General features: G+C 43.6%; 6 protein-coding genes, 1 long non-coding RNA gene and 1 pseudogene across 25 annotated transcripts; 2 read left to right on the top strand and 6 right to left on the bottom strand.

Moving 5' to 3' along the window:
• Window positions 1–2,435: 2,435 nt before the first annotated feature.
• Window positions 2,436–22,712, bottom strand: SLC46A3 (solute carrier family 46 member 3). 2 transcript variants are annotated; one of them, XM_033104585.1, is made up of 6 exons: window positions 22,351–22,712; window positions 21,654–21,867; window positions 13,170–14,040; window positions 11,635–11,718; window positions 5,772–5,928; window positions 2,436–3,671 (listed from the first exon to the last, which is right to left on the bottom strand). In XM_033104585.1, exons 2-6 carry the CDS (start codon window positions 21,840–21,842, stop codon window positions 3,587–3,589), a joined length of 1,386 nt encoding a protein of 461 aa, XP_032960476.1. In that variant the 5' UTR covers window positions 21,843–21,867; window positions 22,351–22,712; the 3' UTR covers window positions 2,436–3,586. The 2 variants fall into 2 exon arrangements, with proteins under 2 accessions (XP_032960476.1, XP_032960477.1); XM_033104586.1 differs by lacking the exon at window positions 22,351–22,712 and adding an exon at window positions 22,017–22,153.
• A 53,903-nt stretch (window positions 22,713–76,615) lies between these two features.
• On the top strand, window positions 76,616–585,275 carry MTUS2 (microtubule associated scaffold protein 2). 2 transcript variants are annotated; one of them, XM_033104383.1, is made up of 16 exons: window positions 76,616–76,922; window positions 95,672–95,744; window positions 248,124–250,559; window positions 257,667–257,907; window positions 301,466–301,663; window positions 436,031–436,192; window positions 459,757–459,855; window positions 476,208–476,419; window positions 530,579–530,645; window positions 565,435–565,649; window positions 572,940–573,045; window positions 576,579–576,652; window positions 579,363–579,461; window positions 580,929–581,048; window positions 583,338–583,435; window positions 584,531–585,275. In XM_033104383.1, exons 3-16 carry the CDS (start codon window positions 248,364–248,366, stop codon window positions 584,742–584,744), a joined length of 4,101 nt encoding a protein of 1,366 aa, XP_032960274.1. In that variant the 5' UTR covers window positions 76,616–76,922; window positions 95,672–95,744; window positions 248,124–248,363; the 3' UTR covers window positions 584,745–585,275. The 2 variants fall into 2 exon arrangements, with proteins under 2 accessions (XP_032960274.1, XP_032960275.1); XM_033104384.1 differs by lacking the exons at window positions 76,616–76,922; window positions 95,672–95,744; window positions 248,124–250,559; ... (3 more) ...; window positions 459,757–459,855; window positions 476,208–476,419 and adding an exon at window positions 519,591–519,985.
• LOC117021347 (high mobility group protein B2-like) lies at window positions 88,183–88,842 on the top strand (annotated as a pseudogene).
• LOC117021346 (high mobility group protein B1) lies at window positions 357,616–358,841 on the bottom strand. The gene has a single exon (XM_033104385.1). The coding sequence runs from the start codon at window positions 358,714–358,716 to the stop codon at window positions 358,069–358,071; it is 648 nt and encodes a 215-aa protein (XP_032960276.1). The 5' UTR covers window positions 358,717–358,841; the 3' UTR covers window positions 357,616–358,068.
• Window positions 585,276–591,086: 5,811 nt separating the features above from the next.
• Window positions 591,087–656,164, bottom strand: SLC7A1 (solute carrier family 7 member 1). 4 transcript variants are annotated; one of them, XM_033104420.1, is made up of 14 exons: window positions 655,945–656,071; window positions 642,682–642,804; window positions 625,780–625,878; window positions 615,595–615,978; window positions 613,134–613,292; window positions 611,325–611,499; window positions 604,891–605,012; window positions 604,050–604,272; window positions 603,156–603,295; window positions 600,726–600,828; window positions 598,782–598,999; window positions 598,329–598,495; window positions 597,594–597,702; window positions 595,732–595,835 (listed from the first exon to the last, which is right to left on the bottom strand). In XM_033104420.1, the coding sequence occupies exons 4-14, from the start codon at window positions 615,962–615,964 to the stop codon at window positions 595,732–595,734; spliced, it is 1,890 nt and encodes a 629-aa protein (XP_032960311.1). In that variant the 5' UTR covers window positions 615,965–615,978; window positions 625,780–625,878; window positions 642,682–642,804; window positions 655,945–656,071. The 4 variants fall into 4 exon arrangements, with proteins under 4 accessions (XP_032960309.1, XP_032960311.1, XP_032960310.1 ...); XM_033104419.1 differs by lacking the exon at window positions 642,682–642,804 and having other exon boundaries at window positions 655,945–656,067; XM_033104421.1 differs by lacking the exons at window positions 642,682–642,804; window positions 655,945–656,071 and adding an exon at window positions 646,583–646,619.
• Window positions 656,165–733,144: 76,980 nt separating this feature from the next.
• On the bottom strand, window positions 733,145–794,931 carry UBL3 (ubiquitin like 3). 2 transcript variants are annotated; one of them, XM_033104382.1, is made up of 5 exons: window positions 794,765–794,931; window positions 742,351–742,459; window positions 739,400–739,486; window positions 735,792–735,869; window positions 733,145–735,505 (listed from the first exon to the last, which is right to left on the bottom strand). In XM_033104382.1, exons 1-5 carry the CDS (start codon window positions 794,789–794,791, stop codon window positions 735,453–735,455), a joined length of 354 nt encoding a protein of 117 aa, XP_032960273.1. In that variant the 5' UTR covers window positions 794,792–794,931; the 3' UTR covers window positions 733,145–735,452. The 2 variants fall into 2 exon arrangements, with proteins under 2 accessions (XP_032960273.1, XP_032960272.1); XM_033104381.1 differs by lacking the exon at window positions 794,765–794,931 and adding an exon at window positions 794,262–794,396.
• Window positions 794,932–971,883: 176,952 nt separating this feature from the next.
• On the bottom strand, window positions 971,884–973,222 carry LOC117021034 (uncharacterized). The gene is made up of 3 exons (XR_004422794.1): window positions 973,090–973,222; window positions 972,368–972,539; window positions 971,884–972,257 (listed from the first exon to the last, which is right to left on the bottom strand). It is a non-coding gene; the product is annotated as an uncharacterized LOC117021034 (long non-coding RNA).
• Window positions 973,223–1,063,565: 90,343 nt separating this feature from the next.
• KATNAL1 (katanin catalytic subunit A1 like 1) lies at window positions 1,063,566–1,143,460 on the bottom strand. 13 transcript variants are annotated; one of them, XM_033104626.1, is made up of 14 exons: window positions 1,142,963–1,143,134; window positions 1,136,542–1,136,625; window positions 1,132,820–1,132,904; window positions 1,129,366–1,129,456; window positions 1,121,694–1,121,869; window positions 1,119,647–1,119,807; window positions 1,101,365–1,101,533; window positions 1,089,955–1,090,082; window positions 1,089,468–1,089,573; window positions 1,085,571–1,085,729; window positions 1,084,757–1,084,883; window positions 1,081,847–1,081,981; window positions 1,069,885–1,070,011; window positions 1,063,566–1,068,681 (listed from the first exon to the last, which is right to left on the bottom strand). In XM_033104626.1, exons 5-14 carry the CDS (start codon window positions 1,121,853–1,121,855, stop codon window positions 1,068,483–1,068,485), a joined length of 1,473 nt encoding a protein of 490 aa, XP_032960517.1. In that variant the 5' UTR covers window positions 1,121,856–1,121,869; window positions 1,129,366–1,129,456; window positions 1,132,820–1,132,904; window positions 1,136,542–1,136,625; window positions 1,142,963–1,143,134; the 3' UTR covers window positions 1,063,566–1,068,482. The 13 variants fall into 13 exon arrangements, with proteins under 13 accessions (XP_032960517.1, XP_032960516.1, XP_032960515.1 ...); XM_033104625.1 differs by lacking the exons at window positions 1,132,820–1,132,904; window positions 1,136,542–1,136,625; window positions 1,142,963–1,143,134 and adding an exon at window positions 1,143,332–1,143,443; XM_033104624.1 differs by lacking the exons at window positions 1,132,820–1,132,904; window positions 1,136,542–1,136,625.
• Window positions 1,143,461–1,153,433: the final 9,973 nt, after the last annotated feature.

A 1,153,433-nucleotide genomic window follows, 5' to 3' on the forward strand; every position in this document is an offset into this window, starting at 1 on the left:
TTTGTTCCTTAAATGTTTGGCAGTAAAACCATTTGGGCTAGGTCCCATCTTGACTGTATTCTAGCTACATATTATCCCCAAGAAAGCTGTCCCTAAAGAATGATTGGAGGCCATGTCGGTCCAGAAACTTCTGTCAGTGCAGTGAGAATCTGTCTGTCTCAAGGGACTGTCTCGAGCTAATCAAATGAGACTGATTTTTTAAGCCCACACTGAGCCAGGCAGTGAACCAAGAGTTTTATATTGAACTGTTTTATGTGTTCTGTAATCTAGAACGCCCATATTTACACTGAGGGGCATACCTGTCTGGTAAGCAGAATAGTCTGTTCTCTGTGTGGAGCCAGGGTTGGGTGGACCACTGCCCACGGGCCACATTCAGCTTGCTGCCTTGTTTATCAGAGCACAGCCACGTGCCTTCCTTTTCGTGTGGTCTGTGGTTGCTTTGTGCTACGATGGCAGTTAAGTAGTTTTGACAGACTGTGTAGCCACAAAGCTTAAAACGTTCACTCTCTGGCGCTTTACAGAAAGGGTTTGCCAACACTCATCTAGTGATTCTCAGCTCTGGCCACACACTGGAATCACCAGAGAATATCTGAAAAAGCACTGATATCTGCCTTCCCCTCCCAGGAATCTTGCTTAGTTGGCCTGGCCTGGGAGCTGGGCACGGGCAGCCAAGACAGAACCACTGGCCTCCAATAAGGCTTGGCACTTGTGTTTGTGTTACTGCCCACCCCGCCTGCCTATTCCGTTTGCATTTAGGGCTGAGAAGCACCCATCTAGGGCAGTAGTTTCCATGTCTGGATATGTATGTCACCTGGGGAGGTTTTTAAAATAAACCCAAAACTCCACTCCAGACTGACAGCGTTAGAATCTGCAGGAACTTGAAGTTCCTTGGTGGTTTGGATATGCAGGCATTCCTTTAAAAGAGGACTGAAGCTAGGGCACCCTATTCTTGTTAACAAGAGTTTTGGATAGTGAGTGAGTAGCCAGAGGATCATTTAGTGAGCGTAGGAGTGGAGAAAAGGGAATTCTTGAGGCTGTGTGAAGCAGGCTGTGGACGATCCTATTAAAGAGTCCAGTCTCACAGAAATAGAAGTACACCCTCTCTACTGATGAAAATAGTCATTTCTACTAGATATGGCATATCTAACCCCCCTTGTACAGTGCTGCATAAAAAGGAACATGTTTTCCGTTTTTTGTTTCTCTTCTTATGGACGCCATAAAAACAAGTCATCCATTAGTATTCTTTCTTCAGATAATCAGATACACGGGTCACATTATGAGACATGAGATGATAGCTTTTTCTTTTTTTTCTAGTTCTGTCTTGACTGTATACCCCTATCAGCTGGTGTGTTTCTCTAGTTTCTTCAGCATCACATTTACGAATCATCTTTTAGGATAGTCACTCGGAGGTGACTCAGGCGACAGTGTTACCCTGGGCCGCCTGCATCCAGTCCCTGACACACTGAGCTGCATCTCAGCTAGTCTTTGCTCCACTGAGGAGTCATCTGTCAGTCCTTCAGTGTGTTAGACAACATCATCTGTGCTCTCTGCAGTTTGGAGAAAATGTGCAAAGTCATGGAAGGCCGAGCTGGAAGGGACACCATCACAGACCATATTCTCTAAGCTCAAAACAGGCAATATTTCTCTAAGCTCAAAACAGGCCGTGTAGTTGGGTACAGACAGTGCTGGTGTGTTTGGGGCGCGCCTCATACTCTGCCGGACACAATCGTCGGTGTTGGCTTTAAAACCTGTCACAGGTCTGCCTAGCTATGAAGGAGCTCAGCAGTGCCATGGCCATCCCCGTAGAAAGCTGCCGCTTAGTGGTCAAGTCACGTCTCTCGGGGACTCACCCTCCTTGTCTGTAAAAGGAGGAAAATGAAGCTCTACTCTGCAGGGTTATTAAGTGGATAAAATTAGTTGATACAGAAAGCACTTTGTAAACAGGAAAGTACTTGTTCTTTTGGTTTGGGAAGAGCGTTGCACAGGAAGGAAAACAAAAATAAATAATTCTGAGCATCACGCAGCTCTTCCTGGGTTCCTGGCTCAGAAGACATTAGCCAAACCTAAACGGAATGGTGCTGGAAACAAGAATTCCTAGTATTTTAAATGTCAAGCAATCATTGATTTCCTTACAGAAAAAACCATAAGCAGTGCCATCAAACAGAAGACTATATGAGAGATTACAAAGACATCAGTCACCTAGTTGTAGTTCAAGGCATTTGTGTCATTACATACGGTAACTTAGAAAATGGGAGATCTTGGAGGACCTGGGAAAATACTATAAACCAATCTAAAAAGTACATGGCCTAGCATAGCTTTCAATTTATTTGCAAGGCTGGCTTAACAACGATAGCATATCAGTGTTACCCTCCTGGTGCATTAACTATATAACTTTACATTATTTTTACAAATAAAAACAAAACTTTGTATTTGGTGCAACAAACGTTTATTGAGGATATAATGAGGAATCGAAGACTGTCCCTGACCTCAAGGTGCTCCCTGTCAAGTAGGGAAAACAGACACTACAAGGCCATGGAAAATGCTAGGATGGCAGGAGACACCAGAGCTGTGGGGTACTGCAAGGACAGTGGGGAGAGGCAGGAGCGGGGAAGAAACAGCAAGAGGGCTCCACAGAGGAAGCAGTGTTTGCCTAGGACTTGGAAGTTTCAGGGTCACGAGGGAGGAAGGACAAATGGAACGATGTATCAAAAGACAGGAGGCAGGAAAGAATGTTTTCAGGGACCAGGGTGGATCATGGATGAGTATAAGGCAGTAAGAAATGGACACCCTTTGACAGAAATAAAGAACAAATATTGGTGCTATTAATATAATATGGCTTTGCTTCATGATTGGCTATTTGCTCAGTTACATTTCTTTAGAAACAATTTTATTTATAACCTTATTTTTTTCCCCAATCACCTCTTTGTTACCTATAAAAATATTATCATGCCTGTCACTGATGAAACATATTAGGAAAAGTGAAAATATGTATTCTTTAAAGTGCTTCCATTTTAAGGATTTTGCATCTACTAAAAACTTTCACTGTCAATAGCACCTCGATGGGCTCTATAAAACAAAGCATTACCCAAACAGAGGTAAAATTACAAATATTTGAAACGTCTATTATTTTCCTATCAGTGAATGATTCACCATGATTTTCAATAGGTATGCCTTCCAAATCCTTGAGAGCGGTCAGAAACCCATTTTGCAGGTGCAGAAACTGAGGTAAAGAGTTCTCCTTGGTCTCAGTGTGAGAGACTGGAGTATGTCAAGGAGATTATTGCTTTTGATCATATCCAGTTTCTTAATCCCTCTCAATACTGTTAAGTTTCAGTTTCTTTTGTAAATCCAAAAGGGGGAGCATTTTGAGATTTGTTCTTCTCTGTATTGGAAATACATCACAAAATATTCATAAAGTGCTCAAAGTGCATGGTACTGCAGGGAGGGAGCCAGGAGCTCTTCTAGGTCCTTCCTAGAAGAGAGAGCCCATAACATCGATTGTTCGTGAAGTATTAAGAGCTAGTTTGTATGTCTCAGAAGTCAGAGTATATGATATGAGCATTTGTTTTTTTGATATCACAATTAATTATCTGTCTGAAGTATCGTCACTGGATTCTTCTTGGATAAGAAGTACTTCTCTTCTCTTTCTCCAGCTGGTGTACTTGATAACACTGCAAAAGCAAACAAGACATCTTAAAATTAAGGCAATACATACATAAATAATCTGTATTTCACCTTTTCTCTGGTTACACGGCTTCTAATAAATTAGGCAGATTATGCATAGAAGGAGCATACTGGTATTTTGACTCCAACAGACTCATGCATAGCATTCTGAAAAGTATGAAAAATGTACAAAAGTTCTTTCTCTTCCACTTCCCTAAAATGTCTACCTGTCCCACTGTCTACTCTATAGTCCACAAAAAATAGTTCTAACTAAAGTTATTACTGAAGTTCATGTTCAATGGCTATAATTCAGCACAGCTGCCATCTGGAAATAATTACAATAGCGTGTCATTTTAATTTTAAAAATATTGAACAGTACAGGGTCAAAAAAAGTCTCAGAAGACCATCTACATTTACATTATTAGAAGTATTATTAAAAGGATAGCTTCCTTTTATCCAGCTGCACTGATTTTTTTAGTTATAAAAGTAAAATGTGTTCATAACAGAATATTTATAAATATTTGAAGACTGAAATTAAAAGTACGTATTATTGTACACCCCATGTAGGCAATTCTTATTAAAGTCATTTTGCACGATACAGATGCACCATCTTTATTAAACTATTGCTGGACATTTTCTTTTTGCCATAATGAACTCTTCATATATAAATTTTGACATTACTCATCATTTCCTTAGATAGGTTTCTAATAGGAATCACTGGGTGATACTATGAACTTTTGAAAAAAGCTGTTGATACGTGTTTCTGAATGGCTTTCCGAAAGTGACGGTGCCCAGGACACTACCACCAGCAACGCACAAGGATGAGTGTCTCGTCATCTCATCGCGCGCTCACTAGCACAGCAGAAACTTTTAACTTTGCCAGTTCCATAGCTGAATAGTCTCTTTCTCGGAAAGATACCTAGTAAAACTCACCTTTCATCAAAATCACAGAGGAACTGTAACTACTACCGTGGACCGGCCTTCCACAGATGTAGCTATTGGAACTGAACTGAGACAATCAATATGTGCTGAGGTCGCAGTAGGAGTAAGACGCAGGCCAGCCCTTGGGGACCTCACAGCCCTGGCACAACATACAGCCCGTGAGCAAAGGTACAGCCCCCCTCAGCCACAGCCACCCCACTCCCCACCGTGCTGAGGAGAAGCCCGCCTTGTCCCCCCTTCTCCTGATGCCCATCGCTGTTGTGCTGTCACCACGTGGAACTGGCCAAAAAGAATTTTGTACTTTGCATTCATTTGGATTTTGACATTTAAAAGGGGAGTCATTAAACAAGCCAACTCTCTGGAAAGAATTCCTAAACTTAGTACCTTCTATCTGCTCTTATCATTTATCTAAGAATCCATATTAAAGTATGTCTGACCATTGGGGAATACTACACTCTAGGCAGTCATAGTTTGAATATCTATATATTTATTCTTGATGCTAATTTAATCAATTGTTCACATTTAAAGAGACAGAGGGCAACTTCTCAGAGTCTCTATCAAACCCAATCCTTCTTTCTCCTACCTTGTTTCCCCCAAAATAAGACCTAGCCAGACAATCAGTTCTAATGTGTCTTTAGGAGCAAAAATTAACATAAAACCTAGTCTTATTTTACTATAAGACCGGATATAATATAATGTAATGTAATATAATATAATACCAGGTCTTATATTATAATTATAATTATAATATAGTATAGTATATAGTATAAGTATAAATATAGTATAAGACCCAGTCTTACTTTACTATAATGTAAGACTTGGTCTTAATATAATATAATAGTATAGTATAGTATAATATAATATAATATAACATAATACCTGGTATAATATAATGTAATATAATACCGGTCTCATATTAATTTTCGCTCCACAAGACGCCTGAGAGCTGATGGTCCGGCTGGGTCTTATTTTCGGGGAAACACGGTAGCTCTTGTCAGCCATGTCACTGCCTCTTCCTTCTTAAGTCTCTATATTGACAGATGTCTTCACATCTAAAGTTCTTGAGGAAAGTACATGCCGGAGCCAACTTCAGCAGATCTCTGTAAGGTGAGGAACTCATTTAACGCAGCCACCCTTCAATGGAGTGGTTCTGAGTCAGTACATACCACAGACTGATCACCGGAATCAGTAACAGCCCCGCAGACAGCAGGAAGGTGAAGCCCGGGAACCATGCGACAGTGGCGGAGTAAATTCCATTAAAAGTAGACACTGCAGTGACTCCGCTGAGTGTTTCTAAGAAAGCAATGCAAGCAAACAGGGTACCTGTTTGGGGTCCGGGTACAGAGGGGAAAAAAGAAAAGGCAAAGTTACACAACAACAAACAACCGCTAATGGAGAAAGTTGTTATTCATTGAAAAGAGCAAACATGGGGCCCTGCTTGGTGAATGAAGGCCATTCCCTCCGAATCCCTGAGAAGCCAGTGACCCACTTTGTGGGAGAAGCAGCTGAGGACAGGGGTTCTTCTTGGACTTGACGTGAGAGATATTGAAAACAATACAGGTGACTCTTGAACAATATGAAGATTAGGGGCACTGATCCCTTGTGCAGTTGAAAATCTACGTATAACTTAACTTTTGACTCCCCCAAAATATAACTACGGTCTTCCCTCAGTGTCGTGGAGCATTGGGTCTAGGACGCCTGGTGGATACCAAAATCTGCAGATGCTCAAGTTTCTTATGTAAAATGGCATACGTAGAACAATGCATAGTAGTTCCCATGTAAATAGGATAAACCTAACAGGCAAGGAAACTGACGCATTTGAAATCTGCACTGTCTCCCCTCCCTGCCACAGCCTCAGGCATAGCCACAACCACCCCTGATGTTCAAGAGGATGTATCCCACTCTGTCCCCAGGCTAATCTGTGACACACAGCAGCAAAATCCTCCCTATCCCCAGAAGCTTCTGAAAGGGAAGGTAATCCTCCAGTCGGGCGAGTGGCAGGTGCCGAGATGATCTTCTTATTACACGTTCTACAATTTGAATTTGATCCCTTCCTCCAAAGTGACAAAAAAATTCAGTCACCACAAGATTCATCTTGACCACAAGATTCATGTTTGACTCATCAAGTAACTCTGTGCTCTACTGAAGGTTATGCTACAGTTTGACATTAAGTTATTCTTCATAACATACGTTTTTCCCTCTAACCTGCTTAAAATTGCCTCGGTCCAGAGGTGGCTCACCACATGAAGAAGAGTGGGGACTCGGCCACCCGTCACACTTGCCACACACGAGGTTTGGTAAAGGGAAGGCCATGGAGCATTGTTCAAGAAGCAGAAAATGGCTGCAGCGTCAGTCCACGTGCATAATCGGAGAGAAATGGCCATTATTCTACCAATTTTTCATTTTGTCTGGAATCCAAGACCGTATTGATGGAAGAGTTAAACTTCTGGAAGTCAGGCTGGTCATCTTGGTGCACCTTTTTCCTCTTTGTCAAATTGTGCATCAGCACATAAAAAAAACCTGTGACCATTTTCAGCTCTCCATGATTTCCTCGGTGTTAAGTTCCCATGTCGTGTCTGCAGACCCTGTCATGAAGCCATCGTGCTGTCCCCTACTCTGTTTGTCAAGTTTACTTTTCCAAGATAAAGTGTAACGCATTTTTCTTACAAACAGTGCACAATCATGTAAACAAATTGTGTTTGATTGGATGGATAGGAAAAGGCAAGTTTGAGGCTCACCTTTCATAACCGGGTTATAGTTTATGTGTCTATTTCTAATCCCTCCCAGGTCTTGATCGTTTAGACTGTGCACTGATTTTTATCTACTTAAACTCTTTACCCTAATATACATTTTCTCACACATTCCTTCAAATTCTTCATTGAATGGTGAGACACACATTCACAAAACAAATATATCTCTGCAGAATATTGTGTTTTTGTGTACGCCTTCTTTTGTCAGTGTCAAATGCAAAGCGACTCTGTTTACTGTGTCCCCAGGGCCCAGCTGTCCTGCACACGGTACACATTTAATATGTATTTGTCAAATGAATGAGTAAAAGCCTAACTCAAGGGCCCAGGTATCAATCACCAAGTAGCACAGAGACTTGCTTCCTTCATGACTGGGGAATATGTTAGGTCAGCTTAATTAGGAAGAAGTCGTCCTACTTGTCTAACTACTTTATGATTTTCTCACAGTTCTGGTCTCTTGCTACAGTTAAGCATAGTGCCACAGAGGACTGCATAATCCTGGTCCAATTATGCAAATAGCTCGAATCCATTGTTGACGGAAAATTGGTGAGGCGGTGCCATGTCTGTCCTGACACCGACAACCATGTTATTGTGAAGTAGCGTTAGCTTGTTGCGGGACTGCCCTGAGCAATTCCGTGTTTAATAGTAGGCAGAGGTACACTGGATTAAATAAGAAGTGCAATTTAGTGTACTTGCTAAGCTTCTCTTTAGTCCAAAGGACCTCAAACGTCAAATCTGTTTTTACTGTGTTCCAATGACGATTGCATGAAATACACAGGTGATGGTGCAGACAGTACAGGTGGCTTTAGATATGAGTCTCACAGCTGTGTGGAGCACAGAGATTTCAAAAGAATTACCCCAATCCAGTTTTCTTCCCTTTCTTATTTAAGATAATAGCGATAGTGAGAGGCATGTGAGAACCTCTGCAGGTTTCCCTTCTCTGATTGTTTTAAAGTGCATAATATTTTCACAAAAATATCCCATTTTAAACAAATAACAAAGGATGGAAATATATGCACTTATGGAAATGTCAACACCATAAAAGGATTTCTTAGTTTGCAGTTAAGAACAAAGTAATTATACTCTCCTAGAACAATGGAATCACAATTCATAAAGTTATCACAATTCAGAATAGGAAATGCCAAAATGTAAACGAAACATTTTAAAATGTCACTACATTTAACAGCATGAAACAACTTTTTAAAAGCCTTTATACATAAATGAAACCAAATGTAAACAAAAATAAACAATACCTTCTGACACATCTATTTTAACTCGTAAGTCAAAGCAGATACATTTTTCTTCCCCAAACAGCTTGAGATATAATTCACATACCATAAAACTCTTCTAAATTGTACAACCCAGTGGCTCTTAGTATGTTCAGGTTGGGCAACAGTCACCACTAATTTTAGAACATTTTCATCACCCCAAAAAGAAACTCTGTGCCCAATAGCAATCAGTTCCTTTCTCCCCAGCCCCTGGAAAGCACTAGTCTAACGTCTGTCTCTATGGATTTGCCTTTTCTGAACATTTCATATAAATGGAATCATTTTATAATATGTGGCCCCTTGTGACTGACTTCTTCCATTTCGCATAATGATGTCAAGGTTCATCCATGTTGTAGCATCTATCGGTACCTTCTTTCTTTTTATTGCCAAATAATATTCCACAGACCACATTTTGTTTATCCATTCATCAGTTCACGGATTGTTTCTATTTTTTGGCTATTATAAATAATGCTGCTATGATCATTGTGTACAAGATTTGTGTGGACATGTGTTTTCATTACTCTTGGGTACACACCTAGGAATGGAATTGCTAAGTCATAAGGTAACTCTATTTAACTTTCTGAGGAACTGCCAAACCGTTTTTGTAAAATGGCTGCATCATTTTAGATTCCCACCAGCAGTGTATGAGGGTTCCAATTTCTTCACATCCTCACCAACACCACCTTTTTCATTTTAGCCATTCTAGTGGGTCTCATTGTGGTTTTGATTTGCATTTCCCTGATGCCTAAGATGTTGACCATCTTTTCCTGTGCTTATTGGCCATTTGTACACCTTCTTTGGAGAAATGTCTATACAAATCGTCTGCCATTTTTTAATTAGGTTGTCTTTTTGCTGTTGAGTTTTATGAGTTCTCATAAGTTCTGGATACAAGTTCCTTATCAGATGTATGATTTACAAATATATTCTCCCATTCTGTGGGTTGTCTTTTCAACCCTTGATGGTGTCCTTTGAAGCACAAAAGTTTTCAATTTGGATAAAGTCTAACTTACCTATTTTTTCTTTTGTTGTTGTGCTTTTGGTGGCACTGCATAATCCAAGGAAGCAAGTACATTTTTACATACTGTACTTAAACAGTTTTATATTCCTAAGTGGTTTTCCAGTTAATCATCACCACATAATCTATAAACAGTTGTGTGAATATACAGCTACATCTTATGAGTGGAAAAGAATCAAGAAATATATTTTTTAATTTACTGAATTATGCAGTCGGCTCCAGTGTTGACTACACTGCCATAAATAGAACAGAATAACTATGAATTATTCATAAACAACATGAACATTTGCACCAGGCTCAGATATGAAACAAAGAAAGCTCCAAAGTCTAATGATACTCCTGTGCTACAAAGGGGAAGGCAGACGACCCCATGTGCCTGATATCTAACTAGTAACTAGGTCTAATTAGAAAGCCAATTTTTGTTTTCAAACTTTTAAAAATTTATTTAAGTGTTTTTCCAGGACCCATTAGCTCCAAGTCAAGTAGTTGTTTCAGTCTAGTTGTGGAAGGTGCATCTCACAGTGACCCATGTGGGGATCGAACCGGCGACCTCTTGTTAAGAGCACCACGCTCTAACCAACTGAGCTAACTGGCTGCCCCTAGAAAGCTAATTTCTGTTTACCTTTTGTACTGGTGACTTGCTGTCTTCCCCTTCAGCTGTTTGTTTCTCTCGGCCTGCTCTGTGTTTGGAAGGCTCTGAGCCTACCAATTCTATGACTTGGTCTTCCTTGATGGTCTGACTTCCCGTCGCACTTGGCCAATGGGATGAAAGAGGAGAGAAAGGTTGTGGTGTTTCTTCTCTGCTCTCTCCCTATTTGTGCAATCCTCTCTGGGTGCCTCCACACTCCCCACTCCTCTCTACTCTGCTGCATTAATGGCTCTTTATTGAACCAGCTGAGTGGGGCCTGTTTTTGCTAGGACTGACTCAGACCCAGCATGAGAATATGATTAGAGGCTACATATCATATTCTAAGTATTTAAGAGTTATAATTCTGACTAACTAGTAGCTGAGATATGTTCTGTCTCCCTACTCTGAGAAATATACCTTTGCTGTGGTTTGGAAGGTCATACACAAACTTAGACTTCTCAGACCTTTCCAAATTCCATATTGGAATCTGGCAGCACTGGGAGAGCTGACCCGGGCCTCAGTCCCAGCTGCAGGCTGCAGGCTGCCGGTATTGTGTTCTACGTCTTCTCCATCCTGCTCAGAAAGGTCCTTTACACATGGCTGTACACACTCCGCTCTGCAATTCCAAGGTCGGGCCAGACCCCCTACAGCGTCCCTGCTCAGCTACCCCTTTAGTCTAGAGGTGCGCCCCCTGGGGTCCCAGTCCTCCCTTAGGAGAAAGGGTCTGGGGAAGAGGATCATGCAGGCATCAGTGGACACGAGCCCAGAGCTGCTTGTCTGGGAATTATGGGGACCCAGGAACCCAGAGTGTAGTCTAGAAGGGGGGAGGTGTTGTGGGCGCCCAGAGGGCGCATCTGCCTGGCCCTGAGGTCTCCTCTCCTCTTGGGGCAGGATCTGGCCAGAGCAAGCCTTTTAAAACATGCGGCCTCTTTCTAATGTACAACTTACCGTGTTTCTCCACAAATAAGACCTAGCTGGACCATCAGCTCTAATGCGTCTTTTGGCCCAAAAATTAATATAAGACCCAGTCTTATTTTACTATAATATAAGACCGGGTATAATATAATACCAGGTATACTATAATAAATATAATATAATATAATGTAATATAATATAATACTGGGTCTTATATAATATAACATAATATAATATAAGACTAGGTCTTGTATTAATTTTTGCTCTAAAAGACACATTAGAGCTGATTGTCCGGCTAGGTCTTATTTTCAGGAAACATGGTACCACTCAGCTCAAAAGGAATGTGTGCAGAAAAGGGGCTGTAGAATATTCTGAAGAATCAAACACTGATTGTACATAGATTTGAGTTGGTACAGATTATAGATTCATTATATTCCTTAAGCATATTAAACTCACCTTGTTCAGTAGAAAGAACCACTTTTGACATCATGGACCGGAGAACAGAGAGCGGCACAATAGTGAAAAGGAAGGGCAGCCTGACTGTGAGAGAAATGGTTGGAAATCAGAAAAGTAACGGTCAGTTTTAAGTGTGAAACACCTTCTCTCCAAGTAGTTCATTTTCTATAAGCATCCTAACTCATTGCAGCTAAAGAGTGAATTAATTGTAGAAGTCTATTTAATGAATTAAGATGGACTAGAGACAAGTCAGTTTAAGGTTAGTTTACTTGCAAATTCTTATTCCAGCCCCAAGAACAAGAGTTCATGGAAGTCCTAGGTCCAATCTATGTAATCTGCCAACTGAGACTGATCTGCCGTTTCCCTCAGTATTGTAGTAACCTCTTGTGTAGCAAGTTGTGACTTAATTAGTTTTTTCTGTTTGTTTTTGATTTATCAGACTTGGCATGTTGGGTGTTAGCATTCTTTTATTATATTGAATCATTTATTGATAAATTGGTTCTTTCTTTATCTTCTTGCTCATTCATCTTTGTGGCTGAAGAACTTCATGGACACAAATTGCCTCTGGCCTTACATCACGACCCTTTTAATCCGTAGTATTTTTAGGTATGTGATAACATAGTAATATATCACATTTGCAGATCACTTTAAAGTTTTCAATGTGCTTCCACATAGATTAACTTAGTGGCCGTGGCAACTCTAAGGAAGAACTAGCGTTTGTTGAATACCAGGCATTGTGCTCACTGCTTTACAGTCATCTCTCCTCAGAGTCATTATAACCTTCTGAAGCAGGTAGTACTAGGCCCATTTTACAGATGAAAAAATGAGGACTCAGAGTACTTAACCTTCCCAGATCACCGAGTGCTAGAGATGGAAATTAAGCCCAATGCTGTTCGGTCACCCCGCTTCCCTGTAAGGTAGCAAGAGGTTAACACCACCTTTGTAGCAAAGACTAAACTGGGCCTTTCCCACGGTCCCAATTTACAGATCTTGTAGCACTTTCAAATGCAGTATCTCCCTCAAGCCCTACAAAAACCACTATGAGGTAGGTAGTTAAGGAAGCAGTCCAACTTGCCAAACAGTAATTTCTGAAATGAACAATTTGCTGAAAGATCAATTGGCAAAACCTTATTTTAACAAATATTCTTCTTGAATACATTCAATGAATATGAATTTTTCTAATAAATTTGTTGAGTATACTTTATAAAATTGTCATTAAAATTCTATGGAAAGTAGCCTTCTTAGCAGCATTTTAAGAAATACTCAATTTGGTGAAAGCTATATTGAAGAACTGAGTCATAAGAACAATGTTCCTCAAAACATTTTTTTTTTTTTTTTTGGCAAATTTGGAAAGTTGTGGTTTATTCAGTGAATTTCTTTTAAAGCAAATTGGTGCTCGGCTTCTGGTAAACCAGCTTTTAACAAAGTACCTTTCATTGAACTAGACTGCATTAAGTACAGAATTTTATATTGAAGTTTTTCACCCAACAGACTCATTCATTTTAGTTAGTTCTAAAGTGACATTTGTAACTTACCTAAAAGCATCACCAGTGTTGTTCTTGCAAAAGCAGTCATAGCCATTCCTGCCATGGTGGTAACGATTCCAATTAAGGCCATGTAAATATCTTCCATACAGTAAGAAAAAAGCCATATTCCCAGGAAACTACTCAGAAAGGAGACACTACCCAAAGCTGATCCATAACCTATAAGAACTTCATTCCAGCAGAGCGGTGAGTCCAATTCATAGAGGATAAAAATGGGGGAAATGCCAACTATCACGAAAAAATAAGTGATCATTGTGAAAAGTAACAAACAGAGCAAAGACCGTCGCTCACGAGAAGCATTTTTAAAAAGCATGTAAGTTCGGTAAAACAGGTTTTTAAAGCTTTCACTACATGATATGGAAACATTCTGAGATGAAGTCTCTTTCATTGAATCACCAAGAAAAAATAAAATATAAATCAAGTTCACAGTAAGAGCCATACTAATAATTAAAAAGGACCACACAAAGCCAAGTTCTCTAATAAAATAGCCAGAAGACAGTCCTGTTAATCCAGTAACAACTCCAAGGATGAAGTCAATGATAGCTATTCGAATCGTTCTTTGTTTCTCTTCTTTACACTGATCAACTATGTAGGCAAAACTGGCTCCCAAAAATGTGGTAGAATTACCACAAAGTGCCCCAATGAAGGTAGATGCAATCAAAAGCTGGAATGGGAAGGCAAAATAGGAAAGCAGACAGAGCCAGACGCTGGTCGCGAGAGCACCGGCGGAAGACAAAATCAAAGGGAATTTTCGTCCGTGATGATCACTATGGGACAGAAGTATGAACGTGGACACGAGACCGGGAATTAACCCACTTATGTCCATCTGCAGATTGAAAAGAGACACCTTTTTCTGAACTTCCTGCAGAGAAATAAAAAGAAGACAATGGATTACAGAGGTTTATACAATGCACAGTGAACAGCAGGGTGCATGCTTTTCTTCACATCGCCAGTAAGTCTGGGATGGGGACTCTGGTGGTGGGTTTGGTACAGCTCAAATCTTCATCCAGTTCCCAAAGCAAACATCAGGCATCAGGAAGTGACATCATCATCATTGCTCAGTCATAACAGTCAGGTACCACAGTGAGGACTTTACCCCTTAGAAATAAAAATGTGTGTTGGTGTGTGTCTGTCTCACATAGAGAATCAATCCATCACCCCAAAGCCTTGGGGACTGGCCAGATAATGACTTTTCTTTCTTATATGAACAGCCAGCACTAAGAGATCAGATGGTTGTCCTAACACCAAAGAATTACTCTATCCCATGATACGTCTGTGTTCTCTAACGGGGAACGGATATCAGGTGTAAATGTCATATTTGATAGACACTTATTTAGCAAGAGCTAGGTTGTCCTTTTCACATGTGTCTTCACGAATAGGTCAGTGAGAAACTTATTCCTTTATTTACTAAAAATTAAGAAAAACTCCAAGAGGAGCTTTGCATTGACTAGAGATAGTAGCAGGCAGTGAGCCAAGGACTGAGATAAAGTCAGCTCCCTTGAGGACAAAAACAACCATGAACTCACACAGATTAGCAGCTGCAACAACTGTTACACTAGTTATTTGATGGGAAGAATTTGGGGTGATTTAGAAGCATTTTCTGCTCGCCACATCTCTGTGTTTTCCAAATTTTATATAGAGTATGTGCCATTTTTATAATGGGAATTACTAAGCTCATTTAAAAAACATCTATTCATGTAATATTTAGAAAGCACCCCAAACAATCAAAATATCAAATACTGAATCAATGTCTTTTTTAAAATAGTGAGCCTATTTTTCATTTTTACATATTCTTGTAATTCAAGCAATTCCGTGTTGCCTGGAAATGTTCCTGTCACTCGGACTCAAAACAGCCATCTTAGTTCTGGCCTTTCTTTCACCCACGCCCCACCAGCACCGTCTAGCAGCCCACCCGTGCTTCTCAGGCTCCTGTCCTTTGCAGTCCCACAGCTGCCACTGGAATAACTCTCATTGGTTTTGACCAGGACCACTCTGGCGTCTGACGGGTCTTTATTCAATTCACTAAGTGCCAGTCTTCTGCCTGCAGAGCACAGACACGACCGAATGTCTTTCACCTGCCTAGGAGCTTCAGTGTCTGTGCACTGCCTGCTGGAGCAAGTTCACCGTCCTTAGGCTGGTACTAAGGCCGCCCAGAGGTGGTCCAACCTCACTTTCAGCATTATCCCCACTCACTCCCCAAAGACTCTCTGTATTCCAGACACAGTCTTACATTACAGCTGTCCCAAAACAGATGTAATCTCTCCTCCTCTGAACCTTCTCACAGGACAATTATCATTCCCCAGTTATACTTTTTTGCATAATTAAAAGCTTGAGCTCTGATGTCAGATGCATCTGGATTCAAATCCAGCCAGTTCTTTACACAGGAATTGGAATGACCTTTAAAAATACATATCAGCTGCTGTCACTCCTCTGCTCAAAATCCCCCGATGGCTGTCCTTACACCAGAATAAATCCAAGTCCTAGCAGTGGCGTGGGTGGCCCCAAATCATGACTTCTCTGATTTAGCTCCACTTCCTCCCTCCTTTCAGCTAACATGCCACTCCCCAGACACCCCGTGCTCATTCGCTTTTGTACTTGCTCTTCCCTCCACCTGATCGTCACCCAGCTCACTTCCTCAATTCAACTGTCACCTCCTCAGAGGGCCGCCTCCTGTGACTGACTGGTCACTTGATCCAAAGCAATTCCACTAACCCCACCCAACGCTCTCTCCCCTTATCCTGCCATCTTTTTCTTGAGAGACGTACCACTCCTTGACAGGACATGATACAGTAATTGCTCCAGTCATCATGTGCCGTCTCCACTATGCCCTGCGTTCCAGGACGGCTGCAACCTGGCCTTCCTCCCCACAGCAGCCAGCTTCCAGAACAGTGCTCGGCACAGGGCAGGTACTCCGTGCCAGGTACTCCGTACTGAGTGAGTGAATAATCGGGGAAAACCTGCCTCTGGAACTTGCTAGCTGTGTGTGATCCTGACCAAATTATTTCTCTCTACAGCTTCTTCATCTGACAAGAGAGGATAACAAGCGCCCAACCTTGCAGGCCGTTGTGAGAATTAAATGTAAAGTAACTATAACATGTTGGGCATAAGGCCTGGATACATGATCAGTGCTTACTTAGTTTTAGATGTTTCTTTTTTATTAGATCAGACTTCCTGAGCACATCTTTTTATCTCCTACAAATACAAAGCCATCAAGTAAATACTTATTGAATAAGTAAGTAAATGAAACAGTTACCTTTTAATCAACTTCTCAACAAGATGTCCTGTTTTGGGGTTCCTCTTCCCGCTTCTCCCTGCCACCCCCAGTCCTGTCTTCTCCTTCCTATCTGCTCTCATTCCCAACCCAATCTTTCCCACAGGCTGCTCTCCTGGTCTCTGGTCTATGCTTCAAAATACTGGTTTTAACAAAGACAAACTCCAAGCATATTTCAAACATAAGTCAAAGCTGAGACATTCTTGCGTGTGTACCTTTTAAACTCTGCAGAATTATGTAACATATCAGGGTAAATGGGAGGCCGTAGAATAAAGGAAGTGCTATTTGCTACCCGAGCTTCAACAGAATGACAATGTACTGTACTGAGACAGGTAAATTAAGGAAATCATATCCACTTTAAAGCAATCACAATTTCATAAGCCAAAATGTAGATATTAATTCCAACTGAATACAAAATATTCCTTATGCGCTGGTAACAAGTGATTGTGTCAGCTATAGAAAGGTTTATATACGAATTCTTCAGCAAGGACAACTTCACGATTTGTTGGGTAACCCTAAGCTGTCCCCTCCACTAGCGAAATCCCTGTCTTGAAAGTTGTCTGAAGAGAATAGACCCATTCACTTAATTTTGCTTTTACTTCCCTTTCTTTTGAGGTTAAATTAATAAAATCCTCTCTAAGACCAAAGTCCGTAAGTTTGGTACCTATGTTTTCTTCTATGCATTTTATTGTTTCAGGTCTTATAGTTAGGTCTTTGATCCATTTTGATTTAATTTTTGTGTATGGTGACAGACAGCAATCTAGTTTTATTCTTTTGCATGTGGCTTTCCAATTTCCCCAACACCATTTATTGAAGAGGCTGTCTTTTCTCCATTGTATGTTTTTGGCTCCTTTGTCAAAAATTATTTACCCACATATATGTGGGTTTATTTCTGAGCTGTCAATTCTGTTCCATTGGTCTGTGTGTCTGTTTTCCTGTTTTGACTATTGTCACTTTGTAATATAATTTGAAGTCAGGGAGTATGATACCTCTGGCTGTGTTCTTTTTTCTCTGGATTGCTTTGGCTATTCGTGGTCTTTTGTAGTGCCATATAAACCTGATGATTTTTTTGTTGTATTTCTTTGCAAAATGCCATTGAGATTTTTATGGGGATTATATTAAATCTGTACATTGCTTTGGGTAATATAGCCATTTTAACTATGTTGATTCTTCCAATCCATGAACACAAACTATCTCTCCATTTCTTTGTGTCTTCAATACAGAGGTCTTTAACATTCTTTGGTAAGTTTATTCCTAGGTATTTTGTTCTTTTTTTTTGCAATTGCAAAGGGAATTGTTTTTCTCATTTTTTTATCTGAAATTTCATTGTTTGCATATAGGAATGCAGTGGATTTTTCTACATTGATTTTGTATCCTGTAACTTTACTGTATTTGTTTATTGTTTCTAATAGTTTTTTGGTGAAATCTTTAGGGTTTTATATACAAAGAATCATGTCGTCTGCAAAAAGTCACAATTTTACTTCTTCATTCCCAGTTTGGGTGCCTTTTATTTCTTTCTCTTGCCTGACTGCTCTGGCCAGGACTTCCAATACTACGTTGAATAACAGCGGTGAGAATGGGCATCCTGATCTTAGAGGAAAAGCTTTCAGTTTTTCAACATTAAGTATATTAGCTGAGGGTTTGTCACATATGGCCTTTATTATGTTGAGATACTTTCCTTTTCTACCCATTTTATTGAGGGTTTTCATCATAAGTGGATGTTGTATCTTGTCAAATGCTTTTTCTGCATCTATTGATATGATCATATGATTTTCATCCTTTATCTTGTTAATGTGGTGTATCACATTGATTGATTTACATATGTTGAACCATCCTTGTGCCCCTGGAATGCACCCCACTTGATTGTGATGTGCAATCACAAAGATAATATAATCTTTTTAATGTATTGTTGTATTCTATTTGCTAGTATTTTGTTTAGGATTTTTGCATCTATATTCATCAGAGATATTGGTCTGTAATTTTCTATTGTGTTATCCACGCCAGGTTTTTGTATCAGGGTAATGTTGGCCTCATAAAATGAGTTAGGAAGTTTTGCTTCTTCAAATTTTTGAAAGAGTTTGAGAAGGACAGGTATTAAATCATCTTTGAATGTTTGGTAGAATTCACTAGTGAAGCCATCTGGTCCTGGACTTCTACTTTTCGATGACTTTTTCAATTTCCTTATTATTTATCGGTCTATTTAGATTTTCTAGGTCTTTGTAATTTAGTCTAGGAAGATTATATATTCCTAAGAACCTGTCCATTTCTTCTAGGTTATTATTGAGTTTGGTGGCTTATAGTCTTTCGTAGTATTCTTGTATGGTCCTTTGTATTTCTGTGATGTCCATCATAACTTCTCTTTCATTTCTGACTTTACCTATTTGAGTTTTTTCTCTTTTTTCCGTAGTGAGTCTAGCCAGAGGTTTGTCAATTTTATTAATCTTTTCAAAGAAGCGCTCTTTGTTGCATTAGTTTTTTTATATTGTCTATTGGCTTTTTGTTTTCTATTTTGTTTAATTCTGCTCTAATTTTTATTAGTTCCTTTTTTCTACTGACTTTAGGCTTTGTTTGTTCTTTTTCTAATTCCTTAAGGTGAAATGTTACATCATTTATTTGGGATTTTTCTTGTTTCTTGAGATAGGCTTGTAATGATATAAACTTCTGTCCTATTATCACTTTTGCTGTATTCCAAAAGTTTTGATGTGTTGTATTGTCATTCTCATTTGTCTCTATGTATCTTTTGATCTCTTTTTTTATTTCTTCTTGGACCCAGTCGTTGTTTAGTAGCATGTTGTTTAATCTTGCCATATTTGTGGTTTTTCTCACTTTCTTTTTGCAGTTAACCTCCAATTTCAAGACATTGTGGTCACAGAATAGGCTTGATATGGTTTTAGTCTTCTTAAATTTGTTAAGTGTCCCGACATATGGTCTATCCTTGAGAATGTTCCATGTGCAGAATGTATAATCTGGTGTTCTAGGATTTAAGACTCTGTAAATATTGATTATGTCCATTTGGTCTAATGTGTAATTTAAGGCTGATATTTCCTTCTTGATTTTCTGTTTGAGTGATCTATCCATAGTGGTCAATGGTGTATTTAGGTCCCCTACTATAACTGTGTTTTTGTCAGTTTCTCCTTTTAGTTCTGTTAGTAGTTGCTTTATATATTTGGTGCTCTCAGATTTGGTGTATAAATATTGATAAGTGTTATGTCTTCTTTACATAGTGTACCCTTTATCATTATAAAATGTTCATCTTTGTCTCTTGTTACCTTTTTATCCTGAAATCTATTTTGTCAGATATAAGTACGAATACACCTGATTTTCTTTGGATACCATTTGCTTGGAATATCATTTTCTATCCTTTAACTTTGAGTTTATATCTGTCCTTATAGCTGAGATTTGTCTCCTGAAGGCAGCATATGGTTGGGTTTTTTGTGTTTTTTTTCAATCGAACCCACTATTCTGTGTCTTTTTTCTTGGTGAGTTCAGTCCACTTACATTTAGGGTGATTATTGATGTATGAAGATTTCCTATAGCCACTTTATCTTTTGTTTTCTGGTAGCTCTCTGTCTCCATTGTTTCTTTTCCCTTGTGCTTCTGTGTGTTATTTTAGTTTTGTGGTACTATCTGATTTTTCTTCTGTTTCCTCTTTTTTATGTTATGTGTCTCAGTTCTTGATATTTTTATTTTTGTTGTTATCATTAGGTTTATGTAAAAGAAAGTTTCATATATATATAGTAATCCTTTTTCTTCTAATTGCATCTTATCCATTCTCCTGTGCAAATTCAGACCTTTATCCCCTCCCCTTTTATATTTTTGTTGACATCTCTTATTTTTAGGGTTACAAGAACAGTCCACAAACCCCTACACTTCTTTTAGTGAACAAGTGGCCAGAACCCACCCAGCAGAGCTGGATATTGAGACAGAAGCTCAGGGAACATTTGTTCTTGGATTTAAAGGGAAGAGAATATTCTCTGAGAAGCTGAGCAGGGACAGTATCCAGAAAAGGGACTGAAGATGATGGTGGTGCCTCCTGGAAACCAAATATGTTCCTCTGTCCTAAGGAGCAAACAGTGAGAAGGCCGCCATGCCCTGTCCCAGTTGTGGGTGGGAGTAGGGGTGTTTTCTAGTTCCCTAACCTGAGAAAAAAACCTTTGCTCTAGAGCACCAACTTTAAGGGAAGGGATCCAGGGCAATATGTTCTCTTGAATATTTATTCAATTAAAAACCAATAAACGAAAGAATAATTAATTTAAAAATGAGACTACTGCTGTGAGCCGGGTGGGGGTGAGGGGGGGCTCTCAGCAGCTGGATTAGGCCAGAGGTGGGGCCAATACTAATCACCTGCATAGTCACAGAGGCCACCAAGGTGGCTCCCCTCACCCAAAGGGGGCAAGGGCAGCTGACTTTTCCAATGTTTAAGTCCTCTCCTCCTCCATCCCTCCCACTGCTGCCAGGGGTCTGGCGAGGCTATTGAACCTTCAGAGAGAAAGGAGACTGCCACAGAGGAGATGGGAGTGCTCTGAAACGTTCTGAGAGAAAGAAGAGCCAATGTCACAGAGGAAGGGGGTTTTCAGTGGCCAAGGCAGATTAAAGGTGTCAGGAAACTTCAAACAAGAAAGAGAACTGAAGAAAGGCTCAGAGAAAGATAAGTACCATATGATCTCACTTATATGCGGAATCTAAAGAAAAGAATAAGTGAATGAACTAAATAGAAACAGTTTTGGAGACAAAGAGGAAAAACTGAGGGTTGCTAGATGGGCGGTGGGGGGGTAGGGGTAAGGGGGAAGGTGAGAGGATTAGAAAACAATCAGTAACCACAAGATGGCCACGGGGTTTTGAAAATTAATCTGGGGAACGTAATTTAGTGGTTACCAGAGGGTAAGGGGGTTGGGGGGTGGGAGTGAGGATAAAGGGGATCAAATATATATGGTGATGGAAGGAGAACTGACTCTGGGTGGTGAACACACAATGTAATTTATAGATGATGTAGTACAGAATTGTACACCTGAAATCTATGTAATTTTACTAACAATTGTCACCCCAATAAATTAAAAAAAAATAAGAAAAAGAAAGGCTCTTGGTTTAGGAGTTACAAGTTTTACTGGTTCCCTTCTGAGATTGTAAGTGCCATGTCCTCTCTCATTTAAAACCTCATTAGACATTCCTTTTTATCACGTCTTAAGGATATTTTAATTTCTTACCTCCTGGAATGCAAAAATCGGGCTGCTCTTGTTTTTTTCACACTCAGAAATATTGCTCTCAGCTTCCATGCTGTAGTTGCCCGTTTCTTCCCATATTCTCCGGTACACGTATTGTGTTGTCAGGGGAGCAGTCAAAGTCATTGCAAATGCACTGAGGCAGATGGCAGGTTCTACAAAGAAGAGCTTCATATTGCTTGGGGTAGGTAGCTGAATTCTATAAAAACGAAAAAGGAGAGAGTTAATCAGTGGCGTTCCTATCGGAGAGGCTAGATTTTCACTGACGGGAAAGAGGAATTTCGTGGAGTAAACAAGTAAACTAAGGAACAGAAAGCAGTAAGCACTTCCTAAGAGAATAACTTTTACCTGGAATAGGGTGCTGGATAAACCTGAGACTGTCATACTTTCCGTTTTCTAAGAGGAGGACCTGTTAGGGCTCAAACCGCCTTGAAGACGATTCTTTAAAATCCTAAGTTGTCGCCTCCTTTGGTGATTCAGTGATCACACTGCTATGGCTGTTCCCACATGGTACACTGCCAAGGGGTTTTCATAAGGGGGACGGGGTTCCTCCCTGATGCGACAGTTGCGCCACTGTTTGTTATTGTCATCTGGCTGCTTGTTAACCGCGGACAGGAAGGAGTCTTTTAAAAAGCAGCTCGCAACCGTGAAGAAACTTTCTTTTTTCTTTTCTTAAACTCACCCTGCGGTTACAGTCTTCGTGCCAGGCCCAGGGCCCGCACTCCGGGGGCTGTCGCCTCTCGGAGGATGCCCTCCGCTCCGCTGCGCCTCGGGAGCAGCGGGTGTCCCCGGAGGCGGGGCCGCGCCAGGATGCGGAGGTCAATTTCCGTGGATTCGACCAAATGCACCTGCCAGGGAGACTGCAGCCCGTGTCTGAAAGCAAACCTAGGAAAGCGTACTTCCGCGTCCAGAGTGACCGCGGGCCCTGGCTCGGCTCCTCCGCCACCCCGCGGACTTGGCCCGGCGAGCGCGGGGGCGCGGGGGCGCGGACAGCGGCTCCTGCCCAGGAGGCTGGCGGCCGGCGGGTCCCAGGCCAGGCTGTGCGGCGCGGTGACTCAGCCCCCGCCCGCTGGAGAGGCGGGGCGGCCGGAGTGCGGGTCGGGCCGCGGGGCTGTCATTGTTCCTGGATTGGTCCGCTCCGACGTCGCTCTCGGGCGCCCGCCCTCGGAGACCTTGGGCGGAGCCCGCGCCGCCCGCGCGGCAGCTGCTGTCACTCCTCCTATCTGTGGTTGCCGAGCTTGTCTGGGTCCGATACTGTTTTTCATAGAAGCAGACAGGGGATCTGTTGCAAAAGTAACATGTTTGGCCTGCACCACCCGGTAGCATCACGGCTAGCCGGGCAAGGGCCCTAAGAAGAAACGCAGAGGCGGGGTGCTGGGTAGGGGGCACCCGGGGAGGGTGCAAGAGAGACTGTGCTACTGGCAGCCTTAGCCTTCTTCTGGAATGCGCTCGCTGGCTCTTACTACAGTTGTGACCTTGGGCAAATTGTTTCATCTCTGTGGACCTCCATTTTTCTATCTGTCGAGTGGGGCTAACCGTCTTCCAGGATCATTGTAAGAAACCCTCCACGTGTACATACAGCACAGTCCTGGGACTGCGAATGCCAGGAGCACACCTGCCTTTGACTGAGCTGGGTTTATTACCATCTTGTAGGCAAGAAGAATCATACACGGGCAACTCTGGTGTATCTCTGTAGAAGGTGTTAGAATTTATTATGGGACTTGGGCTTCTGTTCTGTGATTTGGGGAAGGGTTCAAGAAAGCAAAGCCCGCGCTGGATCGGATGCTATTAGGAAGGGTGGCGGGGGTGGTAACTCTGTGACTATATGGTGAATGTGATTCAGAAGGAGTGAAGACTAGACGGAGGCTGAAGCCGTAATTGGTAAGAAGCAGCAGCCACTCCTATGAGCCATTTTTGGTCATTTTTGTGGTTTAGATCATGTGTTCGGACAAGATTATGGAGTGGTCTTGTTTTCGTTTTGATCATGGTTACAGAACGGCCTTGTCTGAGGTTGGTGTTCTGTGAAGTGGTTTATAGTCCACAGAACACCGTGGTCCCAAAGAGCTCATAGCAGCGCCCAGGCCAGCACCTGGATGCCACAGCTGCTTTCTCTTCCTCAGCGCTCAGTAAATGACAGTTAAGTCACAGAACGAGTCAGAAGTCTTAGATCTGAATACTAATTACTACTTAGTAGCTTGTAACCTTGGAATTGCCACTTAACTTCTTAGGTTCTTCAAAGGAGCATTTATAAAGCACTTAATCATGAGTCTGAAACAGTGGAGCATGGATGTTGGAAAGAAGATATGCAAATGTGAACCAGGCACAGTTTCCTAGGAAGACAGATATTTTTAAATTTCAGTACATATCCAAAGTGGGATGGGTCAATGAGAGCAGCTGACTCTGACCAGGAAGAGTTGGTCTGGAAGGGTCTGACTACCCCACAAGAGCACAAAGAAGAATAAATGAAATGGTCTGTGCAAAAATGCTTTTGAAAATTACAAAGCATTCTATAATCTTTAATTATTGTCACTATAGTAACACCAGGTGTTGTGCTAGCTGAATCCACTTTTTGAATGTTTTGGCTGGCTTAGACCCTCTTGTTAACTCTCTTAACTGTCAGAAGTCCACTGACCACTTCAGGAGCTTAACCCCTGTAAAATCAAGAAGGCCAAGGTCATGCCCCAAATCTCAGTATCTTAAAATGGTAAAGATTTATTTATCCCCTGAGCTACCTGTTCATTTAGGGTCACTGGGGCTTCACTCCTGGACACAGATTAATGGAGTCACCATCTGAATATTATTGCTGGCTTTGGGGCAGAGAAAGGAGAACATGGTGAATCTGACACCAGCTTTTAAAGGTTTTCCCCTAGAAATGATATATGCCACTTCTGCTTACAGTTTGATTGGCCAAAGCAAGTCACAGGACCATGTAGAGAAGCGCAATCCTATTGCTCAGAAGTAGAAGGATATGTTGGTAAATAGCTTTAATGACCTCCTTGTCCCCAGGCCATGACTTCTGCGACAATCTATAGAAAGGAAAAGGCATGTAGAAGATGTTCTTTCTTATGGCCACTAAGAATTAGCATCTGCTATACTTACAGGCTTTGCTATCTCTACTCTTCCACAAGGAAAAGAGAGCCAGGTCTCTGTAATTTATTCTGATCCATATCTCCATGGTTATAACAATCGTTATGGAAGAGTTTTCCTTTTTCCCCAAATAATATTAACTGCTTGAGTATGTATTAAATTTAAAAAGCCTCAACCAACTGTCAACTGGACTCTGCCACTGTACTGGGCACTGTGGATGAAGCAAAAGTTAACACAGCACCGTGAATTGTCAAAGAAGTTTCCATTTATTTGGTAAGAAAAGATGGGATATGTGAAAGGAATAAAAGTGATTCTAAAACCAAGTTTATGGAAATCGTCACAGACCAGTAACTGCCACTCACCTACTGCTGTTGCTGCTTCTCACAGGCGAATTACCGCTCAAGCCTGCCTCTCTCTGGAAGACTGAAGTCGGATATAAAATCGAGGGGTGCAAGGAGGAGTGGCCGTTCACTGGGCACGATCTCCCTTACAGTGTGTCTGAAACATGGGTCAGCCAGCAAAGTGTTCTCCAGGGCAAGGTCTCCGGAAGGATTGTGACATTTTATGTTTTCAGTTCAATGACCTAGAAGTTTTAGTAAGCATATTCAGAATTATCTCATAAGCAAGTACTGACACTTGATTTCAGTGCCTGTATTTGTATTTTTGCTTATGGTCACATTGGCTCCAACTGGTACTGTTAGGTTGGTGCAAAAGTAATTGCGGTTTAAAAGGTTAAAAATAATTGCAAAACCACAATTACTTTTGCACCAACCTAATACTTTAATAGTGTCAGAAAAGAGACAAGAAGTGGACTACATATATAAATGATATGCCCAAGCTAAGTGAAGACCAAATGATGTCATATCATAGTGTTCAAAATAAGTTTTCCTGGTATTCCAGTAAAAAGAGTGGGAGAACTGAGTCATCGGCTGACTCACGAATAGACATACTGAACTCAGAAGAGCGCATGCTGTGTGGGCAATACCATAGTCCAGTGGCAAAGTCAGAACAAAATATAGTAACTACAAAATTTTGTTTGTGTCAAAAAAAAAAAGTGGCTTTTTTGCTTCTGATGAAATCAGCAAAGTGAGATGTGATGAAAAGACCTCAGTTATACCAATTATTGCTTTAGTAGGTGACTGTCGAAACTGTGCTGATAGGAATCTAATGATATAACTCCAAGCACAAATTGTTGAAAGGAAATGTAATCCGCTCATACGACCTTGGTCAAAACTATGCCAAAACAGATCTGAATTAAGTCTTATCTATCTGAGAAATTCATAACCTGACTTGAACCCTTGCGTTTTTTGACCTCTGTTACCTTGGAGGCTGTTGAACAAATTCCTCCTTCTGAAATGTTCTCTCCCTTTGGGTTCCATGACACGACTGTCTTCCTATTACCCCCGAGAACTCCTTTTCAGTTTCCTCCTTTTCAGTGGGCTTGCTTCTCAAGTGGTCCTGTTGCTCAGGTTGGATCTCATCTCTCTTCTCCCCAGTCAATCACATCACACTTGTGACTCAACTACCACAAATAGACCTATTATTCCCAAATCTCAAGCTTACCCACTTCTCTCACACTTGACACCCAGAGCTTCCACCTGAGTATTAAAACAACAACAACAAAAAAAAACTGTATGCTTTCAAATGTCCAAAACAGATGTCATCTTCCTTGTAAATCCGATTCCCTCCAGAAATCCCTGGTCCAGTCAATGATACCACCTGTCCAGGTGGCAAAGCCAGAGACCTGGGAATCATACCTGGTTTTCTGGCCACCAAATGCTATAGCTTTTACGTCATAAATATAACTCTATTACCTATACCTCTTTCAGGTGTGTGGCTTTAAGGCAGGTGGGGCCCTAAATCCAGAGCAGCTGGGCTGAATGGTGCCTTTTCTGCTTGGCTCAGGTAGGGAGCTGTCTCGCCATCAGCCCACTGGTGAGTGGAATTTGAAGGCTGCTGGAGAGGAGGTGGGCAACTGTGCAAAGGGACCGCGGATTTCCCTGGCAAATTGGGAATCCCACTCTTTCCATTTGGGGTTTCAAGTTATTATAACTCTTCTGATGTGCTGGGATGGTCGTTAAGTAATCTGAGTGGTCGGAAGTGTACAATAATGGCCCTCAACAAACTCACCAGGATGGCGATGGTGGTGATGGAGTAAAAGCGCTGGTGAGTCAGGCCAAGACCAGAGCCGATCTTATCTTAGGGGAAGGTCAGTTAGGAACAGAGCCGTGATGTTGCACTCTGACCTTGGACCTTGATAGATTGTAACCTGTAGTGTGGTGTGACCAGTGCTGAGCAGTCACCAGCCTCCCTCCCGTCTGTGCAGCTCTGTCTACAGTGGGCAGGCCTTCAACCCTTCGACCTGAGAGCTGGGCTTCCTCTGTTCTGCACCATCCTCTCCAGAGCAGACTGGAAACGTAGGCAGTCAGATTAAGACTTCTCCATCTTTTCTCTGCACAGCAGAAGTAAACAGGACTGACATTTTGGTGAAGTAAGCACCTTGAGGGGAGTCTTCTTTTCAAGGATGGGAGACTTCAGAGTGTGATGAATGCACTGCTCACAGTCAGGATGAAAGCTCAAATTTGATTTATTTGTGTAATAAGTTAAATATGGCTTTATTTTCTACCACATCAGGTGAAACAGGATATATGTGAAAGCTCCTAGAACAGGGTCTGACACTTGATGGGTATTCAGTAATGTTGGGATTCAGATCTAAGTCTCGCTTGATCAGACACACATACTACTGTGTTGGAGAAGTTATAGAGAAGAACCTGGTCACTGCTTCAGATTGGCATTTCCTTTTGTGACCCTACTGAGCAACTCACACTTTCCTCTCTTAAAAGGAGTCAGTCTCATTTTTAATGAGATCAGGTGTGGGAGCAGGGAGGGGTCAAAGTCAGCAGAGTGAGTTAGTCATGTGCACGTGACCCCACGACATGGACCATCGTGGACCATCTACAGTAACCAGGCCACCATCACCTCTCGTCTGCATTACTGCTAGTTTCTTACCTGGGCAACAAAGCACGATCATCTTTGCATACGTATAGGATCACATCATTCTCTTGCCTGAAACCCTTCGGTGGCTTCCCCATTGAATTCTGAGTAAAACGCAACCTCCTGGCCGTGGCCTGAAAGGCCCCCATGATCTGGCCACTGTCCATTTCTGCACCCCTGAACTCCCTCCCTCCTAAAGGAGAAGGGTCACACTTCTCCTATAGGTGTTAGCTTCCTTTAGGTGTTAACTTGAATGTCACCTTAGAGATGTCTTCTCTGAGCTTCCTACCCAGACTAGGAGAGTGGGCTCTCTTCTGCTACTCTCCAGCTCAATAGCTTCTTATTTGATTTTGGTTAGCACTTCACATTCTATATGATTTTACTTATTTGTATGTTTACCTTTTTTGCTCATCTATCCTCTGCACTAGAATTGTAAGTTCCGTGCACACAGCTGACTCATTTGAGACTTTGTCCACATCTACAGCAGTGGCTGGAACACACTCAATCTTTGTCAAAGGAATGACGTGAGGTGGTTTTGTTCAGTGCTCCTAAATTGAGGAATTGTACACTAAATCTGCCCTCCGGAACCACATAATTATCCGACATATGTATTTTTCTAAGAGACTGAGTTTATGACTACATGCTTTGTCTTGCTGAATCACTTAAAAGAAAGATGTACCAGAATATCCAGCAAACTATGGTTGCAAACAGTATTCAAATACGATATGTAATAATGACAGAAATGAAAAGATGTCCTTCCTAAAGTCCGTCTAAAATGTGTAACACACAAACTAATTGTAATTCTATCTGAAATTTTTATTCTATACAAGAAATTTTATTCTATACAAGGAAAAACTGTTCAATCTCACTAGTAATCAAGTAAACTCACAGTAGGACAATGATTGGTATATCTGCCATGTTCAGAATGGGCAAAGATTTTGTTTCTAAGATGAAATCCATTTGGCCGGCCTGCGGTAAAATGAACAAAGTGTTACTGCTAGTAAAAAGTCAGTCAGCAAAACTTTTTTTTCTCAGAGTAATAATTTAACAACATATACTAAAGTCATAAACGCTTTGGATACATATTGTCTATCCAAAAAGTTCCACTGATGAAATAATAATGAATTGACACAGAAATTTAGCTATTTGGATTTTTATAAAGTTGTTTATTATTCGAAAGGACCTAAATATATAACAGTATGTAACTATATAATTATAGGTATAAAATAATAGAGGAATAGTGCATATTACATGGCGGTGTGTTTAGAAAGGCCATCATATTATATTTTCACAAAATATATTTAATTACATGGAAAATTTTTCATTTCTATGGAAATAGAAAGTATGTAGTATGTCCCAATTTTGTTAAAAAATAAGTATACGTATGAATGCACAGAAATGATAATAACAATTATCTCTGAGTGGTGGGATTACTAATAATTTTTATTCGTGTATTAAATACCATTGTATAATTTTCTGTTTTCTCCACATTTTCAACAATGAACATGTGTTCATTTACAATCAGGAGAAAAACTGATATAGAAAGACATGAGAAGGAAATGATAGGAACAATTACATGCAAAATCATTCATACGTGTTGCAAAGCATTAGGGGAAAGGCACTCCGAACTCTCAAGGGTTGATGTTTCCCTCGTGGTTTATAAGCCTTAAAGTCGAATCAGCAACCACATGGCAAACTGATGTTTTTGAGCCGTCCCAGGTGGCCCCAGATAAGACAGATGGAAGCCACTGCTGATAGGCTCTCAAGCATCCTTTATCTAGGAGAGTTACTTCAGAATGGAGAAATGCTGTTCTGAAGCGAAGGGAGAAACCAGGGTGAACTCTGGGCTGCCTGAACCAACCTGTTTAAAGCAGGCTCACAAAACAGTGGAGACTCACAGGCCATAGAGATCTTCTCGTCCAACCCCAGGACTTTACCCACTGAAACTGTGCTAGTCTTCACAGGCCATGTTTGCCAAGCTGTAGTCCTGTGGTTACCGAGAGGCGGAAAGGACCTCCTGGAAACCAGGCCCTGCTGCCGCCCAGCTTTACTCCTTCATTTTCCTAACAGAAAATGAACAGAGCTTTTAAGGAGGACTTGAAGAAGGCAGTTAAGAAACTTAAGGTATTTTAAAGAGGAGAAGCTCCGATCTGTGTACGTGACTCAGGAAGGTACGATGTACCCTCTTGTCTTTCCACTCCTACAGCTGTTCCCACCATTACTATTTTTAGTGCTGTGTCCTCTAGGCCACTGTACTCCCCAAGGTGACGAGAACAGGGCAGTCACACCACCTCAGCTCTGACACATGGGGAGCTGTGCCCTTGGGTATCTTGAAATGAAAGGACATGTAACTTGTCTTGTCAGTGTTCACACCAATCCTGACCAATTGCATTATGGTTTACTTTATTTCTACCCCCTGTCACTCTGATAATAGATTTGTAATATGCAGAAAACCTGCAGGTAATCTGAACGTAGTCTGCAAGTATTCAGAACATTATTAAGCGGAACTCTCTATTAATGGGATTAAAAAGAATTTTCCTTCCCTAAATATCTGCTCTCCCACTGTGCTCCCTACCTGGTGTTCCACTTCTTACCAGCCAGACCTGACTCATCTGTGACTCCTCCCTCTGGTGTATTCTTTCCACAAGTGTACGTTAAGACCAGTGCCTTGTGCTTCATTAATTCAACAGAAATGTACTGAGGGACTTCTGGTTTCAGTTCCAACAAGGAAAGAGCTTGGAAGTCATAACTCCCATCCTTAGAGCCATAAAAAGTCTGACCGAGCTGAAAATTAGTGACTTATCGGACCCATCAGAGACGGAGGTCACAGGGCACAGCTACACTCCGCGATCTGGAGACAGGCAGATCCAGACAGTCACCTGCACAGAAAGTGCTAGAGCCACATGCTGGCAGGAGCACTGATATGGCACTTTGCGTGTGGACTGACCTGAGAGTGAGAGACTCCCCTGTCTGCCACCTGTGGGGGAGGAAAGGAGGAGAGTTTATCTTCAGGAACCTCACTAGGTTGCAGCTATGCCCTTTGACCTTAGTCTCTGATGGTTTCAAGATACCTTCTCACGAGAAAGAGCCAAGAATACTCCTCTTATGGCCTCAGGCAGAGGTAGGGGAATGTTTACAGTTTTGAAATTTGCCTACAGCCTTCTCCAAACAAAGGCCTACTTTCTAAGGGAAGAGACTGGTCTGACCTGCCTACCAAGGTCTAGCCTTCCTGTCTCACCTGATGGAGAGAGGGGGAAAAAAAACGTAGTAAATACTTGTGAAGTCACAGCCCAGAGACACAGGTCTACTAAAAGAGTGATATTTAATTATCAGATTGTGTAAGAATGCTGCCCTTCCCCCACAGCTGAGCTATAACTGTGGATGACACCTGGAAGAGCTGAGGCACAGGCTCCATATACTTTGAAGACTCTGGTACCTGCAGCTACAACAAAGATTAAATACAGCCTAAAGTCTTAACACATTCACAGAAAGGCTCACACTATAAGCCTATTTACCTTAGCTCCGATTACCTGATAGGTCATGTTCAGTTTTCAACAAAAAATTTCCAAACACATTAAAAGGCAAGCAAAAATATAATTTTAAGAGCGTCAGAACATGACGCAGATGTGGCAGAGATTTTGGAATTATTGGGCATGCAATTTAAAATAGCAAGGATTAATACTTTAAGAGCCCTTTTGGAAAAAGTAGACAACTTGCAAGAACAGATGGTAGTATAAGCAACGGGATGGAAATGCTAAGGAAGCACCCAAAGAAAAGGCTAGAAATCAAAACCACTGTCACAAATGAAGAATGCCTGCCATAGGCTCCACAGGTGATTGGAAGCTTTGCACTTGAAGACAGACCAAAATGCATCGAGTGCCTCTGAGTGCCAGATGCCTGCTGGACACGAGTGACGGACGAGACAGGCTGGTGTGTGTCCTCCCAGAGCCTCCTCACTTAGCGCCAAGCGCAGGAGTCAGAATCCATCGTTCAGCCGTCTGTCTCTGTCCTGCGCTGTCCACCACCAGCCCAGCCCTGGCCTTGGCCTTCGCGAAATCTCCCAGATTACTCTAACATTTTCACATCGGGTCTCCTTACTTCTCAATCCTGCCCCATTCCAAGGAATTCTTTGCACGGTTGCCAGAAACATCAATCTCAAATATAAATCTGGCTGCTTTCGCTCTGCTTTAATGGGTCCACATTGCCATTGGGATAAATTCCAAATTCCTAAGGAAGACACGCAGCACTGACCTCCATCTACTTCTATAGCTGTGGCTTTAACCACTCCCTACCTGGACTGTGATGTACAGACCCTGAGCCCTGGCTTGGTAACATAACGTCCTGGTCTAAGTTCCCTCCTCTGGATGGAATGTCCCTCCTGTTCCCTTTGCTGCCTGGCCTAGCCATCTACTTCATCCTTCCAGACACAATTCAGGGATCAGTGGCCACAGGCAGCCTTCCCTCCACTTCCAACAAATCCCTTACACCTTCTCTGTCTGTCACAGCAATTACCACTCTGTATCACAGTCATCTCTTTTCTGGACTATTCTGCCCCGGACTGTGGCTTCTCTAAAGGTAGGGGCCACGTCGTCATACACCAAGTATTCCTAATACTTTGTCTGGCATACAGAGGCAACCAATAAATGTTGGATGAATAAACAGATGACAGAATGCAGAGGGCTTACGGGAGGGGAAAAATGGGTATTTACAAGAAACCAAACTACAGCAGGCATTCGTGTCACAAACCAATTTCCAGTGCATGAGGAGAGCTAGTGGAGGACAGACCAGCCGCTGAGGATGGGGGAGGGGGAAAGAAGGATTTGTTACGCGATGCAGTAAAGAATCAAAGTTCAGCAAGCTGATTAATATGCAAGCAGGGTTTCTTAGTGATAGGTTCTCAGCGTAGAGAATGGGCCTAGCCAAGGTGGTAGAGCAAGTGAGCAGGTGCGAGGGAGGCAGAGAGAGAGAGAGAGAGAGAGAGAGAGAGAGAGAGAGAGAGAGAGAGAGAGAGAGAGAAAGGGGGAGAGGGAAAGGGGAGAGAGCAATGGCCAGAGAGAGCTCCAGGGCCAGAGAGAGAGAGAGCCCTTGTCCTGAGGACTTACAGTTTGCTGGGTGGGGTGAGTTACATATGGATTTGGCGGAAAAGTGGTGCGTGCTCTTGCACAGGACGGCGTGACCTCCTAGGATGGGTGGAGGTCTGTTGACTCCGATCCTTATCCTGCTCCAGACCACCTCTCATCATCTGTTGTTGTGAAAACAGATACGTGGTTGTCAGCAGTTAATCAAAGCTTAGTTATGAGCTTTTTCTGTAGGCACTTTGGACCCCCTCCCACACCTCTTCCTTCTACATTTTCTAACTTCTACTGAACAGATTCAGGTTCCTGAATGGATCATTGAGATGCTGGACTGTGTGAGGGCAGAGAGAGCTTTCTTCTCAAGGTTTTGCTTATTTCTTGAAATACAGCAGCATAGTTGGTATACAATTTGGATCTGATAACTTTTTTAAAGTTTGTGTAGACCTATTTCTGCTGTTTCTTGTTTCCACTGGCTTTTTCTCATGGAGCTTTGTTTTCTGATTTGCCATTTATCTTTGTGTAGAGGCCACTGCCCTAGAAAAATGACATGTGAGACTTCCCAGAGCCCTGGAATAGAAGTGCTTCCTCCATAGAGGGTTTGCGTTTGCTTCTGTCAGGTGCCTGGGGGCTCTCCCCCCCACTCCCCGTCAGGGCCACCTTATACCTCACACCTGGCTTGAGATCCCAGAAGGGAATCTGGCCTGAGAATCTGTTCAAAGCAACGAGGGTGGGCTGTAGTCAAGACCCCCCCCCCCCCACCACCCTCACCCCAGGACAGTTTTTTTCTTCCTCCTTTTTTCTTCCAGCTGTAGTCAGCAGCTAGCAACCTTCCGCAAGGTCCCCTAGGATCATGGGGACAGGGAAGGTTTGTTTCTGGTTCACCCTTACCTGGCATGGGGGCCCTCTGGAGAATCACCCTGCAGGAGGGACTCCAATAAGCTCCCCCTGAGCTCTGACTTCTCCCTCTTCCTCTGGGAGCCTGGTGGCCGAAGCCCGAGGAATGTCTGTCAGGATGCCTGAAATTTGGCCAACATCTCTAAGATTAGGATTTGGAATGCACTGATTTACTCAGGATTTCTTGGTTATTCTGGGCAAATATTTATGAAAGGAAAGAAAACAATATGTGTTTATGCCGGAGATGTTGTGCAAATATTACAGTAAAAAAATATTAACTTTTACTGAGGGCCAGTAGCTATTTGGCACTTTAGCTTTATTATCTCTGGACTAAAACTCTGATCCCTTCGACTAAACATTGAGCTCTGTTACATAAGATGTCCAGATAATGTGCTGGAATAGAGAGCGAGAGGAAAAGGAAAGGAGGAAATCAGGAAAGGGAGAGAGGCAGAGGCAGGTCTGCTCTAGTATGTTCCCACCCCGCATGAGTTCGCACAGAGAGGTTCACTCCATGTTTTCTGCTGTTTTGGTTCAGCTGGAGCACATTGCACAACCAACACTGAGGTCTTGTGGATTTTCCTCATGGGGGCAGAGTCACAGGTTGCGAACAACTGCCAAGTTTACTGACAGTGCAATTTACATCTGGCTTGTTTTCAAGCTGGGACAGACCTTTAATTAAAAACTGTATTTAGAGCCACTGTAGTTGTGGTGACTACAGAATCAGTTTTAGCTAGACAGGTGTCTTGGAGAGAGCAGTGGCAAGCCAGGCGCCTGGCTCTAGCTTGGGTTTCGAGATGCCTCTAGATCTTGGGAGAACCTTAACTTCTCTGAGCCTCTTTACCTCCAGCTTTGAAATCAAAGGTTTGAAGAGATGATCTTTAAGATTCCTTCGGATTCTGAAGTGCCGCGATATGAACGCTCATTTATTCAAGATTTTGAAGGCTCACTTGATGGCAAATGATTGAGATGTTCCCTGTGATGTGTCCTCGTCCCTGCAACATTTTCCACATAACCTTCCCAGTCTTCCCCCCCCCCCCCCACGGCCCGACTCATCGCACTGTCAGGGGGCCCTGCTGTAGGGGACACCATGATGTACAGCCCAGAGCCCGCAGGACCCACCCTGGCTGCTGAGCTGCCAGCTCAGACTCTGCCGGGAAAACCAATGCTTCAGGTGAAGGGAGCTGCCTCACCCAACAGGATACCCCTTCCCCGGTGACAACTCACATTCAAGCGCTGGCCAAGGGGGTGTGTATTATTCTGCTATTATAACAAAGCACTATAGGCTGGGGGGCTGAAACAACAAGTCATTTACTTTATCACAGGTTGGAGGCTGTAAGTCTAAGAGCAAAGTGCCAGCAGGGTTGGTTTCTTCTGAGACTTACCTCCTTGGCTTGTGATGGATGCCCTCTCTCTGTGTCCTCAGAAGGCCTTGTCTCTAATGGCCCATCCCTGGTGTCTCTTCCTTTCTTATAAGGACACCAATCGTATTGGATTAGAGCTCATCCATAAGACCTTATTTAACCTTATTACTTCTTTAGAGGTCCTATCTCCAAATACAGTCATATTCTAAGGCTCTGGTGGTTAGGGCTTCAACACAGGAATTCGGGGGAACACAATTCAGTCCATAATAGGATGTAACGGCCAAGAACTCCTGCCTCAAGTCAGAACAACTCTAAAGGGCCATCTGGGCTCCTGAGCTCCCTGGAGACCAACCAAGGCCTTGGTTGCTACGGCTGGTCCCCTGCCCAGTCCTGTGGCCCCGTCCTCTCCCCCTCAGGTGTCCAGCCCAGAGTTCTCCTCAAGAAACTTCCTGTGTCCAAAGCTCCACCACAGAATCTACTGCCTGGGGAGCCAAACTAAGACAAATGCCCTCCATCTTTCCTTTATTTCTCTTCTGGAAAGACCACTTTGGCAGCGTATCTAGAAGGCAATCCTTGTAAGCACAGCTTCCTCAAAATGTACAACCTCCAATGACAAAGAGTGACCACGACTGGAAGGGGTTGTGGAGGTAAATGGTCTGGCAGGTGGTCTCCAGGGCCCCTTTTATAGGACTTGCCGGTTCTAGCTCATTGTCCCCTGATGGCTGTTCCTTAAATAGGTAAAGGGCATGGAGGCCCAAATACAAGTGAAACATATCCTATGCCTGATTCTTCTGTTCTTAGGCCAAACTTAGCTCCCTACCCAAGCTCCCAGCAGCTCAAAACAGTTTCACTTTTGCTTGCACAAACTAAGATAGAATTGCAGGTCATCAAAATTGCAGAAATGAAAATTACAAGGGAGTGGATTTAGTTGAGATTTACTCTTTATTGAGCATCTATCCTATGCAGGACTCTCTACCACGGGGAAGAGCAGAAAAGTAGAGGAAAAACCCTTGCTTTAAAGTCATCACAAAGCAGATGGAGAGGCAAGTTACAGACTGAAACGTGCAATGGGAGAGGTGCCCAGACCCGAGGCCACGGGCCACTTGTTGGAGGACCACTTGTTGAATGATGGAGGCCTTGCTTCTGGGAATCAAAGTGAAATTTAGGGCCTGTGACCCAGCCATATGGAGCTCTTTATATGGTTAAGGATCTATGATAATTTGTCCTGATTTTGCAAGATATGACCTTGGGGGAAGATGTAGGAGAAGACTGGGTCTCCAGCTCTCTGGGACCAAAGTTCCCCACACCAATCTTGGTGCAGCCAGAGGGTTGGGACCTCTTACAAATTATCTGAAAAGCCTTTGAGCTCTTTAGAAATAGATATGGAGTGAACTTCTTAAAGATTATGTTTGTAAGATTAATGCAAAACCGGTAACACATTTCTTGTTCTGTTCATCCTCGCAACTGCTATTATTCACAGAACCTGTAGCCTCAACAAGAAGTTAGTATATTTATGTCTGTACTGTTTCCTCTAGGAGTCCTATATAGTTCCCTAAGGAAAAAGAAATCACATCGAGCCAAATACATAACCTACGTAATGAGCACAGGAAACTCCCAGGAATGTAGAGGAAAACCTCAGAATCAGACGGGGGAGAGCGGTAGGATTTACCTATGGAATCCATCCCAGGCCTCTGTCGCCTCTCAGTGGAGCCACAGCACATCTGTCCCCACTCTTCTCCAGAGTGCCATCTGCAGTAAAATGTCACGGGAGAATTCAGCATCCTGCAGACCTTGGTACAGTAAGTCTAATGAAAGACCACAGGGAGCCTTGGCCTGAACTCGGGGACAGCTCTGAAGCCCACACTATGGAGCTCTCACTGGGCAGGACCGGGCTGCGTGGACCCACGATCATTTCCTCTGGTTTTGGGGCCTGGGGAGGTTCTAGAAGTTCGCTGGGGCTTCATATGGGCGCCAGGGAGATTTGGACTGAGTTGGCCTCTATGCTCTGAAGACAATTTAAAACTTAGACAGGTTTCACAGAGACTATAAATTACCCTCTCTCCAGGATTTCCTAAAACAACTCGAATCCTGGCCTGGGGTTCTGACTTAGATTTGTCCTGCAAACCCAAGACTGGCTGATTGGCCAAGTCTGAGCAGGTTCAGACCGTCCCTGGGCATGTGGAACTGATCTACTCTAGAACATTCCCTAGGTGGTCACTAGGTAGTGTGTGGATCATTGCTTAGAATGTACTTACCCCAGACCTTGGACTGTTTAATGCTCAGTTGAAGATAATGTCAAAATACATTCAGTTCTTTCTCATGACTTAATTTTTCTTACATGCATGTCCTCTGTTATTAGGAGTTATTTTCTTTTAATTATTTGTATGTGTGTGTGTGGGGGGGGGTGGGTGTAGAGAGTGGAGGGGAGAATGGAATTGGGCCCCTTTTAACCTCTAAGGGAAAGTGGACTCTTTCGTGCATTTTTCCCCAAGTTCTATGAGGAGGGCTGAGTGCAATCCATTCACCTAATGACACATGGTGAAAACACACTGCAGTCATGTCACAACTTTCTTCCAAAGATCGCTCTCCACCGTCGTCTGTTTGGTTTCACAGACATAGATAGACATGTATATAGGTACACATATGGAATCAGATTAATATGCATATATAAAGATGTAAATTAAATATGTGTGTTTATATATGAAATATTAATAGTGTGTATTGCATATATGTGTGCATTGGTGGTTAAGGATAAAGGTGTGTGTGTGTGTGTGTGTGTGTGTGTGTGTGTTATGTGTAATTGATTTAAAACAATCAACTTCCTGTTCCTGAATTGCTATTTTAAGCTACATTTGAAGAAATGGACCACTATTGTGTGAGTTCCCTGGGATCAATGCTTCTCTGAGATCCACTTCTCCCCCTAAACCTTATTTTTATCCATCCCAGGTCTCCAGCGTGTTTGAGAGGAGAGAAGCTAGTCTGCACTTCCCTGAGCCTATATGCTCTTCTCTTGAGATAAAAGGGGAGAGGTGATAGAGACAATCCTGACATGCTGGGGGAGGTGCCTGCGAGCCCGACAGCTGCACCGCCTGCCTCCTTGCTGGGATCTCAGCAGTGAGTTGAGGCGCAGAGGGGAAGGGGTGGGGCCGCGATGGCCGCCCCTGTCTTTCACTTCTGCATCGCACGGGGTGGGTTGTAGTAGGTGTGTGGGTTGGAGGGCTTTCCCATCTATCTTGGGCAGTGCAGTCCTGGACTTAGAGTATTTGACACCGGAAGAGTGTCCTTTACGAGACAAAATTATTTCTACTACCCATCGCTAATCAGTAGTAACCATTAGTCTCTCTTTAAAAAAGAATGCATTTTAATTTTAAAGATATTCTTCAGGTTTAGTAAGCTATTTCAGTGTGAACTAGTATTTTTGCATTTAGCAGACAAAAATATTGCACTTCTCTGTTGGCACTGTTTCACTCTCTTACATTTTAAACATGAAGAAAAATTCCAAGTGGTCATATAAAATAACAAAACTGAAGTAACACAAGTTTTGTTTCTTCATCTTGATCATCACTGTGCTATTGTGATTTATTTCAAATCACCTATTGAAACACAGTAACATGCCGTGCAAGAAATGGGCCCAGCAACAGCTGTGAGCCGAGCCCCATGAGGTGTTTCAGGGAGGTGCATTTTGTTTAGAATTGACAGTACACGCTGATATAAAAAGCCGATTGACTTTTAGTTGGTTTTATTTATTAACTTTTTGTCCTACCAGTGACGCAGCCCTTCTTGCCTGAACCTGGTTGTCGCTCCCCGCCCCTTCATAATGGAAAGAAAAAGGAATTTGAATTTAGGAAGTTTGGACTTAAGTGCGGGTACGTGACCTTGAGAAATGGACCGATATTGTTGATGCTCACTTTGCTTATCTATAAAAGGAAAATAACTGCACTTCTCTACCGACTTCTAATCGTTGTTGTGAATATTGCAGCCCGTGATGTCTACACAAATATTGATTTGTATAACTAGACCCTGAAGCTGTGGTTTGTCATGGAAAAGCCTGCCATGAGGCTCCGCCTTGGGCGGCCCGACACCCACCCTCCTCTCGCCCCGCCCCGTCACTGGCCCCGCCCCGCCCCGTCACTGGCCCCGCCCCCTGGCGTGCTTCCTAAGCACAGGGCAGGCGTTTTCCCAGGTTCTGGCTTTGACTCTTGGCTTCCCTGTCTGCCCATTTCTGCCTTTTTGTGTCTCCCCTCCCCCACCTCTGCTGAGTCCATTTACTTTCTGATTCCATTTTACTAATGAGCCCAACAACTGTATCTAAATCCACCCACTCTCGATGTCAGGTCAACCCTTCCAACAGCCTGCTGTCTTCTGTTTGCTCTGAAGTAACTAATTCTAAAGTGAACCCTTTGTATTTCCCCTTCTCCTTCCCAATAATATCCACCGCTCAAGTTCCCACTTTTGCAACCTCTGCTCCATCTTTCAGTAACCTGAACATGAAGCCTCAGAGGCATCTTGATTCTCTTCTAATTGTCCCTCACACCCAACAGAAATGAGCCAGAGGGGGCAAAGAAGGTGGGCCTGGGTGTCAGGGACGGCCGACTCAGGATTTGATCTTGGCTCTAGCACACTAGTTTCCTGACCTTGAGCAAGTTTCTTGACCATCTGTGACTCCTGGATTCCTTCTGACTCACGTTCTTCCATCTCCTACCTGATACACAAACTCACAGAACCAATAATTTATTATTTGCATAATGTCTTTTCCCTTTCAGGAGTATTGAATATTTTACATTATAGTTTTTAATTGTGGTAACATACATAACATAAAGTTTACAATCTTAACCATCTTTAAGTGGACAATTCGGTGATCATAAGCATATTCACATTATTATGCAACCAGCACCGCCACCCATCTCCAGAACTTTTTCATCTTGCAAAACTAAATACCCATTAAACAGTAACAGGCCCTATTGCGCCCCCCCCCCAGTCCTTGGCTACGATCACTCTACTGTCTGCATCTGTGAATTTGACGACTCTAAGTCAAATTCATGTAAATGGAATCTTATAATATTTGTCCTTTTGTGACTGGCTTATTTCACTGGGCATAATGTCCTCAAGTTTCATCCATGTTGTAGCATGTGTCAGAATTCCCTTCCTTTTGAAAGCTGAATGATACTCCATTGCATGCATAGAACACATTTGTTTATCCACTCATTTGTAGATGGATACCGCTCAAGTTGCTTCTGGTGATTGTGAACAAGGCTGCTATGAATATGGTACGTAAACGTCTCCTTGAGACCCTGCTTTCAGTTTTTTGAGGCTGTCCCTAGAAGTGGAATGGTGGATCATGTGGTAATTTTATGTTTAATTTTTTGAGAAACCACCAAACTGTACTCCAAAGCAGCTGCACCATTTTGCATTGCCACCAACAGTGCACAAAGGTTTCAATTGTCCACATCCTCACCAACACTTGTTATTTTCAGCTTTTTGATATGAGTTTTTTAAAAGATGAGGGATTAACTAGTTTTAATCAGTGTTTCTCTAAGCTTATAGTGAAGATCACCTTCTCAGAATTATCTGGGGGTGCTTGTAAAATTGTAGGCTCCTAACTCCACCTCAGACCAAGGGGGACCTCTGAGTGTGAACATTTAGGTAAGCCTCTGTCTGCACTGCCACCTTCACTCTCAGAAATGCCTCCTACTGATGGGATTATAGGCCTGCTACAAGCCAGGGAGAGAGATTTGAGGAGACAACACCTTCCAGGCCCCCCCTAAAAGCCACAATATGTAGAACTCAAACCATACCCATCAGGATAATCTCATCGTGTGGATGAACGTAAAGAACTATAGTCATTCCTATTGGTTTCTTCAAGTTTTCAGTCTTTCATTCGCAACCTAATAAAAAAATCAAATCAGGGTCTGGAAATACGATATTTTTAGCTGAGGAAATGCTCTTGATCAAAACCCAGCTATTTACTGGTGACTCTCGAGAATGAAACGCCCTATTATCAGCTCCCTGCAGGGCTCCTCCAGCCCTTCTCAGGCAAGGGAAGCAATCTGCACAAGAACCGCTTCCCTGGCTGTAAGGCCGACTGTGAGATGAGTCATGCCTTTTGTTTTGTGCCTGGAATTTGGGGATGTTTACAAAAAGTTGTTGTAAATACTAGTCATAATTCTTCTTTCCAGAAGGCTCTTGATTTCAGAAAAAATGAGTATCTCATCACGTACAAACGTCATATCATTTCCAGCTCCATTGTCACCTGGAAATATTCCCTCTACCGTCTTACTAGAGATTATTTAAAGGACTTTGAGAGCAATGTGTCATAGAAACCATCCACATGACAGTTTCTGGGTTGTCACCAATAGTGTTAAAATACACATTTGCCTCAACTGTACCAGCTGATCTTTCGAGGGCAGAAAGAGGAGTCTTGTGTTAAGAAGTAAATGCTAATGAAAAGCAAAATATAATTTTCTTTTTTTTAAATTAAAATTTATTGGGGTGACAATGGTTAGTAAAGTTACATAGGTTTCAGGTGTACAGTTCTGTAATACATCCTCTATAGATCACATTGTGTGTTCACCACCCAGAGTCAGTTCTCCTTCCATCACTGTATATTTGATCCCCCTTACCCTCATCTCCCACCCCCTTCCCCCTTACTCTCTGGTAACCACTAATCTATTGCCTGTGTATCAGTCAAAATATCATTTTCATTGCAGGCTCCTTGAATTTGAGCTCAACCTGTTTACTTGCTTCATTTAAATTCCCAAAGCAGGAGATGTAATTAATACATACATCCTGATGGCATTTTCCTTAGCCCAATAAAACCTCATTTTCAAATGAAACTGTTCTGATATGGAGCACTGATATTTCAAGATAAAGTGTGACGGTTCATAACTTTTTAAAAACATAAAGGCCCCTCGAGCTTTCTCCCCAGTGGCATCTCTTAGCATTCTGCTTAAGCCCTCAGACACAGATGTTAGACTAGTCGAGATGAATGTATAGAAAGCAGGACACAGTCCAGACTGCCCAGCTAGTCTCAAGCAAAACAAACAAAGCGAAATAAAAAGGAGAACATTCCATTGATTCCTGTAACTAGAAATGCATGCTATGTAAACTGTCACTTACCCTGTCTGTACTTGGCAAATGTTGATAGGGGGTGAGAAGAAAGTTAGAATTAAAACGCTCAGATGTGTGTGCCTAAACACTAGTCTGGGAGAAATAAGTATGCTGTTTATCGAAGCAAGTATTTTAAACGGATTTTTTAAAGAAAAAACAAATTATTCTTTTAGTTTCTACAGGGGCGTACTGAAGTGGAATTGTGCGTAGTAAAGTGCAGTTCCATTCATGCAAACACTGGCTATTTTTAAAGGCTCCGAGGCAGGTGAATTGTGATGAATGGGCATTTGGTGTTAATTTGATGGTTTGACAACAAGATGGGAAAGAAGGCAAGGCGGGAGAAGTTGGCCCCCCTTCTTGCTCCTGCTCAATAGAGAACAGTGGCGAAGGCGTCTTTCACCGGTGGGCTAAGAGCAGAGCTTCTCAGAATTTCATGTGCACACATGTCACCTGCGGACGAGGTTGAGGTGTAGGTTGTGATTCAGTGGCTCGGGGGCGGGGCCTGAGAGTCTGAGACCGGGCCCTTTGCTGTGCTCTCTCAGCGATGGTGGAGCAGGTTGGATTAGCACCCGGTTAACACGGCAGCCGGGAGAAGCAAGCAGGTGCTCTGCATTCTCACAGCAGCAGCAGCAGCGCAGAGGCCCCCAACACGAACCCCCTCCTTGGCTGTATTATCAGTCAAAGTGAGTCCTTGTTTTGAGATTTAAAAGTGTGCTTTAGACTTCCTAGCGGGGTTATAGAGCTCAAAGGAGACTGCTGTGGATGGTGAATGATTCAACAGCTTCACCAGAGAGAAGAGTATCCCCATTCTACCGACATCCAGGCCCTTTCGGGAGAAGTCCTGGGGGCTGAGGGATGGATGGTACCATAAATATTTCCCTTTCGTGATGAGCTCTCATTTTTCTTCCTATATTCCAGGTTCTGCCTGTAGGTTTATTTCACGCAAGGCGTTCGTTACATTTAATTAGAAATGAAAGGCCATTTTGCCCCAGTGTTCTGGCAGATTGACCACCAGGGATTTTGAAAATTCAGTGCGTCAAATATCAAGGCCAAAGTCACAAATTCCCATGTGGAGAGGTTGCGGCCAAATCTTGAAGTCAGCCAGGGCTGCTGTTCTCTTTTACAGAACTGCTTAGACGAAGAATCATGTTGCATTAAGGGTCACAGAATTGTGGGCAAAATAGTTTCAGGTTTCTCCTCTTCCTAACACCTGCACGGCTACTCGCTGAGCCCTCAGGGTCCGTGTGCACATGGCAACCTCAGGATTCAGTTACTAGTTCTTCAACTGATAACTGAGCACTAGGTTTTTGTTGTCCCTGTCTCTGTATTCACGGGCTGCCATCAGCTCCATCCAGCCCATTCCCTGTGCACAGAGCCACCTTCTGAAACTTTACCTATCATCACTCTTGAATAACAATTCATGACGGTCGTTAGCTTGAGATCCACAGTTAAAGGGGAACTTATTGTTTACCACAAGTTCCTGATTCTGACATCAAATTTCCTTTTCTCAATGCTGTAGTCATTAGGGCAGTACGTAAATAAACATTCAAATTCCCCTCCTTCCTGGGTACATGCTAAGTTTGTATTTTATTATCTCTTTTAAAGTTAGGCATATCATGTGACTTGCACTGGCCAATGACATGTGAGTGGAAATTACATGTTACTTCCAGCATGCACCATTAAGAGCCGTGCACAATCTGTTCCCATTCTTCCAAGTATCATGGAAATAATTCCCTAGAGGGATCTCCAGCAGCCTGGCAGCCTGGCCCCTGGATGCTTACAGTGAGAAGAGCCCCTATCACCACATCCGGCAGTCCGCAGTGCACGTGGAGTATGAGTTACAAATAAACCTTTATTGTGCTAAGCTGTTAAGGGGTGTGTGTGTGTGTGTGTGTGTGTGTGTGTGTGTGTGTGTGTGTGTTGAAGGGGGTGCTTGTTACAGCAGCCTACCCTATTCTATCCTGACTGACCCACCGGCTGAATGAAGTGTAATTCTTCATTTATTAAGTGTATTCTTCAGAACTGCTAGGAACTTTTGCTCTAGTCTTCATTTTCTGTTGTAGGACGGGGAGTGGGAAGGAGTGGCGAGCTCTTTCAAGTTTAGGGAAATAGTTATCACCACCACCACGAGGAATCACTTCCTCATCTTCTCAAACAGCTTGCTGAAAGTTCAGCCAAGAGCTGAAATTCGTTCTTGTACATTGTAAGAACTCCATATATGTATTTGTTTGTTGATCGATGAAACGTTCAATGTCTACAGTGTGTTCCTGTTCATTCTTCTAACATCCCATCTCAAGGGCACATGTATATTGGATATAGGCATAGCCGATCTTCAATGAAAGCTGGTAAAAGATGCACACACGTAATAAACCACAGAGTCAGACAACACTCTTCTCTGGAAGGAGGATGAACGCAAATACATTTTCTGGTGGGAGGAACTAGTAGCTACTACAATACTTGGTTATTTTCTTGTTTCTGTTTCACTCAGTAATGAATTAAGCTTGGAGGCTTGGCCTGCACCAAAGCTCAGGTCCTGCTTTGCTTCTTTCTTGTGATGTCCTGACACTTCTTTGACTTCATGACCAAAGACCCTCCCAAAATCTTTCACTCACCATCTCTCACTTTTGCTGACATTACCAATACTTGATAATGAAAAATCGAGTCATCTTGTGGGCTTCCCCACTATGTCTTTCTTCAGTTCTGCCTGGGTTTGAAATTAATGGGACTAGAGAAAATACTCATTCTCCCCATTAGTTTAAATTATTGACTTATTTGTCTAGGGGGGAATTCAGATTGATTTGTTTTCCCCCCACATAAGATGTATATTGTGCAATCATTAAGGTTTTGACTTCTTAGCTCAGACTGCCTGGGTCTGAATTCCACTGTGGCACTTCCTAGCTAAGTGGTCTTGGAGAGCTTACTCAGCCTCTCTGGGCCCTAGTTTCTTTATCTGTAAAATGGGGTTATAATAGTGTATAGTAAATAGTATACACTATTTACTCATTATTTAGTAAAATTTACTCATTATAGTAAATAGTATACACTATTTACTCATTAAATAGTAAAACATTTAATGAGTAAGCACCTGTAAAGGACTTGGAAGATGCTTAGGAAACAGCAAGTACTTAGAAGGCATTAGCACCCTCAGCAGCCGAGAAAGGAGGCAGGTAGCCCAGCTGAGAGAGCAGGCCATGGTCACTAGCTGCCTCTGTGGTCTTAGGTAAGTTAATGACCTCTCTATGCTTCAGTGTCCTTGACTGTCAAATGGAGAAAATAGTACCTACCTCATAGGCGTTCTGTGTGACTAAAATGAAATAATATGAGATATTCAAAATGCTCAATAAAAACCTTTCATTTTACTTCTACTAGTATTCTTATTTAAAAACTTTTTTTTAATTCCTAGCATTTAAATAATCTGCCACCTCCTTTCCAAACATCCAATGCTTTCCTCTTCTTTTGGCGACATGTCCCTAAGGGTTTGAGAGGGAATTCCTGGTGTTGTCTTGTTTTCCTTTGATGGGGTGGTATCTTTGATCCAGGGGGCTGTGGTGTTTGTGTTGGCTGTCAACAGGGCAACACCCAGAATTATTTTTCAAAATGACCTAATGTAGTTTCCCAGAAATTCTCTAAAAGCAAAATGAAACAAAACAAAAAAACAAGTGTTTTTTTAGGGGCAAAATAAAACCGAGGCTTCACTAGTCGTGTGACACCTTATAACCCATCTCTGAGATGCTAGCATTTTCCTGCATACCCTGATCCTGGGCTAGAAGATGCATGGCTCTGACATCTGAGAGATGAGAATTGTTTGGTTAATTCAATACATTCTGTTTGGTCTGGGGTATATTTTATACGGAAATTTAAAAGAACTGCCTTGTATCTTATATTTAGACCACAGGGACTTGTTTTTCTATCCTATATATTCATTCAGGTCTGTTTCCTGCTTGATTTTACAATTATCCAAAGAGCAGTACAAAGCTTCTTTTGTGAAATCTCCAAATATTTCGGAATTAGGCAGGCATTATTACCTGTTGCTTCACAGTTTTGAGAAACTCCCCATCTGTCTCAGCTTCCCTATGGAAAAGGCCTCAAAATATGTGTAGGCATGGAAATAAATCCTTTAGGAAAACAGCAGCTCTTTTGATCTCTTAACTGTTACAAATATATAATCAAACGTCTTGGTTCAGGGCAAGTACTAATTGTGCTTCTGTCAAAATACTGGCACTAAGCCTTGTCAGGAAGAACGCTGACCTGAGCACATTCAGGAGAAAACCGTCCTGCGAGGGAACTGCTTTGCCCGGTTCTTCTCGGCAGGAACCGTTGCAGGTCTGCACACACACACCTGCGCTACAGCCTCGTGTTGGAGGAGGACACACGTGGCGGCCCCCTCCAGCCAGAACCTCACTGTGGCCGCGCAACGTCTCTTTGGCTCCAAGAGGCTTTTGAAGCTTTTGACAAATATCAGAATCCCTGAGAGCTTGGCGGGTTCCCCACACCGCATGGCCTCTGGTCGGCCTGGCCCGCCCCATCAGACAAAGAAGTACGGGGATGCTGGGTCCCTTTGGATCAGAACAGAAGAGGCGTGCTGGGCTTCCCGGGGAAAGATGAAGCTGGGGAAGGGCTCTCTGACTAAGGAACGTTCGGGGAAAATACGAAAAAAGAAGGACATCTGCATGATCTGCTTCCAGGCGAGTGGGAAGCAGGCTCCACGTGACAGGAAGTCCGCTTTAGCTGAGTATGGCAGGGGGAGTCATCTTAAAAAGGAAGCATAGTGCTTCTACATCTGCAGCTGGCATTGTTAACTAAACAATCTGACATTTGGGGAGGTGGAGAAATTGTATGTGTAAAGAAAGCCACAACGCCTTGCCACCGCATTCCAGCTGTCCTCCTGCTGTGCCCAGCCCCACAGCCATCAGGTGGTTTAAGGGCACCTCCACCAGGGGACACTGTGGTCCTCACAAAATTGGACCATTCTGGCCAAGCTGCGACCAGTGGAGCTGTGACCCAAATGGAATTATGGGAGAGGGGCTTAACGTCAAGGTCTCAGTTCCATGCGCTCAGTGTCCTAACGGGTTGTCCTCTCCCAGGTCCACATCTTCTCAAGGTGCACAGTGTCCATTTGGGTCCTTCCCAGGACAACAGAGCTGGCCTCGTAGGCACACACTCAGGAGTCAATACCCTCGGCCACCAGCCCCGTTTCCCTTATCTCTGCCCGCCGCTTCGGCGGCCAGCTGGCATCTCCAAACGGCTCCCCGCGCACCGGCCTCCTCCTCACGCCCCTCTCCTCTCCCTAAGCCGGGTCTTCAAAGCCGCTCCTCTATTGCCTTTGTGCAAAGTCGCTCCCCATGGAGGGGCAAGCTCAGTTTTTGCAGATTCTACTGACAAACTGACCCTCCATATGGTGACAGGGAAAGGTTATTTATTTTTTCTTAGGGCACGTCAACATCTATGTGGGAAAGGACTGGTTTCCTGGAAGAAGGCTTCTAGAAAGACAACCCCCCTAGGAAATGAAACAAACTTTTTATCTAGGTACTTCCTGTTTCCTCAGTTTAAAGTAACCCCCTCCCCTGGCCACAGCCTTGTAAAAGAACTTCAAAGGCCCCCGGCATCCCAAGTTCAGGCTCATAGGCTTTCTTCTTTTAAGTCTTTATGAGTTTACTCTAATTGGGCATTTAGTTATCTACGGAATGTTCCACGGCTATTTAAGGAACATGATTATTAAATTCTATTCAACCGATTTCTGCTAATACTCTTGTGTGCATCCAATTGGAACATATATATTATATTATTCCTGTGGTTTGAGGCATCAGAAAAGGACGCGTACCTTGTTCAGATGTCACTGTGAGGTGAAAGGCACACAAGTGGATGATAGTCATTTCTCAGTGTAAATATTTAGCCTCATTTACTAAAACTTGCAAAAATGTATACACATTACATCTTCAGTTGCAAAATTATAATTTATATTTCTCCATGGCCCAGCTTCCATTCTACATGTAGTTTTTCTCCTGGAGAGGCACAAACAATAATGATGGAAGAGTCTCAAGGTTAGGGAATCCTTTCTTAGATACAAGTGTTGCTTTTCTAAAAAGTCCCTTTTATAAAGCTAATAGTTCTTGGAAGGAACATGTAAAGAAGCTAGCCATCTTCTAAAGCCTCTTATAAATTAGTCTGTTAGAGATTGAAAAGAGCTTAAGGAAAAGAGACACAAGAAAGGTAAACTACACGAATTTGAGCAACTCACCACCTCTCAGAGCCTCATTTTTCTTGTGCAAAGTGGGAATGAAGAACTATTTCCCAAAGTAGTTTGAAGATCAAAATCCAAAGGAGATGATAAACGAGTAAGTGCTTCATGAAACTCAAATGTGTAGAACAAAGGTTGAGTATTATTAAGGTTTTGATGGAGGCGGAGGAAAGGAGGCTGCAGGAGAGAATGACGGACAGAGGGACGCACTGAGCACTTGGAGGGTTGAGCAGCCATGGTGGAAGGTGGACAAAGAAGTGAGGAGCCCCAGACAGGCTCTCTTGCTTCACAACTTGTGCCGCGTGGTTGTGAGGGACTCAGTTGATCAGAGGTGGTGAAAGGTGGTGCTTCCTGGTGAAAACAGCATGGAATTTTAATGTCAGAAGAGCTGGCCTGCCAGTTGAAAATCCTGAAGACTTTGGGGGAAGTTTCTTAAGCTCTCTATCCTTCAGTTTCTGGCCTGTCAATGGCAGATGATGGCAAATGTTATTGTCAGCATTAAAGGGAGTAATAGAATTGACTTTGTAAACTATAACAGGCTATGGTCACACCACGTACAACAGCAATATTAATACTGATTAACCAGCTCATTCTCTGACTGTACTGGTGGCCACTGTGTTCCTTACTGCCGCGTACGCCCAGTACAAAAAATGCCCGTGTCACTTAAGGATGTCCTTGATGAAGCAGCAAAAGTTAAGTTTATTAGATGTCAGCCCTTGAGTACCTTGTATTTTTAATATTCTTTGTGATGAAATGGAAATACATTTAAAGCACTAAGGAAAAGCACCTGCTCAATTGTTTGAGACATGAATTCAACTAGTTTATTTATTTTTTAATGAAACACCAGATTTACTTAAAGAATAATTAACAACCAAATTATTGTAATTCAGACCTGGTATTTAAGTGCCAGAATATTTCATGTTCTTGGAAAGGAATGCAGAGAGCCTGCCATTTCAAAGCAAACAACTGACCGTATTTATTACTATGATAAAACAAGAGCTTCCAAGAGGAATTTAGAATTTTGTTTGCCACCATGAGCTTGACAGCATCGCAATAGTTAAAATTTTTCTGATGAGATCAATAATATTAACCAATGTGATTTGTATTTGTTATTCAAGAAAAAAATCTTTCAGTTAGAATTTTGGACTCTACCTAAGGCGCGGATTAATCCCAAGTCGTGCCATTTGGAGGGTGCAGTTTCAACTTTTCTGGGTGAAAAGTAGGACAAACCCACAAGCAGGTGCCAGATACAATCCCCAGCCCAGTTTGGTGCAATTCCTCTGAGGGCATCGATGGTTATTTCTGGTGTGTTAGTTCGATGCACTAAAGACAGTAGTCGTGCCCCTCCAGGCAACACTGGTCAGACACCTGGAGTCCAGGTACCACAGGGAAGGTGAGGGCTGGATGAGGAGGACATTGGATTGAATGAATCACTAGCACTCTTCGGATATCCTTAGCATCCGGGGACGTCCCTACAGGGCAGCGCCAGCTGCTTGGGCCTCTTAGCAGGTGATATTGTAAATAACACAAGTCTAGGAGGAGCTGTGATAACAGTCGTCTGGTCTGGTCTGGTCTGGTCTGCCCAGGGCCAGGGCTGTCAAGGGCAAACTGAGAAGTCAGAGAGCTGATCCCAGGGCAGCACTCACAGACTCTCTCTGCTGGCCCCAGATGCCCACGCCCTCTATGGGGCAATATCTTAGGTGCTGGAACCTGAAGAGTTGCAGCCTGGGGACCAAAGCTTCTGCTTACAGAGTTGGAGGGGTCTGTGTGTGTCAAGCGTGGTGCTTGCTCCCAGGCACAAGGAATCCGGTGAGGAGACCAGGATTGGCTGGGACAGCTCTAGAGCGGGCACAGCATGACCACCCTGCCTGGGCTGGGCAGTTCCTGGACTGGCCCTGGGACAGTGGAGAAGGGAGAGGGTGGCTTTCTACTCAAGGTCATTCAAATAAAGCAGGTTTCTGAGTGATTTACTGCATGCATCACTCCGTGTCTTCTGAAGGTGTGACAGCAGTTCCTCAAAGGGCTGTTCCCAGGTATGACTATCAGAAGCCCTGGAGAGCCTTTAAAAATGTAGATTTGGATTTGGTGGGGGTGAGTGGGGCTCAGGCAAGTGCATCTTAAAAAAAGACTCCAAATGCTTCTTATTGCCTGAAGAACTCCTCCCACCCTCTGCAGATGGATGTCTTATATGTCAAGACAGGCAGGGCAGGCAAATATTTTTGGACTGCCAGCTTTTTAGTGTGCCTCAAATCATACTAGACTCGTTGTTGTTTACTCCGTCAAACCTTGAGAAAAAAATGTGACTGGGGTAGTAGAGGGTTGCGTAATATTTCTCACTCTCCTTTTTCTTCTCAGCCTCAGTGTAATTCCTGAATTTCCAGGAAGCATTTCTGGCTTGGAGTCCTATGGATGTCATCTACCCGCTTCTCTCCTACCAGGAGGTAGAAACCTCATCATCAGGAATGTATTTGTTTTCTATGATGCATAACCAATTGGCACAAATTTAGCAGCTTAAAGCAACACTCAGTGGTGATTCATTACTTCACCATTTGTGTGGGTCGGGGGTCTGGGCATGACTTAGCAGGGTCTTCTGCTCCACAAGGCTGTAATCAAGGAAATCAGTTGTGTTCTTGCCTGGAGCTCAAAGGTCTCTTCCAAGCGTTCATGGTGGTTGGTAGAATTCACTTCCTTGCTGTGTAAACTGGGGGTCCTGGCTTCTTTCTTGCTGTGGGCCGGAGGCCACCTTCAGTCCCAGAGGTACTGGCGGTGCCTCCAGTAGCCGTCTCAGGCAGTCCACAGCAGGGCGGTTCGTTATCCAGTTGAAATCTTGCTAGCTGCATAGCCTTGAGCAAGAGACTTAACCTCTCTCAATCTCACTGTCCTAATCTGTCAAATGGGAGATTACGGTAGTATCTGTCACAGAAGACTGTGACATCACATAAGAAAATGCATGCAAATCACTTAGCACAGTTAGTGTCTGTGTCATTCATATGACCTTAGCCACGATTCACGAGCATCTTTGGTGAGGCCTCCATGAGGTGTGAGAGCCGATGGATTTCTCTAAGATAGGGCTTTCCCTCTATATCCTCTCTATGGTTTTTAAAAGGCCTCCAAAGCACGAGGCATTCAAGTTTTGTTTGTATCATATCTGGGGATGGGAAGTCTGTGGGCATCTTATTGTGCCTTTGTCTTCAGTGTTCATCTAATTATTTTGTCAGCAAACACTGGCCACAATAATCCCATCGGCATAACTCTCTCCTTTCTTACTGTCTCTCCTCATTCTTTTTAAAACACGACGAGTTTTAGGCCCACATTAAATTCATCATGGGCTGCACAGCAAGCCAAGAAATGCAAAGTCATTTCCCGTGGACCGTCTCCACTCAGCTGGTTCTCTCCCTGCTTGTTGGGCTGCGATGGGACAGGCGTGCCTGTGGCCACAGCAGCTGCAGTCCCTCCCCAGGACTCAGTTCCTCTGAGGCAGAATGACTTGAACCATCCATTCTGTCACAGAGTCCTCTCTCCTCTTTGCCCAGTTGCTCAATTCTGAGTCTAATTTGGCAGAAAACAGCACTTGGAATTAGTTGGTGAGGATCTGGTCTTAAATACTCTCTTATAGACTTTTCCCCCTTTCTTTTATGAGTTCATGCTTACAAAGGAATAGACTAATTAAAAACTACCATTTGCTCAGTGTATCATCCAGAGGTACTCGGATTTGACAACCGGATTTTGGTGGGAATTGTGTATCATTCATTCATCCAACATATACTGGGGATGCCAAAAGAATGTATACAAGTGGACACTTTGGTCAACGTGGCTCAAGCAGTAGTTCGCCGTCATCAGAAGTGTCTGGACACGGATGGTAACTACTTTGAGCACCTCCTGTAATTGCAGACGTTAAACGTGACTTGTATTCATCTTTTGTTATTGGTATGTATTGAGTATTACAATTTTACTAGATTTTTCCTTTCTTAAAATGTGTGTACATTTTTTTGGCACCCTCTGTATTTCTTCAGAGCCTCCCATGTCACAGACACAGTTCTGGAGATCCAGCAGTGAATGAGGTAGGCAAGGTCCCTTCTCTGATAGAAGTGGAGGAGGGGAGGAAACACACAAGGAAACAAAAACCCAGAAACTAGTCCAGAGGCCAGGTATGGCAGGTAGAGATTCTGGTTAAGAGCAACAGAAACTGACTGTGTTTTAACCAACGGCAAAAGGATTTGCTGGGAAGATATAGGGTACTCATTGACTCGAAGGAAATGTGGAGGCTCCAAAACCAGAATAACTGAACATCTAAGGAACTAGAAGTGACTGAGACAGTGTCTTCTCAGGGTCCTCACTTGAATCAATCAGCTCCTGCTGGTATCTCCTGTTGGGTTAAGATGCCAGAGACGGGGCAGCTGTTTGGTCTAGCTTGAGTCACGTGCCCATTTCTTGGCCAGGGAGGGCAGGCCATCTGGACTGACAATCCCGCCAAGATTCTCTCCAATGGGTAAAGCCTGAAAGCCTGAAAGCAGGGTGCTGTGGCAGAAATAGGAGAAATGATACTGAGCAGACTAAAAGAACAGATGTCCCTGGTTTTAAAGCAGTTTACATTACACAGGAGACGCCTAGGAGTTTTAGCTCATGCAGGTGTTCCAAAAATGGATGTGTTCTTGAATTGCATTAGTTAGATCCATCTGGGTTTCTAGGAGGTGACAACCCCACAGTTCCCTGTAGTGGTGAGAGTAGGATTGAGGGTTTAAGTTTAGTCATTTTGAGAAGGACATTGATAATTTAAAATTTATCAAGGGTAGTCAGGATGGTGAAGGATCTGGAAAGCCTGATCTATGAAGAATAGTCAAAGAAGATGATGTAAAAGAGATATGACTTGTCTTACCATTGTGATGTATTCTCAGTGAGCTAAGTAGTAAATTTCATTCCCTCTTTAAACATAATTTATTATATAATCTTAGTCTATCACAGGATGACTTTAGAAGAGGCATCTCGAACTCTGATAATGTGTTCTTTCTACATTTCTGTTTATACCTCTGTAAAATGAATTTGAGCCAGGTCACCTTTGGGGTTTCTTTCAGTTTTAAAATCGTGTTCTGCAAATACCTTCATCTTTACCAACCTGTTACGAGATAGCTATGTTGTATTTAAAAGAAACAAAATGGAGTCACTTGTGCTGAGCCCCACCAAGACTTGAAACCTAACCTAAGTGCAGTTCAAGCATCTCACAGGAGTGGAGTGTTAAACCAATCAGTCCAGAATTTCCTGTCAGCACTAGTGAGGTCATCTGCCTGACAAAACCCCTTGTCTTTCCCTAAGGGAAGGTGACCTTGCACGAATTCACAATTTTACCTTTCTTATACCACCCATAAAAGCCTTCCATTTTGTACAGCTCCTCAGAGCTCCTTTCTATTTATCAGGTAGGATGCTGCCTGATTCATGAATTGTTCAATTAGATCTTTAAATTTATTTGGTTGAATTTTTGTTGCTTAACATTTGTAAATAATATTATTCACACGGGACCTTTGCCAAAATCTATTCTATAATTTTCTTCCACAAGAATGTTCATCTTCTTAATCCTCCTTTAAGTAGAGAAGATGAAATTTCTTCCATCTTGAAGATTAGAAAATGAGAAACATAGTGTTTCGTAGAGAAGGGGACACTACATTTCATTTCATCTAGTTGCCGGAAGTACATTGCTCTTGTCCCTTTGGTGTTAAGCACGCATCAGACACTATTAAACAACAATGAGAGGATTACTGTCGAACAGGAAATTTTATAGTTATCCAAACGTTATTTATGGTGTAAGGTCTATTGGGTTACTCAGTTGTGCCAAGTTTTTAAAAATAGTTAAGAAAAACTGTAAGCATAGGAACTCAATGATGAAATCTAAGATCTTCCTTTCCAAAATAAGAAGCAATTACTCTTTGCAATTTAATTAGGAAAACACAATGAAAGGAATCAAGGCTGTCTATTCTCTTGCTGAATATTAAAGTTCACCACAGAGGAAACCCTCATGGGAAACGTAGTTGTGGCTAATTAGCTACAGTCTGTGGGCTGGACCAGCACTTCCTTGGGACCAGGGACCAATGAGCATTCAGGAAGCAAACGCTTAGGATCACGTAACCTAGAACGTGCCTGTCTACTGCATTAGGTGTTGTGAAACTCCCCTGTATTTTCTCTTGACATTCAATATGCAATTGCTTAGGAACATCATACAGTCGGGCTTATTAATAAAGAATTATTGATATGTGGACCCTGAGCCGAATCCAGGGCAAAGCTGGCTGGTCTCTGTGAACAAGCGGAGTAAACTCCCAAGGAGCCGAGCCACTGAGTAGAGTTGTTAGGGGCAGTCGGTCGAAGCCCCGACCCTGGGATCAAGTGAAAAGCTCAGGCTGCAGACTGCTTGTCAGAACAGCATGATCACGGAAAGGGCAAAAGTCAAGAGTCCTGGCTGCTGGCCTCGTAGCTCTGGCTCTACCACTACGAGGTGTGTGACTTTAAGTACGTTTTTTTACTTATCTGGGCCTTACTTATTTCTCCTGTAAAGGAATGAGGCGGTCACTCTCCATGAGTGTTGTGGGAAGTATTAGGCGATGGGAAAATACGTAGGGGCTGCGCAAAGCCGGCATCTTCTCTTCAAGCAAATCTGCATCCAGATAAAGAAATCTTCTTTCCCACGCCATCTGCTGATGTGACAGGTGTGCCCTGCAGCCCCTGGCTTGGTTGTCCCTCTGTCGTCACTGTTGTCTCACCAGTGGGCACTGCCACCCGCAGACAGTGGGTTGTCAAGACATCTACGCTCATCGCAACGTTCCAGTGTTCACTCCTGCTGGGCGCTGTTCTAGGCGCTGGAGATACAGTCATGGGCCAGAAACCCCACAGAAATCCTGCTCCCGTGGACTTTCTAGTCAGTGCAGAGCCACCCAAAGCAGACAAATCAATACATTATACATGAGGTGATGAGTGCTTTGAGGAAACACAAAGCTGGTGAAAGGATCAGGCCCCATCTAGGGGGAGTTGCCATTTTAGCCGTGGAAGGCCTCAGTGATCAGGTGACACCGGAACAGACTTCTGAATGAAGGGAGGCTGGGATCCCCACAGTCTCTGGGCAAAAGCAGAGTTAGGGAGTGGTCAGTTAAGGGCAAAGTGTCCGAGGGAACAGTAAGCTTGGGGTGTTTAAGAAAGGAGACTGCTGGAGTGAGGACAGAAAGATGAGACTGGGTGGTGCTGGTGTTTTTTGTTCTGATGGTGGAAGGGTCACGGGGAGTCATTACCCTGTTCTTGCAGAGCCTGGAAAGCAGGCAGGGGACACACAGTCTGAATTTAGGGGTACCTAGGTGGTTAGTGTTGGCTGGACTTGGAGAATAAACAGTGCTGTGGACAGGTGTGTGACCAGAGCAGAACCTCGGGGCCCCAGTCTCAGGTGGGCTATAAGCCACTGTGGAGCTACCTTGAAATTCTGGATAATTTTATCTTTGCATCTCTGGGATGTAAGTGCACTCTGATGGGGCGGTGGAACCTGTGACATGGGCTTGGGAGCCTGGGTTACAGGTCACCAGCTCCTGCTCTTGCCCAGGACGGCTGCTGCACTCACCCCCGGCCTGGGGGTGTGGGGCTGGACACGGTGGCAGAAGGGCCAGTGGGGGCTGGGCTATGCTTTCTGCGGGCCCAGTCACAGGGTGGGTCCCTGAAGCCTGCACCCACCCTGCCAGTATCCTTGTGCCCCAGGGAGCTGACAAACATCAAATAAAACACAGATGACAGGTCAAGGGAGACTGCAGAAAAAAGGAAAGCGTTTTTCTTGCTGTTTGAACAAGGAACTCGCATTTGCATTTTGCACTGGCTCCTGCTGCTCTTTGTGGCCGGGAATGGAGTGTCAACCCCCATGGGCCACCCCTTCCAGCGGCCACTCCTGTGGAGCCTTATTTTAAACCGGGTGAATGCCCTCGTTGCTTTCCCGTGGACACTGCTGGCCTCTGCTGGCCAAACTAGGCTGTAGCTCTACCTCAAAATGTGCAGAAAATACTTCCAATCAAGAATTTCAAAACCCAACGTGAGAATACTTTGTTCGTTGATATTCTCTCTCTGGGCTTCTGAAGGCTGTTGCAGGTTGAGTAGCCATTTCCAAAGTGAATTGCCTTGTAGGCAGGTGAGGAAAGAAGCAATCACAAAACCTTCCTATTTAGATCGAAGGTGTAAAGTACAGCAGAAACACACCATTCCAACAATGATTGTGCCATCATGTAATATTGCTTACTGTGTACGAAATATTTTTATAATTAAAAAATTGTTGGAATTCATGTTACCTTTGTCCAAGATTTAAAGAACCTAATCATTGCAATCTTCGAGGTTCTATATATCTGGTGATTTTTCCCCTTTCATTGGACATAGGGAGAATTATGTAGGGAACGTTTCTTTAATGATTGTAAGACATCAAGCATTTAACTATTTAATCATTAAATCACTGCCTCTAAGATATTCTCTCTTTTTGGCAATGATGGTACCAAACCCATAGGAAAACACACCATTAAAATTGGTGGACTTCTGTTGTTTTTACCTATTGCACTGTGTGTGTGTGTGTGTGTGTGTGTGTGTGTGTGTGATGTATGTAAGATAAGTTTCCTCTGTGTGTAAGGACTGGGGTGTGATTAACACCACGGAAGTCCCTGTCCAGACTCTATTGTGTGTCAAGGATGGTGGCAAGAGCTTCATCTAACTGATCACATTAACATTTCACAGCAACTTTGAAGAGGGGAATGATGCTTCCCACAGAACTGAGCACTTCCAAAGTTAAATACCTTGCCCAAGGCTGTTAACCTAGCAACTTGTGGATCCAGTGCCAGATTTGCCTAACCCCCAAGGCCACGGGTCCTTCCACTGTGCAGCACAGCTGCCTCACGACTCTCACCCCGACGAGTTTTGTGGAGAACTCAGGTTGTAAGGACTTAACAGACTGTGCAATGCAGTGACACGCTACAGTTTACAGATGGCAGAATTGTAGCCCCGAGCAAAGCAGTGACCTGCTCTAAGCTGGGTATTAAGAGGAAGAGCTGGATTTAGACCCCCTCCTTACACCTAGGTCAGGGCTCTTTCCAATATGTCACCTTGCTAGAATAACTTAGTTTTCGACACTGGGGATGATCTTTTTTATTCCCACTTTCCTATCTCCTGTGTGGTGTTCGGGCCCTCCGTTAACTACGGGAGTGAGAGACAGAAAAGGATTACCTGGTATAAGAGTTTAAATGCACTGTATATTGACCATGGTCTAACTGAGAAAGGAAGGTGACCGACAGGCTGGCCACCGCCACTTTAGTATCACCTGGTGCAAACTTCCAGTCAGTTGATCAATGAACCACCCAACATTTACTTAGCATCTTCTATGAGCCAAGTACCAAGGTAGGTGCTAGACAACCAGAAATAAGTAACTGCCGTTGTGGGCTCACAGTCAAGTGCAGTGAACAAACATGGAAGCAAAAGCACATTGCAACGCAAGTCCTAGAAACCCACGGTGTGGGTCTGGCGAAAGAAGAGCCACAAATTCCACCTGGGAGAAGCAGGGCGGGCCCCACTGAGGGACACATGTCCGCCCCCACCAGGCTGCCTTCGATACGGCAATGCTACTCACACATTGTTCCAGCCCTTGTAACGGTGACATATGCAGCCAACTTGTCCAGACAAGAGGATCATAACATAATCCAGAAACGGGAAATAGTAAAATGTTTTGGAAGCAATTAAATCGTTTTGGATAATAAGGAACAGGGATGCGAATTACTACTAGAAGATTGTGGTGAATTTAAATTCTCTAGAGGAATTGGGCAGTAAATGAAAGCTTAATTTTAGCTTGGTTAAACACAAAGTAATTGCAATAGTGAAATTGGTATGCTAATTTAATTAAAAATTTAAAGTGAAAACAAACATGTTAACTTAAAGAGTGACTATTATATGATGTTAAAGAGCTTTCAATTTAAACATTTTACCAATTAGAAATAGGATTAATTTTTGGGTTCCCAGATATATTATATTGAACTCAGGGAAAAAATTAAGAAGATCTAGGAATGATTAATATTCCTCTGTTATTCCAGGTAGATAACAGCATTACATATTTTTTAAGTTTTAGAAAAACAGAAAATGGAATATATTATTTACTACATCTCAGAATTGGGGAAGGCTGTTTAGGTTCAAAAGTAGTATAAGATTAATTGAGAAAAAAATATACAAATTTATCTAAAAATGAATTTCCTTACGTAAAATTAAGAAACATCAAAATACAAGCACACTCTAGGGCCACCCTGGTGGCTCAGGTGGTTGCAGTGCCGTTCTCCTAACGCCTAGGTCGCCGGTTCGATTCCCACATGGGCCAGTGAGCTGCGCCCTCTACAGCTAAGATTGTGAACAACAGCTCTCCCTGGAGCTGGGCTGCTGTGAGCAGCCAGAGGTGGGCGTGGGCTACCATGTGCTGCCGTGAAAGGCCGGCATGAGCTGCCGTGAGCTGCTATGAGCAGCCGACCAACAACTGGTGACGGCCTCAGCCGGGGGAGCGCAAGGCTCTCATAATACCAGCATGAGCCAGGGAGCTGTGTCCTACACAACGAGACTGAGAAACAATGGCTTGAACTGGAGTGGGGCGGGGGAGGCAGAAGAAAGGGAAAAAAAAAAGACACTCTAGCATGGAGTGGGGAGAAGTAATTACAGCAATAAGCTAATAATTATATAAAATTAATTATAATATTAATTATAATTACATATAAAAATTATATAAGTTAATAATTAGAAAAATTGGTAAGAAATTCCCTAATGCCCTGATAGATAAATGGATGTGTTAGTCAACTACTACTGTAATAATACTGCATAACAAATGCCTTTAAAACTCAGTGGCTTACAACAGCATTTATTTTCACACAAGGTGCTGGTCAACTCTGATTTGACTGATAGGTTGGACTGAGCTGGTGATTCTGCTTTAGGCTGCAAGTTCACTGGGTGTGACTCCAGGATATGGTTTGGATACAGGTCTATCCAAAGTGTCTCGTGGCTCTAAGATCAGTGATCATGCAGGGCTGGTTCTCACGGTGACGGCAAACGTGTAAGAGATAAGCCAACCTGAACAAATCCAGGGCCTTTTGCTTATGTCATGTCTGCTGACATTCAGTTGGGCCAAGCAAGTCACAGGGCCAAGCCGACATCATCAGCGTAAGGAATGGTATTCCACCTACCGTTCCCAGTGGCTGGGGGGGTAGGGGCAAGTGGAATTAATCTAAATGATGACAACGGGGAAAAGGAAATTAACTGGCAACTCACAAAATAGGAAACCCACAAAATAGGAAACCCACAATTAAGACACAGGGAAAGATGATCAACCCCCTTAGTAATATAAAACATGGAAGTTAAAACTGCATTGAGAGCACTTGTTATTAACGAAAAAAATGTCAAAGAAAGCAACTTACTCAATAGTAAAAATTTCTCCCAATAAGAGCAACATGATATTCAGATAGCTTAACCGATGAGTTCAACTACATTTTCTAGAAACAGATTGTGCCATCTTATGTAAATTGTTCCAGAGGACTGAAAATGTAGAAACATTCTTAGTGCATTTTATGGCATCAAAACAAGAGAAAAGGAAAATTACCATTCAATCTCACTCTTAAGCATAGCTGTAAAAATCCTAAGTGGAATATTTCTAAACAGAGTCTAACTATGTATACGAAAGATTGCATGGCGTAACAAATACCCCCCAATAGCATGGCTTTAATAAAAGCTTGGCTTGTCTAGGATAGCTCTTCTTCAACAGGTCATCTAGAGACCTAGGTTCCTTTCATTTTGTCGCTAGGTCATTCCCTAGACCACTGTATTCCTCTGAATGATCAAAGCTGGGCCACTCCCGCGTCCATGTTGTGGTCAACACAACGTGAGGAAATGCTGAGTCCAAGGAACGCAGTGTTTAAGGAGGAGCTATCAGGAGGCTGCACCATCACCCCTGGGGTGCATAGAGCCTCTCTGGGTGTCTGTCTGGGAGGTAATCGCAACCTTCCACACTAGGAGTAACTCTAACAAAAGATGTGCAAGACCTATCGTATATACAGAATATTATAAGACCTTAATGGAGGACATTAAAGAACACTCAAGAAAATGGAATGCTGTTCATGTTTTTGAAGAGGAAGAGGAATACTCAATGTCATAAAGTTGTTTATTCTCTCCAAATTCCACATAAAAACTGAGGGGGCTTTTCATACTTTTAGAACAAAATATAAGAGAATATCTTTCTAACCTAGGAATTTCTTAAACAAGGCACAGAAACTCACAAAAGGAAGAACTGATAAATTTTACTGCTATAGAATTAAGACTTCTTCAAAAAATACCATAAAGCAAATGAAAATCAAGTCTGGGAAAACCTATTTGTAACATGTATAATCAACAAAGGATTAGTATCCAGAGTATACAATGTACTTCCACAAATGTATAAAACAGAGGACTAAATACAATTGAAAAATGGGCAAAAGATGTGAACTGGTATTTCACAGAAGAGAAAATATGTATGGCACATAACCATAAGAAAAGATGCTCCATTTCATCAATAATCAGGGAAATACTAAGTTAGATATCATTTTATACCCACTAGCTTGCCAACAATAAAGAATCTGACCATATCAAGTGTTGGGGAGAATGAGGATAAATGGGATATCTTATAACATTGCTGGTGGAAATAGACATTGGTATAATGTTTCCATTGGTACGTTGGAAAAATATTTGGCTTTATCTTGAATGCTTTTTGATACATGAGGTGATTTTTATGAGATGTCCACATGGATTCCTAATAACAAAAGCTGAAAACAACCCAACAGGAAAACAATGGAATATTATACAGCAGTAAAAATGAATGAACTTCAATTATGTGCCATAACAGAGATGAATCTTAGAAACATAATGTTGAGCAAATAGCAAGTTCAAGAACTGCATTGCATATTGATACCATTTTTATAAAGGTAAGAGCCAGTCACTAATACATGATTGTTACATATGTGATAACATTGTTTTAAAAGAAAGACAAGATAATAATGGACATAAAATAAGGACACAGGTTACTTTGGGAGTGGAGTGAGGATGAGGGACGGGGAACGTGACAGACGAGCTTCTTGTTGATGGATGCAAGTTATTGGCTGAGTTACGGGTTCATGTGTGTTATTTTGTTTAATAACATACATACATGTTACATATACTCTTTTGTATTTTTCACTGTTATATTAAAAATATGATAAAAAAAGGAAAGAAATTGGGTACTATTTATATCAAATTTGCAAACATTTTAAGTAAGATTACATGAAAGGTGAAATAGCTTTCCTTATATTGATCATAAGGTATAAGTTGGTGCAGCCTTCTTAGTTGGATTTCTTTCTTTCTATGATATATCTGTATCTACATGTAGATATAGATACATATCTCACACATATATATGTTATATATGTGATCTATAAACCTATGCATATAACATATATGCATATAATACATACATACACACATGTACATATGTACACACGTATGTAATCTATTATATGTGTATGTAGTCATAAACTTGTCAATATTCTCTAACCCAATAATTAAGTTTGGTGGAAAATAAAGGCTTAAAAAAACCCTGAAATTAAAAAACATTAATTAACCCCTTGAAGTTAACCCCTGAAATTAGGAAAAAAAGGTATGAATACACAGATACAGTTAGCAAGCTCTTTTCCATCTGGGGCCTTCCCTTCCCTCTGGGAGCTGCTCCTTGAGGCACGGCCAGGCATACAAAGAGCCAGGGGTGGGGGCACTCACATCCAAAGGAGACACATACCCGTTCCGAGTTTCCATCGTGTCGTCCTATCTGTTTCTTCCCTGTCCTTGTACAGTCTGTCAGCACCTGGAAAGCAAAGTCCTTGAGAGGAGGAACCATGTCAGTGTCGTCTCACACTGAGCACACAGGTAAGTGCCCAGTGGCACTTCCACGCATTTCTGTGTAGAAATGAGTGCTCAGTGAAAGAAGTAAAGGCCTTTCTAGGATCAAACTGGTCAAGATATGGGAGACCTGAAGGAATACAAGTAATTTGTGTATCAACGTTGTGCACATTTTGTAATCATGCTTGAATTTTTGGGTCAATAGTCACATTCACAGCTCTCCAGAGAAATGCCTTTCTGAGATCCTAGGGGATTCTCTTTCTCCTAAAAAAGCCTCTTGCAAGATCTTCTGTGATTAGGTTTTTAGACACTATCGCATAAAATAGCAGGGAATCTAGAATGTTAGGAAAGCTGGTTTGAATATATCAGATTTCCTGAGGATTCTTTGTATGCCATAGATTGTGTTAAAATCAATACATACATTTTTTCGATAGGCTTTGCCATAATAACTGAAGTTTATTTCACCACAAGTACATAAAACAAGCGAAGGGAAGAAAAGGACATGTCTTTTGATAGACTCGTACAATATTTTAGTTCTAGCTCCAAATTAACATCGCATTCTCAAGAGACTCACAAAGCTCTAGAAATTCCAATAGCATGGATGGCATCCATTTTCAGTCTACCGATGTATCAACCATGCCAGATATAATTGCCTGGGGGAAGTTATTGTAGGTCTAGGGACAGCAATTATGGTATTTGTACCATTTGTATCAATTAAGCAGTCTCAAATTGGAGTAAAAACTGACCGTCAGGGCAAACACACAAAAAGAGTGTGTATAGCTGAGGCAAAACCCAGTCAATCCAGTTTGTGCCAGAGTCTTTTAGGATATTAACTACATAGTCTACACAGTAATCAAATTTCCTAAGAATAGAAGGTCTTTCAATTCTTGGGCATTAGAGCCAAATGTAACTCTGAGGCAGGTTTCAAGAACAGTGACCAACTGTGTATTCCACATGGGAGGGACGGGGTGTTGACAGTACCTAATAACTGCTGGCAATGTTCAGTGACCCAAGCAACCCGAACGAAAGACGGACAATTAAGGCCAGCTCCAGGTGACACTGTCTCAAGACTGAGAAGGCTGCTGTCAGGCCTCTACTCTTTCAGCTCTGTGCTCTCTGCTCTGGTGAAAGGTTTTCCATCGTCCGTGGAGGCAGGTTGGTGGTCACAGGGCAATGGCAGAGGGAGGCCCAGAGCCTCTAGAGGGGGGACCAGGACTTCTGGGAAACATGTCCTTAGGTTTTGTGTGGTCCACTGGCTTAGGAGCTGGGCAGTGTGGTCAGAATGGGGAGATGTGGCTTCTGTCACTGGATGGTGGAGTGTCTGCATTGGGTGGTGACCCAAGCCTACGCAGGACCAGACCAAAAACTTAGCAAGTCTAGGTCACCCAGCCTGGGAAGGATGCAGGGATGACCTCACTCAGCCTCGAGTCAATCGGTGTTCTTGTTATGAAAACAATTTCTTTGCTTCCTATATTATTTTGATCATTGGTTACATTTTTTAAAAGTTGTAAGATATACGTTGCATAAAATTTACCATCTTAACCATTTTAAACTGCATAGTTCTGTGGCATTAAGTGTACAGTTGATCTTTGAACAATGCTGGAGTTAGGGGCACCGACTCAAGCACAGCTGAAAATGCACGTGTAACTTTTGACTCCCCAAAAACTTAACTGCTAATAGCCTTACCGAAAACGTGAATAGTTGATTAACACATATTTTGTATTTTGTATGTATTATATACTTTATTCTTACAATAAAGTAAGCTAGAGAAAAGAAAATGGTTTTGAGAAAATTATGAGGAAGAGAAAAATATGTTTACAGTATTTATTGAAAAAAATCTGCGTATATCTATGACCCACATAGTTCAAACCCATGTTGTTCAAGGGTCAGCTGTATTCACATTGTTGTACAACCATCACCACCATCCATCTCCAAAACTCGTTTCATCTTGCAAAACTGAAACTGTCCCCATTAAACACTAACTCTGCATTCCCCTCCCCCAGCCCGTGGCACCCACCATTCTACTTTCTGTCTCTATGAATTTGACTACTCTGAGTACTCATAAAAGCAGAATCATGCAGTATTTGTCTTTTGGTGACTGGCTTATTTCACTTATAATGTCGTCAGGGTTCATCCATGTTTAGCATGTGTCAGAATTTCCTTCCTTCTTACGCCCCGAATAATATTCCATTGTATACATACACTAATTCTGTCTATCCATTCACTTGTTAATGGACACGTGGGCTGTTTCCACCTTTTTGCTCCTGTGAATACCATTGCTGTGAACAAATATCTCTCTGAGTCTCAGTGTTCAGTTCTTTGGGTAAATACGTAGGACTAGAATTGCTATATCATGGTAATTCTCTTTTATATTCTGAGGAGCTGCCATATGTTCCTGTAGCAGCTGCCCCATTTCCATTTCCACCAACAGTGCATAGGGTTCCAATTTTCCCCATCCTTGCCCTGGTTACATTTTATATGACTATGGTAAGTATACCCCTGAAACACTTGCTTCATTTTAAAGAATACCATCACAGCTAATTTATTCTTTTTTCCCTCCTTTTCTTAAGCATTTATCTCATGTTGGTTTTTTTCTGATCAAAATCTCAGGACTTGGCATAGTTTTGGTTTTGGGGATCAGGTGCAGAGAGCAGCTGGGACACCAAGCATAAGCCTTAATGTTTACAGTTATCATAAATTATACTATTATGACATATTGTAGCTTATAAACTCGTTTTATATTCATTATCTCGTTGACTACTGTCCTATACAGCAGGTAATGCACTTGTTATTATTCTCCTCCCCTAGATGAAGAAATGGACTCACAGAAGCTAAGTTACCTGCTTAGGTGATACAGCAAGTGTGACACTGGAAACACGTCTGACTCCTGACACACGTAGAACCTTTCCTTTCACATTGGGAGACTTCTTCGGTCCACTCCGTAGGCACATACACAGAGACCACTGCAGTTTTTCTTCTTCATATATGGGGGCCCTGAGTATTCTAGGAAAAAAATAACTCCTGGTTAAAATGCTTAAAATTCTGTAAAATATACAATTAATATCTGTGCCAGATACTGCTGGTGGACTAGTCATTCCTCCTAGGCTCTCCTTTTGCTCCAGCTGCTACTGCGGTAACCAATTTCGAGAGGCGCAGACCAGCTTCCTTTCAGGATAAGCAGACAGCACCTCACCTGCATGCTGCCCTGGGTTCCTTGTTTTCCTCCCCGAGGAAACATCTGACACCACGGCACACAGTTCTGGTAGGAACTTCTCCTCTCTCACATATGCACACTGGAGGACTGGGTGAGGTGACACTCATGGACCACCTGTGACCAACAGGAAGGGGAAACCAGATTCTCCCTTTCATGTCCCAGGACGACATTTCTGAGCTGTATTCCGCAGATGGTCTAACAGCATGCACCCCTAACAGCACCAATTTAGTGATGCACCCATTATCAGTTTTCCCTCTTATATCCTATAACTCCCCTCCATATAACTGCTTCTTGGGATCTCTCGCCTAATAAACTACCTGAACATAAGCTTTTTTTCCCACCTCCCTGGCTCTGCTTTCAGGGGACTCCACACTAAGACAGTTAGTTCTAGAAGTGAGCAGATCCTGGGGATGAGATGTTGACCAGACCACTTTTCAGTCAGACAGCCGTATAGACTCCGTTGCTGTGGAAATGGAGAGTGATAATCCTGGCATGCAGTAGTATCAGAATCACTGGGATTCTCACATACAGTGGATAAGCATTTGGAACAGGGAGTAAGTTTAGCACTTAATAGTTAAATTTAGCACTTAAACATAATTATAAGGATTGTGGAAGAGCTGCAGAGGAGACTGAAGGCAGAACCTCAACTGGTTTCCCATTCAAAGTCAGGGTCCTGATATGAAACAAAGGGCATCCTGAGACCTGGGATAGAGATGGTTGGGTTGATGCAGTTAAGCATTTTGAACCCCAAGACTTGCTTGAACCATTGAGACACAGTCCTCTCCCTTTTGCTAGAAGACAGATACTCTGCTTGCTTGATCGCCTATAAAAACCTCACCTCAGGCAAATGCCACACAAAATTATGCTGTACTTCTCAAGCTCTGCCCACAGTACCCCTCCATTGCCAGCAAGCAGTCTGGTGTCCAAGGTCAGCTCTTAGCTCAGCCTGAGAAGAGAAATGGTTGGCATGGGCACGTGTGTGCATGTGCATACATATACACGCACCCCTATTTGGTGGTTTTGCACAGTGCTATGTGTACTGAACTATTGGTGTATAGGTCGTGCTGTGTGGTCAATAGCCAGAGTATACTGGTCAAGGAACCATGTGGTAGAATGCGGACCCACTCATCATTTGTGTTTCCTGGGAACACTTGAACTTTGCTGACTTCTGTGGCAGCAGGAGAAACCTGATGAGAAAGTAATTGTTAACATAGAATTAACAATTTACGAGTAAAGATGGTTAACTATCGAGTAAAGATGGAAATGAAATAAAGATACGGTTAGGAAACCAAACTGGAGAGCATGTTTACCACCAACAGGCATTTAAAATGGAATTTTTTTTTCTGTGTTTCTGTTTTGTTTGTTTGTTCATTTTGTTCTTTAGATCCCACAAATAAGTGAAATCACAATGCATTTGTCTTTCTTTGTCTGGCATACCTCACTCAGCCCAATATCCTCCAGGTCCATCCATGCTGCTGCAGATAGCAAGAACCCATTCCCTTCCTTGGCCGATCAATATTCCATTGTGCTCGTAAATATACGTACCACCTCCTCTTTATCCATTCATCCATCGATGTACATCCAGGCTGCCTCCACACTGGCCATTGTAAATAATGCTGCAATAAACATATGGATGCACATGTCCCCTCAAAGTAGCATTTTTGGTTTCTTCAGATAAATACCCAGAAGTGGTATTACTGGGTCCTTCTTCGTCTCTTATTATAGCCTTTGTTTTAAAGTCTATTTGGTCTGGTATAAGTATTGCTACTCCAGCTTTTTTTTTTTTCTTATTTCGATTTTCATGAAATATCTTTCTCCGTCCCTTTACTTTCAGTCTGTGTGTGTCTTTCAAACTGAAGTGAGTCTCCTGTAGGCAGCATATGTAAGGGTCTTGTTTTCTTATCCATTCAGCCATGCCATGTTTTTGGTTGAGCATTTAATCCATTTACATTTAAAGTAATTGTTGATAGATGTGTAACTATTGCCATTTTATTCATATTTTTAATTTTTTACCTTCTTAAAGAAGTCCCTCTAACATTTCTTGTAATATTGATTTGGTGGTGATGAACTCCTTTAGCTTTTTCTTGTCTGGGGAGCTCTTTATCTTCTTTGGATTCTAAATGATAGCCTTGCTGTGTAGAGTAATCTTGGTTGTAGGGCCTTGCTTTTCATCATATTGAATATTTTGTGTTAATCCCTTCTGGTCTGCAAAGTTTCTGTTGAGAAATCAGCTGACAATCTTATGGGAGCTCCCTTATACATTACTAATTGCCTTTCTCTTGCTGCTTTTAGGATCCTCTCTTTGTTTTTAATCTTCGCCATTTTAATTATAATGTCTTAGTGTGGGCCTGTTGGATTCATCTTGTTTGGGACTCTCTGTGCTTCCTGGGCTTGTAGGTCTATTTCCTTTCCCAGTTAGGAAAGTTTTCTGTCTTTACTTCTTCAAATAGGTTCTTAATCCCTTACTTTCTCTCTTCTCCTTCTGGTACCCCTATGATGCGAATGTTGTTATGCTTGATATTATTCCAGAGATCTCTTATTTTTTTAAGTTCTTTTTTCCTTTTGCTGTTCCAATTGGGTGTTTTTTGCTACCTTATCTTCCAAATTGTTGTTCAATCCTCTGCTTCATCTAGTCTGCTTGTGGTTCCTGCTAGTGCATTCTTTATTTCAGTTATTGTATTCTTTACTTCTGACTGGCTCCTTTTTATGCTTTTTTTTTATACTTGCTATCTCTTTTTGAAGTTCTCACTAAGTTCCTTGAGCCCCCTTATAACCAGTGTTTTGAACTCTCTCTCTGGTAGGTTGCTTGCCTCCATTTCATTTAGTTCTTTTTCTGGAGTTTTCTCCTGTTCTATGTATTTGTTTATTTCCTCATTTTGGTTGCCTCTCTGTTTGTTTCTATGTATTAGGTAGATCTGCTAAGTCCCTTGCTGGATGGCCTTATGTAGTGGGTGTTCTGTGGGGCCCTGGCACTGTCTCCCTGGTCACCTGCTCCAGGTGCTCCAGGAGTGTCCCTTGTGTGTGCCCTCCTGTTTGAGCCTTGATTGCTACTGACATGTCAGTGTGTGGGAGTGACCCTCAGGTTGATTGGCTGTGGGATTTGACCATGTCCACAGCTTAGGGGCTACTGTGCTAGGGGGCTTACCACACAGAGTGGGATTTGCCCCAGTGGGCTCTGCTGCCTGTTGAGACCACCCTTTGGTTGTGCCACTTGTGGCACTAAGTGTGTGGTGTCCTGCTGTGGTCTGAAGCCAACCTCTAAGTATGTTCATTCTTTGGCCTCTTGGGAGGAGCTCCAGTGCTGACCCAGGTCAGCCACTACCTGTGACCAGTCGGGGCTACATGGTAGGAGCTACAGAGCAATCCACAGTTGGTCGCTGTCATGTGGGGTGTCAGTTCCCGCTCCCCACACAAGAACACAGGATATGGTGAGGCCAAAAAGGAACACCCACGGAGCCATAGATAGGGGAGTCATACCACTATATTTTCTCTGGCGGCTGGGTTGGAGACACAGGAAGAAGGAGCCACACAATGTGCAATCCACCGTCCACTTCTCTGCCAACCAGCCTCACTTGCTAACTGCAGTCCGTACTTGCTGGCTTAGCCACAGCAGTTATATCAGTGGCTAATGGCTAACCGGTAACAGCTGATGGCCAACTAGTCACAGTTGATGGCCATCTATTACTCGAGCCAGCACCTTTCCATGTGAGGCCAAGAGCCTGGAAACTGCTCTCCTGGCTCTGTCCCCACAGTTACCGCCTGTACTGGACCTGGAGGTACATGGGAGAGGCCATGCTGCAAACTGAGGAAAGCTGCCACCAGTACTAGGCCTAGAGTAGCGCCAAAAAAATCCAGGACACACCCAGGCCTGCTGCTGCCTCCTGCTGCTGCTGGTTGCTGGCTCTGGTAAGATTCAGCTGCCAATAAAGCCTCCTGTGGTACAGAGTTAGGTGTGATGGGGTCTCAGTGAGTCAGCAGGGCAGAGCTGCAGAGCTCACCAGGCCAATCAGATTCAGATTTGGCGTAAGCGTAGGGGGCGGGCTCAACACAGGAAAGATGGTGCCTGCCTGCTGGCCACAGGGGAGAAGGATCCCACACAGGGAAAAGTGGTGATTATGCTGCAGGCCACCCCCCTGAGGCCACACACCTCACTCTGCCCCCCATATGTCTCCAATGTCCCTGAGTCACTGTCCCTCCGCCGGAGCACAAGGTGAATACTTGCGAGCAAGTGAAGCTGTGCACATGCCCTTTAAGAGTAGGCTGGGTTTCCTACTGCTTTCTAACCTACCCAGGTAGTTGGAATCCTACTGTTTTTTCACAGCCAGATGTTATGGGGGCTTCTCTTCCCAGCTCTAGAACTCCTGGTTGGGGAGCCTGGAGTGAGGCTGGGGTTTCTTACTCCTCTGTGGGGAACCTCCATGGCTGAGATATCCCATCCCAATTTTCATCCACCACATGGAGGTTTGAGGCCAGCCTGTTTCTCGTCTCCACCTCTCCTACCAGTCTCAACGCAGATTCTTCTTTATGTCCTTAATTATAAAACTTCTGTTCCGCTAGACTTCAGATGGTTCTCCAGGTTGATTGTTCTATAATTTAGCTGTAATTTTGAGGTGTTCATGGGATGAGGCAGGCACAGCGTTTATCTACTCCACCATCTTGGATCATTTTCCACAAAGGAAGTTTTGGTGATGTACTCCAGGAAGAAGGAAAATGATTCCAGAAAGAAGATCTGGGGTTCCAGAAGGAATGGTGAGCAAACATGGACTATAAAATAATAACAACACTAATTTGCAGAGTGAAAAAACCCACTGATATATTGTATGATGCCATGTGAGATGGGCTGGGAATAATTAGATTTCAAGTGCTTAAAAGTCCTTTATTGTTAAGGAGAAGCACAACAACATCAAAAAAATGAGAATTCTCAGTTTACTGTGCATGTTACAAGTTTAAGGAAGAACTGGAAGAACAAAATAGAGTGTATAACTTCTATAATAGGAAATATAAAACAATGGAAAATTTCCCTCAGTCAAAGGGAGACAGAAAAGAAGATACAAAAACAACAACAAAAAGGACCAATGGAAAAAAAAACATAGTTATGTAGTAGAAGTAGGTTCAATTATGTAATCAATATAATTACATAATTATTATATAAGTAATCAAATGAGGTATATTTATACATGAAAAAAATAGATGTTGTCAGATTGAATAAAAATAATCAGATATTGCAAATTTATAGAGAACACATCCAAGACAACACAGAAAGGTTAAAAGATAGAAAATTATATATGGCTCTTATTAACCAAAAGGAAGTTTATGTAGCAATATTTATATCAGAAGAAACTATATTTTAAAGTAAAAAGTATTAGTGAGAAAGAAAGTCAGTATGTAATGAAGAAATATATGTTACCAAAAATATGTAACTTTTCAAAACTTGTTTACCCCTAATAACATAGCTTTAGGAAATATAAAGCAGCAACTGACAGGATTGCAAAGAGAAAAGGACAAATTCAGCATTACAGTGGGGGATTTAAATACTCCTCACTCAGGAATTGATAGCTCACGCAGACAATTATTTGAAAATATATAGAATATTTGGACCATAAAATTAAAAAGCTTGACCTAATGAGCACACATAGAACCACACACCAAAAATTTAGAAGATACACATTCTTCTCAAGAACGTGGAGTATTTATGAATAGGCCACAAAGCAAGTCTCTATCAATTTTAAAATGTCTGTATCACACTGCAAGTAAATTAGAAATGAATAGCGAAAGGGTATCTCAAAAAGCCTCATGCATTTAGAAATTAAAAAGATATTTCCAAATAACCCACGGGTCAAAAAGTAATTGTAATGGAAATTTACAATTAAATGATATTAAAAGCACCACATTAAAAAAATGTGTGGGAAATTTATTTGAAAAAAGAAAGACTGAAAATTAATGAGCTCAGCTTTCAACTTGAGAAGTTTGAAAAATATCAACAGAGTAACTCCAAAGAACACAGAAGAGAGGAAATGATAATAAAGCAGAAATTAGTAAAACTGTAAGTAGATAAGCTCAACAAAGTCAAAAAATGTTCTTTAAAAAAACAAAATAGAGACAAACCCCAGGCAGAATGAATTAAAGAAAAAAGATTAATTAAGAAAAAAAGGCACATCTAAACAGTATTAGAAACAAACATGGACACAACTACAGAAGTAGCAAGTATTTAGGATTAATAAGAAAATACCATAACTGACTATTCCAGCTGTGGAGGATACAGATGTGTGGCCTGGCCTCCCCTTCAGGGAGGGGCTTGTGGCCTCCCCTGGTGGGAGTGCTTTGAGCAGGTGGCCTGGGCCTGGCTCCTTTAGCACCTGCCTCACCTGCCAAGAGCCACTCACCCAAGAGCAAACCTTCCCCAAAGAGTCCACATCCAGTAACTGATGTGGGCGGGGCCACAAAGATCTGGCCATTTAGCCCACCCCAGGACAACTCTAAGTGTGTCTTATATGCAGTGGTGTGCTCACATATTTAACACCTGGCTCCTTGTGGGGAAAAACCCTGGTTTGTAGTGTTTGATGATTTCTGTGGTGTAAATACACCCCCATGGATGACTTCAAGACCCCAAAGTGACATCACTGAACCCGGAGTTGGAAGGAGATGCACAATGGTCCGTGGCCATATAGTATTGCCACCACACAGATGTGCCACTTGTAAATAATCTCAAGAACATATACATGAGGTCAGACAATTAAATTCGCAAACTCATTCTAGAAAAAGTGCTGCACACCTCATTGCTGAATATCACTATGGTCACCTTCAAAGCACTCCTCTTGGGAAGTTATGTACCTACACCAGCGCCTAGTCCACCCTTCAAAGCAATTTTGGAACTCTTTTTCTGGAATGGCCATCAGAGCTGTCATCATATTTATTACCCTTGATGTCCTGAATGTCATCCAAATGTCTTCCTTTCAATATTTCCTTTATCTTTGGGTAAAGAAAGAAGTCACTGGGGGCCAGATCAGGTGAGTAGGAAGCATGTTCCAATACAGTTATTTGTTTACTGGCTAAAAACTCCCTCACAGACAGTGCCATGTGAGCTGGTGCATTGTCGTGATGCAAGAGCCATGAATTTGTTGGTGAAAAATTCAGGTAGTTTTCGTCTAACATTTTCATGCAGCCTTTTCAGCACTTTTCACTAATAGTAAACTTGGTTAACTGTCCAGTGGGTACAAATTCCTAATGAATAACCCCTCTGATATCAAAAAAGTTAGCAACATCGTTGCAACAAGTCCTCGAACTTAATTGTCAGACCTTATACACATAGCAGAATAATGAGTGATGAAGAGTTAACTTTGTTTTTAATATAATATACATAAAATTATAAGTTTATATAATTTAATCTTCGATGATGGCTGTGTTTAACTACTGGCTGACAAAATTCCAAGACATTGAATAATTGGTGCCTGCAAGCTGCTGTGAACAGCCTCGGGCACACCAGTCTGTATGTGCTCCAGAGCTCCCCTGGTCTGGCTGAGGCTTTGTCGGACTTGAATTACAGTCTAGTTACTCCCTCTGTCTGATCCTGGCCTCCTTCTTCCCACAGTTTCTGACCCCTAGTAACATCCTGAGGTGTGGTAAACCCGTTGCTATCATCTGAATGTTTGTGCCCCCCCAGAATGTGTTGAAACCTACCCCCCAATGTGACAGTATTAGGAGGCGGGGCCTTTGGGAGGTGAGTAGGTCATGAGGGTAGAACCCCCATGTATGGATTAGTGCCCTTATGAAAGAGACCCCAGAGAACTCCCTTACGCTGTCCATCCTGAGGTTACAGTGAAAGGACGGCTGTCTAGAAAGCTGGCTCTTACCAGACACCAAATCTGTCAGCATCTTGACCTTAGACTTCCAGCCTCCAGAACTGTGAGAAATAAATGTCTGTTGTTTATAAGCCACCCAGTCTGTGGTATTTTCGTTACAGCAGCCCGAATGAACTAAGACACCAGTCCCCTGCCAAGTGTCATCATGACTTGCAAACACTGCCCTACCCTTTCTTCCTCTGTCTTTTTCCACGGACATTTCAGCAACTTGGAATTACACAGGGCAGATGCCTTTGACTACCTGTGTGCCCCTCAGTCTGGGAAGTCAGTGGGAATCTGTGATACCTGCTGTAGCAGACACTTTTGATGTCCTGTACCACATCTCCTTGGCTGCTCTTGGACCTCCTGCGAGCTGCAACTCAAGCTGATGATGCCCCTGAATCTCTCCCCCCCCCAATAAAAGGATGCTGCAGGGTCTTTTCTAAAACTCTGGGTGACTGGAATTTTGTGGGAGTTAAAGCCCCAAAGGCAGCTCCAATACACAGAGAATAGGAGCCAGATGGTCACTGCTCAGCCCCTGTCTTTGAAACGACAATTCTGGGAAGACTTTCTAAGCTTCTCAGAGATCCTGCTGTACTGAGCACCTGTTGTGAATAGCAGTGACCTTGATAACACATCTTTGTAGTGACTTTTCGTGCTTCCCTGTCTCAATCTTTCAATTTCATCACTACTGCTTCCTGGGCTCACCTACAATAAGAACCTCTCTGCATCCAACTCCTATTCAGCTTCCGCTTGGGTGGGTGGGCGGCTATACTGATCGTTTTTTCATTGTCCCCACAAAAGAACATTCTACTCTTATTTTCACAGTTTCTAAATACAAGCATAACCAAGTGTTAAAATGGGACTTGTCTTAGAATACCTGCTGGGAACATTAGATGACTGTGCCAGTTGGAGACCTTTGAGAGGCAGATGCCAAGAAGGGTTAGATGTGCAGAAGAAATGTTGAGAAAACACCTGTATGGGGTAGTGGAGGAGGGAGAAGGAGGTTGGCGTGTGGGTGAGGATTGCTTTCCAACTATGATACGGAGCTGACATCTGTGAAAGGATGGGAGGGAGGCTGGATAGACAGAGCTCCAGACTGCAGGGCTCGGGTGATGGGGAGTTCTGGAACAAACACCGCCCAGTAGAGGGGTCCTGCGCCAGGCAGAAACAGCCCAGCTCCAGCTCTCCCATCAGACTTAGCCATGGGCTGGGAACAGATGGCAGGATGTGTGACCTTGGTGTGAGCGCCATGCTGGATCCAAAGGTGTGCCAGCTGGAGGCTGTCACTTATACTCTTGAGATTTGAGTGGCATGCCTCCGTGGCTGCCACAGAAAGAGGTGTCTCCACATTTCAAATAGCGGCATTGGCCCACCTTTGTATGATATGCTGAGTAAGGGTTCTGCCGCCGTCAGCCCAAATTGAAGGAAAGGGGAGAGAGGTCAGGGAGAAGGCGGGCAGTGAGAATTATAGGGTGCTGTGAGGGAGAGCAGAGTATAACAGCTACTTCATGCAAAAGAACGTGTACTGCTTGGCATGTATCACCTGGGTTTGGGGACATGCATGAGTCCAGAGATGGCTGCCTGACTCCTACACGAGAAGCTTCAAGGAGAGAGGCTGGTCAGAGCTGCCTGTGACCAGGGAATGAGGACGGTATTCTGCTGTCACAGTGACCTGTACAGACATGGTGGAACATAGTGGGATCTGCCACAATGGTGACCTTGCAGAGGGTCTGTGTGAAGGGACTACTGGAGGAGAAAGCGGACTTGGAAGCGAGGACCAGGGCCTGGTGCAGGGGACAAGTCTCACCCTGCCACCCTGGAAGCATCAGTCTTCACAGGGCTAGCTGGGAGGATGTAGAACAAGAAAGGAAAAAGTGACGTTTCTCTTCCCCAGGCAGGCTCTGAGCTTGGGTCAGGATGGGAGCTGGTGGGTGTGGGAGCTGTCTGGGGAAGGCTTAAGTGGAATGGGACTGACGCTTTGATTTGAATTGGACTGGACTTTTTAATACCGGAGAATCAGACTGCTGATTAACACCTGAAAGTGACAGGAAAAGCTATGAAATCTGCCCTAGATTCTGCTAGAGGAGAAGGGAGATCTGATAGAATAATTTAAAAAGACAGTGGTGTGGAAAAAAAAGGTGCTGCTTCATGATTTCACCAAATAGTCCAGCTTGTTAATAAAATTAACTGGTATAAAATATTGCTTAACATGGTAGTTTGGAAAAATGACCCCACCTTAAAAAAACACCTAAATAGTGCAAAGACCAGCCCCAGCATTTCCTTTTCATAATGGTAGATGTCTATTCCCCTGCTGTGGGAACCAGAGGAAGCTGAAGCTCTCTGACCTCGCCTGCCTTTCCAAACCTTCTAGGAGCACTGCTTAGGGCAGCGGGGAGCATTTCACGCAGGACTGGAAGGGTCCTCGGGAAGTCATTAATATATTTATTCATCAGAGGTGTCAAGGTTCTCTAGAACCTCTCGAACAGAGTTAGGCACAGTTGGTGCTTGTTAAACACAGACATAAACCTGGTTCTAGAAAGAAACGCCTGCCTTTTCCGGAGACATTTCCAGAGATCAACTCTGGGCTCCTTGAGCACCGGGAATCCTCCCGCCCTCCAAGTTCTTCCCACTGCTGAATCCTAACTCATCCTGCTGCTCCTAATTCGAAGATGCTCCCTCTTCCTTCCCAAGAGGGTAACAGCAGATCCCACTGTGCGCAGCTCCCTGCCCTGTAGCCCCCGCCTCCTGTCTTACCCCTTGCTTCCCCTGAAGTCGCGGGTTCGCTCGGGGACCGCGATGTCGCTGGGCGCCCACGAGCCCGCGGGGAGATGGAGCAGATGGCGCGCGTACGGCGGCCGCGTGGCCGGCAGAGGGCGCTACGGCTCCCGGCGGCGGGGCTGCGGACCGCGGGGCCGGGAGGAGGCGTCCGGGGCCCCGCCGTGTGCGTCTCCCGGCGGCCGCGAGGGTGCGCGCCGCTGCCGTCCCCGCCGCCCTCCCGCGGGGGCCCGCTCGCCGCCCGGCGGCTGTCACCGCGGCCCGCACCTCACGAGCTGCGCGGGCTGCGCGGTGCGCTCCGGAGCCCGGGCTTCGCCGCCGCCGCTCCGCGGCTTCCCTTTGTCCGTCGGAGGCGGCCGCAGGGACAGCGCTGCAGCGGCCGGGAGGGCAGCGCCCCGGCGCCCCGTCGACGGCCCCCGTGCGCGTCCCCCGCTGCCCCGGCGCTCGGAGCGGGCGGCGGCCTGGGCGGGGCCTGCGCGACCGTGGGGACAGCGTTGACGAGCCGGCCCCAGGTGCGGGGGCGTCCCTTGCTCTCCACCTGCGCCACGTCTGCCGGCTTCTCTTGGCAAGTTTGTCGCCCCCCTTTGAGGACATCCTTTGCCGGTCAGTGGAGTCCCGACCTGTCGTTAAATAGAAAACTCGAGCTGGAGGAGGAAGAAGAGGAGGGAGCGTGTCGGAACCGGTCCGGGATGAGAGTCCATTAAAGCAGTGGTGGCTTCTTGGACACCTTTCTTGGCTCTTTCCCACCCAGGTGAGCGCATCCTTCAGCACTCAGGGCTGGGCTCTGGTCCTGCCTTCTGGAACCCGCGGGAAGACAGGTGCCGGCGTTGGGGAGTGATCGCAGCCGGGGCGGGCAGCGCAGCGTTTATTTGGCTTTTCTGTCATCGTGGCACTTATTCTGGCCTGCCACATTCCCTGCTGGGGCGGAGGTGTTGCAGCTCGTTTGGCACCTTCGCGTGCTGCCAGGTTAAACATCCTCGGTCTTGGAGGGGATGGTAGGTTAGTTAAACCGAGCCCCCTTCCCTGCCCCCAGCTTTGGGTAATTCTGTGTCTTCGTCTTAATTTAGTCTGTATTCTTTCCTTTGAGCTTTATAATGGTAAAGCAGCGAAGCGGTTTGCTACATCCATTTTCTCATTCGGAGCCTGTGCACAGAAGGAATTTCAGGCACACAAGCGATGTTACTACCATTCTATTTTAAATACAAACACGGCAAGAAGTACTCTTGGCAGGATACCAAAGGCGCCTGTACTCTCTGTTATGTAAGGGCTTGAAAAACATATTTGCTAATTGGTAAAGTTATAAATGGGATTATCAGAGCATCTAAGAAGGGAGGGTGAAGATAGGTGAGAACCATCATTTCTACTTTAAACCAAAACTTTACTTGAAGATAAGCATGATCTTAGCTTGAGACACCCTTTAAGATAGTATAGGGCCCTGTCTTTGAACTCATTAGGTAGAATTGTTAAACATTAAAAAATAAGGTAGGTTTTGTAAAGGCCATTAAGAAACTTGGTGAAAAATTTTTGACTACTTATCAATAGTAATAAAAAAGGATCCCACAGATATCCTTTATAGCTTTTAATCTATAGCACGAGTTTACTTTTATAGCTGATGGAAACTTAGTAATTATGAGCTGCCAGTTACTAAAGATCTCCTACCCCCAAACCTGCTATCATATTTATGGTTATTTTCAGGTAAGAAGACAAAAGTAGAAAGCATCAGATATACGGATGTCAGGCACCCCCTTTTGCGCCCTACCCCAGTATTTCATTCTAATTGGTTTTGGGTGATGCTGTGGCATTTGTAATGTTAAAAGCTCTGTTGGTTGTTGTCATGTGTAGCCAGGGGTGAGACCCATTGGCTAGCATTGTGTTTTAAAATTTGTCACTTTGTAGCCCCAGGTGTGGCTACAGTGGTTTAAAGTAAGTAAAACAAAAAAATAAATAAATAAGTGGTTAAAAATATGGGGAAGAGAAAAATGGTATTGGAAAGGACATGTGTTGAAGAATTATAGCATGTACACTTTTGTATTTTTGTCTAAGTATCTTTCTTGATTTTTTTTTTTTTTTTTAAACTGGCAAAGAGTAGTTGATGTTTATCAGAGACCCGTAATTTCGTGTTGAATATGTAGGGGCATCCTAAGTGGGACATTTCTTTGTGCACAGGTGACAGGGAAGTTGAGTAGCAGTGTCAGGCTGTCCCTTTATGTTTATATGAAAAGATGGCAAGTCTTATTAAAGATTGTTTTCTCCATCAAATTAAAAACGTATGTTAATAGAGACTAGTAAATTAAATGCAAAAAGCTTTGATTGTTTTTAAGGTCAGAAATAAACCTGGCTGCTGAATCAGTGTTTTCCATCTACCTTATGTAATTCCAGAGACTCCAGTCTGGGAGCAGATCTTATGGATGGTGTATGAAGGCTTATGTAAGAACTCCGACTTTGCTTTTCGTACTCCATTAAACTGGCTGTTTTGGCTATTGCATAATTGGCACAGTACTGGATTGTTAAAGCCCAGCCCAGCCCACGCACTTTTATAATGAATTGCTGCCATCAAATTAGAGGGAGCAGCGGGTGGAGGTTTGTGAAAGAGAGATAAGAATAGTATCTAGAGGACTGATGTAACATAAGACTGTTATGCTTAGCAGGTTTCTACAGATTTGAGTGCTGCGGTATAAACCTCTCTAGTCTTTTATATCTCCCAGCAGAGGTGGATTGGCTGGGAAGCTAATGAATCGTAAGCCACAGGCCCCCCCCTTAGGCTTCTTCCGAGCCCCTGGGAGGGCCACTAGCAATATGCTCACATGGTCATACCATGTGTATATTGATAATTTTGGATTCTTATTAAATGAGGACACTTTTCCCCACTCCACTCCCACCTCCCATTATCTAAATGTAAGGCCCCGTGCACCCTAAATCTGCCCTGTCTCCAAATTATGTTCAAATGTTAACTTACAAAAATGCTTTTCCTTATTTTAATGCCTGTAGTTTTAGGAAAAGACAAAATAAGAAATCTGGCCAGTACCGTAGTTGACCTGCTGAGAAAATGCAAATTGCTATAACCTAAGGCTGTGTAGAGCTCCTGAGATCAGGTGGTTACCTGGAGAAGCAGCTGTGCCTGGGATCTCACACAAATAGGGACTCTCTTGATCTGAGTGTGAGCTGGAGGCAGAACAGGGAAGGGAGGAAAGTGGGTTAAACCCCTTCCACATCTCAGAGGTGGACTGCCAGGGGAAGGGGGAGAAAATTACCCAAACATGCTTCATTAATACAAAGTTAACAGGAACAGATAGCATCAGCTCTATGGGAGATCTTTTTGTAACCTCCTTAGCATCTGTTTCTAATAGGAATTTTAAACAGTGAGCAAACTCAGGCCTGGAAAATATCTTGCAAGAAACAGATGCGGGTTGGGAAGGACTAGGATGAACAATCAACTTGTTCTTAATAGCAGTTTGTATGAGTAAATGGGAGCCGTATTATAGCCACCACAGGAATGTATCAGAGGGAGATGTTGAAAGGAGAGGAGGATTTTCCCTTTTTCACTGAAAAGATTTCTACTTCACATCTAAATTTGGATGTCTTCAGATCTTATCATCTTGACCCCTTTCCTACCAACCCTTATACTCTATCCATCCATCCATCCATCCATCCATCCATCATCCATTCATCCATCCATCTGTCCATCCACCCATTGTTCATCTCGTCCATCCATCCATCCATCCATCCATCCATCCATCCATCCATCCAATTTTCATCCCATCCATCCATTCATCCATCCATCCATCCATCCATCCATTGTTCATCCCATCCATCCATCCATCCATCCATTCATTGTTCATCCCATCCATCCATCCATTTGTCATCCATTCATCTGTCCATCTGTCCATCCATCCATTGTTCATCTTGTCCATCCATCCATCCATCCATCCATTGTTCATCCCATCCACTCATCTGTCCATCCGTCCATTGTTCATCTCGTCCATGCATCCATCCATTGTTCCCTCCCTCCCTCTCACCTCCCTCCTTCCCTCCCTCCCTTTTCCCCTCTCTGCCTCCCTTCCTCCCTCTATCCACTCACAGAGACTCTCTCCTTGACCAAACTTCAGTCAGGTTCTTCTGAGCCCTCTTCTTGACTAGACCTCAACTTTGGCCTATAAGAACTGCAACTTTCAGCACAGTGTTGTCCACCCCTACCCCCCACTAAGAGACTTGAAAAAACTCTGACATGGTTTCTAACACGACCCATCCCCTCCTTGAATTCCTGTTTGGAAAAGCTGAAGTCTGCCAAAAGAATTTCCCCTTTGTTCTAGCCAACACCTGATGATAAGACCGCAACTCCCCTTTTATTAGGCATTTATTAAAAAAACTTACAATTATAATGCTTTCTCTGCCCCCTTTGAGATGCACCCGTGTCTCCTGTAGCCCAGGAGTGTCTTTCTCCAGGGCCTGAGAGCCGTGTCTTTGAAATGCAGTCATCAGGAAGGGGAGGGCCCCTGTGTCCCAGTCTCTGTGGGAGCGTAGGAGCCTAACTGTGACAATGCCAGTTAGCAGACACACAAATGGCCTGATGGCAATGCCATCGTCCAGCCACCCTCCCTGCTTTTATAATTTCCACTTTTTTGACTCTGCTTGAGCCCACTTGCCCCCTCCTTATTCCCTCATTCTTCCTTTAAGATGCCTAGTCACCTCTACATGGATTGACGTTGAGCTCAGTTTTATGCTGAAGTCTCATTCCCCTGTGGCAGTAAATACCGAACACAGTGTGTCTTTACCGCCTTCACCTAATGTCCAGCTTTGTTTTTAACAACATCCAGCAAATACTTCTGAGTGTGTGTGTGCCAGGTACTGTTCTCGGCATTAGGTATTACAGAGCAGTGAACAACACAGACAGAACTGTCCCTCGGAGGAGCTTACAGGGTAATGGATAAACTGAAGTAAAATATTTAATATATCAGATAGGGATAGTGCTATGGGGGGAAATAAATCAGAAAAGGGGGTGAAGGAGTGCAGGGCAAGAAATTGCTGTGTCAAGGAGGACGGTCAGGGAAGGCCTCTCCGACGGGGTACTGAGCAGAGCCCCAAAGGAGACGGCAGAGGGAGCCATATGGAGATCCGGGGGAGAGCCTTCACTCACTGGGGAGCGGCCAGTGCAGGGCCCTCAGATCAGAGCTCACTGGCCGGCTCTTAGGAGGCGAGCAGGGGTGCCTGGGCCAGCTGGCCCTCGTGGGATTTCGCACGCTAACGGCCAGCGCCTCCCCACGGCAGCCCACTCCACGAGTCTGTTGAGGTGCTTTCCTGGGCCTGCCCTCAGACTCTGCTCTCCTGTGACCTGAAACTGTGCCAATGAGTGGTGGTGTTGCTTTTGGGGCCTTAGGTGGTTGGGACCAGGTTTAATTGAGGCCCTCTCAGGGTGCCTGGGATCCAGTACAAAACTGGTGTCTGGACCAGTACAAAACTGTGAGTAGGGAGGCAGGTTTTGTGTCTTCACCGAAGGTTCCCCATGGCTTGTAGGAAAGGGGCCACCAGGAGAGTGCCATGTCAGTCTGGGTTCCCTGCAGTCCCCTAGGGACAACTAGACTGTGATGAATAACGGGTGTGCCGTAGGACCCACATTACTCTTTCTTGGGGAATGTCAGGGTGTCAAGAACTAGAGCAACTTCTGAGGTGAAACCGAGCCAGAGAACCCTATGGCCTAAAAGGTGTCTGGGGTTGGTTAGGGTTTGAGGAGGAGAAATGGCTCATTGGCTCCTGTGTGTCCAGATGGCTGCCCAGCATCCAACAACCAGGAAACACATGTGTGGAGCTGGCAGCAGGCTGGCATGGATCTCTCAGTAGAAAAGGTGAGATGCAGTGGAGGGCAGCAGCCAGGACAGCCTGCTGGTAGAAAGGCCCAGCCTTCCGGGGTGCACGGGGGCAGGAGTGGGGGCAGGCTGCATAGCTGGCTCCTTTTTTGAGCCATTAGCTTATAACCATGTTTATTCCTCATACAGTCTAAGAGGGACTCTTCCGTATAGATGGAGCTTCTTTGGAGTGTTTGCTTGGCAGGTAGGAGCACACCAGCAGCTGCATGAGTACACGGACAGGTGGCATTAGGAAGGTGGCATATGTGCAGATTGGTGTTCTTGCTTCCTTTGGGCCTGTCATTGCTCTGTGTGGTCTCTCACTTTGTAGGCTTCTCTCACATGTCCCACCATGTGTGGAAAATGAGGGACTTAAGGCTATTCCTGGGTAGTTTATACTCTGTAGCTTTTGTGAATGGGCCTTCTTCTACTTGGTTACTGTTTTATATATATGTATATAAATTATACATATTGGTCATGCAATATAATGTCTTAGTCCTTGGTTATTGTTACATAATCAATTGGTTATATGTATTATATGTATTGGTTATGTTATGTCTTAGTCTGTCAGGCTGCTATAACAAAATATGACAGACTAGGTGGCTTATAAACAACAGGAATTTATTCTCACAGTTTTGGGTCCAGGGAGTCCAGGATCATGGTGGCAGCAGATTCGACGTTTGGTGAGGGACTTCTTTCTGGTTTATGATGGCCTCTTACTTGCTCTGACCCCTCAGGACTTTTCCTTGTTAGTCTCGCCAGCCTTTGTGCTCCAGCAGACACATTGAACTAATATGCTCAGTTCCCTTAGAAAAACAAAACGGTGTGTACGCCGTCATTACAGGTAAGTCTGCAGTGTGTGTGATTAGGGCTAAGCTAGTATAACGACAGGTTTATATTGACTTTGGAACTTTGACTCACCTGCAGAAATGAAAAGCCTACGTAGTGCTTTAGTTTCTATAGAGACTGTGATAGGGCAAATAATTTGTCCAGAAACTGGCTAACAATGATATAGTGATTTTAAACGCTTTCAAAAGTATAGTGGAAAGAAGCATGGAATATAGAGCCATGGATGACAAAAAATGGCAATAAAGCAGCAGAAGCAACTAATGAACACTTAATAGGGAAGTTAAATTTCCACACTTCACCAGACTGTTATTGCAAAGTACTAATCTAAAAATTTAATGTGAACACTATCTCTGTTAAATGACAGTATAGGGGAAGTAATCTCAAATCATTCAGTATTAATTGTCTTTGTACTAGGCTATTTGAAATTACTCAAAAAAGCTTTTCAAGATAGGCATTCTTTCTATACACACAGATAATTGTCCTCTCAGGTTGGAAAATTTGCTACATATTACGCCAAACATATTTTTGTCCCTAATTCTTTGATTTCTATCAGTTTATTTTCAGGGGAAGCCAATTTGAGAACTGAAATCGTGCAACAGAACAATTTTGGTCTAAACTGTTATTTCTAAGCTTGATGCATTTTCTATTAGTGTTGCGTAATATCTTAGGAAGTTCATTATGGCATACATGCCAAACATTACATTTAATTTCCTAAAGACTGTTGCTTATATTTCATAATCCTACCACACATTATATTAGTTTAACAGGCAGCCAGTATTGAGTTTTATATTGAATGAGCTAATTTGCCTCCACTAGCAGTTTTGAGAGGTTTAATATAACAACTTAGTCCTCTACTCCCAACCTTCACACTGAAATTTTTCTGCTAGATTTTAGGATTATCATTTTGACAACAGCCCAAAATATTGCAGTGGAATATGAATGTGAGTTAGAACTAATATATCAGTTTGGAGAGTTAAAAAAAAAAAAAAGCAGAGATGTGGGCTGAAATCACCCTTCTCCAGGGTTGGGACTAGAGAGAGGCTTGTCAGACACTTGCCTCAGGCACAAAATTTAAGGGGAGGAGGTACCAAAAAATTGAGCAATAAAAATAAATAATATTTTAATGCAGTTTAAATTAGTACAAAAATCCATGGTGAACAAAATATCAAAAAACTTTAAAAAGACAGAACTAGTATTTGATTTTGTGTGTGTGTGTGTGTGTGTGTGTGTGTGTGTATGTATGTATGTATCAGGCTCCAATATGGCATGGTATGATCCATACTGATCATGTCTTAATTTAAAATTTTGTTCATCATGGACTTTTTGCATTAATTTTTATTTTTTAAAAATACTATTTATCTTGGAACCACATCTGGAATGCTGGGATGAGGGCATTCTGTAAATCCTCTTCAGTAAGAACAAAATTTCTTACTGAATGAGGTAAAAATCATCAAAATAAACTATTTTAGAATTTTATCAGTAAGAACAAAATTTCACTGAATGAGGTAAAAATCATCAAAATAAACTATTTTAGAATTTTAGAAAATAACTACTTAGAATAACCCAAGGAGTGTTTATTTAAGAGAAAAGACTAAATCTTAGTAAGAATAGTGAATTTGTGGCATTTAAACTTGTTTCCATTATCCTGTCTCAGCACCACAATAGCTTTGAAAACTAAAAGCTACTGGAAGGGACAGAACACGTTTGGAGCTCTTCAAATACCCTAGTCTCAGAAAATTGTTACTGTATGACTTGTCTGGAAGCTCTCTGAAAACCTCCATTCTCGGAGCTTGTTTTATTTCACCTAACTCAACTCATTCTGTGTAAATAGCCTTAGGGCATTTGTTAAAAACAATCAGCAGCAATTGTTTCACATCACAGTTGCCTGAGGTAGCTACACTAGTTGGGGCAAACAAGTGGTTGACCACAAAACTTAAAAGGAATAGGTGAGAAAGTATATATCCATAAGGGACTTTGAAAAGCTTTGACATATCCCATAGAATCCAGAAGGCCCATGTGCATGAGCAAGTCTGTGTATATGCCCAGGAAAGACTTGAGAAGGCCCTAACCTGTTGTCTATGGCTGACATTGAGACTGCATGAGCAAGAAGAAAAGGCAAAGGTAGAGTTATAAACTGCCTATCAGAGCATAGAAAGCCTGTGTCAATACACACACAGAGCCCCTCAGCAAAGGCTATGAGACATACTGGTTCAAAACATTTAAGGAAATCTCCATCCCATCATTAGCTGACTACTAAAGGAAAACAACAGAGACTTAGGTAGTTGCACATAATAAATAAATAAGTAGACTTTACAGAATTAGTTCAGGAAGTGGACAAACAGCATTACAAACAAGAAGAAACAAGAATAACAATAAACCTTTGGTGAAGGGTGGTGGAATCTGATTACTGGAATTGCAATACTATTTAAAATCCTGTTTTCAATATACAATTACAACACACAAAAAGAAACAAGAAAGTATCACCCCTTAACAGGGAGAAAAAACACTACAAAGTGTTCCTGAGAAAGTGCAGATTTTGGACTTATTAGACAAATGTTTTAAGTCAGTAATAATGAATGTATTCAGACTGAAAGAAAATTGTGTCTAAAGGATTAAAGGAAAGTATGAGAATGATGTCTCACCAAATAAAGAATATCAATAAAGAGATAGAAATATTAAAAAAAGAACAAAATAGAAATTCTGGAGTTGAAAAGTACTATAACTTATATGAAACAAATCACTAGTGGGGCTCAACAGAAGATTTGAATTGGCAAAAGAATCAGTGAACTTTAAGTTAGATCAATTGAAATCATACAATTTGAGGAACAGAAAGCCAAAAGAATGAAGAAAAATAAACAGAACCTCAGACTATTCATCATGAGCACGAAAATATACATAATGGAATTACCAAAAGGAGAAGAGAAATAAAGGGACAGAAAGAATACTCTAAACAATGGTCAAAAATTTGCCAAATTTTATTTAAAACATTAATCTACACATCCAAGAAGCTCAGTGCATTCCAAGTAGGATAAACACAGAGACCTACACCTAGATAGACATACAAGAGTCAAGTTGTTGAAAGCCAAAACAAAGAAAGTAATAAGGGAGAAGTGAATCATTGTGTACAAGAGCTCTTCAATAAGATTAACATCTGACTTCTCATCAGAGATCAAGGAAGCCAGAAGGTAACAGGATGATCATCCAATCAAGAGTTCTATATCCAGTAAGACTGTCCTTTGAAATAGGGGGAAAAATGAAGACATCTCCGATGTCTTAAGTAACAACAACAAAAAATGAATTTGTTAATAATTCTTGAAAAACAAAAACGGAATTTGTCACCAGCAGACCTGCTCTACAAGAAATATTAAAGGGAATCTTTTAGGTTGTAATGAAAGAACACTAGACAATAACTCAAATCCACAGAAGAAAGAGTACCAGTAAAGGCAACTACATAGGTAAATATAAAAGACAGTATAAGCTATTAAGAAAATAACTAAAAAATATATAATAAACAAGAGAATAGTATACAAAAATCTATTTACCACAGAAGAAGGCAGTAGTGGAAGAATAGAGAAACAAAAAGACACAAGACATATAAAACATAATAATAAAATGGCAGATGTAAATCCTACCAGTAATTACATTAAATGTCCATGAACAAAATACTCCACTAAAACAGCAGAGAGTTGCAGAATAAATTAAATAAACATGATCGGACTATATGGTCTCTACTACAGTCTCACTTTATATTCAAACCCAAATAGGATAGAATATTATGCAAACAATAACCAAAAGAGAGCTGGGAATAGCTAGACTAATATTTGACAAGATAGATTTTATGTGAACAATTATTACAAGAGAGATTTTATGTAAACAATTATTACAAAAGATAAATAACATCATTATATATTGTTAAAAGGGTCAATCTATCAGGAAGACATAACAATTACAAACATATGTGCATCTAACAACAGATGCCTAAAATACATGAAGGAAAAACTGATAGATTTGAAGGGAGAAATAGAAAATTCAACAATAATAATCAGAGATTTCAATATCCTCCTTTTAATAATGGGTTGAAACAAGGCAGAATTTCAACTAAGTCAACAAGGAAATAGAATACATGAGCAACACTATAAACCAACTAGGACTAATGGATATTACTCCACCCAAAGACAGCAGCAGAATAGACATTGTTTTCAGATGAACACAGAAAATTATTCAGAATAAAATGTATCAGACCATTGAACATACATATTAGGCCATAGAACAAATTTCAGTGACTTTAAAAGCATTGAAATAAAACAACAATAGTGTGATATTGGAAATTAATAGCAGAAGGAAATTTAAGAAATACACAAAATGTGGAAATTAAACAACACACTCTTAATAACCAGTTGGTCAAAGAAGAAATTGATTTCCAAGGGAAATTAGAAAATACTTTGAGGTGAATGAAAACAAAAACCACTAAAATGTGTGGGATGCCAGTAAATTAATGCTTAGAGAGAAATCTGTAAGTCTGAATGCCTGTATTAAGAAAAGAAGACGATCACAAATCAGTAACCTAAACTTTCACCTTAAGAAAGTAGAAAAAGAAGAGCAAACTAAACCCAAAGCAATTAGAAGAAAGGAAATAATAAAGTCTAAGGCAGAATTAAATGACATAGGGAATAGAAAAACAATAGAGAAAATAAATGAAACCAAAAATTGATCCTTTGAAAAGATCAACAAAATTGACAAACCTTTAACTAACCAATAGAAAAAGAGAGAAGGCTCAATTACTAAAATCATGAATGAAAGAGAACATCTTAGATAAATATTATGAATAATTTTATGTCAACAAATTAGATAACATAGATGAAATGGACAGATTTCTATGAGGGCACAGACTACCCAAATGACTGAAGAAATACAGAAAAGTACAGACCAATATTCCTTATGAATATAGATGCAAAAACCTTCAACAAAGTACTAGCAAAGCAAAACCAGCAACAGATAGAAAGGTTTATACAACATGACCAAGTAGGATTTATTGGAGGAATGCAAGGCTGGCTTAATATATGAAAATCAATGTAATACACCAGATTAATAGAACAAAGTATGAAGACCACATATTCATCTCAATAGACATGCAAAATGCACTTGAGAGATTTCAATGGAACTTTATGATAAAACACTCAAAAAACTAGAACTAGAAGGAAACTTCCTGGATAAACCAGTTCACACCGGAGCCCAGCGAAGTCAGCGCCTGTGGAGTGCTGCCGTTCTGCGGAACACCGAGGAAAACCGTCTCGGTTGCCGTCATGGTTGCCGTCTGTCACCATGGGTAAAGGAGACCCCAACAAGCCGAGGGCCAAGATGTCCTCATATGCCTTCTTCATGCAAACCTGCTGGGAAGAGCACAAGAGGAAACACCCAGATTCTTCCGTCAATTTTGCCGAATTCTCCAAGAAATGTTCGGAGAAATGGAAGACCATGTCTGCAAAGGAAAAGTCAAAGTCTGAAGATATGGCAAAAAGTGACAAAGCTCGCTGTGACAGGGAGATGAAAAATTATGTTCCTCCCAAAGGTGATAAGAAAGGAAAGAAAAAAGATCCCAATGCTCCTAAAAGGCCTCCATCTGCCTTCTTCCTGTTTTGCTCTGAACATCGCCCAAAGATCAAAAGTGAATACCCTGGCTTATCCATTGGGGATACTGCAAAAAAATTGGGTGAAATGTCTTCTGAACAGTCAGCCAAAGATAAGCAACCATATGAACAGAAAGCAGCTAAGCTAAAGGAGAAATATGAAAAGGATATTGCTGCGTACCGCGCCAAGGGCAAAAGTGAAGTGGGAAAGAAGGGCCCTGGCAGGCCAAAGGCTCAAAGAAGAAGAATGAACCAGATGAGGAGGAGGAAGAGGACGAAGATGATGATGAGGAGGAAGAGGAGGAAGATGAAGAATAAATGGCTGTCCTGTAATGATGTGTAGAGTGTGTGTGTGCGCGCTCAGGCAATTGTTTTGCTAAAAATGTGAATTCAAGTGCAGCTCAATATTAGCTTCAGTATAAAAACTGTGCAGATTTTTGTATAGCTGATAAGATTCTTTGTAGAGAAAATACTTTTTTAAAAATGCAGGTTGTAGCTTTTTGAGGGGCTACTACATACAGTTAGATTTTAAGGCTTCTGATGTTAAATGTTTCTAAATATTTAATGGCTTCTTAATTTCTTGTGTATGTTAGCACGGCAAACTTATAGAAATTAGCATCAATAGTAAATTTTGGGTTTTTTAGAATGTTGCATTTTGTTTTTTAAAAAGATTTTGTAATAAAATTATGTATATTAAAAAAAAAAAAAAGAAGGAAACTTCCTTAACCCGATGGATGATATCTACTAAAACTCCACAACTAACATCATACTTAATGGTGAAAGACCGAATGCTTTCCCTCTAAGATAAGAAACAAGACATAGATGTCTAATTTTGTCACATTTTTTCAACAATTGTATTTGAGATGTTAGCCAAGGCAATTAGACAATAAAAAGAAATAAAAGGCAGAAAAGGTAAAACTATCTCTATTTGCAGATGACATGATCTCATAGAAAATCCTAAGGACTACCTACCTACCTACATGTACACACACACACACACACACACACACACACACAAAACCGTTAAACAAGTTCAGCAAGGTTGCAGTATATGAGCTCAATAAACAAAAATCAATTTTATACACCTGCAGTGAACAATTTGAAAAATGAAATGAAATAAAATTCCATTCACCATAGCATCAAAAAGAAAAAAATACTTAGGAATAAATTTAACAAAAGACATACAAGATGGGGCAACCATAGAGCTCGGTTAGAGTGCGAGCTCTGAACAACAGGGTTGCCGGTTTGATTCCCACATGGGCCAGTGAGCTGCGCCCCCCACAACTAGATTGAAGACAACGAGCTGCTGCTGAGCTGCCAGAGGGGTGGCCGGATGGCTCTGTTGGTTAGAGTGTGAGCAATTCACATGTGGGATGGTGGGCTGCGCCCCCTGCAACTAAGATTGAAAACGGTGACTGGATTTGGAGCTGAGCTGAGCCCTCCACAATTAGATTGAAGGACAACGACTTGTCGCTGATGGGCCCCGGAGAAACACTCTGTTCCCCGATTAAAAAAAAAAAAAAAGACATGCAAGGCTTGTATACTAGAAACTACAAAACATCATTGAAAGAAATTAAAGATAACTTAAATAAATGGAAAGACATTCCCTTTTCATGGATTGGAAGACTTACTGTTATTAAGATGGCACTGCTCCCCAAAGTGTCTGCAGACTCAATGCAATCCCGATCAAACTTCCAGCTGTTTTTTTTTTTTTTTTGCAGAAATTAATAAAATGATCCTAAAATTCATATGGAAATGTAAGGGACCCAGAATAGTCAAAGCCATCCTGAAAACGCAGAGCAGAGTTGAAGTTTTGCACTTCCTGATTCTAAACTACAAAGCAATAGTGATAAAACGTGGTGCTGGCATAAGTATAGCCTTATAGATCAGTCACATAAAATTGACAGTCTAGAAATTAACCCTTACATTTATGATCATTGATTTTCAGCAGGAATCACGAGACAATTCAATGGAGAAGGAATAATATTTTAAGGAAATGGTTCTGGAATAAATGGATATCCATATGTAAAAGAATAAAGGTGGACCCTACCTTATAGTATATACAAAAATTAATTCAAAATAGATCATTGACTTAAATGTAAGAGCTAAAACAAAAAGACTCTTAGAAGAAAACAGAAGTAAATGTCATCTTGGGTTAAGTAATGGTTTCTTAGATATGATACCAAAACACAGTGACAAAAGAAAACATAAACTGGATAAAAATGTAAAACTTCTGTGCTTTAGAAAATATCAAGAAAAAGACAATCCTAGAAGGGGAGCAAATTTTTGCAAATCATATATCTAATAAGGGAATTGTATGCAAAATATATTAAGAATGGTTGCAACTCAATAATATAAAGACAAATAACAGTTAAAAATTGAGCAAAGGATTCAAGTTCACATTTCTCCAAAGAAGATATACTAATGACTAATAAGCATAAGAAAAGATGGTCAACATCATTAGTTGTTAGGGAGATACAAATCATCAAAAGCATAAGGAGAAATTTAAATAGCAATATAAATACAGACAATAACAAGTATTGGTGAAGATGTGGAGACATTGGAACCCTGACACTTTGCTGGTGGGACTGAGAAATGCTGCAGCCACTTTGCAAAAACAGTTGCTATTTATTCAAATTACAGAGTTACAATGTGACCCAGCAATTCCCTCCTTAAGTAGATACCCAAGAGAGTTAAAAACATATCCACAGAAAACATATGTACAAGAAAAACTTGTACACATAATAACCCAAAATTGGAAACAATTCGAATATCCATCAATGTGGCAGATTCATGCAATAGAATGTTATTCATTTATAAGAAGAAATGAAGAACTGATACATACTACAACATGGGTGAACTTTGAAAACATTTTGTGAAAGAAGTGAGACACAAAAGGCCACATACCGTGTGATTCCATTTCTATCAAATATCCAGGATGGGCACATTCAGAGAGGCAGAATAGATTAGTGCTTGCCAGGGGCTGGGTATTAGGAGGACAATGGAGTATCTGCGAATGGGGATGGGGTTTCCTTGGGGGTAAGAACACGTTCTAGAGTTTGATAGTGGCGATGGTTGTATAACCTTGTGAATATATTAAAACTACTGATTGTCCGCTTTAAAATGGTGAATCTTAAGGTATTCACCTTGATTTCTGAGTTTATTGGCTCCTCTTAAATTTTGTGCCTGGAGTAAGTGCTTTCCCTCTCCCTAGTCTGGCCCTGCCTCTCCCAACAGGCCTGTTGCCTCAGAATTCAGTGAGATATCTAGATGGAAAGACTGGAAACCTTCGGAAGGTTGGCACTTACGTGTGAAGTACCAGCAGCTGATGGTAGAGAAGAGCTCCAGTGAGTTGGAAGAACTCGGAAGGCCCTGTTCTGTGAGCGCTTCATGTAGGAGCAAACTCTGTATGTGCGGCAGGGCCATGCTGTATAACAGTGCGTGCAGTGTGTGATGTCCATAGCTCTGTAATCGTTAGGAAAAGTTAACATCATCTTTGCAGATTTATTAATAAGGAAGAGTGTAGCACCGTCCAATTGAAATGTCATGTGAGCCACAAGGTAATTTTAAGTTTTCTCGTAGCCACATTAAAAAGGCAACAAGAAATAGGCGGCATTAATTTTAATATATCTTATTTAACCTAATACTATATCCAAAATGTATCACTCAACATGTTGAAATATCTTCCATTCTGTTTCCAAACCGAATCAGGCATGTATTGTACACTTTGCACATTTCGGCTCGGAGCAGTCACACCAAGTATTGTGGCTAAGTGGCTACTGCGCTGACAGTCCTGCAGTTATTTTTATAAAATCAGATTCAAGGCTTCTAGAGACACAGCGTGGTATACTGGCTTTGACTGGAATCCAGTTTCAGATTCTGGCTTTGCCCCTGGCACTATATTCTTAAAATGTTTATGGGCAGTGAGTCTCAAAAATTATGTCGTCTATTTCTATGATCAGACATGTAATACTGGACAGAAGGAAAGTGTTGTTTTATTGTTCTAATAACCGTGGGACTCATTGAAGGAGGCGGTCAGCTCTACCTGGACTGGGGTCAGTGGTGGTCAGTGGCTGTGTGAAGAGGTGGGGGTTGTGCTCCATCCTGGCACATGTGGTGGATGGGAGGTGAAGAGAAAGTCGTGGAGACTTGAAATAATACCGCCCAGGAAATTGCTTAGTGGTTTGGTCCAGCCTGGCATGGCTGTGGGCGGCTGAAGGAGTAGTATTGCGGAGTTAGAGCTGGGAACGGTGGTTTGGAGGGTACCTGCAGAGGAGTTTAGACTTTATTTGATATTAGTCAGTGGACACCCACCAAATAGCTTTAAGAAGGAAGTCACATGCGGTGAGATTTGTTTGTTTTTACTTTAAGATCTTGGACAAGTCACTAGACTTTTCAGACATGCCCCTCAGTGTCCTCGTCTGCAAAACTGGGATATTGGAATCTGCTCAGAGAGTTGCCATGACGATGACGTGAGCCAGTATATGTAACATGCCTGATGACCCAGCCCAGATGCCTGGTGCATTGGGAGACGGCTTCTCTGGTAGCGTCCATGTATATTGCCCTAGCCCTGGTTCTTTGACGTGGCTGTGCTCCGGAAGTGCCCAGGGAAAGCTTTCGAAAACATAAATTCTTAAGATTCAACAATAAGTTTCAGGGTGGTACCCTGAAATCTCTCTGTTTGACAAGTCCCCTCGGTGACTGTTGTGCAGCCAGCTGTTTCAGGTTTGCACACTAATGTGCAGAGTTCACTTCCTCAGCCCTTTTATCACAGGACTCGGGGGCATTAGGTGACAAGCACCCCTCCTGCCTCTTGTGTCAGCGTCCATTTCCTTTGCCTAGTTGATGTTCTGTAGACCCTGCTCTGGTGGCAGTGATAGTTACCAGTGGCCTACAGCTTCTCCATATGAGGTTGACCGGTTGGTTCTCGGGCAGCCTCTGGCTCTGGCCCTTCACAGAGTGGCCTCATTTAGCTGGTGCCTGGCAGCTTCCATACATTTCTATATTGTCTTCAGAACCTTTGCCAGCACTCCTTAGCTTTATTTATACTCTTATTCAATTGCTTTACCAACATAAAGCCACCTTCTCACTCTCTTTCACAATGAGCAGAGCAATTCCGACTGGTCTCTGGGTTATTTTTGCAGTTGCTCTTTATCTGTGGTGGTACTTACTATAATAACAATGATTTCTGTTTCCTGTTACTATTAGTGCTGTCATTCAGCTGTTGCCATCGTTGGTGCATGTACCTTCAGTTTTATAGTGGTCCACAGTAGACCATACTACCTCTGTTTTAAGGGGAAAGTCACTACTGGAACAAATGCCTCTGAAGGTTGGATTTTCTCTTCTTGCATTTCCTCTCATGGTCTCATGTTTTGTTAAGATTCTGGTTGGATATGAACAAAACAATAGGTTTTCCCTAGCATATCAACTTGACTTGGGCACCAAGCCGCATGGTCAGAGTGCTGATTTTGATCCTATGTCTTATCTTCAGATAGTTCACTTTAAAAAAATAGGGAATGAGAAATAGATGCATGGTACTAAAAAGAGATCAAAAAGTTTACTTTGCAGCTGGCTGCTTGTTCACGCAAAAAACACAGCAAAACACTTTATGGTAGGCTGCTCATTTAAAGGGGTCTTCTGGGGGCAGGGAAAATGAAGCCCTTCCTACCGCATCTGAGAAGCAAACACATTTTGTAAACATGTGCATATTTATCCCTAGGGCACTCACGTGGCCTCTGTCCGGTTAGTTTTCAGTTTCAATGGTGTCGCACGCACCCCTCGTCACATGGGTGGTGGTGGGATGGGTGGGAGTGGTGGCGGTGGTAGGTCTGACAGTAGATGGGTTACTAAATATATTATTAGAAGTAAATGTTCACTTCATTCCATCTGGGCTGGGACCTGTTTAATTTTCTCACCGTGGTGTGTTGCTCCCCACCATGTAGTGCTGGCAGCCCTTCTGTTTTCTTTCCCTTGCATCTTTTTCCTTCATCTGTCTACCCACCACCCCCACCTCCCGTCGTGCTCCTCACTCACTCTGGCGCGCTTTCCCCTAGCCTCCCTTCTTAAAGATCTGCATTCTCGCTCTCACCTTTTTGCCTCCCAGCCCTCAGCTTTTCTCTCTGCCACATGTAAGCTCTTGGAAAAGGCTTTTAATGTTTCAAGGAGGAAGCTGAGAGGGAGTTGGCAATAAATGGAGACGGGGTGGGAAGAAAGACTTGAAAGGAGACTCTCAGGCCTTCCAAATGCTGGAGGCAATTCGTTTATTACCTTTCAGGATCCATGAAGGTCTGTTGGGTGGGGATGGAAACAGTTAATACCCAGATAACTTCTGCTGCTCTGAAAAAGGATGTGTGCTGAGCAATAGGTAGTTTTGAAGGTTTGTTTCACAATCATGGAGCTTCCAAATCCTGTCTATTCTCTTATTTGGAAAAATGATGAAATTGTCATTTTTGTAGCTAAAAAATGGTTGGTTATCAGCAATTTTATATGACTCAATCTAATAATAGCAGGCTTTCCATGGTATCTCTTGCAGCAGCATTTGGGAGGAATTCTACCACCTAACAACTACTCTTCTTGCTGGACAATTTAGAGAAGAAAGTAATTTTTGCTGGTTTTATTTTGAAATATAATTTTATTAAGGATTTATTTAGTATTAATGTTGTTAATATTGTAGGATTCATGATTCCTCTGGCTTTTAATTTCTTCTGAATTAGAAGAAAATAAGAAGCATAGCGTATAAATTTGGTGCAATTTAGGAAAATTAAGATCTACGAAATGGACATGATTATTCATGTATCAGAGGTATTCTTCCCCCGACAAAAGCCAAGTCTTAAGTCCTTAAGGTTCTTCATTTATATGGTGTATTTAAGAATCAGTTTTCAGATCATTAATGACTTGAGGGATTAAGATAGAAAATTGAAGTCATGTAATCCATTGAGGTTTAATCTGAAAATAAGATTAAGTATCTCTAAAACCCTAGACAGAGCCAATGGAAAAATGGTGAGTTTATGAAGAAACTCCAATTATGAAGAGTTTATTTGTGGTACAATTACCACTTAGGTTGAAAAATTTCTGAACTAACTTTAATTTTCAGTGAAAAGCAGTATCATAAAGAAATTATTGTTTATTCTTTCCTGAATCTTCCTTCTTTCATCTAAATTTTTCTATATCTTTTTCGTTTTAAGGTTTCCACACCTGGATTGTCAACTAGAGCAAATTGTCACCAATGGCAGTTAAACTTGTTTTTTTGGGATCCAGGTGAGCGTATGTGGGCTTCTGTCTGATTTGCTATTCCGTTTGACTTGGGTCCATAATTGACTCTTAAATGTTATGCAACACTTCCTGGTCCTCCAGGTAAACAGCTGATGGTTAAATTCTTGTACAGATTAGTCATGGAACAAGAGAAGTAAAATGAATTCTCACAGGAAAGCCTCATTTTATTTTGCCTTTTTTTTTTTTTTTAATGTGAGGAATATATTCAGACATTGACGGAAACTCAAGTTCAAACTATAAGTTTTGTTAAGGATTTTAAATTGGTGGAGTATGTCTATAATGGACATCTCTTTCGGAGTGGTAATTAATCTTCTACTGCGACAAAAGGTTATTGTGTTCCTGTTAACATATGTTTAGTAAAATCCATTGACAGAAATAGGACAAGCGGATGCAGTAGCATCAGGGGCTTGATAACTGAAGTTACCGAGAGAAGAGACTAGATTTTTTAGCGGGGGAGTTAGTGCCGTGTAATCAGTTTAATAAACTAAGAGTAGAAGCTTTCATGAACAGCCAAGAAAACATGTGCGAGAAGCTTTTCGGAGGGCTGTTGCTAGCCCACAGGGCATTTGGTGCAAGTTCGACAGTCACGCCTTCTGCAGATATTCGATGCCCATCTGATAGGAAATTGTCGGACTGGACTGAGTTTTAAAGCAAGACCCTTTATTGCCATGTGCTGGGAACTTGCAATTTAAATAAATTACCCATGTTAAATCATCAAGATTTAAAATACAATTTTTAGAGCAGTGGAGATCCTCTGATGTGATTGGTGTCCCTTGGACGTGGGGGCCCTGCCCAGGTCATGAACACCTGCCAGGCTGGCTTTGCTTCTCTGGAATCAGCACAGGGCGGACTCGAAGGAAGGGAGGCTTTCTGTTATGTCGTGGTCATGGGGCCAGAGGATAAAAACAATAGTTTGGGGTCTGGCTTTCATTGGACCCTTGGGGTCCATGAAAGAAAGGTAACAGAGAGACAGTGTGTCTGCAGGTTCGGAGGCCAGAAAGGATAGCCTGAGCTTTCTAGGAGTAAAAGTAGGAAAGGAAACATACCTAAGCTGTGTTTTAAGCCCAATCTGTGCCTGAGTTCCTGCAAGGTAGTGCTCCAGAGTGTGTACTTCCAGATTCCCAACGCTACTCAAGTGGCTTCATTCTGTAGCTCACCTCTGCGACGTCTGTGTTCTCGAAGACTAGCTAACCTTAAGTTATTTTTCTCCAGCAAAAGGGAGTTGCTTTCAAAATGTTAGTGTGTTCGTAATGGATGGCTCTTCCCTACCATCCAAAGGTGAATTTTTGTAATTACTCTTCTGATGAGACAATGTTATGTTATCGTTAATGGCTAGATACTGATTGACAAAGACAGAGGAAGAGATATGTAGCGAAATTTTGGGGCCAGAGATTGGGCTGCGGGTGGAGAATATGACATGACTGACATGTTATTGAGAAACAGAGATGGGGAAAAAACCATGCAGGGAGGATGGGGGTGGTGGTTGTAGGGGTGGTAAGCATGGTGGTGGCAGCTGGGGTCGCTCACCACGGTGGGGTGGAGGGTGGCAGCAGCTGCTGTGGCACTGATGACTCATTTGAAGGGAGAAAATGGGATGGAAAAGCTGCCTGGCCACAGACACAAAATACATGGCCTGGGAAAAAACATTTGCTTCCTTGAGTGCTGACGACAGAATTGATTAGAGGGAAATTTAGGGGGGGCCCCTTGTAGAACCCTCAGCTGGTTTTCTTATTGTACCATTTATCCATCCTTTCATCCCATCCCCTAACCTTAGGAGTAGCAGTAATGAGACCTCAGAGAGGAGTTATAATTCCAGTGAACGCTGATGTTTATTTCCCACATCCCCGCTCGCAGCCCACATTTCGTGTGCGCGCGTGTGTGTGTGTGGTGGTGGGAGGGCGTTGATCCTCTGAACACAGAAGTAGAGGAACACATGATAATTGAGAGAACCGTTTATGTGATTTAGGGGAAAAGGCCCAGCTGTTATTTACACGTAAACCCCCCGCCCCATTATACATAATCTATGTGTTAAAGAAAGAAATGATTTTTTTAAAAATGAGTTAAGGGCCAGAGGAAAAGGGGAAAGGGATTACGGGGGCCTGTGTGAGTCAGTTTCCCCTCTGGATAATTGCCTAGTTGTCTGTTTCACTTTGTTTGTATATTATGTCTGATTTTTCTTTTCTTTACCTTTGGAATATTAGGGAAAGAATGAGAATATAAAGATGTCTTGGGTGTAATGTGTGGCACCTGTGATATTGAACTAATGATTCTGTGTTCCATTTTTTCTTACTTCTCAGGAGGGAGAATGACATTTGCTACTAGGAAATATTTGTGAAAACACTACCTTAATCATGTTAAAATGAAACAGAATGACATTTAGCAACAACCTAGCGTTCTCACTGTCAGTAATCGTGATAATTTTTGAATTGAAATATTTTCTCACTGTATAATCCAAATAATTGTTTTGATAATTTTTAATAAGAGAGATCCTTTGTGCTGATTATGGAAAGATACACATATTCTGCAGCAAGAGAGATTTAGACATAAAGAGTAGCTTTTTACAAAGGGAGGTGAGTGGATTCTCACCTGGTGGGTGTTGTTAGACAGGTGTGTAGCGAATGCGTGCCTGATGGCGTGGCCGGGGCCTGCCAGTGTGTCCATGCTAATAGCATCTGCCATACAGGGAGCCTTCACGCCCGTCCGGGCTGTGCTCAGCCGATCGTGTTCATCACCCGCTTGCTCCCGAAACACCCTGCGAGCTGGGTGCTGCCATCACCCTCCTTTTCCGGCTTGTCATTGAAGGGTGGAGCTGGGGCTTGCAGCCAGCCATGCCCTTAACCACTAGGCTTTACTGCCCCCTTGGACACGACTGGATCCTCCCTCCCCCTTAAAAATCTTTATCATTTCTCGAATTCTGTGTGTGTCAGACTAGCTGATCGCATCCCCCGTAATGTGAAGCCTGGTGGCTTCACAGACAGAACTGCTTTAAAATTGAGCAGATAATTCTGTCATTAGAGGGCACCAGCTGAACAAAGCCGGAGGAACCCGAGAAATAAATTTACACCACAGGATAAGATGCGCAGGCATTGTCGCTTACAATTTGTTTCCCAGAGACCTTAGAGATTTTTAAGAGACTATATATATATTTTTTTCCCACCAATGAAAGTCCCGTGATTCTGAAATATTGAAATGTCAAATAGGACCAAAATATCCTCAGATTCTGAGTATGCGAAGAAATTCAGCAGTGCGTGCGTCTTACTTTCCGCTTTAAAATTATCCTCGGGAGTAGATGAGAAGAAGCACCAGAGTCTCAGAGTCCATTGTCTGAGGGAGAGTGAGGTTACTATTTCCCCCAAACCTTCTTTTCCTTGGGCAGAAAACAGAAGAGATAAAGAGGCCAAACACATTGTAGTATTTAAATCCACAGATCCAGAGCCCAGAATTTTAGGAAATCGGTTGCTGGGGGCGGAGGCAGGGTTGGTGAGGCAGAGACAATAAATGTCACATGGACGGTTCTGGCAAGACAGTAGAAACCACACAGGCTTCTTTGTTGTCTGCTTTTAAATGGAGCCTAAGATGACACAGTTTTCCACGCGTTGCTCTGTCTCATCCTGTTGGCTGGTTACCTTCCCTCTGTAGCTAGGAATTAGACCTGAGTTCTGTTTGATGCGAGGCCAGATTTTATTAAACTAGGTCATCGGGGCACACACACAGGGACTGTCATCTTTGGTGATTAAATGGGTAAGCGCACCAGGAGGCAAATGAAACGGCTTCACGCCTGCAATTCCAGGCAGGTAGTGGGAAGCTGTGAAATATTTGAACCTGCTTCCCGCGAGTGATGAATTACGGCGGGACGCCTGGAAAAGTTCCTGTGATCCTCTTATTATGTCAGATGAGTTCATCTTATTTAAAATCGTCACAGAAATTACAGAAGAATTAAAAATGAATGGGATATTCAAATGCTTTATGAGTTATTGCTTCAACTTGCACATTTTTAGTACAATGTGGATTTTCCTCCTTTTAGAAACACTGAGGACCTGAGCTGACATCAGCCGTTTGGCAATGGTTTCCCATGGCAGAGGCTTGGGACTTTGTGTAGAGAGGTCAGCAGGAGATTCATTTCTAATGCTTCTTTGGAAGGTTTCATTTCGTTTCGCTCCGTCCCACAATAGGAGAATGTGTTAAATGGCTTTCTAAAAAATGGCTTTTTAATATTTGCTTTGGCCTGAAAAGGGTTTTGTGTTTAATTTTTCATCGTATTTTTATAGTTATCGTACTTAGCATCCTGAGTTTTTAAAATGCTGCGTGCGTGTTTACTGTTCAGCTGCTATGATGGGGATTCTGCCCTGAGATGCTGGGACAGGCAGAGTTGGCCTCTGCAGCAATCGTGTGGACCGTGGGAGTTGGGGAGCAGCCTGGCGTGTGGGGCAGGGAAGCATGGGTCTGCAGCATTTCTAGTCTTGCTCCTGTAGGTCCAGATGGTGGCCCCTGTGTAGGCTCCCTGCGGGCTGCGATCTGTCTGTTTACTCACTGCTGTTTTCCTGGCACCTCAACCCCTGCATGCCCCACACATGTTGGACACTCAGTGAATGTTTCTAGAACAAACAAGGCAAGTTGCACATCACCTTCTTTCCACAGCAGACGCACTGAGAGATCAAGGCAAGAGTGACTTCAGTGAAGAAAATGGAAAGATAAAATCCCTTTATTCATGGCAGACAACTTGCTCCGTGGAAGCACTGGTTTACAGTAGTGTCCTGGGTAAATTGGGTGTCCCTGTGTGCTTTCTTACGTGGATAACTTGTTATCATCACTCAGGACGAGACAGGTCATCGGCAAGCCATGAAGGACAGTGTGGAATTTGGTGACGCTATGGGTCACATCTCGGCTCTGGCTTTTTGCGCCGTGTGACCTGACTTGCATTACAGTTTCCTTACCTTAAAATGGGGAAGCACCTGCCCTGTCGTCTGTAAGCATCCATAAGATGACAGGGAGAACACTCGATAACATTACAGCACCCGGCACTGAGGAAGCGCCACTTCTCCTTTCCAGTAGGGCTACCTGGAAAGTCTCCTTTAAGAGGCTGACGTTTCTAGACTTGTTAACTTATTATTTTTTGTAACATATATACATCATTATTATTTTTGTAAAAACTCCTCCCTCAGAATAGGGCGTACTCAGGAGAGGCCTGTGTGGATCAGGGCGGCTGGAGTTATGGCCCACACCGCGGAGGATGTCTGCGTGTTTGCCTCACTGCCCCAGTCTGAATTAGTTGTGAACGACCCACATCCTTAAATACGGAAGCCACGTGAGAGGTGGCCAGGGGAAATCTCCTGTTTTTGAAGCCACCAAGCCAGGGCCGCTTTGTCTTCAGGGTTTAATTTAAAGGAGTAGTAGTTCTCTGTAATACCTGAAATGCATGAAAGAATTAGATGGAAAACACTTGGCTAATGGTAAACGCTAAGATGCGTTTCAGTTCACTTGAGCATTTTAGCATCAGCCAAAATGTAGAGATACGCTTCTGAGACCAGCAAAGAGAAAGCTGCGTGTGTCCTTTAAATATTTCAGCGCTGTTTTCTTTTTTCTCTTTAGAAGAAATTAAATTATCTGGGCAGGTTAATCTCCACAGACGATTGTAAATATGCAAATAATATGCCACTTAGGGTGGATTTTTAATAGACCACTTGTCAGAAGAACTCCGGTTTTCTTCCACTTCATGCAGACTCAGTTCTTGTTATGCATTCAGAAAACAAAGCGTCTTTCATTTATTAAGAAAATGCACATTTAACGGAACCAATGAATTTTAATAGGAGAAGAGTATGAGGACTCACTGTCTTCCTTAAAGGCAGACGTAACAAGAGGGATGGTCGGTGAGCTCCTAGCTCCCACTGCTTTAGCAGCACCTGGTGTTTGATACCTTTTTTACCTCATACTGTGGCTTTTCTGAACATATGTCATCTCCCTACTTACTAGACACGGTCCTAGGTACTGTGATCTGTGTCTCATTCACTCCCAGTGTTATTTGACGAAGTGCTTTACATGGAATGGAGCTCGATAACTATTTGGTGAATGAGAACACTGAGAACGCACGGAGGGCTGGATTCCTTGTTTGAGGGTCTCCGTTTAAGACGGGAATGGTGAGGGGTTCATGTCCTCCTTAGGTCCCAGTTCAGCCATTGCACTGTCCTGTGTCTAGGATGCCAGGAAGCCTGCCAGGAACTCACCTAAGGTAACTTTGCTAAGTGGGAATATGTTGAAACAGATATGGCCAATTCGGAGTTTCTAGGAATAAAGTCAGTGTCACTTGAATTTTTCGGTGGCACTTTGGTTCATTCTCCTTGTCACTTGTCAGATCTAGGGCAAAGGAGAAGGTAGGGATGAGGGTTTTGCCTCTCAGAGGGAAGGTCAAGGGGGTACAGGGACTCTGAGAGGGAGGAAGGGCAGTGAGTGGCCCCAAAGAGAAGGTGCGAGGACCCATGGCCACGAAGGAGTCAAGTTAGTGGGATATCAGGCCTAGATTAGATTCTGCTGGACATTAAAGATAACTTTTGAGACTTTTGAGACTTTTGTCTCTCTTCCGTGTTGATTGTCTGCACTGTGTCTTGTGTCTTTGCTCTGGCAAATGATAAGGAGTTGCTAAGGAGTCTGCAGGGTGGTTTTGCAGGGTGGGCCTCATTTCCTTCCTTCCGTGGTCTGATTCCCCCTTCGCACTGTCCGATGAGACCAGGCTGCAGCCCTGAAGGGGTTATGTTTTCTGATGCCGGCTGGGCATCGTGTAGCTTCAGCCTCTGGGCACCTATCATCTGTAAAGCTCGGCCTCAGAAGGGGAGTCGGAGGACGAAGCCTGGCAGGCCTGTGCAGGTGTCAGCGCCTGGCATTTACCTGGGCCTTCTGTCTCTGCCAGGCTTGGTCCTCCTGCGATCTGACCACTCTATACTTGGGGTAACGCCCCGATTCCTTAGCAGAAATACAGGGCCCTTCACACATGCCACATACTTCTTTTTTAGTTCAGGTGTATAAGTATTTATACAAATGCCTGCTTTGTGATATTTACTATGCTAGGTGTTGAGAACATTAAAGTAATAAAATTTGGTTTTTCTTCTGGAAGAATTTACAATCTGATGGGATAGCCCAGTGTGTAAACGGTGGTTTAAAGGAAAGTTGCAGGGGAAGCATGGAAGTGGGGCTCACAGCACCCCCTCCATCCTTCCCAAGGCCCTCACAGTCACTATGTTTGGGGGTCAGTCGGTATTGGTTTGATGGTGGTGTTTATATCTGTAGTGCTGTATGGCAGCAATTGCTGTGCTGGAAAGTAATGTTAGCTACTGTAAGAACTGTAATAGTCAAAAGAATTAAATTATATTTGGTTAATGGAATCTAGTCTGGCAGGACACGAGACTCATATTTTGGAAATGTCTTCCATAAAAGGGGGGTGTGATTGTTGAGTTTAAAACAAAATTGGATTAGAAGAGTCGTTCCGTAAGCTTTCCTATTAATTACCATTTTACAATATTCTAGCCATTCCTTTCCCATCGATCTCTCTGATATTGATGACAGAATATTTTTGGCCTGAATGGTCTAGATCTCAGTGGGGGCGGTTTTTCCTTCTGTCCCGGTGGGTATCTGGGAAAGTCTGCAGACGTTTCTGGTCGTCACACTGGGGAGGTGCTCTTGGCACCTAACGGGTGGGGCCAGGAATACTGCTCATCCTTCTGTAATGCGCAGGCAGCCCCCACAAAGAACGGTCTGCCCCCAAATGTCAGGCCTGCCAAGGTTGGGAAACCCTGGTCTGGATGAAAAGCCTACATCGCTCATATTTACTAGAAAGTTTTACGAGAGCCAAAATCAAGTGTGACCATAAAGATATTAAAAAAGATGATTTTGAACAAAAGGTGGTTGGAAGGCTAGCGGGGAGGTGGGATGATTAGTAATGATTTTTCACTGGTGACCTCTTTTATTTTATTTTGGCTATTGCTGCATACCTTTGAAAAATAAGCTTGTTTTAATGAATTAATTTTAATTTAATTAATTAATCTATAAGTTCTTTTTCTTTCTTTTTCTTTTTTTTTTTTTTTGAAAGAGAAGTAAGTCTTTATTGCCTTGTTTCACAAATAAAGCTGGCTGTGCTGGTTGCTTTTTGGGGACTAGTCAAAGAGACCAAATCCCCTAAGATGGGTTCTTTTATTTGATTATTACTTAGCATGTTTTAGAGAACATTACTAATGCATGTCTAGTGTGTCACATAGACCCTGCAACATAGTACACAGTTAATGTCCATTTGCTGATGAATGCATGAATGCATAAATGCATATATTCCTGGAGATGGTAGTATTTTATTTGTTTTCCAAATATTCCTTTTGTACTATCATGGTTAGCTAAATGGAAAATGTGCTGCTAGAGTTTATGAAAGTCATTTCAAAGAGCAAAGAGAGTGTTGGGTCAGTAAAAATACGACACCTGGCTCTCCAAAAGGGAGAAGCTAGAAAGTTGTGGACTCATAACGTCAGCTTGTTTGGAAAGCTGAACAGGCAAAAATATGGTGGAAGTTCACAAAAGCCCACTTGGTCTAGAGCCACAGAGGAATATGGTACCAGCAAACAGCTGTACCAAAAAGCAAAGTCAACACAAACCTAGAATAGGAAAACAAGCTGGTGTTAACAGAGTCCTTCGAAGAGAGAGAGGTGCCATCTAACGGGGGCAGGGTGCAGACTAATGGAATGAGAGCAAGCTCAGACAGCCCTGCCTTGCCTCCTGGACACCATCTGTGCTGCTTCTGTGGGGACAAGCTCTTCCCAGTTTCCCTCTGACTGCTTTCCGTTGTGAACCCTTTGCTCCAGCCAGATTTCCTGCTTATTCTCCCAACGTGCCTCATGCTGCCTCTGCCTGTTTGCTCCCCTGTTCTTCTGCTTGGAAGGACATTTTCATTCTCCTCTCTACCTTTGAATTTTCTTTTACAAGATTCTGCTCATGTTCTACACCCTTTGTGAAACCTTTCCTCCGTTTTTCTGCATCAGAAATCTTTAACCCTCTGAGTCCCTCTACCCTGCCTTCCTCCAAATTCAGGAAACAACTTGCAGTCATGGTTTATCACCTTCCTGGGCTTCAAGGGGGCAGCTGTCAGCACAGTGCATCTGGAATGTGAGTCCCAGAGTGAGGGGTTGGGAGAGGCAAGGAGATCACCAGGGGGACTCCGCTTTGTAGAAACCTCAGGAGTTTAAAAAAAAATTCACTGGGGCAGAAGTCCTCTTGCTATAGTCTGTGGTCGTTGAAGCAGGCACTAAGGATAGGAGAGCGTCCCTCTTGTGTCCAGCAGGCGCCCTTTGGATGAATGCCCGCCAGGCAAGGGGTTTTTGGAGAGTCTGCACATAGCATCCAGCCTACTGGCTTGAGATCTACTGGCCGAAGATCTGAGTAATAGTCCCTACCTGTACAAAGAAGGGATGGGTGTAAAGGAGTGCTTATAACTTGTCTGCAAGCTCCAGACCTAGAGGGAGGCCAAAATGTAAAGGCTCTCCTACCATTAGAGCTTTTCCACCCGAGGTAAGTTCCCCTCCCTACAGGACCCCAGTCCAGTTTATGGATGCAGCCAGTCCATGTTTTCTCAGGGGCCAGGTACAACATGGAAGGTGTGTAGGTCTCTTGCTGTGCTCTTGGCGAGAGGAGACAGGACAGACTTTGCTAATTGGCCAGAGCCAGCCCTACTGGGCTAAGCATTCCTGCCAGTTTAAGCAGGGACCCTCTCCCAGGTTCACCTTGGAACTGTGCAATATTGTCTGGTATTATCAACAACAGAGGGTTTTGATCAGCTCTATTTAGAAGAGCAATATTAAAAACATAAACTGCCCAGAGGGTATCCTTACCATTAAAGTGCTAAGCAGTCGGAGGGAGAAGAGACTTGTGGAAATGAAGTTTAATTTTGCTGTAGAGAACTTTCCTTCTTTGTGTGACATTTCTTAAGCACGTCTCTAAACCATCAGAAGGTCACAGTTGATTTACGCAGTTGATTCATTTGACAGCAAACACTCAGACAGATGCATTAAAATTAAAACCTCATGCTGGGTATTAAGATTTTACTATCATAACTATCTTTATTACAAGAACTTGTTTTCTATTCAGGTGAGACCATTGGGCAGAGAAAATTTACCTTGATTTTTGTATTCGGATTATTCAGTTGCCTGTTTGCCATGCTTTCATTTCTTCCTGAATGAAAATTTCCCTTTCTCGTGTGCCTCTGAGAGTATCTCACTCCATTGCCGCAGAGTGGAGGGATATCGCTATTAAGTGGGAATGATCACTTATTTGCAAGTTCAAATATATTCTGAAAAGGATGAAAGCATATTTTTGCCTGAAGCTTGTTGGTTCTGTGAGAGCTCTGTGGGGTCTCCGAGGGTTGTTTCTATGCTGTGTTTTTTCCTGGGTCGTAACAGGGTAAAGGTATATTCTGGTTCCAGCCAAACTGATGTCGGTATAGGAAGTAGAGAAGGTGAGGAAATGTATTTGGCATGGACCTACGAGAAATAAGGAACCCGTGCATTTACATTTACACAATGTAAATAAATGCAGGGCTGGTGATTCCAAAAGATTCTAAACTGCATTTTTGAACACTGCCATGTAAGCACTTGCATTTGGACCTGACAGTGATGGAATTCATCCTAAATGAACAAGTGTAGTACCAGAGGCCTTGGGGTTGCAGCAGGGCCACAGAGACAGGAAATCAGAGTACTTGTTTCAGAAACAGATGATTTACATATATATAATAATTCAGGAAATGTTTACTGGGAGACTGTTACATGTTGGGACTATGCATATGTCGTGGATACAAAGGAGGATATTGCATATCCTTGCCCTCTGGGGACTGAGAGCCTAGAAGGAGATGGAGACAAGTGAGCGAGCAATCATGGTGCAGGTGGAAAGGGCTCTGACCAGGGTCCCGAAGCGTGTACCGTTCTGCAGGCCCTTCTTAAAAAATGTGCACAATTACAAAAAGAATTAGGTAGAGAGTGAATGTCTGGAAGGAGCTTGTGTAGGTGAGGAGCCCTGACGCGTCGGCTCCCAGGCCTCGCCAGTGTGAAGTATCCGGAGGGGGTGGGAGCACCTGAGAAGGAACAGCTGCCCATTTTGGGCCTTGGGAACCCCTTCCTGGAGGAGGCAGCACTCTGGGTGTTTGCCACTGCCACTCTCGCTCCCCTGAGTGCATTCCCCACGCAGCAGCCAGTGTGAGCCTTTGAAACTGGCTTCAGATAACATCATGCCCCTCTCCCAGTTCTCTGCCGCCTTCCGTCACCCTCAGAAGGAAACCTCACACCCTTTTCCCTTCACCCTCTTCCTCCTGATGGACCAACCATGGGTCTCAATGTTCTTTGAGAGCGTCAGTCGTCTTCCAGTCTCGGGTGCACGTGCTGTCCCTCTGCTTTGAGGACTCCTTCCCCACAAATAAGACGGCACGTGGCTTCTCCTTGCTGCCTTCCTGTGTTTGGAATGGCCTCAGGAGGGCCATGCCCGACCATGCCAACCGTAGCACCCTGCCTTCTCTGCCCTTTCTTCTGACATCTTTTGTTCAGAGCATCACCACTATGTCACATACTCATTTGTTTGTCTCCCCAACTGACATGTCAGTTCTGGGAGGACGTTTTGTTCTCTGCACCCAGGAGACCCTCATTTAATGTCTGTTAGATGAAAAAGTGAATGGGGGGTAATGGAGAAACGTGGTTTGGGGACAGTAGTGGCGAGGTTTGTCCTCAGTGGCTTACAAAAAGGAAAGTGAATGGTTCAGGGCTCTAAATACTCTGAAAGGCTAAAAATATATCCGTTTCTGAGCAGCATAGATCTACAGAATTTCTACATTCTCTGGGAAAAGTTTCCCTGCCACATACCTGTGTACAGACAGCATCAGATAACCTGATACTGTATTGTCATCATATTCTCATATTGTAGGTCTGATATCCTATTGTCATTAACACTCACATTGAGTGTTTTGTTATTTCAAACACTTCATTTGGATTTGGTTAGAAGAGATTTGAAGTTTGAGAAGGGAAAAAAGGAGGAAAAAGTTCAAAGTGTGTGGTGAGGGGAGTGTAGTTTTAAAAGGGTTAAAAATCTCATAAAATTTTTCTTCCATTTGTTATGCATTTATTAAACTATTTGAAAATGCATTTGACCATGAAAGCGGCAGCATGTGCACTGCGAAAGCGACCTCTTACAGGGTACACAATCCCTCCTCTCAGATGCATCTGCCAAAGTGGGTGCCGTGGGGAGGCTCATAAATCCCCTTGTGGGTGGAGGATGAGGCAGAAACTAAGCTTTGTTATATTTTACTGTGAGGACAGACACAGACAACTTCATCGGGTCCCCTGTAACCTTCGGAGATGGGGTGTCGTTGGAGCAGTGGGAGGTGACATCTGCACACCTCTCTCCCTTTTGCAGTATTTGTATTCAGGGTTCAGTAGATTTACAAATTATGCGATCTAGTTTTCACTAAGTTAAATTCCACAAAATAGATAAATGGTTTTAAAAACCATAGAAATTGACCATCATACTAACAAGCGAAAGTGCAAATGAATATCATGAAAATGGCAGAATTGATATAGTTTCTACTACTCCTTGTGTGAGAATTTCCTTAGTCAAGTAAAAAGCAATGTTAACTGAATCCTGTGTGACAAGAAGTTGGCCAAAAATTTAAAATCACCAAGATTATTTGAAAAGATGATTTATAGCTGTTACTGCAACAATGTGTCTTGTCCTAACTGGATAGTATGTCTTATATTCATTGTATGTATATTCAGTTTACAATTTATATACAATTTATAAATAAATAAGTATACACGTGTTGGGGGACGCATGCTCAAAGTGTCTTACTGCTAAGGGGTGTCCACTCAAGAAAGTTTAGTGCTTCAGGCTCGAGGGTCTTGCTGTTCAAAGTGTGGTCCCTGAACGTGGGAACTTCTTAGAAATGCAGAATCTCAAGCCCCCACATCAGACCTCCAGAGTCAGAATTTGCATCTCCACAAGATTCCCAGGTGATTTGAAGGCACATTGCAGTTTGGGAAATGCTCCTTCTGTGCTTTTGAAACATAATGATTTAATATCTGTGTCTATTATGAAATGATCACCACAGGAAGTCTAGTTAACATCTGTCATCGTACAGTTACAGATTAATTTTTCTTGTGATGAGAACGTTTAAGATCTACGAGCACTCTCTTAGCAACTTTCAACTATATAATAGAGCATTATTAGCTACAGTCACCATGTTCTACATGACATCCCCAGGACTTATTTATGTTATGCCTGGAAGTTTGACCCTTTTGACCCCTTTACCCATTTTGTCCAGTCCCCACCTCCACCTCGGGCAACCACCAATCTGTTCTTTGTATCAGTGAGCTTGGTATTTTGTTATTGTTCCACATAAAAGTGAAACCGTAGGGTAATTGTCTCTGTCTGACTTATCTCACTTAGCATAATGCTTTCAGGGTTCATCCATGTTGTTGCAGATGGCAAGATTTCCTTCTTTTTTATGGCTCAATAATATTCCATTGTGTGTATATGTACTACTTCTTTATCCATTCATCTGTTAGATTGTTTCCATATCTTTTTTTTTTTGTAGTTTATGAGCACAGTTCGAAAGATTTTAACATAGCAAAAGAAATCACAAAGCTTTTAAACAGAAACTTTATTTATTTTTTAAACACTTTTAAAATTAGTTTCAGGTGCACAAAACAATGTAATAGTTAGACAATTACCATTTATATCCCTCACAAAGTGACAACCCCCCTTCCCCCATCCCCTACCCCTCTGACATCGCACACAGCCATTACATTTCCACTGTCTCTATTCCTAATGCTGTACTCTGCTTCTTGTAATTAAATAAATATCTATATATCTATATATCTATATATGCATATACATATGTGCATAGATATGCAAATTGTGGTTGACATTCATTATTGTTCAGCTTCAGCTTCAGGTGTACAGTGCAGTGATCAGGCATCTACATCATCCCTGAGGTGGTCTCCCTAATGGGACAAGTGTCCATCAGATACCCTACAAAATCTTTACAACATTATTGATCACATTCCCCAAATTGACTTTCGTATCCCCGTGGCAATCTTGTGGTTACTGACGGTGCTTTCTAATCCCCTGACCTTCCCCCTTATCTCCACCCCACCAGCTAGCAACCCTCAGTTTTTTCTCTATGTCTCTGAGACTTTAAACAGAAACTTTTAGATGAAACACACACACACACACACACACACACGCACACAGTGTATGTGTGTGGATCTAGATGCAATAAGATTTAAAAAGTCAACCATTGAATACAACTATAACATGGAAATATTCTAATTTAATGTGTGTGTGATGCTGTTAAAAACCTGTAAACAGTCCTGGGCCTTTCTGATTTTCCGGAAACGCTCTTGGCCAAACAGTTTCTTCCTTTAGCTTTGTAATTGAAATACAAATTCAGACAATTTGTTTCCATATCTTGGGTATTATAAATAATGCTTCAATGAACATGGTGCAGATACAGTTATCCCCCTCATTTGTGGTTTCACGTTGCATAGTTGTAGTTACCCACAGTCAGTCACGGTCCAAAAATATTAAGTGGAAAATTCCAAAAACAAACAATTCCTAACTTTAAAATTGCGCGCCACTCTGAGCAGCGTGATGAAACCTTGCTCTGTCCCGCCCAGGACGTGGACCCTCCCTGTGCCCAGCGTTTCCACTGCACACGCTCCCCGCCCCTCAGTCACTTAGTAGCCGCCTCGGTTATCAGCTCGACTGTCACAGCTCACACTGCTTGTGTGCAAGGGACCCTTATTTTACTTAGGAAGGGCCCCAGAGCACAGGAATAGTGATGCTGGCAATTCGGATACTCCAACGAGAAGCCATGAAGTGAAAAGGTGAGAACGTGTAGGAAAAAACCATACACAGAGGGCTTGGTCCTATCAGCAGTTTTAGGCGTCCACTAGGGGTCTTGGAACATGTTCCCTGCAGATAAGGGGGACAACTATGTCTTTTCAAGAGAAGGATTTTGTTAACGTCGGAATAAATGCCCGCAAGTGGAATTGCTGGATCATATGGTAGTTCTACTTTTAATTTTTTTAGGAACCTTGATTGTTTTTTATGGTGGCCGCAGCAGTTTACATTCCCACCCGCAGTGCACGAGGGTTCCCTTCTCTCCACATCCTCGCCAACACTTAACTGGTTGTTGATTTATTGCTGAGGGCCATTCTGACAGGGGTGAGGTAGAATCTCATTGTGGTTTTTATTTGCATTTCCTTGATAAATGATGTGAGCCGCAGAAGTCTGGTTTTGAATCTCATTCTGTCACTTACCAACTTGACCTTAGGCAGCTCTCTGAACCTCTGTGATCCTGTTTCCAGGTCGGTGAAATACAGATGACAACCCCTGCCCCCCAGGTGTTTGTAGGCATCCGCGATGTACCCAAAGCAGGAAGAGGCGAACTCAGTGATGGCTGCTTCAGCCCCTACTCCCTCCCCTCTGCCTTGGTCTGACCTGTGGACCAAGGGACAGCTTATCTATATTTCCCAGCACAGAGGTCTTTAAACATTTTGCTCGTGGAACTCTTAAAAGAATTTTGAAAACTATATACCCTCATGTTTTTTAAAAGTTAATGTTAAAAAATTTCATCATATTTAGTTTAAAAAGTTGCAAAGTAATCCCTAAGTTATTGTAAATATTGATATTTTAAGTACAATGGCTACCTTACTCTAGCCAATGGAATAAAAATCCCAGGTGATTTAATAGCCTTTGGGGGTTCAGGGAGAGGAAGGGGTCAGAGTTCATACCCCTCCTCTCGGACTTTGGTACCTTCTGCATCGGCAGCTGGGTCCCCTGATGGTTCCAGCTGTCACTGGATAAGCTCATGGTGGTTCTGGCTTCCTTCTGGGGATGCTGGTCCTGGGGCTGTGATCACACCACCCCTCAGTTTGTCCCTTCAGATCAGGGCTGGTGGTGGCTTCCAGTAGTTGCTCTGCTCTGTCCTGCTTCGTGGTTCCCAGTGGGTCTCTCAGCCCTTCTTTCGTGTGCGATGAGTTCCCCACGTTAATTCCTTCTGTGGCAAATACTTAAAGTGGGTTCTCTTTTCCCGGTGAAATTCTGACTAAGACTCCAGTCTTTCCTGATACGCCAATATTTGTAATTGTCCCATTGTCACTGGAAGATTTTAAAGCCTGCATCTGTGCACCATAGAAAGATTCAGGATGTGTGAGGGGCGTGCTTTTCTTTAAAAAAAAATGGAAGAAGGGCAGATGTGAGGCAGAAAGATGTTCCCAGGCAGAACAATTTGGGGAAAAAGTACAAATCAGAAATAAGGATATATAAGCTGATTCCTTTGAAATGAATCCCTTACACAGAAGTTTTGGTGTGCCCCAGTTTGAAGATTGCTGCCTTGCATTGTCAGGCACGTTGCGTGCAGCTGGCATGCAGAATGTTGCTGGAGTAAAGGGATGCCTGTCTGTGTGCCCAAGTGCCTGGTGTCCAGGAAATCTGTAGCAGCCAGAAGGGGCTCAGACTCAGGCCAGCTAAGGGAGTGCGTGCTGAGTCTGACACATGCTGAGGCTGCAGCTTGTTGCCCGCCTGACGGGGCTTCTGCAGGGGCTGGCACTGGGCTGAGCAGATAGAGCCCCGGGAAGGGCCAGCAGCATGGCCATTGGGGGAAGCGCGGCTGAGTTCTCGCTCTGCCGGTGCCACAGCAGCGGTGCTGACGTCTGCCCTTGTGTGCACCTGCTGCCTGACTCTGGGACTCTGCCACTCACCTGGGGAAATCTCACTGGCAGATTTGTGTACAGAATATCAACTTCTGCATTTATTTATTGGCGAGCCACCTAATTTGAAACTAGTCCAAGGAGGATATATAAAAGGATGACTGGCCCTTCCCCCAAAAGAGTATTATCTAGCATCTTCGTTTGCTTTTTGCTGCGATCTTGTGAACTTGCAAATATGTCTTGAACTTCAATTCATATTAAAGTGGAATGAGAGTGGAGCTTAAAATACTAAAATAAAAAAAAAAAAGCAAAAATCCCCAAAGCCAAAACAGGTGCTTATACAGAGAAAGACTCCTGTCATTTATAGAGTGGCAGCTGGGCAGGGTTGGGTATTTGCCCAGTGTTCATATTCTCCAACATACTTAATTTTCACCACGAACTTATCAGGTGGCTATTGCTATTGAGTCCATCTTATTGGTGGGGAAACTGAGACTCACGTAAAGTTGCTTGCCTGGAGCCACACAACTAAGAAGCCTGGCTGGAATTGAACCAGGCATTCTGGCTCCAGAACACAACGTCTGAGCCACTAAATCAAAACATCTGAGCAGCCTGCCGAGTACATTAGCCACAGACTCTCCACGGAGGTGTTGATGTTTCCCGAGGGGCCTGGCTTACCTGGGAGGGGAGGGCCTTGTGCTGAGTGTTTTGAGACAAGGTCAAATTGAATTGATAGCAATTAATACTGTTTCAGAGAGCCACCCTGGGCATAGAAGTGGTGGTTTCTACAGGTAGTGTTGTACCCAAACTGGGAATACTTGGGAAGATAACAGCTCTGAAAGATAAAAGCAGGACTTCTTAAACTTAGAAATGTGAACTTCCAACCATGATTCATTTTTAAAAATCCAAAAGTTTAAAGTCATATAGTCCCGGAGGTTTCTGGAGGGATTCAAGATCAGAGGTCAGCTTTTAGGAAGATGTCACATAGGAAATGGAGTAGCCACTCAGACAAGAACAGAGTTGGCTCCTGAAAGAATAGGTAAAGATATCAAACATGTGGAATGAGGGAACCAGGAAGCAAACGGGCTTCGATCCCGGGGACAGCAAGGACCAGGGGACAGGCTGCCTTTTGGGGAAAGGGCGAAATAGACAGTCGTTTGGAAAGTCAAACTACAGAGCTGACCCTTTCACATTTTTTGATAAATAAAGAAGGAATAAAAATACATTAGATGTGCCATATCTTTTTATCCAATTGTCTATGATGGACGTTTAGGTTGCTTCCATATCTGGGCTATTGTATATAGGGTATTATGCTAAGTGAAATAAGGCAGACAGAGAAAGACAAATACCATATGATTTCACTAACATATGGGATCTAAAAATCAAAATAGACAAACAAACAAAACAGAAACAAACTCATAGATACAGAGAACAATTTGATGGTTGCCACATGGGAGGGGGTTGGGGGCAGGGTGAAAAAGGGGAAGGGATTAAGAAGTACAAATAGGCAGTTACAAAATAGTCATGGGATGTAAAGTAAAGCATAGGGAATATAATCAATAATATGGTCATAACTGTGTATGGTGTCGGGGGTATTAGACTTATTGGGGGATCGCTTCGTAAGTTATCTAAATATCTAACCATTATGCTGTACACCTGAAACTAATATAAAATAGTATTGAATGTCAACTGTGATTAAAAAATAAAAAATAACTTAAAGAAAATACATTAGATGTAGTCATCTGGAAGCAACGAGCGAAGGACTTGTTAATGGAACTCTGATGACCAGCGTGTGAGAAAGTATTGAGGGAATTAGAGAACATGAACAACTCAAGGTCAGGGGAGATGCCTACTTTGGTTCAAGTTTGCTCTGGAGTTATGCACAGTCTGACCTTACAGTTTCACGTTGGTATTTACAGTGTAGTAGTCATCCTCTATCCATCCATCCTTTCCACAAATACCTCGGAGGACAGGTGGGTGGGGGCAACCTCAGACCAGGGGGCACTTTGCTGGACGAGGAGATGGGAATGCTAGAGTTGAAGCCAGCTCTCCTGATTCTGTCTCCAGGGCTCATTCCTGAACTGAGCTCTGTTCAGGTGGGGGAGGCGGTGAGAGAAGATGGGAGGTGGTGGGAGAAGGGAGGAGGCAGTCCTGGGAAAGGGGGGAAGGTGGGGGAAAATGGGAGGTGGTGGGAGGTGGTGCAGGAAGGTGGGGGACGGTGGACGCAGGTGGGGGAGGTAGGAGAAAGTGGGATAGGATGAGAGAAGGTGGGAGGAGCTGGGATAAGATGGGAGAAGGTGAAGATAGCTACACATGGAGGGGAGTTATCAGGAAGCAAATCTAAATTGCTATCAAGAGGCAGCAAGTACCAGGGACCGGGCTGCCTTTCAGGGAAGAGGGAAAGCAGACAATTGTGTGTGATTTTTAAAGGTGTCGTTTCTGGAGACTTGTCAGGCCCAGGTGTGGAGCTAAACCCTGTGCAGGCATCACATTTGCCCTTTACACCAACGCTCTGACGTAGGCATCACTGCCTCCAGTTTGCAGAAGGAGAAGCTGAGGCCCAGGGGGGTTGGCACTGAGCTTGGACTTAACCCTGCATTGTCCTGGTTCGATTGTCAGTGCTGCAAGGGTTGGGTGTGTCCTGTGAGGACTGTGAGCTGCTGGCGCTGTCGCCCAGGGTTAGATGTCTGCAGACAGTCCCCACGGTGGTCTGGCCTGGATGCATTCTCCAGAGTCCTATCAGCAGAGGACTGGAGGGAACTTCCATGGGACCTCATCCCTCCAATGTAGTCATTTCTACGTTTACAGGCTCAGTTGTAAGCTGGACCCAGATGGCTTTGCCGTCTGGGATCCGGGACTCATTAGGCATAGGCTGGCTTCCTGAGGCCCTGTGTATGGGGACAATTGCCACGACAAATGACAGGAATGAAGGCTTTTACGAGGTAGCGGCACTCAATGTAATGTGGAGTACAAGTAGCTACTATTAAACGTTAACTACTGAGGTAAAGCTTCATTTTCATAAAAGATAATGAATTTATAAAGGCATGGGCTAAATCATACCTGATGTGAGAAAGACTGTTTAAGGAGCTTCACAGCAAAACACCCTACGCAGAGAGAAGACGGGAAATGTATATGTGGTTCAAGAAAAGGGTTTCTGCGGGGTGGTCAGCATCCATGGAAAACAGCCGGCTGGTCCGATGGGGGCGGGGCGCAAGCCCCTCTGGTACCTTGTTCCCCCTGGAGCTCGAGCAGAGACACGCTGTTGGGTTTTATTTCAGAATTAGGCTTGCTCAGCAGTAAACTTCATCCTGTCTACTTTTGTTGCCAAACTGTGAGTCTGGAGGAGGCGGAGTTGGGGGCAGGGACTGAAACTGCATTTAGTTGTGATCAGTCAGACTAGGTAGTAGAGATCTTTGGCAAGATGACTTAGAGTTTGCTTAAATGCTCTTAGCTGTGATGTTCCGCCATCTGTAAGGAAAGCTTCTGCTGGGACATACACCTGACCCTTGAACAACGCGGGTATGAACTGCACGGGTCCACTTACACGCAGATTTTGTTCTACAAATACTGCAAATATATTTTCTCTTCCTTATACTTTTCTTAATAACATTTTCTTTTCTCTAGCTTACTTTATTGTAAGAATACAGTGTATAATACATATAACATACAGATATGTGTTAATTGACTGTGTTATCGGTAAGGCTTCTGGTCAACAGTAGGCTGTTAGTACTTAAGTTTTGGGGGAGTCAGAAGTTATAAGTGGATTTTCAACTGTGTGTATGGGGGGTTGGTGGCCCTAACCCCTGCATTATTCAGGGTCAACTGCACAATCAAAATCAAATTTCTAAATTTTGTTAAGGGTCCTTGTGATCGGATGGCCATCAGCTGTGGCTAGTTGGCCGTCAGCTGTAACCATTGAGCCACTGGACACTCATATAACTGCCGTGGCTACGCTAGCAGCAAATGGGGGCTAGCAAGAAGATGGTGGCTGAGCCTGCAAGCGCGGATTGCAGCTAGCAAGTGGGGTTGGTTGGTTGGCAGACAAGCTGACGGCAGGTTGCAGATCATGTGGCTCCTGCTTCCTGTGTCTCCAACCCAGCCGCCAGCGAGACCATAGTGGTATGACTCCCCTACCTATGGCTCCGTGGGTGTTCCTTTTTGGCCTCACCATGTCCTGCATTCTTATGTGGGGAGTGGGACCAGAGACCCCGCAGGCCGCCCTGCATAGCAGTCTTCCTCCCTTAAATACTGTGGTTCTTCTTTCCAGATAACTTTTCATTTTCTGTGAAAACAAGCGAACAACTGGTTTGTTAGAGGAGAAATGAGTCAGCATTCCTCGTACTCACTCGTTTGCTGGCTTTTTGTAGGAATCAGGGAATTTGATTTTCTTTCTTCTGTAAGGATTGTGTCTGAAAAGACTCGAGCAGAGAACCCCTGGGGATTCATGTACCATCACGTGTGCTGAGAGACTAGAGAGAGGGAGTTGGAATACAGACCTACGTCTTGACATTTTCAGACACCCCACGTGAAACCAGTGGAGGAACGCAGTGTAGTTATGAGTGTGGGAAATCTGGTGGGGGTGGGCTGTCTAGCCCGGGTCCGAAGGAGGAAGCTAGCGTGGCAAAACATGACCACGTGCTGCCTGCCCATTCGGCTTGAAACGCGTGCTAGGCTTGTCCCTTCAGCTCTGCGTTGATGTTTGGCGTCTGACTGCGCCCTCCTGTCTTGCTCTCCTTAGTGTTTCTCTGTGTTCTGGATGCTGGAGGAATGAGGAGAAGCCATTCTCATACTGCTTTAAGAGAATTATTAAACATACGTGTGAGATCTCAGCCTGTGCTCGCTCAGCCTTTGCAAGCATTGTCGTCACCCAGGGGAGGGTGTGACAGTGCTGCACTGTGTGGGTCTCACGTTTTGTGTTGGGCCGCGTGTGGCTAGCCTGGACAGCTGTCGCCTGGCCTGGTAATAGGAATCTTCCCCACCAGTGACAGGCAGATGGTCCCTTGCTAGTTCCATCAGTAACAAATGTTCTTATCAGGGAATGAGTCCATTAGGGAATCTTATCAGTCTCAGAGCCAGCGGACAGGGATGGTTGAGCCTTTGTCACTCAGGGTCAGGGCCAGTCAGGGGCGGTGCTCCTTGCTGAGTGTCTCTGTCGGCCCTTCTGGGCGGGTTTTCCCAGCACTGTGGCAGAAATAGAGAAAGTTGTCGTTTGGTGTTAGGGTGGGGTGTACAATGGGAAGTAATATATGGTGGGGCGGAGTGCATTTGTGGTTTTCAAATGTGAATGGAAGATTACCTAAACGAGTTGCCCATTTAATAAGTGATTGACAGAACTGTGTTAAGAATTAATTGTGGGTAGCCTGGACCTCCACATAAACCTCTACAAAATCGTTGTTCTCCGTGTAGCTGGGAGGCTGTGAAACCAGAGCCCTGACGTGAATATGGTCTGTTGGTTATTAGCTTTGCACAGGCATCTAGCTTTTCTGAGCCTCGGTTTCTGTTAGTGTCAAATGGTGACAACAGCCAGCCGAAGGGTTGCTTTCAGATTAAATGAGATGAGTGTGTGTGTATGTGTGTGTGTGTGTGTGTGTGTGTGTGTGTATTTAAAAATGCCTGGCACTTAGTAGGCAATCAGTAGACAATAGCGGCTATTCTGTTAAGGCCAAAATATGATCTTTGGCCATACTCTTCACAAATCAGGAGTCTAGGCTCTTCCTGCTCATTGTTCTTGCTGGGCCTGGAGCAGTGCCCGGCATGTCGTGGGCACTCTGTCCGTTAGGGGACAGTTAGGAGGCCAGTATTTTCCATGTTCAGTGACCCGAGCAATGTATGTGTGAGAGGGACTGCCTTTAGAAGTTCGAATGGAGGTGTGACCAGTGGGAACATTTGAATGGGAAAAGGCAGCCTGTGTCTGGTTTTTCCTGGTCCTATTCCCGGAGATTTCCAGAGAACTCCCTACAGGTTCTCCCGTTTGGGTTTTGCCGCCCCTTCATCCCCATGCACACCCAGCACACAAAAGTATGTGGCAAAGAAAACCCCTTGGATTTTCATCCTTGACCTAGGGGAGAGAGGCTAACATTTTACAAAAGAACTTCATCAGAAATAGAGTGGTCACAGAGCTGGGAACAGACAGAAGTAACATTTGAACGCAGGACAGTTGGCAGGCAGGCGACACCTTCTCTCCTCCGTCTTTCCTTACCAGGAGGTGCTTGTGCCAGCCTGAGGGTGACGCCCACCGACAGACGAGGCTGAAGAAAACAGAGTGGAGAAGTTTAGAATGTTCACCCTTACAAAAATTAGCATGTCGGAAAATCCTTCCTTGCCTGTGATAACTCTGGTCTCCCGGGAAACAAGGTCATAATGCAGTGTCAGAGGCAGCAGACAAAACCTGCACGCAGGTGGATTGCTCAACTTAATATGATAATAACGGAAAAAGAGGAATAAGAATTTTAATACACAAAGTGACTTCAGCTCAACATGTATGAATAACGAAGAAATGTGTAATAACAGATATTTCCCATTAGAGTGATGGTGCAAATATTTTATTTGTTTCATAATTTCAAGCTATATATATTTAAGTAATTATCATTACTTAGGGTGATCAAAAGGAAGAAAGTAGAGAAAATGCAAACATATACAAGTCATTCATGTGTGATCTCATCTTCTATTCTCAAACTTTCCAGAACCACGTAGGCAAGAGCTTTGATAATAAAGCCTCATCTTCTTCCACGATAATTAAGGCAGAGCCCTAGGCTCGTGGAATTCCTCACCTTTTCTGTTCTCTCTCCCCCTTCCAGCTCTCCTGTTACCCCCCAAGCCCCAGGCTGCCTTAGCTCTCAGGAGCCGGTCTACGGGCTGGCTGTGTTGTCCCACAGACACATAGATTCCTTAAAGTTCACTCCCTTTTCTGACTCACAAGTTCCAGGTCAGCTACAACCTCCCACTCGGTTACAGCCTGCTGGTCTGAGGGACACACCTCACCCACTGGAAAACTGGGGAGATAGACCCAAATGGTGGTCCCGCCCAGCGGTTCCTCCCTGAGCCATTGTGCAGAAGCACACTGTGTCATTGAGGTGGTTGCATGCCAAGCCTGGCAAGCAGCTATCATGGCCTGAGGCTCAGGCACCTTGACCTTGGGCAGGAGAGGTTACTACTAACAGGCGGCCACTTCCACTCCTGGCTGTAGGTGCATCCTAAGCTTTCTGCACCTGTCTCCGTGCTTGCTTAGAGTTGGCCTTCAGTGAGGAGAAGAGAACTCATTTCAGTAGGAGAAAAACGTTCCACAGGTGCCACAAGCAGGTTTAGCTTCTGCTAAAACAGCTGTGTTTTAACAGAAAGTTGATTTCCAGCCTCTGGCCCCCACCCAGTTCCTTCTCTGGAGTTCAGAAGGCATGGGTTAGGAATCACTAATTGCATCCCCACGGCTCTGGTTGTCATCTTCTGCCACTTGGCCCACTTCTGAGAACCTATGAAGGTGAATCTGTTTAGGTGAATTTTTAACCTCCGCACCTGCCCCCACTTCATATTCACAAATGCAGGAAGCTGTCTTGTAAACAGATGCCAAGTACCGGTTCCCAGCTCTCACCTGTGTAGTAACCATACGAGGATATGAGAAGGACCCACGCAGAGGGAAGGGGAACTGGGATTGTTCTCGGCACTGCTTTCAGGGAGAGCAAGGTTAACCTGACTGCAGGTTGCCAGATCAACCCACATAGATCAAAATTGGAGCCATGATTACGTCTAGACAGGAGAGTGCTGTGCCTTAGGAATGTGTCACCACAAGTGGGACTCCCAGCATTCCTGGCTCGTTCAGGTCGGTGAGGCGAGGAGCATCTGCTTTAACTGACCAGGTCCCTTCTGCTGCCCTTGTCATTGCTGACTGGGTCCTGCTCAGCTCCTGGTGGTTTGGTGGACCAGAGAGACCTTGGAGGTACTCAGGTGTCTGAGACTCTGCCTTCCATCATTTACTCAGTCTGTTTGAGTTCCTGTTATTTGTCATTGCTGACTTTGTGTTTCTTTCCCAGCGTCTCAGACATAGCTATCGGCAGGCCAACCTAGTCAGAGAAGGAGATGGATTAATGAGCTTTTGGAACTGTAGTCAGTCCTCCTGTGGGCCATGGGAAAGGCGGTCCCCTGGCCCCCAGGAGGTTGTCTTGCCAGGGAACACTGGTGGTCACCCAGAGGCCCACGTGAGAGTGCGGTGGCTTGTTCCGTTAATCACTATCTCCAGAAAATACATTTGAAGTTTCTGTTGCCTTTTCATTTTTTGTCTGGAAAGCATAGCCATGCGATTTGGTGTTCCACTTCAGAATAATATGATGGAATAAGGGCTAAATGTTCTGTTGGGTTCACTTCTGTGAGAATTTGTCCTCTGAGTGACTAAAAGCCAAACTGCTGGATGGAGTGTTCATGAAAACATTGAAAGGAAGAAGCAAACCTTTGTTGTGTCCACAGAACTAAGCAGAATGACCCGAGAGGGCCAACCATCAACCCAGCAGAGGTCTTCAGTACAGAAAGGGACACGGGGGAAGGTGTTCATTTCTTTTTAAAATAGCTTCTAAAAATAAAACCCTGTTTCCTGCAGTGCTGTGTGTAGGAGGACAGGAATTGGAGGGTACAGAGTATTCCAGGGGTTCAGGGAAGTATTCTGTGCCAAAATGAACCTGAGAGCTCTGGGCATTATTTTTGCCTATTGCCTGTTTCCGGTGACAGTATTGACCTGTGTGAGCTGCCTCAGTCCCCCTCTTGGAATAAGATAGATAACAATGAAGAAACCTCGAAAGGAACACTTCCAGGTTGTAAACGTGGCAAAGGGAGCACACCGTGTTCTTGTAGATTCCTTGGAGGAGTTTGGGGTGATGGGAGGGAGGAGAGAAAGTTTTGTGGGGGGCTCAGCTGATGTTTTAGGATCTACAACATGGACTCCTGAGTCCAATTTCTTAGAGTAAAGCTTAGACTGTTCTGTCATTTACAATTCCACTTTTGGGTTACCTACAAAGAGTTAGGGAGTCTTATGAGAAAAACATAATAACAAGCTGTGAACCAAAAACAAAAAAACAAAACACCACGAAACAACAACAACAACAACAACAACAAATTTAAAAAGATTTTTTCTGGTATTTTTTCCCCCATAATTTAATAAGTTCCAAACAAATCATATTTGGTAAACCATGAGTTAATATTCATTAAATTAATAGCTAAAGACCATGAATTAAAAAACCCTACAGTGGTACCTTGGCCATGATCAAACTAAATCAAAAGAAGATTTAAAAAGTGTGGGCATGAAGTTGTGCTTGGTCAAGCAGTTGTAGGGTTTTAAACTCACTAAACAGAATACCCTACTCAGGTTCTTCACACCGAAGGTGCCAACCTCTTACTTTAGTGCTATGGGGTATTTTCACTTCAGTCCTCTCCTGGGGAAAACTTGGGTGATTCCCAGAGAGGGAGAAGTGTGAGTTGGTGGCAGGCAAATATGAACCATGGTTATAAGTCTGTGATCAAGTTTATTTTAATTGTATCGTGCTTTGATTTTTAAAAATTTGTTTGTGCCCCCATGTACCTAGTTGATAGCTGCTAGTAATTGAATTTTTTTTGATTAATATAGACATAGCAACTCTTGAAGAATATAAAACTATGTATGTGCTCTTGGCTTAAAATTTGAAATAAAATATAAAATTCTTTCAAATGAATACAACTGCAAAGGTGCATGTGCGTGTGTGTGCAAGTGTGTGTTTGCACATGCGCGTGTGTGTGTGTGGGGGGGTGGTGGGCCGTGGCTGTTCAGCAGCTCCACCTGTCTGTGAAGCTGTTGGTAGCTCAACGGATATATTTTCAAGCACATGAGAATTATAGGTACAGAGTCCAGGGTCCGTCCCTGAGGCTCTTGTTGGGTAGCTCTGTGTTGGGGTTCAGGAATCTGTATTTCTAATAAGTGCTATTAAAGATTGGGCTGCCGGTGACACAAAGGACTACGAGTTAAAAAAACAACATTGCTTTAGAAGTGTGAATGGAGCTAATGGAATCCCTTTCGTTTTCACTCCAGTTCTAGCACTTTCCCTAGTCCCCTAGGTCAGAGCGTCACTCATGTGTCAGAGTCAAATGAAAGCGACAACACACACAAAATATGAAATCTTCATATTCGGTTGGCAAACTGCCATGCTGTTCTCAGCCATTTGTGCTTCCAGGTGATTTCATGATTCCTCTGTAAGTGCTTGATAATGAGAGGCCACGCTGAGTTATGCAAATTGTTTTAGCACCAAGTATCCATCGCGAACTGCACATTTCATGGGGACCGAATAGAACTCGTGCTACGTAGCATGCAGGGTTTTGGCTGCTGGCAGAATCTGCTGTACTGTGGGATGGATTACGGTATTTCTTGGGTATTCCACTTAAAATTAGCCCATTGATTGGGCTGGTGCAGAAAAAGTTGTGTCATCGGGAACTGGGTCTCAGTTTTCCCCACGGTAACATTCAGAGGAGGTCAGGGTGCAGTGAAGTGAGTCTCCTGGATGCTCAGCTGCTGCCCCATTTTGCAGTGGCTTTCTCTTGTGATTTCCATGATGAATGAATCAAACTGTTTTCTTGAAAACAAAACTGGAAACCAACCGACCAAGGCTGTCAGAGAACTGTGCTTGGAGTATGCATGCCTGCTTGTCTTAATTTGAAAAGCTAATGTAGTGTTTTTGGGGTGTCTTACTTGTCTTTCAAAGGCCAAGTGTAAACATGGGAGGAGGGGCGCCCACGGATGGGGTACTTAATTTTTCATGAGGAGTGCCTTTTAGTGCTTCCCCAGCTAGTAGGTGGTTCTGAGCCTAATTACCAGGAAGATGTTTGCTATCTGCGCGGAGCACATGTGTGCACTGCATTGTACGCCTGCACCCCAGACGTGGCTGCTACTGGTGCTGTTTACTGCACTCTCTCCTTGTTTTGACCCGGTTTGAGCTTAAGCGTTCATTTATCCAGAGCTCAACTTAAGCGGTGTGACTTCTTTTTCTTCTGATGACATTCTGACGACTGGAGCATCATTCTCCCGACCCTCATAGTGGGTGAGCACAGATGATTGCAGACGTGTGCAGGTACGGGCGTGATGGGAACAAAGAGCCATGTGTTGTCTCCTGCTTTTGGGCACGTGGCATTTTATGGGCTTTATTCTTGATCCTGTGGCATCTGTGCTTCTTGACTGCTTGACAGTTATGGGTTAGAAATCGCCTCTATTAAAACACTAAAATGACTGCTTTTCAGTTAGGTTCCAACATTCATTTGTAAATGGTTCTAAGTAAATCCTTAGATTTGTTATAAACTCTTTCACATAATTATCTTATATTAACGATGGTTTTACATAAGATTCAGAGAGTGGTTGCAAAGAATGGTTTTTAGTGAAAGCATATACAGTTTTCATTTTAACTTGTAGTTCTAATTTAGCTTTTTTGTCTGGTTGAGAAGTAGACAGATTTCTCTGCCTTGCGTTATTTGATACAAGGATTGAGAGAAGGATTATTGGATATCCTGCTGCATATGACTTCCATGCCTGCGTCTTAATGTTGTTACATCCTCCTTTAAAAATATATTTAATAATTAAGGATTTATTGAAACTGTGAAATGAATTTTAAAGCAGGTAAAGTTTTTAAGGACAATAGTAAGGTCATGAATGAATCAAACTGCAACATCTTACACCTGCTACCTGAACAAATATTTAAGTTGCATACATAATCCCTAAATCTCTGCAAACCCATGAAAACATAGGTGCAAGTCTTAAATCACACCTACTGTGTTTCAGTAGCTTTAGCTTTTGTGTTTTCGATAACAGAGGGAGGAGGGCAAAATGATGGTGAAAGATGGGAGTCGGTCTATTCTTGTGCAACCCAGTTGTCAAGAAGGGCAAAAGTTTTAGCTTCCAGGAGACCCCTAATCTTTACATTAAGCAAATAACCTTATCTTTGTTACTACCAACTAAAGCTAGCTTATGGCTCTAATCCCTTAGGGTACCTAACTACTTTTCCCTCATATTTGATTTAATATAGATTTTAAAATTTAAGAAAAAAAGTATGAGAAAAAATTGGGGTGCTGTATTGATCAACAATGCAAAGTGAAAGATCTAGACATTTCTAGGTCTAGAAGCACATGCTAGGTGCTTCTGGAAAAGGAGAAATGTGATCCAAAGCTTCACCCCTGATTTTCTTATCTTTTCTGCCAAACATCACTTTGTATGGCTTACAAAGTATCCAGTGGGAGGAAAAGTTGCAGCTCTTCATATCAGAAGACTTGCATTGTACTTAAATTCTGGTGTAACTCTTAATCAGTGTGTATGGGTTTCCTGCAATAACAAGATGAAGAATATTGGAAGTTCCTGTATCAGCCAGAGTGTGGGGTTTTCTTGTGAGCCGACCGTGATCCCGTTATTCGAATCAGGGGCTTTTTCTGCACAGCTGTACCGCCTAGATGCGTATTGTCTCTGGTTTCAAACCCACGGACAGTTACGATCCTTTGAAGGAAATCCACAAAGAACCAACGCAAATAATAAGACAACTGTGTAATTTTTGTACCAACTTCTAAGAAATTCAAAGCACTTTCTATTCATTTTACTCACCTTTATCTATCTAAACAGGGATAACGGGATCACAGGGTTGCATTAAGGAAAAAATAGCAGGAAATGGATGTGACAAAAAGAGCATTTTTCTCCCACATTAACAACCTGGAGAGTTTTGGGTGTGTACTCCAGCCTACTCAGGTTCACACTGCAGTATACTCATGTGTAGTTTATTACCTTATAATAGTGTCGTCCTGTCTGACAAATTCATCTGTGTTTCTCGTCTTAGAACCTATATGTCTGTGGTGGTAACTCTCACCCAGAGTCATCGGAAGGTCCAGCACAGGTGGTTTTCTGTTTATGCCCGAGTTCTAGTGAGCTCTTCTGTCGTCGTCTTTCGGGTTGGACCTGTAGGGGGAGTAAAGGGTGACTCTTCCACGGTGTTAGGCTGCTGGTCCTGGGTCTGCCCGGGTCTTCCTTTGGCTGTGGCTCACATGTGACTTCCATCCATTAGCAGGACTCAGGTCTAATAAAGGAAACAATTGTAATAGGTTGGTACATTCTTAGCTTTTTTGATCTCAGGGACTGGATAGTCCTGGAAAAAATATTCCAAGTTTTAATTTTGTCAACAAGGAAATTAAAAAGAAATCCTCTGTAATTGCCTGTCACCATCACTGGCATTCTCTGCTTGCTTTTACTGCCTATAGAGTGTTCATCAAAGAAGGACATTTTTAACTCCAGAAAAGCAGGAAAACTGTAATGTCAGACTGTCAGTCCTTTAGAGATGGAATAAGATCAGCTTTATAAAACTTCACTATTGTCATTAAAAAAAGTCACCATAGGCTGGTTGATAAAAACTTTATTTCAGGCCAGAGTTTGGGGAGCGTGGGCTGGGTGATCTTGAGGACTCATCCCAGTGTCCCCATCCCTGGACTTGCAGGTGTGCAGGATGCTGTTGGCTCCCCATTAGCTCTTGGGTGCTAGTGGGAAGGAGAAGGTTGGTGGACAAAAGTAGTATCCAGGACAGTTGCCAAAAAGCCATCCAGCTGTAATGTTTACACAGGGTTGATTTTATTGTCTGCAAATCAGCTGCAAATCTGTCTCAAAGGGAAGCGACATATAGAGCTATTGAAGAGCTCTTTAGAATTTTGACTCTGATTGGACCTAACGCTCTCAACTTGCTCTGAGTTTCTAAGTCCTCAAAGCCAGATAATTAAAGCCAACTCTCCCAGCTTCCAGCGGGTTTAACTGGATAGATCATTGTTCAGATGACGTCACATTGGCTTTGATCATAGGGCCCTTTCAATGCTGCTAAATTCCAGTTCATATTGACTGGTCCTTACAGCAATTCTACAGTGGCTGGACTTTCATTGGTTCATTTGCAAATCAGTTTTCATTGTGAAGAGTCTTTCTCCTTTTGGTAATATTCATAGGATTTTGTTAAAAAGAAGTAGTAAAACAAACAAACAAAAGCTAAGGGAGCAGGTCCCTGTGTCTGTTTTCTGTGCAATGCAGAAACTGTTTTGGTTATCATCAAATATTTGAATTACTTTAAAACGTTCACTCTTGGGCTGATGCAGACTCTGATTTATTTATATTCATTAGTAAAAAGGTATGTGGAATATAATTAGATTGAAATTTTTACTTTAAAAAAAACTTAGATTTTAAGGAGGAATCTAAATGAAATATCTCTCGTTGTTGGAGTAGTAAAATAAAAATAGTCTTGATAATATTTCCGTTATCCAAATGGTTGGATAAATGACCTCACCTGGAGAGGCAGACAGATGACAGAATGTGGGAGGAGGAAGGAGGGCCCACTGGAGTGGAACCCTACATCACAGCCTCCCTCATCTCTTCTTCAGTGAAGTTCTCTGCTGGGCCATTCACCATCTCCTCACATTGATTGCCATGGTTATCGGTGTCCATGCCTCTGGTAATGATTAGACTTGTTGATTAGTTGGGATTTATCAAATTTGGTTATATTTGCAATTGGTCAAAGATGGTAGCTAGAAAGACAGGAGTTTGTAGGAGCAGTTCATGAGAAAGATGGAAGGGTGATACGACATTGGAGATTTTCAGGAAGGGAAGGAAGCATGTGACCTGATTCATGCTTTAAAAAGATGACTGTCACGTGGAGATTAGACTGCAGAGAGTCCAGTCAGGAGATTCCTGCACAAGAAGTCTATGTAAGAGATGAGTGGTGCAGACTCTGGTGATGGTGGGCAGATTAGTAGAGTGGGTATGGGTGAGTTTAGAATACATTTCGAAAGATGTGTTGATGGATTTGAGGCGGGTGTGAAGGGAAGAGATGAACTGAAGAACACTCTTAGGTTTTTGTACTGAGCAATTGGGTAGATGTGATGCTTTCTACTTAGTTGGGGAGACTTGGAGATTACTAGGTTTTGGGGAGATAACCAAAAGTTTTGTTTTAGATATGGTAAGTTTGAGATCCATATTAGGCATCCAAGGGGAGACCTGAGGGGCAGAAGGAGAACAGCTGCAAATTTTCCAAATCTGATGAAAGGCATTATAGATCCAAAAATCTTCACAAACCCCAAATATACTATTACTTTAACAGAGTAATAATAAAACTGACAGCTCACTTTTTGATAAAACCAACAAATGCTAGAACACGAAATGATATGTTACAAAAGCTAAAGGATAACAACTGCCAACCTAAAATTCTATACCTAGTGAAAATATCCTTCAAAGACAAAGGCAAAATAAAGACATTTTTGGACAAATGAAAACTGAAAAAATGTATCACCAGTAGACCAAAATGGAAGTATGGAGCTATAGGAAGGAATAATGTATTTCAATGCCACATCTTTGAGATTCTTGAACATGCTATGAGGGAACATTTGCTTGCTCCAAAGAATCTTTAAGGCACATTCTGTTTCCTCTGCCCAATGTTATTCTTATCTCTCTTAGTTAAGTTAACCCACTCTGGTCATCCAGATCAAAGCACAAATGTCACTTCTTTGGAAGCCTTCTCTGGTAGCCTATCTAGTTTGGAACTAGGTCAAGTCCTCCTGTAAAGACTGTCATAAGTACCCAAATATTAATTATTAGAGTGTCCTACAATGCTGAATAATGAATTTATTGTCATTGTAACATGAAAATATTTGCTAAATGATGACATGTAAAATTAGTTCTCATCCAAAAAAACATCTTACCTTAACACTAACATCTACCTCCATTCATCCTTTCAGTACCTTGTATTAATCTCTAGTTGATAGTGTTTACAACAACGTAGTGCAAATTAGTTCTAAAGTAAAGCTACACACATAGCCAGCTATGCAGTATTTCATAAATTTGATGATAATGAACTACTAGAACCACCTACAATGGTAATGACTAGTAAAGATCCAGCAGAGTTGTACGAGTTTATAGTTGCACAAAACATAATGGACAATGAATGACCTTCAATAGGCAATAATTTGGAAATAAGAAAATTGATTATTTTTACAGAAATTACCTTCTTTATTATTTTTTTGTAAAAATTCACAGTGAAAATAAGGGTTTTGTTTATGTTATTTTGGGGGTATTGGTATCCATCTCTGTAATCAACATTTGATTCACACTTTTGTTTTAAGAATGATTTTTTCAAATGTCCTTAAATATTAGGTGAAACAAATTTTTTAAAATAATTCTTTTTTCAAGATAAGGCATTCAATTTATTTTGTGTAAGAAGTCACACAAAATTTAATGGCTTAAAACAAGGGAATCATTTATTTTCTCTTGTAATGTCTGTTAGGAATTCAGGAAGGGCTTGGCTAGCTAGTTCTTTCTTGGGATTTCTCAGCCAGTTGGAGTTATATGTTAGCTGGGGCAGCAGTCATGTCGAGGTGTGACTGGCCTGGAATGGCTCATTCACATGGCTGGCTGTTGGCCTGGGGTCTCATTTGCTCTTCATGCGCGTCTTCCCATGAGGGTGCTTGAGTGTCCTCATGGCATGGTGGCTAGCTTCCTTAAGAGCAAGCGATCCTAGTAGGTGAAGCAGTAGCTTCAATGCCTGTGATGACTTCTCATCAGAAGTCACATACTGTCACTTTTACCACCTCTTAGTCACACAGGGCCAACTCTGGTTCACTGGGGGAGTAGAACTATACAAGGGCAAGAATACCAGGAGTCATGGATCATTGTAGGCAATCTTGGGGGTTGGGTGCCACATAAATTATCATTTCTCTGTCACAATTTGTTGTGGAAATTTTGTTTTGTTGTAAGTGGATTCATTCTAAGGGGCCTTGATTTGGTATCAATTATCCTGAGATAAGTAGAACCTCACGAACCATTGTTTTGTAGAAGTTCTTATCATGAGGTTATTTGTTGTCTCTGCCTCAAGACAATGTTTTATGAAGAAAGTGTCCAATGTACCCCCACCAACTAGCACAGTACCTGGCACATAATAAGTGTTCAGTAAAAAATGTATTAAATAAATGAATCCAGTATAGGTTATTTGCTCTTGGTTAGTGAAACTCCAGCATAGAATAAATAGATTCACTTTTTTGTTTCCCTTTTATTTTCCTGGATATACCCTTACATTGTTGCTGTAGTAATTCTATGTGTTGAGTGTTCTGTATTCATGTCAATGTTAAATTTTTAGGATTAACTTAGTCTCCGCTATTGTGGAAGAAAAAAAATAACCCATAAGTAAAAATAGCCATCTCTCATTATCCTCTGGGAATTGGTTCCAACACCTCCCAATGATCGCAAAACCTGCAGATGCTCAAATCTCTCATATAAAAACGGTGTAGTATTTGTGTATAACCCACGTACATTCTCCCTATACTCTGAGTCACCGCTACATTACTTATAATACCTAATACAACATAAATGCTATATAAATAGTTGTTTAGTGAATAATGACAAGAACAAAGCCTGTACATGCTCAGTACAGACACAACCATCATGAGACAACTACACAGTACACGTCAGTGACAACGTAATTTTCTTTGAATATTTTTGATCTGTGGTTGGTTGAATCCATGAATGTGGAAACTGCTGATATGGAGGGCTGACTGTATATGCTATTGGATTGATATAGATTTAGCTTCTTCCCAGGGAGAAAATTACTCAGCTAAATTCTATAATTGATCACTTGGGGTCACTCAAGAATATTGATGACCATTTGAACAACGGAGTTAGGAAGAAAGATAAAACTGTGTTTTTCAATGAAAAAAAAATTGATTTCTCTTCACGGATGTTAAGAATGTATTAGTAAGTAAGAATTTTTCTTATTAAAGGATTTACAGCAATTATTTCAGTGATCATTTTCGTTTGCTAGTTTGTAAAGTTCTAGAATTTGTTTTGTTCATCTTTTGTTTGGCCTACTAAAACCTGATTAAAATGTTTTTTTTTTTTAATTAAAAAATTGATAAGACTTAGATGGGTGGCAGAATGCCAGAAAGGACCAAATTCCTACAGCTACCTGGACACTTTTGTTCTGAGATGCTGTTATTTATAATGGTTTAGCTAACAGCTGAAACATAACGTTCTGACGAGGGTTTTAGTGCTTCTAATCTTCTGTCCCATCTCTGTCATCCTTTAAAAGTAAGGAGACTAATTTTCAATAATGGGTCATTGTCTGCGTCCTTGCCTCCCAGATTATAAATTCTGAAGTTGGGAGACTATGCTTGTCCTGGAAGAGTTGCCTTTGATTCTTGCACAGAACATCCAGTTAAAATTGGTTAAGTACTGAGATTTACTAGCACACATAAATATGGAAGCTGGGAGGTGAGGTAGGATTCATGTGACATCATTGAGAGATTCCCACTCCATTCCATGTGAGCAGCTTGGCTCTGTTCTCCCCCTTATCCTCAAGCCATTTTAAAGATGACGGCAGCAGTTCCCAGCCTCTAATCTCAACACACTGTCTAGAGAAGAGAGCTACTTCCCTTAGGTTCCATAGATTGAGGAAGACCCTTCCCAAAAGTCCCCAGGAAAGCACTCTTTGTGTGTCTTTGGCCCACTCTTGAACCTGCCTCTGGTGATACGAATGAGATTACCCTTGGATCAGTCAGGCCCACCATGGAGCTAGGGGTAGGGCCAGCTTCTCCGAGGGGAATGCACTGGAGGAGAGGTGGACACCTACATAAAAATCTGGGTTTTAGTATGAAGGAGGGAATACATGCTGGGTGGATAACACTCCCTGTTGTGTTCCCAGTACCTAGAACAATGCCTGGCATATAATAGGTTGTCAATAAATATATATTAAAATAATTTGCTCTTGTATTTCTGGTTTCATTTCTCAAATTCTATGATTGTTTTTGTTTCCTGGGAGGTAAATGTTTATACATTGCTTATTATTGTTTTACTTTTAAATGCTATTTAAGAAACACTTATTTAAATCTCCTGTTGCTATTTCGTGATTAATAGAATTATTAAAAATAATTTATTGTTAAACTACTTGGTAGATATATGCTTAAACAACTTTGCTAGCACTTCCCAATCTGAGGGCTCATTTTTAGTAAAACTAAGAAAGCAAATCTGATCCATTATTTATAACTTGTAAGCCTATGGAAGTGTAATATAGAATGTCATATTATAATAATGGCATATGGTAGGAACCATAAAAATCTCACATAACTTGTTGATACTTGCTCAGTTAAAAGAAGTGAATTCAGTGTGAGATTACTATAAATCCTGTAACTAACATAGTGATGGCAGTGCTTTGGTAAATGAATCTGTAAGAAGATAATTCAGTAGTTTAATGGGTTTATGTATATTTTCTCTCTTGATGTTATAAACTATAATTAAATCCTTGTATTGCAGGGGCCATTGTTGGTTTGCTTAAAATAAATTCAGCGCTCAGGTAATGGCTTCCTGCACAGACTGTCTGCCCTGGTGCTTGTCGTCCTACAGGCTACACAGATCTCAGAGGTGCTGGCTTCTCTGTTTCAGTGCATCTCCACGTGTGTCCCTTTTCACTTGGACATAAAGCTACTTACCTCCTGAATGGATATCATGGCCTGTGTGTTTTCTCTAGTTATGGTGCAAAGTTTGCCCTTGCTCATTTGAGTAAAGCCTTGTGGGTGGGTTAGGACGCATGTTTTGTGGTTCTGATAAATTTTAGTTGATGTATGTGGGGACCAAACCTACTTTCTGGTGACCTTTATGCTAAATGGCCCAGAATACTTGCAAACATTGAGCTTTGTGGCTTAAAAAAAAAAAAAAGTTTCTAGAACCAGTGGGAAATCAAGTTTAATGATTATTTAAGACCTCCTTTTCTTCCCCCCACTTTGGTGTTCCTCTATGTTGTTCATCTCAACTAAGAAGTTCAAATTTGAGAGCCTGAACATCGGGTCATGGTGTTGAGGGTAGAGCAAGGTCTGTGAGATACCATTTTACCCCTTAGAATATATGTTTCATTGGTTGCCATGAGAATTCTTATTTTATGTACTGGTGATACGAAATGCTGATGTCAAAAACTTGACCTGGGCCTCCCCTTGTTTGAATGCATTATTGAAACACCATTGCTGCAAATTGGAGAGAGTGACTATTTCCTGGACAGGGTATGTTGCTCTGTGTGCTTAAGAGAGAGTGTGAAGTGATCTCCATCGAACAATAAAGTCCCTTGATGATCTAGCAGAGGTTGAAAGTTGATGGGAGAGAGAACTCCCATCAGTGGGTGAGGTGAAAGAATTTCCTTTTAGTGTTGAATGTCCAATTGACATTCCAGTTGACATTGGTTCTGTGGTTTCAGGGTCAGTGCTCAACAACCCAGGGAGCAGAACAGAGCTGGTAGAGGTAGAGGAATTGATTCAGGTCAGGAGACAAGGGAGCAGGAAGTTGAAGGCGTTTGTACTTTTAATAATCATATGTGAAGTACTAAGTCATGGGGTTGAGGCAAAGAAACGAAGGATTCAATATATTGAAAGAAGACAGAGATTCAGCTACTGAAAGACTCCATTCACCATTTCATTAAACATTTAGGTAACTTTTGCTGAGTTATTCACCAATGTTTAGACTTACTTTTCCGTTTAACATTTTTTGTTAACAAGAGTGAAGGAAGAAATCTGTATTCTTTGTGCTCAACTCGCACCAGCTCTGAAAAATATGAAAGAAGCATTTTACCATTGGTGAAATTAAAATCTCATTTTCTTCCTGTCTGCTCGTTATTGTTTCCTATATGCACATTACCCTGGGCTAATGAGAAAGAATAAAATGTATTTTATTAAGATCAGAATAAATCTAGCAAGGTTGACTCCTGAATATTTATGAAACATAGCAGTAAATGAATAAAGTAAAGCATTTGTTGTTCTAGCTTGGATTTTGTGAAATGGAAAAGCAAAGTCCAGCAGTCATGGTAAACACTCTGACGTATCCATACTGACAGTTTAGATGATAACACTGTACTTATCCACCAAAGAAGCAAAGGTTAGAAGAAAAGGAAAATTAAATGTTGAAAATCTATGTATTTTATAATATGAAGATAAATTTTAATGTAACATATGCATATTTTGGAAAATAAAAGGAAAAGAAAAACTAGTTACCATTAGTCATACTACTCAACAATAAAGACACATAACAATTTTAGTATTTTATTCCAGATTTTATTTTTTTGTGTATAGAGTTTTAATTATGGTTGAAGTTATTTTAGTAAGTTTCAGCAATTTATGTTACTTGAAAAGTTTAGGCAGATAGTTGAAGGAGAGAAGGATGACATGACAGTTTCAGCCATGGTTAACAGTACATTATGGTCTTTTGTTGAGAGAAATCTTATAAAAGGGGGATTTCTAGAATATACTATAGTTTCATACTTATTTTTATAATTAAACATTTTTGATAGATGCACATTAAAATCATAATGAGATATCACTACACACTTATCAGAATGGCTAAAATAAAAATAGTGACAATACCAAATGCTGCTGAAAATGCAGAAAAACTGGATCACTGACATATTACTGGCGGGAATGCAAAATGGTACAGCCCCTCTAAAATTCGCTTTGGCAATTTCCCTATGAAACTAAACATATTTACCACATGATCCAGTAATTGAACTATAGAATATTTATCTCAGGGAAATGAAAACATGTTCACACATAAACCTGTACACAAATATTCATAGCAGCTTTATTCAGAATAGCAAAAATGTGACAACTTTTTTGGGGAATGATTACACAGCTGTGGCATAGCTATCCTGTGGAACACTATGCACCAACAAAAAGGAACAAGCAATGAATGCAACAGCTTAGATGGATCTCCAGGAAGTTGTGTTGAGTGAAAAGAGCCAGTATCAAAATGTTGAACATTCTATTAATAGAACATTCTCAATAGACGGGAAATAGCTTAGTGGTTGCTGGGGCTTCTGACGGGCGGAGGGGGGTGGAGGTGGCCACAGAGGAGCCCTTGGTGGTCGAGCAGTTTCGTACCTTGAGTGTGGCAATGGTTACATGACTCTAACCTGTTATAAAACTGCATTGCATTGATGCTCACCATCACTAATCATTGGGGAAAGCAAATCAAAACCACCCATTACGATGGCTATTATTCAAAACAAGACAAAACAAAAACCCCTAGGAAATAGCAAGTGTTGGCCAGCATATGGAGGAATTGGAACCCTTCTACATTGCTGGTGGGAATACAGATTGGTGCAGCCGCGATAGGAAATGGCATAGAGATTTCTCAAAAAAATTAAAGCTACAACTACCATAGGGTTCAGCAATCTCACTTCTGGGTGTCTGTCTAAAAGAATTGACAGCAGAGACGCAGATATTTGTACACCCATGTTCATAGCAGCATTATTCACAGTAAGCAAAAGGTGGAAACGAACCAGATTTCCACTGATGGGTGGATGGGTGGATGGATAAACAAAATGTGCTGTCCTTAAAAATATTATTCAGCTTTAGAGGCAGGACATTCTGACATGTGCCAGCCACAACATGAAGGAACCTTGAGGATGTGATGCTAAGTGAAATATGCCAGACACAAAAGAACAAATATTGTATGATTCTACTTATATGAGGTACCTAGAGTAGTCAGATTCATAGAGAACGGTGGTTGGTAGGCCGTGGGTGGGTGGGGGGTGGGAGTTATTGTTTCATGGGTACAGAGTTTCAGTTTTGCAAGGTGAGAAGAGCTCTGTGGCTAGATGCTGGTTGGTGATGGCTGCACAGCCGTGTGAAGGGTGTACTTAATGCCATGGAACGTACACTTGAAAATGGGTAAGATAGTCAAATTTATGTTATATGTATTTTACCACAATAAAACTGCATAGAGCACACACACATACACACACATACACGCATACAGAAATGAATACATTTAAAACTGGTTAAATCTGAATAAAATCTATAGATTTTACCAATGTCAGTTTTCTGGTTTGATATTTTACTGTAGTTTAAACAAGATATTCCATTGGGGGAAGCTGGGTGAAGAATACATGAGACCACCCCTGTATGTTTTTCTGCTTACTGTGAATCTATAATTGTGTCAAAATAAAAAGTGTTTTTAATATGTTAAAGACAAGCCACAAATTTTCGTGGTGTACACGAAGTAGACAAAATTAACTGTAATTATTGAAAGAGTTTACCGTTTTGTTAGATTTTCACCCATCTATAGGAATTAAAATTCTAAGGTCTAGTAGCATTTTCAATTTGTACATTCTGGGTAAACGCCCATTCCAAATGACTATACTGAAATGTGTGATCAATGATTGCATTTGACTCAGGACATTATATTTTCCAAAGGAATGAATGAATGAAAAACAAATGAATGAATGAATTTCTGTAGAGTAGGCTTTTTCTTAACAGATTTGGTTTGGGTGTCTTAAGAAAAGCATCATTCATAGATTGCTTTTTTATCTTGCTGTGCAGTGATTCGTGTTTTTTTTTTTTTAAATACATCGTCTGGTAAACATTAGTGAGGAAATTTGGCAAGAATACAGACTTTTATGTTCAACTAGATTGGAAAATGTTCTTGGCAACTGAGTCGTGCCAGGAGGCGGACAAGGAGGCGAATGTGTTGACTCTGGATAAAAGGGGAGAAAGGAATCTGACATCCATCGTCAGCACTTATTGGAGCCTGTGCTCCAGCTACTGTGCTAGGTACTTTCACACTGATTTTTATTGCCCTGTTTTATGCCCTATGCAGGGGGTTACGTGTTTTCCAGAAGAGGAAACACGAAGCATCTTTTTCAAGGTTAGAGGGCCGATGAGTGCCTGAACCGGGATCCAGATGTGTTCGGGAGAGGCTGCAAAGCGTGCGACGAGGGGCAGGCTTTGGGTCAAATTTAGGAGTCTGCCATGATTTGGGGTCGAAATCACCTTTACTCATCATTGGCTCTGGATGGCCCTGGTCTATAAGCAGGAAGTGTTTATAGCACACACACACGGATCAATCTTAAGGATGAAGATTAAATACTGTATTTCAGAGAGTAACTATCTGTTGATTCAATATATATTCCTTAAGTGGTCCCAGGCAATATTTTGGGCACTGGGGATAGAGCAGTGGACAAACGAGACCAAAATCCAAGAAAACAAGTACAATATACGTATGTTAGATAGTGGCGAGGATCAGGACGGAAGCGTGATAGGACATGTTGGGACGGGCTGGTATTTTGAATAAGGGCATTAGCAAGAGCCTCACCTGAAGGCGGCGAGCCATGAGGCTGCAGATCTGTGGGAAAGTGCATTCCAGACAGAGGGAAGGGCAGGCCAGCAGCCCCGAGATGGGACTGGAGCCCAGAGGCCCGGTGTCTGGAGCACAGTGGCTGAGTGGAGTGTGGGGTGGTCAGAATGAGGTCAGAGGAATATCAGGGCCACATTGAAAGGGCCTTGTAGGCTGTTAGGATGTTGTCTTTACCGTGTGAGATGGGAGGAGGTTGGAGGGTTTTGAGCAAGAGACTGTTATCATCTGACTTAATGTTGAAAGGATCACTTCCGGGGTTTTGTGGACAAGAGGCTGCGGGAAACCCAGGGAGGAAGCCGGGAGACCCATTGGAAGGCTGGTGCAATCATGCAGGCAGGAGATTACAGAGGCTCAGTTCGGGGGGTCGTGGGGGAGGTGGTGAGACTCTGGTTGTAGTTTTCAGGTTGAGACCACAGGACTTGCTGGTCGACTAGATACGAAGCACGAGAGGACGAGAGGCTGCAGGAAAGACTCCAGGTTCTTTGGCCTAAGCAGGAAAGGGTGGAGTTGTGGTGCCCCTGGCTGAGACGGGCAGAGTGGAGGGGGGCAGATGAGGAGCTCCGTTTGGATGGAGCACGAGAGCTCCACAGGGAGATGAGTGTTGCCTGAGCGCAAATCATCCCGTGGCACCTTGGAGCAGACGGAAGTAAGCACAAGACGTGGCTCTTGCTCTCCGGGAACTTGTCGATAAATTAAGGGAGACAAAGTGCACACAAACTTAAAAAGTACAGGAAGTTTCTGAGTGCTGTGCACCAAAGCTGCTTGAGAACTTCAGACGCCTGGTCAGCACGGCCGGAGCGGTCGGGGGTGAGGTTGACGGTGGTGAGGAACTGGCACTGTCCCTTGGCTTTGAAGTGTTGAGGGCGTTTGGCAGGTTAGAGGGCTGGCAAGGTGCAGAAGGCAGAATGCCCAGCGTCAGGAGTCAGTCAGATTGGCGAACACGAGATGAGCTGGAGATCAGCGGGGCTAAGGGCAAGGCTGAGGACAGCCCTGGGTGCCAGCTGGGCAGTGAGGCCTTCATTTTGCAGATGGTGAGCCGCGATCAACAGGGTTCGGTTTATGTAGCTGACCTGATTGAATTACTGCCTTAGGAGCTTTAATTGTCCCATCAGGATTCTTCGGTGTTTTCACTGTGCGTCTTCTCTCGGGTGCTTCCTCATTACTGCCTTACTTGCTTCCTGATACACTTGCCCTTTTGACCCCGTAGGTGCTATAATTCTGATTCACGTCCTGTCTCTCTGCCAGCACCTCCTTCCTCATCTACTCAGGAAATATTTATCGAGTCTGCTCTGCGGCCGACAGGCTGGACGTGGAGTACAGAGCAGGTGGTCTAGTGGGGAACAGGCGTTGCATAAATGACTGTCCACTGCATCATTTCAGTTGTCTTAGGCGCTCTGAAGGACACGTAAGGTCACTGAGGAAGAGGGTGCAGGAGGGGGATCCTGAGGAAGAGGCTTTTAAGCCGAGGCCTGAGGCCTGAGTACTGTTGGATTAAAAAAAGGGGGGAAGAGCATCTGAGGCCAAGCTACATGTGACAGGCCCTGTGTTGGGGACGAGCTTCCCGTACTCAGAAAACAGAGGTGGGTGTGACGGCACAGGAAGGGGCTTCTGAGGTCTATCCTTGCACCTCTTCTGTCACCAGGTTTCTCCACCTGCCTGTCCTAAAGGCATGATAAACTTAGCACGTCCTGAAGGCTATGAAGTATCCTCCCACTTTGCCATTTCTCAAGTAAATACCGTGTATTTACTTGGCCTCTGCCTTTCTTCATGCCTCTCTCCCTGTCCCCAACACCGTTTCTACTCTCTCTTTCCTATCAGAACAGCTCAAATGTTACTGTTTTGCACAACCTTTTCTACTCATTTCTGCCCCACCCCATCTTCCATGGCAGAACGAATCCTGTGACCCCATAAAACATTGTCCCTTCCTCTATTAGCATTATTGATTTGTATTATTGACCACTGTATATTTGTGTTCTTAATGGATTGAGTCCTTCCAGACCTTTTCCCCCTGGCGCCTTGCATGACATTTGGGACTTAGAGTTTTCCTAAATAAAAAAAAATCTGTTTTATGAGCAGATTAAAAATTCATATCCAAACATTGATGAAAATGCTTTAGGTAGGACAACAAAAGTAGAGAGAAAGGAAAGAGTCGTGTCTAATACAGAATGAGAATATATCAAGTGAAGAAAACCCGTCTATCTGATTTTCCTCTTGGCATCATAATTGAGGATGTTGTCACTTACTGTTCTGGTTGGAGGCCACGCATAGATCTTGTGAAATCTGAAAAGCAAGAGATATTTCGAGAGAGAATTGGTCCCTTGAGATATTACAATCAACCATAGGGTCTCATTCTTTACATTTAAGATTGCATTGTCAATGTCTAGTGCGAAGGGTAAGGGACCAACCACATTATTTGGAAAGATTAGTTAAAGAAAAATAAAATTGTTTGCTAACTCCCTCCCTGCCCCGCCCCCAAGAAAAATGTAATTGATAGTGAAGTCTGATAACCAAGAATCTACTTGGAAGTAATTAGCGTTTACCAAGGGTGCTTCATATAATCCATTTATTTTAATTCCTTTTTAATTCTTTGTGATGATGGTGGTGACAAGCTCATCGTTGCCTTGTTCTGCACTCGCCCCAGGAGGGGTATCTCTTCCCACGCTCCCTGTTCTGTGTGGCAGGCTTCAGGAAAAAAGAAAGGATCTCATGTTGGTGGCATTCCATTCAAAGGGGAAAAGTCAGAGGCATTTGGGGGTTCACTTGAATTAAGACATGCATTGCCTCGCCCAGAGTTCTTCCGCTCTCTGGCACAGTGGCATTTTCTCTTCTGTGCCGGCATCAGGCTTGCAGGTACACACTCATTATTTCTGACTTTCTAATTATAGCAAAGTCGTCACAGATTTGGGTGAGCTGCCTAGTTATTAGGTAATTCCTCTGTTGTAGGGCATCTGAAGTTGTGATGAAGCTGACATGCGCACTGAGCGTGGGTGTCGCTTGTGTTTGAGGCGTCCATGTTTTCCCTCAGTCTGTGTACAGTATTTATTACAAACAATCGTGAAACATAGAATAGTGCTGTATGCTGCATGCTGGGATTTGCATTTCAAAAGAAAAGGTGATAGATTTTTTTTCTCTTGGAGAGAGGGTAGCTGTTGCTGGGGAGACATGAGAAAAACATTGTACTCTAAAGATGCTCTAATTTGTGATTCTAAATGTTTCCAAATAACCTGTAGCAATAAGGATAACAGCCCCAAAGAGTAGCAAATAGAAACCTGGCATGACCTCACCACCCCACCTTTTAGAATATGTATATGTTTTCTGCTCTTGAGTGGAGTTTGAGTGTGAGAAAGTGTATATATCACACTGTGTTGGGGGTGGGGAAGGTTCGGGGGGGCTGGGGACGAGGCAGGTTGCTGGAAATGCTCCAGTGATACTAATGAGTGTCTTGGCTGTTTGTCCACACCTGCATTCCAGGGCTTGTTCTCGAGGACTTAGCCGGAAAGTGCAACATAGCAACTTTTTATTAGACTATAAAGCATAACATTGTCCCTGGAACATGCTTTATTTTGTCCAGGCAGATTCATTTCTAATGATGAACACTCTGGAACCACAGAATGGCCTAAGTTATAGTTCTCGGTTATATCATAACCCTAGACTATGGGTTAGAAGAGACCTTGTAAAAACATCTACACCAGTATATTTCGAACATAAGTGATTTGAGGGCTATATTCATGATTTTTGCCGTATCTGGGAACTACCTACACTATTCGTGACATAATACTTTTGCTGTAGATTGTATCCTGTGTCCTGTAGATTGTATCCTTAGCTTCAACCTAAACATAATTAAATAATGGATTAAATAATGTTGCAGCTTGGACTCTGGAGTCAGATCCTAGGTTCAAATCCTGGCTCCACCTCTTACAGGTATAGTAACCGGGAGCAAATCGCTCCGTCTCTCTGTGTCTGTTTCCCCAAATGCAAAATAGGGATAATCATAGTATCCATCGCATAGGGTTTTTGTCAGGATTAAATGAAAAAAAAAAACAAACATAAAGCAGTTATAATACTACTTGCACATGTGAATGCTCACAAAATACTAGCTATTGTTAATTATATATTTTTGTAATAAATATGAACATACTTAACCGTTTAAAAATTCCCTTCTATGCCAGCTAAAAATAGATGACATTCAACTTGTGGCATGTGTATCTTCTTTGAGAAGCATTGATCTTCTCACCTAGTTTTGTCCATTTTTTGTGCTTGGTTCTTCCCTGTCACTACGGGCTGAGGCCACCAGGGATCCACTCCATCTTCGGCAGCTGTGACTGTTAGACAGCCCACCTTCCTGGGGCCCCCAGGCTTTCTCCCATCGGGTGGTTCCGGTTTCCCGTTTGACATCTCAGGGACCAACTCTGAGCTCTCTTCTCCATTACAGTCCTTTACATAATTGAAGAAAGCTGCCGTGCCTCCTGGTGGCTTCTTTCTTTCCTTTCTACAAAGTGTCAGCTTTGCCTCTGAGCCATTCCCAGCTTGCCTTACTTGTCTAATGTCAGCCCTTGACGTGGAAAGAAGCTGCGGGAGGAGAGATTTGTCTTAGGGCACCCGGGATGCACTTTACTAGTCCTAATTAGTGTTCATAAACTGTGAACACCTGGAGCCTGGAAGCATCCAGCGCCTTTTCAGATGCAAAAGTTGCAGATGGAAAGTAGATACAGCCAATATTTTCATTAAGAGCCAGAAATGTTAATTTAAAGAAGCCCTGGAAAACTGGTACCTGTGGCCACCTCTGTGACAGGTAACTGGGAGGCAGGTGGACTTGCTTTTCACTGTATACTCTTTTCTTTTTCAAATTTTATATCGCAATGTGTTACCTGTTAAAAAGACTTCACATGCACTTACAAGAAAAACGGAATCAGACTATTGGAACTGGGACGTAGCTTTAAAAAATAATATGAAGGAGTTTTGTCAGTGGTCAGTTGCTGACTAAGGGAACAAAAAGATAAAATAGGCGCAGTGCTCTGAAAGGAGAATATAAAATAAACAAAAATGACAACAAAACCTCGCCGTTAGCCTGTATCCTCCCTTTCCCTACCTGTGCATCCCATTTGGTTTGGCTAATTCCTGCTTCTCCTTTTGAGACCAACTCAGGTGTTACTTCCACCTGGGAGACCTTCCTTAACACCGTCGTCCTCCCACCAGGCTTGGCCAGGGTCTCCCTTCCTGTTTCCGGAGTATCCTGTGTGGATACTGTGTAGGTACTGCCCACCCTAAAAAAAAAAACCAGACTTGAATGATTCTCCTTACTGTAGCCTATTTTTTCAATTGAGATACAGTTGACATATAATATTATGTTCGTTTTTGGTATACAACATAATGATTTGATATTTGTATATATCATGAAATGATTACCGCAATAAGACTGTTCACCATACATAGTTACAAATTTGTGTGTGTGTGATGAGGAATTTTAAAATCTATTCTATCAACAACTTTCAAATATACAGTACAGTATTAACTGTAGTCACCATGCTATTCATTACATTCCAGGACTTATTTGTTTCATAACTGGAAGTTTGTGCGTTTTGACCCCTTTACCCATTTCACCCACGCCAACGCCCACTTCTGGTAACTGACAATTTGTTCTCTGATTCTGTGAACTCCTTTCTGCTATTGTTGATTTAGATTCCACATATAGGTGATATCATGTGACATTTGTCTTTCTCTGACTTATTCATTTAGCATAATGCCGTCAGGGTACATCCATGTTGTCACAAAGGGCAAGATTTCCTTCATTTTTATGGCTGAATAATAATGCATTGTATAATTCCATTGTGTGTATACACCGTAATGTTTTTATCTGACAGACATTGCCATATACCAGAAGCGATGTGTGACATGGAGCATTGTCATGATGGAGGATGATTTACGGCACACTTTAAAACACACCTTCTCTCAACCGTAGCTCACACCCAACTGACTGCACCGAACAAGTTGAAACTTGTCACACACTGTTACTAAAGTTTGACGTGCCACATCCCATACTAAAGATCTTTGCCTTTCCATTGGATGGCACTCAGCAGCAGCATTCACTGTATTTTGTGATCACAACGGAAAGGCTCCATGTCACACGTCGCTTCTGGTACAGGAATTTCTGTCAAATAAAAACATTACAGTGTGTCCTCATCCACCTTATTCACCAATGTGACTGTGTAACTTCTGGCTCTTCCCCAAAGTCAAAATGACCATGAAAGGTAAACGTTTTGAATCGATTCAGGACATCGAGGCAGCCACAACAGCGCAACTAAAGACATGAAAGAGGACTTCCAGAACTGCTTCACAAAGTGGCAGGATAGATGGGATAAGTGTGTTCGAAGTGAGGGGGAGTAGTTTGAGGGGGATTAATGGGAATGTGTCTTTTACTGTAATAATTTTTGTTTTATATAAACATTTACCATATTGTTTGATCATACCTTGTATGTTCATCAGGGATATCGGCCTGTGATTTTTCTTTTCTTCTGACATCTTTGTCTGCTTTTAGTATCAGGGTAATGCTGACTGCATAAAATGAATTTGAAAGTGTTCACTCCTCTTCTTTTTTGGAAGAGTATGAGAATTGGCATTAATTTTCTTTAAAAGTTTGGTAAAATTCACCTGTAAAGCCAGCTGGTCCTGGATTTTCTTTGTTGGGAGGTTTTTGATTACTGATTCAATCTCCTTTCTAGTAATCGATCTGCTCAGATATTTTATTTCTTCATAAGTAAGTCTTGGTAAGTTGTATGTTTCTACGTATTTATCCATGTCTTCTAGGTTGTCCAGTTTGTTGACATAGTCTCTTATGATTCTTTGTATTTCTGTGGTATCAGTTGTAACAACTCTTTCATGTCTGATTTTATATATTTTAGTTCTCTTTTTTCTTGGTGAGTGTAGCTAAAGTTTTGTCAATTTTGTTTATCTTTTCAAAAAACCAACTCATAGTTTCATTGATCTTTTGTATTATTTTATAGTCTCTTATTTATTTATACTCTGATATTTGTTATTTCCTTCCTTCTACTAACTTTGGGCTTCATTTGTTCTTCCTTTTCTAATTCCTTGAAAGTTAGGTTGTTTATTTGAGCTATTTCTTCTTTTTTTTTTTTTTTTTTTTTAAAGATTTTATAGGGGAAGGGGAACAGGATTTTATTGGGGGAACAGTGTGTACTTCCAGGACTTTTTCCAAGTCAAGTTGTTGTCCTTTCAATCTCAGTTGTGGAGGGCACAGCTCAGCTCCAGGTCCAGCTGCCGTTGTTAGTTGCAGGGAACGCAGCCCACCATCTCCTGCAGGAGTAGAACCAGCAACCTGTGGTAGACAGGACGGGCTCCAATCAACTGAGCTATCCAGGAGCTCAGCGGCAGCTCAGCTCAAGGTGCCATGTTCAATCCTAGTTGCAGGGGCTGAAGCCCACCATCCCTTGCTGAAGTCGAGGAATCGAACTGGCAACCTTGTGGTTGAGAGCCCACTGGCCCATGTGAGAATCGAACCGGCAGCCTTTGGAGTTAGGAGTACGGAGCTCCAACCACCTGAGAAACTGGGCTGGCCCCCGAACTATTTCTTGTTTTTGATGTATGCATATTGCTATGAACTTCTCTCTTAGAACTGCCTTTGTTGTACCCCATAAGTTTTGATATGTTGTGTTTCCATCTTCATTTGTCTCAAGGTATTTTTTTTAGTTCTTTTTTGATTTGTTCTTTGACCCATTGGTTGTTCTGTAGCATGTTGTCTAATCTCCACATATTTGTGCCTTTTTCCAGTTTTCTTCTTGTAATTGATTTCTAGTTTCATAGTATTGTGATTGAAAATGACGCTTGATATGATTTCAGTTTTCTTAAATTTCTAAACTTGTTTTTTGGCCTATCATGTGATCTGTCCTGGAGAATGTCCCAGGTGCACTTGAGAATGTGTATCCTGTTGCTTTGGGATGGAATGTTTTCTATATGTTAGGCCCATCTGGTCTAATGTGTCATTTAAGTCCAGTGTTTCCTTCTTTATTTTCTGTCTGGATGATTTATCCATTGATGAAATGGGGTATTAAAGTCCCCTACTATTATTGTATTGTTGTCATTTTTTCCTTTATGTCTGTTAATATTTGCTTTATATATTTAGGTGTTCCTATGCTGGGTGCATAAATATTTATAAATGTTATGTCCTCTTGTTGGATTGACCTTTCTAATATTATGTAATGTCCTTTGTCTCTTATTACAGTATTCATCTTAAAGTCTATTTTGTCTGATATAAGTATAGTGATCCAAGCTTTCTTTTGGTTTTCATTTGTATGTCATAGCCTACTATAGTTATTTACCTCTCAAGCTCCATACTCCCAAACTCCTTGATGGAGGAACTGTTTCATTAATAATTATATTTCCAGTATCTTGACTTGACAATGCCTGATGTAGGGAATGCACGGGACATTTACTACATAAGCAAACTCCTCAGGGTGGAGTTTGGGGCTCCACCCTTTGAGACATTGTGAAGGCTTCATGGAGCAGCTTGTGCTTGAGCCATCCTGATGTCTCACTAAGCATTTGCCAAGCTGAGAGGAAGAGGAGGATTCTCCAGGCAAAGGGAACAGAAAGTTCAAGTTCACAGAAGCATGCCTGAAGTTATACTTAGAACAACTACCCACCCTAAAAAAAACCAAAACAAAATATTTTAATTCAAAACACATCTAACATTTTAGAACAAATCATGTCTAATATTTATTAAAATTAGTAAAAAGCTTTGTGCTTTTTAATCTTTATTTCAGAATGAAGATTACTCTGAGTTCATTCATTAGTTAATTTACTTGAGATTATATTTCGAATCATCTGATATGTTTAGATGAGAGATTCATGGGGTTGGGTATTTTCTCCTTCCTGACTCACCTCTTTCCTTCCCTCTTGTCTTTTTTTCCTTCTTTTCCTTCTCTACTTATTTCTGGAAGAATCTACTATGTAAAAGATGTTATCCAGACATTTGAGGGACCTTAGTGAGAAGCTTAAGGTCTTGAGTGAACCTTACATGCAAGACTGTAATACAAGGTAGAAAATGATAAAAGCCACAGGAGAACACTTGCTGGGTTCTAGAAGAGTTCATAGGAAGAACTTCTATCTAGAGAATATTACAGAAGGCTTCATGGCAGGGATCAAGTTTATTTACCACGTGGAATTTAGGTGTGTGGAGACTTGGTTGGTAGATGTGAAGTGGGTGGGTGAGGATGGGGTATTTTCAGGGGAGAAAACAGCAAAAGCAAATGTCTGAAGGTCGGAGAGCTTGGCGTGTGCTCAGGAAACAATGACATTCCCATACGGCTGGAGAGGAGAATGAGTAGCAGGAAATAACCTTGGGGGCTTAATTAGTAGGCGATTATGGAGGTTCTTAGATGCCAGGTGAGGGCTTTAGACTGTCTTCTTTAGGCAGTGGGGGCCACTGAAAATTTAAAAAATGCAGTTGATGTGTCAGAGCTGTAATTAGAGTCAAGTGTCCTAACTAGACAAAAAGCTACAAATGGACCTTGACTTACGATAGGGTTACGTCTTGATAAACCCATTGTACGTTGAAATTATTGTAAGGCAGAAATGAATGTAATACACCCAACCTACCAAATCTACCTCAAGTGTGCTCAGAACACTCACATTACCAGAATATAACCCTGTCATAAGTCGAGGAGCATCTGTAATTACCTTCCTATTCTTCTTCCCACCGGAAGCAGGAAACATGGATGTGTGTTTTGTAGACATGATGGGATGCGAAAACAGAAAACACAATATCCAAAAAAGGCCGGTAACACAGTACACTGTAGGGTATTGGTTGTTGACCCTCGTGATTGTAGGGCTGACCGGATGCTGAGGTTTGACACCACTGCCCAGCCTCACAAGAGAGTATTGTGATCAAATATGGCTGGCCCAGGATAAGATAAAAATTCAAAATTTGAATTAGAATACCTACTGAATGTGTATCATTTTTGCACCATTGTAAAGTCGAAATATCATAAGTTGAACCATTGTAAGTCAGGGACCATCTATAGTTTGGAAAGTTACTTATTAAGTCAGCCTGGCAAGAGTATTTGTGTAGGGAGAGAGAACCAACAGGAGCAGGAAGTAAATCACTCCTGGCCACTTGGTGTTTTGAAGAGATCTTTCAGGATTCTTTCTGTGCCCAATTTAATACAGAAAGTGGCACAGGGCAGATATAGGCAGAAATGGCCCAGGAGACAGTAAGAATTGTGATCCCTTCCAGAGAGCCAAAGGAAAGCCATTGGTCAGCTAATCTGATTTGTGGTTAGAAGGATCTTGTTGCTGCTCGGTCGGGGTGGGCTGTATTATGAGATCATCACATACATTTCTGGCAGCTTTGGTAGGCTGGTACATTTTTTAAGGTTTTGATCATGAGTAATTCTGAAACTCTTTCTGAAACATAGGACTAGGGCTTCCCAAGATGTGCTTTGCTGGTTCCATGGAGGGGCTCAGATTTCAGAAACATCAGAGAGACTGAGTATTGAGGTGCCCTGTAAAGGGTTTTTAAAGCTACAGCTGGCTAAATGAGAAGACAGACTTTCCATATGAATAGAACATGATGATAATTATTTAAGTCCTTGAGTCATGAGGCTTAGTTTCTGCCATGTGCAAATTGGCAAATTTTTATGACTCAAAGGAATCTATTGTAAAGTAGGGACCCAGAGAGACGTCATTTGCTTTTGCTGAAGGTTTGGGATTTTGCACATGCAGCAAGTAATTCTCACTTTGTTTTTCAGCGACAGGCAAAGGCACGTAGAATATGATGTTGTTGAGAGCTTTTAGGGTTGGATTATTTGGCTCCGTAGGGCCTGCCAGACCACCGCGCCCTGTTTAACTTCTCTCTTCATCACTGTCCCTCCTCTGGGCTGACGTGTGTCCCCTGAAAATTCATATGCTGAAGTCCCCACCCCCAGTGTGATAGTATTTGGAGGTGGGACCTTTGGGAGGTGATGAGGTTTAGACGAGGCCGTGTGGGTGGGGCTCGCATGGTGGGATTGCTGCCCTTATAAGAAGGGGCACCTGAGAGCTTGGTCTTGCTCTCTCTCTGCCATATGAGGACACAGTGAGAGGGCAGCTGCCTGCAAGCCAGGATGAGAGTCCTCACCAGAAACCCAGGTGGGTGGCACCTTGATTGTGGACTTCCCAGCCTCCAGACCTGTACAAGAATACGTTTCTGGGGTTTAAGAACCCCCAGCCTGTGGTATTTTGTTATGGCAGCTGAGCTGACTAATATAGTCCCACCAGAAGCAAAACTCGTAAAAGTACAGCTAAGGGTTCAAGACCATGTTTACTATACTATAGTAAACTATAGTATAGGTGTTTACTATAGAGAAGTGCCACACCATTGCTTTTCCAGGCTGTGTTATGTAATACATTTTTGACATATAAATGTTTGGTAGGAACAAGTTGAAACAAGAACTGGCATCCATTTGTGAGACGAATTCTAATAAAGGGGAGAGCATACTTTGTTTAAGGATCAATAAAATCCTTGGAGTCTGGGACATTGTATGCTCTAAGGGGGGAACGTTGGACCCATTTGGGTATTTAAGCAGCTTAATGTTTAAATACAAAAGTTCTTGGGTGTGCAGAAAGGTGAATAAATTGGTTAATTTATGATTAATATCAATTTTGGTTGCCACAGTCCTATAGCAATAAAAGAAATACCTAAGACAAAATGGTTTTAAAAGAGAGAAAGTCAAGAGAAGTATGAAAGCATTTCAAAGAGCTCAAAATCTGTCAGTTTCAGCTCCTAAGAATCATTCATTCACGATGGCTTAAGGCCAGCCTGTGTGCGTCTTTATGTTTAGAAAAACGGGAAAGGAGAAGCTCAAGTCCATACGTGGGCCATCCCGGCCGTATCATGTACCTCCCAGAGCTGAAGTACAGTGGGATTCCACCCCTCCGCAGCTTCATGGGTCTGCGGCCTTGTCAGAAAACAACGTATCACATCAGCCTTTCACTGCACTAGGCTGACACAGTACTAGTCAACATTTCAGGGGTTTTATTTGACTTTTTTTTTTCTAATTTGTGAAATGAACTGGGCTTCTGTTGGAGGTTTAGGACATAGGAAGATAGTTCGAGGAATTCTGTAATTAAAAGAAAAATCATAGCTAGGCATCTCAAATTTAGAACCACATAACTCCTAGTATTAACTCAAGTAGTTGGAGAGTTATATTCATTCTTTGAGGTTAGCTAATATGAATAGTGTTTATCTACCAGGAATCACTTTAAGCAGTAGGGAGATTTAGTATATACAGGTAACCCCCATACAACACGGCACTTTTACAACACGGTTTTGCTCTAACACGGTTTGAGAATTAGAGAAATCCCCGAACAACATGGAACATAATAAAAGCTTTTAAGAGCAAAAGATATCTCATTTGAAATTTTTTATTCAAGCGTGGATGTTGTATTAGATTTGACTGCAGAATTTTAAAATTTATTAGAATTTTAAATCCATTTTGTTCATGTAGTATTAAGTTCAGAGGATGAAAATATCTTGTCAAAAAGAAAACGCCCTCGATTAATGGTGCTCAGTAGTGATGATGAAGAAAACATTGTTTAATACATATTAATACGTTATACTTTTGGTGTAAGTTGCTTTAATAAAGACATTTCTCTTAATTATAAAACTATAATAGTGTGTTTTTTTAATTTTTGGAACCTAACCCCCTGTTTTGTACTAGTTCTTTGTTTGTGTAACATGGATTAGCATAACACGGCATTTTTTAGGAACCTAACAACCGTGTTATGCGGAGGGTTACCTGTAACTTAATTAAAAACTTGTGCCCTTAAAAAATTTGCTTGACAAGATTGCCACGGGGATACGAAAGTCAATTTGGGGAATGTAATCAATAATGTTGTAAAGATTTTCTAGGGTATCTGATGGACACTTGTCCCATTAGGGAGACCACCTCAGGGATGATGTAGATGCCTGATCACTGCACTGTACACCTGAAGCTGAAGCTGAACAATAATGAATGTCAACTACAGTTTTATATATAGGTATATATATAGTTACAAGAAGTGGAATACAACATTAGGAATAGAGACAGTGGAAATGTAATGGCTGTGTGTGATGTCAGAGGGGTAGTGGATAGGGAGGTGGGGGGTTGTCACTGTGTGAGGGATATAAATGATAAATGTCTAATTATTACATTGTTTTGTGCACCTGAAACTAATAAAAAAAATGTCAAAAAAAATTTGGTTGACCTCTATGTCCATGAAGGTGAGTGTTAAGTTCTTGAGAAATCAGATCAATACAGCTTTGTACACATCTGTCAGCAGGCCATGGGAGCATCAGACCTGTGCTGTCCGTGACACAACCACTAGCACGTGTGGAAATGTAAATTTAAATTAATTAAAGTAAAATGCAATAAAACATTCCGTTCCTTAGTGGCACCAGACACATTTCCAGTGCTCATTAGGCACACTGGCTGTGGCTGCGCTCTGAGACAGAACAAATATAGGATGTTTCCACCCATCGCGGAAAGTTCTATCAGACAATCCTGTGTGAAGCCATTTCCTCTGCCCTCACTGAATTTTAATCCATTTGAGATCCAGGACAAAAAGATGTGGGAAAGGAGATGACAAAAGAAAAACGTAATTAACATTTTATCAGCAGTCTCAGGATAGCATGTGATTGATTATTGGCGTAATTTTAGAGGTAATAAATGGTACAAGCTGTTAGACTGAGGTGGTCAGAAGAGTTGTGATTTTAATTGGATGTTAAAGTAGCTGCCAGGATGCGGACAGGCAGTAATGAAGTGGGAGCCATTCAGTAAGAACAGACTGAAAGTTTTGTTGGGGGGGAGTGAGGGGACCGTGGAAGGCATGTTTGAGGCAGGCACGGCTGTATGACTTGCAGGCCCCGGGGCAAACGGAAAATGTGGGGTCTCTTGTTAAAACGTTATGAATTTCCAGACCCTGCGATCAGAGGATGAAACCAAGCATGGAGCCCTTGCATAGGCTGCATGCCCATGAGGTTGTCCCTGCTTTGAGGGCTGGAGAATAAGTCACATTGATGGAGTTCCAATGAGTCTAAAGATGAGAAGTATGAGACATGACCAGAACCACTGTCAAAACTTAAAAGCTTTTGTTTGTCCCAGCTTTGTCATCCCAAGGCCTGGTATAGTTATCGGGGTTGTTGTTTGGGGCCAGGGCCCTACTCTTCACCCACTTCCCTACCCATGAAGACCATGACGCTGAAGCTAGAGTTATTTTTCTGGACACGATGAAAATCACCGTACGTGGCCAACCTCTTCACACCTACTCATTGCAAACGTTATCTCTTCGAGGAAAAGGAATGATGCCATTTAGAAAGTACCAGCTGAGTGCCACGTGAGCTGGGGTTTGACTGTCATCGGCATGTTAGTTGACAATTGTACTCAAACTCCCCCTTTCAGTTTAAATGTTGCAAAGGGGTGTATTATACCAAATAAAAAAGCAAAACAGAAATCACCATGGAGACATTGTAGTTTTATTTTAGACATACTAAAAAAGTCCTATATGACAGACTACAAATTCTGGCCGCTTGAGCTCTGACTTCACAAGAGGTCCGGTGTGGGGTCGTCTTTGGTGAAATGTTCCTTATTCGGTGCATAGCCTTTCGTTCTGTGGAGTGATGATAGTTAGAACATTCGCTTACTATGTGGGTGGCTCGGGAGAATCATGGTGACCTAATGCAGACTTGATGAAGATGCACACCTTTGTTTAGCAAAGAGTTGCAATTCCTTTTATTCCTACCTTTCCTTCAGTCCCCACCACAGTCACCCTAGCCAAGCAAGGGCGATGTCTCGGTTTTACTTCTCCAGACAATACGTCTCCCCTTGGCATTATTTAGCTTTTTATTTTGAGATCATTCACATTCAGTGGTAAGCAGCCATAGACTTCTTGTGTGCGCTTTTCCTCAATAATAACGTCTTGCAAAACTATGTACAATGTCACAGCCAGGTTACTGGCATTGGCACAACCCCCCAATCTCATTCAGCCCCCCCACTTTCACCTGTATGTCTTTGTTTACTTCTGTGACGTTTTATCAGATGTCTAAGTTCATGTATCACCACCACAGTCAAGCTTCCAAAGTTCCCTTTTATTACCACACCAACTGCCCACCCCATCAACCCTTGGCAACTGTAATTTTGTTACTTTAAGACAAAATAAATGTAATCATACAACCCTTTAGATTGGCTTTTTTCATTTAGCATAACTCCTTGATTATAAATTAAAATTGTTGGGTGGATATATATATATATATATATATATATATTTTTTTTTTTTTTTTTCCCCCTGATGAATGGTATTCCATGATTGAGGTACCACAGTTTGTTTAACAGCTATCTGGGAAGGTCCCGTTTTTGGACTATTATGAATAAAGCTGCTATGAATATTCATTGTATTAATTGGCTAAGCGGCCAAAAGAAAGCACCACAGACTGGGTGGCTTAAACAACAGAAATTTATTTTTTCGCACAATTCTGGAGGCCAGAAGTCTGAGATCAGGTGTTGCCAGAGCTGATTTCTTCTGAGGCCTCTCACGTGGCTTGTCCATGGCCTCTCCCTGTATCATCAAATGGCCTTTCCTTTGTGTGTTATCTGTGTCCAAAGTTCTCTTACGAGGGCATCAGTCATGTTGGATTAGGGCTCACTCAAGTGACCTTAATTACCTCTTTAAAGACGTTCTCTCCAAATACAGTCAAATACTGAAATATTGGGGTTTAGGACTTCAACATATGAATTTGGAGGGAGGGGGAACTCAGTTTAGCCCATAACATTTGTGTACAGGTTTTTTTTGTTGTTGTTTTTGTTTTTGGTTGGTGAATATCCGTTTTCATTTCACTGAGATAAATGCCCAAAATTATAATTGCTGGGTTGTATAGTTTAGGTTTTTTGTTTTAAACTGCCACGCTTTGTTACAGAGTGGCTGTACCAGCGTACATTCTACCACAATGTCTGAGAGATCCAGTTATCTCTGAATTCTTAGCTGCATTTGATGTTCCTATTTTTTCATTTCAGCCATCCTGATAAGTGTGTAGTATTCTTGTTGTGGTTTTAATTTGCATTTTCCTGATGGTGACTGATGTTGGACATCTTTTCATGTGCTTATTTGCTATTTGTATACCCTCTCTGGAGAAAAGTCTGTTCATATCTTCTGCCCATTTTAAAATTGGAGTTTGTTTTCCTACTACTGTTGACTTCTGAGAGTTTTTTACATATTCTAAATACTAATTCATTTTCAAATATGTGGTTTGCAAGTCACAGAGGTATAGCTTGTCTTTTCATCTTAACAGTCTTTAACAAAACAAATGGTTTTAATTTTGATGAAGTCTAATTTATTGTTTTTTTCTTCTATGTGATTGCACATTTGATGTCAAGTCTAAGAACTCTTTGCCCAGCCTTAGATCCCAAAGATTTTCTCCTGTATTTTTTTAAAAATAAAACTATTATAGTTTTATATTTTACATTTAAATATATGATCCATTTGAGTTAATTTTTGGTATAAGATATGAAATTTAGATTGAGGCTCATTTTTCTGTGTGTGGATGTCCAATTGTTCTAGCACCATTTGTTGAAAGGGCTGTCTTTCCTCCATCGAACTGTTTTTACACCTTTGTCAAACACCTGTTGGGCATATTTTTGTGAGTCTTTTTCTTGGTCCTCTGTTTCATTGATCAGTATGTCTATTCCTCTGCCAATGTCATACTTTCTTGATTACAATAACAATATATTAGGTTGGTGAACAAGTAATTGCGGTTTAAAAAGTTAAAAATAATTGCCAGAACCACAAATACTTTTGCACCAACTTAATAGTAAGTTTTAATAAGGTCTAGAGTGATTCCTCCTATTATATTGTTTTTTTCCCAAGATTGTTTTAGCTATGGTAGAGCCTGTGCCTTTTCATTTGCATTTTAGAATAAGATTTTTTTTTTTAATGTCTACAAGAAAAATCTTCACTGGGGTTTTGATGGTAATTGCTTTAGATAAATTTCGGGAGATTGACATTTTTCCTACGCGTATGTTGAGTCTTCCAATCCTTGAAAATGATATGTCTCTCTGTTTACTTTGATCTTCTTTGATTTTTCCATCAGCATTTTGTAATTTTTAGCATAAAGATCCCACATATGTTTTGCTAAGTGTATACCTAAGTACTTCATTTGCTATGGAGAGATTATAAATGGTATTATATTTTTAAATGTGGTTACTGTGTGTTCTTTGTTAGCATATAAAAATGCAGTTGATACTTGCGTGTTGATCTTGTGTTTGCAGTTTTGTTGAATTCATTCATTATTTCTAAGACATTTCTTTTTGCAGTTTCCTTGTGAATTTCTACATAGTAAATCATGTTGTATGCAAATCAGGATTGTTTTATTTTTTCCCTTTCTAATGTAAATTTATTTCCTTTTCTTGCTGGCTAGAACTCTCAGTACTATGTTGAATAAAAGTAGTGAGAGCAGACCTCCTTGACTTGTTTCTGATCTTAGGGGGAAAGCGTCCAGACTTGAACCATTAAGTATGATGTTTGCTATGGATATATTTGTAGGTATAGCTTATTAAGTTGAGGAAGTTCCTCTTTACTCCTAACTTGCTGACAGTTTGTCATGAGTGGGTATTGGGTTTTGTCAAATGCTTTCTTTGCATCAGCTGATATGGTTTTCCTTCTTTAGCCTGTATACATATTGGATTACATGGATCGATTATTTAAATGTTGAACCAGCTTTATATACTTGGACTAAATCCTATTTGGTTATGGTCTGTAATTATTTTTATACACTGTTTAATTTTCAAGTCTGCTTGGTGTATTTGGTGCCCCTGGGGCTCCCATTTGTGCCTGAGAAAGTGGAAGTGACTTACCCTGGCCAAGCCACCTTGCACCTCTGGATGGGGGCAGAGCATCTCTGGCCCATGGGGACAGGGAGGCTGCCTGTGACTGGCTGACTGTGTTGAGATTCTCCCTTCCTGGTGCTGCCCAGATGCTCGGTGCCTCTTGAGGGGGAAGGGAGTCTCCAGCTCAGGGGAACAGAGCAGCTTCGCCTGCCCCCTGCCAGCTTTTCCCAGGCTTGGTATTGTGTGTGTGTGTGTGAGTGTGTGTGTGGTGTGTGTGGTTTGTGTGTGGTGTGTGTGTGAGGTGTGTGTATGGTATGTGTGTGAGGTGTGTGTGGTATGTGTGTGGTGTGTGGTGTGTGTGTGGTGTGTGTGTGGTGTGTGGTGTATGTGTGGTGTGTGTGTGTGTGAGGTGTGTGTGGTGTGTGTGGTGTGTGTATAAGTGGTGTGTGGTGTGTGTGTGGTGTATGTGTGTGTGTGGTGTGTGTGGGTGTGTAGGGTGGCAGTCCTTCTTGCCAGCCCCCTGTTACCTCTAGGGAAAGAGGGGAATCTTCAGCCCCTGGGGACAAAGAGGCTTGTCAGCCACTTTCTGTGGTTGAATTCGCCTTGTTGGAGCTACTAGTGCTTTCCCCATGTTTCTTAGTGCAGGTGAATATCCTCACCTGATGGGGAGAAGAATGCCTCCTCTGGCCCCTTATTATCAGCAGGACTCCCCATCCCTCTCCCTTGATGGCTTACCTGGTGTGGTCAGCAGGACATCCTTTTGATTCAGTGTAAGAATGAACATACCTGGGCTGCCTTCTGTTGTGAGGTTGAGAAGCAGGAAATGCCAGCCTGGATTGCTGTCTGCTGGGGGTGGGGGATCCTAAGGCACCCTGATGCTCTGCCGTTCCTTCTGTCCTAGGACCCCTCACCATTCAGCCTTCCTCTGTGCACCTCTCAGGATTCTGCTTTGGTTGACTCTTGCTTTATTTCCAAGGTGTATACTAGGACGTAGCGGGGATGGGCAGGGAGATGAGTCTACACCATCTTGTTCAGACTCACATATTTTTGGTTCGACTTTCGTGTCCTTTCTGGATTTGTTTTTCCCTCGTTTGGCTTGAAAGGCTTTGAGAGGTCCTAAGAGTGAGTGGTACCCTCTCACTCTTAAGCACAGGTGTGTGGGGCTCTGCTGTATCTGACCCAGGGGAAAACTTCCGTGGGCTGAATTGATTATGCTGGTGAGGAGTCATGTCATTCTATTAATCTAGAGACAAAAGTTTCAGTCCGTGCGTAGGGAAAAAGGTCAGGAAGCCATGGCTTCCTCCTGTGGGGGTTATGGGCTGAGCTGGCACTGCCCTGTTTTGTCTGGCACTGGGCTTGTCCTGACTGAAGGGGAGGTTGTGGCCATCTGGTCTCCAGTTTCAATCATTTGAAGGAGTGCCCAGTGGCCCTCAGTCAGGGGACGTCTTTGCATTATCTCGAGGTAATTCTTGTGCTTCAGGCACTGAGAAGGAATGGAAAAAATGTAGAAATCCCTTTAAAATTAGTGGGAATTAGTAGAGAAGCGGATGAGAGCTCTACCTGATGGCTGTGTTTTTCCTGTAAAAAAGGGGCACATACATTGACTTCTGCTTGGAAAGATAAAACACTGTCAGATTTATCTTGTCAGGTAAAATGTGTTCCATTAGTAAGGCTGATTTCATTATATACCGATTTGCAAAGGAGATACTATTCCTGCTTCTTATCTTCGATCTTTGTCCCTAATGAGAAGAAGATAGTGAGATGAGAGGTGCTGTGATTGCCTTTGGGCCGTAGGTGGTCTGAGGCGAGCAAGGTGATTTGGGATCAGTTTTGCATTTTGTCCAGCACTGAAATGTTGTGCTTCATTTTTCTGACACAAGAGGCTGTGGACCTTCTCAAGGTTTCTGGAAGTCAATGAGATTGAAGGTTCCTTAAGAAAAATTTGAAATATATTGATTCTGGGTCTCCTCATTTAATGATTAAACAAAGAATAAATTCCTGGTAAAGTTCTTACAGTTTCTATTTTATGTAAGACTAATATTTTTATTGAATAAATGAAAATGAGTTTGATACCAACTCATGCATATAATTAATTTAAATATTCTAAAAAGTAACATCTGCTTGTCTTTCATCCGGAAATACTTTTAGCTACTTAAATATTTACTAAATATTTAGTACTGTGGTTTCAAAATCCTAACTGCCATCTGAGTGACTCCCTGGGACTCACATTCTCTGTTGGGTGGGTCTTGTTCTCTGCACACTGAGGACCCCTCGTGGTGGGGAGGACTCAGGGCTTTGGATCCTGGTTCCACGCTTTACACCCTTCGGACTCTGAGCACGTGACCTCATCTCAGTTTTCTCATGTATCCACCAGGGAAATATAGTACTCCTGTATAGAGGTTTGCAAGTACTAAATGGAAAATCTATGCAGAGCACTTAGAATACTACCTTCGTTATAGCAAACATATAATAGGTGTTAGCTTTTCTGATGGTGAGAGGTTATTGTTCTGATGAAACCAAAAGAGAGTAGGTATGACTGTGGGAATTAAATACTTACAGATAAAACCACGTTGGCCTTGTTTTTCATCACAAGTCATTCATCAAGATACTCTGGACAAGTATAAAAATGCTTCGTGCTAATATTTAGCTTGAGGCCACATGACTGTCTGAGTTGAGAGCACCCTGCTTTGGTGGCTGCTTTCCACCACGTGTATGTCCCCTTCCCTCCCGAGAGTGGGAATTCTCATCACCTTCTCATTATTATGTTTCCTCACCTTCTCATTATGATGTTCTTCATAACCGTCAAATTGGAGACGAGCTCTCCAACACACAAATCCCCATCTAATCTGTTTCTAAAAGGTGTAGCTTTACAAAGAGTGGGCATTTATGACAGCTAATTTTGTTGTACTTTGTTATTAAGAGAAGATGATGTTAATACCAAATGAGTAATAAAAATCAATTAAATTCCTTTAGGGAAATTAAAGTGCTGATGAGTTCATAATGGCTTTTCTGGTTGTTAGAGGAGATTGACATGGATTAACAATTGGTGGTGGACAGAAATTTGCCGAATTTACTGAAGTATATTTCCATTAAAATGGCAGCTGTGTCTAAGAGCCGTCACCAGGGCATTTAGTTACAGGGCCCATGAGTGTGAAGGAGAGAGCTAATCAAATAAGGTAACTTGTACTTAATTTTAATTAGGTAAATTCCCCTTCACGTTTTAATCACATAAACTTAGTCATGGATGGTGTAAAAGCAAATGGCAAGCCTTCTTATTGTCTCACTCTGGTTTCTTTTTCTAAGTTATTTTTTAAAAAGTGAACTTAGTTGTAGACTTGCTTTTGTATTCGATTAGGCATTCTGACTTAACCTCTTTAGTGAAAATAGTTTGTCAGCCATCTTTTTAGCATTTGAAATTTTGTCTAATAGATCCGCACACTTCTTCTTTACCACAATATTCTGAAAACTCATATAGTACAATTTGCAATGCAGAAGGGAATCTGCTGTAAGGGACTTGTATCAGTGATGCGGTTTAGTTGCTGAAATAAAAATAGTGAGTTCTAGAATATGATTTCTAAAGACCATTACAGCCTTTTCAGTTTTGTGTGTGCTGGTTGTTGGTTTGTTTTTGCAATGTGGGTTTAAATGGGATTCTGATCTTTGTTAGTTTATTAGATTCTTGTTTTACTAGGATATTGGGGGCAGAAAGGTAGCAGATAATCAAAATTTTATTATGCTTGTGGGATATAACTAGGTGTTATTGTGTTTGTAGTCATGAAATTTTCTTCTACTTAAACATACAGCCATGTATAGCATAAAATTATCCATTGGTTGATGTAAATAGAAGTATAATTTATGACTTTTGCAGCATATTTGATTTAATAAACATTTCTTATCTATTGCTGTCTGCAAATTATTGTGCATGCTAAGCATAAGGAAGATAGATACAAAGATGTATTTTATTTTTAAAAAGGCCCTTCTCTATAATGGAAGCGACAGACAGATAAACAATAGATAGTACAAAGCCTTAGGAAATTAGCTCTAGACAGACATGAAATGATTTCAGTGGAAAAATCTGAGAAGTCCTGAAACTTGACACTTGAGCTTGGCCTGAAATAAGGATTTCGATGTGTAGAAAACGGGTGGAATGTCCTTCCCGGCTGAGAGTCCAGGTGAGCAGAGGTGTGGGGGAGAGTCCATGCTGCGTTCAGGGAGCGGCCAGAGCAGCGTGGTACAGGAGAGGGTGAGGGAGGGAGACCATGTGTAGGAAGAAACGCGTCACAGTCAGGGCTAGTCACTCCATTACAGCACTTCTCAGCACCTACTGGGAGAAAGGTGTGTGCTGGCTGCTTGGGCCACTGCGGTGGTCAGGTGGCTGGGCCCGGCTCCTGTGGGAGGTGAGGTGACAGGCTGTGGAGCGTGTCAGAGTTAAGAAACTGTCATGTGTTTCTGAGCACGCGAGTTCCATGAGCCGATCGGGTTTTGTGAAGAGAAGTCTGGTGAGCTGTGGAGGGGCAGTTTGGATGGAGGAGGTAGGAGCAGAGGTGTGAGGGTGGAGAGAGAAACCTGAGCGCATGTGCCTTCTCACCATTTAGCAAATGAGGAAATGGAGGTTTAAGGACATAAGCCTTTTAATGACAGCCACACATTTGTCCGATCCGGGGACCTTACTCATTCTGTTCCCTGGGCTGCCCCTCCAGAGGGACATTTCCCAGGTGAGGGTGACCACCACTCTGTGAGATGCAGCTGCTATCAGATTCTCTGGCAGAAACTGACTCAGGATTCCTTGACGTCTATGCCTGGATGGCTGTTAGACAATTGGACTTATGACATGGGAATTTACTGATATAAATTTTAACGCAGCAAATGCTGTAAGCTTTTATGTGTACACATTTTATTCGATGACGTGTCCCAGGAGTGGAGTTAAGAGAATTAGACCTTAATCTTCTACCAAATACCATAATTAAGTTAAGGTTCTTGCCAGAAAATGAAATAAATCTATCACACGTGCCTGTAAACAATAGATTCATTGTGCACTGTGACACAAATGTCAGCCTAATGCTGTACATAATGGAGATATCGATTGCTGAAGTTTATTTCATGTGTTCCTACCACTGCATCCTGTTTTCATGTGTTCTCCCCCTCTTGTGTACTAGTCAGGTTTTAAACATTAGTGCTTTTGTGCTGTTTCCACTTTATGCTTCTAGAGCACGGGAGCGTTTTTGAGTCACGCACCATTATGCGATGTAAAAGGATACAGGCAATGTTCAGTGCTGAAGAGAGCAGGCCACCGTCCTGGGGAACATGTTTTGTGTTTTGCTCCTTTTCAGGTTTACCTTTGTACTGAGTGATACATGACACAATAAAGGCACGGACCTTAAATGTATGGCCCGATGACTTTTTACATACATATAAATCTGTGTAGCCACCATCCACTTCAAGATACAGAATATTTCCAGCACTCCAGCCAGTGCCCTGCCCTTCCTTTCGCACTCCAAGGTGACCACTGTTCTGTCACCATTGTCTCACCTGGACTTGAACTTCCTAAGGATGGAATCGCAGAGTAGGTCCTTGTGTGTGTCTGGCTTCTTTTGCTGCACATATGTCTACACTACGTGGTGTTTGTAGTCTTGTCTTCATTGCTGTGACGTGTTCTATTGTATGAATAGTCCACACTTTATGTATCTGTTCTGTTGTGGAGGGACATTTAGCTTGTTTCCAGCGTTTTGGCTATCACACAATACTATTATAAACGTTTTTGTATCGTATTTTTTGGTGAACATAAGAATGAATTCTCTTCATATATCCTCGGGAGTGAAATTGCTAGTCCTAAGGTGTGCATAGGTTTAGTTTTAGGAGCTACTGCCAAGCAGGTCTTGGGAGTGGTTGTACCCAGTGATGGTTCTGTCAGCAGTTGTGGCTGCCCTCTCCACGTCCTGACTAACCCTTGTTTTCATTTGGCTTTAAATTCTTGTAGACAGGTTCTCTAGAAGACATTTATGGAGCTGTATAAGTGACCCTACTGACAACCATAATTATCACATGCTGTACCCTTATGATTACGTCCTTGAATTCTCTGTTGTTCTTGGCATGTCCTTTCCTTAAATTTCCATGGATTATTCTCTGTTGACCTTTCCTTGGAATGTTCCAAATGTTTGGATGCTGAGGCTGAGTTGATGAGCTTATAATTGCATTTGCTGCCCTTCTGGGCAGAGCCTCAAGACCAGACACGATTTCTGAGGCCAGAGTTTGTATTAAGGAAAGAAAGAGAACTACTCTGTTTGATAGGACTTCTCACTGTGCTCTTTGCAGCGCCCGAGGGAGACTCCGTTGGGTGCTGTGACAGCCGCACGATTCCGTGATGTTAGCAGGAAAGCGGGTGGGGTTCCCTGGCATGCGGGCACCTGTGTGGCCTCCAGCCCCTGTAACAAGCCTGGAACTCACCTTGGTTTGCAACTCTTCCCTTCACAATTGTAACATGTGTTTCCCTTGGCTACGTGTTTTACTGAAAGATAAAAATGATTGCTCTGACTTTTGTCCTGACCTAGTTTCTGCTTCCAGGTGTACTTGCTCTCTCCAGGGTCCTTTAGGGACGCCTGTGGTCCACGGCCCAGAACCTGCTGGTGTGGCCTCCCCTTCCTCACGCGCCCTCCAGGCTTTGGTGGGGCCTCGGGGCCAGCGTGGCCTGTGGGGAGCGTGCACAGTGCTGCTCAGCCTGGCCCCCCCTGTCCGGCCGTGCTGGTGGAAGGCTGCGTGGGGGGGGGCACGCTAGCCTTTCCCCACCAGATGTTCTCCTGTGTCTCCCGAGGCTCTGGAAACCCAAAGGCCGAGAACCGCCGTGGCTGTGTGTGCCTTCTTCTGAGACAGTGATGCTGAGGACATGGTGTAGAATGCCTGGCCCTGAGTGGGGCCCCTGTGCCACACGGACGTGTGGAGGGGGCAGCGTGCAGCCCGTCCATGAACATTTCCGACTGTTATGTGACTGCACCTTCTTGGTAGTTCTGGCTTGTTCCTCGGTGCTGTACAAATAGAATGTGGCTTTCTCTATACGCCATACGTTTTTCCCCTGAAGGGCAGCTCTTCTGGTAGTGGAGGGAATGGGGGTGAAGTTTGAGTTGATGGAGAATCGAGCGGAGTGGATTCCTGTGGCTTTGGAAGAAGAAAACAAAGTCGGTGCCTAGGAGGAGGGCAGTTGAAGCCACTGGGTGGGCTCCCTGCTCTCCCTGCTGACACCATGGTGGCACCGAGCCAGACTTCCCAGCCATCTGGGGGCAGTGCAGGGGGACTGCTCTGTGTTGTGGGAGCACCGCCTGCAGTGAGCCTGGGAGGCAGTTGCCTTCTCTGTGGCTGCAGGCCTGTGGTTTCTGACGGGGGCAGTGGCCCGTGGCGCCTGTGGCCCGTGGCCCCGTGGCCTGTGGCGCCAGTCCGTGAGTCAGCTGACCCCTAGGACTGAAGGCAGGGACTTGGAGAAGAAGATACCATGTTGGGGTGGGCCTGGGGCCTTAGCCACCTTACTCCTGTATTCTTATTTTTTTTAATCTTATTTATTTTTTAATATTTGTTTCATAGACTGTGTAGATGCCTGACCACTGTGCTGTGCACCTGAAGCTGAAGTAGATGAGTATTGAATGTCAACGATAATTAAACATATGTGTGTATGTATATGTATGTATAGATACAGATAGATAGATAGTTAGATAGAGAGATAGATAGATACCATAGAGAGAGGACGTAAAGTGAATATAGGAATAGAGTCAATGGTATTGTAACAGCTACAGACGATGTCACAGGGGTAGTAGACTCGGGGCGGGGATCACTTGGTGAGGGTTGTAAATGCCTAATCTTTATGTTGGTTTGTAAGCTACCTTACTCCTTTAAAAGAAGGGCAACTTTTGTAGATTCTTAACCACTGACTGACCCCCCGCCTGTTTATCCAGCAGTCCTGTACGCCCAGGAACAAGGGCGGCTCCCAAATCCAACCCCTGTGCATGCAGGCCACTGAGGATATGGAAATTAAAGTTTGATTTGTTGTCAAACGTGACTGACTTCATTAAAAATATAGTTACTTTTTCTTACAGGATTTAGTAAAAGAGGGATATCTCTACCCTTCTGATTATTGTGATGTTAGTCAGAATGGTAAGAATGTTTTCTTGTCCTTTAAAATCAGTGTTTGGCATATCACAAAGTAGGCTAGAATCCGTAAGGCATATTGTCTGGAGGAAACCCCAAAATTAAATTGTATATTAAAAATAATTTTACCTCATTTCCCTTTCTTCCTTGCATATGTGCTATACAACTATGAGGTTCTCCCAAACATCCTATATGGGGGTCTTCATTTCCAGAAAGAAAAAGAAATTTATTATTGGAGAAATCGAGGCACAGAGAGCCACAAAAAGGCCAAGCATTTTGCTTACCTATACCAGTCTCCTTTCTCACTAGATACGAAATAAACTAGTGTGTTAAGTGCTTTGGGCTTTCAATATGAGACATTGAAAGGCATCTGAGATAATTTTATTTACTTTAAAATGGGAATCCATAAAAGTGAGCATAGTTTAATACTGTTTTTTAAATTAACTCTGCCCTTATTTCAACAGTGCAGATATATAGTAATAAGAGATAAACTGCAAAATCAGTTTCTGCCCTTGTAATTTTTTCATTCTATTTCACATTTCTAGACTTTTGAGGAACTAAGCCAAGTAATCTGGTACAACCCAGTACCCATCTCTCTCTTCCTTGTTGGGCAGGTATTTGTATTGTGTTTCCATTTCATTTTCCTGTTAAACTCTGTAATGTCTCACACTTTACACTTAGCTTTGATCAGTCTTAAGCTCAGTCATCTTGGTTGGGTTGAGTCTGGGTTGCTTGTACCCAGTTGCTGTTCCTTGTACTAAAATGTTATTTTTTTTCTGTCAGATGTTAATTTTTGAAAGTCAGCGTCCTGGTAGCCCTGCAGTACTTTTCTAGTGTAGGTGCAACAGATAGCTGGAAATGAGGTATTTTAAACTTGAGAAATAAAAGGAGAATTACTCAAGAATATCTGTTTTTATTTTCTGTGGAAAAAGTGAATTTTCATATTCTAATTTGTGTATCAGATGCTTCTGGAGCTGAGTTGGTTTTTAAACTACTAATTGTTTTCATATTTAGGCACAAGGAGAGTTTAGTCTTAAAAAAGCATCACCAACGCAGTTTCTAAATGTTTATCTGGATCTAAAAAATTAAGTAACTGAAATTAAGAATGCAATAATAGACTTAAGTACAGATTAGATACAACTGAAGAGAGAAATAAGAATTAGAAAATAGATTAAAATAATGTTTGCTGAAGCATGGGGATGAAAAGGAATTAAGGCGAAAAATGCAAAACAGGGAGGAGCATAAGAGACATATGGGACATGGTAAAAAACCTAGTGTACATGTATTTAGAGTCCCAGAAAATGAGAGGAGAGAGAAAGAGAGGGAGAGGGTGTGCAGTATTTGAATAATGGTTGAAACCATTGAAACCATGAAACCATGACATCCTTAACCAAAAGAAAGCTTCTGTAACTGTATTACTGTCATCTAAGTAGACTTGGAGACAAGATCATTACTAGAGGTAAAGGATGAATAATAGCGATGCTAAACATATAGGTAAGTAATAGATAGCTATAAAGATAAAAAGATAGAACTAAAAGAAGAAATCCACAAATCCATAATCATAGTTGAAGATTTTAATGCTGCTCTCTGAGTAATTTTTCTTTTTAATTTTCTTTTTTTAATTAAAATTATTGGGGTGACAATGGCTAGTAAAATTACATAGGTTTCAGGTGTACAATTCTGTATTACATCCTCTATAAATCCCATTGTGTGTTCACCACCCAGAGTCAGTTCTCTTTCCATCACCATATATTTGATCCCCCTTACCCTCATCTATTTAAACCCCCTCCCTCCTTACCCTCTGGTAACCACTAAACTATTATCTGTGTTTATGAGTTTTTGTTTCTTTATTTGTTTGTCTTGTTCCTTTGTTGCTTTCAGTTTTATATACCACATACCAGTGAAATCATATGGTTCTTGACTTTTTTCTCTGACTTATTTCACTTAGCATAATAATCTCAAGATCCATCCATGTTGTCGCAAACGGCACTATTTCATCTTTTCTTATGGCAGAATAGTATTCCATTGCGTATAAATACAACATCTTCTTTTTCCATTCATCTATCGAAGGACACTTTGGTTGTTTCAGTGTCTTGGCCACCGTAAATAAAGCTTCAGTGAACACCAGAGCACATATATCTACGGATAAATGTTTTTAGATTTTTTTGGGTATATACCTAAGAGAGGGACTGCTGGGTCATATGGTAATTCTGTTCTTAATTTTTTGAGGACCCTCCACACTGCCTTCCATAGCTCTCTCAGTAATTGGCAGAACAATTATACTAGCAAGTCTCCATCTTTTTAGTCTTGAGTCCCCTTTACAGTTTTAAAAATTACTGAGGACTCCAAAGAGGTTTTGTTTACGTGGATTATGTTTTTAAATACTTACTGCATTGTACAGTGTTGTATTGTATTTGGATATGTATTATAGAAATTGAAACAGAAATTAAGAAAATATGAATATATAATATACAAGTATATATTTAAAACAACAGTAATAAATCCAATAGATGGTCATATAATTAACACATTTTTATGTAAAGTAACTATATTTTCCAAAGCAAAAATTTAATGAGAAGAATATCATTACTTGAGGTTTTTGCAAATTTTAATGTCTGGCTTAATAGAAGACATAGGAGAATAGAAGACATAGAAACAGAAGACAACATATCTGTTTTGATTATGTTGTTTTGGTTGAAGTGTATGAAGGAAAATCAGGCCTCACAATGATGTATAGATGGAAAAGGGAGGACTATTTAATTTTTTCCCCCATAATTGTGAATATTCTTTGATACACCAAATTTGACAAGGCGTAATTTCTTAAAGCTTAATTGCAAAGTGGAATCTGAAACTATATCAATGAACTTTTTATAATATATCACACTAAAATTCATTGGCCTATTTTGTACTTTGAATGATCTTTTCTTCATACATGATTTTGTAACACCTTGCATTGTTCATTTGGAAAATATTTATTCACTGAGTTATGCAGATCTTTCAAATGTTGACACTTTTCATTGTGGTTCTTGGAACGTAACCCCCATGGATAAGGGGGGATTACTGTACCCACAGTCATCCTTTTGGTATATGGCTTAGAATCCCTTCCCAAACATTTACTAGCTGTGTGATTTGGGGCAAGTTGCTTGTCTTAGTCAGCTCAGGCTGCTACAACAAACCATAGCCTGTGTAGTTTATAAACAACAAACATTTATTCTCACAGCTCTGGGGGCTGGGGAGTCCACGATCAAGGGGTCAGCCATTTCTGTTCCCTGGTGAGAGCTCTCTGCTCAGCTTGCACGTGCCACCTTCTGGCTGTGTCCTCACGTAGCAGAGAGGGAGAGATTGATGGAGCTCTCGCGTCTCCCTCTTCTTTAAGGACACTAACCACATCATGGGGACCTCACCCTCATGACCTCATCAAACCTAATCACCTCCCAATACTCCACCTCCAATACCATCCCACTGGGGAGTAGGGCTTCAACAGTTGAACTTGGGGGAGCCACATTTAGTCCCCACATTGCTTAGTCCTCTGAGTTCCTTTATTTTTTCATCAATAAAATAGGAATTGTACAGGCGCCTATTTCTGTTGTTGACTTTAGTGTCAGGTAATACACTTAATGTACCAGAGTGTTTCGTTCATAATTAGCACCTTAACTTGATCTTTTGACAAACATCTGCAAAGGTTCTGCTCATGTACCTGGCAGTAGGCTGGTGATGGGGATATGGGAATAAATAAGACAAAGTTCATGAACCCCTGAAGGCCTTCATCTAGGTGACTGTGCTGTCTGATATGTGGACCGCTACCCACATGTGGCAGTTTAAACTACAATTAAGTAAAGTTAAAAGTTCAATTTCTCAGTTGCACTTGCTACATTCCAGGTGCTCCGTAGCCACCTGTGGCTGGTAGCTGGCAAACTAGACAGCACAGGTACGGAACATTTCCATCATCACAGAAAGGTCTTCAGACCATGTTAGACAGGGCAGGTCAGCCTTGGTGATGGACGTGGGCAATGGCAGGTGTCCCGGTATATGGAGTGGTCTTGAAAGGTGAGTTTCCAGGTGGGAGAATGGGGAGATGGCCATTCCAGACAGTGAAAGCACAAAGACAAGGGCTGTGAGAGCTTTGACTCAGCTGGAGATCCTAGCACTTCAGTGTGTGCGGCAGGAACACAGGCTGCAAGGGGGTGAGGCTGGAGGTACGAGTGGCAGGGAAGGCGGGGCCTGCGTTCTGAAGGGCAGGGATGTCCAATTAAGGAGCTTTTTATAGGACACCCAAGAGTGCTTTTTATCTGTTACCTGCTTACCTCCTGAGGGTTAATGCTTCTATTATCAATTTACCTAACCACAATAAAACTATATGTCACATTTAGTAAAACATTTTTCCTAGTCTTTTGTTTGCTTTAAAAAAAGAACATAGTGATGGTAAATTTTTATGTAGACAAGTCTGTCCTTTTCCTTTGTAGTTTCTAAGCACAGAAAGTGTCACCTGTAGAGGCTGAGATATTTTCAATTGTGTTTTATTTTTGTTTTCCTATGGTTTTATATTTTTAAAGTGTAAAATGGTTGGTGTCAAATTAATTTTTGTATGTTTGGAATGGGGTGCCTAAATTTATTAAAATGTATATTTATATATACAAATTGCTAGCTAGTACTACCCAAACTGTTTATTAAATAATGTTTCCCTTCCTGGTGATGGATTCTTTGTCATGTGTTACATTTTTATATATGATGAGGTTTATTTCTGAGTCATTACTTCTATTGCTCTTTCTTTTCTTATGTCCGTGTAACATTGTTTATTTATGTTACAAAGTTTATTAAGTATCTTTCTGTGTTTGTAAGTTAAAACTCATAATTACTTAGTTTCTCTTTCTAAGTTTGTTTGAAAATTGAAACTCGTGATTTCATAGGCCCAGCAAGCGGTTTGAGCAGGCTAAATCAATCAGCTTGCCACTGAAGTCCAGGCTAGCATGGTATTTACTATAAACACCATTCACTTATGATGTGTATGTCTTTAAAAATGTATGCGCTGGTCTTTTAGTACTTTGAAAACCAGCTGTATGTCATGGATTCATTCAGTAGTATACTGGTAAGTAGTAGAAAGGATCTTGTGTAGTGCTTTTATTCTCCTTTACAATTCATGTTTATATAGTTTAATTTTGCCATGTTAATGCACAAGTATCAGATATAGGAAAATGTTCTGTTATTGATATTTTATTGATTGAAAGACCCAGAAAGCTAAAAAGAACTAATAGCCCTAGGATCCTATAAATTAACCAGCAGAATTGTCAGTGGAGCTTTTACTTTTCCTGGGTGTGTGTGTGTGTGTGTGTGTGTGTGTGTGTGTGTGTATGTATGAGCACAAACATGCATTAAGGAGTAGGGTTGAGGGGTGAAAGAAAGTAGGACTTTTATAAGTGGTTAATTCATAAATGTAATTCCTCAGTAGATCATAAGGAAATCACAGCTTGGGTGTTTGGGGACAAGCTTGTCAGCATTTTAAATGTCCCTCAAGTACGACCAACCGCAGCACCTGTTGTGTGTCATGTTCCTGTGGTTTGCCTTTAGGTAGATCATTTTTACAACCAGGAAATGTTTCAGTGTTCGACAGGTTTCCGTAAAGAATAATTAGTCCTTTTCTCAACCTCCTTGAAATTCCTGTATTATCACTTAGTTTAAGTGGAATAGCATTTACAGGAATTAGTGTAGTGTTTACAATTGTTGCCCTTCATTCGTTTGGTGTGAACTCGTGCTGTGTGGACATGACTCATGTGTAGTGAGCTGCAGCATGGCCCAGTGCGCCTTTCTCGTCTTTCACCGCATTGGCTGCAGTGTACCTGTGAGGTAGGTATTAATATTAACTACATTTTACAAATGGGGAAACTCAGGTGTATAGAGAGTAAGAAGCATCCCCAGGGAAGAAGATGTCCCTTTCTGATCTGCCATGTGCCTCAGATTTCTCAAGACTTCCCCCAGACCTAGTTCTCAGGGTTTTTCTGTTTTTTGTTTTTTTAATGAAAATAAGCAGAATCACTGTAATTGTAATGGCAATCCATCTGTCCATGATTATTCATGTTCATAAAGGTTGGTAATAGAACTATGTTTAAAATTACCCCACTGAGGAACATACTTATTTATTTAAATTAATTATTAGTTTTTAAATGCATTACAGACGTACAGCTGTAATGAAGACTGCTTGGGCCATTTTATTCATATACATAACCTTTTTCCCTTAGGTCCCATCCTGAGGCCGGTCTATGCGTTTCTATTTATTTTTTCTACTGCTATCTGCCCATGAGTTAGGTGGTTTATTACAGGAGGCAACAGACAATGAATTCCATGCCCATTTGAACCAGCTCCATTAAAGGGAACTCGTGATTCAACAGAGCAGGCTGTTCACTTTCCGTCTCTTGCTTAGAAAATTTCAGTCTGCTGTATATATATTACCACCTCTTAGGAATTTCTCCTTCTCAGTCGGCTGCATTGTCACGTGCTTCATGTGACATCTTGCTCTTCATTGTGCCTGAATATTCACTTTGATAGTCTTTTTAGTATTATTGTTGTTGTTATTATTTTTGAAATTTGTTTCTGGTGTACAAAGCAACATAATAGACATTTACCCTCCCCCCCAGAAGGAGATATTAAGAAAACAATCTCATTTACAATTGCTTCAAAAACAGTAAAATAGTTAGGAATCAATTTAACCAAAGAAGCAAAAGAGAGATATTAAAGAAATACAAATAAATGGAAATATATACCATGCTCATGGATAAGAAGAATTAATATAGTTAAAATGTGCATATTGCCTAAGTCAGGGGTGTCCAAACTGTGGCCCGCGGGCCAACTGCAGCCCGCAATCCATTTTTTATTGGCCCACAACAAATTCCAAAAATATATTTAGTTTACTTAAATAAACCAGGTGAGGCAATACGTACTTCAGCTCGAGTGAGTGGCCCGGCTGTTTGTGTATTTTACCAAATATGGCCCTTGGTGAAAAACGTTGAAAAAAGTTTGGACACCCCTGGTCTAAGGCAATATATAGATTCAACGCAATCCCATGCAAATGACCAATGACATTTTTCACAGAACTAGAACAAATAATCCTAAAATTTATATGGAATCACTTTGACAGTCTTGTGCTGAGTAATTATGAAATTTGTTTATGGACATGGTGAAGTGGGTCTCGAGGTGTATTAACCTATCCCAAAGCCCATGAATATGGACCTGCTTCTTTCACATCTTTTGTAAATATTGACCTTCATGGCTTAGATAATGCTTCAACTTAACACAACTGAAAACACACACTCACACACCAACAGTGTTGAAGGAAAATACATGACAAATGAGAAGAAAATAAAAACATGGTAAAAATCTCTGTTAGAAGGAAATCCTCATTTACGAGCATCTTCTGGTCTCTATGAGGTGGTGTAGTCTCAATGTGACAAATGATAAAACAGACATAATGAATGTGCAGACAAAACGGGTGTGCGGGTGACTGTGAGAGTCAGCTGTACCCAGTTATGACATTCCTTTGGTGAAAATCTTACTGATATTCAAGCCTATTATTTTACTCTTAGCCTTAAACTTTTTTTTTCAAGGACAAGGAAACACTTCTGCCCTATCAAATAATGGCTCCTCAGTTAGCAACAGCTGGAATAAATCATCCAGCTGCTGTGATCTCTGTGTCTCTACTTTTTTGCTTTTTGTGTCTTACTGCCATTTCGTTCCTTCACTGCATTCTGAGATAATGGAAAGTCTTCCTAAAGCCCATGCTCATTTGGACCATCTCCCTGATGGAAGGAGCTGGGTGTGCGTGCCCCTCACGCACTGCGCCCCAGTGTTGGGTTGAGTTGGGATGATAGATAAGCATTCGGTTAACTCAAGTGTTCCGGAAGTCTCTGTGGAACAAGATAATCTCTAAAAGACACTGCCTCAAATAATTATCTATTTGCATTTTCACTTCAAGGCTCTGGCAAGATCTTACCAAAGTTCAGTATCCTTTCCTGAGTCAAGAGAAACCCATGAGTGGGGTGTGGGCCGTGCAAATTGACATTCCCCTCAAGTTTCCATCTGATGCTGACCGGGCTCACCTGGGGACCACACCTTGATGACCTCTGAACTGGACAACCTACTTAAGCTCTCAGACTCCCAGTGTCACTCTGTCAAATAGGCACAAGAGTTCTTCCAGAAAGGAAGTTTTGTTATAAAGTTGGTAGTATCTTAAAGTGTAAGGCACTCGAGAGGCAGTAATGGTAGCTGCTGCTGCTATTGTTTCTGTAATAATTTTTATGTTATTTTCATGAAGTATAAATCATTTCAGAAAATACGTAAGTAACTGCTGTGTCCCTCTGCTAGGGGACTAAAGTGTTCAATGAAATATATATGAGTAAGATATTCCTACCCTCAAGGAGCTTATAATTCAGTGAAGGATATAGAAAGCATCTACAAGTAGAGCAGAGACTGTGGAAATCGGGATAATGGAAACACAAGGAAAGAGCCTGATTCGACAGGTCGGGGCTGGAGCCGGACTCTGCCCTTCTAACAGGCGAAAGCCATGTATCCAGGGACCGAATCTGATAGCCCTGGGCACATATGGCTCACTTGGTCCTTTTTGCCTGAGATGCTGGTACAGCCAAAGGACTAGACTTCTTTAGAGATGGAGAATAATTTACATGCGTGGGTTGTGAGCAATTATTTGGGGAAAGAAAACAATTTGAAGGCTATAGGATGGTAAGCAAACAAATATGAGCTGGGGCTCTTTACAGTTAATTTTCAGTTTATGGATATTTAACTGCCTTTGCCACTTAATATACATCTCTGAATAGCAGTAATTAAAATCTTTTTACCTAACTAAATGCGTTTCTTTATTGTGATTAAGTTCACTCTCATTACCGTGGCTTATAGAAGGTTTTATGTTACTTTATATGAGCATCCTCATTTGAGCCTTGAATTTGTTAATTAAAATTTCACTGGCATTTCACGTTTTGGATATGAAGGAATGCGGCTGAATGGCGAGTCTGCTTCTCCAAAAGCAAGGGGGTGCTTTCAAAGGCTTGGCTGTCAGTGGGGGTTTAGTGATGGTTATGTCATCTGGAGCTTGATGGAAGATCTGGGCTGGACTATTGCTTTGGAATGCACAAGACAGTGTTGGTTTACAGAAGGGTACTGCTTGACGGAAAAAAATGTAAATGTAATTTTATAATTTTATTTTGAGGAAGTACCAAAAAGTTAACTTTATCCAACATATTTGTGAATTATTCATTTAGAAAACAACCTTTAAAGTATTTACCAAAGCTGCATGAGGTCTTTTGTTTTTTTGCAAAAAAAAAAAAAAGTTTGTGACTGTTAATGGAAAGAAATCATGAGTGAGCTCTTACTGTGGACCCAAAGTGGCCTCCTGCTTAAAATCACTTTTTAGTGCATGTTTCATGCGTGAAGAATCCAGTGCCATACCACTGGTGTCACCAGCTCCTCTCAGGTTTTGCCAGTTAACTGACAGTTAACATTTTATATTTAAGGAAAAGATGATTTTTTGTTTAATTTTACTTTTCATATCCTTCATCAGAAAAAAGGAAAATAATAAATCATTGTATATATGCTACTCTTTCTTCCAGAAAGAAGTTGAGGGCACTTTTAGAAGTAGAACCCATTAACTTTCTTTTTTGTTTTTTTTTTAAATGGCGTGTACTGGCCACGTGGTAAATTTTTACCCAGGATTTAAAGATAACTTTATAATATTAATTTGTTGAGGCTAATGGGAGAAAGGAACAACTTATTATTCTTGGCAATTGGAAATTTCAGTGGGTTGAGACTATAATTACTTTTTTAAGTATATTGTTTATGCCTTGAGGGAAATTTTCTTCAGAAATTCAAACAGAATTCATAGGCCATCTAGTTCTTGCTCAAAGATGACAGTTCATTTTCACAGTTCATTTTCACATACTCATATGCTTATGAGTATTTCTGCAGTCAAAATTATTGAGCACAATGTTAACTACTTTTCACTAGCAAAATAATTTTACTGTTTGTTACTCTGACCTCTAGAATCTAAGCTGCTTGAGCTCGTGGACTTTGTGCCCAAGTGCTCACTAAAAGACTATTTACTGACTTGTGTGATGTGCATACACTGGGGGTGCCAAAAAAATATACCCATGTGACTTGTATTCATCTTTGTTATCGGTATATATTGAGTATTATGATTTTAATACAGTTTTTTCCCTTCTTAAAATATGTATACTTTTTTTTGGCACCCTCTGTATATACCTCCAAGCTAATAATGTGTTACCTCATGGTAGATAGGAGTGCTTTCAAATGATCCTACAGTCCCTAAATAATTTCCAATAGTCTCTCTATTTTAAGAAGATAAAGTTCAGGCCAAGAATAGAAGTTCCAGGCAGGCAACTTTTGGTTCTGTATAAGAAAGAACTTTATAACTCTTTAGAGCTGTTCAAAATAGAAAGGGCTGTCTTGTTAGGTGGTGACATTCCTTACAGTTAGTTAGATGTGTTCGCAATTAGAAGTGTTCACGCAGATGGCAGGCACCTACCTGCCAGAGACTGTGTGGGTGGGATTCCTCTGTTAGGTAGGAAATTAGTCTGTTGGCTTCTGAGATTTCCCCCTCATTTCTGTATTGCTTATTTCTATAATCTCCTAAAAGTGCTGCTTCCAATCTGTGTAAATGTCAGAGGAGGCTTTCTAACTTCGTTGGTGATATTTTTTAGAGCACCATGGTGGACATGTAGCAACATAGCTTTCATATGATAATGTCAACCATTGCTCATTTCACAGGTGTGGGGAAGGAAAGGGACCTACTTTTCCTGAGCCCAAATGGCTCTGTCTTATAGCGCATGTCCACTGTCCTAGCTGGACCTTTTGTATTGCAGGCTCAGTGCTGAATCCCAAGTACAGCCTGGGGTCTCGTCCCCACTGCCCCGTTGGGCTACTGCCTTGTAAATCTTGGACGTTGCTTCATATCTCTGAGCTTTATTTTTCTTTCACCTTATAAAGTATGTGTATATTGTGTAGGCTCTAAAAGAGAACAGGTATAGGTAGTAGGATGTATATGTTCAAACTTTTTTTAATTAAGAAAACTCTGTTTTTTCTTTATTACAATTTATTAGGATGACAATGGCTACTAAACTTAGACAGGTTTCAAGTATACAATTCGGTAATACATCCTCTATATGTCACATTGTGTGTTCACCACCCAGAATCAGTTCTTCCATCACCATATAGTTGATCCCGTTTACCCTCATCTATCACTCCCTCCCCCCTTACCTTCCTGTAAACACTAAACTATTGTCTGTGTCTATAAGTCTTTGTTTCTTTGTTTGTCTTGTTCCTTTGTTGCCTTCAGTTTAATTTCCCACATATCAGTGAAATCATATGGTTCTCGACTTTTTCTGTCTTATTTCACTTAGCATAGTAATTTGAAGATCCATCCATGTTGTCGCAAATGGCACTATTTCATCTTTTCTTGTGGCGGAATAGTATTCCACTGTGTATATATACCACAACTTCTTTATCCAATCATCTAGTATCAAAGGACACTTGGTTGTTTCCATGTCTTGGCCACTGTGAATAAAGCTGCAGTGAACATGAAAACTCCATGTTTTTCGATCTTTGCTGCATAGGAAAAGACTATTTTACCCATCTTATGGAAAGCTGGCCTTCCATTCCCGGGATGAAACATAATAGCTTTTCTGCCATCCGTTGAGTGTGGCCAGGCTTTGACTTTGAGCAGCTGGAAGCAGGTTTGCTGTTTATGATTTGGGCACCGGTCTAATGGGCAATGGGGTCATTCTAGATGGGAACTACTTTCCTGCCTTGGGGCCCTGGATTTTAATATGGTTTTGGGTTTTCTTACTTTTCTCAGTTTCCAGTTTCCAACTTACCACTACCTCACTCCCCTTGTTACCTTTTAATTACAATATTTTGGTTCTCTTGGTGTTTTTAAAAATTGTACCTGTGGTAAAATACACATAACATAAGATTTACCATCTTAAGCATTTTAAAATGTATAGTTCAGTGTTAAGTAGGAGTACATTCACGTTGTTGTGCAACCAATCTCTGGTACTCTTTTCATCTTGCAAAACTGAAACTCTGTCCCCATTAAACACCAACTGTCCATTCACACCTCCCCCTAAATGTTGGCAGCCACCATTTTCCTTCCCGACTCTATGAATTTGACTACTCTGGATATCTCATGTGAGTGGAATCATACAGTATTCATCTTTCAGCGACTGGCTTATTTCACCTAGTATAATGTCCTCAGGTTCATCCATGTTGCAGCGTGTACCAAAATGTTCTTCCTTTTTTGAGGTGGAACGATATTCCATTACATGTATAGACTGCATTTTGTTTATCCGTTCATCCCTTGATTGACACTTGGGTTGTTTCCACCTTTTGGATATTGAGAGTAATATTGCCAAAAATGGATGTGCAGACATCTCTTTGAGATCTTGCTTCCAGTTCTTTTAGACACACACACAGAAGTGGAATTGCTGGATCGTGTGGTAATTCTAGTGTTAATTTCTTGAAGAACTACTGTACTATTTTCTAAACAGCTGCACCATTTTACATCCCCACCAAAAGTGCACAAAGGTTCCAACTTCTCCACATCCTTGCCAACACTTATTTTCTGTTTTTATAGTAGCCACCCTAATGGGTGTGTGGTAATACCTCATTGTGGTTTGACTCCCATTTCCCTAGTGATTAGTGACATGGAGCATCTTTTCATGTGCTTGTTAGCCATTTGTATATCTTCTTTGGAGAAATGTCTGTTCAAGTCCTTTGTCCATTTTCAGTTGGATTATTTGTTTTCCTGTTGTTGAGTTGTAGGAGTTCTGTATATATTCTGGATAGTAATCCTTTAACATATATCATTTGCAAATATTTCCTCCCATTTCATAGGTTACCTTTTCATTGTGTTAATTGCATTCTTCGATGCACAGAAATTTTTAGTTTTAATGTAACCCAATTTATCTATTTTACTTTTGTTGCCTTGCTTTTGGTGTCATATCCATGAAATCCTTGCTAAGTCCAATGTCACGAAGCTTTCTCCTATAATTTTCTCTAACAGTTTTATAGTTTTAGGGTTTATGTTTTTTACTTTGATCTATCTTGGATTCATTTTTGTATATAGTTTAAGATAAAGGTCCAAATTCATTCTTTTGCATGTTGAATCCACTTTTCCCAACATTATTTGTTGAAGAGACGATCCTTTCCCCCACTGAATGGTCTTGGTACCCTTGTTGAAAATCATGTAACCATGTATGTGTGGGCTCTCTAATTCTGTTCCATTAGTCCACATGGGCTTTATGTGAGTGCCATACTGTTTTGATTACTGTAGCTTCGCAACATGTTTTGAAATCAGGAGATGTGAGGCCTCCAGCTTTGTTCTTCTTTTTGAAGATTGTTTTAGTGGTGTGGCATCCCTTCAGATTCCATGTGAATTTTAGTTTTTTTTGTTTCTGCAAAAAATGCCATTGGAATTTTGATAAAGATTGATTAAATCTGTAGAGTGCTTTGGGTAGTATTGGCTTCTTAACAATATTAAGTTTTTGCAATCCATGGCCATGGGTTGTCTTTCTGTTTGTGTCTTCTTTAATTTCTTTAAGCAACATTTTGAAGTTTTTACTGTATAAGTCTTTCACCTCCTTGGTTAATTCTTAAATATTTTATTCTTTTTGATGCTATTGTGAATGAATTTTTTTAAAATTTCTTTTTCTGCTTGTTCATTGTTAGTATACAGAAATGCAACTCATTTTTGTGTGTTGATTTTGTATCCTGCAACTTTGCTGAATTTGTTCATTCTAACAGTTGTGTGTGTGTGTGTGTGAGATCTTTGGTATTTTCTACATGTAAGATCACATCATCTGAAAACAAAGATAATTTTACTTCTTCCTTGCTGATTTGGGTTCTCTTTATTTCTTTTCCTTGATTAATTGTTTTATCCAGGACTTCTAGTACTACATTAAATAGAATTGGTGAAAATAAGCGTCCTGTTTCTGATCTTAGAGGAAAGCTTTCAGTTTTTCACCACTGAGTGTGATGTTTCATAGATTCCTGGTTTGTTGAGTGCATTCTCTTAATTTAAAAAAAAAATTAAAACCTTTGCATTTTACTAAGTACCATGATTAAGAAACCAAGATGAGCGCTCTCACTGGAGATAATACCTACAAGCCAGTGATGACAGTTGATAGACCCTCGGCTCCTGGCCAGGGTGGAGTGGTGTTCACCGAAGGCCAGGTCTAGTGATGGGGTGTATGTGTGCCTGCATCTTCCATGTGGGAGCGTTCCAGTGCTGAGTGCTAGGAGGAAAATTTGAAAAAAAAATGCCACAAAGCATTTCTTACTCCCTGTCACTGTAATGCTTGTTTTTCCTTTTCTCGAAAAGAAAATTGCTGTATTTGATATTTTTAGTTATAGAAGTAATACGTATTTGCTTTAATAACTGAAGCAACTGTATAAAGATCATATTTGGCAAAGTTATTGATCTACCTCTTTCTCAACTACTCCATCCTCCCTGAGATAATTAGTATTGATGGCCTGTTGATAGCTTTCCGAATGGTTCTCCTTTTCCAAAAAATATTTAGGTTTATTTAGAAATATAGTGATATTTTGTCTTTATCTAAACAAAATCATTTTTTACACATTATGCAATTTAATTTTTCAATTTAACAAGAGTTGATGAACAGACCTAACTCTGTTTGTTTTTTTCTAATTTCTTTATATATATATGGGATCATATAACATTGGGCATTCTTCGGGTTCTTTCTTTTTTCTGTTTTCACTTACTTTCACTCCATCACCCTAGGTAACTGTTAATTACCAGTGTGTATCCTCCTCTACTTTCCTCTCTGCCCAGATAACTATATGTGAACATATAAACACATAAATATATAAGGACTTGGGGATAATTTTTGCTTTATTAACTGGTATTATAGTAAACACATGTTTCTGTACCTTAGTTTATTTATTTTTTAAAAGATTTTATTGGGGAAGGGGAACAGGACATCATTGGGGAACAGTGTGTACTTCCAGGAATTTTTCCACGTCAAGTTGTTCTTTCAGTCTTAGTTGTGGAGGGTGCCGTTCAGCTTCAAGTTGTTGTCCTTTCAGTCTTAGTTGTGGAGGGTGCCGTTCAGCTTCAAGTTGTTGTCCTTTCAGTCTTAGTTGTGGAGGGTGCAGCTCAGCTCCAGGTCCCGTTGCTAGTTGCAGGGGGCGCAGCCCACCATCCCTTGGGACCTTGTGGTTGAGAGGATGCGCTCCAACCAACTGAGCCATTGGGGAGCTCAGCGGCAGCTCAGCTCAAGGTGCCGTGTTCAATCTTAGTTGCAGAGAGCGGAACCCACCATCCCCTGCGGGACTTGAGGAGTTGAACCGGCAACCTTGTGGTTGAGAGCCCACTGGCCCATGTGGGAATCGAACCAGCAGCCTTCAGAGTTAGGAGCACGGAGCTCCAACCACCTGAGCCACTGGGCCGGCCCACCTTAATTTTTTTATTTAGCAAAACCTCATAGAAGTGCCTCCAAATTCAATTAGTATAGCTCTAATGCATTCTTTTATGGCTGTATAATATTCCATAGTATGGACCCATCATTATACTCAACTGTTATCCTATTAATAAGCACTCATTTAGTTTCCCTTTTTTGCCATTAGGTGCAATAAACATATTTGTACATCTATTATTTGCACTTTTTTATTTTTAAGAAAATGTTACAGTCATTGGAATCTTATTAAAGTGTATTTTTGCAATAGATGTTACCAGATTGCTTCCAAAGTTTCTGTAACAATTTACACTGCCATCAGCAATTTATGAGAGTGTTCTTTCTCTGCGATTTCTGTTGGCAATAAGTATTAATCTTTGTTATAATTTTTGCTAGTCTGGATGGAAAGAGTGAGTTTGAGTAGTTTTCTGTATATTTGGTCTCTTAGAGCTTGGCTTTCTGCAAATTAATATCTTTTTGCACATTTTCCTACTGGATTATTTTTCATTCTTGTATCAATTTGTATGGGGCTCTATATATTGATTATTAGCATTTTATTTTAAAATTTCTATTGCAAGTATTGTTTCCAAATCTATTGTTTGTATCTGAAGCTTGCTTATGATAGCTTTTGCTCTACAAAAGTTTTAAATTTTCATATAACAGAATCTATCTTTAGTTTCATGTCCCTTTGTTTTCTTGGCTAAGGCCTCCATGCATATTTAGGTTATACACATAGTCCCCTAGATTTCCTCTTAAAACTTTCTTAGTTATTTCTGGGATCTAGCCTTTACTTTATCTGTAATTTATTTTTACACCTGGTATAAAAAAATTCGTTTTGTTCCAAATAGACAACTGAAAGTGCCTGTACGATTTATTAAAGTCCAAAAAACAATATCGATGTGAGGAGTTGAGGCTTTCCCTATCCGACACTAGCACATACTATAAAAGCTACTATAATAAAATCAATATGATGGAGAAATATGTCAGTGGGGCAGAATGGAGACTCCAGAAATATGCCACCGTAAGTAAAATTTTAATATATGAGAAAGTGGTATTTAAAGTCTGTTGGTTGATAGTGGTATATTTAAGTTTTACTTCTTTTCTTAAAATTTCAGGGGAAAAAATGTTAGAATTGCAGTAGTGCATGCATTTTTACTAACAATGCAGATGCATTTTTGTGTCATTTGCCAGTAAGTTCCACAGAAAAATATAGAATCCTTACTTAAGAAATTCTCAGTGGCTTGTCTTAAGTGTATTCAGTGAATGTTACAGAGAAAGTCAACTCTCCCTGGCTTCATACCACCTGGCTGTCAAGTCTGAGGCAAGATCCTGCTGTGTCACTTCTTAATTTCAATGCGTGGCAGATGCTATAGACTTTCAAGTTTTCTGTCCTAAAAACAAAACGGAATCGCTGCTTTCCATTAGTTTCTCCATCTGTTATCCTGTGCACCCAGAGCCTTGGGCAGCACATTCTAAATGACACAACTGGACTGAATTAGGAGAGAAGATGTAATTTATTCATTAACGTTGTCATAGTGACCAATGTGGGATGTGGCCAGAGCTGAGAGGTTCTGGGTGGGAAGGCATCGTGTTGGGTACCTCCTTGAAGACGGTAGGGCTCATCTGAGAGGGGCCCTGAAGCATAGGTATGACTTGGAGCAGGTAGATTTTGGGGCACGTCCCAAAGACATGAGCTGGGTAAGCAGGTGTGGATGTGTGCTCATTTGGTGCAGCAGATGTGTGAGGAGAGGGCGGGAGTGATGAGGTTGGGAGGAAGTGATCACAGTTGGGGTCCTAGCATGGCCACTTAAACAGGAGGCTGATTTGTTTCTGAAAGTTCACCTTGAGAGCGGGTGGAGTGGAGTATATCCAGAAGTCTCTTCATAACCCCCACTTCATTTGTCATGTGCTCTGTGCACTGTCCCTAAAACAGCGACTATGTACTGTGCAATGCCAGGTGCCAAAGTTCATTAGGCACTTTATACACAGAGTACTGCGGAGTCAGTCAACAGGTCTGGTTCTACAGGGAAGAAAACTCAGTCTCGAGAGACGGACTTTCCCAGTGTAACGTTCCTTTCCGAAGCCGTGATTCTTTCTCTGGTCCGCTCAGGTCCAAAGGCTGTGCCCTCTGTCCTGCCATACATGTCCTAGCCACATGCTGGCCACTGGCTGGCACTGAACAATTTTTGTGAGGTTTCCCGTAATGGAGGTCACATCATGGATAATGCACCCCATGAATAATTAAATTGACTTTACAAAGGAAAAGATAAATACAAACTAAAGGCAGATTTATAAGTATCTAAAGGAAACTAATAATAATAAAACAAACCCTGAGGTTAAAAAAAAGAGGCTTTTGTGTCTCCTGGCATTTAAGGAAAGCTCTTATCTTATTAGCATTACACACCCCAGCCAGAGCCAGCCTGTTAGGAATGTGGCTGCCCACTTCGCTATCTTTAATTGCTCACTATAAATAGCTTGACGATGCTGCCATAAAAAGACTCCGGTATAACTGAAGAGCTCAGTGTGACCCACATGAATGATGTTTTTCTAGGTGACCATGTCCAGGAAAACTGACCCTCCTGTACCAGATGGTTTTCACTGCTTAAACAAAGGCTTAATTTCCAAGCCAGTCATTTCTTACCCCCACCCCCCTTCAGATCCCATTGTCTCCTTCGTTCTGTTCTTTCCCTCCTCGGTGGGGAGTCATAGCGGACACTCTGTCACTCTCATATCCCAGCCACAGTGCCACCACCACCCACCCTGCCACTGAGAGAAGGGCCCACCAGAGCCCAGCCTTATGCCTTACGAAGACCTGTGCAGCCCTTGGTGGCTTGCTGCCTTTCTGCTCAGTTGTCGTGGGAACCTAGATGTTTTGCTTTGCTCTGGACATCAAGAAATTTTCTTGATTCAGTCATTAGATCTTCTCTGCCACCGTTCTCAGCAGCCTTGGCCAACTCTCACCCCTGGCCCTGGAAGTACTTTCCCGTGGGTTCTCTCCCGCCACAGGCTGCCCGTCCCTCTCCCTCCGCTCAGTGTGGCCGCAGCAGCCCAGCGCTGCTCCGTTTTTCTGTCTGCCCCACCCTGCTGTGTGCTGGTTCCCCACCGGTGTGGAGCATCCCACCGAAGTCTCTCTTCGCAAAGGAAGGGGAATCCAGTTGAATTGGAGATTTGAAAGGTCGGGAGGATTGCACTGGAAGGGGTGGAATTGGTGGGACGAAAACATATAGAACAAAGACCCAAACTCCAGGGGAGTGTGCATGGCTAGGGAAAAAATAAAAGAGAGAAAACACCAACAAACTAGACACCGTGACTTGGAAGATAGGACGGCGTGAGGGGGAGTGTGGGAGGCAGCCATGGGGACACCGGGGAGATGAGCGGGTGGGGGGACGCGTGTTGGGGGCCGAGGGGAAGAAGGCCACCCCCTAGGAGATGCGATGGTTTCACGACGGGGCTGGCGCCTGCCCTTCCGTCTGTCCTAAGAGACGTACCACACAGAGCTCTGCATTCGGAGAACCGAGCGGATTGTAAGCAGACCAGAAGTGAACTCAGGACGGTGGGCCACAGAGTGGGGGTAGTACCTGGTACCTTTTTGCTTCACAGAGAGGCAGACTATCCCTTGTACATAAAAACTAGTGACAGTAATGATAGTCACTATTCATCGAATTATCCGTATTTCTTTTGTACTTTATTTTCTCTCTACAGTTCATGAAAACTCAGTGAAGCAGGGGTATTTTCCTTTTATTCAATGAGGAAAAATTCAGGTCCTGTGCAGAGCCCCACAGGTGCATTCAGAACCCTCTGACTTTAATCTCACGCTCTTCCTTAGGGCCCAAGTATTCTCTCTCAGGAGCAGAGACGGGCCTGAGGCCTGCGTCCGAGGTCGGGAGCTGGTTCCCAATGGCACAGGATCCAGGAACATCGTGTTCTGTATTCTGTGCCCCGCAGGTGGTAGAAGGCGATGAGGCTACGTCCCAACATCTGCCTTTGACTGATTATTAGCTTAGGCACCTTGAAAAAATATGCCTCTGGGACATGTTTTCTGAGCTCAGCACATTTCCTGAAACTAACAGGTACCACAGCCCGCTGCGCGAGAATTGTCAGTTTTGGTTAGGCTCTATTAGTAATGAAGTAAGAAACAATTTCCAAGTGCTTATTCGGTATCCGCATTTAACTCGTTCGTCCTACTTAATCAGTGTCCAGCTTGTCTGTAACCTCAGGCCTCCCCCTGTGCAGTGGGTTTGTAGAAACACCAGGGGGACAGTCCCCGGCCGGCCCTCCCCTCTGTGCTGGGCATGGGTCTCCTGTTTGCCCAAAGGCCACTGCTCGCTGGATCCGGGCTCGGCTATGGGGAATGAACCCCTAAATGCACTTCGTGTTATTTGAAATCACTTGTCCAACTTCAGCTAACTGGACTGTGATGAGGAGAGCGTAAGTAAGCCGAAAGGACCTTGGCGTAGCCCAAATAGATGGTGGGAAATTTGTGGATAATGTGGAGAGTCTTAGTCTGTTGACTGTTGCTTAAAAATATCTCTAAGATATTTGACTGTCTGGTGTCTCAGCCTGCTCTCTGTTAGAAGTAGCAGATTAAAAGGTGTGGGATTCTCTGGAGACAGTCACGTTGACAAGCGCGAGAAATAAAAAAAGGAACAGGTGGTCACGGGAACTTGCAAAATTGGGTCAGCAGTTTCCATGTAATGTGACGGAAGGGTGCTTATTGCACAGTAAACTCAAACCTTGTGGAAGAAATAAATGTAGGGCTGTGGATGTTTGTATTGCTGAGCTTTGTAAAAACGGTAAATTAATTTTAGTGGCCTATGTTTCAGAAGGGTAAGGAAAAGCATAGTTCACTTTAAATCTGTTTCTATGTTTACGATTGAACCCCCCAATTTATTTTCTAAATTTATGTTTAAAAAGACAAGTTGGAAGTTTAAAAAGACTTCTGTCTCTGGAAAGATGGCATAGACATACTTTCCCCTATTCTTCCCCAAGTACAACTAAAAGCTCTCTCCTTTTTATATAAAACACACATGAGAAGGGACTCAGAGGGTGGAGAGAAGAAGGCAGCCCAGCTAGGCACCTCTTGGTGAATTCCCTGGGTTTTCTTCTGGTCTGATCTATCCCAGACTTGGAGAAGAAAAGCCAGGGATCCACAACAGCCGATGGACAAATTAAAAAGCCCCAACAAAAGCAGCTCTCTCTAGCCAAAGGGCCAGGAAGGGAGCAGATGAGCAAGACAGAAAACTTCTAGACCATAACCACTTCACTGTAGTCACACACCATAGAAAAAACTTTAGCCCCTCGCCCCATGCCAGCAAAGACCAGCGGGGGCCTAGATCTCACCCCTGTGAGGCTGTAATAAGGTGCCCCAACACCTCTGCCAGGTGGTGACAGAGAAGACTGAATAAGGAGCCTGGACTTCCACCCCCACATGGCAGTAACAAGTCCCTGGCCCCCTTCCCACTGTGATGGTTAGAGGTGGCCTAGTGGAGGGTCAGGACTTTCATTACCCCCGGTGGTAATGAGGCCACGCGTCCCCTCCATGGTTCATTGGAGGCCACGTGGGGAACCTGGATTTGTAGCCCAACCCGTCAGTAAAGTAAAAAGGCCATGTCCCCACGCCCACCCTCTGCCAGAGCAATGTTAGAAGGTTTAAATAAGCGTCAGGTTCTTAACATCATACCATAATAACCAAAATGTCCAGGTTTCAATTAAAAGGCATTGGTCATACCAAGAACCAGGAAGATCTTGAACTGAAAGAAAAAAAGACAATCAGTAGAGGCTGGTACGGGGATGACAGAGATGTGTGAATGATCTGAAACAGATTTCAAAGCAGGCATCGTAAATCTTCTTGAGCAACACCTGAAAAATGGTTCAGCATCATTCGGGAAACACAAGTCAAACCCACATGAGATCCCGCTTCACACCCACTAGGATGACTGGAATAAAAAAGACAGACCATAGGAACTGTTGGCAAGGATATGTTGACACTGCTGGTAGGTTGTAAAATGATGCAGTCACTTTGCAAAATGGTTTGACAGTTCCTCAAAAAGTTCAATATAGAGTTCCCGTATGACCCGGTGATCCCACTCCTAGGTGTGTACCCAAGAGAACTGAGAATGTATGTTCACACAAAAAAATTGAACATGGATGTTCATAGCAGTATTTTTCCTAATAGCCAAAAGGTGGCAACAATATAAGTGATAAACAAAATGTCATCTGTCCATATGGTAGAACATTATTCAGCCAAAAAAAGGAATGAAGTACTGATTCAAACTACAACATAAACTTTGAAAATACGTTTAGTGAAAGAAACCAGTCACAAAAGGTCACGTGTTATTTGATTCAATTTATATGAAATGAATATAATAGGCAAACCTATAGAGATAGCGGGTAAATGAATAGTTTCCAGAGACTAGGGAGAAATGAAAATGAGGAATGATTGATAGTGGATATGGAGTTTCATTTCGGAGTGATGTAAATGTTCTGTGATATAAATTAGGGGGTAGTGATGTTTGCAAAACTTGGTGAATGTACTAAAACTGCCGATTTGCACAGTTTAAAAGGTTGGATTTTATGGTATGTGAATTACATCTCAATAAACACACACAATATTTCAAAGAACAATTAACAATTAACAATTAAGTGTGTTTTAAGAACACACTTAAAACAAATGAAAAAAAATAGAAAGTCTCAACAAAGAAGTAGAAGATATGAAGAAGAACCAAGTAGAGATTTAAAACTGAAAAATAGAACTGAAGGAAAAAACTCAATGATGGGCTCAACAGAAGAAAGGAAGAGACAGAGGGGGAGAAAGAATGAGTGAACTGAATCAGTGAATGGAATTATTAAAATAGAATAATAAAAATCAATTTAACCAGCAGAGAGAAAACAGACAAATTAGTGGATTGTCCGTTTCCATGGTGATGAGTAATACTGAGCATCTTTTCATGTACTTGTTGCCCTTTCATATGCCTCCTTTGGAGAACTGTTTCTTGAACCTGCCAGTTTTATACTGGTCGCACTGCTGTGGCCACAACACCTAAGTAGTACGTGGCATCCAGGAAATACCCACATAGATTTTTGAGTAAATTCTACAGCTGCCCACGAACTACAGGTGTATCTACAGAATTGCAGTTGCTGTTGGAGAGAAACAGATCTGTTGCCGCTTTCTGTGCACTGCTCTCTGCAGGCCTCGGGTGAATAGTCAGTGTTCTAGTCTGTCTGAGCCTTAGGCACGTACACAAGCTTTTCTGTTTTTAGGACCTGGTTTTGGGTTAAGAACCCAAACACCCAAGGTCCCAGAGCTCATAATAATGGCTGGCCTTTGCTGCATGTGCATCTTTGAACAGCATCCCTACTTCCCGAGCTGAGACCCACTTCATGTTGCCGGGGTCCCACGCTGTGCATGCATATCTGATAGTCCCATATGTTCTCATAGTTTGGCTTTGAGTCCCATTTTAGAAACATGTGGCTTGTGTGCAGTCGCTCCTTTCAGCTGATGTGCAGCCCAGTAATTGCCGTCACCCTATGGCATATGTGTGTCACTTTCCATTTTCGTAACAAAGTGGGAAGAGTCTCTTGTTGTAACCATGTGGTCGTAATGAGGTGTCCCAGGTGGTAGTGATTTATTATCTGCCCTCCTGCAGCCCTTGCTGTCAGTGCCACACTTCCTTATAGTTTACAGTGTCTCTCAGTAAACCGGACCTGCTTTAGAACCTCCAGAGGTAGCAGGAGCCCCAGTCAGTCCACAGGGCAAAGGCAGTGTGGCGTGGCAGTCCAACCATTGGCTCAGGACCCATCGTTTGTACTCAGAGGGCTTTCTGGCACATTTTCCACTTACGCCCACCTGTCTTAGGTGTGCAGCAATTCCTGGCTGAGGTATGTAAGGGGCCATAGCATTGGTTATGAGAGAGGACTCTTGGAAGCCTCTTTGCATTGAATGTTTATGAGTCAGAACTGCACTATTGGCTGTATTAGTCAGGGTCTCCAGAGAAACAGAACCAATAGGGTGTGTGTGTGTGTGTAGAGAGAGAGAGAGAGTGCAAATGGGAGAGAGATTTCAAGGAAATGGCTCACGGGACTGTGGGGGCAGACAAATCTGAAATCTGCAGGGCAGACTGACAGGCTGGAGATCCAGGAAAGAGCTGATGTTGGGCGTGAGGCTGAAGGCTGCCTGGAGGCAGAATTCATCTTCCCGGGGGAGCCTTCGTCTCTTCTCGTACGTCCTTCAACTGATTGGACGAGGCCCACCTACGTGGTGAAGGGTCATCTGCTTTACTCAGAGTTGCTGATTTAAATGTTAATCTCATCTGAAAACAATACCCTCATAGCAGCATCTGGACTGGTGTTTGACCCCAAACTGGGCACCACAGCCAAGCCAAGTTGACACATAAAATTAACCATTATGTTGGCTAACTGAACAGTGTTTGAAATTGGCATCTTTACAAAGAGAATTCTAATTCGTTTGGTAAAAACAAAATGTTTATAAACCCTTGCATTATTAACCAAGTAATACTAATAAAGAACTAAATTAAAAGCAAGAGTCTCATGTTCTACCGACTGAGCTAGCTGGGTACCCGTATTGGGGAGAGGGGGTGGTAGATAAGGGTAAACAGGGTCAAATATATGGTGATGGAAGGAGAACTGACTCTGGGTGGTGAACACACAATGTGAGACATATATGTACAGAATTGGACACTTGAAATCTATGTAAATTTACTTACCATTGTCACCCCAATCAACTTTAATAATAAAAATTAAAAGCAAGAGCATTTAATGATATAATTATTTGAATGATGCCCTACAAATAGTACTTAGTAAGTTGAAGAAATGACTGTACCCTTTTTCTGTCAGCACCAAAATAACAACAAAAAAATATTAATTCCTAGAAAACTTTATAGCGGCTTGGAAGAGTGGATTCTGTTGGTCACAAACTTTTATTTTAGAGACTTGCTTAAAGATGTTCAGTTTATGAGCACCTCTTTGCTTTGGAAATTATTATATATATATATATATTAAAAACTTCTTAGATAATTTCATTTTGGTGTTTTAATTAACTATTTTTTAATACCTAATATTTAATTTCAAAACTTTGGAAGTTTTTGTTTTTGCACATTTAAACATTAATTACTTGCAAATTTGTTTAAATTCTTTTACTATAATTGCAGTTATAAGGTTTTAAAATTGAATTAAAAATAACAAGTGTTTGTGAAGATGTGGAGAATAAAGGAACCCTTGTGCACTGTTAGTGGGAATACAAATTGGCATAGACATTATGGAAAATAGTATGGAGGGCCCTCAAAAAATTAAAAATAGAACTATCATACAGTCCAGAAATTTGACTTCTGAGTATTTATCTGAAGAAAACGAAAAGCTAAATCAATGAGGTATATGTACCCTCTATGTTCAATGTAGCATTATTTACAATAGCCAAGATACGGAAGCACTGTAAGTATCCATTGATAGATGAATAGATAAAGAAGATATGGCATGCATGTATATGTATATGTGTGTATATATATATATATATATATATATATATATATATATATGTATGTGTGTATGAGGTGTGATCAAAAGATACAGTGAATCTTTAAATAAAAAAATTTATTATGCTAAAAGACACATTGCCATTAATCCCCCTCAAAATACTTCCTCTCACTTCAAACACACTTATCGTTCCTGCCACTTTCTGAAGCAGTTCTGGAAGGCCTCTTTAGTGAGGGTCTTTCCTTTATCCTCCATCATGACAACGTTCCGTGTCACACATCACTTCTGGTACAGCAATTTCTGTCAAATAAAAACATTACAGTGTGTCCTCATCCACCTTATTCACTGGATCAGGCACCGTGTGACTTCTGGCTCTTCCCCAAAATCAAAATGACCATGAAAGGAAAACGTTTTGAATCAATTCAGGACATTGAGGCAGGCACAACAGCACAACTAAAGACATTCAGGACAGAGGACTTCCAGAACTGCTTCAGAAAGTGGCAAGAACGATGGGATAAGTGTGTTCAAAGTGAGAGGGAATATTTTGAGGGGGATTAATGGCAATGTGTCTTTTACTGTAATAAATTTTTTTAATTTAAACATTCACCGTATTGTTTGATCACACCTCATGTGTATATATATACTGGGGGTGCCAAAAAAATGTATGCAAGTGGTCACTTTGGTCAACATTGCTCAAGCTGTAGTTCGCCGTAACCAGAAGTGTCTGGATGCTGAGCACCTCTTGTAATTGAAGAAGTCAAACGTGACTTGTATTCATCTTTTGTTATCGGTATGTATTGAGTATTACAATTTTAATACAGTTTTCCTTTCTTAAAATGTTTATACATGTTTTTGGCTCCCCTCTGTGTGTGTGTGTGTGTGTGTGTGTGTGTGTGTGTGTGTGTGTATGGATGTATACATACACCCACAAATAAACACACACACACACACACACACACACACAAATATTACTAAACCATAAAAAGGAATTAAATCTTGCCATTTGTGACAAACATGGATGGACCTAGAGAGTATCATGTTAAGTGAAATAAGTCAGACAGAAAAGACAAATACCATATGATTTCACTTATATGTGGAATCTCAAAACCAAAATGAACAAAACAGAAACAAACTCAAAGATAGAAAAAACACTCTAATGATTACCAGAGTGGGGAGGAGTTGGGGGGCAGGCAAAATAGGTGAAGGCGATGAAGAGGAGCAAACTTCCAGTTATAAAATAAATAAGTCATGGGGATGTAATGTACAGCTTAGGGAATATAGTCAATAATACTGTAATTAACTCTTAATTCAAGAGTTCATTATCCTCTTTTGAACATTTCTCAAAGTCGGACGTTGTTTAATGCTTTGCATCACAAACTTGGGCCTATTCCCTATGGAAATAATGTTCATTCAGAAATATTTAGGAAGTTCACAAATTGTACAGTGTTTCTTGATTTGGGGGCTAATCTTAGAGGAAATTCACATAGGCTGGCTATATTGAGAAGCACAGCAAAATCCCCTTGATTAGATATGAAACGTGGGTAAATCATGAACACTGTTACCATGGTCTGCCAATAATAGTATTTTAATAGCAATTCCACATACTACACATCATAAGTGATGTCATGAAACTCCCTGTAAGACATACCAGGCAGGCCCTCTACTTACAATGTGTGGCTAATGGAGTTCAAATCCTTAATTCCATCATGGGCAGGAGACTAGCACCGTGGGTCACGAAGATGAGTGCTATACAAACTAAATTTATCTTCTTTTACTGTCAATGTGTAGCACACCCTGACCTGACTAATGTATGAGTATTACGTGTCCAACATGCTCCTGTTTACAATGGAGAGGGAGGCATTTGCTGAAATGGTGTATTTATCAATCAGGAACCTTCCAGGGAGGTTTAAAGTTACAAAATGTAATTATGGTTTATTGAATAAACCACAGTGTGTGTCCTACTTCATTTTTATACCTGGAGTCTTGTCTGTATGAAGAAAAAGGAAAGCTCTGGTCTATTAAGAAGCTCTTCACTTACCCAGTGAAGACCTGCTGGGGGGTGAGAGTATCACTGTCTGTGTCATCACCACCATCATCATTGGGAAAAAGCCTCTGTTGTATTTTGGTTGACATTCTGGATGTTCTTCACCAAAAGCGCTGCCATGTCTGCTTGGCTCACGGCATTAGAAGTTGGTGCGAGTAGAGGCAGGATCTTGAGTTGGATACCTGTGGCCAGCGTCATGCCCCTTTTCCAAGCCTCCCACTTCCCTCACATTTGCCCTTGCTACCAGATGACATGATGTGGGCAAAACTTTCATCACCACTGGAAAAAGTAGCCCAGCCTATGTTCCAGGAATCATGAGTCTGTACACATGGAGAGAGCAGTTTGTTCCAAAGGGAGCATAGTTCCTGTATGTTATAAACATCATATAAAAAACATGTATGAACGTGAAAATGTTGGACACATGGAAAGAATTATACTTCACTCTGTTATTTTAATAATGTTTGTTGCTTTTTATTATCTAAATAAAAATATTATCTAAATATTCCATTACACAAATAGAAAACGTAGTAAATAAAAATGATCCATAATGCCATTCAGCACGCTCCTGCTACATTGTAATACCCTTAAGTCTCTTCAAGTCTCTTTTTGCTGCATTGTTATATATTAATATAAAGTATCTACAGTAGTGATTCTTTTTTCTTTTAGTTAACTTTGCGTCTCAGATATGTTTCACCACAAATGGTATTCAAAATTAATTTTTAATGTTTGTGTACTTTTCATTATTTGAATGAACCAAAGTATATTTTATACCTTGAGGCTGGGGCAAAGTACAAATGGAAGCCTCATATCGTATGCTTATGTATTTAAAAGCTATAAATTGAAGTAACAACCTGTTAAATAAAATATGTTCTATTTTCCTACCTTGACAAATATATTGTTGTGATGAAACAATAAAAATGTGTAATGTTATGATTTTTGTATGTGTCAGAAAAATATCAAGTTTGATTGAATTTATGTATGATTTGTATCATTATTGTTATATGCAGAATAATGGGCCAATGATAAAATTAAATCTTGATTTACTAAACAATATAAAGTTCCTGGAATTTCATCTTACTAATTTTGAACTTGGACTTAATGTGGATACTTTTCTGGCTCATTTTTAGTGCTTTGATCAGTAATTGAATCTTCATTAAATAAAGAATTTGTAATGTTCTGTTCATGAATTATATGTGGGTCGTGTTCTCCAGAAGCCTGCTCAATTTCAGTTTTAACATTTAAATAATTAAAGCAGGTTGCTTCTTTGAAGATTCTTAATTTTTTAACTATTTTCTGAGTTCTACTTTAGTAATTTCTATTTCTAAAACAATCTCCAATTGTACTATTCCAAATCATTTAAAGAATTAAAAAATAAAATGTACTTGTATCCAAAGAATGCAGAAGGTAAATACATTTTTATGAAATACAAATAAAAGTAATCGTAAAAAATTATGAATTAATTAAAAAAATTCTTTTTCTCCTAATATATTCAAAATATGCATTAAAATAAAAAAGCCTAAGCAACAGAAGCAAAAATAAACAAGTGGGACTACATCAAACTAAAAGGCTTCTGCACAGTGAAGGAAACCTCCAACAAAATGAGAAGGCAACCTACTGAATGGGAGAAAATATTTGCAAACCATGCATCTGATAAGAGGTTAATATCTAAAATATATAAGGAACTCATACAATTCAGTAACTCTGTCTATATTCCAATTAAAAGTGGACAGAGGACCTAAACAGATATTTTTCCAAAGACATACAAGTGGCCGACAGGTACATGAAACAATGCTCAACATCACTAATCATCAGGGAAATGCAAATAAAAGCACAATGAGATACCACCTCACCCCTGTCAGAATGACCATCATCAATAAATCAACAAACAGCAAGTGTTGGCGAGGATGTGAAGAAAAGGGAACCCTTGTGTACTCATTTGTGGGACTGCAAATTGGTGCAGCCACTAAGGAAAACAGTGTGGAGGTGCCTCAAAAATTAAAACAAGAACTACCATATGATCCAGTTCCACATTGGTGTGTATCTGAAGGACATGAAATCACTATCTCAAAGAGATGTCTGCACCCCCATGTTCGATGCAGCATTGTTCACTATAGCCAAGACATGGAAGCAGCCTAAGATATTATCAGTGGATAAATGGATAAAGGAAGTATGGGGTGTCTATTGCTCTGTCTCTAGTAATAATAGTATTCACCCACGACAAGGAAGGAAATCCTGCCATTTGCGACAACATGGATAGATCTCGATGGCATTGGGCTAGGTGAGATGAGTCAGACCGAGAAAGGCAAATACTGTATGAACTCACTTATATGTGGAATGTGAAAAAGCCAAACTCATAGAAACAGAGAGTAGAGTGGTTGTTACCGGGATTGGGGAAATGAGGAGACGTCGGTCAAAGGGTACAAACTTTCAGTTATAAATTGAATAAATTCTGGGCATCTAATATACAGCCTGTGATTATGGTTAATACTGAATTATATACTTGGAAGGTGCTAAGAGAGTAGACCTTAAATGTCCTCATCTCACACACACGTATCACTGTGAGTGCTGGGAAACTTTCCTGGGGCCAAGAGACCGAAGAAAGAGGCACACAACTCCAGAAGTACATCAAGAGTTTGTTAAGAGAACTTCTGGTCTTGGGCGGCAGTAAGATGGTACGTGTCTGCACTAAAAGGGATGGGTCTTCTTATACATAGCCAATTGGCATGGGCTAACACAGGTGGTTGGTAGCCACGTGGCACGTGCTTGTTAACAGCTGTATAATCCAAAGCAGTGAACCACTTAAAGGGCCCACTTATCTATGCAAGAATGTTCTCTTCAGGTGATACAGGCCTACCCCTCCCAGGTTGAACTGGTGGTCAGCTTGCTTTGTTCGATGACGTTGGTCACGTTAGGTACCAGGAATCATTTTGCCTAACAGTGAGGTGCTAACTAACCTTATTGTGGTTATCATTTCACATTACATACATATATCAAATCATCAGGTAGTAATCTTAAACTTATATAACATTAAGTGCCAATTATATCTCAGTACATCTTGGGGGAAAAAGAGAAAAGCATGGGGGAATGCCAAACAAAACAAAGCAAAAAGGCAAAATACAAATTTCACAATATCAAATTTTTAGATAGAATTATTTTTTAATTGAACATCAGAGTAGCCCTGAGAGAGACTCTGTGGCCTGCAAAGGCTGTCAGGCCCTTCACAGGGAAAGCTTGCCTGCCTCTGCTTTAGCACCATGACCTAGAACATGAAGGGAAGCAAGAACATGGAGGCTCGACCCTACCAGGGAACCTATAATTCGAGGAATAATTACATCTGTCTCATCTGAGAGGTAGAACTAAAAACTTAGGCTTTCCTCTCACTCAGTGCCCCTGCCTCCGAAGCACTTCAGCCCCCTGGTACAGCACCTGGGCTGGCAACCACAAGACCCGCAAACCTGCCTGGTGTTCTGGTGCTTTTATTTCAGGGACCCCGGGTGAGAGTGGTGCAAACGCATCTCCCTGGGGCCTGAATGGTGTCAGTGACCAGAGGAGATGCTTAGGGTTCTGTGTGTCACTGTGCCTGAGCTGAGGGAAGGATCCAGAGTGACAGAAGCAGCCATGTGGATTTGTGTGGATGTGTGACCGGCAAGGGCAGGTAATGCAAGTGGGTGTAAGAGCAGGTCTCAATATTTACTTTGTGAGATCACCTGTGTTCTAATCCAGACTTTGCTCATAAATCAGTATCAGACACTTCCCACTGACACACAGACATGCACACGCACACACATAAACATACACACACACACACACACACACACACACACACAGAAAAATAATGCCAGAAAGTAGAGATTGGTGTTCGATTTGGAACTTTTTAAATGCTATGGGAAAACTTCATCATTCAACCATCTGAAAATAAATTAAAGGTATTTGGATTTAGATATATTTTTTTAAAATGAGAGCACTACATTATTGACTCATTATTGGCAGTGCTCTTTCTTTGGTGAATTGAAGGAAAACGTGGTTCAGAGCCACTGAAACATGCCAAAATGAGCTGATTCTTGAGGATTTTGGCCTGGGGCTCCAAGGACTTAGGGAACATCCAAAGGAGTCCCCAGGTTTTCATTTTAAGAAATATAAATGTCTAATCACTATGTTATATACCTGAAGCTAATATTATATGTCAACTGGAATTGAAAAAAAAAATTAGAAAAAGAGAAATAAACTGAGTGTCCTCTCAAGCTGAAAAAGAAATTGTAATAAAAAGTTCAAATTTATAGTTGCGAGAAGTGTTAAACCCTTAGGACTTTAGCCAAAAGAGCTATAGAAAAGCTGACTGGGCCACCATGTACAGATGTGGAAGTAGTGATCTCAGGTGTTTATTTGCATATACCGGGGGTGCCAAAAAAATGTATACAAATGGACACTTTGGTCAACATGGCTCAAGCAGTAGTTCACCGTAATCAGAAGTGTCTGGACGCTGATGGTAACCACTTTGAGCAGCTCTTGTAATTGCAGAAGTCAAACGTGACTTGTATTCATCTTTTGTTATCGGTATATATTGAGTATCACAATTTTAATAGCTTTTTCCTTTCTTCAAACATGTATACATTTTTTGGCACCCTCTGTATAACGGGGTACATTACATTTATTACTGTCACCGCTAAGAACAGCCTTCCCTTATGTTTTCGTAATGCTAGCTATTTTACACAGAACTTCCCACTTACTTGGACTTATTTAGTTCTCATTTAAACATGTGAGAAAAGTGGACAAAAAACACTGGGGTCCTAGACAGTGAAGGGACGTGGCCAAGGTCAGAGCGCTTCCGTGTGGCCCAAACAGGATGCACATTTAGGTGTTCTTGTCCCATTCGTAATGTTCTTCCTTCTGTCCCAAAACTTCCTTTGCAAATAGTAATGGATGAGATTTCTGTGGTGCACACAAATAGCTGTGCTAGACAATTCATGATAACACTGGATGCCAAGTGTTAATTGCCAAGGGTGACTCACGTTCAACTCAGGAATTGTGATGTTAAAACTAATGAGAACTTCCAAATTTCACAAGATATATAGATAGCATTGAGGCTGGGGTGTTCAAACTAGACCTAACGACTGACTATTGAGGAGAAAAAAATATTTGTTGAAATCAAACTCTCTTTGAATGATCCCCAGCGTCCTAGATCTGTACAGACAGAGCCGTCTCTGGAGGGTGTGACAGTGTTGTCTGCAGATGAGTGTGTGCGGGGATGATGCCAGCCCTTGGGATCATAGCAATCCCAGGTACAATAATGAATGGCTTCTCTGATCCAGTGAGCCTCCTATTCTTCCAGGACCTTCCACCACAGAAAATAGTCAGCATTATTATCCATGAACTAATTGGTCCCGCCAAGTCCTTCCACATTCTTTTAGCAGGTGGCCTTGCGAGGAGTCAGCTAAAATCATGCCTATTCAGCAGCAGGCAGCGTTTCAACCACCGAAGCCTCAGAATAAGCAGTATGCATTTGGGAGTGGAACATTTTAATGTTCAAAAATCCCAAATGAGCTTAGTTTTTTCAAAGGGTCCGTTGTAAATACTTCACAAAGCATAACCACTTAAATTGGTTTTGCCTTCCGGTCCACGGAGGAGTAAGACCTAAATCTTCAAGTCCAAGCCTCCTATTGAGGCCCCTCGCCCTGAGAGCTGCGGGCATTAGACAGCAATGGCCTTTGCATGCTTTGAGGTTTGCTTCCTGTCTTACGGGAAAAGCATGTACTTGGAGAGGTAATTCTTTAAAAAATATTAAAAATTTAATTTTGTGGATTTTTCAAACATAAAAATACAGAAAAATAATCCATCTTGTATGCATATCCACATTTAAGAGATGCTGATTTTTTTTTGCATTTGCTGAAGGTTTTTTTTTTTTTAAGATAGTGCTTCAGATGTAGCTATAGCCTCAAACCCCTATCTTAATCCCTTCCTGTGCTCTTCTCCCCAAGAAAACTGCTATTCAAAAGTAGGTGTGAATCCTTTCCTTGCGTGGTTTTATCCTTTTACTTTGTATGTATGCATCCACAGCAATGTATAGTTTTGTTTTTTGTATTTAAAGTTTACATACATTCTGCAAATGTAACTTGGCTTTTTTTAAAGAAAAGCTAACATTAATTTTAAGCTTTTTCAAATCCATGGATTTGGTTTATTCATTTTTACTGTTGTACGATATGAACATGATACGAATGTGAGATTTTATTTGTCCTGTCTGCTTTAAGGGACATTGAGATTATTTTTAATTTTTCTCTTTTAGCAAAACTAATGCAACGAGATGGCTGTCGATGGGTTAAATCCATGGCCAGACGGAGAGGTATCCTCTAGGCCAGTGTTTTTCAAGCTGACATACATTAATGGGTCATGAGGTCAATTTAATGGATTGTAACCCACATTAAAAATAATAATAAAGATTAATCATAAGTTATGTATGATATGAATAATATCAAAATTAATTGCGCATTATAAGGGTAAGCTTTGTTAAACTCTTCTTTGAGTTAGACGAGTAGTATGCAGACACATTGGATTATAATGTCAGATGTACTTCTTACTGAGGGTCATAATAACAAAAGGTCGAATGCCACCACTCGAGGGCATGTACTGTTTATCCCACTGCTGGGTCACGGACTATGCGCATCTTCAACTTTACTGATTGTAACCCAATTACTCTTGAAAGTGACTATCTTATTTGCAATGTTCCTTCCTGTTTCACCACATTCTAGCCCTAGGTTTTTGTGACAAGGCTTTCTAATTGTGATCTTAGTTTGCTTTTCCTGATTACTACTAGTGAGACTAAGAACAAGTCATTCCTAAGTGGTGGAACTGAGTGGGGAGAAGGTTTATCTTGTTTTATTTTAGCACAGTGTTGGATAATCATGAGAAAAATAACCATGGTGAGTGACAAGTAGAGACTGGGGTCTTTACTGGTTTGATAGGGAAGAAGGAAGGTGAAGAATATCTAATATCTTGATATCTGATGGTAAGGACGTTAGCCTGAGAAAAGGAATAGAATTACGGCGCTCTCCGCTGTCTAGCACGTGATGGGAATGGTATTGGTAAGTGTAACCAGTGATTACACTCGGGCAGAGGGTGAAAATAGACGCTGTCAGCAGCCTGAACTTTTATATAACTGAGTACAGTGTGCTGGGCGTACTGTGTTTATTTGCACCTTTAACATGTAGGATAGTTCTTCGCTGATTCAAACAATTTTTCTCCCTCCCAGTGTTCTTGAGTCAGACTGTCCTCAGGCCTTTAATTTTCCTCCTTGGATACCTGTGTGGATGCAGAGAACTGTTGGGAATAGTGATGGGTGGCTGACAGTGGGCTTCCAGGTTGAGAGGTGATGGGCAGTGGTGACTCCTGGAGAAGCTGTCGCTGATCGGAAGGGACAGCTGTGACACGGCTGTATTTTGTGGGAATATGAATCCAAAGTTGACAGGTATTTTCATGTGTTTTCTAAAAGAAAGTGGAAATATTTTTTAAAATTACTTTTAATTTTGTGAAATCTTTCAATTTTGTTTTTAAAATGCAGACCCATGTTTTTTTGTTTTGTTTTTAAACCCACAGTTTTGGCCAAACAAACTACATCGTAATTTAGTCTGTGGGACACTTACTTGTAATTTCTGCATGAGGAAACAAAATTGTGAAATGGCTTAAATTTCAAAAAATCATGAAACCTTAGTTGATTCCTTGTAACCAAATTTGTCATTTTATTTGATCCCTCCTAGGTGTATAAATGTGTGTTGAAAGAGCTGTGAAATACTGAATTCCATTCATTTGTCTTTGTTCCTTAGCAGCTAACAAAGTGCTTATTACATAGTAGGCTCATAATAAATGTTTGTCGAGTGAATGAATACGTGACTAATGAGAATATACAGCTCCTATATTCCTTTAGAATTGACAGTCTGAAAGTTAAAAACTGTAGTTACTGTTTGTTCAGTTTTGTGTTATTTCTTAGGACTAATACTAGAAGGAAAATTCCACTTCACAAGATTCTCCACATGTCATATCTTGACAGTTTTACTATTCACTAAAATGCCACATAGCTAATTCATGATTTATAAAGACAGCTCAGCACATTAATAGATTAGTCAGTAGAATGAATAATAATGAATAATAAATGGCAAAGCTATGTATACAAGGAAAATATGCATAGCTCTTGGAAAATCATATAACAGTCGGCCCATCTGGAACCTTTGCTTCTCTGGGGAAATGAGAGGACTGAGTGATAATACTTCAGTCATAAAAGAAGAAAATGAAGTTCCATATGGGGCATTTGCACAAACCCAGGAAATTGCAGTGCTGAGGAAATTCTAGAGCAATTAACACTCTTCTGCACTTAACTCAGTAGGCAGCCCGATTGGATTGGCAGCCCTGGTTGCTTTCAAAATTTCTGGTGATGAATGGGTTGGAATTTTATTTATTTTTTTATTTTAATATTTTTTTTATTAAAATACAGCTAACATACAATATCATATTAGTTTCAGGTGTACATCATAGTTATCCAACAGTAACCACCTGGCACTATACATAGTTATTACCACATTATTGATTTTATTCCCTATGCTAAAGAAGTGATCACTATGCTAAGTCTAGCAACCATCTGACACTGTACCACGCTATCACAATATTATCAATCTTTCCTCCCCTTTTTAAAGTTTTTAATTAGAGTTGACATTCAATATTGTTTTATATTAGTTTCAAGTGTAGCATAGAGGATATTTATATAATTTAGGAAGTGATCCCTCTGACTCGTACCCACGTGACAATATACAAAGTTGCTACCATATTATTGTTTATAGTCCCTATACTTTACATCCTGTGACTATTTTGTAACTACCAATTTGTATTTCTGAATCCCTTCACCTTTTTCACCCTGCCCCCAACCCCATTCTCATCTATTATCCTGATGGATCTAATACTTATCTGACACCATACATAGTTATTACAATATTATTGACTGTATTCCTTAGGCTATACCGTATATCCCCATGACTACTGTGTAACAACCAATTTGTACTTTTTAATCCCTTCCCTTTTTCACCGATTCCTACCTCCCCCCTCCCATCTTAAAGAAGTCCCTCTAAGATTCCTAGTAATACTGGTTTGGTGGCGATGAATTCCTTTAGCTTTTTCTTGTCTTGGAATCTCTTTCTAAATGATAGCTTGCTGGGTAATCTTGGTTGCAGGTCCTTACTTTTCATCACTTTGAATATTTCCTGCCACTCCCTTCTCATCTACAAAGTTTCTGTTGAGAAATCAGCTGACAGTCTTATGGGAGTTCTCTTCTAGGGAACTAACTACTTTTCTCTTGCTGCTTTTAAGATTCTCTCTTTGTATTTAACCTTTCGCATTTTAATTATGATATGTCTTGGTGTGGGCTTCTTTGGATTCATCTTGTTTGGGACTCTCTGTACTTCCTGGGCCTGTATGTCTATTTCCATTGCCACATTAGGGAAGTTCTCCATCATTATTTCTTTAAATAGGTTTTTAATTTTTTGCTCTCTCTCTTCTCCTTCTGGCACTCCAATAATAGGAATGTTGGTGTCCCAACGGCCCCTTAAGCTATCCTCTTTTTATTTTTGATGCTTTTTTCTTTTTGCTGTTCTGGTTGGGTGTCCTCTGTTACCTTATCTTCTACATTGCTGGTTTGATCCTCTGCTTCATCTAATCTGCTGTCGATTCCCTGTAACGTATTCTTAATTTCCATTATTGTATTCTTTATTTCTGACTGGTTCTTTTTCATGTTTTCTATCTCCATTTTTATGTTTCCTATCTCTTTGTTGAAGTTCTCCCTGAGATCAGTGAGCATCCTTATAACTAGTGTTTGGAACTCCGTGTCTGATAGATTGCTTGTCTCCAACAAAGCTCTTTTTCTGGAGCTTCGTTCTGTTGTTTTGTTTGAGATATGTTTCTTTGTCTCCCCATTTTGGCTGCCTCCCTGTGTTTGTGTCTATGTATTAGATAGAACTGCTATGTCTTCCGGTCTTAGTAGAGTGGCCTTATGTAGTAGGTGTGCTCTGGGGTTTAGTGGCACATTCTTTCTGGTCACGTGAGCCACGCACTCCAGATATGTCCCTTGTGTGGGTTGTGTGTGCCCTCATCCTGTAGTTAAGCCTTGGTTGATAATTGCACATCAATGGGAGGGACTGACCCTTGGGCTCACTGGTTGTGAGAACTGGCCTTGACTACAGTGGATGAGTTGTTGTGCAGGGGCTGATTCTATGGAGCAGGATCTGCCTCAGCAGGACTCTGGTGTCTGCCCAATCCACCGTTTGGGTATGTTGTTCTTGGAGGCAGCTGGGTGATGCTCCAGCTCATTTTGAAGCTGTCCATTGGGGCCCAGGACCACTTTGGAGAGGATCCGTTGTAGATCAAGTTCAGCCACAGTCCATGCCCCACCTGGGGCCACCTAGCAGGAGCCTGAAAGAAATCCGCAGATGTCTGCTGACAGTGCTATGCTTGGATGCACCTTGAGAGGCTAATCTGCAAACCACGGCCGGCTGCCACTAGTGCCACACTTAGAGCTGCTCTGCCAGAGGTACAGGACATGCTCAAGCCAGATGCTGCTTGTCTGGGTTCTGTGAACCTTTGAGAGACACTAGGAAAGGCTGTAGCATGAGCAAAGGCAGGCAGTTTGAACGAAAAAGCCACTGGAAGTGGCTTTGGTGTGCCCCAAAATTGGGCTGGGCTGGGTCTTGAATTGCCAGGGCATGGTGAACGAATGGTAGAGACTCAGATATGATGGCCACCTGCGTCTGCACGCTGGGAAGGGGGAGGGCTCAACAACGAAACAATGGCCTCTGCCAGTTCCTCCACCTGGGAGAAAGCCACCTCTCCAGCCCCCGTCCCAAGGCACACAACTCAGTTCCCCACCATTTGTCCCTGCTGCCTTTTCAGCTGCTAACCCAGTGCTGGAGCTCAGAGCAAGTGATTCCGTTGGTCGGTAAGTCCACACGCAGTCCCTTTAAGGGGAGCACCTGTGAGTGCAGCCTCACTGTCTCACTCGGTCACAATCTCTGTTGGTTTTCACAACCAGAAATTATGGGGACTTCTCTCCTTGGTACTGGAACGCTGGGCTGGGGTGGATAGGGTATGGGAGGGACCTCCACAGCTGAAATATCCCTCCTGATCTTTAATAGTCACACGTGGGTGTGGAACCAGCCCATTCTTCATCTCTGCCCCTCCTACCAGTCTGGAGGTGGCTTCTTCTGCAAGTCCTTAGTTGTAGGGCTTCGGTTCAGCAAGGTTTTAGGTGATTCTCAATGATGGTTATAGTTTAGTTGTAATTTTGATGTGGTCATGAGAGAAGGTAAGCACAGTGTTTACCTACTTGTTCCGTCTTGGTATCTCTTGAGTGGGTTGGAATTTTAGCCACAGCTCTTTCGAACCCTACTGGTTAGAGCCATCAAGGAAGGAACACTTATTTGCAGTGTCTTGATTCTAAGAAGTAATTTAAAGCTGTCTTAGTTCTCCTTTCTCCCCAATCCCCAGGTACCCACCTCCTACGCATTCTCTGACCATACTTTCTGTTGAATCGCTTCCCTCCTGGCTTGGCTACAGAGGCTCATGCGTAGCCAGCGGGACCCTTGCTGTTGCCCAGCAGTCCTTTGTGTTTTCTCCTGGTTCCTTCTCTGACACTCCACAGTGGCCTGTTCAGGCAGTTTTCCCAGTAGGGCTTCTGGTCCCATGCCCAGCACCAGGGCCATCTGTCCCCTCCAGCCTTGCCTTTACACTGTAGGAAAACTCTTCAGAAGACCATGGTGACAACTTGGCCAACCAACCCAAACACCTTCCCCCAATCCTTATTTTTCTTCTGGACACTGTAACAGATAACATCTCTTAGGTGCTTTCCACATGCTGGGTACTGTTCCAAGTATTTGATACATATTATCTCATTTAATCTTTACAACAATCGTATGGGGAAAATACTATTCTCCCCAGTTTTTGTGATGAGAAAACTAAGGTACAGTAACATCTCGATCACCTTCTTCATTTTGAATCTTAGCTTCTCTTTTGTTTCTTCTTGAGGAGAAGGAAAAGAAAATCTTGATGACCAGAACTCAAGTGGTTATTATAATCAGCCATTAAGGAGTTAAATTGGCCCTGGAAACTTAAACACCATTATATTTTTAAATTAAAATTGTAAATTAAACACTGTTATAATTAAACACTGTTTTAATTTAAAATTTATGTTAAACACTTATATTTTTATAGGAGGATGTTTTCTTAGTTCCTAGTAACTTATGCCTAAACTTTTAGAATACAACCTATTTTAAGAGGGGAACTATTTTTACTTGTTCTCTATAAGCAGTTACGTGACAGAACAGAATTTTTTGAGTAATGGACACTTATAGACTGTTAGTAGCTTCACATTCGTCACCATAATGTTATTTTGCTATAATATCAGGTGGAGATGACAGCCTTTATTATATCAAAATGATAAATAAATGTTTATTTCCCTTCAGTGGGATGCAGGCAGAGAAAAAGATAATCAAAGCAAACAGTACTGTGCTAATTCAGTTTTTGAGCTGGTGGAGTTCAGGGTTTAATTACTTTATTAATGGGAAATTCAAACATTACACATGCAGAAAATTATCATCTCTGCCTGTGTACTAAAATACTAATTTTCAAACTTCACCTCTCTCAGATCACAAACTTTAAATGCCAGTTATAACACATCTGCTCTTCCTTTCCAGACCACCACATCCCCCTGAAAGAGATTCATAGCCAAGAAATGGTCATGAAAATAGAAAAATGACTTCTCCTGCACGACGTTGCATAAAGTGTGGTGACATTGTTCCATGAGATAGAATTTCTCTGCCAAATTCAAGAGCTCTATTTTCTCCCCTCCACTTCTCTTGTCACGTGTGGTCATTCTTTCCTTCAGCATTCTTATTGTACTTGACATTCATTAGAGTATGTTAAGAACATAGAAAGTTTAGTGAAATACTCAAATGTCTTAGCTACCTACTGGGGAAAACTTTCCCCATAGTTTAAAGATCTTGCAGCAGAAGGACTTTTCCTGGTTCCATCAGACAGTTCAGACAAGGATGAACCCAACTGAGCCCTGACCCTTCACTTTGTAGACACAATTTTGATTAATAACAATAGAATGTCTGAGAAAGTAAATCAGGAATACAAATTTCGGCTATTGGACTAAGCGACATAAAACGAAGAGTTTAAATAACATCATTTGCAGGGAGAAGAATGGGAAAGGGGACATAAATTTATACCTTTGTTTTCTTCTTCAAATGTAGAAATCATATACGTGAGCTTGTGTGAATTCTTATGGTATTTGTGTCCACTTAGTGGGCATGTCTTTCTGATATTGGAACTCTATTGAGAGTTATCCTCTCGTCTATTGGACTGACAGTGATATGAAGGTTGTGATTATTCGGCAGTTATTTTTGTTTTTGTTTTTTAGATTAAAGAGTATATTTATAAAAATTTGATTCTTTTTTATCTTTATTAAATTTATTAGGGTGACATTGGTTAGTAAATTATATAGATTTCAAGTATACCTTTTTATAATACATCATCTATATATTGTATTGTGTGTTATAGTCATCTATACATTGCATTGTGATTATAGTCTATTTTAAAATAGAGACTCAGGTTGTATGACAGGAACATATGTCCTGAGGAGTGTAATTACTAAATGATAATATACTTCTGTAGTAAGACAGCAGCACATCTTTTGACCCCAGTGACCAAATGGGCTCCATTGCTGGCTCTCCAGCCTGCTACTCCCCCTCTCCTGACTGGCCACGTGGACTCCACACCATCTGCCCAGATCTTTGCTAGGGACACTAGCAAAGGCTGTTAGGTTCTGACAACTGAGATCACTGGAGGACAGACAGCCAGCGTGGCACCATTTCTGGGGTCTACCACTTCATTGCACTCTACTTAATATGACCTTTCCAAAAATGACCACCTGTCCTTTGGGCTGTGGAAAGCAACCCCCTCACCAGTCCATGAGTCACTCAGAAGATGGCAAATCCCTCTTTCCCCGATGCCCCAAAGCTTCTGTAGACTCTTCACTCAGACACTGCCAGGAGCGCCAGTGGGCACTCAGGAAGACTCCAGATCCCAGGAAGACTCCAGATCCCAGGAAGACTCCAGATCCCAGGAACTGAAGGTTAGAAGGAAGCTCGAGAGAGACGTTTCTGAGGTGGATAGCATGACCAACCATAGCTGAGGACTTAAAACCGTTTGTTAAATAACTACTATGAATTGAGAGGTGCGACTTCCGTGGTGCAGTTGGCACTTGCGTACACACCCCATCCCGCCACACACACATAACATATGATAGGTATGTGTCATATATATGATATATTTACTTATTATATATATATATATATATTTATATTTATAAATTCAACCAGACTTCTGCCATATTAGAGCTGCCCTATCCTTTTTCAAATACCATTGTTGTAAACAAGAATTATCATAAAAAATTAACAGTGTCTTTTCATTCTGAAAACTTGACATTATCTGGCTTTTTCTATTTTAAAGAATAAATTTTGAAGCTGAAAGAATACACTGGATTTCTTTTCTAAGCTGGAAACAATCCTTTCTATTAAAGAGATTTAGTTCCCTTATCTTGAGAACAAGATTTAGAAACAAAAAGTTGGAAGGTAATAGAAGAGTTTAATGGTAAAATGTGTAGTCACCATCAATTTAGTTTTTTTTTTTTTTTTTTTTTTTTTTTTTTTTGTGTGTGTGTGTGTGTGTGTGTGTGTGTAGCTACCTTGGGGTCCATCCTATTAAGTCCAAAGTGGTTCCAGGATTCAAAATGGAAAAGAAATCCAGAATTCCTCAAGCTATCCTATAATTAAGAGTATAGACCTTAAATTAGGGAGATTATCCAGGTGGGCCAATCTAAGCATATAAATCCTTAAATGCAGAGTACTTTCTTTGGGTGGAATGAGAGATGCAGCAGATGGAGAAGTCGAAGAGATTTAAAGCATGAGAGGGACTGCCCTGCCACATGGAAAGAATGAGAAGGAATATGGCAGCCTCCACGAGCAAAGACCAGCCCTCTGCTGACAGCTAGCAAGGAAACGGGACCTCAGTCCTACAATTGCAAGGAATTGAATTTGGCCAAAAGTCAAGCCAGTGACCTTGGAAGCTGATTGTTCTCCAGGGTTTCCAGCAAGGAACTCAGCCCTTAATTCAGTCCACGGGTGAGTCTAGGCAGAGGACCCAAGTGGGCTATGCTGCATCTAACTTCAGCCAGTACACACACAGTCCTATAGAACTGTGAAATTGTGTGTGTGTGTGTGTGTGTGTGTTCTTAAGTTGCTGAGTTTGTGGATGTTTTGTAACAGTAGTTATAGAAAATTAGTACACTCATCTTTTGCATCCAGACATACTTGAAGATTTGTTTAAGTCTTATCAATATCAAGAAATCTGTTGTGTTCATCACTTCATAGAACATTCATACGATGTTTCCCCGAAAATAAGACCTAGCCGGACAATCAGCTCTAATGCGTCTTTTGGAGCAAAAATTAATATAAGACCGGGTCTTATTTTACTATAATACAAGACCATGTCTTATATAATATAATATAATGTAATATAATACAATATAATATAATATAATACTAGGTCTTATATTAATTTTTGCTCCAAAAGACGCATTAGAGCTGATTGTCCGGCTAGGTCTTATTTTTGGGGAAACACGGTAATACTAGAAATTGGTTTCATGCTAACAATTATTGCACAGATGGAAACGAATTAAGGAAATGTTTTTAAATTTGGAGCAACCCTTTTTATTTTGTTTGTTTTAAAATGAGTCCATTTACCAAGAAACATTTTTTCCTCACAAAATTGAACATGGCATGTAGAAGAGAACTAGGGAGGGAGGCACACTTCTTTCGTGATGACATATTTAAATTTAAAGAACATTGTCAGAAGGAACCTTTTCGCGCTGAGCCAAAGTATATGGTGAATTTTCAAAAGAAAGATACTTTCTAGATGTCTGAGGGCTTTTGGATCTATTCAGTGTTTAAAAGGTAAATTGATTGATTTTCTGAATATTGGAAATAAGTTGATTATAATAAGGAATCTACGCCGTTAAACTTAGCCGTTCTTTTCCCAAGAAGCATCTCTCCCTATTTCTTTCTTTTTAAAATTTAATTATGTTTAAGATTTTTATTAAAATATGGCTAACTCACAATGTTATATTAGTTTCAGGGGTACACCATAGTTAATCAACATTTACGTACCTGAAGAAGTGATCGCCATGATGAGCCCAGCAACCACCTGACACCGTACCACGCTGTCACACACAGTGTCATCGAGTATGTTCCCTACGGTGAACATTACATCTCCGTGGCTTATTTGTGTTATACCTGGACACTTGAACCTCGTATTCCCCTTTACCTCCCTCCTCCTTTTAATTTTTCAGTTACAGTTAATATTCAGTATTATTTTATATTTGATTCAGGTGTACAGCATAGTGGTTAGACATTTATATAATTTGAGAAGTGATCCCCCTGACTAGTCTAGTACTCACCTGGCACCACACATAGTTATTACCATATTATTGACTGTATTTCCTACACTTTACTTTACATTTCCATGACTGTTTTGAAAGTACCAGTTTGTGCTTCTTAATCCCGTCATCTTTCTTACCATGCCTCCCAGCCCCATCCCATCTATCACCCCGATAAATCTAGTACCCATCTGACACCACACATAGTTATTACGATATTATTGACTATATTTCTTATGTTATACCTTGCATTCCCATGACTACTGTGTAACAACCAATCCCTTCTTAATTCTTCCCCTTTTTCACCTACCCCCCAACCCCTCTCCCATCTGGCAACCATCAAAATGTTTTCTGTATCTATGAGTTTGTTTCTGTTTTGCTTTTTGTTTATTTTGTTTTTTAAATCCCACATATAACAGCATGTTGCATCCTTTTTTTTTTTTTTTAAAGATTTTATTGGGGAAGGGGAACAGGACTTTATTGGGGAACAGTGTGTACTTCCAGGACTTTTCCAAGTCAAGTTGTTATCCTTTCAATGTTAGTTGTGAAGGGCGCAGCTCAGCTCCAGGTCCAGTTGCTGTTGTTAGTTGCAGGGGGCACAGCCCACCATCCCTTGCGGGAGTCAAACCGGCAACCTTGTGGTTGAGAGCCTGCGCTCCAACCAACTGAGCCATCTGGCCACCCGGGAGCTGAGCTGCAGCTCGTTGACTTCATATTTGCGGAGTTCACTGGCCCATGTGGGAATCGAACAGGCAACCTCGGCGTTAGGCGCATGGTGCTCCAACCACCTGAGCCACCAGGCTGACCCTGCATCTTTTTATCTCTGTCTGACATACTCTACTCAGCACAATACCCTCCAGGTCTATCCATGCTGCCACAGATGGCAAGAAACCATTTCCTTCCGTGGCCAAGCAATATTCCATTGTATATATGTACCACCTCCTTTTTATCCATTCTTCCATCAATGGACACTCAGACTGCCACCACATCTTGGCCATTGTAAACAATGCCGTAGTAAACATATGGATGCACATGTCCCCTCGAAGTAGCATTTTGGATTCTTTAGATAAATACTCAGAAGTGGGATTACTGGGTCCTTCTTTGTTTCTTGTTATTACTTTGTTTTAAAGTCTATTTTGTCTGGTATAAGTATGTTGTACAACAGCTTTTAAATTTTTTTCATACCCATTTTCATGAAGTATCTTTTTCCCATCACTTTACTTTCAGTCTGTGTGTGTCTTTCAATCTAAAGTGATTCTCTTGTAGACAGCAAAGGTAAGGTTCTTGTTTTCTTATCCATTCAGCTGCCCTCTCTTTTGATTGGAGCATTTAATCCATTTACATTGAAAGCAATTATTGATAGATATGTAGTTACTGACATCTTATTATTCATATTTTTTTATCTTTTCTTCTTCTTTTTAAATAAGGCCCCTTAACATTTCTGATAATACTGAGCTCCTTTAGCTTTTTCTTTTGGGAAGCTCTTTATGTCTCCTTCAATTTTAAATGATAGCTTTGCTGGGTAGAGTAATCTTGGTTGTAGGTCCTTGCTTTTCGTCATTTTGAATATTTCCTGCCACTCCCTTCTTGCCTGCAAAGTTTCTGTTGAGAAATGAGCTGACAATCTTATGGGAGCTCCCTTGTAGGTAACTAACTGCTTTTCTCTTGCTGCTTTTAAGATTCTCTCTTTGTATTTAACCTTTGCCATTTTAATTATGATGTGACTTGGTGTTGGCCTCTTTGGGTTCATCTTATTTGGAACTCTCTGCACTTCCTCCTGGGCTTGTACATCTATTTCCTTTGCCAGGTTAGGGAAACTTTCTGTCATTATATCTTCAAATAAATTCTCAATCCCTTGCTCTCTCTCCTCTTACTGGTACCTCTGTGATGCAAATGTTGTTATGCTTGATGTTGTCCAGAGGCCCCTTAAACTGGCCTCATCTTTTTGGGTACTTTTTCCTTTTTCTGTTCTGATTGGGTGTTTTCTGCTGCCTGATTTTCTAAATAGCTGTTTCGCTCCTTCATCTAATCTATGGTTGATTCCCTGTAATGTAGTCTTCCTTTCAGTTTTTGTATTGTTATATTTCCTTCTGACTGGTTCTTTTTTATGTTTTCAATCTCTATTTTTCCGTTTCCTATCTCTTTGTTGAAATTCTCCTCTAAATAATTGAGCATCCTTATAACCAGTGCTTTGAATTCTGCATTTGGTACATTGCTTGTCTCCAGTTTTTTTTTCTTTTTCCCCTGGAACTTTGTTCTGATCCTTTATTTGGGACATGTTTCGTTGTCTTCCCATTTTGGCTGCCTCCCTGTGTTTGTTTTATGTATTAGGTGGGGCTGCTATGTCTCCCACTCTTATTAGAGTGGACTTATGTAGTAGGTGTCCTGTGGGACCCAGTGGTGCAGTCTCCCTGGTCACTAAAGCTGGGTGCTCCAGGTGCATCCCTTGTGTGGGTTGTGTGTACTCTTCTGTTGTAGTTGAGCTTTGGTTGCTGTTTACATATCAGTGGGAGGGATTGACTCTCAGGCTGATTGGTTGTGAGGACTGGACATGACTACAATGGAGGAGGTGTTGACCATATAGAGCAGGATTCACTTTAGCAGGGCTCTGGTGTCTGTTAATCTGCCCTTTGAGTCTGTCATCCTTGGAGGCGGCCAGGTGACGCTTCATATCAGTCTGTTGTTGGCCACTGGGCATGTCAATCCCAAGGCCTCCTGGGAGGACTTCTGGTGCAGGCCAAGTCCAGCTGCAGTCTGTGTCCTGCCCAGGGCCACCTGGCATGAGCCACAAAGTCATCCAAAGATGGCAGCCATCAGTTCTGGGTTTGGAGGTGCCTTCAGAGGCTAAGATGTGAACCGAGGCTGGCTGCTGCTAGTGCTGGGTTTGGAGCTTCTCTACCAGAGGTACGGGGCACACCAAAGCATATGCTGGTTGTTTGGAGTTTGTGAGCCTTTGAATGGTTTTAGGAAAGTTTATAGCATGAGCCAACACAGGCCATTTAATGGGAAAACCACTGGAAGTGGCTTGGGTGGGCCTGCAGGTTGGGTGTGTCAGGGTCGCAGGGAATCACCACGGTGGAGCCAAAGGTGTTAGCCAGGTTGAAGGAGACTCAGATACGGTGGCTACCTGTGTCTGGATGCTGGGATGGGGGTGTGGTGGGGGGTATCAATAAAGGGATGATGGCTTCTGCCATCTCCTCCATCAGGGAGGAAGCTGCCCTTCAGTCCTTGCTCTGAATCCAGATAATTCAGTTCCTCCCCATATGTCCCTGGCACCTTTCATGCTGCTGCCCCAGCACTGGAGCTCAGATAAGTGAGTCTGTCAGTAAGTCCTTGCAAGGGCCCTTTTAGAGGAGCACCTGGTACTCCAGCTGCCGTCCATCTTACTCAACCACAATCTCCGCTGGTTCTCACAGCCAGAAGTTGTAGGGACTTTTCTTCCCAGCACTGGAACCCTGGCCTGGGGAGCTGGTGTGGGGTTGGGACCCCTCCCTCCTCCAGGGGGCCTCCACAGCTGATATGTCCCTCTTGATTTTTAACTGCCACATGAGGGTGTGGGACCAGCCCGTTCTTCGTCTCTGCCTCTCCTACCAGTCTTGAGGTGGCTTCTTCTGTATGTAAGGCTTTGGCTCAGCTCTAAATTTAATTATTTTTTTAACAGGCAATACATTTACACTGTTCAAAAAATTTAAAAAGACATTAGAAGCCTTACTGCGTCCCTCCCATTCTCGCCCTACCCCTCCACTCCCTAAGCAGACATGTGAGCTTCCATGTATCCCCATAGCTTCTTTATGCATATGCAAATAAATGCAAATTTGTACTGTCTCCCCACCTCTCTTTTCTTACACAAAAGGCAGCACACCATACGTGCAGTTCATTTTTGGTTTCCTCATTTAAGTGGTATATATTAGAGCACTTTCCACATTAGAACACAGAGAGCCTCTGCATTCTTTTTACAGCTGCACAGTGATCCTTTTAAAGGGAGTAGATACACCATAGTTTATGTAAGCAGCTTTCTATGAATGGCTACTTAGATTGTTGCTGATATTTTTCTTTTACAAGCATTGCTGTAATAATGTACATGTATGTGTAGGTATGATAAAAATCTCAGAAATAAGGTTATTGCGTTGAAGGTCAATGTATTTGTAATTGTGAGAGACGCTTGTAATTTGATAGGCTATAAGATTGTCATTTATTTTTTTTTTAGTTTGGTCTCCCACCAGGAATGTCTGAGAGGAACTACTTCCCCATGGGAAGTACAGCCAAGTAGTTTATAGTCCAAAGCAGGATACTTTGGAGAGTGAAAAATGACTCAATTACTAATCATACCGGGCAACAGGCATGGGTCAGGACTTTGCTGGCAATCTGGGACATATTTTGACTTAGTCGTAGTCTTGCCGACAGAATGTGCTGTCAAACTTTCACATTCTCCTCAAGGGACCTTGAATGGAATTAAAATTCAAAACTAATCATTTAATGAGGCCAGTGTTTAAAAGTGAAGTCACCAATGATAGTTGCACAACAATGTGAATGTTCTTTTTTTTTTTTAAGATTTTATTGGGGAAGATGAACAGGACTTTTATTGGGGAACACTGTGTATTTCCAGGACTTTTTATTGGGGAACAGTAGTGTGTTTTTCCCAGGACTCATCAGCTCCATCAAAGTCAAGTTGTTGTCCTTTCAATCTTAGTTGTGGAGGGTGCAGCTCAGCTCCAGGTCCAGGCGCCATTGTTAGTTGCAGGGGGCACAGCCCACCATTCCTCACGGGGGTAGAACTGGCAACCTTGTGGTTGAGAGCCTGCGCTCCAACCAACTGAGCCATCTGGCCACCTGGGAGCTGAGCAGCAGCTCAATGACTTCATTCTAGTTGCAGAGGGTGCAGCTCGCTGGCCCATGCGGGAATCAAACCTGCAGCCCTCTTGCCCAGAGGTCGTGCTCTAACCAACTGAGCCACCCGTCCGCCCCAATGTGAATGTTCTTAATGCCACTGACCTATTCACATAAACGTGGTTAAAATGTTAAATTAATGTTACGTGTATTGTACCACAATCTCAAAAAGAAAAAAGAAGGAAGAAACTATTGATACATGGAACCAGATGGATGAATCTCAAATTATGCAAAGTGAAAGGAGAGAGTCCACATACTTTATGATTTTATTCATAAGATATTCTGAAAAGGGTAAAACTTTAGAAACAGAATCCAGATGAGTGGTTTCCGGGAGCTGGGGGTGTAGGAGAGCTGACTAGAAAGGAGCAGGGGGATTCTTGTATGATGTATGAGTTTGTCAAAACTTGCAGAACTGTACACTTAGAAGTGCACTTTCCTATATGCAAATTAACCTTCATTTTAAAAAGATACTTTAAAAAAGTAAATCCACTCAGTATCATTTCCCTTTGTGTTGGGAAAGACGGCATGCCCAATCTGGCACTCCTTCCTGGGCGAATGGTACTTGCCAATGTGTTACTTGCATTTTTTTAGGCTGCCTCAAGAAATTCTAGCATGGTGAGGATTTGTCTGGCCTGCCTTAGGATCTTGCAGATGTCAATATTAGGGGTTCAAGGCTAGTCTGGCTCACTGGTGTGTCGCCATAAGGCTCAGCTGTACTAATAGCTCCGGTTCTCTGTCCTACCTGGAGGGATGAGAAGCCAGAGAACTGCTTCCCAATGCTTGGCCCTTCTTTGCATGCCCTGAGGATTCTATCTTGTTTCTTCTTGGGGTAGGGAAAGGATTCTTATGCACTGAATGAATCTCAGCTGTGACAGAAGCTGCCAGCTGATGGCCAAGGTGAAGATCTGCTGCATCTGGACCCAGTCATTAGAACATCTAGGGGAGTAAGAACAAAAGGTCCCACTGGGAGGTAGAGTGCAGGGTCAGGAAGAGAGTGAAGACAGATGGGGAGAGGCAGGTCCCATGGGCCCAGGCTAGGAAGCAGATGCTAAAGTCAGAAGCAGTCAGGAGTAAAAATCAGGAATGCTCAACATCACTAACCATTAGGGAAATGCAGATCAAACCACAATGAGATACCACTTCACACCCACTCGGATGGTTGTTGTAAAGCAAGCAAGCAAACAAATAGAAAATAACAGGCGTTGGCAAGGATGTGGAGAAGTTGGAACCCTTGTGCACTGTTGGTGGGAATGTGAAATGGAGCAACGTCTATGGAAAACATTATGGTCATTCCTTAAAACATTAAACACAGTTACCATATGGTCCCGCAATTCCATTTCTGGGTACATACCCCAAAGAATTGAAAGCAGGGGCTCAGACAGATGTTTGTGCACCCATGTTCATAGCATCATTATTCACAATAGCCAAAGGTGTAAGCAACCCAAGTGCCCATGGACAAATGAATGGATAAGCAAAATGGGGTCAATCCATATGATGGAATATTATTCAGCCTTGAAAAGGAAGTTCTGACACACGCTACAATGTGGGTGAGCCCTGAAGGCACTGTGCTAAGTGAAATAAGCCCGTCACAAAAGGACAGGTCCTGGATGAGTCCATGTACACGAGGTACCCAGAGCAGCATATCCACAGGGACAGGAAGCAGAAGGGTGATTGATGGGCTGGGGGAGGGGAAAGGGGAGTTCGGGTTTAATGGGGACGAGTTCCAGTTTGGGAAGATGAGGTTCTGGAGCTGGATGTGGTGATGGTTGCACAACAGTGTGTGTATACTTGATGCCACTGAACGGTACGCTTAAACATGGTTAAAATGATAAGTTTTACCATGTTTCCCCGAAAATAAGACCTAACTGGAAAATAAGCCCTAGCATGATTTTTCAAGATGACATCCCCTGAACATAAGCCCTAATGCATTCTTTTGGAGCAAAAATTAATATAAGACCCGGTCTTATTTTCGGGGGACCATGTTATGTTATGTCCGTGTTTTCGTATAAAAGCAATCTTAAAAAAAGACCCCAGGGCAGTGAGCTACAGCAAGCGGGCGTCAGCAGCAAAGCTCGGGAGGTCCCCCTCAGCCTGTGAGGAGGCCACCACGGCCGCGCGAGGACAGGGCCCAGGCTGTGCACATAGGCTTTCCCTGCTTGTTCAGACAGCCATAGTCACCAAAGGCAGATGGCTGTAGCTCTGTGCGCTTTCCTGGGAGTAAAAGTCCTGCTCATTGGTGACAAGGCTGAGTGTGGAGAGACCCGGAATCTGAGAATGGACCCAACAGTTGGTATCTGCTGGTGGACCCGTTCTTTTCCATTTCTCTAGAGAGCCACAAGTAGTCACTCGGTCCTATGCAAACCCTCTCAATCCCTGCTTCCCTCCCAGGGAGTCTCATGAATTGCAGATGGTTCTGGGGCTTTCCTGCTCCTGCTCGGATCCTGGTCTTGCTGCCAAGGATCTTGGCTGAGGCTAGATCTGCAGGTGAGAAGCCAGTGTCCACCCTGCAGACATCCAATGCAGGGTGTCCCCCTTGATTTTCTCTGCACTGGTACCTGGGGGAGGAGGTGGTGAGCAGGTTGGGCCACTCTTGGCTACACAGATGACCTAGTGGGCCTCCTTAAGCTGGTGATGCTTGATGCAGTATTTAAGAAAGCCCCCGTTTTAGAGTTCACTTGTTCTGAGGCATAATAATCCTGTTCCTAGAGGCCGTGGGCTGCACTAGACAACGCTGTGAGTTGCAGACTTCACGAGGCCCAGGGGCTCCCCTCCTGTCTCAAACTGACTGGAATGTGAGGGCCCCCACTCTCGCGTGTTAGGATGTGTTTGCCCAAGTGGTCCTGTGACATCTCACACAGAGGTCCCTGGCAGGTCCCTGGCAGGTCCAGCTTTCCAGCCCTCCACAGAGGCCTAAGTTCTCGACTATCACTTGGGCTCAAGCGAATCCCCTTGCTACATACATTGTGATTCTCATACAGTGGCCATTTCTATACTGTCCAGTACAGTAGCCAGAAGTCACCCGTGGCCATTTGGTACTTTACGGGTCGCTTGACAAAATTGAGATTTGCTGTAAATGTAAAAAGCATAACAGGTTTTGGAGACTTAGAACTAAAAAAAGCATGTAAAATACCTCATTAGGTATTTTTACATTGGTATGTTGAACTAACATATTGGATACATGGCGTGAAATAAAGACATAAAAATCACTATTAAAATTAATTTCGCTTGTTGAATTTTACCTTTTGAAAAGGTGGCTACCAGCAAATCTAACATTGCATGTGCAACTGGCATTGTAATTCTGTTGGTCAGCATTTTTCTTTTTTTTTTAAATTTTTTTTTAATTTATTGGGGTGACAATTGTTAGTAAAATTACATAGATTTCAGGTGTACAATTCTGTATTACATCATCTATAAATCCCATTGTGTGTTCACCACCCAGAGTCAGTTCTCCTTCCATCACCATATATTTGATCCCTCTTACCCTCATCTCCCACCCCCCACCCCTCTTACCCTCTGGTAACCACTAAACTATTTTCTGTGTCTATGAGTTTTTGTTTCTCATTTGTTTGTCTTGTTCTTTTGTTGTTTTTGGTTTATATACCACATATCAGTGAAATCATATGGTTCTCTGCTTTTTCTGTCTGACTTATTTCGCTTAGCATTATACTCTCAAGATCCATCCATGTTGTCACAAATGTTCCTATATCATCTTATCGCCGAATAGTATTCCATTGTGTATATATACCACAACTTCTTTATCCATTCATCTATCGAAGGACATTTTGGTTGTTTCCATGTCTTGGCCGCCGTAAACAAAGCTGCAATGAACATTGGAGCACACGTGTCTTTATGTATAAATGTTTTCAGATTTTTTGGGTAGATACCCAGGAGAGGGATTACTGGGTCATACGGTAATTCTATTCGTAATTTTTTGAGGAACCTCCACACTGCCTTCCATAGCGGCTGCACCAGTCTGCATTCTCACCAACAGTGTATGAGGGTTCCTTTTTCTCCACAGCCTCTCCAACACTTGTTACTATTTGTCTTGTTGATGATAGCCATTCTGACTGGGGTGAGGTGATATCTCATTGTGGGTTTTATTTGCATTTCTCTGATGATTAGTGATGTTGAGCATTTTTTCATATGTCTATTTGCCATTTGTATGTCCTCTTTGGAGAAATGTCTCTTCAGGTCCTCTGCCCATTTTTCAATTGGGTTGTTTGTTTTTTTGTTGTTGAGTTTCATGACTTCCTTGTATATTTTGGATATTAGCCCCTTATCGGAGGCACTGTTTGCAAAAATCTTCTCCCATTCAGTTGGTTGCCTCTTTATTTTGTTGATGGTTTCTTTTGCTGTGCAGAAGCTTTTAAGTTTCATATAGTCCCATTCATTTATTTTAGGTCAGCATTTTTCTAGAGCAGCAGCACCACCTGGAAGCTGGTGACCAGTACAGACTCCAGCCCCACCCAGGGAATCAGAAACTGGGGCACGGGGTGGTCCTCTGTTTTAGCAAGCCTGCGGGTGAGTCTGGTGCCTGCCCAAGTGTGAGATGGAGGGCTCTGTAGCCGCAGTTCCTGCCACTAGTTATTTTATTGGCAGCATTTACAATGCGAGGAACTGAATAAGAAGGGAAGAATCCCCTGGAACCAGTGAATGATGCTGGGGTAGTAGTGTCACAGTGGCTGCGACTGAAAGACTGCTCCATCAGTGCCACTACACACATTGTCCCTGAATCACAGCTCATTGCCTGCCAGGCCTCTGACCCACTTTGTGGCTTCTCCCACCTCCCGCCCCATGTTCAGTGGACCTGATGACAGGGTGGGGCTCTCCCTTTCGCTGCTCCCTGGGACAAAGCTTGCAACCCTCCCGGGCACTTCCTGCTCCGGGATGCACTTGACTTAATGATGATGGCTGTGAATGATCGCTGCATTCTGGATGGCGTCTTCTGGCTGGATGGACAGGACGGAGAGACCTTCAGAAGAATAAGTCAGGGGAAGTATGCTGGATTGGCACTGGTTTTTGAAATCTCATGTGTTGAGAAGCTCTTGGGGGTAAAATGAGTCTCCAAAAGCATCCCTCCCTCCCTCTCTTTATTTCTTTTGGGGGAAATTGTGGTTTCTTCCTACCGTCAATGAAAGAGGCCTTTATGAGAGTTCTCATCTGGTTTTGATGAGACCACATGTATTTGAGCAAATCATTTGCCTTCTCGGGGCTTCTAATTCTTGTTCCACAAAACAGATGCAGTGGTTTCCGGTACTGCGTGAAGGTTTGCAGCTCACTTCCTGTAGTTGCACGTGAAAGTGCTTCACAGACAGGGTATGGTGGTTAGGAACTCCTGTCCTGGCTTTGACCTCTAATGAAGCTTTATGAGGGTTCTTTTTGAACCTTGGCAACTTCATTTGTAAAATGGGGACAATAGAAGTCTTTGATACTTTCTGTGAAATCCGTGGAGCCAAATATGTGCAGGAATTTGCACTTTTCAGATTTCTGGATTGTGCCTGTACCATATATCCTTAGTAGGCTGTGGGGCAGCATGCTATAATCAAAGACATTCATATTTCTGAAACATCATAACACGTGCACATTCTCGCTAAGTTGGGTTTTAAAGAAAGACTATATATAGCTTCCTATCAGTTGAGGTAACGTTTTGCTGCCAAATGAATTATAAAAACAACCTTTCAGCTTTCAGACCTTTCGGTATTCAGGCCTGTGGATAAGGGGTTGTGGACTTTGGTGGTGATTGTGTTGTCTGAAATCATGGAAGAAACTCAGACTAGCAAATGTGCAGCTTTGGTTTATTTTGGAATGGCTGAGGAATGGTCTGGATGGGAGAAGATTCCAATGAGCTGATGTCTGCGTCGCCACCAGTCTCAGAGGACTGTGCTTCAGTGTCCAGGACGATGTACAGACATTCCTAGGTATCGGTGCCTAATGTGGTTGTTTTGATTTTTAGACAGGAAAAAAAAAATCCTGATTCAAATGCATCCTTGAGTCTGGCTATATGTGCATGCTGCGCAGTTTTATTTCTTTGTAATAATAACTCAAAGTAGTTGAAAAAATATGCAACAGTGTCATAGGTGTGCTGTGCTAAGTGAATGTGATACTGTATACAAAGCATAGAGCGTGAGCCTTATAACTGAGTGAATGTTAACTACCCACTACAGTGTATTAATCACAGATGCTAATAATAGACAGCATTGCCTATCCGTATGCTGCATAAAAGGCTTTTATCAAAATTTGCTCCTCATGTTTTAAAATACTTTTGGCAACGGAAGAAATTATAGTGTTGTATTTTTAAAGCTTATCTTAGATATTCTCCTCAGTTTACCTCAGTGACCTTGCGAAAGTCACTTACCCTCTGTGATGGTTAACTTTTTTGTGTCCACTTGAGTGGACCATGGTTCCCAAATACTTGGTCAAATATTATTGTGGGTGTTTCTGTGAGGGTGTTTTTGGATGAGATGAACATTTATTGGTGGACTTTTTGAGTGAAGCAGATTGCCCTCCCTTCTGTGGGTGGGCCTCATCCAATCAGTTGAAGGCCCGGATAGAACAAAAGATCCCCCCTCATTTATTGAATTAACATTAAGTAAAATTAAAAATTTAATTCTTTAGCCATGTTTCAAGTGCTCAGCAGCCACATGAAGCTGGTGGCTTCCATATTGGACAGCACAGATATAGAATATTCCATCAGCACAGAATGTTCTGGACAGTGATGCTCTAGAGCTTTGAACACATTCTCTCATGTATAATAGTGTTTCAGAGTGGGAATTCTTATCCCGATTTTTTAGATGAAGGTGGCTTAGGCTGAATAACTGGTCCCAAATCCCAGCTCATAAAGTGACAGAACTGGGAACTCAAAACCAGTGTCTCGGACCCTCCTGGAGCCCCTGAGTAACCCTGTGTGTTTGGACTTGTCAGCCTCTGGGTGGTAGTGACAAGACACCCAGGGAGTCTCCCCTGGCTGTGGGCCAAGGATGGAACCCTAGGTGACAAGGAAGAGCAGAGGGTGGAGAGTGAGGGGGGACACAGGGAGTTCCAGAAGGACGAGTGACTGATACTGTCCGGTGCAGCCTGGGGGGGATAGGGCCGATTGCACAGTGTTCCTGGGATTTGGTGGCCTGAGGTCATCGATCTTCGGTGGAGTGGGCTCAGTGTAGTAGAAGGGAAAACAGCTCGAAGTCAGGGCTTTGAGGAGTAAATGGGAGATGAGAGAGAGAAGGGAAGGAGAGGGGGTAGGTGGAAAGTGATGAGATCAGAAGACACTCGGCATTTTTAGGGTTATGGGGGCTTGACCCTGTTGGCAGACTGAGGGAAAGCCGGTGTGTGAGAATCAGGCTGGGAGTGATTTGGGGGGAGCAGCGGGGACACTGGCAGCTGTAAGCCATGTGCCCAAAGGGGCAGCCATCATGGTGCCCCAGAGACCTTTGCTGGGAGGCCTCGTGAGCTTTCTGTTGCCAGATTTCAGACCTCTGGGTTTTTATGTGGAATGTCACTAATTATAAACACTTTTAAAATAGTGCAAATACTCCTTCCATGACAAGCATATAACCCATTGCAGAAAAATGATGCGATATGGCTGTACATTTAAAAATGGTGAAAACGGTGGATTTTATGTGCTGTGTATTGTACCCCCTCCCCACCCCCAACACACACACACACACACACACACACACACACACACACACACACATCCCTGGGCCTTTGGGTACACAGGCTGTGCGTTTGTGACCCATGGGCAGAGGGGATAGATCCTGTATTGTTGGAGAAGTTAACGAGAGACAGAGGTGGCTCTCTGACTTGGCTGAACAGAAGAGTCCTGAGGACCAGGCCACGCCCCAGAACGTGATGTCAAATCGTCCAGGGCGGGATCCACGCGTCAGGTGAGCTCAGTGTACAACCAACGTGGAGAGCTTCTGGGGTAGAAGATGAAGTAATTGGAGGGTGAAGACCCTGCAGGGACAGGAAAAAATAGCACAAGAACCCAGGTATAGGTGCCCTCTGCTTCTGCGGGGGCAAAAGTGAGGATGTGTGCAGATTATGTTTAAGATCGGGGCCACAAGGTGACCGCGGCCACAGGGATGGGGGAGGGGCTTTTCTGACATCCAGCCCCTGAGCCCAGCTCTTTGTTCACTCCTCCAGTGTGAAGGGGGGTGATTTGTGCACTGACCCAGCCGCTTGTGCTTCCGTGTTTGTCAAGCAAAGGTGTGGTAGTTGTTAGTGACCACCTTTTAGGAATCACTTTACCTTTCAGTGTCAATCTCCAGTCCTCCCTCCTTCCCCCAAGAAGTTATAAATTCATTTTGGAGAAAACAGAAAATTAGATACGAATTTGTGAGTAAATCAATCAGGAAAAAGATTATAGTCTAAATACATAGATCCACCAACAACGCTTTTAATGAACAAGTCCAAAGTATTTACTGAATACAAACAATTATTTAACAATGTACGTATAATTATCACTTTTAGTACAAGAATGTTAGAAGTCCACTAATTATCAAATGTCCAAAGGGGAGCATTAGGAGGACAAAGACCTGAAGCATTAGGCAGAGGGAGCATTTTTATTAAAGGGGAGTGTATGTATGTGTACTAAAAATTAGAGGAGGCTTCGAATAATTCAGGGGACATACGAAGTTGCATTTCCCTGCTGAATTGAATGTAGTTTGAGGTGATGTGAGTTCCGGCCTAAAATATTAGTTTAATATGAGAACAAGCCCTTTCCCAGCATGAAGACGTACCTCATGCAGATTTCCTCGTAATTGTTTGGGGAACGCCTCTGCGTACTTTGACTCAGGTGGTTTGGGACCAGATTCTAATCAAGAGATGCAAATGTTTTCTTGTCAACAGTCTCCTGGGCTGAGCTGCGTCTGCTGAGGGAGATGTGTACGGATTCTCTGTGATTTAAGATGCTGTGTTGGACACACGTTATCAAGTTCTGGAGGCTGGGGGAGTGACGGGAGCTGTGATTTGCACGCTGGGTCAGCTGTTGTTCTGAGTAGCACCCTGGGAGAGCAGGCAGCCAGGGGAAAAGTATCACTTGGTAATCGGGATCTCTGGGGATAAATTGTCATCTTTCCTAGGACCTAGCCAGAGAACGAAGCTTATGACAGGGAGACCAAAATCGTGACACTTTTTTTGTGTCACTAGAACAGGGATAAGCATATGAGGAAATTTGAGGGAAGCACACAGAGTTCAGACACACAGCTAAGATATTTTTTAAACATTGGCTTCATGAACAGAGTCCATCACCAGCTTCCGGCACCCGGTTGGACATCCCCCAGCAAATTCTAATTGTGGCAGGGAAGGGAGGTTACCGGTGTGGAAGAGGCTTAGATTCGGCTTGTTGGTAATGGACCTGGGGGAGGCAGTGGATGGGGTCACCATGTGGTGGGGGTTGGATCTTCTGCTCCAGAGGCCTCTACTTGGGTGGCTGGGCCGGGTGTCCAAATGGGGGGGCTGTCTGGGAGGACGGAGATGCACCTTCTGTTGGAGTGACAGTGTGAGGGGGGAGGGTGGGGTGAACTGGGGAGCACGTACTCCTTCTCTAAAGGGCTGCTGTGTGGAACGCTGGGCCATCGATGCCAGGCTGCCTCGTTTTCCAACTGAAGTCAGGAGTCGGGAGGATTGAGGCAGAATGTCCTGATTTATGCTGCTTGCTAATGAGTTTAAATCATTACATTGCGAGGGTCAAATAAAATGCTTCAGTAGGACAGAACTGGCCAGTGCAACTCCCTTTGTGCCCTGTGCCCCCGCCCTTCTCTCTTAATGAGGGGCTGGCATGGAGGCAGGACACTGCAGCCTTCTGCCTGTGGGGCGTGGGGAACTCACTGGGAGGGGTCTGTTGGTGTGGGGCGTCACCCAGTGGTTCACTCCTTTCTCATTGCTCTGTGTCAGGCACAAGGTGGGCTGGGGGCCTGGGGAACTCCAGGCGGGAAGATGTTCAAGGCCTGGGACTTTAAAAGGAGCTGTATGTTCATGGAATGTGATAGAGAAGGTCCATGTGGGAGAAGGCGGCGGGAGCGGGAGGGCGGCGTGATATGGGCAAGCGAAGCTGTGGCTGGAGAGTGAAGGGCTATGGTTTCTCGGGAGTTTGGGTTGTGCTGGGAGAGCAAAGGGAAGTGACGTGATCATATTTGCATATTTAAAAGATGGTCTGGCCGCTGCTGGGCAGAGGAACAAGATAAAATGGGAGGGCGTGGCTACCTGTTAGCAGGTGTGCTGGTGGGTGTTTAATTTAAGGGCTAGACTTTGAAAAATTAGCTTTTGGCGCATTTCAGAGTGCAAGTAAGTGAAGCTGTGCAGCTAGGTGGTGCGCTGCTGTCGGTCCCGTAGGAGAGGATGTGTGTGAGTGCTGGGGAGCCGGGCGTGGGGGTTAGACTGGCCTCTGCTGTCCAGCACAGTGGCACGTGGCGCCTCTGTTTTATTTCTGTCCCGGTGACGTAGCAGTTACAGAACTCAGGTGCCTCTTCTTTTTCTCTAACATAATTTAGCTGTGACTCTGAGCCTTTTTGCTGCCAGGAAATTCAGTCTTAGCTGCTTTCACAGCTCTTCCCTCCATCCCCTTTATGCAAAGGTCCAGCACCCTCAGGTCTCAGGTCCACAGCAGGTACCTCCAGTGCCTCCGAGTCTCTGCAGGTTAGTCTTCTGCTCTGTCTTTGGCATCAGGATCCCCGCCCAGGCCCGGGCCCCAGGCTCTGCAGGCTTCGGCCTGGCCACGTCAGAGCCTGACTGCCTGCCTCTAGGAACTACAGCCCTCTCTCCTTTGCAGGCCTGGGAAGTTTACTTTGGGGAAAGCTTTCAATCTCCTCCCCTTCTCTGTAGTTTTCCCAGGGCTTTCTCCTCTTTTCCTCCATGGGCTTAAGGATTTGGAAACAAACACAGGAAGGAAATGTTTGCTCCCCTTCGAGGCACAAACCTCCTTCGACAGGTTTTCTTCTATTGCTTTGTCCCTCGCTCATTCCACAGCCCACTGCTGTCTGACTTGGACGCTACTGAAACCGTCCGTCAGGGTCTGTAACAACTTACTGGACACTGAACCTGGTGGAACATTTTCAGGCCTTTTTTACATTTCTCGTCAGCAGCACCTGAGGTGGCGACGTTCCTCTTACAAACGCTGGATTCTTTCACATTCTGTCCACAATACCAGTCTCTATTATTATTTTTTTCTAACCAGCAGCTATTCTTTCTCATTCTCCTTTGTGGATTTCTCTTCCCCTGCAAGGGTTCTGGGCTGAACCTTCTCCTCTTTTTCTTCTATATGCTCATCCGGTTTTTTATTTCCTTCTATTTCCATGGTTTAAATAACTATTTGCAAACTGTAGATTTCCAAACACGCATTTCCAGTCAGTGTCTCTTATCGCCAGATGCCATGTGGCCAATCACCGTCCAGCATTTTTGGTTGAACATCTCCTACGTATGGTCCCGCGTGTCCCACCCAGTCATTGTTCCTGCTGAGCTTCCCGTCTGGCTGATGAGCACCGCCACCTTGGATATGCATTCGCTCAAGTCAGGACCCGGGGGTCATCCTTGACCTTGAATCTGACCCATCACCAGGTTGTGCCACTTGACCTAAATGGCCACAAATGCCCACCCCCCCTTTCTCTGCTGCCACTGTCCTCTCTCTGCTGTGCCCCTCCCACAGCCCCCCTTCTTTCTACCCTGCTCTGTTCTATCCCATCTTAGGCTGCAGCCAGAGCCGCCTTCCCACGGTGCAGACCGGTGTGGCTCTGCTGAATGCTCACCAGCAGCTCCCCGTGGCCCTCAGGACAGGGTCAGGCCACTTCCCATGGGCGCCAGACCCTTGCCCTCATTCCCTCTCACAGTCTTTGCTCAGGGCACACGGAACGGCTTTCAAGCCTGGAAGATGGACTCTCTCAGCCCTGAGCCTTTTTCCATGCTTATCTTTCTTTCTGGGATACTTGTCATAAGGACTTTTGCTTTTTCTCTGAGTGAAATGGAGAGCCACTGGAGGGGTTTTGAAGAAAGGGACGGCATGCGCTAATGGGCATTTGAAGCCTCCCTCTGGCTGCAGTGGGTTGGATCTAAGGGACCATGTAGGAGGCTTCCAGGTTTCCAGTGAGAGAGACGGTGGATTGGACTGGGGGTGACTGTGGAGGTGGGGACAAGTAGTCAGATGCTGGACCTGGTTGTGAAGGAATACCTGACAGAACTTGTTCACAGGTGACAGCAAGTTATATTCCCTGAGCGATGGAAGGATGGATTTGCCGTCAGCTGAAATGCAGGTGGACTGTGGGAGGGACAGGTGTGGACAGAGGTGGTGGGGTTGGGTGGGATGATCAGTTTTGTGTGTGTTAATTTGAGGTCTGTTCCACCTCTGTGTGTGTGGCGGGCAGAATAATGGCCCCCAAAGATGTCAACGTCCTAATCCCCAGAACCTGTGACTACGTTACTTCACATGGCAAAAAGCACTTTGCACATGTGATGAAGTTAAGCATCTGGAAATGGGAGCTTATCCTGCATTATCCTGGCTCAGGGCACAGTGTCACCACAAGCGTCCTGGTAAGAGGGAGGCAGGCACGTCACAGTCAGAGGACAATGTGACGACTGAAGCGGAGGTCAGCATGACGCACTTTGGAGACGAAGGACCAGACCACCAGCCAAGCAGTGGAGGTGGCCTCTGTACATTTTCTGACATCCATTTCTTCCAGCTTCTGGCTGGAAAAGGCAAGTTAATAGATTCTTCTTTAGAGCCTCCAGAAGGAACACCGCCCTGCCGACACCGTGGTTTTAGCCCATTACACCCATTTCGGACTTCTGAGCTTCATAATAAATGTGCCTTGTTTTAAGCCTTTAAGTTGTGGAACTTTGTTACAGAAGCAAAACAAAACTAATTCAGTGGAGGTATGAGTTTGGCAGCCTGACTTACCAGTCTGGGGCTCAGGGGTCACACACCTCCTTTCATGTCACAAATCAGTAGACAAACTGACAGCCCTCTTTTGGCATCTGCAGCGGTCCTTAACAGTAGAAATCTGGGGACAGTTTTCAGAGAGTGGGCTACGTAGCTTCCACAAAGTGCGCAGCAGAAATTTCCTGCCCTTTGTTGGAGTCTCAGCCCCACACCCATAGGCTGTGTGCCCATTTCCTGCATACTTTTTGCGTCATTTTTAATACATGTCGCAATGTGGTTTCAGCTTATAACAAAACTGGAAAAGTTATATTTTGAAGCAGAAATAGTGATAGCTGCAAAGATGTAACACGTAATAGCTGGGAAAGACGCTAGGAAATTAAAGTAAAAAGGAGATGTCAGGACTCGAGGATAGTCGTATTTGAGATACCGTGTGTCCCCGAAAGTAAGACCTAACCAGACAATCAGCTCTAATGCATCTTTTGGAGCAAAAGTTAATATAAAACCCTGTCTTATTTTACTACAATGTAAGACTAGGTATAATATAATATAATATACTATAATACTGGGTCTTCTATTCATTTTTGCTCCAAAAGACACATTAGAGCTGATTGTCTGGCTAGGTCTTATTTTCGGGGAAACATGGTAACCTGACATCATTCTTCTTGTTTAAAATTACACGAGGATTTCCTATTTCCGGCGGAGCAGAGGCCAAACTCCTTAGCATGACATTCAAGATCCTTGGTTTTGAGTAAGAGAAACCCACTCTGACAACTTTGAGCAGTAAAGGAAGACTGTGGGCGATGCCTGGGTGATGCCCGGGCGATGGCCAGAGCTGGAAGGGTGGGCAGCCGGAGCCCGGAGGCAGGATGTTCCTGCGGGCCCCTCCCGCTGCTGTAGGCACAGCCTCTGCTGCTGCCCACAGCTGCTGCAGTGCTGCCCACGGGGCCACCACACGTCTAATCCCCCCACCGTCTCGGTCCTTGTGTCAGTGCTGGAGATTCAGAGTCCCAAGGGAGAGCACCCATGTGACCAAGCTCAGCTCATGTCCCTTTTGCTTCTTTACTGGGATGGAGCTTGCCTGCATTCTCAAGACAGCAGTGAGAATTACCCCCAAAAGAGGAAGTTGGTTTGGTTCCCAGCAGCCAAAAACAATGACAGATATCCCTACTATAGTGGTGCCCGAACATTTTTGTTTGCAACCTGCAGAGAATATACATGGTCCTTCCCTCCCTCCTTTCTTCCCTCCCTCTCCTCCTCTGTCTCTTAACTAGAAAAGACTTGAAGAAATAATACCCATGGAAATGTGATAAACCGATCTTTTCTGTTATATTTTCATTTAAGAAAATGCGGATCCTGACTTACTGTATCGATTCCGGTTTGAAAGTCTTGCTCTGCAGCAATCTCTGGGTAGTGTATTCAGCATACTCCCAATGAGTCGGTTTCTATACTTATTTATGTACTAGACAAACCTTTTTCCAATTCCGGTCTTTAAATGAATGTTTGCAAAGTAAATCCTTGAAGAATGGCACTTATTTTCCTGACAACAAAGCAGGCAGAAAAGAAAACAGAAATCGGTTGTATAATGAGAAGCAACTTTGTAATTTCCAAACAGACTACCTAGCTGTATCATCAGAAAATACCTAATGTAGTAGTTCAGCATGGTTGTTTATCTAGCTTTCTAGGAAAATTTGTATCAGTGATGTTACTAGAACGTGATGTGGCTTTGCTTTTTGGTGCCTACGAGTATTACTCAGGCACGTTTCTTTCAACAAATCTGAGCTGAGAACCTGCCTGGGGCAAGGCCTTTGCTCGGTGTTGTGAAGGATACAGAGGAGAGCTGGGCTGGGTCCTGGTCTGAGGAGATGAAAGTCCAGTAGAGAAGAGAAGACAAGGGTGTAGAAACTAGTCGTACCAGGTACAAGTTGACAGGGACCCCGAGACAGGAGACGGAATAGGCGTAGGAATTCACAGGGACGCGGTGCCCAGTTCCTGCTGAGCAGGTACTTTGGAACCCAGGAGGACTTCAGTGGGTGCGAGTGGGACTTCCCTGTCACCTGGCGCCCACCCTGGTGCAGCCGGCGAGGGTGGGCCAGACGGTCATTGCTGCAGTGAGAATCCCCGTCTTAGTGCCTCTGTTCCCAGCACTGTGGCAGTTTCGACACAAAGCAGATGCTCGGTGCGTCTGTGATGAATGAATTAACCCAGCTTTGGCAACGGCTCCTGTGGGCAGTGGTGAGGGCTCAGCCAAGAGGGACCCTCACAGCCCTCCGTGGGGCTGACAGGGCTGTGGGAGCTTGGGGGAGGGGATGGTGCCAAGCCCAGTATCCAGAGTGGGGCTAGAATCCACAGACAGGGCTTTGTGACAGTGCTTGCCCAGCCCCCAATAGCAATTGTAAATTTTATTTGTGATTCAGCAAGGTGTCACTGAGTGCCTGTTATGCCAAAGGTCGTAAAGGCATCTACAGATGCTATACAGCAAGGAGCTGCCCTAAAGAGCAGCCCGGCTCTGTGAACAGAGCAGGGAGGGGAGGGCTGGGCTGACATATGCAGAAATAACTCTGGCCAGTAGGACAGGAGGGGTAAGTGCATAAGTGAGGCACAGGCAGAGAAAGGGTAGGCCAGTGGCCTCTGACCACAGCCAAGTAGTGAACTGGACTTTGGCAGGTGTGAGCGAGGCATGTTACGGTTGGGTCTACGTTTTACATTTCTCTAGCAATGATACCAGTGTTTTGTAACCCTGCTTCTTCCTAACCGAAATTTACCTTGTACTGTTAACTCGGTACCTCGTACTGATCAAAGTACTTCTGTGTACTATGGAGACTCTGCAAAGCACAGAATCTGCTCTCTAGGAATATGCGTATGCACCGTGGAAATACTGTTGAAAAGGAATAGGAATGTGTCATCTGTTCTTCCAAAGTGAAACTATTTCTGTGTCCTGGCAGATGGCCCATGGTAACTATTCTTATCTGAGCATAGCCAATTTTTTTACAGATGAAATTCTGCCTAAAGGACACTTTCACCGGTCCCTTACTCTATAGGGACTCAGTCTCTGGGACAGAGGCTAAATATTTACACTGTGTCGATGGGTGGCGCAAACTCCAGAAGCGGAGGGTAGGCTGCTCCAGGGCTGGGGTTGACAGTGGGCAGGGTGAGGAACCAGGCCAAAGGGGTCCGGCCCCTGAAGGCTTCTGCAGAAGTTCGGCGCTAACACAGGCCTCTGTCCCGGGTGCTGAGGGGAGCGAGCCGCCGCCACCCACAGAGGCCTCCCGACATTTGTGGGCGCTGCCCCTCCTGTGCTTCGTAGCCCCGGGTGGCGATGAGCCTTTTTTAATGCAGTACACTGCTACCACGTATTTCACACCCACACAGGGTGTGATCGGTGTGGGACACACACTACTTCTAGCCCTACAAGCTGCTGTTTCCAGCTGCATTAAAATGCAGGTGAGCCAATGAGTGCCAGTACAGCGAGCGGGTGACAACACCGGGAGGCAGAGCAGAGGCGCTACACGCCCGTCCCTTATTCCACGGGACCTGCTCTCTGGTTATGGAGGTCACAGGGCACTCTGAGAGCCCTGACAGTAGCTGGGTACTTATTATCGCTCCATGTGGTGACACGGGGACTGTCTTCTAGGCCGCATGCTTCTGATGGAACACGCCGGATAATTCAGAACCATTCTGAGGCAGCTGGAAAACCTCAAACTTTGCTTCAGATGTGTCAAAATCAATGATTCTCTTTGGAAATGGTGGTTTCATGTTCGTTAAACAAACTCAGCATTCCTTCAAAATCCTCCTTCTGTTGAGCTCAGGGACAGGTGTGTCGTCCGGAGTCACCTGCTCAGGCCACTGGGGAATCTAGTTCTGCTCTTCTCTGTAGGCACTAGAGACACTAGTCATGTCTGTCCCTTTGCCACTTGCCTCAGTAAGTCCTGACTATGCCAGGCTGTTCCCCACCCAAGCCCGTTCCCCTGCCTTGCGAGGGGTCGCCCGCAGGGGCTGCTTCCAGGGAAGGGTTCTTTGTTCTTAGAGAGACAAACAGGGAAAGAACTGTGTGCATCATGCTGAGAATTTTCTTATTTTGTTTCTTTGGCCGCTTTCTCCTCTTGTTTTCTCTGCTTTTTTTCCCCCTGCATTTTTATTAGAATTTAGAGTTGTTGCATTTATACACTAATTATCCTGTCTTTGTTACTTTCTCCTTTTTTGCGTTCTAGTTTTTGGTATCGATGAGACATTTCCTATATTTTATCCTCAAAAGCTCTTACTGATTTTTGTATTTTGTCATATTTTTAATTTCTGTGAACTCTTATTTATTCTCTGTCCCTTTCTATAACTCCACATTCTTGTTTTATGGACACTCTTCTATCTTGAGGGAATTAATTCAACTTTTTAAATGTTTTCTTCTGTCCTTCAACTAATGAATGGATAAACAGCCACACGATGGAATATGACTCAGCAATAAAAAGGAATGACAATGGATACATGTAACAATATGGAGGAATCTAGGATGCAATATGCATTTTATATTAAAATGAACAATAATTAAAAATTAATTATATTACTAAAATAATATAACAATGTTATTATCTAGTTTCATCTATATTACAAGTGAAAGAAGCCAGATTTAAAAGGCTATATGTGTCCATCAAATGCCCTACAAAATCTTTACTAGTACATTGTTTTGTACACCTGAAACTAATAATAATAAAAGTATATATGTGTACAATTGTTTTTATATAACATTTTGGAAAAGACCAAATTATAGGGGTAGACAATAGATCAGCATTTGCTAGTGGTTAGTAGGGAGGAGGGGCCGATTACAAAGGGGTGACATGAGAGACATTTTGGGGGGGTTATGCAACTGCTGTATCTGTATAAAGGCAAACATAAATTAAAAGAAGTTTTCTTCCATTTTCTGTACTTTTTTAATGCTTTTTTTTTTTTTAAATTTGAAGTCTTTCTTCTGTATTTGGTAATTCTTAGCTGTTTATTCGCATTTAAGAGTGAGATGGAAATCTGGACCACGTGGTGTGTGTTGTATGCCTCGTTCTAGCTGAGGGGTTGACAGTGTGGGGATGAAAAACTATGAAATGTTTACACACACACGCCCGCACACACACACACTCACACACATTTGTGCACTCACACACTCATGCACACACACACACACACTTATGCATACACGCATACTCACACGTGGAATTCCAAGTACAGAAGTGGTAAATCGTCGCTGATCATTTTCCCATTTCCTGTATCCATTGTCGTTTTCTACTTTAACGCCCCCTGGGTTTTCCTTTCTGTTTCTGTTCTCTTTTCTCCTCCAGCCTCCTAGTTTTTGGTATGGAGTGAGAATTTGCAGCAGTTTCCTGGTATTGCTTTATTCTTTTCACATTAATGAGAGGACCTGTCATAGGTGCCGTGGGTACCTCCTCCCCCTTCGCCTTGCCTGGCAGGGCTCAGGCTGTAGGGCCTGGGTCTCTTCGGGTTAGTCCCACTGCCCCCCTCTCAGGACGCTGCACCCAGCCTGTCTGCGTGGGGAAGCTCTGCCCACTGCTGGGGAGAGGTGTGCCCGTGATTTACTCCTGTTGACAGCAGAGAGTGCTCCCTGGAGAACTGTCACACAGGTTCCTTGTTGGCTCCTCCCCTTGGGGCTGTCCTCACACTTTAGTTAGGAAGCACCCCAACAGTAAACCTGGAAGACATTTCTCTGGTCAGGAGGAGAGTAGTCCGGGTGTAAACACGCTGGCTCCAGAAATTGGATGGAGGACTGTTTGGGCTGTAGACTTGGGAGCAACCCTAGGGACGTGGGGTGAGGACCCTTCCTGGAGGTTGTCAGGACCATACACTAGGGTGGTGAAATTCACATCATTGCTCCCATTTCCATGCCTAAACATATGCACACATAGCACGTAGGAGAGGATGTGATTGTGAATCACTAAATGAGATTGATTACTTAGCTTTTTGACTATTTTATTTAAAAAATAAGAAGCATGAGATAGCATTTCTTTGAGAGTCTTTGATTAAAATGGATGTTTGAGTATCTCATGTTATTTAGCAGTGAATTTCTAACTGTGATTTTAAAGATTTAAAACATGCTCATTAAATTTCATGCATATTCAGGTTTATGCTTTCTGGGAATGTTTGATTTTTTTGCTTACAGAAGTTGTGTATTTTGCTAATCAGGGTGTAGGAATCCTATGGCCTGTCCCAGAAATGCTAGCAAGTCAGTTTTCCTCTCTGGGATTAGAGATGGGGTGTCACTCAAACACACGACAACATGTTGCTCTTTAAGAAAGCATTCCTGAATTTTGTGAGGAGTTTAAGTATTTTTTACTGTTTTTTTCAAGTTTTGGTTAAATGTCAGAGGATTTCTACAACTTAACTAAAGCAATATTATTCATTTATCTCGGGGGTATTGAAAAACTAATCATTTTCCCCAGCGTATGTCATTTATTTTTATTGCATGTTTCCAAGCCAAATAGGTTCCTAAATAAATAATATATTTTTTCCTTTCCTATTTATCTTGATTTCTTTATCTCTTAGATAAAGTCATTCCAAGCATGGTGATCCAAAATGCCTTGTTTATTGCGTAGTATTCCAACTAATGAAAATGCAGAGACTCTTAACAAAAGTCCCCGGATCATGAAAGTATATGACTTTCCACTTAGTTGAAAGTTTTTGCAGTCAACCACGCACTTGATGTACTTGCTTCATGGTTTTCACAGACTTTTTTGCTTGGGCTGCAGCATGGTATTAAATGTTTAGCTTCATCCCTCTAAGTATCTAGTTCATTTGACAGAAGATAGGTTCTGTGCTTCTGATGGAAGATAAAACAAATTCACCTTCCAGGAGAAAAACGATTTCAAAGAGCCCCATTTAGAGCGACCTGTGCAGGCTTTTGAGCAGGACGTGATTTTCACTTGATCCCTGGTGATATTAGAAAGATTTCTTTTTTCCTTTCAGGTAGTAGACAGTCCCTGATGTTTATAGCCTGCAGTCCTGCAGATAAACGGGGGTCATGTGTCACCCCCCTTCATGCACGCTGAAGTCCACACCAAGGGTCTAATGCACACACACGAGGGTCAGGGATGTACTCTAGGTCAGGGGTGCCCACTGCTGTGAAGCAAACTCACTCAGAAAAGCACGGTTGAGCAGGGCCTTAACAGAGGAGTTTGCAAAAGTGTCTGTTTTGCCCTCTCAGCTTGTGTTAAACCAGCCCCCGTACCCCCCTCTCCTCCAAGAATCAGCCTCCCTCCTCACGTGCTCAGGTAGATTTGCAGGTTCTCTCCACTGTCCACATTACAGAAGCTGACTGGGCAATAGGACCAGTGGGTTTGTTGGGAATATCCACATAAGGCACTTGGGGTTAGAAATGAGGAAGGGAATAGATTAATGAAATCTTACAGTATCCTGTTAACATTTGGCAGGTGAGGAAGTAAGAGCAGAGGCTCTAACTCTAAGAGTGAGTCCTCAGTTGCCTTCAGGTGCCAGTCAGGTGGCATGGCCTGTGAGGCAAGCAGGCATGAGTTAAGAGGCCAGGAAGCCACTGAAAGGAGAAAGTACATGGCGTACAAACAAACATGTGCGTTCAGATTTTTAAAGAGTGCTGCCTGCTCTTCCAACAGGACTATAGAAAACCTTGTCTGTTCAGCCCTTGGGATGCTGTACAGAGTGTTTGCCTGTGTCTAGGTCTGAAGTCCCTCTCTCTTCAGTCTCCTGTTAACAAACACCCGCTTATTGTAATGGTTTTGGAAAAGTGTGTTGTTTAGCAGTGAATTTCTAACTGGAGCATTTCTAACTGGAGAGTGGATCTTATCTAGTGTTCCATAGGTAGGATATTAGTCTTCACTATATCAGCTTTTCTCACCTGTCTTATGAAGTAATGGCAGAGAACGTACCACCAACCCTTGAGGGTCAAATCCAGCTGTTCATACTGCCTTTGAAACTGCTAATCTTTTAAACTGCATGCCGACATTTTCTTCCTTCGCCAAGGCAGGTAACTCTCAGTCTTTCTGGGAAGCAGATAGGGCTTGCGAAGAGAAACGAAATCGATAGATAATCCTACGCCTCATTTTGCCATTGTTTTGCCCTTCTTCCTCAGGAAATCTTTCTTAGAGCAAGCAGTGTTTGAGATTTGAGTTCCATAGCGGCTTTTCCTTAGCACTTCCCCACTGGGGGATAGCAGGTAAAGAGATTGTGAGGAAGTGGGTAGTGGGGGACAAAAGGAAGACACGTGACGCCAGCATCACCTACAAATCCAGTACCCGGGCCTTGAATGTCGCAGTACATTGGGTGTACATGCGAGTTGGGGAGCCCGCTGGAGGCGATGTAAAACCACACACACACACACACACACACACACACACACACACACACACACACTCATAAATTGCAGGAAGCGGCAAAGGTCTCACCTTCCCCAGCCCCTCACCTGGAGTTTCTGCCTCCGTCTTGTCACTGTGTGTGCTTAGTACTTCTGCTTGACAGCATATTTTATTATTCCCCGCTTGGCTTTTATCACCAGTTATTAGCTTTATGTACATTAGATCGCTTTTCCCTGGGGAGATGCTAATTTCTCTGAGGATTAGGACCTTTCCTTTCGTCATCTTTTATTTCCTATTCCCTGTACTGTGTGTGTTATTTTTTATCAGTTGATGCTCAGTATATTGGATCCATCTCAGAACTTTTTTGAGTCCTGTCATCACGTCACCTTGTTTCTCTTACCTTCCTTACTCATGAGGCTTGTCCCACGAAGGCTGCAGTCTACGAGGGGGATGAGCACTAGACACTGGGGGCGGGGGGGCATGAAGAACCCGGCCCTGCCCTGCTGTGAAGGTCTTGGCCCTCGTGTGACAGGTCTTAGCTGTGGGACTTTGAGGATGTCACACAGCCTCTCTAGGCTTCAGTTTTCTCATAGAAAACAGGAGGCTGCAACTAATTGATGTCTTACGTCCTTTCCACCTCTATCACTTGGTGGTTCTCTGATTAATAAATGCCCAGCCAGACATTGCTGAGAGAGCTAGATGTATCAAGAAAGATTCAATTATGCCACCATATTAATTAATTTAGCTAATGCTTATTGGGTGCCTCCCATGTATTGTTCACTTCTGGTCACTGGGGATCCATGGTGAGCAGGGTTTCTATGATGCTATCCTCCCAGACCTTACGTTCTAGTGGGAGAGGAAGACCACAACCACAGAAACAAATGCGCAGAATGGCTGGGAAAGGCTGGGAAAGAAACGGGCTGTGCCTGGAGAGAGAGGACGAGCTGCCTGGGAGCGCACTGAGAAGCTGAAGCCTGAAACGTAAGCAGGGTCCGGCCATGTGGAGAGCCGGGCGTGGAACGTGCAGAGCAGGGACAACAGCAGTGCATAGTCTATGGCAGGTCAGAAGGGAGCCCTGTGGTGTGAGCAGAGAGGGAAAGAGGGGGCAGTGGGAGCGGAGCGAGACTTTGGGCCACACAGGTCAGAGGAGGGAGCCCTGGCGATGGTTCGTGGCAGGGAAGTGACCTGATCTGATGGCTGTATTAAGGTGATACTCCGGCTGTCGTGTGAAGGCAGAAGGGCTCTTTGGAGAAGCGAGAGTGGAAGCCAGGAGATCTGCTAGGAGATTTGTAAGTGGCTTACATGGGAGATGGGGTAGCAATAGAGGTGGAGAAATGTTGGGAATGAACTCCAGAAGTCCATCTGATCGCCCCTGATGGATTGGGTGTGAGTTAAAGGAAGCGCCAAGGAAGCTTTCCAGATTTCGGGCTTTGGTGATGAGATCGACAATGGCACCAGACCAGGTAGGAGAGACTTGGGAAGGCTGAGGTGTGGTGGTGTGGGGTGGGCGCTAGGCTAGGGGTCTTTTCTCCAGCCCTAACTCCCTGGAACAAGTCCTTAAAATTCCCACATCTCATTTTCACTTGATAAAGCCTGAGTTCTGGAAATAGCTTGTCTCCAATGTTCGCCATTAGAAATAATAGTTAAAAATAATTTCACTTCAGAGATACGCAGTATGAAAGAAGAAATACTAATAGCCAGACATCACATGGAATGATATGTAACCTAACTAGAGGCAAAGTAAAAACAAAATACTGTAAGACTTTTTAACCTATCAACTTAGAAATTGATGATTCAGTGGAGGCTTGGTGGGGTGGCTCATGAGCATGGACTGTGGGTTCAAATTGCAGGTCTTCACAAGTTATTTAACTTCTCTCTGTCTTAGTTTCCTCATCTGTAAAATGGGATAATAATATCATCTAGCCATAGGACTGTTAGATGGATTAAATTCAATGAAGCCCTGGAAACAGAGCCTGGGAATGGTAAGTGCTATTCAAGTGTTCATGAAAATAAATTCCTAGTGTTGCTTGAACTTTGCCCAATTAAAAATTGTTTTGAGTCCCTACTGTGTGCCAGCTACTGTGCTAAGCTTGAGAATAGAGTGGTGATCAGAGGAGGAGGTGCCTGCTCTCCTGGAACTTGTCTAGGATGAGAGGAGGCAGATAATAAACAGGTCAATAAGCACAAGATAACCTTGGGTGGTGAGAAGTGTGTCCTAAACAGGGAGACTACATGTCTCCCTGGTGTGCTGGCGTTCTGTCTGGTTTAGCATTTTTGAACTCTCGAAAGTGTTCCAGTTTCATACAAAAACTTGTACATGAATGATTATAGTAGGTTTATTTATAACTGCCAAAATCTGGAAAGAACCCAGATGCCCCTGCCCCAGGGACTGGATCGAGGAACTGTGGTACGTAGCGTGGAGTCCTGTGTAGCCACAGACAAGACCTACTACTGTGCTTCCCCGAAAACAATACCTGGCCGGACCATCAGTTCTAATGCGTCTTTTGGAGCAAAAATTAATATAAGACCCAGTATCATATATCATATCATATCATATCATATCATATCATATCATATCATAATTTTATATAAGACCGGGTCTTATAGTAACATAAGACCGGATCTTGTATTAATTTTTGCTCCAGAAGGTCTTATAAGTCCGGCTAGGTCTTATTTTTGGGGAAGCACGGTCCTGGCAGATGGACCTCAGATGCACGGTGCTGGGTGACAGGAGCTGGACACCAGGCTGCACCCTGACACTTACACTTAAATGATGCCTGGAACAGGCAAGCTTGCAGGAACAGAAATCAGGAGATTGGTTGCCAGGGACTGGAGGTTGGGGAAGGGTCGTCTATAGATGGACTTGGGGAATTCCTAGAGCTCATGGAGCTGTTGTGTATCTTCATTGTGGTGGCGGTGATGACAGGACTCTGTGTGTTTGCCCAAACTTGCAGAATTACACAGTACCATACAGAGTGTGGATGTTACTGTACACAAATTATCATACCTTAATAAAAAATGGGAAAAAATTCCTATGCAAGAAAAAAATTGTCCCTATTTGAATGTAAGTGACTTGGTCATTCAAGTTAGGAAGGATTTTGAGAGGGAGGAGATGGAGCAGGAAATAGGGAAACAGAGGGATAGAATGAAGAGTGACAGTTTTTTTCCTGAAGGTGGTATGTGTTTATTCCACAAATGGTTGTGGGGCCCCCATGATGTGCCAGGCTCTGGGCACGGGAGGTGCACCTGTAAACAGAACAAATCCCCTCATGGAGCTTAGTATTCTGTATAAAAATGAAAATGTGCACACCTGCTTCCACCTTTCGGAACATATCTTAAGGAAATAAGGAGTGCAATGAAGATAGGCATTCAGAAGTGTTCTGTGACAGCAGGAGGATTGGGGGGGAATTATGGTTAACGTGATCATAATTAAAAGTGATAAAGTGTTTATTACATATACTTATGTGGGGAGGTGTCCATGACATGCAAATTGAAAAATCAGGCATATAGAACCCATTCTCTGAGTGTAAAAAAAATCTGGGATACTACACATCAATTCTTGGGGTGGGAGTAGAGGACTTTGGTATTTTTACTTTTTTCATATAATGAGGATCCATTTCTTTTATATTGGCAATGTAAGTTTTTCCATTTTGAAAAAATATCATTCAAGACAGAAACAAAACAAAATAAATATTAAGCACAATAAGCAAGGAATGAATACCCCCTATTTTCTGCATGAAATTCCATCCTGGAAGGAAGGGAAATGTGAAGGCCAACATTTTGTTGGCAAATGTGAATGAGACTTCTTTTGGAGAAACATGCAACATTCTTTTTTTATTGGAGAGACTATATATTAATGTAATATTTGAGTTAAATATCAGATGGTCTAAGCTATGAAAAATCAAGTTACCTCTTTTCCTGGCCCTCTATAAAGGGGAAATAGCAGCATTTCATATGTCTGTGTTCTTCACTCTTTACTCAAGGTAAAATAAAATAGCCTCTGCTACCAAAAAAAAAAAAAAAAAAGGTGTTCTTTCTGAACACAGCCCTGTTTTTATATTAGAATAAAGTGTACCATACTACTCATGTTCTGTGCATAAATAAGGTGAGTAAATCAGGCTCCGGAAAGCTGTTTCATTATTTGGCCTGCGATCACAGGATTCAGCACCACAGACAGCTACAACTAGCAATTCCCCCAACTAGCAGTTCAACGTTTTACCATATTGTGGTGAAACTGAACTTGTGAAACTCATTTAGTCTGCTGTGCACCACGTTTCAGATTTCCTGTAATCGTGCCTATTGAGAATCAACCTACAAAACGTTATGAAATAAGGCCAATAAGCTGGCTATTCACAACTAATTACAATTGGCAGGAAACAGAGGAATGGTTACTATGACACTTTCTAAAACAGATGAATACATTGACTTGTGTGTAAATCTTTGCAAGTAACTTAATATAAAATTATCCTATTAAATGTGGCACATTATAGATCCCAAATATAATGTCAGCAAAAATGTCAACTAAAATTTGAAAGTTGAGATTTTGACTTTTTTGCATTATTATACTTGCCATTAAATTTGGGGTTCATATCCTATACATTTTTCTGTATCTAACGTTATTTTGAAGGATAATTTATTGCATGGTAGGAATTTCAATTGGAGCTTCTTTGGCAAATACGTTTTTGTTAAGTCACATGGACTTGTATTTACATTCAAAGGCACAGCACTAAAATAGTTACATGAAAATTCACAACTGATAAAGCTTTACATGGCAGGCCTGGCAGTTGAGGAAGGCTGTACAACAGTATTTTTTAATTTTTTAAAACCCATACTCCCTTTTAATAACATAAAGATCCCCCAAACTTCCTTTAATTTATTTTCTAAATTAATTATTATGGCAAATATAAATCAAACATTGATGATCAGAATGGACTTTTCTATATAACCTCCTCTGGATATTCTGGTACAGCCCTCCTGCAGTGACTGGGAGAAGGTGCCTCACCAGTTACCCAGTTAGGAAAAGGTGACTTTATAATCTCCATCTTAAAAGACTGAAAAAAATCTAGGACTTGTGCTGTATTGAAAGTGGTGTATATGTTCGCCATTTTGAGCTCCAAATGGGAGGGGATTGTTTCATCCCAAGCACCCACTATGTGCAAACTGTGTCCCAGACTCCATGTGGGAAACAGAAGTATCTGATCAGTTTCCCTCCAGCCTAGTGAGTGTATAGTTTAATAAACGAAACAAGACACATGTAACTATAATAAAAATAAGACACATGTGACTGTAATAAACAGAAATACTTAACTATAATAAAATAAGATGCATGTAACTATGATTAAAAAAACATAGTCTGACAGTGCTGAAAGGAAAGAACTGGGGATTCAGGACACGGAGAGACAATATCCAGCTCTGCTCTACCGTTTTTGGGGCACTAGGGGAGGAGGAAATTTAGGAAGGTCTTCATGGAGGAAGTGGTATTTCAGTTCAGAAGGTGGAGCTATTTGGTAGGGAGGATGATTTTACTGAGCAGGCATATTTTAAATAGAAGAGTAAAGGAGAGTAAGTCTGGAAATATATATGGGTCAGTGTTCATCAGACTTTGAATGTCAAGCTGAGAAGTTTGGCTTTCGTCTGTTATTCAGCCAGGTTAACTCGTGGTCACGTGAGTAGATGGCATGGAAATGGTAGAGCTGCTGAGTCCCTCTTTATCTGAGAATGCTTTTCATGTTGTACTCAACAAAACAAACATGGGAAGAGGAAACTTAAGTGCAACATGGATGAAGAGATTGGATCTGAGCATCAGTCCACTTTTTATCAGTCCACTTAATGATTCCGAAACGTATGTGTGTTCAACTGGAAAAGTTCTAGTTGAGATGGTCAAACCATTATCAGAGATTGTGAGCCGGGAAGAGCAGATGTGCCTGACTGTTAAAGATGGGAAAAGACAATTTTGTTTGTTAGCAAGGAGAGGGTGCAGTACTCATGCACCCTCTGATGTGGAGCCCACGTTGGGGTTTAAAAAGCATTGATAATTGAATTGGTGAGTTATGAGTACTGAGAAAAATAAAATGTGGTCCTTGGGGAATGGTGGGTGGTGTGTAGAACAGATCATGGTAGACTAGCTTTGTTTTCTTTTCTTTCTTTACTTTCATTTTCTTTCTCTTTTGGATGAGAGGTGATATAATTATTTCAGCAACATGTTTGACTAAATTTCTTTTATTTTTTTCAATTTTTAATTTTAATTTTTAAAATTTTTATTCCCATCCCCAACACCCTCCTCTTTAGCAACAATCGGCTTGTTCTCTGTATCTATGGGCCTGTGTCTGCTTTGTTTTGTTTATTCATTTATTTTGTTTTTTGGGTTTTGTTTTAGATTCCACATATGACTTAGATCATATGGTATTTGTCGTTCTCTGTCTTTTTTCACTGAGCATAGTACCCTCTAGGTCCATCCATGTTGTCACAAATGGCAAGATTTCGTTCTTTTTTATGCTGAATAATATTCCATTGTGTACATGTACCCCCTCTTTTTCCACTCATCGACTGATGGACATCTAGGTTGCTTCCATATCCTGGCTATTTCTCAAAGTTCCCTTTCTTATGATGTTCTTACAGACAAGATGGGACAAGGGTAGTGGCTGCAGGGCCTGGGGGGTGGCAGCGTGCCTGTGTGAACTTGCGCAGAGGATGCTCGTGAGCACAGGATGCGTGTCATGGAGTTACTTCTCCCTGGCACCAGATGCAGCTGCTTCTTTCCTGTCCTGCTGACATTGGGATCAGTGAAATGAGTGATAAAATGGAAAGCGCGCTTACCTCTTCAAAGATGGCATGAAAACAGAATGGACTGTAGATATTTTGGATGAAAAATGAAGGGTCAGCCCAGAAAAGTTGTGAATAGTATAGAACAATGGACCTAGACAAGCAAGATGAAGTTCAAGAAGGATATTTTTATGATTCTACCAATGGGTGCTAAAAGCCAGTTACAGATTCAATCAGTGTAGTTTAGGAGTCTCACATAGCACTTGACATTTTAATGGATGATGTGGAATTAACAGGGTGATTTATATGCCCATGAAGAGGCCACTCTCTTAGATGATGTGGGTAGAAGTATAACCAAGAGATTGGCAGTCTTGCTTCCACATGCCCTTGACGCACCGAGGACGGGGGTACTGTGTGCACCTCTGAGCACCCTGGTCAGAAGGGACTTCAGGCTCCCTGGTAGTGTGCTCGGATGGTGGGAGTTTTCAAAAGCTGCTCCAATAGTTGGGAGAATCTGAGTTCTTCAATAAGGAGAACACGTTTGGGGAGGAAGAGAGCATAGCAGCTCTTTACAGATACCTGAAGTGTTGTCTAGGGGACAAAGGATGGCATTGTTCGGTTCTAGGGAGATGGATCTCAGCTCCTGGCAGGCCAGGTGGTGGTCCTGCTCAGAGGTGTGATGGGCTGCCTAGAGAGCTGGTGGATTTCCCGGCAGGGTTTTCACCCTATCAGTAGGGGGAGCTCCTTGGAAGACTATTAATTACCACATAGGCCATGAGCCTAGAAAAATCTTTAAAAACTTTTTTGGACCTAGGGCTTAGTTAATGGATATTTTTTTCCTCAAGATACATTACCACTTACCTCTAAGGTGATTGTTTGTGACTTTTTATAGTCATGGATGTGAAGCACATGAAAGTCACATACTCCTCAAGTGCAAGGTTACCACAGTTGGTTGACATATTTGCATTTTTTGTTCAATCACACCTGTATTATGAGTCTGAATTTTTATGATCATGTTTATATTAGGGGAAAATGTTTATCTTAGTAGAGTACCTGGATTGAAATCTGGGTTCAGAATAGAACTCTTGCTCATATTGGCTCTGTGAGTATCTCCTGACGAGACGATGGAGCTGTAGGGTGATGTGTGTAGCTGGGTGAGAGGGAAGGGAGGGAAACATTACTTCCTGTACATAATTCTGCCTTCTGTCATTGAAGAAGGTTTTAAATTTGCTTTTCCTGTCTCGTGTGAACTTTCTCTCCCTTTTTGCTTTTGCTTTTCTATTCTTTTTTTTGTTTTGTTTTTTTATTCTGTCTTTTTTTTTTGCTTTTTTTTATTATTAGTTTCAGGTGTACAAAACAATGTAATCGTTAGACATTTACAGCCCTCACAAAGTGATGACCCCCCGCCCCCAATCCCCAATCTACTACCCCTCTGACATCATATATAGCTGTTACAATTCCATTGACTCTATTCCCTATGCTGTACTCCACATCCCATGACTATATCTATTAATATGTATTAAATTATAGTTAAAATTTAGTATTATTCAGCTTCAGCTTCAGGTGTACACTGCAGTGGTCAGGCATCTACACCGTCCATGAAGTGGTCTCCCTAGTAAGACAAGTGCTCATCTATGCCCTACAAAATCTTTACAACATTATTGATTATATTCCCCAAACTGTCTTTCATATACCTGTGGCAATATTGTGGTTACCAATTTGTACTTTCTAATGGAGTCTTACATGGCCATAAAGAAGAATGAAATCTTACCATTTGCAATGAGATGGATGGACCTAGAGAACTTTATGCTAAGTGAAATAAGTCAGATGGGGAAAGACAAATACCATATGACCTCACTTGTATGTGGAATCTAAAGAACAGAATAAATGCTTTTCTATTCTTGTTCTTGTGATAGTGACTTTTGCTTTTATTCTTCCTGTGTGCTCTGTACAATTTCACCAACAGGCAGCTTTTCTTTTCACAGCTTCCGCTTTCTGTACGGGTTTTACTTTCCTGTCCCTGTCTCTGCTCTTAGCCGTATGACCTTGGGAATGTTACCTTCTGTGTTTCATTTCCTTACCTGGAGATACCTAAATAAATAAATAAATAAATAAATAAATAAATAAACAAATAAATAAATAAAGGCAAGGGATGTTAAGCTCTATCTCTGGACTCCATTGCAAATATTAAATAGCTTAAATTAAGATTAATGTTTAAATACAATTAATTAGAATTTAAAAATTAAATTTTGTAAATATGTATTAGTGCTGAGAATAATTCTTGGCCCCTAGGAGGTCCTAGCTTTCCATGTCCTCACCAATGAGTAACATTTATTGTTTACTGACAAAGACAAAGAAAATCTGTTATGTAATTCTTTAACAATCAAAATACAACTCTTTCTAGCAAGACACCGATCTTACACCTGTTTGTCACTGTTTAGCCATCATGTTGTGGATTGTGGTGTATGGTGCTCTGTTTTGCTCATCACTACTGAGAAGAATTCATTTCTTTCTTTCTCCCAGCCTCGACAATTCAAACCAAAGAGGGCTTATAATTTTGCCCACAGAGAATTAGAGACACTCCTTTTCTGTGGATGACCTACGTCTGTGGAATTTCTAATTCTCCCTGACTTCCTGGGACACCTGTTTCCCCACCCAGAGAGCACAATATTTTTTTGTTTTGTTTTGTTTTGTTTTGTTTTTAACTGCTGTCTTATTGATTTACCTGCATTCTTTTTGTATTTGTGCCCAGAAGACATGTGTATCTTCAAGGAGAACACTTTTAAGGAGAGAAATGAATACGCAAAGGGGGTTCTTGAGAATCCTCTCTGTGTCAAGGAACCAAGGCTGGGATCAGAATATCAGCACCTTGGTTAGGCTTGGTATTGGGGTCTGGCTAGGTCTGGGGTACCACTGATTTGCTGAAGACAGGCATGGAAGGAGATAGAGCAGGAGAAAAAGAATATGGGAGACAGTAATGAAGGGAGTGGGGAAGATGACCATAAGTGAAACATGGGAACAACAGAAGTACAGTATGGCAGGGAAATGAAAGTATACTCGTGTGTACAGGTGTGTGTATTTGGATAGGATTGTGTGAATGTGGGAATGACCTAAACCAGGATGTTCATGTGTCTTGGGGCAAGGGAGAGAAGGGTCAAATAGGAAAAAATGTGAGAAGCAACCAGCTTATAGAAAATGATCTCCATAAATATAAAAAGCACATATTTATGTATAGATGCAAAAGAAATGAAAGGAAAAGGGAGCTCTGTCAACTGCATTTTTCAGGATGCCCATGGTAGGTTTTCAAGTGAAAAATTAAGTTGGGGAGGTAGGGGTTGGGTTGGAGAAGAACGTGGAGGTAGCTGCAAGTTATTGGTGATTTTTTTAGTCTTTTGTTCTTTTAGTTTATTATATTGTTTTATAACACATACATTATAAAATAAATATATACTTGTATGTATGTATATATATGTATACACATATATAGTATATATACAAAGATATATATGTGTAGATACATATCCACACATAGTCTTTTGAATATATGAAATAACATATAAACAATGCTGAAGGGAAGCTAAGTGGGTTGCCATGTAACCTATTTTAGTAGAAATATCACAGTAGCCTCCCATGTAATTTGTGTGTGTGTGTGTGTGCATGTATGTGTGTGTGTGTTTGCATATGTGTGGCCATATATGTTTGTATGAATGAAGGGAAAGGTGTGAAAGGCTGTTCACTTTGAATCCCCTTTGGGGGAATTGGGGACGAGGCAGGACATTGTACTTTTAACTCTCCCATCTAGTGCCTAATAAAATGTATTGATCATAGCAGGTTAAACAATGTTAGCCTTGAGTTGAGTGGTTTACTGATCATCTGTGAGTTCCTTTTGATAGAATTTTAAGTACTATGTTAGATTTTAAGTTCCATGAGGGCAGAAATAACATTGATCTTCATCATTCATTCAATCATTTGCTTATCCATGCTACAAGTACATATTAAGTGCCTAATACATATGCCAAGTAATCAAAATATTTTTTTCTAGCACACTGAAGTTTTTTTTTTTAAGTGAAAAGACAGGCTTCCTGGTCAGGATGGCAGAGTAGGTAACCACTGTGCTTGCCTCCTTTTATGACCATATCAAAATTACAGCTAAATTAAGAACAGCCATCATTAAGAACTGCCTGAAGTCTAGCTGAACAGAAGTCCTACAACTAAGGACATACAAAAGAAGCCACCTCGAGACTGGTAGGAGGGGCAGAGATGCGGAAAGGGCTGGTCCCACACCTGCCTGGCACAGTTAAAAATTGGAAGGGGTATCTTGTCTGCAGATGTCCCCCCTAAGGGGATATCTCCCCACACCAGGCTCCCCAACCCAGGGTTTCAGTGCCCAGGAGAGAAGCCCCCACAACTTCTAGCTGAAAACCAGTGGAGATTGTGGCTGGGTGAGGTGGAGGGTGCCTGGAGTCCCAAGTGTTCCTCTGAAATGTCCCACACATGGATGTACTCGCTGATGGACTCACTCGCTCTGAGCTCCAGCGTTGGGGCAGTAGCTTGAAAGGTGCCAGGAACATACAGAGAGGAACTGAATTGTCTGGCTTCAGGACAAGGGCTAAAAGGGCAGCTTTCTCATGGACAGAAGTGCTGGCAGAGTCCATTATTTCTTAATTGATCCCTACCCCTCCCAATATCCAGACACAGCTGGCTGCCATATCTGAGTCTCCATCAACCTGGCTAACAGCATTTGTCTGCCCTAGTGATTCCCTGAGACCCCACCCCACTGAACTTGTGGACCCACCCAAGCCAGACAAGTGGCTATTCCATACAAACAACTTGTCTTGGCTCATGTTGCGTACTTTCCTAAAATCTCTCAAATGTTCACAAAACCCAAACAAGCAGGATCTGGCTTTGCCATGTCCCATGCCTCTTGCTGAGCAGCTCTAAGCCCAGCATTGGTGTCTTGGCCTCTCAAGGCACCTCCAAACCCAGTGCAGGTGGTTGCCATCTGCAGATTTATTTGTGGCTCATACCAGGGGACCCCAGGCAGGGCAAAGACTGTGGCTGACCTTGGCCTGTGGTGAAGCCCCTCTTAGGAGGCCCTGAGGCCAGCATGCCTGGTGGCCTGCTTTGACTCACACCAAAATACCACCCAGCTGCCTCTGCAGATGACATACCCAAAGGGCAGACTGGGCAGGCACCAGAGCACTGCTAAAGTGAATCCTGCTCCATAGGGATGAATCCTGCTCCATAGTGAATCCAGCCCCTCCACAACAGCTCCTCCACTGTAGTCATGGCAATAAGCCTGAGGGTCAATCCCTTCCTTTAATGTGCAAACAGCTACCAAGACTCAACTACAATAAGAGGGCACACACAACCCACAAAGAAATGCACCAAGTTCTGGTGACTAGGGAGACTGTGCCACTGGGCCCCTCAGGACACCTACTACAAGGACCTACTACATAAGTCCACTTTACTAAGCCTGGGAGACACAACAACTCTACCAATACATAGAAACAAACACAGAGAGGCAGCCAAAATGGAGAGACAAAGAAACATGTCCCAAATAAAACAACAGAACAAAGCTGCAGAAAAGGAACTAAGCAAAATGGAGACAAGCAGTCTACGAGATGCAGAGTTCCAAACACTGGTTATAAGGATGCTCAATGGTTTCAGGGAAAACTTCAACAAAGAGATAGGAAACATAAAAAAGAACCAGTCATAAATAAAGAATACAATAACTGAAATGAAAAATGCATTGGAGGGAATTAACAGTAGATCAGATGAAGCAGAAGATCAAATCAGCAATTTAGAAGATAAGGTACTAGAAAACACCCAATCAGAACTGCAAAAAGGAAAAAAAAATTCCAAAAAAAAAAGGGGCCTCTGGGATAATATCAAGCATACCAAGATTCGTATCATAGGGGTACCAGGAGAAGAAGAGAGAGAGCAAAGAATGAAAACCTATTTGAAGAAATAATGATGGAAAACTTCCCTAATCTAGTGAAGGAGATAGACCTACAAGCCCAGGAAGCACTCAGAGTCCCAAACAAGATGAACCCCAAGAGGCCCACACCAAGACACATCATAATTAAAATGCCAAAGATTAAAGACAAGACAGAATCTTAAGAGCAGCAAGAAAAGAGCAGTTAGTTACCTACAAGGGAGCCCCCATAAGACTGTCATCTCATTTCTCAACAGAAACTTTGCAGGTCAGAAGGGATTGGCAGGAAATATTCAAAGTGATTCAAAGCAAGGACTTACAACCAAGATTAATCAGCAAAGCTATCATTTAGAATCAAAGGACAGATAAAGAGCCTCCCAGACCACAGAAAGCTAAAGGTGTCCATCACCACCAAACCAGTACTACAAGAAATGTTAAGGGGGCTTACTTAAGAAGAAGAAAAAAAGATAAAAATGTGATTAATAAAATTGCAATAACTACATCTGTATCAACAATTACTCTAAATGCAAGTAGATTAAATGCTCCAGTCAAAAGACAGGGTGGCTGAATGGATAAGGAAATAAGAACCTTACAAACACTGCCTACAAGAGACCCACTTCAGATCAAAAGATACACACAGACTGAGAGTAAAGGGATGGGAGAAAGATATTTTATGAAAATGAAGAAAAAAAAAAGCTGAAATAGCAATACTTATACCAGACAAAATAGACTTTGAAACAAAGAGACAAAGAAGGACCCAGTAATCTCACTTCTGGGTATTTATCTGAAGAAACCCAAAACACTACTTTGAGGGGGCATGTGCATCCATCTGTTCCTTGCAGTATTGTTTACAATGGCCATAATGTGGAGGCAGCCTGGGTGTCCATCGATGAATAAATGATAAAGAGGAGGTGGTACATATGAGTACATGCAATGGAATATTGCTCGGCCATGGAAGGGAATGGGTTCTTGCCATCTGCGACAGCATTGATGGACCTGGAGGGTATTGTCTGAGTGGAGTATGTCAGACAGAGAAAGACAGATGCAATGTGATTTCACTTATATGTGGAATCTAAAGAACAAAACAAACAAACAAAACAAAACAGAAACAAACTCATAGATACAGATAACATTTTGATGGTTACCAGATGGGAGGGGGTAAGGGGATGGGTGAAAATGGTGAGGGGATTAAGAAGTACAAATCAGCAGTTATAAAATAGTCATGGTGATATAAAGTAGAGTAGAGGGAATATAGTCAATGACATTATAAAAACTATGTATGCTGTCAGATGGGTACTATATCTATGGGAGTGGTCACTTCATAAATTATATAAATGTCTAATCACTGTGTTGTACACCTGAAACTAATATAATGTCAACTGTAATTGAAAAAGAAAAAAATTAAAAATGAAATTAAGGTAAAACTGCGGGCTATTATGAAAGTTCATCAGAGAAGGACCTACTCTTTTCTAGTGGACCAGTGGGCTTCCTAGAGGAAGTGGTTTTATGCTACAAACTGAAGAATACAAAGGAGTTGCTTGAATGAGATTCGGGGAAGATTCCATATTCCATTTCAATGAAAGAGCATGTGCAAAGGCCCTGAAGCAGAACATGTTAGTATAATGAATGAGGACAGTGTGGCCTCAGCCTGGAGAGTAAGAGGGTGAGGAGGCCAGGAAGGTGTCTGGATCATGCAGGCCTTGCAAACTGGAATAAAATTTCCTCCAACTTTTTGTTTCAAAAAATTTCAAGGCTATATAAAAGTTGCAAGTGTAGTAGAGTGGATCACCTACATTTTCAAATTGATAACATTTTGCTATAGTTGCACACTCTCACACACACACGTGTGCATGCACATGCACAAACACATGTTTTTCCATTCGCTGAACCACTTGAGAGTAAGTTACAGACAACATGTCATGTTAAAAAGCATATCACATTTAAAACCACGTATCTTCCCAAATCAAAGATTATCTCTGATATAATCACAATACTATTGTACACCCAAGAAACTTAACACTGATAAAATACTTTTACTTAACATACTGTCCATGTTTAAATCTTGAATTGTCTCAACGATGTACTTTGCTAACTTTTAAAAAAGAAATCCAAGGACCAGTCAAGGACCATACATTTTGTTTAGATATCTAGTGGCATTTTGGAGGCAAGTGTAGGCTAGTTACAGTGGTACCTTGGTTTTCAAACGTCTCCATTGATGAACATTTTGGTTTACGAACGCTGTAAATTTTATGGATCTATGGTATCATTAGATAGTAAAATTCATGCTAAATTGCTGTTTGAGGGGTTGATTGTAAAGGTCTGGAACGGATTAATCCATTTTGCATTACTGTCTATGGGGAAACAGCACTTCGGTTTTCGAATGTTTCAGAACTCGAACCGTCTTCTGGAACCGATTACGTTCGAAAACCGATGTACCCCTGTATTTTGTAAAACGTCCATCAGTTTAAATTTGCCTGATTATTTCTTCAGGGTGAAATTCAGGTTGAACTTTTATAGCAAGGATACCACGTGGTGATATGAGGCACTGACAACTACCTAACCTCGGGAGTACTGATGTCAGTTTCTGTTACTGATGATGTTAAATTTGATCAATCAATGAAGGAGCTGTCCACCGGTTTTTTCCATAAAGATAAACATTTTCTTTTGTAAGAAAGAAAGTAATCTGGAGGATGGTACCTTGAGATTCTGTAAATATTCTGTTCCCCAACAATCTTTCACCCAATGGTTTTAGCAAGCAGTGGTGTTCCTTGCCCAAGATAATTATTGCTCTGGTGATTGCAACATGGTGATTTTTCTAATTGTATAATTTTTCCTGTAGTAGTTGGTAGTCTTCTGTGAAGAGGAGCCTTCCTTCTCCTCCACCCTTTTAAAACAGTATTAGTATGGACTTGTGAATTTTTAAAATAGGAATTTAAGATCTAATATATGTTTATCATCCATTTCTAACATTAATTATTTTAATATTTCCCATATTTGGCCAGCTGGAGCCCTTTAATATTTCCCATATTTGGCCAGCTGGAGCCCTTATCTGAAAGATTTTTGAGAAATAATATGGATTGGGTGAACGAAACAATAATATGAAAGTGATGAATAAATGTGTGTTTGCCATGCCTTCTTCTCCTGAAAATGTCTATTGGTCAATGTAACATGATTTTATTTCTGTTTGTCTCTAGGTCTTACGGACTAATTGGCTCTCACTCAGCAGGCACCTAACAGATAAGTCATTTGTATATCAAGACAATGCTTGGTTTGAAAACCTCTCTGACAATAATTAAAAGCAGTATCTCAATGTGACGTTGTTGGGGGGCAACAAGCACCTTCAGAATTTCCTATGAATCAAACAGCAGCTTGAAGGAAACCCCTTTCCCTCAAGTAGGACTGCATGGCAAGCAGCCCTCACTGAAGGGTGGAAAATGAGTGTCCCATTGGCTCCCAAGAAATCGTGTTACGCTCAGTTGCAGGACAACAGAAAGGGAACAAAAAACAATAATGAGAGTCTCCTAAGTCTGGGAGACACAAACGCCAATCGGATCATGGTGGAGGTCAATCCCCCTCGCGATGAGTCTGAGCCATGTGACCTGACGGATGAAGTTGGCAACGCAAATGCACGTGAGCCAGGAAACAGTACCCACTTCCATGAGGAATTTCACCAACTTCAGAGCGTTGGGAAAGGATCGCAGGCTGGCCCCACCAGCCTGAGAGATTTAAAATTTTCTTCGACGGTTGGAGGGGAACTAAACGAGGAGCACACGACGCAGAGAGGCCCCGCTCTCCTGCAGACCCCGCGGAGTGTCCAGGGGTCAGGCCTGGCCAGTTGGAGGAATGTTGTGGGTGAAGCCAGTGCAGACGCGTTGACTAAAAGGGGTGCTGAAATCCCTCGACATGCTCCCAAGAATAAATTGGCAAAGACCCTTGACAACGAGGAGCTGAGAAGGCATGCTTTGGAAACGGCCGGCGGCTCTGCGGCCGCAGTGCACACGGTCGCGAAGGGGCGTGCGGGGAGCCTGACCAGGCAGCTCCCGCCACCTGCCCCGGGTCGCGTGATTGGGGGTGGGGCGGGGCTCCAGAAGACTGTGACAGCCCCCTCCCCAGGGACAGCTTTTCCTCCAGCTGACAGGACTTCAGAGGGAAAGAGTGTGCGTCATCCCGAACCATCTACCTCAGAAACCGAGGACACCGCCTGCTTAGAGACCCAGATGGAGGGCGCACATGTGCGGGAAGTCACCGACGCCAGCACACCGCGTTCTGTCAGTCCGCAGCGTGCTCTGGCTTCAACGGCAGCTTGGAAGGAAGCCCCGAGTGAGCCGGAAGCACAACTAAGTCAGGGAAAGGGAGAGCCCAAGTCAGAGCTGACATGTGTCCAGCCAAGGGCCGTGCAGGACTTAATGTCACCCCAGGCTGAGTGTCTGGGGTGTCCCAAGGACGACAGTGTGTTACCCCTCGACACAAAGGGGCCGGGTGGGGAAGCACAGCAAGAAGCCGCCACGCAGGCACTCAGCAGCCCTCCCCGCGGCAACCCCCACCCGTTTGGCGTGGGAAGAGGCGGGAGTGAGCAGGACAAGGGCCCCGTCCACCTCGGCGAGCAGGGTCCTCTTCAGACCACCCCCAAACAGGGCCCTGCTTCCCTGGGAGCTGCTGATAACCAGGCCCCTGGCAAAATTTCACCAAGCGCAGCTACAAAACTGGGTGACTCGTCACCCAGCAGCATGTCACCAGGGGATGGTCACGTGGCTGTTATTCCTGACCACCTGCCAGACAGGACGCCCTCAGATGTTGGTCAGGAGAAAGAGAACAGGGATCATGTTACCATTTTTACTTCAGATCCTTCTGTAGGAGAGAGCAAAACTCGGGTCCCTGAACCCCTTGACCTTCAAAGCAGCAGCTCAGAAGCAGGGGAAAGCAAAGAGGTCACTACATCTGCTGCTGAAAATAGAAACCATCTAGAGAGTGTGGTTAAGCCTGAAAGTCCTCCAGCAAGAACAGATTCCTTTCTTGGTGTCCCAGCCCCTCTCCTCCCAGAGAGAACTGTGAGTGCGACCCACCAGCCTGCGCCACCCAGTATCAGTTTTCAGGACTCCAGTATGTTGATTGCGAACGCGGGGTCACCCTCAGCTGCCCCACCTCCCACCGACAGCGTGTGGTTGTTGAACGCGTCCCCGAAAGTGCCTGACAAGAACCCCTGCCCCAGTGGGATCCCCAAGCCTGTCTCCACACATTGCGAGGACACCCCTTCCTCACAGGAGGGCCTGGGAAACCACCAGGCTGACAGAACAGAAGAAAGGCCAGAACCCAAGCCCGGCGTTTTGCCCAAGCCCAAGCACGTGAGGCCCAAGATTATCACCTACATCCGGAGGAGTCCCCAGGCCCTCAGCCAGGTGGACACCTCGCTGGTCCCAGTGGGACTTCCGTATGCCCCACCCGCATGTGACACGCCTCTTCCCAGAGAGGAGAAGGTGGCAGGCAGTGATGTGAAGCCGGCTGTCAGCCTGTACGAGAAGTTCAAGCCAGACTTGCAGAAGCCAAGGGTCTTCAGCCCTGGACTGATGGTGTCTGGGATCCGGCCCCCAGGCCACCATTTCAGCCAGATGAGTGACAAGTTTTTGCAGGAGGTAAGAGAATGTCATTGTGATACGATCTGTTAGGTGAACACCCTAAAGTCCGTTCCGTATTTTCAATGCATCGTGAAAACAGTATATTCTCTCTTCAGAAGTTGCAGATTTTGGTGGATACCCTTGTACAGAAATAGATGTTTTTAATAGAGGGGATTGTAGACAAAGGGACATTTTTGACTGGAAAAGTTTGATGATCATGACATGGATCTAACATTGAAGGAGACTCATTTAAATTCCACTTGATAAAATACACATGAAGTTAGATAAGTATGCATTTAAATTGGCTTCCATGTTTAAATAAGTAAACATTGTCTTTTAAAAGCCAGCCAGATCAATGGAAAAAGAAATCCAAAATAAATATGTTGTTCAAATTGGTCAGACTTAATCCTCTGGGGGAGGGTATTTCCCTTGTGGGACAATCTCATATTCACACATGTGAGGAACACAGTGAGTAGAAAATAACATATTAGGCATGGACTTGTTATTTTAAGTCAAAATAGTAATTATAGCTAATAATTTAGTTGAGCGCCTACTATGTCTTGGGCCCATGTAACATATTTAATCTTTGTCAGTCTTCAACAGTCCTTACTGTAATTCTCTGGAGGTTGGGGTTGCTGTTTTTATCATTGTATAGATGAGGAAACAGACTTGGAGAAGTCTGAGTACCTCACCTGAAGCCACAGAACAAGGGCGGGGCGCAGGCGCTCCCCTACGCCCTTCCCATCTCCTCACGGTGCTGCCCTTTCAGTACAGGGTGCTGTGGCGAGTCATCCTTTCAGAGCTCAGAGAGAGGGTTGGTCTCCTGAAGCAATCTCCTCATGGCAGGCAGAGGGACCAGTTGAAAGGGAAGCTGGCTCAGCTCCCTCCTGTCCCTAACATCCTCAGGTCTGCCCAGGACACTCAGAACACAGGCTGGAGCCCAGAGGTGGCTTAGCCTTTAGGGTGTACTCAGTGTGGCTCCATGCCCTCCTGGCCACTTTTCCTTCCTCCACTCTCCCTCTGCTGCCCCTGGCCCTTTGCACTTCCCTCTGCTTGGAAAGTTCTCCCAGATATCTGAATACGTTCTCCTTCGCTTTCTTTTGCCTTTGAAGAAATTGCCTTCCCTTCCTTCTTTCCTTTCTTCCTCCCTCCCTCCCTCCCTCCCTTCTTTCCTCCTTTCCTTCTTTTCCTCATTCATTCATTCATTTATATTTCTAAATTTTACATTATTTTTTAAAATTTATTTTTCAATTACAGTTGACATTTAATACTATATTAGTTTCGGGTGTTCAGCATAGTGGTTAGACATTTATGTACCCTACAAAACGATCCCCCTGGTAAGTCTAGTACCCATCTGGCACCATACACAGCTATTACAACATTATTGGCTATATTCCCTATGCTGTGCTTTACATCCCCGTGACTATTTTGTAACTACCAATTTGTACTTCTTAATCCCTTCCCCTTTGTCACCCAGCCCTTCAACCCCCCTCCCATCTGGTAGCCATCAAAATGTTCTCTGTATCTATGAGTTTGTTTCTGTTTTGTTTGTTCATTTATTTTGTTGTTTAGATTACACATATAGGTGAAATCCTTCACTTTCTTTAGGTCTCTTTTCAAATCTCACTTCATTGGAGAGGCTGCCTTCCCTTTGAAACCCCTTTCTCTAGTTTCTTTCTTTTTAGCACTATATCCCCTTGATATACATACGTTTTTGTTTTTGCTGCATTAACTACAATGTGAAGTCCATGAGAGCAGGGCCTTTTTCTGTTTTTAGTTCCCCGCTGTGACCCCAAGGTTTAAAACCGTACTGGCATAAATACATGCTCAAAAACTGTGGAATGAAAGCTGAATTGTGAACTCGCATATGCTGGATCCCATTGAAAGTGAACCACAGCTCCCTAGAGATAGGAGGCCTGAGGTCAAAGTTGGACCGTAGCTCGATTGACTGTATCGACATTTTTACAGACTGCACTGATCACAGCAGACGGTGTCAGCTCTGGCACTGAGCGAGCGGTGAATCCACTGTCAGCCCCAGGGCTTGGCCAAGGCTAGCACTGACCAGGTCCCCAGCTAGCTGACCCTCTGGCCTGCCTGGGGGCGGGCCATTAGCATTGAGCCACGTGGCTGGTGCCCTGTCTTCCGACTGTAGGCTTGCTGGAGAGGCTTCCCCACTCGCATCTCTAGAGAGAGGATGCTGGCGGGAGAGTTCAGGGCCTGGTCTCATTGGCAGGGGCTCCTCTCGCTGACAGGCTGCAGGTTGTCCTGTTTTAAGTGCACTGAGAGTATGTTCCAGGCAGAGGGGCTGAAAGGGGCCGTAGGCAGTGGCATCTCATTCACAATGAACAAATCGCCAGTCGGGTTTTATGCGTTAGTCTCTGAGCTTGATTAATGTGATTCTTTCTCAAATTTCCAAAAATGCATCTCCCTGGGCCTCCGAGGCTCAGGGTCTGGGCTCTTTGCAGAGGCAGGGCCGCCCCTCGTGAAGCCCCTGGCGGGCCGCCGTCTGACCTGCCCCCTGACCCACCCCGGGGCTTTGGGAACCAGAGCTGGTAAATAACTGAATGCACCTTTTCTTCTCAAAGTATCACCGCAGAAGTAACCAACTTGTGCATGATAGGGCCCCCGAATCTGGCATGGCGGAGTATCTCTTTGACAGGCACACACTGGAGACAGTGATGAGTGCTAAGCCTTAGGCTGGCTTCCTGTGGCCACCTGGTGACTTGTCTGGTCCCCAAGGCAGTACGTGCATATTGGGGTTACCCTTCCCTTTTCTATAAGTTGTACCAAAACATCCATTTAAGTTCTTTCATTTGTACCATTTCTCCAAATAAAATACTTTGATACCTCTTGCCCCCACCCCTCCAAAAAAAGATCCCCTACAGTTTTTTCTACGAAAACACATTCGTGAGAGAATATTTGGAGATGCCGACAAAACTCCTCTCATTGTCTGCAGTTCTTTCTCTGTGATACTTCTAAGTTTTCTTTTGTGTATTGATTTTCTGTATTGCTTCTACTCCCTTCATAAAGTATAGAATAATGTATATATTATATGCACATTCCCCCCGAAATATTTTCTATTCTTAGTCCTCTAGAAGCCACCTGAATGTTAAGGAAATGGAGTATGGGTGTCTGTGTGGCTTAGTAGTTCTGAGGGGGTTCAGAGACCCCGTTGGTGTGGGGACAGCAGCACTGCTATGCACCAGCCACTCTATCTGGGGACCGTTTTCGGCCATGAGCAGAGCACCTGAGGCTCAGGCCTTTTTCTCAGGCTGCAGGATGGAGCAGAGATGCCCCGGGTGTTGAGCTGGACTAATTTTTGTGATAACCTTCTTTACTCAAAGGTGGGGAATAAGCTGGCCCCTGGCTTTGCTTCTATGTCTGCAACTTGCCGTGTGCAGGCTTGGTGTGGGGGTGGGAGGGTCTGAGGACCGCCTCCCCTGCCACTGGGCCCCAGCTCCCACAGGATGCCTTCACCCAGTCTCCAGGAAAAGAACATATGTCTGACCAGTTGCAACAGAAGTATTTTTCAATTGTAGAAGTCATATATCTTTTTAATAAAATGGGAAAGTCTTAACAATAAAAACCCAGACCAGCCTCAGACTCTGCCTTCATTATGGCCAGACCCCTGCTGGTTAGACAGCATGAGTAGAGACGGAGGGGTCACGAGTGAGTGCTCCTGTGAGAGAGGGCGTCTCCACTTGGCTGGCAGGGACAGCACAGACACGAGAGCTTCCAGAAGCAGCTTTGACGATAACGTCAGATCCAGTCATGCCAGGATGGTAAAATCTGCTTATCCTTTAAACTATTTTCTGCTTTCAGCTATCCTGAGGTCTCAGGGACACTTCCTCCTACTGACCCTTGTGGGAACCCTTTTACTGTTTGTCGTAGGGCGGTGGGAAGAAGGGAGAGGGGTGAGAAGACAGAGGTTAGGTCCTGTGCTCGTGATAGACAGATGTGTGACTCAGGCTGCTCTCCCTTCCTGCTCCTTGGCACCACCTCGTCTCTGGAGGACACCGTGCTTTCCAGGGTTCTCCAGAGAAGCCCAACATACATAGGCATGCATGTGTGTATGTATGCACCTGTCTGTCTGTCTGTCGACCAAGGCTGTAAGGGATTGGCTCATGCATTGCAGAGACTGGCAAGTCCAGAATCTGCAGGCTGGAAACCTAGGGAAGAGTTAGTTGATGCTGCAGTTGAAGTCCAAAGGCAGTGTGCTGGCAGAGTCCCCTCTTCATTCAGGGAGCTCAGTCTTTTCTCCTTAAGGCCTTCAACTGATTAGATGAGGCCCACCCACATTATGAAGGGTGATTTGCTTCCTTCACGATCTATTGATTTAAATGTTAATCTCATCTGAAAACTACCTCCACAGAAACATCTTGAATGATCCTTGACCAAATAGCTGGGTACTGTGGCCTAGACAAGTTGACAAAATTAGCCATCATAAGCCCTCTCCCTACAACCTTCCCAATGGCTTCTCAGTGAAGATGCCACATTTACCCCATGTCTCTCCAGCTCACGATCCCACAGAGAACAGGACAGGGCAAATACGAAGAGTCAGTCCAGTAAGAACTGATTTGTTTGTGTGCCATGATTGATGTTAGGAGTTTGTTTGAAATCACAAGCATCCTTTAGTTTGTTTTCAAAATTATTTCTCAAAAAATGCTCTTAGAGAAGGAGGAAAAAAAACATTTGGGGTTGATCTCTATGTGTTTATGGCTGTGCAGTGACACCTTCTGTGTTCTGTCAATAAAGATGAAAGAAAAGAGTGCGAAGCTCTTTGTAGATGCCCTTGTTTTATTAAAAATGCACAGATTAGGCATCAGAGGCATACTTTTCAACTTTTAAAGAATTTGTTATCGTACCAGACAAGTTACTGAACAAAATGAAAAACATCGAAGTTACTGAAATTGTGAAGATTATTTTTCAGTGACAGCGTGGTGGGTTTTGACCCCTGAAAACTATCCACTTTCAAAGAACTGAGTAAATACTGCGATCAGCATATTGCAATCCTAAAAATCTGACAGATGTAGGTTAGAAATGATAATAATTTTTCATGTGAGCACCTGCTAAAAGCTGTGAGCAATGGCCCCAACTTTAGAAATGAAAATAAAAAAATAGAGGAAATGTGAGTATAATATAAAAGCGAAAGATTGATAGAGATTAAGTAGAGAATGGTAAAAATTTTATCAGACAGCAGATGTAGAATGTTCTTTCACAGGAATATAATTTGCTGCCGCCTGGCTTTAGTTCCTACTGTCGGAATCATGCATATTTTATAATGTGATTATAATAAAACTTTAAAGGCTAATCTTTTGTTTCAATAATGTCAATTTAAGGAGAACTTTTTATCTATTTCAACATTAAAAGAGTATCAAAGTAAGGGTTTATCTCTTCAAGAGCTTGGATCAAAGCTTTGTCGCCCCTATTAAAGAATGTTGTTAAATGCTTGTGATTTCTGAATATGCTTGACACATAAAATGTATTGTGATTTAGAGCAGAATTAATTAACAGATGTATCTTTCCAAGCATAGCCTCTGGTACTATTTTTCTTAATTGAGAGGAAATAGATTATTTAGTTGCCTTAGTTTTTCATTTTTAATATGAAGAAACACTGATAGTATGAACAGACTTGGTGAGTCCACAATTGCATGCACAGAGGGTGCCCAAAACATGTATACACATTTTTAAAAAGGGAAAAACTGTATTAAAATTGTAATACTCAATATATACCGATAACAAAAGATGAATACAAGTCACATTTGACTTGTGCAATTACAAGAGGTGCTCAAAGTGGTTACCGTCAGCGTCCAGACACTTCTGATTACAGCGAACATTGTTTGGTAGACTTGTGTGGCAAGCGTGTAAACTGCTCCAACAACCACAGCAGAAGCAGCAGGACTTGTTGCTGTGCGCGGCCTCCTGGATCTTCCCTTGTGCATGTCACACACAGCACCACGTGTCTCAAACTTATCACGACTGCATGCAGTTGTTAGGCGTGTTGGAGGTTCTGTTGCACACTCACTCCTCCATTGTTGTACTTCCACAACGTTCTCGAATTTCAAATACCACTCAAAATGGTCTTGCATTCCTCAAACGATGACCATGATTCTGCCATTTTCTTTGTCCTGCCTGTCGCATGGTGACGCTGGCATTCATTTGATTAACACCATCTTTTGAGTGAACGTCATTGCTACCTGTAACTTTGAGAAGTAATACTTAGATAACATCTCTTAACTTGTGTAGACATTTTTTTGGCCTTCCCGGTATAAAAGGTAGTCATTCATCAGTTGTATTCCAGTCCAAACTGTTAACTGTTGGAAAAAGTAACAGGAATATTATGTTACGAAATTGAGGAAAGAATGGAAACATGATCCCTTTAGTTACTAAATATGTGTTGACTTCAGCTCTGTGTGTAGACACTGCTGGGTGCTGTGAATTCAGCAAGACTCTGCCTAGAACTTCCCTCTGGTGAAACTGACTCAGGCATTCCTGGCAGCACCACCTTAGTAGGGAAGACAGTCAGATGAGGTAATTCACAGTCTCTCATTTTTAATTACGTAAATAGATTGTAAGACACTTGAAAACACATTTTTCCTTTCTCTTCCCTGTTCTCCCAAGTCGCCTTTTCTCCCTCAGTAACAGTACATATTTTCTAAGTAGCCTAGAAATGACTTAACATAAATTGATGAAGTTCGTCTCTTTACTGTAAGACTATGTAAGAATTGGGCCTTGTCTCCTTAGGCATAATGAATCTTCACAATCCGATGAACATTTGCTCAATTCTTTTCTGGCTTCGTTGACATTATTTATTTATAGATTGGCTATTTGCTCAAATTCCAATGATTTCGTAGCAATCGAATTTAAAAATCTTCCAGAGTGAGTTCTTTTTTTCCTCCCAGTGAAATGTAGATCTGGAAAATGTTAGAACTGCAAGCGACCTGAGAGGTCATCCAGGTGTGTTGTCAACTTAGGGACGAAGACACGGGGGCGCCTAGAAGGTAAGTACCAGGAATGGAGCAGCTCGAGGCTGCCCGCGGTCCCTGGCGGCCTTGGTCTCCTGCTCGCGTTCAGTGCTCCTGTAAGGTGAGGCTCTCTGACTGAGCTTCTGGTCGTTTATCATAGGTTACAGAACGCCCCGGGAAAGAAGAGTTTTGCTCTCCTCCCTACGCGCACTACGAAGTTCCTCCCACCTTCTACCGATCGGCCATGCTCCTTAAGCCCCAGTTGGGACTGGGTGCGATGTCCCGTTTACCATCTGCAAAAAGCAGGATCCTGATCGCGACTCAGAGGTCTTCAGTGAGCGCCATCCACCCGCCAGGACCCATAGCATCAGCGGCCAGTCTCTACAGTTCCGACCCCGCAGGTAACCAAACCAATAATCACTACCTTTTGCTGCACTTTAAATAGTAATTATATAAAATGTGGTAACCGTCTAAGATATCAGTGCCTCTCACCCTGTAAGAGGAGCCTTTTTCTGTTCTTCTGTCTGATTGTAGATACAGACATTTGTCAAGGCTCATCTCTCTGCAACTGTCACCCTCTGTCACTTTTGAAATGATGACCCTTGTAACCACCTCCTTATAGTTTCTTCATTTTCTAATACAGCCTGTAGAGCAGGGTTCAAAAACCTTCATCAGTAAGGGGCAGAGAGTAAATATTTTAAGCTTTCTGGGCCATAATGCTCTGTGTTGTATCCACTTAGCATGGAAGCCGCCACAGACAACTCATGAATGGTTGCGTATGGCTGTGTGCGCATACGACTTAATTTACAGCAGACAGTGGGCTGGGTGTGGCCTGCGGGCTGTGATTTGTCAGAGACGTCTTCCTACAGGACAGTACTGACCATGTCACCCTTTTCCATCTGATCACAAATCTTCAACACAGGATGTCCTGGCCACCTCTCCCTGCCCTGTTGTCCTGCTCTGCAGTGGCTGGTACGTGTCCCCTCCGTCCGTTTTTGTTTTTCTCTCTCCATTCTTTTGCTTGTGTGGTTTCCTCTAGGTTTGATATATTATTCTGTTACAGAAATAATACATACCCATTGTGAAAATGTTTGAATATAGAGAAATAGGAAAAAGAAAGTAATAATACTTATATTTTAGCACCCAGCAAGAGTTAGTATTATGGATTTTTTTCTTTCAATGTTTTTTCTATGCATTTTTCAATAGCTGAAATAACTTTGAATGTGAACTATTTTTTCCCCTCCTAATATCATATTGTAGGCATTCCTGTGCCATCGATGTTTCAGAAATATTTAATGGCAGCATAATATTCATTTCTTCATTTACTCAACAAATTTTGGATGCTTATGTTGTGTCAGAAGTTGTACGTTGAGGAGTGCAGCCGTGAACAAAACAGAGCTCCTGCCTTCACGTGGCTTACAGTCTAATAGATGAAATTGAGGATAAAAGACAAGCACAAAAATAAACGCGTAATTTGAAACTGTGATAACTGTCACCAAAGCAAGGAATATAGTGTTTTGAGAAACTGCAACCTGACAGGTTAGGTATATGCATGGGACACAGATGCTTTGGGGGCAGCATTTCTGAGGAGGTGGGCAACTGTGGGCAATGAAAGCAGAATCGATGTGACCATTGTCCAGTTACAGGCCACTGGGTTCTGCTTACTCGACACTATTTTCAATTTGAATGTTTGTGTATACTTGTCTTCTTTCATATTGTTATCTTAGGATAGATTATTTCAAGTGGAATTATTGGACAAAAGCATATCTAAACTCTCTTAAGGCCGACTAATTTTCTAGAAAACTTGTACAACAATTATTTTCATACTAGTGTTTCTTTAAAGTGCTTTTTCTTGCCATACTCTTGCCAGCACTGTCACCATTTATTATTATTATTATTATTATTATTGCATTTCTTTTATTATTAGTGGAAGGGAACTTTTTTCATCTGTTAGCTGTTATATTACTTTGCAAATTGTCATTTACTGAGGTAATTATTGATCGTCTTAATGGTTCATTTTTTTCTGACAAGCACTTCTATAAAAAATCAAATTATTCTTTGATGGTTTGAGGTATTTATTTTTGTTATCATTCAGTTAAAACAATTTTCTAATTTGTCTCATGACTTCTTTGTCCTATAGGTTATTCAGTTTGTGTTCTAATTCCCTCCAATTTGGGAATTTTTCAGATACCAGTGCGTTGGTTTTGGTGTAATTCCATTGTGGTCAGGGAACATCCTTTGTTTGACATCTTTTGAGTCCTTATAAACTCATTGAGGCTTATTTGATAACCAAAATATGCTTATGTTTAGTGTATTGTTCTACAAATGTTAATTAGGTCTAATTGGTTGAAGTTGTCAAGTCCTCTATATTTTTACTGCATTTTGATTTGTTCTATCAGTTACTTAGAAAGGAATGGTGAAGTCAGTAAATGTAATCATGAGTTATAAAAATTCTCTTTCAGTTAATCCAATTTTTGCTTCCTATTTTAAAGGTTTTATGTGTATAAACTCATTTAGGATTTTAATGTCTTTTTATTGAATTCACTCTTTGTCTTTATGAAATATACATCTTTATTCCTGATGACATTCCTTGTTCTGAAGTCTGTTTGTTCAATATTAGTTCAATATTAGTGTAGCTACTCTAGCTTTCTTTCAATTAATATTTACCTGGTAAATCTTTTCCCGTTATTTTACTTTTAATATATTTATAATTTAATATTTACAATGGGCTTTTAAAAACCCAATCTGCTTTTCTCAACTTACATTCACTTTTGTTATGAATTCTGCTTATTTAAATACATTTTTAGAGTTCCTCCTTGCTGCTCCGTGGCATGGAAAGTGCCCGTAGGCGGTGAGATTGGGCAGTGAGAGCGCTCACCTCATTTCTTTTCCTGCTCTAAGCGATCACATTCCTGTGTTGCTTGTACAGTTTCTGAAAACATTAGTTTCCTATGTTTTGTTTTGTTTTCTAATTGTTTATGGCAGTTTCCATAAACAATTAAATCTTCACGGGTGGAATTTCTTTTACATATTCACCAAAGACTGTTAACATCAGATGGTGTTTGTTGCATCTAATAAAACCTTTCTTTCTTTTTTGTGTTTACTCTTTTAGTTCCAGGCTATTTATGTAGTGATTGTTTTTGTTGTTGTTGTTATTATTTTCAGAATACTTTAAAAATGTGTGTCTATGGTAGCATTTTGCGTTTAATTGGTATCACATACTTAAGGTCAGGATTCTCTGTAGCTCTTATTGTGGTTATTCTCATGTCTTTATTTTATGTGGTCACATAAGGCTCCGAGCACCGTCACACTGGCACGTGGGGATTGGAAATAGGAACAGCCCTTAGTGCTGCTCCCTGTTCTTCAGCATATACACATTTCCGACCTCAAGTAGTTTCCCTTATTCTAAATTCTGAGACCTGTTTTGACATGTGAATCGCATATAATGCATTTTTTTTGAGTTCTCTAGTAGGAAAACTCTTAAGTCTCTAACAGGCAAGTAAGCCCATGGCTTAGACTTTGGGAAGTAAGTATGCCTGATGTTTCCAGTCCTGGCTTGGCTCTGTGGGTACCATTAAGTGCATCATAGCTTTAAAGTGACCTAAAAGAACTGGACTGCAATAAATATATGCTCCCCCACAAATAAGCTTCTCCTAGAGTTTCTATGTCATAAATTAATGCTATTTCCTAAGACCCTTAAGGGTTACAAATTTTGATGTGACCATGTCTGCTAGAGGATAAACGAACCTAAGCACTCCCTTACCTCTTACATTATTTCTGTGTTTTTCTATACAGTATTTTCTGACTCCACCATCATGCATAGAACTGTGGAGTTTTACTGTCATCGGGCCTGGGTATGACACCCGGGAGCTGTTTAAGTGCTCAAAGCACATCAGGACTGTTACCCCCCTTTATGTGGACATAAAATCGGTATTAGTGAAGTCTAAGATCATGTATAAAAACAATTTGTTGTTCGATTCCCTCACTTTTGAGAAGTAAAAAAGGCAGTACCTTCCTGTAATGCCTTTTTAGTAGCTCTCTATATTTTTTATGTTATTGCTTCAGAAAAACATCTCTCGTGGCCCAAAACATTATGTAAAAAATGCTAACCTATACAGTGTTCAACATGTCAGAATGTAATTTATACTCAGGGAAGTAAATATACCCAGTGCTGCTGAAGGCGTGACGTTTTTGTGTCAACCAATGCAATCTGAAAGAACTATAATATTTTTTGATAGGAGTAGCTAGTGTCAGAATAGAAATTTTTAAACAACTAGATAAGAACACTCCATTACATAAATAACCAGAGACATTCAATCAGATTAAGAGAAGTTGGCACAATTTTCTTAACTTACATTCAGTTTTGTTATGAATTCTGCTTATTAAGGTAAATTTCATTTTAGAATTCAACATACTGTCTTTTTGATGAGTTTTTTTTTTTTTTAAGAGAAGGTGAATCCTACCAAATTTGAAAATGTAGTCAATCAAGTTAATGAAATATATCTCGAAGAGCAAGTAAACATGATTGGAACCATTTGAAACACAGGTACAGTTAATATTTGTTGAAAAGTCTGACTGGTCATGATAATGTCAGAAATTTAGCAAAATATCAGCCTATGCTCAATATTTCTAAAGTAAGAATTCTAAGGTGGCAGCATTACTTTTCCCTTATAGTTTTTGCCTTTTCGGTGCCAAAGGATATAATGATTCTGAATCTCCTGATTTGTATTAGAAGACTAGTTTTAGTTTTTCATGAATTTAGTGTCAATGAAGGATATTAGTATGAAATTTTTGGATACCTTCAGATGGCAGTAAGACCTTTACCTCTTCCCATTTTAGCGGAGCTCAGTGGTAGAAAGAATGAGGCCTGGTGAAGGATTAACTCATTCAGGGAACACGTTCCAGCACTGGCTCCATGAAATGGTGATGTGTTGGTGGAAGGTGTCATTAGAAGGGAAAGAATGTGGGGGGCAGCTTATCCCGTATTGACTGACAAGTGGAGGGGTGATTTGGGAGCTGGGCCTGGAAGAATTCATGGGATGGACAGAGTGACACAGTGAGGTCCATGCAGGAAGAACATGGCAGAGACATGGAAGTGTGTGGCTTCTTTAGGAAAGAGGGATCAATTCTACGGGCACCATTGGACACAAAGCCAGATGAGTAGGTTTGGGCCAGACTGTGAAGGGCTTTCTGTGCCAGGTTGCTTGGAGGGGTTTCATTTTATTTGGTAGAGATCGGAAACCTTTAGATTTGTAAATAGAGAATTGACCTAATTATGTACTTTGAAGAGGCAGTTACGAGCAGCAGTATGGATAAGGAATGTGAAAAGGCCTGAGAGGCTAGTGAGGAAACCACTACTGTAGTATAAGCACAAGATGATTGTGGTTTTTGTACTTTGTCATCTTTTCCAGATTTTTAGAATGGCACATAATTGATTTTGTGATCACGATAATTTTCAAGTCGAGTGTCTACGTTGTAGAATTCAGCTGGAGCAGGGGGGAGACTGTGTAGTCTTCTGGGCAGCCCTTGTGCTCTGAGTCAGACAGACCAGGCTCCCCGATTCTTGATTTATGAGTTACTCAATCCACACCTCTCTGAGCCTCAGTTTCTTCTTCTCTAAGATGAGAGTAATAACAGCACCTAAAGCACTAGGTTGTTGACAGGGTGAATAGAAGCTCTTAGAATAGCACCTGGCATTCAGAATGCAATCAGCCAATCAGATCACCTCCCCTGGCCTCCAAGGGCTGCAAGGCCAGGTCTCCTCCTGCCACCTCCCTTGAACTTGTTTGTGTCCCTTCCTTTCTTCTCACCCACCCGTCACCCACAGTGGCTTCCATTCAGTTCCTCAGGTGTGCCAACCTCATTCTGACCTACGGGCTTCTGTACTCACCGCGCCTTCTAGAACACACTGTCTCCAGCACTCTCCAAGACTGGCTGTGTCTCCTCCTCTAGGTGTCAACATAAATGGCAGTGCCCCAGAAAGAAAGGCTATCCTGACTCCACCCCTTGCAGTCACCCCTTCCTATCTAGATACTTTCTAACTCATTATCCTGTTGGTTTCCTTCACTGTCTTTATCAGGGCCTGTAATTATCTTATTTTGCTTTCATATATTTATTATCCCTCACCCCACTGCAATGTATATAGTCTATGAGAACAGAAGGTTTTATAACATCAATATCTATTGAATAAATGTTAAAAATAATAGCAGAGGAAGTCATAGTAGTTGTTTTTTTCATCATTATGGAAAGCTGATAAAGTCCTGAGATGTTTTGGAGCAGGGGTGGGCAAATTAATGGCCAGATAGTAAACATTTTAAACTTTGTGGGCCAAACAGTCTGTCACAACTACTCAGCTCTGCAGCTGTAATGCAGAGGAAGCCACAGACTATATGTAAGTGACTGGAATGGCTGTATTCCAGTCAAACTCTTTTTAGGAAAACAAATGGCTAGCCTTTGGGCTATAGTCTGCCGACCTACCAAGTCCTGTTTTAGAGAATCACCGATCTCTGAGATGACCAGATCCAGTTCTTCATTTATTTTTCAAAAGATTTTTATTAAAATACAGCTAACATACAACATTATATCAGTTTCACGTATATAAACAACTATAGTTGTTCATCATTTATATACCTAAAGAAGTGATCACCATGATAAGTCCAGCATCTGACACTGTACCACGCTATCATAATATTATTGACTATATTCCCTATGCTGTACATTACATCCCCAAGACTTCTTTGTTTTATACCTGGAAGTTTAGGCTTCTAATTCCCCTTCACCTTTTCCCCCTTTTTAAAATTTCAATTACAATTGACATTCAATATTTATATCAATTTCAAGTATACAGAATAATGGTTAGACATTTGTATAATTTAAGAAGTAATATCCTGACTAGTCTAGTATCCGTCGGGCACTATACATAGTTATTACCATATTACTGACTATATTTGCTGTGCTTTACTTTACACCCCCATGGCATTTTGTAACTATTTTGTGCTTCTTAATCCCTTCATGTTTTTCACTCTACCCCACTAACACCCTCACATCTATCATCCCAGTAAATCTGGTACCCATCTGACATGATACGTAGTTATTACATTATTGACTATATTCCTTAGCTATACCCTACATCCCCATGACTACTTTGTAACAATCAATTTGTACTTCTTAAACCCTTCACCTTTTTCACCCACCTCCAACCCCCTTCCCATCGGGCAATTATCAAGTTCTCTGTATCTATGAGTTTGTTTCTTCTTTGTTTGTTTTGTTCTTTAGATTCCACATATAAGCAAAATCATATTGCATCTGTCTTTGTCTGATGTACTCCACTCAGCACAGTACCCTCCAGGTCTATCAATGCCACCAAAGATGTCAAGAACCCATTCCCTTTCATGGCCGAACAATATTCCATTGTATGTGTGTAGCACCTCCTCTTTATCCATTCAGCCATCAATGGACACCCAGGCTGCCTCCACATCTTGGCCATTGTAAATAATGCTGCAATGAATGAATGGATGGACACATCCCTTGAAAGTATTGTTTTGGGTTTTTTCACATAAATACCCAGAAGTGGGATTACTGGGACCTTTTAAAGTTTATTTTGTCTGGAATAAGTATTTCTACACAGTTTTCTTTTTAATTTCCATTTTCATGAGATATCTTTTCCATCCCTTTCCTTTAGTCTATGTGTGTCTTTCAATCTGAAGTAAGTCTCTTGTAGGCAGCATGTGTAAGGGTCTTATTTCCTTATCTATTCAGCCCTATGTCTTTTGATTGGAGCATTTAATCCATTTACATTGAAAGTAATTGTTGACAGGTATGTAGTTATTGCCATTTTATTATTCATATTTTTATCTTTCTCCTTTTCCTCCTCCTCCTTTCTTCCTCCCCCTCCTCCTCCTCTTCCATCTTAAAGAAGTCCCTCTAGCTTTCCTTGTAATACTGGTTTAATGGTGATGAACTCCCTTAGGTTTTTCTTGTCTAGGAAGCTCCTTATCTGTCTTTCAATTCTAAATGATAGCTTTGCTGGGTAGGGTAATCTTGGTTGTCACTTTGACTATTTCCTGCCAATCCCTTCTGGCCTGCAAAGTTTCTGTTGAGAAATGAGATGACAATCTTATGGGAGCTCCCTTGTAGGGAAGTAACTGCTTTTCTCTTGTTGCTTTTATGATTCTCTCTTTGTCTTTAACCTTTGGCATTTTAGTTATGATGTGTCTTGGTGTGGGCTTCTTCGGATTCATCTTGTTTGGGACTCTCTGCACTTCCTAGGCTTGTATGTCTATTTCCTTCACCAGGTTAGGAGAGTTTTCCGTCATTATTTCTTCAAATAGGTTTTCAATTCCTTGCTCTCTCTCTTCTTCTTTTGGTATCCCCATAATGTGAATGTTGGTACATTTGATGTTGTCCCAGAGGCCCCTTAAACTGTTCTCATTGTTTTAAAAATCTTTTTTCTTTTTGCTGTTCTGGTTGTGTATTTTCTGCTACCTTATCTTCTAAATTGCTAATTCAATCTCCTGCTTCATCTAATGTACTGCTGATTCCCTCCAATATATTCTTCATTTCAATTATTGTATTCTTTATGTCTTTCTGACTGGTTCTTTTTTATGTTTTCTATCTCCATTTTATATTTCCTACTTCTTTGTTGAAGTTCTCCCTGAGATCATGGAGCATCCTTATAACCAGCGTTTGGAACTCTGCATTTGGTGGATTGTTTGTCTCCATTTTGTTTAGTTCTTTTTTCTGGAGCTTTGTTCTGTTCTTTTATTTGGAACATGTTTCTTTATCTCCCTATTTTGGCGGCCTCACTGTGTTTGTTTCTGTGTATTAGGTAGTGCTACTATGTCTCCCAGTTAGTAGAGTGGTCTTATGTAGTAGGTGTCCTGTGGGGACAAGTGGAGCAGTCTCCGTGGTCACCAGAACTGGGTTCTGAATGTATGTCCAGTGTGTGGGTTGTGTGTGACCTCTTGTAGTAGTTGAGCCTTGGTCACTGTTTGCATGTCTGTGGGAGGTACTGACCCTCAGGCTGATTGGTTGTGAGGACTGGCAATGACTATAGTAGAGGACTATTGTGCAGGAGCTGACCCTATGGAGCAAAATTCACATTAGCAGAGCTCTGGTGCCTGCCTAGTCCTCTCTTTAGGTGTCTCATTTGTAGAGGCAGTTGGGTGGTGCTCTGGTGTGTGGTCTGAAGCTGGCCATCAGGTGGGTTGGTTCTGGGGCCTCTTTGAAGGGCATCTGGTGCAGGCCAAGGCCAGCCACTGCCTGTGCTCTCCCTTGGGCCACTTGATATGAGCCTCAAAGTGATCTTCAGATGGCAGCCACTAGTGCTGGGCTTAGAGATGCCTGGGAGAGGCTAGGCTGTGAACCGAGGGCAACAGCTGCCAACGCCACACTTGAGGATGCTCAGCAAGAGGTACAGGGCACAAGAGACCAGGTGCTTCTTGTTTGGAGTCTGTGAACCTTTGAGAGATTTTAGAAAAGTCTGGAGCATGAGCCAAGACAAGCTGTTGGTATGGAACCCAGAATTTGGGTTGGGTGGCATTTCAGGGAATCAGCAGAACAGGGCTAACAGTGTTAGCCAGGTTGATGGAGACTCAGATATGGCAGCCACCTATGTCTGCATGTGGGGAATGGGGACAACTCAGCAAATGAGCAGTGCCTTCTGCCAGCACTTCTGTCTGGGAGAAAGCTGCCTCTCCAGCCCTCATCATGAGGCCAGACAATTCAGTTCCTCCCTGTATGTTCATGGCACCCTTTGAGCTGCTATTCCAGCCCTGGAGCTCAGAATAAGTGAGTCCATCAGTGAGTAAGTCTGTGCATGAGCCCTTTAAGAGGGACACCTGGGACTGTAGCCACCATCTTCTCACTTAGCCACCATCTTTGATGGTTTTCACAGCCAGAAGTTGTGGGGACTCCTCTTCCCAGCACTGGAAGCCTAGCCTGGGGAGCCTGGTGTGGGGTTGGGACCCTTTGCTCCTTGGGGTGGGGGGTCGTCCACAGCTAAGCTATCCATCCTGCTTTTTAAAGGTCACATGCAAGTATGGAACCAGCTTGTTCTGCATCTCTGCCCCTGTTACCAGCATGGAGGTGGCTTCTTCTGCATGTCTTTAGTTATAGGACTTCTATTCAGCTAGACTTCAGGCAGTTCTCAGTGATGGTCGTTCTGAAATGTAGGTATAATTTTGATGTGGTCCTGAGAGGAGGTGAGCCCAGCATTTACCTTCTCTGTCATCTTGACCAGAAATCTTGGGGGTCCCATTCCTTTATTTCTTTATGGAACATATTATTTATTCAGCTATTCAACAAAGATTTTCTGAGGACCCATTGTGGGACAGATGCCTGTCAATGTGTTCAGGATACACAGATGAAATGTATAGTCCATGACTTTGTGGGGATATGGAGAGATAAATTAGTAATTATGACAGGAAGGGAGAAGTATGTCATAAACTTATGAGGAGGGGTACCCAACTCAGTCAGGCACATAGGGGCCCTAGCAAGATTTTAGGAATGAGGTGAGTTAGGCTGAATTTTGAAGGATAAATAGGAGTTGCCAGGTGGAGAATGGATGAAGTCATATGCCTGTTAGAGAGAGAGGCCATCAATTTGGGTGATTTGGATCCCTTGTAGTAGACTCAGTAGGGGGGAACAAGAGGATGCTTTTTTAGGATGGATGCTGGCGGTGGACAGTTACTTATGTGACACATGCAAAGTGAGTTTTCTAGGGGACATTAGGTAGATTTTCCAAAGGGCAGACATTGGCGCTGCAAAGAGGTCTGAGCCAAAGATAAAAGGACATTACACCCTGGATGGGAGATGAAGTCGTGAGAATGGATGAGCAGATTCAGGGAGAGAGAGGGGGGTGGAGGAAGGAAAATGTCAAGAAGGGAACTTTATACCCACATTTCAGGAATAATTGAGGAAAGAAGCCTGCGAGAGACAGAACACTGTAGGGTGGGTGGGCAGGGGGCCCAGGAAAATGTAGTATTTTGAGTATAAGGGAGAGGGAGTTTCCAAAGTAGAAAATGGTCAAAACTGTCTCGCAGAAGAAAGGACAAGTGAAAATGCAAAGAGGCTGTTGGGATTGGAAATTAGGAAACAGTTGGTGACCTAGTTTTGAATGAGCAATTTTAGTAAAACGTGGGGGTGGAACTCACATATTAGAAGGTTGAGAAGTGAATGAAAAGTGTGGAAGTGGAAGCAATGAGAATAGACTGCAGTTTCTAAAAATGTACCGATGGAGAAAAGAGCCATGGGTGCCAGCTGGAGGGGAAGCAGGGTTGAGTTTTGTTTTGTTTTTGAGAGAGTGGTGGGAGAGATTGGAACTTGTTTGAAATTAGAGGGAGAGAGATTGGCCTGTGGAGAGAAGTTGAGGGGTAACTGTTAGAACAAAGCCCCCCGGAGGGTGGTAAATAATGAGATGGAGATGACATGCAGAAGCCTGAACCTTGGAATAGAAAGTGAACATTGATTCTTCTAAGACCAAGGAGAACAGGAATAGATGGAAAGCAGAGTGGGTGAAGTGTTGATTGCTGTGTTAAGAATGAGAACAGTTTATTGACATCACCTAATGTCCACTTCACTATTTTTATCATTGTCTTACTTAATTTCATGAGAACTGTAGCATCTACCAAGGAAGACTTAACTCATATGGGAACACATCCCCAGAAGACAGACAGGTGAATTACTGAGATGGTAAAAGAGAACACAGCCTAATTACAGTTCCTTTGGTGTCTTAATGACCCTGGATGACCGTGGGACCTATTTTGGAGTTCACTTTGTTCTAACACTGTTGAAATCGACATTGGCAATACCTGTCTTTTCACTGTGCATTCAGCAAACAAAGCTGTTTTATCTTTTACTTACTGTCATTGCAACTGAGCATGCATAAAAATGCCCTGGAGAAATTTATTTAAAAATGCAAGGTTTCGCGGCCCAGACCCAGAAAATCAGCTTCAGTGGCTCTGGGGTGAGCACAGGTGTAATAACTAGTGTTCTATTTATTTGGACAAAGATTGTTTGTATATTAATAAATATTCATTGAGCACCTACTATGTGTCAAGGTGTTTTAGGCACTGAGGATATAACCACGAACGTGATAGAAGAGATCCCACAGGCAGTTATGAAACAGTGTGATTGAATGCTGTGACGGCAAAGTCTTCTGAGCTCAGGAGAATGTAGGAGGGGAACTAACCCCAAGCTGGGGTCCAGGAAAGTTTCTCAGATATAGCATGCAGGGCAAAGGATTTGAGGCGTGGGGATGAGGGATGAGGAAATGGCGGGAGTGGAAAAAAGGGTATTCCAGGCAGACGCAATGGGTACAGGTGAAGGTTGGTGTGACTTGAATGTAGTGTCGGGAAAGGATGAGAAAAAAGCCAGAAGATTGTACTTGACATCTCAAGCTGTGTGAAAGAATTTGCCTTTTACCTGCAGAGCAAGACGGGGCTGTTCAGAGGCATTGAGCAGGCTGACATCATAAAAATGGCAGCGTGAAGAGGCATCAAGCAAGGGGCTGATATGGTCATATTTCCTTTTTTAAAATACAGCTGTACTAAAGTTTGGAGAACGAAGTGAGGGACAGGCATGGGGTGGTGTGGGGTGGAAGGATTGGAGACAGACACCCTTGAGGAGGCAGTTTGCAGTACACCAGAAACGACCGCTCACCCATCCGAGGTAGCAGCGGGGAGCGGGGTGGAGAGAAGTAGATGGGTTTTAGAAGGTGGATTTGACTAACCCCCTAAACCTGTGAGTCACATTCACATCAAAGGAGATTAGAAGGGAAAATAGAGAATAAAAAGCAAGGAAGAGTAATGTCAGCCCTTGCTCAACTCTCCATGCCAAAGTTCACTACGAATTCTAATGAGACTCAGCTGAAGGGTGTGGCCCTTGTGATTAGCGGATCCATCTGTTTGCTTTTTAAAATGAGAGTAAAGATGAGGATGAATATCTAGACTTCTTTGTCTTGTTATCGTTGACCTTGGTGGTTGTGGAATCTGAAGACATCTGTCTGATTTATCATTGTGTATGAGTACCCAGCACAAAGCTCCTCTCCCTGGATTGACATAGTACGGAAAGGGCTGTAACCTTATCTTTGTACGTTGTTCTCCTTCCTTAATCCAAAACCATATAACAACATGACTTCAAAGCATAGGTTCAGAAGTTGGAGACTATTGAGAGGTTTGGGTAGGTGGAGTCTCAACGAGTAAGGGAAGGAATCGTGCAGTAACTGTTTCCCGTTTGCTCCCGTGTCCTTGGCTTTCTGTTTGGGGATGTCCTTTCGTCTCTCCCTCTCAGATGTTTGATCCTGCAGCTCCTGTTGGCCTTCTCAACTTCATGTTGTTCTTCTGGAACTTCTGGGTCCATGTGTTCTACCTCTTTGGTTTCCTTGTTTGTTTTGCTGGACTACATCCTCAGTCATTTCCTAAGAAAGAGTTCGAGGAAAGCAAACTAGCGGAGTTTTTGTATTTCCGAAACTGTCTTTTGTTTGCATTCACTAGATTAAATATCCTTTCTAGATTGAAAATTATTTTCTTTCAAAACATAAAGACTTCCAGTGTTGCTCAAAAGAAACCTGATGCTACTTTGACAAATATTCTTTTGTAGGATACCTGAAATTATTTTCTCTCTGAAAGCTTTAGAAGCTTCTCTTGGTGTTTTAAAAATTTCCTCTATGTGTGTGTGTGTGTGTGTGTGTGTGTGTGTGTGTGTGCGTGTGTGTGTATGCATATGTGCACCAGGGAGAGAGGAGAGGAAGAGAGACAGAGAAAGAGGGTGGGAAACAGGCACTGAGAGAGAGGGGGAGGAATTGATTGATCTTGCTAGGCATTTGTTAAATCCTCAGCTTGAAGACTCGTGTCCACCTTCAGCTCTGGGCAATCATCTTGTGTTCTTGTTAATTTCTACTTCTCTGTTTTCTCTTCCTGGAATTTGTGCTGTTTGGTGTTTGAAACTCCCAAAGTGATTAGTTGTGTCTATTTTTTCTTACATGTTTTTTCTTACCTCATGCTTTCCTTCATTTTAGACAATCTTACAGGACTTATTTTCTAACTCATCTGTTGAATTGCTGTTTTGCTATTTTTAATGTCAAGAATGCTTTCCAGGTTTCTGATTGCTTCTTTCACAATGTATTGTTCTTTATTTTATTGTAGTATTATCACCCCAAATTTCTCTGACGATACTAATTAGATGTTTGTAAAGATATATTTTGTTGCTCGAATTCCCTGTATATCCTGAGGGGCAGTTTTCTTCTTTGTTTCTTTTTTTTTATTACTAGTTTCAGGTGTACGAAACAATGTAATAGTTAGACATTTACACGCCTCACGAAGTGATAACCCCCTCCCTCAATCGACTACCCCTTTGACATCATATAGCTGTTAGAGTTCCACTGACTCTATTCCTTATGCTGCACTCCACGTCCTGTGACTATACACACACACACACACACACACAATTATAGTTGACATTCATTATGATTCGGCTTCAGCTTCAGGTGTACAGTGCACTGGTCAGGCACCTATACCGCACATGAAGTGGTCTCCCTAATAAGACAAGTGTCCATCGGGTACCCTATAAAAATCTTTACAACATTACTGATTATATTCCCCAAACTGTCTTTCGTATCCCCGTGCCAATCTTGTGGTTACCGATTGTGCTTGCTAATCCCCTCACCTTCTTCCTCATCCCCATTCCCATCTAGCAATCCTCGGTTTTTCCTCTGTATCTCTGAGAGTGTTTCTGATTAGTTTGTTCATTTATTCTTTTCTTTAGATCCCACATATAAGTGAGATAATATGGTATTTGTCTTTGTCCGATTTATTTCACTTAGCATAATATTCTCTAGGTCCATCCATATCATTGCAAATGGTAAGATTTCATTCTTCTTTATAGCCGAGTAATATTCCATTGTATAAATGTACCACAGTTTCTTTATCCAATCGTTTATTGATGGACATTTCGGTTGTTTCCATGTCCTGACTATTGTGAATAGTGCTGCAGTAAACATAAAGGTGCATAAATTTTTTCGAATCAGTGTTTTGGATTTCTCTTGATAGATACCTAGGAGTGGAATTGCTGGATCATAAGGTAGTTCCATTTTCAGATTTTTGAGATACCTCCATACTGTTTTCCATAGTGGCCGCACCAATCTGCAATCCCACCAGCAGTGCACGAGGGTTCCCTTTTCTTCACATCCTCGCTGGCACTTGTTGTTTGTTGATTTATTGATGATAGCCATTTTGATTGGGGTGAGGTGGTATCTCATTGTAGTTTTCATTTGCATTTCTCTAATGATTAGTGAGGTTGAACTTTTTTTCATGTCTGTTTGCCATCTGTATGTCCTTTTTAGAAGACTGTCTCTTCATGTCCTCTGACCATTCTTTTATTGGTTTGCTTTTTTGGTGTTGAGTTGAATGAGTTTTTAAATAAATTTTGGATATTAACCTCTGTGGGGTCAGAGTCCCAGAGAGCAGTTTCTAGGCTCTCAGCCTCATGTGGGGTGGGTGTTGGTTCAGGTGGTGGTTGGTTGTTGGCTGTAGTTGATTGGCCAATTGGCTGCTGATGTAACTGCCGTGACTGCGTTGGGTGGTTGGCTGGATGGCAGGCAGAAAAGTGGACGGCGGATTGTGGATTATGTGGACACTACTTCGTGTGTCTCGCCTGGCCGCCAGTGAGAATATAGTGGTCTGACTCCCCTATCTATGGCTCTGTGGGTGTTCCTTTTTGGCTTCACCAATCCTGCGTTCTTATGTGGAGAGCGGGAGCTGAGACCCTGCGTGAAACCCTGCATGACACCCTTTATCAGATGTATATTGATAAATATCTTCTCCCATTCAGTAGGATGCCTTTTTGTTTTATTGATGGTTTCCTTTGCTGTGAAAAAACTTTTTGTTTTTATGTAATCCCATATGTTTATTTTTTTCTCTTACTTCCCTTGCCTGAGGGGAAATATCAGTAAAAATATTACTAAGGGTAATGTCTGCAAATCCTCTTTGTTTCTTAAAATTTTTTTGTTGTTTGTTTTATGCTGGAAGATGTTCTCAAATTCTTTGTGATCGTTCACTCTTATTATTGAGTTGGATGAACTTGGAGTTCATTTGCTCAAATTTATCAGAAGTCTATTTCCTCTCCCCCTAGGACTTGGCAGGAGGTGGGGATGTGGAGGCAAGTACCTGGGTACTGACCACTCCATGCCTGGATGAAGGGGCTGGTGGGGTGGGGTGACACCTCTCCCCCATTTTTCAGCCCAGTCTCACTACTCTTTCCCTGGGATCAGTGCCCCTGAGCCTCTGGCTGTCCAGGCTGGGAGGTCAGTGGGCTGCTTCTTCTCCACTGCTCTCATGTCCGCTGTGGGCTGCGCTTCTCCTCTGGCCGTCAGTCAGGGGCCACCATCTGTGCTCGGTGTTCCAGAAACTGCTGCAACAGCTGGCTCAGTAAGTGTGTCTCTTTTCTCTCTGTTGTTCTAGGTTCAAATATAAAAGGGCTTAATAAAAATAACTCAAAAAATGTTAGCTGTTATTATTATTATTAACTGTATCTCTTAAAAATTGAATTACTGTCATTTTGTGACATCTTTTCTCAGAGGCTAAAAATACCTGTGTTCTGTCTCCCACCTTGAACTGCAGTCTTGTCTTCTACTTAAATCTAGTCAGTGTTGATGACTAGCACCTCTTAGGGTGCTGCCCAGTACTGTAAAATGAATCTGTTTCATTGTAAAAAGTACTGTGTTTTAAAAGCATGGAAATCTGTATTGTAAAAGCACGGAAAAGTCATGTTATGTCACCACATGATAATTTTCTGAGTTTTTTCCTTAGCAAATAGGGCAAGTGCTTTACTTTTTCTTTGATTTTGAAATGCTAAAGTCATTCATCAGAAAACAGATGATTCAACTGCATTTGCTCATGAAAAGATTGTTCCTTTTGATTAGCTTTGAGCCTCTGATGATTTCCCTGAAAACCCCAAATGTAAATAGGACCCAGGGGATTTATCCCCCCACATTAATAACACAGCAGTTGAGCAGCATCAGTAGGTATATAATCAGTTAAAAATAATTGACCAACTCATGAAATTCTGTCAGATGTGCTAGTACAAGGTCACCTGTACTTGACATATCTTTTTAAATGGCTCCTGTTTATAAGTAGATCTGTCCAGCAGCAAAAGTATGACATTGGCGGTGTTTACATTATTGTACCTTCTGCTCATTTCCTTCTGCTTGTGGCATTCTTTTCACACCCTTCCTAATTCTACCCCGCTCATTCCCTTCCCATACACACCGGCTTTGAGTCAGTTATACACTGACTGAATATGTGTAGATAGGTCAACTCTCTCTCGTGGTGGTTGTAGTCTAATATAGTGGAAAGTAAGTCACTGGATCTCTGTGATGGGTTAAATGCAATCACTGTAGGTGATATAACAAGATCTAAACAGACATGCAAAAGCAGATCCTCAGATGCTGGTTATTCTACTAATCCAGTTTTAATCTCAGCTTTTTAGATTCTTACAAGAAAGTAAAACTCAAGGTTTGGGCCTCAATTAAAGAGACACTGCCTAAATAGATCATTTGGTTTTGCAGATTATTTATTGCTCATTTAGCACAGGGTTCTGTTTTTAATCTTAGACCACTCTCTTCACAACTCCAAAAACATTAACACACCAAACAGGTTTTACTACTGTGTTTCCCCAAAAATAAGACCGGGTCTTAAATTAATTTTTGCTCCAAAAGACGCATTAGCGCTTATGTTCAGGGGATGTCATCCTGAAAAATCATGCTAGAGCTTATTTTCCAGTTAGGTCTTTTTTTTGTGCAAACACAGTAGCTCCCCTTTCTGGCCTGGATAGTAAATAATGCCAGCGAGCCACCATGCTCAGTTTTTCTTCTGCTCATCATTCCTAGATTATGGACACATCTGTAAGGAGGTTAGCAAGAGCTTTTCTTGAGTGCTTTTGCCCTTTACCTTTGGCTAGACTGAGTTTTTATCAAAAGCATAGGATTTAAGCCTCCCCTCCATCCAATTGTGCCCTGGCCTGTCAGGCATCGCGTCCACCCTTCTCTTCTTCACTGAGTGCCCTTCTGGGGTCTGTTTTGCTGATGGTGGGAGTGACCCACAGGCTGCCCAGTCACTCTGTGGGAGAGCCTTCCAGGGGCTCTCCTGACCAAAGCTTGCTATGTTCTTTTTGAAGTGACAAGGATTTTCCTAAGGTTCCTACAAATTGTTGTATTTTCAGGTGTGCATGATGTCAGTGGGGCATGGCTTGCCTACAGTAGTTCCCTTGGAGATTTTTCAGGTATGTAGGTCTTTTCTTGTCTCTATAACAGCAGATTAACCCTTTCTCCCCCGCCCCCTCCACTAATCAATCACCGAGACCTGCTGATTTTGTAACTTGGATACGTTGGCTCTACTGCATCCCGCTCTCAGACATCAGACTTCTCCCCGTACCTGCTGGCTCCCAGCGGCCCTCCCTGCCACCAGTCTTATCCCTCTCAGACCCATCGTCCATCCAGCACGTCAGTCCCTGTTCTTCTGCCTGCAGCATTCTGTAGAGGCTCTACATGGCTGTCAGGAGAGAGAACCAAGGACCTCTGTGTCAGTCGAGTTCTTCTAGCCTATCTGTCCACTCCCAGACCTCATCCCTTCTCTGCTCCTAATTTCACTCCTTTATGACCCAGCTCAAGTTTACCCCTTCAAGAGCCCATTCCTTGACCAGCCTAGTCTGGGTTTAGGGCTCCCCGACTTTGTGCTCCCCCAGCTCTGGTTCTTGCCCGTGTCACATCACTGAGCACACTTTACTGTGATTTTCTACGTGTGTGTCTGTTGCTTGTATCAGCAGGGACTAGGTGCCATTTCTTTATTTTGCAAGATCTAGCATGAGTCCAGTGTATGTTCCGTTGGTGTTTCCTGAACTCAGCTGAACTGACTGAAGCCAGTGGATGTGCAGTGCTATTTTCCTTCTCTTCTTTCTCCTACTTCTGCATTTTTACTCTTATGGGGCAATTTTCATTCTCTGACCCCCAAGCTAGTATCAAATGGCTCTGCTACTTGCTGACACTACAGATGCCTCTGTTTTAGTCACCTGTCTTTTGGGCTGAGAGGGGCTGATCTCCCACCTAATTTTCTTTATCTTCTATTTTGTCTGTTTGCTTTTCTTCCTGGGAACTAGTTAACGAGCTAGCTAGCTCTAGTACTCTCTGTCTCTCTGTTAAATAATAGCTTTGCTGGGATATAATTCATATACTGTACAATTTACTAAATTAAAGTGTAAATTCCGTGGTTTTAAGTGTGTTCAAAGAGTTGAACAACCATCACTACAGTCAATGTTAGAACATGTTCATGACTTTAAAAGGAAGAAACCCTGTACCCATTATCAGGTACTCCTCATTTCTCCCCAAGCCCCTGCCCCTGGCAGCCGGTAATCTACTTTCTGTCTCTATAGATTTGCCTATTCTGGACATTTCACATAACAGAGTCATATAACATGTGGCTTTTTGTGTCTAGCTCTTTTCACTTGCCATAATGTTTTTAAAGTTCATCCAATTCATAGCACCTATCAGTACTTCAGTCCTGTATTAGTCTGCTCCAGCTGTGGTAACAGAACTCCACAGACTGAGGGGCTAAAACTACAGCAATTTATTTTCTCCCAGTTCTTCAGGCTGGAAGTTCATGATCAAGGTACCAGTAGGATGGGTATCTGCTGAGATCTCTCTCCTTGGTTTGCAGATGGCCACCTTCTCACTATACCCTCACGTGGTCTTTCTTTGTGCATGTGTAGAGAGAGAGAGAGAGAGAGGGATCTCTGGTGTCTTCTTATAGGGACGCTAGTCCTATCAGATTAGGGTCCATTATGACCTCATTAAATCTTTATTTCCTTAAAGGTTGGTCTCCAAATACAGTCATATTGGGGGATTAGGGCTTCAACATACACATTTTGGGGAACACAATTCAATCCATAACAATTCCTTTTTATTGCTGAACAATATTCCGTTGTATGGATATGTCACAATTTATTGACAAAATTTCCAGTTAGTGGACATTTGGGTTGTTTAGCCACTTTTTGCCTATTATAAATGTTAGCGTGAACAGTTGTGTACATGAACAGTTGTGTAGATATTTTTTCTTTTGGGTATATCCCTAAGAGTGGGATTGCTGGGTTACATGGTAGATAATTCTGTGTTTAACCGTTTAAAGAACTGTCAGACTCTTTCCAAAGTAGTCATACCAAAAATATTCCCACCATCTTTGGTTGAGGATTCTAATTTTTCCAGAAGCTCTCCAACTCTGTTATTATCTGCCTTTTTATTCTGTTGTCATAATGTGAAGTGGTAGCTCATTGTGGTTTTTGATTTGTAATTCCATAATGACTAATGATGTTGAGCATGTGATCACGTACTTATTGGAAAATTCATGTACTTCTTGGACATTTTTATGTCTTCTTTGCAGAAATGTCTATTCAGATCCTTTGCCCATGTTTTAACTGAGTTGTCTTTTTATTGTTGAGTTTCAAAAGTTTCTTGTATATTTTCAACACAAGTCCCTTATCACATATATGATTTACGATATATGTGTATATAGATATATATATATATTTTTACCATTCCGTGGGTGTCTTTTCAGTTTCTTAATTGAGTCCTTTGAAATAAAAGAGTTTTTAATTTTGATAATGTCCAATTTATCAATTTTTTTTATTTTGTTGCTTATGCCTTTGCTACCATATTTAAGAGACTTACCCTAACTCAAGTTCGTGAAGATTTATGTCTGTATTTCCTTAAGAGTTTTATAGCTTTATCTCTTAAATTTGGATCTATCATCCACTTTGAGTAGGTATTACATATGGTGTGACATAGGGGTCCAACTACATTTCTTTGTATGTGGCTATTTCATTGTCCCAGTGCTGGAGCTTCTCTTTTTAATGATTTGGTTTTGCTGAGGTGTTGAAATCATCACCAGTTGTTAGAGAATTTACCTTACCCTCTGACTGGCAGCTCATTCCACATTGCTACTTTAGGCAGGCTTCTCTCATTTTCATCACTCTTCACACTGAGGGACTTTTCCACCGATATGCAGATTCACAGCTATTCTGTAAGTGTTGAAGTTTCTAGTTAAGCCTGGGAGCTATATACTAATCAGCCATCCTGGTTAGTCTGGTTTCCCAAGACTGAGGGGTTTCCCAAGATCTGGGACTTTTAGAGCTTAAACTAGGACAGTCCCTCTGTGAATCTGAGACATCACGGTTCTGGTTGGAGAGATTGCTCCATTGAACTGGGCCTTGTGCTCAGATCCAGAGAGTCAGATATTAGCTGAGCTGCAATCTCATGCAATCATATGAAAGCTAGAGGCTAGAGGACCCATTCCCAAGGTGGCTCACTCACATAGCTAACAAATGGTACTGGCTGTTGGCAGAAGGCCTCATTTCCCTCCACGTGGGTCTCTCTCTACACAAAGCTGCTGGAGTGTTACAACACGGTAGTTGGCTTCCCCAAAGTGAGCAATCCAAGAAACCAAGGAGGAAGCTGCAATGGTTTTTACAATGTAATGTAAGAAGTTTCACACCCTCAGGATTCTACTAGTCACACCAGTCACCTTGGCTCACAGTGGGAGGGAATTACACATGGGTGTGAATACTAGGAGGTGAAGACCATTGCAGGGGCCTGGCATCTGGGAGGCTGGCTGCCACTGTCTGCTCTCTGGCTTCCAGTGATTTATGCCCTTCCCACGTGCAGAAAACGCTCACCTTTGTTGATGGATCCAAAAGTTACATCCTTTACAACATCAGCTCAACATCCAGAATGTTATCATCTGAATCCGGTCCAGGAGTGAATGAAAATACTTAAGTATAGTTAAGTACAGCTCCTTGAATACAGTTCTTGAACTAAAAACCTGTGATATAAAGAGATAAAGTTTCCCCTCCACCAATAGGCAGTGGTGGGATAGGCATAGGATAATTTCAGTAGACTCTGCCGATTAAAAAGGGGGCATAGTGTGAGGCACATACCGTGTTTCCCCGAAAATAAAACCTAGCCAGACAATCATCTCTAATGCGTCTTTTGGAGCAAAAATTAATATAAGACCCAGTATTTATATTATATTATTATTATATTATATTATATTATATTATATTATATTATATTATATTATATTATATTATATTATATTATATAGACCCAGTCTTATACATAGTAAAATACAACCAGGTCTTATATTAATGTTTGCTCCAAAGGACACATTAGAGCTGATCGTCTGTCCAGGTCTTACTTCCGGGGAAACACAGTAGCGATAGGAGTCACTGGCCAATAGCAATTCTAAAGTACAGCAGGACACATGTGGGTGGTTCCTTGATTAGGACTAAGTTGTACTACTATCTGGAAGTGACTTTTTGTGGCTCTTGGTTCTGCTCTCTTATTCTTCCTGTTCAATAAAAGGTTTGCATTTTAGGGTTTTTCTCAACCTCTTTCATGTAGAAGTTTGGATGTCTAAAAGACCTCTTTTCATTTAGTATTGTCTCTTGACTGTTTCAGTCTAAGCTGGCAGTATTTCTGATGATATAATTCTCTTAAAATTTTTGTGAGTCTCTTATGAATATTATTGGATTCACTCCATTTGACAAAAGCCACACCCAAGACTCACTTGAAAATCAGACTTTCTCTATCTTGGGCTTCTTCTCCCACTATTAAGGGATAGTAACCTTAACCTTCTTTGAAGCCTTATGATTTAACAATTACTTAAGGCACTGCCCTAGATCTTTCTGAAGTCTTCTTGTCTAAGTATTTTACAAGCACATCTTTGGCTTCATCATTAGACCATGTTTTCCTGACAGTGGCCCAGATGTGAGATTTGCTCAGCAGTCATTTCTTAATTTTGGTGTTGTTTACCACCTGGAGAGGCTGGAATTTTCCACAAGTCCCAGCTCCTTTATGTTCAACAGCTCTTTTATGTTAACATCGTTAGCTTATCCCTCTATTCTTGCGTCTTACCAGAAGAGTAAGAAGTTGGGTAGCACCTTCAGTACTCTACCTGGAAATCTCAGTAGCTGGATCACTAAATTCATTGGATACAACTTCTGTATTCCATATTACAGTGGGTAAGTTGCTAAACTTTCTGCAACGATTAACAAGGATTCACTTCCCATCAGTTTCCTCACTTTCCTTTAAGTCCTCGCTGACAGGTTCTTCAAGGGCCTAGGCTTATGCTAAAAGTTTCTTTGAAACTCTTTATGCTTTCACTAAGGATCTCTTGAAGGTCCTTGCAGCTTCTACCCTCTGCCTGGTTCCAAAGCCACTCCCACAGAATTATATTCTTATTATGGTGGCACCCCTCTTCCAGGTACCAATGTCTATATTAGTTGTATGTTGTTGAATAATAAATCACCCCAAAGCTTAGTGGCTTAACACTACAATCATCGTTTATCAAAGAATGATTTCTGTGGGTCAGGAATTTGGGAACAGCCTGGCTGGGTGCTCCTGGCTTGGAGCCTCTTGTGAGGTTGCAGTAAGATTTGGATACACCTACAGTCCTCTGAAGGGAAGGCTTGGCTGAGGAGGGAGGACCTACTTCCGAGATAAAGTCATTACTCACATGGCTGATACATTGGTGCTGGTTGTCAGCATGTGGCCTCAGTTTCTCTCCCGTGCACAGGGCTGCTGAAATATCCTGATGGCATGTCTGGCTTCTTTCTGAGTGAGCAATCTAGGGGCCCAAGGAGGAGACTGTAATAGATCTTTTTTGACCTAGACTTGGAAGTCAGTCTGTCATTTCCACCATACTTTGTTGGTCACACAGATCAGCTCTGATTCACTGGTGAGGGTCGTGGGCGAGCCATCTGGAAGTTGGCTGGCGTGAGCCTTGACCTCGATGCCTTTTTTCCCCTTTGGTGGGGACAAGCTTGTTGCAGTTGCAGCAACAGTGGCATTAATTGTCAGCAGCAATAGCAGTGCCTGCCATTTATCAGGTGTTTACTAGGTGCCAGTCATATGAGGTCAGACAATTAAGTTGGCGAACTTGTTGCAACGATGTTGCAAACCTTTTTTTTTGGTATCAGAGGGATTATTCATTGTGAATTTGTACCAGCTGGACAAACAATTAACCAAGGTTACTATTTGGAAGTGCTGAAAAGACTGCGTGAAAAAGTTAGACACCCTGAACTTCTCGCCAACAATTCATGGCTCTTGCAGCACGACAATGCACCAACTCACACAGCACTGTCTGTGAGGGAGTTTTTAGCCAGTAAACAAATAACTGTATTGGAACACCCTCCCTACTCACCTGATCTGGCCCCCAGTGACTTCTTTCTTTACCCGAAGATAAAGGAAATATTGAAAGGAAGACATTTTGATGACACTCTGATGGCCATTCCAGAAAAAGAGTTCCAAAATTGCTTTGAAGGGTGGACTAGGTGCTGGCATCAGTGCATAGCTTCCCAAGGGGAGTACTTCAGAGGTGACCATAGTGATATTCAGCAGTGAGGTATTAGCACTTTTTTTAGGATGACTTCACTAATTGTCCAACCTTGTGTGACATGCACTTTAGATGCAATTTCTCTTCTGTCACTCTAACGGGTATATGATTTTATCCTCATGTTTCATGTGAGGAAAGTGAGATTTAGAGAGTTTGAGTCTGGCCTGAGATTACACACTTGGTGGTAATTGTATCAAACCCAGATCTTTAGTACAATCCTGAAAGGTGCCCCTTCCCTTGCTTTGTCTGATTGTCTCCTTATTTCCTTCTGTGAGAGATTTGTAGCCTTAATACTAAAGGATTTTGTTCAGTTTCCCAACGTGAAGGAAACTTGGTAAAAACAGCTACTGTTCATTCACATTCCTGAGCAAGATGAGGGAGAAATTGTTCTCTCAGCCATTTGAACAAACCACATTACCTCTCTACAAAATTCTTGTGAAAGAAGAAACTGTTTAAAAGCAACTAGGAAGAACTACAGTAAAATTTAAAAAAAAAAATTGTCCAAACAATGTATTGCCTTGTATGCATAAATATACCAGAAAAAAAATTCAAATATAAAATTGTTAGGGGAAAAAAATGGGCTTGAATAAAAACTCTGAATGAGTTGACTTGATTTGGGATCATTTCAGTTCTTTTCTTCCCTTAGCACTAGGTCTCCCCTGTATTCTGGCCCTGCCTCTCCCCGTTCTCTTTAGCTGTGTGTGCCTCCACTCCAGCAGGTTGGAAGCCCATGTTGGGGACCCCTCCTTCCTGTTTCTGGGTTTCCCACAGCACGTTTGGAGGACCTTGCCAACGGCAGGTGTGTGTGGATGCATACTGAATTGGATTAATACACACTTGCTTTCTTAAAGCCTTTATTGTACAGCTTGGGATGTCAAGAATGTTAGACAATGATGGATGGATCTTTTATCAATATAATATTGAACCTTAAAAGCGCTAGAATCTAATTTTAGTTGTTCTAGCAACAGAGTTATATTTAAAGGGCAATCAATACAAAAAAGAAAAACAAGAACAAATACAATTCTTCAAGTTTAATTGGCATGTGAAGATCTGCATTCTTTAAAGGATTTATTTTTCAAAAGAAAAGTAGTGTTAGTTTGAAAGAGCAACACATCTTTTAAACATTCAATAGCAGTAAAATCTCTTTTGTTGTTCAAACTGGAATTTTTATCTTTTTTTTTTTTTTTTTTTTTTTGGCAAAATCTCGCAGAATATAAAGCCCTGATAAAATAAAAGAAGTCAGTTCACTTCAGCTTCTTTGTGTGGGATTTGAATATTTGATCAGAGAGTTTTTTGTTTATTATAGTAATTTTTGAAGTTACTTTTAATTAATTTCTCCATGGTGGTTATATATGTTTGTCAGGGTCTTTAATCTGCTGTATAAAACGTTTCTTTCACCTTCTTGTTAGAAGGGATTTTTGTGGAGAACTCACAATGACAGACCAATTCTCTATCTGACACAGGCCCCTTGAAAGTGAGGACACTGATAGAGACCGGGAAAATAGCCATTGTTCTAATCTTAATGTAAGCATGTATTAACTAAAGACAAGAATTATCTATTCTTCTTTTAAACTTTTGTTTTAATGTAACAGCTTTATTGAGATATAATTTATATACAGTATACAATTTACCCTTTTAAAGGATACAGTTCAGTGGTTTTTAGTATAGTCACAGAATTGTGCAATTGTTACCACAATCAGTTTCAAAACATTTTCATGACCCTATAAAGACGGGAATCCTGTACCCGTTATCAGGCACTCTTCATTTCCCACCAAGCCTCAGCCCCTGGCAACCACTGATTTACCTTATGTCTGTATAGATTTGCCTATTCTGGACATTGCGTATAATGGAATCATACACTGTGTAGCCTTTTCTGTCTGGCTTCTTTCACTTGCCTTAATGTTCTCAAGGTTCATCCATATTGTAGCATGTATCTATACTTCATTCCTTTTTCTGGCTGAACAACAGTGCAGGATGTTGGCATTCCACATTGTGTTTATTCATCAATTGATGTGTATTTACATTGTTTCCACATTTTGTCTATTATGAATAATGCCACCAGAAGTAGGATGTGTTTTCATTTCATACCTAAATGTAGACTTGTTCTGTCATATCGTATCTCTATATTTAATCTTCTGAGGAACTGGTAGACTGTCTTCCAAAGTGGCCACACCATTCTACACCCCCACCATCAGTGTCTGAGGGTTCCAGTCTCCACACCCTCACTTGGTAATGTCTGTCCTTTTGATTATAGCTACTCTAGTGGGTGTGATTTTGATTTGCATTTTCCCTATGGCTGAAGATGTTATGCATCTTGTCATATGCTTATTGCAATCTGTATATTTCTTTAGCGAAATGTCTGTTCAAATCCTTTGCCCATTTGAAAATTCAGTTATTTTTCTTTCCATTGCTGAGTTATACAGTTATTTATACATTTGGAATACTAAAAAGTCATCAGATATATAATTTGCAAATATTTTCTCCCATTTTTAGGTGTGTTTTTTTCCACTTTCTTGTTAGTGTTCTTTGAAGCATAAAAGCTTTCAATTTTGATGAAATTCAGTTTATTTTTTCTTTTGTGGTTATGCTTTTAGTGTTATATATAAGAAATCGTTGCCTAATCTGAGGTCATGGAGATTTATTTACACCTACGTTTTCTTCTAAGTGTTTTATGGTTTTAGCACCTGCCCTGAGATCTTTAATCCACTTAGAGTTGTTTTTAATATGGTTTGAGATAGTAGTCTAACATCCTTTTTGCACACATGTGTGTATCCAGTTGTCCCAGCACCATTTGATGAAAAGACTATTGTTTCCCTCATTGAATGGTCTTGGCAGCTTTGCTGAAATTCAATTGACCGTAAATGTTGGGTTTCTTTCTGGAATCTCAATTCTATTCTATTTAGCCACACCTCTAGCGTTGTGCTATAATCCTACCACATCGTCTTGATTACTGTAGCTTTGTACTAAGTTTGGAAATGGGGACGTGTGAACCCTCTAACTTTGTTCTTGCTTTTCAAGATTATTTTGATTGTTCTGTGTCCTTTGAATTTTCATATGAATTTAAGATCAGCTTCTCAGTTTCTACAACGAAGCCAGCTAGATTTTGATAGCAACTGCACCCATCTATAGATCAATTTGGGGAGTATTAACATCTTAACAATAGTAAGTATTCTAGTTCATGAACATGGAATGTCTTTCCTTTATTTCTGTATTCTCTAATTTTTATTGATAATGTTTTGTAGTTTTCAGAAATAAGTTTTACACTTATTTTGGTTAAATTTATCCCTGATGTAGCCACATGGAAGATGCAGATGGACCCATCCCCGAATTTATTTGGATTCCCATTTAGTATTAGGAAAATATTCTGTAATTTGGATGTATAATAAATCAAAATGAAATATGACAGAGCAGCGTTTTTCTGAAGTAGCTTTGTGGTCTAGAAGCAGTGCATGTAATATACCTTGTAGGGTTTCCGGGCGGGAATTCCCACCGTTCTTAGGAATTTTTTTTGCTTTCCCGTTCCTGAATCCCGAGATATAAACTGTTTTCTGTTCCCCATGATGAATCGTTTCCACTAAGTGACAGCCGATACTACCAACCACCTGGGTTCAAGGAGCCGATTTTCCCGATTGCCTGACCAACTTTTCCCAGGATATGGGAATGGGAAAGCAAAAAAAATTCATGAGAACGGGTGGGAATTCCCGCCTGGAAACCCTACGTTTCAGGCACTTTGGTATAAGTAAAATTAATACAATAAAAAACCCCAAACCCCTCTACTTTGGTTCTCACATAATTAGAACTGTATCAATGAGGTGATCACATAGCTACCTTAGACAACAAAACGGGAAACCCTCGTTTGCCAAACCTCAATTATGTAGGTAAGAAGCAACTGGGGATTGACGAGGCCACACAGGCACCTCCAGAGAGTAGGAAAAGCTTTATCACCTACATACTGGTCTCTGGGAGAGCAGCGCAGGCCTCCTAAGCAGGTGCACGATGGACAGGCAGTGGACTTGGAGTGTTACTGCAGTTAGGGTGTGGGGCAGGGCTACTGGTGCAGGCTCAGGTAGGTTTGCCTGCTTTGACTTTCCTGTACCTGCCAAAGAGGGAGCACCGGCTTTCTTGTGAGCTTCCCCCGTTATGGCGACAGGGAGAGCCCTGATATTTGATGACTAAAATGTACTATATTTCATTTAACTGAATTTGAACTTGTTTAGTAAGCCATTACGGTGCTCCATGAGGTCTACAGCCTGAGGCTGCAAGGAAGGTGAAAGTTCCACCTAACGCCTCGTCCGGGAGCCCAGCATTGTGCGTGTATCTGAGAAGCAGCATGATTGCCTTGTTCGCTGTCAGCAGAGTTTGGAAGTCCGAAAGCGGAGAAGGGCTGTCTGAGAGGCCTTGTATTGTGGCTGTAGTAGGTGTGGAAACATGCGTGACCGCGATTTATATTTTGGACATCTGTGACACAAAAGATTCCTAGAGTTTTGGTTTGTTTGTTTGTTTGTTTGTTTGTTTGTTTTACCTCAACCTTGAACAGGGAAAGGACCAGACATTCTAGCCAATGGCAATGGCCCAAGAGAGCACAAATGTGCAGATGGGACCATCTTTTGACCAGAGTGTTAGATGACTTTCTGAAGTGTGCGTAACGGTGCTGACCTTTGGGTGCCATCTTTTGTCAGGGACATGTTGGTTAGGGGATGAAAAGCAGCAGCTCCCCGATTGGGATGGTTCTGTCTGGAAAGTGAGCAGACTCACACTGCTGTTCGTCAGTTGATCCCACAGGGCTCCCCAGGTAGCACTGTGACATCAGGCAGGGGACTGAGGACAGGGAGGCCACCCCATCCTGTGGGTGGGATCTGCCAGAGGGCCCAGGTTTGGCTCCACCTTGGGCAAGGAGGCCTCGCCGACTGTGCTGGAAGGTCACAGGTTCAGGGCAGATGAGAGCTTCTCTCTTTAGGAGAGACCAGTATGTGGCCCACGATTGCCACTGTGATGTTGGAGAGGGCAGGCCAAGGAGGGCAGTTCTTGCATCCAAAGCCCATGGGCAACTGGTAGCCATTATGGGTGGTCTAGAAAGTCCAGGAGGCCTGAGCGGATGTTGCTCAGGCCTCTCCAGTGAGGGAGTCTCTGTGGGCTCCAAAAGAAGTGCGTGTTGATTGCAACGTGGGCAGATCCTAGAGCCTTTTGTTGGAGGGGCCTCCAGTGAAGGTGGACTGATTTAAAAGTCCCAGCATAAATGGACTTCAGGGAAATTTGCAAATGGAGACTATTTGGCCTCCTGAGCTCAAAAGAGCCTGAAAGATCCTGGGCACTCCTTTTGTATTATGGATGTTGATAAGATGATGAGCTGTGTCTTGACATTTTCAGGGCTGGAGTATCCCACACTTGACCAAGTAATTTTTAGGAATTTCACTGAGCTGGCAGGACCTTGCATTCTGTGCAGGGCAATGGCCCATCCCTTTTTGTGTGGGCTTCTCTGTGTTTGTATTTGTATGTCCTGAATGCCTGTGTCAAATGCATGTCCCCAGAGGCTGTTGTCATCGATGTAATGGTTGCCCTGTGCTCCTGGGGAAAGTTGGAGCCAGTTAAGATCTAGCCTGCAAAGGTTGTGAGTGGTGGCAGGGCTGTGAGGTACCTCACGGTAGCCACCATGTAAAGCTTGTGAAGTATTGTGTAAAGTATTGTGTCCCTTTGGGACTAAAGTGAACTGTGACTGAAAGGCTGTTGAAATAGGAACTGAACAGAACATGTTCTCCCGATCTATAGCAGCAAACTATTTTCCAGTTTTTCATTGATGGAGTCAGTCATTTCAATAATACTGTGCCTGGAGCCCTTAATGAGTAGACCTTAGCATGGAGGTTGCAAAATCCACTGTGAGGTGTTATTCATTTCAAGTTTAAGAACAGGTCAAACTGGGTTGTTCAGTGGAGACGTAGCGGTCTTGTATAATGGGTTTCCATCGTTGCAGGCCCTGCTTTAATTTACATTGAGTCATATTAAGTACTGTAACTGGAGGTATGGTCCACAGGGTCCCGTTTTGTCAAGCCAATTGGTATGTGTCACAAAGTTAATGTTACTTAAATGTATTAATCATTGAGTGTCCTTGTCCACAGTGGGATATTTTAGGCCGTTGTTGCTGTGGCTGGAGCATTTAGGCAAGACGGTGATTCCTGTGGTAAGGTGAAGCGTGTGTCCTCTAGGTGTTCAGTAACTCCCTCAAGATTATAGACTGTTATAGGGGATACTTGTGTAAACCTAATGAGATCCCCGGGTACAACTGCAGTTGGAGCCCCAGTACTGATTAAGGCCATGAAGGTTTGCCAATTGGGACATTGAAGCAGATGTTAAAGTTAATTCAGAAGCCGTGTTGTAGAGATACAACAGTCTGTCTTTGTTGTGTAAATTCTTTTAGTAAATTCTGGATTTCCAGCCCCAACATTGGGGCCAACTGTGGACATCTGTTTCAGATTTTTGTTTACTCTGCTGTATTCAGGTTTCTTTCTCTCTCTCTTTCCCTCCTCCCCATCCCCCCTTTCTTTTTTCTCTTTGCTGTTCTTACTGGGGGTCCTCTCTACTCTGAATGTGTGTATGTGTAGATTTCTCCAGCGAGCTTCACGTCAGTATCCATCCGGGTTGGAGGTCCCCCCGTGGCAGTGGTTGCCTTATAGGCGTTCAGGCTCCTGGGCTTCAGTAGGATTTGCTTTATCCCCTTCACTGTGCCGCACAGATGCCGTGGGTGTTTTTCTCCCTAACCCTGAGGACCAGCATTTTTGTTCCAGCAGCAACAGAGGATTTAAATCCTGCTGAGCCACCTGCTCTTACCAACGCAGGCCTCAGCACTTCCCATAATTTTTTTTATCCTTTTTCTTTCATTTCCCCCAATGACCGCTTTTTCATGAGTGACCAGCCCGTGGACCTGTACGTAGCGCAGGTAGTCTTTGCTCTGAGCTCAGCATTTTAAGACATCGACATGGGTCCAAGCTATAGGATACGTGACCCAAGCTGCTCAAAGAGGGGCCCCACCCCAATCCCATATTCCTGTTCTTAAAACCCAATTAACTACTGACACTTCCACCTCAGGTCGGGTAAAGCCCTACCAGAAGCTCTGTAGGACTCACTAGTGCAGCACGGAGCGTGAGCTCCCAGCAAGCAGCAGCGCAGGGGCCGCAGGGGCCGTGCTCGCTGTGAGGCAGCAGGTAACAAGCAAAGCAGGGAGCAGCACTCCCAGGATGGTGGGCGCTGTCGCAGTGTCCTGATCACAGCACCTCCTGTTGTGGCCACGCTGCAGACTAGGCTGGACCCCAGCGCACATTCAGTTTGATTGTCAAGACTGACGACGCCATACACAAAGCAAGAGGGTATGAGGACATTTATTTGTGACATAATTGAGGTCTCTCCAACATGTCTGAAGTGGCTTGAGAGAGAGCAAGGAGAGGACACTAGCTCAGCTTTTTTTAATTGTCATTAGGGGTGGGCGGGCGTGGGCTCCCATGGAAGTGGGCAGGGGCTCATGTAGTTTGAATCTCCTGAAGGTGCCGAAGGAGGGAGTACTGGAGTTTCTTATCAGCTTTCCCAGATGTGGAGTATTGCAGGGCAGGTGGAGGTCGGGGGTTGGGGGTTAGGGAGTGGGGGTGGGTAGGTAGTATAGTATGGGGGTTGGGACCGGTTAGCTGTTAGCAATCAAACATTTAAAAAAAAAAGGAGTCTGACCCTTCACTGCAGTTTCCGGGTATCTTACTCTTTTTGATGCTATTACATCAATTCAATGCATTGTTCATTGAAAGTGAGTCCAGATGCAATTGATTTTTGTATGTTGAACTTTATTGTGTAATCTTGCTGAATTCACTTATTAGTTCTCATAGTTTTTTATATTTCATAGGATTTTCTATATACAAGTAATGTTATCTACAAATAGAGAAATTTTGCTTTGTTTCCAATATGCGTGCCTTTTATTTTCTTGCCCAATTGCCCAGGCTAGAACCTTCCATAAAATGTTGACTAGAAGTGGTCAGAGCAGACACCCTTGTCTTGTTCCCAATCTTTGGGGAAGCAGTCAGTGTTTTTCCATTGAGTATGATGTTAGCTAGGGGTTTTTCCGAGATGTTCTGATCAGGCTGATGGCATTTTCTATCATTCCTAATTTGTTAAGTGTTTATCATGAAGTGCTGTTGGAATCTATCACGTGATTTTTCTGCATCTGTTGAGATGATCATGTGGTTTTCCTTTATTCTATTAATATGGTGAAGTGCATGGACTGATTCCCTGTTAAATAATCTTTATTCCTGGGATAAATCTCACTTGGTCATGGTGGATAACCCTTTTTTATTTGTGACTGGTTTCAGTTTGGTATAGTTTGGTGAGAATTTTGCACAAGAGATATTGGTCTGCAATTTTCTTTTCTCATAGTTTTGTCTGGTTTTGGTATCAAGCTAACAGTGGCCTCATGGGATGATTTTTGGAAACATTCTTTGTTTTTTGGGAATGACTTGTGAAGAATTGGTATACGTTCTTTAAATGCTTGAAAAAATTCACTAGTGACATTTGGGACTGGGCTTTTCTTTGCGGGAAGTTATTGGATTACTAATTCAATATCTGTTATACGTATATTCAGATTTTCTATTTCTTCTTGAGTCAATTTTCATAGTTTGTGTCTTTCTAGAATTTGCGCATTTCACTAGGTTATCTAATATGTTGAGATACAGCTGTTCATAATATTCCATTATAATTCTTTTTACTTCTGCAAGATCAGTAGTGATAACCCCTCTTTCATTCCTTGCTTAACAATTTGAATTTTCTCTTGGTTTACTTTAGCTAAAGTTTTATCAACTTCGTTGATCCTTCTAAGAACCAACTTTTGATTTCACTGATTTTCTTTATGTTTTTTCCATTCTGTTTCATTTATTTCTACTCTGATCTTTATTATTTCCTTTCTTCTGCTTGGTTTAAGTTTAGTTTGCTTTTCTTCTGTGTCTTTATATGGAAGATTACTTTATTGACTTGACATCTTTCTTCTTTTTTAATGTAAGAATTTACGGATATAACTTTCCTTCTAAGTATAGCTTTAGTTGCTTCCCATAGTTTTGTATGGCGTGTACTTATTTTATTCATCTTAAAGTATTTTTTAATTGCTCTGTGATTTCTTCTTTGACCCATTGGTTGTTTAGTAGTGTTTCTTAATTTACATTTATTTGTGAACTCACTGAATTTCTTCCTGTTACTGGTTTTTAATTTCATTCCTTTATAATGGCAGAACGTACTTGTATCATTTCAATCCTTTTAAATTTACTAATGCTTATTTTATAACCTAATAGCTTATCCTGGAGAATGTACTATGTGCACCCTAGGAGCATATATATTCTGCTGCTGTTGGATGGAGTGTGTTACAGATGTCTGTTAGGTCTAGGTGGTTTATAGTATTCAAATCTTCTATTTCCTTGTTGATTTTCTTCTAGTTGTTCCATTATTTAAAGTGGGATTATTGAAGTCTCCAACTATTATTTTGAATTGTTTATTCCTCATGTCAATGCTATAAGTTTTTGCTTTATGTATTTTGGGGCTCTATTGTTAGGTGTATATATATATACATTTATAATTGCTATATTGGCCTGATGGATTGACTTTTTTTATCATGATAAAAACACCCTCTTTACCTCTTTCTTGTTTTAAAATGTATGTTGTCTGGTGTAAGTATAGCCACTCCAGCTCTCTGATGGTTGTTCTTTTCATGATGCCTTACCCCACCCTTTTACTTTTAAATGAATTGTATATTTGAATCTAAAATGTTCTGCAGACAATATATATTTTGATCTTGTGTTTCATTCTGATAATCTCTGCCATGTGATTGGATTGCTTAATACATTTACATTTAATGTTATTATTGATAGAGTTGGATTTACATGCACCATTTTACTTTTTTCTTTTTGGCCTCATGTCTCTTCTGTTTCTCTACTCCTCATTTTGCACTGAGTGAATATTTTCTAGTGTAGAATTTTAATTCCTTTAGTGATATTTAGAAATAATTTTATTAGTTTTCAATTACAGTTAACATGCAATATTATATTAGTTCCAGGTGTACAACACAATGATTAGACATTTATATAACTTATGAAGTGATTACCCCAATAGATCTAGTACCCATCTGACACTATACATAGCCCTTGCAATAATATTGACTGTGTTCCTTATGCTATACTTTACATCCCCATGACTATTTTGTAACTACCAATTTGTACTTTTTAGTCCCTTCTCTGTTTTCACCCACCCATCCTCAACCCCACTCCCAGCTGGCAACAGTCAAAATGTTCTCTGTATCTATGAGTTTGTTTCTGTTTTGTTTGTTTGTTTAGTTTGTTGTTTAGATTCCACATATAAGTGAAATCGGATGGCATTTGCCCTTCTCTGTCTGACTTACTCCAGTCAGCATAATACCCTGTAGGTCCATCCATGTTGTTGCAGATAGAAATATTTCATTTTTTTTATTGCTGAGTAATATTCCATTGTATATATGTATCGCCTCTTCTTTCTCTGTTCATCCACTGGTGGACACCCAGGCTGCTTCCATGTCTTGGCCATTGTAAATAATGCTGCAATGAACATATGGATTCACATCACCCCTCAAAGTAGCATTTGGTTTGTTTGGATAAATACCCAGAAGTGGGATTACTGGGTCTTTCTTTGTCTCTTGTTATAGCCTTTGTTTTATTTTATTTTATTTTTTAAAATTTATTGGGGTGACAATTGTTAGTAAAATTACACGGATTTCAGGTGTACAATTCTGCACCACCTCATCTATAAATCCCATTGTGGGCTCACCACCCGGAGTCAGCTCTCCCTCCATCACCACATACTTGATCCCCCTTACCCTCATCTCCCGCCTTTGTTTTAAACTTCATTTTGTCTTGTGTAAGTATTGCTACTCAGCTTTTTGTTTGCTTGTTTCCATTTTCATAAAGCATCTTTCCCCATCCCTTTACTTAGAGTCTGTGTGTGTCTTTCAATCTATAGTGAGCCTCTTGTAGGCAGAATATGTAAGGGTCTTGTTTCCTTATCTATTCAGTGACCCTATCATTTGACTGGAGCATTTAAACCTATTACACTTAAAGTGATTGTTGATAGATATGTAGTTATTGCCATTTTATTATTCATTTTTTTGATCCTCCTCCCCCTCGTCCTCCTCCTTCTGCTCCTCCTTCTCCATCTTAAAGAAGTCCCTCTAGCATTCCTTGTAATACTGGCTTAGTGGTGATGAACTCCTTTAGTTTTTTCTCCTCTGGGAAGCTCTTTATCTGTCGTTCTATTCTAAATGACAACTTTGCTGGGTAGAGTAATCTTGGTTGTAGATACTCACTCTTCATCACTTTGACTGTTTCCTGCCAGTCCTTTCCGGCCTGCATAGTTTCTGTTGTGAAATCATCTGACAGTCTTATGGGAGCTCCCTTGTAAGGAAGTAACTGCTTTTCTCTTGATGCTTTTAGGATTCTCTTTTTGTCTTTAAACTTTGGCATTTTAATTCTGATGTGTCTTGGTGTGGGCTTCTTTGGATTCATCTTGTTTGGGCCTCTCTGCACTTCCTAGGCTTGTATGTCTATTTCCTTCACCAGGTTAGGAGAGGTTTCCATCATTATTTCTTCAAATAGGTTTTCAATTTCTTGCTCTCTTCTTCTTCTGGTACCCCATAATGCGAATGTTGGTACATTTGATGTCCCACAGGCCCCTTAAACTAGCCTCATTTTGGGGGGATTCTTTTTTCTTTTTGCTGTTCTTATTGGGTGTATTCTGCTACCTTAATTCCTAAGTTGCTGATTTGATCTTCTGCTTCATTTAATCTGTTGATTTCTTCCAATGTATTCTTCATTTCTGACTGGTTCTTTTTTAAGTTTTCTATCTCCATTTTTAGGTTTCCTATCTCTTTGTTGAATTTCTCCCTGAGATCACTGAGCATCCTTATAACCAGTATTTTTAACTCTGCTTCTGGTAGATTGTTTGTCCCCATGTTGTCTCCGTTTTGCTTAATTCTTTTTCTGGATCTTTGTTCTGTTCTTTTATTTGGGACATGTTTCTTTGTCTTCCCATTTTAGCTGCCTCCCCATGTTTGTTTCTAAGTATTAGGTAGGGCTGCTTTGCCGCCTGGTTTTATTAGAGTGGCCTTATATAGTAGGTGTCCTGTGGGGCCCAGTGGCACAATCTCCCTGGTCACCAGAGTCAGGGGTGCTCCAGGTGTGTCCCTTGTGTGGGTTTTAGTTGAACCTTGTTGAACTCCTGTTGTAGTTGAACCTTGGTTGCTGTTTGCACATCAATGGGAGGGACTGACTCTTGTGCTGACTGGTTGTGAGGACTGGCTGTGACAGTGGAGGAGCTATTGTGCAAAGTCTGACCCTATGGAGCAGGATTTACATTAGCAGGGCTCTGATTCCTGCCCAGTGTGCCCTTTCAGTGTGTCATCTATGGAGGCGCTAGGTGGTGCTCTGCCTTGTTCAAACCAAAGCTGGCCACCAGGCATGCTGCTCCAGGCCTCCTGGGAAAGGCCCCACCACAGGCCAAGTTTAGCTGCAGCCTATGCCCTGCCTGGGGCTACCTGGCATGAGCCACAAAGCAATCCACAGATAGTAACCACCGGTGCCTGGCTGGGAGGTGCCTCAAGAGGCTCAGCTGTGAACTGAGGCTGGCTGTCTCTAGTATCTCCTTGGGGCTGCTTAGCCAGAGGAATGGGGCATGCTGAGGCCAGATGCTGCTTGTTTGGGATTTGTGTACCTTTGAGAGATTTTAGGAAAGTCCACAGCATGGGCCAAGACTAGCCATTTGTCTGGAAAAGCCAGTGGAAGCAGTTTGGGTGGGCCCACAAGTTGGGTAGGGTGGTGTCTCAGGGAATCACCAGGGCGGGTGAACAATATAGCCATGTTGGTGAAGACTCAGATACGGTGGCCACCTGTGTGCACGCTGGGTGAGGGGAGGGTTCAACAAAGAAACAATGGCCTCTGCCAACACTTCTCTCTGGGAGAAAGCTGCCCCATCCAGGCCTCCTCCTGAAGACAGACAACTCAGTTCTCTCCCTAGATCCCTGGCACCTTTCAAGCTGCTGCCCCAGCACTAGAGCTCAGAGCAGTTGTATCCATCAGCAAGTAAGTCCGTGCATGGTACCTTTAAGGGGGGCGCCTAGGACTGCAGCCACTCTCTGGCTCACTCAGCCACAATCTCCACTGGTTTTCAGCCAGAAGTTGTGGTGACTTTTCTTGGCATTGGAGCCCTGGGCTGGTGAGACTGGAGTGGGGCTGGGGCCCCTCACTCCTTAAGATGGACCTGTGCAGCTGAGGTATCCCAATTTTTAACCTCCACAGGTGGGCATAGGACCAGCCTGTTTTGTATCTCCGCCCCTTGTACCAGTGTGGAGGTAGATTATTCTGTATGCCTTAGTTGTAGGGCTCCTGTTCAGCTAGATTTTAGGTGATTTTCAATGATGAGTTGTTCTGTAGCTTAGTGATTTTGATGTGGTCATGAGAGGAGGCAAGCACAGCATTTGCCTACTCCACAGTCTGTACCAGAAACTACTTTAGTGATTTTTTAAGCTACATATTTTTCAGTTTTTTTCTTTTTGATTGCTCTAGGACTCACCAATGCATCTTAACTTATCACAAACTACTTAATATTTATACCACTTTCAGTGCGCTATAGAAATGTTACTCCTATGTAGCTTTATTCCCTCTTTCTTCTTTCTTATATTCATATATAAGAATAATATATGTCAGATACAAATGCAGTAATACATAATTTTAGTTATTACTTCATATAATTATGTCTTTTAAAGAAGCAGAGAATAAAGGAGAGCAAGTATATATTTTTATGGTTTGTTATATTAACCTTCTTATTTACCATTTTTGGTTTTGTTCATTTCTTCCTATGTGATCAAGTTATCATATGGTGTAATTTCCTTACTCCCATACAGCTTTGCTCCCACTCACCTCCTTTGTGCTAAATATATTATATTTCTATATTTTATAGGCCCAACAATACAATTATATACCTGTTGTTTTATACATTTGCATTTTTAATCAGTTATGAGAAGAGAAGAAATATATATTTACACTGTCTTTTATAATTACATAATTACGTTTACCACTGTTCTTTGGTTTTTGTTTTTTTTTTTTTTTTTTTTTGTGTGTGTGTGTGTGTGTATTCAAATTATCATCTGAGATTACTTGCTTTCAGTCTGAAGGACTTTCTTTAATATTTGTAATAAGTTGAGTCTGTGAGCAATAAATTTCTCTCTCTCTCTTTTTGTTTTATTTGGGGGATGTCTTTATTTTGGCTAGATTTTTAAAAGCTGGTTTCGCTCCATATAAGATTCTGGGTTAACAGTTTTACTTTTAGCCCTTTGGCCTCTGATAAGAAGTTAGCGGTTCATCTATTGGTATTCACTTGTTCATAGTCATTTTTTTCTTTCTGCTTTCAAGATTTTCTCTGTCTTTGGCTATCAAGATTTTTACCATGATCTGTTCGGATGTGGGTCTCTTTGCATATATCTTATTTTGATTTCATTGAGCATCTTGGACATGTAGATTAATGTTTTTAATAAATTTTGGAAATTTTCAGCTATTATTTTTTCAAATATTTTTGTGCTCCTTTCATTCTCTTCTCTCCATTTGATATGCTCATTGTTTGTATGTCATTGCACTTAATGGTGCATTTCTTATTTCTCTGAGGCTCTATTAATTGTTAAGTTTTCTTTATTCTTTTTGTGTTGTTATTCATTGGATTGCATACTATTTATTGATCTATCTTTAAGTTCACAGATTCTTTCTTCTGCCAGTTTAAATGTTGTAGGACCCCACCAGTTAATTTTTCATTTTAGTTATTTTACTTTTCAACACCAGAATTTCTATTGAGTTTTTTTCTTTTTAAATACTTTCTATTTCTTTATTGTTATTTTCCATTTAATGAGACATTGTCATCACATTGCTTTAGTCATCAGTTCCTTTAGTTCTTTGAATATATTCATGACAGCTATTTTGAAGTATTTGTTTGCTAAGACATACCTTTGAGCCCTCTTGCAGGCAGTTTCTGTTTCCGGCTTTTCCCCCACTATGTATGAGTCATACTTTTCTGTTTTTTGGCATATCTTAAAATGTTTTGTTGTACACAGGACATTTTAGATAATATATTGTCACGTCTCTGCATACTGATTACCTAACTTCCTGTCTGGGGCTTGTTGTTTGCTTATTTATTTGTTTAGTGACATGGTTGATCTATTTTAGTGAAGTCTATTTCCCCCACAGTGTGAAGCCGCTGATGTCACTCCACAGAGGGCACAGCCTTGCGAATGTGATAATCACTCTGATAATATTGTGGCAGAGCTTTCTTTGTCTCTTTCCCTGATCTCTCTGTTAGGCTGTCTTCCCCGCTTTGATAACACATCCAGCTATCAGGCTCCACTGATTACTGCCTGATAGCGTTATTGTTTGTTACAATGCCCTGTGGCATAAATTGCTCCACTCTCTGATCCAATTAAATTCAGGCTCCTTTTCAGGGGTAGTGTTTGAAGCCACTCTTTGAGATTAGTTCTGAGACCTGGAAGGCTTTTCTTAGCTATTTTCCTGGCTCTTTCGAGAAAGTAGCTTACCTACAGTTTATCTGGTTGCTCTATTGAACCTACCAACTTCCTCCTCAGTGCTTACCGTACAAGTCTACATTGTTTTTCAAGAGTGTCTTTAGACTTGAATTTCTTCATCACTCTATTCCAAATAAAGCCAATTTCTTTGCCATAAAGATAACAGTGCTTCAGCCATTTTTGTTCTTATGGCCGGTCTCTACCCTTGGGCAAAATCTTAGTCATAATTCTGCTAAGGGGTACGGATAGTGACTGTTTCTCTTGGATGGGTATGGGAAATGTTGGTACCCTGCCTCTCCCCATGAGATATCATAGCTCTTGACTAACTGAGAGAGGAAGCTGTCATCTTGGCCACACCCACCTAGAGTAGAGCTTTCATCATGCTGAGATGGAGGGTGCAGAAGAGGAAGGGAGTGGCTCATGGCTCAGGTATCATCTGCTCTCATCGTTCTTAGTGAGATTTGATAGATTTTTTTTACACAAATGTTTCTTCATTTGCAATATGCCCATAGAACACTTTCCAGAGACTTTACATGATTGCAATTTTTTTAAAAACAATTTTCACCAATTATGGTTGTTTCTCTAGAGAAAATGTCCATGGAGCTCTTCATGCCACTCATGTGGAAGTTATCTCTCTTTACGTGCTCCTTGGTTTTATTATGATATAAACTGTATCATTTGTTTATTGAGGGCTTACTATACACCTGATATGTTATTTCTGTGAAAGTCTATATTCTTGAATAGTCCAAGGACACAAAGTGCTTGGAAAAATACATTCTTCTGATATGCTGGACTTGTTTAAAAAATAGGAAGGCCTACATATTTTTATAATTAAGCCCCTTTTATGAGAAACTAAGGTTAAATTAAGGCATATTCAATTAGGCACTGGTGGTATAAAAATATTAAGACCTTCTTCTCCAAACCCTGAAGGAATGCATACTATTTGTGAGATTTATCTGCTAGCAGAAAAGACCATTGTATAGAAATTTGACGTATAGTGGAGGTAACATTAAATTTAGGAAAATTATATACACAAAGAGTTGGGACAAGACACGCTTCCCCAAGTAGCCCCAACCCCTACACACACACACACACACACACACACACACACACACAATATTTGCCTTCATTAAAAGGAAGAGCTGGGAAAAACAGAACGTAATCTTACCATTTGCAACAACATGGATGGACCTAGAGAACATTACACTAAGTGAAATAAGTCAGACAGAGAAAGACAAATACCGTATGATCTCACTTATATGTGGAATCCAAAGAAGAGAATAAATGAGCAAACAAAACAGAAATAGACTCAGAGATATAGAGAAAAAACTGATGATTGCTAGATGGGATTAGAGCTGAGGATGGGGGAGGTAAAGGGATTAGAAAGTACAAATTAGTCAACAGGATATAAAATGCAGTATGGTAAATATAATTAATAATGTTGTAAAGATTATGTAGGGTGCCGGATGGATACTGGACTTATCAGGGGATCGATTCATAGATTGTGTAGATGCCTGACCACCGTGTATGCACTTGATGTAGAATAATATTGAATGTCAACTATAATTAAATATATAGTATATAGTCACGGATGTAAAGTACAACATAGAGAATATAGTCAATGGTATTGTAACATCTATGTACGATGTCAGAGGGGTAGTAGACTGAGGGAAGGGAGTTATCACTTTGCAGATGTCTAATCATTATGTTGTTTTGTACACCTGAAACTAATAAAAAAAAATAAAATTAAGAAGAAAAGGAAGAGCTGGACGAAGGGAATGTGAAAGCTAGAAAGTAATTTAGAGACCTACTTCTTGTGTACTTGGAGTCCTGTGTTGTCAAATCCTCCTGTTCTCTCCCTGTGTGGCACTGCTACCTTTCTACTAATGGAATGAACAATACTTGAATATAGATAAGGATTGAATAGGATTTTTCCATAAACATGTTCAATGGCTTAATTGACTTATGTAGTGATTTAATAAACTTAATTTTCGTTCTTAAATAAATAACAAATGAATGTTTACCACATGCCAAGGTGCCTCTGTTAGGAATTCTGAGTCTGCCTTCATTCCAAAATATGGGCTTGTTTGTTTTTTTAAACTTTTTCATATTCTACTCATTTGATTTTGTGTAATCTAAAGTCAGTTATTGACTAACTTGGTTAGGAAGGAGGTTCTGTATAACTGAAAATAGTATCAAAATGTAATAGGTTTAGTATATACTTATTGTTGAAATTACATTTGATTTTTAGCAACTCTTTTACTGTTTTACTGGCAGCATCCCAAATTGATTGGGTGTACACTTATTGTGAAAATGATATCTGATATATCATGGGGACACTTTCATTGTTCTGGGGATATCATGTAACATTATACGGAATGACATGAGAACAATTTAAAAGCATTGGAAATGACATTTAATTGCTAATGCAAAAGGGCCATTGCTACTTATTAAACACTGATCATTTCTTCTTTGTCATATTGGAACATTTTTCTAAGCATTAGGACAGACCTGAGTTGCAATACCTGCAGCCCCCGTTCCCTGTTCCCTCTTCCCTCTGCACGCACCTGATTCTTTCCCTCCTAGTCCTGACCCAGGAGTCAGGAAGCCACGGGTGTGAAGGTTCCACTTCCATGTGCACATGCAGCCATCTGTGACCTCACCGTTAGGGGGCGCTGCTGGCAGAGGAAGAGGCGCCATTGATGCAGCCTGACACCTATTGGTTCTCTCGATATTTCCACCCCATAGGCACTTTCTAATATGGAGATTCTTCATTGATTTTTAGACATTGAATTTTTACAAATGGACGGTTTTCAAAAAGTACGTTTAATCTGCAACCTGATTACTCTTTCACTAAAAACACTGCTGAGGGATTTATATATAAGCACTTGGTGTCAGGTGAAAGTTGTTAGGTGGGTTGACAAGGGCAATTCTATAGAATACTAGAAAGCTTGGCCCTTTTTCCTTTGAAATTTCATATCAAAGAGCATGTATGTGTGTTGATGACATTCTGGTTCTATCTGGCACTGAGAGGCTTCTTGTAGTGTTGTGGTGATTATGGCAGTGGCGAAGAGTGGAGCCCAGCTCAGAAACAGTGGAGCAAGATGATGGATCTGTACCGTGATGTTGTATTATTTCAAGAGCTGGATTTGTACATATCTGGGAACTAATTTTAAAGTTTGCACTAATATAAAAACAGGTCATAGAAAGAAAAAGAAGAGGAAAAGAAACCTAACATTAATTTGAGTACCTATCGGTTTCTGTGTCACAAGCAGTGTTACTTATACTAACCCTGCAAGGTCAGTTTTACCATCTGCAGTTCCTTCTGGAGGAGAATACCGAGGTTCTAAGTGTCAGTCAAGTACCCGAGGTCACACAGCTAGTGATTGGTAGGGCCTAGATTTCTAGCTGGCCAGCACCAACAGTCTGTGCTCTTTCTGTCTCATTCCTGCAACCCACAAAAGGTTAGTAAAGGATTCTTTGTACCTGTTTCCATCACTTACTGCATACTGCTTATGATTGCTAATGAATAGCTGCCACAAAGGTTTCTTGCCCCTTGTATGTCAGATTTTAAGGTGTATCTCAATTTCACAATTCTAGGGTAACTTGCAACCATAAGTGTTCTCATGCCTTTCAGCTTCCTACCCACTTAGTACCGTTCTTTACAAGTCTAGAGAGGGTCACTTGTCTGTTTTCCTCTCATCTATCTGCTGCCTGTCCTCCTCTTGGAGTTCTCTAAAGCCCCAGCCCCCATCGAGGGGCTTTCTCATAGAGAAGTGTTTGTGAACGTGCTGAATCGGGCCCTGCAAGATTCCTTGTGGTCTGTTCATGACAGCGCGGATTCATACTCACCCTCGGTGTATTCTCTATCTTGCTGTCAACTGAGATTTTTTGTTGGTTTGTTTGGGTTTATTTTTGCAGATTTAAAGAAAGTCTCCAGTTCGAATGCTGCAAAATCCAGTCTGCCGAAATCGGGCCTTCGCCCTCCTGGATACGCGCGTCTCCCGGCAGCCAAGCTGGCGGCGTTCGGCTTCGTGCGGAGCTCCAGCGTGTCTTCTTCGGTCTCCAGCACCCAGGCCGTGGACAGCGCGCCGCCCGAGGCCAGCCGCCTGGCCCCCCGTAAGTGGGCGTTCTCCTGCGGGCAGGCGCCTCTGCGCACGTGGGGGGCGGGGGCGGCGGGACAGGCTTCCTTTTCTTTTTGTGGTAAGCTAACAATTTGGGTCCACTACCTTAAGCCGCCATTATTGGGGTTTTAAGAATACTCTACTGAAGAAAAGTAGCCCATTGGGCACTACCATTGTCTCAGTTATGGGGAATTAATGTGCTGGAAAAAAGACTTTTAAACTACTCATGAATCTGAAAAATGATTTATCCAGGGACTGATCTCAGGAGCCCTTTGTTTCAAGGATAATAAGTAAGAAGTCAAAGATCCAAAAACAGGGGTTACCACGTTGTGCTATGACGAAACATATTAGATATGAAATATTAGTGGAAAAATCATTATAGTCACCTGTGATTACCTGTAGTGCCTTCATACTGGCGCATCACGTGACCGGGTTTCGAAAAGTTGATGCTGTTCTTCGTGGGAAAGCACAGCTGAGGTTCTTCAAGTCTGTGCCCTGGAAGGGCCCGCGTTAACTGAGATGGGGGCCGTGCAGGCCTGGTTCCTGAGATGGATGTCGGAAGCTGTATTTTAAAGTATGAATGAATAGCCTCATAGCAACCAGTGTCCCTAAAGATAACCCAGAGGCTGCCCCATTCGGCTGAACTTTGACAACCAACCGCATCTCAGCCTTGTCAACTTCAGAGTCATTGTTACTGAATCTGAAGCCATGACTTCTCAGATGCTGGTTGGCAAGAATCTGCCTGAGGGCCAGGAAGGTCTGACAGGTTGCCATGTGGAGCGCTGTTCTGAAGGGATTATAGAAGTTGAATCAATTTGGAAAGTTGGGGGGTGTGTGTGTGTGGGAGGGAGAGAGAGAGAGAGAGAGAGAGAGAGAGAGAGAGAGAGAGAGAGAGAGAGAGAGAGAGAGAGAGAGAAGGGGCAGAGGGAGAGAATGGTTGAGAATGAGATTGGTTATATTGTTATTTTCAGTTTCCTTTCTCCAAGCTTGTTCTTTCTAATCCTTTCTTGGGTTTACAGAGATGGTGTGTGGAACGTTTGTATATTTACAGTTTTAAATTTTGGTTTTCCTAGTTATTCCTAGAAGTAATGCATTACATTTTCCTTTATCTTGATGTGTTTGTAAGCAGTTTCTAAGAGGTTCTTTGCTGGCTTGGTTTCCTGAAGGTGCTGTGGTCAGGTCTACCTCCGACCAGATCCATTTTAGGAATACCCGTGTACTTAGGGCTGACATGACGGCACAGTAGGTGTCTCAAAATCTGAAATGTGACTATAATAAAGAACTATTTGCAAATGTGTAACTCGTATTTTTAGATTTGCATGTGCGTATTACCAGTCTGGAAATCTTTAAATATAGGAGCAATTACTTGTCACCCTTTTTAGTAGTAAAATTCCCAGTAGCATATTTCTCTTTTAGAAGGAGCACAAAGGAAAAAATATCTCATATGGTATATATCTTTCCAAGGAAAAAGTTACGGTTTTGAGCCCTTAAAAAAAATTAACCTCAAGCTGGCTAAAATCTCGTGCCCTCGGCAGCAGCTTTTGCTAAAGGAAGGCTGACAGTTGTGGACAGAATAATTCCAGGTGTGCTTAGGGCATTTCTAATCACCCCTGCTTCAAAGGATATTAGATAGGGAACCCCTGAGCCCCCAGGGCTTAAGTGCCAGAGAAAATATCTCTTAGTTTAAAGACTTCGTATTGAAAGCAATATCTGCTCTATTCAGAATTTTCTGTTTTTAAAAACAGTATGTTAGAATTGATTTTTATTTGTCATGTCACAAGTTTGTACTTCATCAGTGAACCCCAGAACGTCACACCCATTTGAATTGCTGTCTTAGTACCATTCACCATTATGCTTATACTTGTTATGAGTGGTAACGTCAAGAACAATGTGTGCATGTCCCTTACTGGAGCGGCGATGCTTTGATGAGAAGGATGAAGGAAAATGTGAGGCTCCTGAAAGAGCAGCCAGTCCTTCGATGGTCCCTTAGGAGCAGAACCTTGCTGTGTTAGCTCATAGAAACGGCTCACACGATATCAGAGTTGCTTCCTGTTTTGTTCTTTGCAATGTTGGTCTTTCTCCAGACATGACTTTCCCACCGGATTCATTTTAGGAAAACCATTACATCGTGGCACAGTAGATGTCTCAAAATCTAAAATGAGACTATACTGAGGAACTCTTTGCAAAAATGCAGGTCATATATTTAGATACTCGCATGCCTATAAACAGTCTGAACAGGTCCCACAGTGACTGTGGCATGATAACTTTGGGACACTTCTAAGTGATTCTAAGTCCTCAATGTTTCCTGGGCCACCTTGGCTTAGCTGCAACTCTTTTTTTTTTTTGGTCTGTCTACTTATTTTGGTCTACCTAATTTCCTGGGTTCTGAGGGACAAGTGAGGATGAGTGTGGAGAGGGGGCGCCGTGAGTCCCCTGGATGTGGTCTCAGCTGTTCTCTGCTCATCAGCCCTCCACACAGGGCTCGGGCTCTGTGCCGTCAGTGCCACCCCAGTGGGCAGTGGCTTCCTATGTCACAAGGTTTGACAAACAGAGCAGACCTGGGAAAGTGGATTATGTCTGTAGGGCCTTTGAACCTGACAGCATCTGAGCATCCAGTCCACTCCCCCATTGTATAGCTGAGCAAACTGAGATCAGCATGGCTCACTTGGGGGGTCCTGGGCCAGTGTTCTCCTTCCTCTAGTTAGTTCTTAAAGCTGCCGTAGAGGGGAAAGACACACCCATGATTGGAAGGCTTTTCTTCCAATAAAGCAAATTTTAGAGTCCGAGTTGCCTAGAGAAGCCCCTCAGGCCAAACCCACCTGTCCTCAGCCCTTCCAGTGTGGTCAGCAGGGAGCTTTAAGGGTTTGAACACCGTCAGTGGCCGGAGCATTCCATTTTGTGCAGAAGACGGCTCTCCTTGTCGGGACGTGCTTTAGGTGGGCTCAGGCTGCCCCCTGCCCTTCCCGACTAGCAGCCCCGTTTCTCTGGATTAATACAGACCCTGTGTGATCACTGCTCTGCAGGAGACAGTTCTTAGCACCTCCCTTCCTTCGCAGGTTCGCCCACCGCGTGAAGATTAGGAGGTTGGCCCATGTAGAAGCTCAAATAGAACTTGAACTCACACTACTTAGTGACCCACAGCTTTAAGATTGAATTGAACAGGAAAAAAGTAATTCTCTAACTTGAAACACATTTAAACTTAAAATCATAGCAGGTCTGACCCAGTATGTAGCTCATCATTTTTTTATAGTTTTCAGAGAAGGAGCAGAAATCTCCAATATATGCCTTAGGCAATAGAAACTTAGGGAAAAACAATTACTCTAGAATTTAGTGTTGGTTAACGTACTGTAGACTAAAGTATATCTAGTTGTCAAGTTTATCAGCAGTTAGCTGTAGACTTGATTTTCTCAGTGGGTAAGTAAGTGTAATTTAAAGTTAAAACTTTGTGTGTGTGTGTGTGTGTGTGTGTGTGTGTGTGTGTGTGTGTGAAATAGGAAGACTTAGGGTTTCATGAATTAATCATGAATGAACATAGATCATATCACCCAAGGGTAGAATAATTTATGTGGAGGATCCTATGTCATTGTGTATTCTGAAGAGCATCTAACCCATTGGGGGCTCAAGAAGCAGAAAACATCAGAAAAGAATATAAAGAAAGTGACTTTTGCAGCTGTCCTGCTCAATTTCTCCTCCGCCTCCTCTCTTTTTAAATACCGTCATGTTTTCTCTATGGGGTGAGCTAAGACCAGAAATCATAGACAGAGAATTTGAAAAGAGAAGTCCAAAAGAAAAATGAAGGTTTTTCTGTCCCTGTATTTTCTCGGTGCAGGAAGTAGGAGAATGTTTGGGGAAGTAGGGACATACGTGAGGAAGTGGACAGAGGCTGACATTTGTATAAATGACCATGAAACTAGGATGGGTGTGCCCTCAGCCTTAAAAATGATAGCAAGTTGGATAGACGTTGTGAGTTGGGGCGGAGGGATGATTTCTGATTGCGGGGATCAGGGAGTTTCTCACAGGGCTTGTAAGCATTTGGGGAGGTGGAGGTGCGCTTTAGGAGATACTTCTAGCGGAGCTGTGGGTGGGTCCAGAAAACCTCCTGAACCTAAGGGATTGCCATTTCCGGTGTAGCCTGCCCATTCATTACGTTGTCTGTCTCCTGCATACTGAGGGCTGTGTGTTTGAGCTTCTCAGGTTTGTTCTTACAACAAACCTGGGCATCTACTTCAGGTGAAGCATCTACTTCAATTCTTTCGTCTTCCCTTGGCCATCTTATCCACAGCTTCAGCTCTTAGCAGTTGGGACATGATACTGAATCTGTATTTCCAGCCCCATCCTCTCTGTAGAGTGACTCACCTACATTTCAAAGGACCTTCCAAATGTCTTCAACTGGGAAGCTCAAGTCACCTCAAACTGAACATTTCCCTAGAAATGAATCTTCCATTATTTTTTACAAACCCATACCTCCTCTCAAAGTTGCTCTATCTTCTAATGATATCTATCATCTCCTGCCTACTGAGGCTGGGAATTTTAGAACCAGCATTATCTCTCCCCTTCTTTCTGCTTTCCTTTGTCTTCAGTGATCAAATCTGACCAATTCTTACTCTCTCACATTTACTCCACTCACAGTCTTCTCACCTCATCATCTTAGTTTTAATCATCTTAGTTTTAAAAAAAGTTCTCACCTAAACTATTCCCCATACATCTTCCCTCTCTAATCCATCAGGCTCTTGATCCTAGATCATTTTCCCTTCGAGCGTGTTGTGATTCGTGTCCCTGTTCCAGGTCCTGGATGTTCCAGGTCCTCCATGGCCTGCCCAGCTCCTTCTCACCTTCCCCACACACCATCTCCCTGACACACACCCTCAACGAGCCAACCAGAATTATGCACGTTTTTCTCTGAGCGCTTTGCGCATTCCTGCCTTTGGGTCTTGTGTGAACCATTCATCTCTGCAATGCTCTCCCCTCCCCCAAATCTCTCTGTAGATTATGTCATTTTCAGGTGCAATTCAAATATCATTTCCTCTAAAAAAAAAAAAAAGTCACCTTCCTTCAACTGGGAACCCAAAATGAGCTTTTCTCCTGGGAACTGCTCCAGCCCCTCGCTTGTATCATTTTACTGTGGATTATCACATCCCGTTTTATTGCAATTATTTGTTTCTATGTCCTGTCTCCTCTATGGAGTGTAAGCTTTTGAGGATAATGGCTATGGCCCCATAATTTTAGTGTCCCTCATGCTACCTAGCATGGCCTTTACAGTAAATAGTAGAATTCCAAGAGACATTCTCTCCCAGTAGAAACATTTTCTCTTAGGTAAGAGTATGGAACATGAGAGATCTTGGAGAGTAACTTGGACAGCTTTCTGAAGTATTTTGCTATTGGGAACACATTTTCGCTTTATCGGAACTTTTGGAGGTCTTGAGAGTTGGTGAAGTTCATCATTGTGGTTTTCACAATTTTCTAGAATCTCTAAAATGTTGCTTCCGTTGACTCTGGTGTACCCATAGATAATTTATACAACTCAAAGAATAGAAAAGATAATAGGTCGTTTAAAGTGTAATTCTATTCAGAGATAAATTATCATGTAGACAGATCTAATAATCTCACAAATGTCTGATAATCTGTGTATCTCCTTGAATATAATTAGCCATTTAAAAAGAATTGGGCTAAAACCCTATTGTTGGGGTTTTTCATGAGAGAATTTCAAAGTTTACAAAATTAAATATCTCCACTTGAAGACATTAGATATTCTCATTAAATTCTAGAGTTTTATTTCTTGTTTTAATACTTAAATAAGTGCATGTTCTTTATTGAATAGGATTTGGGTTCTGGGGATAATCGGAACTGGAAAATCACTAGCCTTTTTGGAAGATTAATCAATGAAAATGAAGGTTGATATGAAAGCCTTTTGCAATGCTAACTTCAGTGTTTGTGCTCATGAATACCATAAAATACATTTATATACATAACATGTTTTATTTTTTTTATATCTGGCATGCATTTTAAATAAGACCAGAGTTGACAAGAAATGTTATTAATAACTCATGGTGAAATAGCCGTTAGCCTATCTCATGTGCCATTGGCAGAGAGGGAGTCATTTTTTATTCATGGAAAAAGGAGCTGGAAGGGACCTGTGAGGTCAGATTTCAGAGAAGCTATTGCCTATTTGAGATTAAGCCTTATTGACATTGTACATTCTCTTTCACAACACTCAGACAATGACCAGGTCCACCCAGACATGAGATTAGAATGTAAATGTATTTTGTTTTGTGTTTAAGAAAGTTGGCCATTTATGGTTGTAAGGTAAACTGAAATTTGGGGATACTATTTTTATTTATAGTAAAAATCACGTCTAGTTGAACTGCCCATTTTTTCTTGGCTGTCTCGCTTTGTTAAGATCAGATTGGCCATTTAGCCTTCCCCTATCTGTACTCTTTCAACATCTGTTATTGGGTGAGAATGGAGTTCAGTGCTACAGCTGCTGTGACACAGACACCGTTACTCTTGCCCTTGTGAAGTTAGAACCAGTGGGGAGATAGGAGAGTGCCTACGCGTCCAAGCAGGGAGCGGTTAGTGTGGCTGTGGTGGGAGGGCACAGCGTTTGGTGGGCAGGTCGGGCAGGGCATACACGAAGGAGGAAGCATCTCATCCTCCTGAGTGGGGGTGGAAAAAGACCACACCACCCTCGGGCCCTCTCCTGGCTGTTCTGCATTGTATCTTTGGATCCAATTATTCCACACTGGTTTTAGGTAATGACGATGTTGTGGATTTGCTGTAAAACAATCCAGCAAAGGAACAAAACAAAGCAAAACACAAAACCAATGGCAAAACAACAGTAAAAGAATGTGACAAGAGTGTAGAACAAGGAAAACTTTGGAGAGTAATTTGGACAGCTTTTGATGGGCAAGTTTTTGATAATCCCTGAGGCTGGATGGTGGAACTGAGAGAGTTCTTTATGTTATTTACTTCACCTTTTTTGTATGTTTGAAAATTTCTATAAAAGAAGTTAAAATCCCATCTTCTCTGTATGTGGACTTTCACCGCTTAGCAGACGTCATAGCGTAGTGGCGAAGGCCACGGTCCCTGGAGGTGGACTTCCTGGGTTTGCACCCTGCCTCTGCCATTGACTAGCTCTGTGACTCAGGACAAGTTACTTATTAATCGCTCTGTGCCTCGGTTTCCTCATCGTAAAATAATAATCATGTCAATAATAATAAATGCAGTAAGTACAAAAACCACCATAGGATTGACGAGAACACTAAATGGGGTTAGTAAGTGGGAAGTGCTTAGAACACGGCCTTACACAATAATAATAACGTTCTTTTGGCCAATCCCATCCACTGGCCCTGTTCATGAAGCTCTGTATTGAGAAGGATTTAAAAGCTCCGTCGGGAAATGGTCATGATGGATTAACTGTGTCTGGCATGGGGTCAGGAAGGGGCAGTGATAACATCTAAGCCAGGGAGATGACATCCATTCATTCCTAATGTTTTATAGTCAACGCTCTCATGTGTGGTAAATAACTTTCCGAGCATTACATTTAAACATACATCATTTGTGAAACATTAAGGCAGGCAGTTCTGGAAGTTGATCAGATGATTTTCATGGGAGTCTCTTACCTTTGAGATATAAGTTTGTGGTTGTTTGGATTTTATAAAATATAGGCAAGGAAAATCGAGTTTTGAGTTCTTTATCTAAAAGGGATGTGCCACGTCCTTAGCATGTGATCATTTAAGAAAATACATTCAGTTGGGTTCCCTTTAAGTGAAACATATTTATGCAAGGTGACTAATACATACCACATTAATCTAAGCTGATGGCATTTCAAACCTCTGCTCAAAATAGAAACTGAGAGTTGGATCTGATTTTATTTCTGTGCCTTTCTAATGTCGGTAGGGAAAAAAATGGGAACATTTGATTTTGCAGTGTATGAAGGACTTCACACAGCTTCTTATTTTGCTAGAATCTAATTTCCATTGTACAAGGGTTTTACTTTGTCAAACATCTCAATCCTATTTGGACGGGTGGGGAAAAAAAGAAGAGTGAGTACAAAAACCCATATAAGCCTTCTCATTTTCTCTGGAAATGAGGAAGTCAAACACATGCCCCTGATGAATTTAAATATCTAGTTCCCTGGAATCTGTAATTATGTAATTTAAATTATTCTTTATAAGGAAAAAAATGGAATCATTTTCACTGAATGTTATGAATTTTCTCAATTAGTTCCACACATTCTTTCTTTTTCTCCTCTCTTTGCTTCCTGCCCACATTTATAAAAGAGAACATGGTCCTTCTGAGTGCTATTCATTGCCTATAAGTGAAAATATTTTCTTTATTGCTTCAGTAACACCTAGTTTGTCTGCTTTTACTCAGATATGGGGGCAAAACTGTTAAAAATCACATTGTCCCTCAAAAGGTTAAGTGCCACATTCTAGCACGTTCTAGCTCATTCAAGATATTTAATGAAGAAAGGCTACTTTGAACTATGGGAAAATAGTTAAGATAAAAAACATGCCACACTTGCATGCATAATATCAACATTTAGGTAATAGAATAATTTTTGAGAAAGTCAGTTAATCTCACTGGATTCAGATTTTTATTATAAAATTGGGAGGGTTTGAAGTAAGTGAATTGACCACTTTTGGTTCTCAAGAACTGGGATTACATAAATTTATTCTATAAATAATATGGAACCATTTATGGTTCATAAGTGATGAATAATCAGAAGTGTATGTGAGAAAAATTAGTATGATAATGGTGAGCAAAATCATTTGGGGAACAGAGACTGTGTGTGAGAGATCTTAATTCTGCCAAAATTAGGGATACTTCCCTACTGGCCAGACATTACTTTTGTTATTTTTTCCTGTCATAGGAGATGGAAGTGTCAGACTACTGACAGACAGAGAGCAGCTCACAGGTTTCACTGCCCTGCTTTTTTCTATAAAATGCAGAGCTATGGGATTCTTGGAGGTCACCCTCTTGCCCCTGCACTCTGCCTGGCGCTGGGCATCTGGTTTATTGGTCCAAGACCACAACAGACATGGGAGGTGTGAGGAGGCGAAAGGAGGAGGGGAGAATGTTTTCATACCTTCTATTGCTTCTGGCTTAGCAGAAATGATGGACATTCTGTCACAACTCTCATGTCAGTTGGGACAATGGCAGGGAAGAAATAGTAAAAAACAAGCAAGCGTAACTTCTAGACTCATATTGACTTCTTACAGGGACCGTGACAACAGTACATGCTTTTTTGTGTCTGTAACATGCACAGGCTGTCTTCTGGGAAGGTTCCTAAAGATCCTTGCAGTAACCCCCTTACTGCAGTAAACAGGGGTCACATACTGATAATCTCTTTTGAGAAAGAAAATATGTTTCATGGTGATGTCCAACGGTTCTTTGGCTGCCATAACAGGTAGCACTTGGGGGAGAAGGTTAGTGGGAGCCTGAAATAGGGCTCAGCAGTGGGAATGGCAGGAGAGGGCCAAATGTGAAAGAGTTAGAATTGACAGATCAAGCACACCTGAGAGGGTGGGGTATCTGGAAGGATGAGGGACCCACTCACAAAACTGTGGGTTCAGGAGCAGGAGTGGGTTTGAGGGGGCTCTGGTCATGTTGAGTTTGCAAGAACAGCCTTCATATAAAAATATCCAGCAGATTGACAGAAATACTGGACTGAAATTAAGGAGAGCAGCCATTGGAAAATAAATGATATTCAGAACCACACATGACAACTGGGGAAGTGCAAATAGGGTAAGATAGGAAGAGGGATATCCACAGATCCTGCAGGGTGTATCTGTCTAGGTCGGGAGTGGGGAGGACACAACCGGAAAAGGTATGGTCAGCGAGAAGGGAGCAGCATCAGGAAAGCCCAGGGAGGAGAGAGATTCCTGGAAGGGAGGTGGTCATTCAGTGTTCTCTATGCTGTGGAGGCTGAGATGGTTCAATCCTGAGAAAAACGGATCTGCACACTTAATAACAAGGAGGTCACTAGTAGCTTTGAAGGTAGCCTGAACAAAGTGTCTCAGGGCAGAAATCAGGGCACAAAGGGGTAAGGAAGGTATTGGTGGACAGGATAGATTAATGTTCAGAATTTTGGTGGAGGAAAGAGAAAAGGACCACAGCTCAGTAGAGGAGCAGGAAAGGTTGTTTTGTGTTTGTTTGTTGTTGTGGGTTTTTTTGGTTAAAGAAGCTTCTAGGGTGAAGTTATGGATATCACCTGCTTTTTTTATTGGGGAAGGGAAACAGGACTTTATTCGGGAACAGTGTGTACTTCCAGGACTTTTTTCCAAGTCAAGTTGTTGTCCTTTCAATCTTAGTTGTGGAGGGTGCCATTCAGCTTCAAGTTGTTGTCATTTCGGTCTTAGTTGTGGAGGGCGCAGCTCAGCTGCAGGTCCAGTTGCCTTTACTAGTTGCAGGGGGCGCTACCCACCATCCCTTGCGGGACTTGAGGAATTGAACTGGCAACCTTGTGGTTTAGAGCCCACTGGCCCAAGTGGGAATCCAACCGGCAACCTTTGGAGTTAGGAGCACAGAGCTCTAACCGCCTGAGCCACTGGGCCGGCCCTTGTGTTTGGTTTTGCTCCTTTAAAAAACAAATTTTTTTTAGCACATGTAAGAATGCTTATGATCTGAGAGAAAGGATCCAGTAGTAAAGACGAGATTGAAAATAAGATGAAAGTGAGGATAATAAATAGAGCCATTTCTGGAGCAAATAGGTGGGAATGATATGAAATACACAAGTGTGGAGAGTAAGTGTGAAGATAGTAAGAAAGGAATAAAGGATGAGTATCGAGAAATGTTGAACAGAAGGAAAAGAGCTTGATGGAGATCACATTAGTTAACTTCATTTGTCCCAGGTAATTATAAAGTAGGGTTTTTGCGAAGCGCCAACATGATGGAGTTGGAATTTTGTAAAGTAAAAGGCGTGTACTGCTTACCTCAAGCGATACAATATGAGTCAGTAGGAGGTGAAGGGGGATTGGAGAGTGGCATAAAGTCCAACTGGAGTTTGGAGAAAATGACTTTATCCTGGACAGAAACAATCTACCAGACTTTACGACTGTTCCCAAAGATTGTGGTGGATCTCCTTCTCTCTATTATTGTCCCTATTGTACTGTAAATTGGGGCAATTCAAATTCCAGAGTGAATATATTATGTTTCCCATGAACTTTTAGTCTACTGATATTTAAATACAACTCCATGAAGTATGGACCACAGGTGCTGGTTGAACAGGGATGTGGGGAGCCCCGAGCCCTTGCTGCCTTTTCCCTTCCCTGTCCTGCCCTGCTGTTCAGTCCCTAAGGAATCCATGGGGCATGATTGGAAATCACTGGTTTGATGGCAAGTATGTCTAGTTGACTCAAGAATTGGAGATGGAATTCACTACTATGGTCAAAAGAGTAAAGTTCTCTTCTAAAATTTAAATTCCTAATGATCGTTGCCAAAAAGAAGCATTTTCCTACTTGCTGGTTTATAATAGGGCCCTTGTGTGTCTCTTGCATTACTGTCCAATAGAACTTCCTGTAGTGATGAAATGCACCATATTTGTGCCATATGGGGCTATTAAGCCACTTAAATGTGGGTAGTGTAACTGAGGAACTGAATTCTAACTTTGGTTCATTTTAGTGACTTTATATCTAAATAGCCACATGTAGCTAGTGGCTACCCCATCAGATAACACAATTCTAGATTGATTGTATAATCAGTTTAGATTTTCTAAAATATATAATAATGCTTCTGATCATCACATCTTTAAGATTCTTAATGGCAGGCATTTCTTCATTCATGCAGAGGCACTAAGTATGACTTCCTGAAGGCTGGAGCGTTGGGCTCTTGGGTTGGAGACACAGAAATAACGAACATTTATTTGATCCCTTTAAAATTTTGTATAGGGGTTAGGGCTGGGGAATTTTCTAAAACCATAGATGATGCCTCTATCCCTGACTGGTTGTTTAGTAAGTTCATACCATTGATTATAAGACCAGATCATAGAAGGTGGAATAAATCCTTCATAGAGATAGTTATCCTCATATATAAGAACAGCAGAGTGTGTGTCATTTAACATTTTGTTTAAGATACCTTCATGGAGTATGTCTATCTAGAGAGTCGGACAGTATTGAAACTAGAAGGAAAAAGGGGGACATATTAAATCCAAGGAAAGATGGAGGGGGAGGGTCAGGAAGGACAGTGAGGGGAGTGAGGTACAGGTGGTAACATGTCCGTGGTAGGAAATAACCAGGAAGGGGATAATGAGACATCAGTGCCCCATTGGCCTCTTTCTGGTTCAGCAGCATTCCTGACCTGGCCCCCTCCTCCCCTCCGCCAGGTGGGGGCACAGTGAGAGCTAAAGTGAAAGCCCAATGTCAGGGCCATTCTTTGGCTCTTTCAAGTTGCAAAAATTTGTATGTTCAAGTAAGGGAAATTCTAGACTATTGATGAAATACTGTTCCGCTGGTCCGATAGAATTCTTACCTGGGTGCTTATCGGTAAAAAGAAAACTTCATTTCTATGCAGTGCAAATCTTACCCTGTGAATTTGCAGTGCAGACAACGGAGCTATTGAATCACGTTAGGCACTTTGCATTGTACATTCTTGAACAAGAGTAGCCTGCCTTGAAAACAAGGCAATATGGGAGAGAAACATACAGTTTAAATGAAGTGAAATGTAGATTTTTATCTGCTAGTAAGTCCCACCAGATGAAATAAAATATTGTAGACCTTGTGATTGAGAATGTCTAGATCACATCAATGCTGTAACTGCTATTAATACGTGTCTATTCAATCAGTAAACCTAAAACATTCTATCTGGCGAGCGTGGTAATTTTTGGACACTAAACTGACATTTTGTTGAATGTTCTTATGCAGATGAAAGTGTGCAGGTTGTATATGAGACAGTTTGGGTTGCTTTGGCGATTTCAGTAAAATAAATTCACCAACTGAGGTTTGAATACCATTGAGGAGCAGTGTGGGCACTTGTGAACTTGGCATTGGCATCTGGAAGTTCCTTTCCGGCTGTGTTATGTAAGGATGATTTTGACCAGGCTACCTGTCAACCAGCCACATACTTCAGGGTCACCAATAACCAGAGTCACTAAAAACTAGACGGTCTTTGTTTTCCTTTTAATTTACTTGGTCTTGTCAAAAATTACAAATTTAAATGTTGGAAAAAGTGTTTGTATATACTGATGATAGTGTGTCTTTCGTATCTTTGTATCAGATATAGTTTTCATAGTTGTATATGAAAATTCATTTTATTGGTTCCCTTTAAATTAGCAAGGTGAAATATAAGGAGAGCTGGACTGGTAGTCAGGAATATGGGTCTCTAACCTCAGCTCTCTTCCTAACTAGCTGTGTGGCCTTAGGCAATCCTTTTTACTTGTTAGAGCCTCAGGTTCTTCATCCGTAAAATGAGGCATTTGGATTCGGTGATATTGAACACTGCCTGCAAATGATTCTAAAAAAAAAAAAAAAGGCTCATAATTTCAAGCTGAACGACAGAATATGTGTTTATTCTATTTAATGGTTGTGGGACCATAACAAAGATGATATCAACTGGATCAAATAGGCAATATAGGGTTGTTATTGAGTCTATGTTGTCTTAATGTATAGATATCTGTGAATAATGTCCTCTTCTAACGTGGAGCGCACCCAGACATAAACAAAACCGTACGTCTGCCTTCACACCTGACTGGCTGACCCCCAGCTTCTCTGCTGTGTTGGGGCCGTGTGGGGTTCAGTTCAGATAGCTTCTTGTCAAGCAATTCAGAACTTTGGGAAGACAACAGGGATATGTTGAGAATTAGTAAACCCATAAACAGAATTAGATGCACTGATTGTGTATTGTTTTTACTCTAAATATATATAATCAATTTATATTAGATATGGTAGGTTTTGATATAAATGTCTAATTCTTCTTCTCTAAGGAACTGAAGAAGCGTCTCTCAATGTAGCTACGACATTGTTATTTCGATTCCTTATATCAGGGCCCTTAGTCTATGGTTCTATTTAGTTAATTCAGAATTGACTCTAAGTAAAATGTTTTGTCAGTGTTATTGCTAAGGAGCATTACTTCTTCCAGTAAATTCTGAAAAATATCCTTCCGTTTCTTTTGCACATGAGAGCATTTCTTTACTGTCCATGATGCTTTCTCTAATTTGAGTGCTTCCTTCTCTTTCTGTGTGCTGGGATTTCTGTGGGCAGAGACTGAGATACTTTACAATCTTTTTCTCATGTAACTTCTTACTAAGGGTCAGAAGTAAACATGGATGGATTTCTTTGGCAGAAACATGGATACCATGGCCACAGCAGTTTTCCTTTCCCTGCCTGCTGCCACGCAGGGGGACTTTGAGTTAAGCACACTCTGCCCTCGAGCAGACACGAGACTGTGTCACCTTTAGCGTGTGGCGATGGAGGGCCACCAGCCACTCCAACAGCCCGTGGGAAGGGGTTGCCCTGCTGTCCTCCACATCTGTAGGTAACAGTCCTGGGAGTGAGCTGAGGAGACAGGTTGGAAAATATTGGAAGATGCTGGTGCCCCACCCCCATTCATTTTCCCTGGTTTTATGTTTGGCTATTAAAAATGTGACAGCATTGTGCAGGAATCCTCCTCACGTTTCTGTAGGAGTGTGTGTGTGTGTGTGTGTGTGTGCGTGTGTTTGTGTTTCTGTATAGACATAGGTGTGTATGTATACACCCTTACCACAGGTCTGCCAGAAGCCATATTGAAGTCTCCACACCCCCACCCCTTGCCCTTGCCACAAAAACGTGTGACAGGAAAGCAGTCACCCGAGACTCACGCACCACAGCCACTGTGACAGAAATCTGAGGCTCAAATCTTTTTCCTCACACTCTTCATTAGAAACTCTGGGTGGCAGGGAGTTGACACAACAGACAGCCTCAGCTGTCAACTGTCAACACCCATTTACTCTGACCCCTTTGATTAGAAAATGAAAAATGCTGGCACATCTCGGACGCTGTCAGCCCAGAGATGTGCCTTGAAGTTGATGCCACCAGTAAGATTTGTTAATGGAGGCAAATGAGCTTGGACCAACCCTGTCAAAATGGTTTCATTGAATAAATATACTAGTGAAGCCAGAGGTCAAGGAGCAGGTGTTGTTTCAAGCAGGTGCTGTTAGTTTGTGTTCAGCAGTAGCTCTGAAAGTATGTGAGAAACAGCCCATGTCTTCCTCGATTTTTTTACAATTGAGGAAAAGGTGTGCACACTGCCCGGGGTCAGGTTGCTTGCCCAGGACATGTAGGTTCCCTTTGGGTGGCTCTTTATATTCCTTGGGCACCTTCGTGCACCACACTAGCTCCCTTCTTCACATGTCCTGAGCTGCCTGTTCCTTCCAGGAGCCCTTGTTTACCATCACAGAAGCCTAGGGCATCCACGCTGGCACGTTGGATGTTATCCAGGTGATCGTGGTCACCCCACAGAGGAGAGGGGTGTCAGGAGAGGGGACATGACTTTTATCACTGTCCCAGGGTGAGTTAGTGATGAGCGGGGGCTGGAATATCGGTCTGACGTCCTCGTCCCATGATGTCCACTGCAGTGAAAGGCACTGAAGGTCGCTCTGGGGTGTATGGGAGAAAGGTATACCTGTTCCACGTGTACCTGGAGTCTCAGGATGAGGAGGCTCCATCGTCGAGGTCCTACAACATGGCAGCCACTAGAATCCGGCAGGTCCCCAGATGTTGCTTTGGCTGAGTATCTGTGGGAAGCTGAGTTCAGCTGCCCCCAATACATGGGAGCCCGTTAGCAGTGCGCAGAGACTGGTGGGGGTTCCGCACGAGCCGTCATCACAGATGAGTGAGGGTGGGGGTGTGCGTGTTGTGTGTGGGAAAGTGGTGTTCCCCTGTGCTCCTCAAAGACTGCAGGAGAGGCAGTGAGGTGGGGTGAAGGGCGACTGGGAGTCTGGGAGGACACACATTCACATACTGACCTGGGTCATCCCCGTGGGCAGATCACATAATCCCCGAGAGCGCCCAGCGTCCTCCCTGCAAAGTGGTTTCTGAAATGCCATCTGTAGATATTGTGTCTCTGGTCCCAAGGCTCCGGAGCAGAAGGTTCTCAGAAGGCTCTGGGGCCCCTTGAACACGAGTTTTCATTCAGAAACTGTAAGGAAAGACCCCTTATATTTCCCATGTATTTTTCCTGTGTCATAATTGGAGGGCATACCAGTTATGCTGTCTAGATATAGTAGTGTTGATAAAAATTAAAAATTACAGAGCTGTATATCTAGAACATAATGAATGTTGCATTTTCCCATTTAAGAAAATATAAGCTCTTTTAGTAAGATTGCTAAAAGGATAAAATCCAGGATCTCAGTAAGTGAATGTACATCAGACCAGTTTAATTGAGGAAAATATTGCTCAAAAACTATTTTTTTGTATGATAATTGTACTTTTTATTTTTATTTTTTATTTTTTATTAGTTTCAGGTGTACAAAGCAACGTAATAGTTAGACATTTACACCCCTCACAAAGTGATGACCTCTCTCCCCCAAGCTACTACCCCTCTGACATCTTATATAGCTGTTAGAATTCCACTGACTGTCTTCCTTACGCTATACTCTACCTCCTGTACCTATATATACATGTGTACATATATATATATATATATATATATATGCATATTTAATTATGGTTCACATACAATATTATTCTACTTCAGCTTCAGGTGTACAGCGCAGCATCCTAATCTATTGGGAGAAGATATTTGCCAATGGTACATGAAAAACTAATTTTAAAAAATCTAAATAATGATAAGGTTTTCTTTGGTGCTGCACCTCATATGTACTTCATTAAAAAAGAGTGATTAATGGCTTAGTATATACTGGAAAGTAATTGGAGAGCTAGTGTTATGCATTTTGAATTTCAGAAGCACGTAGGACAAAAAGTATTCATATATTTTTTACATGATATTTTGAAAAATACCTCTTTTATGATATGTAGTAACTTTTTAAAATTAAATTTGTTGGGTTGACAATGGTTAGTAAACTTACATAGGTTTCAAGTGTACAATTCTGTAATACATCATCTATATATCACATTGTGTGTTCACCACCCAGAGTCAGTTCTTTCGTCAGCATATATTTGACCCCGTTTACCCTCTTTTACCACCTCCTTCCCCCCAACCCTCTGGTAACCACTACACTGTTGTCTGTGTCTGTGAGTTTTTGTTTCATTTATTGTCTGGTTCCTTCATTGCCTTCAACTTTATATCCCACATATGAGCGAAGTCATATGGTTCTTGACTTTTTCTGTCAAACTTATTTCACTTGGCATAGCAATCTTAAGATCCATCCCTGTTGTTGCAAATGGCACTACTTCATCTTTTCTTATGGCAGAGTCGTGTTCCATTGTATATATATACCACATCTTCATCCAATCATCTGTCTAAGGACACTTGGTTGTTTTCATGTTTTGGCCACTGTAAATAAAGCTGCAATGAACATTGGAGTACATATATCTTTATGGATAAATGTAGTAACTTTAAAACTTTTATAATCTTTGTAACTTATAGGTTCAATATGTAGAAATCATATGATGATGTTATTAAAATAAAAATTAACTAAAATCTGTAGGAAAATAAAAAACAGAAATTTCCTTATATCTTATTCAGCGTTCTGTCCCCTAAAACACTGACTTGCCTCTGACTGACGACAGACCAGTGTCTGACACCACCGGGTGCCCTAAGCTGGCCTCTGTGGTGTCTTGTATAGTTCTTAAGCATATGGCTGTGTTAAATTTTATTCAGAAATTTGTCTATAGTTAGAGCCACAGCAGAGGAAACACATGTATAAAAACATGCAATTAGCGAATGTCAGAAGATGGCCAGCTCATTGCTGTGAAGGTTGGGAATGAGGCAAGGAAAGCCATCATTGCCATGTTCATTTCTGTTGTCTTTAAAATGCTTGCCAAATCCAGATCATCAAGGAAAAGGCACAGGCTGTAAATGCTGAAAGGAGGACACAAAATTTTGATGATAGGATGCTGTTTGTGGAAAATTAAGAACAATGAAAAATTTTCAGAACCAATTAGTAAGAAGGCCAGTGTAATACACAGGGTAAAAAAGTGAGTGTTCCTCTCTAACTGCCCAAAGTATAAGGTGGGAACAAAGAACCACAAATTACAGCAACAGAGACAAAAATCCAACAATTAAACTACGCAATGTGTAGAATATATGAGGGAAACTGCAGAACTTTGCCAAGGAATAGAAAAGAAGATTTGAATAAATGAAGATTCTTGTCTTGTTCATGGATGGGAAGACTCAATATAGTAATACAGTAAAGGGTTCCCCCGCAATCTAAAGAATGCCAGTCAGAGCCCCAGTGGGACTTATCAAAAGATGCTAATATTCACCGGTAAGAATAAATGGACAAAAATTACTACCAGAAAATATTTGAAAAGTCATAAAGAGGTACTTGCCATTCCAGTTTAAAATGTTTTGAAAGATTTGAAATTATTAAAATATCAAGTCACCTCAGTGGAATGGAAGATGCAGAAATAAGCCCAAGTCGATCAATCAGTTAGTAAATCTGGTTATTTATATATAATACATATTCTTCATGTATAACACATATTTTATCTACACATATAAACATATAATATATAACATATGTAATACACATATTTAATATGGAAAGATAGGTTTTAAAATAAGTAGAATTGGGGGGAAAAGAAGTTAGATTTCTATACCCTACGTATAATTCATAACTTCAAGATGAATTGTAAGTGTAAATAAAACCATAAAACATTGGAAGAAAATATAGATGAATGTTTATGTCACTATAGGTTGGAGAAAGTTCTTTCTAATCATAACACCAAAAGCAGAAGCCATAAAGGAAAAGACTGAAAGAGCATTTCAGTCACTCCGATCTGTAGGGAAAGATGGAGTTCTTTGCAATTTTTTTAGTTCAAATAAAATTTAAATCTTCTATAGGTGATAAAAAATTTTAAGGCAAACAATAAAGTGGAAAACGCTTGTAACCATCATAAACAATGATTATTATCCCTAATATGTAAAGAACCCTTATAAATTAGTAAAAAATAAAATAAATCATGCTCAGTAGCAAAAAATGGGCAGAGGACATAAATGGACATTCATAAGAAAAGTGAAGCCAGTATCCAACAAACTTATGGTAATTTTTTTAATTAAACACAGTATCATTTTCCCCTGTTATTAGACTGACAAAGATTGAAAAGAATGATAATACATCGACTTATTGTGGTAATCATTTTGTAATATATATATGTCAAATCATTATGTTATACACCTAAAAGTAATACAATTTTATATGTCAATTATACTAATATATAAATAAAAAACAAAGATTAATGCCTATATTTCTTTCTACTTTAATGTTACTAGTTAGGATTATTGGAAACTTTTAAAAACATTTGTTTACTTACATTTTCTAAACATGGGAGGGGCGAAGTAAGAAGAAAAAAGACAGGAGAAGGAAAAAGAAGATGGAAATATATCACATCTTTAAAAGTAGAGAAGAATAAAAAGAAACAGAAAAAATGGTTAATTGCCCCACCATTACCAGGCACCTGAGGAGTTTAAATTTCAGTATGAAGCGAGAGGGTAGTTTGCCACCTAAGGATGCTGGCCTGCTTTTTCTGGGGTCTGGTGTGATTACAATTCCCTCTACTACTGAATTCAGTTACTTCTGGCAGCAGAGTTCAAAGTGGGGCAGAAATCATTTCTATATAACATTCTCACAAAAATTAAAAGATGAAAGAAGGCTGTAAAAAATAATTAGGATAGCAAGAAAAGGTAGATTCGGCTTGTATTCCGAAAAGACTTTGATAAAAGCCTCTGTTAAAAGGGATGTCGTGTTACGAAACAAACAATACATGAAACAAAATGGCAGATCACTTTCCTAACGAAGTGTAAGAGCATTTGAAATGTTCCCATCTCTCTGTTTCTCAAGGGCGTATTAGCTCAGTGATCATAAAGTGCCCCATCATTCCTTATTACTTTTCAAGAGGTAACAATATAGATGTTTTATGAGACAGCTGTAAGAAATAACTCTCACTTATCCTGAAGAAAGCTGTCTCAGTACAAGTTCAACAGATGTTGTCAGGCATAGATCCCTGAAAATGTCTTTGATCACCCTCAGATTCAAGGAAACTCCTGAAACAGTGACGAAGGGCGCATCGCTTTCATCCTTTGCTGGGTGCTTGAGTAACCAGGCAGAAATACATGTGGATGATGAGGATCTGGACGTCAAAGAGCTTTCATTTATATTGGTTTTTTTACAAAGACTATAAAATTAGTTTTATAAAAGGAATCACATATATCCATGTGTACAGGTAAATATGGGGACTTTGATAAAGAGCTAGCATAAGAAGGTTAAGTTCTATCCAAGGTGTATTTCAGGCTCACGCAGGGGCGTGGCAGAGCGCAGAACTTCCCCTAGGAAGACCACAGTTCAAGGCCCCAGTCTGCAGCTTTCTCACCCACTGTTTCACTTCTCCACACCTTGCTCCCCATGGCACTGTGAGAATGAGAGTTTGTAATTGAGGCTAAAGGACATAAAATGTGTAAATAGGAATACTGATTATATAACTGCATCCTGAACAGAATATTGCACTCTCTTGCTGCCAAAAACAGCAGGGGGATTGAGCCCCTCCCCCAGTGTGGGACAGTCACCCCAGGTCAGGAAGCTTTCTGGAAGGAGGAGAAGGGGCGGAGGTGCCCTGGGCTTCGGGTTGATGGAAGAGACTGGAAACACTCCCACTGGGAATGAGTCGTTGCTGAGGAGGGCTGTCTAGATCAGTCCTTGCCCTTGTGGGTTCTGTCGCTCCCTAAGGCTGTGTTTCCTTTCCACCAGCCACCTTGACTTTACTGATCACAAAACTGAGACTCTGTTTTCCTGCTATTGAAGGCAAGACCCATTTTTCCCAGCCATGTTCGCAGCTGCTTTGGGACAATGTAGGTTGCTTTTACTTTCCTCCTCAGTGGTATCTGCTAATAGAGACAACATGTTTTTGCAGTGTTGTCCAGAATCTGCTTTACATATCTCCATCCCTTAACCTCTCTGTCTAGCTAAGGAAGGGTGATGGGTAGGTTAGTAAAGAATCAGGCCGAAAAAGAGAGCTATTGGATCGCATCTTACAGGAGTTGAAAGTTCCACCTGCCTAAACCTCAGAATCAGAGAAGAGAAACTAAAGGATATGAGTTCATCTAAACAAATTCACATCCCCGCTCGTATCACTGTTTCTGTCCTTTTGACTTTAATCCTTTTAAACTCTGTCAGATTTATCATATGGAAAAGGAATGAAAAATGAAGTTTTTGTGGCCAGTATCTGATTGTCTTCCAGCTAGGCTGTCAGCTGTTCAATCTCTGGGTCTGCCAGTAAATGTTTAAAAATTGGAAGTAATTTTAAAAACTATGGTAAAGATCAAAATTATAATTTTTAACTGATTTCCTTTTCTTTATCCTTTCTCTTTGCATGGTTCAGCTTTTAAAAAACCTCTTGTTTTATGTTGATATTCTTTTATTAATACTTGAAATATTTTATTAAATTTTACAATCAGTATTCATTGCTTTAGTCTCTCTAACAAGTATTTCTTTAGGTTCCTTTCACTGTACTTATATTTAACGATTATTATTTCTTGTTTATATCATTTGCTGATTTCATGTTTTCACTCTTCATGGATAGTTGGTGATATATTGTTATTTTTGATTTCTATTTCCATTTTTTCTCACTTTGAGGTTTTATTGTCATTCATTAACTTAACACAGTTATATTTCTACTTTTAATCTTCAAAACATAAAAATGTGAAAAGTACATTTTCTTGAACGATGAATTAAAACTTTGTGTGTTAAGCTGGGAGTTTCCCTAGAGAATGAAACCATAGTGTTCTCCGAGCACAGCCTCAGTCCTCCCCTGGGTCCTTCTGCTTCCTTCCCGTGGCTGCCACCCTCATCCAGACAAGCACCCACGTGTGTCTGCATGGCCAGGTGATTGGACTGCTTGATGCCAGGTGCCCCGGTCACCAAACGGTATGATTATAGCATCCTCTTGCAGAAACAAAAATAGTTGTTCTCCCTTGTTGACAGGGTCAGCATTTTAGCCTGGCATTCAAGATCTCCCTCCATCTACTGTGAACTTATTACTCAAAGCCGTGTTACACATTGGTGTGAGGAGGAGGCAGATACTCAGGAAACGTATACTCAGGACTGGCCATGTTACCGGCTTTCGCATTTGAGTGAGGGGTATTTAGGGTGAAGAAGACTTGGCTCCGTCCCTGGGGGAGGTCATGGATTAGTGGAGGTGCAGACAGATATGCTGATTAATATAAATTATTATGATACAGTGTAATACCTGTAGTAGTAGAGGTATGACAAAATAAGCACATATAAAATCAGTGGTCATTTTACACCCATTAGGATGGCTACTATGACAAAACACAGAAAATAAGTGCAGATGAGGCTGTGGAGACATTGGAACCCTCTACATTGCTGGAGGGAATGTAAGATGGTGCAACCACTGTGGAAAACATTATGGCCATTGCACAAAAAATTAAAAATAGAATGAGCATATGATCCAGTAATTCTGCTTCTGGGTATATATATCCCAAAGAATTGAAAGCATGGTCTTGAAGAGATATTTTTACACCCATATTTATAGCACCATTATTCACAATAGCCAAAAGGTAGAAGCAACCTAAGTGTCCGTTGATAGAGGAATGGATAAACGAATGAGGTATATGCCTCTGTATAGCGGACTGTTATTCAGCCTTTAGAAGGAGGGAAATTCTGCAATATTCTCTAATGTGGATGAACCTTGAGAACATTATACCAAATGAAATGAAACAGACAAAAAAAGATGAATGATGTGAGAGTCTGTATATTTGAGATACCTAGAGTAACCAAATTCATGGAGACAGACAATAGGTTTCCAGATCCTGGGGTAGAGGGCAAATGGGGAGTTGTTTAGTGGATACAGAGTTTCAGTTTTACAAGATGAGAAGAGTTCTGTGAATGGATGGTAAATGTACTTAATACCACTGAACTATACACTTAAAAATGGTTAAGATGGTAAATTTTATGTGTATTTTACCACAATTAAAAAAATAAAAAAGATTCTGGTGAGAGACAGTGATATCATAGCTACTAAGGACATAACAAACTAGATCAAGTGGGCCAGGGTGTCATTTTGATGACTTCAGGACAGCTTCCAGGGCCAAGGGGGCATCCAGTGTTGCAGCCACTTGTAGGAGCATCTTACATGAAATCATCCTGTATATGTATATCTATGTATATGAGCTCAGGGTGTGTGATAGGCATCGCATTCAGCTTCTTGAGCAGCTTCATTGGTTTAAAAGTGATACAGCGTGGTGCAGAGTCAGATGGTTGCTAGGCTTATCATGGTGATCACTTCTTTAGCATAGGGAATATCTTCAATAACGTGGTAATAACTCTGTATTGTGCTAGGTGGGTACTGTTGAATAACTATGATGTACACCTGAAACTAATATAATATTGTATGTTAGCTGTATTTTAATAAAAAATCTTTTTAAAAAAATGAGTAGCTCCCGTAGTCAAGAGAAACACTTGGCGTTGCCAAGCAATGTATGACTGCTGTCAGCAGGAGCAAGTCTAATATTAATTTTATATCTCCTAAAGTGACAGAACTGTTGAATCTAAGTGTTTGCATTTCTCCTTACTCTATTGACAACTATAAACATGTGAATTGTCAAGCGCTGTGCTGTTCCTACCAGAGCAGTGTTGCACGCGGCAGCTCTCTCCCACGGTTTGTTTTCTTTGCTGAAGCACACTCGGTCCTCCAGGAGACCAGAGGCAGCTTGTTGATGTGTGCTACCGGATTTCCACTGCGAGGGCTAATAGCTTTGTAGGAGACCTTCTAAGGTCAGTCAGCAAAATAAAGCCACTAAAGGGCAGACGTTTTTTCTTTAATGATGATTTTTTTTTAAATCCAGAAGATGTCATTTTGGTTCAGCTTAGAAAAACAAGACAAGAGTTGTATTACTCATTGCACTTCGGCATGGAGCGACAGGACAGACTTTGTGTTTGGGATATTCCCTTATTCATGCTGGTGATCCACAGACCTGGAGCCAGTGGGGAATGGACAAAATCGCGGTGGTTCAACTGGATTAGCCAAAGGATACCTACAGAAGAAAGGGGACTCCTTTTCCTTCTAAAACGAGAGCTATATGTTCTACTCTGACTACAGCCATTATTGTATTTGACTATATCTGGAGCAGACCAGTGAGAACTATAGTTAAGTATGTGAATTATTTTGATACTTGCTTTCTTTCTCCAAATGCCCAAATTAAGGTTGGTAGGAAGTCCGAGGACCTGGACTTCTTTTTCACCTTAACTCTGCCCTTTCCTGGGAGCCCATGTGACTGACCCATCCAGCACTCGGCCTTCTTATTTCCTTGCCTCTGTGATTCCAGTGAAGTTCACTTCCACGCCAACAGCTCCCATCTATGGTCACACCAAGAAGGAGTCAGTCTATGCTAATCTGTGCCCATACTTCCCCTCCTTTCCTCTCTCACCCCCGTTTCCACAGTACTGACTCCAAACCCCCACCATTCTCCTGAATTGCTGTTTAACTGCTATCTACCCCTCTCTGTACTCTTGTTAGCTCTTTCTTTCCTGTTTCTGCCCAAAGCTACAGTAACTTCTCTATCTGTGCCCTTGACTCTAGCTCCTCCCACACCTCTACTTAGAAGGCCCAGGTTAACGTTCCACCTGTACACTTAGCGCTGAGACCTGGGGAAGTTAGCTGGCCTCTCTTTATGCCAGCTTCTCATGAGCAAATTGTGGTTAGTGATACCTACATCACAGTAAACGTGAGGATTATAGGAGGTAATGCAGGTAAAGCACCTGGCATGTAGTGCGTCCTTCGTTAGCATTCAATGCCGGGATCCCAGAATCACCATCTTCCCTTCTGCCTCTGATGCTGGCCATGGACCCCTCCGCTGGGTTCCTGCGATCCCATTCATGTAGCATTTTGCTTCCTGCTCACCCTGCCCACGACCCCAGGTCTCCTCCTTTCTCCCTCAGCTCCCTGGCCTTCCCCTCTGTGTCAGGCAGTTTTAGGTGTCAGCGTGGCTAGGCTGTAACACCCAGTCATTCACTTGGACAGGAATCCAGGGGTCCCAGTGGAGGCTTTGGTAGATGTGGTTAATGTCTGTAGTCAGTTGCTTTAAGTAAAGGAGGTTACCCCCTATAATCTGGGTGGGCCTCTTTTCATGATTTCAAAGGTAAGAACAAAACCTAGGCTTCCCAGAGGAAGAAGAAATTCTGCCCAAAGACTACAATCAGCTCCTGCCTGAGAGTTTCCACCCTGCAGGCTCGCACTGTGGGCTTTGGATTTGCCCACCCCCATGATTGCATAAGTCAGTTCCTTAAAATAAACCTGTGTGTCTGTGTATGAATACACGTACACGACTACACACATATGTATAAGTGTGTTCATATTCTACTGGTTCTGTTTACCTGGAGAAGCCCACTGATATAGCACATGCTGCCTTGTACCCTGTTTGCTCTCTCAGTCTCCTCTGTCTTGACAGTTCCACGTAGGCAGGAGCCACATTTTTCCACGTGCCTGTCTCACAACTCAATTTATAGGGAATGAATGAATACAGGGGAAAGTCAGTCAGAATGTGTAACACTACATCCTTGAACATAATAAAAATGATTCTCTAAAGAAGAATTCTCCTAATTGGGGGGTGATTCCTCATCCCCCCAATAGATGGAGTCCACACAGGTGGTGTCCCTTTTACTCCTGCGTCCTTGTTTAGGCCATTAAGGGTGGCTGCTATTACTGTCACCTTCCAGTTCTCCCACTGGCCTCAGAGATAGCGTCAATCATTGATATGAGGTGATGATTAATTCTTTTCACTTCTGTACAGCCCATTTTGGGTCTTAGCTCTTTAATTTTCTACACATGCATCATTTGGATGAGAACAATTTATAAACAGCTGTTCAGAGCTGAGTGGCTTTTTCTTCCTATTTCATCCTTCATTAGAATTTTTCTCTTTCTATAATAGGATTCTTTGAAAGTTCTGGCAAGATGTTTGTTCTGAAACCCAGGCTGAGGCCAGATATGCTCATGAAGATGCTGGTAGAGATTTGTGATGTGCATGTACTCTAAAATCCAGTTTTCTCTTTATGTTATTGTATGACATTTATATTTCCAGTTTGGCAGTTGCACTGATAATTGTTTCTATCTTAATTGATTTATCTGATCCAGCACAAACCCAAACCCCACTTTTCTTCCTGGTACTTATTGCTGAAGGGGCCACCAGTACTCAGAAGTCATCTCTAGACACTGCCAGCACTGATAAAGATCCTATTTCTGAGCTGGAATTGTGGGTTTGCAAGACAATTAGGACTGGTTGGAACTCTTCCCATATGACATAATGTATTTTGTCAAAGTTGGAACACGTTGAAACTATGAACTCGGGCAGTTCCTTGAATTGTTTGGATTCAGAGACACTTGAAGAAACCAAAAATAGCTTCTTAGGGAGAGAAATGTATTGGGCATTTCTCCTTTTGGAAGGAGCTGTATTCATTCTGTCTCATGACTCTTGGAAACAGTGTCTGGTTCTAGTCCCAGGGGAGCCACAATGTGATCAGACAGTGAAGGTCAGTGTCTTGTGTCCTCTGAAGATCGTGTCCGGTCTTTGTGCCTACCTGTCCCTAAGAGATAAGGCCTCAGTGCCAAAAGTGAGTGTAGAGGGCTGAACCACAGGGGATCCATAGAGCTTTAGAGGGATATCAATCCAGGACTGAGCAAGCAGGAGGTGGTGGGCTTGTAGCAACAAGGATGAGGGCAAAGAGGCTCAGGATGAGGAGGTGGTTTGGGTTTTGAACTTAAGTCATTGACTAGAACATTAAGCAATGTTATGCCCACTAGAGTGTGAACTTTGTGCACTAGTCACCCTATGGAATTTGACAAAGGATAGATATTGTGAGCCATTGTTTCAGTTACCAATCGTTAGAATAACGTACTCAAAAGCGACACAAAATCTGCAAGAGAGCCAGGATATTAAACTGAGTTGCTCCATCATGTTGGCAGCTTAGGCTGGCTTTGGTCTCATAGAAAGAATGTGGACTTAGAGTTAGATAATGAAGATTGGAATACCAATTGTGTCATGCACGCGTTGTGGAATCACCTTCTGCTTTATTTTCCCTGTGTGTGCAATGTGAATAATGATTCCGTCCTTCCTGCTATGCAGTGTGGTTTTAAAGATGGGCACTGCAAAAAAACAAAATACAGGCCAATATTCCTGATGAACATAGGTGCAAAAATCCTCAACAAAATACTAGCAAACTGAATTCAAGAGCACATTAAGAGGATCATACACTATGATCAAGTGGGATTCATCTCTGGAATGCAAGGATGGTTCAACATATTCAAATCATTGTGAGATATCACATTCCATAAAACTGTGCCTGCCACAGAGCAGAATCACATTAGCAGAATGAAGGATAAAAATCATACGATCATTTTAATCGATGCAGTAAAGGCATTTGATGAAACTTAACATCCTCTCATAATGAAAAACTCTCAACAAATTAGGTAGAGAAGGAATGTACCTCAACATAGTAAAGGCCATATATGATAAGCCCACAGCTAACATCATGCTCATTAGCAAAAACTTAAAAACCTTTCCTTTAAGATCGAGAACAAGACAAGGATTCCCACTTTTGTCATTTCTGTGTAACATAATACTGGAAGACCTAGCAGTAGTAATTAGGCAAGAAAAAGAAATAAAAGCCATCCAAATCGAAAAGGAAGAAGTAAAATAATCTGTTTGCAGGTGACATGGTCTCATATATAGGAAACCATAAAGACACCATCAAAAAATTAATAAATGAATTCAGTTAAGTTGCAGGCTACAAAATCAACATACAAAAGTCAGTTGCCTTTCTATATACTAACAGTGAACTATCTGAAAGAGAAAGTAAGAAAGCAGTTCCATTTATAGTACCATCAAAACTAGTAAAATACTTAGGAATAAATTTAAGAAGGTGAAAGACCTGTACACTAAAAACTATAAGACATTGATAAAAGAAATTGAAGAAGACAAATAAATATAAAGCTATTTCATGTTAATGGATTGGAAGAATTAATATTGTAAAATTGTCCATAAAACTCAAAGTGATCTACAGATTCATTGCAATCCCTATCAAAATCCAATCGCATTTTTCTCAGAAATAGAAGAACCTATCATAAAATTTGTAGGAAATGACAAAAGACCCCAAATAGCAAAAGCAATTTTGAGAAGAACAAAGCTATAAGCACACTTCCTGATTTCAAGCTATATTACAAAGCAAAGCAGTACGGTACTGGCATAAAAATAGACACCCATGAATATATGGTCAATTAAGGGTGGCATTTGGGGCAATTTTAGTTTTTTCTTCTTATTCTCTTACCTTTATTTAAAATTTTTGATGGCAGCCATGTAATACGTGTGCAGTTAGTACATATGCAAAAGAATGCCAGGTTACTTTCATCTGTGTTCATCAGCAAGAACCCCCTTACAGCTTTGAGTCTTTCTATGCTTTGATGTTTTACTCATATATAAAAATGAACAAGTACTAAATGTATTCAGTGGTTAAATGGGAAATAAGAGCAAGAGGAAATCCTTCATCTTTGATGCCTTTCTATTCGAAATCAAAAGATGACTGCAGTTTGAAAGGAAATTGTAAACAATAAAGCTTTGTTCAAACCACTGCCCTACCATGAGGCCTGGTAGAGCATTTCTTTAGACTATTCTAAGTGTTGTGGCAGGCACAGTTTTATGGAATGATGGGTACTCTGCACACTTTCTCTGGTTTATAAATATTTAGTACCATGATTTCTCATAAAGCCAGGGATTGCTGTGGCAATCTGTTATTTCATCTGGAATGACGTTAAGATTCAGAAAAGACTGACTGTCATTTTGCTCTGTTATTGGGGAGAACTGTATTTCTATTTTCCTGTCATGGGCCAGGGCCCAGATTTTGTGGAACAATATTCTGATATACTTTTCAAATTGGAGTTATAAAACAGAAAATTTTTGTCTGTGATACCAATCTTTTCTGAAGGCCAATTCTGTTCAATAGGTAACAGACTCAAGGTGATCTTTCTGTTTAGACATTTCCCTTATCCTCCCCCATTGTTTAAACAAAGCGGTTCTGCCTGTTTGGGAAATGCTGCTCTTTCAATAGCTGGTAGAATGTGATTGTGAGGTAAAGAGGACGAAATGAGCCATGGCTCGTCAGGGAAGGTCTGTTGTGCTTAGAATGCTGGTTCTGGAAGCCCTTTTGCTTTCGTGTGGGGTAAAGTGCTGACTTTGTGGAGCAGAATATACCGTCTTCAGAATACACGGGGTCATAAATGGTCAATTAAGTTACAACAAAGGAGCTAAGACTGTACAGTGGGAAAGGTCAGTCTCTTCAATAACTGGACAGCCACATACAAAAGAATGAAACAGGGCCCCCATCTAACACCATACAAAAAAATCAACTCAAAATGGATTAAAGACTTCAATGTAAAGACTTGAAGTCCATAAAACTCATAGAAGAGAACATAAGGGGTGAGCTTCTCAGCCTTGGTGTTGACAAGGCTTTTTTGGATTTTACACCAAAAGCAAAGGAAATGAGCAAAAATAAACAAGTGGGCTTATGTCAAACTGAAAATCTGCACAGCAAAGGAAACCATCAACGAAATGAAAAGGCTTATGAAATGGGAGGAAATATTTGCAAATCATATATCTGACAAGGGTTAATTTCCAAAATATATAAAGAACTCATACAATTGAGTAGAAAAATAACAAACAATCTGATTGAAAAACGGGCAGAGGAACTGAATAGACATTTTCCAAAGAAGATATAGAGATGGCCAATAGGTACATCAAAAGATGTTCAACATCACTAATTATCAGGGAAATGCAAATCAAAACCACAATAAAATGTCACTTCACACCTGTCAGAATGGACAGACAAGAAGAGATAAGAAGAGATCAAAAAGACAAGACGAGATTACCTCACCAAGTGTTGGTGAGGATGTGGAGAAAAGGGAACCCTTGTGACCCGTTGAGGGAATTTAAAATGCTGCAGCCGCCATGGAAAACAGTGTGGAGGTTCCTCAAAGAGTTAAAATAGAACTACCTTATGATCCAGCAATTCTATTTCTGGGTATATATCTGAAAAGGAAAGAAAATCACTACTTCAAAGAGATGTCTGTACTCCCCTTTTCATTTCAGTATTATTTTCAATAACCAGGATATTGAAACAACCTAAGTGTCAATTGATGGGTGAATGGATAAAGAAAATGTGGGATGGAGATATATATATAAAATAGAGTATTATTCAGCCATGAAAAAGAAGGAAATTCTGCCATTTGTGACAACATCAGTAAATCTGGAAGACCTTCTGCTAAGTGAATTTAGTCAGACAGAGAAAAACAAACACTGTATGATATATGTTGAATCTATAAAATATGCACTCCAAAACAGAGAACATATTGGTGGTTGTCAGAGGTGGGGGACATGGGATAAGGGACATGAATGAAGGCAATCAAAATGTACAAATTTCCAGTTTAAGATAAATAAGTTCTGGAAAATGTAACTTAAAAAAAGAAATAGAAGAAAATGGGGGCTGGGGGTAGGGAGAATCATGGTCCATTATGGTAAGAACAAGGAGGGTTGGCTTTATTTTTACACTTAGACGAAGCCCCAGGACCCTTCTCTACATGGATGGCCCTGTCAGCAGGCTGGTTAATCATTGCTGTCATGGAACCATTGCCCTTTGTGCTTTCAGAGTATTTGTGACCGTGAGCTTTGCTTAGGCATCGGTTGGAGGATCAGGGTAGGGTCTCGCCCCCATCTCAAGGAGGGCAAAACGGAGTTCAAAAAGAGAGAAGACTTGGTCGTTTCCTGGGAGCCCCTGTGAAGGGGACAGGCACATCATTAGATTTTGAGTATGTAGTTATTTCCTCCAGGACCTGTCATCGCAAAATCGCTGTGATTGGCAGACAGATTATAGACCACTGCTGGGCAAGGCGTTGCAGTTTTGTTTTTCCATAGAAAGGCAGATAGACAGCTCTTGGATGAGGAGCACAGCAGCCAGAGTGATCGATTTAACACATTGAAGTCAGATCGAGTTCTCCTCCACTCCAAAATCTCCCCGCAAGTAAAGCCAAAGTCTTTATTAAAATGGCCACCGTGGCGCCATGTTACCTGGTCCTCATTCTTCTCTGATTCTCTCCTGCTGTCTCACCCTCGTCGCTCTGCTCTAGCTCCGGCCTCCTCCTGGCTGTTCAATTCTGTCCATACACCAGGCTTGCTCCTACTTGAAGCCTTGACTGTTCACTCCCCAGACCGTCGATTCCTTTTCACAGCCTTTGCTCGAATCTTCTCTTCCCAGGGAGGCCTGCTCTGATCACCCCACATTAATGACAGCCAGCATTGCCACCTCTTTCCTATGCTTGGCTCCAGCATTTGCATCTAGCACACTCATCGTTATATGTATTTCATTTATACATACGATTTACTTATTTTTACATGTGTTTATTATTATCCATCTCCTTCTGTTTAAAGAAGGGTTGTATCCTTGTCATTTTTATTCACTGATGTATCCTAAGTGCCTAAACAGCACCGGGCACATAGTAGGCCCTCAAACAGGTGTCCATGGAATTGATTAGACTTAGTCCATCAGTTATTCCATCTGCCTAAAATAGTGTTCCTGTGTGTGTCGTGGGGATGCCATGGCCAGAAAAGCATGAGGATGTTTCAGAGTCCTCTACAATTCTGTAGATCAACTAATGGTAACAATACCAGCACAAGTAATAGTAATATTGGCTTCTTACTACATGCCAGGCATTGAGCTAATCACTTCCCAGTAGTGGAGATAGCTGTTGTTATCCGTATTTATAGTTAAGGGAATTTGAGGCCTGTAGGGTTTGCAAAGCAACAGAGCACGGTTTTGAACCCAAGTCCTACTCACTCAAAAGCCCATCATCTCCTTGCTCACTAGGACATACGCCTCCTGGACTGGGGTGATGGCACACCTGAGACACTGGAAAATGCTGCTGGCAGAGCTCAAGCAGCAGGTGTGGGGCACAGATGCTTTCGTCAGGATGACCTGAGGTGGTCGGGCCAGCTGCCTCCGTGGCTGTGGCAGTGACAGGAGAGAGGCATCTTCATCTTTCAAAGGGACACAAGCCAGCCTCAGTCCTCTATAGCACAGCATTCAGGGCCAGGACCGATGTCGCTGGGGACTCCTGGGGTAACCGCTCGGGAGTCGCTGGGCTGTGCTCTTCAGCTAAAGAAGCCCGGCCTCCCTGCTCTCTTCCCACTTGTTTGACCATCCCTTGAGGTGGCTTGAAACAGTGTATCTTTTCCTTATTTCATCACAAAACCAATACATGTTTACTGTAGCGAATTTAGGACATACCAGGGCATACGCAGTACAAAATGAAAGTCACCCATAATTCCGCCATCCAGTGATGACGATGATGACAAAGTGCTTACAGCTAATATTTAGTGAGCACTTAGTGTATTCTGGGTGCTGCACCAAGTACTTAACATCAGTTTTCTCGTTTAAGAAATCCTCGCCACCGGCCTGTGAGGTGGGCATCATTTTCTCCATTGTACTGATGAGGCAACGAGGCCCAGAGCACTTCGTGACTCCCACGACTGCATCCCTGCTGCGTGCACCCAGGTTTCAACCCAGGTATTGAAAAGACTCCAGAACATGCCTTTTATATGAACGTGTACGTGCTTTGAAATATACATCTATAAATACAAACCTTGTAGCTCAAGCCCAAGACTAGAAGGACAGTACCCAAAATTCATTGCTGTGTGACTGCAGATGATGACTAATGAGTCTGACGTTTCTTTTAGGGGTGATGAAAATGTCTAAAATTAAGCTATGGTAGCACAACTCTGTGAGTATACTGAAAACCATTGAATTGTATCTTTACATGGGTAAAGTTCATGGTATATAAATTATACCTCAATAAAGCTGTTTTAAAAACTCAGCCAAAGTCAACACAAATCTCTTTAAAAAGCAAATACATAAGCTATTTTGCTGGAAATGCGTTAAAAATACATGAGCAATATTTTGAAATAAGTGGAATTAAAAATGCTCACAGTTCTTTAAAAAGAAAAATCAGTTCTTTAAAAATAAAAATAAAGGTGGTATTATAATAAGGTTCAGAGTCATTTTCACTTTTTTTAAAAAAATGAAAACAGGTCACCTAACTGCTGGAAACTGTGATAAGGACTAAACACCTGGCCATATTAATGAATATACATCTATCACACAATTTTTAATGGATGCATATGATTTATCAAGTAGATGGAGACACATTACACTTGTAGACATTTAGGCCGTGTCTGATTTCTTTGTCTGTTCCTTTTTTGCTAGTATTTGAACTCTAACTATGTACCCAGTCTCATGCTAGGTGCCTTGCATGTGCTGTCTCATGTAAGCTGCATACGTGCATGTGCTCACACACAGGTAGCCGACTGGGAGAGGTTCTTCTGTTCTACCCTGTCTTACAGGTGAGACGCTCAAGCACAAAGAGGTTAACTCAGCCCCTAACCACACAGTAATATTTTTTCCTCCTTGGGTTTTGTGTTGGAGTGGTGCTCAGAAAGCTCTTCTCTACATCATGCTTTTTGTTTTCTTCTAGCATGTCACATTCTTCGTATCTTTAAGCTATCCGGTATTAATTTGGGAGCACAATTAGGCAAGACTCTAATTTTATTTTATAGTAAATGATTGGCAAGTGGTAATCAAAACAGTATGGAAAACAATCCATTCCCCCCTACTGATTTGAGATTTTTCCTATCATACTAAATTCTTATGTAAATTCACATATATATTTACTGACTCTATTCTTTCTATTTAGTCCTATTTGAGACGAGGAGTTTTGTACCGCTTTATCTTCTCTTTATTTTCACTCCACTTCTTGGACTTTGTGGTTTCAGCTTTAGGTAATCATTACATTTTCTTATATCATAATAGGAGAAACTGCCCCGTTTTGCAAATATGTACAACAATTATTTAGACTCGTATCTATTTCTGTTGGTTTCAACACTTAGCTCTAGTCCCTTTGTGTCGTGGCGCTTCTTGTGCTCTTAAACTTCAGGCTATTGCCGGTTGTGGGTCGAAGGGACAGTGAGTGGGTGGGGGAGGGGAGAGGAAGACTGGCATCCCCTTCCTCGGCCTTCAGTCCACCAGCCGCATTTCCCGGGTTGGATTTCCTCTGTCAAGCATCACCTGTCCTCTAACCAGCAACTGTTTCCCCACACATTCGGTGGAAATGTTAGGTTGTCTGCACTCACGATTGTGGGTATAGAGGGTTTTCTTCCAATGAGTTTTCACGGATGAGAAACTGCACTGGGGGCTGCTAACCAGATGCCGTTTTAATACTCCTTTTTCACTTTTCCCCATCAAAACAGAGAAATTTAATTTATTTATGAATGTATGCATGAAATCTTTCCTGATTTCATCAAAAGAAGCAGTTTCTTAAAGGAGGAGCATATCCTCACTCAAGGATAAATAAGGGAAAGTGTTAAATTTAGAATCTGAGGCTTTCAGGAACAAGCCAGGAAGAGATTGATGCCCCTACAGAATGGGAAGGCAAGCTTCTCACAGGGATGACAGCTCCTAACGAATGTCTGGGCTGTTCTAGGCTCCCCTGTTTGTTCTGGCACTGCCTGCAAACATATGGCCAATGCACACATGACCTTGCCGTGACATTGGCCTCTGCAGGGCTATGTCCCGTCAGGCAGCTTGCCCGAGGTACTGAAGGAAAGGCTGTAGTCCATTCGGGAATGGCTTCCTTTTGTATGAAACCACGTTGCTCGCACTTGGTGCTGTTCGGAACAAATCTTTCTGTGTTCTAAGTAATGGAATGAGGGCTGGCTGGCCTGGAAGGTGATCATCCAATGGTATTTGTTTGTTTGTTTTTTCACTTGTGCCTGCCCCAAAAGCCTATTAGTTGACTGGGCGGCACCAATCACTAGAGAACGACCTTTCCCCTGCTGGGGGTGATGAGCCATCATCTGCCCACCTTGCTTGGAGCCCACGTGCTGCACAGTTAAGGAGGCTTCCCTCAGGAGAAGCAGCCGTATGCAGACTTCCCGTGGTAGCTGCAGGCTGGACCTGAGAATACAGCAAAGTCAGTTTTCATGCTTATCTCACGTCCAGCATTGTGCTTCTGGAGTGCTGGTATACCTGCTGAAGAAATGGGACAAATTAGCGTCAGTGCGCACTAGATATCAGGAGGGGGACAGGAACAGCCTCAGGTGTCCCCGACCCCTGCACGGACCAGCAGAGATGAGTTTCATTCTAATTCTGAACTAAACTTGTTGTTAGCATAAACTATATTTGTGTTTGGTTGTTGAGGAAATTAAGGCCTAAAACTTAATTACACCTGATAGCAAATCTTACCCAATTATTTTTTCCCCAGTGAACAAATGTTGAGCACCAGTTATATGCTGAGCACTGGGACAAACTGTGAGACCTGTCAGCAGGGTGCTTACCAGGCGGTGCAGTGGGGCAGACGCACAGCTGAGAATGCTTTCATTACACAGTGTGGGGAGTGCCAGGATCGCGGTACATAGAGGGAACCCCAGGAGCACAAGGCAGGGGGTCTCACCATATACAATGAGGACCGGGGGAGCTTCCTGAAATTGGGCTTGGAGTATACAGAGGAGCTGTCCAGGCAGGCAAGGAACAGAGAAGGACATTCCAGGTAGAAGTTACCACCTAGAGATGCGGTCGGGGAGGTGCGAATTGCTGCTTAAGACGGGCAACTTGGGAAGGAGATACAGTCATAGAAGCACATAGCAGTGTCATGGTGAAGAGCTTTGTGTGAAGAACTAATTTTGGTCTTCCCAGCATTAATGAGAGCTACAAATATATACTTAATAAGAATACCGTTTCATTTATTTTCTTTCCTTTGTACCCTTTTGGTCAAAGGTGCTTAAACATTAATGAACCAAGATGGGATAAAGAGACAAGTGGTATCTAGCCAAACATACAGTGAGTATACACTTGGGTGCAAAAAGCTGTTCTGGGTGCTGTGGGTGTTAAATTTTGTCATATGCTTCCTGCCATCTGAAACCGCTTACAATCTAAGTGGGGATCTGACTAATTTTTTTCAATGATATACTATTTAGAAAACTGTATGTGTGTGTATATATATATGTACTTTTACATATGTACATGCACATATCATATTTATACATGCATATATCACCCGTGGTTCTCAAACTTTAGAGTACATCAGAATCAAGTAGAGGACTTGTTAAAACAATTTAACTGGGGCCCACCCTGAGTGTGTCTGAGTCAGTATATTTGAGGCGAAGCCCAAGAATTTGTGTTTGTAATAAGTCCCTAGGTGACGCTGATGCTGCTTGTCCAGGAGCCACTGATACACATGCTGGTCTTTGCTGATACAAGTGTGAGCAAATTAAAGGAGTCCAGGTGTTTGAGAGGCAAAGAGTTAAGGCCTCATCAGAGTAGGAGAAGGTGAATCACAAGGTGAAGATTGTACCTGCTTTTAAGGAGGAAAGAAAAGTCAGGTTGTCACACATGAGTTAGGAGGGCACATTGGCTTGAAGGGCTGGCATATGAAAAAAGCAAGTAGAAAAAAATTTTCGCTTAAAGGGGCAATAAGCCCGATATCTTGGCTGGTATAGAGAATTCCAGGTTATTAAATAATGAAAACATTAACAGAGAGTATTAGATTGGGAAGGAAGGGTGAGTGAAGTGTCTGAAAGGGTCTTTAATGAAGCCAAGATGTTTGTGTCTTCAATAATCGGCAAAAGCAAGTCACTGTAGGGTCCTCGAAAGCAATCCCATGGAGCTTAGCGAGCCAGTGTCTACGTCCTGAGTTGGACCACGACAACAAAAGCTGTGTAGGTTTAAGATGATGAAGGCTTATGCCCAGCGTTGGTGTGTGGAAATATTAGGAGAAAAAATAAAATTGGAAAATCACAGATAAAACTGTGGAGAACTTATAATTTAAAAGTTAGACAAGACGGATGGCTGCCTTCATACCTTTCACTTTTTCCAAATGCAGTGCTCCATATATTCTCAATGCTTAATAAATTGCTCACTGAACAACCAAATCACTTACAGGTTTACTCCAGAAAACATTTTTCTGCCTCTGTTTGCTTATCCAAAAATGGGGGTTTTACATAGCAAGGCTACCCCTGGGTAATGCATGGATAAACAAAATAATTCATACAAAGTACTTTCATCATCCAAACGTCTGGACATGATTATTATTGCTATCCACAGAATGGGAAATCAAGTTCTCGTGTGGGTTTAAATTGGTTCAGAGAAAGGAAATTTGTGCTAATTCCTTTCATAGAAAGAAGTTAATGGAACGCCTCAGGAGTTGGTGCCTCGCTTTTGAAATAATTAGTTGGAGAAAAGGAGCTAGCTCATTGAAGTAGCTGATGACACAAAATCATGTAGGCTAGTAAGAACCACAGAGAATTCTACAAAATATTCCAGAAGGATCTAATCAAACAGTATGACCAGAAAAATAGGACAGCAGCTCCATTTTCACGAAGATAAATGACTTTCTTAGAAAGAAAATGGTTTCAGTTTCCTTAGCATGTTGATTAATTGAGATCTTACAGGGGAAAGCAATGTGTCATGGTAGTTAATACATACCCTGGAATGCTAACGTGCCAATTTGTCATTCATTCATTCATTTATTTGTTTGTTCATTCACTGGATTATTTGTTCAGCACATACTTTACTGACCTTCTGTGTGTCAGACAAGGCTGCTAAACACCAGGGGGAGTAAGGAAAAGTCAGTCAAGGCACAGTTCCCATCTTTAAATTTGATCACTGTCTAGTGAGAGGGACAGAAAGGTAAAACAGATGTGGTGACAAAACCACCAAAGAAGTAAAATGTATCAGTTGTTTTTTGTTTTGTTTTTTGCTGTGTAACAAATTACACAAACTTAGTGCTTACGATAACACACTTTGTCAGTTTCCATGGGTCAGGAGTCGGTCACAGTTTAGCTGGTCCTCTGCTCAGAATCTCAGGTTGTAATTAAGGTGTCGGTGGGCTGCATCCTCATCGGAGGCTCGATTGGGGAAGAACCCACTGCCAGCCTCACGTCGGTTGTTGGCAGCATTTACTCCCTTGTGGCAGTCTGACTGAGGGTCCTGGTTTCTTGTTTGCTGTTGTCTGGAGGTTACCTTTAGCTCCTAGAGATCCTGAGTTCTAGAGGCCATCTGTAGTTCCTAGCGGTCACCTGAAATTCCTGGAGGTCACCTGTAGTTCCTAGAGGTCACCTGTAGTTCCTTGCCATGTGTGCTTTCTCAACATGGCCACTTCCTCAAACTAGCAAGGAAAGTCTCTTGCTTGAGTCTTAAGATGGAGGTTTGCGTAACATGACCTAACTCCGAGTGAGATACCATCGTCTTTGCCTTATTCTATTGGTTATAGGCCAGTCACAAGTCCCAGATACACTCACAGTGACAAAGTTACCCAAGGCATAAACAATCACAGGTGGAAATTATGGGGGCGAGGTCTGTCTGTAATATACTAGAGGCTTCTTGGCAAAGATCACCTCCAAGACAAATTCGGAGAGTTATCAGACATGTTATCTTCCACGTCTGTTGGTCCTTTTGGTCCATCCTTGGAGCATTTAAAGTTACTGGATGACTTTATTATTGGACCTGGTGGGAGTGTCTTCATTAAGTTGCACTTTTTTTTATGCTATTAATTTTTATCAAAGTTCACATATAATAGCTTTACGAGTAATACTGTTGTGATTATTGGCCAAGAAAGGGCACAATTTATGTATTTTTATAGTTGTTGGTCAAAAAACTATTGGGCAAAAAGGGACATCTACACATATCTTCAATACTTTATTTTCATCTGAAATTCATAAATGTGAGCACATTCACCTTCTAAGACCAAGGCCATTTACAAGTCCCACTTTAGCTTTCTTTTCAGCTGAGCAGTCACTTAAAGACATGACGGAGAAGAAGTAGACATCAATTAAAGAAGTAGACGGAGTGAAGAATAGTTCTAGAGTGTTCTACCTCCCACTGTCCCCACCCCTGCCAGAACATTTTTTTATGCAACTTGCTTCTATCATTTTTGTTGAAGTCTCCAACCTCTTCTTCGTAGAAATATCTCTTTGCGCACTTATGTTTCAGCTTATGGTAGATTTTAGTTAAGTTACATCATACAATAGCAAGTATGATTAGCTTAAATAGTTTTAGAAGCAAGAATAGCCAATTCATGGCCGAACAAAGAATGTGAGTTGAAATGGCTCAGACACCTGGCCCGAGTTACTATGTTCCTAAGCAGCAGCTTGGATCCTCATGGCCAGACGGGGTGGTGCTCTTACCCACTGAGCCTCCCACTGTTATATGACATGTGGCTGCTGCATTTGTCGTAAAACTTTGTCATCGTTATTGGTTCTTTATATCCCTCAATGTATTATATAAAGCTTTCTATAAGAGTTTCTGTCAAATAAAGGGTCAAATACACCCTCCCCAAAGAATACGAACCCCTGGATAATAAAAGAAGCACCCTAACTTCTGAGAATCTCTCCTCTGCCTTGACTGAAGTGTGCAGCCACAACACGAGATGCAAATATTCTGGACATGTCAGAACTTTAGAAATTGGGGGATCAGGTATTTTATTTTTAATACTGCATGGCCTTTTCTATGCATGGCCTGCCTGTTCAATTTAAAACAAGATAATTTTAAGAACAAAATTTGGCAATTAAATGTTTGAGGAGCAGTTACTATAATGTAAAACAAACTTACATTCCCATTTCTTAATTTAAAGATTTCATCTCTTTACACAGATGTTTGAAAGCAAAACTGACCAAACAGTTCATATTATTGATCATCACGCATCCAACATTAGCAGGTGTCATCACTGTTTTAGAGTCACACAGTGTTTGCCATTTCTGAACCTCAAATCAGACCTCCTTACTAATGTTTCGTAAACATGCCAAGTGAAAACTATTTACTTGGCAGGTGGGATAAATTAATTATCTAACGAGAAAGGCTACTTAACTACCTATATAAATATGGCTAAAGGCCAGTAGGATGTTTGGCTCGCAATGTTCCCATTTCTTGGTGAAGCAGACTGAGAACACTGATACTCCACAGACCTGAGTTCACAGGTCTCCTGTCTGTCACCTGAGAAGCACAAAAATATCCACGTTGCAGATTATTCGAAGGATGAAAGATAATGTATGCAGCGTTCCTAGCATAGTATAGGATATAAATGTGCAATACCTGTTGTTGAATGAATGAATGAATGAAGGAATGGACTGATGAATAATTATGGTGTGTCAGTTTTCAGTCAGGATGTAAAAACCAGTGAGATCTCAAACCAAGGACTAGCAGGTAACAACAGTGGTTGCAAATTCTCTTATGAACCTCAGCAAGGTGGTTCTCACACCTGTTGTATGTAAAAGAGATTCAGATCAGGCTTATATGTGATGGAGTCAAGGCTGAATGTATTACTCAGTTGGTTCCAAGCCACACTGATTATCGATGAAGTACATTTGGGAGGAAGTAATGTTCATCCAACAAGTCTGTGATATAATTTAGGTTGAATTCATGGTTGGCACCTTATAATATCCACACATCAACTCCTGTCCTTGGGAAACTCCTGTTTCCATAGGTCACAAATACTCTGAAAGCACAAAGGGCAATGGTTCCATGACAGCAATGATTAACCAGCCTGCTGACAGGGCCATCCATGTAGAGAAGGGTCCTGGGGCTTCGTCTAAGTGTAAAAATAAAGCCAACCCTCCTTGTTCTTACCATAATGGACCATGACTCCCCCTACCCCCAGTCCCCATTTTCTTCTATTTCTTTTTTTAAGTTACATTTTCCAGAACTTATTTATCTTAAACTGGAAATTTGTACATTTTGATTGCCTTCATTCATTTCCATAGGCCACCAGCTAACTGATTGTGTATCCGAGCCACCATCTGGAATCAGACACCTCCTGTATTCCTGATAGTAGAGTATGTGAAAGGAGACTTTTATATGTACAGTGCTATTATCCACTGGGCCCCAATTAATTGTTTCCAGTGAATTTTCCTTAAAGAATAGTATAAATGATCACCGTACTAAATATCTTCTGATGCAGTAGGACGGAGAGTAGTTTCCAAAAAGTGTGGTCAACATGCTTTCATTTTTCTTATCTGGGAGGCTTCATGTGTGAAGGGAAAGGACTGATGGACTTAAAAGATACGGATCATTGTGAGACCTCGGGAGAAAGCCCCAAGCCTGTGGGTTTCAAGTTTACACACACAAAATGTGAGTTGTACCACATGAAGTCCATAATGGCTTCCACTTGAATCGTCCAAAAGTCTTCGTCAGTTGGCTGATTTGGACAGATGGGTCTGGTGGCTCCGGACCCTTTCCTGCTCTGAAGTGGTGCTGTCCAAACTAAAGCTAAGCGGTCTGCTGAGACAGCACAGGCAATTGCCCTGTCGTCATTGACGACCGATGAACGGCCTAAGACATCTCAGTGGATACACCACTCACATTTTCAGTTCTGCGTGATGGACTTTAACTGATAAAATTTAACTACCAGCCCTCAGATGCACCATGATTTATTTCCTTTGGAAACAAATTAGCTAGTTCTACTCTCACCGCGGGCACAACTCCCCCTCTGCCACCGTATCTTACCCTTCCTACCTGAGCCCCTTCTCACATGAACAACGTTACAACAGCAAATGCTTTAAAAGGGACCCAGGAGGCCCCCAGTCCAGAACCCTCTCTCGCTCTGCGCTTCCACCTCCTGGAGGGGACGGTGGCTGCTGGCACTTGCTTCGCTCCTTCACAAGACTGCCTCCAGCTCTATGACAAGCCCACTTTGCTGCTGGCCCTCGTACCATGGGCCGGACCCCACTCCGCCCATTCTCTGGCTTTCCCTCAGCTCTTGCTGAGTGAGCATGCTACCCCCTTACCCTTTCTCCCAATTCTCTTCCTCTTCCTCACCACTTCTTCCTCCAGCTCCTCCTCTTCTTCCCTCTTGGTTTTATTTAACAGTGTTTCACTTGGATTGAAAAAGGATCAGGTGATACTGCATTTTTCAGCATTTTAAAGTCTCTGAGTTTTACATGGTGAAAAGGATACAGCTGTAATATCCGCCTGTACTCTCTGTTGCTCAGTCAGGAGGTTTTGAGAGTCAAAAGGGCATGGAGGTGGCTGGAGGTGAAACCAGCACGGATGCCTCAGAGCGTCTGTTCTGCTCACCAGGAGTTGCAGGGTAGCAAATGGAGCATGATTGGATGATGCAAGGTTGTTCCAAAGCTGGCTTTGCTACCGCACTGCTCACTGGTGCTGACAACCAGAATTCAAGGGGGAAATACAGTTCTGTGATTCGTAGACCAACTTGATAGCAAATAAATTCTTAGTTCAGAACATTTAAGATTTATGGGAAAACTAAATTTGAAACTGTGCCTTTCCATCATGAACTACACTAGTGTTAAATACCTGAGTTCATTTGTTTGGTGACTCGTCAGGTTGCAAAGGCTTTTCCACTGTTTAAAAACAACACAAGCTAATTCATACAATCATTTTATACATCTTTCCTATAATATTGCATATGTTTATAGTCTTATCTGAAATATAAACGAATTAAAAGGCCGTCACCTCATGCATTATTCAACATAGCAAATCCTACCACTGGTTAAATCAGTTCATCATTAACCTTCTCACAACACAATGTGTCAGGAATCAATTTCATAAATAATATACTTTTGCAATGATAGTGCAAAATGGGAATTCCGCACAGCTCACACCAGAATACCAGATCAAAAGCCGAGTGTTAGCTGCAGGAAAAGCAATGCATGAAAAGAATGCAAATTACCTATGATGCTGTATGCCACAACTCTTGCTTACAGAATATAGTTAATTATCTGACACGTTTATTCCCACTTGAAATTATATAATATGGCAGAGCTGAAATGGATTTTACGTGTTAACTATTACCTATAGTGAAATATTCAGTTGTTTTGGTGTTTCTGCTTCTCAATTTATAACCTCATTGCTTTCCCTTATATTTTGAGTCTATAATTTTTGAAGAAACTGATCATTTCAAAAAGAGAAGATGTACAAAGATGTGAGTCATATTAAAATAGCCCCTTTCAACAGGGTAACTGGAAATGAAGGCAAGTTTAACTGGTAGCCAGTTCCTGTTCTTGGAATAAAATGCCAGGACTGAGCGTCCTGAACACACATGCATCTGTAACAGGAAACCCAACCTGCTTTGTTTTTTTTATTAGTTTCAAGTATACAAAGCAACATAATAGAGATTTACACCCCTCACAAAGTGATAATCCCCCGTCTACTACCCCTCAGACATCGTATGTAGCTGTTACAATACCATTGACTATATTCCACATCCTATGACCACACACACACACACACACACACACACACACAACCACACATGTACGTGAGGCCTGACAATTAAGTTCGAGAACTTGTTGCAACAATGTTGCTCACCTTTTTTGATATCAGAGGGATTATTCATTATGATTTTGTACCAACTGGACAGTTAAGCAGGTTTACTATTTGGAAGTGCTGAAAAGGCTGCAAGAAAAAGTTAGATAAAAATGACCTGAACTTTTCTCCAACCATTCATGGCTTTTGCATCACGACAATGCACCAGCTCACACGGCACTGTCTGTGTGAGAGTTTTTAGCCAGTGAACAAATAACTGTATTGGAACACGCTCCCTACTCACCTGATCTGGCCCCCAATGACTTCTCTCTTTACCCAAAAATAAAAGAAATACTGAAAGGAAGACATTTTGATGACATTCAGGACATCAAAGGTAATATGATGACAGCTCTGATGGCCATTCCAGAAAAAGAGTTCCAAAATTGCTTTGAAGGGTGGACTAGGCACTGGCGTCAGTGCATATCTTCCCAAGAGGAGTATTTTGAAGGTGACCATAGTGATATTCAGCAATGAGGGATGTAGCGCTTTTTCTAGGATGAGTTCATCGACTTAATTGTCAGACCTGTGTGTGTGTGTGTGTGTGTGTGTGTGTGTGTGTTTAATTATAGTTGGCATTCAATGTTATTCTACTTCAGTTTCAGGTGTATAGCACAGTGGTCAGACATCTGCACAGTCTATGAATTGATTCCTCTGATAAATCCAGTGCCCACAGGACACCCTACATAATCTTTATAACATTATTGATTATATTCCCCAGACTGTATTTCACATCCCCATGACTGTTTTGTGGTTACCAATTTGTACTTTCTAATCCCTTCACCTTCTCCCCCATCCCCAGCAATGATCCGTTTTTTTCCTCCTATATCTCTGAGTCTATTTCTGTTTTGTTTGCCTGTTGATTCTGTTCTTTAGATTCCACATATAAGTGAGATCATGTGGTATTTGTCTTTCTCAGTCTGACTTATTTCACTCAGCATAATATCCTCTAGGTCCATCCATGTTGTTGCAAATGGAAAGATTTCATTCTTTAAAGTTCCAATTTCATTCCTCTGAGTTGTAAGAATGAATTCTCATGGTTAGAAAGGTTGATAAAGATAAAGTATAATAGTTTCACAAGGGCTTATAAGATTTGAAAGGTTTCCCTATATTTGATGAAACTGTGCTTTCTCTGATATCACTAAGTGTGTGTTTCCAGCCTTGAAGACGTATGGGTTCCTGTAACATCCCAAGAAGGAGAATAAGACTTGAGTGAACTAAGGGGGTTTAAGAGGATCAGAATTTTATTAAAAGGAGCTGGCAGCATTTGGTCTTTTCATATCTCTCTATAATTTGTAGTACCCTTAGCCAAATAGAAACACATAAAACAGTCCAGTGCATTTGATCTTATCTCTGTCAACAAAGTCTGTCCTCTTTCAGCAAAGCATTACACTTCACTGCCTCCCCACTGAATTGTGCCCTCGTGGGAAGAGCAGAACGGAGTGAAAGTATAGGGTAGGCTCATACAGTGGCAGACTCGGGATGGATGCACTCTAAGATTCCAATATTGAACCCTCAAATTACAAAATCGCAATACAATTATGGGAATTTTGTGATCTAGACGGAAAACCACAAGTAATTCTAGCACCCTAATTACACGTGTGTGTGTGCATGTATTTTATATGTGTACATGTCTCTGTTGTAATATGATTGTAATCATAGTGCAATACAATTTGCCTTCTGCTTGTTTCCCACTTAATGTTGCATCAGAAGCAGGATGATGGTAAAGATACTAACACCTGATACAGCACAGACATTGATTGACACGAGAGGTGCGGGGAGTAGCTGATCAGAATGGACACTTGCCGTCAGTAGCTATTCACCCAGACCCGTGCACACTAGCCAAATACTACAGAATACTATTGCTACCGAGTCTCTGCTACAGAAGCTTCACGACTAAAACATTAATGACTGAACTGACCACTATTACCTGGCCTTCACCCTACGGTTAATAATTTAGGGTGCTACCATTTTTTAGCGTAATAAGTTACCATGCACTGAAAACATTATATTACCGTATTTGTAAGACTTGGATTATAAATGGTTATCAACTTGATTTTCAGTTCTAAAAACTGGAAGGTTGACAGTGGCTAAAAAGAATAAATGAATGAAGAGTTCCTGGGTGGCATATAGGTTCCAACACTGCTTTGCTATGTGATCGCGAATGTATCGCTTGAATATATCAGTATATCATAAAGTAGCTGTCTATATTGGTTTTTCAACCTGCCAAGTGAAAATTATACCCATCATTGATAAATCGTTCTCAGACTGATGCAATAAAAGGCACAGAAGTCGAGAAAAATATTGAGAAAAATGTTGATGATGGGGAGAAAGAACAGCAGCTTGGAACCAGGGTGTGAATCCTGGCTTTTCTCCTTACTGGCGGTGCGATCTCGAGTGAGGCATTAGCCTCTCTGACCTTCTGTTGCTTTAAACGGAGGCAGCATTTCTCCTGCCTGTGGTTACTCTGAGGACCCAGACGGAGTGTCTCAAACGCGAAAGGACTTTGGAGTGGAAAGGACTATTACTTACTTAATGCACATCGTCTGTAGTGATATCTTTTAAAAATTATTCTAAAGATAGAAAATTGGAGAATAACAAAACAAAAATCTCTGTAATCAGCACTCAAAATGGGTAAAAATAAATTTTTGCCAAATTTGTTTCAGCTCTTTTGAAATAAATAAAGCCGTCCAGACAAGAGGGAGCCCCTGGTATCAACCTACCCCACTCCCAGAGGTGTCCTCAAGTCTGACACGTGCTTCCTGCGCATGCTGTAAACCTTTCACCGTGGCACTAATGTGTGTCCACAAATAACACAGAGTATTGTTTTAAGTGTCTTTAAATACTAGAGAACGATAACAAAACTCTCCGTGTGCTGTAACTCGTTCGCCATCTGCGAGGATCGTTCGTGTTCATACACACCGCTCTGATTCACTCATTTTCATTGCTCCCTGACCTGCGCTGCGTGTTCTCCATCCCGCTGCCCACAGCATTTGGGTCGGTTCCCAGCGTGGAGCTATTACAGTCTGTCCTGTGATGCACACAGCTCCTTGTGCATGGCTGTGAACATTTCTCTAGGTCCGGAAACGGGATTGTTGGATCATGTCCATATCTGCACATCTCCACCCCTCCCTGATAGAGCAAAAGGCCCTCAAAGTACTTTGAACAACTTGCACTAGACCCTCCATCAGTTTGTGTGAGTTCCTGTTTCTCCCCATACTCACCAGCACTTGGTGTTTTTGACTTTTTCATTTTAAGAATATCTTTTAGGTGAAATATGGGCCCACAAATAAGCAGTAGAATTTGATTGGTTATAGAACATGGTCATAATATTTTTGTTTCAACATTGAACTATGTTAGCCAAACTAAACACCTGCCATGAAGAAATGGGAAGTACCCATGACCTTGAACGCTAAGGCTGATTGAAGCCTCAGCTCGGCCACGCTTCACACCTCTCTTTCTGTGTGGGAGAGATGGACTTCCCCAAACCAGGGGAGTACGTGAACTACTGTGTGTGGCCTCTGGTCAGAAGCACAAAGCTAGAGCCGGCAATTTGCATTTCTGACACACTCCCAGGGAGAATCATCACACTCAGCTTAGCACAGATAAATCCTGGCTCCTCAAATGACGCCGAAAAGACCGATGATGGAGGTAACGTCAATCAACATTAATTCGAAAAGTTTGTTAAAGGGGTGGAAGAGACAAATCAAAAACAGAGAAAGAAGTCTAATCCCTATGTTGTACCCCTGAAACTAATACATTGTATGTCAGCTGTAATTGAAAAATAAATTTTAGAAAATAAACAAATGAGCCAAGTATGGAAGCAGCCTAGGTGTGCATGGATAGATGACTGGATGAAGAAGAGGTGGTACATTTATACAATGGAATATTACTCAGCAATAAAAAAGAATGAAATCTTGCCATTTGCAACAACATGGATGGACCTAGAGGGTAATTTGCTAAGTAAAGTAAGTCAGACAGAGAAAGAAAAACACTGTATGAACTCACTTATATGTGGAACCTAATAAAACAAAATAAATAAATAAACAAACGAAAACAGTAACAGGCTCAGAGATGTAGAAAACAAACTAATGGTTGCCAAAGTGGGGGGGTGTGGGAGGACTGGGATTAAAAGGAATAAAAAAATAAAATAACAGGAAAGGAAGGAAGGAAGGAAGAGAAAGAAAAGCTTGGTGGTGGGTTCATGAAAATTTTGATATTATCTGTATACTTCCTATATACTTGAAATATTTTATTAAAAGTAGAAATAAGAAAAAGGGTACAAACTTTCAGTTATAAGATAAATAAGTACAAATAAGTACATTGACCTTTGGCGTGAGTGCCTCCTCGTGGTAGATTTTAATATCACAGCCTTACCAACTGTAGCCAATACGGTCACACAGACAGGATCAAAATGCTTCCTTCAAGGGGCCTAGTCCTCCCGGCCTCGCCCTCCCTCACATGTCTCTGCTTCTGGGACGTTGAACACTTGATCCCTAGGAAGAATCCCCTCCAGAATGGAGCAAAAGATCGATTCTGGAAGAACTACTAACGGCCAAGCACTGGGTACTTTCCACATGTTTTGTTACTTCCGCTGCAAGGTGATCCCGCCAGGTAGGTGATCATGCCATTTTTGCCCATTGAAAAGGAGGAAGGCAGAGCCCGGGGCTGCCCAAGTCAGTCTGAGAAGCTTGAGTTCCCTGCTGGCTCTCCCGACCCCGGCAGCACCAGGACCACAGAGGGGGCTGGGCTAGGAAAGAAAAGTCTAGCAACTCAGGAGAGCTGTTCTCTGTCAAGCAAAAAAGGCACAGAAGGAAAAACATCTCCTTGGCTTCTGTCAGACTCAAGGAGTCTGAAAGGAAAAAGGGGCACACACACTTCTGTCTCTTCTCCCTCTGTCCACTGGTTCATCCATATGCTGTGCTCACCTCTCAAGAAGAGACGATGCGTAGGAGAAGAGAAAAACAGGTCACTGCGACTGGCTGCCCCTCAAAATCTGCCCCGACATCCTCACCCACAACCTTCCTCATCCCCCCACTCCCCGGTTCTTTACCAAAGGAGTTTTGCATTCTTGAAATATCAAGAAGTTCAGGGAGCCCAGTGTGCAAGGGTGGCAGTCATGACAAGGAAGGATGGGAGACCAGGGTGTGTTCTTCAATGTATCCAGCCTGTCCTCCAAGCTGCCACCTCCAGAGATGACACACCAGCCAGAGGACATTGGCAGAAATCAGCAGAACCCAGAAAGTGTGGAGGGCTCAGTGTGATGGAGCAGCAATGCAGAAACCACCTGCATGACTGACGGTAGAAGGTCCGCTAAAGGGCCTGGAGCGGTTGTGTGATGGAAGACGTGGAGATTTAACAGTGGTGTTACAGCGAGCTACCATGGACAGTGTTCATGATGGTCACTGAAAATTCAGATGACGCAAGCCTAATTGTTTTGAAAGTTTTCAGATCCGTGTGTTATATGCGTGTGTGTGTGTGTGTGTAAACTTTTAAAATACACATCTATAAATGTGAACTTTAGAACACAACTACAAGACTGGGAGGACGTATACCAAACATTGATGGGTAGCTTTAAAATAATTTTGGAGCCATTTTACTGTTCTATATATACATAAGTACACACAAGTATATATATGTGTGTATACATATATAAACATACATACTCCAGACTTAAATGTAAAATGTAAAAGTTTTAGAAAGTAGGAAAAAGTCTTTAGGACCTAGGACTAAGCAAAGAATTCTTAGATTGGACATCAAAAGGATGGTCTGTAAAAGGAAAAGTTGATAAATTGGAATCAAAATGAAAAACATTTGCTTTGCAAAAGATCTTGTTAAGAGGATGAAAAGACAAGCTAAAGACGAGTAGAAGATATGTGCAAACCACATAGCCAACAAAGAACTAGTATATAAGAAGAACTCTTAAAACTCAACAGTAAAAAAACCCAAACCATTAGAACATAGGCAAAAGACACGGACAGCCAACTCACTGAAGACGCACATGACATGTAACACGAAAAGACAGTCAACATCATTAGCCATTAGGAAAGTGCAAATTAAAACAATACTGTGCTGTCACTTTATACACCTCTCTGAATGACTGAAACAAAAAATGATAACTCCACCAAATAACACATACAGAGAAACTGGGTAACTCATGTATCGCTGGAGGCAATGGAAAATGATGCAGCCATTCTGGAAAACAGCTTGGCAGCGTCATATAAAACGAGATAGTCAATTAACAGGCAACCCAGCAGTTGGACTCCCGGACATCGGTCCCACAGCGGAGAAGATTTATGTTCACACAGAAACCCTGTACACGAATGTTCACGGCAGCTGGATTTATAATAACCCAAAACGGGAAACAACCCAGAAGTCCTTTGATAAGTAATGGATGATAAGTAACTGGCATAGTCATTCCATGGAGTACTATTCAGCAGTTGAAAAAGAATGTGTGACTGATACACACGTGAAGCTGGAAGGGGCTTCAGAGATTATGTGAGAAAAGCCAGTTCCACACGGTTCCACACTGTCCGACTCCATTTATATAACCTTCTTGAAATGACAAAATTATAGAAATGGAGCGTAGACTGGTAAGCAGGTCAAGGGGTCACAGGTAGGGGTGGGGTGGGGGGCGGGAGGCGGGTGTGGTTATAAAAGGCCCACAAGAGGGATCCTTGTGGTGATGGAGTTCTGTGTTGATTGTGGAGGTGATAAAATTGCTTGGACACACACACACGCACACACACACGCACACACACACACGCACAAATGAGTATATAAAACTAAGGAAATCTGAACAAGCTCAGTGGCTTGTGTCAATGTCCACCTCCTGGCTGTGATATTGTGCTGTAGTTTCCAAAACAATACAGTTGAGGGAAACCGAGTATAGGATACACAGGATCTCTTACGACTGCACGTAGTCTACTAATACCTCAAAAAAGTCTGGTTTTAAGAGTTATGGAATTTTATATTTACATGTTACGTAGCATATATTTATTTAACTACGTAACATGTATTACTTACACAGAATGTAATATTATAGCAGTCCGCCCTTATCCACTTTTCCCTTTCTGTGGTTTCAGTTACCTGCAGTCAACCACAGTCTAAAAATATTAAAGGGAACATTCTAGAAATAAACAATTCATAAATTTTAAATTGTGCACCATTCTGAGTAGCGTGATGAAATCTTGTGCCGTCCGCCCCGTTCCGCCCAGGGCGTGAATCATCCTTGCCCAGCGTCTCCACGCTGCAGACGCTCTCCACTCTCTTAGCAGCCGACTCGGTGGTCAGATCCCCTGTTGTGGTATCACAGTGCTTGGTTTCAAGCCACCCTTGTTTTACTTAGTAACGGCCCCAAAGCACTTGAGTAGTGATGCTGGCAATTCGAATGTGCCAAAGAGAAGCCGTAAAGTGCTTTCTTCAAGTGAAAAGGTAACTGTGTACAGCAGGTCCTCGGATAATGTCATTTCTTTCAACATTGTTTCATTTTATCATTTGAGGGGAAAAAAATCAATTTGGGGCCAAGGGCTGTGTGTGGAGTTTGCCCTTGTCCCCATGTTTGCGTGGGTTTTCTCCAGAGACTCTGGTTCCCCGCCCCCCACATCCCAAAGATGTGCGTGTGAGGGGAACTGGCGTGTCCCCACTGTCCCTGTCTGAGTGGGTGTGGGTGGCCCTGTGAGGGGAGGGTCCCCTGTCTGGGTGGGCACCCTGAGCTGCCAGAATGGGCTCTGCCACCGCGACCTTGAACTGGAATAGCGGGCTGGAAAATCATGATCTCACTTGTGTTCATTAGTTTTTCTTAAACGGGTGTAGTGCTCATGTTGATTTCAGTGTTTAATATGAGAAGGGTTTTGGACCTTTATTTAGAAGTCTGGTGATGTTTTTGTGACCAGAAATATGCCATGGGGACTTAACTCTTGTTTCTATCAATCAGCCTACGGTAAAACTGGTTTCCATATACATGTTCCATGGTTCCCAAGAACCTATGGATGACGTTAAGTGAGGACTTACTATCTAGGAAAAAGCAGTATATATAGAGTTCAGGGCTGTCTGTGGTTTCAGGCATCCACTGGGGGTCTCAGAACGTATCCCCCAGGGATAACGGAGACTACTGTATATATATTATATTATAGCTTGGTATTTATAAGGAATAGATTAATTGCTAATACAATCACTGAAGAACTTGACCAGTTTAAAATATTCAAGTATTTTGTTGCTAGATAAAATTTTTTTTCAGCAAGACTATGCAAGTGTTATCTATACTCATTGTACCCAATTCTTCTCCCATTTTCTCTCAAATCTACTTCTATTAGGGTCTCACCTACACAATTTTACCAAAAGATACCGAAACCACCGCCGAGCTACCCAGCGTGAACTGCAGGCCACTTCCCGGTCCCCCCCTCTTGACCCAGCAGCAGCATTTGTCATGCTGGATGACGTCGTCCTTCTTGGCATGCTTTCTGTGCAGCTTCCCCTTTCCTACTTCTCCCTCATCTCTTAGAGCAGAATGCGCCAGATCATGTCTGCTCTTCTCCTCTTCTGTCTCCAGGCTCTTGATGATCTCACATAGTTTTTGGCTTTAAATTCCATTCACGTCCCCATGACTCAATTTCCTGTTTCTAGCTCACTCCTTTCTCTTGGACAGCAGACTCCTGTCTCTTGGACAGCAGACTCCAGCTGCTCACCTGACATCTCCACCTGGGTATCTACCAGACATCTTAAAGTTTAGCAGGCCCAAAACCAAACCCCTGACTTCCAACAGCCCCTCCCCAGAAAACCCTTCTCCACCCACAGCCCCCACCCTCAGTTGGTGGCATCTTCATAGTTACAGCTGCTCAGGTCAAAAGCCTTGACGTCGTGCGATGTCTCATCTCTGATGCCTCTCTTCCTCTCACACCCCAACATCCAGTCTGTTGGCAAATCCGGGTGTGTCTACTATGAACTATGCTCAGGATTAAAGTACTTCTTCCCACTCACCTCACACCTGGTGGTCCCGGCCATCGTTGTGTCTGTTTGGGTTTCTGCAGCCGCCTCCGCCTCTGCCCCTAAGTCAGCATGGCTGCCAGAGCGATCCTGTGGAGCCCACGTCCGATGGTAATCAGTCCTCTGCTCGAAACCTTCCAGTTGGCCACGGCAGGACGCAGTCAGCTGGCCTCCTGCCCTGGCCTGCTGGCCGGCCAGCTCTACACCACTGGCTCTGTCCTCATGCTCACACACTGCGGCCACGCCAGCCTCCGTGCTGTCCCACAGGCAGGCCGGGCTCACTCCCAGTTCTGCCTGGAAGGCCCGTCGCCCTGCTACACACCTTAATATCTCTCCCAAGTCCAGCACATCTTTGCCCAACTCTTCACCTTCCCAGTGAAGCCCACCTTGCTGGCGTATTGAACAGCGAAAAGCCTCTCCCTTTTAGCACTCCCAACCCCTTACCCTGGTAGTTACCACCTTTTAGAGAATTGCATGTCTCCCAGGACTGCTGTGACACGTACCACCCACTGAGGTGGCTTACACACAGAACTGTGTTCTCTCACGGTTCTGGAGACTAGAAGTCCAAGGTCAAGGTGTCAGCGGAGTCACGCTCCCTCTGAAGGCTCTAGGGAAGAATCCTTCCTGAACCTTCTGCTTCGGGGGGTGGCCAGCAGTCCCCGGCATTCCCTGGCGGTGGCAGCGTCCCTCCATTCCCTGCCTCTGCCTCCACCTGGGCGTCCTCTCTGTGTGTGTCTCTCTCTGTACAGACTCCCCTCTTCTTCTAAGGACAGCAGTCCTGTTGCGTTAGGGCCCACCCTAATCCTCTGTGACCTCAGCTTAACCTGATGACATCTGCCCAATATGTCCTATATCCAAATAAGGTCACAGTCACAGGTTCCCCCTAGACATAAGTTTTTGGAAGACACTATTTGACCAGTACAAATACCATACAATTATGTAACTGATTTATTTTGTTATTGTGTGGCCCCCAGTTCTAGAATATAGTTTTTTTAGAGGCAGGAATTTTTGTCTGTTTGGCCCTGAATCTATCCCAAGTTCCTTGTACACTGCCCCTCAAAGATTAGAATCTCAATAAATTAAACAGTACACTTCCATATGAGACAATGAATATTTGCAGGGTTTATTGACACCCTTCAGGGGTATACTATAGGCGGGCAAACTATCTTGGGCAATGTTTATTGAACAAGTAGACAAATACAGACTACCCAGTGATCGAGTCAAAACAGAGACGTGATTTGGCCGTTTAAAATAAATCTTATATTTTCTAAGTCACATTATTCTGGCTCTTTGTCAGTGGGAATTTCCCTGTTACTTGGTAAGATTCCTGGAGGTAAGGGACTATCGCGCTCTCATTCAGACCACACTTGATGTCACCTTAACTATGTGTTTTACGGGATAGCGGCTGTGTTTCTTGCTTTCTGATGGACTGTGGAGTTACTGGAGCCAATCAAACCCCTGAGGACCTAACACTCAGTGTGCCTGAGGCTTGCTGCTGTTCCCCGATGCCACTGGGGTTTGATTCTCGTCTGCGGGGGGTGTGGGGTGGCTACGAATGAGCGTAGAGAGAACCGTGGATTCTGGGGCTCATGAGAAAAGCACTTCGTGTCTTGTCGCTCTCAGTCCCTAAGAGCTGGTCTTGTCCAGTCCAACGTTTGTGCATATGGGATGTGTGTGTGTGTGTGTGTGTGTGTGTGTGTGTGTGTGTGTGTGTGGTAGGTATGTGCACATGTGTGGTGTGTGTATGACGTGTATGTCACAGGGCTGGAGTAAAGCCTTCACCTTGGGCACCAGAAACCTCAGTCATCAAGTAAATAATATTTTAATGCAGTGTTTTTAAAAATCAAAAATAATGTAAAAAAAATCCACAACAAACAAAATACCTGGTTTTTAAATTAAAACAGGCTGTTGTTAGTTGTTTTATGACCCTGTGTTGTACACGGGGAGAATCAGCTGTCCCCTGGTCCATGTGGCCTGTCGTACTGGCCCCTTTTGGGTGGGTTCATGAGCGCTGACAACTGCGTGGAACAGATTGAGCAAAGTGGGGAATCGTGTGTAGTCATTTTTCATTGTAGAGTTTTTATTAACTTTCCCACTTGGTTCAAAATAATGGGAGGTGTCTTGATAAGAGTCTGTTGGAGCACACATGTTTCCTTTCACCTCACACTCCAGTGTGGGTCAGCACGCCAATGTGCATGTGTGTACATGCGTGTGTGTGTATGTGTTTGTATGTCGCTTCCCATGCGAGATTTGGCCCTGGAACATGTACAGATGGTTATGTGGTGGTTGGTCAGATTCAGTTAAGAGGCTCCTCCAGGGCTTGACTTCATTTCAGCACTGCCAAAAGGGCAGGTCCCTCCTGGCTGGACCCAAGGAGGCCCTGGGTGTGCCTGAGCGGGCCCATGTGGGGACGTGCAGCCCAGTCTCTCTAGCCTGTCATAAGCGATGTCACCGTCCATATGTGGGGCACTTTGGGACTTCACAACGAATGCAGCCATGCCTATTAGGGAAAGTGCCTCAAAATAACCACAAGGATCGTTTCCTCCACACCAGGCGTTATGAGTCCTGAATACTTAAAGGGATGAGACACCTTTGCCTTGACCTGTGTGCCCACAGCTCAAACACCCTTTAACCAAATGATGCTGGAAACCCAGTTCCTACCCTTTCTTTACTGCCCTGAAAGTGGCTCAGAGAAGCCTGAGCAAATCCGCAGGGCCAGTCCCCAGTGTCCCCGAGGCAATAGAGGACCCAGAGAAAAGAATTGTTATGCAGCATGCTCCTTTCCTGACCGACTCCATTAAAGCTCCCCTATCTGCTTATGGCTGGTTAGGCTACATGACGAGACAACTCGTGGAGAGCAGGTTCTGACAGCACGCAGACACACTGCTCTGTAAATCCCACCAGACCCCGTGCCTGCCTGCGATGAAATGCAGGGCCCTCTGCTGTTGCCTTCCGGGCTCCATTCCGCACTGTTTTACCTGGTGGCATTTTTCTGTCTGCTCATTTTGTCTGCATCATTATTTCTGTCCTAAATTTAGCAGCACTGTGCACTGAGCTTACATTTTTGACAGCGATTTTGGCTAACGTGCACTGTGGTAGGAAGACAAGTGCCTTACATAAATCTTAGTGATTCCAACGATTATCAACGACCATGGCACTCAAGGGTGATCTCTTTAAAATTGGTTATTGACAGCGTTCTTGAGAAAAGCCTTTCTATTGTCAGTCGGTCATGTTTGAGGTATTCCCATCCTTTGTCTAGGGGTAACATACATGTGAATTTAATTCACAACATTTTTGCACTGGAGTGAGAACCCACAAAGAGAAAGTGACTAAAGATGAGATCCATTCACAAAATGTTTAAAATAAAGAATACTTTCATGAAAAAAAAATTGGGGGAAATCCTGATACTACAAATAATTATGTATTTGTTTTTTTTTTTTTTTTTTTTTTAATAAAAAAAATTGTATTTACTTAGAAGCATTCAGAATGTCAACAAAACAGCTGCAATTTTTTTTGCAATTACAGAGTGGTATTCAGTTAACAGAACAACAATTATTTTGTATAAGCTGCATCAGAGACAACTGAAGATGAAAAAACTACCATCCCCATATATAACTAATTTGTGCTGTGCACCAACAAGGACCGGCTTTAAATTTCCATGCCAATTTACAACCCCCATACTGTACCAGGCAAGGTTAGTGGCTATTGAAAATACCACCAGGACAGGGCTATCTAAAGACACATTCGGTAGTGTGTTAACTATACAAAAAAAGACACTGTACAGTTTAAAAACAAATCTTACACAGCCTTACATTTCAATTTTTTTCTTTAAAAGGAGTGAGTTGTGTACAGGGGGGTTAAATGCTTTATAGACAAGAAAAAAAAACTGCGCTAGAACCAACTTATTCATCATCATCATCTTCTTCTTCATCTTCATCTTCTTCATCTTCCTCCTCTTCCTCATCCTCTTCATCTTCCTCGTCCTCCTCCTCTTCCTTCTTTTTCTTGCTCTTTTCAGCCTTGACAACTCCCTTTTTTGCTGCATCAGGCTTTCCTTTAGCTCGGTATGCAGCAATATCCTTTTCGTATTTTTCCTTCAGCTTAGCTGCCTTCTTCTCATAAGGCTGCTTGTCGTCTGCAGCCGTGTTATTCCACATCTCCCCCAGCTTCTTTGCAACATCACCAATGGATAGGCCGGGATGCTCTCCTTTGATTTTTGGGCGATACTCAGAACAAAACAAGAAAAAGGCCGAAGGAGGCCTCTTGGGTGCATTGGGATCCTTGAACTTCTTTTTTGTTTCCCCTTTAGGAGGGATATAAGTTTTCATTTCTCTTTCATAACGGGCCTTGTCAGCCTTTGCCATGTCTTCAAATTTTCCCTTTTCTTTAGCAGACATGGTCTTCCACCTCTCTGAACACTTCTTAGAAAACTCTGAGAAGTTGACTGAAGCATCTGGGTGCTTCTTCTTGTGCTCCTCCCGGCAAGTTTGCACAAAGAATGCATATGATGACATTTTGCCTCTCGGCTTCTTAGGATCTCCTTTGCCCATGTTTAATTATTTTTCCTCAGCGAGCACAGAGTCGCCCAGTACCCGTCCGACTCGCACTTGCCCCGGCGCTGTCTCTATGGAGCTCAATGTACTGCAATGGCTGTGAGAGCGGGAGCCAGACGCAGCCTCCTGTATTTGTTTTTTTTTCGAAGTGATTCCAAGTAGGAAATAATTTTTGTTCACTTTAAGTAAAAATAATTTAAAATCAAGTACTCTACTGTTTATAAGTGAAAAAAATAAAATAATTATGTGGATTTTTTTCTACATAAGCCTTGAAATTATGGAAAAGGAATTTCATTTAAGGTAGAAATGTATCATTATAAAATATTGAAAAACTTTCTTAAAGATTTAACTTTAAGAAGAGGGATGAATATTTTTCTGTCATCAGGAAAATATTAGAAAGCTTGAACCTAGATCACTCGCTATGGTTCTTAGAATAAAAACTACACTGGTTGGCAGGAGCTATGAGGTGCCATGAAGTCTATTTCCTCTCTGCTCTCTGGTGTCATTACACACCAGGCTGCCCTCACCCTCTCCATCCTTCAGGTGCTCGCATGCTTCCTCCTGCCCCAGGACCTTTGCACATTCTGCTCCCACCCCAGGCCTATTGTTCCTTCATTCTTCACATTAGTTAACCAGTCTCAACTAAAGCATGTCATCTTCAGGGAAGCCTGTCCTGACCTTCTCGACTAGATTAACCCTCACGCTTCCCACCACCAACCTCACCAACCACACACACAATACCCCCTTCACATTCGTCTTCTTCATAGTTCTTAGCAGTGCTGTACTTTTATAGTTACATTTAATATGGTTTAATAATTATTTCACCCTCTATATAGCCCCTGAGTTGCTTAAGAACTGGAATGTAAGCCTGGTTTTGCTTATCATGATATCCCTTTTGTCTATCCAGATGCCGCAATAAAAATTTTGGAAGGAAGTAAAGACAATCAATGGGAGACCAGTCCTTTTTAATGGCTAACTTATTTGATATAAAGAAATTTCTTTTAAAACCCTTGCTGTATTTCAGATAGAGGTTTTGTGTCTTGATGAATAGACAATGTTGCAGAGAAAACTTTTGAGATACAATTGACATAACATGGTATATGTTTCATAACATAGTGTGTTCATTTGTTACAGCTAACAACTCTATCACATCACATAATTAGAATTCCCTTTTTTGTGGTGAGAAGATTTAAGATCTAGTCCCTTAGCAATTTGAAGTAGATAATACAGTATTGTTGACTATAATTGCTATGTTATGCATTAGAACTCCAGAACATATTCACCTTCTAATTGCCAATTCTTTACTTCTCTATTTGGCTGTCACTACATTTCTGCTATCAATGCAACACTAACATGTCCACCGCGTCTGGGTGGAAGCAGATTGTTTGAGATGCAATTTCTGCTGAAGCTTCTCCCCCCACACACCCCCAAGGACAGTGGGGAATAGTTAAACACCATGAGAAATTGAATTTCCACAAAATTGATGCAGTGAGCAAGCATGTCTTTTATCCAAGTACTCTTGTCAGGATACGGCTATTGGAGAAAACAGAACTGTGCTCTTACTGTTAAAAGAATGGCCTGGCCACTTCTGATTAGAATGAGGACACAGAATTTTTAAGTTTCATGCAATACTTATTTTTCTAGGACTAGGATTTTATGTGTGTGTTTCAATCCTCCTGGATTGCAAACACAGATTATAGGAGTCTTGAAACACAGTTTTATTGATCCATAGAGTTGAGGAGGAAAAATAGGCCAACATGGATGGCCAACAGAAGGTTGGAGTCGAGTTCCATATAAGAATCTTCCAACAAATGAACACTTCAACACACCTTCCAAGATTTCACTGATTATTGAATATAACGTGGGCTGCCTTGATCGTACAGTTCTAGACACGGAACGACCCCCGAGTCTTGTTGCTACCGCTGGTGGGTGTCCTCCAACCCCATCAGTCACCTCTATCTTTGTGAAGCTTGCTTTATCCTCCAGTAATTCTTCGCAATATGTGTCAGGGTTTAAATGTTACAGTTGATAGATTCTGTGTGTATAACGTACCTAAATAGAGAGGTTTGTATTTAAGAAGTCAGACTAGTAGCTGTTTGCAGTGGTGGTTTTTGTATGTTTTTACATATAGATTTCCAAAACAAATAGGTTTTATAGACATCTTCTTAGATGTTAGCTCCTGTAAAACGTGTTTGCGGATTTGACATTTGAACACTTACCAGGGCAGTAGCCTACCATTACTAACCATAACATTTAATTTAGTTTTAAAATAATCTAGCTCAATTGATGATTAAAAAAAAAAAGTCAATAAATTTCAGTTGCCTTTCATTATGCTTCTATGTAGTTAATTCAGTTCTTCTGAGAATGTAACTTGTGTGGCTTTCTGAAAGAACAGGAACATCTATCAAGCCATGTATTTAACATTTAATATCACAGATGGGTTCGTATGTGCTTAAGATTTAATTCTCAAGTATTCTCCAGAACCAATTATTAAGCTTTTTAAAAATAAAGTAATTCTGGGGCGGCCAGATGGCTCAGTTGGTTAGAGCGCGGTGCTCTTAACAAGGTTGCTGGTTCGATCCCCACATGGGCCACTGTGAGCTGCGCCCTCCACAACTAGATTGAAACAACTACTTGACCTGGAGCTGATGGGTTCCGGAAAAACACACTTAAATAAATAAAAGTTAAAAAAAATAAAGTACTTCTAGTAACATAATCACTTTTTTTAAACAAACTTCTTTCTAAATCAAACTAGCTTCATGCTAGAATACATTGTAATGTATTCTCTCCCAATATTGATAATAAGAACATCTGTATGGCTTCCAAATTTGACCATTCAAAAATAACTAGATTTTTAAAAATTGTCTTATTTAACCAGAGAAGTTAAAATCAAGATATATATTTAGGAATACACCACAATAAAAGACCGAATCAAGTAATATTATAGTTATCCTCTCAAGTTCATGTATGTGTAATACTGAAAGAAATAGAAGGGGTGCGTGAACAGAGAGATAAAAGTGGGAACAAAACCAGTGCTTTTGTGTTCCTTTTACGAAAGTACAAAGGGGACACAGTGATATGCATACTTTTGTTGAACTAACGTCATTTGAAATTGTATCAGCTGACATTTACATATCTCTTATGACAAATTTATTTAATGTTTACATAAATGAACAAACATTGAAACAAGCCAAAACCACTGAAAAATATCCCAGAAAATGTAGAGGAGGGGATATTCTGAATGTTACCCGAATGGTTTTTATGTTATCCAAATGACTCCCCTTGACTTTAGGTCATTAAACGTGAAACAGTTGCCTGTGCAAAGCCACCTTAGCTCTTGAGGATGATTTCCGCTTATTATGGTCGCCGATGGTGTTTCAGCTTTCAGCTGAGCTCCACGTGTGTGCATACGTAGAAAAGTACCTTGTTCCTCAGTAAATAATATTAGATGAAGCTCTGTGCCTGTAAAAAGCTTTGGATTTGACAGTGTAGCAGTCGATGTTCTTTTGTGAGTTCTCTCTCTCAGCACACTTGCAAGGCAGGTAATTGCTCTTCATTTCATCTTATAGTTGAACAGATTAAATAACTTACCAATACACAGACAGTGCCAGAGCAGGGTCAGAATTCGTGATTCAAAAATCTATGCCGTGCTTTTGCTTACTTAATTTACCAACATTTACCCACTAATTTCCAGAACAAACAAAGAAACCTCGTGTTCAGGCAGGAAGATGGGCTAGACATTCAAATGTGACACTGCTGACAGCCAAATATTTTATTTCCAGCCTTCCGAACAAATTGCCCCTTCTTTTATTCCTCCCTAAATCTTCATTACCATTATTTCAGGATCACTATATTACAGTTCAAAGCAGGAGGGAAAATTCAAACTGGGAAATCCTGATTCTGCAATTTAAGCCTTCCCTCTGGGGGAGAACGCTAAGGTTTTGTGTACACCATCACACACTTGACTCCTTTCACTCTATTAACCTGTGTGTGCACGTGAAAAGAATATGTTGTGTCGTCAGGATCATTTCTAGGTCATGCACATGTCACTCTTGCCCTGATACAGCTGGATCAGATATGTGGAGTACTGGCCAGTGAGGTGACTTTCCCTGTAGGTGTCACCTGCCCCAAGCTTTCCACAGGACAACTGCCGCAGTTCTGATCTCTGGGCCCCAGGCTTGTCGGGGTCAAAACGCAAATGAAATCCAAATCGGAGCTCACTAATTCTCATGAAACTGCATAGCTGCTGAGGATAAACGATAATGCTTAGCTTTGCCAGAAGTGGGATTTACAGTGAAGCGGAAGTTAGCTAGCCCAAGGGCGGGGTGCACTGTGGGTCCTTTGGTGAAATGACCTTCTCTTTTACAGTAAGGCACATAGATAGTGTATGTCAGGTAACCCAGTTGCTTAGCATTTAAAAGTAAAATAAAAATACTTGTTTGGAAAATAAATGGTTTTGAGTGCGGAATTCATCCTTTTGTACCAGAATATAATAGGTGGCACTTGAATCAGCAAGCTTTTAGTACAATGAGGCCGGCTTTTAATTTCTGTGTGTGTCAGAAGCATTAATCTGATATCTGCATTGTATACAGGGGACCGTGCTGGGACGGGGGCAAAATGTCAGCTGGATTGGTGGGCAGGTACATAGATAATTATATGAGGTGTGATTGAAAAATATGGTGAATGTTTAAATTATTAATAAAAAAATTTATTGCAGTAAAAGACATATTGCCATTAATCCCCCTCAAAATACTCCCCCTCACTTCGAACACACTTATCCCATTGTTCTTGCCACTTTCTGAAGCAGTTCTGGAAGTCCTCTTTCATGAGTGTCTTTACTTCATCCTCCATCATGACAACGCTTTGTGTCACACATCGCTTCTGGTACGGCAGTTTCTGTCAAACGAAAGCATTACGGTGTGTCCTCATCCACCTTATTCACTGGATCTGGCACCGTGCGACTTCTGGCTCTTCCCCAAAGTCAAAATGATTCAGGACATCAAGGCAGTTCCGACAATGCAACTAAAGACACTCAGGACAGAGGACTTCCAGAACTGCTTCAGAAAGTGGCAAGAATGATGAGATAAGTGTGTTCCAAGCAGGGGGGAGTATTCTGAGGTGATTAGTGGCAACGTGTAATAACTTTTTTTTTTAATTTAAACATTCTCCATATTTGTTGATCACACCTCATATATATGTATCGATTTTATACCTATAAATAGAATTACATATTCCTTTCTCAGTTTTGAAACATCCTCATTTTATCTACCTCTGCTCTACAAGTATTTAATTTTCTCTTATCCTACTGGATTTGGGCAAGCACTTGAGGGCATTTCCAGCCCGTTCTCGTGTTTGCTTACGAGGACTGTGTGCAGCCAAATCTACAGAAAATCAAGGTGATGCCACGAAAGTTGCAGACATGCCTAGAACAAAGATTTGACATTTGGCATCTGCCTTTCATATTGCCTCACCTGTCGCTAAGTCTTCCAACCCTGTCAACGCGGAGTGTCCTCCTGTCCAGAGACCCCCTAGACCCACCTGTGAGTGCCATGTTGATGTATCAGAAAAGGTTCAAAGAAAAGCCACAGCACTGACTGGTAAGAGCATGGAGAAGCAAGTAAAGGCTCCATGAGACTTGCCTGTGGAAATGAGAACTGTGAAATAGGCACACAGGTAACCTGGGGAAGGAAGACGCTCAAACGTGGGGGGACCAACTGATTTAAGAAAGGGAAAGGAAAGTGTACAAGAATGCCATGAATCTGAGAAGAGGAAAAGCACAGGCTAAGCGCAGGAAGAGTTTTCTTAATGAGAACTCCTAAAATGCAAGGAAGCTTGCTGATTTCCCTGTTGCTGTTAAGGCTATTGCTGTATTACCATTAACTCTACTGACAACCTGAAACAAAATTGAGCACTGATGAATTAGAGCTGAATTTCCACTCGAGGCCCACCAACTCCATGCTCCTGGTAACCGTGCCGCCTTTTATCAGTATCTGCTTCTGAGAGACCTATGGAGCCAAGAAAACTCTGGGGCCAATTTTTTTTAAGTCAAATCGCATATGTATATAAAAATGCCTTGTTCACTGTACAATGGAACATAAATGTTAGTAATTGTAAGTCCATTTCTGATGGAGCCTGCCTGTCTGGTTTCCTTACTGCCCCTGCACCCTGAGGTGTCCCAGCTGGGGCAGGGCATTGGCACCCAGGTCCCGCTGTGCCTGCGCGCAGTTACACGTTGTGCTCAGGCTGACGGGCAGCTGGGAGAAACGCTAGGGACCCCAGGTTTTCTTCTAGCCCCAAACAGTGATGTATGTTCTCCCTCCCTTTAAGTGTGTGTCTCTTGTTGTTTTCATTCTGTAATATAGTTCTTTGAAACAGCTTTCTATCTTTAGAGACCACTGATTAAAAAAAAAAACTTTCTAAAATGTGGCAGCTGTCCCGGGCTTGCACTGAGTGGAAGCAAGGCTCACTATCTCACCAGGCTTTGCATCAGGAAATGAGATGTTCACTGACTGCTGCTTTCTCTTTTAGAAATCCGCTGCACCTTTTCCAATGGTCTCCTCTCTATCTGTAAATTGTGGGTTATGCACATTCTCACAAGGAACTTTGGAAACACAGGGTCTTCATTTATCTGGAAGGCTTGGTAACGGGGAGGGAGGGTCCTCACCATTAAATGTTCTGGTTACTGTAGAGCTAACAAGAACCCTTTTTTGTTCAAGTTCTAGTCAAAAGCCTTTCTCCAATGTTTCACTGTACTCCTTTGCTTTGTAAACATAGGACATGGAGGACAATTAAATCCTGATTTAGTGAATAAGAACCTCGCAGGAACTGAGGGGGCTCGTCCCGAACATCGTGGACTGTGGATGCTGTTGGCATAGAAAGCACACGTGGGGGGGCTGAAGTGCAATCTATATGACAGCTTCCTCGCCTACGTGAGCAGTGAGAAGACTGGTGGGGGGGACACATACAGAGTTGTCCTGAGTCCCGAGGACGGTAGTGGACCTGAGATCTACAAGTAGTCAAATGGAGAAAAAGATGGGGAGTGGTGCGGGTTATATCCATCAGGATTAGGTTTGTGTGGGACAGAAAACCCAAAGTAATTATGGCTTGAACAAGGTAGAGTTTTCTGTCATGTAAAAGGAAGCTGAAGAAACATGGAGGGCTTGTATGACCTCATATTAGGTACTCCAGCTCCTTCTGTTATATTTCTCTGCCAACTTAAGTTCAGTTCTTCTGCCTCCTCGTCCAAGATGGCTTCCTGAAATCCCGTCATTATGCCAGCCTTCCAGTCAGTAGGAAGGAAGAGGAATCAAACATGGGCTAGTCCATTTCTTTTCAAAGCAATTTCCAAAAGATGCACATTGCAGTTCTGCTCACTTTTCAGGGATCAGAACTTAGCCACTCTGTCCTACCCAGCTGCAAAGGAGGTTGGGACATGTCTTCTTTCTTCCAGGTCGTCACATGCTCCACTAAAATCATGGGATGACAGTACTAAGATGGAAGGAAAGAATGCACATGGGGAAACAGCCAGCAGTCTCTGCCATGAGATTTGGAGACCAAGGACGATTAATGTGTCCTAGAAATAATACCTATGTCTGGAATCTCATGACTGCTTTGCTGTTGACTCACTGTGTGACATTGTCAGGTCACTTCACTTTACTGAGCCTCAGTCCTGTCATTTTTAAAGGATAGGCACAGAACCTGGTCATCTCTAAGATCACTTCCCCCTCAAACATGCTATGTCTTCTATCCTCCTCAAAGTGTTTGCTCAAAGCAAGACCACAGTGATTCATGATTTTAGTTATTTAGCATTTAATACCTCAAGGATTTACTGTCATCTGTGTAAATGCCCTTTGGCCTGTGGAGGGAAAAGTCACCCAGCAAATTGAAGCATTTAATAAACTGAATAAAATGGCGTAATGAATTAAAGGATTAGTCAGACCTGATATTTCACGGGGAATTAAACGTTGGCAATGTCCAGTTCAGTGTCTTCCTCAATTTAGCATTCTTGGCTCTGACTGAAATTAGCATGATAATTTATTATAATAAGATTCAATTGCATAGTCAAGCTTGAAATCGTTCAAGGAGATAAAATTACAAAAAGAAACTAGGTAGGGGGATTCTTTATCTCAACAAAGATTTGAGTATCTGCCAATTGCCAGGCACTGTATTAGGGCCAAAGAGACATTTCCAGGCTCGTGTGGGTCGCAGACAGGTACACAGAATCACGGTAAGATGTGATCCGTGCAGTGACCGAAGTGTGTCTAAGGTAGAGAAGGAAAATGGAAGAGAGAGCAAAATCCACTTGACCCTTAAACAACACAGACTTGAACAGCACAGGTCCACATACATGCAGATTTTTTCAGTAAATACCTGTACTGTTTTGATCTGTGGTTGGTCGTCCAGGGATGTAGAGGACCGACCGTATGCATTGATCCAAACCATTTTATATAGGGGACTTGAGCACCCATGGATTTGGGTGTTGGGGGGGGGGGGTCCTGGAACCAATCCCCCACAGGTGCCAAAGGACAACTGTAGCTAAGTTTTTGGGAAGCCAAAGTGATATGAATGAGTATAAATATAAACGGCATGGAAAGGGTCCATCGGATTTAGAAGTGGAAGTGTATGAAGCTGTGGAGGTGGGGGTAGACCCCAGATTGGGGTCTGTGAGACATGGCGAGTGTGGGCATAGAGACATGGTAGTATTGTGGGATGAGAAACGAAGGCAAGAGATTTAAGGACCCAACCGAGAAGAGCACATTAGGAAATGAGGCACTCGTGTGTGTTTAGAGCCCAGGGGAAAAGGAAGAGGAAAGAGCTGTGTGTGACCTCAGCACCATGGTGATCTGAAAGCATCTGGGAACCCCACGAGTCAGCTCAGAACGCTCTGGGTACAAGCAAGGTGGGCGTAGAGGGCGGAGGACCCACGCAGCACACAGAGACCTCACGCTTGGTTTATTGTTCTGTTGTCACCATTCAGGAACGTTTCCTAATTTTTAAACAAGGGACCTTGCATTTTCATTTTGCACCAGGCCTGCAAATTATGTCACAGACCTGAGTATAAATCGCTGAATTACTTTTTTTTTTTTTGGTAGGTTTTCATCCTCATTCTTTCATTCATTTTTCCATCCATCCTGTGTCTAATGTGCGCCTAGTATGTGCCAGGCACCCTTATCTGGGACTTGTTTGTATTGATGGCAAAATAATTGCACCTTTTTATTTTTATTGTAATTTTTTTTCCAATAACTTATTTTTCTTTTTTGATACTTGGTTTAGTGTGTTAAAATCAATACCTCCGTATCTTCAATCTTTACTTCTTAGAGTCAGCCATTCAACTCTTAAGGATTTCTCTGTTTACAAATAGAAATTGGGGAAGGGTACCATTACGTGGCAATTTCAAGCCCCAGGACGTGTGAGTAACTAAACCAAAGTGCTTGTTGGCTTGCATTCTCCAGTCATTTGCGTAACTGTAAAGTTTATTTTGTTTTCTTTAGGCCTAAATGTTAATGGTCTTAAGGAAATAAACTAAAATTCAGAAGTCTGTGTGACACTACATATTTAAATATTGGCTTATACTCACATTGTCATTTATGTATTTGATTATGAATCTCAGGGTTTTGGTCTCTTGTCCGACTCTCTATAATTTTCATACGTGAGTAGAAGTGTTTAGTATTCTGAGATATCAGGACCTTGGGTGCTGTGGTAAACATCTTTTATTTCTGTAGGGGAAAAAATGATGGTTCAGAGTGAATGATTAGGATAGAAATAGCATATTGATTCTCTCACAGAAAAGGTCAAGATGATAAATTATTTGAACGATTTGGAGAATATTATGACTGGGTTGGTATTACATTCAAAGAAATTATATTGCACTTCTCATTTTTATTTTGTGGGCCAAATGAACTTATATTTTAAAAACACTCCCCTTTGTCTATTTCTTGAAATTAAAATTGCAACAACATATCTTTTGTATGTATTACCTTAGGATAGCCTGTTCGGCCTAAACTCAGATTTTAATTGTTTTTCTCTCTTCCCTATGTGAATACTTAGATGTTATGTTCCTGTTCTGTTCAGGGAATACAGACTTTTACACCCCTTTCCCTTTAAGGCATACTGTAACCTGTGACATTGTACTTGCAAAGGCCGTCTGGTTTCATTTGATTTTATATTCATTTGTAATAACATGCCGACAACCTAACAATTGTTTCACTCTCTTTTCCCCCTTAACTCAGCTTTTCGTTACTTATTGGAAAATGTGTATCATTGATTCCAGATGTTTCATGCTACCTGGACATACAGTGATATGCCCACACCATTTATTTTGCATAATGTGGCATATTGCATGTTTGGGTACACTCCTAATGTATTCTGTTTACCTCTGAGATAATCAGGAAACCAATTTCCTGACAACAAAAGAAGGAAGGTCCCACGGTAGTTTGCACATTTCTATTTACTGCTTTACCCTTGAGAAATCCTTCATACTGTTTAAGCCTCCATGTTTAAAAAAAACAGCCATCAGAACCGGAACAGTAGTTTCCATGCCCTATTCAGCAGCGTTTGTCACGGTTGTCCATCCAGAATTATGGAATTTGAAAGTGTTTTATTTCATGGAAGCAGGGTTGGGTTTGGACTGTAAAAATAGTGATAAACAAATAAAAGATTAGCCAAACTTCATTCTGTGTTGCATTCTAAAATTACCCTTAATTTGCCTAATATATTGCCCTCCATTGATTAGATACTTGCATTTAATTTGGTTTACAACAAATTAGTCTAACACCCACTTGGTCATGTGGAGTTATTTCCTTTCTTCATAGTATTGCAAAACTTGGGGGGAATAATTGAAGGGCTTGTTCCTTTGTCCCAGTGGGGCAAATTGTGATTATTTATGGTCAGTATCTCATGAAAATTAAATTCCGGGAGATTTATGTTTGTAAGGATTAACTACTTGCAGAGTAAATGTAAAATGCTGAACTGAGCCTTGCTAGCTTCTTTCCAGCCCTTAAATTGAAGCAGCTCACTATTTCTTTTGCTAAGAATCATTCACCTTCTTTCTCTCTCAATTATATTTTCAGCCAATAACATGTTCATAAATCAAATGGATAATTTGAGTCTGAGTGGAATGTTTATGTCTTATATACATCCAGGACCTGAGAATCTTGTTTTTGAGGCTCTTAACATATCATCGTTTCATTCTGCTTTTAGAAATTTACATTCTTTTATTAAATGCTGAAAATAATTTAAAACAGAAAATTTGATGCTGGTGTCCAGTATTATTTCTACATTGTAAACACAAAGTCTGAATTCCTTCTTTGAATAATGAAAAACGTATTAGAAGAATATGCCTCTTATTTTTGAACTGCAAAGACTAATGGACAGTAAAGCATAAATATTTATGGATGATTGTAAAGGAAAGTGCTTTGATTCCACTTACCCTTAGGGAGGTGGATTTGCTGCCCCTCCCTTTAATTAAGGTCATTTCCATTTGAAACGTCCATAGGTGCTAATGCAGGAGAAAATGACAACTCTCCATTGCAATAGCCATTAGACAGTGTGTTCTCCACTTGATATGTGTGCTGGAAAAAGAATTGTTTTGGGGATGGCAACAAAGAAAGCAGCCCGCGTGGATAGCTGTGCTTACTGTTTTGTGCAGGCTGTCTGTGACTTTGGGAAGCGTGGTAGCATTAGAGGGCTACAGTATTTCTTACGTTTTGTTAGATTGTTAGATATATTGGACTCACTAACGATTACCTTTGAGCAAGACAATAGGGTATTACTAACAGAAATAGACCTCTGGCTTTCTATGCGGGAGGCCAGCAAGCACAGGCTGTACCGAGCTCAGTATGTAGCTCTCAACAATGTGGTTTGTTTTTCTTTTCTTGAAACTTGCGGAGCATTTATTTAAATATCACACATTTTAATTTATAATGCATGTAAACATTAAAGTACAACTGTAACAGAGACAGTTTGGCTTTTCCGCCCATCAGCCACGTGCATTTATATGTTCTTTTTATATATTTATATGAAATATAAATATATTATACTATATTTCAAATATATATTATATATAATATAAATATATTATATTTATATAAATGTATATGTAAATACATATTTATATTTATATACAAAATAAATATTTTTTATAAATATACATATTTTATAAGTATACAAATATATTTATATAAATATATATTTGTATATTTATATAAATATATATTAAATATGCATTTATATATTTATATAAATATATATTAAATATATATTTATATAAATATATAAAAGGTTTGAAATTTCCAGTCCCAACTTGGCCATAAAGAGAGTCATATTTTTCTTCATTTTCCTTAATTTAGTCATGAGCCACCATTTCTGCTGATAACAAACAGAAACTGATAGCTCAGTTTCTACTGGATTGAAAATGTTGTCTTTGGATAATCCTCACTTAGTTCGTTTTTTTCTCTTGATTGTGTTGCAGTTCAGATTTAAAACTCTTGAACTATACTGTTCTTTCCTCTAAAGATGTTCCTCCAGCTGCACTTGGCATCTGGTTACAGTCAGTGGGTACCCTGGTGGAGGGCAGGAGTGTCTGGTTAACCTTCTGTCCTCAAGACTGTACCACACTGGGCCATCTTGTCCTGCCTAGTGTTCGGTATCAGCGTGTATTGTCATAGCATCCCCGCAGGGGCATCCATCGTCTGCTCCCTTGGTGCAGGAGGTACACGGTGCTGTTCCCAGAGCTTGACTGGACCATCTCCAAATCTTGGCTTTCCTTTGGCACTGCTGTTCTGAGGTGCACCTGTCTTCTTTCTGAGCTTCATGGCTGTCAGAAGGCATGGTGGCTCTTTCCCTCTCGGCTGTCTTCTGTTCACCTTAGAGGGACTGTGGAAAGGTTTTTAGATCTCCTCCATGCCCAAGTTCTTGGGCAGGGAGCCACGGGTCATCTCACCCCATGGTTTGCCTAGATATCAGCCTCGCTCTCCTTATGGCCACCACGTTGAAGCTGGGAATGGGTTCGAGGGGGAAATCAGAAGTTCACTTTTTAAAATCACATTTGGGATGCCTAACAGACTTACAAGTAAAGTGGGTGCTTGAATAGAGAAGTCTAGAGTTTAGGGCAGAGGTCTGGGTTGGAGATAAGAATTTGGAAGTCATTAACCTTTAGGTCATACTTAAAGCCATGGATGAGGCAGGATATGATCACAAAGAGACTAAATGTAGATAGAAGAGTGAAGAGAGAAAATGGATTTATTTAAAGGAGGAAAAAGACAGAAAAGGAGCTACTGTAAATAGTAATCATAATTTACACAAAATCATTATGGACTCTAAGGTTGGGTGGTGTATTAAATTTTTTATTTGTAGAAGTTGTGGGGAATAGATTATCCACCATTTCTCTTACCCCAATCCTCCAGTAATTCATCTCTTTTCCGCAGGGCCTGGAATGGTTCACTACAATGCTTTCTTAGTAGATTGAAACTGGCACATATAATGAAACTTACTTGCCAACTCTGAAATAGACTTTAGAGTAGGAGGAGCAGCAATTGTTTCAAATAAAACTAAATAAATTTCCTTCCTGGAAATTTCTGGTTGTAAAACAGTTTGAAATAGCCAACTGGGACCCACAGGCTGGGATGGGTTTCTGATAGTCAGACTAGATCAATATAACTGCTGTCATAAGAATCCCCAACATATGCTCTGAAGAGGACCCTTTGATACATCTTCTATGGAAGAATCTAGAGGTAAGGAAATCTTCAACCATTTTCTCCCAGAATCTCTTGAATCCCCTTATACACTGCTTTCTTTCCTTCTGGGAATAAAAATGACCCAACTCCTTGAATATGATGACAGTGGATCCTCTAGGATCCAAGAGTCTTAGCAGCACATAAAAGGTCATAATCCTAGAGCTGTATTCTCATCCAGAGAACCCAGATGCTGGGCTGTGGTCTTTCGTGAGAGCTCATTCAACCACTTGGGTTTTTTTTGCATTTATAGAACTTACAGTGAACTATTGGACATTTAGCTTATAGGTCAAATCACATTGAATGCTGAGCAACAAAAATCCTTTAAATTGTTAAATTGTTGAATTTGGCTAAAACATGAAACTTAATCTGTTAAATTTTGTTGCCTTGACAACTTTTATTTGGTTACCGTTCCTGACAAATGACCATATTGCTTACATTTTTCCAGAATTGAAATAAATTGCAATTAATTTTGTGAAAGAATTAACAATTTTTTTGAACTCCCAAGACATACTCTAAGACTTGCAAAACTAGAATTAAGGGTTAGTGTGTAAGGCAAGGTTTCTGAACCTTGGTACTATTGACATTTGTTGTAGGGCACCCCTGGCCTGTACCCTCTAGATGCCAGGAGCACCTTTACCCTGCATGTAACAATAAAAAACAATTTCTCCAGACATTGCCCTGTGGGGCAGAATTATTCCTGGTTGAAAACTACTGGTCTAATGCATTGAAAGGGCTTCTTATTGCTACAGGAGATGTATTTAAGACTTTCTAATGTATACATGTAGACTCCCAATCTTATGCTCTCTTCCCCGCTGTGTGGGAAGCACCACAGACTGCAGGGTTTAGTGGACCAAATCACATTTGATGCGATGATATAGGGAAACCTGGTGGCCTCTTAGGACTATGTAACAGTGGGTGTTCCTTTAGGAGTAAGATTTAATCAGGTTAGGTAATTCAGAGAGGAGCATCAGAATTTAAAGAAACTGGGTCTCAGCCACAAAAGTGGATTCTGAGATGGATGTAATACATCCAGCAAATATGTGAACTCTCCAAGTGGAAGTTACCTGGGCCTTCCCACATCACTGTTTGATTATAGAAATCCATACTGTTGATTGAGAATCTTTAACCAAACATTCTGAAATTTCTGTAGTGCACTTTATTTCTGTTCAGTAGTTTAATTTAACATAGACCAAAGCTGAAAATATATAAAAGCAGATGGGTATTGATGACTCATTCAGGAAGAGGTAGTCAAGTCAGTTTCACCGCACCCAGAGGAAAAGAAAAGACCCAAGAAGTTAAGAAGAACCTATGCCTTTGATTACAGTCCAAAAGTCATCTCCATATTAACCACATGCAAGGAATTACTTAACGTGGGTTAGTGGAGTAAGGCACAAAGTAATTGTATGGAACTGGAAAGAAATGAACAAACTTAAATGTAAAGGGAGTTAAGATTTTATTAGATCAATTATGGGCCTACATTTTGTCTAAAGATGTTGTTTGGGGCCATTTAGCAGCAGCTGCCGTAATAACCACAGAGAGGTTCTTCCCTAGAGGAAAGAAAGGGAAGTGTCCATCTGGATGACTGAGGAGGAGTTTTCCGGTTGAGTCTTCTAAAATTGTCATACTTCTCTCAGCACAGTAAATATCATATGAGGATGCTATGTGTCCTCAGCATAGGAAGTAGATATTTTTCTTAAACAATTAAAAATAAACTTTGAAAAGTTGGTGATTTTTTAAAATTCTTATTTGGCAAATCTGCAAATAAATTTGATTTACACTATGATTCCAGTAGATAAGCTTTTGCTTAAAATTGTACTTATGATTTTTGACCAGGTCATTTAAGTTTCCAGATTTTCTGTTTGTCTAAAAATGGTATATAAAAACAGCTAGGCCTTACATTTTAAAATATCTATAGGAAATTTTTCCTTATACTGAGGAGAAATTTTGTGGATGGGTTATAAATAAACTCTTTAAAAACTAGCAACGGTTGCTGTGTTCTTAGGCATCAATACCATGTAGCTATTTGAGATAAACAAACTTTATCTAAAAAATGAGAACGTAAAATGTGTTAAGTGATGAGATAGCTTTTTCGGTCCTAAATTTGGTGGATTATCTATTTTGTTTTTGGTTGGTTTCTAAATGAAGATGTTCTTCAAAAGAGAAAAGTGATTTGTAATGACTTTGAAAACTTCTCTGGAAAGCCCTCTTCTGAGACGGTTGAATAATTTATGTGTCTTTAATATTGGAGAGGGCAGTTATTCCTCGAAGGCCAGCTTTTCCTAGGCACTTGGCCATGGCTGGCTGATCTCTCCACTCACAACGATGTGCGTCCATGAAATACTTGCCCCAGTGGGTTACTTAACCCTGTGCCTCTAAGCCCGTAAGACGTGGGTCACATGAGAACAGACATACTCACAGTCGTGATTTTAATGACAGACGCAAGTATTAGAAAGAAAGAAACAGCCCTGAGGGGAAGAAAGAAAAGTGGGGTGTGAGGCAAAGACAGAAGTTGTGTTTCACTAAAAGCGAATTCAGCTGCAACCCTACATGATCAAGCCTTAAGGTGTTAAGGTTGCTCATTTTGGAAGAGAAGTCCCTAAACTTTTTCCTGAGAGACTGGACTTTCATGGGCATCCACGGACAAATGTCTATCTTCAGATAAATCTGCAGCATTTGACACAGCGGCCTGTTATCTGTTTACTTCAGCTTCCGATTATCCCCACTCATCGTTTTGCTCGAAGTCACAAGTCACTGGGCAGCCTATGGAAGGGCTTCCCTTGAGTCCAATGTCCACCCTGGTCCAGCTTGTTGCAGACAGGGAGGAGGGGTGGTCACATGGTATCAGATCTGGCCACTGTTGGTGGGACACCACCCTGTGAGAGAGGATGTCCCATTTAGGCCTTCTGACCTCGTTAGTGCACTCATGCCTGTCTTCTGATGAAGGTACAATTTCCCAGGAGTCATGTTCTCCTCAATAGATACATATTCCTAACAGGACTTAAGAGTCTAATTGAAAAGCAACTTTATTTATATGCACCTGATTGTAAGTCTACCCACTTTAGCATCTCCTCGAAAAAGTCTCACCTGTCCTGACTGAACTAATGCCTCTCTTTTATCGGCCAGACCTGGAAGGTGTTAAAATCTTCCAGACAAAATAGTAAGGCAATTCTGCCCCTTTTCACCATTTCAAAAACCTTGGAGACTAAGTATGAGAGAGAGAGAGAGAGAGAGAGAGAGAGAGAGAGAGAGAGAGAGAGAGAGAGCCATGTGTGACACGCCCACGGCCATACTCCCCTGACCAGCCCAGGGGTCAGAGGTAACAGTATCACGTTTCCTCAGTATTAACTGCGCACCCTGTCAGCACAGGGTGTCCTACTGATGTGTCCATTATCTCACAGGTGACAAGAGTCAGAGCTTTTCCTTGGGGACCCAGTAAACAGGCAACCTGGCCAGAATGGTGTGAGGGGAGGAGAGACCAGCTGCCACACCTGGGTCCTGGGGACCCTTGAGCCTGCCCACTACCACACAGGACCCCAGCCTGAGTGGGGGGGGCTATCACTGCAGAAAGCTGGGTTCTTCACACTAACGCTCTGATGCCCTTCTAAGCAAAGTTGCTGGTTTTCATCCCCAGACAATGACTCTTGGGTCAGAGGTTCTCTTGCCTCGGGGGTTAGAACTTAGTGGATTTGAGGAGCTTTGTTTAATATGCATGATTAACGGATCAAAATAGTATTATTATTCAGTTGCCAGGGACATTTAAAATCCATATGAATAATTTTAATAGATTTTCTAATAAAGGACTTTAAAAGGTTATTCTGAAATTTCTGTAATATATGGAACTTTTTCTGAAATCATTATAACTTGTGCACTAATATGTGTGTGTGTACATATGTGTATATATATGTATGTGTGTGTATTGAACTTTTTCATGAACTTTTTTTGCTGCTAATAGAAAATAATTATAATGGGCATTCTTGGTTTATGGTTCAATACTCCCAAGAAAGTGCTCTCACGTTGTACCCATTTTTATTGTAATAAATACAGTAAGTACATGTTAGTTGGTGATAAGTATGAAGGAAAAACATGGAGCATAAGGGATCAGGAATTCCAGAATGAGTTAGAATTTTAGATCAGGTGAGGAGGTTGAATTAAGCAGAGATTTGGAAGAGGAGAAGGAGTTAGTCAAGCCGATCTCTGGGAACAACCATTGCAAAGATCGTAAGGCAGGCGCAAGTCTGTGAGTTCCAGGAGCAACAAGACGGCCGGTCTGGCTGCAGGAGAGTGAGTAAGGAGACGGACTGGAAGATGACGGAGAGGGTCAGTCTAGGACCCGGGTGCCTCAGAAGGCACTTGGCCCTTCCTCTGAGTAAGACAGGAAGCCAGAGCAATGTTTTGAGCAGAGAAATGACATCAACAGAATTATGTGTTAATGGGATCTGTCCGGTCACTTTTGCTGAAAATAGACTCAGCAGGAAATTGCAATAATCCAAGCAAGACATGTTCATGAATTGGACCAGGGTGGGTGCGGTGGAAGTGGTAACAAATAGCCAAATTATGGCTATATTTTGGTCAGTGCCAACGGGATGTCTGAATGGATTGGAGTTGAAGTGTAAAACAGAGAGAGAGAGTCAGGGATAATAGCCAGGGGTTTCGCCTGAACACCTGGAAGGAGGGAGTTGCCATCAACTGAGATGAGGAAAACTGAAGGCAAAGCACGTTAGGAGATATGTTTAGGGGTGACGAGCTCCATCCTGGACTTGTGAATTTGGAATTACAAACTTCCAAACAGGGATAATCAAGTAAGGAATCTGGAGTTCAGAGGAGAAAGTTGGGGCTCAAAATATTAAGTTAGGGGTTATGAACAAATAGATGGTATTTAACACCATGAAACTGGAAGACACCAGCAAGAGAATGAGTATAGGAAAAGAGGATTTTCAAGAGCCAAACCGTAGGGAGCTGTAATGTTAAGAGGTTGGGGAGAAGAGGAAGAACCAGCAAAGGACACCAAGAAGAGTCAGTCAATGAAATTGAAGAAAAAAAGGAGAATCTGATATCTTAGAAGCTAATGAAAGAAGCTGTTCAGAAAGTGATCGTTTGGGTCAAATGAGGTTGATAGATTGACCTTACAAATAATGTTATTAACCTAAGTAACATTATTTTCTTCTACATTATTTTACTTCTAATTTTACTACAAATGCAATTTCCAAGATCTGTTTCTTTTATATAATTTCAAGGAGGAGAAGGGGAAATGTTTACACAACTATGTTTGTACGGGAAGATGGTATCATTCACTGCTCTCCTTTTCCCCTTATATTTTATTATAAAAATGTTCAAACATTAAAAAGTTAAAGCACTTGTACAGTTTTTACCTATTCATCTACCATCTAGATTCAACAATGAACATTTTGCTACATTTGTTTCATCACATATCACTCCATCTATCCACTAATGGTTTTGCTGTGGTTTTGTTGTGTTTTTTTTTGTTGTTTTTTTTTTTGCACACTTCAAAGTAAGTTGCAATCATCAGTACACTTGACCTCTAAACCTTTCAGCATGCATATCATTATGTAGAATTCAACATTTGTTTACAGGTTTTTTTCTTTAGGTAAAATTTACTTGTGGTGAAATGAAGAGATCTCAAGTGTGCCATTCAGTTAGTTTTGACATATGCACGCATCATGCAATGAAAATCCCATTAAGATATAATAATAAACAATACCATCACCCTAGAGAGCTCCCTTGGGCCCCTCCCAGTAAATCTCCAACTGTCCCATCCTGCAGAGACTGTCATTGTTCCGAAAATTTTCACTGGTTATTAGTGTAGCTTGTTCTTGAACTTCACGTAAATGGGATCATACAGTATATACCTTTTGTGTCTGACTTGTTTTATGCAGCATGATTTTAAGATTCACCTATGTTGTTGTATGAAACAGTAATTTGTTCTTTTAATTATTGAGTACTATTTCATTGCACCAATAAACCATGGTTTACTTTTCCATTCTCCCATTGATGGACATCAGTATTGCTTCCAGTTTGGGGCTACTAAGAATAAAGCTGGTGTGGACATTCCTGTACAGGCCTTTTGGTAGACATTTGCTTTTATTTCTTTTGAATAAATCCATAGGAGTGGAATTGCTGGGTCACAGAATAGGTGCATATTTAGTTTTAGAAGATACTTCCAGACTTTTTGCAAAGTGGTTGCATCATTTTACACTCATAATGACAAAGTATGAGAGTTCTAGTATCTCCGGACCCTTATCAACATTAGTTGTTGTCAATGTTTTTAGTGTTGATCATTTGGTGATTTATAGTATTATCTGGTGGCTTTAATTTGCATTTTCATGGTGGCTAATGTTGCTCAGCACTTTTTCCTATGCATATTAACCTATCATGCATCTTCATTGGTGAAATATCTGTTCGAAACATTTTCCTATTGTTATTTGGTTTGTCTGTATTATTGAGTTGTAAGAGTTCTTTATACATTCTGGATACAAATTATTGTCAGATAAATGTTTTATAGATATTTTCTCCTATTCTGTGGCGTACCTCTTCACTTTCTCACCAATGTCTTTTGATGACAAAATTTTAAAATTTTGATGAAATATATTTTTATTATATTGTTTTCTTCATCTAGCCTAAGAAACCTTTGTTATCTCCAGTTGCAAAGATATTGTCTGATGTTTTCTTTTTTACATTCTCTATTTTAAGCTATTCATTAATTAATTTTTGTTTATGGTAAATATTAGGGATTAAAGTTCATTCTTTGCATAGGAATATCCAGTTGACTTAGCATTATTTTTAGAAACACTTTCTTTTTCCCACTGGATAGCTTTGGTACTTTTGTGTACAATTGACTGGGCAATTGCAGCAAAAATGGTGGAGGAAAGATCACTGAAAATACTCCCCTCCATAAAAATTAATGAGAACATTGGCAAAAATGATCAGAATCAACATTTTCAGAATTCTGTAAATTTACCAAAGGTTTACAAAAAACTGGGGAGTGTTTATTCAAGAAAAAGAGCTGAATCTCAGAACAGTGAGTCTTGTGACATTTTTACTGGCCCTATATTCATCTCCTTTCCAGCTGTTTGGTAGACTTGAAACCAACAGTATGCAGTCTTGGTAAAACCCAGCAACCTGGAAGCCATTGGAGGGAGCAAAACAGGGAGCAAAAAACTCGTTGAAAGCCAATTCTCAGAGAATTGTCATTATTTAACCTATCTGGTTGTTCTCTGGAAGGCCCCACTTACAAAGCTGTCTTTATTAGACCTGACTCAGAACTTGCCCAATGCACAGAGGACGAGGCAGAAATAGTTTAAAACTATACACTAGTTTAAACTATAAACTAGTTTCTATAGTTTAATAAAAACTATCCCTAAGGAAGCCTATGCATTGAATGTACTAGACAAAGACTTTAAAGCAGATGTTTAAATATGTTCAAAGAATGAAAATAAACCATGTCTAAATAAATAAAGTAGGAGAAAGTGCCTCAATCAAATATAAAATATCAAAAAAGAGATAGCAACTAAAAGATAAAGTAGAAATTCTGCAGTTCAAAAATATAATAATTGCAATGAAAAATTCACTAAAGGGGCTCAACAGCATAACTGAGCAAGCAGAAGTATTATCTAACTTGAAAATAGATCAAAAGAGACTGTCCAGGTGGAGGAACACAAAGAAAAAAAGAATGAAGAAAAATGAATAGTCTCAAAGACTTGTGGGACATTATGAATCATAACAACATATGCAAAATGGGAGTCCCAGAAAGAGAGGAGAAAAGGGGGCAGAAAGAATACCTGATGAAATAATGGCTGAAAACTTCCAAGGTTTGAGTAAAATCAGTAAGCTACACACCAAAGAAACCCAACAAACTCCAAGTAGGATAAACTCAAAAGGAAATATCCTAGACAATCATAATTCAACTATAAAAATCCAAAGAGGGAGTATCTTGAAGAGAGAAGCAATTCATCATGAGTTCAAGGGAAAATTATTAACAGCTTATTTTTTTTAACCTCAGAAATATTATTTAACCTCAGAAATATTAACAGCTTATTTTTTTATCAAAAACTATGGAGGCCAGCAGGCAGTGGATGACATAGTCAAAGTGCCCACCCCCCCAAAAAAAATCTATAAACCAAAAGTTTTATATCCAGCAAAACTATTCTTCAATAATAAAGGAGAAATTAAACATTCCCACGTTAATAAAAACTGAGAGAATTAGTCACTATCACTTATCACTATCAAACTGTCCCTATAAGAAATACTAAAAAGAGTCTTTTAGTAAAAGAAATAGCAAGGGAATTAACATGGTAAATAGAAAATATCTATTTAACACAAAATAAAGCAGTCAAAAATGGAGGAAGAGAGGAATAAAAAGGACATGAGAAATACAGAAAACATAGAAAAATAGCACATAAATCCTGCCCTGTTGATAATATATTAAATATAAATGAAGAACGCCAGTTAAAAGACAGAGAATGGAACACCAGATTAAAATAAAACATAATAAAAATCGTGATCCAATTATATGCTATATACCGTGTTTCCCCGAAAATAAGACCTAGCTGGACAATCAGCTCTAACGTGTCTTTTGGAGCAAAAATTAATATAAGACCAGGTATTGCATTACATTATATTACATTATATCTGATCTTATAGTAAAATGAGACTAGGTATTATCTTATATAATATAATATTATATACATTACATATATAATAATATATATTATTATATATTATATAATATATAATATCTTATATATTATATTATATAAGATATTATATATTACATAATATCTTACTATTATATATTAAGATATTTTACTTATCTTACTCTAAGTAAAATAAGACCAGGTCTTATATTAATTTTTACTCCAAAAGACTCATTAGACCTGATTGTCCAGCTAAGTCTTATTTTTGGGGAAACATGGTATAAGAGACACACTTTTGATTTAATTTAGACCCAAATAGGGGAAAATGAAAGGATGAAAAAAGGTGTACTATACCAAATGGTACCAAAAGAGAATTGGAGCATCTATATTAATATCAGACAAAATCATCTTTGAGATAAAAATTGTTACTAGAGACAAAGAAGAACAAAATGATTTTTAAAAAGGTCAATGTATTGAGAATATATAACAATTATAAACATATATACACAAACAACTGAGCCCCAAAATACATGAAGCAACAACTGACAGAATTGAACAGAGACATAGCAAATTCAACAATAATAGTTGAAAACTTCAGTACTCCACTTTCTTTTTTTTTCTTTTCCCCTTCGCCCTTCCCCCCCCACCCCCTAAGTCGAAGTCAAGCCCTTGTTCTCAGTCTAGTTGTAGAGGGCGCAGCGCACTGGCCCATGTGGCACCTTGGTGTTATAAGCACAGTGCTCCAACCACCTGAGCCACCAGGCTGCCCTAGTACTCCACTTTCGATAATAGAACACCTAGAAAGAAGAATAACAAGGAAATGGAAACTTTAACAATTAAATCATCTAGACCTAATGGATTTCTATAAGACACCTTACTAAGTAGCAGAACACACATTTTTCTCAAGTGCACATGGATCATTCTCCAGGACAGATCATACATTAGGCCATAAAACAAGCCTCAATGAATTTAAAAGGATTGAAATTATATAAAGTATGTTATTCAATTGCAGTGAAATAAAATTAGAATAAATAAGTGAAAGAAATTTGCAAAAAAAAACACAAAAACCACACTCCTAAATTATCAATGAGTCAATGAAGAATCACAAGGGAAAAAATAGAAAATACTTTGAGATAAATGAAAATGAAAGCACAACATGCCAAATCTTTTGTGATATAGCTTAATGCACTGTTCAGAGGGAAAGTTATAGTTGTCGATGCCTATATAAAAAATATAAGAGAGATCTCAAGTCAATAACCTTCCATGCTTAGAGGTTGGAAAAAGAACAGCAGAGAAAACCCAACACTTACGTAAGGAGGGAAACAATTAAGATGAGAGAGGAAATGAAATAGAGAACAAAAACAGTAGAGAAAATCAGTAAAACCAGAAGTTGGTTCTTAGCGAAGACCAACAAAATTGACAAAGGAGAAAAAGGGAAAGAAGACAAATTATTAAAATCAGATATGAAAGAAGGTAATACTTTGACCAACTATATACCAAGAAATTAGATAATGTAGATGAAATGGACAAATTCCTAAAAAGAATACGGCTTCGAGCATTAAAGGACATATTTATGAAGCTATTATTATAGGTACTGGCCCATAGTTATAACTAACTAAATGTTAGCTACTATTATACTTAGATGTATTCATTCGTGGCTTTCCTCATGTCACAAATTCAGAAACATGTTTCCATAAAGATACTTCAGTTTCCATTGCAGATTATTTTACCTGTCACCAAAATTAGTTTAATTCTGGACCTGCTTATATAAAGGTTAAAAAACTAATATGTTGAAGCTCTTTTGCCCTAAAATGTTCAATGATAGGCTTACTAATAACCAGAAGAAACTAAACTCTGTCTCCTTCTACTCCATTCCAGTGCTGCATTTGACATGGTTCCCACTTCTGAATGCATTGACACCCCTCCAAGGTTTTATTGTGTTTTTTTTCTTTTTTATGTGTTTCTGACATGTTTATCTTTTTTTCCTATTATTTCTTTCCTTTAATAACCATTATTGAATCATAGAAGGAATAATCTCACTGCTATCCCTCAAATAAAGGCTTTTAAAACCCTGACTTATTTCACTTGGCATAATAATCTCACAATCCATCCATGTTGTTGCAAATGGCAGTATTTCATCTTTTCTTATGGTAAAGTAATATTCTATTGTATATATGTACCACATCTTTTTTATCCAATCATTTATTGAAGGACACTTTGTTTCTATGTCTTGGCCACTGTGAATAATGCTGCAGTGAACATAGCAGTGCATATATCTTTATGGATAAATAGTTTCATATTTTTTTGGTAGATACCCAAAAGAGGAATTTCTGGGTCATATGGTAATTTTATTCTTAATTTTTTGAGGAACCTCCATACTGTTTTCCATAATGGCTACACTCATTTATATTTCCACCAGCAGTGTATGAGGGTTCCTTTTCCCCCAGGACCTCTTCAACACTTACCACTTGTCTTGTTGATAATAAAGTCTAATGGATGTGAGGTGGTATCTCATTGTGGTTTTGATTTGCATTCCCCTAATAGCTAGTGAAGTTCAGTATTTTTTTATGTATCTGTTGGCCATTTATATGTCTTCTTGGGAGAAGTGTCTGTTCATGTCCTTTGCCCATTTTTTAATTGGATTGTTTGTTTTCTTGTTGTTGAGTTATATGAGTTCTTCATATTTTTTGGATATTAGCCCCTTATCAGAGGTGTTTGTATATGTCTTCTGCCATTCGGTTGGTTGCCTCTCTGTTTTGTTGGTGGTTTCTTTTGCTGTGCAGAAGCCTTTTAGTTTGATATAGTCCCATTCATTTAGCTTTGCTTTTACTTCCCTTGTCTTTGAGATCAAATTTGTAAAATCTTCTCTGAACCAAAGGCCTATGAGTTTAGTACCTATGCTTTCTTCTATGTAATTTATTGTTTCACGTCTTATGTTTAGGTCTTTGATCCATCTGAAGTTGATTTTGATCATGCTAAGTGAAATAAGTCAGACAGAAAAAGTTGAGAATCATATGATTTCACTCATATGTGGGATACAAAACTGAAAGCAACAAACAGATAAAAATTCATAGACACAGACAACAACTTAGTGGTTATCAGAGGGTAAGAAGGTAGGGAGGAGGTAGAAGAGGATAAAGGAGGTCAAATATATGGTGATAGAAGGAGAACTGACTCTGGGTGGTGAATACACAATGCAAAATATAGATGATGTATTATAGAATTGTACACTTGGAACCTATATAAATTTACTGACCCATATCACCCCAATAAATTTCATAAAAACTATAAAAAATAAATAAAACCCTGATATGCATACATAGATTCATTTCCAAATTGGTTCATTTCTATCTCCTAGTTTGGATTACTTTTCTTTTCATAGTATGTAGAGTCATTGTACCTAAAAGAGTTAATACAACTCTTGAATGTGCTGTTTCATTCCAGTGAAAATAGCACTGAATTTGGAGGAAGAAGAAATGAATTAATATCTGTAATTTCTTACTTCCTCACTATTATGTGGCTGCTGACAAGTTACTTAGCCATCTGAGACTCTGTGTCATCAACTAGAAATTAACAATTTCGCCTGTCTCAAAGCTGTTGAAATTGAATATGATTAAATCAAATAATTTTATGAACGTGCTTAAGCCATATTCTCATAAAGAGTTTGCACAAGTGTTCATTTCCTTTTTTTCCTTGGGCAAGTTGATGAATGCTTCATCAATAAAATTAGATTATAACTCTCACAGGATTTGAAAAGGTGAAATATTAAAAATAATTAAAAATAACTGATGTGATCTGCCAATGTAAGATATTATTATATTCCCTTAATTGCTGTTTAAATGTCTTATTTGTCGATACCTTGACACATATTATAGTTTATTCGGAGAGATTTAGATAAGCATTATACTTAGGTATCTTTAATAATTCAGTTTCTATCCCCCTGGATGAAAGGCAGCCGGTAGAAAACCATCTAAAGAAAAGAACTTCAGGACATCGATCCTACAGGTATTATAATGCTTCTGTTTAAACCTACAATTTAGCATTTGACTAGAAGTCTTAGTACAGTGTACTAAGTGAAGTGCTTTGTCTTTTGTAGTGATATCTTCAGCTAAACAAAGCAATGAAAGGTGAGAAAGCTCATTGTGCTACCCCAAGGAAGTGAGAGAACTTTTCATTCTCTCAGTGTGATTTTTAAAAAAATTTTTGCAGCGAGGAAGAAAACCCAAAATAATGAAAGAGTCAAACACACGGTAATTGTTAAGATGTAAAGTGATGAGTTTTACAGAGCTTTTGAGAGGAAGTTATGGTAAAGGAAAAACACCTTCCAGTTAGTTGGCTGCTGATAGCTGTTAAAAGATAAACATTCTCACTTGCATTTAGCAAATAGTAGTAATGGACTTTTTTAAGTTATGTAAAATATGTTTTGAATGCTGTTCATATAGGAAGAGTGTAATTATAATATCTACTGGGAAGATCGGAGGCTTATGCACTAAGGGTTCCTTATCCATTTCCTGAATTATTCCAAATGCATTGCTCAATCAGTAATGATGTGAATGGGACGAGTGAAGCACCAGTGCCTAACATTTCTTAAATATTCCAGAGCCCAAATTGCTACTGCAAATTCTTATTATCGCTTTCCATTCGTACCGTATATAAGATGGTTCAGTAGAAATTTTTTATATATTCACGAATGGCACAGAATCAAGAGGAAGAAATCCTGGGACAGCATTTTCTAGTAGAAATGTATGTGTCATACGTATGATTTTTAATTTTACAGTAGTCACATTAAAAAAGTAAAAAGGATCAGGTGGAATTAATATAATAATACATTTGATTTCACTCAATAGGTATACCATATTATCATTTCAACATGCAATCAACATAAAAATTATTAATACAAGATTTCACGTTCTTTTTTTATACTATGTTCTTTCCCCTTACAGCACATCTCAACTTGGAGTTGACACATTTCAAGAACTGAACAGTAGGCGCACCGGCCTTTATTACTGAGTGTACTTCTAATATCTCAGATATCATCTGTATTCCAATTATACACATAATACATTGGTTACATAGGAGCTTTCTCTGTTTTTCTTTCGAATCCACGATATCTTAAAACGCTCTATATATTTCACAGTAAAATAATTTATTCTCGTAATAGTGAGGTTGCAGCATGTCTTTTTTTTCATTTCTGTACACCAATGGGTCACAGATGGGTCTGGGCTTTGCATCAGAATGACACTTGGTGGACGTTACTGTCCAATCTTCTAACGTTTCCTTTTCCTGCCACACTTGTTCAGTATTGTCTTTTCTGATTGTCAGAGACTCTCCGTGGTCTGACTCCAGCCCAGCTTCCTCATCCAACCTGAATTCCACATGCCGCTCAACACTCACCTTTGATAGCGCCCGCGGCACTCTCCTCATTGCCCCACGCACGCTGTGCTGACCTCTCCTCATTCATGATTTTCCGTTGTCTGTGCCTCTCTCTTCTGTTCCCAAAGTGCATTTGTCTTGCTCCATGAAACAACTAGGAAATTTCTTGAGGGCAGAGATGATATCTTGCATTTCCCTGTGGAAGTTTCTAGAATCTTGGTTCACAGCCTGGCTGCCCATCACCTGGACCGCTTTTAAAAAATTACAGATTACTGATTTTCACCGCCCAGGAATACAGGTTTGGTAGGGCAGTTGGGGTCCAGGAATCTGTATTTTTATCAAGCATCTCAGGTGCTTGTCATGCATCTTCTCTAGGACTCAGTTCAATGTCAAGACATCAAAGAGAAGCAGAGTAATAAATATACTAGTAGGTGGGCGACTTTTCAGACGTGGGAACGAGGTTCAGGGAGACGAAGTGATTAAGTAGCAAAAGAATCAGAAATTACCAGTAGGTCCCCAGGTTAAATGATTTAGCCATTTAGCATAAATTATACTTGTCAGGAAGATGTATGTCGTGGATTTCATTTGGCTTGACAGGCATGTTTTGTGAAGGAGCCCCTAGTGGCCTCTGTATATTGGCCCCAGGTTGTTTATTTCTTCACAACAGTCTGAGACTTAGGAAATTAAATGCCCAGGAGCACTAAATTCAAATGCTCACGCGTCCAAATAACCTAGCCCAAATAAGCAGACTTTAGCCATTTAGAGACGGACTGCTTTGCATATCACGTAAAACTGTGCCGTAGCCTCTGGACCACCTTATGCCGTGAGGGACTTACCCTACGGGGAAACGTGTCAAAGTACCATCCAATAACTTTTGTGTGAGCGACTGCCACCTTGTGCTCCTATTTTTCCCTCGTTCATCCCTAACATTTCTCGAACCCCCTACACAGCTACCATGGGGGTAAATGGACACCGTGTAGACTCTGGAACTCAGGAAACATGAGAATAAGAAGCACCAGCAGCCAGACAAGATGCAGTCACCTCAGGGTCCCGCTTAGAATTAGGGGAGTGCTGAGGACGTAGGACCCGCAGGGGTCCTCACACACGCCGGGCCGATCCCCTGTATTTGTCAATTATATGTTTATCTCATCTCTAGAAGGTTGTGCCCCACAGGATGACGGGAAAGAGTGTTCAGGATTTTCACAAACATTAGGCTCAAGAATTCATTGTTGAGAACGTCTTAGAAATTTCTTCAGAGGGTGGAAAACCAAAAGTAATTTGTTTTGTGGTGGAGATCTTTTTTGTTCCTAAGGAAGAGACAATTATAATTTTTAATATTTATCTCACACCGTGGAGAGACATACTCCCGTGTGTTAAACTCTCATAACAGTTCTTCATATTATCCTCACAATATTAAGGCTATAAAGCTACCTTTGTTTTAGTTATGCCATTAAAACTATGAAAATCATTTTGTCTGGCCCAGCAAGGGGACAGTTAAAAAAAAAAATTCACTGGAGGAAAAAAGAGGAGATTTTTTTCACCTTTAACTATTTCACTTGCCAATTAACTCGATGCATCTTTTGCTCTTTCTTCTATGTAGCTCAACCACATGCCTTTTGTTTGCTTTACTTTATTTCACTTGAAATATAATTCATTGCCCATTGAATTAAGCTGGCAAGCTCCATGTCACAGCCGAGGTGGGCCCTAAACCACCATTCTTCTGCAGGATCCACCTATTTTTCTTCTCCTGTGTGCCCTAGGAAGAAGAAAAATCACATAGTGACACCTGACACTTACATGACACTTATAACACCAACTCAACCCTTATACTACCCAGGGGGTAAATACTATCTTAACCCCATTATTCAGATGGGAAAACTGAGGCAAAGAAAGCTGAAGCAAGCTGCCCAGGTTTATGGGGCTAGCAAGTGATGGAGCTGAGACGCAAACCCAGGTCACCTAGCTCTACATTCCACTGTCCACAGACTCTGCCACCTCTGCCAGGCTCCATGCTGTGGAGGGGTTGGCCAACTGGCCTGTCTTGGAATTGGTTTGGCCAGGACTCCAAGAGGAACTGAGGGGCCTGTGAGTGGTAGGCATGGGTGAGCAGATTGCTATGCGCGTTAGCTTGTGTGCATGACTGGACGCAGCAGTGCCGTGCTGCTGGGTAGAGAAGATGACATGTACTCGCTTGGCAGTTCTTCCCAATGGCCACGCTGCCATCCTCAAGCTGGAGCATTGCATGTCTTTAACATTGTTTGTCGTCATTCTAGCACTTCAGAGGTTATCAGGGTGGCAGTGTGGTGGCACTCTGCCAGCAAAGGGCTGCCTGCCAGGCATTTCTGGACTGTGGACCTGGACCACCACTTGGCCTGGGGGCAGTTACTTTGACCTCCGTCATCACTATAATGGACTTTGGTCACTACACGTTTTTCCCTTTGAATCCAAACAACCAAATTCAAGGGACATGCCCGAGAAGATAGCATACTCTCGGCTTGGGCACGCTCACTGAGGAAGAGCTCTCTGGAGACTGTGCAGAGAAGTGGGCAGTGCCATCTGACAGCTGCCACGCGTCTGACATGGGGAAGCCAGGAGGTTTGGTCACAGGCATTCTCGGCTGTACCTTCCGGAACATTCCGGCAGGATCTCACAGTGCTTATGTTCACCCTAGTTGTGCTCATTATTGCTCATGCTGTTGTTGGGGTTTCAGAAATCCAGGCTGAGTTTCAGGGTGCATCTTTAGACAACTCTAAGCAGTAGAAAATGGGGCAGTGACAGAAGGAATCTCATTCTCTTGGTGACTTCAACATTCCATAGCTGGCACTAGAATTTCCAACATATAAATATGGTTTTGTTTGTTTGTTTTTGTCTTCTTTACGTAATTGGCTCACAGGGAATCTGATTTAGGAGGAGGATTACAGGCATGGAAACAGTAATGAGAAGCAGTTGTTAGGTAGAAAGGTGACAGTTAAAGCTTGTCTCCCTGCGTAGCAGCACAACTGAGATTTTGACATCCTGGCAGCTAGTCTGTGTCCTCGATGCTTCTGGAAGCTCTTTCACAGTGTGTGTGGAGGAGGGCCTCTGCAGGTGATGGGCTGGGACTATGGGGTGACTGGGCTGCTGTGCCCATCAGACCACAGCGGGGCGAGGCCACCACCGAACCTCCAGACGACGGCTCACTCGATGAGGATCCCGGGAAATCCTGTGGGTGGAGCCAATTGTCAAGCCGACCATTCCAAGCTCACAAGAGCCTTCATAGGAAGAAAGATTACCAGCCCAGCGTACATTTTCCCTGAGCGTCTGTCTGGTCTTCCTGAGTGGGTGTGGTTGCGGGGTAGCTGGTAATGACTGTGAAATGACATAATCAGCAGTTTCTATACCTTCCCTTTTACCGTCGCGAAGTCTGCAGTGCCGCACCGAATAGGAATTTGTATGGCGTCTGCAAAATATATTTGTCAGTGAGGTGGTGGGGATCATGCAGTGAGTTATTGCCCAAGGGGTAAGTAAAGCTGGTAAGAGATGTTAACAGCATAGGCATCCAGTAGGGTGTCATAAATCTCAAAATTTACTTTGTACTAAAGTATTTTATTACAGTATTGATGATACTTGGGCAAGATTTGTTGACTAGTAAATCAGTCAGATTAAGTAATTGCAGTTTGTATGTATGCTCATAAGCTTCATCTAGCTCTTAGATATTTTGGTCAAATTTTCTGAGGTGTTTCAGATGTAGTGAGGACATGTTTTAGAAAAGGTCTAGGTCAGTAAGGATACAGAAGATAGATGTGTGATTCCATCCAGGGCATGAAAGCCACTTGTTGAAAATGCTAACCATGTCACATTTCCTGTGCTCCACTTGAAATTTCAATCATTTATTTTTAAACCCAAACTTGTGCATTACCTCTAAGGCCATAGTCCAGAGGCCTACAGTATATCTAGGAACATCATTCTAGGGGGATTAAATATATTTCGGCTCAGAGTAAGAGAAAAGCAAAGATGGTAAATTAAAATGTAAGGGAATGACAGTAGGACACTCTGGGTAGCAGGGGGAGAGGTGGGGAGAAGGGAACCATGGGGAAGTACTGGAAGAGAGAATATAATAAACAAACGCTTTCTGTATTTTTATCCAGGATTAACTCTTGGGGGAGACTGAGTCAATAGTGCAAGTTTACATTTGGGGCCAAGAAGCAGAACGTTGAGAAGGAATTGGTTTCAGCCTGCTCACTGCAGAAATTCTATTCACATAAACTTTGACGATCTCTCTAAGGTCGCTAAACAATGCAGGAGCTGATAGGTGAGTGACCACCCTATTCCTTGAGTTTATTTCTTGTGTTCTTATATCATGAGATGGAATACCGAGTCAGAGAGAACTAGAAAGGGGGGAAATAGTAGGAAATATAGAACCCACCACTCAATTCAGTTAAGTGTTTCTAGGCCTGGCATTGTATTAAGTCTTAAAGGCGACAATTGTCAATAAGTGACAGTCCTTCACAGTGGTGTTGAAAGATACACAGAGTATAAGTTCCAAAAGACAGGAAAGCCACAGGCCCTATGCAGGCTGGAGGAGGGTACCCAACCTCTGTCAATCACGGAGGTCATCCAGGTGGAGGCAAGGCCTGAGCACGGTTTCATGAAGGACAGAACCTCAGCAAAAAGAAGCAAAACACAGTGTGATGTGTACAAACGAGCTAAAAAAACTGGTATTTTGGAAGCATGAAATGATGGCAGGGGAAGCTGAGAGATAAGCCTGGAAACGGATTTCTGGGCTGTAAGAAAGATGGCCTGTGTGCTGGCTGCGCAGCCTGAAGGTGGGGCCACGGAAGGGTGACCGATGTGGTCAGGTTTATGCTTTTAAGAGACCCCTCTGGCAGCAGGGAAGGGAGAAGATGAGTTTGAGAGGAACAAGCCCTGACTCACAGAGGCTGTCAAGGTAATCCAAGTGAGATGACCCAGGCCTCGACCACTGAAGGTGTTACTTGTCCAGAAAGATCTGAAGACATACGTTTGTGGATTTCTTTCGTCTATTTTTTTTTAGTTAAAGTTTATTGGGGTGACAATTGTCAGCAAAGTTACATAGATTTCAGGTGTACAATTTTGTAACACATCATCTATATCTCACATTGTGTGTTCACCATCCAGTCAGTTCTCCTTCCATCACCTTATATTTGACCCCATTTACCCTCTTCTAGAAACCCCCCTCCCTCCTTTACCCTCTGGTAACTCCTAAACTATTGTCTATGTCTATGAGTTTTTGTTTCTTCATTTGTTTGTCTTGTTCTTTTGTTCTTTTCAGTTTTATATACCACATATCAGTGAAATCATATGGTTCTCTGCTTTTTCTGTCTGACTTTTTTTGCTTAGCATTATACTCTCAAGACCCATCCATGTTGTCACAAATGGTCCTATTTCATCTTTTCTTATGGCTAAATAGTATTCCATTGTGTGTATGTATATACCACATCTTCTTTATCTGATCATGTATCGAAGGACACTTTGGTTGTTTCCCTGTCTTGGTCCCCATAAATAAAGCTGCAATGAACATTGGAGCACACTTGTCTTTATGGATAAATGTTTTCAGATGTTTTGGGTAGATATCCAGGAGAGGGATTGCTGTCATATGGTAGGTAATTCTACCCTTAATTTTTTGAGGAACCTCCACCCTGCCTTCCATAGCAGCTGCACCAGTCTGCATTCCCACCGACAGTGTCTGAGGGTTTCTTTTTCCCCACAGCCTCTCCATTTGTCTTGTTGGTGATAGCCGTTCTAACTGGTGTGAGGTGATATCTCATTGTAGTTTTTATTTGCATTTCTCTGATGATTAGTGATGTTGAGAATTTTTTTATATGTCTATTGGCCATTTGTATGTCCTCTTTGGAGAAATGTCTATTCAGGGCCTCTGTCCATTTTTTAATTGGATTGTTTGGTTTTTGTTGTTGAGTTGTATGAGTTCCTTATATATTTTGAATATTAGTCCCTTATCGCAGATGTTGTTTGCAAAAATCTTCTCCCATTCCATTGGTTGCCTCTGTCGATGGTTTCTTTTGCTGTGCAGAAGCTTTTAAGTTTGATATAGTCCCATTGATTTATTTTAGCTTTTACTTCCCTTGACTTTGAGGTCAAATTCATAAAATGCTCTTTGAACCCAAGGTCCATAAGTTTAATACAGGTACCTATGTTTTCTTCTATGTACTTTATTGTTTCAGGTCTTTGATCCATTTTGAGTTAATTTTGGTACAAGGTGACAGATAGAAGTCCAGTTTCATTCCTTTGCACATGACTTTCCAATTCTCCCAGCATCATTTATTGAAGAGGCTGTCTTTTCTCCATTGTATGTTTTTGGCTTCTTTGTCAAAAATTATCTGTCCATATTTATGTCAGTTTATTTCTGTGTTCTCAATTCTATTCCATTGGTCTATGTGTCTGTTTTTCTGCTAGTACCATACTTTTTTGATTATTGTTGCCCTGTAGTACACGCTGAAGTCAGGGAGTGTAATACCTCCAGCATTGTTCTTTTCTCTTAGGATTGCTTTGGTTATTCGGGGTCTTTTGTGGTTCCATACAAGTCTGATGATTTTTTGTTCTATTTCTTTAAAAAATGCCATTGGGATTTTGATGGGGATTGCATTAAATCTGTTTATTGCTTTGGGTAATATGACCATTTCAACTATGTTGATTCTTCCAATCCATGAACATGGGATGTCTTTCCATTTCTTTGTGTCTTCTTCAGTTTCTCTTAAAAATGTCTTATAGTTTTCAGTATATAGGTCTTTCACATCCTTGGTTAAGTTTATTCCTAGGTATTTTATTTTATGTTTTTGTTGCAATTGCAAAAGGAATTTTTTTATTTATTTAATTTTCTGAGATTTTATTGTTAGTATATAGGAATGCAATGGACTTTTGTATGTTGATTTTGTAGCCAGCAACTTGACTGTGTTTGTTTGTTGTTTCTAATAGCTCTTTAGTGGATTCTTTAGGGTTTTCTACATATAGCATCATGTCATCTGCAAAGAGTGACAATTTAACTTCTTCATTCCCAATTTGGATGCCTTTTATTTCTTTCTCTTGCTTGATTGCTCTGGCTAAGACTTCCAAGTCTATTTTTTAAAGTAAGAGTTATTTTAAACCGATAAAAAGGTATAGGAAATAATGCAAACACCCATGTACCACCACAAGGGTTTAACAGATATTAATATATGAAGTCAGACAATTAAGTTCACGAACTCCTCCTAGAAAAAGTGCTACCTATGACCCTTGGGAAGCTATGCACCGATGCCAGTGCCTAGTCTACTCTTTAAAGCAATTTTGGAACTTTTGTTCTGGAATGGCCATCAGAGCTATAGTCATATTACCCTGGATGTCCTGAATGTCATCAAAATGTCTTCCTTTCAATATTTCCTTTACCTTCTGGTAAAGAAAGAAGTCACTGGGGGCCAGATCAGGTGAGTAGGGAGGGTGTTCCAATACAGTTATTTGTTTACTGGCTAAAAACTCCCTCACAGACAGTGCCGGGTGAGCTGGTGCGTTGTCGTGATGCAAGAGCCATGAATTGTTGGCAAAAAGTTCAGGTCGTCTAACTTTTTCACACAGCCTTTTCAGCACTTCCAAATAGTAAACTTGGTTAACCATTTGTCCATTTGGTGCAAATTCATAATGAGTAATCCCTCTGATATCAAAAAAAGTCAGCAACATCCTTCCAACAAGTACATCAAAAAAGGTTAGCAACATCAGTGCAACACGTTCGCAAACTTAATTGTCAGACGGCGTATTCTATAATTTGATATTTAAGGAGATAAAACGTTAGTCAAATTGTGTTTTCTTGTGAAACTCTCCTCAAAACTAATCTCCTCTCCCAGTATAAACTTGCTGCTCATACTTCCCTTACATGTGCTTTATATTTTTGCTACACATATTTGTACCTATACCTAAAATATAGTATTGTTTTCTTACATATCTTAAACTTTTACGCCAATGGTATCAGACTGTGTGTAATATTCTGCAACTTTTTTCATTCTCCATTATTTTTGTGACATATCCGTATTGCTCTATCACATAGCTGGAGTTTTTCCTGATGACTACTGTACGGCGTTCCAGTATATATCACAATATGTGTATTCATTTTTCTGTTGACGGACACAGTTTATCTCACTTTACACTCTTTTCAGCAACGGGGCTGTGAACATCCCTCACAGCCTTCCTCACCCAGCATCCCCTGGAGAATGAAGCCCTAATGCCCTCTGTTACCGGCTGTTTGTATGAAGTAGCTTCTCACCTGTACATCTAGAACAGTGCTGGTTATGCACCATCCTTGGGATATTTGAGAAAGTCATCCTGTACATCATTTCCTGTTTTATGGTTCTGATGAGAACCACTTGTAGAGAAAGTCTCTGAGTAGAATTCCTGGGTTACAGGGTTCATGCAAAGTTCTTCCTTCAACCGGATCTGGCCAAATGCCATTCAAGGTGACGTTCTAATTCAGGTTCAGTAGCACTGTACAAATAAGCAGTTTCTCCCCATCCTTGCGGGAAGCTATTATTGTCAGGTTTTTCGGGTTCTGCCAACTGAGGGGTGTCAATAGTATCTTATTATTTTAATTTTACTTTCCCAATTATTAGTCTATGTGAGCACATTTTGAGATTACGATTTTTCTATAAATTCCCAATTTATTTTCTTATTTTTTTAATTTGGGCTTTGTCTTTTTCTTACTTCTTTTAGGCTTCTTTATATATCCTGGTTACTCATCCTTTGTTGGTTATATGAAGAGCAAATATATTTTAAATTTCTCTATGTTGTCTTTTTTTGGATGGAGGTTTTTCATTTCAATTTAATTTTAATCGTGTTTATCAATCTTTTCCTTTATGGCTGTGCTCTTTGTGTTTCTTTAGAAATTCTTCCGTACCTATGTTTTACCCCCAATATATTTTTTCTATGAGGTTTCAAGTTTCACTTTTCATATACAGTTTTTAGTCTCCTGCAATCGATCGATTGATTTTTATGCCCAGCATGGGGTAGAGGTCTCATTTCACTGTTTTCTGTAGAAATAACTATTTGTTAAGTAGTCTGTCCACATGTGCCATGGTTCATCACCACCTCATTGTTTTCAACCTGTGTGGGTTGTTTTTGAGCTCTCTGCTCTGTTACATGCTATCTGTCTTCCCTAAGCCAATACCGCCCTGTCTTAATTACCATAACTTTATACCAACTGAGACCTGGCAGAGAAATTTCTCTCATTTTTTTCTTTACTATTATCTTGCCTCTTCCTGGACCTTTGTTCTTACATACGATTTTAGGATCAACTTGTTCAGCTAAACAGTAAAAGTGTTAAGACCATTGTGACGGTAATAAGTGTTATTACCATTATTCTTGGAGTTCTAATATTTATGATGTCAAGTTTCCTTTTCCATGAATATACTACATCTTTGCATTTATTCAAGTGTTCTTTTGTGTTTCTCGGTAACATTTTGTAATTTACTTCCAAAAAGTTCTTCACGTCTTTTGTATGATTTAGTCCTGGGTGCCTTTTTCTAGCTGTTATCTCTTCAGATATTTCTTCTACCCTTTGTCTATCTTCCAGGTTGCTTTTTACCTCTGTCTTTCTGTGCTGCATTGTGGTAAATTTCTCAGAACTCTTCTAATTCACTAAGTCTCACTCCCATTGTCCAGTTTAGAGTTAATCCCATCTGGGCTGTTTTTAATAGGTGCCAAATTTTCCATTTCCCAAGTTCTTTTATTCCAATTAGCTTTCTTCATTTCTGCCTGTTCTCATTCCATAATGTCTTGGGTTATGTTTGTTTTTTAAATGGGTATGCTTTATTTCTCTGAGTATCCTGAACGTACTTATTTTACAGTGTTAGTCAGACTATAATGTTAGTCATGTCCATAAAGTTAGTCAGTGTTAGTCCATAAAATGAATTCGTTCACAGTACATTCGTGTGGATTTTGTCTTCCTTAGCATTAGACATTTTGCAGCTTTTGTGTGTAGGCTCATTTTGTGGTTACAGTTGTCTCTGGTTTTGCCTCCCTGTTCGCTTTCCCTGTTTAGTGGTTGTGTCTGCCGAGCTCTGGGCCCTCCAACCCAGAGCGAGGTCTTCGCTGGTGATTTGAGTTCCTGTGCTAGGACGCTGTTAACTCTGACCTTGTCACCGCACTGGGATGTAGTGGGAGGTGACTGGCTGCTGGTCACCAGGCTGTGTCTGCGTCCCCCAACCCCGCGAGGTCTGCAGTGAGCTGCAGTGTGCTTCACAAGCCTGATCCTTCTCTAGGGACCACACTGGACAGTGAGCAGTGTGTCCCTGTCCCCGTCAAAGCCTGCTCCCAGACTACGGGCTTTGTGGGCCCTTTCCATGGCTTCGTGTTCTGTTCTAATTGTGACTTACAACTCTGTCTTCGTTTAGAAGATGACCATGGTTACTTCTCTGTATATTTTAAATCTGTCACCGGCATATGTTTGGAGCAGAGGACATATATCAAAGTGTGATCCTATTTTGCCATCTCCACCAGTCCCCAACCGTGATTTAAAAAAATAATAATTTTCAAAATTGTGTGGTGTTATCCTAACATTTGCCTATCACAGCCGTGTAATTCTGTTCCTTTTCAACCCCTGCTCCCATCTGTCTTTATGATTATAGAATTAGGGGCGGTATTCTTTCAGTGAATCATATCATGACCCACAGCTGAAAAATTAATTCAGGAAACATGATTAGAAAGAGACATCTGAATAGTTTATCTGAGCCATAAGGCATGAACATCAGTGACAGGATTTAAATAACTGAAATGAATTCTCTTTCGTTTTCTTGTCTTACCAAATTAGCATCAAAATGTTTTTATTGGGTTTGGTTAGGTGATGTGAGAAAGTCTAACTGCTTTTCTGGTTATAAACTATCACTGTGTTTGTGTGCTGACTGAAGGAATACTTTCTGTTACTAAAATACCTAGTTTGCCTTCTGGAACAAGAATCGTAACGTGGTCTGAATTTAGAATAATTAATATCTGGGATGTACCATATTCTGTGTCATTTTTTCCCAACAATTTGCCAACAGTCTAAGTAAGTAAGAAATTGTGCCTTCTCTTTAATAAACTCTATATTCCTTATTTTGTCTTCTAGTGCGAGAATGGAATCAACCTGGAATTGGTTTTAAGTTAGGGCTGTGTCTCCCCAAATGCATATTAAATTCACATTAGTGCTGGCTACACTTTTCCAGTGTTCTGCTCAGTTAATATTAACCTGTGTCTCATCACCCTCATGCTATCCGTTCTTAGAACATGCTGATAAAACAGCCTCTCTCAGATTGGAAAGATAACATTACAGAATCTTCACAGACTATTCAGATTTGTGTTCATTCTTAGGTTAAATAAAAAAGATGTGCGTTTAAAAGATAAAAATGGTATAAAGTGCTGGGGGATGGTTCATTTTTGATTCCACCCAATAATATTTGACTTTATGGCTTAAGTGGGTTTTCATGTTTTTATTAATACAATTGATGTAGGAATATTTTTCTGTGCTTCCCCAAATGATTTAGGGGACTTTGGAATGAGTGAGTGAGTGCCGGCATCGTGTCTCGTGAGACCAAAGAAGAATGGAAACACGGACCCAGGAGAGGCAAAGAGTTTTAAAAAGAGGACAGTTTATTGAAAGCAAAGGGTCAGAGCTCCCGAACGGGAGGGGGTCCCTAATGGGGGTGCCCCCTGACTGAGGCAAAAGCTCTTACTTTTATACCTTCCCTTGCCTGTTTGGGGAAGGGGGCTGGGGCCTTCTAATGGAATTCGGCTATCAGGTTTGTCCTGTTTGCCCATCCTGAAGGGATTAACGAACCAACCCATTCCTATCTATCAGGTCTGCTCCTTTGTCCAGCCAGAAGGGATTTATGAGATAGTTTATTAATCTCAAGGCGCGTTCTCATATCTTTGTCCTGGAGTGAAGGAGACATTCCAGAACCTGGAGTTTCAGGATATGGCTGCCTTTTGTTTATTCCACTAGGGACCTCCCTGTCTACCTAAGGACATGCTAACTAACCTGTCTCACTATCAAGAGAAGAAGGTGACAGCATCAGATTTTAAATATTAAAATATCAGAGCTTTTCATATGAAGAATTCAGAGAGCTAGACACACTGTCTGAGGCCACTATCACTTGATACTTCAAGAGAACTCCATTTGAATTACCAAAACAGGACCTAGATTCATTTTTTTATGTTTTAAAATTTTAAACATGCAGTAAACATGAATTTTTTTTCCCCTCCAAAGCTTTCAAGACTGTAGAATTCAATAGGGATCATCAGAATTCATAGAAGGTAGAAATAAATTCTTAAAAACTTGAATTGCTTTTATGTACACTTGGAGCCTCTTTCATATTAAAATCTCTGCTGAGGAAAAGGGATCTCTCCATGCCTTTGAATAGCCAAGGAAAGTAATTTGAATAAATAGAGATAATGAACAACCACGCGGAGAAGCTTTGTGACTCTTAAAACTCTACTTAAATGCCCAAATTCCGCCATTGTGAAGATGATGTTTCATCTTCGACTTCTTTCCAGAAGAGCAGTTACAGGTTTTAGAATGATGGCAGGATTTCTGAGTCTTTCGGTTTCTTCTCCAGTGTGCCTGGAACCCTCATCTGGAGGTTTAGAGGGGGTTCCATCCCAAACAGAAAACTCTCTGTTACGCGTCATGAAAGACTGAGAGAGCTGCCACTGGCTGGGAGTGTCTGCCATCCAGGGAAGGTCTCCTGGCCTGGATAGTGTCTCTGTAACCGGAGGGCATATAACCCGAGGCCCCTACTTCCGGGAGCTGCAGAAGCGACCAGGGAGTTTTGGCTTCTCTTCCAGCCAGGGAGGAGCCAAGAATTCCATCAAGTCAGCCTCTTGGAGTTGGCCCTCCAGAGCTTTCACTCCATCCTGCTCCTGAGGAGAATCTGTGGACTGTCTGGTGACTTGGGCAGGGATTCTGTGAAAAACAGAGGAGGATAAAATTATAGTCAGGCTCATGTCACTGAACTTCGGGCAGGGAAATTCCCTTTTCCTTGGGGTGGACTGTGGACATGTTTTGCTGTTGTGAACAAGTTCCCCAGTAAACAAGTTCCATATTATTCCTACAGGTTACCTACTGTGTCTTCATGGAATCTATGACTTCTCTAACTTGGCAGAGAAGAGAAAACCCACTGCCTACAAGATATTAGGATGTGGATGGGGGAAAGTCCCATGTCTCACTGAAGGCTTATATGCTTTCCAAAAAAATCATGCACATTTTGCATTTTATTCCAAAATATATCCAGTTTTACATCAATAGAATTCTAGTGTTACATTCGTGAATTATTACAGCATTTTTGGAAAACGATTTGGCAGTATCTGTTAACATTAAAAATATATGTCTCCTTTTACACAGCCAGCTTACTCCGGGGAATTTGTCTAATAGAAACAAAACCATCAGAATATAACGATATCTGTGTATTGATATTTATGACCACATGTCGTGGCAAAAATTGGACTAAAATGAATGGCATTCAACAGAGAAATGGTTGAATACATTATAAGTTGTGGAGCCACCACATCGTGGAATCGCGCAGCCATTGAAGACAATGCATTGGAACTCGGCCAGATGACGACTTGGAGGACTTTTCTATGAGGAAAGCCAAGTGCATCTAGGTGCCTTTTTATAAGACCAACAGACAATGATAGAATAACGCTATATTTCTATATGTCTTGTGAATAATGGTATTAGTATGAGGTCCCAGGTTATCTGCGGGAGAAGGGATGTAGGAAGAATAGAAGCAGAAGGAAGTGAAAAAGAGAGAGAGACAGAGACAGAGAGAAATACATTGCATTTATATAATCATATCAAATTAGATATGTATGAGGTCGGACAATTAAGTTCGAGAACGCATCCTAGAAAAAGCGCTACATCCCTCATTGCTGAATATCACTATGGTCACCTTCGAAGTACTCCCCTTGGGAAGCTCTGCACTGATGCCAGCGCCTAGTCCACCCTTCAAAGCAATTTTGGAACTCTTTCTGGAATGGCCATCAGAGCTGTCTTGGTATTACCTCTGATGTCCTGAATGTCATCAAAATGTCTTCCTTTCAGTATTTCCTTTATGTTTGGGTAAAGAGAGAAGTCACTGGGGGCTGGATCAGGTGAGTAGGGAGGGTGTTCCAATACAGTTATTTGTTCACTGGCTAAAAACTCCCTCACAGACAGTGCTGTGTGAGCTGGTGCATTGTCGTGATGCAAGAGCCATGTGTTGTTGGCGAAAAGTTCAGGTCGTCTAACTTTGTCCAGTTGGTACAAATTCATAATGAATAATCCCTCTAATATCAAAAAAGGTTAACAACATCGGTGCAACAAGTTCACAAACTTAGTTGTCAGATCTCGTATATGTGATCTATGTTATACAAATATTAAATAAACAAATTGCCTCCCTTCTTGTAAATGTGGAAAGTGCCCAGGCTTGTGCTAAGTGGCCTTGCATTCTTCCCGTGACAGCATAGCCCTGGGAGCAGCTGCACATTGGCTTAGAAACATGGACGTGATGACAGCTTTACTGTGACGATCTGAAGTGGATTAGCCAGCACACTGCCACCAGTTGCTAGAGTGCCTGCACGCTGGCATGTTTTGTTGGTTCTGCCATGATGTGAACACAAAGGGGCTTTTGACTGAGGCAGGATGTGCTCATTTCTAAAACTCCCTAGACTTTGGTACCATGATTCTGAGGCTTGGTTTCTGCTGGCTGTCCTGCCTTTGGCGCATGACCTGATTTGACCTCTAGCTTTCGGCAGTGATTTCTGGTTCTCTCTGAGGTTCCTCTTTGGTTATTGGCTTTAACCTTGTCTTGACCTCTAGCTTTCCTGCAGTCTCTACATCCAAACCCTTTTGGTGGTAAATCCTTTATTCCAAACTATTTTCTTCATTCTCTTCTTGGCTTTTACTTAGAACAGTCTGTCTTTTTTATCCGTTTTTCCAGGATCAAGGATACTTTTAAAATGGACTCTATTAAATGTAGTTTCCTTTCCCACTGACTTGTCATGGAACTTCTGAAATAGCTATTGATTATTGATAACAGAGATTCAGATGGATCTGTAATCTGCTTCATGTTTATTTAGAAGCATAAATCCTATATTGGATGAACTTCCACAGAGAGCTTGGCCAAGTTTCTGAACATTTTCCTGTCACTATGGGAAACTCACTATTTCCAGAGGTGACTAATTTTCATCTGTGTACATTTTTTTCTTATTGATATTAGTTGAAATTTGACCAATGAAATGCTTGTACTCTTACTGGCAGACAGGTAGAAATTAGATTCTTTCTTGATGGAGATAACACATCAAGACCTTCTAACGTGTGCAATACACAACAAGTAGTATTAGATTAAGAAATTACCAGGCATTCCAGAAGAGAGGACCAAGTAACTGAAAACTAGGAAGAAAGAACCGTGATACTGTCCCCTTGTGAGATGGCCAGAAGCTTAGGTTGCTGCTTTCTATTCTGCCTCAGTGCCCTATGCTCCAAATCAGCAAAAACTTCCAGTGAAGAAAGGAGCCAGGAAGGTCTGGCTCACACCTCAATACCTTTTGCTTCATGCTGGTATGTTATCTGCTCAAATCCTGGCTGCTTTGGTTGCTCTCCGATCCTTCATATAGCTAACTTTTGTATTTTTGTGTGTGTAGTTGCTATTTTCAGTGGGAAAGGTGGTCTGATGCAAGCTACTTCTTCCTAATCGGAAGCAGACTGAACACACATGATAATGAGAAATGTCAGTAAAACATCGGCAATTTATTTTCATAAACTTTGAAGTCAGATGACATTTTGGAAGAATTAGGATTTCAGAATTCAGAGGAATTGAGGCTTTATAATTTGGGGACTAGAGTTCAGGCCCTCATTTTCATTCCTGGAGACTGACTTTAGTATAGGAAAGTGAGCTGAAATATTAGTGCCAGATGACTTTACCAACCAGTTCCTGTATTTGGGTACCACTTGTAAGTATCTACACAGAAGAGGAAGTATCTACATCAAAGTGTTGGATGGATTGCAGCACCATGCAAGAATGCCAAGTCGTTGATGTACTTTTCACCATCAGGATTTTGCTTGCATGATGAAAACAAATTTATTTCTTTCAGCCCTTAAAAAAAATATATCTCCAGCACCACCACCCAACATTATATAGTATAGCTGAAACCACATTGTACTTCTGGTTCATCCAGCCAAGTATTGAATTGCTGTGGTTTGAGCCATAGGAATCTGTCTAATTCATAATTTTATGTTCTGTTTTTAAATTTTTTAGTGAAAAGCTTTTCTTGGTGAATGGTTCGATGAAGTGTAACTTAAATTATCCTTATAAGTGTTATTGAATATTATATAACAGAACATGACATATTATGTTTCTATAATATATGTGAAATTACCACCAGAGGAGAACTACATCTACATATGCTTGCTACACTAAATTTCTAAACAACAACAGCAAAAACTTGGAAAATGTTTCCCAGTCAACCAAAGTAAATAATTTCCTGCTGCTGTCTATTTAGTGGGCATTGTATCCAACAATTTTTCAGTCACATCAAAGTTCTCTTCACCCCACAAATAAATATAGCTTACAATGCTCTCATCAGCTATAATAGAATATGGCACAAACAACTTATCTTTTTCATGCAACTTATCCTGTAAGTTTTCCACTAATTCTGCAATACCCTGAACAACAGTGTTTCAGATTACACTTACATTTACAAAAGGCTATTTCTGTCTGTTCAGGGTACATAATTATAGCTATGTTCAATAAACAGTTTTATAAACTCACCATCCCTAAAAGGTTGAATGCTGAGCAATTTTTTTCACTTAACTCATTATTCACAGTTACAGCAGATATTTCATTCACATTCAGAAACAAATCTGATAGTTTCTAATAGGAACAAAATAGTTTTTTTCCTCATTTTATTAGGTTTTCATCACCATTCTTCTCTTACGCCAGCATTTATTGTGGTTTATTTCAAAATGGCATCTTATGTTGTATTCTTTCAGTGCAGACATGCTTATGTGCATATTAAATACTTAGCGTATTTGCATGTGGAAGTGAAGAATATTACTTTCTCACATTTTTTATGACACCTTTAGCTTTTTGGATCTATCATTTTTTTTTCTTTTTATATGGATACAAGACATATTTACTTTTATTCAAGTGTGAGAGAAGTAGTGACAAATCTAGATGACTAATGACAGCTGACATTTGACCTTACAGTTGTGTAGACATTAGAAAACAGTGGAGACTGTGGCAAAATGAAGTGTCAGTTCCCCATCTAAAGAGGGTATCATTTTGTATTTCCAGATCTTCTGATTATTTAAAGAAAGAAAAGCCAGAAATTCAGATTTTTTTGTGAAATGCTTCAATTTTGAATATTGTTAATTAATTCCATGATTTCTGAAAGCAATATGTGGGCCAAACAGAATATGTCTGATGCGCAGGCTTGCAGCTGTCTGTTTGGAACCTCAGTTTTCTGTGATCATAGACTCCAAGAGTGTTCGAGCTGGAAGGGACCTTAGGACTTATCAAAAATAAACAGCTGTGGAGGGGAAGAATTGAGAACACAACCCAGACTCCTGACTCCCACTTCAGGGCCCTACAGGTTTCTAATCTCTTCAGTAGAAAATGGTTTTGAACTGTGCTGTTAATGCTAACCCCAAGTATTACCAGATAGTCAAAGCAGGAAGAAAATCAAGGGATGATGGTTGGTCGGGTATCATTGAACTGTTTTTTGCCTGAATTAACTGAGCAGTTCTAGCCACATTTTTCTTATTTCTGTCTCAATAGATATGGTCGTGGGGGGCGAGAGGGTGTTAGCACTGTCTGAGTTCCCCTACATTACCTGTGATTCAGAATTACTTACTGTTTGCTTTTTGTTTCCTTTCAACGAGGTAGAAAATTCTTTTTTCACAACTTGGGGCAAGGAAAAATGTCCATATTAAGTATTCGGGAGTGAAAGCATTCCTAACAAGAGTTAAAGTATTTGAATTTAGAATTGCTTTTTTAAAAAACTGAATTAGAAGGCATTAGACAGTGAATGTCCCTAAAAGTTCAGCGTCTCCTGGTCAAAGTGGACATGAAGGCTTTGCCCCGAGACATGGAGAAAAAGGACATAAAAACGGACACTGACTCTGAACTTGTTTCACAGCAGACCTGACAAATGTCACGTGAATGTGCTCAGTCAGGCCGGCCTTGCTTGTACCTTTTCAGACATCAGGTTAACAAGTGTTAACCTTTCTTTCTACTGTTTCTTCCAATTGTGATATAGTTCAATTATTGCCTATGGCCATTTGTTGAGGGTTTTGGTTTTTGCGTTTTTTTTTAAATGGAACCACACTGAGCTTGGCATGGTGGCGAGTAGATGACTAAGTGTGGACTCAGCTCAGGCACCTGAGAGAAGCACAGACAAGCGAGGCCACGAATGGGGACAGTGAGGCTGACCCCACTGGCTTCTTGGAACTGAGTCCGTGAGTGTACCCAACGTAAATTTACCCAGACATAAAATAGGCAAACTTGTAGTCAACTTTGATCCCATTTTACATTTCTTTTTATATAAATTTGATAATCTGAAACACAAAGCTGAATGATTTTATTACCACTCATGGTTAATAGCCACCTGCTGGAGCGGCCGAAAGGAACTATAACTCAGAGTATGCGTTGGGGGAAATGGACTCTGTATGTTCACTTGCCTACAGACATGTTGTATTAGTGGTGATCCAATCTCAGCTTTTTAATTCTGTCTAAGAAGTTACTATTTCTAAGGAAACGTTTCCACCATAATCCAGAAGAGGAGAGCTAAATCTACCATGTGGCCTGGAGGGTGACAGGAAAAGAGGGAAACAACTGCTTTGAATGCTTCTGGGAGAGAAAAAAAAAGAAGCCATTTTAGCCATTCCCATTTCAGAAGGTTATTCTCATCTGAAAAAAGACATTTGGGAGGTTGAAATGGAATATTGCCACCGCTGTTCCTCACATGGTGAAGAGAGGTAATAGGCAATTATTTTTGTAGGTGCATCTCAAAAGCAAAGCTCTGTAGGATTGGGTCCCATTCATCAGATGAAATGGGGGGTTGAACTATTACTCAGTGAATTTCAAACAGTATCAAAGAGCCAGTCATGATTTTTGCCCTGAAGTATGTAGTTTGATTTTTCTAGAGTGAAAAATAGCTTCCAGTCTGAGTCTCATTATAAAGATAATATGTTTTCATGTTAAAAAATAAGAAGTCAAACAGTATAGAAAACTACACAAAATAATTGATTTCCATTTTCCACTTCAGAAGTGTCTGTTGTGTAGTGCAGATTGGTGCTGGTACTCTTGGGCACGGTTCTTGCCCTCTCTCGTCACTGCCTGCATGTTCCACCACAGGTTCTTCCAGACATTGCACTATATAAATGCACACAGACTGATGGATACTTCTGTATGAGATCGCCTCATCTCACAGGAGCAGTTCTGCCCTATATGACCTCAGTAAGCGTTCTTCCCTGGATATAACCAGACATCGCTCTTGAATGACTGCATGGTCTTCAATTGTTTGAGTCCACCGTTATTTAGGTAAAACATCCCCATTGGAAAACATTTAGATTGTTTCCAGAGTTATTTCATTACTATTTTATTTACTTTGTTTTGCTAGTGTTTTTTTAAAAAAGTAATAGACTTTTTGTTTTGAACAGATTTAGGTTTATAGAAAAATGAGCCAAAAGTAGAGAGAGTTCCCATATACCCCTTTACCCTTGCCCCATTAATGAGACAGTAAAACGTGGCATTAGTGTGGTGTATTTGTTACAATTGATAAGTTAATATTGACAGATAATTATTAACTAAATTCAGTAGTTCAATCTTTGTGTTCACATCAGGGTTCACTCTTTGTGTTGTACATTTTATGGATATGACAGATATTTAATGACACATATCCACCAATACAGTTTCATACAGAATGGTTTCACTGCCTTAAAAAACCCAGGGCTCCACCTCTTCATCCCTTTCTTTTCCCTACACCCAAAACAGTGGCAGCCACTGAACTTTTTACTGTCTTCATAGCTTTGCCTTTCCCAGAATACCATTTACTTGGAATCATACAATACATAGCCTTTTCAGATTGGTTTCTTTAACTTAGTCACATGCAATTAAGGTTCCTCCATGTGTTGTGGCTTCATAGCTCATTTCTTTTTATTGCTCAATCACATTCCACTGTCTGGATGGACCGCAGTTTATTTTTCCATTCACCCGTTGAAGGACATCTTGCTAACGGATGGATAATTCTGTACGAGATCACCTCGTACAGAAGTTGGCTGCTTCCACCATTTGGCAGCTATGAATAAGGTTCCTGTAAACATCCATGTGGGCTTTTTAAGGGAGACATAGTTTTCAGCTCATTTGGGTAAATGTGAAGGAGCACAAGTGCTGGATCGTATGTTAAGAGCATGTTTAATTTTGTAAGACACTGTCAAACTGTCTTCCAAAGTGGCCGCATCATTTTGCATTCTCACCAGCAATAAATGGGAGTTCCTGTTGCTCCACATCCTCACCAGCATTTGGTGTTGTCAGTGTTTTGAGTTTTTTGCCATTCCAATAGATGTGTAATGGTATCTCGTTGTTTTAACTTGCAGTTCCCTAATGACATACAGTGTTGAACATATTTTCATACACTTATTTGCTTTCTATATATCTTCTTTATTGAGGTGTTTGTTCAGATTTTTTTCTCATTTTAAATTGGGTGTTTTTTTCTCTTACTGTAGAGTTTTAAGCTTTCTTAGTATATTTTAGATACTAATACTTCATGAAATAGGTGTTTTCAAATGTTTTCTCCCAGACTGGGGCTTGTTGTTTCATTCTATAAATACTGTCTTTTACAGAGAGGAAATTTTTAATTTTGATGAAAGCCAAATTATCAATTTTTAATATATATGAGTATTTTGATTTTGGTGTTATATCTAAAATATCATTGCCAAATCCAAGATCTCCTAGATGTCATCTTTATTCTATGTTATCTTGTAGGAGTTTTATAGTTTTGCACTTTGCATTCAGGTTTATGATCCATTTGAGTTAATTTTTGTAAAAGATGGAAGGTCTGTATCTGGATGCATTTTTTTTTCATGTGGATGTCCAGTTGTTCCAGCACCATTTGCTGGAAGACCATCCTTTCACTGATGAATTGTCCTTGCTCTTCTGTCAAAGATCAGTTGGCTGGATCTACATGGGTCTATTTCTGGGCTCTCTATTCTGTTTCATTGATCTATTTATGTATTCTTTCACCGATATCCCACAGCCTTGACTACCAGAGCTTTGTAGTAAGTCTTAAAGTGGGGTAATGTCAGTCCTCTGTTTTTCTCCTTTAATATTGTGTTGACTGTTCTGGATCTTTCACTACTTCACCTCCATCTGTGAACGTATGAAACCAGAAAATAAGTTGTGTGCTTCCAAAATACAGTCGTAGGACAGACATATAATAGATATTTCCATTCCAAAAGGGAAAAAATCAAAAAGATAAAGGGGGTCACTGGTCCCAAGTAAGTCTGAAACCCAGCAGGGTCAATTCCAATAGATTTTAAGTCTCAAGAAATAATCCTCTTTGGCTCCACACTCTGTCCTCTGGGGCCACTGGGGGAGCAGCCTCATCTTCTGTGCCAACTTGGGTGGCAGCCCCGCTCCCTCACACCATAGAGTTGGCTCTCCCCTCTGGAATCAAGGAGGAGCCAGCCCCTGCACTGCCTTTGGAGTCATTCTTCCCTTTTTTTAAAGGATAGCACATGCAGAATCCTACCTGCCGAACCCCCGAAATCCAGCAGCCCTCCTTCATTTCATCCCTTCTCTGTCCTCTTCAGTCCAAGCTGGCAGTATTTCTGCTGAGATGGTTAATTGGATCTACAAGTTGCATGCCTGATCTCTCTAGCCACCCCCTTGGTGTTCTCTCCAGCTCATGCTTTCTCGTTTTTTGCAACATGGACAGGCTGAGAATTTTCCAAATCTTCAAGTTCTGGTTCCCTTAGGCTTAACACTTCTTCCTTCTATTTATCTCTTTCCTGTTGCATTTTACTGTAAGCCACAGAGAGAAACCAGGCCTCACCTTCAATACTTTGCTTAGAGATCTCAGCTAAATATCCGAGTTCATCGCTTACAAGGTCTACCTTCCAGAAGACAGCAGAACACAATTAAGCCAAGTTCTCTGCCAGTTTATAACAAGCATCACTTCTCCAGCTTCCAATAGCATGTCCCACGTTTCCATCTGAGACCTCCCGGGGGCACCTTCAATGTTTATGTTTCAATTAGGTTTGTGCAAAAGTAATTGTGGTTTAAAAGGTGAAAAATAATTGCAAAAACCGCAATTACTCTTGCACCAGTGTAATAGCAACAGTTGATTAGTTGCTGGTGAAATACTTTCTTTTGAGGGTGTGCCTTATTAAGAAGAACAGAATGTTCTGGGCTTATTTCAAAATGCCTACTTTTCCTCTCCCTCTGCTAGAAGCACAAGGGGCTTTTCCTCTGATCTTCACTGTGAAAACCTGGTAGGGCTCCTGGAGGTAAAATTCACAACAGTGTGGGGTCTCCCTAGACTGGGTCCCCCTTGGAGTTTTTAACTCTCAAATGTGTCCCCACTGAGCGTCCAGCAGCTCCTCAATTACAGCTTAGGGTTTCCTCCCCCAGTACTGGTTCCTCCAGGGATTTCTGCTCCAGTACGCCGTGATTCTCTGTTATCTGCCTGGCTGGCTCTCCCGTTTGGGGGGCAGTGGTTTGCCCTGTGGTCTCGGTTTTCTGATGGATCGAAGAAGAGTTGCTGACTTTGTTTGTTCAGCTTTTTCTTGTTGCGTGGGTGGATGGGAGCGATGACTTCCAAGTCCCTTACATTCTGGACTGCAAACTGAAGTCTGTTTAATTTTTGTTTTTTGATTTTGTGTGTGTGGGGGTGGGGGGGTCCACTATTATTAGCAATACCGTTGCCTTGCATGTATGACCAGTTACCTTCTGCAGATTAATTCCTCAAAGTGGATCAAAGGTTACACAAAATGCTAAGTGATATATTTGCCTCTTTCTACACACCCTCACCAACACTGACTACTATCAGGCTTTTGTATCTTTGCCAGTTGGACAAGCAGGAAGTGATATCTTATCATTTTACCTGAATTTCTTTGATCAACCATCAGTCTCTCTTTTCACATGTATTGGTCCCTTGTATTTCTTCTTTTATTAATTACCTATGTATATTTTGCCTATTTCTTTATATGGATGTTCATCTCTTTCCTATGAATTCATTCATAAAAAGTTTATCTTAGGGTAGTAAACTCTTGTGTATCTTATATTTTGTAATTGTTCCTCCCACATGCATGTTATTGTTGTTTTTTTTTTACTTTATTTACAGTCGAATTTTCATGAAGTGTTTTACCTTTTGTAATAAAATGTGTATACCTTTATCATTAATTGTTTTGTTTTTAAAATATTGCTAACAAAGATTTTCCCCATTCCTGGCATATTCAGTTGTTTATTTTGATGATGGTCTTGGTTTTTGCTCAGGCATATTTTCCTCTAGTTTTTAAAATGTAAATCTTTGGTTCTCCTGGAATTTATGGTGGAAAGCCTGAGAATGGGGGTAAGCTTGGTTCGCAGCGGGGCAACTAGCCAACTGTACAAGCACTTAGGAAACAGCTCCTTACTTCACTGACATGTAATACCATTTTTATTGCCTGCTGGGCTCTCCTCCTGGGCTCTCCACTTTATGGATTTGTTTATTTCACACTGTTTAATACCATAGCATTTACTGCTGGTACTTGTATAGCATTTAACTCTGGTGGTGATAGATACATCCACTGTATCTATCCTTCTGTTTCTCACATCCTCAGATAGTCTTACAAAGTTATTTTCAAGATGGCCTTTTGAAATCATTTTTTCAAGGTCACCTCCTCACAAAAAAGGACTTAGTAGTTCTTTTTATTATTAGATTCACACATTTTCAGTTAAATTTGTATTTTTAAAAATTTCTTTGTAAATAATTAGAATGGGATTTTTCATGTTCTTTCTTAAACTAATAAAGCTTATTTTTATTTTTCACTGGTCATTTCGGTGTATGATTATTGATTATAATATTTTCAGTTGATATTTTTTAGACTTACTAGCTATGTTAGTAACGATATACTAACAAGTAATGCAAATAATGATAATTATTTTTTTGTTTTTAATGTTAATATTTAAAATTTTGCTTTCATTCTCTTGTTTTAGCTGTTGTTTTTAAATATTAAATAATAATAGTGAATACTTTTATCTCATTTTTGGCTTTGTTGGGAACGCTTTTAGTTACAGTTAATCTCAGTAGTTTAGCTGATGTTGTGAAATACTTTCTTAAAGGAATCATCCCGCGTCCATTTTTATTCAGTCTTTTTTTCCAATCAGGAAGAAAGATTGGATTTTGTCAAATGTTTGTTTAAACCAATAATCGATAGACTCCTGATTTTTCTCCTTGATTTCCTGATACAGTAATTTAAATATATTTTCTAATATTGACTTATTTTTCTCTGTACTCTAGAACTAATTAATAGTGTACTAATTCTTTCCAATTCACTCATGAAAACATCTTAGTCTGGAGTTTATTACAAATCAGTCATTGGAAACTTTCTCAATGATATCTTTGTTTTTGGTCTATTTAGGCATTCAGTTAATTTGTATAACATTTTTTTCCCTACAAAATTATCTACTTCTCCCAATTTTCTAATCGATTAGCATACAGTTCTTCAAGTTTCATCTGTTTCTCTGTCTTCACTTCTTATATCTAATACTACACATTTGTATTTTTTCTTGATTCCCTAGAGGTTTGCATGGTATACTGAGGTTGTTTTCTCAAAAAAAAGAAAAAGAAAGAAAGAAAGTCTCTAATTTATTAATCTACCGTTTTTTCTTTTTGCTCATTTTTTTACTTTCTAAATATCTCTCAATCAGTCTTTTTGCTTTCCATGCCCATATTTCTTTGCACTTTTTATAACCTCTTCTCTTGGTTGTTTGCTTCATTTATTTTATCTCTTGACACAGAAGGTACATAATATTTTACTCTGAATTTATCTTTGTAATCTGTACATTATTAAATAATTAGGGTGAGATTGGTGTATTTGATCATATTATTTTCTGGGACTACAAGGACACAGGGTCCTGACCTCAATCACCTTTCCCACAAGGTCCCCAGGGGCTCAAGCCCTGGTGTACAGAACCAAGAATGCTGGGATTTCCTAGCCAGAATAGACTTAAATAGCTTCTGATAAGCGGCACTCATGAGATGAGGCCTGTTCTGTTTTATCCCTTTCAACGTGCAAACCCAAATCCAATACGCTGTTAGAAAGATGTAGTATTTGACCAGCAGCACGATGAGGAATGGAAACATATAAAGGTACTGTTGAGAAAGACGTGTAGTGCTGGGCTGGACTGGGCCTTCCCGGCGTCTACAATGAAGGAAGAAAGGAAAGAAAGAACTACATGTTCCTGTGTTCTTCCAGGCAGGACCGGGTACTGCAATTATCCCCCAGCTTACTGAAAGGGAGCACACACTGTCAGACCTGTGGATCTGTTTCTAACATGGCCGGTAGCAGATGTGTCCCAATCAGAGTCCTGGAATGTGACCGATTATTGATTTACAGTTTTTGTGGGCAGGAGACAGGTAGAAAGATGAACACACAAAAACTAAGCTTATTCCTAGAGGCTAGCTGTTTTCATTTGTGTCCTTTCAATTTTTGTTATTTTCTTTGGTTGTGGTTTTGATAGTTTGAGCCAAGGGTTGTTTAGAAAACCATTTTTCAAATTTCCAGTGGATCTGGTTTGCTTCAATTTTAGGTATTCATATCTAGTGATATAGAACTGTGAGCACTGGGGGGGATTTCCCATGTTTTTCCCATTTGGGGATGGGCTGACTGAGCTCAGGACTGTGCCGTGGATTTCGGGACAGCCCAGTGCACTCGGGGTCAGAGAAGCATCCTGGTCGTGAAGCATCCTGGTCGTGAAGCATCCTGGTCTCTAACGGGGCCCCCGGGGCTGTCACCAGCTCTGAATCCATTTCATGATCATTTCTCAGTCTGGGTTTCCTGTGCCCCAATATCTATCCCATCGCAGCCCAAGGGGACCCCTGCAGGTGGCAAGCTTCTGTGCTGCTTCTCCAGGCCAGGGGTGGAATTCCCTGACCCTCCCATGTCCTGATTTTAGGGGAATAGCTCAGTCTCCAGCTCCCTGCGGCCCCTGGTCTGGACTCAGCCCCCACAGGGCTGGCAGGACCCCAGACATCAAGGTCATGTCCTGTGAGTTGTTTGGCTTCCACTCCTACTCACTTCTGGGACTTGGATTCCTTCTTGACTTTCTATAGCTGGAGATTTCCTTTCCTTGGTTTCTGCACAACTATGTAATTGACAATCATTTTGCTGTATTTTATGCAGAATTTGTGAGAAACAAAGGGGTAGGAGAGGATCCCTGCATGCTGGTCTATCCACGCTATTGTCTGGGGGTCTGGGCTGACGATTATGCTTGTTCTATGGTCAAGTGTTTAGTTCAGGGCCTCAATGTGTATATAGTTATGTGGCCTGTACATAACATCGCTCCTTCTTCTCTTAATTTACTTCAGATTCAGCAAGTGCTTACTGAGAATCGAATGCAGGGCAGTAACTGTGTTGGGTGCTAGATGAGAAATGGTGCTGACGGCCAGTGGGAGGCCATCATGATCTAGGAGGAGGGACAACCAGCCAGAGCACAGGGTGGATGGGGCATGATTTCCTGTGTAGTGCTTGGGGTAGCTCAGGGGTCAGGCCACTTGCTGCATTCCAGGGGAGCAGAACTAACCAGAATAGTGATGTAGGTGCAGTCCAAACGGTTCTCAAATTCGAGGGGGTTCCTAGATACCTTTGAAAATCTGGAAGAAAAGAATCTTATGGACCTCATTCTCAGAAAAGTACTCATTTTGCACATGGTTTCTGAATTCCGGAAGCCTTCTTATAGACCTCCCAGGGTTACAAGCTACCCAAGTCCACATAAGGTAAACCTGTTAAGGTTTCCATTGCCAGTCTTTCTGGCAACAGAAGTAACTTTGTTGCAACCATATAATCAATAAGCAGACACCATAGGTGCATGGCAATTGCAGTTAACATGGCCAGTGTTTCATCAGGATAGATGTCATTATCCCTAGCGCTGTCTGAATATGGTCCCCAGCACAATTACTAAGAAACCACAGAGGTGTTTGTAAATTCAGTTCCCCCACCTCCAGGGGAGAGGACACTGACAGCTCTGGCCTAATGAGTGATCTTTCTCAACTGTAAGAAGTCTAGCGTATAAAGCCCCAGATGCCTGATGTGGCACTGCGGAAGCCTTTTGCAAATTTAATGCTGTTAGAATGATGATGGAAAGACTCTTAGCATGATACTGAAGGTCTGAACTTTGTCTACAAAGTCAAGGACACTTGCTCCCACTTTTGCTATTTTTCAGTTGCCTTTGCTCTGCGTGAACCATCATTGCAATGCTAAAAAAAATAAACTCTTGTCAGTGTAAGGTAAAAACAAAGAAAATATTAATTTTTAATGGATTTCTCAATGCAATATAAAAATTTCAGTGCATTATCATCAGTAGGTGATTTGGTTCTAAGTGATCTCATGTGATTAAAATTGTAAGTTGTGAGGTTCTGACTGTGGGATGAGTGTTCTTAGGAAACAAATGCAATTTTTCCCTTGTTTTAGGATTTTTCCTTAATGAAGAGTATTTTTCATGAACTGTTTTTGTTTTTATCTTACATCTATCCTTTTACTTTTGATTTGCTTTCTTTTTCATTGAGTCAATTGGTATTGCAATTTTATGAAATGTTTACACATAAATCCAACATTATAGAAAAGAAAAATTATATTTTCAATGACAACCGATGCCACATTCCTCCTTTCTCTGTCCTTACCAGCTTCTTTAAAGACATTGTGTATTTGTGTTTATATTGTAATTATTAACAAAAGAGAGAAGAACAAGTGAAAATATAGTTTAAATTATCAGCTGCAGAGAGAGAATGGTTTTCATGATCCAGGGATGGGATTTTCCCAAGGAGGGACTCAGTGAGGGGAGGGTGTTGGCTGTGGAAGACCCTCCCAGTGGATCCTTCAGGTTTACAAACGTGGGCTTCAGGCCAAGGAGGGAAGCAAGTGGAAGCAGGAGGAGGCTAAGTAGGAGAAAATGCAGGATGAGGAGACTGAATGGGCCCTTGCGATCCACGTGAAGTGGTGGTGAGTGCAGAAGAATGAGAAAACTGGGAGGCAGGGGACTTAAGCTTGGCGTACGATGGAATGCAGTGTCTACTACAGCTCAGCTCCCACGCGCGGTGCTTGACTGTGGTTATGGTTGAATGAGGTAAATTAAAAGTAAAGGTCAATTGAATTGAAGATGTAAAGAAACCACTAAGCCAGGGTATTGGATGTATCATTCATTCATTTGAATACTGAAAAAATTCTGTTGAGGGCTTCTGAGGATGAGAAAAGATGAGCCAGTTGCCAATGTTTTTGATGAATAAGAAGGAACAATCATGGAAGTGGGATGGAATTCCTGGGACAAGGAGAGGTAGAGCCTTAGTCATGAGCTTCAAGTGATGGAAGAATGTCACAGGAAGGCTGTGGCTAATTAATGATTTGGGTTGAAAAGAGGAAAGCAGAGATGTCAAAGCTTCCTTCCAGCTGAACTCCATGGTCCTTAGGCCATGGAAGAGTAGCATTTGGGCAGGAGGATGCTGCAGGGGAAAAGAATCCTGGGAACAGATCATTTCTGGGTGAGCGAGAAAGTCCAAAATGTGTTCCCAGCAGAGGTCGGTGTGGAAGGGAAGTGTTTCTTGAAGCTGGGCACTGAGTAAATGGCAACTGCATTAGGTCACAGGGACTCTCAGCATGAGAATTCGAGTCCTGCTTTAGTTTTTATTTCATCCTGATCAGGAATCCAGGAGAGAGTTTTTATTTCTGCTGCCATTCTTTAAAGACCCCTCTGACACTTGTTAGTCTTTCTTTTCAGCAGAGAGAGTGGCCCCAGGGGTAGAGTTAGATTTTAATATGGTCTTGTTAGCATTTCATTTCATAGTTACCCTGTATTTATGGAAGATGATACTGGCGTGTTTCCATTGTGATATAAAATCCATTATAAAAGTGTATTTATTTTTTAAATACTGAGTAACCAATGGCAGAGAGGAGAGCAGATGTGACAGCAAATAGGAAAGGTGGTATGGGACTGACTGAGGTTTTGAAAGGACAGTTTCTGGAGCACAAGATGCAGGGAAAGATTTGGAAGGGAGAGGGGTGGTGGCAGTCAGGGGACTGAGAGTGAAACTGACAGAGCCCTACATCACTCAGATCCTCCAGAGTTCCCCAAAAGAGAGTTTCCAGAACCAGAGAGAGGCCCCCAAGCTCCTCCAGCGTGGATCTCACACATCTGCATGACACGTAACTCAGAGACAAGCAGAGGGCTGGCTAACCCAGGACATCCTTCTCCAGGCTTGTTCAGTCATGGAGGTCCTTCTTAAAGACAGAGAGAGCCACAGGCATGTCCCAGCTGAATCCAAATGGCACCTGACTATGGCTTCCTTCCCTCCCAACCCTCATTTCATCAGGAACAAGTTTTGGAGTCCATGTAGCTGAAGGGCCCTTGGGTTTCTAAGCAATGAAACCTAGCAGAGGAATATTGAGAGGTTTGTATAGAAAAGGGTAGGGAAAAACAGGTGGCAAATAGTAGTCCAAACAGCGAGAAAGGAAGAAGAAATGTTTCAGTCGAAATGTTTGGATTATGCCGTGGTGACCTTGGCTTGTTTCACTCTTCTCTGACCAGGGCACGTTTTGCTCTATCACCCAAATCCCAAAGTTGGGTTGTATGACTCTGAACAGGAAAATGAATGAGCGTCAGTGTCAGCACACCTTTCTGATGGCCTCAGAACAGTGCTACTGGTCACAGCTGCTCAGAGCAGTATGCTTCTCATTTACTTGAAAAACGAAGAATTGCCTCATTGTCTTCATCCGCCTTTGGAAATGACGTGATCGTTGCATTTCTCTAGGTCTCTGAGCACCTCACATGAGCTCCACTCCCCAGGGAAGCACGGGACACAGAGAGAAGGAAGACCTTCGTGTCCCTGCACCATGAAGGCAGTGCCCTTTCTCTCCTCTCCCTCGTTTGCAGAGGGGAGGGAGTGCCGTTGATTTCAGGCTTGCAAACATATTAGTTGAAATGTGTCTTCTCAATTTGAAAAAAAAAACATTGATCAGTGTTGTCATCTCTAGTCTTTTCTTCAGAGAAACTACAAGCTTAATATACATTGGAAAGTTTCTTAGTGCAGTACCAAGAATTTCTAAGTTTTTTTAGAAAAAAATTGCCTGTAAATTCCAGTTTAACACCTACCTGTGGGGAAAGAAATCATGTTCAGTGCTCAGAGATGTGCGATTCCCAGAGATCTGAGCAAAGTGTTTATACTGGACGGAGCTTGAAACCAGGGCACCCTGGAGGGGGCCATCGTGTCACCCCAGCTGTGTCTGCAGCACACATTCAGACACCAGTGCTCTTGACTTCCATGAAAGGTTCCCTCTTTTCCTTTTCAATTCAAAGTGCAGAAAGAGGAAAGTGACAAAATGGCGATTTGTCACTTAAAGTTGTGAGTTAGGCTATGATGGAAATTGTAAAGGGAATACAAGCTCTTCTGGCCAGGCTAGTGGGAACAGCATCATTTAGCATAAAATTAAGACCCAAGCTCTACACTTACTCAGGCAAAACTTTCGATAACCACTCAGCCTTGGCTTTCTCAGCTGGGAAATTGGGATCGTAATGATGATGCCCACCATCTGGGGTGTTAGGAGGTTTTGTGGTTGGTTTGCTGGCTTGCCTGTTTTTTATTGTGGTAAAATATATGTAACATAAACCTGATCACGTTAGCCATCGTTAAGTACACAGTTCAGCAATATAAAGTACATTCCCATGGACGGACAGCCACCACCATCCATGTGTCTCCAAAATGTTTTCATCTTCCCAAACTGAAGCTCTGTCCCTATTAAATACAAACTCCCCTTTTCCTCTCCCCCCAGCCCCTGGCAGCCACCGTTCTACTTCTGTCTCTGATTTTGATTGCTCTAGGGACCTCATGTAAGTGGAATCATGCAGTGTTTGTCTTTTTGTGACTGGTTTATTTCACTTAGCATAGTGTCTTCAAGGTTCATCCACGTTGTAGCATTTGCCAGAATTTCATTCTGTTCTATGACTGTATAAGAGTCCGTTGTATGAGAGACCACATTTTGTGTATCCACTCATCCACCCATGGACACTTGCGTTGTTCCCAGCCTTTGGCTACTGTGAATGATGCTGCTATGACATGTGCGCAAATATCTGTTTAAGTCCCCGCTTTTCATCCTTTGGGACACATACACCAAAGTGAATGGCTGGCTCACATGGTCATTCTTTGTTTAATTTTTTGAGGAACCACCATACTTTTTTGACGTTTTAATGAGAAATTAGAATAAAGCTGTTGGAATCCTTCTGAATTTAACACTCCAAGCGTGGCAGTGAAATAAAACTGATTTGCCCTCCAGAAAGTAGGGTCTCGCCTGCTGTCCAAAATCATTTCCCAGCACAGCAACCCTCTTTGGTGGATTTCAAATTGGCGGAACGGTCCTTCTGAGTCATGGGTCTGATTAGAGCATGAAATACTTGTTCCCGTGCATCTATGTATCTTCTGACTGGGCTCTTAAACTGGATCGAGTTAACACATACGGTAACCAGACAAGAATAATAATAAAAATAAGCACAAGCCTTGGGGACTCGTCCGGATATTAGCCTTTCCCAGCAGCAGAGCTGTGCCTGTCCCAGCCACCCTGAGTGAGGGACACTGTGGGATTACGTGTGGAGAAAAGGTGAGTGGCCAGAAAGGACACCTCCAGAAGTGGAAGTAAGAGTTTAGCCATTACAAGAAAATTTCTTGATGACCAAAAGCAGGGAGCGCGTTCTGCCAGAAGGGAAACCTGGAGAGAGAATTGCATATTTTTATGAATTGTACCTCTTTGGAACTTTCCTTTCATTAACACCTCATTTTACATTTTGGAGTCTTTTGTTTTGTTTTTCACTTTTTTCGTGAGGGTTTCGTCTTGGGTCCTTTTCTCTTCTCTCTCCAACAAGCCCATCTACCCCGCGGCTACACTCCCTGTACTCTCTGCCCACTCCCTGTTCTGTGACCAGCCCACTGTCTCTTCTAAGCTCCTTTATTTATTCAACAAATTTGATTGAGTTTGGTACTATCCGCAGTTTCAGGCACCCACTGGGGGTCTTGGAACGTATCCCCCGTGGATAATGGGGGACCCCGTATGCCTAATTGTGAATGATTTAAGTGTTAATATATGTCTCATGTCTTCCTGGCTAAGTGACTGGTCCCACTGGGGCTTCCATAGACACAGAGGAGGGTCTGTCGAACGAGATGGATGTATGAGTGAGTACGTGCATGAGTGAATGAACAAACACGCCACATGAAGACAGGGCCAGAATGGCCTGGGCCTGCACCCAGGCTCTGGACAGACTGGAAGGACGGGTGCAGGCGGGGTTTCCTGCAGGCACCGGCAGCAGCGCTTGGCAGTCGGGCTGATTTGATGCCCCGCGGTCCAATGCAGCAGTGTTGTCATTTACTTAGTTGTGATTCCTTTATTTCCCAATTACAGTCGGCCTATGATGTTACATTAGTTTCAGGTGTACAACACAGTGATTGGACATCGACACCTGTTAATGGCACTGAGGTTTCCTATCGGGAAGGTTGGTGCCACGTGACCACGGGCTGCTGCTGTGAGGAAGCTGGATGTTCGAAAGCGCTCAGCCCTGTCCGTGCTGCCTTTGCACAGGCAGTGGAATTTCCATTCTGAGAAACACACCATGAGGTGACTCAAGGAGGAATTTTACAGTCCCACCCCGGTTTGAAAGGAAGTGCCTCTTCGAGCTCCTAAACCTCCCGTCCATTTAGCTTTCTCTGCTTGCACCAGAGACTCCTTCCTTGTGACAAGAAAATAGAGTGGCACTTAACAGAAATATGAAAACACTGCCAGCTTAGATTACCTCCACCTCAGCTCATTCTGCATGCTTTCCACTTTTTGTACTGTTGATCCAGAAATAGTGAAGGTGAGAAAAAAAGGATATACATTTTAAGAAAAGAAAAAACTGTATTAAAATTATGCTGATGGCAACCACTTTGAGCACCTCTTGTAACTGGCAGAAGTCAAACATGACTTGTATTCATCTTTTGTTATCAGCTATGTTGAGTATTACAATTTTAATACAGTTTTTTCCTTTCTTAAAATGTATATTCTTTGGCACTCTCTGTATATAACCACCATGGAGCTAGTAATCAAACTGGACCACTTGCTTCCTTTCTCTCTCTCTCTCTCTCTCTCTCTCTCTCTCTCTCTCTCTCTCTCTCTCTCTCTCTCTGTCTCTCCTGTTTAGTAGTTTTAAAGTTATAATACCCATGCAACCACTATAAATTTTTTTTTCACAAAACTGCTTACTTGAACAAAACGTGCCCTGATTTTTGTCCCTGAAAGATGCCAAGTTCTGAGTGTCCCCTAGCTTACAAGCAAAATGGTTTTTGCCCCCAGTGCCCACTTGTGTCAGCATTAAGTAGTTCCCAGGTGAACAGTTTCCAAATGCAGCCCAGTAATTGCACCCCACATAGCTGGAGGCAGATATAAGCAGACTTGGCTAAGGCAGCCACGTGTCTAGTGTTCTGACAGCGATGGAAAGGTCTAGATGGGGATGGGCAAGGAAGGGGGGTCAGCTTTGGCCTTTGTGTTTGAAACTAATCTGAGGCTTTTCCATTTCAGATGAGATTAAGGGAGGATTTCCTCCTCTGTTTGATGGTCTCTGTTAGGACGCTGGCAGCCCCCTCTGGTCCATCTGTCAAACTTCCATTCCATCCCAGAATGGAAGTTCTGACTGTTTATGCACAAAGGTAAAGGAACGCCCCCATATTCAGTATGGGTTCTAAACGTCTTCTGGGTCATTTGGTAGCATTGTTCTGTGATGTTTTTCCATTTGTCTAGAAAGACGAAGTAACACTGTAAGAAATATACCAGATTAAAGGCATCTCTAAGGGCCAAACTTTGTAAATAAACCCCAGGACTTGCCCTTTGGGGGTTGAAGAAGACAGGAGAGCACATTCTGTGGTTTGTGGACTTGGAACTCCTCTCTGGGAAGCAGAGCTGTCTATTGCTGCCAGCCAGAACCTGGGTGGGGGTGAGGGGTGGTGAGGGGTGGAAGGTCGTGGGAATGTCCAGTGGGGGAGAGTGATACCTAGAAGGTAAGTCCACAGTGATGGGCAGCCACCTGACCTCTGCGTTCAGGAGCAGCCTTCAGTTTCCGGGCAGGCTGTGTTGAATCATCTGAATGCTGACCGTACGTTCACTGCCTTTATCATCTGGCCTCCTTCGAGTTACTCAGCCTTAGTTTTTGCTTTTGCAAAGAGAGAAGATAGCACAGATGACACGAGTTCCTCCATGTACGTGCGTGAGGGCCATTACCCCTCGGTTAATGTTAGTTCCTGTTTCTTCCAGACGCCGGGCAGCAGGGCAGTGACAGGGGCCTGCTCCTGGAAGGGGACCGACATATTACCATCAGATCAAGCAATAAATCTGAAACAGAAGATACTTGTTAGGTATTCCAGCTGTGAAGCTGTGATCCTGAATTTATCAAAATGGCAGTCAGGGCAGTGAACCCAGGGGAAGCCCAGTGACTGGCAGGGCTGTGTCTCCGTGTCTGCCAGCAACTTGGGGGGCAGGAATCTGGTGGCTAACTTGTCCTAGGCCAGTGCTGACTGCTCAAGGCAGCGGGCCTGGACAGGCGGGTGGGGAGGGCACAGCCCCAGCAAGGGAAGAGGGCGGTGCGTTTCATTGGCATCGTGACATGCTCAGGTCCTAGGTCTCGTTCGGATCTGTCCATGTATATGGCTCGGAGAATAATTGTGAACAGAACAGGCTGGTATTTCATTGGCTAAAAATAGAGAAGGAGAGAAATAGAAGATTTTTTTTTATTAGTTTCAGGTGTACAAAGCAACATAATACTGTGTTTCCCCCAAAATAAGACCAGGTCTTATATTAATTTTTGCTCCATTAGGACTTATTTTCAGGGGATGTCTTATTGTTTTCATGTACAGCAATCTACATTTATTCAAATACAGTCACGTCATCTTCTTCTGGAACATTGTCGTAACGTACTAAATGCGTCCGTCTGGCTGAGATCTTAACTGGGGCTTATTTTCGGGATAGGTTTTATTTTTGGGGAAACACGATAGTTAGACATTTACACTCCTCACAAAGTGATAACTCCCTTCCCCCAAGCTACTACCCCTCTGACATCTTATGTACCTGTTACAATACCATTGACTATCTTCCCTATGTTGTCCTCCACATCCTGTGACTATATATACCTATATATTTAGTTATAGTTGATATTTAGTATTATTCTACTTCAGCTTCAGGTGTATGGCACATTGGTCAGGCATCTACACAGTCTATGAAGTGATCCCCCTGATAAGCCCAGCGCCCATCTGGCACCTTACATAATCTTGACAACATTGATGATTATATTCCTCCTACTGTATTTCATATCCCCATGACTGTATTGTGTCTACTAATTTGTTCTTTCTAATCCCTTCACCTTCTTGCCCATCCTCTTCCCTTCCCATCTAACAACCAACAGTTTTTTTTTCCTATATCTATGAGTCTATTACTGTTTTGTTTCCTCATTTATTCTGTTCTTTAGATTCCACATGTAAGTGAGATGATATGGTATTTGTCTTTCTCCATCTGACTTACTTCACTTGGCATAATAATCTCAAGACCCATCCATGTTGTTGCAAATGGTAAAATTTCATTCTTTTTTATAGCCGAGTAATACGCCATTGTGTAAATGTACCACAGTTTCTTTATCCAATAATCTATTGATGGACATTTCAGTTGTTTCCCTATCTTGGCTATTGTGAATAGTGCTGGAATAAACATAGGGGTGCATTTTTTTTTTTTTTTTTTTATTAATGTTTTAGCTTTCTTTGGATAGATACCCAGGAGTGGAATTGCTGGGTCATAAGGTAGTTCTATTTTCCATTTTTTGAGGTACTTCCATACTGTTTTCCATAGTGGCTGCTGCACCAGTCTGCAATCCCACCTACAGGGCACGAGGGTTCCTTTTTGTCCATATCCTCGCCAACACTTATTATTTGTTAATTTATCGATGACAGCCATTCTGACAGGAGTGAGGTGGTATCTCATAGTGATATTTATTTGCAAAGAAATAGAAGATTTAATTGTGGTGTTTCAAAATGTTTGACATTTTGCAAAAAAAACCCAACCAGCATCTCTGCTACTGAGGGCAGTTAAATCATTTGTCATCGCCATGCATTGCACCACTTGTAACTGATCCAGCTTTATCTGTTGAAATGAACTCTCCTCACACCTCACTCAGGATCCTACCACGACTTGGACTCGGGCCAAACCCGGGCTCACGACGTCCAGCCCCATTGAAGACTTAGCAGCAGGTGTTCTCAGACCAGTAACGGCTCCTCCACAGGCCTGGGTTGTTTCTTTAAATCTGTACCAGAAGCCATGGTACAGATGAGGGAACTTAGATTCAGGAGAATGAGACATTTCTCCGAGACTGTCTAACGTATGTGGGGGACCCATGTGCTTCCCACTAGGGGAGCCAGGCTCAGGGGTGCGTGCAGCCTCGGTGAGGCTGGGAGCACTGTGTTGGGGTGTTCTCCGTCTGTCCTGGCCTCTGCTGCATCCTCCCTTTCCCTGAGACCTACCTGCCCTCGGTGCTATGCTGCACCAGCTCTGCTCACATCCCCCGCTGAAGCGCTGTTAGTCTGTAGGAGTTTTCTGTTATCACCTAACAGGTCACTGCCAACTTAGTGATTTACAACAACACCTGCTCATTAGCTCACACACAGCAGAGCTGAATTCTCTGCTCAGGGTCTCAGAGGCTGAACCTAAGGTGTCGGCTGGGTTGAATTCCATCTGCAGGCCCTGGGGAAGACTCTACTTCCCAGCTGGCAGAATTCACTTCCTTGCGGTTGTAGGACTAGGGTTCCCCTTGCCAGCTGTCAGTGGGGAACTGCCATCAGCAACCAGAGGCTGCCCGCTTGCCTTGCTGCAGGTCCCTTCTACCTGACGATGGTGTGTTAATCCTTCCAGTGCTTTGATCTCTGACTTTCACTGTGCTTTTACAGAGATCATGGGATTAGGTCAGGCCCACCCAGATAGTCTCCCTTTCCTCATTAATCACAGAAGTCACGACCATCACATTCACCCTTCTGGGAACTGCAGGGGGTATACACCTGGGAGACGTCTGAGAATCCTGCTTCCCACGCACACCTTCATTATATTTATGTACAGAATTTGCCATTACTTAAAATTTTTCCTCCTTGGAGTAGCCCAGGGTTTTGTTCCTATCTGCTGCCAAACACTTCACCAGAAGTCTCCTTTGGGAAGAAGACCTTAGCAGATACTGCATTTCATAAATATTTTAGGAAACACTTTATTCCACTTCTGCTTAAGCCCCAAGGCGGCAGCCTGGCCCATTCTTTCCTTTTGGTGCACACAGCCTTTGGTGTCTTACCATTCAGGGTGGAGAACAAAGAAGGTTTCAGTCATCATTGGTCCAAAGTTACTACTGCCCCTAGTTATGGTGAAACTTTCTCAGAATTTTGTGCCCTTCCACCACAGGTTCTGACTAACGAAGCATCCAGATTTTGTTGTTTGATTCAAATCCTTGTGCTTATAAACCTTAATTTATGAATTTTAAGCTCTACGAATAATTGGAATTTATAATTACTGTCTATTTACAAACATTCTTCAACTTTATGAATGTTTTTTAAAACAACAACAAAGTGAAAAAGAAGTCATTAAGCTGGCCCTTGCTCCGGCTGAGGGCCAAGAGTGGAGAGAAGGCATGCATGTGTGCTGCAGGTGTGGCTGGTGGGGTCGGTGGGGCTGGTGGGGCACCCTGCCCTGGGCGATTCACAGAGACCTGGGCATTTGTCTGTGCCTGCTTTGTGCCCTCCCCACCATCCAGCATAAGAGGTTGCCTTAGTTGGAGAGCCTCAGGAGGAAAGAACCTGGAGAGGGACATGAGCATGCAAAAAAAAACATGAAGTTCATGAGGCCTCGAGCTCCCTATCAGCGATTCATAAAAATTTAGAAGGCAAGACACAGGTGTAGTTTCACTGCTTTGGGCTAGTGTGGAGGCTGCTGGCACCTTCCCGGAGGAGTTTCTCTAAGGGAGTGGTCATCTTAAGCCTTTGCTTCTATCTCACAAAATTTGAAGGCTTTAAAGAGGTTGTAAAGTTCATTATTAGGTTGTTTATGATAATATGCAAAACAGAGTTTCAATGGCAAACACCATTGAAACTCTGTTTTGCATTTTTAACTAGTTGCGATTTTATGTTGTATAGATGATGGTTGTCACAGCAGGTACCAGTCATAGTGTTACCCGTAAACATAAATGGAAATAGGGCTTTCAACTTTTGAAATTTTGTATTAGGAGACACTTGGAAAAAATGAATTACATTCATGAACTAAGGAATAAGCAAATGGTTTTGAAAGGCCAGGAGAGGGGAGCCTACCATTTTCTTAGTGCTTACTACGTATCAGACACTATGTATGTGATTTTTTAGTCCCAGTGGTGCTTGCTCTTCTGATGTTACAGAGGAGCACACAGGTGAAGAAAAGGTAATGAGTGCCATGTTGTCAGCATTGTAGCAGCTCCTACCTAAGGGCTCAGCGACCACGGCCACCCCCCCAACACACGCTCCGTCCCCGTTCATGGGAGCCAACAACCAGTAAGGCACAGAAAGCCAAAGCAAAGCAAAGGAGAACTCACTGGATTGGTTTTGACTTATGAGTCCAGTAATTTTAGTGCTTTCAAAACTGTTTACTTCTCTACATAACCCTAGGATTCTTGCAACAAATGACATATCCTCCACTAACCATGATAATTTAAACTGCTTGACGGATATCACCATCTGTTTTCTATTGGGGTTTCTTCCCCCATATAATTTCTATTGAAATCAGTTGCTATTTATGATATTAAGATATTTTTATTTGGGCGTTAGTGGAGCTTCTGGAGGTTCAAAGTTTTGGACCAAAGCTGTCCAAATCAGGAGTATTTTAGTCCAAGTTCCCAGTTTCTAAGACTGATCAGGGTAATAAATAGGCAAAGCAGGGGAGGCTCCCTAACTGAATAGTCATTAAAACATTGTTCAATATTGCGCAAAGAGTGTTCATACAGTCTCAGTTTATGGAAAGTATTAACCAAAACTCAGCTCTCAAGAATTGTTAAAGAATTAGCTATCAAGCTAAACCAGGAGGATGCTGGATGTTTACCAGTCTCATTTTTCACTAAAACAAGTCAGTACTTACTTAGTTCACAAGACCAGAAAGTACTGTATTGTGATTGAGTCTTTGTCTTTCATTCAGCTAGAGCAGTGGTTCTCAACTAGAGGTGCTTTTTACCAGTAGGGGACATTTAGTAAAGTCTGGTGACATTTTTTGATTGTCACAACTTGGGGGTGGGCTGGGTAGAGGCCGGGGTGCTGCAACGCGCCCTACAATGCCCAGGGCAGCCCTCTCCATCCAAGGCTTATCTGGTCCACGGTGTGGATGATGCCCTGTTGAAAAAGTCTGGGCTGAAGGAAAAGAGTCCTGAAGTTGCTCTTTAAAAACAAAACCAGGATGTTGAAAAGACACACAGGAAGATGACTATCCTCTTGGACTGTGAAGAAAGACAGGGCATTTCCCAGCTCCCAGGAGGGAAGAGAAAATTCCCAAAGTCCAAGTAATGGGTATTATTTTGATTTACAAGTTGACACACCTCCTTCCAGGCAATATGCTCTTCATTTCCTAAAAGGCTGTTCGACTGCTTCTCCCTTAAAGATTTCATATTCCCCAGACGCTACTGAGTAAAAAGGGTTCTTTTTAAGGGTGCAAGAAATCCTAACTGGATGGTACAATCTGACTCCTTCTAGCAGCCCCTATAATTATACAGGAAAGAAATTTGGGGCTCAGTTGCAATGATCCACTTTCCAACATTTAACTTGCGTTGGTGGCTACAAAGTGGCTCATTAAAGCAGTGTTTGACACAGAATAATCCATGAGTCCCTTGGATGCCTCAAAACAACTCATTAAAGGGATCTGTGACACAAAAAGGAGATTACATTAGAGCACAAAATCCAAGCTATAGAACTGGAACACCTAAACTTTCTTATTGCTCTATTAATAAAAGCTGACATGTAAGCCCTTGATTCATTTCTCTAATTTCTTATACCATATTAATAACTTCAGCACAATTTAAATCAAGTTCAAATCAGATCCTCTTATCTTTTAACAACTCCCATATTAAGCATCTAATTAAAATGCTCCAGTTTAAATATTTCCCCCAAGGTATTAACTACTGAAAGAGTCACATGTCGATAAACCAGAGCATTCTGGATGATGGCTCAAGCCTCTAAGTACTTCAGATAGGGAGAAGGGATTTATTGCATCTGGTCTCATTGATGTAAAAGAGGAACGGTAAGAAGTTGCTTTTAATTACTCAAACATCTCTTGATATATCATATTAGCTCTTGGTCTTTTAAGTAACTAACCTCCGTCAGTATTTGACTATGTTCTCTCCTTCGGGAATGTGAAGTTGGTAAATATCAAAGAGAATTTCTCAAATCAAAGGCAGCGTATGCGGTGGGGTTCAAAAGTCTTGGACTGGATGACGCTGGCTTTCATCTTTCGTGGTTGCGTCTGTGACTTGGAGAGGGAATTCCACCCCGGCCTTCGCTTTCTGTGTGAACCAGCTGTGTTTCTTAAACTAGTGCTGTTACCCAGAGCGGGGACTGAGCGAAGATGTTACAGAGAAGGTGGTATTTGACGGGGCTGTGAAGGACAGGGAGGCTTGCGCGTGGCCCAGAATGGCACGGCGCTGTCCGATGGGCGAGGGCACCGTTCGTACAGGGCTAATTTCCCTGTTCCATTCGTGTCCCTGGGCTGTGGCTCACCTACACCCATGTCCCCCGTGTTTTCTGAGCAGAAATAAGAAAGAGGACCCTCTTTGCTGTGTATCAGAATGGGCTCGGGGAGGCGAGTGCCTGGGAGGGGGCAAGACAGACAGTGGGGGACAAAGGTTTTTTTTCTTGTCCTCTCTGATGACTTAGTTGTGATCATTGTCAAAAGAAGGAACTTTGGGGAAGGGTGCCGGCCCTGGGGCCCTGGGAAGCTGCCTCTCGAAGGCAGCAGGACCGTGTGGAAGCAGAGCTGACTGCCACTTCTGTGCCACCTACTTGCAGGCATCATGTGCCTCCATCATGGATGTGGTGGCCTCGGGGATGTCGTGAGGTGTTTCCACAGGGCTTGCGGGAACAGGATCTCATAAAGTAGGTGCTACTCAGGCTCGTGTGGGACAGAGGTGCCGAGATGACAGCTGATGAAAGAGAGCTGCCTCTGCAGGTGCTGGTGCCTGTACTGGGAATGACAGCTATCACTTATACCATATACCAAAGTACCCAGGGCACTTTGCAAAGCACTTTGTGTGCTTTTTCTCCTTTAATTCTCAGATTAACCTAATGACAGACGGTAAATACGTAAATAACAAGCCATTTCATCAGAGGTTTAATTAACTTCTCGAAAGAGAGTATTACTTATACATTTCAAACCCGGTATTGAATTTGGGCAGAACCCCCGGTGTCCTGACTCTCCCAGATGGTGCTCGGATTATCGTTATTGCTGTGAGGACCTTGCTGTCTTGCCCAGTGGGAAGGGCTCAGGAGCTGAGCCCAGCCACAGGAATCCATTAGTTCCCATGGTCCTAAAGGAATCGTCTACCTCTAGAAATGTGTGCTGTCACCTGATGAGGATGCTGAGTGTAGAGGGACATGTCGCCGGGTCTGGGGCTGGAATCCTTTCCTGGACTCCGGGAATACCGAGTTGAGAAGGACTCTGAGGCCTCCCCTGCCTTGTGGGAAGTGACCATTTGCTCTAGGTGAAGAGGGAGTAGTGAGATGCATGCCACACGTTTCTCCTCCTTTCATTAGGACCGAGGCTACTGGGGAAAGATGCATAAAGAACCCCAGTTCTCTTGAGTTGCCCCTTTTTGAAGTCCGTGATGGAAATGGAGGCGCACGGACTTGCACTGGTTGACACCAGGCAAAGAGAGATGCAGGACGATACTGACGCTTTAATTCTAAGTGTCTGGAACAATGATGATGTCATTAATAATAAAGGCTAAAGGAGGTTGGGGCCACTGTGCAGCTGAGAGGAATGTTTATTTCCATGTTACCCCCTTTATTTCCATGTTTCCCCAGCCTCTCTACCTAGTAGGCTTCCCCTACTCCATTGAGTGTCTCTTCTAGCTCTGCCTCTTGTGGTTGTTCATAGCTCTTCACAGTTTGTGATCATTCTATCTGGCTCTGTGTCTGTTTGTGGTCTGTGTTATCCCCCACAGCCCGGAATGGAAGTTGTGTGACAACAGGCGATGCCTGTCCTGTACCCACTGCTCAGTGTAGAGCCAGGCAGACAGAGGGCATAGTCTGTTTCATTGTGACAAAGAAATAGCTTTGCCCAAATGGTAAGACAGCAGCTTTACTTCAGCTCTTTGAGGGAAGAAATAAAATAGACACCTGGGTTAAAATATGCAGGAAGTGAGAAATAAATAATTCAGGTGATACTTTAATAATTAAACTAAATTTTGCCACCAAGCGATGCATGCAGCTAAATCAATGAAATATGCGTCAATGAGGCAATCATGCAGCTAGAATGTTATACGGCCTGATTGCCTGAGATGGTTTTTAAAAATCAGTGGAGTAGTTTCATCATTGTAACATGGATAAATATTCAAAATCAGTGTAACCTGTTTCTTGAAATGTGGCTGTAATGCCATCCTACAGTTCACTGCCTTGCTGCTCTTCTTGCGCCGTCCCCATGAGAACCTCACTGGTTTTCTTAGTGTTTGTCCTCGCCGCCGTTCTTTCTTCCTTTTTAAAATTCCGGCTCAGCTATTGACAGTCCCAATAAATGAAGTAGTGAAAAGAGCATTGGAATATGGATCAGAAACCCAAACTTCTCATCACGACTTCAGTTATAGTCAGAATTGTCCTTTTGAGAAGGTTGAGTAGGCACCACTTCCTATTTCATAGGGGGGATCAAGTAGCCTATAAATCCTATAAATCAAACCTTCCTCTGCCCCATGCCTACCTTTAGCACAGCCTTTTCTGGCCTGAATTTGCTTGTCTTCCTCTCTCTGTAATGTAGGATCAGAACAGCTTCAACTCACACCTAATTTGGTGGGAATAGATGAAAAGGGGGAGAGGGTTTCGAGATGAATACATTTTGTTTATCCATTTAGCAACTGATGGAATATGGGTTGTTCCCACTTTTTGGTGATTGTCAATTATGCTGTTACAACCATCCATGTACAAGTTTCTGTACGGACACACATTTTCAGTTCTCTTGGCCACTCACCTAAGAGTAGAACTGCTGGGTCATATGATAACTATGTTTTGCATGGTGAGAAATTTCCAAACTATTTCCACAGCAGCTGCACCATATCACAATCCCACCAGAAATGTATGGAGGCTCCAATACCTGTTATTGTCTGCATTTTTATTATAGCCGTCCTAGTGCGTATAAAGTAGTGCTTCACACTTTTGATTTGTATTTCCTTCATGACTAATGTTGGGCATCTTTTCTTGTGCTTATTGGCTATTACATATCTTCTTTGGAGAAATATCTATTCAAATCCTATGCTCATTTCCAATTGGGTTATTTGTCTTTTTATTGTTGAGTTATAAAATCTCTTTATATATTCTGTATACTAGACTCTTATCAGATATGTGATTTGCAAATATTTTCTTCAGTTCTATGCATTCTCATTTCACTTTATTAATAGAGTCCTCTGAAGCACAAACATTTCTATTTTGATGAAGCCTAATTTGCATATTTTCCTTTGATTACTGTGTTTTAGGTGTCATATCTAAGTAACGATTGCCTAATCCTAAAACCATCAAGATTTACACCTATGTTTTCCTCTAAGGGTTTTATAATTTTGACCCTTGCATGTAGGTCTTTGATCCATTTTAAATTAGTTTTGCATATGGTGTAAGGTAGTGGTCCCACTCCATGAGATTTTGACAGACAGCATTAATTACTTAGGGTATTTAAGCATATGGGGAATGAACTCTAGGGGGAAGAATAAGAAGATTGCTTTCTCCTAGAATTTGGGGCTGAACAAGCCACGTGGTCCTGGTGGTTTAAAGAGAAAAGTGTAGAGTAACTAGGTTTTATGTTTCTGGCTTCCAGACCATGCAAAATAATATACCTTGCAAATCCTCCCACTCTAATAAAGGAGATCTTACCTTCCAAATAGTAAGTTGAGGATATGACAATTTGGATATCTATGAAAGATGGGCCACTGTCATGCAGGGGAGCAGGAAGCTGTGGTGCTTTAGTCACAGCTATGAGTAGAGGAACACCTTCCAGCTTCGGTGGTGATACTGTGACAAGCCAGGAAGTACCACCAGCATGGAAAAGGGAAGCGAGTTAAGGAGATGGGCTGGCATCTCACAGAGTTAGCAATAGTATAGGGAGATGCCCTTTATCACACATGATTGTTTATCAAAAAAGGTTCTTTTCTCCCTATTTCATACCCCTCAGCTAACATTTATTAACCCCTTTTTTTCATGTTTTCTGATATTGCTGAGTGGCTTCTGAACAGATGTACTGACAACCCCATCCACTAAATACCAGTATCCCTTGAGCCCAAATACGCACAAATTTTGATCCCCTACAGAGTAGTGCCGCTCCTTTTTGGAACCACCTGTTTTGAAGTTTAGTTTTTCATGGGATTCAGACTTCTCTGTATTTCTGTCATCTAACATGGCTCCTAGAGTATATCAGTGGTCAGCATATATTTGCTGATCTTAGTGAAATCTGTGATTGCTCTTCATTCAATTAGGGTGTAGTTGAGAAAAAGACTTAATTTTGTCCATTGAAAATTCTGAACACTTTTCAAGGAAGTTGACAAATATATTCTAGAATTTATATATGAGGGAAAGGGCCAAGGCTACCCAAGACAATTTGTAAAGTAAAAGAACAAGGTTGATGGTACTTGTCTTTTTCTAGTGCAGTATACCATTCCTGGTTGTAAACTGGAGTAACTAAATACAGTATGGTATTGGCCAGTGATAGACAAAGAGATCAATGAAGCAGAATACATTGCTCAGGAATAGAGCCTCATGTGGATAGGTGCTCATAAAACCGTTTCCTTTCTTCTGGACATAAACTAAACTACATCGCCCAGTCTATTATGTGGCTGAGTTCCCATCTAGCCAGTGGGATGAAGGCAGAAGTGACACACAACACTTCCAGCCTGGCCCATAAAACCCTCCCATGAACAATTCGTTGTTTCCCCATGTATCAGCTGAAGATTAAGGTCTCTTGGGAAACCCTAGAGAATGGCAAAACACAGGGAGCCTGGATCCCTGAGTTCCTGCCTGGAGTAGAAAACCCCAGGACAGCAGACCATTCAGAGTCCCTGTGTTAGATGATTCATGGTCAATAAATAAACCTTTGTTTTGTTAAGTTATTGAAATTTGGGGGTTGTTAGCTTACCCTAATAATCATGCCTATATGGAAAATTGACGTAGGACAGCTGGCAATGTGGCAGAGAAGATGACTGTAACACGCAGGGCCAGAAGAGTTGGCTGTCTATAAAGAAAACAACGAAAAATCCGATGCCATGCAACGAAAAATCCCCCATGCCCCATGCCAGGTGAATTAATGACCTAAATGTGAAAAACAAAACTTTAAAACTCTTGGAAGGATACATAGGAGAACATCGTTATGACATCAGATAGGGAATGAAAAGCCAGGATACGTAAAGTACAATCAGGTGAGAAAAGAGTAAGAAAAATCAACTGCATTAAAATGAAAGACTTCTGGGGTGGCTGGTGAGCTCAGTTGGTTAGAGCATGGAGCTAATAACACTAAGGTTGCCAGTTCGATCCCCACATGGCCCACTATGAGCTGCGCCCTCCTTTAAAAAAAAGAAAAGAAAAGAAAAAAGACTTCTGAACAAAGACACCGTAAGTATGAAGACTACAAACCAAAGACTGGGAGAACATTTGAATATATACCAATTAAGGCTCAGTAGCCAAAATATTCAAAGAACTCTTGTATATCGACTAGAAAGGCAGAACATTTCAGTGAGAAAATGGACAAAAATTTATGAATGGGTATCTTATGGAAGAAATAGCACACACCTATGCGAAAAAAATGTTCAACCTCACTACCTGTTAGAAACATAGAAATCAAAACCAAATTAATTACTAATTAATTAAAGTCTGACAGCCACGAGCTGTGGTTAGTGTGAATGGCAACTAGCAATTTGGAAAGCCATGTGAATCTCTAGGGAAGTGGAACACGCTCGTGCCCTCTGTCCCAGCAATTTCACGGGTATGTAATCGGCTGTGTTTTGTATTTCTGAAGCTTGGTGGTCCATTATGTTCTCATTCTCATCTTTTCCTTTGTCTGAAATAGTTCATCATATTTTGTAAAGACAGTCACACTGTCATTCTTCCCTTTAGCCTTTCATCCTGCAGTTACTACCAGATTTACTTCAGCCCTTTCCTCTCTTCTCACTGAGAGCAGCCCATTGACATAAATTTATGAACACTTTCCAAGTTCCTATGAAAAACTGATTTACTATAATGACTAGCTGGTAGACTTAAAAGGAATTTGTAAGTGTCAATGACTAATACATCACAGCATTCCATGCACCAGACAGTACTCTAAGTGTTTTTCTTTCATACTTACTCTTGCATCGACTTTTGAAAAATTCACTTGCATTAGCTTTTGAAAATTCCCAGAACAACTCTTTGAGGTCCATTATCATCATCCCCACTAAATGTGCAGAGAAAAAGGTGCAGAGAGCTGGGAGGCAGAGGAGGTGGTTTCCTCACCCTGGTCGTCTCAGTCCCAAGCCTACACCATTTACCATCTGGCTCATTCATGCCAGAGTAGTTTCAGGTTGGTTGGGGATGAGATGACTGAATTAGACACATGAACCACTTCCACTGGCTGAATCCTTCAGAAAAAAACATTTTTCTGGTTCACACAAGCACAATTTGTTTGTTTCCAGTTGTGTCCTTCCTCTTATGAAGCAGTGCTTTCCTATTATGTGCACTGTTCTGAAGTACCAAGAGCACTTGCAGAATTCAGTACCGCTTCCAAATTTAGAGTACTTTAAAATTTTTTATTTTTCAATTACAGTTAACATTCAACATTCAGACTCAACGTGGCTTCTTTATATCCTTAGTTGTAGGAGTTCTCTTCAGCTAGTCTTCAGGGGGTTCTCAAGTGTGGTTGTTCTATAATTTAGCTGTAATTTTGATGTGATCATGGGATGAAGTGAGCACAGCGTTTACCTACTCTGCCATCTTGACAGAAAGTCTCCAGAGTACTTTTCATTTGTCAAGTAATGTGTCTTTCATTATTGGCCCATTTAAGCTGTTTTTCAAAGTGTAGTACTGTTTACCGCCAGCTGTATCCCACAACAATGGACAGTAATAGAGTTGTACTTTATTTCATTCTATTACTTTATTTTATTTTTTGGTAATGCAGAAACCTCTCTCAGAGGGGTGTTCATAGCTTCCTTGACACCTCATATTTCAAACAGCCAGATTACTTCCCAGCCTGGAAAGTGGCCAAATCTTTAAATTGACATATTCATTGAATAACAAATTTCATGTAAGAGAATGAGACCAGGCACAAGAAGATTTGAGAAAAGGACATTTGAACTCCACAAATGACGTGAGATATTTCCCTTCTCAAGAAACTGTAATAAATTATTAAATAAAAGACTCAGTGTGAAAGGTTTTGCACTCGATTCAGCTTCTACTACTCATTTTGGTGAGTAAATTATTCTGGAAATATGTCAATAGCAGGCTAAGCATGAGCTAATGCCATGTGACATACTTTTAGGGGCTCAGTCCCACATGCTCATCTGAAATGTCCTACACGTTTCCAGAGATTCACTGAGTTCCAGGATTAGACTGGGGACCTGCTCTATGATTCAGAAGATAAGGTTCACTATTCTGCAGGTACATGGATCAAACACGTGCTTGCTTTTTTTCCTGATATCCAGCACACAGTGCAGAGGCTTTGGGTAGAGTTTCAGTACTTTTGTTCTGTTTGCATAGATGAAATGCATTCTTCTGGCTCTAATTTTGATCAGATCAAAATTAGAATCCCAGCGTCTTAAAAGATGTATAGGGCATAGGTTCTATGTTAGGAAATAGCACGTTTTTTATTTTTCATTTTTAAATACACTTTTCGTTAGAAACTAAACAGATCTCACTGATTTTAAACAGACTTGCAGGTCTTCAGAGGGAAGAAAGCAATAATCTCTTACTCTTAAGTGGTTGTCAATGTTTTGAACACTAAAACCATTTTAATAATGTTATCATTTTCATGCAGGCTCCATCTGAATAGAATGTTATGACTATCCGTTTAAAATGATGAAAACAAAAAATTTAATCTTTCACTAAAATTTTGTATGCTTCTTCCAGCTGTCATTGCTTGTTTTCCACGGTAAATGGTCACGTTCCTACGACTGGATGGTTTTATCCCAAACAAGCAGTAATCTCATTACTTTCAGGCTCTCTATTTATTTACTTTAGTAAATTAGGCCTCGAAGCTGTACACAGAGGTATATTTAGAAGATTTATCCCTTAACAGGGAATAGATGGTGGGGTCGTTGTCTGTAGGTTTGGAAAGATCTAGAAGAAAAGTTTGGACCACAACCATTTTGCACATTTAAATCTCACACATATGCCAGTTTGCCATGCCTCCCTAGCGTCAGGGCAGTTGATGATAAACAAACCATCTCATAGACAAGGAGTCTGTTTTTATGTTGAATAGTGAACTGAAATTATGAATAAATGTCTTCTGCCTTTGAAATAAACTAGGATCTAATTCAGAGTCCTCTCAGTTAGGTGAGGCCTTGGCTTTTTGAACAAGAAACCTCATGAGTTTCAAAGGGATTCTCTGTCTCCATGCTTCCTACCCATCTTCGTTCATCCCAAGCTTCTTATTCTGCAGGTAGGATTAGCTGGGTTTCAGGGAGCTTCTGAAATCAAGCACCTGGACTAACGGTGCATGTGTGTATTCTTATTCTCACCTCTCCTGGGTCACTCACCCTGTTACTCAAAAGAGTTGCCCATCTTCTGTGAGTTATCAAGTATATGCTTATCATATACATATACAGTTGCACACCCACCTGTGTGTGTGTGTGCGTGTAAAATCATGTGAGGAGTGAGGCTGCTCATGGATTTTGTGGAGCCCCTTGCACGGATCTGAATGAACGACTTTTATGTGCTGACTGAACGGTGCTCTTTTCCACACTCGGTGCCAGAAAAATGCTTTTCAAGGCCACTTGCTGAGAGTCAGGTCAAGTTCTAAAACAGGATTTGTTGGCAACTGCAAATGGCAAGCAGTGCATCCATTTTTCATGAAGATGTAATTAACATGCTGACCGCCTCCCACAGGTTCAGCCTTTGGGAACGAAGACCAGCCAGCTCTGAAGGCAGCTGTGCCCTCCAAAGATGCACCCAAGGGAGCCAGCCGGGTGGCCCCCCCAGCGCCCTCCAGTGTGACAGTGCCCCGAAGGAGTTTGCTTCCGGCACCAAAATCCACGTCCACACCTGCTGGTAAGACTTTCTGCCTTGAAGTTAGTGCCCTTTCTGCATTAAAATGTCTTTTCAAAGTTTCTGTGTATATCAGTTATTTAAGTGGGATAACAGATGAGTTTCAAATTTAAAGTTAATAATAATAAATAATGCCATTGTTTTAAGGCATGTTCATTTTTCATATGTTTAAATGATCACAACTGCCTCTCACTCTTCCCCTGACTGGTAACCTGTTAAATCACACAGTTTGGCTGACAAAAACACAAGAATCAAGCTATTTTAGGCAGAATGGCATTTGGCTCAGGGAAGCGGGTGCTGACGAAAGCGTTACAAGGAGTGGAGGAGCAGGCTCCAGGCTGCACTTCCAGAAACGACTCCCATAATCCCAGGGGGACCTGCTGCCTGGACTGGGACCCGGGAGTGCCGTTCCCCTGGCTGTCTCCAGGCTCGTGCCACCGCAGCTGGGATCCAGGAATCAACAGCTACCGCAGAAGGGCTGACCCAGAGCCACGCTGTGCCTGCTGATCCAAACCAGCAAAACAATGCCCGTGCCCTGCCCCTCCACACCTGATGCAAAGGTGTGACAGGCGAAGGGGCTTGTCAGCAGAAGCAACCCAAGTGCGGGCCCCTGCCCACTTGCTCCAACCGTGTCTCACACTTAGGCATCTGTCTGCAGCGCTGTGCCAGCATGTGGTTTCCGGCTTGCCATCTAATGCACTACAGGAAGTCACTCTACGGCCAGGGAGAATGGATGGTGAGCCCTAATCCCCTGCAGGACAATAATAACGAGAGCGGCCACCATTCATTTTGTCCCCCTGCCTAGAGGAAGGGGACCACTGTCAGTGCACAGAAACCCAGAGAAAGTGGAATTGAGACATCGGGGAAGGTGTGCAATAGAAAACGAAGCAGAAAGCTCCTTGTAAAGATTTTAGGATTTTCTCTCCCAGGTTCCCTCTAACTCCATCACCTAAGGCTTCCTTGTGCTTCAAAACTACTGTGGTTAAAAGATAAATTTTATTCACTGAATGTTAGCTTTGCATTTACTCCATTGGTTAGAATTTCTAACTTAAATCTAGTTTCTACAGCAAAGTCAGCTTTCACGTTGCCTCATTCGTCATCAAGCTAATGAAAAAGTAGGTGGGCAATTAGATCCCGAATGATAGATCCCGAATGATTGGACTTACAGGGACTGTGGGGTGTTGGGTTATTTTAACTACCTCGGTTGTGCCAACCTTTGTTTTAACTCATACTGTTGGAAACATGCTCTAAACTGTGATGCTTTGCTTCCTCCCCGTGGTGATCCCAGCCTAACGATGGCGAGCTCTTGTGTTTTCGGTCACCTGCTCATTACTGTCATCCACGATTATAGATACAACACGTACCCACAATAAGACATCCCTTGGGAGGACTGGGGCTGCTTCCTGAAACTAGATTTCTGTTGTGAGCTTTTTTGTGAGTGACTTTTCTCTGGTTCATTTATTCAGCAAACACCTCAGTGCTTACTTTAAGCCACAGGTGACTTGGATTCGAGGATAATTAGAACCCTCCTTACCCGGGAGGGGCTCACAATAAGGTCGACAGATCTGTAACCGAATAATTAGAGTGAGAGCAAGATAGATATCTGTCCGCTTACCTACTGGATTGCAGTTCAATCCAGCAGACCGAGAATTCATAGTAAGATGGATTACAAATGAATGACCTGAAAAAGTTTAAATTAAATATAAAGAGGATTTGTTTATTATTTATTTATTTAATCCCTTTCTATTTTTGTTTAATTATTTTCTAATTTATTTATTATTTAGCCACTTTCTAATTTCAGAAAAGATCCCAGGTAGCATGCAGTAAAGGATCCAGAAAAACACAGTTACAAGGATAAAAATCCAAGTAACAGAAAAGAGAAAATCTTGACAAAGCTAGACTTGAAGCTACCTGGCTATAATGACAAAATCAGAAACACAGTCGGCGGAAAAGAACATGTCACTTCCTCAGAAGAGAGAAACATTTTTTGTAGCACAAATTTTTAAGATTGTAATTCTGTGACTTCTAAAAACTTACGTTGAACAGCATAATAGACAATAACTTTAATTGCATGTTTTTAAAACTTACCTTTTCTAATAATAAACTAATTGGACATTAGTTCATTAGATAGGGAAAGCCTTTCTAAAAACGACGTGAAATCTGGAAACATTTTTTTAAATGGTAGATTTAACTACACAAAAATTCGAAAGAACTTTATGAAAGACATAAAATAAAAGACGTCATGAGGTAAGAAGAATGGTACTCTGATAGAAAATGCTGCAACAAAGTGTGAATGTTTCAATGCAATCATGCATTGAAAGAACTCCTGAAATTCAATAGGAAAAATACAATTTAGTTTGAAAAACGGCTAACAGATATGAATAAGTAAGTCACACAGTAGAAGTGCAAAGCGCTCAGTGGCTGTAAACACGAAAGGACTCTGTGTTCCATGCAGTATGCTTAGGGGTTGGTGCACACTGCCGTATTTAATTCTAGAGCAAACTGGGCTTGGAGAAATCAAGTAAACGCTCCCATGCAGGGTCATGCAGATTTTATGGAGCAGAGCAGGCCTCAGCCTTGGTCTGTGTGACTGAAAACCTAGACACCTAACCTCTGTTAGCACTATGCTGCTTAGATATTCTTCCCCAGATGAAGGCCAGTGAACTACATTTTACTGAAATAACTATCATTGAAAAATAGTACGTCTTAAAGCTTGAGTTCTTCTTTCTAGGACAATGCTGGTGACCTCGCAGATAGTTCCCCAGATCCCCTGCAGTAATTCCATCGTCTGCCCATGCCCCTCCTTCCCCAGGTTTTCAGACACAGGATGAGAGCTGTGTTTAAACATGGCTGGAGGAGTACGATATGATCCACTCCTATAACAGTGTCTTCCTGTAAGTGAATAATGACTCTCGCCCCGTTGGCATCAATGTAATGACAATGGAAAACGTATTGGGTTTAGTGCTAACGTTAACACACACGCACACACACACGTATGCCAGAGGTGCCCAAAAAATGTATACACATGTTAAGAGATGTTATCTATATATTAGTTTTCGAAGTTGAATTGAATTACGTAGCAATGTGTAGTATGATGTTCACTCAAAAGATGGTGTTGATCAAATGAATGCTAGCGTCATTTGTAGTATTCTAATTTTAATGCAGTTTCTTTCCTTTCTTAAAACGTGTACATATTTTTGGCACCTCTGTGTGTGTGTGCACACACACACACTCACACACACACACACACACATCATCCTATTCATGGCTATTCTAACCTTTGGGGGAAGGTTCCCAAGAATTTTAGAAACTTAGCCTTGGTCTTTCAAAGGTTATTTTCCTCAGAATTTTCCTGAAAGTTCTTTCTGTTGTTCACACGTCAAACACGCACTCCCAGTCCATCGATCCATATAATTTTACATGAATAGTCGGGCTTTACTTCAAACTGGTTTGCTGTTGTTGTGGCAAATAGGAAAAATATTTTCAATTGAAAATATTGATCTGAAGATAGATTACTTCTTGGTCACTATGCCCTCTGATTCCGTCCCGTTGACGTGATGTGTTATAGAAAATAAAGTTCCTTTATTCAGCCTAAGATATAGAAGGATTTCCTATGGTTATAGAGCAAATGAACAGCTGGTGTCTTATTGTTTGGGTTCCTCTCTACCTAGGGAAAATAATTCTGGGAGCAGAGAGGCCGCTCCCCTACAGACTACAGAAACTCCACCTCACATCATGAAGATTAATTTTACTACTTTAAAGGCAGATTTTTATTTCTTCGTTAAACTCCACAGATTTAGATATTCCTAGGCAGACTGTAATTTACAAGCGGCTGTCCATGACACCAACATGTGTTCACTGAGCACTTTGATGCGTACGTGGACCGGAAGTTCTCCCTGCCTCCTTCTGGTCTGGCCAGGCCTCATCTGTCTCCCCTTACTGGGCACATCTTAAATGAAGGAAGTGAGGAGAGCTTGTGGAACTAAAATACTCTGCTTTAGGAAAAGACAGGGCACATAAAAGGATTGCTTTATCTGCCGCTGGGTCAAGGGTTAAGGGTCAAGGGTCTTGGGTCAAGATGATTTGGGCATGTTTCTGACCGTAGCTTGTGATGCATGCTCCTTTAATACAAATAGCGGTAAGGGCACGTTGTCTTCCTGATACTGAAAGAGGCGCAGACCTCACAGTGTGGAAGCCCACGCTGACTCAGGACGGTCAGAACCTCCCAGGAGTGGGGCCTGCAGGAGGCAGGTTCAAAGCAATCAGGCTGCTCTGCGCTCTTCAGGGCAGACGGGTCATTGCTCGGTGTGGACAGTCCTCTCTCCCTGAGCCCGAGTCTCAATTGCAGTCACAGCTTCAACTTATTTGTCACGGTGAAGCCAACAGGGAAACAGCAGTAGGCTGAGACAGAGGAAGTTATAGGAGAGTAGAGTGTTGGAAAGAAACTTTATGGGAGAACAACTAGAGCAAACAGTTTGAGACTCATTCCTTTGCTAAAGTCACAGAGACAGGAAAATATGGTGGGTTTAGTGTCTGGTCAGAGGAGCTGTCTGTCCGTTTCAGTCGCGTTCCTGGGTGTCCTAACAGGCCTGTTTGCTGTTCCTGCCGGGACGCGCTCCCAGCCGCCCACGGCAGGCCAGGAAGCAGTGTGAATCACGACCCGTGATGCCAAAGTCAACTCAGTCATTCCAGGGAGTGAGGACCGGTGGGGTATGGACGGGCATCCATTCCTTCAGTACATGTTTACCGAGCCCCTTCTCTGAGCTGAGCACTGTGCTGGAGACCTGGGGAATCTGGATGACTCTGACAGTCTTTGTCCCTGGGGAGCCGATGGTGACACAGGAGAGAGGAACGTAAAAGTCGTACTTACATATTCAATTATTTCATTACAGTTATGCTAAGAGCTGTGGGTGGGAAACGTGAGTGCGTTAAAGGCATGTTGTGTCACGTAGTGTGCAGGAAACACACAAGTAGAGACCAAGGGGTCAAGAGCAGTTGCCAGATAACAGTGGTGGGCACAGCATTTCGTGTATGTGAAGAGCAGGCGTCTGTCTTGGGAAACAGTAGAGCTTCCCAAGGCTCCCTCCCCTTACAATCTTGGACTGAGACTGCTAACAATTAGATAACTTGCTGATTTGAAAATGTTTGCCCCCCACCCCCTTCCAACCCTTTATGGAGGAACTTGCAAGCCATGAAATGGTCAAAAGACAGAGAGCATGAAAACAAAAACAAACAAAAAATACCACACAGAGTCATTAATTTTACCTGAGGGTCCACCCGGGGTTTAATCATGACACAAAGCCTGCCTCTTAAGCAGTTCATTGAGACAGTTTGATGTTTTGTTTTTTCGGGCACTTGAGTTTAAAACTGATAACCCCCTCTTCCGTTGCCAGTTTAGTGGCCTACGGTACTATTTAGCAATTAGAACTGAAACGCCACAGAATGTCCAAGTAAAGGGGGAAGACACTGCTCTGCTGCCTTTCAAATTCTTTCACTGAAACAACAGCAAGAGTCATATTTTAGGTAATTTGGGAAGCACTATAGGACACACCATAGTACCAGAGGAGAATTCATAAAACACTGGGACCCGCCTTACCAGGGAGTGTTCCTGCAGGCCTATATGAAACCTTTCATTTTATGGCAGCTCCTCAGAAGTAAGCACGAACACCTAACTCTCTTGAGAGTACACACGCATATTGAAAGGTTACACACCTGCTGTTGTACCCACTCTGCCTGTCAGCAGAGCGGTAGGAGCGAGTCCAGGGGTAATGAATGTGAACTGTCCTGCAGAGCTGAGTTGTGTGCTGCGATTTCTGACGTGTAGGTGATTCAGAAGTCTGCCGACTGCTCTCCGTGCATTGTTAGGCAGACTGATACCATGGTGGGGCGCCGTGTCTTAACACGATGAGCCTGGAACGTGTAATTCCATGTCCCTGTTCAGAACGTCTCATTTCTTTCCAGACGTAGATCTTCTAGCTACTTCACATTGATGAAATAGCGAATCCTAAGTACTGTCTTCGCAGGAGTGTAGAAAAAAATGCCAACATAATAGAAAGAGACAAATGCCAGTCATCCATTTTCTGGAAGGTAACTGGACAAGACGAACATGTTTCTTGGCCATTGCAAAGTCATTTCTTTCATCTTGAATCCATCAATTAGCATATTTGCATTGAGAACCACTGTGGGCCCCACACTTTGCTGATCAGTGATCACCCAACCAGCCTACCTGACATGAATCTAAACCCACGCAGCCCACCCTGCCCCAGTGCTGGCAGGGGCCTTTCACCTTCTAAATGCAAATCTGGCCCTTCACTCCCCTTTTAGGGGCTCTCCGTCGCCCTCGGGCACAGATCCAGACTCCCTGCCTGGCACATAAGACCCTTCCTGAGCTGTGCCTCTGTACCACCTCAGCCTTCTCTCTTGCCCTGCCACCACCTTGCACCCCCCAGTGGTGCAAGTGAATAAGCCAAGGCACTTTATGTCCCTGTGTCTTTCCTCGCTCACTGTTCCCTGTGTCTGTTATGCCTTTCTCCTTCCCTGACACCTCCAACCACTTACCAAACACCTGGTTCTCATTCCGGAGGGCTATTGATTGACTGCGTGGCTGCGACGAGTCCTTTACTAGCCTAGGCTCTTGACCATCGTGAAGGCCACCGTCACCACGAGCGTGATCGCTACAATTAATTGCCTAGCGTCATGTGCCAGACTCTGCCCTCCATGCTTTAAACTCACAGAGCAACACTGTGAAGTAGCTCTTCTCCCCTTTACAAACAGGAGCAAACTGTGACTGTCCCAGCATCACAGTGACTATGTCACCAATTCACGATTTGAGCTGAGGTCTGTCTTTCTCCAAAGCCTCTTCTTTTTCTAATATCCTACATTCATTTACCTCATGGAATATTGGCTGATTAAATATGACATTGATTATGACTTAAGACTGCTGAATATGACAGTGACTTAAGACTCCAGGATGTGTGAGATCATGAGAAAACGAGGTAGAATTCCTCTTATAAGGGAAGCCATATTTGTTGTGTAAGTGCTTGGGGGAGAAGATGAGACCCTAGAGAAGCCTGAATGTGACTAGAACTGTTCTTGTGTCAGATAAACACACACACACAGTTTGCCTGCAACCATGTGCTATCTCGTTTCTTTATGGCTTCACCTTGGTCACCTGGACCCTATATTGAACATCAGAAGCCAGCATATGGCTGCCAGAGACAGGACCCTGAAGTGCAGAGTCCTCTGGCCTAGAAGTAGCTCTGACATTGAGCGGTCCACCTGGCAGAGTAGAGATGGGCGATGAATAAGAATAGAATGCCTGGTTATTTAGTATGTGCTCTTTAAAGTAATGTGACAACATCATGCTGTGTATCTGAGCTGGGACAGTGGCATAAATATTAAACAGGCCAAACTGAGGTGGTGGTTCATTGAGGAGCAACGGTAACAATAATAATAATAGCCGCCAGCATTTATTGAGTGTTTACTGTATGATTAGCCATCCCCACCATCTCATTTCAACCTCACTTACAAACCTATGACACACAAGCACTGTTCTTAACCCTGTTTTATAGATTAGGAACCGTGGGTTAGAGAGATCAAGTAACTTGCCCAAGGTCACAAAAGCAGGAGATTTCAGGGTTGGGCATTCCAGCTGGGCATCTGACTGCCAGACTCACACTTAACCCCAGTACCCTTTTTGTAGCCCTCAAGCCAGGTGATTCTGACCGTGGTGAGCCTCTTCACATGGCCGCTGTGACCAATGTCACTCAGCAGAGGACCAGCCTACCTGGCTGCCAGCATGCAGTGCTTTTGTGCCCACAATTGGGGAAAAAACGACAAGTTATAGGACCCTCTTATTTTAAATCGGCTACCTCTTCTTAGGTTTTAAAAAAAAAAGACACCTTGGACATATTTCTAAAGATGTGATTTTTGTTCCACTGAGTAGAACAACTTTATTAGTAAGCAACAGGGAATTGTTAGTTTCGATCACACAGAATTTGGATGGCAGAGGAAACAGAGAATGGGTTTCAAAGTTAGATCCAAATTCCGGTCATGGTCGCTCCACTAATAACCGCGTGACCTTGATTCAATTACTTAACCTCTTTGACCTCAGATCCCTTATTGGAGAAAGGAGAATAACAGCCCCCTTCCAGTAATGGTTGAATATAATCGCACGGTGCTTATAACCCGTAAGTTCTAAACAAAGATTTGTAATAACTAAGTTCATATTGTTAACGAGGAGCGTTTTTTGCATGCTTAAGAAATGCCTGGCTTTGTGCTAAGCACTTTTATTTAACACATGGCACCATTTTACCTGTCACCCCCTGAGGGGCTTTGTTATCACCCATGTTACACAGGAGGAAACAGAGGCTCAGAGAGTTTAACCTGCGTGAGGTCACACAGGTAAGGACACAGTAGAGCTGGGTTTCCCGGGGCCCTTAACAGATGCGCAAATATACACCACATAACCTCCCTATTATGTCTTTTACCTACTTCCACCTCCAACTTAGAAGTAATTAATATTTATAACCACAGCTTCTATTTTTATGATGGCTACCGTCTCAATTGTGAGTTATCTAAACTACCAAGTTAGTAATGAGTTTATACTTGAAAAAATGTTGTCGATATATATCATCATGAAAGATGATCATAATATATTAAATTTTTTAAAAGCTTACAAACCTATATTGTAATTTTTACAGCTCAGTACAAAATAAAAAAGGAACAAAACATCCTGGCCAATACCACACAAAAGAAAAAAAAGCAAACGTTCAGTACACATTTGAAAATGGTGCTAAATTTCATGAGTAACCTGAAGAATGCAATTCAAATCCCAGCAAGGCATATGCCCATCAGAATGTCAACATCTGAAAGTCTGACCTTCCTGGTCGTCCACAAAGATGGATTGTGTGAGGAAACTGTCCCACAGTCCTGGCGGGAAAGAGGGAAATGGGCGCAGCCACTTCAGAAAACAGTGTGCTGTTATCTTGTAAAGTTCACGTGTGCTTTAACTTGATAATTCTGCTCGTAGGTGAGAAATGTACACACACACATTCAGTGACATGCACAAGTGTGTCCAAAGCACCATTACTTATAATTGGTAAAAACTGGAAGGGGAAGCAACCCGAACTTCCCCCAATGGTAGAATAAACGAACACTTGTGATATATGCACACAGTGAATGGCTGTTTGGCAATGATAGTGAGCTAGGGCTATATATGCTGCCGTAATACAGATGAATATTATGAATGCAATATTTAGTAAAAATTGTTAAGACAAAAAAATACACACAGTATGATTTCACTGATATAAAGTTTACAGACAGACGTTAGGATAGTGTTGAAGGATGCCCGTGGAGTAGCAAAACTATGAAGAAAAGCAAGAAATGACCAAACTTGTCAAGGCAGTGGTTTCCTCGAATGGGAATGAAGATGCTGCGACATGACAGCTTCTGTGGTGCCAGTACTGTCCTAATTCTTGATTAATTCTAATGTGCTGGTTCTTGACTTGGGTAGTGTTTTCAGGAGTGTTTGCTTTATCATTATTTGTTAAACTATACAACTAAGTTGGAAGTATTATATTTCACAATAAAAAGAGTTTAAAACTGTATTATAATATCCTATTAAGAAAAAACATAAATACACGTACTATGGTCTGAAATAACGCATCTCGATAGGTTCATAGTGATTATTGCTGGGTGAGGATATCGTGAAATGAAAAAAAGGTATTTTCTCATTTTTCTACAATGAATACATGTCCTTTTATAAAAAAGGAAATAACTTATTTAAATATTTCTTTCCATTCGGTGACTGAGTCTTGATCTGTCATCTTAGCCAGATACCTTAGTTTGAACTATAAGCAATAGCGGCCCAAAACAGCTTAACTTCCTGTTTTTTTCATTAATCATCATTTCCATTCATTGGCAACCTCAATTGTAGTTTCCCATTTATAAAAAAGAAAGCAAAAAACTGTGTGTACACACACACACACACACACACACAGTACAATAAGTATTTAATGGAACGGCAGTCTTATTTAGAAGTAAATTGGATTTCCCAGGGAATTCAGATATATTAGAGGGACACTGGGTAATGACATGTGCCTTGATCTGGTGGCATTGGAGATCATACAGGACTAGAGGCAAAGTGGCAGGACTCAGGTAGTAAACCCTCCAGCCTCATACCCCGCTGTTGTTCCAGAATGTTCTGTCCCTTCACACCTGTATCTTTGTGCATGATCCCCTCCCTCTCCTGCCCTTTCCTGCTTAATGAGTCCTCTGCATACTTCACATCTGAGCTCAAACATAACCTTCTTCACTGAAGCCCTACCTGGCTTCTCTGAGTTCCCAGAGAAAAATCTTTATCCAAAATTTGGGCTGACACTTGCTACATTATCTTGTCATTAGTTATTTACATGTCCCACTAATTGATGAATTTCTGCAGACAAGGATTTTGTCTTTTCACCTTGGACTCTCTAACAGCTAATGAATGACACCATATCAAGAACAATGGAGCTACCCAATAAATACATGATGAATGAATGAATAAAAGCACACTTAGGAGCTTTCAAAGAATGAATAGCTCAGAAAATGAGAGGGGTGATACAGCCTTTGGAGTAAAACTATAGGATATTAACACGAGGGCCCTTATTTGATACTAAATAGACTACGTTAGGGATTTTCTATTTATATGGGGACAGTGTTAGCTCTGAAAAGCATGATTTTATTGTGTTCTTGAATTAATGTAAAAGTAAATAATTGGGCAGAATGAGACAAATAATCCAGACCATTTCTTTCATTTTGGCTTACCTAACTAACACTGCCACAATGAATAAAAATTTGTGCAGTTTCAAATATACCAAGTATTTTTCCCACTTATTCTCATTTTCTCAGTATGTAATAGATCACTCAGTGTCTTTATTCCTATAGAGAACCGGATTATTTTCTTTCCACAAATCCATAACGTTCAGGACTTTACTCATTTTGTTTCTAACAGTGTGTAACGTGACTTCTCATTACTTGCTTAAGACATGCCTGTTTATTATGTGGGGGGAGAGAGGGACTGGAGAAGAAACGAGAACGCAAATATAAGAAGAGGTTGCAAAGTGTCAGGAATTCACCTAATTTCATGGTTGATTTCATTTTCCAAGAAGGAAGAACATGATTCGTTAGTGATAATAACCAACTCATTATTGACTAGCATTTACTGAGGGGACCATTCTCGTGTAACGTGTTGTCTAATGCGGAGTGTGGACAGGCGAAAGGCATCAGCCTGGAGGGTCATAAAGCTGTAGCCGCAGACCATCATAGCAGCATCCAGAGACATCTCTGTTGAGGTCTCAAGGATGAGATGGCACCAAGTTAACGAGAAAAGAAGCAGGAGTAGGAGGCTGCTGCAAAGTTCTACAAGAGAAGTGACACTGGTCTGCATTCAGAAGTTGCAATGACTATGCAAAAAGAAGTGGACTGAGTTTAAGAGAGATATAAAATGCGCATTTCACAGCACTTGGCATTTTATTGCAGGTAAAGAAGCAAGAAAGAGGGAGGAGATGAAGATGGGATCCACATCACTGGCTTGGGCAAAAGACATACTGAGGTAGGGAAGATAGAACTGAGAAGAAGGTTTGTTAGGTGACAAGGAGTTCAGCCTTGAGCATATTGGTTGTCCTTGCATGGGAGATATCAAAAAGGACACATTGATATATAGGTCTTATATATAGATTGAAGAGATAGATCATAGATGACAGATAGATGATAGATAGATAGATAGATAGATAGATAGATAGATAGATAGATAGATATCACAAATAACAGGAGTTCCATAAAAAGAAAACAGAAATCACAGGGGAGGACATTATCAAAGCAACTTTCCAAGGAAATTTCCAGAACTGTAGGATGAGGTTTGTAGACTAAACGAGCCTACCAAGTGCCCAGTGTAGTGGATGAAAAAAGACCCACACCAAGGCAAATGAGCATAAAGTTTTACAACAGTGGGGAAAAGAAGAGGTAACAAGAGTTTCCCAAGAGAGCAAACAGATCACGTACCAATGGCTGAAGTTTAAAATGACATTGAACTTCTTGATAGCAACCCTGGAAACTAAGAGAAACTACATGCCTTCACAGTTCTGGGGGAAGTGGTTGCCACATTAAATTCTGTGTGAGGAAACTGTCCCACAGTCCTGGCGGGAAATCATTGCCAAACATTGATTGTTTGGATTAAGCCAAACAATCAGTTTTATGAAGAAATTTTCAGCGTGGAAGATATCAGATAATTTACCGCCTGACCACCTCTCTCTGTAAACTCAAAAAAAAAAAAAAGCGTTTTACAGAAATAAGAAAATAGACCAAGAAAGAGGAAGATATGATGGGTCCAGCAAAAAGGGACCCAACATAAGAGAGAGGCAAAGGAATTTCCTAGAATAATGAAGGGAGATTCCCGGATGACCGCCCTGAACAGCCCTGGAAGTTACCAGTCCAGAATAAAATGGAGAATTGAGGGCTCGAGGAAAACACAATGAAACCTTTTACATCATAGTGAAAAGAGAGCTGTGCTCTGATAGAGAGTTTGGGGTAGAATTAGCAAATATATATACATAGAAATCTAAGCAAGCAAAAACTAAAGCAGCCATTAAGTTCAGGGAAAACAAAAAGTCGTACAAGTAAAGAAATTGCTCAGTTGTGAATATTTATGTAGCTGTAATAAAATGAAAAATGAATTTTGAATTAGCCAAAAATTAGAGAGGTAATCTAGAAGGGAGCCTATAGAAAGTAAACTTATCATTTTCCATAGTAGGAAGCTATTAGCTCTAAAATGTAAATATCAAGAAATAGCAGTATAAACATGTTATTCAGATATAATATATAGAGATAAATACTAGGAAAAATCACTTAAAAAGTTGAAAGTGATGAGTATGAATTAGGCATATGGAGACGGGGGGACAAGATACTGTTTTTGTTTAAAGCCTTTTACAGAATAATCTTTCAGAAGGTACAGATGTAGAATTCGGTTTGGGGTTTTTTGTTTGTTTGGGGTTTTTTTGTTTGTTTGTTTGTTTTAGAAAAAATTTAAAAAAAGAATGCAAAAGATGACGAGAAAATAGTGGAATGGCTGGACTGTGTTGTGGATGCAGTTACAGCTGGTAAATTTGGTGGCCCCATCTGTGCCATGTACTCAGTCAGACTCAAGATGACAGCTGGGTTAGGCGAGGGTTGGGTTTGGCAGCCAGCTGTGACTGCGGCGTTTTCTGCTGCCTCTGTGATATCAGAGCAAGAATGTGGACAAGAGGACAGCAGGAGTGAAGGATATTGGGATTGACTGTAGGTTAGATAAGAAAGGTGGTGAGGACAGAAGGAACCCTGTAGTTTTTGGGGAAAAGGATGCATAGTCCAGATTAGGAAGATGAATTGATGGAGTGGCAGTAACATAGCGAGACAGCTGGAGGATAGAAGGTTGTGTGTGGAAAGTGGGGCATGTGAATTTTGGAGGTGAAGTTTCAGGTGATGACACAGTCCAGGGTGATGCCCAGGGGGCCTGGTTAAAGGTGCCTGTCGGGAGTCGCAGATGTCAAAGGACTGAAAGACTGGGATGCAGACGAATAATGCATGATGTCATTGACATTTCCCAGGATGATGGCAGGACCTGGGGTAAAGAGGAAGACTGCACCTGGGCGTAAGTACATCAGCTGTAACTTTGGAAACTCAATGGAAAAGCACTTTTACACGCTCATGGGGGCCTCAGGTCCTGGTGGGATGTTAGATATATTAGATAGTTTGAGATAAGTTGGACGAGGAGGATAAGGACAAGTGGAGACCCTTGGAGAAGTTTGCTCTGAGAGAGGTTGATGACGCAAGTGGGAAAGGGAGGTTGTTTACCAAAGGAGCACAGAGTTCTGTGCAGTGTGGACTAAGAGTTGGAGCCAGGAAGGTCGGCGCCAGGGTTGAGAGAGAGAGAGAGAGAGAGAGAGAGAGAGAGACTCACTGGCCTCCAGCTTTAGAACACAAATGGTTCGTGCCATTCCTTGGTCTTTTGGTTGTGCTCCAAAATAGCAGCATGTCTGTCCTTCTACCCTGGCCCCTGACTCTGTTCTGAGTGTCCTCACCCCCGCCCCCGCCCACTTCCGTCCTATGGGGTCAGATTCACCTGGATTCACAGAGCTTCCGATGCCACTGGGCAGGCAAGTCACTGGAGTCCTTACTTCTCAGGACTCACCGAGGACGTTTGGGTCCAATGAGGTGCAGGCTGAAATGAGGGCCGGAGTCACAGGGGCAGATCTTGGCTCAGCCACATACTGGTAAACGTGGCGATGTTACAACCTGAGCCCCTTTGGTTTCTTCATTTGCAAAGTAATAATACCAGCAATCATACCAACAGAGTTTGGAGTGGGTAAAGTGAGACAATATACAAAGAAGCAACTGCAGGCTGGTACCCGGCATTTATAAATGTTTGTGATAAATACACTCCATGAACATATAACCTTTATGACATCTTGCACCTCTTTCTTTCACTGGAACACTTCCTGATGCATACTTGGTGCTTAAAAATGAATAAGAATACATTTGGGGCAGTTGTAAAGCTTTTGCACATATATAATATTTGTCAAAAAAAAAAAACACACAAGAACAATAACATTTCTTCATTCTTCTGTCCTTACCTTTTCATTACAATCTTCAGAATTAAATTATTCCTTAGGCTTATCCCAGAGAATAATTAGGTCTGTAGTATAAGTCCAATTTTTGTAGGCCTCCGTTTTAAAATGGAGACCTCCTTTATTCTGCTTTATATCCTCAGCTATGTCTGTCACCCTCCTGCATGCAATAAATGGTTATTAAAATGGGATGAACCTTAAATAGGTTAAAATCCAGTCTCTTCTCAAGTATATATAGTTAGATCTCTCTCTCTCTCTCTCTCTCTCTCTCTCTCTCTCTCTCTCTCTCTCGTCCATGTTCCCCTTTTATTTGAAATATTCCTTTTAGATAACACTTCCTTTCTTCATTCTCTTCAATCCCTATTAATCTTCCCTTGGAATGTCCCCCATGCTATTTGTCTTATAAGTGACATCAGAATCCCTATTTGTGATTCTATCATTTGTTTTCTCCTATTCACCTCCTTTCAGTAACATCGGCCTGATAGTAATTACTTGCATTGTTGCCACGTTCACATTTCACTGTTCTTCTTGCTCCTCTCAGGCTTCTTTCTGTGGCTTTTCACATTCCCGTCGTCTGGGAGCTTGTCTGTAGGGCGGGGGAAGATTCAGCCCCATTTCCTGTGCTTTCACAGATGTGTGGAGTGAGAAAGTGAGACGTGAGACGTGAGATGAGTAGGGGATAAAGCCTATTGCTGTGTATATTTCTTTATCCTTTTTTGTTTCTTATCTTTCCTTGCTTATGCTAGATTTACTTGCAGGAATTTGTGGCCTATTGTGTGTGGGGTTAAGAGCCTGTAAAAATTCTCTTTGATCTTTTCTGAGGTGCTTATCTCTTTTTATGAAATAAGTATACAGCATTCTTCTAACCATTATCTTGAATCTCCCATTTCTCCCATTTCGATGTGCTCAGCGAGGATCCAGAGTTAGCCATTGTCATTTGTCATTATATTTTTTTCTTAGATGACAGCCTCACCCTCAGAGCCATCATTCCTGGTTGGGCGGCTTTGGTCATTCTCATGGCCCCCGTGCAAGTGGTCTTTGCTTTACGCGTCCATGATGAGCGGGTCACGAGTCACTTTTATTATGTCTAGTTCAGGAGTAAAATACACGATGGCACTTCTCTCAGCAGTTGTCAAAGTCACTGAAATCACTGCAGAAGGCCCCCGGCCACAGGAGAAACTGAGCTGGCACATTATTCTTTTCTTTTCTGAGGGACTGTGTGTGGGTTGCCAGGCAGCATCTTTCAACTTTAGGCCTTTGGGATGCTTCTTCCTGCTCTGTTTATAATGAAACATTTTAGGGTCATTTGGATTTGTAGTAGGTGTCTAGAATTGGGTGAATATTATCAGTGACAGTGTTTCAATTAAACTCTATGGACTTCTCCTCTGAGACCGGAGTGAGGCTGGCATTTCTTCCTCCTCCACTGCCTTCTTCCTCCCACCCCAAAAGCTCTAGCCATGGGCTCTCAATTTTGTATGTATGCATTCTTTTATATAGCTCTGAATCTCCATGCACATAAGGTATGCTGAGTGCACAGGGAGTCGTGTTGACCAATTACAACCCTGTGAGAAGTGTGTGTATGTGTGTGTGTGTGTGTGTGTGTGTGTGTGTAGATCTGTATCTATATCTATGAGCTATTTTCTCTGGCTGGCATTGTGTAATTCAGGTCTTGTTTGTTTTAAGTTACAGAAATTGAATTCAAACTGCCTTAGGCAAAAAAAGAAAGGAAGGAAGGAAGGAGGGAGGGAGGGAGTGAGGGAGGGAAGGAAAGAAGGAAGGAAGGAGGGAAGGTGGGAAGGTGGGAAGGAAGTAAGGAAGGAAGGAAGGAAGGAAGGAAGGAAGGAAGGAAGGAAGGAAGGAAGGAAGGGAAGGAAGGAAGGCGGGAAGGAAGAGAGATCAGAGGGATTTGGGCTCACATATGAAAAGCTCAGGGGATGATGCCAGCGTGAGGTACAGTTGAAACCAGGTGGTATGGAAACAGCATCATCATGAATGTTTTTCCATCTCCGGGCCCTTCTTTTCCTTCTCCTGGTTTCTTCTTCAGAAAGGCTCTCCCTAAGTGGAGACAAAGATGATCAACAACAATTCAAACTTACACTCTATCAGGTTAGTCATCTATCACAAAAACAATTATCTTCCAGTAATTCCAGCAAAATTCTCAAGGTAGGGCTGTCCTTATCCCAGCTGGGATCTTGTTCTCATTCTCAAACCAGGAACATGGTGGAGCTCTGATTGAGTGGGTCTGGGTCACAATGCCCACCCCCAGCAGAGCTCTGATTGGAGGGGCCTGGGTCAAAATGCCCCCCTAGTAGAGCTCTGATTGGAGGGGCCTGGGTCACAATGCCCCCGCCCAGCAGAGCTCTGATTGGTGGGCCTGGATCATAATGCCCACCTCCAGATCCAGATGGATCAGCCCCATCCAATCACTTGGACCAAGTGGAGGAAAGGGTTGGTTCACCAAAGACCAGCACAGGTGCTATTAAAAGAAGCTGGTCAGGCCAAACAAGAGACACCCACTAGAGGCATACAGTCTGCACTGTGGGAAGAAATCAGGGTAACTCAGCGGGGTCCAAGGAGAGAGTGCTGTTTGAGAGGAGTTGGGAAATTTAGGAAAAGTTGCTTAAATAAGTGACAGGGACTCGGGACTAATATAGGCCAAGCAATTAGTGCCTGTTTGGTGAGTAAAAAGGTTTTCCTCATTCAGTCATTTAGAGATGGTGTGATAGGTTGAATAATAGCCCTCTCTCTCTCCGCCCCGCCCCCTGCATCCATTCCCTAATTCCTGGAACCTATGAATGTTATCTTACATGGCCAAAGGGACTTTGCAGATGTGATTAAATTATATGTCTTGAGATGGGGAGATTAGCCTAAATTGTCTGGGTGGACCCAGTATAATTACAAGGGTCCTTATAAGAGGAAGGTGAGAAGAGTTTAAGGAGAAGGACGTGGGAGAACAGAAGCAGAAACCGGAATGATGTGCTTTGAAGATGGAAGAAGGGGCCGCAAGCCAAGGAATACTGGAAGCTGAAAAAGCTAGGAAACAACTTCTCCTCTGGAACCTCCGGAAGGAAGCAGACCTGCCCACACATTCACTTCACCCAGTGAGGCTGATATCATGCTTCTGACCCCCAGAACTGTAAGAGAATACATTTGTGTTGTTTGAAACCACTAAGTTCATGGTAATTTGTTCCAGTGGCAACAGGAAACTAATCCAGAAACTTCAGAGAAGAGAAATGAGCTGCAGTGGAGGATGGTCAGGAGTGGGCCACGCAGACAAGGCAGTGATTGAGCACTGCAGCCTAAGGGATCAGCTGTGAACTGATCAGCTGCGTCACAGCGGCAGCAAGTGGCCGAGGAAGTGAGATCCCATGCCACAGAGCAGGGACTTCCTACTGAAGACTCTGGAAAGCTGTGGAAAGGCTTTTCAAAGGAAAATCATGTGATCTGGTTAAGGATTGCGTGGTACGGAGGATGAGTTAAGTGAGTTAGGTAAATACGAGGAAGGTCCGACACAAGACAAAGAAATCACTTGGGAGATGTTTCTAGTTGTCCCAGCAAGAAATGATGGGACTGAGCTAAGATAAAAAGTGAGGATGGATAAAGGGCCGATTCAGGGGCTACTCAAGAGGCAGAATCAGGAAGACTCAGTGACTGACTCAATGTAGGAGGAGAAGGAAAAGGACCCTCTGGCTTCTGGTTTCAGTGACTAGGGGAATGAGTGACCAGGAAAGAACATATAGGAAGAGGAGTGGATTTCAGAGGAAGATAATTAGTTCCATTTGGGACACGATGACCTGGTCGTCTAGTACGTAAGTGGTAATGTCTCCTTGGCAGCTACAAACAGGTGTGGATCTCAGGACAGATGTCTGCGCCCATCTGGGTTGGAGATAACAGATTTTATAGTCAGTGTATGCAACTCAGTGTGCAAGCGTGCTGAGTAGACAAACGCATCCAGAAGAGTGGATGGGAGAAAGCCAAGGCAGCATCCTGGGACCACTTTACCCAGATGTAGGGTAAGGAGAGTGGCCAGAGGGCAGGAGGAAAACCATGAAGCCAAAACCACACTGGCCCTTCTGGCTACTCAGAGGCCCTAGCGTTAAGTGGAAGCTGATGGTACCCTTAAAAAACATTTGGGCTGAGTCTAGGTCACAAGAAAGCTGCAAAAAGAACTGAAAAGCATGGCTAATTGCCATAATCGCCTGTGCCGTCAAGAATTCCCAGCACCACACAGGAACCTTCCAGGCAGTGCTATGCTCCTGGGCATGGGGGATCATGAACTTTTCATCAAAGTAATTTTTGCAGAATTGGTTGCACTAGGCTGGCTTCTCTCCTTGCCTTTTCATGGATTAGACAAATTATTTTCATTTTGGTTTCTCTCCTTTTATTGTTTATTTCTTACTATAAAAAGAATGTACGATCATCCTAAAACATGGAAAAATTGCAGAAGCATATTAAAATAAAAAGTAAAATCCTTCAACCCTACTGCTGAAGTAACCAGTATGAAAAACGTGGCACCTATCCTTCAGATGCTTTTGCATATTTACACGCATAGCACAGATACCATTTTGTGTCATGAAAATGGGAGAATACCGTGCATGCTGTTCAACACCTTGCTTGTTACTTAGTGTGGACATCTCTCCACGCTGGTACAATACAGAGGTACCTCATTCTTTTTAAGAGGTGCCTAGTGCTCTGGAGTGTGGCTATATCATGACTTATTTCACCGTTCCCCAATGTGCATTCTGGTTTACACTTCTTTCTTATTGTGAATAATGTGTGAAGCATCTTTGGACATACATCTATTCACACTTGTGCAATTGTTCCAAAGAGAGAACACCTTTAGAGGTGGAATTGCCAGTTCAAGTCTATCAATATTTCAGGTTTTGCTAGAACTTGCCAAATTGCACTCCATGAAGGCTAGATGGAAAATTTTGAAGCTCTGCATAAATATTTAGTTTTCCTTTAAAGTATTGTGTTAAGTGCAGACTTTTGGCCTTTCCCGTTTTCCCCAGCTCCCAGGAGTGTCAGTGCCTCGCCATGTTTGTTGATACCTACAAATCAAAGCAGAGAGAAGGAATGAAAGAGCGAGATTAGCCATAGCCCAGACTCTGAAGGGTGGGTGTGCTTCAGTGGGATGGAGTGCTGGCTGGGCTTCCAGAAGCCCAAGTCCCAGCCTTTGGTAAGCCCTAAATGCCTGGATAGGACCTGTCGTGAAAGGAGCCCAGTGTGTGTGGGGGTGGGGCGGACAGGAGGGGCATCAACTAAATGACCACCTTGTGCAGGGAGAGGTGTGGCCCATCGGTTGAAGTGTTCTAGTGGGAAGGTAGAGAATACACAGAAGGGTAAGCATATAATGTATTGGGGGAGGGGTGCTAAATGCTGTGAGGAAGAATGAAAGGGCAGTGGCAGGTGACAGGAGGGCTACTTCAGCCAGAAACTCAGGCACGGTTACTCTGAAGATTCATCATTTGTGCAGAAACCTGAAGGAATGGATGAGTGAGCCACACTCAAGGTCCAGGGGAAACATATTCTGTGCAGAAGGAACTCAAGCTAAAGGGCCCAGCATGGGAGGAAGCGTGGCATGTCTAAATGCCAGTAAGGCTGGCAGTGTGGCTGGGAGGGTGTGAGCAGCTGGCAGAGTGATGTCAGTGTGTGTGAGTCAGGATTCTTCAGAGGAACAGAATGGAGAGGTTGTACCGGGGGGGGCCAAAAAATCGCATACACACGGACACTTTGGTCCACGTTGCTCAAGCAGTAGTTCGCCATAATCAGAAGTGTCTGGACGCTGATGGTAACCACTTTGAGCACCTCTTGTAATTGCAGAAGTCAAACGTGACTTGTATTCATCTTTTGTTATCAGTATATATTGAGTATTGCAATTTTAAAACAGTTTTCCTTTCTTAAAATGTGTATACTTTTTTTTGGCACCCTCTGTATGTAGTGTAGTATATGTATGTTATACACATGTATAATTATGGAGGCTGAGATATCCCAAGGTCTGCAGCCAGCCAGCTGGAGACCCAGGGCAGCCAATGGTGTATGTTTTAGCCCGAGGGCAGCAGAAGACTGATGTCCCAGCCCCACTGATCAAGCCGTGAAGGTCCTTCTTACTGGAGCCTTGGACAGTACGGGGCCCCCCACCCCCCACCCCCGCATTAGGGAGGGCCCTGTGCTTTACTCAGTCCTTAATTCAAATGTTAATCTCACCCAGAAACACCCAGAACACAGGTACATCCAGAATAACGTTTGACCAGTTGTCTGGCCGGTCCAGAGCCAGGTCAAGTTGACACATAAGATTAACCATCACAGTGTGTCCGGGAAATTGCCAGGGGACCAGGTCATCTGAGCTGTGCTGCACACAGCGGTGGCCACCGGCCCATGAGCAGCTACTGAGCTCTTGAAAGGTGGCCAGTGTCAGTTTTGAAAGGTGGCCAGTGATATTGAATGTTAGGGTTAAATAAAGTATACTATTACATTTAATTTCACTGTACTTTGTACTTTTTAACTGTTGCTACTAGGTAATTTAAAATGACCTAGGTGGCTCATAGTATGTTTCTGTCGGAGAGTGCTGGTCTCTAGGGCCTTATTGTGAGGTAAGGAGTTGTCCTTTCACTCTGAGCATCTTGGGAGGTGATGAGAGGGTCCTGAGATTGGGGACGACTTGCTCTGACTTAGATTTTATGTCGTTCAGCTGCTGGTATGGGAGGGTGAGCTGTAGAGGGGCAGGAGCGGGGCAGCGAACCAGGTCGGAAGCCTTGGGAGGTGGAAGGGGTGCTGGGGACGGGCTCTGCAGAGGCAGTGGACGTGCGGGAAATGGTCACACCTGGGGGACCATCTCAGAGGAGCACCAACAAGCTTTGCTGACGGGCGGAATGGGGGCAGGGGCAAAGAAACAAGTCAAGATAACTCCGGAGCACAGCGAGTGATGGTGGTTGGTGCCATTTATGGAGACATGAAACACTTGGGGTACATTAACTGAATCCCAGGAGCATAATGACAGTAGGAGGAAAAAATGGGGTAGGGGGTGGAGATGAAAGGACGAAACAGAAAATTCAGGCCCTAGAAGATTTAAATCAACCAGACTAAGACAGTTTGTCCACAGGCAGAAAAACAGCAACATGAAGACAGAAACATGAAGACAGGTCTGTGATGGAAGAGCAGAAGGCAGGTGGAGAGGTTGGGAGGGGATGAGGAAGGTGTGATGGCCTGAGGGAAGAGGCAGCCCAATCAGGACGAGAAGAACAACAGAGAAGGAGGTGGGATTCAAACACCCACCTCTTTCCCAAACTCTGGAAGTAGGAATTCCCTCCCCCAGTTGTGTAGACACGCACACACATACTCTTACATGCACACAGACATCCTGCAATAGTGCTTTTAAAGCTGCAAGTGGAAAATTAACATATGGGAACACATTAAAACTGCATAAAAAATGAAATGAAACAATGAAAGATACTATTAATAAGTTTTAAAAGTGAAAGACTGGAAAGTATAATTTGTGTAGCAGGCAAAGGATTAATACCCAGAATAAATGAAAAGTTCTTACACATCAATAAGGAAAATGGGCAGAGGATTTAATTAGGCAATTTTCAAACGAAGAAATGCACATGACCAATATGAAAAGTCTCAAAAGTGTCTGGCAAAAATAAAAATGGTGGAGTCTCCGATGTCAGTGGGACGTGAGGGGTGTGGAAGGAGTTGCTCTCACACACCTTTTGTTCAGAGTGCAAATCAGTAGCTCTTTTGGAAGGACAGTTGAGCTACTGTAGCTCGTAATATTGCAAATGAGCAGACTCTTAATTCAGCAAAAGCTCTTCTACGCATTTGTCCTATAAACATACTCATACATGTGTGCAAAGAAATAAGTAGAAGAATGTTTACGGTAGATCTATAAGTACATTGATATAAAAAAAAAGAGCTTTTTAAAAAGTATGGGTAGGTAAAAATAAATTGCAGTATGTAATCTATTCTGTTAATTAATAGCTGTATTTGTATATATGTAGATATATTTATAACCTAGGGAAAAAGTCTGGAAACATCAATGCCAAATTGCTAGCAGCGGTTCCCTCTGGAAGAGGGGTGAGACTGCAAGGTTTTGGGGGCTTCGCATTCTGAATCTAAGGAACCATCACCCAAGTTTGTTTCTGAAATGACATAATAAATGGCTGAAGTGGAGGCAGGGCTAGATTCAGCCAAGTCTGCGTTATTTCTCCAATCTTCCACCCATTGTTCTATGACTTTTTGACACAGGTGATGTGAAAATGAGTGTCCGTGCCCAACACACAAGGGAGAAATGCCACTGTGTCCCACAGGCCCCTGGACAGAGTTTGAGGAGCATCCACCTGCTGTCCTCCACTGTTTATCCCTTTGTGCTGGGGCCAGCTCTGGTTCCATGAAGGCTCAGCTGCAGCCCAGAAAACTGAAGGGCTCAGGCTTCGTAGGTCACCTCGGGACCAGCTGCCTGCAGATTAAGTAGAGGCAGACCACATCCCCAGCTTGGCTCTCCGTGATGCTGACGTCAGTAGTCGTTATATTCCACGGCAGCTTCCATCTCTGTCTTCTGAAAATTAGTTTGTTCAGCGAGAGGCAGGCAGATGGAAGGAGTTGGTGGCAAAGGACAGGACAATTTTAATCCACAGATAGTTCATCGGGGTCATTGGGAGGGAGTGACCTCCAGAGACAGGGGTGTTTTCCCTCAAACCAGAGACAGCAGTGTGCTTGTTCCCCTGACCTGCGACAACTAAATTCCTTTTACTATAAACACGTGTCACTCCTGAAGCACGGGGTAGTGACCATAGCAACAAATCATCCAAATATTTTGCTCTGTTTGCCTTTTGTTAAACCTCCCTTTCTACAAACACCTTGTGTTACTGTTTCGATTGTAACTAGCTTTCTTTCTTTCTTTTTCTCTTCTGAAACTATATATAGGAACAAAGAAAGAAGTACAAAAAGATCAAGATGCTAACAAGCCTGCTGTTTCGTCTCCTAAGAGAACCGCAGCCTCAACCACCAAGCTTCATTCACCAGGTATTGAAGAAATGTGATCTGTGTTATTAGGGGAGAAAACTTGAACTTGGAATTCATTTATTCAAATGTCATTAATGGAGCAGTGCCAGCCCATGTGACACGTTTTATTGTTACAGGGCCTGATGTACATATACTGGTGTTTCTGACTCCAGACGAAATGAACTAGCTGTTGGCATCATTTTATCTTAAAAAACAAAATATTATCTTGCTACGTTGAAGTGCTAGAATCTTCTCTGTGTAGGAGTATCTGCTATTCCAACAGCATGTAGCAATAATTTGTAATTGAAAAATAGACTTGGAAAATCTAACCTCAAGAGGTAATATTTTCTAAAAGGAAAGAAAACAGAGCAATAGATATGAAATACTTGTTATTTTGTCAATGAAGAAACCATTTTTTTACATTCAGATATGAATATACTATATAACATCACTTGAAAGTTGAAAATTGTTTATTATGAATATCATATCATAAGGCATTAACCCCTTTGTAGACTAGAATGCACTATTACCTCAGAACATTTCCTTTAGGCATAAAAATAGTAGCAATAATGGGGGTGGCCGTTTAGCTCAGTTGGTCAGAGTGTGGTGCTGATAACACCAAGGTTGCTGGTTAAATCCCCATATGGGCCACTGTGAGCTGCACCCTCCTTAATCAAAAAAAAAAAAAAAAAATCGTAACAATAATAACAGCTCCTATTTGATTTCCTACTGTGTGCCAGACCCTGTCTTAAGCTCCATAACTGTATTAATTCATTGAATGCCCTCAATAAGCTGCGAGCCAGGTGCTATCACTGCCCCTCCCTTTACATGTGAGGAAATCAGGTACCAGATTGTCATTAATTTGCCAAAACCTACAGGAAATAAGTGGTAGAGTCTTTGTTTAAACCCCAAACACTCTGAATCCCAAAATTGCAGTCTTAGTCACTCCACTGTTAACCAGAAAGCTTGGAGGATAGAAAACATTAATATTTCTGGTTAATTAAAAAGTATAGGAAATAAGCCAAAGCCAAAACCACACACGAGAGGGTCAGGAGACAAAGGTGGGTGCCTAAACAGGGTGGCAAATCAGATCTGAGGACCCTGCATAAATCTGAACCTTGTGGAGGGAAACACCCTCCTGGATGAACTGGGAAGAAAAAGAAAGCTCACGCGGCAGGAGGGGCCTGGCCTGTTGCAGCTTTGGCTCCCAGAGAACATGGGGAGGGGAACAAGCCCCCCTGAGGAATTCTGCACCTCACATCTGACCTGCTGCAATTTGCGAGCTGGATTCCATGCTACTCCTGTGGTCTGAAAATTCCTTTTAACGTGCTATACTAGGACTTGTGTCCGCTTTGGAGAGTAAAAGTGAAGTTATTCCACACACAAGGAAATAAGCCACCATGAGTAAGGTCCTTATATTCTAGAGGAAGAGAGGAAAGGTCTTGTGTGATTTTAGACTTTAAAATATATATGTTAAAAATTGCTAGGATAGCCAATAAAATAGAATATGGTTCTGAAAGAGCTGAGGGGGGGAAAGTTGGAATGAGGGGTAAAAAAATTCAATCAGTGTAAATGAAGGCAGAAAGGCGAGAGAGAAAAAAGAAAAAAGGAAAAGGAGAGAGGTAAACAGAGGAAAGAAGGGAGGGAGGGCAGGGACGGATGGAAGAAATTGAAAGAATAAGATATTAGAAATGAATTCCAAAATCCCAACATGAATGAAACTCTCTAGACTAAATCAAAGATTTAGGTGACCAGACTGGATTTATTTACTGAACAGCCAACAAGTGTTTATTAAGGGCATATCATATGTTGTAAAATCTAGCTTTAGACTGCTTACAAAGTATATCCCTACAGCATAAGAATACTAAAAGATTGAAAGGAAAAAGACTGAAATTTATACCAAGAAAAGCAAAACACAGGAAGGTTTGCGGTGCTGTAGTTTTGAAATGTCTTTATTGTGGTATGGTAACAAATGTCTAAGCTCTGCGTATTGAAAGCATACAGTTTGATAAGTTTTGACATAGTGTACACCTGTGAAACCATCATCACCATTGAGATAGCACATATACTCCTCATCCCCAAAGTGTCCTCGTGCCCTTTGTAACCCTACCCGCCTGAGCCCCTGCACCCCACCCCAACCCTACGTGTCACTGTAGGTTAGTTTGCATAATCTTAAGTTTTATAAAAAAGGAATCCCACACTATGTACTCTACTTTTATCTGGCTTCTTTTATTACTCAGCATGATTATTTTGAGGTCCATTACCTTTTGGTGCACTTTGGGGGTGGGGTGGGGGGTTATCTGGAGGATTTGGCTGTTATAAATAAAGCTGCTGTGCACATTTGTACATGTCCTGATAAGGCCATCTGGTTTCGTGTCTCTTGGTAAACATCTAGGAGTGCAATGCTGTGTTTAACTTCTTTATAATGTTAAAACGTTTCCCAAACTGTTTCCAAAGTGGCTGTACCATTCTGTAGTTTCAACAGCCCAGAGGTTGGGCTCCTGAGCTCCTTGCTGGCACCTGATATGGTCCGTCTTTTTAATTGTAGACATTGTGATAAGTACACAGTGACACTGTGGTAGTTCTTTGTGGTTTCCATTCGCATTTCCCCAATAACTAATGATGTTATGATGGTGAGCATCTTTTATGTTTATGTGACATCTGTGTATATATTCTCTGATAAAATATCTATTCAAATCTTTTGCCATTTTAGTTTTTTTTATCTTATTATTGAATTTTAGGAGTTTTTATATGTTCTGGGTATGTATTCTTTTTCAGCTACGTGATTTGCAATTCCCCCCCCACACACTATCTGTGGCTTGTTTTGCTTTCTAGTAATGTCTTTTGAAGACTAGATATTCTTAATCTCCATGAATTCCCATTCATAACTTTTTATCTTTTATGGGCCATGGTTTTTGTGTTATCTAAAAACATCTTTGCATAACCCAAGGTCACAAAGGTTTTCTTCTATGTTTTCTTCTAAAAGATTTAGTTATAGGTTTTAGAATTATAGGATCACATATTAAAGTCTGTGATCCACTTGAGTTAACTTTTATATATAGTGTGAGGTATGGCTTGAGGTTTTTTTCTTGCTTGCTTGTTTTCTCTCTTTCTTTATAGAAGGATATGCAAGTGATCATTATTATTTCTTTTCTTCTGCTTACACTGGGTTTAATTAGCTGATGTCATTAGTTTGAAGTCTTTCTTCTTTTCTAATCTATGTGTTTAATACAGTAAATTTCCCTCTGTATATTGCTTTAACTATAATCCACAAGTTTTGATATAGTGGATTTTCATCTTCATTGAGTTCAAAATATTTTCAAATTTCCCTTTTTGATTTCTTCTTTTATTGAAGATTATTTAGAAGTGTGTTGTTTAGTTTGCAAATATTTGAGAATTTCCAGAGATTTGCCTGCTTTTATTTCTAAATCCATTGTTATTGGAGAACATACTTTGAACGACTTAAGTCCTCTTAAATTTATTGAGACCCACCACAAGGTCTGAAGTCTCGCTAAACGTTTCATACGTACTTAAAAAGGCTGTCTATTCTTCTGTTCCTATGTGGAGGATTCTATGAATGTCATAGGTCAAGTTAGTTGATAGCATTGCTCAAGTATCCTGTATGCTGCCTGGTTTTCTGTCCGCATTTTCTATCAGCAGCTAAGCGAAGCTGTTGAAATCTCAGAGTATAATTGTGGGCTTGTCTGTTTCGCCTTTCAGTTTTATCATTATTTGTTTCATGTATGTGGAAGCTCTGCTATTAGGTACATCAATGTTTAGGATTGTTTATCATTTTGATGAATTGTCCACTTTATCATTATGAAATGACTCTCGTTATCCCTGCTAATATTCTTTCCCTGAAATCTACTTTATTCAATATTAACAGTGTCCCTCCAGCTTTCTACTAGTTTCAACATGATGTAACTCTTTCCATACTTCTCCTTTTCATCTGTTTGTCTCTTTACGTTTAAGAAGGTTTCTTACAGGCAGCATAAAACTGGCTCTCGCATTTTCATGCAATCTAAAATCTCTGCCTTCGATGGACATTTAATGTTATTGATTCAATTGGGGTTAAATCTAACATCTTGCTATTATTTCCCATTCATCCCACATGTTCATTTTTCTTTTCTCCCTATTTTACGCCTTAAGTGAATATTGTTTATGATTCCATTCGTCTCCTCTGTTGATGTTTTAGCTATCGACATCTTGTTATAATTTTACTGTTTGCTTTAAGGTTCACAGTCTACATTGTTAACTGTTCACATTCTAGCTTCCAGTGATATTATTTCACTTCACATAGAGTACAGGAATCTTACAACTGTATGTTTACATTCCTCTCCTCCTGGCATTTGTGCTATGTCAGCAAACATTTTCTGTGTATATTATATGATATATATATATATATATAATATATTATTGTATTATATTATATATATTATAAATCCACACTATATTGTTGTGTTGATTATCTATCAACACTTTTCTATTAAACAGATTTAAATAAGAAGAAAAAAGTCTTTTACAGAGAAAGACAAATACGACATGATTTCACTTGTATGTGGAGTCTAGAAAATACAACAAAGAAACAGAACAAAACACAACCCAGACTCATAGATACAGAGGGGAGAAGTTTGGGGGTGAGAGAAAGGGGTGAAGGAGATCAAGAGGTACAAACTTCCAGTTATAAAATGAATAAATCGTAGGGAAGAAATGTACAGCATGGGTAATGCCATGAACAATATTATATTAACTCTGTACAGTGACAGATGGTAACTAGACTTATTGCAGTGACCATTTTGCAATGTATACAAGTGTCTAATCACTGCTGTACACATAAAACTAATATAATACTGCATGTCAATTATATTTCAATAAAAAAATAAAGCAGTCTTTCAGATATACTTAATTAGTTCTCAGTTCTTGTGCTTTTTATTTCTTTATCTAGATTCAGATTTCCATCTGATATCATTTTGCTTCTGGCTAAAGGATTTCCTTTAACATTCCTTGTAGTGGAGGTTTTCTGATGATGAAATCTTTCAGTTTTTATTTACCTTCACTTTTGATATATCCGTTTACTTTGTTTAGAATCCAAGTGTGCTTTTTTTTTTCTTTAAGCATGTAAAGATGTTGTTTCACTGTCTCCAGTGAAAAAACAACTATTATCCTTATCTTTGTTTCTCAGTACATACTCTGTCTTTTTCTTCTCTGGCTGCTTTAAAGATGTTTTCTCTATCACTCGTTTTGAGCAATGTGATTACACTTTACCTTGGTGTCATTTCCTTCATGAATTTTGTGCTTGAGGTTTGTTGAGATTCTTGGATCTCAACAAATTTGAAAAATGTTTGCCCACTATTCCTTCAAAAAACTTTAGTGCTAACCCCTCCTTTTCAGAAACTCCAGTTGTACATATATTAGGCCACTTGAAGTTGTCCCACAGCTCCTGTCTAAACTGACACTCCGTTCATTTCTTTGAGTCTTTTCTCTCTGGTGTTTCATTTTGGATAGTTCACTAATCTTTTCCTTTCCCTTTTCTTTTCTCAGAAAAATATCCATTTATTAGTTCAATAGGTCACGATTCCATATGTGCAGGTGTGGCTTAATTGGATTGATTCTCTGTTCAGAGAATCTCAAGGCTGAAATCATGGTGTCAGCCGGGACGAGTTTTTGAATGGGGGCTCTGGAGAGAAAACTCCACTTCCAAGTGCAGCCAGGTTGTTGGTAGAACTAGCTCATTGTAATAGTAGAACCGAGGTCTGTTTCCTTGCTGGCTGTCACTCTGTGATCACTTTCAGCTCTTAGGGCCACCCACATTTCTTACCAGGTGTCCCCCTGTATCTTCAAAGCAGTAATAAAGTGTTGAATCCTTCTCAAGCCTTGAATCTCTGACTTCCCAAACTGTGACAAGCTGGAAAAAACTCTGCTGTTAGCAGGCTCACCTGATCAGGTCAGGCTCACCAAGGATGAACGCCATCTTGCTGTGCAGTCAAGCACCACATAGCGATGTTTCGGGTTACTACGGACCACATACGATAGGGGTCCCATAAGATTATAATAGAGCTGAAAACTTCCTATCACCTAGTGACTTTGCTGCCATTGGGACATCGTGGCACAATGCATCGTGCATGGTGATGCTGGTCGTGTAACCGTGTTATATACTGTGTTTTTACTGCACCTTTTCTCTGTTTAGATATGTTTTGATAACAAATACCATTGTGTTACAATTCCCCACAGTATTCAGTATGGTGACATGCAGTACAGGCTTGTAGCCTGGGAGCAATAGGCTGGACCTGACAGCATAGGTATGTAGGCTAATAGGCTCTGCCATCTAGGTTTACGTAGGTGCGCTCTGAGATGTCCCCATGGTGACAGCATTGCCCAATGAAACTCGCATTTTCAGACCATTCCCATTGTTAAGCGATACATGACTGTATGATATAACAATCACGAGAGTAGTAGCTCCTCATGACACACAAGGGCATTAGGTGTCTCCGTCAGCTCAGGCTGCTGTAACAAATATCATACTTGGTCAAGCAACAGAAATACGTTTCTCACGGTTCTGAAGTCTGGGAAATCCAAGATCAAGATGGCAGCTGATTTGATTCCTGGTGAGAGCCATCTTCCTGGGTTGCAGATGGAAGCTTTTTGCTGTATCCTCCTATAGGGAAGAGAGACGATCTCTCTCATGTCTCTTCTTATTATAAGGTCACTAATCCCATTCATGAGGGCTCCACCCTCATGACCTAATTACTTCCCAAAGGCCCCACCTCAAAATACCGTCACACTGGGGATTAGGGCTTTCGCATATGAATTGGGGTGGGGGACACAAATGTCTCGTCACAGCAGCAGGGTATGTACATGAGAGGGCAGAAGTATTGGCGTCCAGGTTGCCACAGGTGAATTCAAGCTAGCCCTGGCAAATGGAAACCTGGAAATGCCGCATAACCATGGTGGAGAGATCTGGGGGGGAGCGAGGAGGCACAGTTATCCTGGGCACAGACCCTCCTCCTTGCTTTCTCCATCCGTTTCTGAGGATCACTCTCCTAGCTTCAGATTACAGAATATCAAAGAGCTACTGACACTGTGGTGCCTGTATCAGTCCTCTGAACTCTCCAGTGTCACCTGGCCTAGGAGTGGCTTTCTGGCTGGTGAATTTGAGTGCTTCCCTCCCTCCCCTGCTGACCTGTAAATTCGTTGAGGACAAGGGCTGTGTGTTCTGTCATCAATCTCATCCTAAAACAAAATAAGCCAGAACAACAAACTTCCCCAATGCACGTTTTCTGACACATCTCTCTCCTCATCTTTGTAACCAGGCTTGGAAAGGGGAGTCCCTAATTCTGTCTCTTTGCTTACAAGTGAGCTTTCCACTCACTGCCACCCCACTATTCCACTGACCTTGCTCCTGCAAAGGCCACGAGTGACCTCGTGGTGATTCAGTCTAATGCACATGTCATGTTCCTTATCTTATCTCTGTGCTGTTTGACATTATTGATCATTCCTTTCTTCCTGAAACTCTCCCTCCTTCGAGTCTGTGACACCACCCTCTGCCGGTTCTCTTGTGGCATCGGCCAGTGCTTGTACTTAGTGCCTTCACCGGAAACCCTCCTCTGCACTTTCTAAATGCTGCCAGGTTGTTTGGCCCAAAACAATAGACTGAGTTGGTTCAAATCCTGGCTCAGTGGCTCACAATGTATGGCCTTGGGCAAATACCATACCTTCTCTGAGCCTCAGTTTCCTCTTGTGTAAAATGGGAGTTGCGTCCTTGCCTGGGGTTATGGTGGAGAATGGTGATAACACATGTAAGGCACCCACACGTCATCGCCATTACTCTTCCATGACTCTAAGTGTCCTGACAGCAGAAACTATATTTTCAAGGGACACATGGCGTTCTGAGGGAGCTGTTTTGACACTGGCGTTTTGACAAAATAGTAAAAAGTGTCCCCATGTCCAAATGGGCCTATCAAAACATCTTCATTGAATCTTTTTATTAGTTAGACTATAGTTCACATAGCATAAAATTCAGCCTTTTAAAATAGTACAATTCCGTGGTTTTTGGTATCTCCACAAGATTGTGCAACGATCACCACTAATTCCACAACATTTCCATCACCCCCAAAAGAAACCCGTACCGTTAGCAGTCGCTCCCCACTTCCTACATCCCTGACAACCACTATTTTACTTTCTGTTGTATGGATTTGCCTTTTTGGGACGTTTCCTATAAATGGTATCACATAATATGCAGCCTTTTGTGTTGGTGTCTTTCACTTAGCATGAGGTTTTAGAGGTTCATCCATATCAGAGCCTGAATCAGAACTTCATTCTAGTTTTTGGCCGAGTAATATTCTATGACGTGGATATATGACCTTGTGTTGACCCACTCGTCAGTTGATGGACATTTGGGTTGTTTCTACTTTTCAGCTACGTGAGTAAAGCTGCTATGGATATTCATGTCATTAATCTTTTCTCTTTATTATTTTTATTTCTCAATTACCAGTGGCATTCAATATTATGTTGGTTTTCAGGTGACATTAATATTTTCTTATGTGGTATCTAATCTACTTGATCCCATCCAGTGTATTTTTCATTTCAGACTTGGGAGTTTTTCATCTCTAGAACTTTTATTTAGGTCTTTGTTTGATCTCCTTTGTTTCTACTTGACATATTCCATCATTCCTCTAACTTCTTAAACATGCAGTATGTAGTTATAATGACTTTTAATTATCTGTGTCATTTCTTGGGCATATCATGGGCTTCAACTGATGGCACCTTCTCCTCATTGTGCATGAGGTTTGTTTTAGATGCCAAATAGGGTGAATTTTTCCTTGTTGGATACTGGATTTTTTTTTTATTCCTATAAACATTCTTGAGTTTTATTCTTGGATAAAACTATGTTACTTGGAAAGAGCTTGATCTTTTTGGATCTCACTAGTCAGCTCCATTAGGCAGGTCCCAAGTAGCAATTAGTCTGGGGTTCATCTCACTAACTCCTGGGGAAAACCCTTCCGAGTATTCTGCCCAATGCCCGTGGACTGTGAGTCACCCAATCCTGGCTGATGGGACCAGGGATGGTTTCTGGCCTTGTGAGAACTCTGGGGATCATCCCGCTGATGGTGTATGGAATTCTTTCCCTGGCCTTGGAGGCTTCCCTCACAGGCATGTACTCATCACAATTTGGCTGAAAACTCAAGGAGCCCTCGCAGAGGCTGCAAGAGCTGTCGCTGGAATTCTGTCCTTTCTGCTCTTCTGCCTGGTTTCCTCTGACCCCTAGACTCCCTGAGCCCCCAGCTCTATTTCCTCAACTGGGGAGAATACCAGGCCCCACCTGCTGGGCTACTACCTGGAAATTCACTCCGGGCAGCAGGCTGAGGCAATTCTAGGGGTCACTTCATTTGTTTGCCAACTCCTGGGGATCCCTGTGCTTCATTGCCTAATGTTAATGTCTAGAAAACCATTGTCTTATATATTTTGCCCAAGTTTTTTGGGGTTATTTCAGATGAGAAAGTAAGTCAGATCCTTACTCCATCTTGGCCAGAGGTAGCTATATTTTTTTTCATATAAAAATTTAGCAATTGCTAACACACAGTTAAACTACTATTTTTCACCCTTGAAGAAAGGAGAAGTTCAGTTTTACCTTAATAAATTGCACCTGTAGTTCTTGTAAATAATAAGAAACTTCCTCAAGATGAAAATGTTTTATGTCAATGTTTATTTTGTTTGGACAGTGAACTATGCTAGCAAATTTTCATAGTTGGCTTTGGAAAAACTCACGTTGTAACTTCCTGGTTTTTCTTGTTTTCTATATGTCAAAGGAGAAAAGAATCTGCTCTTCCGTGGAACAGGAAATGTAAACCTCTCCTTTCTAGGCTGTAGCTGGCCACCGACCTATTTTACAGCCGGGTGCTGTCCAGTTTAGCCATTCCTGTCCCCACCCAGGCTCAGGACTGGCTGGAGGGATATTCCTCACTCCTATGTCATCTCTTCACCTTCCCCACCACCAGCCAACCCCAGGCAAACAAATGCCTGTACTAAGTAGGAAAATAGTGTGCTACCACAAAAAATGTTCTGAAACAAATTGAGATTGGTTTAAGAAAAGTAAAGTCTGTCCTGGAGCACAGAGGACTCGGCACGTGAACTCCCTGGGCGGTCTGCTGGTACTTCCCTGCAAGAAACAGGCTTTTTCTGTAATGATGTTGACCAAGCTTATGAAGCACCTTTCCTTAAGCTGGAAGGCCATCAAAGTCGTGTCCTAGGATTTTTTCCTTTCTTGTTTACAAGTGTTAAGGTCATGGGCCTTCTCTGGTGTAAATACACAGGTTCTGAGGCTGCATTTTGTTTTGTACCCTGTCCGTTAAATTTCCAGCTTTAAGATTATACCGAGCTTTGACATCCATTAGAATCCTCTGGATAGTGAAAGGTGGCTGCAGATGAATATTTAATATCCTCTTTCCATTTCCAGGGCTGTTCTTCTCCCCATGCTCAGCCTTTGCACGCAAAAAGCTTGCATTCACTCTTGTGAGAACATCGGGTTACTGGCTTTTTTCTCCAAGTTGTCAGTTGTCAGTGGGGTCATCATAGATTCTATCTGCCCCTAACCAGAATTATGGGGCCCATGGTGTGGCTAAAAAGAAATTGTGATTGGGGCCAGATTAGACAATGGGAGAGTATTCTAGATTTAGCGTGTGCTCGCAAACCCCTAAAGGATCAGTGTGGGCTTAAGTGGGAAGAGCCCCAGGAGTAGAGTAGTTGCTCAGTAAAAGTTGTCAAATATCTTGGTCCCCCCAAAATACATAACATGCAGCATATGTATGAAGTCAGCTCTGTCTGTGGATCATGGCAAGACCCAGGTCTAGGCATTTCAGCTAACATATATCATATGGAAGAGTTGCACGGGGGATAAGCCTCAGCTGGGAAGTTGACAGGGGCAGGCAGTGAAACACTGGTACTTCTGCTCTTTTTCACTTCATACAAAGACTCAAACACCACTGACAAGCCTATTTTGAAGAACTTTATTCATTAATGTCTGTTTCCTAGTTCAACTGGGTGGAAGTCAAAGCTTTGACTTGTTGGGAAATAGACTAAACACACGTTAAGCAGAGTAAGTAGGCTCTGCCTAACTGCAGAGAGGGTCGGTGGCACACCTGCCTGCTCTGAACCTTCCACACACACCCCCCAAGCGTATAAATACCATAAGGGACATGGAAGGGGATGCTAACAAACCTTTCCAGCACCTGGAAGTGTCCTCAGGCACACCCAATATGGAAGAGCATGGTGACTCTTCCAGAGAAATATGGGTATCAGAGGTCAGAAGTGAGTCAGATCTCCACGTCTCACCCAGTGGCAACCACGTGCTCCACGAGCTTCCTGTGGTCACTGCCATCAGTGTTTTCCATCCTGTGGTCCCATTAGCACCTTACTTCCTAAGCAGATTAGTATTTTAGCTTCATTATGTGCTGGCTTTTAAGAGGAAGCAAACAATTTGTATATACCAATAATAAAATATAAGAAGGAGAAATTAAGAAAACAGTTCCATTTACAATTGCTTCAAACACTATAAAATACCTAGGAATAAATTTAACCAAAGAAGTAAAACATCTGTACTCAGAAAATTATAAGACACTGAAGAGAGAAATTAAAGAAGATACAAATAGATGGAAACACATACCATGCTCATGGATAGGACAAATTAATATCGTTAAAATGTCCATACTGCCTAAAGCAACAGATTCAACGCAATTCCTATCAAACTATCAAGGACATTTTTCACAGAAATAGAACATATAATCCTAAAATTTATATGGGACCATAAAAGACCCCGGATAGCCTCGGCAATCTTGAGAAATAAGAACAAAATGGAGGTATCACAATACCTGGCATTAAATTATATTACAAGTCTACAGTAATCAAAACAGCAGGGTATACTGGCATAAAAACAGACACATAGATCAATGGAACAGAATAGAGAGCCCAGAAATAAATCCATGCCTATATGGTCATTTAATCTACAACAATGGAAATAAGAATTTATGGTGGGGTAAAGATAGTCTATTCAATAAATGGTGCTGGGAAACTTGGACAGACACATGCAAAAATGAAGCTGGACCACCTTCTTACACCATATACAAGCATAAATTCAAAATGGATTAAAGACTTAAGTGTAAGACCTGAAACCATAAAACTCCTAGAAGAAAATATAGGAAGAAAGTTTACAGACATTACCCTGGGTAAGATTTTTACTGATATATCCCCTCGAGCAAAGGAAGTAAGAGAAAAAATAAACATGGGGATTATGTCAAACTAAAAAGTTTTTTCACAGCAAAGGAAACCATCAATAAAACAAAAAGGGATCCTACTGAATGGGAGAAGATATTTGTCAACGATATAACAGATAAGGCGGTAATATCCAAAATTTATAAAAAAACCCACTCAACTCAACTCCAAAAAAACAAACAACCCAATTAAAATATGGGACATGAAGAGACATTTTTCTAAAGAGGACATACAGATGGCAAACAGACACATGAAAAAATGCTCAACCTCATTAATCATTAGAGAAATGCAAATAAAAACCACAATGAGATACCACCTCACCCCAGTCAAAATGGCTATCATCAATAAATCAACAAACAGGATTCTGGCAAGGATGTGGAGAAAAGGGAACCCTTGTACACTGTTGGTGGGATTGCAGATTGGTGCAGCCACTATGGAAATCAGTATGGAGATATCTCAAAAAGCTAAAAATGGAACTACATTATGACCCAGCAATTCCACTCCTAGGTATCTATCCAGAGAAATCCAAAACTCTAATTCGAAAAAATTTATGCACGCCTATGTTTATTGCAGCACTATACACAATAGCCACGACATGGAAACAACCAAAATGCCCATCGGTAGACGACTGGATTAAGAAACTGTGGTACATTTACACAATGGAGTATTACGCAGCCATAAAGAAGAAAGAAATCTTACCATTTGCAACAACATGGATGGACCTAGAGAACATTATGTTAAGTGAAATAAGTCAGACAGAGAAAGACAAATACCATATGATCTCACTTATATGTGGAATCTAAAAAGAATAAATGAACGAACTAATGAGAAACAGCCTCAGAGATTCAGAGGAAAAACTGGGGGTTGCGAGATGAGAGGGGGGGTGGGGATAAGGGGGAAGGTGAGGGGATTAGAAAACAGTCAGTAACCACAAGGTGGCCACGGGGTTTTGAAATTTAATTTGGGGAATGTAATCAATAATGTTGTAAAGATTTTGTAGGGTATCTGATGGACACTTGTCCCATTAGGGAGACCACCTCAGGGATGATGTAGATGCCTGACCACTGCACTGTACACCTGAAGCTGAAGCTGAACAATAATGAATGTCAACCACAATTTTATATATATGTGTGTGTGTGTGTATATATATACACATACATACACACACACACACACACACACACACTATATATATGTATATATTATACACACATACATATAGTCACAAGAAGCGGAGTACAGCATTAGGAACACAGACAGTGGAAATGTAATGGCTGTATGCGATGTCAGAGGGGTAGTAGATGGGGGAGGGGGATTATCATTGTGTGCGGGATATAAATGATAAATGTCTAGCTATTACATTGTTTTGTGCACCTGAAACTAATAAAAAAAAATCAACATTCTGGAAAAAAAAAAGAAAAGAGGAAGCAAACAAAATCCTCCTTAAATTCTAACGAAACAGGTGAAGCGGTGTGTTGGCATAAGGTGGTAGGTGACCTGTGCGGCTGCCCTCAGGGCCCATCCTGGGGATGGTCTGACATAGGCGTGGATGGGAAAGTAAGTGACACAACGTACTTCAGAGACTTAACTAAAGAGGTACTTAAAAAACATTGATCGTGCATGAAAGAATCCCATTTTGAGTGAGGACCAAAAGTGCTGCTGACTGTTAAGTGATTATTAGTCCCAGGCAAAGTTATATTTGATCTATTTAGACAGTGGCAGGACCCTTTTCATCTAACAGCAATAGAGAACTGTCCAGCCAGCCTTGTTTCTCCGCAGTTCCTTCCTGAGCCTTGGTCTGTGCTGTGACAGAGGCTGGGTGCCATGTGTGCAGACAACCAGAGTCTCAAACAAGGGGTAGGTTCATAAAGCAGTTTGGTGGCACAAAGCAGCTAAACACTCGCTTGGTGTGTCGATACCAGAAGCTGGTGTTCTCGGGGCCGCCTGTGTCTTGGCTCAGACGTCAGTTTGGTGGCCCCACGACAAGAAATGTGGCCTGAGTGAGCTGGTGTTCAGTAGCCACCGAGATTTTGAGTGTGTGGATAAAAGCAATATAATAATACCACCAATATCGAAGTAAGTATCAGGAATAGGATGTCACCAAATCCTTTTCTGTTGTGCATTTACCATGAAATAGAACTGCTAAGCTAGTAAAAAGGATACTGGTAACAATAATGCTAGTGGTAACGGGATAAATAAGACAGCCACTCATACATAACAATGTGAGTGCTCACCAATACCCACTCGTTCCGAGGCTACTCTGTGTGCCCTAGGTTGCAATCAGCTGTAGTTCACTGAGCTGGAAGTGTGTTTTATTATTTCCTTTAGATTTCTAAAAGCAGTGTCTTCTAGCGTAACGTTGTCAGGCACCTGATACCTCAACACACTAATTAAAACACTGGAGTGTTTTATAAAATCACCAGCCGCAGCAATAAAATGGCAAACAGGAATCATGGAAAACAAAACAAAACAAAACTACCTTTGGTCTTAGGCTGTGTCTCAGAGCTTAACGCGGGCAGTAAAATCTCTCACATTTTCTTGGTAGGTAGTTTTCTTTGGTTTGCAGTGGTGAACGTGTTGGGATTAAGTACATGTTAAGATTGATTTGCCCACAATGTACAAGTGAATTTTCTGGCATATTATGTACTTCATGGCCATAAAGACAGTTTTACAGGAGCAGTAAGTTCACATGTACTTTTCTATTAAGCCACAGCAGTTGAAGCTGTGTCACATGTGAGGTCACATTGCAATCTCTGATGATTTCTTAAGAGGAGGAAGATTTAATTAAAACTAGCATGGTTACTGTTAAATTAACAATCGAAAATATTGAGCTCAAGTCACCGTCTTTTCCCTTTAAAAGATGAGGCCACTTGTGTGGCCACAAGCCCGTGGCTCAGCTGCAGCTCCGTGTCAGGCACTGAGAGGGTCCCACTTTCCAAATTGTTTTGCATGACATTCTGGAGGTGGGGGGACAAAAGAATCTTTGAAATGTTGACGTTTATTCATGATTGTGTGGCCAGTGCCCCTGGCGTGTCCTCTAGGACATGATGTCCTTGAACAGAGGAAGGAAGGTCACTCTGGCATGGAAGTCCCTCGTATACCGCAGAGCTCTCTGGGTGTCAGGTCTGCCTGAGCCCCCACGAGAAGGACAGCATTTCTGAGGAAGACCCACCGACATTGTCTCTTTATCCTTTCCTGGGGCCTTAGCTTTACTCCTTCAAGCTTCAGCATAATAGTCACCTCTTTTTAAAGCCTTTCCCACCCTGTCCCCAACCCCAGGCAGAGTTTCAGGTTCCTCTGCCTGTGGCCCCCACCACACCTAACATTTGCCTGGCGGGAGCCCGGTGTCAGGGGCTTTATGGGCCCTGGTAAGGTATGCGGACTGTCTTGTCACCGCAATGAAGGAAGGGTGCAAACAGATCATGGCTGTTTTATATTTATAAGGAGTGATCTGGCTGCCGTGCAGTGAACGATGGTGAGAAGCAGGCCTTCCCGGGAGGAGGCAAGAGGTCATGGACGCTCGGACTGGGCCTTGAATGGTGGAGGTGGTGTGCATGGTTACATGAAGGGGACATTTTGGAGGACATTGATGCTGTAGAAATTTAAAGGCAGAAATCCCTGGAGCGGAGGTTATCAGAGGTGTGCCCTGAACGGGACAGCGAAGAAAGGGTCACCAGAGCCACCACAGAAAGGGAGTGAAGGGCATGTGTGCAGTACTCCCTGATGCTCCATTAAAAGGTTGCTAGGTTACACCTCCGACTTTGACCTGGACTGACTGATTTATTTCCCATTAGATATTTTCAAAGAGTAATCCCCTTGCAGAAAAACACATCTGCTCCAATCTCTCGAAACAGGCCTGGGAGAAATGTAGGAAACGGGAAGCAATTTGACAGTTTGGCCTGTCATTCTTCTTCTAAACATGAAGTGCTGCGCTTAGAACCATGTAAACTGAGCAAATACTTCAAGTCCTTCTCTGTTTTTCCTTTCTAATTACCATGGGCAACTCCTTTTAAGTCCCTTGCTCTTGATGAAATCCTCTGTAATCAGGAGCTGTTGTCACATTTGGGCCGAATGTTTTTTCAAGTGACTGGTTTGTTTTCTTTTTACAGGATACCCCAAGCAGAGGAGCACAGTTCCCCGAAATGGGTTTGCCCCCAAGCCGGACCTGCAGGCCCGGGAGGCCGAGCGGCAGTTGGTTCAGAGACTGAAGGACAGGAACGAGCAGCAGGCCAGGCAGCTGGGCCTCGTCCAGGGGGAGCTCAGAAGGGCCATCTGCGGCTTCCAGGCACTGGCCGTGGCCACTCAGCACTTCTTTAGAAAGGTGAGGCCACGCTCGGAGAACTCGAAGGGCTTCTGGTTTGGGGAGAGGGTGGTGATGCTGATGGGTGTGTGTGTGTGTGTGTGTGTGTGTGTGTGTGTGTGTGTTTTCGTTTGGGTTTGGGGTTTGATCTCCAGAAGGTCATACAAAATCCCGGGCAGCATCATGTCATGTTTGGGAAGCCAAGTTTATACTTAGATGTGCAAGAAATTCGTTTGGGAAGAATGATATAGCAGCCTGATCCCAAAAGGCGAAATTGTGTCAAAAATAAAGAACAGGATGTAAATGAAAATTTTGAAGGTGAGGTCTTTGAAGAAAATGGAGCATGTGCTTGTTTGCCCTGCATGGATAAGATGGCCGGCCAGATTTTGATATTTCTGCCCATTTCAGGCCACAGGGAGACAGGGTGGTGGTGCTGTCCCACGTCCGCTGTTGGTGGAATGTGTCAGGCCTGGGGCATCTCAGAGCCCTGCTCATAGGGTCCTTAGAGCAAAATGTGGGTGGGGGGAGGCATCCCTGCGCCCTGGGTTGTTTCTGAAAATGCAGACAGGGCTGGTTTCTTCTCAGCAATTAAATGTCCAGAGGCTTCTGAGGCCTCTGTACTGGAGTTAACCTGGCCCCACTCTGACGTGGACCGGAGGCTGGTGGGAGCTGGGGTCTGACTGAGAGCATTTCTCTTGAGTGTTTGGGGGAAGGAAATGAGCATTTACCTGAGAGGTTTAAACATTATGAATTAGCATATTAAAAAACCCACAGGGTATTTTGAGCTTCACAAATGGACATCCTGGTATCTATAAATGGGAAAAAGTTAAAATGCTATAGAAATGCCCTCTGAATAAGGAAATGAACGAACTAAATTTCTAGCTAATTTAAAGAAGCTTTTCGGAAGAATGTTAAGTAGCTCCATGTCCGCTGGCTTTATTTACGGTATCATCTGGACTTGTACGTGTGAAGGCCTCTTGCGACTTTTGTGATATCCTTCCGCCCTCCCAGCGCCCCCAGTGTAAAGCCTGAGCTGCCCTTTTCTGCTGCTGGGTTCTTCTATGCTTCAAGCCTTTAGCTGAAAGAGGCTATTACCAATGTATTGTAATGAAAAACAGGATGAGCAGATGTCAGTTTACCCATCCTTTCAGCCTCTTCCCTAACCCAACTGTTACCAGCAGCAGTAAATGGCTAATTTGAATTTCGTATCTTCCTTCTAGTCTAGTTCGGATGGTTTCACACCTTGAACAATTGAACAAGTGGCTGTATACCCACCCCTGTAAGGATTAAAATTACAAAACATTTTTGAGGTGCGAAAAAGGCCTGTCCTGCCGTGGTAAATACTGAGCGCTTTTCCTAGAGAAGAGTGGCATGTTTTTTTGTTCTGCAGCTCGGTGTGTATTTTCCACTGACTGACAAGTCTTTAAGAGAGATGAAAACGGGGTCGTTCATAGACAAGCAGTGGTGACAGTTACACTGTGACTCTTCCATGCGGCCTCCACCGATAGAACAGACCCTTGATCGAGGTTTCATATGCGTAGACATTGTTATAACATTGGTAACATGAGCTGTGATTTCAAGTCAGAATTTTTGGACCCCATTTTGGCATCATGGCAGAAAAGAAAGTTCCCGTGCCAAAGTTAAGTGTCAGTTCCTTGTAGTTGAGCGTTTCTGTTCCCCAGGAAAATTCCTTGTTGGCCCATGGACTGTGAGTTTCATTTCTCGGTGGCATACACATGGCTCTAAATCAGAGACCAATGGGCTGGCAGGAGACTTGCAGACACCTGCGTCAGACCCCCCCTACTACCAGAGCTGCCCTTGGAGTGACATTTCAGCAAGATGGATGGCAGACATGAATTTCATTTTCTTTTCAGTAAATCACCACCAGCAACTCTAGACAGACCTCCCAATGACCATGGCATTTCACCTCCCACACAGCGTGTTCTTTTAAATTCTTCTCTCCAGATAAGCCCAGAAGAAAAACTAGACGTGTTTAAAAAAAATAAGTCTGTAATTGAGCATAAGTGGCTTCCACACAGGCTGTCATATGTTTCTACGTGGTTTAAGATGATTGATCTGAGAGTTTGCCAGTAGTACCAATAGACCAGGAGGTAGGACGTGGGGTGGGGCAGCTGGGAAAATAGAGGCGGAACCACCTGGAAACCTCCAATGATGGAGCCTCTGTTACAAGGGCCATTGATCCTGAGACGCTCAGTGTCACTCTTGTGGGAGCTGATGCGTTGTTATTATGTGTGACACACAGCCGTAGCCGAGCATGCCCGCTGTGAAGATCATGGCCTCTATAGCCAACCCGAAAAGGCAGAGTCTTTTTCCTCTTCCGCTTAGAAGACCCTGCTGGAACTCTACGCATGCGTCTTTTCTACACTGTAGCATGTTGGTCTGTAAAGCACGGTTTCGGTTTCGTGGAGAGTGCCCTGTGCCCGAGAGGGGCCAGTCCCACCTCTGCCTCCATCTAGCGGTGGGTGAGGTCCTGAGAAAGTTACTGACCTTCTCTGAGTCTCGGCATCATCACCACAAGGGATGAGATCCTTGCCTGTTGGGCTCCGGCTGTGTCACAGCTGGGACTCCTGCTAACTCCCTTACCTCTGAGTCTTCCCTGATCAGTTTCCTTGATTTCAAATGGGACTCATAACTCTTCACAAGGGTATTGTGACGGTGTTGTGAATGCATGGACGAAGGTGCTGTGAACAAATATTCCATAAAACATTCTTTTTGAGTACAAGGAAATCTGACAAAGCCCTACCCTCAAATCTTTTACTGTCAAGTAGGATGAATAAGACATCGGTGAGATATATAAAGTTAAAACACAACACCAACCACTCTTATTTCCTGCTATATATACATAAAGGGTTTGGTGGAGTGTACTTTAAGAATAGAAATAATTTTCTAGTCCAGCTATTTAGCTGCTGCTATATATTTTTTCCAGAATGTGCTGACGCCACTAAGTATATACTGGAAGTCAGTCTTGGTTATGGGAAGTCATAGAAAAAAGGACTAGAAGCCCAGATAAGAATCTCCCATTTCTACCCCATGCTTCACAGGAGAGTGGCTGTGAGAGCTGTCAGCTGTGACACAGCTGGAGCCCAACATCCAGAAATTCTAAGATGCCACTTTTAGGTACCAATACCAGCCTTGTGCTGGTTCCAGGTAGCTCTGCCACTGTGGCAAGGCATGGCCCTCACCACAGGCCAAACGGATCTGCCAAAATCCGGGTCCCAGCCTTCCGGGTGCTGTAGTAATGAGCGTGACTCTCAGGGACGAGAGCTTCAGAGGGGCAAGTCAAAAGATTTGTGTCTTTCCCTTGCTGCCTGGTTCCTGAGAACACTACTCTTTGGCAGCCCCTCGTGGCTCATCCAGGAAACAATCTGTGAGGGCCTGTCTAGTAAAGGGGTGCCTGCCTCTGCGGCATCCGGTCTCATATAAGTTCCATCTGCAGGTGTATTTATTTTTATTTTATTTTTAATAAGATTTATCATATTTATTAAATACTTTTCACGTTAACCTGTGTCATTTTTATCAGTAGCGCTATAAATGGGATGATAGATGACAGTTTTTAATTGTGGTTTTTTAATTTATTATTAAATAGTTTAAGCATAAAAGGCATGCAAATTAATGTCAAGCGTTGTGTACTTTCTAAGCTTAATAAAAATTGATAATCAATGAATCAACCCCCTTCTCCCCAAAATGTGTGTGTGTGTGTGTGTGTATACACACACTTTTATTTGATTTTTTATCACAATTTTTAAAAATTGTGATAAAGAGTAGAAAGAGTAACACCCAAATACCTATCATCTATATTTAATCCTTGTGAACGTTTTGCCATATTCACCTTATGTTTTGGTTGTTAGTTAGGGGTATGTATTTTTAAATATAGTTTATATACTTCACTTATGTTAGTAGACGTGTTTTAGCAGCCCCGCCTCTACCACATGAAAGGTTCTGTGGAGGATTCAAAAGAGTAGCAGGCAGAGCTCCTTAATAAAGATATCTCTCCGTCCTAGCCATTTAACACCTGTTATTTTAACCCTCCCAACAACCCTACCTGTGTAGATATTATTCTCATGTGACAGCTGAGGAAACTGAGGCTCAGGGAGATTGCATAGGCTTCCAAAGAGCATAATCGGAAAGTGATGGCGCCACATACAAACGCAGATCAGTCCACACCCAACACGCATGTTGTTCCACAATATCATGATGCTGCTTCTCCCTGTCCCCCAGCCGTCAGGGTCTTTTTGATATGTTCTTTAAGGGGAAGAAGCTTAATTGGAAAAAACAAAAAGTGAAGCAATGTCCAAAAATTAAGCACATACGACGTCAGACAATTAATTTTGTGAACTCATCCTAGAAAAAGTGCTACATTCCTCATTGCTGAATATCACTATGGTCACCTTTGAAGTACTCCCCTTGGGAAGCTCTGCACCGATGCCAGCGCCTAGTTCACCCTTCAAAGCAATTTTGGAACTCTTTTTCTGGAATGGCCATCAGAGCGGTCGTCGTATTACCCTTGATGTCCTGAATGTCATCAAAATGTCTTCCTTTTAATATTTCCTTTATCTTCAGGTAAAGAAAGAAGTCACTGGGGGCAAGATCAGGTGAGTAGGGAGGGTGTTCCAATACAGTTATTTGTTTACTGGCTAAAAACTCCCTCACAGACAGTGCCGTGTGAGCTGGTACATCGTCGTGATGCAAGAGCCATGACTTGTTGGCGAAAAGTTCAGGTTGTCTTTTCACGCAGCCTTTTCAGCACTTCCAAATAGTAAGTGTGGTTAACTGTTTATCCAGTTGGTATAAATTCATAATGAATAATCCCTCTAATATCAAAAAAGGTTAGCAACATCGTTGGAATGAGTTCGCGAAGTTAATTGCCAGACCTCGTATACAGGATGAGCAGAAAATGACCTCAGGTGAAATTAGCGTGCTGCCTATAAAACGTGGTAGTGCTCAGGAGAAAGTACAGTGAGTGTGAGTGGGGAGGGAGCGGTCTGGAAAGGAGACTTGGAAGAGCTGAGATGGAGAATGGGGCAGGATTTGGGCTGAGTCATGGGGGAAGAAGAGCATGTGTGGAAGAGGGGGGCCAGAGCCTGTTGCCCCCCACGTGGTGCCCCAGCCCGATCTTGAAGCATTTGGCAAAGGAGTTAATTCATGATGAATAGAGATCTAGAGATGCAGGAACTGTTTCTAAAAGGGCAGAGATTGCTCTAGAACAGATCTCCAGCTCCTCGAGTAGACGGCCCAGCTTCATAGTCCCTGTTCCATAGCTCTGGGAGATCAGAGCTATGATCTGGCCAGAGGGAGGTGTGTGTTAAAGGAGAGAAGAGAAGAGACAGCATCCTGTTGTAAAATAAACACTTGCTTGCTTCAGCTATTTAGATTTTAATCTCATCAGTGTGAATATCGGCCCTGTGGCACCCAAAGCAGCAGAAAGGCCATTATGTCCACCATCCGAAGGACTGAGCACGTCTGGGACTTTCCCACTGAGTGCAGCTCTCAGAGCAGTAATTACACCTCATCCAAATGGAAAACAGTCAGCTCTTCGTTGCTCCCTAAATCCTAATGATGGCCATTTAAATATATACAACGTGTTTGTATAGACAGTGCCCTGTAATTATGTTCTCTTCCCTTAATATTACCTCGAATGGCGGAAGGCTTAGAGAAAATGTGAGTGCATAGGTTGGCATTTCTAACGGTCTTCAGTGTATAACCTGGTGGGACATGTTAGTGAAGTCGTAAATTGGTCCAATGAGCGTTGTTCTGAAAGAATGTTACATGTCACAGAAAGGAATGTCGCCACACTTCCTGTCTGGGAGAGCCATCAGTGTTTGCTTTTACTCTAAGGACTCTAGCTTGAGGAAGTCCTTAAGACAACCCCAAATACCACAATATTCCCAATAGCAAAGGATAGAAACCCCCCAGCTATGCTAAGCAAGGCTTGGAAGTAATAAGAACACTTGGCCTGGGTGTCAAAAATGGAAAACATTATAGTAGGTAGAAAATAAAACTCAAAATAGCTGTCTTCTCAACTTTTATGGAAGATCTCCAGTCCTGGGGTCTGATCCAACTTCCTTGATGATAATATAAATTTCATAATAAGGTGTTATAAGATAAGCGTAGATACTTGACTAAGGTAGAAACAAGTTGCCCCTTTCAGTTCATCTCTTAGATGTGTTAATTTTTTTTAATTAAATGACACCCCTTTTGAATACATTAATGCACCGCACGCATAATGACATTTCAGTCAAACTGTGGTAATTCCATAAGATTATAATGGAGCTGAAAAATTTCTGTCGCCTAGTGACCTCGGAGCTGTTGGAAGGTCATAGGCCAATGCAGACTGCTTTGTGCCGTCTCAGTCTCTCCCTAGTAATGCTGTGGGCTGCCAGTGCCTGGGGGTCTCACCCGGACCCCAGTGAGCTGCTCAAGGGCATCTCCCCTTTCTAAAGTAATGTGACAGCTGGACCCACCCTGTGCTTCTCATCACAATTGCAAGAGGTCCTTCCGTGACAACCGTTAGGAAACTTTGAACAAAAAAAGTTTATTGCTTACAGGTCCTGGATGTACAAGGCACATTGTGTGTGGCGGGGGTGGGGGAGGGGGCACACAGCGAGGTCCCTGGGAGAGAAGGAGGGGGAGAGAGAGAGAGAGAGATGTCTGGAGAGCACACAGATGGGGGGTTCTGCTTATACTGGCGTGGAGCATGGGTCCTAGTGTTTCGCTGACTCACTCTTTATTGGTGAATTTAAAACATAAGAGCAAGAATTGAAAGCACAGAAAGAGAAAAAGACAAGTAGTCCAAATGGTCAATTATTGAAATCAACCAAGATCGAAAACAAAGGAGCCTCAGTGGGGGGAGGTGGCTGGGCTCTTTATCTAGTCGTGTGGCTGGCAGTGTGTTTATTCCAGAGCTTTCCTTGGAGTCAATGCCTCCTTGAAGTGGATACCTCAGAAATCACAGCTTAAGTATAAAAATACAGCACATACAGTTACAGTGGTGGGCTCTACCATCCACGTTTGTGTAAGTGCACTCTGTGATGTTCCCACAATGACAGAATCACCTGATGACACATTTCTCAGAACGTGTCCCATCGTTAAGTGGTACAGGCCTGTACAAATGGACACCATGGGAGAAGAAAGACGAGTTCCATCTGCTCCTTTCTAAGGGAGGCCTGCAGGCTTCCCCCAGACCCCCGTGAGCAGTTGGTTTAAAGTGTCTGTAGTAAAATGCATGCCTTCAAAATATCCTAAGATGCAGAATCCAGTGTAGGTTTCCTACAGACCAGGGAGGCCGCGAGTGGTGGGAGTGGCACGTCCCGAGGCCATGCCATTCAACCTATCTAGACCCATGCCCTCTGATAAATACCAAAGTTGCTACTTAAATGTCATGGGAAATTTATTTTAAATTAAATTACGTGCTGTAAACTCCCCTCCAAGTAAAAACAAGCTGAAGGAATAATCGTTTTCAAAAATAATTACTGCCTGAGGAGATAGGAAATGCATTTCCTCAGCTCCTCTGTGAGAGATGAGTTTAACTTTCCTAGACCTCAGTTTTTCTGTTGTCAAACGAACTCAAGACGAGTCTGGAGACGTTGCTAGAAATAAATGATAGAGATTTACTGAAAGGTCTTAGAGTTTGCAAACTGGAAACACAGGCAGGCAAAAACCCAGAAGTTTTCCAAAAAAGAAAGAAAAATGAAGAGTTCTAATAGATTTTATAGCTTTATTCTCAAGATAATTCTTGAGAAATATCAGTCCTGCATTCTTAGTCCTAGGATTGGTCCAGGACGGTTATCATCACATGTCAGGTGGTCAGGAAGATGGGTGCCAGGAGGTCTGGTCAGGTCCTGGTGGTCTGGATAATGGATGTCAGGCGGATGTCACAAGAGTCCTTCAGGGGGTCATTAGAGGGTGACCTGCTGGTCCAGACATAGATCCGGGCATTGCCAAGTACTGGAAAGTTCAAGCAGTTTAAGTTCCAAAGCTAGTTAAAATAAGAATGGAGTCTTTCCTCAGTCCTCAACCTTCATAATCTTAATAATTTTAGCAGCTTGGTTAAAATGACCCCATTTTACATATTCCCTGTCTTCACTCTTTCTTCACCATAAAATGGGGTGACTGAAGGTCCAACTTCAGCAACGAGACCAGAGTGAGGGAGTTGTCGTGCCCTGGAGTCTGTGATTGAATTCGGTCCCTCTAATTCGGTACAGCAGTGCTGTCACTTAACTACCAGGAAAGGCCCATCTTCTTCCCAGGTGATGGAGGACGCCTGTTAATCGGTGTAGTCCACTTTCCGTGTACCTGCTATGTCATGACCACAGTTTAGAAAATACAAGTTAAATTGTCCTTTGTGGGAAGATCATTGTTAAGTAGGCCACTTCTGTGGTGCATTTAAAACACGAGTGAATGTCTGAGGATACCATCATCTTCTGCAGCTTCTCAGGGACACTGCCAGCACAGAGAGAACGAGAGCGAGAGCGAGAGCGAGAGAGAACGGGCTGTGGAGCCGCTGCCCGATGGGGCTGGGCCCTCTGCTTGCTCCCTTTGGCCATCTGCTTTCTGGAAGGTGCACGTGGTGTGGTGGATTGTGTGTGCCCTCCCCTCGGGGCTAGAATTGGGACCGGGGTTCCCTGTGCATAAGGCACCTGGTTGCCTGTAGTGAGTTGTGCTGAGAGCCGCCCTCTGTCTGCCCACTCCGCCTCTCTCTCAAGACGCATACACGAAACTATCTCAGACCCACAGACACGTCACTTCCACCCCAGACATCCTGTTCAGCTGAACACCCATTTGTTAAATGGAAGATCTGAAAACTAGGTTTCAGACCCTGACTTCTAATTCTGGAGGAGAGACACCTGTCCAAACCACTGCAAGGAGTGATTCCTCCAGACGGGACCCCAGGGTCCCTGGGGCCCCTTCAGGGAGGACAGGTGCTTGTGAACTGGCATAAGAATAAATAAGGTGTCAGTCGGCACAGGTGGAAGGACCCGGCACTGCAGGCCGCAAGCCCGGGGAAAGGGCACGACGGTTCTGGGAAGAGCCTACTTTGCCTAAAGCTTGGAGTGTGGAAATGAGGCAGAAAGGTTTGGGGGCTTGGATTGTAAAGAGAGGGAACTCTGTTTGAGGCAGTTCAGGGGAGTTTGGGACAGAGCACGAAAGCGTTTGAAGCTGCATGTGCGGGAAATGAATATGGTAGCAGAGGACGGGATGGTGGCAGGAAGAAAACCCCAGGCACCGAAAACCATTGGGAGGTTCTGCTAGAATTACTAATAATCCAGGAAAGATGTGAGAAGGGCCGGAAGGAGGATCAGGGATCTTGACAGAAAGGACAGGGCAGACACCGGCCCGAGGGCACAGGTTGTGAGATGAATGGGGTCTCCATGGGGCTTTAACGGCTACAAGATGCCCCAGATGTTAAGTGACAAACCCTCGCCACCCCAGCCCCAACAACTGCTGAGCAAAATCACAAAACTGTGGAATAGGACTACGTGGGTGTATAGCTCAGAAATATTGAAATGGGTCATGGATTCTCTTGTTAAATATCTTCTCAGTAACTGTACACTTTGTGCATCAGTGAACTCACAAGGGCCAGGTCCAGTTACCTGTAGGGAGGGGCATTTCCCCAAAATATACTTTTCACTGAAATACCACCTGTCCCTTTGAAATTCAGAAGAAATTGTGTAGAATCCCTTCCCAAATTTCTGGGGTACCCTGGGTCTCTCCCATTGTCCCAGTAATTTCAGGGGGAAGGTGCTTCTATTTTTTACAGTTACCCACGGCTCTGCATTTCTGCCTCTCTTAATTTAATTCAGTTTACGGGCTCCTACCATCCTCCTTGTGCTCCTGCGTTCTGTGCAGCAACCCCCCACCTAGTGTCACCCTGGCATTGATTTCCAAGATTCTTCCTGCATTATGATGCTGGGGTCTCTGCTAGAGTTCAACATGGAGTTAGATGTCAGGAGAGGAAAAGGAAGCTCTAGAAAAGTGAACTTGGGAGCCATTTACATAGGAATGATGTAAACGAGGATGAGACTGACAGGAGAGGAGCAAAAAAGACACAGGACACGCTCCTGTAGGGGCCAGAAGAGGAAGAGAGCAAAAGAAATAGGAACTGGTGAGAAAGGGTGTTTTTGAAACAGAAAGAGTCCTACCTCGAAGAAGCCATTGAGGGAGGAATTTCTAAAAGACGAGAACGATTTGTAATACCAGGCACCAGACAGTGGTTGAAAATGAGGCAGAACGAGGAAATACCCTGGGGTCTGGCCATTTCAGAGGACTGTCTGTGAACAGGTCAATACAAGCAGATTTTCCTGCTTGTTTAGCAATCAAATGCTTTAGCAAAGCCTGGCCTCCCTTCAGCCCACTATGAAGCCAGTACTCAATCCTGTGAGAAGTGGCAATGGTGACATCTACAGGGCATTGTCTGGAAATGAAACTCCGCGCCCAGACAAGAGCTCAAGACAAATATTACCTTCAGTTCCAGGGAATTTTACAAAACACAAGTGCTGCTCCCCTACCGCCTTCACTGAAGTGGGAGCTACAGACCTACCTGTTCGACCAACTTAATTGAAACTAGGTTTGAAATTAAAAACACACAGCTACTTTCATTTTTCATTTTATTCCTGACAATCAAATTACTAAGACAGCAGGAATAAGATTTATGTCATACACTGCAAGCAGTTTGCCTGTGAGATAATTCACGAAAGCAATTATGTGTTGCACAAACCTAAGAGTCAAACCATCTATATCTGTAATTCAGCCCCTGAAAAAAGAGAAAGCCCATCCCTTCTGCTCCAACAGAGACAGAAACAGAAACATTTAAAATTCAAAAGTACTCAGACTCTTACATGACAGTGTTCTCTTGAAAACAAAGACTTATCCTGGGTTCTCTGCTGACAAAATAGATAGGAGGCGGTATCATTTCTCACATTTGTCTTCAGTAGTGTTTCCCCAATTTTTGTTTCTGTTTGAGAGAAGTGCAGAGCCAGAATTCTGTGTGTATTTTACAAGCATATATGAGGCAGAAAAAGAGAGGGGGAAAAAAGAAACAAAGAAGAAATGCAGCGAATACAGTAGTTACAAAGATAGTAGATATTAATCCAATTATATCAATATCACATTAAATGTTAGTGGTCTATAGACACCAATTAAAAGACAGGGATAGTCAGAAATGATTATTTTTATAAACCCAACTATATGTTGTCCACGAGAAACCCAATTTAGAAATAAAGACTCATATTAAAAGTAAAGGGATACACCATGCTAGCAGTTATCAAAAGAAATTTGGACTAGCTATATTAATTTTAGACAAGCAGACTTCCAAACAAGGAGGATTATCAGGGATGAAGAGGGGCACTGCACAATGATGACATGAAAATGTCTGCAAAAGACATGAAAGGCTCACGTGAAGGTCGTTGATATTTTAGGCAGATTCTGTTTGGATCCAGTGACTTTTACGTTCACGTACTATTCAGGTGTTGCAGTTCTGAGAACTCTGTTGCTTTAATCTCAAAAATGTGCTGAAAAGCCTCCAGGATTTAGGTGGAAAAAATAATTGTAAATCCCTGATGTGTCCCGGGCACTGCTCTGCCCTTTCTATTTTTTAGGTACATTATCTCATGTAATTCTCACATTACCCTTTTGATGTAGGTGTTTGGGTGCCCATTTTATAGGGGACTCAGGTTGTTTTGATCAAATAACATTTAATTGATTATTTCATTATCAAATATTTAACAAGCACCTGCTAAGTCTCAGAATAGTAAAGTGGATATGAGGCAGGGTCTTCCTTCAAGAAAATCCCAGTCAAATATTCCACCTAATAGTTGCAAAGCACATCGTTTGTTCCTCTCAGTATTGCCAAAGACAGACAGGAGAACTCTTTGTAGCCCCATTTTCCAGATAAAGAAACAGAGTAGAAGGGGTTTTTCCTGGCGTAAAATGTCATGGGCTAGCAAGCAGTAGAATCAAGACGCCATGCTCCTCCCACTTTTCTGACCATGGTATTTCATTGAGAAAGACGTGAAATTGATTTATCTGCTCAGAGTGGGTTTTGTCTATCAACATTGTAGCTGGATGAAGCCACGTGCGACATTTATTGCAGCCCCTGCCTGTGACCATGGTTGCATGAAAGTGACAGTTCTCCACAATACCACTGGGGTATTAAACATGACCTTTCCCCAGGCTGTGGGGAGACTATTTCTGCTTTGATTTTCCTTATGAGTCTGGCAACACTGGCAGACCAAAATCTCAATGCAAAATAGCATCTTGACCTCAGGTTGAGATGTCACTCTTCTGACATTCAATACAGAACACTATTTGGTGGCTGCAGGGAAAAGCCATGCTCCATTCAACAATTTGGCACCATGAGCGAAGGAGCACTTATGGGTTTCTAATTGCCCTAAACTGTCAAATCTTAAGTAACAATTGTAGCTCTGTTGAGATTAACTGTAAGGTTGGCCAAAAGCTCACTATTTTGCCCTATGCCTAGGGACAAATACTCATCCATAAAGACCTCCACCATGCCCAGGGTCATGAAACAGATTCAGGTGGCTGCTGAGTAAGAGCCACAAGATGCTGTGTTTTCCCCCAAAAGTCAAGGCCTGAGCAAGCTTTCAGACCTGAGAAGGTCAGAATGTTTTTCATCTTCAGATTTTATAAATGTGTAGTATCCCCAATGAGTCGCTCCTCAACACGCCCTTTCTCACGTGAAGACCCAACACGCGAACCGAGCAGGTAATCCCAAAGGGCCCAGCTGAGTCCCGGCGCTGGGTGAGATGGAGGGAGCACCCTGCACCCTGTCTGCCCCCTGAAGGCAGCTATGCACCTGGCAGACCCCATGGAGCAGCGACCTGAGGACTCTGAAAGGGACCAGGAAGACCAGAATTTGGAGGATCACAGAACTGATGGTGAACTTCCAAATTTTTCCGTCCAGTGTTCTCTTGCCTGAGCTCAGTGCAGCTTGAAACCTGGAAGTGGATACCTGGGCATGGCAGAGGGAGGTCCACCAGGAGCCCTCCATGTACGGCTGCACAAGTGAGACAGAGCATTCTAGCACTCAGAGAGAGCCAAGTAAATCCCCGGTTTTTTCTCTTCATTTTCTCACACCCGCAAACTGCAAGTGGCCTTGTGGTTGTGCCAGCGGCAGTGGTGGCAGCAGGAGCTGCCCACACCAAACCCCGAGGGGGGGCGACCTCCTCTCTGCTTGTTGGAGCTGCCCCCCACGAGGGTGGGGCAACCTCCCAGCTTGCCTTCGCTCTCTGTTCTCCTGCTGGTCAGCCACAGATGTGTGCTCAGTTGTGAGAAGTGCACAGCAGGGGGCGTGCTGGGTTCCAGCCTTCTGACTGGAGGACTAAAAAGGGGGCGCCAGGAAAGTGGGAAGGACTGCAGACATTGGAGAGGGAGAGGAACTTGGGAACGCGAACCTTTAAAATAGTTTATGAACCCCTGGGCTTACCCCTGAGCTGCACGTGTGTGGATCTCACCCTAACAGCATACACAGACTGTGAAAACTGAACTATAGGACAGGCCCCTCTCAATGCCCGGCTGGCCATTGTTTGGTGTGCACGGGGGGTGGGGGGGCTGTCCTAATTTTAAAAGCACTTCAAAGGCTTTTAAAACTGAACTGACGCCACAAGCACAGCAGGCTGGATGGAACTAGTAACCTGAATTTTACCTGATCTATTGCCCGCTATCGACTCTCCATAGGAATTAAACAAGACCCAGACTCTTGTTCAATTACCGTATACGGTAATACGAGTATCCAAAACACCCAGAACACAATCTAAAATGCTCTGCAAAGAACCAGGAAAATCTCAACTTGTACAGGAAAAGCCAGCCTACAGACAATAAAGTCAGGAAGACACAGGTGTTGGATTTGACAAAGATATTAAATGCATTTGACAGCATCAAATGTCTTTAAAATGCTCCAAGAAGTAAGGCCAAGTACTCTTAAAATGAATGGAACGATGGAAAGTCTTATCAAAGAAATAGAACATATAAAGAAGAATCAAATGGAAATTTTAGAACTGAAAAATATAACTAAACTAAGAAACACTGCGTGGAGATGACAAAGAGTCAGTAAAATTGAAGCTCAATCAACAGAAGTTAGAAATCGTCCAATCTGAACAACCAGAAGAAAAGAGATTTTGAAAGATGAAGAACAACAACAACAGAGGTAGCTCAGAGAGACAATATAAAAAGGAAGAAAGGAGAGTATGTGCTGGAAAAGTGTTTGAAGAAATAATGGCCCCAAACTTCCCAAATTTGGTGAAAGGTATAAACACACAGATTCAAGAAGCTTGGTGAACCTCAAACAGGATGAGGCCAAAGAAATCCATGCCCAGACTACCAAAATCAAACTGCTGAAAACCAAAAACAAAGAAACAGAATGTTGACAGCAATCAGAGAAAAATGACACATTATTTATGAGGGAACAACAATTCAAATGATTGCAATTTTTATTATTATTATTATTATTATTATTATTATTATTATTATTATTATTATTATTATTATAAACCATGGAGGCCAGAATCCAGTAGAACACTTTCAGAATGCTGGAAGAAAGAACCACCCACCTAGAATTCTATGTCTTGTGAAAATAGTCTTTAGAAATGAAGGTGAAATAACGACATTCTTAGATAAAAGGAAAACTAAAAGAATATTAAAAGATTATAAAATTAAGGTCTACAGACCTGATCTAAAAGAACTGTTAAAGGCAGTTTCCCAGAGGAAATGATACCAGAAGGAAACTTGGAACAACAGCAATGAAGAGCGACAGAAGTAGTAAATATCTGGGTAGATAATAGACTGTCATTTTCCTATTGAGTCTTTAGAATATATTTAAAAGCCAAGAGCCAACATTATAACATTGTCTGATGGGGTTTTCAGTGCACATAGATAGTATTCAAGATTATTATACAACAGAGAGTGTGCAAAGGGGATCCCATGGCAGTAAGGTTGCTGCATTTCACTTGGGGTGGTAAAATATTGATTTTAACTAGCCTGTGAAAAGTTAAATTTGTACATTGTAATTCCCAAACCAACTAAAAAATTATACAAAAAGATACAGTCCAAATGCAATAAACAAATTAAAATGGAATACCGAAACACTTCAAATAACCCCCAAATGGGCAGGAAGGGGGAAACAGAGGAACAACACAGGGAATAAAGAGAAAACAATAAAATGGTAGGTCTAAGTTCAAACATATCAACAGTTCCATTACGCATCCTGTAATGATTTTAGCAAACCATGACCCACAGGCCAAATCCACTTTGTAAGTCAGGTCTTATTGGAACGCAGCCATACTCACTCCTGTATGTACTGCCTCTGGCTGCTTTCTCACTATGGTAGAGTTCAGTGAAACAGACTATATAGGCTACAAAGTCCAAAATATGTATTGTTAAAAAGAAAAGTCCGACGACCTCTGGTCTAAACACACCAATTAAAAGACCAAGATTGTCAGAGTATGTATGGAAACACGGATTTAAAAAAAAAAAAAAAAAAAAAAAAAAAACCATGACCCAACTCTATACTGTGAACAAGAAACTTGCTTAAAATAGAATGATATATGTAGGTTGAAAGTAAAAGGTTAGTAAAAGATACAACATGGAAACACAACTCGAAAGGAAGCTGGAGTGGCTGTATTAATATCTGACAAGTAGACTTCAAAGCAGAGAAAATTATCAGGGGTAAGAGGATATTATATAATGATAAAAGAGTGAATTCACCAAGAAAACAATTCTACGTGTGTTTGCATCTAACAATAGACCTTTAAAATACATCAAACAAAAACTGAGAGCTGAAAGAAGAAAAAGACAAATTCGAAATTATACTTGGAGATTTCAACCCCCTCCTCTCTCAGCGACAAACAGAAGCAGCAGACAAAAAATCAGCAAGGAGACAGAAGCACTGAGTAACACCACCAGCCAGCAGGATCTTACTGGTGTTTATAAAATGGTCCATCCAATGACAGCAGAACACACATTCTTTCAAGTGCCCATGGGACATTTGCCAAGATAAACCATGTCCTGGGTCATAAAACGAACAAACTTAGAATAATTGGAATCAACAAAGTATATCATCTGACCTTGATGAAATCAGACGAAAATCAGTAAGAGAAAGATAACAGGAAACTCTTTAAACATTTGGAAACTAAATAACACACTTCTAAATGACGCATGGGTCAAAAAGAAGACTCAAGGGAAATTAGAAAATATTTTAAACTGAATGAAAATTAAAATACAACATTTAGAAATCTGTGGAATTTGGCTAACATAGTGCCTAGAATGATGTTTATAGCATTAAATGCTCAGAAAAGAAGAAGAAAGATCTCAAATCAATAATCTGAGCTTCCACCTCAAGACACTAGAAAAAGAATACAGTCAGCCTTCCATATCCATGGATTCTACATCTGGGCATTCAACCAACTGCAGACTGAAAGTATTCTTTAAAACAGTTACATTGTTGCTGGTGTGTACTGTATAGTGGATGCTGTTTGTACCAAACACCGTACAGACTCTTTTTTCTTGTCATTATTCCCTAAACAACACAGTGTAACAACTATTTACATAGGATTTACATTGTATTAAGTATTATATGTAATCTAGAGATGATTGAAAGTATAAGGGAAGATGTGCGTGTGTTATATGCAAATACTACACCATTTTATATGAGATTTGAGCATCCACGGATTTTAGTATCCACGGGGCTGGGGGGAGGGTCCTGGAACCAATTCCCACAGATACGCAGCGACGACAGTATATTCTTACGGCACATAGCACAGTTACAATATAGCACACAAATAATGCCATAGCAAGCAAAGGAAAGGAAATAATAAAGATAGAAGAAGAAATCAATGACACTGAAAACAGAAAAATAATAGAATCAGTGAAACCAAAAGCTGTTTCTTTGAAATGGTCAATAAAATTGATAAACCTATGGTAAGGATAACAACAAAAGAAAAAAACAAACTTTCAGCATCAGGAATGATGCTGACCCCATGGATATTTAAAAGGAATGGCACAAAAAGTCAAGAACCATATGACTTCATTTATATGTGGGATATAAAACTGAAAGCGACAAACAAGCAAAAACTCATAGACACAAACAGTTTAGTGGTTACCAGAGGGTAAGGCAGGAGGGAGAAGGTAGAAGAGGATAAAGAGGGTCGAATACATGGTGATGGAAGGAGAACTGACCCTGGGTGGTGAACACACAATGCGATATACAGATGATGTAATACAGAATTGTACACTTGAAATTATATATTTTTAATATATCATCAATGTTACCCCAATAAATTTAATAAATATTTTTAAAAAAAGGAATGAACTATTGACACATGGAACAACTTGGGTGTTCTCAAAGGCGTTGGGCTGAGTGAAAGAAGTTAGGCTCAAAAGCTTATGCACTCTTTGATTCCGTTCATGTGAGATTTTTCCAAAAGACAAAATAGTAATGGAGGACAAATTCGTTGCTGTCTGGGATCAAGGATGGGTGGCGGAGGTGCAGAGGTGTTTTTTGGAGAGATGCACCTGTGCTTTATTCTAGCGGTGGTTACATAAATCTATGTTTTAAAATTTATAAAACTCTACACAAAAAAGCCACACACACACACAGCACAGTGTTACTGTATATTCATTTTTAAGATAAATTTTGATACAAGATCACAGTTCATGGGGTCATTTTCTCATTGTCCATTGAGTCATCTGAAAGGCAAGTATATTTAGGGTTTGGTGGGGTGGGTTCTCACTTCTTTATGAAATAGGTTGCCTCTGTTTGCAGGGTGATGTATGTGTGATTAAAAATTAATATAAGACCTGGTATTTGATTATATTATATTATACCCGGTATTGTATTATATTGTATTATATTACCCGGTCTTATATTATAGTAAAATAAAACCGCGTCTGATAATTTTTGCTCCAAAAGACCCATTAGAGCTGATGGTCCAGCTAGGTCTTATTTTCGGGGAAACACGGAATTTCTCGGTTTAGGTTTACATAAATCAGCCACTTTCACGGTTGAAAACGCTCTCCTGGGTTTAATTCTCTCCGACTCCTCTCTGGGTGGATTCCAAGTCCCAGGAGTGTCACTGGTCACAGGGGGCAGGGATTTGTCGGCTTCTGGCTCTCCTTCCACCCTGCTCCCTGACTGGCAGCCCGTGTGCTATAGGTCATCTGGAAGGGTCTTGGGGATGTCACCATCACATCAGTCCTGCTGCTGTGTACAAGCACGCCTTCAGAGCTGCGCAGGGTCCCTGACTCTGTCCTCACAGCACCCTACGTCCCCCGGGGACTGTGGCCTCTGGTTGTCAGGTCCACGAAGACCCCTGCTCCATCTGGTATGGGTGTTGCTCTCTGTCCTCTAAAGCCTTCAGGAGACTCGCCGTGCCCTCAGACTGCAGCAACCTCTGCTCTGCTGCAGTCCACTGCAGCTCCAGAGAGGTCAGTGGGATGAGCCAAGCAAGGGGCCCCACCACTCTGGGATCCCCCAAATGATGGGGGTTCCACAGGGTTTGAGTCCCTCGTCTGATACAGCCCGTGTTCCTCACTGCATTCTGCTGCCCCTAGTGGTTTATATCTGGAAGGATACCTAGTCCAGTAAGGTGAGAAAACACAGGGTGGAGAACGCATCGGATTGAGGTTCAGAAAACCTGACTCAACTCTGATCCTTATCAGCATGGTGACCTAGAAAATTCACAGAATCTGTGTTTACCTTTCCTTGGCTGTAAAATGAGACTGTTATGAGGGCGAACTGAGATAATACGCGTAAAAGAGGTTTGAATCCTCTTCCACTTCATGATAATGACTATTTATTTGAAAAAGAATTGTCAAGTGCCTGCTCAGAACCACAAGCTGTGCTCAGTGCAGGGAGAGCACTAGAGAGCAGAGCAGACGTCGTCTGCATGCCCCTGGAGCTCAGACTCCGGTGAGGGATAAGTCAAGTCACCACAAAAATGAAGAGAAGAAGCAATGTCGGAGGCTGCTTCCTGGTCTGGGAGATCAGGCATGAGTGTGCTCTCTGAGATGGAAGAAAGAGGTCAGGAAACAATATTGTCATCGGCCTTGGTGGCAGGGGGCTGCATGTGGAAATCATTGTGGAGGGGAGGGGACGTGTATGTCCATGGAGCTACAGGAGGCTGGGGAGGCCAGCAGAACCCTAGGCTGGGGAAGGGGTTGACAGGCCAGACCTTGCAGAGCCCCCCAAGCAGTGATGGGAGGCTGGTCCTTACCCAGGAGCAGAAGGAAGACTGCGCGGAGGGTGATCTGTGCCGACTGAAACGTTTCCAAGGGCAGGGAGATGAAATAGGAGGCTATGGCCATAGTCCAGATGGGAGCGGATGCCGTGGCTTGGACCATATGGGGGACGTGGAGATGGAGAGAAGCCGATGGATGGTCAGAGGGATGTGCAGGATGTCATTTCAACGGGAGTGGTGATGTGCTGGAGTAAGGGGTAAAGGAAAGGTCGCTGTCAAGGACGAGGTCCAGGTCTCTGGCTGAGGCACCCATGACCAGGGCTGTCACTCGCTGAGATTGACATGGCAGGATGTGGGCTCCAGGGAGCTTCCAGAATCAGGATCTCAGACATGTAGAGCTTAAAGTTAAGGTGTCTTTGAGACATCAAGTGAAGAGGTCAAGTAGGCTAAACAGACCTGGCACTCTTAAAACCATCCGCTAGTACTTTCTGCCTGACATTTCAGAGGAAATGACAGAACACTTGCTGTGGGTGCAAAGAGATGCTTCTTCCGTATCTGACACAGCGCCTTCCCTCACAGAGCCGGCCTCATTTGGGAGAGTAGATGAACACATGGCACCGTGCAAAACACCAGCCAGCGTGTGATTGACGATCAGATTGGGGTATGCCGGAAATGAGTGGGAAAGTTTCCTGGGCCAAGGGAGGCTCACCTGGGGGCACATGGCGAGCTGAGGAACAGGGAGACAGCTGCACAGCCACGACCTGGAGGAGGGTGAGTAGATGCAGGCTGCGTTGGAGGCAGTGCATGGCATTGGGTCACAGAGTCCAGCCACGTCACGCAGGGCTGTATTTGAAGATAAAACAGGTATTCTTGGAACTGTTGGCTTTCTACTTCATTGCCTTCCGGTCTTGTTAAAGGACAGATTAATCATGGTAAATGGCAAACATTAGTTCAAATGACATGTAAATTGAGTGTGTGTGTGTGTGTGTGTGTGTGGGCACGAGGTGTGACAATTATGTTCGCAAACTTGTTGCAACGATGTTGCTAACCTTTTTTGATATCAGAGGAATTATTCATTATGAATTTGTAACAACTGGACCGTTAACCAAGTTTACTACTTGGAAGTGCTGAAAAGGCTGCATGAAAAAGTTAGACGACCTGAACTTTTCTCCAACAATTCATGGCTCTTGCATCACGACAATGCACCAGCTCACACGGCACTGTCTCGGAGGGAGTTTTTAGCCAGTAAACAAATACCTGGATTGGAACACCCTCCCTACTCACCTGATCTGGCCCCCAATGACTTCTTTCTTTACCCAAAGGTAAAGGAAATATTGAAAGAAAGACATTTTGATGACATTCAGGACATCAAGGGTAATACGACGACAGCTCTGATGGCCATTCCAGAAAAAGAGTTCCAAAATTGCTTTGAAGGGTGGACTAGACACTAGTGTCGGTGCATAGCTTTCCAAGGGGAGTACTTTGAAGGTGACTGTAGTGATATTCAGCAATGAGTATGTAGCACTTTTTCTATGATGAGTTCACGAACTTAATTGTCCAACCTAGTATTTTTGTCCCTCAGGCAAGACTTTAGGCATTGCAGTGCCTAACAGCCATCTTAATAAAATTATCCTAAAATAGATGCAAGGGCCTAGAGGATTTGATGTCTCTTACTACTCCCTCATCGCCTCAGCTATTGGGGGCAGCTGGGGTGACCCCGTAATAAAACCTGGAGGCTGTGCCATGGGAGGGAGTAGACAGCTCAGCAAAGCTAAGGTAGGGACGTGTTTCTAAAGGAAGATCGCATGAATGATTCTTCTCAAATTTTTGTTCATGTGGGAAAATGTCTTCAGATTTGAATCAAAAGCATGTCTGTGTAGGGAAGAGGTCTCATCCTGGGGCTTTCCACTCTGCATTCCCACCACTGCAGGCCTGCCGTCTTCCCCCACTAGTTTCAGAGGGAGGACCAGCCCCTCTCCTTGTAGAACCCACTGTGAGGTGTGCACAGGGGGCGTAGGGAGAGGGCCGCGGGCCTGGGCTGCGCTGGAAAAGGAGACACGGCCAGAGAACCAGCACCTTCCAGCCCCATCTGCTTCTTACATCCTGGAAAACCATCCACAGGCGATGTGCACAGAAAGGAAACATTTATCTTCAACTTCTAACCGTCCACTTTTTCTCAGTAATAAGCAAACTTACTCTTGCAAAACCTACAAAGTAGTTCACGAACAGCTATTTTGGGGCTGCTTTGAAATAAGTTGACCTATATTGTATATAATTATACCTGGAGTGGGGTTGCGTTTTGAAAAATGCTTTTAGGCTAACGAATACATTTTCAGTAGAGCACAGCAAAATCCCCAAAGAAAAGGAGAAAAGAAAATCTGTGTGTATTTATAAAATATCCTCTGTGTGTGAAAATCTTTTGTGAGAGGTAGACAGCAAGGGAAACTATTACAGCCAGAAGAATAATCTTTTCTACCGGAAGAGACTTCTGCGCAACAAAACAAGCTAACGACAGGTTCCATTTACTTACCCTTGCCCGGGGGATATCCTGTGTTCATCAGACTCCTGAAATGATCTGACTTTTCTGATATAATCATGACTTGTGCCCCCACTCAATAAAAATACCAGCTTTTCGTAACCCAGGATCTGACCTATTCCATTGTGTCCAGAGGAAGCTAGCTTTGGATGCGGTTTGAGCGGTGGAGAGTCGGTGACACGAGCTAAATCCAAACTGAATTCTGAATTCCTTTGCCCATTTTCAGTCTGGGTGCCCTGAGCGCTACCGGGTAAAATAAAGGTCTTTGCTACTTGGGATCCCCAAGGACTGCGTTCTGTGTGGTTTGTTTCTCTTGTCTTCAGTCCTGACGGCAGCTTGGGCACCTGGGACCTGTCCAGCCACAGCTGCTGACATCACTCCAGGGACACGCACCACAGGAGGCCAGGGCCTCCACCAGACACAGCCTTGTCTGCTTAGCCTGGAAATCATCCACACATGGCAGCCCAAGCCTCAGACCCCGCCGGCAACGCCCCAGCCCTGTTCCTGGGCAGGGGATCAGGTGTCAAGGCCAGGGGATGAGGAGTTTGATCAGATACCGAGGGTTGGGGGGGATTCTCACTAAACTGACTTGGCAGGATCCCTGCTGGCTGGAGGATGCTTGGTGTGCCAAAGACAGGGCCCAAGGACGAGGCCTGGAGGTAGACAGGGCGCAGAGGAGCCCAAATAAGGTTTGGTCAGGAGAGTCTTTGTCACGTTTTATTGGTCAGCAAATTTTAATGCGGGGTGAATTTTTTCTGTATTTATTAATGTGGAGTATTTGTGCGCCCCCCTTGAGCAATGAGTCCAGCTGTTCTATTGCTCCCCTGAAACGGAGTAACTCCAACAAGCCTGCATTCTAAACAGCAGAGATGTGGGGCGTGGAGAAGGCATGGCAGCTGTATCCCTCTTGGTTAGCCAAGCTCCGAGCTCTGTGGAGAGCAGACTCACAGTCCCCGATAGGGCTGCTCCCTCCACACACTGGAGGGGTGGGGGGTCACGGAGTGGGGGGTGGGAGTGGGGGGTGGGGAAACGACTCCTTTTGCTGATATGTCTTGCCATCGTGTCTTGGTAGATTTTCCACTCTGAGGGCTTAGGGCTCAAAGCCCTAGAGTCTTGCAGTTTCCATGTATTCATTCCACAGATATTTGTTGACATCCTGCTGTGTGTGACGCAGGATGGAGTTGGCAGGGAGGGGGCAACAGCTGACATGTAAAGCCATTGAGCCGACAGGTATGTGTACAATCAGAGCTGTACTGGGCGGGCCGCCGAGAGACTCCTGTGCCCACCGTGAGGGCACACGGAGGCAGAGCTGAGCTCTCACAGGAGCAGAGGGGTAAGTCCTTCTAAGGAGGTAACCACTGAACTGAACTGAGAACTGAAGCATCTCTGCAGTCAACCAGGAGGAAAAGGAAGAGCAACCGAAGCAGTGCAGCTTCGGCGGGTGGCTGGGAGACAGCAGGCGGGAGCACCTGGTGGGACTGTCAGCATGACGGAGGGAGAGGACACCACGGGGGTCTGGAGTCAGGAGCTCATGGGGACTTAACAGGTAGAGTGTTAGTGAGTGCTGCTTTTATCCTAACAGTGACAGAGAGCAGGTTAAGCTGTGGGGGGAGGGGTGTCACAATCAGTCTCGTGTGCCCAGGAGGGTCACTCTTGCACATAATGACCAGAGGATGGAGAGGGGCTGGAGTGAGTTCAAGGAGACCAGGGAGGGGCCGTTAGAGTAATGAGATGAGAGATGATGGCATCCTGGGCACCTGTGAAGTGGGGCGGAGCAGGTAAAGTACTTGGCGGGAGGAAACAGTAGGACTGGGTGACGGCTTGGCTATGGGAGTGCTTAGGAAAGGGGTCTGGGGAGAGCTTGGCTTCACGTTGCTCAGCTGGGCGGATGGTGACGCCATTTACCCAGACGGCTGTGGGGCACTTCACAGTCTGAGGGGCGACAGTTCTATCAGTGGCAGTCAACACTGGAAAATCCTACTAGTGATATTTGCATCTAGTCATATAAAAACTAGTAACTGTTAGCCTGTCACAACTAGAAATACAGCACATATATGTGCTGGTGTCACAGCTTTGCTCTGAACGTGTGTTTACTGGAGCACAGAACTTTGTCATGTCGCCCTGTAAAATTGCAGCCATGAGGCTCTGAAGACCCCGCACAGCCCCTACCCCCAAAGCCCAAAATGGATTGTCCCTCGATGTCACCAACCTGTGTGGAATTAACCCAGGGGTCGGGGAGACCGCCAGGCTGGCGAAGTTGTAACTCATTTCAGATCTGTTCTCAACCTCAGTGGATTTCCCTGAGTTGCCATTCAGTTTAGCGCCGTGACAGGCTACTGTGAAGTTGCTAATATCACCAGCGGGAAAATTAAGATGGTCTGAGGAAGGTTGGTTTTGTTCTGTTCTCAGAGAAGGCGGAGGTGGGTGGGCTTCTCTGGGCTAATCAGGGAAGGCTGGTCTGAAGAGGTGACTTGAGTGACGGGAAGGAAGCAGCTTTCCGAAAATACGGAGGGAAGAAGGTTCCAGCCAAAGGGAACTTGCAATGCACAGGTCCTGAGACAGCAGTGGGTTTGATGCATTTGAGAAATGGCAAGGAGGTGTGGCTGGAATGCCAGGAATAAGAAGGAAAATAGAAGCAAATAAAGACCAAGAGTGGGCAGGACTGAGATCACCTGCAGGTGGCTTATTTGCTGTGGTAAGCGCCACTGAAAGGTTTTAACGTAGATGGTCCACGGCCTGGTTGCATGTTTAAAAGACTGCCCTGGCTGCTCTGTGGAAAGTGGATTGTGGGAGGCAAGAGTGAGTATAGGAGGGCAGTTCTGAGGCTCGTACATAACCCAGGTAAGAGGTCTGGTGGTTTGGACCAGGGTGATGGGAGAGGAGGGGGTGAAAGCTGGAGTTGGGATACTCGTGTATGTGGAAGGTGGAGCAAGTATGTTGATGGATCAGATTGGGAGGAGGTAGTGAAGGGAAAGAGACGAATCAGAGATGCTTCCTTGGTTCTTGGTCTGGACAGTGAGTGAATTGTCGTGCTATTAACAGAGATGAAGAAAACTGGGGGAGGTGCCAGTTGAAAAGGTGTGCTCTCCTCACTCTAAGGATACATACAGAGTCACAGCTGAGTTTTACTTTATTAAGAAAATCCAGCCAAAGCAATCTTGAGAAAGAAGTACAAAGTTGGAGGCATCACTGTATTTCAAACTATATTACAAAGCTATAGTAATCAAAACAGTATGGCATTGGCATACAAACAGACACTGTGCAGCAAAGGAAACAATCAACAAAGGAAAAGGTACCTACTGAGTGGGAGAAAGTTTTTGCAAATCATATATCTGATAAGGGGTTAATATTCAAAATTTATAAAGAATTCATACAACTCAATAGCAAAAACAAAAAAACAACAATCTGGTTAGAAAATGGGCAGAAGCTCTGAATAGACATTTTCCAACAAAGACATGCAGATGGCCAACACATACACGAAAAGATATTCAACATCACTAATCATCAGGGAAATGCAAATCTAAACCACAATAAGATCTTACCTCATACCTGTCAGAATGGCTATTATTAAAAAGACTAGAAATAACAAGTGTTGGTGAGGATGTGGAGAAAAGGGAACCCTCATGCACTGTTGGTGGGAATATTAATTGGTGCAGCCTCTACGGAAAACAAAAAATTGATAATAGAACTACCATATGATCCAACAGTTACAATTCTGAGTATTTATCCAAGAAAATAAAAACACTAACTCAAAAAGATATATGCATGCCTATGTTCATTGCAGTGTTATTTACAATAACTAAAATATGGAAGCAACCTAAGTGTCTATTAATAGATGAATGGATAAAGAAAATGTGAGATTTTATATATAGTATATGTAATAGAATATTATTCAGCTATAAAAAGAATGAAATCCTGACCTTTGCGACAACGTAAATGAACCTTGTGTGCATTATGCTAAGTGAAATAAGTCAGACGGAGAAATACAGTATGATCTCATTTATATGTGGAATCAAAACAAAAAACCAAAACAAAACAAAAACAAGCTCATAAAGACAGAGAACAGACTGGTAGTTGCCAGACAGTGGTGGGAAATGGAGAAGGGCGGGGTGAACTGGGTAAAGGGGAGGTCAAAAGGTACAAACTTCCAGTTATAAAGTAAATAAGTCCTGGGCATGTAATGTATGGCATGGTGACTAAGGTTAATAACACTGTATTGCATATTTAAAAGTTGCTAAGAGAGTAGATCTTAAAAATCCTCATGACAAGGAAAAAATATTTTAACTATAAATGATGACAGACGTTACCTAGACTTATCGTGGCGATCATTTCACAGTATATACAGATAGCAAATCATTATGTTGTGCACTTGAAACTAATAAAATGAACATATCAATTACACCTCAATTTTTAAAAAATAAAGAAAAGGAGAAAAAAGAAAATGCATAGCATTTGTGCGGGCAGGGTCAGGATTACTATTCAGGGTAGAAATCCATACTTACCCTGGGTCCCCTAAGCTATGCTGCCATGCAGCTTAACCCTTCTGGGAGGCTGCTTCTTTTGCTTTAATGGCTGTTTTAAGAAGACAAGAGCATAAATAATTCTTGTTGTCAGGATTCATTAATACATTTATCATGTAGGGGAAACATTGTCACGCTTTCAAAATATGATGTCTATCAGATCTTTTAAAATTGGTGCCCTGCAAAGTTTATCAGCAGCACACGGAGAAAAGGAGAAAAAAAAGTCCTGTCTATGTCTCATGCCCTCAAGTTCGAAACAAAATAACACCCAGCTAGGACTCCTACACTGAGACAGTTTTGGGGTCTGGCTTTACAAGCTTCATGAACCTGACCACAGTTGTTTTTGGACTAAGAAACTTGTATGTTTGTATACCTGTGCTCAGCTGTGGTTAGGATGTCAGTCAGTCACCCGCTGGGGACAGAACAGGCCAGACCTGATAAAAAGACTTTTCAAAAGAAGAGTCACATGGTTTGCATTATCTAGAAGCTCATAATACAAAGAAGGGAAGAGTACCACCTTCTGAGACACTCAAAGACACACAGGGGACACATACTCCACATGGGCCAACTCCTGGGCTGTAGAGTTTGTTCTCTGGCATTTAACTCTGCGTGGGTAAATGCTGTGTTGAAAAAAATCCCACAGTCACTAGGTTAGCCTGGAATAGTGCCCGTATCTAGTAGGCATTCAACAGTTTTTGTTGAATGACTGGATGGCATGAAAAGAATTATTACAAACGTCATACATGTTGTAACAGACATCTAAAATGGCATTAGGAATTAAGATGGTGACTATCAAGTGCTTGATCTACTTTTTAATGAAATGAAATTCAGGAAGGATTTGTTGTGTAGCTCACCACGGTGACTGCATGGAATCCAAGGCAGAACTCCAGTCAGAATAGTCGTGGTATATAGTGTGGTTTGGCTTGCAGCACTTGTGGTCACAAACATTTTCTCCAGATATGTGTACCGCGTGTCTGCAATTCCCCAAGTCAAACACTTTGGGGATGGGGGTCAGGGGTGAGCCAGTGACCAGGCAATGGAACAGGGTTTTCGTCCTTGGTCGACTCCCTGGGAGGCAGCCTTCACCCAGGCCCATGGGGCAGCCTCTCTCTAGGACCTACATTGCGTTAGGATACGTGAGGCCGTTCCCATGTACCCACGCTTTGGTCTCATCCCTGGAATCCCTGGGATGAGATCAGTCACCATCAAACACAAGCCAGCCCTCCTCCACCCATGGCGACCTCATCCCTCCTGTGAACTTGTCCTTGGTTGAGTCCCTTAGAAACAGAGTCCAACACAGGGATCCGAGTACATGAATTACTGGGGAATTGTGTTCCGCGAAGACGCATAAGGGAGTAAGGGAAGCCGGATAGAGAGACGGCAGGGCTGCTGGGGCCACAGCCATACTCCCCAGTGAGAATCTGCTGCTTCAAAGTGCAAAGCAGCCTGCCGTGGGCTATCTGTGCCTCCTTTCTAGAGTTAGGAAGCGTAAGTACAGCGATTTGTCCTTTACTTCGGAGAAGACATTCTGCCTTGCCACGGACTCCTGGACCCCTGAAAACTTGATCGATGTGTCAGGCACTTATCTTTGAAGCATTTATCACTCACCTTCTGGAGCACATGTGTCTTACCAAGGACTTCAGTGCACTCGCCAACTTTTCCTCATCCCATGGGTGCAACGTGATTTCCTCATGGAGTGGTCCAGTGTGATACTCTGCAAATGTCCCTTCACACTTGACTATGACGGAGAGCAGAAGAGTGAACGTGGCCCTGGTAACGGCAGTGAGTAATGCTCATCCCAGGAGGGTTAACTGTTTTTGAGCCTCCATGTTGTCTGGTGCAGAGAAGAATCTGTCTGCCAACGTAGTAGCCACATAGCACACACCCGAGCCGTGTCCAGCTGCTGTAGTAAATATTATACGTCAGGTGCGTTTTCCAGCTGTTCGGTCAGGCTTGTGCTGGGTGGGGAGTGTTTCACCATGACCCATCTGTTCCTCCGGGACCAGACTGGTGAATTTTGGGGCTAGGATGAGGACCGCCAGCCTGAGAGTGGTGCGAACCTCTGCATTCCTTCTAGGATACAATAGTGTTTATCGTTTACTATCTTACCTCGGGTACAGAGGACAGTTTCAAGGACAGCTGCCTGACTTTCCCACTATAGTTCTTACTCCACAGGCAAAGGGACCAGTGTGAGGGTTCTGCCCGTTGCCAAGTGCATCTCTTCTGATCACACTTTCATGAATTAAGGGAATAATCACTGAGGTCCATGGACTCTGTGGACCGCTTTGCTTTGAACCTGGGCCAGGACTTCATTTGTTGCCTAAGTCCCCCCATGCTCCTGCTCTAAGGTGTGTGTGTGTGTGTGTGTGACGGTGCTTAGTACCAGCATACTGGGTACCAGTGTCTGCTACTGCCCTGGACCCTATACCCCTTAGAACGGATGTTCCTACTTTGCTCTGATGAATGTTTGATTGCCCTGATCTGTCATTTTCTCTTCAAAGCACCAATGCCGCTCTGCAACATAGGACGGTTACCCCACAGGGTTGTCCAGTCTAGAGGTGAAGAGATTTAGTACCCCACGCCAGTCAGTGGCTGGCCCTGGTAGCGGTGGGGAGTGGCAGTCTCATGCCTCATCAGCCTTTCGGAACCACCTCTAGAGTTTAAACCTAGATTTTGAACAGAATGAGGGAGGGATAAAGGTTGGGTAGAGAAAAGAATAGCTTTATCTCCTTCCCCTAGGCCATGTGCTCGTGACAAAATAGAACAGGCAAGGCAAACAGCTGATCAATCGCCAAAAAGAAGACACATTCAAAGCAGCATTGTAAGCTAAACATCTAATAAACGGGAAAGCCGAGTCTCCTTCTGCCCGCCTCAGAACCCCTTCTCTTGGAGTCAGTCCTTGGTTAACTCCAAAGGAGAGGTCACTACAGACATGCTCAGTAATGAGTTCCTTTTTTAAACAAATGTAGGTACAGTTATTAAGCCTGAAGAAGCTTTTCTTATTGTTCATCATTCCTATATTCATTGTGGAACTACAGAGTTCCTGATCATTCTTTAGACGCCGACCAATAAATCTTTGGTTGGCTTCCATATTTCCAGGAAGAGAAAATAATCCAGCATACATTCAATGAAAGAGTCAAATCACCTGTTTTTCAGCCACTGGGGAGTAACTGAGTGTTCTTGGGGAATTTGTGAATAATTAATTTCATTTAAACGATCAGTACTTGTAATCATGTTAAGTAGCTATAGCTTATGCATTTTGATTTGCTTCTTAATGAAATAATTTTAGCAGAACCTATGCAAAATTTTTCAACTTTACATCATATTGACCACCTGTTCTTAGAACATTGATAAGCATCACAATTTTTAAAATAAGAATGTCAAGTTCAATACTGTTTTTTGTTTATTATAACAGAAACCCAAATTACATAGCACAGCCCTCCCAAAAAAGTTAGCTTCTGAAGTTCTAGGTATATTTTAATCCTCGGAGTGTAAGTGACTTATAAGAGCTTTCAGAAACGACTGTGTATACTTCAGTAGTGAGAGCAGAACCGTCACCGGCTGCAGGTTTTCCCTGTCAGTGGGCCACTGTTCTTCTGCATGTGACATACCCTAGACATACCGGAAACTGGAAGAAATTATATCATGACAACCATGCGCTAGGTAGCTAAGTTTAATAAACCTTACCATCTTGCCACATTTGCCTTAGATGTTTTATTTCAAAAATAAAATCTTGCAGAGAAAGATGAAGCCCCTTGCCTTTGTCTCCATGATCGAAGGTCATGCCTCCCAAGAAGAAACCCATGCGGCGTTAGTCATCTATTATTGAGTAACAGATAACCACTAAACATAGCAGCTGAAAACTGCAGACCTTTATTACCTCTCACAGTTTCTGAGGGTCAGGTAGCCAGTAGAGACTTAGCTGGTAGAAGCTGGTGTTTCCGGTTCTGTCATGACATCTCAAGGTCACGGTCATCTCAAAGTCAGACTGGGGCTAAGAATCCTCCTCCAACCTCACTCACGTTGGCAGAGCTCAGCCCCTCGCTGGCTGCAGGCTTCGGTCCTCACGTTGGGGCCCTTTGCCTAGAGCTGCTCACAAGGCGGCAACTGGCTTTCCCCACAGCAACAGATCAGAGACTCAGAATGGGATGCTAAAGAGGGAAGCCATAGTCTTTGATAACCTAATTTGGAAGTGACATAGCGTCATTTCTGCCAGACTATACTGTTGATGACACACACCAACCCTAATACACACCAGGAGTGCACAATGGTGTGGGTGCCAGAAGGTGGTCCTCACGGGCACCATCTTGAAGACTCGAGACTTGAAGACTTGAAGAATTCTTTTATATTTTGACCACATAAATAAATATTTATAACAAACTACACAGCATTGCTTTTTGCAAGTTTTTTGACCTATGTAAGTATCATCCTGCATACAGACTTCTGTTTGTGAGATGTTTCAGTGTTGGTTCACGTAGGTCTCACTCATCCATTTTTCTCTGCCGCATGGAATCCCTCTATATCACTATGTCATAATTTAGATGTCTAGCATTTAATGAAGACAGATTGTTTTCATATTTCACTATTAAAAATGAGCTGAACCTTCTTAAACATGTTGACTTGTGTACATGTACACACATTTTCCTCTAAGGTACATACTTAGACGTGGAATTCCTGAGTCCGAATGTGTATGTATCTTCAACTTTGTTAAAGTGCCGTGTTGTTCTCCAAAGTGGTTGTCCTAATTTGTACATCTAGCTGCTATGTGATTGTGTCCTTTACTCCATATCCTGACCAATGGAGATATTATCAGACTCTAATTCTTGCCAATCTGTTGGTGTGAATCAGTATCTCATTGTGGCTTTTCACTATTATTTAAGAATTGAGTATATTTTTGTATGTTTATGGATTATTTGAGTTTCCTCTTCTAAGAATTACTTCTTCATATCCCTTGTTCTTTTGTCTATTGTGTTATTTGTGTTTTTCATACCAATAAGAAATAATTTTTACATATTTTAGATACTAACCATTCATGACTTAAATGTATTACAATCAGTTTCTCCCAGTTTGTGACGTGTTTTCACTTTATTTCAGTATCTTTTGATGAACCAAATTTCTAATTTTAATGGGAGTCAAATTTATCATTGTTTTTTTCTTGATTACACATTATTTGTGTGTGTGTGTGTCTTGATAAAAAGAAAAATACTTTCTCCCTATAAAGGCATAATAATATGTTGTTATAATCTTTTCTAATGTTTTAATTTCCTATTTAAGTTGTTCATACAATTGGAATTTATTTGTGTTAGGCCACCACTTTTATTTGTTTTCATGTGGGTAATCATGTGTCCCAGCCCCTTGTATTAAATAGCCCTCCTTTTCTCACTGTGTAAAATGACATCTTTGTCATTTATCAAGTTTCTACATGTGTGTAGCTGGCTACTTGTGTAGACATTGAAGACCTGAGATGAGCTGGGCCTCCGATCCCACACCGTAGTGTTTACTCTCTCCTGCCCGTTAGCTTATGTCACTCCTTTTTCCAACAGTGAGAAACATGAGTCTCGTATGTTTCTATTGCTCTTTCCTACAATAAACACAGAGTAGTATCAATTGTCTCCCCGTGGTGTACAATTCTTTTTGTCTTTAGCCTTATAATACAGACGGCGCCAAAAAAATGTATACACATTTTAAGAAAGGAAAAAACTATTGAAATTGTGATACTCAATATATACCGATAACAAAAGATGAATACAAGTCACATTTGACGTCTGCAATTACAAGAGGTGCTCAAAGTGGTTCCCATGAGTGTCCAGACACTTCTGATTACGGAGAACTACTGCTTGAGCAACGTTGACCACAGTGTCCACTTGTATACATTTTTTTTTGGCACCCCCGGTATATAGTCAAGATACTATTTTCCAAAGTTACTTACTTTTTCTTCCCCATCAGTGTATGTTATTCATTTATAAAGCAAACAAACAAACAAAACAGGTTGATTGTATTCCATTTTGGGGTCTCCACACATCCTGGTTGATTTTAATTATTTCTTATTTTAATGACTATGTGATACATTGGCATGGCTTTAACACAAAATACACAAAAAGGAAAACTCGGAGAAGTGTCACTCTCTCCTCATCCCTTGTATTGCATTCCTGTTCCTCTTCTTTCTGCTTCATTCCCACCAACCCTCTTGTGGTGAGATTCGTTCTGGTCTACAAATACATGTTTATTTCCTTATTGTCTTCCTTGCCTAGAAGATAGGATACTATAGTATAGATATTATTTTGCACCTTGTTTGTTTGTTTTTCACCTAACAGGATATTCTGGAATTCATTCCAAATAAGTTCATATACATTTTCATTCCTTTAAAAAAAAACACACACAAAAAAAAAAACCACTGCATACTACTCCATTGTATTTATTGAACCACTCTCCTATGTATGGGCATTTAGGTTGCTTTTTAAATATTTTTCAACTACAAACAATGGTATAATGAACAACCTGTGCATTGTTAGAGATGTATCTTCAAGGCAAAATCCTAGATGTACAATTTCTAGGTCAAAAAGTAAGAACACATATAGTTTTATTGGATTTTGCCAAATTTCCCTACAAAGGGTTGGCACCAGTTTGCATTGCCAGCGGCACTATGAGTGTCCCCAAAGCCTTGCCAGTCAAATAAGTTGTCATGCTTTTTCATGTTAGCCGACCCAACAGGTGAGGAACAGTTTGTCAATGTGGTTTGCATTTCTCTAATTAGAAGAAACTCTGAACAATTTTTGTATGTGAAAGGGCTATTTTTATATTTTTTGTAGATCGTTGGTTTCCCATTTTTCTTTTGGTTTTTTGGTCCTTCGTTCTGCAATTTTGGAGAGTTCTTTATATCTTAGGGATGTTAGCCCTTTATCGATAACACATGCTGCAAATATTTTCTCCTACTCTGTCAGTTATCTTTTGACCATGTCTATGGTAGTTTTTATCATGAAAACTTATAAAAATTTTTATATAGTCAAACGTATTGGGTTTTTTTTATTATTATTGCCTCTATTTTTAGTGTGAGGAAGTATTTCGCACAGTAATGTTAAAGAGAAATCACTCTTCTTTTTCTTTCTCCGGTACTTGTATGGTTTTACTTTTAAATTTGGGTCCCTGATCCCTTTGGAATTTATTCTTGGGTGTGGTGTGAGTTGTAGATCAAATTTTATCTTTACCCAAATGGCTACCCAGCACCAGGTACTCAAAGGCTATCTTTGTCCCGGTGATTTGAGATGCCAGCTTTATCATATACCAAATTTCCATATGTCCATAGGTCTATTTCAGGGTTTTCTTTTCTATTCCACTGGTCTATGGTCTGTTTGTAGGCCAGTGCCACACCATTTTAATTATAGAGGCTTTGTATTATGTTTTAATGTCTGATAGGTCTAGCCCCTCTACATTAATTTTCTTTTTTAGTATTTTCCTGGATAGTCTTTCACAATTGTTTTGCTAAATAAAATTTAATATCAATGTACCTAACTCCATAAAACAAAGGCTTGTTGGTTTTTTAATGGGATTACATTAAATTTATCAATTAACTGAGAACTCACATCTTTATGATGCTAACTCATACTTTCAATAACATAAGATGCTTTCAATTTGTTTAAGTCTGCTTTTTTGTTTTTCCAGAGTAATTTTATATACATAAAATTTTGCATATTTTTGATAAGTTTAGTCCTATGTATTTAATCTTCTTTGTTGCTATTATAAATTGGGGTTTCTCTTCCATTATTTCTCTAGTTATCATTTGTGTGTGTGAAGACTATTGACTTGCCTGTTGACTTTATATCTTGCTACTTTACTGAATTCTTGTACTGTTTGAATCAGTTTCATCATTGATCATTGATTTTCTAGAGATTTCCAGTTATACTATTATATCATGTAAAGATAGATTTTTACTTTTTTTTTTACCCAAAGTTTTTTCTCTAATTAATTTCTAATTACACTGGCTAATACCACTAGTACAGTACTGAATAGTAGTAGATATGGTAGATATCCTTGTCTTCCTGCTTTGAATGGAAATTCCTCTACTGTTTCTACATTAAGTAAAATGATGGCTTTAGGACTAATTTTTTTTTCTTTTTCTTTTTTACCGTGTTAAGGTGTTTTATCATGTTATGGAAGTGTCCTTCAGTTTTCTATTTTCTTGTGTGCTGTTAACAGGAATAGGTATTGAATTTTTACTGAAGTCTTTGGGAGCTTCTGTGGAGATAATCATGTATCTCCCTTTGACCTGTCAGTATTGATTTTCTGATATTGAAACAACCTTAAATTACTGAGATAAATCCTAATTGGTCATGGTGTATTATTTTTTTTAAGTGGTATTGGATTCTATTTGCTAATATTTTATGTAGTCTTTTTACTTCAGTATTCATGAGTGACAACAGTCTGCAGTTTTTTTCCCCTACTTTTTGGGGGGAGTCTTCATCAGGTTTAGGTATCAAAATTAGGTTATACATGCTCAAGTTATTAAAAGATAAAGAAGTTCTTTATTTTTGTATTAGTATTTTGTACTAGTATTCTATTTGTTTCTGTAACAAATCACTACAAGCTTAGCAGCTTAAAACAAGCAAAACAGGTTGATTTAAGCCCATTTTGGGTTTAAATTTTCTCTTATTTGTATAGTGGTCTGTAATTTAGCCTCTTATGATTTTTAATTCTTTTATCTTTTTCTCCTTTGTCATTTCTTATTTTATTTGTACTTTCTCTCTTTTTTCTTGTTCAAGTTAGCTCGTGGTTTGCTATTTTTTTGTTAAGTTTTTCAATTAAGAAATGTTTGGAGATATGGAGATAGGTAGATTCTGTTGTCTCCCTTCATTCTCTTTCTAATCTCTGCTGTATATGGAGACTAGCTCCTTCTTTAAGACATTTGTGGGCCTTCATTCATTTATTCATTAACCCACTAACTAGTTATCCAGACTACTCTGTGCCAGGCACTGTGCAAAGTAGAGAACGCAGCAGGGAGGGAACATTCAAAATCCCAACCTGACAGAACATTCTAGTAGATAGAGATAAACAGCAAACAAATAAATAAGTTACGCTGAATATCCTGGGGAAGAAAACAATCAAGACAAGGGGTATCGGGACTATGGGGGTAGGTGAGGATGTTTTGTAAATTTACAGAGTCATTATGGAATGCTTCCTGGTTAGGTGACAGTCATGAGGGAACAAGGTATGGCACCTGGAAGAAAGGGTATTCAAGCACAAGGATCAGTGAGAACAAACTGCCTGTGGTGGGAAAACACTTCCCTTGTTGGCAGCACAGCAAGGAGGCCAGCATGGCGGGGGCGGGTAAGGGATGGGGCGAGTACTAGATAATGAGATCAGAGAGGAACACACGAGACCAACTCAAGGCCGTGGAAAGGACTTTGGATTTCATTCTGAATAAAAAGAGAAGTTAGCGGAGGATAGAGGATTGAGGAGAGACATACTCTGACTTCTATTTATAAAATTTCTCCCAGCCTAGCTTATGGAGAATAGGCTGGAGGGAGGGGCAAGGTAGAATAGGAATAATAACGGCGGCTATTGCCGCAATCCAAGTGAAATGTGATGGCAGCTCAGACCAGGACACTTATGGCAGAGCTGTAAGAGGTGGTTAGATTCTTGATCTGTTTTTAAGGTAGAGCTGACAGGACTTGCTGCTGGATTGTATGTAGGATTATAGTTCATTATATTATTTTCAAAGAACTATGGTCACCGTCACTGTAGGTGTCGACTTTTTGCACACATCACATGTCATCACTAGTTGTGGGCACCCACTGTTTCCTTCCCTGAAGTGGGAGCATATGTGGGGATCGGGGGTGTGGAGCCGCAGGAACACTGTGTGGGGTCCTTGGGTGAAGGCTGTGTGGCAATCCAGAGCGAGCGTCGCTAACAACTCATGGGCCCACACAGGTAAGTGGCCAGGCTCTTACCCTCCGTGGAAAGAAGAGAACGAGAGAGAGGAAATGGTAAGGTGGCTGTGAGCATCAGCTTTCTTCCATTCTTATAAAAGGTAATGGTGGAAAGTGGTCCCCTTCAAATCGTGTGCTTTTTCAGAGCTCCCAATCTAAAGAAAAGTCCAGGTGGGTATGGGAGCAGTGTCTCCATCTTCGCTTAACAATGTCTGTGCAGTCAGACACATGGATTTCTGTCCCTCGGGGCTGTGAACACCCTCCAGATGTTACAGCCACCGCTATGTTGCTGCACATTAGCAGAGTCTCGATGTCCTGAAGTTCTTCAACTTTAACCAGGGTCAGTCCACCCGATCTTTAACGTGTTTATTCAACATGTACTGGTACTTACTGTGTACCTAGTACTGTGCTAAGTGATAAGGCTATAGGCAGATGGTCATTGCTCTCGTGGAGCTGGTAACCTAGTAGGAAGACGGATATTAGACAAACAGATCAGATAACTATTAATTGCCATGGTGAGAAATGCTACAAAAGAGGTGAAGTGTCTGGGAGAACCTCAGTCTGGTTAAGGGGTTGGGGACTAGTCTTACCCAAGGTAAGAAGTCACATGCTGAGATCAGTGATATGTTACTCCCTTTTCAGCAGTGGCCCCAGGCTGTTACTGGGGAGACTGCTGTTTTGTCACAGGATAGCAAAGATTATCAGAGCCCTGGAACAGACACCTCGGTTGGTTATAGACACCATTTCAGGGTCCAGGTTCTTTCTTCCCTCCTTTGTAATGGCAGTCATCTTATAGTCCTGTGGTCGTCCTTCTCATCTGATTTGTGTCAAAGAGACAGATGCACCTTGGAGCTTTGCCAAGTGCTCCCTGTCTCTGTATCTGAGCTTCCTGTCAGTTATCCAGTTGTGTCCAGTTATTTATCCACAGGTAGTAGAGATCATTGTGAATTTCACTTCTCTTCCGAGAGTAGTCAACTCTTCTGAACAGTATGCAGAAACTTAAGGAGGATACCTCTCCTGCAATCATCCTAGTCACTGACTTAAAAGGAAAAAATAAAAGTACTGTCAAAGATCAACAGACAGAAAAAAGGTTGCCACATAAGTAGCAACCTTCCTTCTTGGGTATTACAGAAAAGTGATATTTTTAACGGTTCTCTTTTGACAACTATGTAAGAACAGAATAGTACATAGGTCCTTTTTTTTAGTTCCTTAATATTCTAAATCCTGGTGAGCCCATCAAAGGTGGTTTAGAATATCTATTGTCTGTGTGCAGATGATGGCTACCACCCATCACCTCCAGTTTAAAGATTTCTGCTTTGCATTTTCCCTTTCCAGCCTGTTTTCATCTCACTAAAACCTCTAGGTGAATGGTGTTTGGTGAAAGCTACACATATTTTCCTGGCGGTCCCCTTTGCTAAAAACTCCAGTGCAAGAGCTCCAGCTCATATTTTAGACACATGGAAAAATGAGGAACCAAAATAAACACATGGTTGCCTTGACAATCTGTAAGAGGCTCTCTCATGATCATTTTTCCTGGGTTTCTTTGGAAATAAATAGTGAGACACAGATACAATTTCTATCATGTGGACCTTATGCAAGTGGTGCCCTGGCTCGCAAGTGACACAAAATACCAAATGTCCCCTGGCCAGAAGCCACCTTTACTCCGTGGACTCCTCCAGGTCCCACCCCGTATCAGCTCAGGGCATGGTCACTGAGACCTGTTCTCAAGGCAGATCTGGTGTTGTGGGTGTGAGAGTGAGCGAGGCACAGCAAGGGGGCTGTGATATTTGGGGCATGTAAGCAAATAGTATTACATGAAGCAGAATGTCGCTAACAAGAGCAAGTATACAGAATGGCAGGAAATCACAGGAAAGGAGGAAATTCACTCCAAACGAGAGGACCAGGCAAAGGAGGTGGAGTGGTGCTCACCGGACTGGGGAGCAGAGTTTGCGCAGGAGGAGACTTGAGTCTGACAGGGGTGATTGGGGTGGGGGATGGGTAAGGAAGTCCAAGCTGAAGACAGAGAAACAGAAATAATAAAATTGAACACTTTAACACTGACTTGTACACTTGGCTTCTCCTATGTCAGTTCAAGATATTTGCTTATTGGTCTGTAAATGTACATTTAAAAAGAAAAATGCAGTAAGCTTCTTGTTCCAAGGTCAGAAAATGTGGGACATTGTCATAAATGTGTTTGAATTTCCTTTTACATTTTCATATGCTCAGAGTCCTCATCCAGATTATCAACTTACAAACTTGCCATTATGCAGGCCTTCCAGACAAAAAAGCTCAACCATTGCCATGTAATTGGTGAGCATAGTGGCCAACGACAAAAGCTTCCCAGTCAGGTCTGAGTTCAAGACCCCACTCGATCATTTCCTAGCTTTGTGTATACCTGACACGTTGTGCAACCTCTGCGCCTCAGTTTCCTCATCTGCAAAATGGGGTGATGATAAGGCTTATTTCACATTGTTTTGTGAGAGTCACATGAGATACTGCATGCCCTCTCTAAGCACGACGCCTGGCATCTATTAATGCCCAGTTAACATTCATTATTCGTGATTGCTCCAAGACATAGTGTTTGTAGGTTTTCTCTGAAGATATACCAATAGACCTCCATATAACTTTTCTAAATGTTCATTCTCCTCCAATGCAAGAAAATAAACCTGGAATAAAAACCATCACCAACTTTAAAAAATATTAAGAACAAAAAAGTTCCCAGATTTCATCAGCCTGTGAGGTCACAGGTTCCTTTTGTGCCAAATCACAATAGTCTAAACCCCCAGCTATGTGCCTTCAATGAGTTCAGTCTTTTCTCAGATATCCAAGCAGTTTTGGGACTGCTTAGAAAATGTTTATGTCAGAAGGGGCCTCCCCCTGAAGCCTTGGCTTGCCACCATGTTATAGAGTCCAGTTTATCTCCCTTAAAGTGAGTTTCGTTGAGCATTTTCCTCTTCTAAACACCCCATGAAAAGGAGCTGTTGCTTTCTCACCCCAGCCTAAGACCCCATCCTGCATTCTTCAATGGCTCTTTCAAGGACTTTTGTTTGTGGGAAGGATCACTTCCTTCAAGCGTCCTGTCACTCCTACCAGGGGGCTCTCAAAAGACAGCCCACAGCCTCGGATCAGATTGTGGTATCTAATTTCCATTCCCAGCTAGGAGGAACCAGGGCTGCTGGAGGGAATGGCTGCTCCCAGGTCTGTAGCAGAAATACTCAAGATGAGCCTAGAGTACCGTGTTGTGTCAGAAAGCAAGGAAGGTAGACGAATGAGTTGTGTCAAACAGACACGGGGACCAACAAGAAGGTGCTCCCATTGGCGAAAGATGAGATAAGAATACTAAAGGCAACTCATTAGAATACATTGTGTATTAACATAAAAACATGAGTTCATAATGGTGTTTTGAAAAAGTGAGAGAAAGCAAACCTCATCGGGTACCATGGCAACAGCAAGTTTCATTCAGAGAATAGGTGCTTAGAAGGAAAGGACTAAGCATTTATCCTCTTTCCTGTATAAACTGTATTGACATCACCCTAGTTGATGATGAAAAATTATTTTCTCATACAAAAATTCCAGCTAATACATGCCAAAGGGTGATAGAATCAGATCCTGTAACTTCCAATGAAATAATTGATTCGGGTAATGATCATTCACAGATGAAATCACTAAATGAAAGGTTGATGGGAAGTTGATAATGGAGGAGAGGAGGCCGTCACATCTGAGCCAGGAGAGCTGCCCTCAAAGTGCAACACCCAGTTGTGGTGTGCTTCCTGCTGGGCGGCAGCTGGATGCCCACAATGTCACATCTGAGGTATTGCTGCCCAAATAAATTGGGCCTGAATCTCATCCAGCCCCAAGAATAAATGTCACTTACAGGGACGTAGGGGGAGTAAAAGGACATTACAAGAAAGCAAAGAGGCATCTCCAGAATATGGGACATTCTGCAACAAGTCAGTGACATAGGGGAAGGGGAGGGCAGGGGCAGACCCCCCTGTTGATTAAAGAGGCTAAGAGACTCAATACCTAATATTATATGTGGACGTAGTTTGAGTCCTAATTCAAGAAAACCAACTGTAGACTAATTTTCTTTCAGAAACCAGGGAAATTTTGTTTTGGATTAGGTATTAGATGCCAAGAAAATGTCAATTTTGTTTGATGTTTTAATGGCATTGTTGTTATGTAAAAATGTTCCTAATTTTCAACGGTGCATACTAAAGTATGTAGGGCTTTGCTTTAAAATACTTTAATAAATTTAAAAAGAAAAGGCACAGGCGAAAATAAAGAGACGAAATTTTGATAATTGTTGGAACTGGGTGATTGGATATATGAAAAAAACGTTTTAAAAGTTCAGATGAAAGAAATGTGCCAAAATCTTGACGACTGTTGAAAGTGGAAATGGGTTTATAAAGGCCCTTTGTATTTATCACTCTATTTTTTAGTATGTTTAACGTTTTTTCAACATATAAAGAAAACAAATACTGCAGAATTCTAAGACGTTGGTACATTTCTCAAAATCTGGGTTATTTGCTCTGAGATCTTAGCCTCCTGTGTGAGATTTCAGCATGGCCTTCTCAGATGGACTGAGCCAGCCCCAGTCCCGCCCTCTGTGGCGCCCTCTGTGGACAAGAAGAGAAACTGACTGTCTTCCTTCTCTGGGCAGCCTCCCCCAGAGGCTGTGTGACCAAGCTCTCTCCTACATTGTCCAAAAACGAGCAGTAGTTTGCTAGTAAGGTGCAATCTACATCCTAATTTAGAAAGAAACAGCTTCCTAAGGTGTGGAAAGGCAACTATGCTCCAAGGAAGCGTTCTTCACATTACTGGGGGGAATTGAGCTTCTTGGAGCCTCCCTTCCCACTGGCTCCTTCCGCAGTAGGACCTGTGCTTTATCTTGATCTACTGGGCAGTGACTTTCTGCCTCCAGTTGAATGCAAGCCACCACATTTTGTATTTTTAATTGTGATCAACTACACATGGAATTTTTTTTTTACCATTTTAACCATGTACGTGTATACAGTTCAATAGCATTCAGTACAGTCACATTATTCTGCAACCCAATCTCTAGAATTCTTTTCATCTTGCAAAACTGTGATTCTGTCCCCAATAAACACTAAGTCCCCATCTCCACCTCCTCGCAGCCCCTGGCAGCCACCGTTCTACTTCTGTCTCTATGGATTTGACTGCTCTAGGTCCCTCCTATCAGTGGAATCACACAGTATTTGTCTTTTATGACTGGCCCGTTTCATTAGCATCATGTCCTCAACGTTCATCCATGTTGTAGCACGTGACAGGATTTCCTTCCTTTTCAGAGGCTGAATAACATTCCGTGGTATGGATAGAACACATCTCGTCTATCTGTTCTCCATTGATGGATACTTGGGTTGCTTCCACCTTTTGCCTGCAGGGACTAATGCTGCAAACATGGGTGCCCCAGGGCACCGCTTCTTGCAATATAAAGTTTTTCTCACAAGGTTTCAAAAATCCCGGAAACAGCCCTCAGCCCAGGTTCAAGTTCAAGGTCCTGTGAGCTTCTCTCCCTCAAAGCTCATTGCTGAGAAGGGCAAGCCTGTCTGAAAGGGAGGCACTCTGTACTCCTGACATCACAGAGCCCAGGCAGTGGTAGCTGCCTTCTTCCTACGCTTTGTTTTAAAACAAGAAAAACAATAAATGCTGGCAAGAGGGTAAAACATGGAAATTTACTCCCTTGCCCCTATTTCCCATTCCCTAAGGGTGGGCTGCTATTATATGAAAAGTGGGTCTCTTTCCAAAAAGCTTTATTCTAGACAGATGTATGTATGAGTCTAGTTTTGCTTTGTGTTTTAAAAAGTTTGTTTTCCCCTCGACAGTATATCACCTTTCCATGCTGTGGGAAGGGGTTGGGCATTTCTATGCGGTTTCCATTTCTAGGCGCTTACGGACAATGCTAGACTGAATCCCCTGGGGCATACATACACCCTTGCATGTTTAGGTACTGTGGTGGGGTAGAGTGGCAATGACAGCTCAAAGGGTATGTGCATTTCATATGTTGGGAGGGACAGCTATATTGCCCATCCAATGGACTGGGCTAATTTACTTGTTAGCTTACAAGGAAGATTTGAGTTTATTCTTTCAAGTTTAGGGCAAACATTCCAGTCTGTTCTTACTTGGTCACCAAATATCCTTGCTGTCTATACAAGCAAATCTAAACAGCCTGTGCTACTCAATTAAAATTTGCTTGGAAAAATCTCAAGTTAGTAAAATTATCTAATTTGAACGACTATTGTCTGCTTATAGCCTTAGGCAAATTTAATGGTCAAAAATCTAATTGTATGTTTCCGCAGGCGATACATTTCCGGATTTCTCCTTTGAGGTGTCAGGAAAGACAAAGTTAATCTTGTAAATATCCCCATCTTTACATACAGGATTGCATAAATATATTTTTAAGTGCCACATCTCTTTTGGAAAAAACTTTTGCTCCCTACCGCCTTCCCTTTTTGATTTTTAACTATTTGAAAAATTACAAATGGCCCAGAAAGATCAAGTTCTCTACGGCTTTTATGTTGACACGCAGGGAGAAATGTCTGCCTCAAACCCCAATTTTAATTACTCAGGCCACTTAAATGGTTTGTGAATGTCTGCCTAGGCAAGCAATTTCACAATTATATTTCAAATATAAAGATTTCATCAAACAAGGCAAAAATTGCTCCCGGCACACAAATTTGAAAATGAGTAATTGGTCCCAGAGGCAACCGATACCGGGCGAGGCGGAGGTACCGGAGGAAAGGCCGTGCACACCACGTTTATAAATATGTTTACTCTTCAGGAGAACAGCAAGCCCGCATTTGAGCAGAGCCAGGCCTGCGTCAGCGCTCCCCATCGTCCTCAGCCCAGGGAAGCCGTGGAAGCCCAGGCTCTTTTGTGCTCGGCGTCCTCTCCAGGCGTGTCTGCAGCGCGCAGGGGCGCCTACGCTCCCGGGGGGCGCGGGGAGCGGCTCCAGTAGGAGCAGGCTGGCTGTCCTCTGGGGGAGATGGCATCGGTACACTCTCGATTGTTATGCGACTATTGATTTGCCTCATCCTGAGGATTCCAGTGGCTAAGTGACCCTCCCTCCGCCTGTCCCCTCCCTCTCGGGCTCCCGCCCTCCCTCTCCCGCAGCAGGATCTAACCGCTGCCGCTGGGCGCCCCTCCTCTGGCTCTTCTGGCTCTTGGATTCCTGAAGTTATTAGGAGAAATAAGGTAGCCGATGGGGACCACATGGAAGTTGTGACAGCTCCCAGGCGCGCCCCTTTCGTTTGAGCCATTACCTCGCCTTAGGAATTACCGCTGACACGTTGAATGAAGGAGGTCCCAGTGCCAGCCAGCCTGCCGGGATGGGCCACTGCTGCTGCAAGCCTTATATCTGCCTTCAGTGCCTGGACAAGACGGTACTTTGCCTTCCCTCTCTCTCTTCTCCCCCTCCCCCTTTGAAAGGGCACGGAGACTGCCTGCGCTGCCACCTGGGTCCCTCTCCCCTTTGTTGGTGAGCAGGAGGCTGTCCTTCCTGGTTCCAGCGTGCTGGTCTCCTTCACTCTGCAGTGCCTTACATAACTCTGGGCTCCTGCAGCCTCAGATGTAACTGTTGCATTTCCCAGAAACAGTAGTCGGGCTCTGCTCAAACATCTTGAAACCCCAACTGCCAAGAAATCCTTGGAATATTCTTAGTGCATTTAATGCACCTGTGAGACCCGAGATACTCTAGGGGGGAGTTCATTTAGCTAGGCGTGTTTCTCTCTGCCAGCTGCTAACTTTGAAAGTTTACCGCTCTTTCTCACAAACAGCGTCCATCCGTGTAATTTATCTTCTAAAGGGCAGAGAAGAAAGCACCAGTGCAGTGATTCTCTCTGTGTTTCTTTGCATCACACGAGGTGAATAACACAGAGGTGAAAACTCACCAGCCAGCGTCTGTGGGTGTGTTCAGGTCCTCAGTGCAAGGAAACTCACAGCCAGGGTACTGGACATAGAATGCAAGCGAGAATTGTCTGGCAATTCCTGCACCGAGCCTTTCTTTGCTTTTGACATTTGCCTGTGAGCTTGCAGACGGATTAGGACATGCTTTTCATTTACTATTGGAAATGTGTTGGCAAGAAATCTTGTCTCTGTGATATATTTCATCCTCATGTTCATTTGGATTTCTCAAAGATGCATGAAATGGGATTTATTTAACAAGGGGTTGAAATTGCCTCTACCCATGTGAAAATCAGCTGTATAGACAGCTCAAGGTATAGTATGTAACCAAGTGAAGGGAAAAATATGGCCTAATATCAAACTCATTACAAGGAGGTCACTTGGGAACATCTTAGCGTCCAGTTCTGTTTATGAGCTCTGACCTAGGAGTACCACTGAGCAAAATTAAACGGGTATCTTTAGTCACCTAGTACTTTTGTTCCAAAAGAAATAACTGTTTCAATGGGTTTGCCTTTTGCTAGGTTTATGTACACATTTGTGTGCTTTTAACAAATAGAAATACAAAACATTTTCATGCCATGGTTTGCAAATCTAACACTGAAGTGATAAAGCCCTTTTTTTTTCCAAGAGAAGTAGCCACAAAAAGGTGTTGAAGGAAAATTTATAATTATAGTTATAATAAAAGGGAAGCATTTGCTACATGTAAAATATTATAATATTACTAGACCTTTCTACAAAATTTGTAGAAATAGAAGCTGTAATATGCAGACCTTTTTTGAGGAAAAAGTTTTAAAGTGAAACTGTCCTTTTTTGTTTCAAATCAAGTTCTTGAAAATCATGATCTCTGTGTCATTCTTTTTCATTCGGGGATTTTGGAAGATAATTAAATGTTATTTCATCTCTTTAACAGTGGGATGTTTAAGTAACTTTCAAACGTTTTAGTTTTGAAACTTCCAACTCAGTACAATTATTTTTTTACTGATGAAAGCTTAAAAGCTTATACTGCCTCTACCAATTTTCTCACTATGTTTACACCCACACTTGACTTTTCTTTGCTATGTTTTTGAATGGTATTCCTGATGGAGAAGTTGTACATATGTATTCATGGGTGCTCATTTTAGGAACTAAGGGCTTTCTTTTTTGAAATTAGAAGAAAACCATTGTTTTATTTAGTTGCCCACTTTTCCGGAGATCTTCACAGGCAATGTGCCAAAATCATTTGTTTATTCAGTAGTTACCTGCATTGCCTGCGAGGGGTGTTGTGGGATCCCTTTAAATCTCACAATAAACTTCTATAGTCCGTTAATCAGCTCTAAGAATTGCAGCAGCGTCATTGAAAGAGGCCTGATAAAGTTGTTTGTAAAGTTGTTTCTGGATAATTTAGCACAGCTTAATAACCCTTAAAAAAATAAAGAAACATTTCCTGAGAACTTTACATGGATACAAAATTAAAAACTTAATTTTGAGAAATAAAAAATAACGTTTTTAACAGTTTGATCAGGGTGCAGCTCAAGATATTCTGAAAAAAATGATACGACAATTAAAGATACTTTTAAGTACTCAGTTTCAGAGATGGGGATAAGAAATACAAATCTGAAGAGGTTTCTTTAGCATTAATTTATTGGGAGAAACTATAGCATCTTGCCTAGAGTATAAAGAATAAAAATGTGTTAAATGAACAAATGGTTTTTAAGAGCTGATTGTGCTTATGTGTTTACAACTTTTGTAAAACCTGTTCATTGACAATATTTATTACTGCTTGGCTCTGTGAGTAGGTATTATAGGGACTATCAAAGATTTCTTAAAAGGCACATTTTGCCCAACGGAGTTTACCAGTTATTTGTTTAGTTGTACTGCTACCTTTTTTGGAGAAATTATGACAAGTAGGCAACAATAACACATAAAGAGCAATTCAAACATTAGTACAAGAGTGGAGTATAATTAAGTGAAGTTATGTGGTTCTGACCGTACCTGTTTCTGGAACTTAGTGAAAGGAGAAATCAGTGCTGGGATCATACGCGAGGTTTTTTGGAACAAGTAGAACATGAATTGGGCTTTGAGGAGTGGGGAGGTGTGTTGAACTGGTGAGAAGAAGGCAGGCATGAGGTGTTTTGGCCGAGTTTGATGGAAGAAGAGGATAAACACTGTGGGGAGCTGAGCATAGAAGAAGTGAGGGGAGATATCTTCCAGGCTGAAAGCCAGGCGCAGGTTTTCCAACTTGTGTTAACAAGAAGTAGGGGTCCATCTTGGCCTTTTGAGCTGTCAATGTAAGAAATGTCCAAACCTGTAAAAAATTTGTATAAGAGTTTATTTGAGCCAAACTAATGACATGCTGGGAAGCAGGATCTCAAATGCTCCTGAGAACGACAGTTTTGCAGTTTCTTTTTATACATTTGGACTTAAAGGAGGAAGCATAAGGAAGACAACACGAAGGTGGGAGAAAGCAAGATACAGGATAGTCAACAGGAGGATGTGCTCTCTTAAGGGTGGTTACGCCTCTGTGGGGTCTGAAAAAGAGGATGAGTTTGGCATTTCAAAGGTGTGGTAGCCTAGATATGCAGGAACAGTGGACAAGGCTGGCGTAGGACAAAGATAAACCTTATCACAGGCGTAGGGCGTAACTACCCACTGTGACCTGGCCAGTTAGGGATTTATGATCCCATCACCCTGTGAGGTTACTTTCTTTCACATTTATTAGAGCTGCTTTTTCGTTCACAGAGCAGAATGGCAATCTTTAGAAAGACTTATTCTACAGGTATTTTGAAAGGAAAAGTATGCCCCAGTGAGGACTTTGGGACACCCAGATGGATCCCAAAGAGTTCATTCCTGGATCAAGCCAGCAGCTCGGCGTGTTCGGAAGCTCCTTACCCTTAACCTGCCAGAGCAGACCGTTCTTAGGTGCGTTGAGTTATGAAGAGAAATAAACTAGATGTGTAAACTAGAATGCCAACTTTTTTTTAACAGTAAGAGATAGAACTGACAAGCAAATGAGTGATAACCAGCCCAAGAAACTTGTTATTTCTTTTCAGTGTCAACATTTAGCATTATCAGACGCTTTGATGAGAATGTAATCTGAGCCACAATATTTAGGCATTCAGTCACCTAGTACTTTTGTTCCAAAAGAAATAACTGTTTCAATGGGTTTGCCTTTCGCTATGTTTATGTACACATTTGTGTGCTTGTAACAAATAGAAATACAGAACATTTTCATGCCATGGTTTGCAAATCTAACACTGAAGTGATGAAGCCCTTATTTTTCAAGAAACGTAGTCACAAAAAGATGTTGAAGGAAAATTTATAATTATAGTTATAATAAAAGGGAAGTATTTGCTACATGTAAAATATTATAATATTACTAAACCTAAAGAGTTCATTCCTGGATCAAGCCAGCAGCTCTGCGTGTTCGGAAGCTCCTTACCCGTAACCTGCCAGAGCAGACGGTCACAGAGCCTGGGGTGTCCATGAGCCACCAACCCTGGAGCCTGACCTTCATGCAGCTGAGAAGGCTGTGTGATTGTTATGGCTTCTTCTAAGCTCCCTTCGCATTGCTCACCTTAACTTGCTGGTTTCGTTTCTGCCTTGTCCCTTTAGGGGTTAATTTGCACATCTCGACCCTACCCTTTTCTGTAATGATCATAATCTCAGAGACTATCTTATTTCCCTTTTCTCTAAATTCTTGGTAGGGGCGGGAGTTGGGAGAGGGCCTCTCACTGTTCTCTCAGGTATGTGTGGGTGATCTGACAGTAATAGGTTTGGGAAGGTGATCAGAGGAAGATAGAATCCAGAAAGGTCAAGAAACTCCGCAAGGGATTCATAAATGGATGAAAAATCATGGTACTAGCTAATTTTCCTTCCTTTTGCTCACTCTGAGATCCAGGATTTCCCAGCATTACATTTGGAGTCCCATTCCTTCTCTTTGGGCCCCATGTTCTCTGTCCCCTCGAATTGTTCTTTAGTAACCCAGGTAGGGCATGACGTTCGTTCCCTGGTTAACCGCAGCCTTTTGGGTAGGCTAGTTGTTTTTGTAACCACTGACTCTCCCTAGCTTGCACAAGGGCAAAGGCTGGAATTAAGCACTAAGTTTAATCATTCTGATTTTTAAAACAAGATACAGGTTTGCTCATTTTTCACACAAGTAGACACTGACATGCATTTAAGAATATTAAATGTGAATGAAACTTTCCCTTTGACCAGTCTATATTAAATTTCATGTCAGCATAAAAAAGCAGATACAAAAATACAGTGGTCTGTATTAATTATATGTGAAAAAAATAATACTCATTGATTAAGTCAAAGCATGGCATCAGTTGCTGCCTTAAAGCCATAATAATTGAAATGAAAAACAAAAGGTCAGTCCACCTCCCAGAGGAATTTTCCACAGTTACATTATGAATCTGGCCAATCTTCACAAAATTGATATTGAAAATGAATGCGGCATTCTCAAAAGGTGGTGTGAAAACAATGCTTAAGACTTAGAAGTTCTGTTGATGTCTCCTTATGGCTGGTTCATTTGGAAGTACGAAAGAAAAATGTTTCCCTATAAGACCAAGTTCTACCAGGTAGAATTAAATCCTAACCTGAACTTGTGGAGCCTGAAGTGAAAAGTAATATTGTTTCTGGGAAGAATGAAAAATTAATTTAACCTCTTTGTAATTTCATGTGTATGTATGTTACTTTGAATTTCAAAAATGCACAATAAAAAGTATATGGGTGATTCCTCAAATACCAGAATTCTATAGGTCTCTTATTCAGCTCCCTGTTGTGGTTCTTTTGCTTAGCCTGGGAAAAAGTGGCCCAGCTTATGTGGTTGAATTTTTCCGATCTGCACTGGTTTCAGGGAAGGCTAAAAAGATAGGAAAGATTAATTGGGAGTCTTTGGGCTTACACATATAAATTTTTTAAATTTACATATGCAAAGTCGGACAAGTAAGTTCACGAACTTTCCACTGTGTATTTACATGGTGGAAAGGTCACGAACTTAATTGTCTGATCTTCATCTATGCCCCACCTTTTTAAAAAATACCAGGTGAGGAAGCGGGAGCTGAGAAAAACACCCAAAACTGCAGTGAATTTTATGAAATTACCATCAGTACCCCTTGTAGCCAATCAGGAATTTTTGCCGGGAGAATCAGAGCAGAGGCCTAGACTTGGCGAGGAAAAGAAAAGGGCCCATCTAATGTGGGTGAGAGGCTCCCAGAAAGAACCCCAGGTACTGTTTTTGTGCCGCCAGTTCTCCTGGTCTTGGACTGGGGAGCTCCCTTCATGTCCTCCTGTTTGTTCATCCTTTGGTCTCAGGAAATCGCCAAGCCAGCCCTGCTCCAGTGAGTTATATCGCATATTGTTTTATAATTGCTTATTCATTTACTGACTCTGGGAGACTCTAATGCTCCTTAAAGCAGAAATATTCTGCCTGGCACATATAAGGCAGTCAGTAAAAATGTGTTGTTTGGTATAAATTTCCTATTTATGGGTTAGTTGGGGTGAAAGCACCTCAGTGTCACCCTACAATCAGTTTTAATAATAAACAGGCTGTTCCATTGGTTTCTAATTTGAGGAGGGGCTTCTTAGATGGTGCTGCCCACCAAGGACCACATGGGTGATGCTAACAGGACAGGCGTTTTCTCTTCCTGCCACCACCACGTTCACATGGGCAGCCTCACCACTGAGCAGGTAAGTCCCACTGACCAGGCACGCACAGTAACAGAGTGTGGCGGGCTTGCTTGGGGCCCAGCCACACATCAGTTGCTTGCTGTCAGTGGGACGATTAGCAGGTCGTGCGCTTTGCGGGTTTCTGCAGCTAGAGAAGACTGAAGGCAGCCTGAGTGTTTTTATCAGCGCCCTCTTCCTCACTTGACTATTTTTTTTAAAGGTGGCGCATTCTATGTAAATTTTAAAATACATATATGTAAACCCAAAGCCTCCCAACTAATCTTTCCTATCTTTTTAGCCTGCCCTGAAAGAGTCTGTGAGCAGCCCTTAGCATGGGAACTGGTAGCAGACTTGCAGGGGTCTGTCGAGGGCTAGTGGAGGGGATGGAGGGGAGAGCTGGAGGTTTCGGGGGGACAGCTCTCGGACTCCATCCATGAATGCAGTGTACCCCTCTGCAGAGAACAGAGAACTGGGAGTGCAAAGCAGAGGTACGTGAGTAAATAAAAGAGGTAGTTATGGAGACACAGCTGCTGGCCTGGGGCTTAGATGGATGTTCTCCAAATGTCCATTTCCAGCTAAGCCTGTCTCAGAGTAAACAGTCATTTTAGAGGGATGGTCTTCTTAGACTTTGCGATTTCTGGACTGTATCACTAGGATAGTTTGGATGCTTAATACTGAGGTCTATTTTTAGCCCGTTGGGGTGAAAGTAGGAGCTCATGTACTTGGCACCAGTTAGGAATTTTCCACTCATTCCCCACGTAGGGAAGCACTGATCTAACACTGGGCCGTCAGACGAGGCCTCGCTCAGGGTTTAGTCGTCACACCGTGCCATCGCCCTGGACCTGGCTTAGGTGGGGGAGCAAAGGGGATTGGTGGCAGGAGATGCTTTCAGGGGGAGTCCTTGGGCCAGCCTTACTCCTGGGTGTTCAATAGGACCGAAGGACCTTGCAAGACAGCTGTTGGAATCTGTTGACCACCATGGATGAAGTATAACTTTGTGAGGCAAGGAGTCCCGAGTGACGGTCCCTTTAAGTTCACTTCTTGCCTGAAGGACAGTGGTCCTGCAGGTCCTACATGTTGACTCATTCCGTTGCAGGGCAGTACTAGCCATTCTGGTTTGGCCGCCAGAAAACAAAAGGTAACGTCATGGATGCAGAGAATGCACAAATTAGAGAAGTTGATATTTCAAAACAAGCACTTAAGGAAGAAGGGCTGTTGCCAACCTGCACAGGCTGGCCTTAGCAAGCAGCGCTGTGTGCCAGCACCTTAAGCAGCAATACATTCATTCAGAAGCCGTCAGAAGGGGGCAGGGGGTCGGGAAAGCTGAAAGGGAAAGCCAAATAGCTGCCTCTCAGAAGTTACAGCCCCATGTGCCCTACCCTGACTCACAACAGACACACCAACACCCAGGGCAAATACAGGGCGTTCAGGTGGTAGGTGGGGTGTGAATGCACTCGGGGGGTTTCCATGGAAACGGAGTGGTCAGGAGCTAATGCTGCCTCTCTCCCGTTAGACATGAAAATCTTCACGGTAATAAGCACTCAGATTCAATCTGGGGGTCGGTGCGATTTGGATTGTGACGTTGTGGAGAGAATCCCGGTGTGTTAGTGTCTGATGAACAGTGTGGACTTTGTGTTAGAACTCCTGCGTTTGCCATTTCCCAGCTGGTTACTTAGCCATATAGCTGCAGTGTCATCTTCCAGAAAGGGGGTTAAAACCAGGACCCACTAGACGGTTTTTGGAGGAGTAATGAGGCTTACCTCGCTCTGCGCCTGACATGTAGGAATTGTGTGGGAAATGTTTGTGTTAATACTGACATTTCAGCCATCGGGTCTGTCGCTCGCCCTGGACAGCGGACCCTTCCCTAGTAAGCCATCTGACTAGTTTGAAACTGGTTGGTTTTACAGCCTGCGCTTTCAAAAGGGTGGGGACAACGGTGGGTTGGGGTCATGTTCCTTCAGTCTTCTCCATCTCTCAACGGCCTCTGCTTCCCCAAATGGAGAGGGCACAGGGTCTCCAATCCCACCTGTTTCGTTCCTGTTTCCCCTTCCATCTCTTCTCTCTTCCCATCCCCTCCCTTTTTTTTTTCTTTCTTCTTTTCTTCTCTCACTTTGTTTCTCCTACAGCAAAGACGGAGGGGCAGGCCTGGCCACAGAGAGCAGAATTAGCTTTTCACCAAAACGATTCAAGTCCCCAAGTCTTCATCAGCTATCTCTGCTGTCCTCGGCACTGTCTGCAGCTGACACCTGACACCCGCCCTCCTCCGTGCTGAGGACCTTCGGGCCACCCCTCCCCAAAATGTCCTGTTCTCCTGTGGCTGGAAAGCGTGGAGTGGTTTGTTATGACACGAGAGACCCCTCAGGCTGTTAACATCCCCTTTTCCAAAGGAAAAGCTGAGGGAAACGTTGCCTTTAGGTTAGAAACTCAAGTTAGCTTGTTGTTTTTGTTAAGTTCTGGCTGTCCCTGCCTCACCCTGTCTAGCTCTGCACCGCTCTACACTCAGAGTGAATGCTTTGGTGATGCTGTTTGTGGATGGATAAGAACAGTATCTCAATCCTCTGGCTGTGCTTGGGAACTGAGGAGACGAGTGTCCGCAATTACTCTCGATGGTAGAAACGAGTTAGCTTTTTCTACTAATTTAAGATGATTGCAGGGCAAAGACTGAAATTTACCCTCTCCAGAATACTAAATTTCCTTAACTTGTAGTAACAGGCTGAGTGTTGGCTGGCCGTACAGTGCTGCTGTTAGAACGAGCGTATAATCCCCGCCATCTGTCTGATTAGAACACATTCCCAGTTCTGGTGTCCCCAGTCTTTGAACTTGGAGTAGAATCAGGGCAGAGCCAAGAAGGTGCCAAAGAAAAAAGGGGCATAAGACTGGTATAACAATTTTAAACACATTTTGATACATAATATGAAAACCACCTATTAGCTGTAGGATGTTACCCGGACGCAAATAAAATAGAAGGAAGCAACGGAATTCTAATAACAACAGTTGAATAGAGCTTGCCAAGTGCCAGGCACCATTGAACTACTTCACGTATATTAATTTATTCAACCCTCATGACTTCCTGCAGCATCACTTAGTAATTAGGACAATGTACACTCTAGCCTTCAAACGCAGGCAGGGCAAGGATGCTACGGGCTGGGTTGGAAGGTAAGAGCTTCAAGAATAAGAAAGGGTCCCCTTCTCCTCAAAGGATGTGTTATTGCTACGTTGGTCCTAAGATGACCATAAACTAATGATTGTTGGTGCCTGGGACTAAAATAGCTCTGTTTTTTCTGCAGACAGAGTTTTATTTTGGCATTATGAAATGAAGACATTGCCTAGCAAATGCCCTTTGGATAACCTGAGACCCCTCAACCCAAAGTGACATGCGTGTTACCCGGGTCTCAGCGCAGCACACACAGAAACGAGATTGTGACAGCTGTCTATTCACATTTGGCACAGTTTCTTCAAAGGTGCTGAAATCAAAGTCAAAGGGGGTTAATAAAGAAAGAACTTTCATAAGGGCCTGATGCTCTTCATGCTAGATAGTTGGTACACATTTTAGCCAAAATTCCTCCTTTTAGAAAGGTTTGCTTAGGGAGTACACTCCGCAGAATGACAGACTCTGTATTTTTGGGATCCCTAACTTGAAGAGAATTTATACAGCCCATCTTTCCTAGTTATTATAGTAGTAATAAAATCCTAAGCAGTATAAATGCTTATGGTGACTCAACAACCCAGATTACAAATTCAGCATCGCTTCAACTATTTCTCTCATTTCCGTCATAGAACGTATTTGATCTAAAAACAGCTGAGCTGTCATTTGATGACAAATGGCGCTCTTTGCACTAAATAATACTTCAAGGGTGAGTTTTCCTTTCATTCCTTCTATTGATGCAGAAGACAAAACAAAAACCTAGGAAACCTTACGTTTTGGTGCTGGTCTTATTACAAAGGGACATGTTTCATGTTCCATTTTGTGCCCATTATTCATTAGGGAGCTGACCATGCTTGTGTGGGAAAAGGGGCAGTTGCAGAGGCCGGTAGGAAAATAAGCATTTACCCCTCAGAGCACCATGGCATGGACATTTTTCATGGTCAAAAATCTCAAAATAATGATAATAGTTAACAACGTTTAATAATATTTAACAGTAGGTTAATGTTGAGTACAGAGAAATATTGTAGGATGTTTTGTATAAGAGCGTGGTATAGATATTATTAATATTATATTGCAAGCTTTGCGCTTTCAGGGTGATACAAACGAATGAGTCAGACTTGGCTTTGCACATTTTTTATATGCTTATATAATGAGAAAATTATTTCCTTAAGGGCTAGACTTATAAATATTTGCTTAATATGATTCATTAATTAAACATGTGAAACTGCTTATCGAGCATAAAACTAGGGGACTCTCGGTGTCCGTTTTGTTTTTTCAGAATGAAAGTGCCCTTGTGAAAGAAAAAGAGCTGTCAATCGAACTTGCAAACATCAGGGATGAAGTTGGTAAGTAGGGCATTGAAAACAACACACGGAGAGAATGTCTGTTCCTGATACCTGTAAATGAATGTGTAACAAAAGCAATTATGTCTCCCGCGGTAAACCGGAGCAATCCTGCCCAGACAAATGAAGTCTCTTACCCAGCACAGCAGTGGCTGCTGCAGCCTTGCAGGGAGCCGTAATTTTTATGTTTCTGTGGTTATAAAGACAGCTTCCTAACAGTTCACAGTGGAACTAATCAGGCCTCGACTCTGCACTTCGCAGATGGCAGCTCATCCATCCATCTGTGTTGTGCGCTGTGACAAGCTCCCCCCATTTAGGCATCCCCTGGGCAAGCAGAGCTCCAAGAGAAGCAGCCTGGCTTTGGTGGACTACACGAGGCGCTCTCCATAAGACGCAGTTGTCCCACGGATGCCTGCCACTTATACCCTGCCTTGAAATGCTCTGGGATACGGAACAAGGTCAACAACACACATTTGGGTGGGTTACAATGCTGGGGCTCGTGCTGAAACTCCTAGTCTTCAGCTGACAGGACGGTAGCATTCAGTCTGAATCTTAAGAGACCTCCCAAATGACAGGACGATCCCCCAAACGTCACGGGGGATGGGTTTTCACGAGGCCAACGATCAGACCAAAGGAAGATGCCATTCCCTTTCCTGACCCCATTTCTCTGTTGAGGATGTGTTATTCCGTTTCCCCAGGAAGCAGGCAGCAAAGGTGAAATAAGCACGTCCAATCCCTTGGCCTGCTACGCTTCTCTATTCCTCCCCATCCAGTGCTGTCCTGGGCACAGCCCACTCTGCGTGGGTGTGGCTTCCTCCAGCAGCGAAGGGACTGGAACCGTCCCAGCTGTCCCCGGTGGGTGGCACAGCACCTTTTCCTCCAGGCCAGCCATGCAGGTAGGCATCGAGCCTTACTTCTCCAGGGAACCTGGCCCCACGGATGTGCAGTGAACAGGGTAGTGATGTCCAAACATAGCTTCTCCACCCCCCCACCCCACCCTCACTTTTTTTTTAACCTTAAAACAATTGTTTTTCCTTCACTGTGAATTTTGTGACTTCAAGAGAGGTCAGCCATGGCCTCCTCTCCCCTCTAGGAAGAGCAGGGCCCCTGTTGGAAAGCAGTAAATAACAGTTCTCCTTTCCAGCCTCAGTGGCAGAGGCACCTCCACCTGGCCTGCCCCGCTGAGGGCATGAACCCGGATGCAGGTTTTCTGAGAGGCCTGCCAGGAATGGCAATGGCAGTGTGTCAGGGAAGCTCCTGGAAAGCCAAGGTCCACAGGGACCTCTGTGTCTCCTTGTGTCTTTATGTGTCTCCACAGAGTGGATGAGTTCTTAGGGGGTTCGGAGCCTTATGGTCGCAAACATGGGCTTTGCAGGCAAATGGCCCAAGTTCAAGTAGAACGAGTTGGCTAACTCTCTGTCCCTTGTTCCCCCTCATAAAAAGGAAAGTCGATTAAAGAAGACGCTGGTGATAAAGCATTCTGTAAAGGTGACTCATAACTATAAGGTGTGTAGTTCCTTGCATCTGGAAACAGAGGACGAAATCTTCCACTCTAGGGTGTATTCCTCCGGAGAGGACCTCTGCACCCCCCGTGGCCGAGCTTCAGGTCTAGGGGTACAGGTATGACCCCACTGGGTCAGGTGTGCCAAACCCAGAGCCACTTCCCTCTCAGTCCTTTCCGGAAGCTTCTGGATGCAGCAGGCACCACACAGGATTACATTGAGTTTTTGTATTGAAGTCTCATTTTGTTTCTGCATTAGTGCTAAGAACAGAAGCAGAAATTGTCTGCCAAATGAAACAGCCATGGGGTGTGGGGGAGGCTGGCCTCGGTAGCACCTCAGCCGGGGCCTCTCAGCACAGCAATGGGGGGGCGGGGTAACTGTAAAGGCCATAAACTCTAGCGTCTGGACCTGCAAGGTGTTCCCTTGAAGGGAAAGAGAATTAAGCTTACAAACCCGCCTTACAAATGATCACATAGGAAGGTAATGGTCAGTCCTACCTCCTGACCAACAGCCCTACCTTTATTTACGTCTCTTGTCTCTTGTCACCTGCGTCGGACGTTGGGGAGGCAATGACGGGCCCTGAGGGAAGGTGGGGGACGTGGAATTTCTCCAGGTTGTGACTTCAGACCTGGAAGAAGCAAAGAAGCTGCAAAAAGTCAGAGTAGTTTAGGGGCACGTATAGCGACCCCAGAACAGGCCTGGCCTGTCCCCCCGGATCTCAAAATTACCGCTTAAACTTTTCATACCCGTTCACACACCACCCTGAATTCTACCATCATCTGTTTGTAAGGACCCATCAGTTGTCCACACCCACACCCAGAAATTCAAAGCCTCTTAGCATTTGGCCCGAACACGCTTTCCTGTGGTTCTCAGCCCTGGTGCATGTTAGAATCACCGGGACTGCTTTTTAAATACTGATTTCCAGGACCTACCTAGGGCAACAGAGTCACGATATTTGAGGGTGAGATCCAGGCATCTTTTTAAATTCCCATGGTGCTTAGTGAGTACAATGACATTTGAGAATCATTGAATTACATTGAAGGAAGAGGGATTTTGATTTGGGTCAGGGACAAGGGAGGGCGCAGTAAGTAATTTGGGACAGGCTTGGAAGGGGGCGTCCCGTACGGAGGGCTCTGGGCAGGAAGGGGTCCTAGGGGGAGAGTCCCAGGTGGGGGGGGAAGGGTGTAGACAGGGCAGATGCAAAAGAAATTCCACCGACTTTGAAATTACACACAGGATTGGCCTGGCTCCAGAGAAAAGCGGAGGAAAATCCTCTTCCTTCTCTTCCTTCTCCTTCCTTCACCTTTACCTGTCAGGCTTGAGTCAGGTCCCATCTGGGTTAACGGTGCTTTTGGGAACCAACCACAGAAAGGAATCTCCTGGTGTGTTTGCTGACGTACTGCACACTTAGTACATTCTCATTTGTGACTTCCCCGGTGAAGCTACTATAGAATCTTCCAGACAGTATGTAGTTTGAATGGTTCCCCTAACCAGAGATATTGATACGCGATATCCCACACTGATTGAGAATCCCTGATTGTAATTGTTTTTGAGTAGGAATTTGCTGGCAATTGGTTTATAAGTAAACTCTGAGACATCCCTAACAAGTGATGTGTTCTGACACCATTTCTGACATCAGCTGTCAGGAGATTTTTCCACACCAGCCACCAGTCCTCTGATACCAGCTGGGTGTCTAACAATTCAATTCTGACACTAATGATCCAGAGACAGCACAGACCCCACAGGTTCAGGGCCAGTCCCACAAGATGCCCCCCCAGGGCCACCTGTGTCCCAGGAGCCAACTGTGCTTCTGACCAACTGGCTACCAATTCATGGTTCCCACAACTGCCCCCTCAGGCTTAATCATTCACTAGAATGACTCACAGAGCTCAGGAAAAGACTTTACTTATCTTTACCAGTTTATTATAAAGGACACAACTCAGGAACAGCCAAGTGGAAGAGATGCCTGGGGCCAGGGATTGAAGGGGCTGGGTGCATGGAGCTTCCCTGCCCTCTCTGGACACGTCACTCTGCCGGCACCTAGAAGTGCTCACCAACCTGGAAGCTCTCGAGAGCCTTTGCTCGAGAGTTCCTATAACCCAATCTCCAGCTTCCCCTCTCTCTGGAGGTGGGTGATTCGGGCTGAGAGCTCCCACCCTCTAATCACTTGGTTTTTCTGGTGACTGGCCCCATCCTGAGGCTGTCCTAGGGTCCCCACCGTAAGTCACCTCATTAGCATAAACTCTGGTGTGATTGAAAGGAGCTCGTCATGAATAAATAATAAGACACTGCTATCACTCAGGAAACTCAAAGGGCTTTAGGAGTTCTATGCCAGGAACAAGGGACAAAGACCAATGCGTTATTACAGCACAGCTCGCGAAGGCACTGCCCACATGTGGGGCCATTCATTTAACAAGGGTCTGAGCACTTTGGATGTAACCGCTACAGATTTTAATAACTGTAGCCTGTCCGCCTCGTTTTAAAGGTCGGAAAGCTGAGATTTGGTCAAAGATCTTGGCTAAAGCTGGGACATCTGTAAGAAGCACCAACAAAAAGAACTTAGTTCTCCTTAACCTCAGTCCACTCATTCATGCAACAGATATTTATTGAGCATCCAGCACATGGGAGACACAGACAAGGCAGGGTCCATGGACGGTGGAGTAGACTATATCCTGCACCAGGGCACCCCTCTGAGTGGGGGCTGAAATGCATGCCCGTTGCAGCCACTCACAAGCCCTGTGCCCTGGCCTGCACAGGGCGGCCGCCTCCCACAGGAAGAAGTGCTTTTTCCTAATTTGCACAAAGGCACCATATGGGCCAGCGGCCACCTAGTGTTATGTTCAGTTAATGAGGAACAAGACTCAACTCATGCCCTCAAGCTCACAATCAAAGGCTCTGTGGAGGAACAGCTATCTGAGATGGGCCTTGTACCCTGTTTTCCCAAAAGTAAGCCCTAGCCGGACAATCAGCTCTAATGCGTCTTTTGGAGCAAAAATTAATATAAATTAATTTAATATAATATAAATAAATTAATATAATATAAATTAATGTTTGCTCCAAAAGATGCATTAGAGCTGATTTGTGGCTGGGTCTTATTTTCAGGGAAACCCGGTAGGATGACGAGGATTTCGGTAGATGCTCGTAAGAATGGAAAGAGCACAATTACTGAGCACATACAGAAGCCACTTGTCCCCCTGACTGTGCCAGGGACCAATGGATGCTGTGATCATTGTCAGGCCTCCCATTCCGTCCACTTACAGAAGTAAAAACTCTCTGTTTCCCCATTCCTCTTTCTGTGTATCAAAAAAAAGAAAAAAAACTTTCACACTTGGCATTTAACATTCTATCATACTGATAAATTAGAAAAAGCTACCCTTCCCCTCTGAGTATTTTGGTTTTACCTTTTTTTTTTTTTTTTTTTTTTGCTATTATGCAACAGTGAGTATACTATTTGCAAATGATTTTTTTTCCTTTTGCATTACTTTCTTGGAATATATTCTCAAAGTTATGGACCAATAATTTTTATAGGATTTTATATTTGTTTTAAACTCACCTGTTTAAACTCACATGTGATATGGCCTTGATATTTACTCTGTACATCTAGATAAAAGATTATAGGATTTAATCTCAGTGTAGCTAGGTTTGTCTTATAAAGAGGAAATTAAATCTCTCTCTTTCTCTCAAACACACATACACACGCACGCACACACACACATGAGAGGAGACATGTACTATCCAATTAATTATATGCCAGGATAGAGTTTGGGATGGAGTTTTTGTGGAACACAGGTAGACTCCCTGTGGAGTGGTCCCAATTGTCGTCAGTTGTGTTACATTGTGTCCCCTGTGGAGACAGGGATCTCTGGTCATCCTCTCGAAAGCTTCTCGTCCCCAAGTCACCCTCCAGGGATGATGGCCTGTCTGTGGAGTTGGCCTTCATGGGGCCAACAGAAACGCCAACGTCCTCAGAAACGTCAACCCCAAACTATGGTGGCTGAGGGATGAAAAGGCAAGTGGGTCTCCAGGAAACCAGAATCCGGCACCATATCCAGGGAAGGACGAGCACAAATGCTAGAAACAGGTTTAATGTTTGATTTTTTTTAAATCACATTTAAAAATTTCCCAGAGAATGTAGCTTTGATTTTTGGTTAGAGTGGCATTCTCCAAATGTGGAATAACTGAAGACTCCCTGTTCCGTGTGTAAACGCGGAGAGAGGTGTATAAGGTGCTCCTCCTAGAAGCAGATTATTTCCTTTTGAGACCTTATGCTACAAGTTGTTAACTGCTGTGAGGTGAATGTTTATGGTCCCCTCTCCAGCAAAGCTGCCTTATTAGAAAACCTTAAAAACATACATGTTGGATAAACTCCACCAGACAGAAAACCATACACAGTGCTTAGCGAGGTTCAGATGGGGTCCTCTGGCTTACACTCCTGCGTAGCTGTGCTCCCAGCCAGACCAGAAGTCCTGCTGAGACACATATGCAGACTTGAGTTGGACCCACACTAACCTCATTTACACATCTCTTGCCAGATCCCTTTTCCCAGGCTGCTCAAAGCTGTGACTATCTACATCTGGTGTAAAATTGCCTCTCATCTTTGAGGTCCTCAATCACCCCGCTGTCCTGTCAGCAGTACTCACCTGCCACTGCCCCCAGGCCCCAGTGCTGACAGACGAGGAAGCTGCCTCTGCTTCCCTGCCGGCTTCCATCACCTTCTCTTAGCCCCTTCCTCTCCTGAGTTTACAACAACCTCTGCTCTGGCTATTCCCACCCCAGAACAGGCCCATGGATTTTTGTCTTTCTGCCAGCTTCAGACTTAAGGTGAACTTTGCTTTTTTACCTTCTACTGCACACTTTAAAAACATTTAGTTTGAAATAGAGTTTTAAAACAGAAAGCAGTGTTTAACAAAGCAATCATTCTGGTAAAATTTCTCAGGTATTATATACAGAAAGCTAAATGGTTAAATCCACATTTTGATTAAAGTCAGCCTATTGAAACAAAGCAAAAAAAAAAAAAAAAGAACTGGATGTTTTCTATAATATACAATAAAGAGATATTAAAGAATTACGAAAGCTTTGACATAAAGGTGTGATTGAAATCTAAGTTTGTAGCAGTATGCAGTGAATTATTATTTATTACATTTTTAAGTTATTAACTAAAATGGATTTTTCCATTTATTCTCATATATAACTAGCAACACACATATACATACACATACCACTGTATTGGTGAGATGATTTTACCTTTCAGGGTTATACATAAAATTTTGTCTTCCAATTTTATGATCATAACCACTTATATTTACACAGTGCTTAGCACTTCCCAAGCTCTGTCACATAATATATCTTATGTATTCATTCAAACACCTCAGTGAAGTCGCTGTTGGTATCTTTATTTTATAGGAAATTGAGCCTCTGACACATTGATTCCCTAAGAGCATATAGCTGGTGTGGGACTAACCCCAAGGTCTAGATTCTTCTACATACAGTATGTAAGTTTACCATGACACCGCCAGCCCTTCGAATTTTGGGTGTGATTTTTTAATTTAGTAAATTGAAAAATCAGATAAACAAAATACACTAACTTCTCCCCTAATTCTATATGACTTCCACACAAAACCATAAAAGATGCTGGTGAGTCTCTGTCCGGAAATGGAGGAGATGTGATTCTATAACACAGAGTGATGTCAGTGGATCAGGGTTGGGTTCAGGGACAAATAACAAATAACAAACCCCCCAGTGGTGGTAGTTTAATCATGGTAGATTTTTCTTTCTCTCCTCTAAGTCAGTAGGAAGCACCCAGAGGCAGGAATGGTTCTGTTCACAAAGACCACAGGGGTCCCAGGCTTCTTACAGCTCACAGTTCTACCCCCATTACACCCCCCCACATACACACACACCAAGATGGTGGCCCTTCTCCCCACGGTCCTCTGTGGTAATGGTGCCACAGTCATCATGTCTGTATTCCAGGTAGTAGGGTGGAGGAAGGAATGGACACAGAAGCAGACAGTGAGTCAGCTCTATTGTGGGGAAGTTTCCAGGAACTACACTTCAGCTTATTTCTCATTGGCTGGGCAAACTAAGTCCCGGGCAAACCTCATCACGAGGGAGACTGGGAAATGTGCTCCTTTTTCTTGATGGCCTTGCCCAGATATTATTTTATTATGATGGAGGAAGGGGAGAATGAACACGGCGGTGGGGGGGTGGGGGGGGCAGGGGTACTAGCAGTATGTGTTATGGGGCGTGAATTGCCTCCGTTAGTAAGTTGGGGAGAATCGTCCTGTCACACTAGGTGAGTGAGAGCAAAGGGTCTAGCAGAGTATTTGGCAGAATAGTGGGGGCTCAGTATGTGCTAATTCCCTTAAACTTCAGATTAGATTCTGCCGTTTTCTTTCACAGCTTTAAAAAAGGCTGAGTCAAAATGCAAAGACTAAGAAGATACCTCAGAAAAAATAACGAATCTTTGGATCAGAAAACATAATGCATATTTTCTGATTTATAAAAATACCTCTTTTAAGCACACCAATTAAAAGACTGTCAGACTGGATAAAAAAGCAAGATGTGGTTATGTGCTATCTGAAAGAAACCCACTTCAAAACTCAAGGTAGATAATGTAAAAGTGAAAAGCTAGAAGGAAGATGTACTATGCTAACAGCAATCAAATCACACAATGACTATGACACAAAGTAATCTTCAGATCAATGATAATACCAGGAATGGAGATGGCCATTACATAATGATAAAGGAGAGTCAGTTCACTAAAAAGACATAACAATGCTAAATATCTATGTACCTAACAATAGAGCTTCAAATCGCGTAAAGCAACAACGGATAGACCTAAAAGAAAAATAGACAAGCCCACAATTATGGTTGGAGATGTCAGCACTCCTCTCTCAGTACTGATAGAACAAGTAGGCAGAAAGTCTGTAGGGATAGAAAAGACCTGAACAATAGTCTCAACCAACTTGACCTAATTGACATTAAAAGCACTCCGTCCAATAACAGCAGAATACACGTCCTCTTCAAATGCACATGGAACATTGAACAACATAGACTATACTTTGAACCATAAAACAAACCTCAGATAATATAAAAGAGTTGAAATCATACAAAATGTTTTGGACTATGACAGAATTAGACTATTAATCAACAACATGAAAATACCTGGAAAACTCCAAACATTTGGAAATTAAAAAATATACTTCTTAAAAACATATGGGTCAAAGAGGAAACCCCAAGGCAAATTAGGAAATATGTTGACTTGAGTGAAAATAAAAACACAGCATTTCAAAATATGGGGAATGCAAAATTCTCTCTGATCAGTAGAGTTGAATCTTCTCATTCAATTTGCTCAGCAATATTGAGGGAGACTCAATATGTATTCTAACAATCCAGCACTCTGTGGCAGGGAGGTGGAGAGTGTTATTTTAAAGAAGGTTTGGTCTAGTAGGTTTAGCCCGCTGTCAGAAATTTGAGCATGACAATATAAATTCAAACATACTGCTTTCTTTGCAAGATGGACCACTCAGCATGACTAGGTCTGGGAATTACCTGCTCTCCCATAGGGAAACAATATTCGTTCTGAGCTGGGAAAAATTCAAACCAGTGATGTCAACTGCCATGATTAGATTTTATTCCAGTCAATGTAATTTTCTGAAGTCAGTTTCTATCCCAGACAGGTGCTTACCCAGGCAGTCATATCAAAACTGCCAACCCCCTTAAATGGTCTGGTTGCCATGGAAAATATGTTATCAGCTACAATCCCACAAAACTGCTGCTTTCTTTGAGACCATGATTTATTCAAAGTGACAGCAGCACATTTTTTTGATATTTATAAAATTCTTTGACATCTATACATATAGCACATTTTAGTTATTTTATGTTTTGTGATCCTCTAAAATATGTACTCCTTTATGAATCAAGATAATTCTGCTTTCTGATATATGTTAATGTTAGTATTTTTAAATCTGTGGGTTTAATCCTTCAGTAACCAGAATTGACTGACTAGAATAACTCAGGATACCAAGGGCTACCCTTAACCTACCTTGCAGACAAGCAGCTTCTTGAAACTTGGAGTCAGCTGCCTCTGTAAAACAGTGACTTCATAAATCCAATATTTATAGTGGTGTACAATTTACAAAGCCCTTCCACACACTATTTCATCTGATCCTGACAACAACCCTGAGAGAAAGGTAAGATAGATAATACCACTACTATCATTTTAACGATTAATAAATCGTGGCTATAGAGAATAAACGCAAACCCCACGTCATATAACTGTGAGGAATAACAGAGCCGGGTCCGTATCTTGTTCCACCATGACCCTGGAGTGCTGCCTTCATGTTGTAAGATCTCAATTGATGTCTGGGGAAGATAGTAAAAAGTAAGAGGAAGACATGATATGCTACATATATCTAACCTGAAAATCGCTGAAAAGCATCTTGCAAAATATATATTTTAATTGACAAAGAATAACATCCAAAGTATGCAAATACAGTCACCTCCTCTTGTGAGTTTCTGAGGTACACAGATTCCCTCTTATTTTTCTTTTTCTTATTTTGATCATAGTAATCGTTTACTTTTGTTTTAATTTTTTATATATATAAGTTTCAGATGTACAAAGCAACATAATAGTTAGACAGTTAAACCCCTCATAAAGTGATAACCCACCCCCAAGCTACTACCCCTCTGATATCTTACATAGCTGTTACAATACCATCGACTGTCTTCCCTATGTTGTACTCCACATCCCGTGACTATATATACCTATATATTTAGTTATAGTTGACATTCAATATTATTTTAATTCAGCTTCAGTTGTATAGTGCATTGGTCAGACATCTACAGAGTTTATGACGTGATCCCTCTGATAAGTCCAGTGCCCATCGACACCTTACATGATCTTTACAACATTGTTAATTATATTCCTTGTACTGTATTAACTATCAATTTGTATTTCTTAGTGCCTTCACCCTTTTCACCCTGACCCCAACCCTATTCCCATCTATCACCTTGATAGACCGAGTACTTATCTGGCACCATCTAGTTATTACAATATAATTGACTATATTCCTTATGCTATACCCTACATCCCCATGACTGCTGTGTAACAACCAATTTGTACTTCTTAATCCGTTCCCCTTTCATCCATCCTTAACCCCCCTCCCATCTTAAAGAAGTCCCTCTAAGAGTCCTTGTAATATTGGTTTGGTGGTGATGAACTCCTTCAGCTTTTTCTTGTCTGGGAAGCTCCTTATCTTCAATTCCAAATGACAGCGTTGCTGGGTAGAGCAATCTTGGTTGTATGTCATTGCTTTTCATCACTTGGAATATTTCCTGCCACGCCTTTCTGGCCTGCAAAGTTTCTGTTGAGAAATGAGCTGACAGTCTTCTGGGAGCTCCCTTGTAGGTAACTAACTGCTTTTCTCTTGCTGCTTTTAAGATTCTCTCTTTATATTTAACCTTTGGCATTCTAATTATGATGTTGTCTTGGTGTGGGCTTCTTTGGGTTTTATCTTGTTTGGGACTCTCTGTGCTTCCTGGGCTTGTATATCCATTCCCTTCACCAGGTTAGGCAAGTTTTCTATCGTTATTTCTTCAAATAGGTTTTCAATCCCTTGCTCTCTCTCTTCTCCTTCTGGTACCCCTATAATGTGAATGTTCATATGCTTGATATTGTCCCCGAGGCCCCTTAAACTCTCCTCAACTTGTTGGATTCTTTTGTTTTTGCTGTTCTGGTTGGGTGTTTTCTGCTACCTTATCTTCTATGTCACTGGTTGGATCCTCTGTTTCATCTAATCTACTGTTGATTCCCTGTAATATATTCTTTGTTTCCATTATTGTATCCTTTATTTCTGACTGGTTCTTTTTTATGGTTTCCATCTCCATTTTTATGCTTCCTATCTCTCTGTTGAAGTTCTCCCTGAGATCATTGAGCATCTTTATAACTAATGTTTGGAACTCTGTATCTGATAAATTACTTTTCTTCATTTTGCTTAGTTCTTTTTCTGAAGCTTTGTTCTGTTCTTTTATCTGGGACATGTTTCTTTGTCTCCCCATTTTGGCTGCCTCCCTGTGTTTGTTTCTATGTGTTAGGTAGGGCTGCTATGTCTCCTGGTCTTAGTAGAGTGGCCTTATGTAGTAGGTGTGCTGTGGGGTTCAGTGGTGCAGTCTTCTTACACACCTGAGCCATGCACTCCAGGTGTGTCATGCTGTGTGTCATGCAGGGTCTCTGGTCCTGCTCCCCACATAAGAATGCAGGACATGGTGAGGCCAAAAAGGAACACCCACAGAGCCATAGGTAGGGGAGTTGTACCACTATATTCTCGCTGGCAGCTGGGTTGGAGACACAGGAAGCAGGACCCACACAATCCGCAATCTGCCGTCCACTTGTCTCTGCCAATCAGTCTCACTTGGTAGCTGCAATCCGCCATGCTAACTTCAATCCGCAATCCACACTCTGCCACAGTATGCCATGCCATACCACACCTTGCTAGCATAGCCACGGCAGTTATATTAGTGGCCAGTGGCTCACTGGTTACAGCTGACGGCCAACTAGCCACAGCTGATGGCCATCCAGTCACAGTTGATGACCATTTACTACCTGAGCCAGCATCTTTCCACGTGAGGTCAAGAGCCTGGAAACTGCATTTCTGGCTCTGTTCCCACAAGGTGTGTCCCATGTGTGGGTTGTGTGTGCCCTCCTCCTGTAGTTGAGCCTTGGTTGATAATTGCACATCAGTGGGAGGGACTGCCCCTTGGGCTTACTGGTTGTGAGGACTGGCCCTGACTACAGTGGAAGAGTTGTTGTGCAGGGGCTGAGCCTATGGAGCAGGATCTGCTTCAGCAGGACTCTGGTGCCTGTCCAATCTGCCCCTTGCGTGTATCATACTTGGAGATGGCTGGGTGATGCTTCAGCTTATTTTGAAGCTGACCACTGGTGGCACCAGCCCTAGGAACACCCTCTTATTTTTCTTTGTATTTTGAGTCCTGGGTCAGGGCTGAACACATTGAATGTGGAGCATTCACTGCTTCATTTTATGAACTTGATTGATGAAGATATATTAATACCTGTTAGTGTGCCAGGAGTAAAAGAGGGATGTGATACAGTCTCTGACCTCAGGAAGCACCTGTGTTGGAGAGACAGACACCTAAGCAGATAATTTAGATCCAGTGTACTACGGTGCTAGAGGTCTGGGAGCCCAGAGGAGTGTTTGTAACCCAGTCAATGGTGCAGGAAAGTCTTTTAGGGGTAAAACAGCTCAGCTGGAGTCAATGAAGAAGTGATTCTTCCATACACTTGATCAATTACAGAAACAACACTAATGACATCATTGACTTAATCTCTCCACTGGGAAATGGGAAAAATAGTGAAGAAAAATGGGTTTTCCATGTGGCTATCCCTTAACAAGAGGAAGAAGGCAAATGAGTTTGTGTTTTTAAAACTCTTTAAATTACATGCATAAAAAGCAGGGGCAGTGTTTGGGATATAAGACTCAAATGATTCTCTCTTTGTAGATTTTTTTATATTTGATTTTTCTTGTCTAATGCCACTCTGAATTATTCTCATTCATTTGAATAACCACAGATACTTACAAGAGCCATATTCAGGTACTCACGAGTACCACCAATCTATTTGCTTAATTTGGCAGTTTATTTGAACAAAATAATATATAGATTACAGTACATGCTTATGTAATATTCAGGTCACTCTTTTTGACCAAAATTGCTGTTTTTCAGCCAAATGTCAGGTCTTCGGGGAGTTCATTCTGGTGAAGAAGATAACTCAACCAATTCCACATTGCAAGTAACCATGTAAAGACTCACTAGGTTTCGGTAACAAAGAATCTGATCAGGATCTCAGGGCTCCTTAGCACAACAGTTTTCTAAAAAACAAAACAGTTGGTAATGAAGGATGTAGTCAGAGTTTGGCTAATCAGAAGAATGAGTCCAGGTGGAGAGACCCGGCTGGCAGTGAAGTGTGCGCACTTACTTTGGTGGATTATACTAGAATCCAGCTTTTTTTGTTTTCTTTGTTAAGAATGGCTCTGACTGTCAAGGAAATACCTTTAATTAAGTTTACGAGAGCCTGATGTAGAAAATAAAATTACCAACCTATTAATTTATAATGAGAAATATATCTCTTTATAGGCAGATCTACCTAAAAGCTAATATTGTCATCAGAAGACTGCTTAGTGGCCCAAAATCAATCCTGTGCTATAAATAATAATGGCATCTCACTGAGATAGCCTTGGGCAGCTATTTGCATGACTCTTTCTTTTCTAGGACCTTAATTCTTACCAGGATCCCCAGGGGACGAGATGGAAACCTATTAGAATCACCTGCGAGCTTTTTACCAACTACCCATGCCCAGACTTCTGCTTCCAGCCATAATAGAGTAACTAATATTGGACTTGACATCCCATTATACACAGCTATAAAATAGACCAAATGTATGAGGCAGCTTTTGCAAGCATTGGGCAATGAACACCACAGGCCAGCCATTCTTGAAAAGAGGGAAACACACCGAGATCCATGTTAGCCCCAGCTTTCTGCCTGGGGCCATTCACCAGACCATAGCACAGAGAGGTACTCCAGATGGTGACCACCATTTGGCTGAACTAAAGAAGTAGATAACACAGTTCAAGGTGATTGGAGGAGCTAGAAATTGTGGGCCCGAGCACTGCAGAGGAGTAAGTTGAGCAGAGCAGGACCCCGGGGAGGTGGGGTGGGGTGGGGTGTTCCCATGTGCTCTTAGATGAAGGCTGGGCTGTGCACAGGGGTTCCCGGCAGAGGGCGCTGCTGCAGGACTGAGAGCTGAATAGAGGTACAGAGGGTGTGCAGTGCTCGGAGACATCCGCACTCCAGCCCAGCTGGGCTGGGGAGATCTCCCCGAGCACCTTGAGTCAAGACCTGAGAAAGGCCAGGAGTTAGAAGTAAAGATCATGACCTAGAGTAAGGGTCTCTCCAGGAAGAAAGACAAACTGAGGTTGTACCACCCTAACAAAGAGTAAGACCAAGCCTGACAGAATCAAAGGAATCTAGTAATTTAGCCTGCCAACAAACTCAGCACCTGTTCAAGAAAGACAATGTAATACAAGCTCCCTACAATATATCATCCACAATGACGAACATATACTCTTTTTACAATTAGACATACAGAGAAGCAGGACCCATAATTAAGGGGGAAAGGAGTCAATAGAAACGGGTATTGCAATAACCAGATGTTGGAACTAGCAGGTGAGAAATTTTAAAGACTATTATAAACATGTTCAAGCACTTGGAGAAAATGGAGAAACATAATGAGTAAATAGGTAGGGAACAGCAAGAGAGAAATTAAAACTATAAAAAAGAACCAAATGGAAATGTTAGCACCCAAAAGTAGAATCTCTAAAATGAAAAATCTCTGGGTGGGCCTTACAGCAAATAGGAGACTGCAGAAAAAAGTGTTGTGAGTTAAAGACAATCAACAGATATCTAATCAAAAGAACGGGGCGGGAGGGGAGAAGACTTCTAAAAAAAATGAAGTATCAGTAACCTGTGTGACTATATCAAGCATTCTAACAAATGCATAACTGGACTGTCAGAGAAGACAGAGAGATTGAGGATAAAAATAATATATTTAAGAAAATGATGGGCAAAACATCCCAAATCTGGTTTTAAAAGAGCAACCTGAAGACCCAAGAAACTCCGTGAGCCCCAAACAGGATAAATACGAACAGCCAAATTGCACCTAAGCACGTCATAGTCAAGCTGCTAAAAAGCAAAGATAAACATGAAACTGTAAAAGTAACTAGATAAAGACAAACGTTACATCCAAGGAAGCAGGGATATGAATGACAGTTAACCCCATCTGAAACGGAGACCGGAGGCAGTGGAATGACGTTTTTAAAGGGCTAAAAGAAGGGGGATGAGCAGACTCTTAACCCAGAGCCCTATTTTCAGAGAAAATATCCTTTAAAAATGAGAGAAACTTAGATCTACAAGAAAGAATTAAGATTATCAAAATGGCAAATATGTGGATACGTACAAAAAAAAGTATTCATTTGGTTGTTTTTTAAAAAAGTTTATTTTTAAATGTTCAGTTCGATGATCTTTGAGTGCGAATATATCCATGTAATCACCACCCAAACAAGACCTAGGGCATTTACGTCGCTCCCGAAATTTCCCTCATGCCTCTTTCCAGTCAATCCCACCTCCTCCCTGCTTCTAAAGCAACCACTTTCTTCTTTCCAGCACCCATACTTTTGTTTCGGCTGTTCTTGGATCTCACATAAATGGGATTAGACAATATACAGTCTTCTGCATTTGGGTGCTTTTGCCCTAGGTGAGAGATTCATCCATGTTGCTGAATATATCAGTAGTCGGTTCCTTTTTTTTTTTTTTAAACTTTTGAGTAGTCTTCCATTTGCATGAATATACCAAAATTAATTTATCCGTTTTTCTACTGATGGACATTTGGGCTGTTCCACTTTTTTGCTGTTATAAATGAAGCAGTTATGAATATCCTTGCAAGTCTTTTTGTGGACAGAGTTGATTTCATTTCTCTCAGGTAAATTCCTACACAGGAAATTACTGGGTTGTGTGACAGATGTGAGTTTAACTTGAGACGCTGCCAAACAGTTCTCCAAATGGTGGTACCATCTTGCACCATACCCAACTATGTCTGAGAGTTCCAGTTCCTCCACAGCCTTGCCAACATTCAGTGTCGTCAGTAATTTTGGTGGTGGTGTTTTAGCCATTCTTGTGGGTGTGAAAAGTATCTCATTATGGTTTTAATTTGCATTTCCCTGATCACTGGTGAACTTGAGCAGTTTTTATGTGCTAACTGGCTATTTGGATATCTTCTTTTGCAAAGTGTCCTTTGCTCATTTTTAATTGAGTTGCTTTTCTTTTGACTGAATGGCAGCTGTCCCCTTCACCTGGGCACATGGGCGCTCTCAAGGTGGCCACAGGCCCATGTGACTCACTACTCGTCTGTGTTTGTGATCATTCTTCTAAATCCCAGCACTTAAGACTGACTTGGGATGGCCTAAGTCTACAGTCAGGGATAGGAAAATTGAAAGCACACCTAATGGCTAAGATATAAAGCATTTCAAGAGTGCTGTTCGTAAGATAATTTTGAATGCCTGTTCTTCATAAATAAAGTATTCTAGGTGTTTTATTCAGATATAAGAAAGCTATAATCCATAACCCAAAGAGTTTATAATCAGTTGGGAAAACGGGCACATTAGCAAATGATTGTAACCTAACAATGAAGTACCTGGCTCTCTCCTTCAAATGTCTGTCCTAGATGCTTGTCCAGGCCCTCTTTTCATCTCATTTTCCATGATCTCTCTGGTGATCTCATCTACTGCCTGGCTTTAGCTCTCACCTGAGCCGCTTGCTCCCAAATCCATGTCCTCAGCCCTGGCGTCTCTTGAGGTCCCCTCTTGGTGAGCCAGAGGCAGTACAACTCTTCTTGACCAAACGGTTTTATCTCCACCACCCCACACTCCCCACCTCAAGCAAAAGGAAATCTCTCCTTCTCCTCCTCTATCCTAAATTAGTTCAAGTACAAGCTAAGCTGCTCTAACAAAGAGGCCCCCACATATAATGGGATAAATAAGAGAGAGGGATGTTTCTCTCCAGTGAGGCCCAGGAACAGCCATGTTTCTGTCTTTACCCCACTGTCCCAAAGCCCTTGTCCCTGCCCGTGTGGTTGAGGCGAATGTATTTCAGCTTCCAGGAAAGGGAAGGAGAGAAAGTAGAGGGCAAGCAGCTTCCTCACAGGATATGATCTAGATGTTGCCATACCACTTCTTCACGTCCCTTTGGCCCAACCAGAATCACGTGGCCACAGAGAGCTTCCAGGGACGCGGGAAGATGGAGTCTCCAGCAGGGCAGCCATTTGAGTTAAAACTTGGAGACTCCTATCACTAAAAGAAGGAAAATGGGGTGGGAGGCAGTTAACAGGCTCAGCCACAATTTTTAGCTCAGTTATTAACTCCACAAATCACAGAGTAAACTGACCCAGAAAGCTGGGGTCGTCATCGGCCCCACCTGTCCCTCTCCTTCGTGCTGGATGTCCAGTGAGTCACCAGGTCCTGTTCATTAGAATTTGGAAGACTGTCCTAAATCTGTTCTGTCCTCCTCCTCCTGTAATGACTTAGTCTCTCCTTTTGCAAAAACCTCCTCACTGGTCCCCTTACCACCCTGCTTGCCTGTAGGTCTACCCACTTCCGTGGTTAAAATCCATCAGTAACCAGAAGCGCGTTTGCCTGTGACAAGAACAGTGGTTGCCCCAAGCTACAGGGTCTAGTGTGGGAGGGAATGAGTTCACCACCTTCCTTTCCATGTTGCCTGAATTTTTTTTTTCACATGCACAACAGTAAAAATCAAAACACTGTGATAAAAAAAAAAAAAAGAGATTCTTCAGGGGCTTTATATCATTCGTGGGTTAAGTAGAGTTCAAGCTCTTGAGTGCAGCATAGCAGGGCGGCTGCGTGCCCTCCCAGATGCAGCCCTGCTGCTCCCCTCAACACACCCTCCACACAAGTCCTGCCAACTTCATCGCCTCTTCTCGAACGGGCCTCTCCCTCTCCTCACCCCACCGACCTCCCCAAGCGTCCTGGAAAACTCAACTCTGCCATCACCTCCATGTCTCCCTAGCTGGGCCATTTCTCTTTAGAAGAAGGTCTGCTCCAGAGCACTTCTCCGCTTCTCTGCCTCCGTGGCACAAGGTATGGCACTTGTCACATTGCTGTCATTGTTCATTTATCTATCTGATTCTGCCTTCCTGCCACTAGACCAGGGCCCCTCACGGCTGGGGCTGTGCTTAGGAATCAGGGTTAATTTCCTGAATACCTCGTGCAAGAGATTGCATGCCAGGGACTTAAGGCCACAGAGGGGAAATTACTTGGGGAGACAGAGCTCACAAAGACAACTCTTAAAAGTACATTAATACTCACTAAAATAAAATAATACGGCAGACTAAATAACAACAATGTTGATGCACCATTTTGCACATTTAAATTCATTTCTATCCCCTACTCACCAGTGGCACTCCAGGCTCTCCTTCCCTGGGATTTTCACCAGGTATTTGAGGACTACGCATATGTCATTCATAATCAAACCTGCCATCTGTCGAGTGCCTCTGAGATGTCCGGGAGTGTGAACACAGGGTTTCTAATTCTCACAGTAACCCTATGAGTTAGGCCATATTGTGCCCATTTTACAGGAGGGAACGTGGAGGCTCAGAGAAACAGATATTGACTGGCCCAGGGTTATAGGCTGTCCAGCAGGGGTTTGCACTGAGCAGTCAGGCTCCAGGACCCTGCCTGTTTTTCCCATATGCGTTCTGCCTCTCATGCCTATTCCGAGACAGTGTTTTTGTTTTGTTCTGTTTTAATGCCTGCCTCTCCCTCCCGAGGTTGTAATGGCTCCCAAGGTTATCACTGGACCTGTTGGTCGCCCCTTCCAGGACAGCCCTAAGGCCCCTGGTTCTAGCCACTCAGCTCCCTGCCCCCAGCAGGCTCAGCCTTAAGCATGTCGGTCCGCGTGTACTTTCCTTCAGTTTATTCTTCCATCAAAACTCAGTACAAACGCATCTGTTTCTGCTCAGCCATCCACTTTGTCTCCCTTCTCTATCCCCAAACCGTGTTTCTTCTTCTTCCGTTATTCCCACCGGGTGGGGGCGCAGTCCATGACGAGCTTCGTGTGTCACAAGGATATGAGGCAGGAGAGGATGGCTGTGAGCAGATGCCAGTCTCCTCACTGCCTGGGGAGCGTGACGGCGGTGGGGGACGACAGGGTGTCACTATGTCTATGTGACTCCAGCTAAAAGGCGAGGGGGATGGGAAGTTCCTGCGGATGCAGGAACCTTGAAGAGAATTCAGGGTCCTGAATCCCCAACGCGCCAAGAGGGCACAGCCTCAGAGCTAAGTCTGCACATACAGGCTCAGGGATCACACTGGGAGCTCCAGCCAGCTGAGGGAGAACAGCTAGGCCAGCAGATGGCCCGGAGTGGCAGCCACGGGTGGGTCCTGTACTCACTGACAGACGCTGTCTGCCCTCTGCTCTGTCTTCGAGCTGGTCCTCAGCACACCAGGGCGGGTGGGCTCTGGGGCCTAAGCACTGAGCACGGGACCTTGTTACTCAAACGGTGGTCCCTGGACCAGCGGGGGGCTTGTTTGAAATGCACGTTCTCAGGCTGTACCCCAACCTCTGCATCACTGTCTGCATTTTAACAGGATCATCAGGTAGTTTGTATTGAAGTTCAGGCTTTGCCTACAGGAGTGATTCTCAGTGTATGTCCCCGGGACCAGCAGCAGCAGTGTCACCTGGGAACTTGTTAGAAACACAGATTCTCAGGCTCCGCCCCAGACCCACGAATCAGACAGTCTGGGGTGGACCCAGCACTCTGCGTGTTAGCAGCCCCAAACGTGATTCTGATGCCCGCTTCTGTCTGAGGACCACTGGTGTAGGACAGGACCACGTGACAGTCATGAGCAAGACCTTGAGAAAGCCACAGACCTGGACTGACTTGGTGCTGCTGCTCAGGCTCCTTTATGACAAAATGGGAACATTACTGATAAGTAGGAATCGCGCCCACTTCTCAGAGTTTTTGTGACATTCAATAACCCTTGCTGTTCAGGGCACCCAGTACTGTAGCCTCAGGGGATGCCATCAGCGGGGGATGGCTCAGACCTCCGAGCGGTGTAGCCGCTGCTCTTCCTCTGTGCCTGAGACCTTTTTCTAGAAAACTGTGGAAGAGAAAGAAGTGTTGCATCTTCTGGTACCTAGCGTGATGCGAAGGCCCCTCTTGCTTCTCTGTGATTTTATTTTTAAAAACAGGCATGCTTTAACCAGCCAGTAAACAAAATGGACTGTGAACTTGTCTTCTTAGGGATTCTGACGAAGACCATTGTCACACTGGCCTTTGCCAGCTCGGAGCGCTTGCGGCCACCCTTGTGTCCATTATGTTAGGTGGACATGGTTACTTCAGGCTTTGGAGTTGACACAAGCAGCCACCCCCAGCCTCAGATGAGACCAAGGACAATGGCCAGGGGTCCTTGTCCGATAACTGTTTCCTCAAACGACACGTGCTCAGATGTGTAGCAGATGAAGCATAAGGAAGTACCTGACAATGTTTAGTGAGGGCAGCACGTACTCAGTACCCGAGCCTGAACTTCAGTAGTCAAATCGGGCCCATTCCATCTAGATATGAGTGTGAGATTCTTATGCTGTGTCCCACTCTAGCATTCAGGAAAGGTAGAAAATAGTCCCAGTTTTTATGTCCCAGTGGTTCTGTGTCCCCCTCCCCCCAAACAATCCACAGCTAATATTTTCGGAATGATTCATCGAGGCCAGGCATGATGCTAAGCGCTGACTCTGAAGTATCCCATTGAGACCTCACACCCGCCCTAGGAGGTAAGTCCAGGTGCAATTCCCATTTTATAGGTGAGGGAACTGTGGCTCCCTGAACAGGAGTGTCAGCTAATACGCTCATGCCCACGTCTTCTGGACAGGATAGCCCGTGCTCTTGCCTCAGCACTTGGAGGTCTATTTCAGCACCATGTAAAGACAACAGGAGAAACTGAACCTCTTTTCCCAAATAACTGAGGAGTGTCCCTAACTGCATGATATGCTGTCACTTGTCTTAAGAGCTACAAGTAGAACTCTGATGTGATTTTCCAGATGTGTCCTACTGCAGACACCCATGGGCCAGGCTGGATCGCCCTCCAGCATAGCGGGGATCCTGCTGAGCCCGTGCTAAGTCCCACGCTGACACCCCTCTACCAGTGTGCACGTGGACTCCCTTTTCCCTACAGACTGAGCAGCACTCCCTGGGTTTGAGTTTGCTCAGAGTCCCTTTAAAAACCACTGCCATCTAGCAGATGCCTCCCTCTGAGGCCTGTCCCTGTCACCAGGGAGCCTTCTGTCTCTTACTGAAGGGACTGTGCCCCTAAAGGGTACATGGGTTCTGCACAATCTCTGAGCGGCAGGGAGAGGCAGGGCAAGGAGCCAAAACAAGTCTATCCTTTCACATCACACTGTCCAGCAGCCTGATTGTCTTGGTATTTTCTACATGATACTAAGAAATGCTACAGGTGGAAGTGTCTCTGCTACAGGTGTAAGTGTCTCCTTCACACCTGGTAATCAGGGAGCCCACCCTTAAAATTATCATCTTTTTACACTATTGTTTTGGCTGTGTGTGGGATTGCATGGCCAGCTCCTGTTTCCTGCCCTGAATGAAAAGGACTCAGCAGGACTCCTCAGCTGGAGTTTATTTTCTCTAGCTTGCCGTTCTTTCTGTCTGCACATTCTCAAACTCATCAGCCACCCCTCCTTTCTCGTAAAGCCAGGCCCACCCCACCCCTCCATGCTGCCCCGAGCCCCCTCAGCCTTCTACCTGGGTGCAGGTGTGTTGGTGTGCAGCATAGGTCTTCACTGACTGCTCAGTGGGGACGGGACGAAGGACATCCTCACAGGTTGTCAGGACCACAAATTTCTACTGTATTAATAATCTTGAAGCCAGTGCCTCACCCACCTAGAGGTGCCGCGTAGAGAGAGAAGTGACAGTACGGGATGGAGTCTGACCTACCTGTGCCATTAGCGTGCTCTGTGTTCCTCAGATCAGTGCTTCTCCTACGACCTCCAACGGGGTCTTGTAATATGCAGGTTCTGACTCGGGGGGCCCAGGGTGGGCCTCAGATTCTGCATTTCTCGCAAGCTCCCAAGTATGGCTGGTGCTGCTGCTCTGTGGGCCACACTTGCGGTAGGAAGGTGTCGGCACACCGCCCGGTGAGAGTCACCTTGGAGTCAGCCAGAGGCCTGAGCATGTTCAGTCCTGGCTGCACTCTTATGTACAGTTGTCTTCATTTCTCAGTCGAAGGTCACATCTCTAACTGTTCGCTCGGCTTTAATGACTGTAAATTGGAACAGTCAGCTTGCTGGCAGAAAGCTGGGGCTCCACACAGAAACTCCTACTGCAGAGGCAATGATTCCGTGGAAGCGGTGAGGTGGCTTTTCTATACTAGATACATCCCCGGAGGAGCCAGCTTTCAATTATATGGGCTTTGCCCCACGGTGGGGACCAACCCATCAGGAGGAGCAAGCCAAGTGTCTGCAGGTGAGATGCCACAGGTCCCCTGCAGGGAACACACTCCCCGTGCTGTGGTCTCAGTGTCCCCCGCCGGTCTCCTCACAGGCTGAGGACTCTGGCTCTGTAACCAATGATGACCTGGCTTTGTCCCAGCCAATGTGTCTTTATGGAAACTTACCTGGCCTCGTGCTAAGTGATAAGATTCCACAGGTGAAGGCAGCAAGAGGCCAGCCAGGGTACGAGACAAATATTTCTGCTGATCACACATACGTGGGCTACTGCATGTAAATTTTGCTGCTTCTGTGTCTGTGCCTAAAAATTAGTGGATACAGACCGTTCAGGGTGGTCCATTTCTCTCCTTGGAATCGATTTGATGTCCTTGGAAGTTATGGAAAGAGGCTGGAATGAGTTCATGGGGAAATGCACGCCTTTTTTTTTTTTTTTTAAAGGATTTTTATAGACTGACCACATTACTCCCTCATTCCTGTGCAAATCTGAAAGCAGTAAGCTCTTGGACAAAAAATTAAAGACAATCAGAGGCCTGGGAAGACCTCAGAGAGGTATCGCCCACAGGTGGAGAGCATAGAACACCCAGGCCACGCCCTTGACATCTTGAAAGAAGGAATGACAGCATTTAAGCCTGCGTCCCTCAAGTGCCTTAAAATTGACCAGGCAGCAGCCCCTTGGTCTCCATATCCAAAGAGCAAACTATGGAACGGAGGATTAGCAGTTAGCAGCGTGCTGTGGAATGGGGCCACCCAGCTGGGAAGCTTGTTAAATGGCAGGGCCTTGGGAGTTCAGTTTCTAGAACTCTCTAGTGTCAATTCTACACAGGAAAGAGGGCTCCACTTATGCTTACGCTTCTGTGTAAACATGTTTCGGGAAGTTATTCAGAGCTCCTTCTAGAAGGGACGTTCAGTGTGGGGATGATGTTACTTGTGTGTCATGTAACAAATACTAATTTCAGACAAAATTAAAGGGTCATCTTTTTGATGCCAATTTTTCACAGGAGAAAAAAAAATTAAAGACAAAAGCCCAGGCCTTCAGGGTGCCCCCTGGTAGTATGTTAGGTGCGCCTGTGCCATGGAGATGCTTTTAAAACTCTGTAAGCCGAAATTAACCTGGAGGAAAGGAAGAAGGAAGCTTATGCAAACCATTTCCCCATACAGCCATTTCCTACTTATGGGCAGTTATTAGCGCTCACGTAGACAACATCTCTTTTCTTTTCAAAACTTATAATTATAACCACCCTCTTATAAATCCATTTCCTCTTTCCTCCTTTGTCTCCATAAATCACCCATATATTTTTCTCCTCTCAGACCAAGAAGTGAGTTACTGAGAAACATTGCAATTATCTGCACATATGGGATCAGTCATTATCCATTTGTTGAAATGCCCATGCTTTGTCCTAAAGAACACTAAAAGTGGCACAAAGTGTTTATCATGAAAAAGGAACCATAAACCAATTGGGATTTTTGTATTTGTTTTTCCTTGTATTTCTTTGTTTTCCTCCTTCCAAACCATAAGGTAGAAAAGAAAAGCAGTCATTATTTAAAAGAGCTCTACGGAGATTCAGAACACCTGGATTGAGTCCTGGCTCTGACTTTCTAGCTGTGTCACCTCAGACAAGTTACCTAACCCCTCCGAGCTCCTGTTCCCTCCTCTATAAAATCAGAGCAGAAATGCCCCCTTTACTCAGCTTTGAAATCTGCTGTAAAGAGTACACGAGGTAATATTGTGTGTTAAAGAACTTTGTGAACACAGATATACAAATGCCCAGCACTGATATCAGTTACTCTTTTCTCATGTCACTGGGGAGTGACACTGTAAAAGCGCATTTTCTCTGTAGGTGAAGCTTATCTCTTTAGGGGTCCATTTTGGGAGGAAATCGTAATTTAAAAAATGGTCTTCAAGAGAAGACAGTGGGCATAGCAGAAACTCTTCTGGATGACCTGGGTCACCACGACAACAGGCATAGACTTCTAGAATGTAGCACAGAGAGGCGGCTTGCACACAGGGTGCCTGTATTGGTCGCCAGGGCTGGAGGCTTAAACAACAGAAACTTCTTCCTCACAGTCGCAAAGGCCAGAAGTCCTGATTAGGGTGCCGGCGGGCTGCTTTCTGCTGAGGCCTCCTTGGCTCCCAGACCTCCTCCCTGTGTCCTCAGGTGGCCCCTGAGTACACACGTCCCTTGTGTCTTCTTCGTCCGATAAGGACCCCGGTCAGATTGGAGTAGGGCCTCACCGTAATGGCCTCATTGTAACTTAATCACTTCTTCAAAGACCCCATTTACATTCTGAGGTGCTGGGGGGTAGGCACAGAACGTGTGAATTTAGAGGGAACACATTTCAGCCCACAGCACTGCCCAACCTCTCCTCTCATAGGTGAGAACACGCCCGCAGCCTGTGAATGAGCCTGGAACAGAGGTGGGGCCTGGAGACGCCTGCTCCTCCTGCCTCCTTCTTGCTGGTTCTGCTTTGTCTCCCCTCTTTTCCAGGTGGCTGTCACCTGGCCACATCCTTTCCTGGGCTTTCAGTCCTCCTCCCCCTTCATCCCTTCTAATCTCTGTTATCCAGAAACTCTGATATCCAGGATTCAGGGTACAGAAAGTTATTTCATATCACCCTTATGAGAAAGGTTCAGTGTCAGGGCTTGGGCCTTCAGTGCCACATACGACATGTAGTTGGGGGACCTCGTGACCTCCTATATGTAGTCATCCAGTTCAGGGGCTGTGTTCCCGAAGTTTGTGCAACAGATAAGTTATGTTAGTTAATGTTATAGATAAGTTAATGTTAGTGCCTTTTAAAACACTACCGTGGTAAGAAACCTTTCTCTTTCGTTACATAGCATTCGAAATTCCTAGCAGCTAGAAAAGGCTGTGTATCTTACTGCAGCCAAATCTCACGTAATCTCCACAAACAGTTTATACACTGGCAGGGAGAAAAACACCTCTGTCAATCTTCCCCTGCTTCACCAGGGAGATTTAATAACTAGAGTCTGTCCCGAGGTCTCATGCTTTTAAGACTTCAACACTTTTATTAAATAGACCACAGCATATGAACCAGGGGAAATGGGATATTGTCATTCATCATTAAACTGTCACACGGCTTGTCAAAATCCAGCAGTCTTGAATTTCCTATTTTTCATACTAATTGACAATGTCCAGAAAAGCCTTCCCTGGGTACCATACACCAGGGGAGAATTCCACCATCATATTTGTGAATTACGGACCCCTAGATGTACATGAATTCCTCTATTAATTCAGTAGAGATTCATTCGCTGCCTAATGTGTGGATTTCTCCCTAGTTGGACTCTTTTGTCGATGTTCCACCTCCTGAGATGGCATCACCGTCCCCAGTTGCTCAGACCACTAACCCGAGTCATCCTTGATTCCTGTTTATCCCTCACCTCCCCCATCCACTCCAGGAGTGAGTCAAGGTGGCTTTGCCTCTCAGATATATCACATGTCAATCGCCCCTCAGCAGGCTGCAGCAGCAGTCCCAGCCACCCTTAAACCTGCCTGGATTCCAGAAGCACCCTCAGCGCTGCTCGCCTGCCTCCTTCCTTATCTCCCATGCAGCCCGTAGAGGGGTCCTGCGCAAGCCCAGTTAGCTCTGTTAGCCCGTTGAAAACTGCCCAGGGGAAGGCTTCCCACGGCCACCAGAGTATAACCCTAACTCCTTTCCGGGGACCACAGGCCCTACGCCATCTGACCCTGCCTGTCCCTTGAACTTCACCTCCCTCCACTCTCTCCGTCATGGACACTCCGGTGCTGGTCTTCCTGTTCCTTAGTGCGCCCAAATTGTTCCCGTCTCAGGGCTCTGCGCTGGCGGTGCCTTCCACCCGGAAGTCCCGCCCTCCTCTTCACACACGCCACTTTCTGTCATTCAGGCCTATGCGGATGGGTGGTCTCAGAGCCGCCTTCCTCGTCATCCCAGCTAAACTAATCGCCCCTTTGCCCGGGCCTTCCCCAGCTTTGCCCTTATGTGACTTTCTTCACTGCAGTTAACTAACACGTTGCTAGCTACAATTTTGCTATTTAAAAAGCGTGCGCTTCTGTTTGCCCTGCAGGACAGTGTGGCCTGTTCAGCACTGTGCTCAGGGCCGGGAGTGGCACGTAGCCGGTGCTCAATGATATATCCCGTTGCTGTCTATTGACTGTCAGCCTGCCTATCTGACCACAAGTACAAACATGAGTATGACGCTGTCCCTGCCCACTGGTAAGGGAAAAAAAGAGGTAAAGAGATGCAATTCCAAACAGCGAGTGCCTGAAGGAGGACGCGCCAACGGCTTGCCTCTGAGCTAGGTAAACCTGGTGCCTTGTGATGGGTGTCACTTCAGGGGTGGAGGACCGGGGAGAGGTCCTCAGTAGGGCCTGGCACACTCCTCGGTGGCCTTGGATCAGTTAGTTACCCTTTCTCAGCCCCTGCCTGCTCTTTGCCAATGAAGATCAGGCTACCCACTGGACACCTAGTAGGGCGACAGTGAGTAACAGTACCTGTCCAGGTGGGGCAAGGTGTGCCAGGTACTTGGCACCCAGGAAGCACTGTAAATGCTGTAGTTTTTATGGTGCGAGCTCCCATTTAGTCACTGAGCCCTGCAGGTGCTGCATGGACCTGCAAGGATGACAAGACACCCAGGACTCACTCTCTAGCTCTGTCACTCTCATGTCTCTGATCCTTTCGTACTCCATTTTCAGCCCCTCCTTCTTGACATTTTCATCAAAAAGAAGGTCTTAAAGAAAGAGAGAGAGTAGGCTGTAGAGGGCAATGTGGTCAGGATCCCAGGTGGCGTGTTTACTGAGACACAGTGCCTGCCTCCTGCGTGTCACTGTGATCTGACAAGTTTGGACAAAGGCATTTGCCACCAGAGGGCGTTTTCCAGGCGTTATAGCTCCCCCTGGTGGGCACTCATTTGTTATAGACTAGGCCATCAAAAAAAAAAAAAAACTTGATAGCATAAAATGCTCATAATCTAAATGTCCAACAGTAAGGGCATATAAATTATAAAGAGTACAAGGCAGCCACCAAAATGTTAGATAGGGAGACATGAGAAGTTCCTAGCAGAGTATTAAGAATTCATACCAGTGCAACAGCTATGAAGGGATTATATTATACAATTGAAAATCCCATTTTCTTTCTTCAGCAAGATTATGGGTAATTTTTAAGTATACTTTTTCCTTGAAAGTTACTTTGTCCTTTCATTTATTCTCATCTCCCAAAGAAACAACTTAGTCTTTTATCTAACTGTGGGATCACCTGCCACCAATATGTGCAACAGGGACTGGCTTAGTTTACCAGAGCTGCCATAACAAAGGACCGCAGGCTGGGGGCTGAAACAACAGAAACATATTTTCTCACAATCCTCGAGGCCAGAAGTCTGATATCAAGGTGTCAGCAGTGTTGGGTTCTTCTGAGGCCTCCCTCCTTGGCTGATAGACGGCCACCTCCTCCCTGTGTCCTCACCATGGTCTTCCCCCTCTAGCTGTCTGTGCCCTAATCCTTATTAGTATGCTGCTTATATTGGATTAGGATCTAATGACCTCATTTTAACTTAATTCCCTCTGTAAAAATCCAGTCTCCAAAAGCTGTCACGTTCTGAGGTCCTGGGGGTTCAACCTAGGAATTCCAGGCGGAGGGGACACCATTTAGCTCATAACCGTGAGTATTATAATAGTACCACGGGGTGACACACAGCACAATTTCATCACTTTTAGATGACTTATTTTATAATCGTTATATCTATCTGAAGCACACTCCAGTACATAAAAGACAACACAGTATCATTCCTTATGCTTTTCTCATGAGCTGTAGGGCCAGATCCTTCTCTCCAGTTTAAGTCTAGTGCTATAACCACCAATCTTTGCTACCTCACTCGTAAGCCAATAAAAAGTTATAATTATTTACAAGACATTTGGGGTAACTATTTAAAGAAAATTGATCTTACTTACTGAGTTTTTTTTTCCCCCTCTCACTTGATTCATGAACCGTGGTCGAAATTAAGCTTGTTTTACAAACAGTTCCATAGTGATTTTCCTCCACCATTGTCCCAAGGTTCACACTGCATTCTCGTGTTTTCCACTCACAGGTTGCTAGATTGGTACCTCTGTATTATATATGCCTGAGGGTGTCCTATGTGCAGCTGTAATAGTATCTTAGGTATTTTGAAATCATGCACACACACTATAGTCATATACACTTACATATAGATGCTCAATTATTTAAACTGTACAGCAGATTCTAACCTTGCTTTTGCTTTCCAAACTCACATTCATACATTAGAAGTGTTATACTCTGAGCTTATCGCAATCCTGTCACTTTAGAAATTCCCTTCTCAGCATCTTAGGTTCTAGGGATTTATTATTGTGGTGTTGGCCTCTCACTAAAGTCCCAAGTGTTTTCACATGAACAGAAATAAAGAAATGATGAAAGTAAGACTCCTGATGTTGTCTAATGTTATTAAATCAGCCTCCATTATTCTGTGTCTGCAAAATGCCTGAATAGACACATTTTTGAAGATTTACCAGAGGCAAGAGGATATTTATTTCCTTAGAGACTCTGTTACTGGAGCTCTTTCCCTTGGTGCTCCAGCTGCTCTTCTTATCCAATATCTTCTGCAGGCCTGAGGCTTACAACACAGGGTCACTGGACGAATATATAAGCATCACGCTCTTGTACATAATGGCAATTGGGAATTTGGGGATTGGAACTGTATGTGAAAAAAGAGAGTACTTTGCCACTTTGTAGGCAGCAAAACTGAGGCCCACACAACTCCTGATTTATTTAAGGCAACAGTGCATTCAAGGGACAGCTTGAGGATAAAAACCAACAGTCTCTGAGCCCCCAGATCGAGTGCCAGGCCCATGAATTATCCTGTACAAGCATAAATAAAGCCAAAGGTAAAATAGAAGAGTTGTAGCCTTCTGATCACCGGCTACCGTAACCGTTTCAAACCCAGTTTTCTCCTTAATCATGATAGTAATTTAAAAAATGTTTTTACTCATAAAGCATGCAAACAATAGGATTTTATTAAATACATATTGTTGCCGGTGTTAGTTGGGCAGTGAGTCCTGTAACTTCACCACACAAGCTCCTGAGAGAAGAGGGACAGAAATATGATACATTTCCATTACAAAGAGAATTATGCGAGTGTACTATTTCTGCATCTTGCTTTTTTTCTTTAAAAATGTATTACAGATATCATTCCATGATAGCACAGAAAGATTTACCTTATTTATTTTTTTTTACTGATTGCCTATATCCCATTGTATTTAAGATTTGTCCTACATGTGTATTGGATTATCACTTATTTAACTAGCCCCCCAATATTTCCCCGGGGCAAATCACACTGGAGTAATCATCTTTGACCACAGTTTTTTGTGCACTTGTGAAATTGTTGGGTTAAAAGCTATGTGTTGTTTAAATTTTTTCTTCAACGTAACTGATTTGTTTTTATTCATCTCTTTACCTTTTCATCTATTTTATTTCAACTACATAATCTGTATAGTCAACTTATTGCCTTGATTTTCTAGAGTTACAGATACTAACATTAGCATATGATAAATAAACGTTTTCCCCATACAAAATAGTACTTTTCAGAGACAAAATAAATGATTTACATTTTTAAAAATTATTTTCATCTGAGTTTTATGTGCTCAATATATCTCTCATTAAGAAACAGGAAGAATAGTTCTTAAGTTCCATTAAGTTCTGTGTGTGTGTGTGTGTGTGTGTGTGTGTGTGTGTATGTGTAAAACCCCATAGTGGTGGGGCTTTTTATGTTTCATTTTGCCTCCATATATCTTTGCCACTGTTATACAGCGTTTGAAAATCATAATATGAGCTTTCCTTCTATAAGAATGTCTAAATTTACCCTCTGAGACATTTTTCCTCTCAGGACATTTTTTTGTTTTATTTTTTTTTTTCTTTTTTGTAAAAACCGTAAGACATTATTCACATGCTGTAGAATTCACCCACTTAAAGGGTACAATTCAGTGGACTGAGTGTGTTCACAAAGTTGTGCAATGTCAGTACAAACTATTTTAGAACATTTTCATCACCCCCAAAAAGAACCCCGTAACCTACCATCCCTATCATTTTGAAGATATTTGTGCCCGCCAAAGCAGCGTATCAGTTTGCCCCCACCAATGGCCCACTGAGTGCCAGTTCCTCCTCCCTTCCTGTATTATCAGAATATTTCATTTGTATCAGTCTTATAGATGAAACATTATAACTTTCTTCAGTTTGCGTGTATTTTATCATGAATGGCACTGACCATCTGTTCTTGTGTTTCTTGGCCATTTGTGTCTCTTCTCTGGAAACTGCTTTGCAGACCTGGTTTAAATGCAAGCAGACATATTGTCATTGCTTTATTTTGATCCCAGCCATGGGTGCATGAAGATCACTATGAAATTAGTTCACCCAAATTATGGAAACAAGAGCACCCTCCAAAGAGGCCCTGTGCCCAGAAACCTGCCCTGGGGTGCATTACCTGGGGTTCCCCAGTCATTACCTCGTGGCCCCCATGCTCTGTTCTTGTCTGGAGGGCAACCCTCTGCCTTTCCCCACTTACGTGAAATTACTGCTCGTCTATTTGCCTTAGTTTGACTTTGTCTCAGTCCATCAACCACTATTTTTTAAAGGACATTCCATGGTCCTTGTTCTATCCTATAAAATCCAGTTGTCCCAGGACCTGTCTTCACATAAACACCTCTTCCCTAGTCGGTGGATCCTGGCAGCCTTTTTCACTAACATCCCTGGTGAAATCATTAGTGACTTTCCCTAGGTGGAGGGTCTTTGGGAAAAGCTAGAGCTTGTTAAAGCTCGTGGGTCAGAACTCCTGGGAACAGAAGTCCCACACCACTGCCACCAGGCCTGAGCCACTTTAGCCATTAGTTACTGTTGGGTTCTTTCGCAGGGATTGTAGTGCCAGTGACCAGAGGTAGGAGAGGAGACTCTACCTCCTCCCCCACGACCTCACGATCAGGTGTCAGAAAGCCTCAGACCGCATCTGCTAGCCCACTCGTGTTTACTAGCAAGCCAGTCAAATGCTGTCCTGTTCCCTGTAGTGGGAAGCCCAGCGCAGCCCCAATAATCTGCCCCTTAGGTGTACCTCGCCTAAAAGGCTTGCTCGCAGCAGATGTGACAATAATCCTACATTCAGGGGTATACCTAACACAGTTGCCACCCAGCCGGACCATTTGTAACATTCCCTCCTCTTTACCGCAAAACGATTTTCAGCATAATCTTGCAATAATCGGTAATAATCCTGACTTTCTTGACTCACTACATAAACAGTTAAAAAGAAAAAAAATCTCCTTGTTAAAGATGATTCAAGTTTATGAATACTCTAGTGAGAAGAAGACAGCGTTGCTTCTGTGATCTTTCTGCCAAACATGCACGACCTGAATCTAATAATGAGGAAACATCAGACACACTGAAGTGAGAGACGTTCTATAACATAAGTGGCCTGTCAGCTTTCGAAGTGTCTAGGAGCCGAAGGTCAAGGAAAGGCTGAGGAAATGTCCTTGACAAAAGGAGAGTGAAGAGACAGAACAGCTAAATACTGCTCGTGATTCAGAACTGGGTCCTTTTTCTCGAAAGGACATTTTGGGACCACCAGTGGGGCTTAAAAGGGTGTGAGCACTGGAGGGCACTATTGGGTTGAGGCTGGCTCCCTGGCTTTGATGACTGGGTTATACTGGGTAGTGCAGGAGAGGGACCTTGTGGGTAGGCAATATGTGAGGTCTGACAGTTAAGTTCGCCGACTTGCTGCAATGATATTGCTAACCTTTTTTGATATCGCAGGGATTATTCATTATGAATTTATAACAACTGGACAAACAGTTAACCAAGTTTACTATTGGGAAGTGCTGAAAAGGTTGCGTGAAAAAGTTAGACGACCTGAACTGTTCACCAACAATGCATGGCTCTTGCATCACGACAATGCACCAGTTCACATGGCACCATCTATGAGGGTGTTTTTAGCCAGTAAACAAATAACTGCATTGGAACACCCTCCTTACTCACCTGATCTGGAACCCAAAGACTTCTTTCTTTATCTGAAGAGAAAGGAAATATTGAAAGGATGACATTTTGATGAAATTCAGGACATCAAGGGTAATATGACGACAGCTCTGATGGCCATTCCAGAAAAAGAGTTCCAAAATTGCTTTGAAGGGTGGACTAGGCACTGGCGTCGGTGCATAGCTTCCCAAGGGGAGTACTTCTAAGGCGACCGTAGTGATATTCAGCAATGAAGAATGTGGCACTTTTTCTAGGATGAGTTCGTGAACTTAATTGGCAGACCTCGTATACTAGGGAACTTGGGGTTGACAGGAGAGCAGGTCGGCATCTCATTCTGCAATGGCTCAAGGAGGAAAAAGTCATTTGTACAACAATGCCTTTGTACTGTACTTCCAACTTTCCTGGTTGGTGATTTTTTAATGCAAAAATTGTTTTCAAAAACCTCAATAGTAACTGTACCAATTTTTTAGAACTTAGACCAATGAAAGAATGTTTGAGACATTCTTGAATTGCTGGCACAAGGTGGCAGTAAAAAGCAGAGGGCTCTCGGAGTCGGTGTGGTGATGGCTTTGCAATTCTCTGCAGACAGCGTCCTCTTATTGCCTACACCTGGGGGCACAGTGCCCACCATACCGCCCTCGGCACCCCCTGATTACATTGGCAGATCGTGCTACAACTTCGCCAGACTGTGCATCAGAGTGCCCTGTGAAAGCGTGGGACATGGGACACTGGGACAATTGAAGCCCTAGACCAAGAAGGTTTTTGGGGACAGTAACCGGCTGCTCGGCTGGCCAGATCTTTCTGCACTGCTCACACAGGACGAGGTGTGAGCAGTACAATACCCAGCCAAGCCACCACTCATTTCACCAGGGAAAAAATGCTTTGAAATGTCCGTCAGGCTAATTAACAAACCCTTTTAGAGCCGAATGTGGCAAAGAAGCCCTTGAATTAGCTGCCTCTTTAGGGCGAGACTTCAGATCAGGGCATTTCAAATGCTGTCTAACCACCTTGGATGTATATATTTTTTTAAATTTTGGTATAGGGTTTTTCAGTATTTTTATTATTTTTCATTAAATTTATTGGGATGACATTGGTGAATAAAATTATATAGGTTTCAAGTGTCCAATCATCTCTAATGCAGCGTCTGTATATTGCATTGGATGTTCACCACCCAGAGTCAGTTCTGTCCACAAATATTTGACCGCCATCACCCTTTTCTACCTCCCCACCTTGGATATATTTCTGAGTAGCATCAAGCACCCCTAGGGTGTAGATTATGGCGGAGCAGCCCATATACCTGCTTGTTCAATTTTGAAGGGCCTGATGCGTCCCCAGCGTGTGCACCGAGCAGGGAGCGTGGCAGCACCCGTCCATGTGGAATGTAAATGATGTGTGACTGCACCTGGACGCCTGTGCCACGTGCGTGTGTCTAATCAGCCATTTGACATAAACATAGTAGGTTGTCAAAATGCTTTCCTCCTCCCTGGGAGCACTTTGCAGTTGAGAAAGAGACCTTTCAAAGGAAAGCAGTCCATTCTTGTCCGCAGCCCCAGAGAGCCACGAACAGGGTGGTGGAACAGCTGTTGTCACGGGTTCATCCCCGGCTGGTGGCCTGGGAAGCAAACCAGGACTGGGAAAGGGTGGCATGCCTACGCGCACGGGTACTGCGCGGTTGTCATGCAGCCCGGAGACTGTCCCGACCCCCCTTTCAGCCTTCAGTCAGGCTCCTGCCCTGTCCGGTCTCAGGTCCCAGAAGCGCGGGACTCAGGCCTTCATGGGCGGAGAGGTCAGGGTGGACCTTGTGAAACGTTGGCGTCCTGGGCTGCTGCCCGGCGGCTGTGAGCCACCAGGGTGTGCCTGGGAGCGCGCCTTTTGAACAAACGCCCACCGGTTTTGATGCCTGTGGCCCCTGGGCCCTCAGGACCCCGGCTCTAGCGGCAGCACCCTGGCACTGGCGGTCAGAAAGCCCAAATTTGCCTGGGCAGCTCTTGGCGCACCTGGTGACCTTGGGCTTCCCATCACCGTCCAGGGGCTGTTGTGAGGGTCCGGTGCGGTGGGAGGCAAAGCCCCGGTTGTGACGTTCACCTTGACGCTCTGCGCGTGGGTGTTAATGACACTCAGGATGAGTCCTCTCAGGGCTTCCTCACCAGTTTTTACAGAGATGCTGTTCTCGCCGCCAGCCTTTAACACAGCAAGGTGTGAGAAACTACAGAAGGAGAAAGAGGAGCTGGAGAGGCGCTTTGAGGACGAGGTGAGGAAGCTGGGCTGGCAGCAGCAGGCGGAGCTCCAGGACCTGCAGGAGCGGCTGCAGCTGCAGTTCCAGGCGGAGGTGACGCGGCTGCAGGAAGAGCACGGCGCCCAGCTGCTGCGCATCCGCCATCAGCACCAGGAGCAGGTCGGTCAACGCGCTGGGCTCGGTGTCTGCTCTTGGGAGAAGCGCGTGGACGGAAGGGGCGGGGAGCTAGTGCTGCTTTAGCCAGAAGCCCTGCTCCTTAGGCGAGCTTCTTGAAAAGGTCACTCTCCGTCGGACCTCATTTCTTCCTTCTGCCGCCTCCCTTCCTCCACTCCAGCCCCTCCGGCCTCCCTCCCTTGTCCCCCCAGGCACACTCCCACTTCTTGCCTGGAATGTTCTCCCTCTAGACACTCCATGCCTCCCTCGCACCCTCCCTTCCAGACTTTTCTCAAAATCCCATTCTCAGCCAGGCCTTTCCTCATCTCCAGATACAGTCCACCCCTCACCACATGCATACTCTTCCTGTCTCCCTCCCCGCTTTAGTTTCTGCTTAGCACTTAACCACTGTCTAATATATTCTACATTTAACTTTGGTAGCCTGTTTACCCTCTGTGTGTTCCGTGAGGGGAGCGATGATCAGAAGCAAACGTATATCTAACACTTGCCCCTTTACACATGCTGACTCATTTAATCCTCACGCTAACCCTACAGGGTAGGTATCATTATCATCCCCATTTTACAGGTGACAAAACTGAGACCCAGACGTAAAATAACTTGCCAGAATTCACAGAGCTGGTCACAGAAAAGCCAGGGTTCAATGCAGTCTGGCTGCCGAGGCCATGCTTTCAAGCACAAAGTTAGAATTGTCTGCCAAGTTCACTGCTAGAATTTTGGTATACCAAAACGTGTCTGTATGTAGGCCCTTGGTATTTGTGTAATGAAAATGTGAATGCCTCTCGTTAACCCCAGCCCAGGGGTCCTCCCAGGGAGGGCAATGCATCTGGAATAACTAGACAATAGTTCCCAGGAGCCTGTCAGGATGACAGCAGGCAGGAGCCCAGGTTGCCATGTCCATCACTAGCGTGGATGCTGACAGGAGACAGTGAGCCAGCTCTGCCTCCACGAGAACTAGCTCTGCTCCTTTCTTTTCTCTTCTTCCAAAGTTCCCGAGGCTCTGATGCCTTACTGCCCCCTGCTGTTGGTGTGTTGCGTCTTGTGGTGTGCTTATGGCATTCCTAAGGTAAACTGGCATTTGCAAAGAGCATTAACTGTCAGGCTAGAGCTGGTGGCCCTTCACTCTCACGAACATTTGGGCTGCTTCCTCGGACCACTTCCAAGTACATACCTGGGACAGGGACAGTCCCCAGAGGCTTGCGACTCATGGGCACAAGAGCAGCTGCAGAGCATTGGAAATACTGTTGCTGTAGTTCAAAATCACCTTTTTGAGGGGGTGGCCGGTTAGCTCAGTTGGTTAGAGCGCGGTGCTCTTAACAACAAGGTTGCCGATTCCATCCCCATATGGGCCGCTGTGAGCTGCGCCCTCCACAACTAGATTGAAACAACTATTTGACTTGGAGCTGATGGGTCCTGGAAAAACACATTTAAATAAATGAAAGTTTAAAAGAAAAAAGTCACCTATTCAATCCACTTCATTCTATTGAGCATCTTGGGTTAGTTGTTCTCCTTTTCTAGAGCCAGTAGAAACCAGACATAGCTGCCTGCTGTAGGTGGTTTAGACTTTGAGACCAGGAAACAGAATAGGTTACAGCTGAAGTTACCTGCGGTGCTTATATTAGAAACTGAACCTCCAGCATCTTGCCTCCTAAGCTGGCGGAGCCTAACTCCTGTAAGTAGAGGTTCACACCTGCTGCGGTCTACAATCTTACCTAACTACCTGGTGGCCCCTTGATACGTCTCAAACCTGGTGCAGACATCGACCTGTTCTGTGCCTCTGTCTCCCTGGGCCATTCATTCCCAGTTTTACACAGAGAACATGTTTATACCCACAGTCACTAAAAGACTTCTGGTCGGAAGTTCTGGGTTGGTTGAGAAGGTGTCAAGAGGTGGAGAGGGAGGGCAGCAGGTGGGGCTGGGCAGCAGGACCAGCCGTCTGAGCAAAGGCCCACATGGGGTGCTGGGTTGGAAACCATGGAGCTGAGGCCCCCGCTGGGTGGAGCCCACCCACAGGTGGAGCATGCTCCAGGGCAGAACGCCCCCTTCAGGTTCATGGGTGCCGGGAGGTGAGCTCCCACCCCGCCTTTCAGGGATTTCACCCTGGGCGGACTGGGAGGAAAGCACGGCCTGAGGTTGAGAATGAGTTCCCTGAGTGACCGACGCGTATTGAGAAAGGGCTGTGACTTACGAGAGCAGTACTGCTCTCCTCCATCCTTTGTGGCAGCGAACACGATGCATTTACTTATTCATTCATCCATGCCAAGAATATTTAGAGAATGCCCACCGCACACATGGCATCATGTCAGCGTACTGCCGGAGAGACCGAGGTTCATAAACCCTGGGCTTGCTTGCCCTGTGGTCTCAGGTGACAACCAGGGGACGTTCTGAGGAAGTGCCCAAGAAACTGTAATCCTGGGTGAGAAGCACAGATGCTGTGTTTAGAAATTGACAGTTTGCTTTCAGCTGCGAGGAGAAAGTAAGGCTTTATGGTGGGTACCTGTGAGTAAACCTTGCCTATAGAAACCCTTTGTTTTGGGGGTGGATGATTTAAATCTAGGAATTACTTAGGCCCCTGGTTCTGCCCCTGCTGCTGAAAGTTGGCTGTTACCCCACTGTCAGCAGTGAGGGAAAAGAGGCAGGACACGGCAGCCCCGTGTTCTACTTTCCAGGGAGAATAAATGCTCCTTTGTTTAGTGCAGGAGGAGACTCAGTGCATGGCTGCAGTGCAGTGGTAGTTGCATGGTCGGTGGTGTCAGCTTTCCAGGCCCGACTCCATACCTGGCTTTCCTTATCAGGCACAATGACACTTGGCAATGCTGACTCCATGGCTAGTGACGTCTGTCCTCCTGCAGCCTTAAAAATCAAGGTAACCAACCTGACCTCATCGCCAGGCCCCACACCAGAACAAGGGGGCTGCTTCAGTTCTGACACGCAGGGTTTTCTGTGGCTTCACTCAAACTGGGAACGCACATGCTGCCCTCTGACTTGGCTGCAGGGTCACCCTCATGACAAATCCAGCCATCTGCGCCTCTGGAGGGGCAAAGGCTGTGTCTCTGCCCACACAGGGACACTTGTGGAAAAACGCCCCTTCTTATCCTCCCTCCACACTCATTGAATCAGGCATCAGGTCATTTGTCAACACTCCCCAGAGCCCAGAACTGCAGGGCCCTGCCCTTCCGTCCTGGGGCTCTGGGGCGGCCTGGAGGCGGTGTGGCCTGGCCTTGTGGCTCCCTTGGTGCCTTTAAAGATAGAGTCTGACTTCTAGTTCAAAAGTATGACTAAAAAGTCTTTAATGAACACCAGTGCTGATGCCTTAGCTGGCTACATGTTAACATAGTAAAAGCCAAATTGCTGGAGATGCCTCATCTCAAAACACACAGAAGAGATTTTCGCTGTCAACGCACAGGCTATTCCCTTTGTACCCCAAACACAGTTCCTCCTTTCTGATCTGCCTTTGCATCCAGCGATCCGACTTGTGACTTTGACCCCATTCCTCCAAGACCCCTTGGTAGACTGTCTGCCTCCCTGACCTGCCCTGAAGTCACTTGCTTCTGGGACCACTGGTCCTTGGGTGCATTGTGGGTTCTGCTCAATAAAGTTGGAGCAGAGGTACCACCCCCTTCTTCTCATTGGGCATTTATGTTTGCTTTGTCTTATACCCGGGCCACGCTTTCTGCCCTTTCCAAAGGAAATCACCCTTTCAGATCAAACAGGAGGCTGGGTGTCCCCATGCTTCATCATAACGTACAAAGGCCATTTTGCCCATCATCTTGCTTTATGTCTCTTTCGTCTTCCTTCCAGAAGCACACAGCTGCTACCAGCAAAAACCAGTCTCTCTCATCAAATGGAATGATGAGAGAGGGCCCGGGTCCCCTCAGTCTTCCAGCGCCAGAGCCCCCACCCAGCACAGCCCAGAGCCTCCGTATGCTGGGAGGTGGTGGTGTGTGTGTGTGGGGGGGCTCTGTGAACACCTGTCCCCATGGTGGGCCAAAGAGGGGACAGAAGGCACCCCTGGAATGGGATGAAGTGGGGCTGGGCGTTGTGGGGTGGCTGGCTGCCCCTTCTGAGTACACGCCCAGGACATGGTAAGCAGTGACAGAAGGGAAGTCAGTCAGAGCGCCCTGGAGAGAGCACACACAGGCGGCACCCTCTGTGCCATCAGATGGGAACACGTATCTGGGCTGGGGGTAAATGGGACTTTCATCTGGTTTGGGTTTAACGAGTAAAGCCGAGACACTCATTAAAGCACGTGCGTATTCATTCTCAACGTAAGTCTTCTCTATGTGAATTGCCAAACGCCTCAGATAATTGCGTTCTGCAAATGGCTGAATGAAGTCAGCGCACAGCGGCATCTTACTCATCTGAGAGGGTGGTTTTCCAGCCCTTTGCTCTCCTGTGGGTCAGCCCAGCTGAACCGCACGCCACTGCTGGAACAGCTGCCGCTCCACACAACCAGACTGTAGGACGGCACCATGACGGACTCCTCAGAACTGTGTCTTCCTGGCGGCCGAGGAGGGTGGTCCAGCAGTGGTTTAAAGGTGCTGCACCCAGCCTAAGTTTGCTGTGGTCTGATAGTGGGTTAGCGCCTCTTGCCTTTGATTTGGCAATCGGCAGTACATCTAACAGGCTGGTATTTCCTTTGGGTCCACTTGTCTGCAAGTGGGTCCTTTGGGTCACATGCCTGCAGAAGTTTTTGGGGTGTCCTTAGGCTGAGAGTCGTCGCTGGCTGCTTGGGCGTGGGAGCCCGTGGTCTGGCAAAAAGCCAGGGAGCCCTGGGAGGGGCGGCCATGGGGACGAGTACTGTGACAAGAAAGAGGACGGCCAGTCATGGGCAGCACCTTCCCCCAGAAGGGACGTTCCTTACAGACCATACAGATGCGCAGAAACCTCAGTTCCTGAAGAATCAGGATTCTCGTGCCCAATCTTGGCTCATCCGCTTGTGTTGGTTTCCTCTCGTTGCATATGGCCCTTCAGAGTTAGGGGATCAGTATTTCATTCATAAAAGCACCTCTGAGAGCTGTAACAGATTGTACGTTTAGATCATGCTTAATATATTGGGCATGGTATGAGTCACCACTAAATCAAAGACCTGCCTTCCAACAAGCCAGAAGGGCGTACATTCAGCCACGGGCATAAGGTAGTACGGCCAATCAGTGCTCTTCACCGGCAGGGACACACAGACTCTTCTGGAACATGGTGGTTTGTGCAAGAGCCCAATAAATTACAATCACACCGAGGACTGATGGAGATTTTTCTCTGAACAGGGTAACACACCTGCAAATAACGTGTGGGTATCTGTCTACAGACGGGATACTGTCGGCTCAACTGGTGTCGGTAATGAAGCAGAAAGGACATTTATTTCCCTTTTTTTAACCAGTGATTTATTTCTGCAAGAGACTGAAAGGCTTCAAACAAAGATTCTGTAAAAACCTCATATAAACAGGAATTGGACAATACTGTGCTAAATCAGCCTTTCTTCCGAGTAGGTTCATAGCTCTGCACCTTAAGTAATGTATTGTTTAATCAAGAATGGCCAGTAAATAAAAGTGAATCATCACATATCTTGTCCGTTTTCAAATTGTGGTGCAGCTTTTTTCACACTGTGGAGTTCCTTGTTGGTTTTGCCAGTGTTATTTCTGTTTTCATAGATGAAGGTCTCGTTTACCTTGTGAGAGGAAAAAGCAGGCACATTTTCCCATGCAATTATAGTATCCAGAATGAAAACCTACTCCATTTTAAAATAAAAATACTTCCATGCACCCACTTCACGAGTGGGCTTCCTTTCTTGTAGAGAACACTTCCTCCTTTCCGATCGAAGGCTGGCCTGTGAATTATCCCCCGAGAAATGAGGGGCCCTGAGCTGTGGCTGAATGTTACCAGCTAGAAGCAATACGTTACTGGCCCACCAAAGACCTTCACTGTTTTGTACACCTGAAACTGAAAAAAAGAAAAAAAGACCTTCGAGACCTGGGCACAGTGTTTTTCAAATGCCAGGTTTTGACACGTTAGTAGGTCCACAAGCATTTTGAAATAAACATAGTAAAATGGAAAAAAAAAATTTAAAACCAGATTATTGCAAGTAGGGAGGGAAAGTATTGCCTCGTGAAACTTGGGCTTGTGTGTGTGTGTGTGCTCTGTTACAATATACAACAGCATTTTTCACCAGGGTCACTGACAAAGAATTTGGAAAACATTGTTCTGGTGTGCTCCTGTAGGGAGAGGTCGTTGGATACACTTAACTTCTGAAGATCAGATGTTTGAAGTTAAAACAACAGCCCAATACCAAAAACAACAAGATAACAAAAATAGTACACATGGAGGGGCTGAGGGGGGAGATCGGGAAAGATGAAAATAAAAGCCTCTGAACTGGTTGTGTCCTGCTTGTGGTTAAACTCCTGGAAATGTACCTTCAGCCAGAGAAACAGCAGCCCCTCCCAGGAAAAGCCCCACGTTCCCAGGCGGGAGGCCCAGATTGTCATCTAAAGGCCCCACTGATGGCTAGGGTGCAGGGGCACACACGGCTCTGCAGGCAGCCTTGGCGTTGGTGAGAGGCCCCTATGGCAGCAGTTGCTGGACTCGCTGAGGAGGCAGCAGGGGTGAGCTTGAGGGAGCTTCACCTTTGGAGTCAGACAGACCTGGGCCCACTGCTGGCCCTGCCACTTCCTAGCCCTTGGGCAAAACGTTTCACACCTTTCTGCGCCTCAGTTTCCTTATCTGTAAAATGGGCATACATATTTACTTTATAGTGTTGCTGAGAGGGTTAAGTGGAGCAGCAGATAGCAGGTTGCTCAGTAAATGTTAGTTCTCTCCACTTATCTTGAGCACTGCAGCTCCCACCTGCCACTGGGAAACAGAGAACAGACCATCTAGAAGGAGGGGGGACCCTCTTCTTCTCCTTATTCATCATTACCTTGTGGGACGATTGGTGTGAGGTAAAGCAATGGGAGTGGGAAGAGGATGGTCCAAAGCCAGGCCCAAGACAATAAAGAGGGGCTTAGGCAGCCACCCCCCACTGGGAGCTGCCGACCTCCTGTGGACAGCTGGGCTGTGGCAGTAACTGTCCCCTGACTCCAGGGTCCATATCACCACCAGATCCTGTCTCTTCTGCCTTGGCACACAGTTGAGGGTGGCTGTCATCTCAGCTGAATGACTTGTCCTTGACATTTTGGACCCCTGACCTTTTTACTCATTGAATTCCACCTCTGTTAAAGCAGTGAGTACATCACGGCCGCCCATCCCCCAGCTCTTTGTGTAACCATAGCTGTGACTCTCGCGCAGGTAGAGGACATCACCGCCAGCCATGAGGCTGCTCTCCTAGAGATGGAAAATAACCATACGGTGGCCATCGCGATCCTGCAGGATGACCACGACCACAAAGTCCAAGGTAGCTACTGGGCTTGACATGTGGGGCTGGCAGGGGTAGGCCGGACGGACCTTCCTGCTGCAGACGCAAGGAGCCCCCCTCCCCTCTTGCTCCTCTTTCCTTCTTCCTTCCTTTCCTTCCTGGTGTGTCCTTTGTGTTGCTTCCTGTGGAAGAAAGAGATGGGAGGCCAGGACCCAGGTACCACTTCTTTGCTCTGAGGCAGTTACACTCAGCCTTGCCTGGATGTTGGAATCCCTGGCGAATTATAATAAGAGGCTGATGCCAGCCTAGGTTCCACCCCAGCACTCCCATGGAGTCGGTCTGGGGTGCAGCTTGGGCATTCAGAGTTTTTAAAGCTCCTGAGGTGAGTCTGATGGTCACACACCTGAGAACCACTATTCTAAACTAGGCATGGAAATCCTGGGCTGCGTCTTGTTTTGGGACCTTATAAAGTTCAATAAATGGCAGTCCCAGAGGGGGTGCGTGTATCCTGCACTTGGTGTGTTCTCAGGGCCACGGCTGCATGGGGTCAGATCTTGTACTTAGAGACCACGTTCACCAGGGGCTTAAGTGGAGTCTTTGGACCCTTCCTTCTGTTTACATTTTTTTTTTTTTTTGTAATTTTGAGCTATGTGTGGATACTTAGGGTTGCTGTTGTTATGACCCACGTCGTGACAACAGCCATAGCATTTACTAACTACTAAGATTTTCACTTTGTGGAAGGAGCTTTTTACACTTTTGATATGCATTTACACTTCTCCATGCAACTTATTTTTGAGTTTCCCCTCCTGTTTCCCCAGTCAGATGGCTGTTAAAGTATGTTACAAACAATGAAATTTAACAAGACATTGATACATTTTAAAAGTTTGAGATTAACATCAGGTTTTCATTATTTTTTAAAAGTTCCTTGTAAAAACAACAAAGCCTGCTGTGCAGTCACCCAAACTCATGTCAGTGCCTCCCTCAACACCAGCCCCGCCACTCTGGGAACTGTCAGTACATGGGAAAGCCCACCCTGGGCACAGGGAGGGTCGTTCCCTGAGAAGTACTTAAATGTACCACATATGTCCTGACTCTGTCTCATATGGAGAGCACTCATACATAGAGTGTAGCACCAGGCTACACTCTAGGTATTTTCGCATAGCATCTTTTCCATAGACATCTTTGCCACAAGCATTCTTGCCACACACATTTTCACCACATAACTAAGTGACTGGAAGGCAGTTTTGCCGTAAAAATATAAAAATAAAATCACAACAAATAAAAGACATAGTGAAATATGAAAAGTATGAATAACAAAATTAAGAAGACTTTTATGTAAAAGGTGTATAGAATCATGGCAATGCTGCTCAAGTAATTGATTTTATTTTGTGGCTGGTACCTAAGCAGTTGTCTTCCTTCTATGGGAGACGTGGGTTCAACTTTGCACCCTCAAAGAGAGTCCTCAGCCTCCTTTTCTCCTCCCAATGTATGAGGAAAACAAACAACTCTTGTGACAAATTGTCGACATTTGGAAGAAATTATATTTTAAAACCACCACCACTACCTCGTCTACTTGTCGCTCTATAGACCTTTGTGAGGGCTGGCTAACATTTATGTATGATCTAAAAATGAGAGTAACCACGATAATCGTCAACGGAGAAATGAAACTAAACAACAACCAAAAACAACCCCAAACTGTCAGCCAGTTATTTTACTAGTTATTTTATCTTGTTTACGGGAAAATTGCCTTACAGCTGATTAGTTATTCAGCAGAAATGTTCACAGCTAAGATGTCTACAGCAAGAACAGCGCACATGCCAGCTCCCATCCTTGGGTGCACATTAGAACCACCTGGGGAGCTTTTGGGGTTTTGTTTTTTTAAAATACTGATATGTGAATCCCAGAAATTCCAATTTAATCGCTCTGGGGTGCAGCCCAGGCATCAGGATGTTCTAAAGCTCCCAGGTGATTGTAAAGCACAGCACAATTTGAGAACCATTGTCTTAGAGCACCGTATTGGCTATGGGGCCGAGTGTCGTGACCTTAAAATAATTAAATACGTGTGGGTATGTAGATATCAACCATGCTTTAGACCACCTCCAGGATAGACACTGACTTCCTTTTTTCGGGGTATCGGGGTCATCTGAAAGTGCCCTAAAGCCCATGACTGCACTGTAGAAAAATGGTCTCTGAAAGGGAATAAGAATGGAAATGAGGCAATGAGCCACTGTTGCCTTTGGTTTCTGGATTCTCATATAAATAGACCTGGTAGTTTTTTTCTGACTGACGATGTCTCGCTTAGACGCCACATCCACGGCCTCCAACTCATATCCAACGTCAAGACAATTTAAGTGTATGTAATAGTAGCTAAAAAATTCATTATTATGGTCAGGATGCTGCTGTCAGTGGCTATTAAAAGGAACCATTTAGACAAAGGCAGGTAGAAGGAAGGCCACATGGTTTTATGGCAGTGAGCTCAGCACAAACCTTTTGTTTTTAAATGTAAATTTCAGCTATAACAACTGGGTTTCTTAGAGAACTTCCCCATCGTTAGTTAAAAGACTTGGGTCAATGGAAACCACAGAGTTTTTCCTAATTGCAGCTCTTGCCGGCTAGAACGATAATTATTGGTCTCCAGTACTCTCCTGTTGTAAGCATGTGATCCACACTGATTAATGAGACCTTTCCTCCCTCCAGTTACAACATGCAAACAAATTGCTGTGTAGCCAAAATGAGATGGGCTTTACCCAGCTAATAAGACTGTTCCCATCTGGAGGAAAACAGAATCCATTTGCTTAATAAATCTTACGTGACATCTCTTTCTGCCTCACTTGAAAATTGTTACTGGAATGACACTTTTCGTAGAATAGAAGGGTTTCAAACTCTCCAAGAGGAAACAGTCCAATTAGTCCTTTCTTTTGTCTGGGTGTCTTAACCTCCACTCTTTGCTCAAGCAAATCCTGGAGACCTGTGGTTTTCAGCGTGTGGCCCAGAGGCCTCGCAGACACAGCACCACCCTGTTCACCGTCTTGTCCAGTGACCCCAGGCAGCAAGAGGGGCTCGCAGCCCCACTCTCCCTGAAGCCCCCCTCCTACAGCCCCCGATGGCTGCTTCGCGGTAGAAAGGAAGAGTGACCCTGGGAGGGGAAGAGAATAGAGAATTAGCATGGGTCACCCAGGTGTTTTACCACTAGGGACACTTGGAGAATCTATGAGGACTGTGGATGGAGAATCTGATTTGGCCAAAATGGTGGTAGAGCAGGGTATAGAAATGAGAGAGACAGACAGACAGAATGCTTGTGCTCCACTTGCTTCTCTGCCTTTCTTTCCTCCTTCCCTCTTTTCCTCTCCCTTTCTCCTGTCCCCTTCCTCATTCTTTCTTTCTCTTGTAACATTGTGTAAGTAACAAGTGTAAGTAACACTTTCAAAGTAATGGAGATGTCTCTTTAGGCTTGAGTCAGCTGTATAAGTGTCCCTTATCCACTGAAGTCCCTCGTCTTAGGCTGCAAAAGAGTCTTCTTTGATCCTTCTGAGAAGAAAGACCAACTTAACAATTTGATGTCTTCTCTCCAGAATTGATGTCTACCCACGAGCTTGAAAAGAAAGAATTGGAAGAAAATTTTGAAAAGCTGCGGCTGTCATTACAGGTTAATATCTCCTAAGCTCTGATGTCAAGAGAATGGCAGAATCGTTAGTCCTGTCCACAAACATTCATCCGGCACCTGCTATGTCCCAGATCCTGTGCTAAGCAGTGGAGCGTAGAGGGAGACGAGACATTCCCCCTAACTTTAAAGAATCTACTGCCTCCTGTCAGAGATCTGTGACACAAACAGTGATAGCCAGCCACAAAAGGTAACACGTACTTGCACCAAATAAGTAACACCATTAGCGAACGTCACAGGAGTTCTGAGAGATGACTGCACACTTGCTGTGGTTAGAGGAGTAACGGAGCTCTGTTTGAGGGGAGGGGGTCTTGGGAGAAGAGCATTCCAGGCAGGGGGAACGGTGGAAGGGGTGGAAGGAGAGCTGTGGAGGGCGGAAGTCGTAGGACATGTCTGGGGGATCTAAAAGGGAGTTGAATCACCTAGAGGTGGGTGGGATGAACAGACCCTCCTTGGCCTCCGACTGCTAACCTACAGGAAGTGTGGGTCTCAGATGCCAGGGGCTGCCTGGGAGGCAGGCTGAGGCTGGTAGCCCTGCTTCTGCTCCCAGCTGTGGACACCCCAAGATAGCAAGATTCTTTTCTAAATAGTAGGGACCCTCCCATCTGGACGTGTGATGATAACGATGATTGTCCATTGACTACCATGACTGTAACACGAAGGCTGGCATTTTAGTTCGCTTTCCCTTGGCCATGTTCATTGCACAGAGCCGGCCCAGCCTAGAAAAGAATGCTGGATTGTGCCGACAGCCGGTGTCACAGCTGCTGAGTGGACTATTCAAACATTTTTAGTGGGAGACAGCCTGCAATCAGCCTCCTATCCATGGATGGACCTGCAGTATGCCGTCCTCATGGACTTGTCTTCATCAAATTAACCCCAAACTCCTTCCTCGTGGGCCTGCCTTTCATCCCATCAGATATGCTCCCTTAGGGAACGCAGATCAGAAAAGTGACAGCCAGACAGTGATGAAACCCCGTCCCATCCCAAACCACAAAGGAGTGAGACTTTTGTTTCATTGTGAGTGAGTCTTCTTCCTGCCCCTGACATCTCAGTCATGCATCACACATGTGGTCGTCATAACGCTCCAGGAGCGAATCCTCTGGGCTGGAGGTTGTTTGGTGCAAGGAACGTGGAGTTGCTTCAGCTGACTCCCTTGGGAGACTGGCAGCTAGAGAAACAGGTTTGGTGGTTACAAATTTGAGTTCATTAGAGTTCCCCCTGCACCCCCTGTAACTAGCTTTGAAATCTTGGATAATACAGGAGCTCTGGAAACCTTAGTTTACTCATCTGTGAAATGGGGGTGATGATGGTAACTTCCTCGAGGTGTGAGCAGGTTAAAGGAAATAATGTGTGTAAAGTGTGTAGCACTCAGTTGGCTCCTGGTAAATTCTAATAAGTAGCAGCTATTGCTAGTCTCATAGTTTCAAGCATTGTTACATTTACCATCATCATCATCATCGATAATATTTCTATTATTATCATGCCATGCAAAACTCCTGAGTTGCCCGTGCTGGGCCAGGTCACCAACTAGGTAGGTCTTTATGCCTCTTGGCTTGGCATTAAGGAGCCACCCAAGCTGGAAAATAGTCTGTCCTGTCTGATTTCTGTACACAGTGTGTGCCTGTTGGGCGGTTGTGAGTCATGGTGAACAGGGCCAAAAAAACCTCAGTTTGATGTTTGGTTCCATCCTCGGTAGTATGTGCCTGACACGTTTTTCACTGTTTTGTTTTTTAACGGAGGAGGAGAGGCTTGAAAGAAACGCTTCATCTGTAGTGCTGACGAGGTCGGCGCAGGGCCATGTGGTGGGTGACACAGGCGTTGTGATAGCCACGGCCCGGAAGCCCACGGCCCCAGTGCCACGGGGGACTTACGTTGGACAGGTCCTGTGTGCGCAAACTCCCACTGACAGCTACATTGCCTGAATGCACCAGCCTTTGCATTTATGGCACTGGAGAGGCATTTATTTCTTAAAAATGAAATTGAAGTTACTGAAAAATAAAAAAAAATAAAAAAGGAAAAGAAACCTGCCAAGGATGGTCCGCAATACAGGGTCCGCTGCCACGATGAAGAAAGCGGTCGAGCCAGCACTTCATACATTACAGTTATTATGTAGATAGAATTACATGTCTACAATACCAGCTCCTAGTAGTTGGTAGGATGAGGCCATTTCTCTTGCCAGAAGAGTTCATGGGAGACCCCTAGTCCCTAGGTTTTAATGTTACAGAAATGGTGTCGTTGGACAGAGAAGTTCGGGGATCAGTCATTGCTGGGGTTGCCAGGGAGGGGTCAGTGGAGTTGCATCTGCCCTGGCAGCGTGGGAAGGGGTGCATGCCCCCCCAAACATGCCTTCATTCGTTCAGCCTGCACACAGGGCCAGGAGCAGCTGTCCCTTGGGGGAAGGGTCTAAACGGGGTGGGGGGTGGGCTCAGCTCACATGGTAGCTCACCTCAGGCGAGTGGAGGTCAGAAGCAAGCTGAGAATGACAGGAACCTGGAATGTGAGATGGGGGCGGGGCAGAGAGAACTGAGGCTGGGAGACAAGACACGCGGATGGGGAAAAGGTCACACAGTGGCAGAGTGTGCCCTTGTCTCGATGCCCCAGGGGTTTTTCGCACAGGGGCTGTCTCATCACAGCTCCCCAGGCTGCAGTGTCCGTCGTGACCGAGCTGGACTTCCCTTGTCATTATTACTTGCAGGACCAGGTGGACATTCTGACCTTCCAGAGCCAGTCTCTGCGGGACCGAGCGAGACGCTTCGAGGAGGCTTTGAGGAAAAATACTGAAGAGCAGCTGGAGGTAGTCAAACCTTCCAGGCTTTCCAGCACCTGGGGGCCCTCCCCAGGAGTCCCTGTTGAACCCCACCCCAGGAAGCCCCATGGCTGTGGCTTCCTCAGCAGTCTCCCCGCAAAGACAGGACCCCTGTGTGGATCTGCTACTGCAGTGACAGCTGGTCAGGACCTCCCTGGGCTTTTAAACATGTTCCTGTCAGCACGTCACTTCTGAGACAGGACAGCTGTGGGCTTCTCGGTCTAAATGTTATTCTTGCCACATCGCACACCATCCGCCACCGCTGCCCCTGAGCCCCTGTAAGAAGCATGGCCTGGGAACTCTGCGCCCCTCCATCCCTCCTCTCCAGCTTCCTTAGTTAGGCTGGCGAGCGCGAGGGGGCACGCCTGAAGCCTGCGTTAGTCGGTCGGAGGGAACTTTTTCTCCAGAAAAGTTGGCAAGATTCCTCCCCTCTGATGTAGGATTGCCAGATAAAACACATTACACCCAGTTAAACGTGAATTACAGAGAAATGAATTTGTTAGTATAAGTATGTCCCTTTGGATACTTATACTAAAAAAAACATTGTTTATCTGAAATTCAAACTTAACACGATTTTATATTATGTATGTATCTCTCTCTCTCTCTCTCTCTCTCTCTCTATATATATATATATATATATATATATTTATATATATATATATATATAAAATATTCACAGGGTGGGTACCAAACAAATGTATAAACATTTTAGGAAAGGAAAAAGCTGTATTAAAATCACACGGATGGTAACCACTTTGAGCACCTCTTGTAACTGCAGAAGTCAAATGTGACTTGTATTCATCTTTTGTTATCAGTATATATTGAGTATTACAATTTTAGTACAGTTTTTCCTTCCTTAAAATGTGTATACATTTTTTTGGCACTGTGTGTGTGTGTGTGTGTGTGTGTGTGTGTAAAATTGTTGTTGTTACATCTGGCAACCTCACTCTGGCATTTCTTTTTCTGACATGGCTTTTCTGCTTTTTAAACCATTTTGCTCATTTTCTGTGCTGAGGTGCAGATGCTCCATGGGCACAGGCGGTACCTGGAATCCCCACCTGTCTGCTGAATCAAGTAGTTGGGTGAATGTCAAAAGCCAATGTTGGGTTTATTCCTTTTAACCCCATGAGTTCCCTTTCGGGGATGGGCTGGTGGTATTCAGCCATTCCAGCTTCCGGGCTCTTCAGAGATGGTGGCTTGATCTGTCTATTCCCCAAGGTGCTGGACTTTTCGTAGCATTCCCAGTGGGAAACAAGTGGGTATCTTTACCATACCAGAAAGGCTATGAGCAAGCTCTGTCTCTCTTTCTCTGTCTCTGTCTCTCTCCACCCCCTACCCCCCCACCCCCCCACTGGGCAGCTTGTTAGAGAAAGCTACAGTTAGCGGAATTCAGGACCTTGGTGACACTTGGCCCTTGGCGGCCCGTGAGTAGCTCCGTGCTCTCTGTCCCTGTAGGTCGCACGGGCTCCCTATCAGCACTTGGAAGAAGACATGGAGAGTCTGAAGCAGGTATTGGAGATGAAGAATCAGCAAATACACCAGCAGGAAAAGAAGATTCTTGAGCTGGAAAAGCTGGTGAGTCAGTCTGTTTCCGGGGTGGAGCCCAGTAACTTTCCTGTCCCCATAGATGTCATCATCACAGCCTGCGGGATATGAGCCTGCTGCTTGCACCTGAGCAGAGAATTCTGTCACTGAGTCAGGAGTTCTGATGAGGAACCAGAGGTGGCCTCATTTTGGGCAGCTCTGGAGCCCTCCTGATTGTCTGCCTCCATCCCACCCAAAGCTCTGAGTGCTGTCCCGCCCTCCTCCCTGGGGGCGTGTAGCCAGCCAGCACACGGCACTGCACAAAGCTCTAACACAATGCCAGGGACTAGGTGTTGCCAGGAGCCTCCTTTCACAGGGGTGCAGATGACAGCCTGGGGATAGCGTTCATCTCACCGGGTGGGGGCCCCGGCCCAGCGCCCGCCCCACACTGTCTGCCTCACCTTTCAGCCTGGCTCCCACAGAATCAGCAAAGGGTACCCCTTTGGGGTAACAGAGCCCCCCAGAGTTCATGCTCCTTCCCATGAGGACCATGCAAAGGCTAGAATGTGATGTAGAAGTTGGCCTTAGGGTCTCAGATAGATTCTTGTGCTTTTTCCTTTTTTTATTGTTAAATTTAAAATAAACTTTTGATACTATAAGAGGAAAACACACTTGTGCATTATAGCAAATGATAAGATAAACAAAAATAAGAAAATGAAAATATCCTATTTCTACCACTGTTGACACTTTCCAGAGTTTTTTCTCTCTACACATGTACACACCCCAGACACCCCCACACATGTACACGCGTTTCATATCCTGTTTTCTTTCACTTGGCAAATCTTAACTCACCATTTCAGTAATCGATCTTGTCTAACTTTGACAGTTCTCCTTTTGTCTCTGAAATGTCCTTGAAGCCGGTTTATCCAAACCACGAGCTGTCGCATTCATTGTCACGCCCTGTCCCGTTCTGCAGATGCCTCTTTCTGCACTGGTTCTTAGCAGTCAGGCTGGGAGCCACCTTGGAGGTGACGGACTCTTGCCAGCATCCTCAGTAACGTTGGCCAGCGGGCACCATCCAACAGCCCAGAGCTTCCCAGCAAGGCCAGAGCTAAGGCCAGTGGGAGGCTCAGGGACAGAGCCCTGCCCTCCTGGCCCTGCCATGTGGCCTGGCCAACTTCGGGACCCGTCAGGGCCATCCATGTCCAGTTGTCCAGTCACCACAAGCCTGGGGGCTGATGTGACTGTTTTTAGCCATGCTCCAGGCATTCTGTAAACATGCATGACTTCTCGTTACAGAAACCCTTCCCAGCAAAAAACTAAAAGGGACTTCGTCCTTCCTGGGAGCTACGATGAGGGCTGGGGTAAAGTGCCTTGCGGAAGAGCAGGGACAGAGGCCAGTCCGTTGGCTCTGATTCCTAACCCTTATTCTCGGAGAGATGACAGTTTTCTTTAAAGATTAACTACACTGACAGTAAATTTGTCATATTCTTTCCAAAAAATAATTTATTTCTAAATTCATCTTGGAATGGGACTGTACTTCAGCTGGGTTTCAGGCTCTCGGGGACACACTGACAGAGAGAATGGCCTAAATTGCTGGGGAATAACAGCTGTGGATGACGTTACTTTCTGATAATGTGCCAACCTGGTCTTGGGCTTTGTGCTCCTGGCTGCCCATAGCCTCAGAAGGAAAAATGTGTCTACATTCTTTGTATTTCCATCCCTCCATTAATTCAGAATGTCACAGGGTGTGGCATGGTGTCCCTTTGGGAAGGACCAGGGAACCCATTAGCCAAGGATCCTGGTGCTGATCACGGCTTATCTCTAACAATGGCAAGGACCTGGGGACACTCACTGTAAAAGGCATATTCTATACAGTCAATAATGTTGCAATAATTATATATAGTGCCAGGTGGGTGGGTACTAGACTAGTCAGGGGATCACTTCTTAAATTATGTAAGTGTCTAACCACTATGCTATGCACCTGAAATTAATATAAAATATATTGAATGTCAACTGTAACTGAAAAAAAAAGTAACAAGAAATATGTTCTACACAGGAATCTAGTATAAACATACTTACACGTGCATAATATAAGTAAAATAAAATTGTATGCATAACAATACTTAGACGACACACACAACACATTCTGGTATTTTCTCTTCTGTTTTATTTTGTTTAAAAAAGAAATGCTGGTCACCTCCCTCTAACCTGATTTTACAACCCACCAATGCACCCGGCAGTTTGCAAAACACTGTTCTTGACGACCCTCCAAGAGCACTGGTCTCCTGCCTACCCAATGACCTTGCTGAGGACCTCTTAACACCGTCCCCTTTACAGGTGGAAAAGAACATTATCCTGGAGGAGAAGATCCAAGTTCTCCAGCAGCGGAACGAAGACCTCAAAGCAAGGATCGACCAGAACACGGTTGTCACGAGGTAGGTGGGCCTGGATGTCTGAACTTACAAAGCATGTGTCACCCACAAAGTGGCTTTGCTCAAACAGAGCTTGAGGGCTCTGTTTTTGTTCCAAAGTCCAATGTATTCACTCCTGAGCTGTGAGACTTCCCATACAGAGTCCAAAAGCATGTGGCAGGGGGCCCAGACACAGCTGGTTGCTGACGGGCTTTATTTCTGGAGGAGATTTTGGACAGCGGTGTCAGCTGGGTGTTTCCAGGCAAAAGGGAACCATAGTGGGAGCTATGCTCCCCTGTAGGGCCCTCAGCTGTTGTCCTGGGCCAGCCTGGCCATGGCAGGGATCAGCTGACCTTGGCCGGAGGACAGCAGGGGTGGAATGTGCCAGAGAGAAGCTGTGTGGCCAACGGCAGCTGCTCCTGAGTGATGCCATTTCCATCTCGGTCCCCTGTTCTGAGGTCCCCAAACTTCTATGGAAGGATGTGGAGACACTCGCTTCTGCTGTCAGCATGGAATAAAACAGGGTTCCAGGCTTCTTCAGCCAGCCGGAGGAGGTTATGTCGTCCTTGAGGGCGAAGCCACCTCCATGGGAACCTGTGCAGGCACCAGGCTGAATGCTGAGAGGCAAAGAAGCCATCTGTGGCCCGTGTGCGTTAAGGCTCACAGTCCAGCAGGCAGTGGATGGACCGACCAGCATTTACGGCGGGGGCAGGCGCTGCTGTCGTGGAGGCCCAGTCGAGGGGCAGGGAGGACAGCAGCACTGTGTGCTATGGCGACTGTCACCCGCAGCCACCTCTGAGCCTCTGGGGCCCTCTCGCACCAGCTCCCGACTCCCCTTCTTCCCTCTTCAGCCTCTGTTTTTTGCTTTGTCCACTGGACAGCCAGCACCTCCGTGTGAGGAGCAGAGGGACGCGAGCAGATCCGGTGTTGGCAGGAATGCTCTGGGAACGGATGTATTGGTGGGACAAGTGGCAGCCATGGTTCAACCAAGGCTGTGTGTGATGGCAGCCCGGCTGGTCCCTGCTGCCCCCGCGGCGTCGCCCTCCGCCCTCGGCCCAGCAATGTCAGGCTCGGCCCTCTGGCATGACTGCCGCTTGATGTTGTCTTCTCCCCATGCAGACAGCTGTCGGAGGAAAACGCCAATCTCCAGGAATACGTTGAGAAAGAGACCCAGGAGAAGAAGAGGCTGAGCAGGACCAACGAAGAGCTGCTTTGGAAGCTCCAAACTGGGGACCCGACCAGCCCGATTAAACTCTCCCCCACGTCCCCGGTTTACCGCGGCTCCTCTTCCGGGCCCTCCTCGCCGGCCAAAGTCAGCTCGACGCCCAGATGACGCCACCACGCCGCCCTCAGAGCTGAGCTCCTGGTCCCCCCGAGGGAGTCCAGCCCCGGGCCGGCCCGTGGGCCCTGCGCGCATGCTCAGTAGCTGCACAGCGCATCCTCGCGGAGCCGTCTCCAGACCCCCGTGTGAGACTGTCCCAGTACTGGCACTTAGGAAAGTATTCACGGTAGTGTCTCATGTGCAAACGTTTGACCATAATTAGAGCCAAAAGAAAGAAACTCCAGTTGTTTTTGAGCAAAGAACTTTCCACTGCAGAATTTCAGGTTAGGACAAAGAGCTCAGTTTTGAATTTACACTGATTAATCATTCTGTACTGCACCGACGTGTGTGTATATTTAGATTTACGTATATGCACACGGGGCTATTCCGAATTGCATTTTTTATAACACGAAGTGCTGACATATTTTGGTGAAGGTCAGCAGTTTTCTAACTTGTGCCTAAGAATAATTGGGAAATGAAAATGCATTTCTATCTAGCTTCCCAGGAATATTTCTACCCAAAATAGAAAAAGGAAAAAAAAAAGATACAGAGAAGAAGCGCCTTTCAACCCGCCACCAAGTGGTCCTCTATCTAACACAAACACCAGCGAAACGTGAACGGTAACTGCCTTTGTAACGATCAGCTTCTTAGTCAACATGATGTGCGGTCACTATTATTCCATTTGCAGGTTTTAATTCCTATTCCTGTCGTGAGTGGAGAAGGGAGAGCAGTGGGAAAGCCTGCAGAGCTTAGCACCTTTATGGAGGTTACTCATGACAGTGACTCACCGATAGTCTCGTAAACACAATTTTTGCTTTTTTCCTAAATGGCATCTTGGAACCCACCATTCAGCTGTTGCCCCCTGAGGACAATGCGGAAAAGCATGACCTTCTGGAGTGAGGATGAGGATGACCTTGGAGCTGACCAAGACCGTTCGCCCTCCATCCTCAAGGGGAACGAACTGCCGATAGAGTCTGTTGACTAAGCACAGAGTAGGAACGCTCTGGCGTTCCGTGGGGTTTGCTCTGGCCTGATGCTGCTACGGTCCCCTCACCCATACGACCCTCAGGCCCCCATTTCGTAGCAACCTGCCCTCAGTTTGATTCAATAACTCAGCCCCATCACTGTACATTGAGATGGCTCAGGGGTTCTAGCAGAGGCTTCCAGAAAACCAGTTCTTCCATCCTGGGGGACCATGTCCACGCTGTGCTAAAGCATCACATGACCTCCCGGGAACCCAGGTATATTTTCTGCAGGACCGCCGAACACAGGTCCCATTTTAGGCTTAGGAGGTTCTTCCACACAGAGGAGCCCGTTGAAACAGCCAGCCAGTGGTCACTGGATGCTGGACTGGCACTTGTCTCTGAAATGGTAGAAGTAGAATGTGAACGTTATACCTATTAGCGCTGTGGAAGGTTAGGAGCATGACACCCAAAAAAGAGGAAGTAGTTTTCACAGTTGATAGGTGGTGATAAGGATGCCTTTGTTTGCTGTTTATGACAGAAACCCTGCACTTTCCTCCCTAAGGTCCCTTGAAATTCTCTGGAGCACAGGGCTGTTTTTGAGCATGACCAAGGAAAGCGGACCCATGCAGGGACATCTGTGGTGGGGAAGAGACGACCCTGGATGGAAGGGGTCGGCTTGCCCGGGGCCCAGCCTGCTCGGCACCTGTGTGGCTGGCACGAAGACAGACCTGGTCTGTGTTCCCTGAATGAGTCAAGGTCGGGCTTCCTGGCCTTCCAGGTCCATCTCCTTTCTAGCAAACCTCCAAGGGTCTCTGCCCATCCTGGGGACACACACAGTAGATACCCACTGAACAAACATTTCTCTTTTCCTTTCGTGGCTCTGCATGACGCTGTGATATTGAGTTGGGCATTCCATTATGGTAGATCATGCCACGTTGACCAAGTACACAGTTATCTCTTCTTTTAGCAGGCACCCCGGCAAACACCAGTTTGGTGGGAGCTCAGCAATCCGAATTAGGAACTGCGTCCAGAACTGCATGTGCTAAATGCAGTTACACAGCAATACAGATTTCAGTGTTCTGTTAGGATGTGCTACAGTGTGTCAGCCTACTGCAGTCAAAGGTGTAGTGATGTTAGCACCAAGTAATTCCTCTCCAGGTGACTGGACCTCTGCCCCGACCAGCCCTGACCTTGGGCACTTGGGCTCATTCCCACATTGCCCTGGCTTCCTTTCTTCGTCATGGACACCCATCACGTCTGGCTCCTATCCTGGAACACGAGGGGCGGCAGCAGCTGTTCCCCCCTTTCGCCACGTCACCCCCACGCCATTGGGGCATGGACCTCTCCCAATATGGAAGTGCTGTCCTCCACCTCCCAGGCCGGAGCTCTTTCCACAGACAGATGCTGCAGCCACTCCGCCTGCCTCAGACAGACCCACCAAACCTCACCAACCTCGTCCTGGCATTTGGGAGCCATGTCAGTGTCCTTCCCCACCCCAGGCTCACCCCACACTGGGATGGGTTCACGCTGGTGTCAGGGCGGGGAAGGGGGGGGCTGGCACACTGGGTGATTGTTTGAATGGGGCTCACACGTTCCTTACCTGGCCCCTGCAGTTTCTGTGTTGCATATTTGTGTTTGAAGCATATTAAAATTAACTCAAAGGAACTTCTGTGGCTTCTACTTGATGTAAGTCTTGGCCTGGCCCTCACAGGCTTCAGGAAATTCAGGCTGGGATCTGAAGCAGGGAGGTCAGGCAGGTGTTGGCAGGCTGGGTTCCTTTTCTGTGTGTGCTGGGGTCAGCTGATTGTCCCTGAGTCTGGAGACCCCCTTGCTCTGACTCCCCGCACCCACCTTTGCCGCCCTGGAGCTTCAGCAGCCTGGCTCTGATGTGGGGAGCTCCGTGGGGAGCTCCGTGGCTCTGCTCCGCTGGGCTGTCTTCAGCAGGCTGGGTACGCTGGGGTCCGTGGGAAAAGGACACAAAAGAGTGAGGACAATCACCTCACCGTCGATTTCAAATTCAGACCTAGACGGGCGTCCGTTTCTACTCCAGTGAGGGCTTGGTCTGTCCCAAATCCTGTCAGTTCATACCTGATGGCCACAGTGCTGTCTCACGAGCAGCAGGGGACGAGCCCTCCTGGTGGGGTGGCCACAGTCACAGCAGTTCCTCATCATGAGCTTTCTCACCCCAACAGGGGGACCCTGGACAGCTCCATGGCTCTCCCTGTAACACCTGTACGCAGCCAGCACACTTGTTTCACCCTAAAAGCACTTGTCCCTCCCCACCCGGCCTCAGGTTGGGCTGTAGCCCCCCGCTTGGGGACCCCTAGGTGGTCAGTTCCGGGAGTGGCAGCAACTTTAGGGAGACTGCAGCAAGTCTGCCCTCCTGAACAATAGAACTTTCGCCGATGATAAATCACATGGAGTCACTCCGGATCTGTGGGGACCACAGGATCCCCTCTGGATCATCCATGCTTCCCGATTATTGACGGGGACTACCTATGTATTAATGATTCACTTGTCAACCTGTCCCAGCCTGTTAGTCTTCTGGGATGTCCTGTGCCCTCCATTTTTATAATAACCGCCTTCCATTGTCCTCCCCACAAGTGAGGTCTCAACTCCACTGAATAAAGGAGCAGGCTTGCCCACGGCACGTGTAGGAAACAAGGTTAGAGGTGCGTCCTCCTGTCTGCGGAGGTCTGTGTCCCCCTCCCATGGCCAATTTGCAGCCAGCAGAGGAGACCTCTGAAGTCAACCACTCAGTCACCTCCTCCGGGCCAAGGACCCTTGCACACATGGCTCTCCTTGCCTGGGGGACTTGGGTCATCGCAGTGGGAAGGACTGATGGAAGAGCGACGCTCAGGCAGAAACCTAGAAGTGGGTACAGGCAGGACTCGGAGGTATTGCAGTTTGGTTCCAGACCACCGCAAACAAGTGACTATTGCAGGAAAGCCAGTTGTAATCTTTCTGCTGGTGGAGGGTCTTGCCTTCTATTTGTAAAAAACACAACATCCATGAGGCACAATAAAAGCGAAGCACAATAAAACGAGGTATGCCTGGATGTAGGTCCCCTGCTGTTGGTCCAGACTGTGGCACGGCTGGTGCTGATCAGCACACGGGCATCGAGCAAGGTCTCTGGGCCTGCACCCTGTCGTCCAGAATCAGGGTCCTGCCCACTGGACAGCTAGGGTAAAATGCTAAAAAGAAAAACCACCACCAAAGGCTGGTAAGCCGTCCTGGTTGTTAAGGCAAGGGGAATTAATTCACTTTAAGTTTGCTAAATATCTTCTCTTTAATCAGTCTGTCTCTCTCAAACCTTTTCAATAAAACAAAGCAGAACAAAAATAACAGGCCCCCTGGGGTTTCTGCCCACGCAGCTCTGCTTCCCCCTCAGCATGAAGGGGAGCCCTGCTCAGGAGATGGGGCTAGTTCGCCTAGCTCACTGGGTCTGCGATGCTTCCCTAGCACCAGCGCACATGGGACGGGATGCTGTGCAGTTGGAAGCTGAGGCCACCCTCTTGCACAGGACATAGGGTCCTGCCTGGGGGCAGCCTGCTGGGGCACCCAGGGCACAGACAAACTAGCAGGCCACCAGGCACCGCTGCTACTCTGTGTGACGCAGTCTCCGGTGCTCCTTGCTCCCAGAGGGATAGAGCAGTGGATGTGTTGCACCCCCTTGGCCGCATCTGCAGAGTTGGCATCTCAGTAGCCACTCAGGAAGGAACTTCATTGTTTTAGGGAGTAAAAATGTAAAACATCCATGGGGAAGTACAAGACGCATAGCTTCTCCCTTCCACGATTTAGCCAATTCCACTGGGATGAGGTGCTGACCACACTGAAAAGCAGGCCAAAGGGCTCCCCTCATTAGCAAAGCCACCGCCTGTTTCCAGCTTCTGAGCCTTTCTCACAGTGCATTTTTGAAATGCCTGTATTGATGGGTTGGTGAACAGGCTTGATTTTGCGCGCAGGAAACCGATCCCTTTGAAGAGCATCTCCCAGTTGGTGTTCCAGCCCCGCCCGGATCTGTTAGGCGGCTGGGCCAGGCTGGGTTGGAATGGCAGGAGTGGAAAGTGGCTGCAGAGCCGGGATGTCACCTGCTGAGGAGCCCCCATGGGATTCCTCCTTACTGCAAAGGACAAGCTGTCCAGGGAGCAGCTCTGGACTCACCAGAGGGTTTCATGACCAAACCGTGCAGGGAGAAGGTGCTCCAGGTGACTACCCCTCGGGCCTGCAAGCTGGATTGCTTCTGGGGTTCAGGGTTTCCTAAGAAAAAGCTGGAATCCGCGGAAGGATTCCGCAGGCTGCCTGCGGGTGCGGCGCCGACCACCAGGTGGCAGTGTGGCGCCGCGAGAACCGGCCCCGCCAGCCACTTGACCCAGAGGAGTGCTTAGTGGACTCGCGCACCACGTCAAGGACAAGCCTGCCCCGTGTCCCCGCGGTCCTGTCCCAGTTCTGGGCTCTCTGGGAAGCTTTGTGAAGCTGGCCTGTCTTGTGAGCCAAGGGCTGGGCTCGCTGGCACCTGCCAGTTGTCAGCCTGGGGAGCCGGCTGGGGGGCACTAAGGGGAACCCTGCCTGCGCGAGTCCCCAGACACTGCACACCCTGGGAGCAGGGTGGGGACACTTCCACACCGTCCAGGCTCTGTGCTTTAGTTCACCATGTGATGGACAACCATGCGATGTGCCTGGAGCACTCACTTCTATGCCGACAAGGGGCCAGCGCCAGGCCCAGCAGCAGCTCCCTGCCCTTCTCTCTGTGGGCTGGATGTCCCCTCCAGCGCTGTCATCAGCTAAGAGCACGCAGAGATTAGGCTTTATCTTCCAGGCCACAGATCTTCCCACGTGGTCACTGAATCACTGCATGTCAGTAACTGAGAGCTAAGGCCCACTTGAATGAAATTTGCCTCTGGTAAGAAAATGTTCCTTTCTCAAGGGGGGCTAGGGAGCGAGAGATCAGACCAGCTACAATCCGTACCCACCTCCCTGCCCTGCACACACCACACCCATCCTCCCTAAGGTATGGTGGTTGTGGAGGGAAGTTCTGAGTGAGGGGTGTTGCTGCACCCACAGTCAAGTTCTTCAGCCAGTGAGCAGCTTTATGGCAGGAAGACCTTCAGGGCCCCAAACCCAAGCAAGTCTGGACAGAGTGGGAGGTGTCGAGACAGATCAGAGGACCCTATACAAGGGTCCCCTGGTTGTTTGTGAGTGCTCCAGCTCATCGCTGGAATTATTTCCACCAAACGGCTTAAGAGAACAGAGGCCATACAACATCTGGGTGTGGGCAGGCAGGGAGGCACTAAAGAAGCAAAGTGCAGGGTCTGGAACTCTCCGTGGGGCACTGCCACACTTGGGGAACCGGCCGAGAGCTGCGAAAACGGAGATCACAGTGCCCACAGAAGCCATAGACAGAATTTATTAGACTTTGCAGAAGCATGAGATAGTGTACCACAAAACAGTCTGATTTTTCAACATAAAGTATGGTAGGACACTGTCGACATAGAGTTGTCAGCAAAAATGGGATACAGAGCAGTTTCACATTTTTTAAAGGCGATGGATAACACATATGCTTGCCTTAATGTAAAATAAAAACAGGAGGAGTCCAGCAGACACCAACGTGATTTGCAGTTAGCGTCAAATCTAAAATCTAGTACCACAATCATAAGCAACTATAAGAAAACTATTAGAAAAATAGAGCATCCATCAAGCAAAAAATATTTTACAATTTACATAATAAAAACACAATCCATTTAATAATGGCTCCATGTTCAGTAGAAAAACAAAGTTTGCTGGAGAAACCACAGCTATGCAGGTTTGATAATAAACCAAGCCTGACTGGGCCATCACCCTTTGTGCTCCTTACACCCATAAATGCTGAAAGGCACAACTTAAGCAGGAAACTTATTTTAAATATATATTATAACTTCTCAAATGAAAAATAAGTGCCAAAATTTAAAAAGTTTGTCATCAAGAAACACACACTCATATTGTTAATAAATTAACAAAGTCCAAGTGCATCTTCCCGGCCCTGCTTCCTTCCTGACCCTGCTGGCCGCGCTCACACCCTGAGAAAGCCAATGTGGACTTCCCAGCCAAGGTCTTCCGTCGCATGGGTCTCCCTGCCAGCACTGCACTCCCCAGGGCGATCCAGGACGGCTCCTTGACTGTGCCCTGAGACCCGTGGCCAGTCCACGCCCCCCATGAAAGAGAGCTGCCACTCAATGAAGCAACGGACACAAAAAGACTCTGGATTATGGTGATGAAGATGAAAGTCACTCGACATTTTTTTTTCTTCCTTAAAAACCCTTCAGGCATCATAACTATGATGATGAAATAGAATGTAGCTTCTTGCACCACTGAATCAATAAAGCATTTCATTACCAAAAAAGTCCAAAAGACTCTGGCAAAATGTACACGCCCCACAGGGAGCCTTACACACAATACTCTTATTATGATGGCAAACCTATTTTAAATTACACATAACAATTATACATGACATATATAGTTCCATCGGAAGTGAACTCAACGATTCGCACACACGCGTCATATACCTACGCGTCACACACCAGAGTGTGGACATGTTCACAAACACGCCTCTCCATCCATCCTGGAACACACTGATCATGGGGTCTGTCTTCATGGAGATGGCTCTTGTTCTATGCATAACAGCAGGACTTTCAAACCAAAAGACTGGTCCTGGCAGAGCCAGGCTAGGCCCCCAAAATACCCGTGAGCTCACCTACCTCCTGGGTGGGACAGTGGTGAGGCGTGTCCACTCACCCAGGAACCCAGCCTCCCACCCTGTCCTCAGTTCTGCCTCCAACGTTAGACTACAGGCCATCCTATTCGGGACAGCAAAACCCAGTCAATTCAGAATGCCCACTTAGTGGCAGGGGTGGAGGGGAGACCTGGTAAAATCAGTGTGCCTGCCCGTCTCCCCCTCCCCCCCATGCATGAAGCACAGCAAACGCAGTGGCCAAGGGCCTGGCTGGGCCAGGCACTGCCTCCAGGTGAGCACAAGCCGTGCCACAGGTGCACAAAGCAGTGTCAGGGTCTCGGGGCGCCACATGGCAGGGGGGAGGCCTGTGGTGTCCTGTCCAAACCACACGTCAGCACATGGCACCAGAGGCTGATCGCCAGATACACTCAGTGGCACAAACCAAAGGTGGGGAGGTATGCGGGCTCCTGACAATAGCAGACCTTTAGCAGTCCTTCCCAAAAGCCTGGGAAAGAAAGATGGCTCTGTCACTCTCACTCGGCTTGTTAAAACCAATGCGGCCCAAAGTTGGCTGACAGGGTGTGAGCAGGTGGGGTGGGGGCTGTGCAGAGGCTGAGGGCCCCCCTCTTGGAAGCGGCTTTTGTCTCGCGGGCCCCCAGAGGCCTGGCTGCTTCCCTGCAGATCCCCTTCAGAAGAGGTCCTAGGGCTCTGCTTTGTCTGGGGCGGGACAACGGAGGCAGGAAGGGGCGCTCCTTATCACAAATGGGTCTTTCCAATGTGAGCAGATAAGCGCAGACATAGTATTTCCAAAGGGTGTGTCTCTGGAGGCCTGGAATTTCTGACTTGTAGAAAAATACTGGCTGAGCCATGAAACAGAATCCTATTCTTGTTGGTGGGGGCGGGGGGATGTGAAACTGTCTGACACTTTAGGTGAGTTTTCCTTTTGCCTGTGTGTGTGTTTCTGGGGCAGGAATGGGGGGTGTGATAAGAAAAGTCAACTCACATTGAGGCTTAGCCCAACACCGTCCTTACATGACTGCCCTCAGACAGAAAAGAGCCAACTGCTCTTAACAGGATCACAGGGGCCGCGGGAACTGTCCCTGTCACCCTCAGGGGCTCTCCCCACATGGGGGGCTCCTGCTGTGACGGGAGGGGGCCCCGCTCTTCCTTAGCAGAGCCCCTCCTGTTCTGGGCTGAGGAAGGAGATGCCCCTGTCGGGAGGTTCTCATTCGTGACACAGTGTAGGCGAAACAGCTCCTCCGTTTGTAGAAGGATGGATTTTGCTAGCTGAAATGTCAGTTGTAACCAGTCTGTTGGGTGCTGTCTTGCACAGAAATTTCAGCCAGAAAGAGAAACTGAAGTTAAAAAAAAAAAAAATTCTCTCTCCCCTCCAACTTTCTTAGACACACTCGTCCTCAAAATTCTTTTTGCTTATGTGGGAAAATATCAGATAGATCAAGCAAATAACTAACAGGCCTCAAGAAGACAGCAGACAACCCAAACCCAAAACCAAACAAAATAAGTTAATATTTATCAAAATATTTTACAGCACCAAATCTACACAGCAAACGCAAAAGAAATACCTTTCTTTGGAAATACAAGTGGTGGGCTCTAAGGAGCCTCCATCTGGGGCCTGAGGGATGGCCCAGCCCCGGGCTGCCCGCCCACTGGCCAACCCAGCCATTTGGCTGTTTCACTAATTCTTGCATTTTTCTCCAAAAACCTTCTGGGGCAGAGGGAGAAAAGACAAGTGCTGTTAATTTATCAGGCTTCTTTCTACCAGATTTGTGCCAAAGGCCGGGGGGAGGGGGAAAAAGGGAGGGGGGAGGAATGGGAAACTAAGCTTTGAGAGCAGAATGTCCGTTTTCTGTGGAATCCAAAATGCCTGCCCCCTCAGCTCCTGTCACCAGAGGCCCTTCTGCCTCCTGAAGTACAGTGTAACTGGAGGAAGGCCCGGCCAGCGTTCTCGTGCCCTCTCGCTCCCACCTGCCCGGACGTGTGAGCGCCACAGGCAGCACGCGGGCTGTGTGTGCAGACCTAGAGGCAGGGGCCGGGGCAGGGTTACAAACCCACGGCGTTCAAACAGATACACCAGAGGGACAGCAAGACGACCCCGAGTCATCTCACGTGTGGATACCGCACTCTGGACAACAGGCCGACGGCACACAGTAACTATCTGGCCATTTTCCAAGTTAAAACTAAGTGCCAACTTAATGTGGTGGAGTAAATCACAGCAACTCCTAGGACTCAATTTGCTTACACCTAAGAGAGGGGCCAGAGAGATTGTGTCAGGGGCCACAAAAGGCTGGGAGGACCGGTCGCCATCACCTGAGAATGAGTGCACACCTGTCCTGGGAACCTTACAAGACCCCAGACACTGCCTGGCAGGACTTGGTGACTGGCAGACAGCCAATGAGAACGGTGTTCTGAGCTCTGCCCAACTGAGGCCGGTCCTCCTTAAATACAGTGTCATGTGCCAGTTACTCCGCACACAGCCAGTGGGGAGACACGCCAGAAGCAGCAGGAACTGGCCAGGCTTAGAGAGAATGAGGCTGAAGGACGGGAGGTGCCCTGTGCACATACATCTGGAGTGGAGCCAGCCGTCCCGGGACCCCTCACTCCCACAGTGGAGCTCCCTCCCCCATCTGCCCTCAGTCCTGCAGCGGAGTGCACTGGGTCTGTCACGCGGCAGAGCAGAGCGCCTGCCTGGGGAGCAAGTGGAGAAGGGGGTCCCAGTTCTACGACCCCTTCTGGAAGTAACTCAGAGGGCGGAGGCAGGAGAAGGAAACCAGCCTTGCTTTCCTCTGGAGTAGACCGCTGTCCTTTGGCTCTGCAGGGAAACTGTGGGGACATACTATTTTGTGGTACTCATCTTGCATCTATGGCCGGCTGTTTGGGGCTGAGCAGGGAGATGGCTACTAAGTTTATAGAGTTTGTGCATTTTCAATACCGGGACAGCGCCTGGGGACGAGGCCTGGCTTCCCACATAATGAGAGGAGGTGACCTTCATGCGGCTGGGGGCCGCAGAGGCAGGCAAGGAGAGGAGCTGCTTTCTTTCGTTCAGAGGGAGTTCAGGAGACAGTGGTCAGCTGCAGCCAGGGAGCCATCGGGGTGACGGGGCCCGGCAAGCCTGCCGCAGAGCAGGATGGGGCAGGCCCCACACGCAGCCGCTGAGGACGCAGCTTGAGCACTGAGCCTTCTGCCACATAGGGGCCTTGTGGGTGCAGGTGGGTCCGGTGGCATTGCTGGGGACAGCCAGGTGCTTCCGGGTCGTCCGTGGGTGTCCCTCAGGGCTGCTGTCACCTCCGGGGGACAGACCTGTGTGTCACTTGCAGTGGTCCAAATTGCCATCAGGAGTCCTCGCTTGGCCAGCAGCCAGGGACGCCTCCTCACTGTGCCACAGACCATAGCCAAAGTAGATGACGAAGCCTGTGGACCGAGAGCAGAGAGCAGTGAATAGAGTGAGAGGAGTTCGAGAAAGCAGAGGAGAGCCTCCCACGCTGCCTGTACGGCCTACCCTTCTACACGGGCAGAAACAACACGGCTTCAAACAGGGTCAGCAGAGAGGCCTGCCCGCCTCCGCAGGGGTCCTTCTGGAGAGCCTCACCCTCACAGGGGGCTCCTGAGCAGCGGAGCAGCTCCGCTGGGAGCTCAGGGAGGGGCGTCAGCCCCACAGCTGCATCCACGGACCACCAGGTCTGGCCGGGAGCCCTGCGGTGCTGGCGGGAGACCACGGCACGGACCCTGCGGGGGCCCCGCTGTCCTCACGGGGGGATTCTAGCTGTCTGCACAGGCCTGAATGCCCCCGCTTTCTCTGCACAAGTGACTGTCACACTGCAGCAGGCATTAGGTATCACAAGAATTCAGTCCGGTCCAGCTGGGCACTCCGAAGGTCTGTGGTGGGGCCCAGAGATCTGTGCTTCTAACTACCCACCCGGGACGGGGCCACCCTTGTGATGCTGACATATGGAGAACAGGCCTTAAAGGAGGGACTCAGCCACCAAAAGTCCAGGAAATAGTTAATGCCCAGAAGCTCAGAAGGGGGCATCCTCCACCCCTGGCAGGGAGTGAGTGCCTCACCCACAGGGCAGAGGAAGGCCACAGGGGGCCTGGGCCACAGGGGGCCTGGGCCACAGGGGGCCGAGAGCACGGACGGGGCCAGCTCACTCCAGAGAGGTTCTCTGGGAAACATCTGTGCAGCCAGGCCTGGGCTCTGCTCCGTGGTGAGTGAGGGGCCTACAGAGGAAGGGGCAGCAAAGCACCCCCTGGAGATCACACAGCGGTGGAGCAGCCACCTGCCCTGGGCCTGAGAAGTTTGGCAGAAGCCTGACTTTGGTGCTGAGCTCACTGCTTTTCTCAGAGACGCTGAGGGCTGACGGTCAAGACCAGCCCCCTGCATCAGCACTGGGCCTCAGACGCCAAGGAAGGACCCCGAGGCCATGTCCTACAGCCCTGGTGGCAGAAGCTCAGAGCGGGGCAGGCCACGGCCAGTGCCAGAGAGGCCAGCAGCACACGGCCTCGCACAGCTCGCCAGATGCGGCCAGAGCCCGCGGCCCACACGCACAAGTGCAGTGCAGACGTTCCCACCACGGGTGACTGAACCCGTGTTTTATAGACGGCAGACTCACAGCCATGTTCTCATTGACGTCAAGCTCTTGCCCAGTCACATAACTAGTTCAGGCAAGAGGCTATCAAAAGATAAAGTGCCTGAAAAGGACTTTCAGGTGCAACCTACCAGGAGCTCCGTATTGTTTGAGAGAAAACTGTGGGCTACATGCGTTTCCACTGTGTTTTAATACCTGAACCGAGGGAAGCTTGAGAGTCAGCCGGCCAAGTACCGTGTTTCCCCGAAAATAAGACCTAGCAGGAAAATCCACTCTAATGCGTCTTTTGGAGCAAACATTAATATAAGACCCGGTCTTCTTTTACTGTACTGTAAGACCGGGTCTTATATAATACAATAATAACATAATATAGTATAATATAATATAATAATATAATACCAGGTCTTACATTAATTTTTGCTCCAAAAGATGCACTAGCGCTGATGGGTCTTATTTTTGGGGAAACGTGGTAGCAGGGAGACACGTCGGCAGCAGGGCAGCAGCTCTAGGGCCCGGAGCTCGGGGGAAATGCTGGGCTACGTACGGGGCGCGCGAGCGGAGCGGGGCCCGCCACCTGGCGTACCTACGACCATCCACACGGCGAAGCGGATCCACGTGCCTTGATCCAGCTGCATCATGAGATAGACGTTCACGAAGATGCTGAGAACGGGCAGCACCGGCAGGAAGGGCACCTGCAAAGACAGGACGTGGCGGCAGCTGGGCGGGCGTCTGACTCATCTACCACAACTGCGGGGAAACAGCGTGTGCCTGAGACTTACATGGGGCGCCAATCCCACGCCTGCACCCCAACCCACACCCCCAAACCCTTACCACACACACACAAATCCACCCGCACACGGGCAAAGCCTGATTAGGCAGGAGTTTGGTGCTAAGGTACTAATTGCCAAAGAAGCTCTAGACTTATTTTCCCCTCTTGCTATTTTCCTGCTAAAGGTGGGGCCAGAAGGATTCCCCTTTATCTCTAAAATTAAACTATTTTATTATTTGTATAATCTAAAATACAGAAGCCTTGGTCACCCTCAAGGCTTGGTAAGGACATGCGATCCTCCTGGATGACACTGATGAGAGGCCCCTGTGGATGAGGTCTGCCCGGCCACCTCGGGGCCGGGGGGAGGGAGGCCTGCCTTGTCAGTGGCAGGTCCTCGGCAGCACTGCATGTGCCCGTGGGTCCTGCCTGATATCCTCGAGGCTGGCCGGCAAGCACTGCCTTGCAGACACCCAGGCCCGCCTCCCAGCAGAGGTGCCAGCGTCTGTCCTACCACGAGGTCCCCAGCAGGTTCGTCGGGAACCTGCTCACCTTAAATGACAGCTTGGTCTTGCTCTCAGGCTGTCTCCAGATGATGACCGTGACCACCGAGCAGAGAACGGAGGTGCCAATGAGAACAAAGACCACCCACAGCTCCTCTCGTATCAGGGCCTCCTTCCCATGCACAGCCACGATGCAGAAGACGAGGATAAAAAGTGCTGCGAGAGAGAGAGAGAGAGAGACAGAGAGAGAGAGAGACAGAGAGAGAGAGATGCATCACTATCGTTTCTCAACCTCCACGAATACCCCCAGGTCCCCTCAGAACCTATGGAGAGGGAGGCTCCGTTTCAGTAGGCATCGCCCACAATGGGGACAAAACAATGGACAGTACAGCTCAGCAGCAAAACAAGTGCTACCCTTCTGGAACCTCCCCCACCCCAGTGACAAGCAAGCACGCAACCAACAAGGAACCCAGACACTTTCACAGGAAGTGCAGGCTCTTACCTATGAGGCCGGTTGAAATGTTCACAACTAGCCCAGAGAATTTGGAGGGTTCCGTGTTTTTGGGTGAGAGTAGGGTTTTCAAAGAAAACTTCTCTGCTTCTGATAAAAAGCCTGTGTGGGAATCACTGGCGCTCACCAGTTCATTCTGGTCTACTTGGTCCAGCTCGTCGGCAGTTCTGGCCATCTGGTACACCATGTTAGGCTGCTCGGGCTGATACCTGTGCAGAGAAACATACTGCATGACCGCATGATTTGCTTTCATCAGAAGAAGCTGATCTATCTCAAGTTCTATCTCAAGATCTATTGCACTTTATCTCAAGTTCTTAGTAAGCCTTCAAAGGTAAGTTGCCCAGGACATAGGGCATAAAATGGGAAGATGATCAGAGTAACACCTTCTCTGGGAAAATGGCAACGGAAGGAGAGCTGGATCCTCAATGTCTGCTCCTGCTTCTGACAACACCCTCTGCAGTGTCTTTGCTTTGAGACACCATGAACCAACCCAGAGGAAAGTCCTCAGACGGTTCTCTGGCTCTGAGAAGTAGCACTGGCCCTGGGATGCTTAAGGTATTAGGCCACTTCTAACAAAACTATGCTGTAGGGAGCTAAAAGCACAGCCAGAAATAGAAAGCAATAACATTAAGATCCTATTTGGTGCAGAGAGCCAGAGAAATGTGTCTGCAGGCTGATGCCTCTGAGATATTCTGTGTGCAAGACTTAATTGGATCAATTTATTTTAAAACTCCAAGTATAAATAAATCTACAGAGCTGGGTGAGAGACCCAGCCTGTGGTATGATTTCTAAGACACGAGCAACCTGCAAGTGCAGCAGTCATTTTAAATGAGGCTTCTTATCTTCCCACCCAAAATGAACAGAGCTCAAATCTTTTCCACCAGCTTTGAAAAACAGAGTGCCTTATTAATTTTTTTGCATATGTTCTCAGAGGAAGCAGAAAGATATTCACCCTATTTTCACTGATTCACTTATGCAACACCATTCGGTCATTAAGAAAGTGGGGAGACACTGGAGAAAATTCTAGCACTGAGCCTTTGGGGAAACCAGTTTTGATAGCAAACTAGTTTTAGTTGATTCTACACAACCACGGCCAAGGCTCAACCCAGGTTTTACGTACATTAACTTCTGGGCACACTGGAAATGAAACCCATGGCCTTACAAGTATAAATACCTGAAAAGAAATAGGGAGGCTCTTGCCAAATGACCAATACTGAGTCTCCATGAGTACATATTCTCATCATGAATGCCACCTCGGGCCATTCCTGGGAGTGAAAACACAGAGACTTGTCCTTTCAGAGTAAAGGAAAAATGGCCCCCAGGGATATGTTTTGTGGGGGAGGGAATCCTAGGGGAGCTGAAAACACCGGGACACCAAGCTTAGGCCACCCTGGGGGCTGGCCTGGTACACACAAGGCTAAAACAGCCAGGACCAGGAAAGTCTTCGTAAACGTCAGCCTTGGCCACCCCACGTATATAACGGGACTCCTTCCTCCAGCAGCAGTGCCACGAAGCATCCCAGTAACCTGAGTGTCATAGCTCATCACACTGACATAAGTTTCACTGGCTTTGCCCAATTCCTACCAGGGCCAGTGCCCTATCCCCTCTGGACCACACTGAAATCACTGCCCTAAGCCTTCAAAACTTCTGACCCCAGAATCCAGTCCCACCAGTCGGGGTAGTCTTTCAACACCTAGCCAGAAAAATGAGGGCATATGACAGAGGGGAGTGGGGCCTCTACCCTGCATCTTTTCAGGGGTGTTCAATGTAACTAGGCTCTCAACCACCACGTCCCACCCTCTCCTGGGCAGCATCCAAAGGACCTACCAACGGCCTGAAATTTACACTGTGTAAACCATAAGTTTCAGCTGTGAAGAGGCTAGCGGGAGGGTACATGTGCACTTCTGTCATGGGACCCAGAAAAGCCATACATACCGTAAGACCAACACACAGGCAGCCACCAAAGAGTAAGCCAGGAGAGTGCCAATGGACATGAGGTCCACCAAGTCCTTCAGGTCAAACAGGAAGGCCATCACAGCTGGGGAGGGGACAAACATCAGCATACATGGACACCCTCTGCCATACTAACATCCAGAACCACCGCCCACCTGGGATCCAGGGCACACAGAGGTACCGCTGCTCCTTCCCCCTTCGCCTCCGGCCCTTTCCATGGAAAGACATTGTTTAAAGTAACACAAGCTCGGGATTAAATGGCATACATAATCCTCAACAGACGGTACTAATGAACATTTCTATACAGAGTACTTTCATCAACATGACTTTTTTTTATCTTCATTGCAACTTTAAAAGCTATCCTTACACTAGAGATGGAAAAACTGAAGTTCAGACATATTGGGAGAGAAACCTAAGGTCACACAGCTGGTAGATGGAAAGTCAGAATCTGAACTAGGTTCTTGTAACTCTGAGTCCAGTGTTTCTTCCTCTATACCAAGATGACTCACAGACAATCGTACATCTATCAATCCACCCATACATTCATCTACCCATCCATCCATCCATCCGTCATCATCTATCATCCATCCATCAATCATCCATCCATCCATCCGTCCATTCATCATTCATCCATCTATCCATCCATCATCCATCCATCCATTCATCTATCCAGCCATCCATCCATTTGTCCATCCTCCATCCACCATATATCCATCCATTATCCATCCATCATCACCATCCATCCATCGATCCATCGATCCATCCATCCATCCATCATCATCCATCCATCAATCATCCATCCATCCATCCATCCACACATCCGGCACTCACTGAGCATGGTACACACCACTGAGGAGGTAAAACAGACAGTCCCTGGCCTCCCCGAGCATATCATTCAAGTTATACACATCAGTCAGCAACAGTGATGAGGAGGTGGATGAAGGAAGGGTTGCTCCCAAACAATTTCAGTCCTTTCACCATGACCACACTTTAGAAAAAATAATACATGCATGCTTATTTGAAAAGCTTTGTACTTTGTGTGAGTGTGTATGTGTATTTGCGTGGATACGTAGGTCAAGTTTCCCATTTAAACAATAACTTGGCTGGCTCTACTCTCGGCTATTTTCAAATCATACATTATCAAGACAAGTTAAAGCATAAACACAAAACCATTACTTTTCCACAAATATTTCTCGAGCCCCTAGAGATCGCTGCAACTAAAAGAAATTTAAACTGCAAATAAATAATAAGATTAAAGAGCAGTGACAGCCTCCTGGATAATTAGAACAGTGTCCAACTCTGTATGCCACAAACGCCTGCTTCCTAGTCACAGAGAAACTCGAGACAAATTTCTTCCATGTGAGGTGACTAAGGTACTTCCACCAAACAAAAAGAAAGAGTAAATCCTTGGTTTGGTGAATGCATGTACTTTATAACCACGTTAAGGATTACAGTTTCGTCTCCCTTAATCAGCACAAGAGAGAAATTTAGGCCAGTCTTACCATGGCCATTTGATAAGTCCCTGTGGTACAAACTAACTGGTGTCACTTGCCCTAATTTACCAAAAGCCCTACTTTTCTACTAACATCCAGATGGAGCCGGCCTCTTTAACATAAAACCAAACCACATCCTATCTTCATCTCTGTGCCCCCACTTGCACATCTGTACGATGGGATCCCACTGCCTTTCGGGCTACGAAATGCAATCATTAAAGGAGGAAAACACACCCAACATGCACATAAGTATCAGGACCCTCCCTTTCCTTAATCAGGGCTCCCTGGAACATCCCCTAGGCTCAAAGCATTCTTCAGCCCACTGATTCCACCTGTCAAAACTGACCTCTTGGGGAGGAACCTCCTATATGGTACGATAAACCTCCTCTGGGTCTGCCATGGTTTCTACACTGAGGGCAAGTGGCTTCACCAGCAACACCCTCAGTAACGTGGCACATTTTATACATGCCGATCCTAAGGACCCCTTGATTTCCAGAGAATTCATGAACTAAGATACAAGGACACTGAATTTCCAGTGCTAATACAAAGTCTCACTTGACTTGAAAATGCAAGATGTCATCTCACCAAAGTCTACTCAGGGACATTTAGGAAAGGGGGAGACTAATGGCTTTGAAGGGGTCATGTATGTCTTAAGCTCTGGCCAATGAGAGGATAATAATAATAGAAGAAGACACACTTTCGGAGAATTCCATCACATCCTCTGTAACACTGGCCTCTGTCTTTTGTCAAAAGGGCAGCCACACTGCCACATAAACCAGGTTCCAAGGGTAAAAGACGAATGTCAAAAGACCAGTAAAAAGTTTTCACAGACCACAGCACACTTCAGGATATTTCCCCAGGGAATAATAATCACCCGACTGTTAAAATATTGGCTTGTGAAGTTAGCTACAGTTCTTACCAGCGATGGCACCCGAGGTTAGTGTGGCGATGATGGGTGTTTTCGTCCTGTTGTTGATTCTGGCCAAAAACTTAAATAGCAGCCCGTCTTCGGCCATGGCATAGATAACACGAGGCATGGGGAACATGGAGCCCAGAAGGCTGGATAGGTAGAGAAGGCACAATGTGTCACCCACAAGACAAGCTCACCAGGAATGAGGGCACCGCGACGCAACCAGGCACTTAGCTCTGAGCAGCGGGAGCCCTGACTCCTCACCGAGAACTGCCACCCGCCCAACCGTGGGAAGCCCACGGCTAAGGAGTCCCCTACACCTGCCCCGGGACAAGCAGCGACTCTGAGGACACATTCCATGCAGGAATGGCCAAGGCCTAACATAAGCTAGCATGGGCTCTAGTCTTTATTCCTGCCATTATTTCCAGCTGATCAAACAGAAAATAAAAGCATCATGGCATTCGTGAGGATGTCTCTGTGGCAATCAGTATTTACCAAATATTTCTTATTTACACCGGCTGGTAGGAAATTCCAGGGGCAAAACGCCTCTTGCTCAAAGGCACTCACTCCCTTTTTTAAGAGCGCTGAGGCTTTACAGCCAAACAGAGGCCAACACGCGGTATTCAAAGAGGTGGCCTGGTCCAGTGGCCGAAGTCAGGGACGGAGCCAGCCCCTTGCTGAGCAGGTGACATTAAAAAGTGGGCTTCAGCCTCTTCAACATGAAAGGTCAATGCCTGCGGATGCTCGGTGATTACAGCAACAGGAAAGGGAGAAACGACAGAAGTGGGGTTGGGGCACTGGCTCCCTTTCCAGGGAGAAGGGCAACTTGAACAGCAAAGCGGCGTGTCCGGCTGCCCCTGGCCCACCGTGCCCACGTCGTCCCGCGAGTCTCAGGCTCCTCACCTGGTGGAAAGCGCGCAGAGGGAGCCCACGGCCACCGCGTACTTGGCACCTTCCCAGCCCACGTGCTTGAAGGCGTCTGGCAGGGGACTGTCCTTGTCCAGGCAGAAGTACGGCATCATGAGCGTGAGGGCGGCGGACACCCCAAAGTAGGCGACGAAGCAAATCAGGAGGGAGGCGACGATGCCCACGGGGATCGCTTTCTGGGGATTCTTGACTTCCTCACCTAGAAGCAGCCGGGAGTCAGCCCAGAAGGGCGCCGCGGTGAGGGGCACCCCAAACACACCAGGCACCCAAGGCGTTGCAGTTCCCAGGGAGACCATGCCACCCATGAATGACCCTGTGGGAACCAGGGTCTCCCAGGCTCTGGAAATGGGGGGTGGCCCTTAGCAACACAGACTGAAGACCCACAGCCCTTTGCGTCATACTTCAGCCAAGGAAAAGGCTTGTTTCCTTTGGCTGGGAAATTTGGGGGGGTCGCGATACAGCCAGGATGACAGTATTTTTAATGGCCTCGTTTCTCCCGGACACACAGATAAGGAATCAGGCTGCAGCCACAGCTGTCATTATTCCATTCTAGCAGCAGACCAGACAGTCATGTTCACAATGCAGTTTCCTGCCAGGCACTGCGACGTGGGGAAGTGATAACAGCAGGGCGCGGGAGGATTAGCAGGAAGCGACACATCTACAGGTTACTGTGTGAAAGCGCGGCAATGGCACCTGCCCACAGGAAGGAGCACAGTGACTCGTGGGTAAGACGAGCTCAGCCTACGGGGGGGCGGGGGCAGGAGGATCCGGGCCCGGGCTCTGGACGGCGGGCGACGGCGGGCGACGGCGGGCGTACCTGTGGTGGCGATGCAGTCAAAGCCCACGAAGGCATAGAAGCAGGTGGCCGCTCCCGACAGGACACCGGAGAACCCGAAGGGCATGAACCCACCAAAACCGGGGTCCCCTTTGTTTGTGCCACTAGAAAAAAGAGCCAGAGTAAGATCACAGCGCCAGCTTCACGGTGCTGAAGAGAAACGGTTCCAAACAGTCACCACCTGACTAATGAGCACTGTCGGCTCCAGACCCTCCGTACGCGATCCTCGACAGCTGTCACCAGCCACTGCGCTCCGACTCTACGGACAACGGGACTCTCGCTTTGCGTGGCCCGGAGCCACAATGTGCACACTGAGCCCTTTCCAGAAGCATCTTCTAAATATTGACTTGGGGGTGTCGCGGAATGGAGGGACTGTGAGACACGGCGTCCAGCAGGAAGGAGGGACAAACCAACAACTGTGGCCTCTCCCCCTGGACCCTTCAAGAAGGAAATCGTGCCCACCAGTGCAGGGGCCCAGCCTCAGAAATCAAATGCAAAAAGTCTCACACACCGTGCTTCCCTCAAAATAAGACCTATCCAGACAATCAGCTCTAATGCATCTTTTGGAGCAAAAATTAATACAAGACCCGGTCTTATATTGTATTATGTTAGATAAGACCCAGTCTTATATTGTAGTAAAATAAGATTGGGTCTTCTATTAATTTTTGCTCCAAAAGACGCATTAGAGCTGATTGTCCAGCTAGGTCTTATTTTCGGGGAAACATGGTGTTTACTAGTAATTCAGGTTCAAAACAAGCGTTTCTAGAGACACGGAGGTGTGAAAAAATGAACTGTTTTAGTCAACCAAAGCGATTCCCAAGCACCCATGTGCACAGGTCAACAGTGGGGTGCTTGCGTGGCTGGGACCAGCACCCAGCGTGGGCTCACGGGCTCCCAGTGTTTGCTGAAGAATGCAAAGTCAAGCACATTTTGTGAACCGCAAAGTCCTTAAAGATCCAGAAAAGAGTCCCCATGGATGGAAACCTGTGACTAGACGGTGTCCAGGCCTCAGCTGCGGGTGCGTCAGCCCCTCCCAGGCCCCAGTGGGGTGGCCGTCTCTGGGGTCAGTCCACCCCTGGCCTGCCCACCACGAGGTGATCGGAAGGCAGCCTCACACAGCCTGGCCCTCTGCGGCCACAAGAAGAGCAGCCCAGCCCCTTCCGGGCCAAGAAGGACGGCTTCAGCCCCTCCCCTGCTGGCCACACCTGTTGCTGGGCACAGGGCTGCAGGTGTTCTGTCACTCAACCCAGAGCCCAGAGGGTGGTCACACTTCCCCTTCCCCTTGCCCCGTTCCCACCTGACTGGCTGACCACGGCCCCAGACCACTTCCTCCTGAGGGGAGAAGAGGCATGAGAGAATATTCCAGCCCTATACACACTGATGCACAGAGGCTGGGCGAGCGACTCATTTCGGCAAATTTTCTTCCAATGGGATTTATCGACTGGCTAATAAAACAGACCATTTGGACTCAATTATTTTGTAATGAGGATTAAGTCTTTCACTGATTCCTAGGGGACTGTCACATTTCTCAGTTCCAGGAGCTGCCACGGAGCCACTGGAAGTGAAGTGGGAAGACGTTCCTAACTGTGGGACATACTATGGTTTGGTAGCAATGTGAGGGAAACCCCAAGAGACATGTGACAGATGTGGGGAAAACTGCTGGAAGCCTGTCATCTTAAAGTCTGACTAACATAAACCGCCAACCCAGCTACAAAAATGGCATCCCAGGGCCGCCCAGCCAGCAAGGCGAGCTCCACAGTCCACAGCGCCTCCCAGGTGCCCAGCTGGCAGCTGCTCCCACAGGATCCATGACTCATGAAGAGCAGGGATCACCCCTGGGGAGCTGACCTCTATGAGGAAGACATCGAAGCTTAAAACAAAACAGTTGATGGCCAAATAGCTCAGAAGATGGGGGATGAGATGACCAAAGGAGAGGGGGACCCAAGGTCAGGATGTTTTCTGGGGGGGGCTGCCTCCTGGCAGATCCTGCGACTCCTGAACACAACTGGAAGAACGAGAACGTCTGTGCCAAGTCCCTGAGGTCGGCCTGGGGCCCCTGTCACTGTCGGGACAGACGGACGGGAGCAGGAAGGCCTCCAGATGACCACCTGCCTCTGCGTGCCCTCAGCGCTGAGGGTCCTGGGATGGCCACGAAGACTAACGAATGCCATGACCGGCAGGTGTTTTCTGAAGCAGCCCCGAGGCAGCGGCACCTGAAAAGGTTTTCAGCGTTTCCCTTTAAGGGAAGGGCAAGTGCAGGGAGGGACTTGCAGGTGAGGGCTAAGGCTGGAACGTGCCTGGGTCACACAGACAGGTGAAGCGGAAATACATAAGCATGGAGAGAAGGTGCAGGGAGCTGTGGGCAACCAGCCGAGCGGTACGGGAGCAAAACAAAGGCACCTTCCGTAGCTCCTCAGGATTGTGGGGGCGGGGGGTGTCGTCAGAGAACCCTCAGAGCCGAAGGAATGTGAGCGACACGTCAAAGGACGTCTGCACGTGAACTCGGGAAGCTCCCTCCCGCTGACTGTGGTACCACTGGGTCTGCGCCCCGTCCCTGCACACTGCCGTTAGTGAGGCTCAGGTGCTGGCAGATCAATTAGACAAAAGAACAAGGTCCTGATGTGAAATACCTAACATGCTGGTAAGTGGAAAATGCGGGTGCAGACAAGTGGCTATAGAACACTAGTTCTTGTGGAAACCCAGGGGGAGAAATATATGTGTACATATAACATATAACATGCATAATACATGTAAATATGGATAACAATATGCACGATAAATATAAATGTATATAACATGTAATATGCATAATTAATGTTTGCCATTGCTTGTATTTATATAAATAAAAGCTGGAAGCTTATACACACAAAAATAATAAACATGATGATCTATGGTGGTGGGAGAATGCGGCAGACGAAGACTAGGGTGGGAAGAAGACTTCTCCATGTAAACCTCGTTTACGTTAGAACCTATGAGCCATGTGGATATATTGCCTACTGAAAAAATTAAATTCAACTTTTAAGACACTTTGGCTGTTACTGATCTCATTGGCAGAGTATCCATATAAAACCACCACAGAACCCGCTCTGTATAGCTTCAAACCAAAACACTTAGAACTATTTTTTAAAAGGTTCTTCACATACAATCAAAAATTAACCTGTTATCTGCATGTGGTGGTTGTGCCCACTTGTCATCTGGCAACTTACACAATGGGGGTGCAGGCTCACAGGGGCTGCCTGGCCACCATGTGGCAAACGTCACCTCGAGACACAGCAACTTAAAGCCAGAGCTTAGCTCAGTGCCCTTCCCCTGCAACCTGGGTGACCAGACTGCCAGCCGCTCAACCGGTTACTCGGAAGTCAGCACGGAGAACCACCGGGAAAGGGAGTGGGGAAAAGTTGTCCGTGCTCAAGAACACCCCTCCGCCCGGGGTGGGGACCTGACAGGGAGCCACCGAGGTGGCAGGGGCGGCGTCTCCCGGGGGGGGGCTTTTACCACTGAATTAGCAGTAACCATCCTTCACGAGGACTCGGATCCCGTGACTTCCACTTACCACCCTGACATAAACTTCTAATTGTCCCCAAAAGCCACACTTCAATTATTTTAGCTAGGCACAGAACCACTGGAATAAAGAGACTCTGCTTCTCAGATTCCCCACCTGAGGTACAGCCCCTTGAGTTAAGCAGACATAGTTAGTGTATCATCTCCTGAAACATGTCAGAGGAATGAGGTGGGGGTGGGGGGTGCTTGCTACTTCTCTCCTTTCCTTCCTGCTGGAGTGCCAGCAGCATTGGGACCTGCCGTGACCTTGGCAACGTGGCCCACGGGCAAAACCACAGACGGAAGAACTGGAGTCCTAGCCCACCGAAGCTATATGCTGAACAAGCTGACTTAAGACAGGGGTGTCCAAACTGCGGCCCGCGGGGCAACTGCGGCCCGCAATCCATTTTTAATTGGCCCGCAGCAAATTCCAAAAATATATTCAGTTTACTTAAATAAACCAGGTGAGGCAATACGTACTTCACCTCGAGTGAGTGGCCCGGCTGTTTGCGTATTTTACCACATGTGGCCCGTGGTGAAAACCGTTGAAAAAAGTTTGGACAGCCCTGACTTAAGAGAACTAAACTTTTATCTTGTGGAAGCCAATGTCATTTTTCAGTCCCCATCCTAACTGACAGACACCATCCAACAAAACGCTCCCCATAGATTTCCGTGGTGCTGACGCTTCCCTCTGATTATGTCACCTGTCTCCAGGACACTGGATAAGGAAGCCAGAGGGATCGCAAGTTGAAGACAGCGGAACCAGCTAGACTGCAGGATACCACTTCTACCCCAGACAGGGACAGACCGACTCACAAGCTCCCAGAGGCCTTTGCAGCCAGCCAGCCATGAAGCAAGCACCGTACGATCACAACTGACTCCCAACCCACACAGCCTGAAGCCCCTCCGTGCTGTGGTTTGACTGGGAAATACTCTACCACCTCAGAGAGACAATTCCACGCAAGACTGTGTGTGGCCATTGTCAGAACACAAAGCTACAGCAGGTTAAAAAAAAAAGGAGGAATCTTACAGGTTTTGATAAAATGAAAGAGCAAGCCACCCCCTGTACCGGTGCACTCTACCTCTTAAAGGGGCTGACCCACCGCCCTCACTGGCTGTGCCCCAGGGCTGGGGGCAGATGTAACGGAAGGGGCCCCACCCAGGACAAAGAGGCCGGGCAAACACACGCCTCTTTGTCTGGGAGGCCAGGACACGCAGTGTGAAGATGACCAATGACAGTTAACACCACGGGCTGGGACAGACAATCTCTTCATAACTATACAATTAAATCTTGACTGACAAGCAGGAAACAAGAAGTGTCCTGCATATTTCATTCCTGACCTATAAATGGCAACCAGTAAAACAGGCGCCCAAAGTTTTCAAAGTCTACTGCTTCTTCAAAGCATATTTTGAGTTGGTTTTACTCCACCCTGCATGAATGGGCAGCAGTAAATTTGGCATAAATGTGACTCAGAAATGCTTGGGAAGGATATGTTTAAGGTACTCATTTCTCTGGAACAGAGTTTAGTCCCCAAAAAGAAGGCTCTTTTTATTTGAACTATTAACCATGTAATAATATAGTCAAGTTTCATGCATTTAATTCAAGTTTCCTGTTTGCCTTCTGGTTGTGAACTAGTCCCACATCACCGTCTTCCCACTGATCAGACCCCTGGGCACTTGGCCCGTATCCAGCAACCAAGGTGGTGTGCGAGCACTCAGCTCCCCAGTGTGAGCCCCCATTTCCCAGCCCCCCGCAGCTAGACATGGCCGTCCACTGGGCTCTGGCCAGGGAACCGGAGCAGAAGGGACGTGTCTTCCAGATCTGTCCTCTAAAGCACTGGGCACTCTTCCACACTCTCACTCCCTTTCTGGGGCAGCTGGATCTGCCTGTGCCCACAGCCCAGGTCTGACCAGGCAGACGAGGACAACATATTGTGGATGACGGAACACCCGGTGGATGAGCCCGTGTACGGCCGTGCTGGCCAGCCAACCAGACTGCTCGTTTCGGGACCTGAGACAGCATTTTAAAGCCGCATTTGAAAAGAGTCTCTTTATCAGAGCAGTTTAGCTTTTAGCTGTAATTAAAATACAATCGTAGGCAAAACTAAGCTCCCCTTTCTCCATCCCAGAACCCTAAGATCCACCTGAAAATCTGACAAAAAAGATCAAAAGGATACATTATAATTGTTTGGCTTTTGTGTCCTAGATAATACGAGTGAGGGTTGTCAGTGAGGGTTCACTGAGAGGCCTGAGGCAGAGCGTGGAGCGCTGGCCTGTCACCTGCCTCTACTCCTGGGTGACCTGAGCTAGACACATCTGGGGGCTGAGGCCACTGTCTTTCAGGGTTGACGCAACCCAAGTCAAGTGTGGGAGAAAGAGATTATTATAACCACATTTTGATACTTTAGTAATTCTGAAAACCTTTGATAAAAGTTCCACAGATTTCTTCTCTCTTCTGAGTTATTAAATAGGAAGGCATTTCAAAATAAAGTGCTATCACCAGGGTATTGCAGAGAAAATCTTTTCTGAACACAAAACTCAGAGGATGGTCATGAAACAGATTATGAGAAAACAAGGGATGACTTAGCGAGTGTGACAATGATCCTCATTTCGGAATTATGATGATATGATTTCGGAATTAGAATGAAGATTCCGTTTTCCCCAATAGCTTCCTTTGTCATACAATGTTCTAAGTGCAGGAAAATAAAACTTAACAAAAATTTCAAACTAATAAAACATCCTCGGCTACTTCCCTTCCATAAAAAAATATGAACAAAATATTCAAATCACATTTTATAAAAAAGCTCTTATGGTTCCAGCCAGCTGCATCCCCCAAATACACGAACGGTCACATGTGGGACAGACGGGAGACTCACTTGTTCAAGCAGAGGCTCCCGGACGTGTTCCGGATGTCCTCCTCGGTGAGCTGCCAGTTTTTAATGGACCCTTTCACAAATCCGGACACCATGATGAAGCCGAGGACCAGGACGTTGACACAAGTGAATATTTTGTTGACCATGGCTGACTCTTTCACACCAAGAGTTAAAAGTCCTGCGAATGTGCATAAACAGGACACTGAGTATTAACCTCAGACCAGGATAGTCCTTCCTGGGACGACACAGGGACGAGACGGTGACTTCAAAAGAATTCAGGTGGCATCAAACCTCTGAAGACTTCTGTAAGCCTCTACGGATAGGCTGAGTTCATGATTTTCTAGAGGCAAGGATCAAAACTAGTGACGTCCTGAGGTGTTAAATACTATTGAGGACACCGGTGGGGGCACCAGGTGACGCAGACGGTAACCCCACAGCCCACCGCCCCCTGGAGAGGGGGTGAAGTGAGCGCCTGAACCCTCCCCCTACCCCTCACTAAAGTAGGTGACTGAGAGCCACCCTGGGGTGCAGGATTTTATTTTCTTCAAGGAGGAGACACTTTGCTCGGTTTCTGGGTAGAAAGAGTTTTTCGGATGAGGAAATTATCCGGATTGACTTGGGGTGCAGCCCAGTCAGCCGTGACACGTGTATGTGGCTGTGGAACCCACCACACACAGTCCCTGCCTTGGACTCAGTGCATAAGAAATGCTACGCTGGACTCGTTCTAGCTCGGAAACTCGCGTTTAAAAAAACACCAAGTGATAAAAACACACAGGAGCCACATGACAACACAGGACCACCATGGGGTGAACATGCATCTGGGGACTTCTATGGTTAACTCTCGGCTGGGCAACGAGGCAGGAAAAAGGGCCTGGGGGACAGACGACCACCATTTATACCTTGAGATCCCTGCTTTGCTATGCAGGTCTTTTCTACACTTCACAATAAAGACTGCTCCACGTAACAGACTGAATTCTGAGAAGAAAACTAGGCAGCTGATCACAGGAACACGACCTCACACTCACTGTTTTCTTCCACGTCCCTCCCACTTGTGTTTAGGAAAATCTGAGCAGTGCAAACTTAATTTCTGATACATGTTCCTGCCAACTGGACCAGAAATACTGCTGAGCCTGGCCTGTGCAAAATGATTTCGATTACTCCATGGGCAAAACAAGATACGTTGTCTTTAAAACCTAAGCAAGATTTTCTAACCTCAAAGGAGAATTTGTCTGCTCAGCTTAATGTTTATGTTAACAAAACTCCCACCCTAGTGGCTGAGACTTGGATAAGTGTCAGTAAGAAGAAGCTGCCATCAGCTGCATGCAAGCCATGTCTGGAATTTTTATATTCTGCACCTTCGAGGGTGTGTGGAGGGCGGTTAGGTGAGAGCACCCGAGGTCGCTGCTGCCCAAGGCGCCCGCCAGTCCCAGGCAGGGCTCCTTCCTCCATCGCCTGGCTGATCAACGCCAACTTTCCTTTCTAAATGGTCATCCACCATTTGGGGTCAAAAGAGCTTGTATTCCTGGGTCACTTGTAAAAAAGCCTGCAGTACTAAGATCTTACTCTACAGTCACATAAAACCCTGAGAGTCTCTTTTAATTAAATGACACACAACTCAAGCAGCTATTAAATAACCCAACCCTATGTGAATCTATCAGAAGCCATTAAGACAAAAAAAAGTGTCTGTATTAATTACAAAAAGGAAAAAGAAAGTTGGTGGGGGGAGGAAAAGGAAGAAACCAGCTCAATGGGAGCCTGTCCTGTACCTCAGACCCCACCTCCAACCTGCTATCTCTCACTGTGTGGCATTACCTGTCAGGATGAGAATTATAACCACAGCAAAGATGTCTGGGTTTTCGGCCAGCACTCCGGGGGCGTTCAGAGCCATGTGTTTTCGAGAGAACTCCCCAATGGGTTTGCCAATCAGCTCGTCAAACGTTGCACTCCATGCTCTTGCCACACTTGAAGTACCTGTCACAAACATACACACCAGAGGAAAGTGAAGGAAAACGACTGACGGCATGTGTCAGCAAGCTGGACGTTTATGGTATCCGTGCAGGATCACAGAGGGTGCAGTGGATTCTGCAGCAGCAGACAGACCCCAGCAAGTGCAAACTCAGGAAAGGGTCAGTTAGTGTTCACAGTGCAGTGAAAAGTACCAGAAGGCTTCTAGGGCCTGGACAGAGCTGTATTTTCCACCACTACCCATATCTACATGTATACTTCTGTTTCAAATATGTAACTGAAGTATAAATGTTTTACAAAACAATGTTACCACCTGAGAAGCACTCGCATGGTTTTGATTCAATTCTACCTATTTTATTTCCTTACAAAAAGAAATCCTGGTGGCCAGCCATGAGATGGATTTCTCCATGCACTTATGGGCTGCAGTGAGCAGTGGAACACTTGGCTCAGAGGCTCCTTTTCCAAGACCCTCCTAGCATTGCAGCTGACAGGACCTGCCTCCTGCAAGAGGGGACCAGGGACACCTGCAGTGGCTGACCGTCGCCTCAGCAACAGGCACCTGCATACCCCGAGCAGGCCAACCACCTCTGTCACCTTGTGCCTGACCCTGGACTCACACCCATAGGTCCCCAAGCACCTGACCACAGACAAAGCCTGGCTCTCTTCATTCTCCCCTTACCCACACTCCACCATGAGGAATGCAAATGCAGGCCACAGCATTTGACTGTTCTCTCTCTCTCTGAATAAAGTCGCTGCTTTTGCATGCTATTTTTTAGGAAATGCCACTAAAATTCCAGGATTCACAGACAACATTTTCCTTTCCTTTCACAGGGGGCCTTGCCAGTGACTGTGGTCTGGATTGCCCCCGGGAACCGGCCAGAGTGAGCTGCAGAGACTCCATCTTGCTATTTGGTCTCATGATAAGTCAAAAATCTATCCGCGTTTCTTCACCCTGAGCAGCCCGCCAATTAGGAATTCTGTCCATCAAGGCCTCCACCCAGTGAAGAAACATGGTATCCCCATCTCCCCCAGAGGCCGGTCAGTGCTGACGGGCCCCCAATACCCCCCTGCTGGCTGAGTCAGGGCTTTACAACCCCTGGCTGGAAGCACCGCCCTCCCCAGTAGCTAAGGCTGAGTAGCACGTGCAGTGACACACAGTGACTCCACAGGTAAGCAACTCTCCAGGAAAACCCTCTGGAAGCATAACAGTGCATTTAACACAGCTGCTTTCCCACCGAGGGACCCGGGCCGTGTGAGCGTGTGTGGCTATGTGCTGACAAAACACCCCAAAAAATTCGTTATGAATTTTATTTTCGAACAGACACCGCAGGGCAATAAAGGAAAGGGAAGGTGCCGGCCTGGCCGTGTGCTGGTGGGCGCCCCACACAGGGGCCCAGGGCCGCCGTCCCAGGAGGCAGCACCACGCACGACGTTCCCGGGACCCACGGCTCAACTCACCACATCCCACTGTCTTTTGATAACATGACAAAAAGCCGATAAAATATAAATAGAATGCTTAATGGCTATTTGTATTTCTACTTCTGTGAACTGGCCATTCAACTCCTTTGGTTATTCTTTTATTCAGGTGTTTGTTTCTATAGAATGGATGCAACCATTAGGAATGTAAGTACTACGGAAAAACAGTTAAAATGTGACAACTGTTTACTATACGTTGTTTTCTAAATAAAGAGCCTACTGTATCAGAATTATGCATTTCAGTGCACAAAAATGTGAACAATGGTGAAATCCCTAGACAGTCAGCTCTTCCGAACTCAGACTGCCTTTGCCGCCGTTGTGTCCCTAGTATGCAGCAAAATGCCTGGCACACGGCAAATGCGCAACAAATATTTGTTGAGAGAATAAATGAATGAATGAGAGAATTAATTTCTCCAGGTTCTCAGATTGGGTAATTTCTACTTTCTTCTTTATACTCTTCTGTATTTCACCCATTTCTCTGTGTCTGTGATGAATTTACTCTAGTAGTCAAAAGTGAACACTAACTAAAGGAGACAATCCTTTGAAACTAACTAGAAATGTCCCATCGATTCTACATCTCTTGCGTTAACAGGAATGACCTTGTGGCTTGGCTTGTCCCCATTAAGGCCTGACACCCTTGACCATTAGTCCAGGGCCCAGGCCAGAGGGGGCAGTGGTGCCCGCAAGGCTTTCGTAAAGGGACACGGGAAGACGGACAGCAGGGAGGCGAGAAGGGAGCCCCTGGGGAGGAGCTGGACTCGATCTATTTGGGGAGCAAAATGGGGCCCCCGTCACGCTTGGGAGGCGGGAATCACAGAAGAGGGGGACTCACCGATGATGTAGGACAGGATGAGGTTCCACCCAGTGATGAAGGCCCAGAGCTCCCCCACGGTGACGTAGCTGTACAGGTAGGCCGAGCCGGTCTTGGGGACACGAGCACCAAATTCACCATAGCAAAGGCCGGCCAGCACCGAGGCCAGCGCGGCGATCAGGAAGGAGATGACGATGGCCGGACCCGCGTTCTCACGGGCCACGGCTCCAGCTAGCACGTACACGCCAGCACCCAGCGTGCTGCCCACGCCCAGCGCCACCAGGTCGAAGGTGTTCAGGCAGCGGGACAGCCGGCTGTCCTCCCGGCTGCAGTCCACCACCTTTCGCCTGAGCATCTGCTGGCCGACGTGGAGCAGCGCCTGGCAGCCCATTCTGCCAATCGAGTCTGCCGGACAGAAGGAACAGGGAGTCACACCACCAGCACCGCTTTCACCCTCGAACCCCTCATCGCCACGCAGACAGTGACGAGGTCCCTTATTGTCCCTTGCCACTAAAATGGTTGAAATCTCAGAATTCCACCACCAGAACTTCCACCCAGGCCCGCTGAGTTAGCTGAGGCTAAGCCCCCAGGCACAGCCCCGGGGCCGGGGCAGCAGCTGCCTTCCCCTGGCGTCTCAGCACCCGCGTTTCTGTCGGTGCTTACCTGAAGCCTTGTATGAAACAGAAACTACGTGGTACAGGAAACACGTATTAATGGCACTGTTCCCGCCCTCAATAATAATGCAATTTATCAGGAAAACGAGATGTTGTTCCAAGTGTACTGTTAGGGACAGCAAACCAAACCACACTGGAATTTAATTATTAAAACCCAGAGGCCTCGAACAGCAATGACAATGCTTTTTAGAACCTTCTGGGATCCCTGAGGCAAGGACCGAGCTGTTTCCACTTTTAAGTTAACACAGAATTAGTTCCAGAGCAGAAAAATGTTGAATTATTACAAGTTGGGGCCTTTTGTAACTATTACTCCTCCTGGACCAAAATGTTGGCCCGATGTGTATACGACACACTCCTGAGTACACGTTCACGTACGGCTCACGTCATCCATCCTTCACATGAGGCATGGGCCCAGGAAGCCGCCCGTCACAAACAGCACCCCAGGCCAGCGTTTAAGGGGCTCTCCTGTGGCACACAGGCCAACCTTCCTGCGAGGCTCGTTCCGAGGGGAGACTGCCGGAAGCCCGTGGCCAGGATGTGCCGGCGCCCACCCTCAAGGACGTGGGACTAAGCTGCCACCCTGAAGTGCGGGCTGCCCACAGTGACTTCCCCCCAAAGAGAAAAGAGTCACTGTACAGTGAGAAACTAACGGCCAACCTCACAGTGAGGTCACGCTGGCTGCATGTTGGGATGAGGGGCACCTCACCTGTGGGGCCAACTCCCCAAACCCGCTGCCCCAGCCTAATCAGGAGAAAAACTGCCGACGAATCACAGAGGAGGGACACATGTGGCTACAATGAAGTCACTGGAAAACGCAAGTCTGCACGGAGCTCGCAGATCTAGCACAGTCCATACCTAACCACCTACAACACTCAGCTGCTGCCATGTCCTGGCAGCCCCGGCCACCGGGGCGCAGGGCAGGCGGGCCCCCTCCTGGCCCCAGGGCAGGGCCCCTCTGCATGGGTCACGTACTGGCCAGCTCCAGCTCACGGAGGCAGGGGTCGGTTCTTTCTGCACTTTACCTGACAGGCCACAAGAGGAGAATCACCCCATGTGGTCCCCTTTCACAAAGAGGAGGAAAAAGAACTCCAAGAATCGCGTGTCAGACAAGGTCACGGAGCCCTGAGGTTCTGGCTTTACAGGTGGGAAGGAAATGACCTCATGATGTCGGGGGGGGGGGGGGGTGGAAGGCGGGAGGAAGTGAGGAAAGACCATTCCTTTGTGTAGCAGGGAAATCGGACACCAGCTCTGACACGGGCGGAAGAAGGCAGGTAACAGAACAAGGGAAGCACCAGCACAGGGACAGTGGCTTCCCAGTGGCCATCAGCACCACACACTGGCCTGTTCCTGAGAGCTCTCAGATCAGGAGCACATTCTGGGGGAAGTGGGTGTCCCAGGCAAGCGAGGGTTCCGAGTGGCTTGAGGGGGGCAGGTGTGAGGACCTGCCTGGGCCACGGGGCCTGGGGAGGCCGCAGGGCTGTCCCCGTGAGCCCAGCCGGTCACTCCTCCCGGAATTGGCTTTCCTTTTCTTCCTTCCGGACTCAACTGGATTTTCTCCAGGCAAGTTGTAAATCCCAACAAATTTATCAGCAAAACAATTGCTTGGGTAGCAAGTTCAAAGGGAAGATGTGACATTTCAGTACAACCCTTGGCCGAGAAGGCTATGGCTGGGGACATGCTGGGGTTTGGCGGGGAGCTTACAGGGAGGTGAGTGTGAAAGCTCCCCATTACCTGTGTTGTTTTCACCTTGCTCGGCAGGCGTGACTAACATCCAGCAATAGCCTGCCTGCTCCCATCCTCTCCGCGGTGCAGTTTTTGGTTAATAAGCGATTCTCTCCCCAAAACAATAAAAGCCAAGTGCAAGGCAAAGACAGTTCGATGGGATTTCCTGGCCAGGCCTCAGAGCGGGTGAGCCAAGGGCCCAGGTGGCCGGGGCCAGCCATCCGCCTTCCTTGGAAAGGGGGCATGCAGCAAGTTGCCAGAAGGCTCTGAAAGCATCAGCTGGGAGTCAGGTTACCATTTCTGACAGGGAGGAAGTTGTGCAGGGGTCAACACCTACTTCTTAGAGGTTTTGACAGAAATCTCGCAACAACGATCCATCTTACTCCCTACACATTTATTATTAGAGCACTTACGTCAGATGGTCTCCTAGAAAAACTAAGAAAATCTGTCCCTTTCCCACAGCAGTTCTAAGTCCAAGTTTTTTCCTAGATCCCTATAGAACAATAGGCGTAAAATGATTTCAGAGCTAAAGAAAGGCTTTTCTATGCTCTGCTTGAAGGTTTCTGATGAAGGTTGGCGGGCGCGGGGGGTGGGGGGAATGACAATTTTTTTCACTGCAGTGTAATGCTAGCTCTATCACTGAAACAGTCCAGTTTAATGGCTTCAGGGGGAGCGGGAAGGGTCTGACATAGGCTGTTACATATACTAGGCTCACAAATACCATCCTTTGAACAAAATCTTAATACTGACATTTTACTACGTGAAAACTTTGGCTTTTCCTTTACGTGAGTGACAGTCTTTACAATGGCCCAGGCCCCTGGTGGGAGCCATCAGAGCACAATCTGTCATTGCAACAGGATGTACACTGTGCTGTCCATCTCCCCGGGCTAAAGAAAGCAGGTCTCAGCTGGGGTGCTAGCCTTATGAGACCCCACTGATAGCCAGTAGTCACGAGCAGTTGGCCAAGCACACAGCAGCTGTGGGGGTGGCTGTCCCCGGCACCTGGAGGGCTCTAGAGCACATGCGAATTTAACATGCGAAGGAAGCAGAATGCTCCTGGCTGAGTGAGTGGCAACCAGGTGGTAGAAGGGGTCCAAGGAAAGAGCTTCCAGGACACCAGCCATTGAGGGGAGAAGGAGACTCGGGGCAAGGAAGAAAACCTGTGCTGAAGGGACTGTTCTCAAAGCCGGATCTCCACTTCCCCCCAGATGTTAGCAGGCCCAGGTGCAAAGACTAAAAAAAAAAAAAAGACCGAAACACCAGAGTGCAGAGAGGCCTGGTAGGCACTAAAGATGGGCCCCAAGAAGTAGCCATGGAATTGTGAAAGGAGATAAGAAGGTGACAGCTGAACCACAAGTATAGGAGTGGGAGGAGGGGTCAAAAATACAAAACAAGGGGCAGGGGCAGGCTCACACCCACAGGTCCCCACTGGGCAGCAAGCAGGAGTCCGTCTGTCTCCACTGAAATGGTGACTTGGGAACCGGGACTCTTTTAAAGCCCCCCAGAGTCTTATTTGTCTGACCCCAAGCAGCAAGGGACATGCTGAGGACAAAACTAAATTCCACCAAAATTCACTCATCTCACACCTGCACTCGACATAGCCCGGGTTTCAGGAAATGCCTAAGCCCCCAATCTGACCCCAAGGAAGCAGAGTGTCAGGGTGGGGAGGCCGACAGGGTGACAGAGCTCCATGGGGCAAGTGTGAGACCGGAGAAGATGAACTGTCCATCTCAGAAACTACTACTTTCACGGGGAGAAAAGGTTCATCTCAGCAAGTGAGCACACAGGCAGGAAGCCCGGAAATCCACCAGGCACGTCTTTGCATCTAGCCAGAACCCTCAGTTATAAAGACACTTAGCCTTTTCTGAATCCACAGCCTACGGCTAACGTGGCTTTTCCCTGGCACATGTTCCAACGCGGTGGCGGAACCTCACTGCGCCCATCATTTGTATTCAGCTTCACAAACCAGTCAGTGTTCAGCTAACGTTGCCCGCAGTCACCTAACTTGTAAGTAGCGGAGCCAGGATTCGAAGCTGGGTCATCTGATTCCAGAAGCACTACTCCACCCCAGATGCCTAACTGACTCAACTTCGACCAAGCTTATACTCCCTGCAGCCTCCCAATTCTTACTTTGTCTGTCACCCTGTCTGTAATCCTACAAATAAAAAGGTTGATGTGGGTTACTGAATGCCGACGCCCCTGTAAAACATTAAGTCAAGTATTATTCACAAGGTGCACTTAACCAACACATGGCACTCACGTCCCTCCAGCGCTGGCTAAGACCCACTGGCTTTGACGCCATAGGACCTTTACTTGGGACTGAGGAGAACTAGGTCCCGTCATCCCTCGGTACCCAAGGAGGTTGGTTCCAGGCCCCTCTTGGATAACAAAACCCGCGGACGCTCAAGTCTCTCATATGAAATAGGGTAGTATTTGCATGTGACCTCCACATCCTCCGTCACCTCTACATGACTTATAACACCTAATACAACACAAATACTATATAAATACTTGTTACACTCTATTGTTAGGAGACTGATGACAAAGAAAAAGCCTGCACATGTTCAGTACAGACACAGCCATCATGAGACTAACTACATAGTACACATCAGCGCCAACATAACTTTTGTTTTCAAGTATTTTCCATCCGCAGTTGGTTGAGTCTGCAGGTACGAACCTGTGGATATGGAGGGTCGACTATAATTTGGGCGGCAGGGCCCAACCAGGGCTTCAGTAGAGAGGTCTAGAAAGCACACAAAGAGGAGAGAGACTTAGAAAAGGTACATGGAGGAGAGAGCTGGCCAGAGCAGATGAAGTAAATATTATGCTGGAGATATGTCTCTGATACAAACAGGGGAAGCGTCAAAGCAGCATGTACAGTGTCCCTTAAAAATAATAACATATGAATATAAGTATATGCGAAGAATGATCTGGAAGGAAAATTGAGGGTGTTGTCTCTGAGTGGGAGATTATGAGCATTTTTTATTTTCAGCATTTTAACAATTTTTCTATGAGTGTGTACTGCTTCTAAATTAAAAGGAAGGAAATCTCTTTTAATGAAACAAACAAACAAGTGAAAACAAGAAGGGAAGAGGGTCCGCCCACAGACAAGTTAACCCACGTCAAGCATCTATCTCGGAGACATGGGTAACTGGGTACGTGGCTTCATGTCGCTTTCTCTCTACCTTTGTACATGCTGGGACATTTCCAAATGTAAGTGTAAAAGAAAGGAATTCATGGAGGGCTGACCCAGAAAACAATGAGGAAACTCGACCAGCCCTGGCTGCAGAGTAAAGTCTTTTATGTAGGATTAGGTGGAACCACATGAATTGTAGATATCCAGTCATTTTTACCTAGAAAAACAGCCCCGAGCACAGGATTTGTAGTGGGCAGTTGTCTCACCTCTCACAGGCTGTGTCCCTAGATATTTCTCTGAGCCTAAACCTGTATTATTTGGGGCACGAGCCTGAAATCAGAAAAGATCCTGTGAGCGGCACTGACCTCTCACCTTGCAGCACGTTGCACCCTAAGGAGGTGGGGGGCGTACATAAAGCACAGGTGACACCGTCAGACAGTGCCAGGTGAGGCCCACTGCAGGTGTGTGGAGCGGGCAGAAGGGCCTCACATGGCTGGCTGAGGGACTTATACTTTACTCAGATGTAAAAGTTTACGCAAAGCAAGGGCATCAACAAAACAGTCCTGAGAGGACTGCTCCGGGCGCGCTGTGAAGGACAGACGGGAGGAGGGAAGGGCCTGGGCCTGCCAGGTGCTCGTGGCTCAGCCCTCTTTTTGGGGCAGCAAATTAATACGCTGGCCTTTGAACGTGGTCTTTCAATCCAACTACAAAGCACCATTTTGCACAAGCAAATGCTACCCTTTCGTACTTACCTACCATTTGCTCCCAGTCCATTTTTTCCTCAAAGAGCCCTGAGAACACACCCGTGGTTACCATGGGGATTATCTCCGTGGCCCATGTCATGCACAGACAACCCCTAAGCAGGAAATGCCACATTTTATGATAGGTCTTGCTGTCCCATTTGCACGGACAAATGTACTTCACGGGTGGCCAAAATTCCAGACACTCACCCCCAAAGAAAAGCATTTGAAATTTGAAAGCAACGTCACAGCCTCCTGGCATCGTTCGCCACCTGGCCTGTCTTTAGTGCAGCAACTGCCCGCTGTGTTTTTCCACTGGGACACTTTCTTTTTATGCAGTAAACTTGGAGGAAATGTCCTACTCGGCGGTCACAGAACGCTCTCTGTTAAAATGGGACTCGATCTGTCTGAAGTCACTTGGAGGCATCAAAAGCAAATGGCTGACAAGGGCCTGTGAGCACCGGGATGGTCAATGCCCAGGAGAGAACTGACCGGATGGCGGGGCTGAAACCAGGGACGCGTGAAGCAGCCCAGTGGTGGACAAATGCAGTTACTGCCACAAGGCGAGAGCTGGGTGGTGGCAGTAAGGCAGCATGTCACATGGGCCATGTGTGCAGCGTACGCCACAGGCAGTGCCACCTGCTCTGCTTTCATGGAAGACTCCAGAGCAACACCTAACCACAGACTGTCACTCCAGAATGCTCCCTAAACTTGACCCCAGAGCTCTCAATACACCAACATTCAGTCACCCAGACTGAATTTTGTGTCTGGGTCTGAGTTATGTGACATTTCCCCCCTTCCGGTTACTGCTTTACAACAGTAAGGCTCTACCTTCAGAGAATGAAGGGAGACAGCACAGACTTCTGCTATTTTTAAGGAGCAAAAGGCTGAGAACAGACTTTGCAACCCCCCCCATGCCCTCTAGATGCCCCACTGCCACAGAGAAGCCCCTCTCTCCTCCTAGAAGTTCACCGACGAGGCAGTCACTTGACACTCGGGCCACATTTTCTGACACAAACAATGCAAAGTCACATTTGGGCTCTAAGGCAGCTCACGAAATGCAGGTTAACCCACACTGTTGTGGAGCTGGGCACAAGCACGTCCACATTAGTGGGAAGGATAGTAGGCCCCTGCAGACTTATGATCCCTCAAAAGATTTAAAATCATGAGTCACTTTGGGAAAAGGAAAGGAGCAGGACAATTTTTCAGAAAATGGACAGCAGATGGGAACCATTGCTCCATCCCTCCAGTCAAGGAGCCTTCAGGAACGGTGGCCTGTGGTGGCCACTCTAAGGTGGCCTCCTGGTGTGAGTGTGGGTGGAGCTGGGACTTGCTGGGACAGAGGGAATGACATCTCTCCCGTGACCACGTTAGGTCACATAAGGCCCCACCCTGCTGGCCGGCTGTCCTTGCTGGCTTGATGAGCTCAGTGGCCATGCTGGGAAGACCCACGTGGCGACGAACTGCAGGTGGCCTCCAGCTCAGCCAGCAAGAGGCCGGGGCCCTAAGTGCGACAATCACAGGAACTAGATTTGGCCTAGGACCCAGGGGAGCGCGGAAATAGATTCCACCCCAGCCGAGCCTCCAGATGAGAACCCAGCCCCAGTCAGCACCTGAGGGCAGCCTTGGGGGACTCAGCACAGTACCAGCTATGCCGCACTACGACTCCTGACCAGAGAAACTTGGAGAAAACAGCTGTGTGTTGGAGCTGTTACATGTGGGGTGATCTATTATGACTAAGCCATGGTCCCAGCAGTCAGGAGGTAGTGAGTTTGCATTCACTCTCTGAGCAAAGCATCAGGACCTCAGCATTTCTTTCATCTTCTTGGCTTCGATGGTTGACTTATTAATCTTTACTTCACCCGAAACTTATTTTTTCTTCGTTAAGGCTGACTGGGAAGCAGTTTCCTCCTTCTGGAAGAATGGCATATACCAAACGGCTATGTTTTCAGTTTTTAAAAATTGTGTATCTACACTGTGCCGCTCTTCTAGTCTCTACTCTCAGGGTGGTCACAGGCTGGACAGGAAGACACAAGCAACCACCCATCCGGTCAACAAATACGTATCTCACAGCCCCTGTGTGCCGCCCCCTCCTAGGTGCTCAGGGAACGAGGGAGCGAACAGAGCCCCCACCCTCCTGGCTGGAGGAGACTGATCACCCAAGGAGCACACACAGGCTCGGCGAGAGACCGAAAGGCCTCCAGGAGACACACCACTTCTGTCATCTGGTTTGTATCTCTTCACCCAAGAAGGGGTGACATCCCAGTGGTGTCCAGTAGGTCGTGGAGTCCCAATTTAGACAGAGTTCAGGACCTGTGGCCAAGGACCTAAGCGCCATCGAGGGCTTCCCCATGCATGTGGTCCTAGCACTGTCCACCGCAAGACGGAACAGTCTGAGGTAGGCTTTTCACTCAGACGAACACTCACCCCCTGCCAGGCCCGGTGTTAGGTAACAGAGGGAGAGGTTCCAAAACGTCTGCTGCTACCAGCCAAGGGGCATCTGACTGTTGCAGCAGGAGGAGGAAGAATGCAGATGAACGCACTCTAAGCCCTTTTACTAAATAACTGCCGGAAGAAGGAAAGAAAAGAATATCGGACGCTTACAGTGGCTCCTGGCACTCCGGGGAGCCCCGTCCCGCTTCCCTTCTGGCAAGGACCTAATCTTCCTGACTATCTTTGGGAAAGTACACCTGGTACCTCCCCACCTGTGCCCCTGACATTTACAAGGCTGCAGCGGCCTCCAGCACTACCTAGAGCCGTAACCACTCCCCAGCCACCCCCGGAACTGGGGCTCCGGGAGGCCCTCCTCCTTCCTTCTAGTTCAGAGAAGCAACTCAGAGCCGCCGGCAAAGGCCACTGGCTACATCCCCCCCAAAGTCCTGCTGAGGAAAGACTCCGCATGGGTCGCTGGGCCCCACTGTGTGTGCACCCCTAATAGGGCTGTACGCTCGGCACTCGGAGCATGGGCGGCCTGTAGGCACCGTAAGAAGGGGAGAGAAGGCTGTCAGGTGGAGTTCTTTAGACAAACACACCCACACCCTGAAAAACAACCTCCATTTTGTGTGTGTGTGATAAATAAAACAGTGATAATGATGAAGTCTCTCTCTACATGGTCAACTTTTTTTTTTAATTGAAAAATAACTGGAAAAGCCTTCAAGTATTTTAACAGCAAAACCCTTTCCTCCCAAACTACATCCTATGTCAAACCCAAATGAGAATCAGATGAAACTGGAGCTGCTCTTTATTTAAAGAGAGATGGGGTGCCAAGGCCCCCCGGCTACCCTGCACCTCACCCCACCGTCCGCCCCGGCTCCTGTGCCCCCTCAGGACTCTGGGAGCCCAAGGACCTGCCTGAAACATACTGATCTACAGCACCTGAACCCAAGAACAAGCTACAGGAGAATTCTTAAGTAAAAGAGTACAAGATAGAAGAGGGAAAGGAACAGGAGCAAGACGAACAGTTTGGGAGCAAGGGAGAAATTGGAGCCAGACTTTGACCTTGAGAAATGCAAAGCCTCCCAGAGCCAAAGGCAGAAACGTGGCTGGAGGCATCGCGGGTACACTGCACACCACCACCGCATGAAGCGCAGGGCGCCCGGGCCGTGCGCCCATCCTCTCCACAGCGCGGCCTGCAGCCAGGCGTCCGTGCAGACGGCCTTACCCTCTGCAGGATGCTACGAGTTCCAGTGGAAGGAAATGGAGGAATTTAAGAAACCCACCATGGTGAAAAGGCAAACCTGTTTTCTGATGAGAAGCAAGTGCTAGATGAGTCTGAAAAAGCACAGCAGTTACACATTTTAAAAGGGCGACAACTGAGGGTTTTTGTTGTCAGTTCACTTAAAACATCAACAGTCCTCTAAAGGTCTAACTGAACAACATATTCCAGCACGAAAGTGACAACCATCCCGCGGGGGTGCTGAAGCGCTGACTGTACCTGTAGTGCGATGCAAGGCCTTGTCACCTGGTCACCTGACGATCGCCTGGGCTTGGAGCAAAGACGTCTCAGGAGGGATGAGACGAGGGCTTCAGGCTCCTGAGGGGCAAAGAAGAGACGTCAGATGCCAGAACCTCCGAGCCTGGGGCTGCTCCAGGAGAACTGCTTCTGGAAGTTCTGCTCAGCACGCGCAAGGACACCCCAGCTGCCCCACCAACTGAAGGTGGGACGAAGGGCTGGGGAGGCGAGGGGCACGTCACGAGACCTGAGCTTCATGGGGCAGGGGTGTCACGGAGGGACTTCAGGAGACAGGAGACCGGACGAGCTGACCTCCAGCTCAGAGATTCTACCACATCACCTCAACAAACGGACCAGAATTCAAATAACAAGGCTGTCGAAGCATCTCCCACACAGGCAATTTCCACCAATCTAGGGCGTGGCAGGTGGTATGTGAGAGCTCTGAGGCCACGAAGCGGAGTGAACGCTCTCCTGACACTGGCCTTGAGAACTGAGGTCAGTGGGGACAGAAACCTTTAGCTGGTTCCTTCAGGAAACAGTGGACCCCACGCTGTACAGTCCGCCATTTCACGATGGAGCTCTCCTACCAGCTGACACACGGCACCAGGCATGCACCTGCCCTGATCACTTGCAGACGGGCCACAGATCCTTCTACAAGTAGGATGTGCACCATTGCCGTGCCCGGTGGCGTGGCCTGCAGTCCCAGAAGGAGGGACTGGAGTCCCCACGGCCTGAATGCTGACGTCACTCTGCCCAGAGGGCATGCTAAGACGAGCCTTCTAGGTGAGGCTTAGGAAGTCCTTTTTCTCAGTCTTGTGTCCTTTGCACATTCTCACACACTCACCCAGTAGCTGGAGGTTTCATTAAGCTTCCTGAATGTGATTTGCACCTGACGTGAGCCCAGAGAAGATTATTATGCCAAACAGGCCACGGAGATGTAATCAATAGCCAGAGTTTTCTAACTTCAACAGCAGCAAACGAGCTTTCCAACAATGGGAATCCTGTTCCATCCTAACTGATACCGTTCGGACATTCCTTCCACAGCAATATTTCATTCTTTTCCACTTTCTATTTTGAAAACACCCAAACTTACAGAAGAACTAAATGAACATTTACATACTTTTCATCTGCATTTGCCAATATTTAACATTTTGCCATATTTGCTTTATCTTTATAGAAATAGACACTTCTCTCATGAACCCGATGGGAGCGAGCTACAAGAGCGACCATGACACACTTGACCTCTAAGTATTTCAGTAACTCCCAAGAATGACACTCCCCTACCTGACAGTGATGCCATTATCACAACAAAGAAGCGGAACATTCACTCAAACACAGCCCATAATCAAATGTCCAAAACTGTCAACATTGTGCTATTTTGCGATGTTCCACATCATGTGCCAGGTACCACAGAGCACTGAAACAAGGATGAGTAAGGCTCAGGTTCACAGTCCCAGGGAGGAGACAGACATACAGACATCCTACTGTGACATGGGCTCCCAGGTGCCAATTCGTATGAGCGCCTGTCTTGAGAGCGACAGCCAGAAAAACGCCCCCATCACCACCTGTGGTCAAATCCTAATTCCAGGAACATGTGAATGTCCTCGTTTCCCCGACCAGGGGGAATTAAGGTCGCAGAAGGAACAAAGAGATGTATCAGCTGACTTTGAGATGGGGAGATTTTCCCGAAGTGGGCCCAGGTAATCAGCAGGGTCCTTAAAAGACGACAGAGGGAGTGGGAGAGAGAGAGTCAGGGGGACACAGTGGGATACAGGCTCCACCAGACGTTGCTGGCTCTATGTCAGGGGGGCACGAGCCGAGGAAGGCCGGCCACTCTAGAAGCTGGGAGATGGAGAACCGGATTCTCTCTCAAGAGCCTTAAAGAAACACAGCCCAGGCAACACCAGTGAGACCTATTTCAGACGTGACCTCCAGAACCGTCAGGTGACAAACCTGTGTTGTTTTAAGTCACCTGCCCCCCCAACCCCAAAAATGTAGAAACGAGGCTGGGAACAGTCAGGGTGCTGGGTCTGGGGGTGAACTCATCAAAGTCCTTAAGACCAAGCCAAGAAAACCATGCTTTATTCTTGTGGGAGGGAGGGACGGAGGGAGAAAAGGAGGGAGGGAGGGAGAAAAGGAGGAAGGGAGGGAAGAAGGGGAGGAAGGAGAGAGGGAGAGAGGGACACTGAGAGCCGTGACTGGATCAGTACCTTGAGAAGAAAACTGGAAAAAAAGGAGCAGAATCTAGAAGGCAAACAACTGGCAAACTCTGTTGCCAATGATAAAATTTGAACTTTTAGCAAAAAAAAATTTAAAAAGAAAATAGGATTTTGGAAAACTTGCATTCATCACCGAGATCTCAGCTTCCCAAAACTTAGAGATTTCTCTTGACATTGGTAGTGATAGTAACAAATGTGATTTTTACAAAAACATAACATGATGAAATGAACGGTGTCAATTTCGCAGATGTGTAAAATTCATCCAGGTGGTAATGCAGTGGGACAGACTCATTCACAGGTAACAGGCTGACGCAAAGGGCAGGACAGACTACTCTGTAGTACACAAGAGGACATCCCTGAGGCCGTCGTTTCTTTATATGTTTCAACTAAAATAACACATCCAACCCGACTGATGCACAAGCGGACAAAACCCAGTTGCCTTCTATGAAACTAAACATTAAGTAGATTTGGAAATGTGTAAGATGACACCCCTATTACACTTTTTTTGTTTTGGAAAAGTTATTTTTCAAAAAATGTTACTTATGTTCATATAGAATGGTTTATGGATGTTATTTTATTTGGACTGATACATGAATATTTGTAATGGGATAGATATTGATACATAGACCCACCTAAGCCAGAGCTCTGGGAGCCCTCAATAGTCTAAGAGCGTGAGGGTACTCAGACCAAAGAGCTTGAGAGCTGCTGCCTTACGGGGTACCCAGGGACGGGGGCACAGCCCTGCCCGACACAGGCTCAGGTCCGGAACGCCGCTCCCGGCTTCTGCAGGCTCCTGCCAGTGACCGCTGCTCGCTTACTGTCCTGCCCTACCAGCAGCTCACACTCAGCTTAACTGTCCTGAAGAGAGGACAGCACACCATACAGCAAGCCAGGCTGAATCGTCAAGATCAATGGGTCGGATTGCAACGCACGGCATGTAAATTCATTAGTACTGCTTGTCTTTCATCCACGAACCTTCCAACCAATTCATTCCATTTTTTCAGATCTGAACATTCACTTACTAAAAAGAGTAATGAGAATGCAACACACACGTCACGCCTAAAGATGCCGATGTCATTTATTTCATAAATGCAATAAGCAGCATCCCAACACCACCTGTGACAGGTTTCCAGAAGCATGAAGAGACGAAAGTATGACCATGACATCATGTGACACCATCACACTGATGGGAAATATATACCTAAAATAACCTGAAAACATCCGCAAGTATATTTGTATTGAACAATTTATAAACCAAAAGGAATCAGATCTTTCCATTCGGTACACTCCATTAAGCAAAAATGTTTTTTGATTTATTTTATTAAACATAAATGTTTTGACAACTGAAGTAGCTGCTTTGCCCGTGAACGAGTTTTTGCATGGTTCTTTGTCCCACAAAATCCTGAGTGCCAGACAGAGTTCTAGAAGCCAGGGATGCAGCAGTAGACTAACTCGACCAAAATAACTGTGTTTGTGGAGTTCATGTTCTATTAAGGGGAACACCGCTCTGAAAAGAAGGAAGGGACGAAATACTAAGTGGGGTTAGCACACTTCTAAGCCCCCAAAGCAATTCCATGAGATAATTAGAAATTTGGGATAAGGTGAGCCCCGGCTTTAGCAAGTGCTACATCCCATGAGAAGCTCAGGTATCAGGGTTATTTTCAAGAATGAAGCTGCAAGTAGAAAGCACAATTCAAGGCCATCAGGGGGTTCTGTTAAGTCTACTGACTGCAGTCAAGAACTTGGGCAAGGACGGAGCTCCTTGGGGGTGGGCAAGTCCCTACAGAACGGCCAAAGGGACAAGTAGGGAGCCCCAATCCTGGAAGAGGGGCGTCTGCAGTGTGAGAAAGCAAGCCATAATTAGATGTTTGCTGTGGCTTGAATAGTTCTGAAATTTCAGCATGAGATTTCTCCTTGTTAAAAGGCAACGCAGGCTAAGAAGCCGAAAGCCCTGCGAAGGAGTTAAATGAACGAGCTTTTCTGTTCCAGGACAGAAACAGATAATGGAGTCCAGCCCTGAGGCCCGCAGTGTCCCCAGAACCATGAGGGCTGGTCTGCAGGCATCACCGAAGGACCCGGAACTGTGCTCAGACACTCGCTCCTTCCTCCCCCGCCGCAGAGCCCGCAGTCCTGCGGTGTGGGCAGGTAGGGGCCGCGCCGAGCTGACCATCACGGCTGCACCCACCAACGCTAAGAGCTCACGATTCCGAAATGGTTTTCTGGATGACAGCAACCTGGGAGCAATCGCCTGTCCTGAAACTCTGCATTGTGGATTTACCCCCAAATCACGGGACTCCTGGTAACGGAAACCAACATGCTTTTGCGTGTCACGGTCCCCTACACTCCATCCCACCCACACTTCTGACTCCCACAGACAACTCTGTGCCCTCCTGACACACTGCCCCTCACCGGTTTCTCAGTGATCACTGTGCCACCTTCGGACTCATGACTGGGTTTTACAGCTGTTACTAATGGTCGTCAGGAAAACTCATGGGATGGACACCGGTGTCCACCTGAGAGCATATCTCACCTCTTCTCCCAACTTCCAATGTCCACCCTGACTCCACCTATACTGTGGACGCACCAGTTTCTGCCCCTCCCCAGGCAAACACAACGTTAAACATGAAAGCTGTTGGAAAGACCGCACAATCTGGATAAGACATTTGTGGTTGTACCATGCTTATTAGGGGGAAAAAATACCAAACTCTCCAGGAAATGTGATTAAGGAAATAACAGCCAGATATTTCTCTGAAAACCAACCCTTCAAAAACTAAAATTACTATGGCACATTCTACACCAAGAAAAAGTCCACTGAACACACAATTTGATCATTCATCCTTCCTCTGAGATGCAAAATACTCCTCCAAAGACCATGGAATCCTTTGCTGTGCGCTGGGACAGGCCAGCAGAGGCCAATCCCCCGTCGTCACAGGTCTAGGGGTGGAGGCAGGAGAGAGGCTGGCAAGGGCCACGGCAGAGGCTATAGGGCAGTGGTTCTACAGGGGGGGTGTGTGCCCCAAGGGACACTTTTGGTTGTCACAATGAAGGGCCGGTGCTGTTGGCACTGTGTGTGTGGAGGCCGGGGACGCTGCTGACCACCCTGCAGTGCTCAGCTCTGCCCCACAGCAAACAATTATGGAACAGCACGCAGGCCGGGAAAACCCACCTTTCTGGGCATGACGGTGGGCCGCAAAGTGCTCTACGGATTTATTTTGAAGTGAACTGGTTTAAAAATTATTGTTCAATAATGTTGTTTTTTTTAAAAAAACAGAAAAATAACACTACAGTGTGTGCAAATGAGCATGGATTCATCACAAAATCCGTACCAATACGTCCTTGGAGAACCCCTGACGTCCCCAGACCAGGACGGAGACTAACAAGGGGCCAGCAGGTGATGACAAAGCAAACGAGGAAAACACGCAGTGCGCAGTGAGACCAGCTTCACTCCCTCCTCCGGGAGTCGGCCACCCAGGACACGGCTTGAGGTTCATTCACTCTGCGTGTGACACGGAGACGATGAAAAGTCTGAAGAGACAGGACGGCTGTGTGGGGACCAACCTGTGCTGAGCAGCCCCCAGGGAGGACTCCTCGTCTGCATTTCACAGATGAGGTGTGAAAGGTCAGAGCAGGTGACTAAGTCACTTTGACATTAAGGCTGCACTGCCACCTTATAAAAAGTCCTTTCGGTATGCAAACACCGTTTCGGTGTTTAAGTGGGAAGGAGGGCTGTACTCCGTGGTTCTGAAGAAGCACAAGGTGAGGCAGCGTCCAGGGGCCCCGGGTGGCAGCCTCCCTCTCAGGAAGCCTCTGCCTGCCGATACGCCCTGAGCCTCTTTATTTTTCACACCTGAGAATTTGAAAAATGAAATTGTAAGTTCTAAGTAAGAGTTGGAAAGGACCAACAAGTCATCTAATGCAGAAATCCTCAGACTGTAAAAGGCAAAAATAGAGTAGGAAATAGTGGGGAGAAAGAGGAAGTGGGGGTGCGTGCTGGGGTGGGGGTATGGAAGAACATACCACCTCCCCACGCACCCCATTTAAATGCTCTCACCAACTACCCTCTGAATTCTGACTCTGGTCCAGCCGTAATAAACACGCCCCAATTAAGAACAATAACAACAGCTAGCATTTGTCTGAGCGCCTACTACGTACCAGTGCCCTCTCCTAGGCACTGAGAATGCTGTCATCCAGGGTTCAGGCAGAGCCCTCGAGTCTTGCTTACGCCACTCGGCCAGCTCACACAGGGAAACCAGCTGTCTAAGGGACGCTTTCGTTGCGTCGGCTCAGCACATCTTACTCCAAACCCACCTTTACACTCCAGGGTTTTTGACACGACTCAGAGTCCACAGGACACCTATAACAGGTCCCCTAGGGTGGTGGGCCACAATGTCACCACAGTGAGACTTCAATTAGACACAGGGGCCATCCTCCCACTTAGCAAATAGGTTCTGAACAGGACTTTGGTTTCAACCCAATAAAAACCACTGAATTAATACTTGAAGTAGATGAACTTTATGGTACATAAATTATAATCAATAAAACTGTTTAAAAAGCAAAAAAAAAGCTAAGAAGCGTCCAGTCTGGGAGGGACTGCAGTGTAATTTTTCTCTCCATGGTGCCAGGGCAGACCCAGTAACACCCAGCTTGGGAGGTCGCGGGCCAGTGCAGGGCTGCTCCCGGCATGGAGTGTTCCGAAAACTCAGGAGGCCTGGTCCAGCCCTGCGTGCCCAGTGGCACCTGACGGGGGAGTTCAGCTGCTCTCCTGGGCACTGACAAGCTCGGCACTACTCCCCGCAGGCAAGTGTCAGCTGGCCACTCCCACTCCCACGGGTGGACGTGTCCCCAGGGGGCAGCAGCTCTGAAGAAGCGTGTGCAGACAAATGAACCTCGGACGTGGCTGGGAGCTGCCAAGGGCAGCCCGGGTTCCGGACACAGCAGCCTGCATGTGCCAGCCCGGGGATTACCACAGGGATTCAGCAAGCATCTGCAAGCCTTAGCCTCCGAGGATGTGCTCTTGATAGACTGACTTCATTTGTTCTCCTGGGGCTAAATCACTGGCAGTGTCACTGCAGTGCTACACAGGAGCATGGTCAGGGAAACGTACGTGCAGCGAGTGACTTACGATGCCAAAGGGCTCCCCCCCAGGGGACCGTTTCCCCAGGGAAGGGAGAAAAGGCAAGTGGAGAACCACACACACCTGCCACTTAGCAGTCGCGACTCAATTTAAAAACTGCTCTGTCCTCACGTTTTCTCCTCTAAACTCACATAAGAGTTCTTCTTGAGAACATTTTCATCCATGTGAAACGATCCCAACGGGCTACACACAAAACATGAAATAAGCAAGGACAGCGGGTGCTGGGAAGACGAGACCAGGTGATCCGTCTCCCCCCGCACCAGCCTATCAGCATGCGGCCTCCACGTCTGCTGCACCTGGGCAGCTCAGTGTTTAGTATTTATAGCACTTCCTCAAAGGAATCCACCTTTGCATAACTCAATTTTTTTTTTTTTGAGAAAAGGGTATTACTCTCATACCTGGAGCACCACCAAAATGATCTGGAATCAGATATGAAACAGCTCCATGGCCCAGCCAGAGTGCCACCTGCTTCCTACCCTGATGGCCACAGCCACGTGGGCAGTGAGCGGTGGACACCTCAGGGTCCTGTTGTTTCTAACATACAGTCGCACTTAACATACTATTAAGACAAAAATGTGTGCTTTCTGCACTCCCTAAAATCATTTTGCACACAGTTCACTTAGGAAAACAGATCTAGTCCACATGTTGGCACACTATGGCACTCGGCCCATTTTGGTACTGACCACCAGTTAAGAATGGTTTTTATTGAGTTTAAGAACAAAAAAGGAGAAATAGGGGCAAGACAACGGTTATTCGACAGAGACTACATGTGACCCAAAACGCCTAAACTATGTGCTATCTGGCCCTTTTCAGACCAGTTTGCTAAGCCCCGATCTCATCTACACCCTGATTTTACCAATGAGCCACTGAAGTTCAAATGCACTGAATGACTTACACTTATTTGGCTCCAAATAACTGAAGTAATTTTACCACAGATGCCATCAGCTTAAACGCTTTCAAAACGGGACTCTGTCCAATCATTTCGGATACACATTAAGAACTGAGGCTTGTCTAAAGCAAAACCAAAACGTGGGGCTGCACAGCTCATCCAGCTCGTCTCTGCCCTCGGGTGTCTGAAATCACATCCCGGAGGCCCCGGGCCACACTCTGGCCTTCTCCCTCCACCGCACTGCGCGGAGCCCGGGAGCGTGCGCAGCTGTCGGGCAGCAACCCCTCAGGGAGGGAGGCCTCTCCAAGGGAACAGCACCCCAACACGGCCCGCTGTGCCCACAAACCCTCCCCTCCGCCCTCCGCCCTCGGGGGCTGGGGCCGGTCAGGGTGGCCCCTCAGGACCACAGGCTACTAACCCTTTGGGAACGGGGGCTTTAACTCACCTCAGACTACTTAATTTGAAAGTGCCATCTGTTCCCTGCAGGGGCCCTGATGGCTGTAAGGCGCAGGCAGTGCGCTCCCCGGGATGTCCGCAGCTGCTGATGTCACCTGAGGAATGTGGCAGTCCGGCCAGGCCAAGGACAATGCCTCTATTCTGCCCCGCCAGCTGGACAGGGCCTGAGCCATCCAGTGCCTCGCCGCCTCCCTCTAGTGAGCTGGACACCTCCCCGAACAAAAATGCCCCAGGAGGTTTTAGTGCTTAGTAGACGACACGCCACATCACAAACACATACTTTCAAGCCCTCCATTTAACAGCACCAGCTGGGCAGCTGTATGGCGCAGACGCTGCGAGGTCTCTCACGTGCGCAGAAAATCAGCGATCGATCCTCATTTTATAAATGAGAAGATGAGCCCCTCCATGTCGACGCTGCTTATCAGGGCTCCACCTGCTGATGTGGCCTCGTCCCAAACCCCTTCCACAGGGCCAGTCCCCCGCTAGGACCCACCTCTGTGGCTGGCCAAGCCCGACCTTGAGCACAGCACGGCCTCCAGCCCGTCTCCACAGCCGTCCGTCCCACTCACATTACACAAATTCAGTTAAAACAAAAGAAAGGTCAGGATGGGGGTGGAGGCAGCAGTTTTCTGACACAACATGGAAGCTCCCTCTTCTGACCTTCCCCTGCCCTGAACTCAGCACGGAAGAAAAGGCCAGGCTTCTGGCCACTCAGATCAAGCTGTTATTGATTTTGTTGAACTAAGTACACTGGATGGAAAAAAAAATGTTCCTGTGTCTCATTTTATATCTGCTCACTGATCTAATGAGGACTCACAAGACCTACCTGCCCCTGGCTGTGCAACTTTGGGCAAGTCATCTACTTCTCTGTTTCAGTCCAATCATCTGAAAACGGGATAAGGATACTCACCTCACCTACACCTCCCCACCCCACCCCTGCCTATTCCCCACTGTGAAGATCAAGGAATGCAGAGGCAAGACAGAGGTGAAAATGTCTCAGATAAAACTGGATTCAAAATATGGAGGACAACCTACTTAACTTCTCTGAGCTTCCTTTTTACCCCCTGCAAAATGAAGACAACAGTTATAGCTGCTGCAGAGTTCTGGGGGGCTCAATGAACTGACGTGTGCAATGCACTGGGGGCGCCTGGTGACCGTGAGTGCTATACGTACTCGCATGTTTGCTGTCAGTGGTAGTCCTTTCTTAAGCTATGTGAAATCTTATTAATAACCAACTCGTAAAGCGTTGTACTCTGAATGACAGCTGTGTTTTTATTATAGGTGGTTTCGGTAATTGACAAAGGACGATACAAATATACAGCTTAAAAATAAAAATAAGCTTATGGTTTGATTTATTTCCACCGGTGCTAACTCAGATGGTAGAAGATTTGAGGTCAATTGCCTAGAAATGCTTAAATGGACTTAAAACTATCAAAAATATTAAATACATATGAATATAAATAATAGAATTAATAGTGACTGTTTTTAACCGGATTTTTATTTGTGAATATTTTAATATGCAGGTTTATGTAACGCTAACCACCACGGTCCTGAGGTGGGTTGTGGGGTGGGGACCGGCAGTGACCCTGGAACCGAGCTTGTCATTTCGGTGCTGGGAACTGTTCAGAGAGGTGCCTCCTTTGAAAAGCAGGTCACACATGGGGCTGTGGTCCTCTCTCCCGGACGCCATCACTCCACCCAGAGGCCTTTGCATCTCTTGGTCCCACATTTGGAACTTTACTTTTTCGTTACCAAAAAAGGACACATACAAAAACGGGGGAGAAAGGACATAAACAAACAGAAAGGTAGACAACAACAGAGGATTTCAGAAAGATGGACGTTGGGAAGCCGGTAGTAGAGAGCCTGGCCAATGAGATGAACTATGAAACAAATGAAACAAAGCCTTAGCGGCGAGATGCTTTGTTTCACCTGGCCCACCACAGGGGCGGCCCTCCCACTTCCACTCTGAGCCCAAACGGAAAAGACTACCCAGTCGTCTGGACACTCACAAAGCCCAGTTATTTGTTTTGCCAATCTGTGTATACATTGAATAAAAATGTTTGTTTTCCATGTCTCACTTTCCGTCTCTAAAGACAAATGATTAAAGAAGAATTTCCAGGGCATTTTTTTCCGCTCATCCCCTCTAACCCAGCTACGCTCAGCAGCCTCACTTCCTGCCTTTTAACTTACATTTCTGTTGGAGCATCATCCACTCTTCTTTGTTGACCTTTACGTGTACAATGTTGCTTCAAACCCCTCTTCAAAGGAAAGGTCAAAGTGAAACATCACATCACGGGGAAAGATGCCAGAGTGCCAGTGGCCAGGAGGGTACCCGCTCGCAGAGCTGAGGGCACCTGCGGGGTGTGTGGCACGGGCATCAGAGGGCGGTGGGGAGGGCGCCACGGGGGGCCACCTGATCACAGCCCTGCCCAGAGAAGCCCAATCTACCAGCGGGGCACCTGCCCTCAGGGGCAGAGCCAAGACCCTTCAGCCACATGTGCTGCGTGGCCACTGCACACATGCTGTCAGGAACCATGGGTGACAGAAAAATCTATGTGGTCCCTGCCCTACAGGGGCCTGTGGCTTAGCAGGGAGAAAGGACATACACCCCAAAAAAGGGCAGATACAAACACAGGGGAGAAAGGACAACAAACAAAAACATAGACAAAAACAGAGGATTCCAGAAAGATGGACCACTGGGAAGCTGGTGAAAAAGGAGAGAGTCTGGCCAACGAGATGAACTATTCCAGAAACGACAGGATGCGGACTGACGGCCAACTACTAGCTTGGTTTTCAGGGGGATGAAAGTGGGTGGGGAGACTGGCATTCTCTCAAGTTAGCTTTATCAGAAGGAATGGGGTTCTCAGCCAACTGCTGGCCTCTCCACAGTCCCTGCAGAGCACCCCACAAAAGCAAGCACTTGGGTAACGGCGCTAGCACCTGTGGGCACCCAACCAAAATCTGCGGAATGAATGAATGCTACCCTTCTCTGAGAGCTTGGCTCTGAAATTTGAAATCTTACATAATTTTTGAAAATGACAGTCTCGGGTAAGTCTCACCAGTCTCGAAGGCTGTTTGCAGTTTAACCAGTTTGTCAGCTGATCGCCAGTGTCTGTACTGGCTGGGACTATACCAAGCACGTGAACAAAAACACCTGCCATTCCTCCCGAGCACGTGCTTGATTCACAGAAAGAAAGCAGAGAAGAAAGGCTGCCACCTCCCCAGCTGAAGCAAGGCAGCTCAGGCATTTGTTTTCTGTGCCCTTTTGTGTAACAGTTGTAACTATTCTTTAGTTACCGGAGCGCTTACGCAAACAAACATCTAAGAACACCAGGATTTTCTTATACATAAAAATATTATTCAGCCCTGCACCAATTTTCCTTGATCTGTGCTGGAAGAAATCCCAGGGACACCTTATCAAAACAACGAACTTCAAAAAAAGACAAAAACCTACATTTTAAAAAGGATAGTACTGTATCCTGCCTCTAACTTAGGATAAATCCCCACTATATTTTGAATTTTTATAAAGAAACCTTTATTTGTTTTGCCACAGTGAACATTCCATTCTGCTAAAAGGACCCAAATTTAGAATTTACAAACAGATCAAGCTGGCCAAAGTAAAAGCTGTATTGAACTTTTGGATATGCTATGAGTATTACTCAGCGTAAAGCAAACATATCTGCCCCTGCTGCTAACTTTTAGGTATTTTATGATGGAGTTAAAAGAAAAAAAGTGAGTTTAAAGTAAAAAGCTAAAAACGAGTTGATGTACAAATTAAACCAAAGGTTTTCTTTGCCAATGCCTGAAAAGTTTACATTCCCAAAGGAGGCTACGTTCTTAGTACGAAGTTTTTCAAACTCGGCCCAAGGAATGTATCTCTGTCCTCACACTGGGGACACTGGTGCCAGCTCTGGTCATCTGCCACTACCTTGCAACTTCCAAGGAAGGACCCATCGGCCTCCAGCTCCCTACTCAGAGCTGAAGATATACCTCCTATTAATTTTCCCCGAACGGCATTCATGCTTAATTTACTGTTGCCTGATGCTCCTCTTAAGAGCACAAATTCATGGTACCGGCAGTCAAGGAACAGAATGCTTTGTGCAGTTAGAAAGAACCACACTACTAACTCAGATAAGATGGACCAATTCTCCAGCAGCAAGGAATCAGTTAATGCAATTAACGTGGCCTTAAAACTGGGGTCAGTCAGCTGCATTATGTCATTGTTTCTTGGGGTTCCCCATTCTCTCCACTTTCGAAAGGATGACACCAACAATACCCATTTCAGATCAAACCTATACTTCGTGGAACTGCAGAACGTCAGGCTTGGAAGGAGCGGGGGGGTGGCCCTCTGAGGGCCCAAGTAAGGGGGAGATGAGGTGGAGGACACCCCAGACAGAGCACAGGAGGCTCCAGAAATTCCGCTCCAGGGAGTTGTGTCCATCTGGGGCCGCAGCTCACTTTCCAATGACCTCAGGACGACTCGGATGGCACCCTGGGCATCACGTTCGTCCTGCTCCTCTCGGAAGTGCCGAGAATGTAAGAAATAACATCTCGGTAGAGCTCGAGCCCAGAGAACTGTGTCTGGAGACGGTCACAGGCGACCTCTGTGAGCAGGCGTGCCCCACACAGCATTTCCAGAAAAGGAACCCAAATACCCGGCTCGGTTCCCACACATGTGCCAGCAACTATCGGTAGTGACATTCCCCTTGAGCCCACATCCCTTTCCCGCTTCCGCTCCCTCTGGTTCTCAGTCTGTTACCAGCTGCAGAAAGCACTACTAGCTTTTCATTTATTCTAAAACATTTCAAAGTCCTGACAAGGGACAAGTTCTGACTTCCAGGGCTGGTTGCTAAATCTGTGGTCCTCCCGCCATGGCCTATGGGAGCTTTAAACTGGGGTCACCTCTCTTTCTCTTGGTCTTGCCAGACCAGGCAGTCCCCAATCTTCCAGCCAACCCTCAAAAGCGAAGCTTTCCTGGGGACTGGCAGAATAGAAAATTCCCCTCTTCTGTAATATGACCCTAGTCGGGTTTCTGTCCACAGAGCAGATATTTAAGACATCTGAACTTCGGCTGCACAATTGAAGTCTTTTTTGCAAATTTGACTATTTGCCATCCTTTGTCCTCCTTTGAACCCTCGGTGAACTCGGTGGCACAGCTGACTGTGCACTGCTCAATGCGAGGGCGTTATTTTCACATACCCGATCTGCACATCTAAGTAAGAAAGCCCTGCCATGGTGGGGTCGTGTCACGAAGGCAATCCGAATGGGCTTGAGCAGATGACCCTCAAGGGGGTCCGGCCCCTGAAACCTGAGGCCCTGAAAGGTGCTGTTTGGCCCACCGAGTCCCCAGGCTGGTCTACCCCAGAACGCACAGAAGCACTGAGCCTTCAATACCCCCGGGAAGGGTTCCCGATCAGCCTGTCAACAGCAGTAAACTTTACATCGGGACACGTTTGCCCTTTTCTCTGAATGCACAGCTGGTAGCAGGTGAGGACCTTCTGCTCGCTGACACCTATGACACCACCTTTGTCTGTATCCCGCTATGCGGAAGTGCGTCTCTCAGAGGAGACAGGGAGAAGCAGGGCAGGACCGCTCTGAAGGATTTTCCAAAAGAAATGTTTCTGGCAGAAGACAGCTCCTTCCAGAAGCACTGCCGTACGAGGCCTTCATCCTAAATTCAAGCTGGGGGGCTAACACAGGCTTGTTCTTCCCTTTGGCGGGGCCTGTGTGTATTTTGATGTGTATGGCTGGCCAGTCCTTTTGAAAGCTAACCTCTGGCAAGCTTCCTCCCGGTGAGAGTTTGGACTGAAATTTCTCAGCGCCTACTCCAACTTTACAAACCTCCACAGGAGACGCCCCACACAGGACCCTGCTGCCAAGGGCCTGTCACCAGCCACAGGCTGGCCCTGCTTGTCCCTGTCCGTGGTTAAGCACCGTGAGGCTGCCGCAGACTGGGAAAGGCCTGGTCCACGGCTGCTCACTGTGCAGAGATGCACTGAGGACATGCACAGCTCTGACCAGCACAGCTATTCTGGAACATTCCGAGGAGGGCTGAGAATCTGGCAGACCGCACGGACGCTGGGCCCAGGGGCTCTTCCTTTTGCAGTTTCCAAGGGCCACTCTGCTCCTTCCGGTCGCTCCAGTCGCCTGCTCCACGTTTCTGGGCTAACCCGCAAGTGAAGGTGAGACTTCTCAGTGAAAATCTTTGTCACGGTCCTAACACCAGGCCTTCTGTTTCTACTACATCAGATTACAACTGTTCCCACTCGACGTCCATTTTCATAGTCTAGACACCAAACTACAAAGAGCTCTTTAGTGGATCCAAAATCATGGAACGTCACCAATTCCCAGCTTTGGGACGGAAACCCAAAGCAAGTATCCTAACACAATGTCTTCCGAGTCCAAAAGCAGAAACAGAAACCCTGAATACTCGGTCTGGCCCAGGACCAGGAGCCCACGGCCAGGCCGGTGGCATGGAGGTCTCCGGACGTCCAAGCCATGTCCAGGTGAGCAGGAGGTAAACCTGGGGACACTGGAGAGGTGGGTGTGATGGGTTCCAGGAGGACCTCAGGGCCGGGCGCAGGGGACAGACGACGCCAGGCTCTAAGCACCCCTCATCAAGCCACGTTCACCACGTCTGACTTCCCAGCACATTCAGAAACCAGCCGTACTCTACTAACACTCGCCCTGCTCAGATCACCCACGAGCATGCGTGGCGGACGTTGCTGGTGCATTTTTCACACCTTAATGCCTCTTAATTTCCTCACACGGCTGCTTTGCTGAGCAGTCAGGCCACGTTCCCTAAGCTGATAGATTTTCCCTCTCTGCCAAGGGGACGAGCGTTATAAGCAGCGTGGTGATTCACAGGCCCAACTGCAAAGTTTCACGCACACAAACGCTGTTCATCTCAATGCCTGGTGAGACAAACACACACTGTGCAAGTTTCTGGAGACTGACAAGTGTGAACAAGGTGATTATACGCCACCCTCTGCATTCCTGCAACAGGTGCCAGAAATTCAATCTAATTTTTCCAAAGAGAGTGCTGTGGTGAAGTTTCATGAGTACCACACGCAGGATGCAAAATGCCACAGGCACACAGGCCAAAGTGAACGTGAGGGCCCGTCCACTCCACGCCGACCGTGTCCTGACCCACCATCCACAGCTCCCCCTGAAAAGTCCAAACTTTGAAGAACAATATAAATGACATTTCCGCATCACTTAACGGAAAGTCTGCTAATGAGCATATGAGTGAATGAACCATAACCCAGCAAAACTAAAAATCATACAGAAGTGAATGTAATAACAGTCCGTCTTCGTTGCTCCTCCCCCACCCCGTCCCCTGTGAGAAGGTACAAGAACACCATTTAGATCAAGGAATTTCAGGGGACTTCTGGACGTTTTCAGGCCGTTGGCAGTAAAGCACTTAGGGAAGCAGGACCACTTCAAAGCTTTCTGAGAAACTGATCTTTGCCCCTTCTTGCTAACCTTAAATTTCCCAGCACAAATGTGCATACCAGGCAAAAGCTTTTAACAGAAGGACAGTCAAACGCAGCCAAGTTCTTCCCTGACTATTCAAAGGCACGTCTGTCCCGTCAGCCGGCCGAGGCCAGTGCCTCTGGGTGCTGCAGGGGGTGGGAACCCGGTGGCCTGAGCATGCCTTTTGCCACCTGTCCCTAAAATGTCTTCAGAACCAATAAGTAAACTACAAGCACACTTAGACTCCGAAGCGCCCACCCAAACACGCGCCCTCCCTTGCTACGTGGCATCCTGGCTGGACGTACTCAGAGCAGGGGACCCTGGAAGCGCGCCTCCTGCCCACCTCCGGCATTGCCATGCCCTGCCCCACTTACTTAGAACGCTCCTGCTATCCACCTCTCCATTAAAATTTCCTAAGAGAGGGCAAGTAGAACCTCTCCTGAGCCCACTTCACTCTCCTCAGCCTTCTAGAAGAATCACTGCATGTTCACTTACACCTGTTCTCTACCAGCAAAGGAAACGTGCACACACACACGCAAACACACACACACACACACACACACACACACACACGCCAACCCCAGGCATGGCACATGCCCTTGGCACAAACCTCCCTGAAGACTGAAGTGAAACCCTTCCCACACCAATCCTAATTACAGCGGGGATTTACTGAACACCTCCTGTGATGCAGGCAGCAGAGGGTCACGCACCTCCTGAGACAGCATAGTGAGTCCTTGCACCTCTTATGTTGTTCCCAGGCCGGGGTATCACTTCTCCCCAGCGTCAAGAACTGCACCCCGCAGCAGAACTCACTACTTCCTATCAGCAGCCAGCTGCAAGCAGATAACAGGCTGGTCAGAAATGAACACCCGAGTGGGCCCCACGCCCCTCCCGTCCCAAGGTGCTAAGGGAAATGGGACCTGGGGCAGAAATAGCTTCAGTTCTGCTGAAAAGACACCTCTTAGCATCTACTCTAGACCACGCACTGCTCTGGGTACAGAAGCCACACAAATGCGCCCAGGCCGTCCGCAGGGAACGTGCCATCCCACGTGTGGCCCAGGGCTCCCTCGATTCAGCAGTTTTATAGATTCCTGCTATCTCAAGAGATCCAGGGAGCTGGTTAGAAATGCCCCACCCACACCCACTGGTCAGCTCTGCAGTTCCGGGGACTCCCAGGGGAGGATGTGATGGCCTAGGTAGTTTAAAGACACCTGACATTTGACTTGAGGATTTGAAAGGTTCTGTTACATTATGCAAATTACTGAACTTACAGACCACTGAAATGTGTTCCTTTCCTCTATCCTTAATGCCTGTGCCTACCGCCCATCTGTCCGATCCCACGTGTATACCTACCTACATGCTCGTTGGTTACTGATAAAGGACACAGTAGTAGCCAAGCGTCCACACGCGAAGTCGCCCAGTACGCACAACACAATGGAAATGTCCCGTTGGGGGGCGCAACATTTCCAGAAACTAAACACTATATGGTTAGTCTTGTCCCTGGGCTTACATTCTTACTTTTATTGGTGCACAGTCTGCATGTGTAGGTGCAGGCCTTTGGTGAGGTGTAGACCTAGCAGGAATTTTCAAGGAGCCCTTCCCATGCCCGGACCTGTAACAAGGTCCTGTTAGCTCGAGGCAGCCCAGCAGCAAGGCGATTCCAGGACAGGGGACGAGAACTACAATTTCTGAGTCAGCCTCTCATTTGAATCTGGGGCAGGGCTGCTTGAGTGTGGAGGGCAAGTTCCTTCCCTACTGGCTCCTAGTGCACCTCCAGGGCAAGTGGTTTTTCGTCCCTACATAGCCACACATCTAGCTGGAAAGGGACCCCTGCTGGGGCCTGTAGGGGGACGGGTGTCAGAGCCAGCAAAACTAGGAAGCTCCACACCTCCCACCAACTCAAAGGCTCCCTCCCAGGTGCTCAGCAAGAACCCTCAAGGCAGGACAGTTAACCGGCAGCCAGAGCAACAGGAAAGTGCCGGATGCATGTGGACTGTGCTCCAGGCATGGCCGCCACATGGACCCGCCCCAGGAATCTAGGCTGGCAATGCCCTGGCCTGGACTCACCAGACCACACACCTGAGAGGCTCCTTCCCTAATTAGGACTGAATCTGAGCACAAATTACATGTGATAATCTCCCCAAATTCTGATAGCATCAAACTCTGACACCAGCGAGCCATTCCTCCCACTGCAGTCCAGATTACTCACAGAAAAAGGAATGGTCTTGCCTCACGTCTCCTCAGATTGCCCTCTGGGAGAAAGGCACGTCTTCCAACAAGTTTAAGAAACAACACAAAACAAACTAGCTGCTAGAAATTTGAGGTTCTAGGTTTATGGGGGACGTGTGACGTGATCGGAATGCCAGATTATCCCCCCACTTCCCATCAAGTGCAGTCCACGAGGGTTCTCTTCACAACTAACAATGGTGGTGGTGACATTTGTACCCTGAGGACACATGTTTAAGAATATAAATTAAGTACTCCCAATTCTTATAATAAATTCATTTTTATCAAGAAGTACAGTAAATAAAAGAGGTTCACAAGAAACAAGGACAGAGATTTGTACATTGTTTCAATAAACGAGGCAGTTTATCTTGTCCTAGTTTTGTTATGTCCCTGGGCTCTCGTTCTGTAGAATCGATTCCCTTTATTTAGAATTGTTCTAAGAATCATACACATGGACTTGTTAAAGAATATTTATTTTCCAAGCAAAAAAAAAAAAAGCCATCCAAACACTTCTCAAGCAAGATTTAAATGTATATAAAATCCATTCAACCTTCCAAGGAGAACTATTTAATGCTAGGATTGCTTTTGCTAATATTAAGTTTTCAACCCCGTCACACGTGAGAGTCCCCAAATTGATATTTCTGTAAGAGTACCTTTTCTCCCTCTTCTTCCCATAAATCCTTAACCCTGAAAGAGAAGGCTCACCTCTCAAATCACACTGACTACAAGAAACTCAAAACGAGTCAGAGTGCTGAAACTTACAAACGTTTGGCCCACTCTGAAAAATCACGTGCAGCCTGACGAGGCTGCCTCCACACCACCAGCGTGGGAAGCCGCCGAGGACAGAACTTCCCGGGCTGCTTCAGCACAAACCACACCAGGCGCTCGCACAGGTGTCACCTGCACCCCTGCTCGCCTTCTTGGGAACCATTATCAAGAATAATGGCCACCTTGGTCAGAAACCCTCAAATCATCACAAAAAGAAACCTCTCCCCTCTCCCCAATTGTCTTTGTCCCCTCCATCCACTCCCCCAGCAAACATGACTTTCAGGACACACAGTGGGGGCAGGTGGGTAGCCACCATGTCTGAGCTGCAAGTGGCCACCAGGACTTTTTGTCACTCAACAGAAAAGAATCAAAATTATCAGAGGACAAGAATGAGTCCTGTTTCACGAAAACTTTCATTTTAATCTCCATAAAAATATGATGTCCCTGTGTGTGTGCTTCCTCACAGTGTAAATTTATTTTTATTGTAGATTGCAGCCAAAGAAGTTTGAAAGCCGCCCCCTCGGGAGAACCAGCCCGAGACAGGGCTTCCCCAAGGCTGCGCTTCCAGAGCCTCGTGCTGGGGGCACCGTGGAGAGGCTGCTCTGAGACCCGAGCACCTGTGTCCTTCTGAAGGAGCAATGAAGTGACCTCCCCAGGGAGAAGGATGGGCGGCTGCGACAGTCATCCTCCCAGCACAAAATCAGAGACAGGGCCGTTTTCAAAGCTAAGCCACAGCACAGGTAAGAATGAGACGCTGCGTTGGGAAAGAACTTCATATACATGAGGAATTGGGACAAGGCACAGCCAATATCTTCGTAGGACTGATGCCCAAAGATGAGAAACCTGGGCAAATCAGGCAAAACCTCTCCACAAGAGAACAGGACAAGCTGGTCCAACGGGACATGAGCTGCAGAGTATGTGAGAAGTTCGAATTGTTCCCCATCTGTGAAAGCGCCTAATAATCAACCCAGGAAAAACTTAACATTCTCACACTGATTTTAACGGGACCGGATTATTCCAAAAATAGCAACATCAAAGTCACTCAGTCACAGTGTGATCTGGACCAAAGCACAAAAGGTGAAACATATCTGTACCAAGAAACAAAATAAACCCCAAATTCAGATACCAGGGAAGAATTACAATAGGCATTTAAAATAATTTCTGGTACTTTCCAACTGCCATAATACTACTCTTTAGCTCAAAGACCTTCCTCTTTTGAAATATACTGTTGTTTTACTATTTGCGAAAATATTTATTCAACAAATATTTGTTGAGCACTATTTTAGGAGCTACATACACAGCAGTGAAGAAAACAAAGTCCAACTTAGGAGTGTTTCCTTTCTGTGCCAATACATATATCTCATTGAGATAACGCTCGATATGGAAAATTACATCCTGATTTGTTTTCACTTTTAACAGTAAAGCTTTTCCCATAAGATCAAATGTTCTTTGGAAACATCATTTTTATTAGCTACCTAATATTCCATCATGGACGGTGTAATAATTTATCAAAAAGACAAGGAAAAAAAAACACAAAAGAGAGACAGCGTTAAATATAACACATTAGACCCAGATTGAGGACCTTGAGGGGAAAAGGAAAGGGAACTGGAATCTCACCCACTCACAGACTCCAGGCAGCGGGGTTAAGCAGTCACACCTCCAGCATGTGCCACGGCCAGTTCTAATTCGTGACTCTCCCTTTATAAGCCCCAACCCCTCTTTGATCTGAGAAAACATTGTCTGCACAGAACAATTTCAATTTCCCCCCTTTTCAGGAAAGGAAATGCTTGCACTTCAAAGGGTCTCTTTGAAGAGCGGCCCTGCCCCCCTGGTGCATCCAGGTTAGGGTCCGTGGCCCCAGTGGGGTGTGCACAGTCTGGGCGGCTGCCACCGCAGTCCCTCTCAAGGCCAGCTCCTGCAGGGGGAAGGTCCGGTGCAGGAGAAGAAAAAACAAACACAGGGAAAGATACTTGAGGCTTTTGATCACCACCTTCACAGGCCCGTTTTCACACACAATGGAGATTCACAGCTCAGGGAAACTGAGGTACAGACGACAGGGAGCTGTGGACAATGAAATAGCAGCTTCTAAGAACAAAACTGTTCCAGAAACCAGACTCACTCAGCGAAGACCCCTTCCAGGCCAGGAAAAAGCGGAGCTCCCCCGCCCCCAGTTACTGCAGGTGACGATGAAGGGGACGCCTGATAACTGACAGGCAGAAGGAGAGCCACACTTCGTACACTTCTGAAACCTTCTCCTAGAAACTTTTTTGGAGCAGGACAGTCACTAACAAAGAGCAAAATTCACCATTTAGAATGTCGCCTCTTCTCTCCCCACTGGCCCACTGGTAGGGGGCCGAGAGGGTCAACAAAAGTGGTGGTAAATAACCACTGCGTCCCTGCCATGAGCCCGCGCTGCGATCCCGCTCAGGGCCCCGGGCCCATCCTTGCCCTCTGCTAAGTCTAGGAAGCCAGGGGTACAGACCAGACATGTGAGGACCTGCACCCTGCTTCCCAGGCCTTGAACAAGTCCTGGCTATTCAATCACGGTCCCCACCCTTCCCCACCGAGGTGGTTCAGTGCACATGCTCAGGTAGGCGAGCAGCCGCCCAAATGATGGGCAGTCACGCGGTACGCGGCCGGCTCCGGACCTGCAGCCGGGATTTGCTCTAGGCTGCTGCCCGGGGTGTGGCTGCAAGTCACCGTGCCAAGGTCACGCTGAGCCCGACTTCCAATCACCTTTCGCAAGCTCTCCACCTGACCAAGTGCGAAGCCTTTGACCTGAAATTGTGGATGGTCTTTTTTTTCTCCTTCTCTTATTTTTCTGTACTTTCCAAATTTATTACAATACGAGGTGTGATAAAAAACACAGTGAATGTTTAAATTTAAAAAAAAATTATTACAGTAAAAGACACATTGCCATTAATCCCCCTCAGAATATTCCCCCTTGCTTCGAACACACTTATCCCATCGTTCTTTCCACTTTCTGAAGCAGTTCTGGAAGTCCTCTTTCGTAAATGTCTTTAGTTGTGCTATTGTGGCTGCCTCGATGTCCTGAATCATTTTGACTTTGGAGAAGAGCCAGAAGTCACGTGGTGCCAGATCCAGGGAATAAGGTGGATGAGGACACACTGTAATGTTTTTACTTGACAGAAATTGCCATATACCAGAAGCAATGTGTGACACAGAGAGTTGTCATGATGGAGGATGATTTAGGGCACACTTTAAAACACACTTCCTCTCAACCGTAGCTCCCATTTGACTGACTGCACTGAACAAGGTGAAACTTGTCACACACTGTTCCTAAGGTTCCACACACCGTTTCCCATACTGACAATCCCTGCCTTTCTGTTGGATGGCACTCGGCAGTAGCATTCACCGTATTTTTTGATCACACCTTATAAGCATTCTAAGTTTTAGAAAAATTTTTTCTTAAAAAGGCTTATGAGAGAAAATTAAACCACAGTACATTCCTTAGAAAGATCTACTCCTGAAAAGAAACAAATTATATACACACACACACACACACACACCAGGGGTGCAAAAAAATGTATACACATTTTAAGAGATGTTATCTATGCTCATGCAGTAGTTCGCCATAATCAGAAGTGTCTGGACGCTGATAGGAACCACTTTGAGCACCTCTTGTAACTGCAGAAGTCAAACGTGACTTGTATTCATCTTTTGGTATCAGTATATATTAAATATTATAATTATACACACACACACACACACACACACACACACACACGGTGCCAAAAAAAAGTATACACATTTTAAGAAAGGAAAAAACTGTATTGATTGTAATACTCAATATACACCGATAACAGTAGATGAATACAAGTCACGTTTGACTTCTGCAATGACAAGAGGTGCTCAAAGTGGTTCCCATCAGCGTCCAGACACTTCTGATTACGGCGAACTACGGCATGAGCAATGTTGACCAAAGTGTCCACTTATACACATTTTTTTGGCCCCCCCGGTATATACACGTATGGCTGAGAAAGGACGTTTGGACAACTAAAAGTTGAATATAGATTGTGGACTAGATTACAATGCGGACTCCATGTAACTGTCCTAATTTTGCTATCACACTGTGGGGAAGTCAGAGAGAATCCTATTCTTTGGAGCTGCACACCGAAGTGAGTCGGGGTAAATGAAAAGGCACGATGTCTTCAACATACCCTCTAATGGTTCAGGAAAAGTGCATATATGTGTGTGTAGATAGATCAAACAATCGATCAATGGAATGAAGGAACAAAATGTGAAAAACAGGTGAATTTGAGAAGAGGGGTCCACATGAATTCCTTGTACTCCTCCTACAATTTTTCTTTCAGTTCGAAATGTCACCCAAAAGAAAGTTGAAAAAGAAAGGGAAAAAGGAGCAAGGCAGGAAGGGGTGGGGAAGTTTTTCCCACTTACCTGTCAGCACCTATGGCTGCACCTGTCGGGGAGTCGCCCCAGGATAGATGGGCCAGACACTCTGTAGGTCAAGTGTCTATGGAGACACTTCCCCCCTCACCACCCTGCAGAAATCACAAGGGGAAGGTGTGGGGGCACGACTGCTACTGACACGGGGCTGCCCCCAGGCACAGATGACTAGGTGGGGACAAATGGAACACGGCACCCCTGCGGCCAGGCAGGAAGGCCCCCATCCAGCAGACCCTGGGGATGTGAATGCCAAACTATTGATCCAGGAAGAATGCAGCCCAGCCCGTCCCACACTCCAGCTCTAGCCACTGCCCAGCACCGCTGTCCCAGGGACACTGACCTCCAGCTGTGCCAGGAGCCTAACGCTCTGCTCCTGGGGCTGAGGCAGGAAAGACCTGCGTTCAAAGGCTGCAGAGTCAAATCAGGGAAAACCTAGAAAAAAGCAGGGCGCTGTCCAGCGGGGGAGCAGCCAGCTCCTGCACCTCCCAGACACACTCAGAAACGAAGCGGGCATGGGGACCAGCATCTCCAGGTCCTCGTGCTGAAACCTGGGCACCTGGCCCCGGCCCATGCACACGACACGCAGCACACGTTCCCAAGGAGGCTGCAGCCCCAGGTGAGGCTGACGCCCACAGCCCTGCAGTACTGGTGGGTAGGACTCTGGAGCCAGGCCCCTGGTTCAAAGCCTTGCTGCTCTGCCACTCCTGCCCACCTGTGTGCCTGCGGGCAGCTTACATCACGTAGGTGCCTGTGTTTCCCCACCCACCAAAACAGCCATGAGGAGGTGGTGAGAGTTAAATGGAAACATAAAGTGAGTCCTAAGTAAGCACTTGTGATTCTTGGTCCTAGCCAGCCCGAGGGCGCTCCTTCCTTCCCATTTGGGCGCTAGACTCTGCTCGATGGTACCTGGTAGGCAGCTCAGAAGATTAGAGAACCAGAACACCTGCGTGCCAGCCTCACAAGATCAGGCCAGCGTCTTCCTCGTAGGAAGGAAGGTGACAGTTACAAACGTGTGCAGAGATACCTGTCAGATGGGGCTTTGCTCCCCTCCTTTCTCACCACTGCCCCCAGGGGATATACCCCCACCTGCACCCCAAGGAGCAAGGGGATTGACATTTCCACCTCCAGGAAGGGAGGAAAACAGGTGGGAAACAGAGATGGCTCCAGGTTTTGGGCTTTGGTTTTTAAACCCAAAGCCCTCGGGGTAATTTGGAAAAATTTGGGGAGATCAGGATAACTGTGATGAGGGCAGACACCCCCCCAAAGAACACAAACTCACACACACTTACTCCCATGCACACACGTGCACATGCAGTCACATACAGGCAAGAGCTAAGATGGGGTCCCGGAGACCCACCCCGAGGTTCATAGGTCTGAGACCTGAGGGAACCTCACCGCCACACCCAGGGAGACACCTGGCCCCTGGAGACAGTGGCTTCATGGTCATCCCACAGTCAGAGCCAACGCAGCCCCAGACTGGGGATCCTCCCCCGTGTCTCCATCCGCATCGCGGCAAAAGAGCCACAGAGCGCCCTCCATGACGTCAGCTGTGAAAGGTCCGTGGTAAAGAGAGCCCTCCAGATCGAAAGGGTAAAACGGTACAGGAACTGGGGCCACATCCACAGACGCTGGACAGGGCTCAGCAGATGCCTCAGAGGCTCAGTGTCCCCCGGCACCTCAGCACTACGTCACATCCTGCAACGCAAACACAACTTCAAGGAAAGGGGACTACATTTTAACGCCTTGGCAGAGTGGGGTAGCCAGACAAACTTGTTATAAAAATTACTCTTCTCCACACCTAAATCAAAGAGCTTTCTTTCCCGTTTGATAGCTAACATTTATATTTAGCACTTAGAATGTGCCAGAAGTTGTGTTAAATGCATAACTTGGATTACCTCATTTAAATCCTCTCCTATAAAGAAAGCACTAGAAGCCAATTATTATGCAAGCAATATGGAAAAGAACTTAAATGTGGCTCAGAAATACCTTAGAACAGGCACTCACCCTGTACGCGGGGCCACTCTGGGAGCCCAGCTTTCTGCAAGAGGGGCCTGTGGCATCTCCTCTGGCCCCAGGTGCCCGGCCCGGGGGCCACTCAGGCTGGCCACACGGAGCAGGGCTACTCCGGGCAGCCCGGCCAGCACTGCCGGATGGTCTCTAGGACGCAGAGCTCGCTGTGCCTGCGGCACGTAGGGGGAGTAGAGGAGCGGCTCCTGAACAAACGGGACATGTTGTTCTCAGTCAAGAACCTCATGTGAACAAAGCTTGTGAAGCAAGCACTAGAGTGGGAACAGGGAATCTTAGGAAACAAAACGGCCCGTGCCGTCTGTGCCTACACAAAAGGAAGGGAAGAGGTGGTGCAGGAACGGACTCGGTCCTTCTCAGGGAAGGCATGCTCTTCCTACCTTCTCCAGGTAAAACCACCTCACCTGGAAAGGCTTCCCTGCGCCTGACTTCTGGTTGCCATCATCGCAACAGTAGGCTGACAACAGAAAGAACTTATTTTGTGAAAGAAATCTAAATTGATTGATTTAGTACCTTTATTCTTTCAAAGAATCCTATGGACTTCATGTTCATCAGCTTCATCGTTATGAGGCTGAGAGAGAGACGGCTTCCCCAGTCTACAGAAGCAGCGGGTCTACAAGCTTCAAAAGGTCTCAACGACTGTCTGGAGGCTGTGCACAGACGGCAGCAAAGCCAGGACTCCAGAAGCCGAAGGTGGCACTGTCCCCAGCACCGGTACCACCTGCTGTCGGCTCCTAGAAGCAGCGTCCTTCGTGCAGCCTTGCAGGCGCCCTGGGGCTGCAAAGGTCTCTCACCACACAGCTCCAACTCGAGTTCACGCAGCTCGTGCAGCCGGTGCACACCTGCTTCTAATAACCGGAGGAAAGCCACACGGGAGCGCCCCCCCGCGGCCACCGCCGGGGGTCTGAAGCACTGCCTCCAAAGTGAAATGACCATATTTAGTTGTCCACCAAATTGTTTGACCAGTCTGCTGCCTGTCCTTCTAGCAGATTCCCACGTGGCAGATGCACTAATCCTCCCATGATAAATTACGCCTCCCTTTGAACTGCACAGGTAATTATTTTCAAAGCTGCTCTGGAGTTGAGGGTGGGAGGCTATGGAGAAAGAGCAATCCCTAAGGTTGCCACAAGGCTGACACTCTGCCACTGAAGGCAGTACAACTGCATTCCTTGACTAGAAGAGACCTAAACCCTTGGGGTGGATGGGACCATGGCCTGGGATCCAATCCCAGTGGCCTATGGCCCAAGAAACCCCTGGAAGGCAGGTGTCCTGAAGGCCCAGGAATGAAAAAGCAGACACATGCCATGGCTTTAGAACCCCAAGTGGCATCAGGCCTCCATCCTGACAATGGGAGCAAGCCATGGCCAAGCTGCCCACTGAAGGTGGCAGGGGAGCACAGAGAGGGTAACAGGAGATCGTCAGGTCAGGTGTGAGGAGGCAAGAAGGCTAGGTGAGAAGGATGCCACCAATCCAGGGCAGTCACGCACCTGGGAAGGCCCCCACAAGGGTAGCGCTTGTTCAGTCGTCCCTTGAGGATGAAACTGGCAGTTGTGACTTGCCCACGTTCTTACCTCAGCATGCCCCATCTCACTAATGTGGTAAGTCCACTCCACCTGGAATCCTAGCGGACCTTGTTCACACCTCACATGGACTCCACTGGCCAATCCTGTTGAGTTTACCTTTAAAATCTACAGGTGGAGCAGAATTCAACCATCTCACGTGTCTACCATGTCCACCCCAGTGCACGCTGCCCTCATCTCTCACCCAAATTATATATGGTCACGCTCCCCAGTGTAGGAATAACCTGGAGTTGGGTTTTATTCCAGAATTAGTCTCTGAACTGGTCTGTTTCTACGAGGCATGATCAGAAAATACGGTGACTTCTGCTGCCGAGTGCCATCCAATGGAAAGGCAGCGATCTTCAATAAGGGAAGAAGCAGGTCGAACCTTAGCAACAGTGTGTGATAAGTTTCGACTTGTTCGGTGCAGTCGGGTGTGGGCTATGGTTGATGGAAGGTGTGTTTTAAAGTGTGTCATAAATCATGGATCATGAACAACGAACGCATTTACATGAAATGGGCAAACGGTTTCATCCTCCATCATGACAACGTTCCGTGTCACACATACGCTTCTGGTGCGGCAATTTCTGTCAAATAAAAACATTATGGTGTGTCCTCATCCACCTTATTCCCCAGATCTGGCACCGTATGACTTCTGTCTCTTCCCCAAAGTCAAAATGACCATGAAAGGTAAACGTTTTAAATCAATTCAGGATATTGAGGCAGCCACGACAGCACAACAAAAGACACTCACGAAAGAGGACTTCTAGCACTGCTTCAGAAAGTGGCAAGAAGATGGGATAAGTGTGTTCAAAGCAATAGGGAGTACTTTGAAGAGGATTAATGGCAATGTATCTTTTACTGTAATTCTTTCTTAATTTAAACATTCACCATATTTTTTGATCACACCTCGTATGCCTGTCCCTCCTCCATCTCTTCTGTACGCAGCCTTAATTGTTATCCTTCAAGCTACGAGACAGCCTCCGATGGTTCCTCTTCCTCGTGCAAAGTGAAAGCAAAGTCCTCGTGGCCTATGGGATCTGCCCTGACTGGAAGCGATGGTGGGAAGAGGGCCCCCAGGCATCAAGAGGCTAATCACACAGAAAAACACTCGGGCCCCACCCCTGCCTGGCACGAGGACCAAGAGCCAGTGGAACCTCGGACAGCTCAGGAGGTGCCTCTGGCCCTGAGGACTCCAGGGTTAGAGGAAAATGTTTGTCTCCATAACAAGGACACACTTATGTCTGTTTCAAATTTCTCCCTGGGATTAATAAACTAATACTTCCACATTCATAATTAATAACGAAAAGGGATTAATTCAACTACACATAATGCTGGGCCCTGCAATGTAATTACATATTTCTATTGGCCTTAGTAGAAAGAAACTAGACTAGAACAATCAATAAAACATGTACTTAATCCCATCAAGGAATGGAAACTTCTAAATATAATTAACACGTGTCTCAGAAGTCAAGCTCCCCAAGGTCAGCAATCTTTGTCCTTTAAGCCTTTTTTTCCCCTCTGAGGCAACTGATTATAATCCATAAGAGCACCCATGTTGCTCAAACCCAGATTCAAACATTTCTCATCTATTAAGTCTTGTCCTGTTTGTTTAGTCACAACTCATTTGACACCTTTTAAATTTTGTGTATCATGATTAAACATGATTTGAATATACTAAACCTTTAAAAACTATTTTAATCCATTGTTGACTTTATCTCCTAAATGTCTATTCTGAATGCACGACTTAAGACCTTTTGTTTTAATGACAGAAGGGTGTGTTCATATAAAAATGATAATTTCCAGCGATTAAATGGGTAATTTCCACCCAGACCAACTAAAAATATCAGGGGAATAACTGTATCATGGTTTCCTATTATCTGAATCAAACAGAAAAGGCCAGAAATGTTAAGATAAATCCTAAACAAATTATAATTCAAATTAAACACAATTAGGAAATTCAGCCAGAGGCCAACATACACAGTTCTGGTAAAATTTTAAAGAGCATGTGTTTAGGGAAACACACCTGGAAGGAAATCCATGTCCTCTCATAACTACGCATGGAATAAATTAAACCCAACACCAGGTTACTTCTACATGAGGCCGTGACCACGCCTGACCCTGGCTATGGGCGAGTGTAGTTTTCTTCCACAAGGCACATGCTGGCTGTCCGCGTCTTGCTCACACAAGTCAAACACAACTCCTGGCTGGTTCCCACACACACTGAAAAGGGGAAGGAGCTAGAAGCGCTCGTCAGGAGGGCAGTGCCAGGGCTCTGTGTACACAGGTTCTAGGGGGATGCCTGACCTGCCGGCCGAGAAAGTTTCTACTACACAGAAAGGAACACACTGAGAATACGTGGTCTTTAGAAAGCTGGCAGCACTTCCTCCCGCTTCAAACCCGCAGGAAGGCTTGAAGAACTCAGCCCGTCCAGCCCACTTCGGGTCACAAGGAAGCCCACCCAGGGGGAACTTCCCCAAACGACCATGCGGCCCTCGCTAAGGGGTGTAGGTGGGTCAGGGCAGAGGAGAGGTGGGCGCGGCGGCCAGCGGGTCCGTGGGACCGCGTGGCCGGCTCGGGCCCCGGATGACACATCGCGGAACTCGTGGCGGGGTGGGGAGCTGTGCGCCGCGTGGTACACAGTAAGGTCGCGGGATGTGCCTGTGGACCCCGCCCTCTGCCCACGGACCACTGGAGAGTCCCGGCGCACGGCCCCCGGCCAGGCGGCGGGCCAGCCCCGCCGCGCCAGGTGGCCCACGCTCACTCACGCGGTGTTGCATCATTCACCACGCCGCGCCTTAGGGAACCAAAATGGACTCCGGTGACGGGGACGGCCGCACGGGTGCCGGGCCGCCCCGCCTTCGCCACCCCGTGGGGCCCGCGCTGCCCTCCCACGGAGCCCCGGGGTCCCCTCAAGGTGACCCGGAGCCGGGCGGCTGCCCTAGGTCGGCGGGGCCGGGCACTCACCGAGCCGGCGGGCGGCGGGATGCAGGCAGGACCACGCGGCTGGACGGAGGCGCGCGGGGGGCCGGAGGGGAGCGGTCCGGGGTTGAAGCTGCCGGGCTTTCGCGCGCCCGCCAGGGCACATCCGCTCCCACCTGCCCGCGCCGATGAATGAAGCTTGGCGGGCGGTTACGAGCGGGCGCCCGGTTTTGTCAGCCGCGAGCCTGCGCCCGCCCCTGGGGCCGGCGGCTGCGTCACACGGCTGACGGCCAATCGGCAGCGCTGGCGACGCCGCGGCCCTGCCGAGGCCGCGCGGGGAGCGGGCGCGGGGCGGGGCGACGGCGCCCCGCGCGCCCTCGTCTGCAGCTTGGGATTCCCTCGCGGGCGGCGCCTCCGGAGCTGCTGCCGTCGCCCCCCCCCCCCCCCCCCCCGCTTACTTGCGATTTTTCCGCCCGTCGGTGCTTGCGTCACGACCCCATCCTGCGGCCCCCTCAGCCGCGACCACGGGCCGGGACGAGGGCTGCAGGCTGGACCGTGCCCAACACCGGCCGGCGGGCCCTGGGAGCTGACACCAGTTGTCCTTTTCCAAAAGTCAAAGATTGGCGGGGCACTTAAAGGGCTTTAAAAAAAATTATAACACATCATTTCTTGTCATTGGATTATTTTATTGCTATTCCTTTGCTTTTAATAAATAATTTATCCTTGCCCGTTGTCGGGAAGGGCCCCGAAGCCTGCATCTGCCAGTAGGTGCCCCGGCCAGTAGGACCAGCACACCTGGCCAGCGGGGCTAGTCAGGGGGCTGACTTCCAGAGTCCCCGTTCCAGAGGTGGCAGAAACTTGAATACCAAATCTCACACTAGTCACCTCCCTAGCCCCCTCTTGGTTGTCGCTGTTTGCTTCAAACAAGCAAGAACCACACTCTACAGAGATCCAGTAATCTCTGATACGGCGAGGAGATGAGCGTGTCATAGATTAATCCTGTCTCCTAACTTTGTACAAAAACAGGAAAGCGACAGGTCAGCGTCCATGGCCTTTGAATCCTTTCCACACTTCCTATCTGCCCAATGTCCTTGGTCAGGAGTGGGGGCTCATCATCAGCACCTGGACGCCATGTTCTCTTGCAATTATACTATCGATTTATAAAGCATATAATTGTACGGTGCTAGCTTGGGAAAAGGTTTCAATGAACCCACAGAAAGGGGCTAATGTTTGTATAGCACTTTGAACAGTGCTTGGCCTCATAAGAAGCAACTATGCCTTGTTTTAAAACAATGTATTTCAGTTTCAAGTGTACAGATGTCCTCAAGTTACATAGAGGAGGTCTCCTGTGCTGGGCCTCTTGCTGAATCCCACACAGCCTCCTTCACCTGCTGGCACTGCCATCAAAGGAAGTCCCCCTTCCCAAAGAGGGAAGCCCCTTATCGTTCAAGGACCATCTGCTTTGCACCAGATCTGGATTTGAATCTGAATTCTGCCACTTCATTCACTGTGTAGTCTTTTGCCGGCTATTTCACCTCTGTTTCCAGTTTATAAACCTTGCATTCTTATCGGAAGACTATTCCTTAGTGTTTGAAATATGATTGTGAGATTTAAAAAAAAAAAAGACTCTTGGCAATAAAATAGAATTTAGTAGATTGTAGAGTTGCTCTGTTTGGACAACACAGAGAGGGAACATAGAATTAATACTTGTAAATTCTGAGAGCAAGTGTTCCAGGCCCTGATGGGAGTGTGGGTAGAACTTAACCAAGGAGCTGTTCAGCCCAGTGCTCAGTTTAGCAATTCCATCCAGCAGCCTTTGTCTTCAGAAAGACAACAGGAGACTTAATTATAAGGCCCATAAGGAAGCAACTTCTCAGCAAAAAAGGATTCAGTGTGAACCAGGGGAAAAATAATTATACTCAAGGACTCGGCAAAAAGTTAGGGGAAAAAAAAATCCCTGGTTTTAAGTAAAGCAAAGGTTAGCCGGGTTAGGATTCACATCGCTTGTCCAGGGTGCCATGAGTAACAGGCAACCTTGATTAGAGTCAAAGAGCAACTGATCCAAGATTCCAAAGACTGTTAAGGAAAGGAGATGCTAGAATTTAGGCCCCAGAGAGTTCCATCAAAAGTTAAGGTTCTCAATAACAAACAAACAAACCCAAAAAATCTAATTAAAAAATGGGCAAAACTAAACAGGCATTTTTCCAAAGAAGACAATCAAGTGACCAATGGGAACAAGAAAAGATGCTCAACATCACTAATCATCAGAGAAATGCAAATCAAAACCACGAGATGTCACCTCACGCTTATCAGAATGGCTATTATCAAAAAGACAAGAGATACCAAGTGCTGGCGAGGATGTGGAGAAAAGGGAACCCTTGGAGGTAATATAAATTGGTGCAGCCACTATGGAAAACAGTATGGAGCTTCCTCAAAAAATTGAAAACGGAACTATCATGTGATCCAGCAATCCCACTAATGGGTATTTATCTGAGGAAAACAAAAACTCTGACGTGAAAAGATACCTGCACATCTGCATTCATTGCAGTGTTACTTACAATAGCCAAGATATGGAAGCAACCTGGGTGTCCATCGATAAATGGATAAAGAAGAGATGGTACATGCAGTTGGCCCTCTGTAGTCGAGGGTTCTGCATCCAAGGACTCAACCAACTGCGGATGGAAAATATTTGAAAACAAAAGCTACGTTGGTGCTGACATGTACTATGTAGTCAGGCCTATGATGGTTGTGTCTGTACTGAACATGTACAGGCTTTGTTCTTGTCATTATTCCCTAAACAATACAGTGTAACAATTATTTCCGTAGTATTTACATTGTATTAGGTATTATAAGTAATCTAGAGGTGATTCAAAGTATAGGGAGAATGTGTGTAGGCATATGTAAATACTACATTGTTTTACATGAGACTTGAGCATCCATGGGTTTTGTTTTCCACAGGGGTCCTGAGACCAACCCCCTGCAGATACAGAGGGATGAAGAATTGCTTAAAAACACTCATATCCATTCATAAAATGGAAAAGAATGTTTAGCAGCTATTAAATATGTTTTCAAATAATATGTAATATTGTAAAAAGTACTCATTATATTATGAGAATGGGGTATAGTATTTTTTCTGCAATATACTTCCAATTTTTATATATACACACACTTGTTCGTCTACATATATAAGCATACATTATATACAAACATGTATACATTATATATTATATACAATCAGGGTGAAAACACAAAAATGTTCTCCCTAGGAGTTACATGTTTTTTGTATACTTACCTCAATTTTCTACACTGAAAATTTACAATAAACTTACAAGATATTATTTAAAAATCAGAATTATACCTCCCAAATAACATAAAATTCTATCTCCAGCTCCATCCTCCCCCCAAAATCTTTGGGTATAACCAAAGGACACCCATGCCTTCACCCTCAATTCCCACTCTCCCTTGAGGTTTATCAAGAAAGAAGCTCAGGCCTAGCACCCAACAACTATTGGTGGTGTTTCAGGCCACTAACACCAGGTAACCAAGTAACCAGGTAACCAGGGCAAGAGGTCTGAAAAGATGATGATGCCCTGTCTTCCCCATAAGTATTCAAAATAAAAATACTAAAATCAGTCTGAGGAACCCCAACAATTTCTGTTTGTTTTTCCATGCTACCCTGGCTCCCTTCAATGCTTTTCTTTTTTTTTAACATCACATTCTTTGAAATGAAAATCTTTTGGGGCCCTTGGTGAGCTGGAGCCCTGGGCACGGACTTGGCCTGCCGGGCTGATACCCAGCATGGATGGTCAGCTCTAAGCTGAGCCCTGGCCAAAGTCACAACTGAGAAACAATTCTCTTCACTCACTTCCCCAGTTTAAATTTGCTTCAAATTGAAAGGTCAATGGTATACATTTCTTACTGGGTTTCCATAGTGTTTGGAAGTATTTTATGCTCCATGAAAAAGCTTAAAACTGATTTTCCATACCTTTGCTATGTATGTTCTTTAACATACGAGTGCTATATCCATTGACATTTAAACTTAGGAAACACATGAAAAAATTTTGGAATATATAGTACGTTATATATGTATGTACCGCCAAATTACGTACCCCCGAAATCCCTATGTTGAAGCCCTAACCCCCAGGACCTCAGAAGGTGATTGTATTTAAAGAGGACATTAAATTAAATGAGGCCCTAATGCAATATGACTAGTATCTTGATGAGAAAAGAAGATTAGGGCACAGAAAGACACTGGGGTATGTGAGCACAGAAGAAAGACCATGTGAGGACATGGCGAGAAGGTGGTCTCTGCAAGTCGAGAGGAGAGGCCTCAAGTACTAGTGTTGCCAACACCTTGACCTTGGACTTCCTGCCGCCAGAACTGTGAGAAAAATCGGTGCTGTTTAAACCCCCAGTGTGTGGTATTTTGTTATGGCAGCCCGAGCAAACTAATATGTGGTAGACATATTTAAAAAGAAGATGGACTGTCAGAGGAGAAAAAGGTATGAGCAGAAGCAGAGAGTTGCCATGCTGTCCTCAAGGCCACTGGACCAGTCAGAGGCAGACCCGGTCCTGGGACTGCCAGTGCAGGACTCTCCACCACGTAAGGCTGATGCCCCATTTGCTTATTTATCAATTTGTTGCTATTAAGGTGCATCCCACAATGGCTGTCCTCCCTCTTGGCTCACATGCCCAAGGGAAAGCCGTGGAGATGTCTCAGGTCATCCTTGCCTATATAGTAGCTCTGCTGCCGACACAAGCCTGCTCTGAAGTGCTATGAGCACAGTGCTGTCAGGTTCAGAAGGCTGCCACTTCCCACTGTGAGCAGAGTGGGGGAGTGAAACAAATGGACTTGTGTTATCAGAAAGGTCCAGGTGGGTGTGAACCTGAACTCCATCCCTAATAAACGGTGTGACCTTGTTCAGGTTATTTAACCTCTTAGAGTCTCCTGAAACAAGGGCAACAATATCTACCCTTGACTGCTTGTTGTGAGGTTTAAATGAGATACTACGTGGAAGGAGGGGTTCAACAAGCAGTAGCTCCCTCCTACCCTGCCTTCTTTTCTCTATTCTCCTACTATTCCTTCCCCTCACCTTCTGGAGGGAAGAAAGGAAATCAGAGAAAGAGGAGCGGGCCCAGGCACCCAGGTTTCTGACTCTTCCACTGCCCCTTTTCACTAAAACACACCTGTCTCGCTCAACCAGGAAGCCCTGCCTGTGGATCTCAGGGTTCCGTGTAGTACCTGGAGACAGCCCAGCAGACCATTATCTTTTGTGGGACTTAGCTGATTTCTGCGGTGAAATTTGATTTGGCAGAAGTCATCCTTTGCTTTGGATTTCTAAAAAGATGTACCACTTGGGTGATATGCCAGCTTCAGCTAATCCTACAGAGTGATTCTGGTACTCTGGAAATGTTCATTATAGATAAGGCTTTCTTGCTGCAGTAAGATAAAAAAAAATAAAGAAAGGTATGAGATCTCAGTTCACCCAAACACCCTAGAAGTTTCTGCTTTTGCAGGAGTATAACCCGTGTACAAAGACATTTGGGGCTTCTAAACGGTTTGCTCATATGCCTTCCTTACCCATCCCATTCTTGCTGTGAGCGACTCTGACCTCACAGGCCTGAGTGAGGTCTCTGTTTGCTTTTGCATCTTAGACTGAGCTCTCTTCCTGTGAGGGTGGGCCATCACCGCAACAAGCCCAGGGCGGCAGCTCAGGACACAGAGACTAGGGACAGGCCGTGTGTGGGACTTTCAGTAGGTAACAGACCTCTCTAGGCCTCAGTTTCCTCATCTGAAAAACGGGAAATCTGACGAGCTGCTGTAAGAGTTGAAATAAAACCTGGAAGACCTGTCTTAGTGCCTGGCACGTGATAACAATAATGACCCCATACGGCCATCATCATCATCATCATCATCATCAGTGATTGTCACCTGGCGCATGCTTTGCTGATAAAAGGAAAAACCTGCGGAATACCTTCATCAATGCCTAGGTCTCTTATTCCTTGACTACTTGCAGGCTTCTTGTGGAAAAAAGGCTCAGGGGCAGCGGCTTTTATAAATGGCATTTCATTGCGAGCTGATGGTGACAAGCTACCCAAGGGTGACAAGCTGGTAGGGTGGATGAGAAAGGGGTGCTGTGGTAAGTGATGAATGCCTAACTAGCCAGGTCTTGATGGGTAGTCACGCCCCAGGCCTGCAACTTCTTCGGTGAGAGGTTTTTCACTAAAGCCAGCCCTGTGCCTGTTCTTGTCGATCTAGGTGAACACATACTTGAAATGCCAGACGTAAAGCCCCTCAAAGGCCTGACCACCCTCCTTGCTTTTTCCCACCTTCAAGCAATCTTCCTTACGCCCCCTCCTGAATCTCAGTTGCATAAAAGGAACTGCAAAACTGTCGTACTCAGGAGCATTTGATCTCTTGCTCCTCGACGTATGTCATCAGTTTGGCTCAAATAAACTCTTACAAAAATTCTCCACAGGTTTGGACGTTTCCTACATCAATGGTAGGAACGTGCCAACAAGACCATCTGCAAAATGTTTGTTGTAATTCAGAGCACGGGCTCAGACAGGATATTATCCAGCGCAGGGTTTCTCACTGTCTCCGCAATCGACATTTGGGGCCAGATGATTCTTTGTTGTGGGGGATGCCTTGTGCATCGCAAGGTTAGCAGGTCCCTGGCCTCTGCCCACTAGTTGTGCCCTCCCTCAAAAATGTCCCCAGACACTGTCAATGGCCCCTAGAAGGCAAAATTGCCCCCCTTCGAGAGCCACTGGTCCAGAGGGACATCTGATTGTCTTGCACGGGGTGCTGAATACTGTCCTTGGGTGAAAAGAGGCTCCATGATCCCAACAGGGAGGGCTGAGATCCAGTTGGTTAGCACGGTTCAACCAAACCAGTGTTTACAGTCTAGCCCCTGTTCTGACTGGTTGGTGCCTGTGCTGTATTGGTTCTTAAATATGCTTACTATAATTCCTGCATGTGGTGAGCTTTAAGCTGAGATTTCTTTTTTTTTTAATACATTTTATTGGGGAATATTAGGGGACATTGTGTTTCTCCAGGGCCCATCAGCTCCAAGTCATTGTCCTTCAATCTAGTTGTGGAGGGCACAGCTCAGCTCCAAGTCCAGTTGCCATTTTCAGTCTTTAGCTGCAGGGGGCACAGCCCACCACCCCATGCGGCAATCGAACTGGCAACCCTGTCATTCATAGCTCGCACTCTAACCAACTGAGCCATCCAGCCACCCCTCTGGAAGCTCAGCAGCAGCTCAATGTCTTCAATTTAGTTCTGGAGGGCGCAGCTCAATGGCCCACGTGGGAATCGAACCAGCAACCCTGTTGTTCAGAGCTCACGCTCTAACCAACTGAGCCATCGGGCCACCCCAAGTTGAGATTTCTTTAAAGAAGTAACGATCTCAGCTGTTCATGAGGGAAAAAAATTCATTCAGAAAGTATCTCAATGGTTAAAAGTAGTCAGATGGCAGTTATTCTACCTCCAAGACTTCCAACAACACACCAACATGGTCATTCCATCCACCAATATCTTCTCGTCCATCGTTCCCAATGATACTACAAAGTTGTATTTCTGAGTGCTCGACCTTAACGATGAGCGCAAGCTACTTACCTGGTTCTGGACTTTTGCAGAGCAGGTTTCAACAGATGGTTCTCCTCCAAACGTCTCTGTAAATAGAAACACACCACTTCAGGGAATGCATCCTGAGTCTGCAGGTGACGCATGCACTCCGCATTTCTCTAACGGATGGTTTCAGACTTAGGGTCCCAGAGTGCTTGCCATGGGGACAGTGACCTGTTATTAAAGCAAAAGACGTCCGGAAGTGTTGTCACTGGCATTTGATTTGTGTCCAGGAGAGGACTCCAATGTGGGGAAAGAGGGAAGGGCAGAACCAGGTAACTGGAGTACCAGTGAGCTCGGACCGAGGGGAAGATGAGAGACAGATTAGGTCGGGTTGCTCCCTAAGATCAGTCCATTTGCCAAGTGGAGTCACACAGCCGTGATAAGCAACAACACAATTGTTGCAATACTGTTAAAACCATTGGCATATGGGCCACCCACAGTGAACCTTCTCAAGAAGACCAGTGTCGATAGAGGCATGTTTTCTGGTCTGAGCACTAGGCCTCATTTCTGAATAGTGTCAGGGAATTCAACGTGGTTTATCATCCCGATTCTTGGTCAAACCAAATGGGCTTATCAGTCTCTCAAGATAAAGCACTGAGAGTACTTGAAAGGTGGCGGGGAAGCAGGGGTGCTGATGTTTACCACCAAGCCCGTGTGCCTGGAGCTCCCTGACCTTCCCGAGTCCAGCTTATGGTCAGCCCTCCACAGGCGCCTCAGGGTCTGCCCACATGCTGTTCCCCACCTGGAAAATTCTCCCCTCCAACTTCACTTACCTAACGCCCTACTCATCTACTACCTGCATGGCTGTGAGGATGTCGCTTAACTTCTCTGTGCCTTGATTTCATTTTCTCTGAAATGGACAAAATCATCATTCCAACTTAAGAAGTTATGACGGAGATTAAATGAGATAACACATGTAAAGTGCTTAGCCCGGTACCTGCACTTAGAAGTGTTCAATAAATGTTTGCTATTGTTAGAGGAATTCTTACTCATCCTCTACATGTTTCCTCCAGTAAACCTCTCTTGATGCTCTTAAGCAGGGCACTTTCTCGTCATGGGCACGCATGTTATCTTCAGGGACTGCCCCAAAAGTCTTCAGGAATATACCTCCCAGATTCTTAGCACAGCCTGAAGACACACTCACAAACAAGACCAGCAATAAGAAAACCCCAAATCTCTGGGCACAGTTAGTGATACATGGGCGGGCAGAGGCCAACAAGAGCTGGTTGAATAACTGGGAGATTGCTATGGAGCCTGGGAAAAAGGGGAGCTCTTTTCTCATGAGATCTCATGTACAAGGGTGATGCTTTTCTGCAGTTAGCAGGGGGCTGGCCACCTTTGCAGCAAGAAAGCCTGCCTGAGAATGAAGATGATGCAAAGGTCAGAGAGAAATAGAGGTCGGAAGTGAGGATGATGGGGACAGCGAGACTGGATCACGTTGCCGGAATACCTGAAGACAGGTGTACCCGGGCTTTGCTACCAGTCAATAGGCTCGTTTTCCTTAACCTGGCTTGAATTTGTTTCTCTCACGTGTTATTACAGGGCCTGATTAACACACCATACTTCCCGCACTTCATCCAAGTCAATTGTTTCGTTGTCTATCTTCCCCCATCTAGGCTGACATTCCATGAAAGCAAGGCCGTCCTACCGCCCACCATTGCGTGCTGCTGAGCAGAGAGCCTGCCCAAAGGAGTCCAAACATTTGTTAAGTGATGGATGCTGAATAACCTAAGGGGATTCCAGATGAAAATCAAAGTTCTACATGAAGCAAGGGTGGGAAGTAGAAAGCCCCCTCCCTATCTTTTCTCAACTTTCCCCCAACTGAATACAGATTGGAAATCTTATTACTCCCGGAAGACAGCTCCCCGTTTCATTATCTCCCATTCCCCTCATTTCTCATGGAAACAGATGCTATGAGGTCATTGCAATCTGTTGGAAATCAGGGCCTGTACCCCATAATCGGAGGCTGTGTTCAGCAGAGGGGAGATGTGAATACTCCAGAGGAAGTACTCGTGGGTACATCATATTCATGAATTACCATCATCTCCTCAAACCATCAACTTTCTTAAAATTCCCAAAGATAACTATTGGTGTTCCTCTCGGCAGTTTCTCTAAAACAGTAGGAGACATTGGGTCACAGACTGAGGAAAGGACAAGCTGTTCCTGGCGTCTTTGACACTCCTGTTTCCACAGGTCACAGGTGACCATGATTGTAAACGGTCAAAAACAGAAACAAAGAAACACTTCTCTGTGTTAGTCAAGAATCACTCAATGGCAAGCCATTCACACCTGATTTAAACCACTGTAGGAAAAGTTTGAAATTTCATTGTTAACGTCACTGAAGAGTTTAGGATTTGCCAGCTGTACCTATAGCTGGAGTCAATCCCTCAAAATGGGTCTCCGTCTCTCCATCTCACGGTTTTCCCGATGCTGTGTTGCCTGCCGAGTCTCTCCCGTGGTAGGAGTCATGGTCTTTGGAGCGTGGCCTCCATTTCAGCCCTGTAAGAGGACGCTGAGAGGCTCTGCTCCTGCCACACGCCCAAGCGTATGCACCTCTCGTGGCTTCCGGCAGAATGGTATTCTCTCGTGGGCTAGCTTGGGTCGTGGGGGCCATGCAGAGAGGAGGCCACTGGGCAGTTCCACCGGCATCACGGACGTAAAGGAAGAGGTAGTTCCCAAAGGGAAGGAATGTGGCCAGAGAAAAAAGAAACCAGTGTCCACTCTCTGTTCCCACTGACCTACTCGCTCAAGTGTCTCCCAGCCCGTGCCCAGAGTGTCCACAGGCGTCTCCGCCTCATGCTGTTGGTGAACACATCCTCCTCCTGGCTCCGGTGATCTCTCCAGCTACATCTGTCCTGTGCTCCAATCTTATCCCAGGTAGGGACAATAAACTTGATGTCCAGATCTGTCACACAGCCACCGCACACCACACAACGTGCTGCCCTGTGCTCTGCCGCCTGGAGGGACTTGTCGTGTCTTATCTCCCCCATGAAATCCTGGGATCTACTGGGCTAAAGGATGCACTAGGAGCAACCCAGCTTTAACGAGAAATGCCTTCTCCTGCCGATACTAACCTTGAACCAAATCTGGGGACATGGACTTTCTCCCCTTAGGTTGAGTTTGTTCCCAGAAGCTTCCTCAGTCTCTCTCAATGAACTTCAGACAAAGCAACCCCACATTCTCTCACTAGCTCAAGCTAGACAACAGCATAGTATACAGCTAGGATTACTGCAGTGCTTGTTTTAGGAATATTTTGTTCCTACTAGATTTCCTACTTACGTGTCATCGGACCATCGTACTCGTTAGCTGTCCTGAAGAGCTGTTACCCCACCATTGACCACCTGCCAGGTCAGCGGGGGGGTATTCTAGCTGATTGTCACAAGGGCAAACAAATACAAATTCCTCCTCTCAGAATCTTCTTTCTTTGGGGTGGGGCGGGGGTCACACAAGTGCCTCCATTACCCTGTCGCTGTTTTCATGTAGAACACTTAAGTTTTTCAAGCCCCACACATAAAACACTGGTGCATCAGTCAATGTAACTGTTGACTTGCTAATTGACTATGGGTAGAATTTGTTTAAGCGAAGGAGAAATACCTTGATCGAGTTCATAGTGACCTACGTGTATTGCAGTGGTGCCTGACCTTCCATCTGTGCCCAATATTACTTCCCATTCACGGGACATATTGTAATCAAAAGGAACAATTAGGAGCAAATAGATGTTGGCAGTTACCACTGGCAGTATTTCAACACATTCTTACATTCATTTGACCTTAATGAGCAAGTGAGAATGCAGGCTCGTGTTGTGGCCAGATTCCCGTTGCTGCCCTCGCAGGCACCCTCTTCCCCTGCCTTCTAACATGTGTCGTCACTACCCCTAATCTGCACAACTTTCCCCCAAGCCTACCTGCTCAGTCCCACTCATTCCCAGTAGTGATTTCCATCTGCCCATCACAGATAATCACTCGGGAGCCCTCTCCTCCAACACATATGCACATTCACGAGCCAACATTTCCAGACTGACATCCGCACTCTCAGCAACATAAAGAAATGAAACAGGTAACTTAGAAACCTTGTTTATTCTCGCAGTTATGACACTGTTGTTTTTCTGGTGCTGAAAATAACACCCAGACAAAGCACCAAGATAGAACGTAAACACTGGTCAGATCAAACTGAGAGGAATGGAAGACATTACTCCCAACAGTACATCTGTTTTACTGTTTTCTTTTGCTGTAGCAGAGATCACCGATTCAGTGCATTCTCTCGTGTGTGGCCCACATTCGACTATCAGGATGAGTGAACCAGTTCTGCTCACAGGTCCATCGCTGGGGAAAGGCAGCATGCTGGTCAACACTGGCTGGAAGATGGGTGTCCCTCCACTTTGGCCAACTCTCTGGGAAGCCTGGTGCCCATTCTGGGAACTTTCCCTGTGTTTCCTCCCTCCAAACATGATCAAAGATTGTTTATATTCCCTGCTCTTCGCCAGGTAATTCAACAAATGAATTTCTTAGAATGTTAATGAAGTATCGTTGAATATATCTGCACTTTAACTGGGGCGTCCTGGAGAAATACTTTAAATCAAATAAGGTTCATCATTTACTTATACCTCCTAAGTCATTTATAAGCACCATTCCATTTAACTCTCAAAGAAATTTCACGAGGTGAGGATTATCATTTTCTCTCCTGTAGAAGAGGAAACTAAAATTCTGAAGGTTTAAATGAATTGCCATAAGGGTCTCACATTGCTAAACGCAGGCCTATGTTATGTGGCGCGAAGATAAATGCTTTTTGCATGAAAATCACACACTTAGCAAAGAAAGATATTTGAGGAAATCATGGCAAAAAAATTCCAAATTTGATAAAAAAAAAAAAAATCTACTTACACCTCCAAGAAGCTCAGCAAACCAGAAGCAGGACAAATACAAAGAAAAACACCATACCGAGAAATCCAGAGAAATTCTTCAAAGCAGCCGAGGGAAAAAAGACACTTCGCAACCCAGAAAACATGGAAGCTCATCAGACACAATGAAGGCCACAACACAATGGATGACATTTTCAAAAACAAACACCAAAGAAATCAAATGGTCAAGCCAGATCTCTGTATTTAGCAAAAATATCCTTTGGGTGAAATAAAGACATTTTCAAATAAATGAGAGAATTTGTTGCTCACAGACTTACACTTGTTTTTTTATTTTATTTTATTTTATTTTTAATTAAATTTATTGGGGTGACATTGGTTAGTAAAATTACATAGGTTTCAGGTGTACAATTCTATATTACATCTATATATCACATTGTGTGTTCACCACCCAGAGTCAGTTCTCTTTTCATCACCATATATTGGATCCCCTTTACCTTCTTCTACAATCCTCTCTACCCCCTTACCCTCTGGTAAGCACTAAACTATTGTCTGTGTCTATGAATTTTTGTTTCTTTGTTTGCCTTGTTCCTTTGTTGCCTGCAGTTTTATATCCCACATATTAGTGAAATTATATGGTTCTTGACTTTTTCTGTGTCACTTATTTTGCTTAGCATAATAATCTCAAGATCCATCCACGTTGTTGCAAATGGCACTATTTCATCTTTTCTTATGGCAGAGTAGTATTCCATTGTGTATATATACCACAACTTCTTTATCCAATCATCTATCGAAGGACACTTTGGTTGTTTCCATGTCTTGGCCACTGTGAATAATGCTACAATGAACATCAGAGTACATACATCTTTATGGATAAGTGTTTTCAGATTTTTTAGGTAGGTACCCAGGAGAGGGATTGCTGGGTCACATGGTAATTCTAGTCTTAATTTTTTGAGGAACCTCCACACTGCCTTCCTTAAGGCTACAAATGGTTGGTCTTCGGGTTGAAGGGAAATTGTGACAGTTGAAACTTGGATCTACAGGAAGTAATTTTGGGTCAACAGACAGCACTTTGAGTGGTGAATGAGACAATTTAGGGGGAAAGGAAGAAACTAAAATATCTTAAAGAAGCGATGTCATATGTCGTAAGGACAGAGAAATTGTTTTTCTTTTTTATACTGTTTAAGATTTTTTCCTAGATGATTGTTAGTTTTTTAATTTTATGACTTTTGTTATGCAAACTTTCTATTTTTATCTAGTTATCTTTCCTCATTTTATTTCTCTAGTTCCTTTTGTCCTTAGAAAGCTTTTCCTGACCAGAGGTTAGTGAGTCACTAATATAACATGATTTTAGAGCTTCTTTTAAATTCAATTGTTTAATTTATTCCAAATTAATTCTGATGTATGCAATTAAGTGAGACTATAGCTCTCCCAACCACATAGCCAGTTTATCAACACCACTAGTTGAATAGTTCACCCCTTTTCTGTTGACTTATTATGTATTAAGCTTACGTGTATAGGCTCTGCCTCTGAGCTATTTAGGCTCTCCTGTTGATATATTATTAATTATGTATTATACCATTTTACTTTGAATATAAAGCAGGTATATTCTTCCTTCTTCCCATTTCTCTCAAAGTCTTACTTTTCACACCAATTTTAGAATCATTTACCACATGTCTTTCTTGCCACACACGTAACTCTGGAATGCTGAATAGAATTTTTTTAAACTACACATTAATTTGAGGGGAATTATACCTTTGCTGCAGTCCATTTTGCCACTAAGAATGTAAAATATCTCCCATCTTAATTAAGGTTCGGGCAAGGAAATAAAGCTGAGAGCCTTCTAGCATTAGTAAATCTAATAGGAGACACTCCCTCCTGCATTCTGCTAGGACCCAAAGAGCAACAATCTGTGTTAGAGTGAAAAAGAAATAAGAATCCAAATGCAAAGGAAACAATGGGAAACCTGCCTGTCTTGAACTGCTGCTCTCCGGAGGGTAAAAGCCTTTCTAAGAACTCACCATCTCACCCTGGCTCCCGGGGAATGTTAGTACAAGTCTCTACTACTTGTGAGTCTGAGTGACCTCCAGCCAGAACTAAATCTACAGCAGGCCCACATTAGTAGTGCCCTCCAGCGCTGGCCAATGCAAACAAGTCCTGCCTGGAGGAACGTACCTTCAACTGAAATGTCAAATTCCCACAGAAAAAAGTTTAAGGAAAACGAGCAATTCATCATCCTCATCCTCATCATCATCATCAAAAACAACTAAATGCAGAAGAATAATGCATCAGTGAAATAAGTTGTAAAAGAGACAACTGAAACAGATATGCAAAAACTTCAGATAAACACCACATCCAGCATAACAAATAACCATATTTAACAGTATTCAATAAAATCAAATAAAAGTTTGAAAAAATGAAACAGAGCTCCGAAAATGAAAAATATAATCACTGAAACTAAAAACTCAATTGATTGTATCCATTAGTATGGTTATTATTAAAAGAAAAGAAAAGAAAAAACCCAGTAAATAACAAGTGTAAGAAAGGATGCAGAGAAATTGCAATCCTTGTGTACTATTTATGGAAATGTCAAATTGTGCAGCTGCTGTAGAAAATAACACGACAATTCCTCAAAATATGAAACAGAATTACCAGATGATCCAGAAATTCCAAGTCCTGATACATACCCCAAAGAATGGAAAACAGAGACTCAAACAAATGAGTTCATGTACGAAATAGCTTTATTCACAACAGCCAAAGGTTGGAGGCAACCCAAGTGTCCACTAAGAATGAATGGATAAATAAAATATGGTACAGTATACATGCGCAATGGGATATTATTCAGCCTTAAAAAAGAAGTCTGACATATGCTACAACATGGATGAAACTTGAAAACATTGTGTTAAGTGAAATAAGCCAGTCACAAAAAGACAAATACTATATGATTCCACTCATATGAGGTATTCAGAGTAGTCAAGTTCATAGAGACAAGAAGTAGAATGGTGGTTGCCAGGGGCTGGGAGGAGGTGGCAAAGGGATTTTGTTGTTCAATGGGTACGGAGCTTCAGTTTGAAAAGACGAAAAGAGTATAGAGATGGATGGTGGTGATGATCGTATATCAATGTGAATATACTTATGCCACTGAACTATACACTTAAAAGTGGTTAAAATTGTCAATTTTATGTTACATGCACTTTACCACAATTTAAAAATAAATTAATTACTTTTAAAAAACCTTAATTGAAGTTTCTGATAATGGTAGACTAGATTATTCAGATCTTTTATTCTTCCACAATAAAGTAGACAAGAATAAACAGTATCTTCTTGAACACAAGCGAGAGAGAGTGAAAAGTACTAAGTCATGACTTAGGGGGGAAAGGAAAGCTCAGACTGGTGAGCCTGTTTTTCTTTTGAATTTGAGACCGCTTTGTCCTTGGAGGTATTTTCCAATTCAAGAGGAGCATCACTGAGAGGTTGAGAAAGCTTTTTCACAGCATCAGAAGCTGATGAAACAAGGAGTGGGGTGAAGGTGCTGCCAAGGTCTAAGGGGGCGTCAGTGAGCCTCTCTTGCTTTGAGCGGCAACCTTGAGGGCTGAATCCTAGCAGCAAGGGTGAGATACAAGGAAAGCGTCTCTTTCAAGTACTACAGCTCACCTTTGAATCAAGGCAACTCCTGAAACTACATTGAAATGTTTCCTGATAGTTACTGCTCCCAGGCATCTGGCAGAAGCAAACCTCAAATTAGTCTACAAAATAGTTTACTAATACAATTCCCAGAACTCAGTAAAATTTTTTAGAATAGAAAGAGCCAAGACAGCATGATAGAAAATCAGCAGAAATAACAGACCAGCAGAAACAACAGCCTACCAAAATCAAATATTGGTAATATCAAATACCAACTTTAAAATAACCAAATGTACTATATTCAAGGAATCAAGAACAAGATGGAGATTTTTGACATAGGGTTAGAAACTATTGTAAAGAATCAAATGGAAGTTCTAGAACTGAAAAACTCAGTGACTATATTTCAGAACTCAACAGGAAGATTTAAAAGGAATTTAGATAGAGAGCTAAAGAGAGAATTTGTGGATGGAAGATAAGTCAGAAGAAAATCTCTAGAATTATGCATATAAAGCAGAAATGGTGGAAAATCCAGAAAAAGGAATGAGAGAAAAGGACAATACAGTGAGAATATTTAATTGAAGTCCCAGAAGGAAAGGAGATCGATAATAAAGTCAAAATAATACTTGAAATGATAATAGCCAAGAATTTTCCAAAACTAATGAAAGATATCAATCACAAATTGAAAAATCTATACACACTCAAAACAAGGTATATTTAAAAAAAACAAAAAACAAAAACAAGTACACTTCAGCAAAGCATAGTAAAACTTTTACAAACCAAAGAAAAACAAAATCTTAAAAATAGTCATAGAAAATAATTTACTTCCAAGGAGCAATAATTAGACTGACACCTTATTTTTTAGTAGAATAGAATGACCAATGACAATGAAATATCATTAAACTGATGAAAGAAAATAACTTGTATCTTAGAATTTTGTGAAATTCTAGAGAAAATATCCTTCAGGAATGAATGCGAAATGAAAACTAAACATACAAATAGAAAGTGAGATAATTCATCACAAGAAGATCTGAGGTAAAGAAAATGCTAAAAGGTATTTTTCCAGCAAAAGGAAAGTTATTCCAGATGGAAAGTAAGAGATGCAGGAAGGAATAAAGAGCAATGAAAAAAGTGAATCTTTTGTGAATATTGAAGTGAATATTGATTGGATAAAAAGAATGTCTTTTGATTTTCAAATATACACAATACACATAAAATACATAAAAACAATGGCATAGAAGTCAGAGTGGGGTAAATGAAGTTAAAATATATTAAAATCCTTCTGGAAGCGGGTAAAAAAAAGTATCAAATAATCAGATGACATATACATAAATATATTAGCAATTGTAATAAATATAAAAGATTAAGTTCTCTAACTAAAAGACGAGATTGCCAAACTGCATTAAAATAAAAACAACTCTCATTTATTGCTTACATAATAGAGATATAGAAAACATAAGACTAAAAGTAAAAGGAAGGAAAACAATATACCCTGTAAACACCCATGAAAAGACTACAAGCTACATTACTATAAAAACATACTTTGACACAAGAAGCACTACTGTGGGTATAAAGAGAAATTCATAATGATAAAGGGTCTAATAATTTAGACCAAGGAGATATAATAATTCTAAATCTGTATATACTAATAACACAACTTAAAAATACATTAAGCAAAAACTTACAGGTTCTAAGAGGGGAAATTCACAAGTAGGATACTTTGCACACCTCTCCTAGGTGTAAACGTGCAACAAGCAAACAAAAATTTAGTTAGGATATGAAAATCTGAAAACATAATTAACCAAGCTGATTTAATTTTCAAATATAGAATAGTAATGCTCAATGTCTTTTCTAAATCTCTTGAGTCCAACAACAGACTATCCATTACTTTCAAATGCACAGGAAATTTATAAAAATTGCTACAGAGATGTTAAAGAAGTGAAATCATACAGAAAATTTTCCTCTATTAATCTCATTAAAACAAGAAATAAATAACAAAATGGTGATTAGAAAATCTCTACATATTTGGAAATTAAGAAATAAACTTCTAAATTACCCATTAGTCAAAGAAGACATCATAATGAGAATTTAAAAATGGTTTTGACTAAAAATTAATTAAAACATTACATGTAAATACTTGTAGGATGCAATTAAAATGTACTTAGAGGGTAATTTGTAAGCTTGCTGGGATATTTAGGAAAGAAGAAAGATAGGCATTAAATTATCTAAGTGACTATCACAAGAAAAAAGAAAAATAACAATAAATTAAACCCAAGTAAGTAGAAGGAAGAAATAATAAATATAAACATGGAATTTAATAATATAAAAAACAAAACGATAAAATAAAGAGGAGTAACAAAATCAAAAGTTGATTCTTTGAAGAGTAATAAATTGATAAACTCATGGCAATGTTGATTAAAAAAAAAAGGAAAAATACAAATAACTAAGGAAGGAATAAAAAAGTGGACATAAACAATTTTATGACAATGTTTTTAAAATTTAGAGGAAATGTTCAATTTGTTAAATAAAAGTACAACTTACTAATATTTAGAAAGAATAGTAAATCTGAATGTCATGGGAATATTAAAGAATTTGATTTATAGTTAAAAACCTAAATAGCTTTGCCAATGTATTCTTCTAGACATTTATGGAAGCAATAATGCAAATTTATCACAAACTCTTACAGAAGAAAAATAAAGTAAGAATACTCTACATGATTAAGTTGAACCTTGTGAAAGGCCATTTATGTAGGGAAAAAATAATTGACTATTAGCAATTTCATAGTGGTCTAGCATAAAATTGGTACCAAATCCTGATAAGGATATTATAAGAAAGGATAATACAGCATGACCAAGTTAAGTTCATTCCAGAAGATTAGTTTAAAGGTTGTAAAATCTATGTAATTCACCAAATTAAAGGAGGAAAAGAATAAAGGAGGAAAATCACGCAATTAACTCAATAGATTTAGAAAAGACATTTCATAAAATTCAACATTTATTCGTGATAAAGGGAAGGGAAAAACCCTTGGAAAACTGGAATAGAAAAGAATTGATATAGTGCATCTATAAAAAACCTACAACCTACATCATACATATTGGTCACGTGTTAAAAGTTTTTCTTCTGAGATCAGGAATCAGACAAGATGCTCCTTGTCACCACTTCTATTAAATATACTGGATATGTTAGCCAGTACAGTAAGTCGATGAAAAGAAACAAGTTTTATGTAAATAACTTGTTTACGTATATATATGAAGAAAAAATAAAATTGCCATTATTTACAAATGACACAATTGTATCCATAGAAAATTTGAAGTTATCCAAAATTAACTACTAGAATTGGCAAATGTAGCAGAGTTGTTAGATACAGCATCAATCGATAAAAATCAGTTGCATTTCTGATGAAATGAGATTTTTTTAAATGAAATTTTAAAAATTATGTCACTTACTTTTATTAAAAATATAAAACACCTATGAATAATTCTAGTGAAATGTGTATAGAAAACTATAAAAAGCATTATTGAGATAAAGAAGAAGAGTAATAAGATAAAGAAGATCTAGGAAATAGTAAAAAAAGAAATAGTAAAGGGATGTACGATAAAAGATTCAATATTGTATGTTGGGAGACCATTCTATGTGGGTCCCTCATATTTTTGCACCTATCAGAAAGAGCCACAGACTTCTCTTCTCAGCATGCGTGTTAGGCAGGCTTGCTTCCTTACCATTATAGGAGATTTCGGTTCGCTAAACTCAGAGTTTCTCTCCTGTAACATGTCCCAGTCGGTGTCTAGGTGTCTCCTGATCTCATTCACATCGCTCAGTGAGAACTGGGACTCGGAAGTGGCAACTAGCTCGTGCTATTACACTGTCCAGTGAGTAGAAAAATCCTTTGTCTCTGATCCACAGGTTTTGTGTTTTCTGCCAGCTGAAAACACATAAAACTGATCCATAAAAACTGTAACAGGCTAACTTGTTAGATTTCAAACAAGATACTCTCAGGCCCTTCATGGTGCTTCACATTGTAAAGACATCAGTTCTCCCCAAAGCGATCTGTAGTTTCGTGGTTCCAAGCAAAAATAGCAACAGGAGGGGTGGCCGGATGACTCAGTTGGTTAGAGCGTGAACTCTCAACAATAAGGTTGCCAGTTCAATTCCCGCATGGGATGGTGGGCTGCGCCCCCTGCAACTAAAGATTGAAAACAGCGACTGGACTTGGAGCTGAGCTGTGCCCTCCACAACTAGATTGAAGGACAACGACTTGGAGCTGATGGGCCCTGGAAAAACACACTGTTCCCCAATATTCCCCAATAAAATGAAAAAAAATTAAGATCTATTCACTATTAAAAAAATAGCAACAGGATTTTGTGTAACCTGCCAGTCTGACTTTATAATATGTATGGAATGTCATAGATCAAGAATAATTAAGACATTCTCCAAGAAGAGAAATGCAAAAGTACGTGCTCTACCAGACAGCAAGACTAGTTAAGAGATATCATACTCCAGACAGCGTGGTACTGGCACAAGAATAGACAAAAATAGAACAATAGAAAAGGACAGAATGTCCAGCCACAGTCCTAGGTATACATGGACACTTGATAACAACACAAATGATATGGCAGTCAAATTGGAAAGGAGGGGCTCTTTCACAAATGATCTGGGACAATAGGGTTGCCACATGAAAACAAGAAAACGTAAAGGTAAATCTTGACAAATTTGTCTACATAGAAGTTAAACAATTCCTCATGGTAAAGGTCATCACAAATAAAATTAAAGGCAGACAATGGGCTGATTGACAATTCTTATAAAATATGCAACAGCAAAAGGAAATTTAAATTAAACGATGGGATCCTATTAACCCATTAGATTGGCAAAAGGAAAATAAACTTGTAAGAGGTTGATAGTGTACCATGTGACTACAGATAGGATGACACACTCATATTTCTCCCTCAATATTAGTGAGTGTGCAAGTTGAGAAGCTGGTTTGGGAAGCAAATTGGCAGGAACTAACAAAGGTTAAATGTATGTCATTCTAATAAAGCATTTGAACGTCTAGAAATCTGTGCTGCAGAATAGTCACATGTGTGCAAAGTATGTATGCAGGTGGCAGTTTATGGCAATACTGCTTGTGACAGTCAGGGGCTAGGAGTGAATGTCCATCAGTATTAGTGTGTGTGTGTGTGTGTGTGTGTGTGTGTGTGCGCGTGCGTGCGCATGCACATGCATGTGCGTTTGTGTGTGCATGTATGTGACTGCATGTGTATGTGTGTGCATGTGAGTGAAGGTGTATGTGTGTGTGTGTGCATGTGTACATGCACACATGTAAAAAGAGAAAAGGAGTTACAGAGAGAAAGAGACTGCAATAAAGATTCAAATTACTTGCAATTATTTTAGATAATGAACTGTTTTTCTTCTACTTTTTTGTTTTTGGGGACTCAGAGTGATGACAGGACAGTTCGACTTCATGGGAAAATACGCCCCAAAAGGGACTTTTATGTTTTATAATCTATACTTCTATATCGTTTACATGTCTCAAATGATTTTAAGAATAACAAAAAAAAAAGCAAGCTACATATCTGTGTAACATGTTCCTATTAAAGTAAAAGAACTCAAAAAAATAGATATACATTTGTTTATATATTATAAATGTCTAATAAAATAGACACTTAACTGTTCATCGTGGCTGCCACCTGGGAGTGACGGGGGGCATTGGGAGATGGAATGGATGGGTTTCGATGTATGTGCTTCAGTTCTGTTTTATGTGTCTGCAAAGCTTGAAATTTTAAACATGAGTAAATGAATAAATGTATGCCAATCAAGGGAAGTCTCTATCAAGCACAGAAAGAAGAAAAAAAGGTGTTTTCAAGACTGAGGAAGCGTGAGTATCCAGGAGTGACTGCAAAGGTGCCAGAGGGTGTGGGTGACGGGTGCTGCTGTGGCCCGGAAGTGCTGGGAGGGGACACGCTCACATGGACAGTGCTCAGGGGAGGCGTAGGGAAAAGAGAGTGGGAAGAAATAGAGAGGTGTCGTTGCCTATCTGTGGGAAGGAAGACAAAAGTTGGGCTCCAGCCGGAAAAGCATGAAGAAGACACGGAATAAACACCAGAGAGGATGAAAGGTGTTCTCATCTTTAGATGTGTTCGCTTAAACTGTATCAGTGATTGCATTTCTGTGAAACTAAAATCGTTTTCTTCAGTGAGAAACACATTCTTTAAACCATGGCCACAGACCACTTGTGCCTCAACTAAAGTGATTCATAACAAATGACCCTTTGGAGCAATTAGATATCTTTATCTCTATTATTTTACGTTTTTGCAGCAGGACTCGGGGTTTAACTTTTGCTATAGAAGGAGTGAATAATATTAGAAAAGAGAAAATGACTTTGTGACAAATTCAAGTGTGATATTAATACGACTTTAGTTTAAAGAAGACCGAGCCAAGAAAGTTGCACAGTAAGCATGCTATTTGTGTAAAACATCTTTAAAACCCATGCCAAATCTGTACAGGCTTCCCGCACCTGATGCACAAAGAATCCTAAGAGTGTCTGCTGACTTCAAACCAACTAAGCTGGAGTGAACTTGTGTTTGGGGAAGAGAAACATAACATACAAAGGACTTCAGAACAGCCAGGCTCTTGCTGAAGGAGGCCTATGGTGCTCTTGTGGCGTTTTGCCTCTTATTCCCATTGAGTAAGAATAAAATTATTATACTTTTTGCTCTTCAAAAACCTTGTCTGGTGGTTGTTTTTCTGGTGCGATTGGCCGGAATATTCTGATCCCCAAAAAGAGGAAGACGTTGGGGGCCAAAACTTCTTCTCCCCTATCTTCTAGGCACAGGTGGAAACTAGGCAACACAAGGTTGCAAAACCCAATAAGCTATATACATTTTTTAAAAATACATGTGTTATGGCAGCATCTCATGTAGCTGGCTTTTATCCAAAGCGGTGTACCTTGGGAGTCATGATGTTCTCACACTTGTCATCTGTCCAACCACAAACAGGCCTAACTTGATTTTCAAAGAAAAGCGGACAGTTTGAGGTTTTAAAATAAATAGGGAAAGCTAAAAAACAAATATGCAAGTGAGAAGAAATCTGTGAGTCCATTAAATGTACCTGGGTGTTAGTGCACTTCAAATCACCAAATATTTGGATGCACCCTGTGAGGACCAGTAAATATACTGGGTGATCTCGGTAACGGTGAGACGATACTGCCAGGAACTTGAGGGGCACAGCAGATTACCCTGCCTTTTAAAAAGTGAGCTTCCAGGAAGAAATGTGTGTCTAACGAATGGTATGGATCTGAGACCTGTTCTCCCGAAAGGTAATAATGATTCACTTTGAGGCCTTGAGAGGCCCTGGGTCTGTAAGCTTCAGCAATTTCGTCTAGTCCAGCTTCTAAACGCTGTGCTTCCAGAATGAACTTGATCTTGTCTGTGCACCGAGAGTAGCAAATCAACACAACAGAATTTTATTCAGCAGAGTTGCAATAATTAGAACAAGTGGTCCTGGCAAAGAGTCAGAGAAAGAAGCCTCCTCCGGTGTGTCTGGCAGATGTGTGAACTGCTCCAACGTTTTGGGAAGCAGTCTGCCAATATCTGTGGTGGTGGAGAACTCTCTCCCTTATAGCAAAGAAGCAGGACACCAAAACAATAAAGAAAAATAAAGGAAGAAAAAAGAAATATGAAGAACAAACTGATAAAACTTTAAGGGGAAATTGCCCAGAAAGTGCTATGCAGTCTAAAAAATCTTCAAGGAAGAGATAATTCCCATGTTATAAAAACTATCACAAAACAGGAAAAATGGAAACCCTGCAATTTAATCTTTGGAGGCTAGATTTACCAAGAAACCAGAAATAGAAACACACAAACAAACAAACAAAAATGCTTGGCCAATCATTAATGCAAAAATCCAAAATTGAACTCTAGCAAAGGAATCAGTATGTTAAAAGCATAAGGCAAGGTGATCAAGTTGAATTATTCCAGTAATATGTACAAGGTAGCTTAAAGGTAGAGACTCTATTCATGGAATTCACAACCTTCACAGATTAAAGGAGAAAACTACACATGCTGAAAAGTAGTTTGAGATAATTCAACAATAATTCCCGATTTGTTTTTAAAAAGCTCTTTAGTAAATTGGGGTGGCGAGGAGCCTTGCTTCAATTGATACGCCCCGCCACCGTGTTCCCTGCACTCCTAAATTCCAGTGTCCGCTCATCGCTCATCGCAGAGACATGTAAGGGCTCTCGTCTCCTGCGGGGCTGACTAACCTGGGCAGGAAGTCTGAGGGAAGCAGAGAGTGAAGTCAGGGTTTGTTCCTCTGTCTCCCTCCCTGCAAGGAGACCTGAGTTGTCACTGTACCTCTTATGGCAGCTGACTCCGCAGACTCTCCGCCTCTGTGTTCTGCTCATCGCTCTCTTTGGTATCCCTTTGACTTAGAGACGGTGAAAGGATAGCTGCTCCTATGCCCTCGGTTGGGGTGCCCCTCCCTTCGAGTTACCCCACACTTGTCTTTGTCAGTACAGATCGCTGTTATTTGCAATTGTCGTGTTTTGTAAAGTCGTCAGAATCTGAATTAGGGCATATGAACGGATCATTGCTCGCAGAGGAAATATGGGGTTCAGTTCCTGCCAGCCTCTGCTCACAACAGTTTTTTTTTTTTTTTTTTTTTTAAAGATTTTATTGGGGAAGGGGAACAGGACTTTAATGGGGAACAGTGTGCACTTCCAGGACTTTTTTCCAAGTCAAGTTGTTGTCCTTTCAGTCCCAGTTGTGGAGGGCGCAGCTCAGCTCCAGGTCCAGCTGCCGTTGCTAGTTGCAGGGGGCGGAGCCCACCATCCCTTGGGGAACTCAAGGAATTGAACTGGCAACCCTGTGGTTGAGAGCCCACTGGCCCGTGTGGGAATCGAACCGGCAGCCTTTGGAATTAGGAGCACGGAGCTCTAACCGCCTGAGCCACCGGGCCGGCCCAACAACAGTTTTGTCAGCCATGAACGAAGAACCTTGTTTTACATGCGTTCCTGTTTAGAGGCACTTTACGTGCTACATACTGGAGATTCCTGAACATTGAAAGCACCACCAACGGTGCTGTAACTCGCGCCTGAAGGAAGCTCATGTCACACACGCATTTTCTCTCTGAGGCACATGGCAGCCTTCTTGCACTTGGGAACACGAGACAGCACTACAGCACTACGCTTGGAGGCCATTTTTAAACAGAAAAATCTCCAACAAAAGCACACAAATATGAAAAACGTGTCACTAAATACACTGTGAAAAGGACACTGTTTACAGTACGAGGGCCGAAGCAAGAGGGCAGAGTGTCACCTCATTCACTCTGGAAGCTGCACGTCAGTGACAACTTTTTGCACAAGTCTGTGAATAACTGAAAACACGACAGTACTGAGTTTAAGAGTACAAATAAATTTTAGCAAGTAGGCGAATTTGCAAATACAGAATCATGGACAATGAGAATAGACTACGGACCCTTTACAAATGCTACTTTAAATTATGAAATAATTATTATTAAACCAAATTATTATGCTATTTCACAATGCTATCGATTTCATATTGGGAGTCTGATTTTATAGGTGTATATGCCAGAAATCTACTCCAAATCTCATATTGAATGATGGAAATGAGAAGCATTGTTAGTAAAGGAACAAGGAAAGGCTGTGATACCATTCGTTGTGCTGGAAATCTTTAGACAATGTGATAAGAAAAAGAAGTAAGATATGACTATTGGGAAGAAAGACAAAAATGTCTTTAATTTAGGATGACACGATTTTTTCCACCTATAAAATCCAAAAGAATTAATTAAAACTACTTAACCAGAAAGAGTGCATCAGTGTGGATGGGTATAAAATCAACATACAAAAAGTGATAGCTTCCCTATATACTAACTAAGAGCAATTAGAAAATGTAATTGAAAAAAAAAATCCATTCTCTCACAACACCAATAAAACCTCTAAAATTCGTAGGAATAAACTCAACAGGCAAAATGTGACACTCGTGAGAACAAATAATAAAATTTATTAAAGGACAAAAAGAGCATCTGAATAAATGGAGAGTTAAACCATGTTCTTAGTTTGGATGACTCAGTATTTTTAAAATATCAGTTGTCCTCACGTTAGTCTATATATTCTTTGTAATACAAGTCAAAACTTGCTTCTCCAACCCATATCTGACAACCCATGTCAAATCTTTCCAGAAATTCATTTGGGAGAGTCTGTGCCGGGCCAGCAAGGTCAACTTGAAAATGGAATACAAATGAAGTTATCAAAGGGCGCAATAAGTTATAGTAATTTGAAAAGGCTGGCATAACAGGAATGAATAAAGAGATCAATGGAACACAACGTAGAGTCCAGAAACAGACTTGTGTATACATAGGAATTTAATAAATTTAATAAATGGCAAAGGTTGTACTTTGGACCAGTAAGTAAAATATTCAGTAAGAGCTGTGGGAAAATAAATGGTCCAAAAGGTATTTGCCACATGTGTGATAAAAGACAAGGGATGAATAGACAGAATGTCATTCTTACAAATCAGTAAGAGGAAGCGTAAAAGAAAGGTAGGCTGTGGGCAAAGAATGTGAAAAGACAAGAGGAAAGCATACACATAACCAGCAATAAAATGAAAAGAACCTCAGTTTCAATAGCAATCAAGGAAATGCAAGTTAAATGGGAATGAAATATCATGTCCAACCATCAGTTCAGCAAAAGAGAGTGATAATAGCAGGTGTTGAGAAAGCATGGAAAATTTTCCCGCATTATAGGTGGTTCAGCTCTTTTGGAGAGCAACATGGCAGTATAAATTAAAATATTTAATACACATATCTGGTGATCCAAAAATGCATTTCTAGTTATCTAATATATGGAAATACTTTCACATAAGCTCTAAGAGATATCGATTGTAACAGTGAAAAAATTGTAAACCAACTTAAATGTCCGTTAAAAGCAGAATGGTTAAGTATTCTGTTATACTTTTATGCTATCGACCACTGTAGCAATTTAAAAAAAGCTAGATCAATATATATAAGCATTAAAATATCTCTAACATATATTGTCAAATGAAAAATGCATATTGTTGAAAATGCATGCAACTCTATGTAATATATGTAAAATAAAAAGCCCACACAAACTGTTTCTATTTCTATCTGTATAGGTATATGTATAAGCACACAGAAAAATGTCTGTAAGGCTACATGTCGAGTTAATAAGCAGATATTAACACCAGGGAGATGAACGAGATTGGAAAGTCGTCATCAAAGACTCTTGCTTTAATTTTTTTTAATTTTTAAAATTTTAATTGTAGTAAAAAACACATAACATAAAATTAACCATCTTAACCATTCTCGTGTATGGTTCACTGGTGTTCAGTGTTTTCACATTGTTGTGGACCCAATCTCCAGAATATTTTCATCTTACAAAACTGAAGCCCTACACCAGAAGTTAAACAACTTTGCGTTTTCCTCTCCCCCAGCCCCTGGTAAACCATTCTGCTTTCTGTTTCTATGAATTTAACTATTTTCGTTATTTCATCCAAGAACAATCATAAAGTATTTGTCTTCTTGTGTTGGCTTATTTCATTTAGCATGACCTCTTCAACGTTCATCTATGTTGTAACATGTATTAGAATTCCACTCCCTGTTAAGGCTGGATAATAGTCCCTTGTATGGGAACACCACATTTTATGTACCCATTTATCCATAGATAGGCATTTGGGGTGCTTCCACCTTCTGGCTATTGAGAATAACACTGCTATAAAGATGGGTGTGCAGATACCACTTGGAGACCCTGCTTCACTTTCTGTTGGACGTAGACCCAGGAGTGGGATGGCTGAATCGTGTGGTTGTTAAATTGTTAATTTTCTTAGGAACTGCTACACTGTTCTTACTTTATTTTTATTGTCTGCATATTTCACAACAAGAATATATTTATGTATTATTAATGTAATTAAGGGGAAAGGGGAAAAATTAGTCGAGATCGATGTAGTTCAAGGGACACCAAGCACCAAGTAAATAGTGCTTTTGGTGACAGCTAAGAAGGGGCAGGCTTCCCCAGGGGTGGCCTCTGGCCTGCCAAAATGCCTGTGAACTGAAAGTGTTGAAAACTGTGTGTCTAACATTTAATTAGCATTACTGATGGTTTTACTGTTCACAAATATCCATTAGCCTTGCCTGGCGGAGGCTTATACTTCCCCACGCGACAGATAACAGGCCGGGGCCATCTGACCTGATTTGGCCAATGAAACGTGAGCAAATGGCAGAGAGCGAATCCCTGTTTTCAGAACCACTGCGAGGTTTTCTGTCATCTCTGCCCCGTGCTGTGATGACCAGCAGTGTCCCGAGCAGAGGATGAAACAGTGGCCGTGGTCCCAAAGCGCCTCAGACCTGTGGCCAAACTTTGACGCCCTCAGTCCTCTTCTGGATATGTGTATCACAGCTTCTGTGCCAGGGGAATGCCAACACCGTACACCACATTGTACATCAGGGGTGAGGCCATGCAGCCCAGGATGTGGCAGTTCAGGGACTAGCTTTAGATACAGGAGGAATAAACCACAAAGGGTACACATACTTTCTCCCATCAAACACCTTAGCACCAGGCAGAAAAGTCCTGTCTCCATGTCACGACTTACCTTCCAAAGTGCAGCTTTAAGGGAATTGAGCAGAGTGGGAGCTGTGAACTTACTGGTGATGGGGATCCATCAACCCCTTACCTTTGCAGCTATGGCGAGGACAGCATTTCACAGCTGCCTCCAGAGTGCCCTCTCTCAGCTGGCGAAGGACAATCAGCTTCATCCTGATACAACAACACTTCTCTGCTTTGCACAGTTGTGCCTCATCGCACTAGTCCAGTTCAAGGTGAAGGTGGAACCAGGCCTTGAATGTAACATTATTCCATGGAAATGGAGAACACTTTTCCTTTATGCTTTTTAGTTGTCTTAGCGTGTTTTTTTTTTTAAACCAGAAAGTTTTGACAGGAGATTGTGCAAGGAAAGTATATTAGACAAGCTGCGGCAAAAGAAAACTGAATCATTACAAGAATTAATCGCTGTTGGCCAAAAAAGAGCCTGATGTTAATTCCATGAAAGCAGCTATTAAATCAAGGGCATTGAATTCTTCTAGCTAATTTTCTCATTTCCTGGCTTATCTCCCGCTGGCTTGAAATGCTAACACAATTGCTGAGAAATTGATGGCAAATCCAAACACAGTACAAACCCACAGGATTTCAGGGTACCTGGGGTGCCTTGAAACAGTCGTTTTAAGCAAGTGTCAATGCTCAAATCTCAGTAAAAACATCCCCCAAATATGGTTTTACTGTCTCTAAGAAGATACACGATATTAAAGAAGAGCCCTATGCAAATGTATGTTTTCTCTTGACATTCATGTTTGCCATGCTGGGAGTTCCCCAAAGTGCACTGGTTAACCAGCATTTTGTTAATTCGCATCTTTCAGTTGTCCTTCTAAGAGCTTTCTGGGGCGAAGGATGGTACACTGGGGGCTAGGAATTCAGAATTGTAGCTCTGATTTCACCACTGACTAACAGGATCTTGGGCGAGTCAGAGCATCTCTGGCCTCGTTTTTTTCTGTCTATAAAATGAGGGTAAAATAAGTATGGCTCATCTATATTTTGTGATTTGTTAGGACAAATTGCATGACCACATAGGCATAAAATGTGGATGAGATTGAGGCTGAGAAGCGGCTCCAACACTTAATCAGGATGGTGAAAGAAGAGGATGGCTGGAGCCAGGACAGAAACACTCTACCCCCGGCTGTGGGCTGCGCTGGTGTGTGGGGTCAAGGAGCAGAGGTTGGCGGCTGAGCCATTTTGAAAACATAGCAGTTACTGGAAATCATGGCATCTTTGATTATATTGCAGTTAACTTTTAGTAAATTACACAAAATAATGCAGTATATATGGTTACATATCATATATTATGATTTTAAATAGATAAATGTCATGATATTTCAGTTCTTGATTTTTTTTCGTCTTTTTAATTTTCCAAGTTAGAGGAACTCTCTGGATGATGATAAAGAGAGAGATCTGAACCAGATAGATCTAATTCTGATACTTTGATCAGAACCATTTCCATTCCCTACCCACCTGGCTCCAAGATGGCGGGATGAGGCAGACCCAGTGAGCACCTCTCTCTAACTATGAGGACATAAGAAGGATGCTTCTGGTGTGGCTTTGCCATCCTTTCTGCCAACATCTACCTAAATTGACATGTAAAGCTGATGATGCCAATTGGCAGAGCACTGGGTACTTTTTTAGATAATTTATGTGTCATATCCTAGATACAATTATAAAATAGAGGAGAATTGCAAGCCGTATCCCCAGGCACTACCATACAGGTAAATAAATATACTTAGCATTATTTAAACTGCATTTCTTTCAGGAAAACAAACAACAACAAAAAAGTTGAAACAATAATTGCCCACTCCCCCACCCCCCCCCCAAAAAAAAAGGGTGTTAGACTAATCAAAAACAGAATCATTACCATTGGGAAAAAAGTTCAGTTTGTGGTTCTTATTTATATGCAATCTTTGTGAGCTTTCTTTAGTTTATTTACATAAAATCACCTTGGGCTCCATCAACTCTGCTGAGAAAAAGGGGATGAAGCACACCTGTAACCACCAGCAAGGGATCCGGAGGGAACAGATTCTTCACTTATGTCACTAAATTCCCAAAGACACACTCATCGCACGTGAGCTTGCAGAACATGAAAATGTATTAGAAGAAACCCAATTTCAAGTGTTAGTAAAAAAAGAACACAAAAGATTTTATTCACCAGCACTCTCTATTTCCTTTGATGCATAGTTTGCAGAAAGCACTAGTGTCACAAGGTCACAGAGCTGCCTCCCGATGGGACGCTCACTAGATGGCCTGCCCTGACACACACACAAATGAGTGGATGACAGCCAAGTCTTTATTGCCACGGGCACAGCGGACGCGAAGGTCACGGGACGTGCTCACAGGACGCGGGGCCAGTCGCTGCAGAGCCTCAGAGGGCCTGCTGGCTGCAGCATGCTGGTGCTTTGTTATTACACACCCTCTCAACTAACACCTTCTTGCCAGAGGAAGAAAGCATCACCGCACTTAACACAGTATGGTAACACATCAGCCACAGGCTTTCCTCTAGTCCCTCCCTCTGCTTCTCTGGTTCAGTCTGTGTCCTCCCAGACCGTTTTCTGTGTCGATGTGGACGTATACTCACACACTGCCCTTCTAAACGCAGTGTCAGTTTTCACCCATGCATCTCCCTGGGCATTGATCCTTTAAGGTCGGCAAGAAGGAAGAGCTGAAGTTCTGGGTTCAAAGGGCCAGGAGTGTCTGAAAGGAAACCCTAAATGACTTCAGGGACAGCTATGAGCGTAGTGGGAAATGTTGGAAGAGAACTATGGTTTCTTAAAAATGCTCTGTGGTCCAACCGACAGAGGTGTCCTCTTAGTCCCATGGGCAGTAGTGGAAGATGTCGGTGTCACATCTTGGGGAGCCTGCCATTTTGTGGCTGCTTTGGGGACCAAGACTCTTCTTCCTTCTACCTTTGGGAGTGGAAATCTCCCAACATCTGATGAGACTTGCGACTCGTGACAGTGGATCTGTAAACACAAACTATATGCAAACAGTGAATGTAGAGCCAGGCGCCCAGTCTTCAGACCTCGGCCATCTTCTGTCTCTTGGTGCTTCCAGGTTCCTCTTGAGCATGTGTGTTTCTTCACTCTTCCCTTGCTCTTTTCTGTCTCCTTGTTCAGGGAGAGCCTGCCCGCCCCGCCAGCACAGCCAATGTTGCGGGCTCTTCTCTGCAGATGCTCTTTGGAGGAGCCGCGTTCTTCCTGTATTTGCTCCCCTCTGACAAAGATGGGCTGCTGGGAGCAGGAGGCACGCTGTGCCCTGTGGCTGCCTCTGTCCGAGCTGCAGCTGTCACTGCCTGCGGTCCTGCGGTCCACAGGTGCGCCGGCTGCCCGCGGGCCCTACCCGGTGGTAGTGCACTTGCTCAGGCTCCTGGTGCCTCATGGAGAGGGTGAGCTCCTGCCAACCCCTCTGATGTTTGTCCCTCCTACTCCCTCCTGTTCCCTAGAGGAACAGCTAGCAAATAGCTAACAATCCTTGAAGCCAAACCGAGCTTCTGAATTGATGGCATTCCTCAAATAGTGGAGAAGAAATCAGGAATCGGGCTTCAAACATATCATGTAGAAGCAGATTCCGCTCCTGTGTGGTTGTGGAGCAGCCTGGCAGTTCCATACTTCCGTATAGGACTTCCTGAGAACGGATACTCACCGGTGTTAAGAAAATAAATACAAGTACCTTTCTTCTGAAGGTAATTAGACAGCCCAGGAAACCTAGTCAGGGATGGAGTATCTGGTATTCATTGGTTTCCCTGAATAAAATGATAATCCAAGGCCAGAAATAACTCAGGGTGCACCTAATTTTATGAGAATACAATAAATGGAATGCCAGATTCACAAAACATTAAGAATTAAGCAATAGTTATTAGCCTTCCAGAACAATTTGGCATTTTTATCCTGCTGAGATTTGTTGTATTGGAAGTGGCTGACAACAAATGGGTCACAGATGAGAGACTTCCATGGTAGAAATTCTGAGACTCACATGAATATCTCAGACTACAGAGCAAGACGGCCCCCCGAAACCAAGGGCTATTAGGGTTATGTGATTACCCCGAACCACGTGCCAAATCAGAGTTGACGTTTGGATTTAACTTGATGCTGTTGGAAAGTTCCCCTATAAAAGGCTAATGAAAATGACAGCTCCTGGAGTTCCAGTGGAGTTGAGAGGCTAGGAAAGATTCTCAGCTTTACTGGTCTTAGCTGCTTCTCTACCACACAATATTGAAAAACATCAGACAAGCCTTTGCTCGAGCCTCACGGGCTGGGGCAGTGGGGGGAGTCGGCAGCCCCTGGGAGCTTGTGAAAAATACAGGGGCCCTGTTCCATGCCGCAAGCTCATTCAGCGGATGGTGGGTGGCTTGGAGGCCTCAAACATTCTAGCCAGCTCCCTAGATAACTGTGAAACACACCAGTCCTTGAGATGCCCTAATACAGAGAACACAGTTGGAGTTTTGAAACTCAATAGACACGAGTTAGATTTAGAGTCCCCCATTCTGTGCCCCTGGCCAGCTGCTGCCTGAACCTTGGTTTTCTGTACTTTCCCGCACTTTCCAGGGCTGTTGGGAGGGTGACGTCAATGGCGTGTGTGAAGTGTTTATCTCAGGGCTTGCCACCTAGTAGATGACTAGTAAATGGTACTTCCTGTAGTAGTTGGCTCCCGCTGCCATGGCAAAATAGCACAGACTGAGGGGCTTAAATAGCAGGTATTTATTTTCTCACAGCTCTGGAGGCTGGAAGTCCAAGATCAAGGTGCCGGCAGGTTTGGCTGTCCTGAGAGCTCTCTCCTTGGCTTGCAGACGGCCGTCTTCCTGCTGTGTCTTCACACAGCCTCTTCTGTGTGCGAGTGTCTCAGTGTCTCCTCCTCTCCTTGGAAGAGCATCAGTCATGTCAGGTTAGGCCCCACCCTGATGACCTCAGCCTTCATTAGCTCTTTGAAGGCCCATCTCCAAACACACTCACATTGGGGTAGAGGCTCAGCACAGGAACTTGGGGGCCTCGACTCTGACATCCTCACCCTATCCTTTCACCTCGTCTCCTTCTCTTCCCCATCAGTGTCAGCAGTCCTGTACGTTTGGACAATCTTTAACTCCAAAGAACGGTTTTACAGTACTTATTTGAGGAACGCGCTGATTGAAGGTGGGGGTGAGGATGGGGAGTGGGAATTTTGCTGAAGGAACACTCCCTGAGAATCCAGAAGCAGAACCCTGGTCCTAAAATATAACAGAGACTCTACGCAGAGCTGAAGGATCTCATTACTCTTGCTAGTTCAATTTCAATTAGGAAAAAAAAAAAAAAGTGACCTAGATGGAGAAGGAACAGAAGCCCTGTGTCTAGATTCTGAGTCCTCCCATTTCCAAATTCTGAAGGGTGTTTTTTCTCCTTAAGATAGATCACAGCAGAGCAAAAGAAATGTCTTTCCAAACATCATAAGGGAAAGCTTAATTTCGTGGTGTATTATTTTCTGACAGAGAGGTCTCTTAGCACCTATTTTTAGAGTCCATATGTTCAGGTTCAGACCTGTGAGTCTTCATTTTAAGCTGCTTCTCCCTCCCCGCTGCCCAAATGTCTCCTTCATGGCTGCACACAAAGCTCCATAGAGGCTGGCAGCCTCCTAATGGAATCCGTGATGTGAATTTTATTCCTTCTGGTCTTCCACGGCAGCACCTTGCCCCTTAGAATCCATCATGATGGAACCAGCAACGCACCGCAATGAGGCAGACTGTGAACCACTCAGGATGAAGCTAGAAATCTTCAGGCACAGAGTTGTTCTCTTCTTCATATCAGAATGAGTTAAATTTTGTGGCCTAGACTATGAATTTTCCCTCTTTTCCAATTACATTCCTTGGCTATCTGGTTTTTTTCCCCGTGATACTGAAGCAAGCTTCTAAACATATAAGCATTTATTATATGTCTTCCTCTGCTTGATTTATTTGAATTGTGCCTGATAATTTGAATGCAGAAGGCTGGGGAAAGTTGTATATTTATGGTGATGTGATGGGTATTTTCCTCTGATGACTGGTGGATACTAAGGCTCCAGTCAGGGGCACCTCTGCTGTGTCATGGGTGGGCCATTGTCACCTCGCAGGACCCGAAGCAGGCAGAAGACCCACACGCTTGGACTTTCCTACTCTTGTTTGCCCCACACTTGGGTAAGGAGGTTCCTAATACGTATTTATTTAGTGAATGATAATGGGCATAGCATTGGTTAGGACCAGGTTCAAGAGTAAGAAATAGAAAACCCAAATACCGGTGACTTCAGAAGAGTTTATTTCTCCCCCATGTCAAAGACTTAAGCTCTTAGGCATTTAATCTGGGCTGGTAAGAAGGCTTTGTTCCGTAAAATCTTCAGGGACACAGATTCCTTCCAATCATTAGGCCACCATCCCTGAGGAAGGTTCCTCATCCTCATCGTCCCAGATGGCCAACATTTCAGGCCACAAGATGGAAGAAGGGACAGAGAAGACCCACCAGAAATAATGGTCGTTAGGGAAGTCGTTAGGGAAGGCTCCTGGATCTGCCTCACACAGGCACTTGTGCTTATCTAATGTTAGCCAGAACTGCAAGGGAAGCGAGGTATGTTGTCTTCACGTGGGTAGCGATGAGCCCAGCTGAAATGTTACTACTACAGAAGAAGGGAAAACGTACACTGAGGAATCTTGAGCAGTTGTAGAGCTGAAAAGACATAGCCTATGTGTGGGGACACCAAGAAGACTGATGGAGCTGGACCCGAGCACGAAGGCGGTAGGATGGCAGGTCAGCTACAAAGATGCGGAGGGCTGAATTGTGAAGTCTTAGACAGTAACGTCAAGACTTTGGGTACTATCCAGTAGACTGTTTTATCGGTCAGGGTCCTGAGAGGGAACAGATGGAACTCTAAGAAAAGGTGAAGCGAGGTTAACAAAGGCACTATTCAAAAGGTGGGGAAGCTGAAAGAAAACTAACCAGGGTGGTGAAGTGCCCGCCAGCCAGCAGCAGCAGGAAGCTGCCATCACAGCGAGAACTGGTGAGGCAAGTGGACAAGTTGTATGTGTAGGAAATGGGTCTCAGACAAGAGCTGTGCCTTTGGGAGACGACACAGCCACTGCCACGCGTGACCTGAAAGCAGAACTAGTGACATAATTTGCGGGGCCCAGTACCAAATGAAAATGAAGGCCCTCTGCACAAATGGGTAAGAATTCCCAGCTGGTGACTGGGAAAAGGAGCAGGAAAAGGAGCACAGAGCCTTTCTGACCACGGGGCCGTGGGGCTGGCTGTGAAGGGCACAGGCCCATGACGCTGGTCTCGCAGAGGAGGCTGCAGGAGAAGCTCGCCCAGCTTCTCTCTGTTCCAGCCTCTGACCCTTGTCAATACTTCCCAATGTCCACAGCCACATGGAAGTCAAGGCCAAGGAGCCTGGTGATGGGGTCCATGACGATCAGCCTGGGTGGGCAAACGCACAGTGAGTCTGGGGGAACAAGCAGAGAACGTCCGGCTCGGGCATGGAGAGCCACTAGAGCATTTGAAGCTGAGTGATATGTCCAACTTATTTTTAGGAAGAACTTTTTGTCAGCAGTGTGGAAGATGGATTGGAGAGACTGGAGGCAGAAAGACCAATTAGGAAGCTTTTATGATAGTTCCATAGTTGCTTTCTTATTTTTTAAATATCAAAATTCACAGTAAGAAATATATTTTATATTTATATTGTTAACCAGTAACACACACACACACACACACACACACAAATACAAAACCAAAGTCCATGAAACAATACGAAACCTTACTCAGTGAAACAATGCTTAACCTTACTATTAGGTTGGTGCAAAAGTAATTGTGGCTTTTGCAATTATTTTTAACCTTTTAAACTGCAATTACTTTTGCACCAACCTAATAGAAGCCAAGTATTATGATTTCATTAGAAAACACTGATTCCAGCCCACTGAGTTGATTCTATGAGTCATTAATGAATCATAACTTTCTGTTTAAAAAACATTGGTCTAAGAGTGTGGTGGGCAGAATAATGCCCCCCCAAAGATGTCCATGTCCTGATCCCAGGAACCTGGGAATATGTGACCTCACATGGCAAAAGGAGTTTAGCGGATTTGATTATGGTAAGGACCTTGAGATGGGAGGTTATCCTGGATTATCCTGGTGGGCCCAAGGTAATCACAATGGTCCTTACAAGGGAAAGAGGAAGGAGACAGAGAAGTGAAAAAGGAGGCAGAGGCAGGCTGGTGCTGCTGGCCATTGCTGGTTTTACAGATGGAGGAAGGGGCCACAGGCCAAAGAACACATTCTCTAGGAGCTGGAAAAAGTAAGGAAGCACGTTCTTCTCTGGACACTCCAAAAGAATGCAGTCCTGTTGACACCTTGACTTCACCTCATAGATCCATAGGACTTCTGACCTCCAGAACTGTAACATAATAAATGTGTGTTGTCTTAAGCTGTAGGGTGTGTGGCGATTACGGCAACAATGAGAAACTCATACAGAAGGGAAATGAAGAGAGTCAGAATGAAGGCAGGGTCAGTGAGGGGAGGGAGAGACAAGAGGGGACTTGATAGTCTCGTAGGACCTTTCCTTCTGAGAGCTGTACATCCAGGTCACGTCCGAGGGTGGAGGGCCACAGCCCCAAGACAAACCCCACTTTTCCTTCCTCTAGTGTTTTCTATTCCCAGGAAAGTTAAAATGAATACCAAAGACTGAGAGGGAGATAAAGGCGTGTTTTAAAACTCTTTGTTTTGGTGACATGACAGAATGGACTTGGGCAGTGAACTGGAATGTGCTGTACACCTGAGAGCCAGAAGATGGAGGAGCCACCTGGACAGTTTCTTTACTTAGTCGTTGCTGCTTGAGCCAGTTAACCGAACCAGCATAGCTTTCACAGATTACTCTTGGGTGTAGCTAGAACTCACAAAGCAGAGCATACAATGTTGATTTCTCTAGAAATGAAGAAGAAACTACTCCAGGATAGAAGGGGTCATCAGCCACAATGGAACTAGGAGATAAGTGATTGGTAAAATGGGCAGATGAGCAAATAAGTTTGTACAAGGGTGTGGGATCAGTTGTTGAACACAGCACAGCAAATGAGCAACAAGACCTGGTAATGGTCAACTCACATTTACAAAGTGATGGTCAGCTCATATGTATAAGATGATGTCAACTCATACTAATAAGTGACTTGTTCTGAAAGCCCAAACCATCTGAAAAACAAATCTAACAAAAACTAGAAAGCGTGATTTAAAATCAATCATTGACAATAGCAATGGAAAACATGAGGTATCTAAGAAAAAAAATCTAAAAATGCACATAGAAAATTATAAAATTTTATGAAAAGACATAACAGGACCTAATAAATGAAAAGTGTGTGTGGCTTAAAGATGCCAGATCTCTCCCAAATTATTCTATCAGTTCAAAGCAATGAAAATCATTGCATTAGTGATGCTGTGTGCACTCACATGCCTGCTTTTGTGCCCCCACACACGTGTGTGTCACTTAACAGGATAACTGAAATACAGGTGTGCAAGAGCACAGGATCAAGAACCACTGGGGCTCTTGGAAGTCTCTTCCTCCCAGATGTCATCCCGTATCATTAGGTTGTGTCAATAGGACTGTGAGGTAAACAAGTGTTGCTGGGCCAGCTTTAGCAATGGGACACAGAGAAGAACTTTGACCAAAAGGGCCTTGCTAGGTTCCTCCCTGTCCATCACACACTAGTTCTGTTAAACTGTAGTATCTGTGATGATGGCTCCTTCCTGGAGCAGGTCCTCTCTCTATCTGACTTCCGTTAGGCAGTTAGGGGGAAGGTCAAAGATTCTTCATGAGCCTTCTGGGTCTTAAAATAACCAATATCCCAAAAAATTATGTTTTGAGGTGGCAAACTTCTCCCCCCACAATCCACCCATCACCTTGCCCCCTCTAAGGCTGTGTTTGCCAAATTTTCAATTCTCCTCACCCATCAATCCCCATGTACTGTTTGACTCTTAGACATACCAAATTTTTATGCTATTTCCTGATTATAATAATCTCCCCTTATCCGTGATTTCACTTTCTGTGGTTTCAGCTACCTGCAGTCAATCATAGTCTAAAAATATTAAAGGAAAATTCTAGAAACAAACAATTCACAAGTTTTAAGTTGTGCTCTATTCTGAGTTAGAGTGGTGAATTCTTGTGCCATTCAGCTCCATCCTAGAGTGGTATCACAGTGCTTGTGTTCAGGTCACCCTTATTTTACTTAATAATGGCCTCAAGTCACAAGTCACATTGATGCTGGCAATTCAGATGTGCCACCGAGAAGCCTAAAGTGCTTCCTTTAAGTGAAAAGGCATGGGCCTTGCTAGGTTCCTCCCTATCACACAGTACTTCATATGAAACTATGTTAGAATGCAGGTTGATTGGGGGCACTCTGCATTGCTAACAGGCTCCCAGGCGATGCCACACTGTGAGCAGCCAGGCTCTCAGGACCCCCCTTCCTCCTGGACAAAGTTAGGAGCTCCCTGCTTTGCACCCCACAGCCTCGCACATCCCTCTCGACAGTAGTCATTGTTCTGGGGCTGTTTTCCATGTCTGTGTCTTTTACAAAATTCTTAAGTGTGGTACCACCACCCTGACCTCACTGCACTACCTGCACCCAGGATCCGTTTGCTGAATCTCTGAGACATTCCAATGTTGCAAGTATGATTGTCTTCTGCACCTCAGGTGAAACCTTATTAAATCTGTTCAAACACTTCTGTTTAAGTTGTGTTTTTATCCCAGGCCAGTGGCAACAGGTAAGGAGAGCAGTAAATGCACATTGTGTGACGATCAGGCCTGAGTAAGCCCCTAATTACAGTGCTCATTTGGAGAGGGGAATGGAAACCTTGAAACACGTTCAGAACCCGCGGGGGCGGAGAGCGCTTGGGAGACGGCAAGATGTGGTTACTTAGTCACCGGGCATGCATCTTGCTCTAAGCATTAAGAAATGGCTTCGGGGAGGTTTGCGATCTGTTCTAAGAAATAAGCCCTCACAGAGCAGGAAGATTAAAAGGGCAAAGGAAGGGCTGCCTGGTGATTAACTCCAAGGGTCTGGGCAAGGTTCCTGCCCTCCCTCTGCGGGTCCTATGGGTGGGCATGATCCCACCCTGCTCTACCTGTCAGCTTAGCGAGGGAGGTGGGGTCCAGCTCAGCTCTCACCTGCCTACCCCATTCCAATCCTGGCTCTGCCACTTGGCAGCTACGACACCTTGAGCAATTTATTTCAACTTGTTGGACCTAGGGGTGCCAGATTCCACAAAGTACTGCACAGTTATACATGCCAAATATAGGACATATTTACACTGAAAAATAGTCCTTGTTTATCTGAAATTCAAATGTAATTGGGCATCTAGTATTTTATCTGGCAAACTTATCTGGGTCTCACTTTATTTCTACAATGGGAATGATAAGTACCAACCTCGTAAGCTTGTAAAGATGAAATGATTTAAGAAACGGAAGGTGCTTCGCACAGAGCCTGGCTCAGCTAAGTGCCTTTATCGCTCGCTCACCATTACTGTTGTCCACGTCTCTTGCCAGAACCATCACACCAAGTTCTAACTGGCCACTCTCATCCCAGCTCCTTCTCCCTCCCACCTTCCCTCAGTGGCTTCTAGAGATAACACTTGAAAATAGGAATCTGATTACGTAGTTTAAATCCTACTTAAAATTTATTAATGCAAAACACTACTTCAAAAAGATATTTGCACCCCTATATTCATTGCAGCAGTACTAGTAATAGCTAAGATATGAAAGCAACCTAGGTATCCATCAATAGATGATTGGATAAAGAAGAGGTGGTATACAATGTGTATATGTATACACATATACAATGGAATATTACTCGGCCATAAAAAAAGAATGAAATCCTGCTATTTGCAACAACGTGGATGGACCTTGAGGTCATTATGCTAAGTTACATAACTGTGAGAGAAAAACAAATATTTATTGTGCATTTAAGTTACTAAGCTTGGGGACAATTTGTTACATAGCAATTAGATAACTAATACAGAAACAGTGGGAAAAGTATGAAAAAAATCACTTCAAATCTTATAAGTCTAACATAACTTCATTATAACTTGGATATAATCCCTAATTTTTACACTTAAGCACACTTAAACTAAATATGTGTCTAGTTTTACAACATAAAACTGGGGTCATAATGTAAGTTCATTTTTGTATCTGACAATTTCCCACTTAATATATAAGTAAACTGTAGATAATTTACCCACATCCTTAGAAAATTCTTGAGAAACGTAAGTTGAATGGCTTTATAACGTCATATGAAATGGGTGATTCATAACTGAGCCATTGTTTTAGGCTTTTGTTTCCGTATTTCTGCTATTATAACTATTACCATAGTTAATATCTTGGAAAGAGACAGCGAATTGCTGAGACCACTGCTTGGAACTCACTCTGTGTATGCAAATTCTGGTTCTGCCCCTCCCTACAGCAACTGGGAGCAAGTTCCTTACTGTCTGTGCTTTGTTTCCTTCATCAATAAAATAAGGAATGAAGTGCCTTTGTTGGCACTTATTATTATTTTTTTTTATTGTGGTAAATGTACATAACCTAAAACTTTTGACCATGTTGATTATTTTTAAATGTCCAGTTCAGCAGCAGTAAGACCGTTCACATTGGTGCAGAGCCATCACCACTACCCATCCCCGGAACTTTTTCATCTCCCCCTAAATCCAGCAAACTCTGCCTCAGTGGGGTGGGAAGTGTGGAGGACACACACTTTCTTTTGGGGTAATGAAAATTTCTGGAATTAGGTAGTGGTGATGGTTGTTGTATAATCTTGTGTAAATGTCTAATAAACTACAGAATTGTACAGTTTAAAATGGTGAATTTTGTGGTGTATGAGTTTTACTTTTTTTTAAAGATATAGAAATAAGAAATGCTTTTCAATTCACTTAATGAGGCCCACATGATGCTGTGATGGTCTTTTGACGTGTAGACTTGGCTAGGCTTCCATCCGCATTCAAACTCTAGGTTTGCTGTGCAGGCATTTTGTGGCCGTGATGAAGTCCGTAGTCGGTTGACTTTAAGTAAGGGCGATTATGCGAACTACTCTGGGTGACCCTGACTCAATCAGTTGAAAGGCCTTAAGAGCAGAGCTTTTGCTTCCGGAGGAAGAAATCCCCTCTCTGGACGTAGCCTCAGCTCCTGGCCGAGTCCCAGCCACCCTGCCCGGTAGCCTGTTGAATCTCACACTCTCACACTCATCTGCCCCCACAAGTGCATATTCCTGATGCCAAATCTCTTGATATATCTTCTGGTTCTGATCCAACCTGATATCAAAACGAGATAACAATATTACCAAAAATAAACAAACAAATACGTGAAGTTACAGACCAATATTCCTCATAAACAGAAACACAAAAATCCTTGACAAAACAGTAGCAAATCAAACTCAGCAATATATATCAGGACCACAGATCATGACAAGTTGGGGTTTATCCTAGCAGTGTAAGGTTGGGCTATCATTTTAATGACTAATTAATTTAATTCACCTCATTAGCAAAATATCATTTCATAGTAGAATCCCCGCCCCAAAAGCATTGACAAAACTCAACACCTGTTCATAATTTAAAAAACATTACCTCTCAGCAAACCGGGAATAAGAAAGACACTTCCTCAGTCTATGTATTAGTTTGCTCGTAGCAAAGGACCGTGACTGGGGGCCCAGACAACAGAAGAGGTTATTTTCTCACAGTTCTGGAGGCGAGAAGTCCAAGATCAAGGTGTCAGCAGGGTTGGTTTCTTCCAAGACCTCTCTTTAGCTCTTGGATGGCTGTCTTCTCTCTGTGTCTTCACATGGCTTGCTCTCTCTGCCTCTGTGTCCTTCCTTCCTCTTCTTGTAAGAACACCAGTCGTATTGAATTCAGGCCCACCCCAACAACCTCAGTCTAGCATAATCACCTCTTTAGAGACTCAGTCTCCAAATGCAGTCACACAATTGGGGGTTAGGACTTCAACATAGCGACTGAGCTTGGGGAGCCCTGTTCAGCCCATGACAAGCTAATAAAAGACATCTATGAAAAACGTAAGCTAACATCACAGTAATGATGCAAAATTGAGTGTTCTCCCTAAAACAGGGGTCAACTCCCTCTTTTCAACATTGTACTGCAGGGCCTAGACAGTACAATAAGGGAAAGCATAAAGAGTGTAGAGAAAGAAGCAAACATCTCTCTATTCACAGTTGGTATAGTTGCATACATAGAAAACCCCAAGGAATCTACCAAAAAAAAAAGTTGCTAGAAATAATAAGCAAATCTAATAAGACTGCAAGATACAAAGGTAATATACAAAAATTAGGTGTATTTTATATATAACGAAAAACAGTTGGAAAATGAAAGGTAATAAAGCCACACTACTATTGTATCAAAACATAAAATATTTAGAGATAAATTTAATGAATATGTTCAAACCTCTACATTGAAAAATACATATATTTCTGAGAGAAATTTAAAATGATCCAAATAAATACAAATTCTGTGCCAGAATTTGTGCCAGGCTGTGTCTCTGAGTGACTGAAATACCATATCCATAGCCTGGAAGTCAATGGATACCATATCCATAGCCTGGAAGTCAATATTTCTATGATGTCATTTCTGCCCATATTGATCTGCAGATTCAGTGCAATCCCATTCGATTCCAAGAAGACTTTTAGTAGAAATTTGCAAGTTCACTTTAAAATTTATAAAGAAGTGCAAAGGACTTAGAATAGACAAACAATTTTGAACAAGATTCAAAAGTTACCACAAATTCGCTATATACTATAAAGTAACAACAATTCTGAACAAGATTTCAAGGATTACTATAGAGGCACATTAATTAAGAAAGCATGGTATTGAAAAAAGGATATTTTTATATGTCAATAGAATGAAATATAGTCCAGAAACAGATCCAAAATTACATGGTCAATTTGTATTCACTACAGCTGCCAAAGCAATTCAGGGGTGAAAGGAAAGTCTTTTCAACCAATGGTACTGAGCAACTAGATATCCACATAGATAAAATAAATTTTGACCCCCAAATTAATTGTGGATTACACACCTAAATGGAAAAGCCAAAACTATAAAATATCTTTGCAAGCTTAGAACAGGAAAAAATTACTTAGATAAGATACAGAGAACACTAAACAGCATTTGAAAATTGGGGTGAACTGGATGAATTGGACTTTATAAAATTAAAATGTTCTGCTCATCAAAAAGCACTACTGAAAAAATTAATAGGTAAGCTATAGACTGGGGAAAATTTTGCAATATGTATAAATATATCTGGCACAGAATTTGTATTTAGAAGATAACAAAAACTCCTGCAACTCAGTAATGAAAAGACTAACGACCCAGTAAGTGAATAAGTGATTTGATTAAGACCCTGAGTGCACAGTTCACCTTACACATCTCTGAAGGAGAAGAAATACAAGTTAAAGTACACTGGAGGAAAATCCACTCCATCATCAATAAGGCCGCCCAAGGTTTTCAAGAGAAAATAGCCACGTAAACTCAAACTACAGTGTCATTATCAGCAATCTCTGGTCTATTCTGTAGAGGGACTATAAAGAGCTTTGGTAAAATGACCCAGATAATCCTCAGTCCCCTTAAGACACAGGTGAGGCAGTTCAGCCTAATCTCACAAAAGGCACAGAAAAGCAGGCACCTAAGCTCCTGGCAGATAGACAGACCCTTTTGGATGGACGCACCCACCCTGTCACTCAGCAGACAGTTACTAAAGAAGGCCTCGGTCTCAGTGAAAGTCAGGGCTCTCCCTCCAGAGGTGCGGCCTGCCCACTGCCCCAGGTGCTCCTGGTGACTCATTTCCTGCTCCCAGGCTGGCTCCAGCACGCAGCCAGGACCCCAGGGTCTCCCCGCCTCTGATTCTGGGCCATAACTGCTTTCTGGCCTCGCGTAGCCTCTCAGCCCCACCAAAACCCTCCCGGGCCCGTTCCTCTCCATCGGGCACGTTCCTCTCCGTCGCTCCCATCCTGCCTTCCAGCGGCTCTTTGTTGCTAGAATCATAGTAAAGCCCCATGTGCTGAACACCAGCCTGAACCCACTGTGCTTTTAAAATTTGCACTGTCACTGTGGCCCCAGGGCCTCTGCTTCTGCTGTTGCCTCACTGGGGATGGCATTTGGTTCTCCTTCAGCTCTCGGTGCCCACCACACCCACACAGCCCCCTTCTCCTCGGCGCCCCTGGAACTTCTCAGTGTACACTGCTTAACAGGACTCATCACAACTTCACCTTGCTTGAGATGACAGACAACTTGTACACATGTCAATAAGACAACTTACGAGGCATTATGAAGAAAGGAAAACAGACTACTTGACTTGTGAATGACGGACATGTGGGGGGACTTGGATGGCAGAACCTCTGAGGAGGCAACGTCTGAGGTGAGGCCTGAGTGAGGAGCTGGAGCCAGCCTTCAAAGGTCCCAGAAAGACTGTATGTGGCAGGAGGCGTGGGAAGTTCAAAGGCCCCGAGGGAGGAGTAACTTGGGCATTTGAGGAAAAGAAAGCAAAGCAGCGTGACTAGGGGTGGGGAATGACGGGGGAGCTGGCCAGGTCTGTTCCCGCAGGATTGTGTGGGAGGTGAGGAGAGGCAGGTTTCATCAGATGTTCCACATGCCACACGGGGCGATTTGGTTGGAATGAAATGAGTTCCTGTTCAGAGGACACAATGAGAGAGCTGCAGACCGAGAAGGCCCCCAGGTATCCAGGACTGTTGTTAGGAGACAAGGTAGAGAAATTCGTAGTAACTTTTTTCCTCCTGGCTCCTTATTTCTAGAAAATCAACCTTCTATTTTACAAAATTTAGATCATCAAGAGAAAGGCTGTGTCTCTGAGTGACTGAAAAAAATATTTGTAATGACAAATGGGCTGGAACGGGGAGGAGACACTGCAATCCACTAGCTCTGAGCTTCGAGGGGGCAAATAAGGGGTGTGATCAGTGAATTTCCTTCCTCTTAATAATAACCACAAGCAGAACTTACAGAACAGACACTCTGTGAGCCAGTCGGCTAGTAAACTAGGACGTGGTTTCCCTGGGAAATTTACAACCTTAGCAACCCCCATTTTTCAGATAAGCTCAGAGGGGCTAAGGAAAGTAATGTATGTACTGGCACACACGTGCCAGTGGATCATCAAGGATTCGAACCCAGCCTGATTTGGAGTCTACGGTCTCAGACTGTGCCCTGCCTCTCAGAGCCGGTGCCCTTCTCCTGTGTGTCCCAGGTCCTCTCAGAGCCACTGTCCTCCTGTCTGTCCCAGGTCCCCTCAGAACCACTGTCCTCCTGTCTGTCCCAGGTCTCCTCAGAACCACTGTCCTCCTGTCTGTCCCAGGTCTTCTCAGAGCCACTGTCCTCCTGTCTGTCCCAGGCCCTCTCAGAGCCACTGTCCTCCTGTCTGTCCCAGGCCCTCTCAGAGCCACTGTCCTCCTGTCTGTCCCAGGTCCCCTCAGAGCCACTGTCCTCCTGTCTGTCCCAGGTCTTCTCAGAACCACTGTCCTCCTGTCTGTCCCAGGTCCCCTCAGAACCACTGTCCTCCTGTCTGTCCCAGGCCCTCTCAGAGCCACTGTGCTCCTGTCTGTCCCAGGTCCCCTCAGAACCACTGTCCTCCTGTCTGTCCCAGGCCCTCTCAGAGCCACTGTCCTCCTGTCTGTCCCAGGTCCCCTCAGAACCACTGTCCTCCTGTCTGTCTCAGGTCTCCTCAGAACCACTGTCCTCCTGTCTGTCCCAGGTCTTCTCAGAGCCACTGTCCTCCTGTCTGTCCCAGGCCCTCTCAGAACCACTGTCCTCCTGTCTGTCCCAGGCCCTCTCAGAGCCACTGTCCTCCTGTCTGTCCCAGGTCCCCTCAGAACCACTGTCCTCCTGTCTGTCTCAGGTCTCCTCAGAACCACTGTCCTCCTGTCTGTCCCAGGTCTTCTCAGAGCCACTGTCCTCCTGTCTGTCCCAGGCCCTCTCAGAGCCACTGTCCTCCTGTCTGTCCCAGGTCCCCTCAGAGCCACTGTCCTCCTGTCTGTCCCAGGTCCCCTCAGAACCACTGTCCTCCTGTCTGTCCCAGGTCCCCTCAGAACCACTGTCCTCCTGTCTGTCCCAGGTCCCCTCAGAACCACTGTCCTCCTGTCTGTCCCAGGTCCCCTCAGAACCACTGTCCTCCTGTCTGTCCCAGGTCTTCTCAGAGCCACTGTCCTCCTGTCTGTCCCAGGTCCCCTCAGAACCACTGTCCTCCTGTCTGTCCCAGGCCCTCTCAGAGCCACTGTGCTCCTGTCTGTCCCAGGTCCCCACAGAACCACTGTCCTCCTGTCTGTCCCAAGTCCTCTCAGAACCACTGTCCTCCTGTCTGTCCCAGGTCCTCTCAGAGCCGGTGTCCTTCTTCTGTGTGTCCCAGGCCCTCTCAGAGCCACTGTCCTCCTGTCTGTCCCAGGTCCCCTCAGAACCACTGTCCTCCTGTCTGTCCCAGGTCCCCTCAGAACCACTGTCCTCCTGTCTGTCCCAGGTCCCCTCAGAACCACTGTCCTCCTGTCTGTCCCAGGTCCCCTCAGAACCACTGTCCTCCTGTCTGTCCCAGGTCTTCTCAGAGCCACTGTCCTCCTGTCTGTCCCAGGTCCCCTCAGAACCACTGTCCTCCTGTCTGTCCCAGGCCCTCTCAGAGCCACTGTGCTCCTGTCTGTCCCAGGTCCCCACAGAACCACTGTCCTCCTGTCTGTCCCAAGTCCTCTCAGAACCACTGTCCTCCTGTCTGTCCCAGGTCCTCTCAGAGCCGGTGTCCTTCTTCTGTGTGTCCCAGGCCCTCTCAGAGCCACTGTCCTCCTGTCTGTCCCAGGTCCCCTCAGAACCACTGTCCTCCTGTCTGTCCCAAGTCCTCTCAGAGCCACTGTCCTCCTGTCTGTCCCAGGTTTTCTCAGAGCCACTGTCCTCCTGTCTGTCCCAGGTCCTCTCAGAGCCACTGTCCTCCTGTCTGTCCCAGGCCCTCTCAGAGCCACTGTCCTCCTGTCTGTCCCAGGCCCTCTCAGAGCCACTGTGCTCCTGTCTGTCCCAGGTCCCCACAGAACCACTGTCCTCCTGTCTGTCCCAAGTCCTCTCAGAACCACTGTCCTCCTGTCTGTCCCAGGTCCTCTCAGAGCCGGTGCCCTTCTTCTGTGTGTCCCAGGCCCTCTCCGAGCCACTGTCTTCCTGTCTGTCCCAGGCCCTCTCAGAGCCAGCCTGTGTTCCTTCAGGGCTGCTCCCGGGGCCTGGCTGCTGCCCCGAGGCTGGGCCTGGCCATGCAATAGCCCTCTTGGCTGTACTCACATCTGGTCTGGTCATGTGATTCCATTTGAACTCAACAGTCCTATTACGCACATTATTAACTGATGTACTGAACATGCACCAGTGATGATGGGACATCCTTGGAGAAAGGACATTTCAAGGCCACCCCACACCAATTGTCCAAAAAGGACTCTGATATGGAATAATCCTGTTTATTGTTTCAGAAGTCTTCCCTTTTCGCTGTTTTGTCTTGTTTCCCCTGAGCTTGACCATTCAAGCCTAGCCCCGACACCCGAGTTAGGTGGCTGTTTTCCACCCACAGGCCTTCATCGTCTCAGTGCCCCTGGAAGGACCACTTGTTACTCTTTCAGTTCTCTTAGCTGCCAGAGTCTCCCTCACATGATCTCACCAGAGTAATATTAAATAGAAGGAAGTGGCAAATGCTTCAAGCCCTATTCATCACCCATACTCTAGGAATCCATCTGACATCACTGCCAGCCTCAGACACTGTGAAACATCACTGACAATGTCAGATGGAGTCTATGGCTCAACCTTCTCCTTAGGCTTCCGTGGATTCCTACGTATCGATTCTACTTTTCGTATTGTCTGCTTTCTACGTCAACCGAAATTCCATTTTATGTGTGATCACCATTTCGGATTTGAAGCAGCTGCCTGATAATAACATTTTGTAGACAGAGTTTGACTAATCCAATATGTCTGTCTCTGTTGTTGAGGATCTTATTCTTCTTGTATCAAATAGTACAGATGACCTCCAATCAATTACTTCCAGTATAACCAGAAAAAGGATAGTGAACCAGTCAAGTCCCATAATCACATAATGCAAGATGCCTGTAGCCTCCTCACTACAAAACAAACAAACATTCAAAAACAGAATTTCCAGTACCATAAATTACTCTGTCCCCCAAAGTCCATTAGAATTAAATACAATTTCTACCTCATCATTTTTCAAAATATTTGAAACTACCATCACCTCCATCAACAGTCCAGAAGGAAACAATTATAGTAGAAACTCCTCAAGACAGTTATAGTAGAAACTCAAACCTCAGGATATCACTCAGTAGCCATAGCCGTTGTATAACCAAAGCCTGCCAACATTCCCCCCAAGTACACTTAAAAACTATTAAACCTAGAAATAACCCACCCAAATTCTTTGCAATACCCTAACCAATTCCATCACCAGCCCACCATCCACCCTAGCCCCCCATAAGTAAGGTGAAAGTTTTGAAGAAAACCTTACAAAATTATTCCAAAAGTAATACTTAAAATGAATACATCTCATCATTATTCTCACATGGAATTTAAACATCACCAATGAAATGAAAATGTTTGTGTTTTAACTATTAGAACATTAATGACCAATATCTGAAAATCCCACCCACTAATTAAGATTATCATCAATCCATGTCTTGATCTACCCATCAAAAATCTCATCATGATGAAATTTTGGCTCCCTCTTAGGAATCTGCTGACTTTTACAAATTCTAACAGGGCTGTTTGTACCATGCACTACCCATCAGACATGATAACTGCCTTTCCATCTGTAAGCTGAGATGCAAATTATGGGTGAATCACTCGGTATTTACATGCCAGCTCAGCGTCTATACTTTTTATCTGCTTGTTTATTCATGTAGGATGAGGCCTATACTACGGATCTTTCTAGAAACATGAAATAGCAGAGTCATCCTGTTATTCACAGCACTCAAAGGTTATTAGCCACAGCACTCAAAGGTTATGTCCAACCTTGGGGACAAGCATCCGTCTGAGGTGACACACTCATTTCCAGTCTCCTCTCAGTTCTTTCTAATGTCAGCACTAACCTAGGTGAATGAAGCTGAGGGGAGTCTCAGCTGATAAAGCCCTTCCACCCGAGTCTTGGCTTTTCCCTTTAGCTCCCATTCGTCATCTCAGCCCTAGGATTAGTCATCGACTGTTTCTCCGTGTGACAGGATCTAATAACCCATCAGGAACTCATCGGACATGGACAAGATTCCATGTCACCCATACGACACAACTCAATATGTCCTAGGACTCTGATTCCTAATTCCAGTACAATCTATTTTAGTCCGATTTTCACCCTGGAGATCAAGGCAATTACACTCCAGCCAATCCCTCCAACACTCCTACACACATAAGCCACAACACACTTTCTTGTTCCCTGAGGTGCCAGCCTCCACTGTCAGGGCTGACGGCCAAAGCAGAAGGTAAATCTAGGATTGGCAGTGCCACGCCAATCCCTTTGGGAGAAAGGTGAGGAAACTGTGGAGTTTCATGAACGAGTTTCTCCCTGGCCTCTTTTGACTCCACACCCAAGCACACCCTACCTTCTCTAGAATCTTCTCTGTAGGTAGTTGCTGAGATGGTAACCCTGGAGGGAGAAGCTCCCCACACTTTCTGTGTGTGAAGCAGTGTGTGAGGTGACGTGGTTGCTAAGGCTGAACAGTTAGTCTGAGAGGAAGTCCTGGGCCAGTTAGGCCCTCACACGTGCTTTTTCAGATGTGATGACAGAACCAGTCAGCAAAAGGGGTTTAAAATAAGAGTGTGATGGGCCAGTGGTGGGGTCCTTGGTGCAGGCAGTTTGCCCAGGAGGTCCTCCCATGGGTTGGCTCTCCCTGAGAACCTTTGCACCCTCCAGAGCTGGCACCACATGACAGGCCTGGAAACCTGATGTGTGTTGTTGGTGTGGTGGGTTGAACCGTGGCCCCAAGAGATATGCCCAAGTCCTAACCCCCACCCTGTGAATGTGACTATATTTGCAAAACGTGTCTTTGCAGACTAAGTAACTACGTTTAGGATCATGAGGTGAAATCATCTTGGATTCAGGGAGAGTTGTAGATGTACTACCAGGTATCCCTATGAGAGAAGCAGAAGGAGGGCTGAGACCCCGACACAGCGGGGATGAGTCCTCTGAAGATGGAGACAGAGACTAGAGGATGGTGGCCACACAACAGGGATCGCTGGCGCTACCAGAAGCTGGAGGAGGGAAACAAGAAGCCTCCTCTAGGGCCTGCAGAGGAGGCCCTGCCGACACTCGGTTATGGACTTCTGGCCAGCAGAACTGTGAGAGAATATGTGTCTGTTGTAGGCCACCAAGTTTGTGGTCATTTGGGAGGGTGTCCCAGGGAATCTAAGAGAGGGGGCCACGGCTTCTTGTCTTGGGGCCTGTCTGACGCACTGCACACAGCCCGTCTCCACCCCCAGAGTAAGGGTAACCTATGGACACTGAGAAATGCAACCGAGAAAGACACGCAATGAAACTGCGACCTTGCGTTCGAGGAAGACACAGACACGCGAATGTAAAAAGCAGAAACCGTCCGAGGAGGCTGCTCCGTCACAGCCTCTCCAGCTCTGCGTCACTCAGCCCTGGACTCACCTCTCACCCCACAGCCCCATCTAGACCTCCAGGTGCCAGGCGGACGCTCGCACTGCGGCCTGACCTGCCGGCCCCTGCACGGGTGCGCTCTGAGCTTCCACACCATTCCTGCTTAGCTTATCTGCCCTGTGTTTGGGGACATGGTTTGGGGAGGGGGTGGCACTCCCAGAAGCGCTCCTTTTGGTGAAGCTGGTTGGTCTCACGCTGTCAGCACTCAGCTCTGACCAGTGTGAAGCCCGCTGGGTGGCTTATGGGAACTTCTGTGTCACTCTGGTGTCTGAGACAGACCAGGCAAAGGCCAGAGCCCTAGCCTAAAAGTGCACATATTCAGATGTAGTCAGAGAATGGTATGGTCCCACTGAGATCTACATTTCCTAGATTCACCCATTCATTCATTCCACTTGAGAAGCATTTATTGTGGCCTCCCTTGAGCCATGCGTTGAGCTGGACACTTGGGGACAGTCAGATAAACAAAATTCACGGACATCCTACCCTGATCCAAGGGCTTGGCTTTCTTTTCCCGATGCTGAGGAAAGCCCCACACAGGAGAACAGGTGTCTCCTCCCTGTCCCGAGAGTGTGGACACTGGGGTTCAGTGCCTGCCCCAGCTCACTGTCCTGAACACCCCATGTCTGCCTCTGGTCAGCCAGGGCCCAGACCTCTGTCACTCCCACATCACCTACCAGTGGCCCTGGCCTAGCCTTGCTCTTTCAAGAGCGCAGCACCCTCTGCTGGTGACAGGACCCAGTGCCCCGGCCTTGGGCTGGGACACCTCCCTGCACTGGTAGCCTTTCCTGCCCGTCTGACCCTGGGAGTGTCCCACCCCTCCACCCATCCGTCCTTTCACGCCCCCCACATGGCCACCGCAGAGCCAGGCCCCATTCGCGGGGTTTGGGGGATACACGTGGCAAGCTAAATGCTCTGTCTTCTCCCAGATTTCAAACCCAACTCCCTCCCCTGGAATGAGGATCCCAGTACTGATAGACGGACTGGGAACGGGGTCCCTTCCTGGTCCACAGTCTCTTTCACAGAACCTGGGCTGAGGTGTCGTCCTGTCAAGGGGACCCTTCATGGTGGTCCTTTGCTTCCTAGCGTCCCCGACCTAAGTGGGCAGATCTGTATGCACTCGACCCTGGGCTACATGTAGGACAATAGGTTAATGCCTTTGGGGGCACAACCCTCTACCCCCCACCCTCACCCTGGAGCTGCTCCCTTTCCCCACAAATGGGGACCCCCTGGCAATGGGCACGCCTGAGGAGGAGCAAGTCCCACTCAGAACCTCTGCCATTTCCCTGCAGCCAAACATTGCTACTCTCAAGGCACCTGCCCGTCTCCACCTGAGGATGCTGGTCACCACCCCCTCCCACCCCACAATACCCTCCACCGTGGGAAACCTCATACTCTCTCCCTTGCTCCAATGAGCCTCATGAAAATGCAGCAGGTATATGCAAGGGGCTTTCCAGGGACCAACCAGAGTCACCACACCCCTCAAAACGAATAAGCAGCCCCTTTCTGCAGAGACTAGCTCTTAAAGCACTGAGTACCCACTGGCAGAAAGACAGATCACACTTTTTTTGTTGTTCCCTTCTAGTATTTCTGTGGTTTAACTTTAAAAAAAAATTTTTTTAAATAGCTACTTTACTGAGCTATAATTGTAATTGTACTTATAATTACAATTGTACTTATACAATTAAATGGTTTTTAGTTCTTCACAGTCTTGCCATCATCGCCATGATCAACTTTAGAACATTTTTCTCACCCCAGAACGAAATCTCTAATCCATTAGGAGTCACTTCCTGTTTCTCACCGAGCACCTCCAGCCCCGGCAACCACAAATCTACTTGTTGCTATGGATTTGCCTACTCTCGACAATTCACATCATGGAATCACGTGATAAATGAACGGTTTTTGTATGGCTTCTTTCACAAAACAAGCTTTTGCTCCTTATTTCATTTTTTCACTTTCATTAGAGTGATAAGATAACTTATCACCCAAATGGGACACTTTGGAGAGAGAGGGTGTGCCTAACTACCCTGCGACGACTGGCATAAACTGGGGCCCTCCTGGCACACCTGGCCAAGGTGTGGACATCCCTCCCTGAGCTGCAGATGGTTAAATATCCCACACCTCACCCTCACCCTGAAGCTGTCTACCTCCCCCTCCCAAAATCAAAATTGCCAAATCTCTGTCAGCAACTGCGGGCCTCGCCAGGAACCGAAGTTAATTTAATCTTGGAGTCTGTAATGCTCTGTTTACGGCCACAGCTTGCTTATGAGTTATGGGAGAAATAAGACTGATTTTCCCCAAGGAGATGATTTCTCATTTTGGAAGCATGGAATGTGACTGCATGGTGTGCAAACTGCAGAAGAAAGCAGATGCAGAAAACAGAGCTATTGTGACAAATGTGAATGGGATGTCACAAAGTAAAGGCCATCCAAATGAGACTTAATTGGAGGGGTCACGCATCTGGGCTCTGAAAAAGGCCGCATAATTATTTATTGTTGGGCTGCTAAGTACACCCAGCTCAGTGTCGTCTCTCACTGCGGCACTCTCTCCCAAGCTCTTTTTGATACTCTTGGAAAATGTTTTCAGTGTTTGTAAGAAAATGTAAATGTTATGATTTTTTTTCATTACGAATGTTTGTTGGGCAGAGATAGAAGTCACGCGTGTTTGACAACACCCTCTACTGATGAACAGCTTTTTAACTCCCCGTTCCCTTCCCTCCCTCCTGCAGTAAGCCGCTACCTGATAAGGAGATCTGTCTACCACCAAACATGTCATTGTCATCAACATGCCCTGAGGACCCATCACCACACACAGGATGCTCTGCCTTGTGCTGCTGGGGCTGCGAACCAAGTACATTTAGGCTGCCCTGGCATGCCACAGGCAAAAGGAACAATTATTATAGTGACCGAGAAGTCATCGTGTCCTATCTTTGCTCTGCTCATATCCCTACCTCAGCCTTGAGCCTAAATTCTCTAAGGAACTGTGGGATTTTTCTGACATGCTTGTGTTCTTGATTCAGTAACAAGGCCAGCTGGGGGCCACCTGTCACACATGGTCAGGGACTGTCTGATGATGGGACGCTGATTTTGGTTCCTGCTATCGGGGCTCCTGCAGGCCCTGTCCTGGGGGCCAGACACTGGAGGCCCCTCGCGCCAGCCCAGTTCCGGCCCCAGATGCAAATGTGCTCCTCTCCTCACTCAGGCAGCTTTTGTTTGTGTGCGTTTCATGTCTGAGCTCATCCATCTGGCTCCCCTGCTGTCACCTTTCCTTCTGTTTCCGCCCACCAGTCTCATTTGTCTTCCAGCTCTTCCAGATCCAATTACGCTATAGACAGATTAAGTCAATTTCTAGGCCAGATGCTCAAATACATCCTTTTCTGCATTAAAAATAATCAAAGTAGGCTCCCAGCCAGCTGCGGGAATTACAGACCCTTACAATTCTAGAGGAAATCCGCCGAAACTTTTCTGATCCTGGCACAATCCCCAAATTCATTCGTGGGGGTGAGGCGGCATCAGTTTCCCGCAAGTGTGGAAAACATCTTAGATGTTGGTGGGAGTGCCAGCCTCTCACGCGGCCTGGACCACCTGGTACAATTCCTGGCTGACAGCATTCCTCCCCAGCTCGTCGCCCAGCACCGCCAGGCAGCATCCGCGCATGGAAGAGGCCTCACAGCCTGGTCCCCCCAGCCCTCCTCATCCCTGAAGCCTGGGAAGCTGGGGGTTTCTGGTCAGCACTGTGCTTCCCCCCTTTGTTGCATCTGTTTGTACAGATGCCTCCACAGTTTGAAGGTATGTGGTGTGTTGAAGACAGGACCATCACCTCTTGCCTCATCTTAAAGCTCCAGGAAAGGGGCTGCTGAGGAAGTGGGCATGGTGTTCCAGGCAGGAAAGAGCTTCTGCCATCAAGCCACCAGGAAAGAAAACCAAGTCCTTAACTGGAGTTCCACGAGCGCTCACAGGGCAAGTGCTCGTGCCACCGGGAAACAACACGAATGCTCCAGGAAGCCTTGCCAACGGGACAGCTGCCACGGGCAGGTCCCTCTTTGCCATCCATGTTTCCACCAAGGTCTCCCCTGGCTCCTCGGAAGGACAGCAAGGCTCAAAATCCAGCATGCAAAAGGTCTGGCGTCCACCGCAAGGATCTCAGGGAGGTGGGGCGGAGGGGAGGCCCTGGAATCTGCATTGTAAACAAGCAGCCAGGCGAATTGGATGCAGGGAGTCACCAACTGCAAAGCGCTGGCCACAAGGTGACATGGCCTCCCATTGTCCCCTGCATTCTTAGCTCCAAACACCAGTGTTCTGCATGTCGCCCCATAGGTGGAACGCAGAACGGTCCCCTGGCTGCCAAGTATGATGAGTCCAGTGAGGCTCTAGGGAGGGTGTGTCAGACCTGGGAGCCTTAGGAGGCTTGAGGAGCCCCCTCAAACCCGCAGGCAGAGAAACTCAGGCCCACCCTGAGCCAAGTCACCCCAGAGGAGCCATTGGTCCAAGAGCCTGAGGAAAAGGAGAGGGGTCAAATGTCACCAGCGATTGCAATTGTCCCAACAACATCTGTCAACCCTGAATGTCAAGCCTCCTCAAAGAAAACTAGCTCTCGTGTACTGAGTATGGATTACTACGTATGGGCTCTCTATACATTCGTCTGGTATTGTTTAAGGAACATTTGCGGTGTGCCACAGGCGGGGGTCCTGCCTGGGAAAGGGAACAGCACTTGGGAAGACACTGCATAGGACACAGCTCGCTCCTCAAAGGGTGGTCTGCAAAACGGGGGTGTCAGTGTCACCAGGGAGCATATTAGAAATGGAGATTCTCGGGCCCCCACCTCCTGAACCAGCATTTCAACCAGAGCGCCAGGTGATCTGTAAGCACACCCTGCTCCTGTCGCCTCCACAGCTCGGATCCATGGAAGCACCTTATTGATACTTTTTCTAGGTTTTGTGCTAACAAAGAAATGTGTCTCAGCCCACGCCTTTTTTTCCTTTTAAAGGCACAAGCAGAGATTCCTGTTAATAAATGAATTCCAGATTAGCATGTGTTGCTGTGCTGGCACGGGAAGGGGAGTGTAGTGCAGGGAAATGCTGACACAGAAGGGACAGCCACGTGTCCTGTTAGCCCAGCCACCCAACTCCTCAAGGCGGGTTTGAAGATCGGAAGCATACTGCTCACCCTCTCACCCGTTTTACCGCTCATACCCAGCCTGAGTCCGGGTTAATACAATGGCTTGAAGACCTTAGCTACTCACCGACCACGAACACGTGGGCTGGAGGAAGGGTCGTGGTCCTAGATCTCTGATGCAGTCTTGGGGTGCAGACATTTGGCTTCCCTCTGGCTTCCACCGCCTGTGAGACGACATGCATTTCAGGTCTGTCAGCCTCTGCCATGGAAGGTTCTCAGCGTCACAGACAGGGCCTCTGGAGATTGGCTCCGTATTTTCAGGCTTTGGCTAGAGCTGAGAAGGCAAAGTAGGAAAGATGGTTCTGACTCCACAGCCTGGACTTGGCTGAAGTGGGACGAGGGCTCAGGGAGCCCAAGGGGAATCCGTAGGGCTCTTTGTCAGGGATTGGAGTTCCCATACTGACCCCAGGGCCTCCTGCCATGTCCCCTACCCGCCTCTCTCATACCACGTTCTCAGCCCCCTTGCACCCCTCGGAGTTACCCTGGGAGAATGCCGTAATTCTTCCATCACAGGTGTGTGGGGCCTCTTGTGTGGGGACAGCCGGTGAGAACGCGGTGCTCAGGAGCCCGGCTTTGTGCCCCAAGTGCCGAGGCTGCTGCGGGCAGTGCCCAGGACGGACCGTCAGCTGAGCCGTGACAGGACTGCAGTCTTCCAGACTTCTGGTCTGACATTCGCCCAGAATAAAGCATACTTGAGTTTGTCTCCATCTCCCTGAATAACAATCACATTAAGTGTGAGTAATTGTTCGATGTGCTCGCTACAATCTGGCGGGGTGGGGGAGTGGGGGCCTTCCATGTTGGCTTTGGATGCACAGCAACTGTGCCCTTAACCATCTGTCCACACAGGTGGCATCCTCTTGACCTCCCAGCTGTTCTACCAAAGAAGAAAGAACCTTCTGAACTGGATGTCACACACTTTTCCTGTGGCTTGAGCCAAATTCGTAAGTTTGAAGCAATGTCATCTAGTCCTAACACAATCTTGCGTGGCATGGGTTTCTTGTGGTCACTAGAAAAATCAATATGGTAAGTCACCACTGAAAGGTGACAGGGACAGAGGAGCCTTGTCAACAAACCATGAGCATCAGATGCAGAAACTGCTCAGTTTCTTTGGCTGCAAAATGGTGACGTGCTGATACAGTTGTCTTCCACTTCCATATCTGGTCCTTCACCAAGTCCTGTCCATTGATCTCAGGAACACCTGTGGAAGCCAGTCGCTTCTCTCCATCTCCCGTGCCACCATCATCTTAGCCCAAGCGGTGGTCACGTTTTGCCTGGACCACTGCAATAACCACTGTCCTGTCACACAAGCTCTGCTCTGGCCGCTCGACACTCAGCTCTCTAACCTGCAGCCAGACTGACCTGTGAGGAAAGCCAGCGGCACTTATAACGGGGAAGCTTCGCCTCAATCTTGGCCCAGGTGATTCTGTTATTCTCACCCGCGTCCAGGTAATGAGAGGGCTTTCCCATCCGCAGCTTCACTAGCCCCCGTTTGAGTATATAGAGGTGTTTTGGGTTTTTGTTTTTGTTTTTTTATTACTATCTCTCGGGGGCACAGAACCGACATGTGTCATGAGCCATTACCCTGCGAGTGGGGCTAGTTTGTGTGGATTGAACAAAAGACGCTACCACCTCTGCCGGGCAAATGATGGGTGAAGTGCAGGCAGCGAGAGAGACAGCTCCTGAAGCCAGGCCGCTTCAGGCAGCACAGCCTCCGGCAGGTGTAGGCAGTCTGCGGGTGCTGGCCGGCGTCCCACCTGGCGCTGGCACCTGCTGGGGCGGAGCCCGGGCGGCCTCTGCACACTGGCCCTTCTCACTGTGGTTTCTGCATGCCTAGAACTGCATACCAGACTCGGCACCGACACCCTCGTCCCCCTTCCCCTCCCCCACGGTCCAGTTCATCCTCTGCTCCTTCCAGGTAAACTTCACCCCCCACTGTCTTCAGGACTCTGCCTTTCGATTCACTCCGAGCTGTGCTCTTACAATACAAGTCGGCTCTGGCCTTCACAGTGATGATCCCTGAAGCGGATCCTTGGCCGCTTTTTTGTCTCCACCATCCAGGAAAGCACAGTGTTACTTCTCCCCCAGGAACAAATGTGCTGGCTTAGGGGTTCCCAGGAAGGAAAGCATAGCAACCCAGGACGACGATATTTGAAAACATCTCCATGCATGGTAATGTCGCTGCCCCTCTGCCACTTAAAACTATTCAATCGCTTCCTATTGATTGTAAGATAGAGTAAAATTTTAACCAGGGTCTCAAAGAGCCCAAATTCTCTAGTTGTGGCCTTCCTCTCAGCTAAGTTGTCCAGCTAAAGACATAAACTTCAGCCATTCCAGCCTGCTCTGTGCCCAGAAGGAGGCACGCTCCCCCTGCACTGAGTGGCCCCTCTCTGCACCCTCCACCCTCACGCTTCCTTCCTCTGTCAGCCCCTCTGACCCAGCCAGCCTCTGCGGTCCTCTGTGACAAAATGGAGAGACACATGCATTTATATTGGTGCATACAAGAGAGTTAATATTTAACCTTTACAGTAAATAGCAATGCTACGGGGGTAACAAGACAACAAGGAAAAGTATTGGGTGCTAGGTGGTCATGCCCCCGGGGGGTTGGAGGAGAAGATTTCTCCGGCATTTTAAAGGAATGCTGTCCTGTATGCAGAAGAACAATGCACAGGGCTCAGTGAGCGGGAGTGACCTTTGCTAAGGAAGCCACAGGCCGGGGACGTGACTGCCCACGATGGCAGCCCAGTTCGGAGTTTATGATCGGACCAGGCTGTGTGATCACTCTGGGTCCCTGGGCCAGTCAGGCCCCCAGGTGGGCTACGTGGCCCCTGTTTTGTACACAGCTCTCTCTCTCTCTCCCCAAGTCTGCAAGCTGCTAGAGAACTGATAAGTAGTTGTGTTTCTCATTGTCAGTCCTCAGTGAGTGAGTGAATGAAGGAATGAATGAATGCGTGGAGGCAGGGATGGTTGTTCCTCATTTGAGAAATCTTACCACGCTGGGTCCGAATCCCATCTGACCCACCACAGTGACCAGTGGGCTGACCGGGCCTTAGGAACGGCCAGAATATATGAGGACAGCTGCACGCTGGGATGAACGAGGGGACATTACGTGCTCCTAAACCTCCTGCTCCCACACTCTGGAAATCTGACCACTGAGAGGTATTCTTTTGGGCTGGTTCTCAAGAATCTTCCACTAAAATTTAGGTAATTCCAGGAGAGTTCAAGCAGCTAAGGTCACAGCTGAGCCGTGGAGGCCAAAGGGGGGGGTAGGATGGGGCAGCAGGGGACGGGGGAGGGACACAGAGACTGAGACGAGACCTGGAAGGGAAGTCAAGACATCCTAGGCAGCAACAGCTTCAGATTCCTCGAGCTCTGGTCCTCTTCCTTTCATGCTTCCAGATCCAGCAATGTCATGTCAGTGTCCCCAAGGAACGAGGACACCAAGCCAGCAGGACAAACCTCCACAGAGGTCGGTGGAAGCTCTGAGCTCCGAGACCCAGTGTGAGCACTCAAGTTGATCCTCTGGGAGAGCGTCACGCACTCACCCGTTGGTCACTGGAGAAACGCTGCTGTCAATCAAGTACCAGAGACAACAAGGGGTGAAGAAAACAGACGCTATTTTCCACCCCATGGAATGGGGGGACTCCCCATGAGGACTTTTGGAGAAAAGGACATGCATCTTCTGGGTCTGCCCAGACTCGCATGGCTTGTAACTGCCTAGAAGGAGTGGGGCGTGGAGATTTGGGGCAAGTTGGGGAAGATATCATACTCTTGGAAGTCATGGAAAGTGTGGAAGGAAGGAGACAATGTTCCCTTTTCCCACCATTTTTCTTTTTTGGTGACAGGACATGGGAAGATGAGGGGACAGAGGGATGTGGGCTCCAGAACATGTCTTCAGTGTGCTTTGAATCACTCTGATGGCCTGAGGCTGGCGTGTAGCTTGAAGCGCTGCCGCAAACAGAGAAAAGATGTCTGATCCGCAAAGGACAGTTTAATGGGCTGGCGATGTGAGAATCAGTGAAACCCGCTGCATCATCCTGCATTTCCTTTTGTTCCTGATAGCCAGTGTGTGCTCTTCTCAGTTCTGTGGGAGCTGGAGTCTTCATGTCCTAGCATCCTACCCTTAATGCAATTCCTTCTATTCCTTTTCTTACATTTATTACACATCCTTTCCCCCGAGGTCATTACCAAGGGCATGTACAAAACAAGCTGTTCTGAGATTTCAATAAAAGCCATGTAATCTCTTCCTGAAGCACTGCTCTGCTTTGAAAAATCAATATTTTTCCATTGGCAATTTACCAGAATGAGGTTAGTTTAACAAAATAAAATTTGAAAAATCAAAGCGTTGCAAGAAAATTGCATCCTTAAATGTTCTCTTTAACTTCCTACCCATTTTCATGTCCTGCCTCATTATTGGCTAAGGGAGAAAGCAAAAAGAGCTGGCCTTGAATCCTTTTAGAGGAAAAGGTATATGAGTCAGGTTCTCTTGGTTGTGATAGAAATTCAACTTGAGCTAGCCAAAGTGAAGAAGTTGGGGGGAGAGGGGTGGGGGGAGAAAATATGAGGAGAGGAGGTATAGACGGAGAGGGTGTGGGGGAGAAGGTGTGTGGGGAGGAGGTGTGCGGGGAGGGCTCGTTAGCAGCAGGGAGTGGGTCCTGGCCAACAAAATGAGAGCAGATACCCACCACAGAGGCCCAAAGCAAGTGGGTCATTCTCACTCCCACCCTCCCTACAATTATGAGGGTGGTCAGGACCGAGTCAGAGGAGCAGGCTTTTGGGGCGGGGAAAGGGGTCTGAGCTGAGGACTGAGCGCGGTTTCCTGGGAAGTTGTCATCTCCTTGCCATTGGTGCAGGGCCCTGTCCTGACTCCCCTGCTTGGCACAAAGGAGCTTTCCAAAGAGCTGCCTGAAAAGCTGTATCCAGGTCCTCGCCAAAGCACTCCCAGATGGCTCCAGACACTGCCCCTGCCCAGCTCTACCGGAAAACGCGTGGCTGCATTGCCCACAGGCTGCCTGCTACCAACTCTCATGGACTTTTGGCCCTTATCTTGCTCCGTGGGACCCACTTGGTCACTCCTTCTTCTGGAAACACTGTGCCTTGGCCTCTGAGACCCCTGCTGCCCTTGTTCTCTCTACCGGCATTCACCTCACCCTTCTGCTGGCTTCACCTCCTCCTTTGGCCCCAGAAGATGGGCTTTCTCAAGGCATGGCTCAGGCCCTGTTTTAATCTCTCTCTATAGTCTCTTTACAGAGTAGTTTCATTTACTAATGTTTCCACTGAGATGTCCCCTGAGCATCTCAAACTTAACATGTGAAAACAGAACCCTGGGAGCCCTTCCCTGAGTCCCGGTCTGATCCCCCCCAGCCCTCGGTAAGCGGCACCATCACCCACCCACCCAAGCTCCTGGGTGCCACCTTTGTTTGCTTCCATTTGCATTGCCTCTGTCTAACCCAGTGGCCAAGTTCATTGGCTGTACTTCAGCTATATCTGGTAGGCGGCTCTGTCTCCATTGCCACCAGGCCATCTAGGGCAAAGCTACCACCATGTCCCATATGGTTGTACAAGCAGCCTCCTAACTGGTCTCACTATTTTCCTTCTTGCCTCCTCCAAGTAGTTTTCCACAGAGCGTTTTGTTCAGACAGATGAAGTCACTCCCCTACTTAAAACCCTTCAGTGAAGTTCCATGCCGTAAAGATAAAGGCCGGTATCTTCTCAGGTTGCACAACATTCTGCCTGTTCCAGCTTCTCTTAACTTTTCGATCTCATCCATGCCCGGTTCCTGCTCTCTCCCTCTGCCCCAGGCACAAAGCCTGCCCCTCAGTTCTTAGAATGTGCAAAGCTTTGTTCAGCCCCAGGACCTTTGCACTCACTCCTCCCTCTGTCTGGACTGCTTTCCTCTATTGCTTGTTTGTTATCTTTTGTCTTATGTTGTGACTCAGCCAAAATGTCACCTCCTCAGAAAGAACTTTGCTGAGAACCCTATTTTCCCATCAGCACTTGGTTATTTACCTCCAAGCATACGTTGCCATTTACGATCATTTCTTTGTTAGTTTATGGCATCTCACATTAGACAGTAAGCAGCCACAGACAAGGATCTAACATCTGTCATGCTCTCCATTCTATTCGGAAGGACCTGGCAGGTAGGACCTGGCCGTAAAGTGTTCAGGAATGGTTTCTGGGCAGATGCTGACAAATAGCATCAACCATCTAAGTACCTTTGTCTGGGGTCTCATTTTGACTACTGAGCTATAGATATTTTTTGGGTAGAACTTTTTGGGGGGAAATATTTAAATACTCTGGAACTGGGATTATGTCTTAAGATGTAGTCAGAGAATTCCATGCTGCATATTCAATGGACTTCTTAGAGAATTAGGAAAGTCTAATAAATCCAGAAACCCATTTAGGTTTGGGTGTCAGTTGTGTTGGAAAAAGTAACATCGTTTTATTGGAGGTTTTTTTTTTTTTCATTGAAACCATGAAATTAAGGAACGTGGCTTTGTGGATTCCTTAAGGAATTGAAGACTAGTTATTTTTGCAATATCCAGGGGCATGGCCATTTATTTAAGTTGATATAATCATTCCTACTCCTTATACAAGATTTAAAAAAAAAAAAAAAAATTAGACTATTTAAACTGGAAACCAGACCTAAAGAGCTATTTTTTTAATAAAAAATTTACCAGCAAACACTGGAAACAATTTAAAAGTATATCAATAAGGAACATGTTGAAATACAGAAAGAGCTCATAGACATATAACTAAGCATAAGAAAGAAGTTGCAGAGTAATAATAATATGTTGTAATAATAACATTTATAAAAGACCCCTCTAGATGCATACACTCGCACACTCCCAAGTGTAAGGAGGGCTACAGGGGCGAGGAGACGAGGTTTGCGTAGGAAAAAGATATATTCGTGTATTATTTCAAAGTTAAACATTTAGAAGCAAAACAAAGCTAAATACAAACCGGCAAGGAGCAAACAGACAGAACCCCGAGGTTTCCACACGAGTAGCAGTCTGCATTAGTTGGCTCGGCCGCACAGCAGAACACCACACACTGGGGCTGAAACAACAGGTTTCAGCTCTCAGTCCTGGAGGCTGGAAGTCCAAGGTCAAGGTGTCAGCAGGTGGGGTTCTCCTGAGGCCTCTCCCGTTGGTGCAGACGGCGCCTTCTCCCTGTGTCCTCACGTGGCCTTTCCTCTGTGGGTGAGCGTCCCAGGGGTCCCCCCCGTACGTTCTAATCCCCTCTTCTCATCGGACACCAGTTCTATTGGATGAGGGCCCACCCCAAAGACTTTATTTTAGCTTTGATCACCTTTTTGAAGACCCTATGTCCTATTACAGTCACATTCCAGGGTCCTGGGGGTTAGGAACCCAACAGGGTTTTTGGGGGTGGGGTGTAATTGAGCCCACAATGTGGTATTTTTGTTTCATTTCATTTCATTTATTTAAGAGGAATTAATGGTGTTTTTATTAAACACAACACAATTTTAATGAACCACATCAGGAGAACAATTTTTCATGAGCATTTGAACATGGATTACAGACTTAATTCAGTAAATTTCCTAAATAATTGAAACTAGAATTATAGTCTTACCACGACTGATTATTTGAAACTTGCAGTGTTTTCATTTAAAATTCTAGACCAGACTGCTTCTGATCCACAGTATATTGGTTTTAACAAGTGTACGCTTTCACACTACAGACAGGCTGAAGCAACACTGAAGATAACTTTAAACGTGCATTCAGGTAAACAGAGCCTCAGATCTTTCTAGAATCTCCCTCAGCTTCACTGGGATGCAATTTAAAGTTTGTGCCCTCAACCCAGTACTCCAATGTCATTTCTCTAAAGTTCCTCCCTCCACGCTCCCATTGAACTTGATTCCTATTTCCACGTCCTGCTCACAACTGTACCTCAGCTTGCAGAAGCCTCACTGAGCATGTGTACTCTGGGCTGTGGGTGAACCATGCCCAGGCTGTGTATGCACCTCCCGTCCCTTAGCATCCAGCCAAGGTGTGCCACGTAGTAGGTGCTATAGGTTGGATTGTGTCCCTTATACCTTCTTATGTTGAAGTGATCACCCCCAGGACCTAGAATGTGTGCTTACTTGGAAATAGGGTCATTACAGATGCAATTCGTTAAGATGAGGTCATACTTGTGACCTCTATCCCAATATGACCGGCATCCTTATAAAAAGGGGACATCTGGACACGGACATCCCATGTGGACATGAAGACAGAGAGTGGGGAGATGTTGCAACTAGCCACGGCAATCACCTTGGCTTTGCCAGAAACCACCAGAAGCAAGGCAGATACCTGGAATGGATTTTTCCCTCATAGCCTCAGAAGGGACCAGCTCCGCTGACACCTTGATTTTGGACTTCCAGCCTGCAGGCTGTGAGACAATAGATTTCTGTGTTTAGGGTACCCGGTCTGTGGTACTTTGTTGTGGAAGCTGATAGAATTGGCATCAATAAATAGAGCCAAAAGAGCACTATTAAAACTACACTGTGGCAACAGGCATCCCTGGGTATGTGGTTCCCCATCCCATAAATATGCGTTGAATTTGATTCTCTAGTTTCCTGTGCCCTTTTCACTGCCTCTCCTCCCGACGAGATTGCACAGGCTCCTAAGTGACAGAAATAAGGCCTGTGTTTCACACTGCCCATGGTGCCTCATTCTACTTGTAATCATTTGCTTAAAGTGACACCCACAATAAGAGTTCAGATGAGAAGGAACGAGCTCGACAGCTGAGCGCCCCCAACTTACCAGCACAAGCTGATTTGCAGGCCCATGTTGTAAGCAGTGCAGCATGTGACCCTGGGCCGATACCAGTGGTGCAGCCACATTCATTTCTGGCTCTCACACTGGTTATGAACTGGGAGCCCATTCTGAGCTATTTACAGCTACGTGTCTTACTTGGTTGCGGGTGTTGGGGATCCCCAAAACAGTTTTGGGAACTGAGATCAGATGGCAAATTTGCATTTGCAGCCCATGCTCCCCACCCTGTCAAGTGCAAGTTTTGACTGTCCTGTCTCTCAAAATCCAGGTGTTCTAGCAGCTATGGGCAAGCACCACAGAGCCCCAATTTTAACATATATTTCTTTGTTCAGTGTGGCCACCTGGTCTACGTTCTATGCATCCACAAGCAAAAAGGAGCTAGAATGGGCCCATTAAAAACAGACAAGGGGAAGGGAATTCACGGATGTTGAGCGTTACCCCAGGTAGGGTTCTGTGCAGATGTTAGCTCATCGAATCTCCACAATGATAAAACCCACGTAGAGACTAGGTATCAGATCTCTATCTTCACTTGGAGATGCTGATGTTTAGAGAAGTTAAATTTCATGCTGTGATCAGTTGACTAGTCCATGCAGGCCTGGGCTTCAGAACCTCATCTGCCTGACTTTGAGCTTGTGCCTGTTCCACATTACCAACAGGGGTCATATAAAGTCTGGGGGCTGTGCAGACAATAACCCAAAAGTTGGCTGAGGATTGCTGCGGCAAACGGTGTACAGCACAGCTGAGGGTTTCCAGGCAACCAAGGAACAGACTGCCGCGCTCTTATCTGATAAATAGGTCAAAGCAATTCATCAGGAAATAGAAACTTTCTGGGAAATTGGCTACAAAGATCTTCTATAATTATGGGATCAATATGATTTTGTCCAAACTTTCCCACCATTCAGGGGCCAATTTCTCTCCCTTGGGAAGCAGAGGCCAAAATGGTGGAGGCTCAATTGTGGGGGGTGTCTGGGTGTGTGGGCAGAGTGGGGGCATGAGTGACAATTACTAGAAGCAGGGTGCCAAGGAGATGTCAGGCCAAAGTCAGAATGAACAGGCCGGTGTCCGGGCTCCAAGCCATGTGGGTCTGGGCCCAGGCCTGTGCGTGTGTGCGTGTGCGTGTGTGTGTGTGTGTGTGAAGGAAGGGACCGGTGCTTGACGAAGTCAAAGCACATGGAAACAGGGTGTCTGCAGCCATTCCTGACCCAAAGGCAAACTGCTTATGTGCTTTGTTTGTTTTCTCAGGCGGCACCTACAGCTTCTGGGTGCACTGTGAGGCCACACACATGAACAGGCAGAAGCATTTGGCAGCTGGCCTCCTTGTACATCACCCCTGATAAAATCTAGTTCTAGGAAGGCATTTCTGTGGGTGGTTCAAGTAATGGGCTGGAGCTGTTGGCTGAGGAGCAGGCTAAGCAGATCAAGGACAGATGGGGACAGAAGCATCTGAGCATGTCCCAGAGCTCCCGTGCCCTGGGATGGCTGCCTGAACCTGCCTGCTGACACAGCCTTCAGTGGTGTGGGAATCAGAGGGGCCTGTTTCCCTGGAGCCAAAGGGCTGTCACACTGGCCCAGTGCGTCTGCCACACGGTCACCCCCAGGCTTGCACAGAGACTGTGGTGGAGTCCAGCCGGCGAGCGCTCTGGGGACCGGCACTGGCATCGGCCTGAAAACTTGTGCTGGGAGCATGCTTTGGACCCTCCCCAATCAGGCCCTGGCCGAGGCAGGGAGGTCTCGGCAGATAAGCTGGGTAATTGAACATATGCGGCTTGTTTACTTTGTCCATGAAACAGTGACCAAACTCGGAGGAGGCGTCGCCTTGTTAAAACGGAAATTCTGCCCCTCACCATTCCACGCTGGGCCCTGCCAACTGCACCGATTTGTCTCCAGCACTGAAAATAAACAATCCGCATGTGCACGGTCAGCCTTGGGGAGAAGGAGCCAGGAAGTAAAGATGCCACAGAATTTGAAACAAAATGTGTTTAAGAGCAGCTGGCCTCTCTTGTATTGGCAAGTAGCTTATGTTATAGTCTTAACCTTAGAATTGGAAGGGAAGGCAGTGCTCGTGTGATCCAACCTCCCTGCTTCCTTGCGAAGGACTCCGAGGCCGAGGTTTACCAGGATCACTGTTGGAGTGAAGAGCGGAGAGAATAAGCTGCTCTGGCTCAGAGCTGCCCTGTCCGGTGGGGAGGACCAGTGGGGCCACATGGGTCAGAGCAGCTCCAGGGGACAGGAGACAAGCTAGTCCTCCATCTGGAATTACAGGAACCAGGGACGTAGTTACCCGTCAGGGGAAGGGGTGGCAAAGGCACAGGGCAGGGATGGAGAGGGTGCACCCCGAGACCAGAGAGGAGACCAGCCTGGCAGTTTTTGGGGAAAGTGAGAATTAAAGCTGGATAGTACGTTGGTCAGAGTTAAAGACTGCAGAACCAGGGGCCATGAGAGCTAGTTAAAGCAGAAAGGACTCAGCAGCGGATACTACCCAGAGAATGGAAAGGGCAAGCCGTCTCTAAGCTGAGCCTCCAAGAACGACTCCCTTAACCACACTGCAAAACCAGGCTGCCAAGAGAGCTGCGCCTCTGTGGCGATCGGGAAGCTGCCAGAAGAAGGTGCTGCCTATAGACAAGGAGGTCGCTGCTTCCAAAACAGAACGCCGGCCTCGGCCGCTACACGGACACTTCATGCTCCATCTCCTTTTCACATACCTCTGCTGTGAACCAAAATTGCACCTGAGTTCATCCAACAAGAGTTGCACCTGAGTTCATCAAACTTAAATCAAAGCTGGGACTCTAGCTGCACAAGAGTCGGGAAAGGTGATTTTTAACTTTCCCTGGGCAGCACATGAAGGAACGCCAGAGAGGGTTTGAAAGAGATGTTGAACCTCAGTATTCACTCCAGGGGGACAGCCGGGGTCACAGGATGGAGATCTGGGCATGGGAGCTTGAGTCTACGTGGTCAGGAGCAACGGCACATTTATAAGTTCTTGGCCACAGCAGAGTCATGAAGAACGTGATTTTGAAAACATTTATCTACAAACGTTATTCAGGCTAGATTTGTCACCAGGAAGTCTTAGGTAAAAAAGAGTATGTAGGAGACTGTGGCTGTGATACACTAAAGTCAGAGATAATGAGGGCATGTGGCAGGGGCCACAGGAAGAGAGGGGAAGGGAATAATAACGAGCAGCAAATAGAGAATTCTTGCTGACGGATGAGATGGGTAACGAAATGAACCATAAGCTCTGTGTGCAGAGATGATATCATGTGTCCTTGAACTCTTAGCGCCTCCCCCAATGCACGGCTTGTAGTAGGTGCCCAATACATGAGCAACAAGTGAGTAGGAAGGACACATCAAAGATGGAGCATGATTGTCAAAAGGGAGGTGATTAGATAACTATTTAAAACAATAACAGTCAAGAGATGTTGCTGTTTTTCCCACTTTGTGACCAGGAGCATGAGAAGTAAATAGAAAGAACACTTTATAAAGAGTCAAGGGGGAGACTGAGCAGAGTGAGGGGCAGAGGACTGGGAAAAAGTGAAAAATAGAGCCGGTTCTTGAGCAGAAGTGAGGGCTTTAGGACCATCCCTGAATTGGGAGAATATTCTGAACCCCGAGGGTAACTCCATGTTTGGAATGGAAACGCCACCCAGCCAGATGGCGGGAGCCCTGGCTGCAGACACTCAACGACTCATCAGCAGAGAGCAGGACTAGACATAGCTGAAAATCAAAGTGCTGACAGAAGATAGACTTGAGGAAATCTCACTGAATGCAAAAGGAAAAAACACAGCTGTTCAAGCAAACGGAGAAGATACTAGGTACAGTGCAGAGATGAAGGTAATCCAACATAAGAATAATTGGTGTCCCTGAAGGAGAGGATTGACAAGTGAAGCAGGAACTCAAAGACAGGCACACAAAATTTCCCAAACAGAACTGAATGTGCAGATTGAAAGCACACTCCATGTTCTTGGAGATTTTGATCCTGAAGGTTCTGTTCTAAGGCAGACCCTGGGGAAGCTATTGAACTTCAGGCATACTTATGAAGAAATCTCCAGGCACCCAGAAAAACACAAATCAACTACAAAAGAAACGAATTAAACTGACCTCAGAATTCTTCACAACCATCAAAGAAAAAAATGGGGTAATGTCTACAAAGTTCTGAAAGTGCCACGTAAGATTATTATACCCTGTCAAGATGTCATTCAAATGTAAAGGCAACAGATATCTTCAGATGGTATCATGAAATATTTTATAATAAAACCTTACCAACTGATAGATGAACCGTGACTGAAAATTAACAAAACCATCAGGGGTAGAGGTCTGATAAGAGACTGACAAGTGAATATGGAATCCACTTAAATAGAAAGTTAAAACTAAATAATTATGAGAACACAACTATAGAGCACACTGTATATGTGAGAAACCCAGAGAATATTAAAATAATCATATAACTTACAAAATTCAGAAAAGGTCAAATGGAAGAAGTATTAACAGGTAAAGGGACAAGAGCTCTTTCAGAGAAAGGGATTGATCAGTATTGTCTGAAACTGAGATGTAAAGTTATAAAAATAAACAATGACCCCAGTCTCTCCTTTCTTTTTTCATCATTACTTTTTTTAATCCTAAAGGGATCTTTAGGAAACAACCCTCTTGTGGTGAAGAAACTTTGATGGACAGTTGAGGTTCTTTCAGTTTCTTTTGTTAAATTCAGCTAAAATGAAGTGCCTAAAAAATAAAAGCCTCTTATTATGTGATCCCACGTTCATAAAAGCGATTTTGTTTATTAAACGCCTCTGCTATCGGTATGAGTAGAACATGTTCAGAGCATGTTCTCGTGAATGATGGCTTGGGACGATATAAGACACTTTCTTCATGGTTAGGACTGTTTGAATTGTTTAGAAGAAGCGTTTTTTTTTTGTTGTTGTTTTGTTTTGTTTTTTTTTAACAAAAACAACAAAAGTGCTTTACAAGTTATTACAACAGGAAGACTATTATCACAACAGAAATGCCAGGATGACACGTGGAGTTCGTTCCGGGGGATGTGAACGTGGATGATACTTAGCTGTGCAACTGTCTTCAAAAAGGCCCAGACTTCAGAGTCATTGGCAGGGTTTCCAGTCCCTACTTACTTTTCCAGCTTCAGCTTCTTAATTCCTCACGATCGCAGTCACGTGTTGCACGCTCTCGACACGTTGAGCTGCTCGTAACACCCTGGCCAGGTGCCTGCTCTCATTTCTGACCCCTCACATTTCCGTTTGCTCTGCCTTGACCACCCTTTGGTCCCCTCTCACCCTGCACCATGCTCCTGTTCCTGGATGATGCCTAGTCATATTTTTGAAAAAATTTTTATTTTTTTGAGGTAAAATATATAGTACAACATAACATTTACCACATCAACCATTTTTCAGTGTACAATTCAGGGGCATGAAGTACATTCACAATGTTGTACGACCACCACCACCGTCCATCTCCAGAATTCATCTTCCCAAACTGAAACTCTGTCCCCATTCAGCGATAACCCTTCCCCAAGCCCGGTAACCTCTGTTCTTGTCTCTGCTTCATGTAAGTGGAATCAGTTTGTTCTTTCCTGTCTTATTTCACTTACAATAGTGTCTTCAAAGCTCATCCTTGTTGTATCTTGTCAGAAGATTCCGTCATTCTCCAGGAAGTTCAGACTTCTTTGTTATACACAGGCCTTCACTGATTGGATAAGACCCGTCCACATTAAGAAGAGCAATCTGCTTGACTCGGTCTACCGATTTAATGTTAATCTCATCCCAAACCACCCTCACAGAAATACCTACAATATCTGGTTACCTCATGGCCCAGCCACGTTGATACATAAAATTAGCCATCACTCATAGCTCCCCAGGTCATACATGTGTCCAGTTTCCTGATCCAACAGCTCAAAGGTGTTATTGGGACAACTGTGGAAATTTCAATATTGGCTGTTGATATATTTCCAATCAGTTAAATTTCCTGAATATAAAGTGAATTTCCCGAATATTTCTTAAGAAATATATGCTACAGAATTTAGAGGTAAAGGGACAAGAGCTCTGCACTGTCAAAGGATTCAGCTCTCATCCCCCCCGCAAAAAAGTCTATCTGTTTCTAGCATGTGTCTGTTTCTCTCTACATATAGAGAACAAATGTGACAGAATATTAACAAATGGCAAATATAGAGATGAAGGATACATGAGTTTTCATTGGACCTTTTTTTTTTTTTTGCAGCTTTTCTGTAGGCTTGGAATTTTTCAAATACAAAGTTGGGGAAATTTTTGCATGCTTTATACAGTCAAGCATTTGACATTTTCTTCATAACTTCTTCCAATTTATGTATAGGAATATTTGAAATAGGCTAAATGTCCAAATATAGGCGACTGGTGGAAGAGTCCGCTCAGAGCTGGCCTGACCTGCTGCCACTGTACCCCTGGTCCTGGCCTCGGTCCATGTCCTCGCTCGTGGTGGGGGGGGGAGGTCATGAAATCCTGTTCTGTTTTTCCTTTGTTCTCACTGAGGCCTCACTGATACCCAGAAATTACAGACAGTAAATGAGACAAAGCTGAAGGTGGAGCCTGACTCATTTTCCCATGCGTGTGTATATGCCTGTGTAACCACCACGCACTTCCAGATACAGACATTTTCAGCACCCACCCGTTCTCTCTCCTAGTTAATAGCACCCTCCCCACCGAAGGGTGACCATTGCCTGACCATCACAATAGCCTAGTTTTGCCTATGTGCAAATGATATTTAAATGAGTGCACACAGTATGTATTTTGTATGCCCTGCTTCTTCCCTCAGACTGTCACACAGTTTAAAGTCCGTTCTACTGTTGATGGACATCGGCTGCTGCTGGTGTGAGGTGGCTCTGAAGATTCTTGGACTGTCTTTTAAGGACAGACACATATTTTTCTGTTGGCCATTTATCCCTGCGTAGCATTTCTGGGTCTTAGGATTACATGTATTTGGCAGATACTACAAACTAGTTTTGTAAAACGTTTATTCTTGATTACATTGGGAATATGAGTGTGTTCGTGGCTTCCCGTCCTTGCTGACACTGGATATTGTCAATCCCTCCATTAGCCATTCCAACGTTGGTATGGAGCTGTTCCACTGTAGTTTTAACATTAAACATTTGTTAAATGCCTGTGAGATGGAGTATCACATAGCTATAAACAACTGTGTTTCAAAGATTTAATCCTGGGGACATGCTCGTGGCATGTTAGAGGTGACAAATAAGACATACACTCTGTAGGCAGCATACTTTTTATTTTAATGTATACATGTTAATACAGAAGACTAGAAGGAATTCACCACGATGGAAATAATTGATTCTGGATGATGGGATTAGTTTCTTTTTCCTCATACGTTTCCATACCCCTGAGATGTTGTACAATGAGCAAATATCAATTTTAAACACAGGAAAAAATATTTTAAGAGTCCCTGAGAAAAATGAACTTGCTATGTTCAGAAATAAGCAGTACTTCTCAGGGCCTGTTTTCTCACCTGTAAAATGGGCGTACGTCTGACTGCGAACAGTGGTCCTCCACAAGGAAGGAGTCAGTAAATGACAGCTTTGGGAAACATCGCCAGGACCCCCGGGAGGTAGCGCCCTCAGAGGAGAGTTAGGGGTCAGAACAAGACAAAGAGAGGGACTTCCAAGGAGGCGGGAGGCGATAGGGCAGGTTCTGCTGAATCCTGAGTTCACCGGGCACTGAGTTCTGGAGGGGGTGGCGAGTGAGTGGTAGGAAATGGGAAAGTGGACGTCTTAGGGCACATGGGGATCACCGTGAGGACACTAAGAGGGGACTGGTTGTCTGGGCCTTCTCGTGGTGACAGAGGGACGGTGGTGGGAGCCCGTTCGAAGGCCAGTCGGAAGGGGAGGGTCTGGGCTCCCGCTTCGCCTGACCATGGGGCTGGGGGTGGGCAGGTGCATGCGTTCTCTTTGAATCCCCGTGTTAGTTAGCTGGGTCTGGCGACTTGAACCCACAATAGAAGGGCAACTTACTCCTGTCTGCATCATCTTGCTTGGTTTCCAATTCCAGTTCAATGGACTCATACCCACCCTCCCACTGTGGTCCCCTGGATTCCTGGTGTTTGAGTGATTCTGGTCTTGGTCATCTGCAAAAACAAAGGCAGCTGCTCCAAGCCACAGGTGTTCAAATTTAATTTGGTGACCAGATTTAATCAAGGGTCAGAACTGAAAACTGAAGTTTCCCTGGAGGTCCCCGCGAACGGCGGCTTGCCCGCCAGCAGTGTACCCCTGCGCTGCTTTTTGTTTTGAATGCAGCAAACATGTACTTTTTATTTTCTGTCAACTCCAGCTAATTCCAGGCCTTTCTAACATTATCCTCGGGGGTGTTTGAGACTTTCTATAGTCATCCCTGATTTACAGACCCAAACTCTCATTTTCTGCTCATGCCTTTTACAATTGTGAGATTGGAGCTGACTTGTAGCCACAATGGTCTCTTTCGATGTCTCTTTTCCCTTCGTCAGCCAGATAGTTTGTGATGCTATAGTCAAAGATTTACTTTTGAGAGATCTGAACACCGAAGATCATCTTCCTATTTTTCTCGTCTTTTTGCACGCTAATCTCATAAAGTCTGAAGTATGTGCTGATGTGTAGCCCTTGCTTCCACTATGTAGGGAGCCTTTGAGCGGAAGTAGGGAAAAACTCCAAGAAATGTGTTCGGTAGCCTGTCAAGAAGCCTCGGGCAGTGGCATGTGTGCCGGGCAGACGTCCTCAGGGGATAGGATTGTCTATCTTTTCACTGTGCACCCTCAGTGTGCTTGCTTCCCCTCAGGCTAGCTCCCCTCAGGGTTCCAAGGTGGGTGTAGCAGTTTCAACCATCTTTTCCAGACGAAAGAATGGCTCATTGGGAATGAGAACTTTCCCCAGAAACCCGGGAGCTCTCCCGGGTCTCCTTGGCCAGGACTGGGTCCCAGGCCCAGCCCTAACCCAACTACACCAAAGGGCATGGGCGTGGCCCCTGGGGCGGGTAAAGCCAAGGTCCCTGAGCCACGTGGGGGCGGGGCCTGCAGTCTGCTCCCCACGGAGCAAGGAGGAGGGTGTGGGAGCGGTTACCGCGTGGGCCTCAATGAGTTGGGTCATCAGGAAAATCTAGCAGGGCACAATCACCTCCTCTGCACGCTCCTCCCTGGGATCGCTTTCTCTCGGGGTTCAAATTCATCCAAGAACGGCAGTTTTGTTCCTTCCGTTACCTGTGGGTCAACTGGTAACGGGGTCAACTGTTCTCTCGGCAAATAAGATGCCCACAGGCCGACTTCATCGGTCAACCCCTGCAGTGCGTTCCTCGGGGAGGTTCAGAAACCGGTGCCTGGACCTGAGGAAACAAGCAGCCGAATCCGGTGATACATTCCCCGTCATCACTCAGCGGCGCCTCACCCTCTTCAGCCGGCAGGGTCGGGGAGGTTCCGTCTGTCTTCTCACCCGAGTGCTGCTTCCGCCCCGATTAGCCGGATCCCTCCAAAAATGTGCGCTTTGCAATCTTGGTCAACAAATCTCATTGCAAATGTTGACCGAGGTATGTCCTTGTGTTAATATGTCCTATTCTTGGTCTTTGGTCCAAGCCCTATGACCGGGTGTCTATAATCAGTATCTGAAGCCAGGTCTCATTGGCGAATTCCTGGCTTCTGATTTGCTTCTAATCTAAGGCCAATTCTTAAGACCTTCCCGCTTCTTGTTGCCTTCCTTTTCAAAGCCTTTGAACACAGAATCACCAACGTATCTTCTGAGACTTTTGTAGCTATTTTCATGAAGTTTGGAGTACACGTTGAAGCTTAGTACTCACCTTCTGACAGGTGTGCTGTTTGTCACATGGGTTCTTGTGCAAATCAGTGCTCTATTGATTTTAAAATAATCCTTACAACCAATAATAATACAAAGTCGGTATTACTCTTATTCTTTATATTAAAACAATAAAAATGGAAGCCCAAAGATTAAGTAACTTATTCGAAGTCACCCAGCTTGAAAGCAGGCATGACTTCAATGCCCAGCTCTTCTTGGGGGATTCTGAAATCTGAAGACCAAATGACAGTGTCAGTCAAAACACTGTTCAATTATCAGATTTTTAAAAATGCCTCTGAGAACACTGCAGGAAAATAGCAAACAAGTGAGTGGAATTCAGGAAAGCAATGCCCCCAGAGAAATAAAACAGTGAGATAAGGAAGGAATGTGAAGGAAGCCAGGCTCGAGAGACCTGGAAAAACCATCTCATCTGGCCGACCACTGAGAACTGAAGAAATGCCCACATTTTATGATTACGTGCAATGTCTGGACAAACGCAGCACCAGCTGGCAGCTTGGGGTTCCAGCTCCCCGACGGTCAGTCCCTACTCCCTTCCACAGTCTGTTCCTTCCTTGCGTTATTTCAATAGAGCAAAGTTCCTCTCACTACATTGTAGACTTCTCTCAGATGAAAATAAGGGCAAGGAACGTCTGGAGAAAATGAACATCAGATAGTGAATAGTGTCTGAATGTGGAACAACTACTCTCTAAAGCCAGTAAGTCTCTGCCTGAGACTAAAAACAAGTCACTTGCAGAGCCATTTGAAGAAGTATATGGTATGTGTTTGCTCACCCACCTCCTTTTGTATTTGGCTGAATCATAGGAGACTGACATTTCCTCTTCCCAAGTGGCGATTCACTCTGTCTACTATGTGTTTCTTGTGAGTTGTCATTTTGAAAAAAAGGCAGACGTAAAAATAATATAAAAGGACAAACATTTTGACAGCATTGTCAAAGACCACCAACTACTAAATAAATTTGTTTTCATATTCTAGTAGTGGTTTAAACTTGACTATCTGAGAATTAGATGTTTCTCCTTTACTTTTGTCTGGGAACTCTTTTAGAACCTCCCACAACACGTCTGCAAAACAGCTCACATATGGTACAGTCTCCTGAAGGAATAAGCTGAGGAGAGTCACAGACTGTCGTCTACAGCCCACATCCAAGACGCCCACTCACCTCGGCCAGCGAAAGGGCGCCACATAGCGGGCAGCAGTCTTCAGCTGCGTTTCGGCCATAATGAGAGGTTACGTACGCTTCTCTCAAGCCCTCCTCCCACCCAATCACTGTTTGGCTAACAAAGGACTATATTATGGAAATGGTAATAGAAAGAAATTGAAGACATGCCTGCGACAGTTCCCAATTAGGATGGTATGAAAGCACACTAAATTTTGGTTGATCGCTTCTCTTTGATGTTGGTAAAATACAGAAGAATAAAGGCTGGCACAGTACTAATTTTACTGAAGAATGTAATAAAATAAATTGAATGAAAAAAGAGAAAAACAGTAGAGAGATAAAGAATAGGAAAAATACACCAAAATTATGAGTATAAGTCATTTAAAAGAAGGGTATTCTATAACAGATGAAGAAAGTTTAATTTCTTTTCACATTAAACATTGTTTACCACAATCAGCTAACAGAAATAGAAATCTAACAGAAATTACTGTAACAAAGGTCAAGGTGACATAAAACTAAGGATAAATGTTATGAGAAAACCTCATTTAACGTGAGTGATAATGTTAGACACTATATTTTTCGTGACAGCATGAGGTACAACTTATTCTGAAGAGAAAACAAATAGTTCAGGTCAAGGAGACATGCTGAGAATTTCATAGAGAAGAAAAGCTTGCCGTGTCCAGAACACGTAACCGAGTCCAGGGTAACTTAGGGAAAAGGTGAGTTAGGTGCGAAGACGAGGCAGCCTCCCAGGCCCACGACCCAGGCTTCACATCCCTGGGTCTGCGCAACTCCCACCGCTCCGTAGTGAGCTGTCAGTTTTGGCAGAGGGCCCTTCAGTATGAGCCTTGGCTATGACCAACCATATTTCAACCATCAGGCCACCCAGGGAACTTTTCAAAGGGATATTTGAGTATTTTCACGTTATACTGTTAAGGCAGTTAAATTTTTGGTGTTTTCCATGTATAATTTTACTGCTAGTTTTTATTCTTTTTTTCATTCTGCATAACAATGATATTAAGTATTAAGTGATATAATTCTTTCTCTACTAATAAACAAGTTTATCCGTTTTGCAAACTCTAAATTGAGGTCTTGTGAAAGGGAAATTTATAATGTGGGAACACAGAAAAATATATTGAAAACCAATAGAGACTATTTTTAACCATTGTAAAAATTCAATCACAATTAGCTGATAGTCTTTAACTTTGGAAAAACAGAGAGTAATTAGAATTAAAGTAGGTATTAGAAATAATTACCAGTAATTTGTTTTACAAAAGAGGAATAGAGCCATAAATGGCTTAATTGCCCAATTAAGTAACTACCAGATTCTTCTTTCATCAACACTAACAGAATTCATGTTTGAGCTAATGAACAAAGCATATAAATATTTAACATCTCTTTATATAACATTTAGTGATAAAGAGACCACATAATTCTATGTATTGTGGCTGTGCACAGATCATTCAGGTTAAATATCAAAGATATGTTATGAATAATTCCCAAAACTATCAATGGAATATTAATTAAATGAATTTTTTTAAAGATTCAGAAACAAAAATAGAAAACAATTATAACATGGATGAGACTGAGCTTAAACAATTATCGACCTAATTAAGACCTTTTAATATTATAACCGAAACGCACGATGATATTTTTTTATTTAGTTTACAGAAAGAATCTATAAGTACAGGTTGCAGAAAGAAAATGTTTAGTGCTATTTACACTCTTTTTAAAACTCTGCTCTATACAAATTTCTGATCAGTATGAACAATATTTCGTAGCTCCACTGCATAGAAAGCCTTTTCATCAATGCTTTAACAATGAGTAAAGTAACCTGATCACTCTAAACGAAGCTGACCGTTTGAAACCATTTACACTCAATGCTTGTAAGGACCATGGACACTCATTTAAGTACAGAATGTGTCAGCTTGTAACTTCATTGTTATAAAGGCTAAATTATTTATATGGAACATTGTTCTACACACTACACCCCAATCTATATGTAAGTTCTATAGTTAGGTATTTTATAAGTTTTTATTAAATATATTCTACACATATTTGTAATTTCATCCAGGAAGAATTCCTTCCCAGTGAAAAAATATAAAATCTTTTATGTTTTTACAGATTTAGATGAAACTGCTCATGCTTTAGTGCTGTGCAAATTGTTTTGAGCATATCAATTTTAAGTTATTGGTACAAAACAAAACAAAGGCATCCTGAATTGCGTATGCCTTTTAAAAAATCAGCTTTTGATTTTAATACAACTGCAAGCACTGACACCAAATGCAAACTACATGAAGAAACAAATTAGTTACTGAGGAGAATTTTTTCATTTTAAGAATTCATCTGAATTCTAATGAGTGAGTGTGACAGTGGACACAGATGAGCAATAATAATTATGAAAAAAGTCAAACTGCTGATATTCGAATACATAAAATTGAACAGTAAATGAGGTTTCCTAATATTTCTGCACAACAATGAAAGTCTATGAGTGATTGGAACTTCCCCCTCCCACATTAAGGCTAGGAAACACACTCACCCCTTTTGTGCTGCGTGAACAAGCTCTCGGTTACTTATGACTGGAGAGGGCACATGTTAAAGGAAAAACCATTTGCTCACCAGATCTCTATTGAGTGCTTTAAACAGGCACATTTGGTTTTTTCATTTGCGGCACTGAGGCCGTCACCCTCCATTTAGTGTTCTGTGCCAGTGAAGCCACCATGGCTGACTGTGGTAGAATCCACCAAACAGTTTAGTTTCTTGTCCATTTTTTCCTCTCCAGTTGGCCCAGTAATTAAGGTCATTAGTTGCTGAGTGTTTTCCAGTGTGGAACTGTATATATGAGAATTTCTGGGTACCATGAACTATGCTATAAACTCTGCTGGTGAAGAAAACAATCAAACTTGTTTAGTGCAAACTGTATTTGGAACACTTGATTTGTTAGTTCTGGTGATCGCATTTTTTGTGGCAGCAAAATCATTTCTGCTATGAAAGGTAACTTGTTAACTTTTCCCCTGAAGATGGACTGCATTCAAAAACCAATGTTTTAAAACTGCTCAACACAAACAAAAGTACTAGAAATAAAAGTCATAGTGAAACATGTTCTTGGTTCTTTTTACTTTCACGAGAAAAGATGACAGTGCTCCTGTGACCACTCACTCCATGGCTTTGCAGGCAGATGTGCTAAGGGTTCCTGACGCAATGTGGGGTCTCTTCTGTCCCGGGGGCATGGAAGACAAGGGTGACGTCACATCACACTTAGCAGACAGTCTTTACAGGATCACACAACAGTTACTCTCGCCCGTCTTTTCCCGATTCCTCTGACCTGGGGAAATGAAGGAAAGTTTCGTCTGTAAAAACGTACTGCCTCCTTATTGGAGGCAGGGGAGGAGGGGGCACTCAAGCTTGGTAACAAATAGGTTTTTAATGTTTGCATTTTTAAATTAAAAATCGTAACAAATGCTCTCTTAATTTAAGCCTGTTTCCAAAATGTCTGGTCATTTGCTTCACAAGTTCTCATCAAGGACTATGAAAAGTTCCTTTCCCTCAGAATGTCCAGGAGAACAGGCCATTCCTGGCCACGCGTGGGGCTTCTCTGGCGCACGGCTCACCTTGAGAGTTTGGCTCTGGCAGTGTCTCTCTGGCCACCAAATGCATCACTGTTGTTTTGCCAAAAGGAAGTTTTAACGCTGTGTGAAAAGTAAAAGACAATTTGTTACCTGTACTTCAACCTATCGAAATCACTAGCTAGAACTGAAACCATTCAAAATTGATTGCTTTTTGTATGACTTCCTCAACAGGCTGAACTTCTTACCAGATAGAACATCTCTTAAAAAATGAAATTAGGTTATTAATTAATTAATATTCTGATAATATTTTGAAATTAATGTTATCAGAAACAATTTTTATAATTAAGACATTCCTGTTACGCTCATTATCTTGACATATACACCATGCTGTTTAAGGAAAAGGGACAAGACAAAATTCATGATTGGTTAAAACTGGAAATAACCTTTAGAGGAGAAAAGGAATTTAAAAAATGTTTCACAGAATACTTTTTCTACATACAGGCAAAAGTTTAGATTAAGAGACATTTATCTTTAAATCTAATTATATGTCAGTCACCTAATAAAATTACTACACCAAACAGGCCACTATCAGGTAGAAATAGAAGAAATCACAAACTAATTTTAAACATTTAATTCCAACCTTTATTCTCCAATTAGAAAACAATTTCCTTTAAAAGGTTACTTTAAAAGAATCACTGCCTTAGCATTATTAATAATTACTGTTTTCTAGTCAAGCCTGTAAAAGGTTTTCTCATTCATAAATGACAAGTATTTATAACTATGAACTATTTCAGACACAGACAGAATAATATAATACACATCCCGATATCCAGGAACCACTTAAGCAAACACAACCATCAAGTTTCGGGGTGAATTCCTTTGTTATTCTGCATATAAAATTAGAGCAGCCGGCATGTCTAACTTCTAGGGTTACTTCCATCGTGATGTTTGAGTTCTGACATCCCAAGCTACTTGCCTTTCACTAATTCCAAACTGAGGGCAGGCTCACCACCTTTCCTCAGCAAGGACGATGTTCCTGCCATCTGCTTTTGCAATCCTGCTCTGCTGGATGATGGTTACCATGTGGATTAAAGACGAGTCCTGATTGTCTTCAATGTTATTAATATCGCATGTAACCCAGGTGAGCTTCTCCTTCTTTAATCTGTTGTGTGGTCTGTCTCTTAACTTCTGAAGTTCAAATGAAGCACGATGGCCCATAAGTACATACGGTGATGGAAAAAAGAGGAGGGCCTTTTGGGGATAATGTCCTAGGCCTGATTGAACATCAGGAGCCAGTGAGACTTACACTATTAAAATGTCACTGCGTATATGGGAAAGCCTGACGCAGTGTGAAATGCACACGTGCCGCGCTGTGCATCACTGCCACACCATCCTGCTGACTCCATGAGCAGCCCTGGGATAAAATGCATCCCTGCCGCTCGTGAACAGTGAAACGGGCCATGAGCGCGTGACTGACCCCTCCCGCAGCCTCAGCGCCCCACCGAAGCTGGAGACAGTAATTCTAACACCTGCCCCTGAGCAGTTCCACTGATTAAATGAAACAACCTGTGTAAAGATTTTGTAGGGTGTCAGATGTCGTATTATGGAGACCACTTCATGGACGGTGTGGACGTCTGCCCACTGCAGTGTACACCTGAAGCTGAAGCTGAATAATATTGTATGTCAACTATAATGTAACATGTGTATAGTCACGGGATATGGAGTACAGCATAGGAATAGAGTCAATGGAATTGTAATAAATACATACAACGTTAGAGGGGCAACAGACTGGAGGAGGGGGTATCACTTTGTGAGGGGTGAAATGTCTAACTATTACGTTGTTTTCTACACCTACAACTAATATTTTTTACATGAAATAACGCAGGGTAAAGGCTTAGTTCAGGGCTTGGCACACAGAAGGCACTGGGTAAATTTTACCACCGCCACCACCGTCGTTTGGAGACAGCAAGGAAAGCAGTCTCAGAAAACAGGGCAGTGAACTGAGATGTCAACTCGGGGAAATGTCGGCCCGGCCTGGGAGCTGCTGAGCGGCGGGCCATTTGAGGCGAACGCTTGGGCTGACGACGACTATGATTTTCCTTCTCCACTGGATTTTAACTGGAAACAGCAGACACTGATACCAACACATCAAAGAAGCTGAAGGAAGAGGAGCAAGAATCCGAGTGCTTTCTCCTCCTCCCCTGGGGTCCCCTGCTCTCTGCTGTGACACTGCACAACATCCAGAATGCGGGTTTCCAACCGTCACGTGAACGTCACCCAGGAGTTCACACAGTCGTAGGTTGCCCAATGAACGTCCAGTACAGCCTGAGAGCTACCAGTCAATTCTTAGATGAAGAGTTGGTCCGTGTAACTACACAAGGAGCTGTAAAAAGAACTGCAAAGCAAAGCAGCTCAATTTGAAATGGCAGATATCTCTTCGTGGATATCAGCACTTATTAGAGCGGTCATTACACTGACACTGAAACTTGGTTATGCGTGAAATTCTATTCTGAAATGTCCTTCCTACTTGATACTGTCATGATCGTCACTGGCACTCATCTACTCCAGCCCTGGTGACACAGCCTTCTACCCGTGGGTTTTATGTTTCTACTCTGTCATCCTGGAGCACCTTGAAGAAAGAGGTTCCTGTTCAACCCTGGATCTCCAGTTGTTTAGCACACAGGGTTGGCACATAAGGAGTAAATATATGCTGAATGAATGAAAGTATTCCACATCTAAGGAAAAGCAAACGTTTCATTGTCATAGTTAGAGAAAAAACTCAGACACTATTTAAACAAAGACACTATTTAAAGTACATCACTTCATTTGTCTGCACGTTTCTAATTATCAGAATGTTTCTGAAATACATGTACTACGTAAAAACAAAGCTTGCTGATGGTAGAAAATGTACCCTCAAGGCGGCACTGTTGAGCTACATTTCTCCAGTCACGTAGAAAGGGCAGCAACTGCTAACAAAGTGTCTACTGTGTGCCAAGCACTGTTCTAAATGCTTTGAATGCATAAACTCATTTAACCCTCCCAACTCAGGAGAACGGCACTACTGCTGTTCCGTGTTACTCTAAGGAAACGGGAACAAAAGCACTTAAGTAGCTTGTCCAAGTTTCCACAGCCAGTGAGTGGTAGAGCTCAGAGGCAACTTGGACAGTCTGGGTCTAAAATCTGCTCTTTCCATCACCCCGCGGCACTGTCTCTCTAAAGGTACTCATTTACCTGTACTCTTGCGCGAATGGCAACTGTATCAGTTAAGTCAAACTGAAAACATTTCCCCATATTACATTTGAAAAGCAATTATCAGAAACTTTTCCTAGTTTGTGTGTCTGACTTTAACTTTTAAATATTGCATCTAAGTTACATGATCCAGAAGTAAATACAATAACATCTACAGGACAATATCTATGGGCTCCCACCTGTAATGGGATAGAGTCTGTTTCGCAAGGTGGTAAACACTTAGCATAGTGCTAAACTTAAATTTAACAATGCAAAACATGAAGTAGACACCAAAAAGTAGGCAGAATTCATACTGAGTTTGAAGGTGTAAATTTTTAGTTAAATCAGACACTAGCATTTAAACAAACGGATACTACAACCATGAGACAGACACAAAATCCCATTACGAAGGTGACCATTACCTCCTAATGTGACATTGCCATGTAGAAATCGTCCTTGATAAATAAGTCGTAGAATATTTGGACTGCTGACCTGCTCTTCTTCCCAGTCTGAAAAGAACCAGTGAACTTGTTAGGAGTGTTTCAACACAGAATTACGGCATTAGTGCATTTTCTAAAAATTCTGATCCAAGTCAGATAGAAAACATCAAAGACGACCCTGGGAGCTTGCTGATACGACCACTGCAGCCTCGTTCCTGCTAGTTCTTCTTATTACAGAGTAAGAGCTGCAGAAAGACTATTTTTTGCTTCTTAAGAACATGAAAATGTGCCAAAAGAGAGTCCTAAAGTTTAAATATTAAAACAAACGAGTCAGGAAAAATCTAACCGTGGGTAAAGAGGAATGTCATTGGAAAATTAATTCCAATTACAGGTAATTAACAAAATATTATAATGTTCCAATATTTGTACCTGTTTAAATATATATTTGAGACTAGAAACAATAGGTGTAACAAATATTTTAAATAAATTAATACATTGATATAGCAAATAAAAAACTATACCTCAATAAAACTAAGGAACAAAAATTTTAAAAAGAGAATAAGAAGAAGTAAATGTTAACTTTTGGACAGTGGTGATTTATTACTTTATTGCCTTTTTGAAGTCGTTTGTAAACATTACAGAAAGACACAACTTTAATTCACTTTACCCAAAACACTCAGAAGAAACTTGAAAAATCAGATATATCACAAGGTACATTACCAAACAAATATGGACACTGGGAAAGTGCACAAAGAAAGTCAACTGGGGAAAAAGCCTGGGTTCAAAAATTTTTTGTGTGAAAATAAGTACTGTAGGATTGATAAAATCAATTCCATACACTGCAGATGGCTCATTCATTTGGGAAACTACAGTGAAGGTCTGCACTTGAATCCGACTTTTTTTTTTACCATAAGTCAGGAGATTCTAAGGAATTAAAACTAATTTTAATATTCAGTAAAATGATTATAAAAGTAAAGTATTTCTTTTATCTCGATATAATCTTGCCCAAATAAAATACACTTTTGAGAGAGATTATTCATTTTTTGTCTTGTGCGATCTTTTCTATAATATCCATAGATGTCCAAAGCTAGCCTTACCCTTTCTTCCCTCCAAAACCATAAAAACAATCTGTTACATCATACTTAGTAAAACATCACTATTAGGCAGGTAATTTAAAAATGCTTTTCACGCTGACAGCTATCTATCCTGCCTGGCTAAGAAGAAATTCTAGAGCTAGCCCCCAGGTTAGTCCACTTGGCTTTTCTGAAATTCCTTCTCACCTCTAACCTTTAGCTTCAGGCCATCCCTGATTCAGGACTAGCATTCACTGTCCCTTGGTTATGAATGGGAAGAAAGATCTAGTTATTTGAAAGTACTGGCCTAAATCAGTGTTTCTTAAACTCGGATCTATGAATTCACAAAAATATATTCTTAGGGTTTGCAAGTCCTCTTCAAGAACTTCCAAATTGTGTTTTCATTTTAACGAGAATTTAGAGGAGATTATCTAGATAATTCAAATAATCACTTTACAATCCAGTACATGTAGCCGTGGGGTTTTAGTGCCCATGTATACGTTGAAGTTTAAGGCTGTACTGGCGCCAATCCAGACTTCTTTAATCGTCAAGAGGCTCACCAGGAAAGGACAGAGGTTGACTTAACGTCCACAATCCATTCTTGCTGAGTGAAGGCTGCGCGGCAATTTGGAACACTGTGTGAAAGCGGGTTTTGTGGGGAACGTGCAGATAATGGGGGCCCTCACGCAGCAAGCAGGGGCACAAGCATGCCAACTCAACAGCACCGAGTCGTGGGCAAACCGCGAGCCAGCTTTAGCAAGGGACACCATCTGGCTGGCACGCTGATGCTGTTGTCTGAACACTACTGGTTTCAGGCTTACGTTTGGATTTTCCTTGTAGACCTATTTACGGTTGTAGGTGAGTTATAAGGATTAAGAATTTTAATTTACGTTTTTGTTTCTATCTTTAAAAATAAATATTATGTTTTATGTTTCTATCTTTAAAAATAAATATTATGATAAAAAACATTTAAGTCAGCACTAGGGAATCTACAAGAATTTTCTTCCTCTAAAAGTGTCCCATATATTATTTAAGGTTGACAGACACCGATCTAATTTATTCATTTCACAGTATACACTGCGTTCTTTGTTGAAACAAGTCTTGTCCTTTACAAGTCCAAATGCTTTGGCGAACACAATGAAATGAAATCAGCTGAAAGTCCTATCACTATGGTACATGCCACAAAAGGGACAAGATGACGTGGGGCAAATTCAAAGGAAGAACATAAACTAAAGACTCACTTTAGATGGCAAGACAGTCTTATTACATAGAAAAGAACTGAAGAAAAGAAGGAATAACACACACACACACACTACAATTTTGGTGTCGTGGATACTGGCTTAAAAATACAAAGCATTAACGGGTTTTATACCTTCTTGACCTTGTAGTAGTTTAGAGAACACAGAAGTAACATGAATTAGAAATTAACTTTGTGTCAAACTCAATTTAAAATAAGCTATGTATAGAATAGACCAAAGAGAATGTATTATAATTTGTTAAAGACAGTTTTTCTTTCCTTTTAATTTGTATCTTATAAATAGGTTTACTAATGTGAACTGTGTGTGTTAGCTACATTGTGTTTTTCTTTTTAAAAAAGTTTTTTTCATTTACATTAAGCAGCTCTAAATCAAAAACAGGGACTCTGCACTGTGGCCCCTTTACCATCTTGCAGTGACGTAACTGAAGAGCAAAATCTAGGGAAGGAGGCAGTAATTCCTGTTAACTTGGAGACTTGTACCCTCAATTAATTGTTTGCTCTTTTATATCTTATCTATTTATAGCTTTTTCAAAATGTTTGTGAAACAAGGTAGGGCATGAAGAATTAACATTATTTGTTCTCAAGAGAAAAACACCACTCACCCATTGGCCAGTTGTCATACACATGCTTTGCAATGTCAGAAGCAGAATCATTGGGAGAAAACAGGAACTCTTTTGTTTTCCCACTTACCAAGATGAGGCGCAAATTTATCTGAAAGAAGACAATGATTCTTTTAATACAAATCTTGAAATTTTTAAATAAACAACTCAGTTTTCCATTTCACATTCTAAATTATTACTCATAACCATTTTCTCATTTTTATTTACTTAAATTCTGTAAAGATTTTTTTAAAGAATGGGAATTTGATATATGATTTTATTTATAATATTTAATATATGGATATATTTGCCTCAATAAATGAACAAAGACAAACCAAAATTCATTATTCTTTTAAATTTAATTATCCCAACAATGTCCAGAATTGGACTTCTACAGGTTATCACATTACTGTAGAATACATATTTTACATTGAAACACTAATAAAAGTGGTGACCTTGCAAATTAAGAAACAGAAAAAAAAATTTAGTTCATAATCTACTTCTTAGAAAAAATAAAGAGAAAATAAATTATATACAACTTTTTTATTCTATAAAAATTACTCAAACCTAAACAAATTAACCAGAAATTACAATTTTAAAGAATTTTTTTATGGTTAACAGAGGAGTCAATAAATAGTAGTTACTTTAATCCCAAATGCATGATCATGTATTTTCTTGGGAGAGGTAAGAGGAGTTATGTGTGACAAAGAACATAGATTCATTCACTGTCAGTGAAAAACCTAAGGCGACTAATAGAATTAAATATTTTGAGATCCACTGGAATTATATTTCCAAGTCAATACATATATTTGCTTATATGTCATTCTTAACACATTTTCCAAAATGTTCACTTTTTAATTTTTATCTTTATCCATAATTAACTTGATATTTATCTTTTTAAAACCATGACATCCATTCATTTCCCTGTAAGTTACAGAAATACAAACATGGTTTTCTATACTTCTGGGCCTCTGTTAAAAGAGCAAATTAAGACCTTACTAAAAGTTGGGTCCAGCCCAGAGCTGAGCCCTGGGACTAGTCTAGCTTCTTTATATATAAAGAACAGAGAATGTCATTGTGCCAGTTTGAACTGTGCCAGGTCCCAGGTCACCCAAGCTCTCATCTTCAGTTACCAATATTTTTTTTTCCTCATTAAAAAAAAAAAAAAAATACCAGGGCGACCGGTTAGCTCAGTTGGTCAGAGTGCAGTGCTCTTAACAAGGTTGCCGGTTCGATCCCCTCTTGGGCCACTGTGAGCTACGCCCTCCACAACTAGATTGAAGCAACTACTTGGCTTGGACCTGATGGGTCCTGGAAAAACACTCTTAAAAAAAAAATACCAGAAAGCCTTTTAAGACAGCACAGTCTACAACCAATAAACTGGTGCCAGCTGCAGCACCATCAACATACCAACGCACCAGGTCATGAACTGACCACCATCACGGCCAAAGCCACTCCTAGTAGTACCTCACCACTTTGAAAATGTGCTGAAAGTTATAAAATAATCTCTTTTAGAAAAACGCCACACACAAACAATTCTGCATTCAATGGGATGTGACCAGATTCCATATTAGATGGAGTAGAAACGGGTTCGATATTAGAATCTGTACATTCTATCTTAACAAAAAGTTTTTCAAAAGTTAAAAAAAAATAGAAATCCATATTCCAGATGAAAAGCTGTTTCAATATGTCCAGTAAGAATGTCTTGTTGCTTTCCTAACTAGAATAAAATCAGACCAGAGCTTAATACAGGAAGCGAAATGAAGACATCACACTGCTGTAAAGAAGTGATACGATCCAGAAACCCTGTAAGTTCTGTTTGAACTAAATTCAAGGAGTGGTTTGCCAGAATGACTAAACTGTAAGAAAACACCACCTTATTTATTTCGTATAACAAACAAGTAATGAGGGATTCTTAAAGTAAGGCACCCAACATCTTTACATGTGAAGCTTCGTTCTCACAGACACATCACCATTCGTGGCTGTCCCATTAGGTGTGAATATTGATACACATATATTGTTCTGAACTTACATGGAATCTTCTAATGGCTTCAACTTACTGTCTAAGGGCCCCTTAGTCATTAATGCCCAAGAAAGTATGACCCTTGTAATGGTTCAGCTATACGTTTGTTTAACGAGAAAGAAATATAACTTGATTCAACCTTTTTAAGAGTTGTGTAAATAATATGAACCTACTATTTCTTGGAATTGTCTTTTTAAGTTTAAAATGACTTTCTATTAGGATTTTATTCAAATTACATTATTTAAAAATAACAAAGAAAAAAAAGAAAATCTTATCCTTAGAAACTGTAATGGTTTCTAAGCATATTATGACATCAAAGCATATTTTAGACTTTCCCTAACATTCATCAACGTGGAAATGAAAAAAATAAATGATCGTACATATTTACAATGGAAACAGGCACAGCCGTTAAATGACATGACATACAGATCTACATGACTTGGCATGGAAAGTTGTCCACAATATATTAAGCAAAACAACATATGCATTCCACCCATAAATACATAACACTAACTGGGTTCATTCTGTAAAGTTCTCAGTATTTCCTATTTTAAAACTGGTAACATGTCACTACCCCCAATAAACTGGTATTTCACTTTTGTATTTCAAAATAAATGGTCTAACGAATTTATGGTCCTCTAGATGCTCAGAATGTTGGACATTTGGGGGCTCTAGACGTGTTTGACACAGGTTAAAAAATATTTTTAAAAAATGTTTACAGGTGGGCTGACCTTTTTAGTTTGACACAGACCCTCCCAATCAATCCCTACTTACTCACAGTGGCTTGCTGGTACACTTATATACTTTCCTGGCCCCAGAAAACATCTGAGTTTGTAACTCATGGCAGAGTTTGAAAGTGGCTTTGGGCTACAAAATGAGAGCAAAAAGCAGGGTAAGATTTTAAAATCTAACCATCCCTCTGGGTGGAGAAGGGGGAAAATATAACAAACAACATAAATCTAAGAATTTATCAAATCTTATAGTTAACACTACCCCAAACTGATAATAATAAAGATTTTTCAGGAAGCTTATGTCCCAAATTTAAAATAACAGAAATAAACCCACAAAATTAAAGTAACATATTGTGGGAAGCACTTTCAGTGCCTGGCTCATAGGTGTTCAACCAATATTTGCTGACTAACATTTCAGCTTCTTTAGTTAATTACGCGAGCGGAAAGGGCAGCACTAAGACTCAAACCTGGGCTTTAGCATTCTTGGCAGTTTCTCAAGTGGCCGGCATCACGTAGTACGGGGCTGGATAACAGCGAGTGTGGGGTAGTGATGCGGAGATGAGGGCAGTTCCAACGTGCAAACACCTTGACGTGTGCTTTCTCAGACTCTGCATCTTACTGTCCGCGACGTGCCACTTAGTAGGGCACTTGGAAAAGTAAAATGAAGTGAGCTACCATATTAACATGTCTACTGTGCCTGGTTTTTAAATGAAGGTAAGATGGGCCATTAACATGGAGGGCTAGCAGTGAGTCTGGACTTGTTGCTGTGCTTATACCTATATGACCACCTCGCTCCTAGACTAGAAGCATGAATCTGCCTCAGTAAGCAGTCAAGTGTGCTCTAAAACAAAACAATTTCATGCTGAAAACTTTTCTCAAAGAAAGGGCTTATTGAGCCACATGCTAGCCAGAAAGGCCCGGTCCTGGGGCATGCAGTCTAAGCCAGCAGCCGCAGGGCTGGATGGACAAACATGTCCCTGGGATGGATGGGGCTCTTTTATGCCAACAGTGTGGGAAAGAAAGATGTAGTTGTTTTGAAAGAACTGACATTGGCTATGGATAAAGGGGGTGGGAGGTGAGCGGGGCCAGTTCTGGGATTGACACTGGCTACGGATAAAGGGGATGGGAGAAGGTCAGGTGGGGCCAGTTCTGGGATAGGTGCAGAGTCCTTAAGGGAAAAGGGTTTGCTCCTGTGGATTGGCTGTGGAGAGCAGTCCGGAAGGTTGATGAGTAAGCAACCTTGGTGGTTGGCTATTCTCGCTAGATAACTGTAAACGGCCACGTGGAGGTTAATTCAAAGTGCCAACATCCATCCAGAAATGTAAGCTGACTTCGTTGGTTTCTAAGCTGACTTTCCTGGTTTCCGCAGGCAGTTGCTAACTCACTAAACCCTCTTGCCTCTTCCTTCCACCCTCCAGCCTGCTGCAATTTAGAATATCTCAGAATTTCTTTCTTGTATTTTAGCACTGTAATACCAATGGAGGAAAACACTGGATTCCCGTAATTTCCTTTAGAAGAAATCTTGAAAGCAATCACCCAGATAAACATCCGGATGCACAGGTTGGTCAGTAGTTAATTAACTGATCCTATGTTATAGTAAAAATCTTCTCGGGTTTATTCTGATAACGTCAATTTCAGCTCTTCTCAGTAAATTCCTACAAATGTGAGCTAGTTTCCTTTAAAAGATTATGTACCAATTATTTAAGTATTTATTAATGAAAGACCTTTTAACTTATTTGAAGCCAAGCTAAGTCATAAAATACCTTAAAAGAACCTCTGCCTGTGAAGTAGTGGGAGTCTTGACACATCAACAATGAGTTAAAAACAAGACTCCTATTAACAGCTTAAAATATGATACACTACATGTACAAAGTTGCCTAAAAATAAAACTATTAATCGGGACTCTGGATGACTTGATATGAGATGGAGCTCCTATTGCACAATAAAATTCCCAAGGGATGGAATTTAGATCGCCCAAATGAATCGCGTATTTTATACTTACTTTTGAGGCAAAACATATCAAAACAAAACCATTCCTGAGGTAGAACTACCGTGACTGTTTCCCGTAAGAAAACAAGAACTCTTCCATGCATGTTATTTCAACTTTAAAAACAGTCCTCAAACAGCCATTTCTATTTGTTAGATTCCATCAATTTGGAGATCTCATCTAGAACTTCATTCAACAACAATTTGTCTTCACTTGGGTCAGGATGAAAAAATTAGAAGGCAAGAGGGAGAATGAAAGATGGAATTCACTGGTGTGGTCTTTGGCCACAGAACAGACAAAGAAATATGGCTGTTTTCTACCAAGGGGACAACATGTCGATCTCCATAAAAGGAGACCTCAACTTCTGCTCTGAGTCTCTGAAGAAGAAAATGAGTACTGGGGTCTCGACTTTACCTTCCAGGGGAGCACGTTTGCTTCTGTGGTGCTCAGCATTCCTGCCCTTTTTGTTAAAGGGCAGGCCAAGTGGCCAGTGAGAAAGAGGTGAGATTTTCTTCGCTAATCACTTTTCAAAAGCTCTCCATTTATCTCAAGGGGGTTATACTACATACCGTATGATTCCATTTATATCATATTCTTAAAATGACAAAATTATGACATGGAGAACAGATTAGTGGAGGGCCAGGTTTTAGAAGAGGGTGGGTGATGTGTACAAAAGGGGAGTCCAGGGGACCCTTGTACTGGAAATGTTGTGTATCTTACTCTGGTAAGTGGTCACCTGAACCTGAACACATGATAAAACTGCAGAGAACAAAATACACACATACACAAGCAAGTGCATATAAACTAGAGGGACCCGAATAAAGTCTGTGGATTTCCTCAGCGTCAATTTCCTGTTGTGGTATTGTCCTGCAGTCATGTAAGATGTTACCATTAGGGAAAACTAGGTGAACGGTATATGGGATTTCTCTGTACTATTTCTTATAATAGCGTGTGAAGCTATAATTATCTCAAAATAAACAGATTTTTTTTTTTTTAAAAAAAGAGCAACACTCAACCTACTAAAAATGTCATGGCATTGTATGTCTGTCTTAGTTGCCTTATTTGCATTTGAAGATGAATAGTGCTTTTTAAAAAATAATATTGTATTAAAATAGCTACTTAATCTAGGAAAAAAGATATAACCTATCAGTGACTTATTTTGAGACAATGTGTGAATTTGAAAATAGATAAGCCTATTTTCTTCTTTTCTAGAGTTATGGATTTATAACTGGAATATTTTGAATTTTTCTTAAATGTTAAAGAAAAATGGAATGATGGAGATGGAGGATGTGTTCTTTTTCCCACGTAAGACTTATTTAAAACAAATCATTCAAACAACTGCAGTGCTAAAGTATGGTAATCATGTTTCGTAAACTTTCTTTTAGTCGTTCATTTATTCAGACATTGTCCAAAGGAGACACTGCTCAGTGTCTGGATTACAAAAGATTTAATAGGAAATCCCTTGAGGATTTCATAACCTTGAAGCTATGAGAGAGGCATGATCATAATTATGGTGCAGAGGGGTAGCTGGGATATAAAATTCTTAAGTGCTCAATAAATATTTGCTGAATGAATCTTAAAAATAACAGAAAGGGGAGCCTGTGGGTCTGAGATCACAGGCAATCCGCGTGGCAGTGAAGCAAGCAGCCCGCCCCCTGTGGGCGGCTTCCTCTCCTTCAGGTACTACGCTTGGTTATTACCCTGCCTAGTCCGGCTCTGAGGCAGGTAGTACTGCCCCCTGTTAGAGCTGTGGGAATGAGTGTAGAGACTTTAGTAAGCGGGTAAGCTGAGATTGGAACCCAAGTGTGCTACTCACACAACACCTGGCGGTCAGCACTCTGCTAGCGTGAACCAGGGGCTCCAGAAAACTCCTTCCCACGGTCTCATCATCACTGTCCACCAGCACCGTGACCACGCTCGGCCTCACCGTGCTCCATGCCCAGGGACCCGCTTTTGGTTCTGCACGGCCTTCGCACAGGCCTTCCTCCTGCTGGACACTTGCTCCCCCACCCTCCCACCCCAATGCACACACTGTCTAGCTTACAATATGCTTGAGAGGGACGGCAGAAATAAATCCTCCCGAGCCTAATCATCCTGGATAAAATCACGAAACTAATTTTTTTTTTAATCGTAGGAAAAGTTTCAAAATAGAGTTCGAGAAGCCAAGAAAGCATTCCTATTCCCCACTGCAAGGGGGGAGCAGTCTTATCTGTGAAGCGTTATATAAGGCGCCCATGAAAACATGTTTTAATCTCTAAGAAAATACACCTGAATTCTTGTCTATGAATTTACTTGTAGTATGGAGTCGTAAACTAAGGTACATTGAGATTTGCTAAATGGATTAAAACTATAGACTCTTTTTCTACATTCTTTTTAGCACTTCGTATGATGTTGATTCTAATATACAGAGGGTGCCAAAAAAAATGTGTATACACTTTAAGAAAGGAAAAAACTATTAAAATTGTAATACTCAATAACAAAAGATGAGCACAAGTCACGTTTGACTTGTGCAATTACAAGAGGTGCTCAAAGTGGTTACCATCAGCGCCCAGACACTTCTGATCATGGTGAACTACTGCTTGAGCAACGCTGACCAAAGTGTCCACTTGTACACATTTTTTGGGCACCCCCGGTGTGTGAAACATTAAATCTTTGTAGGTAAAAACTCAGTGTGATTCCTTATTTTTAATTGTAGAAACACTTAGGTGAAAGATAGGTAAATAGGAGGTCAGAGAAATCTCTGGCTTACGTTCCCAAGTAAAACTTTTAAAACATCTTATTTTACTTGAAATGTGAATTTCCAGAACACTTAACTCATTTTAAAATATAGGTAAAGGAACTATATTCTAAAACATTTAATGCTTTTTAAGTTATATGAACTGTCAACTAATTTATTCATTACATTATTTTTTGAGCACTGAACATGAAGCTGCTGGTCTATAAAAATGAATGGACAGTAATAGTCAATTAGCCTGCTTGCTTTCTATATAGATTGATTTATTTTTCTCATCAATGAAGAAACAAAGAAAATACTGGGGTTTTCTAAGTACAATTCAGAATCAAGTAATGTAGCTCTAAACTTATACAACAGCATTTAGTGCCTGGCACACAGTAAGTACCTAATTAGTTATTATTACAAATGATCTATCATCATCATCATAACCATCATCAGTTTAGTAAATCACATAATACTCACTATATAATGCTCTTTCTTTAAATACCTTATAATGTATATTGACTTTAAAATAGGTTTGGAAAACTTTGATACAATTAAAATTCCATGAGAAGACTGAACATTATTTTCTTGAAAATACTTGCAAATTATTCTTAAAATTATATGTATTTTTTCAAGTTCCAAATCCTGTAAACTTAAAAACACGTTGGTTTTGAAATTAAATTATGGTTCTGTATCACCTTGAAACCTGACTATAGGATATCCCTTCAAAACTTGCACAAAGGATACAAACTAGCTTTAACCAGATTCAATATGCAACAGTAGCAGTCTAATTTCCTATACATGCTAGTAACGAAATAGCAAATTTGAATGAAACCAAAGCGCTCTCCAGGGGACTGTGACTTGTATCTAGGGAAACCTTTGTTGTGAGGAGCATTTTCAGGTCTTATGACTCACTTAATTAAGAACAACAGTTCAGTACAATTGTTTCTGCCAACCAAGCATGACAACATTAAATTATAGATAGGAGAAAGGGAACTAACTGGCAAGGGTAAAGCAAAAGACAGGAGGACACCAGGGAAGGGAAAGAGTAGCCTTTTCTATATGCATAATACATTTTCATGTATTTCAAGATGATGACACTTCCCTCTCGCATTAGTGGAAATATGATAATGTGAGCTTTTGGCTAAGAGCCTGAAACTTTGTGGAGGGAAACTAATATTTATTGCATATCAACCATTTACAAGAAGTTTCCCTTACACATATCATCTCGTTTGAGTAGTTCTAGCACATATCATTATTTTGGCACCTACTTTAGAGTACTTGCTCTTCTCTCCAATCACCTAACCACTCCAATAAATCCAGGTAGGACACAGGGTAAATCTTTTAGATGTCCATACTTGTAGTTGTTTTAGCTTTGCCGTTATTTGAGGCTCTGCCCCATTCTCTTTGAGCTCGGTGTTTGCCCTTTTGCTGTGGGTGTCAATTCTCAGATTCTCTCCTTCCTACTTTTATGCTATTATCAAATTCTGAGTACTACTTTAAATTTCATGTCTTTTACAATGGTCCTCAGTCACTCAACTTTAAGATTGGAAGCAGTTCCCGAATTCATCCAGTTCCTGGGCAGTCAGGCAACAGAGAAAAGGCCCTGAGGGGCTAGCTAGTTAGTGGCAAAGGAGACAGGAACCCAGGCTTGCTCTCTCCTCTGTCAGCACACCTCAGTGTCTCCCCAAAACACCCTCTCAAGCTCTCCCTAGATCTTTCTAAATATTGAATTCATGTCTTATTCAAATAGCCACTTCAGAAGGGCTTGCTTTTCTCTTAGGATTCATGCAACTTTTGAGAAAAACACTCCTTCATCTGCTACATACTAACTAAAAAGTAATCCTGCCTTTCTTTGAGTGATGGAACTTATAGGGAATATAAGTAAATGTTAAGAGAAAAATAGTTCTTTACTGTGAAATAAGCTTGAAAATGCCAGGTTAAAAAATTCAAAGGAGGCGCCTGCCAAGAGCCAGGGGCGGGACAATGGGGGGTCATTGTTGAAGGAGCAGTTTCAGGCTGCCAGATAGAGAGTCCTGGACGAGGATGGTGGTGACGGTGGTGCGACACTAGGAATGTCATTACTGCCACTGAACTGTACACTTAACCATGGTTGAGATGATAAATTATGTGTATTTTACTACAATCTAAAAACCAAAACAATTTTTACAAAAAAATTTCAAAGTTTCTTTACTGCAAAACTTCTCAGAATCAAAATATGCCAAAAAGAATTTGTGAGTCTCCAAGGGGACCAGGGCCTGTACTGGAATGTTCAGGATTGGTCCACTTTCAGCTGATATTTCCAAAGACTGAACACACAAATGTTTGCTAAACAAGGTGCTGGGTCAGAAGCTTAGACGATACAAAGATGAACAAAACAGTCACTAACTCTGCAGCACTCTGGGTTTGCTCTAAAGCACTGGGTCACCTCAGGAGGCAGTGGGGCTAACCCAGGCAGCTCACTGAAATTCATGTTTGTTTACTGATTTTCAAATTTGTTGGGCATAGTGCCTTGATAGGCAAATAATGGAAAATCAGCCACCAGTCCTATGGCACAATATTTTATCATAAAAATTGTTGAAACAGCTGTAATTAAAATAATCTAGTTATACTTATCGTTAGAGGATGTCAAAGTGACTTTCCTCCTTACAGCATAACTGTGAATTAAATATCTGTGTTACTGTTGGTATGAAAGGACAGGCTACACCCAGAGATGGTCTTTAATATTAGACTAAAATTCATATAAGATGGACACCTTAAAAATACACAACTGATAAGACTTATCTTTCCCATATACATGGTTGAGACTTGATGCTATGGCTAGAAAATAATATTAATGTGTGCATTGCCCTATGCGAAGGAATCCCGTGGTTCTCTGCGGGGCGGTCCTGGCTGACTGTTAAAGTCCCTCCAGCTCCAGTATCACATGGTCAGCATTCAACAAAAAGGGCATGTGATTTAGAAATATAATGATTCTACTGTGTATAATAAAAATACACGTAGATACATGAACACTCAGTAATGACCAATCTGTTCCTATTAATCACACTTTATATTTGAATAATAGAGGTGGAAAGATGTAAACTGGCTGCCTTCATTTCCTCATCACTACGTCTTACCTTCAGTGCCCTCCACGCCAATGCCTTTTGGAGCCACACTACTGAACTGTACTCTTAAAGGTCACTTATGACCACTTAAAAACAAAAAAATCAAACAGCTTCTTCTCATTTCTCATCTTCCTTAATCTCCCTGCAACATCTGACACAGTTGAATTCTTTCCTTCTTAAAAATCTTTCCTTGTGAGGTTTCTGTAATTCCCCAACGTGTTTTCTGGAACACTGGCTGGCCTCCATGAAGTATTCTGGGGGAGACGAGGGTTCAGCGATCAGATAAGTCTGCAAAACATTATTTCATATATTCCACTCTTGGAGACTTGCCCTGTATGTTAACATATTAAAAACCCAGAGAATTCCTGCAGTGAACAAACTCACGTCATTTTACTCGGCTGCAGCATTTAACCACAGAACCAATTTCTTTGCCATATTCCCTGTTGCCGCACCCACAGGTCTAGTGTTTGATAAAAGACCTGGGGAATCTACTCCTGCTTCTTTGATCCTCTCTTTTGGTTGTTTTTAACCCATACTCCAAATGCGGGCTTTCAAAGGTTTGCTCATCAGTCCTTTCTTTCCCGATGCTCTATCCTTGGGAGGCCCTATCCACGCCCCGGGCTCCAGCCCCACCTACGTGGGACAGTCCCCACCTCGTCCTCCGTGGAGCAGCTCTTTCATTTCTCCAGCTGCCAGCTACCCACTTCTAACTGGACAGCCGGCTCGCGCCTCACGCCGGCATGGTTACATTTGCACTCATTTCTCCCTAAATTACAGGTAACCCTCCTGACTTACTGTTTCTGCTCCGTTCTCCTGCTTTCCCAGTCACTGCAGCTGGAAAGCTCAGAGTCACCATTTACTCTGCGCTTTTCCTCGTCTCCTCTGCCTCCGTTACTGAACTCCTTCAGACTGTCGCTCACCCCCAGTCCATCCTGCGCACCGCCGGACACCCCCACGTCCGGAACTCTGTCACTGCCACGTACAGGGAACTAACAGTCCTTCCGGGGCGCAGAGGCCGAGCCAGGCCCTGCCAGCTCCCTGCTGTTGACGGCCCGCGGGGGCACCGAGGTCAGAGCCTCTGAAGACACGCACTTCACACCCCCACTCCCACCACGCGCAGCGCCCTCCCCAAATCGCTGCCCCTCCCAGGACGTACTCATTCTAAATCCCACCCGGCAGGAGGCACAGGAACCACACCTCATTCCTCTCACTGACGTGCTCAGGCCTCCTTCGAAGCCCACAGGCCCCTCCGGCCGACAAGGCTCGCCCCCCCTCACTCTCCACCCCACGGGCCGGGGTGGGCGCCCGGCGCGGCCACATTTATTTGCCTGGGGCAATTCTGATTCACATTTGTTGTCTCCCTTTTCCTCTCAGAAGCATCTCAGATAATAAATTATAAAGCCATCCTAGATATATATATACCATATCATTTACTGAAGCAAGAGGTAGTTTATGTGTCTTAACTCTTGATGGTAGAAAAGCAATCTTAAAACCCCTTAATAGTTATTTTCTTTCAGAAGCTGCTACCGTGTATCAACAAGCAATCTCTGACGTGCGAGGTTACAGAACAATTTTGGAGATAAGGTTTTGCTGTGTTTTTGTTTCCCAATTAAATCCTGCTTTTAGATTAAAAGAGGAAAAAATGCATTTTAAATTAATTCATGTAGTTAACCTCATATAGTTAACTGTGCCTGAAAAAATAGTATTTACTATGTGGAAGATGAATGAATATGTACCAGAGTTTTCCAGACTACAGCCAACATTTCTAAAGTATTACAATAGTGTGCACATACCAGGATGCTTTAAGTACAACCAGGAAGCGAGTCTACCAACAATTACCAAGAAAAAACATGTCCTGTGAGAGTTTTCACTGGTATCCACAGCTGGGTGATGACAGCCTCACCATTTTCCACACACAACTATCATGGGATACAAGCCCTGACACAGACCGCAGTGATAATGAAAAAGGTGCCCTGAAGAGGGAAAGAAGAAAAAGCCATTAAAAAAATCATCGTCGTCTTACAATATGTCTGTCAGTCAGCTCACGACTCCAAGTGAGAGCCAGCTCTCCTGTTAAAGCAGAGGGCACTGGCGGGCTCGGAAGAAGGCGGCCGTCTGGGCGCCTGCGTCTGAGCCCCACCCCGCTGGCACTGCCGACGCGCATCCACCTGTCCCTGAGGGGTGCCCCCGATAGCGCCACCTCACGTGCTCTTCATATGCAGGCTCTCACTCAGCAATCAATGTCTCGGGAACATCATGAACTCTTACTTGAATCCAATTGTTTTATTAATTATTGTTTATGCAATTTTAAAATCCTAATAAATAGTTAATCAGCTTCCTTAGGATTAGCGCGACAACTTATTCAGCAGCAGAGCTCTGCACAAGCAGGGAAGACAGGCAAATGTGATAAATGCATCAACATCGGCGTACAATATTAAATACAATTACCAGTAAAACACAGTGTAAAATCCTGCATCCACGCAGGACACGCCACCCAAGCGAAGAATGCCGCATCACCACGGAGTGCTAGTGACTGGAGGTGAGTGCATCACACTATTCATTAAAAAACCCCTGAATGTTCATAAAAAGTTGTTACAGGATGTAAGTCCAGCAGCATGAAAACACTTAGTACTACAATACAGAAAGCACAACAAAAGGCAGCAGACGGCTTCAAAGACGGGAAAAAGAGAAACACAGTCAAGTACAAATTGAAATTAAAAGGAAAAATTTTACAAAAGGAGAAAAACAGATGAACTACTAGGGGAAAAGTAAACGATGAACAGCAAAAGAAGGAATATTTATAAACAGGAAACACTATTATGAGCAGATCAGACAATTATCTAAAGACACGGATGTGAGAAGGCCAGAATACATTGCCAGAGAAACAATTCAAGAACTAACGGACCCTGGCACCAAATTAAAACAATAGCACATTGTACTTTTTGTAAATTTCAACTTAGGTTTTGAGTTAAAGAAAAATCATCCCAAGTTATAAAGAAACCAGAAGATAGTTACAAATCCAAATAAATCGCTGCAGGGAGGTTCAGCCTAACAACCCTCTGGCTTGGACTACACGCGGAGCAATGTTCCAGTGTTTCAGTCAGTGAAACAGCCTGTGCTCATGTCTGTTAAACACAACTGCAGGAATAGGTGAGGAATTTCAGAAATTGCTAACTTGTATCAACGATAACTCTGAAAAACTAATACCATAAAACAGATATAAAAGTCTGGTAAAGATATTTAATGAGCTTCTGGACCTCTCATTATAAGAACTAATGACAACGTTTCCATCACTTTCATTTATAATTTATTATTAGGTTTGCTTTTATTTTCAGAATATTCATGACATTAATGTTTGAACAATTACCGATCCCTAAGGTACTGACTGCCCTTACTCTATCTTCAAAGTTTTAGAAAGTATGACTATGGCATAAATGCTTTCTTAAGGATTGTAATAAAATTATTTTCCCCCGTTTTTTCAAAAGCAATTCAAGAAAGCTAAGAGTGAATCTGTAATAACACTGCACACACCTACATGCAAGTATCCGTGTGCACGCTGACCTTGTCTGGCCTCGTTTAGTTGTTTGTCAGGTGAAAACTAAGTACCCAGGTAAACGTTAATTTTAGGGAATACAATAATGATTCTAGAAATCAGAAGAAGATATGAAGAACATGGATTCTTCAACAAGAGAGGCTGCTAGTGCGTATGATTTTAAATGGTCTTTTTATCACAACTATTTCTCCATAGCTACTCGGTGACCAGTAGTATTAATTTTTTTCCTTCTGCAGTGTTTACTGCATCTATCCCCCTCCCCCATTCATCTGTCAACACCCTAGTTTAGATCCCTACCGCTAGTTAAGTAGTTAACTGCTAGTTACCGCTAGTTAAGTCTACTCATAGGTCTTCCTGGGCGTTCTGTAAGCTCTTCTCCCATGCACCTTGCTCTGGTTAATCCTGTGTGCTGTGACTCATCCAGGCAACAGGCATTTGTCGGGCACTTATCATGGGCCTACTGTGTGAATGCTTAAATAGTCAAGACCTACAAAAGCAACAGAAATTAGCAGGTAAACTTCTACATGTGCTTCTGAGGTCATGAAATCGGCTATGCATCTGATTGGCTGATTATATTTTCTTGCAGCAGTTGTGGGAAAGAAATAATTGCATCCGGACTATTGAAAAAAAGGGCAGAATTCTACGCAAAGTTACTGTTGTGATTATTACCTACTGGAGCCCAAACAGTGTTTCCTTGGCACTCCTAAACGATAAAAGTGCAAACATTTGTTTCACATTCAAGTATTCAGACTATTCACTCACGAATGGAGTCAGTGACTTTGATCACATACATGTAAGCGTTTATGTGCACAGGACCTACTCCCTTCCGGGACCAATTGTTATTAATGGCTTTAATTTAGCACATACTAAATAATTTGGACTCTAACCAATTCTAATGTATAAGTTTTTATGTCCCAACGCTTCATTTGTAAATCCATTGTAACCTGGATTACATTTCTATAGAAAAAAGGCTATATATGGCAGTTAGCTTCCCAGGGAATCCCTAAATCTATTTAATCTAATAATATGACTCAAGTACACGGAACATGCAGTGCAAAGCAGCAACGATTAATAATCAGGAACACATAGAGCTCTGACTATGTGCTAGATTCCTTTAGGTATTCTGCATTCACAGACTCATATAATCCTCCCAGAAACCCAAGGGGAAGTTACTATCATTTAGCCCAGATTCACAGAGGAGGAAGCTAAGCAGAGACTGAATAACAGGCCCAGGGTCCCACAGCTAAGAAGAACCCAAGCCAGGCTTCCATCCAACCCTGGCTCCAGGGTTGTGCTTTTTAGCCACTATATCCAATTGGCTGTAACCATTAAAAGTGTTAGTTAATTCAGCCTGCAGAGCATCCAAATTTTTATTAAGGACATCATGGCCTTTCTTCAAATGACGCATCACCAAATAGTTGTTATTTAATGAATTGCTCACATGTGTATATATAGAATTTACTTCAGAATCAGTCTTTACGGTCACAGTCCTTGAGTAAGCCAAAGCATTTGGACTGACCCATTTGCCTCCAGAATATATGCTTCCTAAATTAAATAAATCTGAGTTGTTCTGGCTTTAAAAACAAACAAACAAACAAACAAACACAGAAAACACTAATCTCTTGGATAAGAAGTGAACTGTAAGGGCAAATACTGCCATAACTTCTACTAATCATTCCAGAAATATATTGAATTAACTTTTGATTCCAGTTTTTGGTGTTCTCTTATATGCTATACTTACTGGGAGCAGGGTTATAACTTGGTATTTTCATCTGTTCATTTTCTGTAAAACTTCTCTCCACCACTACTCTTGGCAATAAATCTTGATAGCACCATCTCCTCAGCCCAAGAAACAAAGAGTCAAAGAAACTACTAACCAGAAAGATTCATCGGTGTGTGTACGCAACTAGTTTTGGACTAGTTTTTCTGTGAAAACAAGAAGACTAGAGCAGGAGTGAGGGGCTGGAGGCTGAAGAGAAAGTTAGTGATGATTAAACTAGAGGGAAAGAAATAGAGGGAAAAGAAGACAAATCTCTCAAAAGACCAGGTGTGAAATGGGAACTATTTGTTGACCCCATAACTTGCAGACAACTGAGGGCCACGATCCTGGAAGTTTCGGCCACTGTGTGTGGGAGGAGTGGGAACTAAAACCTTGCCCTTGGCCAAGGGTAAGAGAACAGACCGCCAGGCAACTCCCCCCTCCAGGCAGACAGCAGTGGACACACAGCTGTGACCCCACTATCTGAACCCTCCAATTGGAGACGGTACCTCCTTCTCCTTTGACGTGCAACTTGACTTTAATCAGATCTGTCTACAAATGATCTGTAATTTCTTCTGGTATTCTTGAAACTGCACTTCTTACAAGTAAACAACTGGCCTAGTATTGCTCCAAGCCAACGACTGGTCCAAGCCCAAGTTAAACTGAAACCCCAAGGTCTCTACCAACTCAAAGCTTCCAATGAGACGTAAAATCAATCCTGAGGATCATTTTTTAAAAGTGTGCGAGTGGTAGTAATGGTGACGGGTGTTTTGTTTTTTAAAAGAAGTAATTTTAAAGTTTTTATTTTCAATGGCATCAAAAATAATTTAGTTCTGCTGTTCAACTCATAATAAAGACAAAAGGCAGCAAATAGAACAGAAGATAAAGATCCACTGCAAAAGAAGAGGCATGCTAGAGCTGGCCTAACAGAAATAATTGGATGGTAAAAATTCAGCCACGTGCTAAAAGTTAAAGATGTGAGTTGCTTTGGAGCCTTCGGAGGTAGCATTTGCATCAGAGGTAGTTTTTGTACACAGAAAATACTAGTTAGAAGTTTACTTCAGTTTTGGCTTATTAAATTAACGTTTGATTTATGAAAGTTACAAATTCAAAAAGTAGTCCTAGCTTTTAATTTTTATTCAATTTATAAATCTGTCAAAAATGTATCCCTTATCAATAGCTTTTGATTAATTCCTTATATTTTTAAACTGCAATCACACATTGAATAGATTTCTTTCCTTTTTAGATATTTCAACTACCTGATGGAAAATCTTTCCAATCACTTAATGTTTATAAAACTAATAAACTAAACTTTTCAAAATGGTGAACCTTAAATTCTCGTAAATATTATTACAGAAAGTAAATAAATTTGTGTTTAACCTAAAAACTGTAAGCAAAATCAACTCAATTACTTATTTTAAATCGGAAGTACACTGACCAATAAGTACACAAAAAATCTCAGCACCCATTAGTCAGTCATCAGAGAAATAAAAGATAAAAACCACAGTGAGACACCCTTTCAAACCCACTAGGATTGCTGTCTCAGGAGACAACAGGTGTGGTGGGCTGGCGTCCTCAGACGCTGCTGGTGGGAACGAAAGGGTGCGGCTGCCCTGGAAACAGTGCAGTGGGGCCTCACAATGCCAAACCCAGCTTCACCCTGGGATCCAGCGACTCCGGTCCTAGGGGTGGTTGATTCTCCGTACTCACAGTAGTTTCCTTCTACAGAGTCGTGTGAAGACTGAAGTAGAGAATACTGAACCACACTACCTTTTCTACAGGAAATACAGGGTTAGGTTGTGAGCCTGTGGTCGCACAACATTTTTATCAACCAATCAATACATAACCTTAACAGACATTTGTACAACTCCATGAATATTCCAAAACAATTCTCTACACTGTACACTTTTAAAGGGTAAATTTTATAGTATGTGAATTGCATCTCAATTTTCAAGAATTGGAATACCATTGAGCCTGAATGTAATCGAATCTCCAGTTTATAGGAAAACCGAGGAATAGGGGAAGAAATAAAATGACACTATGAAAAAGCAAAACTTAGCCAAATCCAACATGTAGTACATCCTACAGGACATGTGTCCAGTTCTTCCAACAAATCAATTGCACAGGAAGAGAGAAGGGGTTAAAGCGGGAACTGTGAGAATAAAAGACATTTAAGTAACTAATCAGATGCAATGTGCAAACCCTTTTTAGATCTCATTGTGAACAAAGCAACTATTAAGTAAAATCAAGGAAATCTGAATATGGACTGGGCATTAAGTGTTACTAAGGAGTTACTGTTTAATGAAGTCATGATTATATATATATTCTTATCTGTCAGAGAGTCATACCTAAGGACTTAAAGGGGAAATGACAAGTATCTGGGATTTGTTTTAAAGTACTCCATTAAAAACAATAGGTGGGGAGTGCGGGGGCGGCTGGATGGCTCAGTCAGAGCATGAGCTCTGGACAACAGGGTTGCCGGTTCGATTCCCACATGGGCCAGTGAGCTGCACCCTCTACAACTAGACTGAGGACAATGAGCTGCCGCTGAGCTTCTGGAGGGGCAGCCGGATGGCTCAGTTGGTTAGAGCGCGAGCTCTCAACAACAAGGTTGCCAGTTCAATTCCCACATGGGATGGTGGGCTGCGCCCCCTGCAACTAAAGGTTGAAAACAGCGACTGGACTTGGAGCTGAGCTGTGCCCTCCACAACTAGATTGAAGCACAACGACTTGGGGCTGATGGGCCCTGGAGAAACACACTGTTCCCCAATATTCCCCAATAAATCTTTGAAAAAAACAACAATAGGTGGGGAGGATGGTGGTAAATAGGTGAACACGAGCAGTTATGTGGTTAATTGTTGAAGCTTGGTGAGGCAGGTACATAGGGGTACTTTAGACCATTCTACTTTTGTGAATGTTTGAAACTTTCTATAATGAAATGTTTTTTAAAAATCATAATTATAAGGCAGTCTTATTACTCTAAGAAGTCAAATTCTCTTAACTATGAAAACTACATATACTGCCAAATATGGAGAGATTGCTTATTTGTGCATTCTTTTTAAACTTAATTCTGAATCTTCCAGGACGTAAAATATATTTGTATAATAAAACAATGATATCATCACGGACAATTTTGGAAAATCTTGCCCATGACATTGTTCAGGTTACTTCTCAGCTGCTAAGCCTTCAGTACCAGAGTCCTTCGTGGGAGAAGGATGAATTCCTGCCTGAAATTCCTGCCAGGCCGGATCTGTCTTTTATAGCTCTTGTATCAGTGACTCGGTAACTTACAGCAGGAGACAGCTCCCTCAGGAGCCTGCCTCGAACCACTGCATGTCTCAGTGACCTCCGAACAAGACACTTGACAGTTATCAGCCAGAAAGTTGTCAAAAAGTGTATACAAATCACCCATGTGTGCAATCAACAGTTACAATAAAAATATGAAAAAGCTTTCAAAATAACCAAAGATCCATTTGGTAGGACTGGTGCCTTCACCTTGGGTGGGACAACGTGAACGACCACGTGTAGAGCTCTGAGCCTCAGATTCAAGTGTATTATTAATGGGTGTATTCCTAATTTTTTTGCCTATGCAAAGAAATCTATAACCTTTGCTCAGGTGGTTACAACAATGGCCTTTATTTGAATCTCAAATGTATAATATAAATGTCTTCCCATACAACTGTACAAGAACTTCAAACTTGGCAGAATATGCACCTTTTCATATAGGTCCTATCTTTTCGGGCCACAATTCTTTTAGGTGATAAAACACTAAGTGATTTAATCTTGGATTTTTCTCATGACTTGGTCCGAATTCTGATCACAACTGGTAAGGCCATTCCACTGAAAGGTATTATTTACAGATTCTTTCACTTTTTCATGAGGTACTGTTCTAAATTCAGCTTCCACTACCCAAGGGTTTCACAGTCTAGATTTTGGGAAATTACAGGAAGATGTTAGGAAAAAACTTGAGGGCAGGAACTGCCTGTCATGTAAGGGAACATGGTTTGTTAAGAGTCTCTTTTCTTTCACCACTGACATTTCAATTATAGTGCCATGGAATAAACAGTTCATGTATTTGTAAATTAATTATTTACAAATTAATTAGTAGAAATACCTTATGAAAACACCCCATCTAACAGGCTCTAAAGAAAAAAATTTCTTAACCCATTTTTCATATTCTCCGTTATTTTAGCGCCTGTGTTCTGTTGGTTTGTTTTTGTGTCCCCATCAAAACCACAGTTCTTCGGGTCAGGAAAAGGAAAGGAGAGCTAAAAGTATGTGCTAGGCATTTTGCTCACTTGTGAAAGAAGCATACGCTGACAGCAAAGACAACAGGCTTGGTTGATGAGTGAAGTATGTTTGATTTTGAGGCGTACAGGCAGATCCTTAGAACTAAAGAAGTGTGATGTCTCTCTAGGATGTTTCCACTAAAACACCCTTCATCTTCTTCAAGATCCCCTAACACATTTACATCTGTCTGTCGGCCAGGGCAGTGCTGGAGACAGATTGTCACTCCTCTAATTCCACATGACGTTCCCCAATCCAGTTTAAAGCCTGTAATTTCATTCCCATCACATAGCATCGCCTACACGCACTCAGGAGGCACTTCAGTCACTGTTACTTTGTTTTGGCTACTGCAAAGGTCAAATAAAATAAGTACGGACATTCATGGTAAATCCTAAGACCTGAAAGTGCTGTTAGTCTCATACTCATATAAGTGGTAATTATGTTCAATTAAATGAAATGGCTGCCCTTGATATGTCCTTTTCCTAAGCTTGCTCGATTATTTCCAACCTTATACATATGCAGTCGGTCATACATTTCAGCCTATAAATCCAGTGAGTACTAATTAAACATGTAAGTTCTCTCTCCTTGGTTAGACTGTAAACTCTTCAAGGGCAGGAGTCACAACGCTCTCTGCGCCTGTCTTTACTTCCCTCTACTTCCTGTCACCATTACCTGCTTTCACAGTGGGTACCTGTGGTCCCATTATTACATGTCCTTAATGAAGGCCCCCCGCCCCCAGGTTCTGAAGCAGCTCGTCACCCTCCCTAATGTACGTCAATAAAATCATCAGGGGGCCATTAGCCAGGAAGAGAAAACTCCCATGGTTACCAGGATCAACAAGGCTGTCTCCACCAAACCACGGCAACTACTGAAGGGCTGACCCCACGAGGAGCAGCTCCAGCCTGTGCGCCTACAAACAACCCTTACTCCAAAAGCAAGGGCCTCTGAAGGTCTGCAATCCTGCTACAGATTGTTCAGTCTTGAAACCACTGTTATTTTGATCATTTAAATCTGACTAAGGTAGCCAGAAGCATGCATAATTAGAAAATATGTGGGAAACACCAGCTTCTAAGTGGTCTCACTGTGCTGTGGCACGACTACTCAAGTATACATGAATACTTCTTGAATGAGGGAATTTAGCAAAGAAGCCGAAAAATGTAGGCCACTTAAATAGTACTCATCAAACTTTACATTCTAATATTTGTGACATGCTTCATGTTACTGGTGGTGATCATAAGAGTTGACAGCTGACCGTGTGTCAGAAACTGTGTTCACCACAAGTATATAAAGCAGATATCACTATCTTCACTTTCCAGATGCGGAAACTGAGGCTAAGTGAGGTTAAACATCTCCCCCAAGTGAACTGGAAGGCTGAATACAGCTCTGCGTACCGCTGAGCCCAAGGCCTTAGGCTAAGACAGGGTCTCTCAACTCACATGACTGACACCTGAGACGCGACAACTCTTTGTGGTGGGGGCTGTTTTGTGCGGTGGCGGATGTGTGGTATCACCCCTAGTCTCTCCCCATAGATGCCAGTGGTACCCTGCCCTCTGACAAGTCATGGCAATAAGAAAATATCCCCAGACGATGCCACATGTCTCCTAGGGGCAAAATCACCTTGGTTGAGAACCACGGGGCTGAGCGCTTTAACTTGAAACACCGAGACCATGTTCTTGGAGGACTCTAGTTGTGATTAATTACCCGCATCATGGGCCAAGGGTAGGGCGGGGGGCCGAGGGGGTGGGGAGAGCCAAGGTACAAGGGTGCTGAGTATTTACTGACCCCAGTTTAACGCCTTTTAAAATTGTACCAGGAGCCTCGCTGCACTGTGAATACCAAGTGTGGAGTTCTTAGCGTAAATACAGATGCATTAAAACACATTTTCTTTATTCCAAAATTTGCCTCTGTGTATCACATGGCCATTGCCTAGAAAGATACATTGCCTTGGCTTTGTCACCTCCCTTATCCCGGTGATATGTCTGCATGCTCACAATTCAATCTTTTGTTTGTGATTGGTAACGCTTTATTCACTAGCTTATGCTACAGTGGAGCAGTTTTTAGGCCTTACAATAATAACCTCTTTTTTTGTCCTACTGTGGGGCTGTATTTCCCAACTAACATTTAACATATACCATATTACATCACTTCAATGATAACGATCAGTGATTCTAATATGTAGTGTGCAGTAAAATGATGAAATCACAAAGAAAGACCAGTGCTATCAAAAAGGAATTAATTGGTCAGAATTGGAATTTAAGTGTTTGATTCGGAAAGTTCACGGTGTTCTCATTCCTTTTCCCCAGAGACCCAAGTACCGTTAAAGAGAACAGAGGTACCACAAAAGCTTCACACAACGCATGTTAACATTTGTAGAATTCACTTTCTATCGTCAGGGCTCCTGTTTGCTGCTTTGTGTACGGGAGAAGGAAGAACAACCTGGACGTCAGCAGCCTGGATTTGCCTAACTTGCTCTGTCATCCTGGACGAATCACTTCCCTGCTGTGGGCCTGGTTCCCAGCCCGGAGGAAAACGGCCGGGCCCAGGACCCGGCCTGCGGCCTCGCTCCTGCACCGCTCCCAGCGCTCGGATGCTCGCGCCCCACACTTCAGTTCTCATTGCCTTCATCCCTTCACTCTCCACCTCATTCCTGTTTGAACCACAATTCCACATCCAGCTTGCCATGTTAATTCTATGAATTTCTGAAGCTCTTTTTTTCTCCCGTAATTGTTTTTATCCAGTAACTGTTTTTATTGCTGTTCACTGAAGTATGCATCAGTTTAGTAATGGTAAACACAATGTCAAGTGGAGAGTCATAACGGCATCATAGCTTCCTAGAGGGCTCTATTTGATCAACCAATAATCGGCTTTGCTTATAGAAAAAACTGAGGAATTCTGAAGAAGAGTTGATTCAAGACTTCATTTTAACAACTGTTACTTGCAAGACTAGCAACAAATAAATGAAAATATTTACACTGGTCATTTTTGGGTGGAAACTCTTGGTGAGCTTTCTGCCACTTTAAAAATATTTTCTGGGGGCGGCCAGATGGCTCAGTTGGTTAGAGCGCAAGCTCGTAACAACAAGGTTGCGTGTTCAATTCCCGCATGGGATGGTGGGCTGCGCCCCCTGCAACTACATTGAAAACAGCGACTGGACTTGGAGCTGAGCTGCGCCCGCCACTAGATTGAAGGACAACGACTTGGAGCTGATGGGCCCTGGAGAAACACACTGTTCCCCAATATTCCTCAATAAACATTTTTTAAAAATTGAAGTTATTAAAAAAATACGTATTTTCTGTATTTTCCAAAATTTTAAAAGGACTGTCTGTTGCTTTTTAATGGATAAATGTATTATTACACAATTAATAATCTACTGTATGAATTCTTTGCAGTGAGCAAAAACCACATTTATCATTAACAAATATGCATTAAACAGCTTTCATAGTAATTTTAGGAGGTGTATATGATGAAATTCTGAAAACCTCTGTTTGCTAAAGGAAAAACTGAGGGGAAAAAAGCCATTATGTAGGCAGCTTTCATTAACGATGTATTCTAAACCCTTAAAATCATCTTCCAAAGCCCTTACAACTTTTAATATTGAATATTTAATGTACAGCTAGCAAATTAATTTTTATCCAACTTATTAAAAGGTGCCACACTATGCTTATTTCTCCATGTATACTCAATGCATACAGGCATATGTGCCCATTTAATAAACTTAAAGCATATTACTATTTAGAACAATTATATAGAATTTCGATTGCTGTACATTTGCCTTTATGACATATAGCTGGCCATATTTTTGTTTATGCTGAGTTCTTAATTGGAAATACAACTACAAATATGACATCATTATCACACGAAAATAATTTCCCATTTTACCGCATGGTTTCTAGGAAAGTACCTGGTAAGAAAAGGAATGCCTATCCAAAAAGGCGTGAGCTCATGTGTGAGCACGAAGTTCACGAGGACATTCTCCTGCGTCACTGCTCAAAGCCCTCGTGTTTTCCAGTCTACTCTGCAGCCTGGGTTTGGCTACCACTCAATAGCTCTGTCTGTTCTGACCGTTCTGGGAACTAAGTTTCTCAGTTGTAACACCACTACTACCAACTCTGGTTCTTACTGTAGAATTTGCAAAATGTTTTCATATATTTAACCCACTGGATACTCAGACCACCTTCATTTTCTCATTTTGCAAATGACTTACCCAAGGTCACAGGCCTGGTGGCAAGACCCAGGCTTACCTTCAGATCTACTTACTCAGAAGTGTTTTGCAGTTAAAATGAGATGACACGCATGTGAGTGTATTTTGTAAATGCTAAAACTTTTCGTAAAAATGTAAAGTAGCATATTATTACCCATGTTCCCTGATTAGGGAGGTAGTCACTGTATTCAATGATCTCTAAAGTTCTGCCTAGAAACTTCAGGTACGTTTTCCTTGCTATTAGAAAAGTTAACAAAAAAATAGATTCCCACTATCTAAAGACTATTAACATTTTTAACAGTGTGATCATGCTCAATAGTGTATAAATTGCCTTTCCTTCTTCTCCTCATAATATAAGAATCTCACCATGGTACTAATCATACACTCAGCAATCAATCAACCAATAAAATTTAGCACCTACTATGGACACACTGGGTATCAAACAGACAACCTGTGGGGAAGGATACTAAGAGATACACGCCATGTCAGTTCATTTCACTGATTCCTAAGGAAGAGTATTTTTAAATGAAGCGATGTTTAATACAAGAGGCTGTCAGAACTATAGCAAATTCCGCTGCAACGAGGAGAGGGCACGTGATCTAGTTCTGAACAGTGAGGTACAAGAAAGACTGATAGGGGCTTCGAGGAAATTTTGTCCTTTGCCAACAAGAGAGCGGAAGGAAAAGGGTAGTTGGGCTGCCCTGCCATGCCCGCCACTCCACACCTTGCCCTCTGCCCTTCCTGCCTTTGAATTACTATCCAGAGCCACACATAGGGCGCAACAGCACAAGGATGAAAAGCCCACCTCCAAAAGTGCAGAAAAACCCTGGCTGCTGGATGCTGTCATCAAGCTGCTGCAGCAGACCCAGAGTGTCTTTCTCCAGATTTCTTTTTATGAAATAATGTATTTATTGATAGTCACTATTATGTTTTCAAAGAAGTTTTCTTTTTTTTTTTTTTTTGGTCAGCTAAAAAAGCATTCCTACCTTCTCTCAAATATCCAAATGTCTTCATGCCACCCTCTGAATAAACAAAACTTTCTCCCTTACTCTGATTTGCATCTCATTTCAAAATGTCCTCTCCAGTATCGGTTGAACTTGTACTAATGTCCCCACCCTTGGAATGTCTCCCTTCTAAATCTTACTAGTTCTTACAGGGCCACCTTAACTCCTGTGTCTCTCTAGGACCTGTCTGTCCTAAGGAGCCACAGGGATTCTGTCCTGAAGCCCACAATTCTCTCTCCTCATTTACCGACAGTCACTCCCAGTCCCCACCTCCCGTATTGCATTCCCCAGGAAAGCGTCCCCTTCAAATTGACATAGTATTTATTAACCAAATCAAAATTCAACCCTCGGAGTTTTGGGGCTATGCAGGCAGAATACCTGGCTTCAGGCTCTTGCTGCTGAACCCGTACCCGAGGCCTCGCTGCAAGACTCATCTTTACATTAAGTGTATGCAGGTCATTCTCTCTTCGGGATCAGTGACTCTCAGCCAAAGTGTAAGTCAAAATATAACTGGGAAACTTTTCCAAAATACATATACCGAGGAATACGCCCCCGGAACCCCCCAACAAATGAATCATTTCCAAGGACACATATGTCGCAGGTCCCAGGAAGCTCTGACGTGTCCCCGAGGAAGGTTTTTCTACCCGAGGGAGGCAATAGCTGCAATGCTCAGTACGGCAGCTACCGGCCATACAGGTTACTGAGCACTTGAAAGTCATTTTATATTAATTACATGTTGAGATGATAATAGTTTTGAAGTTTTGGGTTAAAATATATTATTAAAATTAGTTTTATCTATTTCTTTTACTTTTTAATGTGGATAATAGAAAATTTAAAATCACACATACAGAAGGTGCCAAACAAATGTATACACATTTTAAGAAAGGAAAAATGTATTAAAATTGTTAACACTCCATATATGCCGATAACAAAAGATGAATACAAGTCATGTGTATACATTTTTTTGGCACCCCTGGTATTTTGTTTCTATTGGACAGTGTTCTTTGAAGAATCATTTTTTACACAGTTCTGACTAGGAGTTATACCATTCAAAACTCCCTATTATATTTACTTGGAGGGAGCTATTTACTATATTATTACTTGATGTCTCCTTGCTAGAGGCCTATGTAAGAAATTTCTCTCAGACTTCAGCACCAGGAAAAAACATTTCCTTTTCTTAAGCAACTGATATAGTTTTATTTTACAAACAATGCTCATCTTATTATAAATGAGATATTTCTATCTGCTTTGCCCAGGAAGCTCACAGCCAAAAGGCAGCCAAACTTTAGTAATTGTACAGGAATCTTCAACACTTCTCTACCTAGCCCTACTTTACCTTACTTTCTCTTTATTATTTTTCTAAGTCACAAATCTTTTTTTACAATGATGTCGGAGATCATCTTCAATAAGAATCAAAGCAGATAAACACTAAAAACAACCTAAGGCAAAGGTGAACTTAGTTAAGTTTAATAAATATAAAAGTTGTATCCAGTTCCTCAAAATACTATTTCTCATTTTCTAATTCATTCTGCATAATTCATTCTTTTCAATGAAAATAAACGAAACACACCATAATCCTCTCATACACTTTGGAGAAGGAGAGCCAGAGTCACGTTGGAAGATAAAAGGCCTTAGAGGAACGAGTTGCCATTAGTGACTATTAGTGATACTGGTCTGCTTACCTAATGAAATAACGTTTGGAGTCACAAACGAAGGAGCCCAAGTCAGGCTTCCTCACTTTATTCATGGGCATTCATTCCTAGTCTGAATGATTAGGTCTAACCTAAGAGGAAACAGCAGTTTCAGGTTTAATTTACAAGCCTTTTTTTTTTTTTTTAAATAGTATGTAATGTTATTTGGCTACAGATTTTATGAATTTCTCTCATTTATTGTACAGCCCACATGAATATAGATTGCTTTAATTACTTCAAATATCTCAAGCAGCAGTAAAATCTTTCAGCAGTCACATATTTTACACATCAGTCCTTAACTAAAACTCAGCCTGCCTGCTAGCTTACAGATGTTATCAAGCAAAAGAAATATGTATTCTACTAGGCAGAAAACTTAATCTAGAAAATTAACTCATGGTAACAACCTGAAAGTCTCCTAAAGATTCTATTCTGCACATGGATAGATCACTTAATAAGCAGATACACACCAACCATGTAATGAGAAACAGTGAGTAAGAATTTTATTTCTGAGATTCCAAACCAAATTTTGCACACGGGTAAAGGGGAGAAAAACTAGTACTCTTTCAACAATTCATCAAATGTTTACTGAACACCCACCCTTTTTCAAGCACTGTTACAGGCCCAAGATACAAAGCTGAATACGACGCACACGGCGCAGGCCCTCCCTGGACACCAGCCTGATCACCGCATGGTGCTGGTGGACTGCCCTCTAGGAAGTCCATCTACAAGGGACACTGAGGCACCATGGGAATACACTGGCCACGTGTGACTGCAGTCAGCTCATGTTTCAAAAACTGAACAGTATAGAGATTTTTACCAGGATTAATAAATTTTCATTAATAAATCTTATTACCTAAATTTTAAATGCCCTTTAGGAAGCTGTCTGGTTCAGAAAAATCATGAATTAAAACTACCAAAACTTGGGAACTATTTTATCTAATTATTCTTAGGAAACTGACCCTGATTCGGCCAGTAGAAAGGAATTAGTATTTATTTCACATGAAAATGTTATGAAGAGAAAAACAGTTTATCTTCCTTCCATGAAATACATGTTTGAGGAAGTATTTAAGGAATACTATTAGTTCCCAGCCCACACGAACTGACCTAACCGTGGGCAAAACAAGTATGTCAAAGCAGTGTGACTCAACACGACAACAGAATTCCTGTGTCACCGGCATACAGAGCAAGTGCCAACACAGACCTACAAGGGTTTCGAACAGCATTGCAGAGAAAGGGACTCCTAAACTGCAATCTCAAATAGGGGTTAGTCAAGAGGGAAGAGGAGGAGGGGAAATGTCCCTTAAATCTGCTTCAAACTTCTGAAAGCCTCTCGTCTGGATGCTATAAAATTATAAATATTAACATTAAAATTACCAAGTTAGAAATTTCCTAAACAAAAACATTTGGGAGGACCAGAAGCCAAAGAATATGTATACCTTACAGCAAAACTAAAAACATCGTCATTTTATTCTGTCTTCTGAATGTCATTTAATCCCCAAATATGTCCGTCCTATCTTCTCAACCCAGAACCACAAAACAAAAATTGTGTAACAAGATGTTACTTACTGGTACTTCGTGGCAGTTCTCAGTGGTGCTTCCCAACCTGCGCAGAGATGTCGCTGAGTTACTAGGTGAGTGCCACACCTGGGCAAACAACTGGCTGTATCAATCCCATAAAGCACTCAGTGGACGACGTCTGGAGAATGCCCTTAATGCAAGGAAGGTAAAGCTAAGGTAGGACACATGGCCCTTACAGGGGCCAACGCCACCTGGAAACAGGTGCGTCACTACACAGGCCTAATGGAGATAAGCCGAGCAGCCCTGGATATTTATCAGTTAACCAGTCTGCATGGAGCCATCACAAGTGTCACTGGTCACACAGTGATCCCTTCAGGACCCATTATGAGGTGGGTGCTCGGGGATATTTTCCTTAAATTTTCAGGAGGCTCTGCTAGGAATTCTGCCACATTTTAGGATTTCTTTTTTTCAGTCAGCAGACTCTGGCTTAGAAGAAATCATGTATTTTTAAATATGAATGAAAGCATTGTGTTCACTGTGACGCACTCTGGACAGCACAGCAATTTTATGGGTATTATTTAATCATCTTAATGTTGTTATTATGTTACTTTGTATAGAGTCTCTTCTTCCCCTCAGTTAAAGCAAGGTGGTATTGAACAAATTAACTACAATTTCCTGAGATTATGGAACACAATCATAGGATTGAGGGCACTTACTCTTGGAGCCGGCTAATGGTAAGGCTGAGTTTTTATCGTAGAAGCTGCCTGTTCTGACCCCCTGCCATGGGCTGAGATAATCAGTTTCAAACTGTGTCTAAACTAGGAGCAACTACGCTGTCCATGTTGAATTCTGGAAATCTTCTAGGAATAGTGTTTATCAGTTTGGTTACAAGAATTGGGGAGACACATTTACTATTTGGAGACCTTGCTGTTTTCTCGGTCCTGGCTAAGAGCTGGGGAGCAGACAATGCTGTCCAGATAACCACCAGGTAAATTACGGGTTCTCTACCTAAACTGTATCACATCTAGATTCAAGATACGGACCGGACCGCAGGTAATCTGGGCTGCATGCAACAATCCTCCAGATGAAGACCAAAACTGGCCCCGCTGCTGTGCTGTTTCCTCTTGGTCCCCAGACATTCTGTGCCGAGGACTATTCAATTCCAAGCCCAGCGCTAAATGCTAAACCACTTCAATCTTTAACACCATGTCTAGGTGAATACATGAATTCCATTTCTCGTCTGCTACATTTTACTGATTCTTAAATAAACAAAAGCATTTTCAGGTTAAATATTGAATGTCAGCATGGGGAAAGGCTACCAGTTAAAATAGCTCGGTATGCTGTAGCGTTCAAAATGAAAGTGTAAGTTGTAATAACTGAATTTTAGTTTCTCTGTTTACTTTGCCTCCTGTTTGACAGATCTGAAGAGACAGCAGAAACGTTGAATTTTTAAAAATATGATTTAAGCCATCCAGGCTTCTTGCACTTGTGTTTTAATCACTGCTTTAGACCTTCTCCACTCTCGGGGGTTGTCGGGGGATGATAAGGCTAGTTGCAGTGGTAGGAATAAAAGAATGGGTTTAGAAGGAACAGAAAAAGGGTCATAAACAAAATAGCTTAAATGTATTAAGAGGGACAGTTTTCTAGAGGTTTCTGATTTTTTTAAATGCTGATGTGTGATCCAATTCTAAAAGCAGAAAGTAATTATAGATTAATAAAACAGAACAAAAACAGCCCAAACTCCAGTCCACAGAAGATCAGGACTGTTAAAAGGGACACTCAAGTGCAAATTCGTATGTACATGTATAAACGCACGTACAAACCTGTGCACGTGGCCAATCCCTATTCCAATCCAGAACTGGACCAGGGTTCTGAGAGATGGGAGAGCAGGCAGCTGGGGAAATGTCAACCCAAAATAAAGAAATGTTTTCTCTGTAAGCCAAGGATTCCAAATGAAATTTGATTCAGAGAATTTTTTTAACTATTGTTTTCATTCAGTTCAAGAGCAAATAGAAAAATAACTTCTAGCTTGAACTGTTTGCAAGTATTTATTTTTAGCTCTCTATTCACCCTTAACTGCATGAAGGAGTGAAAAAGGAAGAAGAAAAAAAAAAAGCTAAAAACTACGAAAACAGCCATATTTTTACTCTAGTTCACACACAGTCACAGCTTTCTAATTCATGAAGAACAAGTCTAAATTTAGACTAAGGAAACAAAGATACCATCACACATCCCCTCAGTCAGGAAGAGAAAGTTAATAGTATCTATAAAGCTTTCAAACCACAGGAATCCAGAGACACTTAACATCAATTATTTAAAGAATTACTAATCTATTACAGAGCAAAGGAAAAAGAATAATCTAAGTCACTTGACCAGAGGTACAAATATTATTTATTTTCTTCCTTTTCCTTCCAATAAAAAAGGCAGGCAGCAACCTAGTGATTTCCCAAATGAAAGCCAATCAATCACCTGTAGGATATGTCTTTCTGTTCAAGAACTATTTCTAAATCTGATGTAATTTTTTCAGCCTTTCAAAAATAGTTTGTTGCTTATTTTAAAAGTCCCTATTTCATATAATATGTATGTCAGAAGTATGCTTGTACTCAACATTAATGGCCAACGTATAATAGTTTGTAAATTCTGACAGCAAAGTCAGAATATTTTTTTTTACTTCTTTTAGAGGTAAGATAGAAAAACCTAGAACTCTAAGAATGTCTAAAGTAGGATTTAAAAAGAACTTCCCTAACCCTTCTCCACTTCTCAACGTTCATAAGACAAAACCACTTTGATGCTAAACACATTTTGAAATACTAATTTTTCAGTGCCTTCAGTTCCTATTGCTAAAAGGTATTTTAAAAATTTGTCTTTATATGCTTTATATCTGTATGTTTGATAATATTAGATACTTACTAATTTTGAAACTGGGATGAGTATTGTGGTTGTTTTTAGAGAGTCATATACCTCATACATTTACATCAAATATCATATATAATGCAACATTTGGGATTTGATTCCAAATACTCCAGAAGGAGCGAGTACAGCCGGTTACAGACACAACGTTCTTATTGAGCATGAGTTGATAAAGGTTGAAGCTGGGACGTGGAGACATGGGGTTTCTTTATACCGCTCTCTCCACTTTTGTATGTGTCTGCAATTTTTCATAAAACTTAAAGTAAGTGCTTACAAAATCCCACTCAAATGACTCTCAATGTTATAATCTGAAAGAGTTGAGTCCATTGTATACGTGTTCCACAGTTTCTTTATCCAATCACCTATCAATGGACATTCCAGTTGTTTCCATGTCTTGGCTATTGTGAATAGTGTGCTGCAATAAACATAGGGGTGCATATATTTTTTCAAATTAGTGTTTTGGATTTCTCTGGATAGATACCCAGGACTTATCAGGGGGATCACTTCAGGATCAATGCGCTCTACAACTGCAGCTGACGTAGAATAATATTGTACGATAATTATTATATATATAGTCACGGGAGGTAGAGTATAGCAGAAAGAAGATAGTCAATGGTACTGTATCAGATATATAAGACACCAGAGGGGCAGGGGGTTATCACTTTGTGAGGGGTGTAAATGTCTAACTAGTATGTTGCTTTGTGCACATGAAACTAATAAAAAAATAATTATTTTAAAAAAAGAGTTGAGTCCAACTGTAAAGCTGGTCATTTAGCTTTGGGACAGAAAGTGAGAAATACAGTCAGTGTAAGACAGAAGAGAAAGGCCAAGTAAGGTGGTTTTGTTGCAGTATGTACCCACAGCAGAAGTCCTGGAATAAACATGTTACAAAGTTCATGAGAAATACAGCTGCCTGTGAATACAAGAGTCGGCCAAGTCCATAAACTACGGTTAGTATAATGATACTACCACAAATCTTGAAAAAAATTAACCTACCTATTCATGAAATTAGAAGATTTGATATAATAAAGCAGTTACATTTTCTGTAACCAATCCTGGATAATTACTGTTTACTTATAACCATGAATTAAAATACTAGGGCACTGTAAATTATGTTATTTCTTTTTTTATGAATAGTTTTCTAAAATAAAATGTGCTGTTCTTTCCACTAAAAAGGGCACCATTTAACAACAACAAGTTAGACGGAAATCAAATTAGCAATCTGAAGACAGACAATTTTATAAGAATCCAAGAACACCCTGCCCCCCCACCCCCCTCAAAGAATTAATGAGCAATATTCGTTATTGTCAAAAGCTGATTAAAAGACCTGAGAGACCTCCCTCACAGAGATACTCAAAGATACTAATCCCTTTTCCCCACCCTTTAACCCCCCAACTTTTCTACAGACAACTGCAAGGATAAAATATCAGCCACTTCCAAAATGTAACAGATTCTACAAATAAACTTAATGGAATGATTTATGGTGTTTGGATAAGCTTAACAATGTCTCTCACAAGTACTTCCAACACATGATATTTTGTTTCTTTTCTGGAAAGCAGCTTCTCTCCCAGAGATCCTAGTGACAGTGGTGTCAGTGACCCTGCAGAAAAGACGCACCGGAGATGAGCAGAATTCACTGAGGTCCTTAGACTTTTCAGAGTAAGAGAACGAATTCTAGATTTAGACTACTCCCAGATTCTTTGTGGTCCTGCAGTCTGTTTTTCATTCATGGTTCCTATATTTGAAATGGTATTAGGCATTTAAAAACATTACATTCAACTATTTCTTTTTCTTGAGTTATCTTCCACTCTAATTTTCTTGTTCTTTCAATCTAAAGAATCAACTATGCTGCTTCTCTAAAAATAAGACCTAGCCAGACAATCAGCTCTAACGCATCTTTTGGAGCAAAAATTACTATAAGACCCGATATTTTGTTTTATATTGTATTATATTATATTATATTATATTATATTATATTATATTATATTAAGACCGGGTCTTATAGTAATTTTTGCTCCAAAAGACGCATTAGAGCTGATGGTCCGGCTAGGTCTTATTTTCGGGGAAACACGGTATGGACATTGCTCAAATCAACATGTTAAGTTGCAGCCATTGATATAAACTACATACTAAAGACATTAAAGTCAACCCTCTGGCTTATTTGCTAGTATTTGTTAAATGAATGCTGCCTTTTTGCTCTACAATCTTAATCACGTATGCACACAAAATGAACAGCCTCATTTCTAACATGCAGTATTTAATATACAGTACACCTTCCCCAAATTCCAGAGATGTTACTTTGTCACATAATAGGCTTTGGAAATAGAATACCTGGGTTTGAATCCTGTTTAAAACCTTGAAAATAAAGTAAGAGATTGTACTACTGTTGCTTTGCAGATAGTAAATTTCACCTGGAAAGTGAAGACCGGTTCCTTTCCAAGAACATGTTAACAAACTAACTTCTTTGGTTGAATTTTCTACCATTTTCGACTGCATTTCTTTATTCATTAAATATGTACCCCACAGATAGCAAGGTTTGGGATGCCAATAAAAACCTCCTATTTGCTTTATATTTCTCTAGTGCAAGGTCACATAAAAACTAAATACCTTTCTTCAAACTTACTTTCGGCTTATGATATTGTACTGACGTTGTAAAGAAATACATAATCTGAGTTATCTAATTGCACATAAATTCCCCTAATACAAACAGTGGGTCTCAAGGAATTTATATGAAATTAAGAAGTGTGTTATAAGTAGTTGGCAGGTCACTGCAACTGGTCTTTTAAAGCCCTTTGTTACATTACTTAAATTGCCAGATGAAGAAATCTGCTTTCATTCAGGACTGTTGAGAAATAGTGTCTTATGTTTTTAATTCTGATAAGATTAACAATACCATCACTGGAATATGCTGCCTTGTTTGAGTGTATCTAGTAAGCAAAACAGCTTATTAATTGGCAGACACCTAACTCAGTAAGTCAATGACCTTTACACAAAGGTGATTTGTGAAAAGTATTGTAAATCATATATTTAGAGATTTGCTTTTACTTTATTTACTTTTGACAGGTAGACAGGGAGTAAATAAACTATAAATCAAATTTAAAGTATAAGATTCTTTTTAAAAACCTTGTGTAATATACAGATGTATATAGATACTATTATCTATGTACAACATATATATTTCCAAACCTATAAATAGAATAAGGCGATGTACTAATTGGAGGGGGAAAGCTTTAAAAAAAAAAAAAGTAAAGACATTTTATTAGATCACAAAGCCTTTTAAATAATCATTCCTGTAAATATCAAATATACATAGACTCTAATTCCTCCTCCTTTTGATTCTACTGAAATAAAGTACTCTGGTTTAAGGTTAGAAAAATGTGTCGAGTCACTGGTACATCCATATTACACTCTACAGAATCCCCAGAAAAAAGACAGCATTTTAAAAAAGGAAAAATGGTACAGGTAGGATGTGTTAAAAAGAAGACTATTTTATTATTTGGGAAAACTCGAAGAGTTATAAGTTTCTTATAAGTCCATGTAAACATAGTTAAATTTGATCTTTAAGCCCTCCTCAAATCAGAACATTTCAAAATGAAGCATCAACTGAAGATGCAGACACACACACAGACACACACACACAGACACACACACACAGACACACAACAGATAAAGTTTAGAGGGTAAGAGAGCAAAACATTAACAGCATTTATACTAAGTAACAGAATTTTATAAACGGTATTATTTGTTTCAAAATATTTTCTATTTTACAAGTTGTACAATAATCCTATTGCTTTTCTAATCAATTATACAATCACACTGGCCCATGTGGGGATTGAACCGGCACCTTGGTGTTTTTAGCACCACGCTCTAACCAACTGAGCTAACTGGCTGCCCTTCAGTTGCACAATCAGAACAAAAAAACAAAAACAAAAACAAAAAAACCAATAAGGTTTAGATTTTTTAAATACAAATACAACAAATAAGTAGACCATGGCCAACAAAGGAGAAAGTAAGACAAGCCAGATAAACACTTCCCTTTTTAAAGCGTTGGTCAAGTACACTGAGAGAGCACAGAAAGGGTAAGTGTCACTAATTTTACTGTAGAAAATAAGTTACGTTTCATTTATTGCTGAGTGGCAATCACATTAACATACATGATAATGCATAATTATGATTACCTTTCCTCGTTTACTCTTTAAAATATCAGATGCTAAGATGAGCAAAACAAAGGTGTCAATTAGGAAAGTAACTTTTTAGCGAAAACTTATATGACCACATATGTGACTATGTTTTCAAACAGAGCGGAAGTGGGTCCTCCTGTTCTTACCTGTGTGCTACCTGACGTACCAATCGTGGGACATCTTTCTGCCCTTGAGAGTATCTTTAGCGGAGTTCTCAGGTAACTATAACTTACATAGTTACCCAAGTCACCTGGGAAACAAAAAAAAAGGTTTGACAGCTTCAGGGCAGACTGCTCTCCCTTTTGTTAAACTGGGATGGCCACCGGAACTCACCCAGGAAGAATTCAGCTCTATCTAATGGCTCTAATTAAGAAATGAGATTTCAGAAATGACTCATGTGTTGGCACAATTTGAAAATAAAAAATATAATAATGAGCTTTCATCTGCACTATACACAACCTAAGAGTGAACCCATTTCTACTTCAGAATAAACATACTTAGGGGAACAGCTCTCCCAGTTTTTTTATTTTTCTTGGCTGCCTGTCCTCAGTCCCAAAGGACTAAGGCAGAGAGTACTCTGGGAAATGAAAGAGCTGCTTGCTGCTTCCGGTGCCAGCGGGGAGTGAGTGTGACAACATCTCCTGAGAGGCAAGATGTCCCAATTTTTTGGTAAAACTGTCTTCCTCGGGGTATGGAGAATTTAGCAAGACACAACATCTCTAAGTAAACCCTTCATCAAAGCATGAACTGAGCGGTTGCTACTGAACCAACAACCCTACTATTAGGTAACAGAGAAATTCACCTGTGCAGGATTTTAAAAAGCTCAATTTCAGAGCAAAAAGCAAGTGTTATATCAATGCTTGTCCAGGTTATATACAGTAGCAAAGCAAAATATTTTGACAAATAGAAAAGGTTGAGAAAAATTACATATGGACACAAAAACTGAAAAACAGTAATGACTTCAAAAAAAGTGGACGTATTTAATCCTTCTATGCTTAGCACTTCCATATGGAAGAAAACTGCGAATTATAACAAAAACACCGTTTTGACCACATTTGCCGAGTTAAGATCCACCAGTTAAGATCCATGCAGCCTTCACCAAATTACATGAGATGACTTTCATCACCTTAGTCTTCTCCTCCTGTGACATCTGCTGTGCCCACCACTACTCCTCTTTGGGTTCTCTCCTTGAATGGCTTTCAAGATAATTGTCTTTCCTTTTTAATTTTCCTATAGCTCTGTTCCCTTTCTTACTTTCATTCTCTAATCTCTAAATAAAGGCACTGTATTTTCAGGATGTGCTCCCTGTCTCAGTGAATTCATGTAATCTCAAATTGGTGTTATTTTTTCTTCAACTGAATGCCCACACTAATTTGTATTTTTCGCCCTCTCTTCTTTCCTGAGGGCTAATTTCACCTTCTCGCGGGGGTTAAAGAGAGGTGAAAGGTTAAGTCCCAGGTTCTTAGACTATTCGCTTTTTTAGAAGAGAATTCCATAAACTTCATTATGTCTTTGAATGTCATGCAGACTAAGATCCAAAAAGTTCAGAGAAAGGCTGATGACAACATACACAACTACAGCAGCAAAAAATGGATGCTGAGATTGAGGAAAAAATGACAAAGTAAAACCAAAAGCTTAGCAGTCGGGGGCCATCTGGAACTGCACTGTGCAATACAGTACCCATTAGCCACATGGAGCTCTTTACATTTAAATTCATTGGAGTGAAATGTAGAAGTCAGAGCCTCAGTCACACCAGCCCCTGGTAAGTGCTCCCTAGCCACAGGCGCCTCCTGGACAGCACAGGGGGAGAACGTGCCGGTCACTGCACGCAGGGCCCGGACTAAGCGGCAGCGCGGCTCCCGCCCTCCAGGAGCAGGCTGTACGTGTGGGCAGGTGGGCACCGGGAGAGCAAGGGGATGAGGTAAGGCCTCCCTCTGACCTCAGAGAGCACACAGCCGGCCCGTGCACGAGATAGAGACACACACTTACACGCGCGAGAGTACAGGCAATGACACGTATGCGTGTAGGACAGAGGAAACGGGGAGGGGACCGAGCTCTGAATTCCAGACCAATTATAACAGATTCCATTCTTTCCCCCAGCGTTTCTGTGCACATGGCCCTGCTCCCCTGGTGCTCCCCTGGTGCTGCGATGCTACAAAAGGCAATGCTGGGCCTCCCACTCCCTAGGCCTCTCTGGGCCTTGAGAAGCAGAGGTGCACAGACCGGGCAGGATTTACGGAGTTCCGTCCCTCTGGCGTTACGCGGCAGCAACCGCTGAAGGAAAAGCTGTCTTGCCACTCTGGCTGTGTTCCCTTGGTCCCTCCTAGGAGACAGTGTTGCCTCAACTGTCAGTTTGGTCTGGCGCGCCCAGCATGTGCTATACTTAGGGTGACTAAGAGCCCGACAAAGTTACAAGGCATTACCAAGGCACTAACGTACAATTGAAACAAGTCTCAGGTGCCACTGGAGCAAGACGGGGAGGAAAATGTCGTGCTTAGCAGAGAGAGGAGGCTGAGCAGGACGAAAGAGAGAAGCGTGAAAGTTAATGCAAGCAGAGGGTTCATCACAACCCAAACACAAGGGCACTGAGAAGGGACAGCAGCGGAAGACGAGGCTGGATCGCAGCCCCATGGCTGAGCCTTACCCGCTCGGCTGGGCCGCTGGTGGGAGAAAGCCCGCCTTTCCGTAGTGAATAGTCAAATGAGGAGGTCTGTTTTCCAAAGACAAACAGGGAAAGGATGAGAAAGGCAGACAGTGGAGAATGAATAAAGGGGAGCGACAGCCGGATGAAGACCTGGCTAAAGGCAGTGGAGATACAGGAGAGGAGACTGATTTGAGAGGCCTCAGAGAAAACCGACTGGCTCTGAGTGTTGACAGAACCTACCTGGCACACTGGGACCCAATAAATGTTTGTGGCTCAATTACTGAGAAAGGTAATGATCACTTCGGGCAAGAGAAGGGCAGAAAACAAAAACGATGAGAAACACAAAAATTTATGGAAGGACTGGCAGAAGAAACAGTGAAAAATACTGAAAAGGAACCAAGACCCCAAACAAGGCAATCTTCCCTTTGCCTGGAGTGGGGTTCCCCATGCTGTCTGGGTGGCTCGCCGCGCCCCACACCCCCCGCACACATCAGCGTCTTAGTTTGCTCCCCGCATCACAGCCCTTCCACGTGACCTACGCAGGCGTGCTCCCCCCCTCAGCGCGCTCCAACCTCCTTCCCCGCTCCTTTTCCTCTGCAGTACGTAACAACATCTAACACGCTGTGCGTGTTACTTATGGATTTTGTTTAGCTCCATTAGGGGAGGAGTTTTTCTCTGTTTCATTGACCACTGTACCCAAAACCTAAAAATGTGCCTGGCATACAGCATGTGTTCAACAAATACCTGTTGATCTGACTGAATGAATAATGCAAAGAAATGAAAAGAGCAGGATTATTACATATAGACTAATAAATATGGATATAAAATGATATCTAACATGGAAGCTCTACTGATTATTTTGAGTGCTAAATTTAAAAATCTGTATAACTAAACAGTCCTTTAAGTATAAGAGGCTCAAAAAGTTTTCTCCAAATATTACTTTATATATACAATATATTCAAATACATGTAATTAATTATAATAGTCTATTTATAGTCACAAAGTAATGAGAGAATTTTATAGCCTGAAACACCATTCACTCTACTTGGTAGCCACACCACAAATCCACCAATTCAAGGACTAACACCACCTCAACATCCATCACAAATTTCTAATTTCTCTTCTGACATGTTGGTTATTATTAAATGTCAATAACCAATGGCAAGAAGCTGAAGCTGAAATACCAGAATATTAGTCTCATCACAGCCATGAGCTTTAAGCTATAGTGAAAAGGATATGACATAGAAAAAGGAAGGAATGGCCAAAAGTTAGAAAAGTCAAAAAATCCAACACAACACAAGAAAGCTGGCTTCAGGAAAACTACCAAAGATGATTAAGCCTCACTTTCCTCATTAGTCAAATTAGTCAGCTACTTCTAGCTCCTCCCTACCTGATAGTCTTGGTCTGCGTGTTTCTGGAAAACTAAATGTGTTTCAAGTAGTAAGCTTGGCACAGACCTATCAGTCATCCACTCCTTTAACCCACAAATATTTACGAAGAACCTTCTATACAAAAAGCCCCACACTAGGCAGGGTCTCTAGCGTGGAAGAAAGGTGCACACCTGCGCCCAGAACCCATAGCCCCCGGGAACGACACACAAATGAAGTAGGAAGTGTGGCAAGTGCTCTGGAGGGAGCGGGTAGGGTCCTGAGACGGAAACCACGGACTGAGGGAATGTGACCTGAGACGTGGTCAGGAACAGTGTTTCTGAGGACGCACCGCTCAGGAGGCATTCCCCACGTAGAGGGGACAGAAGTATCCTGATAAGTGTTTTAGGCAAAAGGACTGACACTGCAAAGGCTCAGCCCAGCTGTGTGAAGAGCCTGCGGCTCCGTGAGGAACTGAGAGGAACCCGGTCACCAGCAGGTGAGCCAGGGCGAGGCGATCCAGAAACCGGCAGAAGGCAGCCGACGCAGGGCCCTGCCGGCCCACTGACAGGACCTGTGATCTTAGTCCACGGGTGCTGAGCTTCCTGCGTCTCAGAGGGAAAGATAACCCAATTTATGTCTCAGAAAGCTCACTCAAGCTATGTTTAGAAAATGTATTACAGGGGAATTGGAATGCGAGTGGAAGAATTAGCGCCAAGACTACCGTAGCAGTCCAGGAGAGAGAGACGGTGCTTGCAATAGGTGTCAGTATGGAAATGAAGAGAACTTGATGGATTCCAGATATATTTTGACATGACTCCCAGATGTCCGACTTAAGCAACTGCTTCGCTGACGGTGCCAGGTTAAGTAAAACAGTTAAGTAGTTAATTAATTTTGGCTAGGCAAAAAGAAAGGGCAATTTGGTCAAGCCATGAGGGAATAGCAATATCAGACCAAATTCCCATTGAAATCAACTATGAAGTGAGATAAAATACAAAACAAACTAAAAAAGGGAAAAAAAAAAAACCCAACCACCCCAGCTACTTGAAGGCCCAGAGAGACCGAGAGCCCACGGAAGCACCTCACTTTTCCCTCGAGGTGTCTGCCAGTTACCAGCACAGGGCACAGAGGGCAAGCAGACAGCAGCACTGGCCCTTGTTACCAGTCTCACTGGGCTGGGAAGACAAAAAAAACTGGAATTCTGAACCATCAAGGTAGCCAGGAATGGAAGCTCCCAGATAAAGAGGAACCTCAAAGAACAAACCCAAAGTTCTGCTCAATTTTTGCCCTCCCAGAATGTGCTGAATCATAAACAACATGGACAGAAATGCAGGAAACCCCAGTAAGAAGCTGTTGCAAAGAGGCTAAAAAGCTAAGCAGAGCTCTCTCACCAGTTTCACAATGCTTGGAGTTCAGGGCTTGCCAAGGAATACACATCTTGGTAAATACTCCAAGCTTTCAAGTGAAACTTTAGAAGCTATGTACTAGAAGTGAGGCTATTTGAATTTCTTGAGTGCCCTGAATTCAGCATCCTGTTAAATCAATCACTGATGAATCAAAGTGATCAATGTTTTTCTAACTGCTTACCAAAGAATCCTATTTGGAGAAAAATAACATCATTCTGATCCGCTATCATTTTTCATCACAATGTTAATAAAACATTACCAGGTGTTCTAGGAAAAAGGATCAAATGATTAAAATCCAGACAACAGAAATAGGCTCACGGCTGATCGAGGTAATGAAGTCATCAGACAGGAACATTACAACAATGATTAACATAATCAAGCAAATAGATGAAAACATTGTGAGAACTTGAATCTGTGTCAATTTTAGGACTGAAAATACAAAAAAACAAAATTAAGAACTCAATAATTGAAATAATTGGATATTGAACAGAGAAGACATAAGTGAGTATGAAGACAAATCAGTGAAAAAAACCCAAACTGACACACAGAGGGGAGGAAAATGGAAACTGTGAAATGACCTAACATACAAGGTGTGATTGAAAAATCTTGTGAACGTTTAAATTAAAAAACAAAATTCTACAGTAAAAGACACATTGCCATTAATACCCCTCAAAATATTCCCTCTTTTGTGACAAAGAGCTTTTCCATTGTGATCAAAAATTACAGTGAATGCTGCTGCCGAGTGCCATCCAACGGAAAGGCAGGGATTGCCAGTATGGGAAATGGCACACAGAACCTTAGGAACCGTGTGTGACAAGTTTCACCTTGTTCAGTGCAGTCAGTCGGGTGTGAGCTACAGTTGAGAGAAGGTGTGTTTTAAAGTGTGTCATAAATCATCCTCCATCATGACAACGCTCCGTGTCACACATCGCTTCTGGTACAGCGATTTTTGTCAAGTAAAAACATTATGGTGTGTCCTCATACACCTTATTCACCAGATCTGGCATCATGTGACTTCTGGCTCCTCCCAAAGTCAAAATGACCACGAAAGGTAAACATTTTGCATTGATTCAGGACATCGAGGCAGCCATAACAGTGCAACTAAAGACACTCAGGACAGAGAACTTCCAGAACTGCTTCAGAAAGTGGCAAGAACGATGGGATAAGTGTGTTCGAAGCGAGAGGTAATATTTTGAGGGGGATTAATGGCAATGTGTCTTTTACTATAATAATTATTTTATTTAAACATTCACCGTATTGTTTGATTGCACCTCGTACATGTAACTGTACTCATCCCAGAAGTAGAGACTTGGATAGAAACAATATTTAAAGAATACCAGCTAAGAATATTCCCAAAGTGACAAAAGATAGCAAACCACAGACTCAAGACACTTTACAAACTCCATGAAGAATGACAATAAAAGCCACACGTAAGCACACAAGACAGTCATGCTCTGCTTAACCACAGGCTAGGTTCTGAGAAACACGTCGTTGGGTGATTTCATGGTTGTGTGAACATCACAGAGGCACTTACACAACTTGGATGGAACAGCCTACTCCACATCTAGGCTGTCTGGTATATCCCATTGCTCTAGGGCCACAAGTCTGTACAGCACATTACTGTACAAAATTAACACAAGATTAAATCAAGCACAAGAGAAAATGGTACAATCAAGAGACACTGTACAATAAATATAAATTTATTTGCAGCCACTAACTTAGCCTCAAAATATATAAGGCAAAATTTGAGAGAACTAGCAGAATATATAGACAAATCCTCACGCATTTGGCGATTTTAGCACACGTCTCTCAGCTGAGTGATTAGAAAAGATAAACAAGTCAGTAGTAAGATAGTGGCTTTGAACATGATTACTAAACTTGGCTGAAATGGTATTAAACACACCACACTCAATTTTCTAAAACTGCCTATAAAGTAAGTGACAACAGATTATCCATAACTGAACTCACGGAAAGAATGATTCCAGACCACAGCACTGAACAGGGTATCAACAACAAAAATACAGCTAGAAAATCCACAAATGCTTCGGTAGTATACAATATGTTTCCAAATAACCCAGGGATCAAAGAACCTACAATGGAATTTTAAAAATATTTTGCACTGAGTGATAAATAAAAATATGATCTATCAGACTCGTGAGATCTAGCTGCAGTTGCTTTAATAGGGAAATTTCAGACTTAAATGCATACACTAAAAAAAGAGGACTGATCATTAATGATTTGAGTATCCATCTCAAGAAACTTGAAAAGAACAGCAAACTTTAAAAACAGAAGGAAAGAATTAAAAGTAAAAGCAGAACCTGACAGAATTTTTTTTAAAAATTTAAATCTGAAAGTTGGCTCTTTGACAACTGACTGAGATAAAGAGGAAGCACAAATCACCAACAATCAGATTTTTAAAAGCAGATACTGTTACAGATACTATAACATCAAAAAGATAATAAAAGGATTTTGTGAAAAACTTTAAGTGAAACTGGAAAATTTACATAAAATGGACAAGTCCCTCAAAGTCAAAACTGACAAATAAGTAATAGAAAATGTGAATAGTCCTGTATGTATTGAAGAAATAGAATCAATAATCCTGACACGAAAACTCCAGACGGCCTCACCAGTGAATTCTTCCAAAAACACTTATGGATGAAATAGAAATTGATGTTCATAAACTCTTCCAGAGAACAAAAAGCATTTCCCAGCTTATTTTATAAAGTCAGCATAGCCTTGATCCCTAAATCTGTCAAAGACTTTACAAGAAATCAAATTTACTAGTAAATCTCATTCATGAACAAAAATGCAAACATTGTAAATGAAATATAATCCAGCAATTAAGAGGATAACACATCATGAAAAGTGAGGTTTACCCACAAATTCAACGATACTTTAAAATTAGTAAATATGTATCTCCTCCACCCCCCAAAATTTTTGCACGTACCTAACACACAGCAACTATACATTCCTAAGAATTTTACCCGAAGAAAATAATCACACAAGGCACAGATATATGCTTTTAAATATGCATTATCTCATTGTTTACAATAGCGTTTAAACGCCCATGAATATGGAATCAGCTAAACAATTTATGTGCATCTATCAGAATCAGTTAAAAGTCATAACATGGTTCTATATTTATTTGTATGAGTAGCTGCTCATGATATATAACTAAATGAAAAAAGCAGGAATATTTCTAAGGCAAAACCACTAATTTTATATGAAAGTAAAGAAAATTAAACATATATCATGAGAGAACATTTTGTCAAGACACAATGAATTACCATCTGAATTTAAGTTCACAAACAGAAAATATAATGCCTAACTTAGACAATTTTCTTTAGCAGAAAGAACATTTTCTTCTCAAAATCTAGCCATAGAAATTTGCCCAGTACATATTTTATTTAGACCATAAAAAAAATGCTACTACATTTAAATCAATCAATAAAGAATGTGAATCGGGCACAAGCAGTTACAGCAGAAGGACAAAAACAATACCCTGAGAGCATTAACGCCGCCACAAATCAATCTTTGTTACACATATACAGCAATAACAGTTTCTGCGTTCAAAATGGTTAAGTTTACAGGAAAAAGTTCTTTGTAAATCTAAGATATATACAAGAGGACTCAGTTCCGAGGACCTTACAGAGAACTCCCTTTAACTTCAGCAAGGAATACGACAGGCCACCTTCATTAAAAGCATTCTAACCCAGAGGTTACATAGCATTTTGCAGACATTTAAGTGGGTTGTTCTCTCCACCGCGCTAGCTCAGACCCACAGTAGTGATTGCGTGGAGCAAGGTCTCGGGAGGGAGGAAAGTGTGCCTCAGGGATTTGGCAGGTTGGCTCAGGTATGGGGGGGGCCTTAATGTGTGTATCAGGATCACCATCAGGCCCCACCCCTCTCCTAGCACTACTTTTTACTAGCTACAGGACCTCACACAAGCTCCTTACCATCTCTGAACCTAGGCTGCGAGAAAGTAAAAATCAGCTCTGCTAATAATCACATGTGGTATCTCTAAAAGACAAAGACAGACCAACAGGTAGTAACACAATTTCTCCCATGGCCAGGATACAGTTCCAACATGACTAAGGACCCCCCTCCAGCCCCTCCATTTCTCCTGCCTCCTAAACAAAGACATCCAATTCTTACGTGCCTCCACTTCACGTGTGACAGCACTGCATCCAGAGCGGGCAGCCACTTCCCCTCGTCTCTCAGTAGAATCATTCCACACAGTCCAGACTACGCACACTTCTCCATCCTGCTTCCCGAGACTCGCAGGGTTCCGTGCTGCAGCACGTCAGGAAACCTAACTTGTTTACTACAGGTGTGTTCCTGGTGGTCTTCACCTGGCGGGCATTAGCACTTGCTTTCTCTACATACCAACTACATTTATCCAGGGTCACCATGAGGATGAGATGAAATGTTACTTGGTAAAATGCCAAGCATTTGCCTGGTAAATACAAGTACACAACAAATATTAGCTTGTCTTTCCTGTGAGCTCAAAATACAGTTACACATGTAATTTTATTTGTTTAATCAATCTACCTAGTTCTTCACTATCAAGAATCTACCTCTTGCAGACAGAACATGGCTAAGAGCCAGGAAATAAGCCCCTCAAGTACACAGAACCCTAAGCAACCAAAACAGACATGATCAATCTGTGAAACAAACATCATGCACTTTAGGGGACGGCAGGATGGCTCAGTTGGTTAGAGCGTGAGCTCTGAACAACAGGGTTGCCGGTTTGATTCCCACATGGGCCAGTGAGCTGCACCCTCCACAACTAGACTGAGGACAACGAGCTGCCACTGAGCGTCCAGAGGGGCGGCCGGATGGCTCAGTTGGTTAGGGCGCGAGCTCTCAACAACAAGGTTGCCAGTTCAATTCCCATATGGGACGGTGGGCTGCGCCTCCTGCAACTAAAGATTGAAAACGGCAACTGGACTTGGAGCTGATGGGCCCTGGAGAAATACACTGTTCCCCAATATTCCCCAATTAAAAAAAAAAAAAAAACCATCATGAGCTTTATTTAGCATAGGGCGACTCCTGAAAATCCTACTCAGTCACCATTTGCTCATTTTTATTCTAATAAACTTTGAAAATCTGGTTTCCACACCCAGAGCAAATTAGAATAAGCAACTGTAAATAGTTACAGGTGGATAGGTAAGCATACTGACCACAGAAAAATATAACTGCTCAACATGGCAGGAGACAAAAAAGCTGTAATTATCAAACACAAGAACTTAAAATGCCCAGAAATCTTACCTTATCTTGTGCAATGGCTTCTAAATTTTTTTGACTGACCATGCCAACTATAAAATACTTGAGCATATACCTCCAATATATGTATTTTTATGTATATTTATATATTCAGAAATCATATATTTGATGTATTATTATAAAACATACTAAAACAGAAATTAAAATATTAAAATATTGTTCTAATTTTAATTATTATTTTAATGATTAACTGTTTAAAATATTAATTTGTTTTAATCTTGCAATTGCTAAAAATACTATTACTAGTAGGTTGGTGCAAAAGTAATTGCAGTTTAAAAGTTTAAAAACAATGGCAAAAACCACAATTACTTTTGCACCAACCTAATATTAACATATTTAAGCAAGTAGTTATTGAATATGCCTGTTTATTTTTTAAAATCATGGTTTCCCCATTTGCGAAGCTGGGTGTATTTTGGCACTTGGATTTAAGAGCTATCGTAAGTTATAACCGACAAACCTAGCTCACCAAGATGCATGGCGATCCATACAGGAGAGTATGTCACTCACTGGTTTACTGATGTGCACAAGTTTTTGTTAAAAGCCAGTTACCTGACGTCCATGTTATTAAAATGTTATTTGTCCTGACGTCAGTCAGATACATATTTTTGCAAACTAAGTAAAATGTGTTGCTTTTTATGTTTCAAAAAAATGGGTCAGAAGAAGTCCACTGAAATTCTCTGAAAGGAAGATTTTTCAACAGACTGGGACTATCTAAGCATGTTTTCAAAATATTCTCTGCATAGCGCTAGTTCCTTTTGAAAAGCAGGTACTTTCTCATTTACTGGTTAAAACGTCAATTTTGCCTAATAGAGACAACTTAGTATTTGTTTTCTCAAAAATACCTGATACCTTCTTGTCACTGTGGGAAAAATCAGCATCTGGAACATTCATTCATCTTTTGTAAAATAAAAATGTGTAATTCAGCTTTGAGTTCTACAGCTTTTAAATACCTTGACAGTGAACCTCTTCTCCCCATTTCAATACAAAGTATCATAAACTATTTCAAAAAGCATTTTAAAAAAGTCACTATGTAATCTACTATAACAGAAAAACTGCAAAAATTTGGAGAAACTTGTGGTGTTGCTGCTGGCCTCTACGTTACAGAATTCCCACATCCCTCAGCAAACCACACACGTAACCACCTGGATACTGACCTAGAAAAGCCTCAGAGCCAACCCATGTGTTAATATAAAAGCTCAATTCTTACTCCTTTTTGGAGCACAAACTAAACAGGCAGAGATTCTAATATTTTTATTCTCACATCTCAGTTGCTGCTCCTCATGGTACTTAGTAAATGACTGATCTAGTGAAGGGGCTGTCTAATATCACGAGGTGCTGAGGGATGACTGCTGTAGCTAACAGAAGAACACTTCCTTACATACAGAAGTATTCAATGAATGCTCACTGAACTGAAATAATGATATCCAAATGATGACTCCAGGTCACCAAAAGTAAGTTAAATAAGCATAGCATATTATGATTGATAAGACACTAATTCAAAACTGTTACATTGGGATATTTCCAAAAACAACTTTCATTTATGCAGAAAATTTACAGATTCAGAATGACTTATCACCCAGAGATTCCAGTTACCATGAATTCTACAATCCTTTTCATTTTTGCCCCCAGAATGAGGGAATTCTTAAAGAGCATATTTAAGAAATGTATACTTCAGTCTCCTAAAATACATTTATTGCCCACATTATGAAAACTAATAGCGCCATCAGTACTTTATCCACTAATTTGAATAACTTCAAGTCTTAATATTAAAAACATATTTTTTATATTCAAAGTAGTACTAGAAGCCAACATCATAGACTTCATATTTAACACCATAAGTAGTAGTAGTGTGTGGAACAACATTTACTTTTTCCGTAAGTAACAGAGAGTAATGCTTCAAGAGTCAAGAAAATCACTCAACAGTTTTTAAACATCTGTTCTAGAAAGTACAAGAGATACAATAAATACAAGACACATACATATCCTTATAACTTGGACATTGCATAAGAAGAATCTCAAATATGACGACAGAAAACGACGCACAGGAGGAAAGGTCATGTGAGCTAGAATGAACTAAAAACTGTTTTCGCAGGACAGGGACAGGAGCTGCAGGCGGATTCAGACCAGAAAGGAAAAGGCATTCAAAGCTGAGGAAAATAATAAAAATGTCTAATTCAGAACACCACATGTAAGACACATTCAAGTTTAGAGAAACTTTCCATTAGAGATATATAATTTATTAAGCTGTTCAAGTCACACACTTATATATGGAAGTGGTACTTATCTACCCTTTCGTTTCATAAAACCTCCCAACTTGTACTTGAAATAAGAGCTCTAGCAAGAGAAAGAAAAATTAAAATGAGCTGTAAATAAAGAGAAAATTGGGGGCACTGGATCTTAATATATTATTTTTTCAAAGTTAACAATTTTGTATTCTCTAGACCATTTTCTAGCATGACATTTTCACTTTATATACTCTACACCTGTCATTTTACTTTAACTTGGAAAAATGGTAAAAGTTCACTTTGAAAGGAAATTCATTTTAGTAATTTCCTGTCCACCAGAGGGCTCCAATATCTCAAAGAGATGTAACATGATAAAAACATACATTACACACTGAAAAAAACTCAAATTATCATTATCTTGTTTAACATCAGACTAAAAATTGTTACATCTGCTACAATTTCTATATTAATAGTTTAAAAACAAACAGGGCTTTTAAACTGTTTAATCATCTGAAATGTTTCAAATACCAAAATTGCTTTGCCATTATTCTCACACTAATTGTCAATTTCTCTCTTAGGTATGGTTTTCAATTTTATAGATATTATGAAGTACAATTTTAGTCCAAAACTCTAAATTGCAACTCAAATGTTTTAGATAATACTTTTATAAATACAACTGATTTCTTGATAACTTTCCCAATCCAGAAAATAAAAGTAACACGTTATCTACCCAGGCTTTGGCCTTTTTATTAACAGAAAGACTAACCATTATCTTTCCGAAAACCTACAGTCGTTAATATAATTCACACTACAATTATAAACAGTGAATACTGCCCCATCATGACCTATGACACGGCTGAGAAAAAAAATAAAGGAAATGAATCACTTAAATACAATGCATTATAATCATATTCTACTCAGATATTCTCAGATTTTTATCACAAGTAAGTTATTACACTGGAGTAATAGTAAATCTCCTAGTTAAACTCAATCACTTTTAGCAAAAGAAAAGTGAATATTTTATGTAAATACATTTATATTATTCATATGACATTTACAGACTGTTAATTGGAAAAATACCAACTGCAAAGTATTTTTTTTTTTAATGAGTATAGTAAATCCATTCACCAGGGGTGCCACTCTCCCTCTAAAAAGATCAACTTGCTAAATTTGGGTTAAAAACATAGACTATGGTAAACACAAAAATTGAATGTTTAAAATAAATTTTAAATGTGCTATATTTACAAAACAAAAAGATGTTAAAAAATCGACTTCAAAGTGAGTCACAACCATCACCATAAGAAGACTTTACCAAAAACATGGATTTAGTCATTACTGTAGCTCAAGAATAAATTATCTCTAATGAAAACATGACAGGGATTAGAACTTCATTGCCCCACCTCATTTCCCAAATAGGATTTTCCTATACAACTGACAAGCACCATTAACATGAAAACAAGCGCAACATTTGTTTCTAAAGGGCACATACTAGCTGTCACCACTTAGAAACCTGAAAATTTTACTGCACTTAGCAAAAATGTATGTATTCATACTTGCAAGAGCACTATCCTCACAATGTAGAGTTCTGCTGCAAGGGGAAAATGCCAAATTGTAGAAAGAGGTGGGGGTGCGGAGGCTGAGGCTGTGCCAGATAGAGGGTGGTGAAACTGTTCTCACTTTAAGTCGTGAATGTAGACGCAAATTGATTGTCATTAAAGATATGAAGAGTTTAACAATATGAAGCACTTACTAGACAACTTGTAACCAATATTCAATGTTATATTGCAAAAAGTGAGACTTCTAGGAGCATAATAAATGAAGGCACTTCTTAAGCAAAAACGTGATGGAAGCAACAGCAAAGGAAGGTTTAAAAGGCTTTAACATGGGGGTGGAAATCTCAAGACCTCCAACAAGTTGAACAGCTGGAAACCGAGACATAAAAAATACTCAGAACAATCTCCTCCGAGCTGTACCCTCGACACTCTGAAATAGCATCATCAGGGCATTATATGTTTATTACATAATATTGCTTTGCCCTTGCATATCACCTTTAATCAAGAGATCTCAAAGCACCGCAGAATCATTAAGGCCTTAAAATATGGTCTAAAACAGAAATGGTAATATTTTACATTCGCAGCTATTAATAAAACCTTGTCACTACACTTCCTGGTCCCCTGATCTGAACATCAGCTTCCAAAGCTTCTCTGACTTGGAAACAGTATTCCCCAAAGCATTTCAATTTGTGATTGAAGCGACCCACGTTCCAGCTTTTCTTCATCGCTGGGCCTAGAGAAAGTAGTGGCACTGTTTTAATGCCACCAATCTCTTTCATTCTGACTATGTGTCAGAATAAGCAGTGAACATATCTTGCAGTGTGCAGGATGATATAAAATGGAGGTTTTCTGGAGGTGATGAGCCCAAGCACTTATCACATGGGATATAGCATTTTCCAGCTCAGTCCTGTGACCTCCCCAGACAACTTCCACAGAGGGGTAGAGGAAACGAAGGCCAGCTATCCTTAAGTGGGCAGGGGACTATTCTCCAGTGTGCACACCAGGAGGGAAGGGAAAACTAGAAAGACAATGCATGAGTTTCAAGATCGCGAAGGAAAGTGTAAGGTTGCTGTGTGGCCACCCAGGAGACAGAACGTTGTGGTTCCTTTGCATGTAAATAGCACATTAAATGGGAAACCCAACAGAAGCACAATGCCTTTAAACCAAGGTCAAACTCCTCCATTTGGAGTCATTTAATTTTTAAAATTATTTTAAAGTCTGTAAATAAGATTAGCTCCTACAGAAACATCTGACATTTTAAAATATAATTAGCAAAGTTCAATTTTGTTTTTTCCCCGGAGCACAGGAAGCTCAAATGTTAACTCAATGTAAGTGAGCATAACTATTTTAACATCAATTCTTCCACAAACAAGATTATTCATCTTCTCGTTAATTGCACTGTTTGTTCCTAGGACTGTAAAGTGTAATTTCAAACCCACCTCCCAGCACTGTAAGCCTACACGGCTACCGCTGTTAGCCAGCAACTCACAACACAACCTTAACCTTTATAAACAAAAAGAAAAGCGTCAATCAAGAAGAGTACTTTTTGTTTCGGGTTCTCAACATTCAAGGATCCAGGCCTAACAATGGTATTAGCTTTTAAAAGTGCAATGATGTAATACGTGCCACCAATACTGGGTACTAAAAGTCCTGGAATATACATTAAAAGTACCAATATACGGTCAGCCCAGATTTGTGAGATGCCCAGACATCTTAATATTCCTGCTGCCATACGGGTTCACCCAGACATTTCAAAAAGCTCACAGCAAATTCTCGTCGGCTTTTTCTCGAAGAGACATCCGTGCCTGTTCTTGCAAAGATCGAGTTTATTCTCCCCAGTGAGCGCATTGAGGAGCGCGTCAGTGTCACAGAGCACGATTCCCGTCCCCTCTGGACCCAGCAGGGACAGCCGTCCTCGGCTCTGCCCACTGCCACTGACGTTTCCCGGAGCGTTAAGATCCCAGTGGTCAGAGGCTTCTAGCAAAGAGGAAGAGATCTTATCCACTTCAAGCTACCTTGCCACATTTTCCCGAGTTCTCCACTGCCTTTCACGACTTGAAAAACGCAGCCAAAACACAAAACCCGTGCTAAAAGCAGTACTTTCTAAAAGGGGGGAAGCAGCACCACCAACTTCTCCAAACCTCCCAGCCCCGTGGCTTTTCAACAGCCCCCCGCAACCCTTCGCCCCGCGTCTGCGTCCTTTCTGATTAAATAAGACTGGAAACCACAATTAAATCAAAGGGTATCGTAACTTGTCCTTCACTCACCATATCCGCCGGGACATTACTGGACATCTTGCCGATTGATAGACACCAGATGTTCACTCAAAAAAAAAAAAAAGAAAATACAACAAAAAGGAGCACAAGTCTTGTCTTCAGGCCACCGGAATCAACGTTAACGACGTCGCCGAGTTCGCGATGTGCGTTCCCCAAACTGAGTGGTTCCCGAGCCGAAGCGCCGGCCGGGCCGCGGCTGTGCGCGGGCGCCGGGAGCCGAGGGGCCGGGGCGGAGGGCACTCGGGAGGGCAGGCAGCCGTCGCCGTCGTCGTCAGCAGCAGCAGCAGCCCCAGGACCGGCCGCGCCAGGGGGACCGAGCCGAGTGACACACGGGCATGAGCGGCGGGAGGGGGTTAAGTGCGCCTTCCTCCTTCGCCAGCCCGGCAGTGATTCACACCTGCCGCGTCAAGTCCTCATGCAGCAGCCGGAGAAAGCGGCGGCCTGGACGTACACAGATAACTATGGGGCTACACATGGGCGCGTGAGCGCTGAGTGGCCGGCGCGGGGAAACGGCTCAGCGCGCGCCGCCGGGGCCGGGAGCCGGGCCGCCCGAAGCCGCGCTCAAGGGCATTTAACTCGTTGGGAGCCGAGGCCGCAGCCTGGGGCGCGCGCGGGGGGCGCGCGGCTCCGGCCGGACGGGGACCCCACCGCCCCTGGGGCTCAGGCCGCGGGCGCCTCCGGGCCGCAGCGACGCTCGGGGCGCATCGTCTCCAGCTCGTCGGCGATCCTCTCCTGCCTCCGCCTTCCCCTCCCCTCCCCGGCCTCGCGAGCTCCCCGCGACGCCAACTCCGGCCGGTCCCCGGAAGAGGCTGGTCCTCCCTCTCCTCAGCCCGGGAATGGCTTCCTCTCAGAGCTCTGTCTCTCCTCCTCCTCCTCCTCCTCCTCCTCCACTTTTCAGCCCCAAACGTCGCAGCCGCCTCCTGTCATCCCCCTCAAACCAACATGGCGGCGGCGGCGGCAGCGGCCTGAGCGAGTCGGGGACTCGGAGAGCTCGCCCCCACCTTTGCAGCCACCGCCCCCGTCCTCCCCCTCCTCCTCGCGGACACCTAGTGCGTCGTCACTACGGAGACCACCCTGGAGCATCACGGGAAGTGTAGTCTACGAGCTCTCCCCGGACTCCGAAGCCACGCCCCTCGTAGCAACAGTTGCTAGGAAAGGAAAGGTCGCTTTCTCCAAGCTGCAGCCCAGGAGTTAGGTGTGATCAGGCGAATTATTTGGGGGAAATAATTATGTACAGAGAAATTTCCTCATGCACAGTGTACGCACAGATTAAAATATGGTTTACTTCCAAGCAGAATCATTCGTTTTAATGACAGACAGCACGCTTTCCACATCCTGCAATCTCAAAGCATTTTCGATAGTGATTTCATCTCGGTCTCCTCTACATTACATTTGGATGACCAGAAGCAATCATTGATTTCCAATAAGGTCATACAAGTTCAAGAGGAACACGGATCTTATTTAGCAGGGAGAATGTTTGAACATTCGTTTCCTGAAGACCCAGGCCATAAAGCTACATTCTAATTAATTGAAACTACCAAGAACTGCATTAGATACAACACTCAGTCATGTCAAATCTACATCAGGAAGTAGCCACTAAAAACTATGTGGAGAATCGCCAGTTTACTGGGCCAGCCCCTAAATTCCGAGTTCATGCATGGGAAATATTCGTAGATTGCTTTGTAAATAATAATGCATTACTACTCATTCATTCAGCAAACAACTGCCAGGCACTGCTAGGCACCAGGAGTTTCAAAATGAGTGATCTGGACACTGTCCACAGGGAACCTGCTGTCTGGGAGCCCGTCACTCCCCACAGCAATCTCTCCACTCAGGCTTGTCTCATCAGGATGGAAACTCACAGAATGGATAGAGTGCCTGCCTCCTCAGTAGCCTGGCAAGTTCCAAACACTGCTGGGGGCTGCATCATCCAGTGGTGAGTTAGAGTGGTAACTAGGGAGAAGCAGGATAGGTCAGATTCCCAAAGAAACCAAAGGCCAGACGAAAACAGGCCCAAATCTCACCATGAATAGGCCTCAGGACTTTGTCTAGACACTTCCGCATCTATAGCTACAGGATTTTCCATGGCCGTGGTACCTGGTTGCTCATTCTCCATGTTTAGCTCCCACACAGCCCCCTCCCCAGTCCTCCAGGAGACAAGAGCAGTTGAAAATGCTTTAACTGAACAATGAGTTCCAAAAGAATATTGAAACATATTTTGAAGGCTCTCACTCACAAAGTTAGTGCCTCACCCCAACTTTCATCTAACACCTGCCCTGGCCAAGACTGTGCAGGGTCCATATGCTGCTCTAAGTAGCAAGACAAGAAACATAAAATGGCAGGACTCATGAAAGTATCAACTCTCACCTCTTCTGTTTTCCAACAGCCACAGGGCAAGGGGATAACGACCACCATGACCTTGGCATTTCTGACACATGACATTGCTGCTTGCTGCCTGTTACCACTGCCCCACTACAAAAGACCACATGTTTGAAAAGTAAGGTCACCGCACCTAGCTGTGTTTCCAGTCACTCTCTTAAGACAGGCTGAGACATTACTCTCAATAAAACTCGTAACTCTTCCCTCACAAAGTTAGGGCATCACAGAGAGCAGTACACAGTTACAGATATGCCTCTCTCCTCTCTTTCCTCTCTGCTTCCAGACTCAAGTGAGATGGCAGGTGAGATGGGAGGCAGGAGAAAGAGCCCCGTTGTCCACAGTGGAGAAGAGTAGCATCTTCTTGATCCCAATAATCTATTGTCAACATCCATTTGAAGGAAGCAAGTGATGCAACATTTTTGTCTTAGGAAAAATAACTTCACGGGAAATCAAAAGATCTGGTTCTGTCACAAATCAGCTGTGTGATCTTTGCCAAGACACTCTCTCCCTGAGCTTCCATTCCTTTATCTGAAGAGGTTGAACTAAATCTCTAAGGTCTATGAGTGTCAAGTCCCAGAAGACTGGCACATGACACCCGTGGTGTGGGGACAGAGCCAGGAGTGCAGTTTCCAGACTCTCGGCCTCACATGGAAAGGTGCTGGCTCAGGTAGTAAATGGCCATCGACTGTGATCAAATGGCCATCAGCTGTGGCTAGTTGGCCGTCAGCTGTAACCAGTGAGCCATTGGCCACTAATATAACTGCCATGACTACGCTAGCAGAAAATGGGGGCTAGCAAGAAGATGGTGGCTGGCAAGTGCAGATTGCAGTTAGGATGGTGGGTTGCGGACAGTGTGGCTCCTGCCTCCTGTGTCTCCAACCCAGCCGCCAGCAAGAATATGGTGGTGTGACTCCCCTATCTATGGCTCCGTGGGTGTTCCTTTTTGGCCTCACCATCTCCTGCGTTCTTATGTGAGGAGAGGGAGCAGAGACCCCGCAGGGTGCCCCGCACGACACATGGCCTGTTAAAAATATCTCCCCCCAAGTGACTGCTCATGGGTATGAAGCGTTTTTGAAAGGGAGAGGTGATGAAAATGTCCTAAAATTACGTTAAGGCGGTGGTTGCACAACTCTGTAAGTGTACTAAAAACCACTGAATTGTATACTTTAAATGGGGACATTTATTTATTTTTTAAATTACGGTAAAATACACATAATATGAAATGTACTATCTTAAACTTTTTTACATGCACAATTCAATGGCATGGTTAGGAAGAGAACACATGGGCCCAGACCTAGACTAGAGGCCAAGGCATTCAGGGAGGGGAGGTGGCGGAAGCCCAGAATGCTGCATGGGAGTGGGGCAGGGGTAGGAAAAGCAAAAGGCAGGAGAGAAAAACTAGAGGCCAATCACCAAGGGCTCTGCCATGTAGGCTAAGCTGTTTGTATTTACTCTGACAGCAAGTGGGAGCCACTGAAAGGTTTTAAACTGAGGGGTGTTGTGTTAAGATTTGTTTTTATAGAACGATGGGAAAAGTTCTCTGGACTCCAGTAGTACCTTGTGTCTGTGTTTTGAGGATTCCCGTCTTGGACTCTCATACTTTAGGGGTCTTGGAGATGATCAAACCCCAGCTCTTCATTTTACAGATCAGGAAGCCGCCGGTTTAATGGGGGACCAGGCTGGCTCCTAATGCAGGCTTGTTCCACTACTCCCTCTCCTTCCAACAAAGTTCTACAAAAACATGAGGAGGACTTTTACTGCATTAAATGTATTCAACCTCGTATGTATTCTTTATTTTTAAAGTAAAGAGTAAAATCAAGAGTATAGAAATTCTGGAAACTAGAAAAGCTATTTTTTTTTTAATTGGGGAATGTTGGGGAAAAGAGTGTTTCTCCAGGGCCCATCAGCTCCAAGTCATTGTCCTTTAATCTAGATATGGAGGCTGCAGCTCAGCTCCAAGTCCAGTCACCATTTTCAATCTTAGTTGCAGGGGGCACAGCCCACCATCCCATGTGGGAATCGAACTGGCAGCCTTGTTGAGAGCTCATGCTCTAACCAACTGAGCCATCTGGCCGCCCCTCCGGAAGCTCAGCAGCAGCTCGTTGTCTTCAATATAGTTGTGGAGGGCGCAGCTCACTGGCCCATGTGGGAATCGAACTAACAACCCTGTTCAGAGCTCCGCTATAACCAACTGAGCCATCTGGCCGCCCCCTATTTGTTTTTTGCATATATTCTTCCAGGTTTTCCGTGTACGTGATTTAACATATGTATGGTATACATACATTTTTCTTTTAACAATTAAATCAAAATTCATTTTTGAAACATTAAAAATGCGCACTTTTACAAATGGCTAAATAATCTCCTCCTCCCCCCTGCTAAAGGCTGCATACTCTCCCCCTGCATCAGGGTCCTACAGCTCATGTAATCATTTTCCACGGGGAGGACATAAAGATTGTTTGAATCTTTGTGCATATAAATCTTTCTGCACTTTGAATTACTTGTTTGGGCCAAAGTCCAGAAACTGTTGTCACTGAGTCAAAGTCTGTGAAAGTTTCTGTGGCTCTTGAACGGCACAGGAAGTTCTTTTCCGAAAGGGTTTTGCTGTTTAGAATGCAGTCTATGAATGAGAATACCAACTTGAACACCACACCCCAGCCCTCATATGTATCTATACTGTATTTCCCTGATAATAAGACCGGGTCTTATATTAATTTTTGCTCCACAAGATGCATTAGGGCTTATTTTCAGGCAATTTGTTATTTTTTTCATGTACAACAATCTACATTTATTCATTTATTCATGTACAAAAATCTACATTTATTCAAATACCATCATGTCATCTTCTTCTGGAACATTGTCATAACTCTCCAAACCCTGAATTCAGGCTTGAATTTCTTGTGACTCCACTTCCTGTAGAACGATTGGCCCCAATCTCTCATGTCCAGCAATAGAGCTCTCCTTAAATGAGCACTTCTGGTCCATGTGGCCTGCTCGTAGTGCATTGGCAGCACAGCTGTCAGTGATTTTATCCCATGAATTCTTCACCCAAGTCACGACCTCTTGCAGGCTAGGCTTCACAAAGTTTCCACGCTGATTTCTCTCCATTCTATTTTCAATGTAGTCACTGATTTCCACGCGTGAATGGTCCTGAATGCCTTGTTTATTGCAATATCAAGAATCTGGAGACAGGCAGTCATTCCTGTGGGAATCATTATTTGATCTATTCTTCTCTCTGCAAGGAAGTTCTTCATGTCTTTAGCGTGGTGAGTGCTGGCTGAATCCCAGACCAGCAGACCTCTTTGACCGCCTCGCAAAACAAGTGGCAGCATTAAATCGACCCACTTCCTTATAACTGCTTGTGTGCACGAGGCTTTTTCAGTTTCAAGAACATAAATGCCTGAAACACGTTCAACCTTATCTTTCTTGCCCTTAGAGATGATTAGAGGTGGGGCTTTCTTTCCATCCAGACGAATTGCCCAAATACAGGTAACACATGCACTTTCGTAACCAGTGGAGGGAATGTAGATTGACAGGGCTCCCCTCTGATTAATTGTCGTTTGAGATCCTTGGCCCACAAACACTGCAGTTTCATCCAGAGCAATCATGTTGGAGAGCTGGTATTTAGAAAAGTCAGTGCCATCAACAAAGGACTTGAATGCAAGTTCACGTTTAATAAGTTCAGTATCTTCCAGCTTGAACAGTGTTGTCGATCTTAGAGACAGTTCATAACGCTGAAGGAAGCCATCCAGCCAGTGTTGTGATGCTTCGAATTCTTCTGGGGATATTTCTAACTGTGGTGCCATTGCAAGGGCAAATGCTTGACTATCAGCCCTGCGCACAACCAAAGCCTTTGCTCTCCTGTCAGCAATCCATTCACAGATGATGTCTTCTAGCTCGGGAAATAATGGTTGCTGACCTGATCCACACTTGCGCTTCTTAGCATTTCCCTCGTCCACCTGTTGGCTGAGGTTATCGTGCTCTGCTCGCCATTTCCAGACCATTCGGAGATCCAACTTCTTTGTGCAGAAAGCCGTAAGATTCTTGCCCTGGGAGTCCTCCACGGTTCCTTTCTTGTACTTGACGGAACAGCTCTTTCTTTTTGCACTCTTCTTGTCTGGGGGTCAAGATGTTATTCCCTTTAAATCTACCATTAAATCAAGTGTTAATTGAAGACTTACGAGACAGGAATGGCAACAAAAATGATGACAGTTAAGAATGATGGTCCACACAGAAGCGACAAATAATTGCAGGCACCAAAATTCTGAAAACGTTTCTTTCTTTCACATGAGTGCATTGTACATCCGGTACAACACACAAAGTATTGAATTATGAAGATCCACATTAGACACAACCACGAGCGTTCATTATCAAGTGCGCACATTATTCGTGCGTTGTGTCTGTACTCCGATTGGTCTTTTGGCAATAAGTCTCGAGTTCATCTGTTTACATTGGCGTTCACCTCTCGTCCAAAGGTGCCCGCTTGGGTTATTTACATTACTTAATTATCATTTATTTTAAGTATTAATGTCAATAGTATTGTTTATTTATATTTAATTATATATTAATATTATTATTTTATAATTCAATACATCTGTTGTGTGTTGTAATGGACATACTAAATGCATCCGTCTGGCTGGCGATCCTAACTGGGCCTTATTTTTGGTGTAGGACTTATATTATGAACATGCTGAAAAATCATGCTAGGGCTTATTTTCAGTTAGGTCTTATTTTGGGGGAAATCCAGTAGCTGTATCTACGTGTTTATAATACATACACGCACTCTTGATACAGCAGCAGTGCACATCCAATAATCTCATCAACTCTTCTTTCCTCCAAGTAAAGACACCATCCAAGTAAAAACAAGTGTTTGCTACACAAGCACAGCTTCAGAGACACACCCACATCCAACACACACATGCACATGCGTGCGCACACACACTCACTCCAACCTGATAGGAAACCCCTCATGGTTAGAAATTTTGGAGCTGTCCCTGCCTATATATACTTATTTTTTAGGTTAGAAAAAACCAACAACTGTATTTTGTGGTTGTTCATTTTGCATTTTGATTTGAGTCTTTTTCTGCGCATACAGTGTTGAGGGGCTGAGCCTGAGTGAGTAGGAAGGAGGCAGCAAGCACAGCAAGGTCAGGGCCAGGACTAAGCCCCGGGGGTCTGCCTGGCACCCTGCTGGCATGTGCCCCCAGGTGGGGTGGGTGCATCCTTGCTCCCCTTGGGCATGGGCCAGAAGACCACTCCTTTGGGAGTTTGTTTGTGGACTCTAGACTCACTGTCATGACCCTGGAGTTTTAAGGGGCTTTGTATCCCCAGAACTTAACATGGTGAATGAATAACACCTAAAAAAAACCTTGTCAAACAGTGCATTGAAGAGATGAGCCTTTTACATTCTCTTCCCAGGTCTGTGATTCTGTAAAGTCAGGGATTACCTTTTAATGTTATCTTTAGACCTAGAGGTGTGTCTTATTAACACAGAAATGATGTTGGAGGCTCAGTGGATCTCCCATGACTAAGAAAATATGCCAACAGGAAGGAAGACAATTTATGTCTAAAGGCTAGAGTTCTCTTTTGAAAAAGCGGGAATTATATTTTTTAATGGCAACATGATTTCAGCAAAGTTTTGTAACATTCAACCATGTGAGTTGCGCAGTCTAAATTCACAGGCCACCAGAAAAGTAATACTCATGTTTGTGTCCTGCTAAAGTCCCACAATGCCTTTCTCCCTGACCCAATCCCACTTTTGCCCACACTATTGGATCAGCCAATGCTCAAGCTGGAAGGAAACTTAGGGATGATATCACGTCCATCTTTTTGAACAAATGAGGAAATAGAAACTTCTTGAGAAACAGTCACATTTTCTCCATAATTTTCAAATTTACATGAGAATGAGTTTCCTCTAAGATGTTCCAAGAAACAAAAAGACAGACTGGTTCCTAGTGGCAATCTGTAATTGTTGAATTATTATACAATTTCGTGTTAAGTCATGACAAATATCCCAGAGTAGTATAAAATATACTACTGGTATCCTAAAACACCATCAGGATTCTTGGTTTTCACTGTCGTAGAAATCAGCCTGCCATCATAGGGTTATTCAATGAAAAAAATTATTTTGAATGTCAAAAGTAATAAAATTCAATCCAATTAAATTAAAAAATCCTGTGTAAGCACTATCTTCCCATCAGTGGAGGCAAGAGAACTCTCCTTAACACTAATCTTGTGAATCTTGTGACATGAGCTTTAAATTCTTTCTTTTACCCCAATAACCCCACCATAGTCATTTTTGACACTTCTGTTTTGATTGAATGATTGATGGAATGATCCAGAATTCTTCCACACTGTTCAAATTGTGTTTTTCGGTTCACCAAGGGAGAGAGTGGCACTGTCTATCAATAAACATGTTGCACATTATGTTAACATTTAAAACAGCAGAATAAAGAATCAAGGAGAGATTTGTTCAAAGGCTTGTGTTTGCTCTTGAAGGCCACCAATGCGTCCCATGGACAGGAGGTTGCCACAGCTGGAGAATGACCTCTGTCACTGCTGAGTCCATTCTTGGTTTAGGCCTTACTCGGCAATTGCCCATGTGGCTGAATTTCATGACTGTGTTTCCTAAACTGAGCCATCCAGTTAGCACGAGTCCTGCAGCACCCCCGTTAGACACTTCACAGGGGAGCCCGCCTAAGGACTCAGGGGTAGCAGCAGGAAGAGAACAGACTGCCCTGGGCGTCTAGTCCACCATGCCAGGAGCCTTCTTATCAGATTTTGGGGGGATTCAGACGTGATTAATTTATCACAGTGACAATTTTTGACTTAATGCCACAGATAAAAGACAGGTCCTGAAGTGAACTTAAATCAACAGATTATAGTGAGAGAGAGGCAGGGAAAAATAGCATATTGGTTATAAGTGTGGGCTCTGGATTTAAATCCCGGCTCTGACATTTACTAGATGTGCAAACTTGGGTGAATTATTCAATTTTCTCATCTACAAAAAAAGGAGAATTACTACTTTTTTTCTCATCATAAAAGAAGAAAAGTGCATACTCTAGGAATATTACATTAAAATATATCAATTTAAAACAACTCTTTCTAGTACATAATAAGCTGTTGATAGTAAGTTCCTACTATAATTACCATAATGAGATGTGGCACAGCGATGGACACTTCTAGTCTTAGTCATATAGAGTTGTCTCACTCTATTTTCCTGCTATGCTTACATTTTCATATGTGGTAGTAAAATAGCAACCAACTTTTCTCAGCTATGTGTTCTCAACTATTTGTTCATGCTCAGCTCAGATCTATCCACACTGTCTGCCTTTTGTTACAGAGACCAATGGAACCACGTTAATGAAAAGGTTGTTGAATTTATGGGAAGGTTGTTAGCCTCGTGACTAACAGAGTAAAGCAAATTGACTGTGGAATTTGAACTTTAAACTGTGACCTCGTGGCCTCTTACTTCACAGAGAAAAGGAGTCAAGGAAGAAATCTCACAAATTTGTATCCAGCCCCTAGCTAGTCAGCATCCACAGGGACCTCTTCACCCTCCTGCTTCAGCGGAAGCCCTACACCCCTCCTTCCAAGACTCAGCTCTCTGTCTGCCCAGGAGCCACTCCTGTTTCCAGAACCTTGTTCCAACAAGGTTCCAACCCTCCTTCTCTCTTTTCAAACGTCTGCCTTTACCTGTCCCAAAGTTCTTCTACTTAAGGTGAGCCTATAATATGCTATCCCAACCAGGAAAAGTTAAAGGAAAAGGGGCACTATAAATAATTCTGCAGGGAAGTGGGGACTACACCAGGCAAACTTCTCCTCACCATGGAAATATGCTCAACTCTCTCCCGTACTGAAAACCAAAGCAAGGCAAAGCAACACAAAACAAAAACAGGCTCTCTCATTTCTCAATGCTTTTCCCTAACTCTACCCCTTCTTGTTCCTCCCTTAACAGCAGCGTCTCTAACGTGTGTGGGAGCGTGTTCCACATACTCCGTGTACGCCTCTGTCAGGGGCTGTGCAGGTTACACATCACAACTCCAGAAGGAGTGACTCCTGCCATGATCGAGGAGAAGGTGCCTCCCGGAGTTGTGCGCCACACACCTATGCAGACCACACATGGCAGCCCTGCCCACTTCACTGGGGCATTCATCCTTCTTGCTGTCCCTCACATTTGACCTAGATTCTCAAGCTAAGATTTTTCACTGCCAAATTCCAAATTCCATAAACACATTTCAGGCCTGTCATCCTTGAACAATCAGTTCTGTGACTCCTTGGAGCTGCTGGCCACTCCTCTGCTCTTGGATGGGTCTGGAGTCAGACCTCATGGGATTGGATTCCAACTGTACCACTCATAGCGTTGTGAGCAAGTTTACTTAATCTGTAAATTGGGAGCCTCTCAACCATAAAATATGGTTAATAATAGTATCTTCTTCATAGGGTTGTCATCAGGGCCAAATGAAATCTAGTTTGTAAAGCTCTGAGCACAATGCCTGATAGATATAAGGCACTCCAGAAATTTTAAAATGATGATTTTCCACAATACCACTTTCTCCAGATTTTCTAACTACCTCTTTGCTCCCTTTCCACCTTCTTCACTAATTTCTATACTGTACCTGATCCTTAAACGTTGATGTCGCCCTATTTCCTTACCTGGGTATACTTCTTACCTCAGAGGGTGATTGCAAACATTCAATCAGAAAATATGTGCAGAGGAACTTTATAATCTTTAACACCCTCTACAAACGGGAGGTGTTCCTATCAAAGTCTAGTGTCTTCTCTGCTCCCTTCTACAGTGCTCCTCTGTCCTGGACCCTCTTTAAAATTCCCTGGGGGGCCTTAGAAAGTACCAGTGGCTCTTCTTCCCCCACGACCTCTCCCCCCTCCACTTGGCACACCCTCTACTCCAGTGGCTTCAAACACCTCACTGATCTGACGCTATCCAGTTTCTGTATCTCAAGTATTGACTGCTCTCCTGGGCCCCAGAACTATACATCCCAACTGACCCATCAGACTTCTCTACATGTTGACTCCAAATTTAACATGTTACAAACAAAGCATCACCTGCTCCTCGAGCAAACCTCCCCTGCTCCCGCGTTGTACCTCCTTCTTCCCATGGTCCGTCCTTGACTTTTTCCCATCACTCACCCCCACTGTCTAAGTCCTACTGATTCTGCCCTCATAGGGTTTCTTAAATCCATCACCCACGTTTTTGTCCCCATGCCTACAACTTTAGTTCATCTCATCACAAGTTCTTCCTGGAACCAACTGCCACCCAGGGAGCCTCCTGCCACCCGGCTCATACCCTCCAATAAAGTCTGAATAGCAGAGGTTCCAACACACCAGTGCATGATGGAGTTCATTGGGGAAAAAGTGTTGAAAGTAATGTGTTCAGTTTTTCATAAAGTGATTTTCTCCCCCCGACTTAAACATTCTCTCATTGTTTGGAGAGAATGTTCTTCCTACTTTTGTGGTGTTAAAATGATTTCTTTTGAAATGGTTCCTAGTTGGTCATCATCATCATCGTCATCATTGTTTTTTACAAATTAGCATTCCTACGTTGGTCTCCAAATATTCTTATAAATGTTTTTTTTATCAAACTGTATACTTTAAAATGTGCAGTTTATTAAGCATTAACAATAATTCAATAAATTTTAAAACACGTTTTACAGGTCATGAAATCTGAAAGCTTGTCACATCTGTTCTGCACTGATTCTAGAAAGCTCTTTCTAAAATGTGTCAATTAATCATGTCATCCCCAATAATCATCATCAAAGCCAAAAGCAATTGCACATTTTTATCTGTCTAGCACAGGGCATGATAACTTTGCGTCACCACACACGTGTGAGGTGGGTTCCATTATTATGCCTATTTCAGAGATGGCACAGGCAGCGGGTCACATCGCTCATAAGTAGTGGAACTGGGACTTGGACCCAGGTCTGACTCACTCGGAAGCCACTGACTGGTCTTTACCATTATATTTTTGGGCTCTTTGCTTAAAAATCTCTCAGTCACATCGCAAATACTTTAGTTTGTCTCCCTCAGTATTTGGCCAGTGCTTTCTCTCTCTCACATTTAATTTTTTTTAACCTGTTTTCACCCTTAAATGCCTACTTTTAAGTTACACCAAAAAACTTGCAAATCTGAGAATGTGGTAAGTTTTTTCTGGCCTCCGTGCCTTTGCATGCGCTGTTCCTTCTGCCTGGTGTACCTTGTTCCTGAGTCGTCACCTGGCTGGCTAAGTGCTACCATCCTCAGAAAGTCAATGCCCTCCTGGGAGTAGTCCACGACCCTGCCCAAACTTCCATCAGAGTCTCAGCCTCAGGCGGACCAGGGGAAGATACTGGGGACAGCCGTGGCCATGTGGCATCCCTTGAATGATATGCCTGGGTAGGTATGTATCCTGCTTTGGCCTTTATTTGCACACTGTTTGGCAGGCACCTGGTGAGTGCACAGATAAAGCAGGCAAGACCCAGGTCTCATGCAGCTTGTAATTTAATTGGGGACACAGCTAATAAATTCAACAAATAAAGAAATGAATGTACAAGATCATTTTACATAGTCATACATTTTTAAAGAAAAAATAAAAAGGGGGCAATGAAATAAAGAGTGACAGGGGTAGGGGCTGGAGGCAGCTTCAGGGGGAGTGGTCAGAGAAAGTCTTGGAAAAGGTGGCATTTGAGCTGAGACCTGAATGAAAAGAGGGAGCCAGCCAAGTGAAGATTCTTAGGTACTTCTCACTTAAAGGAAGTATCATGGAAAAACATCTAAAATCCTAACCTTACCTGATATGCCATCAGAGTCCAGCACATAGTAGGTGCTCAATAAATGCTGTGAGTTGGATTGATAAGCTGAAGAAACTAGGAAGGCTCAATAGCTGGGTCTGCATCTTTTAGGATTCTCCTAGTATCCCTGTGTTGGGAAAAGATTACAAGATTCCTCAAATTGTCTTGGGTAAGCCAGGAAAATAATCAGTGGGGAGTTCCTGTGTTTCTGACTTGTAAACAAAGCTGCCTCTGGCTCCTGGGTACAGCCAGTTCTGACAGTTTCCGAGTTCTATGGGGATATGGGCAGGAATTTTCTATTTTGTCTTTGTGTCTAGGTTTTTATGAAACGTTCCTCTGTATGCTTCTTACTGTTCTTTTCTCCTTTGTCACTTTTCCATCCCTCATCTTATGCCCAAGTGACATTAATGCAGGAACATAAGTGCTGCAGTGAGAGCAAGACCCTGTGAAAGAGAAAGTAACACAGTAACACAGTAATATGTTACATCTGTTAAAGCCCCAGGAGCACATTTCACAATCCTACTTAGTGGAATTTGTGTCTTGCCATCCATCTTTAAACAGAACTGAAATCACAAACACTCAGACTGAACAGGAAAATTAAAACACACATGGGTTCTAAACCAGCTTCAAAGTTAAAAAACAAAAAAAGATTCTTTCTACTCATAGAAAATCAAACATGAGGGATTTCCCTAAAATACTTTATTTTATTTGTCTTTAATAAATTTTATTGGGGAATATTGGGGGACAGTGTGTTTCTGTCAGGCAGTTGTCCTTCAGTCTATTTGTGGAGGGCCCAGCTCAGCTCCAAGTCCAATCACTGTTTTCAATCTTTAGTTGCAGGGGGCGCAGCCCACCTTCCAATGTGGGAGTTGAACCGGCCACCTTGCTCTCTAACCAACTGAGCCATCCAGCTGCCCCCAAAAAATACTTTATTTTTTTAAGTCCTTTACAACATGGCAGCAACCTGAACAAAGATGGCCTTGGTGTACACGCTGGTAGTCTGAAGGTTTGAATGGTGAACCCCAGGATTTTCTATTATCATTGAGAATCCCCATTGTTCATGACATCCCCATTGTTTAGCAAAGTCTTCTTTTCCCTAAACCCTAGGGAGCTCGAAGCACACTTCATCCCAAATAACTTTGATGCGCCGCATGGAATAAAGTCGAACCTAAACAGAAGAGGAGTGGGAGACTAAGCAGCACACCCAGAGTTGGCCAAAGGCTAAGTGAGCAGAAAAACAGGGACAACGGACATAGATGCCCTGGGCAAGAGGCCTAGGATGGTGGTGACCCCCTTGGGAAGCTCTGTTTCTCTGCCCAGGAGCTCAGGGCAAGTGTCCTTCACCCTCTCCATCTCGTAGCTCTCAACTCAACCATTGGTAAATTATTCCTGGGCTGTTTAGTTAACTTGCCCAAGGGGAATTACAGCAATTACAAAGTCATGGTCATGAATGAATTTGTGAGGCTCTTTTACTTGCAAGTTTTCAGATTGTGTGGGGCTTTAATCAGGTAGCAAAGGGGGCAAAGAAAACCCATGGAATATCCACCCCCCCAAAAAAAAAATTAAATAAAAACACCTTTCTGGACTCCACCACATATTTGCTTGTTTTAAGGACACAGAAAGCGAGGACAAGAGAAGGACATGACAAGAAGAGAATAGAAAGCAAAAGGAGGGGTGGCAAAAGGGCAACTGGTGGCATTGCCCTCCCCAGGTGACCTCCAGAAGTCAGGCGTCCTATGGGGCTTCAAATACTTTCTGCCATCTTTCCGACAACCCCATGAGGTCACATCGCTGTACCCATTTTTGCAGATGAAGAAAAGAGCTCAGAAGTTAGATAACTTCCTCAAGGTCACTGCAGTTCATACTCAGGTCTGTTGAATTCTGAGAAGGATTAGGAGAAGGGCAGGGAACAATTAGACAAGGTACCAGGTGACAGTTTGCACCAACTCACTGATGCAGACTTAAGACCTTAGAAGAACATCAGCTTCACTCTCCTTTGCTCGTGCATATACCCGTTCCTCCATAAACAGCAAAAACACACAAGTAGCTTTAGTGACCCAGAAGTAAGTTATTGGCTTAATAAAAATGCTGACTTTGAGTTTACTTTCTTTTAAAGATATAAGTTATCCATCAAATCCACTCTTGGGTTTGTCTTATTCCTCACAGGATGTTCCTATTTTCTGTGTAAATATGATTACAGGTAACCCTTCATGAAATAGTAAAAGAAATAAAAATCAAACCTTACCATTTATTTAAAAGCGAATCACACCACTAACATTTATCAGCATGAAACGATGGCGAGCTTCAACATACCTCCTGATGCCGTAAAGTGCTTGGAGGCCACAATAGATCTCGTGACATTTTACCCTTCTTTTTCTTGCAAGCTCCATCCATCCTGTGAAGACATAAGCAAGTGGCCCAATACTCATTGTTCTAAAGGGCCCTAAAGATATGCTTGTCAAATTTCAAATTCGAGTTTTCTTCCAGGGGGAACCTTGAGCAAATTGAAGGGTGATACTGTTGGAAGCTTCGACGTACTTTACCAACACACCCCCCCCAAACACACACACACACACACACACACACATATACATAATCTGGTGGTTCTTTGGGGCTTGTACTGTATGGTCATTAAATTAACAGACCAGTTTACTGTAAGATGATTCCTTTGGAATATACCAAATAACAGTTATAAAACTACTTAGGGGAGGTTTTGTTGTCGTTGAGGTGTTTTTTTTTTTTCTTCCAATACTGTATTTAAACTCCAATTATATTTGCAATTGTGTATGCTCTTTTCACATGGGGTGTTTTCACATTGCTATTTTGTCCTAGTCCCTGTGGTAAATCAAATGTGTGAAGTCTCAAGATTACAAGGAAATTAGATGAGCAATGATTTTTATGAAGCTAAGTGTGAAATTTAAATCCTTAATTATCAACCATCGGTTCCTCCATTGTCAGAGTTGTGCTGTGGTTCTCCAAACAGCTGTCTGGTGCCCCCCCTGCCCCCGCCGCCCCCATGCTTTAGTGGGTTGTTGTGTCTTTGACCTACCTCCCTATTCATCGTTTAGTTATAATGCCTACTCATCGTTTAGTTATAATGCCACGGGCAAGTCTATTTTCATTCTTGTAAAAACTTTTTGCTGACTGCAAGATATGACAAAGCTTTCATATCAAGGGTTGGGACCTACCACTTTTGGCACAGATCATTTTTCACAGCATGGATGCTTTAGATAAAGCAAGCGCTCTCCTTTCTGCCTTTGCTTTCAGCTCAGCTAACCTGACTGGCAGTGAGTCTGGAATTCACGTGACCTACACAGTCAAGTAAAGGGAAATGTGGGCCTGGGTGGAGGGTGACATTTTGAGATTTTTATCAGCCGACGTATTTCAGAGCCCCATAGAATCAGAGAAACTTGGAGTGGCAAAACCCATAGCGTTTATCTGGTAGGTTTCCAGCTTGGGTTTCTTCATGCCAGGGATCTGAAAAGATGGTGATGGGGCAGAGAAAACAGAAATCCTCGAGATACTTTCAACACTTTAAAAAGGTTAATAGAAATTGGATATTTATGACTGATAAGCTGCTCAGAGGACTCAAATGTCAGAGTTTGTGGATTTGGATTTGAAGGCATTGATTATCTCATGGGAGAATCTATTAATAAAAACTTAATAAACGCAGTTGAGGAGATACAAATCTTTCAGAAAAATGGACTACATTGGGAAAAGGTAATAAAAATTATGCAAAACCACTGACTGTTCATTGCTTTAGTACAAACCCTTAGCACTTCCCATGAAATGACCTAGTGCTAGCTGTGAACAAAAGACAAATTCCTGCTCTTGTGATAACGAAATTCTAGTATGGAGAGACAAAAAATAAACAGGTGAGCAAAAAAAGCAAATAAATAATTGTTAAGGGTTGAATTGTGTTCCTCTCAAAATTTGTATGTTGAAGTTCTAACCTCTATTACCTCAAAATGTGACTGTATTTGGAGATAGGACCTTGACAGAGGTAATTACATTAAAAACGAAGCCATTAGAGTGGGACCTGTTGCCATCTGAGTGGTGACCTTCTGAGAAGAGAAATTAGGACACACAGAGAGACAGTAGGGACACACGCATAGCGGGGCGACCAAGATGCATGCGTCAGGAGGCCGCAAGATGCAGCCATCTGCAAGGCAAGGAGAGAGGCCTCAGAAGACACCAAACCTGCCCACACCTCCATCTTGGACTTCCAGCTTCCAGAACTGTGAAAAAAATAATTTCTGTCGAGGCTATATGTACGTCTAGTCATTATGAGGTACACCTTCAACTTATACAGTACTGTGTGCCCATTAGATCTCAACAAAACTTAAAAAAAATATTTTTCTGTTGTTTAAGCTACCCAGTCTATGGTACTTTACTACGGCAACCCATCAAAACTAATACAAAAACTAAAAGTAAGTACAGCTACTTGACATTGTGTTCAGTGCTGTGAATAAAATGCCACAGGGTGATGGGACAAAGTGATGGGAAGAGGGTTAACTCGGTTGAGAAGGCTTCTCTGGGAAGGGACATTTGTGCTGAGTCCTGATGGCAGGAAGAAAAGCCACATAAAGAGCAGAGGAAAAAGTGAAGTCCAGAATCTGGACTTTGGGAAAGTTACCAAGGCGATGTCACCAGAGAGGCCTCTGGGGTGGGGTGAAGGGCAGTCTGCTATACTTCCCCAGGCCCGACCTCACCATGCACTACAGCAGACTTTGACGTGGTTGCGAAGTGGTCACTTTGTCTAGCAAAATATGATAATTTTACGTAGTATTTACGAATGTTAATTGTATTTCAAAACTTGTTGTTTTGAAAAATCTCTGTGATGAAATCAAAGTAAAATAAAGAGTAGGGGGTAAGAGTTTTCCAAGTAGAGGGACCAACAAGGGCCAAGACCCTGAGACAGGGTCAGGCTTGGTGAGTTCAAGAGACAGGGAGAAGAGTGGAGGTACTGGAGCTTGGTTCATGCGGAAGAGGTGGCAGAACATGAAATCGTGGGGTCAGATGGAAGTGTTCGTGAGGGTTTCTGGGGGCCCAGCAACGGTCTGATTTGATGTTCATGCAGGGAGAACACGGGGGATTTAAGCAGATTGACTTGGGTTTTATATAAATGTCTCTGGCTTCTATATGGAGAATGGGGCCTTGGGGGCCTGAGGAGAAGCAGGGAGGTCCACCTGGAGATTTCCACGGTCCCCTAGGTAAGAGAAGATGATAACTTGGACTTCGTGGGAGGGAGGAAGCAGAGGTGGACCTGTGGTTGGATTATGTCTTAAGGCAGCATCAACAGGACCAGCCCAATTGCCCCTGCAGTATCCATGGCAGGTGTTCGCATAATGGAAAGAATTACCGAAAATACAGCGCTAGTATTACAGGGACAAGCTTAAATGTCGAAATGTTCAAAGGAACTACGGCAGGGGCGAAAAGGAATGCCAATTAGCGTGGCTGCTTGTGGCAGGTATGTCCAGAAGCATGCTGCAACAGCACAGACCTCTGTACTTGCTTTGATCTCCCGAAGAATCTGAAATCCTTCTTTCTGCCCCCAAAATCCACCATCCTCCCTGTTCTTTTCTCACTGGGAGGTCATCCTTATCCTGCTGGCAACACACATGCAGGCCAGTCTTTGCGAGCGTGGGGATGGAAACAATTTTGCTCCAGATGATAATTGACAAGGGTGCAATTTGTCCACGGGCAGGTGGCTAGAGGTAATAAAACAGAGTCTGGTTTGGTTCACGCGCCTCACCTCCCATGACATGGACAGCTCTGTCCGGCCTCACAAGTCAGGTCTGTTTTTCTCTGCTTTCATCCTGATTTCTGCCCTACTCCAGCAAGTCCCATTCTTCTTTGTCCGCTCCTGCACGAGGCCGAGTTGTTCATCCTGAATGCAGAGCAATGCTTCTGCGGGGCCCTACATCTCGGTGCCAGTTTTGGCTGAGCTCTGCGACCCAAAAAGAGGTCTCTACTGTTCAGTTGCTACCGAAATGAACACCATGCCTCTCCTTGGGAACTATCCTCTGTTTTCTGCCTATTTCCCTTTGAAGCTGTTGTTCATTCGACTATAAGCCATCTAGCTTTTCCTGGAGGAATAAAAGGAGTATCTTTTATTTACCCTTCAAAGGTAACCCTTAATAATCATGAGAGCCATTTAGGAGATATACAAGTATACACTGTATCACGTGCTACATCTGGACAGACCCTGCCTAAGTTAGCCTTCTGTCCACATTCTCTGTGAAACCGGGCTGGGACTCCACGGTCTTCTGGACTCTCTATTTATACCAATACTCAAGAGGCTTTAAGGTTAACCTTGCAAAAATAACAAGAGGATTAATTAAAAATGACTGAGTCCAGAAAAGGCATAGAAATGCATCTGTCTTTTAAAACTTCATTTAAAATCACAAATATAAAAGTAATACATTCTCATTAGATAAATATGAAGAGATATAAAGTCACAAAAACAAATTCCACCCGTAACCCTAATCCCTACCCCTACCTGTTCCCCATTAGTCTTGTTTTCTTCATTCATCTTAAATATGTGGACTCATACTATATATAAAATTTGGAATCTTGCCTTTGATTTTTATGATCATAAACACTTTGCTAACATCATAACTCTTTGTAAATATCATAGTGAATGGCTGCATATTTTTCCATCATAAGGCCGTGCCATTGGATATATATGGATATATATATATATATATATATATGGATATATATATATATATACACATATATATATATGTGTGTGTGTATGTGTGTGTGTGTGTGTGTGTATATATATACACCTCCGTTGAACATTTCTACCTGAGCCAGCACAGTTAACCGAATATGACTTTCATATCCTCTCTCTTGCCAAACTCAGTATCTTGAGAAGATCCTAAAGAACAATTGCCCAAGGTCCATCAGGAAGAAAAATAACAGGTCCATAAATTGCACAATTAACTCTTAGATAAAAGTGAATATATTTTAAATGTTTAAATGTTTTTACATTTTGACCTTTAAAGCTCAACCTAGCGTGCTTTACACCCCAGGGCCTTTGTGCTGTTAACAGCTGGCGAAGAACAAACATATTTATATAAGTGGTGACTAAAGCACCCACTTCCAAAATTCCTTCATGCCACCTGTCAATCTTCTCAGTTGAAGTATATTAAACTTTAATGAGTTTTTTTTACTGGGTGGGGACATTTCCCAATACCCTTGAAGTAGTTGGATTTGCCCTGGCATATTGCATAACTAGGGGCTTGGAACTATGATGAAAGTTACGTTAATATCATGCATCGTATGTGAAGAGAACAACATTTCTCTTGTGTTTTGATGGGCAACAGTTTTGAGGAGCCAACAGGGAAAAAAAAAAATGTCATTGTTTGCCTGGCTGATTTTAAAGTCTCGTTTTCATGGAATGGAATTCATTTAAATTTCATTATAAGGCCGTTTTTAGCTATTACATTCTAGTGATGGAGGAGTTTGTAATGTATTCATAGAAATAATTAAATGCTGATAATAGCGCTCTTGTTCACAGTTTCTGAAAACAGCCTTCTTTTAAAGTAGAAAAGCTCGGAACCCTTCTATTATCTTTGACTGATCCCCTGAAACGCCCTTGTGCTCAATTTTAAGTAAAGCACACTTAGGATTTAGAGAACCCCAAAGGGAAGTTCAAAGAGGCTGACTGAGTTGAGCGGTCACAATTAGAAGTTTTCTCCTGAAAAGCCATTACCTCGGAGAACATTCAGCTACAAATCTCAAGAAAAATTTGGGCAGAGCATTTAGGTGGGATCAATTCCCCCCCGCACCCCCTAATTCCTACACTGCTTGGCACAGTCCCAGAAAGGAACCCTTAAAGCATGCAGGGTGTAGGCCACCAACACATCAGTCTTCATCCCGGGGGAGGTGACTTTAAATGTATCCACTCTTGGTTGCAGGAAATAGAATTCTTTTTCTGCAAACCTGCCCCACTCCCACCATCAGATTTCCTCTGATTTGTAGAAACTGTATCAGCATTTTGTGAAGGTGAAAGAGCTCTGAAACAAAGGACTACGTTTGCTTGGAAAGTCTGGCAGGGACAAAGCAAGATTCTTTTTCTCCCTGGAGGATTGGATGGCAGCCACACCAGACGGAAGCATGTGAGTGAGGGGCACCAAGGAGAAATGCAAAGGACATGGGTCAGCCTTTCTAATAGGAAGGAGGTCTTATTTTTAGTTTTCTATTCTCCAGGTTAGAAAAACATACTTCTCCAACTCACTTTGTCCTTTTCCATCTCCTGGTTTTGTTTTACAACTTCGGCTTAGATATTTCCTCACTCTGCATACATATCTCTTTGTGCTGGAGTCTACCACTCCGTGAACAAAATCAGCTGTGGAATATCGGGTTTTAGTTCATTTGTTTTTGTAGGATGTAATCTTGCAAAGAGCCTGGTAAATTTAAAAAGAAAACCAAAGGTATTCAAACTTCAGCAGTGCTAGGATCTTGAACTTACTGCCCTGGGGCCCAGGCCCTTCAGCCCAGCCCTCTCCCCAGCCCACCCCCACACCTTCCATTCCATTCCATTTACACCAAATTACTCATTATACATTAGTTGTCAACCCTGCCCAAACCAAAACGTGATGGAATAATCTGCTCTTGATTCTTTTATTCTTTCAATTAAAAGTAAGCCAAAAGACCGACCCTCAGAGTAGCAAATAAAGAAGGGTTACCTGTTCTAAGCAAATGTGAGGGATTAAATTCCAGATTTGCAAAACCCATGCATTAGGAAGTGATTATTGGCTTTGTGAAAGAATCCTTCACTTTGCAAAGGAGCAACTAGAGGATTTGCTTGAAAGCTCTATTGCATTTAAAATAATTTGGTTTACTTACAGTATTTAATTTATTCCAAGAGCCAGTGATCTCCTGTATATGGTCAAAGATGTTAATCACTCACTAAAGGAAGTCTGAAAGATAACACCTGTTAAAACTATTACAGAAATCAGCAGACTCCGCAGCAGTTTCCCTAAAAATGAATGACACACAGACATTCACTATACATGCACTAAAACATTCCCACTTTGGAGAAGCAGAATAGGTTTTGTCAGTCAAGGAAGACCTGTTTGACTGTTTGACGTGGTGAGATAATTACAAATTGCAAACCTGAGATCTTGATTGAGATAATATGGTTATTACAGGACACAAAGGAGAATTAGTTCTGATACAGAACCTTGAGATAAGAGTTTTAGGGAGGGTCCAGGATAATTAAAACTGAACATGTTCCCATTGTGCATGTTAAGCTCATCTAGGTGGAAAAACAGGGGCCGAGTTAATGAAAAATTTGGAATGCTCAATAAATCTGAATTACTGCAGATTACAGCTTAATTATACAGTTTTGTTAGAAATAATAAATTAACATTTATTGAGCACCGAACACCATGGTCCGCCAGTGTGCTGGATGTTTTTTCTCTATCTCATTTAACACAAAGTCATAAATCGACGAACTCAACAATTTAAACCATGTTCAAAGGGGACCTTTATTTAAATCTAGAATTAGAAACAAAATCTGACTTTAGACTGGATTTGTCTTCCTAATAGCAAGAACTTTACATTTGCAAAGGGACAAATTATGTTGAAGTCATGGGTAATTAAATATTGACTCTAGTGTATCTAAATTATTGCTCATTTTACAAAAAGATTAGACATTATATATGCATAATATGGCTTAGTAGTAAGACTAAAACCTCATTTCATTTTCACTGATTTCTCTCTAACAGCTTTTTAGTGGAAGTATGTCTCGTTCCTGCCTCTCCTTGCATCTCAAAGGGTTTTACTGAAGAAGAAAACCCACAGCCCCTTGCCGGTGGGTACAGAAGAAAGGGTCCTTTCCTAAAGTAGCTTTCCCACTTGCAGAGAAGAAGGGGACCACATAAGCATCCTTTTCTTTTTCAACCAGTGCTGGATGCCTCAAAACTGAAAATTCACAAAGACCTTAATGGGATCAAGTTCTGGTCAAAACACCTGCCTTCAGCAGTTCTGAGAACACTCTCCCTGGAGCTGGCGAGGCTCACCTTGCCCTGACTGGACCTTTTCAGTTCTTACGCCTCTCCACCCACCTAGTTCCTTAGTCTCCTGAACTCTATTTTTAGGCATGTGCATTATTATTTCAAGGACTGACTTACAGCATGACATCATTGTTAGTTATCCTCAATTGGCATTGTTTTCTCATTGTTTCATCCATTCCGTCTTGCCTCCCACAAGACTACCAGTTAATTGCTGCAGTCATGTCACCAGACGACTTACACTCCCCCACATGGCTCGTGGAGAAGTGTGCTTCCACCTGTAAACTCTGTCTGGGCCTTTGATCTCTAGCTTGGTGAGCTTGGGTAAGGGCCTAAAAAGAGCAACAATTATAACAGAAAATAAGGGGGAAGGGGTGGGGGTGGGGAAGTAACTGAAGATTTTTTTTTAAATTATGGGTAACAGGATATTTTGATTGTTGTTTTTTTTTTTTTTTTTAAACTCGTTTCCTGCCAGGTCTCCATTGTTGTGAATAGCAGTGGGATGAAAGAGAAGGGAAGGAGGAAGAGGATGGTTAAGAGGCTACCATGAGGTTACTTGCTTCCCTGCTTCCCAAGGCCAGCCTTGCATTTCAAGGCACTGCTATCTCCAAGGAAGTTGGTTTACAATTACACTTCGGTCATAAGCTGTTACTTCAGGGTCCAGGACACAGGCTCAGGTTACTGTATTTCTTACTGGAAGTGACACCAATGGAAGCTAAGAAAAAGTGGGTGTTCAGTGACTCAGGTGGTCTCCTGCATTTCCTCGTTATGTATTTCCCTGACTGTTAGCTAGCTCTGAGTTATAAGAAGTTAGAGAAAAGCCCGTTGATATAAGCTACTGAAGTAACAACAAATCATTACTGCTTCATAAATAATTTGTAGATCTGGCTTTGATGATTTGAAGAAGGAAAAAGCATGATATTGTATCAGTTGGTGGTAGCACCATAATTTCCAAATGGAAGGGTGTTGGGGTGGCGATTTTGTTCGAAGGCCAGGAGCCGGGAGACTTGCCCAGAAGTGGTGTTTCCGTAGGGCGCACACTGTTTTAATTTAGAGCGTGTGCTTACTTGCGTGGTTGAGGGCTAGCTGGTGGAGAGTATGAGGGGAGCCTAAGACTTTTCAACACACTGTTCTGTTGGACATAGGGGTCTTTTTCAAACATTGTTTTCCATGATAGGAAAATCCAAAGAATATCATTTCTGAAGACTTGACATTTTTAAACTGTTAACTTCCACACCTTTTCTCACCCGGGCTCCATGTATCTTATTTTGAACACCACTGATAGGGTTTTACACAAGCAAGCAATATAAGGAGAAAGTTGAGATAAGTATCAGGAAATCCTAATTGAATCTGACATGCTATGGATATAAACTTGGAGCTGCCTGACAGTTTGCAGAACTATATTTCTATATCAAATGTCAAAAAGCCTGCCTGCCTGCCTGAAAATACCTGCCATCATTACCTGCTAGAGTACCTATGTTAGTCATTCCTTGGGTCTAGTCACCCAAGCCCCTGTTAGAATAAAAACACTCATTATATCCCATTAATAACTTACATACATTTCACTACTACATTACCTCATCAGTCAACCTACCAGATCCGAAGGGGATGGGATGTAAATCTGGACAGAAGAGTGATTAGAAAAATTGCAGAGCATGAGCACGTTAGTGGAGGGCATTAGTGCAGACAGAGGGTATCAGAGGACATAAACGAGAGCCCAGAAGTTGAAAAACCAGTTCACCCTCTCGCCGTTTGACTACGGCTAGCTCTATATTTATAGCATATAGTTAAGATTAAATTTGGCTATGAGTAACATGTAACAGTGACTTAAGCAAGAAAGATTATTTTTCTCTTATGTTCTGTAAGTCCGGAGACAGTCACTTTGTAACTAGATCTTCCTCGATAGTGTCAGAAGAATCCAAACTCCTTTTTCATTTGTTTGTTTGGTTGGTTGTTTTTACATCTATAGTTTCCATTCTCCAGGTTATCTCCAATGGCTCAGGATTGCTGCTGGAGCTCCAGTCATTGCACCTACTTTTTCACCAATAATAAGGAGGAAGGAGAAAAGAAGAGCATGACCCCTCTCTTCCATTTTCACTTACACCTCTTTGGCCAGAACTTAGGCACGTGCTATTACATTTAACTGCAGGAGAGGTTGTCTTTCTATATACTATGAAAATTATGGATTCTATTACTATGGGGGAAAGGGGACAAAGGACACTGGGAGACAAGGGTCTCTGCCACTGGATTACAGCTCCCATCAATGATGGTCCCACTGCTGGGGTTCAGTCACGCCTCAGAATTTCTACTGATTTTGTAGGTGGTGCTGGTCAGAAGTCTATGACTTGGGTCAGTGAGGTGGGAGACTGGAGAGCCCATGAGTGACCAGCAGAGCTGGCAGGGGAGCCAGAGCACTGCTGGACACGGTCACCAGTCAGTCAGTGGCCTGCCGATGTGGCACTCTGTGGGGAAGGAGAGGGCCCGGTTACCGGGGAGCCTGAAAAAAAAGGAACAGCACCACAGCTGGCTCTTAACATTCAACTCGTCTTTTCCACAAGCACAGGGAGCATATGGAAACTCTCAGAAACATTTGGAGACAGAGAAGGGGGCTTGCTTTGGACAGGGATCCACCGTTAACCATTGGCGTGAAAGCAAATGAAACATTGGCTACAAACAGTTAAAATCTTCACTAAATCCCAAATTTAAAGAGAAGTTCTCTCTGCGTTTAGGGTGTGATTTGGGCAGAACTTAGAGGAGCACTTCACTTGACATGAGAAAATGGGTCTCTTCTCTGCGTGGGAAACCTGGTGGTTTAATTATCCCAGTCGAATGTCAGCAGCAGGTGAAGTCTGAGCTGGTCCTTTTTTAACTGTCAGATATTAACATCAAAGCCGCCATGTACTTTGTCACTGTGAGTATTACACATGCCAGTGTGTTCCGCTCTGCTCCATTCCTTCCTCTTATGCATAAAAAGTAAAGATACGGAGTTACTTCAAAGTTATGGTCTAAAAAATTGGGGTTCTCATGGTAACATTATTTCCCCATTCTCCATGTCTTATTCTAAGATTTTTCAATTAGCAGTAATTGGAAATTTAAAATACCATTTTCAATATGACCAATTTAATGTTTTGTTGTTTATAAAAATTTCGATGTTCTAATTTTATGCTATTATTTTGTTGTTATTGCCTCTGCAAGGGTTTTGTCTTAATGTATAAGGCACGTTTTAATAGTTGTGTCTCCTGACATCCATTTTAATTCTATATTACAATAACAAGCAAGCATGCAAAAGATGAGCACTTTGTATATACACAATTGAAAGACTGTTGGTGATGTGAATATCATTAAAGCTTAATGGCTTTTGTTTCTGTCACCAGAGGGCATGGATTCTGACCTTTGCATCTGTAGGCGGCGTTTGTAGAGTAAGACAATGTCTTAGGCAGAGTGTGTGGCAGGTGACAGAGATGGTCAGTAGCACCCTACCATCCAAGACAGACTTGCTCTTTTGGATCAGAAGCCTGATGGGAGAAATAGGAAAGGTGCAGCCACGGGACTAAATTCTCCCCAGTGAGGTTAAGAGGAAGGCTCCTAAAAGCGTGAAGGGATGCCCTTCTTTTGTTTCCGTCCTTTTTTAAAAAAAAATTTTTTTTTAAACATTTTATTTTTTAAATTGGGGAACAGTGTGTTTCTCCAGGGCCCATCAGCTCCAAGTCGTCGTCCTTCAACCTAGTTGTGGAGGGCACAGCTCAGCTCCAAGTCCAGTCGCCGTTTTCAAACTTAGTTGCAGGGGACGCAGCCCACCGTCCCGTGTGGGAATTGAACCGGCAACCTTGTTGTTGAGAGCTCGTGCTCTAACCAACTGAGCCATCCAGACGCCCCTCCGGAAGCTCAGCAGCAGCTCGTTGTCTTCAATCTAGTGCAGCCAACCATGCCACGTGGGAATTGAGCAACCTTGTTAAGAGCTCACGCTCTAACCAACTGAACCATTGGCCGCCCCTTGTTTCCCTTCTTTCTGCCACCTAGAATGCAGCTCTTAGATGACGAAGCGATGGGGTAAGTTTGGTGAAACCAGAGGAAGAGTGGAAGCTGGCTTCCAGAGGAGCGCCATATTAGTCCTGGAGGCCAACTCTGGTTTTTCACCTGAAAGAGAAATTAAGTTCCATCTTGTGTAAGCCACTATGATTTGGAGTTTCCTCAGTTAGGCACCCAAGAGGAAATCTGACAGACTGGGATTCAGAAACTTGGGGAGGAGAATACAGATCAGAGGTAGCAAGGCCAGAAATCTCCTATTCTAGACGTTGTGGATCCCAATTGGGATTCCATAGTCACGTTTCCAGCTTCTAGACCAAGGGCCATTACTCAACATTGTGTCCTTTGCAAGGACAACAATGCTTGCGTAGGCACAGAAAAATAGCTGTGTAATGAATAAATAAACAAATGAGTGAGTAAAATGAAGTTTTCTTCAGGGTAAGGATGTGGAAAGGATGATTTTTGCTCATTAAGCAAAAATTGTAGGAGAAAACTTGCTTTGGGTGCTTAATTTTTTTTTTTAATTCATGATGGATGAACATGTATTGGAGTGATTCTAAAGCTGAAGTATTCTTAAAACTACTCTTAAAATTAAATGTCTACAATTAACTCATCTATGTGCTGAACACTTAGTGGGCCCAGCACTAGGCTGGGTAATATTTAAACACGGTTCCTCACTTGTGAACTATGATCTAGGATAAGGCACTCTTGTTCCTCATTCTTTTTCTCTCTCACTTATAGGCTTAGAAGTTTTCACCAATTTACATGCATTATACTGTTCAAGCATATCTGAGCCACTCCTGGACTATCTCAAGAGAAGGGTAACACGATTGTCTCGGACTTCAGTGATCTCTGTCTCATGTTACTTGATTTGGGGGAGTTGGGGGAAGATACTAAAGTCAAGTTGGTCAGCCCCTTGGGGCTGGGAGGGAGGAGGAAAGTCTCTAAATCACTGTTTAGTAGGACTTCCTGCAACGAAGGAAATGTGGCTATTGAGCCCTTGACATGTGGCTAGTGGGACGGACGAACTGGCTTTTTACATTTGTTTAATTTTAAATCTTTCGTATAGACCCACGTGGCTAGTGGCTGTCACATTGGATTCCACAGCTCCAGAATTTTTTATTCCTAGTTATCACCAGTGTGTCTGGAGAACAAGGACTTAAAATCATATCCAAAGGAGGATGCTGAGATCAGCTGGGAAAATGCCAAAATGGGTGTCATGCACAACAGGTGATGGCAAGAAACCAAAGCTGAGTGCAGACAACCAACTGGGGCCAGGGAGCTACGAGGCCAAAGGAGAGACTGACGCTAGAGTCCCCGATGGACACGCTCGCAGTCTCCCCTAGACAGGCTGGGGGTCCTTTGCCTACAGCTGTATTTATAAGAGCTCCCAGCTTGTATTTAACTGCCTTGGGGTTTTTAGGAGGTCCAGGCCAGATGTCCAGAGCAAAGTGAAGTCGTTTGGCAATAGAGATTTTTTGCTGATATTTAAATACTAAAATAGATTTTTTTAAATTAAAAAAAAAGATTTCTGGCTGTTTCTTTGGGGTTTTCCATGGTGTCTTTTTTCCCCTGACATAAATTTTATTTTGCTTCCAATCAACAAAACACCAAAAAAGAAAACTTGGTATTAAATCAAAGATATATTTTTGGTTCAAAGTACTTGTTTGTCACTTCATATAAGTACTTATGAATTAATGTTCCTGTCTTTAAAATAACAAAGTATGTGAAACTCTATTTTTAAAAATTCATCAGAAAATCCACCTGACTGTGACTGGCATTTGCTGTTGCCCTGGAGACAGGCTCAAGACGCTGCCCCATTGTTTCAACTTAATGGGACAGTACAATAGCCCAGTGTTTTGGGGATCCCACTGTCTCATATGTCTTTAAATTTATCACTATAGATACTGGATACAATTAACAAAGACCTTGGAAGGAGGAATCCCAAGAGCATTTGGCATCATTGAATCATGCGTTTCTACTTTTCTTCAATGTGAGGCTTTCTTTTGGAATTGTAGGGAAAAAAGTCAGGGGAAACTTAATCACACAGGGAGACGGTCTTCGAAAATCCTAATAGTGAAAGGACTCTACTTGAAGAGTTCTGAGTTCTCAGCCAAGGCTCAGACAGCTAGAAAACTGGGCTCAGGACTTGACGGGAGAGAGAAAACATCTCTGCTTCTTCAATCTTACACTTGTTAGATCAGAGGTGATTTTGATCCTTCCCAGAAAGGCTCAGATTTGTGCCTATTGGCCAAGGTGATGTGTGGCAGGATAGTAAAGTCTTTGGTTAGGAAGCTGTGTCTCTGGGGGTGGGGTGGAAGCAGGAGAGCCAATCCTGTGTATGTACACAGTGTGATTGGCAGAGAAGTCAACCTATCCAGGTGTGGTAGAGAAGAACAAGCTTTCAGGAAATCTCTGATTTGCTAGCCCCTTTCCTGGGCCTTGTTCTGTAGATTACATGGATAATGGATGAATTGAAAGGATAAGAGAGAGGATGGATTGATTGATACTGGAAAGGGCTAACATCACTTTGCTAACCCCCAGCCTTCCTGATGTACTAATCAGTGTCTGGGATTGAGGCAGGAGTGTCTTTGTTAGAGCTTGGTAAAGGGCCATTGTCCTAATCTATGCAGACATTGAATAGGTCAGAGTTGAGAACGAGGTACATTTAGGAGTAGGTATGGCCAGGGTGTGTGTGGGCGGGGGCACGGGTCACTGCAGTCAGAGATACATAAAAGGATTTTGGCGGTCAGAGCACAATAAAAAGTAGCTATGGTACCGAAGTTCGTCAACCACAGCGGGCTCGGTGGGCAATCAGCATCAACGTCATCTGAGAGCTTCTTCAAAAATGCAGAACCTCGGGCCATATCCTAGACCTGTGGGATCAGAACCTGCATTTTGACAAAATCCCCAGTGTAGAGGGAAAGGTGGTCTAGGACCTGCACCCAAATTCTGCTCTCACCAGACACTGGTTGTGGCAGAGGCGTGAAGAGCCAGGGCTCTGGGGCCAGACTGCCTTGTCGACACAATAGACATTGATGTCCCACTGATGTCCCACGACTACTGACATGCATGGGTGGGTGTTCTCTGTGCCTCAGCTTCCCCATCCGGGAACTGGGGCAGTAATATCACTGGGCTATTATGAGGATGAAATCCAAGCAAAGCACTTATCTGGAAGGTAGGATGTGCTCAGTAAATGCTAGATCCTAGGAACTTTTTCTTTAGATGGTGTGATGTTTGACAAGTCTCTGAACTACGCTGGACCTCCGGTTCTCCACTAAGGTGTGAGGACAATGATAACAAGTCACTGGGCAGTGGTGAGGGTTAACAGGTACTTGTTCTGTGGTCTGTAAACAGCTGTCCTCTGCAGCTGTCAGGATGCTGTTGTCAACGGCTTGTCAGAGGAAGAAGGACAGGTACGAAGGGAGGCTTCCAGCCAGTCCTGGAAAGAAGGGGCAGGGGACCACCAAGGTTTTTCTGAAGCCCAGTGAGAATCAGACCACCCTCAAATGTGTGATAAGGTGAAAGGTCAGTGGGCTCATGTCATCCTGTCCTTTGTCTTATTCTTTCCACCTCCACCTTTACTGGGTCAGACCACTCAGGAAGTGACATTGGCTCAGAGCTGGTGGGTAAATGACATCTTTGTTTGATTCTGGCTGACATGAAGCGAGGAGTGGGGTGGGGGTAACCACCCTGGGGCTCTGTCCTAGAGCCCCCCACCCCAACTTCCCTTTAGCTTTTTATCCGAGACAATCCTTGAGCAAGCTGACAACTCAGACTTCTCATTCCTCTCTTCTTCTGACACCTTCAGTCCCTTTTGTGATCTTGGCTTTCCTCTGAGGGTGCAACCAAGCATATTTGGGATACACTGCATTATTTGCAGGACCAAGAGACAAATAAAATCTTTCGCACTCACTTCCTGTAGCTTCGTTCCCAAGGGGCCGAAAAGCTGACCTTGGACTTACTGCCCCACTGGGAGAATGAAACTTTCTGCAGCCAACCCCACCTTTTTTCCTCCACTAGGGCTCTACAGATAGAAGCACTGTGAGTCTCAGCCCCCAGGGCCTTGGGATGCTGTCGGGGCTAACATGTCGTGGTCATGAATGGGGTCCCTAGAGCCTCCAGAAAGGCCTGAGAATATGCCCCCATTTGGAAGGAAAGAATCCATACTGATTCACACTCCGCTAATGGCTTCATTCCCAGTGCTCAGCTCCATGCGTTTCCACTGTCCTTCTGTGCTGAGGGCTGCTCGTAGCATCTTTTCCTTGGTCTTCCTGTTCCTTTAAGACAGCCTCAGTAGGCATTTCATGTTCCCTAAAGCCACAGCTGCAAAACCTACAACCCAGGTCAACACTTGAGAAGCATAAGCTCGGGCAAGCAAGTCTGATTTTCCATTTAATGATCTGTTGCCTGGTCTGGAACCATCTATAAAACTTTGACAGCAGAATGCCCCTCCCAGAGACAGGGTGACATTGGAGTTTAACCGGAGCAGAGATGCCATCCTGATGCCCTTCAGTCTTCCGATCTCCTGAAGGAAACCCCCATGTTTGCCCTGCCTGGCTCTCCCGTAAAGGACTCTTTCTCAGGGACAATGTCAGTTACTGTTCAGAATAATGCATATTTGTGGTGCCCCAAGGTATTAAATAATAATGCCTGCTTCTCCTGATGTTCTCAGGAACACAGAGTTCTGAGGACTGATTCAATTATTTACTCCTCTGTGTGGGGAGGACTGGATGGCTTGCCATGGATGGAAAACGGCACCCGCTAGGCTCAGCGACTGGGTGTCGGTGGTCTTCTCCCTGCTGGGCACTGCAGATCCTCTTTTTATAAAACAAATGGCAATGTTACATAGGAAAGTTGTTCTGTAGCAGGGCGTCCGTGTGTGTGTGAAGCTCTGTCTCTCTCCAGCATCTTCTCAGAGGATTCTGTGTCAAGAGGCGAGTTCTCAGAAGGAAGGAGGGTACCTGTGACCTTGTGCCCAAGTTGATGACCCAGAGAAGCTGATTGGCCCCCATTTCAGGATCCTTTGAGGGATGTCAGTGACCCTGACTTTGGCCAGTACCAGGGGCCCTGTGATCCTGATCAGAATGAAGCTGGAGGCCGAGGCTCCTTCCCCATGGAGCAGCTCAGGCTGCTCTGAGACAGTTTTGTCCTTCAAAACAAAAGTGTCCCTTGATTTAAAAGAAAATGCTGGTCCCAACTTCTTCCTTTACTCTTTGTGGGTAACAAGCCTCCCATTCACTCTGCAGAGGGTCTCTTTCTCTTAGGCCTCAGAGAAGGTCCCATTGTTGGGAGGCTGGGAAATGGAAATGTGGGGCCCCCAGGCCCCATGCTGGGAGCTCCTATGGCACTTAAATTCTTGGAAACAAGCCCCCCTCTCCTCGCAAACAGAGCACACACAGGTTAGAGATCCCGAAACTTTCCCTTTTGTGATGTCAACTCTTTTGATCTACCAACTGTGTCATTAGTTTTTTCTCAGACCAGGTAAAAAAATGACAGCAGTGAAAACAAGGCCTGGTTTCCCTTATTTACGATACACCCAGTCACCCTGACATAAACAAGTAAGTCTTCAAACCTCCAAGACGTAATTATATAAATAGAAAAATCATTTGAAAATAGAAAAGAAGGTATTATTTGGACAGCAGTCAAACTTCAGCTGGTTCTTTTTGCTGGGGCAACAAAAAGGCTCTGGGTAAAGGTATCCTTAAATGACTACAGCAGACAACCAGGAATACTGTCGCACACAAAAAGAAACCAATTTTCAAAAGGAACGAAAACACTAACTGAACTATACTCTCCCAGTCCTCTTCTTTCAACTATCATCTCTGTGTAGGTGACTCTAATACCTGTGTCTAGATACTTCTCTCTAGAGCTCCAGATTTAGCTTGCCAGTGGCCTGCTAGATTTGTCCACCTGGATGTATCTTGCTGTCCCCCAAACTGCATGTGTCTGAGACTGGACTCCACCCACCCACCCCTTCAGAATGGCACTTCCTTTGACTTCCCAATTTCTACTGATGGCATCAACTACCATGCTAAATATCATCAATTCTATCTCTTTAGTGATTCCAGCATCTTCCCCCTCGCGTGTGTTCCCACTACTACCACTGTAGTGAAACATCTAATTACTGCTTCCTTTGACAATTGCAACAGGCTCCTAACTTGTCTTCCTCATGTCTGGCCTTTTCCCACTCCAATATTTCTGCATAAATCATGCTGACTTAATTTTCCTGAAGCAAAGCTTCATCATCTCATTCCTGTAGGGGATATTTGTCATTAGTAACCATCCAACACCATCCAACGTCCATATTTTGGGTCAATGCCTTCCTAAAGTAGAACCCTTCTCTCCCAGACTCCCTTGCAGCTAAAGCTCAAGTTTATGATTTCAGTTCCATGAATCACAGGTACCTCAGGTTCCTGCAAGAGAAGTGGAACCAAAAGTGAGTGACCTTTGGAGGTAGCTACCTAGAGGATCCATTCTTCCGTTAAATGCAGTGTGGGAGGTTTATGGAGGCTTAGGAGTGTTGGTGGTATCTGTTTTCCTGTTATCTAGGTTTAGAGCCTGCTATTTGGTTCACCTGAAGATTCTGTAAGCTACCTAATATTGTTTAATAAATTCTCCTTCAACTTAGACTAGGCAGACTGGATTCTGTTGTTGGCAATTAATAAAGAAAAAATTCAAAATAACTATTGAATGACTCCTCCATGCCTAGAAAAATAAATACATGCTGCCCAGCCTGGCATCCAAATTTCTTTACAATAAGATCTCAAACCGACAGATCTTTTGAGGCCATCAGAGTGGTGTGTCTCTATTTTCCTGCTTCCCTTAGCTTTGCTCTATGCATTTCCTCTGACTTCATGATTCCCCCCACCCCCTTAATCTTAGTTTTCCTGCATTAGCTTCTACTTGGGTTTATCAGCTTATTTTCTAAAATAGCCACCAGGAACAAACCTTTTATTATGATGAGGACATTTAAAAATTCAGTCTGTGGCTCTCTCCTCTTTGATTTTTAGGCATTGAGATCAACAGCTCCTAAAGGCCAAAAACATGCTAATATGTCCTATATAAAACCCATTAAATCTTGCTGGAAAGAACTCTAAAACATTAAAGGGGAACTTTATTATCATCAAAAAGCATTTTTGATGCTGTATTTCTGCACACCTTTCATTTTCTTCTCATATCCTCCTATCTGTGACTTTGTCTATACAACATCAAACACATGAATGAAAGTGAAAAATTCAAAGAAGTTTTTCATGTTATGCAGATAAAACATCTGGAAGACTTCATTTCTTCTTTTCTACCATGTGGTTGGTCTTGTATACACATAGTCTGTGTCCCGTACCAAGGGGATAAGTACATTCTGGTGTCAGTCCATCCTTCACATTCATATGAATTTTTTAAAATCTTACATTTCTGAGAAGCTGTTTTCCACCCTTCAACGAACATTTGAGAATGCCAGTAGAAAGGGATGCAATATTCATTGCTGATCAGCCTCTTCCCAGTGTTGCTTTAATAATGTTGGAAATCAGGAGTTGAAGAAAATGATGTTTGGATCAGAACGGGATGCCCCTGGCCTCGCTAAGCACCGTGAGTGTGGAAGCCATTGTTCAAAACCAATCCTGGACCCTCTGCTTAATGCAGTTTACATGAAGACTTGATAAGGCTTCACTGTTCATTGTCTGCTCAAATGGCCTAGTGCTGCCTGTGACCATGGCCTTAAACCTGGCTGAGGACATATCACTCACCTGGACACTGAACCACACCATTCTTGGTAGTAGCAACTGCCTTGGTTTCCCAACTAATTGTAGCTGCACTGTCTCACGTCAGGTTGATTTTCAACACTCCGGATGAGAGCTATTCACAGTTTAATAGCTTCCCTGTTCTTGGCAAAGAAAAAAATTTTTCTAAGATCTACAGTTATATCAATGCCAAGTTTGTTTACACTCATTATCCTTGTTCTTCTCCCGTTCTCACTCCCCATGTATGCATAAATGTCACTGTGAACTGTCAGCGTCAACAACACAGTTGAAAATCTAGGGGTATCAAAGGACGTATGCTGAAAATCAAGAACTTTCGCACCATCACGTGACAGTTTTTTGGATCACATATTTAAAAGATTTTAACCATATCAGCCTTGTTCTATCAATGGCAAACACCACAAAATTCTCCTGCCAAAATTTTGTGTGTTAAGTGTTTATTGACTGAATTTTAAAGAGAAAATAAAACCCTTTGTTTTGTTTGTTTTACTTAAATTAATTCAAGTTTTCTTTGTTCTGCACAGGTTAGCTGCCATTACCATAAACAGATCATTGGCTATGTCTTCATGAAACTATTAGAAATTCCCATGATAATTTACATTAAGGGGCAGTATTCCATACCCTTATATTATAATGATATATATTACACATATGAGAGCCCATTTATATATTTAAATACTTATTAATATTAATATTATGAATTAAATTACTTATTAATTAAATACTTATTTAATACTTATTAAATTAAATACTTATTAATATTAATATTATAAATTAAATTATATTAAATTAATACATTTAATTATAAATTATATATTTAAATAGAAAATCACTTAATGCTTACTCTCTAGTGTGGTGAATGTTTATCACTGAGCCTTATGGAACAATTACTTATTGGTTAGGAGGAAGTTAACATTTGCATTTATCCTGAACTTGGGTAATCATCTGTCTCATGATCATCAGTGAGCCAGACGTGATAACTTAGGGTCTGTTGGAGTCTATGACATTTAACAAAAGAGGCATTCACCATCTTTCAATACATTTCAGGAATGGTCAGGCCACACATGGAATGACCACACGACCTGGACAACCATGGTGCTGGGGCATAGTTAAGTTGCTACCTGATTAATAATCTAACTCATACATACTTGAACAAAACTGGGAAATCTTGTCACCTGGTTGCCAGATGCTCTAGAGAAAATTGAGATGAAAACACTGAAGTTCATTTAATACTTTAGTAATTTGAGTTTTATATTTTACAAAGCTTTCCCAGATAGGGATCAAACATATACATATATATGTATATATGTATTATATATTATTAAAATATATAAAATTTTTTATAAAAATTATAAAATTATTATACATATATAATTTTTTTTTGACTCCCAATTCAAAAATATATTAAAATAAAACTTCTTTCAACTTAAGGGAGTAGACTACTATTCAAGATGCCATCTCTTGAAGCCCTATGACAATTGGCAGTAATGAAGTTACTCTAAGCATAACACTTTAATATTATAGATTCTGTTGGGCTGACCTCAGAGGTATCCCAAGTATCAAAAGACTGAGGTGTAACCTGGGGTGAACCTTATGTTTACAACCAGTAGCATCCTTGGCATGAAGCTGAACTATATCAGAGATATACTGTTTGGACTGAGGGCCATGTATAGGAAGGGAATATATTGATCACAGTCTGGTGGCAATTATAAACTACCTTTACGCTTGAACTGTTAGTGAAGTAAATGCATTTTCTCTTTTCTTCATCAGGCTATCATGAGCTTTCTAGTGCCTGGCAAACAAGAACCAGGACGATATAGTGAAAGTCCCTGCATGGGGCTACGTCAAAGGATGCCTCCAGTGACCCACTGGGTACATCCAGGATGTTATGAAATATCAGTTACTCTGAAGAGAACTACCTCTATAAAGTCAGCATCAAATGTCAAATTAGCTTTCAACGCATTCAAACTCTGGTTGTGTGCCATTTGGCCACCTCTTTCGGTAGTAAGTACATTGCAGATGTACGTTGAAAGCTCTTTAAATATAAACAGTATTCCAAATTATTTTGAATGTGTAAGATGTTCTCATTATGAAATTATGGCTGCAATCAGTGAACAGTGACTCTTGCATAAGTTTAAGAGTTGAAAGTATTCAATTGCCAGAAACAGAAAATGGAGCCATTTTTCACAGTATCCTGAGCAAAGTTATACAAAACGTGTTAATTCCAGCATGCTTGTGTAGATAGCATCAAATTCTAATCTGGTCCCCGAGAGCCTGTCTCAGGCAATGGCCCCATGTGGTCCAAGGAGGTCCCAGTGGTCCTGAGAAAGCTTTCCACTTTGGGTCATTCTTGGCCCACAGGCCCTTGGCCACTGATGTGTTTCCAGAAACAGGTTTACTCCACGTATGTCACTGCTTCCTGGAGATGCGAGATACACTGAGGATACAGAATCATCCTCTCTGAGCACGTGCTGTGACGATCACGCCAACCGGACAGACTGTGAAGCTGTGGAATAAAGATCTTCCCTCATCCACTGACATTTTCCTTCTCTTCAACAATGTTGATAGCTAAGCATTTCTTTGATAGATATGTTCTTGAAGAGTCATGTACATTAAATTTTGAGACATTGAATCATAGTTCCCCTGTCTAATCCTCCAGCAGCAGTTTTATAAATGTTCATTTCTGACTGCTTTTCAATAAGGCATGTCTCCCAACAGTGAAGCTTCTTGCCCGCCTCCCTCTTCTGTCACAGAGGAGATTCTAAATCACCCCTGGCAAGTCTTGCGTGTGTATGGGTGGTGGCAGGATGCAGCTATTTAAAAGCATCCCAGCATCCTTTTGTAAAATTGAGAACCTTATCACTTATAATTTTATGAGTTCGGGTCTCCAAAATTGGGTTTCCTAAAAATGAAGCACGCCTGTATAATTAATTACAATCTGATCTATTGTGGTGTTCCATTGTCCCCATGTCACACAGAACTGTGAACACCGCATTTTACTGAGCCTGTCTTCGTAATACTAATCTGTGGTAATTACCGACTTAGCCTGTGATCTAGAGTGGAGGTCTGAGCCTACATTTTGGCTCCTGGCACCCACCGGGGTACCTCAGAGATAGGAAGTACGTCACTGGTGTTGCCTCCCTTGAGGCAGGCCCCATATTCCTCACACATCAGAGGCCTCCTGGCCCCTGGCCTCACATAGGGACTCAGATTCTTTTTCAACAGAGCTGTCCAGGCACCCATCACAATCAGAATTAGTTAGTGAGATGAAACTTATTTGCCAGCTCTGGAATCTCTCAGCTCCGGTGAATTCCCCTTCAATTAATCTTAGGCTAATTGGAAATCTCAGTGACGCAGTCATTAGTTGAGGCTGCTTTGTCACATGAGCCCTGGCCCGAGCACATTTATAGAAGACTGAAACATGTGTTTAGAATGGGCTGTCACAGTTCTAAGCCTTCACTGTAGGTCTATCAGAGAGACGCCATAGCATGAGGAGGGGGTACAGACCTGAATTCAAATCTCAGGCTCACAGCTCACTTGCTGTATAACCCTGAAGAAATTAATCTCTCTGAGCTTCAGTTTCCATAGCTGCCAAATGGGATAATAAAACCTATCTCAGCAGTTGCTGCAAGGTTAAATCAGGAAATAGCATAATGCCTAGCACATTGCAAGCACTCAACAAATGGTAGCAGTTACATTCCTTTCAACTGCCGTGACCAGTTGTAGGTGTTAGGTTCTCCTGTGATGGAATCTAAATAAAGACATACATCAGTAAGTGGAAAGAGAACCTCAGTCGTGCAGCTGAAACCTACAAGGAGGATGTCCTCCGACACGCCAACGACAGCAGCCTCAATTGAATTGTTTTTGCATTTTCTATCCTAAACATGGCTCTTTGGACAGGATCCAAAATTAAGCCCTTAGGAAGCAATGAAGTACGCAGCCAGCTGTTGCTGCATAGCTGTGCTAACCTCTCAGCCAGGCCCCTTTGGACATGCCTGTCCCGAGAAGCAGAGAACATGCGAGACACGACTGAATACACAGCAGAAAAAGTCCTTTTGACCCGAGAGATCCTGAAGGTGGCTCCCGTCTCAGGCAGCCTCGCTTCCTGCACAGCTGTGCCCAGGCCTGCTCAATGCGATGGGAGGACTGGCTTGCAGACGACTACTTTCTTGGCTGTGGATGGTGCAGTGATGAAGGGAGAAAGAAGGGAAGAGAAAAAGAGAAAATTAGCGGATGTCATAAGGAGGCAGGAAGTGTTTGTTCTAAGTGAGTCGTGTGACTTTAGCTATCAATCGGATGACATTTTGCTAGCCATTTAGGGATCCCAGAATACTTTTGGTCAAACTTACGCTGGGCCATGAGCACTGGAGTGCAGCCATTTCATAAGAGCACAAGAGACATTCCGATCAGAGCCCATCAGCAAGAAAGAGTAGAGATATTTTTAAGTTGGGTCCTTTGACTTCATTCTAGGAGCCAGTTGAAAAAAAAATACTGCAAGTCAATACAATGTTGGACTGAGAAGACTGCATATTGTCCAACATCCTGAGAGTAAGATCACTGATTCACACACAAATAAACACACGATTGGGCACTCAGGGCAAGGAAATCACTTCCGGAAAGCCCTGTCCGCGGGGTCAGAGGCTGCTGGAAAGCTGTGCTTACCTGGACTGAGCTCCCTCCACACTTTATTCTTGTCCCTTTTTCTTGAAATACTTGGCAGTAATTCCTCCCCACATTCGCACACGAAACTGTGGTCCTCAAACTCCAGTGCCCCAGGGAATCATGCAGGGTTTGTCACAACACAGATTGCTGGCCTCTGCCCCTCAGAGACTGCCCAGTGCCCTAGTGGAGTGAGAATTTGCATTTCTAACAAGTTCTCAGCTGATACCAATGCTGCTGGTTCCTGGGTCCGTATTTTGAGAACTACGGCTTTAAGGATTCCTGCACACAGCTGGCATTAATGATTGGTTGCATGAATGAATGAATGGATGGAAATTCTCTTTGATAGCAACCTCTTTGATATCGTTAGGGCTGATGTTTTTGTCCTGTAGAGAAATCCTCTGCAAAACACACTTCCTACAGTAAAGGAAGGCTTTTTTTCTTTTATTACCTATTTGAAGACAATCTTTTTCATCTTGCCAGGCTAAATATCCCATGATAAGTACTTTCGTCTCTCTTGCTAATTTCAGGGCACATGAAGTTCTCAACTGTGAAGGTGCCAGGAGTTCCCCGGATTCAAAGTGTGTCTATCCAGATGGACAGACTGGGGAGCCAGACTCTTCATTGCTTTCTCTGCTCTAAAAATTCTCAGCATTTCATCTGAACACATCAAAGCAGGCCAGGATTAAAGACAAAACGAGCTTGACACTACAGAAATGGTGCCAGCTTGGACGCCATGACACTTCAGCCTTGAGAAGGCTGGTCTTGGGCCATTGGCCAGCTGGGATGTCACCTGGAGTGCCTGCTGCTGCTGGCCTGTCTTTTGGCCTTGTTGTGAGCATTTTTCAACCAAATTGGGCCACTCCTCATCCTTGACAACAGTGTAACAGCAGGTTCTATCAACCGTGGTTATTTCCCAGCTGTCTGTGGACATGTTTCATAGCATCAGCTTTGCTCTTAGATCATTTTAACAATTAATTATATTCTATCTTAGCATTGGAATAGAACGACATTTCTATAGACACTACAGAAGAGTGGAAAAAAGGGACAAATCACTCGTATTCCTACCACCCTAAAAATAACTCCAGTGATATTGACATTTTGTATATTTCTATATAGTTTCTATGCTCAGGACTATTTGTATTTAATATTTATGTGATGACTATGTATCTGTATCTTCTGCAAAACACACTTGCTACGGAAAAGGGAGACTATTTTGTTTTTAAAGACTACCTTTTTCATTCTGCCCAGCCAACTGACATGCAATGGGTAGCTTAGTCTCTCTTCTTAATTCCAGGGCACATAAAATACTCAACTATGAAGACGACAAGAGTTCTCTCTTTCTAGTTTAAAAAAATGATTTTATAAAGTAGATATAAAATTTTCCCATTTAAAAATCTTAGTCATAAGTTGATTTTGTATTCTTTTTTCATTTAAAAATGTTATACATATTTCCCAGTGATAAAATAAACTCTTGTAGAATTACTTTTAAAAATCTCCCTTAGATTCTTCTTTAGATCCGTTACAGGCAGAAAAAACAAAATGAAAACCAAAACCAAAACAATGGTAGGACAGAAAGTTTGAATTCTCTTCCAGCATAACTCCAAGGCCATTCCAGTGAACCCATAAAAATTGACATTGTGATTGTGAAAATCAGACCAATCAGTTAAAAATTAATCCTTCAGCCTGATAATAAGTCTAAAATAAAATCAACTCTGAGGCCCAGGTAAGTTATCAAGCCTGTGGAGTCTTCATTTATGCAAATCACCAAATAGTTGTCAGCCCATCTACTTCTTTCTGGGAAGCATAAACCAATGTGGGTGGGTGTATCCTCTGGTTTGCGTATCGATGTGTAATTTCCAGCGGATCTCAATCAAAGCCTTAACTCTCCCACACAGGGGATGATCACTGCTCCTGAAATTGCATTTAAGTAGGATGGTGCCTCGCCAGCACTGTCAGAGGGCAATTTCCCTCCTCCATCCAGAGCTGGTAAGCGGACATTTCTGATAGCACAGAGCACTGGCCGGGGCTTGGTAGCACTTTTAAAGGATGCAGTAACACCACACCATCTCTGTTAAATAATATGATGTTAAAAAATGTGAATATGGGTCACCTTTTTGTGGAAAAATATAAATTATTTAATTCATTTCCGAATACAAAAACCCCCACAGATATATATTTAAAAAATGAAATACAATGTACTGGATGAATATACGTGTGCATGCATATACATGCTTAATATTTTTAAGAGCATCCCAAAAACACCCAGTAAAAATTTCGAGGACACTAGTTCTATGAAAAAAAGTTGCCATCACGGAGACCAAAAACTGTTGCCTCGACGTGTCCAGGATCTAATAAAGCTTGTTCCCATTATGTTGGCCTGTGTATGAGACGACCACTGCCATGACATGGTACCACAGCCTAGGTGGCTCGAACAACAGAAATCTATTGTCTCACAGTTCTGGAGGCTGGAAGTCCAAGGTCAAGGAGTTGTTCCTTCTGGGAAGAAACATGGTCTGCTCTATGGGTCGGCAGGTTTGGTTCCTTTTGGAGGCTCTGAGGAAGAACACATTCCACGCATTTCTCCTAGCTTCTGGCACTTACTGACAATACTTGGTATTTCTTGACTTGTAGCCACATCTCTCCAATCTCTCTGTCTCCTTTACCTCTGTTGTCACCTGGCCTTCTCTCTCTCTGTGTGGCCAAATTTCCCTTTTGTAATAGACACCAGTCATTGGATTAGGGCCCACCTGAATCCAGTACGACCTCATCTCATCTTAACTTGATGACACCTTCTAAGATCCTAGTTGCAGATGAGGTCACATTCACAGGTACCCGGGTTTAGGATTTGAATATAAAGTAGATTTGAAATTTTCCCATTTAAAAAAGCTGATTTAAAAAATGTGATTACTGAGTGGCCAGATGGCTCAGTTGGTTAGAGCTTGAGCTCTGAACAACAGGGTTGTCAGTTTGATTCCCACATGGGCCAGTGAACTGTGCCCTCCACAACTAGACTGAAGGCAACGAGCTGCCGCGGAGCTTCCAGAGGGGCGGCCGATGGCTCAGTTGGTTAGAGCGGGAGCTCTCAACAGCAAGGTTGCCGGTTCAATTCCTACATGGGATGGTGGGCTGTGCCCCTGCAACTAAAGATTGAAAACAGCGACTGGACTTGGAGCTGAGCTGTGCACAACTAGATTGAAGGACTATGACTTGGAACTGACGGGCCCTGGAGAAACACACTGTTCTTCAATGTCCCCAAATAAAATTTATTTAAAATGTGATTACTTAGAATCAAACGCTGATTTTGTAGTCTACTTTTTTTCATTTAAAAATATTATATATAACATTTTTGAATATGTCTTTTTGGGAGACACAAGTCAATCCCAAACGACCGCTTACTAAACTCTGCCAACAAAGGTGAAGCAAATGGGTGGGAAAGCTCATCTGCAAAGCTCATCTTCAGACTTCTGATGCTCACTTAGAGCCTTGCCGAGGGGCCAGCCCCGCGGGGCATGGCAGGCATGGACAAGCACCGCACTGCCCACTCCTCACCCAGAGCTTTCCCACTGCGCCCTTCTGCCTTTCCCCTTCTGTGAGCTGACACTGAAACAATGCTATCAACACTGTGAGACTGAAGAAGAAAACCAAAAATACACCTATTGAAGACCATACCCAGACTGCGTTTGAGCAGACTCACCCACCTGTCTTCTTTAACTAGAACTGGTTGCTTCCTCAAACCCAGATCTCAGTCCTCCGCTGGACTGGCTACTGTTCCCATACACATTTCAGACACAGCCGGCTTCCCTGGGCAGTGGCACACCCCACGGTCCCAAAGCTGCCCACGTGGAACGCATTTATGTGAATCCTACCGTTTGACTTCGCTCTAGATGAGGGGTGTCCAAACTTTTTTCAACGTTTTCCACCAAGGGCCATATGCGGGGCCACTCACTCGAGGTGACGTGCGTATTGCCTCACCTGGTTTATGTAAGTAAATTAAGTATGTTTTTGGAATTTGCTGCGGGCCAATTAACAATGGATCGCGGGCCGCAGTTGGCCCGCGGGGCAGTGTGGACACCCCTGGGCTAGACCAACAGCTAAAGGACTCAAGAGGCTCATATTGGCTGAATTGACTTTGATCTGGATTTCTTAATTTTTTGAATATTTCGTATTACTTTACCGATTTCTTCTTGGTGTGCAGAATGAAGAGCATGTCTCTGTGGCCTCTCGTCTCTCTAACTAGCGACATGTCCTCTAACATAAGGATGCCTCGGAGGTGATAGTGGTTGCTTAGTCAATAGCTTCCAACTGAAATTTATCTGGAGAATACTAGTCGTTATCCTTTAAAATAGCCCCTGAAAAGAGAAGCCTTTCTGTGAGCTGTGCCTGGTGAGACTGACTTGCCTGCATGTCATCCTAACCCTAGAAGTATCTTCTCCCACTCGTACATCTGGGCTGTGGGCTGGCAGAGCCCTGGGGCTGCCATCTCTTGCTTCCAGAGCTGTGGTCAGAGGCAGGGGGGTATCATATTCCGTCTTATGACAGAATGACTGAGGACATAAGTGTAGACAGTGGGGATAAATTTCCTCAAGCTAATGTAATAAACACTTGGAAACTGTCAGAATAAACAAAAAAATATGGCTGCAGTTGAAAAAAATAAATTCTCAGAATCTGCATATGCCTTAAGGTTTCAAGCTCAAAATACGCCATCAAAAGGAAATTTCCCCAGGGAAATCAGTATCTTCTTGGGACTACCTCTGAGCCAGTCAGAATTGTTAATGCAAAAACCCCACAGAAACTGGCAACCGTTACAAATGCTTGCCTGCTACCAGGACGTGTGCCACGGAATGCTGTACATTATCAATCATACATTTAATTGGCGTGCCGTGACCAGGTCTGAGTGTGGGGTAAATCCAGGCGACATCATGGCCCTCAGGGTTCCGTGATCGAGATGACAGTCACCTCACTCCCTGGGGGTTTTCTAGTCCAGGCATGAAGCAGTCTCTTCAGTGCAACAGATGACCCCACAGAACCATGCTGGGAACACGCAGACATTTCGACGGTCAGCCTGGCATTCAAGTTAAGCACAAGGCAAGGAGGGAGCAGAGTGAAAATGCTCCCTTGGCCCAGTTTGAGAAACGAGGTCCTGAGGAGTGCGGGAGCTGTAGTGATGAGGACACAAAGCCAGGCCCTTGCCCGTGTCACCCACACGACGTGGACCTCCCGCCTTGTCACTGCCTGCTGGCCTCTCATCCAGGGAGGAGATGTGCCCGTGAGGCCACTCTGCCCCACACAGTGTCCCGATGGAAGGCTGGGGCAGACGACTTCCAAATTAGATTCCGAGGCCCGATGAATGACCACTCCTATAGACTTCCATTGGTTTAGACTTCTATTTGCTCTCAGAGAACCCCTGGATATCTGGCTGGGAATGTTTTAGGGCTGACAGTCTCAAAGAGGAGCGAGGGAAGAAAGTCAAACCCTGCATCTGGCCAGTGTGGGACTGATAAGGGAGACAAGAGCCCAGCTAGCAAGGGGCCTTACCTGGTTTCAGCTTCAGGTGGGGCTGCTGGAGGCCAAGGTGGGAGACTGGGGAGTTTTAATGCCCTCTGTCTCTTTGGCCCCCTCCTCTGCCTTGGGGAACCTGGGAGGTACGCAGGTACAACCATCACCCTTGGGCTACTCCTTGCTTATCTCCAAACTCCAGCATAGATCCCAGTATGCCACATTCCAGACTTCTCCTGACTTCCTGTTCCTATTAAAATGTGCTTCCTCTGCTGTCTGACAGTGGCATTCTGCATTGTCCCCACCCTGTCACATAGGCGAGTTTTGGCAGGCGTGTGTCTGTGTTCTATGGAGGTGGGCAGGGGCAGGGAAAGGAATTGTGCCTTCTCTGTGCTTTGTGAGATCTTTACCTATAAGACTTTGCTGGGTACTTTGAGCACCCCAGGAGGCAGGGGATATTAGCCCATATTCTGGAAAAAGCTCAGAGAGGTGAAGATTGCTGAAAATCTCATAGCCAGTCCCGAGTGGATCCAGAATTCCTGCTCTGTTTGGAAGAAACCTGTGCAACCTTCTTTCTTTCTGAGCCTCATGCAGGCTGCCTCTGACGTGAGAGCCTGAGGCCGCCAGGCCACCAGCAGGGTCATGGCTGGCCTACAGGGCTCTTCGCAGCCCTGTGTCACACCGTGGGGTGCCTGCCTCCAGGGAGTGACGGCCTCTGGAGAGGCAGCAAAGCCCCCAGGACCGTGTCTTCACCTTCAGTTCTAGGTAATGCTGGGAGATGCCTTCTCCCCCTAGGTAGTCTTTCAGTATCGGGACTGTGGGGTCTATATCTTGCTTGCGGGATCAATACCTGAAATTTAATGGCTATAATATACTGCTGTTGCGGCTCTGACAAGAGGACCTGGATCGGCGGCCTGCTGGCCGGAAGAAGAGTGGGTCCCTGTTCACCACCCCAGTCCAGGGGTGGGTGGGACCGCTCGGGACAGCAGAGCGGATCAGGACCCCAGCACGGCTTTCGGGCAGTTCACGTGCTCATTTCTGCAGACTAAACAATGATGAGAATTTAAAGTGAAAGTGAAAACTTGTCTATAAAGTTGATGATGTAAGGGATACAAATTTTAAAAGAAATGTCACTCAGATGTGAAAAGCCTGGAAAACAGCCTTCTGGCCCATGAAAGGAATTAAAAAAATTTTTTTTTTCACCATATTCTCCAAATGTCCTTTTAACTATAAGTTTCGACCCCTTGCCCATTAATTATTTAAGCAAAGTGACTAGTACCTTAAGGTGACTTGTTGCTTCCTGTCTCTGCCCCAGAGAATGTGAGGCAGAGACCTTTCCAAACTGAGGCTGAGAAAGATGTAGGTAGCTTCAATGGTCTATCCTCGCTGATCATGAATTATTGAGCCGGTTTATTTAACAGATTATTTAGCCCCTACCACGTGGCCCTTACTCTGTTACGATCTGTCTTTAATAATGGATATGCTGGCAAAATGACCCGAGGAACAGGTTGTGCCCCCGCCTCCAAGGAGCTGCCATCGAGGGGCTAATAAAAGCTTTACTAACACATGGAAGGAACGAGAAATAACAAGAATGCAAGACGTTAGTTCCGACTGAGGCCCCAGGGACAAGATAGAATGTGGGGGTGAGGACTTCCCCAACGTCTTCTAGGGAGGGTGAACAGAAAACTGTAGTGAAAACTGGTAACTCAAATGGATCCTTTTCATGACTTATTTCCTCGAATGCAGGCTAATCTTAGAGCAAGAAAAGGATCCTGTGAATATGTGTGGGTCTGTGTGTGTGAGGGAGTGAGACTCAGGGAGGGTGTAGGAGAGGGCAACGGTTAGCTGGTTCTGAGGACCCCACTAGTGGTCCCCAAACCCTGCTGCTCTCTGCTCTCTGCTCCCTGCCAGGCTGAAGTTCCTCACTGTCTGGATGAGTGTGGTTTGGAAACCTCTGGGAGGGCTGCTCTGAGGCTGGCTGACCTGGAGTCCCACAGGTGCCCTGCAACAACAGTAAGTGTCCTGGGTCTGGACCAGACTGCCCAGCCTAGAGCCACTACTGACGGCTGTGGCCTCCTGGGGCTGGCTCAGGGGTGACCAGGCAGCCAGGTGCTGATTTCATTACCACATCCAGCTGCCTGTCAGTCACCAGAAGGAAGGGCTGGGCCAACTCCTCCTCTCTCCTTGGGTTCTGGTCGTGACTGTCTTGCTACCAGCTGCTTCTGCTCTGCCTGGAACCTCCTATTATTCCCAAGCCTAGGACACCATACTTGGATCACTACTACGAGAAACAGGATATAACACCATGCTTTCGCTCATTTATTTCACCAACGGGGGCAGGGCACTACCAAGGACCACACACTGTGCTTGGTTCCTGGAAAGTGGACTAAGACAAGTTCCCGGATGTCAGGAGCGCAAGTCTAGAACAAGGGATATGTACAGAAATTTAGGAAGTCACAAAAGACTGTGCAACACACTGTATGGTTTCATTTATATGACATTCTGGAAAAGGCCAAATTAGAGAGACCCAAAACAGAATAGTGGTTGTCAGACGCTGGGGGAAGGGTGGGGGGGAATTTGGCAGGGGGAGCATGTAGCTGTATTGGTGTTGGTAACAGGACTACTGTCTTTATCAAAACTTGCAGAAATGCCCACTAAAAAGGGTGAATTTTACTGTATGTGTCGTAACTTAATATTTTAAAAAAGAAGATAAATCACAATAGAATATGGTAAATGCCCCAAAAGGCACAAAGGAGGAATAACCAGCTCTTCCTGGAAGGGGAAGGAAGGGGTCAGAGAAGTTGGGCAGAGGAGGGGGCAATTGTCTTGTGGATTATAAACATGACACAAGTTTCCAGAAAGAAAGGATAGAGAGAACAGAGGGAACAGCATGTGCAAAGGCAGAGGGAACAGCATGTGCAAAGGCAGAGGGAACAGCATGTGCAAAGGCAGAGGGAACAGCATGTGCAAAGGCAGAGGGAACAGCATGTGCAAAGACAGAGGGAACAGCATGTGCAAAGGCAGAGGGAACAGCATGTGCAAAGGCACAGAGGCTGGATAGCAAGCACCTCGTACCGTGTGAGCTACTTGTCATTTGGTGCTACTGACACGTCAGCAGGAGTCTGAGCATGGATAGTCCTGTACGTGATGCTAAGGAAGGGGAACAATGACTTTTATTTTTGCCTTTCAACAATTTTTTGTGTGCTAAAATATATATAACATAAAATTTGCCTTTTAACCATTTCTAAGAATACAACCCACTGGCATTAATTACATTCAGAATGTTATGCTATCATCACCACTGTCTATTTTCAAAACCCGTTCATCATAGCACCCCAAACAGAAACTCTATACCCACAAAGCAACAATGCCCCACTGCCCCCCTCCTCCCAGCCTCTGGTGACCTCTAATCCACTCTCCGTCTTTCTGAATTTGCCTAGTCTAGAGATTTCATATAAGTGGAATCACATAATATTTGTCTGGCTTATTTCAATTAGCACTTTTTTGTTTTGTTTTTAATGAGGCCTTTGGATTAAAAAGTGGGGCCTGAGAAAATGCTCTCATTTGAGATAGCCAGGGGAGAGGGAAGAAGGACGCGTCCTCTGAAACAGAAGTACTCAGCACTGGGCTGGCATGACTTTCTGCTGGTGTCCTGCACAGAATTCAGTTCTCTTTTTCAGTTTGAGGTCAGACCCTGGACGGGACACCCCTGCACACCTACAACTCACCTGCATCTCCATAGGTCTGTCGGAGACCCCCACCCCACAGATGTGTTGCACACAGCATTCGCACCTTCTACAAAACTGCAAAAGATAGTTTAAAAAAGACTTAGGAAAATAAGTGACCAAGAATTGCAAATGAGGCAACCCAAGAAGCAGGGTTTAGGAGTTAATTAGCCCTTGAACTGTCAAGCCCAACTACTTCCAGTGAGTTCTGACATTTCTACGAATAATTAAGGACTTGGCTGTCACATTTCACATAGACCCAACCACTACACAAACGAGTTCTACCTGCTTTCACCACATAATGTCCAGAAACACAGAGAGGAGAATTATATCCAGTGCTAATTGCAGGTCCTGGGGTAGAAGTGTCATGTCTTTGAAGAACTTTTCATATTTATGCACAGAAATATAATGATCTCCATATAAGGGGTAGATGTGAATGGCAGACGGGGTGGCACTGCAAAAACATCTGAAATTACTGGTGATAATAATAGCTAACATTTACCAAGTGCTTACTATGGGCTAGGCACTATGTCAAGTGTCACAAGAACCTAGGAGGTGACACTTACAATGTTTAAAATTTCTTTCAACTATTCCTCACAGGTGAGGAAACTGAGGCACAGAGAGGTTATGCAAATTGTTCAGGGTCACAGGGTCAAGATCAAAGCCAGGCAGTCTGTCTCCAGATTGATGCCCAACCATGACACTCACATGTCTTGTCTCTAAGCCATCCTGAGTTACGCTGCTCTGGGATCAGTCAGCGTTTCTGGCATACATCACTAGTCTTGTCAGAAAGCATTCATCAGTCACAAGCTTGCACGTGATTCTGCTTCCTTGACCTCTAAGAACTGTGTTTCAAGCAAGTAATAAATCTATAATATATTTAACTTGTCTCATACTCAAGGGACTACTTGACAGTTATCTTCCACCATCTTCATTCATCCATAGGATATTTACTGAGCATCTATTATATTCAAGGCACCGTATCAGGCCATGCGAAACAGCTGGAGATTAGTTAAAAACAGAGTCTGTCCAGGAGGAGCTTAACATTTTAAGTGAAGAAGTAACACATATAATAAGACAAGAAGGCAAAGGAGCTAAGATATGGTTAAAATACAACTCAAGCGAGTATAATACAGGGTAAAAGTGATAAATACCAGAAGAAAAATGTTTATTGCCATGGCTGTTCAGAGGACAGAGATGGCTTCTAGGATGTCTGTGTGTACATCTGTCACATAAAGTGGGGAAAAGTTGGTGGCGAGAAGATGGAGGGAGGAAGATGAAGAAAGGAGAGAAATCAGAGAAGATTATTTATGGAGTAATGAGATGGGCCTTTGATGTGGACTGAATTGTATTTTTTCAATTCTTGTGTTGAAGTCCTAACTCCTAGTCCTTAGGATGTGGCTGTATTTGGGGATTTAAAGAGGTGATTAAAATGAGGTTGCTAGGATGGGCCCTAATCCAATCTGACTGGTAAACTTATCAGGAGAGTGAATCTTGACATAGACAGACACAGAGAGATGACCATTTTGAGGACACAGACAGAAGATGGCCATCTAGAAGCCAAGGAGAGCCCTCAGAAGAAACCACACTTGCTGACACCTTGATGTCCAAGCTCCAGCCTCCAGAACTGTGAGAAAATCAGTGTATGTTTTTAAGCCCCCTAGTTTGTGGCACTTTGTTACGGCAGCCCGAGCAAACTAATGCCTGCTGGGAAAAGAGAGGACTTGGACCTGGGGAGATAGGGACAAAAGGAAAGGTGTAGGGGATAGAGGGCTCGTCTGAAACTAGGAGATTTTACTCAGTGGATGACGGGGAGCCATGGCAGGTTTCTGAGCAGGATTGACATCCACAGCCATTGATCAACTGATTCGATTCATTCTGCAAACATTTACTGAGGCTCTGCCCTGGCCAGGCATTGGCAAACATAACCTGGGCACTGCAGCCTGAATAGGACACTCGAGCAGAAGTCTCCATAGGAGTACGCAACTGGGTGGGGAAAATGGAAAATGGGTTAGGCTGGGGAGAGTATGCGGGTGGGACGATGAGTTAGAAGCTTTTCTCCTGCCTAATATAACCCCCCAGGGAAATATTCACCCACCCCTCTTGGCCCTGCTCCCAGTCACAGAAAACAGGCTGCACATTTTCTCTACTTAGTTCCACCGGCCAAGAAAATGTGGTTGAGCTTTTCCTTCTGTGGTTTGCATTATGGGAACATGAGTTTAAAAAAAAAAAAAAATGCTTTCAAATATAAATCTAAAATTGAGTTATCCTTTCCAAACTCCACATTCCACCAGGAGATTTTGAAACAACCCTCTCCTGAGTTCCACTGAGCACATCCCTGCATCCACTGCCACAGAAAATGGTCTTTTGATAGCAATCAGCATCTCCAGTGGATAATGGTTGGAGACACAAAATCAAAAAGCAATCCAAAACAAAGTAAACACGTAGGCGACGTATGGTCCCCAGTCGGTATATGAGGCAGAACAATGGCCCCCCGACGAGGTCTCCGTTCTAACCCCTGGAACCTGTGAATACGTCACTTCACATTGCAGATGTGATTAAGATCTTGGCCTTGAGATGACGAAAGCCTGCCTTATCCAGATGGGCTTCATCTAATCACAGAGGTTCTTAGGGAGGACTCTCCCAGCCATGGTCAGAGATGCAGCGTTGCCGGCTTTGATGGGGGTGGGGGCACTAGCCAAGGCATGTGGGCAGTCTCTCAAAGCTGGAAAGCGCCAGAAGATGATTTTTTTCCTAGTGCCTCCGAAAAAGGAGCACAACCCTGGCAACACCTTGAATTTTGCCCATTAAGATCCATGTTGAAATTCTATAGAACTGTAAGACAAATTTGTGTCGTTTTAAGCCACTAATGTTGTGGTCATTTATTATTACAGCAATAGGAAACCAATGCACTCTGCTACAACTCAAGCCAGACCTGTTTATTGGAACAGTGTATCCTTGCAGAGTTGGCCTTTGAAGGGCCTCCCGGTTCACGATGCCCTCGCCTGTACGGTGGACAAGTTGGTCTTATTGTTTCCCACCCGAATCTTAGCTCCCTAAGGAGACAGACTGAGTTATTCATTCTAGTATCTCTAGTGCCAGCATTGTAGCTGCCACATCGCTGATTTCAATACGTATGAATTAAGTGATTGTATGAAAGCCCAGAGCAGCGAGGGCTTCATAACACCCTGACAGGGTCTCCAGAGAGAGGCATCAGTGCTTCTTTTCAGACATAAAAGGGTCAAATCTGATGTCACCATTGATGTATATATATGGCATTATGTTGAAATGACTTACTGTTACTGTAACCAAGACAACAAGAAATTCCATTCACATGTAGAGAATGGTGAGTCATTCAGACAAGTGCCAGCGAAGGCCTGGCTTCCCAAGACAATCTGGGTACAATGTCACTCCAGGCCCTTTTTCATGAAGTGTTTATCAACGGGGCCCACTCTAAATGGCTCTCCCTCTGTGATTCATTTAATTGGTCCATCCAGCACAGGCATGGCACTCAGATACAAAGCTTCGTTAGTTTGGATACGCTCCTCATGAAAGTGCGTTTATTTTTGGAAAGACATGACCATTCACAAGTTTTCATTGTTGGGTGGGAAGCTTTGAAGTTGTTTTCTAGAAAAGTGGATGGTGGGCAGTCACAGTATAAATAAGGCAGCCTCCTTCCATCGTAACTTTGGTGTTCTTTTCAAGTGTCACTAGCAAGAACTCTGGGAGCCGGTGGGGAGTGGAGCCTGGAGAAAGCTCTACCGGGCCGGATCTCCTCTGGTGCTGCTCTCTGAGGCCACCACGGATGTTCTGCAAACCCCCTGCCGTCTGTCGTTTGAGCTCACAACTTGTGCCAGTGCAGACACTGCCGCTGCCGCTGCAAAGGCTTCCGCCCTCCGGCAAGGGCACTGAGATACACCAACCACCCAAGACTTTGGACTTTGAGTAGAAGACCTCATTTCCTCATCTCTTCTCCCTCTGGTTGGAGACCAGCGTTTTTCCTCCTGCTTCAGCCCCTCTCCTCAAACATTCTCTATATTCAACCCTGACGTCAGCTAACGGATCCAACTATGGCTTCAACCGTCCCCAAAGTGAGCCCCTGAAAGAGTCCCCTTCAGGACAATTTGTTATTTTCAGGGAATTCCAGCAGATGACAACTGTTTTCAGTGACATTTTCTTTGCTATAAATTTTAGAGTTAAGAGACCGCCTGTGTTTATGTTTGCAATCCAGGCGCACTTTCGCTTTTGCTTTCCTTCCAGCTACTTCCCAACTCCCTGGGACAGGACATAATCCTGGAAGGTGGTGGTCCTAAATTTGTCCCTTAGGTCTGAGAGCAGCAATTCCTCCCCCTCCATATCAAAACAGTCATCTAGCAGGGGTTTTAGTGACTCTAATGTGCTCTGGGCAATAAATAGCACAGACAGGTTCATCAAGTCTTGAGCAGTAAACAGGAAGTAGATGGTAGGACATTCGAGTTGGGCAGTTGCCATACAATTGTTTTCTCCTTGGCTCATGTTTGAGTGTTTCTGTGACTACAGTTCTCTGATAGAGGCATATCAAAATCAAGAAATATTTAACAAGTGACGAATGTATTTTATCTGCTGTAACTTAGCTTGACCAGGAAAGAAAATGGATGATGGGCTGGCCACTGAGACATGAAGAAGAGTATTTGGCATGAATCGTTAGCATTCCGTTTCCATTACCTGAGCCATTCTAAATCCTAAACCATTACCAACTGTTGTGGTCCCAATGCTAGTCGGTCATTGGGAGGGCCATATTGGGATCTTATCAGGTGCCCCAGAGCAGGTTCCAGGTGAGGTCAGCCCTGCCACACACAACCTTGTCACGGACAGGTGAGCGAGCTGCCAAGAATTGGTAAGGAGAAAGGCCCTTATTCAATCCATGTGAACAAAAGGGTTAGGACTTAGGGGACAACCTGACATTTATACTCCATGAAGGAAGCAACATCTGTGGAGAAAACCAGGAAGTGACAGATGGGATGGGAAGACGGAATCTAACTTCTTCATCAAGATGGGATAATGGTGAATGAGCTGTAGAAGGCCCAGGAGGAGGAAAATAATAGAAAAGGTGAGCTGAAAAGACCGTGTTAGAGATCAGAAGCTGAAGATCTGAGAGGAAGCCAGGATCTTAGGAAGGAGAAAAGCAACTTAGAGAACACCTGGAAAGTCATAAGCCTTTGGAGAAAGAGGTGTTATTGTGTGTGAAGATGTAGCTCCAAAGACTGTACCATTTTTCACAAGGACAATCAATCAAGGATACTGTCATCTCAACAAAGCCCCCTTTCCTCTTCCAAACTCCTCCTTCCTCCTCAGTTTGCCACCGGGGAAGGTTTCACACTACGGAGAAGTTGGCGTAGATTTTAACATCGATCTATCTCTATGGACCTTGTTGTAAACAAAAGGATCCTTAATTGAAGAGTATTTTCCCTTCAAGTGGTTAATGTGACATATGTTAACATTTTCCAATGGCTAACCTATGCAGTGAAAAAAAAAGGCAAGGAAACTGTACAAGCTGTTGTCTTTGATCCTAGTGAAATAGATAGCCTAAAGCTGTCTTTCAAGCGACTCATGTCCAAACCAATACTCCACAGAACAATGGTGATGGCCTTTTGTTTAAGGGAGCCCTGAGTCCACAAAGCCACCGGGTAAACCTGGCACATCCTAACAGAAAGAGATACATATGTTATGGGAATGCAGAACTCACATGAAATTGTAAGCTAAAACACAAAACTGCAAAGAAACATGCACTTTTAGTTGGCCGCAATGCTCCATACTGCCAGAATGCCAATAGAAGCCCTCCAGTAGAACGTTTGAAAAGCTCTGTCTTCTGGAAACATAAGGAACTCACACCAGCCCAGCATCCCGTGTTCTCATTTTCTTCCTTGAAGGGAAAATTGAATATCATGAGTCATCACAGACGTTGAGAAAACGTACAATATCTAAATAAATACATGAGCAACAGGAATCCAAACTATGTAGAGGAGATAGCTATACTCCCTCTCTTTCACATTACACACTTAAAACAACAACCGCAGCTAACAAAGAGTATGTGACACAGGAGTACCCTGCTGTGGTCTCACCGGCCCAGGGTGTGGCTCCTGACAATCAGATAGGTTTTGTGGAAGAGTACAGAGTAGGTCACTGCCAGCAAGATCTAACAGGCCTGCATGCTACACACCTCCCAGGTGTCTTTGGCATTCTCTCTTTCTTCTTGGCTCTCTGAGAGCCCAGTGGTGTGGGTCGGCTTCACTTCCCTGCAAAAGCCCTCTCCAAGGCTCCCTGAGGCTCCCGGGCTGGCGTGGCTCCTCCTGAAACACTGTGCCATCATGTAGCCTGTTCAGATCCCTGCAGGGGTACCCGGTGGATCCCATTTGAGATCCCACAATTTAAGGCAACTCACCTTCCTCGGCTTACACTGCTTCTCTCTTTAACCGTCATCGGACTGGGCTAGTTGCCAGTTCTCAGCGGCGTTCTTGGATTCCTGTGCCCTGTGCTGTCTCCCTGAGATGGCCTCTTCCTGCCACAATCCCCCGGCCTGCACCGCCTATAGATGGCATCCAGGGCGCCTTCTGCAAAGCTCATGGTAACGCCTCTGTGAAGCCTCCGTTGGTCCTCTCCCTGGTGGTTCTATCACACTTTGTAGCTCTACGTGCTGGCACATTCTGCTTTGGACCCTTAGTCACTTGTGTCTGTCTTTGCTCCTCTACTTGAAGGTAAGATCTTAAGTAAGGGTCAGCGCTGTGTCTCTCTTACCTCTGCATTTTCCATGCTACCTAGGCCGACGTGCCTTTTACATATGAGATCTCCGTATGTTGGCCGTGCATCTCCCCTAAGGCTTGGTGCCCTTATCTATAAAACAGGGTAATGATGCGTCCTTCATAGGGATTGGCATCAGAACGAAGTGAGTTTATGCAAGTCAAGTGCTTCCGGCACCGTCTGGCCCATAGTTTGTAGTCACTGCTATTATCAATGCTGTATTGATACTACCTTATTCATTTCATACTAAAATGGTCTCTTCAGTGTTTGGGGCATTTCCCAAGTTCCTTATTTCGTGAAGAACAGCCACCACAACAGTCTTTTCTATAATTTGGTGTATTAAGCCCTCCATATGTGTCAACATCATCTGGGAGCCTTTACAAATACTAATGCCTGGACTCTAACTTCCAGAAATTCTGCTTCAATTGGTGGGGCCCAGATATCACGAATTTTTATTCCCCAAGTGTTTCTCACCTAGAGCCAGGGTTGAAAACCAGTAGAGAGTTTACCAAGTCTCTCACAAGCCCTTCCAGCCCTTATTTCTAGAGCAAAGAGCTGCAATCTTGGGGGAACCAGTCTCCAGAATAACCCACCATGTTAGTACCCAGAGTTGTCCACTTCCCCTTGCTACCTACCAGTCATCCCTGCCAAGCTCTCGAGATGACTCAGCATTTTCATAGCTCTTGGTGTCCCTTTTTATTCCTGTAATAGTAAAGTGCTGGTTCAAGATAACTCGCTGCATAAAAATGCTAAGGGATAAAAATACAAATGTGGGTATGGTGAGCACATCACACCTTTGCAAACCTTCATTCCCCATTTCTCCTCACCAGCCCATTATGAGAGGTGAGCGAGGTCCCGTCGGAAACGAATGGGCGGGGCTAGGAGAGGGCACACAAGGGGACAAGCTGCCTGTCTGTGCCAGCTGAGCCCAGGAAGCATGGACAATTGGGCTATTATAGCAATAAGCATAACGTAATTGCTGATACAGTGATACAGATTCCTATTTCTTGCCCTCTAGCCTTTTAAAAACCTTTGTTCATAATTATATGTATAAAGCTTGTAGTTCTTACTGGGCATTGAATTTCACTGGGAATTAGGCCAAAATAAGGACTGGAGAATTGACCCCACTGTGGCCAACCTGCGAATGCTTAGTCAGTCCCGTCCTGCTGACTCAATCCCCTCTTTGGACTGTAGGACTCACGTAACTTTAGTCTAAGAGTCGAGCCCAGCGGTTCTACTGCCAAGATGGAGAGGAAAAAGGCTGATTAAATTCGAGACATGGCAGATAATGCCAAAAGGCAGAGGAAATACGATCTCTGAGGAGAGAGACACTGTGTGTTCTGAAGAGACAGGTTTTGGAGAAATGGAAGTCCGACAGTAAGATGACGGCTGTGAAGCGGCTGTGCCGAGGTATTTAGGTTTCCCTGGGCCCTCAGGGCCCAGGTCCGGATGGCCTCTGGTGGTTGCTGTTGTTCTTCTAATAAACCCGGGAGTGTGACTGCAAACATGCGTGAAAGGCCCGTAAAATGTTGAGGTGATGCTGAGGGCTGGCTCCTCCCTGAGCCTGAGTTCCGGCTTTGGTAGAGGACATAGCACACCCGCCCCCACAAGGACTCGTGTCCTAGATCAGACTTTGAGCTATTGCCACAACCCAAAACTGCCCTGGGCTTAGTCCAGACACATTTGAGCTTAGAAGTTTAGGTGGATGGGACCTTCGACATAATTTTTACAGGTCAGGAACTAATGCCTAGGGAGGTTAAGTAAGTTGCCCAGATCACATATCATGCCTGTGGCAGACACAGGAACAGCACCTGAACCTCTCAACAGCCGTGCATTGGCTTGCTCCCATCTCTGAGCCGGAAAACACTAGGCTATCGTCTGAATGACCCCAGGGACTGGGAAGGACACGGTTCCTGGGCCCCAAATCACCTGGCCCTTCAGTTAGGGAACTCGGGGAGGACACTTTTGAAAATTTTGTCTAGGCACTAATTACACAAACAAAACAGACGAGCAAGTGGAGACAGAGCAAGACAGCCAGGGAGGACATTCTTAATGTATGAAGTCTGGGTTCTCAGTGCAAACTACCTATGGAAACAAAGCTCTTGCGTTGATAAGCAAGGCTCTCCAAGGCTTCCAGTAGCAGCTGAGAAAAAGTGAAGAATCTACAAAACAGTCTGCAGCTTCACTCAGCTCTTCCAACTCAAATATTTATTTTGTATCAGGAAATGGCTCAGGGCACAGGCACAAGCTCACTAAGTACATGATTATGGCACCACGTGGCCAGCTAAGTGCCCCAGCGTGATTCAGGACTTCTCCAGTGCTAGCCACTCCTCTAATCAACACCTTTCAACAACAACAGCACCTGAGTCAGAACTAGTGCGAAGTCCTTCCTGGGCTAGGGACCCAACAGTGCTATTTACTTCCCCTGTCTCTGGAGCCGAGGGTGGTCCAGCTCCCCCTGCTGGTGACCATATCTTGCTCCTCTTCTGCTGGAGTTATGAGCCATGACTGCCAGATCCTACAGTGATTCAAAGACTTTTTTTCCCTATTTTACAAGAAGCCTCTCTCTGTTTAAATACCCAGTGCCTGGTGATGCCATGTCTTTCCTCCTCTACCTTCATCTCAAAGGGAGAAGGACATTCCTTTGGGAGTGATGGGGGTGGATTATGAAATCTTTCCCTCCTATCTTGGGTGCTACGGGGACAGAGGAATTCCTGGCTGGAGGCAGCTGAGCGAGCTGCACGCCATCTCCTCTGAGCACATCAGAGCCTGTAGCCAGTATGCTCCCCTCCCCCTCCAATGTCTCAGCTGGAGGGGTTTGCCAGCTGTCTCATCAGATGGAACGCAAACAAACAGAGGAAAGCGCAGCTTGCTCATAATACTCTGCTATTCCAGTGCCAGCCGCAGGCTCACCAGGGGGAGGGAGGGCTACACATCAGGGCTCCCCGCGCCTGTCTTCAAGAAGTAGGGCCTTCCTCAGAAGGGTGCATGGCACTGAGGGCTTCAGGACATCAGGTTACCAGTTCTACTCAGCAAGGTGTAGCTGCAGAAGGCATGGAGGTGCCTTTTGAGGAATTTCATAGGTTATCGAGAGAGAGAGAGAGAGAGAGAGAGAGAGAGAGATGGGGGCCTCTAAGCATTGCAAAGCCCTAACACCAGAACACCAGAAGTAAGGAAATCAGATTGGAGAACCTTGAAGCTGCTCGCTGCACACATACACTTCCCCCAGCCACTCACTCATGCCTGTAGTTCCTGCTGGGGGGACACTATAGCAGGGGCGGCGGAACCTTTCTCTCCACAATTGAAAATGAGGCTTAAATGCCCATACACCTTTAATGAAAACATATGACTTTCAAACTCATCTAAATTGGAAGTCACCCATTTTAAATCCTTCATTCAGATCAATAAGAAAAAAGGATTATGCAGGAACTGGACATAAAATCTGGCTACTTCAGAAGTTTGCCTAGGGTTTATCCTTCTTGCATTAAACAAATTGACTTACCCGCTGACATGGGTAGATTTCCCCCTCTCCTCTACGGATCCTCCATCATCTTCTTCAGGTGTGCCATGGGGCGTTCTCAATACTAAGCCGCCAAATTGTCTATTAACCTGGCTTTCCAATAATACCGACCAAATACTAACAAACTTTATAGAGTCATGTAGTCGGTGAGCCAGAGGGACCTAGAACTCAAGTTCGACACCCTCATTTTACAGATAAGGAAGTTAAAGCTGCTGGTGGTGTAAGCGAGAGGAAGGCAGAGCTGAGACCACCAAGGTAGTTTTTGCTCGGGTATTTAGCCCAGATTTCACAACTCTTTCTCTGCTTGTCTCTGTGTAAACAACACTACACCTGCGTATTCTGCTCTATTCTGCTTCTTCCTTCAGACACAGGAATGGCCAAAATGCTTCCTTTCAAACTTTCTGTGTCATGGAAATTATACTTGACTAGTTAGTGATATAAGAGAGCTCCCTCACTACAAAAGTTTTAAGCCTCCATCATGATAGAAATTTTAAGTCTCCTTTTCCCTAGTTTCTTAGCTCCTTAGCCCCGGGCTTTGATTACTCTTCTAATCAGTTTCTGAATTCTAGACTAGAGATTGCTCCCAGCCTGAATCACAGGATGTTTCTTACCCCGGCCTCAGATAACTACTTAACAGCCTGTGACTTCCCAACATCCCCCACGCCATTCCGGACCTAACTCTTGGCCATCCCAGAAACCAAATAGGTTTTAACATCCCCCCAGGCCAGTATACTTGTTGATTATAATCACTGAAGCCTAATGTTCTTTCCAACCCATTCTGGGCCCAGCTCTGGGACAATTGACGCCACCTAAATGACTGGTTGAATGGCCACAGGCTCTATAGTGCTAACAGATTTATTAATTAAAATCTATTTTTTCCTCATTCAGAGGCCTTGGGGATACAGAGGATATCCCAGTAAGATTGCCGGTCCCAACCAAAGAAGCCTTCCAGGCGGATCTCGGGACCCCTTCCTCTCGTCTAAGATCAGATAGGGTGAGAGTTCTGTGAATCCTACAATAGGTAGGGACAGCTCTATGCCCCTGCCCAGCAGGGAGCGGATACAGAGAAACAGACCTTTCGTCCCTCAACTTTCCGTAGAGATTTTATGGGGATCACGTCTCTCAAGGGGAAAACAAGGCAGGCAGTTAGAGACAGGCATCGGGTCTCTGCATTCCTGCTGTCATGCAGGGTCTCAGCTTCCGTTCCCCACACACAAAAACGCAGGACATGGTGAGGCCAAAAAGGAACACCCACGCAGCCATAGGTAGGGCAGTCATACCACTATATTCTCGATGGCGGCTGGTCGAGACACAAAGCCAACATCCACCAGTTCCCCAAAGAGGGGTCCTCCTGCACCCCGGTCTCGAGGGCGGCCGGGCGAGACACAGGAAGCTAACTGCCATGCAGGGCGGCCTGCGGAGTCTCTGGTCCCTTTCCTCACATAAGAACGCAGGACATGGTGAGGCCAAAAAGGAGCACCCACAGAGCCATAGATAGGGGAGTCACACCACTGTAGTCTCACTGGCGGCTGGGTTGGAGACACAGGAAGCAGGAGCCACACGATCCACAACCTTCACTCCACCGCTTGCTAGCTCAGCCCCCATCTTCTTGCGAGCCCCCATTTTTCTGCTAGCCTAGCCACGGCAGTTATATTCGTGGCCAATGGCTCACTGGTTACAGCTGACGGCCAAGTAGCCACAGCTGATGGCCATCCAATCACAGTTGATGGCCATTTACTACCTGAGCCAGCACCTTTCCACGTGAGGCTGAGCGCCTGGAAACTGCACTCCTGGCTCTGTCCTCACACTGACATCCACCTGTACCCCAACAAGGGGTCTTCCTGCACCCCAGTCTCACTGGTGGCTGGGTGAGACACAGGTAGTACACATCTGCCAGTTCCACTACATGGTGGTACATTCCCAAGCAAACAGTCAAGCGGTCCATCAAATCAGGGATGGAAGGCACTACAGCATGCACAGGTGGCATCACCTTATTCAATTGCCCATAGTCCACAGTCATTCACCAGGGCTGTGAGTTAGCCTCACAATGTGTGCCCTCTCTGCAGGGCGAGGGCTCCAAGTCCTCCCCAATCTGGGGGTGAGGGACGACCAAGGACTCAGGAAGCGTTTCCTCCTGGGACCACAAGTCCCGCATCTGGGCCACCCCAGCAAGCACTTCCCAGCCCACACGGACGCAACAACCTTCACTTTCTCTGGCCTCTGCTGGTTGAAGAACCGTCCACATCTTCCCACCCCTCCATGGGGCTGCAACTCCTGAGAACAGTGGCCACTGGGCATCATATGCTGTGTGGGGGCCACATGTCCTCCTGCCCAGAGTCATACATCATTCTTACCTGGCCGGAATCCTGGTCGCAGTGCCAGGCATCTGAGTGGGTGGTGGCCCTGGTGTCGGATGTCCACAACTCTAGGAGCCTATGGCAGCAGCGGACCACCAAAAAGCAGGAGATGCCTGCTATGGCCAATAGGGTGGTGTGCAAATTGGAGCCTCAAAAGGACCACCAGTTCACCGAGGGGTCACGTTTCTCCCAGGCAGATTGTGTTTCCTTCTCCCAGCACCGCTCCTCATGGGCTTCCTGAGACTGAGTGTTCATATCCACCACCCTTCGCAGCGCTCTGGCTGCACCGTACCCTGCTCACTGCACCATGTGTAATGCAGGGTCTCAGCTCCCGCTCCCCACACAAGAACGCAGGACATGGTGAGGCCAAAAAGGAACACCCACGGAGCCATAGGTAGGGGAGTCATACCACTATATTCTTGATGGTGGCTGGTCGAGACACAAAAGCCAACATCCACCAGTACCCCAACGAGGGGTCTTCCTGCACCCCAGTCTCGCTGGTGGCCAGGTGAGACACAGGAAGTAGGATCAACACGATCCGCAATCCACAATCTGCTTGCTAACCGCACTTGCTAGCCACAATCCAAGCTTGCTGGCGTAGCCATGGCAGTTATATTAGTGACTAATGGCTAACTGGTAACAGCTGACGGCCAACCATCCACAACCATCTAATAACCGAGCCAGCACCTTTCCACGTGAGGCCGAGAGCCTGGAAACTGCTCTCTTGGTTCTGTCCCCACACCTGCATAACTCATAGTATTCAACTGCCCAAAAGACCTCCCCTCTTTGTCCAAAACTTCCCCTTTTCATTGTAATTATCTACCCCTGTGAGGAACAAATGGGTACAAAGTACCCTACTAGATCAAGCTGGCCACTCACACCTGCGCAGTCTAAAAAGATGAGGTAATGGCCACTTGTCAATCACAGGTGTCAATCAAGTGGTCCCACACCTGCAAAGGAACAGCCCATTCTAGAGAAAAAAGGATAAAAATTCCAAGTCCTCACCAGTCAGGGCCTTTTGAGCCTCTTCTTTTGCTCGGCCCGTTCCAAACTCTTTGGAGTGTGCGTTTCCTAATAATGTCACCTTGGGCCCTTGAGCCATTCTCTACTGCTTGGGTCCGCTTCTATTTCTTTGAAGTGTACTATCTCTTCTAATAAACTACTCTTTCACCATTTTATTTCTGTGTCTAGTTCAATTCTTGGCTCGAGACGCCAAGAACCTGGACATTGCGCCCAGAAGGACTCACTCTCTGGCAACAGTTAGGACCCCTTTTCTCTGGAATTCCCAAATCTCTGGCATTAATTAAACACGGAGCATTTTCTCCCTATAAAGCAAGAGAACTGGGATAATACAGATGAGTCACACCCTGAAGGCTGAAACATGATGATCAGTAAAGGTGACCTTCCCTCATTCTCAGAGAACCAAGGCCTGGGAGGGCAGGTTTCAATCTAGACCTGATTCCTTTCTTTGGGCTCTGACGGGTGAGAGGCCTTGGTGCGAGGGTTTGTTTCTCCTCCAGTTCCTTGTACTGTGGCAGGGAGGTGGGTTGTGTTTTAGGAAGTGTGCACTGTGTTGGCTGATATTCTGGAGGAGGAGACTGGAGGACACACACACACACACACACACACACACACACACACACACACACACCTGTGGTTCCCATGACCCCTGGTGTTTGTTCAGCAGAAAATTTGGCTGAGTTGCAAGACTACGTTCTGAGGGTGGGCCCTGTAGAGAACAAATATACTTTTCAGGTTCAGGAAAACACCAGCAAAGGGGGAACCAAGGGACGAGGAAAAGAAAATATAGTTTTTCTAATAATACATTTAAAAGTCGGAGCTGAATGTCACCAATTAACCTTGACGACGTGGCTTTATCCTGCTGTTGCTCAACGCCCGGTGCCTGAAGTGAACCTGACACCAGTCCTGTCGGGCACACCCTCAGCTGGCAGCTGGGAGGGAGCGTTTTGTTTGTAATGCATGTTCTGAATATGCCGGGACTGACCAAGCATGATTGGAACGTGAAAGTCACCATAATATTGGGAGCGTTTAGAACATCATAACTTAGGAGTGGTTCATAACTACTTGGAATAACTGTGCTTGCTTCCAATGATACATAATCAGTCAATAGGAGCTTTGGAGGGTGGGGATAATTCAAGAGGTAACCAGGGACCCATAGATCTGGAAGAAGGAAGCACTAAAGTGAATGTTTTTTTTCCAAAGGTTTCAATGTTTCCTGAGGTTTTAGTGCAGCTTAAGTCGAAAGATGTAACCGTGAATATTGCCACAGAGAGTAGCTTGTTAAATTAAAGCTCTGTCGGCTAATTTAAAAGAATAGCAGGATGAATCCACAAGCTACAGAACTACAGATAGAAGTAGACGCGGTTATTCAGACTTAAAACAAATTTTGAGAGAAAAAATTTAGCTTATTGTGAAATTAGAGTTGTATAAATCAGGTAATGAAAGATTTATAGAAAAATGGTACTTTCTGTACACTTTATTTATTTACACATTCAGTATTATTTTATATTCATTTCAGGGGTACAGTATGAAAGATGGTACTTTCAAAAAAGAGTTCTCAGATCCCCAATCTATATTTTACAAGCCTTAGGATTGTTTCAATGAGTTTTGTCAATGGGTTTAAAGAACTTGTTTTAAAAATTCTTAAAATAACATTAAATCCTTTAAACATTTTTTTGTGGTAAGATGCCGTGGGGCCTTTGTATTAGGTTGGTGCAAAAGTCATTGTGGGTTAAAAGGTTAAAAAGAAATGCAAAAACCTCAATGACTTTTGCACCAACCTAATAGAAAAGAGGAAAGGGTGATTACAGGATCAGACCAATCAAGGGATTTTGCAAGTCCCAGAAATATGGTCATTGCTGAATTGGATTTTGAACTTCCAACTCAGAACTAATGTGGACTTGCCATATCACTTTGGTGGTTCCAAACAGTGGGGTCCCCTTCATGGGCAAATAGAGATTAGAGAAATGTGGTCCCTCACGTCCCACAGGGTTGGGCTACCCTTCAGAAAACAAAAGGTCCCAGTTAGTGTAATCCCTGCAAAGTGACGCCATTTGGTTATTAAACTCATTTTCTTTTACCAGATGTCCCCCCAAATGTTTTAAAATTACAAGTAGGTGGGTAAATGAAAACTTAGGGAAGCAACCAGTGCCTGATATTTCTAAACTTGAATTTTTCTCCTTCAAGAAATAAGAATATTGCTTACCTTCCTGGGAATGGGAGTTGTACTGAGAATTAGATCACAATGGAAAGCGCTAAGCCTTACCGTAACCCCCATTTCACAGGCGAGGAAGCCCAGACCCAACCAGCATCCCAAATGAGCTCAGCAAAGGACAGACCCCAAAGGTATGGATGGAGCATGGCAGAGAAATCAGATGACCTTTTTGGGAGAACCGGCTGGATTTTAACCCTTTATTTCTTCATCTAGTCAATTCAGTCTATTAAAGAGGAACTCTGCAAATGAATTTTCTTCACAATAAAGATGATTAGAGATGACCAGTTTTTAATGTATCTGATAGATCCAGAAACCTTGTTAAGTACGGGACAATGAATTTGTCTGGGATGAAAAGATTGGGAGGCCTGAGACAAAGCTGGTATTCACTTTGCCAGAAAACTGATTTCCCTTCTGGAATAATTTCTTGCATATTCCTAAGACAGATGTACTCTGGCTCTGATGGCCACGAGGAAATGGAGAAGAGAAAAGCAGAGAGTGTGGATGGAGGGGAGATACCCACTGGCATGCTGGCCTGTCTTAGCCTGGCTCCCCTAGAAAGCAGAGCCTGAGGCAAAAGCATGTGTCAACTGCTCCGTCAGGAGTGCCAACCCAAGGAAAGTGAGGGGACAGGGCAGAGGGGCAGGGAAGATGGAAAGTCAATAAGTGGGTGCTCGGCTGAGCTGGTCCCTCCTTGTCCAGATCAACTGGTTATTAGATCTTGCAGGGCCATTGTTTTTCTCAGTTTTATTTCATTTTGATGGTTAATTGAAGTTTATTATCTTTTGTATTAAATTACAGCTGTTGTACAATATTATATTAGTTTTAGATGTGCAACATATTGATTTGACATTTATATGACTTAAGATGTGGTCACCACACTAAGTCTGGTACCCATCTGTCACCATGTAAAGTTATTACGATATTATTGACTATATTCCCTGTGCTACACATTCCATCTCTGTGACTTATTTATTTTATAACTGGAAGTTTGTACCTCTTATTCCTCGTCACTTTTACACCCATCCCCCCGTCCTCATCCCCTCTGGCAACCATCAGTGTGATCTCATTTCTGTGAGTCTGGGTTTGTTTTGTTTTGCTTGTTCATTTGTTTTCTTTTTTTTTTTTAGAGTCCCCATATAAGTGAAATCATATGGATTTGTCTTTCTCTGACTTATTTCACTCAGCGTAATACGCTCTAGGTCCATCTATATTGTCGGGCAAGATTTTATTCTTTTTTATGGCTGAGTAACATTCCATTGTATATATGTACCACCTCTTTTTTATTCAATCATCTATCCATGGATACTTAGGTTCCTTCCTTATCTTGGATACTGTAAATAATGCTGCAATGAACATAGAGGTGCATATATATTTTCAAATAAGTGTTTTGGATTTTTTCGGATAAATATGCAGAAGTAAAATTACTGAGTCATAAGGTAGTTTCATTTTTAACTTTTTGAGGAACCTCTACACTGTTTTCCATAGTGGCCACACCATTTTACATTCCCACCAACAGTGCACGAGGGTTCCCTTTTCTTCACATCCTCACCAACACTTGTTTATTGATTTACTGATGATGGCCATTCTGATAGGTGTGAGGTGATATCTCATTGTGGTTTTAATTGGTATTTATCTGGTCATTAATGATGTTGAGCATCTTTTCATATGTGTGTTGGTCATCTGTGTGTCCTCTTTGGAGAAATGTCTATGAGTATGCAGTTCCTCTGCGCATTTTTTTTAAAAGATTTTATTGGGGAAGGGGAACAGGACTTGATTGGGGAACAGTGTGTACTTCCAGGAGTTTTATCCAAATCAAGTTGTTGTCCTTTCAATCTTAGTTGTGGAGGGTGCTGTTCAGCTTCAAGTTATTGTCGTTTCAGTCTTAGTTGTGGAGGGCGCAGCTCAACTCCAGGTCCAGTTGCCGTTTTCTAGTTGCAGGAGGGGCTGCCTACCATCCCTTGCGGGAGTCGAGGAATCGAACTGGCAATCTTGTGGTTGAGAGGACGCACTCCAACCAACTGAGCCATCCGGGAGGCAGCTCAGCTCAAGGTGCCGTGTTCAATCTTAGTTGCAGGGGGCGCTGCCCACCATCCCTTGTGGGACTCGAGGAACTGAACTGGAAACCTTGTGGTTAAGAGCCCACTGGCCCATGTGGGAATCGAACCAGCAGCCTTTGGAGTTAGGAGCATGGAGCTCCAACCGCCTGAGCCACCGGGCCAGCCCTCTGCACATTTTTAATTGGATGTTTTTGATGTTGAGTGGCATGAATTACTTATGTGTTTTGAACATTAACCATGTATTGGATATATCATCTGCAAATATCTTTTCCCATTCAGTAGGTTATCTTTTAGTTTTGTCGATAGTTTCCTTTGCTATGCAGAAGCTTTTTGGCTTGATATAGTCCATTTGTTTATTTTTGCTTTTGCTGCTGTTGCCCAAGGAGATATATCCAAAACGATATTGCTAAGACCGATGTCAAAAGTTTCCTGCCTATGTTTTCTTCTAGGAGCTTTGTGGTTTCAGGTCTTACATTTAAGTCTGGAATCCATTTTGAATTTATTCTTGTATATAGTGTAAGAAAGTGATCAGGTTTCATTTTTTTTGAATGCATCTGTCCAGTTTTCTGACACCACTTACTGAAGAGACTGTTGTTTCTCCATTGCATGTTCCTGCCTCCTCTGTCATAGACTAAATGATCGTATAAGCGAGGGTTTATTTCTGGGCTCTCTATTCTCTTCCATTGATCTATGTGTCTGTTTTTATGCCAGTACCATGCTATTTTGATTACTATGGCCTTGTAGTATAGTTTGAAATCAGGGAGCGTGATACCTCCAGCTTTGTTCTTATTTCTCAAGATTGCTTTTCTATTCAGGGTCTTTGTGGTTCCATATAAATTTTAGATTATTTGTTCTAGTTCTGGGAAAAATACCACTGGTATTTTGATAGAAATTGAATTGAATTTGTAGATTGCGTTGGGTAGTATGGACATTTTTTAAAAAAATTTTATTGGGGAATATTGGGGAACAGTGTGTTTCTCCAGGGCCCATCAGCTCCAAGTCATTGTCCTTCCATCTAGTTGTGGAGGGCGCAGCTCAGCTCCAAGTCCAGTTGCTGTTTTCAATCTTAGTTGCAGGGGGCGCAGCCCACCATCCCATGTGGGAATTGAACTGGCAACCTTGTTGTTGAGAGCTCGTGCTCTAACCAACTGAGCCATCCGGCCGCCCCTCTGGAAGCTCAGCGGCAGCTTGTTGTCTTCAATCTAGTTGTAGAGGGTGCAGCTCACTGGCCCATGTGGGAATCGAACCAGCAACTCTGTGGTTTAGAGCTAGCGCTCTAACCAACTGAGCCATCCAGCCACCCCAGTATGGACATTTTAATAATATTAATCCTTCCAGTCCATGAGCACAGTATATCCTTCCATTCACTTCTGTCCTCTTCAATTTCTTTCTTCAATATCTTATAGTTTTCAGTGTACAAGTCTTTCACCAACTTGATTAAATTTATTTCTAGGTATTTTACACTTTGATGCAATTGTAAATGGGATTTTTTTCTTAATTTCTCCTTATGATCCTTCATTATTAGTGTATACAATACAACCAATTTCTGTATATTAATTTTGTATCCTGCAACTTTAGTGAATTCATGTATTAGTTCTAATAGTATTTTGGTGGTCTTTAGGGTTTTCTATATATAGTATCATGTCATCTGCAAATAGGAACGGTTTTATAGTAGTGGTTGGAATTAAAAAAGTGGCCAAAGAGCTTAGAGATGTGAGAAGGAGAGAATCTGATGAGTGGTGTCTGATTCAAACCTCTACCTAGATTTCTGCTGGAAACATGGCATTTTCAGTCCTTGAATATGATAGATACAGAGGATTTGGCATCTCTGATTCACTGCTTATTGTTTTCCCAATATCCATTTTCCTCTTTTTAGTAACAGAGTCCCCAGCTTTTAGCTGTGCACATGGTTGCACAGGATAAAGACTACGTGCTTTTCTTAAGACTCTCTTACAGATAGGTTTGCCCATGTGACTTAGTTCTGATCAACAGGATGTGAGAGGAACTGGTATGTGCAACTTCTAGAAAGTGTCCTTAAATGGAGAGGGCATGTTTTTCTTTGTCCTTTCCTTTTCTTAGTGCTGGAATTCCGATGTAATGGATGGTACTCCAGTAGCCATTCTGGACCATGAGATGACTTTGAGACTGGAAAATCAAAAGCAAAGCAAAATCATAAAGAGTCTGGTTTTCTGTCATCACAGTCACCAAACCATCTCTGAACTGCTGAACACTAGACTTTTGACAACAGAGAGATATAACCATTTGTCTTATTTAAGCCACTGTTATTTTGGGTTTTCTGTTCTTTCAGCCAAACTTACTTCTGAATGATACAGCATCCAAAGCAAGGAGGGTATAAATGGAAGAGAAGCATATGACTCCACCTTAAAAAATGATTCTCCTCTGCCTATATCCCCTTACCCCTGCCTTCTCATAACACCTGTGACTAGCTTGCCTTGTGAGAACAGTAATAATCATGATTTATTGAGCTGCTTCTCTGAGTCAGGCACTTGTAGGCACTTGACATCTGTTGGGTCATAGGATACTTACAATGTCTCTGTTTAGGTATAATTATTGTCATTATGGCCATTTTCCATACTGGCCATCCTGCCCCTAATCTTGCTCTCTACCAATCCGTTCTCTAAATGGTGGCCTGATTGACTCTTCCCACACAGATCTTCTCATAGCACCCTTGTGCTTAGAATCTTCCCATGGTGTTTTAGTTATCTAATGCTTCATGAAAAATTGCCCCCAAACATAGTGGCTTAAAAAGCAATAATAATCTCTGCTTCTGTTGATCAGCAATTTGGGACGTTCTCCGTTGGGGTCTCTCACATCGTTGCCGTCATAAGTTGACCGGGGCTGCAGTCATCTGAAGACTTGATAGAGCTAAGCTGTCTGCTCCGCAGACGGTCCATTCACATATCGGGGAAGCTGGTGGTGGCTACAGGCAGGAAGGAAGGTGGGGGCGCTTAGCTCCTCTCCACATGGGCTTCTCTGCAGGACCGCTGAGTGTCCCCTGGGCGTGGAGCCTGGTTTCCCCAGAGGGAACAATGCATGGCATCTAGATGGAGGTTGCACTGCCTTGTATGCCCTTAGCTTTGGAAGTCACACCCATCACTTTCACCATGTTCTAGTGGTTGACGAAGCTGCAAGTGTCTGCTTGAGTTTGAGGGGAGGAAAGATAGATCCCACCTCTCCATGAAGCAGTGTCAATTATCAGTTGTGGAATGGGGTACACAGTTAACCTGTGAACAACATGAGGGTTGGGGTGCCCACCCTAGTGCAGTTGAAAATCCACGTATAACTTTTTTTTTTTTTTAAAGATTTTATTGGGGAAGGGGAACAGGACTTTATTGGGGAACAGTGTGTACTTCCAGGCCTGTTTTCCAAGTCAAGTTGTTGTCCTTTCAATCTTAGTTGTGGAGGGCGCAGCTCAGCTCCAGGTCCAGTTGCCGTTGCTAGTTGCAGGGGGCGCAGCCCACCATCCCTTGCGGGAGTCGAACCGGCAACCTTGTGGTTGAGAGGATGCGCTCCAACCAACTGAGCCATCCGGGAGCTCAGCGGCAGCTCAGCTCAAGGTGCTGTGTTCAATCTTAGTTGCAGGGGGCGGAGCCCACCATCCCTTGAGGGACTTGAGGAATCAAACTGGCAGCCTTGTGGTTGAGAGCCCACTGGCCCATGTGGGAATCGAACCGGCAGCCTTCGGAGTTAGGAGCATGGAGCTCTAACCGCCTGAGCCACCGGGCCGGCCCATCCACGTATAACTTTTGACTCTACAGTCGGCCCTTCATATCTGCAGCTTTAACCAACTGTAGATGGAAAATAGTGTTTTTGATCCCCAGCTGGGAAACCATGGATGAGAATGCAAAAATACTGTTTTCCATCCACGGTTGGTTGAATCCGTGGATACCAAATCCGGGATATGAAAGAATGACTGCATTTATGGAAAAAATATCTGCATATCAGTGGACCCAGGCAGTTCAAACCCTTGTTCAAGAGTCAATGGTATTTTGGTGTGGTCCTCTTTGGGGAACACAAAGTGTCCTTAGCCATCGAGCTATCCTACCCCCATGTGGAACACTCCACACCCAAAGCCCACTCTGGTCAGCATTGCTTTCTGCATTTCTGCCTTCGCTCAGTTGTGAGAACTGTTGCCACACCCCTGCGTCTTCTGCAATGGAGTGTTGACAAAAAAACAAACAAACAAACCATTGGTTTTGAGATTCTAACACATGATGTGGTTTGCTCTTTCTGAGAAGATAGGTCCTGCTTGCACCCAAGTAATCCCTGAGCACCTCACCCGCAGACCCCCTGACCCACACCCAGCCTTTTCTCTCTCACCGGTGTCCAGCTGCATCCCTGGGCTGGAGCATCTGACAAGCCACTCAGTGTTATAAAGAGATGGAACCGGACTAACCCCTTTATGCAAAGTTCTGCAGCACTTGCTCAGGGGTTCCCCCCTACATCCTGAGTCAGCCAAGGTGTCGATTTGGCTGGCACGTCTCTCCTGAGCATTGGGGTACCATGGCAATGCAAATGCTGGCCACAATGCAGATACCATTTCTGCGTTTCTAGTGAGACGAATGTGTGGGTTTTCAAGCCAAGTCACAAGTGTGTCTAGGCATGGGGATGGCTGTGTGAGCAGAAGAATGTTTCTACACTTGGGGGAGAGGACCAGGTTCCAGAGCTGCAGGCTCTGAAAGCTCAGAAAGCGGTAGGTGTGATGCAAACCCGGGGAGCAGCCCATGGTCCATTGCTGGCTCCTCGCTCATTAGGAGACATTGGCCACCTCCCTGAGCCTCAGTCTTTTCAGCTGGAGGCCTGGGGTGTGCTGGGGATGTTTGCAAAATGCATGGAGTTCCTCTGATAAAGGGTGTACCCTGAGTACAAAGTATTATTGTCACATCTCACACAATGTGGCTAAATATAGGACTGCACCATTCTGCTAGAGAGCAGAATGTCTCTTTAGCGTTTGCCTGGGAGGAACAAATGGCCCAGTGGCTGGAGACTATGCGGCAGCAAAGAGCTGATATGCAGCTGCTGGCCTGAGAACAGGATGTGGGGAGAGAATGGGAGAGAGTGGTCCTTCCTGGGGGGTCTGGTAGGGCAGCCCCAGGTGACGAGGTCACGGTGTGAGGCATGAACCAGCCAGGCTGGAGCGTGGCCACGAAGCCCACATGGCCATAAGCAGAACAACCCCAGCCAGGAATGGAGCAAGGAGATCACCCATTGTGGAGAGCACTGCATCTGCTGAGCTCAGTGGCATGGCAAAGTGTGAGTGGCAGACAGGACACTGGGGTTGCCCCAGCCTGCAGAGGTGCCACTCAGGGGTCCCTCAAGGTTTTTCAGAAAACCCCAGGACAAGTTGTGGGTTCTGACCCACTCATCGTGCTGTACTTGTTCTTCATTATGTCCAAGAGCGAGCAGTGAGAAGCGAGCGTTCTCTCCATTCTGTGCTTTGTTCGTCCCCGAACCACTTTGCCGAAGCATCACGTTCTCCCACTTACTGTGAGCGGGTGTCACCCACAGCCTGCAGCTCTGCTTGTTCCCTCTTCTGGCCGCCAGCTGATTATATAGGTGTTTGGAGGTGTCAGCTCTGAAGTGTTAAAAATAAAACCAGTCTTTCCAGACTGGGATCTCTCATTTCTGTGCGTACAAATGAGTCCTGCTGCAGGTTTTCAACAATGGACTAACAAGCTTGAATCTGAGCATCTCCGCTGGACCTCGCACAGCGGGAGCAGACCCAAAGCACATGCTTTCTCGGAAATGCCTGTTTGGGGAGCGGGTACCATTTTCACAGCCTCCCTGAGGAGAGAAGCCCCAGGGAGGCATGACAAAAGCATAGTAGAGTGGGCCAGGGGAGCAGTGGGCACAGAGAGAGGCTGGGGCACCCTGGCAGGTGAGAGGCAGCCTCCCCGCCCAGGCAGAGAGCGCTTGTGAGTTAAGGTCAAGGAGTGGGAGGGAGGGCTTGCAAACTGCCTACAGCAGCTTCCTGGCCCGGTGACATGTCCCCACCACAAAGCATGCAGTTCTGATTGGTGTCAAACACAGTACACTCTTCCCCCGCCCCCAGCTGAGTTTCACTTTCCACGGTTACCCACTGTCAACAACGGTCCAAAATTATTAAATGGAAAATTCCAGAAATAAACAATTCATAAGTTTTTAATTCCTTGCCAGTCTAAGTAGTGTGATGAAATCTTGTGCTGTCAGCTCTGTCCTGCCCGGGGCATGAACCATCCATCCCTTTGTTCAGCGTCTCCACACTGTAGACGCTCCCTGCCCGTTAGTCACTTAGTAGCCATCTGGGTCTGATCAACTGTCATGGTATCACAGGCTTGTGTTGAAGTGACTCTTATTTTACTTAATAATGGCCCCAAAGTGCATGAGTAGTGCTGCTGGCAATTCGGATATGCCAAAGAGTAGCCATCCAGTACTTCCTTTAAGTGAAAAGGTGTGTACCTGTATGTTTAGGAAAACACATTATATACAGGGTTTGGGGTTCTATCCGTGGTGGGGTTTTGGAAGGTCTCCCCTGTGGATAATGGGGACTGCCGTACACCTTGCATGCTGGCTCGGCTTCCTCCAGTACTGTGCTTGTGATGTCAGAAGTTGTTCTGGGCCATGAAACAGACTGCTTTGGCCAGTGTGTTTAGGCCAGGTTGAGAGGGTCGGCTTTAATGAACCTCTAAAAAGGAACGGAGAGGAAGACCTCAGTTCTAAGCAGAAGCAAGGTGACGTTGGTGGCTGTACTCAGCTTCCCCGCCCACTTCTGTGGTCCTAACTGCCAGGTCCACTCGTAGCCTCTCGGATAGAAGGATCGAGGAGTGACCAAAACAGCAGTGGGGGCTGCATTCGGGAGGTGGAATCCCTAAACAACACAAAGCCTCAATGGAAGGTTTATGGAGTCCTGTTCCTCCCTCCTCACCGGCTTCCTCCCTAGACTGTCAGTGCCATGAGGGCAAAGACACTGTTTGGCACATGCTGTGTTAACGGGGCCCAGGATTGGGTGGAAACACAGAAGTGCTCAGTAAATATTTGCTGAAAGAACAAATGAGTCTGGCATTCTTCCATGGTTTCATTCGCTGCTGCTCATGGACGCACAAGGCCCCCACCTATCTACGCCAGAATCACCCCTGCTCACTGTGATTCTCTTCTCTTAACATTTTTGCTGCCCTCTGTCCCACTTCTAATTAACTATTGGTGTCTAACCAATAGAGTTAGCCATTCCTTAACATGCGCAAGGGAACTCCGCTGGCTAAGGTCAAAATTGCTCCAATAAAATAGATATGTAGCTTTTCTTCATTTTCCTCTGCCTCCCCACCATTTAACACTTTTATCAAAGACATTTCCAAACATACGAGAAACTAGAAAGACTCGGATAATGACCCGCACGCCAGCCCCCACCAAAACTCATCACCCAGCTTCAATAATCACCAGCATCCAGCCACCTCATTTCATCTCGCCTCACCTTTTCGCCTTTGGGGAGTATCTTACCCGTCAGCTTCCCGAGTGCAGTGAGAGTCTTCCTCACCTTCATTGCCCCTGTTTACCTGTTAGCCCCGTAAGCACAGGCGCACTTTTCAGCTGAGCTGTGTTTTGCCTCATGCGTCACGTCGTCTTGCCTCTGTGTTGAGCGCTGTTTGAATCATACAGTTTTTACTGAATCAAGTGCTGATTTTTAGCGTCCAACCTGGTTCACTTTAGATGAGTTATAGTGTCTGTATTTGTTCTCCTTCCCCTTTTCCTTCTTAGGCTGAAAAGCAGAGTTGCCCCATCCTCCCCCTCCGAACCCCCCAATCCCTCGGTGTGTTTCCCTGTCTTTCTTTTTCTCTAACCATACCCTGAAGCCTTTCGCGAGCACCTCTTCATTACCTCACCACATGTCACCAGCCCAGGAGACATCCTGAAAATTGACAGCAATAATGAAATAGCCTAGGTCCAGACCGCATCTTCACTGTAAGAGCCTCCTGTACTGAGACAGACCCGCGAGGCTCCTCAGCAACACGCTCCCTCCCCTTCACATCTGGAAGGACACAGACAGATGGAGCGACACATCTGGGGACTTCTAGGAGCTCAGCCCTGGGATGCTCTGTTTTGGCTCTTTTTTCCTTAGGCAGAGAACAAATATCGTTCGCTTCCTTGCCAGCATACTGAAGTGCGTGTGGCATTGTTTGGGGGTTCCACGGGGGCTTTGCCTGCAGCTGACCAGATGCCTGGCAGATCTGTGGGGCTCAGGGGTTTGATACTTCACCTCCTCAAGTGACAGCTGCATCATCCAAACAGTTGGCTCTCCACCCAGACGGCACCCGCTGTCCCTGTGACTCTCTCTGCCGGTTTGGTTCCAGCATGTTCTCTTTAATCACCCAGCCCAACTCAGCCAGGGAGTACCTCCCAGTCTCCTGCTGGCTGTGCCCAGACCTTTCCCCCCTCCCAAATCCCCCTAAATATGAACAACAATAGGCACAGGAGCCAGGTGTTGGGGCCAGGGGACAGAAGGGTGCCAGGTGGGCCGACAGACCCTGGCCTCCCCTCGGCCTTTCTTTAGTGACCCCCACTTCCTTTTAGGCTCCCCTTCCACCTGCTGCCTGCAGGCTCCTGGTGGAGACACTGCCAGCCAGGCCCAGATCTCACCCTCCCCCGCCCGGTCCCTCTGTGCCCAAGGTCCTCTGGGCAGTGCTAAACCAGAGCGCTTTCAGAGTACAGAAGCCTATGTGCTAAGTTGCCATGTTCATTTGTCAACCCTGCCTAGTATTTTGCTTTTCTGCATCATAATAGCCAGCGTTTCTGAGAGCTCACTGTGTGCCAGGCCCTTTAAAGGGATGGATGGGGGCAGCTGGGGGCAGGTAGGGTCATGGTGCTGAGGGACTGTGGCACTGGCAACAAGGTGGGCAGAGTCATTTCCAGTTCTGCTTCTTCCTCACTCTGGGCCCTGAGACACGCTCCTTCAGCCTTCTCTGTCCCCATCCCTCCAGTGTAGGACGGGGGTGGCTGCCTGCGTTCTCAGGAGAGAGACAGATGGAGAAGCTCTTTGAAAAGTTTAATCTGCTATTTAAATGTGCTCTCTAGTGAATGAAATTTTCCTGGGGACAAGTCTTTTAGCTTTTCCTGTAACTCTCTTCCTCCTTACTAAACCATATACATTTTTTTAATGACAGAAAAAATTCTGTATGCTATTTCCTTCTCCACCTTTCTCTAGTTAGGATTTTTTTTTTTAAAAAAAGCAACATTATTTTCTGAGTTTCTTAGCAACTGAACATTACACAGTAGGAAATTCTCAATTCAGAGTTAAAATTCATATATAAACCAATTTTCTTAAGCTGATGGCTGCTTACACATTCAGAAAAGCTCCATATTTCTGTTTTCACTCACTGTTCACTCCCCCGTCTCTCCTGAGCTTGCTCACCAGTCTCTGAGAAAATTTCTCGGCAGCACCTCCCCACCCCAAATCAGTGTGAAACCCTTAATTTAATTAACACCATTACAGCTTCCCAACAGGGTAAATGAGATCAACTAAACTTACACCAGGAAGGAAATTGATTTTTCTCAATTGATAAAAAGAAGAAAGTCTTGAAAAAAAAGTAATTTAACACTCGTCATCATGGGCATTGTGGAAAATCCTGAGTTAAGAGGTCTGCTGGTCACAGTCCTTGAAAGATTCAAAATAACTCCAGCAACCCTTACAGGAGAGACCCAAAAGGCAGGCTGTTCCTTAAGAAATGGAAAGTGACAGGAGTCTGAAAAGAGGGAACGACAAACTAATCAGAAATTAGGTGTGACACTGGTGATTCACGTTAAAAAAGGATCCATCCCCAGAGCTTGTCTTTAGGTTGTTTCAAAGACTGAGTCAAGGTGTTGTTCAAATCACGATCAGAAGACACCCAGCACCTGAACTTCTAGAACCAGATATTTGGGGGGTAAGAGGTAAGGGATCCAGGACTTATGATTTAAAGTAAGATGAAAACTAAGATGATTAAAACTAAACATGTCATGGTAAGAAATGATTAGGGGTAAACGCAAAGGCCCACTGTGACCAACAGCCGATGGCTGGGAGGGTGGCTGGAGAGGAGCAGGAAGGACTGCAGCCGTAGGAGGCCTGGATCCACCGGTGATCCCAAGCTGGAAAACATGCCAACTGTATCGTGTTATTGTGGGGAGAAGACCCCACCATGATTCTAGAAAAAGAAACTTGTATGTGAGGAAAGGAGAAAAGTCATTTTGTTATGCTTCCCTGTTAGATCCTTACAAAGCCATATACCATCTTGATTATTGCACTTTAAAAAGACAGGGACACACTTGAGACAATCCAGAAGAGTGACACTGATGAAAAGACAGAGTATCTGACGGAAAACAGGTCCCATGAGAAAAGTTTAAAGAGTCAGGACCATTTAACCTAACGAGAAGAGGTCATGTGCTGAAATGTCATTGTTTTCCATCAGATGCCGGGTTTGGGGCAGGAGGATGCTGAACGTATGTTTTCTGAGTATATGGAGGCCAGGCCAAAAAAAATGTACATGAAATAAGAACAATAAATGAATCCTCCGATGGCTTTCCATTTCCTACAGACCAAGGCAAATTTCCTTCACAGTGCATGCAAAGGCCCGTCTCTGTCACTCCTGGCATCCCGCTGCAAACCCACGCCAGGTGCCGCCTCTGCTGTGCACCTGGCACACGTCCTTTCCTCACTAGCCTTGCCAGCGACTTTGAATTGCCTCTGGGTCGTGCCCACCCATGCTTCTGGCTCCCCCACAACATCAGGCGCAGCCCGGTGCTGAACCAGAGTTTGAACCCAGTTAAAGGTGGTTCAATCAATGAACAACTTAAGAAGAAAATACTGAATGACAAGAACAAAGAAAGAAGAGAGACGTCTAATAAAGAATTTTTGGAGTGAAACGCATGTGTCGTGTTCCACAAATTCCTCTTCATAACACAGCCTTCACTCAAATCTACAGTGCTCATGAACACTTTGTGAGGTCACTTTTCTCTTTCAGAGTATAATTCCGTGCATAAACCTGCTTCAAGTTGAGCAGGAGGTGAAAACCTGCAGCTATCCAATACCTGGGTAACACTGGGAAGTCCGTTTTGCCTTCTCTGAGGAAATCCTCCTGTTTACACCTAGATTCTAATCCCTCAGTAGAGATTTTCTTGGTCTAATTTTCCTGCTGATCCAAAAAAGTGTTCATGTAAGTAGGATGCACCTACTACAGCTCTTTTCATGTAGTAGGTTTACAATAATTAAGTCTTGGGATCTTATGGTAATTAAACAACATGCCTGTTCAGGGGTAGCAGCCATTCAATTATCCTGTTACACTGACCACCCATGTGTCAGCCCACCTGCAGCCATCTGCCCGGGAGTTTTATTGAGAACGGACTGTCTTGGGAGCCACACAGCTTCTTGGGAGGGCGGGGACAGAGTTTTGAAAGTTATTAACATCTCCACTTGACCTAGGCAGGCTGTCTGGGTGAATTTCGCAGAGACCAATGGGGAAGACAGTGCCAGCAACTGGCCCCTGTGCCACTGAAGCTTTTCAGGAAAGGGCACTATTTCAGCGGAGCCATATTGCACCCCATGAGGCTGGAAGGGAATGTGAGAACCCACATGGTTCATGCTTCTCTCTCTGGGCAGAAGAGGGCTCACCCGTAGCATGCAAAGGGGATGCTTTTCTGTCCTTCTCTGTTAAATGTCCACGTGTATCTTTTTGTTTCCAAACTGCATTCCTCTCCTCTCCAAGGCTTTGGTGTGCTCGCTGCAAGGTATGTTAGGACAACCAGGTTCCCGCTGCCCCTCTTACGCCTTTACCAACATTCTGCAAGTTAAGAATAGCCCCAACCTGGTTGGGGTGGCTTGTGATTAACAAGTAATTGGGTTATAATATGCTTATCGGTAGGCTAATATTTATCCCTGAAGCTAGGGAGATCTGGATGTGCTAGTGGAGAACCTTCTGCTAAGGACTGAGCTGGGAGGTTGGGGGAGGAGGGGCGTGGAGCGGGGCAAATGGGGCGGGGGAGTGGTGGGGAGAACAAGCCATTTGGAAACAGTGAGTGTTTTTGTTTGTTTCTTTGTATTTTATTTTCCAAATTTTCTGTGATGACGATGTGTTACTATTATTATGAGCCGAGAAAAATGAAGTAAAATCTAGAAAGAAAGAATGATGAGGAACTCAGAATAGAAGCAGATGAGAGGGAGACAGAGCTGGGCCTTGCAGAGCCCCGTGAGGGCGTGGAGCTGTGGGGCCAGCTTCCCACGGCAGGGAGAGCTGGGCGCAGGCACATGCATGGCCGTCCAGACGTTGCAGAGTCTGCTCCTGGGTGGTCAAGAGAACCGTGGTTCTAACCCGGCCTTCACCCATTTCCCTCACCCCTCACCCAACCCCAGCCTCTGGCAACCACCAATCTGCTCTGTTTCTGAGTTCAGTTTTCTTACATTTGAAAATAAGTGAGATCACGCAGTGTTTGTCTTTCTCTGTCTGATTTATTTCACTCAACACGATGCCCTCCCACCCACGTTGCCACAAATGGCAGGATTTTCTTCTTTCTCGTGACTGAATCATATTCCATTGTGTATATGTACATCGTATCCTCTTTATCCATTCATCCGCAGACAAACACTTAGGTTGTTTCCACATCGTAAATAACACAGCAGTGAACGTGGGGTGCTGATATCTCCTTGGGACAGTGATTTTGTTTCCTTCAGATAAATACTCAGGAGTGGAATTGCTGGGTAATAAGGTCATTCTATTGTTAATTTTTTGGAGGAAGCTCCACACTGTTTCCATGGTGACCGCACCATTTGACATTCCCACCAACGGTGCACAAGGCTTCCCTTTTCTCCACATCCTCGCCAGCACTTGTTATCTCTGTCTTTTTAATGACAGCCATTCTGACAGGTGTGAGGTGATATCTCATCACAGGAAAACTGCGTGTAGCTTTAAATACCAGCACATCGGCTCCATGAGGCGTTCGCCTGAGGGTAGGGATGACAACTGACCTGGACAAAGTCTGGTGGCTCCCCGCTGTCCCCTGTGAGGCCAGTCCCCAGGGGAGGAGGCCCCTGTGCGCCTCTCCCGTTGTGTCGGCGTCAGTGTTTTACCACGGCTGCCTCTTGGCCAGTCCCTGAGCGCCATCATGTCTAGGGTCATGACCTTCACTTTGTACCCAGTAGAGCTCGGCCTTTCTCTGGAGGCACGTGGTGAGTGACTGACCAACACACAGACCTTTTGCCTGGGTTACAGCCATGCTCCACACAGAGAGGCAGTGAACTCGTTTGAAAGAGAGCTTTGTAACCAGCATCTCCTGGGCATGAGGAATGGCCCAGGGTCTGGTGAGCACATGTTGGTGGTACCCACTGTGTGTGACGGACCGTGTGCTTGGAGCTGAGCTTGTAGCCCCACCCGGGGGCCTGTGCAGGTCAGCCTGCTTCAGAGACCAGTCACGCGTTTATTTATGTAATAAGTGATCCATCTCATGTGTAAGTGGTGGAGTTCTGGACAAGTCATGTGCTCAGTGATGTGTTCTGGACAAGTCACTCCAGCGAGAGGAACAATGACACTAGTGAGAACACCTGGGCTCCCTGCATCGGGGGCCAGAGCAGGACCCAGGGGACAGGAGGACTCCTCAGAAGCACTCAGGGGTATCTGTTCCTGCACTTGGCTTGGCTCTGCTTCTTATGCGCTGGGTGACCATCTTGGTCATCCTACCTGTGCCCCAGGCCTTGCAACGTTTGATTTCAAATGGGGAACAAGAGGGTGGGGGGATTTCTCCTTCTCTCTCTCTATGGTCAGGTTTTCTCTCTGGAGACTTCCTGATCCGACCTGTAAGTAAACTTCTCCACATTGACCTGTCGGGGCAGGAAGCCAAACGCACACACTCAGGGCACCTGTGTGAGCCTCTCTCCCGGCCAAAATCGTGGTCAACTCCCAGGTGGAGAGGACAGGCCAGCCACTTCTCCCTCCTGGGCCTGCGGCTTCTACTATATCCTGCCACCTCCACTATGGGGGAAGAGCTGACATCCCTGAGTCTAGAGTCGGGGGCGGGAAAGGAGAGGCACCTCCCTTTACACTTTCACACATTCTCTGCCATGTCCCATCCAGCAGCTACAGAGGACCAGGGACAGCTGTTGAGGGAAAGCCTTTCCATTCTTCCTCATCCTTCTCAGTCAGGAGGGAGTCCAGAGAGCAGCCCCACAGGTAGGAAGGGGTACACACTGAGCCCACGGAGTACAGACATTCCGGCAGGCTCTCATGACTGTTCAGAGAGTTAAGTGAGGGCTGGAGCTAGGAGTAAATTATGAGTGTTACTTTCAGTTGTTGGGTTAAATTATTAGTGTGCTCTTGTTGGTTGCTATCCTGAATACTGAAGTTATCACCTTAGTCTCACAAAGATCTGTGTCCCTGCCTGGCCGACCAGATCCCAAGGAAGGGTGCCTGGTGCTCTCCGAGGGCCCATGACTTTGGAGACCCCCAAACGTTCCTTTGGAACGAGGACAGCTGAGTTCTCCACCACACTGACATCCCCGAGATAACAAATGGCAGAATGTCTGCCCCCACCCCAGCCCTGAAATCCTCATGACTAGTGGTTTATGACCACAGAAAACAGGGGTGTTTGCAACTCAGAATGAACCCATTTCAGTGTATCCTATGTCTAGAAAGAAAGGCTTTAACTACTACAGAAAGTAAGATAGATTCCTTCCCCTTCTCTCTCATCACAACTGTGACCACTGTGGCCTTATGTCCTAAAGGGACTAGATCTGGGTTTCTGGGAGGGGTCTCTCTCTCTCTCTCTCTCTCTCTTTCTCCCTTCCATGCTGCATGGATCCATCCCTCATGCCCCTCCCCCCACAATCCAGTCTCATGCATAATTCTCCTTTTGGTTCCTCTTAATAATTTACTCAGCAATTGGAAAAAAAAATTCTGCAATGTGCTCTGTGCTTCCAGACTTCTTTAGGTCCCAAACGGACACAAGACCCCCCAAGAGTGTGAGTACCAGCCTTGTTGGTTCTCACAGCCTCACGCTCTGCTTCCTCCCAGAGGTGGACATGTGGCATGTGGCATATTTAGGTCTTTCCTCCTTGTTTCACTCACCGCTGCCCCACAGCTCGTCATTGCACCAGGCAGCTCAGTGTCTCTCCAGAAAGTGGAGAGATCAGGGAGAGAAGTCAACACGCAGTCAGGTCCTCCCTGCCACAGCTCCAGACACGTTTCGGGGCTGGAGGATTTCGAAAGCAATAACCCAAACACGATATCTCAGGCTCATTTAAAGGTTTGAATGACCATGCTGGGCGTTTCATCAGAGTCCCAAAGAGGGGCGTGTCTTTACACCTTCAATTTCCTAAGGAAGGGCATGCTGTGGATACAGAAAAACCAGAGGAAAGCTGTGATGTCTTTTGTACATTGCACGATGTCCAGGGTGCAATGGTGCAGCCCAGGGTCCACACAGAGGACTGTCTCACTACATACACTAAGGTCTTTGGGAACAGCTTCAGGTCATCAAAAGTGTATTTTATCTAGGCTCCTACTCTGAAAATAGTAACACTTAAAAAGCATTTTACTAGTTTGCTGTGTGCCAGGCTCTGTGATAAGCACTTAACAGGCATTAATTGGTTTATTCCTAGCAGCAAACTTGGGAGATATTATCACCATTTTACAGTAGGAAAAGCCAAGGCCCAGAGGCTTAAGTGTGTTACTCATGATTTCATAGCTAGTAAGTGTTTGCATGCCTGGGATTTGAACCCACATCTAATTGACTCCAAGTGTGTACTTTCCACCACTGTGAACAGTGTCTTAGCAGAGGATACATGAAGTCAAAACGCAGTGCACAGGGGGCTGTTCTGCTGTTTCAAAGCACACAGGAGTTCAAACCTCTCACGTAGCTTCCCTTCTGAGCAACTTAACCCGCACAGCCTGGTCATGTCCACAGTGTTTAAGGGACACCAAAGGGCAGGTGGCAGGATGACATTTTTGTCAAACTCAGTGCTTTCTTTTTAATAAGGATATTGTGGCACCCCCAGTATAAACCTGCCTCCAAGTTAGTGATTCAATATCTCTAGATGTTACAATTGTCTTCTTGACTCTAAGGTTTGGGACCATTTCATAGGAGAGCAACTTAAGCTCTCTTTGGCCATCCCAAGTGGCCGAGACGTTGAGAATTTCCACCCCAGGGTTTGCAACGGCCTGGACAGCCCAAAAGAGTAAAATGAAAATTCATTTCCTGTTTGCCATTTGCATTTCTTCTGAGAGCTAACCGTATCTATTTTCTTGCTCTCTGAAGGTTTCTTCTCTGTTTATTAGAGAATGCCCTGTTGCCTTTTCCTTTCTGTAGAAGGCATAACCCTTGCCGATTTCTGGACACGTGGCCTCACTGTGCAGGCCACCACATTAGTTTTTGGCATCTGAGGGAAATAATTTGGGCAGCCCAGTTCTAACCTGGGCAAGGGAACAGATGGGCATAAACATGACTCCACCCAGTCATTACCAGCCTTTTCATGCAAAGGTTTTGAGTTCAGAGTCACCAGTGGTTGGAGCAGACTCTAGGACTCACTAAAATTTCAGTCATACCAGCTCACTCAGTGGTGCTGCCCTGGGGTGGTGGTGTTAGAAGTCACATGACCTTCAAAAAAGAAGTGCTTTGACAATTGTGGATGTATGCGTGGACAACAAAACCTGCCCGCCCTCCCCTCTTGGAGCAAATCTTTGCTGGTTTAGATAACTTGCTAGTATTTTCCCAAGGCCTGATTGGTCTCAAGCAAGACAAAGCACTCATACAATGGCTCTCACTGTACGATATAAATTGCTGGTGCCACAGGCTGTCATTACGCTCAGGGGGCTTTTCTCTCCATCTTTTTTTATGCCAACATGTTGGAATGATAATATTCCTAACCTGGTACTTAGAGAGTAGCTCTAGAAACCAAAGTATAATGGTAAGCATTGGGAGCCAGCCCTTTTCTCAAAGAGAGAAAAATTTCTCCCAAGTTCTCTGGAAAGTATGGGGGTATTTCATGACGGGAATAAATTCACAGTCATCTAAAGAAATACAACACAAAATGTGAGTTTCTGCATCAAATGGCGATCTTGAATTGTTCTGGGAAGGTATAGCCTCCTGTAACCCATTGGTTTGGCCATCCAACAAACAGGAATTGGCTTGGCACCCAGTAGAATTTACAAGGAAGCAGAGATGTAGTCTCAGTCCAGGTGGGACCACTGAGGCTGGAGACCTCACATTCCAGTTGGCAGGTGAGGAGGGGAGGGGTTGGGGTTAGAGGAACAATTCCCAAGGAGCTTGGGAGGCATTTGAAGAAAATAACCCTCTTACGTCAATACAGCTGGAGTTGTGCCAACACACTGAGGTTCAGAAATTGACTGCATAATAGCATTACAGGGAAGACCTGGTGTAATTGTAGTTCCTCTTTTCAAAATACTTGGAGTTTTTCTTTGGCCAAAAGCTTCATGTAATACAATAGAGTCATGTGGTTGCTTTAAAAAGCTAATGCAATTGTAGGCGCCATTAAATAGAAATACAGTTTCCAGATTATAAGTAATCATAACAATATATGTTGGTCAGATGACAATTGAAAGATTTGTCCAATCCAAGGCATTGCGATTTAAGATGTCGTAAGAGAATCACATACCCAGAGGAGAAGAGTGTAGAGGCTGAGGTTCTAGAAACAGCCAGACTGAAGATGGTGGGAGGCTCTGAGTGTTTACCTTGGAGGGAACAAAACTAAGAAACAATAACTGTCTTCAGATATCTGAGTTTTGTGGCAGAAGGCATGGATGAGTTTTATTTTAGTAAAAGAATAGGAGCGACAAGTGAGGAAGTGTGGAGGGAAGTGCAGAAGGGAGGAAGGAAGGAAGTGGCAAAGAGGTGATTTGTAGCTCCCAATGAGAAATCCACTTGCTAAGAAAAGCTTTCTCACAAACCAAAGGGCTCAGTGTTGGAAAGGGCACTCTCCAGAGACAGAGAGCACTTTGTTGTCCACCAAGACATAAACTGTATGGCCAGCTGTCGAGACTTTGAGGAGAGAGTTCCAGCATCAGGCAGGATGTAGTTGTTTAAGGTCATATTTGTTAAACAAAAACTTCACTGCTGAAAGAAAGGGTTTATGGAGCCACATGCTAGCCAGAAAGGACTGGTCCTAGGGCCACCAGCCGCAGGGCTGGATGGAGAGAGCAACGTGTCCCCCGTCCTGGGATGGATGGGGCTCTTTTATGCAAACAGTGTGGGGAAGAAAGATGTACATTGTTCTGAAAGAATTGACACTGGCTATGGATTAAGGGGGTGGGAGAAGGTCAGGCGGGGCCAGTTCTGGGATAGGTGCAGAGTCCTTAAGGGAAAAGGGTTTGCTCCTTTGGATTGGCTGTGGACAGCAGTCCGGAAGGTTGATGAGTAAGCAACCTTGGTGGTTGGCTATTCTCGCTAGATAACTGTAAACGGCCACGTGGAGGTTAATTCAAAGTTCCAGCACCCATTCAGGAACGTAAGCTGACTTTTGTTTCTGCCACAGCTCTTAACTGACTAACCTCTCTGTCTCTCTCCCCCATTCTCCAGCCGGCTGTAATTTAATTTAGGACACCCCAGAATTTTTTTTCACATTCATCTCTAAGATTCCAGGTTTCTGTGATGGACCAGACGTGAAATGCTAAGAACCATTGGTAGCGAGGATGAAAAATGGAGCAAAAATATGAGTTAATTGATCAAAGTGCTTTTAAACAGATGAGCCAGTCTAGACACATTAAAGCTCTAGCGTCTTTCTCAGGGATAGTTCTAGAGAAGTTGTAGACGATTCCCTAATAGTTTTAGACCATTCCCTAAAGTAACAACGGGGTCAGGGAATATGACTGGCAATGTCTTCATGAGATGTGTGCTTCTTCTGCGACAAATATGAATGAGAAGTGTTGCTAGGTTACGGGTGACAGCTCCCATCAAAGATTTAGGTGCAACATGGGAGAAAGGAAGCTGACAGATGCAAAGGGCAAAGAGTAAACCGTCAAAGAGAAGAAGGAAATATGGACTCCACCCAAACAGAGCGTGTCCTCCAGGTGCGGTCTGTGAGAACGGCCGCCGGCCTTGAGCTATTCCAGTGCAAAGATTTAGGAAATACAGACACACAGAGAACGGTAATTCAAATTGACTGGTTCATCAGATTTTTAAAAAGTAAAACATGGGTTCAGTTCAGTACAAAATTTAACATATGGGGGAATAACATTTTAGTTCAAAACATTGTTTCTTTGTGATGCCAAGAATTCTTTGAAAGTAGAGACAATGGCCTATTTGTTCTTATCCTAGGAGTTTAGCACAGTCTGGCCCAGAATAAAAGTTGCAATAAATATTTAGTATACCAAACAGAAATGTGTGTTTTGGATGGTAGCTAGGTTGCAGTATCTGGGCAAAACCACAATGATTTTTACTTTCTCTGGTCTCCTCCTATTGTCCCAGCAAATCCTTCTCCTGCTTTCGGTGGACAGTTATGCTCTGAAGCATTTGCTTCCAGCATGTGGTCCTCTAGCACCTTCCAAGGCATAATCGGTTGACGTGCTTACTCATTCACTCACAAACGTTTATTGTGCTAGGCACCACAAGAGGGCTGGGCTACAGACAGACATCCCTGCTTCCCGAAGGTCTCCTTCTGTGTCTGTGGTTGGGGGAGTAACGGCACTGGGGGTGAGCGCCTAGTATCAGCTAAACAGAAGAAAAGTTTCTTTCTTAAATGACCAACTGAGATCTACTGATTGAGTGAATGGAAGCAGGTTTAAAAGAACTAGATTTAAGAACTTCCATGATTTGGTAGTTCTTTGATCCCAAAATATGTCCAGATAGCAAAATTAAACAAGCAAACACCATGTCCAGGAAGGCTGAGTAATCCTGAGGAGCTGATCCAAGATTTAACCACTTTTTAAAGTAAAAATGTAAAATGATCACCGTGAATAACCTATATAATTTTACTAACCAATGTCACCCCAATAAATTTAATAAAAAAATTTTAAAACCCCATAAAATGAGTATAACCAAACACCATTCACACTAAACTGTGAAAGCCACTGTTATAAAGGGAAACTGTTCTGAGGATCACATGTTCGGGGACCATTCTCTCTGTACCTGCCACCTGCTCACTCATCAGCGGTTTTAAACAGGTCAGCAAATAAGGAGAGATTTGAAAGGGTCACTGCAAACACATAACCAAAAATCTGACTGTAATTTGGATCATCTTATTACTAAAGCATTCGGTTCTTCTCTCTTATATCCTTGGACAAGAATGGCAAAAAAGGTGATTAGAGAAACGGAAAGGAAAGAGTTGAGAATAGAAAGTGTGAAGGAGAGCAGATCCAACAGAGCTCAAAGACCAATTAAATAAGAAAAGGTTGGAAGAAAGGGCACTGTGGATAAGAAAGGAAAGGAGGAAGTGAGAAATGAAGAAAAGAGGAACTGAAAATTTTCAATCACTAAGCTCTAGCTGGAACTTGATGGAAAACTGGAATTTCCTTGGTGCTCTGCAGGAAGTGTCCCCTGATGTCTGAGGCCAGTGATGAAGTGAATGTCACCAGCTGGGTCCTACCCAGCACATAGCAGACGTTGATGCTGGGGTAGCCCTAGTGTAAAGGGGACCTAAATAAATACAGGAGCGGATGGCTGAGATGCACTTACTGTCTGTGACATAGTCAGTCCATCTGAGATGCATTCCTGGGGACATTTGGTTTCCTCTTTCTTAATTGGTAAAGCAAGATATTTTAATATTGCCTAATTGTTCCAACCCACATTATATATATATAAAATAAAGGCAGCATGAGGAATGAGCCGGGCAAGGTCCAGCCCAAGTGCTGCTGACCAAGGAAGGCTGAGGAGTGATGTAATTCGCAGCCCTCTCTTTCTGCGGGGGTTGGAGGCTTCAGAGCCCCGTGACTGTCTTGCATCTACATCGTAAGGGGTTGTGTGACGCTGCTGCAAACCACTCTGCACTCCCGAGAGAAAGCGAGCTACAAGGCTGTGAATTTATTATTCGTAACAGGGCATGTGCTCATGTTGGAGTCAGATGCAAACTGCCTATGGGTGGGACTTTCACTGCTTCTTCCTGCTGCTTCCGTGTTGGGATTTCTATATTTGAAAAATAAGTTCCTCCATCACCAACTACTCCAACACATCAGGGGAGAACGATGGAGCAGTGAAAGTTTGATGAGAGCAGCTCTATTGCCCCATGAGACTTGCCCCAAAGGGACAGTTCAGCCCAGGAGGAGGAAATCTGATGACAATGAGCCTAGTCCCGGTTGAGTTGGGATTCTCTTTAAGCAAGACACTGCTAAGCAAAGTAATCAATAGCAGGAGAAACAAGATCAAATCATGCCCAGGGTTCACCACCCTGGGGAAATAACTGGGAGAAGGAAACATTATTAAGAGTGTTCCATCAACTCTTTCTGTTCCTTTGGGGCATCTGTGTTTTAAATATCCCAGTCCATTTTGGAGATTGCAGGCCACCGTAGAGTAGATTGACCTTGCACTAAATGGACGTCCAGTCAGATAGAAGATGTGTAAGGAGAGACGGCGTTTCCTGAGGAAGCCTGGGAGAGGGTAGCTCCTTCCACTCCCACCCCACAGACAGGTCAAGGCCTCCCTGCACTGCTTCCAAGATTGAGAAGAAACTAGAAGAGTGTCCGTCATGGAACCGGGACCCCCCGGGGGAGGAAGAACGGTCACACGTGACTTGGAGAAATGACGCAAGACAGGGATCTTTTTACTATATTGTCCTTAAGTAAAACAAGAAACAAATGATGCTGCAGCTATTCAGTACTCGTCCCAGAGAGCAAGAGAACAGTTTTCTGGCTTTCTCCCCTCCGTCTCCCTCTTAGCGAGCCTCGGACAGCCTGAGCACCTGTGCCCTTGCTCTGACACTCCCGAAAGCTCTAAAAATTGCTAGAGATGCACCATATTCAAGGCCATGCAATTCAGCAAGTACTTACTTCTACTTATTTTATTGAGTGCCGGCTACAGGCTCAATGCCTTCCTGGGCACTGTGGGGTTCAGACAAGAAGTGCTCTGAAGGAGCTCACAGACCCGCCAACAGGCACAAAGTTGTTGGAGACTGTAGTCCAAGGTAGCAGAAATCCAGTGTCAAAACGCACGGACATAGACCAAGGGCCGCTTCTCCCACCTTGAAAGACAGTCCTGAGACGGCACGGCTCCCTCGGTGCCCTCCCCCACCATCATCATGGTCCCAGGAATCCCACTGTGCCCAGTGCCCAGCCAGTCGAAGGGATGGTCCCACCTCTGTTCTTAGCACCCGGACTTGAGACAGGAAGTGTGTACCCAGCCTGCAAACCTCTGCCTCATCCTCCCCCAGTGCAGCCCCCAGGCCCGCCCCACCCCCCACCTTCTGTTGGGGATGGTGCTAAACTCTTTGCTCCCTCAGAGTGCCAAACTCTCACAGCTTCCTGCTCCCAGGGCCAAGAACTGGGCTCATGGCTTCATCCCCACAAAACAGACAGGTCTCTACAGTGATGGAGTGGGCACCAGAAACCGGGTCAGATTGCAACCCGCTAAGAAATACAAATAGCAAAAAGTAGGAGCTGTGGACCCAAAATAGGAAGGAAAGAGCTGGCGTGTTTTGAGTTAGGAGGGCTTTCAAATATATCTTTAATGCAAAGAGAAGGCCAAAACAAAGAGGAGAAGGAAAGTGAGGCCTCCATAGTTTTCCTCTGGGATGATGCCGGCTTCCAGGCTTTGGGGTGGTTTTCTTCATCCTCGGTTTGTCCAGAGCCCACCGGACCCAGCAGCTGCCTTGCCCAGGACAGCCATGTCCGGGACACTCTCCAATGAGCTGGTCTGCTAAGCTGCCTCCTAAGTCCATGCCTTCCCCTGGCCTGTATCCTTGCAAAGTGTTAGGGACCTGGGCCAGCCCCTGGCCCCCTCCCCAAGCCCAGAGCACCTGCATTTGAGTGGACCCTGAGGGAGACTAAGAAGGTGGTTTGGTGGCCGTGAGAGCCTGAAATCTGTTAAAACTCTCTCACCCTTGAAAGCCATTTAAAGGTAAAGACGCAGATGCCCTCGAATGCTTAGACCAGTTCTGCCAGCTACTCCAGGAGATCTGGTCCACGTTTCCTTTGTCAAGTCTAGAGCGTTTCTCCTACAACAGGTAAAATCACACTCCCCTGCTGCAGCCCAACCCAAAGGCCAGCTGCTCTGAGGTGCCATCTAAGACCCAGCACCCCACCCCCACCCCATCTCAGCCCCGCCCAGGCCCTTCCCTGTCCTTCCCAGCTAACTGCTCCATAGTTCTTGGTTCTTATTTCACCTCATGCTGTATGAGGGCTTTAATTTCAATTCATCTTTGCATTCCCTGCAGTGTCCCCAACACCCTGCTTTGCTGGAGGTGGGTCGGGAGCACTACTGGTGGCTTCTGGATTGGTGGGGACACAACACCTGCCTTGCACTCTCCAGACAGGTCCTTTCCTACTGCTGCTCTGCCGCCCAGGTCTGACTCCGTGCTCTACCCCCGAGGTCCCCAGCCTCTGCCCTCTCCTGGTATCTGTGCTGTGCTGTCATTGCTTGCTCCCAAGTTTGCTTTGGTCCCAATATAATTAATTAATTACTGGGTGCCTACTCTGTGGAGGGGAGGTATATACAAAGATGAAACAGAAACAGGGCCGCCCCCACCCGCTAGGAGCCTGACCTTCCACCACCGGGTGAATCATGCAAACAGGGCCCTGAGAGGCTGAGGAAGACACAGGGCCACCAAAGAGCTGGCGCTCCTAAGTGGCCCTCACACAGAGGTGGGTAAGCCACACAGCCACCTTGATTTTAAGAGGTGTTAATGAGCTCCAGGTGAGCTGTGTCTAAGAGCTTCTGTTGGTGCCCAGAGGAAGGCTGTATTATGCAGGCCCAGACTGCCCTTCTAGCCTCACAAATGCGTGTCACTGGTCTCAGGGGACGCGAAGGGAAGTGATGAATAGACTAGACTAGGCTCTATTTCTGATAATTGAAAGTGGGAAGAAGGACAGATCGGCTCTCAGCTAACGCGTACAGTTGGAACATGGGTCCCCGGGGGCTACTTCTCAAGTCACCACCTGAGCTCATCCCCTCTCCCGCAGCTCATTCTCTAACTGCTGTCCAGGAGGAGAAAGGCAGGTCCCTTTGGACCCTGCCCGTTTCACAGTGTTAAATGATCACTAAACCCAGTGACCTCTGGTTGGGCTTTCTAGCAAACAGGCCACCTCTGATGAAAACAACCCAAACAGCTGAGCAGTTAGAAAGCGCAGCCATCTCACACAATGTACGCAGGAACTAAGGAGACAGATATTTGGCAGCTGCACTGCACACCCCTAATGCAGCAAAGATCTCTAAAGAGGATGCTTACCTCTAAATGGGTCCCATTCCCAGCCAGCCTGAGCTGAGACCCCGATGGCATCTGCTCAAAATGGCTCGCAGCCCGCTGAGCCTAAGAGCCGGGAGGGGCGGCGTGGGCACCTCTCTGCCCAAGCCTCGGGGCACGTCGGTGTCAGCCCGGGACTTTGAAAAACCTCAGACCAACGAAACCAGAACCTCTGACGGCTGGAACTGGGGAATTAGGATTTTAAAACAATGTTAATTTTACTTGGAAATAATGTCAAACTTCTTGAAAAGTTGCAAGAATGAGACTAATGCAAAGAATACTCACCTGTCATTTATACTAAATTGTGACCGTTTTAACGTATTTCCTTTGTCAGTCTGTCTCTCTCCTTTTCCACGCACACACACGCGCACACACACACACAGTGCACATATGTTTAAATTTCTGAAACATTTGAAGGCTAGTGGTGGCCTTTTGCCCCTAAATACCTCAGTGTGTACTTCCTAAGAATAGGGAGATTCTCCTATAACCACAGCGCAGGTATCAACTTCAATAAATTTCACATTGACACAGACTTTTGGAATCAGTCTGTGTTTTAACTCTCCAGGTAAGCTCACCGTGCAGCCAAGCGTGCGAGCCAGTGGGGCCACTAAAACTCGGCCCAGGATCTTGGTTCCCGGGAAAAGAGCAGAGAAGAGGTTGATGGCTCAGATCAGGTTCTCCCGCTCAGACCAGACCAGGACAGAGCAGACTGGCCACGCACATGGAGAAAATGTGGGTCTGGGGCGATGCTCTTGAAAGCTGTATTTGACACTTGCCCTTCCCCTTTTTATCTTCCATCTCACTTCTCCATGCCCCCCTGAAGGTCTCCTCCTTGTGACCCCTGAAGGTCCCCTCCTTGTGACCCAGGCTTTTCATGCATAGCAGGTGATTTATTAACAGTCTAATGTGACACAACGACCTATTGAGAAATTACCCTGAGCTTTGTTAGGACTGGTTTGGACTTTTATACGTAAGGTGAATTCTAGTAATTCACCCCCACAGCCTTTGAAGAGGCGCTCAACGGTTGACCTTATGTGTCAGCTTGACTGGGCCATGGGGCACCCAGATATCTGGTTAAACATTTTTCTATGTGTGTCTGTGAGGTGTTTCTGGATGAGATGAGTATTTGAATCAGTGGGCTGAGTAAAGCAGATGGGCCTCTCCAGTGTGGGTGGGTCTCATCCAATCAGTTGAAGGCCTGCTAGGCTGAGTCGGGGAGAATTCTCTCTGTGTCCTCCAGCTGGGACATCGGTCTTCTCCTGCCTTCAGACTTGAACTTGGACATCAGCTCTCCTGAGTCTTCAGCTTGCCGACTACAGATCTTAGGACTTGTCAGTTTCCATCTTCACGTGAGCCTATTCCTTATAATAAATGACATTTGGTTCTGTTTCTCTGGGAAACCCAGACTACTATAAGAAGTGAGCTGAATTTTTCCAGAAAAGAAAAGAATGGGATAGAGAAAATTGAAAAAGGAATTTCCAACCTGGAAAGAAACAGTTGGATTCTCAGAGATGGGGAAAGGGGGCTGTGGGCTGCAAGTTCCTCGGGGAAATGACCTCCGGATGGCTGCAAAGATCTGGGCACAAAGGGCCCACGGGTGCAGGTGAGCATCCGTAGGGCTGAGCCTGCCTCAGGGTGGATAGAGCTGCCAGACGGGCGGACAGCCTTTGAAGGACCTGTCTGGCCTGGCTGGAAGCTGGGCAGGTGAGTATGTCCAGCTAGAGCCACAGTGCCAGGCAGGCGATGTAGGACGAGCTTCATGGGTGGCTTGGGTGACATCCAAGAGATGTGGCAGGAAAACACCCTTAAAACCCCAGGAATCTTACGTGCCCTTGGGACGGGAAGGAAGTCTGAGGACGACTGACAGGATTCCCAGCCATGCTCGTCCGCGGAGACGCTGCTTTCTCTAAGTGTCACAGAGCAGCTGACATGTAGCACACGCAGCTAGGGCCCGAAGCGTTTCCGTGTCCCAGTGTTTCCCAAGGGGAACCACATAGCAAAGTCTCTTCCTCCTTGCATTCCTTTAGGTATCTGAAGATGATCAGGAGGGTTTCATGGACGGTCCCCTCGGGCGGGAGGGAGCTCTGCATCCTCTGAAATTGATTCTATTTGCAAATGGGTGTTTTTCTGGGGAGGGAAACCCATAAACTTGATCAGGTCCTCAGAAGGGGTTGGACCTAAAAAAATTATATGCCACTGTAGTAGAGTGAAAAGCGGCAAGTGGCCTGCTTTCTAGTCCACCAGCCCTGAATTGGTTCATTCATTCATTCATTCATTCAACAAGTGTTTACTGAAGCCCTTCCATACCTCAAGGCCTGTGTCCCCGAGTAGAATCCTGTGCACTGAGTGGTCCTCACTTCCAGTCTTTGCTCCTCCACTTGGGTGTCAGACTATGCTTTTTCATCCCAACTCTCCTCCTTGCTGTCGCTCCATGTGAAAGTGTCACATGGCTCTCAGCACCAACCTCTCCTCAGAGCAGTGAAGCATGGCTGGCTCCCTCTGGGGAAAGTGCAATTTTCTACTTCCTCTCCTCCTAGCTCCAGCTGCACCTAAGAACGCCTTGAGGCTTCTTCTCGGAGAATGTCCCAGGTGAGGCATTAGCACAGTGTCCCTCCTACAAGGCCTATTTGCAGCTTTATTGCCATCTTGGGAAGAATGAAAAATCTTCAACGGGTCCAGGTAGCTCATCTTTACTGGCAGCACTGAGGCCTGGTGAAATGTGGGTGGAGGAACTGATTGGGGTGGGAACAGGCCCCCTGGAGCCCCACCTCATGCTACCTGGACCATGTCCTCCTTAGTGGGTCAGCCCTGCCTCCAGCAGCGGCTGTGTGTCTTCTGTCCATCACACCTTCTTTCCACAGCCCCTCCCTGGCCATCAGCTCTCTGCCACCCAGGCCTTAACCCCCAATGGGGTGCCTTCTTTCCAGTCCCCGCCCACACACAGCCTTCCCACTCTTTTTACAAATCCCCACTCAAGTTCTGCGTCCTCGGAGTCGCTTTGTGATTGTAAGGTCTCTGGCCACAGTGTGTGTGCCTCTCATTTCCACAGCATCCTGTATCTTCTCTCACTTTCATAGCATGTATTTTGTACTTAGTCACTTCTTTCTCTTGAATCCTCTAATTGCTTCAAACAAGAAGGTCTTACTCACCCCTAATGAAATGATTAACTTTGGGGGGGTATTTTTGTTTTCTTTCATGATTGAGTTTTCACCAGTTTTTTTTTTTTTTTTTTTTTTTGCTTTGTTCGTTTGATTGTCAGTGTAAAGACACTGTGAACAATACACACATAATTCATAAGGCAGGTACTAAAATCCAAAAGGCCACATAATTGTGATACTTTTCCAAATAATTATCCCAGTACTTAACAGGTGAAATTTAGCGGAAATGTTTCCTTTAAAAGAAGCTATTAAGCACCAGTATTTTCAAATGTTGGCAAATTGTTTGCTCTAAAGACCTACTAATTCACAATTTAATCTCATGCACATCACATACTTACACGTCTCCAATTTGTCACAGAAAACTGATAAAGGTATTAGGAAAAAAAAAATGATGCGACCTCTAAAAGAGATATCACAGATAGCACAGGATTCTGACGGGGAGAGCCAAGATCAAGGAGGGGTTTTCTTCGAAAAGCAATTGCACTAAAAAAATAGCTTGGATATAGAAGATAGTAATTTAAAATGCGTGAGACACACCAAATGCAAGGTTGGTATTCCAAATTACCATTCAGTTATGCTTCACATTTTAAGTTTTAAAAACTGCCCCACCCCACCGGTTTACGGAATGTTAGGTTGACTCCTGAGACACTGCTGACGCCTAATAGCCAGCTATGCTTCAGCTGAACATAAAAACAACCACCCGGAACGTGATTTCACCTCTTCAAAGGCTCCTTCTCACACTTAGCTAGAGAACAAAAATGGGATGAAATATGTGATGGTGTCGTGCGAGGCGGCCTGCGTGGTCCCGCTCCCCACACAAGAACACAGGATGTGGTGAGGCCAAAGAGGAGCACCCAGGGAGCCACAGGTAGGGGAGTCACACCACTATAGTCTCACTGGAGGCTGGGTTCATACGACGTGCGACCTGCTGTCTGCTTTTCTGCCAACCAACCAACCTCACTTGCTAACTGCAATCCGCTCTTGCTAGCTCAGCCACCATCTTCTTGCTAGCCCCCTTTTTCTGTTAGCGTAGCCATGGCGGTTACTGGTTAACTAGTTAACAGTAGCCAATGGCTCACTGGTTACAGCTGACGGCCAACTAGCCACAGCTGATGGCCATCCAATCACAGTTGATGGCCTTTTACTACCTCAGCCAGCACCTTTCCATGTGAGGGCGAGAGCCTGGAAACTGCACTCCTGGCTCTGTCCCCACAGCTCTAGTACCCAACTATTTAATCAAACACTAGGCCAGGTGCTGCTGCGAAGGTATGGGCAGCCCTGGGACACTGCGGGTTTAGGTCCAGACCACCACCATAAAGCGAATATCACAATAAAGCCAGTCACACAAATTGTTTCCCCAGTGCATGTAAAAGCCATGCTTACTATACTGTAATCTAGTAAGTGTACAATAGCATTTTGTCTAAAAAACAATATACGTACCTTAATTTAAAAATAGTGTATTGCTAAAGAACAGAGTCACACTCGTAAATACCGAGAACATTTTGATGGTTGTGAATGGAAGGGGGGTAGCAAGTGGGTGAAAAATTGGAAGGGATTAAGAAGTACAAATTGGTTGTTACACAGCAGTCATGGGGAGGGAGGGTACAGCATAAGGAATATAGTCAATAATATTGTAATAACTATGTGTGGTGTCAGATGGGCACTAGATTTATCGGGGTGATAAATGGGAGGGGAGTTGGGGGCCAGGGTGAAAATGGGGAAGGCATTAAGAAATACAAACTTGTAGTTACAAAATAGTCACAGGGATGTAAAGTAAAGCATAGGGAACATAGTCAATAATATGGTTAAATCTATGTATAGTGCTAGGTGAGTACTAGACTAGTCAGGGGATCATTTCTTAAATTATATAAATGTCTAACCACTATGCTGTAGACAGACAGCATAGAGAAGGTGAAGGGTGATAAAAGGTTCAAACTTTCAGATATAAAACAAATAAGTCATGGAGATGTACAGCACAGAGAATATAGTCAATAATATTGTGATAGCGTGGTACGGTACGGTACACCTGAAACTGGTATGATTTGTATGTTAGCTATATTTTTTAATAAAAAATCTTAAACACATATAATGTATTGCTAAAAAATGCTAACCCTGAGCTGACCCTTTAGTGAGTCATAATCTTTTACCTTCAATTTGTAAAAAATGCAGTTTCTGTGAAGTGCAATAAAACGAAGCACAATGAAATGAGACATGCCTGCGGTTTGTAGATATGGTTAATAGCTAGTTAGTCGTCTTTAGGGAAGGTGAGGACCGTGATACTCTGGGCGGTGTCTTCTCCAATCAGTTGACGGCCTTAAGAGCAAAAGCTGAGGTTTCCTAGAGAGGAAGCAATTCTGCCTCAAGACAGTGGCATTAACTCCTGCCTGAGTCTCCAGCCTGCTGGCCGACCCTGCAGATTTCAGACCTGCCAGCCCCACAATCACATGAAACAGTTCCTTTAAATAAATGTCTTAGCCATAAGAAATCCTCCTAGAACTCTGAATGAGACAATATGGAATTTATTTCTTCTTAGAAATACACAAAATATCTACATTTACAAAAGAGTTAGTAAAAATATTCCCCTGGATAATACAAGAAGAGATTATACAAATGGCAGATTTAAGCCCTAACATATCAATGATGATATTAAATGTAAATGATCTAAATATATCAATTAAAAGACAGAAATTGACAGAGGAGATTGAAAAACATGACTGAACCATATGCTATCAATAACAAATTTACTTCAAATATAATATATGCAGGTTAAAAGTGAAAGGATAGAAAAAGATATATTGTGCAAACAATCAAAAGAAAGCAGGAATGATTGTATTAATATCAGATATATATTTCATTCCACTCCCTTCTTGCTTGCATGGATTCTGATGAGTAATCTAATATAATTCTATCCTTGATCCTCTATAGGGAAGACTTTTGCTCCCTCTGTTTATTTTTTTCCCAAGATGTTTCTGTCTTTGGTTTTCTGCAGTTTGAAGACGATATGCTTAGATGTCGTGTTTTGGTATCTGTCCTGCCTACTATTCTTTGAGCTTCCTGGATCTTTGCTTTGGTGCCTACCATCTATTTTGGAAAATTCTCAGCCATTATTACTTCAGATGGGGTTTTGAATCTTGCCTCTTTTATTCCCATTTACTAGAAAATGGGCAAGCTTTTTGAGCTTCGTTTCCTATACAAAGGGAATAATAGCTGTGTTCTATAGGACATAGTGAGGCTGAAGTAAGGTCATGCATTGTACAGTGTCTGGCCAACAGTGAAGAGTGATGGTGGGGGCTGGTGGTTAGTGAGTGCCATGAAAAGGAGGGAAGGCTGTTCCTGAGTAAGCAGGGCAGGAGATGGACCCTGCATTACACATCCGGTCTATGAGACCAAGTTCCTGGTTGGTAGGATGAAGCCACTCGTGTCCTTCCCAAACTGACTAGGAATTCACTGGAGGGGATGGTGGTAAGTGACAAGGGCCCAAAGTAACCCCAGAATTGACAGAAATTCCTGGAATCCAGGCATCTTGGAATTGCCCTAGTCAGTTGCCAAGCCCGTTAGTAAACGCCAGACATTTCCTTTAGCTTGAGTTACGCACCTGTATATCCAGAATAGTCTCAAAAAATAAAAGTTTTATGAGGGCGGAAGTCAGGCTACCAGCTGGCTTCAGTGAGGACTGACGCTCCACGTCCAACAATGTTCTCATGCTGCTGACCGTGGAGTTGCTGGGTGGGGGGACTCTTCCTGAAGCTTCTAGCCTGACATACCTCAACTCCCATGCCTAGATTGTAAAATCCCTGAGGCTGAAAGCTGCTATTCCAGGCGGAACAACCCTATTCCTTTGCAAGGGCAATAGCTGAATATCCTTGCATGGGATGGAGGGGGATTCAATTCATTGTGGAGGTAAAGAAAAAAGATGAAATACAAGTGTAAGTGTTTTTAAGTGTTTGGAATAAGAGCCCAGGTACCCACATTTCAATTTACTTGCCTTAAAAACGTGCACTCCAAAAAATGCTCAAATAAGCCTCTGAGCCAAATGAAGTAATGGGTACCAGATTTCCCTCACCACCTGAAACAGTTAAAATCATGTGGAACACTCTATTTGCCCAGGAAAAATGAAATCATATGCCCACACACATTCTGGACCATGAATATTTATGTCAGCTTTATTAACAATAGCCCAAATGGAAACAACCCAAACAACCATCAGGACATGAATGAATAAAAACATGGTGCTGCATCCATACAATGGAATACTACTCACCAATGAAAAGGAATGAACTATCGACCTATGAAGCACTGAAATAATTATGTGTAGTGAAAGAAGCTAGAGCAAAGTAGAGTTCATACCATATTATTTCTTTTACATAAAATATTTGAAGATGAAAACTAATCTGTGGTCACAGAAAGCAGGTCCGTGGCTGCCGGGGGAGTGGTGGGTGGTGGGGGGCGGATGAGAGGTAGGATTACCAAGGGGCCGGGAAGCTTTATCCAGTCACAGGTATGTGCATTATCTCAATTACGGTGGTGTTTTCACATCTGTGTCCATATATCAAAACTTACCCAACTGTATAATTTAAATATGTGCAGTTCATTACAGGTCAGCAGAACTGTTAAATATGTTCCTATGCCAACATTATCTTTTGCTGCTTTTCCCCTATAAAAAACGTTCAGTTTCCTAAATAATCAAAGAAATTGAACACTAAAACAAAAATAATATAAGCATCTCTACACATATGGAAAAATCTTTAAAAACATGAAATATAGACTCAGAGAAATAGGCTCTCTCCTACGCCCTTGTAAAGGAAAACGATTTCCTTTACTCATTACCCACCGAATACTTCATTCTGGTCACCCAATGTGGGGGGTTTTCCCACTCCAAACAATTTTGTGACACCAGCTGCATGCACTCCAGTTTAACTCAATTCTGACACTATCTACCTGGAGGTACCACAGGTGAAGGGCTCGGTCCCACAAGACTGGCTCCCTTCCCCGAGTACAGACACCAATCTCAAGACCAGGTTGTCACCTGGGCTTCTCACTGACTGGCTATAAACCAGAAGTTCCCGTGACCACCCCCTCAGTTTGATAAATTTGCTAGAACATTTCACAGAACTCAGGAAAACATTTTACTTACTAGATGACTGGATTATTATAAAGGGATGTAACCCAGGAACAGCCCGATGGAGAAGGTGCCTCCATGCCCTCTCCCCTGGGCCCTGAGTATCTCCTTCTCTACAAGCACCCTGAGAACCTGCCCTCCCCCGCCACTTTATTCCTGGCTCTCTCTCTTCTGCTTCCATTGATTTCCAAGGTTAGGCTCTTTATGAAGTGTTTATTGTGGACATTATTTATAATGTCCCTCTGGAGGAAAAATGCTATTGAAATTTAATTAATGGAAAGGACAGTGAGTAAATAGAATGAGATTCTGGAGAGAATTCAGTGCACGGGAATTATAGCTACATTCACTGTAACTTGAATTTGACGGCTCGGACAGACGAGAGGAATGGATGGATAATGGCAGGAAAGGAAACCTGAGCTCCCTCCTTCCCCAGCCCTCTCAGGATAAGCCTTTGCCAATGAAGAGCAGGGTTTTCCTCTGTGGGTTAGAGTGATGGACTCAGCTTCCTGCGTCGTCATCCTTCTGTCTGGATGCGGCCAGAGGCCCAGGGTATGAAAGTATCTGTGTGTCCATGTGTATATGTGTGAGATGTTTATTACCAGGACCACGGATGCAAGACAACCTGTCTGCTTTCCATATGGGGAGAGGTAGAGAGGGACTCAGGACCAGCCAGGAGACAAACATGAGCCAATTCAGGAAGGAAGAACAGTCTTATCAACAGTGACATTGGAATTCTGGCTCAGGAAATAAAAGCTAGAACTATCACAGAGGAGAACTGCTAACGACGGAAAGAGAATCTGTTTCTGCCTGAATCTCCATTAGAATCTCATTATCAGGCAATGAGTCAAACGCAGAGCAGTGGTTTGACTGCTAAAAAAAAAAAAAAGTGAGGTTTTAAAAGACTAGAAATTCTGACCATGCCAAATATTCGCAAGGATGGGTCATGGCATCTTTTATTTTGCTGGTGGGAGTGTAAACTGTTGGAACATTTAGGAAGCAATTTGGCTTTAACTTGTATTGTTGACCATTTGTCTTCCCTGTATTTCAACAGCACCACCCCAAGAATATATCCTAGAGAAACACCTGCATGTGTGCTCAGGAGATAATGTGGTATAACATTCATAATAACGCTGTTAGTAAGAGCAGAAGACTTAAACAAGCAACCCAAATGCTCTTAAGCTCAGGAATAGATAAATAAAATATATAAATAAATAGATAAATAAAATATAAAAATTTATTGTTTGGCAATAAATTGAAGTACCAATACACGCTCCAATATGGATGAAACTTGAAAACATTATGCTAAATGAAAGAACCAGTCACAAAAGGCCACATATTATAATATATGACGCCATTTATATGACATGTTCAGAATAGGCAAATTTATTGAGGCAGAAAGTAGATTAGTGGTTGCCAGGGGCTGGAGGGGATTGGAGAGACTAGTGAGTAGCTGCTAATGGATATAAGGTTTCTTCTTGGGATATAAATGTTCTAAAATTGACTGTCCTAATGGTTACACAACTCTGCTGTGAACTAAAAACATTCAATTGTACATTCTAAATGGGTGACTTATTTGGTTTGTAAATTATATCTCAATAAAGCTGTTTAAAAAAAAAACCCACAAAAATCCAAATGCCGACAAGTAGGAGACTGAATATATACAGAGGGTACAAAAAAAGAAAATGCATACACATTTTAATAAAGGAAAAAACTATTAAAATTGTAATACTCAATGTACACTGATAACAAAAGATGAATACAAGTCACGTTTGACTTCTGCAATTACAAGAGGTGCTCCAAGTGGTTACCATCAGTGTCCAGACACTTCTGATGACGGCAAACTACTGCTTGAGCAACGTTGACCAAAGAGTCCACTTGTACACATTTTTTTGGCACCCCAGGTATATTGTGCTATATTTACATAACAGAAGATTATACAAAAATGAAAAGTGAATGAATCACAGTTACATACATCAACATGGGTGAATGTTGGTGATATTGGTGTGATATTGGTTAATAATATTGAGCAAATCAAGTAAGTTCCAGAAATTGCGCAGAGCATGATACTCTTTTTATGAAATCCAAAAACAAAGTCCAACTAAGCAATCTATTTTTTAGGTGAATATATATGTGACAAAATAGAGACCATAGAAAATAAAACAAGGGAAGGGATAAATATGGTGGACGAGGTGGGGGAGTGAAGGGACGGGGGGGAGGGAAGGACCAATGATGATACCATGTTTCCCAGAATATAAGGCCGCCTCTTACACTGATTTTTGCTCCAAAAGACACATTAGGGCTTATGTCCAGGGAATGTCGTCCTGAAAAATCTTGCTAGAGCTTATTTTCCGGTTAGGTCTTATTTTGGGGGAAACACGGTACATCATGAATCACAAATTTTGATGAACAAATTCTGTGCCCCTGAGAAACCCTATTATTATTATATTATTATTATTATTATTAACAACAATAATAGGATTATCCTAAAGCTGTAACTGTGTTCATCACTAGCTATGTAGCATCCTATTTAATCTTCATAAGGCCCCTATGAGATGGAACTATTGGTATTCCCACTTCATGGATAGAAAAGAGATTTAGAGAAGGCACACAGCTAGCAAGTGCTGGAGCCTAGATCTGATTGCATGCCTGTCAGTTCCCAGAGTCCTTGTGGTTTCTCAGTGCTATACTGACCACGCACCACCTTCCCCAATCCACTCCACAGGACAGTACCCAGGCTGTGATTAGTCCACCAGACCCATGAGCAGGGTACCTCCAGTGGGATCTGGGTTAGTTGTGCGCATACAGTGCTAAGGAATTTCCTGGTACGGTATTACCTAGAGTCAAAAAGAATGGCTACCATTTTGGGAAATGAAAATGGCAATGACTCATTGGCAAATTCAGGGATACTCTTAGAAACTTCTGCTGAGACAGAGTAACCTGTTGGAAAACAGGTAATTAGGTGCAGTGATGGCCAAGCCTCTGCACACAGTGACAGGCTTGGGCCCGAGCTGACGCCATGGGCACCATGCAGAGGAGCCTCCAAGGAGCCCCATGTGTGAGGGTCACGGTCCTGGGAATCACCAGCTGCTCTCTCCCTTAGCCTTGTCCTGTTCCCTTAGAACACGCCTCGTTCTCTCCTGAATTACGGAAAGAAGGAAGTGGCCTCTGTTCACAGTCACCTTGGGCACCCTCTTCTTTCTTGTCTTCATTAGCGGAGAAGGTGAGTCTGTGGTTCCCATCCACAAGGGGATGCGCCTCTGAAGAAGCTTCAGAGAGCTTTAGCCTCCTCCTTAGCAACAGTTTGGGGCTTTGTCATCACAAAATGCTCAGACTTGATTAGAATATCAAGGAAGGAAGAGGTGGGGAGGAGGGAGAGTTACGTAGTCTTTCCAGCCACTTGTCCCTTCATCAATTCTCTTTGGATAAGTTCAGTGTTTCGTGCGATTTCTCAACGCCTTAATCGACTTTAATTTCTGTTTTGGGGGATGCGAGAAGAGCTTTTGTACAACACGCTAAGAAATAGGCATGAATAGGGCTGAGGGTCCAGTCTCTGGGTAAGTTTTGCTGTCTCACACTGTGTCTTGAGAGCAGTCCACTCCGAGCAGAGGGAACGCTCCAGGGACAGAGACAGTCCAAGCCCTCAAAGGCAGAGACACTGATCGCAATCTCAGAAGGAAAGTTGACCCAGCATCCAAGCCATATGTCACTGAGTATCAGCCAATTGGTTTCCAATATGAAATAGTCCTTGAGAGTGAAATCATAGACCCAGTCCTTATCCTCGAGAAACTTGGATTACAGCCGGTGAAATAACACACCACAAGGCGAGGGTCACTTCCATGTCACCAGTCGGGATGCATTCAAGGACTCCGCCATCAGCACTGAAAGCAGATACTCCGGCCCTCAGAATTTAGGAAACACTCTCACGGGGACAAGGCAATATTTTCTTCCTCGATGTCACCTCTGCCCTGTTAGGGTTTTTTCTATTGTTTTGGTCTTAGGCATCTGAGTTTCAGAAGATGCAGATCAGGTAGAGCTTGGTGTAGGCCTTCGTGGTTTAGACCAGGGCTCCATTCAGGGACATGTGTTTATTAGCGTCGTGGAGGCCTCCAGCAAGGAAGCAGCAGTGCCCTGTCTCGTGAATTGGGTTGTGTTTATGAGCAGACATGAGTGCTGGGAAAAGGCCGAGAGCTCCCGGCTTGTCTGGACGCTGGGTCGCAGGGGAGGTTAGCTGAGTTTGGGCGCTCTGAAGGTCAAGCCCTGCCGGCCCGAACCAGATTGGGGGTGGGGTGGCTCACGAATGTGAAGGCTTTGAAAGGGGCTTTGATCTCCGGGAGACAGATGCTGCTTGCTTTGCCTAATTATCCATTTTGAAAGAGAAGGTAGCGTCTTCAGTCTTGGAAGAGTTTCCAGTTGAGGGAACTATCCCCAGTTATCCCTGGACCCCAGGGACCCACAAGTGCCACCCAGAACCGGCAGCTGCAGCAGCATAGGCCCAGCAATCTACCTGGCTTAATACAAAGACAGCGACCTGCTCTTAAGCCATAAATTGCTGTCCCCATCACAGGTCTCCATGGCAACCTTTTACACTAAGAGAAGGATCTTTGTAAATATACATCTTGTAAGCCTCCTTTGGAGGGCAACTTGCTTTGCCAGCTCTGTCCTGCTGCTGGGAGTGAGGACATGGTGACTTCTCACTGGCCCCTCTCTGGTTGTTCATGGCCTTCACGTCTTGGATCACTGGAATTGATTGGCAAATTCACTCTGCGCTCCCCCATGGGTCCTGCGATATGCTTCTGGGCAAAGAGAGGGGTATGAGGTGGCCCCCGGCCTGGGGCTTGGTACCTGGTGTGTCTCCACCTGGAGGAGTTCCCGGGGTATCTGACCAGTGGAGCAAACGGTCTTGGCTGTTTTCCTCCCAGAGACTCAGCAGGGTGACCATTACATTCACCCGTGGAGTTCTAAGCATCGCAAATCTCTGATCCTGAAATCCCACTCCTCCGTATTTGCCCACATGAGTTGAAAAGCCATGTCCACACAGAAACCTGCCCGTGGATGTTCATAGCAGCTTACTTATCATTTATTCATAACTACCAAATCTGGGAAGCAACTAGAATGTCCTTCAGTAGGTGAATGGATCAATAAACTCGGGTACCTCCAGACAATGGGATATTATTTAGCAATGAAAGGACATGAGCTATGAAGCCACAAAAAGACATGAAGGTAACTTACATGGGTATTGCTAAAGTGAAAGAAGCCAGTCTGAAAAGCTTCATACTGTATGGTTCCCACTGTATGACATCCTGGACAGGCAAAACGTGGAGACGGTGAAAAGATCCGCGGTTGCCAGTGCTTGTGGGGGCAGGAGTGGCAGGCAGGGATGAATAGGAGGGGCACAGAGAGTGTTTAGGGCAGTGAAAATACTCCGTATGATGCCACGGTGACGTGTACATGTCACTGCATTTGACCAAACCCAGGGAATATACACCAGCAAGAGTGAACTATAATGTGAACTATGGACTTGGGGTGATAATGACATGTCAGTGTGGGTTCATCAATTGTCACAAATGTGCCACTTTGGTGGAAGGTGTTGGTAATGGACGGAGCTGGACATGTGTGGGGGCAGGGGAGTGTATGGGAAATCCCAGCACCTTTCTCTCAATATTGCTGTGAACCTAAAACTGCCCTAAAAAATAGTCTTAAAAAAAATAGAGGACCACATATATTTATTGAGTATATGCTCAATAAATAACTAGAGGAAGGCCAGAAAAGGGCAGGCGGTGAGCAGACAAAGCTGGCATTTCCTCTTTATCCCTCTTAGTGATTGATTAGCCTGTTGGTATTTCATTTCTTATACATGTGGCTAACTGGTTCTTTGAGTCTCCATCACATTAATTTGGTCAGAATTACTTAATTTCATTCCGTCATTAGCAATGAATAAAGAATTTAAAAGCAAGCAAACAAAAAACATCCCGCAGAAACTAGAGCTGCCCTCGGCCTGCCCTCAGTCGTGTCGATCTTGCTAGGTCTGAGGCGGACCCCGGGCATGTGTCTGTAGTTTTTTGCAATGAACTCGGCCTTTCCCAGGATATCGGCTTAGCTGCTTCAACAAAGAGACCTAAAATCACAGACAGCCAAGGGATGGCATTTCATTGGTCTCTCATTTTACAGTCCGAAGGGAGGTGGGCAAGCCAGGGCCGGGGGTGGTGACCTCTCCCCTGGGTGGTCCTGGGATGCAGGCTTAGCTACAATATTGCGCCATGGCCTGGAGAGAGGCTCTTGTGTGTGTGTGTGGCTGAAGAAGCTGCAGCCTTTACTCAGGGTCCACTCTCCAGCCTGTGGGAAGGGACTGAAGGGAGAGAGGTGGCCAAGACCCCAAAAAAGCACAATACACTATCACTCACAGAAATAAAACACACCGTCACATCTTGCTGCGAGGGAGGCTGGGAAATGCAGTCTTTGGCTGGGATCCCCGAGCCAGCCAGCCTTGCTGGAGGTCAGGAAAGAGAGACTGGACACTGGGGACACTGTCATGTCTGCCATCAGGGACAGCTCAGGTCAGGGGGCCTCAAACGTGGCTGCACATTCGGGTCATTTGGACAACTTGAAATAAATGTTGACACCCAGGCCGTGCCCCAGGCCAGCTAAGTCAGAATCCCGGGGGGGTTGGACACATGTGTCAATAGTTTTAAAATCATTTCCAAAATAGCATTTTGGAGACCTGGAGGCAACAGAGAAACATTGTTCCCAGGAGAGCATAAGGACATTTCTGGAAAGCTGGCACAGACCACTGGATTCTGGAGGTCCTAGCAAGCCTGGACACGGCGCCGGCTCTCACCACTCATTTCTGTCTCAGTGAGCAGTGTGTCTGTCCATAGCCCACGGCACGGAACCCCGTGCAGACAAGTCGCCTGCTGGTGGCCTAAGGTGGTAGATAAAGCACACACTTCTAGAAGAGGGAACACTAGCGAAACCCCAAATAACAAACTCTTTGGAATCAGCCTGCCTAAAGTATTGCCGCGGTGCTTTAGAGAGCCCTGACTCAGAGCCCAGGGCCCTTCCCTGGGGGTTCACCTCTCTAGGTGAAATGGGGATGATGGCAATAACAGCCAACATTTATGTGGCACGTACTATATGCCAATCACTTTCTTAGGTCCTTAATATATGTTAGCCAATTTAATCTTCACAGCAATCTTGTAAGGTAGACACTATTATTATTCCTATTTCATAGATGAAGAAACTGAACCAGAGAGGTTACATTCAAGGTCACACAGCTGGTAAGTGGCCAAGGCAGGATTGGAACCGTGCTGGTCTGGCTTCAAAGTTGAAGCTCCGAGGTCCTCTCATCCACTGCCCGGTGCAGCTTAGTTCACAGCCTTGTTGGAGGGGTCACACGGGGGAGCGCGTGCCCAGTAGAGTGTGCTTGCAGGCCCTCAGTACATGTGCATAAGAGGGGGCCACTACCATTCAAGTCAAAGTTGATCCTTAGCTGTCAGAGTGAGAATGGGCATTGTCCCAGGATCTAGCAGAGTCTCTAGCACACGGTGGGCACTCCACAAAAATGAATAAAATGTAGAATTATTTTTAGAATCCCTCCCTTCTCTCTCTCTGACTCTCTCTCTCTCTCTCTCTCTCTCTCTCTCTCTCTCTCTCTCTCTCTCTCTCTCGTCTGTCTCTCTCTCTCCTTCTCTGTTTCTCCTTCTCTCCCACCTTCCCCCACCCCCACCCCATCTTGTGTCCTTGGGTTTGGAGCCAGACGTGTTTCCTTTGTGCTTCTGGTCAGAGGAGGTAGCAGCCGGCAGACGCTCTGATAACCACAGTCTGTGTTCCAGCTGGCCCGCCCCTTAGCTGCTACTCAGGTTTTCAGTGACAGATTCCAGGGCAAACCTCCTCTCGATCTGGCCACGCCAACCCTTCTTGGGCTCTATTTGGATACAGTCATTTTTGGCGCTTCTGTCTGAAACTTCACAAAATTACTCCCTTAGAGTCACCCAAAAATACTATTTCTTGTTCTGAAATAGCATTTTACACTCTCACCAGCATTTTTCTTTCCCTTTTTTTTTTTTTTTTTTTTGCCTTTCTCCTTTTCCTGGGCTGTGAATTCCCCAAAGTCACAATGTCATAAGCTGTGAGAGCATTCTTAGAGATGCTGAGGCTTCGCCCCTCATTTGCTGAGGCTCCACTGCAGTCAGAAGCAGAGAACCTTCCTCAGGGTCATGCTGAGGTGTCAGGGAGGGCAGCCCCAGGACACTGTGACCTGACAGTGAGCCCAGCCTTGTTTCCCCACGACTCACACTGAAAGCCAACCTCAGGTCAGGCCTCCCCCCTTACTACCCTGTCACAGCTGTGGCCCTTTGTCCTCCACATGCCTCGTCTCTGACCCATGGGACATAGCTGATGCTCTGTGGACTCTTTTGTGGCCTTGGACTGAAGCATGGTTCCTTCAAAGAGACAGTCAGGGAAATAGACCCAGGGGAGATATTGGGCCCTGAAGGCGCTCCAGGAGGGTTAAGCCAGTTGGTGCTTCTTAGTTGATGCTTCAAATATTTGTTCTGAGAGCCTCCAGTGAGGCCCCCAGTGAGCGGTGTGGAGAGAGGCTTCACCCACCCTGAAGCACAGGACAGACGCTGCCTCCTTCCAGAGCTATTTTAGTGTTGAAGCTTCTCTGAGCCTCGCCTTTTCCTCGGGGTCCCTGGGAAGGCTGTGAGGATGCAGCTGGCCATCCTTACTACCCCAGAGCTGCCTGGGGGGTCCAAGCCAGGAGAGGTGTCCCCATGGCACTGAGGAGGCCCCCAGCTGGCCCAGAGCTCAGAGACAGCTGTGCAGCCAGGCCAGACAGTCCAACAGACTCAGGAGAAGCCCCTGTGGGGTCGGGAAGGGCTGCCTTGTACCTTTGTCTAATGGAGCTCTCCTCCCAGGCCTGCTTCTTTGTGAGCTCAGAGGGGTGAGGTTGGATAGAACACAGGTGAGAAAACTGGGGAGCAGAGGGTTCTGTCCAAAGTCAGGTCACAGCCGTTCACCCACCACCCCAGCCCGCTAGGCCCACGTGGAAGGGTGGGTACCCTCTCATCACCCCGCTGGGCACCCGTAAGACTGACTCTGGGCGTGGTCAAGGCCTCAGGGAGAGCTGGGCTGCCCCGGGATGCAAGGTCCATCGAAATTCCCAGAACTGAAGTTCTACATAGAGCCTTTCGTTAATTTCCCCAGATGGACTGTTGTCACCAGGCTGCCATACCCGTGTGTGGAAGAGGGACCTGCCACCCGCTCTGGGCTGCCTGCCCCTCTCTGGTAACTGGGCACTGCCCAGGCCATGGCATTCTGTCTTTGTACAACCCTCCTGGCATGTTCATGCCCCTTCAAAGACAGAGGGGGAAGATTTTCAGAGCCTCATGAAAAGTCACAGCCATGGTCCTAGCCTATGAGTGGAAATACCTCTACCTGCCTCGCTGGGACTTTCCACAGCCCGACGTTCCGGTTCTACGTGCCTGTGTGACGTCGGCTCCGTTCCCGAGGACTGGAACGGACTGACTGACTACTTCCCAGTCTGTTTATTCTTGGCACCCAGAGCTGGTGCCTGGTTGCTCCCCCCACCCCCATCCCACACCAATATCAACTGAAAACACTGCCTGAGTGGAACAAAGAGATCGTGCCATAATTATCCATGTTGTTATTTTTTAAAAATCTTTTCCAAACCAATAGATTTTCCCTTTATGGATGCTAGATTTTTGTTTTTGTTAAATTGGGCACAAATATTTAAGTCTTAATCCATATTCAATCATTCATTCACATATTTATTTCCTAAGCACTTACATTGTATCAGTAAACACCATACATTTGTATGTTTCAATGCCACTATCCTGTTGGGTAGGTATGATTGTCTCCATTTTACATATGAGAAATCTGAAGTTTAGAGATTGTGAGCTCTAAACTTCACAGAAGTTTAGACTCATTCACAGAAAGCCATTTAACTGAGGTTTGAACCCAGATCTCTCTAATCCCAAAACAGCTTTTCCTTACCCCAAATCAGACTGCCCCCAAGCAAATCTCTCTCATTTTACAAGACTGATGAAGGCCACTAATTGCAATTTTAATTTTTTTTTTTTTAAGTTGGGAATTATTGGGGAACAGTGTGTTTTTCCAGGACCCATCAGCTCCATGTCAAGTCATTGTCTTCAGTCTAGTTGTGGAGGGTGCAGCTCACTGGCCCACGTGGGAATCAAACCAGCAAACTTGGTTGTTATAAGCACCCCACTCCAACCACTGAGCCAACCGGCTGCCCAAGTTGCAATTTTTTATTAACTTTTTTTTATGATAAAGACATGATAAAACCAAAACAACCAAACATACCACCAATAACCCAAAGTAGTTTCAACACATAACAACTCAGTATTCATAATTTACTAGCTCACTCACACATCAGTAAGTTAAAATTTGTACATGGAATTTTCCCAGCTTCTCCAGTCGAAATCAGGCTCGCCTTCCATCACGGCACAGCCCCGTTGTTTCTCCTTCCTGTGCACGTCTGCAGCCCCACATCACACGTAACACACGCTTGCTCTGTGCAGACACTGCGCCACACCAATTTACGGAGGGACAAAGAGCAGCGTGACCCGAGTTTTCTGCATCACATCCCTTTTGGAGCTATTTCTACTTCCAGTTGTGGCTAGTTCTGTACAATAAACTTTTTTTATTTTGGAATAGTTTTAGATTTAACAGAGCAGTTATAATGACAGCACAGAAAGTTCTTACCCAGTTTCCCCTAATGTGAACATCTATATCACCGAGGCTAATTATAACGTTGTTTGAAAAAGCGGTTAGCTTTTCTTTCCCTGTGGAGTATGGATGACCATCGATCGCGGAGCCTTGGCCGCGTTGACCTCTCTGGGCCTCAGCTGTCTCAGTAGGATGGCCTTTGCCAGGGTTTCTTGGTAGGATTAAATGAGCCGGGTCTGTGAAAACCCCCAGGACGGTGCCCAGCACACTGTTGACTGTGAACCTCTGTAATCAGCCTTGAAGCAAAAGTTTCCATCAAACTGTATTTAAAACAGGTCTGGGGGCTGAGCCATACCTTAGCTTGTGTTTATTTAATATACTCCATGGACTTGTCCTCCTCCGCCTCTCTTTCCTCATCCTCCCCCAATAAATCCTGTCTGACGAATTCAGGCCAAGGGCAGTTGTTCTCAACAGAGAAATTGTCTGCTGTTCCAGATCGCATCTTTCAAAGTTGTCGGCCAAGCCAGGTGGTCCCAGCCAAGCCAGGATGGACAGCGATGGACGGCCCATGCATCCTGAATGCCTAAGTGGCAGGCCAATGCTGAACCTGAAGAGACTGCCAAGGTAGTATCGTGTTGAAACCGTGTCCAGGTCGGCGGTATTAATGGTAATGAGAGGAAGGTGGGGACAGTGGGGGTTAGGCAGAGCAAGAAGGAGAGAAAACAGACATAATTAGAAAATTTGGGCTCTAGACATTTTCCTCCCCCTCCTTCCTGCTTTATTTTATGTCCCCTGAGCTAGACGCCAAGCTGGCACACATATTTTCAAAAATGAGTAGGACACTTGAAAGTTTCAGAATTAAATTGACACTCTTGAAGGGTAAGCTTGGTGACCGAGGCTGCCTGTGTCTGCTCTCTCACAGATGCCCTCTGAGAGCGGCACCTCCTCTGGGCACATCTCGCCTCACCCACCACGCCTTGGAAGCCAGCAGACGCCTGAAGGGAGCACGGCTGGAGGCTGCGCCTGGGGAATGAGTCTTCTCTTTAAGGCATTCTTCCGTGTTTACACCAGTCCATTAAGAAGATTCCACTCGAAATGAGTAGTTGCTAAAATCTCTTAAGAACAACTGTCCATATTCCTTAATTAGCACAAGAGAACTTGAAATAAAATATTTACACCCTCTGATTTTGTTTTGTCTTCTCTTTTTTTTTCTTTTTACGGAGAACAAGGTTGTCCTTTAATGCCAGCCTTTCCTTGCGTGCCCAGTTTTTTAATTGGACCACTCCCTGCATTTCGGGCCTTTGGCTGCAAGACCATGTGGGTGGAGGAAGTCGGGGGTGTCTCCTCCTCAGCCAGGCTAAGCAGACAGCCAGACGTTGTCGTAAGGCTGCTCAAGTAGAGAGTGAAAGGAGTCACACACAGCCACCCTCGGAAGCAGAGAACAGGTTCCACACCAGGAATCTGAAGAGAATTATGGCTAATTTGGAAAATTATTATGTACGGAAGATCCTAGAAATCTAGGTCTTTTTTTTCCACATTAAATATACTTTGAAGTAAGTCGAGATTTGTCATAACCGAAATGTTTCTACCTGCAACCTATTGAGAGTTGACCTATTCTCCAAAGTGAGACATAGAAAACATAAGTGTTTCTTGGCACATCTGCGGGAATGTAGGAAAGGGCTTTGCTCTGCATTCGTAAGTGCAAAACAGTAACTTTGGAGCCTGTTTCTTCTTTCCTTCTGGGTAGTTGCAAACTCTTATCGGCAAGATCTGTCTGCACTATTCTCTTTCCTTCCCCTTTTATCTTCATATTCTCCTCCTTCTGCCCTTTCTTCTCCAGAAGGTCCGGAGTTCTGCAGAGGAGAGAGAAAGGGGAGGAAGTGGTCAAGGGTCACGGAAGAAAAAAGGGACTTTCAGGACAGCTTTGGCCTAGGTCACGACACTGTGTTGCCGCCCTCGTGCAGGGCAGCCATTAATTTCAATCCCCTTAGCTCTGTGAAATGAAAAGATTTGGGTAGATGTTTAAAAAGCTCCTTCCAGGCTTTTCTTCAATCAACATGAGTCCTAGCTTCTCCTCACCGCTCCTTAAGACTTAATACAAAAAGGTGGCGTCCTCAGCTACTTGAGGCCGCTGGAGACATGTGGACTGGACATTTAACACCCAATATTGTCTGTTAACATCAAGCCGTGAGACCATTTGAGAGGAATCTTCACATTTCAAACAAAAGATTTGAGTTCCCCAGGTCTCATGCAAGAGAGCTGTCTGCATGCAGCTTAGCTCTGCAGCTTAACAAAGTAGGAACCACACCAGATGCTCAAAACATAGGTCAACATGGATTACCCTTGAAGACATGCTAAATAATAAGCCAGATACAAAAGGATGAATACTGTGTGATTCCATTTATATGAGGTACCCAGAAGACAAATTCATAGAGCCAGAGTAGAATGGTGGTTACCAGAAGGTGGAGGAGGGAGAATGGGGAGTTCAACGGGGACAGAGTTTCAGTTTAGAAAGATGAAAACTTCTGGCGATTGATGGTGGTGATGGTTGCACACAATGTGAAAGTACTTAATGCCACAGAACTACACTTAAAAATGGTAAATGGTTAAAATGGTAAATTTTATGTCATATATATATATATATCCACAATAAAAAAGAAAAATGTATAAATCGAAAGGATTTTTATGGTTTATTTATGACTATATAATATGTGTTTGTTAAAAAATTAAATACAGAGAAGTATAAAAATCAAATTAAAATAACACAATATTCACCAGCCAGATTTAACTGCAATTATGATTTCTATCCAGTCTTTTTCCTTTGCATCTATGAATATAATGCATAAAAACTCAATTCTTTGAGTTCAGACTGTATAAGCAGTTATTTGTTCATTTTATTTTTTTCACTTATGATCATTTTCCGAGTGATTAAAATGTATTCGGAAACATAATTGTGATGGCTACATACTAGTTCAGGCATGCTGTAATTTTTGTAGCCTTCCCTCTGTTTTTGGACATTTAGGTTTTTCCAATTTTTTACTTTGTAAATAGCATTAAAGCATTCGTCCTAACTCGCTTTTGTCTTCCTCTGATCATTTCCTTAAGGCAGCTTCCTAGGAACAGAGTACTGGGTCAAAGGACAGGTTATAGGACATTTGAAAAGCTTTTTACTGTGTGTGTGTGTGTGTGTGTGTGTGTGTGTGTGTGTGTGTGTGTGTTTTCAAACTAGTTTCAGAAGCCGTTTACCTCCTGTTCCTTTGGGGACGGTTTGAAGCACCTGTAATCTCAACCTCTTTTTGTTGTTGCTGGCTGAGTGGTCATCAGATTCCTGACCCCCAAAAACTTTCTTTAAGGAAGATATGTTTGAACTCTGATCATCCCTTAGGCCAAACCTAGATGTCTGAGCAAAGGAAGTCTGTTGGGCAAACCGAATTATACAGTGTCTGGGGTTTTGTTTGTGTAAACATGGCTTGTATCACAGAGAAAGGTGTGAGGTTCTGGTTAAGCTCCCTGTCCCCAGCTCAGCGGCCCAGCTCAGTCCTGGCTGCTCACTAATGCATCAGACACACTTCCTGCTTTGAAGGAGCAAGGAAAGTGAAACCTTGCTGAGCTTCCTGGGCTGCTGGTACACAATTGGTGAAATGTAGCCTGGAGAACTTTGGGGAGGTTCTCCCTGCACTAATGTCACTTACTCCTAAGTAACACACACAGACCCACCCTAATAGGGAAAACTGGAACCTCTGATCCTCAGGCAATTTTTGGTTTCGGAAGTCCTTGAGGCTTTGCATCAGAGTGCGCTGACCATTTTCTCACCACTTTTGCTCCACTTGTCCTGCATAACTGCTTTCCACTCTTCAGATCTCAGCTGAAATGTGATTTCCGCATGGAAGTTTTTGCCACCCTCTCAAACTAGCTCAGCACTCCTGATGTGCTTTTCCCCACAGCGCTTTTTAACAAATTGTAATACTAACTTGGGTAATCATTTGATTAATGTATCATTTCATGTTTTCATTCAACAAATATTATTTAGGTGCCTCTGAGTGCCGGGAACTGTACTTCTTGCTGAGATTACAGCGGTGAGCTGCCTTTCCTTGTGGAACTTATAGTCCAGTGGGAAATAAACAAGTGAAAATCAGATCACAATTTTCAATGTGCTATAAAGGGAATGAAGCAGGTGCCAGGACAAAGATCGGTGGAGGGCCCCAATCAGACAGAGACCGTGAAGGCCATTTGTAAGATGGGAAGAGTGATAGGAGACAATCATGCAAAGAGCCAAAAAGACAGAGGGAAGCATGTGAAGGTATAAAAGCCAGGGTGTCGGGGGAGCTCGAGGAACTGAAAGGCGTGGAGAGTGTTGTGTGTTAGCGGAGAGGGACACTTGATGGCGGACAGGGCCAGAGTGGGCAGGAGGAGAGAGACACAGAACCAGGCTCAACGCAACCGAGACTCACAAAATTAACCCCTGGAGTTGATACTGTGGAGGTTGGTGGTGACCTTAGCAGCGTTTTCCAGCAGCGGCCAGCTTGCAGTGGGCTGAGGAGTAAACGGGGGGTGAGGAATTACCACATGTGTGACACGAAGGGAAGTTTGGGCTGTGCAGGGGAACAGAAAAACTGGGTGGATGATGAGGTAAGAAGGGCCAAGGGAGAGATTGAAGTTGAAGTTGCTTTTCCTGATTTTCTTTCCTGTGTTGTTCTATTTTGTTTTGTTTTTGGACGGGAGATAGTAGAGCATGTTTATGAGCTGTGGGGATGACTCAGTGGGGAGAGAGACAGTTACAATGCTCAGAGAGGCAATAAATGGAGAGCTAAGTCCTTGAGAAGATACGATGGGATGGTATCCAGAACAGAGATAAAGACTTTTATAGGAGAATCATCACCTCATCATTTTTTTTAACACATTATTATGAAAAATTTCAAACATATAAAAGTAGAGAGAACATGAAACCCCATGTTTCATGATGAGGAAATCCTCCTATTGCCCCCAGATTTCGAGGTACCACGATGCCTGCTTGTCCTGCGACGTTAAGATTAGTTCCCTGGTTTGGTGGTGTCAGCCTCTTCCATTCACTACAAGGTTCCTCATCAGCTTTTAACATGGGGTTGAACCGCAGCTTCAACACATGGCCAATGGCATTTCATCTCAATCCTACGTAATTTATCACCACTCTCCCAGATTTTTGGGAAACAAATCCAAGACCCTCTAACATTTTATCTATAAAGACCTGAGTAGTATCCCTAAAAGTAATGGCTTTTAAAAAAATCACAACAAAACTCTTGAGGAATTGCGTGAAGACATAAAATAGAATTGCTATCGTCGAGCTGCTAAATTACTAAAATCAAGGAGGTAGGGGTATGAGGAAATGGTTCTATTCTTGCTCTAACTAGCCTGGAAACCTAAACTTTTTAACTTCTCAGTCCTGCATCAATACATCAAATCTCCACATAACCCTCTGATTACCCCCTGAAGGACTAAGGAAAGAATGTTCACATATCCAGATGCCTGGCGTACAGTATGCAGATCACCAGCCATCGAAGAGGATTACCATCTGGCACCAATCCAGAGGCTAAGAATACCAGACTGATGCTTCTCAAGAATATACTTCTTACTGTAAGAACCCTCAGCTTTTCTGTCTTCTTTTGAGCACTCTGGGTATTTCCTCATTGTGTTTCTGGTTTGCAAAGCCTAAGACCGGTAAATAAATCTTTTTTATTTCTAGTCAAAGCCTTCAGACTCTTTTTAAGTTTGTTCAACACTATTATCAGACTGAAAAATTAGGAATTTCCCAACATCAGCAAGTATCCAGTCAGTGTTCAAATTTTCCTGATTGTCTATTATGTATTATTTTTCACAGCTGGCTTGTTCAGATCAAAACCAAAATGAAGTGCACACACAGATTGTGGTTGATGTGCTTTTTAAAGTCTCTTTTGATCTATAGGTTCCCCCTACTTTTTTTCCGTAACATTTGTTAAGAAATCAGATCTTTTTTTCTATAGAATTTCTCACATTCTGAATTTTGCTGATTGCGTATCCAAGGTGCCATTTAACACATTATTTTCTCACTTGTAAATCCTCTAAACTGTTAGTTCACATCTTATATCTAAAGGCTTGTTCAGATTCAGGTCTGATTTTATTTTTTCGGAGGGAGGGAGAGGCAAGAACACCTTACAGACAGTGCTGTGTCCTCCTATTGCCCCCAGATTTCGAGGTACCACGATGCCTGGTTGTCCTGCGACGTGGGATAGTAAGATTAGTCCCCTGGTTTGGTGGTGTCAGCCTCTTCCATTCACTACAAGGTTCCTCATCAGCTTTTTGATTAATGAGATTAGCGGTTACTGATGACCACTGCCTCGGTCCATTATTTCATTAGGAATTACAAAATAATATTATTCTCATTCTATCATTCTGTTATAGGTTGAATAATCCTCCCCCATAAAAAAAAAAAATCACATGTTGAAACCCTAACCCCCAGTGTCTCAGAATGGGACCTTGTTTGGAAATGGGCTTGCTGCAGATGAAATTAGTGAAGATGATGTCATACTGGAGTAGGGTGAACCCCTTACCCAACGTGACTGGTGTCCTTAAACAAAGGAGAAATTTGGACACAGAGACAGACACACACACAGGGAGAACACCATGTAAAAACTGGAATTATGCTGCTACAAGCCAAGGAACTACCAGCAGCTGGGAGAGATGCCTGGAACAGACACTTCCCTGTTGCTTTCAGAGGGAGCACAGTCCTACTGACACCTGGTCTTATACTTCCAGCTTCCAGACTATGAGACAATAAATTTCTGTTGTGTAAGGTACTCAGATCCTGGTACTTTGTTACAGTAGTCCTAGGAAACTAATACACATTTCTTCTGCGGTTCATGATGAGAGTTCTTAAAGAGAGAGGGAAAAACTTTCCCTCATCCTCTTTTCCAAAATGCAGATTAGGTAAACGCTATGCCTACTGCATTCCAAAAACACACCAAAATTACAAATAATTATAGAACAACCAACCTCCAGAATCATCTGAACACTAGCTGAACAGAACCCCTATAACTAAGGATTTAAAGAAGAGGCCACATTCAGACTGGTAGGAGGGACGGAGATGCAAAACGAGCTGAATGGACTGACCCCAAACCCACAGACAGTGGTTGAACATCGGGAGGGACACACGGTGGCAGAGGTCCCCCCAAAAGAGGGAAGGGTCCCAACACCACACCAGGCTCCCCAGCCCAGGGGTCCTGTGCCAAGAAAAGGAGTTCCCACAATATCTGGCTGTGAAAATCAGCGAGGACTCTGTCCATCCAGCCCAGTAAGACAGAAGATGGCTGGACGCCCAAATGCATTCTTAAAGGGCTTGTACACAGACTCACTTGCTTGCAAACACTAACCTGGTCTCCAGTGGAGGGGTAGAAACCTGAAAGGAACAGAGACATACTGGGAAAGACTGAGTTGTTTCACTTCAGAGCGAGGGCCATCGGCCCAGTGCAGAGGCTGCCTCACACAGCCTCCAGGAAGGCCATCACCTTTTCTATGTTCAGTCCTCCCCCAAAGGGTTAAATCTGAGACCGCGCTGGTGTGGTAAAATCCGTGTGTGCATACCACCTTGGTGACACCCTGGGTCCCCACACTGCACAGCTAGCATTGCATCAGCTACTGAGCAGCTGACCCCACCCCACAAGCTGGGGAAGCCTTTTACAGCAGCAGACGGCCTGAGACAGCCCAAGATGGCCCTGGGACATTTTGGTGGTGGGCAGTGAGCCACAACCTGCTCTGCAGCCTCTCTTGGGCAGCTTTCAGGGACCCGCAGCCTGAGGGGAGCAGTTGCTGGCATCAGTATTCTCAGGGTGTTTTTGCAAAATGGTCATGGGCACAGCACCGGTGCAAGAACCAAAACTGCATTAACTCTGTAAAAAACACCACCCACACCCCATAGCTCCCTGGAACCCTGCCCCACCCACCTAAAGCTACATTGTCGAGGGCACTTTAGGCACATGGGTGGCCGGCATTGCCCCACAAGCTGCAGAAGCTTTTTGCAGCAGCGGACAGTCTGCGGCAACCCCCCCGGTAGTGGGCTTTTGGTGGCGGGCGGTAAGCCACTACTTGAGCCACAACCTCTCTTGGGCACCTCTCAGGGATCTGCAAGCCTGAGGCAAGTGGTGGCTGGTTGCGGTATTCTTAGGGCATTTTGTGAAGTGGTTATAGGGCAGGCACTGGCGCAAGAACTGAATCTGTGTTAACCTTGTAAAAGCCATCAGCTATGCCTCGTGACTCCCTGGAACCCCCCACCTCCCCAGATGCATCATCACAGGGACTCTCAACACTGTGTCAACCAGCCCAGCCCACACACCTAAGGAGGCTCTTTTAATGGCTGAGCCTTACAGGCAGCCAGTAGGTGGCAATAGGCCTAGGGGGCCCTGGGCCTTTTGCTAAGCTGCCCTAGACCCAATGCTGGTGGCAGTCAGCCTCGGTTCACAGCAAGGCCACTGCCCCCATGCCACCAGTTCCAGCAGGCAGCAGCCAACCACATAAAGCTTTGTAGCTCCTACAAGGTAGCCATGGGCTGGTCACAGGCAAGACTGAAATTGACCTTCATGGGAGTCCCTCCCAAGAGACACGAGAAACAACACACCCAGAGGCCAGCTTCAGACCACACCAGAGCACTACCTAGTTAGCCCCACAAGTGGCACACCCAGGGGTGGTCTCAACAGGCACAAGAGCTGGCTGGGGTGAATCCCTTCTGAGGAGTCAGCCCCACACAGAAGCTCATACCCTGTGGGCATAGCCAGTCCTCACAGTGAGCCTGGGAGTCAGTTCCACCCACTGACGACTGATGCACCAAAAGCAATGAAGGCTCGACTCAAATAGGAGAACATACACAATACACTCCAAGGACACTCCTGGAACACAAGCACAAAAGATCAAGGAGATTGTACCGTTAGACCACATAAAACACATAATACATAAGGCCACCTGGCAGAGACTGAGAAACATAGGAGATCTACCTAATACATGGAAGCAAATACATAGAGGCCAGAATGAGGAAATAAGGAAACATGTCCCAAATAGAAGAATAGGAGAAACTGCAGAAATAGAACTAAATGAAATGGAGGCAACCACCTCATCAGACACAGAGTTCAAAACAATGGCTATAAGAATGCTTAAGGAACTTAGTAAGAATTTCAATAAAGAGATAGTAAGCATAAAGAAGGATAAAGAAGCCATAAAAAAGGAATGAGTCAGAAATAAAGAATACAATAACTGAAATGAAGAATACACTAGAAGGAATCAATAGCAGATTAGATAAAGCAGAGGATTGAATCCGCAATTTGGAAGACAAGGTAATAGAAAACACACAATCAGAACAGCAAAAAGAAAAAAAAAACACAACAAACAAAAATAGTTTAAGGAATCTGTGGGACAACATCAAGCATAACAACATTCGCATCATAGGAATACCAGAAGGAGAAGAGAGAAAGCAAGGGATTGAGAACCTATTTGAAGTAATAATGACTGAAAATTTCCGTAAGCTGGTGAAGGAAATAGACATACAAGCCCAGAAAGCACCGATCATCCCCAACAAGATGAACCCAAACAGGCCCGCACCAAGACACCATAATTAAAATGACAAAGGTTAAAGACAAAGAGAGAATCCTAAAAGCAGCAAGAGAAAGACAACTAGTTACTTACAAGGGAGCTCCCATAAGACTGTAAGTTGATTTCACAAAAGAAACTTTGCAGGCCAGAAGGGAGTGGCAGGAAATATTCAAAGTAATGAAACACAAGGGCCTACAAGCAAGTCTACTCTACCCAGCAAAGCTATCACTTAAAATTGAAGGAGAGATGAAGAGCTTTCCAGACAAGAAAAACCTAAAGGAGTTCATTACCACAAAGTCAGTATTACAAGAAATGTTAAAAGGACTTCTTTAAGTAGAAGAAAGGAGAAAAACAAACAAATGAAGATAAAAAAATATGAATAATAAAATGGCAATAACTATCTACATATCAATAATCACTTTAAATGTAAATGGATTAAATATTTCAATCAAAAGACATAGGGTAGCTGAATCAATAAGAAAATAAGACCCATGCATATGCTGTTTACAAGAGAACCATCTCAGATCAAAAGACACCCATAGGCTGAAAGTAAAAGGATGGAAAAAGATATTTTGCACAAACGGAAATGAGAAAAAAAAGCTGAGGTAGCAATACTTATATTGGATAAAGTAGACTTTAAAAAGAAGACTATAATAAGAGACAAAAAAGGGCATTAAATAATAATAAAAGGATCAATCCAACAGGAGGACATCACCCTAGTAAACATTTATGCACTGCACATAGGAGCACTAAATATATAAAATAAATATTGACTGACATAAAGGCAGAAATCAACAGTAACACAATCATAGTAGGGAACATTAACGCCCCACTGACATGAATGGACAGATCGTTGAAACAGAAAATCAACATGGAAACAGCAGCCTTAAATAACACACTAGACCAGACGAATGTAATTGATATTTTTAGAGCATTTCACCCCAAAACATCAGAAAATACATGCTTTTCAAGTACACATAGAACACTTTCCGAGTTTGACCACATGTTAGGCCACAAAACAAGTCTCAATAAATTAAAGAAGATTGAAATCACATCAAGCATCTTTTCTGACCACAATGAAACTAGAAATCACTTACAAGAGAAAAACTGAAAAACACACAAACACATGGAGGCTAAATAACGTGCTACTAAATGATGAACGGGTTAACAATGAGATCAAGAAAGAAATCAAAAGATACCTTGTGACAAATGAAAATGAAAACACAATGACTCAAAATTTGTGGGACACAATGAAAGCAATCTTAAGAGGGAAATTCATAGCAATGCAGTCCTATCTATAGAAACGAGAAACATCTCAAATAAACAGTCTAACTTTACACTTAAAAGAACTGGGAAAAAATAGCAAACAAAGCCCAAAGTGAGTACAAAAAAACGAAATAATAAAGATAGGAGCAGAAATAAAATAGAGACTCAAAAGAATATATGAAAGATCAATGAAACAAAGAGCTGGTTTTTTTTGTAAAGATAAACAAAATTGACAGACTCATCAAGAAAAAAAAAAGAGAGGACCCAAATAAATAAAAATCAGAAATGAAAGAAGAGAAGTGACAACAGACACCAGAGAAACACAAAAAAATTGAAGAAAATACTATGAGGAACTATATGCCAACAAACTGGACAATCTGGAAGAAATGGATAAATTCCTAGAAGCTTACATCTTCCAAGGCTGAATCAAGAAGAAACAGAAAATCTGAACAGACTGATTATTACCAACGAAATCAAATCAGTAATCATCAAGCTCCCCCCCCCAAAAAAAAATCCTAAACCAGATGATTTCACAGGTAAATTTTACTAAACATTCAAAAAAGAATTAACACCTATTGTCCTCAAACTATTCTAAAAAAATGAAAAGGTGGAAAAGATCCCAAAGTCATTTTACAAGGCCACCATTACCCTGATTCCAAAACCAGACAAAAACATTACAGAAAAAGAAAACTGAAGGCTGATATCCCTAATGAACATATGAGATCAGACAATTAAGTTTGTGAACTCATCCTAGAAAAAAATTCTACTTACCTCATTGCTGCATATCACTATGGTCACCTTCAAAGTATTCCCCTTGGGAAGCTATGCACCGATGCTGGACCCTAGTCCATCCTTCAAACCAATTTTGGAACTCTTTTTCTGGAATGGCCATCAGAGCTGTCGTCCTATTACCCTTGATGTCCTGAATGTCATCAAAATGTCTCCCTTTCGGGGCCGGCCTGGTGGCTCAGGCAGTTGGAACTTGGTGCTCCTAACGCCGAAGGCTGCCGGTTCGATTCCCACATGGCGCAGTGGGCTCTCAACCACAAGGTTGCCAGTTCAATTCCTCGAGTCCCGCAAGGGATGGTGGGCTCTGCTCCCTGCAACTAAGATTGAACACGGCACCTTGAGCTGAGCTGCCACTGAGCTCCTGGATGGCTGTTGGTTGGAGCGCGTCCTCTCAACCACAAGGTCCTGCAAGGGATGGTGGGCTGCACCCCCTGCAACTAACAGCGGCAATTGGACCTGGAGCTGTGCCCTCCACAACTAAGATTGAAAGGACAACAACTTGACTTGGAAAAAATCTTGGAAGTACACACTGTTCCCCAATAAAGTCCTGTTCCCAGTAATATCTTCAAAAAAAAAAAAAGTCTCCCTTTCAATATTTCCTTCATCTTCGGGTAAAGAAAGAAGTCACTGGGGGCCAGATCAAGTGAGTAGGGAGGGTATTCCAATACAGTTATTTGTTTACTGGCTAAAAACTCCCTCACAGACAGTGCCATGTGAGCTGGTGCATTGTCGTGATGCAAGAGCCATGAATTGTTGCAGAAAAGTTCAGGTCGTCTAACTTTTTCTTGCAGCCTTTTCAACACTTCCAAATAGCAAACTTGGTTAACTGTCCAGTTGGTACAAATTAATAATGAATAATCACACTGGTATCAAAAAAGTTTAGCAACATCACTGTAACAAATTTGTGAACTTAATTGTCAGACCTCGTGTGTGGTGTGTGTGTGTGTGTGTGTGTGTGTGTGTGTGTCACAGGATGTAAAGTACAGCATAGGGAATACAGTCAATGGTATTGCAATAGCTGTATATGGTGTCAGAAAAGACTTCCCCTTGTCAAGTATTTGGTTATTCTGAGGTGTGGTTTATACAGGAAATGCAGGATACATGCTTGGCTCTTTCTTGGATTTACTGGTTTTTAGAATATTAAATGGTTCCCTAGTATTTCTCAACGGTGACCAGTGAGGTTTATAAATTCAGTATTATTATAAACTATAGATTTAAAAATAATTGATATGTCTCAATCCATTGCCATTATTAATCCTTTCAATGTTCAGATTGTCCCACCTTTGGCCAGAGATTGTCCCTTCTAGATGACTCCTGAGTTCTTTGGAAGAATTCCCAATAGTTTGATGGCTTTCTCGTTTGTTGGTACAGTAAGATGTTCCCAGTTCATCTTGTCCCAGACCTGCCATTTCTCCAAGGGCCTCTGGTTCTTTTTAGTGGGAAGTGATATTTAGAAGCCACAATCTGGGTGTTACAGGTACTCATCGCTACCAGGTTTATTACTATTTCTAGACCTTTTCAGTGGACAGAGCTAGAAAAAATTTTTAAGAGAAAATACCTCATAAATGTATAATACTTATTTCTTTTACATTGAAAATCTTAGTTCTTAGTCATTAACTTTATTCTAATAAATTAATTTCATTAATTTTGTGTCCATATTGTAATTTCATTATGCATACGGTTAAAATACAGAATAATTTTATATACATATAATAACTTCAAAATAACAATATCAATACTATTACTAACGATAATATGGTTGGAAATAATATTAAGAAAAAAAGGGAAAATGGTAGGCAAGCATATGAGTCTTGCTTCTCTGTTACCCCCCAGTACTGTTGGGACTTCTCCATCTGCCTTTTCTGGGGCCCAGGCCACATGCCCACTAGTCTGTAAGCTCCCAGAGGAAAGGTCTATGTGTTTCTTGTTCATCACTGCAATCGTCTTGCCAGGCATATAGAAGAATCTCAATTAAAAATCACTGAATGCCCGAATGAATGAAGCATTCTGTGTCCTTTATAGTTCCTCCCTGGGCAAATTTAATTATTTCCACTAGATAGGATTCTTTGAGAGAGACCTTCAAAATGCTTTTCCATGAACTACGATGATTCTTTGATAACAATAGCTGTTCTACCTGCTGTTCGTCTGTGTACCTCTGGCTGTCACTTCGTGTTCTTTGAAAAGCTCATAAATTCCATGTGATAATATTCTACAAGGAAGATGAGTATCACTCCATTCTACATATAAGGGAGCTGATTCACCAGAGGCTGAATCATTCCATCAAGGTCACTAACAGAGTGGGAAGAATCTGGCTGTTTGGGAGCCCCATTTTGGGCTCATTCACCACCTTCCTGAGAACTCTGTGCTTTTAGAATCATACTATTTGCCCTCCAAAAATACAGCATTGCACCTTAGAGAAAGCTGACCGATTCCAGTGAAAGCTAAAGTATATCTACATTTTTGTATCTGGCAAAATGCATCACTGGGTGTTCTATTAGAAGATGAGGATATTTTCTGAAGGTGGATTTAAGCACAAAAGAAAGGGAGCTGGAGGAGAAGTCAGCAGACTGGGGATTCAGTCCTAGCCATCATCTCAGGTTCCCTCCTGAAACAGACTAGGGACAAATGCTGCTCTGCCTGGTGACAGCTGAGAGCCCACGTGTGCCAGGCACTTTACAAAGTACCTTACTGCCATCCTAGGCCAGAGGCCTCCCTGGGACCCAACAAGGGACCCACACGACTCAGGGATATTGTTCACATCATGTTCATCACAGTTTACCATCATTTTCTGACAAACAGAAATAAAGGATCTTGAAGAAAAGGCACTGTGTTCTAATTTGCCCCAAAGCTTCATACGTGCCCCCAAAGCCTCCCTCGTGCTGGTAAGGGAAGTGTTATCATCCCCATTTTCCAAAGGAGGAAATTTGACTCATTAATTCCTGACCCAGCGTAACATAGAGGAACCATCAAAGCTGGGATTTAAAGCCAGAGTGCTTTAAATCGTCCTGTGCTCACTCCGCTACCCCAGACCTGCTTCCCAAGGGGGCAGTAGGGAGGGAATGAGAGTGGAGTGGTGCCCTCTAGAACGCCATAAAACATGAGGAATGACTGTCACTTTCCTCCTTGGAGCAGGACAATTGATGTCACCATGAGCATCTCCTGATGCCATCAAAGGCCATCATGCTATGTGGCCTTTGAAAAACATCCCACACTCTGCAGTATCCATGACAGGAGCGCACACAATAAAGCTCTAGGATGGCAGAAAACTTGGGCCACGTCAGAGGACACTGGCCGAAGAGGCCTGATGGCCATGGCTGGTTGTGTGCGGAGTACGGCATTGAAGACAGTCATACATGCACCACCTCCTGTTCTCCAAGTCCCACCTTTTTGGGGACCATAACAAGCTTAGGGGAAAACTGCACAGATTTTTAGCTGTTGATCTTTGTTGGCGCCTTGTCCCTCATGGCCTCTCTTCCATGGTGTTCCTGTTTCTGCCTCTCTGTCCTGTCCACCCGCCCGCCAGTGCTGTTGCCACCGACACGCTCTACCTGCCAGGGGTGCTTCAGTCAGTTCCCTAAGTGGCTCTGGCTCTTTCAGATGACACTCAGAACCTCCACAGGATTTTGGCATTTCTTTTTTGTTTGTTTGTTTGTTTTTAAATTTTATTAGGGAGTATTGGGGGACAATGTGTTTCTCTGGGGCCCATCAGCTCCAAGTTGTTGTCCTTCTATATAGTTGGGGAGAGCACAGCTCAGCTCCAAGTCCAGTCGCCGTGCTGTTTCTTTCAGTCTTTAGTTGCAGGGGGCATAGCTCACCATCCCATGCGGGAATTGAACCAGCAACCTTGATGTTGAGAGCTCGCACTCTAACCAACTGAGCTATGCATCCGCCCCTCTGGAACTCAGCAGCAGCTCATTGTCTTCAATCTAGTTGTGGAGGGTGCAGCTCACTAGTCCATGTGGGAATCGAACCAGCAACCCTGTTGTTCAGAGCTCACACTCTAACCAAGTTAGCCATCCAGCAACCCCTTGTCATTTGTTTTACGTGCGAGGAGTTCAAGCACTCATTTTCCCCCCACGTGATTCAGAGACAGAGTGGAGGGAGGGAGACAGCTTCTGCCACTCTGGGCTTCCAAAGGTGGCTTCGAAGGGCGTCAGCCACCCCTTCCTCAGTAACTTCCATCAGGTGCCCCAGAACCAACCCACGACATGTACCTCTAAGTAGAAACCAAGTACTTGCTGTGCGCACTCAGCACCCCTTCCCTGCCTCCCTTTCAAAGCACCTCTCCCCTACACCCTCCAAGTCAGAAACATGGTGCTGCACCATCGTGCAATCAGCTCCCCAAAGACCCTCCATACCAATGTGCTTCAACAGCCTGATGGAAGGCCAGGGGTCTGCATTGATCCAAGGTGAGCTCCCCCAGTACCCCCCCTGTAACAAGCCATCAGTATGACATCTAAACCCAGAAACTGAAATGAGTGTCACCTGATTCTGGCCAGCGGTTACTTACACACTTTAGCAGGCTGACTGTCGCTCAGAAGTGAAGACCGGGACCGGGCCACGGCAGGCCTGAGGGTCGCACACAGTTTCAGAGGCAGGGGAGTGCCATGCCCAGCCGTGCGCAGACAAGCCTGCAGACCAGCGTCCCCTGGGGGCATGACCTTACGGCAGCACACCCGTGCCTGGCACCTGGTGGGTATGTGATGAGCAGCTATGAGACTGAAGGCTCCAGATGCATGAAGAGGGGAGCTATTGTCAAAGGAGAGGAGGAATATTGGTCTCATCTAAGATGTCCTGATGTATACAACAAAAAAGTGAGCTTGTTTTGAATTTTCAGAAGCCAGTGAAGTTGAGAACTGGGCTTGCCCAGTCACTCCGTCTCTTTCTTGGTATCTCGAGGGTCCTGGAGCACGTGGTCTCTAAGCTAATCCAGACCCAAATGCTGTCACAGTGCATTTAAAGTTGTTAAAAACAAGCGCATGCATATATGTACATGCATATATACGTAGATGTACATACATATTTTTTCTTCGTAAAGTAGGCCAATTAATGTGTTTTAGGCAATTCTTACAAAAAGTACCCCCACATTGTGTTAAATGACCCAGTGGCTTTTGCTGCGGCACACTGGGGTGGAGGCATTGTGGTCTGCTGGCAAGATCCATGAGCAAAGGACCCAGGTACCTGGGTTCTAGCACCATCACTTAGACTCTCTTAACTCTGAGCACGTATTGGGCACGTAACTCACAGCTCCGAGTCTCATTTTCCTCACCTACAAAGCCAAGAAAGGTTGGATTAGGAGCGCGCGCGGAGGTTATTACCTTTGGTTGAACAGCTGGGCTATGTAAGAACTGGGCCAAGTGCTGTGGAGATGAACCAGGACCCAAGAGTGTGCACACGGGAAGTCCCTACCCAACACCATCTTGTATTTGATTGGTTGTGGATTTAGCTCATGTAAGAGCCGGTTCCTGCCTCAAACTGGTGTCATAAGAGAAGAAAAGAAGTGCTATGGGGGTCGAAGAAAGGCGAGATCCAGCTCCTTTGCACTCTGAGCACCCCGCCTCGGCTTCATGCGACATGTGGTTATTTCCTGGACAAGCCTGCTTTGCCGGATGGAGCAGAAATTCTTTTACAACTGCCATCCTCCAGAGAGGAAAACGATGCTGCTGAAAATACAACCCACAAAACCTGCAGACTAGGAACAAGGCAACTTAATGAAAAGGTTTAGAATTCTTAAGTAAAAATCAAATGGAATAAATAGGACAGAAAAAAGAAGTGGTGGGGGTGGGCAGAAGCCAGAAGCAGACTCTAAAAACAGCAGAGGAGGCAGTGAGGGACATTTTGTGGAGCAGGAGCAGACATGAGGCAATGGCCCAGCAGTCAGCCGGGGCCTTGTCTCCCAGCCTCCTGTGAACTTCTCTGAGATCCTGAAGGCAAGTGACAGGAGAAGGAAGTGGGCGTCTTGGGCTCACTCCCCAGACGCTGCTGCTGAGGGAAACCCAGGCAGGGGGAGATGCCTGGGTGGGTGGGTGGGTAGGGGGAGGTGCAAGGGGACCACCAGCCTTCCAAACTCAGCCATTCTCCGGGTGCTACCCAGGGGAAACAGCCAGCCTCCCTTGTCATCAGCTCTGATGTGGCATTCTAATTTTTAAAAGACTTTAAAATACTATTTTTACCCAGAGCACATTTTTTTCTTCCAAAGGAACAAAAGGATCACATCCCACATGCTCCTCAAGCTGGCAGCCCTGAGAAAAGGCAGGGGCTCAGATTTATATACCGAGGGTGCTGCACCCCCACGTTCCCACCCCACCTCATCCCCACCAAATGACACTGAAAGGAATGCCATGTGCTTGGTACTGTCACGTCTCCTGAAAAACATGAGCAAAACTCGCACAAAATGATGACTGATGGGGCTTGACAGCCGATGTGATTGTCGGGGGTAGGTTAGGCCATTAACTATTAGTGTCAGAGCTCTCAGATGGGAAGAGGCTCGCGCACGCTCTCTCACACACACACACACACACGCACACACACACGCACACGCACAGCCTTAACCTGATTTATTTCACCACAAAAATATTCTGTTCTACTCTTTCATATCTCATATTTTCAAGGTCCCTTACAATTTGTGAGGCAGCTAATTAAGTATTAGTAGGTCATCCGGCAGTTTAGGAAAGGCTAACACTTCCACTCACTGTTTTTACTTGTCTTTCTTTCCCTCCAAATAGCAAGCACTTAAGGATCTTATTCAAAAACATCAATATGGCATTTTCCTTGTCCACTCATGTGACTAGGTTAGAGGTTAATTGTGGAAGTACTTATCTGTAGTGTGTGCACGTGTGCATGTGTGTGTGTGCGCGAGAGGGAGAGAGAAAGAATGAGAGAGAGAATATATATATATATATATATATATATATATATATATGGGTTTTTTAAGAAAAAATTCGAACGACAGTCTGCCGTCTGTCTTAACTTTCTGAATTTCTCTTAAAATGGAAAATAGTAAGAGTATTACTCATACATTCATTTTAAAAGTGGAAGGCAAAGAGGGAACGGTGATTCATTCCAGCGTCAGAGACCAAGAACAAACCAGTACTGGAATGACTTCTCTTGAGCCTTTGAACTCCGGGTGACGACTTGCTGTCCTCCATGGGACCTGCATTTGGGGCACCACAGGGGGCCAGCTCCGGCCTCACTGCCCAACTCACCGGGTGGTGGTGAATGGTGCCTGGCTGGGACCTCCTCCACAACCAACAGGGCGGCTTGGCTCTGTGCAGGGTGCTCCCGACACCTGCTTCCTGCACCCTGGGAGGTCCTCCCAAAGTCACAGGAGCCTGCGGCTGTGGGGAAAGCAGAGCCACAGCCCTCTGCTGAAGGTCACCCTCTCCGTTACCGCTTTCCTCCTGACACCATTGCTGATGCCCACAGCCTCAGAGGCTGTGGGCCAGGTGGAAAGGGCCTGGAGGACCTCCTGAGACTTCCTGCCCCCCCAATCCACACAGCATTTAAGAAACAGAGACAAAAGAAAGCCACCAAAAATGCATGAAAAACAAAGTAGTACAGATCTGGCTTAAGGAAAACCCATTGTTATCAGATGTTTCTGAAAGGAAACAGGAATCCAGGTAATGGTCCTTGGAGCAGGCATCTGATAACATCTTTGTACAGAGAGGCCAGTCTACCTTCAAGAAGGATATTAAATAGATCTGTCAGCCTCAGGCCAAGTAGGTTTGCTAAATAAATCGACAATTAATAGCCCAGAAGATAAAACACCACTCAGGGAAGAGTTGCCAAAAGGCTGGCATTTTAAAACGGGGTGTTTACTTTGGGAAAGAGAAAACGAAGTTAAAAGATCAAGTACCGGGCAGGAAATACTCTCCTCCCAGGCGCCAGCCCAAGTCGGATTCTGCACTAAGGCTCTGCCTCTTAGGGCTGAAATCCTACCATATAAATCGCCCTACCAGAAAAATCTCAACTTCCTCTTCAAATGTCTGGGTTTTAAAGGGTTAATCCACTCTTCAGTGTTTTTATTTTAAATGAAACAAGGTCCAGGTTTTTTTCTTTTTTTAAGTGGGAATAACTTTCCAAACACATAATCAACATCCAGAAAGTCTGTATATTACTATAAAATAATCCGATTTAAAGCAATACCTCCTAGGACTATGCCGAGCCCGTACAGCTGAGGTGCTGGCTTGTTTGTTATTTGTTCACAGCCAAAGACAGAATATGAAGCGAGATAGAGTTCAATCTCAGGTTCATCAGCACTCGTACCGTGGTTGCGCTTTGTAAATCTATTCCTGATGCTAATTGTTTAAGTAGGAGCCTCTTTTTGATCATTTCTGACCAGACACTACTGATTTCCACAAACGATTCTTGTTTTGTAAGTGTGATGGCTAGCGGGGAGGCGCTCCCCACAGCAGATGGGGTGCATCCCAAAACTGTGTGGCTCATGTTCCCCGTCTTCCCATTGGCTGAACCTCCTCTTTACCACAGCACGGCCTCCCCATTCCTCAGAGTGCTGTTGACATGAAATTATTCCTGTTACCACAGTGCAGCTAGAATGGTCTCCATGCCAACTCCTGTTCTGCAAACACCGGGGAGGGCCAGCGAACGCTGTGGAAGGCGGGTATGTGGCGTCTTTACGCGCCTCAGCCTTCTCCGTCCCTTCTCCCAAACAGCCATCAGCCGGCCCTTCTGGCCCTCTGACATCCATCTTTGCCACGGGCTGAGACAGCAGAAGTGACTCTGAGAAGGGAGCTGCTCCCCTTCTCCGCTTCAGCCTGTCTGGTGTCCTCAATCCCTGCTTCCTTTGCCTTCTCCGGGAAGTATATACTGTGTAAGCCAGAGTCTGGGGTCGGGTAGCCTCTTTCTGCCACCTCTGTCCTCTCTAGAACCTGTGGTGCTACAGACAAGCCACGTTGCCCATGTTCTAGCTCTCTCACTCCCTATTTTGGCCTCCAAATGCCTTTGGGGTTTGGATCACAGGTTCCGTCTGCGTGCCCTCCGCCTGACTTTCCCCCAGAGGCTAGGTGCCCCCCACCCTCCGCCCTTCCTGAGAGCAGAGTCCTGCCTCTCCCTCGGCACCCTTTCAGGTTGTCCCAGGAAGACCCTCTCTGCCTGACATTCGGGTCTTGGCGCAGAGAAAAGTCCCAGTCAGTGTGCTGGTCCCTTTGAGGCAACTCTTTTTCTTTACTCCGGATTGCCTAGGGCTATGTATTTGTCAGAACTACCCAGGCAATGTGCTCTTCCCTGCCCAGCTCTGCGTCTGGAACCAGCTGTTTCTCTGAGCTGGGGGAGTCCCCTGACTCAGCCTCAGGAGTGGCCGCCTCACTCCCTCCGTGCCTGCCCGAGGGTGTGGGGAGGAACAGGCCTGGCGTCAGGACACACCATTGCAGCCTGAGACACAGAGGTAAAGGCCCAGCCACCTGGCCCCTCGAGAGGTCAGGCTCCATGAGCCCCCTCCGAACTTCTGTAATCACAGTGCACTGGGATATTCCCAGGCCAGCTAACAGGGGGCTGGGATGTGGCCCCTGGCTACCACGCTGGTCTAAATGCACTTCCTCCTGCAGTGTTAGTGTTCAGATTTGGTATTCGGGATGTCCTGATGCCATGAGCCCTTTCATACCCACTCCTCATCAGAACATGTTCTCCTGTGTCCATGATGAAAGAGATAACATAGCAGCGTTCTGAATAACAGCAGGGCAGTCTCTGCTGTCCATGGCAACAAAGCCGCACTGGGCTATGCTGTTTGGTGACGAGCGCATTTGACTTGTGTGAGTGTGAGCTCGTTGCACCTGGGGTGGGGTGGCCCCTCTCCCAGTGGACCTGGATATACACCTGGAAACATGGCCTGCCTGCATTCCTAGAGGAAGAACCTGGAATAGATGCTCTGAAAACGTTTATGATCATGAAAGGGAACTGGCCGTTGTGAGTATTTACTAAGTGCCAAGTTAAGGTCTTACAGGCGTCCTGTGTATAGTCCTACGCTGCTGACTGACGGGACACGTTCTGAGAAATGCTTCATGAGGCAGGCTGGTCACTGTGGGAACATCACAGAGTGCCTGGATGGTGGAGCCCACCACTGTAACTGTATGTGCCGTACTTTTATAGGACTGGCAGTGCAGCAGGTTTGTTTACACCAGCGTCACTACAGACAGGTTGGGATGGCTATGACATCACTAGATAATAGGAATTTTCCAGCTCCATTATAATGTAATGGGACCACCGTTGTTTATGAAGTCCATTGTTGGTTGAAATGTTGTCATACAGCACAGTCATTTGTGTGGTAGATACTTACTTGGCCTCTTTCGTAGATGAGAAACCCAAGGCTCAGGGAGAATCCAGGAGCCAGTCCAAGGCGGAGTGCTAACTCTGCACTTCCCAGCTCGAGTCCCACGTGTGGTACAGCTGCCATTAGAACCAGGTCCATCCTACCCCAACAGCCATGACATTCACCATGTTCGTCGAGAGCCAGCCGCTTTCATGGGGTGACAGCTTCTGTCCTTACGTCTCCCTCGGGCTCCACTATTCTAAAGAGTGTAGGGGCTTTCCGAAGGAACCTGGCTGCAAGTCCAGCTACTCTCAGGGGTTGGAAGATATCTGGGTTCAGCATGTGGCTGACACTGTAACTTATATGCAGCAGGGAAGCAGGAGTGGGGAGTACCTACAAGAAAGGCTTTTTAAAAGGAGAATTTTACTACGAACAGGGACTTCAAACCCCATGTGTGGCCAAGGGGATGTTTAAAGGTGAGAAAGTGGATACAGCCATAGAGACCATGAACCTGGAAGAACACTGTAGCTGCCCAAACCAGGGGCCATTATGGTTCTGCCCTTCCCTGCATGGGGCAGATGGTGTCACATACTGTCATGCGGGGCGGCCTGCGGGGTCTCAACTCCCGCTCCCCACACAAGAACACAGGACATGGTGAGGCCAAAAAGGAACACCCACGGAGCCATAGATAGGGAAGTCACACCACTGTAATCTCACTGGTGGCTGGGTTGGAGACACAGGAAGCAGGAGCCACACTATCCGCAACCTGCCGTCCACTTCTCTGCAATCTGCAACCCGCACTCCACCGTGCTAACTGCAGTCCGCCCTTGCCAGCCACCGTCTTCTTGCTAGCCCCCATTCTCTGCTAGCGTAGCCACAGCAGTTATATTAGTGGCCAACGGCTCACTGGTTAAAGCTGACGGCCAACTAGCCACAGCTGATGGCCATCGATCACAGTTGATGGCTGTTTACTACCTGAGCCAGGACCTTTCCACGTGAGGCCAAGAGCCTGGAAACTGCACTCCTGGCTCTGTCCCCACACATACTGTGTCTGTGCAAAGTGTGGAGACCCACAGAGTCACACGGGAGCATGTTCACCCTGGTGCCCGGGCATCCGAGTTCAGGGTAAAACCAATTAGGCCAGAAATGGCAGGATGAAGATTCAGCTTTGCCCGTTTCCAGGCGGAGTGACTCTGACGCCAGGAGGGACTGGAAGGGGCTGTCTGGACGGACAGACACTGTGGCAGCACAGGTCTGCTGCAGAGCCAGGGCGGCTAACCCAGCGAGAGGACGGGCAAGGGGCAAGAGCAGAGTCACTGCTTGGGGATCCCAGGTCTTGGCAGGAGAGGACAGCATAGTCCCAGGGGAACTGAGGACGGTTTAATCCGACTCTTTACCAGGATGTCAGTAAGTACAGGACGTGGGGCACCCAGTTCCGGGACTGGCCACAGTGGGAAGCCAACCTAAGCTGTGTTGGAGGCTGGCGGGAAAGGCAGAGATAGAAGAGGTGCCACCCACTGCCAACCACAGCTGTGCGTGGGAGGGAACACACGCCTGGTCCCCTCCTCCCACCCTCCCAGCTCCTGTTGGTGCCTCCCATGGGCCGAAGGGCTGAAGGGCCCGAGAGCCACAGGTCTCTGGGATCAGCCCCCCAGGGCAGGAGGCAGGAGGCAGGGCAGGGAGGAGGGTGGAACTGTGGGCTGATGCTAGACAGAGCTGAGTGCTCGCAGACATGGGACTCCGGGTCTGTGGGGCAGTCAGCTATTTAAAAAAAGGAGGAAATCGTTATATAATTGCAAACTTGAACAGGTCACATAAAAGGTAAGGGGTACTGAGGATTGCATAGTAGATCCCAGCTACTATGGAAAAGGTGCAGAAGGAAGCTGTGTTTAGCATAAGATAAAGATATGTGGGAGCCATTCAGGTGACGGGAAGGAGGGTGGGCTTGGTGGAGGAGAATGTCCCCAGCAGAGGCTCTGAGACATGGGCAGGGACAGACCACACTTGACTTTGCAGCCCAGTAAGAAATATGGTCACATGGTGAACCCCAGGAGGCCACTAAGCAGAAGAGTGCGTTATGTACATTTTGAAAGAATTGAGGTGGCTACTGAATGCAGGTGTAATTGGAGGGGTCAAGAGTGGGGGTTGGAGACCATGCAAGAGGCTGCTGCAGGGATGTGAGCGAGAGGTGACAGTCACTTGCATTGAAGCCACGGCAATTGCTCATTCATTCCGTCATTCACTGAGTTAGGACTGTACTGTGTTCCAGACACGGTTCTAGGCCTATTGATGGTGCAATGAACAAGTCAGATGAGGTTTCTGTTCTTGTGAAGCTTATATTCTCGTGGGGAAAGGTGTGACCACAGTCAGGGAAGACAAGTAGATGGAACCAAGACACACTTAAGAGATCAAGACAATGGCACTTGGATATGGGGTTAGGGAACTGGAAGTGTGGAGGCTGACACCAGGGCTTCTGGCTCACGCTACCGAGGGAAGCAGTCTTTGGTTCTGTGTTGGACATGCTGGATTTGAGGTGGCTTTGCTTCTTGCTGCCTTACAGGGTAGCTGTGGCACTTAGATGAGTGCACAGAATCTGGAATTGAGTGCTCTTCCCCTGTCTGTAAAAAGCTCCAAATAAGAAATATCTCTTAATGGGTTAGTAAATGGGGGTGTCTACAGTGGTTGCACCAAGTGACTTCTGTGCTATTTGGGAAGACTAAGGAAGCACCACAGTGCAGTCTCTGAGACAATGGAAAAGAATTTGGCCCTAAGTGGGGAAGCGAATCATAGCCCACCCTGGCCCCCCGAGGCTGGCAGCTAGGTCAGTTCTCAGACAGAGCTGAATTAGATAGAATCTTGAAACTCTCGTATGTCTGAGGATCCCCCAAGAACTATTTCAGTGGAAGGAACCCCGGGGTGGGAGGGTGGCTCATATTTGAGTTATTCCTAATAAGTAGTTTGAGGAAGGTCAAAGTGGCCATTCAAGTGACAGCCATGTAGCTCAGGAGCCTGGCCTGGCTGGAACCCTTGGTATTTTTCCAGGTCTGTTCTGAACCCAGCGACTTCCAGGGCAGTTTGGGGTCCGACAAAACACACAGGGTAACTCACTGCCCAGCCAATGGCTCTAAAGCTAAGTCGGCTTAAAATAAAAATCAAAGAGAATCATGGAAGGAAAAAAAACAAAGGGGGCCTCCGAGAAGAGCAACGTGCAGCAAGGGGCAAATCTGGAAGCATGGAAGGGCGGGCCCACTGATCTGCCCTTGTACTGGGTAAGTACCCCCCATGCCTTGTAGCATCTGATGGAGCCAACTTCTGCTCACAGGCTGCCAATCCCAGTTTTTGAGTTAAAATAGGATGGGCCCCTAGAATGCATGAAGCCTGGTTAATCATCTTTCCGGTTGTAGAGAACACCGGGGGTGCCTTGGGAACAAGTGACTGGCTGGCATATCCGTGTTTGTACAATACTGAACTCCTCAAGGTCTCCAAGGTTCACGTGTTCAATCAGTATTTACTGAGCAACTACCATGACGAGTGGGACTACCACAAAAGCAAGAGGAAGTGTGGGGGCGGTGGGAAGAGGAGGGAGGTGATGTTACACCCATTGCCTTTGCTAGTCTATTGATTGAAGTCTCAGAAAGGAAAGAAGAGGATACACCGGAGGCAGTAGGAGCCCACTGCAATATTGGGAGTGGTGTCTTTTTTTTTAATATATGGAAAGAGAATCAAGGAGGTTTGTTTCTGGGATTTTCTATTTGAGCCCTCAGAGATGGTAGCATCTGGGGCATGGCTGATACCCAGAAAGCCATAGATAAGAAACAGTACTAAAAACATTCTCCGCCTTCAGCACAGGTGGGCCGACGCTGCGATACAATGGCTGTGGCCAGTCTTCTTTTTACCTCCATTCTTTAACAGTGATTTTTAAAATTTGACTTCATAATTGGACAAAACAAACAAAAAACAAACCACACACACACATGTCAACCATCGTTGTGTATTTGAAAAAGATGCCAAATCACTCCCCAGGGAGATCTGTAATTCAGTCCATTTCTGACTTTATGCCTAGAAGCAAACGAAGTAAGTACTTGGTTGCTAAGGGGATTAATTAGTTAATATTTATAAAGGGCTTTAAAGGTGAAAAATGCTCCTTTAATATGAAGTATTATTAATATCACCAGGAGTTCTATTGCTTTTATATTCTGTAGGAAGGCCTGTTCTTTAGCCTGGTTATAGATTCTTATGGTGAAAGTAAAATAGGGAAAAAGAACAAGAATTCACAAAAGAAGGCAACCCACTGGGTTTTGTTTATTTTAAAGGAATTTCTAGAACTGAAGAAGGTTTTCTTGACATGTCATCCAAAACAGAAATACGTAGTTTACAATTCTCTGCATGTTACGTGTTGGCATCGGGTCCCCTGCTCCTCCATCAGTCCTGCTTTCTCTGGGTTAGTGGGGGCAGTCTTTGAGAACTGGATCTTTCGGAAGGAGAGGTGGCCATGGTCTCCTGCTGAATGTCAGATGCCCAGAGAGGACATATAAATTGTCCAGGCCTGAAGAGATGTGGCCGTCTTCACACACAAGTCTGGTTAGTGTGCAAATGAGATGTTGAGGGTGGCTAGTGGGGGCCCGTTCCTTCACTGTCACGTATTACATAATGCACTGCAGGGTTTGGTGACAGCATAGGCAGGTATGACTCGGATAATTCCCAAGGGCTTTGGACCATGAATTTTTTTTTTTTTATTAGTATAGTAACTAAGGTGGGTCAACTAGAGGGCGTGGCCTTCCGAGGGAGCCTCTGGTTATATCAAATGCCAGTTTAAATACGAAAGCATTGAGTCCAGGGCCCTGGGGACATAACGTGGCACTGACGGGGAGAAGACAGAGTGCTGGAAGATTCTCAGGAAGGTATATGTACCATCAGCAGTAGGAGCTGATCACTTGTCATTCTGAAGGGCGGCCCTGGAGTAGAAGACAAAGCGGCTGGGCCGAGGCGGCCACTACCATCGGTATCTCCTTTGCCATCTGCTATCAAACATGTATTATGTGCCTGTCTAGGTGTTTCTCGCTAGTCTACACCCTTTGTGAGGCTCAGAGGGAATTCAGATAAAGACATACATAAACAAGATTAGGAAGTAAGCAAGAGTGGGCGGGGTGATGGAAAGCAGAGGCATCACAGATGATGTGGTCGGGTCTCCAGATTTGAGATGTCAGCTGATAATAGGCCTGTGCACAAAATTCGCTGGCCAGGCTTTCCAGATCCATTTTTGCAGACGGGAAGAAAGCATATGACTGACAGCCACCCACCATTTGCCAGTGTTTTGTGAATTCTGCTGAACTTGTCCTGCATCCTGGTCTTCTAGTTTTTACATAGACCCAAGGAAAGGTGCTATTTTTGGAAATGTGGTGGAGCCTTAGGCATTTTCACAAATAAAATCATCTTTTAAAATATCGGGATCATCATTTCGATAGACTGACTGCCACAGAGCAGCCACCCTATGGTGACTTTTCTACCGATGGTAGAACTCTCCAGCTGTCTTTTGAAGATGGTTGAAATAAGAACCGAGATGTGTTCTAGGCTTGACATTGACGCTGCTCTAGTGAGTGTTTCTTCCCCGTTAGTCTCCAAGGCTCCCACATTTATTTTTCTACCAGTCAGAAAGATCCACACAATCATCCCTTTGTCTTAGCATATTTAGCCATCATACCTGATGTGTAATATACATGTGATTTTAACACCTGCCACATGGCACGAATTCTAGAATGGGGAGAAGCCCAGGTGCTGAGATGCTGAACTGAATGTCAGGAGGAGGAGATGGAAGGGACATCCAGAGGCAAACATGTTCCAGAAAAAAAAAAAAACAGTGGTGGGCCTCTGCACCCTCCATCACGGGAAAACGGTCCTACTGGTGTGGGAGAGGTGCAAACTGGGAGGAAATCATTACTTGGAGCTGTTTTTCTCTTGTTTAAGCCTTCATCAGGATGCCCATCAAGCTAGGTTGGAATCACTCATGGCCTAGTTCCCGAATTCCCATGGTATTATCAATAAAACCACTGAGAATCCAGCAAGGCAGACAGGCCTTTGTTACTTTTTTTTAAGTTAACCCAGAACCCAGAAGAAACATGGCTCCTGACAGATAATGCACAGCACCATAACAATGGCAGTCTGTCTTCCCTCTCCCCATCTCTCCCTCTTGTTTTCATGTGTCCATTGGAGCAAAGAAACTGTCACAAGTGGTCAGACAGCATGGAAACAGATCATGTATTGTCCCTGTGTGTGTGCATGTGTGCATGCATGCACCTCTGTGCACATGCATGTGTGTGGATGTACACTGTGCATGCACGCATCTCTGGGCACGTGTGTGCATGTGTGCATGCACGCACCTCTGTGCACATGTATGTATGTGCATGTGCACTGTGCATGTACGCATCTCTGTGTGCACATGTATATATGTGCATTGCACTGTGCATGCACACATCTGTGTGTACGTGAGTGTGTGCATGCACGCATCTCTGTGCACGTGAGTGTGCATGCACATCCAGAGCAGTGGTCACCAGCAGCAGCAGCACAGAATACAGCAGTCCCTGCCTGCTGGTGGCTGCCTCACCTAGCTGCCAGGCAGAGGAAGGAGCTGCATTTGCCACTGTGAAGTTGCTTCCTGCTGGGCTTCCACCCAGATAGCTTTCTGTTTCTGCCACCTTTGGTGTTATTGTTTGTTATTTTTCTGGGCGGTTTTGCTCTCCCAAGTGAGATTATAAATCGCTCAAGTACAAAGACCATGTCATAGTCTGTGTGTGATTATGAGGCAGTTCCAAGGCAGCTCCTCCCATCTTTGTTCAGACTCTCCCTGAGCCCGGAGTGACCGAAGCACTGCTGATTCATTTTGGTTCCTGGACACAGCCAGGTCACATCTGCAGACAGTCACGAAGGGTCCTGACTGCAGCGCCAGCTTCAGTGTGAGGATGGCTTCTGGCAGGGATGCCCAGCAGGTGGATTCACCGAGCCTCCCCTCAGTGCTCTGTGGTACACACGGCTAGGATTTCAGTGTGTGCACAGTCAGTCCTCCCACCCCCACACCCACTTTCCCTGGCCGTCTGTGTCCCAGATGCTACTCTAAGGTCTGCATCATGCGGCTCTCTGGTCCTCTGGCTACCAGTTGGGTTCAGCCATGGGAGATAAAGGTGGGAAGAGAGAGAGGGCAAGGCATTTTCACTCTGACCCCCCCACCACCACCACCACCGTTCTCTTACGCTAGACACAATTCTGACCGAGTGCAGCTCTTGTGGGGTGTGCCCTCTCTACACAATCCTCTTCCAAACTCTAGTCCTCACTGGCTCTGAGACACTATTTCCTCCCCTTACCCCTCTGGTCTGGGGTGGTGATGGCTTCTCCCATTACTACCTGGGCGGGGGCGGGGGAGGGGGCTGAATCTCCCTCACTGGTTCCCTTAGCCCTGCACACCCTCAGCAAACAGTCCCTCATTAGCCTTCCCTCAGATGAAACCTTTGAGCATGCCGTCCTGCTCCCTGCCCAGCCCTCCACCTCAGCGGTGAAGCCATGAGCTGTGAGCACCTCGGGGCCAGGGCTCTGTCTGATTCACCATTGACCCCAAAGCTTAGCAGAGTGTCTGGCCCATAAGTAGATCGTCAGTAGATGTTTGTTAAAGTAACACAAGTGAATGAAGAGTGAGTGAATTGCATGAATGAATGGTCTGGTAACCACGATGGGGAACAAGCCTGTGACACGATAAATGAGACCCCCATCCCCAGCTGTGATGAGAAGGGCCTTCAACAGAAGGCAAGTGGGCTCCTTGACTCAGATGGCTGTGGCGTGTCACACAGCCAAGCCAAGGGCAGTGAGACATCTATCGTTTGCAGCCGAAACTCCTCCTCGTTCAAGATTGAGAAATTACCGTTGTTGGACACTTCCTCAAGCTTCTTGGCAAATAGAGGCCACGCCCCATCCCTCCCAAACACGGACCCTGAAGTGAAAGATGACTGACTAGCAAAGGGGGGTGAGGGTAGGGTGGGGGGTTGTTTCCTTTTGTGGCTGAAACAAGAAGGAACGGGGAGGAAGAGACACCCACTGGCTGTGAGGGAGAGAAGGGAGGGTGTTGTCGACTCTGAAAGGCCCATTGACATTTCTCTGGCCTCTGCCATAGCTGCTTTGACCAGCATGCTCAGAGACGGCAGATTTTAAGAGCAAACGGACCGCATTCATGAGGTGAAACTTCATGCGTGTGCTCCATATTTCCTGTCTAGGAGCAGAAATACTTTTCAAGCAAGGATCCCCTCTGGGCAATTCTTTTTGTGTCACTGCCTAGAAAAGAATCGCACATGTCAAAGCAATTACTGAACCTATTCTGTCATTAGAGGGTTCCAGGGCAGGCAGTGGTAGGGGCACTGCTTAGTAATCATGCCAGGAGGACGGTGCCAGGCTTCAACTCTGTACTAAGGGACGTGAGCTTCTGGGATAAATTGGGTCTAGTTCCTCCAGTGCCACATTTCCTCAGCCCCAAAGGCAACATCCCCCCAACCCACCCTGGGCTATGCCATGCACGTCACCAGACTCTTGTGTTTGTGTCTCTGGCGGGTGGTGTGTTATGTGTTAAGACAACTCCATGGATAACAAAGATAATGAATGTTGATCACAGTGGACTAGAGTTTCTCAAATGATCCGTTTTGTCTAGATGTTTTAAAAGCTCTTTCCTGGTTAGAGGCCATCATCAGTCCCAGCAGAGTCTGGGGGCACCTGGATTCACGATAGTGGTGTCACATGGCCGCCTTTATTACCCACTCACTTACCCTTTAAGGAATCCTCTCCTTGCGGCCTCTGTGGGTCTTGTAATGTTATCTCCTCAAGAAGAATCGCATCTATATTGAGCTGGGCAGTTGGGAACTCCTATTATAGTCAAGGAAGACAATTTGATTATGTTCCTAAATAATACACATCATTTTAAAGATCTTCCTGTGTTATGGTGTCTGTCTAGCTCTTAACCTATTTATCAATCGATCGATCGATTTGCCAGATACTACTCTAAATGCTGTGCGAGTTTCAATGCATTTAATCCTCAGCCACCATGATTTGGGTACTTTTGTCATCCACATTTTCAGACTATGACTCTCCAAGGCTTGGAGAGGTTAAGTAGCTTGCCTCAGGTCACTCAGCTAGGAGGTGTCAGAAGTTATGTTCTCACTCGGGCATTCTGGTTTCACAGCCAGTAAGAAACTGTTCATGACATCCCCTTCAGTTTTTGAAAACTGATCTTTTATTTGGTATGGTTTTACTGGGAATAGAGATTAGCTGGGCACTACCCACTGAACAATGTCTTCCTGCACTGCTTTTGTTTAGTATAATACCTTCAAAAGTGAGCACATAGTTAGAATGTGGCTGAAGGATACAGCAACCCATTCCAACAGTGGAGGAAAAGCAGGCTGTGTTGCCTGTTCACTGAAAGGGTGCTCAGTTCTCCGAGTGACCGTTCCAGAAGGGCGTGTAAGGATCCTTACGACTAGATTTTGTAGGATCTTTGCCCTGGTTTCCCATATTGGAGCCCAACACCTACAAAAGGCTGAAGTTGACGCAGGTTCACCATCTTTTGTAGGCGAAGACCCGAGGATGCTTGTGTCCGATACGACAAGCACTGTGGTGAAGACAAGTCTCCAGGAGCGCTGAATGCGCAACCTCCAACATCAGGGGCAGTTGATGAACAACTGTTGAGTAAATGACTGAGAGCAGGAAGGAAAACACTGCACCACCAAATCGGGGATGGAGGGGGTGGTCAGGAAGTCTTGCCTTCCGGGGAATGAAAGGATGAAAACCTCTCTTCTCAGGTGTGCAGTGGCTTGTGATAACTGGGGGAGCTGGGCTGGCAGTGGAGTTAAGAGTAAGGCTGAAAGTGGTGTCCAGAGTCCCTCAGTGTGCAAAGACCCCTGCTCTGACACTACCCTGAATTCATGCCATGATCACAAAGATGGTGAGTGTCTGAGAGTTCACAGACTTAATCTTTGTGATGTTTATGTTTGTCCTTATGTGAAGCTGTACATAGTGCCCTGGGGAAACGGGCAGTGTCCAGCTTATGCCTATCGTGTGTCATGTTGAAGCAAACTAGGTCTTTGAAAAGGTGCAGAATAAGTGCCTTGTTTTCTGAAGCTAGATGTAGCTCTCCCTTGTCAGTGCCATCTGTGGGAGCCAGAGGAGCTCCCAAGTAGCACTCACGCTCACCCCGCCCCCCCATATCAAGTCTTCAGTTTCCACAAAACAATTAAAACCATAGGGTTGAATTCATAACAGCCCAACGATTGAAGCAACCCAATTGTCCATCAACAGATCAATAGACAGACAACATGTGTACACATGCACAATAAACGGAGTCCTAATCAGTCTTAAGAAGGAAGGACATTCTGACTCGTGCTACCTGGATCACCCTCGAGGATATCATGGTAAGTGAAATAAGCCAATCGTATGCCAGTGTGTGATGGCACTTATGTGAGGTTCCCAGGGTAGTCAAATTCATAAAGATGGAAAGTATAGGGGTGCCCGGGCTGGGGGAGGGGGCGTGGGGGTTCTTTCATCTCCTCAGCACTTTCAAAACAACACGAGGCTGTCTATGGGATTGGGGCCTTGCTTCATTTGTTTCGTTTCCATCATCTCAACCCTTTTAAAACTGAGAAGCAAGGTTATCCCTACATTTCACATTAAGAGTTTACAGTAAAAATGTATTTATACTGAAACTATAAGCAATTGGAACATAACGAAGAAGAATGTTCAAGTCACTGTATTTTGAAAAGCTCCATTCTAGGATCCAAGATGAATACACACATGCACACACATCCACACACACTCACACGAGCACACACACACTGATACAAATTTATGTAAAAACTCACCTTCCAGGGCTGTGTTCTGGGACAGGTATACATCCAGCCTCAGAGGCAGGGAACATGGGTAAGGGAAAAAAGCCAGGACGAGACTAGAGAAACCTGGGCTCTGGCCCTAGCTGGATTCAAGGCAAGTGGCTTGGCAGCTCTAGAATTCTGTTTCCTTTGGCAAAAGAGAGGATTCTAAGATTATCGCTCTTGCCCCTGTCAGTCTGATTGTCCGTAATTCTGTCGTCGTGTTCATTGGGTTTATGCTGCCCGAGACAAGACAAGACGTTCGGCTGTCAAAGAAACAAAAAGAGACGCAAAGTTCTTTTCTCACTGAAGAATACATAAACAACTTAGAGCCCTTTTCAACAACAGGGGTTGAAATAGAAGGTATTTATGTTTAATGCTTGATTTTCTTAATGACGTTTCTACCTCCAGAGCATTGAAAATTATGTTTTGTTTTAAATATTTTAAATTACTTTCAGCCGGTTTTCAATACTTTTCTTTAGAGTATATATAATTTCCATACAATTTAAACAAATGAAGAGAAATACAAATAAATTATTAATGGTTAACCTATATATTGCTCACAAGGGTTCTCTTTGGGTCGACGTAATGATAAATTGTCTTCAAAATTCATGAATATCCTATGTACAAAGTTTGGGTTTTTTTCTTTTACTATCGATGGGGATGGAAATCATACATGGGCAATAAGATTTGTAAACAACTTCCTTGTTGTGTAGTGAGTTGTCATTATCAAATAGAGTTAAAAATGTACCAGAGCGAAATAAATTGGGTTTGAATGAGTTCATATAGAAACTTTGTCGCATTTGAAATACAGACTCATTGTGAGGTCAGAACATTGCTGGTTTGCTCTATTACGACTTGTAAGATCAGCCTATCCTGTGCTCCCCACATAGCTGAGCTCCAGGACTCCTGCAGGAATGCCTCCCCTCCCCCTACTGTCTCCTGCTGTCTGGGGCCACTGACATCAACCATTTCTCCTTCAGTTCAGTCCAGCCGACATTTACATCTGTGCTTGCTGGGTTTGCATGTTTTCTATGGTACATAGTGAGAGATGTGTCTTATGTCATCTGGAGTTACTAGCCTCTGTACACTAGATTGATTGTCTGTTACTATTAATAATTTGTTGTTTACAACACGGTCTACATATATGTCATTGTTCCATCAAACTTGTCTGCCCAGGTCTATTACCCTCATCTCACTACAGAGAAGGGAAACCAAAGCTTGACCAGGTAAGGAACTCACCAGGTAAAGGTGTACAAGTGCCAACATCAACAGCAAAGTCCCCACGGCCACAGACCTGCCTCGTCTCCATAACACTCCCTGGCCGGCCCTGCTCACCCACCTGAGTTTCCTCCAGGTCCTCAGACACACCCACCTCTTGTCGCCTGCCGACACTGTCTGCTCTTCTGTCTGCCTGGAACTGACCTCCTTCCCCACTCTCATTTCACGTGGCGGATCGTGCTCCTTCCCTCAGCTGCCCTCCCCCCACCACCAGCAGCTCTCGTCCTCCCCTCACCCTGATACTCACTAGCCACACACCTCAAAGGTGCTGAAATTGAACTCCTTCACGGCAAGGAACATGCGTGATTCTCCTTCACTCTCTCTGAGCATCTGAGGCAGCGCCTGCACAGCAGATGCTCGGTAAGGATTTTCGGAACGAACCCATGAAGAGGTGAACCGGTGGGGAGTGGACAGAGAGGAACATCTAGGCCCAGCCATGCCCTTGCACCCTGGCTGCTAGAAGGGAGATGGAATTTCCTCTCTTCAAGGCCAACCACCCCAAGGCTAGTGCCCAGAGTGATTGCAAGGGTGACGCACTCATCTAAGGAAGGGAGAGCGTGGTTTGTGCATAATGACCAAGGAAGTAGAGTACAGGGTACTTAAAAAAAACAGAGAGAGAGAGAGAGACAAAATGAGTTCCAGTGGCCTTGCAAATAGGACTCAATCTGTATAAAAACCAATGAGACGAAAACCATTGTAGTTCCAGGAACTGATGGAGACACATTGCACAGATACCCTCCCTACAGCACCTGCCACGGCAGCTGCAGCTGACCCTGGCCTCCTCAGAACGCCCAAGGCCTCGTGAAGTCAATGGATACCACGCTGGAAACCAGAGGCGAAGCCAGACCACACAAAGGAGACTCACAAGCTCTGGGCCTGGAAGCAGCCTTCTGTTTTCAGTGCTATCACATGACCGTGTGTGAATGGCACCTCCTGGGGAAATTCATGCAGTGCCCTGCTTCCCAGGCTATCAAAGGACCCACGGGATGTGATGGCATTTGGGATCTAAGCCAGGAGTTTCCCATGTTGGAAGTCTCTTCCTGACTTGGATGGACAAGGCAAGATTCCTTTGACCTTGTGGACAAAATGCAACATGCACCTAGAAAGTGCTTTTCTTTTTGACTGGAGATTTCACTGGCGATTTCTTTTTAATTGGAGTTACTTTCCTAAAGTCTAGCTCGTTCCCTCCTTTCAACACCTCATCAGCATGTGTAGGGTAAAGACCAAACTCTTGAGTGGTCTGTGTTCTGGCTCTTCCTCCCTCTTCCAGCACCGTCTTCCTTCCGCATCTCTCCTTGCTCTGCTGCGCTTCCAGGAGGAGCCTAAGCAAACCCACAAGGTCACACCGCTGTGTCTCTACTCATGCTGTGTCCTTAGCCTTGGGCCCTTTCCTCTCCTCCAGTTACCAAAACCCCCTTTCGGCTTTAAAGAGTGATTCCAGCTGCCAGCACTTCTGGAAGTTTTTATCCATCCCTGAGCTGTCATAAATTATTTCTTCTTCCAACCCCTTCCACACTTGGCTGCAATTCTAACATATTACCTAGTTTATTTGGTCTTCGGTTCCCATGCACATCCCTCTGTCTCCCACTAGATGTCAGTTCTTTGAGGGAGGGGTCGATGGGCCATGTTCCACCCTTGCCCTCCCCAAAACGTCCCCAGGCTTTGCACACGGTAGCTGCCCACTGAATGTCGTTGAATGAACTTTGTCCGTCCAGAAGGGAAAAGGTAATTCCCACTGGGCTAGGTCAGCAGGGGTGTTCGCAGATTCACAGGCTGGGAAAGGATGCCGAGAGGTCACCTCATCTATCTCTGCCTGCAGGTGAACTCAGCAAAGCTGGACAAGAAAGATGAGGCTCCCTCTACTTGCTGAGGAAGGAAGGGGTTTGAGGTGACTCCTGCACACTCCTTGTCAGGCAATCCTTCTTACAATTCATCTCAGAGCCCGTGTGTTGGTCATTATTGTTACAGCAGCACTTTAGCTGCTGGTTTTTATTATTGTGGGATTAACTGAGATCGCTGTGCATGTCCCCAGAGTCTTTTTAAAGCAACTGTCTTAGAAATTGAAAGCACTGTTGGATAGTAGAGCTAATAAAATGTGCTTAGTGCGTGCCTCCTGTTTAGCATAAAGTTTCATACCTCCAGCCCCATGGGCTGATAAAAACAAAAGATTTTCCCATACTTCAGCATTAAAACAAAAATCAGCTGTGATTTTTATCTTCCAAGGGGAAAAAGAAAGAACGTCCAACCCTTTCTTCTTTCCCAATTTCCCTTCCATGGCTACTGGAGCCATTTCTTGTAAAAATGGCTTTTCTTCAGCACTAATGCTCAAGCAATGGATCTTGCACTGAAATGTCTCAATGTTGGTGGCTGGAGTTATTTAGAGACTCTACATCATTAATGTAAATGATTACCAAGCAAAATACAATGAATATTTGCAAGGGGCATGGACCACCCAATGGGGAAGTCAAAATGGTGGCATGGCCCTGGTCTCCCAAGAAGACAGGAAACATTCTATTTCCACCCCCACCTCCAGCCCCCACCCACCCCCGAACCCTAAACTCCTAAGACCCTGTCTGCCAAACAAGCCCATTCTCTGCCCCCAGGGAGTCTGCATGGACCCGCCTGCAGGTAGAAAACACCGGATCCCTTAGAGCCCTGATGTTGACCTTGCCTAAGCTCACAAAACAGTCTTGATATTTATGGTGGATGCTGGCCACACATCCAGGATAATGTAAAGAACGTTCACTCTGGTATCAGAAGGTCCAGGGTTTGAATCCTACTCAAAACGAATTCGTTTTGTGACCCTGGGTAAGTTATTTACCCCTTGAGCCTCCATTTCCTCGCCTGTAAAAAGGGGATAAAAATAATGACCTACGGGGTTGCTGATTTGAGATAAATGAGCCTCTGTATGTGAAACACTGCACATGGCCCCTGGGGCATGACAGGTACCCTATTGTCACTTAACTTACTCCCCAACCTCACATTTGCATGTGGGTGCCACATTCGAAAGGATAAAGGGTGATGGTTTCAGTAACATGGGGGTTCCGAGTGGGCCATAGTGGGGGAAATGAAGAAAGGGAGCCCACTTAGCACCTCTAAAACCCCTGCACGTTGACTGCCACTGGCTCTTCCCTAGGAAAACAGACACTGACACGTGTCCCTTCCTGAGGGCTTCCCTCCCATCCTGTCCCTGACGGTCAGCACCTCCAGCAGGTCTCTCAGGCCTGGCAGGGCCACTTCCCACCCTGCTGGGCTCCTGGCCTCAGAGGCCCTGTTCATGCCCCTGACCTGCCCTCTCCTTCCTGCCGCACACAGATGTTGCCTCAGTGGGCAGATGTGGTGGCCACAGTTAAATGGCTGGGGATACAGAGACAGCAACCCAGTCCCTCCCCTGGACAATTGCCAATTACACTTAGGTTGGTAACAATGCAAAGCCTGTGGTGGCTTCTATTTCAGAGTGAAAATTGGGTGGGGCCCTCCCCCCATTCCTTATTTCTGGGACCTCGGCTCCTACACCGCTTGCTGTGCTCACGGAGAACCGTGATGGCCTCCTTGCTCTCTCTAGAACATTCCAGAACACCTGCTCTGCCTCAGGAGCTTTGCATTAGCTGTTCGCTTTGCCTGGGCACTCTTCTCCCTCAGGTCCTTCTTCTCCTGCAGGACTCTATTCATATATCACCTTCTTAGCTGGCCCAGTGTTTCAAACTGCAGCGCAATACCCGCTTCCTGGCTTCTTTTTCTCCGTAGCATCTCTCCCCACCTCTCCCTCAGGACAACCCCTCCAAGTTGATACTGTAACGTAGGATCCCTCTGGTTTTTCATACCCACACTTCAAAGAATATGCACGTCTCTGAAAGCAATAGTTTCTTCAGCTGGTGTTTATATAGGAAAGACGCATACTTATATCCCACTGGCTCCATGTGACATCTTCAATAAAATGATATCCAGGAGAATCTTTAGTTACAAACCACAGTTGGGAGAATGTCAGAAGCATGTGTAAATGTGTTGAAAGGCATCTGGTGCAGAGCAGTTCATTTCAGGAAATTGCTTTGTGTTTTTTTTACTGTAAAGATAAAAATTCACTGTAAATTTTATCTGCCTTTCCCCCCAAATATTGATTGATATTTGCCTCATTTATTTGCCATTACTCACCTTAAAGATAATGCTTATGGTGTGGCACGAAAATTACATGTTAGTGAACCCAGGGTGACAGTGAGCCCTAGTCCTTGATCAGAGGTCAGGAGATGACAAAGGACGCATTCAGAAGGAGGTACTCCAGAGGTGTTAACTGCCTGGGTTACAGCTGAGGGAACTGACTGGAGGTTTTGGTGAACTTATAACATCCGCAGTTTTTTCCACTTAACATACTGCATTGCCCTTAATTGTTGTGTTTATGGTCTATCTGTCCTCACTATAGTGAGAGTGGGGCCTCCAGTCTGTTTTGTCTCCTGTCACCTCCCAGCACGTAGCAGGAGCTCAACAAGTGCTTGGAGGACATCTGTCTTGGGCCTCTCTGAGCTCCAGCAAGGGCTACAGAATAGGAACCTGCCAGCCTCTGGGCACAGCCCTGGCCCGAGTCCTAGGCTCACACCCCACAGAGGCCCATGTTTTCAGGGTGGAGGTTCATCTGGGGGAATATGGAAAAGTCTGTGGAGCTCTGGACTGCTTGTGGACAGTTCCCAAGGACCACAGAGTATAAGAGTGGCCATGGCAGCACTGAAGCTCTAGCTGTCTGTGTGAATAACAGGAAGAGGCTGCTGCATTAACGCAGCACCAACAGCATGAAGCAATGATAAGCACTTCATGTATGCATCATGCGGCCGCTTCTGAAGTGGCTCCCCAAGAGCTCTGCCTCCTCGCACCCACACCCCACACAATCCCCTCCCTTCGTGGGTGGGCTGGATCCAGTGTCTCACTTCTAACAAACGGAATACAGCGGAAGTGATGGGATGTCACTTCCAAGATTAGCTTATAAAAAACTGGGGCTTCCTTCTTTCCCTCTCCGGCTCTTCTCCCAGGGTTGCTCTGATGAAGCAATCTTCCCCTCTCAGCCCAGGGGACCCCTGGATAATCATCTTATGAGGCCCTGAGTTAGAGCACACAGCTGAACTGCAGGACTCCTGGTCCACAGAAACAGTGCGGTGATGCATGTTGCTGTTTTAAGCTGTGCAGTTTGGGGGTAATTCGTTACGCAGCAATAGATCACTACTACACGTTACTTCATCCAGTCTTCACAGAAGCTCATTTCACAGATGAGGAACTGAAGCTTGGAGGCATAAAGCAAATTCCTGACAGTCACACCACTGCTGGACCAAGGTTCAGCCCCTACAGGGTCTGGCTCCAGTGTTCTCTTCTTCCTCAAAATCTTGTTCTTCCTCTGGGGGTCCCCTGCAGAAACGGCGGTAGAGCCCTCCCTGGGAATCCCATCTCTGGAGAATTTGTGCCTTCCCGTCCCTCACTGTCACAGATTTCTGGCTGTCCGTCTCCCTGCAACATAAAAGCCACATGTGCCTCTTCACAGAGGATTTTTCTAACATTAGATTCAGCTACTTCCCCTCAGCCAGGCCACGAAACTTCAGGGGATAAAATCTATTTTTATTTTCAGGAAGTCATCTGCCTCCCACTTAGTTGAGAAATTTGACCAGAGCTGGAAAATCATAAACAGATACTCGAGGGTGGCATGCACTCGGCCTAATTTCTCTCACACACACTTGTACTCGCTTCTTTTGTCAAAGGCCCCTCCCCAGGATCTAGGGGTTAAAGGATCAGTGCATCACTAATTATCAGTATCGAAAGTGTGGGCTCAGTGAAGCAGACCTACTGCTAAGTGTGCCAGCCCCTCAGAAAACATGCCTGAGGCCTGACTGGACAGACAAGAATTGGGAGTGAGCCACCTTGGGTCCCGTTGGTGCTCTGCCTCAGACGAGGTCCTTTCCCTCTCCCTCTCTTCTCAGGGGTGCATATTGCCCAGGGCATTGCTAAGGAGGACTCTCTCCCTTCCGGGGTGGTACCCCATTCAGCGTTCCCTAATCAGGAGGTGACCCGGCTCTTCAGGAATGACTTGGTGACTGCGTGGCTTCCATCTGTGCCAAACAGTGGCCATCTCTGCAGGCTGGCTCCTCACCCAAGAGTAAATCCTGAACTGGATTGCTTTTATTGTTTCTTAAGGAGAAATCTACACTAACAAACGTAATTAGTCAACATCAGTCATAGTACAGACTCCCAAAGGGTTTAATCCCCTCATAGAAGAAGCGAGGACCAGAAGCACACAAAGTACCTCCCCGCACATCTTGCCTGGGTGGACAGCCCTTCCTAATCTACTTTCATTTCCATACAGGCCTTCTGGTTATAGAGAAGGTAGAGAGAGCCACCTCCCTCTGACTCACTTTCCAGAGAGGGCCATGAACTCTCTGGAAAGTCCCCAAGCAAAACAGATATGTTCATGCACACCAACATTATCTAGCTGGTTTTAACTGTAAATATGGTTAATAAATATGGTTAATTACTATCTGTCCAGGAAGCATGAATGTCAATAAGGTAGAGGGTAGGGTTGTACATAAACAAAAATTAACCTAACAAAACTAACATGCTATTTTACTCAAGGACAAACTTGTCCTTGCACGCCATGATAACTGTGCAGAAATCCAATTTACAAATGTGCTGGGTACACTAACAAATACTGGATTGACTTGCTAGTGATGTCCACAATTTTCTTATGTAGTTTTAATCAGACATGGTGGTCCTCAACTTCTCTCCTGTAATATGCACCCTCGTAATTAAGCAGAAGACAAAGGTATAATGAACACTATACACCTGGGTCCCGTGTCCCCCACTCTGTCCATGGCCCTGCCTGCTGGGCACGGAGAACTGACTTTGTGAGAAGATTGCATCCTCCAGGCCTGGGCTGGAAAGAGGGAATGGTGATGTCACAATCAGGAACCCTAGGGATGATGAAGAGGGAGGAGGGCAATTTGGGCTGACCAGGGGCCTAGAGAAGGGGGCCAGGACAAGGCACAGCTGGGGACAGATACCACGCATAGCTTGGCTAACTCGCTCGGTGACCATAATTAACCATAAGCTACTTAAACTCTGTAAGCCTCCCCTTCCTCACCTGTAAAATGGAGGTAATACCTAGCTACCTTGTTTGTTTGTTGTGAGGATTAAAGAAGAGACTGCATTTAGTACATGTGCTTAGGACATAGTCAGTGCTTGATAAATGGAAGCAATGTGTGCCATTAGTGTTAACAATAAACCTGAGCGTGGCTTCCGATGCGGGTCCAGCTTAGCAGACGGGAGGAAGCCCAGTCGGGCATCTGCTGCCAGGTGATGCTTTTAAGGTGCTGTGGGTGGCAATCTTTTACAAGCCACCTTGGGAGTTCCCCACAGAACAGAATTAGTGAGATCATCCCCAAAAAGCATCCAGCATTCCTCTCCCTTGTTCTGGTGCCCACCATTGCAGACTCTGAGTGCCCAGCTCTTGCTCTAGGATGAAGCTCCCAGAACCTCTCCCGTTGATTCCAGGCACCGGAGGCCAGGTCCCAGTGGAAACTCTGGCCCAAAGGCTGTGTGTGTGTGTGTGTGTGTTGCTTGGAGTGGGGTTACTAGCATGGTCACAGTGGCACTTAGGTTGGGGACAGCCAGCTAGGGGTGTAGGTAGCGCAGGGCATAGGCACAGAAAAATGAATTCTGAGTTCCAAATATCTGATATTTGAGGACATAGGGAAAGAGGAGCAGGGCTGAGGGATGGAGAAGGTGGACTTCGACAAATAATGAGTCAGGAAAAGCTGTCCTAAGACAGGGGTTGGGGACGGGGCAGGGCTCCAGGTCCCAGGGCACCCCTGGAAAGGCCACTCATGTGTCTGTCCCTCGGGTCCCAGCAACTCCTTCAGTAACAGTGGCCAGTGTTGGCCAACCTGAGAGAGAAGCTGTCTCCGTCTCACCTGCCTTCCAGCCACCTCTGTCTTACCAGCAGGTCCAGCAACTGTGATGTGCTCCCACGACAGACTCAGCAGCCCAGCTAGAACTTCAAACCCAGATCAGCTCAGTCCCAACAGCTGATGCTGAATGGGCACTTCCTACATCCCAGACTGAAGCTTTCCTGGATCCTTGCATTTCATCCTCAAAATAGCCATGAAAAGGAATGTTATCTGCATTGTACAGATGAGGAATCTGAGGCTACAGAGTTAAACACATTGCCCAAAGTTCTCAGTGAATGAAGTGGTAGAGCTGAGGTGAAAATCAGCGCAGACTCGACTGATTCTGAGCTGTCGGTTCGTTCACAGCTCTCCCTGGCTCTGTGCGTGCAGGCCTGGGCCAGACGACTTCCTCCTTTGATGGGAAACGGCCACAGATGCCATGGGTGGTGGGGGCCTAGAGGTCAGAGGAAAAGGAAGACTTGAATGCCAAAGATAAAAGCTCCAGCTTTACCATTTGCTCACTTCCAGCAAGGCGGGTGCTGGAAGAAGTACCCAGACCCGCTTTGTGCTGGGGGCTGCCAGACGCTTTCACACCAGGCCAGGGACCACCTCCAGACCAACAGTTACACCCAGGGCCAAAGGGAAGCCCTGAGCCAGGCCTCCTTCCCCCTCCATGAGCTGAGACAGCATCTTAAAAATCACGAAGGGACAGGTTAAGGTACTAATATTTCCAAGCCCAAGAAGGATGGAGATTGTAATTTGTAAGAAAGGATCAGACAAACAAGCCATCATCTCACTTGAGATCTGAAAGCTTCGTGACAGTTAGCCCTCCAAAAACAGGCCCAACACATGGCCTCCCTCTCTTCAGCCCTCCCACGCACCACCGCTCACCCAGGATTGCTGAACGCCCATCTCTCTGCTGACTGCTTGGAACTTCCGCACTGGTGATCTTTAGGCATAATCAGAGCAGTTCAAACCTCACCCTAATGACAGGCCACGTTTCCAAACATTCATCTCCAAATCGGGTGTTTGGGATGCGGGAGGCACTCCTCCAAACAAACAACGCTGGTAGGACACCAGCCCTGCGCACAGAAGCCCATTAGCACCTACTTTGCCTCTAGCAACAAACACCTGAGGAACGCATGGCAGACATACGCGGGGCTTGGCACAGCCGTGCAGGTTGGGCTTTGCTCTGGTTTTATTGGGGAGCTGTGAAGGAATGTTCTCCTTGGAGTTACCTGCTGTCATTGATGCTTTACGTCAGTGAATCTGGACGTGTTGTGCAGTGTAGGCTGAAGCAGAGAGGCCAGTAAGGGGGACACTACAAAAATCCAGTTTTGAGTTGATAAAGGCTTGAGGTAAGGTGATTGCACCTGAAATGTACAAAATTTTATTTCATTCATTAATTCACCCAGTTCTTATTGAGCACCTACTGTGTACCTGGAGATTTGCTTCCTCGTTCATTCTGCAATTGTTAGATAAATTTTTATGAGCAAATTTTTATGAGCATTACATGTGGAGGACTGTGCTAGCCTCTGAACACACAGAGGTCCCTATCCTCTATGAAAGTCTGCAGTCCAGGAAGGTATATAGACATCAAAACAAATAATTACTAGTGTGGTGACGTGAGGAGGGGAGGGGACAGTGTGGTGGAGTTGGACAACAGAAGATGAACTGTGTAGATGACTGGGAAAAGTCTCTCCAAGGAAATGGGAGTTATAAACTGAGAGTGGGAGACTGAGCTGGGTCCGTCAGATCAAGAAGGGAGAGAGGAAGGACCGGTGTGTACCAAGTTCAGGAGGTGAGAGAAAGTAAGCAAGTTTAAAGGAAATTTTAGGTGGAGCAGAGTACATCGAAGAAGCTGGCAGCAGGTGCCAGATTACGAAAGGCTTTGTAAACCCCAGAAAGTTCTGCCTTGATATGCAGGGTGACTACAGTGTCAAACAGGGTAGTTACGTGATCAGATGGAGGGTTTTTTCCTAAATCACTCTTGGTATAACCTGGAGAAGGGATGGCAGAGGGGCAAGACCAGAAACGAGACCAGTTAGGAGGCTACTCATGGAACCCGAGTGAGTGTGCACAGCAGCCTCAACTCCGCGGCCGTGGAGCAAAGCCCACGTGTTCTAGGGGTATTGGAGCGGTTGACTGGACGCGGCTTGGTAATGAGCAAGATGTGGGAGGCAAGGGAGAAAGAGAAACAATGGACGATCCCTGGGCTCCCGGGTATCAGCAAGGGGGTAGATCGCGGAGTCCATTACTGAGGTAGGAATCACTAGGGGAAGAGTTGGTTTGGTGGAGAAAATTACCAGATCAGTGTGGACTGGTTTTGTCCAGCACTTCCAAGATAAACAAGTAGAGATGTAAGTAGGGGGTTGGAGAGCTGAGTCTGGAAGTCTGGTCACCTGAGTCCATGATAAGCATCTAGAGATTTTCCGCATAGAGCTGGAAATTGTGCTCACCGAGGAGAATGGGAAGGGAGGAAGAGGGGGTGGGGAGGGTGTTTTGAGCAAGAAAAGGTTATAGAGACAAGTTAAAGAAGACTGGGCAGAAACCGATGTCCAACTAGCTGCAAAGGGCAGACCAAAGGAGGAGGTAAAGGTGACTAGTTTGTCTTGAGTGACAGGGAAAATTGGCAGAAAGGAGAAAGTGAGGAGCCATGGGTCGTCAGTGAGTGCACACTGTGTGATGACACCCGTTCAACCCTGAGGCTCTTATCAGGCTCCTCCTCCTCTAAAGATAGAGAGCAGGTGGATAGACAAATGATTGATTGATCATTAGACTGCATCTGTCCATATTTAGTGAACACCCGCCACATGTTCTCCACGTTCCCCTTCTCTGGAGATACAGAAATAAGTGTGACAGAAGTACTCCCTACAGAGACCCAATCTAGAGGGGAGATGGACGTGAAAACAACCGAAAATGATCCATATAATGTGACTTGGTCAATAACAGACTTATGTGCTAAGAGCATCGCTAAGACAATGAAGGAAGGAGTGGCCCTTGCACTTCCCAGAAGGGCTTCAACTCTGGTATCTGCATTAGTTTCCCAAGGTTGCCATAACAGTACCACAAACTTGGTGGCAATAAGAAGTTTGTTCTATAAAAAGCAGAAATGTATTTTCTCACAGTTCTGGAAGCTAGAAGTCTGAAAGCAAGGTGTCAGCAGGGCCATGCTCTCTCTGAAGGCTGTAGGGAAGAATCCTTCCTTGCCTCTTCTTAGATTCTGGTGTCTTCTGGCAATCCTTGGCAATCCTCGATCTTGGTATCTTGGGCCTGGTTATAGGGCCTGTTGAAGCCTTTTTCCTCCTCCTGTGGCAGCATCTTGGCCTCCGTCTTCATGTGGCCTACTTCCCTGTGTCTCTGTGTTCAAATCTCCTCCTTTCTCTTATACAGATAAGTCACTGGGCTTAAGTCCCCCCGTAATTCAGTGTGACCTTATCTGAACTTGGTGACATCTGCAAAGAGTCTATTCCCATATAAGATCCCATTCACAGGTATCAGGGATTAGGGCTTGGACATATGTTTTGGGAGACACAATTAAACTCACTACACTAGCCATCTCTTTCTAGAAATAAGCTTGGTGTCTGGTACCCAGTAGATGCTCAGAATATGTTTGTTTAATTGCATCAGCAGACTGTCGTGTCAGAAAAGGGGAGATGAGGGGAGATTTTAACCCCTTGGCTAAAAGGGGTTATGATTTGTATCTGCCATGAGGTCCAAAGATCAATTCTGGGAAAGGATTTTTTAGCTCCTGATCATCAGCATTTCTTTGAGGAATCCCTCTCAATTAGCAAGTGAATCTTACAGTGTCACATGCCTGGTTATAGGGCCTATTAAAGCCTCTCTCCTTCCAAAAGAAAAAGGGAAATTACTTCACCAAGGGAAATTCTAAAATAGAGTTAAGCTTTTGATCATCTATGTTCTGAAGCTTTTCCCAAGCACATTAAGAATTCTCCAATAATTGGTACAACTCTATGGAGAGAAGTTCAGCAATACCTGCCCAAATTTAAAAGGTATGTATCCTTTGACCCAGTGGTTCTAGTCTAGGAATTTATCCTATAGATACACTGTCATACAAGAAAAACAACGTAGTGTAAGTTGTTTTTTTAATCATAGCTTTTTTCATCTATACAAGGCTAGTTAAATAAATATTAATACAACCAGACAATGAAATAATAGCGCATCATGTAGAACCGGCTTTCCCCGAAAATAAGGCCTAGCCAGACAATCAGCTCTAATGCGTCTTATGTATTATATTATATTATATTATATTATATTATATTATATTATATTATATTTATTATATTAGACCCAGTCTTATAGTAAAATAAGACTATTTTACTATAAGACTGGGTCTTATATTAATTTTTGCTCAAAAAGATGCCGTAGAGCTGATTCTCCAGCTAGGTCTTATTTTCGGGGAAACACGGTATAGACTCTACTGAATGCCGCAGAAATCTGGTTACTCTGTTTAACAACAACAACAAAAAGCTTTTTTCCCCAGGTAACGATAAGCCCAGAGGTAGGTGGCCCAGAACAGATGGATGGCCCTACCCAGCCACCTTCTACTCTTCTGCTTGGTCGTCTGAGCATGAGCTTCCTTCCTTGTGCTCACAACATGGCTGCTGTGTGCTCAGCCACGAAAGCCGTGTTCCTGGAAGGAAGAAGGAGGAGGAGGAAAGACAGAAACCTGTCCTTTTTTTCCATCTGGAAAGCAACAAGTTTCCCAGAACCTCCACCCAATAAACTGTTGCTTACATCTTACTGGCTGCAACCAGGTCCGTGGCCATTCCAATGTACAAGGAAAGCTACAAACTGCAGCCCCCAGGGAACTTGGGGGTGGGTTGGTTTGAAAGAAGGAACGGCAACTAACAGTCATTAAGAAGGCAGCTCTGTATATATTGTGATCGGTGGATCACTAAGATATACCAGACAACAAAGCACAGAGCAATACGTATAGTATGCTCCATGTGTCTACTACAATATCTGTCATGTGTATTCTACATCTACACGTATACCAGATGTATATACACATATGACATACTGGGGTGTGTGTGTGTGTGTGTGTGTGTGTATGTGTGTATTCCTTTAAATGCCCGGACTACCTCTAGGAGAAAATACACAAATGATACACAAGTATTTGTCTCTGGGAAGGAGCCCGGAGAGACTGGAGACCCAAGAGGGAAGGAAACTTTCGTTGTTTTTGCTCTTTTGTGATTTTGAATGTTCCGACAGGTGCATATATTATCTATTCAAATATTAAGTAATTTTTCAAAAACAGAAAGAATGATTCTAGAGTAACAAGGCTTTTTCCTTGTCATTGGTATGTTGTAAGTGCTGTGACCCTAAAGTCAAAAACAGGAGAAATACTGAGAATCTAACTGGATGCTTCTGAAATAACTGTAGGAGTCATAGACCTGCGAGATGGGAAAAATACGAAAGGAATGCAGCATTCTTTTGCCAAATCAGGCAGTAAAACTACAAAGTTACAAAAGAGTCATACAGGCATGACTTAGAGAGGCTAATAGTCTTAAAGTGTCTTTAAAGCCAGACAGGAGTATATTAAAAAGTCTTCAGAGAACCAAAGAAATGTAAAATCAGGGAAGGGAAGTGTCCTCACCCAGGGAGGGAGATCAACAGGAAGAATTAGGTGGCCCAGTCCTTGTAGGCTGGGAGTCCCTGTTACAGCTCACAGTGTCCCACCAGGGTTTTAGGGACAAGTCATACTCTGTCTCCTGGCCAAAAACTTCTGACTGGTGTTTAACCTCAGTCCCCTAAGGTGGAAACTACAACTTGCTAGAAACAAGAATGCCCTTAGCAGGTAAGTGACGCTCACTCTGAGACAATGAAGGAACTCAAACCCACCTCTCTTTTTATAAATTTAGGAATAGTCTCCTTGTACTTGGTATTTATAATATTAGTCATGTTTACAAGAAGCTGGTATATTAGAGCAGTTAACAAAGCGGCCCTGTGATTCCAATTTGATATGCAATCAAGTGATTGATTTAAATTTAATATTTTAAGTGGAAAAGTGGAGAAGAATAAAGCTGCTAAGCAATATTGGAACACCTAAGAGAATGTAAGAGTCCCCATATTTATAAGTTTCATTTATATTTATAAAAATTACTTAATTGGCGGTAGGTGTTGTTAGTCTACTTGGAGTACTAAGGAAGAAAATAGAATTATTTATAAATGTTTAAGGGAATTTAACTAAGTTATAAAAAGGCTTTTGAAAGTAATTTTTAAATTTGCTCATTTTTTTAATAGAATTGTAAGACAATTTCAAAGCCCAAGGAAAGAGTTTTTAAGGAAAAAGTTTTTATAACTTTAAAATTTTGAGTAGTAAATGGTGCATTATCAAATGAAAAGGCAAGTCACAGAGCTGTAAGTTTGGTGCGATTCCATTTCAATGAAAAGGAATCAATCCAAACCCCAGTATTTGGGTGTGTTTGCCTGCATATGCCTGCATGAGCAGCACGAAAGCATGTGTGTGCATAGGCTTTGAACGTCTCAGGAGAGTAGAGGTGGAAGTTAGCAATGGTGAGATCGTCTTCATATATCTTTGCACTGTTTCACTTATTACAATTAACATGCTGTACTTGCATAATTTGAAGAAAAAAACAAATAAAATGTGTCTAGAAAGAAAAACGTTGTTTCCAATTGTCAATCCCCTTTCACACATATCATCACCTTTGCGCCTCCTGACTGTATAAGAAGAATAAACACTGTTATCTCCGTTCTTCGGTTACCGAAGCAGAGTTTGGAGATGTAAACTGACTTGCCCAAGACCGACCACGTGACTATTGATGGAGGAGCCCCGTCTCCCACCCAGCCACTTGACCCCACGGTCCAGCCGTCTGAGCAGATACCCTGGTGGATGAGGTAGGATAGAGGCAGCAGCACCACTGAAAGGGACCGGTGGTGTCTTTCTGGGTGAGGACAACTATGCAGGCGGGAATGAAGCTGCCCATAGCACACCACAGCTCTGAACACGCCATTACCAATATTTACCATGGATAGCTAAGAAGGCTGTGTTGTCACCGTGTTTGAAAGAGTCAGCATTTGCCAGTGATCTTACCACATCATCTGTAGCTTCGGTGCTAGTTTCACCGGGTTACTCTAGGTCACATGGCCAAGGGAGTGTTTGCAGTCCTGGGGGAGGAGGGAGTGGGGCCGGACCTGTCCTTCGCAGCGTCAGCAACGTGGCTTCCTCCGCCCTTTCTGATGGCTCCACAGGAAGGACATCCAGTCAGAGACCGTGGGAGTCCTCGCCTGCAGCCAGTCCTCCGCAGGCATGGATCTGTGTACTGTTGCCATATCAGCATCTTTAACCAACTCGCCCTGTGCTTATTTAAAAGACCTCCGAAGACTGAGGAGCGTGCATTGTGACATGGCCAGATGAGTGCTAGTGGGAGCCCCAGGGGGAACTGGGCCAGCTGGCCCGAGCACACCAGTCGTCTTACCATCCTCCAGAGCAGTCAGCACGTTCCAGTCTCTACCGGCAATGCTTGTCTTTTGAAAATGGATTGGGACTTACGTTTAGAGGTTCAGAAATGTTCTTTCCACGTTTGAGTAGGTCTGACCAAGTCCAGTGAGTTTTCATGGATGTAGTTGTAACATGGTGAGGAGTAGAAGCCTGGGCCAAAAACCGATGGGCCTACAGACAGACCCAGCTCTGCTACCAGCTGTGGGGTCTCGGACAAGTCAGACCTTCTTTGTGGGTCAGCATCCTTGCCCCTAATCTAAGGGCTGTGAAACCTGCTACACCTTCCTGTTGGATCACTGTGAGACTCAAACTATAAATGTATGAGAAAATGCTTTGCAGATCATAAAGCACTTTCGATACACAAGGTGTCATTATTGGTTTCCTGTGTCATAAGGAATGAGAAGGCTCCTCTCAGCGTCCCCTATTTTCAGGGATAAATGGAAAACTATCTATCTATCAATAGATAGAGACCTTCAATTTGAAATTGTTCATGGTTGATCCAAGTTTCCTGGTAAATCCTTTTGCAATGTTGAATTAATTTCCCTCAAGAGATTCTGTTGATATAAACGTACGAGAGAGAGAGAAAAAAAGCAGTATTTGCCATCAACAAATAGAAATGTTTAAAAGATGTTTTCTTCCTGACCATAGTTAGTTATTTCAGCTTGGCTCTATGCAAATGCCTTTACTTCATCAATGTTTTCTCCCTGTTTCTTAAATGAGAGCTTTGGGAACAGGCTTAGTAGAATGTGGTTGCTTTTAAAATGCAAATAAGCCTTTCAATTCAAAGTTCAGAATATTCTTCTAAATTTAAACGCTATCCACTTTAAATTTTTGGAAAGCAATCTGGCAAAGATTATTAAAATTAAAAATAATAATCTCCTTGGATATAAATGTGACAGAGCATAATGCAATAAAGCTAACATTCGTGTTTCTTGTGTGCTGGGCACAAAACTAAGTGTTGTTTTGCCTGGATCATCTCATTTCATCCTCACAACTCGGTGAGTATCTGCTCTGTTATTACCCCCATTCTGCAAATGAGGAAAACAGAGCTACCAAATTCAAGTGAAGACTTCTCTTAGTCTGCCGATGTATTCGTAGATCGCTCACGGTTAAAGTGGATGTTAGTTAAATTTAGAACACCACCAGCCCTTGACAGATGGGCGAAGAACACCAAGTGAGCCCCCTTCTGTGTGCCGGACACTGCTGGACCCTGGTCCCAAAGTGTGTCGTTCACCCTTCCCACCCTCCCACACGTGAAAAGGCGAGGCACTTCTCAGGTGTTTTCTCAATTAAACATAAACAGACAATTCACACATACGGAAAGTCAGGAAATGCATAGAGTAAACCAAAATGGGAAAAAATGCTCAACATCTCTGATAATATAAAATGACAACTGAAAACGTCAATCCTGTACCAATTACACCTATCACATTAGCCAGAGTGAAACGCACTGGTAGTGACTTTAAGTGAAACTAATTTATTTATATGTTGCTGGCGGTGCTTTTATGATCAAATGCCAGATGAGGAAGCAGAATGAATACAAATGTATGTATGTTCCAACATCTTCCATGTGCGTGAAGGGGACACGGCAAAATGAACACAGCTGTCGGCTTAGTGTGGAATGAAAATGTTAATCTCTTAAATTGCCTCACTATTTTATAATCTTGTTTTTACAATAAATAAACTTGGGAGGAAAGGAGATTTTATTATCCTGTTGTACCATTTTATAGTTGAGGGTTGCATTCCTGGTTTCAATAAATCAGGGATATCACCAATAAATGACGAAAAAGCCTGGATTCGGTCATTTTAAACTTCAGCCGTGACCTGAGCTGCTGAAAGTGGGCTGTAAAGTATAAAGTTTTATGAGCCTCATTCAATGCCCTCGTTTTCTTGATGAGGAAATGGAGGCCCAGACACATGGAATTCTTTGTCAAGGTGACTAAGTTGCCTGTGGAGTTGCAGCTGGTACCTGTTGCTTCATTTCATAAAAATTCTATTAAATAAAAATACACATGCTATTTATATGAAACCTCCATGGGATGTCTGACTACCAGCACTTCTAACACCAAATGTGTGGTGTTTTTCCAACATTAACAAATTCTCCAGTTCTCAGACACCAGCTGGGTCTCTAACAATTCAATTCAATTCTGACACTAAGTACCTGGGGTTAGCTCAGACCCCACAGGGTCAGGACTAGTCCCATAAGACTGTCCCCATGTCAGATGCCAGGGGCCACCTGTGCTTCTGACCAACTGGCCACAAATCTAGAGTTCCCATCACTTCCTCCTCAGGCTCGATAATTTGCTAGAACAACTCACGGAACTCAGGGAAGTGCTTTACTTACTATTACTGTTATAATACGAAGGATGAAAATGAATGGCCCGGTGTAAAGGTACATAAGGTGAGGTCCAGCAGGGTCCTGAGCACAGGAACTTCTGTCCCCATGGAGTTTGGGTGCGCCACCCTCCTAGTTTAGAGGTTTTATGGAGGTTTCATTACACAGGCCTGATTGATCAAATCATTGGCCATTGGTGACCGGACTGGACTTCCAGCCCCTCTCCCCACCCTGGGGGTCAAAGGGTGGGGCTGAAAGTTCCAACCCTCTACTCGCACCTAGGTCTTTCTAGACACCAGTCCCCATATTAAACATATATCTAGGAACCCTCAGCCACCATCACCTCGTTAGCATACAAAAGACACTCTGACACAAAACCAAACATATATTTATTATATTCATCATTGGAGGAAATGAGTAGTCTTCAGAATCTAAACACTGGAGTAAGTATGTCCCTAGGTCCATTCCAGAACTTCTGGTTGGGTATATTGGCCACCAGTCTTGAGGTTTGTCCTTACTTGCATACAGTGGTTCTCACCGTGGCTCTGTGGGCATCCCCTGAAGCCTGTGAGAAATGCAGAATCTCAGCACCACCCCAGGCCCACTGAATCAAATCTGCATTTGAATGAGACCTCAGATTTGTTTGCAACATTACATTTGGAGAAGTACTTCTTGATGCTGCTGGAGATGGTGGGCAGCCAATCACTGAGCCAGCCTCCTCCAGCCCTGGCAGCCTAAGGCTCTACCCCAGTGTGACTTACCGGTGTTACTATCTTCCACATTAGAAAAAACTGGTGACTCAGGTGTAAGGGGTGAAAAGCTAGGGTCTCACCAGGGAGAACAGCCCAAAGAGGGGCTGTGTGGGGGATGGGAGACACTGGTCCTGCAGAAGCAATGTTAAATGTAAAAGGTTTAAGAAATAAGGACCTCACCCCCTTCCACCAGCTTTCTCCTGCACCCCCACCCCCAACCACCCACCCACATTGCTGTTGAAAGTTTTGCCAAGCAGCACGACTTCACCATAGATGGGTGGGAGCTTGGCAGACATTGAGGTTACCTTCGCCCCCTCCTAAACCTTCCCTCTCACTCCTGACCTTGCTCTAGTAGCAAAGGAAGCAGGAAAGGTGTGCGTGATGAAGGAAGGGTTCTAAGTAGAAGAATTTTAGGGCAATTGCCTACTGTATTAGTTTCCTATTGTTGCTGTAACAAATTACCATTAATTTACTGGCTTAAGACAACACAAATTTTTTATTTTACAGTTCTGGAAGTCCAAAATTAGAAGTTAGCTTCACTGGACTGAAATTGAGAAGTAGACAGGCTTGTGTTCCTTTTGGAGGCTCTAGGAGAAGGTACATTTTCTTGCCTTTTCCAGTTTCTAGAAGCCACCTGCATTCCTTGATTTGTGACCCCTTCCTCCACCTTCAAAGCCAGCAGTGTAGCATTTTCAAATTTTTCCCCTCTCTCCAACTTGCTTCTGTCATCACAGCTCCTTCTCTGACTCTTATTCTGTTGCCTTGCTCTTTCTCTTACAAGGACCCTTGTGATGACATCAGGCCCACCCAGATAATCTAGGACAATGTCCCCATCTCAAGGTCTTTAACTTCATCAGATCTGCCAAGTCCCTTTTGCAGAGGTGCTGTATTCATAGGTTCCAGGGATTAGGACGTGGACATCTTTGGGAAGCAATTTTCTGCCTGCCACACCCACTTTTTAAAGTTCCTCTCTTGCGTCTGGTGGTGAAGGGTGCCACCTTGCCAGGGGCTGTGCATGGCTCCTGTGGGCCCTGTCTTTGACGGGTGAAAATAATGCATTTGTGGCTGCCTCATTCAGCTGGGGACAGTGCAGTGTTAACGTGTCAGCTGGATTCAGCTTAAGTTATTTATAGTGTCGATGGCTTAGTTTGTGCATTAATGCAACCATTTGCATTAAGTGAGTTTTTAACATGGGAGCCGCTCAGAGTCAGGCTGGAGGGTCTTTTCTGTGCTGTGGGGCCCCGGAGCTGACAGAGCAGAATGAGGCCGAATGGACGTTTTCATTTATGAGGCCAGCTGCCCCCACGCCAACCCCAATTACATCTGAAATACACCTATCTCATAAAGCCTCCACTGAGGACCAGCTTTTCTTTCTTGCTCTAAATGACCAGATCCAGTAACAGGGGCTGGGCGAGTGAATGGCCTCAAGCCCCTGCTGCAGTTCAGGAGTCAGTCAACAGGCCTTCTCTGCTCACAGGGCTGTGACCTTGAGCAGGAAGCCTGTGGGTTCAGACGCCCCTCCAGCCCCAGCCACTCTTAACTCAGGTTCATGGAATTCCTTCTGGGAACAAGAGTAATGATGGAGCTGGGAAAATCCTTATTCCTTCAGCTACCCTTGGTCTGTGGATGGTGTTAGATGTTGGGATATAACAAGAGAAGGCCCAGTCCCCAGCCCCTGGGAGCTTGCTTAGAATGCTGGGGAAGCAGTAACAATGCAAAGTGGTGCATGTCACATTAAAACTAAGTACGGGGCTATTGTGACGATGGAGAAGGAGCCCGAGCCAGCCCGGGAGACAGCACTTGAAGGGGGCTTGAAGAATGAGGGGATGGTAATCAGGCAACAGCGGGACAGAGGAGGCCGAGTATGCCCGGCAGGCTACTGATATTTATGCTATTATTTCATTAATTTGCTCCTGTGCTCACGCTGCATGCAAAGGCCTCTGTAATCGTGACATCTAGCCCCTAACCTAGCAGGTACCATATGCCATGCACCAAGGGCTTCCATCTCCTTCACTCGTGGAATGCTCCTGACCGCTTCATAAAGTAGTGGCCATCGTTATATTGGAAGGGAACGGAGGCACGGAGAGCCTCAAGCAGAGGGGACACTGGAAGTGGTGAAGCCCGGGTGCCTTTCCTCACAGCGCTCAGGAAATATGACACCCTGATGCTCTGTGTCCCGCGCGCCAGGTCCCAGAGGCAGACCAGGTGGTGTGGCGTTAGCAGCAGCACAGTGCTAGACAGAGGGGTCTGGATTCTTCCAACCCAGAGCTCTGTGTCTGGGAGAGTTGAACAGGCTCAGCCTCCATTTGCATAGTGTGGCAGCTGTAGAAGGAAAAGCAGGGAGGTGATGGACAGGGGGTGACACGGTGGAGAAGGGTCCCCTCGCCAGCTGCCCCCCACTCCAATACGGTCATGCGGAACTTGAGCACTCGCCAGAACTTGAGCACAGCTGGCTCTTCGGCCCTCAAATCTTTGAACCTAAAACTCTTTGAACCTCCCTTCAGCAGGCCACCCCTGGGCAGATCAGCGGGTTCCCCCTTCACAGGTGGAGAGAGCTGACAAGTCTGTGCCAAGTAGCCCTGGAGGAAATGCCCTAGTGGCCAGTGCGGAGTCAGGGGACAAACCAATGCCAGGGCCTGGGTCCCGGGAAATGCCATGGGTGCTTGTACAATGAGTCCCATGAGCTTCTCCCTCCTGTGGTACTTTCCCTCTGCTACTCTGTGACAAGCCTGCCAACCAGAGCCATGCTTTCAGCCCCAGAGACAGGGCGCTCCTTGGGGTCTGCACAACTTGGCAATGATTCTGTTCTTCTGTCCAACAATGTACCTGAAGCTCCCCCCAGAATCACCCCACTCCCACCCCCCATCAGCCTTTTCCTGGGAGGTGATGAGCCATGCAAACTAGGGACTCACTTCCTGTGCACGTATCGGGTTAACTCAGCCACCAGCAGGTACGGAGCCTGCAGAGCCGCCGTCCTGCCAACCTGGGAGCCACCAGCCACTGGACAGGGCCCCGCCTACGGGCCAGCTTGCGGCGGAAGCATCAGGCTATTCCGAGGTACCTCCTACAGTGAGTCTTCCCCTGAAGTAACCTATGACATAAAGATTCCTGAGGATATCAGAGGGAAAATTAAGTGCCTCGGGCAAATCATTCCAAGTGCCCTGCCAGGTATTACTAGCTTTTATCTTAGTTTCTTAGTTGTTTTTAGATGTCCTGATTATATTTTAAGGACAGAGAAAATTGAGTTGGTCAGACTCCTCAGTTCTTACTGACGTGAGCAGCCACAGCGAGAGCCAGCCGGCAGGTTTAAATCCTGCTTCTACCCCCTGGAGGCCGTGTGGCCTTGGGGGCATGCTCAGTCTGTTAACCGGGAAGAAAAGGACACCCATCGCCCGAGCCTGTGTGAGGATGAGATGAGGGACGCACAGGACACACAGCCTGGCTGGTGCCTAGAGCAGACGCTTGGTATTTCCTGTTCGGGTATTATTACTGTTCCGTTTACTTCTCCCTTCACCCCTGACCTTTGCTTACCTCCCCCTCTCCAGGAAACCAGTCTAAGGTGTTTGCTACATGAGCTGTTGACCTTGTAGACAGGCTTTTCAAAGTCACACGCATTCCAGGCCACAGGTAGCAGCCACCAGCCCATCATGCTGTGGTGACAATGCCCACAACTGAGACAGGTTAGTTAGCATGTCGTTAGGTAGACAGGGAGGTCCCTGGTGGAATAAACAAGAAAGCAGCCATATCCTGAAACTCCTTCACTCCAGGACAGGGACATGAGAATACGCCTTGAGGTTAATAGATAATCTCAAATCCCTCTGGCCGGACAAAGGAGCAGATGTGATAGATAGGTTGGTTCCTTAATTCCTTCAGGATGAGCAAACAGGACAAACCTGATAGATGAATTCCATTAGAAGGTTCCAGCCCTCTTCCCCAAGCAGGCAAGGGAAGGTATAGAAGAGCTTTTGCCTCAGTCACTGGGCACCCCCATTCGGGACCACCTCCAGCTCGGGAGCTGCAACCTCTTCTCCTGCCTGTAATAAACTATCTTCCTTTACAACTTTTTGCCTCTCCCCGGTCCGTGTGTCCATGCTTCAGCTTCACGAGACACACTCCAGGCCCACACTCAGAAACTGTCGGCAGATCCAACATCATTTACTTCATTTGGGGACTCACAGAAAAATATTCCTTCTTCACAAGTACTGTGCAAACCATGACCAGCTACGGTGGACTAAGAATGCAACTTACTCATCAAATCAATTCTTTATAGGCAGATAATTTTTACTCACGGTGTATAAGTCTGGATTCTCGGTTGCAAGCAACAGAAATTGATCTTGGCTGAGAATCTCACAGAAAGCCCAGGGGTGGGGGAGGGGGTCTTTGAATCCATGTGCCTCACAGGGACCTGGGCGGAGAAAGGCCACTTATCTTCAGCTGATAAAAAAGTTCTGGAGATAGGTGAGTGTTGCACAGGAATGTTAATGTACTTAATGCCACAGAGCTGCATACTTAAAAATGGTTGGAAAGGTAAATTTGTGTATTTTAACATACTTTTTTTTTTTTTTTTTAGAAAGGAAGGAGCCACTGACAAAAAAAAAGACAACAGCATGGATGAGCCTCAGAAGGTGTACGCGAGATTGAAGAAGCCACACACAAAGGACTGAACACTGTATGATTCTGTGTATACAAAATCCTGGAAATGTCAAAACTAGAGGGGAAAACTATCCGATCTGTCATCTCCAGGAGCGAGGGTTATGGGAAGGCTATTGGTGGCCTGGCGGTGACACAAATGTTCCATATTGTGATTGTGTTTACGTTGGTCAGAAACCATCATCTATACACATAACACTGATTTTTTTATTTTATGTAGATCACACTTCAATAAGCTGATAAAAGAAACCGTTACCTAAAAGTTGTTGGGAAGCCTGCTCTCCCCTGCTCCCCGTCTCCTGGGACTCTGCCTGGGACTCATACACCACCGGTTTCCTGAATTAGAGAGAAAGCAGCAGGAATTCCTGATAGGTGACAAAGCTGCTGGAGAGATGACGACGGCAAGGTAGGTGAGGACAGGTAAGTAAGAGGACATCCTATCTGTCGCTGGCCAGTGGATTCCAAGAGAAGCAAAGACCGCCTGGGCTTCCTGTGGGACGGTGTCAGTGGCCCAGGATCACCGGCTGTGCTCCGATAAGCAGCCCACATTGGTATTTCGGCTTTGCCCACAGTCTGCCTGGAAGCACAGCCCTTCCAACCCCCGTCTATTTGATTGTGTGTCCAGAAGCAATCTGGGGCTCAACTGAACATTTCATTTCTCTTTATGACACTTCCTGGTTCTTTCAGCTCAGGTACGTGTCCCGGGGAAGGACTATTCTCTGATAACTTGCTCAGGTGTGCTATCGGGAGGTGCTGGGGGACACGGGAGGCAAGGGCCCCACATGTAGTTAACATGCCCTGTGCTCTGGCAGGTGTGCACCCCAGCACCTGTCTTGGGACCCCAGCTCCCAGTGTCCCTCACATCGCAGGCCCGGATAACTCTAGGATCTTTCCTCCTCTGCAGCCCTCTTATTAATCCCCAGCTGACGAGAAGGTCAGAAGGAACTTGGCTCACGAAAGTGAGGTCCTCGTCATGGAGACAAATGATTGTTTTAGGCAGTGATGTCATAGAGGGGGGAGGGAGCACATGGGCATAAATGGCTCCTCCCCCAGGCAGAGGCTGGCCTGGGTTTCTGCAGACTGGACGACCAACAGCAGTGGTTGAATTATGTTCCCCCAAAGAGATCTGTCCAAGTCCTACTCTCCAGGACTACAAATGTGACTTTATTCGTAAACAGGGTCTTTGCAGATGTACTTAAGCTAAGAACCTGGAGAAGACATCATCTGGTGTCCTTACAAGAAAATGGAAAGGGGAATGTGAGAAAGGAGAGATACAAGGGAGAAGGCCCAGAGGGGAAGCCCGTGAGAGGGCAGAGGCAGGGACCGCATACTGCATCTGCAAGCCAAGAAATGAACAGAGCCTGCAGAAGGTAGGAGAGAGGCAAGGGACACACTCCCCCTCTGCCTGCAGAAGGAGCCACCTCTGCTGACGACACCTTGATTTCAGACTTCTGGTCTCCAGAACTGGGAGAGAATCCATTTCTCTCAGTTTACAGTTAGCTGTAGTGGTAATTTTTAAAAGCAGTCCTAGGAAACGAACACACCACGTCTCCTGGAGCTCAGGGCCCGTCCTGGAGAAGGCCCCAGACTGGGGTCAGAGACCAAGTTCTCAGCCATGCTCCATGGATGAGCCTCAGCTCTGGGCCAGTCCCCAGCTCTTCACCCTAAGCTTCTCAAACGACATTTTGATGGCAGTGTGGAGGATGAATTTGATGGTCTCCACGGTCCCTTCCAGTTCTGAAATATGATGGTTTACCTATTTGAAGAGGCAGCAAACAGTAAAGTGGATTTTCAAATGTTATTTTTAAGCAGTGGGACCCTTTGCATATCAAAGATAATTTTATGCCAAATCCTAACCTGTGAAAGTGGAGCTCATCTGCTCCAAGCGTGGTGGCACGGCTGTCCCTGGCAGCCCAAGGTGGGAGCCTGCAAGACCCCCTCCACCTGTCAGCCCCACCCCAACAACCACTTCCAAACACCCACTTCAGCCCTGAGGCAACTCCGTGAATCGCGGGAACTCCAGAAAAGCCCAAAGCCACAGGCCCTGGAATCAGGCCGCCGGGGTCTTGATGCTAGCTCCACCAGGTGGTCTCAGACACATAGTTGCTTCTCAGAGCCTCAGTCTTCTCACCTGCAAAATGGGGATCCTAATTCCCACTTCCTCCATTATTTGGAGGACTAAGTGAGACACACGGGTTTCTTCAGCAGCGCCCAATGGGCACTGGGTACCCGAGTTAATGTGACTTCCTGTCTCTTCCCTCTTCTCGCTCCATTTTCCTGGGCCCTTCCTCTGTCTTGGCTGGAGGAGCCTTTGTAGGACCTCTACTGGTGCAGTTTCATTTTGTGCCTGTCCCCTCCACGAATGCTGCTACGTGACTCACGGCCAAGCCTTTGCACAGCAGGCCCTTTAGCCTACACCGCCTCTCCCTTTAGTTTCCCTACACACACACACACACACACACACACACACACACACACCCTCCATGTCCACCTGACCTCCCTTCATCTTCCAAGACCACCTCAAATAGCACTGCAGCTTCGTTACTCCTTACTGTACCCCCATGCAAAGCTGCCGTGTTTACACATCTCTGTGGGATTATAGTTTTTCACATGATGCTTCCTCCCACCCTTCCCCCCTTGTGTCTCCACTGAACTGTGCACATTTCAAAAGCATGACTGTATGGCAGGTCCCCTGGGTTGACTATTGAGCAGATGCGCCCCGTCCCTTGCTGACAGAACCCTGGTTCCGGTGGGGTGGGGGGTTACGATGGATCACGCCTGGTCTGAGCCCTCGTGGAAATCCCCTTGCCTTTTCCAGTTATTGGTCCAAAGTATCATGTGACTCAATCTGGTCAATGAGCTGTAAAAGGAAGTCAAGCTTCCCCCCTGATAAGAGAGAAATGGATGCTGTCATGTGAGGACCAGACGCTGCAGTCATCTTGTCACCACAAGCAACCAGAATAATCTCAGTTACACCAATACCTACCATGTTAACCCGAAAATAAGATCTAGCCGGACCATCAGCTCTAATGCATCTTTTGGGGAGAAAATTAATATAAGACCCGGTCTTATTTTACTATAAGACCGGGTCTTATCTAACCTAATATAAGACCAGGTCTTATATTAATTTTTGCTCCAAAAGATGTATTAGAGCTGATGGTCTGGCTCGGTCTTATTTTTGGGGAAACACAGTAGTTGAGCCGCTGACACCGTTCTCGTCTACTTCCAAGCTTCTGAAGAAGTTAGGTAATGAATATAAATACCTATATTGTCTAAGCCACTGTAAGTCAGGAATTGTGTTAAACACTGTGCCCACCTCACAATCTTCTTATAAAGATGAAATGAATGAATTTATTCCAACCTCTGGGTCCCTGAAGCAGTCTGGTCAGCCTTGACCCCCTACTATGTGTCTCCATGCCCAGCGCTCAGAAACCCTCCCTTACTGTCTGAGGACCGCATGAAGGTCACTGCCACTGACCACACGGGTTCCGATGGCTGACCGCCGAGAGGAAACACCAAGCTGGGGGCTGCCTGCTCATCCACATCTGTGGCCGATTAGCCTAACGTGTCACTGTTATGACCATGTGAAGATTTGTAAAGGGCCCAGTGTGTGAGGGTCACCATACTTAACCCAAGTCAAGGATTACTGACTTGACTGGAAGGCGATCTCATAAACATTGGTCTCTCCTCATGTTTTCATTTTTCTGCTCTCTTTTTATTAAACCCAACTCACCTGGAAGCCGAGGCCATCAGGGCCCAGGGTTGCGTGCTCCACACAACACAGCCAAGCCCACGTCCGGGTGGATGGAGACTGACTTCCTGCATGAGGGCACGCCGCTCCCCAGGCTGCTGGAGAAAATGTCCACTTGTCTCCAGGGACACATGACCTTGCACAGGGGACACGTAGTGGCTCTTGTCGAGAGCTGAGGGAGTCTTGGACAAATGTGCTTTAGGTAATGAGGCGGGGCAGACAGCCAGACTGAGAGTCGCGAGCCCCAGCCTTAGTCCTCCCCGGTCAGTAACAAACTGGGTCACTTTGGGAGGGTCTCCCAGCATCCCTGCAGCCCCCTCCTTGTTGTAAACATGGAGCCTGAGTTAGATAACTGCTAGCATCCTGTAAATTTGAAATCAGACTTCACCACCCGCTAATTATCTAACTTTGGGCTAGTTATATATTTAACCTCCCAAAGTTCCAATTTTTCTAGTCTAGAAAATGGGCATGAGAGGAATCTTGACTTTGTACGTCTCAGAAATAACATGCAGAAAGCATGTGGTCCAGGGCCAGCCCCAGGACAGACATACACAGATGTTCTCATCCTTATCATTTCCATCGGTAGGAGTCTCGGGCTTGAGACAGGATTGTGAACAGGCCAACACTACCACGTCGTAAACTCCAGGGTGACCGAGTGCTGGCAAAGCTAATCATAGATAAATCCAGCTCAGAGCCCGACTGCTGTGCTGTTGCCCAGACCAACCGCTTCCTGGTTAAGTGAGTTTTAGAAAGACGTCCAGGTCAGAGCCATAATTAGAAGTCACAGAGGGCCTTGTGTGAAAGAGCAAGCTTTGGCTGATCAATCGCTGCCATTTATTGCAAAGAGAGGAAAAGAGGGTTTTGAAAGGCGTTTGAAATTGAAAATGTGTCCGGGTCCCCAGCCTGAGTGCTGAGTGGATGCTGAATAGCAGTTCGACATTCAGAGCAGGAAACCCCTCCCTCCCACGCCCTCCCCCATGACAGGGAGATGTCACCCCAGTGAAAGCACTCAGCACTCCAGGGACCTCCCTCCTTGGGAAACCTCAGGCTCTGTGCTGTCAGCTGTCCTGGGACCACATTTCTCAAGGAGCTTTCTAGCATCTCAATAGTAAACCATCCTTCTGCTCTTCTGTTCTGGAAACCAAGCCCCTCTGACCTGACACAGAACTTTGTTTTCTCACTCCTTCCTACTAGAAAGGTACTTTGCAACCAGACAGATATTTTTGCATGTTCTCCTCCTAGCCTATATGAAGCCCTGTGGGATGAATAAAGTTGCCAGAAGCCCAGAAATCAGAGCTTTCGAAGTTCCTAACACTCGATTCATGCACACGCCAACCCTCCCAAAGCGGCCGTGTACTGTCCAAACGCCTGGAAATGTGCATGAATATTTTTGTTGTTTTTCTTCAGTTAGGCTCAATTCTGGTTTTCAGCTGGCCAGTGGGTTTCAGTTCATTTATCTCCATATCTGCCCTCCAAAGGAGGAACAAGAGAGTTGCTTCAAAGGCAGTGACTGACGGCTTTCAAATCTTGATTGTGAAAACCCTGAATTGTTTCCAGGCTACTTTGAAATAAATTTTCGTTATCATTGTGAACATCCTTGCACACGTGCCGATGTGCTCATCTGGCCGTTTGCTGTTCAGGAGAGCTGTGGCACAGGCGATGCTCTCTTGTACTGTCCTATGCCGTGCGCCTCTCTTCCCCCACCTCCCGGTGGCACCACGTGATCCGTGCGGCTCAGTGAGACGGGAGCAGAGCCTCTCATTTCCAGGCTGAGGAGTTAAGAACTGGTATGACTCCTTCTCTCTTGTCCTGACCTGGGGGCCTCCAACTCTCTCATCTTCTGCAGGATGGAGAAGGGCCACCTGAACCACATCAGACTGTGAGTGAGATAACAAACCTGAGACGGGGATTTGTCTGCTGTGGCGGCTGGCAGGAGTAGTGACCCCAACCAATACAGGATTAGCTTTCAGACCGGTCCCACATGCATTAGAAGTAGATGGTTCCCCTTCGGCCCACTGCCTGTTCTTAGAAGTAGGTTGTTGGTGTGGTTCCTTATCTCGAGCTCACTTCTCAAGCTTGTATGGAGCCCCGACTATGGGCAGGCCCTCTGGGCCTGGGATTAGAGAGATGGCCGTCTGCCGGAGCAAAGGAGACACACAGTCGATAAGCCTTCCTGAACACATCTGTCTGGACGGTGTGAGCAAAACAATCACTCTAAGGGGTTGTCTCAAAGCTCATGTTTCAGCAAATTCAGAGCCATCATAGGGGCTGACAGGAAATGTAGGAATCAAAACAAATACTTTCCGTGATCAAACTTCATCAGACAGATGTTTCAGTGAATTGTATTCCATCAGGCCACTAATTCATTCTTTAATTCTTCATCTAATGAGCACATACTGACCCAGGTCACATGTGAGACAGTCCCCCTGTCACCCCAGAAATGCACAGTTGAGTAGCATACAACAAGCAAACAAATCTGGAAAGTGTTCATTCTCTCACATCACAAAATAAAAAATGAAAGCAGGCTTGAGGGGGCGTTTCATTCCCACTGGGTTCTGAAAAAAGATGTTTATATAAAACAATTAGTGTTGGTTTGTTTGGGCTGCCATCACAAAGTACCTTAAACAAGAGAAAACGATTGTCTCACGGTTCTGGAGGCTGGACGTCCAAGATCGAGGCGTGGGCAGGGCTGGTTCCCTCTGAGGCCTGTGAGGGACAATCTGCTCCAGTCCCCTCTCCCAGCTCCTGGTGACTTGCTGAAATCTTTGCTCTGCCATACAGATGCTTCACCCTGATCTGCGCTTTCATCTTCACACGATGCCCTCCCTGTGTGCATACCCATTTCTGTATCCAAATGTCCCCTTTTCATAAGGACACCTGCCATATTGGATTAAGGGCCACAGGACTCCAGTAGGACCTCAACTTGACCATCTACAAAGACTCTCTTTCCAAATAAAGTCACACTCACAGCTCCTGGGGATTAGAACTTCAATATATTCGGGGTGAGGGGCACCATTCAACTTCTAACAATACCCCAAACTAGCAAGGTTGGGGTAAAACAGGTCTGCTTACACAGTGATGTTTCTTGCAGTAAGAAAAAGCTAAAAAATACTAGGAAAGCTATATGGTTCGTACACCAGCCAGCAGGGTGAAGCTCCTTAGCCCACAGAGCTCTTTCTCAGGAACGTGTCTTAAACCTTCTGTGCAGATCAAATCCGGGCGTTATTCTTCCTAAGAGTACACATAAGGAATCTCAAAATACTCACAACTACAGGTTACAAATTTTTTTCTGGAGCTAAGTCATTTCGATTATATTTTTTTAAATTTATATATTATAGTCACCATATATATCCCTCAGATCCCCAAATATTCCCTTTCTACTACTGTTAGGAAAAGTTTGGTGGAAAAGATTGAGAAGCTGAAACCTCTAGGTACAAAAAGGATTGTGGAAGTGTAATTGTTATTCCTAAACTAGAAAAAAAGAGCCATTATTTATTCTGCTAGTATTTGCTGAGTACCTTTTACTTGTAGGGCACTGTGCTAAAGGTCTGGGGATACAGTGGCAAAAATCATTCTGGTCTCTATTTGCAAAAAGCCTAAGGTCCCAACTGGTGAATGCTTTAATTAACTATATTCTTAATGTGTTGGATAACACGTAGGCATTAAATGGTAATTAAGAAAGACGTAAATCCCATTTAAAATTCATAAAGATTAATTTAGAATGGCACATCCATTATATTTAACTATTTGAAATGCTCATGCTCGCTGATTTGTCTGTTTTGTTCACTCGTGTATGCCTGGCACATAGTACATGCTCAGTAAGATCTCATTGAACTGAATGAATACACCGAGGACTTGAAGGTTATTTTCAAAACCAAAAAACCAAGAAAGACCATTGTCACCCTTGGGTAATGGAGTCATGAATATGTTTTCCTGCTTTTCCCAAAAAATTCCTTTTACACACTTGTTCCTACAGTTTGTTGGAAAATAAATTCATAAATTAAAAAAAGTAAGTCCTAGATGCCTCTAGAACCCATATGCCAAGGGAATGAAAATCTTAAGGAAAGTAAAAGTAAAAGAACTTTGATTCTGGGATGTCCTCAGGGCTGGGAGGCTGTGGGACTTGATTTTTCTCTCTTGGCCACATATTCTTCAGTCGTCCCAGGGCTGGAGGCACTGGACGAGCAGGCGGCTACTGCAAAGGTCCAAGTGAGACACGATGGAGGTCCAAACTAAGAAAGTGATGGCTGGCAAGGAGGAACTGATTGGAGAGAATTTCTCATTTTCTATGCCCAATTTCTTCACTCTGATTTCCCTAGTGGTATGCTAGCTTCTTGCCCTCCTTCTCTCTCTGCTTTTCTAGAAGAGGAGTAAGACTTGTTTTCCCACATTTGTGTGACTTCTAGACAAGTTTAGAAAAGTCTATCTTGAGCAAAAATCTGGCATGGTAAATCAGCTGAGATAGGAAGACAAAATTTCTACCTGTCCTGGCAATATACGTTCGCGCAAATAAAACCCAAAATGAACTCTTATATCTTGCAAGGGGCCCCTTGCAAGCCCCTTGACTGATTTGACTTGATAGCTCCTTCCCCCTCTGTCCCCCCAATATATACATAACCAGTCCAACCCCAAGCCTTATCAATTCTACCTAAAAATATGGCTCAAGTCCTTCCACTCTCTTCCCGCTATAGCCACCATCTGACTCCACGGCCCCCAAAACTCCTGCCTGGATTCCTACAACACCCCTAACTAGCTTCACTGCCTCTACCTTTGGCCTCCCTGGTGTATTCTGTACACTACAGCCAAAGAGATCTCTTTAAAAGCACAGCTCAGATCATGTCACTCCTGCTTCAAGCCACCTTCAGTGGTGCCCATTTCACTCAGGATAAAATATAGAATCGTTAACGTGGACTGCACAGCTCCCCACATGTCTCTCCAGCCCTTCTCTTGGCAGTACACGCACTCACTTCACTGACTGCCTTCTTTCAAATGAGTCGAGCTCTTTCCTGCCTCAGGGCCTTTGCATATGCTGTCCGTGCTGCCTGGAATATGCTCTCCATTCTTGGCCTGTTTAACAGTAATTCATTTTTTAGTGCTCAGCTTAAAGTCATCTGCTTAGAAGGGTCTTTTCTAACCTCTTCACGTAGGTGAGAAACCCCTGCCTCGGTCTCCAGTAGGACTCAGTATTTACCTTTCATAGAATTATCTAAACATTCCTTGTTTATCTGTGTGATCACTGGTTATTGGCTTAATGTCTGCCTCTCCAATTAGTCTTTAACTTCCATCAGGGCAGAGACCATGTCTGCTTTGCTCATCCTCGTGTAATACCCACCCATTGCCTACCGAGGTCCCTGGTTTGTACTGAGGCCTCAACACAGATTTTTCAAATGAATGATGAAATGATCCAACCCAGATATCAGTTAAGTCACAAGACATATTTCCTGGTTATTTCCTTAATCCGTTGAATCCAAATTTATTCAAAAGTTACATAACGAAGCACATAATTCATTCACTACCACCGAGGATGCATTTCAAGGACATACTTCTTGGTCTGACAGTTTATTTCCAGAGGTAGAAATATAGCAGGCAATCAGAGGTGCCCAGGGTGCCAGATAAAGGATTGTCTCAGAAACATCATCAAATACTTTATAAATTAGGCAATTTCAGGATGTGAAAGATAAAGACATACTCAGTTTGTCTCAGTTAATTGAGGTCTATCAGTTAGGACTCTTAACATCATATGTGACAGAGGACCCATTTCAAACTGTCTTAAACAACACAGAAGATTTATTGGCTTCATAAATGAGACGCCGAGACAAGGCTGTGTTTCTTCAGGAGAGGCTTCCTGCTGCGGCCTACTGATGCCATCAGGGCCCCGCTTCCTCACTGTCCCTGACCTGCCATTCATACAGAGCTCTGTCCTTTGCACGTGGTCAGCCGGGGTCTCATTCCATGAAAACAAAAGGGCTGCAGCCGTCCAGACCTCACGTCCACACCCTCCCGGAGCTAGAGAAGAGAGCGTATCCCTTCCAGAAGCTTCTTTGGCGATTCTCAAACCTGACTCATCAGCAGAATCGTATGACAAGCTGGTCCTAGCACCATACCCGTCACTTCCACCCTTAATCTCAGTATACCTGGGGGACGGCCTGAGAAGCTGTTCCTTTCGAAATTTTTTTACAGAAAACTATAAAGGAGAAACCAAAATTGTTCCATAATTCGACTATTCAGAAGACAGTGATTCTCAAGACAATGGGGCTCCTTGTTATGAAGGAAGATCAAGAGTGCTCCCACATTTTCACTCGTGAAGCACAGAGATTGAATTCAGATCACCAGGGTGTCGTCCCCTGACTTATGCTACGCCCACCTGCATTCAGGCTCCTGTAACAAAAAGTGAGTAATATTCAGTACGCTCCAAATAATCCAATATATCTATGTAATTATAAATCCAATAATATGACATGATTATAAAGCATAATAATAAAACTCACCACCCGATGGAAGACCTAGAGTCTTAGCAATACTACTACAGGGCTGTCACTGTCCCCTGCTGGGTGAGGCGTAATGTCAGCATGTACCCATCTGACTGACTCTTTTTCCTCCATTTGAGTCTAGTCTTCCTGAGGTCCTGAAATGCCTTCAAACTTCAACTCCACACAGCACCTGGCATGTTCCCACCACATGAGGAAGAATGAGGATGCAATAACAAATAACAGATCACGTGAGAGTTTAAAACCAGTTAGTAAAATTATTGAGTACTGTTTTAATCATGACGACTCACGCAATCGGCATTTTATTCTAACTCATATTTTAATTTTGAAATAAATATGCAAATGTACACTAATAGTGTAGCTGAGCAAATTATTCATTGCATTTAAGGAACCTCTCCAGCAAATTTTAAATTGGGATCACAGTTCTGACAAAGAGTTCCAGAAACAGACTTAGAAACAACAGGCAGAGTCCCCGAAATGCACAGTCAACTTGGCCTTAGAGACACAGCTCTTGGAGAGCTTCATGAACATGTGTTGAGAGCTCCAGAAAGAAGTGAATGTTCCCGCTCAGTTCCTTCTGAGGCTTCTGGATTCAGATCAGAGCCTGGACCCCTAGACCTGCCCAGGATCCAAGCGGGACGAAGCCAGAAGACCTTTATTTATTCCCAGACTCTCCAGAGAGACAAGGAATGTTACGGCTGTCATCGTGAATTAGTATGTACCTCCTCCACTGTTACGTCCACGATCCTTTTGAAGCCAGGATCCATGTGGTCTAGTCTCAGACCAGTGCTGGACTCACGCAACTCCTTCCAACAACCCAGAGTAACATCAAAATAATTGAAGTTTTTATAAGCATTTCTGAAATGGAGTAATAGAGACACTTGGCCCATGGTAATACTTCTTAAAATCTCCTTTCCTTTTCCATCTAGTTCCCTCGTACTCCAGCATCTCTCTCCTCAAATAGTCCTGAAGAACTCCTCTCCAGCCATAGGATGAGCAAACAAAGAGGCACTCTGACCAAGACAGAGCCATCCCAGGGGACGGGCAGAAGAGGCACCTGGAGTGAAGAGCCTTCTGTGACGGGCAGGGCTGGACACCTGGGGCACTTGTACCACCACGTATTTATCCCACCTTCACTGGTGGCTCTCATGAATGTGTCAGACCAGGAGCCTATGCAGTGGGGGACAATCCGTCTGCAGAAGGAACTCCAGCCATAGACTTACCCACTTGCTTAGACCCGTGTTGTCTTGGAATATAAGAAGTTAGACCACAGTGGGGCTCCCTGTGATGAAATCTTTCTGTCTCCAGAGGTGTAAAGAATCATCAGATCTAAATGAATGTCAAGGCCATCAATATAAGCATCACCAGCAGATACCATTTTCATAGAACTGAGAAATACACCCCTCCTTCCCTAGCTCGGGCTCCCTTGTGCCCCTCCCTTCCCATGGTGCCCTAGGAAAACCCAGGCAGAGGGCTCAGAATAAACCCTTGAACTGATTTTTTAAATGCATGAGGTGGCCTTAATCGCAGACCTTGTGCCCAATTGTTTTACCCCACCTACCTGAACAGCTCATACCCTCTGCCAGGATTTCCTGCATCCATTTTAAGAGATGGAATCACAGAAGGAAAGCTCCACAGAGATCAGGAAGGTGAAAGGGGCTGTGAAGAGGGACTACCTCCTTCATGCCACAGGATCTGATCTTACCTGGATTGTTTTTTCCTCAAAGATAAACTGCTCTGGCCCAGCTTCCCATACTGAGCTAATGAAGAGTCCAAACACCATTGCAGGACTGTCAAAACAAGACCCGCAGACCTGACACAGACAATTAACATAAGTCAAAGTAACCCCCCCGCCCCCCCCCCCACACACACACGTTGCGCGCGTCCCGTGGGATGGCTCATCGGGCTCTAGCAAAAGCCGGTGGTGCCCTGCCCGGGCGGTGCTATCGCCTCCAGCAGATTGTTGTGCTGGGGACTCCTGGCATTAGGCTGGAAGCTATAATTACCCAGTGTATAATTTGGTTGCTAAATGAATTGTTTACAGAGGTGCGCATGATGAAATCACAGGCATGGCAGGGGCAGGGAAGAAGCCGAAGCCGGTGCGGTGGGGAGGAGGCAGGCAGTCATTAACCACCACACCTCCCTCCCAGCCCCCACCTGCCAATTGCATCCGCTGGGCTGCTGCCACCGCTGCAGATTCTGACCTCGCTGAGTCACCTGGGCCTCAGACTCTGTGAGATTGGGAAATACCTGGCCTTCCTCCCTCAGGTGTCATCAGGTAAGAAACCCCAGCGGAAGCAGACTCCCTTTGGCACAGGACAGGAAATGGAACTCTGTTGAACCCCAGACCCCAGGGTTTAGCCTGGATGGGAAATGAGTCATTGGGGAGCCCCAGTGGTCCCGCAGGCAAAAAGGAGGGGTCAGCATCACAGGGGTCAGTCCTGATCTAGGGGGTCCTTACAGAGGGATCAGATCTGCTGCATGAGCCACTTTGTATTTTAACAATTGAAATAATGGAATTGGGGACAGTCCCAGTGCAAGGGAGCTAGGGAGAAGGCACGAGCTAGACATTAACCTCTTGGCACAGTGGCTGAGACATCAGAGATTTTCTGAGATCAGAGAAATGACTTATCAAAAACAAGATAACATTCGAAAAAGGCAAAGAGACGTGGCCCTTTAGGTAACCTGCAGAAAGCTAGAGACACAATTCACGAATTATTGGTCGCTCGTGAAAAGGCCTGGGGGTCGGATCATATCTCAGGTCAAACAGGCTTTGGTAATGTAATGCTATTTTAAAACAAAACAAAGACAAATCCCAACATAATCAGGATGCATTTATTCAAAAGAATTTAAGAATAAAAGAATTTACAAGAAATAATTTGTCCAGTGTTAAGAATCTAAATTTAGGAAGAGCATGAGAACATTAAAGAGGACCTGTGAATAGGAGACAGATAAGTGGAAGGATGGAAAATTAGGCTAATGAAGAAGGGGTACATGAGGAATTCAGAAGTCTCTACACAAAGGCAGGGGGTTGGATCCTCATGGCACTAGTGGTATTCTCAGATTCTAGGCACAGCAGTGCCGAATTCTGCCTGACGTGGGTCTTTTTTGGACCTTATCCCAGCAGATTGAGATAATATATTAACACACGTTTCATATGCAGAGCAGTCCCACTCCCCTGTCACAAACCCACAAAAAGGCTATTATCTCCAGCGTTTCCACACAGCAAAGAGGAGTGACAGCCTTCGTCCTGCCATCTGTCCACCCTTCCATCTGGCCTGTGTGCTGACTCTGGGCTTTGGGTCCAGAACCTTCCGGCCTGCTTTCTGATGAGGTGGACTGTTTGAGTCTAGTCTACCCCTCATAGAACCTGGGATCCTCGAGGATCCCCCCACGACCAGCAGGAAAGGAGCGGAGAAATGGAAACTGTGACTTTTCCCTCCTCTAGCCCATGGCCAAGCCAAGCTGGGAGCAAGAGGGCAAGAGAACTTGGGGACAGGGGCTGGACAGCATCTGGGGTACCGCGCAGGGTGGAGAAGGGCCAAGAGTGAATGGGGAGTCGGGGGATTGGCGGAGCCCATCCAGCGCAGATAATAACAAGTGGAGCCAGGGTTGGAGATGTCTATAGCGTCCAGCTGTTTGCCCGTGAACATAAGAACCGGGAGCACTTGGTGTGGAACAGTGAGCCCCAACAGGACTTTAGGTCCCGCAGACTTAGGGTTGTCCAGGAGGACATTTTCAAGTGATGCACAAACCACCTACTGTCCTGCTCTTACCATTCCCCAAGACCAGAGGAGACATGGCTGTCATGGCAGGTCCCCCACCCACCCACCCGCAATAACCTAGGAGAACAAATGAACGCGAGTCTGTGGGAATCGCACTTACAGCTCCGCAGGACATGGCCTGGAGACCTTTCATGTCCTTCTCTAAGGATGCTACCTATGTTTGTGACATTATGCTGTAAGACTCAATGGATTAGGCCCTCTGCATACAGACAGGCCAGTATTTTCAGCAGCGATGGGGAGGGAGAAGCTGCACCTGGGAGTGGGGAGCAGTGTGGGAACCAGGGCAGAAAAGAGATCTGGAAACTCCCAAAGACGATAGCTACTGAAGGAGCTCCTAATAATAATCACCATTTCAGTTTCACTCGGGATCCCTGGATTACAGACGGCTCGTGACCCCCCACCCCCCAAACACATACACACAGAAAACTGACTTTTCTCCTAGAGTCAGAGCAGTTTCATTTTGATTGAAGGAAGCCGGAGTCAGGAATGACTGAATGCGCCATCTAGCGGCTACATGTGGTACTACGCTCTCCGCCCCACTTTAACCCTTTTGCTGCGATTATCAGATATATCTGAATGAATACATCGAAAATTTTTATACATAAAAATAGTGTAATTTATATACAAAGTAGCTCAAATTGTTATTATTAAATGCATAAAATAGACAAAATATCAACTTTGTGTTTTTTGTGGATTTCTGACACATTTTGAAGAAAAATTTGAAATCAACGCAGCAAAAGAGTTAAATAAGCCTTTTCTAGCAAAAGAGCTGGTTTCATAGAAAATCATGAGACTTGATAGGGGGGGAAAAGTTGGCCTCTATGATAGATATTTTTTCAAAAGTGGTTGAGCAATAAAGACTTCCCACTTATTGGATTTCACACATGATTTTGCTTGAGCCAAATCAGACTCATGACTTTTCAAAACAATGAATAAGCAGAGGACACAATGTTTGGGCAATTTTCTCATGGCTGTCTGTTTTTAGGAAAGATGTCTTTGTGCACACACAAAAAGAATGCCTGATTTGCATGTGGAAGAGCAGTACACATATTTCCAGGTGGGGCATCATATTTGAGCCCCTGTCATGGGCTTAACTGTGCCCCCTCCAAAAAAAAAAATTCAAATAAGTCCTAACGCCCAGTATCTCAGAATATAACTGTATTTGGAGATGAGGTGATTAAGTTAAAATGAGGTCTTTAAAGTGGGCTCTACCCCAATCTGACTGGTGTCTTTATACGAAGAGGAAATCTAGACAAAGAGTGTACAAGCACAGAGGGTGGACCACGTGAGGACACAGCAAGAAGGCGGCCATCTGCAGCCCAGGGCAGGGTCCTCAGGAGAAGCCAGCCCTGCCGACACCTTGAGCTTGGACTTGAGCCTCCAGAACAGTAAGATAATAAATTTCTCTTGTGCAAGCTCCCCAGCACATTGCATTTTGTTATGGCCGCCCTAACAAACTAATAAAGTACCTAAACTTTTTGGTGTTTCCCACAAACTGGGCAAATGTTAGGACACTGGAGAAAACCTTAGTCACACTGATGGTGATGATGCAACATCAGTATCCCTTCGTTTTATACACGGTGAATCCTGACTCCTGGAGTGCTGCCCAACAACTTTAGGAATCCCCTTTGACCACTGTTCACTCCTTTGGTAGTGGCGATATTAAGAACTAAACCTTTTGGAGGGAGATCCAAGATGGCAGAGTCTATAAACACTGTGCCTGCTTCCCTCCATGATCACATTAAAATTACAACTAAATTATAGAACAATCAACATGGACAACCATCTGAAGTCTAGCTGAACAAAAGTTTTATAGCTAAAGATATAAAGAAGAAGCCATGTCAAGACTGGTAGGAGGGGTGGAGACGCTAAAAGGGCTGGCTCCAAACCTCCGTGTGGTGGTTGAGAACCAGGAAGAATATCTAGGTCACAGAGGCTCCCACAGAGGGGCAAGGGACCCCAGCCCCACACAACCTCCCCAGGCTGGAGTACTGGTGCCAGGAAGAGGAGCCCCACAAAATCTGGCTGTGAAAAACAGTGGGGATTCCAACCATCTGGATGGGAGGGAAGGCAGCAGGAAACCCAGGCATCCTTTTAAAGGGCCTGTGCCCAGACTCACTCACAGGTACTCACTTTGGGTTCCGAAGGAGGGACAGTGACTCAGGGAGCCTCAGAGGCATATGCGGGGCAGACTGAGGTGTGTGACTTTGAGGTGAGGGCTGCAGGACATTCGCCATTTTCCCTGTGAGGAGGACTCCTCCCATGCAGCCAGGTGCCATCTTTCCTGTGCTGAGCCCTCCCCCACACGTCCAAATCTGAATGACTGGTCTGGTGAGCTCCTCTGGGATCCCATCCCACCCAACTGGCCCAATGCTGGACACTTTCTCTGCAAGCAGCCAGCCCCACCCACATTGTACTCTTTCTTGGAGAACTGTCAGAGTCCGAGGGTCCCAGGAAAGTGGATGATCAGCCTCAGGTGTGATCTGAGACTTTTGCTGAGTAGCTCCAGGCTCAGCACTGGTACCAAACCAAAGCCTACATTAACCTGGTGACCACAATTTTTCCCACTCTAGTGACTCCCTGAGACTCTGCCTCACCCAACTTGCATACCACACAAGGTTTTATCAGTGCCTAAAATTTAAGGGAGCTGGCAGGTGGCAGCAGGCCTTGGGGTGTCTGGTTTTTGCAGGGCTACCCCAGACCCAGTGCTGGTGGCAGATGTCCTCTGTTCACAGCGTAGCTTCTCCCACACTCCTTCAGGTTTAGTACAGGGAGCGAACAACTGTGGATAGCTTTGTTACTCCTACCATGTAGAACCCGGCTGGTCACAGGCAGTGGGTGACCTGGGCTTACATCAGAGCCCCCAAGAGGCCCCAGAACCAAAATATTTGGAGGTTGGTTTCAGACGAGAGCAGAGCCGTACCCGATTAGCCCCACAAGCTGCACACACAAAGGGTGGTCTCATCGGAGCCCACTGGAGCAAATCCCGCTCCGTGGGTAAGCCCCCAGCAGAGCAGCCATAAGCTATGGACATGGCCAAACCTCATAGCCAGTCAGCCTGAGAGTCAGTCCCACCCAGTGACATGTCAATAGCAATCAAAGCTCAACTGTAACAGGAGGGCACAAACAACTCACACAAGGGACACTCCTGGAGCACCCACAACAGGTGACCAGGGAGTCTGTGCCAGGGCCCTATAGGACACCTACTACCTAAGATCACTCAGCCAAGACTGGGAGACATAGCAGATCTACCTCATACATAGGAACAAACACAGAGAGGCAGCCAAAAATGAGGAGACAAAGAAATACGTCCCAAGTGAAAAAAAAGGTGAAAACTCCAGAAAAAGAACTAAACAAAATGGAGGCAAGCAACCTACCAGAGTTCAAAACACTGGTTATAAGGATACTCAAGAAACGGAGTGAGAACTTCAACAGAGACAAGAAGCATAAAAAAGGACATGGAAACTATAAAAAAAGAACCAGTCAGAAGTGAAGGATACAAGAACTAAAATAAAGAATGCCCCAGAAGGAATCACCAGCAGACTAGATGAAGCAGGGGATTGATTCAGTGATTTGGAAGACAAGGTAGCAGAACACATCCAATCATAGCAGCAAAAAGAAAAAAGAATCCAAAAACATGAGGATATTTTAAAACACCTCTGGTACAACATCAAGTGTAATAATATTTGCATCATAGGGGTACCAGAGGAGAAGCGAGAAAGTAAGGGATGGAGAACCTATTTGAAACAATAATGACTGAAAACTTTCCTAATCTGGTGAAAGAAATACACATACAAGGCCAGGAAGTACAGAATGTCCCAAACAAGATGAACCCAAAGAGGTCCACACCAAGACATGTCATAATTAAAATTCTAAAGGTAAAAGACAAATCGAGAACACTAAAAGCAGGTGGGTTAAAAAGGCAGCTAGTAACTTATAACGGAGCTCCCACTGACTGTCAGCTGATTTTTCTTCAACAGAAACTTTGCAGACCAGAAGGAATTGGCACAAAATATTCAACGTGATGAAAAGCAAGGACCTACAACCAAGATTACTCTACCCAGCAAGGCTATCATTTAAAATTGAAGGACAGATAAAGAGCTTCCCAGACAAGAAAAAGCTAAAGGAGTTCATCACCACCAAACCAGTGTTACAGGGAATGTTAGAGGGACTTCTTTAAGATGGAAAAAAATAAAAAATTAAAATTGTGAATAATAGAATGGCAATAGCTACATATCTATCAACAATTACTTTCAATGTAAATAGATTAAAAGCTCCAGTCAAAAAACAGAGGAGGACTGAAATGATAAGAAAAAAACAAAAATCGTTCATATGCTGCCTAAAAGAGACTCACTTCAGATTGAAAGACACACACAGACTGTAAGTAAAGGGATGGAAAAATTATTCCATGAAAATGGGAACAACAACAACAATAATAATAATAAAAAAAAAAAACAGAAAAACCTGGGGTAGCAATACTTACAAGGTATGACAATTAAGTTCGCAAACTTGTTGCAATGATGTTGCTAACCTTTTTTTGATATCAGAGGGATTACTCATTATGAATTGGCACCAATTGGACAAACAGTTAACCAAGTTTACTATTGGGAAGTGCTGAAAAGGCTGCATGAAAAAGTTAGATGACCTGAACTTTTCGCCAACAATTCATGGCTCTTGCATCACAACCATGCATCAGCTCACATGGCACTGTCTCTGAGGAAGTTTTTAGCCAGTAAACAAATAACTGTATTGGAACAACATCCATACTCACCTGATCTGGCCCCCAATGACTTCTTTCTTTACCCGAAGATAAAGGAAATATTGAAATATTGAAAGACATTTTGATGACATTCAGGACATCAAGGGTAATACGATGACAGCTCTGATGGCCATTCCAGAAAAAGAGTTCCAAAATTGCTTTGAAGGGTGGACTAGGCCCTCCCGTTGGTGCATAGCTTCCCAAGAGGAGTATTTTGAAGGTGATATTCAGCAATGAAGGTATGTAGCACTTTTTCCAGGATGAGTTCGCAAACTTAATTGTCTGACCTCGTACACCAGACAAAACAGACTTCAGAAAAAGGCACAAGACACAAAGAAGGGCACAGTAATCCTAATTCTGGGTATTTATCCAAAGAAACCGAAAACTCTCCTTCAAGGGGACGTGTGCATCCATATGTTCATTGCAGCATTGTTTACAATGGCCAAGATGTGGAGGCAGCCTGGGTGTCCGTTGATGGATGAATGGATAAAGAGGAGGTGGTGTATATTGTACAATGGAATATTGCTCAGCCATGGAAGGGAATGGGTTCCCTTCCAGAATGCACCATCTGCAGCAGCATGGATGCACCTGGAGGGTGTAGTGCTGAGTGGAGTACGTCAGACAAAGACAGATGCAGTGTGATTTCGCTTATATGTGGAATCTAAAGAACAAAATAAGCAAACACAACAGAAACAAACTTATAGATACAGAAAACATTTTGATGGGAGTGGGTGGGGTTGGGTTGAAAAAGGGGATGGAATTAAGAAGTACAAATTGGTTGTTACGCAGTAGTCATGGGGATGTAGGGGATAGCATAAGGAATATAGTCAATAACGTAATAATAACTATATATGGTTCAGATGGGTACTGGATTTGTTGGGGAGATTGATGGGAGAGGATTGGAGAACAGGGTGGAAAAGGTGAGGGGATTAAGAAGTACAAATTGGTATTTACAAAATAGAGGATATAAAGTATCCGGTAAAAACTATGCATAGTGCCAGTTTGGTACTAAACTAGTCAGGGGGATCACATCTTAAATTATATAAATGTCTAACCACTATGCTGTACACCTGAAAAAGAAAAAGAGTTAAACCTTTCCTGGTACAGAGTTCTTGGGTGGAGGTGTAGAGGAACCAAAACCCTCCTTCAGTGAGGGTAGTGACGTGACAGATGTGCCTTGGAAGTAACTAGGTGCATAACGCTTGGCAAGTTACCGCGCCCCTCTGAGCCCGGATGTTATCCACTGTAAAATGGGGGTGGTCGGGTTGCCAGGAAAATTAAATGTGCTCGTTTAGCGTGAGGCTCAGCGCAGCCTCTGGGCCGGAACTGCTCAGCGCTCCACCAGTCGCCCCTGAGCGGTGACATGAGAATTTTAATCTCCAACCTTTCAGGTTAGAGGGGAGAGGAGCTGGTTACCTACCCAGATGGAGACATTTAAATATCCCTGTCCTCCCTGCGCCACAGTCCTCAGTGCACGTCCTGGATAAAAGGAAATTGCTTCCAAGAACTTGATTTCAAGAAGCCCAATGAGAGGTAGGTCTCCTGTTGAGGAGAGGGGCCTTTGGCTAGAAATTTAGAAATGATTCTGAAGGGCATGGAAGCACGGGGCTGCAGCAGGTGGACATGCAAAGGGCACGTGGGCGCGGGCCAGCCTCCAGGGACCGCAGCGCGGAGTCAGCCACTTCCAAGTGCAATTAATCCTCAGGCCCGGCTGTTCCTTCCGCCCCGGGCTCTGCACTGGCTACTGGTGACTCTGTGACCTGTCCACAGAGCGCGTCACCCCGCGTGCACTGCCCGGGAACGCGCCATCCGTCCGGGGCCGCGCAGGCATCAGCCCTGTCGCCTGTCACCTTGCTCTGCGGCAGTCTCCGAGTCTCTGGCTGCATCCCTGCGCCCTGGCTGCAAAGCCGAGGCCAGGGACAGCCCAGTTTGTTCTTGCAAGCCCGAGTCCCCTGGCCGCGCGTTCAACGCACACGGCCCGTCTCCGCGCGGCTGTCAAATCCAGGTGCTGGCGCCTCTGGACCCCGCCCCCTGCCCGGCGCGTCCCCAAGACAGCAACCACGGCTCCCCCTGGCGACAGCAGTTCCCGGAAGCTGCCCGGGCCACCTGACGAGTGTCAGCTTCAGGGGTCTGGGGGTGCTTGGGGTTTCCCATGGGAAGCCTCAGAGGACTCGGTGGCTCGAGTCATACAGACTAAGGAGTGAAGGAACGGAAATGCAGTAAAAACACAAAACGGGAAGGCAGGACGAGTTCGGAGAACGCCCTGCAGCTGAATGCGCTGAACCAAATAGTGCCGGAGCCGGCGGTTGTCCGCCTGCAGGCGTGGGCCCCGCACCCAGGAGCCCGGCTTTCCCCGCGGGAATCATGGGGACGTGGGCAAGGAACGAATGCGTCACAGATGCCCTGGTTTTCATAAACTCATTGACTATGTCACACAGACTTCCACAGAGGCTTCTGTCTGAAAAACAAATGTATGATGTAGTGTCAATGAATAAGAGAGTTAAAGCGCCATAAACTAGAAGTTTTTATTTAGTTGGTTTGATAGAAACAGAAACGGTAAATAAAATGTCTTTATACAAACATCGATAAAAGCTTACAGCTCTAAATGGCGATGCTAATCCAGCCTTGTGTTTTAAATAGAACGGACAAATGGGGGAGAAGGCTAGGAATTCCCCTTCTAAGTCAGACAGTTAGCCCCTGTGCAGGACCCCTCTTCTGTACTTGGCTATGTCACTTGTGCACGATGGGATGGCACACTGCAGAGCAGCAGTGGACATGCCGCGGGTTCTGAATGGCACTGCTGGCGGTAGGAGGAGAAAGGAGGAGGACGGGGCAGGTAAAGGGGGAAGTACAAATTTAATTTTACTTTGCAAATTAAATTGACAGACATATCCTTTTTTGGACCAAATTAACAAGGTTAGGACGTGTCCCTCCGGGCCTGGAGTCCTCAAGCCTCAGGAAACCAGAAGGGGCAGGAAGCTCAGAGGGATGGAGAGTCCCCTGGGAGGCTCAAGGAGCACCTGCCTCCAGAAGGTCTCTCCATCAGCACTTGATCCCACTGAGACCAGCTTCTGCCATTCCCGAGACCGCCAGTGTGGATGGGCCAGGCTTTCTTTCCATCACTGTCAGAGCAAGTGCTGCACTTCCTGCCTGGAGGCGGCCAGCCCACTCAGCCTGCCCTTGTGCCTACCTCGATCAAATGACAGTCATGCGGTCAGCAATCAGTCAGAAGAAACAGAAGTGCCCCGGGTACTGGCGAGCAGAAACCTCCCAAGTGGGGGAGGGGAGTGATGGTAAATCTACACAATCTGGATGAAAAGTGGTGTACATTCCGCTTTAGCCATTGTGCTAAGCCTTTAGCTCAAGTCACTGAGTGTTTACAAATGCTTTTTAATTTGAAAGGGCATGGACTAATTAGAAGACAAAGAATTAAGAAAAGAACACAACTTGCTATGGTTACATCGGTGAAAGAATAACTTTTCTTCTCTAATTGAGGCTATGTAACTCCAAAGAGAGCCAGCATCTCTCCATTATTATGTAACAAATATTCAACTCTTGTCATGGCTGAACATTCTTAGCTCATGCGGTGCAAGCCCTGACATCTTTGTTTCTATGGTGACATAATGGAACTCTACTTTGCGTCACCTGTTCAGATGTAACGTGATTTACATCAGTGGTTCTCCAAGTGAGGTTCCCGGACCAGCATCACCTGGGAACTTACTAGAAATGCAAATTCTCAGGTCTCTCCTTAGATCTACGGGCCTGGGGCCCTACAGTCTGAATTTTCACAAGCACTCGGGTGATTCTTAAGCTCTCCGTCATCTCTCCCTTGTGGTATCAAGAGTTTAACTTCTGTTTGAAAGTGAGAGTATATGCAAAAGTCGTGGCGTTAACATCGAGTTGGGGATGTGGTAAATAAAGCTTGAAAACTGTGAAATTGTCATTCCCAGCTTCTCCCCAGTGCAGGACATCCTACATAACCGGGCAGAGAGCCTGTGAGAGCAGACGGACAGGGTGAAAACTGAGGGAAATGGAGGAGCCTGGAGAGAGGTTTCTGGTGATGTGCCACAGGGCTCTTTTCAGCCAGCCCCCCACCCCCAAACATCTCGAAACAAGTGCTCACCAAATTTAAAATTTGCAGACTGAATTGAGTTGGCAGAAATCCCAGATGCTTCATTGATAAATCTGAGACGATAGCAACAGAGTTGGAACAACAGATTAAAGCTAATAGCGTGTCACTTATTTGGGACAATGCGTTGTAGTCAGGATCAAGGAGCCAACAGGACCAAACTAAGGAGGGTCTGTAAAGACAGTAGATTCAGTGTACAAGTCGGTGATGTTGTGAGCACCAGAAGAGCTAATGAGGTGTGAGGCTCTCTTAAAAAAAGTGTTGTCTTTTAAGGAGGACTGTGTAGACTGCGAAAATGCCCCCCCCCCACACACAATATCCACATCCGTACTCCTGTAACCTGGGTATGTTACCTTACATAGGGGAGGGGCGGTCTTTGCAGGTGTGAATAAATTAAGGATGTTGAGATGGGGAGGTTACCCTCAGCTGTCCAGGTGGGCTGTAAGTGCAATTACATGCATTCTTCTAATAGGGAGGCAAAGAGAGATTTAACCACACAGAAGAGAAGACAGCGATTTGAAGACACTGGCCTTGACGGTGGAGCAATGTAGCCACCAGCTGAATGCCAGCAGCCACCGCAAGGTGGGAGAGGCAAGGAACAGATCACATTACAGAGCCTCTGGGGGGAGCACTGCTCTGCCCACACCTTGATTTTGGCCCAGTGATACTGATTTTGGAATCCTGGCCTCCAGGACTGCGAGAGCACGTGTTTCCGTTGTTTTAAGGCACCACATATATGGTAATTTGTTACAGCAGCCCCAGGAAATGAAGACACAGGAAGGAGAGAAAAGACAGACAGTTCTATTCCTCACGTGGCAGTACTGTGTTTGGTTCTGGGCACCACACTTTCAGGGGACACATTTACCAAAAGAGACATTAAGATTTGCTCCAAATGGTCCAAGAGGAAAAGTTAAGACCAATAGTTGTAAGCTGCTAGGTGACAAGTTTTGGTTTCACTTATTGTCAGGACCAAGCAACCAATAGTACCAATGCAAATTAATTAGGGTCTGTGATTAATTAAGGAAGAACTTTCTGGGCAAAGAGTAATTGGGCATCCTTATGAGGTAGTGACCCCAGTGTGGCTGAAGGTATCCAAGCAGAGACTGGACAGCCATTTGTCAGGAAAGGGGACATTGTGAAGGGGGTCCATGCGCAGAGGCAGGGTGGGTTAGATGCTGTGTAAGGTCCCTTTGAGCCCAGAGACTCTGCGCCTGTGTGATTTTACAGCAGCTCTCTGCTGTCACTGGGGCCCAGGCCACCAGGAAGTAAGAAGATACAAAAAGGTTGTAAAAGTCTGAGTGTGCAATGATTAGATCGAGGCACGGATGTGGCCTGGGAGATGGAGAGGAAGGAATGCATTTTTAAAAAGGTTTTGGAGGCTTAAGTAATCAGTCTTTGCAGCAGCTCGAATTTGGAGAGAGTATATTAGGTGCTTACTGAGACCATGGACGCCGTGGCCACAGGCCAAATAAATATAAGGTGGACACCTGTCCCCAAAGCGGGAGCAGTGTCACATGAAATAATTAGGGAACTGGTCTCATAATGAAATATCTTTGATACGGGGAATGGTGTAGACAGGAAGGGATCGGAGAAGGCCAGATTCATCAAAGTTTTGGGTTTTATTTTTGAGGACATGGGCTTGGAAAGATGGCCAGATCAAGTTAAGAAAGGAGGAAAGGGCGCTGTGTGATGGCCGAGGGGTGGAAAGGAGAGTGAGTATCCTATGCTGAAGCAGTGCAGTGAACACCAGTCAGGTTTGTGTGGCAATTGACAGAGAAGGGTTTGGATCGGGTTGGTAAGTGGTCCAGGTGCCAAGGCCAGCTGCAGGTCCACCAGTGATGTTGAGGTTGCCATGGTGAAAAATGCCAACGTTTTGTTGCTGTCACGTTCAATTTGGATGTGGTTGCAAAGTCTCCAGAGAGGATGTTGGTGGCCCAGCAGTGGGAAAACATTTTTCAAACAAAACCTCAAAAGTGCAAGGCAGAAGACCAAAGCTTATGGATTGGAACGTGTCAAAACTACAGGACTCTATTCAGAGAATGACAAGGTTATCAGGCAGAGGGTGGTCGGGAGAAGAGACTCGCAATGTCAACTCGGACTAGGGACCAGTGTCTAGAACATGCAAGAACCCTGCAAATCAACCAAAAGTTAGATGCCCCCTCTCCTCAATGAACAGAAGACAAGAAGAGGCAATTCATGGAAGGGGAGACCCTCCTGGATAACAGGTATATGAAAAGATGTTCAAGCTCACCGGTAATTACCACACTACAAAACAAAATAACAATGAGATTTCATTTACACCCCCCAGATTGGCAAAAATTAGGAAGCTAGATAATGCCAAATGGTGGCCAGGATATGTGAATATTGGAATTCCTGGAGATTTGTAGACTGGTGCAGGCATTCTGGAGAGCAGTACTTGGTCAAATTCAATATTCGTCATATACTCTGTGACCCAGCAGTGCCACTGCAGGCATGAATCCCAGACAAATTCGCCTACATGTCCTCAGGGGCCACGCACAAAGATGCTCACTGCCATTCTGTTTGTGACAGTAGGCGTCCATCTCTGGGGGTGTGGACAGGGACAAGCGGAGGAAGCATTCTCTGAAATGCTCTGCCAGAGTCGGAAGGACTGGACTAAATGTACACATGGCCACTTGAATAGAGTTTTAAAAATGCAGTGTGTGTCAAGACAGCGGGAGACAATGAAGGCTATGGGACACTTGTGTGCATTGAATACTACATGCCTATGAACCACCACATGTTAGACAGGGCATGTGCTAATAGCAACACACATCAATCACATTAGAACAGATGCTTGGGGGAAGGGAAAAGGAAGTGGAGAATGGAAGCCAAAAAAGTGCATGCATACGTCAATGAATGAATGAATGAATGAATGAATGAATGAATGAGACGGGGCTCTGCAGAAACCAACGAAGAAGTATACAAGGAGTGTGATTAACTCAACCCTCTGCTTCTGAGAGCAAACTAAAAAGAACTCTTAAGCACTACATCAATTAGTAATGCAATTCCAGACCTAAATATTGAACAGATGATTTACGAGCCTTAATAAAGAAAGTGGTGCCACAAGAAGCCTATTATGGGTTATAAAGTTGAAGTCATGACACACAAAAAATTTTTTTAAATGTGTAAAGCTACCAAACTAATAGATCAAGGAATGTCATTAAACATAGCATTGCATTTTTCAGCAAAGCATTGGCTTGGTCCCTCTGGAAGAGCGAAGAAAGGTGGACAGAATAAAAAGTACTAGAAACGTCGTTTGAGCTAGTTAAGCAACTCAAGACAGTCAAGCTCGGCTAATCAATTTAATTCTGTATAGAGCTGTGATTCTTAAGTTTTCAAGCTGGTACTCTTTGAGATTCTTCTGCAAGTTTTGGCTTCTCTTCCCAGAAGAGAAATTCAATGCCATCTACAAAATTACATGGTCAGTACTGGGGGTGGGGGCAGTGTGAGCTGGGGATCCCAGGCAGAGAACCAAGTTCAAGGACCAAGTCTGTAACCAGACATATCCACCATTGAAACTTGAATAAGAATCTCTAGATGTGATATTTGTTTTTAAAAATGTCCCCAGGTGGTCTTGATATGTATCCATGAATAAAGTAATAGATCAAAACGTGATGATCATCAGAACCACCTGAGGACCTTTTGCAAAAAGACAGATCTCCAGGCCTCATCACCAAGTGCTTCTGCTATATTAGGGCCTGGGAATCTATACGAGGCCTGACAATTAAGTTCGCGAACTTGCCACCAGGCGCTTACGTTGGCAGCGCTGTACAAACAGCTGGGTAAGGTTTTATAACCTTGGTATTATCAGTGTCTCACAGCGGTGTTCGTGTCGACGTGTGGTGGTGTCCTGCTGAGTGGCGTTCATTATTGTTGTTGTGTGTTGTTGTGTGCCGTCACGAGACTGTGTGAGCTTGAATTAGAGCAACGAACAAACATTAAATTTCTTGTTAAACTTGGCAAGAGTGGAAGTGAAATCAGGGACATATTAGTCCAAGTTCATGGTGATAATGCCATGAAAAGAACAGTAGTGTAGAAATGGATTAAATGTTTTTCTGAGGGGAGAGAATGCATCACCGATGAAGAGAGATCAGGGCGGCCAGTAACGAGCAGAACTGACAAAACATCACAAAAATTCATTGAATTGTGTGTCAAAATCATCAGCTGACTGTGAGAAGCATAGCAGACCAAGTAACGATTGATAGAGAAATAGTTAGGAAAATCTTAACTGAAAATCTTGGCAGAGAAAGGTGTGTGCAAAAATGGTCCCAAAGGAGCTCACCGATGAACAAAGCAAAGGAGAGTTGAAGTTTGCCAAGACCTTTTGGAGAGGCAAGACGATGTTTTGGGCAGTGTTCTCACTGGTGATGAAGCAATACGACCCTGATACAAAACGTCAAATGCACAATGGAAGTCAGCTAATTCTCCACGACCGAAAAAGTTCTGTCAGTCCAAATCAAGAGTCAAAACGATGTGGCTAACCTTTTTTATGATATCAGAGGGATTATTCGTTATGAAGTTGTACCAACTGGACAAACAGTTAACTAAGTTTACGATTTGGAAGTGCTGAAAAGGTGGTGTGAAAAAGTTAGAAGAAAACAACCTGAACTTTTCGCCAACAATTCATGCCTCTTGCATCATGACAATGCACCAGCTCACACGGCACTGTCTGTGAGGGAGTTTTTAGCCAGTAAACAAATAACTGTATTGGAACACCCTCCCTACTCACCTGATCTGGCCCCCAGTGACTTCTTCCTTTACCTGAAGATAAAGGAAATATTGAAAGGAAGACATTTTGATGAATTTCAAGACACAAATGTGATGACCGCTTTGATGGCCATTCCAGAAAAAGAGTTCCAAAACTGCTTTGAAGGGTGGACTAGGTGCTGGCATCAGTGCATAGCTTCCCAAGGCGAGTACTTCGAAGGTGACCATAGTGATATTCAGCAATGAGATATGTACCGCTTTTTCCAGTATGATTTTGCGAACTTAATTGTCCGACCCTGTATTTGTACTTTTCTCCAGGCAGATTCGGGGTGGGTCCTGAGCCAGTCCAATCACAGCCCTTCCTTGGGCTATTTCTAACTCTAAAGTAGTGTGGGAAATGTAGTCCTTACCTGTAACCACCCCCATTGTACCCTGTCAGGATCCTTACCAGCAGATTTACCCACCCACCCTGGTTGTTGCAAGTGCTGTTCCCCAGGGCTTATACCCGTGATCTCAGAAGACTTGCCAGGGCTGGTGGCAGCCACTGTACCTGAGATTCCTTGAGGGATCCATGCGACAGACAGCTTGGGCCTGAGTCCTGAATCTGCACTTACCAGCTCTGTGAGCTTGGGCTGGCCACTTAACTTCTCTTTGCTTGGACATCCTTAGTTATGAATTTGAGATAAAAGCAATTAATTCCTGGGGCAGGATTCAATGAACTAAATGCTTGTTACACAGCCAAGCACAGAGGAGAAACTCAATGAATGGTAGTGTTATGACGTTATATCTTAGTTTTATCATTATAAAATAATGCAGAGTGATATAAGGAAGTTGGACTAGCCTTTGAGGTCTCTTCTAGTTTAAATAATTTAAGATGCGTTAACCATCTTTAGAGCCCTACATTGCTTAGAGTTAACTAAATGGGCACCCGTATTGTCTTTGTGTTAGTGTTGGAGTCATAAAAAAAAAAAAAAAATTTTAAGAGGACCCAGTAACGGTGCAAGCATAGAAAGATAGGCATACAAATGTATAAAAATACCTCGGCGTTATTCATGCCAAGTAATGGGGAACAACCTAAATACCTGTCAATATGGGATTAGGTAAATAAACTACGGTGTGTTCATATAACACAGTCATCTATAGCCATTAAATGTGACACTGATAAACATTAAAAATGATCATGTAGATCCAGGGTGATGTGGGAAATGTTTAACGACTGGGAGGGCAGAAGCTGTGAACACCCATCCAGACAAACCGGCAGAGTATCAACCCTGTGTAAGGTCTGCGTCCGCCAACATGTGGAATTGTGACATTTATGTAAAACTGTGTGGATTGAACATGCATAGAGAGGTATCTGAAAGGACATATGCCCAAAATCAACAGTGGTTATTCTCCATGGGTGTGAGACCTGGGGTGACTTTTTAAAACTTTCTTCTTTACATTTTCTGTATTGCTTGAAATTTTTAAATGCTTATACTTTGTCTTGATGTTTAAAAATCAAATGTTAATTTATAGAATGAAAGTAAAATCAGTTAGCATACTTTCATGAAAGGGCTCTTGGGCTTCTGTATCAATTGACAGACCGTCTTTCAGCGAGCATGTCGTCAGGATCCCAGCTTTCTCCTGCCCCCCGCTCCCTATAGCCCACTGTCCTGACTCTTGTCTTGGGTACCCCTAGCCTCTGGGGCCACAGGACACAGGCCTGGCTCCGTCACTAAGTAGCCACTGGGCTCTGTGCCTGAGGTTCCTCTTCTGTACAAACTGAGGTGATTGAGACCGAATGGTCTTTCAGCTCCATGATTTACGAAATCTGAACAAAATATCCTTAAACTTCGGAGAAGAGTCATGAACTATAAGCACAATTCAAAGAACTTTTTTTGCCCCTGAACCGTTTGAGTGAGTAACCATGACGCACGCCCACGTCCACATGACGCACGCCCACTGACTGTTTTAATGTGTGTGTCCTATGAACAAGGACATTCGCCCGCACAACCACAATCCAACCATCCAAATCCGGACGTTGCTGTGGATGCATTAGTACTTCAGACTCCACTTATGTGTCACCAATTGTTCCTTTCTAGAAAAAGGATCCAGTTCTGAACCATGAGTTGCCTTTAGCTGTTCTGTCTCCTGGTCTCCTTCAGTCTGTCCTTGACTTTCAAGACTTGCGAAGATGACAGGCCAGTTATTTTGTAGAATGTCATACAAGTTGGGTTTGTGTGCTGTTTCCTTGTGACCACATGCAAGTTACACATCTCCAGAAGGACTGTCACAAATGTGACACCGGATAGGTGGCAAAACATTTCAGTTGGTCCCATTATTGATGATGCTCACGTTCATTGCTTGATTAGAATAACCAGCAGGTCTTCTTTGTAAAATGACTCACCTCCCCTTTGTCAGTAGTAGCTATTTCATAGGGAGGTACTTTTAACCTATGTCAGTACCATATTCCTCACCAATTTATTATTTCATTTATTTGCATATATTCTTTCATATACATATATATTCTTTCCATTCCGTCTTTCATTCACTTATATCTATACATACTTGTGCTTTCTTATTTTATTCAACAGTTATCTGTTGCTATCATTTTATGTGTTTATGCTCATATTGTCCCTGGTTTGGCCATTGGGAGCCCCTGCGAGCTGCTTCTGTGACTTAGCAACCAAGACCTGTGTGCTAGGTGTGCTCACGGCTATTTCATGTCACTGCTCTCACACTTCCCAGTGAACAGACAGAGATGTAGATACAAACACAGAGATGTAAATATATATGATGTAGATTTAGGTAGGTACACACACACATTCAGCTACATTTATCTATCTATCTATCTATTAGGTTGGTGCAAAAGTAACTGAGGTTTAAAAGGTTAAAAACAATTGTGAAAACCGCAACTACTTTTGCACCAACCTAATATCTATCTATTGAAAACTGACTTCAGACAATACCTTCCTTTCCAATTCGACTAGGAATTTGAGATTTCTCCCTCTCCTTATCTGTACCTTCTTTCCCCAACAGTGACATTTCCTTCCCATTACCCTTATATGACCAGTCTCCCCGTAAATGGCCCACCTCTGGTCCCCACCGCCACCCCTCCTGGCCCCCGCGGGATGTGATCCCTCACTATGCCAGCAGGCTGCCCCTCTGCCTCGAGGCTCTACTAACTGATTTGTGTGCCAAGAGACCTTACAACTATAAGTAGCTCTAAAAACATTCCACATATTCTTACTTTTCCTATTTTAAATCCATGGTACCTCCCACCTCCGTGGGATAGATGCTGACAAACTCCCCACCTGTGCCTGCACACGTAAGGGTCAGCACCAAGCCTACATGGGCAGGAACGCTCCTAACCACCAACTCTGACCGTCCTGGGACCCCAGCTTCCTGATCCAGCTGCTTCCTTGACGTCCCCATGTGGGCGCTTCATAAGTGTCCTTATCTGGACTCGGCCAAACAGACCTCTGGTGTCCCCAACCTGTGCTTCCACAGCCCTTCTCGTCTCGGTACGGGGAGCAATTCTGCAAACCCAGGGTGACTCTTGATTCTTCTCTTCCTCCAACACCCCTTTCCAAACCCAACATATTGACTCTCCTGCCCAAACATTTTCCAAATCCACCCTTTTCCGTCCACATCCACACACGTCACCCTGGCCTCGGGCACCTGATCCGCCTCCTCACGATCCCGGGTGGATTCCATTATCACGCAGCACTGCGCCTCCCACCCCATCAGCTCTGGCGTGTGGACGTGAGCACCCCCCGAGTGTGAGCGCAGAGGGGGCTCGGCCTCCGGCTGCTGTCTCTGCCGGCAGGGAGGACGCTGCGTCCCTGTGTCCTACGAGTCACCTCCTCAGCCTGGGCCTGAAGTGAGAAGAAGCCGCAGCAGAACCCTTCTCTGGACCCTGATTTTCTTCTCCTGAAACTCTGGGGGGTTCCTTGAAATGATCTCTAAAGCCTTCTTTGGTTTCGCGATGTGAGTGCATTTCACACCCAGGACAACCAAGTCAGGGTTTGGGAAGGAGGTGGCCAAGGCCATTATGTGCTGCGTTTGCTCTTCTCTTCGAAACAGGACACTACAAAGCCCCGAAGAGAAATGAGAAGTACTGGAGGCGAGCTGGCTTATCAACACTGGGTTGTTCTGGAGCGTGGAGGGCCTTCCAGAGGCTGTGGGCAGAGATGGGACGCTGAAGCAAGCACACCTGGAGTCCAAGCCCCACGGAGTGTCCTGGGCAAGGTAGCACCTCCTCCCAGCTTCAGTTTATTTATAATGTGGGACTGGAGTTGCCCATTTCACGGGGATTCTGTGAAGACTAAATAACATGAAAATAATAGCTAACACTCATTGAGTGCTTCGTATAAGCCAGCCACTGTGCTGTTGTTTAGGTCAATTATCTTATTTACTTCTTACAATAACCCTATAAGGTTGGAATGACTGTATCATGACCTCTAGCTGGTAGATGAGAAAACGGAGGCAACATGCCCAGGGCCCCACTCTAGGAAGTCACAGTCTGCATAACCCCCTGTCCCTTGTGTCCCTAAGCAGGAAACCTGCCCATGACTTCTGTGTGGTGCCAGCAGTGCCTGGCGTGGAACACCCTCCATCAACAGTCATTTCTTACTTCCTGTCCACTTTTCAGCAGTGCATGCGCAGGGTCCTCAAGAGAAAGAAGGCTTTTCTGCCTTCCATAAATTAATGCTGGTGGACAAGTGCCTTGGAGACTTATTCTGCCTTAAGCTCTGGGTTGGGTGTGTATGTGTGTGTGTGCGCGTGTGTGTGAGTTGAACTCCCAACAGTTCTCTCTTGCCAATTGCGTCTCTCACCCCAGGTCTTGCATAAGGGAGGGTATAGGTTTCCCTGTGCAAACACAGCTTGGCAAAGGCCTGTGGGATGGATGGATAAAAGGTGCTGGCTGGATGTGAGTTGTTCTGATAGGTCTGGCAAGGGTAAGAGAGAGCAAAGCGAGGCCATGGGCAGGATGATCCAAACAACTTCTGAAAGCACACAGAAAGGCAGCTTGCTCTGCAGTCTGTGGGGCTTGCACACAGTGTTCCCGGAGGTCAGGGACTGTGGGAGCACGGTGCATGAAAAAATTCTAATTGGATGTTTTAAAAGGAATGTTGGTAGACTCAAGACTAGGAAAAACACATAAACAACTTTGCTGAAATATTTTATTGATTATTCTAAATGTTCATTTATCCAAAGTGTTTCAATTTTGTATTGAAAAATCTCATAGGAAAAAATAGGATCCTCTATGATTCTTCTCCCCCTCCCAGTCCCCAGACTCTTACACATAATCGTGAGGTCTGTGAGCTGGAAGGAACTGCTCGCTGAATTGGAGGTCATCCAATCCAGTCCCTTCCTGTCACGGTGAGATGTGAGGACTCAGCCAAAGGCACACAGCGGGTTAAAGGAACCTAACCTCTAGATGTCTTCAATCATCCGTCTCTCAGGTCAGAGGGCTTTCAACGCCAAGTTAGTCCAATCCCACACCTCCCAAATCCATGCCGCTGTCCAATCGGACCACGCTCTGTGCTTGGATCTATGCAGTCTGGGAGCTCACTAGCCCTCAAAAGACCTGTCCATCTTTAAGGAGCTCTTAGTATAAAAACAAAAAGTCTTTCTATTGATCAGACTTTGATCTCATGTGGCTCCCACTGGTATCGGTGTTTCTCACTTGCCTGCTACTGGAACCTAGGAAATTTAGAATCTGGTGTTTCGGTGAGTCCTCTCCTACCTCTGGACTAAATGCGATGTGTAGAAAAGGCGATGAAAAGCACACCAGTTTAACTCCAAGCCCTGCAGACACTGTACATTTCCGCGCGGATAATGATGTCAGGGAACAATATCCTCACCTGGGCTTATTCCTACTGTCTGTTGCAGATAATGGTTTCCTAAACCCGGGCAGAAGGTACAACGTAAGACACAATCGTCTCTGTCCTCCTGTCCACCTGCTGCTTCCACAGGCTCACAGCTCCTACCTGCCTGCCCCACCCCCACCCCCGAGAGACCTCCCTGAAGAGCTCCTCCTTCGTGGCCACAAGCTCAGAGGTCAGCCAGCGTGTAAATCACAGCCGGCAGAAGGCTGAGTGTACTCCCAGGAGCGCCTGTGCTACTCACGCCCAAGGATGCCTCGTCCCGCTTTATGCTTTCAAGGCCGGATCAGGACCCTAGGAGGTGCTGAAGCCGTGCTCATCGTTTCGGGGCAGCCAGAGCTTACACCGGGGTCACGGCCAGCGGTCACGCGCGTGGGGAAGCCAAGCCACGTGGGACTGTGGGGAGGAGGAAGGTCACCATTAAGCAGGCCGTACCTTATAGTCAGCAATACCTACCACGTATGAATCCCTGGGTGCCCGTCTCCATGCTAAGCATCTGACGTGTGTTAGCTCATTCAACTGCAATTAACCGTCACTAGTACCTAGTAAGGGAGTCATTTGATTTTCCTGAGAGGAAACTGAGGCACAGGGAGGTGGAAACATGGCTAAACGGCACATCATGAGTCAATGGCTGAGTTAGAATTCAAACCCAGATTCTCCAAATGGAGCCTGTGAGCCACAGCCCGTGTGGCTCCTTCCTGAACAGACCTGGGGGAGCCTCTCCCTCCCCCCACAACATGGCCTGGAGGCTCCCAGGTCTTTAGCATCTGGCCGACTCCCTTTCCCAGCCTGAGTGGTAGCAGCAGCAGGCTGGCACTCAGGTGTGGAAAAGAACGCCAAATGGCAGACCAGACCGACTCACTCCCTCTGTCAACACTTAACCCTCCCCAGAGACGGAGCAGCCAGCCAGCCATTGGTCAGAAGGAACAAGACATCTGATTGAGGACTGGGGTCACATCTGGGGCCCCTAGGTGCTTTAAGGGCCTCCTGTACAAATGCTTCTGGAGGCCTCCTCCAAGCTACCCACTGAGGTGCTAGGAATTATGGCAGGGCTGCCCCCAGCAGAAATCCCATTGCATGTCGTGGGGGCAGAGCCCCCAGGAGTGCAGTTTCCAGGCTCTCGGCCTCACGTGGAAAGGTGCTAGCTCGGGTAGTAAATGGCCATCAACTGTGATTGGATGGCCATCAGCTGTGGCCAGTTGGCCGTCAGCTGTAACCAGTGAGCCATTGGCCACTAATATAACTGCTGTGGCTAAGCTAGCAGAAAATGGGGGCTAGCAAGAAGATGAGGGCTGAGCTAGCAAGAGCAGATTGCTGTTAGCACGGCGGATTGCAGTTAGCAAGTGGGGTTGGGTGGCAGAGACAAGTGGACGGCAGGTTGTGGATAGTGTGGCTCCTGCTTCCTGTGTCTCCAACCCAGCAGCCAGCGAGAATATAGTGGTGTGACTCCCCTATCTATGGCTCCGTGGGTGTTCCTTTTGGGCCTCACTGTGTCCTGCGTTCTTGTGGGGAGCGGGAGCTGAGACCCCGCAGGCCGCCCCACACGCCACATGTTTAAGCCACTTCCTGAACATGGGTGCCTGGAGACTGTTGCCCTAAGTAAGGCCAGTCCTCCCAGGGCAGCTTCTCGGCCCCGCTTGCCCCGGGAGCAAGACTCTGTATTTGGAAGCCAGCCAGCACTCACGACAGTCCTGTTACTGCTCTGCTTACAACCTTCAGCATTACTCTTTACTGCCGGCGGGTCGGAGTCTGAACGCCTTAGTACAGCACACACGGCCATTTACAACCTACTCTACTAGCTTAATTTTTGATCTGACTCACACACTCTCCCTTCTCTCCTTTCACAATAAACCCTTCACTTTCCAGACATGCCAAGTTCTTCCATGATCCGAGCCTCAGCTCACACTGCTCCCTCTTCCCAGAATGCACCTCTCCCCTCTGTGCCCCATGAATTCCTTCTTATTCTTTAAGACACAGCTCTTCTCCAGAATTTTCCCTGATCCCCAGGTGCTCTTTCCTCTTACGCATCCCATAGTCGGTTATTCAAACATGTATTATGTTAATGAATGGACTGGACTCTTATTACACCCGTACCAGTATGTGTGTCTTCCCTATTAGACCGACACTTCTCAAGGTAGCATTTGTCATAGTAACGACGATAACAACACTAAGCAGCTTTGTCTGCTGTGGCGTATGGCTTGGCAGAACATTGTGATTATTAGCAAAGCACCAGGTGTATCTACTCAACAGCTGTCAGGTTCACCCCAGTATCTCACTTTGCTCGGTCCTCATTTCTTGTCTTGGCGCCTCTAAGTCCATACTTAGATGATCCCATCATTTCTGCAGTTTGATCCATCCTACAGTTGTCACTTGTTTCACTGGTAGTCATTCTCCCTTTTTCTCCATCCTCTGGGTCTGTCTTTGTGAAGTTATCATTCTGCTCTCATGGCCTGTCTGATCTCCCAATGTTCGCTTACCATTTCTACATCTCTTAGACTTCTAATACATAATTCTGCCATTTTTACTTGCTTACAGCTTTTAAACTTTTGATTAAATAAAACCTGCGAATGCATACAGTTCTTCCAAAGAATCACTACTAGCTGTGATATATTGATATCAAAATTTTAATTCTCACTGATGTGATCCCTGATTCTTGGATGTTATTGGGTAGTGTGGTCACACGCAGCCAGTCCTTGGGGAGACAACGTAAGTGTGCAGGTAGATAGTGTAATCGGTGTCAGAATTCGCAGAGAGTGGATATGGCCTGCAGGTGGGGCGATGACACTACCAAGTCCTCACCAAGGGCTGCTAGCCTCCACCTAAGACCTTTATGTACACAATAGCAGCTGGGCCTCAAGATAAGCTCTGAGGGAGCCGGGGGACCAGGCAGTCAGAGAGGCTGCCTCAATACTCTGTCCTCTCCCTTTACTCCAGAGCCTGACGCGGCGTTTCTGCAATACATCATTCCCTATAAATGTGTGAAGAATTAGTGGTTGAGTAAATGAATGGATGGCAGCCCATCCATATCGTTCAGATACGCACACCTCCGGAACTGATGGAAATTCAGCTTCCACGAGGATGTAGGATGGTGGTGATGGTGACGGGGACAGGTTGATAAGGCTGAGAGTCTGGATAACTTGACCCTTCCCAGACCCTGAAAATATGTGGTCTCTAAAGTGGGTGCCAGAGCAAATCTACTGAGATGTAGGAAGATGAAACTAGAAATTGTACTTATAAGCATTTTGTTTAAGAAAAAGAACTTGTTCTGAATTCTGTAACTGGGCATGAAAAATGAGTCAAGGTTCTCCAAGACCTTCCGAACTGGAAGAGCAGACTTATCCAAAGACTACAATTTAACCAAACAGACCCACGCGCAGGAATGCACATGCCTTTCTGTCAAATATCAGTTGTTCATACATTCACTTGTGAGTTAGAGAAGGAATACACCCCTCTAAAAGATAACTGTTTCTCTGTTACAGGGGAAATAAATGATCAGTTCTAAAAATTCACAACCTGGTGGTGAGTTTGTGTTTTGAGAGTTTAATGATTATTTTCTATTTCCTGTAACTGTTAACCTTTTTTTGTCTTCTGAGATGAAATTATATCCAACACACATGGTTAGCTTTCAACTGGCATTCACAGCGTCAATAGTTGGAATTCGCAGCATCAGGGTAGGTAAGGCATTAGGAAATAAAATGAGTAGAAAAGAAAAGGGGAAAAGAAAATCGCAGCTTTTAAAACCTAAATTGTACACAATCTGTCAGGCCAGCTGCTACCTTTGGGAGGTCCCCTGGTTAGCTCATTCCATGTGTGGTATTACCGAGTATGACCAGCAGAGGGCGGCTCCTCCTTGTTTAAGGCCGAAACTCTGCCCCAGGAGCAGCGATTTTCCCAGAAAATGCACATTTCAAGGAAGCTTGCCTAAGCAGAGATCTTCCCACCACCAACCATAAATAAATCTCTTAGCCTTTGCCTCTGTTGAAAGGGCAGGAAAGAGCTGGTGAAGAAACAAACCCCTTGCCAAGGTCCCCAGCACAGCCGCATGCGTTCATGATTCAGCTCCTGCCGGGAGCTCGCTGAGGTTTGGATGCGGGACAGGGTGTGAGGACAGCAAGATGAATGGGGCCCGCCCCAGCTCGGAGGGGACTCGGCCTGGGGAGGGCGGAGGCCCGTGTTCCGAGTAAGGGGAGCCCAGAGGCCGTCAAACACCCGGGGACCCGGGGTGGGGGTGCGGGCGTCCTGGCAGCACAGCCCCCGTCCCCTGCTTGGGTGAGCGCGCCTGAGGCGGAAGCCCAGGGCTCCGCTCCTCGCAGCCCCTCCCCCCCCACACACGTCTGCTTTTCCCTGACCAGCCATGTCCCCAGTGTCCTTGGTGCCACCAGCACCTGTGTCTAACAGAGCCAGGGGTAGGGTTCTCTCCTCCTGCCCCACCGCTCCCGCCCCTGTGGGAGGCTGTTGGCCATGCTTCCTTTCTTCCTTGGCCGCCTGAAGCAGGTTGGCGTGCCGCGCGTGGCTGTCCCTGCCGGGACCACAGCCCGGTGCGCGCGTCTGGCCGTCAGGCCTACGTGTGTGCGCTGCACAGCCCCCCGGCCCCGTGTCCTTGTCGTCCCGCGCACCCGCCTCCGCTGGGGGCCTCAACTGAGTCTCCCTCCTTTTCATTCTGTCACTCTTTGCAGAGATCCTGGTGAGGGCGCAGGGCCTGTGAGTCCAGGCTGGCGTTCATGCCCTGGGGAGTAACCGGCCCTCACCTTCCCTCTGAGCGGAAAGTCAGAACTCACAGGCCGTTGAATCCGGACCGTCTGCCCCCACGTGACTGTAGAGTTCCTGCTGCTCCCTGTCCTTTGACAGCCTGTCCCTGAGTGGCTGACTTTCTTCTTTACTCTGCTGATGTAGCACGGGACCCACAAACGTAGGCCAGAAGCAGACACCCACTGCCCACCCGGGAGGGCTGGCCCCAGCCTGTCCCGAACTTGTCCAGGGACAATTGCGACTATTGTCAACAAAAAGGTCAGCTAGCCTCCTTGGATCACCTGATGATAAATGGTGCGATTGGATCCAGGCCTTTCTAGGACCCAGATCCTGAGCTCCTCACCATACTCACTGCCCCATCTCCGGTGGGTTAGTTATTCAGTGTTTTATGTTGGTTTGTCCTTTTTCTTTTTCCTGAAGGAAGAGTGGGAGACAATAGGAAATACCAAGCTTGTTATGAAGCTAGAAATCTAAAAATAGCTTCTGTAAAGAGCAGCAAACTCAACTGTGTTTTCTCTTTATCTTGAAAAAGTGCAGCTAATGATCAAAACAGACCCGCTTTATCCAAGCCGGTAACAAGCCACCGGGTGCTGGCAGCGTGGTGACATGCAGGGATCACACAGCCTCCTGAAGGACAATGGTCCAGCTGGCCACGGATGCTTGTCCCAGTGGCCACTTCCAGTCACAAGGGTCCCTTTGGCATCCTGGGCTCCTCTGGGGCCTCAGCTTCTTTAGTGTCAGCGGAGAGGGACATGGGCAAAGGTCTACCTGGGAGGATATTTAAAGTAGTGATCATAGCTACTCCAGTTGGTCACCCTTGGAAGCCAGTCACTGCCCCCACTCCAGATCTTATAATAATAGGAAAAATTCCATAGCGTTTCTAGGTGCTATTTACTGTGCTAAGTGCTTTACTTGTGTCATTTCATTGAATCATTACAACTCTGTAAGATTCCCCATTTTACAGCCCAGGAAACAGAGGCTCCAAGAGATTAAGTAACTTCCCAAGATTTTCAAGGCTAGATTGTTGCAGAAACTGGATTTAAACCCAGATTTAACTGTCTCCCAAACCCCTGCCTTAGTCTCCATTACTGTGCTTGGGTGCTTCAGCTGGAAAACCACGATGCAGTGAAAACGACGGTGAGCATGGCCACGCAGAAAGAATTTCCTAATCTGGAAATTTACCAAGCCTTAAAGCTGCTCCTGAGACATCGTTTAGTCCCCTAGAAGAAGAAAGACCTCGGGTGGCATTTGCCTTTTCAGCTGTGCACCCCCCACAAATAAATGTTTAATTGAGCACCTACTATATGCCAGGAACAGCCTTGAACAAGACCAAGCCCTGACTCAGATAAACTTATGTTCTAGGAAGAGAGGGGCAGATAATAAGTTGTAAATAAATGAACAGGATAAATCCGGTAGGTGAGAAATGCTGTGAAAACGGGGTGAGATGACAGACAACACAGGGGAGGATGAGCCCACCGTGGTTTGGGTGGTGTAGCCTAGCCTTTTGGCAGAAGTGATTTGGAGCTGAATCTGAATTTATCATTCACAATATCACTCAGGAAGAATCAGATGTTTACTATCTGGGGACAGCTCCTTTCTGGCCGTGGGACCAGCAAAGACACCCCAGTGGGAACAGCCTTGAAACTGGGGAGCAAGGTGATCCAGTTCGTGTTTTTAGGAGGCCGCTCTGGCTGCTGTCTAGAGCATGGGCTGCAGAGAGGCCAAGACCCGGTTCTGGGCGAGTGGTAACTCAGGAGAGAAGCTGGTCCAAGCCCACCCTCCAGCCCAGCGTATGGCCCCACTGACCACCTGGCCCCTCAGTCTGACGCCTGACCCTGGAGGGAAAGACAGATCGTCACTTATGGGCCCCTAAACACACACCAGAAGTGACACATTTAGGAAGGATGTTGGAGAGAGAGCCAGCCAGGAAGTGCTGATTGATTCTGGTTGTGGGGTTTGGGGGCTGAGGGGCTTAAGGATGCCTGCAGGTTTTGTGGCCTAAACAAGCAGATAAGGAGATGACCGTTTTCTGAGACAGGGAAGACGAAGTGGGGTGGGGGTGGTGGCAGCCGTTGAGAGGAAAATTCAAGAGTTCTGTTTATTTAAGTTTGTGAGGCCTGTCGACCTCCAAATGTTGATGTCAAGTAGGCAGTTGGAGAAACTACTCAAGCAGAGATCGCTAGGGACGACTGGCTGTCCCCCCAGTGCCCTGGAGCCCAAGGAGTAACCCCTCTATGTCCCCTCTCCACGCACCCCTGCCACCCTTTCCACCCTCAGCCCTCTCTGCTCAGCCCTCTCTCCTTGTGACAGCAACGCGTTACGCAAGGGCACCGGGCAACTCCAAACTGCTTTCTCCCTTGAAGCTTAATTAAAAAGCAATTAAATTTTTAAAAAGCCATTGGCTCAGTTATAGAAGAACCGACCTAATTAGGGAGACGTTAGCCAGCAAAGGCGGCATGCTCTGATGGTCTTCCCTTTGCTCCTGTCAGGCCTCTCCCTCAGTGAAGTAGTAATAAAGCCAGATGGAATTAATCTGAGCATTTACGACGAATCAGGCCCTGCGCCAAGCTTTTCATATGTTTTCTCTCATCTTATCTTCCCAACCACCCTGGGAGGTGGGCAAATACTACTGTCCCCATTTTTCAGACGAGGTCATCGAGGCTTGGGATTTTAGTGAGTAACTAACCCAACATCTCACACACACCGTGTTTCCCTGAAAATAAGACCTAGCTGGACAGTCAGCTCTAATGTGTCTTTTGGAGCAAAAATGAATATAAGACCTGGTATTATATATTATATTGTATTGTATTATATTATATTATATTATATTACATTACATTATATTACATTATATTATATTAAAGACCTAGTCTTATAGTAAAATAAGACTGGGTCTTCTATTAATTTTTGCTCCAAAAATGCATTAGAGCTGATTGTCCAGCTAAGTCTTATTTTCAGGGAAACACGGTAATAAGGCACAGAGATGGGACTCAAACCCAAGCTCAATGACCCAGTACGCTGTGCTCCCACCACCATCAGCCACAGCAGGCAGGGGTCCTACTCAGATCAGGCACCCCAGGGCCTCGGGAGCAGCCCCAGAGAGGGGAGCGTGGGGGCCTGGGTAGAACAGGGCCTTTGCCTCAGAACCTGTTTCCAGTCTGTCCTTCTCAGCTGAAGCCACCAGCACACAGAGAAATCCGTCTCCTCACGTGCAGGTCTCTGATCCGGACAAGGCAAGGTGGCCACACTGTCTTCAAACCCCGGGCCAGGTGCTCCTTGCTCCTTCCACATCTCATAGCAGCCCGTGGTTCCAGGAGGTGGGACCAGTGGGGAAGGCAGGAAGTGGGAGCCAGTGAAGGCATGGGCAGGGCCCTGGGCTCCACCCCAGCCACACCTTTCCCCATAGGTTCCCCACAGAGACCAGGTGGGAGCTGAGGTGAACACTATGGGTGGGGAGGGGACGCAGGGGCTCCCACCAGAGGCCATAATCTGCTCTGTCTTGTACTAACTGATGGCCCAAGCCAGATCACATACCCTCTCTGAGCCTCGAGTGTCCCCATCTGTATAATGGGAATACCTGCCTTTGCAGTGTTATTGTGAGATCAGTGATAATGAATGTTAAGACAGTGCCAAGCAGATCTCAGGCCCTCGGAATATCAGTTGTAGTTAAGAGAGTAAATTCTGGAGCCAAGGACCTGGGTTCTGATTCCAGTAAGGGACTTAATACATTAAACTTGGTTAACTAAATGTGTCCTTACTAAATGTAGACTGCCAATAGCAAGACCACCTACCTCACAGGATTGCTGTCAGGAGTAAATGAAATGATGGACACGGGTCTCTTAGCATGAAGCCTGCCTGGCAATCAGCTCTCACTATTACCACCATAGTCGTTTTAAAAACTTACTGAAAGGTCTAGAAGCAATGGCACCTCAGGAGCACACTCACACCCGTGTTATGTTTTCTAAATGCCAGTCCCTACCAGAAGCTCTTTAGAGAGAGAGCCAGTTCCAGGCCAGAGACAAGAAGGTACCAGGCGAGCCTAGAGCATTTTGTTGTTCCAGAAACAAAGAAGTGCCCAACCAATTGGGACGTGGCAAAGGTGCACAGGAGCCAGCTTGCAGGAGCTCCCACTGACCAAATGTGGGACGAGAAGGCCACCAAAACAACAGTGATGGTAATGGATTGTAACACACTGAATGAAAACATCTGCACGTCCATAGTGATACCCAAAACCAAGGGAAGGTGTTGAATTTTGCAGCCCAGATGTACTCATTGACTGAGGCAAGGGACATCAGCGGATGCTAAGACCTTTGCTGAAGGTTGTTGGGGAGCAGAATACTCACAGGATCGTAAATCACACTCCCTGGGTTTCTCATGAACTACAAAGTGTAAAAGGTGCCTTTTCCATGGAAATGTTTGGCTGCCACTACTTGTTATCCAAGTTAGCATTACCAATAACCGGTCAGGTCTCACTGTGAACCACCTGCGGCAGGGGTGGGGTCACGGAGCTGGGGAGATTTGCTGAGGAGAGAGAGAACGTGGAATCCAGGTGAGTGATATATTCATTATATATACGTGGGTGCCAAAAAATGTATACAAGTGGACACTTTGGTCAGCATTGCTCAAGCAGTAGTTCGCTGTCATCAGAAATGTCTGGACACTAATCGTAACCACTTTGAGCACCTCTTGTAACTGCAGAAGTCAAACGTGACTTCTATGCATCTTTTGTTATTGGTATGTATTGAGTATTACAATTTTAATAGTTTTTTTTCCTTTCTTAAACTGTGTATGCATTTTTTGGCACCCTCTGTATTCTTACACCTTTTCCGTAGGTTTACAATTTTTTCTAAGTAAGTGAGTCTATGTGATGGAAGTGGGGGGAGCCCTGGGGTGGGGTGAGATTTGGGGCTGTGTTGGCCTTGACTCTCCCCGACCTTTGTACCCAGCCCTGGGCTCAACCTCAGGCTGGCTTGTTGCTTGGAGCTTGGAGCTTGCAGCTTGGAGCTCTACGGAGCCGCCTGGGAAGTCAGAGAGGAAGAGGCAAGCATTTCCAGACAGGAAAGGTAAGTGTCACATCTCCCTACTTTCCCAGTGTTCTCATTGTCGAGTGCCGTTTCCACACAGTAGAAGTGGAAGGAGAGCTCTCAGGGCTAAAGGACACAGGGCAGGTGAAGGGACAGCATGAGGCGGCAGATGAGTGCCGCGGCCTAGGCAGAGCTGGTGCCGACCTGACGTTCATCAACCGTCTGATCTGATGACACTCGAGCTGTACACGGTCACATGATTCAAATAGGAGTCAACACCCTCCCCTTCTCTTGCCTCTCCTCAGAGCTCCTCCTCCACCCACCACAGTGTTAGGTGGTCTCTGTCCATCACTCAAATCAACTGTTTTGGCCGAATCCCTTCTCTCCTGAAACTGGCTCGTAAGTTTCATGTCACTCCCTTTCCCTACGTCGTCTGGGCTGCACCTGCTTGGTCTCCTGTGTTCACTGCTCTTATTCAAACTACTCCGCAGATTTTGACATTTCCCAGGGAGCAGACCTGGGCGTGCCTGCTCCTCATTCTACCCCCTCTCCTCGGACAATTTCATCTTTACACAGACCCCTATGTGCTGCTACCCCCAAATCTGTGCCTTTGGTCCCAGTCGGTGTCCCGATACCCGGGTCTCTGAGGGACACTCCACCTACACACCCTCCAGCCACCTTAAACCCAACAACCCCCCAGATCTGCTCTCCTCTGTATCTTCTCCAGGTTAATGGGGGCGCTAGCCAGGGGCCTTCTGAGGCCCTCATCGTCCTACCTGCTCCACCTCACCCATTTCCTGAGCCCCCAGCCTCCCACAGCCGGGGCGGGCCCACCGCCCCAGGGCCTATCACATCTCTTCTCGCCTGGCCCACTGCTTAGGACACACCCTTACCTGTTTCCACAGGGATCACGGAAACAGTTTGCCAGGGCGGTCTCCACGCTTTCAGTCTTGCGTCCGCCAAAACAGCTCCCATGCTACCCACACAACGGTCTTAGAATACAAACCTGGCCCTGTCACTGTTCTGTGGAGTCCAGGGTCCCTCTGTACTTAACTTCAGGTTCTGGTAATTCCCTCCTTCTGTCCTAATGGACTGTTCTCAGAATCCCAGTGTGATTCACCATAGGAAATATCCTTTGGTCTTTGTCCTGTTCCTGGCAGAGTTCTTAAGCCCTTGGAATTTCCTGGTACAGGAGAGCAGAGCTATAAAGGTGTCTTCTGTTATGTTAATGAGGTGACTTTTGGAAATCCCCTGGGTCACCTAGGATGAGGGCTGGTCACCAGAAGAACCCACCATGTGATTAGACGGTTGGAGCTTCCAGTCCCACCCCTTGATTTCTAGGGAGGGGAGAGGGGGCTGGAGGTTGAACCAATCACCAGTGGCCAGTGATTTAATCAATCACACCCGTGCAGGAAAGCCTCCATGAAAAAACCCAAAGGATGGAGCGTGGGGAGCTCCTGGTTTGGGGAACCAGAACGTACACACGTGTCCCTGTGTTGGCCTGACCATCCTTCCAGATTCAGCACACAATGCCTGCCCTGACTTCCTCAAAACCAACTGGGCACTCCATTTGCAGTGCTTCCATGGCACCTTGGGTGTAATTCTAGTATATTCTAGGCGGAACTATATTCGAAGAATTCACTTGTATGTCTACTCCCCCCGCTGGCTCCCTGGAAACAGAGACAACACCTGACTCAGTCTCCCCAGGACCTTATCACTGTGCTTGACTTTGTAAATATGGGATGGTTTCACATGGTAAGGAAAGGGAAAGTGAATACCTACGGTTGCTGGAACCGAGATAATCTTTCCCCTTTTTTCTACATAAAGTCAGGTGTGTAGATAAATAAAAGTGTGAGTGCGTGTGTGTGCGTGAATGCACATGTCTGTGTGTGGAGGTGAGGGGACTGTAGGCTGTGCACACCACACACGTGAACTTCACACAGTTTGGGAGACACTTGGCTTTACGAGAAAGACTGCAAGTAGTACATCACATTTTTTCTTTTTATTTAGCGTCCTGATTTGCCCTCATTCTGACTTCTGGCTTGGCCTGATTTCTTTCCCACCTTTATTTCTGGCCTCTGGCAGGCTAGCATGGATGATGGCACGTTTGCTGGCATGTGAAATCTTCTGCCAGGCTCAGAGCATCTCGAGGGAGGGTGTTCCTTTTCATCATCGTTTTGTGCCCTCTCAGCCTCATCAGGGTTATGAAGCCATTTGGTCTCCCAGGCAACCTGAAAGCAGTGTCCTGGACATTTTAACCCAAAAAAGACAGTTCCCAAGGAAGGAAAGAGCGATCTTCACTAGAGGACACTGTCACATGCTCAGAAAGCAAGTGGATGCCCTTTCAAGGGATGCTGCAAGGGGCTGGGTGACCTCTTTGGGCTGGAAGGGGAGGATTAAGAGGGAAATGCCAGCTATGTAAGAACGAGTCTTGTTTTCTTGCTATGAAAATAGATTTCTGCGGTCTGAAATCCTGGCTGAGTGTTTGCAGGCAAATCCATCAGCCCAAATGCAGGTTCATCTTGAAAATGCTCAGCCAAAGAGCCACGAGGTGCTGCCAGTGGTTTCTCTAAATGTTCAGAGGACCCCCCGACCCTTTTTCCAGGAGGCAGCATCCAGCCCTTCTGCCCTTGGCGCAGAGCTGCAAAAGTGCTCCCCAGCCAGCCTGCTTGCAGTCCCTCCCTGTGCAGAAACCTCTTTCTGCAGCTTTGTCGGAAACCTCGCCCTTGAATTCAGCTGCATGAAGCCTAGAAGTCCCCAGATAAGAACATCAGAAGTTATGATTTTATAGGCCTTCCATTCATAAAACATAGGCCTTTTTCCATGTGGGTGCCTTGTTCCTCACAAGGAAATAAACAAAGGAAACTGCGAGGCACGAGTCTCCATGAGTCATTAAGCCCTCTCCCCACTTCCCCACGCCCCACAGAGGAGCGTGGCTCTAACCCCCCCCCTCCCCCCACCATGTACGGACAGACGCAGAGGGGACAGGAAAAGCATGTTCAGAGTAAGCAGAGTCCTTGATAAGGACATGTTCTTCAGAGCAGAGAGTGGCCGGGTAACTAGTTGCTGTTTTTAAATATATCATCGGTGCAGGGTGCACCGCTGACCCTGCAGAAGGTCCCTTGCAAATCTTCTCACAGAGCCCGCCCTCCCCAGGCATGTCCTTGGGGTGTGGGGGCTCCCTTGCTCTGGTCCCCAGATACTTTGCAGGACCTGGAACTACTGCACTCTGTTACTTCTGGGGTCCCCAAGGCCGTGACCCATGCTCACCACGAGTTCTCTGGGCGCATGGAGGCCACCCTCCCCTTTCTCTGGGAGGTCAGCTTCTGTGGTTTCTGACGCGGCAGCTGCTATCCTGAGGTTACCACCCAGTGCTTTGCCTGCACCCTAAGGTGTGTCCATGTGGGGACAGAGCAGGAGCATGGCCAGGGTGCCCTGGCCCTCACTGGGAAGTTGTGCGGGAGCCTCCGCCCTCCTGGCAGGGCAGGTGTCCCGATACGGCTACCCCCAGCTGCAATGGTGCTTCATCTTAAATTGAGACCTTGTATTAGTGAACATGAGGTTCAACCACGAGCAAGTGTAAAACGACCAAATAACAGTGGCTTATACCAAGCAGATGTTTGTGTCTCTCTTACATCCCCATAGAAGCAGGAGTGGGTGAGTCCCAGGCAGTGACAGGGACCCTGAGAGACCCAGGCTACCTCTGTCTCGCAGCTCGACAATGTGTGATCAGTCCCCAAGCTCTCTTGGGTATCTGCAGCCCCACGTCCGCAAGCAGGAAAGAAAAAGGCAGAAAAGGCACAGCCCCTCTTACTAAGGGCACTTCCTGGAAGTTGCAGCCACCACTCCTGCTGACATTCCATGGGCCGGAATTTGGTCACATGGCCAAACCTGGCTGAAAGGAGGGCTGGGAAATGAACTCTTCATTCCAAGTGGACCGTGCCAGCAAAAGATTGGGGTAAGTTGTAGAGGGAGAGGAGAATGGATAGAGGTCTCGGCCACAGACCTCCACTCCTAAGATACACGTGTATCAATGCCCCAGAAAAGGATTAAGACCCTAAGTGGATACCCAGTGATCACAGTGGTTCCTTCACAGACCTATTTTGATGAAAACACTTGCCACTTCCACCTCCTGCCCCAACCAGGCAGTGTTTCTCCAAGTGCAGCCTGCAGCCCACCTGCCTCGGAAGACCCTGAGCTGCTTGTCAAAACTGCAGGTGTCTGACCCTAACACCAGGCTCATTGGATTTGAATCCCTGGGGGTGAGGCCTAGGAACCTGCAATCTATACACACTTTCTAAATCATTCATATACACGCTAAAATCCCATACTCACTCGTTAGTCCATCTCAGAGAAGTTAGAAGAAGAAAACTCCGAGACTGCACAACACAAGAATACCAGAAGTAGCACTAATTAGAGTTGAAAGGAGAAGGTGTTTAGAAAATTAGCGGTGGTGACATCTGGTAGTGCCAGTAACGAATCACCTAACCAGCCTCGAGGAGCTGGTCCCCGTCTTCCAAGGCAGACTTGCCACCGTCTGTCATCAAATAGAAACCAGCAGTCATGGCAGTGAAGGCAAGGGGCAGCCTCAGTGGTGAGGCCACGGCAGAGAGGTGAGGGGACAACATCAGACAAGCACTGACCACCTCTGAGGGAGCCAGAGAGCTGCTGGACCCTCCGAGAAAGGAAGAAGAGGAAGAAGAAAAGGAGAAATGGACGCCTAAGCACCAGGAACCTCATGGGATTGAGGGTATCAAAGACTTGATATCCAGGTGAGTGGACTTCCAGTGGGGAGACGGCTACCATTTGGGAGGCATTTTCCGTGGTCACAGTAATGGGGGTGTGGGGGTCACTGGCATGCAGAGACCAGTGGTGCCAGACATCCTGGGACTGAAATGTGAGGGACAGTCCCACACAGAAGAGTTTTCTCAAAGCCCTGGAGACGTGGACGTTTATAATTTTCTAAGCTTCGAAACGAACTGCATTTTACCTAATTTACCAAAACATAGCATTTTTGGAACTATTTAAATATATACTGAAGTTTTCAGCAATGGAACTGTCAAGTTTTTTTCAGAATTCCACAAAGAGTTGGTCACAATTTCGAGATGCATGTCAACCGCGGCAGCTCCACTAATAGCATCTGATTTGCTGTCAGGAAAGTCAGCTTCCATTTGTTGTCACATTCATAGTGATTTTATGTATATGTGCAAGGTTCTGAGTCCCTTGTTAGGTTGTGTGGGATACACATGACTGAGCACGTACATTTTTCTAAGTGCAACATTTTGTTATAAGTTACTTGCCCTTTAGTTTTTCTTTACAGTAATACATGGTTGTTTTTTAATTCTGTGAGTTTAATTTCAGGAGAGTAGAAGAAAGCTACAAACTGTTTGTCATAAAAGGGGCTGGTGGGTGTGACAGGGAGACCTCTGGCCAACAGCAGCCTGGCCACGTCCTTAGGGCGGGCTAAGGCTGACCATAGTATTTGTGAGCTTCCTGGGCAGCTATGTCTCGTCTCGTCTACAAAGACTCGTGCCAACCAGCCGGCTGCTTTCAGCTGACTCTGGGTCCTTGAACGAACCCAAGTCTCGAAACATTCCCTGACCAGCACAGAGTGTGGTTTCCCTCATGGGCACAGACTCTCTCAGGAGGGTTCCTGACCGTTTGACACAGTCATTTGGTGACCAGGGACATCCCAACACACTTGCTTTACTCTTATTTTGACCCAAGGACATTTGACTATGGACAGAAACCAGCAAGTTTGCAAGTATTTTTATGACCAAGAAACCAGTGAAACAGACCTTGTGCACCCGCTCTTTGGCCTTCCCCGTCACACGCCACACAAATGGCCCTACCCCTGGTACTTGGGGTGCTTACGGCTCAGGGAGGGGCTGACGGTCAGGAAGGCTGGCTGTGCTGTTTCCTTGGTAGTAAAAACCTGTTTTCACATTTTGTTAGGGGTCTTTCTGTATTAGAATGGCCACCTAAAAGGAACTCGTTAAAATGACTTTCTCGCAATTCTCTATTTCAGCCCAAGGACGGAGAAATGGAGCAAGCCAGTGAGTGCCGTCATGGCTGACCCCAGGGAGCAGAAGGTACCCGAAGTCTCTGCAGAGGTGAAGTGACAGCTCCTCCTGCCTTTGCGTAACGGTGGCAGCGGGTGGGACTCCAGCTCGGAGTTCAGCCCCGGCTGTGTCATGGATGCATTCGGACTGCCTGGCCTGGGAGTTTTTTAATCCCCCAGGTGTCCATCGTGTGGGCTCAGTCAGGAACTCTGCCGGACTGGACCGTTCTCAGCAGCTGTCCCCAGCACGTCTTCACCTAGGCACCTCCTGCTCCTTCTAGCTCCAAGGAAAAGGCTCTGGTGATTAATTGTGAAGCAGAAACGTTCATTGCTCCTGAATAGGATGAAGTGGTGTCACCAACAATAAATCGTCCTGTGTCTGCCTTCTTCTTCTCCTGACAAATTTCCACACGTCATCCCTTTCTTCTCTTCAAACAGATATGCTGATAAGTTCCCCTCCCTCCCCTTCTTTTTGTAAAGCATCCTGGTCCTCGTAGGGTTTTTTGGGGGTGGGGAGCTGTTGGTAAGAAAGCTCAAGGCCAACACAGCAAATTTAATTCGAGGAGATTTACAGAACTGGGAGGTCTGAGGCACCCCTAGAGGTCCTGGCTCGGCACGATGGCCCTCGAGGGCCACAGGTGCAGGGCTGCCACTCGTGTTTGTGAAGTCCACATGGCTCTTTTCAGAAATTGCCATTCGTGGCTGGTGGCCCGCCTTTTCATTAGGGTCCTGTACCTCCACCCAGCCATAAATCCAAAGTTCTATGTTCAATGTAGGTTAAAGAGAATTGTAATACCTGTTATAGAGTGAATATGTCCCCCCAAATTAGATGTGTTCAAGTCCTAACCCCTGGCGCTTCTGAATGTGACTGGCTTTGGAAATCAGATCCTTACAAATGTAATTAGTTAAATTAAGATACGGTCACGGGAGTAATCGGGTATGACTTGTGTCTTTATAAGAAAATGGCCTTGAGAAGACAGACACACTTGGGAAAATGTGACGTGAAGGTGGAGCGTTGGACATCTGTGGTACCAGCCCAGAACGCTGAGAACTGCCCGCTACCCGAGAAGCTGCGAGCCAAGGCACAGACCGTTCCTCCACTAGGCCCTTCCAGGGAGCATGGCCCTGCAGACACCTAGATTGTGGTCTTCTTGTCGCCAGCACGGTGAGAGAACAAATTTGTGTTGTTTTAAGCCACCCAGCTTGTGGCACTTTGTTACAGCAGCCCTGGAAAATGAATACAAAGCAAGTTATAACCCCACTTCCGTTTGTTTAAAAGAGACTGTTGACAGCGTGAGCTTGGGGGTTGAGCAGACACTCTGGGTTCCCCTAGCTGTGTGACTTTGGTAAATAACAGCTCTGAGCCTCAGTTCACTCATCTGTAAAGTGGAGATGCCAGCAGCCTACTTCATAATGCTGTTATGAGACTTGAAACAGATGCTGCTCGCCCAGGGCCTGGCCTTCCCGGAGCACAGGAGCCAGCGATAGACAAGGCCTGGAACAGGCATCGGGGACGTCTCTGCCCACCTGTGCGGACATACCTGGCTGAGGCCCAGGCTCTGTGAGGCAGGCAGTCTGTCTGGATAAAGAAAAGCAGAGGCCAGGCCGTGCCCCTGCCTTCCCGGGACGGTTCAGGAAGGAAGAGACAACGTGTGAAACCCCTTGGAGTGATTGGCCATGTTAGCATGAAATCGCCATCATTATTTTTCCATCGATTTGTCATTGACTATTTCGACAAGCTGGTTTTCAGCACAAGGCCAAGGGCTGTGTGCTGGGCCTTCGTTCCCACCCCAGGCATCTGGCTGTCACGCGGCGACTGCAGACCCATTCACTTGGGTCTTACCGCTTAATTACTACAAATTGGCATGGCTTCGGGCCTTGAGAGCTGTTGGACACGCACCATACGTTCTGGGCAGGAAGGCCCTCGTGGCTCAGGGAGGTTGCTTGTCAGTCCTGCAGCCTGCTCTACTAAGTGGTGGATCCTTTCCAAATGCTTGGCCCCAAACGCACAGGAAGCAAAAACCTGGCACTCAGAGGTGCCAGTGCCATGCTCACACAGGCCCAGCCTGTCAGCTGTGCCATCCAGCATTTGTCGCCAGTGGCAATTTCCAGCCAGGCAATGGGAAGAAGCAAAGGAGTGGGAAGCCAGGAGCGGTCTCAGGGTTTGTGCACAGAATATGTAAAACCCAGCAGTCCTTAACCGCCAGACCTGAGTGAGGGACTATGGCACTGCCCATCCTGGTTGGCCCTTGACTGTGGGCACAGAGCAAAGGAGAGCTTGACTGGAGCCCACAGCACTCACCATTCATTCCTTCAGTCAATCAACCAATACCTCCTGAGCATCTATTGCGTGCCAGGCCTGTGCTCAGGCCTGGTGACACAGAAATGACCAAGAACGAGGGGCCTCTGGAAGCTCAGTCAGGAACCAGCCAGACCTGGATCCGGAATGCAGTCGGCCGCCAAGGTCAGGCCAGGGCCCAGCGTCCCTGCGTCTCCTGTGTACAGGGAGTCACTGTGGGGGCCTCCTCCAGAGGCCTGGGAGGGAACCTGTTCGTGACACTCAGTTCAACAAGTGTTTATCAAACCTCTGCGATGGGCGGGGCACATCCTGGGAGCTTCAGTTTCACTGACAAATTGAGAAAGAGCTCAGTCCTCACAGAACTTATATTAAGACCCCAGGGAGTCCGAAATCTGCAACCTGAATATTTTCTAATCCTTGTTGACCTGAGACTATTCCAGTGGAACTGATGTCCTATGAAACCCAGCTTCCGCTTCACAAAGTGGCCATGAGGCCGACTACTTGGTCTGCCCCCTCCCCGAGGACGTGGAAGTGCCTGCCCCCATATCTGTCAGCAGCACGGGTTTGGTCAGAGGTAGAATAACTGTGTGTCCAAAGCTGTGGAGAAAGCATGAATGTGGGAGTGGGTGCTGGGGGAGGATCACGTTCAAATTCCTGGTGCCGGGAAGCCTCGGCCCCAATTATGTTTCAAGGAACTCGGAAGATTGCTTGGTTTCTCAAATCCCCAATGGGCACAAGAGCCAACACAATGTGCTCTCTCTTTCACAGCCCGGTCACCTCGGCCGGAGCCCACAGGCCATCTCAGAACTCGGCTTAAGTGCTACCACACTGCCGATGAGGCAGGCCTGTGGCTAAGGGGAAGCCAGCTTGTGCCTGTGGCGGTGGCAAACCCACCACCCCCCACCGCTAGGCTGGAGGGACTGCTGGTGGCCTGACGCTGTGTGACCTACAAGAGCCTCCTTGGGAGGGTGACCTGACAATGGCTGGGCAGAGGCGCAGAAAGATGGGGACAGCACCCCAAGGCAGCCCTGCTGGCCTCTCTGGTTGGCATTTCACATCCTTGTGCTGAGGTAGTGACGGACTGGGGGTGGGGGGGGGCGGCAACTCTGGAGGAAGAGGGGACAGGCCTTTTCCTGTAGGTGTAATCAGAGGACCATTCCTCCCCCAGGAATACAGAGGAAGCGGGAGGCAAATGAAATTGCAGAAGTGAATCTGGAGCTAACGACCGAGAAGCGAGCAAGCTCAAGGTATCTCGGCCTGGGCACTCTGGGCGTCTGCGGCCAGATGATTAATTCTTTGTGGTGGGGACTGCTCTGTGCCCTGTGGAAGGTTCGGCAGCACCCCCAGCCTCTCCCGCTACATGACTGTAGCATTGCCCACCCCAGGTTGGCAACCAAAGATGTCTCCAGAGATTGCCAGATGTCCCCTAGTGGGGCAAAATCACTCCCGCTTCCTGGAGCCGTCATCCCCCCTCTGCTGGGCCACCTCTTAGGAAAGCCACCTCTGCCCAGTTTGCCCAGAACGTCCGGGTTTTAGCACTGAAGCTCCCGTAGCCCCTCCATCCCAGGCAAACCGGGACAGTTGGTCACCCTGCCCACTTCTTCCCCTTCTTCAGCCTGAGGCCCACACTGATCAACCCACGAATACCACGGCGTTCTCCCCAGCCCCCGGCATTGCCAGCCCCTTTCATTCTGTTTCCTTTGTTCATAGCAGTCATCACCCCGTAACATACTATTTCATTTAGTATATCGTTTATGGTCAAGCGACTTCAGGGCTGGGATCTCACATCTTTTCAATGCTGTGTCCCAAGTGTCTATACCAGCGCCTGGCACATGGCAGATGCTCAGTAACTATTGTTGCACGAGGGATCAGGACTCCAAAACCACGAGCATCTGTGACCTCTGTGATCGCTCACTCTTGGCTGCAGGTACTTAGCCAGAAAACCTTTCTCAGGAACAGGGCCTGGGGATGGCCTTGGGGACAGATGAAGCTCTGCTCTCTCTGTTGCATGCGGGGAAGGCCTGAGGGGAAAGGCAGCAGGTGAGTTCTTCAGTCTGCAATGAGGAAGGGACCTGGGCTTGCGGCGTGCCCTGCGGCCTGCCCTGGACAGGCCGAGGGCCACACGAATGCTGCCAGACCCACCCTATCATCACCGGGCAGGCTGCGTCCTCCGAGGCCTGGCAGTGTGCTTGGCATGTAGCAGGATGTCAGTAAGTGTTTCCTGGATTGAGCATTTACAAAGAAATACAATATCATGTGAGGTTAAGAGCTTGGGCTTTGGGGTCAGCTGACACAGGGTTCAACTCCTGGCATGGCCACCTGGCATCTGTCTGCCCCTGGGCAAACTCCTTCCCTGCTCCAGGCCCTCATCTGTTAGGTGGCCATACAAGTGACACCCGGTGAGCACCGCTGCCTCGCGGCTGTGAGCACCGTGAGGGTCAGGCCCTCAGCCTGACACAGGGAGAGCTGTATGAGTGGGAGTACCTGGAATGTCTTCCCGAAGAGCAACAAGAGGTGGTGTATTTATGATCTACGTAGCAACTCACCCTAAATTTAGTAGCTGAGAAACAGCTTCCATGGTGAGAATGCAGGAGCGGCTGGTGGCGGGTTCCAGCTCTGGCTGTCCCCTGAGGCTGCAGTCACATGTTGGCCAGGGCCACAGTCCCACCAGAAGGCCCGCTGGGACTGGAGGCTCCCTTTTCAAGGCGGCTGACTCACGTGGCTGACGAGGTGGTGCTGGCTGCTAGTGAGAGGCTTCAGTTCTTCTCGACGTGGGCCTCTGCACAGGGTGGCCTAAGTGTCCAGAAGACACGCTGGTGGCTGTCCCTGGAGCGAGTGATCCAGGACACCAAAGTGGAAGCCTCTGTGCCTTAGAAGTCACATATCACGTGCTCTACCAGGCTTTGCTGGTCTCACAGGCCAGCCCTGACACAGTGTCGGCAGAGACTATGCGAGGCATGAATACGGGTGGTGAGGACTCCTGGGGGCGTCTGGGGGCTGGCTCCCACAGATAGCACGGGACATTCAATCTCGGAGTCGGGACTTGCCCCATCCAGGCCTTCTCAGCCAGGTTGTGTTTCTTCCTCTGCCTGCTCATCTGTGAAGGTGAAGACACAGGCTCACTAGATGATTTAAGCATCTGTTTGCAGGCTAGTTGGTGAATTCCCTAAGAGTAGAGACCACAGCTTGCTTCTTCATATCTCTCTCCTCACGATGCCTCAACAATGTCAGATAAATGGGTTGGAAGATTGAATGTTGTCTGGCAAGGAAAGGACAGTCTCGACTTCGTCCAGCGTCCGAATGAGCTGAAGCCTGTGCACACAGCCTGAGACGGAGCGGAAGGCTGAACCGGGTTGGATGGACGTGACCGCGCAGGGAGCCGCAGGGAGCAGGCAGGGCCCCAAGACACAGCTGTGCCCAGGCTGGCCCTCGGGCCGCCCGGACCACCCCTGCCCTGACCACATCCAGCGCCACTGCCTGGCCTGGGTGGCAAGGGTGACGTGGTTATAAATCAAACCCGTTCTTCCTCAGTAACAGAGTTATATCCAGGTGTTAGGTTTGCGGATGAATTTGACTTTCCTTCCGGGCTTTTCTGTACTTTTCATTTTTACCACCATGAATGTGTATTTGTTTAGCAATGAGAGAAAAATGGGGAAAAATGTAAGCCGTACTCAGTTTGTAATTTTCACCGCGGCTGCTTCAAACAGGGCCCGGGTCCTGTTGTTCTGTGGGATACACTGAGGTTCACCCAAGGGTCACTTCTTCCGAGTTCCCTAGCAGCTGTTGAGGGGACTCGATGAGTAATCTGTGAAATGGGGTGGTAAATTTTACTCCTGGTTTTCCACACAGTTGTTCGCAAGGATTAATGAGACATTCTGGACAGTTGGCTGAGATCTGGGAAGGGGAGAAAGACACTGTGAGGCCAGTTGGCCAGTGACAATGGGGCAGGCAATGAGCTCATGGTCAGGAGAACACTGACCACCCCCCAAAACTGAGCTGTCGCCTGCATAGCCTGAATAATTCCACCATTCTCTTTAATGGGTTCTGCCAGAGGGGACCCCGGCTTTGGGGCTCACATTTAATTATTACTATCATTTTTACTGTAATTAGCACTGTCTAATGGATTCGGGGCCTAATGCTTTGTTGCCATATAATAGCAGAGCTCCAGCAGCTAGCAGGGAGAAGACAGACATCCCCATTTTTCATGAGAGACCGTTGTAAATGCATTCATGCCATTGAAATCCTGAGACTCACTAGGCCCAACTTCAAGAAGCATTTTCTGCATTTCTTTTCCTGCTCCCTCTCCAGAAAGAGCTTCTCAGTGCAAATTGTCATGACAACCTGGAGAGAGGATACACTGCACAAGCCACGTGTGGGGACAGAGGGGCCACACGTGAGATGAAAGGGAGCTGGGACGCAGGACGCCGGCCAGTCTGTCTTCACTTTGCAGAGGCCGCAGGAATACACAATCGCAGTGGACTTGGAAGGTCACGCCTGGTTTACAAATGGAAACTGGGGTGTGGGCTTCCCAGGCCAAAGCTTCTGGGCTCCCGGGGAGGCTAGAAGATGAGAGGGCTGTGCCCGCAGAGCTGCGGGGGGCTGTCAGCACCCTGCCAGCTCCTGCCCTCGCTCCCGGTGGGTTGATGGTCACATTGTGCTTGACCCCTGGGGGGACCTTTGTGCAAAGAGGTAGGGGAGCGGCCCCCTTCCATCCTTCCTCCCCAGAGCTTTGGAGAAGGTAGGTTGTTTATACACAAGAACAGTGAAGGGCTTTTCAGAAAGCCTCCTGGGCTATTTTGGGAGCGGATTTCTCTGTAGCAGGAGCAGGGAGATGAGGCTCCTGTGTCCGCTGTGTGGGAGCCCGTAACCTCCAGAGTCCCTGGCACTGGACGTGGAGGTTCTCCTGCACAAGGCAGGTGGCTCATCCGTTGCTCTCTCCAGGTCCCTCTGACCAGCAGCCGCGTGAGCCCAGGAAACTGGCTTGTGCCTCTGCTGTCAAGACGGCCTGGGGCTGAGTCTCAGCCTTGCCACCAACACCTTGTGTGACCTGCACAAGTTACAGAAACTGCTCCTCACACTCCCAGGCCGCAGGCCTGAGGATCAGGCCCCATCACCGCATCCCCAACCCACACCACATCACCAGCAATTTCCCCTCAGTGCTTCCCCCCAAACATCTCTTCCATCTGCCCCCTTCCCTGAACCCCACGCCCCCACCCACTTCTACCCTGGGCCGGTCACCATCGTCCCCAGCTGGTGTCTACGCCAGCTGCCCACTGGTCTTCCAGCATTCACCCTTGGCCTCGTGGCCCTGCATTGTCCACAAGACAACTGAGTGAGCCTTGAAATCACAAAATGGTCACGCTGCTTGTCCGCCTCAGAGCCCTCAGCTGGCAGGACCATGCTCACGACTCAGCAAGCCCTGTTCTGAATGCTTCACGTATATCCTACAGTCCCCATGGCAACGTACAAGGTGAGGCACCTGTTATCCCACCAGCCCCATTTTACAGATGAGCAGACTAAGGTCACCAGAGGCTACAGTTCTTGCTCCAAATCTCAGACAAGTGAGGGGCAGAGCCTGGATTTGGACCTAGGCAGTCTGACCCTGAGTCCATACACTCAGCCCCACCCTGGCTGGTTCCAGATCCACCCAGCTCCTGTCAAATCTCAGCTCCCACTGTGCTCCCCTTGTCCATGGGCTCCACTCGTCCATGCCTTCCTAAAATAGGCCAAGCACGTGCCGACCTCGGGGCCTCTGTCCAGAGCTTCCTCCCATCTCCATCTGGCTGGATCCTGCCCTTGGCCCCTCTCTGCCTAGACATCACCCCCTCATGGAGGACACCCTGACCAGGTAGTCAAGAAGATGGCACAAGGGTGTGTTTGTTTCTCTGCCTGTCGTCAGTCAACCAGAGAGTCTCTAAGATCCTGAGGATACATCCTGGTCTGTTTCCTTGACTACACCCAGGGTGTGCAGTCTGTGGGGTGGACAGAACATGGACGAGCGTGGATGCAGAGCTCGCGGGAGTTCGGTATCTGGCCCCGATGAGAACGTGGTGACCCATCCCTACCCCAGGGTAGGGGGGTTCCTGTCGGTCTAGAGACGGGAAGCGTGCTGGCCGCGAGGACGGCCTCCTGAAACAGTAGTGGCCAGGGCTGGAGAAAAGGCAGCCGACTCAAGCAATACTGATGAGCTGGCAATCGGTTGCAAGTGTGGAGCAAGCAAGACTGGAGTGACCTGGGGGATGCCCGGGTCTCGGGCTGCTGCCCTGTGGTGAAAATGAAGGGAAGTCACAGTCCGGCCCCAGGAGGGCAACGTCTGGTAAAGGAAACAGTTAAACCTAAATGAGTAAAGTACCAGGCAATTTACAGTAAATGTCATCAAAGGAAAAAAGAGGAAGGGGACAAAAGTACTGCTGGAATTCATAAGAGGCTGAGACTGTTTCGCGTTGAGATGACCACAGTCGTCCCCCATGAACTGGACACATGAGCACGTGGCAAACACAGTGAAAAGGGGACACGTGGAAATTCTCTCTCTTCTCCCTAAAACAGTTAATTTTTTTTACCCAGGTTGACTTCATTAATCCCAAAGTTAAATTTGGGATATTTTGCTGAGAGTCACCGGCAAGTTCAGGAGGGCTCTCCAGGATGAGGGGAGAACTTGAAGAGATTGTGAAGGTGGCCACCTGCCCAGTGGGGAGGGGCTCAGGTGTGGGAAGAGCAGCCGTGGAGGCTGAGAATGACGCAGGCCACCCTCCCTGGAGATATGGTGGCTTGCCCTGGACCTCACCACCCTCCCCCCACAAAAGGCTGGGGACATTCTGGACCAGAGCTTATAGGCATCTTGCTTGGGGGCCAAGTAATTCTGAGGAAGGGAACTTTCTAGACTTTCATCCCAGCCCACTGTTCAAATGGAGTTGTAATTAGCTGGTCCATACCTCCCAGGGGCCTTATTGTCCTCCATTTCTGCCTGTATGGAGGACAATCCATTCCGTCCCCTGGGTCAGTGTCAACACACACAGTCCAGTTTACAATACTACCTTTATGGGTGGGACCTGGTGTGGTATAGTGCAGATGTGCCAGCCTAGCCATAGGGGGAACCGTGTCTGTGGCTCTTCCATTACCTGTATGATTTTGGACACGTCAGTTACCCTCTCTGGGCATGAGACTTTCAAATAGGAGGGTTAGATCAGAAGACAATTAAAAAAAAAAACCCAAAAAATAGTAGGAACCTTAAAAAAAAAAAAAAACTTTTTTTTTAAATGACCTCACTCCAGCTGCTCTCTCAGGCTCCAGGTTTATGCCCAGACACCCCAGAGGTCTGGAAAGCAGACACACAGCAAGAGGCGGAGATAGGGCAGGACTCCACTGGCTCTCAGGAGTCGTTCCTAAGGTCATGGTGGCACCACCTTCACTTTCCACACAGTCCTCCCAAGAGGCCATGGAATTCATTCCCTGCTCAGGCAGCCGACACCAGGCTCTAAGGGTTGTCTGAGAACTGACGCTCTAGAGTCCCAAGCAGATGGTGTGATGAGTTTCTCTGCACACACAGTGTGCCCTGCGCTGCTTCACACAGGAGCTATGGGCCTACGTACAGAGCCTGACAAATGAGTGTTTGCGTTGGCAAGTTTTAAGCTGGGCACTGATGCTAAACCATGGATAGTGTCTGCCTCGAGCCAGTCACCCTGCAAACATTCACAAATATGAACATGTTGGGAGAGCAGGACCACTCTGTGGTTCAGAGACCAGGCTATGCAGTCAGACAGACTCAGGTCAAACCCCCCAGCCCATTGCCTCATCTGTAAAGTGGAAAAAAGAATATCGCCACCCTCGGGTTGTTGTTTGAAGTAAATGAGACAGCATATGGACAGCTCACACCATGCTCAGCTACCATTAGTATTTCTAGGTAGCTGGCCTCTGAAAAAGGCAAACAAAAAGCACACACAGCTACAGAAAACACTGGAATAGCAGCCTGGCCACTTCATAATCTGGGCTTGACACCTATCTGTCTGTCTCCTGTGAGTGCTAGATATTCTGAATATAAAATTATAAAGATAGGGGAGAGATCCAAGATAGCAGAGTAGATAAACACTGTGTCTGCTTCCTTCCATGAACACATTTAAAATTACAACTAAATTATAGAACAATCAGCCTGGAGATCTGAAGTCTAGCTGAACAAAGTTTTCTAACTAAGGATACAAAGAAGAAGCCATGTCGAGACTGGTAGGAGTGGCAGAGACAGGAAAAGTGCTGGCCCGAAACCTCCGTATGGTGGTTGAGAACCGGGAAGAATATCTGGGCCATGGAGGTTCCCCCCAGAGGAGCAAGGGACCCCAGCCCCACATAAGCTCTGCAGCCTGGAGTACTGGTGCCAGGAAGAGGAGCCCCCACAACATATGGCTGTGAAAAATAGTGGGTATTGCAACCAGCCAGATGGGACATAGTCTGTGGGAAACCCAGCCGTCCTCTAAAGGGCCAGTGCACAGACTCAGTAGCAGGTACTCACCCTGGGCTCCAGCAGAGGGACAGTGACTCAGGGGGTATCAGAGACATATGGGGAGGGCAGATGCAGGTGTGTGGCTGCAAAGTGAGGGCGGAGGACATTCGCCATTTTCCCTGTGATGAGGACTCCTCCCATGCAGCTGGGCACCATCTTTCTTGAGCTGAGCCTTCCCCCACACGTCCAAATCTGAATCTGATTGACCTGGTGAACTCCTCTGGGATCCCACCCCACCCAACTGGCCTAACTCTGGAGGCACTTTCTCTGCAAGCAGCCCAACTAGCATTGCACTCTTTCTTAGAAAACTATCAGAGTCCGAGGGCCCCAGGCAGGCAGTGACTGGCCTCAGTGTGCTCTGAGACTTTTGCTGAGTAACTCCAGGCTCAGCACTGGCACCAAACTGGAACCTACATTAACCTGGTGACCACAACTCTTCCCCCTCTAGTGACTCCCTGAGACTTTGCCTTACCCAACTTGCATACCACATGAGGTTTTAGCAGTGGCTGAACCTTAAGGGAGCCAGCAGATGGCAGCAGGCCTTGAGGTGTCCCAGGTTTTTGCGGAGCTACCCCAGACCCAGTGCTGGTGGCAGATGTCCTCTGTTCATAGCATGGCTTCTTCCACATACCTACAGGTTTAGCAAAGGCAGCAAACAAGAGCGGATCACTTTGTAGCTCCAACCATGTAGTCCTCGGCCGGTCACAGGCAGTGGGTGACCTGGGCCTGCACCAGAGCCACTCACAAGAGACCCCAGAACCAACATACTTGGAGGTTGGCCTCAGACCATAGCAGAACACTGCCCAATTAGCTCCACAAGTGGGACACACAAAGAGTGGTCTCAAGAAGCACCAGAGCCCACTGGGGCAAATCCCAATAGTAGAGTAATGACAGATAAAGAACTTCCAAGATAAAAAGCTAAAGGAATTCATCACCACCAAACCATATTACAAGGAATGTTACAGGGACTTCTTTAAGATGGAAAGAAAAGATCAAAATTATGAATAATAAAATGACAATAGCTACATATCTATCAACAATTACTTTCAAGGTAAATGGATTAAATGCTCCAATCAAAAGACATAGGAGGGCTGAATGGATAAGAAAACAAAACCACTATACATGCTGCCTAAAAGATAATCACTTCGGATTGAAAGACACACATAGATGGAAAGTAAATGGATGGAAAAAGATATTTAATGACAATGGAAATGAAATCACACACACACACACACACACACATACACACACACACACACACACAAAATAGCTGGGGTAGCAATACTTATACCAGACCAAATAGACTTCAAAACCAAGGCTATAACAAGAGAGAGACAAGGACCCAGTAATCCCACTTCAGGGTATTTATCTGATGAAATCCAAAATGTTACTTCAAGGGGACGTGTGCATCCATATGTTCATTGCAGCGTTGTTCACAATGGCTAAGATGTGGAGGCAGCCTGGGTGTCTGTTGATGGAAGAATGGATAAAGAGGAGGTGCTATACACACTCACACACACACACACACAATGGACTATTGCTCGGCCAGCGTAGGGAATATGTTCTCACCATCTACAGTGGCCTGGATGAACCCGGAGGGTATTGTGCTGAGGGCAGTATGTCAGACAAAGAAAGACAGACGCAATGTGATTTTACTTATATGTGGAATCTAAAGAACAAAAAAACACACACAGAAACAACCTCATAGATCCAGAAAACATTTTGATGGTTGCCAGACGGAGAGGGGTCCGGGAGGTGGTGAAAAGAGGGAAGAGATTAAGTACAAATTGGTTGCTACAAAGTAGTCATGAGGATGTATGGTTTAACATGAGGAGTATAGTGAATAATACTGTAATAACCATGTATGGTGCAGATGGGTACTAGATTTGTTGGGGTGATAGACAGGAGAGGGGGCAGGGTCGAAAAGGTGAAGGGATTAAGAAGTACAGATTGGTAGTTACAAAACAGTCATGGGGATGTAAAGTAAAGCATAAGGAATATAGTCTATAATATGGTAATTGCGTATAGTGCCAGGTGGGTACTAGACTAGTCAGGGGGATCACTTCTCAAATTATATAAACGTCTAACTGCTATGTTGTACACCTGAAGTTAATATAAAATAACATTGAATGTTAACTGTAATTGAAAATTTAAAAAAGGGGGAAAAGGGGAAGGGGAATAAGAGGTCCAAACTTCCAGGTATAAAACCAGTAAGTCACAGGGATGTAACGTACAGCTTGGGGAATACAATCAATAATATTATGACAGCGTGGCACGGGGTCAGACGGTGGCTGGACTTATCATGGTGATCACTTCTTTGGGTATATAAATGTTGGATAACTATGGTGTACACCCGATACTAATATAATATTGTATGTTAGCTCTATTTTAAATAAAAATGTAAAAATGATAAAGATAATCTGAGGTCCTACGTGACTTGATGTCAGGCAGGACTAATCTTTGCTTTGGGTCGGCACTAGGGCCAGGGGCAGATGACCTTAATCCAGCCTGGATGAGCTGATTCAAAGCCGGCTGCAGTCTTTGTTGAGGCTGGCCCATTTCTGATTCACCCTTTCACCTGGGAGTAACCTCTCCGTAGCCTCAACCCAAAAAGCCTGGCATGTTTACTAAGCCCCCTCCTCCTTGGCAGGCCCTGACCTCAAATGTTTGCTTTCCCAGTCCTGTGGGACGCGGAAAGTTCCGCTCCGGTTCTCAGCCTCTCAGCCGGCACTTAGAAATTGGCAGATGTTTCAGGGGGTAAGAGGGACTGAAGGCGCTCCTCTCTGTCATCCCCTTCTCCCCTCAATTTTGGTTTCTCAAGTCCTGGCTGTGTTGCTCGCTCTCTGATACCTTCCACAGAGCTTTAAAAAATATTGTGTCCAGTTTCTCTAATTGTTCTCAAGGTGGGGGTTGATCTGATTCTAGCCAGTCCACCATATTGAAAGTAAAGGTCTGTATTTGACTTTAATACTCATTTAGGTCCTTTTTCCTTACTTGTTCTGTTTCCCTATGCTTCATTAAAATGTAAAGACGGTCTCACTGGGATGGCTGGGGAAGTGGGAATCTATGTTTTCCATTTTGTTGTAGGATCAAATTCCTAAAGAGGCAGAAACGTAGAATGTAAGGAGGGTGTCTGGTCATGGGTTCAGGTGGTTCGTTGTCATGAACCAAAGGGGCAAGGCCAAAGAAAGCACGCTGTCTGGAGGTTTCCTCAGCCACTGGGCTTCGAAGGTGTTTCTCCTCAGTGAGTCCACAAACTAGTTTGATTAATGATCACTTTTCCTCCAAATAATATAGTTTAGAGACAAGGTTAGAGAGCCATCTCCTGGTGAGAAATGTGGTGATGTGGTAGAGGACTGGAGAGATTCTCAGATTGGAACCGCGGGCGCCCTGGGGGAGCTGGGGTTTGGGAAGGTGTTCAGGGCGAGTGGATTTCTGCCCCTGTATTCACCTCACCTTCAAAGAGTACAGCTCCCATTTGATCCATTTGACCCACCAGGTTTCTGAAAAAGGGTTCCACCACATGGCATCTGAGAAATCACCCCACCATCAAACAGGTCTGAAAGCCATTCATTGAATCCAACAGCTTCATCTTATAGATACACTGAGTCCCCTGGACATGAAGTGATTTTCCTAGGGCCATACAAGTGATGCCTGGTAAAGCCAGGACACAGCTCAGCTGCCCTGACTCCAGCTGAAGCCCTCTCCACCAGCCCACACTCGGTCATTCTGACATCCAGCTTCCCCAAAAGTTCTTTGCTTCAGGAAATGTTTGTTTTAGAGAATGATGTTCTGTGCTTCTTAAAGAGCTTTATGGGTTTTCCTCCCAAACTGCCCCCAGAGGAACACAAAGTGAAGACAGCTGTTGTCACTTTCCTGCTGGGAGACCTATGGTGGCAGAGCTCGCTGGAGGCCCCACGGTGCTCTGCCCGGAGGATCTGGGGACCGTCTTCATCCTCACTCTTGTGACATGCTGTGTGACATGAGCAAGTCATGCCCCCTCACTGGTCCCAGTTTTTCTCCTCCATGCAACAAAAAAAACAGACGACTGAAGATCTTCTCGCCTTGTGTGAGAGACCCTTTGGGGTGTTCCCAGTGTGGCTCGAGTCACCCTGGCACCACCACCTAATGATTCTTCCTTCTCTTGGGAAGCCAGTGACATCAAATCCAGATCATCCGTCCTTTCCAGGAGAGGAGAATGTATGACATCAGTGTTATGGGCTGGATTGTGTCTCCCCCCACCCCCCAAAAATAAAATCATATTGAAGCCCTAACCTCAGTTCCTCAGAATATGACTTTTTTGGAGGTACGGTCTTTAAAAAGGTGATTAAAGTAATGAAATCACTAGGGTGGGTCCTAATCCAATATGACTGGTATACTTACAAGAAGAAGGCAGCCATCTACAAGCCCAGGAGAGAGGCCTCAGGAGAAACCAAACCTGATGACTCCTTGATCTTGGACGTCCAGCCTCTAGAACTGTGAGAAAATAAATGTCTATTGTTTAAGCCCCCCAGTCTGTGGCACTTTGTTATGGAAGTCCGAGCAGATTAACACAATCTGCAAGTTTCCTGCTTAACCACCCCAACCCCACCTTAGGAATCATTTATGTTTGCTCTTTTGATAAGATCTCTGTCAGTGAAATAGAGAGAAGTTCATCCCTTGCTTGAGCAAGATAATAAAGTTATGATGAGATGCTACCAGGGACCTGCATTTTCTGCCCTGGGGGAAGGTCACGGCAGCTCACGCACATCCTTTTGCTGGAAGAGGCACCGAATGTCCTTGCAGGGACTGGGCTGAGAGGTGCCAGCAAATCCTCTGTGTCTGCTCTCATTTCTATGGGGCCTGTGCCAGCTCTGGGGTCCAGACTGCTTGGATCATTGCAGAATCCCACTCTTGGCAAAAGGCTAGAGCCAATAGGTATGAGCTGGGTAGTACTTGGCATTGCATTCATTAGGAAAAAATGGAACCTGAAACCCATACCTGGTCTGCTTTTCATTGTCTTGCAATTTCCATCTCATTGGAGTAAAATGAACCCAAGTACCATCTGGTAGAGTAAGGTGAAGTGTCCACATCTGTCAGACCCTAAAACACACCTGCCTGGGTTTACTGACTTGGGTCTGGATGGATGAATGCATCATCAACTGAGCAAAGAACAAACCGATGGCTCCAGATACAGAGATTCGTGTAAAAAACTACAAACAAAGTCCTCTGCATAGCTAAGAAATGGTTTGTCAATCTAGGGTTAATGAGCAATGGCCACGCAACAGCTGGAATGAGTGGCCCTCAGTTCCGTGGTCAGCACACAAAGGCACGCATTCTCCTGAGTTCGAAGGCTGTGAGCCAAGCCTGGGTTCAGAGCTTGGCTCTTTTGCCAACAACTGTGTAACTCAACCTCTTGATCTTTAGCCTCCTGGTCTGCAAAATGGGGATAATAATGCCTTTCTCGAGGATGGCAAGAGTGAATGAAATAATGGTTTTAAGCATCGCGTTCTCAGTGTAGGAGGTCTGTTATTTTTCAGGGCTAGAGTCAGCACCCTCCACTTGTCCCGTCACTGAACCCACAATGGGATCTGCACACACTCAGAGCCACTCACCTGGCACAGAATTGGACCAGGTTTAAGGCTGAATGGAGCTTGAAGGTGGAGAGGCTCTTTTCCCTTGACTCAGAAGGACCGGAAGGCAGGTTTCACACAGAATATCCAAATGCCTAAGGGCCCCTTCAATGCCAAGGTGTGCAGTACAGTTAGGATGAGGTGTGTTGAGAGCCTCTTAAAACACCAAAGCGCCGTAGGTAACTTTGCTCTAGAATAAACCTAAGCAGAGTTCACTGAGGTCATAGTCAGGAGCGCCCCAACCCCACATTCCTAATTACACAGCCAGGGAGACCCAGCACAGGGGGATGCTCTTCAAACGGAACTCACTCCTCCTGCATTCTAATTAAGCCACAGAGAGAGTCTGTTCTCTGTGCCTTGGTGGTCTTTACCCCATAGCCCAAGGTGAGGGCTGCTGAGAGGCTAATATCCCATAATTAGTCTCCCACTGCCGTCGGGACTAAACCCAGGCAAAACCCAACATGCCTAGATATGAGACACAAGACCTTGCCTGATGTGATCTCAGAAAGCCCCATAGGCTGGCCTGCCCTCAGACAGCAATTCCACATTTGGGTTTGTCCCCATGAGACCTGTCAGAATGCACCTAGATCACCGAAGAGGGATGGTGGCCCGTGGTCACTAATTACCACCTTCGTGCTGCCAGCCCACCTAATTAGAAGCGAGCTACCCCAGGGGAATGGGACAAAGACACTGATAGAGGTAGGAGAGTCAAGGAAAGATGCTAGGAGAAGAGCCATTGCCTGGGATCACCACGTCTTAGTGGCATGCTGGCTGACACCCTCGTCTCCCCCAGTCAGACAGCCCTGGGTTCAAATCCAGCTTCTCCCCACTCACCTTCCAGCTCTGTCATACTGAGAAAATCACACTGAGAAATTCTCTAAGTAACAACTTCTGTAAAACACAGATATTTTCTACTTGGTGGTGCTGTGAGGGTTAAATGAGCTCATACAGCAAAGTGCTATCTAGCCCAGTGCCCGATACATAGCAGCTGCTCAGTAACCAGGCTTTTCCTTTCCTCCATGGCAGCATGTGGAGGTTTCCTCTTTCTCGTAGTCTTGTGACCTCTCCACTGTGGGGACTGCTCCCAGACCTCCCCATCTTGCCTTTGCTCTTCTTTCAATGACAATTCAGGCAACACTTGAGGGTCAATCCCCCTGCGGCAGCTCTGACCTGAAGGTGAGGCTGGGGGTCACATGTACCACACACTGTGTGTGCCACACACTGGGGACAGAAACCAAGGCAGGTGACACGTGATGACACTGAGGAGTTTTTATTCCCCGGAACTGAACCAGGGCAACTAGGGAGGCTGCTCATTTTTAAATTGTTTTAGAATCACAGCTACCTTTATGCATAATTGCAAGACTTAAAATGTTAACCTCTGCTGAGGGTTGCTAGATGGGCAGGAGGGGTGGGGGGTGGGGGGGAGGGTGAGGGGATTGGAGGGCAGTCGGTGACCACAGGATGGCCACGGGTTTGAAAATTAATCTGGGGAACGTAATTTGGTGGTTACCAGAGGGTAAGGGGGCTGGGGGGTGGGGGATGAGGGTGAGGGGGATCAAATGTATGGTGATGGAAGGGGAGCTGACTCTGGGTGGTGAACACACAGTGTGATTTATGGATGATGTGATACAGAATTGCACACCTGAAATCTATGTAATTTTACTAACAATTGTCACCCCAATAAATTAAAAAAATAAATAAATAAAATGAAAATTAAAAACCAAAAAAAAAAAAAAAAGAAGAAAATGTTTAGTTTACCTTCATTTTCTTGATGGATATTTTTATAGGATACAGGATTCTATTATGACAATTATTGTTCTTTCAAAATGCCAATTATATTTCTTAAAAAAAAATGTTAACCTCTGAAGAATTAGTGAGCTATTCATGTGGAAAGTTATAATGTCAACAATCTATGAAGCCCCTGCTATTCCCAAGCACCAGGGTTGGCACTGGGAAAACAGAGCTTAGACTAACCCACCCTCTTGGCATTTACAGCCTGGGTGAGGAAACAGAAATTTTGTATAAGAAGAATGACAAATGTATCAAAGAGAAAATTGTTAGGTGACAAATGGAAAGTTGCAGGAGGTGAGCCTTATGGGAGACTGACACGTGCCCTCAAGGATGTAGAATGGGAGGTAAACCATCAGTTGACAAAGTCCCCTTAAAGAGACAATGGCTCCAAGGCAAGGAGATTTGACTGTACCCTGAGAGCAGGTATTCATATCTAAGGAAGGGATGTGTCAATCTGGAGTACAGGTGGGTTCCCAGAGGAAGCCTGGAAAAAATAAGAATCAGAGCAACAGACATGGTAACTTCAGAGGTAAGGGTGCCCCGAAAGCAGGGCACCTACATCCCAGGAGGTACCAAAATGATCCACTGAGCAATGTGACAAAAACCAGAATTTCTATTTGTGTCTTGTTTAGCTTTTAAAATTTCTATATGTGGGTATGCTTTATATTGTGCAAAATATATTAGTTCTGAATATGATTTATAAATAATGCAATATATTTGTTTGGGTGTTCATGCTCAAAATGTTTTTTTCTAGTAGAGCACTAAATAAAATTACGCGGGACATTGCTGTAAAATCATTGTTATGGGCTGAATTGTGTCCCCCAGCATTCACGTGTCCTAACCCCCAGGACCTCAGAATGAGACTGTATTGAGAGGTAGGGTCTGTACAGTAGTGATTAAGGTATAATGAGGTCACTAGGGTGGGCCCTAATTCAGTATGACCAGTGCGTTTATGAGAAGAGAAAATTGGACACAGACAGACAACGGGAAGACCACGGGAAGACCATGCAAGACAAGGAGAGAAGCCTCAGAGGTAACCAACCCTGCTGACGTCTTCATCTTGGACTTGTAGCTTCCAGAACTGCGAAGCAATTAATTGTTGTTGTTGAAGCCTCAATTTGTGGAACTTGGTTATGGCAGCCTGAGCTAACACAGCAGCCTTCACACCGACCCTTGTTGGTAGGAGAATGGAACTCCCCTCTGCCTCTCATCCTTCCCTCCTTGTATAGTCCTCTGGAGTCTCCAACTCTTAGCCTCACTATCTCACCTGCCCCATGATGGAGTCCTCTGCAAAGACTGTTTCAGGAACTGCCTGTCCCTCATGGTCCCAAGCTGCCCCCTACCCAGTCTTCTGCTTGCCACCCCCCCTTTTGTTCTAGCCCCTCCCAAGACTGAGGCCACCACTGGATCAGTGACATGTCCCATTTCACTAAGTCAGTGACTCAGTCAAGAACAGTGTCAAAATCCGTCCCTAATTATCCATTCTATAACCTTAGCAAGCATGTGTTGTTCTGCATGTCTTGCATGCCTGTCCCAATGGCTTTAAAAAATTTTTGACCAACTTTCCCTCTCCTGGAATAAGTATCCATGAGCAGCCTGGAAAAAAAAAAAAAAAAAACAGAAACAAAACAACTAAGATGTAATTATTTCCAGCATGAATGTCTTTCTATCACCTGAGTCCTCTTGGCTGGAGTTCATTTGTCAGGCTACTCTAGTCCAAATTTTAGAATTAGTTAGTTGTTACAAAATCAAAAACTTTCAAGTGGTACAACATGTCTGCTCTAAACGAGGTAACAAGCTTGAAAAATAAGTCACTTAAAAGAAGATGTAAGTCTAGCCACCGCACAAAACCCTCTTTCTCTTCATGCAGTTGGTCACATGAATCTGTACAGTATTTTTTAGTAGTTGACACACCCTGTATTAAAATGTTCGGCAAAAATGAAGCATGAGCTATTTTGATTCAAACTGGGATTCCTGTGCAAAATGCACAAACTTAAAAAATACATCCTTCCTGGACGGTGATATGGATTGCATGAGGAATAGCAGACACTGCTGTGAAGAACGCTCACTGGCTGGGCTGTGCGTGGCCTTAGGCAAGATATTTAAGTGTTTTGGCCTCTGTTTCCTCATCAATGAAATGGAATTAAAACAGCTTCCTCACCTGCATGGTGTAAACATTACCTTTGGTACACAGTTAAAGTGGTAGAGAAATAACCTTCAAAATGAATTTAAAGTTGCATGACATAGAAGTGTGAACATGGTATCCATTTCACTAATATCCCGTGACAAAATGAGGTGCAGCGATGTAATGAAAGAGTACAATAGTAGCTGATCTTTCATCGAGATGGGAACAGTGGGCTGTGTTTTTTTTTTTTCATCACAGAACTCTGGGTTGGTTAGAGGAAAGAATGGGGACGATTCCAGCAAATAATAACCCAACAAATGTCTGAATAAAATTTGCAGAAACAATTGATTTTCTTCCCAAGGACTGGAAGTGGCGTGGGCAGTTGGGCAAGAAAAGAGCAACCGTAATTTTCTGCTCCATTAGTACACCAGCAACAAAAACATGGTGGCGGAACACAACGCCAAGTGACAATCTTCATTTCCTTCCTTGGGGACACAAAAACGCATCCGTTTATTAAGTCTTTGACAACTGTAACCACAGATTGCAGCAACAAGACGCTACAGAGAAAAGATTTGTTGGGTTGAGCCAACCGTATGTGGCAACCAAATGGAAGATGGTTCCCGTGTGGAAGAGCAGCAGGGCAGTCCCTGGGAAGAGCAAGACGAACAAAGAGTTCTCATTTACGTCGGGAATGTTGACATGAGTGTGTTTTCCTGGGCAGACTGGCAAGCACCCTAGGAAGGGAAGATTAATACAAATGGGGAATTTGAACTCTCTAGCAGATTACGTCCATTTTCTGCCTGGGGAGAGCTCTGAGTAATGGGTGGCCATTGACCTTGGATTAGGGGGACTAGAGTGATTTCTGCCCTGGTCCCTTCCCCTGCTTCCCATTTCTTTCCACCTTGACTGAAGTGAAGTCTCTTTAGGGCAACAACCCTGGGCAAGAGCTAGTCCACTTGAATTCAGTTTACCAAAACCTGATGCTTGCCTCTTCACATTTCAAACATTTATGGATATCGAGTTTAACATTGTTTTGTAGAAATATTTTCAAAATGAAGGTCAGACCTCCCTGCTCTTTCAGCATATACTGAACCTCAAGGAGAGGGCACACGCATGCGTACCAAGCACAGAGCTGGCTCACAATGGGCACTAGCACCCTTCCATGCCTGTTGCTTTACTCATTTATTTCTATTTAGATTTCAAGGTCATCGATGTGAATGTTACTGATGGAGGGATACCTCTGTAGAAACAGACACGGTGGGACATGAAGTTGGGGGGATACTGTGCTTTCTGAGTATCTGCGGCTATGATTTCTATCTCCCTCCACCTTCTGCCATTAGGCAATTAACGGTCATTTCTCGGTCCTCTGGTCTACACTACTTTGCTCACCCAGGCTCCAGGGTGTTGATTAGGTTACTCAACTAAACACTCCCAGACATGGCCCCAAACCTCTTCCTCCCACTCTTTCCCTTCTCAGCAAGGGAAACCCATCCTTCTAGTTGCCGAAACCCCAAACCTTGGAGTCACCCTTGATGACTTTCTTTCCTCACCCCTCTCTTCCAGGCCATCAGCCAACCTTGTAAGCCCTACCTAGATACTATATACAGATGCTGCTCGCTTCTCACCTGCCCTGCTACCACCTTGGTCCCAGCCACACTTCTCTCTCCTAGATGACTACCTGCCCAAGCTTCCTACCTGGCCGTCCAGTGTCTGGCCTCATCTCCCTGTTCTCAACACATAAGCCAGAGTAATTCTTGTCATCATGTCACTCCTCACAGTGGTTATGAGACCCACAAAATCTGGGTCTCCTTTACCTCTCCGACCTCATCTCCTTGTACTCTTCTTCCTCATTCATTCAGCTCTACTCACCACCCTGGCCCCCTTGCTGTTCCTCATACAAACCAGACACAGTCCTGCCTCAGGGCCTTTGTACTTGCTATTTCTCCTGTCTAGAATGCTGTTCACCTAGATATGCACATGAGTCTTCCCTCAGCTTCAGACCCTTACTCGGATAGTATTTTCTAGCAAGGTCCTCTCCTTAGTTGGCTTTATTTTAACATTTATGACTACCCAGCATAAGATTCAGTTTGCTTCTATATTTTGTTTATTGTTTGTCTCTGCCAACTATAACATAAGCTTCTAAGAGAATAGGATTTTTTTTTTCCTATCTTGTTCACTGCTCTATCCCTAGTTTCTAAAACAGTACCTGGCACATAACTGGCCATCGATAAATATTTGTTAATTGAAGGGGTTTTTTGTTGTTTGTTTGTTTTTACTGTAATCACTGAGCCTGCTTCTAGAAATATAAGGTAGTGATTATGAGCATGGATTTTAAAGTCAGACAACAAAGATTCAAAAACCTGTTCTAATGTTATTTTAGCTCTGTGACCTTGGGCAAGGCATTAAATGTAGGATAGATAAAACTACTCTAACTGTGGTTTTATCATCTTTAAAATAAGTATTTACAAAAGAGTGTGTAAAGCACTGAGACAGAAATGACAGACTGTAATCATTCCCTAGGAGTGAGCTGTGAGTGTTTTTCCCACTGCCACGGCCTCAGGACAGCTCTCTGCCATCTGGTAACTGTTGACCACAAAACACCCAAGCATCTCTCTGACTCCAGTCTTCCCCAATCCCCAGTATCTTCTACACACTCGGGCCAGAGTGATCTTCCAAAACAAATCTTAAGAACTTCCAAAAATTCTCTTCTCCAAAAAGGTAACAAGAAAACTGGCAGTCAATGGTCAAAATTCAACTTTTCCAGAACTCTGGAAATTCACCCAAGGCTTGCAGTGATCTGAGAAGTTTGTATTCAATGTCAACGGCTAAGTCTTGGTAAGAACAGTGAACTCTGTGAGGTCTCACTTGCTCTGTTCCATCTCCCCACCTCCACGCCGCGGCTGTGTTCCAGGCTAAGCATTGTGCCAACTCGTGGAACCCTCACACCCACCGACTAAGGTACGAATCTATTTTACAGATTTTTAAAAACAAGTGTCAGTGAGGTTAAGTAACTTGCTGGAATCACACAGGCCGGAGGTGGCAGGGACCTGGCCCCAGGGAGTCTGATTCTCCAGCCTTCTCTCTTCACCAGTAGGCATATCTGCCTGGGGACCACTCGTGTGTGCATTTAAAATATTTGTGAGCTGTTTGATGTATTCATTAGCTATATACACGCTCTTTCAGTAACGGATGAGAATTATATTAATTATAGTAATGATGATTCTCAGGTATTATGGGCTACATACGTCTCTATCCTTTTCACACACCCTACAGGTGTACAACACAGTCTTCCAGCCACACGGGAAGCTTCGTGAGTGCTTATCGAACTGAAAAGTCCTGTGGCCCCTGACAAGTCACTGGGGTGAAATCATCAGCCAAGCGTCATCTCCATAGTTTTCCATCTGGAGGCAGCATGGCTTGTGCATCACCCCCTGTCCTCTTTCACCAACAGGCTACAGGTGGCTTGTAATGGACGTGTTTAATGCCACTCTGGTAGGTGAGGCCCAAGTGGCCATTTAAAAGATGGCTCAACTGTGAGTTGGCAAATTTTTCTAGTATTCAATAACTTTTAAAACCCCAAATATGCTGTACAGACATACCCCTGTAGTCATATAGGTTGGAAATGTCCCTGCTTTACTAAGAAATAGTGCAGCACTAGAATCCATTGGGTTTCATAACCTTGAGGTGGCATTCTGACCTGACTTTGGAACAAACAGACTTAAAAAACAGTATTTCACAAGAAGAAACAATTCTATTACATCCTAAATTTTAAGAGCTTTTAACTTGGTCTTTTTTCTCCTCTTGTAACTAACAGTGTCATTTGCGCATGGAAATTAACTGGGGGGGAAGAATAGCATCCTTTGTTTGCTAATGTTTTTTCCTTTTACTCACTATTGTGAAATGTAATTCTTTAATAGATGTTTAATGTTCTATGTTAACCTCTCTTAAGGCTCTGTGGAGCATGACAAATGTGTGGATTAGGACTTTTCAGTTTTCTTTGGGAAGATAAAACATTCATATATTGAATTTGTATTTTAATCAAGTTTTTCTACATGAGGCTTTTCATCTTTTAGTGTTGTCGCTGGCAAATACGCGTGTCCCGCCTTCCCCCTAAGATGTCATGTCCAGTGGTTCCCAACGCGCTCCCTTCTAACGCAGGACTAAGGAGCAGCGGAGTGTCCTTCACAATTCAGGAAAGTCAGGGGTGCTGCTTTTGAATCGGACTCCTCTCTTTAGAACGAACTCCTCAGGACATGTCAAGGATTGCAAACTCACTTCCTATCTCAGCAACATGTCATGGAAAGTTCTGAGCTGTGAAACAGCCCATCCTTTTATCTTCAAAGCTTGAAAGCTCTTGGATCTATGAAGGAAAAAAGTTATTTGGGTTGAAAAAGACAATTTGATTTTAGGATGGTTAAACACAGGGTTACCAAAAAATTAAAACCAAACAACTTTTAGCCTAATACGAAACCAACGTATTTATAAATCTGCTAGTAACTCATTAATGCCACTGAAAAACCAGGCCCCCTTCTGTTGGAAATGGCAATGCTGAGGCCCGAAGAAGCCTTATTAGGGGTGTTCATAAAACAGCTTAGGAAAACATAATTTGGAATTGGACTATGAACCATGAGATAATAACGTGGTCCAGAGTTACCTTGCACGCGCACACAGCCCAAACACCCACCGCTGTCTGTTAGGTTACTGCCTGCTGAGCAAAAAGGCATGTCACTAATCACCCTGGGCTGGCAGGGCTCTGACAGATAGGTTTAACCACAGGGATTTAAAACATTACTATTACATGGTTATTAAAAGGTGAATTGTGTGACCTTAGGCACGCTGCCCAACCTTTCTGAGCCTCAGTTTCTTAATCTGGGAAGCAGGTTAAATAATTCCTTCTGTGCGGGGCTGTTGATGAGGAATGGCAATCACATTGGTGAAGCACCTAGCACAGCACCTGGAACACAGCAATTACCCGGTGCACAGTACTACCTGCTATGACTTTTGTTCTTATTTATAATCAGGGTATGAAGACAAGGAACTTGAGGAAAATGAATGTCAATGGTCTTTTTAAAAGAAATACCCCAGAGCTAAAATAGTTTTTCTTTAAAACGCTGCCCACAGTATCCCATCTTTTTAGATTTTTTGAGACTGTGGCTATACACGTGTGTGTGCACGTGTGCATGTGTAATAAAACTTACGTTAACAGCTATTTCAATATCTTTTAAAATGTGTTGCAACTGTGTTTTGAAAGGAATGGATAGGACCGCTGTTTTCCTGATCTGAGTATAAGGAGCTTGAAAGCGGCCACTCTGTCCTAAGAAGTAAAAAGCTGAACAAACTGCAAAAAATCAACAATTCTTCTTGGATCCTTAGAGAGGGGAGGACACAGCGTAAGCTGCTGCCCCCAAGATGGAGAGACAGACCGGTGAACACTGGGAGTCCAGTCGTGAGGGCTGAGCAGAGGCCCAGAGCGGAAACTTCTGCAGGAACCTGAACTGTGATGGACAAATTGCTGGGGGCTCAGTGCAGACGAGTCTGAGAGTTAAAAAACCAGGGGGACCCAGTCATGGGGTCCTCACAATGTTGTGAGATTTACCTCCAGAAACGTGACCAGGTTCTCACAACAAGTAATGGAGAAAAATTCCCTTGGGCTTCCTGCAGGGAAGATTAAAGGGACTGTTTGGAAATTCCGCAGAGCACACAGTTATTAATGTGGGGGAGAGGGGGGAAACGGGCGAGAGGGGGAAGAGGGGAGGGTAGTTACCAGAGCCTAACTTGCTAGGGTTTATCAGAGCCTACCTGGGGACAGAAAGACCCAACTCCAGCCCACACTAGCCATCCTGCCACCTACAATGGGAGAAAAACCCTGAGGAACCTTTGTGACACTCACAGCCCAGAGGCACAAGCTCACTATAGACTGAGACCTGGTCACAGGACCGTGGACAGCTTCCCCTGCCCCACTCCTCACCACCACGTTTCTGTTACTAAGGGCCTTTTGCAGCAGTTCCTTTTACCTGGCTCATCATGTTCAGCTATGAAGGAAAATTTCCCAGGCATACTGAAAGACAGAAAATACAATTTGAAAAGACATAGCAAGCATCACAACCAGACATAGTAGGGATGTTGAAATTGTCAGAGGAAGCATTGAAAATAACCATGATTAATATGCTCAGGGCTCTGACGGATAGACAACAGGCAAGAACAGACGGGCAATGTGAACAGAGAGATGGAAATCCCACGAAAGAACCAAGAAAGTAATGCGAGAGACCAAAAACACTGCAATGGAAATGAAGACTGCCTTTGATGGATACAGCTGAGGAAAGAATCTCAGAGTTAGAGGACATATCAATAAAAACCTCTAAAACTGAAAAGCAAGGAGGGCAAAGGCCGAAAAAAAAAATAGAACAGATTATACAAGGACTGTGCAACAGCTGCAAATTTTCCTATTACACGTAATGGGAACACCAGAAGGAGAAGGAGAGAAAGAAACAGAAAAAATACTTGAAATAATACCAACTGAGAATTTCCCCCAAATTAATGTCAGACACCAAACCACAGATCCAGGAAGCTCAAAGAACATCCAGCAGGATAAATGCCCAAAGAGCTATATGTCGGCATATAAATTTCAAGTTACAGAAAATCAAACATAAAGAAAAACTCCTGAGAAAAGCCAGAGGAAGAAAACACGTTACCTATAGAGAAACAAAGGTAAGAATTATATCCAAGTTCTCCTCAAAAACCATGCAAGCAAGAAGAGAATGGGGTGAAATATTTAAAGTGTTGAGAGAAAAAATCCACCAGAATTCAAATAGAACAGCCACTTAGGAAAACAGTTTGGTGATTTCTTATAAAATTAAACATATTCTTAGCAGGCATGCTTCTTGATATTTACTGAAAGGAGTTGAAAACTCATTTCCACACACACACAAAACCTGCACATGGATGTTTATAGCAGCTTTATTCATAATTATCAAAACTTGGAAGTCACCGGTAGGTGAGTGGATAAATAAATAAGCTGCGGTCCATCCAGGCAGTAGAGTATTATTCAGCACTAAAAAAGGAATGAGCTATCAAGCCATGAAAAGATATGGAGGAACATTACATGTGTAGGACTAAGTGGAAGAAGCCTATCTGAGAGGGCCACACGCTGCATGATTTCAACTATGTGACATTCTAGAAAAGGCAAAACTATGGAGAAAATAAAAAGATCAGTGGTTGCCAGGGGTAGGGGGAAGAGGGGAGAGATAAATAGGCAAAACACAGAAGATTTTTAGGGCAGTGGAAATACTGGGTGCTCTTATAATGATGGATCCACGTCATCGTACATTTGTCCGAACCCATAGAATGTACAACACCAAGAGTAAACGCTAAGGTAAACTATGGACTTTGGGTGATAATCGCGTGTCAACGTAGGTTCATCTTTGGTAAAAATGTACCGTTTTGTTGAGTGCTGATGATAATGGGGGAGGCTCTGCGTGGATGGGGCCGGGGAGTCTACGGGCGTCTCTGTACCTTCCTCTCAATTTTGTCGCAAAACTCAAACTGCTCTCACTTTTGTACTTTAAAATAAATAAATGAAAATGAGTTTTTAAAAAAGGAAAGGATACTTTAGATAAGAGTTTATAATAGAAGCCACGGCGTGAAATTATTTCTAGAGAACTGTTAATATGATATGCCACCTACCACCAAAATAAAATACATAGGCAGTGAAAATGAATAGTCAATAAATATATAAAAACCCCTTTTAAAAGGTTAAAAAACAAAACCAACTACAAAGCAATGAAAACTAGGGGAGAGTATGGTCCAAAACCCTCGACCAACACACGCTTTTATGACTGAGCACAATAGTTAGCTAAGAACTGCAGCAAAATGAGAAGCACACAAATTGCATGGCTTTCATTAATTTATAAAAGGAAGCCCATCGACATATAAGGCCTGACCCAATCATCAACAGGTCTTTATAGAATAGTGACTTGAGACGATTGTTTCTTACATGGACCACATTTAAAAGTCAAGAGAACAATGGACTTGTAGCACCTTGGTGGCATTTTGGGGGGAGCTAATACAATGTAGCCCAGACACATGAGCTTTTTGGTGACAAGGTGTCATGATATGTGAGATACCTACCCAAAAGGCCGACTGCTGAGGAGGGAAGTGCCCGACGGGCTTGTGTGCGTGGGCGCGGGACGTGGGGAATGGCAGGACGTGCTGTGAATTAGTGGGGCTCTGCTAGATGCTGCCCACTCGTGCCAGGGGTTTTCACAGCTCCATGACTTTGGAGATGCTGTTGCAACTGCCTAGAAGGTTCTTTCCCACCCTGTCCACCAATTAAACGTATCCTTCACTACTCCAGCGCCTTGCTAGTCCAGTTGGTGTCTTCCTTTCTGTGTGGCTCTAGCTGTGATGACAGGCACACGGCACAGGGTACCGGTGGGATTTGTTCATGAATCCACCTCGCCAACCGTGAGATCCTGGAGGGCAGGGGCCACGCGTCACTCTTCCTTGCATGCCCCGTGGGATATGCAACGCCTGTCATATAGACACCATTCAATAAGTGCTCGATTAATTAATTCAATATGACTGTCTAACTAGCTAATTCATCATAATGGAACATTGCCCGTTAGTACTAGATCTATCTAGGATGGTTCTTTGGGATTCCTGGCTTGATGGAGGGTAAAATTAGTTTGGTGTGGCTTATTCTAGAGGCAGGTCAGCATGATTTAATCACAGACCCTTGTTAATCTCCCTCCAATACCTGTCTCTAGACTGCGGTTTCCCGCTAAGTGTCCGCCAGACTCCTTCTCGCCGCAGGGGCTGCCGGCCTAGCACTGCTGGCCAATGCCAAGCAGTGAATCAAGCAGTCGGGCTGCACCCACAGTGAGATCAGGAGTCCTGGGCACCCTGTGCCATCGCCCCTCTCACTGCACACGGTCCCTGTGCTTCTTCATCTGTGCTGGAGGGGGTTCCTCTACCTGGAATTCTCCATCCCCCTCCCACCCAGCCTGCAATCTACTGCTCGATGCCCACTCTCCTTTTACAACGCAGGCCAGGCGTCATCGTCCTGAGGAAGCCTCTTGGATCCCCATCCCCACCCCTCCCGGGTCCTGGATCTTCCATGACCTCCTCCCATAGCATCTACCGCTCCATAGTGTGATTTGAGGGGTCAGTCTGCACAGATCCCTGCTGTGAGGCCAGACAATGAGCCAGGACAAACAGCCAGGTCCTCTCATCACCACAGGCAACAGGCCCCAGAGCTGGTACTGACAGGTGGCGTGCATGCAGCGAATAGCCTTCTGAAGGTGGGCTGCTTTGTCCTGCTGAGTGTGGCCCCCCAAAGGCCCCCGTGCCTGCCAGCTCGGGCTGCTGCCATGTGGCCAATGGCTGTGGCTTTCAGGGCTGGGGCTCAGGAGTTTGTTTGCTCTCAATGGCAACAAGCAGCTTTGAAGCCCTCTTTCTTCCCTTTTCTCCTAAAGAAAGGAAACTAACTTGGGGCACGAGAATACTGCAAGATAAATGCAGGCCTTCCTTGCAAGAAATGCAAACATCCTTGGCAGGGTGTGGAAGCCACTTGTGGTTAGGAAAGAGTGAGGGTGGCTCAACCCCGAGAGAGGCGCCCAGAGCTGCGACAAGGAGCCAGCCCTCAGTGTGGGACCCCCAGTTCAGAGCGGCTTTCCTGGTGAGTCCTCAGTCCGCTCACCAAGGAGATTAAGAATTAGAGAAAACAGTACCAACTTTTAGTAGGCATTTCTGCCATGAAAAGTTCTTCTAGAATCATTTACTGCAGGAGTTAATATTAAGTTCAACGTTTTTAGGGAAGAGAACTCTTTTCAAAAACTACAGTCAGAAAAGCGTCTGGAATTCCCTCCCCCCCCTTCGGCCTGGTTTTGATTTTAGCCTTCCTGTTCAGGCTGGGTGGCCAGGCACGCTAAGCATGACACAATAGCGGCACTTCTAAAATTACAGAAGCCAGTTTTTAAATGCTGGCTTAGCTTTTAAAGATTAACTTTGCAAAATTGTAAATGCATAGCACTTACTAAAGTCTAGGCCGTGTTCTAAATGCTTTACACGAATTCGTTCATTTAATCTTCCTGACAGCCGGGTAAGGACTCCCACGATGTCCATTTTCTGGATAAGGAACCTGAGGCTGAGAAGAGTCACCGATCTGCTGTGAGTCCCACAGAGAGACGGAAAGCTGGGGTTTGCCGCCAGGCAGCAGCTGGGCTCCAGAACTCACACCTTACCCACTAAGCTATCCCACCTCAGCAAAAAAGCCACACAGTGAGGAGCGCAGGATGTAAAGGAAGGTCACCCCTGTCACTGTGGGCTTATGGGAAGGCTAAGCTGGATTTTGGGAGGGACTATTCATGGGCAAGGATGAGTAAGAAGAGGGAAGAGACGCTGGAGCACCCTGTGGGCCCTCTAGTCAAAGAGGCTAGTGCCTGGGAGGCCATGGTGGACAGCAGCCAGGGACCCAGCATGGACGGGTCCGAGGGAATGTCAAGGGTCAAAACTAAAGAGATCCATAAGGCAAACAAAAGCCCAGAGGAATGTCAAAGCTGAGGATACAGACCCGTGCAGAAGTCAAGGAGGGGCCGAGAGGCCAGGGTGGACCGGCAGTGGGGCGGCCCCACTGAGCCAGCTGAGGGCCACAGGGTCCGGCAGCCGTGAGGAGCCAGGCTTAGGGAGTATCAATGTGCAGTGACCACAGATGTTTGCGGTCGGGCCACCAGCAGTGAAGATGGCACCGCAGAAAGATGAAGCAGGCTGGACTCCTCAGGAGTTCCCTCCTGACGTAGGGAGACACTTGGGCTGGAACCTGAGCTCCCCTCGGGTGGGAGGCAGGCCACGAGTCCGTGCTTCTCCCTGAGAGGCCTCACGTGACAATCTCCCATCAGCAGCCACAGTCCCACTTGCTCTGGCCTTACTCACTGTGTGCTGATGGCTTAGAGCAAACCTGACGCCACGTCACGTCCTATCAATTTTGGACACTCAGTAAATACTAAGCTATAAAACGAGAGCACAGAAATCATTAGCAACGTATCAGTGATCTCGTAATGTCGCTGTGGAGATTTTCCAAGTAAGTAATTTCCTTTCCAGCCACCAAGTATCAGAATGATACAACCAAGAAAGGTTTCGATTTATTCCTAACTGGCCTCTCTCAGATTTACATTCCAATCATGAGGTAGGACCTCTCGCTGCCATTTCCATGCATTACTTAATCCAGTGGTATGCAGGTTGCCCCCAACATGTCTTACAGTTGGGCTTATTTATGGATATGGTTGCTTGTGTGGGTCACTCTGGGGCCTAATTTGCATACGTCTCTGGAGAGCTGCGAAGTTATTTGCATAAGGACCCCCAGGTTTCTTGGGAAGGGCTATAAAGAGGACCTGGAGCAGCTGACGGGCACGTTGCTCACATTTAGGGCCCAGCTGACCAAGGGGAGACTCTAGTCAAACCCCGAGAGCACTTTGGGAAAGTGAGTCCCCACACACCCCAACTCTGGAGTGAGTCAGTCAGTACTTGCTCTGCTTCAGAGAGAATGTCACTTGGTACAGTTTACCCTGTGCCCAGGATTGCCACAGTTATGTCAGTTCCTCTGAGGCCCTTCCTAGAGAGGGTGTCCTTATGAGCAGAATACAAGTCCAATGGATGTCCACATTTAGTTAAAGACATGTCTTATGCATTTCCTGATGCAGGTGAATGGCGTGTGTGTGTGTGAAGTTGGGAGGTGGTGATTGTAGAGCAAGACCAATAGGTGTGATTCTTGACCAGTAGGGGTGATTCTTGACTTGAAGGCTGTCACAGTCAACGAAGAGATGGGTGCTATCAAAACCTGGGCACTGGTTTGTCCTTTATCTTGCTGCTGTATGTCTTCCATATGTCATTCTGTAATGTCCCTCTTTGTCTCTAGCAATTTCCTTTGCTCTGAAATCTACTTTAGCAGATGTTAATACAGCCACTCCTGTTTTTTATTGTTATTATTAATGTTTGCATGGTGACTCTTTTTATCATCCATTTACTTTCAACCTACCTATGTTGTATTTGAAGTGAGTTTCTTGTAAACAACATATGTTGGATCATTTTTTTAATCCACTCAGTCAATTCCTGTCTTTTAATTGGTATATGTAGACAATTTCTAGTTAAGGTAATTGTTGATTCTTAAGGCTTCAGTCTGCCATTTTATATTTGTTTTCTGTTTGTGTCCTCTAGTCTCAGTTCCACCATTTCTTTTTTCTTAACTTCCTCTGCATTACTTGAGCGTTGTTTTAGGATTCCATCTTGATATATTTATAATGTTTTCAAGCCACTTGCATGGCTTTCTTAGTGGTTGCTAAGAAAGTACAGTGTGCATACATAACTTACCACAATCTACTGGTATGAGTTTACCACTTTGAGTGAAGTGTAGAAATTTTACTTCCATTTTGTTCCCTTACCTTCACCATTTTAAAAATATAATTTTCTTCAGTCTTTCCTCCACATATATTAAACACTACATCAGACAGTATTATAATTTTTTCTTTAACCATCAAATATGTTTTAAGAAGATCATGAGAAGTAGAATAGTTTATTTACCCCTATTTTCACCCGTTCTGTTTTTTATTTCTTTTTGAAGTTCCAAGTCTTCTGTTATTTCTTTTATGTATAGAGAACTTTCTTTAAGTCATTCTAAAAGGATAGGTTTACTAGGAACAAAATCTCTTAGTTTTTCTTTGTCTGAGAATGTCTTTATTTCCTCTTTATTCTTGAAAGATATTTTTGCTGGATATAGAATTTGTGGTTGACAGTTCTGGTCTTTCAATACTTGAAAAATGTGCCACTTCCCTGTGACCTCCATCGGTTCAGATGGGAAATCTGCTGTCATTTGAACTGGGGTTCCCCTATAAGTAACGCATTGTTTCTCTCTGACTGCCATATGTATATATATATATGCCAAAAAAATCCATGTAAGTGGACACTTTGGTCGACGTGGCTCAAGCAGTAGTGCGCTGTAATCAGAACTGTCTGGACTCTGATGGTAATCACTTTGTGCACCTCTTGTAATTGCAGAAGTCAAATGCGACTTGTATTCATCTTTTGTTATCAGTATATAATGAGTATTACAATTTTAACAGTTTTTTCCTTTCTTAAAATGTGTATACATTTTTTGGCACCCTATGTATGTGTGTGTACACAGACACACACACACACACACACACACACGGTGGGACAATTAAGTTTGCAAACTTATCGCAATGATGTTGCTAACCTTTTTTTGATATCAGAGGGATTATTCATTATAAATTTGTAACAACTGGACAGTTAACCAAGTTTACTATTTGGAAGTGCTGAAAAGGCTGTGTGAAAAAGTTAGATGACCTGAACTTTTCGCCAACAATTCATGGCTCTTGCATCACGACAATGCACCAGCTCACACGGCACTGTCTGTGAGGGAGTTTTTAGCCAGTAAACAAATAACTGTGTTGGAACACCTTCCCTACTCACCTGATCTGGCCCCCAATGACTTCTTTATTTACCTGAAGATAAAGGAAATATTGAAAGGAAGACATTTTGATGACATTCAGGACATCAAGGGTAATACGATGACAGTTCTGATGGCCGTTCCAGAAAAAGAGTTCCAAAATTGCTTTGAAGGATGGAGTAGGCGCTGGCGTGGGTGCATAGCTTCCCAAGGGGAGTACTTCAAAGGTGACCTTAGTGATATTCAGCAATGAGGTATGTAGCACTTTTTCTAGGATAAGTTCAAGAACTTAATTGTCCGAACTTGTGTGTGTGTGTAAAATACATATATTTACATATGTATTTTGTCTTCAGCTTTTAGAAGTTTAATTATAGCGTGTCTTGGCATGGTTTCACACCATTTGTGTTTATTTCAATTGAGTTTATTTCAGCCTCTTGAATCTACAGATTTATGGCTCAACCTCACTGATACCTTCCCAGCAAAGTAGGGCACCCACTGCCACTGCCCTATTGCCTCCAAGGCTCAGTGTGAGCCCAGTTCCTGCTGGTGGGGCAGTGGAGGGCTGACTCACACCACTTTGTTGCTGCAGGGTTGGGGCAGAAGCTGAGGTCCTTGCTGGGCCCTGCTGACACCAGGAGGGGAGGAGAGCAGTCAGTCCGAGTTAGCCCTGCTTCCCACCCCATTCTGCCTCTTTGATCCCAGGTAAGTGTGAGACTCAACTAGCTTGAGCTCCACTGGCATGACCCTGGCAGGGAAACTGGCAATGCCTGCATCCACTGAGCAGAGGATGGAAGGTCAACCACCCACTCGGCCCACAGACAGCATCCAGTGGGGTAATTAGAGTCCCGTCTGCCTCCACCAAGTTGGAGATGGGAGATTAGATCTCTGCTGAGCCTTACTGAGCAGGGGAATTGGAGTGCTACTTCTGCTTCTGCAAAGCAGAGGGTCCAGCGAGGAGGATAAGCCCCATTTGGCCTTGCTGAAACTCTGGGGGTAGGGGGTGTGGTTTTTCCACTGGTGTTTGGCTGGAGTAGGGTGAGTACTGCCAAAAAGGTTTCTGTTGTTAGATCACCCCTTTCTCAATGTTTTGGCTGTAGAGAACAGGCTTTTCTTGAAGATATTTTTGAGTCTGTGCCTGCTGGCAATTCCAGGTTGGAGGCAATAAAGAGACCAGGGGACCCACCACTGTTTTGTTCCTCCAGCCCTGACGACCCTGGCACGTCTGCCTTCTTCTCTCTGTCTTCAAAATCTTCTCAGCCTTGTTCATTGTGTTCTCTCCACAGTCTTTTAGCTGTAAGAGGGAAGAGCTGGGAGGAATGGGTCTACCTCATCTTGGCTAGAGCTGGATGTCTGACCATATCTGGCATGTTTAGTAGAGGTCAGATACGTTTCAAGAGACCCCATATTTCCTTTTGGGGTTATAGGCAGTCTCAAAGCTCCCTCATGACTAACTGGGGTGAAAAAACTGCTGAGAGAAGTGCAGCAAGCTTGCCAAAAGGTTGTTGTGACATGGAAGGACAAGTATTTATTGCTTTAAACATAATGCCTTTCCCACAGATTAAAACCAAGTAATGGCGCAGGAGCCCTGCACACGGAGCCAGCTTCACAACACAAACTACAGACGTCATGGGGCACAGCTCACTCTCATGCTGGACAGATACATTTGCTCATTGTTACTCATTACTCAGTAGGCAACCCAAGGTACTTAAGAAAAAATTTTTTTAAAGCCACTATGAGCACCGTAAGCCTAACATTTGTAGAACTTAAATTCTAATGTTTCTTAACTGTGGCTTTTTAAGACGTTATCTTCAAAGGCCCTTTATGAAGCGTAACGTACACGAGTCACTATGGTTGCACCCAAGCAGGCTGGAGCAGCGTGCGTGGTTAATTTAAATGGGCTTTTCGGGAAATGTGGTGTGAAGAAACCAAATCAATAAGATGCCCATTGAAAAGGAAGACTTTGATATGCTGCAAGGAACAGTGACTTTTATCCCCAATTTCTGACATCTCTTTTAACATGACGTTTTTAAACATCTGTTTCTGAAGCAGAGCAGGAAATCTCTAAGCAGCCATAATTCTTTGGTTGTGTCACATGGCAACTATAGGCTGTCTGCACTTTTTTTTTTTTAATCCTACCAGGAAATCTTTCTTTTTCCTTTTAAACTAGTTCAAAGCAGAGCATTTAATGGGCATTTATGTGTAGGGAGAGTTTGAGAGGCCACTTTTACAAATGGTGTCTGAGATAAGTCATGGCCGAGGACGTGATTCTGGCAGGGTTACGGATGGGATGCTTTATTAGCAAGCGGGGGTGGGGGACCCCGATTCTGCATCAGTCTCAGAGGACAGACGAGTTGCAAATGCATGTGTCATGTACCTCTCTTCTGGGCACCTCTTTGAAGCGAGAATAACCGTTCTGGCCCTTTGTTGGATTGAATGGCTTGGGAACTGTTTCCAATCGCGTTTGCAGGGGCCTGTGTCATATCAGCGGCCACGGATTAGACAGACAGGGTGTGGGGTGTGTGCGTGCCTGTGCAGTAGGGGAGGTCAAGGTAGGTTTCGTCCTTGATGAAATGCATACGATGCCATATGGTGGAGCAACCTGAGAATACCAGGTGTGCCCGCCCCAGAATCTAATGTGCTGTTACCATGGAGACCAGGGCTCCCTCAGCAATGGAGGGCCTCTATTTCCCCCTCTGAGGGGTTGTCTAATAGGAGCAGCTGCTTTAACACACAAAAGAAGGAAGCCTTGAAGGCAAGCCGTTAGCAATTCCTAATTTCTTTTTCCTTGGTTCTTTCTAGAGGGTTTTCTCCCTCTCTACTCATGGCTCTCGTCTGAGCCAAGGCCTTGGTGAGCTAACAATCACAATAGTGACATTTATTCAGATGGCATTTTGTGTTACACACACTGTACCACCCTCTGGAGTGTTTTATCTACACTGAACAGGTGAGAGGACCAAGGCTTCAAGAAAAGAGAGTATTTTCCCAAAGTTCTACGTCGCATGACTAGGTGTCCAAGTTGGAACCTGTACCCATATCCGTCTGACTACAGCCTATGTGTACTTACCTTCCTGCCAAAGAATGATGGTTCACTACTTCTGCGGTTTGTCTTGTCAAAGGGTCGTCAAAGGTTTTGGTCTCATCTGGGCTTTTCTGAATAAATCCACAACGTGATCAGAGATGGGAATGAACTGAACTGAGAAGCAAAAGGAGGTGAAGCTCCCGAGGCTGCAGCAGAGCCACGTGGCGACTTACTAACAGGCTGTGCCACAACCAGTGACAATTGGTGGCTAAGGCGTGTGGAGCACCTGGATGTGCTATGCATTCTTTCATCACATGTGTATTCAGACCTACCGCATGCCAAGCACTGCTCTACGTCCCGTGGACACACAGAACAAACCAAGCCAACGAAGTCCCTGCTGTGGGGTGTCCCTGGGCGCCCCGAGTGGTGTGGGTATCAGGCGCTTGGCCCTGTGAACCTGGAAAGGGCTGAAACACGGTCCTTACCCTGGAGTTAACAATTCAGGCGCCAAGGCAGCGGCACACATAACCAGCTGGAATGCACCGTGATGAGTGCTCAACTCCAGACACGTCCCAGTGCTGAGGACGGTGGGCTCTTCGGTGAACATGGCAGTTCCAAGGGTTTTCTCGCTCACTTTAGATGGTGAAAGCCCCCCAGACATTCCAGATCCACTGACCTGCCTGGAGGTCCTCTGGGACCCTCACGACTGAGATGCTGGAATCCCTCAGTGACACATTAGCACAGTCCTGTCAGGTCTCCTTCACCTGTGCAACAGGCAGTTGATAAGCACAGGACTCTACAACTGTCCCTACCTCCCCTCATTTCTTTACATTTCATTTTGCTCATCTCAGCTCTTCCTTCACCCGCTGAGCTCTTCGGAAATGTTGTTTCAATAATCTTAAATACAGCCTGTTGTCTTCATCTTCACCTTCTATTGAAACATTTGAAAAACAGGGTAAAGCACAAGACCCCCCAGCATGGACCACTCCAGCCCAGATCCACAAGTACCACATTAATACCCTCCCATGCAGCCATTCGACCAGCCAAGGACCTACGTCGCCATCATTCAGGTTCCATTTCTCCATCCTGTCCATCACCACATCATGGCAGACGTTGCCCAATGCCTTGGCTAAGATGCTTCTCCCATCCCCAAGGCAGACACACACACACACACACACACACACACACACACACACACACACACACTCTCACACACACCTCTATCTTGGTAGAAAGTAGAGGAGATTGCAATAGCCTTGAAATTCAAAATGTAAGATAAGAATACCAACTTATCGGGCTCTAGCCATGCCAGTAAACTCAAGCCTACTGTTCACATTTGGATCTTGTTGCAATGGTGTCAAGTTGTCAGTCAAACACAAATGAAATGTTACAACTGTCATATTTTCTTTTATTAATTCTTGAGTAGACGGGCATGATATCAGAGCAACACATAAACAGGTCAGTTTTAGCATTAAATAAAACTTACAACAAAGCAAATCTAACACATTTTAATGAAATGCCCGGCCATGGTTATGCTGTATGGTAATTAAATAGGAATGCTAAGATGTTCACAACAATTGAAATAACTTTCTTACACAGTAAAAAATCCTTGGGGTTGAGAACCAGGTAAAGAGACATCCTAGAAAAAGGAAGAAGGGATATGGGGGAGGGAATCAGGCCCTCTAATAAAATCAGGTTGGGTAGGGGGATTTGCCCTTCTTTAAGCCAAAAATTTCCAAGGACTACAGGGTTTCAGCCCATGGCTGAATTTATGAGCTAGGAATTTGGGCAGGACAATAGAGTCTAAGAATATTTGTTCAGCTCCTCTAAGAGAAAAGAAACTAAAGAATTCTAAAAATCAAAAATTAACTAAAACTGACTCTAGGAGTATTACTACAGTAACACGGCGAGTACTTCCTCTGCAAGCGTTCTTTATCAGGAGGCAAAGAACTAGATGATTTGATTTGAATTATCTAGGAAGCTAATGGAAAATTCACCTACGTAGGTCACTACCGAACCAACTAAATAACGGATCTCAGGAGAGGGGTTTAGGCTCATGTCTTTTTAAAACTCCCTAAGTTGTTCTGATAATCACCCTAGTTGATTACCTAGAATCTTTGTGTATATAAATTTTGTACCCAGGGGTAATGAGACATTATAGCCACAGAGAGAGGAAAGATAGAGGAAAGCAAGCTGAAGAAGTAGAATCTGCGAAGTGCTACAATGTCTGTGTAATAAAATTTAAGCAGATTGCTTTCCTAACACCTATCATTTAGGGGAAAGGCGCTCTGCCTGAGACAGCGGATGAGGAGATCAATGTGACGCAATATGAAGCAGGCGTAGTGGGATGTTCAAATATGATGCGTTAGAAAACCTAAGGGAACTTGATTTTCAGGAAGATGTTTTAGGAGGTGAGAGGAAGTGAAAAACAATAGAAAGAGGTCTTTCCAAAGTGTCGTGGGACTAATCTTGCCTCCAGTTCCAGATGCCAAAGCAGTTTTCAATGAACTCCTTTTCTTTTCTCCTCTCCCACCCTCACTGCCATAGGGTAATGCGGGGCACTGGGAGTGTGGGGGTGGGGGTGGGGGTGGGGGAAGGGGGGGTGGGGGAAGGGGGGCGCACTCCTCTTTACAGCGCTTGTCTGACACTGACACATGCAAATATCTGAATTATTGTGGCCACAGATGTAAGAGATTTTAGGATGTGAAGGATGATTGTTAACCTTTTCTGTGCAGTTGTTCATCCACAGGTGCTTGCCTGCAAGCTCCCCTCAGAGAGAGGGCCCGCACTGCCCATCGGGGCTTCCCCAGGCAGGTGAGCAGGCATCCCACCGCTTCCCTTACGAGTCCTGTTTGCAAGTGTCTCTCATGCAACAAGCACTGTGTCTCCCCCGTAAGCATCACCTCCCAAAAGCAGAGGCGGCGCCTATTTTGCCTCGTTCTGTTGTCTCCCACCATAGTCCTCTAAGTGGAAGCTCTTCCAGTAACTTCCATGTGTTTTATCACTTTTTCATTGGTCACTGACCTCAGATTTTGAAATCTCTGAAGACCAGAAGTGGGGTGCTGGTGAAGTCAGTGGCTGAATAAAGGTTGCCCACATTTCCCACAATGTGCTGGCTTTTGTTATTTTTTATCAGCTGAGCACTGTGAGGACATCAGAGGCGCACGATACCTGCTGGAGGCCTCACCCAGTCGAATGTCTCCAGTATGAAGAGTCAAGCCCCTGCTGTCCCCCACACAAAGGCTTGAAAGGAACACACTGCAGACAACACACAGGGGCTATTTTCCATCAAATCAGCACAGGGTGCAGACTGCCTAGAACAGACGCAGTTTGCCTTGGCAGGGACTGCAACTTACTCCTGTACTAACCAGCTCAGGTGCCCGACGCAATGTGGTCACAATTGCCAGCAATACAAATATGGCTGAGAAGACACAGAGAGAAATGAACAGGTTCCCCTTCCAAGATGGACCACTCAGGTTCTGCTTTACCTTGTCTCCCTGAAGGGTCTGATTTCACAAATGATGACAGTGTTTCCTTTTACGATTAGCAACACAGCAATTCTGCTCTAACAATTTCACAAGTGGATGCTATGAAGAGACTCTAGTGGAATCCTGCTGTGTGATCCTGGGAAGGTCACCTCACTTGGCCTCAGTTTCTCTCCTAGGAAAGTAAGAGCATTAGATCCCTAAATCTCCATCCAGCCCTAAAGCCTACTGGATTTCCAATTCTAAAACTTCCAAGGAAGCAAAAAATGAAAATTAAAAACAGAAAGCCACTGAACACCCAGTCAGGCAGTGATGAATGGTTGTGAAGTGCAGTTACAAGGGTGGATGCCACCTGTGGTAGAGTGTGTTACTGTCCCCAGTTATTCAGCCCCCCACCCAAGAAGAGGATTGCACATCTCTATCCATTGCCATGGGACATTTTGCAGAGAGAAAGGTATTTCCCGGTTCTACTGACATATGACTTGTTTTGGCCAATCGATGCAACAGAAATGACATATGCAACCCCTGAAGAGAAGTTTCAAGAGCCTTTGAATGCTTCTGAGCCCTCTTGCTCTTTTCCTTATGCCAGGAAAATGGATTACTAAAGGTATCAGGGATCTCAAAATGAGATCCCTATGAAGGGAGCAGAATCACAACCAAAGCAGATTACAGATGACATGTGAACAAGAAATGCACCCCTGCTATTGCAAACCACTGAAATGCGGGGTTATTTCATTACCTCGGTCTTACCTAGAGGAAGCTGACCAATCCAGCACCCTCCACTGTGCAAAACACTCAAAGAATGACAAGGACGGCTTAGCTAACGTGTGAAAGCTTCTCGTGGCAGCAACCCTGTAATTCAGATAGCACCGTGGACACCAGAAATATACACCTATTCAAACATGTGGCACCAGCTGCCTCCCAGAGGAATTCGGAGCTGGCATGACACCGTCATTATGGTCATGCCCTCAGTACTTTTTATATCTAATTGGAGTCCAATGTGGTGGAGGGGGACCCTGGACTTAGCATCCAGAGGCCCCAGACCGCTCCGACGGCTGAGTCCTTTAGGTCTGTGGAAAACTGTGATCCTATGGCGGGAGCCAAGTCATGTGACCTCTGAAATCTCACAGTACAAGGTCTGCCAATTAAGTTCGTGAACTTGCCACTGTGCACTTACATTGGCAGCACTGTACAAACAGCTCTCGGTAAGGTTTCATAACCTTGGTATATCAGTGTCTCAGAGATGTGCTTGTGTCGACACATGGCAGTGTCCTGCTGAGTGGCATTCATGACTGTTGTTGCGTGTTTTTGTGTGCCGTCGCGAGAATGTGTGAGCTTGAATGAGAACAATGAACAAACATTAAATTTCTTGTTAAACTTAGAAAGAGTGAAATCAGGGACATGTTAGTCCAACTTTATGGGGATAACGCCATGAAGAAAACGGCAGTGTACAAATGAATTAAACATTTTTCTGAGGGGAGAGAACATGTCACTGATGAAGAGAAGTCAGGGTGACCAGTAATGAGCAGAACTGATGAAAACATTGCAAAAAGTCGTCGAACTGTGTGTCAAAATCATTCACTGACTGTACGAAGCAGAGTAGAGCAAGTAAACATTGATAAACAGGAAAATCTTAACTGAAAATCTTGACATGAGAAAGGTGTGTGCAAAAATGATCCTGAAGGAGCTCACCAGTGAACAAAAGCAAAGGAGAGTCAAAGTTTGCCAAGACCTTTTGGAGAGGCAAGACGATGTTTTGGGCCGTGTTATCACTGGTGATAAAACACGGGTGTGCCAATACGACCCTGAAACAAAGCGTCAAAGTGCACAATGGAAGTCAGCCAATACTCCACAACAAAAAACGTTCTGTCAGTCCAAATCAAGAGTCAAAATGATGTTGCTCACCTTTTTTGATATCAGAGGGATTATTCATTATGAATTTGTACCAATTGGACAAACAGTTAACCAAGTTTACTATTTGGAAGTGCTGAAAAGGCTGTGTGGAAAAGTTAGATGACCTGAACTTTTCACCAACAATTCATGGCTCTTGCATCAGCTCACACGGCACTGTTTGTGAGGGAGTTTTTAGCCAGTAAACAAATAATTGTATTGGAACACCCTCCCTACTCACCTGATCTGGCCCCCAATGACTTCTTTCTTTACCCGAAGATAAAGGAAATATTGAAAGGAAGATATTTTGATGACATTCAGGACATCAAGGGTAATATGACAACAGGTCTGATGGCCATTCCAGGAAAAGAGTTCCAAAATTGCTTTGAAGGGTGGACTAGGCGCTGGCATCGGTGCATAGCTTCCCAAGGGGAGTCCTTCGAAGGTGAGTATAGCGATATTCAGCAGTGAGGCATGTAGCACTTTTTCTAGGAGGAGTTCGCGAACTTAATTGTCAGACCTCGTAGTTCTTGGTTCAGAGGGGTCATACCCATGGGCCAGACTGTGCTTATATTTGTGTGTGTGTGTGTGTGTGTGTGTGTGTGTGGGTGTGTGTGTGTGTGTGTTCATCTAAATGAGAACAGCATTTACAAATTCATCACAGAACAAACGGATTCTCCAGCTCAGGATGAGAAACACTGGGGTCAGGGATCTGTAAGGTCCCTTTCAGCTCTGAAATGGATCCACCCTATAAAGCATTACTGATCTGGACACAGTTTTCCTCACCGTTTCACAGGTGGGTATCATCTGGTAAGTGGCACACATCAACTTGATGCAGCAAATTAGGGTAGAAAAACAGATGACTTTTCCAAGTGAATTGACAGGATAATTTAGGTAAGATGAACGTGATTATAAGGCAGTCCTGCTCCTACTTACCAGTCTTTGTTCAGTGATGTATGTGTTTGTTACTTTAAGAGGAAAAAAAGTCAGAGACCTAATGAGATTTACAATCTGTGAACATAGTCAAAATAAAGAGCTCAGATCTATTTTTTTCATTCTTATATAGCCTGAGGGCAATAGCCAAAAGAAATTACTATTAAGTGTGAGTAATGTAACAGAGATCGTGCGAATTTCAATCGGAAATGTGTGAATTTAATATACAATCCTAAAAATTGAGACACGCCTTTGATTTATGAAGTACGCTTGGTTCGTACCGTGGAAGAAATGCTATCCTATAGACAACTCCAAGATGGGCTAACAGACTGCACGTGGCCCTGGAAAATGCAGGGGAACTATACTAAGACACTGTCGGCAGAGCTGTGCCACCAGCTGCAGCACGTGGGAGCGGCACCACGGAGGGGAGCGGACTGCTGCGGCCGGGGAGCCACATCCCTCGAGAAAGCAGGCGAAGCAGCTGGTCTGCAGCTCAGGGACCAGTCACCACAGTGAGGGGCCCTGAAGCATGGAACAGTGGAGGGAAATACAGTGCTGTGTTCACCGGCCATGTCCACAGACTACATGTCCGGCTTTGCTCTGGGCTTCCTGCTTAGGCTCTAATTTCAAATATGAGCTCGGCCATCACCGCAGTGGGCACATTTCCTCACGCCCGTGTTCTTCATGATGGCTTTGCCTGCACGGCCACAATGAAGGGAAGGAAGGAGACCCTCCGGTACCACCACCGTCTCCCTGCCCACCAGCAATGTGAGCACCTACCACTCACCTAGCCCGGCAAGGGGGGCCGTGAGGACAGTGCTCTCTGCCCTCCCAGGGCTCACCATCCAGTGAAGACACAGCTGTGTGAGGACTCACTCCAATAAAAGGCAACCGTAGCCCTGACGCGAGCCGCCGGGAAGGCGGGGATGCCACCCCCGGGATTAGTGTCCCCCCCACACACCGTCACCTGCTAGCCTGCTGTCCCTGCTTCAGAGCTGGGCTGACACCACCTCCTCTGTGAAGCCTTCTTTGTCCTTCCCTCCTCCACTCCACTTCTCAGTCACACACCCCCTGCTGCCACCGTTTCTGGGTCTCCCCACCAGGACAAGGTCCTTGTGGCAGGGGTAGGCTCAGAACCTGCTGAGCGCTCAACAAGCTAAACTGACTTTATAAAGGTCTCGACAGTTGACCTTCATAGATAAGTCACACACTGGTGTAGGGTCCATCAGGACAGGCCCGGTTCGGCCCCTCCAGACCCTGTGCACGAGCCCCATATCCCACACAGAACCCTGGAAACCTCCTCTCTGTGGGACCTGAGCCCCTCCAACAGCATGCAATGCCTTCTCTGTCCTGTAAAAAGCAGAAGGGTTTTTTAACCAACGACCCCTGGTCTGTGATTCTTAAGGAAGGTACACAAAGCTCGGGGGGCGCTCTCTGAGGACGTGCACAGAGCTGCAGTGAGGACAGACAGCATGTAGTTCCTAAATCCCTACTTGAAGTGCCTCTTTTTGAGAAATTATGCTGGCTTTTTTGTTCCTACTGTAATAGGGAGAATTATGATCCTCCGTGTGCTAAATGAGGCAAGAGAGTTCTGACAGGGTGCTGCTACCAACGCTCACTTTTGGATTCAGGGAAGAGGCTAAAAGACGTGAGAACAGACCCCCTCCTCCTCCTGCCTCTCCCAGCTTTGCTGCAAAAGTGCCGCTTAGCTCCCACAAACACTCAGCACAACGCGTGTCTACCATGACAACTCGGAAAGCCGTGCCAGCTCTGGGGTTCAGAACCTTCCGGGTGATTGAGAACCTCACCCCTGGCCAAAGGCTGCAGGCAGTGTGGGCACGGCCCTAGACAGGGCTGACACTGCAGCTGTCAGGGAACCAAAGGGAGTGAGTGGACGCTTGTCTGCTTCTGGTGTCCTAAGATCTGTTCCCCTGCAATGAAAGCACTGGAATGAAGTCTTAGCTATAGAAGGCAGTGGCCCCCGACTGGCAGGCCCCCAACGGCCCTCACCCGAGTCACAAATGGCTCACTGCAGATCCAGCCCACTTCAGGGTGCCCGGCAAGGGCTGGGGAACGGCCCATCACTGCATATGCTCGTTTCAGAAGGACTGAAAGGAGACGGGCTAAGCATTGGAGGTGCTTTATGTGCAGAAAGAAAGGAAAAACCCCACACAAATGAAAATAGCTAACCAGTGATGAGCTGGTAAGTGACTCTGCAGGAGCCTGTGCCAAAGAGGCAGCCTTGACTTGTGGCGTGCGCTCATTTCCAGGGTGTAACAGGTACCCTTGCCAGTGCCAACTCCAAGCTCCACGGTTCAAAGGCTGGCAAGTCCTTAGCAGCTACGCTGGCTCCGGGAAAGCCCATTAGGTGCCAGCTCGAGCACCGCTGCAGCACCACTTACTGACGATTTATTACTGAGCCAGAAAGTGCTAAGCGCTTTTAATTCAGTAGCTCAGTTTCTCTTCCCAACAAGGAAGAGTATGGTTCTTGCCATCTCCATTTTAAGGAGACATAACAGGCACAGAGAGGCTAAGTAACTTGCCCAAAGCCACCCAGTTTGGAAGGGGTGGAGCTGGGGCTAGAATCCAGGTTTCTGACAGCACAGCCAGAGTTCTTACAGCACCATAACACCTCTCGTGACCCATCACACAGACTCCTGATTTAAGTAGCTAATAGATCTCAAGCCAAAGAGCAGGGACGATGCTTTGAGCAGAGCACACCCCGTCCACATTGGTGGCTCATGTCCATCCTCCCCAGCCAGTCACCGAATACTCCCCTTCCTCGAGTCTTCCTTCCAGTCTGCCTGTCACACCTGAACACGTTCCTGTTAGTAATCAGGCGTCTGTTGCAGTCTCGGTTCCCTCTGCAGCAATGCTGCTCACATCTCACTGAAGGGCTCACCCCTCCTCCATGACCATGGACGCCTAGGACGCCCACAGCTGTCTAAACGAGCAGACACGACTGGGTACCTTCCCAGGGGACGTTCTGAACCATGCTGCAGAAACTGTCGCAGACCCTGGTACAGGGATCTCTGGTAACAAGGAAGAAACTCGTTACCAGACCTATCCCTACCATGACCTATTCCTACCATGTCCAGAAGTCAGGAACCACTTTCGGACTGAGGACAAATGAAAATTCACAAGAATGAAACTAGTCCTACATCATTCAGGGACCAGGCAAACATCGGGGGGAACTGGATGCTCAGGCACGGGGAGCCGAGGGAGGCCGGCGGAGGCAGCCCCTCAACCCTGACCCCAGTGTTTCTTTTCCACTGTTCCCTCATTTAGTAGTCAAAAACGGTGAATATGTGCAACTTAAACTTGCAACTATTTTTCTGTATGTTGAAAATCTTCCAAATGAAGAGGTTCAGTGGGTTTTGAAACTATTCATATAAAATGCACCTTCCAATTAATCTGCAAGAGCTGACTGACATCAGGGAAGATGCAAAGTTAACAGCCAAAGTTAAAGGAAAACATCTGTGGAATTAGTGGGAATGATTAGAGAATTAATTATAATTGCAGCCAATGATTTATTTCTTCCACGTGGATCTACACACCTTCCTGAAGTGTCTTTTTCACTGACAACAGTCATTAAAACTAAACCCTGAAATAAACTAAATCACTGTACCTAGTTCGCTCAAGGTTTAAAAAAAATAATGAAACATTTAATCTCAATAAAATATTATTCATAATTTTTTGAGAGGGCATTTTGTACCAATAAAATTATTTTTCAGTGTTTTTATATTGCCAGTCTTTAAATTTTCTAATTTTGTGAATTTTTATAAATCACATACAAATCCTACTGTAAATTATAAATATTCTGTGAACCATCAATACAATAACAACGTAAAGCTCACGAACATCTCACTGATGGACAAGCATCACCACAGAAGTTTGCAATGCGCCATCTGTCCCAGGCTGCAGTGACGAGGACTGGCCACTCCTGCCCGGTCGAGAATGAAGTGACATGAGGTCGAGAGCCACGACGGACATTTGGGCCAAGGGCTTGTGGGGGACAGATGTAAGAGCAGGCTTTCTATAAAACTGCTTTCGAAAAACAACCTTAGTAATTCTGTAAGCGAATTTCTTTTGTAAAGTAAAATAATTATCCTTTGGAAAGATACAAAGTGAAAGCCTAAAAGTCTCCCTCTATGTTAGAGGTTTTTCATTTTGGTTTGAATAAAGAAAAATTTAGGTGTTAATTCTTAAAAGGAATTTACCTATCATAAAAGCTCCTTCTAAAATACTGAGTTCATTTATAGCAAACAAACAAAATATATATAAGAAATTAGTATACTTTGAAAAGTACAGAAAAGATGTCTTCATTGTTTAATAATCCACACTCAAAAAATTCAGAGAAAAAAAAATGATAGTTTCCATTAAGAATAGGAACTGAAGAGGTTATTTTTTTGTGATTAGCAAATATGTATTTCATACAATTCCCTAATGAGAACCCAAGATAAATATTCACGTTCTTTTAATGTATTTCTCAGTGCAGTTCTGAGCTGTCTTGAGCACACTCCATTCTTTTGTTGCTATGTTTCTGCAAATCTTTTCCAGGCTCTGCAGCGTGTGACATTCTATCCAATTAGTTATCAGCATATTTGCTTTTACCTTCACTGCAATGACCTTACTTTTTCAAAGAAGATTTCATACAACCAACCTGTTCAATTAAATCTATACAAAAAGCTCTTCTCAAAGACCTACTGCTAGGCAACAGAAACTTACTGAACTAAATTGCAGGTGAAAAACATTTCTGAAGAGAGATGAGAACAATTATAGTCATCTCACAATAAATTATTAATTTAATCCAGAATACAGTAGTGTCTTGTTAGAATTTATATGCGAGGTAAAAACAAAAAAGATAACCTATGAGAATCTAAAGATTTTTATGAGTGTATACATGTATATTTGAATATGCACAAATATGTAAACATATTCAGCATATGTGACAGCTCCCCAGTAAATTTAATTTGATATGTTTGATCAACCCACATTTGTCACCTGTGCTGTGAATTTGGGAAGACAGAACGTCGGTGCACTGTGTTTTCAAGAGAGCACACTGTTATTGTATGTTCTTTGTATTGAAGAGAAACAAATAAAGCTAGTTCTTACAGTAAATGCAGAATAACTTATACGAAACTCAGAACTAGCTTAGATTTTAAAGTATGGGCTCTGCACTGTAAACAGAACTAAAACATTTCATCCATACTTATCTCTGGGGGAAAAAGTTTTGATGACGAACAGGCTTTTAAAGGTTGGCAGAATTCATGAGACGGGTTCCTAAGGCTTCTTGGGAACCAAACTGTTCTTTAAAAATAACTTTGTGATAAGTGCAAATGAATCAGAAACATATGGATTAAAATTTCCTTAATAGACACAAGAGTTTAAAAATCAGAGAAAATATGCCTGGCAAAGTATGTTTGAAAAATGTTACAAAATATACTTCAAAATGTTTGAAAAATAGCTTGAGGTATTTTGCAAATCCCAAACGAAGCTTGATCCATCCATCTCTAATTACTTAATAATTACTAACCCTATAGTTTAGGATTTATGTTACTAGTATGGTAGGCATACCATGATCAGTTATTTGTTTAAAGAAGTTATTTAACATGTGCTAATTGAAAGCATTTCGACCACTGAGAATAAACTCAGCTCTGGGGTCGGCTTCCGCATATGGACACGGCACCCAGGCCCGAGTACACTGGTCTGCTCTCCTGGTGACTGATGGTGACAACGCATACAGCTAATGGCTCTGGACCTGTCATCCAGTGGGCAGAGCGCTGTCGGAAATCTTGTTAATAAAAATAACTGATAGAGCTCTATGTCACCTAAGTAGGTGGTCTAAATATAATTCATGGAAACGCTCAGGACGACTGCTTCATTTCATAAAGACTGCCCTGAAAACAAGTAGCTGTGTGTTTATACTCGGATTCAGCTAATGGCAGCAATATTCCCAACTTCCTTTTAATCCACAAGAGACACTAGTTTTTCTCTATCATCTAAACATAAACACTATAACTGGATGCATAACAGTATGCTGCCTGATATTCTCCTGGTAAAAAGCATTACAGGACAGGGAAGGTAAAAAAGTGATCAGTAACCTCGGAAAAATGGGTGAATAGTATTTATTTCAAGAATTGAGTATGCTTGCACTTGACATTATTGAAAGTAATCTTGGAACGTGGCAGAGGGACAGGCTCTGGAACTGAACTGCCCTGGGTTCCGTTCCTTCTTCCACCTCCTAGGAGCCAAAGTCATTCTACAGGCCTCAGTTTCCTCTTCTGCAGAGAGAGCAATAGTAAATACACCTTAGAGCTAACACATGGATTCCATAAAACAATAAAAGTCGTCTCTAGCACACAGTGAACTTTATGAATGTTAGTTCCAACCCTATGTCGTCAATTTACGTTGTATTTCTTATTCTGAACCATCATTAACCTGGGTAAATAGCCTGTCTCAGAGGCTTAAAAGTCCTTAATAAACACTTTGCTGTCTGGCTTGTTTTCTTTACGCCATATCTGCAGCATCGTTCTACATCAGAAATAGATGTAAGTCCTGCTTCCCAAGTCTAACTGTGACCTTGAACGTGTATCTTGAAAGGTCCTGAGGGGATCGTGGACAACGTAAAATTAGGGAAGAGGTGCCATAAAACTCCTGATCAGGAAGGCGACGGGAAGCAGGCACTGAACACACGCTCCTCTCCCCTCACACCCTTTCCCGCCTGTTCTGGTGTCGGCGGAGCGATGCCCGTGAAGCAGCAGCCGCAGGAATCCCCGGTGAATCCCTGCGTCCCTGTGGGCCGGGTGCAGCTGACAGGGACAGTCGGGAGGGAGGAGACCACGCTGGCACAGCCGCCAGCACCTGAGGCTGAGTTGATGGCGCCAGCCAGGTGAGACTGGGGTCCACCTGCCTGTCTGCCTGGCACTGGCCGGTCAATGCTTGCGTCTTCCCCACGGCTCGCAGTTCCTGCCTTACCCGGGCTCTGTCCTGTGAGCTGGCCACCACGTCCCTGCACTAGGCAGCACAGCCCTGTGCATGGGCGGAAGCAGGAAGGGCTGCGGGGACAAGGAAGGCTCCAGCCACAGAGGTTCCCTACTTCTGTCCTCAATTATTTTGCTTCGAACCTTTGAGAGACCAAATCTTCATTAATGGTCACAGCGAAAAGGGTGGGGCCATGGAACTACATTGTTGCCAGGTGCCTTCCAGCTAAACATCATACAACACACGACAACATATTATGCATAAATATCTACTTCAGACTTGGTCTACCTGGAACACTCTGGGAATCAAAGGCAAAGCTACAAAGGCCACAGATAACCTAGAGAAATGACACAACGCACTAAAACTCCAACAATAAACCTCCCTCGCCCTCCTCATCCCCAAACGGTTGACTCCTAATTTAGTCGTAATTCTCACAAGCTTCACAAACTGTCTCACTAGGTTCACTGAACGCTGGAGGCAGGAAATTGGAAGAGGAAGAAAAGCTGACAGCCTGATAACAGAAGAGTAAAAATGCTATAAAAGCAACACCAAAACTCAAAGACCATTCAGGGACAGGCAGAAAGCCCTGCTCCCCCTTCACTAGCTGCAGAGGAGTAGCAAGCCATGAGGGTAACTCTGGATCGCCAAGAAAAGGTTAAGCTCAAATTTTCTATTTTACAAAGTCAGAGCAAAAGTGCAACACGTTTTAGCAAGGTTTCAATAAAACCAATTAAAAATAGATAAGCATAGGAAGAGATGCCACCACCAGGTCACTAGAGAACTGGGAATGCAAACAGCTGCACAGCTAGGACATGGGCAAAATCGGAACCCTGCCACCACCAGTGCTGGCGAGGACAGGAGCAGCAGAACTCTCTCGCTCGTGGCAGGTGGGGCTGCAAATGGTGCGGCCACTCTGGGGCACAGTTTGGAGGTTTCACAGAAACCGAACATACTCTTACCATACATTCCAGCAACTGTGCTCCAAGGTATTTACTCAAATGAGCTGAAAACTTAGGTCCACACAGAAACCGACACATGAAGGTTTACAGCAGTTTTATTCCCAATCGCTAAAACTTGAAAGCAACCTAAATGGCCTTCAATAGGTGAACAAATAAACTAATGGGCACACCCATGTAAATGGAATGTCATTCTGTGATAAAAACAAACAAACTCTCTGGCTACAGGAAGACATTCAAGAATCTAAAATGCATATTACTAAGTGAAAGAAGCTTGTCTTAAAAGGCTACCCACCATACGATTCCAGCTCTGGCATTCTGGAAAAGGCAGACTATAGAGACAGTGAGAGGACGAGGGGGCAGGCGCTGGGGGAGGGGGAAGTGAACAGGCAGAGCACAGGGGACTTCAGGGCAGGGAAACTGTTCCGTGTGACACTGTGATGGAGGATACACGACACCATGCTTTTGTCAAAACCCTCTGAACTCACAACATGAATAAACCTTAATGTAAACTATAAACTTTAGCAATAATAATGTATCAATATGGACTCAATTATAACAAATGTACCACATCAAAGCAAGATATTAATAAAAGGGGAAACTGGAGGGATAGGAAGGAGGAAGTATGAGAACTCTCCTTGCTGTTTAATTTTTCTGAAAACCTAAAACAGCTCAAAAAAAAAATTAAGTCTGTGAATTAAAAAAATAATTTGGGGGATTCATAAAATCAGATGTAGTCATCTGGAAAATTCACCAAATGGAAGGTACACTCATTCTGCAATGGTGCCACACAAATAACGCAAATGTGTTTATTAAACCAGTTAGAACGAGTTGAAAAGCCACTCATCTTACCTGTGTCAACCTTGAAATTATTAGTACAGTGCATGGCAAACAGAAAATGTCAGGTTCATAGGATGTGATTCTGTAAGAACTAAAACTCTGAGAAGTCACTCCTCACTAGTGAGGGGTTTGTCACTCTCACTGATGACAAGTGGACCAGTGACTGTAGATCAAATATGAACCACAAAGAAAACACTGACTAGCAACACTCTAGAAATTTATTACCAAATTACAACCTATGCACAAACACATCTAAGCTCATGAAACTAGCAAAGTAGCAGCACAAAATGTAAGGAAAATCACATTTAATAAATACAATTTAGAAACATCTGCTTTAAATGAAGTTCAAAATACTGGGAGACAAACACTGAAACAAAAATCTTCACTTACACACTTACAAACCATCGTAACAGGTAGTGAAGTGATCTCGCTGGACACTGTCCACACCATGTGCACCCACGGCGACCGCTGCCGTCCGCAGTGTGGACCGTGTGTCCACACCCATTTGTGTCCAGGAAGTACTCCGGCTCGTAGAGAATAGACACAGAAACAGTCGGGTTCCCAGATGCCCAATGTTGTCACATTAGCTTGTATTTATGAAGCCACGAGAAAACAGGAGGATGTGTGTTGCGTTTGAAACTGCTTCTTGAGATGAAACGCATCCAAACAGTGAACAGGTCATAACAAAGAAGGGAAGAATAATTCAGACATTTCACGGAAGGCTGATTTGGAATACGTGGCTTTGCCAGAAGAAGAAAGACAAATATTTTAAGTAAAACTTTCAGGGTTAAAAAAAAGTTAATGAAGAGAGGGCGAGAAGAGAAGGAAACACTTAAACACGTGCAGAGATGATGAACTGAATTTAAATACGGTTTCAATTCCTTCCCTCCTAAAACTAAGCCTGGTTAACCGAGGTAGACTCTGAAAATAACATGTGCAAAGATTCAGTCAGGTTTTCCAAAGGGCAACATTTAGTCATTTCAGAGGTTGTAAAACAAAAGTGCATTTTATAGTTTTGAACATAAAATCAAACGAGAGCCCGTTTATAGGAGGAAAACCTCTGTTTTAATTTCCTATTTGTTGTGCCAAATTTCCAAATGTACAAAAACCTATACACTGCTGGTGACAAAGCAGTGTCCAGGTTATTTACATACACAATATAAAATAAGGTCAATGAAGAAATGAGAAAGGTAAAAGAGAAAGAATAAATTTTATGACATTGCTTTTTCTTTTTTGTTTTTATTAATGAGTCACCTGGAAATTCAGAAATATGTAAGCTAACGAGTTGTCTGAAGCCTAAAATCCTAATAAAAATTCAAATAATTATTGTTAATTTGTAAATGTTTAAAAACATACTATCTTAAGGATTTTATTTTTAAAATACTCATAGTTTCCACATTAAGAAACAATATTAAAAGCAAATGTCCTAAAAATTAAATAAATACATATGAAAAACCTAATGAAAAGTATAAATAAGTAAACACAGTCAGTCATTATAACAGCTTTTTCTGCAAAAATAATTAGTGGAGATGACAATAAAACATTTTGGGTTTAAATATTTGTATCCCCTAACATTCCCTCCAACTGTTAATTCCTACTTTCTGTTGTGACAGAGTCTTAGATCCACATAAATATTATGTGCGTCACAAAGTAAGTGGTATGTAAAAAATATTATACAAGCAAAACAGTTAAGGAACAAAGGTGCCAAAAACATTGCAAGAATAATTACTATAGTTTCCTCATACAAGTTAGGTGGCCGTTTCTTGGAAAAGGCCAGCCGATATCCTTACTGTTTTAAGCTTATCATCCAGGATATATCGTAAGGTGATTTACCATCAGTAAGATCAAAGGCAGAGTGGGGATCTATTACTGCACAAAAAAGACTCAATAATCAAGACAATACTGCAGGGGCCAGAGCCCACACAAACCTGCTGTCATTCACGGTACCTCAGGCTACATGGGGAAAGTGAGACACAGCCACGTCAGCCGGGTAGTTTTATGACTCACATCACGGATTCACAGTGAAAATAGAAACTTCCTACGAAGGAATTCAACAACTCAAACTGCTCAAAACCTAAAGACTATGAGTAATTTCATGTTCAGTAGAGTCAGGCTACATGTAGCAAAGTGAAAGAGTGACAATTATATTATAAATTTAGGCTATAAACCCACATTTTTTCCCTGATGTATCCATATGTTTGTTCATAGTAGATTCACCAGATCAATATAGCCTGATCACTTTTTGAGTAATTAGTGATCTCAGCCTATTTTCTGACAGTCAAATATTACATCATAAAAACTGCAGTCTCAGGAGCTCCAATGACGCCCCTAAGTATACAGCTGGACCCCACATGTCTTCTCCGAGGCTGTCCTGGTGTTCTGGAGGCCGAGGTCTGAGCCCAGGTGCATGTGGTCTGTCTGGAACGCCTACGCTGCTACTGACCACAAGACAAAGCCTGTGATGCCACCGCCTACTGTCTACTTGGATTTCTAGAAGGTTCCAGCCTACACTGAAGAGCCACTTGTCTGGTACATTTCATCAATATTAATGCCTTTAAAAAATGAAAGAATTATGAGAGCAAAATGTTCACAAAAAACATGTAACATTTCACATGTCTACCATAATTACATGTGTACATGTTTACAATAAAAATGTAGCTTGGGAAATGACAAAAATGATTCATGAAAATAGCCAGATTTATACTAGTTATATTGTTCTAACAGATAGATATCAGTTCTAATTTTAAAACAGATTTAAAGAGAGTAAACCTCTTACACAGATTACCGTGTCTCTCCATTTATAACCTGAACTCGTTTCATTACTTGGAGCCAGAAGCTATAGTATAATTGTAGAAAGTGCCGGGTCTGACCCGCACACCTGTCCAACTCTGTAAGCCACAGAGCTCCCCCCACCAGGGTCTTGTACACAGTGGGCAACTGAAGCAAGTCTGCTGAATGCAGGAACTATCTGATCAGTTACCTGCAGGACAGAACTGTACAAACTTAGTCCTAACATCATGTGCAGAACCCAACATACTTGTGCTTTTAGATGAATCAGAGGAACCAAATTTTTCTAATTTGATAATGCAACACAGAAAAAATAAAATTAAACAGCAAAACGTAACAATGCTCTCATGCTGGGTAAGGCAGTACTGTCTTACAATAAAGAGAGCATATACACGTGTACTGCAAAGGCTGGATGGACACCTGAGGCGTCTCCTCAGGAAGCTTTAAGGGGCTGAAGAGCATTCACCATCCACTGACGGAGCAAAATGAGAAACAAGGGAAATAAAAAAAGCACACCTGGCTCACTTATCTTGGTAAAGATTAGCTTCCAGAAAGCTTGAGTCCCCAAATACTGCTTAACTGATGATTTTTTAAAATCACAATTACCATATCATTATCCATGAAGAATTTTTAAAAAATGAAACGCATGCCAAAACGAGTAACACAAAACCTGGCAAAACGGTCTACCTGATCAGCTAAAGTACACAAACAAGTCCTAGCAACCAAAACACTAATGTTTTAACGACTGCCCCAAGGACTTCAGGAAACAAATGTCATGAATGGCAATATTTTGGAAGACTATCTTAATAGGATTATTTTTTATTTAAAATGAATAACAGGAAACTTCTGTCATTCAATTTTTAAGGTGAATTAATTCAATAAAAATAAAATCATGATGCCTTATGATTTTAACTCCTCAGAGGAAAAGACATTCGATGAATACTGGAGGTTAGAGTCAGGCTTAAGCTATCTGAAAATTACATAGTTTTTAGTAGGGAAAAAATCTCTTAAGCAAGATACTATGAGGCTTTTTCCCGAAGTGCTTACAGGGTTACGTTATTTTTCATTTTAAACCAGTAGATGCTCTCTGAAGTTGAGAATTCGGGATATCATCAAACACAAATTTTAAAAAGTTTGACAATTAAAGCACAGGTTGCCCAACCAAACTAGAATCAACGTAATTTAAACAACTAGCATAGGATGCTGTCCTGTGGTTAGCTATGTGCCACCTACTTCTTCTGGCCTCTTTCTATCGTCTGATTCCTGCCGAACCGACATGAGCATGGCAGACTTCTACCCTCATCTTACCACGTGCACAAGTTCTCAACCCAGACAAAGAACAACTTTCAAATTTTCAAACGAACATCGTTCATTATGGACAATGTTATTTTGTTAAACAAACTGTCTGAAAAACTATCAAATTTGTTTTGTTTGTTTTGCGTTAGCCACAAGAGAGTGGACTTGTTTAGAATACGCAAGTATTTGGAATGTGAAAGTCAAATACAGCAAAAATCAAACAATGTTGGAGCTGAAAAAAATAAAGGGTTTGTGTGTTTGACCATACTGAAAAAGTGAAAACGAACTTAAAAGTCTAAACTGAAGAAGTGCAACTCATGCCATCATAACCTTCCCCTACCTTTCCAGTACGAAATGTGAGCAGTATGGGTAAAAAGTACTACAGACCAGAGAAACAACCTGGCAAAACGATTCAAAAACCACAGGCTATTCGCTCACAGGGCTCAGTACGTGATGAAACAGTTAACAGAAGAAATGGTGGGGGGAGAGGGCAAAAATTTGAACTACAGGGTAGACTCTCACAGGAATAGCTGAATTCTAGAGGTTTAACTCGCATATTCATTACTTACCCCAAAACTATCATTCTTAACAACAAATAATGAATTTGACACAAACTCAGTTCTGATGTTGAGTCACTGTACACAGGTCCCTCATGTTCAAAGCAATGAATAGGACAAAACCCACAAATGCAAGTGAGAAATGCAAGAGAGGTCCTTCTAAGTCTTTCGTAAACAAGTTTCCACAAAGCGCACTGATGTCTTTCTTCCACCACCCCGGCACCTGGTTTGGGGGTGCAATATTAATGCATGAAAGTGTGCGGTACCAGCACACAGCTGGGGACGGGGGCCATCAGGCCCTTTATGTCAGCTTCTCTTATTTTTCAATGACATTTATACTCTGTGGTCTTAGATGGTCTTCCTTAAGTGAATTCTCCCATGAAAAGTTCCCATGAAAAGTTCCAAACCTGTTTTTGAAAAAAATTGCAGGGAATTTCTTCACATTTTATAAACAAAGATACCAGACACGGAAGAGCTGACAGAAATTCAAGCAGATCCAAACTCAACCATCCACTTTTCATACTTCTCCAAGTCCGCAGCGGAGACAGACTTAGCGATTTTCTTCAGCGCCAGCTCAAAGTCTCCCTTGGTGACCGGCATCTGAAGCTCCTCTTTGGAAAGCGCGCGGATCTCTTCTGGGCTCAGGCCGTTGATGCGCCGTCTCATGGCCATTAAGGACGCGTCCCTGCAAGGGCGCCAAAGTCAGTAAGTAACCGCTGCTGCAAACGCTGGAAACACCTTCAGCCGTAACCAAGCTAGGGGAAGATGGTGAAAAGGTCGCCTGACGTGTTTTTATGATGCTGCGTACAATTTCCTAACTCAGGGACATCCTGGGGGTTCAGGAAAGGTTAAAACAACATGTAAAGGACTTAACATAAAATGCACTAGCAATGAATCCTCGAAGTCCAGGCTGGCTCAGGGTACTAAATTTTCTTGTCCTCACTTGCTCCTCAAAGGCAGCCTAGAAGCTTAGGAAACGGAAGTAGAAATTTGAAATACTGTACTTGGAAGTGAACATGTGGCTAAATGTTAAGATAATTCAAGTCTTATATCGGTTTGTCTACAACCTAAGGGGAAGAGGTAAAGCCAGGACACTGTCTCTGGAACGTGAATCTAGCCACAGAGTAGACGTGGAATTCCCTACAGGGAGTATTTGTGGGCAACTACAGGGAGAAAATCTGACTTCTCCAGATCCAATTTTCAGCTCCTTTTTGATCACCTGAAAATAATTCTGAAGGTTTTGAAGAAATGGAAAATTAGGGCTCACAAAAAAGCCAACTAAAAGTTCAAGTTTTATATATTTTAGTATACTTATAGTAGTAGAAACTACTGTGAGTATATTGTGTGCCACTAAGCTTAGATGCATACAAGAAAAATATTGGTAGAAAACATAAGAAACACATGTTGTGGTTTTAAAGAGGCCACTGGTGTCAATTTAAATATAATTAGAAAATAAATAAATGGAAAAAAAAATCATCTTCATTGAGCAACGTGAATTGTCTAAAAATTAAAGGGAAATTGTAATATACGGATCTTTCACAGCTTAAACGGATCAACCTTGTTCATCTCATGCTGACCAAAACTAAATGGGATTTTATGTTAATGCAGCCACGCTCTAATTTAGGGCTAAATTAACCTTAAGTTGTTACCAATTAGGCACAACAATTTCTTAAAAATCAAAGGATGAAAAGGTGACCACATTGTTAGGTAATTACTCATCAACAATGACCAGTGAAGTCATGTAGGAAAAAACAAGACACATGGGAAATCATGTCAAAGAAATGGGTAGCTGTTTTCACGTCAAGGGCTAAGGACTACACTGACTTTCAGACCAGTCCTCCCGACAAAACTGTAACTAATGTCTAGGGTCACAGACCGTTCACAATACCTGCAAACGTTGGTTATATCAGCACCGGAATAGCCCTCAATCTTCTCTGCTATATCTTCCAGTTGAATATCAGGATCCAGCTCAACCTCACGAAGATTGATCTTCAGAAGCTCCGTTCTTCCTTTTGCTGTTAGGAGATTTTTTGCTATTGTTAGATGTTTTTCTTTATACATCATGTTAAGGAGAAATCACATATTAACATTCAGGGGAAGAAAGAGACGAATGCAATGAAGTCAGTAACTGCAAGACCGCCGGCACCACCACCTCATTACGTGACTCGTGGGATCATTTAACTTCCTGTGTGCCTTGGCTGCAATAACTAAAGATCGAAACAAACTCAAGAGTTCTCCGTAAAGATTGTTAGGATTCTTGCTATGAGAACAAAGGGTCTGAGATCCTTTACGAAAAATAACAACATCAGTATTCCAGCACTAGAAATGCTTGTAGTGAAAAACAAAAGACATTTAGCCTAAGTTTTGTAATACTAGACTGCATGGAGCATAACTCCTATGAATTACTTTGCTCCCCTCTTTAGTATGATATCAGGAAAGAATTCCACAACTCTATCAGTTTTCTTTTTCTGGAAATCAGCACTTGGCACAAAATGCTTATTAGTGTATATTATACTTGGAGAGCCAGCCCCCAGACATTTGCTGTTCCAGTGTGATCGAAATGTGGATTGAGTCAGCTCAAACAAACCACACAATTTTTAAAATAACCAATCATGCTTGCTGCTTTACTATCAGTTTTAGTGGTAAATCTGCTTAATATAGTACACTAAGATAACACATCATTAGTTTGGATCTGGCTCTCTACTATTTCCTGTGATATGAAATAAAATTTGGTTTTCCCCAACTTTTATTTTGAAAAAAATTTAATCTACAAGTGAAAAAAACATCAGTGACCACTTATGTGCCTTTCGTCTAGGTTAACCAATTGCCCACACTTTGCCATTGTCCCTCCCTTCCCCTCTCGTCTCCTCTGCGTTCTGACTTGAGTTAGCTGTGGGCATCACAACAGTTCATCTGATGCTGCAGCATGTGTCTCCGAACGACACAGGTACCCACAATTATCACGCTCATCTGGAAATTTAACACTTGGATGTTAGTAACATCTAATACACAATCCAGATTAAATGTCCCCATTTGTCCCAGGCCTTTATAACTCTCTTAAAAACCATCACATGCTGCATTTAGTTATCATATCTCCTCACTCTTCTATAATCTAAAACAGTCCCCCGATGTTTAGTTTTTGCTTGTTTTGTCTTTCATAACATTGACAATTCTCCCTCAAATGCTCTTACAGAGTCAAGACGTTCCAATAAAGACCCCAACAGGTCTGTTTGTGGAACCAGACAGGCAGATTCTAACATACTAATGGGAATGGAAAGAACCAAGGACGACCAATGACCAAGACACTGGGAGAAGAGCGGCGAGGTGGGCGGGACTGCTCTGTCCGATTTCATGACTTTAATTACAGAGCAGTGAGGCTCACGCCAGTGTGATACCCTTGCAGACAGACAAATGGATCAGTAACACAGAAGAAGGCATCTAGAAGCTTGTACTAGATGAGAGCATGTACTCTGCACACCTGATTTATGACTCAGTGGCTCAGACATTGGGGAAGGAATGTCTTCTCAATAAATGATGCCAGAATGGACTATCCACAGGGAAAAATGAAGGTGGGTCCTACCTCACACCATACATAAGTTGGTGCCACATATATTACCAATCTAAATGGCAGATGCAAAATTATAAGCATCTTACAAGATAAAACAGGAAAATATCTTAACGACCACAGAGAAATATTTTTAAGATATATATTAAAAAAAAGTGACTATAAAGGAAAAGATTGATAAGCTAACCAGATTAAAATCTGAAATTCCTATTTATCCAAATATACTACAAATACAGTGAAAATACACAAGCAACAGAATTTGAGATATTTACAACATATATAAGTAACAAAAGACTTATACCCAGAATGTTTCAAGAACTCCTACAAATCAATAAGGAAAAGCCAGACCACTTAATAGAAAAATGGGCAAAAGACTTGAACACATATATCATAAAATCCAAATGGCCAATAAAGGAAAAGATGTTCAAATTCTGTAACATAAAGAAAATACAAATTAAACCACAATGAGATAACACTGCACACCAAGGCACTGGTATACATTAAAAAGGCTGCCAACACCAGGTGTTGGAGACGTGGAACCACAGGAATTCCCCACACAGTGCTGGCAGGAGTGGAAACCGGAATGACAAACTGGATTTATCTACATGTTCCACTACGTGACACGTCATAGCAGGTCACTCCTAGGATGGAATGCTCTGTCCTGTCCTAGGGAAACTGAGGCACTCGCACCATTATACAATGTAAGAATGTTCACAGCAGCACTGTTCACAACAGCGTAAAAGTGGAAACAATCAAAATGCCATTCGAGTAATATGATGGATCGCTGTGGTGTAACCACACAATGAGGTGGTGTGGGCTGAACTGTCCCCCACCGTAAAGTCCTACGCTGAAGTCCTAACCCCAGTACCTCAGCATGTGACTTACGGAGACAGGGCCTTTACACAGCTAATGAAGGTGAAATGAGGTCACTAGGGTGGGCCCAATCCAATAGGACTGTGTCCTCATGCAAGAAGATTAGGACAGACACATGGGGGAGACCGCCTGAAGACACGGGAAGAAAATGGCCATCTACAAGCCCAGGGAAGAGGCCCAGACTGAAAACAACCCTGCCGACACCTTCATCTTGGACTTCCAGCCTCCAGAACTGTGAGAAACAAGTATCTGTTGTTTAAGCCCCCCAGTCTGTGGTACGTGGCTATGGCAGCCCTAGCACACTAATACAATAAAATGCCACACAGCAAAAAAATTATGTGCATCAAAATGTCACAACATGGACGAATTTTAAAAATATACTGAGCAGAAGCAGCAAGTACAAATAAACACAATTAGTGTGATTTCAGTTATGCAAAGTTCAATAGGAGGTAAAACTGTTTGGGGATACATTATTAGGTGATAAAATTATAAGGAGAACAATAAATTATTTCCATAAAAGGAGTAACAGTGATTACCACCAGGGGGCAGGAAGGCAGCTGTGCTAGAAAAGGAATATCCTGGGGAGCTTCTGAGATCGGACAACACTCCATTTCTCACTGTGGAAGGTGGTCATATAGTTGTTTGCTTTGCCAATTATTGGATAAATTGAGTATTTTAATCCATGTTTCCGTATCTCAGTGATATTACACACACACGCACACATGCACACACACACACACATTTACACTCACACTAAGATAAAGCTGCCACTGTGGAAAGGGAAGCAAGCAGGCATTATCTGGGACTTCCCCCCAGAAAGATGGGTGTGACTAGAAAACCTTTCCCTCCAGAACCCCTTAATCTTGGGAGCTCCCTATCTTGGGCCAGCCCTCACCAAAAGGCCAAACTTTCAGCTCACAGGGGTCGGGCCCAAAGAGTCCTCCACTCAGGTGGTCAGCAAGAGGGGTGTGGGAAGAAAGAGGGGGAGGATGCGCCCAGGTCCACCGCTACAGATGGTGGCCGTGCCCCTGACACCCCAGGAAGAGCCCCAAGTATCACATAAGAGCCCCACGTGCCCCCACACGCAGCAGGTGGGCATTACCGAAGGAGGACCACGTGGCTCGTTTGGTCCCAATGTCAGACTACCACGGGATTTGTAAAGCAAATGCAGAACGGCGGCCAGCCCTGAGGATTTAGACACCAAGTTTAAGATGCTGCGTTTTCCCTTGGAAAGGAGGTTCCACACGGCCAACCTAAATAAACTTGGTGGCAGAGCCTGTTCCTAAGTGTCAGCCCGGCAGTACTGAAGCTTAGCATCCTCCTTTTCCCCAGTAACCATGATTTGGGGAAAATTAACTTCTGACACTGGTTTATCAGTGATTTGTTAGAAGACTCTAAGTAGGATTTATCAGCTCTATGAAACTGAATTAATAATAAGTAATAACTTTATGAAAGGATTTAACGAGGGGTTAATGTGTTAATAACACTATGAAGTACTGCCAACACTCTACAGCCAAGTTACACACATTCTGAATACAAATGTTAAAAGATCGAAACTTCTAGTGAATACAGTTCTCCTGGAGCGCACGAGGCATCCAGCTCAGTGGGTCACGATGGGCACTCTCATCCCTGTTCTGCTGCCCTGGGCGGGACACTTAACCTCTCAGCCTCAGTTTCCTCATAAGTAAAATGAAGATAAGCACATAAGACGGTTGTGAGGGTTAAATGAGGTCGTACGCGGTCCCACAGTCACATTCGCAAGCTCATCCTAGAAAAGGCCTACAGACCTCACTGCTGAATGTCACTATGGTCACCTTCCAAGTACTCCCCTTGGGAAGCTCTGCACCGACGCCAGTGCCTAGTCCACCCTTCAAAGCAATTTTGGAACTCTTTTTCTGGAATGGCCATCAGAGCTGTCATCATATTACCCTTGATGTCCTGAATGTCATCAAAATACCTTCCTTTCAATATTTCTTTTATCTTCGGGTAAAGAAAGAAGTCACTGGGGGCCAGATCAGGTGAGTAGGATGTTCCAATACACTTATTTGTTTACTGGCTAAAAACTCCCTCATAGACAGTGCTGTGTGAGCTGGTGCTTTGTCGTGATGCAAGAGCCATGAATTGTTGGCAAAAAGTTCAGGTCATCTAACTTTTTCATGCAGCATTTTCAGCACCTCTAAAGAGTAAACTTGGTTAACTGTTGGTGCAGTGGGTACAAATTCATCATGAATAATCCCTTTGATATCAAAAAAGGTGAGCAACATCTTGATTTGGACTGACAGAGCTCTTTTGGTCATGGAGAATTGGCTGATTTCCATTGTGCACTTTGACGCTTTGTTTCAGGGTTGTATTGGTGCACCCATGTTTCATCACCAGTGATAACACGGCCCAAAACATCATCTTGTTTCTCCAAAAGGTCTTGACAAATTTCGACTCTCCTTTGCTTTTGTTCATCGGTGAGCTCCTTCAGGACCATTTTTGCACACACTTTTCTCAGGCCAAGATTTTCAGTTAAGATTTTCCTAACTGTTTCTCTATCAATGTTTACTTGCTCTGCTATGCTTCTCACAGTCAGCCGATGATTTTGATGCGCAATTCAATGAATTTTTGCAATGTTTTCGTCAGTTCTGCTTGTTACTGACCGCTCTGACCTCTCTTCATCAGTGACACGTTCTCTTCCCTCAGAGAAATGTTTAACCCATTTGTATACTGCAGTTTTCTTCATGGCATTATCCCCATAAAGTTGGACTAACATGTCCCTGATTTCACTTCACTCTTGCCAAGTTTAACAAGAAAGTGAATGTTTGCTCGTTGCTCTAATTCAGGCTCACACATTCTTGTGACAACACTCAAAAACACTCAACAATAATGAACGCCACTCAGCAAGACACTGCCACACATTGACAGGAACACGGCTGTGAGACACTGATACACCAAGGTTATGAGACCTTACCGAGGTGTTTGTACAGTGCTGCCAATGTAAGCGCATGGTGGCAAGTTCGCGAACTTAATTGTCAGACCTGTACATGTAAAGTCTGGGCCAGTCAGCACTCAGCAAATGTCTGTCAGTCAGTCAACAAATAGGATTAGAGGGACACATGGGAATCCCAGATCCCTTAAGGAACATGTGGGAGCCAGAAAACAGATGAAACACCCAGGGAGGTGGAATCCACCCAGCGAGACAGGCCAGGGCAAAGACGTCACAGAATCAAATGCTTTAATGTTGACTTTGGAAAATCAATAAAACGTCAATGGAAGGAAAGACAAGGAGCAATCTGGGAAATGGGAGCCTCATACACAATTACATGGAAGCAGGAGGAAGCATGTGTATAGCAGAGTGAAAAAAAGGTAAGCAGCGTACTGCAGACAGCATATGACGCCAACAAGAGAGAAGGTGTGAACTTGTAATAAGAAAACAAAGTGCCCTGACCCTGGTGTGACAGGAAATGAGTCACTCCCAGTCTAGGAGACGCTGAGAGGCCTTGGTGGTCCAGGGATTGGGCTAAAAGCAAACCAGAATTAGACAAAAGGGCCAGAGGAAGGAGCTCATTAGCTGACCGGGTTGCTGCAGCCAGGTAGGTGCACACAGTAGGAAGACACTTAATGAAAGCCCGGCTCCTGTCCTGCCACCTGATTCTTGCCTTTTGTTGATTGTGGCAGATTGTATTCGCCGTGATGGCTGCATGGCTCTTTTCTATCCCACACCTGCTGCTACAATGCAGCCTTGACCCCTCCCACCCCAAGGTGTCCGATTCCCCTCCTCCGGGAAGCAGCTGGGCTTGTACCTGCTTCCACCTAGAGCACAGCAGAAGTGACACGACACGACCTCCAAGGCGAGGTCACAAAAAGCAACGTACCCTCCATGTTCAGTGGAACAATACACGTGGAGCCCCGAGCTCCCATGTCTGAAACCTGCCGTGGAACGGCCACAGCTAACAATGAGGTGCCTCAGGCCTCCACCACCAGGCAAGTGAGTGATGACGCTCCAGGAGGCCCCAGGCTGCAGTGGTGGAGTCACCCTCAGCCCCTGAATCTTCCCATCACGACCCAGACCTCAGGAAGCAGACACAAGCCACCCCTGCAGGGGTGCCCACTCGAGTCCCTGACCCACAGGGTCCATGAGCAGAACCAGATGGCTTGGAGTGATTTGTTAAACAGCAAGAGTAACTGATACACTAATGTTTCTTGCCATCAGTTCTGCCTGTCAATCTTAAAGAATATTTACGTAAGTTATGTAACTTACAATATGCCTTTTGGGGATGGCGTTTCTTGTTTTATCTATTCTCATTCTTATACTTCATGCTTTTTCCAACTATAAATTTATTTTCATGGTTGCTTTTGTTCATAAAATGTCCCTCAATTTTTTTAATATAATCTACTTTTCCTTCCATTAATTTTACCCTAGATTTCCAAATCATTCTCTCAGGTCTCTCATCTTTCCAAATTTTGTCAGTCTATCTCTTCTAGACCCTTCTATCCTACCAGATCCTCTAGTCGCAATGGCTATCTGTTTTATTCATTTTCAAGCAACTATGCCTTTGTTTCTGTGTTTCTCAATAGAAATTCAGTGACAATGCAACTTGCTCCATGAAATCTCCCCTAAGCACCTTAGTCAGAATTTATTATTCCTCATTCCCCACACCAAAAGTACTATGGAGAAAACTCTAGAATCACGTTACATTGTTTTCACTGCACTTAGGTTAAGTGCATGCCCACCTTCCAAACGCATTGTACATTATTTGTGTAATCCCACAGTACCTAATAAATGCCTTTCAGAGAGCAAAAAGCTAAATAAACACTTGCTGAGTTCATTAATACCGATGGAAGGAAAAGTTAGAAAGTGGAGTTGGAGCCCCTCAGGAGAAAGCAGTTTTTCAAGTCCTCTGGCCGCGAGGTACATACCTGCAGACTAGTCAGGAGCAAGGAGAGGCGCCCAAAGTGATTACCTGTAACGGACATAACCTCCTCACTTAAGGGAAAACAGGTTTAGAAGGCCCTTTAGTCAGCCAAATCTATTTTCTTCTCCAGTATTTCAAAGAAAGCTAAATCTCTACCTTTGCACCATAAAGTATATCTTTCCCCCAATACCTAAGCTTTCCTTAGCAGTTCATAAAACTGCTATCATCCAATTACATGTTTTCTCCCTATTATAATGAATTACAGGCCAAAGTACAACAGTTTAAATGATGTCAGTTTAAGTAGTGAAACTTCTATTTTCCCCCATCAGTATTAATTTTTTATTTATAATCATTGTATGTATATGGTTGAAAAGTTTAAAACTCGTTTTTTAAACCTATGTCTAGATATCATATACATATTTTGTTTAGAAAGCAAGGAAGAAGGGAAAAAAGGGGAAAGAGAAAGGGAAGAAACTTATTAAATCAGAAGTAGTAGTAATAAACCACTCAAATTTCAAACCTTCATGTGACTAATCTAAGAGTGACACAGGCACTAGGAGCTGCTTCTGGGAGGTGTGACATTCCAGGATAGCTGACAGGTTATAAATCAAATCATTTCTATTATTGCTTTCAATACACTTATTACTTCATAAGCTCAAGCCGTAAATTAAGCACTATTTTATGAAAATTTTTCTTTTTAAGTAATGAGATTATTAGAATTAACAGAATACATAGTAGCAGCCAGGAAAGACAATATAAGAATGTCTTCTGTGAGCTAGAACTCTACCAATTAATTATATTATACAGCCTTGAGATCTAGTCACAAAAGTGAGTAAGGACTATTGTTATAAAAATTACGTTTCAAAAATCACAGGTGAGGTTTCCAGTCTTGGCCATCACAAAAAAAAAAAAAAAACAAAAGAAAAAACTGGTACCAGACTTGTCCTTCTATGGTAAATAACTATAAACAAAATACAAGAGGCAACTGTTTTCATGCATTAGCCAACAAACAACAAAGAATTGTAAACTGGCTTTTTCTTAAGTTCTGCCAATAATTTGAGTGTCTGCCAGAACAAAATTCAACACCCCTTAGAGGAAAACAGCATAATTTAGACTCCAACAACTTAAAGCATATAATAAAAATTACTGGATGTGTAAAAAAAAAAACAACACAGAAAAATATGACCCATAATCAAGAAAATTTAAAAGTAACCAATAAAAGAAACAGATGTTCCAGATGTTAGAGTTAGCTGACAAAAACTATATAGTATATTAATTACCTATTTCTGAATAGAAAATTATACTAAAATTTAGTGGTTTAAAACAATTTATTATCCTTACAGTTTCTGTGCATCAGGAATTTGGGAGCAGCTTAGCTAGAAATAGAAAGTTCTAGCATGAGGTGTTTGATGGTTAATTTCATGTGTCAACTTGGCAAGGCCAGAGTACCCACATATTTGGTCAAACACTATTCTAGATGTTTCTGTGAGGGTGTTTTTGGATAAGATTAATATTTAAATCAGTGGATTCTGAGTAAAGCAGATTATTCTCCATTATGTGGGTGGGCCTCGTCCAATCAGTTGAAGGACGGAACAAACAAAAGACAGGCCTCCTCCAAGAAGAGGAGACTCTGCCAGCAGAAGGCCTTTGGACAGGAAACGCAGCATCAGCTCTTCCCTGGGTCTCCAGCACTCAGGCCAATCCTGCAGATTTTAGACTTGCCAGTTTCTGTAATCACATGAGCCAATTCATTAAAATACATCATGGGAGGCAGCCGAGTCACATGACAGGCAAGCGGGTGCTAGCTGTTGGTAAGAGCCTTCAGTTCCTTCCCATGTGGGCTTCTGCACAGGCTGTTTAACCTCATGGCGGCTGGCTTCCCAATAGCAAATGACCTGAGAGAGGGAGAGCCAAAAAGAAACTATCCTTTTTATGATCTAGCCTCAGAAGTCTTATGGCAGCACTTCTGCCATATTCTATTCCTTAAAATCGCTCACAAAAAGAAGAGAATAGTACACTCAAAATATTGGGGAGAAATAATTAAAATAAGAGAAAAAATTCAATAAAATAGGAAACAGAAAATTAATAAAGCAAAAAAACCGGTTCTTTTAAAAGAATAATGATAAATCTCTAGTAAGAATGATTAAGAACAATAGAGATAAAACACAAATTACCAATTTCAGGAATGAAAATTGAGCCATTACTATAGATCCTAGAGACAATAAAAGGAAAACAAGGTGTGTGGATTTGTATTATGTCAACTTCAGCAAAGCTGGAATTTCATTTCCCAGAATTCCCTTCACTGCACAGCTCTGGGTTAGTGTGGACCACGAGTCATTAAGGGTAAGATCTGAAAGGCAGAAATGAATCAACTCAGAAAGATGGTTCATGGCATGAGGTGCATTTGCAGCTCATGCATATTGTCACTTAGCTGCTGGCTCTCATTGTTAGTGTGAGAGGTACCTGGACCTCCAACTCTTTCCAGCTCCTGTCAGATTTCCTCCTTCAGCTTTGTTGACTCCTGAGACTGTTTCAAACAGTGCCAGATTCCTCTACAGAGCACCCAATTATCAAAGTTGGAAGTCTTAGAGGCAATAAGAGCCCGACATGGATTCCAGTCTATCCTCAAGGGCTCCAGCTCATCCCCACGTTAGTTTGCCTTTGTTTCCATCACTGTGTCTTCTCTTCCTGACTGCCTTCCCTACTGACTTCACACAACATCTTCACATAAGCTATTAAGTCAGCTTTCACATTCGTATTAGGTCAAATCCCAATAAATTTGATAAATTAGAGGAAATGAACAAATTCTTTGAAAAATACAAGCTACCAAAGCTTACTCAAGAAAAAATAGATAACCTGACTAAATAGCTCTGTATCAATTTTTTTAAATCAATGGAACAGAATAGATAATGCAGAAATAGACCCACACATACATAGCAAAATAATTTTCAGTACAAGTGCCGAAGTAATTCAGTGGAAAAAGAAAATTCTTAACAAGTCGTGCTAGAACAACTCGGTATGCATAGGGAAAAAAATGAAACTCAATCCCTAACTAACACATACACAAAATGAATTCAAGACGGATTACAGATCTAACTATAGTTTCTAAAAGAAAATACAGGAGATAAACTTTGCCCTGTTGGGGTAGGCAAAGATGTCTTAAGACACAAAAAGCACTATCCATAACAGAAATATTTGACAAGAGGACTTCATCAAAATCAAAACTTCTGCTTATCGAAAGACACCATAAAGAAAACGGCAACAGAAACCACAAACTGGAAGAAAATGTTCACAATGTATATATTTGGTAAAGAATTACATAGCATTAATAAAACAAATAAACCAATTAAAACTGAGCAAAAGACTTGAAAAGATACTGCACAAAAGATATACCAAAGACCAACAGGCACATGAAAAACGTGCACTACATCATTAGTCACCAGAGAAATGCAAATTAAAACCATAATAAGAACATTTCACACTTACTAGAACAGCTAAAATTAAATATTGACAATACCAAATGTTGATAAGGATACGGAAGTACTGGGATTCTCATTCACTGATGGTGAAAGTATAAAATGGTACAACCACTTGGGAAAACAGTTTGGGTATCATAAACATACCTACCCTATGACCCACCTATTATTTTCTTATCTATATTACCCAAAAGAACTGAAAATATTCATACATAAGATTTGTACAAGAATATTTATAGCTTCATTCATAATAGCCAAAACTTAGAAATAACTCAAATGTCCATCACAATAAAAATAAACAAACTGTAATATAATCACATCACAAATAAACTACTGATACATATAGCCACATGGATGCATCTCAAAAACATTACGCTCAGTGAAAGTAGTCAGACTCACAAATACACATGTCATGATTCCATTTATATGAAGTCTAATAATAGATAAAACAAATCTATGGTAATAAAAATCAGGAAAGTAAAGGAGGTTTGAATTAACTGGTAAGAGGTACACAGAATCTTTCTGGGGTGAGAGAGATGTCCTACACCTCTAGTAGGGTATTGATGAAACAGGAGTATTCATCTGTCAAAACTCATCAGATTATACACTTAAGATATACATTTTACTATGTAAATTTTATCTCAATATAAAAATAAAAAATTCACTTATGAAAATTTCCATATTCATCAATAGGATGAAATTTTACTTTTCAAAGCAGCATATTTTTAAAAAGATCTCAAGAGAACTTTGTTTTTAATCACTTAAGGTGTAATGAAAACTCTGCAAGTTCATAAGTAAAAACTTAGATGTCCTACCAGATTTAGGAACATGAATATGGCCCCGAATGTAAGAACTGCTCTGGAACGTAAGGAACCCCAACAGAGTGCTGTGGCCTCTATTCCATCTACAAGTAGGTTTTGTGATGCTAGAAACTTCTTTAAGCAGAATGCCAGTGGAATAAAGACTTAGAGAAATTTTTTAAAAAGGTAACAGGAAGCAAAAGAAAGATCGAAATACAGTAAAAGGAACGCATCATACCTGTTGGGAGAGGGATATAAATCCTTTTTTCTAACCTCCTTCGCAAGGCTTCGTCAATGTCCCATGGGAAATTAGTAGCAGCCAACACCATAACCATTTTGGAAGGGTCGTCGTTCTCTAAAGCTCCTCCAACTCCTACACAGCAAGGGGGAAAAAAGAGAGTTCTTCTTACAGAGCTTTACTCTATCATTCAACTAACATTTCTAAGATCAGTCACAGGCTTGGTGGCACACTCAGTGATGTGAATAATACAGTCCTTCTGACCTCTGTATGGTGGCAGGACCAGACACATCAACAGAGAAGTATAAACAAGGAGGTAGAAGAATTCACATAATCTATTGCAGGATTCCAATCCGTAAGAAAAACAGTATTTTTCTGTAAAAAATGAATGAGTATTTCCTTTGAAAAGACATGGGAGATGATGCTGTTTTCTTCCTCTTTAATTTTTCTAAATCACGAAGTTCACCTGCGACCCCCCCAATTTTTTATTTTAGTTGTTAATCTAATTTATTTGATTTCTCAAGAAGAGAGAAAAGAAGAGGGTTCACATTTACTTAATATACTAGCATGCAATCATAATTTTGAAAGGCAGTTATACTGTAGTAGCTTTGTCCTTCAAACTTCTAAGTGACTCATAAAAAAAACACAAGAAATTTAATAATGAACCTAATAATCGGTCACTACTGAAAATACCATTTCTTTTTATACCAAACCAAATGTATATAGAGTCTACTTTTCCAGAACTAAAATTTTATTTTATTTTTTAAACTTTTATTTATTTAAGTGTGTTTTCCCAGGACCCATAAGCTCCAAGTCCAGTAGTTGTTTCACTCTAGTTGTGGAGGGCACAGCTCACAGTGGCCCATGTGGGGATCGAACCGACAACCTTGTTGTTAAGAGCACCAAGCTCTAACCAACTGAGTTAACCGGCTGCCCCATCAGAACTACAATTTTAGAATAAAAAACCTTCAGGTTATACAATGGAAACTCTGAAGAATATGCAGTGAAAAATATATCACAAACTCACAAACTTTATCAGAGTTTCTAGCCTGGTATAACAAAGTAGTAAATTTAAATGCAACCCAATTCATTATGGTATTTTCTTAATAAATTACTGTGTTTCCCTGAAAATAAGACCTAGCCGGACCGTCAGCTCTAATGCAACTTTTGGAGCAAAAATTAATCTAAGACCCGGTCTTATATTTTATAAGACCCGGTATTATATATTATATTATATTATTATTACATTTATTATGTTATATTATATTATATTATACCCGGTCATATTAAATTATATTATAGAAGACCCGGTATTATATCATATTAATTATATTGTATTATATTATATTGTATTATCTTATAGCGGGTCTTATATTAAAGTAAGACCGGGTCTTATATTAATTTTTGCTCCAAAAGATGCATGAGAGCTGATGGTTCGGCTAGGTCTTATTTTCGGGGAAACACGGTATTACTAAACTACTATTTGAATCATTATCACAAAGGATCACGCTGTCCAACTAATAATCACCAACAGTCACAAGTACCCCTAAATGAAATTCAGCTGACTAAATTCATATTCAGTGATATTTTTAAAACATGTAATGTGTTTTCCTCTATATCCATCCCCCGAAATATAGCATAGTCACTCCTTTCTCTCATACTTCAGCAGAAGTTAAAAATGGCAACTTTGAGGGAAGGGACTGTAGTCCATTCTTCTATGTATCTTACAGTATCTGGCACTGAATAAACACCCATTGTAAGTAGTCAGTAAGTACCCATGGTTGATAGATAACCGTAGCTGTTTTAAAACGACACACTCTGGATGTCTAACACGTTATGTTCTCTCATAGTTTGCTGCAATGGCCTCGTGTTTACAACGACCAGGGTAAGATGTATCTAAGCAGCTCTGGGCCCATCACTCTCTTCCTTCAATGGCTCCCCAATGCCTTTTCTTCTTTGTCTGAATAACTTCTACTAAGGCTTCAAAGCCCAAGTTGCCTATTCCATTCCAGGACTCCCTCAGTCTGGGTGGTCCCTCTCCTGAGGTGTTTACACTACACCCAGAATTTAGATCCACCACAGAAATGATAACGTGTTGCTATTGTCCGTAAAGTTGCCTGTTTCCCACCTAGATCAGTGGTTCTCAATCGTTCTGGTCTCAGGATCCCTATATATGCTTAAAAATTATTATGCTCCAAAGAGCTTCGTGTGTGTGGAGTACATCTATCAATATCTATCATCAAAAATTAAAACTGACAATTTTTAAAAACATTAATTCATTTTAAAGTGACAATAATAAGCCCATTATTTGTTAGAATAAATAACATGTTTTTATGAAAAATACTATGATTTTCCAAACCCCCCCCTTAAAAAAATCAGTCAGAAGAGTGGCACTCTTTCTATATTTTTGCAAATCTCTTTAATGTCTGACTCAATGGAGAAAAGCTGAATTCTCATACTTGCTTCTGCTTTCCATCTAGTATGTGCCACATGCCTTGTAGCCTCTGAAAAACTCTTGTAAGAGAATGAGAGTGAAAAAGGTAACTAATGTCTTGACATTATTATGAAAATAGTTTAGCCCTTGCAGACCTTTCAAAAGAGTTTTAAAGACCCCCGGGACCCTGGACCACATCCCTAGAACCTTTGCTCTAAATGGTAAATTCCTTGAAGGCCATGGCGTTCCTTTTCTTTGTAACTGGAGAACCTTAAATGGTGCAAGACTCCTAACAGGTTTACAAGAAAGGCTGTTTGAGTGCATGAACAAATGAACAATTAAGTAGATGAACAAATGATTACAAGTAAATTCAGGCTACCTTCTAGTCCATTCACTGAGCATTTCCAAAGTATGAATCCACACAAAACTCAAAAAGGAAATATAACATTTTGAGACAGCAATTAAATACCAATTACCATCCATCTGAATGAGGAGCTCAGACTTGACTCTGCGACTTGCCTCGTGCTCATCAGAGGTTCCCCTTCGACTGCAGATAGAATCGATCTCATCAATGAAGATCGTGGTGGGGGCGTAAAATCTAGCCTTTGTGAAAACATTTTAAGGGAGTTATTCCATGATGTCATAAAATAATCTGAATTTTTAAAATATCGTTTCTTTCTTCTAAAACCATGGTAAAGAAGAGCAGAAGTTTTTCCCTGCTTTAACGCCACCATCTGGTACTGACAGAGATTAAATCAATCATTCATATCAAAAAAGGAAATTTCTAAAAATAAAAGGTAAGTTGGCAAACTTGGGTGACGTATATGGGGATTCACAGTACTATTTGTTCTACTTCCGTATTTGAAAATTTCCTTAATACAAAGCTTTTTTCAAAAAAGATAAACCATTCTTAAGTAACTATTGCAAATCCTTTATGAAAAAGAACAAACTTTAATGGTCAATTTTTAACTGATTTTTAAAATACATATTAAAATAGATTTCTGCTCCACTGGCTCATTAGAGATCCAGAAATACCAGTCACACCACACATGCTTAAGTCTCTTCTACCCTCACTGGGCAGGATGCCAGGGGGCTTTCTCTCGCCTCCAAGACGAAGACACATTGAAGACAAGTTGACAACTCCACAAAACCCACCACCCCGTGTCTTATCAGTGGTCAGAACTACTGGAAACTACACCGACACCTGCTGCAGGTGAATGGATCTGCAGCACAGGAATATCCTTTGCCGACACCAATAGTACTTTGCAATCTGAATAAATCATCACTCACCATTTCAAACAACAGACGGACTAACTTCTCAGATTCGCCTCTGTACTTAGACGTCAGTGTAGAAGAGGAAACGTTGAAGAATGTCGTGCCACATTCAGTAGCCACGGCTTTAGCTAGCATGGTCTTACCGGTGCCTGGGGGTCCGACCATCAGCACACCCTGGAATTTCAAAGATGTACTGAATGATTTCTCAGATTAAATGCTTTCTTACTATTTCATCAACTATTAATGCATAAGAAAAATTTCCCATCAAAAGATAAATTGTCACAGGAAAATGCGGGTGAATTTGGCACGAATATCATTTTATAGAGAGAAAAAATGAAGAGTAATTTTACAAAATGTCACACATCGGGGTACTCAGAGATGGGCTAAAAAAGGGCCTACACAACAAGGAATCTTCTGATACATTTAGAAAGAACTTAGGCAATTTTGCTAAACCTGGCGGAAGGTAAATACGTACTTTGTGAGCACAACTTAAGAGTCACTACTCTATGTCAACAAAATGAAATTAAGACAACAAACCTGTCTTCTGCAACACACTTATAACACACAGCTTTTAATAAAAAATGAAGAGCCATCTGTTAGTTAATAAGGTAGCTGAAATCTAGTGGTGATTCAAACATAATCAAAATAGCTAGCATTTTATCAGCTAGACAGTTAACAGTTTACATAAAATAACGTTAAAAAGCTACTAAAGATAATATAGACTAATAACTAAATTTGGGTTGCTTCTCACCTTCAAACATAAACAGAAAAGTATTCCATAAAAATAGATCAATGAGGAGTAAAAATTATTTAAAAACATTAATCCTCTAGTCTTGAAGACTAATGGATTCTTAAATACGTCACTAGCCACTTTTAATGGGGGTTCGGGTACACAGTTAACACCATATTTTGCATAATAGTTGGTGATTTTAAGAGGAAGTCTGATCCATTTAATTTAGTTTAATAAGCTGGGGATTTAAACTTGGGAAACTATGTGCATGTCAAAGTTTTATAAACTAAATTCAGAAACTGTCCAAACCCTTTTCTAGCTATAGAATGTTGACATCCAGAGCGAACCACTGGGGATCACTAGGATTTGAAACACTAATTTTATATTAAAAAAAAAAAAACACAACTTTTTGCTTTGTGAGGCATCTTTAACTGTGTGTGAGATTGGTAATTTGAAAACTGTAAAAACAACTAAAGGTGTAGGCTACAGCAACAGCAAAGTTCATACTTGTCTCTCTCATGTCCCCTCCCTTTCAGTGCCCTCTCCTTCCTGTAATGTCATTAACGTGGCCACCGCCAGTCAGAGTTCATTTGCGACATGAGCATCTGTGCAGATACAGCTCATACATCCAGTGCAGTACGCATAATTTCACCTCCTCATGACATCACTCCTTCAATTACCCCTCTGCTTCCTACACCTTCTCTATTGGCTCTTTCCCATTGGTACATAAACATACTTGCACCTGTCCCACTTTTTAAAAAATCCTTTGCATGACCCTACAAATCCTCTAGTTACTCTCCACCTCTCCGAGATCCCCTTCTCGGCCAACCTTCTTAAGGAAATGGTTTATGCTTATTATTGCCTCTCCCGGAGCTACAATCGGGCTTCTGCCTTCACTACGTCTCTAAAAATGCCTAACTTTCTAATCCAGTAGCCACTTCTTAATTCACATCTTTTCTTTTTCTCTGCAGATGCCTGGTGTTCATTCCCTTCTTCCTGAGACCCTTCTTCCTCCCTGGTTGGCTCTGACACTGCTCCTTCCTTATACTTCTCCATCGTGACTCTCTTCAGTGTCCTCCGGTCTCCTCTCCCCGACCCTTTCCATTCCGGAGGCAAGGCTAAGCCTTTGGTTCTTCTCCCTTTGCATCCATATGCATGTTATCAACCACCACTGGTGGTTTAACTCAAACCCCACCCTGAGCTCCAGACCTCCATTTCCAATTAATTACCTGCTGAGCATTCACCTAAACTTATGATGTTTCTATTGAAACCTGCTCCTTTTCTCAATTTCCAGTATCGGTTCATTGTACCCTAATAATAAATAATTTGGCTGGCCTTCCTGCCTCGCAGCCCCCCTTTCTTGGAAGTAGACTCTAAATCCTTGGAATTTCCCAAGTGACAGGAGTGTCTTTGTTGCTGAGCCCAGAAATTTTATGCTAATGAGGTAACTTGTGGGGGGCCCCTACATCGTATATGCTAATGAGATGACTCCGGATGGCTTGGTAGAAGAACCAACCATGTGATTAGAGGGTTGGGGCTTTGAGCCACGTGATACCAACTGGACCTGGGGGCAGGAAGGAGGACTGCAGATTGTGACGCACGGGCAAAGATGCAATCAGCCGTGGCTATGCAGTGCACCTCCAATAAAAACTGGCCCCTGCAGCCTGGGTGAGCTGACAATACTCTATGTATTGTCACACGTTCCTGCACTAGGGCAGAGGACACAGCAGTTTTACTCTCAGCATCCTCCCAGATCTCGCCCTATGCATTTCTTCCTCTGGCTAGCTCTGATTGCCTCCTTTTGCTATAATTAAACTGTAATCTTAAGCATAATACTTTGCTAAGTTCTGTGAGTCATTCTAACCTGAGAATTACTAACCTGAGGGGGTAGTGAGAAGCCCCAAATTTACAGCCAGCTGGTCAGAAGTGACAGTAACCTGAGACCCCTACGTTTGCAGCTGGCATATGGAATGAGGGCAGTCTTGTGGAAAACTGCCCTTAACCAGGGAAGTTTGGCCTGATTTGGGGTAGTTGGTGACAAAAGTAACTGCATACTCCTTCAGTTCAAGCCTGGAATCTGGGAGACACACTTTGTCCCTCTCCCTCATAACGGTGTCACTTATACCTCGTCACCACCTCTCACAATCCACCCGCTTGTCAGCAGCCAAGTAACAAATGCCTCCACTCAGGTCCTCATCATTTGGCTAGATTATCCAACAGCCTCCTGATCAGATTCCTCATCTAGCTCCAGCTATGCCCACTGCCAATCCAGCCTCCGTACTGCTGACAAGGTGATCTCTCCACATTTGCAAATCACCCTCCTGCTAATACCTTACAGGGCTCATCATGACAGGTAGGTTACACCTACCACTCCAGCTATTTTAAACTCCTTTAAATACCTATTTTAAGACCTTATTCTCTCTTTTAGCTATTGTTTTAGAAGTTATAATAAAGGGAGGATGTATGATATAACGCATTCCCTAAACTAGGTAAATCTGTAACGGTCTATTAAGTCATGAGAGGAAATCGAAATGCCAGGGGTGTCCCCAGCTATTTGTGCAAACAAACAGGTGGATGTCCTGGGGACAAACAGACCTTCCCAGCTAACCCAGAAGGGCAGTCAGATCATGCTTTTATCTCGGCCTCTGGTCAGAGGAAAAGAAGACTGCCTATGCTAAGACCACAGTAGGCCAGGCAGCAGCAGTTGGAAGGGTTTTTCAATACGCTACCATGAAAACACTGGACTCAGGAGGAGTCAGTCCTGGGCCAGCTCTAAAGGATAGGGCAGGCTAACGAGAAACATCCATTCTGATTATGCCTGACAATTATGCCAAGTCGAGATGAAGTGATCAAAATAATTAGTGAGAAATGTGCCAACTTCTGGAAAGGAATTTATCTGGTCACTTATTCTATAAGACTGTATACTAGTACAATTTAATTTGCTTATTAACATCTTATTTACGGAAACAGACATCTGGAAAATTCTTAGAACTCCTCTGTAGCTCAGCGACCCTGAGGGAAGTGACTTCACTGAAGACTCCTTCCCAACCCCCGGCCATGCACAGGCAGCACACGCCACAGAAATTCAAATCCAGGCATCCGGGCCCAACTGTTAGTGCTAATAAACACGTCTTTCATTATGATGCAAGCGGCATTTTTATACCTATATCAATAAGCCTCACCTTCCACGGCCTTCTAATCCCTTTGAAAAAGTCAGGCATCCACATTGGAAGAACAACAGCTTCCCTTAGCAACTTCTTAGCTTCTTCCAGGTCTGCTATGTCATCCCTTTGTAAGAACAGCAAAGTCTCATGTTTATTCAGGGACTCCTGTGATTGACGGTCAACACTAATTCCTTTCATGTTTCTTACTTAGGAAATTGTTCTTACATTAAGAACATTACTCTAATTCTTACCACATAAAATTTGGTCAGTGATCAGATAACACTGCAGGCATTAATCAGGACATGCTACTCCATTAACAACATCAAATTAACATGGAAAGTATCGCCGTTATGTCTAACGAAACAACTGTCTTGTCACTGCCACACACAGCCATCATGGCTGCAGTCACAAACAGGAGGTTAACGGATGACTAGAGAAGACACACCATGCCAATCTATAACTTGTTTCTCTACCACTTTAATTCCGGAACATAAAGGACACTAACCAATGGATGCTAGGATTCCTCGAGACGATGTCTCTCTCGAGGGCTTCCACCAAATCCTTGTCATAGCCAGCGCCATCAAATTTTGGAATTTCACCATCACTTGCACCATCCTGCATGTTTTTTCTTCCCTGGGGACAGACATAAAAAAAGAACTGGTCGATGACAACACAATTTTAATGAACATCAAGCTGTAAAGATACTCAATTCATCCTTTAAAAATTAATTTTTGATTATTTTAAGATCGTGTGTTCTGATTACCCAAATGCCATCCTCCCCTATTTAATTCATCAGAAACAGATGAACTGGCCAACTTTATTAAACATACACTTCTGCAAATCTGCATTCTTGGGGGAGAGCTGCAGGTAAATGATCCTTACAAAGTACGTGTGGATTTGTGGACGCAGGAGATTCCTACCACCGCCAGAGAGTATTTAGAGTACCGACACGGAGCAAGACAGAAAATTCATTTCCTGAGGACCTACTTACTACATGGCAAGAAGTCTCACGTATGTTACCTCATCTAATACTTACAACAGCCTACCAGAGAAGGGCTATCATTCTTATTTCTGCAGGTAAGGAACTGGACTCCGAAAGGCTGGAGTAACTTAATCAAGTTGGTAACGTTGGAGCCGAGACTTTAACCCAGGTCTTCCTGACTCCCCAAACCTGTGCCCTCCCCACAACCTGACACCTCATGCGTGGTTGAGTCAGCTTAAAGCTTCAGAGCAGGTGTGTACGGCCTGTGACATCCTCCAAAGCTGGGAGTTTGGGCTGCGTCTTACAAAGCCTTTTCCCTGCCGCTGTAAGCACCCCTCCGGGTTCAGTTTCTTCCTAGAAAGGTGCTGGGACTACACCATAAAGTCACTGTAACGACAATGGCAAAAGGACCTTTTTAAATAGAATTATGAAGACCATTAAAGCAGTATTCCTTACCCCAAATTCTTTATCTAACAATATGGTGGCTTTCAAAAAGAATTACGTGCTATAGTCTCTGTGGGGTTCTGCCAAGGTTCCCTCAGCTCTGGGGAACTGGAAATGAAACATGCTCGGCTGCCAAAGAGAGTTCAACCACTGGACTGCTTCAGCAGGCACAGCCAAGGACCTCCCAAAGCGTCAGCCCCCAGCTACTGTGTACTACAAAATAAAAGGGGGACGTGGTCAACAAATCAGTCAATTTCCTAAGCGGAAACCTGAAGAGAGAGAACAGGACGGACCTCTCCTACCATACTTCATCGGAGATAAACCATAGGCTCAATCATTAACGCTGAGAGGGGACTAAACGGCCCCCATGGCAAATGCTCTAGCTCAGTGAGTCACCAGGTAAGTGATCAAACAGTACTTTAGTGACTTGACCAAAAAATGAATAATTTACTGTTTCTGGATAGCATGGCAATAGTGTTAAACTAAGTTTTCAGAAAGATTCTTGTATTTCAAATGACAAATACCAATACTGACACGATTAAAAGGAACAGATTTCTGGCATACTTACACAATAAACATAACATCATCAACAAATTTCAAATAACTTCAGCCTAGAACCACACTTTATAATACAGATAGGCCGAGGCTATCTGTTTGAAAGTCACGTTCAAACAAATCATTGGGAGTACTATAATCATTTAAAAACTCTTCTAGAAAATAAACCAACTAAAGAATGCAACAGAAATTAGTATGTGTGGGACTTAAGCCTTGATACAGCACTAACCAAAACAATCAGTATTCAAATGTAAGCAGACAGCCATTTGAATGTGACGGGTCACGTGGTGGGAGGACTTGGTGAACATGCCAGGGAAAGGAGAAGCTGACACCTCCTGAAAGTGACGGGAGGCGGAGGGCTTTAAGAAGAAGCATATGGGCAACTGTGTCCAGCACATTTTATTGAGCATTAGGTTTTTGATCAGTGAATGAAATATACTGTCTGCCCTCACCGAGCATCTAGTCTAGTGGAGGAAACACGTAACAAGCGAACAGACCGAAAACACACATAATTGTGTGAAGTGCCACGAAAACACTGAGAGGTCTGTGTGGCTAAAAGGCATTGAGCAGAAGGAAGAGGGTGGAAAGACGGGCAGAAGGCAGCTCAGCTGGGCCCCTGTGGGCCATAGGAAGAGGTTTGGATTTTATTCTAGCTACATGTGGAAAGTTCTGGAATGTGTTAAGCCTGGGAATGACAGGATCTGGTTTACATTTTAAAATGACTCCCTGGCCACTGTGTGGAAAGACGGGTGGAGGGAGAAGCCTAAGCAGAAAAATAAACACCTGTTGCCGTACTCAAGGCCAAGCTTCTCCAATCACAGAAGAGGACATGTGGGAATAAGCCAGTTGACTGCCTGGCCCTACGACTCAAAATTCCTCAGTGGTAGAGATGAAGCACTCCAAAGAAGATTCAAATCAAAAAACAAATTTAGGAAAACTAAAAAGACATAATTAATATCCTTACATTGGGAAATCAACAAAATGGGTGACAGTTAGCCTTCATTACAAACACTCAGATAAACGGGAATAGCGGTACTGAATGGAAGTACTTGTGGTTACAGCTGATCAGCGAGATTAGCCACAACACCTAAAGAAACTTCCTTTTCAGGCAATAAAGCTTACCTCACCAACACACTAGCACCTGTACAGTTTATACTATTAATACCAGCTGCAATGTCACTTAAATGATCTTAGAATTCTTTGCTTAGATTTTTACATTAAGTGACAATAAGGTCAACACTGGCAAGAATTAGATATTTAGCATGAGGGCTGATACTTCTAAATTACCCCTATCAGGAATGGTTTGTTAGTGATCTTTCCTTAGTATTGGGAATCATTCTATTTGAGGAAAATGAGGCTAAAGCTGGTAACTCACCCAGTATTACAGAGCCAATCAATGGCGCAGCGTGGCCTAAAATCCGAGTAACGGTTTTACACGTTACTGAGTGCCTTCTCCCACTGGCAGACGAAGCAAACCGTGGCCAATTACTAGCTTCAGGCCTTGAATTTCAAGGGAAATACTGACACGTGAATTACACCCAGAGAAGGTGACCAGGACGGTAAAGGGTTCAAAGCCACGTCACGTGTGGGCGGACGAAGGGCCCTAGAGATGTTTAAGCTGAAGAAGAAAAGGCTAATGGAGCAACACAACCAACTGACCTATTTACCTCTATTTATCTATTTCCTTCAAAGAACCAGGATCAATATAAAGCGACAGAAGAGGTATATCAACAAAAGAAAGAATTTTCTAACAACGAGTTCTGTCCAACAAAGGAGTTCTCTCTTGTTAGGCAGTGAGCAACCGAACATCAGAATTACAAGCTAATCAGTAATAAGAACGACTGGCCCACAGCCACAGGGATGCGTAAGCTGAATTACAGCTGACCTCTGGTAAAGCCACTGCCTCCCACTTGCCCACTTACTCATCTGTTTCCTGAATTCAATAGCCCAAGGGACCTGCAAAATTTCTTGGAAATCTCCTTTCTCTTTTTTTAAAAACTTGTCTGGATTCTGGATCGTGTCTGTGTTAGTTCCCCTGCCTTCCCATTACCTTACAGCCGACACCTGTGTACGGCTTACTCTGTACCAGGCAGGCACTGTTCTCAGCACATAACCATCTCAGGACATAACCATCTTTACGGTACTGAGGTGAGTACTCTTACTATTTCCATCTCATAGTGAGAAAACTGAGGCACAGAGAGGTTACGTAAATTGTCCAAGGACACACGGAGAGGTCCTAGGCAGTCTGGCTCTGGAACAATGCTTCCGGCCACTTTGCACTCTTTGAGCTACTCCTACCCCACTGTGAGACACATTCACACGGAAAGCCAGACGGAACTGCTAAGCGGCATCCCACTCTAAGACTTCATTATTTTACAAAGAAAAACAGGTTGATAAATGCAAAACAGTGCTTACTAATTTCAGGGCTATGCCCTGCATGGAGTGTTCGCACAAAATACATGTACATTGACATAATGAATCCACAGCATTCCACATACTTGTCAACGTAAGTGTTCTTTCAACAATATTACGAATACTTACTATGTGCAGGCACTATTCTACCATGTTTCCCCGAAAATAAGACCGGGTCTCATATCAATTTTTGCTCCAAAAGACGCATTAGGGCGTATTTTCAGGGGATGTCTTATTTTTTTCATGTACAACAATCTACATTTATTCAAATATAGTCATGTCATCTTCTTCTGGAACATCGTCATATCGTACTAAATGTGTCCGTCTGGCTGACGATCTTAACTGGGGCTTATTTTCGGGGTAGATCTTATTTTCAGGGAAACACGGTAGGTACTGGGGAATAGCTAGGAACCAAACAGACAAAACTCCCTGCCTTCGTGAGGTACACATTCATGCTAGGGTACACAACACATGAATAAGTAAAACAATTAGGATCAGAACAGCAAATAACTACTAGAACCTACTGCAATAACATAAAAAAATAAAAATAAAAAACCAATACTATAAATTAGCTGCCATCAGAGAAAGAATTTGTGGAGTGATTTAATGTCAAAAGACAGAACAAGACATTTCTTAAGAAGAAGTCACTGATAATATAAACCACCAATAAACGTATGAAAGAACTTTTGACCTCCCAAGTTATCAGGTAAATACACAAGAATGGTTGATATGCTGATAAAATCACAATGAGGTATGATTACCCCCCTCTCCCCCGCAGGAGACAGACAACATCAAGTGTTGGTGAAGATGTGACACAACCAGAAGTTTCATGCTCTGCAGGTAGGATCACCTGGCAAAACTACTTGGTGTTATCAACATACGCATATCCCACGACCCATCTAACTCCACTCCTAGGTATACATACGCTCACTAGAAACGCTCACACATATACACCAAAGGAAAACTATAAAACTATCCAAAGTACCATTACTAATAATAGTTCCAAATGAAAAGCCATCCAAATATCATTAACAGTGAAGCAGATTTAGCTGCGCGTAACACTGCATATTAACGAAAATAAACTTCAGACGTATGCAACAGCACAGAGGAATCACATCAACGTACGTTGAGCGAAAACAGCCAAAGAAGACTTCCTGTACACAGGCTTCAAACCGGGCATTACTAATATATGGTTTCGGAAATCAGGACAGTGGTCACCTTTGGCAAAAAGGTAGCAGGGATCGGGAGGGATCCTGAACATGGTTTCTGAGGAGCTAGGTGCTCTGTCCCTGACCCCGCATGACAGTGACGTGATTACACAGTGCTACGGGCGTTATGTGCACTGGTGTGCTGAAGCTGACTCTTACTGGTTTGCAAGAGCTGATTATTCAATTTTCTGTTCTGTGAGCCGGCTGCAAAACACGGCCATTAATGAAAATTAAATTACACAAATTTAGAATAAATATTAAAAACTAAGGTGATAAATACTCAGAAGCCCTCACTTCTCACTATTTAACTACTACCTATGCACGTGAGGTTACTTCCATCTATCACAGCGTTATGGTGGAGACACTCCAGAACAGTAGGCTATCCCCCGTCACCTCAACTGAGACCAGTGACATCACGTGGGCAGCCTGAAATTGCTCACAGCGAGGTACCACTGATACTGCAGAAATCAGCAAATGCTACAAATCAGGGCTTGATTTGTTGTTTTGTTAATTGTCTAGACTCAAGAAAGTAATAAGGAAAATGTTAATAATGCAGATAAAACGTGAAAGTGTCTCACTTCCATCATTGTTACATTACATATAGCACAAAAAATTAAGGAAAGTTTTCCAGTATTTGACAGTTACTATCTGATTCATCAACATTGCGAATGAGTGAAGCTCCAACATGTTTCTGGTGTTACTTTCATCTTTCTCATTAAGGAAAATAAAATCCCAACCACCACTCATGTCAGAGCTCCATCTGTGTTCATCTGTGCACTGCAGCCCCAGCAGAGGCACTCTGTGACAGCCCGTGGACTCGAACCTTTACAACAGAGGGTCCTGGACATTGTCGTGTTTGTAAGTGAGGTGCTACACATCCTTCGTACCAGTCAGATTTAGAATAACCGTGTGTGCGATTGTGTATGTGTGTTTGCATAAACACACTCACTTTTTCCCCGGAAAAACAGTTATTAAACATTGACCAGTCCACTGATGCTTAGACGATCATCACTCATCAAGTAGTACCCTTATAATTTGTGCACTTTCCTTCAATAAAAAAACTTTTTTGAGGTCACTGTTCATGTGTATAATCACCAGTCAACAGCTCTGAGAAGAATATTCCAATCCAGTTTACAACATCCCTCCATTTCAGACATTCCTAGACCTACTCCATCATGAGAAGAAAGTTTTCAAAAACGGCCATTTGTCATATGCAATTCAGTGAAATGAAGTCCTGTCAGTTTAATAACATAACTTACTGTACTTAAGTCTGAATTATATTTAAAAGCATATACAGCTTTAATCGTAAGATCAGAATGGACACACTGCTCATTTCACTAAGAGTCGATTAATCATAAAGCCATAGTCTTAAAAATACTTGAGAATCAGAGTTGATTGAATTAAATTTATTTTTGGTAATAATACAAAAACATTTCTTCTGCTACCTAATAATTTATATTTAGACTATCCTTTCTAAATAAAAAATGCGATTAGTTATTTCTACATACATTTCTATACTGACTCTAGCCTAATAAAATAATAATATATCCAATTTTCTCAGATACATTCAAGTAAACTGAAAAATATAGCTGTAAAGGTTAATTTATTCATCTGACTCCCTCTCATCAATAAGAAAATAATTAACTTGAGGTCAGGAGTCACACTTTTTTAAAGTTTGTATTCCTACAACCTGGAAGTATGACTTACACAAAATATTCACTTATTAAAAGAGGTGTGTTAAGTAAATGGGGTCACTGGCCCACGACAACTCTGGGGATGTCAGAGGGGAAAGCTGGAAGGACAGAAAAACATCACTATACAAAGTGATTCTTACTTATTGAAAAACAGTATTTTTAAGGCCCGGCCTTAAGTGGAAGCCTGTCACCAGTTTAAACAAAGAAGGAAAAATTTAATCACTCTCAGAAAGTGAACTGGTACTCATATCAGAGCTAAGTATTTGTGATACATTAAAATAAGATACAAGTCTTTTTAAATAAGAGGCTGTATAACTTAATGATTAAAAGCTCAGGTATCAGAGTTAGAGTTTAAATCCAGTTTCCATCACCTACTTCCATTTTGACTAGTACCATTATGATTTCTCCATACGTAAGACAGGGAAAATAATGCTGAGTCACAGAAATGCACGGGAATTAAATGAGCCAATATACGTAAAAAACTTCACTAAGGGCCTGGTCCAGTGTGCTCAAGGAAGTAGTACCCTCTGTTGCTCCATCACACAGCTCACAACACCAAACTAAAAATCCAAAATACCACGGATCTTGGACAAGATCTGTATATTTCTTGCCCTCACTTTTTTTACATCTACAAAGTTCAGTAGATGGAGTACAGCAGCAGCTTTCAGACGTTGGACCATGACACAAGGTAATAAATGTATTTTATATCATGAGCTAGTACACACAAGCAGATAATTATGTAACTGCATTCTTATATATTCATATAACTATTTTTTTTCTCAAAATAATACTGTCCTTATTACAGGCAATGCACTCTGAATTTTCTGGTCTATTCTACTTTATTTTATTTTTTTTTAAAGCTGATTGCAACACAAAAAAACTGATTTTTAAAAACCAACAACACTGGGGACTACAGTATCTCTGAGGACCCTTCCAATATTCATTTTCAAATTAGCTTTCAATGGCAGTGGGTATCTGTCACTTTCACCTGAATTGCCTCAAACCGTATCACAGCCCTCAGAGATTTTTAGGGAGTCTAGTATTCTAATGAGTATTTGAGTACTTACAATAATCATAACTGAACCGAGTACATCTTTCAAATTCTAATGAAGTTTCCATAAGGGTTTTTTTAAAAAATTGTAGTTCCTTTGTTTCCAAAGTGACTCGAAAAATATCTTTTATCTTCAAACAACTGTAAAGTTCTGTTTTGTTTTTACAATAAAGGGCTTACTTTCCAGTGACATTCTGAGTACTTACATGTCTATGAAAAAAATAGCTAAGATTTAGAAAATTATTTGGAACTTTTTAATGGAAAAACAATTTATGATCTCCAGAAAAATTGATGTGACATTCAACAAATGCTGCCTGATTTTTTTGTTCTTTGCTTAAGAATCACATTTTAAAATCAACATTTCCTTAATTGTCCTGGGACTCTTTTCAAATCCAATCCAGATTTTTAATCTAGTTTGGTAGGGTTGCTACATAATATGAAAAATCCTAAAAAAAAAAAAAAAAAGAAAAAGAGGATAAAAGACCTGTGACTTCACAAATTCCACTCCAAGCTCCACTACTTATTCTATGACCTCGAGCAAAGTACTTAGCTCTCTCTATCTCAGTTCTCTACCTCATAGGGCTGTTTCAGGAGTGACTGTCTAATCACTCTGAACAGTGCCCAGCAGGGAAGCACCCAACAGACCTCCACCAAAGCGTTCTGCTCTTGTGTTGTATGAAATTAAGGTGAAGATGAAAAGTGCCTCACCCAGTTCTAAAATTCACCTGAAAGCTACTAGCAGAGTGAGGGACAGACTTCAGCCCCTACTTTATTCTCTAAAATGCAAACCAAGGTCAGCTGAACAAAAATGAAGAACAGAGGAAGAAACAAAGATGATACGTAAGATACAGATTTGTTACGTATCGATTACATGGCTTTTGATAAGGGGGGAGAACCAGTTCAATTCTATCAGCAGGAAAACTTAATTTATTTATTAATACCCCTCACTCACAAAAAAGAATCTGAGATGAAATCACTCACTGTTTTATGGCATAAGAGCTCCAACAAACAACAAACATAAAAAAATCTAATTCATTTTCAGTGTCCTAATGAGGTAAAAAAGAGGTAGAGTATGTCTTGAATCTATCTAATAAATACTCAGAAAATATCAGTTTTATTCTATCATGGTCTAAACATCCAAAAGGCCTAAGAAGTTGGGCTGTGTAGAGTCCTTAGCTACTGATTAAAATTACATAACAGGTGAATTTTACCAAACATTCAAAGAATAATTAACATCCATCCTCCTCAAATTATTCCAAACGATTCAAGAGAAGGGAAGGCTCCTGAGCTCATTTTACGAGGCCACCATTACCCTGATTCCAAAACCAGACAAAGACATTACAAAAACAAAAATGATAAGCCAATATCCCTGATGAACATAGATGCAAAAATCCTAAACAAATATTAGCAAACTGAATTCAGCAAAACATTAAAAAGATCATACACCATGACCAAGTGGGACTTATTCCAGGGATGCAAGGTTGGTTCAATATTTGCAAATCAATTAACATCATACACCACATAAACAAAATGAAAGATAAAAATCATATGATCATATTAATAGATGAAGGAAAACATTTGACAAAATCTAGCATCTATTTATGATAAAAATTCTCAGCAAAGTGGGAATAGAGGAAACATACCTTGACACAATCAAGGCCATATATGACAAACCCACAGCTAACCTCAGCAGGGAAAAGCTAAAAGCATTCTTCTTAAAATCAGGAACAAGACAAGGATGTCTACTTTCACCACTTTTATTCAACATAGCACTGGAAGTCCTATCCACAGCAATCAGACAAGGAAAAGAAGTAAAAGGCATCCCAATTGGAAAGGAAGAAGTAAAACTGTCATTATTTACAAATGACATGATACTACATATAGAGAATCCAAAAGAATTCACAAAAAAACTATTAGAACTGATAAATGAATTCAGTAAAGTAGCAGGATACAAAATTAATATGCAGAAATCAGTTGCATTTTTATACACCAATAATGAACTGTCAGAAAGAGAAATTAGTAAAACAATCTCTTTTACAACTGCATCAGAAAAAACAATACACCTAGGAATAAATTTAACCAAGGAGGTAAAAGACCTATACTCAGAAAACTATAAAACACTGAAGAAGGAAACTGAAGAAGATACAAATAAATGGAAGCATATACCATGCTCATTGATAGGAAGATTAATATCCTCAAAATGTCCATACTACCCAAAGCAATCTATACATTCAATAAAATCCCTATCAAAATACCAATGGCATTTTTCACAGAACTAGAACAAATAATCTTAAAATTTGTATGGAACCACAAAAGACTCCAAATGACCCCAGCAACCCTGAGAAAGAAGAACAAAGCTGGAGGTATCACGCTATGTGATATCAAACTATATTACAAGGCCATAATAAACAAAACGGCATGGTACTGGCATAGAAACAAACACAGAAATGAATGGTACAGAATGAGAGCCCAGAAATAAAACCACACCTATATAGTCATTTAATCTGTGAGAAAGGAGGCAAGAGCATAGAGAATACAGTCAATAGTGTTGCAACAACTATGTATAGTGTGGGGTGTACTAGATTAACCGGGGGGAATCACTGGATTAAAGTACATATATGTCTAACCACTATGCTGTACATCTGAAGCTAATATAAAATACTGTCAACTATAACTGAAAAAAATAAATAATTAAAAAAATTATACATAGTAAAAATACTCAAATTTAGTATATCATTTTGAAGGATAACCACTTGCTATTGGTTAGATTTTCATTATAAATATCATGGCATAAATGTGATTACACATCCTGAATCCCTCGCTAGTAAAATAAAACTTCTTTGTGGCAATTAAATAATATCATCATTTATTTATGACATCACAATGAGAATGGGAAATGCTATCACTCAAAATTTATTTTCGTTTTTTCATTAAAATTAAGGCTAAAAGATGTGTCAGGTCATCCTGGTTCGCTCCTCTGTAAGGTTATCTTCAGCCCATCTTTCTAAAGTCAATCTAAAGGGCAGTTCAGAATTTCCACCCAGTACTACGTTTATTCACAGATCAATTTCCCAGGTAAAGTAAATGCATACAGTGAACCCTAACCAAGGAAGGTTTGCTCCTTAAGGACAAAAAATCTTGTTCTAAAATTTATAGTTAAATCGAGATTTGTTTTGTTTTGTTTTTAGCAGCAGTGAATCATATCCATAATCTTATTCTGTGAATATATACATCTACTTCCTTATAAGTCTTTCCCCTACAATTATGTTTTCGTTTATTGTTCATTTTAATTCAGAATGATTGTTAAAATATATTTTTCTAAGTTTTAAAATTTCATTTTGAATATTTCTACAAAAGATCCATTTTACAAAAAGTGTGTGTTTTCAATATACCTCTGTGGTTACTGGCATTGCAGGATGGCCTTCAAAGTACAAAGACTATTTAGGTTTTTAATTCAGACTGTTAAAAAATCTCTTCTATATCAAAAGCAAGGTACTCTGAAAAGGCAACAAAACGATACTTTGCACAAAAGTCACGGGAGTCAAGAAGTGAGTCCCACAGAGTCTTGCCTTGTCATCTCTCCCCCGCGCTCTGCAGTCCTTCTCTCTACTTGTGGAGGGTTTTTCACTCTTCGATATGGGATGTGCTCGGCCCACAGGCCCCCGGGCTCCCGCTCCTGGCATTTCTTTCCTCAGAGGTCTTACTTCTCGGTTGGGACGCCTGATCTGAGGTGGAGCTCTAACAAGGAAAAAGAAAAAGAAAACGTAATCAAAGGCAAAAGGATTTCCGTACCACTTAGTCAATAAAACTATTAAGTCAGGAAGGCCAAAATCTCCATTTTCCCCCTTTTGCCAATTCATGGCCACAACTATTAGGTCAGTTTTAAAAAGTGCTTTTCTATAAAATATACTGGTTGACACTATCATTATATACACATAAGACACATACAGCAGCAATTATTTTGTCAAAAATAACTATTAATCACCAATAGAGGGCAACACAGACTATTCCCATCTAGTAATCTTAACAGTGTAATGGAAAGTCAATGACATTATTCATTACTGTCCTAAACCAAGGGTAACTTCAAAAAAAAAAAAAAAAAAAAAACATTAAAAGCTGAAAGAACAAGAGAATTCAAAATACGAATATGTCTTCTGGCACAGCTTACTAATTTTTTTTATTGGGTAACTGTGTTTTTTCCAGGACCCATCAGCTCCAAGTCAAGTCGTTGTCCTTCAATCTAGTTGTGGAGGGCGCAGCTCAGCTCCAAGTCCAGTCGCCGTTTTCAATCTTTAGTTGCAGGGGCACAGCCCACCATCCCATGGAGGGAATCGAACCGGCAACCTGGTTGTTAAGAGCATGCACTCTAACCAACTCCGGCTGCCCACCAGCAGCTCAGGGGCAGCTCAGCTCAAGTCTTTTGTCTTTAATCTAGTTGTAGAGGGTGCAGCTCACTGTCCCATGTGGGAATCGAACCGGCAACCTTGTTGTTAAGAGCACGCGCTCTAACCAACTGAGCCATCTGGCCGCCCCACTAATTTATTTACAATCAAAATGGTTTTTCTCTGCTTCTGTACTGGAAAATCTAACATTTCATTCATCAAATTATGCTTTGAGCGTGTCAAAAATCACAGGATCCTTCAGATTATACAGGCCCCCAAATGTGAATTAAATTTTTTGATAACTGTATGGTGACAGATGTTAATTAGACCTATTAGGTGATGATTCTACAACGTACACAAAATATTGAATCATTATGTTGTACACCTGAAACTAATATAATGTTGTATGTCAATTATACCTCAGATTAAAAAAAGAATTTTGGTAACTATATCAATGTAAGTATGCGCACAAAATGGCGTATTTTGTTTCACGTAATGTGAAACATGTCTTCTTCAAATATTAGGTTGTTGCGAAAGTAATTGTAGTTTAATAGGTTCAAAATAAATGCAAAAACCGCAATTACTTTTGTACCGACCTAACAGCAAAATTTTGAGATTACTCAGCACAGTACTTGACTCTGGGTGTTGGTGGGACTCTATCACTTTGTGTATAATTTCTTAGTTCTTCCCTGAACTGTCTCTGCCTCTGTTTCCCTATCTTTTGTCTTTCCGCACTTGCATTGCCCTTCATATCCTGTGTGTGTATTCCTTATGCATATCTATTATTATCTCCTTTTCAGCTTTATGCTTTTTTAAAAATCTTTATCGGGAATATTGGGGGACAGTGTGTTTCTCCAGGGCCCATCAGCTCCAAGTCGTTGTCCTTCAATCTAGTCGTGGAGGACACAACTCAGCTCCAAGTCCAGTCGCTGTTTTCAATCTTAGTTGCAGGGGGCAGAACCCCCCATCCCAAGTGGGAATTGAACCGGCAACCTTGTTGTTGAGAGAGCTCGAGCTCTAAGCAACTGAGCCATCTGGCCCCTCCAGGAGCTCAGCAGCAGCTCGTTGTCTTCAATATAGTTGTGGAGGGTGCAGCTCACTGGCCCATGTGGGAATCGAACCAGCAACCCTGTTGCTCAGCGCTCACGCTCTAACCAACTGAGCCATCTGGCCACCCCTCCAGCTTTATGCTGTCAATTCATCTAACACATCATGGAGCTTCAGAAAAAATAGCACATGTATATAACTCAATAAACCAAGCAAAACAGGAAAATGGATAAAAAGCCAGGAAGGCTGCAAACTCGAGGTAAAAAAGGTTTTTTTTTTAAAAAAAAACGATGACAGTATATTGCAGGTCGAACGGAGCACCTTCAGCTTGTTGGAGTTAGACCACTACGTGAACCTGCTACAAGAGAGGCTGGTGGAAACGGAATGCCTGCCTGTTAGGCTCCCACACTGACATCTGAACCCGTGGAGTTCAGCCCCATTAAGCAGTGACGTACTGAACACCCATTAGGAAGCACACAGTCTACTATGCCAGGCCCTCAGAGGAGCCAGAGATGAATAAACAACCTAGTGAAAGAAGTCCACAGAGAAGGAACTAGAAAATGGTGTAAACTGGCTATAGGGTATTTTCAAATTTAAAGGTATTATATTATTGGTTCTAGTGCACTATTAGTCTTTTAAGCATTCTGCCAATAAAACAAAAATGTGATGAGACTGGTGAAGAATAAAAAACTAAAAATGTTGCACTGTTCTATTCCTAGTATGTCAGTGGATTATTTAATATATTGGTGTATGTATATACGTTTTGCCTGAATCCGATTCACAGGAACGGCTCAAGACAATAATGACATGACAATCCCTTCCACACAGAACACACACCACGTGTGCCTTCTGTCAGCGGCTGCGCCTGCTATTGTCGTATTTGTGGCCTTGCTCGCCGAGGCACAGCCAGCCGGAAGCTTTGCCCACCAGCAGGCCTGGCCATGCCGTGCACCCCAGAGCTGTGGGCAGGCTTCCCCGCCCGGCCTGGGTGCTCAGGGTGAGGGGCAGTGGGCCCTGCGCCCCCGGGCATGTGCCCCCGCGCCCCACCTCAGCGCTCGCTGAGGGCGACTGGGGAGACCTACGCAATCCACTGGGCACACAGGCAGCTCGGCAGAGCTGTGTTCAGAGACTTACTCCAAGGCTCGTGCACGGGTTGCATCCGTGTTTCCTGCCACTGACTCTCCCTGCCACTCAGTATTCTGACGGCTCCTAACCGGTGGGAGGGCGACTGCTCGAGCCGGGCATGCCATCTGTGGCCAGCCCACGTCTCACTGAAAGGGTGCCTTGCTCTGCAAGTCCTCAGTTCCGTCTCACTGCAGCTGGATGTTAGACTTGTAACACATCCTGTCAGCTTCCCAAAGGGCATCCCTGAGTCTGTCCTCCACGAACGCATCACTGCACAGTGCCACGCTTCAATCAGGGACTCAGTGACAGCTTCCAGGCTGTGGGAAAATGCATCTCAAGGCTTCTTTGCTGGCTTTTTAAAACGAGACTTGATAGGGTTACACAGCATCGTCATCTTCTGTCCTAAAGGTCACCGGACTAGCTTCACTTCTTCAACTACAGAGAACAGCTGGCAGAAACGCAGGTGAAAGACCAGAATGTCTACACTATGCTTAGCTCTCCTATTTGAGGACATTTCCCTGTAAGAATGGGAAGAAACAGGTCTTATTCTATCATATGCAAATAAGCCTGACTTCCTCCACAATCCAATACTTCCTCTTTCTAAACTGTACTGTTAAAGGTTAATGTTGTATGTAAACGTTCTTATCAGAATTGCTTGTAACAGCAAACACCTCAGAACAACCCAAACGTCCACTATCAGTACAGGCATGTGAATTACTGTACATTCACACAACGGGACACCGCAGCTACATGTCATGACGACAAGTCTCAGAACCATCGTGGTGAGTGAAAGCGTGAGTTCAGAGAACACATACAGTGTGATTCCAGGGCACTCTTTGGGGGTACAAACGTATGTACTAAAAGTATAAAGAAGGCAGGGGAAGGGTAAACCCAAATTCAGGACCGTGTGGAACCCAGAAAGGGGAGGGAGGAGCTAGCTCACGGGGACTTTAATGGCATCAGTAACGTCCTTTATCCTAAACTCTGTGCTGAGTACACAGATGCTACCGTTTTGTGATTCCTGATGCCGTATACAAGCTTTAATTATTTATATCATCTACTCAGTAGTTAATAAAACTTTAAATATGATACCATAACATCACTAATTAAGAAATCGGAGCACCTAAAAATGAAATTATAGGGTCACTACCAAGTTTTTGGCATATTCTAGAAACACACATGTTCCAGTGACGTGGGCTCAGAGTATACACATCCTCAGTTGAACCCACTGCATCACAGCCTGGCAAATCTCCATGAGAGACAGGGCTACAAAAATAGGACTAGCTCATGGCACTGCTCCTCTACAATCCCAGAAGTCAAAGGGAGAGGGGCCTTTTGACGATGCCTCCATTCCATGCCATATTAAGAAAGAGGGTCTAAGATTCATCAGTTTTCTCTAATTGCTATATAAGCTTCTTTCTGAGTCCCACCCACTGAGCTCTCTATTTCTTCTAGCTTTCTGCTTAATGAGTACTCTAAATTATTTGTTTATATCTATTTGTTCATACACTGTTAGAATTCTGGCATAAGAATAAGTAATTTGGAACACGTTCTCTATATGTCTAAGAACACAAGCCAGATTAACGTTAACTCCTAGAAAAGAAAAAAAAATAATCTTACTTTGCTACTATATCAGGGATGCCAAAAAAATGTACACATTTTAAGAGACGTTATCTATGTATTACTTTTCGAAGTTGAATTAAATTATGTAGCAATGTGTAGTATGACGTTCGCTCAAAAGATGGTGTTAATCAAATGAATCTAGTGTCATTCATTGTATTACAATGTTAATACAGTATTTTACCTTTCTTATAATGTGTGTACATTTTTTGGCACCCTCCGTATTAATCTATATAACTCCAGAATTACATAAACAGGAAAACATCTCTCCATAGCTAATAAAAAGATAAGAAATGTAACTTCCAAGAATTCACACTGATATTTTTACTATAAGAACTTGGAGTAAATAAATATACTAGACTTCTGACTCCAAGAGAAATTATTTGGTAAGAAATGAAGGGTCAAAAAACAAAACTTAAATAGAAATTAAAGGACCTATCATTTGAAATTAGACATTAATGATTTAAGAATTTTAGCGTCCACTCTCATCAAATATGTAACTGCTATCTTTTCAAATCAGTATATGTTTATGGTTTACCTAATAAGTACAAGAACTATGTTGGATGTTATATTGACATAAAAATGTTGTCATGTTGCAAGCACTATTCCTAAGTACCTTCATAGAGAAACAGCAGGGAGAGCTGGAGTCAGCATCAGATTGACACCCCTAAAATCTGGGTGCCTTTTCACTCCCAGGTTCCCCAATTACTGATTATCTGAGCATTATCACTAAACACCTACAAGCTTCACATTTTTCCTCTGTAAATGGAGATGATAATACTTCACAGAACTTTTAAATCTATATTTCATTTATATATATATACACACACACACACAGTAAAATGCAGATAGTAAGTATTCAACTCAATACATTTTTGTACTATATAACCACAAATTGATCAAGATGGAACATTTCCCAATATCCCAGACAGCTTTTCACAGTCCCTCTTAGACAATTATCAGCCCTAAAGATAACCACTATTCTGACCTTACTATCATAGATTACGTTTGCCCTTTGTAGTTTCACATAAATGTTATTTTATAGTACATGCTCTACCTGGTTTCTTTGTTTCAGCATTACCTGTAAAATTCATCTCTGTTCCTGCATACAAGGTCTGACAATTACGTTCGCGAACTTTCACCGTGCGCTTCCATTGGCAGCACTGTACAAACAGCTCGGTAAGGTTTCATAACCTTGGTGACCCGGAAGCCGAAGGCGGGCTCTGCCCCTGGCGCCTGGGGAGGCTCGGTAGGAACGGCCCAGGAGCTTCTACCACCCTTCGCTCCCTTGCCGACATCACGCTCCAGTTCCTGCTTGGATTTACTTTTGACAACCTGGTTGGAATGTATCTGGCTCAGAATTATGACATACCAGACCTGGCTAAAAATCTTGAAGAAGTTAAAAAAGACTTGGATGCCAAGAAGAAACCCCCTAGCTCATGAGGCCACCTCCAGCACTGCCTCCAGGACACTCGTATACTGAATCTGCTCTTCTCGAGGGCCTCCTTTGCCATCCAAACCAAAAGCTTTTGTGTTTCTTTCCAGTCTCAGACCCTGGGTTGCCTTAAGAGCACAAAGGGGGTCACAAGTTAAGAACTATCCTGACTTTTCTAACATCCTCATCTCTTCCTTTCCTCCTTCCAGCCACTTGAGAGGTCCTAAGACTGCAATTATGGAGCTAGATTAGTAAACATGACCTTCATAGCAGTCTCTCTCTTATTCTTTGGGATTTCTACTGCCGTTTTTCAACAGAAAAATTTAAGTGTTTGGTATAGCTGATCAGATACAAATAATGCTTATTTCAGTTTAGCAATTATAATGGGTGTTTAAACATTTGGTACTAAATTATGTTGTTTCAAGGTAATTAAAATTAACATTTAAAAAAAGTCTCATAACCTTGGTATATCAGTGTCTCACAGCTGTGTTCGTGTCAACATGTGGCGGTGTCTTGCTGAGTGGTGTTCATCATTGTTGTTGCATGTTTTTATGTGCCGTTGTGAGAATGTCTGAGCTTGAATTACAGCAACGAACAAACATTAAATTTCTGGTTAAACTTAGCAAGAGTAGAAGTGAAATCAGGGACATGTTAGTCCAAGTTTATGGGGATAATGCCATGAAGAAAATGGCAGTGTACAAATGGATTAAACGTTTTTCTGAGGGGAGAGAACGCGTCACTGATGAAGAGAGATCAGGGCGGCCAGTAACGAGCACAACTGATGATAACAGTGCAAAAGTTCATCGAACTGTGCGTCAAAATCGTCAGCTGACTCTGAGAAGTATAGCAGACCAAGTAAACAACAACAGAGAAACAGTTAGGAAAACTTTAACAAAAATCTTGGCAGAGAAAGGTGTGTGTAAAAATGGTCGCGAAAACAAAAGCAAAGGAGAGCCGAAGTTTGCCAAGACTATTTAGAGAAGCAAGATGATGTTTTGGGCCATGTTATCACTGATGATAGAACAAGAGTGTACCAATATGACCCTGAGACAAAGCATCAAAGTGCACAAGGGAAGTCAGCCAATTCTCCATGATCAAAAAAGTTCTGTCAGTCCAAATCAAGAGTCAAAACGATGGTGCTAACCCTTTTTGCTATCAGGGGGATTATTCATTATGAATTTGTACCAACTGGACAGTTTACCAAGTTTACTATTTGGAAGTGCTGAAAAGGCTGCCTGAAAAACTTAGACAAAAACGACCTGAACTGTTCACCAACAATTCATGGCTCTTGCATCACGACAGTCCACCAGCTCACACAGCACTGTCTGTGAGGGAGTTTTTAGCCAGTAAACAAATAACTGTATTGGAACACCCTCCCTACTCACCTGATCTGGCCCCCAATGACTTATTTATTTACCCGAAGATAAAGGAAAACATTTTGATGACATTCAGGACAACAAGGGTAATATGAGAGCTCTGATGGCCATTCCAGAAAAAGAGTTCCAAAATAGCTTTGAAGGGTGGACTAGGCACTGGTGTTGGTGCATAGCTTCCCACGGGGAGTACTTCAAAGGTGACCGTAGTGATATTCAGCAATGAGGTATGTAGCATTTTTTCTAAGAGGAGTTCACAAACTTAATTGTCAGACTTCGTATAGCATTAGTGTATCTTTCTTCATTACTATGTAATATTGTATTGCATCAATATACTACAACTTATCTACTCTACTGTCAAATGACACGAGTTGTTTTGTTTGAGGTTATTATTAAAGCTTCGATGAATATGGGGGTTATGCTCATGGTAAACATGGCCCTCATTTCTTTGGGGTACGCACCCAGGATTGGAATTGCTGGGTCACAGTGTCTATGGAAGATTAACTTTCGTATATATAGCCAGCTTTCCAAGTGGCGATGCCATTTCACACTCCCAGCAGCAATGTCCAAGTGCTGCTTGCTCCATCGTAGCTACTCTGGTTGGGGTGCAGTGGGACCTCAGTGTGGTTTTACTTTGCCTTTCCTGAATGACTATGGATGTGAGCACCTTTTCAACAATATGCTTATTACCCATGTGAATATCTTCTTTTGTAGAGGATGTATTCCAGTCTTTAGTCCATTTTCCCCCCCTCAGGTTCCCCAATCGGATTGTCTGACTCTTTTCTTAATGATTTACTACTTGTCATTCTTTCCAGGCAGACCTTGGAGATACTGCCGATTTGATTCCAGGCTACTGCAATAAAGGTAATACAGCAATAAAGCGAGTCACATGGAATATTTTACTTCCCAGTGCATATAAAAGTTATGTTTACACTATACTATAGTCTATTAAGTGTGCAATAGCATTATGTCTGAAAAACCTGTGTACATACCGTGTTTCCCCGAAAATAAGACCTAGCCGGACAATCAGGTCTAATGCATCTTTTGGAGCAAAAATTAATATAAGACCCGGTATTATATTATCTACATTATATTATATTATATTATATTGTATCATATAAGACCCGGTCTTATATTATTGTAAAGTAAGAATGGGTCTTATATTAATTTTTGCTCCAAAAGATGCATTAGAGCTGATTGTCCGGGTAGGTCTTATTTTCGGGGAAACACTGTAATTTCAGACCTATCGATTTTTTATCTTTAATGCTTTAATGTCTAAATAAATCTTTGCTACCCCAATATCATAACAATATCCTTCTATGTTATCTTCTGTAAGATTTATTTTACGTTTTACATTTTAGGTAGTCATCAATTTCAAATTAATTTTTCTATATGGTGTGAGGTAGGGGGGTTCAAGATTTTTCCCAGATGGATATCCAATTAACCCAGAAGCATTCACTGATAAGACCCACCTTTCCCTACTGAATTGCAGTGGTGCCTCCTTCATAAATCACGTGACTTCACAGAATTTAATCTTGACTAAGTTCCAGTTCTCAAAAGAACTTTAGAAATTTTAGTTGTTTTATATTAAGTCTTCCTCATTATCTAACAAGCAAATCAAACCCACTCAGAAATACAGTGAGTACTACAGGCCATGCTGATACGAACTGTTTGTATCAAGGGTGCTTTTCATGCCAAAAAATACTCTTCAAAAGTTTACTTTCCTGTTTTAAATATTCAACTTATTAAAGTTAAAAATGCAAAAATTCAATTATTCCTTAAAGTTTTTTCTAGTTTTTTTTTTTTAAGGAGGGTACAGCTCAGTGGCCCATGTAAGGATCTAACCAGCCATCCCCTCCTTAAAACTTTTAAATTCAGCTTACGAATATTTTTATATATACAAGAGTGCAGATTTTAGAAGTCACTTTTAAGAAGCTTTTGAATAATGCTTGGTCCCATTTACAAACGTGGTTGATTAAATGACACCAAAATTTTTCACCTTCATTTTGAAATTTATTTCAAAGGAAGGAAGTATGTTTTCCTTCCTTCCTAGTTCTTCAATTGTCTTACTTAACAAAGCATAATAATTTATAAACAAATATTTTTATAAACCTAGTAAATTAAAATTATAAATAAGCATAAATTTCTCCTACATATTCCCCAAGAGGAAACATAAAATGTTTTGTAGAAAATATCAGCGATCTAAACGATGCCGTAATACATCGAATTGCAATCGCATGCTCATCACCCTCATTAGCCATCTTTTCTTACATCACAAGTGCATACCCGCTTCCCCGAAAATAAGACCTAGCCAATCAGCTCTAATGTGTCCTTTGGAGCAAAAATTAATATAAGACCTGGTATTATATTATGTTATGTTATGTTATACCAGGTCTTATAGTAAAATAAGACCAGGTCTTATATTAATTTTTGCTCCAAAAGATGCATCAGAGCTGATGGTCTGGCTAGGTCTTATTTTCAGAGAAACACAGTAAAAATAAATACAAAGGGTGCAAACAAAATGTATACACATTTTAAGAAAGGAAAAAAATTATTAAAATTGTAATACTCAATACACACCAATAACAAAAAATGAATACAAGTCACGTTTGACTTCTGCAATTACAAGAGGTGCTCAAAGTGGTTCCCATCAGCGTCCAGACACTTCTGATTACGGCGCAAGACTGAGCAACGCTGACCTAAGTGCCCACTTGTATACTTTTCTTTGGCACCCCCGGTATGCATTAGTGCACATATTCCTTAACAGAAAAATATTATTACTATAGTTTTGATTCTCTTAGACATTTTTATTGTTAATTCTAAATTTTCCTGGAGTTAAAAGATGCTTACCCACTATAAAAGACAATTATCATCCAACTTAACCAAAGTAACATTTAATGAGAAATTTCAGCTGGTATGAAACTGGAGCTGCAGACATACTTTTCACACCAAATATTATATAATCCCATTTAATATCATGGGGGTTGCCTTCTTAGGATTTTGATGTTACCCACAACCAGATATTTCAGCTAAGATAGTTACTGGATTCTTATCAGTGATTCTGATGGGTCATACTAAGCCTGATTTAAAGTTGCAAAGCCAGTCATCCTACACTTCAAAGGTGAGGGGAGAGGCAGGTAACACTAGTGATTCTTTAGTCTTATGGTAGACTCCCACCTCTCCCGGGCAGGTTAAGTACTTGATTGCACCTTGCTCTTCTTTGGTATTTTGAACCTGAAAACTTAAAATATTTAATTTATTTTCTGCCTAACTCTAAAGACCTGAAAACTACATAGACAACTGCATTCTTTCAGAGTATAAGGACTACATAACTTTTAAAGATATTAAAATAATATCTGTTGAACTTTAAGTATCTCGCAGTTCTTTGTCTAGCTTGTAGTCAAGTTCTGAGATTATTCTACTAATTTTCAAACCATAGGGATACTAAAAACATATGACATAATCCCTGCATTCAAGAAACTTATAATTTATCTGAAAATATATACGTATTTTAAGAATAATACTGGACATCCCTTTCTGTCCACACATAAATACTACAACTACAGCTTTGCTGAAGTAGTATTTATGTAGTATTTATGAAGTTCCCAACTAAGCCATAAACAGTCCTCAAAAACAACAAAGTGTAGGATAAGACCCTCAAGAACTTATAATAGAAATACAAAAATAATAAAAATATGGTAACAACAAAAACAAGCTGAACACCTTCTCACTATAAAACATATAGGAATTCTGGGTAAAATGTAACAAATATCTTTTATATACTTAGGTGCTCTTACCAGAGGGCCAAATGATAATGGCCAAAAAATAAAAAGAAGAAGAGGCGGATGACACGGCAGTCCTTTGGGGTTCCCAGGCCTGAGACACCTAGGGGTTTGAGATGTAATGACCACACAGTAAGACGTGAGACAAGGCCTGAGGCCCACACAATCAAAGTTGAACTGAGACCACCCCAGAATGCCAGGACTCCCAAAGGGCTACAACCTCAATGACATGGCAGAATTTAAAATAAAGCAAACACACACACACACACACACACACACACACACGGAAAAAACAAGTGCATCTTTCTACCTGTTCTATACTGGTGGAATGAGCAAGTCTGCCCCAGAAACAGTAACCAAGGGATTGCTCGCATGTGATTTGGGATTCAGGTTTATACCACCTTGAGCAAAGAAATTTACCTAAGAGCAGTGCTGGGCAGGTGACATCCCTAAGGCACCTGGATGAAGCAAACACCAGAGTACCACCCTCCTCAACAAGCCACACATTAGAATGACTAAAACCTTGAGGAGACATTCTCAACTTTACCGCAAACAAGAGCCATCAGAAATAAAAAAGATAAGACTTCCAATAGCTTCTGATAATAGAACTATCAGTTATAGACTATAAAATGAGTGGACAAAAGCATAAAAAATTTCAAAACAAAAGAAACACAAGTCTTAAGTAGTATAAGTAAAAATAAATCCACACTTTAGATGATTCATAGTGAAACTGTTTAACACCAAAGACAAAAAATAACTCATAAAAACAATGAAAGAGAAAAGTTATCTACAAATGAACAATTAGACTGATACCAGTACGCCAGAAGGCAAGATAATAGTATTATTAACGTCACCTTCAAAGCACAGAGAATAAATAACTAACAATCAGTGTTCTGTACTAAACTATTTTGAGACAAAAACTGAGTGTTTACCACTAATAGAGACCCTTGTAAGACTATTAAAGAACATGTTTCAGCAAAGAAGAAACTGAATATCGAAAGAGTAAAATGCAAGGCATAGTGAGCAAAACAACTGGTAAACACATAGAAAAAATCTAAGCATTGTACTTACTCATTCACTCAACAAATATTTACTGAACGCCTACCCTGCGCCAGGCACCACTCTTGGTGCCGGGGCTACAGCAGTGACAAAATCAAAAGCCGTGACCTTACAGAGCTTACCGTGTAGTGGGGACGATAAACAATGGTAGCAGTCAGTAGTGTGCAGAGTAAGGGGTAGAGTGCCGGCGGTAAGTGAGGGGTAAATGCCTTAACTAAGGTGGTCAGGGTAAAACCCCAGGGGCCGTGTGAGGTCCGGGCATCAGCCAGGGAGCATCGGGGGGCGGCCGGTGGCTAAGGTTAAGAAATAAACCATGTAAAGAGTTTGTTAGCACAGGACCTGGTTCAGTTAGGAACTCCATAAATGTCATTGTCGTGGTTAGTCAGCACTACTTCCTACATTCTACCCACAGTCTAAAAATGTAGTCCATCCCATTCTCCAAAAACAGAATTTAGAAGAGACTATGACTCCAGCATGTTAAGAAAATGAGCATGACCTCAATGTGCCAATCATATTAGGCAAATAACCGATTCCACCATATAAACAATGACCTTAAAGTTTCTTTTTTAAAATTCCTTACTTGCTCGTGACCCCTAAGGGGCCACCCCTAACTCAATCTGTCTTAAGCGCTGGTTCTCATGTCCAATTCTTATCCAGCAGCTTGGCTGGGTGGTTCATTATCTGTTCCAGTCTTCCTCTAATTCTCTGTATCGCATTCACCACCGAATGCGGTCCAGTCTACACCAGTCACAGGTCCCACACTCACTTCACAGGCCTGTGTCTGTCTGCATCCCCCCACACCCCAGCACACTTCTGGCACGTACCTGGATACAACAGGTGCCAGCATCCCAGCCCAAGCTTCCCAGGATGTCTGGATTATTTTCTCCTACTGGTTTCTTGAGGCCAAGGTGTGTGTGGAAGGAGGGGGTACCTTTATACTTTCCACAGGTGCCTCGCAGATGATGAGTGTCCATAAAATACATGTTGGATGGATCAATGATATAGTGTCTTTCTTCGTAAGACTTCAAAACAATTTTACAAAACAATCTCATCACAATATACATCTTCCAGAGGAGAAAAATGAGGCAGAGAGAAGTAAACTTAACTTGGAGAACCACTTAGTGGACTGAGAGAAAAACGCGTCCTCCTACCTCGGAATCCCGGGAGAATACGTGAGCCAGAGCCTGGGTGAACTTCCTGTAAAGATGAGATGGTGTTTACTGTCTACTGGTGTTTGCCCTTGGCCTTAATTGATCTTTTTCCACTGCAAATTGGGATTTTAAATACTAGCAGTTTCTTAATCTATTTGAGTACTCAAAGAAACATAAAGCAACCACCTTAATGCCAAATCAGTAGGAATTTCCTCTTGGCTGACATTCTACAGAACAGCACCAATTCGATAAATCAACCTTCCTACCTGTATGTGCACAGAAACACATTATGCCGTTTCCCCTATTTGCAGATTAGCATCAGAAGGCCTCTCAGAAGGCCTTCTACTTTCTCTCTACAGAATAAGCCAAATGACGAATTTCAGGCTTGTGTATCCTTTGCTTATTGCCATCTCTCCCGAAAGATGTAACTTTAAAAAGACCTAACATATATTTTTTTAAGTTGAATAAAGAATAGCTTATTGAATATACCTGTATGCTATGTCAGATACTGCTGTGTCTAACACAGAAAATCTTAATTTCATGGCTTCAGGTCCCACTGGGAGAGACCATTTTTAAATGGTCTCATTAAAGAGAATAAACTTAAACTTACATGAAAAATATTATTAAATAATTTCATCAATGTAAGACACCTTTTAACTTAGGACATTAAGAATGATCTGCAGGCTTCATCTCTTTGGAGCTGAATTCTAATACTGACAACTACCGCCCGTCACAATCCTACTTTTGCAGTTCAATTTCTTTATGTTTAAGGCAATGCATCTAATTCACTTTAAAAGACTCTTTTGACTTATCTAAGCAGCTGCTGGTGATTTAAAGCAGGGCCTTGATTAAACTCAGTAGGCACATGACGCAGGAGTAAGCTCAGCCCGTGGCACACCACTGCGGGGACACCCGCTACACAGATCGCCTGGGTGTGCGGCAGCAGGGAGAAGGAGACGGCCTGACAGAAGTCCATGAGGGAGAAGCACAGCCCCACGAGCAGGGCTGGCCAATTTGTGAGTAATGCCAAACACGCCAGCCACATCCCGCAAACATTTTGGACAATACAAGGTAAAGTCAATTTTATTTTCCTATAGACTTCCACTCTAATTTCAGTGTGATGTACCCATGGAGACGATTTTTTAAATTACATTTAAAATGTCAATATTCATTTCAGTAAGCATTTTCAGCTCCTTTATTCTCCCACCACCTCTAATATAATAAGAATTTCATCAAGTGGATAACAGATCTATACACAGGTATCAGGATATACACGTTTATCAAAACATGCCACAGTCACCACTGAGTATGTGTAGGAAAGTAACACAGCAGAATGGATATAAATAAGACCCCTGAAGTTGAGGAGATCTAGGTTCAAATCCTGGCTCTGCCACTTTGTTGTACAGATGACTTTGGGAAATAACAATCTCTTTGGGAAAATAACACGCTTCCATGTCCTGAGCTGTAAATGGGTTTCATAATAATAAATTAGTAATAGTAATATGGGTACCTACTAACAGTAGCTACTTCATGAGCTTATTGGAGGTTTAAATAAGATAATGCCTGTACAACATATAGTAAGTGACTGATAATCAGTTATCATCCTTTCCGTGAAAATTATCACCAACTTCATGAGACTTAGACATTTAAAAACCATATTCTCTCTGCCACAGTTATACAAAATGTTTCAGAAAACTCAGGATTATGTAGAATGTGCAGGGGAAAAATAAAATTCCTTTAGGAATTCTATGGATAAGGCTATCCTTTTTAAAATTCTGTTATTCGCTTATTATTATCTGAAAGAACATTGTGGTACTTTATTTCGGAGTTAACCATAAGCAATTTTAATTACTTACTACATGCCAGTTACTGTCTTAGACATTAAATTCTCTTAATTAATTCCATGACGCAGAGAGCCTCGTTTTACAGGTAGTGCAGCTAATGTTCAGAGAGGCTAAATAACTTACTCAAGGTCATAAAACAAGTAGGCATCAGAAGGAGAACTCAAACTCAGATCTCATAGACTGAAGTAAAGTGTCTTCCCATTAAACCCAGAATATCTAATAACTATATCCACACTCTAGGTGAAAATTTTATTACATGTGTTTTACATAATCTGCAGAAGAAACAAAATCGCAAAAGGAGAAAAATATTACGTAACTCTAACTGACCACAACTCTTAACCCTATACTTAAAATCATAACACTTATTTTACCAGCTCATGATGATATTCTATGCTACAAACCTGTGTAAAGTTTACTTCGTTAACATATGCCTCGCATATGTTACTATGATATTATTATTTGATGAAGGAACTGTGACTTCGCTTATCCATAAAGAGTAAAACTACTAATCCCACACTAGTACTCAAGGTATTAAACAGAATTCCTTCACTAGTAGAATCTTTTGGAATTGTTGGGCGTTTTTCTATTGCTGTTGACAATATACGTGGGAATAAGAACCTTTTTTCACCCCAAAATACAGTCTTAGATTTGCTTTTATTAAGGGTTTCTGGCCTACAGAGGAAAAAAAAAATGCATCCATGGCTACACAGAAGGGAAACGTTTTTTAAAATTTAGTATGGAGAATGGTGGTTTAGAGAAGTACATTCTGGTCCATTCATCTTTCACTTTCAGTAAGGACTGAAACACAAGTATGAAAAGAAATCAGATCTGTGTTATGGGCAGTTCAGGGAGGACCATGAAAAGGAACTACCTGGGGTAATGTTTCTGCAACGAGGAGAACTTTCCAGGTAAGTGTTCATCAATTGGAAAATACCACCACAGGTTTTTATTCAGTTTGAGCCACGAATATTAGAGTTATTATCTGTGACCACTGCTTTTTTGAAATACATCATGGTTCTCTAGCAATTCAGAACAGGTATTTCCTATAGTGAAAGTTATTCCCAGGACCAGATGGCTTCACTGGTGAATGTTACCAAACTTTTAAAGAAGAGAACACCAATCCTTCTCAAACGCTTCCAAAAAACTGAAGAGGAATCACTTCTAAACTTTTTACGAGACCAGCATTACCCTGATACCAAGCCAAATAAGGACACTACAATAAAGAAAACTATAGAGCAATATCCCTAATGAATACAGAGGCAAAACTTCTCAACAAAGTATTAGCAAACCAAATTCAACAACATAATAAAAGGATTATACACCATGACCACATGATATTTATCCCTGGGGGCCAGGTTGGTTCAACATCTACAAATCAATAAATGTGATACATCACATTAACAGGATGATACAACAATACTTCAAACTTGCTAAGAGATGAGATCTTAACTGTTCCCACCAATAAAAGGAAATGAAACTTACATGACAGGACAGAGGTGTTAGCTAGTCCCGCCATGGAAATCATATTGCAATATATAAATATATCACAACACATTGTACATCTTAAATTTACATAACATTTATGTCAATTATATCTAAATAAAAATGAAGCTATTGTCAGCTTTTAGTTTTAACCTAGAAGTGTATTACTGAAATAATGACTTTCAGGAAAAAAGAAAGGTATTTCATTATATATACATACACAACATTTTCAAGTTCTGATAGATCAAAATGCCACTATTTCTTTCTCTCAGTATTTACTCTGGAACTTCCATGGTAACAAACCTACGACTCCTGAAACACTGCCTCTTGAGTGGTAATGGTTACCTTGATTCAAAACACCTGAAGGTGGTGACATCTGAGGAAAGCACCATATTGTTTAGACCTTAGAAAAGAATCAGCACCCAGTGTTTTTATAATGGGAATCATAAAATGATCTGTCCCTCCGTGGAAAAAACACTGAAGGAATAAATTAACCACTTTTCATAGTTCTTTAAATGCTTTTAGGAAACTTCAAGAGATCAACAAGTTAAACACAGGCTCACAGCTCCTGACCAAAGGGAAACTTCCGTTCTATGATGCAACACTGGCCACAATAATACCTCACAAGGGGACTAAAAGCCAGAGAGATCTGAACTCAGATCCTGACCTTGCCTAACTCACAGGGCAGGGCCTCTCAGGCCTCACTTTCCTGACCTGCGGAATTAACAGTTAATTCATTCAATGTTGGCTGAATGCCTACGATGTGCCAAACCCTGTGTTAACAATGGAAGTTTGTTATTCTTGTCTTGAGTAAATAAAACTATGGTCCTAGCCCTTACAAAGCTCCTAATCTTGTGAAGAGACAAAGAAATGCAACATGGTATAACTGCTATGAACAAACTGTTATGCCTGGGCTAATTTAAAAAGGCTGAAAAGAGGAAATACATTGAGCTGAGACCTGAAGAATGAATGAGTTGCTTAGATGGAGATTATGGGTATTCCTGGAAGAAAGAACAAACTGGCAAAGACAAGACAGGAAAGAACAAGAAGAGAGAGGTGTAGAGGATGCACAGGGACATAAATTTAGAGCTTTATCTGCCACACACTGGAAGCTGACCTTGGACCTTAAGGAACACTGAGGCTCCTTCTGCACCACGACTCCGGAAACTGACTGTGGCCCAGCCAGAGGAATCCTACTCGTCCGCCATTTCATCTAAAGCTGGTAGAGTCTTTCAAAGCAAAAACGTTTGAAAGCAAGATAGCCATCTAAGTGTTGATGCTGACATGAAATCTAAGACCTCACTTAACTGGTAAATTTTAGGACTAGCAATTTCTACTGTCATGACAACATTCTAAAAGCAAGATATATGACAAGTGATTGACTATGGTTCTTTAGCAAATGCAAACTCTGTAAACCTGTAGGTGTGAAAATTATCAAAGATATTAAATTTACATGCCCCCCAAAAAGACTTTTTCATCCTTTGTTCAAATAAAGCTTCGCTCTCTTTACTCTAAATATCTATTAGCTAAAGAGTATTAAGTCCCATTTACCTGTGTTCTGCAGGTACAGGGGGTGGCCAAACAGCAGGGTCTCTAAATGGTTCATCTTGACAGGAAACAGGAAAATCGGGGGGCTTGTCGATTTTAAAACTTTCCAACGTGCTGACAATACTTTTAACTTGTTCATATTCTTCCAATAATTCCTGCCGAACCTTAAAAAATATATAGCCTTTATACCAGAAACGCTTTCAAGTTTATATAAACTGTAAAAAATAAATCATTATAGAATGCAAATTTTCTTAATGTTGTTCAAAGTATTCAAAATTAGTCATTAAGGCATATTCAAACAACAAAGTAGATAGGAGGGCAGGAATTTAGTCTGAAAAAAGACTTAATTATAATACATACTTTTTCATAGTGGAAGTGGCTATATATCTTTTGTAATGGAACTTTATTTCTACCAAAGAATTGCTGGCCATTAACAATTTGAAATAAGCGACAAAGTCAGCAATAAGTTAACCGTTCCCAGAAATCTATGTAATGCTCAATCGTTTTACTATATTTATAAATAGCTTCCAAAAAACTGTCAGCCAAAATTTGGACCAGCACTCCCTACCTCCAATATCACTAAATATAAAATGCCTGCCGGTAATGAGCACCTAAAAGCTGGAAGTGGTGTTACACTATGAATCACCCACTTCCGATTTTTATTTAAATGCTCCTTCACCTAAAAGCTAAATTCTTCTGGCCTTGTTTAAATTCTTTCAAGTGCTGGGTAAAGTTTACTTTGAGCTTAAAAGCAAGACTTTTCCTATAGTTACAAAACCTCACTGAGCACCTACTATGGGGAGATTCTTGTGTTTTCAAACTTGGAGCAAAACTGATTTTCAAAGGCAAACAGATAAATAGATTGAAAATTACAATTCTTAATTTTTTAACCAGGAAGCACATTTTACTATAAAGCAGAACTTAAGAAACTTTCCCTCATTTTTTCCTTGAATAATATATAGAAAAGACCATCTAAAGGAACTTCAGAACCAAAGAGAAACCTAGGTAAAATTGAACTGCTCCTATATACAATTACATGCTATACTTGGAAAAACCAAATTTCGGAACTTAATGAAAGAAACATAACAGAAATATCTGAATAAATATGGCCACTATTTAACACAATTAAGAACATGTCAAAAATATTTCCGTGCTAGATTTATAAAACACTCTTATCTGTGGCTAGTGTGCAGGATAGAAGAAAACTAAAAATTTCAACTTGAGTTAGAACAAGTATATTGTTCTCACACAATATAATCTGGTAACACTTAAGTCAGAAAGTAAGCCAAATTTACCCTGAAAACTTAGTAAAACATCAATTTCTGACTAGTGGAAAAATTAGAAGAAACATTTAAAAGGCATTAGTACATAAAATGGAAACTTCAAAGAAATGCTCAACTTTGTACTTTTAATTTTAAAACAATTTTAAGTTTTAAGAATAAGTGGAGAAATTATAATTCAACTTTTTATTAACTATACTATTAAATAATTTAGTTGTATAGTCAAGAGACAGCAAATATAATGGCTTTCTTATTAGATTACTGATTCCTTTGTATTTGTAAGGCGTCTTTCAAAAGAAGAAACTTTCCTTTTTTTAAGAAATTGTTTTTCAATTACAGTTGACACACAATATTATATTAATTTCAGGTATACTGTATAGTGGTTAGACAGTTATATAGTTTTATGAAATTGGTCAACACTACATGTAGAAATGAAAGGGTAAAGGGAAAGTAGCAATACCTTATTTCAAAAATTTGTATTCACATACAATTAGGCCACTGATCATAAAAATTTTTTAAAAATTAAAAGTAGATTCCATTAAAATTAAATATCTTTGAAATATGTCTCATGAAATACGTTACCAAAAGTATATAAAATACTAACTGGGCAAGAGAGACAACTATTCAGAGTTCATTTTAAAATGCATCTCAGTATTCTGACAAGTAAGTACTACTAAGGGCATCTCAAGCTCTAATCTTGCAAGTACAACAGACTTGCAATCTGTTGCAAGACGGGCCCTCGCCCCGCGGAAACTGTCACGTGGTCTCACCTGCTGCCATTTGCCCTTCACGGCCGGGTCTCTGACTGACTGGCAATGTCTCTGAATTTGCTGGATCACCCCTTGGTAATACACCATCGATGAGTCATAATTTCCAAGAAGCGCATATTCTCTTCCTTTCTTTGCATTGTCACAAATCTCAGCCAAATTCATATTCTTTCAAAGACCTAAACGTAAAATATAATGACTTTTTAGCTGATTTTAAAATACTTTTTTATTATTCTTTAAAATACCTGCTCAAAACTAGTTTGAAAGACAAAGTGGTTCTCTCCTTCTTTGAGGTTATCTGAATGCATCTTCTGGTACTGAAAGTTTCTAATTTTCACAGCACAGGGAGATCATAAAAGAACACCCAAGGAGATAATAGGAAGAGAAATTACACAGCTCTGAACTATTGATTTATGTTACAGGTTCTAGTTTTCCTTGCTCATTTGTAATTACCACAAGCTGTAATAACAGTAACGATGAACTTGCTTTAACTTCTTTCAATTTATTCTTGACAATGTAGAAACATAAAAATATCACACATTTTCCTCTCACATCAATTAAAACTGCAGAAATTAGTTCACATTAAAATTTTTTGGCCTCCAAGAAGTCATAGTAAAGGAACACTCTTTAAAGGAACAGCCAATAGCTGTCCATGCACCATTCATACATATTTACTGTCCACTACGATGTGAAACTACGCAAAAGCCTGAATCAAACTACCTGAGCCTTTTGTTCTTCAACTTGTAATCTTCCATCACGCTGGCACTCACTACAGCTTTTTGTCTGTGAAAATAACTACGTGTCACTAATCTTTTCCCTTCTACAAGATGTTAGACCATCATCTGAACCTCTGGCTTCCACCAAAGCCCCCCGTTCATCATTCTGGCCTTTCTCCCAGGCTTTCCAATGTCTGCCAAATCGTGCCAGGCTTCTATGCAGATACTTTCCACCCAAGATGATAAAGAGCAGGAAGTCCAGAGACACAGAAGAATGATGCCCTGGCAAGGAGTCCAAACTGCCCTACTCTTACTACCTACAAAAGCAAGCCAATGAACTCACTTAGAGGGAGTCAGGTATTTCTCTGTGCCTCCCTGAAGGTATTAAATTTTGGTGTGGACAGATTGGCTCTCCCTCTGTGCCTCTTATCTTTTAAGGGGCTCAAAAACTTCCTCAACCACATCTAGTTGTAGGCATTTTAAATGACTCCAGTACATTCTTGAAAACAAAGCTGCTTCCTTTATGTGTTTTGGAATATTATTATATTATTTGCACCTTCTCCCAGCACAGGTTCAATGGCAGGGAGTTGAGAATACACTGCAGCAAACAGGTCACTATTTTTACACAGTAAGAAATTCCAATGTTCATTAGATCTACAGAATACAGGGCAACCATGGAAAGCATCTTCAAATTTAGAGGAGTAACACACAGCAATAAGGGCTTATTACAATGAATGAATGAATGACTGAATGAATCCAGCAGAAACAAAGGTGTTCCATATAGTTTCTTTTTTTGTTGTTTTGTCTTTGTTTAGAAAAGTATAATGAGGTTTTAATAGACTTCAATTAACACTGGCTTTAAATAGACTTTCAATGTATCAGTAAGCCAAACTCACTAAAGCAGTGTGGTACCAGTACATGAATTCACAGACAGATCAGTGATCGGTAGAGTAATATTCAAACAATACAGTGAATGTTTAAATAAAATTTATTACAGTAAAAGATACATCACCATTAATCCCCCTCTAAATACTCCCCCTCGCTTGGAACACACTTTTCCCATCATTCTTGCCACTTTCTGAAGCAGTTCTGGAAGTCCTTTTTCGTGAGTGTCTTTAGTTGCGCTGTCGTGGCTGCCTCGATGTCCTGAATCATTTTGACTTTGGGGAAGAGCCAGAAGTCACACGGTGCCAGATCTGGTGAATATGGTGGATCAGGACACACTGTAATGTTTTTATTTGACAGAAATTTCCATACCAGAAGAGAGGTGTGACATGGAGTTGTCATGATGGAGGATGATTTATGGTACTTTAAAACACACCTTCCCTCAACCATAGCTCAAACCCAACTGACTGCACCCAACAAGTTGAAACTTGTCACACACTGTTACTAAGATTCCATGCTCCGCTGCCCGTATTGAAGATCCCTGCCTTTCCATTGGATGGCACTCGGCAGCGGCATTCACCATGTTTTGATCACAACGGAAAGGTTCCATGTCACAAACCACTTCTGGTACAGTAATTACTGTCAAATAAAAACACTATGGTGTGTCCTCATCCACCTTATTCACTGGATCTGGCACTAGGCTACTTCTGACTCTTCCCCAAAGTCAAAATAATCATGAAAGGTAAACATTTTGAATCGATTCAGAACATCAAGGCAGCCACGACAGCACAAATAAAGACACTCACAAAAGAGAACTTCGAGAACTGCTTCAGAAAGTGGCAAGAACGATGCGATAAATGTGTTCGAAGTGAGAGGGAGCATGAGGTCTGACGATTAAGTTCGTGAATGTGCCACCATGCACTTACACTGGCAGCGCTGTACAAACAGTTCGGGAAGGTCTCACAACCTTGGTATATCAGTGTCTCCCAGGTGTGTTTATGTCTACAAGTGGCAGTGTCTTGTTAAGTGGCGTTCATTATTGTTGCATGTTTTTGGGGTTTTTTTAATGGTGATTTTTTTTTTTCATTCGGGAATAATGGGGAATAGTGTGTCTCTACAGGGCCCATTAGCTCCAAGTTGTTGTCCTTCAATCTGGTTGTGAAGGCACAACTCAGCTCCAAGTCCAGTTGCAGTTTTCAATCTTAGTTGCAGATGGTGCAGCCCACCAACCCATGCGGGAATCGAACTGGCAACCTTGTTGTTGAGAGCTCGCGCTCTAACCAACTGAGCCATCTAGCCGCCCCTCCGGAAGCTCAGCGGCAGCTCGTTGTCTTCAATCTAGTTGTGGAGGGCGCAGCTCACTGGCCCATGTGGGAATCGAACTGGCAACCCTGTTGTTCAGAGCTCACGCTCTGACCAACTGAGCCATCCGGCCGCCCCTGTTGTTCAATGTTTTTGAGTGCCGTCGCAAAAATGTCTGAGCTTGAATTAGAGCAACAAACAAACATTAAATTTATTTTTCAACTTGGCTAGAGTGGAAGTGAAATCAGGGACACGTTAGTCCAAGTTTATAGGGATAATGCCATGAAGAAAACAGCAGTGTAAAAATGGATTGAACGTTTTTTTGAGGGGAGAGAACATGTCACTGATGAAGAGCGGTCAGGGCGGCCAGTAATGAGCAGAACTGACAAAAACATCGCAAAAATTCATCGAATTGTGCATCACATTGTGCGTCAAAATCATTGGCTGTGAGAAGCATAGCAGACGAAGTAAACATCAATAGAGAAAGTTAGGAAAATCTTAACTGAAAATCTTGGCATGAGAAACGTGTGTGCAAAAATGGTCCCAAAGGAGCTTACCAATGGACAAAAGCAAAGGAGAGTCAAAATTTGCCAAGACCTTTTGGAGAGGCAAGGTAGATGTTTTGGGCCATGTTCTCACTGGTGATGAAACATGGGTGTATCAATACGACCCTAAAACAAAGCGTCAAAGTGCACAATGGAAGTCAGCCAGTTCTCCACGACCAAAATTGTTCCGTCAGTCCAAATTAAGAGTCAAAACGATGTTGCTAACCTTGTTTTGGTATCAGAGGGATTATTCACTATGAATGTGTACCAATTGGACAAACAGTTACCCAAGTTTACTATTTGGAAGTGCTGAAAAGGCTGCCTGAAAAAGTTAGATGAAAACGACCTGACCTTTTTGCCAACAATTCATGGCTCTTGCATCACGACAATACACCAGCTCACACGACACTATCTGTGAGGGAGTTTTTAGCCAGTAAACAAATAACTGTATTGGAACACCCTCCCGACTCACCTGATCTGGACCCCAATGACTTCTTTCTCTACCGGAAGATAAAGGAAATATTAAAAGGAAGACATTTTGATTACATTCAGGACAACAAGGGTAATAGGACAACAGCTCTGATGGCGATTCGAGAAAGAGTTCCAAAATTGCTCTGAAGGGTGTACTACATGCTGGCATCGGTACAAAGCTTCCCAAGGGGAGTACTTCGAAGGTGACCATAGTGATATTCAGCAATGAAGTATGTAGCACTTTTACTAGGATCAGTTTGTGAACTTAACTGGCAGACCTCACATTTTGAGGGGGGTTAATGGCAATGTGTCTGTACTATAATAAATTTTGTATTCAAACATTCACCGCATTGTTCCCTCATACCATATATATGCAATGTAATACATACACAGTCGGACAATTAAGTTCGCGAACTCATCCTAGAGAAAGTGCTACATACCTCAATGCTGAATATCACTACGGTCACCTTCGAAGTACATCTCTTGGGAAGCTATGCACCAACACCAGCGCCTAGTCCACCCTTCAAAGCTATTTTGGAACTCTTTTTCTGGAATGGCCATCAGAGCTGTCATATTACCCTTGATGTCCTGAATGTCATCAAAATGCCTTCATTTCAATATTTTCTTTATCTTCAGGTAAAGAAAGAAGCCATTAGGGGCCAGATCAGATGAGTAGGAAGGGTGTTCCAATACAGCTATTTGTTTACTGGCTAAAAACTCCCTCAGGATAGTGCCATATGAGCTGGTGCATTGTCATGATGCAAAAGCCATGAATTGTTGGCAAAAATTTCAGGTCGTCTAACTTTTTCACGCAGCCTTTTTAGCATTTTCAAATAGTAAACTTGGTTAACTGTCCAGTTGGTACAAATTCATAATGAATAATCCCTCTGATACTGAAAACGGTTAGCAACATCATTGCAACAAGTTCGCAAACTTCACTGTCAGACCTCACACATTTTAGGGTTATGATAAAAATGTGATTCACTTGTACCTGGAGCATTAGGAAGGGGTTAGGGCAGAAACCAGAATAAATTCAAACATGGCCTGGAAAATTAGTGCAAGAGTCAAAGAGGACTGATTCTAGTAAGTAGCTAATTCAAATGAAAAAGGGTGGGTTTTTTTAATTTAATTACTATCAGGGTCCACATATTTTTTTGAAAGTCATTGTGAAACAAAAGCATTAATTCCGCTAATATGTGCAAGTACACAACTATGCAGAACAAAAACATGAAGCAGGAGTCAGCAACTTTTTGCTGTAAATGACCAGACAGCAAGTTTTTTAGGTTTTGAGGGCCAGTAGGCAACACTGAGAATATTATTCAAGTGTTTATATAATAAGACAAAATTTTCCACAATTTTTATTGATGAAATTTAAAATAGTAATAAAAGTTGTGCACAACTTTTTGTAAAACAGGCCTAGTAATAAGAATGGACTCTTCTGGAGGGGGCAGGGGATATTTCATTTAGTTGGGATTCAAAGTTAATATTCCCTATCATCAAAATCACTTGTAAATATTCATATATTAATGCTGCTTTTTAATAAGATTTTATGAATTTCATGTTTGAAAACGTCTTTTTACTCAGATAGGTACTATTACATACTGGTATCAAATCACGAGCATACCATTTCATTCAGCATGTTCTTGTTTAAAAGGGCATTTAAATAATTTATTCTTCTCTTGATACTGTGTCTTTTCCATGTCATTACATCGCAGATTAATCACTTCCAACTGAAGGTTAAGTGCAAGTGCCTCAATTGCACAGTTAAATGGATTCTGTAATATGCAAATTTCTTTTGCACTTGCATAAAAGTCTGAAAAATGCTGCTGAAACTGCAGTTTGAGCTCAGAAAAATATATCTACTGCAAATTTGGGCTGGGGGAATGGAAATCTCACTTTTTTGCTTTAACTTTTGACAGCATGGAAAGCTACATAAAACAGCTTGATATCTATCACTTGTAATTCAAACATCAGTTGGCATCGAAACAACTTTTAGATTTGCATAGAAAAACTGTTTTGTCTTGTAATTCCAAGTTGAATCACATAAAGAACATTAGCAAGTCTGCAGCAAAAAAAAAAAAATGATTTCCAAAGCCATTCAATGTTTAATAACAGTGGTTGAGAGCAGTTCCTCTCATTCAGAAAAACTGCAAATCAGCCCTAAGCTCAAAAGATTGCAATATAACTTTACCCCTCACTGCTAATCCGCTAGTCAGGATATTTAGCTTCTGACAAAAATCCATGGAACTAACAATGGCTAAGTCCACAAGAGTGACACTCTGGAGTCTTGAGACACTATTGGTTCTGTATCGCCTGATAGATTCAAATATACTCTGCAAAATATCTGCTAATAAATAAAAAAACGAATAAACATAGACTTTAACCACCTCACATTTTCACAGCTTTGTAAATTTGTTCACCTCAGCCTTTTTCTGTCCTACACATATTTTTACCACCATAAGCTGTAACACATCTTAGCAGATTCCACTTCAGGTTGTACAGAATTAGTGTTTTCTCAACTTTTTGTTAAGTATTCTTTGCTGTAGTTACTCTATGAACACTATTCATCAAAACTCACTCTTTGGTAACTTCAAACTCAACACTGACTTCTCAAATAGACAACAGTTGAGCTGTATTATTAATATCTATCAATTCACTGACAGCCAAGGAAAACCACTCAAAATCATTTGCCTTGTTTTTTGTTTTTTGTTTTTTTTTTTCAATTGGCGAATATTGGGGAATAGTGTGTTTTTCCAGGGCCCATCAGCTCCAAGTCGTTGTCCTTCAATCTAGTTGTGGAGGGCGCAGCTCAGCTCCAAGTCCAGTTGCTGTTCTCAATCTCAGCTGCAGGGGGTGCAGCCCACCATCCCATGTGGGAATTGAACCGACAACCTTATTGTTAAGAGCTCGGGCTCTAACCAACTGAGACATCCGGCCACCCCTTGCCTTGTTTTTTAATTGACTACTGATGTCCTCAACTCTTTCAGCAACTGTTCACACCAAAAGGCTGTCTTAAACAAATTGATTTTCTCCAAACACATTTCTTTGGCTGCCATAATCAAACACGATTTAGTTAAGTCACAATCAGTAAAGGACTTCCTTGCTTGGCTAACAAATGAGACACTCAAAAACTTACTCTGGGTGCGGAATGATTTTTGTTTTTTAATTTTGTGAAGAAATTCTGCTGTGATAAAATATTCCTTTTTAAGTTTTCTACTTTTTCTGACCATTGCTTTCCTGTGAGTTGAGAATATTGTGATGCATGATTAGTCTGGTCACGTCGGTGTACACTGTATTTCTTCAGCACAACTATAGTGTCATTGCATAACAATCACAATGCTTTGTCATCTAATTTGATTACCCACACTCCAGTGTGCTTTAAAAGTGTAATACATCAAGTCCATTTTTCTCACCTTTTCTTGTTTTGACATGAAGGGTATGTGCTGATATTAATTACATAAAAATGTCACAATACAATGATATGCATGGCACTTGAAACGTGATGATAGTGCACCAAGTGGCAGTGCACAGCACTGAGTATGCCACAAAGGCTCTGTCACAACTACTCAACTCTGCCGTTCTAGCAAAAAAGCAGCCAAAGACAGTATGTGAACAAATGAGTGTGGTTGTGTTCCAATAAAATTTTATTTACGGATACTGATGTCTAAATTTCATTTAATTTCCACATGTCACAAAATAGTACTTTTTTTTCTGATTTTTTTAACCATTAAAAAAAAATGCAAAAACCATTCTTACTTCTTGGGCCATTCAAAAACAAGTGGCAGGCGGAATATGGCCCCCAGACTGTAGTTTGCCAACTCCTGCTTTCGGCTTCTATCTTAAGAATCTAAAAAATAAAAGCAAATTAAACCCCAAAAGAAGTAGAAGGAACAACACAATAAAGTTAAGAGCAATAACCAATAAAATAAAACCAGAAAAGCAATAGGAAATTTCAATGTAGCCAAAAGCTGGTTCTTTGGAAAGGTCATTAAAATGGATAATCCTATAATAATATTAGCCAGTAAAGGGAGAGAAAAAATATAAATTACCAAAATCAGAAATAAAGGAGAAGCTACCATTACAAACTTTAGGAATATTAAAAGGAAAAACAGGGCTTAATGAAGTGGACAAATTCTGTGAAGGTCACAACACACCAAAGCTTACTCAAGAAGAAAGAGAGTAATTAATCTGAATAGTCCTACAGCAATTGATGAAATCCAATTTGTAATTTAAAATCTTCCCACCAAAAAAACAAACAAAAAACAACAACTCCAGATCCAAATGGCTGCACTAGTGAATTCTTCCCTATTTAGGGAAAAAATAAAATCAATTCTAAACAAACTCTCTTGAAGAAAGAAGAGGCAGAAAAACTTCTAACTCATGTTTTAAGGCCAGCATTGCCCTAATACCAAAAGCAGACATTATAAGAAAATAAATTTACATACCAATATCCCTCGGGAACATAGATACAAAAATCTTTAAATTTTAGCTAATCAAATCAGTAATGTATAAAAAGGATGATGCATTATGACCAAGTAGGGTTTATACCAAAAATTCAAGGTGTTTTACATTAAAAAACCAATTGATATAATTTTGAGACCAGAAATGAAAGATGATCATCTCAATAGATGCAGAAAAAACATTTGACAAAATTCAACACCATGATAAGAGCTCTTAGCCAACTAAGGAACAGAATTTCCTCAACCTAGTAAAGAGCATCTATGAAATACCTACAGCTAACATTATATTTATTGTGAAAGACTGAATGCTGTCCCCTAAGATCGAGAAAGAACAAGGCCAGTATATTTGCTCTCACCCTTCTATTCAAAATTAGAACTAGAGGCTCTAACCAGTGTAATAAGGCAAGAATAAATTAAAATGCGTACCAACTGGAAAAGAAGTAAAACTGATTTTATTTAAATACAACATGACTGTTAATGGGAAAAAACCTAGGGAATCTACAATAGCTACAAGAACTAAAAAAGTGAGTTTTTTAAGGTTGTAGAGTACAGGTCAATATAAAAAAATCAATTATATTTCTACATACTAACAATAATTAAAAACTAAAATCAAAACAATGACATGATTAAAAATATGAAACACTCAGGGATAGAATTAATAGAATATATGCAGTATCTGAACACTAGAAATTACCAAAAACTAAGGGAAATTTAAAATGACCCAAATTAATGGACATATAGTGTGGGGGGGGGCGGGCAATTGTGAACTGAAACACTCAATATGGGTAAGATGTCAATTCTCTTGAAAGTAATCAATAAGAGTCAATGTAATCCCGATCAAAATCTCAACAGCCTTTCTTATAAAAATTGGCAAGCTGATTCTAAAATTTATATGGAAATACAAAGGACATAGAATAGCCAAAACAGTCTTGAAAAACAGTAAAGTACAAATTATACTATCTGATTCCAAGATTTACTATAAATTTACAGTAATCAAGACAGTGTGGAATTTTTCAAGAAAGGGTGCTGAAACTACTAGATATCGATGTAAAAACAAAAAAACAAAAACCCTGAACCTCAACTCTTAACCTCACATTATAAATAAAAATTAACTCAAAATGAATTATTGACCTAAATATAAGAGTTAAAACTATGAAACTTCTGGAAGATAACCCAACTCAAGGTTTTGGTTGTTTTTGTTTTTTGTTTTGGGTTTGGTTAGGTTCGGGTTTTTTTGCAAGTTTCCCAAGGCCCAAGTTCCACAGGGCAACACATAATGGCCCAGGTAATATCTACATATGCAGTAGGTTGCATTACAAGAGAGGAACCCTAAGTTTAGGGAAATCTATTATATTGAACAGTATGCATACCTACCCTTTGTTCCAAAGGAAGATACTCTCGCTTTCTTCCATGGCTATAAGGAAGCCTAACTGTTGCTCTGGAGGAAGATACTGTATCTACCTTCCAATGCTGTTCAACTTGGTATCTTCTTATATCCTGGGGAGACCCTTTGCCTCTTCCATGTTGAATCCTTTGTCTATCACGTCTTTCTTTTTCTTGGTTTACTCCCTTACGTGTGGAGCACATTTTCCATAGATCGGAGGTAAAGTTTTTGATCTGTGCATGTCTGAAAACACCTTTATTCTACCCTCACACTTCAGTGATAGTTCAGCTGGCTCCTGAATCCTAGTTTGTAAATAATTTTCCTTCAGAATTTTGAAGGCATTGCTCTATTACCTTCTAGGTTTCAATATTAAGTTGAGAAGATGAAGTCATCCAAATTTCTGATCCTTTGTATATCACCTGTTTTTTGCCGTTTCTACAAATCTGTAGGATCTTATCTTTGATACAAGCTTTCTAAAATTGATGATGTGCTTTGAAAAGAGTCTATTTGGGACTTTCAATCTAGAAATTAATGTCTTCCAATTTTAGGAAAATTTCTGAATTATTTCATTGATGATTTCTTTCCATTTTTTTTGGTTCTCTCTTTCTGGAAAACTTTTTATTCAGATACTAGATTTCTGAGCTTGGCCCTCTAATTTTCTTCTCTCTTCTCTCCTATTTTTCCATGGTTTTATCCTTTTGTTCTACTTTCTTCAAGATTTTCTCAACTTTACATTCTAACCCTTTCTAGAGTATTTTTTCTTTTGTATTTTATTATTGAGGTATGTAGCACATAGAGTGCACAAGTCTCAAGTGTGCAGCTCAATGAATTTTAACTTCAGATACACCCAGGTTACGCGCAGACGCAACCCATCTCCACACCTCAGAGGGTCCTTCATGTCCCCCTCACAGCTAGTACTCTCCTAGGGCAATTACTATTCTGACCTCTGTTATTGATGAGTTTTGTCTACTTTCTGTAAATCAGTTTTGAGGTATCATTTTCATACAATGAAATTCACTAATTTTATGTGTACAATTTGGTTTCTTTCGAAAAATGTATACAATTGCATATCCACCATCACAGCTGACATACAGAACATTTCCATCACCCCGGAAAATTCCCTCTTGCCACTTAGCAGTCACTCCTCACCCCACCATGCATTCTTCTGTTGGATTATCAGTATAGTTTTGCTTTTCTAGAATGTGACATAAATCAAATCATACAGTATGTATTCTGTTGTTTGACTTCTTTCATTTAGAATGCGTCTGAGATTCAACCATATTGTTGAGCGTATCAGTAACTCAATGCTTTTTATTGCTGAGTACTATCTTATTATATGGATATATTAAACTTGTTTTTCACTCACCTGTCCTCCAAAAGGCAGAAACAAATACAAAAGTACAGGATATATCCTTGACCCAGACCTCCTAGTATCTCCACTGAGGTTACAACTAAAATTTCAAGGTACAAAAAATAACAATTCACCATAAGGAAAGTATAGCAGATACTAAGTATAGTAGAATTAATGTTGTTATCTAAAGGTCTTGATAATCTATTAGTCACTATAAAATAACTATACTTAAAAACATAAGGATGAGACATGAATAGGCAGATATAAAAAAAGAATCAAAAAAACTTCTAACAAACTAACGGTTGCTAGATAGGAGGTGGGCTGGGGCGATGGATGAGAAAAGTAAAGGGATTAGGAAGCACAAATGGGTAGTTACAAAATAGTCATAGGGATGTGAAGTGCACTATGGGGAATATAGTCAAAAATGTTGCAAAACTGTGTATGGTGTCGGATGGGTGATGGGCTTGATGGAAGGAATCACTTCCTAAGTTGTATGGATGTCCGGCCACAGTTTACACCTGAAACTAATACCGTTTCCCCGAATATAAGACAGGGACCCTGTCTTATATTAATTTTTGCTCCAAAAGACGCATTAGAGCTGATTGTCTGCCAAATAAGACCGGGTCTTATATTAATTTTTGCTCCAAAAGATGCATTAGAGTTGATTTTCTGGCTAGGTCTTACTTTGAGGGAAATACAGTATAAAATAGAACTGAATGTCATATATATATGGTCACAGGTTGTAGAATACAGCATAGGGAATATAATCAACGGTATTATGGTAGCTATCTACAATGCCAGATGGGTAGTAGACTTGTTGGGGGTATCACTCAGTGAGGGATATCAATGTCTAATCATTATGTTGTTTTGTATACCTGAAATTAATTTTAAAAAAAAACTTCTAGCAATAAAAAATATAGTCACTAAAATTAAAAACTTAGTGGACTGAGGAAACAACAGATTAGACACAGAAGAAAGGGGACTCAATAAACCAGAAGATAGAGCTGTAGAAATTTCCCAGAATGCAGCATATAAAGATAAGTAAGCAAAGACAAGAAATGCAGACAGTAGAAGAAGATGGTCGATCATATGTCCGTTATGAATTTTAGAAGGAAAAAAGAAAAGAGAAGCAATATTCAAGCATACAACAGCTAAGAAATTTCCATCATCTATAGAAGACACATAACTCTCTATTTCAAAATCAACAAAAATAAATCTACACCTAGAGACAACGTAGTAAAACTGAAGAACGCTAAAAGCAAGAGAAAAATAATATATTATCTACAAAGGAAAAATAATATAGTGACAGCTAACTTCTCAAAAGGAACACTGAAACCTGGAGGCAGTGGAATATCTTTCAAGGGCTAATGGAGGGTGTGAGGGGAGAATGCCTACCTAAAACTGTATACCAAACTAAACTATTCAAATGTGAAGGCAATACCAAAAATTTAAGACAGAAAAACCAAGGTAGAAATCCAGGAACCACAAATTTTTAGTTGTGACCTCAGGCAAATCATGTCATTTCTATAGACCTCGGTTCTACATATATAAAATAGGGGAAATAATATTAAATATCATAAGGTTATTGTAAAAATTAAATGTGACAATGGTAACATCATTCCCAACACATAATGAGCTATTATTTTACTCCACACTCAACATTAATATGGAGGTTTGGAGCAGCTTAAATTTTTCCTCAAAAAATGTCAAGAACTGACTCAAATATTCATTATAAATTCCTAGGTGCTATACCATAACTTTAATTATGTTTATCTGTAATCTTGAAACATAGTTTTTTAAATCTCCTTCATTATAAATTAGAAGAGTTTCTAGGACTTCCAAAAGATCAGGTTACATCTAAAGAAAGCATAACTATTTCAGCAATGTCTAATATTTGACAGTACTTCTCTTATTTTGAGTTTATCATGTATTCAAAATGAATTCAGCATCTTCTTGCAATATTTACTGCTGAACAGATACACTAATGTTGCACTACACAAAATGATCCAAGCAGTATCTTCAAGGAGAGTTCTATGTTCAGAATAAAAAGAAGAGCTCAGTTCAAGTTCATGTCCAGACCAAGAAGAAGGAATATTGCTTTCATTTGGTCCTAGATAATTATGACTTTTCTTTTTCGTAAATCAGATCTAAATGTCACAAAGCCCTGATTCCAACCAACCTCTCCAGCTACATTGCCAAACACACTCTTCTTTCCTTTAAATCTAGACACACACACACACACACACACACACACACACAAACACGCACACACATGCACACACAGCTTTCTCTCCCAATATGCTTGGATTTCTATCTGATACCAAGACTAACATGTTTATTTGGAAAAACTAAAAAGTAGCTTACATCCAAAACCCAAAACTGCTTAGGATGTCACTAAATAATTCTTTTTTAATGAAATCACATTTATAATTCCTTTGTCTCCACCATCTAATGGTTTTTAAATGGGGAAGAAAACATTTTTTTCAAACTAAATCTTTATGTGAGTGATAGCTATCCAATTCAGTTGTACTTGTAATACATGTGGGGCTTAAGGAAAAAAAATCTGCTTTAAACTATTTTCAGTTTCACGCTTCTATATTCCTCTCATATTGCTTCTTTTTTTCCTTCTGAGTTGTAAATTCCTGAAAGTAGATAGTTATTTTAGAAATACTGAAGCAGCCTGAACTATAGCAATGTGAACAAAATAACACTAGTGAAAACAGTGGTAGCCAAACAACAAATCAATTTGATTCTTAGCATTTTGTACCACAGTGAATTCCACCAATGTCCAGACCTATATTTATATATATATATATATAGGTCTGGACATTTCCTATAAGGATGAGACATGAACAGGCAGGATGAGACATGCCAATATATCCACACATACATACAGTGGTACCTCGGTTTTTGAACGTCTCCGCTAACATTTTGGTCTATGAACGCCGTGAACCGGGAAGTAAATGCTTCGGTTTTCGAACACGACTCTGAAGTCGAACATGTCACACGGCTTCTGCTGAGTGCAAGATCCTGAGGCCTAGCTGTTGGCTGTTTTCGAACGTTTCAGAACTCGAGGATTACATTCGAAAACCGAGGTACCACTGTGTATATATATATATATAAATTATATAATATATGTATTATATATTATATATACTATAATATTTAGTATAATATATATGTATTATATATAACACATATATAATACATATATTATACTAAATATATATAACACAATACATATATATTATACTAAATATGTATAACTTATATAATTAGTATATATATTATACTAAGTATATATAATTATACTAAATATTGTATGTATTATATATTATATATATAATAGTAAATATTTTAGTAAAATAAGACGAGGTCTTATATTAATTTTTGCTCCAAAAGACGCATTAGAGCTGATTGTCCAGCTAGGTCTTATTTTCAGGAAACACAGTATATGTATGTATATAATGTTTATCCAAAGTCCACTTCATTTTATGCAATGATTGCTACAGATATACAGATACAAGCAATTAAAAAAACACATAGCCACAACTTCTCAAACTATTGCATACTGAAGTATGTTTTAATAGCAATAAATTAACGTATTATTTGAGTACTAGTCACCAAAATAGTCAACTTTGAAAGTCACAGTGCCTCCCACTACTTTCTCTTTGTGTTGGGTTGTATTCTCAAGGACTGTACCTTGCCACGGATAATGGAGAATATGACAAACTTACAAACCCAGAGATAGTAACAGGAGTATGTCTGCAGCAATGAAAACTTTTCATTCGTTTCCTTACCTGAGCTCACTTCTCAAATACCTGAGAAACAGAAAAACAGCTGTCCATGCAACATGAAAGAATCTACACAGATAATTCTAAGAGCCTAAATGTTTCTCAGAAGTAACCACCACAATAATTTCTGCCCATGTACTAAATTCCACTGGCATCTTTAAAACATGACAAAAGATGGAAAATGTTCATCGTCTGCCACTCTGTCTCAAGGTGGCAGCTTAAAACTATAAGTTTTAAGTGAACAAATACCCTTTATGCATGAAAATAATAGTGACAACAATTACAGAATGCTTACTCCACATCAGGCAATGTGATGAAAACGGCTTCCTAGTCATTATCTCATTTAATCCTCATCACAATACTAAATAAAAATGGTTACCCTCGTTTCACAGAAGAGGCGATTGAGGCTTTAAAGAATTTATCTGCCCAGAGCCTGGGTTTGAATCCAATGGGTCTGACCCAGAACCTGCACCGGTGGCTCATTATCCTCTACTGCCTCAAATGCCTTCAAACTATATCAACTCCTTCAAAGTTATGTAGCTAATTAAAAAATGAAAAGCTCCTACGTGGAGGTGAAATACAGAATGTATTTGGTTCTGGTTGCCTATCTAGTTGTCTATTGCTCCTTAATTTCAGTGTTTGGAATAATGTAACAAAAAAGCCTATCAAAACCCTATCTGCTTCATATTACTTTATCAAGAATTCTTTAGACAAGTAATTTTATTATCATATCCATTGACTCATGCATTCATTATCCAATCTACACTATTTGGAAAGCATCTATCCCATCTAGTTAATAGCTACGTATATGTAAGAACCTAGGTAAGGCCTGTGGACTTACCAACATAACCGAGTTCCAAGAATGTAAAATAATGTAGAGGAAATAAGAGCAGTATAAAAATACCTATATTCACACCAGGACGTATGTGTTAAATGCCACTTTCATCCATATTCTCCCAGAAGTAGGTAAGCAAAATAAAACACAAACTACTGATCCCCTCATTCACTTCCTCTTCCTATCTCCCAATGGCCAAGAAAAATGAAAAGGGAAAATCATCAAAAAGGAAAGGACACTGAAGTATAAAGACACTCATGGGGACAGAGGAATAAAAGAGAACAAGATATTGAAATACAACAAATAAAGTTCTATTATTTGTCCCTGCAACACGTGAAAGTTATGAACGTTAGAAATGAAATACATTTATGTACTTTGGAGACTGTCTCGTTAAGAAACACGAGAGTGAGCATACCACCACTAAATGTTTCCTGAGCATTGACTGGCTAGTAAGCTTCTGTGAGAGAGGGGCCAGATCTTATTTGTGTATTGTCAGGTTTGCTGCAATGTTTGACAGAGGTGCACAATGTTTCTTGAACTGAAATGCAGGGCACAGGTGCTTGATAACTGTCCGCATAATTCTCATTCTAAAGAGTTCTAGAATACCTTGGGAAGTAAACACAATAGGTGGTAACTAAGCACAAAACACAAAACAATACAGACATGATTATAAACTATAAAAGTGTTTACAAAAACTATCGTCAGGCCAAAAGAATGTCAGAAAGAATAAAACTTTCAAACTGAAGTTCACTAAAAAGTGAGGCTTAATAGACTGCTTAATAGGAGTTAAAATCCTAATTTAAAATTACAAAGTTAGAAAGAGACTTAGAAGGTCATTTATTTCACCTCCATACCTTCAAACAGGACCATAATCAAAGCATCCCTACCAAAAGAAACATATTTAAAAACATCTAGTGGAGATGAAACAATTTGGAAAACTATTCCATTTAAAAAATAACTCTCATAAATCTATGCCTTATATTTATCTAGTAAATGCCTACCCAGACCTGATTTCTACGAGGTATTCTAAGGCATACTTTCACAAGGCCTGCCATCTGCAAGTATAGTTATCTAGGAGAGTATGTATAAAATGATGCTGAGTACATTAAAATATATACACATTTTCATTTATAAACAGATGCTCAAAAATTAGTGAAATCATAATGTAAATCAGTCCAGAAATGAGATCTAGTCAGAGAATCAAAGAATTTTAAAGCTCTGGGGCTCTCCAATCACACAGCAGAACTCCCCCCACTTCTCTGAAGATGACACCAAGGTAAAGTCGTTGCTACTCTTTATGGTCTAAAACTAACATTTCCTAGTGCTTCAGGAAGCCTCATTTAAAAGAACTGATGAATCCTTTTAGAGACCAAATCACTGTTTTGTAATGTAACCACTACCTGACCTACCTGCTTCCTATGTCACGGGAAGTCCCAGAACACATGGCCTTTTGTCAAATAGAAATGACAATCCCACCACATTTTTGGTAAGGAGGGGAAGAGAAAGGTCTCCAGTTACTGAGCACTTAGGTTCACCTCCATTAAACCGCCTAATCTTCCCAACAATCTTACACAACAGACAGCACTTACATCTTTTTGATTGGGGCTACCGGTGTGGTAACTTGCCCACGGTCACACAGGAAAGAAGCTGTAGCTCCAGAGCTGAGGGCAGAGCCATCGGACCCCTCCCACTGCACCACACTCAGTGACTGACCCCTGGAGAATGTTCTTCAGAAAATACCATGCACATGTTGAGAAAGTCAGGTACGAAGCCTCAATCCACACACTCTGTAAGGGCCTGTCTAGGCTGACTGTGATGCTTCCACAAACTAGACAAGTGTGGGGTAAGGGAATGAAGCGCTGAGGACGGGTGCCATCCTACGCTCCTGGCCAGCAGCTCTGCTCCTCAGTGGCACATGAGGCTACTGCGTTCCTCCGTGTTAAGCTCTCCCTTAGTAAATCAATCCAAATGTAAGGAAAACAACCATGCAACCTCGTGTTTTGCTGTCACTGAACATTACTGAATTCTAATCTCAGCTCAATGGAACAATTCTTACTGGTCCTAGCTCAGTCCCTTTCCACAGTGGCTATGCCACGTCCCCACCATTCTCCTTTCCTAACGCCAACCTTTTCTCTCATCAGTTGACCTTTATTCCCACCTACCTCTTAGAGACCCTAAGCTTTGAACTCTCTCACCTTTTACCAGCCACCCTGTAAGTATTCCTGTCTATTCACCTTTTCTTCCTTTTCCCGTGCACCTGTCTTTCTGTCAGCATTAGCACACCGCCTAAAACACAGCTAGCACTTGGTGGACACAAACTATAACGAGTTAACTCCAGACATTCTTTCACCTTGCTCATCCCGTCCTTCCTACATTTTCCAGGACCTCTATCTCTCCTCTCTCTTCATCGCCTACATCTTCAACCATTTCCTCTTTATTGGCTCTTTCCCTAATAGTTTGCCAATCTTAACAACAACAAAAACCCTACAAACCTTTTTTAGTTACTGCCTCATCTCTTTCTTTTCTTCATACTCAAGCTTCCTTAAAAAGGAATTTTATATTAAGGAAGTAGTGTCAATTTTTTAAAATTTGGATGTATCATATTTTTAAAATAATCCTTAACTTTTAAAGATAATATTTAAATAATTACATATAAAAAGATATGATGTCTGAATGTCCCTTTAAAATAATCCAGTTGGGCAGCAGCAATTATAGATAAAACGGAATTGGCTGTGGTCATTCTTCAAGCGAGCTGACGCCCACATGGGGACTCATCATTCTATTTTCTTGTAATATGTGTTATTATGGAAAATTATAAATTTTTTTAAAGTAGCCTGTGCTCAGACTCTTCATGTCTGCAAAGTGCAGAAATGATCTGTAGCCACCAGACCAACCCACTGGACACACTTCAATCTTCACCTTGCTCACACTCTAGGAGGCACACCTGCTTCTCACATTCCTTCCCTTTTGCCGTTTGTTACACGTGCTCTCTCCAGCTCTTCTCCCTCTCTGCCTCCTACGCTCTCAGTACCATGTGTGAGCTCTTCTCCCACTTCCTCTCAAAAATGCCACACACACACACACACACACGCACACACGCACGCACACACCATGAATGCTACTGCTTTCCAAGAGTGCCACATTCAAACTTCTTCCTTTTTCATTTCTACACATTGTTCCTACGGTATTTGGGCTGGTCCATTCCCTTTTATAACTTCACTACTCACCTACGTGCAAACCTCGACCTCTAGCCCTGAGCTCTCTCCTGGATTCCTGAACTCCGGATCCAAACGCATCCTTACCTGAATACCCCACAGGAACTTTGAACCAATACTCAAAACTGAACCGACTGACTTTTCACCTACACAAAACCCCGCTCCTCCCCGTCTCACTCAATGCTTTCACTGTCCTATCACTCATCCTAGCAGGAAAACTAGGAAGCAGTTGTCTTAGGGTTCCAAATCTTTCGAGCCCCCAATATCCAAATTCTTACTAAGTCACATCAATTTTACCTCTCAACTATTTCTACATTCCATCTTTTTCTATAATCCTCACTGCATAGTTCAGACTGTCTTTATTTCTCTACTGGACTTTTTTTTTTCTTCCTAAGACTGGTTTCCCTACCACCACTCTCCTCTCTCCTCTCTTAGGTCCACTCTCCACTCTGAAGCTGGAGTTTTCTTTCTAAAATACAAACCCAATGACACTACAACATTTGAAATTCTTCAATGGTCACCACATGTTAAAGAAAAATTCTAAATTCTTTATCATGGTACGAAATGCTTTTTAAGATCTGGCCTCTCTCACTACACTGTAAGTATTCTGGGATTCAGTTATCAGAATGGCCTAGGGTTCCCCAAATGTAAAACACTCAAATCTATCCTAATAGCATGTTGTGCCATTCGCCTAGAATGACTTTCCTTTCCACTGAAAGCTTTCTCAACTTCCTTAGCACAAGTCAAATGTCACATCATCGTGGAGACTTGCCTTGATCTCCTTAGACAGAATCAGGCAGGATCTTTCTACCAATGTGTTCAGAGAATGGCATCAGTGATTGAGATCGTGACTTAGATGAGGTAGACCCACCTGGGCTGAAATTCCTGGTTCACACCTTATCAGCTATGACTTTTGGAACGGTCTCTAAGTCTGTGGCCTCACCTCTAAATGACAGTAGATGCTTCACAAGACTATTGTGAGGATTCAATAAGGGGCTGCATACAAGACATGCCCCACAGTGCCTCAGAATAAGCAGTCAACAAATGTTAGTGTTATGTCACTGTGTGTTCCCACTCTGGCTCCTATAGCAACCTGCACCACCTCTGTCACACTACTGTGATGACACGATGCCCACCCAAGCAGGGCACTCACTATCTTCCACCCTCTCTTTATTCCCACCACCTGGTATAAGGCCTGGCACAAAATCGGTTCTTAACAAATCAAATGCCTATACTATATAACAGAAGGCCTCAATTATTTTTCTAATGGTCTTACTAATAAACCTACTTTCCATCTCCTTGTACAAAATTGCTACGTTAAGTAAAATGTACAGAAGCCAGCTTTATTTTAATTGTGAGAAAAGGAACTTTATACTGACTTTATGTTTTTTTCTTGTTTAAATACACATACACATACACACACACACACACAAATAAGCCCACCATACTACCAATAACTTTCCAACATACTATATAACATACTAAAATTTCTAGGATGGTTATCTATCTAATTGAAAAAACTTTAGAGTCATCAAACCAAGGCAGGCTTTCTAAATCTGTGTCAGCTTTCTTAGCACCAGGGCCTGACCCAACTCTAGGGACTGAAGTGTATTACACAGCATTTAAAAAAAAAAAATTAGAACATGCCATTTTTCATTCTGAAAACTGCTCCTGAAAAACAATGGGAAAAATCAAAGAAAATAATTATTACTACCCAATGCTTTAAAAAAAAAAAAAAAAAAAAGACAAGCCTGTACTTTAAAAATTACTACCATAATTTAAAGTTGAACTAATCTTCAAAATAGAATCAAAATATGTGTAGGCAATGTTAAAGCAAGTGGGAGGGGTACAAATTTTGCAATTCTGACCCTCAGTAAATAAAATGCAACAATGCAAAACTGTAAAAATACCAGATACTACTATCTAATAGCACAGCATCTTTTATCTACTTCTACATTTTACCTTTAAACGTCAATGTCCTCTGGGTAATTATTAATTAATGGGTTTAACATGCAAACACCTCTGGGCCACTTCAGAATTAACATGATTAAATATCTAGAAGCAAACGTATCAGGGAAAGGAGAAAAGCCTGATAAAATACAGCTTGTCGGGTCTCACATCAAATGTGTGCCATACATACGGTTCTGCACCGAGAGGCAGCAACCTGGGCGGGTCAGAGGCGCCGCAGGCCCGAGGCCCTGCAGCGGGGGTGGCTGCTCATCCTCGAGCCTACGCGGGGCGCTGGCCCGCCGGGGTGGGGCTGAGCGCGGCAGCCAGGGCGGGCCCCACGGTGGAGCGGGAAGCCAAGTCTCACCTCCACTTCCCTTTCCCGGCGCACAAAGCCCAGTTCCGCGACCACCCAAGAGCCCCTCACCACAAAGAGAGAGATATTTTCTCTCTCTGGGTCCGCTCAAAGTTTATCGGTCTTTCCCAGCTATCCGGGCCGCCGGGCTTTGTAGTTCACCCATCCAGGCCGCCCCGCCAAGGCCGCGAGCCGGAGGAACAGCCGAACTACAATCCCCACAATGCCCCGCGAGCATCGGCCTCCCCCTCCCGCTGTTCTCCCCCTCCCCGAGCGGCGGCCGGCGCCCGAGGACCCGCAGCGGGAGACGGGGTGCAGCATCAGCCTAGGCACCCCTCCGCCTGCTCTCCCGCTCGTGCCGATCTCTTTGGGACTCATTACCAGGGTGCCGCAGGTTGACCGACCGTTGGTGATGCGGTCAAAGTGGGGTTGGGGTGGGCCCAGACCGCCGCCGCCGCCGCCGAGTCCGTTAATTCACGACGTGCGTGAAGAGGCGGTGGCGTGGCGTACGGTTGCCATGGCAGCGCGAGCCGTGCGGTGTGGGCGGTGCGGGGCCTCGGAGTCAGCTCCGGGGAGGAGCCTGGGAACCTCGCCCGCAGGCGGGGGAAGGGAGGCGCGAGGGTTCGTCTGGAGAGAGGGAGAGGGGGCATTGAAGAGGACGGGTGACTAATTGCGCTCTGGGGCTGCCTGACCAGCACGGCGGAGGCGGCCAGCGCCCGTGGTAAGACGCTCGTCCTGCTCCCGCGGTCGAGCGCCTCGATGCAGCTGGATGCGGAGAAAAGGGAGCTCCTGCAGGGCCTCTCCCGCCGCCCATCAGGCCTCACCACCGGCTCCGCCCCAGGCCTGTTTGCAGCCGGAGCCTCCTCGCCGTGGGCTGCTCGCGGGTCTAATACAACTTGCACTCCTCCACACTCCCTCGTACCATTTTCTGAGCAGTGGGAGACAAGGGAATCATTTAGTAAGATGGAACGCGTACACCCTTTAGGATGATTCAGGAGGTTTGCGAACTTGTAAGGAGCATCAATTTTAGGTGCATTTTGATCTATTATAGTTCTCAGGGAGTCTTTGGGGACTCTCCATATTCCATACCATCTCAGAGATGCTGTGATGTATGAGGAAACTTTTCTCTACCCTCAGGGTTCTTTTGGCTGGCCTAATAATCAAATAGATATGAGACAGATTCATAAGAGAAAATGACCAAATTTCATGTGTACCTATGTATGCGAAGCCTGCATACATGAGAGTCAGAGACCCCCCCACCCCACCCCACCCCACCCCCCACCAGGTAGGATAGGTTCAGAGACAGAAAGGGAAAGTGGGCACATAAAACATCCTTTGAAGCACTTTGGGGCTTCAGAGGGTCGTTGCAGGGACAGTAAGAGCAATTGTTTAGCAAACGGGTTTGTCTGCCCTATAGACAGGTGAGAAATGGTTATATCTGATAATCTCTTATCAAGACCCCAAATGCAAGTTCTTCTAGGTAGTTAAGGGAGGGGCAGGAGTTTCTTAACCTTGCAGCTAAAGTTGCCTTTGACTCAAAACAGTCTGCGTACCACAGAATAAGTCACTCTTGGGGTGACTTATTCTGCACCCCCACAGTGCAGTATGGTACAAGCTGAGGGTAAAAAGCCCGGGTTTCTAAGCCCATGTGTTTGTTCCAGTCCTGCCTTTACACTGGGTAGCTGATAGCCAATCAGGGCAACTGACTCGCTCTGATGCTCGTCATATCCATCTCACAGTGCCCGTGAGAAATAAAAGCATTGATACCCACGGAGCAGTATAAGACAAAGCCTGGCACTTAACAGTAACTTTTCATATTAATTACTAAATACATTGGGATAAGAGCCAGAAGAGTGGTAGCCTGGAGGCGGGGCTGAAGAAAGGGGTTGACGGAAGAGGGCAGTTTTCTGTAATGATGGTAAAACTCTATATCTCGCTTAGGGTTTGGGTTCCAGGCGTTATATGCATTTGTCAAAACTCATGAAATGGTACACTTAAAATTTATACATTTCACTGTATGTAAATTTACCTCAAAAAAATAACATGAAAATATTAGTAGTTTTGGGGGGTTTTTTTTAAGAGCTACTCTCTTAGCAACTTTCAAACATACAATATAGTATTATTAACTATAACCACCGTGCCATACATTACATGCCCAGGACTTACTTACCTTATAACTGTAAGTTTGTACCTTTTGACCACCTTCACCAATTACCCCAACCTCACCCCCTTCCACTCTGTCAACTAGCAATCTGTTCTCTGTATGTCTAAGATGATTATTAGAGATGTAAACTCTAGTAGAGACCACAAAGATATTTTAGGTCCAATCTCCAGACTTTGCTGATGAGGAAAAGGAGGCCTAGAGAGTTGAGTAAATGGAGGGGTTGGGGGAGGAATTACTGGGTCTGTCCTTTTCTAGTAATAAATGTCTCTTGAGAAATTATGGTTGAAAATAGCAAGATACTGTTCCAGTTGGGGTCACCTTGTCCACAGAGATTTTATTGAAATTGACTCAAGTCCCTTTCCACCTCCTGTGGAGAGGCCAGTGTTCTCTCCAAGATCACACATCCTCTGGGGTTTAACAGTCTCAGGGTCACTCTGACTCTGAGTTCTTGCTTTCTCTGAACATGTAGGCTCCTTCATATCTCAACTCCTGCAACTCTTTTTCTCTCCTGCTGACATAATTTAGAAATCAAACCCTTTTCTGTGGTTGTTTGTATAGCAGGCTCTTCTAAAGGTTTGGAGTAACTGGAGGGTTTTAAATGCAGGATTCAAATGACCTAAAATTAGAATCTCCTGCTGTCAAAGTCCTTCCACATCCCAGCAGCACTGGTATTTACCAACCCCATTCTCTTCCAGCATAACCTGGAACTTCCCACTCGCCACCGTCTCTCTGGTCCCATCTGGCCCCTCCTCCTTCTCTCTTTATACAGAATTTATAGTTCTGGTTCCTAATCCTTCCTTCAGGGCCACCTTCCATTCCTAAACTGTTTACCAAAGTATATTCCTACACAAAGAAAGTACCTGCCGCACCAGGAACTCCAGTGCCAGCTATTAAAATAATATTCTTCATGCCAGTAGATGTCTGCATATTGTACTTGACTCAGCCCACAGTGCAATTACTTAATAAATATTACACAGTTGATGCACATGACCCATCCGGGCTACTTCTGTAGTGGGTTCAATATGAAAACTATTCAGTACAAATGATGAAGCAGTTGATAGTAGCTGGAACCTGATGTCTAAGAAAAGAAAAAAGAGTCTACGTGATCATAGCTTACATTGTATGGAAGAAATGACAGCACGCAAGCAATAAAATCCGAAGCAAAAATCTGAGTATTAAGCGATAAAAGGACGTTCACGTAGAAGCAACACCCAGACCTGTCACCTCTAGCAATTTGGTCACAACTCTCAATATGTCATAAGCATATACGATGATACTGACCTGCTATCCTCTGAACACGTGTTTTTGTAGCAGTGATGAAAAGCTCACCTGGCCCACCCATCCCTCATCTGGTTTCTCTTGTGACCAGTCCCCTACATTTGCAAAGCAGCAGGCCAGGGTTGCAGTGCGGTCCCCAACTTCAAGGTCCCAACACATCACCCACCCGTCCCCCTCCCCTGCTTGTTTCTGAAGTCAGGATCCCAAAGAACTAGCTCAGCAGGACGAGCCACATGAAGAGAATGGGTGACAGCAGTGAAAGGAAACAGCTGCTTTGCAGTGAGTAGAAGAAGGGCAGTCACACAAAGGAAGACCTTGAAAACCTCACGTGGCAGTGGACAGCTGGAAAGAATGAGGGCTGATAATGAACTTATTGTTTTCACTGGATACTTGGGGCCAGTTCAAGTGATAGTTAAACACTGTGCAAATCCGAAAGATGGAGCTGGAAGTGATAGCAGATGAACCCACGCAGACAGACAATATGGCCACGAGCCACCGCCCTCGTCAAAGAGACGTAGTGCACGTGTGTCAAAGCCAGGGGTTTGCTCAGTTCTCAGTCTTCTTGCCCTCTGGAGCAGCTGCCTTTGCTGACCGCCCTCCTCAATGACCCGAGACCTTGCTTCTCATCATGCGTACTTCATCGTGCTGCTAACCAGCACTTCGACCTGCTCCTTTAATACGGGACTATTTCCCGAGATTTAGTCTACGCGTTCCGCAGTTCCAAGGCTCCATCTCCCAGCTCTGACTGGTACTCAGATGTCCTCGACTAGGCATGCCACATGCTTCTTACCTTGATCTATTGCTCCTGATGTTCTCTTCACACAGAATGCCATCTCCCTACCCTAAATGCTACCTGTTCTGCAAGAACTAACTCAGACCTTTACATGAAAACTTCCAAATTTGTTCCCTGCCAGACAAGTAACCATCCTGCTTAGTGGCGGTTCGTATGCTGTTTGTTCCTTGGCTTTTCTCCTCACTGGATTTTAAGCTCCTCTGATGTACATTTCTGGATATTCCCCCCAAAAATCTATGTAATACTTTTTATGTAAGAAGGACACAATAGGTATTTTTGATTGGTGGTCCCTTTACGTTCATCCTTAGTCAAACCTCTTCTCTGGGAGCTCTCCCTGTTCTAGTACCATACGGGATGTTTGCTGCCTCTTAATATAAATATCCTGAAGCCTGTGGGAAAGTGTGGGTCCCCATGTGTGATGTATTCAGCGCATGGCTACCTTGGGAAGCAATTTCTTTAAGTCATTTTTGGTTTGGAAGGAGGTCAGGAGGTAAACGACACTGAATTCCAATACTCAAAGTCACCCCTATCCTTGAAAACTTCCTAGAACAGAGTTTACCAAGTTACGACATCAATTTGATGGGTCCTGTCCAGCTTTTTAATATTTAAAACGGGATAGGGTAAAGTTGAGTAGGGTAAAGTAACTTAGAAAGCAGTAGAAAATTCAGTGCAGAGTGCATGCTCACAGTTCCGAAAGTATTGTATGGCAGTTACCGGCTGTCATCTTGCAGCTTTGGGCCTACGCTCTGTTTGCCGCTTTGTGTTGGTGGAGCTGGAGCTGCCCAAAGCACATTTCTGCGTTGCCCTGTGGCTCCCACAGGCCGGAGGAGGGGGAAGCAGCTTGCCGACAGGGTTACTTCCTGTTGGTGTACTACGCCTGCCAGCATCACCTCAGCAGTGGCCTTTTAGCCTGTGTTCATAAAACTTCCTGGGGCCAAGAGACTGTAGAAGGAGGCTGACAACTCCATCACTACATCAAGAGTTCATTAAGGGAACGAACACACATGCGTCTTGGGGGGTGGCAAGACGACTTGGATGTCTTCTGGGCTGCCTGGCAGGTACTGAAGGATTATGCAGGATGGGGCAGGATGGATATAGAAACGGGTGTGTGACCCGCCCTAAAGAAGGGAAAATGCCTTACGTGCTTGCCCAGGGCAGAGCAACAGGCTGTTCTAGGACCCAGCATGCCTGGGGCACCGGGGAGGGGTCATCACACAGTCTCTGAGGGGTTTACAGGAAGTAATCTCTGTTCTCATCCGGATGCATCGTGTGGGTCCGGCAGTGGTCACGTCACGGAACAGCTCCTCCTGCACAGCCTGGTAGCTGTATTGCCCGACGTGGAACCACCAGACCTGCCCGCGTTAGCCAGGCCCCGACCCCCCCCTTCCGCCCCAGAAGCCTCGGTGGCACCTCTCCTAGAAGCGGCTGGGTTCTGATACCCCAACTCCTCCAGCCTTTGACCTCTGGCCTCTTCTTGCAGTTACCACTTATGTGTTTCTCCAGTGTTCCTTTCTAGATTCTCCAGTCCTCCAACGTCTGTTCCATCAATTTCCAATGCTAAATTCTCTCTGTTGGAATAGTCTGGTTTCTTTTTTCCTGACTGGTGGACCCTGACACACACGGGTGGTGAAATAACATATATTTCTTACCATGAATATCTGTCAAAAAGTTTTAAGAAACACTGCCTGCGGAGGGGGTTGTCTTAAATAAACAGGCAGATGCCCTAAGTGCCCGGGGCCGGCGCTAATAGGTAGAGGTTCTCCACACTTCAGGTCTGTGAAGAGCAAAGACCCACGTCACTACAGCCACTGTCCCTACGGACCCCATGCCCAACCTGGCCTGTAAAGATCACTGTGCATGAACGTACCGATTTCTCCCAAAGTTTGGCCGGAACCCAGGGCCTCATCTAGAATCTGACATTTCTCAGACGAGTGGCAACTCAGCTTTTGACTTGCCACCAGTCCACTCCTTATTGGTGAGTGGGAGGTATGGAAAAGTTAATGATGGCAGAAGCCAGGAAGTGGTACCAGAGACCTCATAATATGAAGTGGAACTTAGTGAGTGAAAGGGAAGAATTAAAAATGGAAGGAGAACTGAGCCTGGGTGGTGAACACACAATGCAATATACAGATGGTGTATTATAGAAATCTACACTTGAGACCTATATAATTTTACTAGTCAATATCACCCCAAGAAATTTAATAAAGATTTTTAAAAAGATAGATTTTTGTTTTTTAAACTTCTAAGGGTGGAATTTTTTGTCTCCAATGCTGCTTTTCTTGCAGGTAATATAAGAAAATAATAGACAAGCGAAGAAAATGAAGAAACAAGCTTTCTGCCTTATTCAATCAAAATGAGGCTTTTGCTCTATTTTATTCATGAACTTCTTATACTTTGGCTTTGATGCTCCCATTAGAAGTGAGACTTTCCTTGAAGACCAGAACTATGAGGTCAGCCTCACCCAATCGTATATTCCTAATGAAAAGAACTGCCCCCATTTTAGGAATTCAAAACCTTTCTTACATATGCTAAAATAAACACAAAACCTCCTGGCATTAGCCTACGGAGATGCTCCTTGCTTATGATTTTATATTTCTTTATGCTAATTTAAAAATATGAACAGACGGCCCAGGACTCGAGGCTGTTGAGTGATTTGTAACAGTGCAGTGTTGCGGGTGCGTAAGTCGATGAATGAGTACCTAGTGCTTGTGATAGCTGGAGTCTCGGTGTCCTCACACCGCAGTAAGTCACCATGACTACTCCACGAGACGCTAATGCACTAGCAACACTTCTTTCCCCTCGCTGTTTTAGGACTTTACATTTAGTAGAGGAATCCATAACCAAACGTGCTTTACTCAGGAAAATGTTGGCAAGAGTTGCTTCGTTTGTGACAAGCAGAGTCTCTTACAGTGAGTTGAAAAGCATGTCTCCTTCTGATTTAGCCACCGAAGCATGTTACAACGTAGGTGGCACGCCGTGGAGGAAAAGCAGTTTGTGATCAGGATTTTTATTAATAGAAGGCAGTGTGGTGCCAAGCAACCTCAGCCACAAAACATTTCAAGTCTGCTTAGGAGACAGAGCAGGCCAGCTGGGATCCCATTTCCCCTTCTAAGATACAAGCCACTCTAGAGGGTCCCTCCCATTCTTGGGATCCTTTCTTCTCCCATTTTCCTGTATCCTGTTCTACTTCAGCTATAGAAGATTGGGAGTGACAGCTTTGAGGGTAAATTCCATTTCCTTTCTTCCCTCTTGCTCTGCTACATTTTAGATCTTCTTTGTGAGTTGTGTGCATAATTGATACAAAATCATAAATGTTGGCTTACACGAATCATTCCTAAATGGTTAACTATTCAAGCAAACTGTTCAGGATCCCATTGTCCTTGATATTTTCTCCTTGTGTTTGCCAGGCTGCCTGGCTCCTTTCTCAAATCTCACCTCAAACTTCCCGTTTCCCCAAAGCCTCACAGACAGCTGTAATGACGAATTCTAACAGCCCTTACTCTACCACACTCTGTCTCTTCTCCCCAACTCAACAATAGCTGTTCTCACTGTCTGAAAGTGCAGTTATGATGCAATAAAGGAAGGACAGAAACTACCTACGTTTTGTAATGTTTCTTCCTTCATGATCTGTGCCAGATTTATGCCTTCATAACACATAAGCATTTCAGTTTCTTTTTTAACATTTAAAACATATATGAAAATTATATTTTGCATACAATTATGCATAACCAAAACAACAACAACCAAGAGGAAAAAAATCCTGTTTTTGGTGTCATTTTTAGATACATGTTTTTTACTATTACTATGTGTCTGTTAAAAGCATTATATATACTATTGCTTTACATGCTTTCAAGCCTTGTGTAAATGTTATGATACTACAGTTTCTTTTTCTGTTTAACCACGCACTTCTGAGGTTTACCTATGTTTATGAACATAGAGTTCATTTATTCATTTTAATTGCTGTAATTATATAATATAGCTTATACATTTCCCATTGATGAATATTCACTTTCTTTCCAACTTTCATGTCCTAGTGAATTCAGGCTGCTATAACAAAAATACCACTGGGTGGCTTATAAATGATGGAAATTTATTTCTCACAGTTCTGGAGGCTGAGAGGTCCAAGATCAAGGCGCCAGCAGATTCCGTATCTGGTGAGGACACACTTCCTAGTTCACAGACAGCTGTTTTCTTGCCATGTCCTCACATGGCAGAAGACAGGGAGCTCACTAATCCTATTCATTAGGTCTCAACCCTTGTGACCAAATCACTGCCCACGGGACCCACCTTCTAATACCCACACATGGTGGTGATGGTGGTGGAGGGGGATTAGGATTTCAACATATTCATTTCGGAGGGGACACATTCCATCTATAGCATTCCACCCTTGGCCCCCCAAAATTAATACCCTTCTCATATGTGTCAATTCAAAAGTCTGAACCACCAAATCACATCCAAATCTGAATCAGATATGGGTGAGACTCAAGGTGAGATTCATCTGGAGACAACTGCCTCTCCGGCCGTGAAACTGTGAAACCCAACATGACCGGGGCTTCCAAAATATACAATGATGGGGCAGACACAGGACAGTTTCATTCCAAAAAGGAGAAATAAGGAAGAAAAAAGGAGTGACAGTTCCCAAGCACATCCTAAGCACACTCCATTAAGGCTGGAGAATAATCCTCCTTGACATATGCTCCGCCCTCCAGGTCTGCTGGGGCAAGGTCCCACCTTCCAGACACACGCATGGTGGTCCTGCCCCATGACTCTGGGTGGTCTCTCCCCCGCGGCTCTGCATTGCTCCAGCCTGGGGTCTCTGCAATGGCCCTACCCTTTCAGTGGCCCTCTGCTTGGCCACCACCCAGTGGCTCCATGGGATAGTGGTTCTGCCCTTTGAAATCTAGGTGGGTTTGCTGCACTTGGGCCTGCCAAGGCCTCACCTGGCAGCCAAGGAGGGTGGTGCCAGAGGGAAGGATGCGACGTGCAATGTGAGGCCGTGCTCTTCCGCGGGCACTGAGGTCCCGAAAGCCGGCGCCCCTCCCTTGAAACTGGCACTCTGGGCGTTTTCTGGGAGTGGGACCCCTGATGATCTCTGAGCCACCTTACGGACGGGGGTCATTCTTCCCTTGTCTTGGAGAACAGCTCCTGGCATCTGTACTACTCTCCTTATCAAATGGTCTTAGTGTTCACTCCCACTGTCTTGTTCTTTTCAATACGGATAGACAGCATTTTCCAAGCCTTTCTGTTCTGCTTCCTTTTTGATGAACATTTCAGTCCTTATTTCTCTCTTCTTGCATTTTACCATAAAAAGTCAGGGAGGACCAGACTGCTCCTGCAACACTTCAGCTAAAGAGCCAATGTCATTGCTCGTACGCTCTAACTTCCACAAAACACTAGGTCATGAACACATTTCAGTTCTTTCTAAAAAGGAGGGCCATTCCTCCACTGTCGAGTAAAATGTTCCTAGTTTCCCTCTAAGACCTCCTCAGAGTAGCCTTTACCGGCGTCTCAACCAGCATTCTGCTCAGTATCACTCGAGATCGAGGCTCTTTCTAACGCCCTCCTCTTTCTGAGCCCTCACCACGATCACCCTTAGTGGCCTGTTCACAATTACGCCACATCTCTAACATGCACCTCAAAATCATTCAGCCTCTACCCATTGTCAACATGTTTAAGTTTTGCGGTACCAGCAGCACTTTACTCCTGGTACTTCACTAATATTAAGATTGTACAATGAATATTCTTGGATATTACCTTGTGCATGTGCAGGTTTTGTAGGGTTTATGCCAAGAAGTAGAAAAATGTATAGCAAAGCATGTTACTCTTCAGTTTCCCCAGATTTTACCATTATTTCCTAAAGTGGTTATATACATGACAGCAATGCAAGAGAATTCCTACATGTCGTGGAATTATCCAACATTTTTATTTTTGCTGATCTGGTGAGTGTGAAATTAGGAAGGTGAATTTGGGTTTGACATGGGTGTCACCGTATGAGTGTTGTCAAGTCAGGACTATGAGGCGGGAGCCAAGGAAGCAGAGGAAGTCAAATACAAACTGGGCAGTTGTATCAGTCACCTACAACTACACGACAAATATAAATCGGGCAGTGTATCAGTCACCTACAACTGCACGACAAACGACCACCACCTTACAGGCTCAGACAACACACATTTATTATCTCAGCTTCTGTGGGTCAGAAATCCAGGCACAGTTTATCTGGGTTCTTGGCGTCAGGGCATCTCCTGAGA

Source organism: Rhinolophus ferrumequinum, chromosome 4 (assembly GCF_004115265.2).
Source record: "Rhinolophus ferrumequinum isolate MPI-CBG mRhiFer1 chromosome 4, mRhiFer1_v1.p, whole genome shotgun sequence".
In the NCBI taxonomy this organism is placed as follows: Eukaryota; Metazoa; Chordata; class Mammalia; order Chiroptera; family Rhinolophidae; genus Rhinolophus; species Rhinolophus ferrumequinum.

Bases quoted from the DNA above. Each gene is read 5' to 3' on its own strand.
- LOC117021346 (XM_033104385.1), bottom strand. From the start codon at position 358,716: ATGGGCAAAGGAGATCCTAAGAAGCCGAGAGGCAAAATGTCATCATAT.
- KATNAL1 (XM_033104633.1), bottom strand. From the start codon at position 1,121,855: ATGAATTTGGCTGAGATTTGTGACAATGCAAAGAAAGGAAGAGAATAT. The intron at 1,101,534-1,119,646 runs GTAAATGGGACT...TTTCCTTGTTAG, and splicing joins CCTGTACCTGCAGAACACAG to AGCTCCACCTCAGATCAGGC. The intron at 1,084,884-1,085,570 runs GTGAGTGATGAT...GTTTTCACAAAG, and splicing joins TCCGTCTGTTGTTTGAAATG to GCTAGATTTTACGCCCCCAC.
- MTUS2 (XM_033104383.1), top strand. From the start codon at position 248,364: ATGAGTGTCCCATTGGCTCCCAAGAAATCGTGTTACGCTCAGTTGCAG. The intron at 476,420-530,578 runs GTGAGGCCACGC...TTGTTTTTTCAG, and splicing joins CTCAGCACTTCTTTAGAAAG to AATGAAAGTGCCCTTGTGAA. The intron at 583,436-584,530 runs GTAGGTGGGCCT...CTCCCCATGCAG, and splicing joins CAGAACACGGTTGTCACGAG to ACAGCTGTCGGAGGAAAACG.
- UBL3 (XM_033104381.1), bottom strand. From the start codon at position 794,345: ATGCGCTCACTGGGGAGAATAAACTCGATCTTTGCAAGAACAGGCACG. The intron at 742,460-794,261 runs GTGAGCTTTTTG...GTCTTCTTTCAG, and splicing joins AAAGCCGACGAGAATTTGCT to ATAAATTTGCGCCTCATCTT. The intron at 735,870-739,399 runs GTAATGGTCACC...CTTTTCACACAG, and splicing joins TGGCAATGTCACATTAGGAG to CGTTAAAACTTCCTTTTGGC.
- SLC7A1 (XM_033104418.1), bottom strand. From the start codon at position 656,065: ATGTGCCCTGGCGGGCGCGCGAAAGCCCGGCAGCTTCAACCCCGGACC. The intron at 611,500-613,133 runs GTAATGCCACAC...GCACATTCGCAG, and splicing joins TATAATTCTCATCCTGACAG to GACTTTTAACTCTTGGTGTG. The intron at 599,000-600,725 runs GTATGTATGGCT...TTCTCTGCACAG, and splicing joins GCCTGTGTGTTGGTCTTACG to GTATCAGCCCGAGCAGCCTA.
- SLC46A3 (XM_033104585.1), bottom strand. From the start codon at position 21,842: ATGAAGCTCTTCTTTGTAGAACCTGCCATCTGCCTCAGTGCATTTGCA. The intron at 14,041-21,653 runs GTAAGAAATTAA...ATTTCTCTGCAG, and splicing joins CGATTTTTGCATTCCAGGAG to GAAGTTCAGAAAAAGGTGTC. The intron at 3,672-5,771 runs GTATGTACTGAC...TTGCTTTTGCAG, and splicing joins ATTCCGGTGATCAGTCTGTG to TGTTATCAAGTACACCAGCT.